The sequence below is a fragment of the Pinus tabuliformis genome, chromosome 2_2 (assembly GCF_031772625.1).
Source record: "Pinus tabuliformis cultivar Carrire ecotype Pingquan chromosome 2_2, CPIR1, whole genome shotgun sequence".
Lineage (NCBI taxonomy): Eukaryota > Viridiplantae > Streptophyta > Pinopsida > Pinales > Pinaceae > Pinus > Pinus tabuliformis.
Window position 1 is genome coordinate 297,947,358 of NC_142300.1, and position 1,153,433 is coordinate 299,100,790.

General features: G+C 35.5%; 1 pseudogene; it reads left to right on the forward strand.

The window, feature by feature from the left end:
• The first annotated feature begins 479,465 nt into the window (after nt 1-479,465).
• Nucleotides 479,466-481,286, forward strand: LOC149192487 (E3 ubiquitin-protein ligase WAV3-like; annotated as a pseudogene).
• Nucleotides 481,287-1,153,433: the final 672,147 nt, after the last annotated feature.

Consider the following 1,153,433-nt stretch of genomic DNA (forward strand, 5'->3'; position numbering starts at 1 on the left):
TGGGCCTGCCCATGGTATTGTAACAAATCCTATTGACAAGTTAATAATAACCATGGTAAAATGAGGGTAAATATCCATGTTTAAGAATATTGTTATATTGTAAGTATTCAGTTCAATATTTATAAAATATTTTTATATTGAAATAAGATAATTTTTGAGAATATGGTATTGATAAGCCATGGTATTGTAACCAAGCCTAAATTATTATGAATAAGTTTAATTATTATTAGTATGAGTTATTATTATCTGGAAAAATTGGAGACATAAACAATTTTTTTCCATGACACAAGTTCCATATATGAGGGAGGTAATAGCTTCCACAACTTTTCACAAGTTTGAATTGACCGAGATATCAAAAAGTCGATCTGAATTATGAACATAAAATTTGACTCAGTGTGTTTTTAGATTCCATGAAATCTATGAAAATTTTCTACGAACACACTTCTAAGATATGACTGAGTTCATTTTATATTTGATAGTAATAGAATACTATCCGTTGGGAATGCAAATCACGGATATAGATTCAAAATTTATATATATATAAAATTTACAAATTTCCATGCCACCCCTACTATTTAAATAAAAGACATCAAATCTTGTCATATAGCATTAGAAAGTAGCTCATGTCATACACCACTAGAAAGTGTTGGGTCTATAAAAACTTTTTGATTCATTAGAAATTTATAGATTATTTCAATTTCAAACCAGGATAGTAAAACCTGAAATGCTTAGTACACTGGATTTTATACAGGTGTGTTGCAACTCCCAACTAGATATTCCTGCAATTTGAGGAAAGCTAAAGGTGTGAGAGTATGATTTCAAAGCTCCTCATGTTCCCAAATCAGGTGGTGTGTGCTAAAAGCAGTCCACATGTGTGCTAAAAGGGTTTTTGTTTCTTGCTTAGGTCGACTGGAGGAGGAGTTGTTCGAGCTGTGAGGATCTATTCCATTATCTATTTCAATGACTGACGAGAGTTTTTTGATAAAGCATTGTCAATGACCCTAATGGGGTGATTGACAAGGAGCACATGGAATCAGATAAAAACTTGTGTGGGTGGAAAGATTCTCATGCTTAGATGATTGATATTGGAAGTAATGCTTCAAAGACGCTTGCACTTCCTAGCAGGTTATCTATGAGTAATGGTCAAGACAACCTACACCACTTGATCTATGGTAAGCCAAGGAAGTAAAATCATGTCTTTGGGGTGAATTTATCCATTAAGGGGAGACTTGGAATAATGGAGAAATGTTGAATTATCAGATTATTTTATTATTAAACATTGGTTGTGATTACTTGGATTAGATCTTATTTTTGAGGAATTTGTTTAATTTCTTCAACAGATTTCTAATCTTGTTTATGTATGAATGATTTAGGGGAATCATTGAGTCTTGCGGAGCCACTTTTCAGGTTGCCATGTCCTCCATATTATGTCTCTCTTAAATTAGTTCCTCATTTCCTTCATATTTTGTCTCTCTATTAAATTTTTCTTTTTTAGGAAATTCTCATGAGTGACCTAATTGGGGATGTCTGGAAAATCTTCAGGTTGAGGTCCCCTTAAAAGTTTCTCATTTCCTCCATGTTTTTGTCTCTCTCTTAAATTAGTTGCTCATTTCCTCCCTATTTTGTCTCTCTTAAATTCATCTTTTTTTGGGAAATTTTAGCAAGTTACCTCATTGGGGATATTTTGAAAATCTTGAAGTTATTCATTTCCTCTATATTTTGTCCCTCTTAACTTTATTTTTTTTTAAGAAATTTCTCGTGAATAACATAATTGGGGATGTCTGGAAAATAAAATCATATTCTGTATTTTCCAAGTTCTACTTAATTTGGAGAAGTTAATTACTTGATTCTTCGTAGCACAAGTTGTCTAAACTAGTCATCCTAATATGGAGCTCTTTGGAACCGACCTAGATGGAATGTAAATAACATTAAAAAAACCCATGTTTCTGAATTTATCTTAAAGCCAATCTTAGAAACAGGTCCACCCATAAAAGTAAAAAAACGGAGCATAAAGTCTTTAGGAATTGGCAATTTCTCTTTAGCAATGAATTCATAGAAATATCATTTAATAAAATTTTATTTTAATTTCTGAGATATTTTTAATTCCTAATCTTTGAAGCGATTAATCAAATAATTTCTAACCGAAACCGTCGTAAAAGATATTAATTTGCTCCGACTTGAATATACGAGTAGGATTTCATAGAAATATCATTTAATAAATTTTATTTTGATTTTTGAATTATCTTGAATGAGGAGTCTTTGAAGCGATTAGTGCAACAATTTCAAACTGAAACCATCATAAAATATATACTTTGCTATCACTTGTATATACGAGCATATGGGAAAGTGTCATTCTATTTTAACGTGAAGTTTGTCATTTGCCAAACCAGTATACTATTTCATCTTAATGTCGGATATGAATTTTTTTATTATCAGTGTAGATTTATTTTAAATACACATTTAATATAAATTCATAGAGATCAAATTTGTATTTAGATTTTGTTATTTTAAATTATGTAAATAAAACTTCAATAATGTTATATATCATCTTAAAATATAAAATAAACTTCTTAACTAAATAAAATATTTTTGACTTACATACGAATATAAATATGTGTATATCAAAGTGTCATTCTATATTAAAGTGAAGTTTGTCCTTTGCGAACCTAGTATACTATTTGATCCAGATGCCAAAACCTCTCTAGGGATATGAATTTTTTTATTATAAAATTTCTTTGACGTGCAAGTGATACGTCACAGAGAAGGACGAAACTAATCATCGAAAATATCTCCTGTGATAGCCATATTTTATGCGTATAAAATTTACATATTTATCCAAACGTTGTGCAACGTACGAACAGACGATACAGTAGGAAAGGATAAGACGACAAATTTAGCGTACTCGACAAACAGATAAAAGTCTGCTGGAACAGTCGAACAGGATTCCAAGAAATCCGAAGTTATTCGGATACTCAGCCTTTAGAAGGGGTGCTCATCCTTAAAATCAATAATGGGTATCATATCATTTTTTCATTTTGTTCCGCAACGTCATGATTACTAAAATTATGAAATGACATATCGTGTGTTGTTTAAATAGCGATTTGTATTCCTTAAATTGATTCACCCTGTTAAATATATTCTAGAATTACGGAAGTGTAAAGTTATGTTAGTGGGATTACGATTTGCCGTTGCTTTGAATTTATTTGTTAACATGCACTGAGATATGGAATAGACGGTATGCATGGGTAATGAAACCTTACTAAAGTAAAATGAGTACAGTGAGTGGGTTTTGATCTATTTACGCTCTTTGGTTTTTTTGGGGTACAACCATATTTTTTACTATTACTTCAACGTGTCACAAAGTTCCAGGAAGTCGATAGACATTTAACCATGTCCAATAATAAAAACTCCCAACATTTTTACCATTAGATCCAACTGGTAACAGTTATATTGATAGCCCGAGGAAGCCTGGAAGGAACTTTAACCACGTCCAATAATGAAAAACTCCCAACTTTTCACCAGTAGATCCAACCGGTGACAGTTACGTTGATTTTTATGGACAAATTAGAGGTCGGAATCACTTCCCTTCAGAATGCGTTAACAATACGTTCACAATAAGGCACTTGATTTCACTTTGAGAATGCGTTAACAATACGCAAGGTTGCAATGAGAGTAACGATGTTGTATGTTCCCGCAATGTTGATCAAAACCCTAGAGTCAGCCTGCCCTAATCGGACATCGTTCTCTGAATTGAATGCGGGGCCCACCTTGTCTCGTTTTGTATCCAGCTCTTGGTCCCATCGCATTGTTCTTCTTTGTGCTCTTCCACTAAGATCCATATCTATCGATTCTCTCGATATTTACTCGCGATTTACTATGCATATAATTTTTTGAAAACCGTACTTTGTCTCAATATATTGTTACTAGTCAATACACCTCATCTTTTTCACATTCCTGAATGAGAGAGACATAAAGATTACATATAATCTATTGCAGCCCCATAGGAATTGATTTATCAACTTCCCAATCCAATTCAATCAGACATCGGGTCAAACGTTGCATTTGATTATAATAAGATTATTATTTAAGCTTTATTTTAATTTATACACTAAATGACTGTGATTTTTTGTTGTTTAAAATATAATTTAACTGCAAAACTATTAACACACTGGAAATTTACAGATTAAATATTTAAACTTGAATTCTACAGATTAAATAATTTAAACTCAAATTGTTTTTTGGGATTAAAATTAACCCAAAATCTGGAAAAGTCATTTCCTCTAATTCTATTATTTAATACAAAACTAAAATTGTAATTTAAATGTTTGAATTTTAGAATATATATATATATTTTTTTTAAAGATAATGATTTATTATTATTATTAATAAACAAGTGTAATATGCACTACTGATATTTACGACTTGCATCCTATACATGAAATAATTAATAATTTTAAATTATATATATATATATATATATATATATATATATATATATATATATATATATATATATAACATTAATTTTTTAATATTAATAAATATTTTTAGAAAAATATAAATTAATATTTTAAAACTTTTAATATATATTTTATTTTAAAATTTATTTAATCCATAATTATTATTATTATATTTTTGTTATTTAATTTATATAATTTTCAAAATTTATTTGATTAATTTAAAAGTTTTTAAAGTTTTTAATATTAATTTAAATGTTCCCCGATCTTTCTATCTAATATATTTCTTAATATATGTATGTTGCTTTTGAGTCTTTAAAATTTTTACTTTAAAAATATAAATTAAATTGTAATGTAGTGCAATGAGATTTAAAAATTTCCATGTACAAGTTCTAAATATTTAAATAATTTATTTATAAACACATGAGGTTTAAAGGTTTTACATGCTACTAGCTTTGAGTTATTGCTAATTTCTAACTTTAAGTATTATCTAAATTTACCGTTGCAAAGTTTTAGTAATATGTACTTTCATATTTTTTAGGAGATAAAAATACATATATGAGAGTAAGATCTTTCTGACATTTATGTAGGTACTACAATTGTAGTACTAGGTCTAATTATTAGGTTTTTTAATTTTTACTATTTTTAGATTTTTTTTTCTTGACAAATGTCTTTAAAAGTTCTTAACAGTCATTCAAAAATAAACTAGTAATTGCCCCATGTTATCCCTGGCTCTACTGTAGTATTCCTAAGGACTCTAATGGTGTCAATAATGTAAAATCAATGAAGAGGATCATCCCTCTTAAGCATTTTACTCATGGCAATGTATGTATTGTGGACAAGGCTTCGGGCTTAATCTCAACTCCGATAACCCAAAGGTCTTATGGTATATTTAAATCATATTTCAGATAAAAGGTGCAGATCTCGCAAACTGTATCACCCTTCATTCGTGTCGTATGCTCCTCGGTATCAACTCTAATGGTGAACGAGCACACAAGCAAATGAGAGAGCAAGCCCTCGTCATTGAAAGGTCAGTGTAGATGTGATGGTACAGATCAATTCCGACACCTAGTGATGGACTTTCCTCGACCTTGGTACAACCCATAGTAATGTGGTGGGGACCACCCACAAGGTAGACTTTTCTCGCTGGCTCATCAAGAATAATAGGTAAAGGTAGAAGGGTAAAGGTTAAAGGTTGAACTCGGGTCTATCCTCCCCTTCAAAGCTCATGCCTCCAATTGGGAACTAATCCCAAACCACATCGTGTCATCTTGCAACGATTCCCAAACCCTCCACTTGTACAAATACACTTTTTATGTTATATAAGCCTATGTCACCCTAATTGACATCCCTAACAGTTGTTGTTTGAGCACAGTAAAAATACCCCTGGCTGGACATCTGCGTAGGATTTACCTCTCCGCATACTCCCAAAAGGAAGGGACCACCTCCACAGTCACTTTTAGACATCCCTGTGGGCTCCAGGTAACCTGACACCCTTACCTCCTATATTTTTATTTTTTTTTCACTCGGTAAAATGAAGTGTGCCGCATCTGCAACTCCTAACAACTATGAAGTTAAGTCCACTAGTGTTGAGCCCTTAACGGAAATCGATTGTCAAATTCTAGACCCTTCGTACCCATTCTCGCTCATTGACCTCTGTTATGAAGTGTTTGCCAACCATGTGAGGAAGGAGGATCATTTTAGGGTTGTTAATTCTGACCTTTATTTCCAAATTGTGCTCGCAATTCACCCCCTACTTGAGTTTATATCTTGTCTCGTTGATGCATACCGAGAGAATCTGAATTATTTTGTATCTACCTTAAGATCCAAAATTCTAGAAATAACACACATTTTAATCCAAAGAGCTTTAATCTTTCTGGTTTCCTCCACCAATGCTACCCTAGTCCATCAGTTAGCTACCCTTCCCCCTGAGGAATAAAAATCCTTCCTGGACCAAATACTTGCTGCTGAAGTCAAAACCCTTCTCACAGATAATTGGTTCCCAATGACCCTCTTTTAGACCTCATTTTGACCCATCTTGGCCGCAATTTCCTGTTTAATGGGCGAAGATACCTCCTAGAGAGTAAACAAATCCACCTTGGGGTTCCTACATAAAATGCAACCCAATTACTTACTCAATATCCCATACTATCTATCAACTACCATTAGCTTTCATCTACAATATTTCTTAGCCTCTTCCTATTTTTGCTACTACTCCTTACTGTTCTGCTTATTCCTCTATACCCATGTCGAAGAGTTTTAGTATCTAGACCTTCATGTGTTCGCTCCCAACAAGGAGCAAAATTTCGTCTTTGACTGGAATATATCAGTCAGAAAAAGACCTAGTTTGGGTAGGTACTCTCAATTCACGTCCACCTTCATGGGCATTTCATATCGAATAATCCATGGTACTCCACCTCGCAGAATCTTACCACAGCAAAAAGAGTTCCTCCAACTTAGCAAGGAAGTTTCCGTATGAGACTGGTACCTCTAGGAGGTTTACACAAAGATTTGAGTTTACGGTTGTGAACTTTGTCCATAGTGCCTTCCAATGTTCATTCCTATGAGGATCTTCATCCTCGAGTTCATTTGACAGGTCCTTAGTGTATACCTCCTCCACTTTGTAGCAACAAAGAAAGACTACATTTTCAAAAGGGGACAACCTATAGGCCCCTTTGTGGTAAACAAGAGGCACACCTTCAAAGTAGTTGAGGCCCTAATCAAATTCATGGAGTTCAAAATGGGAGACAGTTGGCATTATGACCCCAAGGTAGTCTTGCCCAAAGAAGAGAAAAGATTAAAGCTTCAACTTACATGCATGATCCCAAGCCAAAAATTAAATGGAAAGCCAACTTTAATTCCCGACTTCTTAATATAGAGATGGAGACTGAATCCCCAGTTAGCACGGGCAGATCATCAAAGACGTCTGTTGACTTAACAAGGGAGGATGAGATGGAGGAAGAACATGTGAGCAGAAAGGAAAGATGTCGAGGTCGAGGACAAGAAGATGAATAGGAATAGGAATAGGAATAGGGACAGGAAGAGGAATAGGTAGGTTTACAACTGAAGAAATCAGTGTCTAACCACCCAAGCTTCCATATTAATTTGGAGACTACATTAATGGCCTTCCCTACATCCTCTATCAAAGTGGTCATCCCATATCTTGATGGCAGTGCTGATGCTGTAGGGTCAAGTTGGCCTCTAGGAAAGACTATTCAAGTTAAAAACATGAAGGTCAAGGAGAGACTGCATAGGGATATGGATTCTAAGCTAACTCGTCACCACAATAGAGTGTTAGCCGCTATAGACCTAGAAAAAGAAGAAATGAGGATAAGACTACAACATCCATCAATATAGTCCCTGCCCATAGTTCGTCAGTTCCAAAATTTGGACGCCTCCCTAGACTTAACCAGTGTTACTTTGGTAGATAAAGTTAACCTACACAATAAAGTTGGGGAGATATTATACAATTATCTAGGTAAGAACCTCATGACCATCAATATATTTGACACCTATATTGAGAAAATATCGAATAAGGTGAAAATGGAAAATATCAAATCTAGAGCACTATTCTTATAGAAGGAGTCTTATAAAGAACTAATCATTAAGTTGGGAATAGATCCAGAGGACAAGTCAACAATGGCAGTTATTTTAAAATCAATTGAGCAGGAAAATTAGGAGTTGAGAGGAAAGCTATGTTTGGCAGTGAACACATCCACACAGAGCAGCTGACCTAGGTTGAGCTGGAGAAGGAAGCACTGATGAGGGAGTTGGCTGATTGTAAGGATAAGGTTTTGACCTTTGAATAGATAATGACCTAATTGCAAAAGAAGATTGCATCTCATGTTTGGATGATAGTAGTGCTTGAAGACCCTCAGGATCCCATTGATCACCCCACCAAGCAAATAACTAAGATTCATCTTTGTAAAGGAGAAATGAAGAATATCCAGAGTTATTTGGATGCTACTAGAGCCCAGTTAGCTCTGAAGGAAAACCAGCTGCAAGCCTCAGTTATAAAAGTTGAAACTGTCACTAAGGATCTATAGCTTGCCACACAGAAAATAAAGGACTTGAAGGCTAAACTCAAAGGAAATATGTCCCTCATTGAAGCCAAGCAGTTAGTATGGGATGATATCATCCAAGATATGAATAACAGTTAGCAGCACATAACTCTAATACATGAAAAAAAGTTTATCTATGCGGACAATAAACACTCGATCATAAATTCTAAAGAGCGGAGTATAAATAACTCCCAATATGCACTAAAATCTATTCATTTCCTAAGTGACAAACCTACAGAGGAGTTGAGGCCAATGGATATAGTAGGCATGACCAACGTTGTCGTGGATATTTTTAAGGTTATTTCAAAGGAAGAAGCCCAATTCAAATCAAATTAGAGCTTGATTAAGTTGCATAAGGACTTGGCTACTGTCAATAAATAATTTGATAGACTCAGGAATGCTGGGTTGCCTAATATTTGGGGGTCTCATGGAGATTTGTGGCCATAGGAGAAGTTTAACCAGAAAATGATTGAAGAAAAGAATAAGGCAGGGTTCTCCCATGAGAAAATAGTTACTCTGAAAGGGACAATTGTATTAAACTTCTTAAAAACAGAATTTCAGTTTCTTGGGATGGTTATAAGTCTCTTTCATCATAGACTCGACTATTCGGGCTTTATTGTATTGAATATTAAATATAAGACTTTCATTTTTTCTCCTCTACCTCCTCAAGAATTATAGGAAAGATGTGAAATATTCTCCAATCCACTGATTGTGTAAATGGTTCATCCACATCTTTCACATGCACCTCACTAGGCCTCGTCATCCAACCACCCATGAGAATTCTGCAGATCATGTCAAGCTTTGGCATTTTAAATTACTTTTATGATATTTTTACTTGCTGTTTTTTACTTTGATCATTTGTAATGATTACATTTTAGTTGAAACAACTATGTATGTGCACAGGATGAAGTTTTGAGATACTTTTGACATGATGACCTGAATCAGGAAGCAATATCACATTAACGACCTATCTCTATTTATAGAGGACTATATAGGTGATTTTGAGAAACAAAGAAAGGGTTCATGATTTTGGAAAGAAACTCTATGTTATTTTTGGAAACATTTTGCTTCTTTCAGGTATGTATTAATCAGGATATTAATGAAAATGAATGTTGATTCCTTCGTTCGGGGATTACAGTATGTCCCCTCTCTTTTGCAATTTCATAATGTTCATGTTCTTATCAGATTTCACATTATGTACCTGCTAGATATGTTTCATTCTTTATACAAATTCATTTTAGTTAATATGTTGTTGAAAATGCTTGTATGAGGTTTTGGAAGCTAAATATTTAAATCTGCCCCATGAGTCTTTGCATCCATTTTTTTGCATAGCCACCATGTCTTTTTAAGTCTAGATAAGTATGGAATTCTCGATATTTGGAGCTCTATATGATGGGTAAATTCCTTTCTTTATTCTTCTATCACATTCACATTAAAGTAAATGATCTATAACTCCTTGGCTTGTTTTGGCCTCCTTTGATTGATACTTTATATCATTGTGCATATTACACACACACACACACACACACACACACACACATATATAAAGAACTCATGCACTATGTCTTTCCTATGTTGATTGAACCAATTAAGTTCTATTGGTAAGAAATATTGTAAGTGGTGTCTCAATCCTTTGAAGAATTATTAGAGATACACTAGATTGAGATGTACAAGGCATTGGTCTCTTACCAATCCAAAGGTTGTCTCTATAATCAATAACATCTTTTGGCATCATTTCTGGGGAACGTATTGAGATAATTTCTCCCCTAGAACATGACATTCAGAAAATCTTTTTTGAGGTGAGAAAAGACATCCAGATTGTAGATTCATCACCTTGGCAAATCCAATATATAAATATAAAGAAAATCATCATGGATTTTAGGAATCCACACACTCATTCAAATACATGTCAATAAAGAAATCCATTTGTATCTGACCTAGAGAAGTTAATTTTCAGGAGAGTTTGGAAGGAGAAAACCCTAGTTATTGATGCCACTGTCTCATTTCTTGAATCCTCTTCGTCCAGCTCTCAACATGCCATTATTCATTGCTCAGATTTTACTCCTAGGGTCTTAACCTACCCTTCCAAAAATGATCTAATACACCATATTCTTCCATCTGAGGTCAAGGAAGAAGAAGTTTCAGTTAATACTCCTTCCTTCTCATTTCCTCCTCCCCCTGAGATCAGAAAGGGAAAATCCATCCTCACTGAAAGTCATACTCATCATATAATAAATTCAACAACTCTCAACCCATCTACTATGTCAGTTGTTATATTAACGTAGAGACCCCTGATCCATTTAGCTCCACCTCCATTATTATAAATGGTAGTCCCATGACTCCTATTAAACAAGTATGCTCCGTTAGACTTGCCTCAACCTCTAAGTGCCATGCCTCAAGACTATCTTAAACTTTTACTCGGGTTCAAAGGAGAGGATGAGACCACCGAACATAATCGATCAATATTTTTTGTGCATTTGTAGAAAATCTAAATATTGAGCACTTAGACATGTTATTGGGGCTTTTCATTCAAACCCTCAATGGAGAAGCCAAAGAGTGGTTTAAATATTTACCAGATGATTCCATTGCTACTTGGCAAGAGCTAGAAAATTCATTTGCATAGAAGTGGGGGGAAGAGAGAGATCACAAATATATCCTAATAGAGTTTAATGTCATAAAGAAGAAACAAGATGAAGATATTTCAGAATTTATAAAGAGGTTAAATAAGCAGTACAACAACCTGTCGATGGAAATCAAACCTCCCCAGGCTCCTTCCTGGGTAGTATTTGTAGGGGTTTATGAGTCTAATTTTGGTTTGACACTAAGGGAGAGGAAGTCTCACATTTTGGACTAGCTCCAAATTGATGCCCTATAGGTGGAGGGAAATTTCACATCTGCAGGGAAGTCGAAAGGGAAGATTGACCCTATGGAAAAGAAGAAAGGAAAAGAGGAAATTCCCTTGTCTGGTCAAGTGAAATAATCATAGGAACAAATGTTAGAAGAAATGGATAAGTTTATAAAAACATTATCACATAAATTGGTTAAGCTTGAACTAGAAAAGAAAAGCCTCCCCAAACAGAATGCCCAAGTACTAAATTGAGGATTTAATCCCCTATACCAAAGACAACCATTACAGATACTACAAAGGGAAAGGAAAGAACAACATGACTATAATCAGCCCCCACTGCACATAGAGGATGATCCATATTAACAATCACAAGAAAATCTTGAAATGCAGGGTAACTTGTACTCTTCTTTCTCAGAAGGGGAACAAGATATCATAACACGTCATGAAGAAGGTCAGTATATGGATGCAAAATTCAATGAGGGAGAAAAATGTGACTATTGTAAACAATTTACAGACTTCATGCAGGCACAACTGTGTAGGAAGTATGATCTCCGGTCCTCAAGGAAAAGGTCAAGAGAATAAGACCAACAGGGAGGTGTTTCTATCCAAGATACCCCTAGAACTCCTGATAAGGGAAAAGGGATGTTAGATCCAAATGTGTCAAAAATAAAGGGCTCTCTAAATCAAGATGGGTGTAAGCCTAAAGATAAAAAAGAGGAGAAGCTACCCATCTCTTAAAAACAGACATGTGAAAAAGAAAAGAACTAGTAGAATCTAGTGGCATGGAGAAAGGCCAAACTGTCTTCAACATTCAAAAGAACTCAAAAAGGTCAAAATACTTGTTCTTTTAACTGAACTCTTGAAAAAGCCCACTTATAAAGCCCAAGTCTCCCAATTCATGCTTCCATCCACCTGAGCACCATCCCATGAGAGTTTAAATCTCCAAGAAGAAAAACCAATGTTTTGTTGGACCTCATGTCAAAGAACAAGACCCTTCCACTGCATCTTTCTATGTGAACCTTGTAATACATGACCTTTTACTTCACAATTGTATGATGGATTTAGGAGTGTCACATATTCTCATGCCATTAAATATAATGGAGCAACTTGGTTTACATATTTATAGACTTTATAAGGACCTCTAATCCTTTGATTCTAAGAGAGTAAAATGCTTGGGAATGATAAAGGACCTAGTAGTGAGCTTGGCTCTGATCCCTGTTAAGAGCGTGGTGATGGATATAGTGGTAGCAAATATTCATGCATGTTTTGGCATGATTTTATCGAGGTCCTGGTGGTCTAAAGTTGGAGGTTCCTGTAGGTTTTAACCCCGTAGAAAAATTACCTACATACGAATTCTTAAACATAGAAGATAAACAATGCGAGAGCATAACACATAAAACACATATACATAGAGATTTTCCCCTGGATCCCAAAATCAAGACTACCAGCTTGATTTTTCATTATGTTCCTTTCAATGCTACAATACATATTTATACATGGCGAGGCATCCAACACCATGGACTGAAAAACCATCGCGTCCAAAACAATAGACCGAAAACCACAGGTAGGTACGACCCCCCTGTGACCCCCCCACTGCATAATCGGTGCAATGAAGGGGTGGCTCTTCCCCCACTCTAACCCCCCGATTCACTATGTAGGTTAGTCATAGAAAGAATATAGCACAACCCAACAATCTCCCAATTGTTCTTTTCTTTCCATAGGGCAGCACAAGAGAGTTTAATCATTTTTCTATCCCTGAAATGCCTATTGTTTCTCTTCACCAGGAGAACTTCTCAAAGATCACAGATTTTGTCAATGCATCTGTAGTATTCTTCAGGTTGTCCACCTTTACCAGCAACACCTCTTTGTCTTCTATCATATCCATCACAAAGTGATACTAAACATCAATGTGCTTTGTGTTTGAATGATAAGCAGGGTTCTCTGCCAAGAAAATTGCACTTTGGCTATCACAGTCTATCCTTATAGCTCCCTGTACTAACCCCATACTTGAACACAATCTCTGCAACCAAACTGCTTCCTTGCTTGCATGAGTCGCTACCATTTTTTCTGCTTCTATAGTTGATAGTGCCACTACAAATTGTTTCTCACTCATCCAAATGACTGGACCTCCAAATAGGTTAAACACATAAACACTTGTAGATATTCTCTGATCCAAATCTCCAGCCCAGTCTGCATCAACAAAGCCATGGATATCCAAAACTTTGTCCAATGCTGGTCTTCCTTGGTAGCACAAACCATAATCACTAGTGCCATGGAAATATCTAAAAACCCACTTCACTGTTGTCCAATGCTCCTTCCCTAGTTTTGACAAAACCTGCTCAATACTCCCATGTAATGTCTAGTCTACTACAGACCATTGCAAACATTAGGCTACCGACTGCGCTTGGGACACTGTTCAATAGATAACTTTACACCTACAGGAATAGGAACCTTCATCGGTTTACTATCCTACGTATTAAACCTCTGTAATATTGTCTCAACATACTTCCTCTGGTTTAACCAAAGCTTCCTCTTCGCCCAATCTCTTTTAATCTCCATGCCCAAAATCTAGTTTGCAGCACCATGATATTTCATGTTGAATTTGGAGGACAATTGGATCTTCAAATCCTGGATAATTTCCTTGTCATTTCCAACCAGCAACATATCATCCACATACAAGACCAAATAAATAACACAGTCACCAATTAATTTAAAATACACACAGTGATCTGCTTTGCTTCTGGTGAAGCCAAGTCCCCATATAAAAGTATCAAATTTCTGATACCACATCCTTGGTGACTGTTTTAACCCATACAGAGACTTCGTTAACTTGTATACCGGTTCTTTCTTACCCTTCAATGCAAAGCCTTCAATCTCCTCTTCCAGATCCCTGTGAAGAAATGCTATCTTCACATCCATCTGTTCTACCTCAAAATCAAAAGCAACAACAACAGATAAAAGTAACCTAATAGAAGTTACCTTGGAAACAAGAGAAAAAATATCACCAAAATCAATTCCTGGCACATGGGAATAATCTTTTGCTACCAACTGAGCTTTGTATTTCTCCAGCTTTCCTTCTGCATTTGTCTTCTTCTTGAACACCCATTTGCTGCCAATGGGTTTCCTTCCAGCCGTCAACTCCACCAGATCCCAAGCCTCATTTTTATGCAAAGATGCCATCTCATCAACCATGGCCTATTTCTAGAGCTTTCCATCCTCTAAATCTACTGCTTCCTTCATAGTCCTGGGATCATCATTAGTAATAGATAAAGAAAAATTTGAACAAAAATCAAATGGACTATAACTTTTTGGCTGCCTTCTTTCTCGAACTGATCTTCTTACACCCGGAGTTTGTGGCTCTTGATCTTTTGATTCCTCCTTTGCTGTAGAGTCTGATTCTTCCTCCTTTAGCTCAAACTCTATCTTCTCAGGTTCCTTTGGTTGGACTTCATGTTTAATAACATCTTTCACCTCTCTGAACACCACATCTCAGCTATACACAACCTTCCTTGTTGTTTGGTTCCAAAGCTTATAACCCTTTAAACCATCCTTATACCTAATAAAGATGCACTTTTCAGATTTACTATCCAACTTGGTTCGTTTCTCCTTTGGAACATGTACATATGCATCACATTCAAATACCCTCAGATGTGAAAGAGAGGGTTTCTTACCAGTCCATACCTCTTGTGGAGTCTTATCCTCCAACGCTAATGAAGGTGATCTGTTGACCAGGTAACATGTTGTCTCCACCGCCTCTGCCCAAAATTCCTGTCCTAACCTGGCAACACTGAGCATGCCTCTTTCCCTTTCCATCAATGTCTTTTTCATTCTTTCTACAACTCCATTTTGTTGAGGTGTATATGGTGTAGTCTTCTACCATGTGCTATACCACACTTCTTACAGAATTCTTCAAATTCCTTACCACAAAGCTCTCCACCGTTATCTATCCTCAACACCTTTATCTTCTTCTCTGTTTGGTTTTCCACCAGAGCCTTAGATTCTTTAAACCTGTCAAAGACTTTAGATTTCTTCTTAAGGAAATATATCCATGTATTCCTTGAGAAGTCATCTATAAATGATACATATTACACATACTTACCCAGTGATGGAAACTTCACAAGTCCAAACACATCACTGTGCACAAGCTCTAATATCTATTTCACCCTCTTACCACCAGAGGGTAAACTCACCCGATTTTGCTTCCCATGTACACAATTTTCACAGAAATCAAAATCCAGAGAGCTATTACTCATACCTTCTACCATACCTTTACCATGAAGTATTTGAAGGCCCTTCTCTCCTATATGTCCAAGCCTTTGATGCCACAACATGGTCTTCTCTCTAGAGACCACTAGATTTTCAACTCCACTTTCTGGAACCACAGAATTGTTGCACCCATCAACAATAGTGCTACCTTGCAGCTTGTACAAATTTCTAGTCTGAACTCCCCGCATCAATAACAGTGCTCCCCAAACCATCTTGCAGGTATCCTTCTCGAACACTATTTTTACACCTGCATCATCCGGCTTGCTTACAAAAACCATATTTATGGCTAATGTAGGAATATGCAAAACACCCAAAAGTGTTCTAACCCTTCCACCTTGCAACTTCAACTTTACTTTTCCACGACCAATGATTCTAGCCTTCCTATCATCCCCTAAGAAGAAATCACCACCGTCGTATTTATCATACTCGTAGAACCACTCTCTATTGGGAGTGAAGTGAAAGGATGCACCTGAGTCAATCAAACATGCCTCATGATCTACACGTGTACTTGAAGAAGACAAGTACACATCCCCACCTTCATCTCAGGTGGTTTTTGCCTCTGCAGAAGAAGCATCATCAGATCCCTTTCCTTTGTTAGGAGCTTTAGATTTACAATCCCTCTTGTAGTGCCCTTCCTTTCCGCATGTCGAACACACCACCTTTACAGGTTTTCCTAGAGATTTAGATCTCCCTCTAGATTTAGATCTCCCACTCGATGACTTATTTTTGTTTATATTATGGGACCATGCTCGTAGATACAAGGCATCACCATTTTGGCTCTCCATATTTTTCTATCTCATCTCCTCTATCAGCAAGGATGAGACTATTTCATCAAATTACAAGGCAGTTGCATTACTACCTATTGCAATAACCAGACTATCCCACGAATCTGGTAGAGAACACAACAAACTGATGCACTTATCTTCATCTGAAATTTTAATATCAACAGATGCTAAGTTACTTACCACAGTATTAAATGTGTTCAGATGCTCTGTCACTGAGTCTCCATCTTTCATCCTTAGGTTATATAACTTTTTCCATAGGAATAGTTTATTCACCAGAGACCTAGATTGGTACAAAGTCCCTAACTTGTCCCACAAAGCGTTCACCGTAGCTTCGCCTAATACATTTAGCAATACTGAATCTGAGACACACAATAGTATTGTGCTCTTTGCCTTCCGATCCAACTTCTTCCATTCTTCATTGGACACTCCTGTTGGTTTAGTACTCGGATCTACTGCGATCCACTGATGTTTATCCACCAACAGATCCTCCATATTGATTTTCCACAACTCAAAACTCTGACCATTAAATTTCTTGATCTCTATCTTTCCACTGCTCACCATCTTCTTTCACCAGCAGAATCAATATCGCAGATCTCCCACTGAACAAGATCTACCACAAGCATGAGCGAAACCCCTCAGCAACAAAGGCATCCCCTTGAAGTGAAAACAACTTTGATACCAAATGTAGGTTTTAACCCCGTATAGAAATCACATGCATATCAATTCTTAAACAAAGGAAATAAACAATGTGAGTGCATAACACATAAAACACATATACACAAAGATTTTCCCCTGGATCCAAAAATCAGGACTACCAGCTTGATTTTTCATTATGTTCCTTTCAATGTTACAACACATATTTATACATGCTAAAGCATCCAATTCCATGGACAAAAAAAGCATCGCGTCCAAAACCATGGACCGAAAACCATAGGTAGGGTCGCCCAACCTAATATAGGGTCCAAAAAAAATTTCTCGGGGTGTTGCCCCAGACAGTGTAGAGGGGGGCTACCCACCGCTCTGAAACCCCCCAGATATGGGGGGGCTACCGCTCCCCTGTGACCCCCCCACTACGCAATCGATGCAACAAATGGAGGCGTCCACCCCCCCGACTCACTACGTAGGTTAGTTGTGGAAGGAATATAACACAACCCAACAATTCCATCAAGTTAGATCGGACTTATGCCACCATTCCTATCTTTCCGGGTGAAGAAAGAAGACTATACAGAGAGTCAAGGTTTGTGAAAACAATGAATAAAGCTGACAGCTCGAAGAATTCACCTGTGTACAGGAAAGAGAGTGATATTTCTTGTATTCTGGTAGAAGAAGTTGATATCATTTCAGAAGAAACACAGGTACACCTAGCAATCCAATTAGATGATAAAAGAAAAGCCAAAGGAAAGGTGTGAAAATTATACTTTGATGGGGCTAATTCCAGAGAAGGTAATGGAGTAGGGGTGTCCTTAGTATCCCCTGAGGGTAGCTTCATCCCTCTTTCATTTAAAATAGAGTTTGAAGCAACCAATAATGTGGTGGAATGTGAGACATTACTCCTTGAGCTACAAATAACAAGGAATATGAATATTTATTACTTGACAATATATGAAGACTCTGAGTTAGTGGTAAAGCAAATTAAAAATCAATGTCAAACTAAACATCCCAGATTAAGGACTTATAGAAATGAGTTGTGGAACTTAATATAAAACTTCTTCTTGGCATTAAACATTCAATCCCTACCCATGGAAGAGAAAAAAAATGGTTGATTCCCTTGCTATGGCTGGATGCAACATTAAGCTTCCTCAAAATTCACCTCTGAGTTTTGAAGTCGAAGTTAGATACATGCCCTTTATACTTGATAATGTAAAGCACTAGCATGTACTTTAGGATGATGAGTAGATCAAATGCTTTACAGAAGTCATTTGGAAATTTTCAAATTCAGTTATCGACCAAGACGAAGAGAAAATGAGAGAAGAAAAGACAACTGCATGTGGAGATACAATTGTTGGACACAGAGTCCTACAACTAAAGGGAAATACTCTTCCTTGTGGCCTAGTCCTACTGGAGATACTCTTCAATAAGAATGAAGTAGACTCAAAACCTATAGCACAAGGAGCGGATGAACAGGTGGAATACTGCAAATCGGTTCAAAGGATTAACCCCAAATGGTCAAATTATCAGAAGAGATCCCCCCACAATATAAAAAAAGGTTTTTAAGTATCTTCCAAGTTAATAAAGATGTTTTAGCTTGGTCCTATGATGATTTGAAGACATTTGATATTAACATTATCCAACATAACATTCCTCTAAAAGGTGGAATGAAACCTTGTAAATAAAAGCTTAAGAAGATCAATCCCCTCCTACTCCCATCTATTGAAAAATAAGTAAGAAATCTTTTGCAAGCTAAAATCATAGTGCCCCTAAGGTATTCTGAGTGGGTAGCAAACTTAGTTCCAGTCCAGAAAAAGAATGGAGAAATAAGGTTGTGTGCAGATTTTTGGAACCTTAACAGAGAATCATTAAAAAAAACTACCCACTTCCCAAGATGGAATACATATTACATAAAGTGGTTGGCTTGACCAAGATGTCCATGATGGATGGTTTCTCAGGATACAATCAAGTGGAAATACGCCGAGATGACCAAAAGAAAACAACATTCACCACCCCTTGGGGGACTTTGATGTATACCTACATTCCCTTTGGTCTTATAAACATAGGAAAAATGTTTCAAAGAGCTATGGATATAGCACTTGTGGGGGAACAACACAGGTTACTAGTGCTATACTTGATGGCATCATAGTCTTCTCCAAGACAGATGAAGAACTTATCTTGCACTTGAAGCTCACCTTTGAAAAATGCAGGAGATATGGATTGTCTCTAAATCTAAAGAAGTCTCAGTCTTCTCTAAGTGAAGGAAAATTATTCAGACACATAGTGGCATAGGAAGGATTAAAAACCAATCTGAAGCAAGTGGAGGTTATTAGTCACATTTCCTTGCCTAGAAACAAGAAAGTGATTCAAGTGCTTTTGGGAAGGATAAATTTTCTAATAATATTCATACCTAACTACACTAAAATAGTGAAAGGTATCACATACATGCTGATAAAGGAGAATGAGGTGAAATAGAGCCTTGTTCTTAGGACTCCTTTGCTAGAATTAAATAAATATTTGCTAGAGAACCATTGCTAGTCAACCCCAATTATTCAACACATTTTTATATCTTTTCTTTTGCTTCCCCCCACACTATCACTGTTGTGTTGTTACAAAAGAATAAGGAAGGTTATGAACATCAAGTTTCCTTTTTTAGTCAAGTATTGAGAGATGTTGAACTGAAGTACAATATTTTTGAGAAATAGGCCTATGCTCTAGTCAAAGCATTGAAGAGAATTAGAGTTTATGTATTGCAGTTCGACATTGTAGCATATGTCCCAACATCATTAGTTAGTGGCACTCTGGTGCAATGCAATAGTGAGGGAAAAATAGAAAGGTGGATTACCAAGATCTAGGAATATGACTTAGATATCAAGCCTACCAAGCTTATCAAAGTGTAGGGTTAGCCAAAATCTTATCAGAATCCAACTTCCAAGCCCTGGGGATTAATCTATTGATAGAAGATAATGAAGCAGGGGTACAACAGGTAAACATGAAACCTTAGTCTAGAAGATTCATATCAAATTTGAGACACTGGTTTCGTATAAGAATATTGTTCATTCTTTATATTTCCTAAGGTTTCCACTCAAAATGCATAAGTGTAAATACTGAACTACAGACTTGTCCATAGTACATACATTTCCATGAGTTGAATGCTTAAGATGGATGATCCTCCTCATATACTGAACCAAATCCTCTTAAGTCAATACTTAGATAATGAAATCCTCGATCTTGAAGTCAAAATAGATAAGTATAAATCCTCTTAAGTCAATACTGAACCAAATCCTCTCTCTTAAAGTCAGAACCCTTCTCACAGATAAGTGGTTCCCAATGACCCTCTTTCAGACCTTAATGTCACCCATCTTGGCTACAATTGTTTGTTTAATGGGAAAAGATACCTCTCAGAGAGTAAATAAAGCCATCTTAGGGTGCCTACATAAAATGCAGCAGCCTGATTACTTACTCAATATCCCAGTCTATCTATCAACTTTCATTACCTTTCAGCACCAATATTTCTTCTCCTCTTCCTATTTTCGCTACTACTCCTTACTATTCTACTTATTCCTATATACCCATATCGAAGAGTTTAAGTGCCTTGACCTTCATGTGTTCACTCCCAAAAATCAGAAAATTTTCTTCTTTGACTAGAATATCTCAATTAGGAAAAGACCCAGTTTGGGTAGGTACTCTCAACTCATGTCCACATTCATGGTCATTGCATACTGAATTATCCATGGAACTCTACCTCCAAGAATATTCCCACAACAAAAAGAGTTCATTCATCTCAGCAAGGAAGTTGTCGTACGAGACTGGTACGTCTATGAGGTTTACAAAAATATTCAGGTTTATGGTTGTGAACTTTGTCCATACCATCTTGCATTGTTCATTCCTATGAGGATCTTCCCCTCGAGTTCATTCGACAAGCCCTCAGTGTAGACTTTCTCCACTTTGTACCAGGAAAGAAAGGCTACATTTTTAAAATGGGATAGTCTGTACACCCTTTCATTGTAAACACAAGTCAGGCCATCAAAGTAGTTAAGGCCTTACTTGAATCGATGGAGTTCAAAATGGGAGACACTTGGCATCACGACCCCCAAGGCATTATTTCCCAAAGAAGAGAAAATATTAAACCTTTAAGTTATGTGCATGATCCCAAACTCGAAATTCAATGGAAAGTTGACTTTGATTCCTAGCCTCTTAATACATAGATGGAGACCAAATCCCCATTCAACATGGGAAAACCGTGAAAGAGGCCCGCTGACTCGACAGGGGAGGAGGCCATGGAGGAAGAACATGTCAGTAAAAAGGAAAGAAGTCAATGTCCAAGATAGGAACAAATACAGGAACAATAGAAGGGACAAGAAGAAGAAGAATTGGGTATAGAACTGGAGAATGTAATGTCAGACCATTGAGGCTTCCAGATTAGTATAGTTATCCCACTGGTAGGCTCCTCCACATCCTCAACCGAAGTGGTCATCCTAGATCCCGAAGAAAGTTTTGATGCTGCAGGATCTAGTTGGGCTCTCGGAAAGGCTATTCAAGTTAACAGAAGAAGGTCAGGGAGAGACTGCATAGGGATATGACTTCTGAGCTAAATCCTCACCAATCTCGAGTGCTAGCCACTATGGACTTGGAGAAAGAAGAAATGAGGATAAGGCTGCAACATCCATCAATACAGTCCCTACCCATAAGGCCTTAGTTCCAGAATTTGGTTATCACCCTAGACTTAACCATTGTTCCTTTGATAGTTAAAGTTAACCTACATAAGAAAGTCAGGGAGATGTTATACATTGATATGGGTAATAACCTCACGACCATCAACAAAAGTGGCACCTATATAGAGAAAATCTCTAATAAGGTGAAAATGGGAATGATCAAATCTAGAGCACTACTCTTACAGAAGGAGTCTTATAGAGAGATTACAATTAAACTAGGAATAGATCTAAAAGATAATTCGGTAGTGGCAGCTATTTTAAAATCAACCCAGCGGAAAAATTAGGAGTTGAGACGAAAGCTAAAGATGCCCAATGGTGAACATATCGAAATAGAGGAGCTGACCCAGGTCTAGATGGAGAAGGAAGCATTGATTAAGGAATTGGCTGATTGTAAGGATAAGGTGTTGACCTTAAAATAGACAGTGACTGAACTACAAAATAAGATTGCGTCTCATGTTTTCACAATAGTAGTGCCTGAAGACCCTCAGAATCCCACTAATTGCCTCACCCAAGGACTAGCTGAGCTTCAGACTTTTGAAGGAGAAATGAAGAAAATCCAAAGTGGTTTTGACATCGTTAGAGCCCAGTTAGCACAGAAGGAAAAGTAGCTGCAAGCCTTGGTTATAAAAGATGAAAGTCTCACAAAGGATCTACAGGTTGCCACATAGGCAATAAAGGTCTTGAAGGCTAAACTCAAACAAAATATGTCTCTCATCGAAGCCAAGCAGTTGGTATGGGATGAGATCATCCAAGCAATGAATAACAATTGGGAGCACATAACTTTGATACATGAGAAAAATTTTATCTGTGTAGATAGTGAACCCTTGATCATAAATGCTAAAGAGAGGAGTATAAATAACTCACAATATGCATTGAAATTTATTCATTTCCTAAGTGAGAATCCTTAAGAGGAGTTCAGGCCAATGGATATAGCAAACAAGACCCACATTGTTGTGGATATTTTTAAGGTGATTTCAGAGGAAGAAGCCCGAGTAAAAGCAAAGAAGATCATGATTAAGTTGTTGAAAAGCATGCCTATTTTCAATGAATATTTTGATAGAATCCAGTATGATGGGATACCTAATATTTGGGGGTCTTGTGGAGAATTGTTGCCACATGAGCAATATAACTAGAAAATGGTAGAAGCAAAGAGTAACGGAGGATCCTACCATGAGAAAACAACTACTTTGAAAGGGACAGTTGTGGTAAACTTCTTAAAAAGGGAATTTCAGTGGCTTGGGATGCTTCAAAGTCCCTTTCATCATAGAATCACCTATTCGGGCTTGATTGAGTTGAATATTAACAATAAGAAGTTCAATTTTTCTCGTCTACCTCCTCAAGCATGATGGGAAATATGTGAATTTTTCACCAATCCACTGATGGTGCAAATGGTTCATCCTTGGCCTTTGCATGCGCCTCACCGAGCCTCATCATCGAACCTCTCTTGAGAATTCTCTAGATCAAGCTAATATTTGGAATTTTAAATTAATTTTAAGTTTTTTCTTTAATTTATATATATATATATATATATATATATATATATATATATATATATATATATATATATATATATATATATATATATATATATATTTATTTATTTATTTTGATCAGTTGTAATGAGTACATTTTAGTTGAAACAGTTGTGCATGCATGTGCGCTAAAGTTTTGAGATATTTTTGACATGATGATCTGAGCCAAGAAGGAATATTGCGCTAACAACCTATTTCTATTTACATAGGCTTATATAGGTGATTTTGAGAAACAAAGAAAGGGTTCATGAATCTGGAAAGAAACTTTGTGTTATTTTTGGGAATGTTTGCATCTTTGATGTATATATTACTAAGGATATTAATGAAAATGAAAGGTGATTCGTTCATTCCAGCTTTACAGTATGTCCACTCCCTTTTTTAATTTCATAATGTTCATGTTCCTCTACATATGTTTCCTTATTTATAAAAAATCATTTGAGTTAAGATGTTGATGAAAATTCATGTATGAGTTTTTGGAAGCTAAATCTTTAAATGCGGTCCGTGAGTCTTTGCAGTCATTTCTTTTGCATAGCCATCATTTCTTTCTATATCTAGATAAGTATGGAATTCTTGATATTTCGAACTCTATATGATGGGTTACTTCCTCTATTTCTTCTATTATCACATTCACAATAAAGTTAATTATCTGTAACTCCTTGGGTGATTTTGGCCTCCTTTGATTGATATTTTATATCATTGTGCATCTTATATATATATAAAGAACTCATGGACTATGTCTTTCTTATGTTGATTGAACCAACTAAGTTCTATTGGTAAGAAATATTGTATGTTGTGTCTCAATCCTTTGAAGAATTATCAGAGATATACCAGGTTTAGATGTACTATGCATTGGTCTCTTAACAATCCAAAGGTTGTCTCTAGAATCAAAAACACCCCAAAAAGATGTAAAAATAAGCTGATAGGATTGTTAGGTTGGAAAAAGAGTTAGTTTAGATTCATAATCATGCAAACGATATTGATATATTAAATTTGAAATTTTAGAGTTTTATTTTTTTAATATATATATATACCCCAATGTTGTAGGTTGTAAATAACCTTTCCACAAAAGTCATGTTGAATGTTTTATCTATCATTTAAAATTTAGAGTGGATACTCTTTTGTGAAAGAACAATTTTCATTTCAGGTGCTCTTAATTTCATAGGTCACCTAGGTTAGGCTCCACATCATATTGTAACTATAAGGCCATTTGCGTATAGATGTCAAATGTATGGCTCTACAATGAGATAAGAACCTGAATAGAAATACTATGAATCCACATAAGGGTCAAACTTATGAGAATGAAAGGTGATAAACCACACGACCATATTACAAAGCTATTATCACGTTGTATGACATGAGTTCCCACCTTTTATTTTGTGGAAGTGGATTGGGTTCTAGCATAGTTTATGATTGGATTTTGTTGTTCATAAATGTTCAATATGGTTTGGGATTTTTTATTATACTTAAGTCAGATTTCATAAAATAAAATTAAAATAATCTATTTATAGAATATTTATATTTGGAAATAGGTTATGTTTTTTTGGAGAAATTTGTATTGATAAGTCATGGTCCTACCCATGGTATTGTAACAAATCCTATTGACAAGTTAATAATAAACATGGTAAAATGAGGGTAAATATCCATGTTTAAGAATATTGTTATATTGTAAGTATTAAGTTAACTATTTATAAAATATTTTTATTTTGAAATAAGATAATTTTTGGGAATACGGTATTGATAAGCCATGGTATTGTAACCAAGCCTAAATTATTATGAATGAGTTCAATTATTATTAGTATGATTTATTATTATCTGGAAAAATTGGAGACATAATTTTTTTTTCTATGACACAAGTTCCATGTATGAGGGAGGTAATGGCTTCCACAACTTTTCACAATTTTGAATTGAGCCGGATATCAAAAAGTTGATCTGAATTATGAACATAAAATTTGACTTACTGTGTTTCTAGATTCCATCAAGTCTATGAAAGTTTTCTACAAACACACTTCCAAGATATGACTAAGTTGATTTTATATTTGATAGTAATAGAATACTATCCGTTGGGAATGAAAATCACGGATATAAATTCAAAATTTATAGATAAAAAAAAATTGCAAATGTCCATGCCACCCCTACTATTTAAATAAAAGACATCAACTCTTGTCATATAGCACTAGAAAGTAGCTCATGTCATACACCACTAGAAAGTGTTGGGTCTATAAAAACTTTTTGATTCATTAGAAATTTATAGATTATTTCAATTTCAATCTAGGATAGTAAAACCTAAAATGCCTAGTACATTGGATTTTATACAGGTATGTTGCAACTCCCAATTAGACACTCCTGTAATTGGAGGAAAGCTAAAGGTGTGAGAGTATGATTTCAAAGCTCCTCGTGTTCCAAAATCAGGTGGTGTGTGCTAAAAGCAGTCCACATGTGTGATAAAAGGGTTTTTGTTTCCTGCTTAGGACAACTGGAGGAGGAGTTGTTTGAGCTGTGAGGAGCTAATCCATTATCTATTTGAATGACTGATGAGAGTTTTTTGATAAAGTATTGTTGTGGGTGTCGCTATTGGGAGTGGGCTGAGAGCCATTGGACCTGTTTTTACATGTTGAGAAGGTGAAAAATTTGTTGTGTTGCTGTGTGGATTCAATGTGGAACGAACACTTGAGACCTAAATGAATTTGTTGTTTTTTACTTGTGTTGTTTTATATTCACATTTCTGATCATAGAAGGTGCAACTACCCTCCTAAACCGATTAGTGAGTAACATCAAGATGCAGTGTATCATTCTAGCGACGAATGACACTGTTTTTGTTAAGAAAGTCCTTGGATCAAAATTGGGAAGTGAGATAAGTGGGACATTGCCAAAATGTATGTAGTTTTAGACTTCTTCCACCCTGATCCTTTTGATGATGCCCTTTTCATGAGGCCATTCGAAAGTATTTTTGGATTGGGTAGCAATTTTGAGTTAGAAGAATTTTTCAGCAAATAATATAGTTTTATTGATGACCAGAAGTATGAGGGGCTGCAATATACTCTACAAGATGTTGCAATTAAAGAGCTACCAGTTGATCATGAGGAAAGGTGTAAGGAACCGTGTTTTGAAAGATCAAGATGATGATCAAACCAACACAATATTGAGAGCACAACAAAGACATAAAGGAAACTAGGATGTGTTCAAGGAAACTAACAGTTCTTATCCAAGGCATTCATGATCTCAAAGGGCAAAAGTAATATATAGAGGAAAACATAGATCATATTATACATCCCTATTAATAACTAGAATGGACCTTAATAGGGTGATTGACAAGGAGCACATGGAATCAGATGAAAACTTCTGTGGGTGGAAAGATTCCCATGCTTAGATGATTGATATTGGAAGTAATGCTTCAAGGACTCTTGCACTTCCTAGAAGGTTATCTATCACTAACGGTCAAGACAAACTACACCACTTGATCTATGGTATGCCAGGGAAGGAAAATCATGACTTTTGGGTGAATTTATCCATTAAGGGGAGACTTGGAATAATGGAGAAATGTAGAATTATCCAGATTATTTTATTATTAAATATTGGTTGTGATTACTTATATTAGATCCTATTTTTGAGGAATTTGTTTAATTTCTTCAGCATATTTCTAATCTTGTTTATGTACGAATGATTTGGGGAATCAATGAGTCTTGCGGAGCCACTTTTCAAGGTGAGTTGGGCTAACCTGCTCATGTCCTCCATATTATGTCTCTCTTAAATTAGTTCCTCATTTCCTCCATATTTTGTCTCTCTCTTAAATTTATCTTTTTTTGAGGAAATTCTAGTGAGTGACCTAATTGGGGATGTCTGGAAAGTCTTCAGGTTGAGCTCTGCTTAAAAGTTGCTCATTTCTTCCATGTTTTGTCTCTCTTAAATTAGTTTCTCATTTCCTCCATATTTTGTCTCTCTCATATTCATGCTTCTTTTTAGGAAATTCTAGTGAGTGACCTCATTGGGGATATTTGGAAAATCTTGAAGTTGAGCTAGGCTCCCCTGAAAGTTATTCATTTCCTCCATATTTTGTCTCTGGTAATTTTCTTTTTTTGGAAAAAATTCTAGTGAATAACATAATTGGGGATGTCTGGAACATAAAATCATATTCTGTATTTTCCAAGTTGTACTTAATTTGTAAAAGTTAATTACTTGGAGGTTTTTCAAGATTTCGATGGCGGTGGTCGAGCGTTCGTTGCCTCTCCCAGAGGTCGAGAGTTCGACAGGGTCACCCTCACCCTCCTATTATAGCATTTTCAGGATGCGCAACCGGTAGGGGGCTCGACCAAAGGGAGAGGATTCTTCTTGGCCCAAGTTGTCTAAACTGCTCATCCTAATATGGAGCCGACCTACCTAGAATGTAAATAACATAAAACCATATCACTAATACTGAAAACAAAACCCATGTTTCAGAACTTATCTTTAAGCCAATCTTAGAAACAGGTCACCCCATAAAAATTACAAAAACTGACCATAAAGTCTTCAGGAATTGGCAATTTCTCTTTAGCAATGATTTCATAGAAATATCATTTAATAAAATTTTATTTTAATTTCTGAGTTATCTTTAATTAGTAATCTTTGAAGCGACTAATCAAATAATTTCTAACCGAAACCGTCGTAAAAGATATTAATTTGCTCCGACTTGAATATACGAGTAGGATTTCATAGAAATATCATTTAATACATTTTGTTTTGATTTTTGAATTATCTTGAATTAGGAGTCTTTGAAGCGATTAATGCAACAATTTCAAACTGAAACCATCATAAAAGATATACTTTGCTATCACTTGTATATACAAGTATAAATATACCTTTAATGAGAGTGTCATTTCATGTTAATGTCGGATATGAATTTTTTTATTATACTCGTTTAATATAAATTCATAGAGATCTAATTTGTGTTTAGATTTTGTTATTTTAAATTATGTAAATAAAATTTCAACTTTTAATAACATATAAATAAAGTTATATACCATCTTAAAATATAAAATAAACTTCTTAACTGAATAATTTTTTTTTTTTACTTACATACGAATATAAATATGTGCATATCAAAGTGTCATTCTATATTAACCTGAAGTTGACTTCACTGTCAAAATGCGTTAACAATACGCAAGGTTGCAATAACAGTAACGATGTTGTGTGTTCACGCAATGTTGATCAAAACCCTAGAGTCAGCCTCCCCTAATAGGACATCGTTCTCTGAATTGAATGCGGCGACCACCTTGTCTCGTTTTGTATCCAGCGCTTGGTCCCATCGCATGGTTCTTCTTTGTGCTCTTCTACTAAGATCCATATCGATCGATTCTCTCTCTTTACCCTCGTGCAAAATATAGCCCGTCTCGCATGCTCGCGATTTACCATGTATATAATTTTTCGAAAATCGTACTTTGTCTCAATATATTGTTACTAGTCAATACACCTCATCTTTTTCACATTCCTGAATGAGAGAGACATAAAGATTACATATAATCTATGCCACCCCCATGGGAATTGATTTATCAACTTCCCAATCCAATTCAATCATACATCGGGTCAAACGTTGCATTTGATTATAATAAGATTATTATTTAAGTCTTATTTTAATTATAGACAAAATGAATATATATATATAACTTTAATTTTCTAATATTAATAAATAATTTTTTGAAAAATATAAATTAGTATTTTAAAATTTTTAATATATATTTTATTTTAAAATTTATTTAATCTATAATTATTATTATTATATTTTTGTTATTTAATTTATATAATTTTCAAAATTTATTTGATTAATTTAAAAGTCTTTAATATTAATTTAAATGTTCTCTTTAAGATAGATTGTCTATTTGATATATTTTTTAATATATGTATCTTGCTTTTGAGTCTTTAAAATTTTTATTTTAAAAATGTAAATTAAATTGTAATGTAGTGCAATGATATTCAAAAATTTCCATGTACAAGTTCTAAATATTTCAATCATTTATTTATAAACACATAAGGTTTAAAGGTTTTACATGCTACCAGCTTTGAGTTATTGCTAATTTCTAACTTTAAGTATTATCTAAATTTACCATTGCAAAGTTTTAGTAATATGTACTTTCATATCTTTTAGGAGATAAAAATACATGTATGAGAGTAAGATCGTTCTGATTTTTATGTAGGTACTAGAATTGTAGTACTAGGTCTAATTATTAGGTTTTTTTAATTTTTACTATTTTTAGATTTTTTTTTTCTTGACAAATGTCTTTAAAAGTTCTTAACACTCATTCAAAAATAAACTAGTAATTGCCCCATGTTATCCTCGGCTCTACTGTAGTATTCCTAAGGACTCTAATGGTGTCAATAATGTAAAATCAATGAAGAGGATCATCCCTCTTAAGCATTTTACTCATGGCAATGTATGTATTTTGGACAAGGCTTCGGGCTTAATCTCAACTCCGATAACCCAAAGGTCTGATGGTATATTTAAATCATATTTTGGATAAAAGGCACACATCTCCTAAACTGTATCACCCTTCATTCGTGTCGTCTACTCGATATCAACTCTAATGGTGAACGATCAGACAAGAAAACGAGAGAACGAGCCCTTGTCATTGAAAGGTCAGTGTAGATGTGATGGTACAGATCAATTCCGACACCTAGTGAGGGACTTCCCTCGACCTTGGTACAACCTGTAGTAATGTGGTGGGGACCACCCATAAGGTAGACTTTTCTCACTAGCTCATCAAGAATAATAGGTAAAGGTAAAAGGGTAAAACTTAAAGGTTGAACTCGGGTCTATCCGCCCCTTCGAAGCTCATCCCTCCAATCGAGAACTAATCCCAAACCACATCGTGTCATCTTGCACCGATTCCCAAACCCACCACTTGTACAAATAACCTTTTTATCTTATATAAGCCCGTGTCACCCTAATTGACATCCCTGACAGTTGTTGTTTGAGCACAGTAAAAATACCCCCACCTAGACATCTGCGCAGGATTTACCTCTTCGCGTACTCTCTGAAGGAAGGGACCACCTCGACAGTCACTTTTAGACATCCCTGTGGGCTCCAGGCAACCTGACACCCTACCCTCCTATGTTTTTATTTTTGTTTCACTCGGTAAAATGAAGTGTACCACATCTGCAACTCCTATCACGTGTGAAGTTAATTCCACTAGTGTTGAGCCCTTAATGGAAACTGAGGGTCAAATTTCAGACCCTTCCTACCCATTCTCGCTCGCTGGCCTCTGTTATGAAGTGTTTGCCAACCATGTGAGGAAGGAGGATCATTTTAGGGTTGTTAATTCTGACCTTTATTTCCAAATTATCCTCGCAATTCACCCCTTATCTCAGTTTATATCTTGGCTCGTTGATGCATACCGAGAGAACCTGAATTATTTTGTATCTACCTCAAGATCCAAAATCCTAGAAATAACACCCATTTTAATCCAAAGAGCTTTAATCTTTCCTGTTTCCTCCACCATGCATACATCCATCGATGCTACACTAGTCCGTCATTTAGCTACCCTTCCTCCTAAGGAATAAAAATCCTTCCTAGACCAAATACTCGCTCTTGAAGTCAAAACCCTTCTCACAGATAATTGGTTCCCAATGACCCTCTCTCAGACCTCATTGTGACCCATCATGGCCGCAATTTCTTGTTTAATGTGTAAAGATACCTCTCAGAGAGTAAATAAAGCCACCTTGGGGTTCCTACATAAAATGCAACCTAATTACTTACTCAATATCCCAGACCTTCTATCAACTACCATTAGATTTCATCTCCAATATTTCTTGGCCTCTACCTATTTTGGCTACTACTCCTTACTGTTCTAGCTATTCCTGTATACCCATGTCAAAGAGTTTTAGCGTCTAGACCTTCATGTGTTCGCTCCCAACAAGCAACAAAATTTCGTCTTTGACTGGAATATATCAGTCAGAAAAAGACCTAGTTTGGGTAGGTACTTTCAATTCAAGTCCACTTTCATGGTCATTTCGTATCAAATAATCCATGGGACTCCACCTCGCAGAATCTTACCATAGCAAAAAGAGTTCCTCCAACTTAGCAAGGAAGTTGCCATATGAGACTGGTACCTCTATGAGTTTTACACAAAGATTTGGGTTTACGGTTGTGAACTTTGTCCATAGTGCCTTCCAGTGTTCATACCTATGAGGATCTTTGTCCTTGAGTTCATTTGATAGGTCTTTAGTGTAAACCTCCTCCACTTTGTAGCAAGGAAGAGAGGCTACATTTTCAAAATGGGACAACCTATACGCCCCTTTGTGATAAACAAGAGGCACACCTTCAAAGTAGTTGAGGCCCTAATCAAATTCATGGATTTCAAAATGGGAAACAGTTGTCATTATGACCCCAAGGCAGTCTTGCCCGAAGAAGAGAAAATATTAAAGCTTCAACTTACATGCATGATCCCAAGCCAAAAATTGAATGGAAAGCCAAATTTGATTACTGAATTCTTAATATAAAGATAGAGACCGAATCCCCAATTAGCACGGGTAGAGCATCAAAGACATCTGTTGATTTAACAAGGGAGGATGAGATGGAGGAAGAACACGTGAGTAAATAGGAAAGATGTCAAGGTCGAGGATAAGAACATGAACAGGAATAGGAATAGGGACAGGAAGAAGAAAAATTAGGCATACAACTGAAGAAATCAGTGTCTAACCACCGAAGCTTCCATATTAATTTGGAGATTACATTAGTGGCCTTCCCTACATCCTCTACAGAAGTGGTCATCCCATATCCTGAAGGCAGTGCTAATGTTGTAGGGTCAAGTTGGCCTCTAGGAAAGGCTATTCAAGTTAAAAACATGAAGGTCAAGGAGATATTGCATAGGGATATGGATTCTAAGCTAACTCCTTGCCACAATAGAGTGTTAGCCGATATAGACCTAGAAAAAGAAGAAATGATGATAAGACTGCAACATCCATCAATATAGTCCCTGCCCACAGTTCCTCAGTTCGAAAATTTGGATGCCTCCCTAGACTTAACCAGTGTTACTTTGGTAGATAAAGTTAACCTACACAATAAAGTTGGGGATATATTATACAATTATCTAGGTAAGAACCTCATGACCATCAACATATTTGACACCTATATAGAGAAAATATCTAATAAGGTGAAAATGGAAGATATCAAATCTAGAGCACTATTCTTATAGAAGGAGTCTTGTAAAGAACTAATGATTAAGTTGGGAATAGATCCAGAGGACAAGTCAATAGTGGCAGCTATTTTAAAATCAACTGAGCAGGAAAATGAGGAACTGAGATGAAAGTTATGCCGGGAAGTGAACACATCCAGATAGAGGAGGTGACCCAGGTCGAGCTGGAGAAGGAAGCATTAATGAGGGAGCTGCTTGGTTATAAGGATAAGGTGTTGACCTTGGAACAAACAATGACTTAATTGCAAAAGAAGATTTCATCTCATGTTTGTACGATAGTAGTGCTTGAAGACCCTCAAAATCCCATTGATGAGCTCACCCAACAACTAACTAAGATTCATATTTCTAAAGGCGAAACAAAGAAGATCTAGAGTTATTTGGATGCTACTAGAGCCCAGTTAGCTCAAAAGGAAAACCATCTACCAACCTCCATTATAAAAGTTGAAACTGTCACTAAGGATCTATATGTTGCCACACAGAAAATAAAGGACTTGAAGGCTAAACTCAAAGGAAATATGCATATTATCAAAGCTAGGAAGTTTGTATGGGATGATACCATCCAAGGTATGAATAACAATTGGAAGCACATAAATATGATACATGAGAAAAGGTTTATCTATGCAGACAGTGAACGCTCGATCATAAATTCTAAGGAGAGGAGTATAAATAACTCCCAATATGCATTGAAATCTATTCATTTCCTAAGTGACAAGCCTACAGAGGAGTTGAGGCCAATGGATATAGCAGGCATGACCAACTTTTTTGTGGATATTTTGAAGGTGTTTTCAAAGGAAGAAGCCCAAGTCAAGGTAGAGTAGAGACTGATTAAGTTGCAGAAGGAGGTGGCCACTTTCAATGAAGAATTTGATAGACTCCGGCATGCTGGGTTGCCTAATATTTGGGGGTCTCATGGAGAACTGTGGCCACAAGAGTAGTATAACCAAAAAATGATTGAAGCAAAGAGTAAGGCAGGGTCCTTCCATGAGAAGATAGTTACTCTAAAAGGGACAACTATAGTAAACTTCTTAAAAATAGAATTTCAGTTTCTTGGGATGGTTAGAAGTCTCTTTCATCATAGACTCGACTATCTAGGCTTGATTGAGTTGAAGATTAACTATAAGAAGTTCATTTTTTATCCTCTACCTCATCAATAATTATAGGAAAGATGTGAACTATTTGTCAATCCATCGATTGTGTAAATGGTTCATCCTCAGCCTATGCATGTGCCTCACTAGGCCTCGTCATCCCACTACCCATGAGAATTCTCCAGATCATGCCAAGATTTGGCATTTTAAATTAATTTTATGTTATTTTTAATTGTTGTTTTTTACTTTTATTAGTGGTGATGATTACATTTTAGTTGAAACCATTGTGTATGTGGACAGGATGAAGTTTTGAGATATTTTTGACATGATGATCTGAATCAGGAAGAAATATTGCTCTAACAGCCTATCTCTATTTACAGAGGCCTATATAGGTGATTTTGAGAAACGAATAAAGGGTTCATGATTTTGGAAAGAAACTCTATGTTATTTTTGGGAACGTTTTGCTTCTTTCATGTATGTATTAATCGGGATATTAATGAAAATCAATGGTGATTCTTTCGTTTCGGGATTATAGTATGTCCCCTCTCTTTTGTAATTTCATAATGTTCATGTTCCTATCAGATTTCACATTATGTACCTACTAGATATGTTTCCTTCTTTATACAAATTCATTTGAGTTAATATGTTGATGAAAATGCTTGTATGAGTTTTTGGAAACTAAATCTTTAAATGAGCCCCGTAAGTCTTTGCATCGATTTTTTTCACATAGTCATCATGTCTTTCTAAGTCTATATAAGTATGGAATTTTGGATATTTCAAGCTCTATATGATGGGTTACTTCCTTTATTTCTTCTTCTATCACATTTACATTATGGTAAATGATCTATAACTCCCTGGGTGGTTTTGGCTTCCTTTGATTGATACTTTATATCATTGTGCATATTACACACACACACATATAAAGAAGTCATGCACAATGTGTTTCCTATGTTGATTGGACCAACTAAGTTCTATTGGTAATAAATATTGTAAGTGGTGTCTAAATCCTTTGATGAATTATTAGAGATACACCAGATTGGGATGTACCAGGGACTGGTCTCTTAGAAATCCAGAAGCTTTCTCTAGAATCAACAAAATCTTCTGGCATCATTTCTGGGGAATGTATTAAGATAAATTCTCCCCTAGAACACGACATTTAGAAAATCTTTGTTAAGGTGAGACAAGACATCCGGATTGTAGATTCATCACCATGGAAGATCCACTCTCTAAATATAAAGATTATCATCCTAGGTTTTAAGAAACCACACATTCATTCAAATACATCTCAATAGAGAAATCCATCCATATTTGACCCAGAGAAGTTAATTTTCAGGAGAGTTTGGAAGGAGAAAACACCAGTTACTGATTCCACTGTCTCCTCATTTTTTGAAGCCTCCTCATCCAGCTCTTAGCATGCCATTACTCATTGATCATATTTTAGTCATACAATCTTAACCTACCCTTCCGAAAATGATTTAATACACCATATTCTTCCATCTCATGTCATGGAAGAAGAAGTTTTAGTTAATACTCCTTCCTTCTCATTTCCTCCTTCCATTGAGATCAGGAAGGGAAACACCATCCTCACTGACAGTCATACTCATCACATAAGAAATTCCATAACTCTCAACCCGTCTACTATGTCAGTTGTTATCTTAATGCAGAGACCCTTGATCAATTTAGCTCCACCTCCATTAGTACAGATGGTAGTCCCAGGCTTCCTATTGAACAAGTATGCTCCATTAGACTTGCCTCAACCTCTGAGTGCCATGCCTCAAGACTACCTTAAAATTTTACCCAGGTTCAATGGAGAGGATGAGACCACCACATAGAGACATATAGATATTTTATGTGCATTTGTAGAAAATCTAAATGTTGAGCACTTAGACGTGGTATTGAGGCTTTTCATTCAATCCCTCAATGGAGAAGCCAAAAAGTGGTTTAAATCTTTACTAGATGCTTCCATTGCTACTTGGGAAGAGCTGGAAAACTCCTTTACATAGAAGTGGGGGGAAAAGAGAGATCATAAATATATCCTAACAGAGTTTAATGCTATAAAGAAGAAACCAGATGAAGATATTTAAGAATTTATAAAGAGGCTAAATAAGCAGTATAACAACCTGCCCATGGAAATCAAACCTCCCCAGGCTACTACCCAGGTAGTACTTGTAGGGGCTTTTGAGTCTAATTTTGGTTTGACACTAAGGGAGAGGAAGTTTCACATTTTGGATGCCCTTGAGGTGGAGGGAAATTTCACATTTGTAGGGAATTTGAAAGGCAAGATTGACCCTATGGAAAAGAAGAAGAGAAAACAAGAATTCCCTCCTCTGGTCAAGTGAAAGAATCACAGGAACAAATGTTAGAATACATGGATAAGTTAATAAAAACATTATCACATAAATTGGTTAAGCTTGAACTAGAAAGCAAAAGCCTCCCTAAACAGAATGCCCAAGTCCTAAATTGAGGATTTAATCCCCAATACCAAAGACAACCATTACGGATACTACAAAGGGAAAGGAAATAACAACTTGACCATATTCCCCCCCACTATACATAGAGGATGATCCAGATCAACAATCATAAGAAAATCATGAAATGCGGGGTAACTTGTACTCTTCTTTCTGAGAAGGGGAACAAGAAATCATAACCCTTCATGAAGAAGGTCACGATATGGATGCAAAAGTCCATGAGCAAGTAAAAGGTTACTATTGTAAATAATTTATAGATTTCATGCAGGAACAACTGCATAGGAAGTATGATCTCTAGTCCTCAAGGAAAAGGTCAAGAGAACAAGACCAACAAGAAGATGTTTCTCTCCAAGATACCCCTAAAACTCCTAATAAGGGAAAAGGGGTGTTAGATCCAAATGTGTCAAAAATAAAGGACTCTCTAAATTAAGATGCGTGTAAGCCTGAAGAGAAAAAAGAGGATAAGACACCCATCTCTTCAAAACATATTTGTGAAAAAAGAAAAGAGCCAGTAGAATTTGGTAGCATCGAAAAAGGCCAAATTGTCTTCAACCTTCAAAAAAAATCGAAAAGGTCAAAATCCATGTTCCCTTAATTGATGTCTTGAAAAAACCTACTTATAAAGCCCAAGTCTCCCAGTTCATGCTTCCATGCACTTGAGCACCATCCCATGATAGTTTAAATATTCAAGAAGAAAGACCTATGGTTTTTTTTGGAGCTCATGTTGAAGAACAAGACCCTTCTACTCCACCTTTCTATATGACCCTTGTAATACATGACCTTTTACTTCACAACTGTATGATGGATTCAGGAGCCTCACATAATCTCATCCCATTGACTGTAATGGAGCAACATGGTTTACATATTTCTAGACCATAGAAGGACCTCTAATCCTTCGATTCTAAGAGAGTAAAATTCTTGGGAATGATAAAGGACCTAGTAGTGAGCTTGGCTCAGATCCCTGTTAAGAGCGTAGTGATGGATATAGTGGTAGAAGATATGCCTGCATGATTTGGCATGCTTTTATCGAGGTCCCGGGGGTCTAAAGTTGGAGGTTCCATCAGGTTAGATCTTACTTATGCCACCATTCCTACCTTTGGGGGTGAATAAAGAAGACTGTACAGAGAGTCAAGGTTTGTAAAAACAGTGAATAAATCTGACGGCTCAAAGAATTCTCCTGTGTACAGGAAATATAGTGATCTTTCTTGTCTTCTGCTAGAAGAAGATGATATCATTTCAGAAGAAACATAGGTACACCTAGCAATCTAGTTAGATGATCAACACAAAGTGAAAGGAAAAGTATGGAAATTATACCTTGATGGGGCTAATTCCAGAAAAGGTAATGGAGTAGGGATGTTCTTAGTATCCCCTTAGGGTAGCTTGATCCCACTTTCATTTAAACTATAGTTTGAAGCAATCAATAACGTGGGGGAATGTGAGACATTACTCCTTGGGCTGTAAATAACAAGGAATATGAATATTGATTGCTTGACAATATATGTAGACTCTGAGTTAGTGGTAAAGAAAATTAAAAATCAGTGTCAAACTAAACATCCCAAATTGAGGATTGATAGAAATGAGGTGTGGAATTTAATAAAAAACTTTTTCTTGGCATTAAATGTTCAATTCCTACCCAAGAAAGGGAACAAAATAGTTGATCCCTTGCTATGGTTGGAAGCAACTATAAGCATCCTCAAAATCCACCTCTTAGGTTTGAAGTCGAAGTTAGATACATGCCCTCTATACTTGATAATGTAAAACATTCACATGTACTTGAGGATGATGAGTAGATCAAATGCTTTATAGAAGTCATTGGGGAATTTTCAAATTTAGTTATCGACCAAGAAGAAGAGAAAAGGAGAGAGGAAAAGACAACTGCATGGGGAGATACAATTACTAGACACAAAGTCCTTTAACTAAAGGGAAATAATATTCCTTGTGGCTTAGTCCCACTAGAGATACTCTTCAATAAAGACGATCTAGACTCAAAACCTATATCACAAGGAGTTGATGAACAGGTGGAAGACTGCAATATCGGTTCAAACGATGAACCCCATATGGTCAAATTATCAAAAGAGATCGCTTCACAACATAAAAAAGGTATTTAAATCTCTTCCAAGTTTATAGAAATGTTTTAGCTTGGTCCTGTGATGATTTGAAGACATTTGATAGTAACATTATCCAGCATATGATTCCTCTAAGAAGTGGACTAAAACGTTTTAAAAAAAAAACTTAAGAAGATCAATCCCATCATATTCCCATCTATTGAAAAATAAGTAAGGAAGCTTCTGCAAGCTAAAATCATAATGCCACTAAGGTATTCTAAGTGAGTAGCAAACTTAGTTCTAGTCTACAAAAAGAATGAAGAACTAATGCTGTGTGTGCATTTTCGGAACTTGAACAGAGCATCATTAAAAAAAAATACCCACTTCCCAAGATGGAATACGTATTACATAAACTAGTTTGCTCGACCAGGATGTCCATGATGGATGGTTTCTTAGGATACAATCAGGTAGAAATACACCTAGATGACTAAAAGAAAACGAAATTCACCACCCCTTGGGGGACTTTCATGTATACCCACATGTTATCAGGAAATCTAGTGTCTATGCAGAGCTGCTAGTCCCACTAAGGCTGGTAGCTACCTTAGAAACAAACAAACTAAAACCACTTTTGTTTTTCTTTATGAGAAGTAGATAAGAGGGGAAAAAAGGAGACCAACCTCTATCTTGTGCTTGGTTCCTTGCTTGATTCATCTCCCTTCTTATAGGTCTTTTCCACTCGCCTCCTCGTCTACCCAGCTTAAAAGAGCACCCGTGGAATCAAAGCAGAATAACACTATCCAAGAACAGAGATTTACAATCATAAACAATATAGGACCAGATATATATTAACCACACAAATGCATATATCATCAATCATACAAGAATGTGGAGGAAAACTTGAATAGCTTTATTAATAATCAAGAATAGAAAAGAGGATTACAACCAATTGTTCTGTCCCAGTGTCATCCTCTAAGCAAGAAAGCCCTTCTTCACCTCATGAAAAGCTTACATCACCCAACACTATGATACACCAAGAAACCAGCATCACTTCTTTACAAGATACAAAATTCCAGCTGTTGGATCTCTGGGATGAGGGATCCATATATAGATGTTTGCAAGGGGGTGAGTCAGCCTTCGAGATTTGATTAGTGTCCTCTCTCTGATAGTTCTTGATTCCACTTGGAGATTGATGATCTCTTACTCATCCCTGGGCAAACACAGAGAGGCAAGTGTCATAGGAGAAGTTTCTGGAAGATTCCATGATCCTCCACCTCATAGATTGACCTTTCCATTTGTCCACTCTCACCCATCACACCCCATATAAGGGATTTTCAGTATGCATCGCACCTCCCATGTGCATTTAGGTGGGATGCAGTGCACTTTGACCATGGAGCAGGTGAGATGGTACAGTTTTGATCAGTTCTGAGTAGTTTTTCATGGAGAACTTCTGGGAGATGCTGTAATCAGTTGACCTTGTTCTTTTAGGGTTTGGAGCAAAACTTTTAGGGATTTAGGAGCCCTTGGTTTATGGGCATTTATGATTGGGTTGCAGTGCCCAAAAATGTCTATAACAGTTGCCCCCTAAAGCATGAGGTCATTAATCTTTTAATCTCAGGTGAAATGCTTTATCATGAGGATCCGAAGGGTTTTCAAGCTGGAAGGTGACCTGTAATAAGATACAATACAACACATTATCTTCATAATATTTTCATGATCTAGCTGAGGCAGGCATTCCAATGCTGAACTTTATAAATTCATTTTCATGTACATAAGACAGAGAATCGTCTGAGTGCAGACTGATGATTCTGGTAGAGCCATCATCCCTTGGATTGGATGATTATCTGTGTAGCAATGATGTACATTTGATGTCTTTATATTCCTGAATATATATCGCAACCCGGATGGATGAAACTAGATCTGGGGTCTTCAATCTCATTCGATCTTCACTCAAAGTACAAGTCGATCCATGTGAGAGATGTTCTAGGGTTAGACATGGAAAGACATCGCCTGATTACTAGCCAATGATGTAAACTGTTAACAGGCGCAAGAGGAATCACCGATAATGATGATGACCCTCAAGGTACTACAGTACAATTCACGTGGTGTGAATAAGGGACTTGGCATTGAACACCATGCAAAATATTTCGGTCGAAGGCCATTGATGTAAACTTGTCGCCAGAAGTGAGAAACTTACCATTGAGGCATGCAAGCTTCAAAGTACTGAAAGGGTTGTTCCTAGATCGACTTCCTGGATAATGAGCTGATGTTGACAAGAAGTGATCCATCATAGGAGGGCCTTAGTGAATCCCACATCAATGACACGGAACGAAGCAAATGATTTTAATGGAGGTTAAAACGATCTGATGATAAAAGGTTTAGGTTGGCGATCATGAAAGAATGGAGCGTAAATGTATTGCAGTGGATGAGACACAGGTGAATTCTCTGAGTGACTTCTCTTGAACATATCGGTGACACTGACATGATGGATTGGTAGCATTAACCCCAAATATGGATGATGTGATGGACCAATGGTGATATGACCAATGAACGGAACAACCCAACCTGACTCGGATGCGGAGTGAAAGTGTCATGTTCAAGAGTGACTTGATACCAATAAAGTTTCTTCAAGTTTTCTTCCCAATTTTTCCCCAGTCATTGCTGACCAGTCCCTCTTTATTTTTTTCAAGCTTGAGGAGGATAACATATGCTTGTTCTATAATTTTCACTTCGGGAAAACCCATCGCTATGTTTTAACGAGCCTAGCGATAGTGAAACTCGTTCTTGTTTGTATGGACAAGTTTGTCGCTATTCGGTTTTAACGAGTTTAATGACAAAGATAACTTGGTCCTTTTCAAGTTTAGAGAGTCTGAAAAGGGACGTAAAGAAAACTCCAATAATCCTTTTTCATCATATAATCCCTTAAGTCCAAAAAAGTATAAACTAATACAAAATGGATGGATTTTCGATAATTTTAACGAGCCGAACAAAACAAGTGCCCAATCTTTTTGTGTAATAATCCCTCAAGTCCAAAAAGATTAAAATCTAAAGGATGGATGGCACTTCAGGTCACTTTAACGAGCTGGAGAGGCCAATTGCTCGGCAATCTTTTCATATTTTACGAGTAAGATGAAAAGAGCTTAAAGGAGACTCTTCTTTCGATGAACGAGTGATAAATTTGGGTAGCAACTAATTCCAGGTAAGGTTTGGAATTTTCCAATCATGGCAGTGTCACAAGGATGGCTAACAGGATCACTCTTCGCAGTTGTTCCTCAAAAGGGTAAACAATCAAATGGAGGTGAATGATCAGCCAATACAGAGTGGAGGTGATGATGAGAACATGACCAAGGCTTAAAAGGCTGATGATAATGCATTCACAATGGCTATTTACCGGAAATTGGTTCACTTTTTAATGAGCTTAAACTCTAGGGGAACGTTTGCTCATTTCTTATGTTTATTTTTTAATGAGCTTGAATTCTGCGTTAAACTGCTCGATCCAGTCGTATAATAAGGATGTCTCATTTAAAATGGCATTTTTTCAAAGCTTTTCCCTACATCCTTTCTTTATGCAAGTTAGGAAACGACCAATCCTATGAGTTTAAAGGGTTAGAGGACCTACAAATTTAAAAAAATAAATGGTCGCTCTTCTCTTGCATGCCAAAAGGTTTGCATGCCCCTGGGTATAGCAAAAAAATTCCAAGTTACCAAAGATTGGTCTATCCGCACTGCGGACAAAACACTTCCTCGGCAATGTCTACCGAAATAAACAAAGGTGAGTGGCACAACTGGCTCCACTCACATAACTTTGATGAAGGAATTTTATTCCAGTCTAATCTCATAAACCAGTCATATATCCTTCGTGGAAACCTACCCTATACCCAAGGCCTTCCTGTCGAAACAGGCCAGGGTGCATGCCCCCTGGGTTTCAGTCATGTCCCCTGAATCACTTGTGCTCATAAGGTGGACAGACTGGGGATTGATGAGACACTCCTTGCGTGGAAAGACCATCCAGGGATGGTATTCGACTATTTGCTATGTGTGAACCGAGGATTGAAAGATGGTCTATGAGCTTTAGCACTCTTACTTCATGCAGAAAACACATTACTCTAAAGAGTGAGGAGACAATGGCTCCCATGCAATAAATATAGTCACGTCCAAGGAGTAGATTATAATCCAGGGGTCCTTAGACGACCATTACATTCATGTGAACGGTTTTCCTTCTCAATGTTATCGACACATTGGGAAGGATCCCTAATGGTCGATTGCTTCCTTTGTTAAAGCCTGTTAGATTTCTCATCTCAGGCAAAAGAGATGGTGAACCAAGCGCTTTCCAAGCAGTTGAGGAAAGGATACTCACAGAAGCCCCTTCATATATGATGGTACTGGCCATGACCATTCTATATATTTGAGAAATGATTCAAAATGGTACACTAGCTGGCAAACGGGGTCTGCCTAGTAGATTCCAATCGAAGGAAACAACTAGGTTGCTTGGAGGTGGGACCGAATAGACGACCGAATATGACTCTGACGAACTTCCTTCCTGTGGTAAAGGAATGGGTATATTGCCCCCATGTTCATCAGAGTCTGTGTTTACGAAGATAATTTGAACGGTATCATTCATGTTCTCTTTGGTGACTGTATCATCTGAAGATGGATCCTCTGAAGGCAAGACCAAGTCAACTGCCGCCTCAACCTTTTGAATTTTGTCTGTTGTGGATTCAGAGGGTTCATCTTCAATGATAGATGCTTCAGCCGACCACAATGGCGTGTCAGCCAGATTTTCAACTAGTGACGGACTCGGCAAGAGTTTCTTATATCCAGGAGGAAGCCATAACGGTGAAACCGGATGGTCATCCAAAAATATTTTAGCCTCGTCTAAGAACGGACAATGGTGGATGACGTGATTGCCTTCACACAGTTTACAAGGAAATTTACATTTTCCTTTTTGTTCAGTGGCTTCACTTTCAGTTGTTGACGGTGCATTCTCAACATGATCATCAGAGGTTGATGACACCAAATTCTACAAACGAGGAGACCATTCCCTTAGGATCCAAGGGATGCAAGGACAATCTTGATGATAGTGGTCTCCTTTGCAAATGACACATGGCGATTTAGGCCTGGACGGTGCCTTGTGTGGATTTTCGCTAGATGACGCGTCGTTGCCCCTTTCCGCCGTTGGCTCCTTCTTCTTCTTCTCTTTCTTCTTTTTCTCCTTCTTCTTCTCAGTTACTTGATTTTTGGCTTTACCAGCTTCATCAAGCGAAGAGGAAGGAGGAGAGGGAGAATTGGATGAAGTAGAAGGTTGGGGGTAACCATGGTATCATTTAGTTGCTGACTTGATTGTTCAGGAATCACGGTGTTCTAAACGACAGAGGTCAAGAAGAGCCATACGGGAAAGCCGATTTTCAATCCTGAAAGAGACAATATGGCCATATGTGGTGCACCAACATCTCCCCAAGAGGAGAAATGACTAGGATTTCCTCCAAGGGAAAATCCTTGGTTGGTGGACTCCATTTTTCTCAACCTAAGACCAATGTAGGAAAGATGATGTTTTATTCCGATTAAAATAAATTTTAGACGCTTTGACACAACTTGTTTTTTCAATTTTTAAGAGTCGAGAAAAAACAAAAGATGACTCTAGTCGCCTTCGATTTTTAATGAGCTCAAAGTGACAAGTGATCAGATGGACCTTTTCCTTTAAGGAGTCTGAAAAGGAACGAAAGAGACTACTGTGGAAATCTAGACAGAGGGATTACCAAGCCAATTGCAAAACTGCAGAATACTTTTTACGGTACGACAGTCAATCTTCCCGAATGTTGTGTTCAGTGCATTGCGATCGATAGGGCGGCAGACACGACTTCCTATGGATAAAGGATACAGCCTATTGTGGTCTCCCAATATATACTCAACGGTACGTGGGAGCACAAGTCCATACTGGCACTTATCGTCTCAACGTGGAGGAATCACCCAACCAGCGATGAAAACAACAGTTACCAGGCTTTACGACGCTGGAATACGTCTCTAGCCTAGACTTCTAAATGTTGTGCATTACGTTACAAAGCGTTTTTAGATTCATTAAATTTATTTTACAGTTGATCTTGCTTAGGAAATTTGCCTTTCAGGTTCACCGCGTGGTATAGATATACAATTCCTAAAATGCAATCTAAGATGATAAACAATCGTTTAATCTTCTTTTGGCAATGAAAATCCTAGCTACTAAGGAAAGAGAGACGATATTCTTTCAACATAGAGCAGAGAACACACACTATATGCACTATCCTAAACCAAACTAATAAACAGTCTAAATGCAAATGCACATGCATGTATTTTTTTCGGCCTTCTTAATGTGTGAATGATAAAAAGAAAGCTAAGTGCAAATCTGAATTATTTTTCAAAGCGACATTACTAACAAGTTTCCTTTCAAGACAAAATGAAGACAATGATGACACTTTGTTATTTGGAATTGAAAACTTGCTTTCGACACTTGAAAAACTATTAATTCAAATCAAATACAAGAGTAACAGTGTAATCGACTATCAAGAAAAATCGGATTCTCTTCTATGACTGAAAACGACACTTCCGACACTTCCAAATCAAGAAACGACAGTTCAATTACGCTACTTCTTTGTAAAAGAGAACTGAAAATGACTCACAATACATAAAAAACATTTACAGTTCTTTGCACAATGGAGGTGTAATAATGGCAAGGAAGGGGGGTTTCCAACAGAGGTATACTGATTACAGATAGAAAAACTCCTGAATAGAGCTGAAAAGAGTGAAAAAACCAAAGTCTGAAGGCAAAATTATCCCTTTCTAATCAGCACACCTATTACACAGGGATTCTAATATGCATCCTACCTATAGCACATGGGAGGTGCGATGCATACTGATATCCTTGAAGAGAGGGTGCGATGGTACAGTGCAAGACTTTTGATCAAGTTCTTGATCACAGTTTGCAGCATAGTTCAGGGATTTAGGCCAAACAAGTGATAATCAGTAATTAAATCATAGGGGTAGATCTAAGGAGGTTACTAGAGCCACGACAAGGGCAATTAGAGAGCTTCAAAATCAATTTTTCAGTTTATAAACAAAACCCAGAGATAGACTGAAGCATCATTGATCTACTTTGCACTTGCATAGCAAATGCAGTTCAAAGGCTAGCTGGCTTGACTTCAGGCTCCGTCTATAAGTTTATAAAGAAAACAAATATAGACAAACAAGCAATCTATTCGCTCCCCAGTGGAGTTGCCATTTTGTTATTGGGAAATCTAGTGTCTATGCAGCGCTGCTAGTCCCACTAAGGCTGGTAGCTACCTTAGAAACAAACAAACTAAAACCACTTTCGTTTTCCTTTATGAGAAGTAGATAAGAGGGGAAAAAAGGAGACCAACCTCTGTCTTACGCTTGGTTCCTTGCTTGATTCCTCTCCCTTCTGATAGGTCTTTGCCACTCACTTCCTCTTCTACCCAGCTTCAAAGAACACCTGTGGAATCAAAGCAGCATAACACTATCCAAGAACAGAGATCTACAATCATAAACAATATAGGACCATATATATATTAACCACACAAATGCATATATCACCAATCATACAAGAATGTGGAGGAAAACTTGAATAGCTTTATTAATAATCAAGAATAGCAAAGAGGATTACAACCAATTGTTCTGACCCAATGTCATCCTCTCAGCAAGAAATCCCTTCTTCACCTCATGAAAAGCTTAGATCACCCAACACTATGATGTTACACCAAGAAACCAGCAGCACTTCCTTACAAGATACAAAATTCCACCCTCTGGATCTCTAGGATAAGGGATCCATATATAGATGTTTGCAAGGGGGGCGAGTCAGCTTTTGAGATTTGATTAGTGTCCTCTCCCTGATAGTTCTTGACTCCACTTGGAGATTAATGATCTCTTACTCATCCCTGGGCGAATGCAGAGAGGCAAGTGTCACAGGAGAAGTTTCTGGAAGATTCCATGATCCTCCACCTCACAGATTGACCCTGCCTTTTGTCCACTCTGGCCCATCGCACCCCATAGAAGGGATTTTCTGTATTCATTGCACCTCCCATGTGCATTTAGGTGGGATGCAGAGCACTTTGACCATGGAGCAAGTGAGATGGTCCAATTTTGACCAGTTTTGAGTAGTTTTTCATGGAGAAATTCTGGGAGATGCTGTAATCAGTTGACCTTGTTCTTTTAAGGGTTGGAACAACACTTTTAGGGATTTAGGAGCCCTTGGTTTATGGACATTTATGATTGGGGTTGCAGTGCCCAAAAATGTCTATAACACCGCATGCCCTTTAGTCTTATAAACACAGGAGCAATGTTTCAAAGAGCTATGGATATAGCATTTGTGGGGAAACAAGACAAGTTATTAGTGCTATACTTAGAACACATCATAGTCTTCTCCAAGAAAGATGAAGAACATATCTTTCACTTGAAACTCACCTTTGAAAAATGAAGGAGATATGGATTGTCTTTGAATCCAAAGAAGTCTTAGTTTTCTCTAAGTGAAGGAAAAATGTTGGGACACAGTGGCATAGGAAGGAGTAAAAATCGATCTAGAGCGAGTGGAGGCTATTAGTCACATTTCCTTGCCTAAAAACAAGAAAGTGATTCAAGTGCTTTTGTGAAGGATAAATTTTCTAAGAAGATTCATACCTAACTACACTAAAATAGTCAAAGGTATCACATATATGATGAAAAAGGAGAACGAGGTGAAATAGAGCCTTGTTTCTCAAGATGCTTTCGCTAGAATTAAATAAATATTTGCTAAATAACCTGTGCTAGTCAACCTCGATTATTAAACACCTTTTTATATCTTTTATTTTGCTTCCCCCCACACTATCAATGTTGTGATATTAAAAAAGAATAAGGAAGGTTATGAACATCGAATCGCCTTTTTAGTCAAGTATTGTGAGATGTTGAACTGAAGTACAACATTTTGTAGAAATAGGCCTATGCTCTAGTCAAAGTGTTGAAGGCAATTAGAGTCTATGTATTGTAGTCTGACATTATAGCATATGTCCCAACATCAAAAGTTAAGGACACTCTAGTGCAAGGCAATAGCAAGGAAAAAATAGGAAGTTGGATCACCAAGATCTAGACTTAGATATCAGGCCTACCAAGCTTATCAAAGGGCAGGGTTAGCCAAAATCTTATCAGAATCTAGCTTCCAAGCCTTGGGGATTAATCTATTAATAGAAGATAATGAAGCAGGGATACAACAAATAGACATTAAAACCTCCGTCCAGAAGATTCATATCAAATTTGAGACTTTGGTTTCATATAAGAATATCGTTCATTATCTATTGTTCCTATGGTTTCCACTCAAAATGGATAAGTCTAAATACTGAACATTAAGACTACAGGCCCAAAAATTTGTCATATATACTAGTCAACTCTATTAGAAAGTCCCCGTTGGGATTCTACTCTTATGCAAGCTTGGTGGAGAATGAAACTCAAAATGTGATTGAACAATTTCATGGTGGTAATTTTGGTGGGAATTAAAGTTGGAAAACCACAGCTCACAAGATACTGAAAGCTTGTTTTCATTGGCCCACACTTTTTGTCGAGGTCCACTCTCAGGTCCATGCTTGTCAAAAATGCCAAGTCTTCACCTAGAAGCAAAAACTAGCACTTGTCCCCTTGATTCCGGTGTGTGTCAAAGAACCTTTCAAGAATTGGGGGTGGGATTTCATAGTAGAGATACATCCTCCTTCTAGTGGCTAGCATAAATGAGTACTCACAGCCACTAATTAATTTACAAAAGGGGTGGAGGCCATTCCAACTTGAAATGCAACTGACTTTTTGGTGATTAAGTTTCTGGAGGAGAAAATGTTCTCAAGGTTTGATTTCTTGATGAATATTGTGACCAATAATTCTTAGGTCTTTAAGTCAACCAAATTCATCAACTTTTGTCAAAAGTTTAATATCACAATTGGACATTCCACTACATACTACTCGAAGGGAAATGAGCTAGTTGAATCCTCCAACAAGATAGTGGTCTGGGTCTTCAAGAAAATAGTCATAAAAAATCTAAGAAACTAGGATTCTTAGCTAAAATTCACTTTTGGTATAATAGGGTGACTCTAAAATTCTACACAGGAAAGTCACCGTTTGAGTTAGTTTATGGAAAGGCAGCAATATTCTGAATACAATTAGGAATGAAAGTTGAAAAGTTGTTGTAGGATGCAGAAGAGGAATCGAATGCGGTAACTCGAATAATAAAGCAGTTGGTTGAACTCCATGAAAGAAGGGAACAAATGAGTGAAAGATTGAAAACTATCAACTAAAAATGAAGTCTTTGTTTAACAAGAATGCAAAAGATAGACCACTACAACCAGGCGACTTAGTCTTAAGGTGGGATGTTAGGATGGAGGATAATGGAAAACATGTGAAATTTGACCCACTATGGTTTGACCCCTTCAAAATATTAGAATCCAAAGGAAATAACACTTTTTTGCTGGAAAATTTGGAAGGAGAAGTATTGGAACTACCATTAAATGGTTAGTTCCTCAAACTCTACTTCCAGAATTAAAGGTACTTCATCCCCCATTCATTGTAAATACTAGTGTGTACATGTAAATATTCTATGATGTTCAAAGCTATCAACGTTTTCTTTTATAGATTTGTGTTGTTATAAATACTCCATGTCCAATGAGAAATTATCAAGTTGCAGGTTCTCAATGCATTGATGCCAATACATTGTCCCCAGTTGGAGCCAATGTTATCCCCAACTCTTCTATAGTATTCCTAAGGACTGTAATGGTGTCAATAATGTAAAATCAATGAAGAGGATCATCCCTCTTAAGCATTTGACTCATGGCAATGTATGTATTATGGACAAGTCTTCAGGCTTAAACTCAACTCCGATAATCTGCAGGTTCGATGGTATATTTAAATCAACTATCGGATAAATGGCGCACATCTCCCAAATGGTATCACCCTTCATCCACACCTTCTGCTACTCAACAAAAACGACAAAGGTGAATAATCACCCAAGATAACAACATAGCAAGCCCCCAGCGTTGAAAGGTTAGTGCATATATGATGGTCTAGATCAATTTTTGTGCCCGACGAGGGACTTCTGTTGGCCTTGGTACAACTTTCCGTAATGCGGTGGGGACCACCCACCAGGTGGAATTTTCTCACTATATCGTCAAGAATAATAGGTAAAGGTAAAAGGGTAAAAGGTAAAGGTTGAACTCGGGTGTGTCTACCACTCTGAATCTTGTGTCCGTGACAAGGAACTAATCCCAAACCACCCCATGTCATCCTGCACCAATTCAAAAGCCCGCCACTTTTACAAATGAACCTTTTATGTTATATAAGCCCTTATCATCCTAAATTGACCTGCCTGACAGTTTTTGTTTGAGGGTAGTAAAAATACCCCCACCTGGATATATGCATAGGATTTACCTCTCTACGTACTCCTAAATGCAAGGGACTCCCTGAACTCATTTTTTTTTTATTTTTGTTTCTCTTAGTAAAATGAAGCATGTGGCACCTACAACTTCTAACCTACATGAATTCAAGTCCACTAGTTGCAAGTCCACTAGTGTTGAGCCCTTAACGGACACTGAGTGTCAAAGTGCAGACCCTGACTACCCATTCTCACTCGCCGACCTCTATTATGAAGTGTTTTCCTACCATGTGGGGAAGGAGGAGAATTTTAGTGTTGTTAATTCTGGCCTGTATTTCTAAATTATGCCCCCAATTCATCCCTTACTTGATTTTATATCTTGGCTCACTAACGCATACTGAAAGAACCTCAATTATTTTGTATCTACCTCAAGAGCGAAAAACCAGGAAATAACGCCCCTTTTCATCCAAAGAGATTTAACCTTCCCTATTTCCTCCACCATGCATACATTCACTGATGCTACCTTAGTCCATAATTTCGATACCCTTCCCGATGAGGAAAAATAGTCCTTCCTCGACCAAATCCTCTCTCTTGAAGTCAAAACCCTTCTGACAAATAAGTGGTTCCCAATAACCCTCTTTCGGACCTTAATGTGACCAATCTTGGCTAAAATTGCTTGTTTAATTGGAAAATATACGTCTCAAAGAGTAAATAAAGCCATCTTGGGGGTGCCTACATAAAATGTAGCAGCCTGATTGCTTACTCAATATCCCAATCTATCTATTAGCTCTCATTACCTTTCAGCTCCAAGATTTCTTGGCCTCATCCTATTTTCGCTACTACTCCTTATAGTCCACTTATTCCTATATATCCATGTCGAACAGTTTCAGTGCCTTGACCTTCATTTGTTCACTCCCAAAAAGTAGAAAAATTATGTCTTTGACTAGAATACCTCAATTAGAAAAAGACTTGATTTGGGCGAGTACTCTCAATTCATGTTCGCCTTGATGGCCATTGCATATTGAATTATCCATGAAACTCTGCCTCCTAGAATCTTCCCACAACAAAAAGAGTTCCTCCAACTTAGCAAGGAAGTTGTCATATGAGACTGGTACGTCTATGAGCATTACACAAAGATTCAGGTCTATGGTTGTGAACTTCATCCATACCATATTCCATTGTTCATTCCTATGAGGATCTTCCCCTCGAGTTCATTCGAGAGGTCCTCAGTGTAGACCTGCTCCATTTTGTACTAGGAAAGAAAGGATACATTTTTAAAATGCGATAGTATGTAGGCCCTTTCGTTGTAAACAAAAGTTAGGCCTTCAAAGTAGTTGAGGGCTTACTCAAATCCATGAAGTTCAAAATGGGAGACACTTGGAATTATTTCTGGAAGAAGAGAAATTATTAAACCTTCACCTTACGTGCATGATCTCAAGCCTGAAATTGAATGGAAAGCTAACCTTGATTCCTAGCTTCTTAATACATAGATGGAGACCGAATCCCCATTCAACATGAAAAACCATGAAAGATGCCTACTAACTCTACAGGGGAGGATTCCATGGAGGAATAACATTTTAGTAAAAGGGCAAGACATCAAGGCCCAAGATGGGAACAATACATGAACAGTAACAGGGACAAGAAGAAGAAGAATTGGGTATACAATTGGAGAATCTAGTGTCAGACCACAGAGGCTTCCAGATTAATCTAGTGTTTCCACTAGTAGGCTCCCCCACATCCTCAATTAAAGTGGTGATTCCAGATCCCGAAGGAAGTGATGATGCTGCAGGGTCCAGTTGGGCTCTAGGAAAGACTATTCAAGTTAACAACAACAAGGTCAAAGAGAGACTACATAGGGATATGACTTCTATGCTAAATCCTTGCCAATCTGGAGTATTAGCCACTATGGACCTGGAAAAGGAAGAAATGAGGATAAGAATGAAACATCAATCAATAATGTCCCTACCTATAACACCTCAGCTTGAGAATTCGGATGTCTCCCTAGACTTAACCGGTGTTCCTTTCGTAGTTAAAGTTAACCTACATAAGAAATTTGGGGAGATGTTATAGAATGATTTGGGTAACAACCTCATGACCATCAACAAAAGTGACACCTATATAGAGAAAATCTCTAATAAGGTGAAAATGGGAAGGATCAAATCTAAAGCACTATTCCTATAGAAGAAGTCTTATAGAGAGATTACCATTAAACTGGGCGTAGATCTAGAGGATAATTCAGTAGTGGAAGCTATTTTAAAATCAACCTATTAGGAAAATTAGGAGCTGAGATGAAAGCTAAAGATGTCTGATGGTGAACATATGCAAAGAGAGGAGCTGACTCAAGTCAACCTAGAGAAGGAAACATTGATTAAGGAGTTGGCTGATTGTAAGGATAAGGTGTTGACCTTGGAATAGATAGTGACTAAACTGCAAAATAATATTGCATCTCATGTTTTCACAATAGTAGTGCCTGAAGACCCTCAGAATCCCACTGATCACCTCACCCAAGCACTAACTAAGCTTCAACTTTTTGAAGGAGAAATGAAGAAGATCCAAAGTGATTTTGATGCAGCTAGAGCCAAGTTACAGCAGAAGGAAAAGTAGCTACAAGCCTCAGTTATAAAAGTTGAAGCTCTCACAAAGGATCTAGAGGTCGCCACATGGACCATAAAGGTCTTGAAGGCTAAACTCAAAGGAAATATGTCTCTCATTGAAGACAAGCAGTTGGTATGGGATGAGATGATCCAAGAAATCAATAAAAATTGGGAGCACATAACTCTGATACATGAGAAAAAGTTTATCTGTACAGACAGTGAACCCTCGATCATAAATGCTAAAGAGAGGAGTATAAATAACTCCTAATATCCACTGAAATTTATTCATTTCCTGAGTGAGAAGCCTTGAGAGGAGTTGAGGCCAATGGATATAGCTAACAAGACCAACATTGTTGTGGACATTTTTAAGGTGATTTCAAAGGAAGAAGCCTGAGTCAACGCAGAGCAGATCCTGATTAAGTTACTGAAGGATGTGACTAGTTTCAATGAAGAATGTGATAGACTCTGTCATGGTGGGATACCTAATATTTTGGGGTCTTGTAGAGAATTATTTCCACATGAGAAATATAACCAGAAAATGATTGAACCAAAGAGTAAGGCACGATCCTACAATGAGAAAAGAACTACCTTGAAAGGGACAACTATGGTAAACTTCTTAAAGAGGAAATTTTAGTGGCTTGGGATGCTTTGAAATCTCTTTCATCACAAACTGGACTATTCGGGCTTGATTGAGTTGAACAGTAACTATAATAAGTTATGTTTTCCCCCTCTACCTCCTCAAGCATTATGGGAAACATGTGAATTTCTTTCCAATCCACTAATGGTGCAAATGGTTCATCCTTCGCCTCTACATGCACCTCACTGAGATTCTTCATCCAACCTCTCTTGAGAATTCTCCACATCATGCTAAGATTTGGAATTTTAAATTACTTTTAAGTTATTTTTACTTGTTGTTTTTTACTTTGATCAGTTGTAATTAGTACATTTTATTTCAAAAAGTTGTGCATGCCCACAGGTTGAAGTTTTGAGATATTTTCGACATGATGATCTGAATCAAGAAGGAATATTGTGCTAACAACCTATCTCTATTTACAGAGGCTTATATAGGTGATTTTCAGAAACAAAGAAAGGGTCCATGAATTTTGAAAGAAACTTTGTGTTATTTTTGGGAACGTTTTGCATCTTTCATGTATGTATTACTAAGGATATTAATGAAAATCAAAGGTGATTCATTCATTCAAAGACTATAGTATGTCCTCTCCGTTTTTTAATTTCATAATGTTCATGTTCCTCTCATATTTCTCACTACGTAGCTACCACATATGTTTCCTTATTTATAAAAATTCATTTGAGTTAAAAAGTTGATGAAAATGCCTGTATGAGATTTTGGAAGATAAATCTTTAAATGCGCTCCGTGAGTCTTTGCATTCATTTCTTTTGCATAGTCATCATGTCTTTATATATCTAGATAAGTATGGAATTCTTGATATTTCTAGCTCTATATGATGGGTTACTTCCTCTATTTCTTCTGCTATCATATTCACATTAAAGTAAATTATCTGTAACTCCTTGGGTGATTTTGGCCTCCTTTGATTGATACTTTATATCATTGTGCATCTTACTATGTCTTTCCTATGTTGACTGAGCTAGCTAAGTTCTATTGGTAAGAAATATTGTAAGTGGTGTCTCAATCCTTTGAAGAATTTTTGGAGATATACCACCTTTAGATGTACTAGGCACTGGTCTCTTAGCAATCCAAAGGTTGTCTCTAGAATTACCAACACCCCAAAAATATGTAAAAGTAAGAGGATAAGATTGTTAAGTTGGAAAAAGAGTTAGTTCAGATTCATAATCATGCAAATGATATTGATATATTAAATTTGAAATTTTAGAGTTTTATCTTTTTAATATATATATACCCCAATATTGTTGGTTGTAAACGACCTTGGCACAAAGATCATGTTGCAAGTTTTATCTATCATTTAAAATTTAGAGTGGATACTCTTTTGTGAAATAAAAATTTTCATTTCAAGTTCTCTTAATTTCATAGATCACCTGGGTTGGGCTCCACATCATATTGTAACTATATGTCCATTTTCATATAGATGTCAAATGTATGGTACCATAACGAGATAAGAACCTAAATAGAAATACTATGAATCCACATCCACTGATGCTCTCCTTAAGACCACACCTTGACATAGACATTGAGACACCTTAAGGGTCAAACTTATGACAATGAAAGGTGATAAACCACACGGCCAAATTACAAAGCTATTATCACCTTGTACGAGACGAGTTCCCACCTTTTATTTTGTGGGAGTGGATTGCTTTCCAACATAGTTTACGATTGGATTTTGTTGTTCCTAAATGTTCAATATAGTTTGGGAGTTTTATTATACTTAATTCAAATGTTATAAAATAAAATTAAAATAATCTATTTATAAAATATTTAGATTTTGAAATCAGTTATGTTTTTTGGGAAAATTGTATTGATAAGTCATGGTCCTGGCCCATGGTATTGTAACAAATCCTATTGACAAGTTAATAATAACCATGGTAAAATGGGGGTAAATATCCATGTTTAGGAATATTGTTATATTGTAAGTATTAAGTTAAATATTTATAAAATAATTTTTTTTTAAATGAGATGATTTTGGGGAATATGGTATTGATAAACCATGGTATTGGCCCATGGTATTGTAACAAAGCCTAAATTATTATGAATGAGTATAATTATTATTAATATGAGTTAGTATTATCTGGAAAAATTCGAGGCATGAACAAGTTTTTCCATGACAAAAGTTCCATGTATGAGGGAGGTAATGCCTTCCACAACTTTTCACAATTTTGAATTGACCTCGATATCAAAAAGTTGATCAGAATTATGAACATAAAATTTGTATTACTGTGTTTTTAGATTCCATGAAGTCTATGAAATTTTTCTAAAAACACAATTCTAAGATATGACTGAGTTCATTTTATATTTGATAGTAATATAATACTATACGTTGAGAATGAAAACCACTGATATAGATTCAAAATCTATATATAAAAAAAAATTACAAATATTCATGCCACCACTGTGTTGTGGTAAAAACACAACACCCCCCATTATTGATGCATCCGCTTCAAATAATGGGGACCCTTTATATAAAAATTTTGGCTAAGCACCTTTTTGATTTTTATTTTAATTGATTACCCTACGCTTTCATTAATTATTAGTTTTCTTTGGATTCTTGTTTTGATTGCTTTGTTAGTATCGATTTTTTATAAGCTTCACATCGACGCTTGTTTCGCCTCATTTGGTCAAATGGTTTGAAAATGACACTCCTTTGCAATCTCATCATTTATCTAGCCTGGGTTAAAAATGCATAAAATGTACATATTGCATTTTGTAAATAAATTAGTCCAATAACGCATTCAGTTTAAATATTAACTCGTAGAGGGTTTTACTAACATTTTTCATTATGCAGCCAAATAATTAAGCATCGGGACTTAAGAAATTCACTCCAATTTTCCAATCAAATCTTAATCTCGAAAAACCAAACATTCAAGTGGCTGTAGTTTATTTTTATTATTTTTCATTTATTTTCTAAGTAGCTGTAGTTTTATTTTTTTACCTATAGTTTAAAAACTTATGTTCATAACAACAAAACAAAAAAAAAATGAAAATTTAAGTTTTAAAATTAAATTTTAAATTAATTAATATATTATATAATTAATTTAATTAAATTAAAATTTAAAACAAACAAAAAAAAAGAAATATGAAAAATCAAAAATTATATCGCATCGAAGCTTTTTCATTAGCACATTTTTATGAACCCTTCCATTCTCCCGATTGCCGAAATTTTGAAAACCCCCGATGCGATATGGGTTGGAAGTCTTGTTCGCAATGCATTCTTTCAAGCCCCCGACACACACCATAACACTCATAACCCCCGATGCGATATCGCATCGGGGAAGTTCAGTTGACATATGTTAATAAGCCCCGCATCGGGGAAGTTCAGTTGACATATGTTAATAAGCCCCTCCATCCTACGATTCCCCGATGCGATGGAGCATGATGATTTAACCCTAAGTCTCATCAAAAGGGTTGATATTTGTTTTTATCATACGTTTTATTTGTTTTTGAAATCACTCACGTATGAGTGAAGTGAGGAAGGGTAATATAGTTATGTTTAATGTTTTATATATATAAGGAAGGGTGTAGGTTAGTGCATTTAACATATGCTGTAGGTTAGTATATTAGTTTATATAGGTAAGGAGTAGGGTTAGTTAATATATATTAATTAGTTTATATTAATTAATAATATGTAATATATTATATTATTTAAATTAATATATATTATTTAATTAATAGTTCAGATTAATTAATTTATAACATGTAAATAATTTATTTAATTTAGATTTAAATATTATTTAGAATTAGTTTTTAATTAGATTTAATTTGTTTATAAATAGTTAATTAGATATTCGTTAGTTAGTTTATAATTAGCAATTAAATTAAAATTAATTAAGGACTAATTCAGGATTTAATTTTTAATTCAAATTCTCATTTTTTTTAGCCCAGCAACAGAATTTCCAGATTTACATTAGATTTGACCCATCAACTTTGGAAGCTCATAAATTGAGTTCTACTTGGCCAAATGAGGCCCAGGACAGCTCATTGGAAAGAGAAAATCAAGGAGAACATTTTGGAGGAGGTTTCACCAACAGAATTGATCATTTATTGGGCCAAAAATCAGGCAGAAGATCAGGCTCCGAATTTTGAAAACAAAATCAATTTTCTGAGTTATTGTTTTCAATTTCATTTGTCCAAAGCCTCTTCTAATTGCAGATCCATTGGCCAATAATATCCTTTGCCAATCAAATCATTCCAAGCATCAATACGTAGCTTATATTTTGTTTTAATTATTCATTTAAATATAATTTGATTAGGTTTGATTTAACTGCCAGAAATGATATTTTGATTGCATTTTAATTTATTTTGATTTCTTTTGCAGGAAAACAGTGGAAAAGATATGAAGAAAAGATCTCAGTCAATGAGAATTCTCCAGCAATTGAAGATCAGAATTTTGAGCAAGTAAAATTGGATTTGGCAGATTTCTCTTCACCAATCTTTCCTCTCAAGAATTCCTTCACAGATAGTATAAATAACAAATTGCAAAATGGAATAAGGGCTGCGCTCCTCTGCAATTTTAGACTTCTAAAAGCACTATTGTAATTGGAATTTAGAGTTGTAGGAGGGAGGAGTGAAAAATCTCAGATCTGAGGACTATTGAGGATTTTTCCTTTGTATCTTGAATTATGTATGAGGGGCAGAGCTTGCACTATTGTGGCTCTAGTTTTAAAGGCAGAAGTTCAAGCAATGTAAAGGGCTGTTGGAGACCAAGAACAGAGAAATGGATGCAATAAATTGGTATTTCTAATACTACTGTTTTAAATATCAGTTTCATTTTTATGGTGATATGAATGTCTCATTTTATTCATGTTTGTGCACTATTGTCAATATGGGTAATTTGTCTCAATCTTGTTATTATGCATCTCTCTTTTTATGGATTAATTTATGATTTATGAGTAACTATTTACTCAGAAATCTGTCTTATTAAAACTGATTTATTGAGTGGTAATATGTTGTGAACTATTTCAACATATTATTGTTTAGTTATTGGGTTTGCTGATTTGATAATCAATATCATTTATGTGAACTACTTCCTGAGTGTTGTTGGTTTATTATTTCAGTAAAAATGTCTCAATAGGATGTGTTTTGATACCCATAATATCAGTTAATTGAACTATTTCATTAACTTGATATTCATTATAAACAAGACATATCTAAATCCCAATACTTTAATTATCTTGCTCTTAGTTGGGTTAGATCTATATCTGCCTAATTAAGATAGGATTTAGATTAGTTTCTTTTGCTTGCATCATAGAATAATCTTGCATTTGGAGTAAATTATACACTCTGTTAAGTCCTCTCCTCAAAGAGGCAAAACTTTAGTTGTGGCTTGGCTGAGCCCAAATCAGCTTAAGGGTCATTCTCTTGCCTGATCAGCAAGGAGAAGTGATCTGATGTCCCTGTCTATTGGTAGTTAAAGATACATTATAAACCAATAGCAATAGGGAGAAGGTAACTGGACCTAGATGAACAGTCGGAGCCACCACACCAAACGGAAAAGGAGCTGCTTTTAAGGTCCGGACCGGGTGGTTATCCCGCAATGTTGTTGCAGCGATTTTCGAGGCATCAACATTTTTGGCGCTAGAAGGAGGGCCTGAGATTATTTGTCTATTGGAGTCTTTTCAATTTTAATATTTTATTTATTGTGATGGCTCCTCTTAAACTTCCAATTTGGAGTTGTATTCATGGACGTGCATCTTCCAATACTCCACCCGAAGTGGTAAGACTCTTGTCTCAGGTAAAGTTCAATGGTAAGAGAAATTCTTCTGCTTTTAACCATGTCTTTCAATTTATTCAAAATGTTTCAAATTACGATTTTCAAGGAATTGATGAAGGTATCTTATGCAGAATTTTTACTCTTACATTTGCGGCAAAAGCCAGAAACTGGTGCAAAACTCTTCCAGTTGCCTCAATCCATAGCTGGGATCAATTTGTTACAATTTTCATTTGTAAATTTGACGGCTATGATTATGAACAGGTATGTGAAGAAATTAAATATCTACGTAGGTTTGAAAATGAGTCTGTTAATGATTTTCATATGCGATTTCATTTGAATTGCTTAAGATTTAAAGACGAAGATAAACCTACGGAAGAAGAATCATTAGATTGGTTTGAATATATTTGTTCTCTTCCAACCATTCCCAATCCATATGAAATTGATTCAAGCTTTGTTCCATCCCCTTCTAATATAAATGAGAATCCCCATATGGATGTGCAAATAAATGGTGACGAAGTGGTTTTACAAAGCTTGGAAAATATTTCCATTCAAATGCAAGAAGACAACAATAGCAATTTTGGAGAAAAAGCCGCCTTGAAATCTGAAAGCTATTTTGAGGTAAATTCGGAAAATCAAATCGCAAATCAGCAAGTACAAGCAGCAATCAAAGTAAATAAAATGCAAACTGCTGTACAAATTTCTGAATTTCTCCATGATGAGCAAATGCCAAAATCAGAGCAGCAAAGCAACCTTCTTCAAAAAAGCATATGCACGGAAAGGAATGATCTGCAATCTGAAATTTACAATGAGCATAATGCACAAGAGCTCTCAAACAGAGACATTTTTAAATGCATTGTTTCAGGTTCACACTTTTCCCTTTATCCTGATATTTTCAATAATGGTAATATTTTTCCTCTTAGTATTAATGATATTTCAGAAATTAAAGAGGCTGATCTAAATCAATTACCATTAAGTTTTTATCAAGATAAAGAAACAATAATTGATCATTCTTTTGCCATTAATGAACTAGAAAATCTTGTTCCTCCTTGTTTTGATATATTGGATGAGATAGAAGGGAATTGTAGAAAATCTTGTGAAGCCATTTATGATAATTACTCTGACAATGAGGATGTTGATTTCTATTCCTCTCAAGAGAATCCTCATGAGAAAATTCAAATAACATCTGAGAATGAGGAACACTTCAATTTAGGAATTATCCCAACTAATCCTCATTTTAGAGCAGCAAATTATCTTCATGATTTCACCATTCGAGAAAACATTCAAATTTATGATTCATATGAAGATAAAACTCCCATTCCTATTCATAATCATAATTCGTTTTCTATTTCACAAGTTGGAATTCAAAATTATTCAAATTCCATAATTCTGGCCATTCCTTGTGAAAATGAAATCATTTCAAAACGATCCCAAATGTGCTGTAACATTAGTTGTACAAATAGTGACTTCATTTTAGTTTTTCTTTCACAGCTATTTTGTTTAAACTTAGATTTATTTTCTGATTTTATTTTGCAAAATTTTCACACTTTTCGCTGGCATAGTGAACACCTTACTATCAAACACTCAATTGATGCATTGCCGAATTGGGAAATTGAAGTTTCATATTATAACCATGAACATAGAAAATTATTAACATATCAATGTCAATCGATGTTCATTGCTTATCAAAAGCTTCTATCTTCTCAAAGGCAATGTCAACAAGAGAATGTATTTTTGCAATCTGGCCAGCTATTCAATTTAATTAATAAATTGCCATTTTATTTGGAAGGCTTCCATCCATTTTTCATTGACTCATTTGAAAATTGTTTGGAAATTTTTCCTTCAAGTAAAATTGACAATGATTTAACATTTGTACATAACACTAACAATTTTTTCCAGGCCTTTGAATTTAAAAGTTCGTCTTCACAATCTGGCCTGTTATCTCTTCCTTTGAACATTTCTCAATCCTTAATAGAAATCCATCCATATTTCTATGATCCAATTGGTATTCAATTGGAAAGGAAATTTCATGAGAGAGAGATTTTAATTAAGTTCCTAACAATAACTGTACATTCTGATTTCATATTTATTTTCCTTAGTTTAGTCAAATCTGTATTTTTATTACTAACATTTGAACTGTACATAAACGCGGGAATAAAAATGAGAAAATGGCTACACTGGAAATATGACTATACCTAGTCATTCTCATGCATATGGTTAGAATAGGGGTAGGATTAATTTAGTTATTTTGTTTTATGTAGTTAATTTATTTTCAGCAGTTCTGTAGATTAAAAAATAAAACAAAGCAATCAGCCTTCTCATACATGATCAATGGGAACATTTTTCCTTATCAGAAAATTTTAATTCTTGCCTTCCTTTTTGAAATTTCTTATAGCGATTTCTCTACTCTGCCTATTTTGAATAATGTCTTGATCAAAGTCAATTAAAGTTGCACTTGGCATCAAAGCCACTTTTCTTCATTTCGGGATTTCCTTCTAAGATTTTCTTTTGAAATTTATATGGCAAGGATTTGAGGATATAAAAGCTTCATGATCCCATTATCTTATGAGATGTATGATTGACTATGATAAGCCTAATTCTAATTCAATCATTATCGGTCAATCTAACCTGTCACAACAATCATATGAAGTTCATATTATATTCCTCGGAATTTGCCAAAAGCTGATCTTAAGGATGCCCATTTTGCCAAGTGCACACATTTAAATCTGTTTTGACATTTTTCTACAATTAGTGACATAATCTCATTCTAATCTTTAGTTTATTATCTGATGCTGTAAAAACGCATCATGTCTATTTACTAAAGGAATTATTAAAAAGTCACTATAACAATACAGATTTTTTCTCAAGATTAATTCGGAATGAGCAGAGGTAATAAATTGTTGTTTCAATTTGAAAGGGAAGCATAGTTTAATATTTATTTCTGATAAATTTTATATTTCCTGAACATGAATAAACAGATTTTGTTTAGGCTGATTGCACACTTAGATTTAGAATAAATAATGAGATGATTTGAAACGAAGGGAAAATTTGATAAACCGAAGGAAGAATTTGAAGATTCATAAGGTAAAATTTGCAGACAATTTCCTTCCAGGTATGCATTTGCAAGCTCGTTCTCATCTCTTATTAGTTTCTCTTTTCCTTAGTTTATTTTTTTATTTATGTTCTGTTTTGTTTGCAGGTTTTTATTTCTTTTCAAGACTTGAAGTAAGCAGCGAACTCATTTCAAATTTGCAAACAGGTTCAGGGAAATTTAATTCTGATTTATTAGAATTCAAGCATTTTTGTAGCTTTGCTTTTATTCACTTAGAAAACCCAATTGAAATTTCAAGGAATATCATAAGACCACTCGCATCATAAGATTTCATCGGAAGTAGCTTTTAGCATTTCTTCGCTCATCAAAGACCTCCGATGTATTATCTTACTAATATGCCATATTGCATTTCGCATATCGGAGCTTTCCAAGTGAAGCATACTTCCATGAACATGAATCGCCGATCTTCGATAATCGAGTTTACTGATATTGCGATAAACACATAATTCCAGATCCGATATGAAATTCAAAGCAAATTCATAAAAAATATCGCGTCTGTTCAATCGCAATAATGGTAGGAGTATAACTTTAAAGGAGGCCGATGTTTCGGATCCGATATGTTATCAAATTTTCAACATAAAATTATCGGGTCCACTCTTCACCACATATCGGCATATTAAGAATTGTTAAATCATGCGCATAACATTGCCGATCGCGATCGCCGATTAGCCACGTCATTCATCGCATATCGGCGTCGCAACAATCATATTGTGTTACATCGAGTGTTTAAGATTGCCGATCGCCGATTTACGTCATCCATCGCATCGCTGATATCGCAATCGCTCCCTTGCAGTTTTATTTATGGCCGATATCTCGGATCCGATTTGATTATTGAAATCCCATCATAAAAGTTATCGGGTCCGCTCTTCATCGCATATCGGCATCGCAAAAAATATATTGTGTTACATCGGGTAACCAAAATTTGCCGATTTCCGATTAGCTACGACTTTCATCGCATCGCCGATATTGCAATCATTTCATCACATTCTTACGCTCACATCACCTCTCTAAATCTACAATGTGTATTTTGCAATATGGGAAGCACGATGCAATTTATTTTCTGATCCCCGATATAATATTTCTTTAATGATGCGATCGCTTCATTTCATTGCACATGTTCTTATCGGCAATTTGCCATTGCAATCTCCGATGCAATAGCTTCCAATGCATGCCTATCAGCCATTAACATTTAATCGATATATGGCATAGCAATAAAGGTGAAGTTCTGCAGATTAAATTTGAAGCATGGTGAAGAAACATGTTATGTGAATCATCCGATACGGCAATGTGTTATTTTAAAAGCGAGCTTGGGTAACAACTATGGTAAGAAAGCAGTTAATGATCAATTTGCAGCATATCCAAATTATTTAAATTTCTCATACATTTTAGTTTAAATATATAATTCCATAATTAAAAATGGAATTCAAGACCTCTCTATCTTCATATTTAAATTTTATTATCGTAGATTTGGTCTTGATTCCGAACTATTTATAAAATCATGGAATTTATATGAAACTTGTGATATTTTGAGAAACAGTCATTGCTGCAAATTCTCATTCTCATTTTTGATGCATTTGCTTTAATTTCAATTCCCTTGAGCACTAAGCATTCTATTTTGACAATTTTACTGCTTGCTTTAGTTTAAATAAAATAAGTAATGATTTTAGGTTATAGGATTTTGGTTAGTTTGACTTCTTCATATTTTAATGATTAATTAAAATAAGAAGTAAGCTAGCTTGGAGAAACTGATACCTTTCAGGTAAGATCAAAAGCAATTATCCAATGGTAAGATTCATGTACCCACTTTCATTAATTTCCATTTCATCACTTTAGTTTCATTTTTGTTTTTTAAATTATGCTGATATAAAACTCTGTTTTGCAGCTCTTTACAAATTTTTTCAATCCTCTGCCAGATCATATTTTCGAAAGTCCATACTCTTCTGCTGGCTTTATTTCAAGAAGAAGCGATAATCCTCATTGAATCAGCCACACCAGGAAGTTTCTGAACCTTTAATCTGTTTCTTTAAGCATTCCTTTTCTTTTAGAAAATGATTAAGATGATGCTTGGGAACAAGAAGACTCATATCAAACAGAAATTATTCATTGTGGCTGAATTTTACGATCACTGTTATCTAAAAGTCTAAAGCATTCACAACTCTGCAAGGTATGTTTTTCTAAATCTCAACATAAGAAGGAATGATAACATGCTTATTTTCTTTTTCTTCATATTGTTGGAGGCATTGGTACAAACATTCTTGTTTGAGTTTATCTTGCGATACTTGGATTTTCTTTTCCATTTTTAGAGATTTCTTGGTTTTGATTTTTGCTCGCTGATTTCTTTTCCCATTTTAACATAAGAATTATTTTTCTTTGGTTTTCAGTTTTGATTTTGGTGACTTTGCCATTATTTATATGGAAGGCCTATTGGTTACCTAACAATGGTTAGCATACATGGAGAAAAATTGTTAATAGTCACCTATTAGCTTTTTCTTAAATCTCTTAGTAAAGTTTGATTTTCTTATTATAAAAGTAGACATACTTGAGGAAGAGATTACCAATCAAGAGAAGTTGGCAAAGTATCGTAAAATCTGAAAATTTCTTTTTCATCAAACTGTAATCATTTTGAGATTTCAAAATTTTATTAAGATCTTTCAGAGTTCTATTATCAGTCAAGAAAAGTTATTTATAACCAAGTAAAGACACTTTACAGCAAAGCACCTTTAACTCTGAAATTGTCATTCTTAACTCTTAAGGAGTCAATGATTCTCCCTGTCCCAAAAAGTTTTATTTTTCTAGAGTATAATCCAGAAATATATTTAAACTTAAAAGATAAGAGGTCTCATCATGAGCCTGCTTACCATGATCATAGGGGAAAAATAGGCTGACATTACCAATACTGCTAAACAAACCAGGGTAATGGATTATGATTGCAAACAATTATAAGACAAGGGGTCTCATCACGAGCCAGCTTGTTCAGCCCAATTTTAACCAGTGAATGGCATTGTCAACTATCTGGCCACCAAACCAGGACAATGGCTTTTAAGATTTAATAAAAAATAAAAAAAAAATAAAAAATAAAAAAAGTAATACATATATAGATGGATTTATCTCTAGATCAATAATTCTTAAACAGATGGGATTCTGAATCATTTATGATTAAAAGGTAACCCTGTCGAAACTATAGATGTTTGCTGGTAGCAGTGGCTCTACCTGTGACAAACGAGTATATTTTGAAAGCTAAGCTATAAAGTGACCCCTGCTTTATCCCTTCAGCTAATTAATGACTGATATAGAGTTTTGAAATATTTTAATTTATGAGGAATTTTAAGAAAAATTACAGTTAGATGATTCTGGTTTTTATTCAGACTAATGAACCTATGTCAAGCATTTCAAGCATAATTCTCTCTTCTTTAAGTTATTATACTTTAATTTTTGGAAAATCTTATTCATGTCAAAAAAAGAGATAACTGGTTCTTCTCCCGTGTGTCGCCAATTGTTGTGGTAAAAACACAACACCCCCCATTATTGATGCATCCGCTTCAAATAATGGGGACCCTTTCTATAAAAATTTTGGCTAAGCACCTTTTTGATTTTTATTTTAATTGATTACCCTACGCTTTCATTAATTATTAGTTTTCTTTGGATTCTTGTTTTGATTGCTTTGTTAGAATCGATTTTTTATAAGCTTCACATCGACGCTTGTTTCGCCTCATTTGGTCAAATGGTTTGAAAATGACACTCCTTTGAAATCTCATCATTTATCTAGCCTGGGTTAAAAATGCATAAAATGTACATATTGCATTTTGTAAATAAATTAGTCCAATAACGCATTCAGTTTAAATATTAACTCGTAGAGGGTTTTACTAACATTTTTCATTATGCAGCCAAATAATTAAGCATCGGGACTTAAGAAATTCACTCCAATTTTCCAATCAAATCTTAATCTCGAAAAACCAAACATTCAAGTGGTTGTAGTTTATTTTTATTATTTTTCATTTATTTTCTAAGTAGCTGTAGTTTTATTTTTTTAGCTATAGTTTAAAAACTTATGTTCATAACAACAAAACAAAAAAAAATGAAAATTTAAGTTTTAAAATTAAATTTTAAATTAATTAAATTAATTAATATATTATATAATTAATTTAATTAAATTAAAATTTAAAACAAACAAAAAAAAGAAATATGAAAAATCAAAAATTATATCGCATCAGAGCTTTTTCATTAGCACATTTTTATGAACCCTTCCATTCTCCCGATTGCCGAAATTTTGAAAACCCCCGATGCGATATGGGTTGGAAGTCTTGTTCGCAATGCATTCTTTCAAGCCGCCGACACACACCATAACACTCATAACCCCCGATGCGATATCGCATCGGGGAAGTTCACTTGACATATGTTAATAAGCCCCTCCATCCTCCGATTCCCCGATGCGATGGAGCATGATGATTTAACCCTAAGTCTCATCAAAAGGGTTGATATTTGTTTTTATCATACGTTTTATTTGTTTTTGAAATCACTCACGTATGAGTGAAGTGAGGAAGGGTAATATAGTTATGTTTAATGTTTTATATATATAAGGAAGGGTGTAGGTTAGTGCATTTAACATATGCTGTAGGTTAGTATATTAGTTTATATAGGTAAGGAGTAGGGTTAGTTAATATATATTAATTAGTTTATATTAATTAATAATATGTAATATATTATATTATTTAAATTAATATATATTATTTAATTAATAGTTCAGATTAATTAATTTATAACATGTAAATAATTTATTTAATTTAGATTTAAATATTATTTAGAATTAGTTTTTAATTAGATTTAATTTGTTTATAAATAGTTAATTAGATATTCGTTAGTTAGTTTATAATTAGCAATTAAATTAAAATTAATTAAGGACTAATTTAGGATTTAATTTTTAATTCAAATTCTCATTTTTTTTAGCCCAGCAACAGAATTTCCAGATTTACATCAGATTTGACCCATCAACTTTGGAAGCTCATAAATTGAGTTCTACTTGGCCAAATGAGGCCCAGGACAGCTCATTGGAAAGAGAAAATCAAGGAGAACATTTTGGAGGAGGTTTCACCAACAGAATTGATCATTTATTGGGCCAAAAATCAGGCAGAAGATCAGGCTCCGAATTTTGAAAACAAAATCAATTTTCTGAGTTATTATTTTCAATTTCATATGTCCAAAGCCTTTTCTAATTGCAGATCCATTGGCCAATAATATCCTTTGCCAATCAAATCATTCCAAGCATCAATACGTAGCTTATATTTTGTTTTAATTATTCATTTAAATATAATTTGATTAGGTTTGATTTAACTGCCAGAAATGATATTTTGATTGCATTTTAATTTATTTTGATTTCTTTTGCAGGAAAACAGTGGAAAAGATATGAAGAAAAGATCTCAGTCAATGAGAATTCTCCAGCAATTGAAGATCAGAATTTTGAGCAAGTAAAATTGGATTTGGCAGATTTCTCTTCACCAATCTTTCCTCTCAAGAATTCCTTCACAGATAGTATAAATAACAAATTGCAAAATGGAATAAGGGCTGCGCTCCTCTGCAATTTTAGACTTCTAAAAGAACTATTGTAATTGGAATTTAGAGTTGTAGGAGGGAGGAGTGAAAAATCTCAGATCTGAGGACTATTGAGGATTTTTCCTTTGTATCTTGAATTATGTATGAGGGGCAGAGCTTGCACTATTGTGGCTCTAGTTTTAAAGGCAGAAGTTCAAGCAATGTAAAGGGCTGTTGGAGACCAAGAACAGAGAAATGGATGCAATAAATTGGTATTTCTAATACTACTGTTTTAAATATCAGTTTCATTTTTATGGGGATATGAATGTCTCATTTTATTCATGTTTGTGCACTATTGTCAATATGGGTAATTTGTCTCAATCTTATTATTATGCATCTCTGTTTTTATGGATTAATTTCTGATTTATGAGTAACTATTTACTCAGAAATCTGTCTTATTAAAACTGATTTATTGAGTGGTAATATGTTGTGAACTATTTCCACATATTATTGTTTAGTTATTGGGTTTGCTGATTTGATAATCAATATCATTTATGTGAACTACTTCCTGAGTGTTGTTGGTTTATTATTTCAGTAAAAAGGTCTCAATAGGATGTGTTTTGATACCCATAATATCAGTTAATTGAACTATTTCATTAACTTGATATTCATTATAAACAAGACATATCTAAATCCCAATACTTTAATTATCTTGCTCTTAGTTGGGTTAGATCTATATCTGCCTAATTAAGATAGGATTTAAATTAGTTTCTTTTGCTTGCATCATAGAATAATCTTGCATTTAGAGTAAATTATACACTCTGTTAAGTCCTCTCCTCAAAGAGGCAAAACTTTAGTTGTGGCTTGGCTGAGCCCAAATCAGCTTAAGGGTCATTCTCTTGCCTGATCAGCAAGGAGAAGTGATCTGATGTCCCTGTCTATTGGTAGTTAAAGATACATTATAAACCAATATCAATAGGGAGAAGGTAACTGGACCTAGATGAACAGTCGGAGCCACCACACCAAACGGAAAAGGAGCTGCTTTTAAGGTCCGGACCGGGTGGTTATCCCCCAATGTTGTTGCAGCGATTTTCGAGGCATCAACACCCTGCTATTTAAATAAAAGAAATCAACTCTTCTCATATGCCACTAGAAAGTAGCTTATGTCATACACCACTAGAAAGTGTTGGGTCTATAAAAACGTTTTAGATACATTAGAAATTTATAGATTATTTCGATTTCAAACCAAGATAGTAAAACATGAAAGGCCTAGTACACTGGATTTTATACAGGTATGTTGCAACTCCCAATTAGACACTCTTGTAGTTTGAGGAAAGGTAAAGTTGTGAGAGTATGATTTCAAAGCTCCTCGTGTTCCCAGATCAGGTGGTGTGTGCTAAAAGGAGTCCACATGTAATTATTTGTAAGTTGTGCATGAATAAAAATACATACGGAAAAGAACTAAAGCATTACAAGTTTCAGAGTACTCTTCAACACAAGATTCCTTCGGTTTTCAGGACTTTCATTTAGTTTCCCTAGGTGAACATGAATAATGCAGTTAAAACAAAAAAACACTACAGAACCTCATGAAGATCAATAAAGAATAAGGAACAATACAAGGAATATTTAGGAGCACACAAAATTGCTATATATTAAATATCTGAGTGGGTGACATATGAAGATCAAGAAAGAATAAGGAAAAATATAAGGAGTAGTTAGTAGCACACAAAATTGTTATATATTAAATACTTGAGTGGGTGACATCTGAAATAGGGAGTTCAACCAAGAAAATTTTTGGAAGCAATGTACCTAACTATTTGTCAAAAGAGAGAAACTTACATTAAAACTCACAACTATCAAATGAATTAAAATATCTCTTTGAAAAAGTCTAGCTTAAATTTTGATAGGAAATAACACACAATATCCTTGAATTAAATTCCCATGAATTCAGAATCATGGACATCACACACTTGTCTCCCATTATCCATACTTCAATTTATGAGATTGATAGACGTACTACTCTATGGCATAACAACCAAGGTTCAATTTAAACTTTTATTGAAATATTAGCTGATCATGAGCCCTACATGCTTTTATGCTAAAAGAATATAGATATTTTTAGATATCAGCCCAATTGCACCGATAACCAGAGCCCTTTATTAAAAAAAATTATATACATTGGTATTGCACACAATGACACAAAAATAGTGTATGTTCGTGATGCCGGTCTAAGCGCCAAACACGTATTTGTCCTATGACCAATAAAAAATTGTACAACAATATACTCTGATTTAGGTCCAACCTACATGTTGTCTCCCTCGTTGTACTTGAAGCAAATTATTAAGTTATTAGCCAACATAATGATTTGAAGAATGTCTTTTCTTAATTTTTCAAGGTGAAAACTTAACTCATTAACATGTCTTGGTAGATGACATCTAGTTGCTTAAATACTACAACCAAAAAACAACATAACCTATGTTCAAATTCAACAAGTTCATAAAAACATTGGGTAGCTTGTTGAAGTGTTCAAATCCTGGTAATAGGGAGTGTATCTTATTTCACACCATTAAGAAAAAGTAGAAGTAATAGGTTGATGCTTTTCTTCACAGAAATACCTATATAATATTTTTTCCATCATAGAAAAAACAAACATTTGAGTAAAGTGATATAACAAATCATGACACTATAATAGTGGTTGAACACGCTCATATTTCTTAGAATTATTGTTCCCTTACCATGTTCCTGAGTTTCTTCTTTCAAATACATCTCTAACATTTTCAAAGCCCTCATCGATTTTAGGAAGTCTCATGATGATATTATTGAATGATTTAGGGTGCTTCCTCCATAGATTTATTTTTTCCTCATAGCCTCAATCATCTTCTATTCAAGTTTGGATGGAGTAGAAATCCTCCAAAATATTTGTAATCTGCTTCGTTTTCCACCCATTTCAATAAATATCTAATACGGGTAAAAGTCAACGCACAGTAAGATCCCTAGTCAAAAAATAGAAAAGTGTTAAAATAAAATTAAAGGGAAATTGTTAATATGAATTCCTAGTGCTATAAAAGTACAAAGGTAACGTTTGATCTACAATAAGAGGAAATATCATATTTTTCAAACGTATCAATGTCATCCCTATATTGGAAGCCTATTCTTCTATTTTTAAAATGTAGAGGCTAGGAAGCTAAGACAAGTATGGTGGACAGTGAATTGGAAATGAACACAACGCCCTTCGTAAGGAAATACCCATAGTTGGTTTCTCAAAAAATTAGGAAATTAAGCAAATTTATGGGCAAGAAAGCAACCAACTCTATTTATGTCTGTATTGTTATCTAGTTCTTAGTAGATCCACATTATATTTCAAAATCAAGGTGCTTGTAGACCTACTAGAGGGGTGAGTTTTTCTTAGCTATATATGTAATTAGATATGCTTGATGAATCTATTAAAAAGATTTCATTACTCATTGTTATTTTTCTTTTAAAAGATAGTTGTAGTTGACATAAAAATTGAGTTTCATTTGATTGGAGTATTATTCTTGTGATTTGGAACCTGATGTCACACAATTATTTGAATATATTTTCGAAGTCCTTTCGTTTCAGGACACTATCGCTTGAGTGTGTAATATGATGTACATTACAGTATTCATCAATGTTCTCATTAATTTTATTGACCTTGTTTGATGACTTTAGAAGAAATATTTTGTATTTTCATTGAAACTAAATAATGGTTTTATAAGCCTTTATTCAATTTAAATTTTAAGGTCATGGTTAAAAACAATATGGTCATAAAATTGAGGTAATGCACATTGTTAATGGAGCAAAATTTGTATCTATGAAATTCAAAGTTTTTTCTTGAGACAAACGTATATTGAGACAATTTTTAAGTTTTATACTTAACCAAATGGTGTAGTAGAACATAGAAATATAATTATAGTCAAGGCAATGCAACACCATTTTACTTTGGGGTATAAGAATTGATAAATTTTCTCAATATACCTTCTTGCAACCAAAATATCAGATGGAATTGCAACAAATTTCCCTGTATTATTAGTACCAAGTATTTAAACTATTTATTCAAGTCAAATGTCATTACTTTTTTCAAGGCATCAAAAACTCCCTCCTTTGAATTTATGAAATACAAGAGTAATTTTCTGTTGAAATCATCAATAAAGGTTGGAAAATAATGGACTCCTTTGAACAATTCCATATTCATATACCTATAAATGTTTGTATGTGCTAAGTCCAACAAGATTCAACTCTATTTGCCACATGTATTAATGCTTTTCAACATCTAAAGCTTCAAAAATATTATTCTTCTTCGTATTAACTTAGGATATAATGTTTTCATTCCTGAAATTTTGATACTGAAGCTCTAACCGAGCATATTTTCTTGTCGTAGAGATTGTATTAAACACCGACTTGAAAACATAAAGACTACCTTTCATGAAAGCATGCATAAATGATAAGAGTATTACTTATTTCTTTACAAAGAAAGTCAACAATTAAACTCCACTTTTGACCATCAATTTGTAATGTTTTGATCACACAACAAACCCCTAGATAGAGTACAATAATGTCAAAATCCGTCAATTTTTCTTCCTAATGATGATCTAAAGAAAAATCTAATTCTCCAACCCCATAACTCCTGTTTGTTATCATCTTCTAATTGGACTCTTTTATGATATTTAAGGAATTATAAATTTATGTTCTATGTTTCTACTAAATCTACAGTCAATCAATTCACCCTCTCCACATCCCTTCAAATGCAAAGATTGAACTATCACTATAAAAATTATCTATTAAAGGAATAAGCATTCTTTCAAAATATACAACACTGCAACACAAACCTTTGCATCCCTCTTCCAATAATCTTTCTAAAAGTTCCCTTGAAAGAAAAAAATAAAGAAAACCTCTTGTCATTTCCATTCTATGATTTCCTTTCTATGGGTTCCTTCCCAAAGGGTGCTATTTATGATCATGTTTATGCCCTTTTTTAGCATAATTTTGCTAAGAAATTTAGTGCCCCTACTTTTAAGTGTAGAGAAATTCAAAAATTTTAGTTTCCCAACACTTTAAAGCCTCCTATTGGAGTACAATGAACTACATTATCTTCTTGTGTGCCTACATCAAGGTACTATATTTATTATTATAAGAAAGCATTGACTAAAGTAGCCTTTTTTCATTTAACAAAATAGATTGCAATGCACAATTCGATAGTGGTATAGACCTTAATCATGTTGGACTTTGGCACCTTATGTTCCTCAACATCCACTACCAATTGCAAGTGAAAAGTCTTTACAAGAGAAAAAATTGCTACTACAAGTTGTTTATGAATGAGCATGTTTTTTATATCAGTCTTTCCTCTTGTGTGCATCTATGTGTTACGAGTAATATCTAAATGGAGAGAAACTCAACTACTAGCCACAATAGTAGCTAGTAACCCAGATGGCTTCAACAATATTTAAGACCTGTTTCTTCCCTATCAGCAACATGCCTTTGGCGGATGGTTCAACCAATAGAACTAACCCTTGGGATTCGTGTGTGTGTAAATTAACGCCACAACTCATTCAATGTTTTATTGTGCACATTATCGATTAAAATATTACACAATAGAACAATTCCAATCATGTGTTATGATTTACCCTCCTTTTAACCAAGGATCAATTTACACCAAACATGCCTTTGCTTTGAGCATTGTCTCCACCTTAAATTGGTAAATGGAAAACCCTCTTATGAAATGTTGTGAACATTGTTGTGCTACACAATAGCCACATCAATTATTTATGCTTCCAATCAATATTTTATCAAAAAATTTACAAACATAAACTTAACTTATCATCTAAACCTTTTTTCAACCATCTTACATGAATCTCAGATTCTCATACACAACATTTGTCAAAAAGTTTGCAAGGATTATTCAAATTTTAAATTTTTAAATTCCAATTGTCTTTGAAATTTAAATAAATTTTCTAGGAGGATTATATTGCCTCACTATACATAGCTTGGGATGTTGTAATCACTCTCCCCATGGCTTGGACTTGCTTTTGGATTGTTGTCTTATTAAACACTCAGTATAGAAAAAATATTTTCATAAGATATGGTATTTCTATTCTCTAAGTTTGATTTTATTTTCACTTTTCTACAAAGTCTTAAGTAGATCCAAAAGTAAAAAATAGACACAACAGACAAGATCCATTTCATAGTACGAAATATTTTACAACAAATCTGTTTGCATTTTCCTATACAAACGTAATCCACCTTGAACTTCCACAATGGACTATTGATATACTAAATTACCACCGTGGTGGATTAAATCTAAGTCTACATAGCCCACAATTTCCTCCCAAATTGTCTGTAAAACCGTTTACTTAAAGTAAAAAATAAAAAATTACAGCTTGAGATCAAAATTTATGGCTTTAGGTAGCACTGATCGAGACAAAGATGGTTTTGAATATATTGGATACTAGCAAAAATCCATTTAAAATTGTGTCTAACATGTTCCTCTAGGTTTGCATATCTAGAGTTGCAACATTTCATATATCTATGAAGGGGAAATGCATTTTTTAGCATGGGTGAGTGAATTTGGTGAAAGTTCTAAATTCACTGTAAAGAAAACCATATGCAAAAATATATTTTTGAAAGTGGATAAGAGCATTTGGCTTGAGTTCTCTAGAAAGGAACCCATAATCCAATCTCATAAAGGAGATGTATTAGGTGATAATACCAAAAAAATGTTTTATTCACCATATTAAAGCACCTTGGGGTTCATAGCTCCCACTAAAAAAATATACATCATGTAACTTTTTAACATCGAGATACATGTCATATTAGATCGAGGTTTAGTCAAAACCCTACTTTTAGGAAGCAAAAGGTAATACCTACTATGTTGTTGGCATAAGCGTTTCTTTCGATCCTTTGAATGCTACTCGCAAACCCTGTGCCTCCAGTAGTACCCTTTGGCATCTGCAAGAACCACCCACATTTGTCCACCTAGCAAGTGGAGGTTGTGTTCTCCATGACAAAGAAGAAAAGGAAGAAGCAGCTTTGGGTTCTTTTATGAGGGGAGAGTGCATTGGATGTTGAAGTCAATCTTTCAAGTCTCTTAGTGAGCTTGAACCCTAGCAATTTGTAGGCTTGGGATAGTCGGCACTCAAATTTATGCTTTGAATTCAAAAAAATAAACCAAAATCATTTTCTTACAACTTCTGCAAATCCTGTATGGTCCATCATCTTTATCTTGGTACTACAGGCAAGAAAGAAAACAAATTCACAATTCAGATTGGTAGTGGGTACTCCAAGCAATTGAACAAACAAATTACCAATTTAGAGTTGATCTTTTGCATATTAAAACACACCTTCCATGTATACATGGCAAAGGATACCATCCAGAAAGCTCTACACACACGTTCATGCCTATATCTATACAAGGTAACAATATGCCAATAGGTTTCATGGTAGAATGATGGATAGAAAAACCAGCACGGTGAAAATGGGAATAAAAAATCCAGTAGAGTTGACATGCATTTCCTGTGCGTTGATGCGTTCTATGCCCATCAATAACTCATGCAACGAGAGCCTTTCAAGGATTCCTAACTCTGTTGTTCCAATCACCATTGAATAAAGGAAAACCCGAAGTCTAATTTATTTGCAGAAACTTATGCCAACATGGCTAATCCTTTGTAAACCTGTTAGTTTGTGATGGTGATATTTAAATACAACCGGTCTTGAACGTGTAAGGAATCATATGACCACTAGGGTTTTAGGCTGAGGAAGTGGGAGTTGTACCCATCATAAATTGATCCACCTCTCACCAAACTATCTTCGACCCCGTTCACATCTGACGCATGAAACCCCAATAGGCTGAGGAAGTGGGAGTTGTACCCTTCATAAATTGATCCACCTCTCACCAAACTATCTTCGACCCCGTTCACATCTGACGCCTGAAACCCCAATAGAACAAGTAGAGAGAGTCCTCTGTGAGGGGTAACTTTGCGAGATATTTTGACAATTTTGACATTATTTTTTGTGGCCATGGGACTCTTCTATTTCAAAAGGATTGCTAATGGGTCTTGTATTCAAGCCCCTTATAACACAAGTGCAAAGCATCTGAAGTGGGCACACCCTTTTGCTGCTACTTTTGCAAATACAAACATGGTGTTTCAAAAATCTGGTCCTCTACAATTGCAAGTACGAGCCAGAAAGGGGGTAATTTGTACTTAGGGACTGTTGCGAGAGATATTTCCAATAGAAGTTTTGGCGAACAATGGCTTTGAGCAAGCCTATCCTCTACAAGTGCAAGTACAAGCCGGAAGGGCGGGAATTTTCACTTAGAGGGTTGCTTCCATAGATTTTCCAATAGTGGTTTATAGCGATCAGTTCCTTTGAGCAAGCTAGTTTGTGGCATTGCTACAACATTTCGCATTGAAGCATATGAGTAACAAATAAAAAAATTCTCCAGTCATCATGCTCATGGGTTATCCTCCACTTGTCAAATTGTTATTGAAGGGATGACGAAGAAAAAAAGCATTTCTAATTGGCTCGATCTGATCAAGCCAATCCCATAAATGAAAGCATATTAGAGTAGCAAATTGATTTCTCAAAAAGTTTAAGAATATTTTAATTTTAGAAATTTTGTTTTAATATGAATTTTTGAAAACAATTATCAAAAATTTAGAAAATTTTCTCGTTTTAATAAAAATCAAAGATTTTTGAAAAAAAAAAAACAATAAAAAAAATTACTATAACCTTATTTTCCTGCATAATTTTTCATCAGGATTCTATACACTGAGAAAATCCATAAGCAACATTTCAGCGTGTAAATTTAGCGTTGTGGGATAATATAAACTAACTATTCCCAAATACAATTTCTGAATAAGTTTATGATTATAAATATCTAAATGTTTTTGACCTTAGGGTTAATAAACACCTATAAACACCCATATACATGAGAACATTGTTTAATGATAGCTTTTACTATACAAAAATTAAAAACCTTAATAAAAAAAAATTAATTTGATTTTATACTATTATTCTTATTAATTAAAAAAAAACATATGAATTATATATATATATAATTTTTACAATATTATGGGTAAATATTATAGATTATTATATTTCATGTCTAAAATATCATTAATTATAATTAAATTAATTAATTTAACTATCATGAGGTAATTATGGTTTTCGTTGAATAATATTGATAAATCAACTTACATTTAGTTAATAATGATTTTCCCCAGTTTTGATTGGAGAACTAAATTATAATATAATTTCTTAATATTAATTTCTTTTATTAATAATACTCTCATATATATATATAATTTTTTGGACACCCAAAATCTTGAAATTGAACCACTGTCCAGATTTCCCAAAATTTCTTTAAATTTTTGATAAAAATCACACCCAATTTCCACCCTTCTCTAACCAAATTTATAGCCTAAAAAAATACCTCGGTTATAGATATATTTTTGGGTAAAAAATTAGGAGTTGTCTATAATGCGACTTTTTGGAGATTCCGGTGATGGAATTCGGCAGAAGAAATTAAGGTTAAATCTTGATTTGTTGCAGTTAAAATGGTTTTTTAACTGAATATTTGGATTCAACACCCTCGAAAACCCCTGGGACGCTTTCATTGTGCAGAAACTAGCTATCAAACTTGAGATTCCAATAAATTCCTGCCGGATTTCGACCAGAAAAACCGGCCGGAAAGGCTTTCAAAAAATCTCCTTATAGACAACTGCAAAAAATTATCCCTCCGAAGGGCAGGAAATCACACGCGTGAAGAAAGGGCACTGTAGTGCAGATCAGCCTTTTGGGTCATACAACACTAACCCACCATTTGTCTCCAGATTGAAGGGTCTGGGCATCGAGTCGAGGATCGTACGCTCCCAAGCATGTCATATCACTAAGAAGGGTGTCGAGAGGTGTCCCAACGACCTCACAGAGGCGTGGTGCTTACTTGAATGAGGGTGCCTTGGTAAGTGAATCTGTGACTTTGAATTTGTCGCCTAAACTATCTTGACATACTAGCGGACAACTGTGAGCTAACGTCTTTCTGCCACTGCCTTTCTGGCATCATAATTTGTCAAGCTGACAGGTATTTTCCGGAACTCTGGTCCTTGGCCTTATAATATGGATACGTTAGATCAAACGAAGGCTCAGCGAGCTAATGTGGGCAGGGTATGAATTTCAAATGTGAAACGTATGTTAGATGACCGTTTCTGCTAGTTATTTTAATCATTAAAAAAAATTGTTGATCCGGAGGAGTATATTTTAATTACATTTGGTGGGCAGATCACCAGTTGTCGATTTCTACCACTGAAGAAAAGTCACCCTTAATAGACGGACTTCGATGGTGCGTGAGATGGGTCGGTACGACGTATCAGGACTGTAGCCTATTACTCTTCCAGATCGATCAACCGATGGGTTATTAAGTAGGGTTATATCTTATTATAATTATATATTAGTTTAGTGATATAAATTGAATGACTAATAAATGTTTATAAATATTAATTTATTAATTATAAAATATTTGATTTCTAAATTTTATAAAATTCAAAAATTTATAAACAATAAATAGTTAAATTAGTACAATCACATTAAAAATATTAATGTGATTGATATAGCCTAAGGCTTCATAAATATATTCAGAGTAGATTCATCTCAAGTATGGATTTAATATTATCAAAGAGTAATAAAATTTCTTCACTTGCACGTTATTTTAGAGTGCAAAATACAATGTGTTAATTTTTATTATTTAAATTGTATTTTTGAATGCTAAATAGCACTTTTTTAGAGTGCAAAATACAATGTGTTAATTTTTATTGTTTAAATTGTATTTTTCAATGCCAAATAAAGAATATATAGGAAGGAATAAAAACTTAAATTTTTAATGATATATAAATAATTCTTTTAAAAGAATATATAATATATATGTAAGTGGCATTAAAATATTTTATGTAACATGTAGATTGAGACATTTTATCATGCAAATTAAAATGACTTTCTTATTATTAATATTTTTAAATATATGTCAATGTTAAGTCTTATTCAAATATTTTATTGATTTTATATACCACATTAAAGTATTTTATTTTAACAAATTTTATTTTATATATAGATATATATGAAGTTCATATCAATATAAAGTAGTTAATATAGATCTTCAAATAGTTTATTTAATTTTTTTGTTGAAATATTTTTGAAAAGTATAAGATTTAAACATCTTACTCACATCTTATTTTGCTTCTAATTACTTGACAACATATTCATTTTTTTTATTATAGACGACATTAGTTTTTTATTTAGAACATAATTTTATTTTTTATTTTTATTTTAAAGAGTGACAAAGATAGGAACATACATACACAGATGTACATTCTTACACTTTTCGTCATATTGGGTTATAGAATTAGCCTCTCAGCTAAACAAAAAAACCCATTGCAACGTGAAGAATGCCTTACCAATGCACACATTTACCTGATTAACCATGTATTAAAAAGTTATGAGTCAACTTTAACTTGAAAAAAAAAAGAATTACACATCTTATTGCAAAATGAACCATTTTGCTGCAAAAAAATTATATATATAAATGAATGTCATATATAATAATGAAGAACTTATCGTAGAGGAACTTATTAGAATAATTTTTTTTAAATTTATTAAAAGTCAATGCAACCTAAAAAACTTTGTAGCACACTACAACCCTTAATAATCATGAAGACTAAACATATGCTAAGCATATTCCCTTGAGAATCAATCTAGAGCCTCAATTAAGAAAATTAAAAAAAAAAGAGTCAATAAATCCTCTTCCACCTTAAGTCGAAATAACCTTAAGTTGAAATATGGAGGCTTCGGAATTATAATTTTATTTAAATTTATTATTAATTAAAAAAATTAATCAATACATAGGCTAAACATACATAAAAAAACATAAAGGAAAATTTTTAAGCATGTAGATTTACTCCACTTTACTTTTAAGATTCTTAATGTATAAATATGTTTTTTTTCCAATATCATGGTTTTGTCAAAATCACATACCAAAAAAACTATAACACACTTCATATGCCATCTTTTTGACTAGCACAACCATATCTAATTGATTAAATGTGGTTAATATACACCGAAAACTTCATTTGTATCTACCACACTAGTCATTGATAAATATATAATAATAAAATTAGCCTTACAAAAAAAAATTAAAGTATATTTTTTATTTATCTATTCAAGCTTCTGTGATCAATAATGAATTAAGCAAAGTCTTTCCGTAGAAATCACATAAGATAATTTTTTGGCTGACGTGTTTCTAGCCAACAAGTGTGGTTCATCATCTCGTCCTGATTATAAACCACACTTGTTAGTTCAAAATGCGTAGGACAAAAAATTCTCTTATGTGGTTTCTATCAAAAGACTTTTCTTAAAATTATTATTATTATTATTCTTATTATTTATAATATTTTTATTATAAATAATAAAAATATTTCCTTTTTTGTACTATTACTAGAATATTTATTAATTAATAAATTAATTGTATATTAATGATAAATAATGAATATTAAATAACTAATTTCTTTATATTAAATAATAATAATAATAGCTACTTAATATATTTAAACAATTATTTATTATAAAAAAATTATAATAAATAATTGATTAATATAAACCCTTGAGATTAATATTATAAATGTAAGCGATTATTAATATCATAAACTGAAGGCATCAATAAATCCAAGGAATTTATATTACAAACTGTAGGAATATGAACACCTACATTAATTAACCTAAGGGATTGATAATATAAACCCAAGGGAATAATATCAAACCCAAGGTATTAATATTATAAACTCAAGATATGTAAACACTAATATAATTATTATAAACCAAAACCACATTTACTAAGGTGGTTGATATACGCCAATAGGAATATATCAAATGCATGTACAGCCACATTAATAAATGTGATTTATATATACCGGTAGGCGTATGATTAATATACATTTATTAACACAACTATATAAACCTAAGATAAATATTATAAACCCAAGGGATTAACATTAAAGACCCAAGGAAATAATATTAACCTGATGGATGAATATTATAAACCCAAGGTATATAAACGCTAAGATAAATATTGTGGACCTTAAAATAAACATGGTTGACTATGGTTAACCATGGTTGATTTTAATATTGACCCAATCTTTGTCACAATACGAGATTGGACTATGGTTGACCATGATTGATTTCCATATTGAGACAACATTTGTCATAATGCGACGTTGGACAATGGATGACCATGGTTGATCTCCATATTGAGACAATTTTTTTCACAATCCAATGTTGGACCATGGTTGACCATGGAAGACCATCGCTATGACCATGTGACTATGGTTATTGACCATGCTTCAGACAACCTTTGTCACAATGTGACGTTGGAACATGGTTGACCATGGTTTATTTTCATATTGAGAAAATCCTTGTCACAATGTGACATCGATTCATTTTCATATTGAGAAAATAGTTGTCACAATGTGATGTTGGATCATGGTTGACCATGATACACCATGGTTAAAACAGAAGGATTTATATCAAACCCAAGAATTTATATTATAAACCCTATTACTAACATTGAACCCTAAGAAGATGAACCCTTAGATTAATAAACCCAATGAATTCATATTATAAACCACAGGGAATAATAAACCCGATGGATTAATATTAAAAAATGAAGGTATTATAAACCCAAGGGAGTAATATTAAACCAAATGGATAAATCCAAGGGATTAATATTATAAACCCTAGGTATATAAACACTAAGATAAATACTATAAACCCTAAAATAAACATGGTTGATCATATTTTACTATGGTTGCTTTTCATATTGAGACAATTTTTGTCACAATGTGACATTTAACCATGGTTGACCATTGTTGATTTTCATATTGAAACAATATTTGTCACAATGTGACATTAGACCGTGGTTCCGCATGGTTGACCATAATTATAAACCCAAGGTATTTATATTAAACCCTAAGATTAATATTATAGACATGATGAATAATATTATACCCTAGGAATATGAACCCTAAGATTGATAAACCCAAGGTATTGATATTATAAACCCGAGGGATTAATTCTAAAACCCCAAGGTATTATAAACCAGAGGGAATAATATTAAACAAAAGTGATCGATATTATAAACCCAAGGTATGTAAAACATGAGATAAATATTATAAACCCAAGGGATTAATACTATAAACCCAACGGATTATAAACGTAAGAGAGTAATATTAAACCCAAGGGATAAATATTATAAACCCTAAAATAAACATGTTTGACTATGGTTGACCATGGTTGATTTTCATACTGAAACAATTTTTTCCACAATGTGACGTTGGACTATGGTTGACCATGATTGATTTTCATGTTGAGACAACATTTGTCACAATTTGACGTTGGAAAATGGTTGACCATGGTTGAACATGGTAGATTTTCATATTGAGACAACCTTTATCACAATGAAACATTGGACCATGGTTGACCATGGATGACCATGGTTGTCACAATGTGACACTGGAACAACAAACAACCATTGTGACAATATGACCATGGGTTACCATGAATATTGACAATGGTTCGCCACGGTTGATTTTCATATTGAGACAATCTAAAGACATTCGAACATGGTTGACAATGGTTTATTTTCACAGGGATACAATCTTTGTCACAATGCTACTTTGGACCATGGTTGTCATAATGTGATGTTGGACGAACAAAAATGTTCATCACAATGTGACCATGATTAATTTTCATATTGAGACAATCTTTCTCACAATACTAAAATCCCAAGGGATTATAAACCGAAGATATATGAACCTAAGATAAATATTATAAATCCTATAATAAAGATGATTGACAATTGATGACCATGGCTCACCATCGTTAGAACATAATTAATATTAATATTAATATTAATACTATTATTATTATTATTATTATTATTTTTAATCTTATTAAAAAAATTATCATTAGGTTTTTATGTCATTAAAGTAAAAGGAGCAATTTTTTTGAGTTCCATCTATACAACATACACCATATTTTATTATATTATATGAGAAGGTAACTTAGGGTATACTTAGGTTTATACAATACCATGAGTTAAGGGTTGTAAACGAAATACAATCATGGATTAAACATTGTTTATAAAAAAAAATTTGTGTGAATCTAATGTCTAGACCTTATATTAAATTGATAATTTTTTTATATTAAAAAAAAATGCAATTTAATAGGGTAGAGATATTATTTTATAATATTACATTAAAAATTATTTATTTTTTCAAACTATTCTCGTTTTGACTAAAATAATTGACCGAAATATTTTAAAATTGACATCAATATTGTTAGATTTTAGACTTCTGTGGGCGTTTTTTGATTCATGATCCGGATTAACCACAGTTCTTAGTTCATTTTGCCAACGTTTCAAACCCCAAAGGGGGTCCATCATCAGGACAAATAGAAAGAATAGGAATGAGAGAATAATTATTATGTTGATGAAAATAATTTTTATTTTTTTTATTTTTAACTACTAATTCTAATGGCTATTTCTGGAACTTGATGCATATTTTCTATTTAATCCTAATGATAGATCAATTTTTTCATTTTGGTCGTGATGATGAACGTCATTAGAGGGTTCAAAAAGTGAACCAACAAATAATTTTGATGTGATTAATCCAAAAGTATAATTTTAAAGATCAATAATAAAATTATTCAAGAAAATTTTGAAAAAGTGAACCAACGAATTGACCTAATTTAAACTTATCACATGACAAGTCAGTTTCCTTATCACCTTGCAACATGAACTTTCATCTTTCCAATACACTTCACATAATAATTTGACATTATGTCCAAGCATGAAATTTTTTCCTTTCATTTTTGCAAGAACCTATATTCAATAATCATTGTGCATTTCAAAATATAAAATTCAAAACCCTATGCATGAAATGTTTTCCATTGATTTTCACAAGAACCTATATTCAATAATCCTTGTGCATTTCAAAAAATTATTCAAGAAATTTTTGAAAAATTGAAATAATGACTTGACCTATTTTAAACTTATCATGTGACAAATTAGTATCCTTTTCACCTTGCAACATGAACTTTCACCTATCCAATTCACTTCACATAATAACTTGACATTATGTCCAAGCATGAAATTTTTCCATTGATTTTTGCAAAAACCTATATTCAATAATCCTGGTATAAAAATTACAACATGTATAAAAATTAAACTATCTTTGAACAATTTAACTTATTTTTATTAAATAAATAATTACCCATAAAATATTTATGGATTATCATTGTCATCCACGTTAAGTTAATTATTCCCAACATATTAATGCTTAGAAATAGAGTTTAAATAAAAAATAAAATCTATATTTTAAATCGCAAGTTTAAACTATACTAAAACCATTTAAACTATTATTATTAAACAAATGATGATCCATAAAGTATTTACATGTGATCATTCTCATGCACTTTGAATTATTCCCAACATATTATTACTTTGTATTTTCTAGTGACGATATTTTCTACCATATTTTTTAACGGTAAGGGACGCCACCTCTAGAGCAGAAATGTAATGTATGACAATATATTAGACGGGTCACCATAAAACCATTAAAAAGTGCCCATTATCATTATCACCATAAAAATAATCAAAGGCTAAAATGATTTATGAAGAAATGAACTCTACAAATCATAAACCACGTGTGTGTGTCTTCCTTCTAGAGCATAGCAAATTGCAATTTCCCACATTAAGAGGAAGATGACCATTTACACCAACAATATTTCTCGTATAAATTAATGGGAAATCTATTTCATCGAACACATTTTCGAATTGTAGTTATGCTTTCTCGTACAAATTAATGGGAAATCTAAACGCTCGGTAGGTAAGTGAGTTAAAACATCGAGGTATTCATGCAAATGAAACCTTATGAAACCCTGGAATTTAACCCTTGATTAAACTATACCTAGGGGATCCTAGACCTATGTTACAAAACTCCTCGATGCGATGGGATCTAATACCATCTGGCATGGAGTAGTCTTTGATATTGGAGCAACTGGGATCTACTACCATCTGGCATGGAGTTCTTTTTGAGAAATTTTGGATCTACGGCATTGTGAGCTCAGGGTTCAGATCAACGATCGAGGTGACATGAAGGAATTTTGGTAACATGTTTCCCTCCGGACACTGAGAGAGAGTGAAGTTCATTCTCATCGCTGCTCCACACCATCGTAACTATGCAATTTGGTGATAGAAGGGTTCCTTTTCTCTTTTGGAGGTGTTACTAACACCGCTAATACTGCTCATGGAAAGTCGCCTGTGAGAAGAAAAAAAGCCATTTTGAACCTCTCACCCAGCATCTCGCACCCTGTAGCCATATGATATTGAATCAGAATGTAATATTTACACATATTATTAAAACAAGCGAACATAAATAGCTAAGCTAAGTTGTATACTCATTAGAGAAATGCCGGTCAAACTACCATTAGGTTTTTACTCCCACATTGCTAAAATTAGCAGAAAATACTTCTCCCTAGGGTTTCAGGCGAGCCGAGTTCGAGATAGCATGGGGCTTCCCAAGGACACAGGTTGCTGAGTCATCCTTCCAAGAGCAAGAACAATAATTTTACCTAGCTAATCACTTTATTTTATTTTGCATGCATTATGTGTAATTATCGGTTACTCTATTTTATCTGATGCTCCGATCCATTTGTGGAAGGTCGACCCTTGAAATGAAAGACTACCACAGGTATGTTATAAGGTTGCGCTTTATGTCTCAGGTTCTTCTTCGGTTATTATCATTAATTTTCAAGATGTTTACATGTCGCTTACTTCTGGACAGGTGGTTATATAGGTTGGTCTTTCGACTCTACCCCACTCTTTTCTTGTAATCTGTAAGCACTTTTACAAACAGGAATAACAAGGCCGGCAAGATAACCTCCGCGAATATTTCTTCTTTCCAAGTTTCATAAATTATGTGATATCTTCATTACGGTTTCTGGATTTGGTACATATAACTATTTTCTTAGGTTTTTAACTAATGGCCCGGGACAAATTATACACTGCAAGCCCAAATGTGGTTAAAAAGTGTTGATATTTGGTTCTTGTATTTTTTGCCGCCGCCGCAAGTTATTTGAGGGTTGTTGTGACTTGAAGTTATGCATATGGATATAGAATATGTCTGTTGGGTTAGGTATCCTCACCAGCTTGGCTGTGTGTAATGGACTTAGTTAAGTTATGGTCCTTTAAAATTGTGGATGTTAATATATGACATGTATTATTATTATATTTCTTTCTTAATTCCCGTGAATGAGGGTTTCACCAACGGAAAATGGTTTTTTGTCTAGGTTTTTATCAATAATCAGTTCTATGTGGCTGTTTTGAATGTATTACAGACAAGTATAATTACTATTTTCTCATTTTTAGGAGTAAGTGGGCCAACAGGCTCACCTCTGTGCATATTTTTTCTCTCCAGGTTTAATAAATTTTGTGCAATCTTCATTACGATTTCTGGAAATGGTCCCTAGAGTTGTTTTCTTAGGGTTCTAAATAATGGCTAGGGACAAATTACACACTGCGAGCCCAAATGTGGTTGCAAAGTGCTATTATTTAATTCTTTTATTTTCTGGCACTACCGCAAGTTATTTGAGGGTTTCTGTGACTTGAAGTTATACATATGGATATAGAATATATTTGTTGCTTTAGATATCCTAACCAGCTTGGCTGGGTGTGATGGACTTAATTAATTTATGGTCCTTTTAAACTGTTGATGTTAATATATGAAATGTATTGTTATTATATTCTGTTTTTAATTCCCATGAATGAGGGTTTCACCATCGGAAATGGTTTTTGTTTTTGTTTTGTATCAGTAATTAGTTCTATGTGGTTATTTTGAATATATTACAGACAAGTATAGATTTCATTTGTTAGTTTGATTTTGTCTCTGGTACAACCACTATTTTGTTCGTTGTATTTTACTTCTTGTATTCGTTAGGTTTGAAATTCATATATAACATCAATATTTATGCTTTTTTCCTCCCGAGGGTATATGAGGTTTTGGTCTTATTATTCTACCCCAGAAACTAATGTGAGGTTCAATTGAACCCACACAGGTCCCCAGGGTGTTGGTTAGTGTAGGTCGACCCAGGGAGTAAACTGGTTTTCTTGCAACCTTCAAATTCTCTTAAGAAATCAACTTCCTTGTATCTTTTAGCTATGTATAACTATATTATTAAACAACCACACTTCAGAAAATATTGTTAAGTTCTTCCAATAGCAAAGTAGGAAGTAGTAGATACAGAGAAAGAAATAATAATGTTCTGAGTTCACTGATGAGTTGTGATCATTTAAATGAATACAATCTCTGAAAGGAGAACTTCCTCCTCTGAGGACTATGAATGCTAAGAGATAAAATTATTCTGAGGGAAGAATCCTGCATTGGAATAAATGTTTCCTTAACCAGAAAGGCAATCTTAGTATAGCTCATTGGGTGGAAATTTTCTACTGCATTCTGGCCACAATTTTATTCTTCTGTTTTGGAAGTATTCTCTCAACTCAATCTAAGATCCACTTTTCTCTATCATCTTTATTGGCACTACTGGGTGTTAAATATTTTGATGATAATGAGAAAATTTTCTAACAAACATAGAAAATGAGGAAACTAACCTCATCGAGGAGCCAAAAAGGTTATTTCTTTGACTTTTGAAGTGCGAGGGTCTCCCGAGGATATTCGATGATCTTGAGAATTATGCATTACAGTTGGTATAGTTGATGATGGCGGTGTTGGAGCTGCTGGAATGGAAAATCCAATTTTTCAGCACGCTGAAACACTTCCTCGATCATGTATACTTTTGTTTCTAATTGTACTTTTTCCCTGCAATCTGTAACGGTTCTGCTGGGAGACAATACTATTAATGGTGGCATCTCTGATCTCTACCAAGTCTCTCAATTCATCGAATAACTCCTGGGTTGCATTTGGGGAAGAAGACTTAGCACCCACCTTTCAGATCCAACTGAATCTATTTCATAATTGAATTTGTTTCATCTCTTCATTTCCTCATCTGATTCAGTTTCCTTATTCACTACGTTACCAACGGCTGAGGGATCCGCCACTTAACACAAAACTTATCCGTAGACAAGGTTTCAGACGATAGTACATTCCCAACACATTAAATCTTTACCGTTAATTTAAAAAATCAACGAAATTTCATCCACCAAGTTGAAATATATACGCCTTCCGCGAACCAATTTACTCAATAAGAGTAAGAATTAAACAATCAATTTGAAAATAAATTTCAACCATAAAGATAATTATGTATAATTAAAATCAAATTTTATAATTCTTATTCTAAAATAAACATATTTATAAATGTAATTAATCTAATCTAATTATTACATATGTAATATTTAGTAAAATTACATTACATGATACTATGTGCATCAAAATTCATGATCTTCAATTTAAAATGTCCATTGGCTTACCCCACCGTGGAAATATACTCTCCAAAAACTCCAATGGAAAATTTTATTTTTATTAAATTATATATAATTTTATTATTTTATAATATAATATAATATAATTTTATGTTTATAAATACAATATAAAAAGATTTCGTTTAAATTATATAAATTTAATATTATTAATATTAAATATAATTAATATTGTTCACTGCATATAGACTAGATAGTGACAGGGGTGGTGTCATGCCCCTACACCTGCGGTAGTCTTCCAACCGCTTGTAGCAAGGTGCGGCACCACCGAACGCTTTCTTTTCAACAATATTAACATTCGTGGACTACGCCTACTTTCACATTAACATACTTAGCTTGTGTTTCACAACTAAATAAAATGCAATTATCCTTTATACTTAATGAAGCCCATACTCATTCATTATCATCATGCAATTATACCAAGAACAACGACAATTGCAGCAAGTATAAAGAGGAGGGGAAACTCCCCGTAATGTGAGTCTGCCCGACAATTTTATTAAGAATATCAGTTTACAATACAAGTGTGTCTTGCCAAACCAAGTCTACACTTAGCCAAATATTACAACCGAGAGGCAACCCTGCCTTTTACAATACATGTGCACCCTTGCACAAAGAGAAGTGCTCACCCGAGCCACTTAATTCCTCTCCACCAAGTCCTGCACAATCTGCACATATACCAACTCCTCGGCACGCTTGCCTACACCTCAAACCGGCACAAGATACTCCAAAACCGCACCTAGATAGTGCGCATGAGCTATGCGTAGCTCCTATCTCCCTTGCGCAGTTTTACCCTTCTCCTTATGCGTAGAGATGATGTGAGTTGTTGAATGTTGGAATGAGCTCTCAAAGCTCCATACTTATACACATTCTTGCGTGGGTTTACAAGGGGTGTGCAGCCCCTTGGCCGACCCCCAAAACCACCATACATGTGCCCATAAGCCTATGTACAAGTCGGCTTGTACACTTCTCCCCATCGCATATATATGTAATGCACTCCAACACTTAGTTGCATAAGTGTTTGCACATTGTCGCATATTTTGTCACATTTTCTCCGCACGTTTTGTCACATTTCTTCCGCAGCTCTTCGCACACCCGTGTCGCCGCGCCCGCCCGTCGTGCAACCCTCGCTCGCCCGTTGTGCAGCCCGCGCCCACTTGTGTGCCCGCGCCCGTCCGCACTCCCGTCGACCGCCCGCGCACCCGTCGACTCACCCGGCGCCCAACCGCACCCGCGCTCGGGTAGAACTCGAGGATCTTACATCCTCCTCCACCTGAAATCGTTGTCGTCTTGGACAACATACCATCTCGGTAGCCATCCACCAAGATCATCATCATCCATGATGTTGACTCCTCCACACAAAGCAAACATCCTTGCAACATATGTAGAGCCTCATGTCCATCATGCCTTGACTTAGTGACCAACTGCCACCAATTTCACCATACCAACGTATGCACCTCAACGGTATGCTCTCCATCAGATGTCATCTCGATCCATGATTACTGACCTCCTGTCTTCATCATGTGTCCTCATGTGAACTGCTGCCATGATACTCCAACACGATGCCAACACATCTCTGTACACTACTAGTCCCCATGTTTGAACTAGTCGGATGGCCAGTCCAACTGTCACGCTCAAACCATGAGAGTGAACATCCTCATGCCACCATCAGTCGTTTCTCAAAACATCCTGCCACATTCTCAACTCATCAAGAATCTATCTCCATAATCCATGATCAGGTCCATGGAACTCCATCCACCTCATCTGCAACATGTTGTCCATGACGTTTGGTGTCAATGTGCTATATGAAATCAACCACATCTATCCCAACATCATCATGTGTGTGTGTCTCCTCCATATGAAGAGATCATCTCCTCAAACCGACTCTTGATATGCCACATCTAGGTCCATGAAGCAATCCTTCATCATATCTACAATGTGCCATCCCTCAAGTCTGCCATAGAAACAAGTATGCATTTGTCTCATCTATTCATATGTCAAAGTAGTTGAGTCTCCGCTCAACCCATGCCCAAGTGCAGCCACCAAGGCATCATCATCATCATTGTAACTCCATCACCTCAAAGTGTCTCATATCGATCCTCTACATCAAGTCACTCTTCCAAGCCATGCCCATACATGTACTTTGAAAGTATGCATCCCATACTGCATCAAAGTCTCTTCACCTTAGCTCCTCGATGCATCAGATCCTCTAAGTCCACCATGTATGAAGTCCATAAAAGTCACAACAATCTCATGTCATCATGAGCTCCATAATCAGTTCACAAATCCATCCGAGTTCATGGTCTTGTTGCACAAGAGTGTACAACCTCTCCATAGGCTCATAAGTAATAAGTCTCCATGTCACACTAGCAAATCCATCTGCCCAACATCTTTGCTCTGGCACTCTTCATTGGATTTCCATGACACCTCTACAAGTGCTCCCACACAATGTCCCTGCATAAGACTGCCATGCTCCATGCCTCCAACCTGATGTCCATGACTAAGTTGCCCATGTAGTCCAACCATGTAGACCTACCGCAACAATTGGTCATCCTCATCCAAGTCTTCAATCTTCGATTTAGTGAACTCGGTCACCGAACCATATCATCATGTCATGAGTCCCTCCATCATAGCTCCTCCACGAAAGTGTCCACCAATACTATCTCTTGGTCTCGGCCATGAGAAGTCCACCCAAGCATCATAAGTGTGTGCCCCCCTGAACTGTCCATGAGTCATGCCGGGCACTTAGCCATGTGGCTAAAGCATGACCTAATCATCTACAACGATCATCATGTTCCTCCCTTGTCAAGGGCCTTTGTACCTTCTACCATAAGGTCACAAACAACCCCAACAAGTCCTGCAACAATCAACAATCCTTGCTTCTCCATACAAGGTCCCATCGTAGTCATCCATGGTAAGATCCTCCCCAGCATCGGCAAACTGGCTTTGCCCTTCCCTGCATACGGTCCATCTACCAAATGCCCAAATGAAACACAAGTATCAATACTTACTTCATCATCATGAGACTCTTCCTCATTCATCCATGTCCACAAACTACACGATCCTGGTCCAACTTGATCATTCTCAAGTTCATCCTCCATCATGGTCATGTCTGCAACATCTTCAATCATCACGGCTTCCTCTTCCTGGCCAACACAATCTGCAACTTCACCTTGCTCCATTGTCCATCCAAGTTGAAGAAGCTCGTCTTCAACATTCTTTTCCAAGACTGCAAGCTTCTCTCGAATCTGGGGATTCTCTTCTTTCAACCTCTTCAACCTGTATAAGGTAAGCAAGAGCTTCCCTTCACCTTCTCCCAAACTTGCCATGTCTTTGTCGTTCAGCTTGGTCCAAGCACTAAGCTTCACCTACGCTAAACCTGCTTCCACTGTCATGAGCAACCCTGCTCAAACCGAGTCTTGAAACTACCTTCAAATGCTTCAACACCTGAACCTTGTTCAAGTCTCAATATCACCTGTCATCAACTGTCAAGCTTCTTCAACCCTGAATCAGTCTGCTCTGATACCAACTGTCAAGTTGTGTATCAACTTCAAACCTTCACGAGCAAACCTTGCTCTGATACCACCTGTCACACCCCTACACCTGCGGTAGTCTTCCAACCGCTTGTAGCAAGGTGCAACACCACCGAACTCTTTCTTTTCACCAATACTAACATTCGTGGACTACGCCTACTTTCACATTAACATACTTAGCTTGTGTTTCGCAACTAAGTAAAATGCAATTATTCTTTATACTTAATGAAGCCCGTACTCATTCATTATTATCATGCAATTATACCAAGAACAACGACAATTGCAACAAGTATAAAGGGGAGGGGCAACTCCCCGTAATGTGAGTCTGCCCGACAATTTTATTAAGAATATCAGTTTACAATACAAGTGTGTCTTGCCAAACCAAGTCTACACTTAGCTAAATATTACAACCGAGAGTCAACCCTTCCTTTTACAATACATGTGCACCCTTGCACAAAGAGAAGTGCTCACCCGAGCCACTTAATTCCTCTCCACCAAGTCCTGCACAATCTGCACATATACCAACTCCTCGGCACGCTTGCCTACACCTCAAACTGGCACAAGATACTCCAAAACCGCACCTAGATAGTGCGCATGAGCTATGCGCAGCTCCTATCTCCCTTGCGCAGTTTTACCCTTCTCCTTATGCGTAGAGATGATGTGAGTTGTTGAATGTTGGAATGAGCTCTCAAAGCTCCATACTTATACACATTCTTGCGTGGGTTTACAAGGGGTGTGCAGCCCCTTGGCTGACCCCCAAAACCACCATACATGCGCCCATAAGCCTATGTACAAGTCGGCTTGTACACTTCTCCACATCGCATATATATGTAATGTGCTCCAACACTTAGTCGCATAAGTGTTTGCACATTGTCGCATATTTTGTCACATTTTCTCCGCACGTTTTGTCACATTTCTTCCGCAGCTCGTCGCACACCCGTGTCGCTGCGCCCACCCATCGTGTAGCCCTCGGCCGCTCGTCGTGCAGCCTGTGCCCACTTGTGCGCCAACGCCCGCCCGTGCACCCGCGCGCCCGCCCGTGCGCCCGCGTGCCCGCCCGCGCGCCCATCGACTCGCTCAACGCCCAACCGCACCTACGCTCAGGTAGAACTTGAGGACCTTACAAGTGGGGTGTTGTAAGGCATTCTATGATGTAAAGTTCATTAGTTCAAAACTCTATATTTAAAAGTATAACTATGTTAAGAATTAGTGTGGTCTTAGATGGTGCAATCATACGACTTAATTACCCTTCGATCATGATTACTCAAACTAGAAATTAACATATCATTTATCTAAACATTCGTTACCTTACGAATATATATATATATATATATATATATATATATATATATATATATAATTTTATTTTTTGATAGATTGAAAAGTGTTTTTTTTAATATTGAAAAAATAAATACACAATTAAATTGGAAAAAAATGATTTTTAATAATTTTGAAATATGAACTTTTATGAAGAAAAATAAGATTTAGAAGATCATAAATACTTTATAAAACACTTGCCTTAAGGAACTACACATTATTTCATTTGTGGAGAGGAAGTATATGATATAAGTGATTATCATACAAGTGCAAACTATCATGAAGAAATAGAGGATTATGGATGTAGTTTTTACTTCACATGTATAAAATAATTTATTCTAAAAAAACAGATATTAGCAATTGCATAACGGAGACGAAATACAGAGAAGAGAGAATGAGTGACTAGTCTAAGAGTAGCAAGTCTGAAGGTGTTGTATTGATTGCTGTGGATATATAATTATAGAACTTACGATTAGGTTGTGTTTATTTACGAATGCATGTGTAAATTGTTTTTTTTTTTTGGGGTCAGTTAGTTGAACTAATAATCGAACTAACTAGTTATAAATGGAATTAGATAACTATAATAAAGTGAATAATGCAAGAGCATTGGGAGTATTCTTGTGGGTAAGTTAAAGACAATTCAAGATGGAAGATTGGCAATGATGATGCATGAGAAAATAAGATTTCCTAGAAAGCGTGTCGTTACAGTTCTGGAAATCGATGTATGGAATCTAATTTATGTTTGTGTTTGTATGTATTTATGGAAATATGAGAAAATTAAAAATATTATATGAAGATGAAAAAGAGTGAAAGGTACATTGATGAAGGAGAGGCTAATTCAATAAATATTAAATGAAGGGTAATTCTTAAGTTTGTAATGATTAATAAATAAATAGTATGATGATATGTAGATTAATTCTAAAAGTCTATGAAAACTGAGGAGGAATGAGTGAAAATAGCGTTGGAGATGTATTCAGAGATTCATGGAAGTATTTGAGGATATAATGGAGAGATCATCGGAGATAGTTATGAAGTATTTGAGGATATAATGGAGAGATCATCGGAGATAGTTATGGAGATATTGTTGAGATAAGTCAGGAGATTACATTACACTTAGCTATAGTTATATAAGGGATTATTTGTGTATAGTTGCAACGTGCAAGAATTTATGAGTTTATAGAATTTTCCCCTTTTGGGGAATTGTATGATTTTTTTTTTGCTATGCCTTTCTTTTCTTTAGTTTGCAACTAGCTTGATAGGATATTTATTATGTTTGTTGCGCCACTCAAATTTTCATCAAATGGCATCAAACCATAACAGAGCTTGAATCCATCACCGGAGAGCTCTACAACATTTGGAGAGTAGAACTTTCTTATGAGTATTAAATATGTTTGCTTGTCTATATGAATTGTTAGAATAACAAGTAAAAGTAGCATAATCAACATTTGAGGATTTGTGTTGATTATGGAAATAGTTAAATTCATCACTAAGAGATCGGTGCTCATTTCGAAGAACAATATGGATGTGCTTAATCTTGAACTAGCTAGTAGATCATAAACTACTACATAGTGGGGAGGGAGGGGGCAGTTGGGTGGGGGGTGGGGGGGGGCTAACCCCAAGGGCCTATGCACACTCGATCTCATCATCAGTGATGGAAGTGCACTTATATATTTTTTATTGTTAAATCAAAAGATACAAGCAAATTTAGCTTTCAAAAATAGCGCACCTCCACTTTTCAATACACAACTAGTCATTGTACTCTTCAACTATCATTTAAACGAAATCTAATGGTGACCCAATAGGTAAACCTTTTACAACATGGAAAAATAGAGTTTGACCTATAAATTTTCATATAATAATCTAAATTATATTCACTAGTGTCCAAGAGAATTGATTCTTTCGATACCATACCAACAACATTGTTAGAATCTCTGTAAATATGCCTAACATGTAAATCAACATATTGTTCTTGTGATGTCCTTATATTCCTCTACAATCATCCAAGATGATGTCCACCCAAAATAAAATTCCTATTAATCCAGTCAACAATGTTTTTGGAAACACCAAAAATGAAAAATTGTAAAAAGTTATCATGAGATGCAATATTTTATTTTTTTAAGCAAGAAAAATTTCATTAGATTTTCAAAAAAATACATAGAGTACAATATTGTCAAAACATTTGTCGAACATGTCCAAATTGAGAATATTGAGGAAAAAAAGACAACATCCTAAGTGAGAGTAGGCTTGAGAGAGACAAACTTCCCTTGTGTGGGAAACCAAATGGTCTCCCTGAGTGTCATGAGACTAGTTTTAATGTCGAAATACCATATTATAGTGCAAGAAAAACAATAGAATAATAGAAATAGGGAAGTTCTTTCATGGAGTTTGATAATGAACCAGGTCATCTTGTGGATTACTTAAAGGGATCATTCTGGCCTTTTGGAAGCAATGGTGGTCTTCACCATTCAACGAGTTTCCCTCTAATATTGATGTGGGCATCATATTTTGGTGTCTCTCAAGTCATATTGTTTGCAATGACTACCTTGTTGGCAATGGCTTGCTCCTTCACCTCATATCTTTATGTACCTATTTTTCTTATTTGCTTCTTCGTCCATGGCAGAGATGCCAACTTCACTATACTATGTAGCTTTACACATCCAAATATCAAGTTCGGGGGGATTTAAGAAGAGGGAATTGAGTTTTTGAGGGAGTTTATGCTAGAAGTAGTGGTGGAGGGGGGAACTAAATTCCCACAGATCCAACTGAAACATGTAAAGCTAACTGAATTTAAACTAGATGAAAGTTTAGATCATTGTTTATACCCTCCACAACACACATAACCTCTTCTTGATACCTCAAGCATTCACTGAGAGGATTCCTAACTACCTAATGTCCATCACCAATATATATTATCTCCTTTGTTTTTTCATAGCATCATTTAGCACTCCTGTAGACTTAATGCTCTTGTATGACCTTGGGCATGTTTTTCCCATGTAGACTTGATCCTATATTAAAAAATAATATTTCAAATTCCATACGTGACTCTACCCATTAAAAAGTGCATATATACATGGGTTCTATAAATACATACCTGTGTATACCTTTATAAATATGAAAAAAATTAAATAATATGTTATTTTTCGAGAGGGCTTTATGAGTTTTACCAAGAGACCACCTATAAGAGCTCCTAGCAAAAACTAAATTAACTAATTTCAGGTGGTATATATACACATATTGGGTAGGCCTAAAAGACATAAGAGAAGGCTATCGACATTATACCCATTTTTCTCATAGATCAAGTTTGATTTTATCGTGCTTCCTCCACTCCTAGTCTTTATGGAAACACTTGTTTCCTTTACAGAGATGTTCATCATATTTATATCATCTCCTTGCATTTGGTAGAGAGGTTGTCTTCATGGTTCAGGCTCGACATATCCATAGGAAGGCTTCGTTGGAGTTTTGGCTTGGATTAGGTTGTACCTTTCATGTACCTATTATTGATTATCAATAAAGAATCTCATGTATTGTTCTCGATATGTTATTGTCTCATGAATGTCAATTTCTACAATTATATCATGATCTAACATATCTTTTATGTATGCACATTTAATTATATATCATCTATATCCTTCTTTGAATTGATTTGCAAGCCTGCTTTATTCTAGAGGAAGCAAAGGGTTTGGACCCTATGGGAAAATCATCAAACCTAGGACCTTCGGATAAGTTTCCAAGTCCACATTTAATAATTCACATGTTTGGCATGCTTGATTTACTTCTTCTTGTTGATTTTATTGCTCTCCTCTATTGAGGTTGTCAACACTTACCTTATGGTACTTTTCCCAACAATAGAATTGGCAACTCTACCGGGGAATACAATCAATTATTTGCTAGAAGGGTTGTAATTCTTTTCTCTGTGGTTTGGTCTAGTTTTTCTTGATTTTTCTACCCTTCTTGAATCTTAAGAAATTTGGTCAATCAACTTGATCTCTTGGATCAAGACTACATTTTATTTTTTCCCAAGTTTTCCCTTTATATGCTCTTTTGGTTGCATACAAAAGTATACATACACATTTTATTTTGAAGAAACTAGTTTATGCACAAGTTTCTTCAGAAACAGTCATGTACATATGCATTTCCGGAACTACACGATCACATATATATTGAAAAAGCTAATTTTCTTCATTTATGTCTTTTGTTGGGGGTTTGTCCATGTTTACTTGTGTCTTTCTTGTTTGAATGAGGGTTGAAATCATCTTTTTGTCAGCTGTTTTTGATTCTTTCCATTTTTCTGGGGAAAGTCCTATATCAACCTAGGGTTTGTAAATTTTGAATATTTGTATACTTAAATTTTGGTTTCAAACTTTCTTTGGGAAGTGTTTGATTGTTCTGTGTTGTTCAAATAGTTGGTTGCTCTTGCGTCTTGTTTATTGTTAGTTTCTGTAGAATTGGATGTGTTTTGGCAATGAAATTTTCTAGAGAATCTAGAATACACTAGATATCCAGAAGGCAGAAATCATTTCTAGATAATCCTTCTAGAAGTGTCTCAATTACATTATTAACCATTTTTTAAAATATTTCTTAGCCTAAACTTAGGGAATATGGTTAATTAATTAGTATTAATTGAGATAAGGTGAGAATCATCTAGAAAATCACATGGATCATTCAAAATATGGTCCTAAACATTGATTAAGTTTTAATTTTGGTTGTTGGTGCTCCAACCATGGATTATAAGAGGAAGTCGATGTGGTGATGGAGAGATCATCCAATGTAGATACTTAGTTGCCCAAGCAGTTCAATTTTCTCAGTGGTAGCAGCTCAATAGAGAATATAGAGCCAGAGTGCGAGTAGGAGGTGGAAGAAGAGAGTAGCAACATTGCAGGATGAATATTTTCAGTTCTCACAAGAGTCGAAAGATGGAAGAAAGAAATATATATAGGACTAGCGTAGGATATGCACAGAGGGTGGCGTAGGGAGCTCAACGCAGAGGTTGAGGGAACTATTTTGGAGGCAAAAATATACTTCTGGGGTGAGAAAATTATCATAATATTTTTGCCGGTGTTTCCCTGATATTAAATTTCCAGTTGGGTATCTAAATTATTGCACGCAAAATTCCTATTGAATATTAATAATAATACCATGATTTGTTGCACCAGTTTTCCCAAGTTGGTTTTTTCCGCAGAAATTTGTCCAAAAATAATTGTGTCTAAATTATTGTGCGTGTGGTAGAATTTCTCAGTTTCCAGTATTTTATTTTCTGAAGTATTTTTATGGTGAAAACTATAGCTGTGGTTTTATTCGTTATTTTCTGTAGCAAATAAATTGCATAACTTATTTAAGAGTTACAAGAATAATTTCTAGTAGCTACAATAGATAAAATTTCACATGGTATCAGAGCATAAGTGATTAGTCGGGAAGATCAGTAGCGTAGAGGAAAATTTCATTGCTCAAAAGGAGAAACATGATGAAATTTTTCATAGGTAGCACAGTGCACTGATAGGCAGGCTAAGTTGCTAGGGCAGAAGTTCAATTTTGAATTTAAGGGAGGAAGGAAATTTGAATTTCCTAGGTTAGTGATTCCAACAGTTAGAGGGAGCAATTACAACTCAGATTTTCACTGAGTAGATTTCTGGTTGGACGAAGAGGGTTTTTGTTGTAGGCTGCAAAAGAAAGGTCTGCATAGGTTGGAAAATAGGAATATCATGCTAAATTTTTCAAGTATAGCCATGGAAAAAAGTAACATTCAAGAGACTTCAGATATTTCCTCCATATTGGAAGACACATTTTACGTCTTAGCAGGATCAAATTCACAAGGAGTGTACTATATGGAGAGTGGACCATCATCTCACATGACATGGGTTAGAGAATATTTCTCTAGCTACTAAGAGGAGAAGATGGACTTCTAGATTACTATGGGAAATAGAAAAAAAATGTACTCTAGTAGGGAGAGGTACCATAAATTTTTAGTGGGAGTCAGGAGCAAGCACCCACACTACAGATGTATTGCATGTGCCAGGATTAGGTATGAACCTGATTTCAATATCATAGCTATAGGATAAGGAGTATGATATTCAATTCTTAGGGAAGAAAGTGTATATCAAACACCCGAGCTAGAAAAAGGTAAGATATATTGCAGTTTGAAGTAACAAGTTGTACCAGTTACAAATCAATTCTCCAATGGCACTCATGGGTAGTGATAATAGCAATGGGAAAGAGTTGAATGAGTTATCAGAATAGGAGAATGGGATATCAACACCATGGAGCATGTAGGATGCACAAAGAAATGGTAATGGGGCTTACTGTAATTAGCATTGAACACGATAATGTGTGAAGAGGATGCGTACTTGATAAGTATGATAAGATCATATTTCCAAGAAGTGACAACAGAGTTGATGTTGTGTTAGTAATTATACACTCAGATATTTGAGGCTAGATGTCCACTAGAGCTCTCAGGGGTGCCGAATATTTTGTCACCTTTATTGATGATCTTTCCAAGAAAACTTCTATCTACTTCTTGAAGACTAAGGATGAGGTTTTCTATCGCTTCAGAGAGTTTAAGGCTCTCGTGGAGAATGTGAAAAGGAAGAAGATCAAGGTGCTTCACTTAGATAATGGTGGATAATATATTGATAAAGACTTCATAGATTCTAGTACGAAGGAAGACATCAAGTGGGAATGGAAAACTCCATATAATCTGCAACAAAATGGTATAGTAAAGCAGAAGAAAAGAACCATTATCAGAGATGAAAAGACTATGTTATATGACTAGGATCTACCGAGATTTTTGTGGGTAGTAGTGTCTAACATGGTAATAAATATTCAGAACAAGAATCCTCATATAGGATTGGGAAAGAAAATGCCTAAAGAAGTATTCACAGGGAAGAAGCGAGAAGTTAGCTACCTCCAAATTTTTGGTAACATTGCTTATGTTATGTGCAAGATGATAAAAAGACAAAAATGGATCAGAATGCAGAGAAGGGTTTCTTCACTAGGTACCACAAAACTTCAAAGGCATTCAAAATCAACATTCCTATAAATAAGAATATAATAGTAAGTCAATATGTGAAGTTCATGTAGGATTGAGCTTTCTGGATGTCTTGTGAGATGCATGCAGGTGAAACAAATTAGTCAACATAAGCTTCTTTAGTCCAATACTAGGGGAAGCCACAGGGTTAGTCAGTGGGACAGGGAGGAGGATAGTCACAAAGGTCAAGTACACTGAAAAACACCAATATTTCCTCAAGTGCAGGAAATCCAAGGAGTTCTTAGGAGATGGAGCATCAGAGAGAGGATGAAGAGGAGCTGGCAGAACCTCCCATGACTAGTGGTTGAGCCAACATAGAGGTTCTTCAAATATTAAGAGATGCAAAGAAGCCTATTGGAACTCATAAGATGAGGAAAAGAAAACAGAGACAACCTAACAGTGCCAAGCATTGGAAGCTCAGGTTGTAGAACCTTCTAGCTTTCAAGAGGCTGCACAACACAAGGTGTGGGTAGATTCCATGGTAGAAGAGTATACGTCTATCATGACGAATAATGTTTTGGAGGTAGTGTCAAGGCTATAAGATAAATCAATTGTAGGTTTGAGATGGATCTATAAGATCAAATATGCATTAGACAATAGTGTGGAAAACTACAAGGCTAGGTTCATGGCAAAGCGGTATGCACAAAATGAAGGGATAGAATATGAGGATACCTTCACTCTAGTTTCTAGATACACTTCTATCTGGTCATTTATATCTCTAGTAGCTTAGATGGGATGGTAGGTTCGCCAAATGGACGTCAAGACAACTTTCATGAATGGGGTGATAGAGGAAGAAGTGTACAAATAAAAGCTAGAGGGATTTTAGATTCAGGAGAGGTGCACACATGTGTGCAAATTGAATAAATCTCTATATGGGCTCAAGTAGGGTTCCCATGGGGGATCCACTCAAGGAACCTCTGACACATCACCTGAGTTCATGTCATACTAAACAATACCCCTAATTTGACTACATATTGGAGAATACCTCTAAAAATCACATTATTTAACCCCTTACCAATATGAACCCAATACACCTCCCCAATTTAGAAGACCCCTACTTTCACTAGATATTGTAGGTATCCATTTTTTCATTAACATTTTTTACAACCCTTTATATTTTTTCATTAACTTTGAGCTCCATTTTTTATATCCACAAATATAAAAACCCTTTACCCCCTATATACCCCCGGATATATTAAGTAATTTTTTCCTCAATATATATCCCCCAATATGAACCCATGTGGTATGGCATTGGTCCCCTAGTGAAGCCCCCGTGAGGGTTCTAGGGCGTGGTATGGTAGAATTGACACCTACTTGCAGCAAATGGGGTCTGTCAAGAGTGACGCGGATCCAAACCATTACTATTTGATGGTAGAGGATGAGCCTCTCATTCTATTTTTTTATGTGGGTTCTCTCTTTTTAACAAGATCATCGGGGCTCATAGAGGATTGGAAGAGGAATGTGCCAACAAATTTGACATGAAGGATTTTGGGTTGACACACTATTTCCTAGGATTGTAAGTGTGGCAGAAGGATGGGGAGATCTTCCTTCAGTAAGGAAGATACACCACAGATATTCTGAAGAAGTTTAGAATGCAGGATTGCAAACTCATGTCTCTGCCCATGATTGCAAATTGGAAGAGGATATATGCATCATATGAGAAGGATGTTGACCCTACCATGTATAGAAAACTCATTAGGTCTCTCATTTATCTAGTCAACATTAGGCCAGATATCTGCTTCACAGTCAATAGCCTTATTCAATTCATGGTAGCATAAAAAAGGGTACATTGGGCATCAATGAGGCATATTCTTAGACATATTCATGGCACAGTTGAGTATTGGTTGAAATATAATAGAAGAGATGATGTCATACTTTATTCTTACATATAGATTCATATTGGGTAGGCAGTTCAGTGGATAGGAAAAATACCTCCGGTTTTGCATCAGGGTTGGACTATGGATGGTTTCTTGGTGTAGCTGGAAGCACAAGTCAATAGAACTGAGCTCTATAGAAGCAGAGTATATGGTGCTAGTGCCTAAATCTACCTCAGGCTGAGAAAAGTAAGATCTAGGGTAACATCAAACCACGCTTAACCTGGTAGCTAGCCCTACCAGGTCGGGAGAGGGCTCTCTCCTTGTCAATCTTAGAAAAGATGGCCTATGAAGCTTGATATGACTGATGTAATGACTGATTTTAGGTTAGGTATGTGTATAGAGGTGTTTGATTGAATTTGGTGATGTTTTGTTGGCTCAAATGTGAAAGGTAGATTTGGGTCCGGGGAATGAGGCTTAGTTTTGCAGAGATCTCTATGGGGCAAGGTAGGAAAATGGTTTGGTACTTCAAATCGAGTGAGATAGAGAGATTTTAGATTGGTGAGGATTTGAAGAGGGCATGAAAAACTCAGGTATCCTCTTCAAAAAGATGAAAACATAGATAACTAAACAAACCCTAGGTAGAGCACTGCACTTTCAGTGTATTCTACCTTTATCCTTGTTTGATTTAGTTAAGATGAAACAAAGAGAGATAATGGCATACAAAAATCACATGTAAACTTACAATTATAGGAGAAAAGACAATACCAAATCAAAACGGCACAATAATCCCATAAAGTGCTACAAACGCTAGTCTATTCCTTTGCCAAACTGTTGAAAAGAGTATACAATGAAGCTCCAAGCTTTCCCAAAAGTCCAAACATGTTAATGACTGAAAAATTACAAGATTTAGGTAACCAACAACTCATCCTAGCCTCTAGTGGTCGAGCTCATAAGTTTAGGAGTTGTTCCAACAAAATCTAAACTGAGAACTAAAAGGTAGGCAGTGGAACAGCTTGCCTCTAAAAAATGGGAAACTGATTCATTCACTTACAAACTACCATTTGATGGATGAATCTACCTCTATGAGTGAAAATTTAACATAATTACGTCAAAATCCATCATGTCACATTAAATTACATCATGAGTTTAATAATTAGAAGAAGAAAATTCAAACTGTGAAAAAACTAGGTGAAAAATAGAGTTTTTTTACCAAAATGAGCAAAATTCCTCCAATGTGCCGCGTGATTTCCCTATGCGTAGCGCCTCTTGGTAGCTTATTTCGGAGGCCTTCCCGATGTCCAAATTTTCTCTAAGTGGGCTTGTGGGAACGGTCTACCTATCTACTTTCCAGAAAAAATGGAATTTCTAAATTTGGCCTCCATTTGCCCCTCCAAAATTGAGTTCTCCCGACACTTCTTCCTGTGTTTCCAAAAAGGGGCAGAAAGGTTATTTTTGAGGTGTTTTTGACCTTTTTGGAAGCTCAAAACCTATCAAAACTTCTTGGACATTTGTGGGCATTCATATCTTTCCATGAAAAATATATAAATGCTGAGTTTTCCTCAAAAAGAGGTCCCTAGCAAAAGCGCGTGCCAGGTGGCGCGGTGCATCAAGCAGAAAAACCTGTGTTTTAAGCCAAAAATTTCAAAATTGCAAAAGGTGTCCCAAATTTCTTGAAATTTGGGCTGAGTGTCCTTCATTAAGTGCTGTGTTGGGCCAAGGAAGCCTCAACCAAGATCTGATGTCTATCTTGCTCTTTTCACTTTCTCGGTGCCTTCTTCAACTTGGCCTTCAAAATCTTGATTCTTGCTTTGCACACTTTGTTTCTCACCAAGTATTGGTAGGCCATGTGCCTCAACATAGTTTTCTCTTTATTGACCTTCTATAACATCTTTTCCAAGTGGATATTTTCCCTCTAAAGCCATGATTCACGATCAACATTGATTTCTTGTTCAAGTGATGTGAGCTTGACTTTCCTCCTTTTGGCAGCTTGCTGGTTGTCTCGTAGGCTTTGTAGCTCCATGATAGTTTGTTGATCCTCTAGCTATATTTTTCTTTGCTCCAGATATTTAATTATCCACTTGGCTCTTTCCAAGTTAAGATAGAAATTCTAAATGTCATCTTGTTGCTCCTGCATGATCTCTCTAAGCTTTGTGAGCCCAAATCAGTGTCGTCATCTTGAATGAGAATAAAATTTGTCTCCTACCCTCCTGAAGGCCCCTCATCATGTAAGGGCCACCTAACCTTGTCCTATACCTGCTCTACTGATAGAGGAAACAAGACCCCTTCCACCCCAGGTGGAGATAATACTCGTTTTGGCGCTGCAAACAACCTTCTAGTGCCCTTTTGATATGTGACAAACAATGGCATGCTAGTGGTTTGTATCTCATGAATCTCCTGCTGATGTGAAGGTCCTCCTGTCTCATGAAAAACTGTTGGGGGTACTTGAGGACCCGTGAAGACCTCATGTGAAATGAAATCCTCCCATGAGATTTTCTGTACACCAAGATGATGCAAGACCACAATTTTGATTAGTGTAAAATGATATATACTGTTTAACTGTTGTTGAGGAGGATTCCTTTGCACTAAGGTTGTCATCTTCTAAATGTTTCTGCAAACAAAATAGGGGAGATTCATCATTCTCACTCTAGTGAAGTGCATCAACAATCTGATCTGATAACAAATAGGCGAGAAAATCGGCCCTCATAGCTGAAATATTTAATTATGAGTTTCATCAAGGGAGCATATGTGTCCTTCAGATATCTAAAGGGAAAAACTCTATTATGATGCCTTTGATAACCAGCCTTGATGTAAGGCTCATAATGCTCTCTACAATTTGTTTCCTTTTATTCCACTGTTCACCAACATTTGGAATGCCATTTTCTTGAGAAATAGTCTCGGGTGTCAAGGTGAATGTCACACCTGCCAAAGTGACTTGACCATTATGAAGATGGAGCACAAACAATCCAGTGAACTCATGATGGTACTCGACTCTCTCTGTCATCTCACAGAACTGATAATAAGATTGGTGTTGAAAGCATGTGGTAGCAAAAGGACATGCCAGCAGCTCAGCAAGTGAAGTAGGTTCTTCTCATACATGTTTACCACCCTTGTGAGGTCTCCTTGGTGCATGCATTTCTGTAGAAGAATCATTGAGTGTCTCCTCATCTCGATCATAGAAAGGATCTGACTTCTTGTTTGCCAATGTTTGAGTTTTCTTGATGAGTATGAAGAGATTTATGGTGTCTTTAGATTTTTGCTGCCAAATGTATGAAGGACTATGGAGGGAGAGTGTATGAGGGGTTTTGGGAATATTACTAACAGGCTTTTTGGGAATAGAAGGGTTTAGGGACAGTAATTGGGCTTTGGGGCAGTAGTTAGGGTCTTGAAATTTTTAAATAGGGGGATTTAGGATTACTAATTTGTGGATATGGGATGTAGGAAATGGGTTGACGAAAATGTAATGAGAGGGAGGGAATGTAAGAGTGAGGGAGTGAAATGGCTAGGAGCAAAATTGGTGGCAAACAAAACACAATTTGTAAACCCTATACAATTGTGTTTGACCAAAATTGCAAGGAGGTAGGGCTTCAACTTTTTCTCATTAAATCACCATAAACATCAAGAGAAACTCATTCACTGATCATGGAGGAATGTTTGACTTACTTGAACACAAGAAGATTGACCAAATTTGGCAATTTGGATGAATTTGTAGGTGAAATCGGGCTTGAAACCCTATGTGCCACGCCAAAAACCCAGTGTGCCTCGCCACTTCAATGCACTACGCCTGTGTAAGTTTTACACTGCAGAGGGCGGTCCAATGCACCGTGCTAGATGGATGCGCCGTGCCCACGACCCAATGTGTTGCGCCCCTGAAACTTGCCCAAATTGCTGAAGTTTTGCCTCCTTTGCGATTTTTGACCTTTCTCTTGTTAACTCCTTCTCCTTTGGATGCAAATGAGATTTTTGAACGTGAAAAATGGTTTATATATAGAAGATTTTAATTTTCCACTTATCAAAAACCCACTTTGTAATGTTTGCATTTGACTTGCTTTTAAAACTTTGTTTTTAGGCAGTTTGTTTTTTTTTTGCCTTTAATGAAGTGAATGCTTTGATTTTCTGTTTGCCTTGCAGAGGATGGAGTTGCTGAAGCTTGGAAAGGTGACCAGGGTTTCCATTGAAGTTATTACATATGAAAAAACTGAAATTACATCAAATTTATACATGAAAACATAAAAAACTGTTTTTCCTCAAAATAGGGTTTTGAGTAAAAATCAATCACTGAGCATGTGATTATGGAACTTATTGTTGCTGAAACTTTATTTGACCTCCTCATGCACCTGCTAACCATTATTGAGCATTTTTAAGACCTTATTGATGAAACCCTAGACCTAATGAAACCTAAAACCCTAAAAATGACTTTTGCAGATTTAAAACAAAAATTGACTGTAGATGATCTAGATGAATGAAAATGGGCCAGCACATGAGGGAAAATGTATAATAAGCCACTATCATCGGATGATCCATGACCCTAACGGAATGCAACTAATCTGGTGAGACACCTAACATGCAATGCAACAAGAGAATTTGATCGCGGAGGGAATGATGAAGATACCAACACTAACATTGCCTCCAATGGGGATGGTAGCTCCTTAGAGGTGCCAAGAAGTATAGTTCTCTGGGAAAGAAGGTAGTTCCTTCATCCATTGGGCTATGGAGTCAATAACTTCTAAAAACCAAAACCAAACTCTTGACTCAATTTTAGGACTGAAATCTGACTCAAAACTGACTCAATTTCAAGACTGAAATCGACTGAAAGACCTCACTAAAACAATCCAAACCAAAACTGAAATCAAACTTCAGTTTTATAGCCTTCACCTTGGGCCCCAAACTGAATGAATGATGACATTACACACTTGCAATGGAATAAAATAAACTGGTATGTACAATGATACATATGACAACATAAAACATTTCAGAAATAGTACTGTTTGAGCAGCCGATCATTGATCGGCCCACCCAAACAATCTTCTCCATTCATTTCTTTCAGAAGGAAAGCATTTTGGCCCCGATATGCAGCAATTTTGAAAGGTCCTTTCCAAAGATTCTCAAACTTACCATGCTTACCTTTATCTTCATTTCTCGCATCCCATTTTAGCACTATGTCTTCTATTTGAAACTTGTCTGCCTTTACCTTTCGATCATATATTTCTTGATTATCTCTTGCAGCCTGAAAGTGTTCCAAAAACCTCCTCTCTAGTCTATTGTAAGTGGATCATTTGATTGATTATTCATTGCAAATGATCATCCTCGCTGCCAGCTTCCTGCAGAAGTTTAACCACCGGGACTATGAGAGAGGTCGGGAATACTGTGTCAACACCATACACGAGCTCGAAAGGGGACATGCCTACAGATTTATTTTGACTTACTCTATCTACCCAAAGTGCATTAACCAACTTTTTGTGCCAACTCTTCTTGTTTGTTTCTAGCATCTTTTTTATAATATTGACCAAGGATTTATTTGAGGATTCTACCAATCCATTGCCTTGTGGATAATATGCAGTTGAGTGCCCCAAAGTAATTTTATATTTATTATAGAAGTCAGTCATTCTTTTAGATGTTAAAGCTACTGCATTATCAGTGATTGACTTGTTTGGACAGCCAAAACAAGACAAAATATTGTTTTCAAGAAATGAAATGATTACCGAATTAGTGGCCTGCCTGGTGGGGATCGCCTCAATCCATTTGGTAAAATAGTCTGTCGCTGTGAGGATCCACTTGTGCTACACTGAAGAAGAAGGATGAATCTCGCCAATGAAGTCCAAACCCCACTGCTGAAATGGAGCACTTACATCAATCGGCTTGAGCGGTAAAGGCTGCAATTTTCTCCTACCTTGAAAAATATGACATTCATGGTAGCTTGTAATAGTTTTGTACACATCAGCAAAGAGAGTTGGCCAATAATATCCTGCTCTCAAAATTTTATTTGTTGTTTTCTTCCAGAAAATATGACGTCCACAATCTCCCTTGTGAAAGTCTTCCATAACCTGTTTTGCCTCTTCTTCAACTAAACAATTGATCAAGACACCACCAGGATATTTCCAATAGAATGCATTATTCATGATACAAAACTTGGTAACCTTTAATTTCATGGTCCTACTTTTGTTCTTAGCCATTCCAAGTGGTGGTGATAGATTTTGGAGCACATAAAAAATGTCTGAATACCAAGGAGAAAGAACAAAAATTTCTGATACCTAAGCAGGCAAACTTTCTTCATCTTCCTTAGACATAGCAACAATGAGATTAATGTCCAAGGCATGCAAATTTGACTCAGCTGTTAGTTTGGCCAGCCCCTGTCCTTTGATGAGCTTTGTTGGTTTGATTTCTACGTCGTATTCCAACAAAGCAATGATCCATTTGCCTCATCTCCATTCTGGATCTGTTTGCACTAAGACATATTTAACAACACTGTTAGGGACATAAGCAAGGATGTGAGAATGCAGAATATAGAATCAAAAATCTTTTAATGCCTTTACCAAAGCAAGAGCTTGCTTTTCTATAATATTATACTTTAAAGCTGCATCCCTTATGGTTCTGCTAAAAAAACAATTGGTTTCTCAAGCTGGTCTCTTTTCTGCATTAAGACCACTGCCATTGTATGATCACAGGAAAATGAAAACAAAATGAAATCTTGAGTATGATCCAGGCTTATCAAAACCGGAGCTGAAGAAAGGGCCAATTTCACCAAATTGAAAGACTTAATTGCTTCCTCGGTCCACTTCACTACACTATCTTTCTTTAACATGTTTGTGATTTCCCTTAAATGTTCTTCAAGATTGGGCACAAAACGATGTAAGAAATTCATCTTACCATTGAATGATTGGTTCTCCTTTTTACTTCGAGTAAAATCAATCTTCTGAATGGCATCCACTAGAGCTAGATCAATGTGGATGCCCTCCTTTGATATAATATGACTGAGAAGCTTGCCTTCATCCATGGAAAATAGACTCTTCTTTGGATTGAGAGATATACCATACTTTCTACACTGCTGAAATATAATCTTCAAATGATAGAGGTGCTCTTCATCTGAATTAGAAAAAATTGTTAAATCATCAAGATAAACAACTAAAAAGATATAGTTTTCATTAGCAAATGCAATATCCATGGCCCGCTAAAAGATCACACCAACATTCTTCAATCTGAAAGGCATCCTAGCATAATGGAAAGTTCCCCACAAAGTAGTGAACGCAGTTTTATCTCTGTCATCCTCATGGACCAGAATTTGGTTATAACCGGAATAACCATCGAGTAGTGACATGCGGGATGCTCCAACTACTAGTTGAAGTATGTGATCCATCTTGGGCGATGGATAGTTGTCTTTCAAAGATACTTTATTCAGATTTCTGAAATCAATACATAATCAAATCTCACCTGTCTTCTTGTGCACGGGCATCAAAATTGAAATCCAATATGAAAATCTTATGGGGATGATTATACCAGCCTTGTACAATCGATTCACTTCCTTCTCTATTGAGGGAAACAACTTTGGATTTATTCTTCTTAACTTCTGTCAAAATGGCTTTTGATTTGGCTTGATCGGAATTATGTGTTGAAATATGCTCGTATCATATACCTTCAAATCTAAATAGTCCCATGCAAATACATCAGTAAATGAAGATAATAAACTCATATACTTTGCTTTTACCTGTGGAGGCAACGCCTTTGTTAACTTGAACATTCTAGGATTTTTTGCTGATCCAATGTTCATATCCTCAACTCCTTTCTCAGTTGGCAGCAAGCTCAGTTTTTGGACTACATCATCTTGATCGAACAACTCCTCTAAAGGTATTAGACCTTTAGGAATGACATTGTCTTTGAGCTGCAAAACTTCCATCTGATTGAATTCTATATCTTCTTCACCATCATCATGATCCCCATCGATAGAAGTGTCTTTGAATTTACCTTCATTTTGCAAAAATTCTTTGATTTCTTTATTATCTTGAAACACCTACCAATACCTTTCATTATCAGGGACAGCCGAGTGATGTTTCACATGAATCTCAAACTTATTGTTTGAATTCATCGAAATTTTCAAATTACTTGTTTCTATTGCAAGTGAATCTACAATAACATTCTGAACACAAGGGACACATGTCAAAGTGTAATCTAGAAACAATCTCAAGATATCTAATACCGCCTTGTGGTAGGCCTACATTCAAGGATGCTTAGCTTGGTATTCCCCTTTCACTTGCTTGATAACTAACTCAGAGTCGCCATAAACTGAAATTCTTTTAGCATTTAACTTTCTAATGATTTTCAAACCAGCAATTAAAGCCTCGTATTCAGCCTCATTATTTGAACAGTCAAAAGCCAATTTATATGAATAGACCCTTACATTACCTAGCACTTTGTTTGGGGAGAAAACAGGGCTACGTATCCAAATGCCAATTCCAGCACCTTCCCTTCCTACCGCGCATCAAAATCCATGATCCACAAGCCGGTTTCATCCTCTTCCAAATGATGAGATTTTGTTTGCTCTTTTACTTTTCCCTGCTGTCCATCATTATTTTGCTACTGTCGGAAGGTTGATTTCTCAGCAGTACTATCAAGTCTTTGTATATCTTGCTTTAAGACCTCTCTGAAATTTTCAGTAATCTCTGGAATGTATTCTACTTCAACTACTTGGCTATTTACATCATTAAAACTATCAGAATATAAAACAAATGATTCTAAATCAGTATGTACATAATTGATTCGATGATTTACCAGTTTCTCCTTGCTAGTGATCATGTACTTCGTCTTTTGCTCCCGGTATAATTTCCTCATCTGACCGAACATAGGAATAGTAGCATAGGAGAAATCAAGCTGCAATGTCCTTTTAAGTTTTTCTCCCCAAGATCTGGAAAGAAGCATGCCAAATCTAGGAGGAATATCCACCACAACCACATCCATCAAAACATTTTTAGCCAGAATCTGATTCAAACTGACCACCAAATATTTAATAAGACCAATGCATCTTACTCTACCAGAATCAAAAGAGTAAAGGTCATGATACTTTCTGGTGATATCCAAACCCAATTTCTCCATGATTGTCTTAGGGATGAGACTATGAGGGGCTCCAAAATCAAACATAATGTTGTGTAACATATAGTCATGCACCCTAAGTTTGATGTAAAAAGGAGCTGCATCACTATCCTGAGACTGACCTTCTAATGTTGGACCGAAGATCAACTCAGGTTGATCATCCTCCACGTTTACCATATCAGATAATGGATCTAAATTCAAAATATTAGACACCTGACCTTTATAGCTGCTATTCTTCATCAACTCAGTCAAAGGAATAGATACATTTAACTTATCAATTTCACTTTTTAAGTTAAAAACTGATGTTTTCTCTACCTCTTTCACTGAAACATCCTTCTTTTCAGTTTTCTCGTTTGATATACTTGGCTGATTTGATCTTTCATTTGCTGATGGTGTTTTGCTGATGGTAGGATCAACTGTCTCTTTTCCGTTTTTCTGCACAATTGCAGGATCATTCTTTGGTGGTGTCGCCTCCTTCCTTTTCTGAATTGGATTTATTGGTACATCTCTACTCCTAAGTGAATATTGTCGCTACTGGGCTATCAAAGAATTCATGTAACCCCTCTGATATTCATCAGATTCTTCTTTAAGAGCTGTTTCATTTGCCAAGATGAAATTTTCATCCCTTTGTACAACTCGGCTCTCTGAATACTCAACTTCAGTGATAAAAATTGGGATATCATCAGGTGTAAAGAAATGATTCTCCTCTCCAATTACGTTCTCCTCATCATCTGATTTTGGACCATGTACAAAATTCTACTGTAAGGGTGTCTTTACTTTTTGTTGTGCCACTTGGTCTTGTGTTCTTTATTCTCGTTGCTTGATTCTAAATTATGGTTGTTGTTGGCCACGAAAGTTTGGATTTCTGACTTGTGTCTTAAGCTTATTAGCAATTTTGAGCCTATCGGACATCTTCTCAAGCTTATGGACCACTTGATCTGAAGTGGAAGCCTCTTCCTTTATCGTTACCTTCTTTCCAACCTTTGTTCTAGCTCTCTTGGTAAGCAGACTTGCTTCAACGCTAACTGCAATTTTCTACATGTCTTCCAAAGTTGCCAGATCTCTTTCTCTTAATTGATAGGTCATATCACGATCAAAACCATCAAGAAACTTAATCAAAGCCAACCCCATAGGTGGCTTTATATCAGCAGGAATTGCATTGTAAATAGTATTGATTCTAACACAATAATCTTGGACACTCTCCCCAACATTCCTCTTGATGTTTTCGTATACGGAAAGAATTTGAAGAGGGTTCTTCTTTACCTCCCAGCGATCCAAAAAGTGTCTTTGAAGTGCTTCCAATGAATTGATTGTTCTAGCCGGCAATGCTCTAAACCACTTTCTAACCTCACCTCCAAAAGTTTGTACAAACAATCTCGTTGTTGCATTTTTTGCGTTGATCTCGTGGAGATCAAAGAAATTTTTCATCCTATCCACATGTTGTTGAGCTGTGATACCTTCAGGGGTACCTTCAAACAATGAAATTTTGCATTGATAATCAACAGGCATGTCATCCAAGTTTTGAGGCAACACAAGGGGTGCATATCGGACATCCATTGCTCTAGGTGGATTTACGACTGGTCTTGGGGATGTAGGAGGGGTTGGAGTAGTTGATGTATGAGGTGTATGAGGTGTGGATGGAGGTGAAGAATTTTTTTATGTTTGATGGGTAGATAGAGTGGATGGAGGTGGCAACACTGCAGATTTCTGATCAGAGATGGAAGGTTGCATGGGAATGGTGGGAATGAAAGGAGGTTTGGTAGGAATTTCTGAACTAGATGTAATAGCAGATGACCCAAGAGTTGTAGATGTAGACTCTAAGAATTTGGAAATGTTGGTAGCCACAATGGAAGTTTGAAGTTTCAAAATATAATCGTCAATTGATTTATTGGCCTTTTCAGTTTCAAGATCTTTGACAAACTCTGGATTTAAGGCAGTAGAACCAACAACACTTTTAGATTTGGTCTCAAACAATGACGGATCAAAATGTTCGTCAAACTCAAGATCTTCAAGATATTAAAAAACAATAGGACATGAATGAGATTTGAACACAGGAATCACAGAACTTTCTCGACGAAGAATTCTTGGAATAAGATTGGGATTTTCATACACAGGAGGTGGATCAGGATCAAGATTTTCTCTAGTGTGTCATCTGGAAACCAGTGTGTTGAATTATTCTCAAAAATCAAATGGACAAAATCATTTTATTTAGCCTATCAAATTCTAAACTCATCATCCAAAAGTCTAGAATTACCTGATGTACTGGGGCAATTTGCAAGTCAGATGTTTTGTTTATAAGACTAGACCAGAGATTGACTGAAGCAGCTTTTATCTACTTATGCACTCACAAAGCAATGTGTAGTTTGAAGGCTACCTTGCATAACTTCAGGCTCCGTCTGTAGTTTATAAAATGAGGAACACTAACATACAAACAATCTTTGTCCCCAGTATGGTCACCAGTATGTTAGTGCCTAAATCTACCTCAGGCTAAGAAAGGTAGGATCTAGGGTAACATCAAACCACGCTTAACCTAGTAGCTAGCCCTACCAGGTTGGGAGAGGGCTTTCTCCTGGTCAATCTCAGAAGAGATGGCCTATGAAGTTTGAGATGACTGATGTAATGACTGATTTTAGGCTAGGTATGTGTATAGAGGTGTTTGATTGAATTTGATTATGTTTTGTTGGCTCAAATGTGAAAGGCAGATTTGGGTCCGGGGAATGAGGCTCAGTTTCACAGAGATCTCTACGGGGAAATGTAGGAAAATGGTTTGGTACTTCAAATTGAGTGAGATGGAGAGCTTCTATACTGGTGAGGAGTTGAAGAGGGCATGAAAAACTAAGGGATCCTCTTCAAACAGTTGAAAACATATATAACTAAACAAACCCTAGGTAGAGCACTACACTTTCAATGTATTCTACCTTTATCCTTGTTTGATTTAGTTAAGATGAAAAAAAGAGAGATAATGGCATACAAAAATCACATGTAAACTTGCAATTATAGGAGAAAACACAATACCAAATCAAAGTGCCACAAGAATCCCATAAAGTGCTGCAAACCCTGGTCTATTCCTTTGCCAAACCGCTGAAAAGAGTATACAATGAAGCTCCAAGCTTTCCCAAAAGTCCAACCATGCTAATGACTGAAAAATTACAAGATATAGCCAACCAAAAACTCATCCTACCCTCTAGGGTTCGACCTCATAATTTTAGGAGCTGTTCCAACAAAATCTAACCTAAGAACTAAAAAGTAGGCAATGGAAAAGCTTGCCTCTAAAAACAAGGAAACTAATTCATTCAATTGCAAACTACCTTTCGATGGATGAATCTACCTCTATGAGTGAAAATTTAGCATAATTACATCAAAATCCATCATGTCACATTAAATTACACCATGAGTTTGACAGTTAGAGGAGAAAAGTCAAACTGTGAAAAAACTAGGCAAAAAAGCAGAGTTTTTTGGCCAAAATGAGCAAAATTCCTCCAATGCATCGTGTTGATTTCCCTATGCATAGTGCCTCTTTGCAGCTGATTTTGGAGTCCTTCCCAGTGTCCAAATTTTCTCCAACTGGGCTTCTTGGAAAGGACTGCCTGTTTTCTTTCCAGAACAAGTTGAATTTCTAAATTTGGCCTCCATTCGCCCCTCCAAAACTGAGTTCTCCCAACACTACTTCCTGTGTGTCAAAAAACTGGTAGAAACCTCATTTTTGAGGTGTTTCTGACCTTTTTGGAAGCTCAAAACCTGTAAAAATTTCTTGGCCATTTGTGAGCGTTCATATATTTCCATGAAAAATCCAGAAATGCTAAGTTTTCGAGAGATTTTTCGGCATAAATCACAAGATCTATCATTTGTCGACACGTTTCGAACCAGCCAATGTGGTTCATCGTTAGGACAAGTTGAAGAACTAGATCTAGCTTTGCATGTTAAATGCTAAGTTTTCCTGAAAAGGAGTTCCGTAGCAAAAGCGTGTGCCATGTGCCATGGCGCATCAGGCAAAAAACCCTTTTTTTTAAGCCAAAAATTTCAAAATTGCAAAAAGTGTCCCAAATTTCTTGAAATTTGGGCTGACTATCCTTCATCAAGTGCTGTGTTGGGCCAAGGAAGCCTCAGCCAAGATCTGAAGTCTATCTTGTTCTTTTCGCTTCCTCAATGCCTTCTTCAACTTGGCCTTCAAAATCCTGATTCTTGCTTTGCACACTTTGTTTCTCACCAAGTAGTGGTAGGCCTTGTGCCTCAACATAGTTTTCTCTCTGTTGGCCTTCTCTAGCATCTTTCAAAAGTGGATATTTGCCCTATCAAGCCAAGATTCATGATCAACGTTGATTTCTTGTTCAGGTGATGTGAGCTTGACTTTCCTCCTTTTGGAAGCTTGCTGGTTTTCTCGTATGTTTATAGCTCCATGATAGCTTGCTGATCCTCTAGCTATTTGTTTCTTTGCTCTAGATATGTAATTATCAACTTGGCTCTTTCTAGGTTAAGAGACAAATGTGGAATGTCATATTCTTGTTCCTGAATGATCTCTCTAAGCTTTGAGCTTTGTGAGCCCAAATCGGTGTCATCATCTTGAATAAGAATAAAATCTATCTCCTGCCCTCCTGAAGGCCCCTAATCTTGTAAGAGCCACTTACCCTTGTCCTATACCTACTTTTCTGATGGAGGAAACGAGACCCCTTCCACCTCGGGTGCAGATAATACTCGTTTTTCTGCTGCAAAAAACCTTCTAGTGCCCTTTCGATAGGTTACAAACATTGGCACAATAGTGGTTTGTGTCTCATGAATCTCCTGCTGATGTGAAGGTCCTCCTATCTCATGAAAGTTTCTAGGGGTACTTGAGGACCTGTGAAGACCTCATGTGAAATGAAATCCTCCCATGAGATGTTTTGTAAACCAATATGATGCAAGACCATAATTTTGATTAGTGAAAAATAATATATACTGCTTAATTGCTGCTGAGGAGGCTTCCTCTGCACTAAGGTGGTCATCTTCTCAATGTTTTGGAAAATAAAATAGGGGAGATTCATCATTCTCACCCTAGTGAAGTGCATCAACAATTTGATGTGATAGGCATATAGGCGAGAAAACCGACCCTCACAGCTGAAATATTTAATTATGAGTTTCACCAAGGGAGCATATGTGTCCTTGAGATATCTGAAGGGAAAAACTCTACTAAGATGCCTCTGATAACCAGCCTTGATGTAAGTCTCATAATGCTCCCTATCAATCTGTTGCCTTCCATTCCACTGCTCACCAACATTTGAAATGCCAGTTGCTTGAGAAATAGTCTCAAGTGTCAAGGTGAATGTCAAACCTATCAAAGTGACTTGACCATTATGAAGATGGAGCACAAACAATCTGGCCAACTAATGATGGTACTGGACTCTCTCTACCATCTCATAGAACTTATAACAAGATTGGTGTTGAAAGCATGTGATAGCAAGAGGACAGGCCAGCAGCTTGCCAAGTGAGGTAGTCTCTTCTTGTACATGTTTACCACCCTTGTCAGGTCTTCTTGGTGCATGCATTTCTCTACAAGAATCATTAAGTGTCTCCTCATCTCGATCATAGGAAGGATTTGACTCCATGTTTGCCAATGTTTGAGTTTTATTGATGAGTATGAAGATATTTATTGTGTCTTTAGATTTCTACTGCCAAATATATGAAGGACTGTGGAGGGACAATGTATGAGGGGTTTTGGGAATATTACTGACAGGATTTTGGGGAATAGAAGGGTTTAGGGACAATAATTAGGCTTTGGGGTAGAAGTTAGGGTTTGGAGATTTTTAACTAGGGGGATTTAGGATTAGTAACTTGGGGATATGGGATTTAGGAAACAGGTTCATGAAAATGTAATGAGAGGGAGGGAATGTAAGAGTGAGGGAGTGAAATGGCTAGGAGTGAAATTGGCAGCAAAAAAAACACACTTTGTAAACCCTATACAATTGTTTTTACCAAAATTCCAAGGAGGTAGGGCTTCAAGTTTTTCTCATTAAATCACCATAAACATCAAGAGAAACTCATTCACTGATCATGGAGGAATGTCTAACTTACTTGAACACAAGAATATTGAGCAAATTTGGCAATTTGGATGAATTTATAAGTGAAATCGGGCTTGAAACCCTGTGTGCCGTGCCACAAACCCACTACGTTGCGCCACGAACCCAGTGCGCCATGCCACTTCAATGGGCCGCACCTATGTACGTTTTACACTACAGAGGGTGGCCTAATGCACTGCGCCAGATGGATGCACCGCGCCCAAGACCCAATGCATCGCGCCCCTAAAACTTTCCCAAATTGTTGTAGTTTTGCCTCCTTTGCGATTTTTGACCTTTCTCTTGTTAACTCCTTCTCCTTTGGATGCAAATGAGCTTTTTGAACGTGACAAATGGTTTATATACAAAATATTTTAATTTTCCACTTTTCAAAAACCCACTTTGTAATGTTGCATTTGACTTGCTTTTAAAACTATGTTTTTAGGCTGTTTGTTTTATTTTGTCTTTAATGAAATTAAATCTTTCATTTTTTGTTTGCCTTGCAGAGGATGGAGTTGCTGAAGCTTGACAAGGTGACCAGGGTTGCCATTGGAGTTATTACATGTGAAAAGCTTAAATTACATCAAATTTATACATGAAAAAATAAAAAACTCTGTTTTTCCTCAAAATAGGGTTTTGAGGAAAAATCAATCACTGAGCATGTGATTATGGAACTTATTGTTGCTGAAACTTTATTTGACCTCCTCATGCACCTCTTGACCGTTATTGAGCATTTTGAAGACCTTATTGACGAAACCCTAGACCTAATGAAACCTAAAACCCTAAAAATGAATTTTGCAGATTTAAAAACAAAAATTGACTGCAGATGATCTAGATGAATGAAAGTGGACCAACACATGAGGGAAAATGTATAATAAGCCACTATCGTCATATGATCCATGACCCTAATGGAATGCAACTAATCGGGCGAGACACCTAACATGCAATGCAAGAAGAGAATTTCATCACTGATGGAGGGATGAAGATACCGACACTAACATATGGCAGCCAACACAACTACGTGTGATGCTATAGGGATTTGGAAGCTGCCAGTGATCATATTCATGCAGAGGATGTAGGCGACTAGTATCTATTGTGATAATTAGAGCTTCATAAAGCTCTCTGAGAATAGAGTGTTTGATGACAACTCAAAGCACATCAATATTCGGTGTCACTTCATCAGATATTGTGTACAATGTGGAGTAGTTCAGATATAGGATGTTCCCACACAGGAGCATGTTTCAGATATACTCAGGAAATCTCTAGGAAGAGATAAGTTCATATATTTAAGAGAAAAAATGAGTTTGGTGGAGAACCTGTTTTAGTATTAGGGACATGCTATTCTTACTTCTCTTCATTTGTAGGTGTTTTAGTTGCAACAACCACAAATGAAGAGGGAGTTACAGTGCAGATGTAGTGATGACAACAATATGGTAGTTTCACCAGTAGTACAAAAGCAATGTATATCAGAGTTGTGTAATGGTTGGTGTGAAGCAATAGGTATACATCAAAAAAATGACAAGAGATGATACAGAGGTAAGGTGCTGACATAGGATGTGCATTAAAACACATTCCTCGTTAACAAGGAGTGTTAGTTTTTGTAGAATCGAATGTGTTGTAGCCACAAATGTTTTTACAGAGGCTAGAACACATGAGATCTCCAAAACCCAGGAATAATTTCTAAAAATTCTACCTAGAAGTATCTCAATTAGATTATTAACCATTTTTTAAAATATTCCCTATGTCTAAACTTAGGGAATATGGTTAATTAATCAATATCAATTGATATAAGGTGAGGATCATCTAGAAAATCACATAGATCGATCCAAAGATGATCCTAGCCATTGATTAATTTTTCATCTTGGTCGTTCCTGCTCCGACATTGGATTATAAGAGGAAGTCAATGTGGTGATTGAGATATCATCTAGTGTAAATACTCAGTTTCTGAGGTAGTTAGATTTTCTCAGTTGCTGCAGCTCAGCAGAGAAGATAGAGCTAGAGGTTGAGTAGCAGGTGGAAGAGGAGAGCAGTAGCATTCTGGGAGGAATATTTCCAGTTCCCGGAAAATTCGTAGGAGGGAAGGTTGAAATCTCCAGAGGTCCAACATAGGCTCTATGCAGAGGGTGATGGAGGGAGATCAATGCAGAGACTCAGGGAGCTATTTCAGAGGTAAAAAGATAGTTGTGCAATGAGAGAAAATTCTCATAATATTTTTTCTAGTATCTTCCTCAGATGAGATTACGAGATGGGCATATAAATTATTGTACTCAGAATTGTTGTTGAATATTAATAATAAAGCCCTCATCTCGGTTTCCATATTTTATTTTCTGCAATATTTTTATGATGAAAATTACAGCTATGCCTTTATTCCCTATTTGTCATAGCAAATAAACTAGATAATTAATTTTATAGTTAGAAGAATAATTTCTGGTAGATGCAATAGATAAAACGCATTTGTAACCCATTTTTCTTGATTACTTATTTTACATTCTTGAATTTGGCTTGTTTTTTACCTTTCATTAGTTGTTTGAGAATTTTTTTTGCAATTCTTCGGTAATTGAGAGATTTTAGTTCTCTGAAATATTTCTTATTTCCAAAATTTCCTTTATCTTCTTGACCAAATCATTCAAGGTAAATTTGCCTCCTATTCACATTAGTCTTTTAATTTTTTGGATTATTAACGGCTAGTGAGGTTTGAGTCTCTTTCTTATTGTTGGTCTTGAATTTGATACCTGCTTTCACTTTCTAAAACTTGTAGTCTTCAAATATTTTGAAGAAAAAGAAAAAGAAATTCTTTGGGTTTATTTTCTTTGATTTTTTTTACTTCAAATCTTTTACAAAGGTGTGAATTATTTCTTTAGGGCTAAAATCATTTTTGCATGAGAAGTGTTCTTTCATGGGATTTTCTTCTTGTTGCTTGATTAATGGGCTTTTGATTTTGAGTTCAGCTTTACTTCTTTGTGAGATTTACTTGAATATTGCATTTACATTTAGTGTGCATTAGGGTAAGTTGCATTATATACATCATTTATTTTTTGCGTTAGGTATTGAATGTGTGAGTTCCTACAAAGAAAAAAAAAGAGTTTTGATTTCTTAGTTTTTCTCGTAGAACTTGCGTAGAATTCACTTTCATTGAAGAAAAGGAAGTTTTGCATTTGCATGTAGCCTGGGTTTTCAAAAGATTTATTTTGTGTCATAACATAATCACTCACACTTTAGCTACATTTTTTCCTAAATAACAACCCCTTAAAATTATCATTGAATTAGTATGAACTAGACTTTTTAGTTTTGTGATAAAAACATCAACTAGTCTAGCACATTAGGGCTTTGGATTGGGTATGTGGAGAGTAAACTCTCCAAGGCCACTTGAACTGAAATTATAGAAGATTAATAAAGAGTGGAAATGCAGTATCGTTAAGCTGTCTCGGAAATCCCTTCTAACACATGAGTTGAGAACGAGGATGTGTATAGATGAGGACAGAGAGAGACCCCCTCTCCTACTTGTTGGATCACATGCCCACAACTATTATGCATGACTTCTGATCATGAACTAGTGACCTTAGTTTCCTTTCCTATGGACCATAAAGGTGAATGTAGGGAGGAATTCCCGTTGTACCTGAGGTAGACGTTGCATCACTTTCGTAGTATTTTTGTAGGGTTCCCTTGCGAAGCTTGGGTACTTGCACTGGAAAAGGATATTATCTAGAAGTCAACATAACTCCTTTTGATAAATTCAATTGTAGGATTAGGCCCTCATAATCCCTAAATACCTTCAGAAGATGCTTATCTTCACTTTCTTGTATTTTGGTGTCTGGTCTTAATCACCCAGAGAAGAAATACCTGGAAGTTGTTTTCTTGGTGGTATCTTTACAATCATTTTAGTGGGTCTCTGTGCTCCAATCTTGTCATAGGTGTTTTGATTATTTAAGTTCTCTTAATATATAAAAGTGCCTGGCTGATCAGTTCATTGATCTAGAAGGATTCGTCGACTTTCACCTATGAGTATAGGCCTTCAACTAGAAGGTGTAGGAGTAGCTTTTCTGGTTCTTCTAAACTAGTGTTAGAAAACACAACAGACACAGATCCTTCTCCAAGTGCTCTCATTGCATAGGGTGAACCTAGTCTAGTCCATAATCCAAACAGTAATGCTTCAATGCTTGCTAGAGTACTCTTCTAGTTAGAAGACAAAGTAGAAATCAAAGACGTTTCAAAACCTCCCTTGACTCCTTTGGAACCTCTTCCTTCTCATCTTCTTTACGTCGCTACGTACTTGGGTACTCCAACTCATAGGCCGGCTAGCCCTATTTACTCTCCTTATTTCTTCTCAATGGCCAATCTTAGTGGCTCTACCAAAGCTACTATTTTACAGACTCCTTCCTGAATTGTAGGAGGAGGTTCTATTGATATATCTACTATTGCACCTAGTATCATAGTTTTTGTCTCTACCTCTATCCATATTCTGAGTGGAGGCACCCAATCTTCATATTCTTTCATGGCAACTTATCCTTTAGGGAAGACATCTAGTGGGATTCCGTATGGATCTTCTACTTCACCCTCTACTGCTTGTACATTTATGGCTTCAATGGTTGTTGGTTTAGTTTCTTTTCAATTTGGAAATGGACATGTTCCTCCTTCCAATCCATCGTTAAACTTAAGATCAATTTATTTCCCTGGTCATTCTCAAAACATTAATCCTTTTCAAGGGAAGGAGGGCTTGGTAAATCCTTCTATGAGTGGTTTTTTGGGAGGGATTTTTTCTCATTTATTTTTTCAACAAGGGAGTATATTCTTCCCTACTGCTGCTACTTCTCAAGTTTTTTCTCCTTTAGCTAGTGCATGGAATCCTTATCAGGGGTTTTCCCCTTAATATAATGTTCTGTTAGGAGGAAATCTTCCTATGGAAAGTAACCCTACATTAGGTGGTGGATACCCTCCATACATCGCTTTAATACAAGGTTTTACATATGGGTTAGGTATTTCTACGAGTAATCGATGGGAACCTTGTGCCATTCCAAATCTGGGGTGCTCTTTCTTGAACGTTGGAAATTCCACCTAGAATTCTCTTGTTCCTTTGTTCTTACAATTCCTGGCAACGCTCAATTTTATGTACATTTCAAGGTTAACAAATGTTCTGATCCATTATAACTCGGCATGGCCTTCAGTCCCTACAAAAATTCCATAAGATATTCCTAAATTTGAATGGAAGTCTGGTGAGGATTTGCGTAACCATACAACCACTTTCCATTTATGGTTCTTCTCTCATGGATTGATCATTCAATTAGGTTGAGATTATTCCTACACACTTTAACTAGGAATGTGACTAAATGTTACATAGAGCTAAGGGGGAGCATGTTTCTTATGTTTGGTGATTTAGCCCCAATGTTTCTAAACCATTTTTAGTGGCTTATCCATTATGACGATAGAACTGAGCTTCTGGCCAATTTTCAGCATGACAAGGATACTCTTAATTTTTTGCCACATCCAAGAGTGGTGTAGAAGGAAGATAATGTTCAAGGCCTATATCCATGATGAATTCCTTCTGGAATGGTTTCTGAAATCATTGGAATGAAAGATTTCTAAGGATGTGTCACTTTCCAGGGTGTTCACTGAAGACATGCAATCTTCAGAGCTGAACAATTAGAGCTCATCTACTCCCAATGGGGGGTTCTTTAAAAAAAAATTCTTGATTCTCCTAGGTCAAAAATTGACCTTGCCGAACAAAAAGTGGGTGCCCATGCCAACAGTGTTATATGATCCATTGATAGAAATGTGCCTAGTTTGTTGAATCAATTACAACAATTATATCTACAATTTTGTAACACAAACTCTGTCATTTCTTTCTACTCCTTCTCAAACTTTAGTGGTTAACGTTGTCCAGTTTTCAAATCCCAAAGGAAATGAACAATTTGATGGGAAGAAGAAGGGATGTGAGAAGGAAAAAGATAAGGGAGGAGAGGGAAATGTCAATAAACCAAGTGATGACACCGTTGAGGGAAAAAAGGAAGCTAAGAAGAAGGTTAAGTTCCCATGTAAGCTAAGTAGTGGAGATCACCTTACCCATATTTATATCTAGATTTACGATGCCCAACGTTTATTATCTCGGCAAGGTTCTTTTAGTTCCTAGATTGTGCTTACAAACCCTTTTTCCTAAGGGAAACAATTACTTGTTGGTGCAAATGATAGTACTCAAATCCCTATATGGGGTAACCACGATGGGAAATCTACATCGAATGTATATATGGTTAAGTCTCACATTGACATTTCAATGAGAGCTCATGATTATGGAGAGGCTGAACCTTTTAAAGCTAAAACTTCTTTTGATACCTCAGAACCTCTTCATATTGAGAGGCTCATAGTAGATCATATACCTCGGATGTTGAAAGGCTCCTCAAAACTTTCGACCTATAATCCCAATGCTAGGGATGTTAAAAAAAACTTTATTGTTGAAGATTTAGCTCAAAGTTCATGTGCCATGTCAACATTAGAGGTACTCCAATTGTGTCCTCCAAAAAGGCGTGATTTTCTCACTATGATCGAAGTAGTAGAGCCCAAAAATTCTATGGTAATCACATTTGATATGTCAAATGTTAAGACTAGACTCCTCCATCACATGGATTTTGAGATTAAATCTATACATCGAAAGAAGCCTATATTTCCATTAGGGAATTTTGAGGTCTAAAACAGCCCTCATAAGAAAAATGTACAACCAAAATAAAATTTATAAGAATCAATAGGATTCAAGGTGATGATGTCAACCATGGGGGATGATTCCCCATTTTTTGAGTAAAAAGGTAAAAAGATTAAAAAATAATAAAATAATAAAACTACTTTTTCAACTCGTATTTTCAACTTATCTCCCTAAGGTTTTACTCAAATTTCAAGTGGGAGTACTCGTTTGATGCAAAATTTAATCCGCCTACCAAGGAGTACCCATGTTGCATACTTTCAATGGACTCTATTACACGAAAAATGAGAAATACATGAAAAGATGTGATTGCAATCACATTTTTCATGTATTTGTCATTTTTCATGTAGTAGAGTCCATCCAAAGTATGCAACATGGGTAACCCTTGGATTAGGAATCAAATGTTGCATCCAACGAGTGCTTCCACTCGAAATTTGAGTAAACCCATAGGGAGATAACTTGAAAATATGAGTTAAAAATGAGTTTTTTCTTTTTTCCCACTAAAATTTGATGATGTAATCTAATCTTATTTTATTATTTCCAATGTTATTTTATAATTTCCTTAGGAGGCCCACTTAAGACCTCAAAAGTCCCCTAACGAAACTGTAGTTGATGATGGGGCTTCAACATGCGTCATGTCTATGTCATGTTGGAAGGTTATTGGGTCACCTAAGGCTATTCCCTGTCCTGCTATCTTAACTACATTCGATAACCATTCTCACAGACCTCATGTAATTCTACCTTGCCTCCATATTTGTGTAGGGAGAAGGTCACTAATGTGGATGTAAAGATCATAGATACTAATCTCGATTACAATATTTTATTTGGTTACAATTGGTTTTATGCAATGGATTAAATTGTTTCATATTTATTTCGCATCGTATGCTTCCCCCATCAAGGGAGAATTGTTACAATTTATTAATTAGATTATTCTGCTAATGATCCTAATTCATCTACTAACTCCACTCTTCCCTTGATAAAGAATACCAAGCAAACTATTCATAATTTAGGAGTTGTAATGTATTCTTCATTGATGGGAAATTTTGATCTTCCATCTCCTATTGCTCATGTAAATTCCATTTCATCTTCCAGGATCATTCGTTGACACGGTGATTTTAGAACTCATTTTTTTCTAATCCTTGGCTCTTGCCCCTTTCTCCTAGCACATTATAAGAGGGGAAAGTAGGTGGAATGGCTTATCCAATGTCTGCAATAGAAATTGTGTATCAATCTATTGTGAATTCTACAGTAATTGATCACATCCCTCTCACATCAGAGGACGAATATGGGGATATGGCTCGGGTATGGACAATTTATTCTACTTCGGCTATGGATTTAGTCGATATTGTTTTACCATTCGATGAGGAAACTCTAGAAGAAATGATTGGTGTAGAAATATCATGGGATGAATTTCATCATCAGTCCTATTTTCTCCCTAACTTGTGTGACATTGAATTGAAATTGTCTACTCGTTATTGTATTGGAAATGTTCATCAGGCTTTGACTCCAACACATATTTATGCCGATGTAACATGTCTAGTATTTAAGAAACCATTTTGGTGAATTTCCCGAAATTCCAATGTTATAGAGAATATATTCATTGGAGCTCAATATTCTCTTGAAGAAATAAAAATGTATACTCATCTCTTTAAAGAGTTCTGAGATGTATTCTCTTGATCTTATGAAGAAATGTCTAGAATTGATCCTTTGATAGTTCAGCATGAGATAAATACCTATGAAAATGGAAATCCTATATGGAAAAGGCTTCAACCAGTTAATCTTAGGAAGCTTGTGACTATTAAGGCTTAGGTAGAGAAGTTGCTTAGGGTAGGTTTCATCTACCCTGTTCCTTTAACTGAATGGGTTTCAAATACAGTCCCTATTGATAAAAGCAAGGAACAATTCTCATGGGCATTGATTTTAGGGATTTAAATAAACTTGTCCTAAAGATAATTTACCCACTCTATTTATTGATTGGATCATCAATGAGTGTGATGGAAATGAAATATTTTCCTTCATGGATAGATTCTCTAGATATAATCAAAAAACAATTCATCGTGAGGACCAACATAAGACAATATTTATTTTCCCCTACGATACATTTGCATACAATAAAATGCCTTTTGGCCTAAAAAATGTTGGAGCTACCTTTCAGCAAGCCATGTCCTACAATTTCCATGACATCAAGAACATAATTGAAGCATACTTGGATGATCTAGTTACTTGCTCTCACATGAGAAAAGAACATTGAGCGCACCTTCGTTTAGTCTTTGAAATATGTCATTACCACAAAATTCGGTTGAACCAAAGTAAGTTCATTTTAATAGATACATATAGTTAATTATTGGGATTCATCATGTCTAATGAAGGGATTTGTGTAGATCCCTTGAAGGTTGAGGAAATACTTTAGTTGCGTCCCACGTCAAGTATCCTTCAACTTCAGAGTCTCCAAGGAAAATCTAAATTTTAAGGAGATTTATCGTAAATTACACTAAGATCACATAAGGGTTTATGCATTTACCCAAGAAAGGAGTCCCATTCATTTGGGATGAATTCTCTAAATTCTCCATTGATGCTTTGAAAAAGGAATTGACTTCTTCTCCTCTTTTGATTCCACCTGATTATAGCAAAGATTTCCTCTTATATGTTTCAGTAGAAAAAACAATCATTGGTATGGTTTTGGTTTATGATGACAATGACCTTAAGGAGCATGTGATTTATGATCTAAATCATGGTTTAGTTGGTCCTAAACTTATGACATATATCATATAGAGAAATTGGCTTTGAAAACTATTCATGTTGTCGACTGAATTTGTCATCACATTCTGCTTATAAAAACCTTTGTTTTGGTTGATGTCAACCCATTTCTATTTGTTCTAAGTAGGTGAGTGATTGGCGGCAAATATAATAAATGGATTTTCATTTTTCAAGTGTTTGATCTCGAGCTTATGTCAGCTAAGTGGAAGAAATCTTTGGTCTTTGCGAAATTGATCTTAGAATTTCCTTATGAAGGAGATGTTTCTTATGAAGAACAATTTCCTGATGAGCATATTTTTTTATCATCTCTTCATAAGATCCTTGGTACATATATATCATTATATATCTTTAGAGTTTCAAGTTCCCTAAGTTTTTTTCCATGGATGAATGTCAATAGTTATGTCACCTTGCTAAAAATTATCTTATCATTGTTGATACTCTATATCATCAAGCGATTGATTTAATCCTTAGGTGCTGTTTAACCTTAGAGAAAGATGAGCTAGTTTTGAATGACTACCACAATGGAGGCTATGGAGGTCATCTCTTTGGGCTTGCTACAACCAATTTTTTTGTGTACGGGGTATTTCTAGCCCTCAATTTTTAAATATTGTGTTGAAGCTGTCAAAAAATGCCATCCTTGTCAAGTTTGTACTCATAAAATGCACTCGCATACAGATCCACTTTTTCTTGTTGTCAATATTGATCCGTTTACCAGGTGGGGTATTGATTTTACTAGTTGTATCCCAGTTTTCACTAAGGGTCGCAAGAATATCATTGTAGAGGTAGACAACTTCACCAAGTGGGTCAAAGTTGTTCCCACCTTCAATAATGATAGTTAGACAACAAATCTTTTCTTGTTCAATCAAATCATTTCATGCTTTTGTATTCCTAAAGAGATTGTCACTGATCATGGTAGTCACTTCCAGAATAAGATGATGTTTGAGTTGGCTTTAGAGTTGGGATTTGGGCAAGAGAATTTGTCTTCTTATTATCCTCAAGAAAATGGACAAGTAGAATCGATCAATAAATCCCTTAAGACCATCTTGCAAAGGACGATCAATCAGGCTAAGTCGAACTGACACATCATGCTATATCCAACACTTTGGGCATACAGAATGTTTGTTAAAACCGCTACATATTTTACTCCTTTTAAGCCGCCTTATGTGTTGGAATAATTTTTTCCTATAGAATGTAAAATTCCATCTCTCACACTAGCAGTTGAGCTTCTTCCAAGCACTTCAAGCCTTAAACAATGCCTCCTTAATTTGGAACATCTCTATGATAAGTGCCAGGATGAAACCATAATAAACGAAGCTCATAAGAAAGGAGTAAATGGATAGTATGACAAGACTATATGACCTAGGGTTTTTTCTGAAGGTGAACTTGTTTTGGTCTATAACAAACACAAATACATCTTGGGGGAAGGAAAGTTTAAACCTATGTGGTATGGTCCTTATATCGTTAAAAGGGTCTTGAAGAAGGGTGCATATGAATTGGTTGACTTTAAGGGAATTGCATCATCAGTGCCAAGAAATGGACTCTATCTCAAGAAGTATTATGTCGTGGCTCTTTCCTAACATTTTCTTTGTTTTTTAAATATTGTAACGTAGTCTTTTATTTCTATCTATGGGTTTCGTGGTGATGATGATATTTTGATCTACTTTGGTAGGTTGTGCTAGTAAACATACATGGAATTTAGCTTCTGCCGCTTGGGTAATATATTATCCATTTGGTTAGTTATTTGTCTCAAGAGGCATATTTATTGGTCATGCCTCTAGTAATATGGCTGAATACAATATCATTATTAATTTATTATTTGAAGCAATATCTCATGGCATTGAATCATTAGTGGTTTATTTGGATTCATAACTGGTTGTGTCTTAATTAAATAACATTTATCATGTGAGGAATCCTTTATTACATTTCCAATTTATGAGAGTGAGATTATTGCAAAGATAATTTACTTTTATTACTCTCATTCATATTCAACAATCAGACAATGCATTTACTGATTTTATAACTAACCAAGCATTAGATTGGCATATTAATCATTCATCACATTAAAATAAAAAAATATCATAAAGTAATTTGTATATATGATCGAATCATCACGATGTCTTTGTATATAGATTGATAGATTATATCAAAATATTACAAAATGTGGAAAAATGACTTACAAAAGTAGGGCTTAAGCATGATCATGTCCATAATAGAAAAATATTAGTCATCTAAAATTTAAGGTTGTGGGCTCTGCCCTATATGAGCATCTAGAAAGAATGTGATTCCACTCACCACTCGTTGGAAGAGCTACACCCACTCTCGCGGTACTCCAACCACTCGTCTCTGTATAGCCTCAGGGAGATCCTTTACTGCTACCATGGGAACCTAGCGAGTTAGGCTCTTCAAGTTCCTCTGAATAGTATGAAGCACTCTCTCAGGCTCAGTTGTTTCTTTCTCCGCATCTCTTTCACAATGCCTGTGTCTCGGTAGACCCTCACATCTCACTTTTCCAACATCTATTCTCTGTGTCTCTTTCATGACACCTGTGCCTTGGTAGACCCTCACATCTCATTGTTCCAACATTTGTATCATGATAATTTAATCTTATACGATTTTAGTTTCACGAAAAAACATTTTTAATTCCTTGAGATTAGATTTTAAAAATCCAAAAAATATTAAAAAACTTAAAATCATTTTTTTTAACCAGTATCACCCCCACACAAATTACGGTGGAAGTGATAGCTCCCAGTCCTCCTCCCAGAGGTCCATGCCTACATATGGGTAGTCATCTATAGCCTTTATTTACTTCTCCTACTAGTTGAAGAACTCATCATTAAAGGTCACCCGAGTGACTTTCCCTCCTCCAAGTTACTTCATCAAATCCACCCATCTAGCCATCCTAGGATCTCTAGGACTACCGATGGTGGTAAGTACTCTATGTTGTAGAATCAGGATCCACTCAAAGAAGAACATGCAAAGGATGGTACCATATCTGAAGCTCTTCATCTTACCGTATCTAAATAAAGTCAATTTTTTCTTCATGTTAATAAAGAGTATTGTGCACCAATAATAGACCATTAGTCTTACGCATTCTATTGCCATGAACATAGCAGGTTGTGAACCTGGATGGAATGATGTTGAACCTGCTAATCTGGTAATAGTAAAGAGGATGATTTTGATTGGTAAATTTATGATTTCCTTGGTTGGAACCTATGATCTGACTTTGCATGTATCTGGTGCACAATATGTGGAAATGTAATATTCAATTTTAAGGCCTGCATGGTCCCTTTCTTTTAGATCAACTACTTCACCGGTTCAGTGAAGCCCTGTTATGAAGTATATGTCCTGTACTTCAATCTATAAAAGAATATAATATATGATGAAAATTCACTGCTCTCCATCCCAATAATAAGCTAACATCTCTAGCAGTCGAGTTTGTGTCTTCATATTGGGCTTCATGAATAATATAAGAAAACCACAATTTTTTAATGCATCCAACAATCCTTGATCTTGTAAAAATGCATTATCAAAATTTGTATGCTCTCTCTCTCTCTCTCTCTCTCTCTCTCTCTCTCTCTCTCTCTCTCTCTCTCTCTCTCTAAAAATGATAGAAATCCTACAAAATTAAAATATCTTTTCCGTTAGAATTTCATATTTTCAAATTTCTATACATGGTTTTCAAGATTTCAATCCCTTACACATCGAGAATCATTTAAAATTTAAAATATCTTCTTAAATTAGTTTAAAATCTTAAAATTTTGAATCAATAGAATGATTTTAAGTGATAGAATTACCTAGAGACCATAGATGTTGAATTTTTTGGAGGATTTTATCAATGTGCTTGCCCAAAATTTCCCCAAGAGCCCTCTTCTATACACTTGAATGATAAACATGAGTTTGGGTGAGTTTAAAAAGTCCCTTCATAGCCAAATTTTGAAAATCCACTTTTCTAAAGTTTAAAATTTTTATTTTTATAATTTAATGAACTTTTGACTTTTTGCTTGAAGTGTTGGGAAACGTTGTTTCTCAAGGTAATGAAGACATAGTGATGTTTTCCCACTATTTTGAATCCATGATTTCTGACCTATCATGTGAGGTATCACTTTTAAACTTTCATATAGGTTAAGACATATCACTTTTCCGTCACATTATACATCTTGACCTCATACTGCGATATTTAGCCATAGGGTCGGCCCCATTGTGTCACAATTTTTAACCACTTTCACTTGTTGTCTTATAATTTGTAACATAGTGATAGATCCTTTCCTTCCATTGGATTCCTAGTGAGATCCTTGTTGACATATGTCACCCTTACTACAAGTATTGTGTAGGAATGGGAGTCCTCTTTAGTCTCGCCATGAATTTGCATTGAAGGTTCGTTCTTCTCCTTCTTCACTAGTTTCTAGCCTTATACCCAAGAGGCTTCCATGTGTTAAGTTGTACTACTACATTGCTTTTTGACTACTTGTACCTCTTTTGGCCTTACGTCGGCTTGAATTGGAATTGTGTATAAGCCACTTTTGACCATGATCTTTTGCAAGTGCAAACCATGTATTCATTATCCTTTCCGAATTGACACCTATTATTCCATGGAAAAAAAATTCCCCCAAGTGTCAATGACTAGTATCCACCACCTCATTGAGGATAGGATTGTTCTAGTCCTAGGAACTATAACACTTTCCCTTCACACTCATTATTTCCACTGTACTATAGGCATCCTTTTATTCCTTTTTAGGCTTTAAATATGAAAAAGACAAAAAATTCAAATATTCCAAAAAGAGCAGGAATGGGACAAATTCTTCATCATTTGATGATGGTTAGAGTCAGTTGTGTCGCACTTGAGCAGATAACTTGAAATGAGTCTTTCCTCCATTGGGATGGAACTTAGTGTGGCTTTAAGGAAGCCATAACCTTGTTCATGACTCATGCCTCCTCTTATTGCTTATCTCTTTCAATCATATGGAGAGTTTGTTAATGCCTCCTGCATTGCAAACTTATAAAAAGTTATTTTATTCTTCCATAAAGTCACATTGAGTCATGATTTTATTCAAGGGAAGTAAAAATGTCGTCGTCCATTATGGAGTGTCTCTTGGCTCATTTCTGTTGGCCCTATCGGGTCTGTCAAGTTATCTTTAGTAGCACATTGTCTATTTGGTCCTTCACTTGTGCTACTTAAGGAGGTCCCCATTGACTTCTTACTAGCAGGTTTTGTCTTATTGACTTTGACAATCTGCTCTGAGAGTAAACCTAGAGTCGCACCCTAGCCTTATTGACATCATTGATAGGTGACCTTGTTCTCAATATCGATCATTATCATGGATCTTTGATTGAGTGGTTTCCCTTATGTTCGATTTTAACTTACATTATCACACATTGGGATTTGTGGAGTACCTTATTTTCCATTTGACCATATTGGTGGATTCCTCACCTCTATGTCAAGTTTCATTATTGGTTGGTTCATAGGATTTATGCCATCTACTAGCCACATCTTGTGTACACCAGAAATGTACATGGGAACAATTACTTCATCTCTCTTTGTCTGAGTTCTTCCAAATTATTGGCTTGTAGGTTACACTCATGCTTGTTAATGTGGGATGCCTTAATGCCTTCCTTCCAGTAGATCATTTCCCATCTAGTCCAACTCATTGCTCTAGAAATACTGTCTACAATCCTTTTTTCAGTATCTTAGGATTTGCAGTCATTAGTGGCAGACTCCTTCGCTATCGAGAGAGAGAATACATCAATGTATTTGAATTGATAGATTCTTTCAACTGTTCAACTTCAACACATTTATTCACACTTGTTAGATTTTACTGGGTTATCTTGGCACTCATTATCATTATTGGTTAGTTGTGTCATGTTTTTTAACGATGTATATCAAAGATCGATAATCAAACAATTTCTCACATGGTCAACTTTGACTCATTTATTCCCATAGTGTAGAAATGTACCATCTGCAGTTGGTGAAGGCCTTGGGTTGTGTCAACATGATGGTTCACTTGAAAACTCCTTCAGTTTTCTACTAGTGACACCTTCCACCATATATGTTGCACTACTTCACAACAACATCCTATATGATGGCACCTGATTTTATGCAGTACCACTAGTTGACCTTTATGACTTAGTACTTTTATTAGGATAAGGTATGCATCATCATTGATCAGACAATCTTCTTGCATCATTGATCATATATTCTTCTATATGTGATATTGAGACATAGACCTGCTATGTTCTTTTGTGGATATGATCTGATGATCCATTAGGTATTCTACAAGTTACTCCTTCTATTCACTTATGGATAGATTCTGGATCCACTTGGTACTTGAGAAACAAAAATGATTCTGGAGAAAGAAGAGGGTTTGGAACATATGAAAACATCATCAAACGTAGGACCTCTGGGTAAATTTCCAGGTTGACATTTAATCATTCACATGTTTCGCATGCTTGATTGGCTACTTCTTGTTGATTTTCTTGTTCTTCCCTATTCATGTTGTCAACCCTTACCTTCGGGAACTTTTCCCGCGAACATGATTCAATTGCTATGACCATTCTTATAATTTTTTATATAGGCTCCTCATTGAACTAGTCGAATCCATGGCTCTTCCATGGAGGAGGACATTGATGGCATCTTCTTCTCTGTCCTCTTCGAGCATGACCATGCTCACGAATAATATCTAACAAGTGATAATTTCTACTACAAGCACCTTTATGTTCTGAATCCTTCGTAGCTTTGCAAATGCAAGTATGGAAAACAACTTATGGAGTTATGCATATTCTATAATGAATAACCACTTGAGGAGTAAAACTGAGCTCCACCCCCCAAGTTACAATGGAATGTAAGCTCCCTGAAATTTTTCCACTACATCTTGTGCATTGAATGGAGATTGTGAGAATGGTAGATTGGGATCACCACCATTCCACAATATTTAATTCATTAACGTAAATTAGCATGAGGTTCATCATTTATTCCAAATATCAATAAATAACTTAGAGTTGAGGTTCATGAGCTACAATAACTTTTCCTTAACAAGCCAATAACTTTTCCTTAACAATAATTTTGAGCCCAATTCATAGCTTGATTTTCAAATTATATAAGGGTCTATATCAATTACCATAGCGCCTCCATAGTTTCTATTAGCATAGGCTCAATCAAAGAAGCGTTTCAAATAGACATCCATATTAATAAGAACTTTGTATAATATTTTCTTAACTAAAATATAATTATGAACCTATTCATTAAAAGAATTCCAAATGTTGAAGGCAATCATGAAGGGTTTAATTTGAGATTTTTCAAAAAGAACCATATTTTGATGATCCCATATCGCCCATGAAACATAATTTGGAAAGTAATGGAATGTGGAACATGAATTGTTTATAACCTAGTTCTACAAACAAGCTTCTAGAGACACACTAGAACAATCTAATTTCAATTAAAAATAATAATAATAAGCTGCCAAATTTCCACTGTAACTAAACAAGAAATGAAAATATGACTCATTGATTCTTCATTCGTCCTACATAAAACACAAAATCTAGAACGTTGTGAGCCCCTCCTTTTAAGGCTTCCCATGTTAGATCTTTATCTTTGAGAATAAGAAACCAAACCAGCCAAATCTTTATGTATCCATTCCTTTTGCAAATAGATATGTCCCACCAGTGACCAATATAGTTATCGCTTTGATGTACAAATTCCTCAGAGGTTGATTTAGGTGTAACGGTACCGTCATATACATTATGATATTGGACCAATTGATCAGTGCATTCCTATTGTAAAGGAATACTAGCTTTCTGAGTCCACACGTCGAATTGTGCCAATCCTCAACAAAAGGACACATAAAAGCTAGATGATTATAGTCCATCCCTAATTGAATATCGTCGTCATTCCTACCATATCAGAAATTTTCCACAATCTTATTCCCTAGTTAATTCAATTAATCCCTTAAATATTGTGATAAAATATAGGAATCATGACTACCAATTCATGATTCTAATTGTAATCTTGCCTAGTGAGCCAAACCCATTTTCCAAGCTATACACTCTTTCCATTTGAGGAAATCCCAATCTAAATATTTCTAAAATAATTATCCTTCCAAAGGGATCCTATTGGCGTTTGATCCTTGTGAACTATTTTTTATTTCCATGGAATCAACAAAAATAAAAATGTTGTGGATACCCTAACCGCCTTTCTTTTGACGAGGGGCTATTTCTTCCCATTTGACCAAGGATATTTCTTTTTTCTTATTTTTTATTGCCCATGGAAATTGAAATCATATTAGAATAACTATTATAATTATCTTGGTAATTTTAGCAATAGCAATCCAAAAAGTTGGAATGAACTTTAAAGATGTTGTAGCTAGTATTAGCCTTCCACCTCGAGACAATTAATGATTACCGTAAAACCCAATGCAATTATCCACTTTATTTATAATGCATCATCGATATTCCACTTTATTGTAGTTATACTATACATAATATCCAATATATTTGAGCCCTTTGTCGAAATTATCAAACTTTTAAGGTAAACACTCCTTGATAGAATATTTATCCTCTAACTCTAGATTGTTAGTAAGGATGAGGGATTTTTACATATTGGTAACCATCGCTGAAGAATTGATTCTTTTCTTAGAATTTATGAGAAGCTATCCCACTCATAAATGGTACCCTTCCAAAAACATGTCTCATTCTCAATTAATAATAAGTGAGGAAAACATTAATAACATTGATACGAATACCTGAAAAAACACCGTTATTGTTGGTTTTGATAAAATCCTTAATAATTCCTTCAATGACCAACATGAAAAGATAGGGTGAAAGAGGACATCCCTATCTTCATCCTCATGTTTCTTTGAGAGAACTAGTGGGATCCCCATTAACAATGACTAAGAAACTAATTGAAGAAAGACACGCCAATATCCATCTTACCATTCGAGCTCCCAATCCAATATTTTGAAGAAAAAGTTGCACATAAGACTAATCCACCCTATCATATTCATTTTTATGATCAAGTTTCATGACAATCCGTGGAAATATTTTTACCTTCACTCTATGAGAAACGTCCTAAGTGATGCTAAAAGTATCAAAAATCAATATTTTGGATGATAACTCAAATTTATTTTGTGACATAATTATATACATCCCATCATTCAATCTCAATGCTATCTATTTTGTGATAATATTGTATAGCACATTGCACAAGGTAATAAGCCTAAAATCACTAAAAGTATCATGATCATACTTCTTTAGGATGAGGAAAATAAAGCTCACATTCAATGGACTGACATTAAAACTTCAACCTTGGAATACTCAACCACCTTAAGGATTTCTTCCCCCTTTACATAAAAAAGGTTCATAAACACTTCAACAACCCAACCATTTGGGCCCAAACTTTTGTCTATAGGAAAATTTTGGAGGATAGATTGAATTTATTCAGTGGTTTGGAACTCCAAATCATCAGCGAACTATGATTTGAGAAACAAGGACACAAATTGATGATTTATATTTGATCATTGATATTAATTGCCCATCGATTGGTATAAATATTTTAGAAGGTATCCTTACCAATTTTAGGTATCTCCTTATAATACTTCATCCAATTCCCCTCTTTAGTCTTTGCATACTATATAGACTGGTTGTGACAATTTCCCTTGTACATATATAGTCATATTCATATTGAAATGTCATTTATGATCTAGTTTTCCAACAAGTATACTACGCTCAGGTATCTTCCATTATGAATCCCTAATATGAGTTCAAATTTACTAGACTTTTGATTGAGTTGAAGCTTCCAACCTCTTCTACGGAGAGGAATTTATTTGAGTAGATGAAATTGAAAATAATTTCTCTACCTTCCTCATGAGTTTTCTTTCAGTTCTATGAGTAGGACGTAGCTCACACTGTTAGGAGTTTTATATGGATGTCAGTCTTTATTTCAATATTAGATGGCAAGTACAATGTAAAGGTTGAAATAGAAAATTTTCATATGAAAAATTAGGTGCATGTATTGATTACAAAAGCTATGGAGGGGTTACATAAATAATTTTAGCTAAGAACATGCAAGAAGGATTTTGTGGTATTGTCTAAATAATTTTTCTAGGAAATCTTATGCCCAACATCATTGTAATGTGTTATGCATGAAATGTGGAGGGAAGAAAATTAAAAACATATATCAAAAACATTTTTTAGCATCATAAGTGATTTTATTATTGTTAATTAAGTAGTTGCAAGAGTCAAAGGTTTGAATGTATGGCCAAGAAAGTACCAAAAGTAGTATGGAGCAATTAAGGTTTATTTGATAACACCTGATGGTAATTTCATGATTTTTTTTTCTTAACTATTACATAATAAGGAAATCTTTGAGACTTGCAGGGTTCATGTATTGCACATCACTGAAGAGGACACCAAGGATGAATAGTTGAAAGTAGACATAAAAATGTTTTTTCATAGTCTCATCATCTTGTCAATAAGATGAAATCATGGGAGGCACAAAAAATGATAAAGGTTTTGGAACTAGATATGATGGTGCCATGGAGACATTATGAAGAGCATCACAATGCATAGAATTGTAGGCTATGGACAGGAAGAAGAAAATGAATGTAGAATGAGGATCCAAATACATGAATAATCATCAAGTTAATAAATTCATTTGCGCTACTTTATAACTAAATTCTACTATCTTGTCGTATTCAAGAATGGAAACTAAGAAATAATGAAATGTCGAAGTTAAGATAAATATGCTATGGAAGATTACAATGAATTGTATAAGGACTGACCTAGATGCTACTTTCTATTTCCCGAATTGAATGAGTTGGTGTGCCAAATTGATGAACCAATTTTAAAACATATGGAGGAGCAAGGGACTTGACCCATCACTTTGTTGATAGGTCAAATTTCTAAAATATTGTCATGAGTATTTGGGTTGTTTTATTGATTGGTTCATGTCTATTGTTTTTAGAATAAGTCCATACAAATGAGAGGATATGTTCTCATGTGTTAAGTGTCATGGTTCTTGAAGTGAGAGGTGGAGTGCAATGAGGAGCACTTTGGAGAGAAAAGGTAAACAATATATATATATATATATATATATATATATATATATATATATATATATATTTAATATTGATGAAATGGTTGTCTCGGATAATGTATGTTAAGGCATGGAATGCTCACTCGACATTGAGTGAATAAAATATGTAATGCACTTTGTATTGGTTTCAATCTAAGGTAAAAGAGTTGGGAGTTAGGTAAATTAAAGTTTAAGTTGTATCAAGGGATATTATGTAAAAATTGAAATGTTTAATATAAAGTGATGAAGTTTAAAGTATGAATTGGAGTCAAGAAAAGCTTAGAGTTATTAAATATGTCATTGAGTAAGGGTGCATGAATAGTATTACTGGAAACCTTACAAACTATGTTGTGTCGTAAGTTGAATTCAAGTGGAACCTAGAGAAAAAAATAGTCGTAGAAAATTAAAGTCATGTTGATGTCAAAAGTAATTCATGTTAAATCATGAAACTCATGAATCGATTAAGATTTCCAATCCAAGGTCCTAGATATCTTATTTGGGATTAATCAAATCTAGCGAGAAACATGTGTTGTAAGCATGTATTGGATAAACACATCCATGTTGAAAAAATATTATTTTCATGCATCTAAGGAAGACGAAAAGAAGAAAATGTTGAATCCACCTGAAAGAGAGAAAGGGATGTGAATTTCATTAGGATAGTTGAATGACAAATGAGTTTATGCGGCAAGAAAAATCATAATAGGAAAAAAATAAGAACAAATTTTAGTTGCAGTTGAGCAGAAGCTAATGATACACATCCATATTTGTGACATAGATAACATTGTCAGGAGGAGAAAGTATATTGTATAAGGCTATCGAAGCAAGGGAAACTCAAAAGGTTATAATGGGAAGAACCAAGGCTATTAAAACATCAACTGTAGGAGAGAAGATTGGTGAAGTATTTGGTAGTAGGGTGAAAAATTATTGTGATTGTGGAAGTTAATTGAAGCTCACAGTGAGCATTGAAAATATCATAGAAGGAAAAAGAAAAATAATTATGGATAGGTAGGAAAAGTTTTAGAATAAATTCACGAAAAGGTAAAATATGCAGACCCCATGAAAATAATAGAGAAGAAAGAATAACAAGTCTCATGAAGGACAACGATGAAGAGGTAAATAGGAGACTCGATAATAGAAGAAGAGGATAGAGGAAAGTGAAAGTGAGATATAGAAAGAGGATAATTGATGCAGTGCTCCAACCATAGGTTATGTAGTTTAAATGTTAGGTCCCTATACTACTAGTGTAACCCCTTATTGTTATTATTACAACCCCTTATTATATTGTTGTTACCATGTAGTCCCAATATTGTTATTATTGTGCACCATAGAAGCCCACTATTGTTATTATTGTGCCCTTACATTATTATTGTTATGTCGGCTCTAATTATATTATGACCCCTTAGACTCCTATATATAGAAATGAGGTCTTGTCATTTGTATCATCCAAGAATTGCTCATTTGTATAATGTAAAGGAGGTTTCCCCTTCGAAGAGGTTGAATTCTAAGGCGTTGTTATTTCTTTTATATCCTTTTGTGAGATGGTTTCATAACATTTGGTATGAGAGCTTTGGATTCTAGGGTTTCACTGCTCCAAATAGGTCATCGTGGAATTTTCACTATAACTTTATTTCTTTGACGTTTTAGAAGTGGAAACAAAAACCCATTTGAGACGAACTCGCACTAAACCTCAATTCTAAATTTTAGAGCTTTTCTCGCTATATTTTTGGAGATATGATTTGAGGAAGTTATGGTTTTTGCAAGCTCCAAAATTTCAACTAAAACAGATCATCGTGGGATTTTTGCTATCTCTTTAGGTATGAAGTTTCAGAAGACAAAACAAAAACTCATTTGAGAGGAAATTGGTATGAACCTCAGCTCCAAATTCCAGATCCTATCTTGCTACAGTTTCAAAGATATTGTCTAAGGAAGTTAGGGTTTTCACATACCCCCAAATTACATTCCAAAAAAGGAACCTTGGGAGAATCGTCAAAACTGTCTCTCTGAGCATCAGATTGAAATTTCTTAAGAAGTTCCAAAATTAGGACAGACCGTAGTTTTCTGTGCATAGTTTTAAGATCGGAAGGTTGAAACAGTGACACGTGGCACACCGTACAAGTCTGCTCTACTAAAACATTATATAATCAGGTCATCTTAGGAGATTGGGCTTAACTATTTCTTGGAGAATCAAATTCTTATCAGACTTGTGGGATTAGAAAGAGGACTCATAGGGCTACTGCAGGAGACAATTTCAGAACTTTGAGATTTGAAAGTATAGAGTTACAATCATTTCAAGATTGAGCACCTGAAATCAAGAAAAGGCAATATGAGGAAGTTTCATGGAAAGGATCCAGTGAATTGGATACTACAGATGGAGCAATATTTTGATCTACATGGTGCACCACTATTACAAAATGTATGTATTTCATCTTCATATTTAGAACCGGATCAATTTTTATCGTATAAATGGCTTTCTTCTTGTAAACAACTTGTTATGGGGTCAATTTTCATGGAGGAAATGATAGCACATTATGAGGATACAAATAGCAACACCTTCTTCAAAGCAACACCACAACAATTGGAAGAAAAAAGAGAAAAAGGATTTTGTTACAAGGCGGAAAGCAAAATTATGGAAACAAGGAATTCTACCCCTCACAACTATAAAGATGGAAGTGTTGTTTCTCCTAGACTTCCACAACCTAGAAGGGTTACACCACAACAATTAGAAGAAAAGGAGAAAAGGGCTTTGTTACAGTTGTGATAACAAGTACATTAAAGGTCATATGTGTGCTGAGAAGAAATTATTTTAAATTGGTTGTGGAGAGAAGGAAGAAAAGGATCAAGAAACGTAAAAATAAGAGTATATACACTAGGAACCAACCCTAGAGAAAGAAGAAATGAATCTCACAATATCTTGTAAAGCATTGGAAAGAATTACCACTCCTAAAACTCTCAAGATAGAAGGAGATATCAAGAAGAAAAAGGTTTAAGAAGTGAAATATCACATCGAGTCTCAAGAAATCAATCCAACAATATCATGTAATGCATTGGAAGAAATTACCACTCCTCAAACTATCAAGATATAAGGACATATCAAGAATAAAAAGATAAGAGTGTTGATTGATTTGGGCAGTGCCCATAATTTAATTTATTGTAAGATAGCCAAGGAAATAAATTGCTTCCTATATCCAGCACCGAAGTGTCAAGTGATGGTTGCAAGTGGAGGAACAATAAATTGCACTGGAAAGTGAAGCTATCCATGGGAGAATATCTATTTAATAGCCTAATGCTTCCCATTCCAATGGGTGGTGCTGATGTTTTACTAGGAGTCCAATGGCTACAATCTTTGGGTACGATAGCTTTTAATTTTCAAGAACTTTTTTTGAAATATTTTTGGGAAGGAAAGGAAGTTGAATTGAGGGGTATCAAAGGAAAACCTGGAAAGATAATCAATTGTAGTAGCATGACAAAGCTTCTAAATAAAGAATAATGGGAACTCTCAAAGGCCTCCCACCTATTCATTATCATGATCATGCTATTCATTTGATTCCATGAAGTGTTCCTCCAAACATCAGGCCTTACATATACCCATATGCCCAAAGGAGTGGGAACTCATTAAAATTTGGAGAAGATCCTAGTTCAAACAATATTGCGAGAACTTGAGAAGGAAGGAAAAATCATATTGGAACATGAAGCAGTCACAAAACCAAGAAATTGAAAGCTATGAAATAGATCAACTTTAGAGTATCTCATCAAGTGGAAGAACTTACCTACTGAAGATTCCACATGGGAGGACAATAATTTATACAGAAGCATCAAGAACTACTCAAGCATTGAGGACAACACTTTTTGAAGGAGAGGGGCATGTTAGGTACCTATACTACTAGTGTAACCCCTTATTGTTATTAGTACAACCCCCTTATTATATTGTTGTGCCCATTTAGTCCACATATTGTTATTATTGTGCCCCATAGAATCCCAGTATTGTTATTATCGTGCCCTTACATTATTATTGTTATGTTGGCTCTGATTATATTATGACCCCTTAGAATCCTATATATAGAAAGGAGGTATTGTCTTTTGTATCTTCCAAGAATTCTTCATTTGTGTAATGTAAAGGAGGTTGCCCCCTCAAAGAGGCTGAATTCTAAGGCATTGATCTTTCTGTTGTATCTTTTTGTGAGCTGGTTTCATAACATTTGGTATCAGAGCTTTGGATTCTAGAGTTTCATTGCTCCGAATAGGTCATCATGGAATTTTCACTATAAGTTGTTTTCTACAATGTTTCAGAAGCGAAAACAAAAACCCATTTGAGACGAACTCGTGCTAAACCTGAGGTCCAAATTTTAGAGATTTTCTCGCTACATTGTCATAGATATGATCTAAGGAAGTTAGGGTTTTTGTAAGCTCTAGAATTTCAACTAAAACAGATCATCGTGCAACTTTCACTATCTCTTTCGCTATGAAGTTTCAAAAGCTAAAACAAAAACCCATATGAGAATAAATCGTTATGAACCTCGACTTTGAATTTCAGATCCTGTCGCGCTACAGTTTTAGAGATATAGTTTGAGGAAGTTAGGGTTCTTACAGACCCCCAAATTACATTCCAAATAAGGCACCTTGGGAGAATTGTCATAACTATCTCTCTAACCATCAGATTGAAATTTCATAAGAAGTTACAAAAAGAGGACGGACTGTAGTTTTATGTGCATAGTTTTTAGATCCAAAGGTTGAAACAGTGACATGTGCCATGTCTACAAGTTCACTCTATTGAAACATTATATAATTAGGTTACCTTAGGAGATTGGGCATAACTCTTTCTTGGAGAATCAAATTCTGATAAGACTTGTGGGGTTAGAAAGAGGACTCAGAGGGCTACTGCAAGACACAATTTCAGAACTTTGAGATTTGAAAGTACAGGTTACAGTCATTTCAAGATCGATCTCCTAAAATCAAGAAAAGGCAATATGAGGAAGTTTGATGGAAAGGATCCTGTAAATTGGATACTATAGATGGAGAAATATTTTGATCTACATGGTGTACCACTGTTACAAAAGGTATGTATTGCATCTTCATATTTAGAACCGGATCAATTTTTATGGTGTAAAGAGCTTTGTCCTCGTAAACAATTTGTTACGCGGTAAATTTTCACAGAGGAAATGATAGCACATTATGAGGATACAAGGAGCACCACTTTCTTTAGAGCAACACTGCAACAATTGGAAGAAAAAAGAGAAAAAGGACTTTTTTACAAAGTGGAAAGAAAAAGTATGGCAACAAGGAATTCTACCCCTCAACTATAAATATGGAAGTGTTGTTTCTCCTAGATTTCCATGACCTATAAGGGTTACACCACAACAATTGGAAGAAAAAATAGAAAAAGGGCTTTGTTATAATTGTGATAACAAAGACATTAAAGGTCATAAGTGTGATAAGAAGAAATTATTTTACATTTATTGTGGAGAGGAGGAAGAAAAGGATCAAGAAACGTCAAAGTAGGAGTATATACACCAAGAACCAACCCCAGGGAAAGAAGAAATGAATCCGACCATGTCTTGTAAAGCATTGGAAAGAATTACCACTACTAAAACTCTCAAGATAGAAGGACATATCAAGAATAAAAAGGTTCAAGAAGTGAAAAATAACATTGAGAAAGAAGAAATGAATCTAACCATATCTTGTAATGCATTGGACAGAATTACCACTCCTCAAACTATCAATATAGAAGGACATAACGAGAAGAAAAATGTTCAAGAGTTGAAAGATCACATCGAGTCTCAAGAAATCAAGCCAAAAATATCTTGTAATGCAATGGAAGAAATTATCACTCCTCAAACTATCAAGATTGAAGGACATATCAAGAAGGAAAAGGTAAGAGTGTTGATTGATTTGGACAGAACCCATAATTTAATTGATTGTAAGATAGCCAAGGAATTGAATTGTTTCCTATATCCAGCACCGAAGTGTCAAGTGATGGTTGCAAGTGGAGGACCATAAATTGTGCTAGAAGGTGCCATAATATCAAGCTATCCATGGGATAATATCTTCTGAATACCCCAATGTTTTCCATTCCAATGGGTGGTGTTGATGTTTTACTAGGAGTCCAATGGCTACAATCTTCGGGTACGATAGCTTTTAATTTTCAAGAAATTTTCTTGAAATATTTTTGGGAAGGAAAGGAAGTTGAATTGAGGGGTATCGAAGGAAAAAGTGGAAAGATAATCAACACTAATAGCATGACAAAGCTTCTAAATAAGGAACAATGGGGTGTAATTGCACAATTATGTTCACTAGAGGATCCCACATAGAAATCATGTATTTCTCCAGATCTCCAAAATGTTTTGGACAATCATTCTAAGGTATTTGAGACTCTGAAGGACCTCCCACCTATTCGTGATCATGATCATTCTATTCATTTGATTCCATCAAGTGTTCCCCCAAACATTAGCCCTTACATATATCCATATTCCCAAAGGAGTGGGAACTCATTCAAAATTTGTAGAAGATCCCAATTCAAACAGTATTGCGAGAACTCGACAAGGAAGTAAAAATCATATTGGAACCTGAGGCAGTCACAGAACCAAGAAATCAAAAGCTACAAAATAGATCAATTTCAGAGTATCTCATCAAGTGAAAGAACTTACCCACTAAAGATTCCACATGGGAGTACAAGAATTTATACAGAAGCATCAAGAACTACTCAAGCGTTGAGGACAACACTTTTTGAAGGAGAGGGGCATGTTAGGTCCCTATACTACTAGTGTAACCCCTTATTGTTATTAGTACAACCCCCTTATTATATTGTTATGCCCATGTAGTCCCCATATTGTTATTATTGTGCCCCATAGGAGCCCACTATTGTTATTATTGTGCCCTTACATTATTATTGTTATGTTGGCTCTAATTATATTATGACCGCTTAGACTCCTACATATACAAAGGAGGCCTTGTCATTTGTATCATCCATGAATTGTTCATTTGTGTAATGTAAAGGAGGTTACCCCCTCGAAGAGGCTGAATTCTAAGGCATTGATTTTTCTTTTCTATATTTTTGTGAGCTGGTTTCATACCATTTGGTATTAGAGCTTTGGACTCTAGGCTTCTGCTACTCCAAATAGATCATCATGGCATTTTCGCTATAACTTGTTTTTTGCAACGTTTCAGAAGCGAAAACAAAAACCCATTTGAGACAAACTTGCGCTAAACCTCATGTCCAAATTTCAGAGCTTTCCTCGCTATTCGGAGATACGATCTAAGAAATTTATGGTTTTTTGCAAGCTCCAGAATTTCAACTAAAACAGATCATCGTGGGATTTCCACTATCTATTTCGATACAAAGTTTCAAAAACTAAAACAAAAATGAATTTGAGAAAAAATCATTATGAACCTCGGCTCCGAATTTCAGATCCTGTCTCCCTACAGTTTGAGAGATATAGTCTAAGGAAGTTATGGTTTTTAGAGATTCCCAAATTACATTCCAAATAGGATACCTTGGGAAAATCGTCATAACTGTCTCTCTGAGCATCAGATTGAAATTTCATCAGAAGTTATAGAAAGAGGACTGACTGTAGTTTTCTGTCATAGTTTTCAAATCCAAAGGTTGAAACAGTGACACGTGGCACGCCGTACAAGTTCGATCTACTGAAACATTATATAATCAAGTCACCTTAGGAGATTGGGTAGAACTCTTTCTTGGAGAAAAAAATTCTAATCAGAATTGTGGGGTTAGAAAGAGGACATAGAGGACTACTAAAGGAGAAAATTTTAGAAATTTGAGATCTGAAAGAACAAAGTTACAGTCATTTCAGGATCGAGCTCCTGAAATCAATAAAAGGCGATATGAGGAAGTTTGATGGAAAGGATCCAGTAAATTAGATAATACAGATCTATAAATATTTTGATCTACATCATGTACCACTGTTACAAAAGGTATGTATTGCATCTTCATATTTAGAACCGGATCAATTTTTATGGTATAAAGGGCTTTTTTCTCGTAAATAACTTGTTACATGGTCAATTTTCACAGAGGAAATGATAGCACATTATGAGGATACAAAGAGCAACACCTTATTTAGAGCAACACCACAACAATTGAAAGAAAAAAGAGAAAAAGGACTTTGTTATAAAGTGGAAAGAAAAATTATGGCAACAAGGAATTCTACCCTCACAACTATAAAGATGGAAGTGTTGTTTCTCCTAGCCTTCCACAACCTACAAGGGTTACACCACAACAATTGGAAGAAAAAAGAGAAAAAGGGCTTTGTTACAGTTGTGATAACAAATACATTAAAGGTCATAAGTGTGTTGAGAAGAAATTATTTTACATTGATTATGGAGAGGAGGAAGAAAAGGATTAAGAAATGTCAAAATAAGAGTACATACACCAGGAACCAACCCCAGAGAAAGAAGAAATGAATCCGACCATATCTTGTAAAGTGTTGGAAAGAATAAGCACTCCTAAAACTCTCAAGATAGAAGGACATATCAAGAAGAAAATGGTTCAAGAAGTGAAAGATAACATCGATAAAGAAGAAATGAATCTAGCCATATCTTGTAATGCATTGGACAGAATTACCACTCCTCAAACTATCAATATAGAAGGACATATCAAGAAGAAAAATGTTCAATAATTGAAAGGCCACATTGAGTCTCAAGAAATCAATCCAAAATTAACTTGTAATGCATTGGAAGAAATTAACACTCCCCAAACTATCAAGATAGAAGGACATATCAAGAAGAAAAGGGTAAGAGAGTTGATTGATTCCGGCAGTATCCATAATTTAATTGATTGTAAGATAGCCAAGGAATTGAATCGATTCCTGTATCGAGCTCCGATGTGTTAAGTGATGGTTGCAAGTGGAGGAACCATAAATTGCACTGGAAAGTGCCATAATATCAAGCTATCCATGGGAGAATATCTATTGAATAGCCCAATGCTTTCCATTCCAATGGGTGGTGGTGATGTTTTACTAGGAGTCCAATGGCTACGAGAGCTTTTAATTTTCAATAACATTTCTTGAAATTGTTTTGGGAAGGAGAGGAAGTTGAATTGAGGGGTATCAATGAAAAACCTGGAAAGATAATCAACTCTAACGGAATGACAAATCTTCAAATAAGGAACAATGGGGTGTAATTGCATAATTATGTTCACTAGAGGATCCCACATCGGAATCATTTATTTGTCCAGATCTCCAAAACATTTTGGACAATCATTGCAACGTATTTAAGACTCCCAAAGGCCTCCCACCTATTAGTGATCATGATCATGTTATTCATTTGATTCCATGAAGTCTTCCTCCAAACATCAGGCCTTACATATATCCATATGCCCAAAGGAGTGGGAACTCATTCAAAAGTTGTAGAAGGTACCAGTTCAAACAATATTGCAAGAACTTGACAAGGAAGGAAAAATCATATTGGAACCTGAAGCAGTCACAGAACCAAGAAATCGAAAGCTACGAAATAGATCAATTTCAGAGTATCTCATCAAGTGGAAGAACTTACCCACTGAAGCTTCCACATGGGAGGACAAAACTTATTGAAGGAGAGGGGCATGTTAGGTCCCTATACTACTAGTGTAACACCTTATAGTTATTAGTACAACCCCCTTATTATATTTTTGTGCACATGTAGTCCCAATATTGTTATTATTGTGCCCCATGGAAGCCCACTATTGTTATTATTCTGCCCTTACATTATTATTGTTATGTTGGCTATGATTATATTATTACCCCTTAGACTCCTATATATAGAAAGGAGGTATTGTGATTTTTATCATCGAAGAATTGTTCATTTGTGTAATGCAAAGGAGGTTTCCCCCTCGAAGAGGGTGAATTCTATGGCATTGATCTTTCTTTTCTATCTTTTTGTGAGCTGGTTTCATAAGATTTGGTATCAGTGCTTTGGACTCTAGGGTTTTGCTACTCCAAATCGGTCATCATGGAATTTTTGCTATAAATTTTTTTCTCTGGCGTTTCAGAAGCAAAAGCAAAAACCCATTTGAGACAAACTCGTGCTAAACCTTAGTTCTGAATTTCATAGATTTTCACACTATATTTTTGGAGATATGATCTGAGAAAGTTAGGGTTTTTACAAGCTCTATAGTTTCAACTAAAAGAGATCGTCATGGGATTTTCTCTATCTATTTTGCTACGAAGTTTCAAAAGATAAAATAAAAACCCATTTCAGAAGAAATTGGTATGAACCTCAGCTCTGAAATTTAGATCCTATCTCGCTATAGTTTCGAAGATATAGTCTGAGGCAGTTAGGGTTTTTACAGACCCCCAAATTACATTCCAAATAGGGCACCTTGGTTAAACTGTCATAACTATCTCTCTAAGAATCAGATTGAAATTTCATAAGAAGTTACACAAAGAGGACAGATTTTAGATTTCTTTGCATAGTTTCCAGATCTGAAGGTTGAAACAGTGACACGTGGCACGGTATACAAGTTCACTCTACTGAAACATTATATAATTAGGTCACCTTAGGAGATTGGGCATAACTCTTCTTGGAGAATCAAATTCTGATCAGACTTAGGGGGTTAGAAAGAGGACTCAGAGGGCTACTGCAAGAGACCATTTCAGAACCTTGAGATTTGAATGTACAGAGTTACAGTCATTTCAAGATTGAGCTCCTGAAATCAAGAAAAGGGAATATGAGGAAGTTTGATGGAAAGGATCCAGTAAATTGGATACTGCAGATGGAGCAATAGGTTGATCTACATGGTGTACCATTGTTACAAAAGGTATGTATTGCATCTTCATATTTAGAACTGGATCAATTTTTATGGTATAAAGGGCTTTGTTCTTTTAGACAACTTGTTACATGGTCAATTTTAATGGAGGAAATGATAGCACATTATGAGGTTACAAAGAGCAACACCTTCTTTAGAGCAACGTCACAACAATTGGAAGAAGAAAAGACAAAAATGAGTTTGTTACAAAGTGGAAATAAAAATTATGGCAACAAGGAATTCTACCACTCAGAACTATAAATATGGAAGTGTTGTTTCTCCTAGCCTTCCACAACCTACAAGGGTTACACCACAACAATTGGAAGAAAAAAGATAAAAAGGGCTTTGTTACAATTGTGATAACAAAGACATTAAAGGTCATAAGTGTGCTAAGAAGAAATTATTTTACATGGATTGTGCAGAGGATGAAGAAAACGATCAAGAAACATTAAAATAGGAGTATATACACGAGGAACCAACCCTAGAGAAAGAAGAAATGAGTCCGACCATATCTTGTAAAGCATTGGAAAGAATTACCACTACTAAAACTCTCAAGATAGAAGGACATATCAAGAATAAAAAGGTTCAAGAAGTGAAAGATCACATTGAGAAAAAAGAAATGAATCTAACCATATCTTGTAATGCATTGGACGAAATTACCACTCCTCAAACTATCAATATAGAAGGACATATCAAGAAGAAAAATGTTCAAGAATTGAAAGATCACATCGAGTCTCAAGAAATCAAGCCAAAAATATCTTTTAATGCACTGGAAGAAATTAGCACTCCTAAAACTATCAAGATTGAAGGACATATCAAGAAGAAAAAGGTAAGAGTGTTGATTAATTTGGGTAGTACCCATAATTTAATTTATTGTAAGATAGCCAAGGAATTTAATTGCTTCCTATATCCAGCACCGAAGTGTCAAGTGATGGTTGCAAGTGGAGGAACCATAAATAGTGCTGGAAGGTGCCATAATATCAAGCTATTCATGGGATAATATCTATTGAATACCCCAATGCTTTCCATTTCAATGGGTGGTGCTGATGTTTTACTAGGAGTCTAATGGCTACAATCTTTGGGTACGATAGCTTTTAATTTTCAAGAAATTTTCTTGAAATATTTTTGGGAAGGAAAGGAAGTTGAATTGAGGGGTATCGAAGGAAAACGTGGAAAGATAATCAACTCTGACAACAAGACAAAGCTTCTAAATAAAGAACAATGTGGTGTAATTGCACAATTATGTTCACTAGAGGATCCCACATCAAAATCACGTATTTCTCTAGATCTCCAAAACATTTTGGATAATCCTTCCAAGGTATTTGGGACTCCCAAAGGCCTCCCACCTATTCATGATCATGATCATGCTATTCATTTGATTCCATGAGGTGTCCCTCCAAACATCAGGCCTTAAATATATCCATATGCCCAAATGAGTGGGAACTCATTCAAAAGTTGTAGAAGATCCCAGTTCAAACAATATTGTGAGAACTTGACAAGGAATTAAAAATCATATTGGAACCTGAAGCAGTCGTAGAACCGAGAAATCTAATGCTACAAAATATATCAATTTCAGAGTATCTCATCAAGTGGAAGAACTTACCCGCTGAAGATTTCACATGGGAGGACAAGAATTTATACAGAAGCATCAAGAACTACTCAAGCATTGAGGACAACACTTTTTGAAGGAGAGGGGCATGTTAGGTCCCTATACTACTAGTGTAACACCTTATTGTTATTAGTACAACCCCCTTATTATATTATTGTGCCCATGTAGTCCCCATATTGTTATTTTTGTGCCCCATAGAAACCCACTATTGTTATTATTGTGCCCTTACATTATTAGTGTTATGTTGGCTGTCATTATATTATGACCCCTTAGATTCCTATATATAGAAAGGATGCCTTTTCATTTGTATCATTCAATAATTGTTCATTTGTGTAATGTAAAGAAGGTTGCCCCCTTGAAGAGGTTGAATTCTAGGGTGTTGATCTTTCTTTTCTATCTTTTTGTGAGCTGGTTTCATAACATTTGGTATCAGAGCTTTGGACTCTAGGGTTTCACTGTTCCAAATAGGTCATCGTGTAATTTTTACTATAACTTGTTTTCTACAATGTTTGAGAAGCAAAAGCATAAGCCCATTTGAGACGAACTCACGCTAAAGCTCAGGTTCGAATTTCAGAGCTTGTCTCACTATATTTTTGGAGATATGATCTGAGAAAGTTAGAGTTTTTGCAAGCTCCAGAATTTCAACTAAAATAGATCATCATGTGATTTTCGCTATCTCTTTCTCTACGAAGTTTTAGAAGCTAAAACAAAAACCCATTTGAGAATATATTAGTGTGAAGCTTGGCTCCAAATTTTAGATCCTTTCTCGCTACAGTTTTGAAGATATAGTCTAATGAATTTAGGGTCTTTACAGACCCCCAAATTAAATTCCAAACAAGTCACCTTGGGATAATCGTCAAATCTGCCTCTCTAAGCATCAAATTGAAATTTTGTAAGAAGTTATAGAAAGAGGACAGATTGTGGTTTTTTGTGCATAGTTTTTAGATCCAAAGGTTGAAACAGTGACACGTGTCACGCCATACAAGTTTGCTCTATCAAAACATTATATAATCAGGTCACCTTAGGAGATTGGGCATAACTCTTTCTTGGAGAATCAAATTCTAATCAGACTTGTGAGGTTAGAAAGAGGACTCAGAGGGCTACTATAGGAGACAATTTCAGAGCTTTGAGATATGAAAGTACAGAGTTACAATCATTTCAAGATTGAGCTCCTGAAATAAAGAAAAGGCGATATGAGGAATTTTGATGGAAAGGATCCAATAAATTGGATACTATATATGGAGCAATATTTTGATCTACTTGGTGTACCGCTGTTACAAAAGGTATGTATTGCATCTTCATATTTAGAACCGAATCAATTTTTATGGTATAAAGGGGTTTCTTCTCGTAAACAACTTGTTATGTGGTCAATTTTCAAGGAGGAAATGATAGCACATTATGAGGATACAAAGAGCAATACCTTCTTTAGAGAAACACCACAACAATTGGAAGAAAAAAGAGAAAAAGGACTTTGTTACAAAGTGGAAAGAAAAATTATGGAAACAAGGAATTATACCCCTCACAACTATAAAGATGGAAGTTGTTTCTCCTAGCGTTCCACAACCTACAAGTGTTACACCACAACAATTGGAAGAGAAAAGAGAAAAAGGACTTTGTTACAATTGTGATAACAAATACATTAAAGGTCATAAGTGTGCTGAGAAGAAATTATTTTACATTGATTATGGAGAGGAGGAAGAAAAGGATCAAGAAACATCAAAATAAGAGTATATACACCAGGAACCAACCCTAGAGAAAGAAGAAATGAATCCTACCATATCTTGCAAAGCATTGGAAATAATTACCACTCCTAAAACACTCAAGATAGAAGGACATATCAAGAAGAAAAAGGTTCAAGAAGTGAAAGATCACATCGAGAAAGAAGAAATGAATCTGACCACATCTTGTAATGCACATGGACAGAATTACCACTCCTCAAACTATCAATATAGAATGACATATCAAGAAGGAAAATGTTCAAGAATTGAAAGATCACATCAAGTCTCAGGAAATCAATCCGAAAATATCTTGTAATGCATTTGAAGAAATTACCACTCCTCAAACTATCAAGATAGAAGGACATATAAAGAAGAAAAAGGTGAGAGTGTTCATTGATTCGGGAAATACCCATAATTTAATTGATTGTAAGAGAGCCAAGGAATTGAATTGCTTCCTATATCTAGCACCGGAGTTTCAAGTGATGGTTGCAAGTGGACAGACCATAAATTGCACTGGAAAGTGCCATAATATCAAGCTATCCATGGGAGAATATCTATTGAATAGCCCAATGCTTTCCATTCTAATGGGTGGTTCTGATGTTTTACTAGGAGTCTAATGGATATAATCTTTGGGTACGATAGCTTTTAATTTTCAAAAACTTCTCTTGAAATTTTTCTGGGAAGGAAAGGATGTTTAATTGAAGGGTGTCGAAGGAAAACTTGGAAAGATAATCAACTCTAACAACATGACAAAGCTTCTAAATAAATAACAATGGGGTGTAATTTCACAATTATGTTCACTAGAGGATCCCACATCGAAATCATGTATTTCTCCATATCTCCAAAATGTTTTGAATAGTCATTCCAACTTATTTGAGACTCCCAAAGGCCTCCCTCCTATTCGTGATCATGATCATGCTTTTCATTTGATTCCATGAAGTGTTCCTCCAAACATCAGGCTTTACATATATCCATATGCCCAAAGGAGTGGGAACTCATTCAAAAATTGTAGAAGATCCCAGTTCAAACAATATTGCGAGAACTTAACAAGGAAGGAAAAATCATATTGGAACCTGAAGCATTCACAGAACCAAGAAATCGAAAGCTACGAAATAGATCAATTTTAGAGTATCTCATCAAGTGAAAGAACTTACCCACTAAAGATTCCACATGGGAGGACAAGAATTTATACAGAAGCATCAAGAGCTACTCAAGCATTGAGGACAACACTTTTTGAAGGAAAGGGGCATGTTAGGTTCCTATACTACTAGTGTATCCCCTTATTGTTATTATTGTGCCCCATAGAAGCCCACTATTTTTATTATTGTGCCCTTACATTATTATTGTTATGTTGGCACTGATTATATTATGACCCCTTAGACTCCTATATATAGAAAGGAGGTCTTGTCATTTGTATCATCCAGGAATTGTTCATTTGTGCAATGTAAAGGAGGTTGCCCCATCGAAGAGGCTGAATTCTAAGGTGTTGATCTTTCTTTTCTATCTTTTTGTGAGCTCGTTTCATAACATTAAATCAAACGCACAATAGAACTCTAAAATCCACAATATAATAATTTATATAACTCTCAAAGATAGTTTATTAAAGACATAAAATATTTACAGGAGAACTTCTCATTCCTCACTCTCACACTTCTCTCTGTCCCATGCCTCATGGGCTCCTCTTAATTTTTACAAATGGATTAGAACCCAAGTAGGTTTTATATCCCTTAACAAACTCCAACAATATCTCTCTTGATCGCTAAAATATCTCATCCAATTCCTAAAAATCCTCTAATTCCACTTTTAAATCAACTAATCCTCTATTCTAGGATCCCCTAATCCCTAAGATCTCTATGATACCTTCACAAGTCTATCATCACTCATATTCTCTCTTTTTTTGCTAATGCAAAAGTGAGACCTTCTATTAAATCGGAGACAAAGATAACACACACCAGGATATAATACATAAAATAGCCATTAGTTCTTAAGCCAAGGATACAATGGAGGAGAAACAAAAAGCTGTGGCTAAAAAGCACACTGACTACCACTCAAAACAGACCCGAAAAGCTAAGATAAGCTGAATTAAAGAACCTATCAGGTCTGAAAAGATTCTAAACTTTCGTTCACATCCATCCCCCGGAATCTGCCAAATGCGTGAGAGACCCGAAAGCAAGTGCAAGTTTCACGTAAGTTAAACTAGGTAACGGACCCACCAACATGCCCGTGCAATCCTGGCCGTTGAATGCCCACAAAAGATCCAACGGTCCATAAACATATTGCACAGCCAAACCATGCCAAAGATTACCGCATGATGAGGGCGGTAATGCCTTTCCACATTGGGCCACGTGTTGGAAGGTGAGTGGAATCGCTCTCGCCGAAGAAAAACCATTGTCTACCAGAAAGTGGTGCGAAACATCAAAAACCGTTTCAAGGGCAGTAAACCTTCCATCGGCCAAGAAAGCCCGGTAAAGCGACCATCGTAAAAGACCTTCCACTTCCTCGACCAAAAGAAAATAAGGATTCTTGAATCCCGCCAATTCATAGAAAATTTTGTAAACTGATACCAAGCATAGACCTGCAAACCCAAAACTACCTTTCTTGTTTAAGAACTCAGCATAAGGGTCAACCCGATCCCATTATTATGGCCCTGTTATGATGAACCCATTAATCCTCTTCTGCCTGACTGAGGCATTGTTCCCTTAATCTATTCTGGGGCATTTCTCACCAAATTATCTTGACTCTATTTTTAGTAGAAGCCACTCCTTGATTGGGCAGAACGTCCACCAGTTTATTGGTCATCCACCTCACATGAGTAAAACTCACAGTGCATAAATCTAGGAGGTGAAATTGAATTCTTTGAAAATCTTGTATCAGCCTCCAGTGACTTGAGACTTTCTCCGGCTCTGTGCCACACCAAATTCTTTTAACTGAGTTGATAATCCTTTTAGAATTCGATTCAATAATAATGTTCTGCAGATTATCTTGTTGCAGGAAATGTAGACATTGTTCAAGCGCCATTAATTATGCCATATTACTAGTAGCTTTTCCCAACTGGAAATGGAAAATGAGAAGAATACTGCCACTATTATCTCGTAGCACTCCTCTGAAACTAGCAAGGCCTAGGTTTCCTTTAGACGCTCCATCTATGTTGAATTTCAGGAAACCTGAGGGGGAGGATGCCAATAATCTGGCTTTCTAGGCTGATTCATGTCATTCCTATCCATTCCCTGTGATATGAGACCTTGCATCCTCAACTGACAGAGAATCGGTCTCTCCTTTTCTGAAGGTGGCTTTGTGGGGGAGGTGCAAACAATGGTGCCAACTGACTCCTTGAGCTATTTGAGGATCGTTGGGTGGTACTGTGAACATTTTTGAAGATTCTATTTTTCCTTTCTTTCCAAACATTCCAAATTAAGAAGCCTGGACTCAAAATCCAAGCAAGGTGAAGAAACTCATACTCAGAAAGGTTTCTTCCCCAGTTATTTAGGGTGTTGATAATGCTATCTTTATCCATGTCCGTCTGTTGGAAGATTGTAGCAAAAGAATCCCACAATTCAGAGGTAAAGGTGCGATACTTGAGAAGGTGCTCCATTTTCTCCTCTTGGGCTTCATAGAGTTGGAATCTAGAAGGTCCTAGAACACCCCTCTTTCGAATGTTTTCCCAAGTCAGAATTTTCTTGTGGTGAACCAATCACATGAAGATTTTAATTTTCATCCATCCTTGATGCTTCCAGAGGTTCTACCACACGTTGTCCAGAGGTTGGGAGTCTAGTTCTAGAGACATCTTCTTGGCTTCCTTGATATTGAAGGTGCCTTCATTATTGTTGCCCCATCTGAGTTGATCATGTACTTTAGAAACAAAAATCTTCCTTTGATCCAAAATTCACAGTGGTACCTCTGTTTTTTCTTTCAAGGGGTTGTCATCGCTAGGTTCGATGTTCTTCCAGGTTCTCTATACTAGGTTGATCCCAAAAATCTTTAACCTTGAAAAGTCCTTTGGTGTCTCTTTCTTTCTTTAGGTCTAAAAAGTCCTCTCTTAGTAGAGTTTGTTCTTGTTGTCATCTATCCTCCCAAAACAGAGCAAGGTCCCCTTCTCTAATTTCCCCAAAACTGTTTTTCTGCACTAAGTCTCTATTCCCCCAGGCCAAATTCCAAATGTGAGATCCCTTTATAGTTCCTGTCATCCTTACAAGATCATTCTGTTGCCAAGAGCTAGCATATTTTTCTTTCCATACATGAGCCCACTGAGCCTTTGGCTCTTTAACCCACCACCACCATAATTTTTCTCCCAAAACCTTGCTGAGTACCTCACGATCATCCAAACCAAGGCCTCCATGAGATTTTAGTTTTCAAAGCTTATCCCAGGCAACCAAGGCCCATTTCTTTTTCCCCTCCCCCTTGCCCCAAATAAAGTCTCTTTGAATATTTTTCATTTGTTGTAAAACTCCCTTAGGAGCTGGAAATGCTGATAGCATGAAAATGGGGATTGATTGCAAAACAACGTTGGTCAGCACCAACCTGCCTACCAAGTTTAAAGATCTGAAAGTCCATTTCCTAATTTTATCCTGCATCTTATTGATGATCAGCTCCCAGATGTTTTTGTACAAAGGTTTAACAGTTAGAGGAACTCCCAGATATTTGGAAGGAAGGACCTCCCTTTGAAAGCCTAGAATTCTGGCTATGTTTCTCTGAATAGAAATATTAGTATTAAAGAAAAAAATCTTAGATTTGGATAGATTAACCTCCATACCTGTGGCCATATCAAAGTCATGCAGGATTTTTTTATAAGCAAGAGCTTCTTTTACCGTGGGGATTCCCTGCAGCATAGTGTCATCAACAAATTGTTGATGGGACAAGGCTTGCCCATTGTCAGAAAGTTGAATACCCTTGATATGACCCCCATCTTTCTCATGCTTGATTGACCGCCCAAGTCCTTCCATCATGAGGATGAAGAGGAAGGGCGATAGTGGGTCTCCCTGTCTGAGACCTCTAGAGGGAGTAAAGGTTTTGGAAGGAAAACCATTGACCAATATTGAAAAACTAGAAGAAGTGACCAATGCCATAACCCATCTCAGCTAGTTATGATCAAAGCCATAGGCTAGAAGGACCTTCCTGATATAGGTCCAATTCAGTTTGTCATAAGCTTTGGCAAGGTCCAATTACATAATCATACCAGCCTTCTTATTGCTTATCAAAGAGTGCACCACCTCATGTGCTTGAATGATGTTATTGAGAATTTGTCTACCTTCCACATAACATGATTGCTCCATCAACACCATATAAGGGAGAAGGGGTTTAAGTCTATTGGCTACAACTTTGGATATAATTTTATAGACCACGTTGCACAAAGATATGGGCCTAAGCTTGTCTGGAGTTTGAGCATTGTCCTGCTTGGGGATCAAGGATAGGAAGGAAGTATTGAGCACCTTTAGAATGGTTCAATTCAACCTGGATTCTTCCACCAAATTCATGATATCTTGTTTAACAATGCTCCAACAGGGTTTGAAGAAATCCACATTGAAACCATTGGGGCCTAGTGCTTTGCCATTCTGCATTTCCTTAATTGCATCACTGATCTCCTCTTTAGTCATTGGCTTGTTAAGATTGAAATTGTCCTCTCTAGACACTAGTCTGGGTATATGCCTTGTTAAGTTTCTAATAAAGAGTTCTCTATCTGTAGTGGAATCCTTTGTTATACCTTGAAAGTGCTAGACTAGCACAGATTCCATATCTTCATGGGAGTTGCACAGATGACCTCTCTCGTCCTTAATTGAAGAGATCCTATTATGTGATTTGTTTGCTATGGTGGATCTATGAAAAAATTTGGTATTCCGTTCCCTTTCTTTTAGCCACTGAACTCTAGATTTTTGTCTCCAATATTTCCTCTTATTTGCAAAGTTTCTCCCATTCTTGATGAAGTTTAGTGAATTGGTCTTCTCTGCCTATATCAAAGCCCTCTACAATAAGAGTTTGATTGAGTTTCTACATCTTATTTTCAACCTCTTTTTTTGCTGCAAAAATATTGCCAAATATCTTGTTGTTCTAGTCTTTGAGTTTGAGCTTGATGTATTTAAGTCTTTTGTGAAACAAAAATATTCTTTTTCCTTGAATGTGCAAATCCTGTTTCCACAATCTTTCTATGTTACTGATGAAATCGGGGTTTTTAAGTCACATATTCTCAAATCTAAAAGGCCTATTCTTGGGGGTTTTGATGCCCTTCACCTCCATTTGTACAAGCCAATTGTCTGAGCCACCAAAAGGGAGAATTCTCACTGTCATTTCCTTGTCTATGAACATGAGGTCCTCTGAAATTATGAATCTATCCAGTTTTGAAGCTACTTGTGCCTCCCCTCCTCTCTTGTTGTTCCAGGTAAAGAGGCCATTATTCATAACAGTGTCAACTAGCTTCATATTATCCATGAAATTTAGAAATGATGTAGAATCTTTATTTAAAGTTCTTGTTCCCCCTTTTTTTTCCGAGAGTGATTTGATCATGTTGATGTCCATGCCCATAATCCAAGGAACTTCTGCATGTCTATCTCTGAGCTCTATCAGAGAATCAAGAAATTTAATTCTATCATCCAGTTTTTGTTGCCCATAGACATTCGTGACAAAGTAAGTCATGCTGTCTCCCAAAGGTTGTATAATCACTGATAAATAGTGCCTAGATGCCTCAACATATATAATGCCAATCTTTTGGGGGTTCCAAAGGGTGAGTATGCCACCAGCTGTATTATCTGCTTTAACTTCAAGAAACTCATACTTATTGAGCCATTTACCATTAAGTTCTTTGATTTTTTGAATGGAACACTTACTTTCCTGGATAAAGATCATATTTGGAGCTTCTTGTTTCATTCTATTACTAAGTAATCTTTGCTTCCTTTTATTACCTAAACCTCTGATATTCCAAGATGTGAACTTCATCATTAAAGATTTGTAAAGGAGTAACTGGATAGGTCTTTCATTTTACATGAATCAATCGTTAGCTTTCCAAATTCCATTAGTAGGTCGTTCTGCTTTTTTCTTCCTATTTTCTTTCCTGGGTATCTGGGAGCTAGTCCTGGTGTAGTTTTCATAGATTTCACTCCTTCATTGCCTGATCTTTGGATGTTGTTTTGATTTTCCGTCCCTTTATCCTGAGTTTTCCATAGGAACAGTTGTTGTACTCTGTTGAACTCTTCTTGAGGTAATGAGTCTACTCCTCCCATAGTTCCCTATTTCAATAATCCTTATAGATCTAGGTTTTCTCTATCTAGAATTTCCTGTAGTTCTCGATCCTCCATTTCTATCTCACTTTGAATAATTTCTTGATCCATCTCCAGTTCTTCATCATTTAGTCTTATTTCTTTCTATTTAGTAGAATCTCGTGCTTGTTCGCTATTCTCTTCTTTCTCATTTTCATCTGAACTTCCTTCCATAACCTGATATTCCTTTAATAATCCCTCCTCTTCTTCAAGAACTTGGAAACTATTTAGATTAGCCTGTTGTTTTTCTGTTTGTTGTTTTTTTGGTCCACTTTTGCCTCCTTTTCCTCTATGACTCACTTTGTGAAAGCTTTCAATATCTTTCATAGTGGTTTCTTTATCTTTGTTCTCTGTTTTGCTGAGGGGATAGTCTCTAAAAAGGTGCCCATGCTCATGGCATCTATGGCATGTAAACGGAATATGTTTGTAATCTACTATTTGTACCCATTCTTCATCAAAAACTTCCAAAATGACCTCATCTGGTAGGGCTCTTGATGTTAAGAAATTTACTGCATAACATAAATAATTACTGAGAGGAATAAATAAAAAAATAACCAGCAACAACCATAAACACATAAACACAAATGTTTATCTGGGAAAACCCCAAATCCGGGAAAAACCCAACCTAATAAGATCTTATTAGCATTGGCCAAAACCCCGGCCAATCCGACCAAGTGAGCCTTCACCGCTCACCTCTAGGTCTTGCATTACAATGAAGTCCTTCTAGCCTTTTATAAGCTCCATTACATATAATACCATGGGCAGAATACTATGGGTGCACAATACCATGTGCCCCAAAACCACCACTATTTAACCTAGTCAACTTTGACTCTATCCTGATTCATGTTTACCTAACAATTCCCCCCTTAAACTTGACTTGGGGTTCCTTGACTAACTCCAGCCAAACTTTCTAAGTGAGACAATCCTGTTCACTCTAGCTCTTACCCCCCTCAGAGTTTTTACCTGGGGTATTGTTAACCCGACATCCCTCCTATCACCTAGGTCTAACCCAGACTTTACTGGTGATCACCAAGGGGTACACATGCCTTACCAGGTCTTATAGTAGTATGCCCATTTACATGCAATAATTTTGACTTCATTAATTTTTTTTTTGTTTATTGCTGGTGCGATTCTGATCCATCCTCTCTCAATTTGATTTGCTCAAAAACTTCTATCAAACCGCTCCCACTGCGAACCCCACGAGAACTTCGTAGATTCCAGCACTGGTGGCCTCACGTAGCAGAAAACGAACAATTTTCGAAGCCGCATGAACAATTTTCTTCTGCTGACCTTCTTTAAATAGCCGCATGAATCCTGAACAATTCATCAGCATGTTCCAAACCGGTAAATATGCAAATGCACTACAATCCCTGGCACACTATCTTCCACACATTCTCCTCGAGGTTCTTCCGCATATGATTGTTCCACCATTATTTTCAAACTCAGATCTGTAAAAAAGGCTGCATTGATCTCATCAAGCACTATAAATCCCTGGCATCAAAGAATCCCTTTGAAGCCAATATCTGGCTCTGATACCAGTTGTTAAGAAATTTACTGCATAACATAAATAATTATTGAGAGGAATGAACATAAAAATAACCAGTAACAACCATAAAAACATTAACACAAATGTTTCTCTGGGAAAACCCCAAATCCAGGGAAAACCAAACCTAATAAGATCTTATTAGCATTGGCCAAAACCCTGGCCAATCCGACCAAGTGAGCCTTCACCGCTCACCTCCAGGTCTTGCATTACAATGAAGTCCTTCTAGCCTTTTATAAGCTCCATTACATATAATACCATGGGTAGAATACTATGGGTGCACAATACCATGTGCCCCAAAACCATCACTATTTAACCTGGTCAAATTTGACTCTATCCTGATTCAAGTTTACCTAACACCTGATAGATCCATCTCAACACATATTCTTGCGAAGGAGGTGTATTTTCCCTTTCTGGTGGCTCAGGAGGCTTTAACATAACATCCTAGTTTATTTCCTATGGTAGATAACGATTCCTCTTGCCAGTAATCAAGAGGTAGGGAGTATATTCTTACCTAGATCGGCACTGAGGTGAAAGTCTCTCTCTCCCGAACAAAAATTCATCATCCACAATGGCATTTAGATACCCGTTGCTGCATAGAAGTAGGGCCCTCCTTCAAACACTCTGTCTTTATCCTCAATATTTTTGAAGACCACAATGAAGAAACCCTTTGACCCAAGGTGTAGGTCAATTCTTCCTTTCAGTTTCCAATGATATTTGATCCATGTTTGTAGTGCCTTTTTAGTGGGCCATAGTCCCATGAATTTGCAAATGATAGCATAGGTCCGCATGTGATCTCTGTGGATCTATAGGGTAGGATCATTTAAGAAAACTCTAGGAGTGACTTCAGCTTTTGGTTTGTAGGGCCCCTTCTGTGCCTTATTTTCTGATCCCTGTTTTTTGTCTTCTTCCTCCTTATCTTTCGTGCTATTGTCCTCTCTTGGTCTGGTATCCTCCTGATCCTCTTCTAGATTCTTGTCCCTATTTCTTGAAGTTCCTCTGATAGATTCTAAATGTTTCTTGCCTCTATTGGTCACTACTTTCCTGTAGGAGGGAGTGGAGCTCCCCCCTTTGCGTGCCTCCATGGTGCTCAAAAACCTACAGCCCTAGCTGTTCTTCCATTATTCGCTCCTTCTTTGCAGTCCTAACTCCATTTCCTCAACTTTAACCTTATTCTCTCATAATTGAGAATATTTATAATTAAAACCTCACACACATAATTTTCACTCAATTTATTAAAAATATAGAAATAAATTGAAAACATCACACCCCCTGGGACAACCAAATATACAATGATTTTTTGAGCAGGATGCTCCTGCATCAGACTCCCGATGTAGAAAAAAAAAGAATTCATAGAATCCTGTCTATGAGGTCTGTCACTTTTCTGTAGTAATGTGACAGCCACAAGTCCCAATGAGTTGCTACCTCCAGGATTCCAAACTCTGTTTTGCTGTTGGTCCTTCAATCTTTCTTCCTAATGTTGTTTACAAGATTGGAATAACAATTTCTCGTGATTACATTAAGGTTCCATATTTGGACATTTTTCTTCCATATGTGCAATATGTTCATGTTCCAAAAACATTTTCATTTCTTCAATTTCAACTTTATTATCATTTTCTATGCTTCCGTTACACCAAATTTGTTGATTTGAAGGCATATTGTCACATTCTAACTTTGGATTATCCAACCAATCTTCTACAAATTTTAATTATGCTGTAATATTACTCATGTTGACATCTGAGAGTATTTGATGATTATCAACAACTTCAATTATTTGTTCACGTTCATCATCTTTAACATTTCCTGCATCCATAATCAAGCTATTAGTTTTTAAAATACAAGACCTTTCAGCCTCATTTGATGCTTCAAGCACCAATCTTTCACAATGGACTTTCTGGGTTTCAACAATTCTCTTTGTTGTGACTCAATTCCTTTGAGTCTCTCCTTTTCCAACAAAGCAATATATATTTGTTCAAGTTCTCTGAACTTGTTTATCAACTTTTTATTCCATTTCTTTTTCAATAGGTTCCATCTAACCCATTTTATCATTCTCCATCCATGTCTTCGGTCTTCATTCTCTTTTCCTTGTAGCCATTCTAGTAGTATGCCAAGTTGCGCTTTTAATTCCTCGATCTCTTTCTTCATCTTTTGTGGTGAACTTTATCGTGTTTAATGTCACCTGCAACAACTAACACTTTACCAAGATTTCTATCAACTCAGCCAATGGTTCACCTCACTTGAACCTACTCTTGAGAAATCCTTGCTCCTCTTTGCTGCAAGCAACAATTGTAGTATCTCTTCAAATTGTGCTACAATGACCAGACGTTTTGGGTGTCAGGCTCTGCTGATCATGCACCCATTACAATCAATGACACTTTTAACTAGACTCTAAATTCCCCTTTTTACTCCAGACTTTTACATAAACTCTTCATTAATAGACCTTTGACTTGAATTTTTACATTGAGACTCTCTCACTTCAACTCAACTTGTGCAAGGACTTTTGTCTATTTGAGAACTTGTCATGACTTTCTTGAATTGACCCAATAACTTTTAAGTATTCAACTTAAACAACTTCACTGACTTCCCAATCTTACTTTCATGTCTTTCATAATTGTTTCACCCTTATCATCACTTTGTAAATAAACTTCATTACATTAATGTTCAAAGCCTTATGGTAAATAAGAGTGACACATATTTTAAATACCAAAAAGGTAAACATGGAAACCTTGAATCCACGTCTTCCACATTTTCCTTTTTTTAAATTCTTCTCATGAAATTGATTTTAAAAATAATGAGTGGAAGAAATTTATCCACGTGAAACTTATTTAAAAGTTATGAGTGGAGAAAGTATGTGATTAACCAAATATGGTTAGCACGCAAAGGAAATTCATTTTAGTATTGACTCACGCAGACCTCCACGCTCCAACTTCTACAACTTTACACAACGATGGTGCCTCCAAACGCAGTCTTTGGCATACGACTTCAACACTATCTCTTCACGCTTCTGGAGCACCCATTCAACACAATATTTTGGTATCAATATTCTGGTACCGATTTGTATTCTCCACAATTTCTTCAGCAACCTTTGATTTCTCCACAATGTCTTCGAAAATCTCTGATTTGTCCACTGATTCAACAACAATTTTAGATTTTTGCTGCCAAATCTTCACTGGATTTTGGTTCCTCACTAGAACTCTTAAAGACACAGCTATAGGTACAAACATTTGCACTGTGTGACTGCCTCAACATGGCTGAGTGGCATCTCGCCTTGCTGCAGAATATATCCACCGCTCGGAATCCTTCCACTTGAATTTGAAAAAGACACAGCTTCACTTCAAACCGCATTAGACTCTGCCAGATCGATCTCGAGCTTCAATGCTCAGATCAGAAACCTATCGATATTTGAAAGTATCTGCAAATCAGATCCACCAAGGCTTACCAAATCAGATTCACGTCCTTCGACACACATTCGAGCATCAATTCTCGAATCTCGGGCTTCCTTGGGGTCTCTTCTTCTTGCACCAACGTTGCTATGGTTGCCAGCAGATTCTCTGCATAGAGACAATTCGCAGATCCAACAGTGTTGAGGAGACTTGTCCTAAGTCTCAAGTGTGCACCAATGATCTATTGCATAATCAACCACATATAGGGAAACTCAGATCTCTCCCGGCTTCGATACCACCTTTATGTAGCGCTCTAACCATAGGTTCTGCCACTTAAATAAAACACACAATAAAAATCTAAAATACACAATACAAGAATTTATATAACTCTCAAATATAATTTAATAAAGACCTAAAGTATTTACAGGAGAACTTATCATTCCACACTCTCACACTTATCTCCCCCATGCCTCATGTGCTCCTCTTAATTTATACAAATGGATTAGAACCTAAGTAGGCTCTAGATCCCTTAACAAACTCCAACAATATCTCCCTTGATCCCTAAAATCTCTCATCCAAAACCTAAAACTCCTCTAATTCCACTTTTAACTCAAGTAATCTTCTATTATAGGATCCTCTAATCCCTAAGATCTCTATGAAATCTTTACAAGTCTATCATCACTCATATTCTCTCATAATTGAGAATATTTACAATTAAAACCTCACACACATATTTTTCACTCAATTTATTAAAAAAATACAAATAAATTAAAAACATCACACAACCTAGGTCAGCCAAATATACAATGACTTTCTGAGCAGGATGCTCCTGTGTCAATAATATAGGGCTATTGAAGATGATAACAGAGAGTAAATGACTCATGTGGAAAGAGGTAACAAAGAGACAAGGACACTAATGAAAAGGAGGTAAAATAATGAAGTGCAAGAAGATAAACATAGTGAAGTAGTAGAAGTATGGTAAAAAAAAAGCAGAAAAAGAAAGATATAAATACAAGTATATGTGTGGTTTGAGATATAATAAATTGGTAAAGAATAGAATCCATAGAATTTATTGGTCCATATTATTATTTTTTTAAAGAAGAAAATGTACTTAATCATATACTTGTATGAATGTGAAATTATATGCAACTGTTTCTCATGATTATGCAAGCCTAATTAGTCAACGTGTGTCCCCATAGTGTTTGTGGTAATCTAGAAACCACTTGTAATGAAGGATTGTGGTTCTCTAGCAATCAAGATTTATCATATCTTATTGAGTGGTCAGCATAAACCACTTGAAGTTTTAAGGTCATTAATTGAATCTCAACTACATGAAAAAATGTTAATTAAGGTAGTCCACATCAAAATGAAATGAAGGAAGTCAAGAAGATTATAGGTCATAGAAAAGAGACTCATGCAAGAGGAGAGTGAACATTGTGAATGTCATGCAAATTTAAAAACAAATGTTTAGCAGAAACATAAAGCACATTAATAACAGATCACAAGGAACTTTTGTTGCTTTATAGTATGATGCAAGAGCATTTTGAATATAGTTGCATGTAATCCAGGGAAAATCCATGATGATGATTGATAATGACCATGCATGGGGAATCGAAGTTAAAGGTACCAAGCTTGTGTTGAGAAAATATTTTCGAAACCATGTACAAGAAAAGGCTTCCTAGAAAACTAGAATATATAGTTAATAATGGCACATGTATTCTAGTAGATGGTAACGCTTCCATATAGACTCCAACTTATGTTAATTCTTGCAGGTAATAGGTACATGATGAAGCTTAAATAAAGATAGAGAGAGGTAAAGACAAAATGAAGAAGGGTCCAATTCAATAAATATTACATGATGGATACATTTCTATGTTTGTAATGACTAATAAATAAATAATCAGATGATATGTAGATAAATTTTTAAAGTCTATTGGAGATGGGAAGCAATGAGTGAAAATAGGGATGAATATTTATGGAGAGATTCATGGAAGAATTTGAGGAGATAATGGAAAGGTCATGGGATATATTTATGTATGTATTGTGGAGATAGTTAAGGAGAATGCTATGGTCACCTATAGTTATATAAGGGGCCATTTGTACAATAGTTGTAGCACTAAAAAAATTATGAAATTATATAATTTTTCCCTTGGAGGAATTGTGTGAGTTGCTCTTGATATCCTTACATTAGTTGAGTTTGCAATTAATTAGATAAGTTTTTTTTAATTGTTGTTGCACCACTCTAATTTTCGCCAAAACAACACTACACATTTAAGAATTGATACATAGCACTACACATTTAAGAATTGATACATTAAAAAATAAAAGTAACATGTAACACATGCATACATAAATTACAAAAATAACACCAAACTAAATAAAATGTTTAAACATATTTCAAAAGATTATTTATCCATACAAATCCACTATAGTCTATTTCATTAGCATATCATAATACTAATTAAAGCACCTCATAAAAATAAACATGCTCTAAATAAAATTCGTGGAGGAAATGTATATATTGTCCAATATTAAAAGTAATTCAAGTATTACTAAAGTAACTAGCTAGTATAGCGATAACACCAAAGTAACTAGCGAGTACAGTGATAACACCATATAATGATGCAAAATGTTTATTCTATTTATGATGAAGTAAGACTATCTTCAACAATAAAATAAGTATTTCGCAGATATAAAGAAGGTTTCATGAATTTCAAAATAAAATTACAAAGTGGATTAAACATAAAACAAAGCCTTTTAACAAGGAACAAAATTAGAAACTATTTTAGTAGAACACCTAACAAATTATATCCCATTTTGTTACGAAAAAAAATATTCAATAGGTCTCGACTCCGGTTAATCTACCAAAAGCAAACAAGATTTCGATCATCATACTTACTATCACATTTTCCACTAATTTCAGATTAAAAATAATATAAAATAAAATACTATGAAAAAGGTAAAATTAACAAGCTGAAAAAAGGGGTGCTTTTTTTTTATTGTACCTTTTATATTTTATATAAATTGAATTTTTTTTTATGATAAGAGATGTTAACCTATAAAAATTAAATAGAATTTAATAAGTTTATTTGATATTTTTTAATCTTATTTCAGAGGGGCAGTTTTATTATTTTATCTTTTATTATTATAAATAGATTTAAAATCAATTTACAATAAAAACTATTTTGATAATGTTAGTATAGATCTATCTTAATAATGGATTTAGGGAAGAGAAATAAAAACCTTTTTCTATTAGGTAAAACCAGAAAATTGGTTTGTATTTTTTTTATTTAATTTTTCTTTCTATATTATATACATATAGTTACAAACATTTTTTATTAGGTAAAATAAGAAAAATGGTTTGCATATTTTTTTAATTTCTTTATATATATACACATAGTTGACATTAAAATATTTTACTATAACTACAATAATTTTTTAAGCCAGGCATTCTCTAGTTAAGTTAAGTATGGAAGAGATATTGTTATGTTATATAAACAGTTTGACTCAATCAAATTATATTAAATAATTAAAATTTAAATAAAATTTAAAAAAGATGAGAAAATTATTAACTAAAACAAAATTGAGGTGAAATAATCAAATTACTATTGAGGTTTCAACAACACATGGTTTTGCCAATAATATTATTCTCTAATATAGCCTATTTATAAGGTTCCATAGAGAGAACAACTCAGTAAAGGTACGCGACAAAAATATTTTGTAACTCCAATGATGCATGTATTCCATAAAACATCAAAACAAAAGTCTTGTTGACTTTACTACATAACCTTCAGTGATGTTACCTAATATAATGCATTGCGTAAACCCCCTAATACTTAAATTCAAAAAGGGTGAAGGGATCTCTACTTGAATGGTTCATGAGGCACAATACTTGCTAATGTTTTGTAAATGGGGTAGCAAGCTAAGTGGGTTTGATTGTGAGGAAAGATCCACAGTTAAGCACGCTTGAGCCAGAGGCAATCTAGGATGGGTGACCTCCCGGGAAGTCCTGGTTACTGGGTGCAAGCCTCAGAAGTGATGATTGACGCTATGTGATTCATATCACTAGTTTCAATCCCACTTCTTCACCCCTGTGAGCATCACCGATGCAATGAGTGCTAAGTGAACTATTCAAAAATCATGAGAAATTAGTGAGTTACACCTACCTCTCATGGAAATGGTCATACGTGAATGACTTGCTTAATGTAGTTGAATCTCAAAATGATATCCAATATAATGCATTGTGTAAACACCTTAACACTTACATTCAAAAAGAGTGAAGGGATCTCTAATTGAGTGGTTCATCATGCACAATACTTGCTAGGGTTTTGAAAATACAATAGCAAGCTAAGTGGGCTTGATTGTGGGGAAAGCTCCACAATTAAGTGCGCTTGAGCCAGAGGCGCTCTGGGATGGGTGACCTCCTAGGAAGACCTGGTTACCGAGTGCAAGACCTGAAAGTGATGATTGATGCTATGTGATTCATTTCACTAGTTTCAATCCCACTTCTTCACCCCTATGAGCATCACCTGATGCAATGAGTGCTAAGTGAACTATTCAAAAATCACGAGAAATTAGTCAGTTACAAATACCTCTCATGGAAATGGTCATTCGTGAATGACTTACTTAACGCAGTTGAATCCCAAAATGATATCCAATGTTTTATGTTATTTTATATTTTTGAAATTTTACTTTTGAGTATGAAGAGAAATGTGGAAAATGTTTTTAAAATTAATTTTTGATTATTAAATAAAACTTGAAAACAAAAACCTTGTTGACTTTGCTACATAGACTTCAAGGATGATATTTTTTAGGTTGTTACTATGTTTTACGTTATTCATTTTATGTTATATTTTTGAAAATTTACTCTTGATTGTGAAGAGAAATGTTGAAAACATTTTTAGAATTTCTCTTCAATTATTAACTAGTAATTAAAATTTTTAAATTTCTATTTTCTCCACATTTTAGGATGAATGCATGAGTCGAAACAAAAACACATTCCTTTAATCCAAATAATAATACATATTCCTAAAGTGGAAAAATTTATATTCAATCTTAATCTTACAAAACACTCTCGTAGCCATACTAGAAATATATCTATTGCCGAAGCTAAAAATATGTTGCATTCAGTCTAAATCTTATGCAAAACTCTCATTTAGTCGTAGCATTTTCTCATTTAAAAATATAAAATTGATTCTGTCAAAATATAATATAGAATAGAATCTTTATCTATGTAATCGTAAACTCTCCCAAAACTCTACGAGTCCAAACATAAATCGTTTCAAACCTATACTCTTGGAAGAAAATGGAAATACATCCCTCATTATTTCAAGGTAAAGAAAGCATTTAATTGCTTCTAGTCAAAGAAAAGGAAACCCAATCCATCGAAAATTAGCTATGAGCCTAGAAATACTAAATAGTAGCAATTAGTCTATAAATAGTAAATACATTAATTCTATCGATACAACTACATTTGAAATTATAGTTCATGATGTCACTTCGAAAGGAGTTGTATCATTCTCAAAATTAACATATCCTATTTGATTTCGTATGTATATTCATGCTCCTAAATATCCTATCTCATTTCACCTATATATCCATGCCCTTGATGAGGCATTTCTTCCATGTTCATTAGATCCTTCATTCCCGAAGGATCGGACTTATAATTGGATAATCCTTTTAGAAAAAATCAAACATGGTCTAGATATTTATAACATTTCTCTTCTAAATAAATTTTAAAAGAAAGTGAGAGAAATTTGTCTCTATTTGTGATGGTTGTATTAAAAGGAAATTGAAAGGAGAACACAATAATAAATTGAATTTAGTTATATATATATATATATATTAAACTAGTCTAGATTCATTTTAACCTTATATTTACAATTAAGAGGGATACAAATTTTTGAGGTGAAAATTGTTTCTCAAGTCTTTCAGTTAAAAAATAGGTTTGCACCATGAGAGATTTGATCCCTCTTAGGCCTTGACAAATATGGAACTAAGATAGATTTAAACTAGTTTATTATGAATAATATTCTTTAAATGCAGCCTATGAATTTTATATCAGTAATTGAATGTATTATAAATATGGCTCTTATAAAAAAGTAATTTTTCTTTTTACTTTCAATCATTTTTTTCCATTAAACATTCACACACACACACACACACACACACATATATATTTGATATTGAAATATATTAACATGGATATTTAAATAACTTATTTAAGTTTTATATTAGAGTATTTCTTAGAAAGTATAGCCCACGAGGTGTAGAATACATGGTGATGGGGTGTACCATATTAAGGGATTATGTGGCCCATGCACGATGCGATCCCCAAGTGATTTCAATTAATTAGATTACCTTGGGTCGCAATTTCTCATGCCATAAGTCAAGCCTGATGTACTCTATAGAGAACCCATACAACTTGAGAACAACAAAAAAATGAAAGTTTTTGTAACTTTCAATTGAGGTAAGAGACATTCTCTAGTCTATTATAGTTGTTGAAATGTATTGTAATGTAAGAATTTTAATTGATTCAAAATAAAATAAAATAAAATCTATAAAAATAGTACTACCCATTGTATTGACCCATGGTATTCATGTCAAATATTTATGATCTAAAGGGGGAAATTAAACAAATAGAGATCCATCTTAACTATGGATCTACCAAGCATTCAGAGGGATCAAATATCTTGACATGAAAACCTATTTTAGAGTGAAAATAAATTTTGTCCCTCTTATCTCTTGGTAGATCCGGAGTTAATATGGATCTAAGCTGATATGGTTAAGAGTAAGAGTAATATTCCTAATGGGAAAATAACAGTAAATACCAAAAATATGAACTAGAAACACCAATAAAAGTAAAGTCCAATTATCCAAATTAGAATACCATAGAAAATAAGCATAATAAGTGAGCCATTTTATTAGTTAATGGGAATTGGAGTATATAAGGAGTAAGAATAATGGAAATTGAGATTTATATTCAAGTTATGCAAAGCCCAGGTCAAATATCGTTAAACCAACTACTAAAACATCTCCAAACTGATCATGCATACTACTTAGAAAATCTGTTATATGTTGGCAAATGGAACTGGAAGTTCTAATCAAAATATTGGCCAAAATTATTTGAAATTACATCCACGATCTCCTCACCTCAAACTTGAAAATACCTGGAAAACGTTTAGCGTATCTCCAAGCCAAATCAAACTCACACAATGTTGAAAATACCCAAGCTAACTAGTAATTCACCTTACTATAAGAATGGAAATTTCAAGCCTGAATATGGCCCAAAATATTATATGAATTTATTTGGAGACTCCTCTAAATAAAGCCACAAAAATCTAGAAAGGGTTTTGGCTAAATCCATCGACCCTCTCTAACCCCCAACAAGTAAACATTGCTTGATTTACCTTGAAAATGTGCCACAGTCTTGATATAATTGAATTAAGCATGAATACAACACTAGAAATCCCTCCCAACTCTAGCTAAATTCTCCCTTGAGGTATACCTCCAATCTCAGGCCCTCATCACTCCTTAACCTCTATTCCTAGATCCCCTATGCAATCCTTCCTAGAGACGCACTTATAGAAATGTATAATTTCGGCCCCAAGAATTCCCTGAATCTCAACCCTACTATTCACCACAAAATATCTACATAAAATAATAGAAAACACCTACAAATTCTCTGATGTTTTCCTACTCTATAGTTGATATCCCCTCAAATAATTTGAACCACCTATAGGTCCTTGAAGAAACAAACACACTAGTTGTAATAACCTGCAAATATGCCCAATGGAAAATCTCAATTGAGCTCCCCAAGTTTGTCCCGCTAGGGAAACTCTCAAAGTTCTCTCAAATGAGGGTAGAATTCTACTTGGAACTCTTGTGCTAAACAACACTTCTCTTGCTTTTCTAAACAACTCCAAGAGGAGATGTAATGTGATGTGTAATGGTAAAAAATGTGATCAACATATGATTCCATCCAGCTTTTCTAATTTATCCCCATGCTTCGAGACTCCCTTTAATTATTATTTTATAGGTGGGGTCCATTTTCAACCAAGTGTTTTTTTTCCTTCATTTTAATAGATTAATAATATACCAAAAATATCCAATAAAATAATATTTTTTCACCTTTATATAAAATTATATTTTCCCCTTTCAATTAATATTACCAAAATTGGCAAAATTCCGATGCTCACAAAATTAGGGATATTACAGTCCTCCACACCAAAAATTGCTTGTCCTCAAGCAATGCCTAAATAAGTGCCTCCATTAGCTTCTATCCAAAACATTTATTGCAAAAACTACCATCATCCCAAATGTGCCACTAAGTCATCCATATCCCATGCACTATCCTGTCATTAAGGAATCCCTCGATACCAGGATCCTAAGCCATCTTAATCAATGTGAAGCACTCCTTGATACACCCTTTGTCTAACTAGGTATAAGCTATATAAGCCCTTCGCATACTATCAATAAGTAGAGCACCATGATAATGTATGGCTTTGTCCAACTCCCAATGAAGCTTCCCTACCAGGCAGTCCACCTCATGCACATTAAGAGTAAACTCCTGAAGATACAACCCTATCCTTGTGGGGAAAATTCTCTCCCTCCTAAGCTCCTCCTAATATCCTTATGTTAACTAACTTGCCCTGCTGATGAAGTCACACACACCATCAACGAGTCACTAAATCCTGATGGAATATCTGAGTGATCTCCCTCTATAGCATCCAACTCATTCCTAAAGGTTGTTAAGCTATTAAGTGTTGTGATTCCTAGGTCCCATGCAAGTCTTAGAAGAGTTCCACCATGTTGTAACTATGCCACTTTAACTCTAAGAGACTTACCATTGTGTACACATCATATCCTCCTCCCCTAATACTTGATGGTGAAATATTGGTGAAGGCCAAGCTCATTTTGACCAATTATTTCCATGATGTCAATATCTACCCATCCATGGTGAATCCCGATCATGAGCTACAACTGGAAAAACTTGCTTCCCCATAAAATGGAGGACTCAAGATAGATCACCCTCTATTATGGTCCTTCATTTTACAAAACCGAGTGTCTTATCAGCCAAGTGAATCCTTAGATCTGATAAATATTGATGAAGGCCAAGCTCATTTTTCCCAAGTATTTCCATGATGTCAATATCTACCCACCGATGGTTAATCCCAAACTTGAGCTACAACTAGAAAAACTTGCTTCCCCATAAAATATAGGACTCAAGATAGATCACCCTCTGTTATGGTCCTTCATTTTACAAAACCGAGTGTCTTGTCAGCCGACTGAATCCCTAGATCTGATAACTAGATCTATGTTAGTTCGCCGTACTACTATTGTAACCCCTTATTGTTATTAGTGCAACCCCCTTATTATATTGTTGTGTCCATGCAGTCCCCATATTGTTATTATTATGCCCCATACAAACCCACTATTGTTATTGTTGTGTCCTTACATTATTATTGTTATGTCGACTCTAATTACATTACGGCCCCTTAGACTCCTATATATAGAAAGGATGTTTCACCCTCAAGGACGCTGATTTCTAAGGCGTTGATCTATCATTTCTATCTTTTTGTGAGCATGTTTCATAACATTTGGTATCAAAGTTTTGGATTTTCGGGTTTCACTTCCCAAACAGTCCATCATGGAATTTTCAATATAACTTTTTTTTATGACGTTTTAGAAGCTAAAAAAAACAATTTGATCCGAAGTCATTTCAAACCTCAGGTGTGAATTTTAGATCTTGTCTCGCTATATTTTCAAAGGTATGATTTGAGGAAGTTAGGGTTTTTTCAAGCTCCAAAATTCCATCGTAAACAAGTCATCATGGAATTTTCACTATAATTTGTTTTCTGCGAAGGCTCGGACTCTAAAATTAAAACTCATTTGAGCTAACATTGTGGTGAATCTCGAGCCCAAATTTCAAATCTTATTTCCCTATATTTATGGAGATATAGTCCAAGACATTAAGGGTTTCTGCAGGATTCTCAATTACATCCCAAACCGGTGACTTGGGGAAAATCATCATAAGTTTCTTTCTAAGCATCATATTAAAATTTCGTCATAATATATCGAGCGAGGATGGATTGTACTTTTGTTTTTATTGCTTTTAGGCCCGAAGGTTGAAATATTAACACGTGGAAATTTGTACGACTTCACTCTATGGAAAACGTATAAAACAAGGTCATATTGGGACATTGGGTATAACTCTTTCTTGCAGAATCCAATTTTGATCAGGCTGGTGGAATTGGAAAGAGGATGTAGAGGGATACCATAGGTTGCAATTTAAAACCATGGAGATCCTAAATTATAGAGTTACAGTTGTTTCATGATCGAGCTCCTAAAATCAAGAAAAGGCGATATGAGGAAGTTTGATGGCAAGGATCTGGTAAATTGGATACTACAGATGGAACAATATTTTTATCTACATGATGTAAACCTGTTAGAAAAGGTAGGTATTGCATCTATATATTTAGAATAGAATAAATTTTTATGGTATAAAGGACTTTGTTCTCATAAACCACTTGTCACTCGATGAATTTTCACGGAGGAAATGATAGCACATTATGAAGATAGAAAGAGCAACACTTTCTTTAGCCAATCGATAAATCTCAAACAAAAGGGTTCAATGGTAGAGCACATTGAGGACTTCCAAAAAATAAATATAAGGGTAAATGATATTCCGTAGAAGCAAAGGATTGATGTCTTTGATAGGGACTTTCAAAGATAATGTTCAACATGAGGTTCGTCTTTCGGAACTTGATTCATTTCAGAAGGCATTTAGGTTGGGAAGAGGAATTGAAAGCGGAATTATGGAAACCAGGAACCCTACCACTCAGAACTATAAATATGGAATTTTTTTTTCTCATAGCCTTCCAGAAACTACAAGGTTTACAACAAAACAACTAGAAGAGAAAAGAGAAAAACAACTTTGTTACATTTGTCATAACAAATACACTAAAGGTCATAAGTGTGCTGAGAAGAAATTATTTTACATAGATTGTGAAGTGGAAGAAGAAAAGGATTAAGAAACATCAAAAGAAGAGGATATATGCTAGGAACCAACCCCAGAGAAAGAAGAAATGAATCCAATCATATATTGTAAAGGATTGGAAAGAATTACCACTCCTCAAATGCTCAAGATAGAAGGACATATCAAGAAGAAAAAGGTTCAAGAAGTGAAAGATCACATCGAGCATCAAGAAATGAAGCTGACCATGTATTGTAATGCATTGGAAGGAATTACCACTCCTCAAACTATCAAGATAGAAGGACATATCAAGAAGAAAAATTTAGTAATGCTGATTGATTCGCGAAATACCCATAATTTTATTCATTGCAAGATAGAAAAGGAATTGAATTGCTTTCTATATCGAGCACCAAAGTGTCAAGTGATGGTTGTACATGGAAGAGCCATAAATTTCTCTAGAAGGTGCCATAATATCAAGTTATCCATGGGAGAATATGTTCTGAATAGTCCAATGCTTTCCATTCCAATGGGTGGTGTTGATGTTGTACTAGGAGTCTAATGGCTATAATATTTGGGTATGATAACTTTTAATTTTCAGGAACTCTTCTTGAAAAAAAATTCAGAAGGAAAGGAAGTTGAATTAAGGGGTATCACAAGGAAACCATGAAAGGTAATCAGCTCTAATGGCATCACAAATCTTCTAAGGGTAGAACAACGTGGTGTAATTTAACAATTATGTTTGCTAGAGGTTCCCACGTTGAAGTCATCTATTTCTCCAGATCTCCAAAAAGTCTTGGACAATTATTTCAAGTTATTTGAGACTCCCAAAGGCCTCCCACCTATTTGTGATCATGATTATGCTATTCATTTTCCAGGAAGTTTTCCTCCAAACATCAGGCTTTATAGCTATTCCTTTTCACAAAAGAGTGAAATTGAACGTATGGTTGCATAAATGCTAGAGGTTGGTATAATTCAACCTAGTCAAAGTTCTTTCTCTGCACCACTAGTATTGGTGCACAAGAAGGACGAATCGTGGTGCACGTGTCTAGATTATAGAGAGCTCAACAAGCTCACTATTGAAGAAATTTTCCATTCCTCTCATTAATGAGTTATTGCATGAATTTCATGGAGAAATTTACTTCAGCAAGTTGGACCTTCATGCAGGATATCATCAAATCAAAATCAAGACCGAAGACATTCTGAAAACAACATTTAGAACTCATGAGGGTCATTATGAATTTTTGGTCATGCCTTTTAACCTTACCAATGCACCTTCTACATTCCAAGGTTTGATGAATTCCATTTTCAAACCCTTCCTTAGAAAAATTGTGTTAGTAATTTTTGATGATATACTAATCTACAACAAGTCTTGGAAATATCATGCTCAACAGGTTGATAGAGTGCTCATACTATTGGATGAGAAACAATTATATGAAAAAACCTCCAAACATTTATTTAGAGTACAAGAGGTGGAATGCTTGGGTCATATTGTATCTCATGAAGGTGTTAAGGTAGACCCTCAACAACAACAAGTTCTCCAACTCTTAAAGGATAACCTCACTTTGGCACAGAATCGAATGAGACAACAGGCATATCAACATCACAGAGAAAGAAGTTTTGATATAGGCGACTAGGTATTTTTATGAATACAACCATACAAACAAATGTCCGTCAAGTAAACTAAGAAGGATAATAAATTAACACCAATGTGCTATGGTCCTTACAAGGTGCTGCAAAAGATTGGTACTATGGCATACAAATTGGAGCTTCTGCATCTTCCCGAGTGCCCCCAGTTTTCCATCTTTCATGGTGAAATAATTTTATAAGTGACAAGCTCCTAGTTCAAACAATATTCTCGGAACTTGATGAGGAATGAAAAATAATATTGGAACCTGAAGTAGTCACAGAAGCAAGAATCTGACAACTATGAAATCAATCAATTTTAGATGATGAGATTTTTGTACAGAAGCATCCAAAACTACTCAAGCATTAAGGAGAACACTTTTTTAAGGAGAGGGGCATGTTAGGTCCTTATACTACTAGTGTAACCCCTTATTATTATTAGTGCAACCCCCTTACTATATTGTTGTACCCATGTAGTCCCCATATTGTTATTATTGTGCCCCATAGAAGCCCACTATTGTTATTGTTGTGCCCTTACATTATTATTGTTATTTCAGCTCTGACTACATTATGAACCCTTAGACTCATATATATAGAAAGGAGGTCTTGTTATTTGTATCATTCAAGAATTGTTCATTTGAGTAAATGTAAAGGAGGTTTCCCCCTCGAACAGGCTAATTTCTAAGGTGTTGATCTATCTTTTCTATCATTTTGTGAGTTGGCTTCATAACAATCTCTTGCAGCATAGTCCTGATGAATATTGGAATCGATCTTCCCCACATACATTATACTTGCATGTAATCAATATATACACCCCATGCATTACAAATCAATCTAGTGCATACAGAGTTGTGCTATGCCCACCATACCACACCATGGGATCTACTATCTTGTCTCTTGGAAGCGCACTTGATTCTTCCCAGAGACTAAACATCCACATGTAATAAAGGTAAACCATTTTCTATATATGATCATATTATACCTCAGAGTGCCTTGCCCAAAATGTGGCATGCATACAGTTAAGTTTGAACTGAAGTGGGGAACATATGCCACCTCCATAGTAAACCATGCACTCCCAAAACTTGTACATGTCAGCTCGTGCCCTGACCCAATTCCACCATTGAGAAGTCTCTCCCCCCGTGCATTGAGTTTCATAAAAATATCTTAGGTGATCTCCCCGCACCCTATTGCTCATGCTCAAAGTGAAAGGATAATAACCAAATCATTTGTGCCTGCAAGCGATGCAGAAGAGGGATTGGTGTCTGAGTCCCCATGGTTACCATTAAATGTTGTTTAGGAATGTCCTCAATGATGTTGGGTGAACTACAACCAAAGGTGTGCCTGATGTCCCTGCCCATAATTCTCCTTGTAGGCAGCACTCGAAGAACTTTTTGTGCAACACCATATGCCCCTACATACCACTAAGTATTCTTGTAGTCCTAAGCATGATACTATTCCCTATGGCCTATACCTGTATACCAATGGATACCTGGTGCTACTATTGTACCATCATGTACCATGTCGTATCCTGGCTATGTCACTACACCTTACACTACCTACATGTCCTCAATGTGATGTGAGTCACTCCTACTCTACAACATAAACCAACATGATACAACAAAAAAAAATGAATCTCCATGCTCCTCTATAGGCCATTGCTCATCATTGCATAATCCTATACAACACTATATTCTAGGGTCTAAAATGGGTCTCTATGCATCAAGTCGCATCCCTCTAGATAACACTGGACCTTTTACTGTATCTTTGTGCACCCCTAGGTACTAGTGCCTATTATCGTACCACCACGTATCATATGCCATCCTACATGCGCCAACACAACACCACTCTCTTAGTAAGTCCTCCACGATGTCAGCTATATCTCCTCATCTTCCTAGATAGGCTTGAGTAGCATAACTCCTCACATGATAATGTGAAGGACACTACTAAGCATATCCTCAATAGATCCTATGTCCAATATACTAGTACGAGAGAATTTTCTCCACACATACCTTGTCTAGTGGCTTGTCAATGTCACCTCCTCCTACCAACTCCCTCCAGAGTAGGCTAATCATCCTATAATCTCATGTATGACCAACATGAAATGAAAACTAATTAAATATACCTACTCCACTATCAATCCATCTTGTCACTACTGTTGTGAGGAAATCTAAAGGGGATATGAAATGGTGTGTGTGACCAACCCTTGACTCCATCATGTAGCTACTACCATCACCTATCCACTCCACTATCTAATGGATAATCTCACCTGGATCCCAACAACAATGTGGCCCTCAAGCCCTTTTCGTAATCCATAACATGTGCTTCACTATGGAAATGGATGCATCTAATCCCCTAGACATATCCACCAAATCCCAACTCAATATCTCTCATCATCCAACTCTAATAAAGTGATCAAATGCATGAACAACCATACACAAAATAAGACCTCCATTCCGCAAACTTTTCACCTTGGGAAACTCATGCCCCCTCATCTTGCTAGTCTAGCTATTCCATGTAATTTTCTTAGGTAATGAGGCCTCTCTCTCACCAACATGCACACTCATACCAACAATGTTGCAAGCCCAATCGATGTATTCCTGAAGGGGAGTGACGTCTAAAAGTATGACAACTCTACTGTTTGCCAATGCTCCTCATTTCCTGCCTTCAATGGTTGACTCCAATGATGGCTTCTCATCTTACTCCATAATAGGCTCAACATGAGACACTAACTACCACTCCATAGATAAGTGATCATGCATAACATCCTCAATAGTTAGCGGTAGATATATACCTTCTGGAAACCTTGTCACAACTTTGGATAACTTTGTACTTATTGGTTCTTTGTTACTAGACATGTCTCTTCGCACCTTAGGAATCTGTTGTGGGATACTATCACCTGAAAAATAAGACATAGCCCTAGACACCTCATCAATGTATCCCTCAACAACAAGCAATAACTCATCCATGAGTGACACTTCATTTACATATGGCCTTCTAAGTGTATGCTCCACTATTTGTAGTAGGCTTCCAACCAGAGCTACCAAAGGGATATCCAACAAGAGTGACTCCTACATCACACTGGACACATCGAAACACTTCTCACAATCCTATGTGCCTAAAACCTCATGCTCAATGTCCTCCTTAGGATCCTAATATCTAAAGCCAAGTCTCCACCAACAAAAGAACATGGTGGTCTCACCCTTTAATTTTCCTCGTCTTGTCTGTTGCATTTGAGGAGATATGGTGCCCTCATTATCTCAAATTTCCACAGACAATCTATATGGTTGTACCCATGGCCTGCGTACCTCTAGTGTCTCTACTGTGAGAATGAAGATGAGTCTGGTGTGTCACCTTTCTCAACTAGGCCAACCTCTCATTATTCTAGCATATTCCATAGTATAATTCTGCATATTGAATCTTCCCTAAGCCATGGGTTTGTCTATGGTTTCACCTGTCACTATGCATACATGCCAAAATCTCCCATGATATTTCTAGATACACCACAACTTGCCAATATCATGCTCTGCTACCACTATAATATTACTAGTTGTAAAATAGTAGTAAATACAAAAAAGCATGAAATTGGAATAACAATTAAAATTAAAGTCCAAGCACCCAAATCAGAACACCATAGAAAATAAGTAGAATAATTCAGCCATTTTATTAATTAATCAAAATTTGAGTATATAATGATTATAAACAATAGACTGTAGGCTTTCTATACAATCCATGTAAACCCAAAGTGAAATCTCATTCACCCAAATACTAAAATGGCTCCAAACTGATAATGCACATTACACATAAAATCTCTTATATGTTATGAAATGGAACTAGAATTTCTACTAAAAATATTGGCTAGAATTCTCTAAAATTGCAGCCACAAGATTGTCTTCTCAAACCCAAAAATATGCATAAAAGTTTAAGCCTGTCTCCATTACAAAATCGAACCCACAAAGTGATGCAATTTCCCCAACTAACTCGCCAGTCATCTTGCTATAAGAATGAGGATATCAAGCTTGAATATTGCCCAATGTTTTTTGTAAAATTAGCTAGAGACTCTTCTCAATTAAGCCAAAAAACCTAGAATGTGTTTGGCTTGAATCCACCGACCCCCTATGACCCCCAACAACTGAAAATTTCCCAATTTGGCTAAAAAACGCTACACAACCTTGATACTACTAAATTATGGACAAATACCACTGGAAATATTTCCCAAGTTTGGCTAAGTTGTCCCTCAATATAGACCTCGAATAATTAGCCTTAATATCTCTTCAAACTCTATGCCTCTAGCCCTTAGGAAATCCTTCTTGGAGACCCCTGCACACTTCAAGAAATGTATACATTTTACCCCAATAATTCCCTCACACATAGCCCTACTAATAACGTAAAAGATCAAGATAAAATAATGGAAAACAATTGCAAATCCTTTCATGTTTTTCTTCTCCATAATTGATCTCCGCCCAAGTAATTCAAACAACTGCTAGGACCTGGAAGAAACACACACTACCTATCATAACCTACAAATTGGCCTAATGGAAACTCTAAATTGAGCTCCCCAAATTTGCCTCAGTATGAAAACCGCCAAATTTCTATGAAATGAGGGTGGAATTCTGCTTGGAGCTCCTATGCTAAACAACCCTTCTATTCTTGTGATAAAAAAACTTGAAGAGAAGATGTAATTTGAAATTTTATAGTGAAAAGGATGATCAACAAATGAGTACCCCCCGTTATAATTTCTCCCCATGCTTCTAGACGCTCATTTTAATTATTATTTTGTAGGTGGTGGCCATTCTTAACATAAGTGACTTTTTCCTTCATTATAATAAATTAATAATTTGTTGTGAATCTATGATAAAACAATCCTTGTCACCATTCTCCAAAATAAGTTTTCCCCTTTTAATTAATATTACCAAAATTGTGAAAAGTTCCCAACCTCACAAAATTGGGGATATTACGAAAAGTGAATTATTTTTTTATTACATTCATATTTTGTTGACTTGATAAACATAGTTATTGTATGATTATTGATCAGTTATAATTCTTTTAATTATATATAACCAAATATGTATATTAATTTTTCTTACATATTATAATAGATATTGGTTTTTTTGTTTAAAGAATATTTTACTTTTATTTTAAGAGGCACATGTCAAATCAAGATTGAGCATGGAAGGAATTATACATCTCCCTTATATTTGGGTGTAGAATTTGCCTCCCCATGCATGAATCAAATATCTATGCACATCAATCTATAATAAAAATCAAAGAGCTTACTTTTCAATATTATATGTTAGGTTTCTGAAATTAAAAGAAATCATAAAATCTAATTAAATTATTATTATTATTATTATAAAAGGAATTAATATATAAATTAAGCATATGAACATTTATAAAAATATGAATCCTGTTTCTTAACTATGAAGATTTACCTCCACTTTACCATGGAATTTATTAATATGTAAATAGGCTTTGTTAAAATACTATGGGTCAATACCATGATTTACAAATACTACATGCCCAAAAAACTAGTTCAAATGACACTCATTCATATGACAATTTTTCTAAACTAGCAATTGCACCAGATGTTGCAATGGAAACACTATAAGGCAATAGCATATAACATTAATTAATGCTTCTTTGACCATTTTTGAAAGGAAGAAAAATATCAAGAAAAGGAAAGGACCATGCTAAAGTGAAATCTTACATCTTGCTGCCTCCGAGTAGGACCAAGCTCTAATCCTCAAACTCTACTAGAATCTTACATCTCGCTGCCTCTGAGTAGGACCAAGCTCTAATCCTTGAACTCTATTGGAATCTTACATCTCGCTGCCTCCAAGTAGGACCAAGATCTAACCCTCAAACTCTACTGGAAAAGTTCAGTGCTCCTTCCAAGTAGGACCAAGCTCTAATGCTCGAACTCTACTTGAAAAGTTCAGTGAGCACAAAGTTTCTCCCATGTCATTTTCATGGGGACTAATTTGAACAAACAAAGTCTTTGAGTATCCTCTTCAGTGAACATGCATCATATTGGTGTTAGAGGAATATGAATTGAACTTTATACACCTAAATTAAATTTGATTTTTTTGTTGTAACATAGTTTTAATAAAAGTCCTACATTGTCTCAGAATATGATGGCTATCAAATTGTTGGATAAGTGATCTAGTTCATATAGTGTTAAAATTTAGAAAAAAGGATTTTAAAAAGAAATTGCTAGTGAAAATTTTGATAAAATTTTTGTGATCCAGGTCATGTAGTGTTCAAATTTGCAAAAATGGATTTTAAAAACAAATTGCTAGTGAAAAAAATTGATAAAATTTTCCATGAAGTTTAGCAGAGAGAATCTTCTTGAAAAGATGTTAGAATATCATATACATGTCAAAAATCCGAGTTCTTTATTTAAAAATTTAAGATGAAAAAGAAAAATCTTAATGAGGCTTTTCATGAATTTTCAAATTTGCAAAATGGATTTTAAAAACAAATTTCTAGTGAAATTTTTTTATAAAATTATCCATGAAGTTTAGCAGAGATAATCTTCTTGAAAAGATTTTAGAATATCATATGCATGTCAAAGATTTTAGAATATCATAGCCATGAAATTATAAATTTTCCATTATATTGTAAAACAACTATTAAATTTTACATTAAATTCCCTAATGCTTGAGATTCAATGAATTTTGATATTTTTGTGGAAAAAAAATACAATGTGTGGTGACTAAGGTTGTAATTTAGTATATATACATGGGACAGTCTGTAATTTCGAATATTTACATGAGACCATAATGGAATGCATATGTTGTGGAACCCTATATATTTTAGTGTAAATCCTAAATATTGTGAGTGAATGCTATTTTTTTCATTTCTACTTTGAATTTTGATATTTTTGGGGAAAAATTCAATGTGTGGTGACTAAGGTTGTAATTTAGTATATATACATGGGACAAAAAGTAATTTAGAATATTTGCATGAGACCAGAATGGAATGAATATGTTTTGGAACCCTATATATTGTAGTGTAAATCTCTAAGTATTGTGTGTGAATGTTATTGTTTTTCTTTCTACTTTTATATAAAATCTATGTGGGTGGTTTTACTCTAAATGTTTTAAACTTAAAGGAAACAAACGAGTAATGACACAACAAGCATATATGAAAACTGAAACTCACTTTATTTCTTTCAAAGAGAACTCAGTTAGGGGGACTAACAATCTTGTAGATCCATTGGCATTAAAAAATGTAATGAGAAAAAAATATATAAGTATACAGCCTTGGTTCTATAATCACTAAGATAAAGGGAAAGTAACCTTTAAAATATAGAATAAAGAAAATAGTTTCTATTGAAATTAGCTTCTTGCTACTCAGAATGATAGTATTACAATAAATACAAAGATTATCAAATTGTGTTGAAATCAAAGAAATAATTGGCAACAACAAAAATTATCAAACGATATTGTTCTAGTTTACATTCATTATTCAAGACCTTTGTAATGACACAACCTAAAGAAAAGAGTAAAGGTATTGGCACTTATAAGATGCACTCCATAAAGAATTGCTGCAAATATGTTATTATGACTTCACCACCATGGCAGAAGTTGAATCTTTCAAAACAAAGCTTATTTTTCAGCTCACATGTTTGAAAATTATAGCAGGCTGTACAATCAAAGTCTAATAACATTCATTAGACAACCATATGCAATTGAATAAGAATTTGGATTCTCTTAGACTGGCCCGGATTATGAAGTTTGAAGACCTGATAACTTTCCCCGAATACCTTATGTTATCACCCTAAAATTTTTGTTTCTAAGCTTTGGAGAGTTTGCCTTGTTTCTAGTCATAGTCTTATAGGTTTTGAGTCATCTCATCTCAATAAGGGTCATTCTCTTTTCCAAAGAATAGTTTCACAACCTCATTCCATGTCCTAGAAGCCTCACCATGTGATTTAACATTAGTTTGATTCCAAAGGATTGATGTTAGTCTTGGTCTAGCCTTTCCATGCTTGTTTTAGAGTCTAAGATCTAAAAGAGAGTCTTGTTGGTATGGTCAAATAGGTTCAATACTCTGTTCTTGCCTATCACTGGTCCCACATCACACATAAGTTCCATGTGTCAAACTTGTGTCAAGGTTTTCGTAGTGCAAAACTCACTCTAGGTGTTTCCATAGCACAAAACCTAGAATTTGCACTCGCTATGCTATGAAATCGGGGATTCTAAACTAGGATTTTTCGTAGCGCACTACGAAACCCCTGAAGCAGCCTGTTTCAGCATAAAAGACTCTGTTTTTTGCTTTTACTAGTCAACTTCCAGAAGGGTTCCTGAGTAGATGAGAACTCAATTTTCAAAAATGAAAGAGGTTTTTCTTCCTAAGATATTAGAATACAAAAACACTTTCAATTTCTTTAAATTTGTTCTGAGGTGGGAGGAATTTATGGTTAAACTTGCACTACGAAACTGCTGAAAGTCAAGATTTGTCTTCTGGTTTGAGTAGTATTTTTCAAGATCAGTTTTTGGTCACAGGAAAAGGTATTTTGGAATTTTGAAGGAGGTTTACATTCATAAATTCTATAGCTACAATAATCTATCTCACTTTCTTCATAAGTTTTTTCAGTTGGGAGATACTGAGCTTTCTTTGAAACCCTAATTTTAGAGAACAATTTTTTCCTGTTTTACACGTGCTTTTCAAGGACAGATTCTGGACAGTTGGAGAAGTGTTTTAAAAAACCAAGAGAGGTTTTTGTTCTAGACAACATGGACTACAAAAAAATCCTTCAGTTTCATAAAATATTTCATGGATGAGAAGATAAAGGCTCTATCTCACGTGCCAATTTTCAAGGATCCTAAACCTAAAAATAGGGAAACATGTTCCCTAATTTCTAGGGTTTATCATCAGCAGTAAGGTGACAACGTGGGAGGCTTCATCAAATTCGACTTCATGAGGTTGAAGCTGTCAAAGAATGCATTCAATATTTAGATAAATTTGTTGTAATCATAATAAGGAGTTACACTCCTAGTTGTATTAGGTCACTAGCACTGCTAGTTAACAACTAGTTCTAATTAATGGATTTTTTATGGTTAGAATAGGTGTCACTCATAGAAAATTCGAATTCTCTTGATGAGGGATGAAGGAATACATTTTGTAAATGCTATATATAAAGCAAGAGGTCAAATTAGCAAAGGGGTTGGAGACTTTTTGGCTTAGCTGTTGCTCTATGTGCAAACTGTATATATTTTAACCTAATGCAAAATTTCTACTTAGACAACTCAAGATTCATGAAGAGTTCTTGTATGTTCTTGTTTTGGTGGCATCTGCCAATTCTTACATTGCCATGGTGTTTACGCATGATACTCACAATTCATCAATGATGCTTTGACGTCCTTCATACATAAACTAACTATGTTTCACTGTTTTATATTTGCATTTCTGCACTTGAACTCTATAATTCCTTGACTTCCATGCTAGGTAGAATGTTTTGGCTTCACTACTCAGGATTCGAAGAGTGTTTTAAAGGTCCTATTGTCTCATGGATTTCCTCTTTCAGTTACTTGCAGTGGTATGAATACATGTTACTTAGAACTCATCAATGCTGTTCTAACTTCCTTCATATATTTATAAATTGTGTTTCCTTGCATTGTACCTTTGTTTTTTTGATGTATAAAAACTCTATATGCCCTGACTTCATGTTAAGATGATCTTGCTATGGTAATGAAACATACTTTGACTCCATAGCCCAATGGTAGCCAGCCTTCATCTTTCAACCTATAAACATATACAATCACAAACCATAGAGTTAGCCATCTATCCATATCTTTAATCAAAATTATTAACGCTTTGAGAGAGCCCTCTCAGGCTGAGGAGGCTAAGCCTTAGCTAAAAGATTGGTTTGAAATAGTTACACTGAGATAGTCTGATCAGCAGCCTATCAAGTTTCTATTTCGGTGATAACATTTTGGTGTGTCTGTCAGGAGACTGAAGATTATTCATTCCCAAAATCAAGAAGCTGAACTTCTGAAGGTAGCAGGAACTGAGTGATTTTTTAAGGCTACAAACTACCTTGGCGACTCCACACATCAAATAACAAATTGGAAGGTGACTCCACTGCTAGAAGTGCAGTAGCTTGATGAAGTTTCAAAATGAGTGCCATTGCAAGAATGAATGCCAGGTATGCACCTATGAATCGGTCTCATATCCCTGGTTTTCCAAATCCTATGCCAAAGGTTGATTGGTTAGATGATCTTCCAATATTCAAAGATGAAAAGAAAGACAATGCTGCTCTTCATTTGGTTAGGTTCCATATGCATGTACGCGGTCTTAAGGTTTAGTTCCCTGAAGATTGTCTCATGAAGATGTTTATGACCACTTTAGAAGGAAAAGCATGGTCTTGGTATAAAAGCTTGGAAAATGGTTCATTATATTCACTTGCTGATTTCCACGATGTATTCTATGACATGTATAAAGAGTGTCATCCCTCCTTATTGCTGGTCAAAGATTGTTGTAAACATTCTATGAGTTTTATTCAATATTTGGAGGATTGTTATGATGATGATGAATTCATGGATGAAGAAATTTTATAAGGTCTTCATAAAAATACATTTCAACACCCAAAAGAAAGGATAACATCCCATGAAATGCAGCATGAAAATCACCAGGGGTTTACTTATGAAAATCATATTACATCCTCTGAGATTAATGTATAGATGCAGTAGACTTGTCAGTCTTCAGATCACAATGAAGATGAAAATAATTGCAAACACCAAGAAGAAATAATGGAAGAAATTTTTTATAACCCCCAGGCAGAGGAAAAGGTTGTTCATTTATGTAATTCCTTGTAGCATATTACTTCAAAGAATGATCATAATAGTGAGGAAAATTACAATGTCTATGGAAATCATGCAGAAAGGCAGTTGGATAGCATATCAAAGGAATTTTGTGTGGCTCAGAATCAGTTGACTGAAGATATAAAATGTTATGATGATCATCAAAATAACCATGTCCTCTTTGACCCTATAAATGAATACATGGAAAAGTTTTGCACATCAGTATTTCATTTTCATTTGCATTATGAAGATCATATACATTGCAAGTTGATTTGGTCATCTCACTATCATGGTTATTTTGAGGTTGAGTGCAGTCACGAGATTCAAGGGTCAAATCAGATCGATGACTGGCTTCATTGGAAATTTCATGTTCCTTGAGCTACAAGTGGAGATTGCAGCTAATAGGGTAGGTAGGAATGTGCAAATAAGCTCAGGGTAGGTTGACTGAGCATCTATTTCAGTAGGTGTAGTTTCAATTCTTCTTACAACAAATCATTAAAGGCTTGAGGAGAAAATTGGGTAGAAGTTCAGAGTTTTATTCGAGAGGATGGATAGCGGCACTGGAGCTACAAGTTCTTAGTATACCACAAGGGCACACTATCCCTATTGGAGCCACTGTTATCACCCGAAAATTTTTGTTTCTAAGCTTTGGAAACTTTTCCTTGCTTCTACTCATATTCTTATAGGTTTTGAGTCATCTCATCTCAATAAGTGTCATTCTCTTTTCCAAAAAAAAGTTTCACAGCCTCATTCCATGTCGTAGAAGCCTTAGCATGTGTTTTGACATTAGTTTGATTCCAAAGGATTGATGTTAGTCTTGGTCTAGTCTTTCCATGGTTGTTTTAGAGTCTAATATCTAAAAGAGAGTCTTGTTGATATGGTCAAATAGGTTCAATACTCTGTTCTTGCCTATCACTAGTCCCACATCACACATAAGTTCCATGTGTCAAACTTGTGTCAAGGTTTTCGTAGTGCAAAACTCACTCTAGGTGTTTTCGTAGCACAAAACCCAGAATTTACACTGGCTACACTACAAAATCGAGTATTCTGAACTATGATTTTTTGTAGCACACTACAAAACCCCTGAAGCAACCTGTTTCAGTATAACAGACTCTGTTTTTTGCTTTTACTAGTCAACTTCCAGAAGGGTTTCTAAGACGCTGAGAACTCAATTTTCAAAAATGAAAGAGGTTTTTATTCCTAACATAATCAGCTACAAAAACCTCTTTCCGTTTCTTCAAATTCGTTTTGAGGTGGGAGGAATTTATGGTTAAACTTGCGCTACAAAACTGCTGAAAGTCAAGCTTTGTCTTCTGGTTTTAGAAGTCTTTTTCAAGATCAGTTTCTGGTCACAGGAAAAGGTATTTTAGAATTTTGAAGGAGGTTTTTCTTCATCAACTTTCCAAATACAATATATATCTCACTTTCTTCATAAGTGTTTTTAGTTGGGAGATACTATGCTTTCTTTGAAACACTAATTTTAGAGAACAAATTTTTCCTGTTTTACACGTGTTTTTCAAGGACAAATTCTGGACAGCTGGAGAAATTTTTTAGAATGAAAAGAGATATTTTTGTTCTAGATGGCATGGACTACAAAAACCTCCTTCAGTTTCATAAAATATGTCCTGGATGAGAAGATAAAGGCTCTGTCCCATGTGCCAATTTCCAAGGATCCTAAACCTAAAAACAAGGAAACATGTTCCCTAATTTCTAGGGTTTATCATCATCAGTAAGGTGACAACGTGGGAGGCTTCATCAAATTCGACTTCATGAGGTTGCAGCTGTCAAAGAATGCTTTCAATGTTTAGATAAGGTTGTTGTAATCATAATAAGGAGTTACACTCCTAGTTGTATTAGGTCACTAGCACTGCTAGTTAATAGCTGTTGTAATTAATGGTTTGTTTTATGGTTAGAATAGGTGTCACTCATAGAAAATTAGAATTCTCTTGATGAGGGATGAAGGAATATATGTTGTAAATGCTATATATAAAGCAAGAGGTTGAATTAGCAAAGGGGCTAGATACTTTTTGGCTCAGCTATTGCTCTATGTGCAGACTGTGTATATTTTAACCTAATGAAGAATTTCTACTTAGACAACTCAAGATTCATGAAGAGTTCTTGTATGTTCTTGTTTTGATGGCATCTTCCAATACTTACATTGTAGTGGTCTTTACTTATGATACTCAGAATTCATCAATGATGCTTTTACTTCCTTCATACATAAACTAACTGTGTTTCACTGTTTTATATTTGCATTTCTGCACTTGAACTCTAAAATTCCTTGAATTCCATGCTAGGTAGAATGTTTTGGCTTCACTACTCAGGATTCAAAGAGATTTTTTAAGGTCCTAATGTCTCATGGATTTCCTCTTTCACTTACTTGCAGTGGTATGAATACATGTTACTTATAACTCACCAATGATGTTGTAACTTCTTTCATGTATTTATAAATTGTGTTTCCTTGCATTGTATCTTTGTTTTGTTGATGTATAAAAACTCTCTATGCCCTAACTTCATGTTAAGATGATCTTGTTGTGGTACTAAAACATACTTTGACTCCATAGCCCAATGGTAGCTAGGCTTCTTCTTTCAACCTATTAACATATACAATCAAAAACTATAGAGTTAGTCATCTATCCATATCATTAATCAAAATCATTAAACCTTTGAGAGAGCCCTCTCAGGCCGAGGAGGCTAAGCCTTAGCTAAAAAATTGGTTTGAAATAGTTACACTGAGATAGTGTAATCAACAGCCTATCAGGGTCCTATTTTGGTGATAACACCTTCTGCAAGAAGAGAGGTCTCTCAATTCAAACAAAGTTGTCTCCTCCAAACATTCTATAAAATATACAAGAATATTTTAGGGATAATAACCAGAGATAAACCAACTTTAATAAGAAGAGAACCATTTTTCCCAATATTTTATGGTTTTCTTTATAATTAATTCCACTCAAATTTTATTCCCTTCACCTCTAAAACTAAATTTAACTATGAATTTTTCAATCAAAGTTATGTTAATCTAGACCTTTTCTAAAAGGGTGCTTCAATATCCACCATTCAACAACAAATGATGAAAAGTTATTGCAGCAATGATACATATTTACAAATCAAGAGTGATCAAGGAAATATTTTTTGAGATTTTACTAAAGTATTACCCTTCCAAACAATATCTAAATCTAATCACTTAAAAAATACGTCACTCCTTTCTTATATCTTATTCTAATGCCTTCTATCAAGATCTTCAAATGTATGATCTTACTCGTGACCATTAAAGCTAAGATGCATTTGTGTACTTACATCAGACCTCCAAAGTTTACCATGCATGCCTCTGGGAGTAATGTGAAAATGTTTCTGGAATGATCATGTCGCTTTTTTTAAATACACATGACAAAAATATTACTCTTCCAATGAATAATAATTAATGCAAAACAGTTACTCTAGAAATACAATATCTTAAAATGGCTTACATGAAATATCACTCGTCCATTAGCAGCACCATTGTTAACTTATAAACTGAATGAATCTATCATGTGAACTTTAGTAAGCTCGCAGATGATGCACGCATATCGTTACAATCATATTCTTTATGCATATTGTGTGTTCAATGAGAAAAAATATTTAATATCTAATAAGTGCAATATTGTAAATCTCCTTTCACTTTCTTGTAATTAAAAAAGTTGTTTACAAAAAAACACAAATACATTGCATCTCTTTGAAAATGTATACAACAAAGATTTGCTCTTTTTATTTAAAATCTATGTAAGAAGCATAAAAAATCAAAGCACCTAGGTGTCCTGTTCATTACATGCAATAACTATAAACTTGATGGTGCCCCTGGCTGCTTGTTTCACTTTAGCTAAGACATTATATACTTATGATCATACTTCCAAGGGTTATCTAGGGGGAATTTCATGGCCTCAAGGATCTTGGCAACTAGTTTAGCTCTTTTTTGAATGAAAAAATCATACGCCCCATTGCAATATGGTAGATTAAAAGACATCACTCCTCTCTTATATCTTATTTTAATTCCTTCTATCAAGGTCTTCAAATGTATAAGCTTACTCGTGACCATTAAAGCATTTGTGTACTTACCTCAGACCTCCAAATTTTATCATGCATGCTTCTGGGAATACTGTGAAAATGTGTCTAGAATGATCATGTCACATTTTTTAGATACACATGACAAAAATTTTACTCTTCCAATGAAGAATAATTAATGCAAAAATAGTTACTGTAGAAATACAAGATTTAAAATTCCTTATATGGAATATCACTTGTCCAGTAGCAGCACAGTTGCTAACTAATAAATTGAATGGATCTGTCATGTGAACTTCAGTAAGATCGTAGATGATGCATGCATATCTTTACAATCATATTCTTTATGCTTATTGTGTGTTCAATGAGAAAATTTATTTAATATCCAATAAGTGCAATATTGTAAATCTCCTTTCACTTTCTTGTAATTAAAAAAGTTGTGTAAAAAAAAACACAAATACACTGCATGTGTTTGAAAATATACACAACATAGATTTACTCTTTTTATTTAAAATCTATGTAAGAATCATAAAAATTCAAAGCACCCAGGTGTCCTATTCATTACATGCAATAACTATGAACTTGATGCTGCCCCTGGCTACTTGTTTCCCTTTAGCTAAGCCATTATAAACTGATGATCATCATCGGTACCACCTTGGATGTCTTATCCAAAAAATACTTTGTTGGTTGATTAGTTACCAATTCCTACTTGTGGAATGAATGACATGATGTTTAACAAAAGGTCAAAAAACTTACCCATGAAAGAGAATTAGGTTTTGTACTTTTATCTGCCACCCTAATAACCTTGATGTTCAACTCGTCACTGCCACTCGTACTTAAGGAAACAACCAATAATTCTACTTTTTCACTCACTTCAGAAATTCTTAATGCTACTGTTCCATCTTCACTCAGATTGCAAGGGTCAAGCAAGACCTCTGCTTTTGCTTCCAAATCTTCCTGAATATAATAATTTAAGAAGTACCACCTTGGATGTCTTCTTCAAAAAATACTTTGCTGGTTGAGTCTTTAGCAATGTCTACTCATGGAATGAACCACATGATGTTTAACAAGAGGTCAAAAAACTTACCCATGAAAGAGAATCAAGTTCTATACATTTATCTGCCACCCTAATAACCTTGATGTTCACCCAGTCACTTCCACAGGGAGTTAAGTCAACAATGAAGAATTCTGCATTTTCACTCACTTCAGAAATTCTTAATGCTATTGTTCCATCTTCACTCGTATTGTTAGTGTCAAGCAAGAACTTTGCTTCTGCTTCCAGATTTTTCTTAATATAATAATTTAAGAAAACAAAAATAAAATGAGATTTAATCTCCTCCCAACATGAAAAGAAAGAAGAAGAAGAAAGAACCAAATGAAAACTGTCCCAAGAAGTATTAAGAAACGAATAGAAATATGCTCAGGTAACAAATCAAATTTTCACAAACGAATTTTTCATATTCAGAAAGAAGTTGACTATGTTCATTCAAACTATAGCTTTACAAAATATCCCTATAAATCTCTTCTCTTAATTTTTAAGTATACCTGGACATACAGGACACTCTGACCTTGGAGCCCAGTGTTGGAGAAATAGAAGTACTTATCACCACGTTTGAATGGACGACCATATCTAGGATGGTCAAAAAGAGTTGTGATGCGCTCTCTCAGTTTCCCTCTTGTCTCACAAGTCTGTAGTAGGGATTCAGTTAAGGAAACTTGTTTCTCAACAAAATCCTTGACCTCCTTTGTATCAGGGTCTTCCAGCCTACAAAAGAATAATGGATATGTATTAAAACCTAAAATAAAACAACACGATTTCGAATTATATTCCTTTCTTCAAATGGGAAAACATGAATTCCTGGCAATTTCTAATATTCCATATGGAAAAGTTGCAACGGTTTACCAATAGGGAATTTGTTTACAGTCTGTTAGGTTGCGTTCTATTGATGAGTCAAACTGTTGAAGCACTTATCATGATGATGAGTCAGGTCAAACTCTCATTGAAAGGAGCTCTAGCTCTGTTCCCTCTCCTGGATGACTTCTAAGACTCTCATTGAAAGGAGCTTTGTCCCCTCTCCTGGCAAAGGAGTTTACCACCCAACAAACTACCCAGAAGATTCCATAAAGCAAAAAAGAAAACATAGATTCACCATTCCCATTCCCTTCTAATAGGATTTTCCCATTCTCACCATTCTCACCACTTTAGATTGGCATGAGTTTGAGTGATGAGGCTGGTTTTTGTAAAATAGTAAATAGCTAAGAAATTTCAAAAATTAAACTCAAACGAAGCTTACCATCTGTAAGGATCATGTACAAGCACCCCAAGATAGTTTTCTACTACAAACTCATCTCTCCTCGCTTCTGGATAATCCAAGCATTCTTCAGCTAGCAACAAACCCATATTAAATTCAAGAGCTTGTCACAACCTAACGAAATGGTTAGTAAATAAGGGAAAACTGCTCTTTGTATTCAAACTAATGTTCTTCCAAATGAACCTGCATTGTGTACAAAGATATGCAATTAATAATTAGGAATATGTTAATAAAACCCAGTTTATTTCCCAAAGCGATAAGAAAAATATGAATAGGAAGGAAGGCCAAATCTGGTAAAGTATCTGGAATTACTGAAAATTCACAAACAAGAGAATTAGTAATGGCTCTAAGATTCGTACAAATAATAGAAAATGATCGTAGACCTTGCCACTGTGCCCGCACCCCAAAGTTGAAATCTTCTGAAGATCTTTCAGCGTAACTTCTTCAAGAGGAACACAGGGAAACTTGCATGCACGATTCATGTTAGGGGGCTTCGATAGGGGAAGAAGCAATGGCATTGGCATAGAAAATGTGTCTTCTTGAGCTGGGATTGGCAGCTTCAAACCCACCATCTCTTTTCTCTCCCTTGAACCCATCTTCCCACTAAAACAAAAAGTTTTCCTTTTCCTCTATATACCCTGTTTCTCTCCACATCACTCTTTCACACAAGGATAACTGTCTACCTTCATTCCCGTTGCAACCATGCTTGTCTACCTCCATTATGTAATGCAAGCCTGTTGCAATCTGTGCTCGTCTACCTTAACTCTGCAACACAAGCCATGGCAGTCTACCTTCAGGGCTCGCTCATCCTTGAAAAAGATATGCAAGCCATGGTCATCTACATTCACTCTACAACCCAAACTATGGCATTCTACCTTTAGGGTTAATTAGTTATTTAAAAAGATGAAGTTTAGATGGTTATTGTTTCAGTTATAACTAATTTTTTAATTAGCGGTAGCAAACATTTTAATTGTCTAACATAAAATCAAACAGATCATAATTTGACATGTAAGATAAGAGGAGAGTGGATTTTAGAGGGGAACGCCTTATGGTGTAATTACTTAATTTAATCAAAAGAAAAAAATTACATAATTACTTTGGAGATAAATCTCAACATTTGATTTGTGTATACTATTAAAAATATTCTACAACATTCCATGAAAGTTAAACTCCTACAATCAACCTAATGATTGTTTATAATTCAATTAAAAATCTAGAAGTTCGATTCCAAACACGCCTAGAAATTTAATATGTTAATTGATTTTTTAGTATGTGAAAATATATACACTATTATATTACTATGAATAATAGTATGTAAATGCAGCATACCAATTTTAGATTAAAAATTTAATGTATTTACACATCTTTCCCTTATATTAAAAAAGAAATTAATTTGTTTTTTTCAGCATTTTTTCTTTTTTAAACTTATTAATATGGACACTTTAATAGTTTTATTTTGAAATATTTTTAAAAATATAATAATTATGCATCTTTTTTAAATTCAAAAGTGAAAATATAAGATTTTTTATTTTGAATTATTTTGTGTATCTAAAGTTGACATAGTTAAGAGTAAGAGTGAAATATTTTTGCATTTCTTTCATACTAGCTTGTAATATTGATAATTGATTCAACAATTGTAATGAAAGTATGAGTATTGATATTTTATAATGCTTATAATTAAAATTAACCAAATATATATATTCATTTTTGCATTTTATTATGGAAGACATTATTTTTCAACTAGAAAATCCTTAAAAAGAACATTATCTCATAATAGCACACAAAAAATATTATACATCTCCCTCATACTAAAATGTAAAATACACATCCTAACTTAATTCTATAAAAATTAAAATATAGTAAGAAGCAAAAAAATTATCCTTTCATTAATTATTATTTTATTTTTGCTGAAAATTCATCTTTAAATAAAATGACGTCCATACACGACATAGATTATATTACATTTGCAGAATATTTGTACACCACAAGTGATATCTATAATATGCTAACTTATCAAAATTAAACTTATCTTAAAACTCATATTTCTCAGTGATAAAGATAAAGTAATAAGGTAATCAAATATTAAAATTTTTGTATCATTTGTTTCTACTAACTAGGATAATGATGATTAATAAATGGATAATGATGGTTAATGTTTGATTAATAAACGGATAATGATGATTAATGTTTATTAAGAATTTTTTGGTTTATGAAATCTTTAAAATATGGAGATTATTTAAATTTTTTAAAATATTATTTATATGTTCTAATTTGTTTGTATGTAATCAGGATAATGATGATTAATGTTTATTAAGATTATTTTTGGTTTATAAAACCTATAGAAATTGTTTAAAAATTTTAAAATATTATTTATATGTTCTAATTTGTTTGTATGTATGGCATTTTAAGAGAAAATGTATGTATAATGTTTTTAGTTTCAAAATAAAATCTTGTATTTCTCGATATTTTAGGAATTTTTCAATAACTTGATGTAGTTCTAAAATGTTACTTATTACCTTAGTAATGATGATTTTTGGCATTATTCTAGTTAGAATTTCATTTTTTTTTTTTGTTTTTTGTTGTGTAATATCTCACGGTCCTTTATTAAGAATTAATTCCAGAACACATTTCTTTCAAATTTAAATATAATAACATTTTTTATATTGTGTGTAGTGATGCCATTTTATATTTTTCAACAATTTATTGAATACATGATGCCTTAATATTATTTTCACTTTCAGCAATTTATTTTGAGGGATGGAGTTGGAAATAACGTTTAAGGAACCTTTTATTGTCATGGTTATTTATCATGTTCGTTTTATTATATTTTGATTTTGAAAACATGTGTAACACATAAAAACTAAACTAATTTTAAACTAATTTTAAAATTTTCTTTACAGCTACTATATATTATAACACCAATAAAAAAAATTATCTTTTACAAATTATTATATATTATAAACGAAAAGAAATTATATTTTATGAAGATTATTATTATTATGATATTGGAAGAAGATAACCTTAAAATTAATATATATGAAATAAAAAGAAATATTCATGTTATTATAATCACTGTAAATCTATTTTAACCATGGATTTAATAAGAATAGAGGGATATCATTTTTTATATTGTTAATTTCTTTTAACTGTAAAAGTTGAAAAAATAATTGTTTTTGGAGGGATTTGATCTCTTCAAGATCTATAGCTAAGAAATATAAATTTTCATTCTTCAAATTGTACTTTTTAACCCATAAATGGGTTCAAATATTTCGAAATACCAATTGCCACTTAGATTGTATAGACTACATAGATTAAACTTACAACTCAGATAAACTTTTATCATATTTTAGAAAAAAAAATCCAGAAATTATATTTGAAAATGAGTGAAAATATACAATAAAAATAAAAGTTGCTATATTTTAACCATAAGAATTTATTGTTTTCTATACCCTTTTTTTGTGAATCAAAACAATCATATTAATAAGAAGTATTTCTACATTTCTTACATTTTCTCAAACCTCTGCTACCCTCACTCTGGCGAGATTTGTTGGCTAGCAGATAATTACCCAAACATATATCTAAATTCCTAAATATTCTAAGTAGCAAAAACTTAATAGAAAAAACATACTAGAAGCTTTTCAAAATTAAGATACATCAAATAAAAAATATGCTTATGAGGAACCAAGTCTAGGTGATCATGACTAAATCCCAGATATCGAGAGGGTTATAAATCACAATGATTTTGTTTTTCCATCTAGGTTGGCCTTCCTTCTAGATGCTCCACATTTTCTTGTATTCTCCCTTATCCTCTCCAAATACTAGCTAGGAAATCTTGCATGTGCCATTGGTTGTGCTATAGATCATTCATGAAACTGATAATCACATTGAAATCATCATGTCAATCCTCACCAATCCATATGAATAGATGACTAACTCGACTTAATTGATTTTCCAAAGATTCAAAGGAAGCGGGATAAAGAACATTTCTCATTGTTTGAGGGTAATGGGGTTGATCATGTTTCCATGGTCATAACCACACCACCCATCATTGCCAATATGGAAACCTTCCCCCACAACCCTCCTGACCTTGCCATGGTGATGAGGCATGGCTAATTCCCTAACAATCCTAAAAACAAAAAATAAAACCATTATGGCGATGGTTTCATTGTTGCAACTAACTCTTGAACTGCAAACCCTTGTTTCGAGAATATCACACAATAGTTCAAACTGTGTCTAGAAAACTAGGATAGAGCACTTACACCTAGAGATTTGAATCCCACTCACCAACTACTAACAATAGCTCACAAACTCCACATATTGAGCCCAAACCAAATAATTAACACTTCTTAAGATGACTTCATATCCCTTAGAGTGCCATTTAACTAAACCAAGTGTCGAAAATTTCCAAGCTTCAAATGTATGAGTCCCCTAGAGAATCACAATAAGAAATATTTGAGAATACCCATCCCTGAGTTATTTTGCTAAGGGTATGAGCTTCCCTAGCACACTCCTAGTGAACGCACATTAGAAATAGAAGAATAACTATGAATTAACATAGGAAGCTCTGAAACCCCACTAACGTATGAAATATCAATATTGAGACGACCTAAATACACTAACCCAATAAAGAAACTTAATTTTCTTACTAGAAATGCTAAAACCAAGTCTCGCGGGCCAGGATACATGCACCAAAACTCAAATTTGTGACCCACGTTCTAAACTCCATGTTGTGAAGCTAAGTGGGGGTCTAAAATACCACAGCCCTAAACGAGGTGTCTACATTCGCACACAATTCTCAATAGTGCATAATCAAGACCTCAATGTCCCATGTGTAGCACACATTTCATCTCCATGGTAGGTGTAACTCCAGTCACATACCACCTAGGAACTCATAAAACATTCTAGCAATCGAACCAAGAACCATATCATTTTACCTCCAACTAAATCCACCAGGCTATCAAGAATGAAGTCAATTGCGATGAGAGTGTACACACATGAAGGGGCACATCCTACTCCAACAAATTATTAGGCAGGTTGTTGGGGTGGTGGCCACCCCTAGCGATCCGAAGGTTCCTCACATTCATCACCCCATTAGGGATTTTTTTCATTATTTTAATCGTATATAATAAGTATAAAGTTGATATTGAAGCATTTTAATTAATGTGCTCCTTGAAGTATTTGATTTATGGACCTTGTCTGCATTAACTATTTCTTTGTTATTAATATTTTTAAGTAGATCACAATAACTATTTTAGGTATAAACATATCTAATTTTTTATTATTATTAATAATAAAAATTTTAAAAGTGACATGTTAAATTTATATTAAGAATTGAATAAATTGCACATCTCTGTTTTATTGCTCTTACTACAAAGTGATTATATTTTTCTACTTTCAATTAATTCTTCTATATATATATATATATATATATATATATATATATATATATATATATATATATATATATATATATATATAATCATTAATAATATTAAAAGAAATCCCCAATTGTGTTTTTATGTGGGGATAATAGTGGGTTTGGGGGTTATGCCTACCACCCAATAGAGTTGGTCTCATTAAATTAAGGTGGTGGTGTGGCCATCCCCATGCATGCACAATAATGCAAGTATATAATAAGAAACTTTCCATGGGCTATAGAATACAATGAGATAAGGCAGGTCAACGCATTTAGATGCAATGTTAAGTTGAGGGGAAGTATCCTGGGTCCCCACCAAAGGCAACATGGCTTGGAGCAAGAGAAATAATTCTAAGGTATTTGAGTGTGACAACCTTGGTGGATTGAATTCTTCCAGACAAGACTATTTCAAAATTATTTTTAATTATTGTTTGAACCTAATGGACGTGGAGGACATCAATTAAGTTGATCCATTATGCAAATAAATTTTATGATGAATAATTGTATGCTTTTGGGAAATATAATGGGAAAGAGAACATGAGTAATATGACTTCTTTCTATCCTAGGAATTGTGAAGTGGTTAAGTACACATGGTGAACCATCTCAATCAATTTTTCCAACAAATCCTCAGAGAAATGTTTCACTAAGGGAAACAATATAGTTAGAGAGGAATATTATGTTCAGTGGAAGAATAAAGTTAGCTAGAGAGAAAAGCTAAGTTGAGTAAAAGTTTTAATAGAAGCACAAGGATAGAGAAAGGCATGCTTTAGAGGAAAAAATAAAGACTTTTTCCTAATTAAAAAAAAAAAAAATAGGTAAAGTAAAAATGATGCATGCCTTAAAATCATAATGTTGCTAGAAAAATGTTTTTGGGAGAAAAGCCATAAATACCTCTAAAGGAATAAAATAAGGGGATTTTATTTGAAGATACGCATTGAGGAGATGAAGACTGACCTAAGGGTGAGTTATTGAGGTGTAGCCTATTGGTTTTGAGAAATGTGCTCTCTCCCATAGTTTTCCTAACAAGTCTATTTTAGTCAAATAACTTGTTATGTTATTTAAGATTATATAGGGATAGTTTAAAGCATATGATCATTGTCTAAAATGAAATGGATTATTTTTTAGTATTTATCATTGAATTAAATTAATTATATATATAGATAGAAGATAAATATGTTTCAAATGAAATTTTTGTTATATATATATAACTTCTCAAGCATGTGCGAGACACACGAAGAAATACCTATGCTTAGTTGGCCGGGATGCATGTTTATTTGTAAGAATAAAGATATAATGATGTTGTAACCTCGAGTATTTTTGTCTATTCGAGGAAACTTGACTGCGTTAAGATTAGATTATATAGTGAAGTTTAACTCATAATAGACGTTAAGAAGAAGTCGCAATAGAGTATGATTTATGGATTATAGTAGAATAAATATATGTAAATTACATATACATGGCATCAAAATATATTATACATCTCTTAAGTTATTTGGAAAAATCCCTTAGATCATACTTTGAAACATTGTTTAGATCTACACCTATCTAGCGCCACAAACCCTTTTGTGGGTTTGCTTGAAACCACGCAGTGGATTCGAGTTGTTTGCACTAATGACAAGAAATGGTCACTAACAATGTTAAATCTATTTAAAAATAACAGCCACATCTAACTTAGAATGAACGAGATGTTTTACTTCATGTTAGATAAGAAAACAAGTTTGAGAGTAGATAAAATATCCATGAAGATATAGTTAGGTAACTAATACTTTAACTAAAATGTGAAGAACCTTATTTCTAAAAGAAAATACAAATGAATCGAATGGTAAAAAGAAGCCATAACAGTGCAAAATCTTAGCCATTGATAAGGTATATGTTAACTGGGAAAGTTCACTAAGGGGACTCTAAACAATGCGTGCGTATAACTCAGCAAGCACGTATAAGTCTACTCATTCGAAGACTAGAAGATAATTTTGTACATATTGTCATGATAATAACCCATATTAAAGAATATAAATATTTTATGTATATAAAAGAATGTGTAGGAAAACCTTTACGTCATTGTTCTGTTTTCAATCTATGTAACATAGACTGTGATTACAATGATGTATAAATGGAATACGTTAAGGGTTGTAATTCTTATATTTACAACATATGATCTGTTGAGATAGCGATAGGGGAACGTTTTCCTAAATTAAAACTTACGCTATTAAACAATAATGATTACATGCATGCCAAGGGTTTATTATGGAAAATGTTAAGGGTTGTAATTTTTATATTTACAATATATGATTTGTTGAGCTAGCGATAGAGGAACGTTTTCTTAAATTAAAATTTACGCTATTAAACAATAATGATTACATGTATACCCAGGGTTTATTATGGAAAATAACATTCAAATTAACATTCAAACTAAATCTATATTACCCATAGATTTTTAAAGTTCAACATTTCAAGATTCACTCGAGATATACTTGAGAAGGAAATGTATTGGCTGGGTAACCTAATTTTATAATAATAAAAATAAAATGTTTATTTCCATATTATAATCTAACAAAAAGCAACAGGAAACCATGAGAAGTAGACTACAATAGAAATATCTTATATATTTAAATGAAAATGGACAATTTTCAACATGGATAAACTAGAGATAATGGTAAGACACTATACGGTCAGGAAATAATATTATATATGATGAACTACCTAAAACATATCCATGAATGAGTACCCTTATTTAACCCTAGAATGAACTAATGGGTCTGTGTTCAAAGAGACTAAGGGTGAAAACATGGTCCACCTCTTAACCTCTAGAATTTTCATTGCATATCTGACTTGAAAGTGGGAAGAGAATCTTAGACGTAATCTGAACCTTGAATGGATAGACTTCAATATAAAAGTATAATTTGCATGATGGGGATAGTATAATTTTAATGACAAGCATAAGTGATACCTCTAAACTAAAACCCTATAGCTAAATCATTGACAAAATTTTAAATGTAACATAACCTTTCTCATAAGATGGGAAAACTAAGAGTAAAGATAAATAATTACATAATAGTGGTGAGGTGAAGCAAGTTGTATTTTAGTAGAAATAGGGGGGTCCTGTGTTTTAAGGAAGTTGGTTTCCTAAGTGTTGAATTAATGTAATTACTTAGGTTTTGAGAGATTTTAATGAAAATAGGAATTAATTAAGTATTGTGAGGATATTTGTGAATGTTCCCGAATGTAAGAGAACATGAGTGATGATGAGTAATTAGTATGGATTGAGATATTTTCATCTTAGAAAGTAGTTCATGATTTATGGAGGATCCTTAGGACTAGTTGAAACTTGAGATCCTTAAGGGATAAAGAAGATATTTTAGAACTAAATGAGGACTTAGAGGATTCTTAGGATTTAGTTGAGAAGATCGAGGATCTGAACTAGAATTGGAAACAGAGTCCTTTTGTATAAATGTAAGCCAAAAAGGCAGAGGAAGAGTCAGTCAAGTTAGTCAAGTCAAGTAAGTTAGAGAGAGAGTTAGTAGATAGATAGGGTTAGATTGTAGCCTACGGGCATTGAAATGAGAAAGGGCCATTGATACAGACCGTGAAAAGGTGGATCAGGCCAAGTCTAGATTGTAAAAACAGAGATTTATTTGTATATGTACATTTGTTAATGAATGAGGAAATTGAATTCATTATGACTGTGTGTATCATTCCTTTTATGTGTTGAGTGATCAGTAATTGGGAATTTATAGTTCTATGTGATAAACCATGATGAATGAATTCAAGTTGAATTTCTAAAAGTATTTCTGAGTGAAAAAAGGCTTATCTTTAGGTGAGAATCCATGTGCTTCTAGTCAGATTTAATAGATGTATGTATAGGTCAAGTAATTACAAAATCTGAAGAAAGGGAAATAATATAGGGTGTATTATGTATTCCAGTTCGAAGTGGTGTTAAAGGAACAAAGGTATAAGTTGCAGGAAGAGTAATCAAAGAAGTCTTGGCGTGTTGTTTCTAAGCAGAGAAATGAGTTGGCAGAATTGAACTTGATAACAAGACGTTCTTGAATGGTGAGCTAGCAATGAAATCGAGTTATCAGTAAATGAGAGGACAAGAGCGAATGAATGTTTTGATCATGGTTAAAGCATCGTATTAAACCTTGTCCATTGATCATGTTTTCAATCGCTGACGTCACAATTAACTACGAGGTTTAAAATTGTGTTTAACCGTGTGTTTGTTGAAGGGTCGCAGACCGTTGGATCGATGCTGATATTGGCTATTGGATTAATATCACATTGCATCGTTCATGAGTGAATGAACGTTCCCGAGAGAAGTTGTGACATTTGATGTACAATGATCAAGGTGGTTAAGTGTCGTGCAAGTTTCTCACGTGATATCATTATTGACTGTTAGATCAAGCATAACTTGATCAAACGGTGTAGAATTAATCTGATAAGATTTGTGTGGAAAGTCAACGTGGGAAGTCAATGTGGGATCAATTGTTGTTCAATCAGGTGTTGTTCAATTGTTGTTCAATCGGGCATTGTTCAAATGCAATTGATTTTCAATTGTTGTTCAATCAGGTGTCATTCAATTATTGTTCAATTGAAAGCATTGTTCAATTGTTGTTCAATTGTTGTTCAATCCTACGTCATGTTGCGTCATTTTTGGGTGAGCCTTAGGAAATGTTCCAAAGCCGTGGAAAAAGTAGAAAGGTAAAATTAAAAGTGATTTATGTATATTTCTATAATAAAGTGGATTAAGGGCAATTAAACATGGTATGACTAGTGTTGAGACCAGAGTAAGAGGGTATGGTTAATATGCGTGATTTTAAGAATTAATCAGAGGATTGAGTAAAGTTTCCATTGGAGTGATTAATTAAGGTTTAGACCATTGATTAGTTATTGAAACATTTCAACATGAGAATTTATTAAGGGGTCTTAAACCTTAACTAGTGAAGGTTTGACTAGGCATGATAAATGAAATTCCTAGGAATAAACAAGATTATGCATTTTACATGCATACTGTGGGTATTGTCGGCTTAGCTTGACATCATTTTGGTATCAGAGCAATAAAAAGATTTTTTGGAAGAAAATCAGAGTGGGTTTGTCTTTTGAAGATAATTAAGAACTTATGGAATTATATTATTTCATAATTAACTTTGTGGACAGAGAACAAATTTTGAAGAGTTTTCTTCGAAAAGGATAGAATGGGAAGAATTTTCACGAAGCGAGAATGGTGCAGGAGAAGTGAAGAGAAGAGTCAGATCTGAATCTGGTTGAGGTAAAAAGAAATTGATTTTCTTATTTTATTTTGAAATTGGTGATTGATAAATTGATTTTTGAAAGAGATAGAAGAAAATCTACTTTGGGATAAAGTAGATCAGATTGTTCGAAGGACAAATTGAAAAATTGTTTATGAAGCGATAGTGGAAAAGTTGCAACAACAACATGTATTCAGAAAATTTTGATAGTAAGGTATGGTATTTATGATTTTAGTTAATTAATGATGAATTATTGATTGAAAGATGCTATGAAGATATTTGATACTTGTAGCGAAGAAAAAGCATATTTTTTGATGATTATGGCAACGAACCTATCCAACTAGAGGTTGGAAGAAAGGAGAAAGGTGACTGAGTGCGGTAGCCAAAGGAGCAATGAGACTCTAAAAGGCTCAAGAGAGTGGACCAAGAGAGAGAATACCTAGGAAGAGAGAAATCTTAGAGAGGAAGCTTGATAGGGTATTGAGTAGCAAGAGAATAATGCTACATGAAAAGGCTATGTTGGAGATCACCAAATGGGCACGAATGAGCCCGTGAAGGAAGATGGCCATGGAAGGTCTTAGAAGAGGCTCTATAGAATGCCATATAGGTAAGATGAGTAATGAGGAGCGAGAGAGAAATCTTGCAGTGATGAGAGTACAGTTGGAGATACTACAGGGATGGCTACAAGAGAAAGAGAACGAAGACCGAAGACATGGATGGAGAATGAGGAAACATGTCAAATGGAACCCATTGCAAAAGAAATGGAATGCCAAGCTGATAAACGAGTTCAGAGAAATTGAACAAATACATATTTCTTTGTTGGAAAAGGAGAGACTCAAAGGAATTGAGTCACAGCAAAGAGGATTTGTTGAAACCCAGAAAGTCCATTGTGAAAGATTGGAGACAGAGAAGCTCGAAAGAGTTGAGCTACAACAAAAGGAAAATGTTGGAGAAGGTGTTGAAGTTTTGGTATGTGAACCAGAACATGGACCATTACTTTTTGAAAGTGATGAAGAGACAAAGGAGTTGAATCATATGAATGATTCAGAGCAGCTAGAAGACTTGATGTCTGAAGCATCAAATGAGACTGAAAGGTCTTGTATTTTTAAAACTAATGATTTGTGTATGGTTGCAAGAACAACACAGGGTGATGACAAAACTTTAAAGTTTGTTAAGAAGGAGGATCAAAATCTGAAATCTGTTCATATTAAGACTGAGAAAGCAAAATCTCAGAAATGAAAGGAGACAGGAAGTTTTCATGGAAATATGCAGCATAATATTGGAGCTAGTAATAGTGAAGATTGGAATAGCAAATATGAGTTAAGACATGAAGATAAAGAAAAGATAATTACTATGCCTAACGAGTTTCAAATAATTAAGTATGATGATTTATATTTAACAGAAGAAATATCATTTGATGATGGGACGAAAACAAGTGAAGGTACTAAAAATCGTGTAAAGTTTTCAAATTATACTCTAATTAAATTTATTGAATTATATAGAAAAATATATCTTCAAAGAAGAAAGTTGGAAAAGTAGTGGATAAATTTTCAGAGTAAATTGCTGATGAAGGGTGACAAAGAAATTGTCATGAATGACAATCAGGAAGAAGAAGTTGACAGGCACAACAAATAGAAGTGGAAAATTATCTTGGAAGATAATATGGCAGCAACTAAAAAGGTGTGAAATTCTACAGAAGATAATAATGAACAAGAGGGTAAGGATGTAAGGGTGGCAGTAGTAGCGAGGATGAGATTTTAGCAGTCAAGAGTTGAAGGTAATCAGCAGGCAGAGGATATACTAGACGAAGAAATTGTGTTGATAAGAAGGTTAGTGATGTAAGTGTCTCAGAAGAAGACAACCGCAAGAAAGGAAAGAAGCAACAACAAGAGGAAGACAACAGAAGAATGTGAGAGGATAACAAGTGGAGCATTGCAGCATAAGGTATGGAGACCTAGAGAATAGCTAAAAGGAAAATAAATAGGCAAAGATAAATTACAGAACAAAGTATGGGATCCAGGAGGACAGATATTAGAAGCACATGATCGGGAGATCATGATTATTTTCTACTTTGGGAGTCTAATGCAGGAGCACTTGGCTCAGAAGAACCATTGTATTTTAGTAGACATACGGGGGTCTTGTGTTTTAAGGAAGTTGTTTTCTTAAGTATTGAATTAATGTAATTACTTAGGTTTTGAGTGATTTTAATGAAAATAGGAATTAGTTAAGTATTGTGAGGATATTTGTAAATGTACCTGAATGTAGGAGAACATGAGTGATGATGAGTAATTAGTATGGATTGAGATATTGTAATCTTATAAAGTAGTTCATGATTATCGAGGATCCGTAGGACTAGTTGAAAGTTGAGATCTGTAAGGGGTAAAGAAGATATTTTAGGAACTAGATGAGGACTTAGAGGATTCTTAGGATTTAGTTGAAAAGATCTGAACCAGAATTGGAAACAGAGTCCTTTTGTATAAATGTAAGTCAGAAAGGCAGAGGAAGAGTCAGTCAAGTTAGTCAAGTCGAGTAAGTTAGAGAGAGAGTTAGTAGATAGATAGGGTTAGATTGTAGCCCACGGGAATTGAAATGAGAAAGGACCATTGATACAGACCATGAAAAGGCAGATCAAGCCAAAGCTAGATTGTAAAAATAGAGTTTTATTTGTCTCTATACATTTGTTAATGAATGAGGAAATTGAATTCATTGTGACTGTGTGTCATTCCTTTTATGTACTCGATGATACGTAATTGGGAATTTATGGTTATGTGTGATAAACCATGATTAATGAATTCAAGTTGAATTTCTGAAAGTCTTTCTGAGAAACAAATTACTTATCATCAGGGTAGAATCCGTGTGATTCTAGTTGGATTTGATAAATGTATGTAAAGGTTAAGTAATTACAAAATCTAAAGAAAGGAAAATAATACAAGGTGTATTATGTATTCCAATTCGAATTGGTGTTAAAGAAACAAAGGTATAAGTTGTAGGTGGAGTAATCAAGGAATTCTCGACACATTGTTCCTAAGCAGAGGAATGAGTTGGCAGAATTGAACATGATAACAAGACGTTCTAAAATGGTGAGATGGCAATGAAATCGAGTTATCAGTAAGTGCGGCGATAGGAGTGGACGAATGTTTTGATCATGGTTAAAGCATCGTATTAAACCCTGGTCATCGATAGTGCTTTCAACAACTGACGTCATAGTTAACTGCGGGGTTTAAAAATGTGTTTAACCATGTGTTTGTTGAAGGGCCGCAAACAGTTGAATCGATGCTGATACTGACTATTGGATTAATATCTCATTGTATTGTTCAGGAGTGAATGAACGTGGGCAAGAGAAGTTGTGACGTGTGATGTACAATGATCGGGGTGGTTAAGTGTCATGTAAGTTTCTTGCGTGATATCATTATTGACCATTAGATCAAGCGTATCTTGATTAAACAGTGGAGAATTAATCTGACAAGCTTTGTGTGGAATGTCAACGTGGGAAGTCAACATGGGAGAAATTATTGTTCAATCAGGCATTGTTCAATTGCTGTTCAATCGAGCATTGTTCAATTGTTGTTCAATTGAAAGTGTTGTTCAATCGGGCATTGTTTAGTTGTTGTTCGATTGCAAATGTTGTCCAATTGTTGTTCAATCAGTGTTGTTCAACTATTATTCAATTCTGCATCATCTTGCATCTTTTTTAGGTGAGCCTCAGGAAATGTGCAAAAACTGTGGAAAAGGTGGAAAGGTAAAGTTAAAAGTGATTTATGTATATTTCTATAATAAAGTAGATTAAGGGAAATTAACCATGGTATGATGACCAGAGTAAAATGGTATGGTTAATATACGCGGGTTTAAGAATTAATTAGAGGATTGAGCAAAGTTTCTACTGGAGTGATTAATTAAGTTTTAGACCATTGATTAGTTATTGAAACATTTTCGCATGAGATTTTATTAAGGGATCTTAAATCTTAACTAGTGAAGGTTTGACTAGACAGGATAAATGAAATTCCTGGGAATAAACGAGATTATGAATTTTATATGCATATTGTGGGTATTGTCAGCTTATGCAGGCATCATGAGGGCTAGTTGACTTTTTCACTTACAAAATAAGAATTACAAATACATTACATATATACATAAACAATTGTATCCCAATATTTAATTATGAAGGTTATTTAAAAAAACCAGAAAGAAAGGAACCATGACTAGTTTACTTGGTGCAAGAAGTCTATAATTCCATGTTTCCTGGAGTGCCAGGATAGTACATCAATAGAGGAACCTCTTAGTAGTATCTAACAGGAGAATTATTAGGGTTAGAGATAGTGAAGTATTAGAAGAAAATATCCACGTGGGAAATCTAATAATTGTATAATAGTTTCGAGGATTATCATGTAGGGAACATATCCCTTACCCAGATATTTCCATTCTATCCAAATGGTGCTCGGACTGTGAGAGAATAGAGAGATAGCACAAGAAAAAGAGAGAATTTAAACCATGAGAAAAAATTTAAGCAAACTAACACACAAATTGTTTGGTATTGGATACCTAATATGGAGAGGAAAATGGACAACCCCGTGAAACTAAATCCTTGAGTTGAATAAACAAATACACATAAATAGTCAATAGATATTAAACCCTAAAGCCAATTCTAGGTTGGATACCTAACATGAGGCATTAAAAACCAAAAAGAAGAATCGAATAAGGGTTTAAACAACAAGAAATACTATGAGTATTGAACCAGGGAATGATAAATTTATGTCCAAAGGAATCTTGTATTACTAATGCTTTGTTGTGGTCGAATTCCAAGAGGCATTGTGACATCAATTAATACTAATGAACTAACTAGGGTAAAATGATTATAACCAATGAGGAATGGTGTTATGGGAGTAATGGTTTTCAGTTTCATAAGAGAACGAAGGGAGGCACAGGTCAAATGAATAAAATGAAACCAGTTGCAAAATAAAAGAACTCTCGCAAAGGTTAAACGAATAAAATAAAAGGACTGTAAGGGTAGTCAATCCTAATCCTTCATACCCAAGTCGACTAAGCTATTAGGTCATTCCAATTAATCCCAACCATTCACCCTTAGTTCATCAGAGGACCATGTGATAACCATGAGGTGGACTCTTTGTAATATTTCCGTGTGGATTGGTCATGAGCCCATTAAATGTCGATTAAAATACCCATCACATAAGAATTAAATGGTATGTGCCCAAAACAAAACCATATAGGATATTTTCCATGCACAAACAAGTAAGAACAAAACCTTTGTATATAAACCTTGATCATGTTATAATGTCACTATGTGAAGACTAAGGTTTAGTGAATGAAATTGCACCTTAGATCTGTGTTGTAAGGAAATAAAATAAATGTGCCAAGCTAAAGGGGCATTAAGTATGTAGGATCAAATATATGAGAAAGTGTAAAGAACTAAATTTCAAGGGTGATAAGATAGAAACATAATTACAGGAAGCATATAGGGGTTAGAGGTGTAAGAAGGACTATAATAAAGACCTCTTTGGTTACATAGGAAAGGCTATCTATACATTAAAGGATTGCCATAGAGAACTTGGAAACATAATTGATCATTATAAGATGAAGGTTACATTATAAGTGATGTGTAGATATATGCGTATTAAAAAATGTATCTATAAACTACTTGGTCATAGAAAGAAGTGTTAATTATCAGCATAATTTATTTTTTTAGTGTGGATTTGAGGTACATTACATATGCTATGGGATCTCTAGGGTCAACATTGAGGCCTATGGGCCAACACACAACTAAAATTTAACTAAGTTACTAGTTATGTTATAGATAACTAAGAAGAAAATAAGATGGTAATGGAAGAACCATGTAATGTATATATTGTCGAAGGAAAGAAGATTTGGGTGCAGTCACGAGGTGAAGAATCACCTCCTATTATTCAACTATTGGAAATCATAAAGGACTTGGAACGAGAAATTGCTAATATCAGGAAAAGCAAAGATAATTAGCAAAAAAAAGTGTTAAGCAAGACAAATGCATTAAAGGATTTGATTGAGAAATGTAATAAAAATCCTCTAGAACTAGAGGTATGGGTGACATAGAAGAGTCCTCCAAGTAAAAAATTTAAGAAAATAATGTTGAGGATGAGGATGATAGACCTAAGGATGAGGAGGAATTAGACAATATAATCCCAAAAACACATAAACAATGGAAGAAATAGGAAAAAAAAAAAACTTCAATGCGAATTAAAAAATATCAAACCACCCAACTTTAATGGTGAAAAGGAAAAAGAAATGGAGGCATGGTTGTTAGATATGATTAAATACTTCTAGGTGTATGAGTGTTTTGGTAACCAAGAATTCGGACTGGCCATATATAAATTGTAAGGAACGTCCTGTTTTTTTGGTGATAAGAGGTGAAAATAGTACACATCATAGAGGAAAATAAAGTGATCTCGGAAGAGTTCCCTAAAATTTTTTAAGGAAAAATATATAACCAAGAGCTACTATGATGACAAAGAAAAATAATTCCGTGATATGAAGTCGGGAAAAATGAGTATGGATGAATTTGTGGCCAAATTTACAAGTCTGGTGAGATATGTTCCTTATATTTGTGAAGAAAAAGTTGAAGTGGAGTGTTTTCCTACCTATCTTCCTCTATCATACAAGGAAAGAATAAAGTATGATAATTCAAAATCTATGGACAAGGCTATCCAAAAGGCCAAAATTTACTTCCAATAGTCTAAGAAGAAATTTGAAAACCCAAAACCATGGCCTAATAAGGGAAATCATAGATTTAGGATAGACAATAAAACGTAAAAAAAAAATCTCAAAAAATTTTGGAAAATATTCAAACCAATATTTCTAATAAAAATAATCAACCGGAACCTACTCAGTCTAAGATAGATTCTAAAACAATTGACCTGAACAATAAAGGAAATAATAATTAAAAAAAGTAGGAACTATTAAAGTGTTGGGGATATGGAGATCCTAATTTTCTCAAAAAGTTTCTTATAGTAATTGATAAACCCAATCTCTTTGTTTAGTCCTAGAATCATCTATGGTGAATGATGTGGAAGAAAATATACCTAGAATCAATGTTGTAGTGGAATAACTTCAAGTAGAACACTAGTCAATAATGATTGATATTGAAGGTATTATTCTAGACCAAGTTGTTTCTATTTTAGTATATATAGGGGTTGGCCTAAGTTATGTTTTCCCACAAGTTGTGGATAGAAGTAAATTATGTAAAAAACGATTTAAGAATTCATAGTTGGTTCAATTGGCCATTGCTACAAAACAAAAGTGACCAACTAGGATAAACATGGTCTTGTTAGCTTAAATGGATGCAGAAGAAAAATTGATTTGAATGTATTTCCTTTATGTTCCTATGATTTACTATTAGGAATGGAATGGTTGAAGAAACATAGGTCCATAAATAATTCTCTAGATAAAATTGTCTCATGCACTACACAATATCAAAGGAACACCAAGACACGTATTCACTAGTAAAATTTAAACTTTACATATGAAAATATGTGTCATAAAGGCTAAAAAATATTTGTTATCCAAATATAAGAATTCACACAAAAAACATATAACATAAACATAGATGATATTGGAGTGATCACAAAGTTTAAGGATGTGTTTGTAGAGAAAATATTAGGACTACCTTGTAAAAAAGATATACATTTCATAATTGAGTTAGTGCTTGGAGCCACACTAGTGTCCAAAGCACCCTACATAATGAGTGTGCCAGAATTGATGGAGCTAAAAATTTGATAACAAGAAATATTGGATAAAGGGTGCATTAGGAGAAGTGTTTCCCCTTAGGTATCACCTATTTTATTCATGACGAAGAAACATGAAATATTCAGAATCTGTATTGACTATAGACAACTAAATAAGTTGAATATTAAAAAACTTATCCTCTACCCATGATAGATGATTTGTTTGACCAAGTGAGAGGAGACACTATATTTTCTAAAATAGACCTATAGTATGGCTACCATTAGCTATGAATCGGAGATGAAGAAATACATAGGACTAGCTTTCAAACTTAGTATCGACACTATACATTTGTTGTATTTCCATTTGGGATTACAAATTCTCCAACCACTTTCATGTGCTTTATGAACAATGATTTAATCCCATAACTTGACAAATTCGTGTTGATTTTTAGTGATGATATTTTTATATACTCAAAAGCTCAAGAATAACATGAACAACATTTGAGGATAATGTTGAAAACACTTAGGGAAGACCAAATTTATCCTATGTTTAGCAATTGTGAATTTCAGCAACACCAAATCCAATACTTTGGAATTGATTTCTAAAGAAGTGATTGTAGTTGACCCCGAAAAGGTAAAAGAATCCTAAATTTCATATGCCCTAAGCATGTGGTAGATATTCAGTCTTTCATGGGTATCATAGTATACTATGATAGATTTATTGACATATTTTCGAAATTAACCTACTCCATAACTTCATTGCTAAAAAAGGGAGTTAAGCTTAACTACAGATACAAATGCCAAGATGGTTTTGAGAAGCCAGAGTATTTATTAACAATAGGTCTAATACTGAAAATTGGAGATGCTAGTAAGGATTACACTGTTTACATAGATGTATGCCTACATGGGCTGGGTAAAGCATTGATGCAGGAAAATCGTGTAATCACATACAAGTCCAGAAAATTAAAAGACCATGAGAAAAATAATGTTGTCTAATGTTATTAAGTTGGTTGCAGACATATATGTATTAAAAACATGGCATCATTATTTATTAGGAATGAAATTTACTCTTGTTACAAATCATATTTGAAATGATTATTTTATCCATCCATATCTGAATTCTGGATAGGAAAGATGGATGGCCTTCTTGAGTGAGTTTGAATTTGATATTAAACGTATAAAAGGGAAGGAGAACAAATATGCATTGAGCAGAAAATGCAAACCAAATTGTTGAAATCCAAGTCAATAGCATAAAAACATATTTTGTTGAGAAAATCAAAACAACAACCTTAAAGGATGATGTGAATCGATGAATACACAAAAAATAGGATGTACATAATAGTTTGAATATGCAACATCTAAATATGGGTTTCTAACTTTCATAAATAGAATATATGTTCTTAATGTGCATACAATTAAATAATTGATTTTAGGTGAGCACCATAGTATCCTTTTTCCATTTCATCTAGGGAATAGAAGATGATTAGAACGCTAAGGAAAGAGTTCTTTTGGATAGGAAAGGGAGGAAAAATAGTTGAATACTTAGTAATGTGTTTAGAGTGCCAACAAGATGAAGTAGGACACCAACACCCTGCTGGACTACTAAATCCTTTAACCATTCTAGAATGGAAGTGGGAGCTTAGCTCTTTGGATTTCAATATTGGGCTACCTAGAGCTAAGAAGCAACATGATTCAATTATAGATGTAATGGACATGCTAAGTGTAATACCCATAGAAAAATTACTATGTGACTTTTATATTCAGTTGTTGGCTACAAAATCAAAGGACAAGTGACATCATATATGGATGCAAATATTTATTTTAATTAATGAAATAATAACTTAATTATGGTATTTTAGTCCTTTTAGAAATAGATTAAAGGATAACATGTGAGGTTAACTCCTAAGTGTAAGAAAACAATTGATATTAGTTATTCCTAGATGGGAAGAAACAAAAATGAAGAAAATCATCCTTCTATCATATGATTCAAGGGAGTATTTTTACAAATAGAGACTATTAGTAAAAATTGGCATGATTGAAGATAAATGTCATGTGGTGGATTTTGTGATAGGAAATGTGGGGGATAAAGAAAATTACTTTGAAAATAAACCCAGTGGAAGAGAAAGATTGCTTAGGAACATAGAAGATTAATAAGATGTTGCTAATGGGTTTAGGAGGTGAATCCTAAAAAACTATTTTTTAACAGTTTTCTAGACATAAATTAATGGAGCTCTAGGGAAACTGACAAAAGAGTTGGTTGAAGCTTTGGAGGAACGTGGAATCCCTTAAAATATTCTCAAAAGGACTTAGATAAGCATATGAATAATTATATATTGAATAATAGAAATTTGATAATTAAGATTGTATGGTAAGGAATAGAGTAGATGGGTGTTGTAGAAGTTAATGGTGAGATAAATTATAGACTAATAAATGAATTTGTTATTATTATTGAATATAAATGTTAGTGTTTTAGAATTAAAGTTGTTTTTTGAATAAATTTGTTGCTATAGGTAAAGAAATGTTCATAGGTGTTAGGACAAAGGTATTTATGGCAACTAAGAGCGACAAGATGGTCCTTAGAATATCCTATTAAAATTTCTTGACTGGAAACTAAATAAATAAAGATGAACAAGAATATTGTAGGATAATTGTCAGAAAATTCATCTAAACAAAGACAGAATGGATGGTAAGATTGGGCATTTAATGATAGACATATATTGATTATGGGGCTTACTAATACCAAAAGTTGTATGTTACAAAGAAAATTAAAAGTGTGTGTGTGTGCGTGTGTCTATGTGTGTGTGTGTGTGTGTGTGTGTTTGTGCATGTGTATATATATATGTGTGTGTGTGTGTGTATATATATATATATATATATATATATGAAGATTAGATTTTTGGCTTGTGTGCAGGTTAGATGTAGACCTGTAGGAAAACAAATACTTGTTCTCAAGCCAAGCACAATTAGTCAGAAACACATGTGGGTTAAGGCTTAAAATACTTAAAGTGGTTGCCCATTATAGGTGTCCATTAGGACTATGGCCTAGATGTGTATGTGTGTCTGTGTGTGTGTATATATGTGTGTCTGTGTGTGTGTTTATGTGTGTTATAATTTCCAAACTACATAAGTTGCCTGATGAATAAAAAATGTGTAAATACATTTCAGAATTATCAAGTATGATCGATCGATGGTATACATTAACAGACAAGAAAAACATAAATACAATTCAATAAATGAACAATCTTATAAAGGAACATTACACCAAGAAATTATTGTATGAATGCATGAAGAGCGAGAATTGTTAGTTTAATCATTATCACATTGTGAATTTCTCAAAAGAGAAATGTGACCATAAGATTGAACCGTGTATATTTTTAAATGGAAATGCATGTTTCCAATAATGACCACAATCTTGTTCTTAAATAGAATAGACCCAAGAGACAAATATATTAATGGAAATATATATATATATATATCAATGTTTAAGGAATTAGATTCGCTGCCAAGAGAGCCAACCATATATTGAAAACATATCAAACAAAGGAAAACAAACCCTTAGAGGGAAGGAACGCCCTCTCATGAAATTAATAGTACATTTCTCAAGTATATCAAATACATTATTTTGAATAACTTGGGATTTTCCTTTAAATAACGTCAATAATGAATTCAAGAAAAGGAAGTATGCCAATGGCCAGTCTAGGGTTGAATTTGTAAACCCTAACTTCTAATTCAAAAAAACTAGAAGTAATCCAGAAGACCATCACAATGAGAATGACTTGGAAAATTTTCGAAGAATTATATGATGAGCTGTTACCTTGAAGTGAAATGATAAATCAAGAAAATCCTAGCCAACTCTTCCAACAATTGTACACTCAAATTTTAAATGTCATGGAGCATACCTATAAGAAGGAAATTGAGAAGAGTTAGTCCCTACTCAAACCCTTAGTGAAACTTATGAAAAGGAAAATAATTATGCCATAAGGATTATCAATAATTTTATTTACCTAGAGGTGAATGCATAGGGTCACCATTTTTCATTCCAAGTAAACAATATTTATGCTTAATAATAATTTTCAAAAAAGGGTGAAAATAAATTATTGTAAAGACAAATTGCAAACTTAACAACTCTAGAACTAGGATTTTGGGAAAGCCCACCTAGAAGAAACACTCATTAGAAAATTTTTGGAATAGACTAGAAGATGCTTTCTAGTCACCTTGTGGAAATATTAGTGTTGTGGCCAACAAAACCATTCCATGCAGAGTCAGAATACCTATGAAAATAACCAAGATATAGTTAGCCATTACACTTTAGAATGTCCTTTGCATACGATTTAACTTCAAAGTATGGCACAAGCAAATAATCAGACAAATATTAGAAATCTTACCATAGTCAAGAATGTGCACCATCCTAATCATAAACACACCCATTCTAGAGTTCAGGAGGTTCATTTAAGAAGAGACAAAAAAAATTCGATGTTTATTCTTCAAAGAAATGATACAAAAATTATGGTTGTGGTAGTTTTTGAAGAAAGTTTCAAGCTCATTGTTTCCACACGATGATCTCATGAATATAGGGATGGGAAGGGTAGTTACCCTAACTTTTTCTTAGTCAACATCCATCTTTATTAAATAAAGATTTGATCTACATCATTGAATCCAACAATTGGCTAGTGGTTTAGGAAAGGAGTGGGGAGCAAAGACATAACCCCAAACCACGTGACATTCGTCTCTGTGGCATGCATAAAAAATGGCGATGTGGTTTAAGTTTTTCAAATCAACATAATTTTTACCATCATTCCAACCAAAACAATAAGGAATTCTAAATTTATCTAAGGAAATTCATACCAAGAATGTGACTATATATAGATATATATAACGTGTAGTTGGAATGTCATGCTTGAAATCCATGAGGATATACCATTATATTATTGCAATTTTGTATATAGAGACAAAGAAAGTGAAGGTCTACCACACTTTATATGGGATACATGAAGATGTTTATATTATGAGGCACCTCAATATATTTAAATAAAAAAGGGGGTCTATATATATATATATATAGAGAGAGAGAGAGAGAGAGATAGAGAGAGAGAGAGAGAGAGAGAGAGAGAGAGAGAGAGAGAGAGAGAGAGAGAGAGAGTTACATGTATACAACGACAAGAATATGATGAACATATGATTATATAGATAAGGTATATTTTCGACTGGAAGTAGTTAAGGAAAAGATGAGATAGGTCGTAATGCACCACGATTTCACAATAATTATAACTTAAGGAAAGATTTCCATTTCTGTAGAGTAGCATTAACATGTATTAGCTAATATAAACAAGTAAAATAGGTGACCAGGTAAGGAAAATAAAGGTCATTAATAATGATCAATTTAGAAACTGTGTGAAAAATTATCTTACAAAGGAAAACAAAATTATATTGTGTCAATTTGTAGGTTAATTATGTAATTTTTGCACTAAAAAGAGGGAGACATTACATTAAGTAATACATCTTACATTATATCAGTCCACTCCACATATAATGTAGTGAAGAACACAATTTTTATTATCAAAGATATATTGTGGTTGGATGGAGTACCGAAAATTATTATATCTAATCGAGATGCAAAGATTACTTCTAAATTATGAAAATGATTATTTTCATGGATGGGCACATAACTGAATTTTAGTATAGCCTACCATCCTCAAATACATGGTGAAATAAAAAGGAATAACAAAATACTTTAGGATGTGTTGTGTATGTGCGTAATGGACTAACCCATGAAGTGGGAGAATTATTTTCATATAGTAAATTTTTCCTTTAACAATAGCTATCAAGCAAGCATTAACATTGGTCCATTTAAAATTGTGTATGGGTGCAAGTATCACACTCCATTAAGTTAGAATCAACTAGAAGAAATACTGGTTTTAGGACCCGATCTCTTCTAGGAGATGGAACAATTCATTAAGAGAATAAAAGAAAACTTGACAGTAGACCAAGCTAGGTACAAGAGTTATGCAAAATAGAAAGCACTACATAAATAGCCTATTTTGGGGGAGCATTATTATATTAAAGGTAACCCAAATAAAAGTACTATGATATTGGAAACCTCTTCTAAGTTACCACCTAGGTTTTCTGTATTGTTTGAGATACTAGATATAGTTAGATCAGTGGCCTAGCAACTAGCATTACCATATCACATTAAAGTACGTAATGCTTTTAATGTTTCATTATTGAAGAATTATGTCCATCATCACACTCATATTATTATTGGAATGTGGCTCAGGTCAAACCAGATGAATATTTTTATGTTGAACCTTTGGAAATATTACTTTGGAGGGAATATCAATCGGGAATCGAGTCATCACCTAGGTTAAGGGGAAATGGATGCACTTTGTCCCTAAGGAGGCTACCTCAGAAATGGAAGATAAAATGAGTGAAGCATTCCCTTCAGATTTCGAAAAGTGATGGAAATTGGAAAACATTGATGATGATTTTTACTTCAAGAGCGTGAAAATACGATATCTTTGTTGCATTACTTTTTTACAGAAAATACTATTTTAAAATTAGTTGTAAATATTATTTAAACTTGATGGCTGTGGAGGCTATGACTTAAGTTGATTGATTGTGTAAATAAATTTTATCATGAATATCTTATTGTTTTTGGTAAATGTTATGGGACAAAGCACATCAATGATATGGATTTCTTCTTATCCTACTAATAGTTAAGTGATTAAGTCCACATGGTAGACCTTCACATATCTTTCTTCCAAAATATCCTAGGTGAAAATCACAATTAAATGAAAAAATATAACTAGGGAGAAATATTATGTTAAGTGGAATAATAAACTAACCTAGAGAGGAATTGTTAGTTGGGTAAAATTTTTAAGAAAATAACAGCAAGAGAGAAAGGCATTTCAATTAAAATAAAAATCCTTAGTAAAGCAAAAAGGATGTGGACCTTAAAACTAGGGCGTTACTAAAAAAATCAATTGTGAAGAAAAACATTAAATACCACTAAATGAATACACTAAGGGGTTGTTATTCTAGGATACTCATTAAGGATATTAGGTAAAAATTTTGATCTCCTAGGGAGTTGTTGGTATGTAGATTTTTCATTGGGAGGAATGTTCTCTCTCCCATAGTTTTCCTAGCAAGTCCATTTCATTCAGGTAATGTGCTATGTAGTTAGTTTGAAGTATATAATTATTATTTTATATGTATATCAAAATTAAAATGAAATGGATTTGTTCACAGTATTGACCATGGAATTTAGTGTATTTATATGTGATAGATGCAGATAGAAGAGAAAAATGATTTTGAACTAAAATTCTATGATATATGTATATGTATATGTATATAATACTCACGATGCATGTGTCACACATACAAAAGTATGTATTATTAGTTTCTTTGGAAGCATGTTTATTCATAAAATTTAGGTTATAATGATACTATAACCTAGAGTAATTATGTCTATTAGTGAAAACTCAACTAGTATAAGTTGAGATTATTTAGTGAAGTTGTTTATAACAAAGGCTAAAAAATCACAATAGAGTATTATTTATGGACCAAATTACAATAAATACATGTAAACCCCATATAAAAATCATTAATATATAGTTTAAATCCATTAAATTCTCTGGAAAAATATCTTAGATTAGACATTGAAACATTGTTTAGATCTACAACTATCAGTTTCCACAAACGCTTTTATAGGTATGATTAAACCCATTCAGTGGATTCAGGTTATTTGCAACACGAACAAGTAGTAGCCACTAATTCTTGATTCAATATTAAATCTATATAAAAATAATAACCACAAAAGCTACATCTAACTTACAATGGATATGAGATATTCTACTCAACGTCAAATAAGACAACAACTTGGAGAATAGATAAATTCTGCATGAAGATATATTTATTTAACAAATACTTAAATAAAAACATAAAGAATATTATTTGGCAAAATAACATGAAATGATTAATGAATGAAATGATAAAAGGAATCCCTAATAGTCCATAATATTAACCTATTATAGGTTATGTTTTAACTATGCAAGTTGGCTAATGGGACTTTAAATTTCCTTTGTGACTAACTCTATAAGAAATTAGAAGTTTACTTCCTTGATGTTGAAAATACAAATTTTAATAAACCTCATTAAAAATCCATGTGATAAAGTTAATGAAGGGAAAATAAAACCAAGGTCATGGGATACATATTCCAATCCGAATGTTGGGCAAAACATAGTGATGGGGATCACTTGTGATTAATTAATAGCTATGGAAATTGGCGAAGGAAATGGAAAAGGGAAAGAAGTGTTAATTGGAGTTTTATTTATGAAACTAATTGAAATTAGGAGAGAAGGAAGGTGAAAGGTCATAGGTTGCATGTGAGGAGGAAATTGAAGGAAAATAGAGAAAATTGAAGAAAATAGAGGCCTTAATGATAAAAAGGCCCTTGAGGATCAGTTCACAACCTTTTGTCAAATTTAGCTTGACGCTCTCTTCTATTATCTCTCTCATACTCTTGACCACTTAGAATTTTCCTAGAGCACTCTTGGAGTATTGTGACATACTTTAGTTTTAGAGAAAGAAGGTCAAGGAAAAGTAAGAAAGTGCAAAAGAACAATGAGATCAATAATTATAGTGGGTTTTCTTTGTAGGTACCGAGTTAAATGTATGATTTTTTTATTAGTTTTGGCATGCATGGCATATGCTAGTGGTTATTTGGTTATGATATGTCATTTGCATGGAGGATATCCTAGATTGACAGTGGATTTTCCTAGCCTTTCCATTTTCTAGATAGTCATAGTGTTGGGGGTTTTCCATTTTGTTTTTTGATTGGTGCTCATTTTATTTATGGTTGTGGGCTGAGTTATTAGTTCCAGGAGCCTTAGTTGAAAAAATGTCTGGGAAGGCCTGGAGAAACTTGGGTTGAGTTATAGTCTTGGAAGCCTTGATTGGACAAGCGCACTTGAGACCTTGGTGGGTTGAGTTACTAGTCGTAGATCCTTCATTAGACAAACTCTATGGGGCCCTACGACATCTCTTGGTTGAGTTACTAGTCCTAGGGACTAGCTGGAACAAACTCTCTAGAGTCCTAGACAACTTGGGTAGAGACCGATCTAGTGATGGTTAGTGATGTCTGATCATGAGATGGAACGACTGGTTGAGAGTTGACATGGTTTTTCCTCTGGGAGCCTTTGGTTTTGTTTTTATTATTCCATGAGATCCCACATTAATGATTGGAATATGGCTCAAGGGTGATTGACTGAAAGAGAGATTTGATTAGCCCAATCTATGGTCAAGTGGTACGTGGAAGTCTCTGACTTGGTTGGTTTTGTGTATGTTAATGAGAGCTCCTTTTCCTCTTGCAATTCATGAGTATTTATGCTTTTTATCATGCTCTTTTGATGGTTCTTCTATTTTTGTTATTATGTTGGTTATATGTTGGTTGTAAGCATGGTTTTATGACAAGTTTTAGTTTTGGCTCTTAACCTATTTTTGTTAGTAAATGATGTTGGCATTATGATACAGGGGTTGTCCTTGATGGAAACTCACATATATGATGATAGTTCACAGTGCAACAGGTTAACAACAAAGGATTACAGATCAGACTACAGAGATTGAAGAAAGAGAATAGTTTAAGAAGTATACACTAGTAAACCTTGTCCAAATAGCATATACATGATGGTTCATAGAACAAAATGAGAAAATATGTATGCACACACTTTCACAGAAGGAAAAATGCATATGGGATTGAAAATTAAGAAGAAGGAATACCAGGAGTTCCTACCATGGTATTGACCCATCGTAATGAGCGCGGCAAAGAATATTGATACCATCAAATAATACCAATAACATAACTATGGTTTTGGTCTGAGGTATTGACAAAGGATCTAAGTATATAAAGAGGACAAGATCAAAGGACCATGTGTGCAAGTGAATTGGTTTTTCATGAATACTTTTATCTGAAGTATATTTTATGTTGTAAGAACTATTTGAATGATATGATATGAAATATCACGTCCACCTTTGGATACAATGTTGGATCAGGATCATGACACCTGAAATGACTTATTATTGTATAATTTGCTATTGATTAGGCTAGATCTGATTGCTTATGCATGTTTGATTCTTTAAATGTCCTGATCTAGGTATGTCTGAAGTATGGAATACCAACGAAGTTGTAAGTTAGTATTTGCAGATATATACGTTGGTTCGACTTGGTGAGGATGCATATACACACTGGTTAGGCACTTCAAAGTAGTGTATACATTATAAAATATTATGTTTGAAGTTGCAGTTGGTTCAGGTTGTTGATGTAAAGTTCCGGTTTCTACTCTTTGGTCTGGTGACACTGATCTGATTGTTCAAATTGATTGATTTTGATTTACTTCAGTGTTGATGGGTTTTCAATGATTGGTTGTATTGTAGTCATGATTGATTTTGAGCTCCAATGTTGCTAAGGGGTCCAATATGAAAATTAGATGAAACGTGGCCTTCATATTATGTTGTTGTGTACCAAGAGTATCCAGTCTGAAAATTATTGAAACATTGTCCCTGGATGAATAGAGTACGTTCGTAGCCTTCTGTAGGCCGATGCCTATATACTTGTAAAAATATCAGCTAGTACAAGTGCCAGGAGGTTGGAGCTCCCTTCGAGTAGTAGTTAGAGAAGGAGTGAAGGTTGGAGCCTTCTATACGTTGGCACCTATGTAGTAGAAAATATATTGGCTAGTACAAGAGCTAGGGCTTGTGGCTCACTTCCAATAGAAGCTGGAGAACAAGAGAAGGTTGTAGCCTTCTGTAGGTGGGTGCCTGTGTATTGGTATGATTCTTCACCAGTACAAGATTGTAAATATTTTTTTCTTATATTAAAGGAAGACAGAGACAACAGCTACGGGTGGGTTTTCTATCGCATTGGGTTTCCACCTAAAATCTTGGCGTTCATGTGTGTTTCTTATGTGTGATTGCTTATTCTATTATTACTAAACATGGTTATTGTTTAATGGTTAATTAAGTACTGATGCACTGATTAAAGATCAACATATGATGAATTAATTAAATCATAAGTTTATTGGATATATGCTAGTTGCCTTAAGAACAGTTGCATGCACATGCAAGTTCCCTTCACTAAAGTAGCATATACAAATCTGATTATGAAAAGAAAAAGTTATTGATTTGATAACACTAATTCACCTCCCCCCCCCTTCTTAGTATTATTCCCAACAATTGGTATCAGACCAGGTCCTTCAAAAGAAGCTTGAACACTTGAAGGAATATCTCTCAAGATGAGCAATCATGAAGGAATGGGATCTATTAGACTACCAATCTTCAACAGAGATAAATTAGTATATTGGAAGACAAGAAATAGAGCCTATCTTTAGTCACTTTGAGCTAAGATTTGGTCAATTGTGGAAAGAGGATACCAATATCTAGCAGTAGTCCCCACGGATCTAACATAAGGGAAATCATATGAAATCAATGCCAAAGTCGTCAATGCTCTATTGGGAAGTCTATCAGAATCATAATTTGTCAAAGTCATACCGTTAAACACAGCCAAGGGAATATGGGACATAATCAGTCATAGCTACGAAGGAGGCACCTAGGTAAAACATGTTAAACTCCAAACTCTTAGAATCCAGTATGAAAATCTCAAGATGCATAGTGATGAAAGTATTGCTAATTATTTCTTACGAGTAGATGAGATTGTAAATCATATGAGAAATCTGGGTGAAGAAATAAAGGAGGCTACTAGAATTGAGAAAATTTTGAGATCGACGTCTTCTAAATTTCAGACAAAAGTATTTGCCAATGAAGAAAAGAAATATCTACAATTTGTTACTATTGTTCAACTTCATGGAATTTTAACTGCCTTTGAAATGAGGAAAGGAGGTCCATCATAAATCAGAAAAGCCACTTTCAAATCTTCAACCAAAGGAAAAGAAAAGGAAGATCTCAAAGAATCGAGATACATATCAGAAGAACACGAGGTAAAATTTTTGAAGAAACTTCAGTGGGGTTCTGCAAGATTCAGAGGTAAGCTTGCCTTCAAATGTTTTGCTTGTGAAAGAGTTCGTCATTATGATGCTACATGCCCTCATGAGAAAGGAAAGATTTTTGTAGAAGGTAATAGAAGAATTGATTATACTCATTAAGATAGTGATGACCTATCTAATAGTGATGAATACGGTTAAGATGTTAAACTAATCATGGCATATGAAAATGATACCTTAGAAAAGGAAGATATCCTTAAAGAAATCACTCAACTCAAAATGTGATTGGCAGAAAAGGATACAATCATAGACACAATGACACATCAAATCACTGAAAAGGACAAGCAAAATGAAAAATTAGACTGTGAAGTAGCAAGTCTAAGAACGAAACTTGAGAAGACAAAAAATCTTAATCTTAGATTTGCTTTAGGGTTAGAAATGTTAGATGAAATCATCAAAGTTCAGTGTTTTCCTATTATAAAGACTAGTCTTGGTTTTCATGAAACTGTTGAAGGTGAATCTAGCTCACAAGATGAGGCAAGGAACTCTAATGTAAAATCTGAAATGCTCAACAAGGAGATAATAGGTCAACCCCATCAACAGCCGAGGAAAGAAAGACTTCAAAGAAAATCATTTCATCCTAACTATGGAAAGGATAATCGGTTCTTTCCTTTGATGAATAATGTTCATTGTCTTATATGTCATAATTTTGGACATGTTGCAGCCAGATGCAAAAGTAGAATGGCTCAAGCTAATAACTGTCACACAGAAAGATCATTAGTTTCCAGGTACTTTAAGGGATATTGTTTTTATTGCAATATGTTTGGTCACAAATCTATTGATTGCGATAGAAGGAATATGAAAAATATAAGATGTTATTCTTGTAACATGTTTGGGCATATAGAAAAGGAATGGAGGAGCAAATTTCGGCCACCATACCAGAAGGAGAAAACATCATCACAATCCAAGTTATTGAAGAAGAAGGAATTGATGTCAGAAAGATGTGGCAGAGCTTAGTATACAAACATAATAGACCCAAGGGGAGCTAAAAGTGTGAAACTTCAGTATTTAAATTCTCATACATAGTTATTATGAAGACAGGCTGCATATATATACACAAGTTAGAAGCTGCACAATCGCGTATATGTTGATTTGATGAAGAAGCAGTGGGACAGACTAAGGAAAAGGGGTCTGATATGGTTCAGTCAATTATAAATTATCTTTTCTGTTGTGATTGATGATGATCATAGTTTTCTAATGATATGTAGAAGTTATTTTGGCCACCATAAGTTTTTAATAACTTGGTGAATAACTGGTTGATGATGATTCCTTCAATGATTCTTACTAAGAAATGCAATGATCAAATTTGACAGTGAACAGTTGTCACACGTTTAGGGGGAGCATATGCTTCTAATAATGCATTGTTGGCATTATATTAGAAGACCTTGGTACATGATGACACTTATATTTCTTGATCCACATAGCTGTTTTGATTTAGATGACTCTTTTGATGATGGACATATACAAGTTGTTGATATGGATGTTGTTGACAGATGCTTATGGTGCAGATCATATATGGTGTATGAAAGTTGTTGATGACTATTGTGGTCTTGTTTATATTGTTGGTCCTTGTTATAAAGGTCATGTAAAGACCTATGGTATAATTTGTAACCCCACTATACATGGGAAGGATGATGTAATAATTGGAAATTTTTTAATCATGTATGAACATTTGGTATATCTCCACTTTGTTGGGTGATTGATGTATGCATGATTCATTTCTGATAGGAAGGTCATACTCACTTACTTGAGGGATATAGTCATGTACTTCATTTCATAGCAATCAAATATTTTGGTAAAATCTCAGGGGGAGCATGATCAGATAATTCAGCATGTGCAAAGCATCCCTAAGGGGAGAATATCTTTGTCTGCCCTTTTCCCTTGATGTCAATGGGGGTGAGTATCTCGGTCTTGTGGTTGCCATCAAGTCTAAAGGGGGACATTGTTGGCATTATGATACAGGTGTTGTCCTTGATGGAAACTCACATATACGATGACAGTTCATAGTGAAATAGGTTAACAACAAAGGATTACAGACCATACTCTAGTTATTGAAGAAAGAGAATAGTTTAGGAAGTATACACTGGTTAACCTTTCCCAAGCAGTGTATACATGCAGTTTCAAAAAACAAAATAAGTGTATACGTATGCATGCACTTTCACATAAGGAAAAGAACGTATGGGATTGAAAATAAAGAAGAATGAATACCACGGGTTCCTACCATGGTATTAACCCATGGTACTGAGCGTGGCAAGGAATATTGATACCATCAAAGAATACCAACAATGTAACTATGGTTTTGGTCTGAGGTATTGATAAATGATCTAGTTGTATAAGGAGGATAAGATCAAAGGGCCAAGTGTGCAAGTGAATGGGTTTTTCATGAATACTTCTATTTGAAGTATATTTTATGTTGTAGGAGCTATGGGAATGATATGATCTTAAATATCTCATGCACCTCTGGATACAATGTTGGATCAGGATCATGAGACCTGAAATGATTTATCATTGTATGATCTAATATTGGTTGGGTGAGATTTGATTTCTTACGCATGTTTTGTTCTTTAAATGTCACGACATGGGTATGCCTAAAGTTTGCAATAGCAATGAAGTTGTAAGTTAGTATTTGCAGATATATACACAAGTTCTACTTGGTGAAGGCATTTATAGATGCTAGTTAGGCACTTCGAAGTAGCGTATACATTATGAGATATGATGTTTGAAGTTGTAGTTGGTTCGAGTTGTCGATGCAAAGTTTTGGGATCTTCTCTATGGTCTGGTGAGACTGATCTGATTGTTTAGATTGACTGATCATGATTTACTTCAGTGTTGATGGGTTTTCAATGGTTGGTTGTATTGCAATGGTGACTGATTTTAAGCTTCAATGTTGCTGATCAGTCTAGTATGAAAATTGGATAAAACGTGGCCTTCATATTGTGTTGTTGTGTACAGGAGTATCTAGTCTGAAAATTAATGAAACGTGGTCCCTAGAGGAAGATAGAAGGTCATAGCCTTCTGTAGGCCGGTGCTTATGTGCTGGTAAAAATATTAGAGAGTGTAAGAGCTAGGGGGTTGGAGCTCCCTTCGAGTAGTAGCCAAAGAGAAAGTGAAGGTTGGAGCCTTTCGTAGGCCAACATCTATGTACTAGTAAACATATTGGCTAGTACAACAGCTAGGGGGGTGTAGCTCCCATCCAGTAGAAGCTGGAGAATGAGAGAAGGTTGTAGCCTTCTATAGGTGGGTGCCTACATACTGGTATGAGTCTGTGTGAGTACAAGGTTGTAAAAACGTTTTTCTTATAGTAAAAGAAGACAGAGACAAAAACAACAGGTGGTTTTTCTTCGGAGTTGGGTTTCAACCTTAAATCTTGGTGTTCATGTGGGTTTCTTATGTGTGATTGCTTATTTCTTTATTACTGCACATGGTTATTGTTTAATGGTTAATTAAGTATGGATGAACTGATTAAATATCAACATATGATGAATTAACTGAATCATAAGTTCATTGGATATACATTGGTTGCCTGAAGAATAATTGCATGCATACACTAGTTCCCTTCAATGAAGTAGCATATACAAATCTCATTATGAAAATAAAAATTTATTGATTTGATAATACTAATTTAGCCCCCCTCTCAGTATTATTCCCAAAAAATGAATGGTTATTGATTGCATGACCTAATATATGCCTTTACAACTATCTTGATAGGGAATTAGACCTTCCTGTTGATTCTAAAATAAGTATGAGACCCATCTATTTAGATATGTGAATATGACCTATAGATTACATGTTCATGATGTTTTTGAAGAAATCTATGTCATGGTTAGGATGGGTCCAATTAGGTCCTTGATCAAGTTTTGAATTAATGGTTTTTTCTTAGTGTCATTTATCATTTATTAGAGTTTCATTAAGTTCTGGGCATAGGTCTAGATCCTAGCCCCAAAAAAGTGGCTCAGATCTCGGGGTCGCTAGCACACAACTAAGTAATTTAGTCTACAGTGCTTGGGAAGCAGGCTTATGGGAGTGATTGGAGAGTTACAGTTGTTGGATTTCCTTATAATGGGAGCCTTTAGGAGTCTAGATTATTAAAAAGTCATGTTAACTCATGGGTTTGGCACCTAGACTTTTTGGTTAGCTCTCGAGGGTCCTATAATTACTAATTGTGGTCAATATGGTTTTACTTTGTCCATTCCACTTAATTAAGTGTACTTAGGAGGTTGATTCCTATCATAGTAATTGTTCATCATATATTTACCCTGGTGGACCAGTGAACTTTGGTAAGTGGGGGAGGTGGGTGTTACACAATTCTTACACTATTCCCATGATAATAACATATCGAGATGAATATAAATATTTTACCCATATAAAAGTGTTACGGATTGTTTAGAAATTACTAAATCCTTGGGGAGATATTTACATCTTTCCTCATCTTGTAATCATTATAATATACACTACGATTTCAGTGAAGTATAAATGGAATATGTTAAGACTAATACCCTTATACTTACAAGATGTGATTCACTGAGCTAGTAATAGGGGAATGTTTTCTTAAACTACAACTAAAGCTATTTAAAAGTGATATTATGGAAAGTAACAGTCAAAGTAACATTCAAACTGAATGCATATTACCTATAGATTTAAAGTTCCATCATATCAAGATTCCCTTTGAAGAAAAAGTATCAGGGAATATAATCTGAGGATAATAATAAAAAAATGTGTATTTCCATACTATAATATAAGAGAGTAAGAAGAAAATACCAGAAGTAGATTAAACCATTATATTAAATATAGATAACAATCAATACAAATATCTTATATATATAAATGTAAATGGAAATCTGCCCAAAAAATGAAACAGGACATATTGGTACGACAAAAATTAATCAAGAAACAATATTACACATGATGAATTGTTCAAAACATATCTCTAAAGTGGTACCCCTCTGTACCCATAAAACTAACTAATGAGTATTTTTTCAGAGAGACTAAGCGTGAATAGTTGGGCTTCCTATTAACCTTTGGAATGGCCATGTCATACCTGACTTGAAAGTGGGAAGAGAATCTAAGATGTAGTCAAAACCTTACAAAGACAGAAATAATGAAAACTGGAAGATGGGGCCATTAGAATCTGATCAATGAGGATCTAGTGATACTTGTAAAGTAAAAAGGTATAGAAAAATGTTCAATCATGTAAAGAGAAACATAACCATGTTGATAAATTATGGAAAATTTTAGAGAAGAGATAAATAATTACTCGTACTGGTTGGAGGAAGGGTAATGGTTGTGTTCCACCTATAAAACAAGCATTATAACCATGATAGATACATATATAAAAAAATGTTTCATAACATTTAATTATGAAGTTTATCTGAAACAAGAAAACCCAAATTCGAAGGAAACCCTAACTAATTTACTTGGTGTGAGGAGTTGATAATTCCATGTTGGCTATCGTGCCAAGTCACCACTACATTTGGGAAAACATTCCAACAATGAAATTTGACAGAACGACTAAAATCAGGAAAAAGTGTCAGAAGTTAAATGACTTTTTTTGTTTTTTTTCCTAAAATCATGACTACCGTCGAATGTTCGACGACAATTCTTTACCACTCGAATATTCGTCATAATTTCCTATCCCATCAATTATCATATGGTTTCCTTTAACCCCTCATGTCATTAAATAACCGACATTAGTTCTTTTGCCATTAGATATCTAACACTATATCTAATGTGAAAATGTGTTGTCCAATTTCCTAAAAATGGTAAATAACCATTGTATAATGTTCAATTCCACCATTAATAACGTTTTGCAGTGACAACATCTAATATGGGACTACTTTGGAACAATTTAATGAATTAAAATAAATATAACATTAATACCATAATTATATATATGCGTGTGTGTGTGTGTGTGCGTGCGCACGTGTGTGCGTGTATACAGACGGCCTAACATCATATAAATTTGACATAGTTTGTATATATATTATTTGCAATTGTTTTGAAAGGATGTAGGCTTATTTTGAGTTTAATTTTTGAAGAAAATAATCATTGAGAGTTTGGTAACAAAAAATATAACATAACATTCCTCAAGGAGACTAGGGATACATGGGATCGACATCGGGGGCTTTTGAAGATGGAAAAATTATTTTCATTGTACAAATTGTAGGGCCTTCAGGTCAAGGAGAATTTTAATAAATCAACTAAAAACCATTTTAGAGGCCATGGACATACTAAATGCGTAAATGAATATCATCCACTTGTAAGTTATTTATTATATATCTTTGTATTGTATATTGCTTTTGTAAATTTTATCTGTAAAATTTATTTTTGATTGTATGTCCTTGTATTGTAAATTGTATTATATCTCTATTCAAGATGTATTTCATAATATTCTTTTTGGAGGTGTTTGAACTATGTTTTCATCATGATGTCGACTAGAAATATTGTTTGATTATTTTCATTAGGGTCGTTTAAGGGGTTAGGTGGAGTTAGGTTTTAATTCCTTTATGGGATTAGGGATAAGGAGTTATTGTTTAAGGGTTTAGGTGTTAATGACTTAGGGGTTAGAGGTTTAAGGGATTAGGGGAATGGGGTTAAGATGTTAGGGGGTCAATGTATGTTTATGGGGTTAAGTTGGACCTAGAGGATTTAGAGGTTGATCATAGGTTTTTATGGAGAATTATTAATAAGTTTAAAGTATATTATGAAAAATACGACATTAATAAAGAATATGACATTAAAATGATGAACAAAAAATAAGATCAACTTTTTTTTTTATTATGGTTAGGACCATATAAGGTAGAAAGTGTCTCACTTCCTAATGTCAAGAAAAGTAACATCCTTTTTAGATTTTATTAACATATTCTGAAATATCTTGATAAGTTACACAAGCATCATCATTGATCTGTTGCCTTTATTTCTTGATCTCACATAAGTTGTCTTTCTCTTCATCTTTGTTGTTTTTGTTGTCTTTGTTTTCCTTATATATTATATTTGTAAATTATTTTTATATTGATGTTTAAATGTTTTATATACATACTAATATTAATTTATTGATTGTAATTTTATAGTATGCCCCCCCTATGGCATTTCTCGATGAGGAATACGTGGTTGTGTTACAAGAGCCTGTTCAAGAACATGAGGAGATTAATATTGAGGATCAAGCTAGTGATCCTATGGAAGAAGATAATGATGTTGATAATATAGTTGAAGAAGATGGGACAAATAGATTGATCTAAGAGATATTTAATAATGTTGGAATAGATGATGGTGAAAACTAGTGTGATGATCGTGATTTTTATTTACCTTTACTTGAGAGGGAATGTGAGCCTCTTTATGAAGTCTCAAAAACATCTCTTCTCTCTTTTTCATTTTTGTTGGTTAAATTAAATGTGATGAATGTTTTTTCGAACATGTGTGACATAGCTCATAAGGTATGCAATACATGTTGTGACAATTAGTACTATATACATGATAAAGAAATTATTTTTTCCATTGTTTTTAATGGTAGTAAGTTGATTTGCATCATTTCATTAATTTGTAACATTTGGATGCAATATGAATGATTAATATTGTTTATTACATTAACCAAATGTTTTACCCTGTACGTACTAATATTTACATCTCGTTCTGAAACATACTGGAATGGAGTATTAAGTTATTCATGCATGCCTTAATGATGATATTATCTATTATAAATACCATTCGATGAAAGACAAATTCCTAAAATGTGATGAGAGTAGATATCAGACTCACAAAGTAACAAAAAGGGTGACCCATAATGTTCTTCATTATATTCCCATAATTCCATGTTAGAGACAATTGCTCAGGTGTAAAAGTGTAGAAAAAATTATGGATTACAATGCAAGGAATAAAAGTGAAGATGGTGTTCTTGAAATGCCTATAGATGGATCTTCATTTAGGAATATAGAGTAAAAGTGGCCAGAGTTTAAAATGGAACCTCATAATCTTAGGATTTGAATATCAGTTGATGGTGTCAACCCATTTGGAGAGTCAAGATCTACTTACTTAGTGTGGCCCATTTTTGTTATCAACAATAACATTCCTCCATGGAAGTCAAAAAGAGGGAGCATATAATGATAAAATTGATTGTTCGAGGTATCAATTTGTTTCAATTTTTTTTTTTATCACAAAAATATCTTATTTGTCTTGTTTGTTTCAAAATTATGTCTTATATTGTTTCTTAATTTACTCATATATGTTTAATTATGCGTTATAATTATGTCTTATAATTTTTTTATTTACTCATATACGTAGTAATTATATATCATATGTTCAATGAATTACGTAAGTACTAGGGCAAAGATATTTATACCTATATCAAGCCTCTTATCAATGAGTTATTGGACTTATGGGACAATGCCACTATGTATGATATCTCTAGACTAGTAATTGCACGCAGGGAATTTGATTTCCATGCAATGCTTGTATGTAAACTTCATGATGCCCCAAGGCTAACACATTAATGTGGTATGTTATAATGTGACGTATATAATAGACTTCATGCTCGTAAGGTGTTGTTTTGTAAAGTGGTGGTTTTCACTTATATAAGAGACTCGACTCTCTATGGTTCAGGTGGGGCAGCATGCTCCCATGAACTTTCTCCTTTCGGCCTCCTATTATAAAGCATTGACGGGGGCCTGCACAAGCGTATAACGGCGTACCTTTCGCATAATGAGTCAGCTAGTGGATGGAAACAGCGGAACGATCGATTAGGTGTAGGAACGACAGTGAGCGACACCACTCTTCCCTAAGTGTTTCGGAGCCACCTCTTTTTTTCGGATGCCGGGGCATAGAATGGGAATGGTTTGGGCCAACTCCTTCCTATAGGTAGGTAGAGGTGTATCAGTTGTATCTGTTCACTTGTATCGGTTGTCTCCGTTCACTGCTATGAAAGAGAGAACCGCCCCTTCTTGCATATGAATCTGGTGTATTCGAACGGTACCAAGAATCGCCAAAAGCTAGCTGTTCCAAATCGAAGTAAGTAATGTAATTCATTTTGGCAGAACAAAATTTGGGAATAATGGGGATCCGGCCCTCTACGAAAGCAAGCGTCTCAGAGTGCTTGGTTTACCGCTTCGATGAGTTACTCAAGCTTTGCCCCAGATAGATATAAAGGCTCTTTGAACCGGATGAAGTGAATTGATCGGAGTAAGCTACTGTCTTTGGTCTAGAATCGCGCGCTAGCCCCTCCCTACTCAGCTAAGTAAGGAGGGAGCGAGTTTAGTAGCCAATGCTATTCCATATATTGAATGAGGGTCTCAACCTTACTTCGACATTCTCTCACCCCAATTAAGTATTCCAGTCGAACCAACAATGAAGCCCAGTCATGCTTGTTTCATTCAAGAAACATTTTTTCATCCATTTGAACTTAAGGAACTCTCATTTTCGTTCGTGGGGGTCGGGAATGGTTATTTGGTTGGAAAGAGTGAGTTTCATTTCATAGGAAAAGCAAGCCCCAAATCGGATCGTTCCGATCCACTATCTTTCTTTGAGGTAGTTCGCAGTGCTCATTATATCTCAACCGGGGAAGCCAACTTATGTTTATCACACCAAATGGACTCCATTTTCATCACGAAAATGTATTACGTCAAGATCCGTTGCTAAAATCGAATCACGCCAACATCACGGAAGTTCCTAGATCGTGTGAAATAATAGTAGTTCCAAAGGCACTCCCAAATTTCATAATGACAGATAGAGAATTGGCTATGGAGATTCCCCATGGTCAAAATTCATACAGGCACAAAGAGGTTGGATGGGAAAGTCGTTTTGATCCAATCAATTTTTTCCTAATCAAGGGTCCATGAAAGACACGGGATATATCAGTAACCTAGCACGAGAAAGAACTCTCCAAGGGCATATGATGTATAATTCCTTGGAAATGATTTTGGCAGTAATGTCTCTCTATAATTCTATGATCGAGATACAGAAAAACTCCATTCAATTCTCGATGGAGACGGAGTTTTGTGAATTCTTCCGGAACTAAAAGATCATTTCGAGATTTCTGAGCATATCCTAGGTTCCAATGTGACTATTATAACTTCAACCAACACACAAGATGAGACTCTACCATCTTGGAGCAGCTTTTCATAGAGGGAAGAGGGGGATTATTAGGAATATGTTGGAGAAGCGAAATATATGAGATCACAGAAGTAGATTTCTTGTGGCTAAATATGAATTGAGAAGGGAGCCTCATAGAGCCTTTTGTAGGGATCCCAATCCTCCTAGTGACATGCGGGAAAAACATATTTATAATTTGCCTAAGTTGTCGAGAAATAGTTCCTTTGCACGAGTAAGAAAACAATGTATTTTCATTGGTCTCTCTCGCTCCGTATATACATTATTTCGCATTCCTCATATTGTCTCTTGTGGATTAGCATCTCGAGGTTATTCGATGGGCATAAAGAAATCATCTCGGTAGTGGGCAGTGGAACAAAGGTTAGCTTGGCTATCCACGAGGTCCATTACTGGCTAGATATGGACCATAAAAACCTACCTAACAGATCAATCCCTTATCTCTCTTGAATATGCTAATGGGGATCTAAGTGGGAGACTTATCTACTACACCTCCCAAGACATGGACTACGTACAAGGTAGTACTCTTGGAAAGAAAGATGGAATATCACCTAGGCCAAGAACATAGAGTGAGTTCCAAATGTCACTCCCCCTTTAGAATCGACTAGTATTACCTACCAATTGGGAGAGAGAGTTAGATCCTTTCTTTCAGGACCTTCTTTTTCGCTCTGCTTAGGCTTTGAGGGGAAGAAATCTAGGGTCCTGGAACTTATTTTCTGCTAGCTCTGCTAAGTAAGGATTATACCTTACCACCTTCTAGCTCTTTGAGGGGAAGAAAGAAATATAGGGGATGACCTTGAATAGTGAATAGTTCCACTCCCTTTGGAGATGCTACTTGAGCACAGGTCCCATCCTTATCATGATTGGCCCACTCATGATAAAAATATCATGACATGATCAGGGTGACCCTGATCATGCGTTAATAGGAAATTAGAAATGTACATTGCTATTGTAGCTAAAATACTTGGAATAATAATACCACTTCTGCTAGGAGTAGCCTTCTTAGTGTTAGCCGAACGTAAAGTAATGGCTCTGCAACATCGAAAGGGTTCTAATGTAGTTGGATCGTTCACATTGTTACAACCTTTAGTAGATGGTTTGAAATTATCTATGAAAGAATCTATTTCACCAAGTAGTGCTAATTTATCTCTTTTTAGAATGGCCCCAGTGGTTACATCTATGCTAAGTTTGGTTGCTCAGGCCATTGTACCTTTTGATCATGGTATGGTATCGCCAAATTTGAACATAGGTATACTTCATATGTCTGCCATATATTTGCTAGGTGTTTATGGAATTATAATAGTAGGTTGGTCCATTAATTAGGGGGGGCGGTTGTTTGCTTGCCTGTGATACTAGGGTTGATGGGTCAAAAATTGGTTCGTGCTTCAAGTGCTAAACGATCCACTCTACAAAAGTGTGGGTGAGCTACTGGCTAGGGGCGCATTCATGAAACCTTAGTATTACTCTCATTCCATTCTATCCCAATATGGAACCATTCACTTTTCCAGGATCAATCAATAAGTGGAAGTTAGTCATAATATATATGTTTATCTACCTCGGTCAGATGGATAAGGAAAGACATCAGGAAGAAGGGAATGAGTCTATCTATATGCATGTGAATCTGTAAATATGAAGAGCATGCCGCAAAAGTATGATGTTTGGTCCTTCCTTTTTGAGACACAAAGAGAGGTACCTAGCCCATCATGGTGAACCTCTCCTTGCGATCGAGATGAGGTAGGTGCCTCCTAGTGATCGAATCGAATCAGAGTTTCCTCAAGTAGCCACTGACCTACATTTATCCCCATCCCAACTCACATGCTTGGTGGAGATGAAGGAAAGAAAGGTATGCTCATTATCTCCTCTGCCACGGACTGGGATTGCTCACCAGCTAGGTCAGATCGGAGCAACATTGTATGGAAACATATCACCCATATTATTTCCTATTAGGGAAAAGGGATGAAACGACCTCTCGATCTACTGTAGCCCAGGACGTCGTCTAGCCTGTCTTGTTCCATTTACTCACCCATAGGTCATTGTCTGGGCTAGCCAAGAGCCATAGTGAGTTGTTGTTCTCATTTCCATATGTTGTGATTTAGATTGTTGTTGTTGATACTGGCAAGACCCAGCGAGATGATATGTTGTCTTCTTGTTGGTAGTGGGAGGACTCTTAGTACCCACATACCCGAAAGGAGTAAGGGTGGGCACTAGTCAGAACTAACAATCATTTTGTTCCGTGCTCTCTCTTAGCAGTAGGAAATGATTCTACATATTTTCCTAGCTTTGGTAGGTTGATTTTCCCTTAAACAATCCACAAACTCAAATTCCATCCCATCCTTGGTGGATAATTCCAACGACTCAGCAGTGTGGAATGGAGTTTCTCATGGATATTTGGATCTATCTATAGTTCAAGGGGAAGAGATACATACATACCAAAAGGTTCGAATAGAATTTGTGCCACTTACTCATATTTATTCCCCTCAAAGTGCTGAATGATAACCTGACCTCCTTCCCTCCCTTTCCTTCTTTCTTACTCTGATCTTGGTTATGGTTTTGGGGATCCAAAGATCTAACAACACATCTGATCTGTGTTGGAGCCGTATTCACTAACTAATTGGTATTGGAGGTTGTGATGTGTATAATAGACTTCATGCTCATAAGGTGTTGTTTTGTAAAGTGGCATTTTTCACTTATATATGATAATTGACTCTGTATGGTTTAGGTGGGGCAGCGTGCTACCATGGAATTTGTCCTTTCAGCCTCCTATTATAAAGCATTGTCAGGAGCCTTCACAAGTGTATAACAATGTACCTTTCACATAATGAGTCATCTAGTGGATGGAAATAGTGGAACGATTGATTAGGTGTAGGAATGATAGTGAGCGACACTGAGCCATTCTTCCCTAAGTGTTTAATAGCCACCTCTTTTTTTGGATGTCAGGGCATAGAATGGGAATGGTTTGGGCCAACTCCTTCCTATAGGTAGGTAGAGGTATATCGGTTGTATCTGTTCACTTGTATTGGTTGTCTCTATTCACTACTATGAAAACATATTACCCACTCTAATAATGTTTAACTTTATGAAGTGCATTTCAATTATTTTTTTTAAATCATTCAACATTCATTGCACATACTTAAAATAATTGATATAAAAATTATTCCATCTCTTGCAGGATTTCAAACCAAGGGTAACTTTTCTTCTCTAGTTTATGGTTCTAAGATTAAGTCTTGTCATTTAAGGAGATTAGGAAAGGAGCTGTTTGATGGGTGTAGGAACTTCCTTTCTAACAACCATAGGTACTAAAGTACTGAAAAACATTTTTTCAATGGGAAAGAAGAGGTGAAAGAAAGACCACAGAGAATGGCACCTAGTGCATTGAAGTTGCAATATAATATAGTCTCTCGAGGTATGGATTGAATTGCCTATGTATCAATATACACTATATGTTTGGATTATTTTATCTTTTGTTCTGGGATTTTCATCACTATACTAATTGGCAAGTTATATTTTGTTTATAATATATTTATCTATGATTCACATTGTAGGTCACGAAGGCATTAATAACAAGGCACTTCCAAGAGGAATGAAAAGTTATCAAAAGAAATTCAATAGACTCCCATACTATGGTGAATCTTAGATGGAAGGGGAGACAAAGAAAAAAACTTCAATATATGTAATGACATTAAGGATGTTATGAAACCAGCTCAAGAATGTTGGGTCCCTATAATACTAGTGATTACCCCATTACTATTGTAGTTATACCCCTTATTTATATTGTTGTTCCCCCATTGCCCCCATATTGTTATTAATGTGCCAATAGAATCCCTCTATTGTTATTTTTGTGGCTTTATATTATTATTGTTAGGTCGGATGGATTATATTGTGACTCCTTAGACTCCTGTATATAGACAGGAGGTTTTGTCATTTGAATCATCAAAGAATTGTTCATTTATGTAATGTAAAGGAGGTTTCCCCCTCGAAGAGGCTGAATTCTAAGGCTGAATGTAATTTTGGTATCAGAGCTTTGGATTCTAGGGTTTCGCTGCTCCAAACAGGTCATCGTGGCATTTTCACTATAACTTTGTTTCTGTGACGTTCTAAAAGTCACAAAAAAAACCTATTTGAGAAGAAACCGTGCTAAACCTTGGGTCCGAATTTCAGAGCTTTTCGTGCGATATTTTTGGAGATATGATCTGAGGAAGTTGGTATTTTTGCAGAATCCTGAATTACATTAAAAACAGGTGACCTGGGGAAAATCGTCATAACTTTATCTCTGAGGATCGAATTGAAATTTTGTAAGAAGGTACAAAAAGCGGACGGACTGTAGTTTCTTGTATGCATTTTTCAGATCCATAGGTCGAAACAATGACTCATGGCACGTCGTACAATTTTGCTCTACTGAACTAGTCTATAAGCAGGTCGCTGTGGGAGATTTAGTATAAATCTTCCTTGGAGAAACCAATTTGGTTCAGACTTGTGGAATTGGAAAGAGGACTCAGAAGGCTACTACAGGTCAAAATTTTAGAACTGGATGATCCGAAATTACAGAGATACATCAGATTCAATATCAGGCTCCTAAAAATTGAAAAAAGGTGTGTAGTTTTTTTTAAATTTTTGCATAAGCTTGGTTTGAAGGAATTCAAAGGGCATAGTAAAGCATTATTATTGGTAACTGATGCCCCGAGGAAAGAAAATGCAAAAACCTAGTAAGGAACCTGAAAGCTCTAGCATGACTCATGAAGAAGAGGACGAAATGCTACATGATATATCAAAATTACAAGAACAAGTGCAACAAATGTCACACTCACAAAAGCTAACAGAAGCTAAGATAAATGGCGTGGAATCTAAGATAAATGGTGTGGAATCTAAGATAAAGGGCATGGAAGCTAATATGGATGATTTGAAGATAGATTTGTGGACAGATTTCAAGACAGATTTGACAAATTTTCTACAAGAAATACTTACTAATGGTGAAAAGGTTGTAAAGGAAACTCATGATGTGAACAAAAGAAATGTTAATCATGATTCCATAGACTCTAATGTTGGATCGAAGACCCACCATATTCCAAAAATCGATATGAGGAAGTTTGATGGCAAGGATCCCGCCACATGGATATTACAGATGGAGCAGTTCTTCGATTTCAATAATGTGCAAAACACACAAAAGGTACGTATGGCAACTTTATATTTGGAACCAAATCAGTTTGTATGGTATCAATGGCTTTGCTCTTGTAAACAATTTATCACTTGGTCAATTTTTATGGAAGAATTGATAGCACATTATGAGGATACAAAAAGCAACACTTTTTTTAGCCAATTGATAAGTCTCAAACAAAAGGGTTCAATAATGGAGCACATTGAGGAGTTCCAAAAATTGAACATAAGGGTAAAAGATATTCCAAAGGAGCATAGGATTGATGTGTTCATAGGGTCTTTAAAGGATAATATCCAACATAATGTTCACCTTTGGGAACCTGATTCATTAGAGAAGGCATTCAGGTTAGCAAGAAAAATGGAAAGCAAAATTATGGCAACCAGGAAGCATACCACTCACAACTATAAAGAAGGAAGTGCAGTTGCCCCTAGTCTTCCACAACCTATAAGGTTGACACCACAACAATTGGAAGAAAAAAGAGCAAAAGGGCTTTGTTATAGTTGTGATAGCAAATACACTAAAGGTCATAAGTGTGCTGAGAAGAAATTATTCTACATAGATTGTGAAGAGGAAGAAGAAAAGGAGCAAGAAAGGTCAAAAGAAGAGGATATGCTCCAGGAACAAAGCCTAGATGAAGAACAAATAAATCCGAACATATCTTGTAATGAATTGGTGGGAATTACCACTCCTCAAACCATCAAGATAGAAGGACAAATCAAGAAGAAAAAGGTAATAGTGTTGATTGATTCAGGAAGCACCCACAATTTTATTCATTGTAGGGTAGCAAAAGAATTGAATTGCTTCCTATATCCAGCACCAGAGTGTCAAGTGATGATTGCAAATGGAGGAACAATAAATTGCTCTAGAAAGTGCCATAATATCAAGCTATCCATGAGAGAATATGTATTGACTAGCCCAATGCTTTCCATTCCAATGGGAGGTGCTGATGTTGTACTAGGAGTCCAATGGCTACAATCCTTGGGTACAATAGCTTTTAATTTTCAAGAACTTTTCATCAAATTTTCTACGGAAGGAGAGGAAGTTGAATTAAGGGGTATTGCAGGGAAACTAGGAAAGATAATCAGCTCTAATGGTATGACAAAGCTTCTAAAAAAGGAGCAAAGGGGTGTAATTGCACAATTATGTTCGCTAGATGTTTCCACATTAGAATCATCTATTTCTCCAGATCTCCAAAAAGTCCTGGACAATCATTCCAAGGTATTTGAGACTCCCAAAGGTCTCCCACCTATGCATGATCATGATCATGCTATTCATCTGATTCCAGGAAGTGTTCCTCCAAACATCAAGCCATACAGATATCCCTATGTCCAAAAAAGTGAAATTGAACGTATGGTTGCAGAAATGCTAGAGGCTGGTATAATTCAACTGAGTCAAAGTTCTTTCTCTGCTCCAGTAGTATTGGTGCACAAGAAGGATGGATCATGGCGCATGTGTCGGGATTATAGGGAGCTCAACAAGCTCACTATTAAAGATAAGTTCCCCATTCCTGTCATTGATGAATTACTAGATGAATTGCATGGATCAATTTACTTCACCAAGTTGGATCTTCGTTCAAGATATCATCAAATCAGAATGAAGATTGAAGACATTCCAAAAACGACATTTAGAACTCATGAGGGTCATTATGAATTTTTGGTCATGCCTTTTGGCCTTACTAATGCACCTTCAACATTTCAAGGTTTGATGAATTCAATTTTCAAACCATTCCTTAGAAAATTTGTGTTAGTATTTTTTGATGATATACTAATCTACAACAAGTCTTGGAAGGATCATGTTGAACATGTTGACAGGGTGCTACAACTATTGGAGGAGAAACAATTATATGCAAAAAGATCCAAATGTTTCTTTGGAGTCCAGGAGGTGGAATATTTGGGTCATATTGTATCTCATGAAGGAGTTAAGGTAGACCCTAGAAAAATTAAAGCCATTAAGGAATGGAAAATCCCCACATCCATAAAGCATCTGCACGGATTTCTTGGGTTGACAGGGTATTATCGCAAGTTTGTTAAGAATTATGGGAGAATAGCAGCACCTCTAACAACATTATTGAAGAAAGATGCATTTTCATGGACTCCGGAAGCAACAAATGCCTTTGAACATCTTAAAGAGGCAATGTTCCAAGCACCGGTCTTAGCTACACTAGACTTCACAAAAACCTTTATTGTGGAATGTGATGCTTCAGGAAATGGAATTGGTGTTGTTCTAATGCAAGATGAAAGACCCATTGCTTTTGAAAGTCGTCCAATCAAGGGAAAGTTTTTAAGCAAAGCTATTTATGAGAAGGAAATGTTGGCAATACTCCATGCACTTAAGAAATGGCGACCCTACCTAATGGGAAGACACTTCAAGGTAAAAACGGATCATGATAGCCTTAAATACTTTTTAGAACAAAGATTATCCTCTGAAGAGCAACAAAAGTGGGTCACAAAGATGTTGGGTTATGACTTTGAAATCATCTACAAAAAAGGGAAGCAAAATGTGGTGGCAGATGCACTCTCAAGAAAGGATGAGGATGTGGAAGCATTGTTGTGCGCTATTTCTATTATCCAACCAGATTGGATAAATGAAGCAAGGGAGGAATGGAAGAATGACGAAGAAGTGTGGGCACTTATTCGAAAGCTACAACAAGATTCCAGTACGTCTGATACATTTAGCTGGCAAAATGATTCGTTATGGTACAAAGATCGCTTATACCTCTGTAAGAATTCCCAGCTAAAACAAAAGATTCTTATGGAATTGCACACTTCTCCCTTAGGAGGGCACTCAGGATTTTTAAAAACTTACCACAGGGTTAAGAAGGAATTTTTTTGGGATGGCCTTAAATCAGATATTCAAAAGTTTGTGGCAGAATGTTTGGTTTGCCAACAAAATAAAGTTGAAACAATTAAGACACCGGGTCTATTACAACCTTTATCCATTCCAAGCCAACGTTGGGAGGAGGTTTCAATGGATTTTATCACAGGTTTACCCAAGTCTGAGGGAAAGAGTGTCATCATGGTGGTAGTTGACAAACTTACCAAGTATGCACACTTTTGTGCATTATCACATCCATTTAAAGCCAGTACAGTTCTACTGCATTTATGGAAACAATTCAAAAGCTACATGGAAACCCAAAGATTATTGTAAGTGACAGAGATCCCATTTTCACTGGAAATTTTTGGACAAAATTATTTTCTTGTCTTGGTACTCAGTTAGCTCATAGCTCATCTTATCATCCTCAATCTGATGGGCAAACTGAGATAGTAAACAAATGTTTGGAAGGATATCTTCGTTTCTTTGTATCTGATAAATAGACACAATGGGTCAAATGGTTGCCTCTGGCTGAATGTTGGTATAACACTTCCTTTCATACAACAACAAAAATGACCCCATTTATGGCACTTTATGGGTATCAACCACCATCCATCACATCATATTTAAGAGAAAATTCTAAGGTTCAGGCAATGGAACATCACATCGAACATCAACAACAAGTCCTCCAACTCTTAAAGGATAACCTCGTGTTGGCACAGAATAGAATGAAACAACAGGCAGATCAACATCACAGTGAAAGAAGTTTTGATGTAGGTGATTGGGTATTCCTATGGCTACAACCATATAAGCAAATGTCCCTCAAGCAAGCTAAGAAGGATAATAAATTATCACCAAAGTATTATGGTCCATACAAGGTGTTGGAAAAGATTGGTACTATAGCATACAAATTGGAGCTTCCTGCAGCTTCTCGATTGCACCCAGTTTTCCATGTTTCATGCTTAAAGAAGGTTATAGGTGACAAGCTCCCAGTTCAAACAATATTTCCAGAACTTGATGAGGAAGGAAAAATTATATTGGAACCGGAAGCAGTTATAGAAAAAAGAACTTGACAGCTACGAAATCGATCAACTTCAGAGTACCTTAGCAAGTGGAAGAACTTATCCGCTGAAGATTCCACATGGGGGGATGAGAATTTTATGCAAAAGTATCCACAACTACTCAAGCGTTGAGGACAACACTTTTTTGAAGGCGAGGGGCATGTTGGGTCCCTATAATACTAGTGATTACCCCATTACTATTGTAGTTATACCCCTTATTTATATTATTGTGCCCCCATTGCCCCCATATTGTTATTAATGTGCCCATAGAATCCCTCTATTGTTATTTTTGTGGCTTTATATTATTATTGTTAGGTTGGCTGGATTATATTGTGACTCCTTACACTCCTATATATAGAAAGGAGGTTTTGTCATTTGAATCATTGAAGAATTGTTCATTTATGTAATGTAAAGGAGGTTGCCCCCTCGAAGAGGCTGAATTCTAAGGCGTTGATCTGTCTTTTCTATCTTTTCTTGAGTTGGTTTCATAACAAAGAAAAAGATAGAAAAGATAGATCAACGCCTTAGAATTCAGCCTCTTCGAGGGGGCAACCTCCTTTACATTACATAAATGAACAATTCTTGGATGATACAAATGAAAAGACCTCCTTTCTATATATAGGAGTCTAAGGGGTCATAACATAATCATAGCCAACATAACAATAATAATGTAAGGGCACAATAATAACAATAGTGGGCTTCTATGGGGCACAATAGTAACAATATGGGCACTACATGGGTACATCAATATAATAAGTGGGTTGTACTAATAACCATAAGGGGTTACACTAGTAGTATAGGGGCCTAACATGCCCCTCTCCTTCAAAAAGCGTTGTCCTCAATGCTTAAGTAGTTCTTGATGCTTCTGTATAAAATTATTGTCCTCCCTTGTGGAATCTCCAGTGGGTAAGTTCTTCCACTTGATGAGAAACTCTGAAATTGATCGATTTTGTAGCTGTTGTGTTCTTGTTTTTGTGACTGCTCCAGGTTCCAATATGATTTTTCCTTCCTCCTAAATTTCTGGCAATATTGTTTGAATTCAGATCTTTTGCAACTTTTGAATAAGTGGCCATACTTCTTCTTCCTTCTTCCATTCATCCCTTGCTTCGTTTATCCAATCTGGTTGGATAATAGAAATAGTACAAAACAATGCTTCCACATCCTCATCCTTGAATAGTCTTCCCATTCAGTAAGGTCGCCATTTTTTAAGTGCATGTAGTATTGCCAACATTACCTTCCCGTAAATAGCTTGCTTGAGATGTAGCAATAAAAATACCCAATCACCTACATCAAAACATTTTTCACTACGATGTTGATCTACCTGTTGCTTCATTTGATTTTGCACCAAAGTGATGTTATACTTTAGAAGTTGGACAACTTCTTGTTGATGCTCGATGTGATCTTTCACTGCTTGAACATTTTTCTTCTTGATATGTCCTTCTATCTCTAGAGTTTGAGGAGTGGCAATTTCTTCCAATCCTTTACAAGATATGGTCGGATTCATTTCTTGATGCTCGATGTGATCTTTCACTTCTTGAACATTTTTCTTCTTGATATGTCCTTCTATCTTGATAGTTTGAGGAGTGGTAATTTCGACCAATGAATTACAAGATATTTTTGGATTCATTTCTTCTTTCTCGATGTGATCTTTCACTTCTTGCACCTTTTTCTTCTTGATATGTCCTTCTATCTTGAGAGTTTTAGGAGTGGTAATTCTTGCCAGTGCTTTACAAGATATGGTCTGATTCATTTCTTCTTTCCCTGGGGTGGGGTCCTCGCGTAGATCCTCTTCTTTTGATGTTTTTTGATCCTTTCCTTCCTCCTCTTCATATTCTATGTAAAATAATATTTTCTCAGCACACTTATGACCTTTAGTGCATTTTCTATCACAATTGTAACAAAGCCCTTTTTCTCTTTTTTCTTCCAATTGTTGTGGTGTAACCCTTGTAGGTTGTGGAAGGCTAGGAGAAACAACACTTCCATCTTTATAGTTGTGAGGGGTATGCTTCCTGGTTTCCATAATTTTTCTTTCCACTATGTCACAAAGCCCTTTTACTCTTTCCAATTGTTGTGTTGTTGCTCTAATGAAGGTGTTGCTCTTTGTATCCTCATAATGTGCTATCATTTCCTCTGTGAAAATTGACCACGTAACAAGTCGCTTACAAGAACAAAGCCCTTCATACCATAAAAATTGATCAGGTTCTAAATATGAAGATGCAATACATACCTTTTGTAACAGTGGTACACCATGTAGATCAAAATATTGCTCCATCTGAAGTACCCAATTTACCGGATCCTTGCCATCAAACTTCCTCGTCTTGCTTTTTCTTGATTTTAGGAGCTCGATCTTGAAACAACTGTAACTCTGTACTTTTAGATATTTAAGTTCTGAAATTGTGACTTGTAGTATCCCTCTGTCTTCTTTCCAATGCCACCAATCTGATCCAAATTGGATTCTCCAAGAAAGAGTTATGTGAAATCTCCCACAGTGACTTGATTATAGACTAGTTCAGTAGAGATAACTTGTATGACGTGCCACGAGTCATTGTTTCGACCTTTGACTCTAAAAAATATATACAAGAAAACAACAGTCCGTCCTCTTTCTGTACCTTCTTACAAAATTTCAATCCAATGCTCAGAAAGAAAGTTATGACGATTTTCCCCAGGTAACCTGTTTGGAATGTAATTCAGGAGTCTGCAAAAAGACAAACTTCCTCAGATCATATCTCTGCAAATATAGCACGAAAAGATCTTAAATTTAGACCCAAGGTTCAACGTGATTTCTTCTCAAATGGTTTTTTTTACAACTTCTGAAACGTCACAGAAAAAAAGTTATAGCGAAAATTCCACGATGACCTGTTTGGAGCAGTGAAACCCTAGAATCCAAAGCTCTGATACCAAATGTTATGAAACCAGCTCAAGAAAAAGATAGAAAAGATAGATCAACGCCTTAGAATTCAGCCTCTTCGAGGAGGAAACCTCCTTTACATTACATAAATGAAAAATTCTTGGATGATACAAATGAAAAGACCGCCTTTTTATATATAGGAGTCTAGGGGGTGATAACATAATCATAGCCGACATAACAATAATAATGTAAGGGCACAATAATAACAATAGTGGGCTTCTATGGGGCACAATACTAACAATATGGGAATTACATGGGTACATCAATATAATAAGTGGGTTGTACTAATAACCATAAGGGGTTACACTAGTAGTATAGGGGCCTAACAAAGGAGGCCTACCATGCATTACAAAATGGGATTCATTAAAATAATGATGTATATGGAAAAGATATAAGCACCCTTCCATGGTTATTGATAGAGCATCAAAGAAAGCATGTTAAAGAGGTTATTGAAAGAAATAATTTCCAACTCAATTTTATTCAAACATAAATAATATCCTAACAAAGAAAGGTGAATTAGGTGGGGTACAAACTCATGATTGAAATATTTTCATTAAGGTAATTATATTGGTGTATATATATTTTATACATTGGTGAAACATATTGTTAATTAGTGTTTTTTTCATATTGATTTGGGACAAAATAATGATCGATCATTAATTTTCTTACAATATGTTCTACCTTTATCTCTCCTAGACAATTTTGATAACAATGTCAAACAATTTATATATGATCTTCGAAAATACATGAGGTAAGTGGATATTTGTGTGCAAAGTGTTATTTGTTCAATAAGTTTTTGTGTTGCATATTTTTTAATACATGTTTTTTTCTTATCATCATGTACTATATTATTTTTTTTGTTGAAGATCGTGATTGGCCTGCTTCATTTGTAGATGGTTTCCATCTAAAGAAATCAATAAAGAAGATATAAAGAATTGGAGAAAACATTTTCCTCGTCTAATGTGTGAAATGAAAAGTATCTACTTCTGACATTTTCCCATGCACAAGAAAACTACCTCATACAACAACTCAAGGAGATTGAAAAGTGTGGACCTATACACACAAGAACAATGTGGATGGTTGAGAGGCACCTGAAATCATTGAAGGATTTGGTCAAACAAAGAGCATGTACTGAGGGTTCTATCGTAGAGGGATATATGGTATCTAAAAACATGACTTATATTGATCAATATAGTGATGAAATAGGAAAAAATATTAATGTATTGGATTGAATTTGGGATGTCAACTCTATGGAAGATTTGAAAGGGGAGCACCTACTGGGGAAAGGTAGAGTGAGAAAAGAGAGATGTAAGTGGGTAGTTGATATTTATAGCACATCTGACTAATTTTTATTCATGTATATCGTACTTATTTCATTTTTAGTCTTCCTATATAATCCATTATTATGAAGGTATAACATGGTAACTAATATAATATATGTGAAGTGTTTTATCTTAAAACAACTAGTTGAGAGTGGGATGCAATACATATATACGTTACAAACAATAAAGATTGGATGAAGGTATGGATTGAAACATGCAAGAAAGCTAATAGTGGTAGGTATCATGGTATGGTGCGTCTTCATTAGTCAATGAATCTCAACATAGTGGAGATACCAATCTTACATAAAGGGAAATTTATTTGGGATGGGGTTTAAAAGATTATCAGGAGATCATATTCACCCATACTACTTAGTTTTTTTACAATTATATTGATGCAACATATGGCGTGGTTTTCTCTTAATTTTCAAAATTTTAAATTATAAATATGCATGATTGTCAATTGACAATGCATCTTTTATGTGTTTGAAGCATTGTAGTTGAAACACCAAAACAAACTGTGGTGCAATGGTTGCAAATTTCACATTAAAAGGTTGGATGAAAAGATGGAAACTTGTGATAGTGGGATACCTGCATTATTTCAAGTTATCATTTTTTCTCTAGAGTTCACAAACATACAAAACTCTCCAAGGATAAATACTATGTGTATCTGCATAATATTCTAGAGTGTGACTTTGAATCCTTCAAAATAGTTTTATTCGATGTGAAATGCTTTAGGCGAAAAATCCATGAGTGTGTTCCTGATAGAACAGTTACCGAGCATGCTAATGGATTTACCATGGTCGGTACAAAGAATATTGAGACATGATCAGAGCCATATGCTTTTCCAATCCAATGTGAACATGTATTTCATCTAGACATTCCTGGTAAAGCAGGTTGGTTCTATGTTGTTAGATATGATCTCAGAGGAAGGCCTGTAAAGTATAATGTAGCGGATGAAGATGAAATTAAAGAAGAATATGGCGTAGAGTAGTAAGGGTTTCATGCAGTGTCAGATGAATATGTCAAAGAAGTTTAAGGAATATATGTTAATCTAGAAAATGTTAATATGGATGAGCTATATGATATTGACATTGTGTTAGACAAAGAACTTGGAGAGGTTGAACCAAATGTAGAAGAGCATGTTCTAGATGATGATATAGATGCTTATGATGATGATGATGTTGATGTTGATATGGTGAATCCTTTGTAGATAAATTCTAAACTAGATGATACAAGTGATGAGATGGATGAGGAATAAGATTAATGATATCAAAATGTTAAAAAATATGAAGTAGACATTTATACATTTTTAGTTGTTTTTTTCTCCTTCATTCACCTTAAATTTTTATTTTCCTAGTTTTTATGTTTGAACGTTACTGTGTTTCTTCCAAATTTATTATAGTAGTTAGATTGGGCATGGGTAATTGAGAGTGATGTGACGAGGGGGGGCAGAGGGAACATATGAGCTTCCACCTTCACATTTTTTGGCCTTTTTAAGTAGAGAATATATTATTATTTAAGCAAAGAGAATCTCATTTATGTTTATACCATAATTTCAAATTTTCACTTTAATGATTCCTTAAGAAGACATACCATACAAGTTGGGAGATGGACGAACTAGGTGAAAACGTGGTTGGGTAGACATGTGAAGTAAGGTCATCTCATGACATCCCATGAAATGAGTTCCCACCACGGTGTATCAAAATCATTTTTAGAAAATTGACTAAATTGATGTTTAGGTGTTAAAAGCCACTTTATAATGGATTGATTATGCAGCATGGATGTACTAAAAAATGATAATATTTTGTTGTCATTGATGATATAATGATTTTTGTTCATTGATTTTCATAGCAGGGTGTGCTTCCGCCCTAGACGCACTTGCACGAAAGCAAAGTTCCCAAGAACCTCTTGGGGCATTGTGATTTAGGCATGCCATGATGTCCACCCGACAGGGGCACCCATGTGATGAGTTATTGGGTTGAACTGACTTGGAAAATGGCACCCGCATAAAAGAAGTAAGGTAAACCCATAACTTCCCATGAACAGAGTTCACACGAAATGGTCTCATAATGAATTTTAGAAAATTAACTAAGGTAATGTTTGGGTGTTAAAATTATGTTTAGAATTGATTGATTATGCAACATGGTACTAAAAATTATCAATACTTTGTTTTCATTGATGAGCGAGCAAAGGCGAGGTGCCCATGGGTGTGTCGCGTGCTGGGCATGCTAGGTTTCTCGGTGGCCATGGGGGCATCACGTTCTAGGCACACCACGACGTCTGGTTCACATGGGGGCATTGCATGTTGGGCATGCTAGGGTGTCTGTGCGATGAGTTGGTGGGTTAGCTTGACTTGGAAAGGGGTACCCACACAAAATATGTAATTTGAGCTTATGTCTTCCCATGAAAAAAGTTCCCACAAGCGAGTTTCATAATTATTTATACACAATTAAGTAAATTAATGTTTAGGTGTTCAAATTCAATTTATAATTGAATATTGATCATGCCACATGGAAATAAAAAATGATGATATTTTGTTTTCATTAATGAGATAATGATTTGTGTTCACTAATTTGCATAGTAGGGTGAATGTTCATGACTTAGGAATTCCCACATGAAGGCAGGGCACTTGGGTGTCCATAGGGGCGTCACTTGGTAGATGCGCCACAGTGCCCAACACCCATGTGAGCATCGGGTGCTTGATACACCAGGACACCCGCATCCCATTAGGGTGTTTCATGTTGGGCAAGTTAGGGCGTATGGTGCCCATGGGGGCATCGCGTCCTAGGTGCACTAGGGCACCTAATTCCCATAGGGGCATCATAAGCTGGGCATGCCAGGGTGCCCGATGACCATGGGGAGTGATGCGTGCTGGACACGGCAAGGTGCCCACCTAGCAGGGATGTCTATTTGATGAGTTGGTTATGTTGGGTTATGACTTTGAAATCTTCTACAAAAAAGTGAAGCAAAATTTTGTTGCAAATGCACTTTCAAGAAATAATGAGGATGTGGAAGCATTTCTTTGTGCCATTTCTATTATCGAAATTGATTGGATAAGCGAAGCAAGGGATGAATGGAAGAATGATGAAGAGGTGTGGTCAATCATTCAAAAATTGCAGTAAGATCCTAGTACATCTGATACATTTAGTTGGAAAAATGATTCGTTATGGTACAAAGATCGCTTATATATTTGTAAGAATTCCCAACTTAAGAAAAATATTATTTTGTTATTGCATACCTCCCCCTTAGGAGGGAACTTAGGATTTTTGAGAAATTACCATAGGGTTAAGAAGGAATTTTTTTGGGATGGCCTCAAATCAAATATCTAAAAGCTTGTGGTAGAATGTCTGGTTTTCCAAAAAAATAAAGTTGAGACAATTAAGACCCTGATTCTATTATGACCTTTAGCCATTCCATGTCAACTTTGGGAGGAGGTCTCAATGGATTTATCACAAGTTTACCCAAGCCTAAAGAAAAGAGTGTCATCATCATGGTAGTTGATATAGTTACCAAGTATGAACACTTTTGTGCATTATCTCATGCTTTTAGTTCCAGTATAGTTACGACAGCATTTATGGAAACAATTCAAAATCTACATGGAAACACGAAGATTTCTGTAAGTGACAGAGATCCCATTTTCACTGGAATTTTTTTGGATGAAATTATTTTCTTGTGTTGGTACTCAACTAGCTCATAGCTCATCTTATCATCCTCAATCTGGTAGGAAAACTAATAGAGTGAACAAATGTTTGGAAGGATATGTGTGTTTCTTTGTATCATATAAAAAAACACAATGGGTCAAGTGGTTACCTCATGCTGAATGGTGGTATAAAAATTCCTTCCATACTTCCACAAAAATGACCCCATTTATGGCACTTTATGGATATCATCCACCATCCATCGCATCATATTTAAGAGAAATTTCTAATGCTCAAGCAGTGGAAGATTACATAGAGCATCAAAAAAAGTTCTCCAACTCTTAAAGGATAACCTAACTCTGGAACATAATCGAGTGAAACAACAATAATATCAACATCGCAGTGAAATAAGTTTTGATGTAGGTGACTAGGTATTTTTATCGCTAGAACCATACAGACAAATTTCCCTTAAGTAAGCTAATAAGGATAAAAAATTATCACCTAAGTACTATCCTCCTTACAAGGTGTTCCAAAATATTGGTACTGTGGAATACAAATTGGAACTCCCCACATCTTCTTGAGTACACCTAGTTTTCCATGTTTCATTCTTAAAGAATGTTATCAGTGACAAGTTCCCAGTTCAATCAGTGTTTCCAGAACTTAATGAAGAAGGAGATAAAAATATATGACCCTGAAGTAGTCATGTAAACAAAAACCTGATAACTACAAAATTGATTAATCTAGTAATATCTCATTAAGAGGAAGAACTTACCCATTGAATATTCGACATGGGAGGATCAAAATTTTATACAGAAGCATCCAAAACTACTCAAGCATTGAAGATAATAGTTTTTTGAAGGAGAGGGGCATGTTAGGTCCCGATAATACTAATGTATTCCCCTTATTGTTATTACTGTAGCCCCCTATTGTTACTAGTGTGCCCATTTATACCCCATGTTATTGTTGTGCCCCATGGAAGCCCACTATTATTATTGTTGTGCCCCTACATTACTATTGTGATGTAGGCTCCAATTATAATGTGACCCATTAGAATCTTATATATACCGCGAAGGTCTTATCATTTGAATCGTCTAAGAATTTTTCATATCATTTGAATCATCCAATAATTGCTAATTTATGTAATGTAGAGGAGGTTTCCCCCTCTAAGAGGATAATTTTTAAGTTCTTGATCTATATTTTCAGTGAGTTGGTTGCATAACACTAACCATGATAGAGGATGAAACACGTGCAAAATTTATAGATACCAAATTGAAAATTTAAGAATTGAAGGAGTGGACTTGGAAGATCATAGAATAGAGAGATTAAATTTGTTTTATTTACTCAAATGCCTTAGCATGTAGATCTCCACCATGGAATTATGCTTTGTTTCTACTCAAACAATATTTTCTACTCAAATCCAAGGCTATACAATGCAGCCATCGATCTGAATTCAATAATGTGTTGCATTTCATCACTTTTTTCCGCAATCAAGATGAGGGAACAAGGTATCTATTGTGTGAATTCTACATGCACAAATTTCTTTTGGAAGAAAATTTAAAGGAAAAAAATGTCCCATTGATCAAAGATGTCCAATTCCAATCTATTATATTGTTTGCATTAAAGCAGATAAAGTCGGAAAAAATCCTACCAAACTTTCCAGCGAAGATAGCATAATATTGATCTTTGGGTTAGGGGTGAGCTAGAAAATCCCTTTACTACATTGATTTCCCATAATGCCTTTAAAGAGAAGTCTCATGTTTCTCCCTCACTTAGGAAAAATAATAATAAAGTATTACACTAAGGATGGGAACAACTGAATGACATAAGAGATGAAGCTATCTACAAAGCCAAGATGAGATGAAAAGTGTCATCTAGAGAAATAAAAAACATGAAACCTTTTTTCATATATAATTTTTAGCAAGATATGTCAAGATTTCTAGATTATGTTAACATTATGATGGAATATGGGATCAAATGGATAGGATACAAGTATAGGTTACCTATGGTTGGGTGTTCTCCATCTTACTACAAGTATGATTATGAGATGTTAGAGGTAGGTAAGTATGTGGCTTTTGGCTTTCCTAGAAATCAAAAGTACGAGTGGATTCATGCTCATTGAAGAAAACCCTATGAAGACTAATCCTTAACTTCCTTACATGTTAATTATCTATTTGAATGAGGACATGGAAAAAGGTCAATTGGGGAGTGGTGTTGGGCCTCACAATTCACGTGCTTTCCTTATCCTATTTCTTAGTTTTAATGTGTTGTCATTTTCTTATATTTATGATATATTAACATGTATAACATAGTTCTTATAACATATTAATTTACTTTTACTATTTTTTCTTACTGATAAACTATTTTGATTGAAAAATTCTTATTTTATTATGATTGAATCATTACTATGAATAGGAGTTTTACGAAAGCTAGTTCTCGATGTTGTTTCTTGATATGTTCATGTTAAAATTGGATAGCACAATGTTGCCTTCACCAAATGTAGCAAAATGTGAGCCCGATTATGAACTGAGAAAAATGGTTTGAGATGAATCCCTTGGTTCTATCATCTAGGTGATATTAACAATCTTTTGTAAAAGCATCCTGAGAATATTTATATGCTCATGACTGCTCCTTTTTAAATGATTTACTATTTTTATCATCCATGACTATGGTATATAGATGGGGAATCATAACCAAAATGAGAGTTTTTTTGGCATGTAATACTTTTATATACATTTGGTAAATTCATTGAAGCATTGTAATCGTTCTCTCAGATTATAATGTAAGTTTTTGTTGTTAAGAGTTAATTTATTGTTTTGGTTTTTCCTATAAGGTAGTGTGACTCTAGTAGTTCAGACCCATTACTGGATGAGGCACTATCTTCGTTTGTATCACTGGCTTCACATTTTAACTTTAGATTTCAACCATTTATCTATTAGATTAATTGCAAATACTGTGATTTATTTTGAGTAGGGATAATATCGGTAGTTGTAATATTAGTTTTGAGGGACTTCTCTTTAGATAAGTCAATTTATAATTGTTGTTTCTTTATTGTTTTTCTATGAATGTTATCTCTAGATCATGGATAATTTTGCACATGTTTAGTTTCTTTCCTTATATTTTCCCTTCTACGTTCCACAAAGTACAGATTTTTAGTGTTGTTCTTTCAATTACATTATTTTTTTTCCTTATGTAGAAGCTTAACTTCCGATAGATTCCCTACTTGTTTCTTGTAAAGAGTAATTAGAATTCAGTATTTTTGAATAATTTTTTGAAGTCATAGTTTTCCCAAGAAATAGTTGTTTTTAATGTGTGTTTCATGTTAGGGGTTGATTCCTTCATTATAGTCACTTTCTTTGTTGTTAGAGAGTTGGTGAATGTTAATTTTAGCACTATCTCTTTTATATACTTTGAAAACACCCTTGAAATAACCAAAGGAAAGCTCAGGATAAAAAATAATAAGGGTTAGTTAGTTTCTTCTTTATAACAATTATTTGTCGCAACAGTTTCTCCTAGAATCAACTAAATAGATAAATCGACTTCCCTATGAGGATTCAACTCCAAAAATTTTGCTGCTAACACATCATAAAACTACTACAAAACAAGATACCTCTTCAACACTTGATCACCGTCGGCATTTTTCACTTTGTCACTCGAAATATGAAGTGCAAACAATGCACATCCTTTCCCGCAACTACACTTTTCCTACATAGTTGTGACCATCGTCATTTATGTAGGCTTCTTCCTTCCCTATAATATTCACTTCTCTCCATCATCATCTAGGCACTCAATAGCCTTATCAAATAAATATACCTTAGTACTATGAATGTATAACCAATCTAAGCCCAAAATCATACTGTATGAACCCAAAAGAAGCACATTTATATGTGTTGATGTAGACAAACCATTTAACTCAAATGCACAAGATCTCACCCAATGATGAACTCTTATCTTGGTCCCTATAACCAACTACACCAACCAAGACATTGCATGCACTTATTTATTCAAGCCACACTTATCCTCCAACTCAAGCCTAATGAAACTATATTTAGATATAAGGTCAATCAAAATGGAAATAAATTGATCACAAAGCTTACCTTCCATCTCAATAATAGATGCATCATGACCAGTGTGCCTATTATCCAGTGTTGCATAAATTCGAGGAATAGTATGCACAACATCTCCAACTATTTGTGGCTCCTAAGCATTGTAAACACGAGGTTTTCCACCCTTATGCTATGGAAAATCTCTCCTGCGATGCTCTCCACCACAAGTCCAAAATTGCAAAGGATTCCTACCATCACCCTTGTTCTACTCCTCAAGTTGATATCCATGTCCTCTGTTTGCATTGAACTTATTTTATGCCACTATATTCTCCTTGCTACCTACATCCCGAGTTCTTCCTTTATTTTTATCCCACTTTCCTTTAATCCTATCATTTCACTTCCTATCGAGATTAGGCTCAAACTTACACTTCGAATACTCATAAAAATTCTTCAACTTTCTAATGACTTCGTCCAATGACCAAGGATCATCATACTCATTTTTATCCTTGAATGTCAAAGGAAACCCAATGATGAATCTTTGAACCTTCATCTTCTCATCCTTAAGATAAGACACATACCTCAATAGCTCCATAAATTTGGGCATGTACTCTTCATCTATCATAGAACCCATCTTAATCTCAAAGAACTCCTTACCCTTTCCATCATACTATCTCTTTAATAAGTACTTCTTTCATAAGAGTCCCTTAAACTCATCCAACTAAACTCCTATGTTTCGATGCCTCTGACAAGCTTCACATAGTCCCATGAGATATATTCTCTCCCTTTGAGACTAAAGATAACTACCCTGTCATAATCTATGAATAATGATGAAACTTGAAGAAATTCTTCATCCCAAGTATCCATGCTTCTACATCTTCTTGTCTCTTGAGCTCTCCATGAAAGCTAGGAGGCTTGGCCTTCTTGAACTCATCTAGCAAGTATTGCTTATCACTCCTCATATAAGGATGATAGCGGTGATGACCATGATGTCCCTTTGGTCCTAAACTAGAATAGTACCCATAACCATTACCTCTGCTATCAGGTGTATCCCACCATCTGACACCTCTGAATGTGTTATCCCTATCCAATTTGCGCCCTTATTGAGAACTCCTTTGAATAAGAAAATTAATCTAATTTTTATCTTTCATATTTCATCCTCATGTATGTGCTTAACATCGTATCAGAGTAGGAAAGGTCCTGCCCTTCTCATATTTGAGCCACTGTTTTTTTGTGGCCTTTCTCTGTGTGTCTGTCGGACCTAGGTGTTGTCTAAACTATTCCAAAATATATCTAGACTTGTTAGAGTGCAAGACCTAAATTTTTCTCTCTGTCATTGCGAAATCATAAACTCTCTCTTGTTATTAGTAATATACATTTTTCCTGATTCTGGCTCAACAATTTGGATCTGTTATACCAATTTGTGTGTTGGTCTATCCAAAGTCTTATCCTATTCTAGTGAGTGTTGCCTACGCCTAGACCTATACCATGCCATTTTTTGCTACCTCTCTACTATCGCTCTAACCTCTGGGCACTGTATTACTCCTCTTCATTGGTCCACCTACATTTAGGCCATAGTCAATGCCCTACACCTCACCTGCATAACTCGTCTCCTCCAACACATAGTGGACTCCCTAAATTTTATGCTCGAAAGTCCATACAGACTCCATCAATAAGTGAATCCACTCTTAGATTTTATATCACATACCATGATGTTGTACCAATTCCTCCATAAAAAACACTCCCCTCTCTCTCCTTTTTGTGCCACTATGTTATTCTGCATTGAAGCAAGAGCTGTGAGCTGGTGCGCACCCAAATATTCATAAATTGTTAGGATTATCGCAGCAAATCATTCTTGCTCAAGTACGATTTCCATTTATCCACTTTTCCTTTTGCCTCTAACAGATATCGTAGGATTGTTCAGATTCCAGGAAGTGATGACTCTTCAATGGGTTACAATTAATATTGCACAACAACTGAGGGCATTTTTCCTAGCTTGTCTAGTTGTATTAAACTTATGAGCTTACAAAACTGTCATTGATCATAACTTCCTCTTCTGAGAGGATTCGACCTCTGGTCGCATGTTGATATAAGTTTATATGTTGAATACTTTTTATGGAATGCAACAATTTTTCTAATAATAAGTCTACTTTTGTAATACATCTCCCAACTACACACTCTCGGCCCTCTCCACTAGGTATACTGCCTTTGTTCCAGAAAATTTGCCTACAAACATTGACCCACTTGATAAATTTATGGAATTTCTCTACATGTGAGCATATTTTGGTGTGTAGAGGTTGCTATCAAGGGAGCTTTGGAAATGGTCAGATGAGGCCTCAAAATGAGCTTGTTGTTGATGCCTCATTACATGGTGGTCATACACATATATTTAAGTTGAATACCTTGTGTTAAGTGAAACATGCAACCAATTTATTAGCTTGATCCAGGTATAATTGTTTCCTCCAAGCAATTCATTTTTGTTACAATGCATTGGAATGAGAATGGAGAATTGAAAAATCATGTTCCTTGATTTTGGTATGTATTCTATGATTTTATTTGAATTCTTGAGAAATGTGTTGATGCATGCACTCACTATTTATTGTTGGTGGATGTGTATTCAAATCTTATGGATTAATTGTGTTGCTTTTAAATGCTGTGTACAAATATTATAAAGTTCAATATTGTTATAAGCAGAGGTCATTATTTGAAGACTATGACATAACTGTTGTGGTGAGTATCATGTTGAGAATTCTGTGTAGTGATGGTCATGTAGTGATGGTATATACTTTATTTAGTGCCTTGTTATATTAATTATTGCATATGGAACATTAATCTCTCCATAAATTACATATGATTCATATATATGTGTTGATTCATACATGGTTCAACATTCAATGTTGATTCAAATGCTACGTTGATTAATATGTACCTCAATTTGATAATAGATGTTGAATTATATGTCCATTGGATTATATATGTGATTTATTAAATGTTTTCTACACTTTGAAGTCAATACATTTATATGTACCACTTCCACAAGAAAAACATCTACATACATGTGTTGAGATATAAAAGTCTTCAAAAAGAACCAATCTGCATTGTCCAGTTTGTTGGCTCCTTGCAAATTTTGGGCAAGAAGGAATTACAGTGTTGACCGAATACATAAATTGGTTCCTGTTGGCAAAGTGAGCACCCATTTATTTGGTTTTGAGAGCACATCAAATTTTGAAGAAGATTGCATTGCTAGCTATTTTCCTTTACAGGTACATATGTGGTCATTTGTTGACCTCAATTCGTTGAATAATGGCGAAAATTAATGGCTTATTAGAGTTACTGAAAACTCTAATCAAGTCCATTTTTGATAGCACAATTAAAATTAACAAAGCCTCTCTTTCAGACATTCAACGTTTTCTACAAAATTCACAAAACAAAATTGATTTTTTGCAGCTTGAATCACAACTACAGCAAGAGGAGTTACAGAAGCATAATCATGATTCTGAACTTGCCTTTGTTTAGGACAATTCTTTTTTTGAGACACACTTCGGTCAACAACAAAAAAATTGATCAGATCATTGAGCCCCTCTCAGGAGTATGTGTACATGCATATGCAGAAATTTACTCTGCACTTCCCAAGTCAGTCATCAGACCTTGGGAAGATCTTGTCCACAACAAGCACAAAACTGGTCTTCAATATGACAAGGACATTTCCTTTCATATATAGATTATTCAAAGCCCATCCAGTTTCACAGTGCTAGATTTAGCCATGACAGTTCACCTTTAGTTGTTTCAGATTATGTTCCTTTTCCACAACAGCAACAATAGAATATTAAATGCCAACATTTTGACCAAGTTGGCCATGTAAAATATCATTGTCTTGATCATCATCCATGTAAGCACTGTCATAAAACCAATCATTCTTCAAATAGATGCTTTAGAAACAAACCTCCTGCAAGAACAAAGATTCATCTTGGATGGATCACTTCTTAGCAATGGGCTTCAACAACCAAGATTATATTTCACTCATACAGCAAGATTTGTTCTCGAATATTGAACAATCTTGCAGTTGAGTTTTCTCCATCATCTGACCTTCTATCTGACAGGGGGGGAAATGATGGTCATATACAAGCTTCAAAGCCACATCAAGTGAAACTGGGCCATAACCTTCCATACAAATCCAGAGTTGTATTCAGAGACAAATATGCCCTTAAGCATGCGTTCAGTTGGTGATGCCTCTTCAAAGAATTGGTGACACTTCCTCTAGCAGAAGACTTCAACTTGTTGTTGGTTTTGGAAGAGTTCCAGGAATTGCATTAAGCATTCCAGAGTTAGTGGTAATCCATAAACGATCACAAGTTGAGACCTCGCTTTTCAAGTTGAGGTTCTCCCTTTTATGGGGGGTGAGACCTCACATTTCAAGTTGAAGTTCTCCCTTTTATGTTGGGTGAGGCCTCCCTTTCATGGTTGAAGTTTTCCCTCCTCAAACCATTAGGAGCACTTCCTCTAGCAGAAGACCTGAGTATCTTGCCAGACCTGGAAGAGTTCTAGGAACTTCACCAAGCATTCCAATGTTGGTGGTCATACTTAAAACACCTCCCTTGATACCAACATTTCAGAGAGCACATTTAGCCTAGTGTTGCCATGGATTTTTTCACATTTTGTATTACAGATCTCTTCTTCGACTCACACATAACCCTTCAGATTAAGGGGGGGAATGTTGGACACCTAATCCTCTAAGGGTTGCTGTGGAAGCTAAACAGCCAAAGGGAGTCCAAGGGACCACTTGGAATATGAAACCAAGGGTCATTCCTATGTACTATAAATATGTATCATTGTCAATAAGAAAAGTAATCTAATGTTTATATTTCATATTTCCTCCACCATGTATGTGCTTAAAAGCTCTACTTGCTTCTCCTGAGCTCTACTAATCTTTTCTTAGGACTAAATTATCCTGTCATTATCTGCCTTGCAACTTCAGATTTCAAACTTATGACTTCTCAAGGTATTTTCTATTTTAGAAGAGTACTATTCCCCATGCTTCTCAGCTAATCTACAAGGAGAGTCACATGAACTAGAATCCCCTATTCTGCTTGTCATTTCTAATGTTCTTATTCTTAAAAAAATCCCACATTAGATAAACCAAATATAAACATAATCAAACATACCTTAGTGGAGATCAGGAGAGGTTATCTTGTATGCACAAATCAATCTAAATTAACATGATATATATATATATATATATATATATATATATATATATATATATATATACTTACATACATATATATTGACATGCACATCATCAATCTTCTTAAGATTGACATCATGATGACACAATACTACAATAATGACCATCACAATGCATGCATAAAAAACACGTTGAAAAATAAAATGCATGCATAACAATCACATTCGCCCATCAAGTGTAAGTGTTTGAAACTAAAAGTTCTCATACCACCTTATAACCACCCCTTCCACATTTACCCAAACTCATCACCTCACTGGGGTAAACATGAGATGACTGTCACTATGACATGATCCAACCTCCAATGTTCCAGTTAAGGAAGAAGGACCTACAAATTGACCATAAACTAACATCCCATAAGGACTATAGATCATTTAGGAGATATAAAATCACCCCATGTGATCAATCCTTGAGCTGGAACACTTTTTCACTAACCTAGCACCCCAACCACAAGAAAAACAATGCAAGAGTGCAATTATAGGCCTCCAACTATGTGCATTGGCCTAATTCCATGTTGTCATGCCCTAAATTCCTTAGTTCAGTGTCTATTGTCCCATGATATAAACCACTTTCTAGGATAGCCTCTAGATGGCTACCTAGGACGTTCTGTAACTTTATAAAATCATTTTTAACATCATGGAAATTCTAAACATTAAAACTTGAATCAGAAACTTGACCTAGAGTGTCGAGAAGACACTAGAAATTTCATCAAAAATATGGAAAAGATGTAAGCTATAGGTCATAACTACATATATGATCATAAAATCATATTATTCATCTAAGAATCACCAAGAAGGCTTGAAGCCCTCTCTAACTAGTTGCAATAACACTTCTTAGTCGATGCATTCATCAACCATTCCATAACTTACCAAAACATGTCAAGAGCCATAAAGAGAATACATCATGTAACCAACATATAACCATCAAATAACCCTCATAGAAACCATGTAAAATTGGTCCTAACATCACCATAATAATCAATACAAATGTTCATAGATCACAATAGGAAAATATCTCATATTAACATGTGAAAATGTCAACCAAGTGAGGGAATTACACATACCACCTAACCATAGACTGGGATGAATCAAATCGCTCTTTCAACCAATCACCCAAGCACCATATTCCAAGCATAAATGTGGGGTATCATGGAATAAACAAAAACAAAACAAAACCAGGGTTTCCAGAGGCCAAACTACCTCAACTCTCAATCGTAGTGATTCAACCTCTATGGTTTGGAAATCACTAGCATCAACAACATTAGTCTCTTCCCAAGTTTTCTACGACTCTACGAGCTAGTAAATCAACCCATAACCTTCCAAGGCTCTAGAGCGTTTGTTCAAACCACAACTTTAGGAACTAGTAACTCAATTGACTAAGGGCTCCAAACCATTTTTCCCAACGAACAAATCCATGAACTAGTAACTCAACCCAAGCTGTTCTATGGCTTCTAGAGTGTTTGTTCCAAACCACAACCATAACGAAACTAAGAACCAACTAGAAAAATAAGTAGAATAAGCCCACAATACCATAGATATCTAGTTAATGGGAAGGCAAGGATAAAACCCAATGTCAGTCTTGTTAAATCTCCATGCCAATGACAACACGTAACTAGAGACTCACATGCATATACCATGAGTCCATAAATAAATAAGGAAATCACACATCAAAGCTTTTATCTCTAAAACATTGTAGTTGTATTTTTCGATACAACTATTTCCTTGCGCTTTCATTCTTTCCTTTGCCTTATTTTTCCAGTCTGAGTGAAATCCCAAGTCCTCCAAGAATTCTCCAATATTTCTCTAAGTGTGCAAGAGCATTGGGGGATGAGAGTATGCCTTTGGTCATTCGATCAATCAAAGGTTTTGTGAGCACACCGCTGACATCAAGCATGACAAGACCCACTCTTCTGCTTCGGTAGAACATGCAGAAAAAAAACTAAGCATCACATCTACATTGAGGAGGACCAAGTAATTTCTAGGGTTAGTCATTTCCATCATCGTAAATTCAGTGGGGCATTAGAAATAGAAAAAGAAGGCCCATTAATTTGAATACAGATGATGGTTAGAAAATTAGCAAAGGTTGGGTCTGTGTCATGTTTTCCTAGTTTTTAAGTTTCTTTTACATATTCTTTTTTCTATTTTCTTTATCTATGTAGGTATCTATATCTTTTCTATATCATTTGCTTTTAATTGTTTTTCTAAGGTTTCTGTTAATAATCTTTCGATTTGTTTTTCATCAATTAGTTTTTACATCTTAATCATTCTTGGATATTTTATGTATTTTTATCCTGTTGTTCATTCTTAGCTCCTTTAAGTATTTATTTTACGTTAGAGTTTGTTTATTTTATAAACTTTTCTTGGCTCCTTGAATTAGTTGTAGGACCTTAGTCTCGTATTTTATGGGTGACCCTGATTCATTAGTCCTTATGTTTATTATTTTAGTTTTTATTTTACTTATTTACATTATGTGAATATTTTATGACTATGCCACTATTTTTCTATAAATTATTTTAATTTATTAATAGGGTCTAGACTCCATTATTTATTAATAGGGTCTTGACTCATTTTGTTATATTTTTTGACTTTGCTCCTTGTTTGAGGTTTGACTTTGAATGTTTGATTCTTGTTATTATATATATATATATATATATATATATATATATATATATATAGCACCTTAACATATTAGTGGATTTTATTGGATCCTAATAATTAATGTTATAAATTAAATAATATTATTCATAAACTAGTCGTTTATTATAGTCATTATATGAACTAAGGGTCTCTACATTGCTCTCTATTTAAGATGGTGGCATGAGCTGCCTCTTCATCTTGCCCTGACAATGATCCACACTGGATGGTTTGAAACACGTCAGCAAAAATTCTCCCATGTGATTTCTACTAAAAGTTTTTTCTTAATTAAATATGGATCACAGAATCTTGAATACATAGATGAAAGAGAGCTCAACTCAAAACTGACAAAAACGTAGCAACTAATTCTTTAATCCACTTTTATGATTAAGGGCTATATTTTCTTCATTTTCCATCATTTTACCTCTAATTTCCCTTGCATGCAAATTTCTGTCTCTTCACCTTCCTTTTCTCTTATTTTCCTTTATTTTCCTAAATAAATGCCAATTATTTCCTCTTTTCCTTTGCCAGTTTCCATAGACACTAACTAATCACAAGTGATTCCCACTAAAGTGGTTTTCCCAAAATTCAACTTGGAATATGTGTCCCATGAATTTGGTCATATTTTATTTACATAGAAAAATCAACTAGGGGTTGGTACTGAAACAACATCAAGAAGATTGAAAGGCATGAAAATTTGCAACAAATAATCACCCAAAAGGATAGCACATAAATTTGAACCATGGATTTCTCCAAAAATGTGGTTACAATGAAATCCATGCTAATTTTAAAATATATTCTTGATTAAAAAATTGAATATTTTAATGGTTCCCAATATACCTTTCCATCATTTTATGGGCCATATATATTTATAATATTACGAACTACACTTACAACCAAAACCTCCAGTTATATCAAAATAACATTGTGGTATACATTTGTGAAATGAGCCTTAAAATCTAGGCTCTATCTTGATATTATATCCCTAGAGAGCCTCCCCACATCGATAGATCCAAATTTCGAATCCTTGAACCACATGCTTATGATATCTTGAGCTTTTTATCCTAAATTCATGGTCTATTACATAATTAAGATATTTATATTTTATATATTGGAAATATGCTTGATGGGTCTTTTGCTAGGGCACCCTTAGAAACCCAGTGGTTGAGTGACAAATGCTTCATCTAGGAGTCCCTAGTAGGGATTTTCCTCCAAGGCCACAATGATAGTATTTTTCATTCCTAAGCAAATATCCTCCTTTACCATTTTCTGGGAAATATAAATATTGGAATTTCATCCTGCATGTCAAATTGATGAAGTTTCTTCTACTATGCCACCTCTAGAGGGAATTTCTAGTAAAATATGGGCCTTATACCTAAGTTCTTATTGTTTCTGACCCCTATCACATAGTTTTTGCAAGTCCACATGGATATGAAAGTCAAACACTTCAAAAGATGATAAGGTCAAAGAATTGGAGGGTGAAACTAAATACGAGACAATTAGATCTTTTGTATGACATGATTCCAAAGGGGTCCATGGAAAATTGTCTCTCCATTGAGAGGAAGACACATAATCCCATGGGATTTCTATAACCAATAATATCACATTTTCATTCAAAAATGCATGAGGATGGGCTCTAGAGTTAGGATTATGATCAAATCTAAAAGGAGGTGGAACAATATTCTTAATATCTTAATCTCCAACAGAGCCTTCGATGTAAAATATTTATGCTAAGTAGGTTCTTTCTGCAGAGAGTGTTGTCTTTTCGTTAAGTGAAAGTATTCATTTAGTGATTTGTGGACCCAAATTTTATTGTTTGGCTTTATTTTCCATGTATTGTTATCACATGTTTCCAATAAATCTCTGAACTTTCTACATGTGTAGCAGTGGAAGGAAACATTCCAATAGTCTACCAGCTAATTCGAAGGCCTACCTTGATACTACAATTTTACCTCCTCAACTAAGTTATTCCTCATGTTGACTTTAATCAAAATCCATGAACACTAATGATCATATATGGACAGATAATTATCTTTCATGGCTATAGAGTGCCCCATAATATTATGAAATTCACCTAAAAACTCATTGGTCCAAAACTGGGTGTGAAAACCTCGAAGGATCATTGAAAAATACTGCACAGACATTGTTTCAGATGATGCATCGAAATTTAGTTGCCATGGTTAAGAAAATAGCCCAAAACATCCCCAACACAAGTCATTTCTTAATATATTCTTTTTGTATTCTCTCGCTTTAAAATTCACCATAAGCCACCATTTAACAATCGCATGGTACTATGAGAAATAGCCAACCACTGGTTTCCATTTTTCTTCAATCCATCCTTAAATAGATGCAAGACTTACAACTTTACCTGCATACCTTCACAAAATTTCACACTTGAGTATCTTCAAAACCCTCTCTAACCATAAATATTATCCTATCACCATGGCATGACCTCCCTTATCCTCAGAGATTTCATAGGATCCGACTTCACAACAGGGTCTTGAGTGGATTTTAAATGCACAAAGGGAGGGTATGGATTAGCTTTCACTAGCCCCAATGCCTCATTAGCAACCTTAATTATTCCATCACCTTTTTCATCTAGCCTTATGAGGTGTGAAGTCTCTACAAAACATAGATAAAAGGAAAACGATGCGGGGCATAAGGGTAGAAACACCTTAAGCGATGAAAAATGCCACTAGATACAGGGCCATCCAGTTCAAAATCAATTCATCCATTTTCATTTAATCCAACTGGAATGTGAAAGTTCTAACGAATGATAAGAATTAAATTTCACTTGACAAATCGATGAAAATTAACATGATTTTTTTGCAGAAAAAAGTTTTAGATATTCTACGAGATTAAATAATTTGGAAATAAAAATAATTATCATTATATATATATATATATATATATATATATATATATATATATATATATATATATAGATATAGATATATAGATATAGATATATATATAATTTTTGCTTTTTTGTAAGCTTGGTAGTACTACATGTTCATCATGTACAACTTCTCAGCCTGATTGGGGGTGGGGTGGATAGCACAAGATTTGAACCCATGACTTCTAGTTCGGTGAGACTACATTTCCATAGCCATTGCCAATTGATCTACCCCAAACACCGAATTATATTATTTATTTTAATTTTGTTAGTAATAATATTTTTTATTTTATTTTTTGTAAATTGATACTTTGAATTTCCCAAAAAACATGATTACATTGTTTTCATAGATTGCACTCCGAGTATTTTAATCCTCCTCTAACTATTTCTCTTGACAACAGTGGTTTTGCACTTCTGTATACAACACTAGCTACAAAATTCATGAAACACAACTGTACGCCATATATGGCACATAGAGTACTATAAACTAAATATATCATAAAGCCAAAATCCCTTATGACTAGGTGGAAACGAAACTCAGAGGATAAATAACTACAACACATATAGATAAGAACTATATTCATTATATATGGATGGAATCTATATTGGCACCCTCATGTCGAACCCTATGGATTTGGAATATCCCCACTATTATATTCACATGATATGCCACACTATAACATCCCTAGGTAATTAGTCATGAATTTTATTATTTTTTTATGACTAAAAATTTAAGAGTCTAGAAAACACTGGTTGATGTAGATATTTATATTTTGTTGCTAAATGAAAAAGGAAATTAAATCCCTAATAGTCACAGAAGCAGTTGGGGAATCAGTTATGCCCAAAGAAGGGGAATAACAAAAGAAAAAAATTCCTCATTTTTCCCAATTCTCAGAGGAGAGAAGGAAAAAAGAAGGAAAAAGAGAGAAAATGCTTATACTAAATAAAATGGTTGGAGATAAATGTCACAAATCTAGAAGACTATTTTGATGAGAGATAAAATGTTGGAGAAAAATGCAATGAATTTGGTTCTAACTGAAATTATTGTGGGAGAGAAAGACAATAGTTTATAAACCACACTAATGGGAGAGAAAGATAGGTGGAACTGTTAAAAAAATTACGATGTCTCTTGGGGTTAAAATGAAATACTCTTTGAACTAATCTAAAAATTGGTTCTTTGACTGGTAGGGATGAAGCTTAGGGATAGCTAGGAGAGGATCTAGATTATAGTTGTATGGATTGTGAGAGCCCTCTAGATATTCCCCATAATATTTTAGATAAGTTTTTCTAACAAGTATTTATTTATTTTTCAAACAATACAGGTTTTTGAATGTTTACTAGTCCTTTAAACCACTAAGATAGATGGAAATATTGATATGTATGTCTATGCCAAGAAAATATAAGAAGTTATAGGTGTGCAGGTACAGGAAAGTGTCTATGGAATACTATACTAGAATCAACATGAATAATGCTTGTAAATTCAACTCATAAAGAGGAAAAATAAGAGGTTTGGTAAGTTTAACTAACAAAATTCTACGAGACATATTGTGTCATAGGTTGTTGTAAGCTTGTATGGAAATTGATATGTAATTTTGAAGAAAAATTTATATAAGAGAAATAAGCATAAATTACTCCTCGTTAAATCTATCTATCTATCTATATATATATATATATATATATATATGTATATATATATATATATATATGTATATATATATATATATATATGTATATATATATATATATATATGTATATATATATATATATATATATATATGTATATATATATATATGTATATATATATATATATATATGTATATATGTATATATATATGTATATATGTATATATATATATGTATATATGTATATATATATATATATATATATATATATATATATATTGTATATAATTGTATAAGCTAAATGGGAATTGGGGTCAGTATATCTTTTTTTGGAAAGGCCAGCAAGTGGATACTGACCCCACTTAAATACAATCCCCAATTCTATGTTTTAGGATACATAAAAACATAATAGTTCTTGTGACGGGACCTGTGAGGGTTATGGACATTTTTAGGAGTGTTTAGTTAGCATTATAAAGAAAAAAATATGACAACGTGCAAAATTATGTTTGTGCATGTCGATGAAAACAAACAAATAGACTTTATATTCAATATATTAGAAGAGATAAAAATATATATATGTAGTTCCTTTTGTTTCAAGTCTTCAAATTATATTGCACGATAACTATTGATATATAAAGTAGTTGTAAAGGTTGAAGTAAATGAATAACACAAGAGTCAAAAAACAATTTTTGAGCTGTGAAATAGTCGAGTTGTAGAATAAGGTAAATATTTGTAGAAGAAACAAAGAAATAGTAGTTGATGGCTTTCCACATAACCCGTAAATATACAAATTATAACATTTATGAAATCTAGGAACAAACACAAAATAAGAGCAGAGAATTGTTGGTCAGATGCACTAGAGTGACTACGAAAGTATACTCTCCTTCATACAAAAATGTGAAAGAATTATTATAGTGGAAAAGGTCACTATATTAACATTAATAACAATGTATGAGGTATGTCAAGGTAGATTGGTTGCACTAATTCAACATTTTGAGTGAAAACAATAACAATAGTTACAAGAAATGTCATTGTAAGAGACTTATCCATAACTCAAACTATGTTTTTTCCTTGCATGAAAATAAAAGGGAAAATCCCTTTTTGAAAACTCATTGTCAACAGAGTTACACATCAACCCTATGATTATAATAAAAAAAAACTATCGTCTTGGCTTATAGTCGAGGAACCCTGAAATCAAACAAAAGAACATACAATTAGAATGTAAAAACCTAAATGAAGTCACCTGAAAGGAATAAGCAGTGTTCTTGTTGAGGAAAGAATGTTGTATTATGTAGAGAGCCAATCTACAAGCTAGGAAATTTCAATGAATATTAGGTTACATGGAAACCATGTTGGCCAAATGGTAAAAAATCGGTGTTAATGGAAGGAACTTAAAATAAAATAAGTATACATTGATTCATTTACCTGTGGCATGTAAGCCATGTTTTCTTACTTCTGATAACCCTAATAGGGCTACCCAACAATGAAAAGGAAAAAAAAAGTATTACAACCCTTAATTAAAAATGAAATGGTGAATCTAATCCTAATAATGCAAATTCTACGTATCATTCCAAGATAGGGGTTCTAGTAGTGACTTCTTACATGTAAAAAAAACATTTTGAATAGGCATTTAGGATGTGGCTGCCATTCAAACATCATCATTGCTACACGCAGTGAATATTACAATTAGAATTTGTTAGGGAGTAAGAAATAAAGATAAGGGATTTTACCATATGAATAACAAAATTGAAAAGAAACTCACCAAAGGAAATTTCTTGTTGGAGGCGCCATTAAAAATTAGAGCAAGGAGAAATTAACATTGTCGTAATGCAAATGAATGAAAATTTTGAAACTATTATGGAAAGATTGATAGAGGGGTGGGGGAATAAACCCTAGTAAACCCTAGCTCGCAGAGCTTCCTTCACCCAAAAAGAATGCAAATGGGTAGAGAAGAGGGCAACTGCGATGGTCGTTACCTCAAAGAATGACCCTAATGAACCATAGTCGTCAAATGCACCAAAGGACACATGTATCACAAAGATATGGCTAGAGCATCCAAAGATTAATAAAAATTAATTTATATGCCAGAGATATTTCCCCTTGAAAGTATCGTTGCAGTTTGAATCAACAATGGGAAACCACATATATATCTGTGAAATTCTAACCACATTCATAATAAAATGTTGAGACTTAAGACGAATTCTCACTATGGATATAATAATGTCCCACATGCACAACACGAAAGTCTGAAGAGGTAAAATTTTCAAGGAACACAACATGTCATTGCATATATTCCAAGTGGTGCAAATAACACCATAATAAATTAAAGTAGATGAGGGTTAGTGAGTCGAGAGAGCATATTATCATTTAATTGGATATATAATTTGTATAATTGTAATGAATCTCAAGTGTGGTTATAAATTGTGTGTTGTCATAACATGTTTTTATAAGTAAGTTTCGTTACAGATATAAGAATAAACATTAACTACTATGATAGTTAAATTTGAGGGTAAATATTATGTTAACCGGGCCATGAGAATGAAACATTGATAATCAATAGAATACACAAGGCATTGGAGCATATTGTAGGTTTTATGTCAAGGAAAATTTTATGTCAAAAGAATTTGTGAATTCAACTATCCTCTTGTGGAAGATGTTTATTTTGGGTTCCTCAGATCTCTTATTAACAGTAGATATATTGCATTAAAAAAATTATATTTCTCTTGTACATTTAGTCTTAAGGGTAGTTTCCATATCAATCTTGATGGAGAAGTGATAGGTTCAAATCCAATTTTCTTCAACTCTTAGGCCTAGGGGCCAATGAAAAGTAGGAAGTTTAACACAATTATGGTTTTTATATAATTAATTAATAAAGAAGATAGTAAAGGAAAACACACCATATAGACCTCCTAGGGAAGGATAACAAACCTCGATGCACATAGGAGATGAAGTGTCACCTCCTACAACATAATTGTTGGGATAGAAAAACAATTCAAACTAGGAGTAACTACTAGCAAAGCAATTCCTAGCACTGCTAAAAAATAATGTACTCTTATAAACAAGAATAAAGTAATATAGAAAATTACTATCTTTACAACTAAAAATGCACGGTTGTATTAGAAAATCTTAATGAAGATGAAGAACACAAGTTTAACTAAAGAAAACCTTAGAAAAACAAATTAGATAGAGTAACATATTAGTATAACTGAATCAAAATAATGATACAATTTCAAATGGAATAAATAGACAAGACCTAAGAACAAAAGGATATTTGAAAAACAAAATTGTTATAGTACATATTTAGTAAGTTGTGGCCAAGCTGAGTATTGAAGCTCATATAATTGTAGATGTTTGCTAAAAAAAATACAACAACTACATCCCTTAGTGTCAAGAAAAAGTTGTTAGCATAGAAATATGAGTGTTGAGTTGTCAATATATACATAAAAATATATTTAAAAATTAGTATTTATAACTAACATTTCTGAATGGAATTAGAGTGACCAGGGCCACAATAGGTCATTAGAAAGGAAAAAAATCCTAAAAGGGAAAAATGTGATGAGACTGAGAGATGTATATTATCCATAAACCCATGTACAAAACAATGATGAAGGTATTTCATTCGAATGACTATCACACTTATCTTGAACACATTCATTATCTATATATGTTAATAATTTTTATATTAAGTAAACCATGGTGGTGACATAGAATGTAATCATGATAGTAATATCAGTATAGAAAACTAAAAATATGTTCTATAATGAAATAAAGGATTAAATGAATTCAAAAAAGAAAAGGGTTTGAAGACAAGTGGGAATCTTACATAAGTGTAAGATTAAACCAATCAAAAAACTAGGTGCCAATTAATGCAGTGTAATACCTAAAGTTTTGATATACTTATGAATGAAAAGAAACATAGTTGTTGTTGGTTGTATATACAAAATAATTCTACCACTATAAACTAGGTAAGGAAAAATAATTAACTATAGGAGTATAGATTAGCCCCTCTCGAGAACAGATCTTGTAAGGGGAATATGGAACATAAGTAGCACGCATATGGGAAGTAAAGATAATTGGTACATAACCTGATCTATAATTATGAAAGAATGCAAAAAAATAAAAATATAAACACAAACACAAAGATGTAGCAGAAATAAATTATCATTTCATTAATATCAAATAATTGAGTGATTATTACTAGAAAAATGGAAATAAATTAGCTCGGGCAATCGTAACATATCTCTGAGAAGATATGTGGTAGCCATATGCCTTTGAATTGTGTTACGCTGAGTCTCAAGGGATTGTTTATTATTGAACAACAAGGGGAAGCCCTAAACAAATAGGAACCTAACCCTAAGATATGCAACGCCAAGAGTTTGTGGGCCCCATTGGGGTTATTTGGGGATCAACTTCCTCGGGTCACAACTTAGTCATATGATCATTGTTTGGTGCATGTGACACCTCATAAGAAGTATATATGTTATTATTATAGTATTTTCCATAGGCCCTTTTTTATGGTTGTGGGCCTATCGCAAACCCCAAAAAAATGTCTTGCGGAAGTTCAGGACCCAAAAAAATGCTAAAAATAATAAACGTTTCTATAATCAAGGAAACTGATGAAACCGACTAGAGGTACATATGGAATAGGTGGGTGGCCACCAATATAATCCTCGATCAACCATCCCCCCTTAGGAATTAATGGTCCCCATTACGTGTAGACCCTCCATGAGGTGAGGAAATTTTTATTGAACCTAGTGCCTTGTGAATGACCTGCCCTAATGAAGGAGTTGGATTGCTTTAACAACACGATATAGCTGGATCCTCTGCTGGTGATTGTTTTTGGACTTCGTATCCATGACCTTGTCAATCGTGGCTTTCTCTATGCAGCTTGGGTTGAGCTCTTTTAGTCTCAACTACTCTACAACGTCACATGTGTCCAATAATGTGGGAAAGTATGGTCACAGTTAGTCCACAATGAATATTGGGTGCAAACCAATGAACTGTGGAAAACTAAGCTTGAAGTAATTTTCCCATACAAACTTGGTGATGGTGTATGACCAATATCAAATTGGAAGGAGCTTGTGAGGGAGTTGAGTGAGGCACTGATTCTGCAAATGTAACCAAAATTTGTTGTCCACTTGGAACTTATGTGTCATTCAATGTTGATCATGAAGCTTTTTGTACTTAGAATTGGATTTGTACAATATGTCATGGACTTGCTGGTGGATGTGTTGAATGCACTCAATGAAACTATTAGCTTGGTCAACTTCTTACTCGATATGAGATGAATCTACGAGAGTAGCTGCAAATTGTATGGCAACATCAATGGGACATAGTGGCTATAATCCTAACCACACTTAAAAGTGTTTGTGGCTAGTTGAGTTATGGAGAGTTTTATTTTAGTTGTTTTGGACATAAGGGATGCTTTCATCCCATGCGCATGGATTCTTCTAGTTGTACATGTGCAAAATGTGCATGGTCATCGTATTGATGACCTATGCTTGTCCATCAATTTGGAGGTGGAAGGTCATGTAATTATTGAGCTTGGTATCCAATTGTAGATTTTAACCCTGTATATAAATTACCTGCATACAAATTCTAAAAACCGAAAAATAAACAATGGCGAGTGCACAAAACATAAAATATATATACAATAATATTTTCCCTTGGATACAAAAACTTCGACTGTTAGGTCCCTATATTATTAGTGTAACCCATTATTTTTATTAGTGCAACACCCTTATTATATTTTTGTGACCTGTAGTCCCCATATTGTTATTATTGTGCCCCATAGAAGCCCACTATTGTTATTATTGTGCCCTTACATTATTATTGTTATGTTGGCTTTGACTATATTATGACCCTTAGACTCTTATATATGGAAAGGAGGTCTTGTCATTTGTATCATCCAAGAATTCTTCACTTGTGTAATGTAAAGGAGGTTTCCCCCTCAAAGAGGCTTATTTTGAAGGCATTGATCTCTCTTTTCTATATTTTTGTGAGCTAGTTTCATAACGTTTGGTATCAGAGCCTCAGATTCTAGGGTTTCACTTCTCTAAATAGGTTATCATGGAATTTTGGCAATAACTTTTTCCCTACGAATTTTTAGCAGTTAAAAAAACATTTGAGATGAAATCGGTTTGAACCTCGAGTCTGAATTTTAGATCTTGCCTCTCTATATTTTTGAAGATATGATTTGAGGAAGTTAGGGTTTTCGCAAGCTCCAAAACTTCATCTCAAATAGGTCATCTTGGAATTTTTGCTATATATGTTTTTCTACAAAGGTTCAAACTCTAAAATTAAAACCCATTTGAGACACAATTCTAGTGAAGGCCAGGACCAAATTTTAGATCTTTTTTCACTATATTTTTGAAGATATAGTCCAAGACATTTAGGGTTTCCACAGGCTCCTAAATTACATCCTAAATAGATGAACTTGGGAAAATTGTCATAACTATCTCTCTGAGCATCAGATTGAAATTTCATAAGATGTTGCAAAAAGAGGAAAAAATGTCGTTTTCTGGTATTGGTTTCAGGTCCTAATATTGAAACAGTGATACGTGGCACTTCATACAACTACACACTACTTAATGAGTCTATAATGAGGTCATCGTGGGAGATTTGACATAACTGTTCCTTGTAGAATCTAATTTTGATCAGAATTTCGGTGTTAGAAAGAGCACTCAGAAGGATATTGCAAGACGCAATTCCAAAACATGGAGATCTGAAATTACAGAGTTACATTCTTTTCAAGATTGAGCTCCTCAAATCAATAAAGGCGATATGAGGAAGTTTTATGGCAATGATCTAGTAAATTGGATAGCACAGATGGAGCAATATTTTGATTTACATGAGGTGAAACTATTACAAAAGGTATATATTACATCTTCATATTTAGAACCGAACCAATTTTTATTGTATAAAGGGCTTTGCTCTAGTAAACCACTTGTTACGTGGTCAATTTTCATAGAGGAAATGATAGCACATTATGAGGATACAAAGAGAAACACATTCTTTAGCCAATTGATAAATCTCAAACAAAAGTGTTCAATGGTAGAGCACATTGAGGACTTTCAAAAATCAAATGTAAGGGAAAATGATATTCCATTGAATCAAACGATTGATGTCTCCATAGGGACTTTAAAGGATAACATTCAACATGAGGTTCATCTTTGGGAACCTTATTCATTGGAGAAGGCATTCAGGTTGGCAAGAAAAGTGGAAAGCAAGATTATGGAAACAAGGAAGTCTACCCCTCACAACTATAAAGATGGAGGTGTTGTTACTCCTGGCTGTCTACAACCTACAAGGTTGACACCACAACAATTGGAAGAAAAAATAAAAAATGGCTTTGTTACAATTGTGATAAAAACTACACTAAAGGTCATAAGTGTGCTAAGAAGAAATTATTTTACATAGATTTTGAAGAGGAGGAAGAAAAGGATCAAGAAACATCAAAACAAGAGGATATACACCAAGAACCAACCCTAGAGAAAGAAGAAATGAATCTGACCATATCTTGTAAAGCATTGGAAAGAATTACCACTCCTCAAACTCTCAAGATAGAAGAGCATATGAAGAAAAAAAAGGTTTAAGAAGTGAACTGTCACGTTGAGAAAGAAGAATTGTATGATACCACATCTTGTAATGAATTGTCCAGAATTACCACTCCTCGAACTATCAAGATAGAAGGACATATCAAGAAGAAAAAAGTAATAGTGTTGATTGATTCGAGCAGTACCCACAATTTTATTCATTGTAAGATAGCTAAGGAATTGAATTGCTTCCTATATCCAGCACCAGAGTGTCAAGTGATGGTTGCAAGTGGAGGAACCATAAATTTCTCTCAAAAGTGCCATAATATCACACTATCGGTGGGAGAATATGTATTGAATAGCACAATTCTTTCCATTCCAATTTGAGGTGTTGATGTTGTACTAGGTGTCCAATGGCTACAATCCTTGGATACAATAGCTTTTAATTTTCAAAAACATCTCATGAAATCTTCTTGGAAGGAAAAGAAGTTGAATTAAGGGGTATCACTAGGAAACCAAGAAAGATAATCAACTGTAAAGGACTGATAAAGTTTCTAAAGAAAGAAAAATGAGGCATAATTGCATAATTATGTTCGATTGAGGTTCCCACATCGAAATCATCTATTTCTCCAGATCTCCAAAAAGTCTTGGACAATCATTCTAAGGTATTGGAGACTCCCAAAGGCCTCCCACCTATTCGTGATCATGATCATTCTATTCATTTGATTCCAAGAAGTGTTCCTCCAAACATCAGGCCTTACATATATCCCTATGCACAAAAGAGTGGAATTGAATGTATGGTTACAGAAATTCTAGAGGCTGGTATAATTCAACCTTGTCAAAGTTCTTTCTCTTCTCTAGTATTATTGATGCACAAGAAGGATGGTTCATGGCACATGTGTCCAAATTATAGAGAGCTCAACAAACTCACTATTAAAGATAAATTTCCCATTCCTGTCATTGATGAAGTATTGCATGAATTGCATGGATTAATTTACTTCACCAAGTTGGATCTTCGTTCAGGATATCATCAAATAATAATGAAGACTGAAGACATTTTGAAAACAACATTATTGAAGAAACATGTATTTTCATGGACTTAAGAAGAAACGAAGGCCTTTAAACATCTTAAAGAGGCAATATTCCAAGCACCGGTCTTAACTACGCCAGACTTCACAAAAACCGTTACTGTGGAATATCATGCATCAAGAAATGGAATTGGCGATGTTTTAACACAAGAAGAAATATGCATTTATTTCTAAAGTTGTCCAATCAAAGGAAATTATTTACACAAAGATATTTATGAGAAGGAAATGTTGGCAAGAAAACATGGACTTAAGAAATGTCGACCCTACAAAATGAGAACATCCCAGTTCAAACAATATTGCCAGAACTTGACGAGGAAGGAAAAATCATATTGGAACTTGGAGCAGTCGTAGAAACAAGAAGCTGATAGCTATGAAATCGATCCATTTCAAAGTATCTCATTAAGTTGAATAAATTACACACTGAAGGTTCCACATAGGAGGACAAGAATTTTCTACAGAAGCATTCATAACTACTCAAGCATTGAGGACAACACTTTTTGAACGAGAGGGGCATGTTAGGTCCCTATACTACTAGTGTAACCCTTATTGTTATTAGTGCAACCCCCTTATTATATTTTTGTGCCCATGTAGTCCCCCTATTGTTATTATTGTGCCGCATAGAATACCACTATTGTTATGATTACGCCCTTACATTATTATTGTTATGTTGGCTCTAATTATATTATGACCCCTTAGACTCATATATATAGAAAGGAGGTCTTGTCATTTGTATCATCCAAGAATTAGTCATTTGTGTAATGTAAAGGAGGTTTCCCCCTTAAAGAGGCTTATTTGGAAGGCATTGATCTCTCTTTTCTATCTTTTTGTGAGCTACTTTCATAACAGGGACTACCATATTGATTTTTCATTATATTCCTTTCTATGTTACAAGGTTTATGAATTCTTCAACATATATCCATTAACCCTAGATTAGAACATAATTGTAGTTCCCTTGACAAAATCTACAAAATACCATGGGCAGGAAAAACACCAAGCCTAAAACCATGTGTGAAACCCATGCACAAAATCATAGATATGTCCACCCACCTAATATAGGGTCCAAAATTTCTTTTCCTAGGAAATTTCCCCAACCCTATAGAGGGTGGTTACTGCACCCCTCATAAGGGAGACTTACGCCTCGCCAAATGACCCCCCCATTGCATCGAACGCAATGAAGGGGGAGATAGAATGTGGGACTAGTAGCAGAAAGAAGATAAGACACACCCAACACCAACATCGACTAGAAGCTTGACCAAAATGTACTCAGGAACCTACTGTCTCGATCTGAGATAATGGTCTTTGGGATTGGAAAATGTACCCAGACTCATTCAAAGAAGAGCTTAGAAATGGCTTATGTTGTGATACTGTTCTTGCAGGCTACTAGAATGGCCATCTTAGGGAATATGTTTACAACCACGAACACGGAGTCGTTGTCATGTTTAATAGAAGGAAGGTCCAGCATGTAATTCATGGAGATGGATTCCCAATGCCAACTAGAAGTAGACAAAGGATTATATAGGCCTTGCTTATTGATTTTCAGTTTCAATATGGCATAGGAAGTGCAAGATATGATGTACTTCCTAGCATCCTGTTGAAGGTCTGACCAATAAAAATGATTCTACAACACTGCCGCTATTTTTTCTACTCTAAAATGTCCAACGACCTCACTATAGTGTGCCTCTCAAATCATCATGTCATGCTCGCTTGCCGTAACACAAGGGTGTCCCAGGAGAGGTGAAAATATGGAACTTTCATGGCTTCTAGGAGCATCTATTATGTATTTCCTAATTTTGGATCGCTCTTGTAAATATGCAGCTACCGTGAAGTATCGTGTCCACTAGAGTCAAGCACAATGGTCAACGCCATAACCGGTGGTCAATTGAGATAGTTTGCAACATTATTGGTGCTCCCCTTCTTGTACTTAATGTTCACATGGAGTTGCTACAAATATCTGGACCCTTTTTTTATGGAAATTATCCTGCAACGTCCCTTGTGTCTGTATGAATTGCATGGGTTGGTGGTCTATGCCGATGACCATTTCCTTCCCCATAATGTGGTTCTTCCATTGTGGAGAGGCCTACAAAAAATAATACATCTATTTGTCATAAGTGGCATACTTTTAGACTATATTTGGAAGTGTCTCACTATGATATGCCACCATATTTCCCTGCTGGGTAAGAACTACACCAATGCCACTAGATTCCCCTGTTGGGTAAGAACTACACCAATAGCATAGTCAGAGTTGTCTGTCTCAATTTCAAATGGTTCTTGGAGTTTTGGTATTATTAGAACTAGTGCATGACAAAGGAAATGATTCAACTCGAAAAATGTGTTCTATTGTGATTTAGACAAAAATAACTTCGTTTTCACTCTACCCTTGCTAACTTGACTCAAAGGCCAAGCTATATGAGGGAATCCAAACACGAACATTAGATAGAAATTTGCAATACCTAGAAATTTGCAGGAAAATTATAGAGTGGTTGGGGTTGGCAAATCCTGAATAACTTATATCTTGGCTGGGTCCACATGCACACCTGTCTCGTGAATGACGTATCCCAGATATTGAATGTGGGTTATAACAAAAGTGCATTTCTCGAAATTAGCACACAATTTGTGGTATTGTAGGGTTTCAAGGACCTGCCAGATATGATGTATGTGTTATTCACAACTCTAGTTGAAGATCAAGATTTCATCTAGGTACACTACTAAGAATGAGCTGGTGAAGGGTTACAAGATGTCATCCATCAACTACTTGAAGTTTGTAGGTGAATTCATCAACCCGCAAGGCATGACTAGCAATTCTAAAAGGCATTCCTTCTATTCGAAGGTAGTCTTCAACATATCAGAGGGTTCAATTGGTACCTCATGATAACTGGAATTTAAGTCAATCTTGATAAAATATTTGGCCCCATTAAGCCAGTCCAAAAGGACGACAATATGTGGGATTAGTTACCTATTCTAAACATTGATCTTATTCAGTGCCTAATAGTCAATACATAGTCTGTAGGTGACATATTTCTTCTTTACCGACATAATCAGGCTCCCACAGGGCAATGAACTTGGCATGATGTGCCCTTTTCACAATATCTACTAAATATGTGTCTCAATTACATCATTCTCCATAATAGAGTGTCGACAGATCAGTCCGTTGGGTAGCAATACATCTGGGGACAGATTAATGGAGTGCTTGTCTAACACCACAAGGGTACGCCTATGGGTAATGTGAAGATGTACTTCTACTCTTCCATGACCTTGTCCATCTACTATTGTTGAGCGAAGGAGTCCTCTCTAGAGGTTGTGGATGTGGCCACAATAGTCTTATTTCCATGAGTGCAAATCATAAGGAAGACAAATTTTCTAGTCAAGGAAGTGATCTTACTGCATTGCTTCATAGAGATCAAAAAGATGGTTCTAGGTTGTGCTACCCTCAATATCCTTTATAACTTATTTCCTTAATAAATAATAAAAGTGTGAGGCCTAGATTCTTACACAGCATGACATTTCTACAAGTATGGGTGGCCTAACAATACATCACAAACTTCAAGTGGATAGACATCACACAATACCTCATCTATGAAGGGATTCAATCTATAGGGAAGGCGACACTGTTGGATGACACGATGATCTCATCATTCGTGAAGCGAGTAGATAGTGTACGACTACAAATGCCGTGTTGTCTGTAGGCCCAACCGCTTCTTGAACTCTAGCGAAATTAGGTTCTTTTGGCTTCCGTTGTCAATAATGAACTGTAGTGGAGAACCCTTCACCCACATCTATGAATGGAAGAGCCACTCCCCATACTCTACGTCTTCAGGTTCAATATTCTAGATTATGGTGGTGGAATTGGGCTCTGTATCAATAATATGCTTCACTTTTTCATTCCACTTGTTATTTTATGACTCATATTCGAAACATGCATTTGATTCAAAATACCTAAGATCCACCACTAGTGATTTCTTTACTTGAAAATCACTTGTGTTGTGAGTGGGGCTCTTATCAAACTCACACCATTTCCTTGTGTCCTTCTTTGTCATCGTGGTTATTTTCTTTGATTACAACTTGATCTGATTGTACTGGGTCACCCCGCCTTTGTTTTGTCCTTCATTCTATGCTTTGGGGGTGCCTCTCCCTTGCATTGGATTCATAGATCTAAAATTTCCCTTGCTCTATTTAAATTTTTGTTGGATTTTAACAGCATATTGATAGGCGGTGCTAAGTGAGGAGATGGCGAGGAACTCCATCTGATCCTTGAGTTACTTGTGTAGACACCCACTGTAATTGAGTACAAAATGCCACTCAAAATCCTTGATACCCAACTTCGTGCAAAGGTTATGAAAAATATTTATGAATTCTAGCACATATTGGTTCCTTCCCTACTACAACATGGTCCACTTTACGTGTTTATCTTCATAGCTCCTGACAGTGTAATATTTTTCCTTATTGGAATCTCAAAAATAATTCCAGGTGAGTTGCGCTGAAAACAGTGAGGATTCCCTCTCATCCTTTTCTTCATAGTGGGTTTCCCACTAGTCCTTGACATGTGGGGCTACTTTTAGGAGTGCAAAAGTAATCTTTTCCTAATTGGAAAATTCATGAACCAGAAAAATATCTTTTTGATCGATTTAACCATATATATATGACGTTTACATCTATCTAGCCTTAGAATATGGGAATGTCAAAGTTGACTTGTTCCTTGAAAGGAGTGGCACCTCCAGAGTCACTGTTGGATGAAAATGTATCGCCTGTGGGTAGCTGTCGAAGGATCTGGGAAAAGTTGCCAATCATCACATTCCTTTGTCACTCGAGGGCTTCCTCAAGCAATATTTTGAGAGGATATTCTACTCCCTCATCTTTATTTTCTTTTTCCATGGGATGTCGTTGGGGTTTGCGAGGATGGTCCTACAAAGGTTCAACGAGTTTGAACCCTAACTCCTTATGCCCTAACCTCATTGGGGACATGCAAAGAAAAATAAATAAGGAGAAGAGCTCTATGATACTACTGATCTAGAATTATGAAGGAACACAATAAAATATAAATGTAAAGATAGACACAAAAATGTAGCAGAAATAGATTCTCATTTCATTAATATTAAAGAATTGAAAGATGCTTACAACAAAAATGGAAATAAACTAGCTCAGGCAATGGTAACTTATCTCTTAGAAGACATGTGGAATATACATTTCTCACAATTGTGTTACAATGTGGCTCAAGTAAATTTTTATTATTGAATAACAAGGGTAAACCCAAAACAACGAACAACCTAACCATAGGATATGGAACACCAAGCGTTTGTGGGCCCTGCTGGGGTTAGTTAGGCAACAATCTTCTCGGGGTTGTAACCTGGTATATGATCTTTGTTTGGTGTGTACAATACCTTGTTAGAAATATCTATTCAAGTACTATAGGATTTGACTTAGGGCCTTGCATATGGATGCAGGCTTGCTGTGAACCTCAAAAAAATGCCGTTTAAGTGGTCAAAACAACTCTAGAAGTTTAGGACCTGCAAAAATTGCTAAAAATAGTAAATGTTTCTATAATCAAAGAAGCTGATGAAACCTACTAGAGGTCTAGGTGGAAGATGTAGATGGCCACCAATACCCACATCGATCATCACTAATAAACCAAAATAGAATCACTCTAAGTTAGTACACTTGTATTAGGAAAACTCAAAAATTAGAGAGAAAATGCACTAGAAGGCATAAGGAATTTAGCTAATGAAGATGGTCCCTTGGAGGCTAAGTTCAATCCTATGCATAGGAGTGATTGTCATCAATGAAGTAAGGATAAGCAGAAATGGAAGTACAAAAATAATTTGTGAAAAAAACAAATTATAGTTGTCATGGAAGTGGGATATATATATATATATATATATATATATATATATATATATATATATATATATATATATATATATATATATATATATATATATATAGATAGAGAGAGAGAGAGAGAGAGAGAGAGAGAGAGAGAGAGAGAGAGAGAGAGAGAGAGAGAGAGCATATCTAGTAATTGCGAGTATATTCTAGACTAAATACAACTAATTCTTGGTATATTGTATGTATGTGCCACTTTTGTAGATTCAAAAATGGATCTGGAAATTGTAGGGTGTGGATAAAAAATGTAGACACGCATAGAGAAAGGGATAGATGACTTGCTTATGTCAAAGTTAATTTGGGAAAAATACGTGGCATAAAAAGCTTTAAAATTGAAGTTGTATTATAAATTTTTTATATATAATAAAGTGTGTGGCAATTAATGTTTTCATTTTTTCAAAAGAAGAAGAAGAAGATATTGTATTATTGGTCAAGGACAAATCGTGATCCCTAAGGTAAACATTGATAACATGACTGCAAGATGATCTATATGGTTGTAAATACATATAGAAAAATGTTAAGAATAGGGTGAAAAACTCTATATTACGTAGAATAAAATGTAGCATAAACACATGAGGTAGCCAATGATAACATGTGTTACAACTAAACTAGATATACATAATATCTGTGTCAACTGAAAAACATACAATAACAACATAACTCAAGTATGAGGATGTTAAATATTGTAAGTTATGATTGAGAGTGCACACTGATGGCTACCATGAGCAAGTTTAGTATTCAATACTATTCAGATTGTGGAAAAATTACTCATATGCTTACTTAGAAAAGAGATAAAAAAAAAAAACAATTCTAAACTGAATCTTTTGTGACTTTATTAATTAAGGAATGTCAGGAATTGACTTACTTAAAGTCTAAATATCAGTTTCGAATATCGGAACTACCTAAATAATGATGAGAAAAAGAATATCTCTTGATATTTTTCAGGGGAAGAAAAGTGTTTGAAATCAAGTAATTGTGTGATAGAAAGGAAATTCCATCCTAAAAACCCCTATCAAAATCCATAAAATGTTTGTGAGATGGGATCAAACATCATGATAATTTATTGAGATAAAAAAATAAAAGGAATCGACTGAGACTCTCCAATTAAAAGTGAGAGTGATAATAGTATGTTGGTTACACCGAGAGATAGATAAGCATGTAGGCACATGGAAATGATGTTGAAAACATTTATAAAATGGTATTTTTATGCAAACATGTGCAATATAAAAATGATCAAGCTTAAAATGGATGACACAAATAGTAATGTGATGGGAATTTATGCGCTACTTTAGTCCATGGGAATGATGGAAAATAAAAACATCAAAGGGAGTTCTCTTAACCCTAACTTGAATTGTAAAAGTACTTATGTATTGTAGACAAGGTAATGTTGATATGGTTGTCTAGGGATAGGAGGATTACTAAGAAACAACATGAAATGTGTTATAAGTTAACAAAAAGGAATCGTTATTGAGCATGAATCTTATGTTGTAGTCATCAAAAATCAAAAGAGGATTTTTGGCGTGGTTCACATGAATGTGTGGTATTTGTAGTTTTTGTGGTAATGTGTATAGTGTTCATTCATGTCTGTATGTGTATTACTATATTCTGCTATGTGTATGTGGCATTGTGAACTAGTAATTTTAGAAAAAGGAAAAAAGAAACCAAATGCAATGGACCCTGAAAAGAGTAGGAAATATTTCATTGGCCTACCTATTATGGATGAAATGGTTATTAAATATATATGAGGGTAGAAATTGTTGTGATTGGCTCATTGGAAACTTCACTAACTAGTTTATCTACAGTGTCATCCACAAAGAGAGGAGTCGATCTCACCTAGAATCAAATAACCAAGAGAGCTAGTTAATTGAAATGGAAGTTAACTAAGTACTGATTGGAATTGATATCATGAAACAAACATGTAAAATTTGATTAGATTTCCTGGAGTAACCCAATAAAATTCCACTAATTTATGACTTAGAACAATCTAGTAGAATACCAAACAGATTTTGAATGAGTGGTACATTTGTAACTATGAAGAGAACTTTCGAAACCTAGCTTTTGATAGATGAGTTATTGATCCCTTTTGTTAGAAATTTTGAAAAGATGTTCTAAATTTATGAGGATAACTATACTAACATAATTTTTGTGAGACATTCAATGTGCATATGATTGCAAGGTGAAGAAACTCATGGATCTACATAGAAGAAAAGAACATACAACCCTCATCAATAACCTACAAGGAAATATGAAAGAGGTCAAAATTGAAGAACATTGTAATGTGAACACTTGATTTTGTACTAAGAAAGAATAGAAAAGCATCCCTAGAAGGACATAGCCAAGCCTTCTTGGGACAAAGTAGCGAAAATTGTAGCCATCTTAAAAATGGGACAAAAAAGAGGTTATCCTAAACTTTACTCAGGTATCACTTGTTGGAAATAATACTGAGAGGGGGGGTGAATCAGTATTATCAGATCTATAATTTTATTTCCCAAACAAATTTATATACATTACTTCAACGGAGTGAACTAGTGTGTACATGTGATTGTACTTAAAGCAACCAACGTATATGCAGAGAACTTTTGATTTAGACAATTTATCAAGTATTGAGCTTAAACCAGTATATCAGAGATTTACTAGACAGTGCAGTAAAAGCAGAATAAAGCATCGCACGTAAGCAACACACATGAATACCAAGATATAAGGTGGAAAACCAATGTGCGTAAAAACCACCTGATGTTGTTGTCTTTCTCTTCTTTTTAATAATAATAAGAAAATTTGTTTACAATCTTGTACTGGTGCAAACTCATACCAGTATGTAGCCACACACCTGTAGAAGGCTACAACCTTCTCTCGCTCTCCAGCTACTACTGGAAGGCAAATACAACCCCCTAGCTCTTGTACTAGCCAATATGTTTACTAGTACGTAAGTGCCAGCCTATAAAAAACTCCACTCTTCCACCAGGGACCACGTTTCATTAATTTTCAGATAGGATACTCCTAGACCACAACACCACAATCTGAAGGCCACATTTAATATAATTTTGATACTCGACCCATCAACAACATTGAAACTCAGAAAATCATCACTGCAATACAACCATCAAATACATCCGCATCAACCAATCACTGAAACCCAATCATCACTTTTTGAATCAACTACAACTAAATCAATCAATCACTTGAGAACCCATCATCACTGAAGAAAATCACAATCAATCAATCTGATCATTCAAAACACTGTCACCAGAACACAAAGCAGAACCCAGAACTCTACAACAGCAAATAGAAACAATTGAAACTTTAAAAATCATAATTCATAAGGTATACACTACTTCCATATGTCGAACTAGCGTGTATACACACTTTTACCAAAGGGAACAAGCGTACAGATCTACAAATTCAAATTTATGTTGTATACACTACTTTGATACGCTGAACCAGCGTGTATACGCTCTTTTACTAAAGCGAACCTGCGTACATATTTGTAAATGATAACTTAAACATCACAAGTATTCTAGACTTCAGTCATACCTAGATCATCGTATTTACAGAATAAAACATGCGTCAGTATTTACATCTAGGCTATTCAAGATCAAATCACATAATAATAATACTCAGAAGCCTTTATGATCCTGATCCATCAACCTTCATCAGCCTTATAGGTGCATCCTTAGATCGGATCAAGCAAACCATCAGAAGCTCATTAACCTGCATTTATGATTCAACAATTCAAGAGATCCTCAAATCCTTGCACATGCTTAGCCTAATGATCTTGTCCTCCTTATATAGTTTTAGGCCTTTCTCAATACCATGGACCAAAACTACTTAGGACCAATACCTTGGACCAAATACCTCAGACCAATCAAATACCTTGGACCAAGAAATACCTTCGACCAAAAACTTTTGGTTTTCCAAGATATACACTTATTTCCTTCTGTGAAAGTGTGTGTACGTATACACTACTTTTGTTTAGTAAACCTGCATGTATACGCAGCTTGGACAAGGTGAACCTGCGTATACCTCTCTTTCTTCATTCTTTGGAGTATGATCTCTAATTATTTGTTGTTAACCTGCTGCACTGTGATATTTCATCTGATTGAGTTGCCATCAAGGCAAACTCCTGTATCATAATGCCAACAATCTCCCCCTTTGGACATGATCGCAACAACAACACCAAGTCACTCTCTCCCTTTAACATCAAAGGCAAAAGGTGGACCAAGATATTTTCTCCCTTTGGCATACATTATGTTGTTCATGCTCTACCTGAGTACATGTTGAATTCTGATTGAGTGCATGGAGGGAACATAATCCGATTTGACCTTTTGTTCAAACGCTTGTTCATGTAGAAAATGGTATTTGATGGGTATGTGCTTGGTCTTGGAGTGCATGATTGGATTCTTTGAAATACTGATGGCACTTGTGTTATCACGTAGAATGGAGATGGGTGGAGTACATGTGATCTAAATGTCTTGCAAGGTTTGCATCATCCAAATTAGTTCTGTGCAACAAGATGCAGCAACCACATATTCTACTTCAGCTATAGATAAATAAATTGAACTTTGTTTCTTGCTGAACCAAGATACTAACCTGGAACCCATATAGAATGCACCACCACTAGTGATTTTTCTGTCATCAACACTACCTGGCCAATCTACATCTGTATATGCGTGAAGAGTAAGATATGTATCTCTAGGATACTGTAAACCAAAGCTTTGAGTTCCTTGAAGATATTTGAAAAAAAATTTGACTGCCTAAAGGTGTGATTCCTTTGGATTTTCTTGGAATCTTCCATCTATTCCTACTACATGCATGATGTCAGGTCGGGTACCTGTTAAATAAATCAGACTGCCAATCATGGATCTGTAAGATGGTTGATGTAGTGTTGTTGATTCATCATTTGAGCTGAGACTACATCCTGTTACCATTAGGGTACATATAGGTTTAGAATCTTCCATGCCATACCTTTTCAAGATCTATTTGAGATATTTGGTTTGTGAAAGAAAAGTACCATCTTTATTTTGTTGAACTTGTAGGACCAAAAAAATAGGTAAGTTCATCAAGCAAGGAAATTTCAAATTCTTGTTGCATTACTGAAGCAAAATTCTGACTCATGGATTCTTCATATCTATCAAAAATGATATCATCAACATAAACAAAAATAATCAGAAATTTATCGGTTTCAATCTTTGTATATAGGTTTCTATCTTCTGAACCTTTTGTAAAACCCTGTTGGTGTAGATATTTTTCAAGATAGTAATACCAGGCCGTTGGAGCCTTTTTTAGACCATAGAGAGCCATTTTGAGTTGGCATACAAGTTTTGCATCATTTCCGAGAATTAATCCTTCTAGTTGTTCAATATTAACTTCTTCTTCTAAATCTCCATTAAGGAAAGAATATTTTACATCCATTTGGTATGCTTTGAATTTATGAAAGCTAGAAAGAGAAAGAAACATCCTTATGGATTCAAGTCTAGCAACAGGTGCAAAAGTTTCTTCAAAATCTATACCTTCTTGTTGAGAATACCCTTTATAAACAAGTCTAGCTTTGTTTCTAATGACTTCTCCATTTTCATTCAACTTGTTTTTGAATATCGATTTAGTTCCTATAATATTTTTATTAGGAGGTCTAGGAACTAATTCCCAAGTATTATTGTTTTCAATTTTCTCAAGTTCTTCATTCATGGCCTTGACCCAACATTTCTCTTTGCATGCTTCATTTACATTTTGAGGTTCGGTGGAGGATAGTAATGCTAGATAGCTTGAGGTTTCTGTAATAGTTCTTCTTTTCTGTACACCTGCCTCTTTTTCCCTTAAAATTTGAGTTTCTGGATGATTTTTCTGAACATACCTAGATGGAGTCTTTTCTTTGACCATTATCTCTTCTTCTGGTGCTTCATTGGTTTCTTCTTCAATATTATTGTGATTTGATGTGGGAAAATAATCCCCATCTTCTTCATTTTTATAATCGTCTGTTTTTATATGTTTTGGATTTCTTCATGCTTCATCCACTACAACATAAATACTTTCAACAATTTTCCGAAGTCTTTTATTATAAAATTTATATCCTTTACTTCAGGAAGAGTAACAAAGAATAATACCTTCACCTGCTCTGGGTTCAAACCAAGTTTTTCATCAGTCCTTTTGATATAACATTTGATTCCAAAAACTTTAAAGTATTTTACAGTAGGAGTCTTACCATACCAAAGTTCATGTGGAGTTTTAGTGTTATTTACCCAAACATTTTCTTGGTTGAGAATAGTTACGGCAGCGAATGCAACTTCACCCTAGAAGGTTGCAGGAGTTCTAGATTCATCTAGCATAGCTCGAGCAATTTTTTGAATAGTTATGTTCATTCTTTCTACCACTCCATTTTGCTGAGGAGTCCTTGCGGTGGAGAATTGTGTTTTTATTCCATGTTGTTCACAAAAGTCAAAGAATTCATCTGAGGTAAATTCCCCTCCTCGATCAGATCTGAGGAATTTGATTTTTCGATCTAATTCATTTTCAACCAAAGCTTTGAAGACCTGGAACTTTTCAAATGCTTCATCTTTATGCTTTATAAGACCTATCAAACACATTCTGGAAAAATCATCAATGAACAAAATAAATTATTCTTCTCCGGGAGGTGACTTTTTCCTTGATGGTCCACATAAATCAGTATGGAAAAGTTCAAGAGGCTTACTAGCTGACCCTTCTTTTTCAATTAAGTGAGCTATGCTTTCCTTACCGATTTGACATGGTTTGCATATTGCATTTTTAGGGATGCTGATATCTGGAAGATCATGAACAACCTTGAATCTGCATGCTTTTCTTATTTGAGAAAATCTTAGATGTCCCAATCTTCTATGCCACAGCCAGTTTTCATCATTTTTGCTTAGATAGCACTGTTGTTGTCCTCCCTTGAGTATGTATAAGTTGTTTGGAGTTCTTTTACCTTTGATCACGGTCTTTGTTGTATCAAGTTCATGAACAACACATACATTTGATCGAAACACCACTTCATCTCCTTTATCAGACACTTGACTGACACTCAACAGGTTATGCTTTAAACCATCTACATACATAACATTTCTATCTTTAAACTTTTATTCCAAGAAAACAAAGCCTTTACTTTTTACGACAGTAGGAGTGTCATTTCCAAATGAGAAATTCTTTTCCTTTTCTAAAGCATTATATGAGTGAAGTTTTTCATTGTCACCTGTCATGTTTTTTGAGCATCCACTGCATACAAGTCTATACCACATCTTTCTGTTTGATATTCTTTCCTTCTCCATATCTCAGGATTCAATGGAGTTTTCTCCTTTTGAGATGTTTTCCAAAATTTTCTCCTGCATTCAGATTCTTCATGACCAAAGTTGTTACATATTGAGCATTCTATTTCATTTTCAAGAAGACAAGAGTTATTATAGGAACATTTCTTGATCCCTGTCACATTCCTTTCATTTCATGCTTCTCTAGTCATGATGGTTTTGTAAGAAACACAATGAGCAGCTTTGTGTCCAAAATTATGACATGAAAAAGATTTCCCATTAAAGAAGTTCCTGCGACTATCGAATCTATTGACCTGGTGATTGTAGTTTCTATTGATATTCATCTTTGGAGAAAATTGAGTATGATTTACCTGAGGTTGGTTGTGGCTTCTATTCATCCTTGAAGTAAATTGAGTCTGAATTACCTGGTGATCTGTTTATGCCTTTGCTGACGATTGTCATATTGTTCACTAGACTTTGTTGCATCAAGATAGATTTTAGTGGAAGTTGACAGCTTCTATGATTTAGATGCTTCTTCAGTATATCCAAGACCTATCTCTATCAGAGGAGAACGTTGCACTTTGATAATTTCATTTAAAGTTTCTAATCCTTTAGAAAATCTAAGATTGAGAGATTTCATTTTCTCAAGATCCTTTCTTAGACCCACAATTTCACATTCTAGTTTTTCATTGTGTTTTTCTTTTTCAGCAAGTTAGTATGTCAAGGTCTCTATAATCATATTCTTTTCTTATAAATAGATTTTGAGTTTAGAGATTTCTTCATGAAGGTTAGCTTTTCTAAAGCATCCCAAAAATTATCATTGTCATAAGCCATTAGAAGTCTATAATCATTATTGTTTTCATCTTCATCACTATTTGATAACCCATCACTATCTTCATGAGTATAGTAGTTACTTTTATTTTCAACTTGTTTTCTATTCCATTTTGCATATTCCTTCCCTTCTTCATATTTATCTTTATGAGGACATTTGGTAGCATAATGACCAACTATGCCACAGGCAAAGCATTTGAAGGGTAGCTTACCTCTACATCTTCCAGAACCCCGTTGAAGTTTCTTGACAAAGTTTACATCATCTTCTTCTTCTGAAATATTTCCTAATTCATTGTGTTCTTCCTTTCCTTTTGCTAAAGATTTAAATGTAGCTTCTCTCATATCTAATGGTCCCCCTTTTCTCATCTCAAAGGCAATTAAGATTCTGTGAAGCTTTGTCATAGTTATAGTCTATAGATCCTATTTTCTTCTATGGCAGACACTTTTGATTCAAATTTAGTAGAAAAGGATCTCAAAACTTTCTCAGCTAAAGTAACTTCCTTTATTTCTTCAACCAGATTCTTCATATAATTAACAACCTCATCTATGCGTAAGAATTAACTAGCTATACTTTCCTCACTATGCATCTTAAGAGTTTCATACTGAATTCTAAGAGTTTGAAGCTTAGCATGTTTTACCTAAGAGTCTCCTTCGTAGCTCAGAATGAATTTGTCCCATATTTGTTTGGCTAATTTGAGCTGCATGACTTTGACAAATTCTGAATGTGACACACTTCCCAATAAAGTATTGACTGCTCTGGCATTGGTTTCATATTTCTTTTTACCTGTCGTATCTGTAGGAATTAATGTTGGAAATGTATTCTTTCTTCCACAATTTCCCAGACATTCGTTCCAAGTGATTGTAGATAGGTTGTGGTTCTTATTTTCCAATAAACCAAATTTTTCCCATCAAAAATTGGCGGTCTGATGGATCCCACACTTTCTTGATTACTCATGATGATGGATCTCCCTTCAAGTGATCAAGCTTCATCTGAAGGACCTACTCTAATACCAATGGTTGGAAATAGTACTAAGAGGGGGGGTGAATCAATATTATCAGATCTATAATTTTATTTCCAAAGAAAATTTATATATGCTACTTCAATGAAGTGAACTAGTGTGTATACATGACTGTACTTAAAGAAACCAACGTATATGCAGAGAACTTTTGATTTGAAAATTTATCAAGTATTGAGCTTAAACCAGTATATCAGAGATTATTAGATAGTGCAGTGAAAGCAGAATAAAGCATCACACATAAGCAACACACATGAACACCAAGATATAAGGTGGAAACATAATGTGGGTAAAAACCACCTGTTGTTGTTGTCTTCGTCTTCTTTCTAATAATAATAAAAAAATCTGTTTACAATCTTGTAATGGTACAGACTCATACTAGTACGCAAACACCCACCTGGAGAAGGCTACAACCTTATCTCGTTCTCCAGCTACTACTGGAAGGGAGCTACAACCCCCTAGCTCTTGTACTAGCCAATATTTTTACTACTAGGTAGGTGCCAGCCTATAGAAAACTCCACTCTTCCACCATGGACCATTTTTCATGAACTTTCAGACTAGATAATCCTGGAACACAACACCACAATCTGAAGGCCATGTTTCATCCAGTTTTCATATTTCACCCATCAACAACATTGAAACTAAGAAAATCATAAATGCAATACAACCATCAAATACATCTGCATCAACCAATCACTGAAACCCAATCATCACTTTCTGAATCAACCACAGCTAAATCAATCACTCACTTGACAACCCATCATCATTGAAGAAACTCACAATCAATTTGATCTTTCATAACACTGTCACTAGAATACAGTCACCAGAACACAAAGAAGAACCTAGAAATCTGCAACAACAAACAGAAACAACTAAAACTTTAAACATCATACTTCATAAGGTATACGCTACTTCCATGTGTCGAACCAGCATGTATACACACATTTACTAAAGGGAATGAGCATATAGATATGAAAATTCAAATTTACGATGTATACACTACTTTGATATGTTGAACCAGTGCGTATAGACTCTTTTAATAAAGCGAACCTGCATACAAATCTATAAATGATAACTTAAACATCACAACTATTCCAGACTTCAGCCATACCCAGATCATCACATTTACAGAATAAAACATAAGTCAGTATTCATATCTATGTTGTTCAAGATTAAACCACATAATGATAATACTATTAAGCCTTTATGATCCCAGTCCATCAACCTTCATTAGCCTTAAAGGTGCATCCTTATATCAAATCAAGCAAACCATCAGAAGCTCATTAACCTACATATATGATTCAACACTTCATGAGATATTCAAACCCTTGCACATGCTTAGCCTAATGATCTTCTCCTCCTTATATAGTTTTAGTCCTTTCTCAATACCATGGACCAAAACTACTTAGGACCAATAACTTGTACCAAATACCTCGGACCAATCAAATACCTTGGACCAAGAAATACCTTGGACCAAAAACTTTTGGTTTTCTAAGATATACGCGCATTGCCTTCTATGAATGTGCATGTGTATGCATACACTACTTTTTTTTAATAAACTTGCTTGTATACGTAACTTGGACAAGGTGAACTTGCTTATACCTCTCTTTCTTCATCCTCTGGAGTCTGATCTGTAATTCTTTGCTCTTAAACTGCTGCACTATGATCTTTCATTTGAGTGAGTTGCCATCAAGGACAACACCTGTATCATAATGGGAACATCACTAATTTGTATGCAACATTTGAAATAAATATAGAAGCATAATAATTCCACCCAATGTGACAAGACACTATATGTGATGTATCATAAAAGAAAAATGTAAGAAAAGTAATTGATTCCTAAAATATCATTGTCATTATCTAGATATTGCAAATGTAACTAGTATTTCCATAGTCTAGAATTTAAAGTGGAGCCACACGATGGGGTCCATGTCACTTGGCATAGCCATGAGGTAAGTGAGAAAGGATTGATTTCTATTATTTGTGTGCATACATTATTGTTTCTAACTCTTATTGAACTGCATAGTGCTAATCCCTGTTTGGTTATGGTACATGCACATGAACTTATCAGTTACATGTCATTTGCCCCATTGAGTGCAAGAATGGAAACTGATGGTGCCTATTTAGCATGGATGAGAAATTTTTATAAGTGAAATGTGAAATTCATAGAGGAGTGAATTTTTCTTTAGAAATTGAGCCATCACTCAAAGTAAAGTGCCATGAAATAACTTTGGGAATAAAAAGAGCTCTTGAGAGATGAAAGATGAAACGAACGATGTCTTTCATATATGATTCCAAAGAAGAATGGGATCTAAAACACTGAGTACAATGTCCCTTTTAAGGGGAGGAGATATGTAACACCCGTAGGTAATCACTCATGACTTTTATTATTTAACTATGACTGCAAAGTTAAAAGTTTAGAAAATAATGGTTAATGAAAATGTTGATATTTTGTTGTTAAATGAGAAAGTAAATTGATTTTTATTGTGTGAATATTCCTGAGAATATGTAAAGAGTTATCAGATAGAACTAAATCCTTAGCAGTAAGAGAAGTATTTGGAGAATTAGTTATGCCCCAAGAAGGAGAATAATAAAAGAGAAAAACTCCTAGTTTTTGCCAATTCTTGGAGGAGAGAAAGAAAAAAGAATGAAAAAGAGAGAAAATAGTCAGACAATAGAAAATGGTTGGAGATAAATGCCATGAGTATGGAAGACAATTTATACCAGAGAAAATTGACGGAGATAAATTCCATGAGTCTCAAAGACTATTTAGACTAGAGATAAAATGCTGGAGAAAAATTCTAATAATCTGGTTCTAATTGGAATTCCTTTGGGAGAGAAAGACATTTGATTCAAAACCCCACCAGTGGAAGAGAGAAACTAGTGGAACCCTTAAACAAAGCAGGACATTGCTTGAGGTTACAAGAAACTAATCTCTGAACTAATCTAAAAATATATTCTTTGACTTGTAAGGGTGAAACTTTGTGATATCTAGGTTGGGAACTAGCTTATGGTTGGGTGGACCGTGAGAGCCCTTTGTATATTTCACTAAATATTTTAGATAAGTTTTTCTAACAAGTATTCATATATATTTTAAATAATATAGGTTTTTAAATGTGTACTATTCCTTTAAATGACTAATGTATATGGAATGATTGGTATGTATATCTATGCCAAGAAAATATGTGAAGGTAAATGTGTGCAGGGATAGGAAATTTTCTATGGAATACTATACAAGAAAGAAAATGAAGAAATGTTGGTAAAATAAATTCAGAAAGAGGAAAGACAAGAGGGTTAGGAAATTGAACTAACAAAATTTTATGGGACATATTGTGTCACAGGTTCTTGTAAGCCTATATCGAAATTGTTCTATAATTTTGAAGTGAAATTTATGGGAAAGAAACAAACAAAAAGTAGTTTAATGTAAAAATAAATTTATGTATATTAATGTATATGTGTAAAGGGGAACTAGGGTTATTATTTCTTGTTTTGGAAGGTCCAACAAGTGAATATCAACCACACCAAAATACAGTCCCTAAATCTATCCTTTAGGATAAAAAAAAAAAACTGAATATGTCCCACTACAACCCCGGTCAGGGTGTTGGACCTTTTCCGGAGTGATTGGTTGGCATTCTTTAAAGGAAAAATGAAAATTTGCAAACATGTGTGTGTGCATGTCCATGAAAACAAATAAATAGATTTTATAGTCAATATATGCATAAAAGACACAAACATATATATATATATATAGTTCCTTATGTTTCAACTCTTCCAATTGTATTGCATGATAACTATTTATACAAAGAGTAATTATACAGGTTGAGGTAAACAAATAACACAGGAGAAGGATCACAATCTCATAGTTGTGACATAGTCAAGCTTTACAATAGAGTAAATATTTGTAGAAGTAATAAATGACTAGAAGTTAATGTCTTTCCACATAACCCATACATTTACAAATTATAACATGTGTGGAATCTAGGAACAAAAACAAAATAAGAGTAGATAATTGTTGGTCAAATATACAACAAGTACTAAGAAAATATACTCTTATTCATACAATTATGCGAATGAATTAATACAATAGAATATTCCACTATATTAACATTAAGAACAATATGTATGTCAATGCTAATTGGCCAAGCTAATTCGACATTTTGAGTGAAAATAATAAGAATAGTTACAAGAAATGTCATAGTAGGAGACCTAGTTGCAATTGAAACTATGTTAAGTTTTCGTTGCATGAAAGTAAAAGGGAAAATATGTTATGAAACTCAATGTCAATAGAGTTAGAAATCAACCATATGGCTATAAAACAAGAAAAAATTATTGATGTTACAGACAAAAAGAATGAACTCCACAATTTAAATTATTATTTTATTAAGTGAAATCTTCAAATACTTATACAATGAGAGATAGTTACCAGAACACAACTAACTATCTGGTAGTTTTTCTAACCGTTGTAAAAAAATAACTAATTCTAAGCTAATATTTTTCAATAACCTATAGGATTAGTTAACATTCCCCCTTTAATCTGAAGGGACATATCACATGCCGAGTGACATTCTGAAGGGAATATGTATGTTATCTGTTATGAAGTAGGACAATGTGTCATCTGTATAAATTTTGCCTCTATATAATGTTGAATCAAGTGATACTTTGTGTTAATGTGCTTGCTTCGATCATGAAACTTTTGATTCTTGGCCAATTGTATTGCAGAAGAATTATCGACAAATAAACGAGTTAAATCCTTCTACATCTCCCGCAAGTCTTCAACTATTATACGAAGCCAAATGATTTATTTGGTGGCTTGTGATGCTACAACATATTTGGCTTTGTTGGTAAAATCAGTAGGTATAGATTGCTTGCGTGACCTCCAACTATTGGTTTTTGATCCCAAATTCATCAAATGACTAGAAGTAGAGACCCCATTCTCATTATCCCCATCAAAGTCAGAATCCGAATATCGAGTGAGATGGAAATCTGCAACTTTGAATTATTTGATGACAAAATATTAAGTGCCCTTCAAGTATTTCAAAACTCTTTTTGTTGCAATCCAATGACCTTCATAGGGTTGATGCATGAACCTAGAAAGTATCCCTACAACAAAAGTAATGTTAGATCTAGTAGCGGTTAAAAAAATTAAACTTCCAACAAGTTTCCTATACATTGTTGGATCATTAAATGGACTTCCCTTAGTGCAAGTAAGTTTCAAATTCTACTCCATAGGGGTAGAAACGAGGCTACAATCCTGCATTCCAAACTTGTTTAATAGATTTCCAACATACTTCTTCTGAGAAATGAAATTGTGTTTGGGTAGTTGGGTAACATCAATTCCGAAATAATAATGCAGCATACCCAAATCTGTCATGTTAAAGATTTTCTACAACTCCCTTTTAATAGATGCTATATAACTATCATTGTTTCATGTAATCATCAAATCATCAACACAGACAAGTAGATATATGACATATTTTCCAACCTTTTTGACAAATAAAGTTGCATCATTTAGGTTAAAAATATTGTAATTCAGCTTAAGGAGGTGTTCATTTAACGTTTCATAGCAAGCACATGATGTTTGTTCCAGTCCATATAATGCTTTGCAAATTTTTCATACCTTATTTTCTTTTCATTTGAAAGTGAAACCCCCAGGCTGAAACATGTAGACATCCTCTTTTAAATCTCCATTCAAAAATGTTGTTTTGATATCCATATAATGTATCTTCTATCCTTTTTGTGTTGCAAGAGAAAACAAAGTTCTGATTGTGCCCCATTTTGCTGTAGGAGAAAAAGTCTTTGTATAATCCACACCTTCCTTCTGTGCATAACCTTTAGCTACAAGTTTGGATTTCTATTTTTCAAGTGAATCATCTCCTTTATAATTGAATTTATAGACCCACTTACAAAAAAGAGGTTTGATGTCTATAGGAGGATCCAGCAATCTCCATGCACCATTTTTAATAAGGGAATCATAATCTTTGTTCATTGTATCCTTCCAATCATCACAATTAGTAGCTTCTTTCAAACAAGTAGGTTCACTAATTATGGAATAACAACAATCATGAGAAGCATTTAGTGTAGAAGAACTATCTGTCTAATCATTATCATATTTGACTAGAAATTTACGAATATGAGTGGATCTTGTCAAATATTGTTGAGGTGGTTGCGAAGGTTGCTCACACTCAAGTGCAAGTTCTTCAGGAACACTTTCTGATTCTGTAGAAACAATATTATCTTCCAAATTCTCCTCAAAAGAAACATCTTCATGAATGAAATATGGAAAACCAACAAACCAATCTAGAACGGGAACTCCCCCTTCAATATGTGGAACTATATTTTCAAATTCAAAATAAAATTTTGTGACACAAATTTCTCTAAGTGAGAAAGTTGTCTATCAATGGTAGAGAAATGTTTGGCAGATTCTAAAAAATGAAATCTCTAAAAATAATATTTTTTTAGTTTTCTTCAACATATAATCTATATGCTTTTTAAGTGCTCGAATATCCGAGAAAAATACATCTTTTACTTCTGGAATTTAATTTTTCTTTGATGCTTAGGAATAAGTGCATAACAAGTAGATCCAAGAAAATTAAGATGTTGCATTGTTTGTAATCTATTGTACCAAACTTCATATGGTGATTTATTGTTGAGGACAAAAGAAGGAATTCTATTTTTAATATATGCTACACAAAGTACTACTCCTCCCAAAAACATTAATTTGACAATTTTGAAAAAAATCATTGATCTAACCATGTTAATTCAAAGTCCTATTCATCCTTACTGCAACACCATTTTTTTTATGATTATATGGAATAGTATTTTGGTGTTTGATGCCACTATCTATTAGATAATGTTCAAAATATTTTGAATTATATTCACCTCCATTATGAGTCCTTAAGATACCAATATTATGTTTATTTTCATTTGTAACCATACCATGAAATGTTTTGAACATATCAAAAATCTGTGAATTTTCCTTCAAAATATAAACCCAACACATTCTTCAATAGTCATCAATAAAGGTGAGTATACATTTTTTTCCATTTGTAGTTGGTATAGGCGCATATCCACAAAAATTAAAATGTATAAGACCTAATTTTATGGAAGATCTAGAAACATAATTATGAAATGGTTGTTTATTGTGTTTCAATAAGATGCAACCATGACATGGTGTAAGCTTTCTTGGAATTGTGGGAATACCTTTAATGCCATGCTCTTTCATAATTCTAATGTTTTCACAATTTATATGACCAAATATAGCTTGCCATAATAAACTTGAAGTTAAAAGATTGTCATGTTGCACTAACATAGTTGAATTTGTAGCAGACTGTGTAATATATGAATTACTATTTAATTTCAAGAGTGTACCTTCTTCAACACTAGTCATAATTATTGAATTATCACTTTCTCTATGAATTTCAATTATGCCATCAAAAATATGGATTGAATGTCCTTGATGTTGGATATGAATGAGGGACATTAAATTCCTCCAAAATTGGGAAATATAAAGAACATCTTTCAATATATAATCTGCTAAATGTGGAACTCTTTAATCTAGTTGATCCAATTCCTGATGGTTTAAGTTCGGTCTTAGCAGAAAAATAAACAACACCATCAAAATTATCACTAAAAATTTCAAAAATATCTTTCTGGAATGTCATATGACATGTAGCACCTAAATCTAAAATCCAACTGTCCTCCCATTAAGAAAATGTAGTATTAAAAGCATTATCAATACTGAGATTGTAGTGAGCAACTATATATTGTGTCGATTCATTTTATTTCTTTTTGTCAGAAGTTGATTCTTTGTCTCATCATTAACTAGTTCTTTCTTGTCATTATTAATCTTCTCCAATGGAACCATGCAATCAACTAAACTATGACCAATTTTGCCACAACTATAACATCTTATATTTGATTTAGATTGATTTTTTTTGTGTTTTTCATTGTGATGTATAACACCTTGATTGCTCTTATTTCTAACCCCTACCTCTAAAATTCCTTCTACCTTGGCCTCTGGGATTCTTGCCACCTCTAGCAGACTCATTTTGTGATTTATGTTCCTTTTGTGCATGGCACAAGGTTTCTATATTTGCAGTAGAAACAAACTCTTTTCCCAAAAGTCTTTTCTCTTTCTCTAATTTTATTTACTAATTTATCAAAAGTAATTTCCTTTAATTGTCCACTAGCTTGGAGAGATTCCAAGTAGTGAGAGTATGCAGGGTGTAGGGCCTTGATGAAGGCAATTAATTGTAAATCTACTTTAACACCTATAGCTTCTATTTCATAAAAAATATTCATTATTCCATAAGCTAATGTCATTTTCCTTCATTTCCAAATTAAATAACTTAAATAACAACTGAATAATCTCCAATTCTGAATGTGAATCATAGAGTTCCCTTAAAATTTCTAATGTTGCATATGTTGTCTTACAGGAATGAATGTATCTGCTTACCTCTTCAGAAACTGATGTTGTAATCATAGCATGAATGTATCTACTTACCTCTTCAGAAAGTGATGTTTTAATCATAGCATAGGATTTGATGTTCATGAATTCCGAGATGGCACGGTGTTTGTCATCATCTAGACATTCTAGTGCAATTTCTTTATCTTCTGCATCTTTATTTCCTTGGCAAACATCTTGCTAAAAATCATTAAAATAAATGCTCTCATGAGTTTTGTTATCCATCATGGGTAATTTTCTTTCCTATAAATTAAATCAAACGAAAGAAATTATGGATGTCATCGTAAATAAAATCAGAGATTTAGTGTTAGTGATGATAGTGATTTGGATGTCATTGTAAATAAAATCAGAGATTTAATGATTTGCAAAGGATATCGTTTTCTGAAATGGAAAAAAAAACAAAAAACAAAAAACTAACTTTTAAAAAAGGTAAGAGATAGACCTTTGCAACAAGATATTTTTTCAAGACGTTTACAACAATTTAACTTTGTTAAATAGTGATGTACCAAATGAATCAACACCTTGCCAAAATGATTGGAAAATAGATCCACAAAGGACCTCAAATCAACAGGAAGAGCGAGAAATTTCAGTCACAAAGCAGAATGTAATGAAGACTCCATTCACCTTGCCAAAATGATTGGAAAATAGATCCACAAAGGACCTCAAATCAACAGGAAGAGCGAGAAATTTCAGTCACAAAGGAGAATGTAATGAAGACTCCTTTTTCGTAGATGGAACCTCCTCTTTACCAATCAATATCTTCCATTTATACTAATGTTATCTTCTCGAGCTTTGACAAATATGAGCACGCTCCCAATATTTAGATCCCGTGACAAATATGAGCTCGCTCCCAATATTTAGATCCCGTGAAGCCATCTTTAGAGCATTCGATGAATTAGAAATATGTCAAACGGCATATGACATATGTAAAAATATTTTACAACAAATGTCGAACGTTAAAAAATTGATGATAAATGACAAATGTGTGGGGACAACACGAAACATATGATAATCCAATCAAGGGTAATGCAACGGCGTATGACATATGTAAATATAGTTTACAACAAATGTCGAACGTTAAAAATTTTATGATAAATGACAAATGTGTGGGGACAACACGAAACATATGATAATCCAATCAATGGTAATGCAACGACACAAACATGTCGATGGTTAACGAGGCTGATGATTCCATAATCGGTTGCAACAAAATAGCCAACGCGTAAATCGACAACCATCATTCATTGCGGGGGCACGAAGGTGGGGTTAGAAAACCTTCTCCAATGATTCTATAAACCCGCGACATATGCCGACGGTCCTACGCACCAAGTCCGTCAGCCACACCAACTCTGCATCCACCTCACATGTACACAATAGAAACCTGTCCGCTCACACATTCAGTGGACTTCAAACCAACCATGAATCATTATTTAATCGGTTCACGTTGTAGCTCTGATACCAATGCCACAGACAAAAAAAATGAACTCCACAATTTTAATTGGTGTTTTATTAAGAGAAATATTCAAATATTTATACAATCAGAGATAGTTACCAGATCATAACTAACTGACTGGTAGTTTTTCTAACTGCTATAAACAAATAACTAATTCTAAGCTAATATTGTACAATATCTCGTAGGATTAGTTAACAATCGACTCTGCTTGTAGTCAAGGAACCCTGAAATCAAAGCAAAGAGCATGCAATTAGAACCTCGCAATCTCATTGAAGTCACTTCAAAGGATGAAGAAGTTCTCTTCCTGAAGAAACAATGTTGTATTGTGTAGAGAGTTGCCTACAAGGAAATAAATTAAAACAAAAATTAGGTTACATGGAAACCATGTTTGTCGGATGTCAAAATTTTGGCGTTAATAGAAGGAACTTCTAATAAGAGACATATACAATGATTAATTTACCTATAGCGTGTAAGTCCATGTTTTGAACCTTAATAGGGTTACCCAATAGTTAAAAAGAAGAAAAAAGTATTACAACCCTTAATCGAAAACGAAATGTTGAATTCATTATTAACAATGCAAAGACTAAGTATCATTCCTAGATAGCGGTTCTAATAGTGACTGCTTACATGGAAAAAATAGTTGAATAAAACCCTAAGATGTATTTTCCATTCAAATATCATCGTTGCTGCACCCAACGAATATTACTGTTAGAACATTTGTTAGGGAGAAAGAAATAAACCTAGGAGGGTTAACCATATCCATAACAAAATAGAAAAGACACCCACCAAAGGAAATTTCATGTTTAAGACTCCATTAAAACTCATAGCAAGGAGCAATTAACCTGGCAGTAATGCAAGTGAATGAAATTTAGAAGTTATTACATAAAGATCGATGGGGGAATAAACCCTAGGAAACCCCATGTCGTAGAGCTTCCTGCATTGAGACAGAATGCAAATGGGCAGAGACAAGGGAAACCCCGAGGGTGCTTGCCTCTAAGAATGACCCCAATGAACTATACTCAACGGATTCGCTAAAGGAAAAATGTAAGAGAAATATCTTTCTAGAGCATCCATAGATTAACAAAGGAAAATTTCTATGTTAGATATATTTCCCAAGAAAGAGTCGATGTACGGGAAAACTAAGATTTAGGAGAGAGTTTCAATAAACAAAGGGAAACCACATATATATCTATGAAAAATTAACCACAGACATGATACAATTCGGGACTTCAAATTCTCATTGTGTTGAAAATAATGTCCCACATGCACAATGCGAAAGTTCCAAGGAATTAATTTTTTAAGGAACACAACAATACATTACATATATGACAAGTGTTGTTAAGTACATCCTAATACATGGAAGTGTATGATGACTAGTGAGTCGGGATCACATATTATTGTTTAATTGTTATATAGAATTTGTATAATTATATTGACTCTCAACTATGGTCATAGATTAGAATGAAATAAGAGAATAAACATCAATTAATGCGATAGTTAAATTTGTGGTTAAATGTTACTTTAACTAAGCTATGTTAATTTGTGGTTATTAACAATTATTGTTAATTTGTGCTTAAATGTTAGCTTAACTAAGCTATGAGAATGAATCTCACATATTATTGTTAAATTGTGGTTATTAACAATTATTGTTAATTTGTGGTTAAATGTTAGCTTAACTAAGCTATGAGAATGAATCTCACATATTATTGTTAAATTTGTGGTTGAATATTATTTTAACTTGTTGTTAAATTTGTGGTTGAATATTATTTTAACCAAGTTAAAATTTGTGGTTGAATATTATTTTAACCAAGTTATGAGAATATTAATAGAATATATGAGAATGAAACAATGATAATTAATAGAATAATACATGAATCATTATGAATTATGAGAATAAACATCAATTACTAAGATAACTAAATTTACAGGTAAACATTATGTTAACCAAGTTATGAGAGTGAAACAATGATAATTAATAAAACACATGAAGAATAAAAATCAATTATTAAGATAGTTAAATTTGTGGTTAAATATTATTTTATCCAAGTTATGAGAATGAAACAATGATAATTAATACAATACATGAAGCATTGGAGCATATTGTAGGTTTTATGTCAAAAGGAATTATGATATTGTAGATTTTATGTCAAGGAATGTGTTATGTCAAAAGGAATTATGATATTGTAGGTTTTATGTTAAGAAAAGATTTTTGTCAAAAGGGATTATGAATTCAACTATTCCTTAGATTTCTTATTTGTAGTATAAATATTGCATACATTTTTTTACCTTTCTCATGTACATCCATTCTTAAGAGTAATATCCTTATTGATCTTAATAGAGATGTGACACCCTCCACATGATCAAGGTGAGAACCCATCCTATCCAACAAGAATGGTTTATTTCTAAGCATCTATCTTTTGTCTTTGAGGGTGGTGAAGATGTTATACTAATCCACTTGCTTATCTTTTACGATAGGTCCCATCAAATTCTTCATTTTCCAATGCAAGAAAACATAATTCAATTATTGTTTCTTCCTTCCCCTCGTGTCATGGGGGTCAAGTACCATAGTCGAAATATTCTCCAATATTTTTTAATTGAAGTGGGAATGTCTCTTGACCCCAAAATGAGTCTCTAATTTACAGATCTTCTTACTTGTTTCTAGTGGAATTTCATTGAATTAAGTGGCATCCAAGTCATTGGAAAAGAGTGTCATTCCTCTCTTCCACTGCGGGTTGTTTCCCCCTCCCCCCTCCTACATTTCATTCACTATATTAGTGGCCTGGCTAATACTAGGAGGGCACATCCAGAGAAGCTACTATAAACACCTCTACCTAGAAAATAAAAACAGATAGATCCAAGCACATCCACCACAAAATTAGGGTTCTAACCCACTAAATCATCTCCAAAACTCATGACGCACACATCAAACTTAAATGAGGCACTTGAGTATTGAATATAAGGTCATGATACCCTCTACAAAGGACCCATTCCTTAACATTGTAAAAAAAATATTCAGACTCGCACAAAACAATGAACCCTGGTCACATAAAACGCTGAGACACCCAAGAAAACCAACCAACAAGAACCCTTCAACCCACTCCTTACATTTCATGTTGACACTCATCATAATTAAAACAAACTATAGAAATCCACATAGACATTACAATTTCAAGGAAACCCCAAATAAATGATTTGTACATGTTGTGAAGCCTTCCCAACCCTAACAAGAAGACCAAAACAAATCACCCAAACCTAATGAAACTAGACGTTTCAGATCAAACCCTACCAATGAACTAAATTTAAAACTATTTTCTAGAGAAAGGAAGTAATCAACATAATTACAACACATAAGGTTATAAGTGAAACCCACAACATCCCACCATACGACATGGTTCCAAGCATCTTGACATAAACCACGACTCCAACGAAACTTGATTTATTCCACCAACACCTTTGCAGGCTAGTGAAAATTGTCTTCGACATCACAATTGCAAGCCCAAGCCCAAACAAAAATCTCCCTTCACTATAAGCTAGAGTAGAAGTTCTGCAGAGGGAGGCCAAGGACCTACCCTTTCCTCTACTGAAACCATGAGAAGAAACTACCCAAACTTCATTTAGGTATGTATATAATGAGCCATATCCATTTGGGATTCCGCATATAAATTCATAGAGGACCAGCCACACTGCCCTTCATTAATGCACATCATGTTTGAGGGTGGCAGGCACAACCCCCAAAACCCATTCTTTAAACTGATTAAGCTCCCATCAAATATCTATATATATCTATATATATATATATATATATATATATATATATATATATATATATATATATATATATATATATATATATATATATATATATATATAGATATATAGATATATAAATGTTATATAAAACACAACCCATGAAAGAAGTCACAATGACAAAAGAATAATTAATCCCAACAGAACCCATATAAATTCTTTCAAAACGTCTTGATAATAAAAAGATGTTTAATATCATACATAGAACGAAACCAAAATTGCACAAAAAAAATAAATTATTTTTCTATTACACCTCCAAACGAAAAATATATCACATATATATAGTTCTTATGACATCCAACAAATTCTGAACAAAGATATTATTTGTTGAGAAAATATCTCAACAACCAAATCCAAAAAAAAAACCCAGTCTATCGATATTCTATTGTAAGAACTAATTCTAGGTCCCTCCCTTCATCCCTACATTATAAAGATCAATATCAGAATAAAAAATCACGGCTGCATCTCGATCCGGATCTTGCTTTCTAACAGCTCATGGTGGGTACTATAATGTTATATAATGAGTACTAGTAGCCCTGTGCGAGTTTTATGCCTATATTTTTTGATAGTCTAGTATGGCCTTCATAAGAAATTATACCCACTCTGAAATCCTTGAGACTAGTGTCTTTCTTCACAACATAACTTCGAGCTTACCACTTGACCCATTTAAGAGACAAATTCCTCTAACCATCATTGACATACCTTTAAGATCAACAATATTCATATACTCCTATTGTTGGGGCTTCTGCAAGAAAATATGTCAAGTAATTGAACCACTCTATGCACATACCACAATCTATCGGTTATTTATCTTTCATTTATCCGTGAGTTTCTAGGAAGAAGGTCTAGATATTGAGAGTGTTTAGAAGTTGATAACAAAAATTGACCTTCCTAACACACAAGAATCTCATAATATAACCAGTATTCATTGTTCAAAGGTTTCTGACCGATATGACTAGAAAACCATAACTATATGTAAACACAATCAAACTAGTTATATGTTTGGGTTTCTGAGTTTGAAGAACCATTAGTTTGAATTATGCAACAATATTCTTCAAGAATTCGTTCCGCACATTTCAATTTAAAAACAAATTCAAAGTAAAAAGTGCAACTAGAATATAATTACTCACATGGATAATTTCTTTACGGGCTCATTTTGTGAATAACCTTGTTACACATATTTTATTCAAGCAATAAAATTAATGTTTTTGTAGAAACCAAATTTGATTCCCAAACCAACAATCATGCACCCATGGTGTGAAGCATTGAAGCCTAAATCTCATGGTTACCTTTCCAATGACAGTGAAATATGAAATAAAACATTGAGAGTTTCAATTTTATGCTCCTATTTATAGGTAAAACTAGAAGTCTTCAATGAAACGTTACCTCTCCTTGAACTACAAACTTCTTCTGTAATTTCTTCCCTATGAAAAATAAGTCGAACCGAAAAAATAAAAAAAATGGACAGGGAACAAAGTTACCCTGTAATTTTCGACAGTGTTGGATTAGATTGAAAGGAAACAGAGAACATATTAACAACACCTTGAATCCTTGCATTGAATGCTCCAAGGGTATCTATATGGAAGCATCTATTTCTAATCTAGTAAAATTAGGTCGTCTTCCCAATGTCATGGAGTTGTACAAAATGTTGATCTAGCCACATTGGAGGATGAAGTGACCAACGTGCATATGTGACTAAGTGCATTCCAAGCCAATATCGGCACCTATATGGATGGAGTTTAGAACATCATATCAAACAAAAAGATGAATGCTCAATATAGACCATGGCCATGAAAATATTTATGCACCACATAGTAATTGTGAAATCTAGAAAGTATGCTAGCCATTATAAGGTATCCCATATCAATATTCACCCTCACCCTTGTCAATCCATAATTGATAGAGGGCTTTCTTCCTTCGCTCGTGAGATTTCATTTTCTATCCGTCAAGAAAATAATATCTTGGTAGCACAAATTTGTTGAGTGTCTATTAATGTCTTTGATGACACCACGTCCAGCCATGCAACAAGACAAAGGCACTCTAATAACGAATCAAATGTCCTTTACATAGCTCCCATGGTTCATCATCCACTATTCGCTTAAATTTTATAGAGCATGACTCTCATCTATTAGTCTGCATCGACTATTTCAGACTATTGGATCTCATATGTGTTTTTCATTCTTCTCCAACAAATGTGATCGATTGGAACTAATACCTATTACAAACGAGACTACCGAGTTCTGAACTAAATAGAAAACATTCTCATACAAAACACACAAATACCAAACATATTAAACTAGCTACTATTTTCCCATGTCCCTGGGCCCTCCCATTAGGGTGTCAAGCCCATCTAGGCTTTGATAGCAAGAAAGAAACAAGAATTGCACATACAAAAAAAATTGTTTTTCTATGACACCTCAAAACCAAAAATACATTATGCATATATAATACTTATGACATCCAACAATTTCTAAACTAAAATATTATTTATTGAGAAAATATCTCAATGGCCCAATCCAACCAATAAATGCAATCTACTAGTCTTCTATTGTAAACATTAATTCTAATATATATATATATATATATATATATATATATATATATAGATATATATAGATATATATATAGATATATATAAACTAAGGGATTTTTATATTAAATTTATATAAAATTATTAATGTATCAATAATAAAGCATTATAAATTAATGGGTATATTAATTTATTTTAAGTATAAATTAAGAAAAAATAACAATATTAATATTATAAATAAAATAAGTAACAATATTGGTTTTAGTTATTATATTTGCTAAGCCAAACAAATTTTATATATTTATGTATCTAAAGATAAACATAAATTATATTATATATTAATTTTTTTTAAAAATGAAATAATAAATATAAAAAAATGAAACAAGAAAATATGAATTATATGAGAATTTCCAAATATAAATGTAATATAGAAGTAAAATGTTTGTAAATAATATCTTAGATCCATTTTAACCCAAATCGATCAAGAATTTAGAGGAATATATCTCTCGAGGTGGAAACCTCTTTTTTGAGTCAAAACTTAATAAAAGGTTTGCAACTTGAGATATTTGATCTCTCCGAGTGCTTGATAAATATGAGTTAAGATGGATCTAGGATGGTTATATAATACTATACAATATCTATATTTGTATCCATGTACATATTTCCTATTCCCTCTCTCTCTAACCCCCAAACATACACACTCTCTATCTATATCTATATATCTCTCTCTCCCTCCGTCTTTCTCTCTGCCTCTCTCTCTCTTCCCATTCTCTCATTCTCTTTGTCTTCCTACCCACTCTCCTCTCTCTCTCACTCTATCTCCATCACTCCCTTCTCACTCTCTCTCTCTCTCTACCTTTCTCCCTCTATGTCTTTCTTCTTCCTTTCCTCTCTCTCCCCTTCCAACTCCATCTCTCTCTCCTCCAACTCCAACTCCATCTCTTTCTCCTTCTCTCTCTTAGTCATCTCTTTCCCTTTCTCTCCCAGCTCCTCTCTCTCTTCCTTCCACCATCTCCTCCTCCCTCTCTCTGTCCCCCCCCATTACACTCTCTCTCTCTTTCTGTCACTATCTCCCTCCATCTCTCCCCCTGTACCTCTCTTCCCTTCGCTTTGTTGGTTGTCATCATTTATATGGTTAGTTAAGATGGGTCTATGTTGGTTCATACTAATACAATTTGTATTATAAATTTCACATCTTTAAATATAAAAGTATTCTAATTTTTAATTCTATTAAAACCTTAATTTAATTTCTATGGGAATTTTCTTAGTAGTCCAATATAGGTTTTGATATATCTCAAAACTAATTGTAGCATTTTTCCTTTCAGCTTTAATTAAAAGAATGTTTTAAAATTAAATTAAAATAAATATTTTTATTGTGAATTAAGTGTTTTTCCTCTAGCTTGAATTTAAAAAGTGTTATAAAATTAAATTAAAATAAATTTTTTTATTGTGAAATAAGTTATGGTTTTTGGGCATGTGGTATTAATAAGTCATGGTATTGGCCCACGGTATTGTAACGAAGCCTATTTACAAGTTAATAATATCCATGATAATGTGGGGATGAATATCCATGGTTAAAAATATTTTAGTATTGTTATAAAATATTTTGATTATGAAATAGGTTATGTTTTTTTGCATGTGGTATGGATAAGCCAGGGTATTGGCCCATAACATTGTAACAAAGCCTAATCTTTACAAGTTAATAATGTCCATGATAAAGTTAATTTTTACAAGTTAATAATAATATCCTAGTTTTTACTCTATTTTTGTTGCTAATGCAAGAGTCGTGCCTTCTATTCAAAATGTTGAAAGGGTAAAATTACATAAAATACAACCAACCACAGGCTAAACCTTTTGGCCCTAGGTAAAAGCATTTCCAAAATAAAAAACCCACCAACTAGGTCCTAAAAACCCAAACAATAGTCCCGCAGTAACTCAAATCCAAAATAAACAATACGTAAATGGCCAAAAGACCCAGACCCACAAATAAGCATGTTTTTCCCTGATTGTTGATTCTCCTCGCCTGATCCAACGGCGTAGGATCATATCGCGTGAACCAAAAACACAGAGAATTACCATGCGATCACCTTATGACCCCCCGCACGATAAAAGGCCTGGACCCACCAACATCCACGCTATTTGCTGACCATTGATTTTCCTCGCCTGATCCAATGGCAGAGGATCATATTGCATGAACCAAAAGCACAGAGAATTACCGGGTGATGTGGGCGATATTCTCTCCCCAACCTTGGCCATGTGTTGTGTGGTGAGTGGAATCGCTCCCAACTTCGAAAAATTGCTCCCAGCTTTTAGTGCACGCGATAAAGCAGAAACCACCCCAAGGGTGGTTTTGATAGCAAAGGTAGTAATGCGGGAGGTTTTGAGCTTGCTAAGAAAGCCGGGACTCTAGTCCCTCACACCATCCCAACTCCTCAAGCGCTTGAACCAAAGGAAAATGAAAATATTCTTACCATTCTTGATGTTCTCCATCTGGTCATCCGAGAACCACTGTCTTCCAAGCAACTTCCACCTGAGACTTCTGGGTGTGCGCTTACCTGGGCCGAGGAGGCAGATAGAGACTTAGATCCCAATTGTAACATCACTTATGAAATAACACTTCATATTGAATTTGAATCAACTAGACCCCGTCTCTACGTCTCTACTTCTAAAAAAAATTATGTCCTCATCTGCTCGATTGAGACAATGCTCCCTCAATATATTCTAACACATCTCTTACCAACTCAACTTGACCTTGCTTTTGGTGTAGAGCACCCCTTGATTGGCTAGAATGTTCGCCAATTTATTTGTCATCCTTCGCACATGAGTAAAACTCATAGTACGTAAGCACAGAAGGTGAAACTGAATCCTTTGAAAGACCTAAAGCAGCCTCTAGTGTCTTGAGGCTTTTTCCGACTCTGTGCCACAATAGATTCTCTTGATTGAGTTAATTATTAACACAAAATTGTAGGTTTTAACCCTATACAAAAATTACCAACATACGAATTCTAAACACACAAAAAATAAACATTGCGAGAGCATAACACATAAAAAACATATACACAGAGATTTTCCCCTGGATCCCAAAATCGAGACTACCAGCTTGATATTTCATTATATTACTTTCAATGTTACAATACATATTTATGCATGATGAAGCATCCAATACCATGGACCAAAAACCATCACGTCCAAAACCATGGACCGAAAACCATAGGTAGGTTCGCCCAACCTAATATAGGGTCCAAAAAAAAAATTCCCGGGGCGCTGCACCAGACCCCGTAGAGGGGGGCTACCCACACCCCCTGTGACACCCCCGTTGCGCAACCAACAAAACGAAGGGGTGCTCTGGCCCCCCTCTAACCCCCCGGTTCACTACGTGGGTTAGTCGTGGAAAGAATATAACACAACCCAACAATCTCCCACTTGTTGTTTTCTTTCAACACGGGGCCACATGAGAGCTTAGTCATTTTTCCAACCCTAAAATGCCCATTGTTTCTCTACACCAAGAGAAATTCTTAGAGCTCACAGATTTTGTTAGTGCGTCTGCAGTATTCTTCAAAGTGTCCACCTTCACTAGCAACCCCTTTTTGTATTCTATCATATCCCTCACAAAGTGATATTGAACATCAATGTGCTTTGTCTTTAAATGGTAAGCAGGGTTCTTTGCCAAGAAAATTGCACTTTGGCTGTCACAGTCTATCTTTATAGCTCCCTGTAACAACCCCATATTTGAACACAATCTCTGCAACCAAACTGCTTCCTTGCTTGCATGAGTGGCTGCCATGTATTCTGCCTCTGTAGTTGATAGTGCCACTACAGATTGTTTCTTACTCATCCAACTGACTGCACCTCCAAATAGGTTAAACACATACCCACTTGTAGATCTTCTCTGATCTAGATCTCCAGCCCAGTCTGCATCAAAAAAGCCATGAATATCCACCACTCTGTCCAATCCTGGTCTTCCTTGGTAGCACAAACCATAATCACTAGTCCCACACAAATACCTAAAAACCCGCTTCACTTTTGTCCAGTGCTCCTTCCCTGGTTTTGACATAAACCTGCTCAATACTCCCACTGCATGTGCAATGTCTGGTCTAGTATAGACCATTGCATACATTAGGCTATTGACTGCAATTGCATATGGAACACGGGACATGTCCTCTTCCTCTTCCTGTGTCTCGGGACACTATTCAACAAATACCCTCACACCTACAGGAATAGGAACCTTCACCAGTTTACTATCCTGCATATTAAACCTCTGCAGTATTGTCTCGACATACTTCCTCTGGTTTAACCAAAGCTTCCTCTTTTCCCGATCTCTTTTAATTTCCATGCCCAAAATATAGTTTGCAGCACCAAGATCTTTCATGTCGAATTTGGAGGACAATTGGGTCTTCAAATCCTGGATAATTTCTTTGATATTTCCAGCCAGCAACATATCATCCACATACAATACCAGATAAATAACACGGTCACCAATTAATTTAAAATACACACAGTGATCTGCTTTGCTTCTGGTGAAGCAAAGTCCCCGTATAAATGTATCAAATTTATGATACCACATCCTTGGTGACTGTTTTAACACATACATAGACTTCTTTAACTTGCTTACCAGCGCTTTCTTACCCTTCACCGCAAAGCCTTAAGGTTGCTTCATGTAGATTTCCTCTTCCAAATCCCCATGAATAAATGTTGTCTTCACATCCATCTGTTCTACCTCAAAATCAAAAGCATCAACAATAGATAAAAGTAATCTATAGAAGTTACCTTGGCAACAGGAGAAAAGATATCACCAAAATCAATTCGCGGCACTTGGGAATAACATTTTGCTAGCAACAAGCTTTGTATTTCTCCACCTTCCCTTCTGCATTTGTCTTCTTTTTAAACACCCATTTGCTGCCAATGGATTTCCTTCCAGCCGGCAACTCCACCAGATCCCAAGCCTCATTTTTGTGTAAAGATGTCATTTCATCAACCATGGCCTCTTTCCAGAGTTTTCCATCCTCTGAATCCACTGCTTCCTTCACAGTTATGGGATCATCATCAATAACAGAAAAAGCAAAATTTGAACAGAAAGCAGATGGACTATACCTTTCTGGCTGCCTTCTTTCTTGAACTGATCTTCTCACAGTCGGAGTTTGTGGCTCTTCATCTTCTGATTCCTCCTCTGCTGCAAAGTCTGATTCTTCCTCCTTTATCTCAAACTCTATATTCTCAGGTTCATTTGGTTGCACTTCATGTTTAATAACATCTTTTACCTCTCTGAACACCACATCTCAGTTGTACAAAACCTTCCATGTGACTGGGTTCTAAAGCTTATAACCCTTTAAACCATCCTTATACCCAATAAAGATGCACTTTTCAGATTTATTATCTCATTTGGTTCATTTCTCCTTTGGAACATGTACATATGCATCACATCCAAATACCCTCAGATGTGAAAGAGAGGGTTTCTTACCAGTCCATACTTCTTGTGGAGTCTTATCCTCCAACGCTGATGAAGGTGACTTGTTGACCAGGTAACATGCAGTACCCACCGCCTCTGCCCAAAATTCTTGTCCTAACCCGGCACCACTGAGCATGCTTCTTCCATCAACGTCTTGTTCAATCTTTCTACAACTCCATTTTGCTGAGGTGTATATGGAGTAGTCTTCTGCCGTGCTATACCACACTTCTTACAGAAATCTTCAAATTCCTTGTTGCAAAACTCTCCACCATTATCTGTCATCAACACCTTTATCTTCTTCTCTATCTGATTTTCTACCAGAGTCTTAAATTCTTTAAACCTGTCAAAGACTTCAGATTTCTTATTAAGGAAATATATCCATGTATTCCTTGAGAAGTCATCTATAAATGATACATAGTACACAGACCTACCGAGTGATGGAACCTTCACAGGTCCAAACACATCACTCTGCACAAGCTCTAATATTTGTTTCGCCCTCTTACCACCAGAGGGGAAACTCACCCGATTCTGCTTCCCATATACACAATTTTCACAGAAATCAAAATCCAAAGAGCTATTACTCATACCTTCTACCATACCTTTACCATGAAGTATTCGAATGCCCTTCTCTCCAATATGTCCAAGCCTTTGATGCCACAGCATGGTCTTCTCTCCAGAGACCACTAGATTTTCTGATCCATTTTGAGGAACCATAGAACTATTGCACCCATCAACAACAGTGCTACCTTGCAGCTTGTATAGAGTTCCAATCCAAACTCCCCACATCAATACCAGTGCTCCCTAAACCATCTTGTAGGTATCTTTCTCGAACACACTCTTTACACCTGCATCATCCAACTTTCTTACAGAAATCAGATTTCTGGCCAATGCAGGAATATACAGAACACCCGGAAGTGTTCTAACCCTTCCACCTTGCAACTTCAACTTTACTTTTCCGCGACCAATGATTCTAGCCTTCCTATCATCTCCTAAGAAGATGTCACCACCATCGTATTTCTCATACTAGCAAAACCCGTCTCTATGGGGAGTGAAGTGAGAGGATGCACCTGAGTCAATCAACCATGCCTCATGATCTACATGTGTACTTGAAGAAGCCAAGTACACATCCCCACCTTCATTTGAAGTGGTTTTTGCCTCTGTAGAAGGAGCATCAACAGATCCCTTTCCTTTATCAGCAGCTTTAGATTTATAGTCCCTTTTGAAGTGCCCTTCCTTTTTGCATTTCCAGCACACCACCTTTACAGGTTTTCCTGGAGATTTAGATCTCCCTCTAGATTTAGATTTCCCACTCAATGACTTATTTTTATTTCTATTGTGGGACCGTCCTCGTACAGATAAGGCATCACCATTCTGTCTCTCCATATTTTTCCATCTCATCTCCTCCGTCAGCAAGGCTGAGACTATTTCATCAAACTGCAAAGAAGTTGCATTGCTACCTATTGCAATAACCAGACTATCCCACGAATATGGTAGGGAACACAACAAACTGGTGCACTTATCTTCATCTGAAATTTTAATATCAACAGACGCTAACTGACTTACCACAGTATTAAATGCGTTCAGATGCTCTGTCACCGAGTCTCCATCTTTCATCCTCAGGTTATACAGCTTTTTCCGTAGGAACAGTTTATTCACCAGAGACTTAGATTGGTACAAAGTCCCTAACTTGTCCCACAAAGCCTTCGTCGTAGCTTCCCCTGATACATTCAGTAATACTGAATCTGAGACACACAATCGTATTGTGCTCTTTGCCTTCCGATCCAACTTCTTCCATTCTTCATCAGTCACTCTTGTTGCTTTAGTACCTGGATCTACCGTGACCCACTGATCTTTATCCACCAAAAAATCCTCCATCTTGAGTTTCCACAACTCAAAACTCTGACCATTGAACTTCTCGATCTCTATCTTTCCACTGCTCGCCATCTTCTTTCACCACCAGAATCGATCTCACAGATCTCCTACTGAACAGGGTCTACCATAGGCCCGAGCGAAACCCATCAGCAACAAAGGCATCCCATTGAAGCCAAATCAGCTGTGATACCAAATGTAGCTTTTAACCCTGTACAGAAATTACCTGCATACAAATTCTAAAACACAGAAAATAAACAATGCGGGAGCATAACACATAAAACACATATACACAAAGATTTTCCCCCAGATCCCAAAACCGGGACTACCAGCTTGATTTTTCATTATATTCCTTTCAATGTTACAATACATATTTATACATGTTGAAGCATCCAATACCATGGACCGAAAACCATCGCGCCCAAAACCATGGACCAAAAACCATAGGTAGGTTTGCCCAACCTAATATATGGTCCAAAAAAAAATTTCCCGGGGCGCTGCCCTGAACCCCGTAAAGGGGGGCTACCCACCCCCCTCAAACCCCCCGAACAAGGGGGGCTGTTGCCCCCCCGTGACCCTCCCGCTGTGCAATTGACACAATGAAGGGGGGGCTCTGCCCATCCTCTAACCCCCCGATTCACTACATGGGTTAGTCATGGAAATAATATAACACAACCCAACAAAAATCAACTTCAATTATTATATTCTGGAGATTGTCCTGCTTCAGTATTTCTAAACCTTGCTCAAGTGCCATTAATTCTACCATATTTTTTGTATCTCTTCCCAAATGGCAATGAAAAAAAAAGATACAACCATTTTCATCCCTTAACACCCCTCTAAAACTAGAAATACCCGGGTTGCCTTTTGAGGCCCCATCAATGTTGCATTTCAAAAAACCCTGAGAGGGAGGATGCCAGTAGTCTGGCTTATTGACCAGTTTCTTCACCTTCTTTTCCATGCCCTGTGGTATAAGCCCATGCATACCCAACTGAAGAAGTATCTACATTTTAGCTTCTAAATATGGATTCTTTGGGGAAGTTCGCACTAAAGTTCCCACTATCTCCTTAAGTTGTCTTAAGATCTGCGCAATAATGCACTAGGAGGAACGTTTTTCATTTTTGAAGATTCTATAGTTCCTTTCTTTCTAGACATTCCATATTATGAAGCTTGGAGTTAAAGCCCAAGCTAAGCGAAGAATTTCATAATCAGATAAGTTTCTTATCCAGTTATTAAGGGTGTTGACAATGCTTCCTTTGTCCCTGTGTGTTTGTTTGAAGGTTGTGGCAAAAGTATCCCACAACCTATAGGTGAAAATGAAATTATTGAGAAGGCACTCCATCATTTCCTCTTGGGATTCATAAAGCTTGCATCTAGAAGGTCCCAGAACACCCCTCTTCCGAATGTTTTCCCAAGTCATAATTTTCTTATGATGTACCAACCACACGAAGATTTTGATTTTCATCCATCCTTGGTGCCTCCATAGGTTTTGCCAAACCCTGTCTGTTTCATTGGAATCCAGCTCCATGATTATGCGCTTTGCCTCCTTAAGATTGAAGGTACTTTCATTATTGTTGCCCCATCTAAGTTGGTCATTTCCCTCTGAAGCCAGAATTTTCCTTTGGTCCAACATTGTCAGAAGTACATTAGCTTTTGCTTTCAATGGGCTATCATCCCTGTATTCCATATGCTTCTAAGTTCTCCATTTTCCTTCACTATTGGGTTGATCCCAAAAATCTTTTACCCTAAGTAACCCTTTGGCATCAGTATGTTTCTTAAGGTCCACAAAGTCCTCTCTTAGCAGTGTAGGTTCTTGTTGCCATTTATCCTCACAAAACAAAGCAAGATGTCCCTCTCTAAATTCCCAGAAGCTATTTTTTTGCACTAAGCCTCTATTTTCCTAGGCTTTATTCCAGATGTAGGAGCATTTTATGATGCCATTCATCCTTATGTGATCATTATCTTGCCAATTTCTGGCATATTTTTCTTTCCAAATACGAGCCCACTGAGCCTTTGGATCTTTTACCCAACACCACCATAATTTTGCCCCTAAAACTTTGCTTAGCACTTCCGAATCATACAGTCTAAGACCTTTGTGGTTTTTAGGTTTGCAAATCTTATCCCAGTCTACCAAGGCCCATTTCTTTCTCTCCTCCCCCTTACCCCAAAGAAAGTCTCTTTGAATGGTTCTAAATTTTTGCAAAACTCCTTTTGGAGCTGGAAGGGTTGAAAGCATGTAGACTGGGATTGATTGAAGTACAGCTTTTTTAAGCACCAACCAGCCTCCCAAGTTTAAAGATCTAATGGTCCAATGCAAGGTTTTATCCTGGATGTTGTTAATCATTGGCTCCCAAATGCTCTTGTGCAAAGGTTTATTAGTTAGAGTAACTCCCAAGTATTTGGAAGGAAGGACATCCCTTTGAAAGCCCAGAATAATGGATATATTCCTCTGGATAGTAATATTAGTGTTAAAGAAGAAAATCTTAGATTTGGAGAGATTTACCTCCATACTTGTAGCCATGGCAAAGTCACTCAGGATTTGTTTTATAAGCTAGTGCTTCTTTGACTGTTGGGATGCCCTGCAACATGGTATCATCAACAATTTGTTGATGGGCGAAATCCTGGCCAGTCTGAGAGAGTTGGAGACCCTTGATGTTACCCACTTCTTTAGCATGCTTGATAGATCAACCAAGTGCTTCCATCATGAGGATAAAGAGAAAGGGGGATAGCCGATCTCTGTGCCTGAGGCCTCTTGAAGGAATAAAAGTCTTGGAAGGAGAACCATTAACCAGAATTGAAAATCTAGAAGAAGTTACCAGGGCCATAACCCATCTTACCCAGTTATGGTCAAATCCAATGGCTAGGAGGACCTTTCTGATATAGGTCCAATTTAACTTATCACAAGCTTTGGCTAGGTCCAATTGCATAATCATTCATACCTTCCAATTGCTTAACAATGAATGAACCACCTCATGCACTTGAATGATGTTATTGAGAATTTGTCTACCCTCCATATATCATGATATCTCCACGGAAACTAAACTAGGAAGAAGGAGTTTGAGTCTATTGGAAATAACTTTGGATATTATCTTGTACACAACATTGCACAAAGCTATGGGTCTAAATTTATCTGGAGTCTGAGAAATGTCCTGTTTGGGGATAAAAGAGATGAAGGATGTATTAAGCACCTTCAAAATGGTTCTATTCATCGTAGAATCCTCCACGACATTCAGAATATCTTGCTTGACAATGTTCCAGCAAGCTTTAAAGAAATCCACATTGAAACCATCAGGGCCTGGCACTTTACCATTCTGCATTTCTTTAATGACCTCACTAACCTCCTCTTCAGTCACTGGGCTATTGAGATTGAAATTATCCTCTCTTGTTACTAGCTTAGGTATGTACCTTGTTAAGTCCCTAATAAAATGAGCTCTGTCTAAAATGGTCTCCTCTGCGATACTTTCAAAGTGTTGGACCAACACAGCTTCTATATCTTCATGAGTATTAAGTAGTTGACCTCCGGTGTCCTTGATTGATGAGATCCTATTATGAGATCTGTTTGCCATGGTGGATCTATGGAAAAACCTAGTGTTTCACTCCCCTTCTTTTACCCATTGAACTCTTGATTTATGTCTCCAAAATATCTCCTCTTGTTTACATAAGTTCTCCAAGTCTTGACGATGCTTGGTGACTTGATCATTTCTAACTCTGTCAAAGCCATCCGTGATAAGAGCTTGATTGAGTTCCTGCATTTTACCTTCAACAGCTTTTTTTGCTTCAAAAATATTAGCAAATTCATTCTTGTACCCTAAATATGTAGATCTTATGTCCACCATTTTTCAATGTTGCTAATAAAATTTGGGTGGGTGAGCAAGAGATTCTTAGATCTAAAAGGTCTATTCTTGGGTGTGCCAATGCCCTGAAACTCAAGTTGTATAGGCCAATGGTTTGAGCCTCCAAAGGGGAGAATTCTAACTGTCATTTCCTTATTTGTGAGCATAAGGTCCTCTGAGATTATGAATCTGTCTAAATTTGAGCCTACTTGAGACTCTCCTCCTCTCTTATTGTTCCATGTAAAGAGGCCATTACTCGTATCAGTGTCAACTAGCTTCATATTGTCTATAAAAGTTTGAAATGCTATAGAGTCTTTGCTTAAAGTTCTGGTTCCACCTCTTTTCTCCGATAGTGATTTGATCATGTTGAAGTCCCCACCCATGATCCATGCTACTCCTGCATGTTTATCTCTTAGTTCCACAAGAGAATCTAGAAGCCTGATTTTATCATTCAGTCTTTGGGGGCCATAAACATTTGTAATCAAATAAGTCTCCCTATCTCCCACAGGCTGAAGAACCACTGATAAATAATTCTTAAATGCCTCAACATCTATTATGCCAATCTTTTGCGGGTCTCAAAGAGTATGTATACCTCCTGCTGTTTTATCTGCTTTGACTTCTAGAAACTCATATTTATTGAGCCATTTACTATTTATTTCTTTTATTTTTTCAATGGAACATTTAGTTTCCTGGATAAAGATCATATCCGGAGCTTCTTGTTTCATTCTATTGCTAAGTATTCTTTGTTTTCTTTTACTTCGTAGACCTCTGATATTCCAAGATGTGAACTTCCTTATGAAATATTTGTAAAGGAGTAGCTGGTTAGATCTTTCATCTTACCTGAATCTATCATTAGCTTTCCACATTCCATCAATAACTCATTCTGCTTTTTTTTGCCTCTTTTCCTTCCTGGATTTTTGGGAGTTAATCCTGGTGTGGCTTTCATAGTTTTCACACCTTCATTGCCCTGCCTTTCTTTGTTTCTTTGCCCTTCTAGCCCTTTACCCTAAGTTTTCCATAGGAACTGCTGCTATACTGTGTTAAACTCTTCTTGAGTTAGTGAGTCTACCCCTCCCATTGTCCCCTATTTCAAGAACCCTTCTATATGTAGGTGTTCTCTATCAAGAATATCCTGCAGTTCATGATCCTCCATTTCCATCTCACTTTGGGTCATTTCTTGGTCCATTTCTAGTTCTGCATCGCTCAGCATAGTCTCTTTCTGTTTATTAATATCTTGTTTTTTCCAACTATTTTCTTCTTTCTCCTTCTCCCCTCAGCTGCCTTCCATTACCTGATCTACCTGTATTGTCTCTTCCTCTTCTTCTAGTACTTGGAACCTGTTCAGACTAGCCTGTTTCCCTTATGTTTGACGTTTCTTTGGCCCCCTTTTGCCCCCTCTTCCTCTATATCACACTTTGTGAAAGTTTTCAGTCTCTTTCATTGTGGTAGCTTTACTTTTGTTATCTATTTTACTGAGAGGGCAGTCTCTAAATAGGTGTCCATGCTCATGGCACCTGCAACATCTGAAAGGAATATGTTCATAATCTACTATTTGCACCCATTCTTCATCAAAAACTTCCAAGATGACCTCATCCGGTAGAGCTCCAGATAGATCCATCTCCACACATATTCATGTGAAGGAAGTATATTTTCCCCTTCTGGTGGCCTCAAACGCTTTGAAAAAAAGCCCTAATTTGTTTCCTATGGCAGATAAAGATTCAATTTACCACTAATATAGAGGTAAGGAATAGAGTCTTACCCAGACTGGGACCGAAGTGAAAGTCTCTCACTCTGTGACAAAATTCATCATCCAAGGCCACATGTAGAGGCCTGCATCTACATAGAAGTAGGGCCCTCCTTCAAACACCCTATCTTTGTCCTCAGTATTTGTAAAGACCATAGTGAAGAAACCCTTTGACCCAAGATGGAGGTCTATGCCTCCTTTCTGTTTCCAGTGGTATTTAATCCATGGTTGTAGTGCCTTTTCTATGGGTCATAATACCATGAATTTACAAATGATAGCATAGGTCCACATGTGGTCCCTATGCGCCTACAAAGCAGGAGAATTTAAAACTACTCTGGTTGTGATCTTAGCCTTAGGTTTACATGGCCCCTTTTGCATTTTGTTTTATGCTTCCTGTTTCTTGTCTTCTTCCTCATCTTCTTTTGTTCTATTGTCCTCTCTTGTATTGGTCAATTCTTTTTCCTCTTCAATGTTCCTTTTCCCTTCTCTTGAAGGACCTCTGGAAGTTTCTATCGGTTTCTTACCTCAGCTGGCTACGGCCTAACTGCATAAGCTTGTAACCCTAGCTCTTCATAACCCTCCCCTGCCTGTCCTCCTAATTTTTATTGTAATTTAAATTTGAAATTTTAATTAATATTAGATAAATTGCCAATCAATTTCAAATAAATTACTATATTCAAATTTCAGTTGAAAATAATTAATATTATATTGTATTAATGGAGAAACAGTTACATGGTTGTAACATAACTCCTTAAGTTAGCCTTATTTCCTAGGTTGTAGGAGTTTCTTCTTACCTCCCTATTTTTTCGAGATGTATTTATCATCTCATATTTGATTAATTGAACATGAGAGTGTATGCTCCAGTTTTTGCAGTCTCCAGGTGCAACTTGCTCCCCTGTGAGCTACTAGTTAATTAAATTCATGTTTTTCTTTCCAATTTTCTAACATGGTATCATAGCTCAAATTTGGTGAGCCTTATTTACCTGTAGAGCTTTATTGGCTACATTAGAGATCTAGTTGCTATAGAGCCTTCATGGCTACAGTGCTCCAGTGGCAACATAGGAGCCTCAGTGTTCACAATTTTGGAGTCTAGGTGGTCGGAGTGACATACCTTACTCACAGGGAGAAATTTATTTTCTCACAAGTCTCAGCATATCTCCAGCTGAGCACAAAGTGGTCATCGTGGTTTTTAGCTTGACAGTAGCAATGATCATCACGGATATGAAGGTCAAACCCACGATGATCAACCTCTCCTTAGAGGTATTTTAAATCATCATTGTTTTTTAGTCTAAAACAGTGATGGCATGTTTTTTATAGTTCTAAGCTTCAGATCGGGGAGTTTGGTGGCGGATCTGAGTTGCATACATAGAGATCATGGTAGATTCATGACAGATCGACTAGATCAGAGGCATATTAGGCAGTTTGATGGTAGATATATGAACAATTCAGAGGTTCTGGTATGTTTTGAGATTATTTCCTTTTTGTAGCTTGTAAGTGTCCACCTATTGATAATCGACTGTAGCTCGAGGGATTGGGATTCCGATCAGTCGAAAATGAACAATTTTACAGAAGCTTATCTCAATGAGTGTAATAAACTCTATGGGACCAATTATACCAATTAGAAATTCAAGCCACAAATGTTTCTTGAGGGATTGAGCAGTTGGTTGATCATTAGTGGCGATGAGCATAAGCCGAACATGGCAGCAGGGGGCATGGCAACACTAATGCAGGATTGGGATAAAATGGAGAATAACATGAAAGTATTATTGAAGGTATCTATTAAAGACAATATTATCCCACATATCGGAGACTGTAAAATCATCAAGTGACATATGGACTACACACAAGAACATCTATGAGACACAAAACACCAATCACATCTTGTCGCTCAAAGGCAAGTTGTTTTCCATGAGGATCAAGGAGAATGAATCCATTGTCAGATTCACTGCATGGGTCAAGGATGACAAGAAAACATTGGGAGACATCGGGGAGAAGGTTTCTGATTCTGATCTTGTCATAATTACATTGAACGGGGTGATAGATTAGTACCAGACGTTCATCACAGGCTTGTGTGCAAGGAAGGAAACCCCTATATTTGAAGAGCTCACAGGAATCCAGATATAAGAAGAATAGTGGCGGCATAATTTGAGACCACAAAGTGTTGATCTTGCTCTGATGGCGAAGAAGAAGCCATACAATGGAAAACCACCACAGGGACTAAATGGTGGTAGCGTTTTTCAAAAGAGACCACTCAGACGTATGTATCAAATTAACCATCATAATAAATATGACATTAAATGTTTTTCTTAGATTTTAGACCTTTCAAATCCATATTGTAGATAAATGTCTTTCGGATTAATCACATCATTAGGAAAAACAGTCACTTTGCTAAGTTTTGTTTTAAGAGACAGAAAGATGAGGCTAGAAATAAATAGACAAAACACATAGGGAATTTTGTCGATGAAGGTCACAGTAACGAACTTCGATTATTTGTAGTTGGTTATGCTCTTTCAAATATTGAGGAGGATGAGTCTGAAATATGGTTCGTAGATTCAGGCACATCTTCATATATGATAGGTAATAGACATTTGTTCGAAAAATTTTAAGAAATGGCTTATGGAGCTAACATATATCTAAGTGATGACAAAGGTTATCAGATGAAGGGGTACGATGATATTCCAGTGATGTTGCCTGATGATAATATCAAATACATTAAAAATGTGATGTATGTACTCGGGATCAAGAAGAACTTGATCTTTGTTTGAATGATGGAAGATCAAAACCTGCAAGTCGAATTCTTCAAATCATATTGTCTCGTAAAGGAAATCAAGAAGGAACCAGTTGCATCAGGAGTGCGTGTCGTAGGCCTGTATAGGTTTAATTTCAAGAGCATGCCACACTAAGCTCTAGCTTCAACATGACTGATAGCCAAGAATCTCTAGCATCAAATATTTGGTCGTTTGAACCTACAAGATCTTAGGCTGCTACAAAGAAAAGATATGGTTGATGGATTACCTGGTTTTCAGAATCTTCATTTAGGTTGTGATGGATGTGCATTAGATAAATTGCATAGAGAAGAGTTTCCTTTAGATGCTCATAGGAAGAAAAGAGATATTATGGATCTTGTGCATACAGATATATGTGGACCTATGCAGACTAGGTCGCTAGGTGGTGCATATTATTTTCTACTCTTTTACTGATGATTGCACTAGAATATCTTGGATATATTTTATTAGAAATAAGAGTCGGACATTTCAATGCTTTAAGTAATTCAAGAATATGGTGGAAAAGGAGACAGGGAAATTCATCAAGATTCTCTGCTTTGATCAAGGGGGGGAATACAAGATGGGAGAGTTCATGAAATTTTGCAAGAATCATGGGATTATTCAATCGTATATAGTACCTCACACTCTGCAGAAGAATGGAGTTGATGAACGAAAGAAAAAAACCCTTTTGGAACGGGCATGACGTATGCTTCAAGGTAAGGGTCTAGCTAATGGTTTTTGGGTTGAAGCCATTAACACAACAATTTACTTGAAAAATAGGATTCCAACTAAATGTCTCAACTTTAAAAATAATTTTGAAGCACTTTATGGATATAAGCCTCCAGTGAATCATTTAAGGGTTTTTAGGTCAAAATCCTTTTCCCATATTCCCAAGGATGATATGAATAAGCTAGATCCTAAGGCCGCGAAATGCATCTTTATAGGATATTGCACTGAGTTTAAATATTATAAATTGTTTAATCCTTTGACTCACAAAGTTTTTGCAAGTTGAGATGTGTTACTTCATGAGCAAGCTAAGGAAGGAAATAAGGAGAATAAACTTGAAGAGTAGCACATTTCATTGTTCACAGAAGAAAGCAGTGAGGACATGAAGCAACAAAAAGAACAACAGAAGCAGAAAGAGGAAGAGGCAGGTGATGCAATGAGTAAGTCGAGCTCGCTGAGGTCTGAAGCAATCAGATTTGAGGTGAGTCCCTTACTGAGAAGAGCAGGTAGGAAGACTCAACTACCAACCATATTGAAAGACTATGCTCTAATGTCAAACATTTTAGATGTTATAGAACCTATAAATTATAAAGAAGCTAGTCAATCTCATGAGTCGAGGGCCACAATGAATGAATAATTTTAATCTATTATTAGCAATAATACTTGGGAACTAGTTGAATTGGCTGAAGAAAAAATTCCCATACGTTGTAAGTGGCTTTATAAGCCTAAATTTAATGCAGATGGGAGTAGAGAAAAGTTTAAAGCTAGACTAGTATCAAAGGATTATTCACGAAAAGAGGGAATTGACTATGAAGAAACCTTTGCTCTTATAGCCAAACTAAATACTATTAGAATGTTAATTGTTGTAGCTCCAAAACATCAGTGGAAGCTACACCATTTAGATGTTAAGTCTACATTTTTTGATGGTGATTTAAAGGAAGAGGTTTATTTAATGTAGCCTAAATCGTTTGTTAAACAAGGGTATAAGCATTTAGTTTGTAGATTGAAAAATACCCTTTATGGTTTAAAACAGACACCCAGGTCTTGGTATGAGAAGATTGATTCATTATTCTTACAACATGGTTTTCATAGGTGTAAGAATGACCTAAATCTATATACTATGTATGATGAATGGGGGCATATAGGTGTTATTTCCTTTTATGTGGATGACAAGATTATAACAAGTAATGCTGATGTATTAATCAAAGAAATCAAATTGCAAACGTCACAGGTTTTTGAGATGAAAGACCTCATAATTTTACATTATTGTCTATGTTTGGAAGTGTGGAGAGACTCAAGATAGACTTTCCTTACTCAAGGTAAGTATGTAAGAGGGATGCTCAAAAAGGTCATAATGGAACAGTGTAAAAAGACATCAATATCTTTGCAGCAGAACCTGAAATTGTGCATTAACGAACCTAAACCTCTTGAAAGTCATTGTGTAGCGACAAAAAGTGTACTAAGGTATCTTCATGGTACTTGTGATTATCGTATTTTATACATTGATTCATGTGATGTTACTTTAGCAGTTTTTCAAACACGGATTGCGTAGGTAACCTAGATGATCGATGATCTATCATTGGTTATGCATTGAGTATTGGATTTGGGGTAATGGCATGGAGCAGTAAAAAGCAAAGCATTGTGTCTTTATGTTCAGCTGAAGCTGAGTACGAAGCAATATGTGCAACGACATGTGAAGCTATATGGTTGAAGAGGCTTCTCCATGATGGAGGAGAAGAGTAGAAAGACCTCCATCAATTGTGACAACGAGAGTTCCATTAAGCTCGCGAACAATCAACTGTTTCGTACGAACACGAAGCTCATAGATACTCAGTTTCACTTTGTAAGGGAAAAAGTCTAGTCAAAAGAATTTTTTATTGAATACTACAAAACATGTGACAATATGGTTGATATTTTTACAAAGCTGCTTGGGAAAGTGAATTTTGAATATTTTAGGGTGCCTTTAGGACTTCATGATAATCCTTTCTCCATTAAAGGGGAGAGTTGAAAATAATTAATATTATATTTTATTAATGGAGAAATGGTTATATCGTTGTAATATAACTCCTTATGTCAGGATTAGTTCCTGGGTTGTAGGAGTTTGTTCTCACCTTTCTATTATTTTGATAGGTATTTATTGTCTCATATTTGATTAATTGAACATGAGAGTGTATGCTCTAGTTTGTGCAGTGTCCAGGTGTAACTTGCTCACAAGTAAGATGGTAATTAATTCAATTCATGTTTTTCTTTCTAGTTCTCTAACGATTTGTGATTCCAACCTAATTTAAATTTGATATTTTAGTTAATATCAAATAAATTTCCAATCTATTTCAAATAAATTACTAGTAAATTTGATAGAAAAGATCTCCAAAAACTTCAAAACATAAAAAGATCGAACTAGAGTTTTATTAATGCGGGTTTGAATTTTGATTTGTATGTGTAATTTTTATTAGTCCAGGTTTGAGATTTGTATGTGGTTGGTTAAGAGAGTGAAATCCATGCCATTTTTCCTTGTCATTGTTTTTTTTATGTTCCTCAACAGAGTAATCTAAGTAGCTTGGGCGATGCTTACTGATCAGGATGTGTTTGCTGGAGTTAGTCATCAACCTTTTCATTGATATTAGATTCAGGTAGAATATATAATAATGCAATTATTAGTAGGCTCTGGTTCCAGGGCTGGCTTAACCAAATAACGCTCGACTTTGCTTCGACTGATGCAATGTCCAGATATCAAAAGGAATTGACTTTAGCCTGGGAGCTTCTCAGTTGATTATGCACATGATTTATAAAAAAGGAAAGCCCATAAGTGAAGTATCTCAAAAGCCGTTAAGTATCTCAAAAGCCGTTACACATGGATGTGAATTCTTGATCAGAGTTAAGGTTTTTTTAAACAAATTACAATTATCTATCTTTGTAACTGTTTTCAAATAGGTTTTTGGAAATTTTTTATCCTATCTTCTGCATATACGAATACACGTTGGACATCTATCTCCAGAATGTGAATTTATTTCTGATAATAAAATTAAGTTTTCTTTTTCCAGTAAAATAAAAAACATTGGCTCAACATTGTTTCTGTAACACTTGTTACAGTGTAATTTCATTTGAGTTACAATTTACTGGTAAAATCGATGAGAGGTTTATTTTCCATACATATGCAGCCAATTATAGTCCCACCATTCTGTAATCCAAATTGAAACAATCAAAATTGACAAGGCCATTGAAGGCACTGAACGTCAACTCTTGTAGTTGTGGTTTGTAATGGTAGCTGAAATGATCAGTCTTATTATAATTATAAAATGCAGTACGAAGTGACTGTACATTTTATTGAATCGAGTCTGATAGAGAAAAAGTACGCACAAATATTTCCCAGTCACTGTGGTTCACAATTGGAAGGAATTACATTGATATGTACTTTTAGGGTGAGAATTCCCCTGTTTCTCTTGCAACTATTTATTTACTATTCGTTGTGACCAGAAACTGTAGCCTCCTGGTGTTCTTTATTTTATTTATGTGGAGATTTGTATTTCTAATTCATGCAAAGTATTAGTTTAAAGAATAAATTATTTATGTGCATATCTATACTCAGTTATTGAATGTGTGTATTTTATTTGTTAAATATTTTTGTATTTAAAATTTTGTGGGATGTTTTGGAAATAGCAAGTTTCAATTTAATAATTTGCAAAAATAAAATTTGGTGGGAATATTTTTTTTTGAAAGTGGTAAGTTTCAATGTAAGGATTTGGAGTGAGTTTGAATGTAACATTAATCTCCTTTAAAATCATTATTATATATAAAAACAAATTAATATTAATAATAACATTATTAATAAGAACTATTATTAATAATTTTATAATTAATAAATAATATAATTGATATAAATAAATAAATAAATAAATAATTAATATTAATTAATATATTAATAATCATATTATAATTAATAATATATTAATAATAATTTAATTAATATATTGAGGAATTATTTTATAATTATAAATAATAATATATAATTAAATAATTAAGAATAATAATTAATATAATCATTATAATTAATATTAACTAATATATTAACAATAATATAATTTAATATAATTAATTAATATTAATAATAATAATTTATTACATAATTAAATTAATTAACATTAATAATAATAATATATTAATATTATTATTATTATTAATATAATTAATAATATTATTACCCCAGGTTTATTCTCATTAGAATTATTCCTTCCTAGGTATAAAATTAAATTAATTTCATAACAAAATTAATTCTTTAACAAATTTATTTAATATTAATAATATAAGTAATATGATTAGTTTTATAATTAATAATATGGTTAATATAATTAAATATTAATTAATTAATAAATTAATAATAATAATATATAATTAATATAATTAATAATAATTAGTATTAATAATATATTAATAATATTTTAATTAATATATTTAGGATTAATAATATATTCAAAAACAATAAATAATTAATATAATTAATTAATAACAATAATTAATAATATTATTAATATAATTATTATTAATTAATTAATTAATATAATAATATTAATATTATTATAATCAATTTAATTAATATTAATAATATAATTAATTAGTATTATTAATATTATTAATAATTTAATTAAATTATTTGGTTATTATTTTCTTATTAAGATTAATATTAATTATCATATCAAAATAAATATTTTTAAAAATTTTTAACATATTATAAAAATTAAAAATAAAAATTAAATAAAAATAAAAATAATAAAGTTATTAATTCAGCCGACTTGTTTGTTTTCATAATCGTTTCATCCTCATCACTATTTATTACCTCTCCGCTGCTCTTCTATCATCATCATTCTCTCATCCTGAAGATGGATCCCACTTGGGATTAGAAACGTCGATCCAAAAATGATAAAACTGTGGATTCTCCGGTCAATTATTTAAAAAAATAATTGTAAAAAATTTAATAATATAATTTACAAATAAAATTTAAATTATCCAAAACTTATTAAATATATATATATATATATATATATATATATATTAAAAATATATTTTAAATAATTAAAATTAATAATGTATATATATAATGTAGTATCTATTCACTTTATGTGTAGTAGGAAAACAAATTAATTACTTAATTTCAAATTTGTTGTAATTCCTTCTTTGATTTTGCATCACAACTGCTTTAAACAATCATAATTCATTGAGAGAGGCCTATGTAATGTTTCTTCATAATGGCAACGGGCCTCGATATGCCAAATGCAAATTCTTATTTCAGAACTGACTTTTCTTTGAATACTGTTATGAATGATATTTATGATACATATGAAGCAGTCAATGAATTGAAGCTATTCATTAAGGTTGTGAGAAGATAGGATGTTATTGCAATCACCGTTATCTCCATTAGCATTGTGTTTGATCGTGTTTTTAATTTTATTATGTTGAATTTTCATATGGGACTTTTCTTTCGTAGAAAAAATGGAAAGATATTCTACTTTGATTATTAGAGGTTATAATATTACTTATTATATATTTTTTAATACGGCAACACAATTTTATGATAATTGGATTTCTAATAAAGTAATTACTCTTAATCGAATATGAATCAGGTCTGCACATTTGTCTATTTCAAATGCAAGTTTATTTAAACAAATTTTAAGAAAATATTTTATTAAGTTAAATGTCACTCTTAACCATTCTTAAAAATATTTTATTAATTTAAATGTCATTCTTAACTATCCCTAAATGCAATATGGGAATTTTCAATTATAATTGACCCTAACTTAATGAAACAAATTGTTTAAAACTATTAGATAGAAATTTTTATTTAACTTGTATCTAATTATATCGATTTGGCTTGAAATTGTTATCGAAAGCGAATTATGAAATCTGAGGTTTCACAATTGATAAATTTATTGACATAAAGAGAAAGTTGAGAAGTTTGACCCTGAGTTTGTTGGGCTGAAACCTGAAACTTTTCTTTTCCAAAATTCAATTCATATAAATTTATCCACAAATTAAATTAAATGGTTTTGTAATTACTTGGGTCATGCTAATAATTAAATAATATATATTTACACACATTTGTATTACATGAACTATATTTCTATGCAAATAACGTTTTATTAAAAAATAAATCATAAAGTTTTCAATAAATAAACATTAATTTGATTTTTGGTTTTCTTGTAAATCCATGATACATTTGCAAAGGAATACATTTTATGATATGAATTTGATAAGTGGGTTTCTAGTTGTGATATAGCAAGTTAATATATTGTTACATACAAAGGGGACGGGAAATATTTTATTTAAAGCGGGTTGACATGTAATTTGGAGAAGTGAAAGATTCACTCGGCAAAGATATTTCATCAAAAATACCAAAGATGTTATAGGCATTGAATGTCTGGTTGGGAAGGAAATTATTGCACATCCAATGATAGTGAAACGTTTATTTGGAAGCATAAATCTATAGTGTGACTCAGCATTCACCTCTTAATTAGATCACTCAAATCCTTTGTTTTATATATCTATATATTTCAGTTAAAGGAATGAATTTTTACGTTTCTACAACATTTGGGTTCAAGTCAATATCACTATAAAATATAAATTATTCTTGCATACAACGTAATCTTGGTGTGTATATTTTTTCTTCTGGTTCATAGAGAGAGGGTTAAGTCAATATCTCTGTAAAATATAAATTATTCATTGAAACAACGTAATCTTTGAGTGTATATTTTTTCTTCTGGTTCATAGAGAAAGGGAGTTATGATTATCCATCCGCTCAAACAGCCAACCAATAAAGTGTTGAGTTTTTAAACATAACTCCCCCTCTCCAATTAAAATAATTTCCTTGATATTATATTTAACTTTTTTCTTAAAATATTAAACGAAAATATAATTACAAAGAGAAGAAATAGTAAGAGTGCCCACAAGTTAGATTGATACTAGGTCACAACATGTAAAATCTCTAGCGTTGAGATGTGTCTGAATTTGAATGATAAGAAAATATCAGTGGACGATATTACAAAGCCGAGATGGATTCCTATATAAATACTTTTCTTCGAATGTAGGGATCATTTGAGATCTAATGGTTGAAGAATTATGCCCAAATTTATTAATTATAAATAGAAATACATCTACTAACTCCCTTCACTAATCAATTTAAATTGAAGATAAACTTGAAAGAATTATAACAGAAAGCAATTAAACCGAAACATACTATCGCGACATATCTTATGTTGAGATGCTAATGCAATTATCTCTTTATTCTTTATTTATTTTTGTGCTTTTGATGTCTAAGGACCACCCAAAGAAACTAAATGAAAAAGGTTTAAATGATATAGCGAATAATTATAAATTTTTAATATATATATATATATAGTTTGAGATGGATGATTCTTTATACTAATTAAAATATGTTTTTAATCACTGTTATACATAATTATGATTAGTGGTATCAACCTTTTAAATAGGAAACTAAGTATTTTTGACTATTTGTATATAGAATAACAAGTCTAAAATTGAAAGTAATATAATTCTCATAAAATAACTAAATATTCTATGGATTTTATGGTAGAAGATATTAGCATAAATCATTAAACAAATTAGTGAGAGAAGTTAACTAGTTTAGGATCTCCAACATCAGATCTTGGAGGTGTAGGTGACCTATGCAAGACATGGAATGTAATGCTTGATCTTAGCTAGTCACATGCCCATCCTCTCCACATGAAACACATATTATGTTCATCCCACTTCACATCATCCAAATTAGCCAATATGCTATATTGATCTGGATTTCTTTCCATTAAAATCCTTCCCATCAAAGTATTAATTTTCTAATACAAGAATAGGGTCATAAGGTATTACTTGTGAGAACCCCTATTACGTCTTGGATCTGTTACCTCTCTAACATGTTGTTGATCCTAGGTGCATCCCTCAAGGCCTCATCCTCATTTCTCCTCTATGGCCTCTCATTTACTGCTTTGCATATTTACAGTACAGTGAAACTAGAGTTCGATGCTAGAGCAAGAACTATTGTGGTTCAATAACCAAATAATAAAACCTTGAAGAAAATACCAGTTGAAGTGCTAGCTCATGATACACTTGACACCCAATGGTAAGTCTTCCATTTGGCACCTACAAAATGAATCTTTTGACTACAGATAGAACAAAAAAACACTTTGCACACTTGGCACTTACAAAATGAATCTTTTGACTACAGATAGAAAAAAAACCACTTGGCACCTACAAAATGAATCTTTTGACTACAGATAGAACAAAAAATTATGCCACAATACAATTCCTTAAGGTTATCCACAAGTTAAACCACAACAAGGAATACCCTCTCTAGAACCTACATACAAATATACTAAGGTTGTAGAGATTATCGGTGTAAGCAGAGCCCCAAGCTATAAGTCATCTTAAGTTTACACTATAAAAAATAAAACCAAACTAATAATGCAAGTGTTGCGCTAAAACTTCTATGTGGAACTATAAAAATTAAATTGAGCCGAGACAGTGATATTGAAATCTTTGTTGTAAAGAACCCACACAAAACCCAAGACCGAGTATAACATACCTCCCTCTCATACAGCATATTTTTTTTGAATATTTATATTTATATTTTTTTTATGGTTAACGGTAACATGCCTCTAAATATGTTGTTCTTGTATGCCACTTTTTATGCTTCCTAAATATATATTTTCTTATTAATACAATTCATTTATTTCCATTCCATCTTCAAATAGTCCATTCTTTGTTCTAAATGTTGAAACTTTGGTATTTCAAGAGTTATATATATATATATATATAAAATTGTAATAAAGTAACATACTACTATGCCTTCAAATTATTTCTCGCTCAGAATTTCAATATTAATTGATTTATTATGACGACTTTTTTTTTTCGCTCATCATGAATTCATTGTATACACGATCCTTATCTCCTTGTTAATTTATTTTCAAAATCTCTACTTTACTTCTGTTAGAATCTATACCCACTAAATATTCTGTGTTTTTGTTTACCCTTTTCAAAGCTCCCATGACTCAAGGTACATTATCGACAAAGTAAGGTTCAAACATTATTAACATAATGTTGGTAATATAAGAGTTGTCCCTTGGTAGACTATCCTCTTTTCTTCACTCATCATATACCTTGTTGAATACTACACACAATATCGATATCTAAATTATAATTTGATGCCTTGCTAGGCCATATTTCCCATAATATATGTTTAATACCTATTTTATCTGAATTATAATTTGATGCCTTGCTGGGCCATAGTTCCCATAATATAATGTTTAATACCTATTTTCCATTTATCCCTCTAGAATATAATAGGTAATTTCTTATGAAGGGTCACCAATCCACACAATATATCTAACATTGTCTTGCATGACGAGCATTACACTTGGCACACAAGCATGGCCACTCAAGCATGGCAGACATGAGCACCCTGGACTTCTTTTCCAGTGCATTTCGACGATGGATATTATAATCAAACGGTGGAAAATAATTAGGGTTACACTACACTACTTATCCCACTGTGCGTCCCTCATTCTTCCTCAATACTCTGACTCAATCATAGAGTCGGTCAGCCATTACGCAAGACGTCAAGGGTTCGTTTTGTTTTGAGAGATACGGCGAGAAATTTCACCTCCGCTATTTCAAATGAGATACCTGTTATAATTGGTGTCATTTTGGATGCTTCGGAACTTTATGCAGGTATCGTCTAATTGAACCTTCTTTTATTTAGTTGCTACTTTTACTTAACCTCATATTGATATTTGTAGGTTATAGATTCCGGATGAAAATAATATCTGGGTCAAAGGACAGAACAAGGTGATTTCAAGGAAAAACAAACAGTGTTTCTCCTCTTCCCTTCAGATTTAATGCAACCCCCCTATTTATTTTTCTCGTCCTTCATAATTTATCATTCATCGGAAATTCTAATAAATTCCATTCCTTGTTTAGAGGTTGCAAGTGGAGTGCTAGTCCAATCTTCTAGTAGCATATTCACTGAGTCTTGGTCAATTTCCATCATTTTGGAGGTAGTGAAATTGTTTTGAGTATTTCCCCATTGTAACCACCGAGTTTTGGGTTTTACTTTCCCTGAATTAACGCACTATTTTGTTAATAAGACTTCCACTATTTAATTCGACCATAGTGACCACTACTATGACTTACTGAAAACCTAGCAACAATTCACATGGGTTTTTACTTCACTCTTAAGGTTTCACCAATAACACTATATCTATTAATAGAAATAAAATATTTAAAATAATTTGTTATTTTTCCAATACCATCCTAACATTTGTATGTGGCTGCACTTGTAGTGGAGGCAAGTATGCCTTGCCGCTCCCAATTCTCAGGTATACTTCCTTCTCATTTTATTTATTTATTTATTTGGGGTTAAATACCTCTCATCCAATATAATTTAAGATTCAAAGGATCGAACCCTAGATTATACGGCTTGAATACAGGCATGGTAGTTAAGTGAAAAAGGAAATTCAATTGGTTCACACTCGAGATACTTTTCATCTGCTGAGGTTTATTTTTCATTCCTTGTTCTTACAGGTAGGCATTCCTGAATTCCTTCAACCCTAGTAATGTTTCATAGCGCATAGTTATGAATTGTTAGAATAGCTTATAACTCGAATAAGGTTTTTTTTTTTTTCTCTCTTACTTGTTAACCCTAGTGGGTTACAATTTGTATTGTTCGTTCTTGGACCTTAACAATTATAGACTCATTTGGATTATTTTGAATATGTTTCTGTACAAATAATATGTGTATTTATATTATTTACTTTATCTTTCTATATCAAACTACTCTATTAAATTTTAACCCATTAGTACCTACAGAATATCTCATTATTTTTTCCAGAACTCTTTTTCGTTGGGAATCAGTTTAATCAATACCAAATATTAAAATGTGTATACTTCCTAATTAGATTTAGGAACTATACCATTTCTTCCTTTGTTGTTTATTTTATGCTCATCAAATTTAAGCATGTAAGGAAATTCATATATATATAGTATGGAGGACGAGGTTATATAAAGTATGTAGGACAAGGTTAAACTCTACGAGATGAAAATAATTATTTTCCATTTATCATTTAAATAAGGTATTCCCAAGTCTTTTTTATGATTTGATTGGACTAGTATGTATAATTATATCCACTACGTTTTTCTCTCAGATTACATTTTTGAACTTTTTATAAACATTAGTTGTTCATTTCTTACTTATCGAACAACAATAGTAAATATGGATTTATAGTTGGAATTATTTTACACTTTTATGGTAAATTTTTCATTCTTTATTTGAGTTAATAGTGAAATGTAAAATTATGTAGGAATTTATCTCTCAATTTCATTTGTGAGCAATTTTCAAGACTTTTTAAGAAATCTCATTCCTCTTCCAACGACTTTCTAATTACTCTCAACTCCCAACTTAGAAATAATTTTGTTTTGTTTCTAGAACATGCCTTTATTTAATTCACACTTACTCATACTTCTCATTTTTACAATAATTCTTTGCCACTTGATAATTTTTTCCTTGCAACTTAACCTAGTAACTTTTTATACCAGTTACCCTAAGGCTCTAGTATGCTCCATACATGTAAAATTTTATTTGTAATGAATATTTTGTTTAGACATGCATGAGTTTAGAATAATTTAATTTATCCAACAATCAGAACACATTATCTATACAATCTATAGAGTTCAACAAATATCCATAGAGATTAACAACAATAAAAAGATTGACATCAACATAAATTAATGAATCTAAAATCATCTTATTGAAATTATTTACTTGGAGCAAAGAACCAATACATATTTATAGAACGTAGTCATCACTTGTGACATATTCAGGACTCGAGAATGTTCCACCCAACCGTGAACTGTACTCCTTAGTTCCCCTGAGCTAACTCTTTCATCGCTTGTGACATATTCAGGACTCGAGAATGTTCCACCAAACCGTGAACTGTACTCCTTAGTTCCCCTGAGCTAACTCTTTCTTGTCTTCAGGAATCAATAATCCCATTGGTTCCTGGGTGGTTTATTTTAAAGATTTTCTTCCTCGCAGATTTTTTAGCAACGACCTACTTTACGGTCTCCCAACCTTTTGCCTAGGATTTTTTGTTATAGTTTTTCCCAAAAAGATGTTTTTATTTTTCTTTAAGCCTCACTTTTTTTTCCGTGCTTTAATCCACCTCACTTAGTAATTCTCTCCAACTAAGTGATTAACATAAATTTTCTCTCCCATTATGTTAATTTAATTTATTTTATTTTTCCCCTAGACTTAGTATTTCTCTCCAACTAAGTGATTAACATAATTTTTCTCTCCCACTATGTTAATTTAATTTATTTTATTTTTCCCCTAGGGTTTTTTAGGAGGCTTTTTAGGGAAGATCTATCATGTACATTTGACAACAACAACTTTTTCTAAGCTGGAAAAAAGTCTTCTAAACTCTAGTTCTCTTTCCTGAATATTTCGAAGAAATTTATTTATTAACTCAATAATAATAAAATAATTAGATCATCACATAAGTCTCTTCATTTCTTAGCCCCGGATAACGTAGTTATTGAGTTCCTGTTGCCAAGTACCTCACTTACCAGGAGGTCATGAGGTCAAATCTCCTTGACGCCTTCGTACTTAGGTCTTGCTAGTTTGGCTGACAAGTAGATCCTTTCGGGTTGATATACCTAGATTTTCCCTTGGATGTAGTGGCCAATCAGTGTCTGTGAGACATGCTTAAAAAAATTCTCATAATTTCTTTCATTTCAATTAAATCTAAAACTAGTACTTTTTGAAAACGCAGAGGCATAGGGATGTTAAATCTTCACCCGCTTGAAGTAAACACCATCTTCTGTGTTTCTTCAATTCTCCTCTTTTTTATTAATTATAATCTCTCCAATACTAAAGTGTTTACACTGATATTTATTGTGAGCGATGGTTTAGTTCTAAATTAAAACACACTCTTATCTTCATTTCAAGTTCATTCTCCAGCATGATCTATCGATGCAGACAAGTACCTTCCCTTTTTCATTGATGTATTCCACTAAAAGAATCATTTACTTGTACCCAAAAAGCTATCCACGTGCATCCAAAAAAGATCAGTAACATTGATATTGCATCTCAATATTACCATAGATCCTTTTGATACATTTATTCATAGTTATACCAAGTGACATGGGCATTACTTAATGTGACATTTAAAATAAGGAATTTCCACTTTTCCTTTCATATTGCTTACAATGAGGAAATAATAATTATTGGACTACTTGCATCATTTTATTTTATGTTCTAATTTTGATACCATTGTATCAAATACGCATCTATCATGCATTCCTAAGTGTAAGACAACATACTATCTCATCCAATTCCATGGTTGTTATCTTTCTTCCTATTTTGTTTCAAAGTGGACATACTCAATTCCATTGTGATCATTCTACTACTTATTTCTATACCCTTCCATAAATCGATAAAAGTATGAGGAAAGAAATAAGGACTTCACAATAACAACATAGATAATTAAGGAGTATTTTGATACACTTAATTTTCATGGTTTAAACGACAAAGTGTAATTTCCCAAATCTACAATCATCCTTTTCCTTTTTACACCTTATCCACAGTTTTATTTTAACACTCTCACGTGAGTTGTTTTCTCGTTTTTCCTACATTGTAGGTTGGTTATGAAAATTATGCATATTATTTCTCTGTATGACCATGGAACCTTTTCCTTTTGCATTTCTATGTGAATCAACACACAATATGTTCATATTTTTTTTTTATCGATTTCATACATGTTCACTCCTATGTGTACATATTTATATTAAAATAATACATTACTAGAAAAGGTTACGTTTAGGGATTTTCCTTCATGGTTTGGCTATTCCATTTAGCAATTCTTGTCTTAAGGTTTCACCACTATGTTAGGATACTCCAAGGTTTCCTATCAACATTCCTAGTTTATCTGGTGACATCATTACAACCCACCACTTTATAATCATTTTTGGTTGAATAAACGTCTAATTTATGAAGCTTCTAATGAAACCACAATACTGATATCTAATTCCATAAAGTTTTTGAGGCGATTTTATCTTTAATATTGATGACCAATAAAGGGTTTCTTTTCTTCTTTTTATGGTTTATTCAATTTCGCTTGAGGGATTTCATGTTTTCACTCTTCATTTTAGCTTTCGTCTATTTTACCCTTATCCATTTCTATGTAAGGATGATGGTTACTACATCATTTTTGTGCTATCTTTCAGTTCCTTCACATTTTTAGATTTTCTTGGGATACTTAAAATACCAATATTACAATTGTTCTCAACTTTGTAGTCTCTAATTATTCTATATACTTTCTTATTTTTGTGATTGTTTTTTCCATTAACCACAATTTTCAGGTATATTGTATCTTGTCCTACATATACACCACATATTTAGTACATCCTTCACATATGTGTTTTTCCACATTTCCCTAAGGTCTCTTCTTGTCAACCAATTTTCTTGGTATAGATTGTTTATATTACACTCGATATATACATTTTGAAGGAAACTCACATTAATTTTTTATTAGGAAAGTTTGAATCCCAAACCTCTATTTAAGTTTTTCATAATAACATAATGGACTTATTTATTAGGTAGTGCTTCCTTCTTTTACTAGCAAGAATAGGATATCCATGATCATGATTTCTTGCTTCGACTATTCATTTCTGTTTCTTTTTTATTGTCTGCTTGAATTTAAATATTGTGTAATGATTCTCTGAAATATGTGGTTACACTCAGTTTGGAGGAAATTTGTACATATGTTACTTTTTATCCTTTATTTAATAATTACTCTCTTATATTTTTTGGGGTATAGTTATCGATATATTCTTTTCATATCATCTCAATTACTAGTGGTACCTTCACAAAATTTTCCTCTAACAATACAATGTGTGGAACTAGGTTTTGGTATCGCTAATTTCCTCAATGATTCATCTTTGTACTAGCTTACTAGCCCATAAGACTTGCCACAATATTTTTATCTAATTACATTTTAATTAGATTTTTTTTTGTTCTTAACCCTTATTGCTTCATATTTATATATTAGAAATATAATTTGTTTTCACCATATTCTAAGCTACCTATAATAGGCAACCTTCTTGGATTACATCCTTCAAGAAGCAACTTCAATAGAATAATTCTAGTTTATCTTAAACTAAGTTTCAAATGATGAATTACAAAAGTAAGATTGGTGTGGTCAGGTTTCTTGATCTACTTCGTTAAATAAAGGAAATGACTGTTTCAAAACATGTTGCGAAAACTTTGTGGGAAGGATGCTAGATATATGGTAACATACTTACTACTTCCGTTGGTAAAAAAAATAATGCATAATTTTTTCTTTTAAGGGTATTGATGCCAATAGTGTTTTTCAGATTTCCTCCATCTAGAGGCTTATTAATATAGCTAATTTCCTCAACATAATTCCAAAAAAACCTCTCTGATTCAAATAATACCCCATTCAAAAGCTCCCTATGTTGAAAAAGTCAAGACTAGAGTATCACATGAGGTAAGCGAAACCGGAAAGCTAAAATAGTCCAGAATCGCACATCATATGCACGCAGCTAAATGTCTACAAGGCCCCCTATTTCTATTCATAATGAAACTTCAACCATGATCATAGATGTACGCCAATTATTTGGCTTTTATGTAGTTTCTAGTTCACCTGTAAGATTAGGTCATGAATTTGCTATAATGGTTCAATAGATTAATCATACGACCTTAGTATTTTTGACTCCGTAAATTTCTAACTCTTTTATTTCAATAGAATTTTCCTATAGTTTAATATGTAACTAATTGTTGCATAATGGAGAGCCAGAATGAAGGAAAGCATCTATGGCATCTACCTCTGAATATTGGCGCACTATTTCCCCTTGGTTATATAGATCCCCACTAACAAAAACCTAAATAAAATAAGGCCACCACTTTATCGTAAGTTGATTTGTTGTCATCTTGTACAAATATTTAATCCTACATTGGTCTTGAGAACCCTTGTAAACGTGAAGCTTTCCCATATGTATTATTTCCTTCTTCATTTGATGTTCAATCCTCTATGTTTTATAATCAACACCTAATCATTTTATTCCAATATAAACCCCTCTAATTTTTGAATTTCACACTTGTGATACATTGGTGTTGTAATACAGTGGTCTTAGCTATCGTGATAAGATCCATTGTTCCTTCAATCAATTTAGTTTTTTTTTTTTTAATTGTGTGACCAACATGTATAAGAAGCAATAGTATTCTATCATGTAATCATACTAAGAGAAATATGTCCACTACTTCGAGTACAATAGTATTTTATACCATATGTAGCATATCTTTTAAATATGGTACCATTCAAATTTATGTATCTCTACCCATTATGTGTGATAAAAATTATTTCATTACTTCTGAATTGAGGTCAACCTATTTGTCTTCATACTGAACTTACAACTTTGATAGGCCTTAATGTTCTGGACACCATTACGACAAAATAAATCTAATCTTTCATAGTCTATGATTTTGAAGATACATTTAGCTATGGTTTGACCCTTAGACCCCATGTGTGAAACTACAACTCTTATACCACATGTAACAAACCTCTCTCTCCTAAATCAAATAATATATATATATATATATATATATATATATATATATATATATATATATTAAGAAAAGAATGTCTCTAAATAAGTTGTTCTTGTAGATAACTTTTTATGCTTCCTTACTATATATTGTAGTATTAATACAATTCACTTATTTCCATTCCATCTGCAATCAATTAGTCCATTTCAGTTTCTGAATATTGTCACTTAGTAATTCTATTTTTATTATTATTATTATTATTATAAAATAACATACTATTATTCCTTGAAATTGTTTCTTGCTCACGATGTCAATTTTAATTGATTTACTATGACGACGATTTTTCACTCATCACAAATTCTTTGTATATACCATTCCTGTTTCATTGTTAATTTATTTTCAAAATTTCGACTTTCCGTTTTGTCAAAACTATACCCAGTAAACATTTTGTGTTTTTGGTTACCCTTTTTAAAGCTCCCATTACTCAAGGTACATTACCAACAAGGTAAGGTTCAAACATTATTAGCATAATGTTGATGACATAAGAGCTGTCCCTTAGTAGACTATTCTCTTTTCTTCGCTCATCATATACCTTGTCCAATACTACACACAACATCGATATCTATTTGATGCCCCGCTGGGCCATATCTCCCATAATAAAATGTTTAATCCCTATTTTCCATTCATCCGTCTAGAATATATGAGGTAATTTCTTATGAAGGGTCACCAATCCCCACAATATATCTAGAATTGTATTGCATGACGAGCATTAAACTTAGCCGTATTTGAGATGACCACTCAACCATGGCCCACATGAGAACCTTCTGCTTCTTTGTCAGTGCATTTCGACGGTAAAGATTTTGGATTTTATAATCAAAGGGTGGAAAATAGTTAGGGTTATATGGCACTACCTATCCCACTGTGGGTCCCTCTTTCTTCGTCAATATTTTTTCTCACTCAATCAGAGAGCCCCTCAGACATTACGCAAGGCATCAAGGGTTGGTTTGGTTTTGGGACATATGGCCCGAATTTACACCTCTAGTATTTCGAAGGAGATACCTATTATACTTTGTGTCCTTTTGGCCTCTTTGGAACTTTATGCAAGTATGCTCTTTTTATTACATAAAAATGCATTGCACCTTCCTTTATTTAGTTGCTACTTTTACTGAACTTCATATTGATATTGTTGGAATTTAATTCCAACTGCAACGATGAACAGCTGGATTTGCAGTAAATACTCCAGCCTGTTCGATGCCTTAAAGTCAAGCCCGATATTTTTGCACATTAATATGCATTAAAGTTTCAATTGAATTCCCCTGCAGATAGCTGACTTTTTTTTTGATAGAAGCATCACCGCCTTGCTGCGTTAAATTCGGTGATAGGCATTAGAAGATATTCTGTAATATTTTACTGTTTAAATCAAATATGTTTTAGCATATAAATACCACACAGCAGTTCTGTTTTAAAGTTAGCAGCAGATTGATAGAGAGCAGAGGAGAGCATGCAACACCGTGAAGATAATACTTGCCAGATAGTGAAACACACAGCAGTGCACTGCAGGAGTAGATGCAACAGCGCAGCAGAGAGCAAAAAGGGAAAAATGCACAACAGTGCAGATATTTGAATGAAATTTGTTTAACAGATGTTTATTTGTGTGGAACAGAAGTGTTCCTTGGTGAATCTGTTTTGTAATAGAAGATGTGAAATTCTCTCAGTATGAGGAAGACAAATCTGTAACAATTAGTTTATTTTTAATAAATGCAAGTTAATTTTTCCTGTTGCTATTACACCGTAACTCAAAAAATACTTGACGTCAAAAATTTACATTGCTGCAACACCACGAACAGCATTGCTGCAACACAAGTTACAGCAACTGAAAAAAACTGTGTTGCTGAAACACCGTTTCCAGCAAGCAATTTTCTGTTTTTCTGTGCAAAAACAGAGTGCAAAAACAGAGCAATTTTTGTCTGTCTGTTATGGAATTTATCAAAAAATTCCAACATGGTATCATAGCCGGTCTAGGCACTCAGTGAGTCAAAAACAGAGATTGTTTTTCACTGTAGGAGCTGTAAGAAGTTTGTTGAGCAGAATTTTTTCCAGAAGAGAAAGTTTTTGCTTGTTTTCATTTTACAGTCAGTATCTCTTCTTTACCAATACTGGTTAAGATGGAAGACGCTGGAACATGTTTGACAAATTCCCAACTACCACAGTTTAATGGGAAAAATCATAGTTATTGGTCCATAACAATGAAAGCATTGTTTGCTTCTCAAGGAATATGGGAGCTGGTTGAAACTGGCTATGCTGAACCTGCAGATGCAACAGCACTGGCTGCTTTGACAGTAGCAGAAAGAGACCAGTTGAAGGGTGATAGAAAGAAGGATGCCAAAGCCCTCTTTTTCCTCTTCCAATCAGTACATGAAAGTGTTTTTCCGCGGATTGCAGCAACAACAAAATCTAAGGAGGCATGGGATATTCTCAAAACTGCCTATCAAGGCATGGAGAAGGTGAAGACTGCAAAGTTGCAAATGTTGAGGAGAGACATTGAAAATCTCAGCATGAAGGAATCTGATACAATAGATTCATTCTTCACTCAGGTTATTGGCTTGATAACCCAGATAAGATCTCATGGTGAGATTCTTTAAGATAGAAGGATTGTAGAGAAAATCTTGAGATGTTTACCCTCAAGGTTTGAATCTATTGTGGTGGCAATAGAAGAAACAAAAGATCTCTCACAGTTCACGGTAGATGAGCTGAGTGCTTCTCTTTTGTCTCATGAACACAGACTGAGTAGAGGAACAGATTCCTCATTTGAGCAAGCATTCAAGACCCAGATGTCTTTTGGCCAAAGAAGAGGTCGAGGCAGAGAAAATAACAGAGGTCGTGGAAGAAGCCAAAACAGAGGAAGAAATTACCCTGCTAGCACAAGCAGAAGGAGCTGCATTCAGAACCAAGCTGAAGGTTCAAGAAAACAGCAAGCTCGTCGACAAAGGTATGACAAATCCCAAGTCTAATGTCATTATTGTAAAAAATTTGGGCACTACGCCAATGAATGCAAGAAAAAACAAAATGACATGAATAATAGGCAGAATGCTAATTTTGCAAATGAAGAAGATAAGAACCCAAAGAACGTGTTGTTAACATGTAACATAGCACAAGACAAACAAGAATATTTTTTGTTCTTAGACTCAGGTTGTAGTAATCACATGACTGGAAATATTGCAATGTTTGCCAATCTGGATGAAAATGTGAAATCTGAGGTAACAATAGGGACTGATGATAAGATATCTGTCAAGGGTAAGGGCAGAGTTAGTATTCGAGCAAAAAATGGAGAACAGATGATTGTGCCAGAGGTATACTATGTACCTGGTCTGAAATGTAATCTTTTGAGCATTGGACAGCTCATAAACAAAGGTTACAACGTGTTCTTCAAAGATGATTTGTGTACTATCAGAGACATACCTCCAAGTAAGAAGATCATTGTACAGGTGAAGATGACCAGCAATAGAATGTTTCCTCTCAAACTCAGGGCAGATTTGAAGGAAGGAAGAACTATTGCGGCTGTAACACAAGAAGTCTTTCAGGAACAAGTGAAAGATGTGAATTGGTTGTGGCATTTGAGATTTGGACATCTCAATTTTGGAGGCCTGAATTTGTTGCATAGAAAGGGAATGGTAAAGGGATTGCCGTTAATTGAGAAACCGGACAGCCTTTGTGAAGGCTGCATCTTGGGCAAGCAACACAAAGAAAGCTTTCCAGCAGGAAAGAATATAAGGAAAAAAGCACCCTTGGAAATTATTCACTCTGATGTGTGTGGACTGATGCAAATACCATCATTTGACGGAAATAAATATTTTTTAACCTTCATTGATGATTACACCAGAAAGACATGGGTGTATATGCTGAAACAAAAGAGTGAAGTGTTTGAGAAATTCCGCCACTTCAAAACTCTTGTTGAAAAGCAGTGTGGGCATTATATCAAAGTGCTCAGAACAGATAGAGGAGGAGAGTACATCTCCCAAGACTTTCTGCGTTTTTGCAGAGAGAATGGCATACAAAAGCAGTTTACCGCAAGGTATACACCTCAGCAGAACGGTGTTGTTGAAAGAAAGAATAGGACCATTCTTGACATGGTCAGAAGTATGCTGAAGGCAAAACACTTGCCGCATGAGTATTGGGCAGAAGCTGTTACTTGCGCAGTTTACATCTTGAATAGATGCCCAACTAAAGCTGTCATGAACAGAATACCAGAAGAGGCATGGAGTGGTCAAAAACAAACTGTCACTCACATGAGAGTATTCGGTTGTGTAGCATATGCACATGTACCGGATCAGCTAAGGCAAAAGCTTGATAGTAAGGGGGAGAAGTGTGTCTTTATTGGCTATTGTGATGAGTCAAAAGCATACAAACTCTATAATCCATCCACCAAGAAATTAATAGTAAGCAGAGATGTGCAGTTCATTGAAGATGAAGCTTGGGATGGAAGCTTAGAAAAAACAGTGAATGTGAAGACAATTGTGTCTCATGAAGAACAAGAGGAAGGGACAGCAGCAAATAATCCTTCCTTGGTGGCTCCTCCTCCACCACAGCAAGTACAACAAACCACACCACAAGCTGGAATTCGAACAGCCTTGAGAAGTCAAGGAAGAACAGTTGTTGTTACACCACAAACAGTTGTTGCTGAAACACCACAGGGATCAGATATACCCTCAAGTTCGGATGGAACTCCAAGCACACCAAGAAGACCAAGATTCAAAAATCTGAATGAGATTTATGAACAAGGAGAGGTAAGTAACAATACCGGTCTGAATTCATTATTCGCTTTGTATTGTCATATTGATGACCCAATTCATTTTGAAGATGCTGTAAATGAAGATAAATGGATTGAAGCAATGAATGAAGAAATTGGTGCAATTGAGAAGAGTAAAACATGGGAGTTAGTGGACCTCCCTGAAGGCAAGGATGCCATTGGAGTTAAGTGGGTCTATAAGACCAAAAGCAATGCTGAAGGTAAGATTGACAGGCACAAAGCAAGGCTTGTTGTGAAAGGCTACAAGCAGCAGCAGCAAGGCAAAGACTATGATGAAACCTTTGCACCAATAGCAAGGATGGAAACAGTGAGAACAGTGTTATCTATTGCAGCACAACACAAATGGAAGATTTATTAGATGGATGTTAAATCTGCATTCCTGAATGGAGTGTTAAAAGAAGAGGTTTATGTTGATCAACCTCCAGGCTATCAAGTTGAAGGCCAAGAGCATAAAGTTTGTAAACTGAAGAAGGATCTTTATGGGCTGAAGCAAGCTCCAAGAGCATGGTACAGCAGAATTGATGCTTATTTGATTGAGAATGGGTTTGATAAGTGTGATGGTGAACCCACACTCTACATAAAGCAGAATGACGGTAAGATTATTATTGTTGTTTTATATGTAGATGATCTGATTTTTACTAGCAATGATGCTTCTTTCATTGCTGATGTTAAAGCAGTCATGAAAAGTGAATTTGAAATGACTGACTTGGGCTTCTTAAGATATTTTCTCGGAATTGAAGTAGACCAAAGTGGAAATGGTGTTTTCATTTCTCAAGATAAATATGTAGAAGTTGTGTTGAAGAGATTTAACATGCAGAACAACAAGGCTGCTGTGACTCCAACAGTAGTGGGGCTGAAATTAACCAAAGAAGACAGCAGCAAATATTTTGATCCAAAACTGTACAAGAGCATAGTTAGCAGCCTTATGTACTTGACTGCAACTAGGTCAGACATTATGCACGTTGTGAGTTTAATCTCCAGATTTATGGAAAGACCGAAAGAGACTCATTGGCAGGTAGCCAAGAGGATTCTAAGGTATATGAATGGAACGAAGGGGTTTGGTATTTTATACTCCTCTTCTGAAAGTTTCATGTTGATAGGTTACACTGACAATAATTGGGATGGAAGTGTTGATGATAGGAAAAGCACATCGGGATATGTGTTTCATATGGGATCGAGAGCCATCTCATGGGCTTCCAAGAAGCAACCAGTTGTGGCTTTGTCAACAGCAGAGGCAGAGTATGTGGCAGCAACAACAGTAGCATGCCAAGCAGTATGGCTGAGAAGAGTTCTCAAAGATTTGTGTCATGAACAAGAAAAGGGCACAACCATTTACTGTGACAATAGCTCAGCAATAGCATTGTCTAAAAACTCTATTTTTCATAAAAGAACAAAGCACATAGACACCAAATTTCACTTCATACGTGAATTGGTTAACAATGGTGAGATTGTTTTGCAGCACTGCAGAACAGAGGATCAGCTTGCTGACATCTTGACAAAACCATTAGCAAAGAAAGGTTTTGATCATTTCAGGAAATGTCTCGGTATGCAGCAGTTGAATTTAAGGGGGAGTGTTGGAATTTAATTCCAACTGCAACGATGAACAGCTGTATTTGCAGTAAATACTCCAGCCTGTTTGATGCCTTAAAGTCAAGCCCGATATTTTTTCACATTAATATGCATTAAAGTTTCAATTGAATTCCCTTGCAGACAACCGACTTGTTTTTTTATAGAAGCATCACCGACTTGCTGCATTAAATTCGGTGATAGGCATTAGAAGATATTCTGTAATATTTTACTGTTTAAATCAGATATGTTTTAGCATATAAATACCACACAGCAGTTCTGTTTTAAAGTTAGCAGCAGATTGATAGAGAGCAGAGGAGAGCACGCAGCAGCGTGAAGATAATACTTGCCAGATAGTGAAACGCACAACAGTGCACAGCAGGAGTAGATGCAACAGCACAGCAGAGAGCAGAAAGGGAAAAATGCACAGCAGTGCAGATATTTGAATGAAATTTGTTTAACAGATGTTTATTTGTGTGGAACAGAAGTATTCCTTGGTGAATCTGTTTTGTAATAGAATTTTTGAAATTCCCTCAGTATGAGGAAGACAAATCTGTAACAATTAGTTTATTTTTAATAAACGCAAGTTAATTTTTCCTGTTGTTGTTACACCGTAACTCAAAAAATACTTGACGTAAAAAATTTACGTTGCTGCAACACCACGAACAGCGTTGCTGCAACACAAGTTACAGCAACTGAAAAAAACTGTGTTGCTGAAACACCATTTCCAGCAAGCGATTTTTTGTTTTTTTGTGCAAAAACAGAGCAATTTTTGTCTGTATGTTATGGAATTTATCAGAAAATTCAAACAGATATTTGCAGGTTATAGATTTCGGATGAAAAGAAAATCTTGGTCAAATGATGGAACTAGGTGATTTAAATGGAAACCAAGGGGTGTTTCTCCTTTTCCCTTCCAAGTTAATAAAATCCCCCTATTTATTCTTCTCGTCCTACACAACTTATCGTTCATCGAAAATTCTAATAAAATCCATTCCTTGATTACAGGTTTCAGGTGGAGTGCTCCTCCGGTCGTCTGCCTAGTATATTCACTGACTCTTCGTAAATTTCCTTCATTTTGTAGGTAGTGAAATTGTTTTGAGTGTTTTCCCATTGTAAGCAGGCGATTTGTGTTTTCTTTCTATGAATCAGGACATTATTTTGTTAATAAGACTTCTACTATTTAGTTCGACCACGGTGATCAGTACTATAACTTAGTGAAAAACTAGCAACAGTTCACATAGGTTTTTACTTCACTCTTAGGGTTTCACGAATAACCCTATACCTATTAATATAAATCAAATATTTACAATAATTGGTTATTTTACCAATAACATCCTAACGTTTGCATGTTCTTGCACTTGTGGTGGAGGCAAGCATGTGTTGTCCCTCCCAATTCTTAGGTATACTTCCTTCTCTCATATATATATATATATATATATATATATATATATATATATATATATATATATATATCTTTATAAGAAGAGTTTCGACGTAAATCACTTGTAGAAAACCTTTGTCGACGCGTTTCGAACCAACTAGTGTGGTTCATCGTCAGGACAAGTTGGTTCGAAACGCGTCAACAAAGGTTTTCTACGTGTGATTTACATCAAAACTCTTCTTATAAATGTTATGGATCACAGAAGCCTCAATTCAATAAATATATATCTTTATTTTATTATTTGGGGTTCAATACCTCTCACCCAATATAACTTATGATTCGAATGATCAAACCCTTGTTTATACCCTTTGAATAAAGGAAATTTAATTAGTTCATACTCAAGGTGTTTTGCATCTCCTTGGGTTTACTTTTTATTCCTTTCTCCTACAGCTAGGCGTTCCTCAATTCCTTCCACCCTCGTAAAGCTTCATGGTGCATAGCTATGACTCATTAGAATACCTTATAACTCAAATAAGGGTTTTCTTTCCTCTTACTTGTTAACCCTACTGGGAAAATTGTATTCTTTGTTCTTGGACCTTAACAATTATGGATTGATTTGGATTATTTTTTAATATTTTTCCGTACAAGTTTAATTGGGTCATGGTATGTTTTTTTTGTTTTTTCTTAAATATGAGTATTTTTATACAATGCGCCATAAGTGTGTTTTAGAATTGCTAAAAATTCTTAAAAAAAATATATTTTATGTTTTTTTAGTATATAAATAAATATTACCACTTTGCTTTTTCTAATATACTCTTTCAATGTTTTGCTATAATATTTAAAATAAAAAATTAATATATAAATTAATTTATAACACTATACAAATCATATTATTAATTTTTATAATTATCCCACTTACTTTCCACTTTCTCAACTTCTTCTGTTTATTCTTATATTAATAAATACCTCATTTCCAAACCTAAACTTGCTTTTCATTCCTCTCCACTTGAAGTGGTATCCATATATATATTCCACAGTATATATTAAATAATCCGTGCATATTTATATGGTTTACTATGTCTTCATGTATTAAACTCCATTAAATTTTGACCCATTACTAAGTAATATCTCATTATTATTATTTCCAGAATTACTAAGTAATATCTTTATCAATATCAAAAATTAAAGTATGTATACTCCCTAATTAAATTTAGGAATTATATAACTATTCTTCCTTCGTTGTTTATTTTATGCTCATCATTTTTAACCACCCAAGAAAAATTAATTATATATATATAAACCATGTAAGTTGAGGTTAAACTTTTTAAGTTGAAATTAATTATCTTTTGTTTATCATTTAGATTATATATCCCCAAGTCTTTATGATTTGATTGGACTAGTATGTATAATTATATTCATTAATTCATTTTCAAAATAATTACAGTTTATTTTTTAGTTGAGTTAATAGTAAAATATAAAATTATGTAAAATTTTATTTCTCAATTTTATTTGCATGCAATTGTCAAGAATTTAAATCCCATTTAGTTTCCAATAACTTCTTAATTAATCTACTCTTAACTCCCAACTTAGTAATATTTGTTTTTTTTCTTTCTAAAACATGACTTTAAAACATGACTTTATTTAATTGAGACATAGTTATTTCTAATGTATATAATAAATTATTACATGTTAATAATTTTTACCTTCCACCTTAACCTCATAACTCTATATACGAGTTACCCTCACACTCTAACTATTTGAGCTAAAAATAGAGTGTGCTCCAAGCATCGGACTCGTAACTCAATGAGTTATATATGTGAATGATAGAATATATAAACTAAACCTTCTTAACCATATTTAACTATAGTATTTGTAAATTGATACATGTAAAATTTTATTTATAATGACTATTTTATTTGTACCTTGTCTAACTTTTTATAAGCTGACAAAAAATATTCTAAACTCGAATACATTTTCTTGAATATTTTCAAAAAAATAATTTAGTAACCGAAACAATAATAATTACATCCTTCCATAACTTTCATCGTAATTAAATCTAAAAATAATACATGTTTAGAAAGCGAATACATAAGAGTGTTACGCCATAAGAGTGTTACACCGAGAACCAACTAAAAGATATAACACCAGACTTTAAATACCAACTAATAAAACTATACTCAAGCCGATCTACACATCTCAAGAATAAAACTATACTCAAGCACATCAACACATCTCAAGAGCCTCATGAGGACGCCAACAATTTCCCAACAGGATCCTGCAATCAATCTCTAGAAAAGCACCAAAATAGTATGCAGGATAAAGCAAGACCCTCCCCTTGGGCTTCTACTCAACTCGGATACAATCCAATTGTCACTCTAGCAACAATAATTTCAAAAGAAGGAAAATTTTGTCAAACCAAATGTTGCAAAAATGCTTCTATAAGCTTAAATCTTAATAACGCATAGTAAATGTGGCAACCATGAAATGTTTTAAGCTACCTCGACAGATTTAGATGTTGCTTTAAATCTGCTTGCGAAAAAAGTGTGCTGGTGAGCCAGGGGTGCTTCCCTATTTGTAGGCTCAATTTCAATTAATACCCCAACCAATCTATGCATCATAAACCTTCTCCATGGCACACTCTCTCCCCCACGAGCTTTGCCAAATCTCCATAACAACACCATTCGTTTCCTTGAACGCGTGGAGCAAATGTGCCCCAAATTTCTTCCCATCAAGTGTTTGCTGCAATAATACACCATATGTAGATATTTCTAAAAGTATGCCATTTCCGTACAGAGACATGGATGGGGTGGCAATGTCGCTTCCCACATTTAATGTGGACCATACTATCAGTCTCAATGGTGGCGACCACAAAGGTCCAAGTCTCTTGAAATCTTCCATTCACACAGCCATTGGGAAAAATAAAAATATATATTCGAAAAATATTTTAATCCTAAAAGATTGAAAATTATTTAAATTACTTAATAAAATAAAAATTATTCTTGAATATCGTGATAATCAATAGACTGTCATACTTTCCCATGATGAAAATCACCATATTTATATAAAACTCTTTGAAATATTCAGAATATTCGATCCAATAACTTCATTTCAGTTTAAAGATACAATAAATTATACTCATTTGCTCAAAGTTGCATTTACTAGAAGATATATTTATGCATGTAAATCTATTTTTACACGTATTCATGACGATCATTAATTTAAAGGATCAATCTCTTCGAAACAAGGAAAATGATTATTTTGGCTTATCACGAAGCCACTTGGAGATAAAAGTATAGAGTAGTGTGGATAGAAATATGCATGCAAATCTATTTTTACGCGTATTCATGACTATCATTAATTTAAAGGATCAATCTCTTCGAAACAAGCAAATAATTTTGGCTTATCAAGAAGCCACTTCGAGATAAAAATTTATAGGAGTGTGGAGAGAATAGGAACTGCGGATGGAAATACTAAGCTATTTCAAATGTTGCTAAAAGGCCGAGTCCCATTAATAGTATTTGGGAATTACAACATGAAGGTGGAAATATGGCATCTACCTCTGAGGATCCGGCAACCATGGGTAAGGATCACTTTGAATCCTTATACAAACAGTTGTACGGTGTTACTATAAACGAAGTAGTTAGGCTTGTATCATACTTTCCTAGTTTTGTTAATGGTGAAAGAAAATAGATATTTAACGCAGGAGGTTACTATTACTATAACCGAAGTAGTTAGGCTTGTATCATGCTTTCCTAGATTTGTTACTGGAGAAGAAAATAGATATTTAATGGAGGAGGTTACTATTGAGAAGGTAAAAAGTTATTTTCTCACTTTGAAAGTTATTTTCCCAATTTTCAAAGGGATAGAAGTCTGGCTTTATGGAAGGAAAGTCAAATTATTCTTAAATCTACTTGAGATTATTATGAATATTTATTAAGATTTTTGAAGATTGCAAGACCATTGGGTGTGTGCTACCGTCTTTAATAGAATTGTATCTCTTATTTTAAATCTATTTGAGATTATTTGTGAAGATTTATTAAGATCCTTGAAGATTCCAAGACCATTGGGTGTGTGCTACTGTCTTTAATAGAATTGTATTTCTCTTATTTTAAATCTATTTGAGATTATTTGTGAAGATTTATTAAGATCCTTGAAGATTCCAAGATCATTGGGTGTGTGCTACCCTCTTTTAATAGAAATTTTATTTCTCTTATTTCCAATATGGATACTCAATCTACTTTATTGAAAAGCTAAAATGTTATTTTCCCAATTTTCAAAGGGATAAAAGTTAGCTCTGATGGAAGGATGGTGAAATTATTCTTAAATCTATTTGAGATTATTTGTGAATATTTATTAAGATCTTTGAAGATTCTAAGACCATGGGATGTGTGCTACTTTTTTAAGTAGAAATTTTATTTCTCTTATTCCTGATATGGATACTCCATCTACTTTGAATCTTGTATATTTAATTATTTGTATAAAATTATAACAAAGAGTATTGGGTGTAGAATCTTAAACTTGTAGAAAATTTTTAAAGAGACATTTGGATTTCTCGATGGTATACTGATACATGAAGTTATAGTGTTAGCTCAAGAAAGAATTAATAATTTAAAGATCGAGAGTTAAAATGGAGAAATTCTATAGATTGATCTTTCAAAATCTTATTAGCGGGTTACTTTGATTTATATCTTACTTCTTCTTACTCATTTGGGGTCTATGTTGGATTTGGTCAATTGGATAATGAGTTGTATACCTATGGAATCTTTTGCATTCCTTGTAGTCCTTATCCATGGATCATATGCTACATTTTTTCATGCCCAAAGATATTGAAGGAGAGAATGTCCATTATCTCCCTATTTGTTTTATTTGTATTTGAAGGGTTAAGCAATATTTTGATAGAGGAAACAAGAAGAGGAAATCTAAATGAGATAGGAATTTCCAATGATCTTTATATTACTCATGTTCTTTTTATAGATCACATTTTTTGAGATGGATCCTAGACGGATGCACTAACTATATAGGAGGAGGTTACATTATTTAAAAAATATACAGGTATAGTATTAAATATTACTAAATCAAGTATATCTCACTTTGGTCTGAATGATGTTGAATATCATGTATTGTACATTTTTTTTGTATTTGGATCATTTCGGTATGAATGATCTTGAATATGATATATTGTACATTATTTTCCAAATTGGATCAGTATAATTTATTGATCATTCAAAATATCTTGGTTTTCGGACTAAACCAAATTGCTATAATTTTGCCCATTGGAACTATTTTATTGGAAAATTTAACAAACAACATAAAATTCTGTATATGAGATGGTTATAAGGGCTCAAATGTACTTGTAAAGACCATATTAGAAACTATACGTCTTTAATGAGTTTCACTATTGTCGATCCCTAGGGGAATTCTTTCTAAAATAAGGAAAATATTCTCCAATTTTTTGAGCTAAGCTTCTGTGATCTATAATAATTTTAACAACATCTTTCGGAAAAAATCACATAGGAGAAAATATCATCGATGTGTTTCGAAGCAGCTAGTGTGGTTCATCTTCGGGACAAGATGAACCACACTAGTTGGTTCGAAACGAATCGACGAGATTTTCTACTATGTGATTTTTTCTCAAAGATGCTTTTAAAATTCTCCAAGTTGTTATGGTTTGGTTCAACACATTCTTTCCAAAATAAGGAAAATATTCTGCAAGTTGTTATGGTTTGGTTCAACACATCATATTTTTATTACATTGGTAAAGTGGGAGAGTCGCCTCACTGGGATAGGGGCTAAAAAAATATTCATTTTCTTTCAAAACCTCTTCTTCAAGGTTGGATGGAAATTAATAAAACAAAATTCTCTTTGGGTTGAAGCGGTCAAAAGGAATTATATATTCCCCTTGTCTATGAAAGAGTGGATAAAGAAAGCGAATAAGAGAACACTAAGTTCTTCAATTATTTCGAAAGCCTGGTTTGGAAATTTGGTAATGGATCACAGTTAAGAGTTGGATTGGATCCTTGGGTGGGATGTCAACTTGATCATAGGTCGTCTCATGAATTGGTGGAATTTATTCATGAATTAGGATGCATAATTTTAAATCATTTTGTTGATCCTATATATGGAAATCAATGGAAATCAATGGGAACAATGTTGGTTGGCTATGGAACAGTTGGGTCTTCCTCAAGCCTTCCATGCACAATGGAATATATTTACTAATTCATTAACCGAGGATTTTGATGAATTAGTATGGTCTCATGACCCAAATGGACAATATACTCCTAAAGAAGGCTACTTGGTATTGGTTCTTGATAGAATTTAGATTGTTAAAGGAGAGGGGTGGAAACTAATCTAGAAATTTAGGAGCCCAACAAAAGAAATTGCTTTGATGTGATGTGCTCTCTGAGAAAAAGTTCCCTAATACACAATTTGAACAAAGGAAGTCTTAATGGACCAAATATGTGTGCTCTATGCAAATAGAAAGTTTGAGCAAAAGAAGTCTTCATGGACCAAATAGCTATGCATTATGAAAATAAACAACTTGAACAAAAACAAGCCTTCATGGACCAAATAACTGTGCACTATAAAAAGGGAATGAAGAATTAGTAAATCACCTATATTTAGGATGCACATTTTCGTGTGGTTTTTTGGAAAGTTCTACATAATATATTTGTACAATACTATTTATGACATTGTGATGAGTTAATGGAGGTATGGTTTTAGTGTATTTATGTCAGGGTGGTGAAGACTTATATTGTTATCCCTTTACTTTTTTTCGATGGAATTTGGTTAGATAGGAGCAATGTCATTTTTGATGATCATCATGTTCATGTTCATATAGTAGCTACTCACACCATAGGTATATTTGATCTTCTTCCAAAGAAGATTCACCCACAAAACTAGATACATATTAACCCAATCAACATAAATATGGATATGGCGTGGGATAATTAAGACTGTACATCTCAAAGAGAGCCAAATTTATGTAGTGGGGGAGTGATGATAGCAAAGCCATTTTTGCACAGCAAAGTGGTATCTTTACATAATTAGCATGTGGACGTGTGCATTATGGGCCCACATATACATCAGAAGCATTATACTTGGCGGACTTTACACAAAATCTGACCAGTCGACCAACGAACCAATGAATGGTCTTGATGGCTAGAACTCAACAAGGATTAAATCTTGTTGTATAAACACTTACAGCATCCAAATCAAATGTTAGCCTTCTCGCACGTTCGAAAGAGATATGCATCTGATCACCATTACACGGATGGTCTGATCACTCGGAACTGTAAACTCTTTTTAATGAGTTTATCGGGTCCGCTAGCCGAGATAACTTGCTTGCAAGTTTTCGCACGATCACCATGGATCTTCTTCCATCGAACGGTTGTCGCATCACCAGCTCAACTTTTGTGATGCCAAATATCCTCTGTAGATCAATCTTTTTTGATCCAATGGATATCGCGCAATATCACGCTCCAACTAGCATGACCGATAAAATTTCAGAAGCACGTGAGAAAATGTGTTTTGTTGTGCTACGTGTCAACCACTAAGGTTAATCGTGTAGAATTTAGAAATACAACTTCCCACCTTTAGGGCGTGCGAGAAACTGCTTACCACTAGCCGAATACCACCCACATGCTTAAATCAAAACTTAAAGGAACTCGGCTTAATAAAGGGTTAGCGCTTAATATCCATCGATCTGGCCGATCCGACGGTTTCTGCTGTGCTGTTCAATCGACTCCAGTTTCAATTGAACACCTCTCCTCTGTTGATCTGTTCTCTATCCAACGACTCTCTCTTTTTCTTATCAATGGAACTCGCATTACACACACATTTATCTCTGTCACAATTTATCTAAGGCGAAGTTCATAGGAACTTCGTCCTTTATTCTCACACACACATATTTATTAACTACAATAAGAACTACACACAGGCACACAAAATACATATAACACACATATTTCTATTATATCCAAAACTTGGTTACAGGCTAAGGCCTCACAACCTGAATCACAAATTGCCTTGCGACTACATTGTATCTTATCTCCCCATTTCACACAACACAGACTCTCTTATATAGGAAACTACAAAGGGAGGGATCGTTTACAATGCATGAGCTTCTCCCACAATCGCTAAATCAAATCCCCTAAATCTCTCTATACACATACATGGCAGATAATTACATTTAATAAAGTCTTCTAGAGACTTATCAATTCGATCAATTTAGCTCTCTTTAAATAGAATTTGCCCCAGTTTACAATGACTATCCATGTTTGCCCTTTCATAACTTTGAATTTTGATTTTAATGAAGGGTGCTCGGATGCTCTTGCATCAGACTCCCAAGGTACAAAAATTTATGACCTCCTACTCATATGCCTCCTTCATCCCTTAGCAATTCTACCCACATCCTCTTTGGAATTGCCTTTATGATCTTGTTATGAGCTGCAACAAAACCTCTGTAGTAACAAGTCCTCCCTGCTACATGATACCTCACCAAGCTTCTCTCCTTTGAGCTTAGTCTTTCAAAATCTCTCTGGTTCTCTCTTTTGGAACCAATTGAGCACTCCTTCTCTAGGTTGGTACAATATTCTCATGTTCTCTTGTCCTATCTGTGCGAAAATATAAAGACCATAAAATCTCCAATCTACAACATAACTATACCTTCTTCTGAATGCAGAATCTTCTTCTTCTATGATACCAAAATGATGACAACTAAGCCACTTTTATGCAACCAAGCTATATCTTTACATAATTATCACGTGGACCTGTGGGTTATGGGCCCACATATACATCAGAAGCATTATAATTGGCGGACTTTATACAAAACCCGACCAATCAACCAACGACCAATGAACGGTCTTGATGGGCAGAACTCAACAAGGATTAAATCTCGTTGTATAAACCCTTAGCACGTCTGAATCAAATGTTAGCCTTCGCGCACTTTCAGAAGTAATAGGCATCTGATCACCATTACACGGACAGTCTGATCACTCGAAACTATAAACTATTTTTAGTGACTTCATCGGGTCTACTAGCTGAGATAACTTGTTTGCAAGGTTCCACGCGATCATCATGGATCTTCTTCCATCGGATGGTTGTCGCGTCACCCGCTCAACTTTTGTGCCACCAAATCTCCATCATAGATCAATCCTTCTTGATCCAAAAGATATCGTGTAATCTCACACACCAACTAGCACAATAGATAAAATTTTGGAAGCACATGAGAAAAGGTGTTTTGCTATGCTACGTGTTAACCACAAAGGTTAATCACGTAGAATTTAGAAACACAACATCCCACCTTTAGGCCGCATGAGAAACTTCTTACTACTGGCCAAATACCACCCACGTGCTTGAATCAAAACTTAAAGGAATTTGGCTCAATAAAGGGCTAGCACTTAATACTCATCGATCTAGCCGATCTGACAGTTTCCGTTGTGCTGTTCAATTGGCTCGAGTTTTGATTGAACACCTCTCCTCTGTTGATCTGTTCTCTATCCAACGACTCTCTCTTTTGCTTATCGATGAAACTCACATTACACACACATTTATCTCTGTCGTACTTTATCTAAGGCGAAGTTCATAGGAACTTCATCCTTTACTCTCACACATGCATATTTATTAACTGCAATAAGAACTACACATAAACGCACAAAATACATATAACACACATATTTCTATTATTTACAGAACTCAATTATATGCTAAGGTCTCACGGACCGAATCACAGATCACCGTGCGACTACATTGTAACCTATCTCCCCATTTCACACAACAGAGACTCTTATATAGGAAGTTACAAAGGGAGTGATAACTTACGATCCATGAGTTTCTCCCACAATCGCTAAATGAAATCCCTTAAATCTCTCTATACACATACATGGAAGATAATTACATTTAATCAAGTATTCTAGAGACTTATCATTTCCATCAATTTAGCTCAGTTTAAATAGAATTTGTCTCGGTTTACAATGATTGTCCACGTTTACCCTTTCACAGCTTTAAATTCAGATTTTAATGAAAGGTACTTGGATGCTTCTGCATTGAAGAGCCTAATTATTCCAATTTAAAATCCATTCATTTACTATCAAAATAGGACTTGGAGCTAGATCTAATAACTATGCATAATTAAACACCCTCAATTTACTTCTTAAGTATGCCATAAGGAAAATGAGTCCTAACAAATACTAATATTTAGTGATTCATTACTTATTATCAAATGGGTTACAAAACTTTACATATGTCACCCTATTCCTTTGTTGAACAAAGTTATTAGATTAAAAATGGTCTTTAGTACAGTTTTTCTCATATTTAGAAAAAGCTCAATACAAATGTTGACAACTGTTGTAAAGAAAGTGTTCTAAAGAAATCTTATAGTTAGATTATGGGCGGCGGATTATTAAAGAACAACACAATGACCAATTCTATAAGTTTTATCATTATCCTCTTATTAAGCCGTTGAAGATTTAATGAGAAAATTAAAAAACACTTTTTCAATATAGTTTATTTTACAGTGTATATCTATATTGATACGTTCATGGACTATATTTTGTTTGTTGTGGAGAGTTTAGACGATTTCTTAGTCAAGGTTTTATCAGTTACTTTTGCATTTTAAAATTTGTATTTTGAAACTTTTTGTGTAGCTAAATGCTATTTTTTGGAAATTTTTGAAATGCATACCAGCTATGCATATAAAAAAGGCGATTTTATGTCTAAATAAAGTTATGCTTTTTTTGCGGAGAAAAAACAAAGAAAGCTAAGAATAGATGGTCAAAAATCCTATTAAACCAGAGTCATCAAAGATATGCCCTGTGATACGCCCATTATTAGTATAAAGTTACAAGATTTCAATATTTAGTGAGAGGTCACACTAACAATTTTTTAATCACCTAAAATATCTGCAAGACCGGAATTACTTGTATTCTGACATTTCAAACTCTGCAAATTATCCAAATATAATAAAACAAAAGATAAGCATATACTGCCGAAAGTGTAAAGTTCGCTGAATCAGAAAAGTGTCATTACAAGGATTCGTAGACTCACTTTTTAAATAAGGGTGGGATGATGGGTGGTCACGTCGTGCTTTCAAATTCGAACGTGCTGACTTCAACCTTACTGACAACAAATATTGTTTTATACTAGTTGAATCGATTCAGAACCTTGATTATAATTTGGAAATATATTTTAGAATTGCCAAGTCGCAGGTGAGGTGGCGATTTACAATTGCATTTGATTTGCAGTTGTGATTTTGTTTTGTTATGAAATAAATAGATTTAAGACTCCTAACGTGCGATTCTAACACTTTGAATGTAATGGCTGGGCCACCCAGTCCCGTTTCGTGCTGATCGATTTGCCACATTGCATTGCTTTTCTATCTCCTGTGCTCCTAATTAGGTCCACGTCCAATGTTTTCTTCTTTTTACCAGCATGCGGAATATAGTTTATCTCGCATGCTCTAGCTTTCCGGTGTATATATTCTTTTGAAAACATGGCCTTGTCTCTGTATATCTTGAGTACACTTCGGAAATCACTCATAACATTTTCAGATTCGTGGACGAGAGTGACATAAAGATTACTGATATCCTCTCTCCACAGGTGGGATGTTTTATGTAACGCGGATGGCGATGGGAAATATCGTTGCAATACGTAAAGAGCGGAAGTGGAAGCGCGAAGTTAAAATTTTATTGGAATATGTGGCTCAAGGAGAAAAAGGCACCTCACTGTCTCAGCGATGGCGGTAATCTAATCCAATCAGACATCATTAGGTTTTTCCTACACTACCCTATCAAACATTACTATTAACCAGGAAAAGAGTATTGGAAATTAAATCTGAAAGTGCTTGAAATTAGTGAAATAAATCAATAAATCACCCGAGAAAATTTAATTATAAATCTAAGTAACAACATATATGATTTATATTAGAAAATTATGATGTTAAAAACTAAGTAGCACTGAATTTAATATTTTAGGTCCTAAAGAACTTAATATTCTTTACCAAGTGATCAACATTCATGATTTGCTTACATTACAATTCATGAGGCTAACACTTTTCCTGGTCATATATGATGATGCAGAAGGTCCTAAAGAACTTAATATTCTTTACTAAGTGATCAATATTCATGACTGATAATGCAGAATCCCCAAGTTTTTGAAAGGCTTTAAGACATAGTATTAGTTTAAGATTACAAGTCATCCATATCTAAGATTGGAATTTGGATACAATTTTTCTCTCCATGAATTATGTTTTTCATAATAAATTAAAAAAAATTTCAATAATACAATTATTAAGTTCAAACTAAAGAAATATTATTCCAACGCATTCTTTTATGAATTCTAATTTTCTCTACAACACTAATCCAATTATGTATTTAAAAAAAAAAACAGTTTAACTAAAAATAGTTTCACACAATTTCCCATAAAAACTGCAAAAACATAAAACAATTGGACATCACCGAAGACGAAGTGTTATCGACGCAATAATAAGCACATTTATTCCCTCGCCTTCAACACTTTTCCTTTATTTTAGCATTTAAGGCGTACTGCGATTAATTTTGCTTTTACTTTTTCTTATGTACTCTCAATTTCGCCAAATAATTTTTGCAGCTTCGTCTGGAAAGAAAGAGCTGCGACCGTTAAATTAATGTGCGTTATTGTAGTAAATTTCAAATATCACATTTTGTTATTATATTATACTAGAGGCAGGATTTTAGGAGATGGACTTATCGTTCAAAGATGGGGTACGTGTATACTCCATTTCCGCAATTATATTTATTCTCTTATTCTCACTGGAGGCGAGAAAAGTGTACTGGCTTCCACCAGGATTTTTGGTTCTCAGTGCCATTATTTTCCAATTCATAAATTAGGTTTGATTATTCTGTCATCGATGTACCTTCAAAAGTAGAACACACAACATATTAGGATGTGACTGGGGATGCGAAAAATCTCGAAAAGGTCCAGCTCGTAATTGATAGCGGGAATTTGGGATTTGTGTATTGATGGCTTATTTGTTTGTAAGTTCTTTCCATATTTGGTCCGACACAGGACCATTGGCATTAAGCGTAGTAGCACAAATGCTTTCTGCGATTCTCTTCCATCCTTACATACTTTTGCCTCAAATGGGATGGGTCAAAGTGGACAGCTTTAGCATATTCATAACCATTACAGTGTTGGTTCTGGTCTTTATCTGTGTTGTCTTAGCTGATAAAACCATTCGTATTATTATCCGTAAAAAGGTACTTTAACTAGTCGTGTGTTGTTCTGATTCACGTAGAGAGTGTGGACACATTGGGGATCATATCCTCAAACGTTGTATTGTGGTTCGTTCGAACCACCCTGACGGGAGGTCAGATGTAAATTCATTCAGCGGGGTGCTGGTCACAGTTTGTGTTATCACCATAGTCCTTAAATGGAAATTCCTCTTCCTAAAATATATTACCAAATCAAACCACTGAATAGGAAACTCCATTTCCTAAAATATATTTACCAAATCAAACTACTGAATAAATTAACCATTATTCTCCATGTTCATAATCAACTAACCATTATTCTGGAGTCCATGTTCGTCTTAATAGGATGGATTGTGGTGTGGTCTGATGGTTACCGGCCATGATATATTTCCCTATAATGTTTATTTCAAGTGGAGGAATTTTGGATAGAAAGTCTTATTGATTTGAAAAATAGAAAGTTCAACGTCCTATTGTTTGGGGAGAAAAGAAATCCTAGCAGAACACTCTTGGAAGCTAATTTTCTGCTGCATATTTTATGATTGTCCATATGCATTTTACTTCAAAAACTTATAGTTTCGCTATGCTAAGCTTCTTTCTTTCTCTATTCAATTATATTTTCACCTTTACAAGTGAGCCCCGAAAAGATTCGAGCATACCAACGTTAGAATTTTATAGAAAACTTTTGGGGTGCATAAGGATGTTTGGGAAAACTGCCAAGAGCTTAAGTTAACAAAGAAATATATATTATAAGGCACGAACAATATTGAATATTTGATAAAAACAAGTGTCATATGTAACTTTGTTTTTAGTATCTGTTTTTTTATGTAAAAAATAATTGATAATTTTAAAGAATAATAATTTTGTTTATATATATTTTATACGTAAATTAATATAATATTAAAAATTAAATAAAATATTTGATAAAAACAAGTGTAATATATAGTGTTGCTTTTTTTAATATGTTTTTTATGTAAAAAATAATTGATAATTTTAAAGAATAATAATAATTTTGTTTATATATATAACATAAATTAATATAGTATTAAAAACTAAATAAAATTTAACATAAGACAATTTTAGTAACAATAAAATAAAATATATTGATTTTGAAATAAGTTATGGTTTATAAGTCATGGTATTGGCATTGTAATAAATCCAATTTACAAGTTAATAATATTTTTGATAAAATGAGGTAAATATTATGGCTAACATTCCTGCTATATTGTAAGTATTAAATGCTAATCGAAAAAATGTTATTAAATTAAACTAGCAATTCACCAAATGTTGCAAAGGAAATGAAGTATGTAGAATAGGAGAAAAGAGCATAGATGAAAAGTGATGTGATATCTTATGCGATCTAAATGTAGCCCAATTTGAGTAAAAGAGAAATCTTAATGTTGTCCTCCTTTTGACTTGTGTCAAATGAAAAATGGAAGACGAGCAGAGATGAAAAGAAGCTTATGCATTGGGAATCCTTAGGTTTGGTTTTGGAAATCTCAGTACGAGATCTAGATTCAGTATCACCTTGTCCAATCTCATTCTCTTTAACAAATTTGAGATCTAAATTCAGTATCACGTTGTCCAATCTCGTTCTCTTTAACAAATTTGAGATCCAAGAGTCCACATTGGAATTTATATTTTCCAAAATTGATTTCACTTTCTTATAATATCATATGGAGCAAAATAGAATTACCTAAAAAAATTTAAATCACCAAAGTACTATGTCAAAATACACCCCTCCCATATCTCGCCTATCTTGAAACGAGGAGAACAATGTATGATAAGTTAAAAAAGAAGCCCAATAACAATAAATCCATTCTATGCTGGTTGGAGTTTAAAGCTTCCAAGTTACCAAAGTTAAATGAGCTCTAAGACAATTATAAGAATTGGGATTTGTCTCATTCATAGGAAAGTTAAATATAGAGTTTAACCCATTAGTTCCACGCTACAAGTTACTGTAAGTTATTGACCATTAAAGTTCTCCATTGAACCAAATGGTATTGAAATTCTGGAAGGCATTTCTCCAACTTCATTTTCATCGATATCTCACAATAATCCTAAGGGTTTGGGACGAAATTGTAAATCAAGCCTAAAAATCATGGAAGCTTACCTCAAACTATAGAAAACAAATTTTAGTATTAATGAAGCTAGGACACAAAAAGCATGACTCTCAATGCATGGTTTCCATCTCTTATAAAGAAAAACTTCACACGTAAAGATAAAACATGGTTTGACGAATAAGTTAACAAAATATTAAAATATATGATTAAAATGAAATTATCTTTTCATATTTCCAGGGAGCTAAATACATGCCTATAGTTGGGTTATGGACGATGGCTGATTAAAGACCAGCACAATGACCAAATCTACCTGTTCCGTCATTGTAGTTTTATTTGTTAGAAATCAACAGTTTCTAAATCTTAATGTGACCCGATTAAAGCATTAAAAGCGTTAAAAGCATTAAAGCATTAATCTTAAGCGTTGAATTGGTATATGATGGACGTACCAGATTAGAGTTAAATGATATATAAAGGATTGGGTCCTCTCTCTCCCTGGCAATAGTTGCATTCTTCTCCATCAAGAAGCGCATGAAGAAACAGGGCTAGAAAGAGAAACCGAATTCTGAAGAAGAGGAACAGTCAGGAGTCAGATCAAAGTAGATGGCAGCCATTACATCTTCCGTTGTTAATCAAGGTATGTCATCTTAAACAATAGATCATATTAAGTTCTGTTAGTGAAATATTCGGTATTGATGATCTTTGGGCTGTAATTTGAATTGTTCATAATTAATAAAGAAACATTTACATTTGGTATCAGAGCCACAATCAATAACTGAATATTTCCTATGATTGCAATTGATCTGTTCTGTGCTTTACTCATGTGATTGAGCCTTCGGGAAACTGTGGGGGTTTCATGAAATGATCACGAAACAAAACCACTCGCACCCCTGGCCCCTGGACGAAGGAAGAAATGTTCTCCTCTCTGCAGAGCCATACCTCCTCAATATGCTTTGCATCTCTTCTTCGTTTTGAATTCTCCCGTCTCTGCCTAAGTTAATTCTCACAATAATATATACAGCCATTCTCTCCATATTTCCGTAATCGGATGATACTTCTGATTTTTCTGTTGCTGTCATCGTGAAATTGATTTGCGTTTGTGTGTTTGCTGAGGAAATTTAGTGTTGGAAGACTCTCGAAGCGTATAGCTGAGAGTCTGTGAACATGGGTATTATGGCTTGTTCACTGGGATCCCGTATGCCTACTCTGTGGAGCACAAGCTTCTTTCGTCACAAGCACTTTCTCTAGTAGAGCTATTATCAGAAGAACTTTAGGAAGCGAGGGGTAGTTGTCTGTATTAAATAAAAATGGCGTCCAATGGGATTATGTTCAATGCTTCCAATCGAAATTTGATCGTCATGATGAATGAAACTCCATCCTTCGAAGCTAATCAAGTTTCGATCTTTCCTTGGCCAACGCTGGTTTTAAATTTTGGATTTTAGGGCAAGATTTATGCACTTTTGGCATTGTTTGAAATTTGGGCATAAAAGTATGTAGTGCGGGGATGCAAAAATACAGCTGAGCTTGTGAGCTGTTAGCGTCTGTCAAACCGCGTCGTTCCCTTTAATGTTTACGCGGTGAAAATTATGTCTCCGAAGACTTTCTTCCCTCATGTGTTGCATTCATAATCCTGGTAGATAGTCGAATTTGTGCACTGTAAGAAGACTAACGATTAGCATATACAGCCGTTAGGCATTAAAGGCTGCCATGCTGTGTTTTGAAGCCTAGTTACAGAACCTCTCATTAATATCTATTAATGCCAGTAACAGAACCTCGAATTATCTCTGAGCGTTGAAAGATTGTGAAATCTTCGAATTTCCCAGTAATTGTTCTGTGATTGGTTGTTTTGCATCAAGTATGTGTTATAAATCATTTATGCACATGAGGTTTATGATTTTGTTAATCACCAAAGTGGTCAAAATCATAATGTTGTTTTGCATAAGGTATGTGTTATAAATTATTTATGCACATGAGATTTATGATTTTGTTAATCACCAAAGTGGTCAAAATCAGAATAATCATTTAGTGCATAAGTGACATAATGATTATTGATAGAAATTGCCAGTTATAATAATATCAATTAAGAACTGGCGTCACTAATGATAGAACCTGAGAACTTACCCAAAGGAAAGTCTTGTTCTATAACTAGTTGACATGATGAGGTTTGATAGATATTTTGATTAAATAAATATTGATCATCCAAAGATGTCAGTTCTATTTAATTGAATATATTTATTACCTACTTAAGTTTTGGTATTTAATTATGTTAAGTATAAGATAGTATCTACCCAAAGGAGTGCTATATTATACTATTATGTCTACATCTGAATCGTAATAGTTATGAGCTTATAGTTATTTCATTTTTTGATTTGCAGGTTATCTATCTTTCGTATGTTTTGAATCAAATTTAGTTGAAGTTCCTATTAATACATGGTGGCTTGATACTGGTGCTACAACTCATGTTTCCAACAATATGCAGGGATTTCTTACGATCCGAACCATAAATCCAAATGAATATCGTTTTCTCTTTATGGGAAACGAAATGAAATCTTCAATTGAAGGCATTGGGACTTATCGTCTAATTCTAGAAAGTGGATATGTATTAGACTTATACAGTACCCTTTATGTACCTTCATTATCTAGAAACCTTATTTCCGTAAGTAAGTTGGACAATTCTGGTTTTAGATGTACGTTTGGATCTGGCTGTTTTGATTTATATAAGAATACTGATAATGTTGGTTCTGGTATTCTAATTGATGGTTTATATAAATTGAAACTGAATGACACTTATGTGAATTCCTTGTTGAATGTAGTAAATAATGTTGGATGTAAACGTAGCAGGTTGAATGAAAATTCTGCTTTCTTGTGGCATAAATGACTAGGTCATATATCCAAAGAAATAATGATGAGATTAGTAAGTAATGAAATTTTGTCAAATTTGGACTTTAGTGATCTAGAATTATGTGTGGATTGTATTAAAGGTAAACAAACCAAACATAATAAGAAAGGAGCCACTAGAAGCAGCCAGCTTCTTGAAATAATACACACTGATATTTGCGGACCTATGGACACTCCAGCCTTTAATGGAGAAAAGTATTTCATCACTTTCATTGACGATTTTTCCCGTTATGGTTATGTCTATTTGCTTCATGAAAAATCTCAATCTGTGAATTTCCTTGAGACGTTTGTAAAGGAAGTTGAGAGGCAATTAAATAAAAAGGTGAAAATCATAAGGTCTGATAGAGGTGGTGAATATTATGGTAAATATAATGAGTCAGGCCAGTGTCCAGGTCCATTTGCAAAATTCCTCGAAAGTCATGGCATATGTGCGCAATACACAATGCCAGGTACACCACAGCAAAATGGTGTAGCAGAAAGGCGCAATAGGACGTTAATGGATATGATTAGGAGTATGATGTCAGATTCTACACTACCTAAGAATTTGTGGTCGTATGCTCTCAAAACCGCTAATTATTTGTTGAATAGGCTTCCTAGTAAAGCTGTTCAAAAGACTCCTTTTGAGTTATGGGCTAACAGGAAACCTAGCTTAAGACACCTGCATGTTTGGGGTTGTCCAGCGGAAGCAAGAATTTATAATCCACATGAAAAGAAATTAGATTCTCGAACGATCAGTGGGTATTTTTTAGGTTACCCTGAGAAATCTAAAGGGTATGTGTTTTACTGTCCTAATCATAGTCCAAGAATTGTAGAAACTGGTAATGCAAGATTCATTGAGAATGGTGAAGTCAGTGGGAGTACTAAAAGAGAAATAGTAGAAATAAAGGAAACAAGGGTAAATGTTACATTGCCTAGAATAGTTCCTCCATATACTATTACTCCAAATGTTGTTCCAGCTGTTGTAGAACAGCATGGTGATAATGAACAACATATAAATGAAGAAGTACTTCCTGAAGGAAATGACTTACATAATGATGATATGCATGAACCACAACAAGTAGCATTAAGAAGACCTCAAAGAAATCGTAGGTCAGCTATTTCTGATGATTATGTGGTTTATATGCAAGAATCAGATTATGATATTGGAATCAATAAGGATCCAGTTTCGTTTTCACATGCTGTAGAAAGTAAAGAGTCAAAGGAATGGATTAATGCCATGAAAGAAGAAATGAAATCCATGCAACATAATGAAGTTTGGGATCTCGTTGAGTTACCACATGGCTGTAAAAGAGTCGGATGCAAATGGGTTTTTAAAACCAAACACGACTCTAGTGGTAATATCGAACGGTATAAAGCTAGACTTGTTGCTAAGGGTTACACTCAGAAAGATGGTGTTGATTACAAGGAGACATTTTCTTCTGTTTCGAAAAAGGACTCACTAAGAATAATAATGGCATTAGTAGCTCATTATGATTTGGAGTTACATCAAATGGATGTGAAAACAGCCTTTCTAAATGGAGATCTTGATGAGGATGTTTATATGGATCAACCTGAGGGTTTTTCTGTAGAAGGTAAAGAACAATTGGTGTGTAAACTTAAGAAGTCAATATATGGGCTTAAACAAGCATCCCGACAATGGTATATTAAGTTCAATACCATTATTACATCTTTTGGTTTTAAGGAAAATACGGTTGATCACTGTATATACCAAAAGATCATTGGGAGCAAGTTTATTTTTCTGGTCCTTTATGTTGATGACATTTTGCTTGCTGCAAATAATTTAAGTATATTGCATGAGACTAAGGAATTTCTCTCAACGAACTTTGAAATGAAAGATATGGGAGAGGCATCCTATGTGATTGGAATAGAAATATTCCGTGATCGATCACAAGGAATATTGGGATTGTCTCAGAAAGGATATGTCGAAAGGATTCTAGAGAGATTTGGAATGAGTAAGTGTTCACCTGGAATAGTTCCTGTACAGAAAGGTGATAAATTCAATCTCATGCAATGTCCTAAGAATGATGTTGAACGAAAGGAAATGGAATCAATTCCATATGCATCTGTTGTTGGTAGCTTAATGTATGCTCAAACCTGTACTAGACCGGATATCAGCTTTGCGGTCGGTATGTTAGGGAGGTATCAAAGTAATCCAGGAAGGGAACATTGGCAAGCTGCAAAGAAAGTTTTGAGGTACTTACAAGGCACGAAAGATTACATGCTCATGTATAGAAGATCCAATGAATCAGAGGTGATTGGATATAGCGATTCAAATTTTGCTGGATGCATCGATACTAGAAAATCGACTTTTGGTTACCTGTTTATGTTTGCTCAAGGCGCCATATCATGGAAAAGTGCGAAACAGACTATCGTTGCTTCATCCACTATGGAGGCAGAATTTGTGGCATGTTTTGAAGCCACAATTCATGCATTATGGTTGCGAAACTTTATTTCAGGACTTGCGGTTGTCGACACCATTAGCAAGCCGCTGAAAATTTATTGTGATAACTCTGCAGCAGTATTTTTCTCAAAGAACGACAAGTACTCTAAAGGTGCCAAACACATAGATCTGAAGTATCTTGTTGTGAAAGATGAGGTTCAGAAACAAAGAGTGTCAATCATGCACATCCGGACAGAACTTATGATTGCAGACCCTTTGACGAAAGGGTTACAACCAAGACAATTTAAGGAACATGTTCAAAGAATGGGTCTTGGTTGTATTAATAATAATTGATGTGTGACATTCTGAGCTCTTTTATGTGTTTGTGATATACAATTATGTGTCTCTTGTTTTAATATAGTAGTACGTATATTATGTAATTTTAAACAAGAAAAAGTCTTATAAAGATATTATGTTTAATCATTATGATATAAGACATTATGTGGACCATTATGCTGTTTTATATAAATTATGAGTATGAATTGATGGATTGCTGGTATTGTAGTATATGGAAGGAAATGCATTGAATTAATAGTGCACAACCGCCATAACTCTCAGCAATTTATCATAGTATGATATTCAACACTTAATATTATGAATAGTCGGGTCAAGTGGGAGAATGTTAGAAATCTGCAGTTTCTAAATCTTAATGTGACCCGATTAAAGCATTAAAAGCGTTAAAAGCATTAAAGCATTAAAGCATTAATCTTAAGCGTTGAATTGGTATATGATGGACGTACCAGATTAGAGTTAAATGATATATAAAGGATTGGGTCCTCTCTCTCCCTGGCAATAGTTGCATTCTTCTCCATCAAGAAGCGCATGAAGAAACAGGGCTAGAAAGAGAAACCGAATTCTGAAGAAGAGGAACATTCAGGAGTCAGATCAAAGTAGATGGCAGCCATTACATCTTCCGCTGTTAATCAAGGTATGTCATCTTAAACAATAGATCATATTAAGTTCTGTTAGTGAAATATTCGGTATTGATGATCTTTGGGCTGTAATTTGAATTGTTCATAATTAATAAAGAAACATTTACATTATTGAGCCACTTGAAGACTTAAGCACAAAACAAAACAACTTTTTTTCAATGTATATGCTAGCTTATTTTAACATATATTTATATTGATCTCTATATGGAATATATTTAGTTTGTTGTGGACAGTTTAAAGGATTGCAACTGTATATGGAATATATTTAGTTTAGTGTGGACAAGTTAAAGGATTGCATATGAGTGGTTTTATAACTCACTTTAGTATTTTAGAATTTGTATTTTGAAACATTTTGTATAACTAGATGCTATTTATGGAGATCAAATCTATTTTATGGAAACATGATTTATATTTTATGGATTTTTTTGGATTGCATACAAACATGTATCTTATCATATCAAAAGTGATTTTATATTTAAAATTATTTTTTTTGCAAAAAGAAACAAAGAAAAAACAAAGTATGAATGGTTAAAACAGCACTTATCTTATTTAGTTATAGTCATCAAAAATGTACTCATCATACGAACATTGTTAGTATAGACTTATAAAATTTCCATAGTTACACAGTACCGCTCCCATGCATTGGAGAGCACGTACTTTCCATAGTTACACAGTACCGCGCCAATGCATTGGAGAGCACGTACTCCACGCTCCTCTAGGAGCGGGGAGCTTGGGGACTGGTAAAAAATGCTCCAAAATTGATGGGAGCTTCAACGGGTACTTTTGAGATTTTTGGGAGCTTCAATGCAAGCGAGTTTTGACGTTTTGGGAGCTTCACTACAATGAATAAGCACAAACTTACATCTGTTGTATGCTGCCAGGTTGGGTGCTACTTAAACTGGTGGAACTTTGCAAAGGGAAGGATATGTTGCTAGGTTTAGATCTAGATATGTTTTTGGAACTAAGAGAAACAACCTATTTATGGAAAGTCTTTTTATCCAAATGAAGATGAGGCACCTGGAAAATCTTGATCTTTGTCATTGGAAAGTTATCCATTCTCCTCATTAACGTGGATGGATATAAAAGAATTTAGGAAGATTGATGACCACTAGAAAAATCATCACTATAATTTAGGAAGATTGATGACCACTAGAAAAATCATCACTATCCCCTAAGCTCAATCGACAAAAGAGGAAATACTAAAGAAAAAAAAAATAGTTGAAATTATGAAATATAAGTATTATTAAAAGAATTTAATTTAATTTAATTCTCATATTTATTTAAGTATAAAATATATATTAACTTGGAAATTTATAATTTTATTACACAAACTCTCTTTAAAATAGCATTGGTTTTAATTGTTTTAATTTTTTTTAATTATTATTATATATAATATATATATTGGCGAAGTTAAATCAAGGGAAAATAATTTAACCATTGACTTAACATATAGTGTTACATGAAATCACCTAATAATTGAGTACTAACACCTTTTTTCTGGTTTGGGAGTTTTACATGTTTTTTTGCTCGGGAAAAAATTGATTGACAAATTGTTGATGGATTAATATTGTGATTTTTTTGACAATGTTTCAAAGTTCAATTTTTTACATATTTTTGAATTTGATTGGTAAGTTTTGAATAGAAATAAATAAATTATTTTAATTTTACTTTTAATATATATTAAATTTTAATATATTATATTATTTTCGTTCTCAATTTGATTTCCTATAAATTTTATGATTATCCATATGCATTTTACTTCAAATACTTATAGTTTTGGTATGCTAAGCTTCTTTCTTTCTCTATTCAATTATATTTTCACCTTTACAAGTGAGGCCAAGATTCCAGCATACCAACGTTAGAATTTTACAGAAAAATTTTGGGGTGCATAAGGATGTTTCGGAAAACTGCCAAGAGCTTAAGTTAACAAAGAAATATATATTATAAGGCATGAACAATATTCAATATTTGATAAAAACAAGGGTAATATCTAGCTTTTCTTTTTAGTATTTGTTTTTTTTTTTTTAAATAATTGATAATTTTAAAAAATAATAATAATTTTGTTTATATATATATTAAATATAAAGTAATATAATATTAAAAAATAAATAAAATATTTGATAAAAGCAAGTGTAATATGTACCGCCCCCGGATGCGGGTGATTAAGGCGATGGGATGGGAGTTGGGGGCTGGCCACATGCCGCCCCTCAGCCATCACGTGGCACCCCAAGCGCAAAGTTGGAGAGGACAGAGTAGGTTAAAGTCGAAGGGACCTGGGACAGTAAATGCCCGGAGAGTGCACTCGATCCAGAGCAAGGCAGCAGTAATGGCGGATGAGATCCCGAGCAGGGTAGGTGAGGATGAGGAGAATAAAACTAGGCTGGAGCAAGGAATGTTGGTTGTGATGCATTCGGCTGGCCTCTCTGTCGTTGAAGCGGTCCCTGCTCAGGCGGACAGGTCCATCACGTGGCTGGCTCTTGCAGTTGATAGTCTGGTTCACTTGGTTGTTTGCTGGAAGTCTCATCCCACAATGGTGAGTCCTAGACAGCGGATGCTAAGCTGCCGAGGTTCATCCAGAGGAGGGGCCTCGCGCAGACCTGAAAGGGATAGTGTTGGGCATTGCTGGCACTGCAATCTGGCAAGCTCCATGGGAGCCACCCCCCTACACTCAGGTCAACACATGGAGGCAGGAGCTTCAGGCTCGGCCACCTTGCCAGCTTTTGGTTCCACCATCTTCAATTTCACCAGCTCAACAAAAAACCCAAGAATCAGCGCGCATGTTTCCATTCTGTTCATTGAGAATCCTCCAGAGGTTGATGACCCCATAGATGCTCGGGAGCAAGGGATGCAAGACTACCCAGGGGAAGCAGAGCAGGCTCCGACAGCTGAGACGGAGCAGGAAGCAAAGGGCCAGGTTACTGACAAGGAAACAGCCAAGCATACCCAGAATGCTCCAAGCACAGAAATTGGGGAAGAGGCAGCGACCTCTCCTACTGAAGCTGAGTCGGACTACTATGGGTGGTGCCCAATTGTGGAAGAGCAACCGGACGAACCGAACGAATGATGGCGCGAGTGCTCATGTTTCACCAGGTTGCTCAAGGTCCAGTTATCGTTTTCTGTTTTGTTATCTGTTTAGTTAGTGTCTTCTAGGGCATTATAGCTGTTGGGTATTCTGTGTTATTAACGAAAGCAGGAGTTGTCTCCCCTGCGTGGGAGGATTTGGTCGTCACCTTTTTGTTTAAGGCCCCTGCGAGGGCCATCGTCTATGGGCAGTCTTGGTATTTCAGCTTTGGTCTTGGCTTTTGTTTAAGGCCCCTGCGCGGGCTTGCTGTGGAGAACTATGTCTTGGTTTTTATCAGTCTTAGTTTCTGTCTCTGTCTGATGCCCCTGTGAAGGCAAGAGCTTACTGGTTTCACCTGTTGTAATTTTGAACTCTGTACATATTTAATAGATTAGCCTTTTTACCGAGAAAAAAAAAAGTGTAATATGTACAGTAGTTTTTTTTTAATATTTGCTTTTTATATAAAAAATAATTGATAATTTTAAAGAATAATAAAATTTTTGTTTATATATATATATATATTAAACATAAATTAATATAATATTAAAAGCTAAATAAAATTTAACATAAGACAATTTTAGTAAAAATAAAATAAAATATATTGATTTTGAAATGAGTTATGGTTTATAAGCCATGATATTGACATTGTAATAAAGTCTATTTACAAGTTAATAATATTTTTGATAAAATGAGGTAAATATCATGGCTAACAATCTTGTTATATTGTAAGTATTAAACGTTAATTGAAAAAATGTTATTAAATTAAACTAGCAATTGCATCAAATGTTGTAAAGGAAATGAAGTAAGTATGTAGAATAGGAGAAAAGAGCATAGATGAAAAGTTATGTGATATCTTATACAATCTAAATGTAGTCCAATTTGAGTAAAAGAGAAATCTTAGTGTTGTCTCCTTCTGAATTGTGTCAAATGAAAAATGGAAGACGAGCATAGATGAAAAGAAGCTTATGCATTGGGAATCTTTAGGTTTGGTTTCAGAAATCTCAGTTTAGTATCACCTTGTCCAATCTCATTCTCTTTAACAAATTTGAGATCCAAGAGTCTGCATTGGAATTTATATTTTCCAAAATTGATTTCACTTTCTTATGATATCATATTGAGCAAAATAGAATTACCTAAACAATTTAAATCAACAAAGAACTATTTCAAAATACACCTCTCAGATATCTTAAAAAAGAAAGATAAGTTAAAAAGGAAGCTCAATAAAAATACACCCATTCTATGCTATTGGAGTTTAAAGATTCGAAGTTACCCAAATTAAATGAGCTCTAAGAAAATTATAAAAATTGAGATTTGTCCAAAATTAATTTCACTTTCCTATGATATCATATTGAGCAGAATAGAGTTACCTAAACAATTTAAATCAACAAAGAACTATTTCAAAATACACCCCTCACATATCTTAAAAGAGGAAAGACAATGTATGATAAGTTAAAAAGGAAGCCCAATAACAATACACCCATTCTACGCGGTTGGAGTTTAAAGCTTCCAAGTTACCAAAGTTAAATGAGCTCTTAGAAAATTATAAGAATTGGGATTTGTCTCATTCATAAGAAAGTAAAATATAGCCTTTAACCTATTAGGTCCACGCTGTATTGACCATTAAAGTTCTCCATTAAACCAAATGGTACTGAAATTCTGTAAGGCATTTTTCCAACTTCATTTTCATGGAGATCCCACAATAAATAAGTCTAAAAGTCATAGAAGCTTACATAAAACCAAATGGTACTGAAATTCTGTAAGGCATTTTTCCAACTTCATTTTCATGGAGATCCCACAATAAATAAGTCTAAAAGTCAGAGAAGCTTACATAAAACTATAGAAAATAAATTAGAAGCTTACATAAAACTACAGAAAATAAATTTTAGTATTAATGAAGCTATGACACAAAAAACATTTGAACGTGGATTAAGAAGATTGACTCTCAATGCATGGTTTCCATCCGTTATAAAAAAAACTTCACACGTAACAAATAAAACATGGTTTGAGGAATAAGTTAACAAAATATTAAAATATATGATTAAAATGAAATTATTTTTTCATATTTCCAGAGCTAAATACATGCCTATAGTTGGGTTTTGGACGATGGCTGATTAAAGACCAGCACAATGAACAATTCTACCTGTTCCGTCATTGTAGTTTTACTGAGCCACTTGAAGACTTAAGCACAAAACAAAACAACTTTTTTTCAATGTATATGTTAGTTTATTTTAACATATATTTATATTGATCTGTATATGGAATATATTTAGTTTGTTGTGGACACTTTAAAGGATTGCATCTGTATATGGAATATATTTAGTTTATTGTGGACCGGTTAAAGGATTGCATATGAGTTATTTTATAACTCACTTTAGTATTTTAGAATTTGTATTTTGAAACTTTTTGTATAAGTAGATGCTATTTAGGGAGATTAAATCTATTTTTTGAATTTCTTTTGGAATTATAAAGATGATGTATATTTTATGGAATTATAAAGATGATGTATATTTTATGGATTTTTTTTGGATTATATACACGCAAAAGTGATTTTATATCTAATTAAAATTAATTTCATATGAACATTGTTAGTATAGAGTTATAAAATTTCCATAGTTCCACAGGGACCACTTCCATGACTGGTAAAAAATGCTCCAAAATTCATGGAGCTTCAACGGGTACTTTTGAGATTTTCGGGAGCATCAGTGCAGCTGATTTTTGATGTTTTGGGAGCTTCACTGCAATGAATAAGCTCAAACTTATATCTATTGTATGCTGCGAGCTTGGGTGCTACTTAAACGGATGGAATTTTGCAAAGGGAAGGGTATGTCGTTGGGTTTAGATCTGGATATGGTTCTGGAACTAAGAGAAACTACTATTTATGGAAAGCCCTTCTATCCAAATGAAGATGAGCCCCTGGCAAATCCTGATCTTTGTCATTGGAAAGTCATTCATTCCCCTCGTTAACGCGGATGGATATAAAAGCATTTAAGAAGATTGATGGCCACTAGCAAAAGCATCACTATCCCCCGTGCTCAATGAACAAAAGACGGAATACTAAAGAAAAAAAATAGTTGAAATTATCAAATATAAATATTATTAGCTTGGAAATTTATAATTTTATTATACAAACTCTCTTTAAAATAATATTGGTTTTAAACTCTATTCCTTTAATTTTTTTAATTATTACTAATATATATTTTATTTTTTGCCCACGGGGCTTTGGATTGACGGTGAATTGGTGCGCTGTTAAGGCACTCCTTGCGATAGGTCACCGGTTCAATTCTCCGTGGGTACTTAGTTTAGTCTTAACATAGAAAAAAATATATATATATTTTATTTTTTAATATATATATATATATATATATATATATATATATATATATTGGTGAGGTTAAACCAAGGGCAAAGAATTGAACCATTGACTTAACATATAATGTTGCATGAAATCATCTAATAATCCAGTACTACTGCCTTTTTTCTGGTTTGGGAGTTCTACATGTTTTTTTGCTCGGAAAAAAATTGATTGACAGGTTGTTGATGGATTAATATTTTGATTTTTTTGACAGTGTTTTGAAATTTAATCTTTTACGTATTTCTGAATTTGATTGACAAATTTTGGATAGAAATAAATAAATTATTTTATTTTTATTTTTAATATATATTAAATTTTAATATATTATATTATTGTAGTTTCAATTTGATGTTTCCTGTCCATTTAAGCAAAACTTGTGAAACATAATATAATACACTTCAATTAAAATTAAATATTAAACCTTAGTTACATGGTAACCACTCCCGAAATGTAGGGAACCCGTTCCAGAGGTTCTCGCGTTCCCGAGAGCTTTGGAACGAGAGCGAAACGATTTTTTTCATTGGGAACAAGAATAGGAACGAGGGCACGTTTCTGGCATGTTGGTGACTGTGATCGGGGAACATGGGAGCGAGGTTTTCAGCTCCCAATATCCAATTTATTGTTCCAAAGAAATTTAGAAATTCATATATAGTCATACTTACGTATGTATTCAGCTGCCTAACGAACCTGCAGAAGTTGTTTCGTTTAAAGTGAGTGGGGAGGAGAACACGGGAGAATTCCGCGGGATTAATAAAATAGTTTCTGGTTTGTTTTTCTAGTTTTCCAAATGGCGACAGATCAACGAGCTGCCATGCTGCCATTTGTTTCTCAGATCTTGCATTACGATATGGTTCCTTTACCATGTGCTACAACCAACATGTCCAATCGGCATGTCGGCATAGGCTTATGATGTCATGACGGAGCGTGACGAATCTCCTCTCCTCTTTTCACTTGCATGAACTGTCACCTCTTCTCAAAACTTTTGCTACCACTGCCTATTTCGCTCTGCATTTGTGTCTTCAATGCTTTTTAATAAAGGGGCAGTTGTCTCCCTTCTTCATGGCGCCCATGGAGAGGAGGAGATATGCATACTTCATAGATGTATTAGTTACCATGTTCAAGTATGTATCTCCAACTAGGGAAAAAAAAAAATGTATCAACTCTGGGATAGTCTCCATTTTCAGTTTCTGACATAAGTCGAGTTAAATGATAGTTAAAAATATAGATGGCCGCACTAGCAACCCCGTTGACCGGCCGACCGCCTCCGCCACATTTTTGAATTATTATTAAAATATCATTATATGCTTCATGAATCTCGAATGGTGTTATAAACTAATTTTGATTATTAAATTGATATTATTAATATCAATATTTAAAATTTAACTTTAAAAAACATAAAAAATTTAAATTATATATATTTATCACATAATAATATTGTAGCTCTCAGTTATTTCCTCTTAATTTTTTGGAAATTTCTAACCGTTACTGACAGCCATACCCAAATTCCCAGCATCCTCCATTCCAGAAATTCGTGCAATATAGAAAATTCCGATATTTATCGATAGGTCACAAAGGTACAAATTGCTAATCGTCTAGAATATGTCCCACGAGATGAATTAATTGTATTCTGACATTACAAACGTTGCAAATTATCCCAATACGATAAGACAAAACATTACACTGTCGAAAGTGGAAAGTTCGTTGAATCAGAAAAAGGTCATTCCAATGGATTCACAGACTCATTTTTTAAATAAGGGTTGGATAATGGGTGGCCACGTCGTGCTTTCAAATATGAACAAGATGACTTCAAGATTACTTACAACAATTGTTGTTTTATACTAATTGAATCGATTCAGAACCTTGAATATAATTTGAAAATATTTTAGAATTGATAAGTGTCATGTGAGATGGCGATTTACAATTGCATTTCATTTTGACAGGCAAGTTTCTGCATATTTTTCACAGGCAAGTTTCTACATATTTTCTAAGGCGCTTTGCCAAAACATTTTTTTTATTACAATGTGATTTTTTGTTATCTCGTAAATAGATTTAAGAATCCAAACTTGTGAGTCTGAAATTTTTTTATCAAAATTCATATAGATATATACCTGCCCAAGAGAGACTCCAAAACTTAGAAGAGTTACACTATGGGATGAACGCTCGTTATTATGAATTAAGAACGTTGAGGTTGGCAATAACAACATGAATTAAGAACATGTAGGGTTGGCAATAACAACAATATTGGTTGCATTGCAGCTAGTCTTTTGCTTGAACATTGGTAAATATGAAATTGAAGATGTCAAGATCTATAATGTTGGTTCGTTAGTATGCAATGGTACCTCGATCTTGTGATAAGAAAAATGTAAGACTATGACCCTTATATTCAGCGAGAAATTATAAGTCCAACAAGAGACAGTAATATATACTACAGTGACCTTGCCTTCCACTTGGACAGTAGATCTGATGGATTTGTCATGATAATATAAATGTGACCTATATGACAGTGGTTTGAAGACACGATAATGAGTTAGATGCATCTATAATATGACAACAACTTGTACAACAACCTTTGATGGTATATATATATCAAGTAGCCAAAGCCAAAAAATCCTCTTGATCTTTTGCCACAAGTAAAATGATTCTCGATGATTGGAAGAGGCTTTATTCAAACACAGAGACTAATTTTTGAGAGGTTGTTCTTTTCAATTTATTGTTCAAATTTTGGTGTTTAGGTTTTTAAAGTCGTCCAAAACTTTGAAATCTTTTTAAGCAACTTCGATGAATTTAAGCCATATACAACGTGTTATTCCGACCATTGAATGTGTTTAATAAGATATGTTATTTGTAGATGTGTGGTTAATTTTTTTTATTAAAATTGTTATTATTAGTCCGACATATGATTTTTTTAAAGCAATTTTGACAAATTTAAACCATACACAATGCCTTATTGTAAGGGTTGAATGTGTTTAATTGATACATTTTATGATTGTACTTCATGTATTCTAACAATTGAACTCGTGGATACCAACACTTATTAAAATCTGTTGTATGTATTACACGTGCCCTCATTACTGAAGCAAAAGAGATTAAGAAAATTAGGTGGAAAACACTTTTACTCAGCAACTCGAGTAATCATTCTAGTTTTATCTATTTGAAAATTTCTTTATGTCATCTCTGCATATGCATCTGCACATGAGAAGGGCTAGGAGGGTGGACTTCATAAGTTTGGAGAGTTGTGAAAATCAGTCTATGAGCTACTGGGAATCTCAATATATTCATCTTTTGCTATAGTCATTTTTCTCTTATTGTAGCAACAACGGTTGACAGTTTGTTTCAAATGCAAAAGATGACAGTTCATGGTGGTTGTGAGTCTGCGAAGACAAAACCCGATGAAACATCTGAAGGTCATAGACGATGATTGATAAGAAGCCATATTTAGAGAGAATAAATTTTTATTCCTTGGTGAATCGATAACCTTGGATCATGCAACAAGCTCTATTAAAGGGGTCGTGCATCACCTATGAGCTTCTTCTTGGAATTCTTCTTCGTTAATTGTCATTATTCCTCCCCACTTATGTGCATTGTGTCAATGTAATTTATCTGTATTTTTTCATGAAGGACCATAATGAAATGAAGGAAAAAGCATACAACCATGGAGTTCGATTGTGACGCAAATACATGTAAGCTCTAAACGACAAGAAAAAAGAGATTATTCTGCTGTCTTTTCTTGTATTTCTTATGAATGTGTGATGCCTTTAGTTTGTTTATGGAAACAAAGCATGCTACATGTTAAATAGGCCTAATATGTATAAAGCCAAGTTCAATATTGTCGTATAATGCTTGGTATAACGTTGATCGTGCTATTTCTGGTGGGCAACTAACTAGGGAGGAGTCTAGGATTACAGAGCTGCAAGCCTACCGTCATGCAAGCTTTTTTATGGCTTTAGGGCTTTGTCTCTGTAGTGAGCTAAGGTAGGCGCATGGAGAGGTCACAGAGAAATATCATGGTCTCTTTGCCATTAGAGTCTGACGAAGCCATCATTTCTTACTAATTCTTGACCATGGATGAAGTGCAAGCAACCATTTTCTTCACCATTAGCTATCATTGGAAACATGAGTACATACCTAAAGTCAATAGCATACTCTAGAAAGACTCCAACTCTCAGAGTCCCAAAGAAATAGTTTAGCTGATGCACATATTTGTTTAGCATAGGTAGGAAAATTCATAGGATATAAAATATAATTTGATATGCTAGAGGAAAACACTGTTGAAAATAAGATATCACATGGTCATGAATAAAATTTTACTGTAATTAATAAGTAAAACTTTTTAGTGTTGGTGAATTTAATCGCTTAATTATACTTATTAGGTATCGTTATTCGACACAGGATTCTCAGTATAATTAGGTTTGGGAGTTCTACACCAACCTTATATGTTCAAATTATAAGCACCAATTAACTTGATGCATCTATTTACCTCCTTATATGGGAGGTCTACGCCAATCTAATAAGGTCAAATCAAGCAAAGATTGAGAGTAACTTGATGCATATATTTAAGGAAATGCTTTTGTTGGTGCGTAGTATAGCTATATTCAATAGTCCTAGACATGTGAGGTAACAGTCGCTTCTTAAAGTGCCAAAATATTCAATTTCTTACAAAATTGTTATAGTTGTTATCGATTATCAAGTTTTTATTATAGAACAGAGGAGAAGGGATGGAGCTCCGGTAAGGAAAGTGGGCTCATACCAACAAAATGAGCAAGAGAGCCATAATACTTTTAATGGAAATGGGTACTTGAAAAGGAGTGGCCATTGAAGACACTAACAACATTATTTCCAAACTATTGAACTAAGTCAATTGAAGAGAAAGATGGAATTTGGAAAATGTTACCAATCTGGAGAATAACCTCCAAGTATTGAATATTAGCTTCAGTGGAGTGAAGGGTTTGTTAATTCATATTAGCAACCTGTTCCAATCTCGGCAGAGGAGGCTCCCCAAGCCTGTGGAAAGAAGTTTTCAAAGGATAGAAGATTATCTGCGAGATGCCTTGAATCTGATCGATGACACCAACTTATAGCAAGAGTGAGGGTGGTGTGTCCATTGCCGCAACCCACTCTCCGAGAAGAAATAGAGTTTGGAGAACCAGATTTGATGCCCTTTTGCAAGAGCTTCAATTTTCCATTTCCAAATCCTCATAAATGTCTCAAAATTTGCGTATATGGTAGATCGCGAGTGAGAAAGACGTCCCTTCCCAAAATCATCTGCAATAACTACAATAAAGAGGTCTCTTATTTCTTTGATGTCGTGTTACAGTGTGTCTAGAAGCTTTGAGATTGAACAGTCCTCTATTTTCCACATGAAGTAATTCATTGAAAGCCCCAGTACACTGTTTTGATTAAAAAACGATGCATTTTTTATTGTAAGAAAGCAAGGCTGCAATATATTAGGGATAATTCTAGTAGTGTTTGATATTATTTGCATTGATTCTTGCTGCTTGCACACTTGTACCTAATTCTCTACACTTTTGTAGTTTGCTTTCTTATGTTTACCACCGTTGCATTCACCCTTGTTGCTCGCTATTTGCATCGGTCTATTATGGATCTGACTCTAATAGAGATTCTAGCTTCGCCCTTCATGTTGTAGTAGCGATAGGAAGGGGTGATGCCTGTACACTCAAATGGTCAAGTGGTGACAGATAGTCATAGTTTTGTCTTGAAAGGTGGTCAAGTGGTGTCAATACGTGCAGATAGTTGTACATGCAGATATCCATAGATAGCCATGTGGTGTGGATCTCACAATTACCAACTTGATCTGCTATGAAGGGAATTGAAGGGTGGTCATCTCATTAGCATGGTATATTTAGTGCCTTGAATTGATGCTAGCATTAGTTTAGCAATTCAAAATGCTAAGGAAACCAATGAGAATGTGAAGGAAATAAACCCTATAATATATGGTTCTGGCCTCCTTGATTCGGGAACCTAAAAAATAGAAAAAGAGATTTCACTAGGAAAAATATATCGTGAACCTAAAAAATTTTGCTACTCCGAATCATAACCAACTCAAAATTAATATTAATAGTCCCTGCCTTGCCTGCTGTAAGGACTAATAATAAAATTGTACAAACTTTCCCGCAGATTGTTCATTATGTAAATGTAATGGTTGGGCCACCCTATCCCGTTTTGTGCATATTTATTTGCCGCATTGCATTGCTCTTCCATCTCCTGTGCTCGTAAAATGCATGTCCATTTTTTTATTTGTTTTAGACACATGAAGAAAATAGTTTATCTCACACGGTGTCACTTTCCTTTGTATATAATCTTTTGAAAATATGACTTTGTCTCTATATATTCTGAGCATATCTTGGAAATCAATCATCACATTTGCAGAGTCCTTGTCACGCCCCTACAACTGAGGTAGTCTTTCAACCACTTATAGCGAGGTTCGGCAAAACCAACCGTTTTCTTTTCACCAATACTTACGATTGTGGACTACACCTAACATTCCATACTTAGTTTATTTTTCGTTACCAAGTATTATTAATGTTTCCTTCATACAAGTGAAAGCCCATAACATTCACATAACAACATTATACAAGAGAAATGCACAATAGTATAAAGGGAGGGGAAACTCCCTGCAATATGAGTCTACCCGAATCAATATATTTAATCTTCTTTTACAAGTACAAGTTAAATCTTGAGAAACCCCAAATTTACACTTAGCCAATTTTCAAGCTTCGGCAAACTCGATTGCCCAGCTCGTCGGTGCCTTCGCACGGTCGCCGCATGACTCACCAACCCTTCGTTCACCCAACTTGGGCGCATCTCGTCGTAAGCAAGTCGCCACACACGGGCGCCCCCGCACGAATCACACCTTCGTTCACAATCTCAACAATTCACTGTTTCGTCATGCACGGTACGCCCTACTTGGGTTGCCCGTCTGCACAATTCTTCATTTCGGCATGCACGACACACCTTCGCCCGGCTGCCCATCCGCACGTCTACTCATTCACCCAACTTCGTTCACCCGAGTCACCACACACCTTCACCCGAGTTGCCACACGACTTCACTCGGTTCGCCCAAACGACCTCACCAGGTCACCACACGACTTCGCTCGAGTCGCCCGAACGACCTCACCTGGGTCGCCACACGACCTCGCCCGAGTCACCCAAACGACCTCGCCCGAGTTCTACCTGAACGACCTGCCTGAACGACCTTCCTGAATGACTTTTCTGAACGACCTTCCCGAACGACTTCTCGAACGACTGTCCCGAATGACTATTTGAACGACTTTCCCAAACGACTGTCCGAACGACTTTCCCGAACGACTATCCGAACGATTTTCTCGAACGAATGTCCGAACGATTTTTCCGAACGACTGTCCACACGACTTTTCTGAACGATTTTACACTCGAGTTCCGCCCATCGTGCGGGCTCATCGACGCACTGTAAAACTCCTTATTCAAACTCGTGTTGATTGAATAATGGTCGTTTGTCTCCAAACGACCTCCAATATATACATGTGGGTGGCGGGTTGTGTCACTTTGACCCACACCAAATGCCCAAGCCGACTCATTCAACATGTGTTGTTTCGCCCAAGAGGATGGTCAGCCCGCCCAACTCATGGGACCGCCCCCTCAACTCGCCCAACACCTTATAAACTCATTTCTTGGCTCGTTTCGTTTCATATTTTGCACACACTTTGCACGGTGGAGTTGCCCTGCCCGTCGCACGGACTGCAGGTCCTAACAGTCCTGGATGAGAGTGACATAACGATTATTGATAATCTCTCCTCGTAAGTGGGATATCTTATATCACACGGATGGTGATGGAAATTATTGTTGCATTACAGAAAGACTAAAGAGAAGAAGTGGAAGTGTGTTTTAAATTTTTTATTGGAATATGTTTCTTAAGGGTACCTCACTCTCTCAGCTATCGCCATATTACTTTATCTTCAAATCTAATCCAATAAGACATCATTAGGTTTTTCCTACACTATCTTATCAAAAATTACGATTAATGACTAAAATATTATTGGAAATTAAATCTAAAAGTTCTTGAAATTAGTAAAACTAGCACAACAAGGTTAATAACTAAAAATTATTGGAAATTAATTTAAAATTAGTAAAACTAGCATAACCACATTATTAATGTGGTTGATATAAGCCCAAGTCTTATATCAATCACATGCATAACCACATTAATCAACCACATTAATGCTAAGATTAAAATTTAATATTAGTATTAAAATTAATAAAACTTAATATTCATAAAAATTAATTAAACTCAAAGTTTAATATTAATTTTTTTTCCAAGGAAAAAATTGAACTTTCTATTAAGGCAATAAAAAGTTACATTTGTAGATGCATTTAAGCATTCAAAATATTGTATGTCCACAAAAAACATATAGTAATCCATCCCTGGGTTGATTGCACCAGTGAAAACTACTCAAACCCAAAATCCAACAAGAATCATATCCAAATCCCAGGCCTCTCCATTAATGAGGAAAACAACCAATAAATAATTTATATTAAGGGAATAGAAATTTACATTTATAGTTGCATTTAAGCATTCAAAATATTTGATTTCCACAAGAAACATATAGTAATCCATCTCTAGGTTGATTGCAGCAGTGATAACAACTAAAATGCAAAATCCAAAAAGAACCATATCTAGATCCCAGGCCTCCCCATTAATGAGGAAAATGACCCACAAATACATAACTATTCTTTTCCAAATAACTAGAATCCATCAAAACAAGTTTATGAAAACTGTAATGACAACAACATCAAAAAGTAAATGACAGAGCTAATCAAAAAATTTTGTTGAGTATCCATTTAGATCAAGAGTTAAATGGTTTCTTATTTGACACACGGATCTTGTCTTCTTCAACTTTAGTTATGCACCAAGAGCCCATAGTTTGTTGCAGACCCTCCTTAGAAAGGAGGTCTGCTTGTGAATTCCGCTCCCTGTAAATGTGACAAACAATTATGAGATCAAAATGTTGTTTTAAATGTAAGATTTCTTCTAGTAATGGAATCAAAATATAATTTTGACATATTTGATCTTTGTTAAACCATTTTATAACATTCAGTGAGTCACCGAAAATTTGAACTGATCCCATCCTCATATGAATAAGCCAACATAGTAAAAGTTTCAATGATTGAATTTCAACAAAGTTGTTTGATCCTTGACCAAGGCCCACCGAAGCTCTCAATTTCTTTTGGTTCTTGACATGAATGGCAAGTCCCGAGCCATTTTTTTCCCCAGAGTTAGATGCACCAATAGGGAAAGCCTGTAGAATGTCATCCCTGATCTGGTCTTCTATAATAATCCTATATATCTTGAATATGTTTGGTGGCAGGGTTAGTACATAAATACAGGCACATTCAACAATGATTGGGGAATGTGAAGGGGAAAAATCCTGGAAAATGCTCCTATTTTGAGCCAGTCAAATACCCCATGAGATGATCAAAGGGATATTTCTCATGTTTTCATCTAGGGAAGCATTCCACCAAATTTTCCAGGCATCCCTTAAATTTTCCCCATTCCATATTTGAGATTTCCCCAAAAGTCTCAAAGTTTCTTCCCAAGTCTTAATGTTGAATGGACAACTTACGAAGAGGTGTTGGACTGTTTCTTCCTTGCTTTTGCATAGATTACACCAACTGAGACCCAATTTTTTTCGTTTTTGGAGGTTATCATGGGAAATTTTCTTTGTTAGGATACACCAAAAGAAGAGTCTTGATTTTGTTGGGATTTTTAATTTCCATAGTAGTTTAAACCACCATTCCTAAACCCCCCATGACCTTCTTACCATAAGGTAGTTGTAACCGAACTTTGGAGAATATTTTCCTATAGGAGCATGTACCCATCTAAGCACATCAGGTCGGTCCCTTAACTGAACATTTGTTCGCTGAATTTCTCTAAGGTAATTCTACCATTCATCTTCCCATTAGGGCTCAAGCTGCAGATCCTCCATTGATTTCCATCCATGATGCTATATAGTAGATAAATATTCCCTTGCTATCTGATTCAGAAAGTTAAACCCTTGGGTATGTAAACAAACCATAACCTCCCTTGAGAGAGAAAACCCTTCATTGCATCCCACCCACGGGTCGATGCCTATTCTGAGGTTCTCCCCATTTCCAATGTGCTAGGCTAGTACATCTTCTATTATACTGAATGACTTTAACGTTGCTTTCCATAATGCTGAAGTATGGGGATTCTTTTTGTCAGGTCTTTCTAGCCATGCATTAATGGGAATTAGGTCACTATATTTCCTTTTGATATTTGATGTCCACAAATTCTCCATTGATATTAAGCTCCACCCCATTTTTGTTGCTAGTGAGAATGAAAAAAATGAGAGATCTTGTATGCTCCATCCTCCCCACTCATTTGGTCTAGCAACTTTGTCCCAGGCTACCCATGGTAGCATGAAATCCTCCTTTGTTCCAACCCAAAGAAAATGACTACACACTTCCCTGATTCGTGAAAGTATGCTTTTTGGAACCCATGTTAGCACAATCCAGTAGACAAGAATAGCTAGAAGGATCGATTTTATCAAGACCAATCTCCTAGATCTCAATACTCATTTATAAATCCATTGTTTTATATGATTTTTAGTTTTTTCTAGAAGCTAGACTAGTATTGTTTCTTGTAAGTGTCTGATTTAAGGTGAAAACACAAATACTTGAATATATCCTTCATCTCCTTTGCTTCAAATAGAATAAACGAGGTGATCCTACTAATTTCATTCCCTGAGAAGCCTTCATGAATCAGAGATGATTTCAGAGAATTTATACACATTCTCGTTTCTCCTAAAAACATATCGAGGGAGGTTTTTAAGTGTTGCATGTCACTTCTACTTCCATCATTGAATAACAGGATATCATCCACAAACAACGAGTCATATACAAATTTGTAGCTACTTCAATACCTTTAATCTCACCTCTTCCCTTCATGGCCAAAACCAGTTGACTAAGGCCTTATTAAACTACTAAGAAAAGGAGAGGGGATAGTGTACATTACTGACGAAGACCTATTTGGCTGTGAAAGAAAGGGAAAGCTACCTTGTTGATCAAAACATCAAAAATTACATTTTACATACATCTGATTACCCAATTTATAAAACCAGTGTTGAACTCGAGATGCATCAACAACATAAGGATATAGAGCTAGATGAATTTGTCATATGCTTTAGATAGATCAATTTTAACTATCACCAATTTTTTCCTGCTCTACTTGATACTATGCAATGTCTCCTGAGAAGCCCTGATTGCTTCATAAATCTACCTACCCTTGAGGAACCCAAATTGTTCCTTTGAAATATTTCTTGAAAGAATTGGTTTGAGACGAACTACAACAACTTTAGTTATAATTTTATAGATGCAATTACAAATAGAAATAAGCCTAAACTCCTCAAAATATGAAGGTTAATGCATTTTAGGAATTAAAGCGAGGAAGGTAGAATTGAAGGGTTGATATACAAAGCCTTTATCCTAAGATTCCTCCACCACCCAAGTAAGTTCATCCCCAATAAGTTCAAAAAGGTGTTGAAAAATTCCACTGTCTAGCCATTAGGCCCTGGATTCGTATCTCTATACATAGCTTTTAAAACCCCTTCTACCTCCCATTTTTAAACTGGGGCCATAAGAAACTCATTTTCCTCCTCCTCAATGTATCGTCGAAAGAGCTAAGTCACCCATATCACCTATGCAATTGAAACTGCTTTAGGAGCTTTGAATAATTTTTTTAAGTTGTTCCTTCCCATGGTGGCTAGGTCAATAAAGGAGTTTGTTATTCCCCCATCTTCCCTTTTTAACCCCTTGATCGTGTTTGAATTTTTCATTCATTTAGCATAATTTTGAAAATATCCTATTTTTCATCCCTTGCTACAAACCAGATTGCTATGCTTTTGAGTCTCCACTGTTATACCATATCATTTATAATTTTCCTTATTTATATCTCAAGTTGTTTGATCTTTTCCCTCTTCTCTTATTTCTCGTATCCATCCATTTTTGGGCTATCCCTTGAGTCTAGTTCCTCCCCTACCTTGCTTAATTCAATTTCATCCCTAATATTTTTGGATTTTCCCCACTCTATCATTTCCTTCTTCATTACTCTTAGCTTCTCCATAAAAGATTGGGCTAGAGAGGTCCCCTCATCAGTAGGCAATGGCCTCTAGGTAGCTTTAACAAGGTTGTTGAATGAGATTTATTTGAGTGAAGTATGGTTGAATTTGAAGGGAGACCCTGGATTTTCGTTAGCCCCTTTCATTTCCAGCAGGATAGGCAGGTGATTGGAGTCCCATCCAGATCCAACCCAATGTCTGAAGGAAGGGATTCTAGAATCCATTTCCTCTTTTTGGAGAAAATGATCTAATCCATTTCCTATCATGGCATCCCCCACACACCTATTCATCCAAGTAGGTATGGATTTCAGTAGATTTACATCCGTAAGCTTTCAAGAGTGATTTCTGTTCATAAGCAAGTTAGCCAAGGCGTCGGCTTCAGCTACTGGACCCCAACTCTCCGACAACCCCAACAATAATCCCCCACAACCAAAATAAGATTATTCATAAAATATTTGGAGAAGAGGTTATTCTAGAAAATAACCATATATTGATATGGCCCATAGATATTTAAGAGTAACAATTTGGAGAAAAAATCCTATGAATAAACATCAACCCCCAACACGAGTTCCAATCACCAAGAGTTTAATAACTTCACAATACAATCGTTGGCTCCCATAGAAAAAACCCCAGATCTTCCTTTGGCATCAACAATCATAAATTAAGATCCCAATAGTATTATATTAAGAGAAATTTCTACTTCATCCCCAGCTCCTAGGGTTTCTTGGAGCATAATAACATCAGTACAATACTTAAGAAACAATTTTTTAGTGCTAGTTTTTTAATGGCGCTAGCAAAACCATGACAATTGAAGGACAACACAATCATTTTGACACCCTGGCCGAGGTTTGCACTATTCTAAGTTCCTCTTATAAAGATAATTGTTTCCCATCAATAATGTCGATTTTAGCTTTTTGCTAAGCCTTTGATAGGTTATAATTTCTTCCTCGAGTCTTTCGGTGCACAGAGGTAGCCTGAGAGTCTCCCAACCCACCAAAAACTCCTAGTGGGATATCCTTCTTTTTTTTAGGGGACAAAGGTTATAGAAGGATTTCTCAACAGTGTTCACAAGGGACGAAAGCTTGACAAGGCCTTCAGAGAGGGGAGGGTCTAGATTAATAGCCTAAATTGATGTTATAATACTATCCAGGCCAGCACACATAGATCCAATAGGAAAATTAGCCAAAGGGTTAGGCCTGGAAGGACCAGGCCTCAGGATCAAATTGAGAAAAGATTGAAAGGATTCATTTATAGAGGGAAGGGGAAGAGAGACAGTAACTATCGGGTGAGGCACGAGATCGATTACTCCCATATCTTCCCAATCTTCACGAATTATCTTCTGAGGCTAATCCTTCACTTGCATGACCATAGTCTCCATCTACATGCTCTAGTCTTCTTGCATTTACATCAGCAGCTTTTCACCCTCTTGTTGATTCCCCAATTCAACTACTTGCATCATTTCCTTCTCTTCAACCCGAAGCCAATTCACAAACCCTAGGTCTCTTCTATGTCTTTTTCTCCTTTTGATCCCTAGAGGACAATCCTGCGCTAAATGACCATATTTATGGCACCTGTGATAGCAGAAGGGAAATTTCTCATAATCGATGACCTGGGAGTAAGAATATTCTTGATATTGTAGGTTGATTTCCTCTGCCAACCCCTCCCTTGGATCCATCCTTACCAAAATATGAGTGAGGCTCCTCTCCATGATTTCCAATAATGACAATCTACCTCTAGAAAGGATCCCATAATATTTACTCTCGCTCTAAAAACATCCTCCGTCCAAAGGTGTAGAGGGAGTCCTAGAAGACAAACCCAAATCGAGATCTCTACCACCTTTTCCCTCTGAGCGTCGAAGAGAGGATTCCACCTTTTAAACAATATTTGTGCTCTCCCTAACAACCAATTTCGCCTCACTACCCATTCTAATGTCTCTTCTTGGATGAATTTAATCATCAACCATCCCCTAGCCAACATGGTCACTTCGACCTATTGATCTGAAGCATCCCTCCATGCTTTAGATATCCACTCCATGATGTAGTTTTTAAAATATTTTTTTTCTTTCACTCTTCCTATGAGAGTTACTTCTGTGGCTTCCATGACCCTATCAATCTGAATGTCAACCCCAAAACCAAATTCTAACATACTTTCTTCCTCTTTATTAAATTCCCTTTCTTCCTCTTTGCCCCTATGTTTTGATCCCTCCTAGGTTCCCCTGCCAATGGTTTCCCCTCCCTCTCATCAATTCCTTCTTCTGAGAGCATCCCTTACCACGTCTCTGTTACTTGTTTCCAGCTGGTAATAGCCCCGGATGCCAAGAGTTGCCCCACCTTTCTTGAGCCTGAATAATGAGTATTCTCCCCCACATCCTGGACCACTAAACCTTGGATCCCTTATTCTTCAAGTACCATTGGTATAGATGTGGGAATACTCACCCTATTTTTCCCTCTGAATTCCACCAAAACTTCTGTTATCTCTTCTTACTGTGCCGAGAAACCCTGGTGTGACATCTCTCTTGTCACCTCTTTCGGATTGGAATTGTGATAGATGTTAAATGCCTCATTGGCCTCTTGATCCAAAGGGCTCTTGCATGAAATGGTTCTGTCTAATATTTTTCCCCTGCTAGCTTCATATTTTCCCAAATCTGAGATGAGACATAATTTTAACCCCTCATTTCCCGTGATGCTACTACTAATAACAATATCCTCCAAACCACCCGAGAATAGACCACATACAGGGAAATAACCAGGTTTTTTTATAGTTACCCAATTCTTCGCTAGCTCTTCTACAACGTGACATGCCACAACTACCATTGTCCCCTAAATATCTTGGGAAACCTTGTTAGGCCCCAAAACCCCTGCCTTTGAAGCACGGGGAAAAGAAGCTTGTAGAAACCCTAAACTGCACAGTCAATCTTCGTGCATCTTTGTTTCTCAGCTAGAGATCTACGTAGATGAATGACCCTTGGTAGGTTTTGGTGAGTAAGCTCCAAACCCAGACCAAAAGAATATCCTCTAGTTCGGGCTCCAGATCGATGTAGTTCTCAGAGTTGACCATAAATGTTGAAATCACCATTATAGAATTCTTGTTTCTAACCTCCTTCGACGGGCACGTACATGTGAGGGAGATCACAAGTGAAAAAACTAGCAAAATCTGAAAAACCCCTCCTTTGAAATTTCCCTTCCCTATTCTGTTTCCATGCATCATTGTTCCCTACGCCGCTTCCATTGTTGCCAAGTATGGCCCATGCGCTGCTTGGTATCTCCCATCTATAGCCATGTGTACAGTCCTCCCTACATAACATCTCCATTCCCAATGTCGCCCTTCTGACCTAGACTGTCCGCCATCACACCCTCCTAACTATATTGTTTCCCTCCCATGCAAAGTTTAATATTAATATTAATATTAATATTAATAAAATTAAAGTTTAATTTTAATACTAAAATTAATATTAGTATGAAAATAAAAATTTAATATTAATATTAAAACTATTGTTTAACAATAATATTAAAGTTTATTATTAATATTAAAGTTCAACATTAATATTAAATTTTAATGTTAATAATTAATATTAATATTAATAAAACTAAAATTGAAGTTTAATACTTATAGTAATATTAAAGTTAAAGTTTAATACTAATATTAATGTTAAAATTTAACATTAATATTAAATTTTATCATTAATATTGAAATTTGATATTAATGTTAAACTTTAACTTTGATATTAATGTTCAACTTAAACTTTATTATTAATATTAATATTAAACTCAAACTTTAAGTTTAATAATATTAATATTAATATTAATCTTTAAAAATCCCCAAGGGATAGATGAATTGATTGAGTTTCTGTTACTAAGTACCTTCCAATTGGGATGCCACTAGGTCAAATATCCTTAACACCCTTGGGGTTAGGCCCGACCAGATAAGTCAGTGGGTAGATCCCTTCGGGTGGATCTGCACAGTTTTTTACCCATGTGTTATAGACATATTTGGGCAATGCAACCCAAATCACATATGTCCATAAAGCAAGGGCTTCTAAACCCCTAAAAGTGTTGTTTCATACCCTAAAGGAACAAGGTCAGCTAATTACATCTTCTCCCAGAAGTTCTCCTTGAAAAACTACTTAGAACTAATCAAAATTGGACCATACAGACTGCTCCATGCATAGGGTGTGATGCATCTCATCTATTACACACGGGGGATGTGATGCATACTGGAAATCCCTTCTGTAGGGTGTGATGAGCAAGAGTAGACAAATGGCAGAAGCAGTTTGCAAGGTGGAAGCTCAAAGAATCTTCTAGAAACTGCTCATATGACACTTGCCTCTCTGAATTCGCCCAGGGATGAGTAAGAGATCATGAAATCTCCAAGTGGAACCAAGAACTATCAGTGAAATGACACTAATCAAAATCCCAGAAGCTGACTCACTCTCTTGCAAAGATTTATATATGGATCCCTCATCCTAGAGATCCAGAGGCTGGAATTTTGTAATTTGCAAGTAAGTGCTGTTGGTTTTTCTTTGAAGACATTGTTGGGTGATCTTTATTTGTATGAGGTGAAGAGTGCTTTCATGCTAGGAGGATGGTGCTGGATCAGGCAGCTTGGTTGTAATCCTCTCTTCTACTACTTCTATCAATAAAGCTATTTGAGTTTTCCTCCATATGCTTGTATACCTCTGAATCTTGTATTTGTATATGCATTTATCTGGTTAATGTGCATCTGATCCTACATTGTTTATGGTTATAGATCTCTATGCTTTGATGGTATTTTGCTGCTTTGACTCTATAGGTGTTCTTTGAAGCAGGAAAAGTGAGAAAGGAGTGGAGAAAACTCTATCAAGGGAGAGAGGAAATGAGCAAGGAGACTAGCGAAAGACTAAGGTTGGTACTCTCTACTTCTCTCTCATATATCTCTCATAAAGGAAAACACAAGTAACTTTAGTTTGTTTGTTTCTAACATAGCTACTCGCCTTACTAGGACTAGCAGCTCTGAATGGACATTAGTTTTCCCGATAACAAAATGTCGACTCAATTGGGGAGCGAATAGCTTGTTTGTTTTGTTACTGTTGTTTTCTTTATAAACCACAGGCGAAGCTTGAAGTTAAGCTAGCTAGCCTTCGAACTGCTTTTGCTATGCAACTGCAAAGTAGATCAATGCTGCTTCATTCAATCTCCGGGTTGGTTTATGAACTGAACATCTAGCTTGCAAACATCCTAAGTGCCCTAGTGGTAGCTCAAGTAACCTCATTAGATCAACCCCTATACTTTGTGTTTACTGACAATCATTAGCTCAGCCTAAATCCCTGAACTTAGCAGCAAACTGTGAGTGAAAACCAAGCTCAGTCTTGTCCCTGGACCATCGCACTGTCTCTTCTTAGCAATCTGGATGCATCGTACCTCCTGTGTGTTGTAGGTGGGATGCATCCCTATTTCCCTGTGTTATAGGTGCGATGATTGAATGAGACTGTTTCTGCCTCCAGATTTTGGTTTTTTCTTCATTGTCTTCAGCTTTATTCAGTAGTTTTGTTGTCTATTATTAGTATATCTCTGTTGAATATGTCTTCCTTTGCATTATTCAACATCCATCAAAAGGAATTGTGAATATTATTTTATTTATTTTTCATCATTTACAGTTCTCCTTTGCAAATAATAGCTTAATCAAATTGTCATCCTCTGATTTCAAAGTGTTGCAAGTGTCGCTTTCAGTCAAGAAAAAGAGTGTCGCAAAGCATTCCTCTTTTAGATAGTCGATTACACTTTTTCCATTGTATTTCATTTGAATTAATAGTATTTCAAGTGTCAAAAACAATTTTGAATTCGAAATCGCAAAGTGTCGTCTTGGCCTTACTTTCATTTTTTGAAGAGAAATTTTTTATTATTGTCACTTTGAAAGAGAATAATTCAGATCTATACATAGTTTTCATTTTGTCATTCTCACATTAAGGAAACTGAAAAACAATACATGCATGTGCATTTGCATTTAGACTGCATGCTGGAATTGATTTAGGAAAAGTGCATCTAGTGTGTGCTCTCTGCTCTATGTTGAAATAATTTCATTTCTCTTTCCTTAGTAGCTAGGATTTTCATTGCAAAAAGAAACTAAACGACTGTTTATCATCTTAGATTGCACATCTAGGAATTAGATATCTACATCATGCACTGAACCTTAAAGGAAAACTTGTTAAGAAAGATCAACTGTAAAATAAACCTCAATGAAGAGAAAAACACTTTGGAACCTAACGTACAACCTCTAAAAGTCTAGGCTAGAGACGTATTCGGGCGTCGTAAAGCCTAGTAACTATCGCTTTCATCGTAGGTTGGGTGATTCCTCCTCTTTGAGACGACAAGTGCAAGTACGGACTTGTGCTCCCACATACCGTCGAGTATATATTGGGAGACCACAATAGGCTACATCATTTATCCTTAGGAAGCCGTGTCTGCCGCCCTATCGATCGCAATGCAGTGAACACAAAATTCAGGAAGATTGATTGCCATACTATAAAAAGTATTCTGCTGTTTTGTGATTGGTTTGGTAATCCCTATGTCTAGATTTCTAGAGTAGTCACTTTCATTCCTTTCCAGACTCCCTGAAAGAAAAGGTACATCTGAGCACTTGTCACTTCAGGCTCATCAAAAATGAAAGGCGACTAGAGTCATCTTTAGCTTTTTTTCGACTCTTAAAAATTGAAAAAGCAAGTTGTGTCAAAGCGTCATAAAATTTATTTTAATCCAAATAACGTCATTGTTCCCTCGTTAGTCTTAGGTTGAGAAAATGGAGTCTATTAATCAAGGATTTCCCCATGGGGGAAATCCTAGTCCCTTCTCCTCTTGGTGGGATGTTGGTGCTCCACACATGGCCACATTGTCCCTTCCAGGATTCACAATTGGCCTGCCAGTATGGCTTTTCTCGACCTCTGTCATTCAAAAACATTGTAATTCCTCAGCAATCCAATCAGCAACTAGATGAAGTTGCTCCCCCACCTTCTACTTCATTTGTTTCTCCCTCTCCTTCTTCCTCTTTGCTTGGTGAAGCTAGTAACACTAAAAATCAAGTAACTGAGAAGAAGAAGAAAGGGAAGGAGGAGAAGAAGAAGAATCCAATAGCAAAAGGGGGCAACCGTGCATCGTCTAGGGAAAATCCACACACTGCACCTTCCAAACCTAAATCTCCATGTGTCATTTGCAAGGGAGACCACTATCATTGAGATTGTCCCTGCATCCCATAGATCCTGAGGGACTGGTCTCCCTGCTTTCACAATCTGGTGTCTTCAACCTCTGACGATCATGTTGAGAGCACACCATCAACTAGTGAAAACAAAGCCAACAGAAAGAAAGGAATATCTAAATTTCCTTGTCGACTGTGTGAAGGCGATCATGTCCTCCACTGTTGTCCTTTCCTAGACGAAACTAAAAGTATCTTGGATAACTGTCCTACATCACCACAGCGACTTCCTCCTAGATACAAGAAATTCTTGCCGAGTCCATCGCTAGTTGAAAATCCGATTGACACACCATTGTTATCAGTCGAAGCACCTATCATTGAAGATAAATCTTTTGGATCTGCACTGGACCAAAGTCAATAGGTTGAGATGGCAGTTGACACAATCTTGTCTTCAGAGGGTCAACCTTCAGATGATACTTTCACCAAAAAGAATGAGAATGACATCGTTCAAATTCTTTTTGTAAACACAGAATTCGATGAACATGGGGGCAATCTACCCATTCCTTTACCACAGGAAGGAAGTTCATTAGAGGTTTATCTAGCCATTTATTCAGTCCCACCTCCAAGCAATCTAGTCGTTTCCTTCGATTGGAATCTACTAGGGAGACCTCGCCTACCATCTAATGTACCATTCTGAATCATAATACAAGCTTATAGAATGATCATGGTTGGTACTATCATAGATGAAGGGTATTTTGTGAGAATCGCTTCCTCAACTACTTGGAAAGCTCTTGGTTCGCCATCGCTTCTACTTGAGATTCGAAATTTGACAGGCTTCAACAAAGGAACCAGTCGACCATTAGGGATCCTTCCAAATTTTCCTATAACTTTGAGAAGGAAAACAGTTCATCTAAACGTAATGGTAGTCCAAGGATCTCTATATTACAATCTAATCCTTGGGCGTGACTACATTTATAGTATGGGAGGTGTCGTTTCCTCACTCTTTCCGGTGATGTGTTTTCCACATGAAGGCAGAGTGGTCCATCTAGTTGACCATCTTTCATTCCCTGGTTCAAACATAGCTATTAGTCAAATGCCATCCCTAACTGGTCTTTTCACACAAGGAATGTCTAATCAATCTCCAGTTTGTCCACCTGATGATCATTAGTGAATTGGTGATTGTGACTGAAACCCAGGAGGCATGTGCCCTGGTCTGCTTTGACAGAAAAACCCTGGATATAAGGTACGTTTCTGCATAGGAATATGACTAGTTTGACAATCCTGTCCATTTAGGAAAAGGGATCAGATTGGAAAAGGATTCCCCTGTCAAAGGTTATGTGATTGGCACTGACAACAGTCACCTTTGTCCATTTCGATGGGCATCGCCAAGGAAATGTTTTGTCTGCGACGCTGATGGAACAATCTTGCTAATGCAAGAACTTCCATATGGTGACCTGGAAACTCTACTTTATACCTGGGGGCATGCAAACCTTTTTGCATACAAGTGAAAAGCGACCATTTATTTTCTTAGTTTTTAGGCTTTTAACCCATCAAACTCGTAGGTTGGTCGTTCTTAGCTTGCATAACAAAAGGCTCCGGAGCAAAGTTGCACATGGGGAAAGCTCTCTAAAAAATGAAGCTACTAATGAGACATCCTTATTATACGACTGGCACGAGTAGTTTTACGTGAAGTTCAAGCTCATTAAAAAATAAACCTAGCAATGAGCAATTGTTCCCCCAATGTTTAAGCTCATTAAAAAGTGAACCCACCTTCAGTAAATAATCTTTGTGATGGCATAATTATCATCTTTTGAACCTTGGTTGTGTTCTTACCATCACCTCCCATCTTTTTAGCCAATCATATGCCTCCATATGATTGTTTACCCTTTTGAGGAACAACTGCGACGAGTGATTCTATTAGCCACCTTCTTTACACTGCCATGATTGAAAAGTTCCAAACCTGACCTGGAACTAGCTGCTATCCAAAAACATCACTTGTTCCTCAAAAAAATGAGTCTCCTTTAATCTCTTTTCATCTGACTCGTAAAATATGAAAAGATTGCTGAGCAATTGGCCTCTCCAACTCATTAAGGTGATCAAAAGTGCCATCCCTCCTCTAGATTTTAATCTTTTTGGACCCGAGGGATTATTACACAAAAAGATCGAGTGCTTCTCTTGTTCGGCTCATTAAAACTATCGAAAAAGTCATCCCTTTCATATTATTTATACTTTTAAGGAAACTAGTGTCCATTCAAAGCTGCTAGTCCCACTAAGATGGGTAGCTATCTTAGAAACAAACAAACTAAAGTTACTTTGTGTTTTCCTTTATGAGAGATAGATGAGAGAGAAGCAGAGAGTACCAACCTCAGTCTTTCGCTAGTCTCCTTGATCGTTTCTTCTCTCCCTTGATAGAGCTTTCCCCACTCCTTTCTCACTTGTCCCGCTTCGAAGAACACTTGTAGTGTGAAGGCAGCAAAATATCATCAAAGCATAGAGATCTATAACCATAAAAGATGTAGGATCAGATGTACATTAACCATATAAATGCATATACAAATACAAGATTCAGAGATATACAAGCATATGGAGGAAAACTCAAATAGCTTTATTGATAGAAGTAGTAGAAGAGAGGATTACAACCAAGTTGTCTGATCCAGCAATAAGGCTCAAATGGAAAGCCAACTTGTCGCCAACTTTGCTCCGGAGCCTTTGTAGACAAATGGAAGAAGTAGTTTGCTAGGTGGAAACTCAAAGAATCTCTCATATGACACTTGCCTCTCTGAATTTGCCCAGGGATGAGTAAGAGATCATGAAATCTCCAAGTGGAACCAAGAACTATCAGTGAAATGACACTAATCAAAATCCCAAAAGCTGACTCACTCTCCTCCAAACATCTATATATGGATCCCTCATACTAGAGATCCAAGAGGTTGGAATTTTGTAATTTGCAAGGAAGTGTTGTTGGTCTCTCTTTGAAGACATTGTTGGGTGATCTTTCTTTGTATGAGGTGAAGAGGGTTTTCATGCTGGGAGGATGATGTTGGATCAGACAACTTGGTTGTAATCCTCTCTTTTGTTGCTTCTATCAATAAAGCTATTTGAGTTTTCCTCCATATGCTTGTATATCTCTGAATCTTGTATTCATATATGCATTTATATGGTTAATGTACATCTGATCCTACATTGTTTATGGATATAGATCTCTATGCTTTGATGGTATTTTGCTGCTTCGACTCTACAGGTGTTCTTTGAAGTGGGACAAGCGAGAAAGGAGCGGCGAAAGCTCTATCAAGGGAGAGAGGAAACGAGTAATGAGACTAGTGAAAGAGTGAGGTTGGTACTCTCTGCTTCTCTCTCATCTATCTCTCATAAAGGAAAACACAAGTAACTTTGGTTTGTTTGTTTCTAGGATAGCTACCTATCTTAGTGGGACTAGTAGCTCTGAATGGACACTAGTTTTCCCAATAACACCATGGATGTGGTAGCCACTCAATGACTGTGAACCGCAGTTGAAAAAAAATATTAATCTTTAATATTAATATTAAACTTTAAGTTTAATTAATTTTGATATCAATTACTTAAATTTTGATTTTAACACTGAGCTCTAAAGACATATATCAACAACATTTACTAATTTGGTTGTGCTAGTCTTAATATCAAACTTAAACTTAAACTTAAGTTATAATACTAATATTAAAGTTTATTTTTAATATTAATATTAAAAATTAATATTGTCCATGGGGTGTTGGATAGATGGTGATCAGGTGCTCTATGAAGGCACTCTTTGATGTGAAGTCACCAGTTCAATTCCTCGCCCCAAATGGGGTGATATATGGGACATGATCAAGATTGCGTCTAGCGAAACTTACTAAATAAAATATTAAACTTTAATATTAAAGTTGTATTAATAAATATGTAACTAAACCATATTATTAATAATCTAAACCCCGTTGAGACATATTGAGACAATCTTTGAGACAATGTGGCATTGGACCATGGTTGACCATGATTATAAACCCAAGGGATTTATATTTAACTATAGGATAAATATGATAAACCCTATGAATACTATTATACGGTAAAAATATGAATCGCTAGATTAATAAACCCAAGTGAATGATATTATAAACGCAAGTGAATAATATTAAACTCAAGTAATTAATATTATAGACCCAAGGTATATAAACCCTAAGATAAATATTATAAACCCTAAGATAAACATTTTTGACCACGGTTGATTTTCATATTGAGACCATCCTTGTCACGATCCAAGTTGGACCATGGTTGACCATGGTTGACCATTATTGGATTTTATATTATAAACGTGATAGATTATAAACACAAGGGATTTATATGAAGCCATATATTTAATATTAAAAACGCTTTCAATAATATTAAACCCTACAAATTTGAACCGTTAGATTAATAAACCGAATGGATTGATATTACAAACCCAAGGCCCTAATAAACCGAAGGGAATAATATTAAACCCAAGGAATAAATATTTTAAATCCAAGGTACACAAACCCTAAGATAAATATTATAAACCCTAAAACAAATATTGTTGACGATGATTAAGCATCATTGATTTTCATATTCACCATTATTGACCATGATTTCCCATAAATGACCATGCAGGTTAGGATTAATGTTATATACCCAAGGCACTAATAAACCTAAGGGATTAATACTAAAACCCAATGGAATAATATTAAACCCAAGGAATTGATATTGTAAACTGAATGAATTAATATTGTAAACCTAAGGTATATAAACCCTAAGATAAATATTATAAACTCTAAAACAAAACATGGTTTACCATCGTTGGTTTTCATATTGAGAAAATATTCGATGTTCGACCATGGTTGACCTTGGCTGACCATGATTGATTTTCATATTGAGAGAATCTTTGTCACAATGCGATGATGGACCATAGTTCACCATGGTTTACAATAATTGACCATGCTCGACCATGGTTTATTTTCTTATTGAGACTATCTTTGTCACATTGCAATGTTGGACCATACTTTACCATGGTTGACCATGGATGAGCATGGTTGTCATAATGTGACGTTGGACGATGAGACAATCTTTGTCAAATTGTGACCATGGTTACTAACCATACTTGACCATGATAGACCATGGTTGAACATGCTTCATTGACCAGTGTAGACCATGACTGACCATACTTGACCATGGTTGACCATGGCAACCATGGATGACTATGCTTGACCATGCTTAACCATGCCTATCACAATGTGAAATTGGACCAAAGGACAATATATATCACAATTTAACCATGGTTGACCATGGTTGATTTTCATATTGAGACAATTTTTTTCATAATGCAATGTTGCACCATGGTTAACCATTATTGACTTTGACATTAAGACAATATTTGTCGCACGTGACATTCGACCAATGTTGACCATAATTAACCATGATTGTCCATAATTGGCCATGGCTAACCATGCTTGACTAATGTTGACCATGATTAAACATGGTTGGCCATGATTAACCATAGTTGATCATTGTTGATTTTCATGTTGAGAAAATCCTATGATAAACCCTAAGATAAATATTATAAACCAAGCTATAAACCATATGATGAATATTTTAAACATTAACATAATCATGGTTTACCGTGGTTGACCAATGTTGACCATGGTTGATTTTCGTTTTGAGACAATCTTTCTCACAATACGACATTGGACCATGGTTGACCATGTTTGATTTTCATATTGAGACAATCTTTGTCACAATGTGACATTGGACCATGATTTAACATGCCTTGCCATGGTTGATTTTCATATTGATACAATCTTTGTCACAATCTCACATTGGACCATGGATGACCATGATTTGCCATATTCCATGATATTGTAAATGATTTATTTTCATATTGAGAAAATCTTTGACATACTGTGACATTGGATAATGGTTGACCATGGTTTACCATGATTATAAACCCAAGGGATTTACATTTAGCTGTAGGATTAATATGATAAACCGTATGAATAATATTATACCATACAAATATCAACACTTAGATTAATAAAGCTAAGGGAATGATATTATAAACCCAATGGAATAATCGACCCAAGGGATTAATACTAAAACCTAAATGATTACAAACCCAAGGGAATAATATTAGACCCAAGGGATTAATATTATATGCACAAGGTATATAAACCCTATGATAAATATTTTAAACCCTAAAATAAAGATTGTTGACCATGATTGATTTTCATATTGAGACAATCCTTGTCACAATACGATGTTGGACCATGGTTAACCATGGTTGACCATGATTGGAATATATATTATACACACAATGGACTATAAACCTGAGGCATCTATATTAAGCCCTAGGATTAATATTATAAATCCTTTCAATGATATTCAATTGTACAAATATGAACCCTTAAATTAATAAACCCAAGGGATTGACATTATAAACCCAAGACACCAATAAATCTAAGGGATTAATATGAAGAGTCGAAGGGAATAATATTAAACCCAAGGGATTAATATTGTAAATCCAAGGCATATAAACGGTAAAACAAACACGGTTGACCATAATTGAGCATGGTTGATTTCATATTGACCATGGTTGCCCATGAATGACCATGATTTACCAAGCAGGTTTACCATGTTTGATTTTCATATTGAGACAATCTTTATGACAATGCAAACATGGTTGACCATGGTTGATCTTCATATTGAGACAGTCTTTGTCACAATGAAATAAATACTGAACATGGTTGATTATGGTTGGTTTTCATATTGCGACAATATTTTCACAATATGACAAAGATTGACCCATGTGTATTCTCCTCCTTGAACTCACTTAAGGATCTTCATGTTTTACTACCTTCACTTCACCATGTTTTTAAACTCTCTAAAATATTCAAAATCGCCATTTTGTTTCCTAAAATAAATCCACACAGATCTTGTTCTATCATAAATGAAGATAAGAAAATAAAAGACTCACCCAAGTGATTTCATTTATTCTCTCACACAAATAAATATATATTAATTCAATAATCTTTCTCTTCCTTTCATATGTTCTTATAGGTAACTCATTCTTACATTGTTTTTCAAGTGCACAACCATTACATAAAGTACTCGATTTTTAAAAATAAGAACATCTCTTTCTCCATAAGTAAAATAGATCTTTTTAAATTTTATATTTATATTTAGATTTTAAACTATATATTTAAACATTAATTTTATTAATATTAATATTAGTTATTAATATTAAACTTTAATATTAATGTAAAACTTTAACTTTAATATTAGTATTAGACTTTAACTTTAATATTAATAATAAACTTCAAACTTTAATTTTATTATTATTAATATTAATGTTAAACTTAACTTTAATATTAAAATTCAACTTTAATTTTAATTTTATTCATATTAATATTAAATTTTAAGTTTAATTAATTTTTTCAGTTAATATAAATATTAATTAAGTTTTTTATTAATATTGAACTTCAAATTTAATTTTATTAAGATTAATATTAATTAATGTGAGAATTATAAATTAATGTTAATATTAAAAATAAAATTAATACTAATATTAATAGTTATCTTAATAATTATTTGATATGAAGAGTTAAGTTCAATAAATGTTCGTTAAACAATATCTAATTGATCCGAGATATTCGTCTACATATAAACAAAAATATCTATTTTTTTTATATATTAGTGTAGCCTACGTTATGTGGCACTAAAGTTTAGTAAATTTAAAATAAGAAAGGATATCTTGAACGTCGCTTCTCCAGTTGAAAAAAGGGCTTTCACTAACCAAATATTTTACTGTTATATATAGTTTGAAGTTATTAGCAAGAAATGAGATCTTGAACGTCACTTCTCCATTAAAAAAAGCTTTCAAGAAGCAATTATTTTAGTATTGTATATAATTTGAAGTTAATACCCGTCCGTCATTAGATTTGTTTAATTCGTGTAATTTTAAATCTATCTTTTTATCTTATTTATAACATTAACATTTACTTGCGAGCACCATAAATGTTCTTATGGTGGGTCCTGGGTAGTAATGGAAGTAGAAGGGTAGAAAAAGGCCAGAGCGCTGTTGGACACCGCCGAAAATTGACTCTCACAGAATCCACGGAGAAAACATAACAAGCAAGTGGAAACACACATTATTATTACCTCTGACAGCTGATTATCAAAATCCTGGTTCCTCGCCTTCACTAGGAGCTCACGCTAGTATCAAGTTGAATATATACCGTGGATGGATCCAAACATGTGGTACTATTTTGAAATAATATAATCTTCCAAAAAAATTACACGAAGAAACGGTTATTAAAAATTATAGTGTTTTTATGTATTACATATTTACGGGTAATAATAATAAAAAATTAAAAATATGGTAGGAAGGGATTATAAGAGAGTGCCAATTTCAGAACTGATGATTGATTGTGCCTATGCGATTTATTTTATTAGTTTCAATTTTATTTATTCATTTTTATTAGCATCACAGGATACAATGAGTGTTAAGTGGACTATAAAAAATCATGAGAAATTAGTCAATTATGACTAACTCTCATGAAAATGGTCATAAATGAATGATTTACTTAACCCACCCAATTAAATGCCAAAAATTGATATATAACATCATTTTGTTATTATATATATATATATATATATATATATATATATATATATATTCTTTTTTGATATCAATATTTGAATGTACGCCCGAAAGGCCAACAGAAAGAAAATCAAGAAATTTGTTCAGGATTTTATTTTATCATACACACAAATTTGTTAAACAAATTTTCCTCTAATACGCAGATGGGCATTAGAAAGAAAATCAAGAATTCTGTCCATAAATCTTGATTAATTGGTGAAGGTGACGTATTTAATAAACCGTGAGGTTTCACTCATATTTGTCAAAATAAACAATTAAAAGACATATGTAGGCTTCTATCCCCCAGTAATTTACAGTTGTATCATTTTACTACAGTAATTTACAATGAATCATTTTATTGCAAATCCAGCATGAGCTAAGTTATCCGCTGAGAAATTTCTGAGAGAATGCACTAAAAACACAATTTACCTGCCATCGGTCCTTCCATTGATATTAGTTGGATCTATATCACAGATTGCTAGAAGGGCGAGGCGGGGTTGGATTTGGGATTATTTTCCAGAAAAGATACAGATTCCACGCTTCCGCGCAGTCCGAACCATATAATTTGTGTCCCAAGGATTTGTCAAAGGTGTAGGATAAAATGCCATTGAATCCGAAGATATGCGATTTAAATATGGCGATGCGACACTGCAGCAGTATGAATGTTGGATATTTTTGATGGGGAAAATACCAAAAACCAAATAAACAAACACACAGAGGCAATGCTCTGTTTCTACCCTTCAAGGATCTTTTGTGCAGAAGAAGACTTAAAAAAAACACAGAGAGACAGAGTATTTCACCACCATAAAAGATTTTATTCATTAAAACCTGATACAAAGATTTACCACTGTAAAATCCTTTTTATATTCACTGGTGTGAAGAACAACTTACTGCTGTAATAAAAAGATTTACATAGGTTTACTGCTGTGAAAAACAAAATTACACAGGCTTACAAAATTCACTGCAACATTTTCTTTATGCACTTCTATGCAAAAAAAACCACACATGGTTTTTCGTTACTCCAAAAATTACATCACCTGGTTCTTTGTCTTTTTACACACTGATGTGTGTTTTTCCTTTTACCGCGCCATCATTCTTTTACGCTGCTGTGAATATATATATATCTCACCTCCCGTGTGCCATATACATTCATTAATAAAAGTCAACACTCATAAAATAAAACTTATTACATATGACTTTAAACTTTAATACATGCCGTATATGAAAAATATATATAAAAAAACATATATTAAATTGTGCCCATACCCATATTTAAAAAACTTAACTAAAGAGCATATGCTCCCATACCCATATTAAAACGAGCCACACCAAAATCTTCGTACCACCATTAAATTCTTTTACCTACGGCGGTCAACCATGAATCTTTCACTCCACGCAAAATATTGAATTGATGTGGGTTCGTATGCAGCTCCAGGTGATCAATGGCGGAGGAAAGTGGAGCAGATCCGACGGTGGATAACAATATCGGAAGACCAACAAGTGCTGAACGTTAACCTCCGAGAAAATGACGTTGCGTTACGTCAGGGCTGAACCACGTGTCAGCTCCAAAATTTCTCGGGCTCGATCATCGGAAAAGTACCTTTGCCTGAAATCAACCCGAGAGCTTTCCGGCTGGTTGGCTGAACGTTTTCTGGCAGTGGTCTGGCTGCGTTGAAATTACATTTTCAACACTCCCCTTTAATTTCAACAGCTGGGCATTCGGTCATACCGAGACACTTTCTCAAAAATTCAAAGCTCTTCTGATCAAGTGGCTTTGTCAAGATGTCTGCTATCTGTTCTTGAGTCCTGCAATGTTCTAGGACAATTTCTCCATTGTTCACTAATTCTCTGATGTAGTGAAACCTGGTATCAATGTGTTTCGTTCTCTTATGAAACACTGAATTCTTTGACAATGCAATAGCTGAGCTATTGTCACAAAAAATCACTGTTGCTTTTGCCTGCTCTTGGCCTAAGCTTCTGAACATTCTTCTCATCCACACTGCTTGACATGCTGCTGCTGTAGCTGCCACATATTCAGCCTCTGCTGTAGACAATGCTACAATGGACTGCTTCTTAGAAGCCCATGAAATGGCTCCTGAACCCATATTAAAAACATAACCGGAAGTGCTCTTCCGATCATCTACACTTCCAGCCCAATCGCTATCAGTGTATCCAACCAAATTTGAATTTTCTGAGACACTATATAATATGCCAAACATTTTGGTACCTTTGACATACCTCAAAATTCTTTTTGCTGCCTGCCAATGTGCCTCCTTTGGCCTCTCCATAAATCTGGAAATCAAACTAACAGCATACATTAAATCAGGCCTAGTAGCTGTTAAATACATAAGGCTGCCCACAATACTCTTATACAAACTAGGATCAAAATCCTTGCTGCTGTCCTCTCTGCTGAGCTTTAATCCCATTACTGTGGGAGTGATGGCTGCCTTGCACTCTTGCATGTTAAATCTGCCCAAAACTTGATTTACATATCTTGCTTGAGATATAAAAATTCCTTTTTCATTTTGATCTACTTCTATGCCTAAGAAGTATCTCAACAAACCCATGTCAGTCATTTCAAATTCATCCTTCATGACTGATTTAAAATTCTCAATGAGCTGATCATCATTACCTGTGAAAATCACATCATCAACATATAAGACAACAATTAAAATCTTACCATCATTTTCCTTGATGTAGACTGTGGGTTCTCCTTCACACTTGTCAGATTCATTATCCAATAGATAAGAATCTATCCTGCTGTACCATGCTCTTGGCGCTTGCTTCAGCCCATAAAGAGCTTTCTTCAATTTGCACACTTTGTGCTCTTCACCTTTCTTCTCATATCCGAGAGGCTGTTCCACATAAACCTCTTCCATTAACACTCCATTTAGGAATGCTGATTTCACATCCATTTGGTAGACTTTCCATTTGTTTTGTGCTGCTATGGACAGCACTGCTCTCACGGTTTCCATTCTTGCAATTGGTGCGAAAGTCTCCTCATAATCTCTTCCATATTGCTGCTTGTACCCTTTGACAACCAGCCTTGCCTTGTGCCTTTCTATCTTGCCTTCAGCATTGCTCTTGGTCTTGTAGACCCATTTCACACCAATAACTTCTTTGCCTTTTGGTAACTCAACCAAATCCCATGTTTTGTTTCTCTCTATGGCATTCATTTCTTCATCCATAGCTTCTATCCATTTCCTATCTTTAATAGCTTCTTCAAAATGAATAGGATCATCAACATGACAATACAAGGCAAATAAGGAATTCATTCCTTCATCATAAATGTCACTTAGATTTCTAAACTTCTTACCTCGTTCACTTGGTGTGCAAGTGCTTGAAGATGCACTTGAATTTCCTCCTTGTGGTGTGCTTGGAGAAGCACTCTCATTGATCCTTAATGGTGTCCCTTGCTGTCCTTGTGTTGGCGCTGCTGTTTGGGGATGCATTTCAGCCACTTCCTCTTCATCTTCATCATGAGACAAACAGTTCTTGACATTCAATGTTTTCTCTATGCTTCCATCCCAAGCTTCTTCCTCAATGAATTGAACATCCCTGCTGACAAAGAACTTCTTGGTAGATGGAATGTACAGCCTGTAGGCTTTGGATTCATCACTGTATCCAATGAAGATGCATTTCTCCCCTTTGCTGTCCAACTTCCTCCTTAGCTTATCTGGAATGTGTGCATAGGCCACACACCCGAAAACTCTCATGTGGGTGACTCCTTGCTTTCTCCCACTCCATGCCTCTTCTGGCACTTTGTTCATGACTGCCTTTGTAGGACACCTGTTCAATATATAAACTGCACAATGTACAGCTTCAGCCCAATACTCATTTGGCAAATGCTTTGCCTTCAACATGCTCCTTGCCATATCCATGATGGTCCTGTTCTTTCTTTCAGCAACTCCATTTTGCTGCGGAGTGTACCTTGCTGTAAACTGTTTATGTATTCCATTTTCTCTACAAAACTTTAGGAATTCATTTGAGATATACTCACCTCCTCTATCAGTTCTCAATACTTTTATGTGCAGCCCGCTTTGGTTCTCCACAAGTGCTTTGAAGTTTTGGAATTTCTCAAACACTTCACTCTTGTTTTTGAGGAAATATATCCAAGTCTTTCTTGTAAAATCATCAATGAATGTCAAGAAATATAGGCTGCCAGCTAACGATGGAGCTTGCATTGGTCCACATAAATCTGAGTGGATGATCTCTAAGGGTGCCTTTGCCCTTATGCTCTTCCCTGATGGAAAACTTTCTCTGTGTTGTTTTCCCAAAATGCAGCCTTCACATAGGCTGTCCGGTTTCTCTATCAATGGTAATCCTTTTACCATTCCTTTTCTGCTCAACAAATTCAGACCTCCAAAATTTAGATGCCCGAATCTCAAGTGCCATAACCAATTTTCATCCTTTGGCACGCTTTGAAAGGCCTGTTGGGTGACTGCTGCAATTTCACCTTTGTTTTTCATGTCTGCCCGGATCTTGAGAGGGAACATCCTATTCCTTGTCATCTTCACTTCAGCAATGCATCTTTTGCTGGGTGGTATATCCATGATGGTGCACACATCATTTACAAAGTAAACATTGTAACCCTTTTGGATAAGCTGTCCAACACTCAATAGGTTACATCTCATTCCGGGGACATAGTAGACATCTGCTATGGTTTTCCTTTCTCCTTGTTTTGTAAATATTTTTACCTCCCCTTTTCCCATAACAGACACTTTACTATCAGTTCCTAGTGTGACCTCTGATTTCAAATTCTGATTTAAGGCTGAAAAGAGGGCTATATTCCCTGTCATATGGTTGCTGCAACCTGAGTCTAAAAACCATATGTCTTCACTATGTGTTTCAGCCATGTTACAAGCTAACATGACATTTTCTTGACTGTTGTTTTCTCTTGTAACATTTGCATTTTGTCTACTGTTCATATCATGATATTTCTTTCTACAATCACTAGCATAATGACCATACTTTTTGCAATAATAGCATTGAACATTAGATTTATCATACCTTTGTCCTTGAGCCTGATACTGATCTCTTTGTTGGCTGCTGCCTTGACCTTGGTTCTGATTTGGATTGCTGCCTCTTCCTTGTGCATTTGCTGGGCTGTTCCTTCCACCTCTGTTCTGGCTTCTGCCTCTTCCTCTCTTGTTTCCTTTGCCTTGACCTCTTCCTCTTCCAAAGGACATCTGGGTCTTGAAGGCTTGCTCAAGAGATGAGTTTTCATTCCTACTCAACCTCTGCTCATGTGTTATCAGTGATGCATGTAGCTCATCAACTGAATAACTTGAGAGATCCTTTGTCTCTTCGATGGTGGTGACTATGGCATCAAACCTTGAGGGTAAGACCCTCAATATTTTCTCCACAATTCTTCTGTCTTCAATGGTTTCTCCATGAGTTCTCATTTGTGTGATTACTCCAATCACATGAGTGAAGAATGATTCAATGTTGTCTGACTCCTTCATTTTCAAGTTTTCAAAATCCTTTCTCAGCAATTGTAGTTTTGCTGTCTTCACTCTCTCCATGCCTTGATAGGTTGTCTTGAGGGTTTCCCATGCATTGTGTGATGTTTTAGCTGCTGCTATCCTTGGAAATATACTCTGGTCTACTGCTAGATGCAACAATAAAATGGCCTTTGCATCCTTCTTCCTATTGCTCTTCAGGAGATCTCTCTCTCCCTGAGTTAATGCATTGAACTCAGTTTCATTTGCTGGTTCTTCAAAACCATCTTCAACTATTTCCCATAAATCTTGAGAAGCAAACAAGGCTCTCATAGTTATAGACCAGTAGTCATAATTCTTCCCATTAAACTGTGGGAGCTGGGTATTAAACATACCCATACCAGTGCTTGTGCTGGCCATTCCTTGACTGTGTATTTAAAAAAAAACTGACTGTCTCTTTCAGCAGCAACACAAAGAAAAATATTTGAGAAATACCTGAACCCTTTGTTGTCTGAGTCTTCTCTCTGCCTGAGAAGTTTTGTTGCTGCAACAACCTTCTCCCTTCAGCTTCTTTAACTTCCTTAAAGAGCCTGATCCTGCTCTGATACCACTGTTGGGTATTTTTGATGGGGAAAATACCAAAAACCAAATAAACAAACACACAGAGGCAATGCTCTGTTTCTACCCTTCAAGGATCTTTTGTGGAGAAGAAGACTTAAAAAAAAATAGAGAGACAGAGTATTTCACCACCATAAAAGATTTTATTCATTAAAACCTGATACAAAGATTTACCACTATAAAATCCTTTTTATATTCACTGGTGTGAAGAACAACTTACTGCTGTAATAAAAAGATTTACATAGGTTTACTGCTGTGAAAAACAAAATTACACAGGCTTACAAAATTCACTGCAACATTTTCTTTATGCACTTCTGTGCAAAAAAAAACCACACATGGATTTTTGTTACTCCAAAAATTACATCACCTGGTTCTTTGTCTTTTTACACACTGCTGTGTGTTTTTCCTTTTACCGCGCCATCATTCTTTTACGCTGCTGTGAATATATATATATATCTCACCTCCCGTGTGCCATATACATTCATTAATAAAAGTCAACACTCATAAAATAAAACTTATTACATATGACTTTAAACTTTAATACATGCCGTATATGAAAAATATATATAAAAAACATATATTAAATTGTGCCCATACCCATATTTAAAAAACTTAACTAAAGAGCATATGCGCCCATACCCATATTAAAACGAGCCACACCAAAATCTTCGTACCACCATTAAATTCTTTTACCTACGGCGGTCAACCATGAATCTTTCACTCCATGCAAAATATTGAATTGATGTGGGTTCGTATGCAGCTCCAGGTGATCAACGGCGGAGGAAAGTGGAGCAGATCCGACGGTGGATAACCATATCGGAAGACCAACAAGTGTTGAACGTTAACCTCCGAGAAAATGACGTTGCGTTACGTCAGGGCTGAACCACGTGTCAGCTCCAAAATTTCTCGGGCTCGATCATCGGAAAAGTACCTTTACCTGAAATCAACCCGAGAGCTTTCCGGCTGGTTGGCTGAACGTTTTCTGGCAGTGGTCTGGCTGCGTTGAAATTACATTTTCAACAATGAAAGCACCTCCCGTCTCTTCCAGCTCATCATGTACATTCTGCGCAGGCTCGCGATGTTTCCCAGTAATAACTATGCAGAATGAGAGCCTCTGCCGATCTCCTATGAACTTTGTCTGAACCAGCCGGAGTCCAGTATTCTCACCATGCAATCCAAACCCTTTGGAACGTCGCTGCCTAATCACAAGACAAAATAGATGGGCAGGCCGATTAATTACCTGCGTCTGATCTTCTTTTCTGATCACTTACATGCAATGAAGAAAAATTAATGGCCGATTAATTACCGGCGTCTGATCTGCTTTTGTGATCAGTATTACATGCGATGAAGAAAAACTAATCTCTAACACATACCTGGAAGATCTGTTATCCTCGGAAGGGTTGGATTTCACGAATGAATTCGCCAGGACCGCGAACAATATGACGCCGCACGCCAGATCTTTCGATGTAATGGCAACCAGCGGAGGAAGCTCCTTGTTCTAACGGACGAAAGAAGATAATGGGTTTCGCTTCCACTTCCGCCTATCCTTGCGTACGCTTGAATACGTTTCAAATGGACGGAACCCGTCGTTTAAAAAAAACGTAAATATTAATCACAATATTCAATGGTAAAGTTCACAATAAAAAGTTAGGCATTTTATGAGATAATGTTAAGATAAGGGGAAGTTCAAAATAAAAAGTTCTTTATTTTACGATATAATATTAAGTGAAAGAGGAGAAATTTCCATCCAAGCAATTATTATGGTGGGATTTATAAGATATGTAAAAGGAATTGAGCAAATGAGAGTGGGTAGATGGCCTAATATTATCTTTAATGAAGCCATGAATGAAAGAAAGAAAACATGGATGAGACAAAACTACACACGGATGCAAAATGGAATATCTACCTCAATGCATGTCCCACAAATAGCAAAGAGCTAAAGAATTTTCTCATAGACAAGTTTCATAAACGGGTATGAAGAAAAGAGTTGGATAGAAAAAAGAAGTACTACATTGAGGAATTCAACTCTACCTGTGATGTACAGCAAAAAAAAGTTCATTAGTGCTAGCATTCCGTGGAGGGCAAATGTTCTTATTCCTCAGTTAAGAACCAACTCGCATCAACTTTGGTGTGAAACAAGATGGTGGAAAAGGCCTAAAGAAGCTTGAGAAGAATGAGTGTGTACATTTTGCACGTCTGGGGCAGTGGAATTGGAAAAACATTTCATTTTGTAATGTGATGCATTTAAAGACATCAGAGAAAATTTTGGGAATATGTTAGCATCGGTTTCTTCTCATTGTCTTTTGAGCGAAGGGATTGTCGGAAGGTTGGGCCAACTCATCATCAATTTGAATAAGAAAATGATTGAATTGCAAAAGGTGAAAAGCATGGTCCCATAGACTATTTTTAGTCTCGTGGACGTTAAAATTTCATTTCATTAATTACAATAGTTTATTTATCTTTGGTCGCTTCATGCTCCCTCGTGGTAGAATTGTAGATATGCTTCTAAGATGAATCATATTCAACACATATTCCGCTAAAATTTAATCTCACCTATCAAAAATTATTTATCAAAAAAAAGTAAATGACCCTACTTCCACTTGGCATTGACCCCAAGAAAATTTAATGATAACTATAAGTAACAAAATATATGATTTATATTAGAAAATTATGATGGGAAAAACTAGTTAGCAAGGAATTTAATATTTTATGCCCTAACGAACATAATATTATTTACTAAGTAATCAATATTGATGATTTAACCACAATTGACCAGGTAACACTATCCCTAGCCACATATGATAATGAAGAATCCCCTAGCTTTTGAGAGGCTTAAATAAATAACACTAACTTAATATTACAAGTCATCATTACCCAAGGTTGAAATTTGGATTCCTCTTTACCCATTAGATAAAAAATTTCTCTTCATGAATTATGGTTTGATAATAAATTAAGCCTTCATCTCTTTCCATCATTTCTATTCAGTGTGATGCTATTCTCTCTCTCCTCCCAACCTCAATTGCATCCCCATTTTCTTGAATCATCTAAGAGGAACAAATAAATCCTCAAATACCATGAGCCTATTATGATGGATCATTTGATGCTCAGAAAAAATGTGGGGCAGGGTTGGTTATACACATCAACAGTGAAAGGAATTTAAAAGCTTTGGTTCACCTTGGATCTGGAACAAACAATTATACATAACTTCTCTCTTTGAAACTATCATTATATTGGACTCGAGAAATTGAGATTGTTTGATTACAAATTTTTGGTGACTCCTTAAATGTGATAAATTGGTTTAATGAACTTCAGAGATGTCAATATCACACTTTTCTTCCTCTAATTGAAGAAATTTTACATTTAAAATAGAGTTTTGACTATATTTCTATGTTCCAAATATACAAGGAACGGAACTCTGAGGCATAACTTCTTTCTAAGAAGGGCATACAATAGGTTATGGGAAAATGGAGTTTAAGAGAAACTGAAGAAGGAAGGATACAGGGATCTGATCAACAACCTTTCAATAGATGATTGTTCCTATGAATGTTTTATTTACTTCACTATTTTCGTAGGTTTATTGATATAGGCTTATCAATGTTTATCTTTATTTTTTCGTTGATACAACTTCTATGTTTTTATGGACATTGTATGCTACAATAATTATTTTTGAATGACACTTTATGAGGGTTGTTTTCTCCAGTGTATGGAGAGATCCATTTTTTTGTGTTTTCTTTTAGATACTTTTAATTATTGCATATCCTCATGGTTAATGTTTTTGTCTACTCAACCACTATATGATTTTATCTTTTGATTATACAATGTCGGTAATGCGTTAGACATCTACATGTGTAACTTTTTATTCTCTTAATAAAATGTTTGATTTTTCCGTAGAAAAAAAAAACAAAATGATTATATTAAAACTTTTCAAAATAAAATAAAATAATCAAACAATATATTATTCCAAAACATTCTTCCATCCACTCTAATTTTCTCCAAGACACCAAATCCATTTAAGTATTTAAAAACAAAAATTATATCAAAAATCTTTCACACCATTTTCAATAAAAAAAATCAAAAAACATAAAACAATTCGCATCAATGAAGTGAACGTGTTATCGTCAAGAATAATTAAGTCGATTGGATTTTTATTATGAGGTTCTTCCTCGTGATGCTGTAGCATATTCGTCATCCTCAAACGAATATGCAAATTCCATGGGTTTTAGGTTTTTAAAGAATATGCCAATTCCACGATTGTCAAAGAGTACACGTGCACGTTCCACAAAGCGCAATTCAATAGTTTCTAGTGCAGACCTAGCAAGTTAATTTAATAATTTCTATGTTATCAGTGCCACCGTCGACGAGTGATCTACATGCCGATGTAAAAAGATTCAGAAAGGGATAAAATACCACAGATGTTTTGGAAAACAATACCATCATAATATGAGGAAGAGATGGAATTTCATAAAGAATGAAAACATTATCCTTATGCATTTTGAATTACAAAATATATGAGATAAAAATCAATTATATTATTACATAAAATAATTATAGAGATGTTTCCATCTTTACTAGCTTTTGATGTTTCCTTTTTTTTAGTATTAGATGTTGTCAAGAAAGTAGTGTGTTTTTTCCTTGTTCTCCAGATGTTTTTGATTGGTGAGCCTTTCTTGGTTGCACAATTCCTCCCTATTTAGAGTGGGAAGCATCCTGGCTTCCTCCACCAAAGGAGGGAAATTGTGCTTCAATGGTTCTATTGTTAGCCATTGGGTATGCACTAGTGTGTGTCCCTTCCGACCAACAAGATATGATAAGTCAGGAGTCACATTGGCACCCCTAACCGATGCCATTCTGCTGAGTGAGAATTTTCTCTCTTAAACAACAGAACTCGTTGCATGCTTGCCCATCATAAGCTGTGAGCGGTGAACTGTTGAGATTACTCCTGCATAGAAAGTAGCATGAATTTGAGAACAAGCGAAACATTGCTTGTCTAACATGGAATCTTCCGTGATAGGGCGCTTCAAATTTTTGAGAGCAGGGCCCTTCATTGATTTCCATTCTTCAGTTGTTTTCCTTCTATTGAATACAATGTCCACACTCTGCCCAAAAGTTTCTTAGAATGGATTTTCCCCAACTTGTGTGGCACTCTTGCGACTAAAATTTAAACTTGAGCTTTCATCCATTGCTGCCATTCATGGCTTTATTTGAACCCCATTATTAACACCATTTGATGTTGCATATCTCTTTACAACTTGCATATTTTTGTGTCTAGTCTCACCTTTAACAATAACATGTTTCTTTGATGAATCGTGTCCAATAGATGGTTTTCCAACAAAGAAAAAGGATGGGGTGGTGGATAAATAAGCACTTGGAATAAGATTGATTTGGTGTTCAATAGAGAATTGGGGACGCAACACGATGGGTTTGGTGAAGATATTTGCAAATTCTGGTTGTAGTGGAGCCATGGCAGGGGGTATTGGGTTGGTGTTATTTTCTGGCTTGACAGAGTGAACCAAACAAAAAGGAATGTATTGGTTTATATTGACTTTCTTAATGGCATTTTTGCAAGTAAGAGGTTGGATTGATGTGAGGGACAAGAATGTGAGCACATAGGTGTGGCCCTCATCTTGCAAGTGGTGTTTGTGATCTTTAGCATCATAAACAACATCTTGGGCTTGTTAGTATGGAATGCCTAGTAACAAATCAGCACAATCAAGAGGAGAAACATCACATACCACAGTATCTTGAAAAGGACCAATAGCAAAGGTGACAACACAATGTTGGGAGATAGTAAGACGAGGGCTTTCCTTTTGAACCCAACCTAGCTAATATGGGGTTGGGTGTGGAGTGGTGGGAAGGCTAAGGCGTTGAACCAAGTCTTGTGTCACAAGATTCTTTTGACTCCCATTGTCAAGGACAAGAGTCACCAACTCATGTTTGATTTGACAATTATGGGTAAATAGAGGTGTAACAGAGGTTCCAACTTCATTACAATAATGAGGATGAGAGAGGGGTCTACCTCGGTAGGATTGTGAATAGAAATAACTTCAAGTGAGGTAGAGAAATTTGGTTGCTCTACCTTTGTAAAAAGAGTCTTGTTGGGGTGCATATTTTAAAGTACGAGACAGTCTGTTGAAGCATGTGAGTTGGTCTTATGAAATGTACAGCAATGGGATGAGTAAGGGGCCACATTACATGGACTAGCAGGAGATGGACCATTTTTGGTTTGAGGAGATCGAGATTGAGGAGGCACTTTACATTCTACAGCCAAGGCCCGAATAAAGGCCTTGTCCAAGGAAGTACTATCAAACAACTCAACTTCTTGACGAAAAATCATTAGTAGACCATAATTAAATTTAATAATTAATACCTCTTCTGGATTAGAGATATGGAGTTGAATGCGCAATTTGCAGAAGACATCAACGTATGCTTGCACTGATTGATTCGGTAGTTGTCGGAGTTGCAACCATTTGGCAAGGAGATTCTAGAGACATCCTGCGGGGTAAAAACATTCTCTTAAGGCTTTGCAGAAGTCATCCCAATATGTGATATGTGTGGATCTGGCCTCGGATTGGTCTCCAAGCTCAAAAACTAATTATATACTCTTGAATTGAGTATCACACGAACCTTACACGAAGAGCACAGTTCAATAGTTTCTACTTTCCTTCACTAAACGAATTCAACACTCAATGCCAATCTGGAATAGGCCAGAACTTCACATCTTCCAAAACCAACTCTGACTTTTTTTAATTTTCATCATGGGCATTGTAAATGAAACCACACATACATATATTCTTAATTTCTTATACACATACACGGGCAGATTTCTTCCATAGGTTGCAAAATAGTCAAAATATTTTAATTAATATCTTATATTCAATTAATCTTCGATGTTTATAAGAAATTCAATTAATTGAGTTTATATTCTAAAATTAATTTTTATATTTTCATGGGAAATGTAAACTAAAAATGCATTTTTTATTTAATTGAGTGTTGGTCTAAAAAAAGCTAACCTAAATTAACAAAATAAATGTCTTTAGATATCCTTCTTTTAGTCGGTAAATTGTTAGCAACAAATCGCCAAAAATAGTTGAAGTGAGGATTCAAAGAACCGTTTTTGCTTCCCAATAAGTAGAGGTGAGGACTCCTTAGAGAATTACTCTTTGCTTTTAGGAAAGTTGGTTATTCAAGTTAATTTCATTGATATTCTCTGGAAATGAAATTAGATTGTTGTAACAAAACTTAAATGTAAATTTATATGAAATACAAACTAATATGGGCTCTTCGATATGTCAAATTCACATTCCTTAAAAGAAATGAAAAGCCTTACATGAATGTTATTTGAGGACAAAAATATAAAAACTATATTATATCAAAGTCAGTAAGCATCTTGCCACAAAACTCTAAGAATAATTGGGTTGTATGGGTACTTGGATTCTTCTAAGGGGTTTTTAGATCACTATTTTGTAGCAATTGAGGTGATTTCTTCGATATTTTGGTTATTTAGAAGGTATATTGTTAGAAAGTTCTTGGAACTTTGAGGTGTATGAAAGTGTTGGGAATTTGTGTTCCAACTAGCCAACCTGCGAGCACATTTGATTAGTTCACTCACGACCTTCTATGACATATTAGAAACCGTTCTATTTCTAGTGTCTCCAATAACATATTAGAAACTCTTCTATTTCCTATATCATATATTCTCCTTCGAGAAAAAAAGAAAAAAAAAAAAAAATTATCGGCTTGTCTCTACACCTCTAGGTGCAAATGCTAGTAAGTACATGTATTCGCTCACCTTCAATGCTTTCCTTTTATTTTATTTTTTAATGCATCAAATGCTTAATTTTTCTATTACTTTTTCGTATGTACTCTTAATTTCACCAAATCATTTTTCAAACTTCGTCTAAAGGAAAAGGCTGCGACCGTTAAATTAATTTGCATTATTGTAATAAATTTCAAGTATCACATTTTGTTGCTACATAACACTAGTTGCCACCATTAAATTAATGTGCGTTATTGTAGTAAATTTCAAATATCACATTTTGTTCTTATATAACACTTAGATGCAACCATTAAATTAATGTGTGTTATTGTAGTAAATTTCAAATATCACATTTTGTTCTTATATAACACTAGCTACGACCATTAAATTAATGTGTGTTATTGTAGTAAATTTCAAATATCACATTTTGTTGTTACTTAACACTAGAGGCAAGATTTTTTAGGAGATGGATGTTGAAAAATATTAATTCCCACCTCAGTGTCTATTAGTTGTGTTAGGTGTCAATTCTTCTTGAGAGTTCTCGAGGTTGCCTCGAGACTTCTGGAGACTTCAGGGAGTATCCTGAAGAAGCCATCGACAAAAAGGATCCAGAATGTTCTCCGTTGTGTATAAAAATCCTTCCTCGGTAATGGAATGAGTAAGTTGTGTTTTGTGTTCAGTGTTCACGTTGCATTCTCTGATTGGGTATCACAGATAAGTGAACTGTGAGGAGAGAGCTCAGGTGAGGGGCGCATTGTTGTGACTGGAAGAGATCTATTTGGCCTATCCGTGTTAGAGGTTGAAGGCCTTTTGGAGCTTCCTCGAGCAGAGTAGAACCGCGTAGGAGACAATTCTGAAATTGTCTCATCCCGAGGCTTGGGGGGGTGTAAAGGAGTTGATAGCTCGTGCAAGAGTGTGGGCTCAATGCAGTGAGTTGGGGTTGTGATCGTTGTAAAGGTTTTTTTGGAGGATGTCGAGGGTTGCAGCGTTGTGGAGCTGTGATGCTCTATGTAAAGTGGAGGTCGAGTAGTAAAGAGCAGCATGAAGCCTGCCTGAGATTTGAAAGTTGGATTGTTTGTTTGATGCGTTATTTTTCAAGTGCATAACCATGTGTTTGGTGTGCGATTGAGCCACTGTGAGGAGGATTGTGCTGTACGGTCGAGACTGCCGTCGAAGGTAAACCTGCACGTTGTTTGTTTTTTGTTTTTCAACACTATTGCAGGGATCTAGGCTGGCGTGGTCATAGGAATCCGAGCTTCGAGAAAGGATGTGGATGCTGACAGAGGGTGAGCACTGTGTGGAAGTGATACTTTGCAGAAAACATTGTAGTTGCTGCTGTCACTACTTGCTGGGCGTGTTGTCAGACACCACATGTCTGAGATATTTGCCTGAGATATGTGAGCCCTACAGAAGTGGAGACTCTGTAAACACTAAAGAAGCGGAAAGCATAGGCTGTGAGGAGAAGCGAAAAGCTTGAAGGTGAGCGTTCTGTCGGAGAAAACTGTTCAGAAGTGTTGGCGTGAATGTTAGAGGGGCCAAGCTCATTTCTTCTTTGGTTCTAAGGTCAAAAAGTTTTGTTGTGTTGTGTTATTTTCGTTTTGTTGTGTTACGTTATGTGTGTTATTTTAACATGAAACAAAAAGGGGAGGAAGGTTGATTCAAATAAAGGAAAGAATTTAATACATTTACACAATGCCATTAAAGTTGTGAAAACACCTTGCGTCAAAATATTTTGGAGACTTTTGAGTGTTTTTTTAAGTGGGTTTATTTAATAAAAAAAAGTGCGTTTATATATGGGGAGACATTTGTGTTACTCTTTTCAAATGAAAGTATATATAAAATGGGTTTGTGTACCATGAATGTTTCATGGTGTAAAGCGGTGATTGACTAGCGAGAATCTTAATGCGTGATTGACCTGAGTTTTTTTTCATGGTGGTTGAGAAGTGGTAGAGCGATGAGCCACGGGTCAACAAAAGAGAGTCAAAGAGTTTTGAAGAGAACTCAAAAATATTAAGAGAGCACGAATAAGATTGCCTTGTTTTCATTATTTACGATGGCTTTTTGCATCCCAATTCAGAAGAGGGTGAAGAGGTTGTTAAGTACATAAGCAAAGCGCAGATGAAGGAGCAGGTTGTTAAGTACGTAAGCAAAGCGTAGATGAAAGAGCTCATAAGGAAAATAATAAAGACAATAAAGGTGAAGATGAAAATGCATCAACAAATGAAAAAGTATGGACACTTTAGCAAGAAGGAAAAAGTCAAAGATGTTGCTGTCGAAAATCCAAATTATGCTGTAAGCCTAGCTCACACATAGACCAACATGTGTGTCAATTAAGAATATGTCTCTGTCTTCTATATTGTGCTATAGTATATGTCCGTGTCTTATGTATTGTGCTACAACGTAGGGTTGAAATTAAAGGGAAGTGTTGAAAAACATTCATTCCAATCTTAGTCTACATTCACTGTGTTATGTGTCAAGTCTTCTCGAGAGTTTAAGAGGTTGCCTCGAGACTTCCAAAGACTTCATGTAGCGTCCTAAAGAAGCCACCGACAACCAGAATCCAAAAACTTATCCCCTCTGTATAAAAATCCTTGCATGGACTCATCATTCAAAGAATGGGTACGTTTCCGCAATTATATATATTCTCTTATGGTCACTGGAGGCATGGAAGGTGATCAAGAGAAAAGCGTATTGGTTTCCCGCAGGATTTTTGGTTCTCAGTGCTATTATTCTCCAATTCATAAATTAGGTTGATTATTCTATCGTCAATGTAACTTCAAAAGTAGAACACACAACAACATAATAGGATGTGACTTGGGATGTGAAATTTTTTTTAAAGGTCTAGCCCATAATTGATAGCGGGAATTTGGGATTTGTGTATTCATCGCTTATTTATTTGCAAGTTCTCGCTTTATCCAAATTTAATCCAACACTGGACCATTGGCATTACGCGTACTAGCACAAATGCCTTGTGAGATTCTCTTCCTTACATACTTTCGCCTCAAATTGTATGGATCAAAGTCGATAACTTTAACCTATTCATAACCATTAGATTGTTGGATCTGCTCTCTATTTGTGTTGTCTTATGTGGTAAAATCATTCGTTTTATTATCCATGAAAAGGTTCTTTCACTAGTCTTGTGTTGTTCTAATTCAATGTGTTGTTCTAATTCACTTAGAGAGTGTGGAAACATTAGGGATCATATCGTCAAACGTTGGATTGTGGTTCGTTCGAACCGCCCTGACGGGAAGTCAGGTGGTAAGTTCATTCAGCGGGGTGCTGGTCATAGTTTGTGATATCGCCATATTTTTTAAATGGAAAAATTCCTTTTCCTAAAATATATTTACGAACTCAAACCAATGAATAATTAACCATTATTCTTCAGTCCACGTTTGTCTTAATAGTATGGATTGTGGTCTTAGTCAGATGATTGTTAACGGCCATGACATATTTCCCTAGACGTGGAATAAGTTTATTTCAAGGGGTGGACTTTTGTGCAAGAGGTCTTATTTATATAATTTAAAAAATGTGGAGGTCCTTTGGAACAGAAGTCTTATTAATTCGAAAAATAGAAATTTCAAGGTCCTATTGTTTGGGGAGAAAAAGAGGAAAAAAATCCTAGCTGAAACAGTCGTGGAAACTAATATTCTGCTACATATTTTATTATTGTATATATGTGTTTTACTTCAAACACTCATAGTCATACTTTGAAAACGTTTTTTCTTTTTTTTCTTCAATTTTATTCTCACCATTACTACCGAGCCGTGAAAAGATTATGAATGTTGTTATATGCGTGGACCATATAAAGATTTCTGGAAACTGTCAAACTTGGAGGAAATTAAGCTTCCATGTAAGATTAGTTTATTGAATGGATTGGTTTGTCGCGATATTTTTTCAAGTGATCTTATACACTATATATATATGAATATGATATAATTGAATTATTTGGTGTGTAATAGAATTTTTCTGGTGTGAGCATATCTTTGTTTTCTTTATTGGTATCAGAGCTCTGGGTTAACTCCTTACTAGAGGGCCTGGAAAATGTGAGAGGAATTGATTGTTTTCTGCCGCATCTCCTCAGACAGGGAATGCGAAGATTTTGTTTTTTCGAAGAATCGTTAATGGTGGGTCATTTGTGAACTTTCGTTCATTTTGTGGATGATTTTTAACACTCAACGTCAGACCATAATTACAGTTGCTGCGTGGAAATTTTTGCGTCCGTCCAGTTGCTCTTCAACAACGGTAATGATGCAACTGTAAAGGGAAAGCCATTCATATACAATCAAGTTATGTTACGAGAAACGGGAAACGAGAACGGTACGAGAAACGAGGTTTTGGAGGTTTCGCATATAAGAAACGAGGAGAGAGAAAAACACCATCTTAAAGGTGAACAATATAAACAAAGCATTAATCATAAACCTGCAATGTTTCTGCTCATGAAATTGTAAAAAAACAATTGTAAATACTAATTTAGTTTTAAGAAGGAAGTGATAATTTTGATTATGAAGTAAATTTTCTATGATAGTTTTTTTTTATGGCTGAATTTTCTATGATAACCAGACATCATAGAAAAATCCCTTTATGATTACTTGCAATCCTGTTCCAATGCTAGCGGCTATCATACGCATAGACAGAGAGATATTAAATGACATCTAAATAAGGAAGAATGGTCAAACACAATAGGATTTATTCTCTTACCAAAATCAGCTTTCCACGCAGGTGTCAACGCTCAAGGTTAGGGAGCCTCGAGACCAGGTTGAAGAAAGGAACCACTTTAGGGAATACTTTAGTCTCACGATCTTCATTCCCAAGATAGAACACAAGCACTTTCAATGATCTTAACGTTCCTACTAATTCAAGAAATCTGCTCACGGAGAAATTGTATCTCATTCTTGAATGCAACCTCAACTCAATCAAATTGCTACCACTGCCCATTTGGAGGGTTTCGATCATTGGGGAAATCTCATGAAATTTCAATCCATTCAATCTCAAGTCTTTAACAGACATATTGGCCTTCAAAGTTCTAAGTTTAGGGCAATTGACTGTCAATGGTTGTGGCTTATGGAACTGTAGAGCTAAATCTCTTAGGTTGAGAGCGGAGATGACTGGATTTTGCAGGCCAACGCAATCCATAAAGTTGAATTTACGAAGAAGAGGGCAATGTGAAAGCAAGCGGGCTAAAGAGTCATCTGTCATTGTGGTATGGCGTAAGGTGCACTTAGTGAGACGCCTGAATCCGGAAAAATCAGTTGGAAAAGTGGTGAGAATACAAGTCTTCAATTTGAGGACAGTGAGACGAGTGCATGAGAAAAGGGAAGGCGGCGGGGTTTCCATTTCATAGGAATAATTGAGAGAGAGGCGTTTAACATTCTTCCGGGCAACGCACCGCAGCCATTTCAATACGTGTTTGGGTGTAAACCGCCGCGGGGCATGACGGAAAACGAGGTCCCAGGAATGGCGACGAGGCCCCATGGAGAGATCAAAAGAGTTGAGATCTGATTTATGCAATCTTGTTCCAATGCTTATCCATTGTTCCGCCCCTTTCTAACCAGTATAAGCAAATATGCCATAATTTTATCGCACTCTCAAGTTGACATCTCATTAAAAAAACCAGAGATTGAAGTTCTTAGGCAGTACCTTTTGACAATAGAACTGACAATGCTGTTGAAGATAACTCAACGGGGGCGTGAAGCTGTTTGGCTCTGATCTGTGCCTTGTTGTGCCTTGCTTGCATCTGAGTAATGATGGGTTCGCTCTGGTCTTCTGCTTAAATCCTTGACAATTGGTGTTTTTCTTTGACAGCGCTCTCACAATACCTTCTGTTCTCTAAAAAAATACAGCAGTTCTTTCTTCAGCTGTGGCTCACAATACGCTGGAGTGGTTAGGCTTAATTTCCAGAAAACTAACAGTCCACTGCAGCAGACTAAGTGAACTGCGAATTAAACTGGATTCAACCCTCTGTATCCAAAAAACTAACAATCAATTGCTAATTAAACTCCATTTAACCGACGGTTTGAAAAAATTACATTTAACCCGAGTTCGAAAAAATAAATTTCACTGCAAGTCTATCTGGAAACGACGAGAAGAAATGGTTTCGTTTCGCGGGAAACTGTTTCTTGCCCGTGGAAACGAAAATGGCCGTTGCAGACGGTGTTTCTAGCATGGTTGCGTTTCTCCGAAGGTTTCTGCCCAGAAACAGCGGACATCGTCCCGTTTCTGGTAACTAGGCAATCAACTGTTTCTGGTAACTAGGCAATCAACTGCAAGCACTGACCATATCATTCCAATAGCATTCGAAGTCACATATTGTTTGGAGTTGCATGTCTCCATCTTCAACAAATCAGATAAAGGAGATCAGCTCTGAGTTATTTATTAGTACGTGGTGACCATTTGTAGAAAGGGATCGAGCTCAGTATCTATATGTCAGAAGGCATAACCCACAAAGGAATTACTGGTGTATGTTTTCAGTGCATCACGTTGGTAGCTATCAAGGCGTTGATAACTATCAACGTAGCAGTCAAAGCCTAAATTTCTTTCTAGCACACGCCCTAGAGGGTTAAGGCATCCACAGCTACTAGTCTAACGAAGTAGGAAAACACAACAAGGTCAGCCTGCAGGTCTCAGAGTTAGCCCCCAGATCTGTCATAAGAATTAACCCTCCATCTATACTCTAGCTGGATCTATATTTCGACACTCCATTCCAGTGCGAAGCTACAGGCATCTTCTGTATCGTGACTTCATTAAACTTAAAGTTGTGTCATATAAAAATGAGGGGTTTTTGGGCCTTTTTGTAAGGAGAAAACAAGATTACCAGGTAACAATACAATTACAGGTAAGAATACAATTTCGTAGTAGTTGTTTATTTGGAAAAAATAGTTTTGAAAAATTAAATGGGTCAAACTTGTATACTTGGAAGGTGAAAGTCCAAATGAATTTAATGCATAAAAGAGTAGAAATTTAGTAAAAGGAGTAGAACCAATACCTTAAGACTCAAAACAATTAACTAAATTGCAAAAAAGGGAAAAGCTGGCCAAGTTTATTATAGAACCATCGTTTTCATATTCACAACTTCACATTATTGATTTAGAGAAATCCTCTCCACGAATATAGGAACAATTAATTAAGATATTTGGCGAAAAATCTTTCAATGCCAAATTATCTTTGAAATTGCAATTTCTCAACATCAAAATGCATGATGATGTATGATTTTCTACACAGATAAATGATATAAGATTACTCACAAGGCAGTTGGAGGAAATTGGGGCAGAACTAGAAGAATAAGATAATAAGGCTATTTTGTTAAATAATTTATTTTCAAACTATGATAACTCTATTTTCACCTTAATTCAATTTTCTTCCGTGGATGAAATGATTTCCGCACTCCTAACAAAAGATAAAAGGATGATTACTCATAAGGCAGTTGGAGGATATTGCGGCAAAACTAAAAGAATAATATACTAAGGCTATTTTGTTAAATAACTTGTTTTCAAACTATGATAACTCTATTTTCACTTTAATTCAATTTTCTTCACTGGATGAAATGATTTCCGCACTCGTAACAAAAGTTAAAAGGATGAAATCACGTGATGCAAAAGACAATTCACACGTTGAGATGACATTATGCTTGGGAATAACATTTGCAAGTAGGATTAGTTTGTTGATTGGATTGATTTGTTGAAATATTTTCTCGGAATAATTCATCAATTTAGAATTTGTTGGATCTCATAAACTCCATATATGCATGACGTAATTGAATTATTCGGTGTGTGTAATAGAAGAAATTCTAGTGTGAGCATATCTACATTTTATTTCTACCAAGAGTGATGGATAGTCACTAAATCAACAAAGAAATATATGCAACAAGGCATTGATAGTAGTAAATATTTGATAATAATTAAAAAATGTAATACGTTGCTTTTTAGTATATTCTTTTTATGCGAAAAGCAATTGATAATTTTAAAACTTAAATAAAAATTTAACTTAATGAAAATTCTTTATAAAATTAAAGCGAAATATTTTGGCTTTGAAATGGTTTTTGGACAGAGTAATATCCATAGTAAAATAGGTGTAAGTATTCATGGTTAGAAATCTTGTTATATTCTAAATATTAGATTTTAATTTAAAAATGTTATAAAAATAAATAAAAGTAAAATATTTATACAATATTTTGATTGTGAAATGAGTTATGGTTTTTATTGGTCCACGGTATTGTAACAAAGCCTAAATTATTATGACACACTCAATAAATAAAATTATTTTTGTAGTTTTTTTTTAATATAATTTTTATATCTGGTAATTCAATTTAAACCACTAAAACATAGTTATCAATGAACTAAAAATAACTAAAAATAAATAAAAATAAAAATTTATTTTTAAATTTTCAAAATATTTAAGTTTAATATTTATTTTCTCAAAACTTCAACAATTAAGTGTCGAGAGCGCTGGCAACCAGTAACTACAAAATCATGTCTCTTTATCAGCTATATTGCTGGGCTAGTGTGGCTAGAGTGTCCCCCTCTCCCACCAAATAAGAAAGAATTTACAGGATTCCTTTCCTGACCTGCGCAGGCATCGTGCAGGTGCATCTGACAATGACTGTCATTTTCATACCAGATTGAAGGGTAGAGTTACTGCTAGAGTTCTGTTGCTCCATGGCCTAGAAAGTAGAGTACCCCTCGTAAATATTTTTCGGCATGATGAAAACATCTCTTCGTATAGGACGTAGTGATCATCGTTGTGAATATCCGTTTTTTTTCTACTCGTAGAGCATGCGAACTTGGTGATGTTAGGAGGTTGTGATCTTTGCAAAGAAGACCTTGTGAACGGTCATGAATCTGTGGGTCGAGCTTGCCCCAAACCTAGAGAGAGGATGAAATAGACACGTGGCTTATATGTTGCTCGTGTGTGGCACATAGATTGTGTTCTTTTTCGCGATTATTTATTTGAAATTTGTGTGTTATTTCTTTTATTTATTCATTTCATTAAGGTAACGAACATTTCCCTACAATGATAAGAGACATGCAACGAATGCATTCAATCCAGGTGTCTTTGCTCTCATCTTTGAGTAGAAATGACATCGTAAAGCTTGTACCCCATACATTTATACGCATTATGTAATTATGCAATTCTAATTAGTATGCCAACTTGTATTTCGCCCGAATCAATATCTAGGATGCTACGGAAGCATCAGGTAAGCTCGGAACGAAGAACAAGAGTAATGGTAATCCCATAGCAGAAGATGTTACTCTGATAAGTGCTCTCACCAAAAATTTTGATAAGGTCAGTGATACAAGAGAACTAATTGTTTTCCTAAAAAAAACTAGGCGTCATTGCCTACATGCCAGTTTCTTCTATAGGAATGAACGATTTATGGAGTTCTAAAACATTATTCCCATATTTGCAGTGTAATCCACCACTGGGTGTACAGTCCCACCAATGTTTCCTTTTTTTATTTATGTTACTATAATTCCATTTATATTTCAGTTGGAGTAGAGGTTCCATTGGCCACAACCTACATGACCACTGGAATGACATGGCTACTTGCTGATGTACGCTAAATTTTTTTGGGGAGATATTGCATTTTGCTTTGGACACCCAGTTTGATTTTTGTCTGTAGCTCATGGAAACCACAAACTTACAACCAAGAAATGATAGTCTGTTAAAAGTGAATACTACAAGAGGTACAATGTTTTACATATACAATAATTAAAAATTTCTTTCTCAATTCAGTGGTAATATTTTCAAGTAAACATTCTGGGGATTTTAGATATTCAAATTGTTATGGCAACTTTAACACTGCTTGAAATAAAGGATGTATAGGCCAGAAGGAAAGCTCTGGGGTCGCTGTCCCAAGAAGTGAAAGATGTGAAATCCTTGGTCGAATCATGCAAAACCAAACCTCGGTTTTGGTTATTGGCCAATTGCCACCATGTTATGTTGGAAGAAGAGTTTTTGGCCTTCCTCCCATTATACTTATGGACATAGGTTTCCAGTAGAGGCTCCATAAAAGAAATCGATGATCTTGACTTATAAAAGAAAACATCAAAGAAAGATTTGCATACTACATTCCCTTACCAGAGGCTATTTAAAGGATAAGAGTAAAATATTATTAAAACTTCATATCAAGATTTGTCTTGAACTCATGGTTGTGCCACTTAAGAAAAACATATCAATGATATCATATTGGGAAGGAAATAACTTGTCGCATAGCTGTATTTTAGACAAGAATGGTTGTTATTTACTAGATAACATGGTTGTACTACTTAAGGAGAACATATCAATGATATCATATTAAGAAGGAAATAGCCTGCCTCATAACCATATTTCAGACGATATTTTTTTTATTTAATAGTCAAGAGCGTTGTAATTTCGTTTTTAAATATTTAAAGAACATTATTAGTATTTCAATAATTTGTTGTTGGAACACACAATACTCTAAATGTTGAACTTATCAATCAGATCAATCAAGATTAACAGAGTTACACTTTAGTTGATTGTTTTGGGTACTCCACCGTCAATCAGATCAGTCAAGATTAACATGGTCACACTTTAGTTGATCATAGTGGGTACTGAAACATCATGGTCACACTTTAGTTGATCATAGTGGGTACTGAAACATCAATCAGACAAATCAAGATTAACATGGTTACACTTTATTTGACCGTTCTAGATATTTTTACAAGATTTTGATGCTGTGTGTAAACCAATGGTACTTGAATTTATGTAGCAATCCACAAAAGTAACATATTTTTAATTCACCTTCAATTTCCCTATGGAATCGATTACTATTTATAGAACAATGCTATGATTTCTCATTTTTGTTGAATGCCTTACCATCTTAGTCTTCATTGTTGTTATCTCTTATATTGGGTGACATAATGTGTTAAGGTAATAATTTTGCATTAGTTTCCCGATTAAGATTTTGCAATAGATATTGTGTGATATTCTAAATTCAGTAGTGAAGGATTTTTGGTGCTGATGCCTTCATTTTTACAGGCACGATGACACTATGAATAGCTATTAACTGGTATAAGTGAAGTAGGTTTCAAAACCTGGTAATTGTCATATATTTTTGTCTCACAACACCAACATTCACTCATGCATTAACTAGGTTTTGAAAGATGGTAATTGTCATATATTTTTGTCTCACAACACCAACATTCACTCATGCATTAACTAGGTTTTGAAAGATGGTAATTTTCATCTATTTTTGTCTCACAATACCAGCATTCACTCATGCATTTAGGGAAGAGACTTGTTGCTCCACAACCAATCTTGTTGATAATTAAAATGATGCAAAAGGAAGAACGATTATAAAGTAGCATAAATAGGGATAATGCACATGATTTCCCTAACACAACTCCAGCTACAACATATAAGAAAGGGCGTAGGATATTAATACCAAATGTATGAAACCATTGTTACTAATATAACAATTACTACTCTTTCACAACATTAAATTTATTTAATAAGGTAAAATATATAAAAAGTACGAAAAAAATGTAATTAAATTTGTATAATTACTTAAATATAATAAATATATATTTTTTTATAAATTAGATTTAGTCACTCATTTTATCTTTATATATAGTTTTCTAATATATATGCCCATAGGTATGCTGTTTTGGAATAGGGCTTCCAAAATTCTAATTTAATTATCAATAATTATTAGCTGGATAATAAGTATTTAGTCTTAAATATAATATTCGATAATATTGTTACTAATATACAAAAATCAAGGGCTAAGATTTATTTTCAATGTAGTTATGCCATTTTTCTCATTTTAATAAAATTTGAAAATTGCAAAATATGTCATATGAAAATGGTCATATGAAATTAGATATAGTTTTTTGGCCATGCTATATTGATAAGTTGTAGTATTGTAACCAAGTGTAGTTACACATCAAGAATCTCCATGAAAAGGTCGACGTGAATCTCCATGACAAAGAATCTTATCACATGTTTTTCTTAAATGTATATATGCTTAACTTATATATTTATATTTTTATCATTATTAATAACAATTATTATTTTACCATGAATTGGCCATGGATGTGTTATGATGTACTATGTAAACCATGTGATTCAAGGTCCAAATACCTCATGGGTCAACCGAAAATAAAAATAAAAACAAAAAAAAATAGTTGATGGGGTGAGGGTAGGAGTAGAGAGTGGCTTAGGTTTTCATCCCTTCAACCATTGAAATGATGGCATTTAATTGCATTAAATACGTGGCGGCATGACCACCCCCATGCAAGTTTCTAAATACACGATTCAAGGTTCAAGAAACTTCTTGGTAAGCATTTAGCTTGTTACAGTGTTTGGCTAGAAGCAATGATCTTCTTGTAGAAAATCTGGTAGATTCACAAGCTCATGCAATGTACTGAAGCATAGGACAAGAATCTAATTCTACTTTCGACCAGTGGAAGCCAATAGATTGATGAAAACAACATGAACAAGAACAAGATGAATTAATGGCACATAACACAAGATGTATATGGGAAAAACCACTACTCAAAACCCTACTATATGTATTGCATATATCATAAATATGAGTGAAGATACAAAGCTTGTTCTCACTAGAACATTTCCACACAAGTATGCTCAACTCTCTTAGGTCACAAGCTAGCTCTTGGCCAACACCTAGCTAATTCTCCACCTCTCCAAGCCCCTAATCTCTTGCGTAATTCCTACGATGAATAGGGCATATTTAAAGGGAATCCATACTTCCAAAACTACAGAATCCAAACGTAGGATCAATCTCCGATGCATGCATGATATTTACACTCCAGTAAATAATACAACTGATAGTACAATGTCCCTTCACTCTAGTCACAACCGAACCTTTGTCTGAATTGACATGCATGTGTTTCTGATGAGAAAATCTTAAGTTAACTAGAGTGACACTTGAGGATGCACTAGTGCACCAACTGACTGTTAACTCTGTATTATTTCCCCAAACAGGTTGGAACTAATCTAACTGGGCTCAACTCAGTAAACTAAGTGATCTAATTTCCAACTCAATTTAAACTCATACTGAACCCCTAAAACATAGGGAGAACATATACATGACATCAGAAAGACTTCCAACTTGAAATTCCTAAGCTAATTAAATTAATTAAACTTAATTAATTATTTACAAGTTTTTATAAGAATAAAATTCGATTTTAATTGTTAGTTTGATTCAAGGACAAATTAAACTGGAGTTTCTTATTGCCATTTCTCAACACTCCCTCTCAATAAGAAAGGGATTATCATCTATCTCGATCCTGTCTTTGTGAAACTCGAATTTACATCTTGACAATGAATTTGTCAAAATGTCAGCATCTTAGTCTTCCATGGGAATGTACTCTAATAACATAATCCACCTCAACCGACAATCTCTTAGATGATGATATCATTTATCAATATGCTTGGACTGATCATGAAAATACAGATTTTGAGAGAGTTTGATACAACTTTCATTATCACAGTAAATTATAGTTGGATACATTTGTTAACCAAACAAACCAACCATGATCTTCCTCATCCAGATGGCCTCACATGCTGCCTAACCCGTAGCCATGTACTCTGCCTCTGCCAAATCGAGTGCAATCAATCTTTATTTCCTTCTGTAACAAGAAACTACCACTGACCCAATATTGAAGATCCCTCTCGGTGTGCTCTTTTGGTCGAATGGACTCCCTGCCCAATTTGCATCAATCAAGACTTGAAGCTTCACACCCTTTTTCTGTATGTACCATAATCCATACTGAGAAGTGTCCCTGATGTATCCCACTGCATGCTTTGTTGCCTTCCAATATATCTTGGTAGGCCTAACCATTACTTGACTAAGCTAGTTAACTTCATAGCACATATACGTTCGTGTGTTCACCAAGTACATGAGTGAACCCAAAAGCTACCTATAAACAGTAGCTTCCACTACTTCCCCTGAAGTAGCATCCTCCTTCCTCTAGTTACCTACTAGAGGAGCCTCCATGGGTTTTCTGAGGGTTATGGGGTCTTATAAACTACTATTTAATCCCTTCTGCCGCATAGAAGTTATTAAACTCATTTGAGGCATACTCACCACCGTTATCATTCCATAGAGCTTCAAAACTCTTACTCAACTCTTTGTACACCAATTCTTTAAACTCACAAAACTTTGTGAAAGTTTGATCATTTTTCTGCATCAAAAATATCTAGCTTTTACAAGAATAGTCATCAACAAATATAACATAATATGTGTGTTTGACCCTGGATTTTGTTGAGAATGGTCCAAACACATCTAAATTGACTCACTCTAGAATAGCCTCTTCAATGTCTTTGTTGTAAAAGGAAGACTTGGTGTATTTTCCTAAAGTACACCCCTTTCATGTATCAACTTGCTCAAGCATACCTTTGGGAAGAGCGGTAGAGATCTGTTGCAATATCTTCAAAACCCTAGGATTCAAGTGGCCCAGTCGCCTGTTCCACAACTCACCAACATCTTGGCTCTACACCCTTTCTACTTTTTTGCTCAAGGAAGCACACTCCTATACCTCCACCTTATAGATATTCTTCACCCGAATCCCTATCCTCTTTACTTGACCCATGGCTATGTGTTGAAGGAACGCCTTTCCTTTCGAGAAGATCACATCACACCCTCTATCCTCAATCATGGAAATGGATACCATGTTCTTCTTGAGACCAGGCATATACATAACATTCTTCAAGGTGAGTGGAACTCCATGCTCCCTCTGAATAGTAATCATGTCCAATCTAGTAACAGTGTAATTCCCATCGTCACCAATCTTGATATGCATATAGAGAATTCTCTCCTCCAGGTCACTAAATAACTCTTTGTTGCCAATCATCTTGAATGAAGCTCCACTATCTAAGTACCATATATTTCTCATCATTTATGACACCATGCATGTAGTGAGGGAAAATTCCAATTTGAATTGAGAGGCCAAAGCCTCACCCGCCGCTCCTCCTAAGGACTTCTTCTTGGACTTCTTGAGTGGACAATTTGTAGCAAAATGGCCCAGCTCATGACAATGAAAGAACTTAACTTTCATCATCTCTTTCTTCTTACCTCCATGACAAGAATAAAATTTGGAATGGGAAGCTTTCCCTTTCCCCTTCTTCCCCTTAATTGCTAAGGCACAATTCTCTTCATCATCAATTTTTGATGAAGAGATATCCTTGGTGTTCCTCCTGAATCAAATCTAACAACAATCGTTCCCAATTCGGCAACTTCTCCTGACCAGTGATAGATTCCTGATAACTATGCCAACTCTTTGGGAGTCCTAGAAGAACAAGACTCAACATATAATCCTCGGCAACCATGATTCCAACACTTCCAAGATCATCACGACACTAAGTGGACTTGTTCAAGTATTTTGGAATCATCTTGCCTTTCTCCATTTTGTGTTTTCGAAGTTTTTCCTTCAGTTCCAATTTCCTTTGGTCACTGTTGTTATGATACAATTTTGTCAATGTTTTTCACATAGAATATGGAGTTTCCTTGCCATGGAGACTCAAGGCAATGTGGTCTCGAACTCCCTCAAGGATTATCTGCCTCACCTTTGCCACACACTTCTTCCATTCGTCCAAATTTTGTGCATCCAATGTTGTTGGCTTAGTAATTTCTTGATCAACGAATTCCTTCAAGCAATTATCCTCTATCACAGCCTCCATTTTGTATCTCCAAGCTATAAACTTCGAGCTGCCTTCCAAGGCATACTCAAGACACAAACTGTAGAATGTCATATGCCGATCTTGATGTATGTAGTGCAAATTCGAATTTCACCTGTAACCCAAAACTCAAAACTTCGAAATCTCCTCTAGTATATTGTTCTCAGGTTGAATACCATGTAGAAAATCATGTAGATTCACAAGCTCATAAAATGTACTAAAGGACAAGACAAGAATCTACATCTACTTTTGACAAGCATTAGCTAATAGATGGATGAAAACAATATGAAAAAGAAGAAGATAAATCAATGGCACATATCACAATATGTATCGGGGTAAAGCCACTCCTCAAAACCCCACTATCTATATTGCATATATCATAAATATGAGTGAAGATACAAAAATTGTTCTCACTAAAACAATTCCTCAAAAGTATGTTCAACTCTCTTAGCTCACAAGCTATCTCTTTGCCAACACTTAGCCAATTCTACAGCTCTGCAAGCCCCTAATCTCTTGTGTAATTCCTAGGAGGAATAACCCGTATTTAAATGGAATTCATGCTTCCAAAACTACATAATCCAAACATAGGATCAATCTCTGATGCATGCATGATATTTATACTCTAGTAAATAATACAATTGATAGTACATTGTCCCTACACTCTAGTCGCAACTGGGTGTTTATTTGAACTAACATGGATGATTTTCTAATGAGGGAATCTTCATTTAACTAGAGTGATTCTTGTGGATGCACTAGTGCACCAACTAACTATTAACTCTCTATTAGTTCCTCAAACAGTTTGGAACTAATTTAGCTTAAATTAACTTAGTAAAATGAGTGACAAAATTTCCAACTCAATTTAAACCCATACTAGACCCCTAAAACATAGTGAGAATATATACATGACTACAGAAAGACTTCCAACTAGAAATTCCTAAGCTAATTAAGGTAATTAAACTTAATTAACTATTTACAAGTTGTTATGAGAATACAATTCAATTTAATTCTCAGTTTAATTCAAGGACAAATTAAACTGGAATTTCTTGTTGTCATTTCTCAACACTTCTCAAGTTTCTTGGGTGCTAACCAACTCCTCTCCTTGCCATGAAACTTACAAACCTAGACATAGCATCTCGACATGACTCACAAACAAGGTTGGAAGATCTAGAGGCATTTTTTTGACTGCAAAAGAGTTGAAGATTATGTTGGAACTATGTGTATATTTAGGGAAGGCCCCAAGGACTTAGGACACACCTTCGTTGTCAAAAAATTATATTGGGGTTCTATTACAATTTCATAGAGGAATTCTAGCAAGACGAGCCTTTTCGAATGACATTCATATCTATCTTGTCTAGTTCTAGTGCTCGATTGGTGGTTATTATTTCTGTCGCTCGTTGATTACAAAAATTAATGAAGGTTGACTATAGATAGAGGTTAAGCCTTCCTGGTTCTTAAATGGTTGTTTTGTTGTGAATTTTTTTATTGGTTTGGTTAGGTGTTATGTGTTCCACTTGTGGGGGTGCTCTTATTTTTCCTATCATTCTTCTTAGGGTTGGTCTGGGTTATGGTTGTAGGATTTTCTTGGTTGATAGTATGTCCTTTTGTTGAGCTTGTCACCTGTGTTGAAAAGTCTTTGTTCAAGTTGATTAGAAAGAATTGTAAGCCTTTCATTTTGTTCGATAGTTCGGTATTCTTTTGGGGTTTACAGGGGAGAAAAGTGCAATGGTCATCCCTTATTTCTATTAAGATCAATGTCAATTGTTACCATTATTCTTTGAAGATCTGACTCAAAATTCTTGTAGCTAGACTTTATGAGTTTTTATATAGTCTTTCCTACTCTAGATGTCTTTTCTAAGGGTTGATATACCTTAAGAACCATCTCAAAGTTTGGGTATTAGTAATCAAGTTTTAGGAATTTCTCTCCCTCCATACACCCAACTCAAAGATAATAGTCAGGACAATTGTTGTGGATTATTATTTGGTTATCTTGTCTAGTTGGAAATTCATTGTAGCATGGGTCATCCAGGGATTGAAGGTGTGGCTAGGCAAAGGAAAGAAAGAGTTAGTTGAGCAGTGAAAAATTTAAAACATGAGACATTAGCAAGGATTTGAGGCATAATTAAGTCTTTTTTTTGTTATGGGATTTCAGTTTGGGTGTCTAACAATCATGTAGTGATAAATGATGAGGTGTCCAAAGTGGGAGTGGAGGACGTGTCTTCAAGGTTAGAACCGTAACCAATAGAATTGAAATTAGGTGATTAATCCCCTCCATTCACTAATTGTGGAGCAAGTTAAGAGCGAGTTGCATCACTTGGAAAATTATGCTTTCAGAGACCATCTGCATATCAGACTCTGAGCTATTGGAGGAATTTGGAAAATTGGTTATATAAAGGTTTGGTCAGGTGAAGGAAAGAAAGAGTGAGTTGAGTAGTGAAAAATTTGAAACGGGAGACATTAACAGGGATTTGAAATACAATTAGGTCCTTTTTCATTCTCGGATTTCAGTTTGGGTGTCTAGGAATCATGTAGAGATAAAGGATGAGGTGTCAAAAGTGGGAGGGGAGGATGCACCTTCAAGGTTAGAACCATAATGAATAAAATTTAAATGAGGTGATTAGTCCCTTCAATTGATCAATTGTGGAGCAAGTTAAGACCGAGTTGCATCACTTGTAAAATACGGCTTTTGAAGACCATATGCATTATCAGACTCTGGGATATTGGAGAAATTTGGAAAATTGGTTATAAATGTAGGTCAGACTACAGGACGAAAAAAGGCATATCTTTAGGTCCTATTCCGATACGGGAAGGATCATCATGGAATGATATGATGATAATATGGAATATTCACCCATCTAGCAATTTTGAAATGGGGAAAATGCAACATGTGATTTCATATAAGGCAAATGGATTCTCTCTTGGCTAGGAATGAACAATATATCCCATCACTCACATTTCCACCGACACCTCTAGGTTCAAATGCATAGAACCCAAAACCTATCAACTCTTCTAATTTATTTACTTAATCTTATTTCTCAGGACTTTTTGTTAGTCGGACATCAATATGTGACAACATGAGTGAGTCCCCTGGTCAGACAATCTTGAAACGAAAAATGTCTTTTTACGCCTACAGCAGCAGGCAAAGGCCAGAGCAACAAGAAAGACAACTGAGTAAGCATATGAGCCACCGGCATCAATTGCATTTGCACCACCAATACCAGAGTCATTATAGGTGTCAATTTTGGACTTATTACTCTATAGATAGGTGGCTTAATTCATTTCATTTCCGATTTGGAAGATTGAGGCCACCTCTTGTAAATATCCATGACATAATGTTAAGGATTGATGTAAATTTTTTTGGTTAGTAAAAGGGCACCCCCAATTTAACAAAATATATATTATTTTAAATAAAGTTATAATTTAATTTATTTTTATGCCTTCTTAAATTTTAAAAATTTGAAATGTATGATGCAATAAGTGTTTAGATGTGTATTATGGATTAATGACACTCAACTTTTACTATCCATTCCATTTTATTTTATATGGCTTAGCTACTTTAAGGTTATTTGCGGTTAAGGATAGTGGATTAAGTGTAGAACTAGTGAAGCCTTATAAATTAAATGACTAGAAAATGTTGATAGGCATCAAAATGTCGACCCCATGGTACATCATGCATTATCTAAGTTAAACAAAAATTATAAACAATAAATAAATGCTAACTTTATTTTATATTATTATCATTATGAATTATAAAAGGAATTAATATATGATTTAAGTATATCTACATTTTAAAAACTATGTAAAAATGCTCTTAACTATGGAGATTCATCTCTATTTTACATGGAAATTGTTAACGTGTAAATATATTTTGTTAGGAATACTATGGATTATAACTAGGTAAAAATGCTCTTAACTATGGAGATTCATCCCTATCTTTACATGGAAATTATTAACCTGTAAATACCTTTTGTTAGGAATACTATGAATTATCAATTCCAAAGGCGGAACATGACAGAAGTTGATATGAAATTATATTTAATTAATTAATTTGAGATAAGTTAATTAAAAGAGCATAACTAACTTGAAGATAAATATGAATCCTTAATCTATGTATACTATTATGAATATTCAGAGACATATTCCATGGAAATTAAATCTCTACAACCTACTTCATAGTAATTGAAATTCTAAAAAGCTTATTCTAAAATAATTAAACTTATAGATATAATTAGATTGGTAAAACCTTTGTTTAAAAAAAAATATTTTCTAAAATTATAATAACTATTAAAATAAATATCTCAAAACAAATAATTTTTATAATCTAACAAATAATTTTTATAAGTTTTATAAAAAGAATTAGAAAAATAGATAAAGTTTTTTATTAATTATGTTTTTATAAAAAAATAAAAAAATAAAAATAAATATTTTAATAAAATATTTAGTAAAAAAATTCATAAAATTTATAATATGTAAAGGGGTTGTATTTTATTTGGATAGAATTTATAAAACAATACATTTTTATCATTTATTCATTATCAAAAGTAAAATATATTCACGAACAAAATCAATGCGATTTTTTAATATTTTTCTGCTTATTATTAATTTAAATTTAAAATAATATAAATGATATATCACTGAGAAAAATTAATATTTTTCCAATATAAAATTTTAGTAATAATAAAGACAAATAAAGTTTTTTTTTAAATATTATGTTTTCTTTTAAAAACAGTGTTGATATTTCTTGAGAAGTCAATGGAAATTAATCTTATCATAATTATGAAACAATTATTTCTTTAAGTTTTATTGTTATAAACAATATCACAGTAAATGCAGATACGACCATATGTATAATATATTCTCATCCATACCATTAAGTAAATATATAAAAGCCAAGGTATAAATTACATTAATATAATAAATTATTATTATTATTTTTGAAATATTTTTTAATATAATAATTATAAAACAAAACATATTATTAACCATTATCATGTAAATTTATATATTCATTCCTAAATAACTTGAAAATACCCTATCCGCCAAGTTAACTTATATAAACTTTGAAAATTTGTTAATGTAATGATTAGTAACTTGATTGGTATCGGTGGTCACTGAACATGAAAGACATTTCCATGAGAATAAAAGTGTAGTTTACAAAATCCAGCACCAATTTCCTTAGACGAAACAACATATCTACCGCAGGCATATCTAATGAGTTAAAATACCTTAAACATAATTGAAAAAAAATAACGGTGCAGAAACCATTGTTATTTTAAAGCAAAAAATAATTAAACATAATAAAAAAAAACGGTCAAGAAACAATCGTTGGAAAATAAAAAAAATTAAAGGTGATTGCGGTTATAAGTGATTTATAAGTAATATACAAAGGTGTTACATCTCAAATAAAAAATTAAACATAACAAATATCGATTTGGCAACTATTTAATTTCGCCTAAACTTCCAACCTTCCCAAGCAAACATTTAATTATGTTTTAAAACTTAATTTTACAGTATAGGTAGGTCAAAATGTCGTATATTAAATTAACTTCGAAAAGAATGGTTACTTACCTGATGAATATTTGATGATATGATAAAGACTGTATGTGTTCATGGAGTTCTGTTTGTTGTAGGTAAGTTGAATTACAAGGCTAACTGTTTGCAGTACTCTTCATAGATGGGAGACCCCTTTTAATTGTATATATATATATGGTCTCCCATCTAATTGTATGTATATATATATATATGTTTTATAATAGTTATTTATTACCATTTGTGGGAAGGAAAGGACAAGAAAAAGAAAATACTAGAACTGAGAGAAGAGGAAAGGAAAGGAAAATAATAGAACTGAGAGAAGAGGTATTACTGATAAAATAAAAAAAAATTGACCTTAGTGGAAGAGCAATTTTATACGTTCATGAGCGGTAAGCCGGAAAAGAATGGAGCTTATAGAAACACTGTGGAAATAAATAGAGAGTTTCTACGAAATATAAGCATAAGTGATATAACCGTAAGAAAGGAAAAACGTTAAAATAACTGTGGGATAGAATAACTTATAGCAATTGCATGTTTTTGTGTAATAAGAAGATTTGGAACCTTCACTGTAAAAATACTTTCTCTTGGATTTATGATTCAATAAAAGAAGACATAGAGAACGTGCACATAATAAGGTATATAAACGAATTGGAAAAATGATTCAATGTGGTTGACAACCTGATATTACTTGACGCAGAGTATATGGCGTATTTGAAGAGGTTAGTTGGGGATACTTACGAGATATTTTTCTTTTTTTTAAATGAATAAGAAGAGGATATATATATATATATATATATATATATATATATATATATATATATATATATAAAAGTCAAATAAGTGTGGTTTGGGTGGATGTGCAGAATAGTTGTTATTTTTTGCATTTAAATTTAATTTCTGGAAGTGATATGATATATGTTAGGAGTATAGATCTATTTAAAATATCTATCTAATATGACCCCAGAGGGATCAAATTTTTTTAAGTGTAAATTTTTTTAAAGTGCAAAATACAATGTATTATTTTTTAATTTTTAAATTGTATTTTTGAATGATAAATAGAAATACAGTATATATAAGACCAAATAAGAATTTTAACCATAAAAACTGATTTTCTTTTCTATATATAAATATATATGAAGTTGACATCTCTTCATATACTTTATTTAAATCTCTTGTTAAAATATTTTTGGAAAGTATAAACTTTGATTCACACATTTTTTTTACTTCTAATTATTTTATAGCATGTTTATTTATTTTAATTATAATTTACATTATTTTTCTATTTAAAACATAATTTTTATTTTTTATTTTTATTTTCAAAGACTATGAGCTAATTCGCAAACTTACACATCCTTTATATTGGCTTGTCTAATAAGCCTCTCAACTCAACCAATATTAATAATGCACATCTTATAAAATATAAACAATTATATTTGTAAGACCATAAAAAAAACCATTTATAAATAACATAACTCAGATGTATCACTGTATGTATTCCAAATGTGGTAACAATAAAATTAAAAATTAAAAATCATTTATAAATAACATAGCTCAGATATGTGTATTCCAAACGTGGTAACAAACTGTTGGCACGAGTAGGCCCTGAGCCTAACGATTGATGAGAACTTGCAAAGGGAGTAATGAATTAGGAAGGATTCTCAACTCGAAGGTCTTCAAGTGAGGAAAGCCATAGGAACCTGTTATAGTGGTAGAATAGCCAAGAATCTTGGTAACAACCATCAGGAATGGGAATTGTCGTAAGAATTATTGCTATCTAAAATTAATCAAACCATCACGAATTTTGTTGTGACCTAAGAAATTTTCCTTGAAGTTTAAAGTTTTACGAAAATGAATTTAAAAAAAAAAAGATTTTTTTAATCTCCTTGATTAATAAATCAGGGAGATTAACTTCCGAGAGACCTAAATCTCTTCAAGCGTAGAGTATGTGACTGTACGATGGGAGATTTCCTGGAAAAGTGGCATCATAATGAAAAGAAAACACGAAAGATAGGAAGTTGTAGTATGCAGAAGAATTGTCAGTTAAAAATTCTAGTTTTAAACTATCAGAATGAAGGAAAATTGAGAAAGAATACCATTATATCTCTCGTGGTTGAAAAGGAAATTAGTCTCGGAAACCGTAAAGAAGGTGACATGGTAAAAGTAACTTAGATACTCCAAGAGACAAAATAAACATGGACATACTTCAAACCAATTCTGCTGGCATTCAGGGTAGGGATTTCAAATCTGAAGTACCGTCAAATTTGATGATATCTTTTTAATATAAAATGTTATTTGTTTGTCAAATTTTGTTTATTGTAATTGACTGGCAAATCACTCATTGACAAATAATCTGCCGGTCGGTCAAATTCCATCCCTGGCATTTAGCAAAATATCATGTTTATGCCAGACATAGTAAGTGTAAAATAATAAAGAGCAGAGCCCGTCTTAAAAAGGAAAAAAACAAATTCTACCAGAAATAAGTGAAATGGACGTAAAATATACCGGCATTATGAGTACTCAGGCTATTATGAGTTACAGACTCGTATCATAGAATCACTGGATGGTTCAATAATTGATCGGTTTTGTAACCGCTTTGCAATTAGAAAAAAACGAGAATGATGTCACTTTTATGGTGAGGGGAGATGCAATACCCAGGAAACTTACTAGGAGGTTATATATATATATATATATGTGAGAGAGATGAAAATATTGATATAAATATGGTTTTCAATAATGAAAATTACAAAATTATTTTTCATATGTTATTTTTTTTTTAAATATGTTATTAACTCCCTAGCGGTTATTAAAAATGGTTGAAGTCAATAATGTTTGAGGGGCAGAAGAAAAAGAGGGAAGACACCTTCTTTTGTCATTCATGATATTGCTAAGGTTTAAGATGTGAAATCTATAATAAATTGTTACACATTTTTTCCTCATAACTTGGGAGTAAAGAATTAGCATGATATTGCTAAGGTTTAAGAGGTGAAATTTATAATAAATTGTTACACATTTTTCCTCATAACTTGGTTGTAGCTGAAGGGAACAAACAATGAGTTAGGCTTGGAGAAATTGTTGAGGCCTCTAACCTATTCTGAAGGAGATTAGATAACTATATGCTTGATTGAATAACTACATGGTAGGAAATATTAATGTTAGTATTAGTATTGTGTTGTGTGAAAAAAGAAAACGTTGACAAATGTAGAGGTAATATTATTGAAGATATGTGTTTGGTGGACAAAATGACAACAATGCTTACTAATGTGGTGTTGTAGGTCAAGGGTTGTACATGGGTACGCGGTATAAAGTTCTTGGAATTATTAGAGGTAAGAAATTAATTGAATTAAAGGTCTTTTTGAGTAAACTAAAGACTTTAAATATCTGAGTATAAATAGACCTATAATATCATAGTTAGAGTTGGGGGTTTGCGGGTTTCACATAGGTTGGTGTGCAGGCATGGAATAAACAATGAATGTGTTCATTTGGAACCACACTCAGTTCAGGGAAAGAATGGTTAGGGTGTAGAAGACTGAAGTGTTCCCCACTATAGGATTCCACTAGGTCTTTGGCCTAAATATTTATATGTGTACAAGCAAACAAATCTATAGATATGAACTACTAATATTAAAGTAATGATTTTGTAAAATTACACATGAATTAAATATCTCTACCAGAAATAAAAGAATCTTACATATGTGACAAAACAATTCTATACATATACCATACCTTATACATATACATGTGCCTTAGAGAGAAGATGTCTATTGATATTAGGTCTTGAAAATTTTATAACAATATATAGACCACAATAAGCATAATGAACATTCAAGAACTGATGCTCCAATTGACCTAAGAGTAGCTCTTTGGGAATGGAGACATGGTATTCAAATATAGCAAAAAGTTTCCACAATATATGCAAGTCCTTGCTGAATAACTATTCAAGCAAAATTTATTAAAATATGCATCATTGATTGTTTTGTATGTGCATGCATTCAAATGAATGCCTAGAAAGAATAGAGTGGAATTCAGAAAACAAAAAAGAGATTAAAAATTACTTTTGTTGCATGACACCTTTGTGGAAAAGAAGAAAACCCTTTCTCATGGGAAGATAAACCCTTGTATAAATCATATATATTATTCTAGAAATACAGAATATTAGTTTTCATTTGATAAAGTCCTGGCCCTAAAAATGGTCTTAATGTTATAGTGATTTTTACAGTTACCTAAGGCAAAGAGAATATTGAGAAACTCAATTGGATTTAGTCAAGAGTGAGCTAGAGGACCGACTTGGCAAGTTAACTTGACTAAGAAAAGAAAATATTAGAAGGATATGAGTACTTGTAGTCTCGGCATTCGAAAGAGTACCCGAAATAACTTAGCTAAAAAAAATTACTCCTACAATGTTGTCTAACAAAATGGGATAATAATAATAATAAATCTAGATGTTACGACCAAACCCATATGAAGAATTTTTTAAAAGAAAAAAGAAGAAGAAGACACTTAATAATACTTATAGTTACCTAAAGAAGGGTGTGTAGGGCTGCCATGATTTCTATACAAGAAATTAAATAGATGCTTCATAGAGTGATGATGAAAATAGAAAAAGAAGTATTATACACGAATTAAAGGCAAAAATGTTCTTATGAAAAATTATTCATAATCTAGGGTTATATCACTACTACACCAAGGGCACTTTTAAGACATTTTCTTAAGACAAAAGAAATATTTTGTCTTAAAAAGTCACTTTTTATTTTAATTATTTTACATTTAAATTTAATATCAATTGAATTGTCTTAAATATAAAATTTAAGACAAAAACAATTTAAGACAAAAACAATTTAAGACAAAAATATTTTAAGACAAAACTTTATATTTAAGACAAAAACAACTTAAGACAAATATATTTTAAGACACAATATTAAATTTTTGACAAAAACAGTTTAAGACAAAAATATTTTAAGACAAAACTTTATATTTAAGACAAAAATAGTTTAAGACAAAAATATTTTAAGACAAAAACAATTTGAGACAAAAATATTTTAAGACAAAACTTTATTTTAAAACAAAAACAATTTAAGACAAAACTTTATATTTAAGACAAAAACAGTTTGAAACAAAAATATTTTAAGACAATGGCCATTTAAGACGAAACTCATTTAAGACAATTAACAATTAAGACAAAAACATATCAATTTAAGAAAATATTATCTAACAAATATGAAATTGACTCTGACAGTGCACCCTAAGTCCACCAGCTTGTAGGCTACTATTGTATCGCGCCTATACCAAGGTTGCTATTTCACTTTCGATTCACATTATCTTATATAAAGACAACGACTTGTTGGGCTCTTCATTTTGTGGGGGTAGTCGACTATGAAGAACACAAAAACTTTCCGTGGCAAGATTTCCCACACATTAATTACTCTTTTATCCCTTCGATCTCTGTTGATATGATTAGAGACAACTTGTATGTCGTTGTATTCGACACTACTACATGGAGGGGAATTTTAATACAATTTTTAAGACAAAATAAATCTTTTGTCTTAAAATTTTCAATATGAGGCACTAGTAAAAAAGGTAAAGGATTAGGGATTCGTCTTTACGATATTGATGGGTACTTTGAGAAGTAGAGAAATGGAGTCTGACAACAACTAATGGGATTTAGGGCGATGGAGGCCGAATGCAAGGGTGTGCATTGTGGGAGGAGCGATGGAGGCACTTTTGATGAACGTGGATAGGTGGTAACATAGTTGAAGCACTTTTCGGGGTCTCCATTGATTGTGTTTTAATATGTTTTTTTTACTATTTATTTATTTTGAACGCTACTTATATCCATTTGTTGTTTCTATTAGCAAATTGTTGTGATGGATTAGAAAAATGGATTAGATTCACTTGAAGGATTGTTGAAAAATGCAGCAAGAAATTCTCAATTTGAATTTCCACATCAGTAGACAACTTGGATGCAATTAACTTGTATGGCATGGCTTGTGTCACCCATTTTACTCAATAAATTCAAGTTGGAGGAGTTAGAGTTCAGTAAAACATGTTTGATTTCTAATTTGTAGCAATCAAAGTCAATTATCTCAAGTTGTTTTCAGTTAAACTAGTTCTAATTGTTGGAGGAACTAGTGGAAGGCTAGTTGTGCAGTGGGACTTTAGTCAAATGCACTGATCATCTAGTTATCTGAACAATCAACCCAAAATACTATTGCATGCAAATAATTCAAGTTCCCCAGCTATGGTGGAGATTATAAGGCAATGTAACATTAGTTGTAGATTAGTCTTGAGCATACAAGTGTTGCATGCAGTCACATGATCAACCTTAGGAATTGCGGAATCCATTTTGGAAAAATTCCTAAATAAGTGCCTAATTTCCCAAGGAATTACCCAAGGAAATAGGGGCTCAAGCAGAGGCAGGAATTGACGAAGTTTGGGTTTGAGCTTCTTAGTGAGCAGAGAGATAGGTTATTCACTTATAGGTTGTGCATAGTTGAGTAAAGAAATTGTAATACATCTATATTCATCAGATTGATGCAAGAAGTCATTAGAGTTTTTAGCAGATTGCTTTCCCCAGGAAAAATATTGTGTGCATGTGTTTTATTTCTTATTGCATGCCTGAATTTTTTTTTTCTAAATTGTGAATTAACTTCTGTAGAGCAATAGAGTAGGTTTGTGTCTTGTGATTTTGAAAAAACTTCATGAGAAGTTGCAAATCTACACCATAATTTCTACATCGTATCATAGCAGGATTCACATTAGAGCAGGAATTTCGAATTTGTTTCTCAGGAGGTTTGAATTTGTAGTTCTCTGTAGAAAGCTCTCTTAAGAGCTGAGAAGATGACCTTCAATGGGTTGAGGCTAGAATGTGCCTTGGAAGGAAACTCTAATTTCATTGAATGCAAGGATCACATGGACGAGGTATTCAATGACAATGGATTGCTAGAATACATCAAGAGAAATGTTACAAATCCAGTAGAATCTGATGCCCAAAAACTTTCTCAGTGGAAGAAAGATGTAGACCAGGTGTGGAGAATAATCTTGGAGGGAGTACGGGACCACATTGTCAGCGATCTCCATGGGAAAGAAAATCCTTATGCAATGTGGTAGGCACTAAAAAATCTATTCTAGAATAGTAGTGAACACAAAAAGTTGGAGCTCAACGATAAACTTTGAAATATCAAGATGTAGAAGAATGACTTGATCCTACAATATCTTTGGAGGTTCACACAAGTTCGTGATGAGCTTGTAGGAGTTTTTGTTATTGTTTCAAAGGATGACTTGGTAAGCATAGCCCTTTTGGGCATTCCCAAGAGTTGGCATAACTATGAAGATTAAGTGAACGGGAGGGAGAAACTATCGAATTGGAAACACTTATGGTACGATTTGGTACAGGGAGAAATAAGGAAGAATACCATGATGGGACCTCATACAAGGGTAAGGATGAAAAAATATTTGCATTGGTTGGAAAGGTAAAAAAGGGAAAAGGGAAGAAATCTCAAACCAAACCAGAATCCATCCAAGGGGAAATTAGAAAGATTTGTCAAAAAATAAATGCTTCCATTGTCATGAATACAGACACTCTGCCATGAAATACCCACAGAAAAAGGCAAGCAAGATGACCTTACGAGGAGCAACAGGTGAAGCCTCGGCTTCACACTTCGACCCTGACTTTACCTTTATTGCATGCATGTCCAACACAGTAATGGGGAGCATGTGTTACTTGGACTCAGGTGCATTTTTACACATGACAAGGTGTAGGTATTTTTTCAGTGACCTGGAGGAGAAAGATCTCCAGATGCACATCAAGTTAGGGGATAATGGAAGGTACAACATGACCGTATTGGTACAGTCACCTTTCAGAGGGAGTCAGGTTCTCGTCTCAGCTTCTAGCCTCCATAAAGGATCGCTTGAGCAACAAGATGTATGAAAAGGATGTACCTTGGGGAAGTACATAAAATTTGCATTCCATGAATGGGACAACAAAGTGTGTGCATTCCAACAAAGGATCCCCTCTGATGTCTGTGGAACTTTCTTGATAGCCTCTGCTACCATACAAAATATTTTTTCCTTTCTATTGATGACTTCTCACATAAGTGTTGGATCTCTTCATGCAAAATAAATATAAGATGTTCTCCAAGTTTGTACAATTCAAGGCACTGGTTGAGAAAGAAACCACCAAGAAGGTGAAGGCTCTTGAGAGAAATAATGGAGGTGAGTATGTGTCGAATGAATTTAAAATTTATCTGTGAAAGAAGACATTTGACAAGAGTTGAGAACACCTCACAACCCACATCAAAATGGGGTGGTTGAGAGAAAGAATCGTAGCATTTTGGAGAAATGAGGGTGATGTTGCATGACCAAGGCCTACCTCTGCATTTGTGGGTTGAGGCATGCAATACAACATTTTGTTTGCAGAACCGAAGTCCTCATCAGATTCTTGACATGATTACACTAGAGGAGGTTTTCTCGGGAAGAAAGAGGGATGTGTCACACTTCAAGATTTTTGGAGCCTCTGTTTACTACCCCATCTCCAAAGAACCAATGAATAAGCTTGATTCGACCGTAGAATTGGGGATATTTGTGGGTTACATAGAAAATCCCCACAACTACCATGTGTACTTGCCATCACTCAGAATCATAGTATTGCGAAGGGATGTAAATGTTGATGAGGAGAAAGCTATGTGGTGCTCTCTTGAGAGGGAGCTTTAGATCCCACCAAAAGATGAGCTTTTAGCTCCAAAGGAGGAACCTCAGGAAGTCGTATAGAAACCACAAATTGAAGAGCAGAGAGTGGAGACATTCACTGAAGCAAAACCATCTAGAGAACACAGAAAAATAACTAAGGAAGTTGATAGACTTGTGCAGGATGCAGGACGTCACTTGAGAGGTACATTGGCTACATGGCTCTTGTGACTGAGCTCATAGAGATTGAGCCATCATATTTTGAGGAGGAAATAGAGCAACCTATATGTTTTGATGCAATGGTGGTGGAATACGAATCCATTACAAAGAGTAGTGTTTGGGAAAAGGTTCCAGGACTAGCACATAAATCAATAGTGTGTTTGAGATGGATCTTCAAGGTGAAGCAAGGAACTGACGAAAGCATAGAGAAGTATAAGGCCAGATTTGTGGCCAAGGGGTATTCATAAGTTGAGGGAATTGACTGTGAGGAGACCTTTTCGCTTGTAGCAAGGTACTCATACATTACATCAATTCTTCCTCTCGCTATGCATATGGGCTAGAATATCCACTAGATGGGTGTAAAAAAAAAGTTTCTCAATGGGGTTATTAAGGAGGTGGTGTACATAGAGAAACACAAAGGTTTTGAGACATTTGATCAAAAGTCTCATGTGTGCAGACTCAAGTGAGCGTTGTATGATCTCAAACAAGCACCTCGTGTTTGGTACACCAAGATCAATAGCTATCTCACGGTTTGGGCTTCACCATAAGTGAAGGAGAAGCAAACCTCATCACATTTGGATAGAAAGTAAATTACTTATTATTGTATTATATGTTGACAATTTTATTTTAACTAGTGATGAGGAGCTAATCATATCTTGCAAGGAACATCTTGCAAGGAAATTTGAAATGAAGGAAATGGGTCTCATACACTACTTTCTCAGGTTGGAAGTATGACAAGGTGATGGGGAATTGTTTGTATCTCAAGGCAAGCATGAAAATGAGATACTGTAGAGATTCTACATAGAGAGTTGTAAACCCATGGAGACACTTCTAGTGAACAACTAGAGGAAGGAGGATGCCACTTCAGGTAAGGAAGTGGATGCTACCATTTATCAATAGCTAGTGGGTTCACTCATGTATCTTGTGAACACATGACCATATATGTTCTGTGAAGTCAACCAGGTAAGCCAAGCTATGTTAGGTCAACCAAATTATTTTGGAAGGCAACTAAGCATGTTTTACGGTACCTCAGAGGCACTACCCAGTTTGGAATATGGTATAGACAAGAAGAGGGAGTGAATTTGTGCAGCTTCACATATGTAGCTTGGGCATGAAATCCATCAGACCGAAAGAGTACATCAAGTGGAATTTTCAGAGCTAGGTCTACAATTGTTTCTTGGTACGACAAGAAGCAAAGCTCTATGGTGCTCAGCTCAACAGAAGTATAATACATGGCTGCAAGTCAAGCAACACGTGAGGCGACATGGATGAGAAAGATACTTCTTGGACTATTTGGTCAGATGATGGATCAAATTGTGATAATCATAGTTGCATTAATCTCTCTGAGAATCTTCTATTTCATGATCGATCCAAGCATATAGATATCCAGTATCACCATTTAAGAGACTGTGTGCAGAGGGAAATGATGTTACTACACTCCATTCTGACAAAGGAGCAAGATGTTGAAATTTTGACAAAAGCATTGTCAAGAGGGAAGTTCGAGTTCCATAGGTGAAAGATAGGGGTGGTTGATAATCCCTCTCTTGTAGTGAGGGAGTCTTGAAAAATGTAGCAAGAAATTCTCAATTTTATTTTTCCTTGATTAAATTGAGGGCATTTGAATTTCCACATCAATAGACAGCTTGGATGCGATTAACTTGTGTGACATGGCTTGTGTCACTCGGTTTACTCAGTAAATTTTAGCTGGAGGAGTTAGAATTTAGTTAAGCATGTATAATTGCAAATTTGTAGCAATGAAAGTCAGTTATCTCAAGTTGTTTTCAGTTAAACTAGTTCCAACTGCTTGAGGAACTAGTGGAAGGCCAATTGTGGAGTGGGACTTCAGTCAAACTCATTGATCATCCAGTTAACTGTTCAATCAGCCATAAATAGCTAGTGCATGGAGAATTCGAGTTCCCCAGCTATGGTGGAGATTCCAAAGTAGTGTAATATCAATTGTAGACTAGTCTTGAGTGCACAGGTGTTGCATGCAATCAGATGATCAACCTTGGGAATTACGCAATCCGTTTTGTAAAAATTTCTAAATAATAGGGGCCTAATTTCTCAAGGAATTGCACAAGGAAATATTGACTCAAGCAGAGGTAGAAATTTACTAAGTTTGGGTTAGAGCTTCTTAGTGAGCAGAGAGACAAGTTATTCACTTGTAGGTTGTTCTCAGTTGAGAAAAGAAATTGTAATTCATTTATATTCATCATATTAATGCAAGTAGACATAGGGATTTTTACAATATTGCTTTCCCCGAGAAAACTTTTGTGTGCACGTGTGTTACTGCTTATTGCAAGTATGAATTTTTTTTCTAAATTGTGAATTAACTTCCGTAGAGTAGTATAGTAGGTTTGTGTCTTGTGATTTTTATTAAAACTTCATGAGTAGTTTCAAATCTACACCATAATTTCTACAAGGATGGTGGAGGCAAATTACAGAATATTTGTTAGTAGATAATATGCCTACTTCAAAATATCTATGACAACTTTTGCAAGAAGTAGACATTGAGGATAAAAGATTGGATTATGGAAGAATTAGTCATAAAATTCACAAGGTCAGTAATTTTGGTTGCAGGTGTGGAGGTAGATGGATTAAACGTAATTTTGGCTGCAAGTGTGTAGGTAAACAAGTCACAGTTATTCCATTGATTTTTGTAGATGATGTGTTACTATTTCGTAGATTGACCTCTTTTGATCGGTCTCTAGACTCCTTATGAATAATATTAAATCTCATATTATTTCTTCTTACCTAGATGATGCATTGGTACTAGAGATTTATCATATTTTTGGTGTTATCTACACTACATTGGATACGATTTTAAATATCTTAAATCTATGCTCCAACCTAATTGTTATGGAATTAAGGATTATAGTTGATGTATAGATAAAATCCACTATAAAATTTTATCATGGGCACACAGGTGGCTATCCCTAGGAGGCAAATTGACTCTAGTTCGAGCAGTCCTTCAAAGCATCTCTGTATATTGGCTTCATATTTTCACTCTGCCTAAGAATATCATTAAATGTATCTTTCCGGCTTCATCTTGGCATGGGACACTTTGTGTCGCAAAGCACAGAGCGGGCCTAGTTGTTGTTTACCCTATATGGAGGTGATGGATGACTGAACTCATCTATTTCTTTGATTCTCCTTAGAAAAATCAATTTGGAATGGTGTATTTAATATGTTGCATTTATAGGCATATTATAACTACCCTTTTGTGGTTGATTGTATTCGGGCTCGATTATTGAATATAAGACATTTCAACCACTTCCAATATACATTGGGGTTTCGACCCAAAGAATGCATTACTGTCCCAAGCTCCTTTGTTGTGATACATCCACCTCCATCCTTATCAAACAAGCTAAAATCCTCCTTGAACTTCTATATAACCTCCATCCCATATTATTTTAGTATATAAAACCCTTCTCTCATTTTCTGACCATGCCAATCTACCCTCCATCCCATATTTTCTCATGATCCCTGTGTAAAGCACCATTTCATTCAAGGATGGGTATTTTGATGCGTACTCTAACCATATTTGTTATATACTTTTCCCCTTTTCTTTATTATGGTTTCTTGAGTTGGCCTCCTCTAAATATTCCCTACTCTCCTTAAATTATTTGGAAGGTAGCCTTTGGCTATTAACCCCATTTTTCCAGATATCCTTGACATGTCCCTTGAAATTTTGATTCATCCCCATGATCAATTTTATGCTAGTGAGTCGAAATCTTTAGATTGCTTTACCACATATTCATTCATGATCAAGCACTATACCACTAGTTCTAAGAATCTTGTGGTTACTATCACCACAATAAATGTATACTGTATTTTAGAGGAGACAAGAATTTTATATTGCCCTTGGGACACTCCAAGAATATTTTGATGCACCCTATTTCTTAAACACTCTAGTCTAATTTATGACCTTAATTACCATTCCATCTTCATCCATGTGGATGCACTTTATGATGTTATAGGAAAACCTAATGTCCTTTTCAACTCCCTCTCATCTTCCTTGCCATGTTTTCTAGGGCTTGTGTATCCAATAAGAAATTTGGGAGATGAATACCATCAAGGTAGAAAATCAAGGGGTTTTCAAGTCATTTATTTAGGGTTCCCACTAGCGTAGTCCCACCATATTATCCACCCAATTCCTAAATTGGGGTCTAGTGTTATTTCAATTAATTATTAGATGATCATGGTGGGCCATAATTCTAAGTTAAATGTTATGACCCTTCATAGGATATTATTGGAGATACCTGGGGAGACACCTCTTTGGCTAAAGGGTTAAGGAAGGATTTTGACTTCAATATAGAACCATCAACCATATCCTCAACATTTGTCCCATCAACCATATCCTCAACATATTGAACCATCAATCAAGAAGACAACTGAGGTTAAGCATGGGCATCCTCTCTCGCCCGCGTTATTAAGGATATATATCAATCTTTGAATGCCTCTACACTCCACCAACTGTGAATCAATAAAATTTTGGGTTGCCCCACTGTCCACCAAGATGGATACACGTTGTCCCTGCATTGTGCCTCTGATTGTCAAAATTGCAAAATTGGGATTTTCCATGTCAAAATTTTAATTCAAGACTAACCATGCATTGGAAGGCCATTAACGCAATATTAAGGCATAAAAAATGAATAATTAACACAATACCAAATACAATATATACATTGAGTTTTATCTCAGAGGGTATCTAGATGCTAATTCAACAAGTTCACATGAAGAAAGAAAGGCAATGTCATGATACATTATTCAATTTGTAATCAAGAGCATTATCTTGGATAATGGAGAAGTAACATTTAGTTTCTTTCTCATATAAAAGGGAAAAATTACAAAGCAATGTCAAATGCCTTTCATGAAGAAATGTTGTTGTAAAGGGTGTTAGAAAGCTTGCATTGTAGGTAAGACCCTCACACCATACTAGATTGTGTCAACCAAAGCATGTTGACCATGTCCAGTGATCTCAAATTTCATGAGCATGTTCAATGAGTTACCATAAATGAGGGGTGTCAGAGTGGCTAATAATCATAGTTTATGGTGGATGATTATCATCGTACATAACATCTGTGGTCCAAGTCATTTGTTTGGTTCCCAATGTTGGTGAATCATTGTATTGCATCATGGTAGCATATCTTAACTTTTTTAGAGAAAAAATATATTGAAAATAAATTAAGTTACATCTCATGCCTCATCTCGACTCCACCCAATGCCTCATCTTGACTTCACCCAATTCAATAAAATACCATTTACCAACAAGCACCCTATTTTGTAGTCTATTAACCCGATCTATAAGAACATCATGGCCAAAACAGAGAACACGTGCTAGAGTGAAGATTTTGAATTTTTTTTTCTGAGATCTTATTCCTCTACCATCATGTATCTCCCCATGTGAACCGGGGATTGCATGTCCACCACCTGGCAAGTCCATCGGGGTGCCCACTGAGTGCCAAGTATTAATGCATAAAGGCCCACCATCTAACTCCGACCCAGAAAATAACCGATGACTTGATTCAACCTCTAGCGTGGCATGAATGAAAGTCTCATGCGCTGATCTGTCTGACTCAAAAGGATCCAACATAGACACCATGCAATAATGAATGTAGGGATTACGAAAATAGGGGATTAAATATAGTCATAAAATAACTTCAGGGTGGTAGGTCAATTAACAGGTGTATCCTGCAGAAAATCCCAACAGGAATGTCTAGGGATCCTCAGTCATCAGGCACAATGTAAAAACCTATGCAACATTATACCCGAATACCACCAATCAAGGTTCACTTCCATCGGATCATAGTACGAAAGGGGAAAGAATCAGATGAGTGCATATAAAAAATTAGTTTCTCGATTAGTACCTACAACACTCAGTTACCAATACCCAAGATGTCAAAAACAACTTGTCAAAGAATAATGTGGATAGTGACCCAAGTCCTTTGAATTAAGTGTAGTCCCAATTCCCCCCTTCTGAATATTCAAATTTACTGAGAGCATTACAGCCTATGAAATTTGTGTATTAATTTTTAAGGACCAATAAAATCATTCATCATGTTATTTGGCCTCTTGACGAGGCGAGGAGGCTATAACCAAGGATAATAACTCATATTTTTCATCTGTATTTGGAAACCATAAACTAATGCTAGCATTAGTTCATGGGTATTAAATGCTACAGCCGTCGGGTTACATACCATATGTACTCTTAACCAGGTTGCCTGCGGGTCAGAAAATATCCTTCATTATTATAGAAACTTGTTGCCGTGTCATAAGAACCTGTTGTTGCGTGTCTAGAGGAGGTGGCTTTGTTGCCACTTGCCATCCCCATAGTGTGCACTTGTGTGATGGGAAATGTAAGTAAAGCTAGTTCTTCCTTGGAGAGGAGAAACCCAATAAAATTGGCATATCACGTTTATTTTCCGACATCCCAGAACCAGGGCTTCCAACATTAGTTTGTGGTATAGCTTGTTGGTTACTTGCATGAGTCCATGGAAAATCCATTGGTAACAACTTCCAGCATAAGTCCCTAGAGTTTAGGAAAGATCAACACCCATACCAGGGAGCAAGGAAGGACCGCATAGACGAAACCTTACTATTTATATAAAGCTTATCCATTCCTTTGACTAGACTATCTTGACTATGCTTTCTTTCCTTCTGCCATGAGAGAGAAGCCTTTGGTAAATGTGTAATTTACTATGGAATCATTGGTGGGATCATTAGAACTGCCAGATTGAGTAGCTAGAAGAATGACTCTAGAGATTGGACGAGCGATCTTGGGTGGGTGAGGACTTCAACACGACTGAAAGAGAAGCCCTTATGATCCTAACCTCTACTACAAAGAGAATCCCTTATGATGTTTGGGTTTGAATTTGTGTGTAAATTTGAGCCTATCCTTGGAAATGGGCACTTGTGCATCTGAGAATGAAATGGAGGGAAAGTCTGAGAGACTGCCTGAAAGTGGAATCAACCTGTAGATTTCTTTTGACTGTAGGAAACAGTAGCTTTGACAAGGTAGTTAGAAGCATACAGGGCACACAAAAGTTACAGTCAAAAGTAACTTTGACAGGGCACCCAAATTACAGTTAGAAGCATACAGGGCACACACACAAAAGTAGCTTTGGGAGGGCACACAATTTACAGTTCATTTAGATACTTGTATTTCTAAAATGTGTTAGTGTCTCAAAAGAAATGAAACTAGGACCTAAAATTGCTTTGGAGGAAGCAACATCTACAAGATGCAAGCTAGAGGAGGCGGTGAAATGTGTGTCAAAAGAAATGGGAGCAAGATCCAGAACCCTAGGTACGCTTACTGCAGTGAGTAGATACAATGAATCACTTGTAATGAAGAAAAGTAGAATCCCTTACAATGTAGAAAAGTAAAATTGCACCATTATTAGCTTAGGGTGGCCTCTACTTACATTTTCAGTTGTTGGTATCACATTTCTTCTCTTTATGGTTGTCGATAGAGATCCTCATTGTGTGACTTTTATATATTGTGGATCTCTATGCAACTTTCTTTGCTTGATGATAGCATAATAGAGGGCGTTTGAAGGCTTGGGCTAGGAGAGGGAAAACTATGGCAACTCCTCGTAGAGAATGACTTTAAATTCTATCAGCAATGTGTCTGAGACAAAGGATTTCTCTCACTTCTAATTTGGTTCCCAGTCACCCCCTTATTGAATGTGTTTATCATTTGTACCAGATTTTGGTGACTTCTGGTGAGCTCCAGTATTACAGCAATAATGCTGCAACCCCTGGGACTCCCTTCTTTACTTTTATGAACCCGGTAGTTCGTAACAAACTTGGAAGCAACGGCGTTGTATGCACAAGTACTAGCTCTTGCCGCAACTGTCACTTGGTCAACTGGCACAAGTCCGCTAGGAGCTTAAGCCAACTTCTATGAGCTCTGAGAAGAAGCTTTTTAACTAATGGATGAAAGCTAACTCAAAGAAGGATGATCTACTTGCAGAAAGAAACTGGAAAGCTGAAAGGAAACGTAAACCCTAGCAAACCCTAATTTTACCAGCTATCCCTACCGATGCAAGAAAGAGGATGCAAGCTACTGAAAGAGATGCCATTGACTTCTAGGAAGGTAAACACATGTATCTAAGCTACTTCTATAGTAACATCTGAAAAAATAATCTTTTGTATTTTTGAATAAGTTGCCAGAATTATCATGCATGCGATTTGACCATTTTGACTGTGCAGAGGTGGATTGGCGAGAGGAAATGCTTGGAGGAGGTCGAGAAGGTTCAGAGAGGGCCTAAGGGGTCCCTAACACCCTTCCAGAGAGTTTCACAGAATTTGGCTATCAAGAAACCTCATTCGTGAGCTTCTATAGGAAGTCTGCAGGGGTTCTACAAGATGTCTGTAATTTTCTACAGGTTGTTCAAAAATGGGATCTTGGAGGATGGATGGAGAGAGAGAGATGAAGGAGTGAGTATGGAGGTAGGATAAGGGTTGGAGGTGGTCCAGGACTTGGTGGATGGAGTTGAGGAAAGATGTAGATGGCTGGACTTGTTTAAGGAGGACTGAAGCAATGTTGCACAAAAATTAGGGTTATGTGAGCAAATGGCAAACGTAAGGCAAGAATCTGAGTTGAGGGATGGAGCAGATGGGTTTGATGGAGTATGGACAGATAGAGAAGTGGTACAGGTTCTTTGCAAGTTGTTTTTCCAACTAAACCAATGAAGACTTGTAAAATCAGAGACCTAGTTACGTTGACCTAATCTGATCTAGCTGATAGTAAAGAGAATGAACAAAAGTTTGAACTGCAATGAAACCATGTATACTAACTATGCAACTAAGCAAGCAAGAATCTGAACATGTAACCAACTTTTGCAAATGAAAATCAAACACTAGTGATTGCATGGCAAAGCAAAGTCAGTGTTTTTGTGGGCAGCAAGGTCACCTTGATCCCAGCTCCTGATCCCACTCAGGGAGAGGTGAAATCAGAGGTGTTTGATGGCCCATTTTGAAGCTTTTACCTATTAACAACCTATCAACTCAATCTGAACATCAAAAGTATTTCTAATCATCAACAATGACCTAGTTAATCAGTAAGATTTAATCCACTTAACAGAAATGATCTTGAAAATACATAAAGAACAAATAACAATACATAAAGGAGGCCTTAGCACTCGGGTTGGGCCCAACCCCAAGAGCTACAAGCTCCTATAAAGAACTCAGATCTGATGCCAAGTAAAGCTGCTTCTCATTACTCAAAAATAATCATCACAAGAAAGTTATATAGCAGTAGCTAAGAAAACGAGCTGAGAAAAGGACAGCACTATAGTGCAAATACCAACAGTTCCAAAAGTAAACTACGAAGGCTGAGGCCTTCCTATTTGTACACTACGAGGGGCCTAGTAGCCCTCTTAAATTTAAGGGACTCGGCTATTTCAGCTACTAGTAAATAGTCACTCTCCCCAAAGCTGCTTGACTGCCTTTAGAATTCGTTTTGGTGGCCTGTTGAGCTCGGAGTTGAGGGTGGAGATTTTGAGGAAGGGCCGTTTAATGCCAAAGACAACCTCCCTACGAATCCTCACCTCAAGCTTGGCGGTCACCTAGGCCATAGTTGCTTGGTTTTGCTCCAAAATTTGTCCAAAAAACCTGAAATGACCACGTATTAGCCTCCTTGGTAGAGTAACCACCCTTATTCATTCAAATAACATAAACATACTAAAATAACATGCATAATCTATGAAAAATGGAGGATTGAACAACGAAAATTAGGCAAAATGAGCCCAATAAGTTACCCAATTCGGGGCTCATCATCACCCCCCTGCTAAATGGGGTACTCATCCTCTGAGCAACTAGTCTAGTTAATCATCCTTTATGGCTTTGATAGCCTCCCTCATGTCCCAGGCCTCTGCGGTGATATCCTCTTCCCCGTCGTGGAATCCTGCTTTCCTTTCCACTTCCTCCCATTGTCTACCTTCCTCCTCTTCCTTAACTCCTTCTAGCAATCCCAAAAGTAAAGGAGGACTGAGTTTCAGGCCAATCCAATTTGCCTGCAAATTCTGTATCAACTGTTTGTAGAGAGGTACCCTTGCCAAGGCTTCCCTCATCCTGGTGGGAGGGTGGTATTCTTTTATCTTCAGGCTGTGAGGCAGTGTGTTCCACAGCCTTGTGCAGTCATGCAGGCAGTTTTCTCCCAACAGTCTCTCCATGTCCTCAAAGTGGGCAATAGCTTGAGCCTGTTGCTCAATGTATTCCGGTAGATCCTGAGGGCTGTTGGCCAAGTGCTGGTGGGCGCTTACCACTGCTGAGGGGTCATCCAGCTCTCCTCTGATCATGAGTGGCTCATTGAGCTCTTTGCCTATGATACTGCGGACCTCTACTGCTCTCTTCTCCTCATGACTCATCCAAGAGGCCATGGCCATAAGCTGGACATCTCCTATCACCATGTTGGGATCCCATGCGTTCATGCTTGGAAGGGCAAAGTTGTGCAAGTAGAACTCTGATAATTTGGCCCTATCCTCTGATGAACTACTGCCACATAGAGCTGCAATCTAATGATAATTTTGGAATGGGGTGATGCCCCTTTGGGCCAAGGTATTGATCTGAAACTGTCACCACTGATCCTTGAGGTATAGGGCATAGGATTTGGCAAGCTGCCTACACTGCAGAGATTCCATTGCCCAGCTGGCCATGCAGGCCATTTTGGCCTCCTTTTCTTGTACCTACTGTTTCAGAGACTGTATCTCCAAACCTGCTTGCGACTCTTTTTCTTGTAGCTATCGATTCAGTGTCTCAATTTCAGTCTGCATCGCTTCCTTTCTCTGTTGTTCATCAGGGGTATCTTTGGATGTTGTGGGCTCCTCCTGTTTATGTTGTTCTCCTAGGATATGAGGCCTGTCTTCCTTCCTCTGTCCATATAACTGTAGCTGCTATCTAAGCAGCTCATTTTCTTCCTATAGCTTGACCCGCTGGCTGCTCTACACATGTCGTACCATAGCCAATTCCCTTCTTGCCTCTTTGAGTTGTTCCTCTAGAGGACCTATATTTTCCACACCCCTGGACTTAGCGATTTTCATCCAAGTGTGGGTCCTCACTCTCTCTTCTTCTGGTGCAAGGAAAAGTGGCATTGTGAATTTTTGAGGAATGATCTTTCCAGCCTCTAAGAAGTTATAGTAGGAGCCCAAGCTGGGCTGGGGGCTAGGTTCCACAATGTTCTCCACCTTTTCTTCCTCCTGTGGTGATTTAGCTGCCTCACTTTCCATTGCTTCGGTCTCCTTCAACCTAGCCAGTGTTTCCTGTAGAATAGTCTCAACATCCTGCAGAGAGGCCTTTGTGTCCAACATTTTCATTCTTTCTCTCCAGGTGGATGTCTTCGGGCTTCCCCATTCATAAGTGATGGATGCCTTGGAGGGGGACCTCTCCTTTTGTGTGGTAGGGGTGTCTACAATTGTGATTGGTTCTTTTGACGGTGGCTGGGGTCTACCAGTCTTAATCCTCACGCTCCTTCTTTCCTTAAAATATAGGGAAGGCTCCCTCTTTCACTTCCCCTTCTACTTGGGAGATGTGCTTAGGGTGGCCAGCACAGCTGCTGCCTCCCTGGCTAAAATCTCCGGTGATTTTTCCTTCTGTTGCCCTTTTTCCAGACTTCCTGTAGAAAGTCTTGTGCTGACTGTTTTCTGTCTTCCTGTAGAAACGGTTTTCTGGCTTCCTGTAGAAACAGTATTCACTGTCTTGGCCTGCTTGGCTGGGGGTGCCTTCTCTTTTAATTTTGCTGTGGTTGCCTTGGGTGTGCCCTCACTTGCTTGGACTTTTTCAGTCCTTTCCGCCCTAATTTGCAACCGTTTCTCCCTTGGCGTTTGTGCCTTTATTTCACCCACAGTTCTGGGCTCAGCAGCTTGGCCTTTCTCTTGTGTCTCTTCTTGCTCTTTCTGTGGTGGTCTGTCCTGGGTTTCCTTACCCTTGGTTTTCTCTTCAGCCTCAATGTGCTCCCTTTCCTCACTGTTGGATGAAGTGAGTTCCTCGGCCATAATCCGGATATCATCATCCTTGGACATATTGCAGAAAATCTCCCAGGAGAGAGGGACAGTATAGGTATGGAGGGCATCTTCCACTAGAAGCTTGATAAGCCCATGATGGGCCAGCTGGTCCGGTGTCCCTTCCTTCAATTTTGTGCCACACTCCATTAATGATTGTAGGAGGAAATATGGGATGCTTAACTTTTGTTCTGTGGGTAAATCCATCTTATGCATGAGTTCAGTTAGCAATCGGAAGTGATAACCATATACAATATTGAACTGCCCCTCACAGGTAATGTACTTCATGATCTGAAGGTTGACCTTGCTCCAAAATGGATGTAGGCTGGCTCTCCGGACCCCATTTTTATCCTCTGAAAACTGTTCTTCTTGTAGGAAGAATTCCTTTTTGGCTTTTTGGCCCAATGCCCTCTCCTCTTTACTCCAGGGTATCCCCAATGGCAGATCAGTGACGTGACTAATGAGTTGTGGGGTAAGTTTTAAGGTCAACCCTCTGAAATTTACAGTGGCCAGTATCTTGGATTTAGGCTGCAGAGACATTAAGAACTCTTCTGTTACCTCATCATCATGACCTTGAATTCTGTCACAGAAGGTCATCCAATTGGCACGGGTAAATAGGTCTACCACCTCGGGAGTTTCTCGCAATTTCCTAGAATCCGAGGGTTCCTTTCTGATAAACCCTCCTGGCATGGTGAGAATGCTCTGTTTTGGCTTGTGTTCTGATCAGAAGGGGAATTCTGTGTATGGTTTCCTCCTTTGATTCTCAGGACAGGGTTTCTCAGATGTTTGTATCTCACTTTGCACCAATTCCCTGGTTATAATGCTGCTGCTGCCCAAAACTCGACTGTCAAAAGGGAATTAGGCTCTCACAGACAGAGTGCAGAGCTTAATTTTCACACCAATCACATACAAGTCACATTCTTCATGCACAGGTTAGCCCTTACAGTGGTTTATCATTTCTACAGGAGGAATTTGTTAACAGGAACCGTGGAGGAGAATGTGACGTAGAACCAACTGAAAAAAATTCCGTGTATCACACAGGCAAACCACCATTCTTGACCCACAGGTAGACTTGTTTTAATTTTCCTACTCCAAAAAATTTAATTCACCACCATTCAAAATATCATGCATCGGAATGGCATTTTCGAGCCTACCTTTCTCAGATAAGCCTCTTCGAAACTCCAATTCCGATGCAGAAGATCTAGGGTTCTCTGCTCTGGGAGGCTATGCTATGCTTCCTGTAGAGCTCCTTCCTGTAGAGGGCTTTTCCGGCTTCTGGAGGATGTCACGACACTTCTGAGCAAGCCTGGGACACGGGAGGATTTTGAAATGGTCCGAGAAGCTCGGGCTAACAAACTGCAGAGGAGGAGGACGCATAAGTTGCTGAAAAACGGTTGCAAGTGGAAATGATAGTGGTTAATGTGAGTTCTCTGGCTGAACAATTTTGAATTACGACGCAATTCATGGTGCGGGGGTGAGGTGTCTAGGCCGATCCGTTAGCCAACGTCACAGCCATCATTCTTCGGTGTGTCTCTAACTGCCATTTCCTATCTCTGCCATTACTCGCCGTCATCACTGCCAATCCGCCGATTTCACTGCAAATCTGTCGATTTTCACTGCCAATCTGCCTATTTTCCCCGAATGGACACTTCCCACGTGTCGACTCCACGTCCCATTTGCGGATTCGAGCATAACCGAGCTCGTTCGGATCCCACGAGGCCATTTGACTGACTGTGGGTGGCCAGTTGACTAGCCACCGAATTCGTTCAATCCGCACCATTCACAGACATGTAGTTTTCATAGTATAGTCTATGCAATTTGACGAATAAGGTTAGACACTTACCTGTGTGGCCGTGGATGTGTTCTGCAGGTTTCGGGACATGGAACGATGGCTTTGCTCACTGCTGCTTCGTGCACAGGCGCTGGAACTCCTCCTTTCATTGACTGATGTTGCATGCAAGGCTTCGGGACCCGATCCTCTGGTGGTGAACGTTGCATGCATGGCTCTGTCTTTTCTCAGCTGTCGAGGAGGTGTTCACATTCAAACGGAGCTAGTTACATGCCTCCTGCATTGATTTCAACTGCTATTGACTCCATAGTGTGTGCTCCAGATGGATCAGCTGCTACAGGATTCCTGTAGGACATCCTGTAGCTGCTTCTCCTCCTGGGATGCATGCTGAAACGAGCAGGGTTGTATTCACGGATGAAGGGTCTTGATGGAGCTTTGATAGGTAGAGTGTGCAAGCCTTCATGTACTTGATTTGTCACTTGGGAAAAAAAATTGCAATCTGAGGAAAACAGGACTCTTTGCATGACTGTGCAGGAATACAGGACCAGATTGTTGTAATGGCGGTGGAAAGAGATGAAACCGGTGATGGATGGAAGAGAGGGGTGGCTGCAGGCCTCATCAATAGACTTCAAGCTTTAAATCCCTTTCCAGAATCGATTTTGGCCTGCCCGAAGGCTCTACAGGATGTTTCCTGTAGAAATGCGGAACTTCCTGTAGAAAGCCCCAAAACTTCCTGTAGAAAGCTTAGAACTTCCTATAGGAGGTTGAATCTCGGCCCGAATGTGTTCAAATCATGGAAAAAGTGAGTGGCCATGGAGGGGGTGTCTGTGAGGATGTCTGGTAGCTTGGTATGGACCCCTGTCCTCATTTTGCGCGACCTTCTTTATCTGCACTGTATTCCTTGCAACCTGCAATAATTCCAGAGATTAGACCTGTTTCTTTTTTCTTCTCTTTTTTCTTTTTTCTTTTTGAGAGACAGCAGGGGCACCTCCATGAGGTTTTCACCCCCACTATCTGGGTGCATCAGAGAGGTTTTCGTCCAATGATATTTTTTATTCCATTTCTTTATTTTCTGAGAGACAATTGGGGCGCCTTCGTGAGGTTTTCACCCTCACTGTCTACCCTGGGTGCCTCAGAGAGGTTTTCACCCAGGGATCTTTTTATTCCCCTTTTTTTTTTGATGATCAAGGTGTGGCTGGAATAGAGGCAAAACCCTGCTCTATTACCAACACTGATTTTTCCATAGTTTCAATGAACTCCTGCCTTGAAAGGGGTTTCTTGTAGATTTCCAATCGATGCCCATTGAGCATGGGGATGGCTTCTTCATCAATGGTCTTGATAAGGACTAAACCATTGTCATTGCATTTCTCCACTTTATATGGTCCCAACCATCTTGTCCTCAGCTTTCCTTTGAAATCCTTGTATCTTGAGTCATATAGCACCAATCTCCCGGCTGGAATTGCTTTTCATTAAGGTGTCGGTCATGCCATATCTTCCTCTGGAGTTGAACTACTTCTGAGAGGAGGAGGGCCTACATTCTATGTTCATCTAATCCATTCAGCTGCAATAATCTTTCACGTTGAGCATGGCTGAGATCTAGGTCCAGCTGAGCTACCACCCTCAATGTATTGTACTCGAACTCTATGGACAACAAAGCTTTCTTCCCGTAGACCAGCTCATAAGGTGTAAAGCCTATTGTAGTCTTCCAAGTGGTGTTGTAGGCCCAGGTGGCCTCAACCAGGTGATCTACCTAATCCTTTCTGCTGCTGCTCACAACCTTAGTCAAAATCCCTCCCAATGCTCTATTAGTGACTTCCACCTGCCCATTTGCTTGGGGATGATATGGGGTGGAAGTCATGTGCTTGATCTTGTGATGAGCGAGCAAATATTCAATCAGGTTGGAGGTGAACTGGCTTCCTTGAGCGGTGACTAACTCTCCTGGGTAGCCAAACTTGTAGAAGATATTTTCCCTCAAAAACTCAGCCACCTTTTCTTCTGTTGCTGCTTTGATTGCCTTTGTTTCTGCCCACTTAGTCAAATAGTCGATGCACACAATGATGTAAGACCGTTGCTTTGAAGGAGGGTTGATAGGACCCACAAAATCCATGTCCCACTTCTCAAATGGCTCGAAGGTCACTTGAGGTTGGAGAGGCATTTCATCCCTTGGAGTCGGTTTCCCCATCCTCTGACATCGGTCACACTGGCTGATGTATCTTTTGACATCTTGATGAAGAGTAGGCCAATAGTAGCCTACCTATAGAATTTTGAAGGCAGTCCTTTTTGCTGCAAAGTGGCCTCCACAAGGTCCGTCATGATAGGTTAGGAGGATGTCAAAGACTTCCTCCTCCCTGACACAACGTCTCAAGATCTGATATGGGCCAAGTTTAAACAGGTTGCCCCCGATCCAAGTGAACGGGGCACTCTTCCTTACAATTCTGCTATTCTCCTTTGATGATAGATGTGAAGGGGACTGTGCTGAGACCAAGTAATTTGCTATATCAGCAAACCATGGAGAGAGTATTGAGATAGCAAATAGATGTTCATCTGGCATCTGGTCATCCACTGTTCCTTCTTCACCTGTAGGCAAGTCCAATCTAGACAAGAAGTCGGCAACAACATTTTCCTTTCCTGGCTTGTCGACAATCGTCAAATCAAATTTCTGCAACAAAAGTAACCATCTAATGATACGAGCATTGACATCAGGCTTATTCATTAAATATCTAATCACAGCATGATGAGTGTGTACGAATGTTTGATAACCAGTGATGTAGTGTCTGAACTTGTTTAGGGAATGGACTACAGCCAGGAACTCTTTCTCGGTTACAGTATAGTTCATTTCTGCCTTGGACAGGTTTTTGCTGACGAAGTATATGGTATATGGGAGTTTCTCCTCAACTTGTCCTAAGGCTACCCCTATGACTTTGTTCGAGGCATCAGTGTGGATGTGGAAAGGTAGGGCCCAGTTTGGACCTCTCAAGATCGGGGCGGACACCAGCTTATCTTTCAACTCATCCAGTGCCCCTTGACAGTTGTCAGTCCATTTAAACTCAACATCCTTCCCTAAGAGGCCAAACAATGGCAAGGCTATCTTACTGAAGTCTTTAATGAATCTTCAATAATATCCTGCTAAGCCTAGGAAACTCCGAACATCTCTTACCTTTTGAGGAGGTGGGACCTTTTGGATGATAGAAATTTTATTAGGATACACCTATAATCCTTGCCGAGAAATGGTATGACCTAGCATGGTCCCTTCAGTCATCAATAATTCACATTTTTCGGGGTTGAGGAACAGGTTCATCTCAATGCACTTGGTTAGAACCTTTCCCAGATTAGTCAATGCTTCTTGGAAGTTGGACCCATAAGGAGTAAAGTCATCCATATAGATTTCTACCGAATCATGGACCAACTCAGAAAAGATGCTAAATACTGCTCTCTGGAAAGTGGTAGGAGCGTTGCATAACGCAAAGGGAAGGACTTGGTAGGCAAAGGTACCCCATGGAAAAGTGAATGTGGTTTTATCTTGGTCCATCGGGCTTATTTGGATCTGATTATACCCGTTGAACACATCTGGGAAAGAGAAGAACTTTTTCCCTGCCAGTCCATCCAACACTTGATCTATGAAAGGAAAAGGTAAATGGTCTTTCTTGGTGGCTTTGTTAAGTTCTCAGTAATCTACACAGATTCTCCACTTACCGTTCTTCTTGGGCACAAGTACTAGAGGTGAGACCCACTGAGTATTGGAGATAGGGTAGATGAATCCTGCATCCAATAATTTTTGCAATTCTTCTTTGACAATGTCCTTAAGGGCTGGATTCATTCTCCTCTGAGGCTGTCTGACTGGTTTACAATCTTCTTTAATGTAGATGTGATGGGTACAGACCGAAGGATGGAATCCTTTCATCTCCTTATATCTCCAAGTGAAAGCATCTAAATGATTGTTCAGTGAGCTACACAACTCCTTCTCCTGGGAGGGAGATAGGGAGGAGCTGATCTTTAAAGTTCTTTTGGGACCAAACTCCACATTCTTAACTCTGGGAGAGGTCAGATCAGTCACACAGAGGTCTGCTAAGGTGCTGGCTTGGGTATCTTCCACTAATTTCTCTAAGGACAGTGCACTAGGAGGTGGATTTTGAATCAAAGTCTCAATCAAATCATCCTCGGTTTGAGGGCCTCCCTTGGTGGTTTCTACTGTGCACAATGGTGTAGAGTAGACCTCATCCTCATCTCCTTCTTCCAACCAGAGTGGTAAGTCATGTTCTAGCAGGGGTTGGGCAGGAGGATATAGGACTAGCTACTTGGACATAGGCCCATTCTTGATGGTCATGCTTCCAGCTCGGCAACTGATGTAAGCATCCGCAGTGGCTAACCAAGCCCTTCCAAAAATGAGGGGGTATCCAGTGAGCTTTGCCTTTGGATGAAGGACAAAGAAGTCCGCAGGGTACTCCCAAGAGTTAACAGAGACCAAGACATCTTCCACAATCCCTTCGGGAGTCACGGTGGAGCGATCTGCCAACTGCAGGACTGTTGAGGTCTTCCTTAAGGAACTCTGAAGGTTGAGTTTAAGCATGGTGTCCCTAGTCATCACATTAATGGCAGCCCCTAGATCAATCAAGGTATGGGGGATTATGGTGCCATTGATGTGGACATCAACTACAGGACTCCCAGGGTCCAAATACTTTGGACAGATTACTTGCCCCAACATTAGATCAAACAGTTGTCACATGACATTGATAGTGGAGGAATCTCTCTTTCGCCTGCCTGGGTGCTTGAAACACTTCTCCTTAATCAATTTTTTGTATATCGGTACATCTTTGATGGCCTGGAGAAGTGGTATTTTCACACACAACTGTTTCAGTTCTCCCAGAAGTTCAGTCTCCTCTGGGTTTGGTTGTGTGGTTACTGTTAGTCGCTTAGGAAAGGGTGGAATGGCTTTAGGTTCACTTTCCTGTTTCTCTTCCTTGTCCTCTGGGGGAGGAGGTTGGCGATCTGGAAGGGTCTTCCTGGATCGCAGGTTGATCTCCTGGATCTCCACAGCATATGTAGGACATGTTGTCTCCCCAGTGTATACCTACTGGGCCTGTTGGTTGTTGGAGTTCGGGATCGGTTGCACAGGCATCTGGGGTTGTCTTGGAGGAGCAGGAGGTAATGGTTGTGGCTGAGCCGGTGGTGGAGGCATAATGGTAGGAGGAGAGTTGTATTGGGGCCTCTACCCTGATTGAGGTGCATTCCACTGAGGCTGTGGTTGGACATGTGAGTGAAACGAATGAGCAGTGGGTTGAGTATGGTATTGAGGTGGATAAGACCACGGAGGAGGTGCAGACCAGGAAGGATGAGTAGGGGGACCCCAAGAAGACATGTGAGCAGATTGGTTTGGGATATAATAAGCTTGGGATGTCCCTTGCATCCCTTGCTAGTAAGGTCTGGGTCCATGCGGCCTCCTTTGGTTGAGGAAGTAGAGAGGTTCAGTGGGTGCCTCAGTCCCTTGGTACATGGCTTTGAATCCGGGTAAGGTTGGGCATTGGTTTGTTGGGTGGTTTTCCTTACAAACGAAACATACCTCTACTGAGTGCAATGGACACTCATTCTTAGGGTGCTTCCTCGTACATCTGTGATAAAAAATGGCCAAAGCCCTCTCAGCTTCCCCTTTCTTTTGTTGGATTCAGAAACTATCAAATTGCATGGCAATGGTCTGTCTCATCTCACTTTTTAGGTCTTCCATCTGATTAGCAAAATCATGCTTGGAGAAGGTAGTACAGCTGAAAGTGGATTCCCCCTACCTCTTTTTCGGGCTACCCTAGAGTGGTTTCTAAACACAGTCTTTATGTCCTCATAAGGTAGTTGGTAGATGTCTTCTCCAGCTAGCATGTGAAGGGTATCTAGAAAGTCTTCAGGGACTCCTCGGAGTAGAACCAACTTTAGAGATTCAGGGTCAAGTGTGCACCTGGCCCGTTTATATCTGAGTTGGAACCTTTCCTCGTAGTCTTCTAAAGGCTCATCATTTCCCATTGTCATCCGAAAGATTTCTCCCTTGGTTTCCTTTGACCTACAGTAGTCCCGGTATTTGTTGTTAAAGGCTTGCTGCATCTGAGCCCAAGTGGTGATACCCCATGAACCAGCGTAATGCTGCATCCTTGAGGGTAGAGGGAAAGAGTTTCAACTTTTGCTCGTCTTCTCTATAGTCATAAGTTCGATAAAGGACAGTAAACTCAAACAGGAAGGTATCAGGGTCTTCAGTGGTCAATCCATGGAAATGAGGTAAGGCTGAGGGACTTATGTTCTTCATTTTCATGTCCCTGTTGGTCTCTCGGATGGGGAAGGTACCTTCTATTCTCTCGTCATCGTCTCTACCATTTTTGTTTTCAGCCATGGTCTCAAAAGGAATGTTTTCTTTCTCTTCTTCTGTTATAGGATCTTCGTGTATCTCAGGAGGTTCACCTACAGGTTCTTCTGGGTCATTGCCACCAAAGAAGAGAGAAGGGTGACTCAGTGATGTGGTGGGGGTGTTGGGTAGGAATTTTCCGGTATTGTCTCTGTTCCTATGAGGCATGAAAAAATTTTTGGTTGCTTTTGCTTTTTTCTGCTTGTACCTGCAAAACTGAAACAGATGGAATTGCAACTAACTAAAATCTATCTTGTAGAAATGAAAATGTGGAATTGAAATGAAAGCAGGAAAGGACTAATCTATTTTGTTGAAGTCAAATTGCGAGAATGAAATGCTAGACTACGCTTACAGAATTGAAATCCTATTCTATGCTTGCAGAATTGAAATTGCGGAATTGAAAGGCTAATCTATGAAAGTAGGAAATGTCTAATTTAATTTTGCAGAAATGAAATTGTAGAATGGAACTGAAATAAACTACTTAGCAGAAGGTTAGAGTAGGAAAATAGAAGAAAAGCAGCAATCACAAATACTCTGACACTTCCCCGATAATGGTGCCAAAAAGAGTGGTGAGCTCCAGTATTGCAACAATAATGTTGCAACCCCTGGGACTCCCTTCTTTACTTTTATCAACCTGGTTGTTCGTAACAAACTTGGAAGCGACGGTGCTGTATGCACAAGTACTAGCTCTTGCCGCAGCTGTCACTTGGTCAGCTGGCACAAGTCCCCTAGGAGCTTAAGCCAACTTCTATTTGCTCTGAGAAGAAGCTTTTTAACTGATGGACGAAAGCTAACTCAAAGAAGGCTGGTCTACTTGCAGAAAGAAATTGGAAAGCTGAAAGGAAACGTAAACCCTAGCAAACCCTAATTTTAGCAGCTATCCCTGCCGATGCAAGAAAGAAGATGCAAGCTACTGAAAGAGATGCCATTGACTTCTAGGAAGGTAAACACATGTATCTAAGCTACTTCTACAGTAACATCGGAAAAAAAAAACATATTTTTGTATTTTTGAATAAGTTGTCAGAATTATCATGCATGCGATTTGACTGTTTTGACTGTGCAGAGGTGGATTGGTGAGAGGAAATGCTTGGAGGAGGTCAGGAAGGTTCAAAGAGGGGCTAAGGGGTCACTAACACCCTTTCAGAGAGTTTCACAGAGTTTGGGTATCAAGAAACCTCATTTGTGAGCTTCTACAGGAAGTCTGTAGGGGTTCTACAGGATGTCTGTAATTTTCTACAGGTTGTTCAGAAATGGGATCTTGGAGGATGTATGGAGAGAGAGAGATGAAGGAGTGAGTATGGAGGTAGGATAAGGGTTGGAGGTAGTCCAAGACTTGGTGGATAGAGTTGAGGAAAGATGTAGATGGCTGGACTTGCTCAAGGAGGACTGAAGCAATGTTGCACAAAAGTTAGGGTTATGTGAGCAAATGGCAAACGTAAGGAAAGAATCTGAGTTGAGGGATGGAGCAGATGGGTTTTATGGAGTATGGACAGACAGAGAAGTTATACAGGTGCTCTACAAGTTGTTTTTCCAACTGAACCAGCGAAGACTTGTAAAATCAGAGACCTAGTTACGTTGACCTAATCTGATGTAGCTGACAGTAAAGAGAATGAATAGAAGTTTGAACTGCAATGAAACCATGTATACTAACTATGCAACTAAGCAAGCAAGAATCTGAACATGTAACCAACTTCTGCAAATGAAAATCAAACACTAGTGATTGCATGGAAAAGCAAAGTCAGTGTTTTTGTGGGCAGCAAGGTCACCTTGATCCCAGCTCCTGATCCCACTGAGGGAGAGGTGAAATTAGAGGTGTTTGATGGCCCTTTTTGAATCTTTTCCCTGTTAACAACCTATCAACTCAATATGCACATCAAAAGTCTTTCTAATCATCAACAGTGACCTAGTTAATTAGCAAGATTTAATCCACTTAACAGAAATGATCTTCCAAATACATAAAGAACAAATAACAATACATAAAGGAGGCCTTAGCACTGGGGTTGGGCCCAACCCCAAGAGCTGCAGGCTCCTATAAAGAACTCAGATTTGATGCCAAGTAAAGCTGCTTCTCATTACTCAAAAATAATCATCACAAGAAAGTTATACAGTAGTAGCTAAGAAAACGAGCTGAGAAAAGGACAGCACTATAGTGCAAATACCAACAGTTCCAAAAGTAAACTACAAAGGCTGAGGCCTTCCTATTTGTACACTACGAGGGGCCTAGCAGCCCTCCTAAATTCAAGGGACTCGGTTGTTCCAACTGCTAGTAAACAATCACTCTCCTCAAAGCTGCTCCGTTGCCTTTAGAATTCGTTTTGGTGGCCTGTTGAGCTCGGAGTTGAGGGTGGAGATTTCGAGGAAGGGCCATTTAATGCCAAAGACAACCTCCCTATGAATCCTCACCTCAAGCTTGGCTATCACCTGGGCCATAATTGCTTGGTTTTGCTCCAAAATTTCTCCAAAAAACCTGAAATGACCCCGTATTAGCCTCCTTGGTAGAGTGATCACCCTTATTCGTTCAAATAACATAAACATACTAAAAGAACATGTATAATATATGAAAAATGGAGGATTGAACAAGTACAATTAGGAAAAATGAGCCCAATAAGTTACCAAATTCGGGGCTCATCAACTTCCAATTTATTTTTTAAGTATATTTTTATGCCCCTCGGTCACTTCCAATTTCTTCTTTAAGTCTATTTTTATGGCCCCTGTGAGGGGAGCTAGCTAAGGCATCAGGTGGACTAGGAGTGAAGTAGGTGAGAGGGAGGTGGATTCGAGGTCTGATTTTTGTAGCATATTAGCATGAAAACCATTTTCTCTCCATATAGGCATATTAGCATGACATAACGTTAAGTGGCATGGTTGAAGCTTGCATGCTATTTTGTGGATACAGAGTGGTGAGGAAAGTGGCTTTCATGTAAGGGCCCACATGGTCCATTGAGGTCGTGTTTTTTTAATATATTTGTTTAATATTTTTTATAATAATAGAGAATAGGACCTCCAATTTATCCATGACAAACCTCAAAGCAGTCATATGTAGTCAGAAATAACATGCTTTAAGTGTGCACAGGCTATAAATACCTCTCTCAGGTTAGTTGGTAATACACTTCTGACATGTGCTTTCTTTCTTGAGTTTTTTGAGAGATGGTTGAGATATAAGACCATTTTCAAAGAGGCCTTTTTCTATAATGGATCAAGTCCTCCTTTCCATTCTGGGTGTTTCCTCAAAATAAGACGTTATGGGCCATGGATGGCCTTGAAAAATATCTTGCTACCATTTATTATCCCTTATCCAGATTTGATGTAGTGGTTGTCATTTAAGAGAATGTACCAAATGTTTTGCATATATCTCCTACAATAGCTATATAAGAGGTTACTAAGGATGAGTCACTTAGTTAGGATAGACTTCCCTGAATTCATGATAAAATATTCGAAGGGAATTGACTAGTTGAGATCATAACCTTAATGAAATAGGAAGAAATATTGACTTAGCTAGTGTATATTGCTCTCTTTAGGTTGAAACGTTCTTATGGTGTTCTTTCAAATGTGAAATATTGTACTTTTTAAAGGAACTAAAATTTATGAGCATCGCTTAGATTTTTTTTTCATTTTCTCAGTTGATTCAGAGCTATGGTTCTAACTGAGGTTCTATCTGTCTCTATTCTACCAAAGATTCGTAGGACTTGTACCTAGCCCAAACTGAAAACACAAGTACAAACACTAGGACATGCAAGCGGTCTAGAAGGGAAAAGCATGTTTCTCAGGAGACTTGATTCTTGGTGGAGGCATTAACAGCTTGCTGCTTTCACTGACGAGGCATGCCCTCCTCTAAAAACCTTGTAGAACTTGATGTCGTGTTATTAGTTTATCTAGAATTCCATAGAAATGCCAAGTTGTAGAGATGGATACACATGTATGGATTTGTAGCATTAGAAATTGATGCCAAACTAGTGGGATTGTTCATGCTCACTTGAATGTGAAAACAGTTAAACTCTTTCACTTGAACATGTTATGAAATTATATCTTTATATCAGGGAATTATTAATTAAAATAATCTTGTTCCTTTCTTCCTTTGTACTTTTAAATTGTTGCTATGACATTTATCTTCATAATGAGATTACACATTGTGCTTGGAGATTGCACAACATTGTGTATGAACCTTCGGAATATTGCATATTAGCTTGTCTCATAGCAACAAATAAATCCATGCTTACATTCTTAGTAAAACCTAGTAGAACTTGGAGCCACAAAGGGTAGCTCAACTGGTTTAAGTACTCTGCTTTTCACTGTAGACTTAGGTTCAATTCCTTTGGTGAGGGTCAGTGGTTCCAGTGGCAGGTGGTGGTGGGGACGAATATCCTTGGCTGGGTCTAGGAGGGTGAGGTGTAACAGTCTACACTGATGGGTTTATTATGGATGCCATCCACAAAATGTGGGGAAGCATCCCTAGGTGATTGTTTTGTTGAAAAAAAAGCCCCATAGAACTTGATATCATACTATTTGGTTTGTTTAGAAATGCCCAGATGGCTAAGCTGTAAATATTGATAGGTGTGTATGGTTGGGCAAGAATTTAGAACATGATGCTATTTGAGTGAGCTTGCTCTTGGTTAATTGAATGCTTAAGCTGTGGAGTTGTTTTGCATCAAGAAATTATACTCAGTACATAGCCTTGTTTCTCAATGGATCTATTGTTCTAAGTCAGTGCTATGGCACTTCTTTTCACTACTTTTAGGAGTTTGATTATTGTGCTTTGAAGATTTCACAACTTTGTGTATGAATTCTTACAAAAATTATGCATTAATCCATCTAATAGAAACAAAAATATCCATACCTATGTGCTTATTGAAACCTCATAGAACCTCAAAGATCCATGCTGTTGGGTTTGTTTAGAATTTTGTAGATGAAAGTATGGTAAAGTTTGTTCGATATATTTTGTTTCAACGACAGTATATATTTTGTTTCAATGACAAATACACATGCTCTACTCCTTCTAGCATGCGTAGTGCATATAACATCTAATGATTACATAAAGGAAAAATATTGTGTTATCTTTTTAATTTCCTGCTAAAAAGTTTTTTGAATAAGGTCTTTATTCTAGTATGGCTAACTACAATCCTAATTGGATTAACAGATGACTATACATTGAGCCTTTCAGTTCTGTTTGTAATATAAATGGACAACAAAGCTTCGTTGGCTCAGTGAAATACTACACAAACATCTTGTCAATTTCAATAAGTACAGGGATCAAAGAGACAAGCCTGACTTGAATCTCCATGAGTGTTTGTAGATTTACCTTGATACAAGGTTTGAGCAACTGAAGGCTGCAACTGAGCTTGAGCTCTCGTAGGTTGGTGAGCTAAATTTTTTATTTGTAATATATTTTTTCCTTATGCTATTTCTTATGACAGATGGAATATGATATGTAGGAAGATTTTCACTCTATAGAAGATATTCACGACCTTATGTGTATGGTCAAGATTTTGAAGAAGACTCCTAAACCTCAAATTATGGAAATCTGCTATTCAAAGTTTAAAAAGATATTTTGGATATTATAAAGTCATTTGTATCATGCTTATGCATGGTACAATACCTATATCCTATAGAAAAGCTACAATATATACTTAGCATAGAAGGATTTGCAACTAATGGCATCATCTGGATTGTTGGCTGCCATTTCTATTATGCCTTATGATTACAAGCATGGGATTACCATTTTGAACTAGAGAATGTGAAGGAAAGAAGTTCAAGAATGGCTAGTATTTTGGGATTTAGTTTGGATTCTAAAATGGATAAGTTATTTCAATGAAAGGGCTTAATTTCATCTATCACGTTTTGATATGTTTGCATTTGTATAGGTTTTTCTAGTATAAGTATTATATTTTATGCTTAGTTCAATGAGTTTTCTTCCAATATATCTGATAATAAGATGTTTTTTTGGCAGATGTAATGCTCAAAACTTCTATCTAAAATGGTAAATAATAGGTATAGAGCTCATTAAAGCATTTATTGATGAAATTAAGTCCTTCCTCTATGTTGCTGAGAAGTCAGAGCACACATATATTCTATTAAGCACTTTTTATGCTTGTACAGTTTTTTGTTTTAGCAAGCTACATGGTTTCAATTATAACTCGATAGAATGTGGTGCAATATTAGGACAAATTTTACTATATCTACTTATATTTATAGCTTATACGAAAGTTTTGTACCATATAATCATAACACGCTTCATTTTTTTTATAATTCAAAAGTGTCTTCACCTCAAACTTTTTGGTTCTACATATCTCCATTATTTCTTATAAAAAGATGGTTTATGTTAACTGTTGCCTTCAAATATAAGTTAATTGTACTGACTTTAAAGGCTCTTTGGGTTCATGAAAAGAAATTGGCAACATCTACTTATGTGGGTAACTTGTGTCTTTATTATATTTTAGGTTTCCAAAGGTGTCATGACATATGTTCTGCAAGAAGTGAAAAAATTGTATCATATATTGGAAAATTATTTCCACCCTTTAGGTATTGCTGATAAAGTTCAATCACTGCTAGTAAGGCTCTCTAAGCTTAGTGACAAATTGTCTTCATCTTCTCTGGTCCCAGAAGTTCAATTGGAGCAACACATTCCTTCTTTATAAAGGCTAACTACTTTGAGAGTGTTACAGTAGGTGATGGGATTTAATTCCTACTTTCGTTTCATGCTTTCTATTATTCTGTGGTGTGACTACTTGTGATTTGTAAATGTGGCCTACTTTTAGAGTTACACAACTTACAAAATATGATGGGGAATTTAATTATTACTTTGTTCAGTTCATTTGTCTCTACTATTTTATGCCATATGGTGTGACAATATTGGATTTGGTATATTTCTTACACTTTCGTGTTAAAGTGTACACATTCTCTTGTGTTTTCTAAAAGTAGAATTATTGAGGTTTTCTAAAGTTAACCCTTGCATGTTCCAGGTATCACAAGTGTATGAAATAATGAAAATCACGGTCTTGTCAAGGATGATACCATTTTCTATTTTTTCTGTTATAAAGAGGCTTAGTGTGGATGATATGATGTACAATTTTGTATGGTTGAAGATTGACCATTTAAAAGGAATTGTACAGTTTGGCAGTCAGGTGAAGTAATACAATTTTCTGATTTTCAATATTTTTGTATAAAGATACAACTTCTGCTAATTTTGAGGATTTAGCTTTTGTGCATGGAGTCTTTTTTAGAGTGTGCATAATATAAGCTCGTCAGTGAATTTATTTATGCAAGATCTTGAATTAGAACAGTCCATATATCATAATCTTATTGAATTGTCTGAACAATCCATATATCAGGGCTATGAATTGCAGTAGGAGGGGCTCAATACCTTAAGCATTGTTATTAACTTACCATAGGAAGATTCCATAGAAGTTTAGATCATTTCTTCATCTTATGATGGAAATCAAATAGGTAGTCTTAGGTTTTGGTTTGCATACAGTGAAGGCCTGAAGTAAATACTTTGAATCTTAATAGAATTTTATTTTCCCTTAAGCATGTACTTTCATGTTGATATTATCTGAAAGACAAGTCTTGTCATCAATTAATATTATCCCATATAAATTGCTTCATGGAAAACTCTACTACTCAATAGCACATAATAATAAATTTGGTCTTTATTAAATGTTTCAAACTAATAATTAAGTATATTCATTCATGATAAGATAAGATAGGTTTATTAGTGTCCAACGAATGACCAAAGGTAGGTCAACGGGACTGCTCAGTGAAAAAGTGGCAACACAGAGTGGGAGTGCAAAGGTTAGTATCTGAGCATAACTAACACAACACCAAAAAGAAGAAATACAATGCTCTAAATTCCCACTATCAAATGAAGGAGAGGGTGTTCTCCTTTGAAGTTGAAAGGGAATATCTCTTACCATTTGGAGACCAAAAGGAAAGAAACATTGTATAGATGACTAGCCAAAGGAGATGGATCTGGTCTAGGGATGTGTCTCTCTTTGGAAGAGGTGGCCCTCTTCCATGTGGTGGTAGGAGGGGGTTTCCTACCAATCGGGCATGAACAACAACTCCACATGGGTCTCACTATAGGGGGTTAAGTTGTCTCTCGAACTGGAATGGTTCTGCAATTTGCCTGCATCTTGTTGCCCCTATCTAGGAGCACTGGGAAGAAAACTGTGATCCTCCTAGTAGTGTCCTATCAAGGGGGGTAGGGGGAGGGCAAGAGAATGTGAGTTGTTTACCTAACAGCCTCTCCCAAGTATAAGGTTTGGCATTCTCTATGCTAGGCACCAACAAAAGGTGGAGAGGGCGTTATGGCACTCCCTAAATATAATATATGTGACGATGTATCTCATTCGAACAGGGACACCTAAAAGTGCAGTGCTCCCCTGTCTGTATCTCGTATATATGGCATATCCAACATAATAAATCAACTTGTGATATTTGGTGCTCAGCTTCCACATGAAGCTTATCAGTGCACACTCAAAACTAACATAAGGGGATCCTAATTCCATGCATAAAGTGTCAAAGAGTGTAAGTGGATCAACACTATAAAGTTGTCTCTAAGAGCCAACAAGTGCTCTACATAAAAGGCCATTTTGGGTCTCAAATCCCCAAGAGGGGAATCCAAGTGACCTAGATATACTACTTGTACATATCCTCCTGGATAATCCCATCCATCTCTTGCTTATTAGAGAAAAAGTGACCAGGAGCATCCAAAGTGTGTTTGAATGGGGGAAGATGATCTATCAATATACTGATGGATCAAAAGAAACAAGAAACTTCTAAATACCACCAAAGTGTGTTGTACCTGTCTCTACCTACTATTGAGTAAATATCTAAAGCAGATAAAATAACTCTACCAATCTAAACATAGTCTAGATCCAGAAAGGGTTTATTGCAAACTATGTATGGATGATGGACTAGGGGATCATCCTCTTGCATTTGATGATGCAACATAGTAAGTGGGCCTGTACTCAAGGTCACTATAACCTAACCTAAGGCCCAATCTAACCTGAGTAAGCTTGACCTCCATACCTCTGAACCATATAAAAATATAAGTGTCAAATTGGAGTCCATGAGGTCCAGTCTGGATGAGATGCCCTAAAAATGGTGTTGGAAACATTTGTCTGTTTATAAGAGAAAGGCATCCATACCCCTTATTCACTCAAGGTTGGAGATCCTCCCTCAAACCAAACTTAAAACCTAAAAAATGAGCCCCCAGATATGTGTATGTGTCAGTAATCTCAACCTCCACCCCTCTAAAGTAAGAATGGAAACTAGATCTAAAAAGGGTTTATTGCAAACTATGTATGGATGATGAACTAGGGGATCATCCTCTTGCATTTGATGATGCGACACAGTAAGTGGGTCTGTACTCTTAGTAATAAGTATAATTTTTGATTTTGGATCATTTAATCATCTACGAGAATTAACATAGACAAGGTTTTCTTGCTAAAATGTCATTTATGTGTCTCATTCTCTTTTTCTTGCAAGATGCATTATTAACTTATTTATAACAAAAATTGTGTACATACTTAATATATATATATATATATATATATATATATATGTGTATATATGTATATGTATATATGTATGTATGTATATGTGACGTTTTTCCAGATGTTTCCATTTTTAGGTTCATGTTTCCAGTAGTACCCATTTCGGAAACTTCAAGACACTTTGGTGTTTTGTGCAACTTAGATTTAGGGGAAATAGATGATTTTTCTCTAAGGGTGTTGCATGCATATGTTGGTTCCTTTAATTTTGAAGGGATGGAATTCAATGAGGCAATAAGTTCCTTCTTACAAGGCTTTAGATTACCTGGAGAAGCACAAAAATTTGATTGCATCATAGAAAAATTTGCAGCGAACTATTGTAAGTGCAACCCAAAGGTTTTCACTAGCGCAGACTGTTTATGTGCTTGCATACTCTCTCATCATGTTCAACACTGATGCACATAATCCAATGGTGAAGAATAAGGTATGCCTTTTTCATCTGTGTAATTAGTTGGCAGTTCTCATGGATCATCATATTTCAAATTATTTTGGGATCATCCTTTGTCCAACTGCCTCTTTCCTAACTTGCAGTGTTATTGCAAATGTCAAAGGAAGATTTCATAGGGAATAACTGAGGTATATATGATGGAAAATATTTACCAGATGACCATATGGGATCCTTGTATGATCGTATTGTGAAAAATGAAATCAAGATGAAGATGATAATTTGATGCCACAAAATAAACTTCCCATAAATGCAAACAGAATCTTAGATCTAGATAGTATACTAAATATTGTAATTTGTAATAGGGGGAAGAAAAAGGTCTAGAAATGAGTGGTGCACTTCTCATCTGCCATACTGGTGGTGTGCTTCTCATCTGCTTCTATGTCGTCTCCTTTGCTTGGTCACGAGGCCCTCTCTGATGGTTGGTCCCTAGCAAGATCTTCCCTCTGGAGGTCCGCTCAGGTGGGTAGAGTATCAAACCCACATCTGTGAGCACTTATGTAAGTCATGGGCTCTCTTTTACGCATATTAGTGGTGATAGTCCCCTAATCTTGCACTGATCTAGGGGCAGGGGGCGTAATTTGAATGATCTGTCTCTAGAACATAGTCAAAAGATATTATTTTCAAGAAAAATCTTGAAATGAATAGTTGTTGGTAAACCATTGATTTTTCAAAAATGGGAATGAATTTCTCGTGCCAGTGAGAATTCTTACTTTATCTTATCTCTGAGTCCATGTTGGCCCTTTCTAGGTAGTTCCACAACATTGTTAGGCTTGGTGAAAGTCAACAGGATCTTGATGAGTGAATCCTGACTTAAATTGCCTTGAATAGTTTCATGAATCCTGACAAAAAGTATACAACATATATTTTGATTGCTATAAGACATAAATTAACAAAGTACTAAAAAAAAGTAAAAGCATGTGTTTTCAATCTTGACATATAACCCCAAGATTTAGCTGCATATGATCAATTTTTTTCTCATTGTTTGTTTTGATTCCAAAATCAACAACTTGAACACCTTTACGTGACTCATAATTTATTTCCTACCAATGGAAATTGTGATCATGAGCAATGACAAAGGCCAATTGGTACAATTGTCATGTCATAAGCAGGAAATCAACCATGAAACTTCTTAGAAGATTATAGTCTATAGAGACAGTTTCTGTCCCCCACTAATTACAAAATGTTATAGCATGAGAAACAAGAATTCTTTCTTGGAAATTCAACATGGAAACAAACTTTAGAGAAAATTGATATTGTTCACACCACCATAAATGGTAAACCCAATCCAATTGTGGTTCCTAGTTCTGGCATGCTTGTCTATCAAATACTCTGTGCTCTTAATGGTTGAAGGTGAAATATTGGCTGGATGCAACATGTGTTAGAATGAAGCTCAATTATTTATCCAAGTCATGCTCAAGTCTCAACCTCATCATATATTTGAAACCCAACATTGCAGACACATGACTAACATTAGACACAACAAGTCAAAGCTCCACATATTAGAATACAATTTATAGAAATGGAAATCTGATACTGAATATTCCCTTTATCCTGGTCATGAAACATTATTCTTCATATTCATAAATCTATGATTATTCTTGATCTAAAAATAAGAGGGTTGTTGTGATTGAGCACACACATTATTTTATGATGAGGTGATTGATATGCACTAATCAACAAATTTGGAGAAGAGCAATCTCAGAGCTAGAGGGAAGGCTTTAGAAAGGGCCACCAAGCCATTTACCACATTTTCACTTTACAAGCTATCATTGAAGAAGCTAGAAAAAAAACAATGCCAAGCCTTTTCCTTTGTTGCTGTTGTTTTCTTTTCTGCTCTTGGTTTTAATGGATGGTCAAGATTGCTTCAAAAATGGAAGAAAAGAAAAGGAGACAAATACTGGAATTTAGTATTGTGCTACTTAGGAAACCCATTCTATTTGAAAGAAATCTCCCTTGACAAAATGATAGTCATATTTATCTTAGAGCAATTCCTTTTTGTGGCCACACCTCATCACTTGTTCTCTCCAAAAATTTCAAGTTGATTAATTTTCTCAACAAAAAGAACCATGAAATTCTAAACTTCTTATCTCTTTGGATGAAATTTCCTACTATGGTTATGGGGTGTTTTGAAGAAATTGTAAAACTATGGTTATGTGTATATAGATCTGGTTCTCTAATGCATACATTTTATGATGCATAAAACTTGTGCAATATGTCTTGATGCAATGAAACTAGGCCATGGCCATGCCTTATTTACTGCAGAGTGTTCCCACACTTTCCACTTTGCTTGCATTGCTTCCAATGTGAAGCATGGAAATAGGGTGTGTCTAGTTTGTCGAGCCAAGTGGAAAGAAGTTCCCTTACAAGGGATTCATTCAGAACCAGTGCGTTGTAGAGCACGAATAAGTCCTTTGAATTGGCCACAAAAGAAATATGATGGCACAACAATTTTAACCCGTTTGCTGCATGCTCGGCCCCATATCTTGAAGTTGCAAGACGTGTTACAAACCCTATTGTTTTTGCTGATGATGAGCCATTGGAGCATCGGTCAAGTGGAGAAAATAGGTCAGGTGTGGAAAATGGGAATGAACCTACTTTGGTTGAAATTGAGATAGCAGCAGGAAATTCACAGGCTACGGATTCAAGAGGAAAATTGGCACAAGGAAGTGGAGGGATTCAAGGCAGAGATGTTGATAGTACATCTGTACAGTTAAAAATGTTTCCTGAGTTTTCTGGAATTCCATGCTCAAAGTTTTGTGAGAAGTTCAGTGTCCTGGTACATCTAGTGCAAAACAACAGGAAAGCCAAAGAACTTGGAATACTGGAAATCCATCCCAAACCCCTGATATGCCCAGAGATCGAGCCCCCATTGATCTTGTAATTGTTCTTGATGTTAGTGGAAGCATGGAAGGCACAAAACTGGCACTATTGAAGTGTGTTGTGGGCTTCGTGATTCATAATCTTGGCCCCATGGACCGCCTTTCAGTCATTGTCTTCTCATCAACTGCTAGGCATTTGTTTCCTCTACGACATATGTCTGAGGAGGGTCAGCAGTTTTCTTTGCAATCAGTGAATGGCCTAGTGTCCACTGGTGGAACCAACATTGTTGAAGGATTGAAAAAGGGTGCCAAAGTGCTGGAAGACCGGCATGAGAAGAACCCTGTCTGTAGTATCATTTTACTCTCAGATGGGCAGGACACCTACAATGTGGGAAACCACAGGCAGGTTTCCATTTTGTCAAATTCCAGGAGGGTTTTGGATTATCAGTCCTTGTTGCCAGGATCAATAAGGCAAACCTACAGAGCAGCGTAACATACAGATCCCTGTACACACTTTTGGATTTGGGATGGATCATGATTCAACATCCATGCACTCCATATCAGAGACTTCTGGTGGCACCTTTTCCTTCATTGAGACATAAATTATTATTCAAGATTCTTTTGCACAGTGCATTGGTGGTTTTCTGAGTGTGGTGATTCAGGATATGTAGGTTATTGTCACATATGCAAGTTCAAGAGTGCAATTGAGTGCCATACATGCAGGTAATTATGTAGGCAATATTCTAGACGATGGGCATAAGGTATTGGTAAAGATTGGAGACTTGTATGCAGAGGAGGAGAGGGACTTCTTGGTTCATGTTAAGCTTCCTCCATTTAGAAAACCTGAAGAGAGCACCACTATTAATGAAATGAAAATGTTAAAAGTTATTTGTTCTTACAGGGATCCTATTTCACAAGAAATTATTCAAACACAAGTGACAAAACTATCTATTCAACGTCCTGAATATGTTAGCAGTAATGAACAGGCTATCTGTCTTGAGGTTGACAGGCAAAGAAACAGATTGTGCACTGCAAAATCCATAGCAGAAGCTAGAGCACTAGAAGACGGGTGATTTGACAGGTGCCCAGCTTGTATTGGGGATCAGGAGAAGGGATTTGCAGGCATCCCAAGGCTTTATGGATCAGTTATCAGCTGGTTTTGAAAACTCGGTGGCTTCTCTGACCTTATTCTAAGCGTTGAGGGGCTTAAACAAGGCTGCACTCTTTTCCCCATCTTAATCAAGATTTACATTGAATCATGAGCTTGACTAGTTTCTAAGGGAGATGACACATGCCAATGAAGGGTGCATTTTACACCATGGTCTAAGTACTTATTGTCATTGACTGATTTGGTCTTAATTGCTTCCTCTCTTGAGAGTCTTCAGTCACAGCTTGATTTGTTGGCTTTCCATTCATAAGTTGGGGTTGTTAATCTTATTAAGGCTAAGAATATGTTTTTTAGTGCAACCAAAGATACTATGTCTTGGTTGCATTTCTCCAACAGAGGAGAACCAGTTAAGTTCACCCCTACCTATTCTTATTAAGTTATTTAGGTGTCTAGTTTTCAAGGCCACCTTTCAATTTGGGACCAGCTTCTCAAATGTGGCTATGCAAGGCATACACTTCTTTAGCTGTTTTGGAAAAGAAACACTTCCAATTTCATTTTCAAGACATCCTTCAATGATGGAACTCTTTCACTATCTTGTTAGACCAATTGTATTGGATGGATCAAAGATCTAATTAGACCAAACTTGGGTGAGGCCAGTTGATCACTTATTGAGAGATGATCAGATGATAGATCAACCATCATGCTCCACCAGATGATTAGATGTAAGCACACAGTTCCACATGCCATTATACAAGTTGATTTAGACCTCACCCACTTCAACTAGAGACTTTGTTCAAGCTTACCTCTTACCTATACAACCTTTTCACTCTTGGAGATTTGGCCTTTGGAGAGGAGAGGTACCCCTATATGGCTCTTTTATCTTCCAAGGAGATTTCTTCACATCCTTCTCAAAGTACATTGAGGAAAGAATGTTGGTATTTTAAATTTTTTGAGGTATCTACATTGTTGTAGTCTATAGTTATTTTCATTGGTTGTCTTCCTCCCTACATGTCCTCTTTGAATCCCCCTATCTGCCTCCTTTGAAGGCATAACTCAATCATGTAGTAGACAATATCTATAGGCAGTTCATTCAAGCAACATGGACCTCCCTGCGCCACCACCCCCCACCACCCACTCAACAACCCTCTCATCCACTCAATCCTAAGTTGGGATTCAAGGTTGAGACCTTAATAAGAATCTTAGAGGTCATTCTTATTCGACCAACATACCTACAATAGCACTGGTCTCGTGACTTTAGAGATGAATTGGAAAATGAATAGGGAGAATTTACAGGAGTCCTAAAGGCAGCCTCTGACAGGTTGAGACAGTAGCCTGACTATTTAGTATGTGCAACAGACAAGATGGGAGGACATTATAAAGCAAATCTAGGCTATAAATCAGAATGCTTTCCATCCTCATGATGTTGGAAGTGGAACCTTAGGCTCCTCCCAAAACAAGAATTTTCCTCTAGCTGATCCTAAACTAATCTCGGATTACCTACAGAAGGGGTCTTGACAAGGACCTGGTATTTACTATTTATTGTTCTTGTCCCTCTGGTGTTGCTTGTCATAGAATGAGCCTTGGTATTATCTCAGCAAGCTAGACCCAAAGTGGATGGTTAGTTGGAGGTTTAAAAGGCAGTGGAGTGGTGACTTGGCACTCATCGGAGGGTTCCAAAGCCTAAATATAGTCTCAATCAGAGTTTCCTGAAGTGGGACCTATTCGGGTTGAGCATCAAGGAGGGTTTCCAAGTTGCGGGGATTTGATTCTTGTCTCTGGATCCAAAGGAAACCACTGAGTTTGTCTTCCATTCAATCTATGGAGAAAGTCTTGTACAGACCAACAAAGACACTTCCTGCAATTTGTGACTACCAACAATTCAGATCCTCCAATAGAAGGATGTAGTCTGGTAGGAGGAGGCATATTGTGGTGAAGCCAACTCTGTAACAGGTTCAGAATTGACTTCTTAGATAGTGTAAAGCCCAAGAAGTGTAGAAAACATAACTAATTTAAGTTGTGACTCCTGGTTAGAGTAATTGATATTATGGGATTTGGATTTAACTTGTGGTTCATAGTTCTCATCGGTCAGGAACTGAAGTTGTTTGACTTGAATTTCATGTTGTGACTCTGTGTTTATATGATATTGAGTAGTGTATTGCCAAAAAATATTGTATTGTTGTTTATTATTCCAGATACCTTTGTTCACTGTAATCACTGAAGACAGAGTAGCAATTCTAAATTAAAATTTAACCACTATAATAGAAAAAGAAAGGTTAATTATCAAGAAATTCTACGGTGAATTATCATAACACTGTACAATAGTATTAGTGGTAGGGGTGCATTGTTGGATTTATTGTGTTAAATTGTTGTACAAGAAGGAGAAATTTTGTTGAAAACTAGGGAAAAATTACCCTAGCACATTATATAGAGGTAAAAAATTCAAATTAAAAATATGCAACCTAGACGCCTGCAAAAAAAACTTGCTTAAATTGCTTTATGCTAGTATTAATATAGATGGGGTTTCTTTGTATTATCTTAATGTAAATATATAGATCTGTCTCATTAAAATGAGGATTGTGGTTGGATTTCTATTTGGTTGTTTCTTTCTTGATGCTCCATAAGTTGCCTAAAGTCTTGATAGTTGTTTAGTTCTCCTTTTAACACTTATAAGTGCTTTTATGCAATGGCATTCATGTTTTTCAAACATAGATACTAATATGAAGATCTTGTAATTTATTTAGGATATGAGAATATGACCTATTCTTTAGGAAACATGACACAATTTCCATGTCTACCTCATTGGGCAACATTCGAAAGGAGAGGAAGTTGAGTGTAGTGTTTAATAATTATGGCAGACAATTGTCTTTTGTTTCAGTATTTTTGCCCATTTCTTTCAATCACTTAAGCAAAATATGGACTCTAAGATTACACACCAGAGAGCAAGTAGTTAATACAAGAGCCATGGAAAAGGATTTGTACTTCAATTGGGATGGCTCAATGACAAAAAAACTGCAGGTCAGAGAAAAATGCTTGTTTAAAGGAAGGTCACCTACATGTAAAACTTCACTCTCGATGATCTTTCCTTGTCCACTTATTTGATGTTAATGTATAGTTTTAATTTTTTGTGGAGGGTTGTTTTGGCATATAATCTTGCATTCAGTTGCACTCTTATTGAAATCCCATTATAATTTTCTTGCAGGCAGGTGTGAGCAAACTTGTTGATCTTGTTAGACCCTTGGACCGAAGGGCATAAATGTTGTTTTGGAGAGAAAGTATGGTTCTTCGAAAATAGTAAACAATGGCATGATAATAGCTAAGAAGGTAATTTGTAGATGTGTGTTCTGGTTTTGTTTTTAATGTTGTATTAGTTTCCCCTTCCTAAATGTCTTAGATCTGGTAGGAAAAATTTGCAAACTAAAAGGTCAAAGACAATATATTTGTTACTCAGTGGTCTACTTGGCCTGTGGACTAGTCACATGAGAGTAATGAATAAAGCTTTTCACAATTGAAAACAAAGAGTTGTGGCTGAGTCAAGTTCTATTGTAATGGACAGTCTAATGAAATGTATTTCAATGCCATGGTTTCATCTTTTTGACAGGTTGAGTTAGAGGACCCAGTTGAAAATATTGGGGCCAAGTTACAATAAAGATAAATAATTTAGCTGGGGATGGAACTACCACATCTGTTGTGCTTGCACAAGGTTTAATAAGTGAAGGCGTAAAGGTAATTTTTTGCCACTAGTATTGGTTTAAGATCTATTCAATTTTGTAGGGTTTTATGGTGTTTGTTTTTTTAGTTTTGATTTGCGATTTAATGAGTTTAAGATGGTATTTGAATGAAAAAATTGTCATCAAGTATTTGAAAATTTTGATCCTTTTGTCAATTGTTATGAGCTTGTTAGGAAGGACCCAACAAAAAAATATTATATCTTAAATTTCTAAATAAGAATTTGAAATGAAACCTTTTTGTTTAAGTTGTTGCAGCAGGTGCAAATCAAATTCAAATTACTAGGGGCATTGGCATGACAACAAAGGCCTTTCTTTCAGAACTCAAAAGTCTGTCAAAGAAGGTAAATCCTCATATTTTGAGTAGGTTGGTTTTCTATTTTTCTGATGGTTTGGAGTTGCATCTAATTGAATGAATTAGTTGCCTAAGGTATTTTTGGTTGCAAAATATTTTTCATTTTTCATATAGTATTTGTCTTGAGGAATACATTTGGTTGTTTGGTCTTGTTAGATATGTAATATTTGTAGACTTGTAGTTGTTTAGTCTTATGGTTGAGGCACACTTTTATTATGGAAATAGTTGATGCAGCATTATCATTTAATCCTTACTCCAGGGTATGTTGAAGAGTTTCTTGTGAAACATTTGTATTTTTGGAAATTTTGTTATGTGTGAATGGTTACACAAGTTAGCACTTTGTAATCTGTATTATTTTCCAGGTTGAAGACAATGAAATGTTGAGGAGTTTCTTGTGAAACATTTGTATTTTTGGAAATTTTGTTATGTGTGAATTGTTACACAAGTTAACACTTTGTAATTTGTATTATTTTCTAGGTTGAAGACAATGAATTAGTAGATGTTGCTTCAGTGAGTGTTGTGAATAACTATGAAATAGGAAAAATGATAGCAGAGGCTATGAGCAAAGTTGGAAGGAAAGGTGTTGTGACACTTGAAGAGGGAAAAAGTGCATAAAATAATCTGTATGTTGTGGAGGGAATGCAATTTGATCATGGTTATATTTCTCCACACTTTGTGACAGACAGTGAGAAGATGTTCATGGAATATGAGAATTGCAAGGTAATTGATGCAAAAAGAAGTTTCTTCTTGTTTCTTTGTTGTGTTGTTATTCATTTGTTTTCTTCGTAATGTGAGAGAGAATAATTGAAAATCACACTCTTTTTTAAATAAAACCCTCAATCTTTCATCACCATACACACTTGGCATAAATGTAGGTGGAACTTTGGTGTTTTGCAAGGTTCCATCTAGCTAGAAACCTTGTTAAATTGGGAAGATTAGCTAAAAATAGGTTGTTAACAATTAGAGTACGCATATTTTAAGGTAGTTTATTGGGAGTGTATTATTCCAAGTAATTTGGAAAAGACTATTCTTGTCCAGGCATTACCTTTTAGTTTGAGTATGAGTGAATCGTCTAGAAGATCTATTGAATGATGGTTCCTTAGTGTATGAAAATGACAATTTGTGTGTAGGATCCAACTAGCCAAGAGGCTTGTATAAAATATTCCTGAAGATGAGAAGGATACTCAAATGTAACAATAAACTCTTTTGGAATTATCTATGGGATATGATTAATCTAAATATTGTAATTGAATATATGGGTTGGAGACTTGTTGGGTGATCTTATCAAAATTTGATCCATACTAACTTTTTTGGAGAGATTGGAAATTCTTGTTGGCATTATGATACATATGGTGTACTTGATGGCAACCCACTCATCTCAGATGATAAATTATAGTGCAACAAAGTTCAAGCACTTTCATGAAGATAAAAGTTTCTTTCATGTAGAGAAAAGTTCACGCACTTTCATGAAGATAAACGTTTCTTTCATGTAGAGAAAAGTTCACGCACTTTCATGAAGATAAAATTTTCTTTCATGTAGAGAAAAGTTCACGCACTTTCATGAAGATAAAAGTTTCTTTCATGTAGAGAAAAGGTCACGCGCTTTCATGCAGAGAAAAGTTTCTTTCATGTAGAGAAAAGTTCATGCACTTTCATGCAGAGAAAAGTTTCTTTCATGTAGAGAAACGTTCACGCAGTTTCATGCAGAGAAAAGTTCCCTTCATGTAAGAGAAAAGTTCACGCACTTTCATGATTGGTTCATTGTATTAGTCCGACAGTTTTTGATCCTATGGTTTTGGTCCGTGGTATTGCATCCAAAAGTGTTGATCTCACACACTTTCATGGTTGGTTCATGGTATTAGTCCGACAGTTTTTGATCCTATGGTTTTGGTTCGTGGTATTGCATCCAAAAGTGTTGATCCCAAATATTGGGTCCATGGTATTGTGTTATTATGGTTTTGGACCGTGGTATTGTGAAAGGCCTAAGACTATAAAAGAGGAAGGAGATCATTCGGCAAAGGATCATCTGAATTATTGAATATCTGATAAAGTGCTAGATCTGGAATACTGTGATTGGGTTATGATGCAAATCTGGATTTGAGCTAAAGAGGGATCTCACCGGTTGATGGAGAACAAGATCTAAGGATAGATCAGGATCAAATGGCTTGAAATGAACTATCTCTATATAGTTGATTATGCTTATTCTAGATCTGTATACTAACACTTGTAATGATCTGAACTAGGTATAACTTAAGTTTGAAATCGCTGCAAGTCATGATTGAATATTTATATATCTTTACGCGGGTTAGCTTTGGTGAAAGCGCGTATGTACGCAGGTTTGGTTCATTGTATTAGCATATACCATTTGAGCTATGATGTTTAAAGTTACAGGTGGTTCAGGTTGTTGATGTGTTCTGATGACTGTTTAACGGTGTCAGTATTCTACATATTCAGTTTGATTGATTGTGTTGATGGATGAGATCTAATAATGGATCAGGATCATAATGACTCATATTTATGTGATCTAATGGACAAGATCTGGTTGATAACTCACATACTATCCTTGTTTATGTATTGATCTGGTGTTTGGGTGATTCAGAAGATTGATTGATTATGTGCTTCAATGATATTAATGGGTCCAGTATGAAAATTGGATGAAACGTGGCCTTTCAGATTATGTGTTGTGCTTCAGGAGTATCCAATATGAAAATGTATGAAACGTGGTACCTAGAGGAGAGAAGATTGTAGGCCGGAACCTACGTACTAGTATCTTAGCTAGTACAAGAGCTAAGGGGGTGGTAGCTCCCTTCCAGTAGCAGTTGAAAATTTTGGAGCATTGTAGCAGGTAGCAGCCTGCGTACTAGTAAATGGATCGGCTAGTACAAGAAGTATGGGGGTTGTAGCTCCCTTCCAGGAGATACTGGAGAACAAGAGAGGGTTCTAGCTCTCTACAGGTAGTAGCCTGCGTACTGGTAAAGGACTGCACTAGTACAAAACTTTTGTAAAATGATTTTCTTATTAAGAAGAAGATTGAGATGACTTGCATCAGGTGGTTTTCTCCCACATTAGGTTTCCACCTTATATCATGGTGTTCATGTGTGTGGCTTATGTGTGATGATCTGTTCTATTTTACTGCACCTGTTTACTTTTAATATGGTTAATAATGTTCTAATGCACTCATTGAAGATCAATTAACTGAATCATAAGTTTACTGAATATACGCGGGTATTCTTAACTGAAGCAGCATATATCAATCAAAGTATGGAAATGAAAAAGTTTTATTGACTTAATAATACTGGTTCACCCCCCCTCTCAGTATTATTTCCAACAATTGGTATCAGAGCGGGTCCTTTTGTAGAAGCTTGATCGCTTGAAGGAGAGTCGTGGAACAATGGGAAAGAAGCTTAAGAATAAAGCGCCTAAGAAGAAGAAGACATCTCAGAAGAACTATGACAGTGGGAGAATCGATTGGGGATTATGTGGAAAAAGCACTTCAGATTTAGAATCATTTCAGAATGAAGATGAACTATCAGGTATGAATTTGTTATCCTCTGAGGTTCCAGCTATCTATCCATTTGGAAAAGATGAAAGTGATAGCGAAACAACTGAATTTGCTTTTATGGGTGAGCAAGAAAGATATCAAATAGAGGCAGAATTTAAAAGGCTTACAGACAAAATTAGAGGTCAACAAGATATATTGAACAAAAGGGAATGTGTCTTCAAAGAAGAAGCTGCCAAACTAAAAGCTCAACTAGAGGAAGGAAACAAGGTAAGGAAGTTATTCAAGGACAAATATCAAAAGTTGCAGGATGAAGTAACATCAGTAAGAGATGAAGTCAATGAAAGAAGCACAACCATCAAGAAACTCAGAGATAGATCCAGTTACTATGAAAGTCTTGAAGCCACGATCCGCTCGCTAAAAGAAGATCTTGAAGAATCAAAGAAGCAGAATAAATAACTACTCCAAGCTCATGAAAATGAAGTTCTTGGACTAAGACGTTAGTTGGAAGAAGAAAGAAATGCTGAAGAAAACGTGAAGAAGCAGTATCTTGAAAAGGAAGAGCAACATCAAGTTGAGGTAAATATTCTAAAAGATAAATTAGAAGAAAAGGCTAAACTGTTACGATTTCAAGATAGTACTAAAGTCTTGGATGATATTCTTAATAGTCAAAGGTCTCCTGCTATCAAAACTGGTCTTGGTTTTCATGAATCTATTGAAGGTGAATCTAGTTCACAAAGAAAGACAAGGGACTCGATTGCAAAATCTGAAATGCTCAATAAGGAGATGAAAGGTCAATTTCATCATCAACCAAGGAAAGAAATTCTTCAAAGAAAATCTTTTACTCCTCCTATGAATAATGTTGAATGTTATGTATGTCATAATCTTGGACATGTTGCAGCGAGATGTAGAAGAAGAAGGTTTCAAGACCATCATGCAGAAAGATCATCACATTCAAGGTACTTTAATGGATATTGCTTTGCTTGCAATATGTTTGGTCACAGAGCTATTGATTGCTATAGAAGAAATATGAGACATGTAAGATGTTACACATGTAACAAGCTTGGACATATAGCTAAGGAATGCAGGAACAAAGTATGGGCACCATACCAAAAGGAGAAAACATCATCATCACACTTGAAGATTTGGAAGAAGAAAGAAGTACAGTCAGAAAGAGGCGGCACAACAGAACATACAGACATAACAGAATCAAAGGGAGCTGGAAGTGTAAAACTTCAGTGTCCTAAATCTCATACGCAAGTTTCTTAAAGAGAAGTCACGTATATACGCGATTTGGTTATGGCATAGTTGCGTATATGATTGTTTGAGGAAAGGTAGTAGGGATAGGTTCAGGAAAAGTATCAGTTATGATTCGGTTTATTATTTGCACTATTTGATAATGGTTACAATTTGCTGATGATGTGTGCAAATGACTTGATGGTTAGAAGTGTTTTGTTTCTAACTTGATAATGATGATGACTTGATACTTCTTGCTGATATGCATGATCAGATCTGACAGTAAACAAGATGGCACAGGTTTAGGGGGAGCATATGCTTTTAATGCATTATTGGCATTATGGTTAATAGTCCTTAGTGATGATGCTTATATGGATAAATGATTCATCTTGCTATGATATGGTTATGAGTTGTCCATGACAAAATCTCTTGCGATACATAGTTGACTTTCAAATCAGATTTGTGGATTCACTGATGTATATATGGTGCTTACATGGTGATCTTCATAAGGATAAGGAGAAGTTCTAAGCTTGAATTCACATCTTCTTTACTTGATGATGAATCACTCATATGCTGCTGACGTCATATGCATAAAGATCATATATTACAGTTATGGTGCAGGATTCCTATAGTTCTTTGTGCTCACATTGTTGCTGCTGATGATATCAAGAAGTTTTGACAAATGATCTTGAGCTCATGATACATAGTACTGGATACATGGATGATTATTCAAAGTTGCATTGTTGGAGACATGATGATGATGGTTTCTTACCTATGTGATGATAGGTTGTTGCTTACATATGTTGATTGATGCAGATACTTGGTTCATGCAGATCTTGATGGCTATGGTGGTTCTCACATATGATATAATGTGATTGTTTCTATGCAGAAGTCTGCTGTTAAATATTGCCTATTTCAGAGGAATGTGGTTGTACACGATTTTAATGAAGGGTATCTGCGTACATACGCTTGTTTATGAAGATAGAAGCACATATATTTTGATTTGAAGATATTCTGTGGGCCAGGCTTTGAATGAAAGGAGTCTGATATGGGTCTGACAGAGACCATCTAGCACAACTTCAGGGGGAGCATATTAACTTCTAATAATGCATTGTTGGCATTACCTTAGAAGCTCTTGGTTTGTGTACACAAGCTGTTTTGGTTAGATCAGGTGCAGAAGGAGAACAGAAGGAGATCATGGTTGCTGATCTGAAAAGTGGTTGTTGATATTAGTAATTGGTGACTTTCATTAGTCTTGCTCTTGATACTTGGTCTCTATGTCATGTATCTCTTGGGTAATGGTGTCAAGGTCATGTAACAGCCTATCTTGGTTTCACCACTATGCCTGGGATGAAGATGTAATGTTCTTGTTTTATCATATGTAAACTTTTGATGTATCCCCACTTGGCTGGGTGGATGAGTCAATTCTAGTATATCCCCACTTGGTTGGGAAATGGATGTATGTATGAGTCCTTGGTGATAGGAAGGTCATTGATGATAGAGTCATGTTCTTCTTGTAGAACATCTTTTTGTAGATCTTGCCTACAGTTAGGGGGAGCATGAATAGCACAACTCAGCAAGAGCAGAGCTTTCAGCATGTAGCATGGACAGATTGGTACACCTTGGCATATACAAAGGGGGAGCTCATTCAGAGATTTCAGCAGGTACTCAGAGGAAGCATGGACAGAGTGGTACTTCTTGGCATATACAAAGGGGGAGCTCATTCAGAGATTTTAGCAGGTACTCAGGGGGAGTATGGGCAGCGGAATGTTCATCTAGGAAAGAGATTATCTTGGTCTGCCCTTTGCCCTTGATGTCAAAGGGGGAGAGTGATTGGTTGTTGTTGCCATCAAGTCCAAAGGGCGAGATTGTTAGCATTATGATACATATGGTGTACTTGATGGCAACCCACTCATCTCAGATGATAAATTATAGTGCAACAAAGTTCACACACTTTCATGAAGATAAAAGTTTCTTTCATGTAGAGAAAAGTTCACGCACTTTCATGAAGATAAAAGTTTCTTTCATGTAGAGAAAAGTTCACGCACTTTCATGAAGATAAAAGTTTCTTTCATGTAGAGAAAAGTTCACGCACTTTCATGAAGATAAAAGTTTCTTTCATGTAGAGAAAAGTTCACGCACTTTCATGCAGAGAAAAGTTTCTTTCATGTAGAGAAAAGTTCATGCACTTTCATGCAGAGAAAAGTTTCTTTCATGTAGAGAAAAGTTCACGCACTTTCATGCAGAGAAAAGTTCCCTTCATGCAAGAGAAAAGTTCACGCACTTTCATGATTGGTTCATGGTATTAGTCCGATAGTTTTTGATCCTATGGTTTTGGTCCGTGGTATTGCATCCAAAAGTGTTGATCTCACACACTTTCATGGTTGGTTCATGGTATTAGTCCGACAGTTTTTGATCCTATGGTTTTGGTCCGTGGTATTGCATCCAAAAGTGTTGATCCCAAGTATTGGGCCCATGGTATTGTGTTATTATGGTTTTGGACCGTGGTATTGTGAAAGGCCTAAGACTATAAAAGAGGAAGGAGATCATTCGACAAAGGATCATCTGAATTATTGAATATCTGATAAAGTGCTAGATTTGGAATACTGTGATTGGGTTATGGCGCAGATCTGGATCTGAGCTAAAGAGGGATCTCACCGGTTGATGGAGAACAAGATCTAAGGATAGATCGGGATCAAATGGCTTGAAATGAACTATCTCTATATAGTTGATTATGCTTATTCTAGATCTGTATACTAACGCTTGTAATGATCTGAACTGGGTATAACTTATGTTTGAAATTGCTGCAAGTCATGATTGAATATTTATAGATCTGTACGCGGGTTGGCTTTGATGAAAGCGTGTACGTACGCAGGTTTGGTTCATTGTATTAGCGTATACCATTTGAGCTATGATGTTTAAAGTTACAGGTGGTTTAGGTTGTTGATGTGTTCTGATGACTGTTTAATGGTGTCAGTATTCTACATATTTAGTTTGATTGATTGTGTTGATGGATGAGATCTAATAATGGATCAGGATCATAATGACTCATATTTATGTGATCTAATGGACTAGATCTGGTTGATAACTCACATATTATCCTTGTATATGTATTGATCTGGTGTTTGGGTGATTCAAAAGATTGATTGATTATGTGCTTCAATGATATTAATGGGTCCAGTATGAAAATTGGATGAAACGTGGCCTTTCAGATTATGTGTTGTGCTTCAGGAGTATCTAGTATGAAAATGTATGAAACGTGGTACCTGGAGGATAGAATATTGTAGGCTGGCACCTATGTACTAGTATCTTCGCTAGTACAAGAGCTAAGGGGGTGGTAGCTCCCTTCCAGTAGCAGTTGAAAATTTTGGAGCATTGTAGCAGGTAGCAGTCTGCGTACTAGTAAATGGATCGGCTAGTACAAGAACTATGGGGGTTGTAGCTCCCTTCCAGGAGAGACTAGAGAACAAGAGAGGGTTGTAGCTCTCTGCAGGTAGTAGCCTGCGTACTGGTAAAAGACTGCACTAGTACAGAACTTTTGTAAAATTATTTTCTTATTAAGAAGAAGATTGAGATGACTTGCAGCAGGGGGTTTTCTCCCACATTGGGTTTCTGCCTTATATCATGGTGTTCATGTGTGTGGCTTACGTGTGATGATCTGTTCTATTTTACTGCACCTGTTTACCGTTAATATGGTTAATAATGTTCTAATGCACTCATTGAAGATCAATTAACTGAATCATAATTTTACTGAATATACGCGGGTATTCTTAACTGAAGCAGCATATATGAATCAAAGTATGGAAATGAAAAAATTTTATTGACTTAATAATACTAATTCACTCCCCCCTCTCAGTATTATTTCCAACAACATATAATTTGAAAAGGCCTGCTACTTTACATGGAACCATTTAACAATATATTCTGTCATATCATGAAAGGGTGAAGAACAAGAAATCTCATTGTCTTTATCACTGCTTCTAATTTATCTCTCTATTATGTTGTGGTAATTTTCTTCCACTCTGCAACTTTGGTACTTTTTGGGCCTTGGAATATCTAAGAGTTGTAGTGGAAGACTAGAGGAACATAAGGAATTGAGGAAATTCTTTTTTGGAATTGCATCAGGAGGGATTTCAAAATTTCGAAAAATATTTATGAACATGAGTGCAAATTTTTATTTTACTGTGAGTATTTTTATTATGTCATTATGCCTCATATGCTATCGCGAATTGGCTGCTTGTTATTATGTACTCTAATGACATGAGAACTAAAAAAAAAGTCAAATTTCCTTCTAGGAAATAGAATAGTCTAGAAGATACCAGGAAGAAGTCTTTACCAGATGGTGCATCTGTTGAGCTTTATGTTGTTGGTAAGTAGGGCAAGGGTGCGAAATTTTGGCAAGTAAAAAAAAGAGACCTTTAGATCCCATTCCCAAAAAGTTGCATTGGGAATTGACTCTTTTTAATAACCACTTATACTTATCAAAGTTGATAAGGAGGGGTGTTACAACATCAACTTTGTTGAAATATGCAATTTGTTTTTGCCTGAAATTCATCGTGTAGCTACAATTTTTTGTTGTTGTTGGTTAAATCAATGGCTATAAATGTAATTTTAAGGATTGTCATAACTCTTCAAATAATTCTTTAATGTGAGCTAGCTCAATGGAAGAGCCTCTTCCTTACAAGCAAGAGGTTGGTGGTTCGTGGTAATATGAATTAATAAACGATTTTGTAGTTTATTTTTGATTAAATGTTTTTTATATCACTTTATTTCAATGGTGAGATATTTCTGGATTCATTGTTTTATATTGTCTCTAAAGAGACAAAAGTGATCTTCAAATAAAAAAAATATCATCTCTAGAGAGACAATAGCTAATATTAAAGACATATTGTCTCTAATCCCCTTGTTGTCTCTAGAGAGACAAAAATGAAATTGTGTTCTAAGAGACAATAATTCTTTTGTTATATATTGTTTTTATATAGACAATATTTTTTAAGACAATAATCTTTAAGACAATAATTTTTGAGACATTGCGCCGAATAGAAAAACCTACACAACTAAAGTCCTAAAAAATTACCTGAGCTGAATTGAATTAAAAAAAACCAAAGAAAGAATGTAATTCGGAAGGAGTTCTAAAAGAATCACCGGCGAAGAGTCACCCCGAACGTGAAAGCGAGTTCATAATAATTCAATGGGAAAACTCTAAGGATTTCATGGTGTTGCAGAGCTCCTCCTCCAGAAACTTTTCCATAATGAACACTCAGCAGCGAGAATCGGTAGGTAGTTACCCTAATCCCTGCCAAGCACATCTCCACCATTCAATTTTATGAATTAATCTCGACCGTCTAGATTGATAGCTGGCTAGGGTTCCATGGGCATGGTGGGGACCCAAGCCATTATGTAAGAGTGCACGTGAAGCTAGTAAAAGGAAGCTTGTAAAAGGACTCCCAAGCTCTGTTGGTATGTCGACCCATTCTCGCATAATTACGAATTCATCGAGAGTCTTCGTAGTTACAATATGTTGCAGGTGGTGTAAGCCGTAACATAAATAAGGGAGGAGACTACAAGCATAAGTGTTACACGGTTTTTAATTCATATGAGGCCGAAAGTGTTAGAACTTGAGCATAGTGTTAAAGAAATGTATGATGCGGTTCTTCCTATAAGCGGAAAAATAACATTGTCTTGCCTACGATACAATTAACATGGTCTAGCCTACGATATAATTACAGAAGTTATGACAGGGAAAGGATCATATATATGAATACGTAGATGTAAATGCAAATTGTATAGCCAAGTTAAAAGGTGAGTAAAGCATTGGAAAAAAGTAAGAAGGTGATACCAAAAAGTTGAGGAAAGCATGGAAATAAGTAAAAAGGTAATACCAAAGGGCTATGGGGGCCAAACAAGGAGTAGATAAACAAAAGTATGTAGGAAATTCTTCAGCATATTGGGAAATAGTGGCACTACAATGCATGCATTAAAAGGAAAAGAAAAAATGTTAGTCTTAAGTGGGTAAAGAGTTATTCCGAGTTGTACACTAGGGTAAACAATTTTGACAATTTGTTTAAATTGATTAAATGGATTAGATAAGTTAGACCTGATGTGCAAAGCAATGGGCTAGTTATTATGAAGCTTTATATATTATTGTTAATCATTTTTTTTTGTGTTATTTACAATATAATAAGTATTTTTTTCTTATGTAAAAACAAGGGAGAAGTTACTCTTTCATGGACCATAATTCCCAAAGTAACACTGTATATATCTTATTCTTTCTTAGTGACAAGAATTTGTTCCTATCATTGGTCATATGGTTATAACATCCATTGTCCACCTACGAGTGGTTTCTAATTTAATGTTGAGGATATAAGACAATGCCACATTCCTCAATATTTTTTTCCTTTTGCTTCTTCGAGGCCTTGGATTTCTCTTGGGCTTACGTGATTTGAGTAACTGATTTCAATCTTTTTGGTTCTACACTCACTTGTTTTATGTCCATAGTTATGGTATTTATAACATTCAAAATAATCGAATAAAGGAGCAAAAGGATTGTTGTCCTTGATATTATTCATTTGTTAATTTCACTATATCTATTTAACTAATAATATTTTTCTCTTTCATTTATTAACTAATTATTTCTAGGATGTGCTCTACAATTTACGAAATTATGTCCAAAACTTGTAGATGAAAAACAGTAACCATAGAAAATGTTTTGGTGCCTAGGAGACATTTTCCTTTGAAGATATGTTTTTTTGATTCTTTGATGGATTCCTCTTTGAGGGGAATGGGATCTTTGATGATTTTTCACATGAATTTTTGGTAGTTCAAATGATTATAGATTACACTCCTTTGTTTCTAATGAGTTGTATTGTTATCCTTTTCCTTTATTTGTTGTTATTCATTATGATCATTTCCTTTTGATGCATTATAATTTGGTATTTTGACTACTCTAACAAAGTTAAATGGTTGTTTATCTTGATATTTATTTTTTCTTGATTATCGTTCATAGCCGAGATCCTTTTTTATGAGAGGAGATATCTAAGTACTTAGGATTTCATTGAATATTTTAGATCCTTTTATAAGCTTTAACTTCTCATTCAATTGAACCTTTAATTTCTCTAATTTCATTATATGAGATACTACTTCTTGTAGCTTTTCACATTACATTCCCTCCACTTTTAGTTTTTGTAATAGAGCATACTCAATATTCTTTGCTTCCTCCAAACCAACATTCAAAAGAAGTGAAGAGTCTTCACAATTATTCTCTTCTTTTTTTAAAATTCAAAGCATCCTGTCCTACTTCTTATTATTTCTCCTTAGAATTTGAATTTATTCCAAGGCATTAATGAATTCACCTTCAAAATCTACTTTAGTCTCTTCTTCATCAAAATTAACTTATCCTACATCTAGAGTTTCTGAGGTCATGAGCATGAAATCATTCATTATTTCTTTTGTTCTTTCTTCACCAAAGGACTATTCATCTTCAACTTCTATTGAATGGTTCTCTTATTTGGTATATAAAATCTTGTTCTTGAACTTATTTCCTCCATTACTTTACTAAATTTATTCTTCTCTTCATGATCATACTCATTATTTTTCTCCTTATCTAGAAATTTACATGCATAATGCCCTACATTTCATAATTAAATAATTTGAGGGGTAACTTCAGCTTTTTTCTTTCTAGATCATCTCTTCAACCATATTAAAAAATTCCCCCTTCTTCACCATATCATTAGCTCAATTCTTCTTGATATTCTTTTCTCTTCTTGTCAGCTTTGAAGATTTCCTCCTTTTAGGTAGATCTAGTAGGGATATATCTCAACACTTTTTGAATTGGAAAGGAATCATTGGTAGGTTTACCAATTCCTCTTAGAGTGTTAACTATTTTTTCCACTTGAACAAATACTTTTTTTTATGTCCTCAGCTTCATTCGTCTTTAATGGTTCAAGTTGCATTTTGTACACTTGGAGTTTGACTTTGTTTACTTGACTATCACCATCATATAAACTCATAATATTATCGCATACCTCTTTGTATATTGTGTATTGCATGACTATAACCAACTTATAATTAGGAAAAACACCTAGGATTGCATTCATTACTTTAGAATTGTAATTAAGCTCGTGCTTATCATCTCTATTAACTCATACATCTAGATTTTTATAGCCATTCTGCACTGTATCCAAAAAATCTATACTAAGTGACATTGTGTAGGTTCTCATTAGTACCTCCCAAAATGCATAACTCAGTCCAGTGAGCATGGGGTCTTTGTTGGTGGAATTTTCGTCCGAGTTATCTGTTGCCTCTGATATGCCTTCTAGCTTTTATACTACTCCTTAAGGAAATGGTTGCAATACCAAGTGTTGGAAACCAGGAAGGTATATAGAAGTGGGGGATAAATTGGTATTTTAGAACTTTTAAGCAACTAAATGGTCAATTTAGCATAATCAATAATATAATAATAGACAAGAGTATACCAATCACATAGAATCTAGATACAAGAATATTACATGGAAACTCGTTGAGGAGAAAAAAACAAATTATTTTGGATTATGATGTAAATGGAATCTCCAACATCAAATTACATCATGTTTTGTAGGAACCAATCCCCTAATGTTTGAAAGTACGAACTTGAATAATTTGGAAGCTCCGACCTACTAGAGGCACCAACACTTGATCTATAAGCACCTAGTTTCTCAACCTTTTAGATCCCTGTTTAATCTAATTTTGATGTTGAGGTCCATGATAATTTTAATTAAAATATTTTTGAACCGACTTCTTAAATATCATATCTCCTACACTTTCCTTTCTAGGAACCAAAATTTTTCTAATTCTCTAATAAAGATAAGATTCCTCACATGTATCCTCTCTCTAAAATGTTAGTGGCTACATTTTTTTGATGAAACAATATTATAGACAATTTAAATCTAGATATCACAACCTCCCAACCACTTTTTATCTCACTCAATTAGCTCTCTTTTCATTCTACACAACATTTTATATCCAAATATATTTTAAATATTTAATAAGCCCCTCTTCTCATCATCTTCCTCTCCACCCTTAATTCTATTCAAGCTGCATTTTGTACTCATGTTAATAATAGCTACTGCACTGATTTTTGCATGAAAGAACCCTCACTTCTTACATCATTTGATTTTGTTATATAGATGCTACCAAAAAAAATATTTATTTCATTCATCCTCTTTTAATAAATTTGGCGTTAAAAAACTACTTTATTGGTCTAGTAGAATTTGGTGACCAAATGACAAATTTATGGTCTTATATCCCCTTGTCTACATGCTTGTGGGAGGATATGACCACGAGCCTGAACTCAAGCTAACAACTTGAGCCCCAAGGGAATTAGCTATGATCTACTACATACCACTCAATGGTTAAATCACCCATATTTTTCAAAATGTGCTTGGAAGCCTAATCTAAATCAAAAGTTGAAATGTCACTTTAACCCCCCATTTTCTATCAAAAATTGAATGAAGAGGGTAAGGCGTTGAATTTATCACATATCTAATTAAAGGAACCGAAATTTTTCTAAGCATGCCACCTGATATTGTAAGCTAATCACATCTGATCACATAAACTCACTTCAAGGGCACCTTTTCTTTCTATGATTTAGAAAAGGCAAGTCAGTTTGAAATCCTTTATCTCATTTTTTCATGCAACATGGTGCCGGAGAGGATAATCAGGCACACTTTCTTCATACTTCTCAATAGATTATTGGAAATTTCACATTCCATGTCCACATCACTACCACATCACAACCTTTCACATGTCATGCCACAACACTACCTTGGAAAATGTCCCACATGGCCACCCAAAATGGCCAAAACCACCTACCATGTGTCCTCACCTCAGGTTTGGATGTCATCAACTGATTTGTGTCATATTTGACATGTGCTACCACATCATCTCATCTTTTCCACTTTCCATTTGTCTCTTATCAATGTGTAGGGTAGATCATTAGAACTCGTAGTTTGACAAACACTTGGGCTTTTGTTGCGATCTCCTTGGTGACTCGAGACTGTGACCAAGAACTTTTCGCTCATCAACCCTATTCCCTATTTCTAACAACACTCCTCATTGGTTAGTATAATATATATGTAAATTCCTAAGTACATTCCCCTGTGATTAGAGATTGTGACCAATGGCCTTATCCATCCATCACTCATGACTTGTTGCCCATTCTGTGCAAGCCAAGTTTCATTGATAGTATGATAAGTGCTTGGGAAGATATTGATTTCCCCTTGAAACTCAACATTGTGATCATGATCTTATTGGGTCATTGAGCATCAATTTCCGATATGCTCCTTTCATCCTTCCACTGCTGATTGGTGCTGATTCGATGAGGTGCAGTGCTTGCAAAATCTTCAACCTTTGAAACCATTATTGATATTCAAAACTTCAAACTCTGATTTATCCTCATTACTTAGGTGTTAGCCTAAGTGTGATATACCATTGAAAATATTTTTGGGACGGCTATTCATCAAAGAACTTCCCATGTTCTTTTGACCAAGTTATCTATAGAAAAAATACCTTCAAAATAAGCTAAAGATAACATAAATTTCCTTTATAATAAGTAAACTAACATACAATGAAATCAAATAAGATATATTCAAATACCAATAGAAATGCATTGATAAGTAATATCAGAAAGAGAAATGCAAATAAAATTAATTTTATTATTGCATGAATGGAATAAAAAAATATAAATTTAAAAAATAAATGTGAACAAAGTAAATGAAAATAAAATGAACTTAAACATATACTAAACACATTAAACAATTATATAGTGAAAGATATTATATAACTTATTGTTAATTTTGCGAGTAATTATGTGATTATGATTATTATGATGATGAATATTAAAGCCCAATAAGATTAAAAAGGTAAAATATTTTTGAATTTTAATTCAATAGTTTGCTAATGCCTATTTTCACTATGAAGCTCCTCATAATTTGTTCTTCTCTTAGCAATGTTTATTTCTTCTTTACAAGAAATGTATTCCACTTGAACCAATTTTTTCAATAGTGTATTAAATTCCTTTTTCCCTCTTGATGTTAATTACTCCACAATTGACTTAATGTTATGAAACCTTATGTTTTTCATTTTATTCTAATTTTACAACATGGCATCCTGCATTTTCGACAACAACATAGGCAAGAAAAGGAATCCTTAGGCTACCTGGATTGAGACTAAGGTGCTGATTTTGGCTATCTTTACATGAAATTTTAGGAAACTTCTTGTTTCAATTTATGTGATTTTACTCTTTCATATATATAATATACTTTGTCATAGCCATATATTCTATGGGATAAAGACATGCTCCAAGAGGATATGGTGTATTTTTTGATAATTTTGGTTATAAACTGTTTTCATATTTGTGCTATCTGTTAACAAGATGAAGAATCAACTTTATTGATGAATTAGATAGCTCATAGGTGAGGAGCTCCACCTCGAGACTGCCTCAAGAAGAACGCTCTACATCAATCATCTTACAATAAAAAATATATATAGTGTTTGCACACCTAGGGAAGTTAGAACATCTGCTTAAGAAGTAGGAACTAATTCCTAATCTAAGGCTCTAATGAATTGAATCTCTCCAAATTTACATACTCTCCATTATCTTCAACACTTCCTGTTAATGGAGAAAGGGGTTCACAAATATTCCTAACATTTCCCTAAATAATTCAAACTTGATTCTACCAAGAGGCTTAGCAAATATATCAACTACATTATCACATGAATAACAATATTCAACACATATTTACTTTGACTGCATCTTTTCTCTGACAAAATGAAATTGCATATCTATGTGCTTGGTGTTTTTATGGAACACCATATTATAAGAAATTTTGATAGAAATTTTATTATCACATTTGATAACGTGACTTCTGTTTGCTCTTCCCCTGCATCTTCGAGAAGTCTTCGTAACCAAACTGATTCACATACTACTACACGCATGGCTTGATATTCTGCTTCTACAAAGGATAAGGCTACAATATGTTGCTTTTTACTGCACCATGAAATGACCCTGGATCTAATGTTGAAGGCATATCTTGTAATGGATCTTTGATCCTCCAAGTTTCCTGCCTAGTGCGAGTCTGTAGATCCTGCCAGTATAAGATCAAATGAATCGGAATATAAGATGCCAAAATCTAAGGTTCCGTGTAGATACCTAAGCACTCCTTTCTTCTGCAACCCAATGGTTCTCATGATGCTATGACATATACTGGATCAATACACTGACTGCATAAGCTAGGTCAGGTCTAGTTGTAATCAAATAGATGAGATTCCCAACCAGATTTTTGTATAATGTTGTGTATGCCTCTTTCGATCAATCATTAACTTGTAATTTGTTTTTCTGTTGTAGTGGTACAAATGCAACCTTACATTGATCCATTTTAAACTTGTTCAACAAACCCTTGAAATACTTACCTTGGGACAAGAAAGTCTAGCCTGAATCTCTCCAGGCTTCTAAGCCCAAACAATAATGCAGTTTTCCAAGGTCTTTCATTTTGCACATATGTGATAACTGTTGCTTGATTTCTTCAAAGAGTTTTGCTACATTTCTTGTCATAATCAGATCATCTACATACACAGTATACAAGTTAGGATCATTTTTTCTCCTAATATACCCATGCTTAAGAAAGAATGAAACTATTTTTTCATATCAGAATCTGGGAGTCTATTTTAGTCCATATAAAGCCTTCTTTAATCTGCAGGCTGAATGCTCTTCCCCTTTCTTAACAAATCCCTCTTGTTTCATTAGATATACTTCCTCTTTCAGATGTCCACTTAAGAAAGAAGACTTTACATCCAACTGGTGTATTTTCCAGTGGTATTTAGTAGCTAATACAATAATCATTCCGATTGTGTTTAATTTAGCTACCAGGGCAAAGGTTTCCTTGTAATATATACCTTATTTTTGGGAATACCCCTTTGCAACCAACCTAGCTTTATATTTATCTATAGATCCGTCCCCTTTAAAATTTAATTTGTATAATCATCTGCACCCTATGGGTTGTTTTCCTTTAGGAATCTAAACTAAATCACATGTATTGTTTTTAATGATAGATTCATATTCCTCATGTACTGCTTCACTTCATTCATTACTTTGACTAACTTTATTAAAATTAGAAGGTTCAACAATATTCAACATATCAGTAATGAGCACATGATCCTTGTATCTGGCTGGCAATCGTATCTTCTTGCTTGATCTCATGAGTGGTGGAGTGGCTTCAAACCTATTCTGATCTCCCCACTATAGACTAGTTTCAAACCTGACTTGATCAGCCACTTCTTGTTTCTCTTATTGTTGTTGTTGTTGTTGTTGCTGCTACTCATCGATCCCTGTTTCATCACCTTCTTCTAACAGTAAAGGCACATGCCATTCTTTATCACTACGAATAGGGCTCCCATCATCTACCTATTCATGAAATATCACATCTCTGCTTGCAAACACCTTGTGAGTCGAAGGATTAAACATCTTATAAGCCTTAAACTCATTGCAGTATCCAAAAAAAGTATACTTAATGGCTTTTTAATCTAACTTCTTCCTATCTTCTTTCAGGACATGAGAAGACGCCTTACATCTAAAAACTCTAAGACGACTTATTGCAGCCTTCAAGCCAAATAATTCTTCGAAAGGATTTTTATAATCTAAACGCTTAGTACGAATGATATTCTTATGATACTTTGCATCATGTTTGCTTCTCCATCATGTTTTCTTTTCAATTATACTTATGAATTGCTTGAAGTATTCGAAAGCATGACTTTTATGCCTGAGGAAATACACCAAGGTGAAACTTGTACATTCATTGACAAAAATAAGAAAATAGTAGGCCCCTCCTAATGACCTTGTCTACATTGGCCCACATAGATCAGTATTTACAAGTTCAAGTATATCCTTCTGCTTGCTATTAACAATAGCATCAAATTCATCTCTATGTAATTTACCAAGGGCAAATGCTTCACAGTCAACATGCATACTCTTCAAAATAGGAAGACCATTCGCCATACCTTTTTTCTGAAGAAGTAGTAGGTCATTGAAGTTTATATGCCCAAATCTCTGATGCCAAATATTCTTTGTAGACATGGTTGATGATGAAAATGCTTGACTTGACGCAATTTTGACATTCAGTTTATAAAATCCTCCTACACATACACCTGTTGCAATGGATTTCATCTGATCCAGCATGTCTTTAATTACAGAATGATATTTAAATAACTCTACATTAAGATCCTGATATGTTATTGTAGATACAGAAATTGGGTTCTTTTTAGTCCCAGGTATATACATAACATCATGAATATGCCTAATGTTTCCATCAGGTAGTACGACTGGGACATCACCATATCCCTTGATTTCATATCTTGTATCATCCCCAAGTTAGACCTTCGTATCAGTGTTGGATTCTCTGAAATTTTTAAACCGTTGCCTCTTACTTATCATATGGGAGGAGGCTCCTGAGTCCATGAACCAGATTACTGCTTCATCCTCCTTAATTGACAATGCAAAATCATATACAAAAAATCTGATATTCGAATTATGATCTGCATCAGCCAGATGACCTACATGATTCTTATGTCTCTACTGACCTTCATCAAACTTCTTCTTCCGATAATGTTTAGCCACATGACCAAGTTTAGTGCAATAAAAACATTTTCATCATGAATCACTTCCATTTGGAGACATACCTTGAGATGGAGGTGGATTTCTTTGTGGGTTTCCTCCGCTTTTGTGTGCTGCATTTGTCTTTCCTATGAAGGGCTTGTTCTTTTCCATTAGGGCAAGATCTGAGCTCTTGTCTTTTAGCGTCATCCATATTTCCTCCTCCTGTATTAGGATCCCCATCAATTCTTCAAACTTTGGGACTTTTTCTCTCGCATTCAATCGAGTGATGAACATCTGATAGTCATCAGTCATACCATTCATGGTAATCATGACCAAATCAGTGTCTAATACTGTTTTTCCAATGTCATTTAGCTTAGTGTTAGCTCCTTGATACAAGAGATGAATGTTGCTACTGATTCATTCTCGTCCATTTTAATGGAGAGAATATTCCTCTTTAGAAGTAGTAGGTGATTTGTGTTCTTGATCTTGTACAAGTCTTTGAGATTTGTCTAGATGTCTCCTGCTGCTTTATAAACTTGAATGTGAGGAATAATGCAATATTTCATAGGCAATTTAAGAAACACCTTTTCGTTGTTCTCCCTCTTTTCCCAGTCATGGATTGTTGTTGCTGTAAAACCTGTAACTAGGGTTGGCTTCAACTCATCACCATTTGCAATCGTCCATGTGTTTTTCCCCTCCAATAGGCTCTGCAACTTAAACTTCCATTTGGAGTAACTGGAATCGTCGAGCGTATTTCTCTCATTCAGATAGGCCTCTTCCATCTGATTGTTCATATTGACACAAAAAAATGACCTCCAACAAACTAGATCTGTCTCAGATCTGAAGATTCAATTTTGAAGAATTGCCCCAATTCAAAAACCTTCAATTACAATAAAGCCCCTTTGTTTTTTTCTAAAACAAAAAAAAACACCCCTTTATAAAAAAAATCTCTTCCCTTTCTGAATGTGTGTGCCCATGATTTTGTAAACAAAAAAAAATGAAACCCCAATAATTTTTTAAGGGAAATCAATAATGAGAGCCTTACATGGCCTCCCAACGCCACCATTTTTTGACCTCAAAGGTTTAACTTCTAATTAGGAAATTGTGGGTTTGTGACTGTAAATGGCCACCCTTGGCCTCACTAATGGAGCAACATGTAGCACGCACCTGGAGCAGCTCCACGCATCCAACACACAACACCATGCTTCCATTGCACCTCACACCATGCTTTCGTTGTGCCACAACACGACTCCTCTCCGACTTTGTAACTAGGTTAGGCAATTTGGGTTCGTGTCCTCTACTTGGAGTAGCGCCCTTAGCCTCCACTGATTGAAAACACCCTAAACGACTCTCTCTCGCATGACTCGTGACCAGATGCATTCTCAATGGTTTTCTTGACAAAGCAAAAAGCCTCTCAGGCCTTCTTTCTCCTTCAATGTTGTCAATCAACAATAGCAAAATAGATCTCCTCCTTAGTTGACAGCACAAACAATGTTGCTACCTACGGCTCCTATGTTTTATGGTTTCTCCAACCACAGCAACGATCCCAACTAGAACCACGTTATGAAGTTCACCCTCGATGAGGTCGCCTTAAAGTAGGGCCATCTGCTTCTCGAGATCGTAGTCTACACTGAGGCTTCATTCTACGACAAAGAGATCAGCTCCATTACCATCCCCTTGAACGAGTTTCTCAACCCCATAACCATTTCAGTGTAGTTCGTCAACTACCCGAAAAGACCGAGGTCAAGCAACAGTGCGGTCAATGAGATCTGTTATGCGTGAATGACTGGTCGATTTTTCTTGATTTTGTTTTCACAAAGATTGCCCACGGAATTGGATTTCCAGGATGCTAAGTGCAGGATCTTCGCTCGCACACGGTGGTCACCATCCATGATCGAACTACAGTGAACATAGATCATTGTGATCTTCACTCTCAAATACGCGATTTTCGGGAGCGATGGACAAATTAACTTTAAGTAAAGCAACATCCATCACCCTTTTCCGCTTTGAATCCATCATGGTCAGCAGTCTCTTTCATCCAGAAGGGGTGATGATTACCGTGAATTAAATTTAAAAAAATCGTGCTTCTTCTGAGCCTTCTCAGCATGGCAACATTCTTCACTCTGTTGAAATTATAATTTCAACTGCAGTGAACAGTTGAACAGCAGCAGCCGCCGTCCATTTGTCCTGATCCAACGCCCCACATTTATTCCCATTCTTTTAAGCCACCGCCATTACTGTCTTTTCACCCTTTAATTGTTTTTGTGTTCCCGAAGGAGGAAGATCAGATCCACCGCTATGCCATTACTTCTAAACAACCGCATTAAAGAGCAGAATGGCCAAAAGTGAAAAGAACCAGCCTCGAGCCGTCGCAACATTTATCAACCATGGGTTTCAACACCACCGACTCAAGAAATATAGCAAAACATCAGATTTGCTCATCATGAGCAGCAGATTGTACTAGAGACTTCATCAACGAGTTAAAGTGGTTGATGGATAAGTTATGACCGCTTCCCACACTGTAAAAAGTAGAAAATGTAATGCACTATAAAATGTAGACACAATAGTGTAGAAAATACAGAGAGAGTTTTCTTTGTAATGCACAGCAGTGCAAAAGTTTTTTTTGTAATACGCAGCAGCATGTATGAAAGAATGAAAAATTTACACACAGCAGTGTAAAATTTTTCAAGAAAGAAACAGAGTGCTACAACAGCATTAATTTTGAGCAGAAACAGAGTGTTTTGTAGATGCACAGGAGTGCAGACACACCAATGCAAAGTGCAGACACAGCAGTGCAAAAACAGTGTGTTGATTTTCAAAGGAGACAACATTTTTCTTTCTGTAATGTACAGCAGTGCAGACACAGTAATGTAATTTTTCTTTACAGCGTGAAGTTTTTTGAAGTTTTTGAACTGTCTTTAAAGCAACCTTGTAGTTATCCCTCTGTTAGAGGAAGTATCGTTAATGAATACAAAGTCCCTTTTGTTGTGCATTGTTGAAACTTTGTTTTCAGAAAATATTTTTTTTTGTTACGAGGCGTCAAAACAGAGTGTTGCTGAAACACCGTTGCTGAAAGACTGCATTCAGTAATTGACAAAACTGCGTTACTGAAACACCGTATTCCGCAAATGATTTTTATTTCCGCTGTGCTAAAATAGAGTATTGTTATATTTCGGTCAGTTTTGTTTGGAATTATCAGAAATTCCCAACATGGTATCAGAGCTTTTTCAGGCTCTTTGAATACGTCAAAGAAGCTAAAGGAAGGTTTCTTGCTGCAGCAAATTATCCAGCAGAGTGAAAACGCTGTCAAGGTATTTTTCAGATTAGTTTTTGTGTAGCTGATTGAAGACAATTAAGTGATTTTTTAATACACAGTCAAATGGCGAGGTCAAAGAAGAAAGTCACCAATCCTCTTAAAAATGTGTTTCCCTCTACTACTAAAATAGAAGACAATCAACTTGAAAACATTCTATTTGAGGCTTCAAGGTTCAATGGGAACTTTTATATATGGGAAGTAAAAATGAGGACTGTCTTACAGTCTCAAGGGATTGAAATCTGGGAATCAGTGATTGATGATAGTAGGAAGGATAGAGAATCCAAGGAATACAATGCAAAAGCAGCAAAGACAATCTTGGATGGACTGCCTGATTCTGTAAAGAAGAATCTAGGAAAATATTCATTAGCAAAGGATATATGGGACAGACTTCATGACCTTCATGCAAAAGGAGCACTGTCCATGACCATCAGTCAAGAAGGAAATTCTGAACCCATCATAGAAGCTAAAAATGAGAGGGTTGACCTCATCAAGCTTCAATTACAAGAAAGGGATGAAGAGATCGCCAAGCTTAAGAAGGAACTTGATTAAAGCAAAAGGAAGCATCATGAAGAAGTCATATCCATGACAAATCAATTGAATATAGCAAAGAAGCAGGAAGATACCTTGTCAAGTCAACTTGAACAAAGGCACAAGAGAGTGAACAAACTTGTAGAAGAGATGGGATAGTACAAGGTAGAGGTCTCCTCCCTTAAGTCTGAATTACAAGAAGCCAGGAAGCAGGCACAAGGAGCTGAAAAGAAAATGGAGAGCAGTCAAGCAAAGAATGAAGAAATCTCCAAAATGAAGTCAGATATCATCTCCCTTAAAATAGTAGAAGCTGAAGCTACTCGTAGCAAGGAAGAAACTGAGGAACAACTTACAAAGAAGAATAATGAGTGTGAAAGATTGGAAGAAGAGATTGTCCTCCTCAGAAAAAAGGTTGAAGGGATGAACAAAATCATGAAGAGCTCTCAAGCGTTGGATGTCATGCTCAGCTATCACAGATTTCCATCTGATAAATCAGGACTTGGGTATGTAGGTGAACCCTCAAACAAGAATGAAAATCCTTTAAGCAAAGGAGATGTGAAGAAGGTAGAAAGAAATTGTGATGCTCCTAGTTCCAACAAAGGCAAGGAGAAAAATCAAGGCTACAATAGAAGAAATCCTACTCCAAGTAGAAAACCAGCTCCAAGAAGAAATGTTGATGATGACAGAGAGGCAAGAGGCAATGGTTATCATCAAAGGATCTCAAGGCAGAAAAGCTTCAGAAGTACATCAAGGAAACCCCCATCTTCCAGGTACCAATGCTTATTTTTTGGTTATTGTTATTCTTGTTCAAACTTTGGTCATATGGCAAAAGACTGTAGAGCATTTCATAGAGATAGATGTTATGGTTTCTGACAACCTCCAAGAAACAATTTTACAGGAAGAAATCATGAAATCTTATTCATGAACGATGTAGAATGTTTCAAGTGTCATAACATTTGGCATATGGCATGTGATTTTAACTTAACGTGGGCTCTTACACAAGCTAGACCCATGCAAAAGAAGAAAGTTACACAAGTATGGAGAAGGAAGGAAATACAGTTCGAAAGTCCTTCGAGCTCCCCAGCCAATCTAAGTTTCTTTCGAGAATATTTTGCCGAAAGAAGATGATGCATACACTTAGGGGGAGCCTGTAATTTTTTGATCATTATTGTTGAATTATATTAACAGTTATTCTTTGATGAAGATCTTCTTATAAGGGAAAGATATGAAATTAAATCTGCCATAAAAGCAAAGAAGAAAAGGTTGCAGGATAGCTTGGAGATGCAAAGATTGTCTTGCCTGAGACAGAGAGAAAGAGGATATTACATGATTGGAACGCCTGAACACAGCAGTGAAAGTGATGAAAGGAAGCTGATACGAATAGGTAGAAAAGTTTCGAGTTTTTGATGAAGTGTCTGGGTATGACTGATAACCCAGCAGTTGAAATTAAAGGGGAGTATTGACATTATAATTTCAACTACAGTGAATAGTTGAACAGCAGCAGCCGCCATCCATTTGTCCTAATCCAATGCCCCACATTTATTCCCATTCTTTTAAGCCACCGCCATTACTGTCTTTTCACCCTTTAATTGTTTTTGTGTTCCCAAAGGAGGAAGATAAGATCCACCGCTATGCCATTACTTCTAAGCAACCGCATTAAAGAGCAGAATGGCCGAAAGTGAAAAGAACTAGCCTCGAGCTGTCGCAGCATTTATCAGCCATGGGTTTCGACACCACCGACTCAAGAAATATAGAAAAAGATCAGATTTGTTCATCATGAGCAGCAGATTGTACTAGAGACTTCATCAACGAGTTAAAGCGGTTGATGGATAAGTTATGACCACTTCCCGCACTGTAAAAAGCAGAAAATGTAATGCACTATAAAACGCAGACACAGTAGCGTAGAAAATACAGAGAGAGTTTTCTTTGTAATGCACAGCAGTGCAAAAGTTTTTTTTGTAATACGCAGCAGCACGTATGAAAGAATGAAAAATTTACACACAACAGTGAAATTTTTTTCAAGAAAGAAACAGGGTGTTATAACAGCGTTAATTTGAGCAGAAACATAGTGTTTTGTAGATGCACAGGAGTGCATACACACCAGTGCAAAGTGCAGACACAGTAATGCAAAAACAGTGTGTTGATTTTTAGAGGAGACAGAGTATTTTGCCTTCTGTAATGTACAGCAGTGCAGACACAGTAATGTAATTTTTCTTTATAGCTTGAATTTTTTTGAAGTTTTTGAACTGTCTTTAAAGTAGCCTTGTAGTTATCCCTCTGTTAGAGGAAGTATCGGTAATGAATACAAAGTCCCTTTTGTTGTGCGTTGTTGAAACATTGTTTTCAAAAAATATTTTTTTTGTTACGAGGCGTCAAAACAGAGTGTTGTTGAAACACCAGTTTCAGCGTTGCTGAAACACCATTGCTGAAACACTGCATTCAGCAATTGACGAAACTGCGTTGCTGAAACACCGTATTCTGCAAACGATTTTTATTTCCACTGTGTTAAAACAGAGTATTGTTCTGTTTCGGTCAGTTTTGTTTGGAATTATCAGAAATTCCCAACACTAGCGCCCCACTCGAAGATTCACAGTCCCTCTCAAACCTGTAACTTTGGTACCATGTTAACAAACTGAAGAATCAACTTTATTGATAAATTGGAACGCTCACAGGTGAGGAGCTCCACTGGGAGACTACTTCTAGTAGAACGCTCTAGATCAATCATCTTACAATCAAAAATATATGTAGTGTTCACACATCTATGGAAGTTAGAAGACTTGCCTAAGAAGTAGGAATTAATTCATAATCTAAGGCTTTAATGAACCAAATCTCTCCAAATTTACATATTCTCCATTATCTTCAACACTATCTTGCTCCACAACTTTGTGGAGATACTGAAACCACCCATAACAAATACTAAGAATAAAAAAAATTCAATTTTTTTTGTCCAAAATCTAAAATTTTGTTGAATTACAAATGTATCTGATAATAAAGTTTCCAACTTCTATTTATACTTTTCTCAATACTATATATTGAAGTGAGTTTATGACAGATATGAATTCTAATATATTTATAGAAAGAAATTTACTGCAAATTGTTATTCTCATATATTAGGTCTTATCTATGATATTCTTGAATTCAATTATAATAATTTGTGCTTTGTCTCTATTTATAATCAAATCATCTTAATCGAGATATATTCATTGTAACTTTAAATTTATGATATATTATTAAAAATTATATTTTATATAAATGTAAATATTCTTGAATCTTTTACCTTAAAAATGGTATATTAAAAAACTATTCATACTAACATATAATAAACCAAAAAACAATATAGGTTTCAATATCAATTATATAGCATAGTAAACATCGTATTTTGAAAATCAACATATGCAAATTACTATTCACCAAATTTTCATACAAATATTATCAAACATATTTTAATTTGAGTTTTGAATGATGTGCCTTCTAAAAGGTTAGTTCCAACGGCTAAAAATAATCTGATTTTATTTTAAACCAGTGATAAGATATACCATGTGCTGGAGTTATATTTATGAGGAAATATATTTAAGAGTATTTGGTGAATGTTGGGGGAGCGCGACGGCTGAGCGGATGTGCTCACGTAATGGCAGCCAACCAGAGGCAAGTTTTGTGGTATGACAGGGCATATTATCCACGTGCGTAAAACTTTGAAAGAGCTCAATATCCCAGAATCGACGCCTTAGATTATATGGAGCCCATCGCATGCATTCTATTCAGTCGACAACTGTTACTAGACATGCAGGCCTTCCTATCTGTCCTTAAAAAGAGCTCATCCCGTAGTCTTAGCTCTTTTCTCATTTCCTTGTAGCTGTGCATTATCTTCTGTCCTCTGATATATACTGCCTAATTCATATGCTCCCTGATATTCACCGCCTTCTCCCTGCATCCTCAAGATGCAGTGGTGAGTAAATCCCCTCGGCTATTTTCTTCTGACTATCTTCGATTGAGACATTCTCATTGTTTTTTTACTGAATGCACCTCGGCTTCGGTTCGTCTGCGTCTCCAGGTTTGGTTTTCTGATCTTTTAATGTGCTTTCACTGTTTTTAAATGGTTTTAGATTAAAAGGAAAGGAACTGTTTACATGATGTAGCTATATCAGGGAGTGTTTATCAAATTCTAAAGAATTACATGTATCTTTTTACAATTAGACAGAATCATTTATAGAGGAAATGAGCTACTTTCTCTGCTATATGAAAATCTTCTCATGTCTGAAAGGCCTTTCACTTGTTGGTCATGGTTTCGGGTTTTAAGATTTCAAAGCTATTGTGTCATCTCAAAGCCATGCACTGAGTTTCGCTTTAAGCTAGGGCCATGGTGGTGTGTATGTGAGAATTTTTTCTGTTGTTGTATAGTCTGCCCGGAAGAGGTATCATGAGGATATTCTCCATGGCCAGGGATGAGCAATTGGATTTTCATTGGTTCTGATTCACGAGGATACCTTGATGGACCTATGCAACTGCTTCTCTCTTGTCTTCGGCTCCTGTTTCTCTCCTGTCTTCCATTCTGGTTTTCTCCCTGGATTGCCGGTTTCTGGTTTCCAGTTTAAGATTTGAATTTCCCTTTTTTGGGTAGATCATTCTAGATACATATCAATTGCCTTTCAGATCATTTAAGTCCATTTCAGGACGAGAGTAAATGCTTAAATCAAATGGAGCCGTCATAGTTTCAAATATCTCTCCATCATGACGCAAACCAGCTCATGACTCTGTCAGCCATCTATTAATAGGGGGACAGCTGGCCTTGTTTATGAAATATACCCCATCGAGAATGTGCCTTTTGCTTCTCGAGGTATCCTTTAGCATGTACTTTTGGTCAGCTGCGAAGTAGTTGAACCTTCTCTCTCCAGGTTTTTTGTTCAGACATCTCATGTCCAATCTGTTTGCAGTGTCTGACCCACATCTCCCTTGGATTTTCTCCTGTACTTAGGGGATAAGGTTTAGGTGGCCTATTTATGAATGGAGTTTCTGTCGGACACATCCACCACGGAGGCAATGGTCCACGCGTCCATCCAGGCGGAGTCCCTCCAAGGAAAGGCCAAGCTGTCCAACGATTGGCAGTCCACTTTGGATGAAATGATGATTCGTCCTTCGGACCCTCAAAGGGATAATATATTCGAGAAAGAGCTAAAAGGAAAGCCTTATGTTGGAGATCGATCTCGAAAGAGTCAAAAGCCTGTTAAATCTATACCTCCTCCTGCTGCCATAAAAATTGACAGCGTCCACTTGTCAGATCGCATTGGAAGCCTTCAAGATAAAGCACTGGTAGGCCGGTGGCATTTCCCGGAGATGAATGACCAACATATGAGAGACTGGCTTGAATTGCAGTGGAAGCCTTTAATAGGATATGTCCCGATTGTAGCCAGGTTATTAAAAGAGTGGTATTGCTTTCACTTTCTTAGCGCGGTGGACCTGGAATCTATTCTGAAACATCAATGGGTCTATGGTCGTAGTTTTCTGGCCTTGCATAGGTGGTACTTGGGTTATAACCCTTTAAAAAACACGCCTTCTAACAACCTCATTTGGGTGAAACTTCCCAGGTTGCCTCTGGAATTATGGTCGAAAGAGACCTTAACAGAAATCGGAAATGCTATAGGCAGGTGTGTTTATGTTGATCCGTGGTGTTTAGGGGAGAAGGACAAAAGAATGGCCTGGATACTGATTGAAAAAGCCTACAGAGGAGGCTTTCCGGAGCACATCGATATCAGTTGGAATGAGCAGAACATTAGACAGAGGTTAGATTTCTGGGGTGTGCCCTTTAGGTGCGCTGCTTGCCATCTCACTGGTCACCTTATTAAGAATTGTCCGCGGCATCCTATAAAAGGCCGAAAGCATTATGGTCTAACTAAATTCGTGGAAATGCCTCATAGATTGAAAGCCTCTTCTTTGGATTCGGAGAAATCGGCTTCTCCAAAAAGCCATTCTTGGTCTTTTCATCAAGAGGTTTTTGATGGTGACTATCTGAAATCTCCCTCGCCGCTCAAAGCCCCAGATCCCTTGTATAGAATTTCTCCATCCATGCCATCGTTGGAGACTGCCTCTGATTATGAGATTCCACGTCCCCCAAATCCTCCTTTGGAACCATCCTCCGATCATGTTGTCCCAATCCCGCTTCCTTTTTCTCGGCCCGTAATTAGCAAGGAAGTCCTCCATATTCAGTCTTCATCGTCGCCCCATAATCAGACAAAATCTCCTGTTGGCAAAGGAATGGAACCTCTGATTGCTCCCACTCCTGTAAACTCCCCTATTTCTTCGCCTTCAAACTCTATCGGTAGCGATCTAGACTACCTTTTGTCCAAAAAATCTCTTGACCTCAGGCCACTCACCGTTCATAAACCCGGTAATCGAAGCTCTCCTAAGATCAGCCCCAATTCTGCAAGCAATATCACAGTGAGGAGAAAGAATAATCAGGGCAGTAGGCATTTCAGGGGGAGGGGAGATGGTTCTGGCAGAGGTATCAGTAATCTTTCCCTGATCGACATTCCAATTATTGATATGTCTGATGATAGGCCTCTTAGAGCAAGCAAGGCTGGATCGCCTTCGAAATGAATTTCATTTTATCGGTTAATATTAGAGGTCTGGGAGCAGACCTGAAATTTTTGGCCTTAAAGAATTTCTTTTTGTCGGCAAGTCCCAAAATCATATTAATACAAGAGACCATGCATGCACCATCTCCAACAGTGTCTTATTTCAAGAAAATGTTTCCCCTCTGGCACATTTCTGCTGTAGAGGCTATCGGCCTATCTGGCGGTTTAGCGGTGTTATGGGATCCACATTGGATCAATGCTAAAGCTTATAGCTGCATTGCAGGCATTCTCATTTCTGCTCAGATAAGGGGGCATAAATGTCCTATTAATATATTGAATATATATGCTCCATACAAGAACAGATCATCATTTTGGGAAAGTCTCTTTGCTTCAGAAATTTCTGATGTTGAATATTTATTGATTGCAGGTGACCTAAATATCACTCTTAATATTGATGAAATTTAGGGATCAATAAGAAACAGGATCCTATTGCAGCCAAGATTAAGAACGAGCTTCTAAGCAGAAACTTTATTGACATTCTCCCTCCCAAAATTCTTCCAACTTGGGAAAATGGAAGGATCGAGAAGGCTTATATTGCTAAGAGAATCGACAGATTTATCCTTCACGCCAGCTTAATTGACATCCTAGGCATGCCTTTTTCAACAATCGAGAATATCTTCATTTCTGATCATAGGCTGATCATACTAGGATGGAGGGATAAGGGATTCAGAAAAGGCTTCTCTTTTAAATTCAACAGGCAATGTTTAGAGGATCCAGAATTTAATAACACTATATCAAAAGCGTGGAATGAGATGTCGTCTTCAAAATCTTTGCCTACCTTAATGACTTTCAGAGATAAGATGGAATCAATCCGAAAGGTTGTAAAAGAGTGGCAGTTTCAAAAAAGGCAAGCGAATAAAAAAGATCTCCAGGAAATTCAAATGGAGCTAGACAGTGTTACGGATTCCATGGCTTATGATTCCTTATATTTTGAAATGAGATGTCGAATAAAGGGTCTTCAAAAGAAAAAATTAATGATTTTGAAACAAGAAGAAACCTTCTGGAGGTTAAAAAGTAGAGCGATATGGATGAAAGAAGGAGACAAAAATTCAAAAATTTTCCATAATTTCACCAACTCCAGAAGGGAAAAAATTCTATATGGAAAATTAGTGACGGAAAAGGGGGCTTCCTTTATTCCCAACAGGATATTACAAATGAGGCGGTGGCATATTTCAAAAACCAGTATAAAAGATCGAATAAATGCAAAATCTAGGATATTTTATGGGGAATTGATCTGTTCCCATGGATGTTTGATGGTGATTTAAATGATCAAATATTCCAGCCAGTTTCAGAGGAAGAGCTGCTTGCTATTATGAAATCCTTCAAAAGGGACAAAAGTCCTGGTCCAGATGGCTGGACGATAGAGTTCCTCATTCATTTCTTCGAAATCATCAAATCTGACCTGTTGCGGATGGTAGAGGGCACCAGAATGGCAAGCAATATCAATCAAAAATTCTCCTCCACTAACATAGCGCTCATTCCCAAAAAGGGGGATGCTCAATTTTTCAAGGATTTTAGGCTGATTTCGCTATGTAACATTACTTTCAAGATTGTTTCGAAGATCATAGCTGAGAGAATCAAAGGAGCTTTTTCATAGTTCCTATCAAAGGAGCAGCATGGTTTTCTAAAAGGAAGAAACATTCATGATGCAGTTGCAAGTACTCAAGAGGGTCTGTATGCTATTCATTCAAAAAAATGTGATGCGATTATTCTCAAAATCGACCTCTGGAAGGCATACGACTGCCTGGATTGGGGCTTCATCAGGTGTTTGCTCGCAAAGATTGGCTTGAGAACCAATATGATCAACTGGATCATGGCCTGCGTTGAACCAGTGGGCTATGCAATCATCATCAATGGGATTCCATCCCCTTTCTTTCGTGCGGAAAGGGGTCTTCGTCAATGATGTCCCCTCTCCCCACTTTTATTTATCCTGGCAATGAACTCTCTTAGCCTGCATATCAATAAGGCTGTCAAAGAAAACATGTGCCACCCCCTAAAAATCTGCAGAAATATCTCAATATCACACAATTTATTTGTAGATGATATCATCTTATTCGGCTTGTTTTGCAGGGTCACTTGGATATGTGTCTATGAAATCATAAAAAACTTCCAGAAGGCTACGGGTTTGCAAGTTAACAATGAGAAGTCAACAATCTATCACAATGATATAAATCAAGAAGTTGTTGCATGGTTATCTGAGCTTTTTGGAATAAATGCGCAATCTATCAGTTGTGGTATTAAGTACTTGGGTTTCTAGATTAAAGCTAATGGTTACTCAAAAACTGATTGGAATTGGATCCTGGATAGATTCTACAGGAGGATTTCAGCTTGGGAATTCAGATGCCTCTCCTTGGCAGGAAGAGTAATTCTGGTGTAATCAATATTAAATCAACTCGCGGTTTACTAGGCGCATTTATTTATTCTCCCTGCGAGTATTATTAAAAGCATTAATAGATTATCAGCTAACTTCATTTGGGGTGGTCAAGTAGATAGGAGGAAATACCATCTCACAAAGCTAGCCAGTATCTCTTTACCAAAAAGCATGGGAGGTTGGGGTTTGATCGATATGCGCTCATTCGGAAAGGCCCTGTTATGCAAGTCATTGTGGACAGTTGTTCATGGTGAAGGTCCATGGAGTAACATGATTCAGACGAAATACTTAGGAAGGAAGAGCTTACCGTTCTGGTACAGAAAAGGAATGATCGGTGCCTCATATGGTTCTTCAATTTGGCTTAGCTTTTGCAAGATTGAAACATATTTTTTGAAGAATTTAATCTCGCATTTTCAATATGGTAGTAAGATTCTTATTGGTAAGGATCAGTTCAAGAGTGGTGCTAAGGAGGTTAATATACCAGAGTCTTTATTGAATTTCTTTCATAGAAGAGGTCTTTTCTATTGGGATAGTTTGACAGCTGGCTGGCAGGGTCCTATTCCTCTGTGGAAAGATGCAGACATTTTGCAAATGCCTCAGGAGATCACACATCAATGGGATTGCATTAGGGCGGGCCTTAGAAACTGTGGAATTTTTCGTACTGTGGATTTTGATTACCTTATATGGAATCTTTCGAAAGAGATGAACGTAGTAAGAGTTCAAGATGTATATCAGCGTATAGTTGACTCGAAGCGACTTTCGTGCAATCCTATTTTCCCTCAAATTTTCTAGAAGGATGGCTGCCCTTCGAAAATGATCCTATTTGCTTGGCTTACCTTTCATGACAAAAATTTAACCTAGGAAAATTTAATGAAAAGAGGATGCATGTTCATTATGTAGGTCAGAGGGGGAAAGTAATGTTCACTTGTTTTTAAAATGGAAAAAATCGCAACAAATATGGCAGGCTTCTGAGATCAGTTATGGAATTCAGCATATGGCACATGCTTCAATTTATGAAATGATCCTATGGTGTAGCCAGCAAAAGGAATCATGGAGAAGGATCTTCATCCTTTCTCTGTGGAGCATTTGGAAGTGGCATAATAGCAATATCTTCAATGGCATTAAATCTACTTGCTCAGAAATCATCGTTAAAATTGTCGCTGCTTTTGAAGCCCTCCCGCAGAAGCCTATCAATCAAAAAAAGGTCGCCTACTCTGGTCAATCAAAGGAGTTTTCATCTTTCCCTAAGGCGTTCTTCGACGGATCTGAACAGCAAGGCTCTTGTGGTTGTGGTATTCTCATTATGATAAATGAAAACACTCATTTCTCCATTCACTGGAATGGGGGGAAAGGCTCCAACAGTAAAGCGGAGGCTATGGCTCTCGCTGGACTATTAAAATTTTGCCTCTTTCTTGATATTCAGCATGTCTCAGTATTTGGAGATTCGAAAGTTATGGTAGATTTCGTCTCAAGAAAAAATCATATATTAATGCCTCACCTGATTGGCTGGATGGATAGGATCAATTTCTTCTGGGGCTGTTTGGTCAGAGGCTCTATTCACCATATCAGTAGGGACAAAAATATGCAGGCCAATTCTCTGTCTAAAATGGGCCTTCAATCTGCTCCAGGATTATGGTTTTTGCAGATTTTCTCTGATGGGGAAATCTTTTATATCCAAGAGTTTTCTCTCTCGGACTTCTAGGTTGCATATCTTTGTTTCACAGGTTTTCCTTGGATCTTTTTGGTCTTATGTTGCTGCTTCATGATTTCTTTCTCAGCAGAATCCTTTTCCTCTTGTCTTTTGCTTATGTACATATTGTGCTTCTGGTTGGTGATTTCTGCTTTTGATTTCCACACTCCATGATCTCTGGATCTTTATACAATGGGGATCTCCCAGATCTATATATTCTGGATATTATCTGGATATGTTTCCATGCTGATCCCTTTTTGACCAAATGTTTCTGGGTCAATTACAGTTGTAAACATATTGACTCTTATGTCTCTCATATAATATAATATCTAGCTTTTTCGTCGTGAAATATTTAAGAGTATAAATATATTTTCACATCGGTTTAGAGTTTATGTATATTTGATGGAGAGGCTGTTGACAAAGCGGCTGTCCATACTGTGTGTTTACCATACTAGCTGAAAAGTTATTCAATTATACGAATTCCTTTGTTATAAAAGTATAAGATATTCATCCAAATCCTCCGGCCCAAAATATAATATGAATTATTTCTCATTAAATTAGAAAAAAATAAAAATATTAGAAAATAAAATACAATATTTGACATAGATACACAATATAGTAGTGTTGTACATAGAAGCACAATATATTACTGAATAGAGGAGAAAACAAAATGTACACTACAGGAAGCTGACACATATTCTACAAAACAGTAAACTCATCCTTGCATTTCTGAAATGACCCCTAGATTAATACTAATAACCAGATTTCCATGACTCATTTATTAGTCTGAGTAAAAACTTCACTGTTATAACGAGTTGACAATAGCAATGTCGTCCGTTCGCGTAAAGATTACGAAAGCTCAAGTGTCATCCTGGCCTAACCGCACTTTGAAACGGGTGCATGCGTCACCTTGTCCCGTTTTGTGTTGATCTCTTCGCCCCACTGGATTCCTCTTCCATCATCTGCTGCGCCCCAAGGGTCAATATCTATTGATTTTTTTTCAACTTTACGCTCATGTTGATTATAACCTATCTCGCATCTCGCATCTCGCATGTTCAGCCTTCTCTGGCTGTCTATATAATCTTTTGAAAAGACAATTTCGTCTCTATATATTTATTATCGGGAAATCCCTCCCATCTTTTTCAGATTCCGAATCAGAGTGACATAAAGATTACAGATAATCTGTGTCTGCGTATAGGATGTTTCATATAATGATGATGGTAATGGGAATTGTCCTTGCACTGCAAATGCGATGTATTAATAGTGGCAGTGGAAGAATGTTATGATTAATTTTGTTGGAATGCGTGGATCGAGAGAGAGAAGTAGGACTTCCCCGTCATGCCACCACAATATGAATTTATTTATCAATCTTCCACTCTAATTCAGTCATAGATTTTTATGGATTTCATCAATTACTTTATCTAACATTCTATTCGTTTGTGAGTATATTATTGGAAGAGATTCTTGAAAAATGTACTGTAAATTAAAGGTCGATGTCTAACACAAAGAATGCAATAATATTTATACAATTCGTCAAGGTAATGATTAAACGATTGAAAAGTGGATGAGCAAAATAATGAATAACGTATTCAAATTTAAATGTTAATGTCCCATTATGAATGCTTTGTATTATTCAAACAACCTTCTCACAATTTCGGCCACATTTTTATATATATATTCCTTTCTCATTTATTATCTATCTTTTCCATTATGAATGCTTTGTATTATTCAAACAACCTTCTCACAATTTCGGCCACATTTTTACCTTCTATTTTTGGGACATTAACATTTAAATTTGAATACGTTATTCATTATTTTGCTCATCCACTTTTCAATCGTTTAAAAATTTCAATGATAGGAAGATTTTCATTTCGAGTTCAAGGAATTATTGTGGGTGTAAGAGTCCAAAGGGGGACCCATCTTCAAAATAGTAATGGACCCATCGTCAAAATAGTGTAAAATGATAAATGGAAAATATAATTGTAACTTGAGAATACACAACACAGTTCCAAACTTGGTTACCACGCCAAGTTAAAAAATGAAAATGCAAAAGCCTTATAAATCCAAATGATAAAATAATATATATATATATATATATATATATATATATATATATATAACAACCACTGGAAATACAATTAATTGCTATAAATAATATATAATACTATTATGAAGATATTGTAGTGGGGCCACGAATCCAAAGTGGGGCCCTCATGGAACCGTGAGCCTTTGAAACGATGAGTGTTCTAACACTTTAAACTTTAATTTATCATCATCCCTTTATGGTTATGATAAGACCCACATATCCCTAGAAATATTTTTGAGAGGGATATGTAACGAAGAACGTGCAGGTTACTAGTAGACAATATACATTCATATATAGGTCACTAGGGTAAACAGCATGTATTAAACGAACACCACACACATAGTTAATAGGATAAGCATTATGCATGAAGTATCAACAAGATCCTTTAGAACTTGACATCACTTAACAACAATGAGTATACTTGACATTAATGACAACAAGCTGTCAACAACTCCTAACATTGCTAGTTATTAATGGCAACACCACTTCCTTGTAACACTCCTCTTTTCAAGTTGAGGAAACTTCCACATTCTTCTCACTCACGTTTTTTTTAGAGGTTCCAGTGTCTCACCATTCCCCCCCTTTGGCGTTGATAGAAACACCTCCTAACATTGCTATTCATTAATGGAACTGCCACCACCTTGCAACAGTCCCCTTGTCAAGCTGAAGAAACTTATAGATTCTTCTCACTCTCCTGTTTGTTTAGAGGTTCCAATATCTAACCATTCTCCCCCTTTGAAATCAATGCAAAATGGCATAAGTTCTCCCCATATGACCATTTCCACCAAGAGGGATATAATGTGTTTTTTATTATTCTCCCTATTTTAATCTACGTGAGCCAACAATGTAAATCGATTATTACAATTGAAAAATTGTCATATCATGGTTCTGGGATTTCATTCATCCCCCCTATATTTGTAATAATTATGTTTACCTTAAAGATCCCCCAAGCTTGGTCTCTTTTCTTGCCTTGTACCATACAACTATCCTTAGACATATTTGGATACCTCCCCACTTTGTTGGTTAGGAACACTAGTAAAGAAATGTGTGAGAGACTACTACAAGCTTCCGTTTTAATTACTCAAAAGGCTCTCATGCAAGAGTCCTAGGGAAGATTTCAACAACTTGTCATTTTTTGGATATGTACTCAACATCTTGAAGAAAAATATCAACTCCTTTCTGACATTAGACACTTCAGTTTGCAAGTTGGTTGCTTTTTAGCAAAGAATTTGAAAACATTGAACTTTCCAAACACATAATACTTCTCCCTTAGAAATGTAACCCATTTAAGCCTAATATAATCATCAATTATTAGCATAAAGTATCGTTCACCACTTAGAGACTTAGTTCTTGAGGACTGACATATGTTTGTATGAAATAGTTAGACAACCCTGGTAGAAGAATTTTCTTTTATCTTGAACGATATTTGATATTTCTTTCAAATTTACCAATACTACACTAATTTTTCCTTTTCTTGTGATATTTCATGGACCATCATTCCTAAAAGTAACATCGGTCATATATTTATAACATCCATTTTCCACATACTAGTAGTTTTGTTAATATTGGGGAAACAAGACAATGGCACATTCTTCAACCTTTTGTTCCTTTTTCTTCTTCCATGTCTTGGGCTTCTCTTGAGCTTTCCTAATCTAAGGAGACGATTCAAATTTTTTGGTTCTACACTCACTTGATTTATGTCCATAGATATGTTGGTTATAACATCCAAAATGATCAGATAAAGGAACAAAAGGATTTTTCTCGCTGAGATTATTCATTTTTTATTTTTCTGTATCCATTTGACCAATAACTTCTCTCCTTTGTTTCTTAACTAATTATTTTTAGGATATGCTCTACAATTTACGAGTTTACATCCAAAACTTGTAGATGAAAAATAGTAACCATGGAAAAAAAATTGGTACCTAGGACCCAATTTCCTTTGAGGATATGGGTTTCCGATTATTTTATGGATTCCACTTTGAGGAAAATGAGATCTATGATGATTTCTCACAAAAATTTGTGTTAGTTCAAGTGGTTATAGCTTGGACTCCTCTGTTTCTAATGAGTTGTATTGTTATCCTTTTTTTGGTTTGTTGTTGTTGATTCTTATCACTTCCCTTGGTTGTATTATTATTTTGTATTTTTACAAATTCAAAAAATTTCACTTGTTTTTTTATCTTCATATTCCTTTGTGCTTGACTCTCCTTCATAGCCTAGACTAGTTTTGATGAGAGGAGATCTCTAAATCCTCAAGATTTCAAAAAATATTTTAGATCCCCTCATAAACTTTAACTACTCGTTCAATTGAACCTTCATTTTCTCCAATTGCTTTATATGAGATGATAATTTTTCTTGTATCTTTTCACATTCCATTCCCTTCTGTTTTAGCTATTTCAATAGAGCATATTCAATATCCTTTTCTTCCTCCAGCTCCACTTAAAAAATAATAAGTGACGAGTATTCAAAGTTATTACTTTCTTTTTCAAAAATTTCAAACATATATTTCTTCTTATTATTTTATTTCCTTAGAAAATGAAATTATTATAAAGTGCTAATGAATTCACCTTCAAAATCTACTTCAATCTCTTCTTCATAAAAAATAACTTTTCTTACATCTATATTTTCTAAGGCCATGAGCATGAATTCCTTCATTATTTCTTTTGTTCTTTCCTCATGAGAGTACTATTTGTCTTCATCTTCTAAGGATTTGTTGTCTTCTTGGGTATAAAAACTCTTGTTCTTGAACTTTTTTACTTATTTACTTTCCTATATTTATTCTTCTCTTTATTATCATATTAATTATTTTCCTCCGTTTATGCACATTTAGATGTATAATGACCTACTTGTCACGATTAAATAATTTGAGTGGTAACTCATCTTTGTTCTTTCTAGATCATCTCCTGAATCCCATGAGAATATTTTTCCCTTCTTCACCATATCCATAGATCAAGTATTCCTTATCTTCTTTTCTCTTCTTTTCATGTTTTAAGGTTTCCTCCTTTGAGGTAGGTCTGTTGTTTAAGCTTATCATTTCATTAGTTTTCAATGTTGCCTAGCATTGATCCAATTTGAAGGTGTTTAGATCTTTCATCTCCTCAATGTTTGGTAATTTCGATTTGAATCTAGCAAGGAGGTATCTCAACACCTTTTGAATTGCAAAGGAATAATTGCTAGGTTCATCAAGTACACTTATAATGTTAACTATTTCATCCAAATGAACAAAGAATTTTGCTATGTTCTCACCCTCATTCATCTTTAATGATTCAAGTTGCATCTTTTGGACTTGGAGTTTGACTTTCCTTACTTGACTATCACCTTCATAACAACTCATAATGTTAGACCACATTTATTTGTATATTGTGTAGTGCATGACTTTAACCAACTCGTATTTAGGAAAACCAACTAGGTTTGCATTCATTTCTTTATAACTACAAGTGAACTAAAGCATATCAACTCTATTAACCAATACATATAAACTTTTATAGCCATTCTACACTATATCCCAAACATCTCCACTATGAGACATTGTGTAGGTTCTCATTCTTACCTTCCAAAATGCATAACTCATTGCAGTGAACATGGGGTGTTTTTTGGTTGAATTTTGATCCTAGTTAGCAATTCTCTCAGATTTACCTTGAAGCTTTTAGACATCTACTATAGGAAATGGCTTCGATACCAATTATTAGAAACCAAGAAAATACTGAAGGGCGGGTGTTACACAACATTTTGTCACTGTCCCTGTACTCCCAATCCTTGATCCTGGAGGACCTCTACAGTGAACCCCACATGCTTTGCCTTCATGAAGAAAATCCCATTATGTCCCTCTTCATGAGCAGATCATTTCCCTTTTGCACCATTTCCCCTGAAACTTCTTCTTTTCCCAGTTTACAAGACCAACCCTAATGGCCTTTGTCTCCCTCGCGTTGATATGCGAAGATTAGCACTATTCTTCATGCCAACTAGAGTGACTAAGATGTGTTTCAGTCACGTCCATCCTATTATGGAAAGTTTTTTAAATTAGAGCCTAAGCTTCCAACTCTAGAAGCTCCGTATCGAAAGTTTGGTAAATGGTTTGGCCAGATGGGGTCGAGGATGACAGTTTGGACTCCTTTCCCCTATAATGATGGAAGTACCTCAAGGGATAAGTCCTTCTCCCATGAGAAGAGGATCCATCTCCCATCAGTATTTCCTATAGAAACCTCCCTTCTTCCCAAGCACAAACTAGTGTGCGAATGTTATAGTGATAGTTACAATTTTGGCTGAGTGTGAATCTACTATTTTGTATTAGACAAGTAAGTTATTACTAGTTGTAGCCATCTAGTTGTGTGAGGGAGAAGTGTGTTTGGTTTGGAGTAAAGTCTAAAGGGAAGAGCCTTTAAAATATTATTGTTTGAAGCCATCATGGAATGCTAGCACAAGTGTGTGGGAACCTGGTCTTGTCAGAGAAAGACTGCGACATCAAGAAGAATGGTTGTAATATCTCTTTGATATTAATATATGCAACTTTCGATTGATTTCCTACATGTTTTGTGATATTACATATCCATGTCTTAATGCTTCTTGACTTGTTAAGTAGATTGGATTGCAATTTGTCTATTATTATGTTTGTGTGTTGTTGTTGTTCACGTGTTTCAAGAACTTGAAGAAGGAAGAGATTGCTGGAGTGAGCTAGCGAGGACATGATCAAGCAGGATAAGCAACCAAGAGATAGGCCCTCTTGATTTATTATAACCTAAGGAAATCTTCCATAGAATGTATCTGTTGTGGCTAGACGAATTATCAGGCTAGAGGAATTTGTTCGTGTCCGCACTTATAGTTTTACTTCACCACAAATTCGTGACTCCACTGGGGATCTCATATTTTTGTTTGTTTCGGATTTCATGATTTCTTGAGAAATTTTCTAGTTTCATGTTTTCCCTTTAGTTTTGCTTCTTTTCTCCTACTTACTGGCCTAAGTCTAAAATTCATAGTAGCAGATCTGGTCCCTGTTTCGATTTTTTTTATTTTTCCTTAGTTACCTCGGTCAGCACATTTAATCTGCTGATAGTCGCCCTGACCTGTGCGAATTGCTGAGGAATAGTTGCGCCGACTAGCCTCCGACACTTGTTGTCAGTTAGGTAATCGCACTGATGCCTGTAAGTGAAGATTAGGGCTTGACCCCAATCTTTTCTAGTGTGTTATTCTCTTGTGTTTTTGACTTCGTCAGATTTTTTGACTATTTTCTCCCTGATTAGAAAGCTACTTTTCATATTGGTTTTTCTTTCTTGTTGGCTTGTCATCTTTATATTTGATTGATTGAGTCATTGAGTGGCCAACGACACTAGGGCATCTAGTTAGTCACCCATTCAACAGCTTGTGGACTCATTAAGTCTAATTGTATGGGTGTTTACTCATTTCATTTGATTTTTGGTCCTTTTACGATTTTGACCTCTTTTTGCACAAGTTTGTAAAAGTTTCATTTACTAGCTTGAACGTCTCTCTCTGGCATAGATTACATTTTTGGCCTTGTGGTTGGTAAAGTCACAGTTTTGTTGATCTGAATGAACTTCCCTTTTCAAGTTTTCATCCACTTGAAGAGCTCATTATCTCAAAAAGTTTTTCATTGAAAGTTTGTATGCGAAGTTTGTTTTGTGGTTTCATGAGAAAGTATGAAATTCTTGCCTGTTGCATCACCATGATACAAAATTTGCATATTTTTCAAGACTATAATTGCATGAACATTTGAAAAAGGAAGATAATTTTTTCATTTTTAAAGGACTAATAGATAAGTGCTTGTCAGGAAATTAGGAATTGGAATGCATTTTTCATTAGTTTATTTTTTGAAAAAGTGAAGTAGTGAAAGATCATTTTGTTTTTAGTTGCTTGACTGCTTGCATTTGATTGAGCAGTTTCTACCCTCTCTAGTGTAGGCATTTCATCGAATTGAAAGGGTCTTGTCCCATTTAGTTACATTTTATGTTTTTTCGAGTAGCATCGCTAAGACCTGAAAATTGAAACTTAACTCAAGATCAGCTCTAAAATGAACTCAATTAACCTAAGGCGCATTTGACATTAACAATCATATCTAGAAGGTCTAGGCTAGAGATGTGTTACGACGTCTTTAAACCTAGTAGTTGTCGTTAGCTTTGGCATTAGATAGCGCTAGTAGAGATTTTTTCTCCCTGTACCATCCAATATATAATGAGAGACCCCGCTAGGCTACAATCCTTTTATCCTTTGGAAGCCGATTCGGCTGCCTTGTGAATGTGATACACCAAACAAAACATTTAGGGATATTTCCTACTCGTACTTCTTGGTTCTCCAGGAGGTATTCTGCAGTTCACGGTTACCTGTTAATCCTGTTTACCTAGATCATCCAGATTAGTCATTTGATCTTTTTGATTCATTAAACATAAAAGATCATTCGAGCACTTGTTCTTTCGAGCTCGTTTCCAATCGAAAGCGATAGAGTCATCTTTGTTTCTTTCTCAACTCTTAAAAAATGAAAGAACATTAGTCTTTTATGTGTCTTAATAATTGATTTCCCACGATCCAAGAACATCATGTTATTATTTTTTACCAAATCGTTAGTTCCCTTAAAAGGACATTTTAAAGCCTTGAAGTTATTCATTTTTCCGACTAAGATAAGGTCATCATGGCTAAACCATCCGATTCACCCAATTTCTCTCCCTCTCCTTCGTCTGAAAGATTGTCTCAGGAGCCATCTCCTGAGTTATTAGAGTCACTCAAGGACCAAAATGTTGAACTCGCAATTGTTTTGAGTGTTTAACCATTGTCATCTCGTCCTCCACCTACTTTCGATTTAGGGTCATCTGCTGATCTTGACCCAAAGTCTTCAGACAATCCCATTTGAACTCCAGAGAACTCGATGGCCACTGACGTTCAGCTTAGACTAGTTATCTATCCTGCGAATCCTCTGTTTGACGTTGTTGAGATATCACTGTAGCGTCCTTACAGTTTGTACGACCAGCCGGGTGTTCCTTTGGAACTATCCCCTAGTACACGTTCAGCCATTCATCGTCATTTAAAAAAAAAAATGGAACCCTAAGGCTGTTAGGGTCCAACCATAACCCCCTTATTTATGTAATAGGGTCGAGTCATAGTTATAGTTAGTTAAAGAGTCAATGAAGCCCATATTAATAATTGTAAGTGGTTGACCCGCATTTAAGGAAGGGACCATAGTTAGTTGCAAATGGGCCATGGTATTAGATAGATGGTATTAATAAGAACCATGGTACTAACCCATGGTATTACATGTATGAATCGTATATAAAGGATAGAGACTCCCCATTGAGGGCGTTGTGTCTTATTTAGTTATCAAGCATTGCTCTATTGGAGGTTTTGCCCTCGAAGACGAAATTGAACATTGCTTTCATTTTTGAATAATAAAATACATACTGTTATTTCTCATTGTTCTTTGTTTTGGGTTATATTTCTTCGCATATTTGGTATTCTAGTATCTTCTCGTAGGTCAAGAGCATAACAAGTGGTATCAGAGCACTTTCCAAGGCCGATGGGATCTCCATTTTTAGCAGAACTTTTTTTTGGCTAGAGATGTGTTCTCACATCTTTAAACCATGGGATCTGTCATTAAGTGCATAAACCTGCAGATTTGGGGAGGCATGCATGTAGGAAATACAAGAGGTGATCACGCTTGTTGGAATCCTATGTAACCCCTATGGGTACCCCTTCGAGTAGTAGCGCATTAGACAGAACCGTGCATGAACTGTCTTCCACGTACCCTCGAGGTATATCGAAAGCCCCTTAGGCTCACCTAAAACCTCACCGTATATAAATTTTTGGCCATCTTGGTGCTACAGTATGCCGACAACAACACTCCGAGAGATTACTCGCGTGTACGATAGGGTAGTTGGGTAGTACAGCTAAGGGTACAATTGATCCTCCTTAGTTAGTGCCTTAAAAGATTGGGCTGAGTACTACTGTTGGACCCTTATGTATATTGTGATTTGTAGCACCTAACACTCCTTGAGACCATGGTTCCCTTGTCTCTCTAGAGATCGCCCATCATCTTCTTTGCCTGATCAGATCTAGCAGGTGGGGTTCTATCACAACAACAACAATCAGATCTGCCATTCAGATCTAGTAGCGGTGGTGTGGTCACTGCCATGTTCCTACTCACACTCAGTAGTTGAGGGTTTCGCAGACAGATCTAACTATTTGTGCAAGGAGGCTTGTGGCTCCTATACGTTGGGGTGATTCTCGACGGACATTGGTCAGGATTAACTTTTCTGAGAATTGGCTATTGCAACATTCTTAAGCGAGGAGTAAAACTTTGTTCGGAGTAAAAAGAGAAAAAAGAGTCTGAGGCCCTCACGGGATGCTTATAGGAGACTTAGCCCATAACAATTAGGACAACGAGCTGAGCAAGGTGGTATAATTCACTTGTTAGCTTCAAATTTTCACGTGGTCCCAATTTTTTTTTCCCAGTAACGACACATGCACCGGATCTGTGCATGGTACAAGCCATAGCTCAGGCTATGGCCAATGAGAAGATAGACACCCTTGAACAAAATTTGGATGAATTAATGAAGCAGATCCAGTCCTTAAGTGACGCAATCACAAAGGGCAAGTCAGGGTTACAATCGGAGGCATATGCTTTTAATGAAAACCATGAGGGTGAACCTATCCATTCTCTTCACTTCTATGGAAACCACCAACAGTCCCACCCTCGACCACCCAAGATGGACATGTATAAATTTGATGGCTCTCATCTAGCCATCTGGCTATCACAAATGGAGAAATATTTCACATTGAATCACATCAAAGATGATGAGACTAAGCTAAGTGTGGGAAGCCTTTACTTGGACCAAGAAAGATGCAATGGTGGCAATGGCATCAATGATGTTATGCAAGGCCAATGACTTGGCAGATATTCTCAAAAGCCCTTTCTGATCACTTTGATCATGAATCTAAATTTTTCGGTCATCTTACTAAGCTCAAACAGACATGCACAATACAAGAATATATTAAAGCCTTTGAAGCATTAGCATTCCGCATAAGAGGTCTAGCAGATGAATTATGCTTGGAATGTTTTATCAGTGGTCTCAAAGATGCCATACAAGGCCACATTCGGATGCACCACCTAGTCACATGGCTGGCAGCTTGCACGACAGCTCGTGAAGTAGAACACGCGTTAGCGGCCCATTCGACTAGTCCAAATTTCCTAGCCAGGGATGCCCCACCCAGGCTCCAAGCACTACCCAGACACTTAAGATCCAAAAGGTGTCACCAGTGGAAATGGCAGAAAGAAGAAAGCAAGGATTGTGTTACTACTGTGATGAGAAATAATCCCCTGGGCATAAATGCAAGGAACCCAAATTCTTTCAAATTGATGCTATTGATCACAGTTCATCTGAGGAAGCTCCACCATTTGAGGGACCAGAGGAGGAAAAGGAGGACAACCAGTCAAACAATGAGCTCCCAGCTACACTAGAAGAACCACTTATCTTGCTCCATGCTTTGGCAGGAATTTCTTCTCCCCAAACTCTCAAAATTAGAGGTTTTATTAAACATCGCCCTCTAGTAGTCTTGACTGATAGTGGCAGTAAGCATAACTTTATCCATCAAAGAGTCGCCGAAGTAGTGCATTGGTTTTTTAGAGTAGTCTCTAGTTTCCAGGTCCAGATTGCTGATTGGGGGACAATGAAATGTGACAGCTGCTGTGAAAATGTCAAACTGTAGATGGGGGATTATCACCTAAAGACCCACATGTTTGCCATCAACATGGGTGAGTTTGACATTGTCTTGGGTGATGAATGGCTTTGCATGCTCGGCCCAATCACAATGGATTTCCATGATTTATATATGAGCTTCAAGTAGAATTACCACACATATACCCTCTATGGACTCCAGGCAGGTGCTCCTTCTATCATCAGCTCGCATAGGATGGAAAAGTTGTTAAAAAAGGGCCACCATGGAGTTATAGCCCAATTTAATGCCATCCAGGCCTTTCAGGCCACTTCTCTTCATATTCATCCTGAGATGCAACAAGTCTTAAACAACCATCTACAGGTCTTTGACAAGCCTCATGAGCTTCCACCGTCGAGAGGGGAACATGATCATAGCATTACCTTGGTCCTAGGGGCACAACCACCAAATGTGTGCCCATATATAAATCCTTTTGCCCAAAAGAATGAAATTGAAAAAATCATCAAGGAGCTCCTGGAAGTCGGTTTCATTCATCCTAGCATTAGTCCTTATTCATCGCCTATTGTCATGGTGCTCACAAAATATGGGGAATGGCGTATGTGTCCAGACTTTAGGGCCCTCAACAAGATGACGGTCAAAGATAAATTTCCCATCACAGTTGTTGATGATTTTTCTGGATGAACTAAATGGGGCTCAATTCTTTACTAAGCTCGACCTTCACTCGGGCTATCACCAAATTCACATGAAATAAGTAGACATTCCAAAGATTGCTTTCCGAACTCATGAAGGCCATTATGAATTCCTGGTCATGCCATTTGGTATTTGTAATGTCCCATCCACTTTTAAGAGCCTCATGAATCACCTGCTCAAACCATATCTCAAAAAATTTGTTCTTGTTTTCTTTGATGACATCCTCATCTACAGCCTCAGCTGGGAAAAACATCTTTAGCGTGTAGACCTACTCTTGCAACTGGTCCAGAAGCATAAATTATTTGACAAATTGTCCAAGTGCTCTTTTGGCATGAAAGAAGTCGAGTATTTGGGCCACATTATGGGGCGTGAAGGTGTCAGGGTGGATCCCAAAAAGATCCAGGCAATGTAGGATTGGCCTCAACCAAAGACCTTGAAGAGTTTGAGAGGATTTTTGGGTCTCACCAGCTACTATCACAAATTTTTCCGCAATCATGGTCGCATTGCTAGACCCCTCACTCACCTTCTCAAGAAAAATTCATTCCTATGGAATTATGAAGCACAATAGGCATTTATAGCTCCCAAACATGCCATGTGTTCCACTCCCCTATTGGCACTACCCGACTTCACCAAATCTTTTGTGATTGAATGTGATGCTTCAGGTATGGGGATTGGGGCTTTCTTAATGCAAGAAGGTCGACCCTTGGCCTTCACTAGCCAACAACTAAGTGGAACAAATTTGGGAAAATCTACCTATGAGAAGGAGATGATGGCCATCTTACATGCAGTGGATACCTGGTGACCATACTTATTGGGGTGGTGTTTCCAAATCCGCACAGACCAACAAAGCCTTAAATATTTTTTGGAGCAATGCCTATCCTCGCCACAACAAAATAAATGGCTAGCCAAAATTTGGGGTATGATTATGAGATAATTTAGAAGAAAGGGCCCGAAAATGTCATAGCAGATGCTTTATCATACCAATTTGAGGAGGAAAGAACCCTGCTAGCAATCTCTCTTCCCATTCCAGAGTGGATTGAAGAGGCTCACAAGGAATGGTTTTGACATCCTTCGCTCTCACAACTCATTAATAAATTGCAGGCAGATCTAAATTCCATAGGCGGCTACTCTTAGCAGGATGAGATTCTTCGCTACAAGGACAAAGTAGTGATATCACCAACATCCACCCTCAAAAGTCACATTTTGGCAGAGTTGCACTCATCTCCCACTGCAGGCCATTTAGGTTTTCAGAAGACTTATGCTCGCACTTGGCGTTCATTCTTTTGGATAGGCATGAAAAAGGACATTCTTACTTTCGTAGCTGAGTGTGATGTGTGTCAGTGCCAAAAAGGAGAAACAGTCAAATCCCTAGGCACTTTATAGCCATTGTCCATCCCTGCCTCAATCTGGATGGAGGTTTCTATGGATTTCGTTACTGGTCTTCCGAAGTCAAGCAACAAGTCAGTCATCATGTTGGTGGTGGATAGAATTTGTAAGTATGCTCGTTTTTGCGCCCTACCCCACCCTTTTACACCTGCTTTCGTGGCTCAATATTTCATGGACCAGATCTTCAAATTGCATGGCATGCCCACTTCCATTTTGTTTGATCGTGACCCGATCTTCACCAATAACTTTTGGCAGGAACTCTTCAAGCTACAAGGTACCCAACTACAACTCAGTACTTCCTATCATCCCCAAACTGATGGTCAAACTGAAGCATTAAAAATAAATGTCTGGAGACCTGCCTCAGGTGTTTCACTTCAGAAAAGCAACATCTATGGGTACAATGGTTACCTCTAGCTGAATGGTGGTATAATACTAACTATCATGCCACCACCAAGATGACTCCATATGGAGCAGTTTATGGTCAACTCCCCCCTTCACCTACTTCTTATATCTGGGATGCTCTAAGGTACAAGCAGTGGATCAACTCCTATATAACTGTGCAACCATGCTTTCCCACCTCAAAGATAATCTCCATCAAGCACAAAATTGCATGAAGAAGTAGGAAGACCAACATCATTTAGAGCGCACATTTTAAGAAGGGGATCAAGTATTCTTGAGGCTACAACCATATAAGCAAACATCACTCAAAGACAAGGGTTGTCAGAAATTATCTCCAAAATTCTACGGACCGTATCAAATACTTCAGCACATCGAAGAAGTAGCCTACAAGCTAACCTTGCCACCCACTGCAAAAATCCATCCCGTCTTCCATGTCTCATCCCTCAAGAAAGTGGTTGGGAACAATTGCACAATTCAAACCAGTCTATTGGAATTGGATGAAGACGGTTTAATCTGGCTCCAACCTGAATAGGTTCTTGACACGCGAGAATGACACCTGCGCGACCACATGATCAAGGAAGTCCTTGTCAAGTGGAAAGACACCTCTCCAGAAGATGCGACCTGGGAACCAACCACTGTTCTTCAGCAGTTTCTGCAACTTCAGCCTTGATGACAAGGCTATTTTTATGGGGGAGGGCATGTTAGGGTCCAACCCTAACCCCCTTATTTATGTAATAGGGTCGAGTCATAATTATAGTTAGTTAAAGAGTCAATAAAGCCCATATTAATAATTGTAAGTGGTTGACCCGCATTTAAAGAAGGGACCACAGTTAGTTGCAAATGGCCCATGGTATTAGATAGATGGCATTAATAATAACCATGGTACTGACCAATGGTATTACATGTATGAATCCTATATAAAGGATAGAAACTCCCCATTGAGGGCATCATGTCTTATTTTGTAATTGAGCATTGCTCTATTGGACATTGCCCCCTCAAAGAGGCAAGTGAACATTGCTTTCCTTTCTGAATAATAAAATAAATCCTGTTACTTCTCATTGTTATGTGTTCTGGGTTATATTTCTTCGCATATTTGGTATTTTAGTATCTTCTCGCAGGTCAAGAGCATAACAAAGGCAATGCTCCAGTCACATATCTAGATGAGTCCAAAGTTTCTACTCCACACACTATTGAGGGAGAAGAATTGCAATTGCAGTTCCACCCTGAGGGTTTCCCTTATTTGGAAGCTATTCCTGCTAGTTTTCTACTCGGCTATGTGTCTTTGGGGCACTTAGTTTCAGGGACACCTAGTGCCTCATCACTCTACCATAATTTTGTATGGGCGTTAGGCGTTAGGCCTACCTCAGGTGCATTTATGACGAACATGACTTCTGAATAGCCTGTTACTTTAGTATGAATACTCTTGTATCATTGATCCCAATTACGCATCAGTTACAACTGGTAGTTTCAAATATCGTCTCTATCAGTTCTTCTGTCCCATTAGTCAGTGGCCAGATTATGCCACTGCCTGGGGGGAAGTACTTGAATGTCTCTATGGTGTCAAGTGCTACTAATGTGAGCAACTCACGAGGTTGCATGGTTGGTATAAACCAAACCTCTTCTGGTATTATTTATAACCCTGCTAACCCTACTGGATCAAGTAATTTCCAGTACCAACAACGTCAGAATCTCATTGGTCCATCTCGATCAACCAATGTTCATTTTAGCAACCCTATGGGGCTCAGGTCCAATACCAAAATCCTTACGTTCCATATGGTTCTCAAGGATTGGTTAATCAACCTTACACCCTCCAATCTGGGTAGTACATCCAACCTAGCTACATCCTGATTCAGTTCGGTAATTTCCCGGGCACTGTTCAAGTACCCTTGCCACAATAACGACAACCTTTACAACAACTAGGGCAGCCTTTGTTACCACAAGGGAAATCTTTGTTGTAGCAAGGGCTCTCTGCGCAACAGAAAGGGAAAATTATCCCACAACAAGGTCACCTACAACAATCACAAGGTCGATCCTTACAACAGTTGCAGTAGGTCACGCAACAATAGATGCAATATGCTTCACATACCTCTCAACCCATACCATCGCCAGGCCAACCTCTGCAACCCCAGGGAAAGATTTTTCAACTGCAAGGTCAACCCTTGCAATAGCAAAACCAACACGGGCAACAGAAACCCTTGTATACATACCAACAAGGTCAACCCTTGCAAGGGTAGGGTTAAGGCCAAGTCCTGCAGTAGCAGACCCAAAACCCTCTTGTCCTAGGTCAACAAGTTCAAAATCCTACTGGCCAAGGGCACCAAGAACAAAATGCCTACGTCTAAGGGAAACAAGTGTATCAACCTCATGCCCAAGGACTACAGGTCCAAAACCCTCTTGTTTAGGGACAACAAGCTCAACAACCATATGTTCTAGGACAACAGGTCCCATATCCATATGTCCAAGGTCAACAGGCTCAACAACCTTTTAAACCATACATTTCCTAACAGCAACATGTGCCTGGACAGTTTCAAGGTATTGAAGGTCAAAATCCTCCCTATGGTCAAGGTAATTCGCAATGGGGGTAGCCTCAGATGCCATATGGGCAAAATCCCCCACTGTGGGGCCAAAATCCTTACCACCAGGGATGGGCTCCTCCCTATGGGCCCGCTTATCGACCTCCCATTCCTTTTAACACTTAATTACCTTTCTTGGCTACGCTTGAGTTGCCAAATGTATCGCGCCTTACAAATGATCCAATCCTTCATTCATCGTACTGGCCTCCGATGTCGTCCAAGATACCAAGCCATTGCCCAAAGTTAGATGGAAAAGATAAAGAAGATCCTCAGGCCCATGTGATGACATATCACCTCTGGTGCTCGTAAAACTCGTATGTGGACGATTCTATCCGTCTTCGTCTTTTTTAAAGAACCCTCTTGGGTGCTACAGTGAAATGGTACATCGAGCTACCTTGAAGTACTTTCCATGCCTTTAATTTGTTATCCATGGCTTTCCTCATGCAGTTTTAGCTGTCGGTTCACTATGAAACTGGCACCTATTTGCTCACATTGATTAAGCAAGACATTGCAACACACATCTCTGATCATATCCATTAATGGAGACGTAGACATCGCCTGATCAAATTTGAGACAGCTGATCAATTGCTCATTGAATGGTTTACCAAATCATTCATAGCCCCAATTTCTTGCGATATAGCAATGGGAGGATACGTCACTTAAGAGCAAGCATCGCTTGTGCCCAGTACTTGGATCTAGTTTACTCCCAGTCTGACACTTTATACAAGTTGTTACCCAATGCTCCGCGGCCATCATCTGATTCTGAAACATCAAAGTCACTAGTTGTTCCTCTCGTTGATGGAGTTATTGGTTTAGTATCCCAGACCCCTGTTAAAACCTCTTCCAAATAGAAGTTAGTCTCAAATGCTGCTCCTAATAGTTCATCTCAAAATCCACCTAGCCCTGGTAAAACCTCAAAGGTTCGCATTGTTCAGTCTACAGTAGAGGAAAAATCCTTGAAAGGAAAAAACAAAGGCAAAGGAAAAGCTAAAGTTGATGCCCCAAAACAGGGTCCTCCCAAATCGTCTACTGGCTAAACTTCACAATGGAAACCTATGTATCCCTTCCTCATTTGCGAGGAGGATCACTACATTAAGGATTGTCCTCGACAATCCAAAGTTAGTCGCTTGCTCGAAGGGACCACTGTCATCCTTAAAGAGCCATTTCCCTCTTAGGAGACCGAAATGGTAGACCAACCCCGATCTTCTTCCTCTGGATCTCAGGTGTTCATGATGAGCATGCCCGTTAATGTGGCCACCTAGTCGAAAGATTATCAAACTCCAACTCCAGCAGCTGGGAAGGCAAAAGAAGCTACGCCTTCTTCTTCTACCCCAAGTTCTGACCCTATGCAAATTGAGTGCCCTAACCTTGATTCCGCTACGCGGCCACCATCTCGAGGTGTGTTGCAGAAATCCTCGTATAATCCCAATGCCCAAGCTTCTTAGCACTACAATATTGTTGAGGATTTGGCTTGGGCACCATCAACCATGTTGGCTCTTGAGGTACTCCAAAGCTACCCATCGCAATGGAAATCTTTGCTGTCAACTATCAGGGGCATCAATCCCAATGATTCTAATTTGATATGTTTTGATATGGAGAACCATGTTCCATGGATCCCTCCTCAGATTGCCTTTCTTATTTAGGTAATCATTAATAAGAAGACCATCCACTGCACCGTCATTAATGAAGGTTCCTCCACCTGCATGATGTCAACTGTATGTTGGAAGGCTATTGGCTCTCCTACACTAAACCAGTCTCTGAACACTTTGGAAGCTTTCGATGGGCGTGATTTGCGACCCTTCAGTGTCTTACCTAACCTTTCCATCACCCTGGAAGGCAAGACAATGCATGTCGAAGTAGAGATTATTGATGCCAATCTCAATTATAATCTTCTACTTGGTCGTAGTTCGACTCATGCCATGCATGCCATGAGCTCCTCTTTGTTTCGTGTGATCCATTTTCCCCATCAAGGGAAGATTTTCATTTTTGATCAGTTGTCTTTCTTTGCGTCTTCCTCCTCGAATGGCAATGTTCCATACATCAAGCACTCTGGTGCTCCCTATGAGAGTGTGGGGGCGGGTCTCTTCAAATATTCTTCCTTAATGGGAATTTTTCTACTCCCACCTCCTCATGTGGCCTCTGTCAACATGATCTCGGTCAAATCTAATCCCTAGGTCATACCTGTGCCAGATCATGTTGATACTAGGGGCGAGGTTATGCCGCTTAGTCTTGCTGAAGTCAATCATGTGGAAATTGTTTTGGCCTCGAACTCTGCATCCTCTGATTCTCATATGTTGAAGACCTCTCTCGATATGTACTCTCAATCCTCTTGACTTGGCATTTTGGAATCATCTGATCCCTTAGCCGAGACCTTCCTCGCTGATGAAGGTATCATGGAAATCATGTCTCTTGAGGAACCACCATGGATCGACACTCATCATCGTTCCTCATTCCTGATTCACCCGACGATTATGTCAACCACTTTTGAAGAGTCCTCTTCTCCATTTCTGCCACTAACCATTACTCATGAAGTATGGTCGAAAGGAAATTTTGGTAATATTAGCCAAACGATGCCGATTGACATTTTTATCAAACCCAGTATCGTTGAACATGTTCATATTGGGGTATCTTATTCTCGAGATGAGATCAAGACATATACTCATCTATTTCAGGAATTCTTTGATGTGTTTGCATGGTCTTACGAAGAAATGCCTCGCATCAATCCTAGTATTGTGGTGCATGAAATACCAACATATCCACATGCGAAGCCCGTTCATCAACGACTTCACCCGATGCACCTTAGGAAGGTCGCTACTATTAAGGTGAACACGAAAAGCTTCTCAAAGCTGAGTTCATTTATCCCATCCCCCTTACAGACTCGGTGTCCAATATTGTCCTAGTGACTAAAAAACAAGGCACGATCTGCATTTGCGTGGATTATCGAGATCTTAATCATGCCTATCCTAAAGACAACTACCCTACTCCCTTCATTGATCAAATCATTGATGAATGTGGCAAGAGTGAGATCTTTTCCTTTATGGATGGTTTTTCTGGTTATAACCAAATTAATATCCCACCAGTCGACCAAGAAAAGACAGCCTTTATCTGCCCATGGGGTACGTTCGCATACAAGAATCTCCCTTTCGGCCTCAAAAATGCTGGAGCCACATTTCAACGGGCAATGTCCTACATGTTTCATGATATTTGCAACATTTTCTAGCCTTACTTGGATGACCTTCCTGCTCATTCTTGTAAGCACCAAGATCACCCAGTCCATCTTAGGAAAAAATTTCTATGCAGCAAACACTATAACATTCGGTTGAATCTGCACAAATGTTTTTTGTGCGAGGAATCAGGAGGACTCCTCGACTTCATCGTTTCTAAGGATGGTATTCACCTAGATCTACTAAAAGTTAAGGCCATTGTAAATTTATCCCCTCCATTTTCACTGCAGCAACTGTAGAACATGCAAGGAAAGGGCAACATTCTGCATCATTTTATACCCAACTATGCTGGGCTAGCCACAAGATTTCCCTAGTTACTCAAACAAGGAACACCCTTTGCACGGGATGAGGTGGCCCAAAATATTTTGATGATCTTAAGGCCGTCCTCATAAATGCTCCTCTGTTACATCCGCCGGACTATTATCGAGATTACTTCCTTTACCTCGTCGCGGCCCCTAGCACTATTTCTATGGTCTTGGTCCAATACGATGATGAAGGCAATGAACTTGTGATCTACTACCTTAGTTAGAACCTCCTCGACACTGAAACATGTTATGCACATGTCGAGAAGTTGGCTTTGGCTACTGTTCAGGTTGTTCAACGCTTTCGGCACTATATCCTTTTACGTATGACTACAATGATTTCTGAATGCAACCCTATGACCTATATCCTAACTCGTCAGTTGCTAGGGGGTAAGAATTCTAAATGGATAGTTATCCTGCAAGAATTTGATTTGGTATTCACTATGGCCAAATCTAAGAAGTCACTTATTTCTGCTGAATTAATTTGTTCCCTTCCCTCCAAAGCTCTCCTTGCTCATCCAGATGAACAACTTCCAGATGAGACGCTTTTCTTGATTAGCACCCTTGATCCATGGTATGGTGATATCATTGTGTATCTCCAAACCTCCATGTTTTGGTCCGCATTGACCAAGGATGATCGTCGAAGGATTCGACATCATTCCCAACCCTACCGCATTATTGGCGATACTTTATACTATGTCAGTGTCGCTTCTGTTCTTTGCCGATGCCTCACGATCGAGGAAGCTGAAAGAGCTCTTAATGATTTCCACTCTGGGGCATGTGGTGGTCATATGTCTGGATACACTACATCTCAGAAAATCCTTTGCGCTGGTTATTTCTACCGGTCTATCTTCAAAGACTACATTCTTACTGTCCGTAAGTGCCACGAATGCCAAATTTACCAACACAAGATGCACTCCCCACCCACTCACCTACACCCTGTGGTTACCATTGGTCCCATTTTCACATTGGGCATCAATTATATGACATGTAACCCTCATTCGGCTGGGGGCATGGCTATATTATCGTCGCTGTGGATTATTTCACTAAATGGGCTGAAGCCATGCCTACATATTCTGCAGATGGTAAGACAGTGACTCAATTTATTTTTAACCATGTTATTTCCAGGTTCAGTGTACCCCAAGCCATTGTCACAGACCATGGCTCCCATTTTAGAGATTACACGATTACATGATGGCTCAACCCCATATTACCCTGAGGCCAACGACAAAGTTTAAGCCGTGAACAAGGTTTTGGTCACCATGCTTCAGTGTACTATTGTGATGCACAAGTCAAATTGGCATCTCATGCTCTTTTCACCTCTGTGGGCTTCCGAACTTCAACCAAAGATGCAACTGGTTTCACACCATTCCATCTGGACTATGGTTTGGAAGCAACATTGTCGATCGAATTTGATATTCCTTCAGTCAAGATAGTCAATGAAATCCTCCCCGAAACATCACCTCAAGAGGAACGCCTCTTATATTTAGAACGACTAGATGAGACTCGTTGTCTCGTTGCCTTGGTCATCAAAGCACAAAAGAAACCGGTCAAATCCCATTTTGATTAGTTGGTCTTCCCTCACACTTTCTCTGAGGGATATTTGGTCCTACTATATGATCAAGCTAACGATAAGCTAGGGGCAAGTAAGTTCAAACCTATGTGTCATGGGCCCTATATTGTAAAATGCATTTTGTAGAAAGGACCCTATGAGCTTATTGATTATTAAGGAAATCCTCTCGATAAGCCCCGAAATGGGCTTTACCTCCAAAAGTACTATGCTTAGGTCATCTTGCACAGTTGCTTATGTACATTAGTGTGTGATTCATTTTTGTACAACATGGTTTTGTGTGATAGTATTCAAACATCTTTCCTATTTACTATGCTTTTCTTGCTTTGCAGATTTCTACAACTCCTCACGTTGGTTTCGCCGATGGTGATTGCCATAGTACCTGGAACTTATCATCTGTGGCATGGGTTATCTATGACCCTATTGGTGATTTGATTGACCTTCAAGGTATCTTCTTGGGTCATACAACCAACAACATTGTTGAATACAGTGCGGTCATCGAACTGTTGTCAGAAGCCAGCGCTATGGGCATCAGGGAATTGGTTGTCAAACTAGATTCACAACTTGTCATCCTTCGACTCAACGGGCAATATTCCATCAAGAACCCTAAAATATTATGAATGTATCTTCATATCCATCTATTGGAAAGGAATTTTGATTATATTACATATCATCATATTCCTAGACGCATGAATACATTGACAGATGCATTAGCTAATTATGTTTTGGATAGAAATTTACGAAACATGTAAAAAGATAAGACAAACCATTTGTACCATAATAGGCAGGAAAAGACAACATCTAGATATATATATATCTATGTGTGTGCGTGTGTGAATTTTTGATACATCAGAACCCCAAAAAATAATATGTGTGTTTATAATAACATCAGCGGCTTGCAGGCCTCATACATCCATGGTATGCAGGCCTCAAAAAATATGCAAGTGCTAGACCTAGGAACTACTCAGCATGGTGGTTGTGGTAGCACAAGAGAACTCATCCTACATGACTCAGTAGTCGGCAAATCTGATCTGAGACTCCCACTGTATGCCTCTGGTACTAACGCGGCATGTCTCCCATTTGAGCATACTCCGAAATACCATGAGTTAACCGCTCGAGGTTCCTCACGATCTCCTCCTCGTTGTCACTCACTTCCTGATAAGGGGCAATAGCACCGATAGGGTGACAGATGCGCCTGGTTAATGAGGACATCCTAGCTAGCCTCTCTGGTCCAAAATTTGCTTAAACAAGAGAAATTTTGTAAGAATGCATATACCAAAAAAAATAAAAACTCAAAATTAAAAATTCTGATTTTTTACCTTCATCATCGAAGTCCTCTCCATCCAGTAAGGGCATATCTAGATATCCATGAAAGTCAATGCTGTTGTATGGCCAGTCATCCACAACAATATTCTGTCGTCGTAGCCATGAGAAGAATGTAGGTCGGTATGACATATGTTGACCCCTAGTGATCCTAGGAATAAAACCACTCTAGCGGGCCATCCACAGATTGCATGGAACAAGAGGATTAGCCTTAGTCAAATGATACTAGAACAATGGCAATCGTTCCATGAAAAAGGTCACAAGTACTGATCCGAAGCCAAATTACTTCAAATTCCCCGCCTTGGCCTTGGACAACTAGTGCTTGATGTTCATCTTCATGGCCTCTACCTAGTTGAAGATCATAGGAGCTGTGCAGTAAATAACATAAATGAACTTCAACTTGTTAGTCTCATGTTCCGCTTGGGACCCCACTACTCTTTTGATAGTCAACAGGAGCACCCTCAGTGTCAAATCACACACACTGGAAATCTCTATCTTCCCACCTTGGATTTCAGGGCCTCAGGGCAGTTTTCGACAAGCAGGGAAGATATGCTTGCCCTGACTGGACGTGACCCATACAAGCTCATTGGCTCACCTTTGCGAGACAGTCCAGGGATGAAGTAGATATCTGAAGTTGTTAACTGCAGGTCCTCATCCCTAATGATAAAAATCTCGTGATTAATGTCCCAAAGGCTTATCAAGTATCGAAGCAACTTGTGCTTAGCCTACATCCCTGTTGTAAGGAAGAATTTCAAGAGCCTGTAAGCCCACAAAGCCTCCAGGTAGATTGGATCATCCAGTGCCCGGGTGTCAACATCTTCATGTTCTCTTTCCTTCCAAACCACCATTTTAAGTGATTTCTCTCTTGCAAAGGCCATTAATTTAAGTCAATAATCATCATTGGCATATCAAATTCAAGTTGAAATAGTTATTTCTTGAGAAAAATGGTTTTTTCCCTATCCTTGGCATTGACATGCCTGTTTTAAAAATAGTTGCGCCGATCGGCGTAGATGGTCATGCAAATCACCCTCGGCTGATGTGATCCCGAGCTAAAAAATTGCGCCGACTGAGGGTGAAAAAATTCTAAAAAACCTCCCTAAAAATCCAAAAAAATTGCTAACAACAGAAAAGAATAGGATGAAAATTGACCTCAAGGCTTCAGCTATTACCTGGAACTGACAGCTCATCGATTGACCTCCCGGATCGCTCGCAATCTGCTCCAGAACAGTTAGGACAAAAGTGGTTAAAAAAGTCTTCACTGCAAAGGTAAAATAAAGATATATTTACTTTTCCCCTTTTTATTCATTTTTTCATGAAAATATCAGGTTTTGTAAATATTTTTGACCTATTTTACCTCAAGGACAAGATAATACACTTTGCCTTACTTGTGCAGCAATAGGTGATGGATGTTCAACGATGACGATGGGTCACATTTCAGCTCTTTTCTTGACTCGTTACACTCATATGAAAATATTTTCAAGTATTTTTTCCCTTTTTGACTTGTTAGATAGAAATAAATTGGGGGTTCTGCTTTCAGCTCTTTTTTGACGCTTTAAAAATGAAAAGATGGCCGAGCCCTTGTCATTTCGAACTCGTTAACGGATGTGAAATGTTGTGTGCCCAGTATAAGATTACCCCTTTTTCAGGCTGGGATTTACTATTTACAAAAAAGGTACTCCTTACTGAAATGGTCAAGTGATTCTCTGAAGTATTATTTTCTACCTTTTCGAGCTCGAGAGACACAAACATATGAAAAGGGACCATGTGGAGTTCTCTTTTACGTGTCTTTTTCAAACTCTCTAAACATGAAAAATATACTGAGTTACACCTTTTTTAGACTCATTAAACTATTAAACGACATCAGATTCATCACCATGACGAACATGAGCTTCTCCTTCCTAGGGCTCGTTAAACTTACTAGGTTGGATTCGTCTGAAGCGTTAGAGTCAGTCTGGTCATCCCTCCATCAGAGATCAAAATCTCTTTATTGCATTTCATTTTTAGGTGTCTCGCTTGATTCACTCAGTTGCATTCCGCTAGGAGCATGCCATTATCTGACGGAAGGGTCTCTTCACTCATTTCCCTCATGTTTGTACCTGCTGGGTTGGTCAAAATTTCTCAAAGTTCATCAAAGTTGATTTCAGTCATTTACAGTCATAGATCGTGCTTTGGTCAAATGAGAGTCATTTCAGTTTCTAGGTCTAGGGTTTGGTCTTCAGAATGTTGAATAATGCCCGCAGGCCATGAGGATGTCTTCAATAAGCTTTCATTTCAAGATTTTCATCATTAATAATGCTCAAGGATGTTTCTTCTTCAAAACTCTGTTTTGAAGAAGAAATCGTCAAATTTTAATGTTTGTAATAAATTTGTAATTTTATCATGGAGTACTTCAACTGCAGCCTCTGGTCATCCTTTGCTGAAGTCCAGTGCTACCATCCCTGCAGAAAATCAACCAAGAAAAGCCATCATTTCAAGCCAAAACCAAAAAGGAAACTTGAAGAACAGGGTTGTATTACAAGTGAAAAAGAGCCAAGCCAAAACATTATAAAAATGGGTCTTTACAAAGGAAAAATCAAAGCCATGTCTATATAAGATATTTCTCAAAGTTATTAATCCATTTTCATCAAGAGATATTGGGAAAAATCCAAGAAAGAAGTCGAGTTGGAGTTGAAAGAACGAAGCTGTGATTTTAGAAGGGTCGACTGTATGTTGGAATTCAGCGCGGTGCATTGGGATAGGGTGCGGCGCACCCACACAGTGCAGCGCATAGAGCCGAGGTTCATTGTGCAATTTCCAACGGGCACGACGCACCTACACAATGTGGTGCACAGAGCCGATAGGATTAAATTTGTCAATTTTTCATCAAAAAACCAAAACATTTCAATCTCCTATGCTCCCTAACTGCAGGTGTGTCATATCATTGTTTATATTCATGAAGGAACATGTTTCAATACTCAACTATTAAAAACATTTTGCTCTCTTCAAGCTTTCAAAACATGCATTGGCTCCGTTTGTAAAGACTCAGGTCTTACCTGGCCTGTTTCCTGTTCTTGGTTCCTCATTAAGAGCCACAACTTCGAAAGCAATGGGCGCCCATCTAGTAGTTTTCCAGGAAGAGGTGGGATCATGGGGTAACATTCATCTACCATTTGGTCTTACGTCAATAGGTCTCATACGACTTCAAATATGGAGGAAGTTGTTAAGGCAGTTGCTTTGGGTAATTCTCAGGGAGTTTCAGGTGTATAATCATCTGGAATAGTCCATATCTCAAAAGCAAATATGCAATCAAACGCTTCAACTCCTGTTGTAATGCTAGCACGCTTCACCAACAAGATGGTGGGATCCGTAAAAAACAAATTTACAATCATCTTTTGATATACAAATCCGTTTTTTTTAATAAAGAAATGTCAAACAATTGCTGGAGGCAGTGATGAGGTAACTACAGCTGGCTCACAGCATGGTCCAAGAGGTTCAGGGACTGTCAGTTTTTATTATCATGAGCTGGGATTGGCGGAACTTCTTTTCCCTTCAGTAAAGGCAAATTTCAAAACCATTTTTATTAAAAAATTGGTTTTATTCAAATAGCAAAAGTGAAACGTCCAAGACCAAAAGCCTAAATATAGAGCGAAGATATCTACAACAACAGGAAGATAGGTTGGATTGTCTATGTTTGTCTTCAGTTACGAGATCTACGCTACAGGTGTTGCCTCCTCGTGGGTTATCAAACAGATTTCAAGTGTAATGCAACTCTTCCTTTTGAATATTATATGGCTTTTGTTCTCTATCTTTAGTTTTCAGTTCTTGAGTTGTTGTAACAACTCCTCTATCCGTCGATCTATATTCTGGCAAATTGGTTCTATTTATGGTATTGTAAATCATTTTTAAAGGACCTGAGTTCTAGGAGTAGTGTGGAGGAAAAACCCAATGCTTTCACTATACAGTTTTGGCAGAGAATTAATGACATGATGCAGCTCTAATTCATGAGATCCCTGTGGTGTGAGTTTAGCAATATGTTTCTTCTCTGTTTCATATGTGTCTTGTTATGTTTTACAATTCATTAATAATCATTTCCAGTTGAATGTTTTTAAGTAAGAAAGGTAGAATTCAATTCATTGCTCTGCCTTGGAAAGCATTCATCCTCTGTGTTTCTTCTTCTGTCTGAAAAAGATTCATTATGCATGTCTTTTTTAGCCTCTCAACAGTTTTTACACTCCATATTACTGCAATTTGATTGCTAAAATTCCTGCCTATCTTGCCTCATGAAACACCCTGTGTCTTTGATTTAATTTCTAAGCTCAGGCTGTTCTTTGTTCCATACAGCCCTGAAAACTCAGTCATTTATTAAACTACCTATTTCAGATCTATTTACTAGCCTAAAATTAGTTCCCATTTTAAGTCATCTCAAGCCCTATTGAAAAACTTTTTGCTGAGATTGACCCAGAGAGAGCCCTCTCCTGTCCTCGTAGAGCTAGCTACGAGGCTGAGCATGGTTTGGTGTGGACCTAGAACCTTGTCTTTTCAGCCTGAGGCAAGTCTAGGCCCTAACACGAAGGATGAACATATAGTGCAAGCATATATCCCCTTCAAGCATGTGATTAAAAATAATTGGGGTACTCACTCGAAATGGTGGGGGAAAATTTGGAAAGTTATCAGTCATGTTGGCAGCTCACTCTTGAACATGACACTCCTTGCTTCGTGTCAGGTTGGGACATCTTCCTTTGCATCATTGACCCTCTTGGGACTGGGCCATTCATTTTTTCCTTCCATTTGATCTTTGCCACATTGTCATGACCACTGACCCTATGAATCCAAAAGCTGCCAAAATTCTGGTTGTGTCGCCAATATGTTTGAGAGTTGTCCTTCTGTAGTTACACATACCTCTGATTCTCTGTATCGTCCAAAATCATTTTGCATCCTCTCATCTCACATCGATGATGTGGGATTCACTATGTCCATCCTTCAAAACGGTCGCTTTCCATCGACTTCAACTCATTATCCAGGAAGTTGATCGAGAGACTCCCTTCCAGTACCTTAGAGCTTGCATGACCTAATGGAAAGTTCTTTGCACTCAGCAACAAGTTCGCATCATTGGCATTCGATCGAGTGACTTCACAGGTGTTCGACTTCAGTTCCTGTATTCACATTCCATGGATTGTGTTGGTAGTACCTTGAGGACCATTGTCATTATTGGTGGTTCCTCTCACACTTTTTAACAGCTTACATCATTCACTGGTAATTGAGCGACTTTCTAGCACGTTCGCCGTCAACACATCTATTTGCATGCTAGGATTTGTACCTTGATCGGGTCATGTTGGAGCACAAGAACCTAGACACTGATTCCACAAGTCAAGGTTGCGAAGTGGTGTGACATGGTTATGTTGATATGCATGTCTCTTTTAGATGGTTGGCTGCAATGAGACCATGAGTTAACATATGTGATCTTTCTCACTATTGGGTGGCTGCGACCATACCTCAGTTTTATTATGATCCTCTTTGACGGATGGCTGCGGCCATACCTGTATCCATTTACATGATCATTCTCTGGATGAATGCATCCATGACATGATTTATGTATCATTTGACAGAGATCTTAGTTTACGTATATGTATTTGTACTTTCTCGCAGGTTTTCTGACAACAGACCGATTCCCCGCACTAATTTATAAAGCATTTCATCCGTCACTCCTACTCAACCTTCACGCTTTTGGGGGAATTTGTTACACAATATTTTGTTAGTGTCCCTGTTCTCCCCATTCCTTGATCCTGGAGGACCTCTACAGTAAACCCTGCATGTTTTGCCTTCATGAATAAACTCCCATTATGTCCCTCTTCAAGAGCAGATCATTTCCTTTTTGCACCATTTCCCCTGAAACTTTTGTTTTGTCTAGTTTACAAGACGGTGCTAATGGCCTTTGTCTCCCCCATGCCAATGTGAAAATATTTTCGCTACCCTTTGTACCGACCAGAGCGACTAAGCTGTGTTTGAGTCGTGCTAGTCCTGTTATGGAAAGTTTTTTAAATTAGAGCTGAAGCTTCCAGCTCTAGAAGCTCCTTAACGGAAGTCTAGTAAATGGTTTGGCCGGATGGGGTCGAGGATGACAGTTTGGGCTCCTTTCCCCTATAATGATGAAACTACCTCAAGGGATAAGCCCTTCTCCCATGAGAAGAGGATCCATCTCCCATCCATATTTCCTATATAGACCTCACTTCTTCCCAAGCACAAACTAGTGTGTGAATGTTATAGTGATAGTTACAGTTGTCGCTGAGTGTGAATATACTATTTTGGATTAGACAAGTTATTACTATTTGTAGCCATCTAGTTGTGTGAGGGAGAAGTGTGTTTGGTTTGGAGTGAAGCCTAAAGGGAAGAGCCTTTAAACTATTGTTGTTTGAAGCCATCATGGAATGGTAGCAGAAGTGTGTGGGAACCTAGTCTTGTAAGAGGAAGACTATGATGTCAAGACGAATGGTTGTAATCTCTCTTTGATATTAATATATGCAACTATTGATTAATTTCCTACTTTTTTTGTAATATTACATATCCATCTCTTAATTCTTCTTGAATTGTTAAGTAGGTTGAATTGAAATTTGTCCATTATTATGTTTGTGTGCTATTCATGTTCACTTGTTTCAGGAACTTTAAGAAGGAAGTGAGAGATTGCTGGAGCGATCAAGTGAGGACTTCATCAAGCAGGATAAGAGACTAAGACGTAGGCCCTCTTTATTGGTTCTAACCTAAGGAAATCTTCCATAGAATGTATCTATTGTGGCTAGACCCATTATCGGGCTAGAGGAATTCGTTAATGTCCACACTTATAATTTGAATTCACCACAGTGAGGGCTCAATCAATACTTAAAAATTTTCAACAATTAATCATTCAATTTAGCATACTCAAAAATACAATCATAGACAATATAGTATCAATCACATAGAATTTAAATACAATAAGTTTAGATGGAGACACGTATAAATCAAAAACAAATTATTTTGGATTATGATGTCAATATAATATCTGACTTCGAATTATGTAGTTATATAGGCACCAACCCCACATCTTTCAAAGTAACGAATCCCACAGTATGTAGGCTTCAACTTGATAGAGGCACCAACACCTTGATGTGAAAGAACCTACTTGTTGAACCTTTTATATTTCTATTTAATCTAATTTTGAGGTTGTGATCCATGGTAATTTTAATTAAAATGTTTTTGAACCAATTTCCTAATTCTCGGATCCCCTACATTTTCCTCTCTAGAAACCGGTATTTTTCTAATTCTCTAATCAAGCTAAGATTCCTCACACTTATCCTCTCTCTAAAATTTTATTTATTACATTTCATTCTTGAAACCAAACTATAGACACTTCAAATATGCATATTGCGACCTTAAAACTACTCTAGATCTCAGTCCCTGAGCTCTTGGATCATTCTACATAACATTTTGTATCCAACTCTATTTTACATATGCATAAACCTCTATGTTTTCCATCTTCCCATCCTCTCTTTATTATATTCAACTTTCTTTTTTTACTTGTTCTCTCTTCATTCTATTAAAGTTACATTTTTTACTCATGTTAATAGTATCTACTACACTATTTTTTTTGTGATAACACCATTATTTATTAGATAATTTATTTTCATTTTATATAATCTACCAAAAAAAATCCGTAATTCATTCATCCTCTTTTACCAAAATTTGGCATTCAAAAAAACTTTAATGCTCTAAGTGATTTTCACGCCTGAATGACAAATTTATACTATTGAATCCCCTTGTCTACATTCCAATTCGAACATATGACCACAAGCCTAAACTAAGGGCTTGAGCCTGAAGGGAATTAGATTTCATATTATATGGACCACTTAATTGGTAAACCACCCTAGTTTTCAAAATCTGCTAGGAATCCCAATCTCAACTAAAATCTAAAACATCACTTCAGGGCCCCAATGTCTATCATACATTGAGATAAGCTAGTGATGTTTACAATTTGGCACATATGTAATTAAATTTCCCCACCTTTTTTAGCATGCCACCTGATGCTGTGTGGTGATCACATGTGACAACATAGAACTCACTTCAAGTCCCCCTTTCTTTTCTATGAATTAGGAAAGGCAAGGGCATTTAAAGTCCTTTGTCATGTTCACTCGCACAACATGGTGGCATAGAGGGTAATTAGGAACACCTTCTTGATACTTCTCAATGGCTTATGGAAAATTTCACATGCCGTGTCCAAATCACTACCACATCACAACCTTCAACATGTCATGCCACATCACTGCCACATGTCGCTTGGAAAAATAACCACTTGGCCACCAAAAAGGGTCAAAACCACATGCCATGCACTCTCACCTAATCAATGCCAAATTTGACATATGCTACCACATCATTTCAGCTTGTTAGCTTATCGCTCACTATTTTTTAATGGTAAATGGACTTGGTTAGAACTCATAGTCGAACAAGCCCCTAGGCTCTTGCCACTAGCTCCTTGGTAACAACAATATGACCAACACCTTGTTGCTCATCGATCATATTTCCCGTTTCCAACAACACTCCTTGTTGGTTAGTCTAATACATTCCTAAGTGCCAAAGTCCATTTTGTTGTGATTAGAGGTTGTGACCAATGACCTTATCACTCCATTGCTCATCGCTTGTTGCTCATTCTATGTAGGTCAAGTCTCACCAATAGTCTAATAAGTGCATCATTATGAACATCTTATTGGGTCACTACCCATTGGTTGTTAGTGTGTTACTTCTAGGATTCCATCCATCCAATACCAATTGGTGTCGCTCGATGAGGTGTGGTACTTCCAGAACCTTGAACCTTTGAAGCCATGAATGATCCTCAACAATTCAAAGTATAATTTATCCTCATCACTTGGTTGTTATTCTAAGTGTCATATAACATTGGAAAAAAAATTTCAAGGGCTATTTAAAGATGCACTTCCATGTTATTTTGAGCAAATTACATGTAAACAAATTTCCTTCAAAGATAGGCTACTAGGATAAAAATCAAAAAGTCGTCAAAGATGGTAGATTCCAATAATAGCATTAGCATTATGCATGAAGACTCATAAAGCTCCCATAAACTTGACATCACTTTAAAATAATAGCTAGACTTGACATCAATGACAACAAACTTCTAACATAAACTTCCTTTATAATAAGTAAACTAACTTACAATGAAATTAAATAAGATATACTAAAATACCAATAGAAATACATTTATAGGTAATCTAAAGAAAATAAATGTCAACAAAGTAAATGAAAAAAAATCGAATTAAACACATACAAAGCACATATTAAACAATTATATATATATATATTAGGATTGAAAATGTAAAATATTTTGAAATTTAAATTTAATAATTTGCTAGTACTAATTGTGTTAGTATGAATCTCATGAGAATTTATTCTCTTAGCAATGCTCAATTCCATCTTTAAACTATAGAAGACAAACAAATACATTTGAGTTGAACATCTTTTTATAATATATTAAATTCCTTTTTCTCTATAAATTCTTATCATTCCACAATTCACTTAATTATATTTTTAATGTTATTCTTATTTTATAGCATTTCATCCTCCATTTTAGCCAATTCTATATCCAAGAAAAGACATATATCCAAGGAAAGGCATTTTTAGGCCACCCGATTTAGAGTATTGGGGCTGATTTTGGATATAGCCTTACATGCAATTTTAGGAAACTTATTTTTTTTTAATGTGATTTTATCCTTTCTTATATATAATATATATAGTCATGGGCATGCATTTTATGGGAGAAGAAATTTCTTCGATAGGATATGGTGTATTTCCTTTGTTTTTGAGATTTTTGGTTATAAATTATTTTCGCATCCCTGCTAATCTCCCCAAGAACTTTGTAGAGATTATGCAACCATAAACATCATATCCATATCAAATAGTAAGAGTGAGAAGAATTTTATTAGTATGTATAAACATAATATAAATTTAAAATATAAAGAGGTTTAGGAGCACTCTAAAAAGATGTATGGTAAATAAATAAAACGTTCTTTTATATTTACTCCATAGATATGTTAAACAAATAAAAATATAAATAAACTAGAGGTGTTGTAAATAAATAAAACCTCCTTTTATATTTGTTCCATAAACCTCTTTAAACTCAAAAATATGTTTTTTTAGGTGAAGCTTATGGGACAAATACCATATTTATAAAAGAGGTATGGTAAATAAATAAATATAAAAGAGGTATAAAGAGGTATGATAAATAAATAAAAATATATCAAATAGGATTAGAAATCAACCTCTAATTATATATCAAATCCTATGGGCCAAATACCATGGTAAATAAAATAAATATGAAAAATAAATAAAAATATTTTCTTAGCAATGCTTAATTTCACCTTTAAACTATGGAAGACAAACAAATACATTTAACTTGAACACCATTTTATAATATATTAAATTCTTTTTTCTCTATAAATTTTTTTTATTCCACAATTCACTTAATTATATTTTTAATGTTATTCTTATTTTACAGCATGATATCCTCCATTTTAGCCAATGCTATTTCCAAGAAAAGGCATTTTTAGGCCACCCGATTTAGACTATTGGTGCTGATTTTGGATATGGCCTTACACGTAATTTTAGGATTTTTTTTTTTTTTAATGTGATTTTATCCTTTCTTATATATAATATATATGGTCATGGGCATGCATTCTATGGGAGAAAAAATTTCTTCAATAAGATATGGTGCATTTCCTTTGTTCTTGAGATTTTGGTTATAAATTATTTTTGCATCCTTGCTAATTTCCCCAAAAAATTTGTAGAGATCATGCAACCAGAAACATCATATCATATCAAATGGTAGGAGTTAGAAGAATTTTATTAGTATGTATAAACATAATATAAATTTAAAATTTAAAGAGGTTTAGGAGCACTCCAAAAAGATGTATGGTAAATAAATAAAAATATAGTTAAACTAGAGGTGTTGTAAATAAATAAAATCTCCTTTTATATTTTTTCCATAAACCTCTTTAAACTCAAAAAATGTGTTTCTATTTAAGTGAAGGTTATGGGACAAATACCATATTTATAAAAGAGGTATGGTAAATAAATAAATATAAAAGAGGTATAAAGAGGTATGATAAATAAATGAAAATATATCAAATAGGATTAGAAATCAACCTCTAATTATATACCAAATTCTATGGGCCAAATACCATAGTAAATAAAAGAGATATGAAAAATAAACATAAATATAAATAAGCAAGAGGTATTGTAAATAAATAAAACCTTTTTTTTATATTTACAACATAAACCTCTTTATACTCACTAACACTCAAAAAATAGGTTTTATTTAGGTGACGTTTATGGACCAAATACCATGGGCCAAATTATTATTAATGCCATATAAAAAAAACATTCTCAACCATAATATTGATATTAAAAGATTGATATTATTTTATTATTAAATCTAATGTTCATATTAATATATTATAATATTAATATTATTAAATTTAATAACTTTGGATTAATACAATATTAAATTTGTTATATTATAATATATATTAACATATCATGATATATATTAACTCTAGATATATATGGGAGGGAATAACAAAGACATAGAGTGATAAACATGGAGAGATAGGGGGTGACAAGGGAGAGATGGAGATAAAATTAAGGATAGGGGAGAGGAAGATTGAAGAGAGAGAGAGAGGGAGATGAGTGAGATATGTAGAGAAGGGTAAGAAAAGAAGAGGGAGACACAAAGATGGAGGGGAGAGAGAGAAGGAGAGAGGGAGGGAGATAGTGAAAGGATTGGAGAGAGAGAGAGAGAGAGATTGGGAAATATAGAGGAAGGTAGGAGAGAAAGGGCGAGAGAGAGGATTTACAAAAGAGGAGGAGAGAGGGAGGAAAGAACAATGACATAGAGAGTGAGAAGTGGAGAGGGAGGGAGTGACAAGGGAGAGATGGAGAGAGAGAGAGTATGTTTATGGGTGAGATAAAGAGACAAAGAAAGAGAGATAGAGAGAAAGGGGGAGGAGAAGGAGAAAGGTAGGGATATAGTAACACACACACACAAACACACAAAGCGAGAGACAAGACTTGAGAGAGAGGAGGAGGGTAATAGGGGAAGAGAGAGGATTGCAGGGCAAAGAGAAAGAGTGATGGGGGAAGAGAGAGGATTTCAGGGAAGAGAGAGAGAGAGGGAGGATTGGAGGGGAGAGAGAGAGAGAAGACTTGAGAGAGAGGAGGAGGGTAATGGGCGAAGAGAGAGGATTGGAAGGAAAAGAGAGAGAGTGATGGGGGAGAGAGAGGGAGGTAGGAGAGAGACGAAGAGAGAGGCAGTACGACAGAGTGGACTTGAGAGAGAGGAGGAGAGAGGGAGGGAAGAATAAATACGTAGACAGTGAGAAGTGGAGAGAGAGAGGGAGGTACAAGGGAGAGATGGAGAGAAAGTGTGTATGTTTTGGGGTGAGGTAAACAGACAAGGAAGGAGAGATGGAGAGAAAGTGTGTATGTTTTGGGGTGAGGTAAAGAGACAAAGAAGGAGAGATGGAGAGAATGGGGAGAAAATGAGAGAGGAGAGAGGGAAAGATATAGTAACAGAGTCGGAGGGTGGAGAGAGAGAGAGAGAGGGAGGGAAAGAGAGATGGAGTTGGAGGGGGTAACAATAAAGAAATAAAGAGAGAAAGGTGGAGAGAGAGAGAGAGAGAGAGAGAGGGAGTGATAAGAAAAATGGAGAGAGAGGGAGAGAGGACAACAAGAGGGAAGAGAGATAGAAGTGGAGGAGAGGGAAAGAAGGGCAAGAGAGAGTGAGGTAGGAAGAGGAGGAGCGAGGGATATATAGATAGATTGGAGACAGACAATGTATGTTTTGGGGGTGATATAGAGAGAAAAAGGGAGATAGAGATATAAATGGAAAATGAAGAGATGGAAGAAGAGAGAGATGGAGAGAGGGAGGGAGGGACAAAGAGATTGATAGATATGGAGTGAGAGAGCTTGTGTGTTTGGGGGGTTGAGATAGAGAGACAAAAAAGGAGAGGTGGAGGAAGATATATATATATATATATATATATATATATATATATATAGAGGTGGGAGAGAGGGAAAAATAGTTTTTGCACTAGATGCATTGAACTCAGTTTAGATGGTGATTTCTAGTCCTATTTCATTGCTTGCACTAGATACATTGATTTTAGTGTAGATGTTGATTTCTAATGATATTTGATTGTTTACACTAGATGCATTGATTTCAATGTAGATGATTTCTAATCTTATTTGATTGCTTTCCCTAAATGCATTGATTTCAGTGTAGATGGTAATTTCTAATCTTATTTGATTGCTTGCAGTAGATGTATTTATTTAAATGTAGATGTTGATTTGTAATAATATTTGATTGCTTGCAATAGATGCATTGATTTCAATGTAGATGACTTCTAATCCTATTTTATTGCTTGCACTAAATGCATTGATTTTAGTCTAGATTGTGATTTCTAATCCTATTTGATTTCTTTTACCAAATGCATTGATTTGAGTGTAGATGTTAGTTTATAATCATATTTGCTTACATGCACTAGATGCATTGATTTCAGTGTGGATGTTAGTTTATTAACCTATTTTCTTACTTGGACTAGATGCGTTGATTTGATTATAAATGTTGATTTCTATTCATATTTGATTGCTTGCATTAGATGCATTCATTTCAGTGTAAATGTTGTTTTCTAATCTTATTTGACTTTTTGCATTAGATGCATCGATTTCAATGTAGATGTTGATTTTTGATTTGATCTAATTGGATGTATGATGATACATTAATTTTAAAGTGATTGGATTAATATCGTGCATTGATTTCAATGTAAGCATAAACATTATTGACAATGTACATTGATTTTTGTGTTATAGTAATTCAACCTATTAATATTGGAGAGAAAGAGATACAAGGTATGATGTTTATTACAATATCTTGAGCTAAGATTTAAATGGTTTACGATTTAACCTGTCGTTTTCATATAATCGATATGAAAAGATGACAAGAGTAACAAGGGTGACAATAAGAATAGTAGAAGAAAATAGTTTGCGATTGATCACAATGAAGACTATTTGTAATTTACTATATTCTTACTATTCACATTTTCTATCATTCAAAACTATTACATTATTACTTTACATTCAAAATTTTTATTTCATCATTTTTTATCATTAAAGTTATTCACAATATTTATCATTTCAACAAAGTGAGGTAACTAAGCAAATTTAAAATTAAACGGACTAGATTAATATGAGATATATTTAGAATATTTGAAATAATTATATTAATATTATATGATTTTACATATTATTGATAAAATCAATCATTTGTTCGTTAGATTTTCCTTGGCCGCACACAACTAAGCCAATCTAGATCCATCTTAACTCTAGATCAAATCTCTGGAGGTGCAAACCTTTCACCAAGTTCTGCACTAAAGAAAGAGGTTTGCACCTCAAGAGATTTGATCCCTCTCGGCATATGATAGATCCGTAGTTAATATGGATCTAGGCTCATACTTTCCTCAATACTATAATTTGAATTGAGCTTCTAAGGGACATGGGTTCTAACATATTTGTAAGAAGAAATTTCCTCCAAATTTTTATCTCATATATGAAATATAGAATGTAATATTTTTTATTTCAATTATAATAATTTACCCTTTTTCTCTTAATCAATCATCTTATTCCATATATATTCATTATAACTTTAAATTTGTTACATATTATAAAAATTAAAAAAAAATTAATTGGTTTTACTAAAAAAAAATGTATATAAAACAACTAATCATCCTAACCTGTAATAAATCAGAAAACAAAATAAATTTCAAAATCAAATAAACATCGTATTTTGAGAATTAACATAGGCAAATTACTCTTCACCCAATTTTCATACAAATATTATCAAACATATTTTAATTTGTGTTTTGATTGATGTGTCTTCCAAAATATTAGCTCGAACCGCTGAGTATTATCTGATTTTATTTTAAGCGAGTGATGAGATATACCATTTGCTGGAGTTATATTTATGAGGAAATATATTTACGGGTATAATATATTTTCACATGGATTTACATGTGTCAGTATATTTTAATGCGAAGAGGTTGATTACGATTTGACAAAGCCACGATCCATATTGTCTGTTGTGCCATAATAACTGAAAAGTTATCCAATGATACGAATTCCTTTGTTATAAAAGTATAAGATTTAAGTATTCATCCAAATGTTCTGACCAGAAATATTTCCAATGATGTGAATTATTTCTCATGAAATTATAAAATTTCGCAAATGATCCAAATGTTGTGTCAGGTCTGAACAAGCCATTTAACTGGATCAGTAAATTTCATAACTTTCACATTTGAATTTCATAATCACAACAAATAATTTCTACTACTTGTATCGATTCAGAGCCTTCGATTATAGTTTGTATTTATACATTAAAATTACTGATGATTTTTATGGCGGGAGAGATGGCGATTTACAGTTCCATTTACCGCATAATTTTCCAAATAGGAAAGATGAAGAAATGAATGTTTCCAACAGTAACTCAACTTGCAGATATTAGATATAATTTGTAAATAGATAAGTAGAAATAAAATTAAGACAAAGAGCTATTGAATGATATTCATGCTAAAAGAAAAATAAAAATGTTAGAAAATACAACTCAATACAATATTATTTACCTAGGTAAACAATATAGTATTGTTTGAGATACGAGTACAATATATTAGTCAATAGAGGAGAAAATATTAAATATACACTCCAGGAAACTGACACATATTCTAACTAAAAGTAAACTCATCCTTTCACTTGTGAAATGACCTCTAGATTAGTAATAATTACCATATTTCCATGACTCATTCATTACTCTAAGTAACAATATCGCTATTATAATGAGTTGACAATAGCAATGTCGTGTGTTCGCGTAAAGATGACCAAAGTTCAAGTGTCATCCTGGCCTAACCGCACTTTGAATGGAGTGTCTGCGCCACCTTGTCCCGTTTTGTGTTGATCTCTTCGCCCCAGTGGATTGCTCTTCCATCATCTGCTGTACCCCATCGGTCAACATTAATTGATTTTTTTCCAGCTTTACGCTCATGTAGATTATAACCCATCTCGCATACTCAGGCTTCTCTTGCTCTCTATATAATCTTTTGAAAAGACAATTTGGTGTCCATATATTTGATTATGGGGAAACCCCCCATATCTTTTTCATATTCCGAATCAGATCGACATAAAGATTACAGATAATCTGTGTCTGCCTATAGGATGTTTCGTATAATGATGATGGTAATGGGAATTATCCTTGCATTGCAAATGTGATCCATTAATAGTGGCCGTGGAAGGATGTTATGATTAATTTTGTTGGAATGCGTGGATCGAGCGAGACAAGTAGGACTTCCCCATCGATGAAACCACAATATGAATTTATTTATACACCATCCAATATAACTTAATCATAAATTTTTATTGATTTCATTAATTATTTTATTGAATATTAGTAGAAGCTAACAAAAAAAGTAATAATATTTAGACTGTAGCCGTTCGATGATATGCTCTCTCTATTTAAACTGTAGCGGTGACCTAGTTCTTCAACTTCTCCTAACGATGAATCACACTTGTTGGTTTGAAACACGTCAACAAATATATTATGATGTGATTTTCGCCGAAAACTCTTTTCAATAAATATTTAGACAATTAATCAAGGTAATGATTAAACTATTGAAAAGTAGATGAGCAAAATAATGAATAATGTAATTCAAATTTAAATGTTAATGTCCCAAAAATAGAATGTAAAAATGTATGGTAAGAAGATTGTTTGAATAATACAAAGAATTCATAATGGAAAGGTTAAATAATAGATGAGAATGGAATATATATATATATATATATATATTCTTAAATTTTCTTTTGACCATATTTTACAATATTCAACTTGATGACATAGTTAAACATAGTTAATTTTTCAAAATGTCAACATGAAAAACCATATTAAACCATGTTTAACTATATTCAAACAATCATTAACCATAGTGAAACAATGGTTAGCGATGTTTAACAATAGTCACATATTGTCAACTATAGTCTAACCATGTTGATCACTATGGTTTACTATGATTGGCCATAGTTATCTATGGTTACCCTGGTCAATCATTTTCAACCATAATTGACTATATTTAGCATGGTTGACCTTTGTAAACCATGGTGAATCATGTTCAACCATAGGCAACCTAGGTCAAGTCAACCAATCATATTTGGTTAAACATAGTCACCATAATCAATGTTTTAAAATTGTGTTCAACCCATAGTTAACAATATTTTCTTTAGTCAACCATGTTTATTTTAGGATCTATAATATTTATTTTAGGGTTTATATACTTTAGGTTTATAATATTAATCCTTTTGTTTTATTTTTCCCTTGGGTTTATTAATCTAAGTGTTCATAGTCCTACGATATAATATTAATCCTAGGGTTTAATATAAATCCCTTGGGTTTATAATCATGGTCAATGATGGTCAACCATGTTCCAATGTCACATTATGACAAAAATGATCTCAATATGAAAATCAATCATGCTCTGAGGTCGCACTGTGCCAAAGATTTTCTTAGTATGAAAACCAAACATGGTAAACTATGGTCAAGCGTGTTTATTTTAGGTTTTATAATATTTATATTAGGGTTTACATACCTCATGTTTATAATATTTATCCCTTGAGTTTAATAATATTCTTTGGGTTTATAATCCTTTGGGTTTTTAGAATTAATCCCTTGGGTTTTATTCCCTTTGGTTTATAATATCAATTCCTCAAGCTTATTAATCTAAGGGTTCTTATTCCTCAGATTTAATATCATTCATAGGGATTATAATATTAATCCTCCTATCTAATATAAATCCTCTTGTTTTATAATCATGGCCAACCATTGTCTAATGTCACATTGTGACAAAGATTTTTTCAATATGAAATTCAAACATGGTCATCCATGATAATTATACAGTTTATAATATTTATCTTAGTTTTTATATACCTTGGGTTAATAATATTAATGTAACACGCCTCCCTTGTGTACTACATTATTGTAAACCTAAGCTACGTTAAATATAGGTGTGATATTATCCCTTATGTGTTAAATGTTTGTAAACCTAAGCTCAGGAAAGCTAGGTTTGATACCCTCCTTTTTGGGTTAAACTATTCTAAACCTAAGGTGAGGAAAACTAGATGATATGTAATATGAGAAGCAAATGTGTTATTAAATAAATTAATAAAATAAATCACTTGGAGGGTGGAGCACCAAGAGAGAGGAGATGCTTGCCAAATCCCATGAGGAATGGGATAGAGATGAATCTTTCATCATAAGCTTCTATATGTGATTCTAGATAATCTTGGATGGATTGGATATCCATCAAATGGATGGGAGATAAATATCCATCAGACATAAAAGCTTTGTGGGAGATAAAGGCAATCTTTTATGTGGAAAAGCATCATGGGAGATAAAGACAAGCTTTTCTAGAAAATACCTAGGCAAATGGAAAAATCCATAAAGCGGGACGCCGCTAATGGTAACTAAATCATGAAAGAGGGTATTAAATACCTAGTGCATCGATCAATTGAGGACAGTTGATCCTTGGCAAGATCATCGGCTAGGGGGAAATCAGAGGTGGTTCATGGCTCAGTGGTGGTGCTCCTCCCTCCAAGTGATGTTTCAGTTGGATTCATTGTGTGATGTTTTGTATGATGATTTCTTCCCTTTCTATTTTAAGTTCATTTAGCTTATGAAAGAAATTTTATGAATTTTCTAGCAATGAGAATGATTGAAGGAATTACATGTGACTGTTATACATGAGCAAATTTACTTGTGTTCACGACATTTATGAGATAATGTTATATGGATGCATGTGACAATTTTGGCATAGCAATGAAATTCTAATTTAGGTTGTTAAAGGATCAATGTGTATATCTTATGTAGTATTGGTATATCCAATCCCTTGTTAAGGTAAATAGTCATGCTTGAGACTTTTATTGCCTCCAAAAGAAGAGGCTTAGTAAGTAGTGATATTACCTGGGCCATGGAGCTACTTTTACTTATCATTAGAATTTACTTGTTACCATTGTACATAAGAAATGTAGCAGCATTTGTTTGAGTATGGTAATGGAAAGATGTTTATGTTAATGATCTCATTAATGTTTCTATGAAATTAACTTCATAAGATGGTCATTTATAGATTAAGATGTGACATAACTAATAGCATGATATGTGGGTGCATGAAAACTAGTTAGGGAACAATGCTCCTAAATGATATAATCAAAGATTCGATATTTTCTAAGCCATGCATGTCAAAAGAATGGTATCCTATGAGGCTAGTCTAGCTGATTTTGCATGTTACATAAAAGGTATATCACTAAACCATTTGACTATGCATGTAGAATTATGATCATTATTCCTAGCCATGCGGCCATGCTGGTTACCTTAAGTTCAAATCAATGTTCATTAATGCTTGTGTGAGGTTGTCAAAGAGTGTTACTAACTACATGCTGTAATTGAATCCTCTCTGCCATTCGTGAAGTATGACAAAAGATTGACTGACATAATATCTTATAAATGGATAAAGTCCACATCATAGATCCACCTTATATAAGTAATAAACATGATATAAGGACGTACTCAATGTAATCTTGGCAAGAGCTAAGTTTTAACTGTAAAAGAAGAAAATTTTCCAGAATAGGGAGCCTAATAGCTAATTCTCAAGGTATGATCAAGAGGTACGTTACAATTAATCTATTGGGTGAAATATTATTCCATTTGGTTTATAATCCCTTGGGTTTATTATTCTCATGGGTTTATAATACCAATCCCTTGGGTTTATTATTCACATGGGTTTATAATACCAATCCCTTGGATTTATTAATCTAAGGGTTCATATTCCATGGGTGTAATATTATTCATAAGGCTTATAATATTAATCCTAGGGTTTAATATAAATCTCTTGGGTTTATAATCATGGTCAATAATTGTCAACCATGGTCCTATGTCACATTGAGATAAAGTTTGTCTTAATATGAAAATCAACTATAGTCTACCTGGTTAACCATGGTCCAATGTCACATTGTGACAAAGATTATCTTAATATGAATATCAAGCCTTGTAAACCATGGTCAACCATGTTATTTTAACGTTTATAATATTTATCTTAGGGTTTATATACTTGGCGTTTATAATATTTATCCATTGGGTTTGTTATCTCTTGGGTTTTTATTATTAATCCCTTTGGATTATAATATCAATCTTTTCGGTTTATTAATCTAAGGTTTCTTACTCTAGAGTTTAATATTATTTGTAGGGTTTATACTATTAATCCATGTGCCAATATAAATCCCCTTCGTTTATAATCATGGTCAACCATGGTCCAATCACATTGTGACAAATATGTTATCGATATAAAAATCAACCATGGTCTAACAATGCATTGTTACAAAGATTGCCTCAATATGAAAATTAACCATGGTCTTTCATGATAATTATAGGGTTTAAAATATTTATCTTAGTGTTTACAATATTAATCCCTTGGGTTTAATATTATTCTTTTAATTTTATAATTCCTTAGGATTTTGGTATTAGTCCCTTAGGTTTATTATTCCCATGGGTGTATAATATCAATCCCTTGGGTTTATTAATTTATGGGTACATATTCTTAGGGTGTAATATTATTCCGGGGTTTTATAATATTAATCCTTGGGTTTAATATAAATACCTTGGATTTACTTAATTAAATTGTGTTTATAATATTTATCCCTTGGGTTTATTATTCTCTTTCTTATTCCTAGGGTTTAATATTATTCATAGGGTTTATAATATTAATCCTTGGGTATAATATAAATCCCCTTGGTTTATACTCACGGTTAAGCATTCTCTAATTTCATATTATCACAAATATTTTCTCAATATAAAAATCAACCATGGTCTAATATTGTATTGTGACAAATATTGTGTGCATATGAAAATCAATCATGGTCAACCATTGTGCAATGTTGCATTGTGCCAAAGATTGTCTCAATATGAAAATCAACCATGATAATTCTAGGGTTTACAATACTTATCTTAGGATTTATATACCTTGGGTTTATAATATTAATCCCTTGGATGTAATATTATTCCCTTAGCTTTATAATCCCTTGGGTTTATTATTCCCATGGTTTTATAATACCAATCTCTTGGGTTTATTAATCTAAGCGTTCATATTCCTAGGGTGTAATATTATTGATACGGTTTATAATATTGATCCTTGCGTTTAATATAAATACCTTATATTTATTTAATTAAATTGGGTTTATAATATTCATCCCTTGGGTTTAATATTACTTCCTTTAGTTCATAGTCCCTTGTGGTTTGAACGCCAAGGGATTTTATAGTCACCCATGTTTATTTTAGGGTTTATAATATTTATTTTAGGTGTTATATACCTTAGGTTTATAATATTAATCCCTTGGGTTTAATATTATTCCCTTGGGTTTATAAAATATTGGGGTTTTAGAATTAATCCCTTTTGTTTATTTTCCCTTGGGTTTATCATATCAATCTCTTGGTCTTATTAATCTAAGGGTTCATATTCCTAAGGTATAATATTATTCACAGGGTTTATAATATTAATCCGTGTTTAATATAAATCCAATGGGTTTATAATTATGGTCAACGATGGTCAAGCATGGTCCAATGTCACATTGTGATAAATATTGTCTCAATATTAAAATCAACCATGGTTCAACATCACATCATGACAAAGATTGTCTCAATATGAAAATCAAGCATGGTAAACCATGGTCAACCATGTTTATTTTAGTGTTTATAATATTTATCTTAGGGTTTATATACCTTGGTTTTCTAGTAGTTATCCCTTGGGTTTAATATTATTCCATTGAGTTTATAATCGCTTGGGTTTTTAGTACTAATCCCTTTGGTTTATAATATCAATCGCTTGAGTTTATTAATCTAAGAGTTCTTATTACTAGGGTCTATTATTCATAGAGTTTATAATATTAATTGTTGGGTCTAATATAAATACCATTCATTTATAATCATGGTCAAGCATGGTCTAATGTCACAATGTGACATGGATTTTATCAATATGAAAATGAAGCATGGTCTAATGTTGTATTGTGACATAGATTTTCTGCGTATGAAGATCAATCATGGTCAACCATGGTGCAATGTTGCATTGTGATAAAAAATTTCTCAATATGAAAATCAACCATTGTCAACCATGATTATTCTAGTGTTTATAAAATTTATCTTAGAGTTTATATACCTTGGGTTTATAGTATTAATCCGTTGGGTGTAATATTATTCTCTGGATTTATAATCCTTTTGGTTTTTATATTAATCCCTTGTGTTTATTATTCTCGCGACTTTATAATACCAATGTCTTGGTTTTATTAAACTAGGGGTTCATATTCCTGGTGTTTGTATTAATCCCTTATGTTTATCATTCTCGTCAGTTTATAATATCAATCCATTGGTTTTATTAACCTAAGGGTTCATATTTCTAAGATGTAATATTATTCATAGCGTTTATAATATTAATCTTCGAGTTTAATACAAATCCATTGGGTTTAATTAATTAACGATAATAAATACAAATTAAAAATAAATAAAAAAATACTAAATAATAATAATAATAATAATTAATTCTTGTTAATTAATTAATTAATTATTATTAAGTAGAAAGAGTAGTAATATTAATTAATAATATTAAAAAACAATATTAATAATAATAACATTAATTAATTATTTATAATAAGTAATAACAATAATTATTTGAAAATGATTATAATAATAATTTATTAATATTAGTTATTATTAATAATAATAATATTATTATTATTATTATTATTATTTTGGGTTCCATATAAATTTATGAGGTTTAATTAATTAAAAATAACTAATACAATTTTATGAAAAAAATACCTTTAATAATAATAATAAATATAAAAAATACCTTTAATAATAATAAATAATATTAGTAATAATAACGATAACTATTTGTAATTAATAATAAAAATAAAATAATAAAAATATTTATTTTAAAATGATTATAATAATAATGTATTAACATTATAATTAATTGTTAACCTAAATTACTAATTAATAATAATAATAATAATAATTATTATTATTATTTTATTATAATAATTATTTTATTATTATTATTATTATTATTATTATTATTATTATTATAGATTTATGAATATGAATATTAATTTTATGATTAATATTATATTTATACCATTAAAGTTTTTCGACGTTTTTCAACCATATTTACTAATGTGGTTGGGTGTATAATATTAATAATCCTATAGTATATCAATTCCTTAGGTTTAAAATATTTATTCCTTGGTTTATAAATTGCTTATGTTTTTAATATTGGTCGCTTGTATTTACTAATCGCTTTAGGATTATAGCATTTATCCCTTGGGTTTACTAATTCCATGTGTTTATAATGTTAAACCCTTGGGTTTGTTAGTCCATTGGGCTTATAATATTAATAATTCCTTCGGTTTGTTGATCACTTGGATTTATAATATTTATTTCTTAGGTTTACTAATTCCTTGGGTTTATTAGTCCCTTAGGTTTATAATTTAAACCCTTGAGTTTATCATATTAATAATCTCTTGACTTTAAAATATTAATTCCGAGGGTTTATTAATTCCTTGGGTTTTTAATATTTATCCCTTTGGTGGGTTGATCCCTTAGGTTTATAATATTTATCCTTTGGGTTTACTAACTCCTTGGGTTTATAATATTAATAATCTCATGAGTTTATTAATCCCTTGGGTTTAAGATGTTAATTGTTAGTGTTTATTAATTCCATATGTTTTTAGGATTGATTCATTGGGTTTGTTGATCTTTTAGGTTTATAATATTCATCCCTTGGGTTTTCTAATTCACTGGATTTATAATATTAAACCCTTAAGTTTATTAGTCACTTGGGTTTCTAATATTAATAATCCGTTGAGTTTATCATATTAACAATTCCTTGTATTTATAATTTAATCCCTTCTATTTATTATTATATTTTTTTTTATATTAAATTGTTTTTTATATTATATATTTTATTAACAAATATATATAACCCCACCCTAGAAGATCAAAAGTATCTCTCTATTTTAACTAGCTCAAAGAAGAAAATTAATATAGCAAAGATTAGAACGAATTCTCATGAGCTCCATAGTGAAACAGGTCATTGGGCAGTTCCTAAAATGACATGGACGGAAAGGATCTGCCATATATGTGAGAATAGGAACATCGAGGATGAAAACCACTTCCTCTTAGAGTGCCCCGCGTATAACCACATTAGATCTCAGTTTGACAATCTTTGTTACAATACTGACCTTCCTAGCGTTTTACAATGTCAAAATTATAATGAGCTCGGGAGGCTTCTCTCCAAGCTTTTTGAGCATAGGATTAAAATCTTAAATCAAAATAGATAATTTGTTTCTTTAGGTCCGATAGACCATTATTTGGTCTCAGCGGACATTAACCATCATCATCATCATCATAATTTATTGTTGTTTAATATAATCTATATATATTTAGTATTATTAATATATAAAATATATTTACAATTATATTAATGAATATATAACATTATTGACAATAATATAATGGTGAAAATTAAATACATATTATTAATAGTAACTAAATGTTATTATTATATTATGTGTAAATTATATTATAGTTTTAAATATAACAATTAATATATTTATATAATTATATAAATAAAAGATAATATGGTTATTATTATTATTTGTAAAGTTATTAATATTGAGAAATAGTCAGCGTTTAACAAATTATATCTAACAATTATTAATGTAGTGGGTGATAGATATATATTTATTGGTGTATATCAACCACATTGATAAATATGATTGTAGATATCTTTCAAATAAATTTATCCCCTTATATCAATCACATTAAATATGGTTATAAATGTCTTTCACATATACTTATTAAAATATAATAACTACATAATAATGATATTAATGAAAATTTTCTTTACAATGAATGTGTGATGCACTAATAGTAGCATTGGAAGGATGTTATGATTAATTTGTTTGAAATACGTGGATCGAGTGAGAGTAGGACTTCCCCATCGATACCACCACAATATGAATTTATTTATCAACCATCCAATCCAAGTCCATAATAGATTTTTATAGATTTCATCAATTACTTTCTCTAACATTCTACTCGTTTATGACTGTATTATTGACAGAGATTCATTCTACTCGTTTATGACTGTATTATTGACAGAGATTCTTGAAAAATGTACTGTAAACTAAAGGTCGATGTATAAAAAAAAAAATGTAATAATATCTATACAATTAGTCAAGGCAATGATTAAACGATTGAAAAGTAAATCAGCAAAATAATGAATAACTTATTGGAATTTAATATTAATATTGCAAGATTAGAATGTCAAAATGTAGCTGAAATAATTGTCATAAGATTGTTTGAATAATAAAAATCATTCATAATGGAAAAGTTAAATAATAAATGCGAACGGTGTGTATATATATATATATTCCTGAAATATTTTTATGGAATTATTGTGGACGTATATAAAGGAGAAATATAATAATAACTTAAGACCACAAAGCATAGTTCAAAAGTTGGTTAATATGGCAAGTTAAAAACTAAAATGCAAAATCTTTATAAATCTAGTTGATAAAATAATACATATATAAAAAAAACTAATTAATATAAATAATATATAACAATATTATAAATATAAATAATATATAATAATATTATAGTAATAATATCATAATGATAATATTATTATAGTATTGTTATTATAAAAATAATGTTGACTGTATGTCTTGATCAGGGTATGTGTTCGAGTAGGTTTGCCAGTTATGGTAGTCAGGTCACATAAGGGAAGGGTACCAATCACAGCATTTTATACGCTCATGGTGATGGGTGCGATGGCCACCTGCATGACAGCTGACAAAAGGTAGGGGAAAAGTGGCAGTGAATGTCAGGGTAGTGAAGGAGGTGGGAAGGATAAGCCAAGAGGGGTGATGGGATAGAGAAAGGTGGATGAGGATTATGAAAATAGACAGGTTGGTGGGAAGAGCATAATTGATACAAGAGGAAGGAGGAGTGACGCTGCAAGCTAGGGAAGTGACCAGCAAAGACCTCTATGAAACGTCTCCGGGCACACACAAAAGAAGTGATGACCAGAACAACACATGGAAGAGGATGAGGCAGAAGGGGGAGGGAGCGACCTAGAGCAACAGACCTGAGCACCTCAGAACCTAGGCATGGGAGGAAGTTAATAGAATGACACATCAACAAATCAGCAACAATGTATAGGGTAGAAATAGATGCAGGCATCCGTAAGATTTTAGAAGAGCGGGAGGAAAAGATAAAGGAGGAGGAGGAATCTGAAGAGGAAATGGAGAATTGGTGAGAGGTAATCCTGGATCATGGGAATACCAGGGGTAGACTCAAACAGTTTAAGAAGACATATACCTGTATTGGCTCATCAAGAGCCTTCTGGGAAGGCCATGGAGAAAATATCAACGGGGATGGCTATGACCCTCCCGGACATGCCCAACTACAAGAAAGACATGCAGCTTTAATTTCAGTTGTGCAAGCAAGACATCCACCTAGATCATATTCAAAGGCACATCCCTTGTATTATTGAGATAGTGGACATGCCTGGAGACTCGACCAAAGACCTGGCTCCAGTGTAGTCAGCCTCAAAAGATCAAAAGGAATAGTCAGGTTCCAGGATGCTTTTTTGGATTCTTATGGATATCATTTACTTTTACTGATGCATTCTTATGTTAGATAGACACTTAGACTCTTATCATAATATAGATACATATATAGCTTGGGTAGACCACCTGAAACTATATTATTTTTCAATGGCTTATAACGAGGATAGGTGGCCAACAGACTTGGTTTCCCACTCTGCAAGTTTAGGCCACCTATCTCACATATGTGGTGTAAATTTGTCTTTTATAAATATAAAACAGAATGTCTTACCAAGCTATACAAAAGAAAATGTTGATAGTATGATAAAAATGTAATAACTATTAATAAATAATGTTAAAGAAAGCAACATAAATAAGTAGTAGAAATAAGGTAAGAGAAGGAAAATGTCAAAACAAGTAAAGAAAGGAAACCAAATATTAAGAATGGAATGATAGGTAGGTGGGCTATACAAGTGAGAGTTTATATAATTGGGCTTTTTAGAAAAGGTAAAAGAAAATTTATTATAAATAATATCTGAACTCTTATTTCTGTTTATGATATTAGTAGGGTGTTTATTTTTACTTTTTATAGATTTTTCAATTTAAAGTTTAAATTAATGGTTTTTTTGGCAAGAGAATGATATCAAGTACTAAGTTATAAACATATTTATATATAATCGCAAAACTGTATTCTTTAATTTATTGTTAATTAAATTAATTTTATAATGAAATATATATTGTTAAACAAATATAATTTAATAGACGATAAAATTTTGATAGGAATTAATTCATGATATCGGTGAAAGACTCAAAATAGTTATTCCATCGTATATATGGGATTGATCAAATTAAAAATATATATATAAAGATTAACTCAATTGTAACTTTACTTTAAATTATTATGATTATTATTAATTGCAAAAATAGTTAATGTATGAGTTAAAAAATATTGTTAACCGTGGAGATTCATATCAACATTCCCATGAAAATTGTTAACTTATAAAGACTGTTTCTATAATATTATTGGCCAATACCATGAATTATCAAGACTACCTACCCAATATGAGAGTTGTGGATATATCATTTTCTTTAATTAATTAATTGATATAATTTAATTAAAAGAACATAATTAACTTACAAATAAAACTTAATCCTTAATCTATGAATAACAATATGAATACTCCAACATATTTCATGGAGATTAATTCTCTACCATCCACTTAATGATCATTAATAATGAAAGTAAAATTCTAGAACAACTATTCTAAAGTAAACATGTTTATCAACATAATTACAATCAAAATAGTCACAACATAGTGAGATAATATTCTATATCAATGTAATGACCCCAGTCATTTGGCTCTTATGTAGACATTTCAAATATTTCCCTCGTTAGCTAACACTTTTATAGATATTCTGAATGTTTTCCCGATTATTTTGCACTGACATGACATAAATAGTCTAAACACTTTGAAGTGATATATATATATATATATATATATATATATATATATATATATATATATATATATATATATATATATATATATATATATATATATATATATATATATATATATATATATATATATATATAACAATGCAAAATGACTAAGGCAATATTTACAATTTCCTCATAAGTACTAGATAATGCTTACAGGTGTATACATATATATATATATATATATATATATATATAGATAGATAGATATATAAGCCTTACCTAGTACTTACGAGGAAATTGTAAATATTGCCTTGGTCATTTGCACTGTTGTAGATATGATGAATGTTTTTTATGGTCATTTTGCATTAGCAAAAATTGTGTGTGTGTGTGTGTGTGTGTATAACTTTATGTAGATGGTGAAAAAATACATACAAGTATATAGACACAGGGTTTTATGGGAAAAAAGGCACAATTAATTCTAGGGTTACAAAATTTTTCTTTTAAAAACATTTTTCTTGTTTTATAACAAGCCTTGAATGCTAACATCTCGTAGGAAAGGGAGAAAAGGTCTAGGTGGCATTAGGTTGATTTTCCTGGAAGACTAGGGTAGCAAACACAAAACGAACTAGTGATGACAAGGCTAATCAAATTAGAAAAGATTAGAGATTGAGGACATATGGGGCATTTTTGGTTGGTCGATAAGGTTTGGGCCAGACTGGGAACTAACAACAAACTAATAGGATTCAATAAGTGAAATTTTGGGGAGAGGGGGGAAGTATCTGTATGGGAGGATTCAAGAAGGTATATTAGTAACAGGATAAAAAGCATGGCCATAAGCCAAGATGCAGGGATGATAAAAGTAAAGAGCATGGCTATAATTTGAGGAGGGGATGAGTAGAACTATTGTAATTTTTCCACCAGAAGTGCACCTAACCCAGTAAGGATATATGGATGAATAGACATGTAGTTATGAAAGGTCAATGTAAATAGTTCATGGGAATTGGTGCACATTAACCTATGGAATAAAGGAAATGAATTTTTCAATGTAGGTTAACTCATAAGAGATAAGGAAAATGTTGAATGAGGAGAGAAAAATAGTTAAACTCTCTTTTGTGTCAGGATGCAAATCTCTAGATTCATAGAGGATCTGGGTGAAGGTAGTGCTCTCTAGACTTTCTAGATATCTAGGTGGAGTTAGAACCTCAGATTCCTATTTGGTAGAGAGATCACAATTTCCCTTCCTCATTTCATTCAACCTAACAGTAGACTCGACACTCCCTTCACTGGGTGGAGATACTAAGGCAATAAATTTTGCATTGGAGTAAAAACCTCTAGAGTCCTTGTTCTAGATTGATGGTAGAGGATCATACCTTTGGAATTCCCTCATTGCCTAGTGGGGGAGGTTGAATACCTTTGGATTCCTTAGCCTAGCCTAATTTTGAGTACTCTTTAGTTGAAGGGTGGAGGTAGACTAAACCTCTAGAATCCTTGGTACATCTAGAATCTTGATACTCGAATAGACTTTTCAAGCCTTAGAGTCAAACTCAAGGGTAACAAGTTCATAAATGATGGACTGTAGCAAGTTATTAGTTGGGAGGTGAGTATTGTCCAAAAATACGTTGGCCATCAACATTTGAAGACAAATAATGTGTCATAAATTCCTCAGAAAATATGATCACACTGAATCAAGACGGATAATGAGTTTCTCATGTTTTGTATGTGATGGATGACAATGCATAGATACAATGTGGATGCTAAAATTATAGGTGCATATAGGGTGTTGTGTTTTTTCATACATGCTTGAAAGTATGGTAATGGTTCATATAATGTGAGGTTTATATGACATTGTCTATAGGTCCATAATATCATATACGTAGTTATGTTAAGTTCACATCATACCATGCATGATTTCTATTATGCCAAATGATGAACTATGTAGGTTGGAGACTAGTCGCATGCTGAGCTTGATATTGTTTTATAGGATAGACACTTTCTTAGTTTACTAACCTACAAATTACAATGTTAGGTATGGAAGAACTTGACCCACGATTGTTTTGGTAGATATTTTTCTATTGAAAATACCATACAAGATGAGTTGAAACATTATCTATACTTCCCCTATTTTCCTTTAGTACCCCATTGGTAAAATAAACCATAAACTAAAGGGACATGAATAGTTAGATAATCCTATAGACCATGGTTCATATTCTCATGCAGTAGGAATTTTATTACTATATATACATTGTATAGGTTTGTGTTACAATGACTTAAACTAGGGATACATTATTCTAGTTTTTGATGAATTTTTATACTCAAGAAAATATTCTAGTCATAAATATTAAATAATTATAATTCATTTTTGGAAAGTGTTTTTAGTAGAGAGGACTAGAGACTAATCACTTGTATGTGTGAGATTATAAATTGTAAATAGTGTTAAAGCCTATATACATGTGCCAATCTTATTTATTTTTAGCATTTATATCTGCAACTTACTCATGAGATCTAACTAAAGAGAGGATGTTAGGAGTCCCATGCCTTGCCATGTATTCTTCTAGAATTCATGGATCACATAAAAAATTCTATGCCAATCACTAAGCCATGGTAGTGTGATGAATATAGTCATTTCATACATTGTATATCAACATTGAGATATAATGATTGTAGTAATATGATTATAAGTGTCATCTCTAAGCTAATTGAACCCAAAGGGTAGTCTAGCATACCATGTTAAAGGTTCAATCAAGAATTGTTAGAAAATGCTAGGTTTAAACAAGTTAATTTCTCATCTTGCAGTTGATGGGTGCATACTCAAAACTTATTTTTGACATGATAGAATGGTGCACCATGCATGCAACAACAGGTTTTGGATTCTTAGAAATAACACTTTTACTTATACGTAGTGCTCTTTTTCTTTATGGTGTTATGACGATCCTCTCTTATTGGTACTATTTAATATGTTTGTGACTTTTGTTGTTTTAGAGTTGTACTAGAGCTTGTAAACATGATGTCATAGATTGCCACTTGTAAATTATAAAAAAAACTTATTAATATGTCTCTCTACACACATTGTGTAAATTAGTCAATATTATATATGTTGAATATTAGAAGTCTTATATCCATTGGTTCAAAGGACTATTTCTTTCTTAGAATGCTCTAAAATTCTAAGGCCAACAAAAATACGTTTGGGGAATGAAAATCTCTTTAATCAAGCCTTCATTATTTTTCTATTACGGACATGCAACTATTGGATTATTTAAAATAGAATGTTTCGTCTCTAAAAATTAAATCCTTGTTCAAGAGTTAGCAAGCTACTACAAGAAACTAAACCACCTATACCTAACTATTACTCTTGGTAAAGTATTTAATAGCTTTTCCATAATGATTACTTTTATTATAACCTTGAATTCATTAATGACCTATAGCTCCCCATTGCATATCTATGAACAATTTTTGATGTTTGGAAATACTTTTGTACATTGGATCACATCAAATGAGATTCATATGGCTAGAATTATACAATGGTATCAAGAGATAGCTGATCTTGTTTGTATGTTTGAGAAGGAATTGTCAATGAGTTTCATTGACTTGTAGTTTCCTTTTTTAATTCACCTGGTATATGAGGTTGAATTAGGGGGATCATTTCTTATCGTTGGATTTTCTTCTTAGAGAGGCACGAAGAGATTGAAAGGTTTCCTTGAACAAATGGAAATACCTGAGGGATATATTGTAGAGGGATATATATCATATAAATCTTTCTATTATGTTAGTGAGGACATCAAACAAATCAACAACATACCAGGTGCAACGATTTGGGATGTCAAAAGGCATGGAGGCAAAAGAGAAGGTGAGCTTCCCGAAATGAATGGAAAGAGGCACACGATAAAGAGTAAGCACATGATTATCAATTATCATATTACTACACAATCGTTGTTCACACTAAACTTCATATTGATGGATATTTTGATATCATATATATTATATATATGTGTGTGTATGTGTGTGTGTATGTATATATGTTTGTCTTATTTCATCAGTGAAATAAAAAATTGAGGTCATCAACAATTCCATTCTTTACAATATGGAAACGACACAACCATGGGTTGCATTGTATGAAGAGAAGAGGAGGAAATCAGACAGTGAGAAGAAATAATTCAAATGGTTGAGAGGTAGAAGTGTGCCTTATCCCGATCATTTAAAATAAAATATGCCAATGACATGCCTTAATAGTTGGGTTGTTTGTCAATTCAGAGAGAAATATGGTGCATATGGTCATTACCTGCATGTTAAAGAGGATGCGCTTAACATAGGGATTGGGTTTAGCAACTCGGTAACTATCATATATTTTTGTACAGTTTTAACTTCATATTGCACCTTTAAATTTTTATATATATATATATATATATATATATATATATATATATATATATATATATATATAATTCGGGTTATTAAAAACATGACATTGTGATTTTTTCACCTTTTTATAGGTGCATTTGTTCCCATCTATGTGAGTATATGGACATCATTTTTGCATGGAGGATGCCGATGATGGATGCATGGCACATGACTCTCGAGTGGAAGTCGAGTTCATCCAATCTAGTGATGCTTGCCACCATGATCAAAATATAATGTAGGGGACATTAGGTTATGTTGGAAAGATCTAAGAGATCATTCAAGTTTAATTATTTTAATTCCATTGTGTTATTTTTAGGTTCAAGTGGTGCAACACCTTTGATCGGAATAATGTAAAGGAGGAGCGCAATAGTGGGCTGATATCTATGAACTCTATAAATATGTGGCATGAAACTAGGGAGCCTTATGTTTTCCCAAAACACTGTAACTAGTTTTTTTTTTACCCAAATGTGTTAGATATGGATTGGTGGTTCGTATTAAGAAACAACCCTAGATCAAAACAGGATTTCGAGAACAACATTGTTATCATACCAAGCACAGAAGAATATAATCAAGGTGATAAAAATGGAGAGTGACATGTACTTGTGTTATTTCATCATTTATACTATTGTTGTATGTTTTTGTTTTCATTAATTATCTAAGAATTTCCAATTGTTGTTGCACCCTCCTCTGACGCCTCTACTACATGATTGGCATATAAAATACATTGGCCTCATACATAAAATACAATTTTTTTAATTAAATAAAAAATGTATTTATTAATATGGGAACATAACTTTCAACTTAAAAAAAAATCATCGGTTTTCCAAAAACATAGTCATGCACTGGATGTGGTGGATTGTCAAACACAACCACACCATAGACGGCGCAGAATTGCCTCTGATGCATCATTGTTGGTTACAAAATTTAAATTTTCATAGAGATGCATCATACTTATGCACCGACGCCTACATATAACATTTTTTCTCTAGGATGGAACATTCATGTTATCCAACACACTGATATATAACTATATTTGCAAATATTATTTAGGCAGGGCATTTCATAAACATGATACCATCAGTGAGATGAGAACATACCAAGCACACCGTATTTGTGATGGTTATTAAGATGCATTTGTTTGAGTTTCAAATAGACTTTGTGATGCATTTTTTTCCTGTTATATTATGTAAAATAAATATCTATTTTCTATGTATTTTTAACTAAACTATTTAAAGTAGACATGTCTTGATCATTATGAACATGATTTAATATTAGCTAGGAGAAATGTGAAAAGAATGATTTTTAGTGAATATCTAGTGATAATTTAATTTGTATTATTTAAAATATTATATAACTCATATTTATTATTAAAAAGAATTAAATTTAAACGAATACAATAATAAATTGTTAAGAAACCTATAGGGAAATGATTAGAGTGATTTATCTTTTCTTGATAACTACTTGTGATATCTTTTTAACTTTTCTTACTTATTAGGTTATTTAATTATTATTATGTTTGTATATCATCAAAGATCTACCAAAAAAAGAAAAAAAAGAACACAAAATGTAGGCTACAAGCCAAGGTCAAAACCACTCAACTTGAGAGGAAAACCTGTAAATCTCTTCTCTTCTTATAGATTCTGCAATTAACGAATTTCAGTACCTCTTGAACAAGATAAATAACCTCCAAGACCAAGTCCAAACTTTCCATATGGCATTATTCCTTTTTCCAATTCAAACCCAATCAAATCTCTTGCCCAGCTTTAGAATTTCAGCCTCTACTACAGGTCTAAAATTTCCGGCCCTCCTAGCAGTAGTTGTTGCCACACGTGTGAGATTATTTTTTCCTCCCAAGATTTATTCATACCTTTTCTTAAACTTAACCTTCTTCTAGTACTTGAGTATGACCTAAAGTGATATTCACTAACCTTCTTTCTCTTCCTTCTTCAAGATCGAACCTATAGAATAAAAACCCTAGATGAGCAACAGAAACCCTAGCCTTCCTTCACATGTGAGAGAGAGAAATAGCCCAGAAATAAGTCTACTTCATCTTCTTCCTGATTTTCTTCCTTCTTCTTCTTCCTCCTTTAATTGAATGAGGGAGTGATGATTGTCTCACAAGGAGTTTCAGTTGCCTCCTTTATATTGGCTTCTTAAGGTGGATGAGGCTCCTCAATTTAGGCCGATTTTCTATCTGCGAGGACGACTTGGTCTTGAACTGTATTTTTACACTTTCAATGACAAAAATAATTTTCTTTACAAATTACAATATTCTCGATGGGGTCTTCAACTTATGATCGTTGACTCTTTTGACTTCTTGACCTCCGAAAAACCCTACAAGAACTTAATGGGTGCTTGACCCCTAAACTAAAAGACCTTGAGCATTAAAACCATGCTCCAATAATAATAATAATAATAATAATATTTTCTTTCATTTTATAATATACAAGAATCAAAAGTACATTTCATATTTATGAAGACCGAACCTAGCTACACATACTATAATGCTCCCTCTTAAATAGGGAGGTATTCATAAATGGTACATGGACATTCTCAATATGAGGAGATTCTCATAAGAAGAGTTAGATTGGTAACCCATTTGTTTAGCATCATACAAACCAACATTTTCGTATAGTAAGGCCTTGACTAATAACTCTATCTCCCCACAAGATTAGAGAAAAATGCTAGCGACACCAATGATTGATAGACACCATCATCGTTGTCTCTCTCGGAACATACCCCACTCGAGATCTCTTACAATATGTTCCATGAGGACTATTATTATCTTTGATAGTTAGTACTCAAGGGGTATTGGTCCCCTATGACTACTTTTATCTTATATGCCCTACCTCAACCTCAAAGAGTATAAGATGTCAGATGATTACCCAATCCTCTATTATTTCTTCCCAAGTGAAGCGAAGAATGATGTGCCTATATCTCCCTCTCAGCCAGGGAGGATATATCAACCAAAAGAAGTTGTCTCTAAAATACACAAGCTTCTTGTTAGGAAGATATTTTGTCAAAATATTAGCTACCTATTCATCAGTGGAGATATACCATAGTTGAAATACACCATCTTGTACTCACTTCCAAATGTAGTGATACTTGTTATTTATATGCTTTATATTTCCATGAAACATTGGGTCTTCAAAAAACCTTATACAACTAGTGTTATCACAATGTATCACTATAGGGTCCATTGGTACTTCAGATAAGTCGGACATCACCTTCCTCAACTAGACAACTTCTCTTCTCACAGCACAAGCTGTAATATGCTCAATGTCAAGACTTCTCAAAGCAAATGTTTATCTTTTTGTGGTAATCCATGATATCAAGGAGGATCCCAAACTAAAACATTCGCCTGTAGTGTGACATCAATCCTCCTCACTACTTCCCCATTCGAAATTTGTATATCAAATTAAATCGACATCATTCCTCCTATCATATTTCATGTAATAGTGGATGGTTCATTGTAGATATCCTAGTCTATGTTTTGCTTCTATCCAATGATCCTTCTTCAGCTCCACTAGGAATTAACTGATAACATTTACTCCAAGACATATGTCAGCTTGTGTATTCATAAAGTACATCAGAGAGCCAATAAATTATCTATATATGGAAGGATCCATGGGGATCGATTCATAAATCCTTATTCTTTTCATGTTTGAGACCATCAAGGTTGTTATTATCTTGCAATCCATCATGTCAAACTTCCTCAACATCTTCATCACATACTTCTCTCGACCTAGATAGATCTCATTAGGTCCTTGAAAGACTTCTTGTCCCAAATAGTAGTACTTCATCCCTAGATCCTTCAACTCAAATTCTACTATTAGATGCTTCTTACATTATTCAATTCGACCTTCCACAACTATCAATAGAAGATCATCCACATACAGAAGAATTATTAGCCGCTCTCCATTCACAACCTTAATGTAAAGGTTTATATCAGTATAACTCTTTGTGAAGCCTAATCTATGTAGGTATTCATCCATGCTTCCATACCATGTGCTTGGTGCTTGCTTGACATTATATAATGCCTTCTTCAATTTTAAAAATTATGCCTCTCTATATTTAACTACCAATCGCAAGGGTTACTCTATATAGACTCCCCCATCAATCGTGTCATTCAACAATGTAGTGTTGATCCATTTGGTGGATGTTCCATCCCATTGATGCTACCAAAGAGATCAATGAATGCATAGTTGTATACCTTGTTGTGGGAGAAAATGTTTCTTCATAATCCATGTCTTCTTATTGAGAGAAGCCACTAGCCACAAATATTGCCTTATGTTTATCAATACTTCCATCTCCTACATCTTTAATCATGTAGAGCCATTTGAAAGCTACTACAGATTTATCTTTAGGCCTAGGTACAATCTCCCAAACTCCATTTTTCATTATCGATTGGTACTCTTCATTTAGGGAATCCTTCCATTCTTGGTGTGCGACAACTTCTTCAAAGGTGGATGACTCTAATTCTATCAAATTCGTCATATAGGATGCATACCTATAATATCCTTTGGGCTTCTTTCTTTCCTTGAACATGCCTTGAACCTGTCCATGAACTTCTGCATCAAGTAGTGTAGACTTCAACTAGTTAGGTCTCTTTCTAGTTTCAGGGATTACCATAGGTTTTATAAGTTCACTGAGACTGTCATCTTTATTATTAGATTCTTTTTCCTCCATTGTAACTTATTCTTCAAATACCAGAAGTTCTTCATCATGAGATTTGATTTCTCAAATGGAATACCTTTTTCAAATATCACATTTTGACTAACTTCTATTTCCTGTCCTTCCTTTATATAGATCATATAAGCCTTAGAAGAGTTATTCTAGCCAAAAAATGTTTCCTTCTATAAACCCCTCCTCCCACATCTACCCAAGAAACTGGTCAGCAGGGGTAAACATGTGATGAGGGGCCACTATGATATTATTCGACCTTGTAAGTCACATTAAGGAAGTGGAACTGACTGAAACACACCATACAAGCATTCAAAATCAACTACATGGCCCTCAGGAACCAATCTAACACCTTATACAACTTTCGCTTGGGTCCCACTAGAATTTTGGACAACTTAGGCCTCAGTTTCTCTCATGCTATAGGCATGAAAGCATCTAGAAACCCAAATTCTCTCTCACAAGCTTGTTTGCCAGTGACCAGAGATTAAATTTGCTAGTGCTATGCTAGTGACCCTGGGATTTGAACCACTTTTTCAGGCGAAGAGCCCAGGTCACTGCCCTGAATTTAACCATCTCTTTAGAACAATAAAATAACATGGAAATGATAGTATTAAAGAAAATTCTTGTTTAGTACCTTGACTAGAGCCCCATTGGCCATGACAGGCATTTCGTGAAACATATCACGAATATGTAATCTACAGGTGTAAATAACAGTTCTGAGCATAGGGGTCTCATACTTAGCTGAGAATCGCCAAGAACCATTGATTCCTCAATACATCAAAGGTCATTCCATCCATTAGGTCATAGAGACATTGGTCATTCAATTACAAGTAAAAACATGATGAAAACCATACATGAATCTTGTCATAAAACACATACATAACCAATATAATAGCAATATAAATACTCATGAAAGTACAATCATAGAGATGGCATATAGTCCATGAAAATTGTCATAGGAATAAAAGGAGAAATAACCTTTCAATATTGGTTAGAAATCCAAACCTAAGATGGGACTTCCACATTCCGACCGACCATAGAATGGCTGAGCCAAATCTCTCTTCAGCCATTCATCCTTGTGCCATATTCCAAGAATGAATGTGGGATCTCATAGAACACGTCAATCAAAGCTCATCCAGGGCATCTAGAGACAATCTAGCTCAACCCATAAAACAATGATTCGACCTCATGGGCATACATCATAAATCCATCATCAGATTGGTCTCCATCTAAGCCTTCCCGGGGTTTCAGAGCATTTGTTCTAACGAAGGTTTCGAGGACTTGTAAATCAACCCAAATATGTCGTTGAGCTTCCACAGTGTTTGTCCAACCAAGTCTTCCAAGACTAGTAACTGAACCTAAGATAAGGAAACATGATAACCAACCAAAACAAATAATGAAAGTAAATCCACAATGACCATGGCTATCCAGGAAAAGGCAAGGCTAGCCAAACCACTTTTAATCTAGGAAATCCTCCATGCCAATGACAAATCATGACCAACAATCCACATGCATATGCCATGCATGCCAAAAATAGTGAATAAATCATACATGCAACTTGATACCTACAAGAAAATCTGATATAGTTACTAATCTCAATGCCCTCTTGCACTTTCCTACTCTTCCTTTGCCTTCTTTCTCCAAGAATCAAAGTATGCCACACCCACCAAGAGTGCTCCAAGAAAACTCTAAGTCTCCAAAAGTATAAGATAGAGAGATAATAATGAGAGAGCTCCAAAATTGAACTCAAGAAAGGTTTCCAACTAATCCTCATAAGCCTTTTTATGAATGAGGCTTCTATTTTCTTCATTTTCCATTATTTTCCTTCATTTTTTTCCTCACATGCAAATTGTGACCTTCCACCTCAATTTTCTCCTAATTTCCATTATTTTCATAAATAAATGTGCAAAAAATGCCATTTTTTCTTTCGAAAGCCTTAGACATTACCTTTGCCAACTTATTTAGGCATAAAAAATCACAAGTGATCCCCATCACTAGGATTTTTCCGAACATTCAGCATGGAATAAGTGTTCCATCAACCGTGGTTATCATTTTTTCCTTTACTTACTTTTATTACATGGAATTTTCACCAGGGCTGTTACACCTTCATGCTTTATGGATCCAAATTCTTCCTCTTATCATTAGGCACATGAATACAGACACAAAAACTAAAAATTCAAAGATCATCCACACTTGGTTTCTTCTGAGTGAATACTTCTTCAGGAGTCAAGTTACTTGTTGACCTATGGGGAATTTGATTTTGTATGTATACAATTGTCTTTTTTACTTTACCCCATAGTAATTGTGACAAATATTGATCATGTAGCATATATTTTGCACTTTATTCAATGGGTTGATTATTTTTTTTTGCAACTCCTTTTTCCTCGAGACTATATGGGACTATCAAATCCCCCTTAATCCCAGAATCCTTACAAAAGGATATATTTTCTTTGAGAGTATATTTTCCATCATTATTTATTAGTATATAGAATCTCCAATATTTGACTAAAATTATGTGTATCTGTAATTTTTTATCTGACATTTGAGCAATGGAGTGTGATCTCACATATTTTGAGACTATATGTTTTATTATGTCTTATTTTTATTCCCAATTGGGTATCAAAGCTAATATTGAATCTAGTATTGTTCTAAATATGGTTGTTATCAAAGAAAAGAGAGGAGATCACTGGTCCTATGTGTCCTACATGCAAAGGGAAGCTGCCAAACAAGGGGCAATTGTAAATTTTTATTACGGGTTAACTGTCGTGTAAGAGGCCATATAGAAAACATGTTGGTGCGAAGGGAAAATTACGAAACTATCACCATTCATATATATAGCTATTGGTTAGCCTAGATGACTGTATCAAGGTCCATGACTAAGTGAGATAAATTTAAGTTAAATTCAATGGTTGGTGTGTGAAGAAGCTAGCAAGTGGAGATCCATATAGGTGTGGCCACTATGAGAAATTTTTTGTCTGAACCATCCAAATATTCATTTTGTGTGACCTTTAGAAGATTTGAACCCTCTTCATGTGGGTTTTGTGAAATTCAAAGAAAAAACACCGACTTCAAATATTGGAGAAAACTAGTTGTGAGTTTAAGTAAAATCACAAATCTGATGTGTTATTATTATAAAACACTTTTGAAAAGTGTGCAGTGGTAATATTACTATCACAACCACAATAATAAATGTGGTTGATATAAGCCCATAGACATATATAAATCACATGCACAATTACATTAATAAATGTGGTTAATAATATTTCAACCACATTTATTATTATTTATTTATTAATATTAACATTAATAATTTTATTATTATCTATAAATTATATATTATCTTTTTTTTTGGTACGTAAGCACCCACGGGGGGTTTAAACCAGTGACCTATCGAAAGGAGTGCCTTAACAATGCACCCACTCACCGTCAATCCAAAGCCCTGTGGGCTATAAATTATATATTATCATTATCATTATCATTATTTTTTATTAATTACTACTCTTAAATAACCAATTAATAAATAATATAAATATAAATCATAACAACTAATAATTAAAAATAATATAAATATTTATATTAATAATTAATAATTATAATAATAATAATAATAATAATAATAATAATAATAATTAATAAACCAAATGTATTGATATAATCAATGCAATAAACAATGGTAATATTTACAATAATTAATTAAAAATAATTATTAATAATTGAAAACATTATTAGTAAATGGGATAAATATGATAATCCAAAAGGATTGATACTATAAACCCAAGGGATGAATATTATCAACCGAAGGGATTGACATTAAATACTCAATGGATTAATAAACCCAAGAAATTATTAATATTAGTAGCCCAAGGGGTTAATATTATAAACCCAATGGATAAATGAACCTAACTAATTATTAATATTATAAACTGAAGGGACTAATATTATAAACCTTAGGGATTAAAATCCCAAGATATTAATCATAAATACAATAGATTAATGAACCCAACTAACTATTAGTATTATAAACCGAAGTGATTAATAAACCAAACAAATTAATATGATAAAACGAAGGGATTGGTAAACCCAAGGGATTAATATGATAAACCCCATGGATTGATATTATAAATCCATTAAAGTAAACATTAAATCATAATACTAGTATTATAAACCTTAGTATTAACATTATAAACCCAAGGGATCGATATAAAAGACCCAAGGGAATAGCACTAAACCCTAGAATTAATATTAAATCCTAGGAACATAATCCCTAACATTAATAATCCCAAGAGATTATAAACTAAAGGGATTAATATTAAACCCTAAGATTAATATTATAAGCCACATGCTTAATATTAAACCCTAAGAATGTAAACCTTATGATTAATATTAGAAAATCTAGGATCAATATTATAAACCAAAAGGATTAATAAACCCTTTAGATTAATATTATAGACCCAAGAGTTTAATAGTACAAATCCAAGGAATTAATAACCCTAAGGGATTAATATTATAAAGTCAATGGATTACAAATAGAGGGGAATAATTTTAAACCCAAGGAATTAATATTATAAACCTAAGGTATTGATAAACCCAAAGGATTAATATTAAACCCTAAGATTAATATTATAAACTGTAATACTATAAATTCTAAACCCAATGTTAAACTTTAATATTATAAACCGAATATTAAAAGGTTAAAATATTATAAACCTTGTACTAACCCAAGTTTTGTAATGTAACAATGCGAAATTAAATAAATCACAATGTAATGTAATATTGCAACAATGGACCATTGTTTACTATGACTAATTTCCATATTGAGACAATCTTTTTCACAATGTGACATTGGACCATGGTTGACTATAATTGACCATGATTGACCATGCTTAATTTTCATATTCAAACAATCTTTGTCACAATGCGACATTTGATCATGGCTGGCCATGGTTTACCATGATTGAACATGGTTGATTTTCATATTGAGACAACATTTGTCACAATATGATGTTGGACCATGGTTGACCATGAATGACTATGTTTAGTGATGGCTGATGATGGTTGAACATTGTTTATTTTCATACTGAGACAATCTTTTTCACAATGTGACATTGCGCCATGGTTGACCATGATTATAAACCCAATGGGATTATATTAAAATCTTGGATTACTATTAAAAAACTATTTTTTATTTTCATATTGACCATGATTGAGCATGGTTCACCATGGTTTACAATGATTGAACATGGTTTACCATGATTGATTTTCATATTGAGAAAATCTTTGTGACCATGTCATGTTGGACCATGGTTGACAATGAATGACCATGGTTGATGATGGTTGATAATGGTTGATTTTCATAATGAGACAATCTTTGTCACAATGTAATGTTGGACCATGGTTGACCATGACTCTCCATGGTGGTAAATGCAAGGTATTTATATTGAACCGTAGGATTAGCATTATAAACCCTATGAATAATATTATACCCTAAGAATATGGACACATAGATTAATAAACCCAAGAGATTGATATTATAAACCCAACGGACTAATAATCACAAGGGATTAATACTAAAAACCTAAGAGATTATAAAACTAAGGGAATAATATTAAACCCAAGATATATAAACCCTACGATAAATATTACAAACCCTAAAATAGACAAGATTCACCATCATCAACCATGGTTGTTTTTCATATTGACACAATGTTTGTCACAATGTGACGTTGGACCATGCTTGACCATGATTGATTTTCATATTGATATCATCTTTATTACAATGCAAAGTTGGACCATGGTTGATAATGATTGACCATGGCTAACCATGGTTGACGACGGTTGAATGTGGTTGATTTTTATATTGAGACATCTTTGTCACAATGTGACATTGGACCATGGTTGACCATGACTAATTTTCATACTGAGACAATCTTTGTCACAATGTGACATTTGACCATAGTTGGCCATGGCTTACCATGATTGAACATGGTTTCCCATGGTTGATTTTCATATTGAGACAATCGTTGTCACAATTTAACATTGGACCATGGTGGATCTTGATTATAAACCCAATGGACTTATATTAAACCCTACAAATAATATTATAAACCCTATTAATAATATTATACCCTACAAATGTGAACCCTTAGAATAATAAACCCAAGGGATTGATATTATAAACCCAAATGACTAATAAACACGAGGTATTAATACTAAGAACTCGAGGGACTAAAAAACCCAAGGGATTGATATTATAAACCCAAGGGCTTAATATTAAAAAAACAAGGGATTATAAACCCAAGGGAATAATATTTAACCAAAGGGTTTTTTATTATAACACCAAGGTATATAAACCCTAAGATAAATATTATAAATCCTAAAATAAACATGGTTGACCATCATTGACCATGGCTCATTTTCATATTGAAACAATCTTTGTCACAATGCTGCATTGGACACTAGTTGACCATGACTCATTTTCATATTGAGACAATATTTGTCATGATGCAATGTTGGACTATGGTTGACCATGGTTGATTTTCATATTGAGACAATATTTTTCAAAATGTGATATTATATCATGGTTGACCACGGATGACCATGGTTTTCATAATGTGACATTAGGCTAAGAGACAATATTCATCACAATGTAACGATGATTATTAACCATAGTTGACCATAGTTGATTTCCATATTAAGACAAGTCACATTGTGACATTACACCATGGTTGGTCATGGTCGACGATGGTTGATCATGGTTGATTTTCATTTTGAGACAATATTTGTCACAATGTGGCATTGGACCATGGTTAGCCATGATTGACCTTGATTGAGCACGGTTGACCATCTATGATTTTCATATTGAGACAATCTTTATAACATTGCGATGTTTGATTATGGTTGATCATTATTGAACATGTTTGAGCATAGTTAATTTTCATATTGAGACAATGTTTATCACAATGTGATGTTCGACCATGGTTGGCCATGATTGACTATGTTTGGCAATGGTTCAACATGGTTGATTTCCATATTGAGACAATCATTGTCACAATGTGATGTTGGACCATGGTTGACCATGGTTGAACTTCATTATAAACCCAAGGTATTTATATTAAACCCTAGGATTAATATTGTAAACCCTATGAATAATATTACATCCTAGGAATATGAACCTTTAGATTAATAAACCAAAGTGATTGATATTATAAACCCAATGGACTAATAAATGTAAGGTATTAATACTAGAAATCTAAGGGAACAATATTAAACTGATAGGTTCAACATTATAAACCCAATGTATTTATACCCTAAGATAGATATTATAAATCAAAAAATAAACATGGTTGTCCATTGTTGTCTATGGTTGATTTTCATATTTACACAATCTTTTTGACAATGCGACATTGGACAGTTGTTGACTATGATTGATTTCCATATTGAAGCAATATTTGTCACAATGTGACATTGGACGATGTTTGACCATGGGTGATTTTCATATTGAGACAATTTTTGGCACATTGCAATGATGAAACATGGGTGACCATGGTTGCCATAATCTCACGTTGGACAAGAAGATAATCTTCATCACAATGTGACCACAATTCTTGACCATGGTTGAGCATAGTTAATTTTCATATTGAAACAATAATTGTCCCAATGTGATGTTGGACCATGGTTGATTTTCATATTGAGACAATGTTTGTCAGAATGTGACGTTAGACCATTGTTGACCATGGTTGATTTTCATATAAACTATGATTGAGTGTTGTTGACCATGATTAACTAGGATTGACCATGGTTGACCACGATAGTTTCTCACATTGAGACAATCTTTGTTACAATGTGACATTTGACCATGATTGTCCATGGATAATTTTTATATTGAGACAATATTTATCATGATGTGATGTTGGACCATGGTTGACCATGAATGATGATGATTGATAATGACAAAAGAACGTTGGTCTTCACGTTGAGACAATCTTTTTCACAATGTGATGTTAGATCATAGTTAACCATGATTATAGACCTAAAGGATTATAGACCCAAGGGATTTATATTAAACCCTAAAATTAATATTATAAACCCTAGGATTAATCTTTTATATATTTTAAGACATTTAATTTGTTTTCCTAATTATTATTTTTTTAATTCATTCAAAATATAAATATTAAAAAGAAAAGAAATAAACACACAGGGCTTTGAATTGACGATGAATGGGTGTAGTGTTAAGGCACTCCTTGTGATAAATCATTGGTTCAAATCCCCATAAATACTTACCTACAAAAAAAATAAAATAACAATAATAATAAAAATATATAAAAAAACATTACAAAATTTTATTATTGAAATAATATACATAAAATAAACTCAATATAACTAATGATCTTACTATAAACATATATATATGAGCGCAATTGAAAGGAAAAACACCTACTAAATATCGAACTATTTTTTTTAACATTACACTATGATTCACTCTTAAAATTGATTTATCATAAAACACTAAATACATTAATTTATTTTCTAATTACAATAGAACCTGAATGGATTATTTTCTTAAAATTTATTTGCTGGTTTTTTCAATCTTAAAATTATTTGCAGGTTCTTTTCAATCTTAAAATTAAATAATCGAATTGAAAAGTAATGTAAAAATAAGCTTAATTCATAGCCCTTAATTTGATTTTCAATGAATTTTTTCTATTTAAATTAATTTCTAATTTTAAAAATTCATTCACACCTTTTCCCGGATTATAGAATTAAATAATCAAATAATTATATTAAAAAACATTTAAACCTAAATAAATCCTCAAAAATAATTTATTTTCCAGTTAATTTGACTTTCAATTAGTATCGTTTCATTTAGTTTGTTCACATATTTAACTTTCAAATTAAAATTTCACTATTTTCCTTTCTATTTCAACATTAAGTTCCTTCAATGGGGATTACTTCAACTTTTTGCATTTTAATCCAAACCGTAAAATAAAATTATTTAGTTAATATAGGAGCTGAATATGGAAAAAATTTCGGTTAATAGGGACAATAATGAGAATGGTTTGTAATTTTAGGGAAATGGAATTCGTTAACAAAGTTTGAATGCTAATATTTAAATGGCATTTTTGTTTAAAAAATGATACGTGGCGTGTTTTCCTTTTATGATTTTTTTTTTTTTTTTTCGAAAAATACACTATTATTAGAAGAAACTGAAATATATTTTCAATATCTTCATTAAAACGTATTTATGCAAGTGGAGTTTAAGTAAAATGGGTATTCTCAATGGCGTTTGTTTTTATTTTATTTTTTTAATTTGAAAATTGAATAATTTAATTTTTCTTGCTACTCTGGTTTTAGATCATTTTATTTTTTATTTTATTTTTCCAAAAATGATAGATTAGCTCTATTTCACGTACAATAATTTTACTTGGACTCCTTCCATTAGGTTTACCATTGCATGAATCAGATTTCCACGAAAAAGCGGATTTAATGCACCATAAGAAGGATTTTAGCTGGGAATTACCATTGACAATAATGATAAAGGTTTTCAATTTTGGTGATTTAGAGTCTATTAACAGAAGTTATTAGCAAAGATTGAATACACATATTTAAATGGCCCTTTCTATATATATATATAATTTGTATTTTTAATTACATATGGCTAGTATTTAAAAAAATTAAAACTCATACATCAGAAGAAATTGTAATATCATTAGAGTATCTTCATCAAATCATATTTATTCAATTGGAAAACTCGTTGAGAAATTTAATGAAAGGGGTTCAAGTAAAATAGGTATTTTTAATGATTGTACTATTTGATTTTTAGAATTTCTAATATATTTTTTAAATTGTTTAATTCTTTTTTTCTTTTTTATAGGGTGTGTAATGTTTTTCTCAAAATAAAAATGTAGATTGATTTGTCTATTAAGTATACCTATTTTAAGCACAATTAAATCAATTGAATTTTTTTATTAAATTTATTGTTGCATCAATTGGATTTCCACTTACGAAATAATTTATCAAAATATTTTCTTGGATCAAGATATTTATTTTAGTTTCTTTTGTTACATAATGCTATAAAAATAAATTTGCACTGTTCAAGGATGAACATTCAAATTTTCATGAGTTTTAACAGCTAAAACGTACAAAACTATTGTCATTGTTGTAACTGGTGATTCTAAAAAGTACTTATAAACCACTTCCTCATCTCACATTGAATCCTCTTAGCTTATTCATAACCTTCGACATCCATTGCGTTATCATTTATTCTCATATACGCCTTGGGGTCAGGCAGTTACTTACTTTGAAAGCTCTGCTTTGTTTTCTCACAACTGACTTTAAATTTTGTATGAGAATAATTAGGGTCTGGAATATTATAAAAAACGTCTAAAGAACATCAGGAAAGGAAAGTAATGCTTATCTAGGAATTAAACAAGTGAAATTTTATTTTCAAATTTAAATATGCAAATATAAATTCGTGATTTATGTGATCACAATCCTTACTATCGGTTTAGTTAAAATATGCATCGCAGGATTGGAAGCATGAATTCCTTCCTTATTATAACATTCGTGGCTACAATACTACTGATGGCAAAAGCAACCACTCAAATTGATTTTGAGGATACAATTGTCTATTTAAAAGAGTGAAATTGATTTTCGATCCCTGCAACTTATGATCACGATCTTCATTTCCCCCTTCCGAGACAAAATTAGTTAGGAGAAATGCCTTCTCGGAGCCTACCAAATGATAACAGTACATAATTAGCAGAAATGAAATGTATCATCCATTTAAACAGTTCGATGGATTTCTCTGTGACTTATGCACAATGTTTTAAGCCTAATGACCATAAAAAATGCATAACGATTTTGAAACAATAACTTTATTCGGCGAGGCACAAGATGCGACTTTTTTCTAACTTATTTGAATTATTTTTTATGGTGATGGGTCTATTCCTTGAAAACCCTGTACAGAAAAACGCAAGTACCTGCAGCTATTCTGGAATATGTCTGTGATAATATTCCTTCTTTCATCTTGACCGTTGTCTTCATCATCCGCCAACCATCTCTTCACCACATAACCATTTCCCGATTATGATCAAGAATCTTAGTCAAATTATGGGCTTTGCATGAGTCAATTCGATAAACTGCGTCAGGAAACGAATCTCTCAGCTTCAGTGTTTGGTGATGTTGAAGTTGAAGAATTTTCTTTATGACATCGAATTGGATTGCCACATTAACAAGGACAGACGTGATCCTTCATGTTACTACAAGTTTCTTATAATATTAATCCCAGATTTAATTTTTTGTATTAAATTTGTAACGTCTAGGGTACGAGCGCCCATAGCCATAGATGACCTAATCGAACGAAGCATATTCTCAGAATATTGAATATTTCCCGTCCATTAATTGTTTTTTTTGAAGTCAACACATCCCCATCCACCGAGAGTGGAAATATATATGCCTATCGGTGATTTTAAAAGAAATTACGGTGATTATTATTTAAAATGTCATTTTTTTTAAATGGTGAAAGGAGTTTGCGTTAGTGGTGAATGGAGTTTTTTTTTATTATTTTATATTTGTATTTCAATATTTTTTTAAGATTGAAAATATTTTTTTTCACTATGTCAAACCCTCTTGTTGATACATAGCTGAATGAATCCACTAAACTTGATGGAACAAATTATGATAACTGTCAATTCATGTTGTTAACAATATTGGAAGGTTATCATTTATGGTCAATTGTAAGTGGGGCTGAGCCGAAACCCACTGTTATTGATGCTATTTTAGATTGGGAGAAATGTGAATTGAAAGTGAAGGTGTTGTTGCATATGTCTGTAAATTACAATATAATTCCTTATGTCATAGATTGCAAGACATCAAAATAAATTTGGGATGTTCTCAAGAATTTTCATGAAATAACAAATACCAATTGGATCATATTTTTTAAGCCTAAGATTTTGTCTATAGTGGAACCAAATTAAAATATATGCAATTACATTTCCCATGTCCAATATCAAAGTGATAAGTTAGTATATATTAGTGAAAAGTTGTCTAATACTGACTTGTCACTCTCACATTAAATGACTTTGTGTAAGATTATGAATTTTTGTTTTAAATCTTTCTGCTAGAGAGAAGCTCACTACGTTTGATGCTTTGACAGGGATTATTCTATAAGAGGGTGAGAGGCTGAAGGGTTTGAATTTGGGGTATAATACTTCAAATTTTCATAGCTAAAAAAGTGTATATTGAAAAGTGTTCCCCTTGAGGGTAATGAATAAATTTGACCCCTCCTTCATTTCAAGTTTGGGATCATAAAGTCAGCTTCTTGGGTTGACTAGAGGAACTAGTCTTAGCCAGTATCTTGCTCTAGGGTCCATATTATTATGGTGGACTTCCTTAGCATCACATTAGCCACTCGAGCCCGCGTTACCTTATTCTCCCTTGGGCATCTCTCGCTAGCAAATAATTTCCCTCCCATGAATGGTCCATCATAGCTTTATCATGAATGAGATCCTTCATGACCCCTTAAATAAGAATAGGGCTAATGAAGCATCAGATCACGAGATGTTGAACCATGAGGATGGAAACAATAGCCAAGACTCGAACCTCAGAATTCCTAATTTATAAAAGGGGAGGAACAAACAATTCGATATAGAAGAAGAGGTTAGCAAAAACACTTCGAGACTAGGTTAGCTCTTGATTGTTAGAGAAATTGTGATCATGAGCCCTGTTGGTTTTGGTACCTCATAGCTATTTTCCTATGACCTAAGATTGTGCCAACCCCTATTGGGCGAACCTTCTCATAATGCTCAAAAAAGTACATAATCAAAAGTGTTCCCCTTTAGGGTAATGAATAAATTTAACCCCTACTTCATTTCAATTTTGGATCATAGAGTCAGCTTCTCGAGTTGACTAGAGGAACTAGTCTTAGCCAGTATCATGTTCTGGGGTCCTGTTTGACTCCTTTGGGCTCTCTAGGAAGCTTGACAAGATGTCTTAGCTAGTATTATGTTCAGGGGTCCTCGAAAAGAACCATTCAAAAGTAAGTTATGAGGCAAGAAAAGGAGGAGGAAAGTTTCAAGAAAAACAAAAAGGAATGGCATAATCTAAATTTACAACTCATGATAAGAGAAATTATGATTGTTACTACTGTGGAAAACGTGGGCATCACTCTAAATATTTATATAAAATAAATCATAATGTATCTAAACAAAGGAACATTAAGAATAATGGAAATTTTGTGGACAAAGACGCCCCAATTAATGAAGGACTTAAAAATATTAGTTTGTTTGTTCTAATGTTACATTTCCATGGAGACTGATGGCATGATTGTGTGGTTCATCGATTCTAGTGCATCACTCCATGTGGATTATATAAGGATTGTTTTGATGAAAATTATGACAACATTAGTGGAACATATGTTTATCTAGGAAGTAAAAAATAACTTAAAATTAAATTTTATGGAGGAATGGGTGTCAATTTTCCTAGTGGGCAAGAGAGACAAATCCATATGTGATGTATGTTCCGAGTATAAAAAAGTTCTTTTGTCAATATAATTGTTGGTCAAGATTTAAGTGTGGAATTCGTTAAATCACAGTGTGTTGTTAAACACATTAAAAAATGCTACAAGTTTAGTGGTACAATTACCATATTTGGAGGATTCTATAAGCAGGATGTGACCAGATAAGGTCACCAAGCGTTGTCTTCTTGAACAATTTTAACAAAAGAATTATTTGAATCTCAACCATCTCTCTACATAAAGGGATCAATGATCCACTGGAATACCTTTGTCACAATACTCAATGCAAGGTTTGATGAAACAAATAAACTCAACCATAGAACCTCTCCATGCAATATGTTTATTGAATCGAATCATTAGTGGAGTATTCTCTCAATTAGTGTGCTCGTAAAATAAACAAGGGTAGAAAATGGTTAAAACTATATTGGCATACTCAACACAAGTCATACAAAATTCAATCAAATCTACGCTATACTTAGATCTCCTCATAAAAACTTGATCTTTACCCTATGTCTACAAACCCTTCTCTAATTCAATAGTAGTGATATAAATATTAAAAAGTTCTACAATCAATTTTTTGTTACACAAACAATCACTATCTTACAATGTATGAATAGAGCACACCACACACAACAACAAGTTAATTTACAAGTTTGTAACTAATAAAACAAGCTTTGAAGAGTTAAAAAAATGACTCACTCCAAAATGATGATCCCTACAAATAAAACTTCACTGATCTACATATGAAATAATAAAATATACCTTTGTATCCTTGCAAAACCATTTCAATAGTCATTGTAAAATGGTCTCAAAAAATTTCACTGATCTTATGTCAACATCATATAAAAACACAACACCCCCCATTATTGATGCGTCTGCTTCGAATAATGGGGGCCCTTTCCATAAAAATTTTGGTCAAGCACCTTTTTGATTTTTATTTTAATTGATTGCCCTATGCTTTCGTTAATTTTTAGTTTTCTTTGGATTCTTGTTTTGATTGCTTTGTTAGAATCGATTTTTTACAAGCTTCCCATTGACGCTTGTTTCGCCTCATTTGGTCAACTGGTTTGAAAATGACACTCCTTTGAAATCTCATCCTTTATCTAGCCTGGGTTAAAAATGCATAAAATGTACAATATCACATTTTGTAAATAAATTAGTTCAATAATGCATTTAGTTTAAATATTAACTCGTAGAGAGTTTTACTAACATTTTTCAACATGCAGCCAAATTATTAATTATCGAGTTTTAAGAAATTCACTCTAATTTCTAAATCAAACTCTAATCCCAAAACTCAAACATTCAAGTGGCTGTAGTTTATTTTTTATTTTTAATTACTTTTCTAAGTGGCTGTAGTTTTATTTTTAGCTATAGTTTAAAGACTTATGTTCATAAAAACAAAATAAAAAAATAAAAATTTAAGTTGAAAATTAAATTTTAAATTAATTAAATTAATTAATATATTAAATATAATTAATTAAATTAAATTAAAATTTAAAACAAAAAAACATATAACAAAATAAAAGATCGCATTGGGAGTTCTATTTTGAACATATTTTAAAAAAATCCCGACACCACACTCTCCCCGATTGCCGATACTCCATACCCCCGATTACCGATTAAACAAAAGCCTTTTATATCACATGGCAAATAAGTTGGTTATCGTATCGGGGGCCAACTTGGTTATCGCATCGGGAGGCTTTTAAACAAGCACATATCTAAAGACGCCGATATCTCTTTCTCCTCGAAATGCCGATAAGCGATAAAGCATAAAACCTGGGGATTAAAGCCAAAGCGTGTTTTTAAAGTTTTGTATTAATTTTAAAGGTTTTTAAACCCACTCATACGTATGAGTGAAATGGAGTGAATAAGAGTGAGGTTAGTATATTAGTTATGGTAATATGTTAGTTTTAATGTTTTATATAGGTAAGAAGTAGTGTAGTTTAACATATATTAATATTAGTATATTATATATATTACATTATATTAATTAATTAATAATATGTAATATATTATATTAGTTAAATTAATATATATTATTTAATTAATAGTTCAGATTAATTAATTTATAACATTTAATTAATTAATTTAATTTAGATTTAAATATCAGTTAGATTAATATTAATTAGTTTTTTAATTAGATTAATATTGATTAGTTTTTAATTAAGAATGGATTTGTTTATAAATCATTAGTTAGTTAAATTAATAAATAGTTTACTTTATAATTAACAATTAAATTAGAATTAATTAGGGACTAATTTAGGATTTAATTTTTTAATTTAAATTCTCATTTTTAGCCCAGCAACAGAATTTCCAGATTTACATCAGATTTGATCCATCAACTTTGGAAGCTCATAAATTGAGTTCTACTTGGCCAAATGAGGCCCAGGACGGCTCATTGGAAAGAGAAAATCAAGGACAACATTTTGAAGGAGGTTTCACCAACAGATTTGATCATTTATTGGGCCAAAAATCAGGCAGAAGATCAGGCTCCGAATTTTGAAAACAAAATCAATTTTCTGAGTTATTGTTTTCAATTTCATTTTTCCAAAGCATTTTCTAATTGCAGATCCATTGGTCAATAATATCATTTACCAATCAAACCATTCCAAGCATCAATACCGAGCTTATATTTTGTTTTTAATTATTTATTTAAATAAAATTTGATTGGATTTGATTTAAATGCCAGCAATGCCATGATTGATTTTGTTGTTGCATTTTAATTTATTTTGATTTCTTTTTGCAGGAAAACAGTGGGAAGAATATGGAGAAAAAGATCTCAATCAATGAGAAGGCTCCAGCAATTGAAGATCAGGAATTTTGAGCAAATAGAATTGGATTTGGCAGATTTCTCTTCACCAAACTTTCCTCTCAAGAATTCCTTCACAGACAGTATAAATAACAGATTGCAAAATAGAATAGGGGCTGCTCTCCTCTGCAATTTTAGAGCTTCTAAAAGCACTATTGTAATTGGAATTTAGAGTTGTAGGAGGGAGGAGTGAAAAATCTCAGATCTGGGGATTATTGAGGATTTTCTCTTTGTATATTGAATTATGCATGAGGAACAAAGCTTGCACTATTGTGGCTCTAGTTTTGAAGGCAAAAGTTCAAGCAATGTAAAGGGTTGTTGGAGACCAAGAACAGAGAAATGGATGCAATAAATTGGTATTTCTAATACTATTGTTTCAAGTATCAGTTTTAATTTTATGGTGATATGAATGTGTCATTTTATTCATGTTTGTGCACTATTGTCAATATGGGTAATTTGTCTCAATCTTGTTATTATGTATCTCTGTTTTTATGGATTAATTTCTCATTTTGGAGTAACTACTTACTCTGAAATCTGTCTTATGAAACTGATTTATTGAATAATAATGTGTTGTGAACTATTTCCACATATCATTATTCAATTATTGGATTTATTGATTTGATAATCAATATCATTTTGTGAACTACTTCCTGAATGTTGTTGATTTATTATTTCAGTTTTAAGGTCTCAATAGAATGTGTTTTGGTAACCATAATATCAGTTAATTGAACTACTTCATTAACTTGATATTCATTATAAACAAGACATATTTAAATCCTAATATTTTAATTATCTTGCTCTTAGTTGGGTTAGATCTATATCTGCCTAATTAAGATAGGATTTAGATTAGTTTCTTTTGCTTGCATCATAGAATAAGCTTGCATTTAGAGTAAATTTTACATTTTGTTGAGTCCTCTCCTCAAAGAGGCAAAACTTTAGTTGTGGCTCGGCTGAGACCAAATCAGCTTAAGGGTCATTCTCTTGCCTGATCAGCAAGAAGAAGTGATCTGATGTCCCTGTCTATTGGTAGTTAAAGATACATTATAAACCAATAGCAATAGGGAGAAGGTAACTGGACCTAGATGAACAGTCGGAGCCACCACACCAAACGGAAAAGGAGCTGCTTTTAAGGTCCGGACCGGGTGGTTATCCCCCAATGTTGTTGCAGCGATTTTCGAGGCATCAACATTTTTGGCGCTAGAAGGAGGGCCTGATACTTTTTGTCTATTGGAGTCTTTTCAATATTAATGTTTTATTTATTACAATGGCTCCTCTCAAACTTCCAATTTGGAGTTGTATCCATGGACGTGCATCCTCCAATACTCCACCCGAAGTGGTAAGACTCTTGTCTCAGGCAAAGTTTAATGGTAAGAGAAATTCTTCTGCTTTTAACCATGTCTTTCAATTTATTCAAAATGTTTCAAATTATGATTTTCAAGGAATTGATGAAGGCATTTTATGCAGAATTTTTACTCTCACATTTGCGGCAAAAGCCAGAAACTGGTGTAAAACTCTTCCAGTTGCCTCAATCCATAGCTGGGATCAATTTGTTACAATTTTCATCTGTAAATTTGACGGCTACGATTATGAACAGGTATGTGAAGAAATTGAATATCTACGAAGGTTTAAAAATGAGTCTGTTAATGATTTTCATATTCGATTTCACTTGAATTGTTTAAGATTTAAGGATGAAGATAAACCTACAGAAGAAGAATCATTAGATTGGTTTAAAAATATTTGTTCTCTTCCAACCATTCCCAATCCATATGAAATCGATTCAAGCTTTGTTCCATCCCCTTCCAATACAAATGAGAATCCCAATTTGGATGTGCAAATAAATTGTGATGAAGTGGTTTCACAAAGCTTAGAAGAGATTTCTAATCAAATGCAACAAGACAACAACAGCAATGTTGGAGAAAAAGCCGCCTTGAAATCTGAAAGCTACTTTGAAGTAAATTCGGAAAATCAAATCGCAAATCAGCAAGTACAAGCAGCAATCAAAGTAAATAAAATGCAAACTGCTGCACAAATTTCTGAATTTCTCCATGATGAGCAAATGCCAAAATCAGAGCAGCAAAGCAGCATTCTTCAAGAAAGCATATGCACGCAAAGAAATGATCTGCAATCTGAAATTTACAATGAGCATAATGCACAAGAGCTCTCAAACAGAGACAGTTTTAAATGCATTGTTTCAGGTTCACACTTTTCCCTTTATCCTGATATTTTCAATAATGGTAATATTTTTCCTCCTAGTATCAATGATATTTCAGAAATTAAAGAGGATGATTTAAATGAATTACCATTAAATTTTTATCAAGATAAAGAAACAATTATTGATCATTCTTTTGCCACCAATGAACATGAGATTTTTGTTCCTCCTTGTTTTGGTATATTGGATGAGATAGAAGGGAATTCTAGAGAATCTTGTGAGGTCATTTATGATGATTACTCTGATATTGAGGATGTTGATTTCAATTTTTCTCAAGAGAATCCTCATGATAAAATTCAAATAACATCTGAGAATGAGGAACGCTTCAATTTAGAAATTATCCCAACTAAACCTCATTTTAGAGCACCAAATTATCTTCATGATTTCACCATTCAAGAAAACATTCCAATCTATGATTCATATGAGGATCAAACTCCCATTCCTATTCATAATCATAATTCATTTTCTATTTCACAAGTTGGAATTCAAAATTATTCAAATTCCATAATTCTGGCCATTCCTTGTGAAAATGAAATCATTTCAAAACGATCCCAAATATGCTGTAACATTAGTTGTACAAATAGTGATTTCATTTTAGTTTTTCTTTCACAGCTATTTTGTTTAAACTTAGATTTATTTTCTGATTTTATTTTTCAGAATTTTCACACTTTTCGCTGGTATATTGAACACCTTACTATCAAACACTCAATTGATGCCTTGCTCAATTGGGAAATTGAAGTTTCATATTATAATCATGAGCATCAAAAGATATCAATATTTCAATTTCAATCAATGTTAATGTTTCATCAAGAGCTTCTATCTTTTCAAAGGCAATGTCAACAAGAGAGTGTATTTTTGCAATCTAGTCAGCTATTCAACTCAATTAATAAATTGCCATTTTATTTGAAAGGCTTCCATCCATTTTTCATCGACTCATTTGAAAATTGTTTGGAAATTTTTCCTTCAAGTAAAATTGACAATGATTTAACATTTGTACATAACACTAACAAATTTTTTCAGGTCAAAGAATTTAAAAATTCATCTTCACAATCTGGCCTGTTATCTCTTCCTTTGAATATTTCTCAATCCTTAATAGAAATCCATCCATATTTTTATGATCCAATTGGTAGTCAATTGGAAAGGAAATTTCAAGAGAAAGAGATTTTAATTAAGTTACTAACAATAACTGTACATTCTGATTTCATATTTAATTTTCTTAGTTTAATTAGATTTTTATTCTTATTGCTAACATTTGAACTGTACATAAACGCGGGAATAAAAATGAGAGAATGGTTACACTGGAAATATGACTATATCTAGTCATTTTCATGTATATGGTTAGAATAGGAGTAGAATTAATTTAGTTAGCTTGTTTTATGTAGTTAATTTATTTGCAATAGTTCTGTAGATTAAAAAATAAAACAAAGCAATCAGCCACTCTCATACATGTTCAGTGGAAACATTTTTCCTTATCAGAAAATTTTAATTCTTGCTTTCCTTTTTGAAATTTCTTATAGCAATTTCTCTACTCTGCCTATTTTGAATAATGTCTTGATCAAAGTCAATTAAAATTGCACTTGACATCGATTGCCTCGAAGCCACTTTTCTTCATTTCGGGATTTCCTTCTAAGATTTTCTTTTGAAATTTATATGGTAAGGATTTGAGGATATAAAAGCTTCATGATCCCATTATCGTATGAGATGTATGATTGACTATGATAAGCCTAACTCTAATTCAATCATTATCAGTCAATCTAACCTGTCACAGCAATCATATAAAGTTCATATTATATTCCTCAGAATTTGCCAAAAGCCGATCTTAAGGATGCCCATTTTGCCAAGTGCACACATTTAAATCTGTTTTGACATTTTTCTACAATTAGTGGCTTAATCTCATTCTAATCTTTAGTTTATTATCTGATGCTGTAAAACGCATCATGTTTATTTACTAAAGGCATTATTAAAAAGTCACTATAACAATACAGATTTTTCTCAAGATTAATTCAGAATAAGCAGAGGTAATAAATTGTTACTTCACTTCGAAAGGGAAGCATAGTTTCATATTTATTTCTGGTAAATTTTATATTCCATGAACATGAATGATCGATTTCATTTAGGCTGATTGTACACTTAGATTTTGAATAAATGATGAGATGATTTTGAACAAAGTCAAAATTTTGATAAATCAAAGGAAGAATTTGAAGATTCGTAAGGTAAAATTCGCAAACAATTTCCTTCCAGGTACGCATTTGCAAGTTCGTTCTCATCTCTTATTAGTTTCTCTTTTCCTTAGTTTATTTTTGATTTGTGTTCTGTTTTATTTGCAGGTTTGCATTTTGTTTTCAAAACTTGTAGTAAGCAGTAAACCCATTTCAAATTTGCAACAAGTTCAGGGAAATTTCATTTCTCATTCATTAGAATTTAAGCATCTTTTTAGCTTTGCTTTCATTCATTAGAAAACCCAATTGAAATTTCAAGAAATATCATAAGACCATTCGCATCACAACATTTCATCGGAAGTAGCTCTTAGCATTCCTTTTGATCACAAATTGTTCATTAAAGACCTCCGATGTATTATCTTACTCATATGTCATATTGCATTTCGCTTATCGGAGCTTTCCAAGTGAAGTATACTTCCATGAACATGAATCGCCTATCTCCGATAATCGACTTTACCGATATTGCGATAAACACATAATTCCGGACCCAATATGAAATTCAAATCAAAGTCATAAAATATCGCGTCTGTCCAATCGCAATAATGGTAGGAGTATAACTTTAAAGGAGGCCGATGTTTCGGATCCGATATGTTATCAAATTTTCAACATAAAATTATCGGGTCCACTCTTCATCACATATCGGCATATTGAGAATTGTTAAATTGTGTGCATAACATTGCCGAACGCGATCGCCGATTAGCCACGTCATTCATCGCATATCGGCATCGCAACAATCATATTGTGTTACATCGGGTGCTTAAGATTGCCGATCGCCGATTTACGTCATCTATCGCATCGCCAATATCGCAATCGCTTCCTTGCAGTTTTATTTATGGCCGATATCTCGGATCCAATATGTTATTAAAATCCCATCATAAAAAGTAATCGGGTCCGCTCTTCATTGCATATCGTCATCGCAAAAAATATACTGTGTTACATCGGGTACCCAAAGTTTCCCGATTGCCGATTAGCTACGACTTCCATCGCATCGCCGATATTGCAATCATTTCATCACATTCCTACGCTCACATCACCTCTCTGAATCTACAATGTGTATTTTGCAATATGGGAAGCACGATGCAATTTATTTTCTGATCCCCGATATAATATTTCTTTAATGATGCGATCGCTTCATTTCATTGCACATGTTCTTATCAGCAATTTGCCATTGCAATCTCCGATGCGATAGCTTCCAATGCATGCCTTTGAGCCATTAACATTTAATCGATATATGGCATAGCAATAAAGGTGAATTTCTGCAGATTAAATTTGAAGCATGGTGAAGAAACATGTTATGTAAATCATCCGATACGGCAATGTGTTATTTTAAAAGCGAGCTTGGGTAACCACTATGGTAAGAAAGCAGTTAATGACCAATTTGCAGCATATTCAAATTATTTCAATTTCTCATACATTTTAGTTTAAATATATAATTCCATAATTAAAAATGGAATTCAAGACCTCTCTATCTTCATATTTAAATTTTATTATCGTAGATTTGGTCTTGATTCCGAATTATTTATAAAATCATGGAATTTATACGAAACTTATGATATTTTGAGAAACAGTCATTGTTGCAAATTCTCATTCTCATTTTTGATGCATTTGCTTTAATTTCAACTCCCTTGAACACTAGGCATTTCATTTTTACATTTTACTGCTTGCTTTAGTGTAAGTAAAATAAATAATGATCTTGGGTTATAGGATTTTGGTTAGTTTGGCTTCTTCATGTTTTTAATATTAATTAAAATAAGAAGTCAGCCACTTTGGAGAAATTGACACCTTTCATGTAAGATCAAAAACAATTATCCAATGGTAAGATTCATGTGCCCACTTTCATTAATTTCCATTTCATCACTCTAGATTCATTTTTGTTTTTAAATTATGCTGATATAAGACTCTGTTTTGCAGCTCTCCATTTAAAGCTTTCAATCCTCTGCCAGATCATATTTTCGAAAGTTCATACTCTTCTCCTGGCTTTATTTCAAGAAGCAGCGATAATCTTCATCGAAACAGCTACACCAGGAAGTTTCTGAACCTTTAATCTGTTTCTTTAAGCATTCATTTTTTAGAAAATGATTAAGATGATGCTTGGAAACAAGAAGATTCATATCAGACAGAAGGTATTCATTGTGGCTGAATTTTACAATCACTGTTATCTAAAAGCCTAAAGCATTCACAACTCTGCAAGGTATGTTTTTTCTAAATCTCAACATAAGAAGGAATGATTACATGCTTATTTTCTTTTTCTTCATATTATTGGAGACATTGAAATAAACATTCTTGTTTGAGCTTATCTTGCGAGACTTGGATTTTCCTTTCCATTTTTAGAGATTTCTTCATTTTTGTTTTTATTGCTGATTTCTTTTCTCACTTTAGCATAAGACTTCTTTTCTTTTGAATTTCAGTTTTGATTTTGGTGATTTTGCCGCGGTTTAAATGGAAGGTCTTCTTGTTACCTAACAATGGTCAGGATACATGGAGAAAAATTGTTAATAGTCACCTATTAGCTTTTTCTTAAATCTCTTAAAAGAGTTTAATTTTCCTATTATAAAGGTAAACATATTTAAGGGAGAGATTATCAGTCGAGAAGTTGGCAAAGTATCGTAAAATCTGAAAAATTTCTTTTTCATCAAATTGTAATCATTTTGAGATTTCAAAATTTTATTAGGATCTTTCAAAATTCTATTATCAGTCAAGAAAAGTTATTTTTAACCAAGTAAAGACACTTTACAGCAAAGCACCTTTAACTCTGAAATTGTCATTCTTAACTCTTAAGGAGTCAACGATTCTCCCTGTCCCAAAGAGTCTTATTTTTCTAGAGAATAATCCAGAAATATATTTAAACTTAAAAGATAAGAGGTCTCATCGCGAGCCTGCTTACCATGATCATAGGGGAAAATAGGCTGACATTACCAACACTGCTAAACAAACCAGGGTAATGGCTTATGATGCAAACAATTATAAGACAAGGGGTCTCATCACGAGCCAGCTTGTTCAGCCCAATTTTAACCAGTGAATGGCATTGTCAACTATCTGGCTACCATACTAGGACAATGGCTTTTAAGATTTATTTAAAAAAAAATAAAATAATAAAAAAAAAAAAAAAAATAAAAAAAAATAATACATATATAAATGGATTTATCTCTAGATCAATAATTCTTAAAAATAGATGGGATTCTGAATCATTTATGATTAAAAGGTAACCCTGTCGAAACTATAAATGTTTGCTGGCAGTAGTGGCTCTACCTATGACAAAGGAGTATATTTTAAAAGCTAAGTTGTAAAGTGACCCCTGCTTTATCTCTACAACTAATTAAGGACTGATGTAGAGTTTTGAAATATTTTAATGTATGAGGAATTTTAAGAAAAATTACAATTAGATGATTCTTGCTTTTATTCAGACTAATGGACTTAGTCAAGCATTTCACGCAAAATTTTCTCTTATTTAATTATTTTTACTTTAATCTCATTCATAACAAAAAGAGATAACTGGTTCTTCTCCCGTGTGTCGCCAATTGTTGTGGTAAAAACACAACACCCCCCATTATTGATGCGTCTTCTTCGAATAATGGGGACCCTTTCCATAAAAATTTTGGTCAAGCACCTTTTTGATTTTTATTTTAATTGATTGCCCTATGCTTTCGTTAATTTTTAGTTTTCTTTGGATTCTTGTTTTGATTGCTTTTTTAGAATCGATTTTTGACAAGCTTCCCATTGACGCTTGTTTCGCCTCATTTGGTCAACTGGTTTGAAAATGACACTCCTTTGAAATCTCATCATTTATCTAGCCTGGGTTAAAAATGCATAAAATGTACAATATCACATTTTGTAAATAAATTAGTTCAATAATGCATTTAGTTTAAATATTAACTCGTAGAGAGTTTTACTAATTTTTTTCAACATGCAGCCAAATTATTAATTATCGAGTTTTAAGAAATTCACTCTAATTTCTAAATCAAACTCTAATCCCAAAACTCAAACATTCAAGTGGTTGTAGTTTATTTTTTATTTTTATTTTTTTAATTACTTTTCTAAGTGGCTGTAGTTTTATTTTTAGTTATAGTTTAAAGACTTATGTTCATAAAAACAAAATAAAAAAATAAAAATTTAAGTTGAAAATTAAATTTTAAATTAATTAAATTAATTAATATATTAAATATAATTAATTTAATTAAATTAAAATTTAAAACAAAAAAACATATAACAAAATAAAAGATCGCATCGGGAGTTCTATTTTGAACATATTTTAAAAAAATCCCGACACCACACTCTCCCCGATTGCCGATACTCCATACCCCCGATCACCGATTAAACAAAAGTCTTTTATATCACATGGCAAATAAGTTGGTTATCGCATCGGGGGCCAACTTGGTTATCGCATCGGGAGGCTTTTAAACAAGCACATATCTAAAGACGCCGATATCTCTTTCTCCTCGAAATGCCGATAAGCGATAAAGCATAAAACCTGGGGATTAAAGCCAAAGCGTGTTTTTAAAGTTTTGTATTAATTTTAAAGGTTTTTAAACCCACTCATACGTATGAGTGAAATGGAGTGAATAAGAGTGAGGTTAGTATATTAGTTATGGTAATATGTTAGTTTTAATGTTTTATATAGGTAAGAAGTAGTGTAGTTTAACATATATTAATATTAGTATATTATATATATTACATTATATTAATTAATTAATAATATGTAATATATTATATTAGTTAAATTAATATATATTATTTAATTAATAGTTCAGATTAATTAATTTATAACATTTAATTAATTAATTTAATTTAGATTTAAATATCAGTTAGATTAATATTAATTAGTTTTTTAATTAGATTAATATTGATTAGTTTTTAATTAAGAATGGATTTGTTTATAAATCATTAGTTAGTTAAATTAATAAATAGTTTAGTTTATAATTAACAATTAAATTAGAATTAATTAGGGACTAATTTAGGATTTAATTTTTTAATTTAAATTCTCATTTTTAGTCCAGCAACAGAATTTCCAGATTTACATCAGATTTGATCCATCAACTTTGGAAGCTCATAAATTGAGTTCTACTTGGCCAAATGAGGCCCAGGACGGCTCATTGGAAAGAGAAAATCAAGGACAACATTTTGAAGGAGGTTTCGCCAACAGATTTGATCATTTATTGGGCCAAAAATCAGGCAGAAGATCAGGCTCCGAATTTTGAAAACAAAATCAATTTTCTGAGTTATTGTTTTCAATTTCATTTGTCCAAAGCATTTTCTAATTGCAGATCCATTGGTCAATAATATCATTTACCAATCAAACCATTCCAAGCATCAATACCGAGCTTATATTTTGTTTTTAATTATTTATTTAAATAAAATTTGATTGGATTTGATTTAAATGCCAGCAATGCCATGATTGATTTTGTTGTTGCATTTTAATTTATTTTGATTTCTTTTTGCAGGAAAACAGTAGGAAGAATATGGAGAAAAAGATCTCAATCAATGAGAAGGCTCCAGCAATTGAAGATCAGGAATTTTGAGCAAATAGAATTGGATTTGGCAGATTTCTCTTCACCAAACTTTCCTCTCAAGAATTCCTTCACAGACAGTATAAATAACAGATTGCAAAATAGAATAGGGGCTGCTCTCCTCTGCAATTTTTAGAGCTTCTAAAAGCACTATTGTAATTGGAATTTAGAGTTGTAGGAGGGAGGAGTGAAAAATCTCAGATCTGGGGATTATTGAGGATTTTCCCTTTGTATATTGAATTATGCATGAGGAACAAAGCTTGCACTATTGTGGCTCTAGTTTTGAAGGCAAAAGTTCAAGCAATGTAAAGGGTTGTTGGAGACCAAGAACAGAGAAATGGATGCAATAAATTGGTATTTCTAATACTATTGTTTCAAGTATCAGTTTTAATTTTATGGTGATATGAATGTGTCATTTTATTCATGTTTGTGCACTATTGTCAATATGGGTAATTTGTCTCAATCTTGTTATTATGTATCTCTGTTTTTATGGATTAATTTCTCATTTTGGAGTAACTACTTACTCTGAAATCTGTCTTATGAAAATGATTTATTGAATAATAATGTGTTGTGAACTATTTCCACATATCATTATTCAATTATTGGATTTATTGATTTGATAATCAATATCATTTTGTGAACTACTTCCTGAATGTTGTTGATTTATTATTTCAGTTTTAAGGTCTCAATAGAATGTGTTTTGGTAACCATAATATCAGTTAATTGAACTACTTCATTAACTTGATATTCATTATAAACAAGACATATTTAAATCCTAATATTTTAATTATCTTGCTCTTAGTTGGGTTAGATCTATATCTGCCTAATTAAGATAGGATTTAGATTAGTTTCTTTTGCTTGCATCATAGAATAAGCTTGCATTTAGAGTAAATTTTAAATTTTGTTAAGTCCTCTCCTCAAAGAGGCAAAACTTTAGTTGTGGCTCGGCTGAGCCCAAATCAGCTTAAGGGTCATTCTCTTGCCTGATCAGCAAGAAGAAGTGATCTGATGTCCCTGTCTGTTGGTAGTTAAAGATACATTATAAACCAATAGCAATAGGGAGAAGGTAACTGGACCTAGATGAACAGTCGGAGCCACCACACCAAACGGAAAAGGAGCTGCTTTTTAGGTCCGGACCGGGTGGTTATTCCCCAATGTTGTTGCAGCGATTTTCGAGGCATCAACACCCTACAAATAAAACTTCACTGATCTACATATGAAATAATAAAATATACCTTTGTATCCTTGCAAAACCATTTCAATAGTCATTGTAAAATGGTCTCAAAAAATTTCACTGATCTTATGTCAACATCATATAAATGGACTCATCAAGCTAAGAAGCATCAACTTCATTAATTTAGTTATCACTCTGAAGCACAAGTAAGTGAATACAATCCGTAGATAAAACTTCTTAAATAGGAAATGATTTCATAAATATTTTTATTATGTTGATCTTTGTATATTAGATAAACACTTGTAGTGAGAAAATTACTTGTAGATCTCTGCAATACAAAGGCTTGGGTCTCTCCAAATTTCTTCAATTAGAATAGTAATAAAAGAATGTATATATTGTCCAATGATGATCTCTAGAAGAGGTATTTTTCATCGTTTGTTAATTCTAGGCCATACAAAACCTTAATTTTAAATCACAATTACCCACATTTGGTATGTATCTTGGATCTGCAACAATAATTTCAGGTCTATGCATGTAGATATTTAACAATAAATTACTAGTCTCTATGCATGGAATAAGATCTATGGATAAACTATGATGCACATGGAGAAACTAAGCCTCACCATTCAACAAGATAAATCGATCCAAGGAAGAAAAATTAGAATATTAATTCATGCCCCTCACTCTTGTAACTTATGATTAAAGAAAACAATGCTTACCATACCAAGACCATTGATATCACTTAGCCCCTCACTCACTAATGCGAGTACATGTTCTAGAAAAAAAGAGACACAACTTATCCAAATTCCATACCCAACTAATAAAATTCACTTCCTTTTCATAGCCACTTCATCCTGCCAATACCACATGAAAATAAAAGGTATTTATCGAATGGTATTTTTGACCATATTAACTAAACCTTGCATGCACAAATTCCATGGGAAACCCTCTTTTTTTCTCGTGGTTTTTATTTTTCATCACCTATAGGAGTAGTCGTTAGAATGAATACTAACTCCAAAGGTTGTAGTCACTTGCTTTCGATTGGCCTCCTAGTAGTTAAGAGCCTACAATTGCTATATTTAGGTCTAACTTCCAAGGATTATAGCTTAATTTAGGTAGAAACTATTCCTATTAGTCCAAAACATTGACACACACCTCCTCATCCTACGAAACATTGTGAAAATATTTATAGGATCTGAAATGCTTTATAAAATATTTTGTTCAAGATATTGTACCTCATATGTAGCCGCAAAACACCTACAGATCCTCTCATTAAGAGACATCAATTCAAACATGATACATGAATTATGCACTTTGACACATCAATCCTATACTTAAATATGGACAAGTTGACATCAAGGAAAACACAATAACCATAATGAAAATAATATCCCCCTTTGGACTTGATTTCAACCTCCTGTAAAACACCAAGGAAAAAGAAGTCCTTCTCTACCACTTTGACATCAAGGGAAAAGGGCAGAACTAGACTAAGAGAAGTACTCCCCCTAAAATGCTCCACACTATAAATATGCTTTATGGATGTAAAACTACGAATTCAGCTAAATATATGACAATGACCTTCCGTATTCACTGTTAGAGTTGGTATTGACATCCCTCCATCAGAGATCAAATCCTCTTGTTGCATTTCATATTAGGTGTCCTGCGCAGTAATTTGCATTCCATTAGGTGCATAGATCATCTGACGGTAGTGGCATTCCTTCAGTTTCCCTCATGTTATCTACCCGCTGGCACAGATTTTCTCATAAAAACATATATAGTCTCCTTTTTATCTTGAAAATTGCAAAGATTGTCTTTAGGGTTTCATGGTTAGTTAGGTCTAGGGTTTCATCAAAAAATGTGTCAAAGTGTCCAATAATTGCTAGCAGGCTATGAGGAGGGTTCAATATCAATAAATTGCATTGCCAAGTGTTTGAAAATGTGTTTTTCCTCAAAACTTTGTTTTGAGGAAAAACAGAGTATTTAGCTTTAATTGTTAAAAAACCATGAAATTTTTGTCATCTTCATTGTAAATTCATTCATCTGCATCCTGGTTTCTTTCCTTAGCCCAAAAGATCCAACACCTGCAAAAAAAAGCAAAGCTTAGGTCATTAAGTTCATCACAAAATGAAAAAGCAGTGAAAAAATCCAAAAAACAGAGTTCAGAATGAAGTCATTTTAAAAACATTGTAAAAGTGGGTTTGATGAGCGAAAATTTAAAAAGCTCTTTGTTTATAAGCTATTCCTTCATTTGATAAGTTCATTTGCAAAAGAGAAGTAAGCAAGAGAAATTTTGGTGAGCAAGTGAGAAAGTGGGTGAAAATCACTGTAAGATTGCTGGCGCGGCGCACTGGGCAGGAGGCATCTTGTTCAACGCACACAACCAAAGAGCCTGAAAAACTTCCAAACTCGGTCCAATCACCCCAAATTGCATCGGTCAGTCTTGATACAAGTAGGTAGAGTCTTCAAAGTTGTTTTCTATCAAAGTTTAATGATGGTTTAATGGTGTGTGTTTCATGGTGCTTGTGTAAAACAATCAAACCCTACCTTTTAAAATACCTCAAATAAACTTGCTGCTAGGGTTTCAATTCACTGCTTTGTCACCAATTTCACTCCCTCATCTCATTTGTCCTTCGATTTCATTTCCCCTACCCCCCTAAGGTCATTAATTCCCTATCCCAAGTTCCCTTTCCGAAATTTCCAAATGTAAACCCCAAACCATAATCCAATACAAAAACTCCCATAATATCCCATATTTCCCTAGCTAAGTCTATCACAATAGTCTCAAATTTTCCATTATTTTTCCCCTCTCCTAACAGTCCCTTCTTTCACTATTTTCCCTTGGTGGCAGAGGTCAAGCACGTCACCAAAAATAGTCCACCACTGTTTGACACATCAACAGTCATTTCTTCAACCCAATTTGTCTACCAGTAGCTATGGCATCTGATCCTTCATATGATTATGAAGAGGAGACCCAAAGTGATTAACCCACACAGGGACATGCACCCAAGAGGCCTCATAGAGGTGGCAGACATATCAGAGAAGAACCTATCACTCTTGCTGAATTGTAGGCCTGCCCTGTTAGCATCTTTTATTTCCAGCATCAGTCATGTTATGAATTTTGCGAGAAGGTTGCTAATATTCATTTTCATCATGAGTTGGCCCATTTATTTGTGTTTCATTTGCATGGTGATCAAGCCACTCTTGCTGGTATTACTTTCACATTAACACCAGAAACCATTTCATTGGCAACCAGCATACCAAACATTGGAGAACCATGGAACAAGAGGAAAAAAATTGACCAGCAGCGCTATGAACCATACATCAAACCTGGTTTTTTGGGGTAGCTCAAGAGATAGTTTCCTTTTTGGTTTCTCAAGGATGAGTATGCTCCTTTAACGAAACTCATCATGAAGTATTTCACCTGTGAGGGACGGTTCTCCCACTTATGTTCTTATCACATCAGGCTACTGATGCATTTTACTCGGGTGCGAATGATGAACATTCCTTATTTCATATGCCGAAACATAGAGAAGATGACCACTCTTGTGTAGCACGAGACCCGTCAGCAGCAGTTCAACAGTATTTATCATTTTGCTCTCATCAAAATTATGGTCGTTCATCAGCTTGGTTTATAGGGCATCACTTGGGATGACTTCATCTCTCGTGAGCTTTTCAAAGATTCACAGGGACCATCAGAGGTTGGGCATGATATAGGTGGACCTTTTTATTAGCATGAGGGGTGTGAGACCGCTAGTGTGTCGGTGCTCATCTCTTATCAGAGAGGCACTAGACAGTTGTTTGCAGTAGCGAAGCGAGTGTTATCTCCACCCGAGGTGGAAGGGGCCTCACTTCCTCCATCAACGCAGTAGGTTCAGGACCGAGGCAAGAGGCCTCTACAGGAGGAAGGACCATCAGGTGAGAGAGAGACTGATTTCATCCTCATTAAGGGTGATGACACTGACATGGGCCCACAGACTGCAAACCTTAGGGATATCATCAAGGAGCAGTAAACAGACATTGATGCCTTGTCCACCAACTTTGGTAGAGACCAGTGAACTATACATTATTTGGAGCAGAGGAACAAGCAGCTTTAGGATCAGTAGGTGGTGATGGAGTTACAGAACATTTGGCAAAACCGCTAAAGTGCCAGAAAGAGGAGGGTGGAGTTCACTTCCTTGGAGCAAGAGATCAATGTCAATACAGAGTCATGGCTCAAAAGAGTCAATATCCACTTAGAGAGGAAGTTGGAGAAGGCAATAAATGAGAAGAATATGCTTAGAAACTTTTCATATCATTACTTGTCCCGGAACTTGGTGTGCCAAGAAAGAATCAGAAATTTGAAAGTAAAGTTGAAGAGACCGTCAAGGAGGCAAAAAGAGGATGAAGGACCTTAAATCTTGGTTGAGGCTTCCTTGGCCCATCACAACACTTGATAGAGAAGACCCAGCCCAAATTTCCAGAAATTTGGAGCAATTTTTGCTTTTTTGTAAATTTTTGGCACAAAAAATAGAGTTTTCCTCCCTATGCATCGTGCCACGTGGTGCTCACTTTTGCTAGAGGGCTCCAAATCAGAAAAAATTTGCATTTCTGGATTTTTCATGAAAGGTTATGCTTTCCTACCTATGGCCAAGAAATTTGGGTGGGTTTTGACCCCTCAAAGGGTCAAAAAAACACTCAAAAAATGACCTCACTGCCTGTATTTTGACGCACAGGAAGTAGTGTTGGGAGAATGGACTTTGGAGGAGCAAATGGAGGCCAAATTGAAAAATGGCACTTGGGTTGGAAAGTAGACAGGCAGAAATTTCCAGCAAGCACACCTAGAGCTTATTTGGACATCAAGAAGGCCTCCAAAAGTGGTCCTAAAAGGTGTTATGCATAGAGAATCAGGCACGGTGCATAGAGGAAAAATCTCCAGTTTGACCAAGTTTTTCTCTGTTTTTCACCCAACTTCACCTAGTTTTACTTTTTCACTTTCCTAGTGGCAAATTTATGATGTAATTTGATTAACATTGATGGATCATGATGTAAATATGATTTATTTTCACTTGTAGACGTAGATTCATCAGTTTAGAGGTTGTTTCAAACAGAATGGATCAGTTTCCTTGTTTTTATAGGCATGCTATTATCTTGCCTAGTTTCTAGTTCTGAGTTTAGAATCAGTTGCATCAGCTCCTAAACTTGTGAGCTCGACCCCTAGAGGCAAGGATGAGCTATGTTTGTCTATGTTATGTTATTTTTAGTCATTAGCATGGTTGGACTCTTGAGAAAGCCTTGAGCTTCATTGTACATTCATTTTCAGTGTTTTGGCTAAGGGATTTAGACCAGGATTTGCAGCACTCTTTGGGATTCATGTGGAAATTTGTCTTGGTACAGTGCTTCTTTTTGTGATTTTGAATTTTTTTATGTGATTTCATTTCTATCTTATTCTTCTGAACTAAACAAACAAGAGTGTGAGTAGAATTCATTGAAAGTGCAATGCTCTACTTGAAGTTTGCTTTAGTTGCTTGATGTTTTCAGCTGTTTGAGGAGGATTCATGATTTCTCTTGCCCTCTTCAACACCTCACCTATCCTTTCCTTCCATCTCACTAAAATTTAAGTTCCAAAATGATTGCCTACCTTGCCTAATCGATATCTCTATAGAACTGAGCCTCAATCCCCGCACCCCAAATGTGTCTTTCCCTTTGAGCCAACAAATCATCATTTTATCAAATCAAACTCTCTTGCACATATACCTATTCTAAAATCAGAAAATATTTCAGTCATCTCAAAGCCCATAGATCATCATTTGCTAAGATTGATCCAGAGAGAGCCAGCTCCAGACCTGGTAGGGCTAGCTACCAGGCTGAGCGTGGTTTGATGTTGGCCCTGGATCCTACCTTCTTCAGCCTAAGGTAGATTTAGGCCCTAACATTCATAATGCTCCCCCTGAGCAGATAGTAGACCATCTAGTGATATGAAATTAAGTACAAGGTTGTATGAAACAATGATATACCTTCTCATAAGTATATAAGGCCTCTTCTACAACCAATTATCCCTTTTTTATAGAAATTATCTAACATAACAAGGAAAAATCAATGAGATACATGCATTTAACACCAATATTCCATACATGACATAATACAACATGGTTTTCTTCATTAGAAGGATGATACATATGTGTGATCAACAAATTGCATCCAAAGAGAAGTATAATGCATTATGGCACATGTCTACTCATCACATAAGAAACAACACATGTGGAGAAATTACAATGAGGATATTTTGGAGCATCTAAATTCCTCATAACCATCTAGTGTAACATCTACATATCACATATCAACCAATAACAATAGAGATAGTAGCAACCCAAAGAACATGGTATACTAATTGTAGCATATATATATATATATATATATATATATATATATATATCCTTATTATGAAGGAAGATACCAGTCAACAATAAGTAATGTAAGTAGCATTAATAATATGAACCCATCATAAAACAACACAATCTCATACACTATTTAAGAATTATAAATAGTCTACAGTGGACCAAGATAATTATCTCACATCTACTAATAAGAAGCCATAATGTAAATAACGAGCTCATCGGAAGCATAAGATTTTCTCCCCCTAAACATGTGTTAATCCTTCATCACCAAACCTCATCACAATAGATATTTTAATTAGGAAAGGGAAGAGGTTGAGATCATCCCTAACCATTGGTGATAATATTAAAATTAATCGAAGGGAAGACGTTTGGTGAAAAGGTATTCAAGTAGTTATCTTGAAGTAATACATTCCAACTTTATTTTTTTCTCCAAGACTCACTCACTAAGAAAATGTTATTTTATTGGAATGTGTTTATTCTTTGAGTGCATGACTTGGATTTTAGAGATAGTAATGGCACTCGCGTTGTCACAAAGAATATGAACAAGTTGAGGATATGTGATTTGGATATCTTGCAATGTTTGAATCATCTAGAGTAGTTTATTACAACAAGTTGTAGCTACAACATATTATACTTCAACATTTGATAAGGCTATATAACTCTATTTTTTGCTAAACCAAGAGACTAAACATTGTCCCAAGAAGAAGGCTCCTCCAATAGTGCTTTTGTGATTATCAATGCTACCTTTCCAATCTACATCAATATAGGTTTGAACTAAAAAATCTGTGTCATTAGGATATTATAGTACAATATCTTGAGTGCCGTAAAAATAATTGAATTTATTTTTGACCAATTTGAAATGTGTATCTTTAACATTTACTTGGAATCATCTGACTAAGGCAATGACATGCATAATATCTACTCTAGTAATTGTAACATAAATTGAACTTCCAATCATAAACCTATATTTAGATTGATTAGTAGTTAGGGAGGAGTCATCATCTTGGCTGAGACTAAACACTATTACCATAGGTATCCATACGGGTTTACAATCTTCTAATCCATATTTCTTCTTGATATTCTTGAGATATTTAGTTTGAGAAACGATAATACAATCCTTAGTTTGATGTACACGTAGACCATGAAATAATGTTAGATCCCCAAGTAGAGACATTTCAAATTTTGGCTACATGGTTTAAGAAAACCCTTGGCTCATTGAACCAATATTTCTCCCAAATATGATGTCATCAACATAAACCACTACTACGAAGAGTTTGTATTTGTACATTTTGATATATAGATTATTACCAACAAAACCTTTCCTGAACCCATCACTACAAGGAAAATACCTTCTAACGAGGGGTTTTATAGAGGCCCCTATAAAAATAACTCAACAATCTGTTTGTAGTGGAGGTGGGTGGGCATATGTTTTAGCGGATGTTTCTATGATGGTGTGTCTAAATTACTAAAGTGCAACAATGCTTTCTTATCAATACACGCACCGAAGCTGTATATAACGTGGTGCAACATATCTATATATATATATATATATATATATATATATATATATATATATATATATATATATATATATATATTAAATAAAAAACAACAATAAGGTAAATACCCTAATGCACCGATTCTTGAATATTCTTTAGCAGCAACCTCTTTCATACAATAAAATGTACCGGTGCTATTAAAAATTGATGACCTGGTGCGGTAAATGTATAAAAACACTCTCGATGCATTTATAAAGCATACAGATAGATGATTTATAATTTATAAAAAAAGACTGGTGCTATTGTAAAACCATAGCAATGGTGTGTTACAAGTAACGTAAAGCCCCAATGCATCTCACCAAAGCATTGCATTAATTTTAAATTACAAAAAACACGGTGCTTTTGTATATAGCTCACCCTGGTATGTTTTGAGACGTGCACTATAGGAGGGTTAAATAAAAAAAACCCTCTCGACCATAATTTTAATTTTTATCATCTATAGTGCAAGAGAGTTCTAAAGCATTGGTGCCACTCTTGTCATGTGCAAGCGACCTGACATCGGTGCTTCTCATGCACACCACCATTTAGTACCGTGCTCACTATTTGAGTTTCCAATTTTTTGAAACGATGCGTGAATTTTTTTTTTTCTTCATTACGTTTCGAAAATGCCTCCCCGATGACTAATGTCCTAGTAATATTGATTTTCCTTTCTAATTTAGGTTTTTATCAAATTAGAATTGCAAATTAGGTTGAGTTTTCAATTTTTTTTTTTATGCGCGGTAGGCTTGAGTTTTTTCAGCTAACACCCACAATGATGCGCCTTGAAAATTTACAAGGTGCACTAAATTTTGGTGTGTGAACTCAAGACACCACAGTTGTGGAGGTACATTTTGTAAACATAAATGCACTAAGAAATATCCAACATAAGTGACATGCCAAAAGTATGCCACATTGCTATCAAAAGCTAAATTTCTAAAACACCCATGGTGCGTCATACTTATGTGTGTAGCATTACCGATGCAGTTATAGTTGAAGGCACATTGATGCCCATGCATGACTATGTTTTTGAGTGCATTGGTACTTTTTTCAGATTGAAATCTATGTTTCCATAGTTAAAAAAATGTTTCATTTAATAAAAAATACTTGTATTTTGTGTATGAGGTTGATGTGTTTTATATGTCAATAATGTAGAAGGGACATCAGTAGAGGGAGCAGTATCATGAGCACGAGCAGTAGGTGGACCCTTACAATATGGTTCGACCATGGTAGGCAATAGAGAGGGACAGGGATTTATACCCTTGCCCCATTATTGAAGCAACACAAGCACTCTTGAAAAATGTAGGCATCCCTAGGTACTAAGAGGAGGGTAAATCCCTGAAGGTGTAATATGTTCTATTAGCCTATCCGATCTATCGATGGAATGTCTAGTGATAGTCTTTCCGTATTAGTCCTAAGTTTTGGTATAGGCCCATTGGAGAGGAAATTTATTTTTTCACTGGTTTATTAATGAGAGGGGAGGATTTTCTCTAGTTCCGTGATGTCCCCCATGCTGTTGCAGTTGAGAGTGAGCTTGCATACACTCTAAGAAATGACAGGCCTCATGCTGTCCATCCATTAAGTTTTAAGGTATGTGGTGGATAACTATGAATTTCTTCCTTTACTACAGAGGAGGCTAGGTGCCTCTCTTTATTAGTCAACACCATTTCACATTATTTGGGTGATGGGAATCACATTAGTTTCCCTCTTTTGTATTATGTTGATTCTTTGATTCTACTTCCACATTGCATAAGATAGTCTCCTATTTTTTTGAGGTAGTTTTCCATGGATTTAGATAGATGTTGTGTGTTTCCAAGAAAAGGGAAGGTGACCTTCCTTTTTCTTTTGATATTTTTTATTTTATTTTTGATAGGTTTCTGGAGGCGAGGCTTACATTTGATCGTCACCCTTCTAGGTTGATCAATGAGGTCGATATGCGCACGTGGGTGAAAATTATTCCCAAGAGGGGCATGCTAGAGTTTCCAAATACAATTTTTGACGAGGCACTAGAGCTACTAGTCAATTCACATGACCATGCAATTGTCGTGTTGGGGTATCCATATGGGGGGATTGATTGGAGAGGGTCTCCCAACAACTTCTTCGCATCGAATGGTCCTCAATATGATAGAGATAATATTAGTGTTTTCTTTAAATTGATATATTTTCATTTTCTTATTTTAGTGAATTAGAATAAAATTTATTATAATGTGTTCTCTAACTTGTTTTATTAAAAAATTTAATGAATTTTTTTAATTATTATTTTGTACTATATATTTTTGAGACATTTGTTCGAAATAATACTGAGGGTGGGTGAATCAGTATTCGCAAATCAATAATTTTTCATTTCCATAATTAGATTCATATATGCTACTTCAGTTAAGGGAACTCGCGTGTACATGCAACTGTGTTTAATGCAACTAGAATATATCCAACAAAGTTATGATTCAGTTAATTCATCATATGTTGATCAGTAATCAGTGCATTAGAACATCATTAACCATATAAACAGTAACCAGGTGCAGCAAAAACATAACAGATCATCACACATAAGAGACACACATGACCACCATGATATAAGGTGGAAACCAAATGTAGGACAAAAACCACATGCCATTGTTTTCTTTAAGATAAGAAAAAACTTGTTTACAATCTTGTATTGGTGCAGACTCGTACCAGTACCCAGGCACCCACCTACATAAGGCTACAACCTTCTCTCATTCTCCTGCTTCTATAGGAAGGGAGCTACAACCCCCTAGCTCTTGTACTAGCCGATATATTTACTACTACATAAGTGTCAACCTACAGAAGGTTATGACCTTCTCTTTTCTTCCAGAGACCACGTTTCATAAATATTTAGATTGGATCCATGAATACAAAATCAATCATCACTAAAATACAACCATAAACTATATCTGCATCATCAATCTCTGAATCACCTAACAATTGAATCACTGAAACCCTGTCATCAAAACACAATCACCAGAACATAGAGTAGAATCCAGAACTCTACAACAACCATTAGAACAAACAACAACCTCAAATATCAAGTCTCATAATGTATACATTACTTGGCTATGTCGAACCATCGTGTATATGCCCTTTCACCAAGGTGAACCAACTTACAAATCTGAAAAAAATTACTTATATCTTCGCTGCAATTTTCCACTTCAGATATACCCAGATCATCAGATATAAAAGATAAGAAAAGTGTTAGTACTCAGATCTAAACTATTCATGATCATATTATATAATGATAATGCATTTTAGTCTTCATGATCCTGGTCCATTAACCTTCATTTGCCACATAGGTGCATCCTTAGCAAAGCATCACATACCCATAACCTGCATACTAGATCTCACACTTCATCAAATATTCATCACTTGCACACCTTTTCTTTCGCCTAATGATCCTCTTCTCCTTATATAGGTTTAGGCCTCTCTCAATACCATGTTCCAAAAGCACGTAGGACCGATACCTTGGACCCAATACCTGGGGTCAATACCTCAGACCAAATACCATGGACCAATACCAAAATACCATGGACCAAATACCACAGACTAAAACTTAGTTTTCCAACATGTACACGCCTTTCCTTCTATAAAAGTGCATGTGTACGTTATACGTGCCTTTGTATATAGTGAAACTGCGTGTATACGCGACTTGGTCAATGGTGAACATATGTATACCTTGTCCATATATGCAACTTTGCATACAGTGAACCTGCATGTATATGCAAGGCACATAATGTGACCTCCGGTTCACTTGTCACAAACAATTATGTGCCAGTCCAGATGTGAGAGACAGAGAGCCGTGTCTGATATTCACACAGAGAGACAACCGATTCCAAAAGTTATAATTGAATCTGATCGAAAGAGGTGAGGAACGCACATTTTTTTTCAAGCCTGTAAAATCATTTTTTTCCTCAACATGATTTTTCTCGCCATTTTAGAAAAGGTATTCTCTTTTATCATGGAGTTTATGGTGTTAGACAAATTCAGTGGTTTGAATTTTCCCTCGTGGAAAGTAAAAATACAACTACAATTAATGAATAAAAACTTGTGGGGAATAGTGAATGGTTCAGAAGCAGCACCTAGAGATGCCAAAGAGTTATTTGAATGGAAAAATAGAGATGACAAAGCTAAGTCTATTATTGGACTTGCTCTTTCTGATTCGCAATTACATCATGTAGATCTTACTAAAACATCAAAGGAAATATGGGAACATTTGGCTCAATTGTTTGGTGTAAAATCTACAAATGCAAAATTTTCCCTAAAGTTGCAATTGTTTAGTTTGAAAATGAATGAGGAGACATCTATGTCCAGTCATATAAATAATTTAATGTCTCTTTTAAGACAATTAAGTGAAGCTGGGACTAAAGTGGAGGATGAAGATGCTAAAGCTGTATTATTAAATAGTCTTCCTTCAAGTTATAGTAATGTTGTTTTCACTTTGATTCAAATATCTACACAAACATTGCAAGAGACAATTGCAACACTTCTGGGGGAGGAAAAGTGATTGAAACCAGAGGATGCCGAAGAGAACTCTCATGTAGAAAATTCCTTGTGGACAAAGTCAAGGATGAGAAAGAAAAATGCAAACAAAGGTGACATTGAATGCTACTATTGCAAGAAAATTGGGCATACAGCGTGGAATTGCAGAAGTCATGCTAGTGATGTGTTAAAAGGGAAAGAATCAGCAAATATAACCACAGTTGAATACCAATTGAATTCCGATGATGAATTCAATGAAGAGAGTGAACCTATTAAACTCTTTTAAAATAACCAGCAGTTCAACTATGTGTCTGATGCCAGTACTTAAAGATAAAGTAGCAGTAAGGATCAATATCGATGGTTGTCCAGATAGTATGGCAGTTGCGAATCTAGGGAAGGATCCCTCATTAGTGCTAGACATGGAAGTGGTTTCCTAATGAGGTTATGCGATATATTGGGATGCTGTCCAGTAATTGACTTCGGGAGGTCCTTGATTCGGGAGTTGAGGGAACTCGGGAATCCAACTTGCCAACTACACCTTTCTGACGGTTATGAGGCAACTTGATGGAGCATCTACTGATAAGCTTGATTATTTTGTTACATTCATGTAATGTAAGCATTAAGGGGGGATGTTGGAGTTAATGCTTACATTCCATATTTAAGAAGTTGGTTTGTGATGGTTGAGAAATTCTCTCAACCTCTCTATCTAATTTAGGAATAAGTTGGATCTCAGAAACTCTATTTAAAAGAGTAATCTGAATGTAATCATGTGTGAGTGTGTTTACACATGCACCATTTTTGCTTAATATAATTGTATTTCTGTAAGTGTGTATGATTTAGCCATTTTTATCAGGTCAATGGTGAACCTGTGTATACCTTTCTTTCTTCATTCTTTGATGTTTACCTGTTATACTGTGATCTTTCATCTGAGAGAGTTGCCATCAAGGACAACACTGTGTCATACCTGTATCATAATGCCAACAATCTCCCCCTTTGGACTTGATGGCAACAACCACACCAAGTCACTCTCCCCCTTTGACATCAAGGGCAAAGGGAAAACCAAGATATTCTCTCCCTTGATATACATTCTTCTGTCCATACTCCCCTTGAGTACATGCTGAAATATATGATTGAGCTCCCCCTTTGTACATGCTAAGATGTATCAATCCATCCATGCTCCCCTGAGCATATGCCGAGTCTGTAAAAATATTTTTCAAAATAATAGCATGACTCTACAACTCAACTAAGTGAGTATGACCTTCCTATCACCAATGACTCATACATACATCAATCTCCAACTAAGTGGGGATACACCATTTTCACTCATCCACCCAACCAAGTGGGGTTATACCAAATGTTTATATATGAGTGAAAATAGAAATTATTACATCATCCTTACCATGCATAGTGGGGGTACAAATTAGGTCTTTGCAAGACCTTTACACCAAATGATATTCATGACTTTTATAGCAAAGATCAGCAATCTAAACAAGACCATGATAGTCATCAGCAACTATCGTACACCATATATGATCTCCACCATAAGCATTTGTCACCAGCATCCAGACCTATAACCTGCAATACCATTCTCTTGGCCAACCAATAATAAGTAGCAAGATGTATCATTTAGCCACATAAGCATCATCACCAAAGACTTCTAACCATAATGCCAACAATGCACTATTCGAAGCATATGGTCCCCTTGTACATGTGCCAACCATATCAAACTTCTTTTCTTGAGTTTGTCCTATTGCTTTTTCCTCAAAACACCATACATGACTGTGCAGCCTCTAACTCGCGTATATACGTGACTTTGCTTTATAATAGTTGCGTATGAAAATTACAATACTGAAGGTTTACACTTTCAGCTTCCCCATGGTCTGTTATGTCTGCTAACTGAGTTAGGCCACATCTTTCTGAAAATAATTCTATATTCTTCAATACCTAGGATTGGGATGATGTATGCTCCTTTTTCTTTGGTGTCCGAATTTTGCTCCTGCATTCCTTTACTTTATGTCCAAACTTGTTACATGCATAACATCTTATATGTTTCATATCGATTTTATTGCAATCAATAGCTTTGTGACCAAACATATTGCAAGAAAAACAATATCTCTTAAAGTACCTGGAATGTGATGATCTTTTTGTGTGAAAGTCTTGAACCATTCTACCTCTGCATCTGGCTGCATCATGTCGAAGATTATGACATACATAACATTCAACATTATTCATCGGAGGAAATAACCATCTATCACTTCCACTGTTAGGGGTAGAAGATTTTCATTGAATAATTTCTTTACTTGGTAGTTGATGGGGTTGTCCTCTCATCTCCTTGTTGAGCATTTCAGATTTTTCATTAGAGTTCCTTGCCTCACCTTGTGAGCTAGATTCCCCTTCAACAAATTCATGAAAACCAAGACTAATTTTGATGTTAGGAGACCTTTGACTACTAAGAATATCATCCAATATCTTGGTATTGTCTTGTAATTGTAACAGTTTATCCTTTTCTTCCAATTTATCTTTTAAGATATTTATCTCAACCTAATGTTGTTCTTCCTTTTCTAGATATTGCTTCTTTATGTTTTCTTCAGCTTTTCTTCCTTTTTCCACTTGTTTCATTAATTCGAGAACTTCATGTTCTTGTTCTTCAAGAGATTCTTCATTCTGCTTCTTTGATTCTTCAAGATCTTCTTTTAGAGAGGATCTTAGATTCAAGTCTTTGGATTGTTATGCTCTGATCATTTATTTCATTTCTTAATGACATCACTACATCCTACAGCTGCTCCCTTACTTTGGTTATTGTCTCCAGTTGATCTTTTAATCTGGTAACTTCTTATTTTTCTACGTCATTATTTTCATATGCCATGAGAAGTTTAATTTCTTGATTATCTTCATCACTATTGGACAAGCCATCACTATTATCATGAGTGTAATAACTTCTATTACCTTCTTCAAACATCTTTCCTTTGTTATGAGGGCATCTAGCAGCATAATGACCAACTCTACCACAAGAAAAACATTTGAAAGGTAGCTTAACTTTGAACCTTCCAGATCCCGTTGAAGCTTCTTGACAAAATTTACCTCATATTCTTCTTCTTAAATGTATCTCGATTCATTGAGCTTTTCTTTTCCCTTTGTTGATACTTTAAATGCAACTTCTCTCATATCTGCTGGTATTCCTTTTCTCATTTCAAAGGAAATTAAGGTTCCATGAAGCGGCGTCATAGTGATATTCTACAGATCTTGCTTTTCTTTTATGGTAGACACTTTGTGTTCAAATTTAGCATACAAGGATCTCAAAGCTTTCTCAACTAAGACAACTTCCTTAATTTCTTCACCTAGATTCTTCATCCAATTGACAACTTCATCTATACGTAGGAAGTAACTTGCTATGCTTTCATCACTATTCATCTTAAGAGTTTCATATTGTATTCTGAGAGTTTGAAGCTTAGCACGTTTTATCTGAGAGTCCCCTTCGTAGGTCAGAATGATTTTTTCCCATATTTCTTTGGCTGATTTGAGCTGCATGACCTTGACAAACTCTGATTTTGAAAAACTTCCGAATGAGATAGTAACATCTTTGGCATTGATTTCATATTGCTTTCTAGTTGCCATATCTGTAGGAATTGCTGATGGAAATGTATATCCTCCTTCCACGATTTCCCAAATATCTGTTCCAAGCGATTGTGGATAGGCTGTGGTTCTTATCTTCCAGTAAACAAAATTGCTCGCATTGAAGATTTATGGTCTAATGGATCCCTCTCTTTCTTGATTACTCATGATGATGGATCTTCCTTCAAGCGATCAAGCTTCTTCTGGAGGACCTGCTCTGATACCAATTATTGGAAATAATACTGAGAGGGGGGGTTGAATCAATATTACCAAATAAATAATTTTTCATTTCCATAATCAAATTCATATATGCTACTTCAATTAAGGGAACTCACATGTACATGCAGCTATGTTTAATGAAATTAGTGTATATCCAACAAACTTATGATTTAGTTAGTTCATCATATGTTGATCTTTAATCAGTGCATCAAAACATCATTAACCATATAAACAGTAACCAGGTGCAGTAAAAATAGAACAGATCATCACACATAAGAGACACACATGAACACCATGATATAAGGTGGAAACCCAATGTGGGACAAAAACCACCTGCCACTCTTTTCTTTAACATAATAAAAATCTAGTTTACAATCTTGTACTCGCGCAAACTCACACCAATACGTAGGTGCCCACCTGTAGAAGGCTACAACCTTCTCTCATTCTCCAGCTTCTACTGGAAGGGAGCTACAACCCCCTAACTCTTGTACGTAGGTACCAGCCTACATAAGGCTATGACCTTCTCTTTTCTTCCAGGGACCACGTTTCATAAATTTTCAGACTAGATCCATCAATACAAAATCAATCACCACTGCAATAAAACCATCAACCATATTTGCATCATCAACCTCTAAATCACCCAACAATTGAATCACTGAAACCCTGTCATCAAAACATAGTCACCAGAACATAGAGCAGAACCCAAAACTCTATAACAACCACTAGAACTAGAAATAACCTCAAATATACAATCTCATAATGTATACACTACTTGGCTATGTCGAACTAGCGTGTATACACCCTTTCACCAAAGGGAACCAACGTACAGATTTGAAAATAATTACTTATACCTTCGCTGCAATTTTCCACTTCAGATATACCCAAATCATCAAATATAAAAGATAAGACATGCGTGAGTATTCAGATCTGAACTATTCATGATCATACCATATAATGATAATGCATTTTAGTCTTCATGATCCCAGTCCATCAACCTTCATTTGCACATAGGTGCATCCTTAGCAAAACATCACATACCCATAACCTGCATACTAGATCTCACACTTCATCGGATATTCATCACTTGCACACTTTTTCTTTGGCCTAATGATCTTCTTCTCCTTATATAGGTTTAGGCCTCTCTCAATACCATGGTCCAAAACCATGTAGGACCGATACCTTAGACCCAATACTTGGGGTCAATACCTTAGACCAATACCATGGACCAATACCAAAATACCATGGAACAAATACCACAGACCAAAACTTAGTTTTCCAACATGTACGTGCCTTTCCTTCTGTGAAAGTGCATGTGTACATTATACGTGTCTTTGTATATTGTGAACCTGTGTGTATACATGACTGGGTCAATGGTGAACCTGCGTATAGATTATTTGTATACGCAACTTTGTATACAATGAACCTGCGTGTATACGCGGCTTGGTCAATGGTAAACCTGCATATACCTTTCTTTCTTCATTCTTTTTTGTTTACCTACTATACTATGATCTTTCATCTGAGAGAGTTTCCATCAAGGACAACACTTGTGTCATACCTGTATCATAATGCCAACAACATCGACACATTCGATGCAGACATGCCTCATCCCCATTGGATGTTAGAGGATATGAGGGATAGGTGAGGCCCAAGAGGGTGAGGGTGAGGGAGAGGCACATCCTCAGTGGGGCAAGGGTGTCCAGTGGTGGTTGCCTGCTATGCAATGTCAAATTGGCTACTGTGATAGATTAGTTAGAGTTTTGGTTCGGTAGGGAGTCTGCCCTGCGAGGCCTTGAGATATCAACCACATATTTGACATTCCTAGACCTCTATAGGATCTGTGTGTAGGATTTTATGTCTCTTATACGACATGTCATCTAATCTAGTAGGGAACTAGCAGTTATGAGGGATGCAGAGCATGATGCAGCAACACATTCATGATCATGATCATGATCATGATGATGATGATTGTGATGATTATGATCATGATGATGAGGGTGATGATCATGATCATGATCATGAGGATGGTGATGATAATTCTTCTAGTGGTCGTTCCACCCAATCAGATCATGTAAAGATGCTCATATGTCATTCGATGATGTCGAGATTCCAGAGCTAAAGGATGTGTCGTATATTTCTCTTGATGGAGTAGACCAACTAACTTCTCCTACAAACTAGCCACATCTTTCTACTGCAGACCAACAACCTCCTAGCCAGGTTCCACCTCAGATGAGTTCAACATATGTACTTGATCAAGAAGTTGTTGACTATCCATCATCTTCTACTACAGACCAGGCTACAAGCACTGTTGAATTTGTTGTATTAGAGATTTGATTGCACTTATTTGACTTGATAATGTTGGTATTTGACTTCTTTGTATATATATATATATATATATATATATAGATATAGATATAGATATAGATATAGATATAGATATAGATATAGATATAGATATATATATATATATATATATATATATATATATATATATATATATATATATATATATATATATATATATATATGGTGCATTTTTTTTTCTTGTTTATGTACTTAATTTATATGTTGGTGTTGATGTGTATATTGTTAGGTCATGTTAGATATGCTTATTTAATGTGCTTTCATATAGTTGTGTACATGATAGAAGTTATTTGGCATGATATTTATAATAACTTGAGGATGTATGTGGTGATGATGTTAGATTACAATCTTTGTGTTTTGTTAGATGTGATAAGGATGTTGTTGATGCCCTGTTATATTATTAGATTTGTGTGTTAGCTAATGACATTTATATGTGCCACTAAAAGTGTATATAGTTAGATGATGGTATTGAATTTGAATTTGTATCTTAGATGATGTTTATGTATGTTAGATGATTATCATCACAATGCTTATTTTTATGAAATAATGCTAATTATACATTATGTATTAGTGAATTTATATCAAACTTTTATATATGAAATTTCATGTAAAACAAATTACTTTAAAAAATGCAAAGATATTTCTATAGATTACAAAGTTTAGTATGGTTGCAACAAAGATTTTAAAATTATGATAAATATTTTCTATTTCTTAGATAGTTTATTTATATTCAATCTAACTTAGTAAAATATTTCAATACTCACAACAATAAAATAATTAAAGGTAAAGTAATTTAGTTATTTCTTAAAAAGATAAAAATGTGTATCTCATTCAATTTTTGATATAAACTATTATTAATAATAAATGATCAGGCAATATGATTTAATTAATTAAATATTAGTTTATAAAATTCAATCTATTGTTAAATTTAAAAATCTTAAGTCATAATTTTTTTACAAGCTGCAGCCTAGATCCATCTTAACTTGGGATCTACTAAGCATTGAGAGGGATCAAATCTCTTGAGATGAAAGCATTTTTAGAGTGAAAATATATTTGATCCCGCTAGATGCTTGGTGGATCTAGGTAGCTTCTATATTGATATATATGTAGTTGGTATTGAAATATTTTATTTATAATTCATGTTTTCCATTTTAAAATGTTAAAATATGTCTCCTCATATATTTTCCCCCTATATATACATTTACTTTTTTTAATTAGTAATACTTTCTAAAATAATATTACATATCAAATCCATATTAAGCATTGAACATTTTCCAAATAGTCCTCAAAATTGAATTAGAAAGCAACTATTCATGGAATAAGAATTCTCTTAATCTTTCTCACTAAAGTGAAAATATAAGAAAAATTTAAATTTAAATTTATTTATTTCCCTCCATATAAAGTATCTATAAAATTATGTTATTTAATATGGTCATTGAAATATTTTACTTATCAATATATTTTTGTTTTAAATATCACATGTAAATGGAACATAGAATTAGTTACACATAATGTAATATAAATAATACTATTTCGTGTCATGTGAAAAAATTATATTTTTCCTTGTAGTAAAAAGTAATTATATTATTTTAGTCATTTCATTTCCTCCCCATAATAAAAGATAAATTATTATTTTTTAATGTCCATTACATTATATCTCTATATAAAGTTATATAAGATTAAGGTGTAAATTGAAGTATTGTAATTATGGTCGGTATTAATTTATTTTCTTATTACTATTTTTAATGTTAAGTTCAATTATTATTTTACTATTTTTAATGGTAACATTATGTGACAACATCTCTCCCATTTGTACTCTCCCATTCTGAGTTGTCGGGTGTCTCTCGACGCAATTAATTTAGATTTAATACAACTTAAAAATTTATTTTTTATAAGATTTATTTTATTACTAAAGTTATGAGATTTTCAAGAAATTTAAATTTAATCTTTATAGCAACTCTTAATAATTTAAATGAAAAAAATCTCTAGAAAGATGAGGATAAATAAATGTAGAATAACTTTGTTGATAAGTTACTTGTAGTTGGGGATTTGATATATTGGAAGTTCTCCCTTAAAGAGGTAAGTGAATTTTTTTCTAGTAATAAAGATATAACATTTTGATGCTATTTTGGGTCTTTATTTGTGTTCAAAATTGTGTAACTAGGTTTGTTCTTCATAAATATCAAATGTACTTTTGATTCTTGTATATTATAAAATGAAAGAAAACAATTAATATTATTATTTTTGGAGGATGTGTTTCATGCTCAAGGAAATTTATTTTAGAGGTCAAGCACCCATTGAGTGTTTCTAGGGTTTGTCCTGGGTCAAGAAGTCAAAAGAGTCATTGTCATAAGTTCAAGACCCCATCTGGCACATTGTAAGTTGAAAAGAATTGGTTTTGCATGAAAAGTGTCAAAATACCCTTTAAGACTAAGTCGGCCTCGCTGTTGGAAAGTGAGCTTAAATTGAAGAGTCACATCCACCTTAAGAAGACTATATAAAGGAGGGAAGTTGACCTCCTTGTGAAACAATCATCACTCACTCATTCAAGCAAAGGAGGAAGAAGGAGAAGCCAACAAAGAAGGAAGAGGATGAATAAGAATTGTTTTTGGGCCATTTCTCTCTTACACATGCAAATGAATACTATGGTTTCTACTATTGTTCTATGGTTTTTGCATGTTTGATCTTCAAGAAGGAAGAGAAAGAAGGTTAGCGAAGGAATATTTAGGTCATCCTAGAGAACCAAAAGAAGGGGAAAGTGAAGCCAAGGTCTGAAAAAGTCTTGGGAGGAAAAACTAAGGTCACACATGTGGCAACAGCTACTGGTGGGAGGGCCAAAAAATTTAAACTTGCAATAGATGCCAAAATTTTGAAGTTGGGGACGAAATTCTAAATCTAGGGGTCAAAGTTGTGTTGCTGGAATAGAATTGATTAGGCTTGACTTGGACAAAGGAAGTGCATCATTTGGTAAGGTTGGACTTGGCCTCAGAGGGTATTTTTATTAGTCAACAGGTCTGAGAATTCATTAATTGAATAATCTACAAGAAGAGAAGATATTTGTGGGTTTTCCTCTCAAGTGGAGAGATTTTGGCCATGGCTTGCAGCCTACATTCTCTATTATTTTTCTTATTGTTTGGTATTTTTTTGATGATATATAAACATACTAATAACTCATAAACTAATAAGTAAGAAAAATTGAAAAGAGATCACAAGAAGTTATCAAGAAAAGATAAATCACTCTAATCATTTCCATATAGATTTATCAACATGATATCAAAGCTAAGATTGGCTAAGGGCATTATGAAGATCTATTCCACACTAAAGACAGGTATAAATAAGTGTTCAAGGGTAGAAATCCATCTCAAGAAGAGATTGAAAGAAGTATCAAATATTCTATTTACTCCAAAGAAGAAAGTAATCAAGACAAAGGGTGAAGGACTATTCTCAGCACTCACTAACACATTTCAAGGTGAGAGCATTTGGGTGATCAATAGTGCAGCATCAAGGCATATGACCAACAATAAAAAGCAACTAAAAACAATGTAAAAATGAAATTGCTATTACTCTATAGATCTTGGTGACAATAAGAGCTATCTTGTGAGAGGAATTGGATCAACCTCACTAGATTTCAAGAATGGAGGAAATACTCATCTGAACGACATCCTATTTGTTCTAGGTTTGCATAGGAATTTACTTTCCATTTCAAATCTAGAATATAAAAGTGATAGAGTGGCTTTCATTGATGGAAGAGTTGTAGTATGGGGTAAAAAATAAGGCATAGAACATGCTATAATGATTGGGATTTGTAATGGACGACTCTATAGATTGATAACTCACCTCGCTAAAGATTTAGTTCACATTGGAGTCAACCTATGTAAATTTTGGCTTGGAAGATCTGGTCATCTCGAATACAAAATCTTAGCAACACTAAATACCATAGTAAATGGCATCCACAAACTGAAAGAAGATCATGAAGGAGTTTCGTAGGGATGTGCATTCGGCTTCAAGGTCAAAAGAAATCTTGGATCTTATTCATTCTGATGTTTGTGGTCCTATAACTCCAAAGTCAGTTGGAGGTCATCTATACTGTATCACATTCATAGATGACCATTCAAGAAAAACTTGGGTTTACTTAATGAAATCCAAAGATGAAGTCTTTACCAAATTCAAGAATTTAAAGCTGAAGTAGAGAACCTTACAAAAAGGAGAATCATATTAATATTTGATTGGATCTAATACACTAAAAATAGTCAATAGAACATACAACAAAGAAACCAACTCATATTCCAAACTACTACGAGAAATAACTTATCAACTAGACAAGTTCTAGAACACCCCCTTCATACTATATTCTAACGAATTATTACATTTTATTCAAGTGGCATATTGGTGGTATCACATGACAAGTTAATACATATTTAACATTTAATTTCCTTTAGAATTCCTAAAGATGTACCATTAGCACAACCAAATTAGTAAAAGTGGTTAATATACACAAATAGAAATGTAAAATTATTAAATGTTTTCACATTAAATATCTATCTATTATATATATATATATATATATATATATATATATATATATATATATATATAATCCATAGCTTTACATGGAGTGTGACTAATTTCTAAGATATATAAATCTTGATATAAAGTTATTCCATAGCTTTACATTGAATGTGACTAATTTCTAATTTTATCTTTTGAATGAAATTGCCTGCACTCATCCCTAAACATTACAGAGACCTGACATTTAATGTATCTTGCATACCTTAACTTATTGTATGCAACCCTAAGAGTACCTAGGAAAGAATAATATGTTTTCAGCGTGAAGTCTATTTCCCAATTGCATTATAGCGCGAACACTCACAAGGGATTCCATTAATCCAGATAAGAATTACGATTGATTGGCTAAAGTGGAGAGAATTTACAGTTAGCGACAGCGTCTGAAGTCTTGAAAAAATTCTTCTCAATATAATAAATTTTTTATTAAATGTGAGCGGAAAGGAAATTCATACACGAATCTAAAGATGATCACATTCCATAACCTGAAACAAGGATGCAGTCTTGAAGCTATTGGGACCAAATCTATTATCTGGGACATCATTCAGAGCTTTGAAAAATGAAAGTATATTTTCATTAAAAAAATTCCACTAGTGTGGAAAGAACTACCTCCTTGTTAACATACACTTTCTCTACCTTTTGCTAGCCAATGAAAGTATCCATTTCACATTGTTAAAAATATTTTCATACTTCGCCTACAATAGTCCACTTCACATGTTTTAAAAACATTAATGCTTGCCATAGAATTCTTCTCCGTACAAACTGGTTTGCATGATAAAGAGCCTAGATAATGGTTTTATACTCGAACTAATTTTTGACTTGCGGTTGGCTAGCCATCTCATTTAGAAGCTTTTATGCTTTGCTAATACGGTCGTTCCTACAGAAACCAAAAACAGGGTCACAACAACGCTTCATTGAATCTGGCAACGAGTTTATAATGGTCATCCTCAAGGTCTACGATGTGCAGTAGAAGGTACTGGATGCCCATCGATACCTTTATAGCAGTAGGATTAATCCTGAGAAAATCGATGCAGAGCCAATAAACGAGAGAATTCAGTTATGATAACTTTAGGTTGATTTTATAGAATTTGTATGTAAAACATAGATATGAAATGGTACGTAAATTATAAACATTATGCACTAAACAAATGATAGATAGGTAAATAATAATCATGTAGTAAGTTAATAATTAAATTAATAGTTATGGGAAGAGTAGATTGTGTCTATATAAAAACACTGAGCACAAATTTTAAATACAAAATGATATCGATAAACTTCACAACCGATGGAACCTGCAAAGAGCCTTTCAGATGCATGAGATACTGACAATTACCCATTTGTGAATGCTAACTCCAATTGAATAAAAGAAAGGCATCATTGTATTCCTGCGCCTCCTGTTTCATTGAATAGCTCCATCTTGCGAAAAATAAAGCAAACATGAGTATTCAAAATCCCTACAACTCCTTACATTCGAAATCCCTACAAGTGAAACGTACTTCCAGGATGAAGTTTTCTACCCCAATAAAATTCCAATGAGTACAGTATTGGAACTTAAAACGTTTGTTCAGCCAAGCCGAACAATGCCAAATCTAAACAATTTATGCTTTGTGGCTGATCAATATAATAAGCATGGCCCATTCCAGAAAATAATAGCGCGGTAAAGGGTGATACGGCAGCGATTCGTGCTGCCAATGAAACGGTTGACTGGACACAGATTAATGAAACGTTAAATTCAAAAGCATAAAATTGTGAATTGAAACACACGGATGGGGAGAGTGGACATCGTTTAATAAAGTTGGTATTTCAAAATTTTGAATCAAACACACGGATGGTGAGAGTGGACATTGTTTATACCGTTTGTATTTCAACATTTTGAAACTAAAATCAGGTTGAAACTTTTTTAATTTGGGTATATGATTAACAATATTCTCACACAATTAAAGTTATTGTTATTCATAATTATTGATTTTATAAGAACTATTTTGATATAAACCATTCCAGTACGCTTAAAAACATATACATTTATAAACTTAATTATTATTATTAAAAAAATTAAATATTCATAATATATATGTATATAGTCTCATAAAATAAAAATATCATTACAATAAACCAGTTTCAAGGTTCAATCTGCCATTTGGGTAACAAGATATATTGATCACCTATCTCAACATACATGCAAATTATCTAAAACTAAATAAACAAATTTACTAAACTTATTACAAAAGTATAAAGAAAAAGCTTCATTACGAAGTCACCTTACCTTGATCTTTGGAACTAGATCCTAGAGGGGATCTATATCCTAGAGGGGATCTACATGTGAGCTGTCCTGGCATCCAAATGCTCCAAATAGAAGCGCTAATTCGGGTGAGCATGTTTATATCCTCTAATGTCATATTGTTCCATTTTATTTTTTCTAATTGTCAACTCAGGATGGTTTTCAATGCATTGTTATTGAATTGAGGTATTGTTCTACTTTCTCATGGTATTACCAGGGTTAAGAACCTAATAGAACCTCACCATAATATCAAAATATGAGAATAAGTGATGACCCTGAACTCCCATCGCACTCTTCTTTTATTAGGCCAGCAATGGTATCAGTAGATTAAACAAATAAATCAGGGTGGCTTCTAAAATGCCAGAATACCGAAATAGCAATGCGGTTTCAAACTAAAAAAACACAGGAACGGAACTAAAACTCTCTTCATTCATACAGGGCACAGCCATACAATTCTTTTAAAACCATATACAGAGACAAACCATGTTTAAACAAAAACATTTGCGCATACATATGGTGCATTCGCAGCCACTGACAAATAACAACCCGTCTTTTTTTATGTCTGCGTTAACATGCTCCTATACCATATATCAACGCCCAGAAATTTTGGCGTGACCTTGACACTAGTTGCGACCTGGGAAATTTCCGTATATCATAGAGATCTGCGTTTTTCCTTTGTTTTACTAATCTTGTACGCGATATCCCGTTGACACGACTCACCAATGATTTTTTCTGTCGATAACACCAATGCACGCACCATTTTTTTGGATCGCAGATTCACTGGAGTGACATGTCATTCATCGTCGATGCCGTAATTTTTGGAACTGCATTATCTTATTTCTGGTTTTATGGCAGTAGGATGGGACATGTTGTTACTTCCGCTCCGATGTCAACTACGCCGAACCGTTACAACTAACACGATATATCTTCCTTTGATTGCTACCGGTTTACACAACGCCAGTACCTATTTCCTCACCGATTCAATTCGAAACTGAACTATATTTACGTCTTTCGATCTTACCAAGTTCAACAGCGCTGAAAGTGAAATAAAACACAGAATCCACAACAGAAACACCATCCTTTATTCCCTCTCAGCTTTCGCTATACAAATCACACACTAAAAAAAAATTCTAACAAATAAAACTCCTATCTATTAGCGCTCACACACACCTGTTATAACAAACCTTATCAATAAGATAGACACACTTATTACAATAATAACTAATTATTTGTGAAATCGACCTCCTTAGCAAACTGGATTTTAACACACAGCAATGAATTTCACCCTGTCAAGCCACAACATGTGGACAATTTTCCACATTGCTGGCCAGTTCCGATGCTCCTGCATCAGACTCCCAGAGAAGAAAAGATTGGTTCTTTAAAATTTCAGGATTTATGCCGTATTTCTGCAATTCAGTTGCTGTCAGCCAACTGGAATCTTCCATTGGCTGCTCTTTCCACTTGACAAGATACTGAAAATATGTCTGTCCTCGAGTTTTCTTGGATATCCTTTGATCTAAAATAGCTTCAACTTCTTTCTTTGATGTTTTTGGTACCTGTTCTTCCCAATCCACAGTTTGAACCTCATCACCTGTAGCTTTTGTTTCTACCTCTTTGAATGGATATAAGTCTGCAATATTTAAAATGGGGGATATTCCCATCCCTTCTGGCAACTCAATTTCATATTCATTGGCTGAAAATTTCCTTTTGATTTTACAGGGTCCTATCTTCTTCAGTTTCAGCTTATTATAAGTCTTTGTAGGAAATCTCTCTTTCCTCAAATATGCCATGACCAAATCTCCTACCTGAAAGTCTTTTTCTCTCCTTCTCAAATCTTCTCTCTGCTTGTATCTCTTGTTGTTGCCCTGTAGGTTACCTTTAACCTCTTCCTGTAGCTTCTGCATTTGTTCAACAAAATCTTCAGCACTTGCACTTCTGGTTTCTTGTTTTCCCAAGTCCCTTAGCTCATATACTCCTCTCGGATGCATTCCAAAGATGATCTGGAATGGACTCATTCCTGTGCTTCGATTTGGTGTGTCATTGTAAGCAAATTCAGCTTGAGCTAATGCCAAATCCCACTGTTTGGGATTCTGATGTACCAGAATTCTTAGTATATTTCCCAAGCTTCTGTTCACAGCTTCAGTTTGTCCATCCGTCTGAGGATGGTAGGCTGAACTAAAACTAAGTTTAGTTCCCAGCTTCTTCCAAAGTGTCCTCCAGAAATGCCCTACAAATTTAGTATCTCGATCTGATACAATGCTCACAGGTAAACCATGCAATCTTACAATCTCAGAAAAGAATAAATTGGCTATGTGTATGGCATCATTAGTCTTCTTACAAGCAATAAAATGGGCAATTTTTGAAAATCTGTCTACAACAACATAAATAGAATCATTTTCTCTCTGAGTTTTTGGTAAACCCAGAACAAAGTCCATACTCATTGCATCCCATGGTCGATCTGGTATGGGCAATGGCTGATATATACCTGTATTCTGACTCCTTCCTTTGGCATACTGACATACCCTGCATCTCTCAACAAACTTTTTAATATCAGTTTGCATTTTAGGCCAATAATAAAAAGCATTCACCTGAGCGAAAGTTTTGTCTTGTCCAAAATGGCCAGAAAATCCTCCACTGTGCTTCTCTTTAATGATGTTTTCTCTCATTAAACATTTAGGAATACATAATTTGTTGCTTTTAAATAACAGGCCTCCTAGAATAAGGTAATCCATCCATTGACTTCTATTATGGCTCACCGGATTCTGCACTGTAGTGTAGATGTCTTTAAAATCCTCATCATCCTTGTACATTTCTATCATTTCATCAAAACCTACAACACCCACTTTAAATTCTTGCTAAGAAAACTTACCCTGCTCAATGCATCCGCCACTTTATTAGACTTACCACTTTTATGCTTTATTACAAAAGTGAAACTTTGCAGAAATTCCACCCACTTAGCGTGCTTCTGATTTAGATTTGGTTGATTATTAATAAACTGCAAAGCGTGGTTGTCTGAATATAAGATGAACTCCTTCGGCAATAAGTAATGCCTCCACTTTTTCAATGCCTGCACAATAGCATTAAATTCTTTGTCATAGGAAGAGTATTTTTTCTTTGCATCATTTAACTTCTCGCTGAAATATGCTATCGTCCTTTGCTCTTGGCTTAGCACTGCACCAACTGCTTCTCCACTTGCATCAGTTTCCACTTGAAAGACTTTCTCGAAATTTGGCAATGCTAGAATAGGCTTTTCTGTTATCTTCTTTTTCAGCAAATTAAAATTCCTATCAGCTGCTTCTGTCCATTGAAATGGCTGATTGGCCTCCTCGATTGTCTCAAGGATTGGTGCACAAACATGACTAAATCCCTTTATAAATTTTCGGTAGAAACTAACAAGTCCATGGAAACTTCTTACCTCGAATACACTCTTGGCAGTAGGCCAGTTTCTGATTTCTTGTAGCTTCTCCGGATCCATTTTCAAACCATCTCTGGAAATCACAAATCCCAAATATACCAGCTCCTCTTTCATGAAACTACATTTCTTCATATTGATTAGTAGTTTTTCTTTCTGTAGAGTTTTTAAAACTAACTTCAAGTGTTCCAAATGCTCCTCTTTAATTTTGGTGAAAACTAGAATATCATCAAGGTAAAAAACAACAAATTTACCTGTAAATTCTTTCAGAACCTCGTTCATTAGTCTCATGAATGTGTTGGGCGCATTAGTGAGCCCAAAAGGCATCACTAACCACTCATACAGTCCACTGTTGGTTTTGAAAGCTATTTTCCACTCATCGCCTTCCTGAATTTTGATTTGATGATACCATCTTTTCAGATCTATCTTAGTAAAGTACCTGGATCCACTTAAAAAATCCATTAAATCATCCATCCTGGGCAAAGGAAATCTATACCTAACGGTTATCTTGTTGATAGCTCTGGAATCGGTGCACATGCGCCATTCTCCTCTCTTTTTCGGACTAAGCAGCGTTGGCAGAGCACACGGACTCAGACTTTCTCGAATCAGTCCCTTGTCCATCAGCGCTTGAACCTGTCTTGCAACTTCTGCATTTTCCTGAGGAGTTAATCTATATGCAGCTTTATTAGGTAGACTTGCTCCTGGTATTAAGTCGATATGGTGACTTATACTTCTAACCGGTGGTAATTCATTCGGCAATTCATCCACAATGATATCCATGTAACTATTTAACACAGATTGAATTTCTTTAGGCAAATCATTTAAATTTTTGGAGGTTAAAATTACCTTTGGCCTTCCCACGATATCGAAATGCACTTCTTCGATTTTATCAACCTCCTGTAGCAGTTTCTTACCACTCACCAACATAATACTATTTTCAGGCAGCTCTTTATCAACATCATTCTTCACTGGCAGCAATGTATGCTTAACTCCATCCTTTTCTATGGTGTATGTATTTCTTCTTCCATCATGAATCGCCTTTCGGTCAAATTGCCATGCTCTCCCCAATAACAGGTGACATACATCCATGGGCATTATGTCACATAAAATCATATCTCTGTATGTGCCCATCTACATTTCCACATTACATTGTTCTATCATGATGACTTGATGACCCTTCTGAAGCCAAGATACTTTGTAAGGTGCAGGATGTGCTTTCCTTGTTAGCCCAAGCTTTTCCACCATCTCTGTAGACACAAGATTGTCAGTACTCCCGCTATCAATTATAACCTTACAGCACTTACCCTTTGATTTGCATGTAGTCCTGAACAAGTTCTTTCTTTGCGCAGGTTCTCCAATCTCCTTTTCTGATCTCAGCAAAATTCTTCTGAACAGCAATGATTCACCTTCTTCTGGTGGTTCTTCCTTCTCTACAAGTCGAGGTGGTTCCGGCCCCGCCTCAGCCACATTTGCACCCCTCTGGCTTGCTGATTTGTTATGAGGACAGTCCCGCGACATATGTCCCCATTCTCCACAGGTATAACACCTAACATCTCTTCCTCGCCCTCTTCCTCTGGGCGCGAATCTCCCTCTACTAGATTCACCCATCTGTGGTGATCTGCTTCTTGAACTTCCTGCTTCAAACTGATGATGTGCTCCTCCGGATCTGGCCGATCCTCTACTCTTGCTAGGCTCTTTCCTTTGTTTCTTTGACTCTGTTTCTGCAGTATTTTCTCCTCTGCTTTCAAACTTGCTTGATAGGCATCCTCAATAGTTTTCAAACTTAACAGACTAATCTCATCTTGGATCTCATACCTTAGCCCATTAACATATTTGGCTACTTTCTCCAAATCATCGTCTACATGCCCTGTTCTGATGCTTAACCTGTAAAATTCTTCAGTATATTCTTTAACAGACATTCCTTTCTACTTCAGATTTTGCATCTGCTTAAAGAGATTCAAATGATAGTGTTTAGGAAAAAACTTGGCTTTCAGTTTGCTTACCATTTTATCCCACTACTTGATCTTAGATTTCCCCTTTCTCGTTCTTGATTTCTGTAACTCGTCCCACCAGATGGCTGCATGGCCTCTCAATCTAGTGACTGCAAATTTTACCCTTTTATTTTCTTCAATCTCTTCATAATCGAAGTACTGATCTATGGATCTGATCCAATCCATGAGCTCCTCGGCATTCGGACTCCCTTCATACATAAGAATCTCCATTTTGGGTTTGCTTCCAACCTTTGCCAGCATCTTGATGATTTTGACATTGTCATTCTCTTCTTTTTCTTCCATATCTGCATCAGATTCTTCTGAAGAACTCTCAGCTGCCTCGTCAGGCACTCTTCTTTGGGCTATCTCCATTGTCTCCATTCGTTCACGCAATCTCCACACTTCTTCTATCAAAACTACATTTGGTTCTGGTCTCCCTTGACCAATTCCTCTCCTTTAAGGCATCTTTGCTGCAACCACCTGTCTATTTTGGCTCTGATACCAAAATGATGACCCTGAACTCCGATCGCACTCTTCTTTTATTAGGCAAGCAATGGTATCAGTATATTAAACAATAAAACGTGGTGGCTTCTAAAATGCCAGGATACCGAAATAGCAATGCGGTTTCAAACTAAAAAAACACAGGAACGGAACTAAAACTCTCTTCATTCATAGAGGGCACAGCCATACAATTCTTTTAAAACCATATACAGACACAAACCATCGTTTAAACAAAAACATTTGCGCATACATATGGTGCATTCACAGCCATTGACAAATAACAACCAGTCCTTTTTTATGTCTGCGTTAACACGCTCCTATACCATATATCAATGCCCAGAAATTTTGACGTGACCTTGACACTAATTGCAACCTGGGAAATTTCCGTATATCATAAGAGATCTGCATTTTTTCCTTTGTTTTACTGATCTTGGACGCGATATCCCATTGACACGACTCACCAATGATTTTTCTATCGATAACACCAATGCACGCACCATTTTTGGATCGCAGATTCACTGGAGTGACATGTCATTCATCGCCGATGCCATAATTTTTGGAACTGCATTCATTTCAAACTGAATGTAATCTTATTTCCGGTTTTATGGCAGTAGGATGGGACATGTTGTTACTTCCGCTCCGATGTCAACTACGCCGAACCATTACAACTAACACGATATATCTTCCCTTGATTGCTGCCGGTTTACACAACGCCAATACAGATTTCCTCGCCGATTCAATTCAAAACTGAACTTAACTCAACTCTGGGTTCCTGTATTTACGTCTTTCGATCTCACCAAGTTCAACAGCGCTGAAAGTGAAATAAAACACAGAATCTACAATAGAAACACCATCCTTTATTCCCTCTGAGCTTTCGCTCTACAAATCACACACTAAAAAAATTCTAACAAATAAAACTCCTATCTATTAGCGCTCACACACACCTGTTATAACAAACCTTATCAATAAGATAGACACACTTATTACAATAATAGCTAATTATTTTTTAAATCAACCTCCTTAGCAAACTTGATTTTAACACACAGCAATGAATTTCACCCTTTCAAGCCACAACATGTGGACAATTTTCCACATTGCTGGCGAGTTCTGATGCTCCTGCATCAATAAGTATTCTAAATGAGGTTGATTTTCAGAACGAATTTCAAAGAGACTAGCCAAATTGCACATTTTGTTGTCTCTTGATTAATTAATTAGATAGAATAAAATGGATTAGAACTTTATGTTTAATGATAAATTTTGATTCGAATAAAATAGTTTTATAAATTTAAATGTAATATTTTAAGAAAATGAAAATGAAAATTAAATTAAAATAATTAGAAATATAAATAACAAAATATGAGTAAAATCGGTATAATTTTAATATAAATATGATACATAAAAAAATATTAATAAATATTTAGAAATATATATTAACACAATCACATTAATAAATGTGATTGATATATATCAAACTGATTTGAATATATAATAATATAAAAGATTTTTAACTCAAATTTTATTTAAAAATATATCTTTATCACATATTAATCCAAAAAACACATACAAATTATTGAATATCATAATTGTATTTAACTCAATCATAATTTAAAGCTATCTAAAATATAAAACATATTTATTTAAGTGTTAAAAACAATAAAACTAAATCAATAAATCTAAAATATTAACAAATTCTGTCATATAACTATATTAATAAATATCAATTTACAACTATTATATTTTAAGAATATTTAATAATATTTTATGAAAACATTATAAAACATTGCCAGCGCGGTAAGCTAACTGTGAATAGAAAAGACAAAATAAAACTAATCCATTGAAAATATAATCTACAGTGAAGAAGAAACGAAAATCAATTTAAAAAAAACAAATATTTCAAATTCATTATCCACATCGTATTAGTTAATTATTACATCAACAAAATAAAATATTAACCAAAATTATATTTACCTCTCATACATACACTGTATCGAAACGGCGCCAGATTATGTAGCGATACGCTAAGAGAGAGCAGAAGTCAGCGAACGCTCACCCTCCAACTAAGAACCTTAAAAACGAATTTGAATGAACGTTGTAAAATTAAATAGCAAGGAAGATGTTACATAATTAAAGATGTCATATAATTCAATATTCTTTTTTTGCTAAAGCAAGAGACTGTCCTTCTATTTTATTATCCAAAAAATAAAGTTAGAGCATTTACAAAAAGCATTTACGTTTTAAGGACCCAGGAAAGCTAGTCATTCTGATCTGGAATGACCTTCCTCTCAGCAAGAACAAAGCTAACCTTACAAATAAATTCCAAGGATGGAAAAAAGGATGTTTGACCGAAAAGATCACGCCGAAAACTCCTATTACAAGGTTTCGAAGGTATGAAAGAATTGTAGGCCCCATGAAGCTGCACCCTCAAACCTGACCGTTGATTTCAACAGTGAAATCGGATGGCACGAAACAATATCACAACGCCTATTTGAACGAAAGATATGGCACGATGGGAGGTGGTATTTCTGACCATCCCTTGCCACGCGTCACGAGCCCAGTGGAATCGCTCCAACAATCCTTAAACCACTTTCCACCCCGAAGCCCAGTGAGCAACCAGAAACCACTTTGTGTCTGGTTTTCTCCCCTGTAAGGGAAATTAAAATAAACTAGCTACCATTCGAAAGAACCAACCATCCTGTTCGCGTAAGAACACCTCAGAACAGGTTTCCGAGACTGTCGCGGACTGGGAAATGGACTCAGTGCTCCAAATCGAAGAAGTGGGGAGATAGGGCATCTCACACCTCAGTGAAGAGTGACCGGTTTGAGCATGCTCTTCACCCAGGAACCCACTGAAGTACCCAAAAAAAATGTGCTTGGAAACCTTCATTCCGTACCATTTGCTCTGGTCCAGTAATTGAAAATCTCTTTTTTCTTCGCTGCTTGTTCATTGCAGAGAGCTTTAAAACTGCTCTGAGGTGCCTCTTGCCACATCAACTCAGTTTTGCACTCTGAATTTATCACACCTTGATTGGCCAGAATATCCGCGAACTTATTGGCTTTTCTTCGAACATGGTTAAAACTAACAATTCGAAGACTCAGAAGATGATTTTGAATTCTATAATACACCTGAATTAGTCTCTAGTGTTTCGAAACCTTCTTTGGCGCTTTTCCACAACTGATTCTCTTGACCGCATTAATAGAGATCTCTGAATCTACTTCAACAACTACATTAGAACTATGTGTTAGTTTCAGAAGCTCTAAACAATGCTCCAAAGCCATTAATTCAACCATATTGTTGGTGGCTAGCCCTAAATGGCAGTGGAAAACAAAGATGATGTTTCCATCTTCATCTCTTAAAACACCTCCATAACCTGCTGCTCCAGGGTTGCCTTTTGAAGCACCATAAATATTGCATTTTAGATAACCTTTCGGTGGAGGATGCTAGAAATTCTTCTCGGTTTCCATGTATTTTGCCTTTCTACACTGTTCTTGGGGAATGAGCTCATGTAAACCCAGTTGTATGAGAGTTTTCAATTCATTTTTAGTAGGAGGATTCTTGGAATAATTGTGGACAGTGGTGCTAACTATCTCCTTAAATTGCTTCAAAATCAGGTTCAACAGATGAAGAGGGATAGTTAGTTCACCCTTGAAAATTCTTTTATTCCTTTCTTTCCAAACATTCCAGATAATGAAGCTTGGTGGGAAGGCACAGGCCAAATTAAGGAGCTCATTTTCCGAGAAGTTCCTTCTCCCTTTGTTTAGGGTGTTAATAATACTGTCTTTGTCTCTGTCTGTCTGTTGGAAAATAGTGGCAAAAGAATCCCACAACCAGGTGGTGAATGTGCAGCTGTTGAGAATGTGTTCCACTGTTTCCTCTTGGGCTTCACATAGCTGACATCTAGAGGGCCTGATAACTCCCCTTTTTCTGATATTGTCCCAAGTTAAGATTTTCTTATGATGGACTAACCACATGAATAGCTTGATCTTCGTTCACCCTTGATGTCTCCAAAGTTGTTGCCAGGAATTGTCTAGAACGGAGGAATTGGGATTCAAGATTATCCTCTTTGCTTCCCTAAGATTAAAGGTGCCTTCTTTATTGAGGCCCCATCTTAACTAATCTTGTACCTCTGATACCAAGATTTTCCTTCGGTTTAAAATGCCCATGAGTGCCTCTGTTTTTGTTTTTATAGGACTCTCATCTCTGCAGTCTATGATTCTCCAGTTTCTCCATTTTCCAGTGTCGTGAGGAAGATTCCAGAAATCTTTAACTTTGATTAATCCTTGGGAGTCAGTTTCTTGCTTGAGGCCCATAAAATCCTCTTTTAATAGCATAGGTTCTTGTTACCATTTATCTTCCCAGAAGAGAGCTAGATCTGCTTCTCTGATCTCCTAGAAACTGTTGTTTTGAACTAGGCTTCTATTTTCCCAGGCTTTATTCCAGATGTATGAGCCTTTTATGTTCCCCGACATTCTTATAAGATCTTCTTTTTGCCAGGAGCTTGCATTTTTTTCTTTCCAAGTCATGGCCCATTAAGCTTCAGGTTCTTTAACCCATCTCCACCAGAGCTTGGCTCCCAAAACTTTACTTAGAATCTCTGGATCATCTAATCCTAGGCCCCCATGACTCTTGGGTTTGCAGATTTTTTCCCAAGAAACCAGAGCCCATTTCTTCCTTGTTTCCCCTTTTCCCCAAAGGAAATCTCTCTGAATATTGTTGAATTGCTATAACACTCCTTTGGGGGCTGGGAGGGCTGATAAAAAGAACACAGGGATAGATTACAGAACGGCCTTGACCAGAATCAACCTGCCAGCAAGGTTCAACGATCTGATAGTCCATTTTTTAACTTTGTCTTGCATCTTGTTAAGCACTGGTTCCCAAATACTTTTGTGTAGCGGCTTAGCTGTGAGGGGAATTCCCAAATATTTTGAAGGTAGGGAATCCCTCTGGAAGTCCATAATTATGGAGATATTTCTCTGAATGACAATGTTAGTATTAAAGAAAAATATTTAAGATTTGGAGAGATTGACTTCCATACCAGACGCCAAGGCAAAATCAAGTAGGATTTTTTTGTAAGGCAAGGCTTCTTTGACTGTAGGAATACCTTGTAGCATAGTCATATCCACAAATTGTTGGTGAGTCATTGATTGACCATTCTCCATTAACTGAAGGCCCTTAATTATTCCCACAGCCTTGGCCTGTTTAATGGACCTGCGCAGACCTTCCATCATGATGATGAAGAGAAAGGGAGAGAGAGGATCTCCTTGCCTTAGACCTCTAGAAGGAGTGAAGATTCCTGAAGGCGAACTATTTAATAAAATCGAAAAGCTAGAAGAAGTAACCAGAGCCATAACCCATCTGATCCAGTTGTGATCGAACCCAAACACAGAAAGGATCTTCTTGACATAGATCCAATTCACCTTGTCATACGCTTTGGCAATGTCTAATTGCATGATCATACTAGCCTGTTTCTTGCTGGTAAGCATGTGAACTACTTCATGAGCTTGAATAGTGTTGTTTAGGATCTGTGTATCTTCCACATAACCAAATTGTTCTCCTGAAATTAAATAAGAGAGTACAAGTTTGAGTCTACTAGCTAGCACCTTCGATATAATTTTATAAACTACATTGCATAAAGCAATGGGTCTGAACTTATCAGTAGTCAGGGCTGAATCCTGTTTGGGAATTAGGGAGATGAAGGAGGTATTGAGGGCTTTCAGAATAGTCCTGTTCCTTCTGGAATCCTCTACCACATTCAGAATATCCCGTTTGACAATGTTCCAGCATGCCTTGAAAAAGTCTACATTGAAACCATCTGGTCCAGGAGCTTTGCTATTCTGCATGTCTTTAATAACTTCACTTACCTCATCTTCAGTTACTGGTTTATTCAGGTTAAAATTGTCCTCTCTAGACACCAGCTTAGGGATATTTTTTGTAATTTCCTTGATATATTGCTCTCTGTTTAGATTATTTTCCTTAGTGATGCCTCTGAAATGTTGCACCAACACTGTTTTGATACCCTTATGAGAGGTCTGAAGCTCTCCATTTTCATTCAATATCGAAGAGATTCTATTGTGAGCTCTATTGGCCATGGTGGATCTATGGAAAAATCTGGTATTACGTTCACCTTCTTTGAGCCACTGAACTCGAGACTTTTGTTTCCAAAAGATTTCCTCTTGTTTGCATAATTTCTCCCATTCATGATGGTATTTATCAGCTTGTTCACTTTTGAATTTATCAAAACCATCTGTGATCAGTGCTTGATTGAGTTCTTGGAGTTTGATTTCCACTGATTTTTTATCCTCAAAAATGTTGCCAAACTCCTTCTTGTTCCAATCTTTGAGCCTGAGTTTTATGTTCTTGAGTCTTTTATGAAGGAGGAACATTGTAGTGCCCTGTATTTGCAAATCTTCGAACCACCATTTTTCTATATTTCTAATGAAATTTGGGTGGGAGAGCCAAATATTCTCGAATATGAAGGGTCTATTCCTGGGAGAATCAATCCCCTTGATTTCTAATTGAATTGGCCAGTGATCCGAGCCACCAAAGGGGAGAACACTAGTAGCAATTTCTCTGTTTGTGAGCATAAGATCCCCTGATAACAAAAATCTGTCTAATATGGAGGCGACCTGTGCCTCCTCTCCTCTTTTATTGTTCCAAGTGAAATGGCCATTGTGCATTTCAGAGTCCATTAGTTTCATATCCTCTGTGAAGTTTTGGAAAGCTATTGAATCTTTACTTAGTAGTCCAGTACCACCTTTTTTTTCTAAAAGAGACTTAATCATATTAAAATCTCCTCCCAAGATCCAAGGAATTTTGTCATGTCTACTTCTAAGATCAACCAGGGATTCAAGAAACCTGAGTTTTTCATCTATTCTTTGAGGCCCATAAACATTAGTGACCAAGAAGGTAACTGACACCCCAACTGGTTGAAAAATTATTGATAAGAAATTCTTGGATGCTTCTGCATCTATTATGCTAACTTTTAGTGGGTTCCATAGAGTTAGGATACCTCCCGTTGTGTTCTCTGCTTTAACTTCTAGAAACTCAAATCTGTTAAGCCATTTGCTGTGGATCTGTTTTAATTTCTAAATAGAGCATTTTGTTTCTTGAATGAAGATAATGTCTGGCATTGCTAGTTTCATTCTGTTACTTAGCATTCTTTGCTTTCTTTTACTACCTAGACCTCTAATATTCCAAGATATGAACTTCATAATTAAAGATTTGTAAAGGAGTAACTAGTTAGGTCTTTCATCTTACCTAAATCAATCATTAGCTTTCCACACTCCATCAGTAGCTCATTTTGCTTTTTTCTGCCCCTCTTCTTTCCTGGGTTTCTAGTCGCTAATCCTGGAGTTGCTTTAATAGTTTTCACACCTCGGTGCTCTTGCCTGTGAATGTTTTTACCTTTATCCATCCCTTTTTCCTAAGCTTTCCATAAAAACAACTGTTGTATTCTGTTGCACTCTTCTTGAGGTAGAGAGTCTATTCCTCCCTTGGTTCCCTGCATCAAGAAACCTTTTAGATCCAGGTTCTCCTTATGAAGTATTTCCAATAGTTCCTGATCCTCCAGATCTGTTTCACTTTGGGTCATTTCCTGCTCCATTACCATTTCTGTTTCAATCGTCATTGGCTCTTTTAGATAACCAATACCTTGAGAATGTTTTTTATCTTCTTCCTTTTCTTCTTCATTGGGACCTTTCTCCTGAGACTGGTTTTCTCTCATGATTTCTTCATTCTCTTCCAGCACTTGAAACATGTTATGACTATTCTTCTGTGCCTCGTTGTGTTATTGCTTTGGCCCCTTTTTCCCCGCTTTCCCTTTACCTGTCACTTTCTGAAAGCTATCAGTCTCCTTCATTGTATCAGGTTTCCCTTTATTCTCTGTTTTACCAAGAGGGCAGTCTCTGAACAAATGTCCATGTTCATGGCATCTACGACATCTGAATGGGATATGCTCGTAGTCCACTGCCTACACCCATTCTTCATAAAAAACTTCCAAGATTACTTCCTCCGGAAGAGCACCTAATAGATCCATTTCCACACATATTCTTGCGAAGGAGGTATATTTTCCCCTTCTTGTGGCTTCAGAAGTTTTGATGAAATGTCCTAATTTATTGCCAATGGCAGTTAGCGATTCTGTTTGCCAATAATCCAGAGGTAGAGAATAGAGCCTTACCCAAACAGGGACTGAAGTGAAGGTTTCCCACTCAGGAACGAAGTTCATCTTCCAAGGCCTCATATAGAGACTGGCTGTTGCATAAAAGTAGGGTCCTCCTTCAAATATTATGTCTTTGTCTTCGATGTTTGAAAATACTACTGTGAAGAATCCCTTTGACCCAAGATGTAGGTCAATGCTTCCTTTGGGTTTCCAATGATACCTGATCCACATCTGTAAAGCTTTTTTAGTGGGCCAGAGTCCCATGAATTTGCAGATAATGGCATAGGTTCCCATGTGTTCCCTGTACGGCTGCAGAGTAGGGTCATTTAATATTATTCTAGGAGTAATCTCTACTTTAGGTTTGCAGGGTCCCTTTTTTCTTTTGTCTCTTGAACCCTAACTTTTGTCTTCTTCCTCTGTGTCCTTTGTGCTACTATTTTCCTTGGTCTTGTTCCCTTTTGTTTCCTTTTCCTTATCTTTGTTCCTGCCATCCGCAAAACTTTTGCTGCTAATTATTGGTGTTTTGCCTCTGCCAGCTGCCGCGTCTTTATAGGAGGGAGTCGAGCTCCCTCCTCTTGTGTCGTCCATTAGAAACGAATACCTGCACAGTTCTGAAACCCTATTTTGTCGCTTTTGCCAAGCTCGCTCCGTGATCGGGTATCCGCCAGGATCGCAAAAAACATCGTCATATAATTCAATATTCATTATCTATATATTTATATAAATGTGTGGTGTTTACTTCATAGGTGGTGAAATAAACATTTTTAAATTAAATTTGTTATTTTTTACTAGTGAAATAAACATTTCTAAATTAAATTTTTTATTTGAAATTGATAATTTGTTTAATTATTTTTAGTGATCTGATGTATTTTGCTAGAAATATTTTTTGAAATCAAATTGTATCTACTTATTTATATAAAAATGAAAATTCATTAAAAAAAAATTAATATTTTGATAAAAAATCATAAATATTTATTTTTAATATAATTATATATTAAAAAATTATTAAATTCAATTTTTTTTTTATTTTTTTTTAATTCATTAAATTCAATATATTAAATACGGAAAGCAATACAAATCTCTCAAATTACGATGATTTTATTTTTTCAAATATTTTACTCAGAAATATCAATAGATACAAATCCTTCTGCCTACCAACATTTTATTTTTTCAATATTACAAATTAACGAGTTACTTGAATCTCAATTTTTGTTTGTTATTTTGTTTAAAATTTTTTATTTCAATTTCTTTTATGTATAAATCTAAAATCAGAACGAATTTATATTAATCTAAATTTGAAAAAAAAAATTGTATTTTGGAAATTTATATACTATAAATTAATTAATTTTGAAAATAAATTAATAAATAAATTTTAATTGGATTTCAGAGTTACTTTTTAGAGAGGTTGGATTAATATTTCATTTGTAAAAGCATTTTCTAAATTCTCATATATCAAATTAATAAGTTGTTTGTTATAAATGGATGAAAGGTATTTTTTATTTAAAGTTGGTTGATAGGTATTTGGGAGAACATTAAGGTATTTTCTAAATTCTCATATATCAGATTAATAAGTTGTTTGTTATAAAATGGATGAAAGGTATTTTTTATTTAAAGTTGGTTGACAGGTATTTGGGAGAACATTATTATGGGTAAACATATTTATGTTAAAGTGTAGTTTATATTGAAATTAATTTGAATAATTTTAATTTTTAACATTAATCAATGGATAATGATAAAGGTATTTGAACAATTTTCAGTTCCAAATGAAAAAATAACAAATATAAATTAAAAACCATTTATTTGAACACCTGTTAAGTTGATTTGAATCAAAATGTTTTTTTTCCATACTACGTGGGGATTGGGGTGGTCTCCAAGCGTATTAGAGTACTCGTAACCACTAACCGTCGTGGTTTTGGAAGAATGGACTTTCCCTTGGGATTTGATTTGGGTTACTCGTCTCTTGAACATTCTTTGCTCCCACCATAGCGAAGAGTAAAAATAGAATTAAAGAAAACCTAGATGGCCTGATTGTCATCATCATGGCTCTCTTATATGAAGAAGGAAATCACCTCTAATAAAAATTCGATTCATCTCGGTTATTTTGTATGTTTTTTTTTTAATTAATGTCTTTCGCTCTTTTAGAATATGATAGAATGAAGTAACAAGTTTATATGGTTGTTAGTAATTTTTTTAGTTTTAAATATAGTTTAATTAAATTAAAAAATAATAAAGATAAATATTTTATTATAAAAATAAAACAACTAATAAAATATTGTATTGTTAAATATCATTAATAAAAATTAAGAAATACTATTAACTAATGCAGATTATATTAAAGTGTGTGCACTTATTTATATATATATATATATATATATATATATTATTTTTTATAATTAAATTTAATAAAATATATTTTTAATATAATAATAATTCATCTTAAATTGAAAATATAAAGGAAACCTATAATTTATAAAAATGAAAATATTTGAAAAATCAAAAAGTTAAATAAAAAAGAAAAAAATCTAAAAATGAAAAATAGTAACTAATAGAAATAGAAGTTACTAGACAGCCCATAATAAGACCGCAACCAATCATGTTATAAATATACAAATTTGAATGATAATAATAATTAACAAAAATTGAATTCTCAATGTTAAGCGGAAGAAATTGAATACTTAATATAATAAAATAGTGGACATAATATTAATAATATTGTTCAAAATGTATTGTCTTTCTTGGATGACGAGGATAATGAGATAAAAGTAATAATATAATAAAACAAGGGCTACCTAATATGGGGTGTAACAATATTAATAATATCATTCAAAATTTAGTTGTCTTTTTGGATGGTGAAGACAATGAGAAAATTAATAGTATAATAAAACAAGACTAAATAGTAACTAGTACCTGGAACTTAGTTTAAATATAGCTTAATTAAACTAAAAAATAATAAATACAAAGATTTCATCAAAAAAATAAAACAATTAATAATATTGAATTGTTGAATGTCATGATCATAAATTAAGAAATATGATTATCTAGTATTATTTATATTAACATACTTACACTTTAATATATATGTTTATTTTTTTAATTTATATTAATGTGTTTTATTTTTTAATAATATCTATCATTTTTTTAGAATTAAATTTATTAAAATATATTTTTAATATAATAAAATATCATCTTGAATTGAAAATATGGAGAAAAAAACCAATAATGGAAATACTAGAAAAAATAAATAAATAAATAAAAAGGAAATAGAAAATAAATAAATAAATAACTAGTAACTAATAGAAATGGAAGTTACTGAACAACTCCATAGTAAGACTTCAATCAATCACCTTACAAATCAATAAATCTAAATAATAATAAAAAAATAACAAAAAATGTATTCCCAATGTTAAACTATGGATAAGGGACATAATTTTTTTGTCAAAAACAAACTAATACACAACCAAAGAAAAATTGAATGCATAATAATAATGGAAATAATATTAATAATATCGTTCAAAATGTATTTTCTTTCCTAGATGATGAGGATAATGATATATGAAGTGATCTAATGAAGTAATAATGTATTAAAGTAATGTGAATAATATTAATGATATCCTATCAAAATATATTTGTAGTGGTGAATGATGAGGATAATTATAATATAATGTTTTCAAATGTCACAGTCACATTAATAAATGATTTTTAATATATTAATAAATATTTTCAATGCAAGCCGCAAGGGATAGCTCAAATGGTTGAGTTCTCGTTGCTAAGTACCTTGCTAATTTGGGAGGTCATGGGGACAAATCTCCTCGAAGCCCTTGTGGTTAGGCCCAACCAGATAAGATCAGGTGGATCAACCCAGATTATTATAGTGGATGTAGCGGCCAAATTACTTTCGAATGCGACAGCTACGTTTAAATAAGTTATACTTATGGTGTATATCAACCACAATTATTAATGTGTTTCTAGTAATATATAAGTATTCCAATAAATATTAGGTCACTTTTTGTTGGAAATGAAATTAAAGAATAATCAGTAAAGATGCAATTCTCATTTAGAGCCCAAATAATAAATAATAATAATAATAATATTAGTAAAATGTGCCTTCACTTATCTTTCGAGTATGACTTAGTTGAAAGTAACTTGGATTTCTAGGTTTCTATAACATTGTGGAAGTCCAAATGACCATAGAACATAAGTTATATCTTGAAAGCTTGTAATAATTTCCTTTCCTATTTAAAGAGATTATGATTATCTTAAAAAAAGATTAGCTAATTTAACCAATGAAGTTTTAAATTTATAAACATGTGGCAGAGTTCTCTAATTGAAATAATCTCTATACTATTATATTAAATCTTAATCTTAATCCCAAGATATTGAAAGAGATAAATAATCTCCTTCTAATTCTCGCTACATTAATTTAAAAATATTGAGAAATATGAGGTGGGAGGAGGGGGAGGGATTCTCATTAATCCTAAAGGAAACATCGAAGACAGATATGCTTGGGGCCTAGGTAGGAAGACAAACAACCAATCTGAAGCTTATGGTTCCTTTCTTAGTTTATCCTTGGCTCAAAAAATGGCATCAGAAAGATCTAAGTCTTAGGAGACTCAATGTTGATCATAAGGAATACGAATTATAATTGATAAGCAAATAACATGAACTTAAATCAAATTAATAAGAGATCCCAAGGGATAATTCCCTTCTTTCAGTTGGTGTCATTATTTGATATCATAAGAGGGAATAACCAGGAAGCAGGTAAGCAAGAAAAGTTATCTTGTTAGTTGAATGCAAAAAGAAGTATAGTCAATGTGGTAGAGGGAATGACATTCATTCCCTAATCTTAGTCATGGGATCCAATTATTGGTCTGAGGATGGCATTCTTGGCTCATCCAAGGGGTTAGAAAGGAAAAACAATTTGGAAATTTCAAGTTTAGTCGGGCACTATCTTTCCTTACCCCCCCACATGCTTCATTTCCTCCATATATTTCCCCCTACTACCCCTTCCTCGCCCTTCCCTCTTCTCATTTATCAACTCTTCTCCCTAACCCCCATCACCCTACCTCTTCTTATCTTGTTAAGCCTCCCATTCTTATCGTTCCTCCTCCCCTCCATTTCATTATGGCCCCATTCTCCTTTACATTCAACCTCCTACTCCTTGGTCCCTGTCGCATCGGACTTTACCTAGCCTGCCTTATCCTTGTGCATCATGGAAATTGTTATCTCAACTCGTCGTAGCAACGTGTTTGCATCCTTCAGTATGGTACTAGAACTAGTTTAGGGAGATCTCATAGCACGAGAACCCAGCCCCAACAACATAGAATATGTCGAAAAGGCTACCGATCCAGCATAGGAGATGGTAATTTAATGGGAGAGCATGAGGACCATTTAATCCCTCTCCTCATAATTGCTCTGGTCATGCATGGTAGGAAGGCATGAGTTAGAATGAAGGACGAGGAGAAGAGATGGGAAATTATGGTCGATAGATAAAAAATTAAGGAGGAGCATTGGAATCTCAAATCCATGAGTACCAATATCCAGTACTGCATCAATATCCAAACCTGCACCTTCTATTTAAGGAGTAATGGTTTTATATGCTATTATGGTTTATGGTTAATCTTTTCTCATGTGGTCTCTGCGAAGGCCTGACGGTTGAAGCTGGGGTCACTGACCATATGATATGGGTTTTGGGTCAAAGTGTTGGCCTTCATGGGTGTCTCTAGAGGAATATGTTATTGTAATGGGAACATGTTTGTTGATTTGCAGAGTGTTGGTTGTTTGAGTGAGGTCAAGAATGGTGCAGATAAGCAGAGTTGGGTGGGGGACTTGGAGCAGAATGTTGTGGGCATTCTGGAGTCGGGGGTTTGTGGCATACTAGAAAATATCATGAGCGTGCAAAGTAATTTGATAGAGGACAACTTTTGTCTAGTTCCCGGGGTTCTCACAGGCGTAGGAGGGGGGTCGAGGGAGGGAAAAGCTCAGGAACGTGGAAGCAACAATAATTCTTTTAAGGACTATGTGTAGGAAAATTTGGAGATTTGATAAGGTCTGGATATTCTCCGTAGATGTATCCATCAGTAGCAGAAGGAGGCTTTAGCCAAGGAGTTGCAACTCGAAAAGTAGGAGTGCATCTGGCAATTAGAAGATGAGATGGATGCGTTGCGTTTGCAAATTGAGCAACTGAAAATCAAGATGGAGGAGGACAACTAGAGAAATGAAGAAGAATTCACTGGATTGGACCTTAATAGTCTAGCACCGATGGAGGAGTAGTCTATTCTCTCACTCTGTTTTTGAAAAAATAAATTGTATGGAAAACTATAAATGTATATATCTACTATTACAATTTTATCGAATGTACATCCATAGACTACTAGAAATGAGAAATTTTTGTAGGAATCAACTCTCAAAGAAAGGATGGAGAACAATTGGTATCTCAAAAGCCGTTACAAAGCTCAAAAATATGGTTTAAAACACTGATTTTGCATGCGAACGAGCACAATTTATATATATAAAAACCCTACTCATTCTAGTTAAAAACAAATATTGCAAAAAATAATATAATAATATAAAAAGGAAGGTCTTGTTTCTATCTAAAAGATAGTCACAAAGTCCAACATCTTTATTATTAAAAATGTGTTGAAATTTAAATCATAAGAAAATATCAATGTAACACATGTAACATATTGTGGAGATAAGATTAATTTATACATAGATATTTTCGTGATTAATTTATACATATATATATTTCCCTGACATAATTTGAGGTTCTTATGACATGACCACGACTCAATTTTAGAATCTTATAAACAAAAATGTAATATTATAAATAGAAATGCATTAAATAAAGGGTTTGCCTAGAAATCACGTCTATGAATTAGATTGAACATAAACATGAAAGTAGTGTAATTAGATTGAACATAAACATGAAAGTAGTATAACACTAGATCATTGGACCCAAACATAATTTATAGCCACATATATCTATGTTGAGATGGTAACGCAGTTCTCTACTTTCATTCGGGTTTTTTTTTTATTTGTGAACTTATAAGAATCTACTCATGCGTGGATATTACTTTACAAAATAAAAAATATAGTAAATAAAAAATTTAGTAAATAAATGTTAAAAATGAATTGAAGATTAATAAGTAATTATATTTAATTAAATAGATATATTTGAAAAATGCTCATGGATAGTGGAGTAGATAGTGTCATGGTATTCTCAAGGCCAATTGTAGTCGTGGCTGAGTGTCATCCCCTATTCAAGGCATATCTCAAAGATGCTAATCATATGAAATCCTAACACGCACATATAAAATTCCGAAGAAAAATTAAAACATTCAATAAAAGTAACCATATCCTTTAATATCCCAATAATAAATACACTTTATCATAATTTCAGACGCTAATATTTATACGAAATTCTTTAAAGAAGCTAATCATATGAAAACGTCTTATGTATATATAATTTCGAAGAAAAATTGAACTAGCATTTGCACCAAATGTTGCAAAGGAAACACCATAAGATATAAATTGAGGAACAATCTTGATTTAAAATAAGAATTAATAAAGAAATTGAGGAACAATATTGACATGTAAATGATCATTTAAAATAATAATTAATAAAGAAAATTGCATAGAAAGGTGAAAGATAAAGCTAAATTATTTACATTATCTAAAGTATATAGATAGTATAATGCTTGTAACAAAGATTGGCTCTTGATCTTCTATGATGTGAAAAAACATGATGGTGGTATTTCCACATTTGAAATTTCATCACAACTTTATGAATGATTCTTTATACATAGATTGGACACTTGCATCTATATCCCATGAGTTCCTGTGAGTATTCTGTATATGGTGAGTTATAGGAAGAGCAATCCATTAAAATTGACCAATATAGGCCAATCAATACTCATAATACATAATAGTCATAAAAAAACATATATTCCTCTATTATGTATACTTATTTACTATGTGGTTTTGAATAACTTTGTTGAAAAATATAATCATTAAATTAAAGGATATATTAATCTATTATGTATATTTATTTACTATGTGGTTTTTGGAAAATACAATCATTAAATTATATTTTCTTTTTATTTAGATTAAGTTAAATCCAACACCAATATTATATGGAAAAACCATGTATTCACTCAAAAATGTTGTGGCCATTATCTACTATTTCCATTTCCTTTTTTAAAAATGCAAACAACATAATATCGACATAATATCAACTCAGCAACATGGGATTGAAACACAAAACCTTTCATTAGTGGCTTGCTATGGGATTGAAACTAAAATCCTTTCATTTGACTTCTCGTAATTTTTTGTTTGAGCTTTAACTAGAACAACAATTCAAAGTGTTTGACAATTTGAATATGATTATTCATTAATTTTTCAGCTGAAGTACGTTTAGCATTAGCAAGATTTCATGAAGAACAAAATGCTAATACAGGATATAATACAAATGTCACAAAAAGCATTGGTAGGATTTTTTTGCATCATGAAGAACAAACAAAATGTTGATATAGGATATAATACAAATGTTAAAAAAATTATCCACAACGATATGGTAATAATCTACTATTTAGAAAGCTGCATAATAAAATCTAAAAAATTAACAACCACATTTATTATGGCTTAGAAGATGAATTAAATTTACTCTATTTTATTAGAAGAGAATTCCAATTATAACTTTATTTTAAATTATTATTATTAATTATCAAAAGAAACACACATACACACACATATATCAAGTAAAAAAATTCTTAATCATGAAAATTCATCACCATTTTACCATGGAGATTCTTAATCTGATGATTATAACTTTCTTTTAAATTATTATTATTAATTATAAAAAGAAACACACACACACACATAACAAGTAACAAAATTCTTAATCATGAAAATTCATCACCATTTTACCATGGAGATTCTTAATGTGATGATAGACTTTGTTACAGAAGAGAAGTTCAATTATAATTTTATTTTAAGGTATTAGTTCAATTATAATTTTATTTTAAATTATTATTATTAATTATAAAAAGAAACACATACACACACATATAACAAGTAACAAAATTCTTAATCATGAAAATTCATCACCATTTTACCATGGAGATTCTTAATGTGATGATGGATTTTTTTACAGTAAGATTTACCAATACTTCTTGATGCTTATATGTATTCAAAGCCTATTTATAGATTAAGAATTTCCATAATAAAGTGAGAATACATTTTTTGATGATCATTGTAACTTGATGCTTATATGTATTTAAAGCCAATTAATAGATTAAGAATTTCCATGATAAAGTGAGAATACATGTTATGATGATCATTGTAACTTGATGCTTATATGTATTCAAAGCCTATTTATAGATTAAGAATTTCCATAATAAAGTGAGAATACATGTTTTGATGATCATTGTAACTTGATGCTTATATGTATTTAAGTGCCAAACTAATTTATAGTTTCTAATTAATGATTTAATTTAGGTGACAATGCTAGTTTATAATTTGAAAGAAAACTAACTAAATTTGGATGTATATATTAAAAATAATATAAAATAATATTAGCTAACACAATTTTTTTTTAAAGATGTTTAAGACATTATATGTTGATATTGTTTGCCCCAAAAAAAATTGAACAAGAAACCTGGGCTACCAAACTCCTCGGTCACCAATCAAAATGCCTTACTTGACCTCCTCACATAAGCAATTTTAGTTCAAATAACCTCATAAATTATGAAATTACTTCAATCGTGTCCTCTACAAGATAGATATGTTATGTTAGGACACAACTGAAAAGGAGTTGGTTATGAGATCAACGGAGAGTAAGCAGTCGGTTATCAGATCAGTGGATGGTATGGAGTCAAGTAAGGAGGAGTCGGTTATGAGATCAATGGATAGCACATTTTAATCATCTAACAACGACAACGAGGATCATAGGAGAGTTCATTGAGTTCATTTCAAATGGAAACACCTTATGGCCTAAATATGAATGTTTGAAGAAATTTTCAGAAGGCTAAATTTAATTTTACAATATGAATGGCCATAAAGACCAATAGTTGAATATTTAAACTCTATCAATTTCAATAATGGTTTAATAAATAAATATTTAATTTTATTGGTAAATTTTATAATCAATTTTATTTAAATTTCTTTGGAATTGTATTTCTAAATTCTCGAATTTGCATAATTTGAACGTCCCAAGATTTTTTTAGAAGACTGAATTTAATTTTACTTTCAAAAATACAATTTGAACAACCAAAAAGATTGATAATCAAATGTTTAAACTCCAATAATTTCAATGACTTCTTGATAAATAATTTTTATTTTATTTTTTTAGTAGATTTTCTAATGAAAATTTATTTAGGGTTTGGTAAAAATATTGTTGGAATTTCATTTTTAAGATATTGGGTTTCTATAATCTGAATGTGCGAAATTTTTTTTAGAGGGTTGAATCAATTTTTATATTAAAAAATACAATTTGAATGACCAATAGTCAAATGTTTCCCACTAATTTGAATAGTCTCTTAATAAATTATTGTGGACTTCACCATGATAAATCCATCTTTCTTTAATGTCTAAATACAAAGTGTAGTTTTTCATTGTTAAAATAGTTTTTTTGAATGCTAAATAGAGTATATATAAGACCAAATAAACATTTTAACAATCATTTTTTTCTTTCATGATATATACATAATTCATTTATTACAGTGGGCATTATTTTTCTATTTAGAGCATAATTTGTTTTTATTTTAAAGAGGCATGTGTCAACTCGATGGACGGACAAACTTATACATCCCCTCACTAGGCTGTAGAATGAGCCTCCTAGCTCAAAAAGCTTAGGATAATTATCATTCTACTTATAAATGTGAATATGCAACTAGACCAAAGTTTTATTAGCTTGACCCAGGGTCAAGTCAATTCCTACCACTACCACTATAATCTCTAGGTGAACTAGCTTACTAACATTATACTTTCCATAAAAATAGCTGACGACTAATCAAGTTGCCACCTAGAAATGAAATGTAAAGTTACACCATCAAATGTAAAGTTGTGTCTTACACCATCAAATGTAAAGTTGTGTCATATGTTTATAGGGTGTATATTTTTTTTTTTGTACATGTGAAATTATTAAGCTGATCTAACATGTTCATAAAGGCTATATTGAGCAGACATTATAATGACCATACACATAGGTATCCTGCCAAGGATGAATGCAACCCAATCAATAAATCCGCTTAGCACTTCAATGTAAGATGCATGCTACTTATCATATTCAAACTTAAATATTCAAATTTAAAATATAAGTCAGAGTGCACTTAATAAATCCAAATCTAAGATATAAAGTTTGGTCAATTAAATATTTTTCCAGACATTTCCAACGATCAAAAGAGAATTTTCACAACCATTTAAATTTAATACAGACCATTCACTGTGAGCAAATTTATTTTAAAGAAGCGAAAAAGTTAACTCAGTGCTTTCTCCTTCAATCATGACATAACTATATAACCATAACTTTAGTCACCGATGTACATGATTGTGCTAAAAAATAATTGAGGAGAACAAGCTGGAAAGAATAAGCAGCCCTGCATGGCAGCGACACTAAACTTGTTAGTGCAATGAGTGGACTTAATAAATCCAGTTGCACAATAGGAAACATCAACCATTTAAATTTTAAGAGAAACCATTGTAAACAATTTTGGTAGTTGAACACTATTTTCCATCAATCATTCATATAACCAGAAAATCATAAGTTGGCAACAACATACATTATGGTGATACAAAATAATTGGGGAGAACAACAAAGGGTGAATAAGAATAACAGGGCCTGCATAGCAGTGGTAGTAAACTTAAGTAGTTTGCCAGTCTCCATTAACAATAAGATAAATGGAGTACAATTGCTACTGTCTCTATTCCTTTGAATCCAAAGCCACAACCCACTACAGTATAGTAGACAAAAATAACCCTAAGACAGACACATAGAGGTATAAATTACAATTACAATGAAATTCCCTTAATAAACGCGTTTGTTGCTTGTAAATAATTGTACGCATGTTAGCTTTCAAGCAGTTTTAGGTATGGTATATGTGTAGAGTATGAATTTTGTGAGCTTCCCTTAGGCTTGACAACTCCATCCTCCATTTCTAGTCATTTCTATGTCAAAGAATAAATCCCACACTCAAGACATATTCTATATAATCTCATATTGTTCCCCTCTTAAATTCAGAGAATTTCCAGCACTTCAAACCACTACAAACAAAACAAAAGAACAATACATTATACAAGGAAATATCTGTGCCTAGAGTTCTGTAATTGCTGACATTCTAATTAGGCCCCTAAATCTCAAATGGATAGATTTCTGCAACCGCCGACAAACTAATTAGGCCACCGTAGGATAGGATATTTTGTTTAGAAACCTCAGGAATTGTATAAATTTAGTGTTTTTTGATGAATATTTTTTATACATTTAATAAAGTTCAGATAAACATTTGTATCTATCCACCTGAATAACATGATTCTTGAAGCTCACGTTCTCCTTCTCTTTTCATGTGCGGTATTCAAAGTACAGAACACTGATAAGGTAAGCGGTCCAACTTCCCATCAACCCATAGAAAACTTGAAACAAGACTCCTGACACCATTCCCAACTGAGAGAATGAGTAAGGCAATGTTAGAAGTACTTGTGCTACCTATAATTCCAAACCCAAAACATTCAACTTTTGAGCTCTTCTTGAATAATTAGTACATACATATATTAAAAAAACAAAAATGTGAACAAACAAGAACAACCAAGAGTACATAGTTGCATCGAATTCCAGTCACTACAACATAGCTGCAAAAGATTTGCTTAAACAACTCAGCTTATAGTGGGCAAAACAATGACCCAAGTGTAACAAGTGTCATTACAAAATGAAGATACAGAATATCCTAAAGGCTCATAAGGTTTTTGTCACTTGGGTTCAGTTTGTACAGAGCAAGGCCAAGATCAAAATCTTCATTCAATAAGCCCTTCAGGGGCCAAATGGGGCTCATAAAACTAAAAATGAAATAGATGAATGCAAGAGATATTGAATTTGGAAATCGGGTCAATCAAGACATTCAAGAGAGGTAGGATGCAGATGTAGTTACTGCTATGAGAAAAAGGCTTGAATGGAAAGGCATACTACAAGCTACATTTGTGTTGTATATTTAATGGAAAAACATGCAACAAGTCATGAACTATAGAACATTGTGATGACAAAAACAAAACATAAAGGTGAATTTGAACATTGCCAACAATAGTTTCAATCACCACACTAATCTTCAGAGAGTGGTTCTACACTGAGAGCCGGAGTTGGATCTATGTTGATAATCTGGTGAGCAGTAACAAACATTGAAAATTCATTTTCAAGGCCTTGAAAGATGTAATCAAATTCTACCTTCCATTCTTTGACTCGCTTCAAGAGTCTCCCTGACCAGAAATTGACACAGTCGAGACGTCGTTGTCATTGTGATGGGTAATAGTTGAGATGTCGTTATCATTGTGATGGGTCGTAGCGATGGAGTATGTGATTGGCGTGTGCAAGGGAATTGTGCAGTGGCTGCAACCAATTCAAATTCGATTTGAACACACAAAAATGAAGGTAGAATGGGCAATACTAATGAAGTGAGGGTAGTTAGGACCCAGCTGAAAAGGATTCAATTATGAGATCAACGAAGGGTAAGGAGTCAGTTATGAGATCAATGGATGGTAAAATTTTAATCATCTAACACTTAATTCGTTGGTGTATAATAATGACAACGATGATCATAGGAGAGTTCATTTCAAAGAGAAACACCTTACGGCATAAATATTCAATAAAAGTAACCATATCCTCTAATATCCCAATAATAAATACACTTTATCATAATTTATCATAATTTCCCACGAGGAATGTCCTAATATTTATATGAAATTCTTTAAAATATTTAGGATAATTTGTCCAATAATTTAAGCAGTAGAGATTTATGCAGTTTTAGATGAAAAGTATTTTACAAAGCCAGAGGAGGAAAGGCACAAAATAATACAAAATTTCACACAGAATAACATGAGTTGTGGCTCTTCAATTTATCACACAAAACTTGATTCTTACAATGAACTCGGTGAGGAGTATTTAATTTTTTTCTGACTAGAGACTCGCTCCAAATAATTCAATATGAAAACACACACTAAATTAGACTTTACCCAAAATATGACTTAACTCGACTTGACTCAACTTGCCACAATTAACTGACTCTCTAATTTTAGATAAATCTCCATGTGGGAGTAATTATCTATCTTTAACACTCCCTCTTAATTATGACTGCTAAGATAAGACATGATTCAAGACAATTCAAACATGTGTGCTTGCCTATGTCTTAACTAGGCTTACAATAGCTAGGTGTCTTTTGTGAAACTTAAACACATTTTTTGCTAATTCTTATTAAATATATCAACCAATTGATCACTCAATTTACAAGGCTTCAAGTGAACATCTCCATTGCTCACAAGTTCTCTAATGAAAAGATATCTTATATCAATATGCTTGCTCTGTTGATAAAACACACAATTCTTGGATAGTGCAAAGGTTGAGGAGTTTCCACAATAGATTGTTGTTGATACTTGTTGTTTTTTCTTGAGTCCATCCAATACTCTTCTTAGCGACACTACTTGACATGTTGTTGATGTTACTGCTACATATTTTTCTTCTATTGATGATAGTTCCACAATAGGTTTCTTCTTAGATTCCCATGAAATTACATGTGAACCAATATGAAACACATAACCATAAGTTCTCTTCTTATAATCCAAATTTCCTGCAAAATCATTATCTGTATATCCAATCAAATCCTTCTTCTCTTTGCTTGCATACATTATTCAACAATTTATAGTGCCTGCTATGTATCTCAGAAATCTTCTTCTTGCTCTTGAATGTGAGTATTTTGGAATCTCCATAAATCTGGAAATCAAACTAACTCCCCAGATAATATATGGTCTTGTAACTGTGAGATACATGATACTTCCAACTAATCTTTTGAATAGAGTTGGATTGGCATCTCATCCTTTATCATCCTTACATAGTTTTGTACCTGTTGCAGCTGGTGTATCAGAAGGTTTACAATTTTCCACCTTCAATCTTTTTTGAAAACATTTAGCATATTTATTTTGACAAATAAAAATTCCTTTTTCGTATTTCTCAACTTCTATATGAAGAAAATATTTCTTAAGACCAATATCTATCATCTCAAATTCTTTCTTCATGGTTGCTTTAAATTCATCCAATTTGAGATCACCTATATAAATCATGTCATCAACATATAAACAAACAATCAAACGTTTTCCATGCTCATTTACCTTTGTGTACAAGGTATACTCAATTCTACTTCTGCAAAATCCATTCTTGATCATATAGCTCTTAATTCCACTATACCAAGTTCTAGGTGCTTTTTTGAGTCCATAGAATGCTTTCTTCAACCTGTAAACTTTATCTTCCTGTCCTTCAAATTCATATCCTCGAGGCTACTACACATAAATTTCTTCTTCTAAAATTCCATTCATGAAGGTTGATTTCACATCCATTTCATGTACTTTCCACCTGTTCTGAGGTTTTGTGGCTAGAACAACTCTTGTAGTATCCAATCTAGCTACTAGAGAAAATATTTCTCCATAATCTATTCTTAGTTGCTACAAGGATTCATTTGCTACAAGTCTCACTTTAAATTTTTCAATTTCACCATTCTCATTCAAAATTGTCTTATACACCCATTTTGCACCAATGATATTTAGTATTTTGGAAAATCAACCAAATCCCATGTATCATTCTTTTCAATGCTTCAATTTCTTCATCCATGGCTTGCACCCAATTTCATCTCTAATTGCTTCTTAAAATGAACAAGGTTGGAATGAAAACAGTGCAAAATTTGAACTAACATCCAAGTCATCATAAACATCATTCAGACTTCTCATATTTCCCTTACCATTTCTTGATTCATTCCCTGATCGATTGCTTAGATAATTTTGATCTGTTGATCTTTTTGAAGATCCATGTTGTTCAAAATATCTTGGAGTCCTTACTTGAGTGACTCTATTAGGTGTCTTCTCTTGTAATTCTTCTTTCTCCTTTTCTGCTACATCCTCTTCTTCCATCAATCGTACTTGTGCACCAATTTTTTTACCTATAATCCCATTTCGTGACACTTTTTCTTTGAACAAGACATGTTTGATGATTATGGTCTTCTTGGTGAAAGTGTTATACAATTTGTAATCTTTTGATTGCTCACTATAACAATTAAATATGCATTTTTCACTTTTATCATCCAACTTGCCTCTTAGCTCCTTTGGAACATGTGCATAAGCTACAGATCCAAACACCTTCAAATGAGATATGTTGCAAGACATACCTGACTGTGCTTCTTCTGGTACTTTCTTCATCACACTCTTCGCAGGGGATTTGTTTATCACATAAAAAATTCATGTAATTGCTTCTTCCCAATACACACTAGACAAGTTTTTTCCTTTCAACATGCTCCTTGTCATGTTCATAATTCTCCTATTATTTCGCTCTAATACACCATTCTTTTGTAGTTTGTATCTAGTTGTAAACTTCCTCTTGATTCCATGTTGTTTTAAGTAATTATAGAATATCTTCGAATCATATTCTCCACCACGATTTGCCCTCAATACCTTGATCTTCCGATCCTTTTGGTTCTCTGGTAAGGCTTTGAATTTTTTGAACTTTACAAAAGTTTCAGACTTCTTCTTGAGGAAGTAAACCCAAGTCTTTATTTTATATGAAGGTGAGGAAGCAGTGACTTCCACCAATTAATTGTGTCCTTATAACTCCACACAAGTATGTATGCACAATCTCAAACGACTACTTTGCTCTATATGCAACGCCCTTTGGAAAATTTTCACACTGTATTTCATAAGATGTAACACTCACAAGTACTAGAAGGTTCTTTGATGGGAGGTAATCCTCTAACAATTTGTTTCTGTGGCAACAATCTTAAACCATAGAAGTGCAAGAGTCCAAACTGAAAGTTACATAACTAGTAATCATTAGAACGTGCCACTTTAAAATAATTGACCTTATCATTGTAATTCATGATTAGAGAAAAGAGTTTGTTCCTCGTCATATGCACCTTTGTTATCAATTGCTTGCTTAGGGGCTTGTTACATATAACACAACCTTGTCCTTAAAAAACAACTTTGTATCCTTTGTGCATCAATTGACCAACACTTAGCAAATTATGTTTGAGACCAAGTACATAAAATACCTTTGAGATTGTCTTCGGCTCCCCCTTCTTTGTCAAAATTTTGACCACTTCTTTTCCATCTATATCCATAGTCTTGTTAGTCCCCAACTTTACCTCTCTCTTCCCAGATTGATCCAAATTTGCAACCAAATTCTTATTCCCTATCATGTGGTTACTGCAACTACTGACTAACAGACAGACATTACCAGAAGGTTCATGCAAGGTATGGCAAGCTAGAAAGATGGAGTTAGTATTCTATTTAGTGATAGTAGCTCTCTGCTTTTCCTGATTAACTAACTTCTTCCTGCATTTACATGCATAATGACCAAATTTACTGCAATAATAACATCTCACCTTTGATTTTTCAACTCTTTGATTGTTGTTGAAGCTTCTGCTGTTGCTTCCACTTTCATGTTCCTTCTCTTCTCTACTATCTCTCTAACCACCGTGTCTTTCACCTCATCCTCTGCCTCTCGCTTTACCTCTGCCTCGACCTCTGTATCTTCAAATAGAAACCTAACTTTGAAAGTGGTTTCTAAAGCGGAATCCTTATTTCTGTCTATCTTTGCCTCAACAGTTAGCATTTCCAAATCCCTGGCTTCTTCAATGGTTGCTACCACAATGAAAAATTTGGTAGACAAAAATCTAAGGACCTTCTTAATCATTTTTTGACCTTTCATATCATCATCATAAATTTTTAACTGGTTTAGACAGTCATGACTGGATTCATGAAAGAATCCATATCCTTTGTTTCCTTCATCTGCAAAATTTCAAAATCGCTTATAGTATTTTGTAACTTAACAATATTGACTTTGGCCATACCTTTATAGCTTGTTGCCAAAGTCTCCCATGTTATGTTTGCTAAAGATGCAATCATAATCTTCTAGAGCACTATTCGGTCCACTCCTTTCTGGATAAGTTGCAATGTTTTTGCATTCTTATTTTTGTCTTTCTTCCATTGTTCCCTCTCTCCATTACTAACGGCTCATTTAACTACTTCATCTTTAGGTTTTCGAAATTCATCCATGACATATTCCCAAACATCATGTACCTTCAACGTGGTCTCCATCTTGATGGTCCACACGTCATAATTCTTCCCATACATAGTGAAAATTGTGACTAAAAACTTGTTGACACCCTATCTAACCAAAAAAACTTCTCTCAAATAATAAAACCCTTTTTTTTTAAAACATCAAAATACCTTTTAAAAACATTGACATAAAACCTTTATTTTTTTTTTTATATAAAAAACCTTTATATAATAAAATTTTTCATAAACTTGTAAATCTTTTTGATAAAAGTTATTCCCAACTCGTTGAAAACAATGTCCCATGACATCACTTAAAAAGATCTTTGATTCAGGGACCTTTCAAACCTCAGTCACGTACTTAAAAAGTCAAACTGACAATGTGACTTCAGACTTAAAGCTTTGGAACCAAAAAATATTCAAACTCATGCATTTGTACGCGGGCCTTTCAATGTTTTAATACCTCACGGGGTTTGCGCACCCCAACACAGCTAAAACTGGGCAGATAACCCGATGTTTGCTGAATACTCCGTTTTCGACAGACTGACATAACTTTTTGTACTAAGAAAGTGTAAATTTTGCACTTTTATTGTTAACTTTTTAATTCGTTCACAGTGAAACAATTTTACAATGTAATTTTTTTTTAATGGTTAGTTTTTTTTATTTGGCCACTTCTTACGGTCTTTCCAGCCATCATGGATATTGTGATTCTTGCTCAGCTCTTATACCAATTAGTTTGAAAGGCAGAAGAGAGAATACATAAAATTTTACAAAATTTCAGAGAAAATCTTCAATTGATCACACAAAACTTGATGATTACAATTAATCGGATAATAGACATTTATACTTTTTCACACAAGCGACTACTAGTTAACTTGACTCGACTCGACTTCAGTGAGTCTCTAATTTTAGATAACTCTTTTCCCACTAGTGACTCCCCAAAATAAGTAAAGAACTAAACACATAATATATTTAACTTTACCCAGAATATGACTTACCTTAACTCAACTTCACGGAGTCTCTAATTTTAAATAACTTTCCATACTAAAGTAGTTAGCTATGTTTAACAAAATACCATAGAAGGACATTTGCTAAAAACAATATCTACGAGAAGATATATTTATCTCAGGAAATCTAAACTCATACGTATTTATGACGGTGGTTAATGCAAGGATTCTCAGTATGGATTATAGGAAACAGTCGTGTATAATTAAAAACAATCTATCATAAATATATCCCATGATACAGAATTTGTTAGTATAAAATCAAAAGATTTCCATACTTGTCGAGATCTCATAGGGGAACAAAGTCCTAATCGCCCAAAATATCTCCAAAGACAGGAATTATTTCTATCATGAAATTATGAAAGTTGCAAATTATCGAAATAGAATAAGACAATAGATAAGCGTACAGTGCCGAAAGTGAAAAGTGGATCAGAAAAACAGCATTACAAGAGATTCGAAGGGATTCGCAGATTCGGTTATTAAATAAGGGTGGGATAATGGGTATTCACGTCATGCTTTCAAATTTGAATGTGGTAACTTCAAGATTAATTACAAGCAATGTAGGTTTACCATACTTCAATCGATTCAGAGCCTTGATTATAATTTGGAGTTACATTTCAGAATTGCGGAGTGGGAGGTGAGATGGCGACTTACAATTGCCCTTTCCTACCCATTTTTTAAGGTCCTCTGTAACTCTCTTATGTTTTAAGGTTTTGGTTGGAATTGGGTTAAACAATGTGATTGTTTTGACTTAATCATAACACTTAAATTTGTGTTCACATATTTCAATCAATTTAAATTTTATATATATAAAATTTAGGGGACCTTAATGATTAATATATATATATATATATATATATATATATATATATATTATAAACAAAAAAATTATACACTAATTTGGTATTTCACTTAAAAAAATTCAAAAACCTAGAATAGTTAGACTACGGATTGAACGCTCAATATAATGAGTTGAGATTACGTAAGGTCTGCAATAGCAATCAGAATATTGTGTGATCGCGTAGCTATGATGAAAGCTCAACCGTCACCCTCGCCAAGACGCAAATTGTTCGTTCGCTGAATCTAATGATTGGGCCACCTTGTCCCGTTCTGTGCTGATCTCTTTGCCCCATTGTATTTCTCTTCCATCTCCTGTGCTACTAAAGTCCATATCCATCGTTTTCTTCTTTTTACCCGCATGCAGAACATGGTCCACCTCGCATGCGCTCCCTTTCCTGTGTATATATCCTTTTGAAACAGGACTTTGTCTCTATATATTGTGAGTACACCTGGGAAATCACTCAGAACATTTTCAGATTCATGAAAGAGAGCGACATAAAGATTGTTGATAATCTCGGTCTGCAGGTGGGATGTTTTATATCATGCCGATGGCGATGGGAATTACGTTGCATTACATAAAGAGCTGGAGTGGAAGCGTGATCTCATTAAGATAAGTGGAATATGTGGGTTACTGGAGAAAAATAGCAGCTCAGCTTTCAGTGACCGCGATCTCAATTTATCTATTAACGTTCAAATCTAATCAAGTCCTACATCATTTTAATAAAAATTATAATAAGTAAAATCCAGTTACAAATTTATTTTTTATAATTTAAAAGCACTTTATTTTCTGATGTTTAAGATAACTGCACCTAAACTAGTCAACATCTTCCCCAGCCACGTAATCATATATTATAATGGACATGTAAAATGGGCATGTAAGTATTTATTATAATGGAGTATTCTTAATCTTTACAGAAACTTTACTCACACAATACTACAATATGACAAGTTATCAATACCAAATGCCACTTCAAAATCAGCATAGTTAACCTAACCACTTTTAAATTTTTTGCCGAATTTAGTTAGTAATCTTTAAAATTGAAAGGATATTTTTTTTATTTAATATAAAAAATACGCATTGTCTCACTAAAAGGATATGATGTAATGAAGCTGGTAGAACCCTCTCCATGACAGTGGTTTTCCTGGTTTCAGCTGGATGTGATGACATGGTGCTTCAACATGTTTTTCGAAGATATGGTGTTCCTGGCATTTCTCACCCTCAATGATGTATCAATGGAGTAATGATTGGTTACCACACTTGTGGAGACTTAGGTGCTCAATTGAATCAGGTAAGTGGTATCCTAGCCTATGAGATCTCTGTGTGGCGTTTATCTAAGCCATGGTTGCCCAACCAAGGATGCGTGCATGGTGAACTGAGTCATCATGCTAATATGAGAATGGGTAGCATTTGAGAGTTCTCCTCTCATATCAATTACATTTCCATATCGACTTTAAGTGTTGACATGACTAACCAAGTCCTACTCATATGGCCTTACCATTTTTCTTTCCAAGGTTATTGCTATAGTAACACTTATGCCTTCATTTTTTTACTTCTGCACTAAGTTCTCTTCTCATCAAATCCCATATCCATAAATGCATCTCACCTTCCTATACCTCTATTATACCCGTATTTTATCTTAGCAAATCTCCATAAATACCGTCTTCCATAACTCAGAATGGATGCACACATGTTGCTTAAATCAATCAAACTGAATAGTGATTTTCTATAGCGTTGGCTTCAACATATAATCTGTTCGACCATCATCTTATTTTCCACGTCACAATCTTGGGAAAAACCCTTATTAATAATTAAATTGATAAAAAACTCATTATTAACCAACATATATAGCAACAATATAAATGCTTTCAACATAAAACCCTTGATACAAGAAATATCATTAATTCAATACCATATATCATTAATATTTTTTTTTTCTGAAAAAGGCTAATTCTATTATAATACAAAAAGGTCAAAAATTACATCAGAGTTACAACAAGGCCATGGCCTTGTAAATCCTGCCCAGAAATTGACAGTTTGCCCAGATTTACACCTTCCAAAATTGAACACAGTCAAAATTTGGATTACTATCTTCTGTTGTGTCTTCTCCTAAGACTCGAAACAGTGACTCTAAACAGTACGTAACAGGGACATGTTGAGATAGACAAAGATGGCGATGATGAGCACCGCTTAAACATGGACTGACTGACATATAGACCCATACTGCCGACACAGACATACAGACCCATACTGCCAAACTGATACATAAACACAGGATTCAAAGACAGAGTGATGCTCCTGCGGCCTAGGCTGCCGAGAGCGAACTGCTTGACTTGATCATTCATCGTCCGTGGTGTAGGGCACTTCCTCAACTCGGCACCCAAATTGCAGAGAGTCGTCAGAATCGGAGAGAGGGACCACCGCGCTGGAAGGGAGACCCTGAACAGGCTCGCTTGGACCCGCAAGAGCTGCTGGAGTAGATAAGGGGGAGCTTTCCCTAACAGGGCATTGCAGGTCAATTATAGGCACTGTCATTTGAACTTGAGGTGGGTTTTCCAGAGTTGCATCTGCCTGATCTCTGAAAATATCACAATGCTCAACAGTTACAGAGACAATAAAAGTAGAATTGGCGAGTGTGCAGGGTATCCGATATCGGACCATAGGATGCGCCTCATGTCCACAATCAATTATGAGTTCGCTCCCTAGCCCTCTGCCTCGTCCGACTCTGTTACCATGGAGGTGCTGCTGCTCAGACATAACTTCGACGGAGGAGGAAGGAGAAATGGGGGCAGGCCTCTGAGTGGTAGCCCGTCTGCGAGAGCCTCCGCGTCTACTGCACATTCTCAGTCTCTCACCCCGCATTGCTGGATAAAGAAGAACCCACTTGCAGAAACCCGGAGAGGAGGGATTAATTAGGACGGGGGTTGCCGAATTTGGCTCACAACGCCTCGGAATTGCTCTCAAGCTTGTGACAATCCCTGAATTGGCCACAGAGCATGAATGCCCTTGCTCATTCCCCCGCTCCACCGAGTAATGTGCCAGTGTTGCAGCGGAATGCCAGATGATTGCAGAAGAATGCGCAAGTGTAGCAAGAGCTCTCGGTTTATTAATCGCCATCGCACAGTTAGGCAGGAGACGAATTATGGAAGACAAGACCAGCATTAATGCCCTCGTTGATATTCCAGCATGCGAACCTCTCTTACATCCCGCGAGGTACTGCGTGTCACACATGGGCTGACCCCTGCCCATGTGACTCCCCATCTGTCCGCCGCTCACCTTAAGCACCCGCATCCGGGACATATATCATTAATATTAAGATTCTAAAGCAATGCTATTAACCTAGCCACCCAAATTCCTTCATTATTAAATTTACATAATTTTAATAATATAATGACCATATTTTTTAACCAAAATTACATTTAGACACCGATTTAATGGTGAAGGGGAATGCGTTTATCATTTTATAAGTCCTTTTCAATATTTTAACGTTACTTTAGGTTACATAGAGTGGAATACACTTTAAAATTAGATCGGAAAAATGTTGGTTGAAAGTGACTAATTTAATAAGTTTTAAAATGTTATAAATAAAATAATAAAAAAATTAAAATTATTTTATTGGTTGATTTTTTAAATATAATTTTTTTTAATGATAATTAATTCGGAAAGACTTAAGATCCAATGACAACCAATGTCATTATTCATTTTAATACTAAGATATTGAAGTGAATAGTGACAACTATAGTAATTTGATCCTAGTTCTTTCACATATCAAGATATTCACATTTTCTTTCTCTTTTAAACATATAAAAGTTATTTGTCACAATTTTTAATATATTCAAACTTTTGTAACACAAGATAACATGTCTCCCCAAAATAAAACTAGAGTGAATGAAAAATTACCTCCATCAACTACCAGTAAAACAATTATCTTTTCACATATAAAATTAAAAAACAAAAACTATGTTTTGTTTTAAAACATTAATCTTATTATAATTATAAACCTTTGTTCTTTCTTTAATTTTTTATTATTATAAAAAATATAATTATAAATATACAGATGATAAACACCATATTTATAATATCACGTTATATTTGGCTTTAGATAAATATATAGAAAACAAATAATTTAAATTACTTTAATAAATTTTAATTATTTTGGGTGTTGTTTTAATAAAATAATTATAAAATAAAATATATTACTAATACCTATCATGTAAATTTATACTGTCATTTATAGACAAGATGGTGATATCTAAAGTTTCTGATGCTAATTTAATTTCTTTTTTTACTCAATACAATTATGTTACAAGTAGGTCAAATTCCTCAAAATTAATTTAGATAAACTTTTAGAATTTTAAAATATCTTGATTATGAGATAATTTTATAAAATGTTTTATTAAAAAAAAATTCATCAGACTGGTTCGATATGGACGTTCAATAGACATTAAAGGCATTCCTATGCCATTAAAGACGTAGTTAAAAAAAACAGCACAAATTTCCTTGGAAATAACATAATTTACTATACTGCATGCATCTTTTAATGCCTTAAAATGAATTAAACATAAAACTTTCTTAAATTATAAAACTTTCTTAAATCAATAATTAGGGACAGTCCACCATTGGCTTTTACAAGGGAAACAATCAGGTAACAATGATTTCTTAAAATATCTTAAACATAAAACCTTCTTAAATCAATATTTATGGACAGTCAACCATTGTTTTTACAAAGGTAACAAGGATCCATAGATTAGATGGAAGCGAAATGAAAAAGCATTCGAGAACCGACTTATTTTTTTAAAAAATGAAAAAATTAAACGTGATTGCGATCATAAGTGATTTACAAAGATGTCATATCTCATTGTCTGCTATCTAGCAAAAAAACATTTAATTATGTCTTAAAACTTTACTTTACAGAGCATATTTGTTTTGTCGATAGTACATTTAGAACGATAAGATGGCTCATTTTTCTCAATCACTTCAGGCTTTTAAAGTCGGTTGGAACTTTTTCATAAAATTAAATTTTAAATCTTAAAATTATTTTATATAATTAATATAATTATATTATATTAGTAAATATGGTTGATATACATGTATTAATAAATACAAATTTAATATGTATATTAATATTGATTTAATAAATATATAAATATAATAATAATACAACAATAAAAATTATATTATAAAATAATATTAATATTACATTATAAATATGATTATAATGATAGCAATTTTAATCTATTTAGAATAATTTTTATTATATTATAATAATATAATAATATTATTGATATTATCAATAATTTAATAAATATTTATTTTATTATAGAAAGAGATTATTTATGTTATAAACCTTAGGCATTATAAACTTGAGGAGATAATATTAAACACATATGATTAATATTATAAACTCAAGAGATCGTTATTATAAAACCAATAGATTAATAAACTTAAGCGATAAATATTTAAAAACCAAGAGATTAATAAACCTAATTAATTTATATTATAAACCCAAGGGATTTATATTAAACCTAATTTAGTATTATAAACCCTATCAATAATATTATACAATAGGAATATGAACCCTGAGATTAATAAACCCAAGACACTAATAAACTGAATGGTTTAATACTAAAAATTCAGGGGAAGAGTATTAAACCCAAGGGATTAATATTGTAAGGCTAAGGTATCTAAACCCTAAAATAAATATTATAAACCCTAAAACAAATATGGTTGACCATGATTATAAAACCAAGGGATTTATATTAAACCTTAGGATTAATATTATAAACTGTGGTTGATATTCATATTGAGACAATCTTTGTGACAATGTGGCATTGGACCATGGTAGACCATAACTGACCATTGTGGACCATGTTCGACGAATGTTGACCATGATTAATGATAATGACCATAATTGACAATGACTAATTTCCATATTGAGAAAATATTTGTCACAAACCCAAGTGATGAACATTATAAGCTCGTGGGATATAAACACTAAGATAAATATTATAAACACTAAAATAAACATTAAAATCTAACATTAATATTATAAACCGCGAGGTTAATATTATAAAACTAAGGGATTAATATTAAAAACCCAAGTGACTATAGACCCAAGGGAATAACATTAAACCCTAGAATTAATATTAAACCATAGGAATATAAACCCTAAGATTAATAAACTCAAGGGATTATGATTGTAAACCTAAGGGATTAATAAACCCAAGAGATTATTATTGTAAACCTAAGGGTTTAATAAACCGAAGGAACTAATATTGAACCTAAGGGAGTATTATTATAAAACCAAGGATTGTAAAACCAAGGGAATAACATTGAACCTGAGCATTAATACTAAAGAATAGGAATATAAACCCTACGATTAATAAACCCAACGGGTTATTATTATAAACCTAAGGGATTAATATGAAAAACCCAAGGGATTAATATTGATAACTGAAGAGATTAATATCATAAATTCATAGGGTTAATATAATATACGTAAGTGATTATTAATATTATAAACACAAGAGATTAATAAACCCAACGAATTTACATTATAAACCCAAAGGATTATAACACAAGGGATTTATATTAAACCTAACATCAATATTATAAAACTATCAATAACATTATACCCTTAGAATAATAAAACCAAGGGATTGATATTATAAACCTAAGGAACTAATAAACCAAATGGATTCATACTAAAATCTTAAGGGAATAATATTTAATCCAAGGAATTAATATTGTAAACCCAAGGAATATAAACCCTAAGAGAAATATTATAAAAGCTAAAAAAACCATGGTTGGCCATTGTTGACCATGATTTTCATAATGAGACAATCTTTTTCATAATGTGACATTCGACCATGGTTCACCGTGATTGATTTTCATATTGAGATCATTTTTGTCATAGTGTGGTGTTAGACCTTCGTTGGCCATGGTTGATTTTTATATTGAGACAATCTTTGTCACAAAGCGACTTTGTACCACGGTTGACCATGGATGATGATGGTTGTCAAAAATGTTATGTTGGAACATGAGAAAATATTTGTCACAATGTGACCATGGTTGATCATGATTGACCATGGTTAACCATCGTTGATTTCAATATTTAGACAATATTTGCCACAATGCGACATTCGACCATGGTTGACCATGATTGAGTTTCACATTGAGAGAATTTTTGTCATAATGTGACAATGGACCCTGGTTGACCATGATTAATCATGGTTTACCATCGTTGATTTTCATATTGAGACAATATTTCTCCCAATGCTGCGCTGGACCATGGTTGACCATGGATGACCATGGGTATTGAATATGTATGTCCATGATTGACCATGATTGATTTTCATATTGTGACAATCTATGTCACAATGCAACGTTGGATGATGTTTGAGCATGGTTGGTCATGGTTGAGCATGGCTAATGATGGTTGAGCATGGTTGACAATAGGTGACCATGGTTGACCATGGTTGATGTTCATATTGAAACAATATTTATGGGAATGTGACATTGGACCATGATTGGTTTTCATATTGAGAAAATATTTGTCACAATGCAATGTTGGACCATGGTTGACCATGGTTGATTTTTATATTGAGGAAATCTTTTTCACAATGCGACATTGGACCATGGTTGCTCATGGTTCTTGAAATGTGATGTTGTACCATGAGTCAATCTTTGTCATAATGTGACCATGGTTGTTTACCATGGCTGACCATGGTTCACCATGGTTGTTTACCATGGCTGACCATGGTTCACCATGGTTGTTTACCATGGCTGACCATGGTTCACCATGGTTGAATATGATTAATTCTCACATTAAGAAAATCATTGTCACAATATAACATTGGACTATTGTTGGCCTTGCTCAACCATGATTGATATTCATATTGAAACAATCTTTATCACAGTGTGGTGTTCGACCACGGTAGAGCATAATTGACCCTGGTCGACCATGTTTGACTAATTTTGACCATGTTTGACCATGGTTGACCATGATTTCTTTCCATATTGAGAAAATCTGTCACAAACTCATGTTGGGATTATTATAAAACTAAGGGATTAATAAAATAAAGGGATTAATATAAAAAGCTAAAGGGATTAATAAACCCAAGGAATTTATATTATAAACCCCATGGACTATAAACCCAAGAGATGTATATTAAACCCTAGGAATAATATTATAACCCTATTAATAATATTATATCCTAGGAATATGAACCCTTAGATTAATAAACCCAATGGATTGATATTATAAACCTAAGAGATTAGTACTAAAAGCCCAAGGAGATAATATTAAACCTAAGGGATTAATATTGTAAAACCAAGGTATATAAACCTAAAGATAAATATTATAAACCATAAAACAAATATGGTTGACCACAACTAAATTTCTAAGATCTTGAAGAAGCATAATGTTCTCTCAACCTTTAGGCCCCTAAACACCATTCAAAGCTTGTTAAGATCTGTAAAAGACCCGGTTGACGAGAAGAATATTCAAGGTGTTTACCAAAACCTATGTTCTTGTGAGAACCACTACATCGGTGAAAGAGGCAGCTCAATTAATCAATGAATTCAAGGGCATGCATCCGACATCAAACATGGGAGAACCCACTCCTCAGGTTTGACAGAACATGCAGAAAAGATGAAACATCACATCTGGATTGAGGAAGCTCGGGTCATTACTAAGATTGCTCATTTTCATCACTGTAAGCCCAGGGAGGCCATAGAAATTGAGAGACCAAAAATTCTAAATAGAGATAATGACTAAAAAGTTAGTAGTTTTTGGATCCCTATTGTTTACTCTTAATTTTGAATTTTATTTTTTTATTGAATTATATTTCTATTTTATTATTTTAATATTCTATTTCTTTCTTTTTCATTAATTTAATTATTTTATTTTACTTTTATATTTTTACATTTTTGAATTTTGAATTTTCTTTTACCCTATTTTACTCACCTTTTGGTTATTCATAATATTTCCCTCTTAATTTTGTATTCTGGTAAACTTCTTTCCATTCACACCTTTTATTACTGGACTTTTTCTTTTTTCCTTTCAATATTTTGTCTTTCTTTTGTCCTTAGTATATTTACTTTTATTATTCCTTTAACTTTGTATTTATTTTCTTTTCAATCAATAAAATAAAATAAAATATTTAGTCAAAACTAAATATTTATTCATTTGCTTAATCAAAACTAAATGAAATATTTATTTATTTAATCAAAATCAATATTTATTTATGTATTTCAAATTTTAATATTTAATTATAGATTTATTTAGTCTAAACATATTTATTTTTATTTTTATTCAAAACTTTAATAAATAAAAAAGGAAATAAATAAATAAAATATCTATTTAGTACGCTTATCAAAAACTCAATATTTATATAATTATATTCTTATTCAAAAATAAATATTTACCTATTTAATGGGCCTTAGTTTATCCGATTTTGACCTCAATGTATTATATATGACAAAAATATAAATCTATTTAAATTGGATATTTTTATTTATGGAATTATAATTTAATAAAAAAAATGATTAAAAAGGAAATTGTAACTATGAAAATATATTTATTCATAAATGATATTTTCTAATCAAAACTAATAGTTAGATTTTAGAGTTAGAAAATTATTTCTTGTCATCACTAACCCTATTTAATTTAATTAGATGCTATGATTTGATTCTCCATCTTTTGCCCATGGTGAACCACCCAAGATGGTTTCAAAAGCGTCCATAGATAAATTTTTATGTGATACTTTCAAAAAAATCTTTCGATCAAAATATAGATCACAGAAATCTAAATTCTGATCAAATAAATGTATGGCGATTAAAAAAAAATATTTTTTTAAGTTATATTTTTATATTGGTTCTTTCCATATTTACATTATAAAAATTTATGAAGGAAAAAACTATTAGCCACACAATCCTACTAGATTTGGTAGCCCAAATATAAAAACAAAACCATATTACAAACAACCAAATCTAACGCCACCAAATATAAAAACAAAACCACATTACAAATAACCAAATCCAACTAGATAATTGTAAACAGATAGTCCAAAGAGACCAAAAACGGCATAGAACCTGAAAATGACTTATTTTCATCCTTATTCTGGAAGGACAGCTAAAATTCGGATAGCCTACCCATTACCTGGAAGCTAAGCGAAAACCGCATCACGTAAATGAGCTTCCATATGCTCTAGACTACCTTCCAACTTCGCCATCCTTTCACTTAACCCCCTTTTTCCATGCATCCTTTCACCTAGTCCCCTTTTTCCATGCTAGAGAGAAGCCATCGTATCCATAATTCGCCACTAATTCTGCTGGATGTCATTTAAAAAATTGTTCACTTCATTATTATGATAATGCCTAATCTGGACGAGATGGTCCAGGACCACTAATATATATTGAATCCTTTTAGCTAACGAGTCGAATCCAGGGGGCATGCCCACCTTTCCTAAAGACTATGCCTGTGGAGGAACAACTTCTTCTCCTCTGTCTCAAACATCTCCCTGATGAACTGCCCCTTAGTCACGAGGTTCCATTCCTCATCACACATGACCTCTCTAACGAAGCATTGGGTTAGGGTAAACCAAGAGTCCCCAACTCACAGCTGAATATCTCCTCACCATGATTTTCAATGGTACTCCACTAGACCATCTCCAATAGTACTGAACACCATTGAAGCCAAGCACTCAGAGACTAGAGCTACTAGGTTGCAAATTATCGTCAACGCCTAGAAGCCAACTAAATGCCCCCGAATGGGCCTTCACTATTCTCTACCACAGGAAATACCAACAGACCATAAATTTGCCACATCCAAGGTGCATGCAGGGACCTTCCTATTGCACAACCTCACTGCTCTTTAACCGGCTAAATCTCATAAATTTTAATTACGTATCACTAGACTGTTAGCTCCATTAATTTTGCACAAGTTGCTGCCTACAATTATGGAGTTGCAGTCTTTCCTTAACTTATGGAAACCAACTGCAGTAGTTTCCTTAAGTTAAGAAAAGGCAACTGCAATTACTAAATTTATTATTAGGAGCTACTATAGTGGTCCATCACTTTGATTCGAGTTCTCTGCCTTGATTTGTGGGACATCTAACACATAGCTTTTGGAAGCTTGATGGAAGCTTAGCTATATATTCATTTGTTTGGTCCCCAAGCTCATATCTCAATCCCCTTCAGTTTTACACCATCTAGCTGAGATAGCAGAGCTTGGAAGTGCCTTCAGAATTTTGTGTTCTTTTGTTTTTGCTTGGATAGAAGCTGGAGTGCTGAAGAAGAAGCAAGCGGACTGTGGCCTCCATCAAGACATCACCAATGGCTAGAGGTAACTCGTATCCCTGGGCATTAAGATTTAATGATTCTTTGAGTTTATTCCGCATGCAGAATCGTTGCTGAAATTGTAGAATTTCTAACGTTTGGTATCAGAGCCCCTTTACCTTTGCCTTGCTGTAGTTGGCCATAGCACCTTAGTTCTGACATGTGCATTTGATTGTGTTTATATGCATGCATTTGATCACTGGAGGAAAATAAAGCTTACTGTAAAAATACTGCATTGTGTATTATGTGCATATGCATGTTTGGCCAAATGCGTAAAGAGATTTTACCAATCGGCAAATGAAATTTGCGTCGAAACAATTTTCCAGCATCTAACAGTACTGTATGACATTTCTGTTATGTTTTATTTTTGAGTTTTTGCTTTCGAGTAACATTCTCGAACTCTGGAGCTTTCTTCATATCAGTAAGATCACATATTGGATCTTTCTGTTGATGGGGTCTTTAAGGATACATAATACGCATGTCAGAACAAAGCTTCTTAAATTCCCATATAAGCATGTTCATGATTTGTTTTTGCTTCTGCTTCATTTTGTATCATGCGATGATGGTATTCTCTCGCCTGCTTGGTGCATATGTTTACTAGATCCAATAGACAATGTTTTCAATATTGAAATTACCATAGTTCACACTTATTTACATCTAATCTTTGATGGACAAAAATGGTAATTGTAACGTTTCCTTTCGAGTTTATAATGATAATCACATTATTGGGTTTCACATGCCCTCTGCGGCTTTCTTAGTAATAATTCGTGGAATGACGTTGTTTTCTATTCGATCACTCATGATTTATTTACATTTTGGTCTATTTACTGTGTACGAAGGTTGCTTACACTTCCTTGAATATGTCTTATTTGCATACCAATGCTCGCTATCTGTAACGAGGCATACCTTCAAGAGCCAACGAGCACTCTATAATTATTTTTAAGAATGTGTAGTTGTTATGTACACACATGCCTTTTTCCAGGGACCGATATAATTGATATAACTATTAGTTTGATTTCTTTTACTTTCTACAATGTTATTTATTTATATATGTAGATCTGGAAATTTGTATGCCAACCTTTTCCAAGGCATTTACTTTAATGGAATGTAATCGTGTGAACCATAGTCATGAAACGACAGTAGAGTATAAAATTGTGCCATTAGATGCGAAGATAACTGTTGAATTAACATTTTATAATCCCAAAGTGCTTTAGCATTTTTAATTATGTCCACACATTAAAGAAACATGCCAGATTCTGAAAGGAAATTTGCACCCAATAAGATTCTTATAGGGGAAATGTTAAAGGAAATACTTTATGTTAAATTTTGGTATTTTATGGCTCCGCATTCAGAATTAGAATCATGTTAAAGGAAATACTTATGTTAAATTTTGGTATTTTATGGCTCCGCATTCAGAATTAGAATCATGTTAAAGGAAATACTTTATGCACTCTTTCACATAATAAATAGTAACATTCAGAATTAGAATGCAAAAATCCTTGATTAGGAAATCTTGGACAAATTTGACTGTTTTGGTTTTCTGTAAAGATTTTGTTGGATAGAAAAACATGCTCAGGTCAAATGTTGGCATTATGATCTATTGTTATTCGTGAAAGGAGGGCCTATAATTACATCAATTATAAATTGTTATTAATTGGATTTGCTTGCAAATAATTCCAATAATGCTGAAATGAACATTAGTTCATTTACTAATGAATATCCAATGTAATGACAATAGGTTGAAATCCATATTGGTTCAATTTTTATTTTATTATCTAGAAGTTATATTTAATTATGGAGGCTCACATGAATAATATTTCAAATTTGCAGTTTTGTTTGCAAATTGTTTAGATTCCATTTTGTAATTAATTTAAGAATTAGTCTTAAATAAATTATGGGACAGTTAGACTGAGGAATGTAAATTTAATTTTATTTTGTGAGCAAAATAGCTTGTTTGCTGGTCAATTTTTGTTGTTTTATAAACTTAAGGACGGAGCCTGAAGTCAAGCCAGCTAGCCTTCGAACTGCATTTGCTATGCAAGTGCAAAGTAGATCAACGCTGCTTCAGTCAATCTCCGGGTTAAGTTTATAAATTGAACAATCAAATTTGTAGTCATTTTCAGTAATGCTGACTGCTTTAACCTTGATTTTTGATTTTGCTGGAAAATTATTACAGTTATATGGAGTTTATTAAAATGTCATTTTGACTTACTCCCTTCAGTAAACATTATTTTTCTCTCTGGTTAAGTTTTGTTTATGCAGCAAAATAATGTCTAGTGATCCATATAGTTTTAATTAATTAGAGAATAGCCACATCATCTTTAATTAAATAAAATTATATATTTGTTTGATAAGATCACATAAAGATTATTTAGACATTAAATTGTAATTAATTACACTGAATATAATAAATTTTATCCCACAGGAATCTTTATTATATTTATGTAATTAATTAGGATAAAATTTCATAACCTACCCACAGGAGTTATGAATTAATAAGTTTTATCATAAAGTTTTATTGAATCTGTTTGAATTAAAAATTTAGCCCACAGGCAATTTTTATGTCATTTGATTCAATTCTTTTTAGCATGATTTACACTGAATATAATAAATTTTATCCCACAGGAATCTTTATTATATTTATGTAATTAATTAGGATAAAATTTCATAACCTACCCACAGGAGTTATGAATTAATAAGTTTTATCATAAAGTTTTATTGAATATGTTTGAATTAAAAATTTAGCCCACAGGCAATTTTTATGTCATTTGATTCAATTCTTTTTAGCATGATTTACATTGGTAAAACATGAAAGTTTATTAAGCCTCAATTTTAACATAAGCAAGTGATTCTTTATTTTGATGCAGTAGTACAACCTGCAAATTTCTCTGAAATTCGTTGTGACATTCCCGAACTTAAGGGAGATAACTACAAGATTTGGAAGGAGAGGGTTCTCCTTCATCTACGGTGGATGGACATAGATTATGCTATCAGGAAAGATGAACCATCGGCACTCACAAATAATAGCACTGCAGCGGACATCACGCTTTATGAACGATGGGAGCGATCCAATCGTCTAAGCATGATGTTCATTAAGACTAAAATTTCAGCTGGTATTCGAGGTTCCGTTGATCAGCATGACAAGGTCCGAGACTTGTTGAAGGCCATTGATGAACAATTCGTCTCTTCAGACAAGGCACTGGCAAGCACCCTAATCATGAGGTTCTCATCCCTAAGGCTCACCAGTGTGAAAGGTGTGCGCGAGCACATCATGCTGATGAGGGACACTGTGGCTCAATTGAAGAAACTCGAGGTTGAAATATCGGAGTCCTTCCTAGTGCACTACATCCTGAACACCCTTCCGCACCAATATGGATCTTTCAAAATCTCATACAACACACATAAGGATAAATGGTCAATTAATGAACTCATGACCATGTGTGTTCAAGAGGAAGAGAGACTGGTGATGGAACTGGGAGAGAGTGCAATGCTGGCAACGCGTGGAAAGGTCAATTCTCAAGCCAATTGGAAAGGGAAAGGTAAAGCACCTCCCCAAGCCGATATCAAGAAGGTTTCCAAGTGTTTTTTCTGTAGGAAGAAGGGACACATGAAGAAGGAATGCGCCAAATTTCAGAAATGGCTTGCAGACAAAGGTAATTTAATCTCGTTTGTTTGTTATGAATCTAATATGTTTAACGTTAATATTAACACATGGTGGATTGATTCTGGATCAACAATTCACATTTCGAATTCCTTGCAAGGTTTGCAAAACCTAAGGAGGCCAGTGGGGAGTGAGCAAAGCATCTTATCAGGAAACAAGATGGGCTCGCATGTGGAAGCTATAGGAACATGTTATTTAACTTTAAGTAGTGGTTTTGTTTTGGAATTAGAAAAGACCTTTTATGTTCCAAGTTTTTCTAGAAACATGATTTCAGTTTCAAGGCTTGTACCTTTTGGATATTCCTTAAACTTTTCAGAAAAATCTTCCAGTCTATTCTATAAATCTGATTATGTTGGGAATGGTATTTTGTCTAATGGTCTTTACTGCATTAATTTACAAAACAATGTCACATATGATTCAATGCATGTTCACACTGGCACTAAAAGATGTGTTATTAATGAAGATTCCTCTAAATTATGGCACCGGAGACTAGGTCATATCTCCATAGATAGAATTAATGGAGATCTAGAGGAAGAGGTTTACATGAAACAACCTGAAGGATTCCCCTCTAGTGATGGTGAGCAATTGGTTTGCAAGCTCAAGAAGTCATTATATGGTTTAAAACAAGCATCCCGCCAACGGTATTTGAAATTCCATAATGTAATTTCTTCTTTTGGTTTCGTAGAAAACATTATGGATCAATGTATATACTTGAAGGTTAGTGGGAGTAAAATTTGTTTTCTTGTTTTATATGTGGATGACCTTTTGCTAGCAACCAACGATAAGGGTTTGCTACATGAGGTGAAACAATTCCTCTCTAAAAATCTTGATATGAAGGATATGGGTGAGGCATCTTATGTCATTAGCATTAAGATACATAGAGACAGATTTCGAGGCATCTTGGGTCTGTCCCAGGAAACCTATATTAATAAAATTTTAGAGAGATTTCGGATGAAGGATTGTTCACCAAGTGTAGCTCCCATTGTGAAGGGTGATGGGTTCAATTTGAATCAATGCCTGAAGAACGACTTTGAAAGGGAACAAATGAAGAACATTCCATATGCTTCTACTGTCGGAAGCCTAATGTATGCTCAAGTCTGCACAAGACCTGACATTGCATTTGTTGTGGGAATGTTGGGACGATATCAAAGTGATCCAGGTTTAGACCACTGGAGAGCTGCAAAGAAAGTAATGAGGTACCTTCAAGGAACCAAAGACTACATGCTTATGTATAGACGGACGGACAACTTGGAAGTAATTGGCTACTCAGATTCTGACTTTGCTGGAAGTGTTGATTCACGTAAATCAACATCAGGTTACATTTTTATGTTGACCGTTGGAGCTGTATCATGGAGGAGTGCCAAGAAGACCTTGATTACCACTTCCACTATGGAAGCCAAGTTCGTCTCCTGTTTTGAGGCTACTTTACATGGTGTATAGCTTAGGAATTTCATTTCTGGGCTTAGAATGATGGATTCTATATCTAAGCCATTGAGAATATATTGTGATAATTCAGCTGTTGTTTTTATGGCTAAAAACAATAAAAGTGGGAGTCGAAATAAACACATCGACATTAAGTATTTAGCTATAAGGGAACGTGTTAAAGAAAAGAAAGTGGTCATTAAGCACGTCAGCACTGAGTTAATGATCGCTGATCCTTTGACTAAGGGCATGCCACTGTTTAAATTCAAGGATCATGTATTGAATATGGGACTTGGTTCCATTATGTAGTTTTTCATTATATGGACAATGTTATGAAATTCTTAATTATTGTGATGTTTTTTCTCATATTTATGTGCACCTTAAGTTGATTTGAGAAAATTCATTTAAGAAGGACCAAGAATAAACATAAGGTTTATTCATTAAGAAATTGTTGCCACATAAATTATAATAAGAATAAATACATAGTAATACATGGAAGATAATACTCGTCATTAGAGGACTTATTGCCATGATTCATGTATCTATTACTTAATAAAGATTATCAATGGTTTTTTGAGACATTAAGTTTGGAAGTATGGACCAAGTGGGAGAATGTTAGCTCCATTAATTTTGCACAAGTTGCTGCCTACAATTATGGAGTTGCAGTCTTTCCTTAACTTATGGAAACCAACTGCAGTAGTTTCCTTAAGTTAAGAAAAGGCAACTGAAATTACTAAATTTATTATTAGGAGCTACTATAGGGGTCCATCACTTTGATTCGAGTTCTCTGCGTTGATTTGTGGGACATCTAACACATAGCTTTTGGAAGCTTGATGGAAGCTTAGCTATATGTTCATCTGTTTGGTCCCCAAGCTCATATCTCAATCCCCTTTAGTTTTACATCATCTAGCTGAGATAGCAGAGCTTGGAAGTGCCTTCAGAATTTTGTGTTCTTTTCTTTTTGCTTGGATAGAAGCTGGAGTGCTGAAGAAGAAGCAAGCGGACTGTGGCCTCCATCAAAACATCACCAATGGCTGGAGGTAACTCGTATCCCTGGGCATTAAGATTTAATGATTCTTTGAGTTTATTCCGCATGCAGAATCGTTGCTGAAATTGTAGAATTTCTAACATAGACCAGCCCCGCAACAAAACATACCAATTGGAAAAACGTTCAAATGCTACGGATTCTATCGAGGCATTATAGCTTACCCGAGGCCAGGAGCTTGAAGTGTTTGCTAACTCTTCACATCTGTCCTCGTTCCTTAAACAGTACCTTACCAACCGCGCTAGTGCTGCACTGAAGGATGAACACGGTTAATATCTTGAACCCGGATCGACACTTGTACCCAATATTCAACCGGATCCTACACTTGTACCCATCGAAATTCTCCATTGGAATTCATTGTAATTCTTCGCTACTCTTCACTGTTGCACCTCGTAGCTTCGATCGAAAAGGATAGCGCCGCAAAGGTGCCACCCTGCAAACAAAAATTCCCAAATTCCTCTGCCACCAACAATCCCATAACCTCCAACTAACCATAACGACTGACACGGTTCATTTAATCCTAATGTCGAATGGGTGAGGGTGACAACGCCATCCTCGTAACCTCTCTGTCGCCATCTGTCACCGCACTGGGGGATAAAATTCATTTATTTTATGTTAAATTTTATATTTAATTTCATTAATGAAAATGAATAAGTTAAAAAAAAATATACTTGTAATATATTTAATTAAAGATGATTAAAAATAAATTAATATAATTATAATTTTTTATAATTAATGTATATACAAGTACAAGAAATCAATGGAAAAGTTCTTTGATATCTTAAAAGGGACATTTCATTATGTAATTATTGATTTTACAAAATTATTAATATAATTAGAAGAAATGGTTAATTATATATGAATTAAGTGTTTAATTTAAAAATATAAATTTTATTTTTCATTATTTTTATTTACTTACATAGTATTTAATTAAGAGAAAGATAAATAGGACATATAGCATTTAAGAAATAAAATTACTAATGGTTTTAGACCAAGTTAAATGTAAATTGAAAATAACTATAAATAAAGGAGATGATCTTTTTTTTAAAGTTGAACTGGATAGAAGAGAGAAGAAAATAAAAGAAAAAAAGATAGTGAGAAAAGGAAAGCCATGTTATTGTTGTCTTTTCTTTTTGTATTTTTTATTGACTATTTTTTCTTACATTAATTAAAATGGTAAAAATATGATAAAATTTTAATTATTTAATTATATTACTATACATATTTATGCCGTAAGGTGTTCCCCTCTGAAATCAACTCCCCTATTTGCCACTCTCCATCGGTCTACACCATAGGATAAGGTGTTAGAAAGTTTCATCTAATAACTGCTCATGTTAACCTAATGAAGATTGATACAGTTTCATTTAATAACCGCTTGTGTTAACCTAATGAAATGGGTTGCCGATATGGGCAGCATAGGTTGGGTGGAGAGATGGTCGAGTGATCAGGGGCCGAGGCCGAGCAATGGAGAAAAGCCTAGGATCTTGTGAATTTCCTCCCAACGGGGAGCCATTGTTGATTTTACAAAACACCAAATATGAAATGCTGAAGTTCTTGGCTTATTGCTTCTCGAAGGGAGCCTGGAAGAAGATCCCGTCCATCTCCCTTTCCTTTCTTTTCGGACGAGTGGAAAAAGAATACGTAGTCTTTTGTGATAGATCAGCTACAAACCTATTCTTGGTGGACATTGGTCATGCATTTTTTAGTCCCAAATATTTTATGGTCTGCAACCCTCTGACAAGAACAATACATTTCAACTATAATGACCATTATCCTCAGAGATATCGTGTTGAGCGACAATCGAGATACATACTAATTTGTGGTTGTGGGAGATTTGTGTCATCAGGGTCTAAAGATAGTGGAAGTCTTTGACTCTAATGATAAATCATGGAGGATCGCAGCACACTTGCCGATGGATGTGTGAATAATTAAGACGGAAGTGGATTTCTTTGGCGAATCCTTCTATTGTTTGACAATGGCCATGCCAGGTAATGCAAATCCCAACATTTTGTGTTTCAGCATAAGAGATGGATCTTCCATTTTCATGCCCTTGCTAGAGACAACCCATGACATGTACATGATGCCTCATGTTCTCATGTGCGGTTCACGGGTTCTACTCGTTGGGGGTATGAAGTTGGCTGGAGAAGAAGTTTATAGAAAATTAACTTAGGATGTTCAGTTTATTCCAACTGAGAAACAATGGTGTAGCAACAAATTACAGAAATAAGAAATAAATCAAAGGTGAAAACTCCAAATTCTGCTCTTCTCTCATATGTACCAAGTCAGCAGAAACCCAAGGTTGAAAAATGCAAGCACCTGATGTCATTTTATGAAAAGAGGTGCAAACTCCAAATTCTGCTCCTCTCTCAGATGTACCAAGTCAGCAGAAACCCAAGGTTGAAAAATGCAAGCACCCGATGTCATTTTTTGAGAAGAAGAAGCTTAGTCAAGATCTTGAATTATTACCATATGAGATGTCGGTACCCATAATTACATTCTTAAGGAAGCACATTGGTCTAAGTCAGAATGAGGAGGAAATAAAAGTTGATATTGATGCTTTTGATGATGATTCTTTATGGTAGCTACAGAACCTTGTTTCAAATTCCCTCAAAGAGATATGCAAAGGCACCAGAAATGCCTAGGCTCCAACAAGGCTTCCTAATCTTGACGTATGTTGTCCTAGAGTTATGACTATCTTATATTTTAAATCTAATTGATAATGGCCATATCATCATTTGGTTCTTTCAATATTCACTCATATTCGGTTTGTTTGTCCTTACGAGAGTCACTGACATTTTCTATAGTAGCCTGTGAATGCTAGGGTTGGATCAGAATTGGAAAGTCAGCCCACAAAAGTAGTCCAAAATGGTTTACTCTTTATTCTAGTTAGAATTTCAAGTTTGTATTTATTCTTTTAGATGGAATTTCTACATTTCGTTACTGTTGTTCATGTTAAGCATTTGTACATGTGTAGGTGGTGACCCTGGTGATGAATATGTCGATGTTGGTGGGGATGAGATGTCTGCAACAAACTTCCCTAGTGTTTATATTGAGAAATATATGGAAGCAGTTAGCATCAAATGTAGTAGCTTAAGTAGCTCAAGCAGTGATTCTGGATCTTCCTATTTTATCTTGAGAGTTAATGAATGATTCCTTAGCTCAAAAGATTTGATAAACCCCCTTTGGTTCTCATTCTTAAGCACTAAGCCAAGCTCTTACTCTATAGCATATAAAACAAATTATTTTCCTTGTATGTGTTATGCATAGAGCAATGCTTATTTCTCATAAATGTCCAGTAAAAGTTCTAGTAGTATTAAATACTACATATTTTTAAGCTATAATCGGATCAAAAAGTTCATATTCAAATCCCAAAGTGGTAGAGTATGTATACCACTAGAGACTTTAGTCTTGTACAACAATTGGGTGTCAAGCAGGTCTCATACAACAATTTCTTGATGTCTAGCATGAGGGGGACCTTAAAATTTTAATTATTATTATTATTGCTGAGAAATGAAATATGACTACATTCGAGGCAAAAAACAGAGCACTAAATAAATCAGAAAACTATCATTTTAATATTTTATGAGTTGAGATATATTGTGACATGTTACAAATAATTTGCATAGAGGGCAGGGACAAGCTTGTAAAGATTTCTTCATTCAACCAAATAATTGCATAGAGGGCAGGGAAAAGCCCATAAAGTTTTCTCCATTCAACCAAACACTTGCTAGGACACTAGAGAGGAAAGTCCTTTTCCTCACAAGAATTTTCTTTCACTGACTTGGGTAGAAGAAAGCATGAAAATAAGTTTGGAGTTAACCTCATTCAAAATAACAACCCATAAATTTCCATGGAATTATGGTCAATCAAGCATAACTGAAAGCGTAGACAAATAGGGCAAGATGCAATATAAATCATATCACCATGTAAAAGCACCTGTGAAAAATTGGGATCTATTACCCTGGATGTGCCTGCTCTTGCCTCCTCTTCAATGACAGTATCTTCTATAATGAACTAATCTAAAATATAGTACTAAAATTATATTTTAAAAATGATATAGATCAGAATTAATGGTCTAACAAGAAAGTGAAAATTTGTGGGACTTAGATTTTGAGTTCCATTCGCCAACAACAGTGACACTCTAGTGGTAGCCTATAACTAGGGCAGTTGTCTTTGAAATAATGGAAAATCAAACATAACTGAAAGTATATACTAATAGGACTGAATTAGACTTGAAACTTCAGGAAGATGCAATAGAAATCCTACCACAATGGAAAGGCACCTAAGAAAAATTGGGATCAAGTGTCTTGGAGGTGCCTCTTCTTTGCTAATAGTTTTGCCATAATGAACCAATCTAAAAAATAGTACTAGGTTCATCTTTAAAACCCTCTTGGCCCTACACTAAGCACAGATATAAATCAAAACAGATGGTCTAACAAAAAAGTTAGAATTTGAGGCTCTTAGCTTTTGAGTTCCATTCGCCAGCAGCAATGACACTCTTAACTAGGGTGGTTGTCCTTAGACCCTGTAGCTTAGAGGTGATAGTGATTATACAGACTGAGCTACAACTGGATTGTTGTGCTTGGGCACCTGCTCTCTACCATGTTCTTCTTATTAACTCTAAGTATAATCGGATGCCACATCTCATTCGCCAAACGAGGAAGTATCATGTAACTTGGCTCTCTTGTAGTGCCTGTTGCATTATACTAGAAAGAAAATGGGTATCATGGCCTTTGAACCCATGCTTGACATGAAGGTCAGGTGAATCCTAGTAGGTATTCCTTTGCCTTTCACATCACCAATCTTCAATATTTTAACATATTTATATCTTCATTTAAATTTATGCTCTTTCATAGTTCAAGATACAATTGAGCATATCTCTGAATTTAAGGGCAACCCTTGTAAGATAGTTTTGTTGACATGTTTAAAACTTTTGTTATGAATTTAGGATGAGCATGCTAGTGTGAATTTCTGAAGTTGTATTTTTATTATAATTCTAGATTATTGTGTGCTTTTTATCCCCATTCAGGATGACTCTTGGAAATTGGAAGTGAGGCTTTTTAAGTACGATCTTTAACTCCTCGAACTTGGAACCCATTATTTAGTTGTATGGAACTGTATGCTTATTTGATTAATACACTAAATGGCCTCTGCCCTTATAGTAACTCGTGAGTGGCACCAATCTCAGAATAGCCTCAACAGGAATTCCATCATGAAAAATTCTAAAAAGGTATCAGCTAGGACTTCATACAATATGCTCCATGATTACCCTTATGTGTTGGAGGTTACAGGGGATTCAGATGGAAGGAGGCAGAATGTTCAATATGTAAAATCTAAAAACTTTAGAGCTTCTACCAGGTTTGATTCTAAGACTTCCTTAGAGGATTCCTGTTCCCTCAAGAGAAAGTCTATAAATCTTTATTCTACAGAGTGATGGAAGTAATGGTGTCTTACGTTCTCTTGGTAAAGAAAACTGAACTCCTAAATTGAATCAACTCTACCTCAATTCTGAGTATGTTTCTGGTAACGATAAGAAGACATAAAAGTCTAAAGTTGGTGCTATAAGTGTAAAGCACGGACTTCTTGGAATATTTGAATCAAAAGACGTCAAGAGGCTGAAACGGATCTTGTCTAAAGAAAAACAGTTGGTGAGTACATGAACTAGTGTGTTGATACTCTAAAGAAGCTCAGGACACACAAATTTTCTTGGGTATTAAATGAGCTTGTTGTTCCAGTTAAATTAAACATCCCTGATTATTTTCAAATTATCACTCAACCCATGCATTTGGGCGCTATACAAAGTAAGTTGGCTACGGATCTCTATTCCACCCCAATGGAATTTGTTGAAGATGTAAGATTGACTTTTTCCAATGCAATGAAATATAATCCTCTTGGTAATGATGTTCATTATATGGCAGTTAATATGGCTCAATTCTTTGAGGGAAAATGGAAAATTATTGAGCATAAGTTGGCTGGGAAGAAGTTTATAGAAATTTAACTTAGGATGTTCAACGTATTCCAACCAATAAGCAATAATGTAGTAACAAAATTAAAGAAACAAGAAATAAACCAAAGGTGCAAGCTCCAATTTCTGCTCCTCTCTCAGATGTAGCAAGTCAGCAGAAACCGAAGGTTGAAAAATGGAAGCACCCGATGTCATTTAATCAAAAGAAGAACCTTAACCTTAAAATGTAAATCATTTACAAATGATCTTGGACATTGTAAATATATCATTTTGAAACATTATAATACTATGTAGAGATTGCATCAATTTTACATGACACTTCAAGCTACTAGTTCCTTTTCTACTAATTTAATGAAAATAAGAACCTTAACGTTAAATTATAAATAATTTACAAATGATCTTGGACATTGTAAATATATCATTTTGAAACATTATAATATTGTGCATGTAGAGATTGCATCGATTTTACATGACACTTCAAGCTACTAGTTCCTTTTCCATTGCCTTACGGTGTTTTCTTTGCAACATCTCGTGCAAATGCTAGTTAAGAATATTTTCACTAGTATTCCTATACCAAAAGGTTGGTATTTATCTCTAAAATAGTAAAGCTCTTTTTTTTCCTTTTGATTATTTTGATTAATTAAAAAAATATTATATGAACAAGTTTCATAGAAACTTAGCTATGGTTTATGTCTTTTTCTCCACTTGATTAAGGTAATTATAAAAATGTCATATGCAATTTATTACAGTTTTTTGGGCATGTGGTATAGAATTTATGTTATCCGCCGAAGGTATTATAAGAAAACTTGGTGTTATATCTCCATGGTTAAGAAGCATTTCACATTTTCTTAAAATGTATATATGTTTAACTTATATATTAATTATTTTAATAACTAGTATAGCTATTTTGTTTTAATTAGAATTTTCAAATCAATTTTTCAAAAAGCTCATAAAATTATAAAATCAATATGAACCCCTAATGTGTGCATATAACTATAAATGTTCCCTCGATAAATTTTTGACATTAAATATCCATCATCCACCTATTTATTCTCACAGAAATAAATTGAAATTTTGGGAGCCTAATAAAAAAGTCACCTATAAACTTAAATAATATTAATATTAATAATATGATTTAGTTAATTTTTATGATTTTTTAAAATTTCGTAATGTAAGATGTATCATAAAGTGTTTTGATATTTATCACCAAATTATATTATCAATTTTTACCAATCGTTTAATTTATATAACTACACTAATCATTTATCTATATTTATTTATATAAAATTTTACAAACTAACAAAACACTAAATAATATATTATTTTTAAATTTTTAATTAAAATAAATTTTCAATTGACGTATCTATATATAATTAAATCAAACAAAATTTCATGAAACTTATTATTTCATTCCTAGAGCATTATTCAGATTAAAATAATTTGTGTTATATTCTTTTTAATATCAAATTTTGGCATTTTTTAGTGAAGTTTCTTTGGTTTTCGAGAATAATTGATTTTCAAGGAAGATGTTTTTAATTGTTTTTATAATAATGAAAACAATATTGAATATATTTTGATAACGTATTTCTAAAAATAATTTTAATGGAAAGAAAACATTAGAAAAACGCATTTAAAATTTCTCAAGTTTCATTATGAATATAAATAGGATAACATGGTGAATGCTAATTGCACCATGAGATATCTTAATATATAAAATAAAGAATTGTCACCTTATACTAATTTAGGTAACTAATGATCAGAAATCTGCAATTTTATTTTATTTGCAACGATCTTAGCATACGTATAGAGGCCCAAAGATCTCTCCCTCTTTCACTTACTCTTACATAACACTTTTCAGTTGATTACACAACCTCATCAAGAACGTCATGGATATTCCTAAAGATATTTCATCATGAGCTTTCCTTCCTTACATAAACGTAGATGCGTTTTCTCTGGTACTATAAACAAATTATATCAAAAGTTTTAATATCACATGAGGGTGTTAAGTGATATAGCTCTAAACTATAAGATAAAAATATTAACAAGGCCACATTTAAAACATCTCCTAGATTATGATAGGACCTCAAATTCGCCTTATGACAACAATTTAGTGTAACTAATGAAAAATAAGTAAAATCTTTAATATTACTACTCTCTCAATTTTCACAAAATTAGAGCACACTAGAAGAAAGAGAGGAAGTAACCTTCATAGCCTACCATATATATTGATTAAACGTTTAATTGTGGGATTAAGTTGAGCATATAGGTGGAGATGGAAGCTCCCTTAATTAGAATCAATGACGAAAGGTTTGTAACCTGCTAATTCCATTAATAGTTACCACCATTTTTGGATTACACTTTGAGAGCGATCCTATCCAACAGGTTATATAGTAAAAATATCAACGCCAACATAAATATTATATAAAGCCTATATATAATTCTGAACTACAAATATAGGGAAAGCATTGATATTGAAAGTTATTTCTGGTTTACTTCCTGCGCGAAGTCATTAAGCTTTGATCCATAAATATTATACCTTATTATATTTTCTACCTATTTTGGAAGTTGAATAGGAGCTAGGGAAGTTCTGAACCCCAATTGGTATTCCATAAATATCCCAAGAACATGGAAGTTCTGAACCCCAATTGGTACTCTATAAAGAAATTATCTCATTCTCTAAGCATAAAACAAACACAAATTTACCTTCCAATCATTGCCATCAATATGGAAAATAGTGTTGAACATAATGCAAAATCCATTTTGATGGCATGCCTCATGACTCCAATCCATTCTATACTCTTTACTAAGAATAATTATGTTGAATATTTACTTTAATAAGATCATCATGTACAGTGGTAGCCAAAAGCACACTTCGTTTCTATGTCCATTTTCAAACCATTACCCATTTTAGTCATCCCCCATCCCTATAAATATTCCACGAGGAGAGAACTCAACCCTCATTTGTTCGCCAATGGATTCATATTATCTTTTCCATTATATATATTTTCTTAGACACCACGTTAAGGGATTTTATTCTACTAGAATGCATTCGATTACTACAGGTGATATGTAATTAATATGAGCATTGCAAGATATGTTCATCAGAAAAAAAAAAACATAAATCATGATTATAGATGACACTTCTACATTCAATCCTCTATTTATTTTTCTTATGAAACAATATTTAATATCTATGTTGTATGTCAAATTTTCCATCATTAACGTTTGCATCTTTCTATTATATGAGAAGTTATTCATAATGAAACTTCTTAATCCTCTTCATCGATGGAACCCCTCCATTCTAACTATTAGAATTTTTTCACTAAACAATCCACTTTGTAAATCCCATAACATATTAAGCATACATTTGAAAACTTTCATAGAACCCACCACTTCTAATATCTATTACTATCACCTTACCCCTGTCATGATATAAAAAATTGTGAAATGAAATTGGGCATTGTTGCAAGAAAGAATGTCTCACCACAGCTCCTCACCTTATGGATTTTCATTTATTCTTCTTATTATTAACGAAACCCAAAAATGATGGCTAATGACTAATTATCAAGGCCTCATTAAGCTGACTATCAAAAAATAGATACCTATTTTTTTATATTAAGTATTTATTTGACAATTTCCAAGGTGTATGATTTTCTTCAATAATGGATATAACTTCAAGATATCATTAGTTTTGAGAAAAGGCGATTAATGCATGGACGAGAAGGTTCAAGACAATATTTGGGTTTTCTAAGTGATTAGCTATTCGGCTTATTCTCATCAACTCGCCTACGATTTTTTTATATTCATCATTGACATGTCTGATCCACCTCTTCGACATTTTGTCATTATTTATGTATATGACGTATGGATATACAATAAAACCTATGCAAAGGATTTCCTCCACTTTTCTAAAGGGTTAGATATTATTTTTCTTCCAATTAAATGTTGTTAAAGCTAAAAGGGTATGTGTTTTTCTAGTTGCATGTATCTTACACGAGTTATTTAATATCAATAAAAGGAATTCACATAGAACCCCATAATATCACAAGCTTCTTATATTGAAGAATACTCTTTATTGTATATGAATTAAGAATTATTTAAGGTGGTTTAAGTTATTTTTTTTTGCTAAGTATGATTAATCTATTATTTACAAAAAGAGAGTACTGTTACATCATTTGAGCACAGAGAGCCATCATGCCTGAGAGATAGGCCATTTGAGCATGACTAAGTCAAAAACTGGGAGTTTGAACATGATATCCCGCACAGGGGAAACAGAGAGATACAAACAACAGACACTAGACAATAGTCCCGACACAACAGAAACTAGACAATAGACCTGATACAAGAACATAGAGAAAGTTTGACAAACAGAGCTAGAAAGAACCTTTCCTCCTTTCCACTGGGCTTCAAAAAACTGATGGACAGCTAAAACACAAGATTACTCATTGGGTGGCTCCTCCACTATCCTGCACCATCCCTCTTTCGGTTCCTGCCTGTCCGGCTGAGCGTGAGCAACTGGCACAATGTTGATGGCGCTGGCTGGCTGAGGTGTCCCGTGTTGCATATCAGTAGAAGGCCTCGAAGAGTTGAGATTTTGATCTTCCTCAGTGTGAGGCATAGGAGCACTAGGCTCGCCCTCATCTTGGGCTTCTTCTAACAAGAGAACAGAGACATGAGCCGTAATCCGAGGGCGAGTGAGAGAACAATTGAACAAGAAAATAGCTGAGCCAAAGGACGGCGAATTGGCGGAGTTTGGAGAGTTTGGGTCCAGGTATTGACTTGGTCTCAGAATGCTCTTTGTTCCCAGAGGAGGAGGAGCTTGCCCCATGGAGCCAGACCTAGCAGAAGGGCGCGAAGGGTTGCCTCGATCGGATCCTCTGCGACTAAGCATGCGTTGGCGGGGTCTCTGCATAGCGGACAGAAAAACACGAACATCAATGATGAAATCTCCTTCAGTGGAAATTCCATGACCCGCAATGAGTATGCCACGAACACCACAGGGGATGCCGCCAACAGCTGAGGGGAAATTACGCACCTTGAGCTTTGCCTCAGGCGCTATCCGAAGATAGCAGCCGGCGCCTGACCCTCCCCAAGCCCAATCTTTCTCAAAACTCTGAAACATTCCAAGCAGAATGAAACACAGTAGCATGTTGTTGAAGCTGAAGCTATTAAATACGCGGGAGCCATTCCCTCGATCCTCTCTCGCCATTACTATGGTAATCAAGTTCATTGCAGGCAGAAATCTTCCAGTGCAGGTGTAACTGGATAGCGTTTTAATGCCAAGATCGAATAGACGAACACCCATAACGTTAATCACCTGTGAATTGATATCCTCCCACCTGATATTCTATCCGGCGAGCATGCTGGATAGGTGCCATCCATGTTGCGCCTTCCTCCATCCCATCATAGTAAATGCTTTACAGATCACCCGCATCTGGGGAGGTGGTTTAAGTTATTATTAGAATCATTGTTTAGTTTTTTATGATCCAACATCCTCGCCTTATACTCTCCAACTCGAGATTATTTTACTAGACCCTAGACATCAAAGCTACCACTAAACATGTTAGTGATGTATTATGTTCTTAAGTCATTCATTCAAGGGCATATTTCCCATCATCGCTTTCAGATGAAATATGATACTTTGATGATTCTATTAGGGGCATTTTCAAATAGGGAAGCCATCCCATAGTCTAAATTTTTAATCGTTATTAGAAACAAAATTAAATTAAATCACATATGGAAGGTAATTTACGAATTGTAGAAATATTTAAAACTCTGAAATCATTATTTTTTGTGTAAAGAAGCAATTCTTCATGCATATCGCTATTGTTTAGCATTTACCATTTCATAATCTAGGCTTCAGAAAGAGTTTCTCCTTAGATGGGCCACCAATATCCAATAGGTTCATCTTGTCCTCAAAATATAATAAGAGGTCACACAATCATGTACGATATTCATTATGTCAGCCAAATATCATGGGAATATCATATTTGAAGGTGAGAGTACCTAATTTTCATTACTATAAGAATAAACATAGTTTTTTTCTAATTGGATATGCCCAAAGCTCCCCTACTATAATGAATGAAGCATGGTTTATTCTTAGTGCAATCTAGGAATTTGACACTAGTTAAGGACCAAACATTATGGCACGATGGCTATAACCTGTTTTGGTTTTGTTACATTAACAACCGAATGACTTGAAAATGATGAAATTTCTATAACAATCTTCTTTAAGTGGGAAACCTCCTTTTTCAATCCTTAAAAGTAACTGATAATATGAGAATATTTTAAATCTAGAACATCAAGAAACCAATCCAATTATTTTACATAAAATATGAGGGAAGTAAAATATATTTCTATTCAAATTGTTTTACTTCAAGGAAAAGGAGGTAAGAAAATAATACATTTCATTTCTAAGTTATCATGTAACCTCTCTGAAACTAATTTTCATTTCTATGTGATGTAGGAACGTTGATTGCAGATGGATAAAATTTTTGGGTGTAAATATTTAAACTTGGTTTGAGAAAATTACAATAGAGGAAAATTTTACTAAATTACATGGATTCAATGAGATGCCAATTAATGTAAATTACAATTAATCTTATGTTTTTATAAGGGATAATTTATGAAAATGGAATGCTAAACCAACTTTGAATGAAATAAAAGGGATGGAGGCTATCAAAGCACAACGAAGCTATTTATGCAGGAGTCAGAGTATACACTGAGGATAGTGAACCAAATAAGATTGAATATCAACTAATAGAATGCTTCTCACAATGCAAATTTGGTCCATCTATTCTTATTGTGAATGTAAAAATGTTCATATGTGAATTCAAAACCTTTTCTCTCTTTCTATTTTGTTGCATAGATTTGTAATATCACAATTCACTCAAAGAAATAGTTATTCACAGACTATGGAAATGCATTATTTTTTCCTTGACAACTTTAACCACTCACTAATATATTATGGAGAAACATATTATTAATAAGTTATTCTAATTAGCCATTGTATATATATATATTTTTTAAATGAATTATACAGATTTTATAATTGTTTTGTAAGTTATTAAATTTGTGTAGTTGATTCATTCTTTTCACTAATATAATGAACTGGTTGATATATTTGATATATTTTCTACTATTAAATGTATATGTGAATACTAATACCATTACCATTTATTTTTAATATATGTCTTATTTTATCTCAATGATTATGAATTCCATTCACTTGGTTATATGCTTCTTCATAACCTACCATAATTTTTACTTTGAGGAATCTCTGTTATAGGAATGACGATGACTATTGGATATTTTTAAATCATCATGATTTAACTTGAGTGTTTATTATCTCTTAATATATATTAGTTATCAATTTTAAAATCTTAAATACTATAATTAATCTCGAAATATAAACACTTTAAAAGGATTGTTCCAAACCAATTTGAGGCAATTGTCGATTGCAATATGTCAAGGGTCACCCTCTTTGGTCTAAGGGTTCAACATAGGACATAAAGAGAGGAGGTAATATTGACCTCCATTGGGATCATTAGTATTAATCCTTAAAATGGTTAATCTGGAGAACAACATCTAATGATCGTCATTGGGCATGGTGGGCTAGATAATCACAGTTTCTTAAGAAATTTTTTATATGCTTATTAATATACTCAAAGGAGAATTTTATTTCCTAAAGCTTCATGATGTTAGGATGTTCTTAGGACATTTTGTTTCTTAGGAGTGTTTTCTTGGATTTCACGTTAAGGTCCATAACATTCCACAAGATGAATTTCATTGATGATGTTGAGAGGGGGTTTGAAATATTGCGCCAACTAGGCTGGATTCTCTATTTCTCTTTTTTTTGTCCTCCTTTTATCATTGAATCTCATAAAACCATCTTGATATGATGAAATATTTACTTTTCCATTTCGTTAGAATTAGTTTGCTAGGAATTCTTACAATAGATGGCTGTATTCATTGAATCTTCATCATATAAAGGGGATTTCCTCATATGTTTTGGATATTCCCATATTTCATCTCCACTAATTTGCTAAATGTTTGTTGGGGGGGGCTTGGATATGTCTAGGTAAGCACAAATGTAGGGATAGGGAGGGTATTGACCTTAATTTCTATTGTACAAGATCATAAAAAATTCCCTATGGAATTACGAATGCATTATAATATTTTAGGGTCTGAAAAATCATAAGAGAGTGAATATAGAGGAATCTAGACTAGCGCCATGGAAAGGTTTTCTTTGTCAGGATAGAATCTTTAAAACCATAATTTCATGAATAAGCGAGTCAAATTAAAGAAATATGGCACTCCTTGATATATGTGATCTCTATCCTCTATATTTTTCAATATGGCTATAAAGAAACGCTTAGTTTCTAACTTAAGGTCAAGATCCCATTTTGGTGTCTAGTTCTTTTGAATCTAGCTAAGTAGGGCCTTACCAAGGGACAAATACCCACACATTTTCATAATACCACATGTTATCTCATATATCGAATTGCTACATTATTGTTTTGATTGAATTTCTAAAAGCGGAACCTTGAGAGTCCGAGGAAGGAAAGAACCACTAGATTTTGGATCATTTGTTCTTGGAGTAGTAGAGGAAGGGGTTCCAACTTCATTGTTGGTCATATTAAATGGGTTCATATTTGGCTATGGTTTTCAAGTTGAGAAATTGCTAAATTTGCTAAAGGTAACCTAATTAACTTTGGAAGAAACTATGTTTCTATATGTGGGGCCTCCTACACCCCCATGGTGGTGGCATTTGTAGGTTTTAACCCTATACAGAAATTACCTGCATACGAATTCTTAAACAAAGAAAATAAACAATGCGAGAGCATAACCCATAAAACACATATGCACAGAGATTTTTTTTTTCCTGGATCCCAAAACCGGGACTACCAGCTTGATTTTTCATTATATTCCTTTCAATGTTACAATACATCTTTATACATGCCGAAGCATCCGATACCATGGACCGAAAAACCATCGCGTCCAATACCATGTGCGAAAATCATGCACAAAACCATAGGTAGGTTCACCCAACCTAATATAGGGTCCAAAAAAAAATTTCCCGGGGCGCTGCCCCGGACCCCGTAGAGGGGGGCTACCCGCCCCCCTCAAACCCCCCGGATAGGGGGGGCTGCCGCCCCCCTGTGACCCCCCCGCTGCGCAATCGGCGCAACGAAGGGGGGCTACCGCCCCCCTCTAATCCCCCCTTTCACTACGTAGGTTAGTCGTGGAAAGAATATAACACATCCCAACAATCTCCCACTTCTTGTTTTCTTTCCACAAGGGGCCACAGGAGAGCTTAGTCATTTTTCCAGCCCTGAAACACCCATTGTTTCTCTACACCAAGAGAATTTCTCAGAGCTCACAGATTTTGTCAATGCATCTGCAGTATTCTTCAAAGTGTCCACCTTTACCAGCAACACCTTTTTGTCCTCTATCATATCCCTCACAAAGTGATACTGAACATCAATGTGCTTTGTCTTTGAATGATAAACAGGGTTCTTTGCCAAGAAAATTTCACTTTGGCTGTCACAGTCTATTCTTATAGCTCCCTGTACTAACCCCATACTTGAACACAATCTCTGCAACCAAACTGCTTCCTTGCTTGCATGAGTGGCTGCCATGTATTCTGCCTCTGTAGTTGATAGTGCCACTACAGATTGTTTCTTACTCATCCAACTGACTGCACCTCCAAATAGGTTAAACACATACCCACTTGTAGATCTTCTCTGATCCAGATCTCCAGCCCAGTCTGCATCAACAAAACCATGAATATCCAACACTCTGTCCAATCCTGGTCTTCCTTGGTAGCACAAACCATAATCACTAGTGCCACGCAAATACCTGAAAACCCGCTTCACTGCTGTCCAGTGCTCCTTCCCAGGTTTTGACATAAACCTGCTCAATACTCCCACTGCATGTGCAATGTCTGGTCTAGTACAAACCATTGCATACATCAGGCTACAGACTGCACTTGCATATGGAACACGGGACATGTCCTCTTCCTCTTCTTGTGTCTTGGGACACTGTTCAGCAGATAACCTCACACCTACAGGAATAGGAACCTTCACCAGTTTACTATCCTGCATATTAAACCTCTGCAGTATTGTCTCGACATACTTCCTCTGGTTTAACCAGAGCTTCCTCTTTGCCGATCTATTTTAATTTCCATGCCCAAAATATAGTTTGCAGCACCAAGATCTTTCATGTCAAATTTGGAGGACAATTGGGTCTTCAAATCCTGGATAATTTCTTTGTCATTTCCAACCAGCAACATATCATCCACATACAGGACAAGATAAATAACACGGTCACCAATTAATTTAAAATACACACAATGATCTGCTTTGCTTCTGGTGAAGCCAAGTCCCCGTATAAATGTATCAAATTTCTGATACCACATCCTTGATGACTGTTTTAACCCATACAGAGACTTCTTTAACTTGCATACCAGTTCTTTCTTACCCTTCACCCCAAAGCCTTCAGGTTGCTTCATGTAGATTTCCTCTTCCAAATCCCCGTGAAGAAATGTTGTCTTCACATCCATCTGTTCTACCTCAAAATCAAAAGCAACAGCAACAGATAAAAGTAATCTAATAGAAGCTACCTTGGCAACAGGAGAAAAAATATCACCAAAATCAATTCCCGACACCTGGGAATAACCTTTTGCTACCAACCGAGCTTTGTATTTCTCCACCTTTCCTTCTGCATTAGTCTTCTTCTTGAACACCCATTTGCTGCCAATGGGTTTCCTTCCAGCCAGAAACTCTACCAGATCCCAAGCCTCATTTTTGTGCAAAGATGCCATTTCATCAACCATGGCCTCTTTCCAGAGTTTTCCATCCTCTGAATCCACTGCTTCCTTCACAGTTCTGGGATCATCATCAGTAACAGACAAAGCAAAATTTGAACTGAAAGCAGATGGACTATACCTTTCTGGCTGCCTTCTTTCTCGACCTGATCTTCTCACAGCCGGAGTTAGTGGCTCTTCATCTTCTGATTCCTCCTCTGCTGCAGAGTCTGATTCTTCCTCCTTTGGCTCAAACTCTATCTTCTCAGGTTCCTTTGGTTGGACTTCATGTTGAATAACATCTTTTACCTCTCTGAACACCACATCTCGGCTGTACACAACCTTCCGTGTGACTGGGTTCCAAAGCTTATAACCCTTTAAACCATCCTTATACCCAATAAAGATGCACTTTTCAGATTTACTATCCAACTTGGTTCGTTTCTCCTTTGGAACATGTACATATGCAACACATCCAAATACCCTCAGATGTGAAAGAGAGGGTTTCTTACCAGTCCATACTTCTTGTGGAGTCTTATCCTCCAACGCTGATGAAGGTGATCTGTTGATCAGGTAACATGCAGTATCCACCGCCTCTGCCCAGAATTCCTGTCCTAACCCGGCACCACTGAGCATGCTTCTTGCCCTTTCCATCAACGTCTTGTTCATTCTTTCTGCGACTCCATTTTGCTGAGGTGTATATGGAGTAGTCTTCTGCCGTGCTATACCACACTTCTTACAAAATTCTTCAAAATCCTTGCCGCAAAATTCTCCACCATTATCTGTCCTCAGCACCTTTATCTTCTTCTCTGTCTGATTTTCCACCAGAGCCTTAAATTCTTTAAACCTGTCAAAGACTTCAGATTTCTTCTTAAGGAAATATATCCATGTATTCCTTGAGAAGTCATCTATGAATGATACATAGTACACAGACTTACTCAGTGATGGAACCTTCACAGGTCCAAACACATCACTATGCACAAGCTCTAATATCTGTTTCGTCCTCTTACCACCAGAGGGGAAACTCACTCGATTCTGCTTCCCATACACACAATTTTCACAAAAATCAAAATCCAGAGAGCTATCATTCATACCTTCTACCATACCTTTACTATGAAGTATTCGAAGGCCCTTCTCTCCAATATGTCCAAGCCTTTGATGCCACAACATGGTCTTCTCTCCAGAGACCACTAGATTTTCTACTCCATTTTCAGGAACCATAGAACTATTGCACCCATCAACAACAGTGCTACCTTGCAGTTTGTACAGAGTTCCAGTCCGAACTCCCCGCATCAATATCAGTGCTCCTCGAACCATCTTGCAGGTATCTTTCTCGAACACCGTCTTTACACCTGCATCATCCAACTTGCTTACAGAAATCAGATTTCTGGCCAATGCAGGAATATGTAGAACACCCGGAAGTGTTCTAACCCTTCCACCTTGCAACTTCAACTTTACTTTTCCCTGACCAATGATTCTAGCCTTCCTATCATCTCCTAAGAAGACATCACCACCATCGTATTTCTCATACTCGCAGAACCACTCTCTATGGGGAGTGAAGTGAAAGGATGCACCTGAGTCAATCAACCATGCCTCATGATCTACATGTGTACTTGAAGAAGCCAAGTACACATCCCCACCTTCATCTGAGGTGGTTTTCGCCTCTGCAGAAGGAGCATCATCAGATCCCTTTCCTTTATCAGGAGCTTTAGATTTACAATCCCTTCTGAAGTGTCCTTCCTTTCCACATTTCCAGCACACCACCTTTGTAGGTTTTCCTGGAGATTTAGATCTCCCTCTAGATTTAGATCTCCCACTCGATGACTTATTTTTGTTTCTGTTCTGGGACCGTCCTTGTACAGACAAGGCATCACCATTCTGGTTGTCCATATTCTTCCGTCTCATCTCCTCCGTCAGCAAGGCTGAGACTATTTCATCAAACTACAAAGCAGTTGCATTGCTACCTATTGCAATAACCAGACTATCCCACGAATCTGGTAGAGAACACAATAGACTGATGCACTTATCTTCATCTGAAATTTTAATATCAACAGATAATAACTGACTTACCACAGTATTAAACGCATTCAGATGCTCTGTCACCGAGTCTCCATCTTTCATCCTTAGGTTATACAGCTTTTTCCGCAGGAACAATTTATTCACCAGAGACTTAGATTGGTACAAAGTCCCTAACTTGACCCACAAAGCCTTCGCCGTAGCTTCCCCTGATACATTCAACAATACTGAATCTGAGACACACAATCGTATTGTGCTCTTTGCCTTCCGATCCAACTTCTTCCATTCTTCATCGGTCACTCCCGATGGTTTAGTACCCAGATCTACCGCGATCCACTGATCTTTATCCACCAACAGATCCTCCATCTTGAGTTTCCACAACTCAAAATTCTGACCATTGAACTTCTCAATCTCGATCTTTCCACTGCTCGCCATCTTCTTTCACCACCAGAATCGATCTCGCAGATCTCCCACTGAACAGGGTCTACCACAGGCCCGAGCGAAACCCCTCAGCAACAAAGGCGTCCCCTTGAAGCCAAAACAGCTCTGATACCAAATGTAGGTTTTAACCCTATACAGAAATTACCTGCATACGAATTCTTAAACAAAGAAAATAAACAATGCGAGAGCATAACCCATAAAACACATATGCACAGAGACTTTTTTTTTTCCTGGATCCCAAAACTGGGACTACCAGCTTGATTTTTCATTATATTCCTTTCAATGTTACAATAAATATTTATACATGCCGAAGCATCCAATACCATGGACCGAAAAACCATCGCGTCCAATACCATGTGCGAAAATCATGCACAAAACCATAGGTAGCTTCACCCAACCTAATATAGGGTCCAAAATTTTTTTCCCGGGCTGCTGCCCCGGACCCCGTAGAGGGGGGCTACCCGCCCCCCTCAAACCCCCCGTTTAACTACGTAGGTTAGTCGTGGAAAGAATATAACACATCCCAACAGCATTGGAGGCCAAAACATTGAAAGCTAAGGAAAAAACCATACAAAAATAGGTTATAGAGACAAAAGAGAATGTATAAAATGATATGAAACAATATACCAAATTTAAAGTAATTTTAAATATGGCAATTATTTATTTAAAAATATAAAATTAAAAGACTTATTGGTTTTGATTTTAAGATGGGATCAGATTTAAATGAATATGTAGTATAAAACTTTGATAATTAGGATAAATTTGTTTTAATATTTATTTAATAAAATATAAATCATTAAAAGCATATTTCTTTACAATTAAAATATTGTTATTATAATAATAATACGAGTCTCAATGTTTTTCTTTTGTAAAGTAAATATATTTTATTCCCTTTAAACAAAACATATATTTATATTTCTTTAGAAGTTTATTCTCATTTGTCATTGGAGAAGTAGACTAGATACAAAAACTAGATACAAAACTCCAATCATTTTAGTGTCCCAAAAGAAATATTTTTGATGAGAGGCATTATAACAAAAATACTAAGATTAACTATTGGACCATTATGTTGTTTGTTGAGAAAAATACTATTGAATTTTAGCATAGAAATAGAAGACAAAATATCTATAAGAGCTTGAACTTGACCTCCATGAATAGGTGTCATGGATATGAATAGGCCTTTTGTTGTTTCCTAGGGAGTAGCAATCATAAGGAGGGATGCCCAGTCACTTCTCTATACATACAAGACTTTCGTCGATCACTACGATGTGCCTCTAGATTTAATTTAGTTGCTTCATATCAGTTCTATAAATTAAAATTGTTTTGGGAATAAATTTTAAATTCCAATAAATATACATAGTGTACATGTAATAATTGTTGCAACCTGTAGTGCACCCTATATTGAGAGACCAATTTTCCACCTCCTCTAGAACCTCCATGTCTATGAGAGTATAGTTTTTCTTGGCTGATTTCCATTTTTATTGAGAGTTGATTTCTCCGTATCTAGATGTGAAGCTTTTGGCTTACAATTGCAACCTTGAATGGCGGCATTGTTTATACTATATACCACATGGATGGAACCTTTCTCTCTGAAGTGCATGATGTGTTTTAGCTAAGAGAGTAGGTCAGAGGTATTAAGAGAGAACCACCTAGGGATAATAACTATTAGTGACATGTCCTGAAAGACGATTACTAAAGACACATGGCTTTGTATTTCCCATGTTTTTGGATTATGCAGTGAAGTCATTCATGGATCCTGTGAGACTTAGAATATCCATTGGGTAAGTATATAAAATAGCAGATTGTTGTTAATTACTATTGATGATGTGTGTACACTAATATATCTATCCCATATTGGGTGCATGAATGAAAATTTATAGATTCCACTAATCATGAATGAAGACATGCTGGAATTGAATATGAATTTTAGACATAAGTCAACTTTACCATAGAATCAAACCATCACCAATTTAAAGTGCAATGGAGTCATTTTAGGCCTAAGGAGGACACCTAGGAAGTGAAAGAAAATTAGGAGAATAATTTCCTTCACTTTTCGAAAGTGGTAAAGGAAATGGAAAAATTGAGGATGGTGTTTAATCCAAAGGGGGAAACATGTGATAACCTTGATGTAATTACTTCTATAGACATTATTATTTAAAATTACTTGTATATATTGTGGAAATATTTCTTTTGGGTTCAAGAAGAAGGTTGAATGATAGATGTAAATATTAATATATTGTTATGAATGAAATATTATTTATTCCACTTATTTCTTTTATCTAAAGTATAGGAGGAGCCATCATAGGAGTAGTTAGACTACTCAAGTATCAAGAAATATATTATAATCAATTTTTGTCCATGAAGGGATAGTTTTGAAGTGACAGTTGTCACAATCTAAAGCTCCATCTCTTCCAAGATTTCCAACCACAATTAGTAGCATCGTGGGAGGTAAAGGTCATGCAAGAAGGAGGAAAAATATCATTGAAGAGAAAGGAAACACAAGGAAAGAAAGAGTTTCTAGTGGCGAAAATACTAGACACAATCAAATATCAGAGAAAAGTAAGGCATTGATCTAGAAGGATTCTACAAGGGTGTGAGGACGAAAAATGTCAAATATTGATTTAGATATATGATAGGAAGATAAGGTTTAGGCATAGGGGGGTGGATTGTTGTAACAATGGCTCATTACCTTGGAAGGAATGTGTTTACTCATATTTTTTGAAATAATTAGATAAGTGACATACTCTTTGTTGAAATCTTTCAAGAATTATTTTCAAACATAATATGTGTGTATTCATAATCTAGAAGAATAAATAATTTGATTTATAGAAAGTAATTTATTGAAGGGATTGCAAGTAACTAAATTGTTCACATGAGTTTTTGTTGTGCTCAAATAATATAAGACAAGAAAAATAACTATTTTGGATGATTGTCTAGTAGATACTATAAGAAATTTTGGCAAAGCCATAGGCATGTTTAGGAGAATATTCTTTGTACTACCCATTAATGAACGAAGCTCTTTATTATAATGTAGAAATTCGTGGAGAAAAGTGGTACAAAAACCCTTGGAATCGAAATCCTATAACCCACCTTCCTAAAACAATATACCCCAACATGTTTGACTCTATTTGGGTTTGAAAGTTACTATGAAGAAACTAATAAATAATATTGGCAAGGTATTCTATGTAATAGGAAGGGACATGGTTTATCCTTTTGTAACTACAAAATGTCATAAGGAAAATTGCATAATAGAAACCATGACAATTAATCTACTTAAAGAAAGGGATAAGAGTCTAAACATGAAAAAACATACATCTAAAAACAGATATAATTCCTTAATATAATTTTGAATGGATACAACCCAATAAGTACATCCTTTATATATAAGAGTATAAAATTGTAAACTAATCACAAGGTAAAATAAATTACATTGCTTGTTGGTAAAGAAAATTATTTTATTAAAAGAATTTAGAAGATGAGAGCGTCTACAAAAGGAAATTGTCTAACTCTAACAATTTCAAATTGTATGCCTACAATATGGATGTTTTAGAATCATTAAAGAGTCAAGTAAATTATAGGTTGTCCAACATGATTACTAATTAGAGAACTGTATAAGAATAAGTACACATGAATATATTTAAATAAATGACTTATCTGAGTACTAGAAACTCATAGAGCTGCAATTCTATACATTATCAAACCTGAGCATAGACAAGCTCAACATTTAACAAAAATCTATTAAACTAAACCAAACAAAAAAGCTATACAACTTGGGGCTATGGACAATAAAGTTCAGTGAAAAATTTAAGGTGAGAGAATAACATGAAATATAATAAGTTAAATGATAATATGGTACCTAGAATATTCTTGAATGTAATGATCAATCCACACTAACCTGTGAAAAAAATAACACTAGCTTGGAAGAGACAAAGTAGGAAGCCATATTTAGAAGGCTAGACATAAGCTCTATTCAACCCTAAAAGTCAAAAAAGAAAATGGATTTCAATAAATTTGACTTTGCATTGACCCTCTCCTCAATGAAAACTTACAAAACCTACTGTAAGATGTTTTTTATAAATTTTGTGAACATTATGGTAAAAAAAATTGTAAACCTTGTCTTTGCATGTGTAATATCTAACCAAGAGTGAATTGTGATGTTCCATGTAATTTTTGGAAAACAAAGGAACGATGGTATTTAGGTTTTCCTAGAGGTAAACCTTAGAAAAAAAGGAATCTCAATACAAAATAAAGATGTGTTAAGATTTTAAAAGAAAGAAATGTGAGAACAACATCATTCCATCGAGGAATAATATGAGAACAATTTATTGTAACAGTACTAAAATGAAATAAAACCAAGATATCAAGGTGTGAAACCCTATAAATGAAAAATATTATCTTTAAATTCTTGCCATTGCGATCGTGAATTGTGATATGGACATCTTTCTATATCATGCTGACTAAGATCTACAAAAGAGGGACAAGGGGAATATGACTTTGTTGGATACCCAACTGACTCCTCTCTCAATTTCAAATGATATGTTCCCCTCTTTTTATTTATTTGTTTTCCTTCGATTTCTATAATTTTTGAAGTGAAATGATGATAGTGAATTTTGAAATATAGGATTCTATTTGGATTGAGATATGATTTTTGTCTCATTTTATATTTGGAGGGTTTCTTCAAAATATTGGAAAACATATCTTAAACCTCGTTGACTATGTTTACTAATCATTTTTGTTATATAAGATTACATATTCTTTTATATTGCAATAAGAACTTGGCCTATTTGTTTTGAGTCACTTTAAGGGGTCACAGATTTATTTAACATAGAAAAAATTTAAATATTAAAGTTTTCATAATACATGATATTTCATATATATTACGCACAAGTTTTGATCTTATTACAATTGAATATAATGAGCTTTATTGGTCATGGGACTATTTATAATACCGGTCTATTGGTTTTTGGAAAGGGTTTATATATTCATATATGAAATATTGTCATTACTTGTCCTTGTCATGCCTTGTCCTATGATTGAACCATTTCATTAATGTTTTGACACATCTTTATGGTTTGATGTTCATTTATTTAATATCATACCTATGGATAAATGCATAATAAACTCTCCCACTTAATTTTCTCAGTTTATCATGCGTAAAAATTATACATGGTGATGGTATACATGTTTGATAAGTGTTATCAGGAAATCTAGTGTCTATGCAGAGCTTCTAGTCCCACTAAGACGGGTAGCTATCTTAGAAACAAATAGATCAAAGTTACTTTCGTTTTCCTTTATGAGAAGTAGATAGGAGAGTATCAAAGAATACCAACCTCGATTTTTTGATCGGTTTCCTTGCTTGTTCCTTCTCCTCACTGACAGGTCTTTGCCGCTTCTCCCTTGACCACTCCGCTTCAAAGAGTACATGTAAAATCAAGGCATCATAATACCTTCAAAGTGCAGAGATCTACAATCATAAGCAATATAGGACCAAATATATATTGACCGCACAAATGCATATGCTATCAGACGTACAAGAATGTGGAGGAAAACTTGAATAGCTTTATTGATGTGAAGATTAGGAGAGAGGATTACAACGCATTGATCTGACCCAGCATCATCCTCCCAGCACGAAAGCCCTTCTTCACCTCATGAAAAGCTTAGATCACCCAACACTATGATATTCCCCCAGGAAACCAACAGCACTTCCTTACAAGATATAAAATTCCTGTTAGAAATTTATATATTACGGAGCAATGGAACACATAAAATATTGTAGAAATATAAAAACAGAAAATGCACAAAACAAGAGAGACACAAATATACGTGGTTCACCCAGTTTGGGCTACGTCCACCTCGAACAGCCAGTCCTTCCTTTCTATTATATAGCAAAATGAAGAGACACAACCTACAGCAAATCCGCTGTAATATCCTCTGTTTTCTCTCACAGTCTCACCTCTCTATTTCTCGCTCACAGAATACACATCTATATCTTAGCCTCAAATACAATGACCTCATATAAAGAGAGGGGGTTGCCTTCTAGGGCAAGAAACCCTAAACTAAACATAAGTTCTACCGTCAGATCATCTGCCTAATGAACGGCCCAGATTGACTAGAAATTACTATACTTTTACAAGCAATTTTACATTTGTTTTTAGCTTCGAGGGCCCTGCCGCCGAGCCCCCGCCGGGGGACCGCTGGCCCCCGGACCCCCCAAGCGGGGGGGATCGGCCTCCCCGGACCTCCGCGGGGGGGACAAGTCCCCCCCGCACCCCCTCGGGTAGAGGGGTGTACAAATTTCCTGGGGTATACATCCGACTGAAACAAAGACCTCTGATCAATCATGCTCCACACACAACAATCTCCCACTTGGAGAATGATTGTAGAAACTCCACCGTTGCTTCATTGGCTAGACAATGACTCCTCTTTGGACCTGGTTGTTTCTCATCTTCATCCTCATCCTTGAAGACCAATTGAAACTGAGCATATTCTCAGTTTCTCCATGGTTACAACTTTTGTTAGCATATCTGCAGGATTCTGGCTAGTGTGTATCTTTTCGAGCTTCAACTTTCCATCTTCCAACACTGATCGTATGAAATGGTACTTGAGTTGTATGTGTTTAGTCCTAGAATGAAATGCTGAGTTCTTTGCAAGATGAATGGCACTTTGGCTATCACTATATAACGTGCCCATATCATGCTCCTTACCCAATTCACCCATAAACCTTTGTAACCAAATCATTTCTTTACTAGCCTCTGTAGCAGCAACATACTCTGCTTCTGTTGTTGAAAGTGCAACAACACTTTCGATTTTTGAAACCCAACTGACAGTTGTTCCTCCAACAGTAAATACATATCCTGTAGTGCTCCTCCTGTTATCTCTGTCACCTGCCATATCTGCATCAACATATCCCTGTAGAGAAATGTTTGAACCACCAAAGCATAATGCTTGATTTGTGGTACCTTTCAAATATCTGAGAATCCATTTCACTGCCATCCAATGTTCCTTTCCTGGATTGTTCATGTACCTGCTTACAACTCCCACTACATGTGCAATATCACGCCTTGTGTAGACCATTGCATACATTAAGCTTCCAACTGCTGATGCATATGGAACTTTAGACATATAATCCATGTCTTCTTGGGCCTTTGGGCACATTTCCTTGCTAAGTTTGAAATGGCTAGCAAAAGGTGTAGTAACTGGTTTTGCATTGTGCATATTAAATCTTTTCAACACCTTTTGTATGTACTCATTCTGAGACAATGTTAATTTGGGATTTTTCCTGTCTCTAGTGATTCTCATACCAAGGATTTGTTTTGCAGCTCCCAAATCCTTCATTGCAAATGAATTTGCTAATTTTCTTTTGAGTACATTTATTTCCTGCATGTTAGATCATGCAACAAGCATGTCATCCACATACAATAACAATATAATGTAGCTACCATCATTTTGCTTTTTCAGATAAACACAATGATCAGAGTGACATCTAAACCTTGTTCAGACATAAACTTGTCAAATTTTAGATACCACTGCCTTGGAGCCTGTTTTAAGCCATACAAGCTCTTCTTCAACCTGCACACTAGTTTCTCCTTCCCTTTCACCTCATATCCTTGTGGCTGCTGCATATATATCTCTTCCTCCAAATCCCCATGGAGAAAGGCTGTCTTTACATCTAATTGCTCAAGATGCAAATCTTCAGCTGCTACAAGACTTAAAATAGTTCTGATTGAAGTCATTTTAACAACAGGGGAAAATATTTCATCAAAATCAATACCTTTCTTCTGTGCAAACCCCTTCACCACAAGTCTAGCTTTGTACCTCTGTTTTCCTCCATCTTCTTCCTTCAGCCTGTAAACCCATTTATTCTTCAATGTAGTTTTTCCTGCAGGCAACCTGACTAAATCCAAAGTCTGGTTATGCATTAAGGAGTCCATCTCTTCTTCCATGGCTACCTCCCACTTCTTCCTGCTTTCAACCTGCATTGCTTCTTCATAACATTCGGGTTCACCAGAATCAGTCAACAATAAATAATATAATGAAGGAGAGTATTGTTCAGGGGGTCTACTTATCCTGGTAGATCTTCTAACACCACTTTCAGGTGTTTGGGGTGCCTGTTGTTGTTGTGGTGGTTGCTGTTGTTGTGGTTGTTGATTATTATTATTTTCAGGCACCTTTTCTTTTTCAGTGATTTCATCAAGAACTGTGTATTCCTTGTTTTTCTTTTCCTGTTTCTTTTCCTGCAACTGATTCTTATACAAGACCTTTTCATTGAATATTACATCTCTGCTCCTAAAGATTTTGTGATTTTCGTAATCATATAAGCGATAAACAAAATCATTAACACCATATCCAATAAAGGTACATTTCTTTGACTTTGCCTCAAGCTTTGTTCTATTTTCTTTATCAATATGGAAAAATGCCTCACAACCAAAAGGCTTTAAAAAAGAGTAGTTTACCTTTTTACCTGTCCATGCTTCCTCGGGAACACCACCATCCAAGGAACTTGAAGGCCCTCTGTTTATTAGATAAACAACAGTATCTATAGCATCTGCCCAAAACTATAAAGGCAATCCTGCATGCAATCTCATGCACCTTGCATGCTCCATGATTGTTCTGTTCATCCTTTCTGACACACCATTTTCTTGTGGTGTTCTTGGAACTGTCTTCTCTCTGCGAATTCCATGTTCTAAACAGTACCTATCAAACTCTTTGCTGCAATATTCACCTCCATTGTCTGATCTAAGACACTTCGATTTATTTCCTGTCTCAATCTCAACGAGAGCCACCGAGAGATGATACCTGAGCAGGTCCCCATACGTCTATATGCACAAGCTCTAATTTTTCATTCTTCTTTTCTTTCCCAACTCTGAGAAATCTGACTCTCTTCTTTTTTCCATAAATGCAGTTCTCACAGAAGTCCAAATCAACATTCTTCAAACCCGACAACAAATTCCTTGAGTGAAGAATCTTCATCCCCTTTTCACTCATGTGTCCGAGCCTATGATGCCATAATGCTGCATCTGCTCCTTTGGATGTTAAAGCATTAACAGAGTTAGAAATACCATTGCATAAATACAATGTACCAACCTTTTCGCCTTTTGCTATTACCAGGGCTCCTTTGGTGACCTTCCAAGCTTTATCTGTGAAAGTTGTCACACAACCTTCACCGCCTAACTGCCCTGTTGAAATCAGATTTTTCTTTAGATCTGGAACATGCCTTACCTCCTTTAACAGCCATTGGTTTCCATTCTGCTGTTTTACAAGAACCTTACCCATTCCAACGATTTTACAGGGTTTATCATCACCCAGACGAACTTGTCAAAAATCTCCTTGAACATATTCATGAAAGTATTTCTTATCAGGTGTGGCATGGAATGAAGCCCCTGAATCTACCACCCAGGAATCAGTAATATTTTCGAAAGAAAGAATCAAAGCATCTTGTAACACCTCACCTGTCACATTTGCTTCATGATTGTTTTCTTGTTGTGCAACTCCTTCTTTTCCCTTCCGAGATCTACAGTCTTTCTTTAGGTGTCCTTTCTTTCCACATTTCTAGCACACTATCCCTGATCTTGACTTGGATCTGCCTTTCCTTGATTTACTGTGATATCCTGAGCTCTTTCCTCTTTCCATTTTTCTTCCTCTAGACTCTGCACTCAAAGAATTTCCCGATGTCTCACCGGAGCTTTTCCATCGCATTTCCTCGCTAAGGATAGCACTGACAACATCATCAAACTTTAAAGTACTAGATCCAGAAACAGAGTTACTAATGGCCATTACCAAACCATTCCAACTTTCTGGTAATGAGCACAAGAATAACAGAGCTCTAACTTCATCATCAAAGTTTACCCCTACAGAACTTAACTGACTTGTAACTGTATTAAAATCATTTAAATGGTTTGCAACAGATCCACCTTCTAACATATTCATATTAAATAACTGTTTCATATGAAATACCTTGTTTGAGGCCGAGGGTTTTTCATATAGTTTCGACAACGTCTGCATCAAACATTCTGTCGTGGTTTCCTTCAAAATGTTGAAGGCGACTGATGCAGCAAGGCACAACCGTATTGTTCTGAGTGCCTTTCTATCGAGAAGGTTCCATTCTTCATCTTTCATACCCGTCGACATCTTTGTTTTTCCGCCCAATGGTAGGTATAGATCTTTCTGATACAGATAATCTTCCATCTGCATCTTCCACAACGAGAAGTTTTGGACGTTAAATTTCTCGACCCTAAACTTACCATCTTCCGCCATTGCTCCCACTCGAACTAGGAACCCTTCTTTCCTGCAAATTTATCAGCCAAATAGACCTTCGGCTCTGATACCAGTTGTTAGAAAATTATATATTACGGAGCAATGGAACACATAAAATATTGCAGAAATATAAACATAGAAAGCGCACAAAACAAGAGAGACATCGATATATGTGGTTCACCCAGTTTGGGCTACGTCCACACCGAACAGCCAGTCCATCCTTTCTATTATCCAGCAAAATGAAGAGACACAACCTACAGCAAATCCGCTGTAATATCCTCTGTTTTCTCTCACAGTCTCACCTCTCTGTTTCTCGCTCACAGAATACACATCTATATCTCAGCCTCAAATACAATGCCCTCATACAAAGAGAGGGGGTTGCCTTCTAGGGCAAAAAACCCTAAACTAAACATAAGTTCTACCGTCAGATCATCTGCCTAATGAACAGCCCAGATTGACTAGAAATTACTATACTTTTACAAGGCAATTTTACATTTGTTTTTAGCTTCGGGGGCACTGCCCCCGAGCCCCTGCCGGGGGACCGCTGGCCCCCGGACCCCCCAGCCGGGGGGGATCGGCCTCCCCGAACCCCCACGGGGGGGACAAGTCCCCCCCGCACCCCCCTGCGTGGAGGGGTGTACAAACTTCCTGGGGTATACATCCGACTGAAACAAAGACCTCTGATCAATCATGCTCCACACATAACAATTCCAGCCTCTGGATCTCTGGGATGAGGGATCCATATATAGATGATTGCAGGGAGGCGAGTCAGCTTCTGGGATTTTGATTAGTGTCTTGTCTCTGATAGTTCGTGATTCCACTTGGAGATTGATGATCTCTTACTCACCCTAGGCGAATTTAGAGAGGCAAGTGTCATAGGAGAAGTTTCTGGAAGATTCCACGATCATCCACCTTGCAAACTGTCTTTGCCATTTGTCCATTCTCGCCCATCACACCCTATAGAAGGGCTTTCAAGTATGCATCACACCTTTTACACTGGGTAGGTGAGATGCATTGCACCCTTAGCACTGAGCAACCTGTATGGTCCAGTTTTGACCAGTTCTGAGCATTTCTCTGTGGAGAACTTTTGGAAGATGATGTAATCAGCGGACCTTGTTCCTTTAGGGAATGAAACAAAACTTTTAGGGACTCAGAAGCCCTTGGTTTATGGACATATATGATTGGGGTTGCAGTGCCAAAAAATGTCTATAATAGTTGCCCCCTAAAGCATGAGGTCGTTAATCTTTTGATGTTGGGTGAAATGCTTTATCATGAGGATCCGATGTTTTTCGAACTGGAAGGTGACCTGTAATAAGATACAATACAATACATTATCTTCATAACATTTTCATGATCTAGCTGAGGTGGGCATTCCCATGCTTGGCTTTATAAATTCATTTTCATGTACATAGGACAGACAACCATCTGTGTGGCAGACTGATGATTCTAATAGAGTCATCATCCTTTGATTCAAATGATCATCTATGCAGCAATGATGTACATTTGATGTCTTAATTTTCCTGAATATATCGCAGCCCAGATGGATGAAACTAGATTCGGGGTCTTCAAACTCATCCAATCTTCGCCCGGAGTACAAGTCGATCCATGTGAAAAAATGTTCTGGAGTCGAACATGGAAGACATCGCCTGATTACCAGCCAATGATGTAAGCTGTTAACAAGCACAAGAGGAATCACCGATGATGATGATGACCCTCAAGGTACGACAGTGAAATTCGTGTGGTGTGAAAATGTGACTTGGCGTCGAACACCACACAAAATCTCTTGGTCGAAGGCCATTGACGTAAATCTATCACCGAAAGTGAGAAACTTGCCATTGAGGCATGCAAGCTTCAAAGTACTAAAACGATCTGGTGATACAGGGCTCAGGGTGGTGGTCATGAAAGAATGAAGCGTAAAGCTATTGCAGCGAATGAGACACAAGATGGGTTGGTGAATTCTCTGATCGACTTCTCTTGAACATATCAGCGACACCAAAATGGATTGGTAGCGTTAACCCCAAAGATGGATGGTACGGTGGATCGATGGTAATATGACTGGTGGATGGAATAACCCAACCCGACTCAATCATGGTGACGGAGTGAAAGTGTCATGTTCAAGAGCGACTCACTACCAATAAAGTTTCTTCAAGTTTTCTTCCCAATTTTTCTCCAGTCATTGCTGACCAGTACCTCTTTATTTTTATCAAGCTTGAGGAGGATAACATATGCTTGTTCTATAATTTTCCCTTCGGCAAACCTGTCACTATGTTTTAATGAGCCTAGCGACAGTGAAACTCATTCTTGTCTGCATGGACAAGTTTGTCGCTATTGGTTTTAACGAGTTTAACGACAAAGACAACTCGATCCTTTTTCAATTTTAGAGAGTCTGAAAAGGGATGGAAAGGAAAATCCAGTGATCCTTTTTCATCATGTAATCCCTTAATTCTGAAAAGTATAAAATAATACGAAAGGGATGAATTTTCGATAGTTCTAACGAGCCGAACAAGACAAGTGCTCGATCTTTTTGTGTAATAATCCCTCAAGTTTGAAAAGATTAAAATCTAGAGGAGGGATAGCACTCCCGGTAGCTTTAACGAGCTGGAGAGGCCAACTGCTCGACAATCTTTTCATATTTTACGAGTCAGACGAAAAGAGCTTAAAGGATACTCGTTTCTTGAGGAACAAGTGACATTTTCGGGTAGCAACTGATTCCAGTTAAGATTTGGAATTTCCCAATCATGGCAGTGTCACAAGGATGGCTAAAAGAATCACTCTTCACAGTTGTTCCTCAAAAGGGTAAACAATCAAATGAAGGCGAATGATTGGCTAAAACAGAGTGGAGGTGATGTTAAGAACACGACCAGGGCTCAAAAAGCTGATGATAATGCATTTGCAATGGTTATTTACTGGAGGTTGGTTCATTTTTTAATGAGCTTAAACTCTAGGGGAACGTTTGCTTATTGCTTAGGTTTAATTTTTAACGAGCTTGAACTTCACATAAAAACTGCTCATTCCAGTCATATAATAAGGATGTCTCATCGATAGGTTCAAATTTTAGGGAGCTTGCACCATTCGAAACTTTGCTCCGGATCCTTTCTTTACGCAAGCTAGGGACGACCAATCCTATGAGTTTAAAGGGTTGAGAATCTACAAACTTAAGAAAATAAAAGGTCGTCCTTCGCTTGCATGTAAAAAGGTTTGCATGCCCCCAGGTATAGTGAAGTAGAGTTTCGAGGTTACCCTTCAATTTGCAGACAAAACATTTGCTTTAGCGAGAAAAGCCTACCTTTTCTAGGTTACCCTTCAATTTGCAGACAAAACATTTGTTCTATCGGGAAAGGCCTACATTCTAACGGAGGTATCTTATTCCAGTCTAATCCCATCTTCCTATATGGACGGGTGTCGGACCAGTCATATATCCTTCGCGGAAACCTACCCTATACCTAGAGTTTTCCTACCGAAGCAGGCCAGGGTGCATGCCCCCTGGGTTTCAGTCATGATCCCCCGAATTACTCACGTTTTTCAGGTGGACGGACTGGGTATTGATGAGATATACCTTGCATGAAAAGACCATTTAGGAATGGTATTTTACTATTAGCTATGTGTGAGCCAGTGAACGAAAGTTGGTCTACGAGATGGACCACTATGCCTTCATGCGGAAAACACATTACTCGAAAGAGTGAGGAGACGATGGCTCCCATGTAATAACTATAGTCATGCCCAAGGAGTAGATTGTAGTCTAAAGGTCCTTGGACTACCATTACGTTCATGTACATATTTTTCCCTCTCAAAGTTATGGGCAAACTTGGAAGGATCCCTAACAGTTGATTGGTTCCTTTGTCGAAGCTTGTTAGATTTCTCATCTCAAGGATAAGCGATGGTGAACCAAGCACTTTCCAAGCAGTTGAGGAAAGGATACTCACAGAATCCCCTTCATCTATGATGGTACCGACCACGACCATTCTGTAAGCTTGTACAATGATTCGGAATGGTACACTAGCCGGTAAATAGGGTCTGCCTAGTACATTCCAATCGAAGGAAATGACTAGGTTTCTCGGAGGTGGGACTGAATAAACGGCCGGGTATGACTCTAACGAACTTCCTTCCTGCGGTAAAGGAATGTGTAGATTTCCCCCATGTTCATCGGAGTCTGTGTTTATGAAAAGAATTTGAACGGTGTCGTTCTCATTCTCTTCAGTGATTGTATCATCTGAAGATGGACCTTCTGAAGACAAGACTGGGTCGACTGCTACCTCAACCTTTTGACTTTCATCTGGTATGGATTCAGTGGGTTTATCTTCAATGGTAGATGCTTCGAACGACCACAAAGTTGTGTCGGTCAGATTTTCAACTAGAGATGGACTCGGCAAGAGTTTCTTGTATCTAGGAGGAAGCCGCAGCGGTGAAGTGGGATGGTTATCCAAGACTCTTTTAGCTTTGTCCAGGAAGGGACAACGATGGATGGCATGATTTCCTTCGCACAATTTTCAAGGAAATTTACATCTTCCTTTCTGTCTAGAGACTTTGTTTTCACTAGTTGATGGTGTGCGTTCAACATGTTCATCAGAGATTGATGACACTGGATTGTGCAAACGAGGAGGCTAGTCCCTTAAGATCCAGGGGATACAAGGGAAATCTCGATGATAGTGGTCCCCTTTGCAAATGACACATGGAGATTTAGGACTGGATGGTGTCGTGTGTGGATTTTCGCTAGATGATGCATGGTTACCCATTTTCGCCTTTGGCTCCTCCTTCTTCTTTTCCTTCTTCTCCTTCCCCTTCTTCTCCTTCTTAGTTACTTGATTTTTTGCTTTACCACCTTCATCAAGCGAAGAGGAAGGAGGAGAAGGAGAAACGCACGAAGTAGAAGGTTGGGGGCTAACTCTAGTATCATCTAGTTGCTGACTTGATTGTTCAGGAATCATAGTATTCTGAATGACGGATGTCGAGACGAGCCATATTGGCAAGCCAATCGTCAATCCTGGAAGTGACAATGTGGCCATATGAGGTGCACCAACATCTCCCCAAGAGGAGAAAGGACCAGGATTTCCTCCAAGGGAAATCCTTGGTTTGCGGACTCCATTTTATCAACCTAAGACCAACGAGGGAACAATGATGTTATTCCGATTAAAATAAATTTTAGACGCTTTGACACAACTTGCTTTTTCAATTTTTAAGAGTCAAGAAAAAAAAAAAGATGACTCTAGTCACCTTCGATTTTTAATGAGCCTGAAGTGACAAGTGCTTAGATGGACCTTTTACTTTAAGGAGTCTGAAAAGGAATGAAAGAGACTACTCTAGAAATCTAGATAGAGGGATTACCAAACCAATTGCAAAACTACAGAATACTTTTTACGGTACGGCAATCAATCTTTCCGAATGTTTTGTTAAGTGCATTGTGATCAATAGGGCCGCAGACACAACTTCCTAAGGATAAAGGATATAGCCTATTGTGGTATCCCAATATATACTCGATGGTACGTGGGAGCACAAGTCCGTACTGGCACTTATCGTCTCAAAGAGGAGGAATCACCCAACCTACAATGAAAGTGATAGTTACCAGGCTTTACGACGCTGGAATACATCTCTTGCCTAGACTTCTAGATGTTGTGCGTTAGGTTTCAAAGCGTTTTTATGTTCATTGAATTTATTTTATAGTTGATCTTTCTTAAGAAGTTTGCCTTTCAGGTTCACCATGTGATGTAGATATACAATTCCTAAAATGCAATCTAAGATGATAAACAATTGTTTGATCTTCTTCTTGCAATGAAAATCCTAGCTACTAAGGAAAGAGAAATAAGATTCTTTCAACATAGAGCAGAGAGCACACGCTAGATGCACTATCCTAAATCAACAAGCAGTCTAAATGAAAATGGACATGCATGTATTTGTTTCCAGCCTTCTTAATGTGTGAATGATAAGAAGAATGCTAAGTACAAATCTGAATTATCTTCTCAAAGCGATAGTACTAACAATTTTTCTTCAAAACACGAAAGGAAGATAATGACGACACTTTGCGATTTTGAGTTGAAAACTATTTTCGACAATTGAAAAACCACTAATTCAAATCAAATACAAGAGTAACTATATAATCTACCATCAAGAACGATAGGATTCTTTTCTTTGACTAAAAACGACACTTGCGACACTTCCAAATCAAAAGACGACAGTTTCATTATGCTACTTTTTGTAAAAGAGAACTGTAAATGGCGCACAATACATAAAAACATTCACAATTCTTTGTACTATGGAGGTGGAATCATGAAAAGGAAGGGATTTTCCACAGTGGTATATTGATCATAGACAGCAAAACTCCTAAATAATGCTTAAGAGAGTGAACAAAGAAAACAAAATCTGGAAGCAGAAGAGGTCTTATCTGATCAGCGCACCTGCAACACAGGGAAGATATGATGCAGCACACCTACTACACATGGGAGGTGTGATACATCCAGATTCCCAAGAGGAGAAAGTTCGATGGTACAAGGTTGAAACATCAACTTGGTTTTTGGTCACAGTTTGCAGCTTAGTTCAGGGATTTAAGCCGAGCTAATGATAGTCAGTAAATAGAAATCACAGGGGCTGATCTAATGAGGTTACTAGAGCCACCACCAGGGCAATTAGGATGTTTGCAAATCGATTGTTTAGTTTATAAACAAAACTCGGAGATAGACTAAAGTAGCATTGATATACTTTGCACTTGCATAGCAAATGCAGTCCGAAGGCTAGCTGGCTTGACTTCAGGCTCCATCTGTATGTTTATAAAACAAACAAATATAGACAAGAAAACAATCTATTCCCTCCCCAGTGGAGTCGCCATTTTGTTATTGGGAAATCTAGTGTCTATGCAGAGCTGCTAGTCCCAGTAAGACGGGTAGCTATCTTAGAAACAAACAGATTAAAGTTACTTTCATTTTCCTTTATGAGAAGTAGATAGGAGAGGATCAAAGAATACCAACCTCGTTTTTTTTCTCGGTTCCTTGCTTGTTCCTTCTCCTCACCGACAGGTCTGTGCCGCTTCTCCCTTGACCACTCCATTTCAAATATTACCTGTAAAGTCAAGGAAACATAATACCTTCAAAGTGCAGAGATCTACAATCATAAGAAATATAGGACTAGATATATATTGACCATACAAATGCATATACTATCAGACATACAAGAATGTGGAGGAAAACTTGAATAGCTTTATTGATGTGAGGATTAGAAGAGAGGATTACAACCCATTGATCTGACCTAGTGTCATCCTCCCATCATGAATGCCCTTCTTCACCTCATGAAAATCTTATATCACCCAACACTATGATATTCCACTAGGAAACCAACAACAATTCCTTGTAAGATACAAAATTCCAGCCTCTGGATCTCTGGGATGAGGGATCCATATATAGATGATTGCAGGGAGGTGAGTCAGCTTCTGGGATTTTGATTAGTGTCTTCTCTCTGATAGTTCTTGATTCCACTTAGAGATTGATGATCTCTTACTCATCCCTAGGCGAATTCAGAGAGGCAAGTGTCATAGGAGAAGTTTCTGGAAGATTCCATGATCATCCACCTTGCAAACTATCTCTGCCATTTGTCCATTCTCATCCATTGCACCCTACAAAAGGGCTTTCCAGTATGCATCACACCTTTTACACTGGGTAGGTGAGATGCATCGCACCCTTAGCACTGAGCAACCTGTATGGTCCATTTTTTACCAGTTCTTAGCAGTTTTCTATGGAGAACTTCTAGGAGATGATGTAATCAGCTGACCTTTTTCCTTTAGGGCATGAAACAACACTTTTAGGGACTTAGAAGCCCTTGGTTTATGGACATATATTATTGGGGTTACCGTGCCCAAAAATGTCTATAACAATAAGATTTTTTTTGGATATGTTATACTGACATGGCACTATGAATCCAAGTTTTTATCAGTGCCTATTGAAAATTGTCCACACCACATGCCATAGCCATAGCTTGAGTGTTGAGATCAAGTATCTACTTTGGCTATGATTATTGTGTTTGTACCACATTTTATAGTAAATTAATACACTACATTAGGTTTTGTTGCCATGTTCAATATATTTTGTTTCTCTTTTTGGGTTTTCCATACTGCTCTGGAGGCTGTTAGGGTTTTCAAACCTTCATTCTTCTTATTACACCTCCTATTCACATCAAACCCTAACCAAAACTTTTTCATACTTGTAATCATGCCCTCCATGATTTTAACTGAGCCGGTTGGTAGTGACATCATCGAAACATATGACAAATATTTGGCATCGTTTCAGTAGGTTAGATGGTGGAAATTTATCCAATTATTTTTGGATTACATTGAATGATAATTAAAGCCTTTACTTCTACCTTTGATGGTAAGAAGGTGAAAATTGGCGACTTGGAGATGCTTGTGGATGTTAGTTTTATAGTAGAAGTGAACCATATTCCCACAAAGGGAGGAAAGTGGTCGAAACAATACCGCTTTGCATGAGATACCTTGGAAATTTTTTTTTTGTGAGCAATGATTAGAGAAGCAATCTCAAAGTATATTCGTTTATTTCCTAAAACATAAGTGGAAACACCCATTGTTTTTCTTGTTTCGTTATATAACATGTGGGGTGTTATAGACTAGCTTTTAGTTATCGTATGCATCTCTTCATTGTGTTTTTGGGGTGCAAACATAATCTTCCATACTATTTCTATAAAATCTTGGATAAAAGGGCCAAATATTACTAGAATCAGCATAAAAACGCTAATAGGTGTTTATTTAACTAGGGTTTTAACTCTATTCTAGTGAAGCATCATCTAACTAAAGCTGGTGATGTGTGGAATACCTTCCTCCTTCAAAGTGGGTATGATGAATCCAGAGATTCTTAGAAACTAGTTGTTACAACTAGGTTTTCTCATAGTCCTCCAACAACCAACCCATTTTTTTCTCATTCTCATTTTGGAGATGAGAGCGTCTTTGATGAACCATTTCAGAATAGTTGGATTTTTCTGATGATAATGGGGTTGAAAAACTTGAACTTACACCTACTCGTGTCACCATAATTATGGAAAATGATATTGAGTTTCATCATGTGGAGATGATACCAAAATTTAGTGAAAAGGATGAGCTAAAACCAGCCCTAAATTTAAACATGCCAAGATAGAAGTTGTTAGTAGGTTTCAGTATAAACCTCAATCTAGAATGAATGTTAAGAAAATGGAAATAAAGATATGTCATGCTAGGTGTAATAGGTGAAATAGGCTACTTAATAAGGATATTTTAATCGATCTGGAAATGCATACAAATCCTTCACCAAAGAAAATAAACCCTCAGACTAAGGATGATTCTGCTCTCATCGATAGTGTTAAGTATATGCACGATGAAAACAGTAATTCACAAAATAATCCTTAGAGTGATCTGGGCTCTAATCCATCCCTACTCGACATGTGCTAGCACGAATAATTTCTTGTCACTGTTTCTTGCCTGGAGCATCGTATTAATCATTTGTTACGAGAAAACAACTAGCTTAAATCCCAAAATCAATGAACTGAAGTTAAAAAAAAACAAAAATCTATGGAATCTAATGTTAAAACACAGTCAAAATATATGACTATATTCATTAAATCATCAAATGTGAAAGTTGTTATTTCTCTAAATTCAAATCCGTCTTAATAAAGGCTTTATATTTATCTATGTTTCATAATATTTTGATGTATGTTTTCATTCTGGTTTTGTTTACTCAACTTATACATGGCGCTACAAATTTGTTGCTCTATAGAAAACTTTATTTTAATATATCAATATGAGTTTCTAATTTTGTTTTCCTTATTTGTTTGCAGGTTATTCATATTTACCCAAAGATAATTTCGGTTTCAAAGAAGTGGTTATCGTGGATGCCAACCATGTATATCGAACTATGCATGGATGTCTTGTTAATTATTTTATGTCTATCTCACTCAAGTAGTTAGGGTTTGACCGACATGTCGAGGAGAGTGGACAATAGTTATGTTAATTTTTATTTTCGTAAAAATTGTGTGTAACATGGTTAGTATCTCAGCCTATACATAAACCTTAGAGCTTGAACAATAAAGGGGAGAGGGAATTGAAAACAAATGCTGGTAAAATACACAATGGCTGTGGAAACATTTTAAGTATTTTTGTAAGTGTTCTGATTTGGTTTGATTCAATCGCGTATTACTTATTTCATTCCTATTTGCCATAGCTGCTTTTAACCATTGTCTTTTTTATTCTTACTTATTTGACTTGTAAGAATTTTGAAGATAACATATTGTCATTTCAATGGCATGCCTCTAGAAACATGTAGTAAAATTTATGCATTTCTTTTCATTCATGTTAATTCCATTTATGATTATTTATATTCGATATATACCATCCAATAGTGAGTTGTGAGTTGTTTTCTAAGAGTGAAAATTAATTTGGACATTCCTCTTAAGTAGATTTCTCTGAATTATAGCCATAATTTTAGGTTACTAAGAGATGTTGTTTTCTTTAAATGAATTTAATGAATTCCTTTACTATAGCTAAATTCATTCTTTTACTATAGCAGTTTCTAATTTTCTATTTTATTTAGGTGTTTGATTATTAAATTACTTCTTAAACGAATGATTGGAAGAAAATTTAATTCATAGAAATGGTTAAATTCATCTTCCAGTATACCTTGGTCGAAAAATAATAGTTAAAGATCGTTAGTAAATTTTCATCCTATATCATTTACTCTTGATGTGAATTATTTAAACAAACAATGATTGTTTTCTTTTCTTTTCAATGATGAAGCTTATGTTTTCATTGTTCTCTATCTTTTATTTACTTGGATTAAGGATTACTGTTAATTTTAATTTATAAATTTATATATAAATTAAAATAGATTTTTTTTTCGTGATAGTTCAGCATAAATAAAATACAGTTTATTCTTAGAACCAATTACATTGAGTTCTCATTATTTTATATGTTGTATTATAATTATTGTAATTTTTTATGGAATTAATTGTATTTCTATTATTGATCGTAATTTGATTTCTATATTTTAGTTTGTTAATTATTTAACCGTTGTATCATATTTCATTAATTATTAACTTGTAGTTTTAGGTACATTAATAATAGTTAAGGTTTAGTCTATATATCACATCTTTCTTATAATGGGAAGGATTCAAAGGCTAAAAAAGTCTTAAAATGTGTCAGGGGTTTTGATCCCTAACAACTTGCAAGAGCCATTGTCTAGGTCACATCCCCTTTTTTGAATAAGGTGAGAAAATTTGTGTCTATAGAATGGTGTTAGAAGGAGGGCATACTTGACTATAAATGGCTAAGGATAGCTGTAAGAAACAGATTGTTAGGTCCCTATGGTCAAGAAAAGTCACATATGCCCTCCCATTGGTAAGAATTCTTCTAGTTCTCAGCCTCAACCTAAATAGACAAAGAAAGAACCCATAACTCTAACCCAATCATAAGTTTGATTTGAAATCCACGAGTTGCTATAGAGGTTTTATGAATTTTTTTGCAAAACTCAGGACAAATTAGAATGAGTTAGGTCTATTGAAACACAATTTTCTCAACATCTTGTTTCACCTCTTGATTTCCATCTAGAAGAAGCTTTGATACTGAATCCCGAGACATATATTCCTTAGACTAAAACTATCACTAACGATAGGATGCATGATATCTTAATGGGTAGGATTATTGATCTTTAATCAATCAACATTCGAACTGATTGCTTGTGAATCTAGCCAACTTACATTTTCTTGAGGTTATATTTCTCCTCCACCACCCATATCACCTTCTTCTTCTTCATATTCCTCTAGTTAATAAGACTCTTTGAGGTCATATAAATCTAAGGGATCCCCAATAATGGCTAACAACCAAGGAAACCAACCAAACAAACCTACCAGTTCGTGGATTGATGAAGATGATGTCATTGTTGCTGGTGTGCAACATCCTCTCCCTAAAAATCCTCAAAAATTTCATTCCAATCTTGAACCATATTCTAAGAAATTAGTTGAGGATCATATTAAAGCTTTTATGTGAGCTGTTAGACAGAAAAGTGTGTAACATGAAGATCTAGTTTGTATGTTTGTTCCCTACATTTTTTAGGAAAAGGCTATGACATGGTACTTCGTAAAACCCCCTCAAAGCACTGCTTTTTTTTCACAATTTGAAACTACATCAATAGAGATATTTGGATATGATAATACCCCAGAAGTTCTAGTCATGGAATTATCAAATATGAAGATGTAAAACAAAGAAAAGCTAAAATATTTTAACGTAGGTTCCTTTCATTAAAAATTATGATCCCAAAGGATTCTATGCTTGCTCAAAACTTAATAATTTTCTATTACGTTAAATATTTACCTACTAATATGGTTATGTGGATGAAGAGGGCCCGAAAGGCCATTGACAACTAGCCTTTCAGGAATCTTGGTCTATAAAAAAATATATTCTTAGTTTGAAATCAAATTCTAATAAACACAATAATCCAACCTCATCTTCTAGTAAAAAATATGAATCGACATCGAAACAACCTACCAAAAAGAAGGAAACGTCTGCTTTTGATCTAAAAAGGCTAACAAAGCTCTTAACAAGCTATCTAATCCTGAGAAAAATTCAATAGAAAGATATTCTAATAGGTCAAATTCTAAAACTCTTGCAAGAAGCCATTTCAGAATAAACTTGTTTCCCCAAATGAAGGAATCACTACTAAAGGATAATTGGATAGTTTATACATAGTAATTGATGAGTTTACCTTGGTTGATAATGATACAAAGGAGGCGAAAAATGATATTGAAGAAGATAGTCAACCACCCTATACCATGGGTCATTTCTAACAAATGTTGTTTGAGGATGATATTGATTTAATCATTTCCAACTAGCACCAATAAAACACGCGTATTAAAGGCTAGTTTAAAAACCAATACTCTTCCCATTCTCATAAAGTGAAGAAATTTAAACAAAAGCCAGAAAGTTATTAGAATATTGTTATTATAAATTTAGAGTACAACCCAATCGAAGATTTGAATAAAACAAAAATATAATAACTCATTGTTTGCGCTACTTAAAATTCCTTTAATACAAGCGGAAATTAAACAACACTCTACTAGAAATTATGGTAAAAATAAAGCTACTCTTAATGGGAATGTACTCAGTTTTTAAAATTCTTGGACTATTCATCTGTATATTTTAAAAACGACCTTTTGAAAAAAATCCTCCATAGACAATGAAACTGCCTCATTTGTTTCTTACATTCAAGATCTTTAATCAAAATATTTACAATTCCATGATAGATTCTAGGGCCTACTTGAATGTTATGATTCTTTCTATATGCAATAATCTTAATGCCCAAATTCAATTATCTAACGTGAAGATCTTACAATTTTACAAAAGAAACATAAAAGTTGTAGGAGAACTCATTTATGTGCTGATTAAACTATCCTCGAATGATAGGGTTCTCCAAATGATTTATAAAATTGTTGCAGACATATAGGAAGCATAAAGTTTATTCCTACGTTAGAACTAGATGAAACATCTAAAAGGGTATAAAATTTAACTCACTTACGGTTACCTTGGAAAGGGTACCCAATAAATATAGAGTTAATAGAGAGACATACATGAAGCACGTTATTACTGATATTGATGGTCCAACTGAAGCAAGCATGTTTAATGACTCTTTAAATATTTATTCATTTTTCAGAAACTTTGTTTTTGAAATCTCTCCTTTTACTAAGAGTGAGCAACAATATGAACTTGTGGTGAGTAATAAGTTAGTAGCAACTGATAAAAAACCTATTGATGTCAATTCTCATCCAAAATGTAAAATTTTATCTTTGTGTTTTCATGGAACAGAATCTGAAGAAGGTTCAAGTACATACTATTTTCTTTTAGATCCAAAAGGTAATGAAGTGTGTATTGCATGTAGATTATATTTTTAGTGCACTAATAAAATTGTAGAATATGAAGCACTCATACAGGGGCTCAGAAAGGTTATAGACCTTGGAATCCAATGTTTAAAGGTTTACGGTGATTATGAAATGATTATGAAGTAGGTAATACATGTTAGACAATGCCTTTTATCTCACCTTAGTAATTACTAGATAGAGGTATGGGTTTTAATTTCAAAATTTGTAGCATTTAATATTACTCCTATTCTTGTGTCTCTTAATAAAGAAGATGATTTACTAGAAGATGTAGAATCTAGACTAATTCTTGCTGAAGGATTTCATCCTGGTTATTTTTATGTTGAATTATTGTTTATATCATTAATAAGAGATAATATCACGAATTGACATGTATTTTTATCATGATCTATAGACACTTGATTTATTTCACTGTGAAGACTTATTTGGTGACACTGTAATTGATGAGCTGACTCACTAGGAGAACCTTCACAATTTTTCTTAGATTCAAAGCCAATGGTCAATGGATGAATAAATTGATTGGTAAACCCAATCCCTAAACCTGTTGTTATACTTGATGCATTTTATGACTTATAGGACATATTTGAAAAGGATGTTAATTGTTAAACTAACATTTCAACTATGTAGTATGAATTCATAAATTAGGGGATAGAAAACAATCCATACAATATTAACATGGGAACTAATTTTACCACTCAAGAAAAGGGATATCTTATCCGCCTATTCAAGGAATACAAGGATGTATTCGGTTGGAACTATGAGGAACTTAAAAATTTTAATCGCACTGTCACGGAACACTTTATTCGCATAAAACCCCATACCAAGCCTTTCCAACCAAAGTGGACAAAAATTCACTCAAGTTTATAGGCAACTTTCAGGAGTGAATTGAAGAAAAAAAATGGTAGCTAAAATTATCGTTGTTGTCCTTCATACAAAATGGGTTATAAATTTAGTGATATTAAGGGAGAAAAAAACGGAATCTGTCTCTGTGTATACTTCAAAAACTTAAACAAAGCCTCTGATAAAGATAAATACCCAATACCTTCCACGGAAGAAATATTTCAACAACTTTCAGGCTTTGAGATGTCATCTCTTTTGGAGAGTTTCTTAGGGTATAAAAATTTTATGGTGGGTCCCACTGACCAACTCAAAACATTCGTTCGAACTCCATGGAAAATATTGACCTACAAAAGGATTGCTTGGTGTGATTAATGTTGGGTCGAATTTCAGAAGGGAAATAGATATTGTCCTTTAGGGGATTATAAACACATTTTTTGTCATATATCTTGATGATGTCAATATTTATTCTAAATATAGATCTAACCATCTACTACATCTCATAAATTTCTTTAATAGATGTGATAAATTTGGAATTTAATTAAATCCCATAAAGTATATATTTGCATCCATTGAAGGAAAATTGTTAGGATGTATCATGTATAAATATAGTATAATGATTTACGTTGAGAAAAACTAGTCCATTCATAACATATCACCTTTGAGCTCTAAAAACATCATGTAGTCTTTCCATGGGAAAATTATTTTTTTCATGCAATTTGTCCCAAGTTTTTGCCAAATCATTAAGCCACTTCAAGGTCTGGTAAAAACTAATTCTAATTATAAGTGGAATGACCAAAAAATTCCTTTTCGTACTATAAAGCAAGCCATATTTTAGGATCCTACACTAATGAACCCAAATTTCTTTAGAGATTCCATACTCTATAACTTTGTTTCTGATTCTACTTACATTTTTATCAGTACATAGAAAAGAAATCTTGATAGTGAAATTCATTTTGCATTTGTGAGCTCTTCCTTTAAGTGAGTTGGGCTAAATTACCCAATAGTAGGTAAACAAGCCTTTTTTCTCAAAGGTAATAAATCATTTTAGGTCATAACTGGTACAATCTAAAACCAGGGTAATTGTTCCTTATAGAAAATAAGAAACTTACTAGTTCAAAAGGAATTATGAGAGAAAAGGGCCCGATGGATGACGATCCTACAAGAGTATGACTTGGAGATCATAGCTTCCCACATAGGGAAAGGCCAAAGTCTTTGCAAACTTTTTTTTTATTCTATTAACTCTCCCAACCTAGATCCTTGTTGTGATAAAAAAATATATTTAATGCAAAATGAAGGATTGTATGGGCCAAATGAAGTTTTTTTCTTGGTATTATGATATCAGGCTTTATTTCTTGAACAATACAACACTACCACATCTGCAAGATAAAAAGGAAAGAAAGCTAAGGCTCAAATACACTCCCTATTAGTTGATCAATAACATTTTGTTTCATAAGAATTACAACAGGGTATTAATTCGTTGCCTAGAACAAAGTGATTTTTAAAAAGTACTCCATGAACTCCATTATGGTCCTTCTAGTGGTCATTTTGACTTAAATACCATTGCTTACAAGGTATTAAGTGTTGTATATTATTCACCTACCTTACTTAAAGACACCCATTCCTTAGTCTAAATATGTGAGACTTGTGAAAAGACTACTGGTAGGATCAGAAAAATAAAAAGCCCCCTTCATCTTCTTACTGTTAAAAGTCCATTACAAAAATGAGGCTTAGACATTGTTGGTTCCATGAATCCTTCATCCTATCAGTAACATAAATATACCATAATATCTATTGATTACGTTACAATATGGGTGGAGGGAGCTCCTCAACTAGTAGTTAATCACAAATAGGTAATATCATATTTTGATTCTAACATTGTCACCTATTATGGAGTTATGGAATCATTATTGTTTGACTATGCATGTTATTTTTCCTCTAAGGAGCTAGATGCCTATGCTTCAAATAAATGGATTAAAATTAAATACTCATAAAAATACTACCATTAAGGGAATGGCCTTGTAGAGTCCCCAAAAAAAATATAATAAAAATAGTTAAAAGAATAGTTTAGAGGATCACAAAAAATGGAATAATTCTCTATTTAATAAATTACTGGCTGATCGAGTACTATGAAAGCTACAATTATGAATTATCCCTTTTTTCTTGTCTATGGAACTGAAGTAATTTTACCCCTAATATGTTCTTACCTTCTTTGCAATTATCTAAGAAATTACAAGAAGTCAAATCCTTTCCTATGCAAAATAGGATTAAAGCCTTGCCTAAATTGAAGAAGAAAGGGAACAATCAAAACATAAACTACATTAACATTAGAATGTTATAAAAAGTTTGAATGATGGTAGATATTCCTTTGACATGAATATTGAGGTAGGTGACCTAGTTCTTAAATGGGACAATGCATGTGAGGAAAAAAGGGAGCATTTTGAGTTTCAGAGGTTGTGGCTAGGGCCATTCATTGTTATAGAAAATATTGGCCCTAATACATTCTATTTGAAAAATTGGGAAGGTTGGTCTAAGCCCCTTCCAGTTAATGGCTAGCTTTAGAAGAAGTATTTTTCCTCGATCCGTTCAAGGATATTTTATTTATGTAAATGTGCTTTCCAAGTTTGCTATCATTTTATTTTCAATGCGTTTTTCTTTCTGTTGTTTCTTTTGTGATGGATCCCACAATCTAAAAATGGAATAATTATGTTTGATATATATTTTTAGGGAAAATTTTAAAACATCTGTCATTTGTTGATGCTTTAAACTTTTTCAGTCACTTTCTTTAGTATAAAAGGAAAAATGAAATGTTTCCATGTTCAGAGAATGTAGTCATCGTAGCCGAAATGGATATGATTTCAATATTTTCTTTGTTAAGAGAACTCACCATACAACCAATATAATTGTAATGAGAAATATAATCAGATTATGGTTGGTGATCTTAAAACTATTTGCGACCTCATATCTACTAGGGATATTTTAGACTTTCTTAACCATTTACTGTAATCTCAATCAAGATTAAAAACAACTACCCATGGTCTTAGCTACGCCTTTGTTTTGTCTTCCTTGGATAATAACGCTGATGTAAAATGGGTTCAGGATATGTCCTTTCTGAGGTTATGGATGTTTGTGGCCAGTAGTGGGTCTATTTTTCATATGTGGGATTCTAAATCAATATTTGAACAAATTTATGAGTAAATATCTCAAAATCGACATGTCATCCCATGCTTTTAGTGGGATTTAAGTCTACTTCCCTAGTAGTAAATAACTACAATTCTTGACCATGAATTTATAATTATTATGATGGGATTCAAGTGTCTGATTCAGGTTGAATGGAACCCCCATCAAGGCTATCAATTCCTACCGACAATAGAAGCAATTCCTATGTTATTGAACTATAACTACACCACTTGTTGATCCGAATGGAAAATGGCATCTACCCATGGTATTCATTCACCTATGGTAGTTACCCACCCATGGAATTTACCTATCGCATTGTAACAAAAAATGGCTATAAGTAACAAGTCACATTTTGTAATAGCACAGATTGTCCACCACAATGTAGCATTTTCAGTTATTATCCGTTTTAGCAAAAAAAAAATTCTTTGTGGCTTCGTTATTGTGTGTTATCAACTTTTCTTTTGGAATTTCAATTTTTCAGATCTTGCGGCTTCGTCATTATGTTTTCAGATTTATATTGAACGAGTTATGTCAATTTAAATCTAGACTAGCATTCAGAGCGGGTTCCCTTTGGAGACGTGCCCTCCCACCCCGCTTTAGCAGGCACCTGCTTCACATTCATTAGTTTCAACATAGCAGCATCTAGCTTGGCTTCTTTGGAGACATTCCCCCCGATCGTATTCTATGTATGCACCTGCTACCTCATCAACAATCAACATCACGGTAATGGGTCATCCACTAATCCACACTTCATCGAAGTCAATTTGCTAGGCTGCACACTATAAGTATCATAGTTGGTCACAAGAATTACAGGGTATCTGTATCCTCGGATCTTCGTTTCTCATGGTTATTGGTTATCCAAAAACCCGCACTTCATGGAAGTCCATTTTCTAGGCCGCACACTGTCAGTATCACAGTTGGTCACAAGCATTATGGGGTATCTCTATCCTTGGATCTTCGTTCATGATGGTTATGGAGTAACCACACAAAACCCTTCTCTTCAGTGGCTCTTCATATTCAATTCAGGATTTTCAAGAGGGAAATTCATGCAATGGGGACCATTGCTTCTTAAGGAGGGAAGAATTATTCGAATGGAAAATGTCATCTACCCATAGTATTCATCCACCCATGGAATTTACCCATGGTATTCATCAACCCATAGAATTTACCCATCGTATTGTAAGTGGAATCCACCCATGGCATTCATTCACTGATGGGTTTTCTTATGGTATTGTATGTGACATCAACCCATGGTATTCATTCACCCATAGTATTTACCCACCCATGGAATTTAGGTGTGGTATTGTAACAAAAAATGACTATAAGTGGCATGTGATATTTTGTAAAAGGAGAGATTGTCCACCATAATGTAGCCTTTACAATTATTATATGTTTTAATAAAAAAATTTCTTTGTGGTTTCGTTATAATGTGTTCTCCACTTTTCTTCTGGAATTTTAATTTTTCAGATCTCGGGGGTTCCCCTCACAGGATCCATTTCATCTTTTTTCAGATCTTGGTGGTGTCCCCCTAAGATCTGGATCACCTTGTTGATTAGCTCTTTCACTCTCTAAATGTGTCGGTTATTTGTTCTATGAAAATATATACATATATTATATGAAGTTTTTATGTCTCGTTCTAATTTCTAGACATATGTATTTCAATATTCTGATATTAATTACATTCAAGCAAACATGAAACACTCAATTTCCAAATTGATTATAATTCATTTCTTGTGTAACATTTGATTTTTATTCGTATTATTTAACCCATTCATAGACAAAGATAATTGGTTCATCTAATGTGTCACCATTTGTTGACTACCCAATTGACTCCCCTCTCATGTTCAACTGAGATGGGCCCCTCTTTTGATTTATTTTTCTTCTTTCAATTTTTACAAGTTTTGAAGTGAAACGTTGATAATGGTTTTTGAAATATAGGTTTTGATTTGGATTAAGATATGATATTCATCTCGTTTTATATTTGGTGTGCTTCTCTAAGGATTTAGAAAAATTATCTTGAACCTTGGTGACAATGTTTGTTGATTATTTTTGTTATATGAGGTTGCATATTATTTTTCGTTGCAATAACAACTTGACCTATATTTTTTGAGTCACTTCACAGGGTCACAAATTTTTGTAATGTTGAAAAAAATTCAATAACAAAGTTTTCATCATATGTGATCTTTCATGAATATTTTGCACATGTTTTGATCTTATTATTGTCGAATTTCATGAGCTTTATTGGTCTGAGGTCTCGTTATAATACATATCTATTTATTTTTGTGAAGGGTTTATATATTCCTATATGAAACATTGTCATTATTTGAACTTACCGTATCTTTTTTTATCATGGAACCATTTGATTAATGTTTTGAACCATCATTATGGTTTAATATACATTATATTCAATTCCAGACCTATGGATTTATGAATATTTAACTCTACCACTATATGTTCCCAATTTATCATGTGAGAAAATGATGCCTATTGACAGTATAGTGACATGGCACTTTGCATCCAAGTTGTTATTGGTACATACTGACAAATGTTCATGCAACTTAATGTATCCATTGCTTGAGTTCTGAGGTGATGTCCCTCCTCTACCTATGATTATTGTGCTTGTAACACATTTTCCAATTAATGAATAGACTACATTGGGTTTTGTGTCTGTGTCCAATGCATTTTTTTTTTGTCTATTAGGGGTTTTCCATGCCACTTTAGAGGCTGTTAAGGTTTTCAAATCTTCATTCTATTTATTCCACCTCCTATTCACATCAAACCATAATCAAAACCATTTTAGAATTTTAGCCACGTCACCTGTGATCGGAGCTAAGCCCATTGGGACTGACATTATTGAAACATATGATGAATATGGGGCATTGTTTCAACATGTTGAATGGTGGAAATTTATCCAAATATTTCAAGGTTACACTGAAGGAGTAGTTACAACCTTTTCTCCTACCTTTGATGGTAAAAAGGAAAAAATTAAATACCTAGAGATGTTAGTTTTATAACTGAAGCAACCTATCTTCCCACAGAGGTAGAAAAATGGTTGAAAAACAACCTTGTGCATGAGAGAAATTGGAAGAATTATTTGGCTAATTAGGATTGAACATGAGATGTCAAAGGTATGCTGGTTTATTTCCTAAAACCTAAGTGGAAAGATTTTTTTTCCCTGCATCCTTATATAGCATGTGGTGGGCATTATCGAGTAGTTTTTATGTATCATCTATGTCTCCTCATGGTTTTCTTAGGGTGTCAACTTAATATTCCATATTATTTGTATAAAATCCTAGCTGAAATGGCCAAACCTTACCAAACTCAACATAAAACCCTGGTAGGTATTTAATTCACCATGAATTTGTTTGTATATTTGAGAAGCATCGTCTCGTCAAAGCGAGCGATGTGTGAAATACTTTCACCCTTCGAAATGGGTATGAGAAATCCAAAGTTTTTGAGAAACCATGTCCTATAGCTAGGGTTTCTCATAGTCCTCCACAAACCAAGAAAATCCAATCTCATTCTCATTTTCAAGATGAGAATGTCTTTGATCAACCAGTTCATGAAAAAAAGATAAACTATTAGGATAATAATGGTGTTGAAAACCCTAAAATTACACCTACTCATGTCACCAAAAATATGGAAAAGTATATTGAGTTCCATCATGTGGAGTTGAGATAGGAATTTAGGGAAAAGGATGAGATAAAACCACCGGGCTACATCCCTCAATTTAAATCTGCAAAGTTAGAAGAAGTTAGTGAATCTAATCATAAACCGAACTCTAGTGTGACAGCTAAGAAAATTTAGGAAATATTACTTGTGCTACGCATAATAGGTGGAAGAGTGTCCCTGATAACGATATTTTCATTGATTTGGAATCATCTACTGAGCCTTCACCTATGAAAAACAAGCCTCAGACTAAGGATGATTTTGGTCTTGCTAATAAGGTTAATTCTTCACATTATGATAATAGTAATTCACCAAAGACACTTAAGAGTGATACTAGCTTTGATTCATCCCTCATCGACATGTACTAGAACCAAAAGTTTCTTGTTGGTGTTCCTCACCAGAAGCATTGTATTAATCAATTGTTACAGGAAAAGAACTAGCATAAATACCTAAATCAATTAATGGAAAGTTAAAAAAATAGAAATCTATGGAATCTAACATCAAAATACAATCAAGAAATACACATATAATCATTAAATCATCAAATGTGAAAGTTGTGATTTCTCTAGATTCAGAGCCTACTTAATAAAGGATTTATATATCTCATTATTTCATGATATTTTAAGGTATCTTTTCATTCTATTTTTATTTATTAGATTTAAATAGGCCACTAGAAAATCATGATTTTGTACCAACCTTTGTTTGATATATCCATGAGTTGTTAATTTCATTTTCCTTATTTTCTTAAAGGTTGTTCCTATTCCTCTTAAGATTATTTTGGTTTCACAGAAGTAATTATCATGGATGAAAATCAGTTGTTTCGAATTATGTGAGGATGACATTTTAGTTTGTTTATGTCTATTTCTATCATGTAGATAGGATCTTATTGACAAGTCGACAATAGTGGATTGTAATATTGTTAAAACAATTTTAATTTTGAAAAGACATTGTGGAACATGGTTAAGCTCTCAAGTCTGTACATAAACCTTGGAGCTTGAATAGTAAAGGGGAGAGAGAATTGACAAGAAATGTTGGAAAAATATATAGTGCCTATGGAAACATTTTAAGTATTTTTTGAAGTGCGTTGTTTTGGTTTGATTCAATGGAGTATTACTTATTTCATTCCACTTTTCAGTGTTGGCTTTCAACAATCTTCTAAAAATTTCTAAGAATTTGAAGGTAACATACTATCATTTTAGTGACTTGGATCAAGAAATAGAAAATAAATTTTATTGCATTTATTTTCATTCATATTAATTCAATTTATGTTTATTTATATTTGATTACCATTGTTCAGTGACTTCTGTCCTAAGTGTCGCAACTTATTTAGACATTCCTCTCATCTATATTTCTGTGAATTATCTCGAGGAATTTAGATTACTGAGAAAAGTAGTTTTTTTATATGAATTAAACTAATACCTCTATTGTAGTAGTTTCTATTCTGTTATTTTATTTTGTTGTTGGTTTATTGAATTACTTCGTAAGTGAATGATTGGAACAAGATTTAACTGATAGAAATTGTTACAATCATATTTCTCGTATATCTCGACTAAGAAGTAATAGTTAGAAAACATCAATTAGTATTATGCATATATCATTTACTCTTTATGTGAATTATTTAAATGAACGTTGATTCTTATTTGTCGGTTTGAAGAGATAAGAAACTTAAATTTTCATAGTTCTCTGACTTTTATTTACTTACTGTAAGGATTATTGGATTTTAGGCATCCGTGGTTCATTTCTTTCGAGCTAAGTCTCGTACTATCCATAGTAATAACCATATTTGTCAACGTTTCAAATCCCAACAAGGCTCCATCATCATGACAATTTTGAATTTTGATAGAAGAAGAGCTTAGTGATAGGATAAATAGTTATAAGATAATTTGATTTAAGGAGATGAAGGTCGGCTATTGATTAAAATTTTAATTTTAATTTATAATAATTATTAACAATATTTAAAGTTTTTATTATAATATTTTCATAAATTGTTTTTTTATTTTATTATTATCAATATATTTTTTTGTTAGATGAATACTGTTTGAATAATTAATAATTAATTAGTTAATTAATTGAAGAGATTTTATATAATTAAACTTTTTGCTAATTATTATATCTTAAATCTAAAATAAATAAATTAGTTAATTAATTAATTGATTAAATACTAATTATTATTGTAAATACTTAATAATAATGATAACTATTATTATTATAAATAGATAATGATTATTTCTAATCTATTTATAATATAAGATAAATTGTAATTACTTTTCTTATTTTTGTTATTAATAATAGATTTTCAATATTATTATAAATAATAATATAACCAATTTCATATTAGATTAATACTCTTTTATATAATTAGAATAATTAATTATTTAATTAATTGAATAGATATTATAATAATTAAAACTAACTATTATTATATCTCAATTCTAAAAGAAATGATTTGATTAATAAACAAACCAATTACTAGATATTATAAGAATAATTAAAAACTAATTTTTATTAGAAATAATTAATAATCATTATTATTATTATTATTATTATTATTATTATTATTATTATTACTTTTTGTGTAAATTAGCTGATATATTAGATCACAAAAATGTTACATATGGTTACAAAAAGGGGCTTGCCATTTTCAGAGGGAAAAGAGAAAATGCAGGCCTGCCAAACAAAAGACCACTTATATAAGCTCTGTAGCCGATCGATGTTCAAAGAGGAAACATACTACGTAACAGCTAACACAAACTTAACCTGAGTCAAACATAAACTGAAAAAGAAAACGACCAACCACGCAGAGTTGCCAGATAGTAAGAGAGCAACTGTTATCATAGAAGGCCACTTAAAGGCCCACCAAAGCTTACACTCATTAGACATAGAAAATAACAAAAGCAAAGGATAAACAGGACCATCAGTAGAAGACCGCCCACTAGGAATCCTACTGGTTGATTTTGGTGACACCTGGAGAACCAACAACACTTAGACTAGTGCCATCATCTCCCTTGGGAACACAACGAGGCCTGTGGCATCTGATGATGGTTCTTTTGGAATCATCTTCAGGGATTTCAATAGAGACATTTAGCACATCTTGCATGTACAGCTTGAAGAGCCGAATAAACCCTCCCATACTTTGAGCATGCATTTTAAGTTCTTCTGTGAGGGAGTTGATGGAAATGTCCAGCTTGTCCAGTCGTGTTGAATTCTTGGCAGAGGTGAGGGAGTTCACCTAGGAGGCCTCCTTGAAAGCGGCACCTTACATGCTCATGACTTTTGCAAGCATCGCTTTCATCTTCCAAGCCACACTCTACATTTTCAGGAACTGGGTAGCTCTGGTTGTTGGGGTGCCCAGGTTTGAGATCCAATCTACCTCCTCGCTGATGGCTTTACTGTCTATACCTTCACTGGCTTTGTCAACCTCAATTTGGAGCTCTTCAATAATCTGTTTACCATTTTTGGAGATGGAAGCCTCATAATCCTTCCAGGCTCTCTTTAAATCTCTAATAGCTTTGGAGCTGCAGAGGTTGCACTCGGCCATGGCAAGATTGTAGGTGCAGAGTATTGAAATACGAATTCCTATACACGAAACCATAAACACAATGCTAAGATTTGAGGAATACCATAAGAAGGTGGAATATTTCCCAATTGGCTCTGTATTAATAGTGAAATATGTGGTGTGAGGGGCCATGATCTTAACTGAAACTTCCGTCTTTTCCATGTTTCTGACAACCTGGATCCCCAACAGGTGACTGATGACATTCCTATTATTACCGTTGAGTGTGTTTGGACTGCCACACTTATCACTTAAGAGAAGAGGCCATGCATACCCCAAATCATAAAAGGTATGTGGTAGATCTTCCATCATTTCTGATGCGAGCCATGGGACAATTTCCATCGATGCCACCACCAGGAATTAAGAATTAGGGAATAAACATTAAGAGAAAACCACATTATTCATTCAAGATGATCAGTACCTTGTAAGCCATCTTCCTCTCCTGACATGCCTGTGAGGTCTTGCCTTGAGATTTGAAGGCATTTATCCTGAAGATTAGCACATGTGACACTATGCCAACATGTGTCAATGTCATCATTCGGGTTGTCGACCGCGTGGTTGGCTAGGCTATCTGCCATTACATCTGCACTGTGCCTGATTGCCTACAAAATGACTCCATTGAGAGCAGAGAGATGTTTGGCAATGAGCACGGTGACCATGGCAAGGCGCTAGTGCTTAGTAAACTTCTCATAATGTGAACCATTTTTCATTTTCCTTGCAGCATTAATGGCTAAGAGCGAGTCTCCTTCCACTATTTTTGCCCCACTACCCAGGCAGATTAGGATTTTCAAACCCTGTTCCAGAGCTGCAAATTCTTCCTCATTGTTAGTGGCTTCCCCCAGATAGTTGTTGTAGATATGAAGAATTTCCCCTTTATCATTGCATATGACACCTCCAAGGCTGGTCGGGCTAGGGTTGCCCCGAGAGGATCCATCAAAGTTTAATTTGTGGAACCCTGGGAAAGGAGGCTGCCACGATAGCAGAGATGGAGCGGGCTGAGGTCTCTGCACTGGGGAATTGAGGCCAATTGCAGCAGTCATGCCAAATAACTACAAAATTCTCCTGTCATTAGCATAAATCCTATTTGCCTATTCTGCTTTACTACTGGTAAGGGTAGTTTCTCACATATTTTGCATGATGTTTGTTATGATGGTATCTAGTTGCCTAGATTCCCTCTAAAAAATTCTTCTATTTCTTTCTTTCCATGTGCACCAGACTATAAAACCAGGGCTTAGCCTGCATAGGATGTTTATAGTGCGCAACTAGAATAATTGGTTTGCCAGTTGCTATGCTATCTTGTATGGACTCTCTATTCTTGTCTATTTGTCTGAAGATCTCCTCCATCCATACCCATAGTTTATTGGTCCGTTCATAATTGTTGAGGAGATGATTCATAGACTGTTCTTCTTTTTCATAGAGGGGACATTAGGATGCACCAATGGAGCCTTTTTTGCGTAGGTTCTCGCAAGTGAGGATGTTACGATGCATTAGGAGCCATAAAAATGTTTTTATCTTTAGAAAAATGGTGGTATCCCAAACATTATTGTGCCAACTCACTTTCTCTTCCAGATCCCTGTGTTCTAAGTAAAGTCTGGCTTCCTTTAGGTTGAAGGTGCCTCCATCAAGTTTGCCCCACCTTAGTTGATCTTCATCCTAAGAGTAACAGATCTTCCTCTTATCCAAACAAGAGTGCAAGGATAAGAGAAGGTTTCCCATCACATCTGCCTATGGGGGAGTATTAGGGTGCCAATGTCTCCATTGCTGGTCTGCGATACTGTCAGTCTAGTATTGGTTCACCCTGAGTTTTCCTTGTTCCTAATACCTGTGCTGCAGGGGAAGATAATCAGGACTCTCAAGCTTGGGAAGTTGTTGCCAAGCATCTTCCCAGAAGAGAGTCGTGCTACCATTGCAGATTTCCCAAAAGCAGTGATCTTGTATGATGTTCTGATTAGCCCATGCCAGGTTCCAAATGGGGGATCTGACTGGAGGGTCAGTCATTCTAATGAGATCCTGAGGGTGCCAGTTTTCAGCATACTTGGCTTTCCATAGCCTAGCCCAGGGTGTTTGTGGTTCCTTGACACATCTCCACCAGAGCTTGGTACCACAGGCTTTGTTTACTATGTACAGGTCTTGAAGCCCTAGACCACCAAAGGTCTTGGGTTTACAAAGTTTTTTCCAAGCTACTAGAGCCCATTTCTGTTTGTCAGCTTTTCCAGGCCATAGGAAGGTTCTCTAAATGTTTCTAATTTTTTGGAGAACATCTTTGGGAGTTGGAAGGATGGAGAGCATATATTGAGGAATAGCTTGTAGGACAACCTTAGTCATGACAATCCAGCCAGCGAAGTTAAGGACCCTATTAGTCCAGTGATTACTACATTCTTCGAGGATGGATAGCAGTTTCTCCCAATGGAGCTTTTTCCAGGGTTAATTAGTGAGAAGGATCCCAAGATACTTAGAGGTAAGGCTTTGCCTTCTGAACCCAAGGATAGTAATAAAATTTTTCTGGATCGTTAAGTGAGTATCGAAAAAGAAAATGGAGGACTTATCCAAATTAAGGTCCATACCTATCGCTTGACTAAAGAGATCAAGGACAACTTTGAAACCTTCAACTCCCCGAACCGTTGGAGTTCCATGAAGCATGCTATCATCCACAAATTGTTGATGAGTAGTGGCTGGGAAAGGTGGCAGGAGTTGAAGGCCCTTGATATTGTTCCTTTCCTTTTCATTTTTAATGATGTGACTCAAGCCTTCCATCAAAATGACAAAAAGAAAAGGGGAAATTGGATCCCCTTGGCGAATGCCTCTAGAGGCGGCAAAGGGGAAGGTGGGAGCTCCATTGACCAAAATAGAAAAGCTAGGATATTTGACTAAGGCTAGAATCCAGTTGATCCAGCGTTGTGAAAACCCGAAAGCATCCAGAATGGCTTTTAGATACTTCCAACTAACCTTGTCATAGGCTTTCGAGAGATCCAACTGAATGATCATGCCTGCTTTTTTTAGGATTGAAGTGTGTGAACCATTTCCTGTGCTAGCAAGACATTATCCATTATCTGTTTGCCTTCCATGTAGCCAGATTGCTCCTCTAAGATTATCAAAGGGAGAATTGGCTTCATTCTATTGGCCATCACCTTGGAGATAATTTTATAAAGAACATTGCACAGAGCAATTGGCCGAAATTTCGAAGGGGTACAAGCTACCTCCTCTTTGGGAATAAGGGTGATAAAGGTGGAATTGAGGGATTTGAGGATGGAGGAAGATTTTCGGGAATCTTCCACCACCTCCCACAATTCGAGCCACACAATTTCCTAGCAAGCTTTGAAAAAATCAATGGTGAAGCCATCCGACCCTGGTTCCTTACCATTAGGAATCTCTTTCATTGATTCTTCCACCTCCTCCATGGTGATAGGGTGGTCTAAGGATTTATTCCGATCCTCAGTAATTAAACTTGGGATGGAAGTTATGACTTCCTTGATGGCATCTTCCCTATCAATGTTTGTTTTTTTTGCTATATGGCTAAAGTGATCAGTGAGGATGGAGGAAATATCCTGATGAGAGTGGAGGGGAGTACCTTGCTCATCGTTCAACTGAGTGATTTTGTTGGTGCACCTGTAGTCTATAGCCGAACGATAGAAGAACTTAGTGTTTTTCCACTTCTTTGAGCCATTGTATGCGAGACTTTTGTCTCCATAATATTTCCTCCTGCTGGCATCTTTCATTCCATTTTTGCATGAGGACTTGCTCAGTGCTAATGGAATCCTAGGTGATGTCCCCTTTGAGCCATTCTTTATGGATCTGTCCCATTTGTTCCTCCAAGGCCTGTTTGCCTTTGAAAATACTCCTTAAGACCTCTTGGGTCCAAGATCGAAGCCGAGCTTTGAGGTGCTTTAATCCAGCTTGGAGCCAATATATTTTGGTTCCTGTGGTGTCCATTGGCTCGTGCCACCAATCTTTGATTTTAGAAGCGAAATCTGGATGGCCTAGCCAAAATTTCTTAAACATGAAAGGTCTATTTTTCGGACTGCCAAGGATGGCTGCATCCAGGGTGACGGGCCAATGATCAGAGCCTCCACAAGGAATAATGTCTGATTCCACAGTGACCCCCTCAAGGAGGATGGCTTCTGCTATAAGAAAATGGTCAAGTCTAGAGGCGATCTACCTATCTCCTCCTCTTTTGTTATTCCAGGTGTATAACCCGTTTTTGGGGAGGATATCAACAAGATTTGCTGCTCTGATGAAGCTATTGAATGCCTCTGCATCTCTGTTCAGAGTTCTTACCCCTCCTTTCTTTTCTGCCAGCGAGGTAATCATGTTGAAATCTCCTCCATAGATGGCTTTAGCAGTGGAGTGTCTACGTTGCATCTTGGAGATGCGATCTAGCATCAACAGTTTATCCTCTAGTCTTTGGGGGCTGTAGATATTAGTGCACAGGTATGTGTTGGATTCCCCTATGATTTGCATTTCCAGGGAAATGTATGATCTGGAAGCCTCTGCACTTATAAGATGGAGGGAGTGGGGATTCCAGAAAGTGGCCAGGCCTCCCTCCATTCCATTCCCTTCCACTTCCATGTATTCCATTCTTTTTCCTAAATTTTTGCTTATTCCTTTCATTTTCTAGCTGGAGCACTTGGTTTCTTGTAAAAAAATGATGTTAGGATTTTCATTTTTGAATCTCTTCCTTAGAAGTCTTTGTTTTCTTTGGCTATTTAGCCCTCTAGCATTCCATGAAAGAATAATCATAATTAACAAGGCTTAAGTGGAGAATGAGAAAGCCTCAAGGGCTTTCATCTTACTCGAGTTGAGGAGCATCTGACCTAGCTCGTGGAGTGCTTCATTGTTTGTTCATCGGCCTCTCTTTTTCCTGTGTTTGGCATTGTGGTTTGTTTGGTGTAGACCTTGGGCCTTGACTCCCAGACTCTTTGTGGCACCAAAGCCTCTTTTCTACCCTTTTATTTCTGCAACTTGCCTTGTTAGGAAGATAAAATTGATTATGTTTACCTCCTCCTCTGGGATATGTTCCATTCCTTTCTGCTTCCATTTCTCTACCATGGTATTGAGATCCATGCCTTTCCTTTCTAGTATGTCACTAAGTTCCATATCCTCTGTTCCTATTTCACTGGTGGTAATTTGCGCATTTCCTTGTAAGTCTTTTGCCAACTCAGGACCTTGTAGGATCTCATTTGTCGGATCTGGATTGGGATCTTGGGCTTCCTATGAAGGAACAACCTGTATTTCCTACATTAGGTCTGGTACTTGGGGATTTTCGGCTGAAACTGTTCCAGACCCAAGAACTTCAAAGGCATTGACATTTCCTCTGATGGAGGTGCCTGTTTCGGGTTGGTTTTTCTGATTGGCCCGTTCTCTCCCATTTGGATGAGAAAAACCTTCCTGATCCTTGCCTGTGTTTTCCTTGGCTTTCTTGGCTAGCTTACCCATTGGGCATTCCCTAAAAGGTTGTCCATGTTCGTGGCATTTATGACACTGAAAGGGGATTTGTTCATAATCTATGGCTTGAAAGAAGACTTCATCTCTAAATTCTAGCCGCAGACCTTCATGTAGTGCACCTGAAACATCCATTTCAACACATACTCTTGCACAAGAGGTGTACCTGTTTTGCAGGGTGGCCTCTGAGGCTTGGATGAAGGTTCACAGTTTGTTGCCTATTTGTTCCAATGTTGTAGGTCTCCAGTAATCAATGGGGAGAGAGAATAGGTGAATCGAAACAGGTACATGCGTTAACGTTTCCTATTCTGGTGGAAAGTTTGGTTTCCAAGTTCTCACATAGATGCCCACTGATGCATAGAAATATGGTTCTCCATAAAAAATGAGATCCCTATCTTCCAGGTTCACAAAGACAACAGTGAAGAACCCTTTGGCCCCCAGGTGTAACCTGACATCTCCCTAAGGCTTCCATTGTTGCTTGATCTAGAAACAAAGGGCTTTTTCTGTGGGCAAAAAGCCCATGAAATTACATATCACCGCATGTATTGACATACAATCTCTGTACGATTGCATTTTGGCATTGGTGATAACAACCCACAGACTTTCTGTCATTTTGGGCTTGCAGTGCCCCATGTCCTCCTGTTTTATTGTCGTTGTGGCAGATCCCTCTAGATCTGTGTCATGCTGGGGTAGGGCCTTGGTTCCCACACTTTTTTTGTTTTTTCCTTTTTCTCCTTGTGGTTCCTACTCAGGACTGGGGTTCCCATTGTCTTTTCCCTCCAGAATCTTGATTCCATTTGTCCGTTTTTTACCTTGAGTTTCCTTGGTTTTCCCACTAGCCCTTTTCTTCTTGCTTAGCTCATATTTTCCTGCATTTTCAGATCCAAAGATCTGAACCTCTTCCAGTGGGGTCTTTCCTTTATCCATCATTGCTGGTTTGTATGAAGGGGTCCCATTGGTGCCCGCACACCTCATCTGTTGGGCCAGGGCAAGCCCATGCCTCCGAAGCTCTGCGAACAGGGCATTGCCCTCCACCAGAGTTTTTGACAGTATTAAGATTGCAGACAAAAACCCTTGGTCTGAATAGAGTTGCTTCCAACACTTACAATACCTTATTATTATTATTATTATTATTATTATTATTATTATTATTATTATTATTATTATTATTATTTGTAATGCTTAGTAGGTCCATCTATTTTTTGTTATATATATAAGGAAAATTTACACCACACAATTTTACCCATTGGCCTCAACTTGCCCCAAGGGGAAACTGAGACTATTGGCCATCGGTCAGTATTATACGTCGTCCAAAAACATAATTTCTTCAGTATTTCTAGCAGGGCTAGGTAAGTTTCAATCTCATGACCACAAACTGTATAACTATGACAACTTACATAAACATATGGAAATATAAATGCTATCCACATAAACAAAAACTGAGTATAAGAAGACTAATATCTCTTGACATTCTGCTCCTTAGAGTCAGAGGCTACTGGGCCAGGATCATCAGCATTTGCTTCTAGAATTCCAAAGAGCTCCACAATGCAATGGATATGATGGTCTATCCGATCCATCCTAATGTCCTATTTGTGTAGCTAAAAGAGGATCTTCTCCATGTCTTTTTTGTAATTGGGAAGGCCTTGCACTTTAACTTCCACCCCCATAGAAATTTGCTCCAGTTCTTTGCCTAGTATAATTTTCATTAGGAAATATAGGTAGAGTGTGCACTTGAATTGTGTAATTCGCCCTCTGGTGGTTCCTAGGTCAGGCATCATTGATCTCCAAACTTCTATTGCAATGTCTGGTTCTAGTTCATTCTTTACCTGGTCTCCCCAATCATCAATCAACTTTCGGATTCCCTCATCGGTTTCCTCCTTGCATGTTGCAGTTTCCTCAGTTATGAAATGCTCGATGAGCTTACGACCCCTACGACCTTCTGGCTTGCTTGATCGCTTGGTTACTCAGGGTTCTGGGCCCTTGCTACTGTGGCCTCGACCACATCTTGCTAGAGCCATACCCTATAGAATTGTAACCTGTATACATTCCCACATTGTGAGATGCACTAAATCAATCGTTCCAGCACAGCATAATTGCATTAACCATTCTTTACTTCTGTTACTGGTCTGCAACAGGCAAACGTATCCATGTGCCCACAGGTGGCCAGTGGAAGTGAGATGGGAGGTGGGTTCCCCTATTTTATTTCCATGCCTCTCACCCTTCCCATTGTTAAGAAATTTTTCACCCCCATGCAGCCATAACCTAGCTCCCAGCCCCATCTGGAGCCAGGTGTTTGTAATGCTATCATGCTTGCAAACCCTTTCCTCTGTTGGAGATGTCCTAGCCACTTTCTTCTTGCCTCTTTGCCTCTCAGGCCAGCCAGGGTCCTTGCATACTCCTATATGGTTATGTATTGCAATTTTCTTGGGTTTTCTCAGCCCATTTCCCACCTTGCTTGCATCCCATCCCCCTTCCTGCAACACTCCCTTACCACTTTTAGCTATGCATAGTTGCCCGAGCAAGGCTTGCCCATTAACCCCTATGCCCTCAGGCTAGTCATTCAGGTTAGGTTGGGTTTCTATGCTCCGCTAGGTATCCATCATCCCATAGCCCCAACCTTTGCATGAAAGCAAAATTAAGGTAGCGCGGAGCCGAGCCAAAGCTCCTCCTTTCCTTCCCTGGCTCCTCCCTAGTTGGGTTAAGCATCGTTAGGGTGGGCTCACATCTCTCCCTCCTTGCCAACAGATCTCCCACAACCTCATGGAATTTCCCCCATAACCCATCCAGAACTTATGAATTGAATAAGGCGAGGACCAGTATACATACTCGATCGCTGATGCTTGCCTACAGACTTGTTTGCTTCACCTCCCTCCCGCTTTGTAGCTCCTTCCTTCACTGCTATACCATTCACCTCCACTGCATGTCGAATAAATCTTCCCAATCCACCACCTTCCCTTAAGTCCCCCTCTTCCACCTTACCAGCCCACCTCCCATGCATTCAAGGCAGAGGACACTGCACTCCCTGCTTTGAGCATGTTGGTTGCGGCTGCAATGAATTTTATTGTACCATCCATGTCAACTCAGACCTATCACCTCTGACACCACAGTCATCCCGATCAGGAGAACTATTATTATTATTATTATTATTATTATAATAAATAATTTTTATAATTAAAATAATAATTATTATTATAAATACTCAATAATAATAATGATAATTAGTATAAATAATAATAATAATATTTATTTTAATTTTAATTTTAATTATTGTAAATTTAAATTTAAGTTTGCATATATAAACTAAATTATATTGAATTTTATGGTATTTCAATAGAGATAATATATAATTTATTCTTTGAAGCAATTGAGTTAAGTTTTGGTTGTTTTATATGTTGTATTACAATTCTTCCACCATTTGTGTATATTTCATTGTATTTTAATTTTTTATGCTAATCTATTATAGTTTGTTAAATATTTAACCTATATATAATAATTTGTTATTTATTAACTTGTAGTTTATGGTACAATAACAATAGTTTAGGTTTAGTATATATACAATCATATCTAACCTTTAGGTTTCCCCCTGGTTCTCTTCCTCATAAATGGATGGATCCAAAGGCTTGTAGGGCCTTAAAACTTATCGAGTGTGACCATCTATATTAGCTTGGAATGTTTAAAGATCCTCAGTCTAGGTCACATCCCCTTTGTTGAATAAGGTCATAAAACTTTCGTCAACAAATTTTATAAACCCAAAGTAAGAATCCTTATAGAAGTGGAGGGGAAAACTTTAGGTGAATGAGGAGACAAGAAAAAACCTCATTATTTGAATAAAAACTGCCATGGGATGAGAAATGGAGACAAAATTATACTCTTAATTGCATTCTCTCCTATGCGTTGAGATATGGCATTAAATAAGAAGCACCCCTTTGAGTAAAGACAGGTAAATGTTATGTTTATGGGAAAAAAGGTCGAAGGCTCTCAAAATTTCATGGATTTGCATAGGAAATTAACTAGTTATTAAAACCTTTGAAGAACCTAACCACATCAAGAATATAACCAAAACTTGAATAGAAATGTGCAAGAAAAGAATGGTCATTACCTGTCAAGCTTCCTGCATTCACTCTAGACCACTAAGTAGATAGCCATCATGATAAACCACCCTAGTACACAACAAATTGAGTCAATGACGATGGGAATGGCCACGAACTTCTAGGAAAGGGGCAACCTAAGAAACTAAGGAGAATGGGTAAACAAAATCCAAAAGAAGGAAAAAGGAGCCCATCACGGAGTTGTAGAGCCTAGCTGGAAAATGTGGCCATGCATATAACAAAGGAGAGGAAGGTAGGAAAGTGGTGGTAACCCTAACATGTACTGAGCAAGCTTACACCATAACATTTCTGCAATCATTCTCAACCATTAACGACTGAAAAATCACTTTGTCGAGCCAATGAATAGCATGCCACATTACCCTAACTACCTGGTACTATGTCATGTTATGGGGGGACGGGGTGGGGTGGGGCAGAGGGGTTAATTACAATTACAATAATGCAATGCATAGAATGATAGTGAAATATCTTATTAATAAAATCATGGTCACGAGATTCTAATGTCTATGAAACAAAATTTTTCTACCAACATGTACAAGGGTATAACCATGCTATTAACTAGGAGATAATTCCCCACCACGAGGTAATGTGTGTAGACTAAAAATTAGTGTATTCATATGTAGTATGGTGATAGGGTGGTTTGGCCAGCTTATCACTTTTAACTATTTTTCATGTGCTTTCCAACAAGCCAACAATTGTTGAAGATGATGTTGGTTATTCCTTGCTTCTCTAAGAGTAAAATGGAAATGAAAAAACCAATTAGGAAGCAACATTACGATGTTGGAGCTGATTGAGACTGGTTTACTTTTAAATTTTGAAGAAAATATGTTATAGATGGTTATACACATTCATGAAGTCAATCAAGTTTGAGTATATGGTAACATATATGTATTTACATATACAAATCAATTATTCATGTTGGAGGTACATAAAAATTTAGAACTCCATAAAAATTCCATCTTCTATAGTGCCTCATTGCATCCCATATTTAGATATCTACTAGCGAAGATTTCCTTGGGATGCTAGAAATTGCTTCAAGTGAAAATGTTCTAGTGATCATTCTCGGGGTTGTTTAGACATGATTGGGGCCTTCCAAACATTAGTTTTTTCATGATTCCCCATAATATAGTAGATATTGATACTAGTGAGAGGGAATAAAGTTGATATTAGCTTCCAAATTCTAAATCCATTTCGAGTGGAAGGGATTTGATCAAGTTTGATTTTGTTGCCTTGTTGTTGGTAATTACCTTTAAAAAATAATGTCTAAGAATCCTAAACATGAGTCATAAATCACTATACGAATTATCTAATATGGCTTCATTCATTATAATGGGATCATGGATACCTATGCCCCCATGAAATTTAGAGGCTCAGATTGTAGTTTATAAGAGTATATGAAATTCGTTTGTAGTTGATTTGCCTCCTTCCCTCAAAAATTTCTATATTTCTTCAGCTAAGTGGTTTAAAGATATTGTGGACACTAGGAGGGTGGAAAATTGGTTGAGTGGAAAAGATGATAGGAATTACTTGATAAGGAAAACATGATCAACAAAGTTGAGCTACCTAGATCCCCATGCCCTAATATTTCCTTTTACTTTGGATAGAGATCCTACTAAAACATGAGGTGAATGTGTTTTTCAGTAGATGGGGATTCAAGATATTTGAATTTCTTCCAATATTACATAGTTTGACAACCAAAAGATCTCTCAAATTGTCTCAATTTTACTATTGCTATGTTCCACGAATAGATTTGTAATTTGCAACATTTGTTTTCACATCATACAATAGACGGAAGTTGTCCAGCACTTTCTTAAAAGTAATTTCTAGAACTTTTGATGTTTCCCCCAAAAGAAGTGTGACACTGGAATATTTTGTGTGATTAATGCTTCGAATTACTCTCACATATCTGATTCCACATAGGTGGGTCATTCCTTTACCATATTTTAGCATACGACTAAGGGTGCCTTCCATGGAAATCTACTAAAAGGGGGACAAAAGGAACCATGCCTTAGTCCTCTACATGCTTTTAGAAATAACGTGACTCTTCAATTCACCAATGGTGATATCAATGGAGAAAAAATGCAAAGGTTTATCCACCGTATAGTATGATCATCAAATCCTAGTGTTCTCATCACTTTAAAGTGAAATAGCATTAAACACGATCAAAATTGTTAGCCATGTACAACTTTATTATCATCCCCTTATCTCTTTGTTTCTAGCTGAATTTTATTACTCCTTGAACCAATACTATGTTGTCAAGTGTTTTCCCCCGGGGAATAGATCCCCCATGATTTTCTAGGATTACCTTTGGAAAAAATTTCTTGAGTCTTTCAACGATAATTATATAAATTATTTTGTAGGAGAAATTGTAGAGAGAGATTGTATAGAAAAGGGCCAAGGATGTTGGCTTTACTTATTTTGGGATTAATGCTTAGAAGGAGGTGTTCACATACCTTGCAATGAAATTATTGTTTAACGAGTAACCCACCATTCTGCATAGATCAAATTTTCTTACCTCCTTGTAACATTAATAAAAATGTGTTGGAAATCAATCAGGTCCTCAATTTTTATCTAGGTTGTGGAAGAAGACCACTTGTTTAATTTCTCCTTCTAAGTGAAGCTTTGTGAGGCGGTGGTTCGTCTTAGCTAATATGATCAATAGGATTTGAGTCAACATGAATTACTTAACCTCTTTATGACATGTACATGCCTACCTATATAAACCTTGGAAGTGTTTGATGACCTCATCCTTGATTACCTAGAAATATTTGGTATTTTTTTTCTTCAACCATTATTTCCTAAATGTCATTTTTCCATTTGCTATTTATTATATAATAGTGACAGAAATTTGTGTTCATGTCCCATGACTAAAGCCAGACACTTATCGATTTTAGCCTCCATGTTGCTTCTTCCTGTCTCATAAGGATATTTTATTTAGCAAATAATTATTTCTCTTGTTGTAGAAGCTCATTTGCTACAGGGCCTATTTCCGTTGCATACTTTATTTCTTCAAGCCTTTGATCACATTCACGAATGTTTCCTATTGATCTAGGTGTTTCTCTTTAACCCATAGATTATTTTTTCCTTAATTTTCTTGATTTTTTGATTGCAAATTTTAATTAGGCTTCCTATCACGCACTTGTGCCACATCATAGCCACTAATTCATTGAAGTCTCATTGCAAGACCCATACAAGGTTGAATCTAAAATATATAGGGTTATAAATTATTGTTCCAATTAATTCCAGCTTGATAGGTTTATGGTTTGATCTCTTGCAAGGAAGGATATGGGATAAAACTATGAATAGCTAAGATAAAAATGAATATGAGATGAGGAATCTGTCTACAAAGGAAGTTATGTATCATGGCCGATATTTCTTTTTTTTCCAAGCATATTTGTTAGTGATATGTTTTAGGTCAAGTAGCTTGAGATTTTGGATGAGTTCTTCCATTCTTTGTTAAAATGGATCTCTTATTCGAGATCCACCTATTTTTACCATTTATGTAGACAAGAGTTGAAGTCTCATCCCAACATACAATTGGATATATGTATAGTTTCATCTAATTCTAGCAATGAGACGAACATTCCTATTTTTCACGAAACTACACCGACATGTAGATATTAACAACAATGTATAATTGATTTATGGGAAGATGGAGTAGTTTGATAGAAAAATAATGGAGTGTTGAATAGTGATTAATAAGGTGGGAGTGATAGGGGTTTGAAAATGGGAATATAACACTAGATTCTTCCCTTGAGATGACTATTACAATCTCATTGTCCTTCCATATCTTGTATTAACTTTGGACTATCTTATGTTCCTCAATTTCATCTACTAGAGAAAAGCCACCATAGTTATTTCTGCCATAATTAATTATTTTACTTCATCCATTAAATTTTTGAACCCAAGTCCCCGCAATTTCAGGAGATTACCTACATCATTTACTTCATGTGTGGCAGTCTCCATGACATGGGGTAGGGATATCACCTTTCTTGGCATTCTTGACCCTTTTTGTTCTAGGATCCACGGTATATTTGGAAGCCAATCTCCTTCTCTTTTTTTGTCTTCCATATTAGTAATTCGTTATTTGTTTTCCTTCACATTTTTTTATGGTGTTGTTCTTCTTCCTTTTCTTTGCCTGCTTCATATTTCTCATCTGCAAAGCTAGCAATGTAGAGCCTACTTTATCGTCTCTAGGAGGGAGGAATTTTCCCTCTACTTTAGTTAGTTTCTCTAAGGTAAAGTAATGGAATTCATCCATGGACCACTTGCCATCACCTATGTTCTCATGTTCTACGCATAATATAATCACTCGATTAGAAAAATGATGGAAGGAGTATAGGAACCCCCTTCTTCTTCCTCTATATTTAGTGCATCGAATTTGTTTCCATTCTTCTTTTCATTTGCAGATTTGCTTTTTCCTTCTCTGCTACCATGTTTAGGTCTTCTCTTTGAAATATATCCTTTTTCTTTGTTCCCTTCTTGATCATGTTTCTTATATTATGTGTTTTGCTAGATAGTTGGTCATTTTCGCCTTTTGGAATGTTCCCATTATTCCCCAACTTCTCCTTGTTTAGGTTGTTCCTCTAGTTTTTTAATGTAGTTTCCTATGAAATGTCCATATTCATGGAATAATTTACATTTAAATGGAAGATCATCCAAATCTACCACTTCTAAGTGGGACCAATCATCTAGAATGAAGTTCATTTCTAGCAAAGGACCCTTTTACATATCCATCTCAAAAGAGATATGTGTACAATAGAGTATATCCTTATGTGGCATTGCCTGATAAATGTATTTTCCCAAGGAATTTTCTATCCGTTTGAAGGCTTTATCGTTCTAGCAATGAAGGAGGAAGGTGAGCTTAACCCACACAAATTCTATTATAGGAACATTTTTATCTGGATTCAAGTCCAGTATCCTTTAATCCAGATAAATCACTTATGCCCCAATGAAGTAAGGTCACCTTTGAAAAATTAGGTTGTGATTTTCTTTTCTTTCAAGGAAAAATATGAAGAATCCATTCCTATGAAAGGAGGTGGAGATCTAAGCTTTTATTAATGGTTTCCATTTCTTCTCCACAAAAAGTTAGAAACATTAGGGGGAAGGCCATAAACCCATAAACTCATCAACCAATCCTCTCTTTTCTAGTTTGAAAGCCCTTGGTCTGCCTTGAGGTCTACATATTTTCACCTTTAGGGTATCCTCTAGTTTCTTAACAAATTAAAAGATCAATGTAATGTGGTATTTAAGTTTCTTTGTTACTAGTAGATTGAAGGCCTCAATATCAGTCGATAAAGGCGTAGAAGAGGCTCAACTAATCATGGTGATGGCCACTTGACCTACCTAATATGAAATAACTGTAGATATAATACTTCTCGACCCAATCCCAGAGGTATTGATTCTTGAACTTTTCAATCTATTCCACAACAAAGGATTTTCCATGAAATGCAACAACAATACACTATGTCAATGTGGACATAAATTTTAGGGTAGCATATACTAATACACTACTAATGATCAAGGAGACATAATACATTCACTTTTTGTTTATTAATATTATATATATGAATACTAAAATAATTTTACAAATATTAAATAGTGCTATAGTTACTAATATTGAAAAATTATATTATTATTATTATAAATATTAAAACTTAATATTATTTGTAATTTTAGGGTAGCCCATATGAATGCAACCCTAATTAGGGAGGAGTCGTGATTGTGTTTCAAGTTTTGTCACATTCTCATTGATATATCTTAGTATTTAGATAATTTTAATATATGTGCCAAATTCAAATTGATCATAGATATTAAATATTTAGGAGGATAATTATTGATTAACTATAAATAAATTAGGGTAGTAAAAGAATGTGAAATGATATAAATCTATAAATAAAAAAATGTAGCTACCTTGATGGGGTATGATCCTAGCGTTGAATGGTGTGATTTTAATATGTGTTTTTACTGCTTTAAACCCTCTACGGAAATGGAGAATTTTGCGATGTACAGGGTATGTGTGAGAGGAGGCTAGGTCTACTCCTCATCCTCCCTTATTTGTTTGGCTCTTGTTTTCTTTCATTTGAGTGGTTACCTTGATGAGGGGCTTGGAAGATTATGTCATCAGCTGGTATATCTCAAGTTTCGTTTCTCCACTTTTGTTAGTTTGTTCATTTTTGCCATATTTTCTGTTTCGCCATTTTTGGATAAGTGTTTGGATCTTGGGAAGTTTGACATTTTACCTCAATTTCAAACTCTCTTGAAAATTATTTCTCCTCTCCTTATTCTATTTAAGTCTTCATTAGTGCTACTTATTTGTGATACATGTGTTTTTTCTTATGGTACTTTCTTTCAAAAAGTTGTTAGACTTCGATACGTTTCCCTACATCTTCAATGGTATTACTTGTTTTACATGAGAATTATTTTCTAGGTTCGATTATTCTTGATGGTGTTAGTGGCCTTGGGTAGAACTCCAAGTCGTTTCTTCTAGTTCCTTCATTTCTATAATCCCTTGTTTGGTGTTGGGTTCATGTCATGTATCTGAGATGTATAGAGCTGGACAATTTGTTAGAATTTGGCCATATTTTATGGTGCTTAGGGGATGATTGGTTAATTTTTAGATCTAGTAGTTAGGGTGACATAAATCATCCTTTTTAATTCTTCAAAATAAAAAGGTTCTATTTGGTATTGTGTCAAGTGTTCATCAATCACTCTTTCAATGGTTCCTAGATAGATGATGGCTAGTAGAAGTGGAGGAGGAGGAAATGTTTGCATGAAAAGAGTCTGAACTTTTTCCTTCAGCTTTGTAACTCCCATTTTTTATTATGTTCCTTTGGAGGTTAGGAGTGATATTTTATTACTAGATCGCAAAGAGGTAGGGGATATTCCTTATCATTTGGATTTTGAATTGGATGATGATGATGTGAAATTCATTCTAGACCCTCGCAAATTAGGAAGAGAAGGGTTAATTTCTTAAATTCATTGGCCCTACACCAAGAAATGGCCACTCTGTTGTTCTTGATATTCAAACATAAACAAGTGGATACCTATAATATTTTCTCATCTTTGGAAGACATAAAATAAATGGTTCACAATCTTTGGTTTCATTTGGACGATGCATGTTATATGAATTTTTTTTTTTTGATCAAGTAAGAGTAGGACTTTCCATTAATGTTCGTTAAATATACATAATATACAAGGAGCCACACCCGCTCTATGCGAGTTCAACAGTTAGCTGGGTAGGCCAAACCATACCAATCTCCCAAAACTAAGAGAACCTAAATCAGAAAACCGGGGAGAGCTGCCAAACAAAGCATAAGGAGCATAGTAAACCTTGGAGGGCAAGTCCAAAACCTGCCATGGAGCCATAAGAGGTCCCACCACAAATCAAACTAAACTGACAAACTGACAAACGGACAACCGGACCCGAAGGAAGTTAAGGCATAACACTCTAAATATTTTTTGGGTCCAACCAATGTGCACACACAATCGCCACCGTTGATCCACTTATTAAGATTCAACGGTCATCATTGATATCGGAAGGATGTGAAATGTGAGAGTTAGCCACCCGATGAGGGTGGTTTTCTCTCTCCTCGTTCCGCAATGTGTCACTCAAAGAGTGGAATCAGAGCCAAACACAGAAAAACTAGAAACCATTTAGACCCCGCCTGATATATCCCTTGTGGTATTGGACTAGTTGACTCACGTAAAAACCCACCCAACCTTTCACCATGTGTTGTCCCTCAATTCCTTCCAGCGAGCAGTACTTGAGTGAATCTCGTTCCCCTAGATTCTCTGTCAACCACCACCTAATCCAAATGACGAGGGCTACCCCGCCCTATGGAATAGTCTGAATCAAACCGTTCTTCATTCAATCAAAGGGAATCCTGACCTTGGAAAATCACCAAAGCATGGTGGGTTGGAATGTATGGAGTCCTCCCACCTCCCGCTGGTCTTCAGGGTTCCTCTAATCCTCCCTATTAGTCCATAGTTCCATATCCTGGGTAGCGTTACATAGAATGTCCTCCCGCAATTTACCTGGGGGAATCGAATCCCAAGCATACCTAGAATCCCTATCCCTATTTTTGACTCCTTCGTTCACCAACCGATCCGCTAACATATTAGCCTTCCTTTTCACATGAGAAAATCTAACAGTTTTGAGGGTTTGTAGGTGAGAATAGATGTGGTAAAAAACTTGTAAGAGCTTCCAGTGCTTCGACACTTTATTTGGAGAGGTACGATTATTAATCTTCTTAGCCGCTCTAATAATTAATTTTTACTCCGCTTAAATTATAACATTGTGTGAACCCGAATTCACCAGGATTTCCAAGCATTGCTTTACTGCCATGAGCTCAACCATGTTGTTTGCAGCCTTCCTCAAGTGGCCATGGAAGATCATCCATATTTTTCCTTGATCATCTCTTATGGCACCCCCAAATCCCACTAATCCTGGGTTTCCCTTAGCTGATCCATCAATATTGACTTTTAAAAAACCATAAGGAGGAGGCTTCCAGAAGGTAGCACACGTGTTTAGAAGGTTTAATGTCTTCATTATTCCCAAAGGATTAATAGACTGGAGCCCCAAGTGAAGTAAAATTCTCTCCTCATGGGGCAAGGGAGGATCTTTAGGAAGGGTCCTCAGCAAGCTTCTAACTGTGTCTTTGAGCTGCCTTAGAATTTTCTCAATTATGTGTTGGGGCCTGTGAGTTTTGTTTTTGAATATTCGATCGTTGTGTTCTTTCCACACATGCTACATGAAAAAACCTGGAACTAGAATACAGGATTTATTAACTATCTCATTCCCTGAGGAATTCTTCCTCCAGTTCTTTAGAGTGTTGGATATGCTGAGACTCTCCCTATCTGTTTGTCTAAAGATAGTAGCCACCCATTCCCACACCTTTGAATTGAAAGGATAGAGGTTCAGAAGATGTTCAATCATCTCCTCATGCGCACCACAAAGGTAACACTTGGAAGGACTAATGAAGCCTTTCTTGTGGAGATTCTCCCAAGTTAGGATCTTCCTTTGATGCACTAGCTAGATGAAAAGATTTATTTTCATCCAGTGCGGACTTTGACAAAGTTTCTTCCAGATCTGGTCAGGATTCACAAAGTTAAATCCCGTGACTTCTTGTTTGGCCTCTTTGAGGTTAAATTTGCCTTCAATTTTTTTCCCCATCTTAATTGATCCGTTGTGGAAGAGACAAGAATCCTTCTATGCTCAAGCTCTTGGTTGAGGGCTTCTTCCTTGGTTTTCAGCTAGTTTTCATCACTGTATCCTAGATCCTTCCACTCCCTCCATTTTCTGTTGTGCCTTCCTTAATCCTAGAAGTCTTTTACCAGAACAATAAATTTGCTGTCTGTGTCAATTTTGATATCTTCAAATTCGTTCCTGTAAAGGTTAGGTTCCTGTTTCTAGTTATCCTCCCAAAATCGAGCAAGATCCCCTGCCTGAATTTCCCAAAAACAATGGTGCTGAACAATTTTTTATTGTCCCACACAAGGTTCCAAATATGGAAGCCCCTGATTTGCCCTAACATTCTAATATGATCCTTTTCCTGCCAGTGCTTGGCATATTTTTGTTTCCAAAGGTTAGCCTAGGGGGCATTCATTTCCTTAATCCATCTCCACCAAAGCTTGGCTCCTGAGACTTTGCTGAGGGTCTTAGGATCGTGAAGCCCCAAACCACCATGGCTCTTGGGCTTACAAATCTTATCCCGAGCTACTAAAGCCCACTTCTTTTTCTCTTCCCCTTTGCCCCACATAAAATCCCTTTGAATGTTTCTTATTAGCTTCTTAATACCTTGAGGAGTAGGAATAGATGAAAACATAAAAATTGGAATGGCCTGTAGGACCACCTGTGTGAGCACAAAGTGTCCAGCTAGATTTAGTGATCTTCATGTCCATTTTTTGATCTTGTCCTAAAGTTTATTTAAAATGTGTTTGCACACTTTCTTGTTTAGAAGTTTGTCAGTAAGAGGAATGCCAAGATATTTGGAAGGTAGCTGTTCTCTTTGAAATCCAAGAATTCTGGTAATATTTCTCTGAATATCAATATTAGTATTAAATAAGAAAACTTTGGACTTGTTAAGGCTTACCTCAGTGCCTGATGCCATACCAAAGTAATTTAAGATATTTTTGATTGCTCTAGCCTCCCTGACGGTAGGTATGCCCTGCAACATAATATCATCTACAAATTGTTGATGAGTGTTTGCCTATCCATCTATGGTAAGCTTGATACCCTGAATTCTTCCTTCAGCATTTTCCATCTTAATCTCTCTACCTAGCCCTTCCATCATGAGGATGAAGAGGAATGGTGAAAACGGATCTCCTTGTCTGAGTCCGCTGGAGGGAGTGAAGGTCCTTGAAGGAGTTCCATTAAGGAGTATGGAAAAATTGGTCGAGGTAACTAATGCCATGACCCATCTTATCCAATTCTGATCAAAGCCATAGGCTTTTAGAATTGCTCTTATGTAAGCCCAGCTCAATTTGTCATAGGCTTTCGCGAGGTTCAACTGAATGATCATGCCAGCTTGTTTGTTGCTTTTGAGAGAGTGTACCACCTCATGAGCTTAGATGATATTGTTGAGGATTTGGCTTCCCTCCACATAGCGTGCTTGTTCCTCCAAAATTAGAGAGAGTAGAAGTGGTTTGAGTTGATTGGCTATTACTTTGGAGATAATTTTATACACCACATTACATAAGGCTATGAGCCGAAAACCATCCGGAGTCATGGCATTTTCCTGCATTGGGATCAGAGCTATGAAGGATGCATTTAGAGCCTTTAGTACCTTTTGGATCTTCTTGGGTCTTCTACCACCTCGAGCATAGCATGTTTGACAGTTTCCCAGTAGGCCTCAAAGAAGTCTATATTGAATCCATCCGGGCCTGGTGCTTTTCCACTCTGCATTTCAGTAAACACTTCAGTGACCTCCTCTTTCGAGACTGGCCTGTTGAGATTGTGGTTGTCCTCTTTGGTAACCAGCTTAGGGATATATTGAGTGAAATGTTCAATGAACCTAGATCTGTCCTCCAGAGGCTCCGTTGCAATGTTACAGAAGTGTTGAACAAGGACTGATTCCATATTAGTATGAGAAACTAGCTCAATGCCTTGAGAATATTTGATCTTTGTGATTATGTTGTGTGCCCTGTGTGCTATGGTGGCTTTGTGGAAGAATTTTGTGTTTCTTTCTCCCTCTTTAATCCATTGTATTCTTGATTTCTACCTCTAGAAAATTTATTCTTGTCAGCATCGATTCTCCTATTCTTCCTCTAGAGAGTCAGTTAAGTTCTGCCTCTCTTTAGTGAAGCCATCTGTGATGATGATTTGATTGATCTCCTGGAGCTTTAGTTCAGTTTCTCTTTTGGCTTTGAAGATATCTCCAAATTCATTTTTGTTCCAAGCTTTAAGATGGGAATTTATATGTTTAAGTTTCTGCTGGAGCATATACATTTTTGAACCCTGAATATTCAACTCCTCTCTCCACCATGTCTCAACATTCTTAGTGAAAGTAGGATGTGAGAGCTAGTAATTTTCAAACCTGAAAGGTATGTTTCTCGGAGTGCCCATAAAGGTGGCTTGTAGTTGTATAGGCCAATGATCTGATCCTCCAAAGGGCAGAATGGAGGCTGTCATGGTAGGTCCTGAGAGAAAGAGGTCCTATGAAATCATGAATCTATCAAGTTTGGAAGCTACTTGATGGGCCCCTCTCCTTTTGTTGTTCCAAGTTAAGGTTCCATTTATTGTTTCAGTATTCACCAGCCTCATGTTCCTAATGAAGTTCTGAAAGGGCATGGAGTCTCTGCCTAGCTGTCTAGTGCCTCCTTTTTTCTCGAAGGAGATCTTATCATATTGAAATCTCCTGCAACGATCCAGGGCAGAGTGGGATGTCTCTCTCTAAGTTCCTCCAGGGAAGTGAGAAGCTTGAGCTTATCTGCTAGCTTTTTAGGTCCAAAAACATTCGTAATCATGTACATCTCCTTGTCCCCTATAGATTGACATATCAGGGAAAGGTAGCTACTCGATGCTTTAGCATCCAGAATTCCCAATTTTTGTGGGTCCCACAAAGTGAGAATACCCCCCACCAAATGATCTACCTTGACCTATAAATACTCATAATTGAATACCCACTTATTATGAATATCTCTTATCTTTTCCATTGAACATTTTGTCTCCTGAGTAAAAGCCATGTCTAGTTTTTCTTCTTTCATTCTGTTACTGAGATTTCTTTGTTTCCTTCTATTACCTATTCCTCTAATGTTCCAGGTTGTGAACTTCATTAAGAAATATTAGTAAAGGAATAATTCGTAAGATCTTTCATCTTACCTGAGTTGATCAACATTTTTCCACATTCGTTCCACAGTTCATTCTGTCTCTTTCTTCTCTTTTCCTGCCTAAGTTCTTTGGAGATTGCACCTGAGGATTCTCCATCATCTTGACCCCACTTGGCTCCTGGCATTCATGATTTCTTTTGACTCCAGCTCCCTTTGATTGTGACCTCCAGAGAAAGAGATGTTGTACTCTATCATAATCCTCTTTTGGCAGGGAGTCCACCCCTATTTTTTTTCCTTGTTCCAGATTTTCCCTATCCTGAATCTCCTGTAACTCATGGTTCTCTATTCCTGCTTCACTTGGAGTCATCTCCTGGTCCCTAATGATCTCCATCAGGCTTGGTAGATCATCCTTTTACTGGTTTTCTACTATGATATCCTCCATATTAGCTACCCTATCGTATTCTTTTGTTACATTCTCCATGTCCTAGATTGTCTCCTTGTTCCCCTCTTCTTCCTCTAGGATCTTGAAGCTGTTTTGTCTTGTGTGTTTGTCCTCATTTGCCTTCTTGTATGGATGCTTTCCTCCTTTTCCTTTACTCCCAACTTTGGTGAAACCCTTTTGGTCTCTCTCGACAGTGGCTTTTTGATTATGTTCCCTATTGATTGTGGGGCAGTCTCTATATATATGCCCATGTTCATGGCATTTTCGACATCTGAATTGTATGTTCTCATAGTCCATTGTCTGCACCCATTCTTCATCATATACTTCTAAAATGATCGCTTTTGACAGGGCTCCAAATAGATCCATTTGCACACATATTCAAGCAAAGGAAGTATATCTCCCTTTTAGAGTAGCCTCTGAGATTTTCAGAAAATGTCCCAATTTGTTGCCTATGGTTTTCAAAGATTTTGGCAACCAATAATCCAGAGGAAGGGAATATAATCTGATCCAAACTGGTTCTAAAGTGAATTTTTCATGTTCCAGGACAAATTTCATCATCCATGGCTGCATGTAGAGTCCTTCCGCAGCATAGAAATAGGCCCCCCTTAAAACACTCTATCTTTGTCTTCTAGGCTTGTGAACACTATTGTGAAAAAACCCTTAGAACCCAGATGTAAATGTATTTCCCCCTTTGGATTCGAATTGCTCCTTATCCAGACATGTAGAGCCCTTTCCATCAGCCATAGCCCCATGAAATTGCATATAATTACATGTTCTGTCATATGAGCTCTATGAGCTTGTATCGTTGGGTCGCTTAATACGACCCAAGGAATAATGCCTGACTTGGGGTTGTAGACTCCCGTAGTTTTTCTGGAAGCCAGTTTTTCACTACTGCCCCCAATCTCCTTTTCTTTTCTCCTTTCCTGTTGATCCCCTTCCTGATCCTAATATCCTCTTCTTCTAGACATCCCCTGACTTCTGGTTTCTGAGATCTTGTCCAGTGGTTTTTTGAAATGTTTCTCTCTCGCGTTCTGACTTCCTCCTATGACTACCTGGCTGTAGGAGGGAGCATCACTCCCTCCTGCACTCCCTACCATGGTACCCTAAATCGGAAACCATATCTTCAACTCCAACCCTAGCTACTCTACTCCTCAAAAAGCAATTTTGTGATTCAAGTGTCTCTCACATGTTATATGAAATTTCACTTGAACGGAAAAAATTGAATTCCCTAGATCTAGTGGCCTGATCTAGAACAACATAGGGTAAAAACAATCAATGCTTCTCGTAAGACATTGGAATATGGAAAATGAACCTACCTAGAATTTCTAACAAGTATGTCTCTCTTATTCGATTATAAGCTCCAACCCTAGCTCCACACACTATTAATGGAACCTGCAATAATGAATAAAAGAAGCAAAGAAACTACAACATCCACATAACATAATCCAATATCTCCATTCAATGTGTCACCATGGAATTGAAATACAAGAGCATAAGCACAACATAATTATAAACAAAATTACCAATTGAATGAGAACTATTACCTCAAAACGAGGACTCTAGCCAAAAACCCCAACAAAAACATGAAAAGATAACCTGAAAACAAAAAGTTTTGATGTTAGAATAACATTTTTTCTTTTGGGTAGATCTTCAATACCTTTTAAAAATGGAAGTAAAAGCCAATAAAAGCATTTTTTTGTGTGTGTAAAAGACACTATGAAAATGAAAATTGTCAATGTTGGAATAACATCTTTTTTATTTTATTTTTCAGGGTAGTTTTTCAACATTTTCTAATAATGACGTTAAAGATAAAATATCATGACTCTGAAAAACTTTAAAATTTCAATGATTTTAATGCATGCATTAAAGATAAAATATCACGTCTCTGAAAAGTATTAAAATTCTAAGGATTTTTAGCCATGGCATTAAATATTAAATACCATGTCTCTGAAAAACCTTAAAATTGTAATGATTTTTAGGCATGGCATTAAAGATAAACTATCATGTCTATGAAAAGCCTTAAAAATCCAATATTTTTCATCCACGGTGTTAAATAAAAAATAATTATAATTGCTTTCAACCATAGCATGCAAATCACTAACATTTAAAAAAAATCTCCATGCTTGATAAATAAGAAAATTTAAAGTGTCAAAAATATGCCCGAAAAAAAATGTGTATTTTGAATCAACACTTTTCAAAATCAGATGATTTCCTTGCTACCTCAAAAAAAGGGGTAATTGGTAAAGTTCTTGTTTGATCGGTAACTATGTGTACAAGAAAACAATATGTTTTTTGTATTAATAAATAAAGGAGAGAGTTGCAACCATAAATAGAAGTTGACTTTGTATAATTGTCCCCATACTTGACTTGTCCTTCCTTTTCACAAAGCACACCTTCACACTCAACCCTAATGCAAATCAATGATGATTTCGTTAATCTCAAAGAAACAACATACGTGTGCTAGCAATCTCCAAAACCCAACCCATACTCCATGGGAGGCAGTAAATTTATAGGGTAAACATGGTAGTTTAGGATCTACTGATCTAGGTTTGAGATCCACTTATGATGGAAGGATGAACTCAAGGGATAAGAGATAAGGTCTATAAGATAGGATCATATAGGAATTGAATATCTTTATCTATGGTAAATAGTTAAAACCACCTTAGAAGATTGTAGAAGAAGATTCTTTGACATTATTATTTTTTTCTTTCCAAATTTCTATAATCAACACACCTTCAGAATGAATCAACCTATGTTGGTCAATACCAATACTCAAGTATGTAACTTACACCCAATGCTAGTGAATATGGGGATAGGGTGTGCTAGCCCTAGAAATATTGTTTTTAAGTAGAAAAAACCTAGAAAATCAAACTTTTTGGAGAATTGATGCCTATGGATTTACAAATGGATTACGACAAAGGGTTCATGGATGTTGATTGATATGATTTTTAGGCCTTTTGGGAGGACATGACAAAATGGTCTGTAATAGATTCCCCCCTAAAGTTAAAAAATAGAAGCAATGGTTGAGGAATGAAGCACTTTACCATATGACAGGTCTAGATGAAGAACAAATTGGTTGAGATCATCATCTATTATAATACATATTATCATCATGATATCATTGTTGAGTGACACATACCCATATTCGACATGTAAGCTAAAATTACATGTACAATGATCAAATAATATCATCATCTATTGAAATAGTGTGGACCCAAAATTGCATATTTGTCTAAATGATCATAGTTATCATACTTTTTAACATTGTAATCATCATGAAATTGCAACCCATATGGATGGAACTACATATGGGGTCTTCTACCTTATTTACTCGATTGCTTGATGTAGGATTCTAACCATGGGAATAAATGAGCTGAATTCAAACATGATGGACACCATCTAATTACTGTCCAACAATGTAAGCCATTAATAGATGTGAGAGAAACCACTAATAATGATAATGGCTCTTAAGGTGCGATAGTACAATCCATGTGGCTTGAATGAATGAGATAAATTCGAAAACCACACAGAATCTTTTGGTCAAAGGCCAACAATGAAGGCATGTCGCTAAAAATAAGGAAAATTTCCATTGATGTATGCAACATCGAAGGTACTAAAGGGAATTTTTTATGTTATCATGGATCAGAGACTAAATATTAATTTCACATGTAGATATCGTACCAATACAACTATTAGGGTCTTCATATTTTCAATAATGAGGAGAACCACAAGAAGCACTAGGAGGAGGTGTATTTGTTGTAAGAGAAGAGGAAGAAATGTAGGATCTCAATGTATCTCACACTCTTACAGAGTTTGAGTGAAATATACCAGAGACTAGGGTCCATCAAATCCCTACGAGACTGCTGCAATACACCATCGGAGTAGCGAAGCTCATTAGTCAGTTGTTGTGAAAAGTTTCCCACGCAGTTGTGTGTTATCAAGATCATCACCAAGACTAGCCTACTAGGAGGCCATAAAGCCATAGTTGGCATGTATTTTTTATAGTATAGGCCATGCGGTCATATGTGTCTTGGACATAACTTTTGTAAAATCAAGCTCTATATATATTCAATTATCTATTGATGCTTCCTATTTGCTAACACAATTAATATTATGTGATTTCACTTTCCTTTTCTCTAGAAATATAATATGAAAACTATATGTTTCCATGAATGCAAGTGTATATTTTCCTCTACATAATATTCCAAGAGAATATTAACACAATAATGCATGTGATTACCAGTTTTCCTCTCCAATAATATAATTCAATAATGCATACAATATCAAGGTTTTCTCTACTCTTCTTTTTGAAGAGTTCTTACAAATACTTCCTTACATACAAATATATATATATTTATTTTCCAAGGAATCCAACACACTAATTATTCGTTTCCCAAAATTTCGCTAACTGAGTAGTTGTTATGCATGAAATACAAAATATCCTCCTATAATTTCAGACATCACACAAATTTGTAATATTTCTTAAATAAATAGTGTGAATAAGAGATCCTTCTCAAATAACACAACAAATTCTATTTTATAAAAAAAATTTATGTGACCTCTTTCTAAAAAATGATACTTATCTCTTTATGCACCACTCAAGCTTCCCATGCACGTAAAATCACATATTCATTTCTAGCAGATAAAATATACTAGATATTATTCATATGCACATAATCACAAATTCTCTTTAAGAGTCCAATATTTCTCTTTAAAACTTTAATTCATATGTGTCATGATAACATCCTCACTAATATTTTAAATGAAATACCTTAATTCCTTTTCAAGAATTATCAACATAATTATTCTATTTTTGTGCATGCGAATAACTTATTTCTTTTCAAGAAATAACAAACTTAATAGTTATTTGTTTGTGCATGAAATTAATTTATCTTTTCAAGAAAATTAACACAATAATTATCTCTATAAGTAAATAAAAAACTATTCTTATCGTGCTGACAAATAAAAAAGAAAGATAGTGTTTACTCTGTTTTTCCTTTTTTAGTCATATTGACACCTAATCATAGGGATTGGGTGAACAACTCTAATTAATGCAAATAAATAATAGAGTAAATGGAGAGTCATCGTGAGATGAACTAAACAATCACTTTCTCTTGTATATAATAATGAACAACCTAAATGAATAATACAATTACATTTGAGGAGTTACCTCCTGGTCTGACATGGTATCAGAGCCAGTGCCATTTTTGGCTTCTCTACTTCGTAATTCCCATTCTGCCTATTCTACCCATTCTTCCCATTCTTCCGAGTCTACTCCCCAAGAAAGTATAACGATGTTGTTTTAGGCATGCAACTCTTCCGCTTATTATTTTTTCTTCTGCCCTCTGGTTTCTTTTCATTAGTTGGGGGACTATTTACGTTACATATAAATGGAACAGTTTCTTCATAATCTTTTAACGGTTTTGAAAAAAACCAATTCCCTCTGACCAGGCTCCACCAACCAAAGCTCAGACCTTTAAAAAATATTCTCAAACTAACTTCTTGGATGTTTCACAGGCCTTCTAGGAGGCACTAACATGAGAACATCTTACTGAAGAAAGTCTCTTAGATCTACGATTTAGCGCAGGGCTTCGTGGTTCTCAGCCCGATTTCCCCATGCAGCGAGACTTTCCTGAGCTATCGAACCACATTTTGCAGCCCTCTCAACCACCATTATTCTCTGTTGCAGTTTCTCCCTTACTCCTATTGTGCAGTGGAACCCTCCATTCATGCTCCCTCCATACGTGCATTCTCGTCCATACGAATTTTCGCTAAATGTGTCGATGAAGGGGGAAGCATGGATGAGATGGGAGTGATGGTAACTCCTCCTGCTGCTCCAGCCACACTATTTTTCGATGGAGCCTTGGATGTCAAATCTTGCGGTGCGGGCATTGGCTTCGTGCTCAAAGATGGTATACCACACTAATCTAGATACCACCATTGCATAAGGTTTTTAACTGCAGGTCCACATACTACACTCCATTTTACTATTTATCACTATGTTCAATAATACATGTAATTCTTCCCATTAACATAGTTTGCATCCACTCCTCTCCCACTCTCATTTTTTAATGAGAACTATCTGGAATGGTCACGGAAAATCAAACACACTCTCATTTTTAATGAGCTGTGGAAATGAATGTCTGTTGGAAATGGAGACAAAGAGCCAGAACATCCTACCTTAGACAAGGAATTCGGCATTTAGGAAAATAAGAACAGAAAGGCTTATGCATTGATTGCAACATCAGTAAATGAAGAGGTAAGTCGCCATATTTTGCCATTTTCAAATGCTTTTGAACCCTTACAAAAACTAAAGGAACTCTATGACTCACACTCTACACTTGAAGTTGTTCAACTCATGATTAAACTTTTCACCCTTGAATTACAAAATGATGATCCTCTTGATCTTGCATCAGAAATAAAATCTATTATGCATGATATCAAAGTCACTAATGTTGAACTAGATATTCCTCTTATAGGTTTTCTCAAGGCACTTTGTCTCACTCACTCAAATTATCTTGGGTCATTGCAAGCAAATGGAAACCTCAGAGATATTACCTTTGACTCCCTTGTGAAAAGATTTGTTGAAAGAGAGAAAGCTTTTGGGAAGAAGACAACTCCTCAGTCTTTTGAAGAGGTTGTGTGCCTTGCACATAGAGAAAAGAATCTTGCTCAAGATTCTTCCAGAGGAAGAGGTGGTTTAAGAGGAAGATGAAGAAATTTTAGAGGCAGGGGGGGCTAGACTCTCTTAAGGAGAAAAGTTAGATTTTCACTACATACATTGCAAAAGAGATGGATCACATGATGCATCCACATGCAAGTTGCCTTGAAACAGAATTGAGGAGGAAAGAAACCAACCTAAAGGTAAAACTAATGACAAAGAGAAAGTTAAAGAACCTAAATCCAGTCACTATGTTGTGGCACACTGTAATATTGGAGTAAATGAAGACTTATTTAATGGTTCACTTGCTTCTTGGAAAAATGATTGGTTGCTTGATTCAGGAGAAAATTGCCACATGAGTTTTAGAAGAGATTTTTTTGAAGAATTTACTGACAATGTTGATGGAGCAGTATACTTTGCAGAGAAATCAAAACTGAAGCCATCAAGGCTTAGCACAATCAGGCTTAAATTTCCTGGTCTTCCAGACTTTATTCTCCATCATGTTCTATATCTCCCACAACTGACGAGAAACTTGTTGTCTTTGGTCCACATCCACCAGCAAGGACACTCCATTCATATGTTTGATGGCAAGCTTGAGGTGAGAAAAGCATCATATCACTCACTTTTCATGATGGGGATAGAAGAAGAAAGGCTTCTCAAGGTTCAGGGTACCTCTGCTCGTACACAAAATTTCTCATACAATTCTCATTATGAAGAAGGTACATTTCCATCAAGTTTATTACGACATTCTATATTTGAACACTTTAACTATGACAAACTCTACTTGTTGTAGACAAATGGTGTTACTGGTTTGCCTACAATTCCTAGGAAACTTAAGCAATGTGATGATTGCATTCTAGGAAAGTGTAGCAAACAATCTTTTCATGATTCACATTCCAGAGCACATAGGAAACTTGCACTCATTCATTCAGATTTGTGTGGTCCAATGCTTGTTCCTTCTGCAAATGGAAATAAATATGTGATGACATTTATTGATGACTACACCAGAATGTGTTGGGTTTATTTATTGAAGAGCAAATATGATGCTTTTCAAACATTCAAGAACTTTCATACATGGATTGAAAATGATGCACAATCTAATATTGGATCTATTCGCACTGATAATGGAAATGAATACACTTCAAATGAATTTGAAAACTATCTCCACCAACATGGGATCAAACATCAAACAATTGTGCCTTATAATCATCAACAGAATAGAGCAGCGGAAAGAATGAATAGGACAATCTTAAATATGGTGCGCTCCATGATGTTTTTAAGAAATGTAAAATTGATGTCTTGGGCTGATGCAATTCTATGTGCTGTATATGTTAAGAAAAGATGTCCATCTAATGCTATTAGAAACAAGACTCCTTATGCACTGTGGTATGGGCACATTCCTTTGGTAAAGCATCTCAGGGTCCTTGGTTCCACATGTTATTCCTTGATACCAAGGGCACATAGAAACAAACTTGGTGCAAGAAGTTGTAAATGTATCTTCCTAGGGTATTCAAACACCTCCATAGCATACCATCTCTATGATGAATTCAATAAAAATTTCGTTGTATCTAGAGATGTAATCTTTCTTGAATCATCCAAAATTGACATTGTTGTTGAGAAACAACTTGGTCGCTTGGATAGATTCGCAAATGCAAAATCATTTCAAGAATTTGATAATCAGATTCCACATCTTGAAGGGGGGATTCCTATACTAGATCAACATGTCGAATCTTCTTTTGAAGCACTCTCTCCCCTGCATGAAACTCCAACAACGGATGGTACTTTGAGTGATGTGATTGACAGAATTGGAAGACTCAACCTTGATTCAGTCCCATCTCAATCAACAGAGCAGCGTATACCATCTCAGAAAAGTACCCCAAAGTAGCTGACAAAGACACTTGAAAGTGTTCATCCTGATGAGGTTGGAAAGAAAGGAACTATAAATTCAAACTGACAAAATGGAGGTGATGTAGATGACTCTGATTCACCTGTTGATATGGGTGTTTCTTATGATTATGAATTAAGTTTGTCTACAAATTTTGAACCAACCTCCTTCAAAGAAGCTACTTCTCATGATGAATGGAAAAGAAGCAATGCAAAAGGAGTATGATGCCCTGGTAAAGAATGGCACTCGGAAGCTAGTTGATCCTCCATTGGGAACTGAACCAATTAGATGCAAGTGGGTCTACAAGAACAAGTATAAAGCTAATGGCTCACTTAAAAATGGGCTACCATCCGAACACTCTTTGCCCTAGCAGCTCAGAACAGTTGGAAAGTCCATCAAATGGATGTAAAAACTTCCTTCTTGAATGGAGATATCAAAGAGAATGTTTTTATGTCTCATCCTGAAAGATTTGATTTGAAAGGACATGAACATAAAGTATGAAAACTTGTGAAATCCTTATATGGCCTCAAACAAGCACCGCGAGCCTGGTATGAAAAACTAACTAAGCATCTTCTGAAACTCAATTTCAAACATTATGATCTTGATGATGCAACTTTTTTTGTCAAGAAGGTTGGAAAAACAGTTGTATATCTTATGGTATATGTAGATGATCTTTTGATGACAGGGAACAATGAGAGCTACATTGCATCCAGAAAGAAGGAATTGAGGAAAGGTATTGAAATGCATGATTTAGGTTGTGTTCATTACTATGTTGGTATTGAAGTAACTCATCATCCGAAGTCCATATTCCTTTATCAAAATAAGTACATTGGAGATCTACTGAATGAAATCCTCTGACTACTCCATTGGAACAAAACGTAAAGCTCACATCCATTCAAGGAAAAGAATTTGAGGATGAAACAAAGTATAAACAACTTGTAGGAAGTCTCAACTCCCTAACTACTACCAAACCATACATTTTTTTTTTCTTGGGATCCTCTCCAGGTTTATGCAAAAGACTTGTGAGGGATATTGGTTTGCTGCAAAAAGAGTTCTAAAGTACCTGAAGGGAACTCAGGACATTGGAATCAAGTATACACATGTGGGATACTTTAGCTTGATTGGATACTCTGATTCAGACTTCGATGGAGATAAAGAAACTAGGGTATCTACTTTAGGTTATGCTATGAGTCTTGGGTCAAGAGCTGTCTCCTGGAGATCACGCAAAGAATCAGTTCCAACAGATTCCACAACATAGGCAGAATATGTGACAACAACTAAGGCAAAAAAGGAAATTGTGTGGCTTAGGAAAGTTCTTGAAGATTTGCAGGTAAAACAAGTACAATAGACTCCACTCATGATTGACAATACCTCAGCAATAAAGTTTTCCAAGAACCTAAAGTTCTATGATTGAACAAAGCACATCAATACAGAATATCATTTGATTCGACATCATGTTGAGGCCAAAACAATCTGTCTTCGACTTGCTCCACTAATGAACAGATTACATACATCTTCACCAAAGCGCTTGGAAGAGAAAACCTTGAAAGATTCAGAATGATGCTTGGATTCAACAACATCCCTTCAGATTAAGGGGGGAATGTTGACACCTAATCATAGGGATTGGGTAAACAACTGTAATTAATGTAGATAAATAATAGAGGAAATGGAGAGCCATTGGGAGATGAACTGAATGTCACTTCATCTTGTATATAATAATGAACAACTTAAATGAATAATACAATTACATTTGAGGAGTTACCTCCTAGTTTGACAAGTCATCCACTTTGGGTGCAATTTCTGAATCTATGGAAACTAATTTTGAAAAACAGGAGCAGTTTTTGTTGGTAATGGATTCATTAAAAAAACTCTCTGAGGTTTTACATAAGTGTAATTGTTTGGAATATTCTAATAAATCTTCTAATCACATTTCCTGTTTTAGTCATTATCTTTGGACATGGAATTCAAGAAGTTTAAAACGAATTTTCCATATCAAAAAGAGGATTTTGGAGAAATATAGCTCATTTACAAAAGCAATTTCAGTTGTTACACATATATTATGCTTTGTGAGATATAAAGAAATATTTGGGCCTTATTTTCCAATAACTCATGTAATTTTCACAATTATTTAACCATGATAATCTCTTAAGAATTCAATGCACATGAAATATTTTAAGAATTTAATGAGAAAACACTTACTCCTCTATGTACAAAATTCCATGGAGTGTTTCCCAAGTAAATAATCTCAACTCTTTATCATATGAAAGTTTTCAAGCAAATAAATTTGATTATTGTTTCTTCATGCACCATATGAAAACACAATGATTTTCAAAGAGCATAGTTACTTATCATTTAATGCATGATTGGAATCCCTTAACTGAACGAGACTCTTGACACAGTATTCTATGTTGAATCGATAATGTCTGCCACATTGATATAACCAATAGTGGCCAAGTAAGAGATGAAACAATTATCCGTTGAGTTCCCCATTAGACCGAATTTCATTCAACCAATTTTGTAGATATACTTATCTAAAAACACTTGTTCCTCTCTCTTGGCTTGGTTCTACATGTATTTTTTCATTATTTCTCATTTCACATAGGCTTACAATAAGTAGAATTGTTACACAGTAATTTGTCACTGTCTTCCTGTCAGTCTTCCTACTGTGTCATGAGTCCAAGTTAATCATGCTCATGCTCTCTAATGTTGCCAAATGACCCACTTTGCCAAATTTTTTGCTATCAGCGTGACTGTTGTCAAGATAAACGCGCTGATGGGCGCTCCATAACAGACGGAATGCGCTGCCAGCGCGAAAGCACACGGGTTTCCCGCGCTGGTCGAATTTCATGTGACAGCGCGTCTGTTATTCGTATCTGATCGCGCTGACATGACCTTCTTTGTTATTCAGCTGCGATGTCAGCGTTCCAATGCAGTTATGGACCCGCGCTGATCCAGTTTGGGAGAGTTTGTTCTAACAGCCAACCTTCCAGATGACTCCAGACCTGGTTGTTGGCCTTGTAAATGTCGCCCTCCCTTCTCTGGCATGTATGTTTCGTCATTTGAGCCACCTTCCTTGGAGATAAGCTCATCCTCCCACCATTTGTGGAGACTCCTTCTCCTATTTAAGCCTCTACCATTGCCATGAGCAGCTAGTTTTGGATAGTTTGGAATTGATAGTGCTTGGAGTGTTGCTGCTAGTTTGTGAACTTGATAGGTAGTTGGTGTGACAAGTGTGGGATTGCTAGAGAGCTTAAGGAAGGTTGTGAAGTGTTTCTTTCTTGTGTAAACTTGTGTGAGAGAGAGTTTTTGTCTTGGGAGATCTACCTCTAAGGGTGAATGCTTGAGAGACTTGCTGGCTCGACCCTCTTGAGAAGGATTCGACGTCAGAACTTTGGTTGTACTCTTCTCTGTTATTTATTAATAATAGATGACTATCATTATGGTTCCACTCTCATTGTTTCATGTTTGATGTTGAGTTATATCTTTTCTGACTGATATATAATTGCATCTACTAGATTTTACGCTTGTTTTCATGTTGTTCTTTGCATGTGCAGATGTCTAATCATGGAGATCGTGTGGATCGTGACCGGCCAAAGAAAATGAATGAAGGCGACATCTCTTCGACGAACACTAGCATTGGAATCCAAGTAGGTTCTCACAATCTACTTTTTATTTGCAATTAGGAACTTGTGTGATAGCATTGTGTGATTGTTGCTAGACCCAGTCTGGGCTAGTAGGGATCGTCTCTGTCCACAGAGAGGATTTACCTCCACAACAATTTGGCGACTCCACTGGGGAGTTTCTTTACCTTGTTGTTTGATTTGTAAACTTTGGACGGAGGCTGAAGCACGGCCAGGTAGCCTTCGAAACTCTATTGCTCTGCATTAGCGAAGTAGATCAAAGCCACTTCAGTCCATCTCCGGTTTGGTTTACAAACTGAACAGCTTGGAGCTGGCTTTTGTCTTTTTGTGTTCATGTTTTGTCCTTGAGTTTGATTTTTGCTCTCTTTTCAATGATTGGGGATTGGTTTCTCTATTTTTGGATTTCCTGGTTCAGTCTGGGAGGTGCCTTGATTGTTTAAAGAGTGGTTGCCTTGGTTTGGGAGCTTTTGGCTTGATTGTGCCTGTTTTTTAGCTTCAGCACGGTTTATAATAAAACAGTCGTGCTGCCATCGCATAGCTATTTCTTTGATTTCATGATCATCGTGTTTATACACTGAACAGTCGCGACGGTTCTGAAAATCGGACCAGTGCGGTTAAGCCGTGTACTTCCGCGCTGACAGCGCTTTGTTGCTACGCGTGGTTTCTGATCAGTGCTTTGTTGCTGTGTATCACCCGCGCTGATACCTATAGAATTGAATTTCTTCAATTCTGCCTCCTGAGCATGTTCATTTTGCTATCCCCTGCCTTTTTCACTTGGTTTATGACTTGATTTCTATTGTCTGAAGATTGAAGCACTTTCTTGGGAAGTCTTGTTGGGCGGATCTTGTTTTTGTGTCTTGTGACCTGGTTTTATCATCCCAATTTCGTTGGATTGGTTTTGTTTGGTTACTCGTTCACAAAGATTCGTTTACTGCTTGCCTTTTGGTTTTGCGAAAACCTTCCTCTTTGCTTGCTTTGCTTGGTTGTCTAGGTGATTGTTATTGAACCAGTCTTTGCATTGTTTCGATTACTTCTCACTACCCGGACACGGATTACAGTTGTTTGGGGTCAACCGGTTCTTTTCACATTTGTTTGTTATTATTTCTCAAAAGTTTGTTTAGTGCACTTTGCCATTGAAAAGAAAACGAACAATCTCTTTTGCGTTGAATTAGTTAATTGAGATTAGAAGCTTTTCATTGATTAAGCGATTTAAAACAAAGAAAAGTTTCGTTTATTTGTCATTAGCTGCATTGGAGTAGTTCTTGTTTGTTTGTGGTCATTTTGTTTGAAAAATCCTTAACTCTCTTGTAGTTAGTATTCATCGAATGAAATGATATTCTTTGGCATATAGTTTGGATTCAGGAAATTGTGAGAGATTACATACGGTAGGACCTAGAAATTGAAACTTAACTAAAGATCAACCATAAAATGAACTGAATGAACTTAAAAACGCATTGGAACATAACACTCACTAATTAGAGGTCTAGGCTAGAGACGTGCTCCGGCGTCGTTAAACCTAGTCACTGTTGTTTCACACTACGGTTGGGTGATTCCTCCTTTTGTGACTTGATAGTGGTCTAGCACGGACTTGAGCTCCCACGTACCATCGCGTATATAGGGGAGACCCCACTAGGTTATCATCCTTTAACCACAGGAAGCCGTGTCTGCCACCTTACAAGCCGTAATGCACCGAACACAGCATTCGGGAAGATTGACTGCCGTACGGGAAGTCCTTGGTTTTCATATGATTGCCAAGGTGTATATGCAGTTTTACGGATTTGTTTGGTAAACCCTTTGCCTAGTCTCTCCAGAGTAGTCACTTTTGATCCTTTTCAGACTCCTTAAAAGAAAAGGCTCACTTGAGCAGTTTGTCACTTCGGGCTCACAAAACATTCGAAGGCGACTAGAGTCACCTTTTTGTCCTTTTCTCGACTCTTAAAACATGAAAAGGTCAAGTTGTGTCCTTGCGTCTTAAAATTCATTTGGCCACGATAAACATTACCTGGTTAGATCTTGTGTGCGTTAGTTTGAGTAGGGTCCTTTATCGTTAGATTCCCTTAGGTTTTGTTCGAAGTTTGTCATCCTGGCTGAACCGTCGACTCCCGTTCCAAGTGAGCAAGGGTCTCCGTCCTCCACTGCTCCTGAGGTACCGGTTGTAAGTGATACTCTTCCTGTTATCCCGAGTATCCAACCGATCAACTCTCGCGCCCCCGACGATGAAGGTTATGAAATTCATTGGAACCCCATCTGGGAGCCTGACGAGGACGATATTCCTTTTACCCCCCCTGGTGTTTCGTCTCCAACGTCTACCTCTCACATGGATGAGACATCTCCTAGAGTGAGTGAGACACCTGTGTTGTCGAATATCGACACTCCCATCCCAGCTACTTCTCCGATCCCCCCACGCTATCAGTCGTTGAGGGATAGGGTAAGTGCCAGGACCCCTGCTTCGACCATGTGGGATCCCCATATCACTCCCACCACGGGATCTCTTGTTTCGCAAGTCCACACTACACCTGTCACTTTAGTTCCGACGAATCCAATTGTTTGTGTAGCGCATTCAACTCCGGTTGTTAGTGCCGTAACAACGTCTTCAGCCTTGAACACTGGTGCTGGTCCCCCTCACGGTCAAGTGAGTAATGGCCAGCCAGCACTCTCGCCTAGAGTTGTCCACCCTGCACAAAGTGCTCCACCGTCTTCTGGTCCCGTTCCAGGAGGGGGGCCATATGATGCCTATGGACAAGCTGTTCAGGATCCGAATGCGCAAGGTCCACTCTTTTATTACAATTCTACTGGTCAATACCTTCAACTTTCTCAACCCTTGCCTACTCAAACTTTTGTTGAGGTTTCGGTACCATTATCCATTGCTTGGAACCCTGGTACCACTTCTTTCCATGGGGGCCAAGCAATGCCTCAACAGCTTGAGGGACCACCTAACCAAGGCCAGCCGTCTTATGTGCAAACCCCCCAGGGGCAGCAATATTATGGCCAGTCTTACCTAGGACAATCTGGGAGCCCACAAGGACAACCCTATCAGGGAAAACCTTTGGCCGCTGGTGGTCCATCTTTTACTTATCTAAATCAACCTTCTGGCTATCCGGGGCAACCTGGTACCCAGCAAGGTTACTCCTCTGGACAACCAGGACAACCTTACATCCAACAAGGCCAACCTGGTATCCAGCAGGGTTATCCCTCTGGACAAGCTGGACAAACTTATATTCCACAAGGTCAACCGACAGTCCAACAGGGGTATCCCTCTAGGCAAGGGGGGCAACCTTACATCCAGCAGGGCCAACCCACTACTCAGCCTAGTCATCCTTCTGGGCAAACGGGCTAGCTTTCTGCACAGCAAGGCCAGCCCACTGCCCAGCTTAGTCATCCTTCTGGACCGGCCGGCCAACCTCATGGTCAATCGGCCGTCCAGCCCGCTCAACCATCTGTTTCACAAGGACAACCCTCAGTTGCTTAAGGACAACCTAGTACCCAGCAAGCTCATCCTTCTGGGAAAACAAGTCCGTCCCAAACCCAACCAGGCCAACCTTCCGGCCAGATGGTACAAGCTCAACCTGTTCAAGGACATCCCTCCGGGCCCCAAACTCAAATTGGTTATCAAATGCAAGGTGGGCCACGACCCCAACCTTCTTACCAAGCACAACCTTCTTATCAGGCTCAGTATGGAGCTTAGCAAACGTATGGCTACCAGCAACCCCAGGGGCAAACTCAGTTTACCCCTTATCAAAATTATCAACAGATGTAGGTCACTCCTTACCAGAATTATCAGCAGCATTATGTTGCACCTGCAGGTCAAGTTGCTAATCCATGGGGTGTTGGGGGGCAAACCCAGGGTCAACTGTCTGCATATGGATAGAATCCTTATGGATAGAATCCATATGGACAGAACCCCTATGGACAAAATCCCTATGGGCAGAACCCTTATGGGCCAGGCCCGTCCGAAGAAAGTCCATGGGGGCAACCACCACCTGGTTGGAACCCTGGTACTACCTCTCTTCCACAGCCACAAATGTCCTTTAATCGTCAGTTGCCTTTCTTAGCAACATTGGAACTTCCAGATGTGTCCAAGCTGACAAATGATCCCATTCTTCATAATCCATATTGGTCACTAGTTCCAACTAAAATACCCGGTGATTGCCCGAAATTCGATGGAAAAGATGGTGAGGACCCTCAAGCCCATGTCATGACCTATCACCTTTGGTGCTCATCCAATTCATGGCTTGATGACTCCGTCCGGCTCCGCCTTTTCTAGAGGACTCTCACCGGATCGGCCGCTAAGTGGTATATTGAGTTGAATCGAGGAACATTTCAAGATTTCAACTCACTGGCTATGGCATTCCTAACTCATTTTCAGTTACCCATTCGGTATGAGGCAGGGACACATCTCCTTACATCTCTCAAACAGGACACAACCACGCATATATCCGATCATATACATGAATGGAGACAGTGTCGTCGCTTGATCAAATTGTGGATTCCTGATCAGCTCCTGACCGATTGGTTCACGACTTCCTTTGTCCCTGCGATCACGCGAGACATCGCCATGGGATCTTGTGTAACTAAAGAGCAAGCTATCGTGCATGCTCAGTACCTCGACTTAGTATACTCTCAGTCAGGTACTTTATATGATTATTTTCCAGACGCCCCGAGACCTGGAACATCCAAAGCTCTGCCAAAACCATCTGTTGACGGAGTTATTGGCTCTGTAAACGCATCTTCAAAGAAATCATCCGCGAACCCTGGGAAGCAAAAACAGAGTGCTTCTAATGGAAATACTTCTCAGGGTCAGTCTAATTCTGGAAGTACCTCCGAGGTTAATGCCGTTCAGTCCGCCACGGCGGATAAATCCTCGAAAGGGAAAAAGAAAGGGAAAGCCAAGAATAAATCCGAATAGCCCAAACAGGACTCCCCTAAAGCTCCACCTGAGGAAGGAGCCAAACGTAAACCTAAGTATCCTTGTCTTATCTGTGATGAGGATCACTACACTAAAGACTACCCTAGGCGGTCCGAAGTTAGTAGATTATTGAAAGGTGCTCCTGGGACTCCTGCTGTGCTTAAAGAACCTTTCCCTTCTCAGCAAACTCAAACGGTGGCAGATCCATCGCAACCCTCTTCTTCATTCGGCTCTCAAGTCTTCATGGCTGGGACGATTCCCATCCAGGTCACTACTCGAGTAAAAGAATATCCATCTCATGCCGGGAAAGAGCCAGAGGTCCCCTCCAGCGCTCCTCCGTCCAGTTCTGGTCCACTCCACATCGAACGACCCAGCGCTGAGACGACGATCCGACCCCCTCCAAAAGGTGTACTCCGAAAGTCTTCTTACAACCCGAATGCTCATGCTGCTCAGCACTACAACATTGTTGAGGACTTAGCCCAGGCTCTGTCTGCTATGTCCGCTCTAGAAGTCCTCCAGAGCTGCCCCTCCCAGAGGAAGTCCTCGCTATCGGGCATTGGTGGCATAGACCCGGCTGACTCGGATCTGATTTCTTTTGATCTCGAGGGCTATACACCGAGACTGCCTCACCAAATCGCTTTCCTTATACAGGTCATCATCAATGGTAAAACGATTCATCGTACAGTCATTGATGAAGGTGCCTCAACTTGCATCATGTCTGTTGCTTGCTGGAAAGCTATTGGTTCTCCAACATTGAGCCAGTCTCCTACGACGTTAGAAGCCTTTGATGGAATAGAGTCCCGTCCTTACGGTATCCTCCAACGCTTGCCCATCTCCTTGGAAGGGAAGACGGTAGAAGTGGAGGTCGAAGTTATCGACGCTAATCTTACCTACAACCTCCTCCTCGGACGTAGCTGGACATATGCCATGCAAGCCATGGCTTCCTCCCTTTTCCGTGTCATTCGTTTCCCTCATCAAGGGAATATTGTCACGGTGGACCAGCTCTCCTTCTTCGCCTCTTCTTTCGAAGGTAATGTGTCGTTCGTGGAGCATACCTCTAAATCATTTGAGAGTGTGGGAGCTGGGCTCTTTAAGGATCCCGCCCTAATTGGTGTCTTTCCACTCCCACCTCCGAATCTTGCCCCTATTAAAATGATTTCATTGCGCTCTGATCCGTGGGTCCTTCCTCCCGCTAATCAGATAGAATCCTAGGGTGATATGATGCCGTTGAGTCCTGCCGAGCTCAACTACGTCGAAATCGTTGCTGCATCGGCTCCCCCTCCCGAACCTGCTCTTCCGAGCGGTGTTCCCGATTCGTATGTTCATTTCCCTTGGCTTGGAGATGATGCTGCTTCAGATCCATTAAAGGAAATATTTCCTTCCGATGAAGCCATCATAGAGACCATGTCTCTTGAAGAGCCCCCTTGGTCAGATCATCACCACCGCTCTTCTTTTCTCCCTACCCATCAGGAAATGATCGCATGTCTCGAGCAGTTTGCTTCGTGTATCCCATCCTCGCCCCTTCAAACACCTATTCAAATTTACCAAGTATCTTCTGAGGGCAATATGGGAAACATTACGCAAACCCAACCCATCGACATCTCTATGAAACCAGGGATTGTCGAGCACATTCATATTGGAGTCACTTGCACTCCAGAGGAAGTTCAACTTTACACTGACCTATTTCACGAATTTCGTGATGTCTTTGCTTGGTCCTATGAAGAGATGCCTAGCATTGACCCTAGTATAGTGGTGCACAAGATACCTACCTATCCAGGTGCTAAGCCTGTTCGTCAGCGCCTATGCCCTGTGCACCCCCGAAAGGCCGCAACCGTCAAAGCAGAAGTCGAAAAGCTTCTCAAGGCTGGTTTCATTTACCCCATTCCATTGACGGATTAGGTTTCTAATATAGTCTCTGTGAACAAAAAGCAGGGCACTATTCGAGTCTGTGTTGATTACCGTGATATCAATCGCACCTGTCCTAAGGATAACTTCCCTACACCCTTCATCGATCAGCTTATTGATGAGTGTGCAGGAAGCAAAATTTACTCGTTTATGTACGGTTTTTCTGGATATAACCAGATCAACATTACGCCCGCTGATCAACATAAGACGCCTTTTATCTGTCCTTGGGGCACTTTTTCCTATAAGAAGCTCCCTTTCGGTTTAAGGAATGCCGACGCTACCTTCCAATGTGCAATGTCCTATGCCTTTCATGACATTCGTCACATTGTACAGTCGTACCTGGATGATCTTCCAGCTCATTCACTCAAGCGTCAGGACCATCCTTCCCATCTTCGCGAATTTTTTCTCTGCTGTCGACACTACCGCGTTCGGCTCAATCCTCATAAATGTGTCTTCTACGTTGAATTAGGCCGACTACTCAGGTTTATCGTCTCCCGAGAAGGCATCCGTCTAGATCCCCTCAAAGTCGAGGCCATTCTGAATCTTCCTCCCCCTGCTTCTTTGCGGCAGTTGCAGAGCTTGCAGGGAAAATAAAATTTCCTTAGACGATTCATTCCGAGTTATGCCGAGGTGGCTAAGGGTTTTACACGATTATTGAAGAGAGACACACCCTTTCATTGGGATGCTACCACTCAGGAGTCTTTTGAGCGTCTCAAGGGTATCCTTGTTTCTGCTCCATTATTGAGACCTCCTAACTACCATCATGATTATACTCTCTATCTGGCCGCCGCCGATACCACTATCGGCATGGTTCTAGTGCAGGATGATGATGACGGCAATGAGCACGTGATCTATTACCTTAGCCGCAACCTCCTGGATACGGAAACTCGCTACGCTTATGTTGAGAAGTTGGCATTGGCCGCTGTGTGCACCATCCAATGTTTCCGGCATTATATCCTGTTGCGCACCACGACCGTGATTTCTGACTGCAACCCGATGATGTACATTTTGTCGCGTCAGTTGCTAGGGGGCAAATACTCAAAGTGGATCGTAATCCTCCAAGAGTTTGACTTGGAATTTACTGCTGCCAAGTCTAAGAAGTCTCTGGTCTTTGCTGAATTACTCTGTTCTTTGCCATCTCCTTTTGCACCCTCTCTTTCAGAGGATCATACCCCAGACGAAACTCTTTTTCTGATCAGCACCCTCGATCCCTGGTATGGGGATATTATTGTTTATTTACAAACGTCCTCTTTCCGCCCCGCTATATCCAAAGATGCTCGGCGGCGGATCCGCCATCAATCTCAACCCTATCGGATCATAGGGGACACCCTGTACCGCCTCGGCATTGACTTTGTTCTCCGTCGATGTCTTACCCTCGAGGAGGCTGAGAAAGGCCTGAATGAATGCCATTCTGGCTCCTGTGGTGGTCACATGTCTGGATATGCCACAGCGCAAAAAATCCTTCGCGCTGGTTATTTCTGGCCCTCCATTTTTAAGGATTGTATTCTTGCTGTTCGCTCATGTCATGCATGCCAGATATACCAGCGGAAGATGCGTGCACCACTGGCCCCGCTGCACCCTGTAGTGACCGTAGGCCCTTTTGCGAAATGGGGCATTGATTATACAACCTGTAAACCATGCTCGGCCGGGGAGCATGGGTTTATTATCGTTGCCGTCGATTACTTTACAAAATGGGCCAAGGCAATGCCCACATTAACTGAAGACGGTCATACAGCAGTGTAGTTTTTGTTCAATCATGTTATTACGCGGTTTGGAGTTCCACAGGCCATTGTCACAAATCACGGAAAGCATTTCCGTAATCACATGATGACTGAACTGACAACCCAACTAGGCTTACGGCATGATAGTTCGACCCCGTACTATCCTCAGTCTAACGGCCAGGTTGAAGCCGTGAACAAGATTTTGGTTACGATGCTTCAACGTACTGTTGACATGCATAAGTCTAATTGGCATCTGATGTTGTTTCCCGCCTTATGGGCCTACCGAACCTCTGTGAAGGACGCCACCGGTTTCACTCCATTTCAACTAGTTTACGGACTGGAGGCTACCCTTCCTATAGAATGTGAAATTCCTTCGTTGAAAATAGTCGTCGAGTTGCTTCCCAACACTACTCCGGTAGAGGAACGGCTTCTTTATCTAGAACGGTTAGACGAGACCCGTCGCTTAGCCTCTCTAGCCATCGAAGCTCAAAAGAAGAGAGTCAAAACTCATTTTGACTATACCATTCATCCTCGTTCCTTTGTTGAAGGAGACCTTGTCCTGCTATACGACCAAGCCAATGATAAGCTGGGGGCAGGCAAACTGGAGCCCATGTGGCTAGGCCCTTACATTGTAAAGAGAGTGTTGCAAAAAGGGGCATATGAGCTAGTTGATTACGAAGGTAATCCTCTTGATAAGCCCCGTAATGGGCTGTACTTGAAAAAGTACTACGCATGATTCATACGCTTCGATTTATACATACGTGTGTCTTAGCAAGTGTGTGTCTGTGTGTGTATGATTGCATGTTTTTTGGCTTGGTGTGGAAAGCGTGATTGCTCCTTATTGTGTTTTTGCTTCTTGTGCAGATGTCGGGTGCACCTTATATTGGTTTCGTTGATGGTGCCTGCCGCAGCACTCGTAATTTGTCCTCTGCGGCGTGGGTGATCTATGATCCTCACGGTGAGTTGATAGATCTTCAAGGTGTGTGTTTAGGTTGTACTACAAACAATGTCGCTGAATATAGTGTTGTTATTGAATTATTAGCCGAGGCGATTAATCTCAATATTCGTACATTTGTTGTTAACCTAGACTCTCAACTTGTCGTCCATCAGCTCAATGGGCGATATTCCGTAAGAAACCGTCACATTTTAAGGTTGTACTTACGTGTTAAATTGTTAGAAAGGAATTTTGATTTTATCACATATCAGCATATTCCACGACGATTAAACACATTATCTGATGCATTGGCTAATCATGTATTAGATAGACATTTGCGTAATTTATAATCGAAACATCATACAAGAAAGCACATAAAACCACAATAATCAACCATAGGAATATGTATATATATATAGTGTGGCGCACCAAGGCGCTCAAAAAATAAGTGTATATGTCTAGATAAGGCCTGTGTTCTCGGTACATCTGAGACACATGTCTCTCAAAAAACCATCAGTAGGATATAAAGACCTAGATGTCTACTGTGGTGGGTTATGCTCTCTATAATCTGCAGCCGTCCGTGCCACCTGCCTCAAAAGGCGGTGCATCCTGGGTTCTACCCCCACTGTATGGATCTGAGATGCTATGGGGACCTCCTCCATCCCCTGGTAATCTGGAATCGCTGCCAATAAGCCCTCGAGGTTCTGTATCACAGTCTCCATTGTATCGACTCTCGGAGGAGCCAGGGCTAGAGCTCCGATGCCCTGTGCATCCCTCCGCGCCTCTGGGGCCAAACCAAGGGGTCTCGCCGGTCCTACATCTGCATGCCATAGCATTCATCGTTAAGACATGTACATGAAAAATCAAGAACATTAACAAAAATAAAAAGAGATCAAGTGGCTTGCCACCATCGTCCCGCTGCTCTCCAGCAGGCAGCGGCATGTCTGGGTCTCCATGGAAGTCTATGCCAGCATATGGCCAGTCCTCCACAAAAATAGTCTGCCGATCTAGCCACTCTCGGAAGTATACTCCCCATGCCACTCGTCGGCCACCACCTCCTCGTGGCATGACATGTCCCCATCGACTGGCCCTCGTCTCTCGGGGGCCTCTGGGTGGATCCACGACCATGTCCTGTAGATGTAATGCCGGTACCCACTCCAGCATGAGCAGGACTAAAATCGACCCATAGCCAAACTGCTTCGACTCACCATGTCGGCAATTGGTCAGCTGTCTCTTCATATTGGTTGTTACTGCTGCTGCCCAGTTGAATATAGTGGGATTTAAACATTCGAGAGCCAATAGAAGATGGGTCTTCGAAGCCTCGTGATTGGCCAAGGAGCCCGCTGCCCGAGTCACCATGAAGAGTATGGTTCGAAGGACGATGTCCTCCACGGTGGGAATAGCTACTTTCCCACTCCGCGTCTTGCGTGCGTGTGGGCACACCGAGCCATCAGCATATCCAGAGTTTCACCACTAGGTCGCTGCCCCTCCAGGATGGGCATCTCACCTCGACGTGATAACACGGTCAGGAAATAGATATCTGTATAGTGAACTCAATGTCTTGGCCTCGAATCACAAATTTCCCATTAGTTGGATTCCAGGCTCTGATCAGGAACTCGAGAAGGTTAGGCTGTGCTCGCAGGCGCGGAGTTGGGAAGAATTTGAGCACCCCACACGCCCGCATTACATTACAGAACCCAGCATCGGCAAATGCCACTATATCCTCATTATCATGAGCTCGCTCCTGCCAAACGAATACCATTTTACCCTCCATGATCACAAAAATTCATTAGGGCCCTGTCCATAAAGTTTTATGCGTTCAATTTGTTAAAAAACCTGTTTCGCGGCATCAGCGTGGCTGTTTTAAAACCAGTCGCGCTGATCATGGTGCCCTTTGATATTTTTCCTGGGTCAGCGCGGAAGTACATCACTCTTCCGCGCTGATCCGGGGGTGGTCTATGTAAACATTTTTCGATCAGCGCGGACCCGATAAGGAAATCCGCGCTGACCGAGAGCGAATTGAAGTTCAAAAAATTCGCCCAAACTAACACTTCCCACCGTTAGAATGCAACTAAAATACTTCAAAATGGAGCGCAGAGGAGGGTGAACCTACCTGGAACAGACTTCGGGATGGTTGATGTGTGCACGGAATGGAATTTGGTCCGTCAACCTCGCAGCTCCACCACGTCCTCCACAGCTCCAAATGGTAACAATGGTAAAAAACTTTTTTACCCCCCTATTTATGGTAAAATTTCATAATTAAGTATTATTTTTCATAAATGTGGGTTTTTTGTGATGTTTTTTACCATGTGCTTGGTGCCAATATAGTTTTACTATGTTTTTATGCATGTGGTCCGTATTATCTCGAACAGGTTTACGCGTGCGGTGTTTCTTGTGCAGATTCTCATGCCAGTGGAATTACGATGGTTCTATACACACTTGGTCCCGAAACGTCGTCTTTAAGCTCTTTTTCGACGTGGAATAAGAAAAGATGGCCGAGCCCCCCCTCTCGGCTCGTTAAAAAGAATGAGAGGCGGTCGCCTTTAAAGCTCTTTTTTCGACTGTTTAAACTAAAAAAGATTGCCGAGTTTTTGTCGTTTCGAACTCGTTGTTGGCTCCAAAACGACGTACTTCTGACCGCTTTTCTACTTTTTCAGGTCGAAGTTACTACTTACGAAAAGTACTCCTCGATCATACTGGTCGGGCGGTTCTTTCGAGCATTGTTTTATACTTTTTCGGGCTCGAGAGACACAACTTTACGAAAAAGGACCCCGCTGGAGTTTTCTTTTCTGTCGTCTTTTCAAACTCTCTAAATAGGAAAAGATGCCAAGTTCTTCCTTTGTCAGACTCGCTAAAACTTAATGACATTGGATTCCGTCGAAATGACGCCTTCCAAGCATATGCTATCCCCGTCAAGCTTGTCATCAAAAAATAATCGGGGTACTCGCTAGAAATGGTGGGGACAATGGATCCATAATTATTGTCGTGTCGGCAGTATGTCGCTCTTGAACATGGCACTTGTCTGCATTTGTGTCTGGGTGGGGACATCTCATCTTGTTTTTTCACTAGCCTCCCTGGGTTTGGGTTATCCTGTTTGACCTCTCATCTACTCATTGCCTCGTCACCATGACCTTTGATCCATTGATGTCAAATACTGCCAAGTCCACTGTCGTGCCGCCGATATGTTCAAGAGAAGTTGACCTCTGCAGAATTACAACCTCCCTCCAATACCTCACATACTTCTGATTCACCACAACATTCTTCCTCTGTCTCGTGTCAATGATGTGGGAAACACTATGGCCCACCTTTGATCAAGGTCACTTCCTGTCGACTTCAGCTCATTATCCAGGAAGCTGATCTAGAGACTCCCTCCGGTGCCTTAGAGCCTGCATGCCTCAATGGTAGGTTCTTCGTGTTCGACGCAAGGTTTTCATCATTGGCCTCCGATCGAATGATTCTGCAGGTGTTCGACGCCAGCTCATTGATTCGCACGCCGTGGATTGTACCTTTAGTACCTTGAGGACCATTGTCATTATTGGTGGTCCCTCTCGCGTCTGTTAATAGTTTTCATCATTGACTGGTAATCAGACGATGTTCTTGCATGTTCGACGTCAACTCCCATATTCACATGCTTGGACTTGTACTTTGTTCGGGTCGAGATGGAGCGCAAGACCCTGGATTTTGTCTATTGCAATCCAAGTTGCGATTTTGTGGATTATTATAATCATTACATGACTCATTGATCGATGGCTGCACCCATACCTGAGTCTTCATGGATGGCTGCGTCCATACCTTTATTATCATCATGGTCTCTTTAGCTGGGTGGCTGCGTCCATACCACAAACCTCCTTCCTATGTCTTTTGGATGGCTGCGCCCATGCCTGGAATACGTGTAATCGATTATCAGAGCTATCAGATGTACATACGTGCGGGTTCTTCCTGGTGGTGTTCCAGTTCAGCCAGTTTCATAAAGCATTTCACCCCTCCCACTCTCTCGGGCTTCATGCTTTAGGGGGCATCTATTACACAGTAATTTGTCATTGTCTTCCTGTTAGTCTTCCTACTGTGTCATGAGTCCAAGTTAATCATGCTCATGCTCTCTAATGTTGCCAAATGACCCACTTTGCCAAAGTTTTTGCTATCAGCGCGACTGTTGTCAAGGTAAATGCGCTGATGGGTGCTCCATAACAGACGGAATGCGCTGCCAACGCGGAAGCACACGGGTTTCCCGCGCTGGTCAAATTTCATGTGACAGCAAGTTTGTTATTCGTATCTGATCGTGCTGACATGACCTTCTTTGTTATTCAGCTGCGATGTCAGTGCTCCAGTGCAGTTATGGACCCGCGCTGATCCAGTTTGGGCGAGTTTGTTCTAACAGTCGGCCTTCGAGATGACTCCAGACCTGGTTGTTGGCCTTGTAAATGTCGCCCTCCCTTCTCTGGCATGTCTGTTTCGTCATTTGAGCCACCTTCCTTGGAGATAAGCTCATCCTCCCACCATTTGTGGAGACTCCTTCTCCTATTTAAGCCTCTACCATTGCCATGAGCAGCTAGTTTTGGATAGTTTGGAATTGATAGTGCTTGGAGTGTTGCTGCTAGTGTGTGAACTTGATAGGTAGTTGGTGTGACAAGTGTGGGATTTCTAGAGAGCTTAAGGAAGGTTGTGAAGTGTTTCTTTCTTGTGTAAACTTGTGTGAGAGAGAGTTTTTTCTTGGGAGATCTACCTCTAAGGGTGAATGTTTGAGAGACTTGCTGGCTGGACCCTCTTGAGAAGGATTCGACGTCAGAACTTTGGTTGTACTCTTCTTTTTTATTTATTAATAATAGATGACTATCATTATGGTTCCACTCTCATTGTTTCATGTTTGATGTTGAGTTATATCTTTTTTGACTGATATATAATTGCATCTACTAGATTTTACGCTTGTTTTCGTGTTGTTCTTTGCATGTGCAGGTGTCTAATCACGGAGATCGTGTGGATTGTGACCGGCCAAAGCAAAGGAACGAAGGCGACATCTCTTCGACGAACACTAGCGTTGGAATCCAAGTAGGTTCTCACCATCTACTTTTTATTTGCAATTAGGAACTTGCGTGATAGCATTGTGTGATTGTTGCTAGACCCGGTCTGGGTTAGTAGGGATCGTCTCTGTCCGCAGAGAGGATTTACCTCCACAACAAGAATTAAGAAAATGCAATAGTTTTTTGAAATGCTAAAATAATTCCATAAATGACTCCATAAATCATATTTTTCCTAAATTCAAAAATCACTCCATAAATTAGATTTTTCCTAAATTCTAAAATCGATCCATAAATCATATATAAATAAATCCCTAAATAATATTTTTCTAAATTCTTAAATCACTCAATAGATAATCCATAAATCTCTCATGTTTTTTTTTTTTAAGGTAGATTTTCTTTTTCCTTATGGAAAACATATCACTTATCCACAACTTTCTAAAACTATGACTAATTAGTTTTAAAACTCATAAAATATACCAACTTGGAAAATACAATTTGTTTACATAGAAGAATATAAACTCTTCTAAATAAAAAATTAAGACTTAATTATTGTAATATTCTTCTAATTAAGAATTATAAGAATATTATTCTTGTAATATCCATATAAGAACTAATAATATGTAGTTATTCAACAACACTCATTTTATGAGAGTTTTTACAATAGCTTATGCTAGGGATCTTATATACTCCCCCTCCTAAACATAACATCATCATCGGTGTTCTCCTCTTTTTGTAACATTAACTTTTACTCATGATATAACAATATAAGTAACAAAAAATGGAATCATTTCCCTCCATATTGAAGGATTTTTATGTTTAATGAGTAGAATAAATAATGTTTACCAAATGGAATAATTTTCATTATCAATTACTTATGCAATGTCAAATAACACTTTAATCATAATACTTCCACAAGCACTCAGAGAACACCAACCCTATAATCATCAAAATGATAAAAAGCTACATCAAGTGCATATTGTATTTCACTTAGGGGTTCCACCAGTCTTTATCTCCCACTAGTGTTGTTTGGAAATTACTGTGTTTCTCTCCCATAGTAATCCCAATCAAATCCAGACTCATGGAATTTATCTCTATGCATTTTTATTTGGTTCGAGAGGAATTTATAGTTCAATATCTCATTGTTTTATCTAATACGAATTGTTTCAGACACATATATATTTTAATTTATTTCCTCTATTCATTCATACAGATAATTATTTTCTAACATGTTCATTAACTTATACAGACACAACATGTTCCATCAAAATTGATTCTCAGATAAATTAATAGATCTTGCATGAAAAACTATAACACGTACAACAAATTAGAGACATGAAACTTACAATATATTGTAACAACAAACATCTTTAGATGATTTCAAAATCAATAGAAGAATATCGAGATAATTTCATCTAACCATAGTTAATGCATGGGAATTATTACGGAACTCGGCATATTCCAAGCAACTGTGAACTATCTCCAATAGTTCCCCACCGAGCTAAGATCTACTTGCCACTAGAATCATCAAACTCATTGATTCCTTGGTGGTTTGTTCCCAATATATTTTTAGCAGCGTCCTCCTTTAACGTCTATTAACCTCTTGCCTAGGCCTTTTTGTTTTAGTTTTTTTGAAAAAGAGGAAAAAATCCTTTTCTTTAAATCACACATTTCTCTCCCATTATGCTTTATTTCACCCCACTTGGTATTTATTTCTAACTAAGTGATTAAAATAACCTTTCCCTCCCACTATGTTAATATTTTCCTTTTTGTTATTTTCTCCCGGGAATTTTTAGGATACTTTTAAGGAAGGTCCATCATGTGGAGTTGACCACCAATAGCTTTTCATAAGCTAGCAATAAGTCTTCTAAAAGTCTACTGCTATTTCTTGAATATACCAAATAATGTATTTATAAATTCAATAATAAAATAAAGTATTACATCATCACATCAGTCCCATCATGGCTTCCATAGCCATTGAATTGAATAATACTTCAATGTCTCAAAATACTCAGTGTCTAAAAATCCATTGTAATTTACATAATTCTCCATTTTCATATTATCATTAAAACAAAAGAATATTTATATACATCATGCATTCATACTTGACCCTCAACATGGGCCCCACAATTTGTAAAAGTACATTGATAGAAAATCATCACATGTCATATATGCAGTATACATTCGAAATTTCCACGAAATAACAATCATGCAACTTAGAAAAAAAATTAGCATATCTTGCATACCATAACATTATACTTGTTGTAAGGTTCCACCTTACCAAGCATCAATATTATAGAGAAATAACAATCCCATTGAACACTAAGACACAAAATCCGACGTAATTATGTTTCTTTCTTAATTACTTGGCACCCTTACTTTAATCCATTGCTCTTTAAGACACTTTATGTCCAGTAATAACATTTCTGGATGGTAAGATAAACTTCCCTTTTATTATCAAACAATCTACAACATTTCCAAATTGAAATATTACTCAAAACATTTTTCCCTAATTCACTCCTAACAATCTATAATAAATCTTATAAAAATTTAACTCTATAATTAATCATTGATGCTTAACGACCTTTCCAAACATGATCTCACATTCTTAATCATGTCTTCAATGATTATCAACATGTATATTATTACATAACATCATTCTTCATTGGCTCACAATAATATCAACACTTCACACACAAGTAAAACTACAAGCCATCTTCATGGACGCATTCCTACAAACACTTTAGTAACATGAAAAACTACAGATATTTCAGGGATTTATTTTTTATTTTTTATTTTTAACAATAGGTTGTAGCGATGTAAGCTAGAACCATCAAGAATTTTGGGAAAACAGTTTACAAGCATGTAATATACAACCACTGAGGCATTTAATCAAGTAGTTTGCGAGCATGCAATCTACATTCTGTTATCACTCAGGTTGTCCCTTTTGACTCCTAAAGGGATACGACCGAGGTAACAACAAACCAACTTTGGACTGCAGGCCCTAGCCTACCTGCAGTCAGAGAGGGCTCTCTCTTTATGATTTAGCTTTGTTGAAAGGGATGATTTTAGGCTAGATATGATGCACAGGGGTTTTGATTGAGTTTTGGTGGGAAAAATTACACTTTCAGGTAGAGAGGCAGAGTATAGTCTGAATCTTTCAAGCCATTGGGTGTGGAGTCGAGGAGGGGAACTGCCGGTGCGTTTTCTTAATAACAGTGAGGGAACATGGAGCAAGATAGCTGAGGCTGAAGCAATTCTCAAGTTTAAGGGATGGACTGAATGCTAAAGAAAGGGAGGCAGTTAAGAATCTCTCCAACAGATTAGCAGAGAAAGTAACATGGCGCTACCTAGGGGCAGTTAAGAATCCCTAGATAATTGGCCATCACAGGTGAATTGGGGTAAACATGAGCCGGAAGGAATTCAATGTTCATAACCAATTCTTTTAGAGGAAACCATCAAGAAACAATAGAAATTGAGCATAGAGAGTATTTAAACTAATTCTAGGCTATTCCTTTTTTCTGCTATTTAGATAATGGCAAACACATAAATAGAGATAAGAGGCACTTATTGCCTCAGGCCGCAGCGCAGGAATTCCATCTTCAACTCTTCCAAACATTCATCAACAACAGACAGTTCACTCTCCAAGTTTTAAGAAATCTTTGATTACAGAAAAATTCAGGTATACACAGCGAGTCTCTAGTGAAAATTCTCAATTAACCAACCCTTAAAACTATACAGAGGGTGGTATATATAGGGCAAAAACTCTCTGCAGAGTTCCTTTATTACATCTTGACCTAATTAGGTCATAAAAAATGACTACTTGACCTAATCCTATCCTGAAATAAATACAAAAAATATCTTGTGCCGTGCTCAGGGCCGATGTGTCAATACTGAATAAATGATGCTGTCCTTGGTGGCTTGCTGTAGTGTTTTCTGCAATAAATGAGTATGGATTTCTGCTTCCTTGCTGTCCTGGTGCTTTAAATGCCTTAATGGTGATTTGAAGGCAAGGATGGGCTGATGCTTATTGATTTGACTTTCTGGTGGCTTCATCAATGTTCAGGTGCCTCAAGTCCCTAAAAAAAATCTTGACTGATACTCTCTGGCGTCTTTTCTTCCACTGATACTCTCTGACAAAATCTGGACTGCTGATCTGATGTGTTGCGGGTCTAATCACCAGTAAATGGCCACTGTTCGGCCTCTGTATCATCTAGAATTGTCTTCTGAACCTTTTGGTATGCTCTGTGAAGAAAACAGATCATTTTTGCGCCTTTTTGGGCTTCCTGGGGTCGCATGGTGAGAAGATTCCTTAAAGATTCCCTGAAGATTCTCCATTTCGGCCTAAAAAATCCTGCGATGAGCGATTTCCCTCAGAATTGGATTCCGGGGCTCCGAAGTGCGACTTTTGCGCCTCTGCGTCCAAAAAGAGCTGATGACGTCAGCATGACGTCAGCATTGTACGGCGGGTGACGTCAGCAGGGCGATGTGGCGGGATGACGTCAGCATGATGTCATCACGTACGGACGATGACGTGGTAGGTACGGTGGAGGGGACACGTGGCAGTGACGTGGCAGGAGGCCACGCAGGCAGGTGACGCGACATGTGACTGGGCATGTGACTGTGCAGGGGGTGACGTAGGCGGTGACATCACCAGGCAGGAGTCGGTAAGCGGTATGTGGCGCAACGCTTTTCGGGGATGGTGGTTTTGGAGGGAGGGGCTCTGCCACAGCCCAGCGCCTGACGCATGGCAGGAGTATGGCGGCAAAACCGCCGAACTCCCAGATGTTAAAGGCCAAGCAGTTTGGGGATGGGACGGCCCGCCCACCGTCGATCTGCGGGGCTGTGGATCGGACGGCTGGCGGCGGACGCGAAGCGACGGCGGGTTAAGTGCAGGGTATATGCGGAGTATATTCATTTTTTAATATTTGCGCGGGTGGGTTAAAAACTTACGGAAACAGGTTTATGTGGGTTTTACAGGCGCGGGCCTAATACTTATGCACAGAAACTTTGGGTTAGGGGCGGAATATGGGTTTTTTAAGGGTTTTTAGGGTTAAGGGAGAGGTTACTAGCTAACCAAATGTCAGACTAGTTCCTTAATGACTCGGATGGGCTAAAAACAACCCTAGATGGACTGTGATTTCCTGGACTTATTGAGAATATGGCTATATTTCCAGGGAGGGGTATTTACATAGGGAAGTTTATATACATGATTAAAATAGGGGAAGGGGGAAAATTGTTAGGGAGTTATATAATAAGGGTGATGAGAAGAGGGAGAGGTTAGTGAATTCCAGCCTCAGTACCTCCAACTGAAAAACTGCCTCGGACTGAAAAATGGATTGCTTATCAAAATTGGAACACAGCAGTGGCCCTTAGACTAGCACACTCTTATGGACACTTCTTTGGCCATCTGTAGCAAATATGGAGCATTGCAGCATGCATAGTACGACATATTTGGCATGTAAAAAAGTCGATCATGAAAGATGATTAACCTGCTGTAGCAGGAGGCTAACAGTGGCTCCACTTGGGGATGGCTTTTCCTTGTGAAAAGTCAAGAACAACAGGTCAGACTGCCTTGTATTCAATTGTTGTTGTGTTCTGCAAATTTCCCTTGGTTGGCTGCCTTATTGATCCTACCTACCTACATACCCTAACCAGTACTTACTTTGTTGTTAGGTGAAGTGAAATAGCCAATGCAGCCACTTAAGCAATAATAACATGAGTGGGCTTTGCTGCTTGTGCTTGCTAGTGGGACCAACTGAGATTTTGCAATTTGTTATGGCTTTGTCAATCTTTGAGAAGATCAGGAAGCTACTGACCTCCTTTGCGGTGTTTAAATGTTGTACAAAACTGTCCTGCAACATATATACACAATTTCTAGGCTGAATTAAAGAACTGTACAAAGGTTCAGGATCGCTACCGTGCCTTGGAGTCGGGAGATCATCGACAACTCGATATTGAGCCTTGCAGCCTGTTGATGGCGAAGAGCACTGATCTCTGTCATCATTCTGCCTGCCAGCGGATAGGTCATTTAGAACTTGCAGAGGTGCTTGTAATTTATTACAATCTGGCTCGAATAGGACTTGACTGATCTGTGCAGGCTTCTGGTCTTCTTCTTCTTTGAACAACTCAGATGGCTGAAAACAAAGAGGCAGGGGATCCACTTGGATTATTTGGTAATATACTTCTGCTTCTGGATCCATCTCAATCTGATATCCGATGGCTCCTTGGGGCTGCAAAACTAGAGGCAATACCTTTGGAACAATATCTTGATTAACCTCCAGATGGTCAATAGCAACACGCGGTGACACTTGATCATATACAACATGATAGTTATCCTTGATAAATTGAAAAGATTCAAAACAAAAGGGTAAAGTTCCTTCACTGAAATCAACACACTCTGCGTTTTCTTCCTTTTCTTCATAGCTGAGATGGGCATGCTGATCATTGGTTTCAGGTTGCTTAACCTGAACACTGCTTCTTGCCAAAATAGGATCTGATTCCTCTGCAAGGCTGATTTGGTCATTAGGCTCATAATCATCATCATACAGATCATATTTGGGCAGACAGTTGAAAGAAGAGAAGCTATTATATTCACACAATATATCAGGAGACTGCTCCATCATGTATGGCTGGATGAATATGTCATCTGTTTTGTGGCAAGTTTGTTCGTGAATGTCACTACCTTCCTGTTGTGAAACAGATCTGTTCTGGTGCTCTGAACATTCCACTTTCATTGTGATCATTTGCATCATTTCCTCTGTCCTTTGTAACACACTATGAAATCTTTCTTCTTGCTCTGCTTTGCGATGTTCTTCCCTCCTTCTTAGATTTGCCTCTACGTCCACAGCTATGTCCTGCATCTATTTCAAAGTGGACGGGCATCTCTCTCTTAAACAAAATTCCATCTCTGTGTCAAATGCTCTAGGATATTGCAATAGAGCTAGGTCAAGGGGAGGTCTTATATTTAAAGGCATGGACTGATAAACTTGATTGAATCTGTCTGAAAACTGCTGAATAGATTCATCTGGATGCCTTTCTAAATGATTGTATTCTTCGATGAGCGCGAAGAGATTACCTCTGATCAACCATCTATCAAGGAAAAGCTTGGCACATTGTTGAAACTTAGAGATGCTCGCCTCAGGCAATGCTTTAAACCAAGTCCTAGCTTCGCTTTGCAAAGAAAGGGCAAATAGTCTAAGACTGACATCTTCATCTTCCACTTCAAATGTATTAAGATAATCTTCAAAAGCCTGGATATGTTTCTGGGCAGTAATACCATTTTCTCCATCAAATCTATGGAGGTATTCAGGATGATTTGCCGGCAGATGACCAAGCACAGGAGGCAAAGTGAGCGGCTTATATCTTTCAGGAACTTTACGAGGCACGGGAGTATGTATAGGAACTAGAAGACTGGGCTCTATTTTTGGTTCCTCCTTGGCTGTATGATGATTTTCAACAACATTTGAAAGCTATTGCTCTGATGTGCAAGGAGGATTTTCAACAACATTTTCCAAAGGAAAAACACAAAAATCTGACATAAAATAGTTTTTAAAGTACAATATGCAGAGCAAAATCTGGTGCAAGAGAAAGAACATGATCTCTTGGATGATAGTCCAAGTCAAGAGCCTGATCTGCTTATATAATTCCTTCGGGTTCATTTCTCCAACGGAGTCTTTATTATGAGGATGATGTGGAGTCGCCAGGTGGATGAATTAACCTTGAAGTGCCTGATCTCTGTCCACCATCACAGATCAGAACTGAACATGAAAAGCCCTGAAGAAAAGGAACATTTTCTCCAAAAAACGATGCGAAATGGTCAAAATTGAGGATTTATACTAATAAACACATGATTCACTCCCCAGTGGAGTCGCCATTATGTTATCACTCAGGTTGTCCCTTTTGACTCCTAAAGGGATACGGCCGAGGTAACCACAAACCAACTTTGGACTGCAGGCCCTAGCCTACGTGCGGTCAGAGAGGGCTCTCTCTTTATGATTTAGCTTTGTTGAAAGGGATGATTTTAGGCTAGATATGATGCACAGGGGTTTTGATTGAGTTTTGGTCGGAAAACTGACACTTTCAGGTAGAGAGGCAGAGTATAGCCTGAATCTTTCAAGCCATTGGGCGTGGAGTCGAGGAGGGGAACTGCTGGTGCCTTTTCTTAATAACAGTGAGGGAACATGGAGGAAGATAGCCGAGCCTGAAGCAATTTTCAGGTTTAAGGGATGGACTGAATGCTAAAGAAAGAGAGGCAGTTAAGAATCTCTCCAACAGATTAGTAGAGAAAGTAACAGGGCGCTACCTAGGGGCAGTTAAGAATCCCTAGATAATTGGCCATCACAGATGAATTGGGGTAAACATGAGCCGGAAGGAATTCAATGTTCATAACCAATTCTTCTAGAGGAAAACATCAAGAAACCACATAAATTGAGCATAGAGAGTATTTAAACTAATTCTAGTCTATTCCTTTTTTCTGCTATTTAGATAATGGCAAACACATAAACAGAGATAAGAGGCACTTATTGCTTCAGGCTGTAGCGCAGGAATTCCATCTTCAACTCTTCCAAACATTCATCAACAACAGATAGTTCGCTCTCCAAGCTTTAAGCAATCTTTGATTACAGAAAAATTCAGGTATACACAGCGAGTCTCTAGTGAAAATTCTCAATTAACCAACCCTTAAAACTATACAGAGGGTGGTATATATAGGGCAAAAACTCTTTGCAGAGTTCCTTTATTACATCTTGACCTAATTAGGTCATAAAAAATGACTAGTTGACCTAATCCTATCCTGAAATAAATACAAAAAATATCTCGGGCCGTGCTCAGGGCCGATGTGTCAAAACTGAATAAATGATGCTGTCCTTGGTGGCTTGCTGCAGTGTTTTCTACAATAAATGAGTATGGGTTACTACTTCCTTGCTCTCCTGGTGCTTTGAATGCCTTAATGGTGATTTGAAGGCAAGGATGGGCTGATGCTTATTGATTTGACTTTCTGGGGGCTTCATCAATGTTCAGGTGCCTCAAGTCCCTAGAAAAAATCTTGACTGATACTCTCTGGCGTCTTTTCTTCCACTGATACTCTCTGACAAAATCAGGACTGCTGATCTGATGTTCTGCGGGTCTAATCACCAGTAAATGGCCGCTGTTCAGCCTCTATATCATCTGTAATTGTCTTCTGATCCTTTTTGTATGCTCTGTAAATAAAACAGATCATTTTTGCGCCTTTTCGGGCTTCCTGGGGCCGCATGGTGAGAAGATTCCTTAAAGATTCCCTGAAGATCCTCCATTTCGGCCTAAAAAGCCTCAGAATTGGATTCCGGGGCTCCGAAGTGTGACTTTTGCGCCTCTACGTCCAAAAAGAGCTGATGACGTCAGCATTGTACGGCGGGTGACATTAGCAGGGCGACGTGGCGGGATGACGTCAGCATGACATCATCATGTACGGACTGATACTCTAAAAAAAATCTTGACTGATACTCTCTGGCGTCTTTTCTTCCACTGATACTCTCTGACAAAATCTGGACTGCTGATCTGATGTGCTGCAGGTCTAATCACCAGTAAATGGCCGTTGTTCAGCCTCTGTATCATCTGGAATTGTCTTCTGATCCTTTTGGTATGGTCTGTGAAGAAAACAAATCATTTTTGCGCCTTTTCGGGCTTCTTGGGGCTGCATGGTGAGAAGATTCCTTAAAGATTCCCTGAAGATTCTCCATTTCGGCCTAAAAAATCCTGCGATGAGCGATTTGCACAAATCGCTCATCAAAAACTGCCTCAGAATTGGATTCCGGGGCTCCGAAGTGCGACTTTTGCGCCTCTGCGTCCAAAAAGAGCTGATGACGTTAGAATTGTACGGCGGGTGATGTCAGCAGGGCGACATGGTGGGATGACGTCAGCATGACATCATCATGTACGGACGATGACGTGGCAGGTACAGTGGCAGGGACACGTGGCAGTGACATGGTAGGAGGCCACGCAGGCAGGTGACGCGACATGTGACTGGGCATGTGACTGTGCAGGGGGTGACGTAGGCGGTGACATCACCAAGCAGGAGGTGGTAAGCGGTATGCGGCGCACCGCTTTTCGGGGATGGCGGTTTTGGAGGGAGGGGCTCCGCCACAGCCCAGCGCGTGACGCGTGGCGGGAGTACGGTGGAAAAACCACCGAACTCCTGGACGTTAAAGGCCGAGCGGTTCGGGGATGGGGCGGCCCGCCGACCATCGATCTGCGGGGTTGTGGATCGGACGGCTGGCGGCGGATTCAAAGGGATAGCGGGTTACGTGCGGGGTATATGCGGAGTATATTTGTTTTTTAATATTTGCACGGGTGGGTTAAAAACTTAGGGAAACGGGTTTATGTGGGTTTTACAAGTGCGGGCTTAATACTTATGCACACAAACTTTGGGTTAGGGGCGGAATATGGGTTTTTTAGGGGTTTTTAGGGCTAAGGGAGAGGTTACTAGTTGACCAAATGTCAGACTAGTTCCTTAATGACTCAGATGGGCTAAAAACAGCCCCAGATTGACTGTGATTTCCCGGACTTATAGAGAATATGGCTATATTGCCAGGGAGGGGTATTTACATAGGGGAGTTTATATACATGATTAAAATAGGGGAAGGGGGAAAATTGTTAGGGAGTTATATAATAAGGGTGATGAGAAGAAGGGAGAGGTTAGTGAATTCCAGCCTGAGTACCTCCAACTGAAAAACTGCCTCGGACCGAAAAATGGATTGCATATCAAAATTGGAACACAACAGTGGCCCTTAGACTAGCACACTCTTATGGACACTTCTTTGGCCATTTGTAGCAAATATGGAGCATTGCAGCATGCATAGTACGACATATTTGGCATGTAAAAAAGTCGATCATGAAAGATGATTAACCTGCTGTAGCAGGAGGCTAACACATTCATTGAGGAATTTTAACAAACAATTTGTAAGCATGCAATCTACAACCATTGAGTCATTTTAGCAAAGACATAGAAGACACAAAATAAATTTCCATAATGATATTTAAACTATCATAGAGAAAATAAAACTGGAATTTTGAAAATTGCATGAATCATATTAATATCATCAATGGTAAGATTTATGCAAAACAACACAATCCTACACAACAACATCAAATTAGAAAAATTGACTTGATTATGCAATCTAAATCTGAAAATAATTGTTTTTGGAATCAAAGTGGCGGTTACATGGTCATAAGGTATGAATTCCCCATGATATTGAGCTAAATCACATCCAAAACGCCCACGGATAAAATTATTTACAACAAAAAAAAATTGGATGTCATTTACCATTTTTGTCAAACACATGGAATGTAAACTTTCATCTACAACTCTATATGAAGAAATATAACCCAATATTATGTTACTATGAGTTTGTCATTGAATTTAACCTCACTAAATGAATTCCATTTGACTCATTGTTCATTTTTCATATCTAAAGAGGCTCTTTAGATTTCTTTTCTAAAACATTATATTGTCCTCTTAAAGGTCAACCCCAGCTTCCACATTATTAGATATCACATAAACCATACATGCATTCATTCTTTATAAGCAGTGCATTGTAACTTTAGTCACTTTTTGTTTCTATGCACCATAATTATTATTGTAATAGTATGCATGCAAAGGTTGGTAATTAATCCTCACTATAAGTAGTGAGTGCTCAGGATTGTTCATAGGTGCAAAAAATGTTTTGTTGGCTTTTATTTGCATCAATATTCAAATGTCATGCACGCAAATTTTAAAGCAACATTCTCACTTTTTATTCTTTAATGTGATCATTAATAATGCATAATACATATCATGTCAATTGTAGACTACTCCAAGTTCAATTAGAATAATAACTGAGATGATTGCTATGATCATCTTACCTAGACTTATTTCCTTCTTAATGATTCCTAAAAGTGCCAATGTTGCAACCTTTTTTCTCTAATACCACTTGTAACATCCCCGGGTAACCTTGTAGGAAAATGCATGGAGCTAGGAATTTATTTCGACATTTACCAATGTTTAAATTTCCAAATTACTTTTTATATTCCCTTAATGATTATTAGATTGAAAATCATCATTACATAGATCAATATTTAGTAAAATCATAGTGAGGTACACAACCATTAACTGTAATTTTTGTAGCATATGAACTTAAATTTCGTGCTATAACTATGCATCAGTTCGATGATTCTTTTAACTTAGTTAGTAAATCACATAGCTGATAATATAAAAATCACATCATTAAAGGAGTTAACATCATAAAAATGGCACAATGAACGATCACATCAGTTGACACCGATATACCCTGGAAACCCTGGGTGAAAACCAACAAATGTTTAATTTTATGATTAAATGCTCTTGAGGATGTTCAATACTCACTCAATGGTTATAAGGGAGTCCATCCCTTGACCATTGTCATAAAATATTACATAGAAAAATCATCTTAAATGAAACATAACTATTTATATGTTATTACAATCATCATGATATCATTTACCCATGAATCCTCAATCTCTATGTCTTTGTGGTATGTTTGTTTCCATTAGTGGGTCATCTTGTTGTTGGAATTCCTCAATCTGCATGCACCAACAAATCTTTATCTACCACAATGTTAAAAATGAACTATCCTTTGCATAAGTCACCGTCACTTCTTACTATTTTTGTCATCAACACACTTTATATCATGACTAGATAAAATATTAATAAAACAATAATAAATATTTATTAGTGGCACTTGATCATCTATTTGTGTGCATCCATAAAACATAACAAAATGTTAGGAGATTACTTGTTTAACATCATTGCACATGCATTAGCAACAAACAAATCACTATCAAGTGTCATCTTCCCAACAAAAAACTAACATAATCTTGGATGCATTTTCATATTTTGTCCAAAAGAAAGCTAACATACTAGATATTATTTGTGTGCATGCAAATGCAAAAACAAGCTTTCAAGAGAACTAGCCCAACAAATAATTTTCCTTGTTCCTACTATTATGTTTTCTTTTCTAAAGGGATTAATGCAATATATTTTATACTTATGCATGTGAATGCATGTTCTTTTCCAAAAACATCTTTTCCGCAGGAGAGTTATTCACAATGGCCATTATATATAAAAATCTAAGCTCTATTCCAAACAAAGTTAACATAATAGTTATCATTTCTCGCATGCAACTACTTTTCCTCTCCAACATAAAATAACATGATAGCTTGTTCTTCTTGCATGTGAAACATACACTTCTTTCTAGAGGAGACTAACTAAATCTTGTATGGAAAAATAAATAATTTTTTTTCCAAGGGATTAAATGAATAGCATTTATTCTTTAATGTGGGCAAAGAAACAATTTCTTCTTACCAAAATATCTTGCCCAATAACTAGACATGATCTTCTCCCAAAAGAAAGCTCATACCATAGCAAATCCCTTTACGTATGTAAATGCATATTATTTTTCCCAAAATAAGGCTAATACAATCAATATTATGTGATTGGACCTTCCTTTTCTCTCGAAATATAATACCAAAACTATATTTTTCCATACATGCAAGTGTATATGTTTTTCTAAAGAATATTCCAAAGGAATCTTAACATAATAAAACATGTGATTACTAGATTTACTCTCCAAGAATCTAATTCAATAATGCATACAATGACATCTTTTTATCTTCTCTTATTTTTGAAGAGTTCTAACACAACAAATAATTCCTTTCATACACACACACACACACACACAAACACACACACACACACACACATATATATATATATATATATATATATATATATATATATATATATATATATATATATATATATATATATATAGATATATATATATATATATATATATATATATATTTTTTTTTTTTTCCAAGGAATACAACACACTTATTGTTCTTTTTCAAAAAGTTCCCTAACTCACTCACTATTATGCATGCAATACAAAATCTTTTAAAATAATTTCACACATCAAACAAATTTGTAATACCTCCTAAAGAAATAGCATGAATAACAAATCCTTCTCAAATATCACAACCAGTTGTATTTTATGCAAAAAAATTATGTGAACTCTTTCTAAAAAAGTTACTTATCTCTTGTTGCATGACTCAACCTTTCCATAAATGTAAAATCACATATTCATTTCCAATACATCAAATACGCTAGATATTATTTCTATGCACATAACCACATATTCTTTTTAACATTCCAATATTTCTCTTTAAAAATTTAATTCATATGCATCATGAGAACATCATTGGTAATATTTTAAATGAAATAGCTTAATTCCTTTTCAAGAATTATCAACATAATTGTTCTATTTTTGTGCATGTGAATAACTTATTTATTTTCAAGAAATATCAAACTTAATAGTTATTTGTTTGTACATGCAATTGATCTATTTATTTTCAAGAACATTAACACAATAATTATCTCTATATGTATATAAACACCTATACTTATCATGCTCAAAAATCAAATGACAACACTTTGTTTTTCCTGTTTTAGTCACCAACTTTGGGCATGGCTTCCAAACATCTCGAAACTAATTTTTTAAAACCAAAATAGCTTTTTCTTGTGAATGAGTTAATTGAAGAAATCCTCTCTCATTGTTGACATAGGTATCATGTTTTGGAAGATTCGAATGAATATTTGTAGCCCATTTTGCTAGATTTAAATATTAAATAATCTCTTGTTTTAGCCATCAACTTTGGACATGGTTTTCGAGAATATTAAAAAAATTGTTAAATCGTAAAAAGGCTTTTGGCTAAAAAATATATCATTTCCAAAAGCCTCTTTCTAGTTTTACACATCTATCACGGTTTCGGAGATACAAAGACATATTTGGGCCCTGTTTTGCACTAACTCGTGTAATTCACAAAATTATTTATCCATGACAATCTTTTAAGAATTCAATAAACAAAATAATTATTCCTCTATGCACAAAAGTCCATGGAGTTTTTCCCAATTAAATAATCTCAACTCTTTATCATATGAAAATTTTCAACCAAATAATTTTGATTCTTGTTTCTTCACGCACCATATGCAAATGCAATAATTTTCAAAGAGCATAGTAACTTATCTTTTAATGCATGTTTGGAATTCCTCATCCCAACGAGAATCTTGTTGTAGTATTTTATTTCGAATCGATAATATCTGGCACACTACTATAGCCAACAGTGTCCGAGTAAGAGATGAAGCAATTATGCGTTGAGTTCCCCACCAGACCAAATTTTATTCAACCAATTTAGTACATATACTTATTTAGAAACAATTCTTCCTCTCTCTTGGCTTGATTTTACATGTATCTGGTAATTAATTCTCATTTTCCATAGGGTTATAATAAGTAAAATTAAGAAAATACAATAAATTTCCTAAATACTAAAATAATTCCATAAATCACTAAATCAACCAATAAATCAGAGCTTTCATAAATTCTAAAATGATTCCATAAATAATCCATAAATCACTCTATAAATAATATTTTTCCTAAATTCTAAAATAACTCCATAAATCATATTTTTCCTAACTTCTAAAATAACTCCATAAATCATATTTTTCTAAATTATAAAATCACTCAATAAACCATCCATAAATCTCTCATGTGTTTTTTAAGGTAGCTTTGCTTTTTCCTTATGGACAACATATCACATATCCACAACTTTTCTAAAACTATGACTCATTAGTTCTAATACCCATAAAATATACCAACTCGAAAAATACAATTTGTTTACATAGAAGAATATAAATTCTCCTAAATAAAAGAATTAAGAATTAATTCCTGTAATTAAGTATTAGAATAATATTCTTCTTGTAATATCCATATAAGAATTATTAATATTTAATTATTCAACAGTTATTTTACGATATTTTTTTACGGTAGCTAACACTAGGGATATTATAAGATCAGTATATATTTTTCTTATATGTAAGCTAACAAAAATTTATTATTCTATGAAATTGTTTTACAAAGCACAATCATATCCATATCTATATGACAAGGTTTGATGATATGTATTTTTGTTACAAAAACAAATCCTGTAATTTAGTGAGGAAGTAGTAACTGTAGTAGGACTTATTCAAATCATATTTACATTATGTATGTATACAACTAAACTAAAAAATATGAAAGACAAAATTTAGGAATAAACCACACAAATCATAGGTGAGTCGAGCTGCACTTGAAGGCTACTCAAACATCACTACTAAACATTGATTGAATAAACTATCAAAATATATAACTATTATAGGAGTCCATTTAGTTAGGGAGATCAAAAAAATTCCCAAAAAATAGGATCTAACTCCTAAATACACACACAATCAAAACTACCTAACAAATCCATTCTCCATTATTTTCAGGTTTCCTCCTTAATGGACAAAGGATTTACTTGTAAACCTAAGATCTCCATAAACAACTCAAAATTAATCTTCCCAATGGATTTCGTGAAACTATCAACAAAATTTTCAAAAGTGTGACAATATTGAAGAATAAATTCTTTAGACTGTACCTTCTCTCTAATAAAATGAAATTGAGCATCAACATGCTTTGTCCTTGCATTAAGATTGGATTATTTACCAACTTGATCGAACTCTAGTTGTTTCATTTGATCACTTTAGCCTTCTTTTGTTCTTCTCCAACACCTTGAAGAACTCGCCTCAACCAAATAACTTCACAATTTGTTGCACGCAAATATTTATACTCTAACTTTATGGATGACAAAGATATAGTAGGATTCTTCTTAATTCCCCATGAAATAATCTCAGATCTAATACTAAAAGCATAACATGTAGTCAATATTTTATCATCCTGATTACTAACCCAATATGAATGTGAGTAATCTATTAGCTCTACATCAAATGAACCAGTATAATTAAGATTAAATCAATTGTTCCTTCAAGATACCTAAGTACCTCTTTCGCTACTGTCCAATGGAATTCTAGAGGTCTCGCCATAATTTGACTTAAATACTAAGAGAATATGCCAAATCAAGTCTTCTCATAGTAAGATAATTCAATATTCCCACCAATTGTATATACAATGTACTATCTACCACCTTTGAGCCATCATCAAAATGAAGTTTCACATTCTGTTGCATTTGAGTAAAAATAACTTTACACTGATCCATTTTAAACTTTTTTAGCACTTCTCTGATATACTTACCCTAATAAACAAAAGTCTGGCCAACATCTCTCCACACTTCAAGACCTATAAAATAATGTAACTCACCAAGATCCTTCATCTAAAATACTTGTGACATCCGCACCTTAATTCTATCAATTCATTTAGCTGAATTTCCTTCAATAATTAGGTCATCAACATACAAATAAATAAGTACTACATGCCACTTTGTATCGAATTTGGTATACAAATTCTGATCACTTTGACTTCTCATAAAACCATGTTGAAGAAAGAAGTAATTAATATTCTCATACCACGACCTACATCCCTTCTTCATCCCATACAAAGAATACTTTAATATGCCAACTAAATGGTCTTGCCCCTTTTCACAAACCCTTCAAGTTGTGTCAAATACACCTCCTCATTTAAATTACCATTCAGAAAAGAAGATTTTACATCTAATTGGTGAAAATTCCAATGATAATTTGCAGGTAATGAAATTAACAATCTAATAGTATATAATTTAGCTACAAGTGAAAATGTTTATGCTTAATCAATACCCTCTTTTTGTGAGTACCCTTTTGCCACCAATCCAGCTTTTCATTTATCTATACTCACATCTTCTTTAAACTTTGGTTTGTATAGCCATTTTCATACTATGGTCTCTTTTTCTTTAGGAAATTCAGTCAATTCACTGGTTTTATTTTTAATTATAGATTCATATTCTTCCTTGATTTTGTTTCCCCACACTTCATGTTCATTAGCTTCATTAAAACACATGGGTTCTATGACAGTAAAAACACTAGTCATTAGGTCATAGTCCTTATACCTTTTAGTTAGGTGAACCTGCCGAGTATACCTCCTTCATAATTCATTGTCTTCATCCTTTCTCTCTGAAGGTATCTCTCCACCACTAGGTGCACTCTAACTGCTGGTGATGTCCATATTAATAGATTATTCCTTAGTATTTTTTTTCTCACTATTTTTTGCTTCTACTTTATTTCCTTCAACTTTAGGAATTATGTGTCACCTTTCATAGTTGTTGTCCTTGTTTCCTTCATCTACATGTTCGTGGAAAATTATATCGCTGCTCACCAACACTTTGAGAGTATATGGATCAAACATTTTATATGTCTTAAATTATGAATAAAATCCTACAAAAATACATTCGGTACATTTAACATCAAGTTTTTTTTTGTTCTCCTCCAGAATATGTGCAAAGGACTTACATCCAAATACCCTCAAATGATGAATTGTTGGTTTAAAACAATACAAGGCTTCAATTGGGGCCTTGAGATCAAGATACCTTGTTGGACTTCTATTATTTAAATAAACAAAAGTACTAATGGCCTCTACCTAAAAATCATTTGAGAAGTTCTTACTTTTGATAATACTCCATGCACACTCCATTAACGTTTTGTTTTTCCTTTCAGCAACGCCATTTTTTTTAGTGTAGGGTAGTATAAATTACTTCACTATTACATGGTCATTTCAGTAGTTGATGAGGTTCCCCAATCTGTATTCTCCCCCTTGATATAAAATGAGGATATTTATAAATAGCCCTGTTTGCTTTTCTTCCATATTTCTTAATTCTATAAAATACTCAAAGACATCACTCTCTCTCATAAGGAAGTACACCTAAGTGTACCTTGTGAAATCATCAATAAACTATAGAAAATAATAAGCACGTCCAAAGGATATGGTCTGCATAGTTCCACAAACATTAGAATACACAAGTTCTAATACATCTCTTCTTCTCCTATTAGAATTAAAGGGGAATTCATCTCTGCAAATTTTTCCTAATGTAGATCCTTCACAAGAATCATACTCATTCTTTAACATAGTGAGTCCTTAACCATTCTTTCTTTCTTCAAAAATAATAAATCGTGATAATTTATATAACCATACCTTTGGTGCCGAATACTTTCTATCGACATTGTTGTAGAAGTCAGTGCTTGATGACTTTTGCTGCTGACATCAAGCTTGTACAAGCCTCCGAACCTGACTCCTGATGTAACTAGATTACAGTGATCCAACAACTCCTTTACTACACAATGTGTTTTGAAGAATTCAACCTTCATATTATGATTTGTGATGGTGGACACACAGAACAATTTTTTCTTTATCCTACGCACATTAATAACATTATGGATGTACCTGACACTGCAAATTCGTAAAGTCACTAGAATATCTGCATATCCAAATATCTAATGTGCGTGATCATCTCCAAGATATATGTTTATGTCATTTCTTATTTCCTTGAAATTTTCATACATGTCCTGATTGCAGATCATGTGAATTGAAGCTCCAAATTCCATAAAGTAAGCATTAACACCATCTGTTTCAGTAGATAATGCAACATTAGACATAAACAACTTAATATTTTTGAGATAAGAATTCAGGCCTTCTCCTGTAAAGTGTCATGAATGTATTTTGTGCTTGTTATGCCTAGATCCATCACTTTTATTCTTATAACATTCTCTAGCAAGATGCCCATTTTTACCACAATATAAACATTTTATTTCAAAATCATTTCTAGCAGATGACATAACTTAATTTGGCCTTTCTAATATATATTTCCACCTTTAGTTCCCCCTCCTTGCTTCGCTCTGAACAACTTATTTTTCACCAACAATTTTAAATCTAGAATTTGAGGCTTTAAATAATTGTGCCTCTCTTTTTATTGCATTAATATACCTATCAATTCCTCAAAATTCGGCACTTTCTCCCTTGCTGCAATACGTGTAATAAACATCTAACATTCATATGACATTTCATTTAAGGTGATTGTCACAATATCAATAGTAGGTACTGATTCTCCTATATCTCCCCTCGTATCCTTCAAATATTTAATTCTGGAAATTTAAGGCACTAACAGAATCATTCTCTTCCATTTCAATATACATGAGCTTATTCTTCATAAAGAGGACTCAATTTGTACTTTTTGTTTCATACAACTCCTTCAATGTATTCTAGGCTGAATTAGAGGTTTTACAATCACGAATCTCAGGAATTATATTAACTTTCCCAAACATTTTTAATAATATGTTTGCTTTGTTCTGCCGCTTCACCTAGTCTAGAATCAATGCAATTGTATAGATTGTAATAGGTTTTTCTTCTTCTCACACTGGGATGGTCCAAGCACCATAGCTTTCCAACAATGTTTGCAGATTTACTTTCCAGTTAACATAGTTGGATCCATCTAATTTATTAGCCTTGTTCAGGTATGTCTCTGTAAGGGGATTAGTCATCTTCACAAAAATTCCAATTTGCAAAAGTTCCCAACTTCTTACTCCACACTTGACGAGAACCACCAATAGCTCCAGGGTTCCATGATCGACAAATGCACTAACCCAACAATTTTTCTAACTTTTTCTTCATAAAAAATTGCACAATTTGTCCACTTTTATTTCATAAAACATTCACAAATCTGCTCACTTTTTCTTTAGAAAAACTCTACAATCTTCCAATATATGCGTTGTACAATTAACTAAGAGTGTGTAGGTTGGATCTGACCTTTCTTAACATAAAAAATCCCAACTTGTATCACCTTCACTTGTCCAAACCAAGATCCATTGCACTCCACATACAACATGAGAGTCACTCAATCACCAAATGGACAATGCAAACTTCCAATGTGATCACACTACTCCACACATGAATATGGTAGATCTTGTCTTTGCCATTAGATCTTCACACTAGCACTCACTGACAAAAGGAGGCTCTACCCTCACTAGTCTCTCTAAGCCACAATGGCTGACCACGTCAATCTCATACAAAAGGGCTCAACTCAACCTCGATGCTCTACTGCCAGCTCAAAAATATTGAAGACGAAATTTAGGAATGAACCACACAAACTCATAGGTGAGTCGATATACACATGGACACTACTCAAGCAACAATGCTAATCATTCATTGAATAAATAATAAAAAAAAAGATAGCTATTATAGGAGTCCATTTAGTTAGGGAGATCAAACAAATTCCGAAAAAATAGGATCTAACAGCTAAATACACACAATCAAAACTACCTAACAAATCCATTCTCCATTATTTTCAAGTACTAAATGGATGTCCAATTCATATAGATATGAATTATAAATTGTTTAGTACAATGCATAATTACATAGTGCTGGTCAATTTCACATGGCCCTTAACATAACGATAGACTCATGTCCAGGTGTTGATTAATAATGCCAAAATTGTGAGGCATTTTTCTTGGGTTTCTCTCAGAATAAACATTCAACCATTGACTATCTCATAAATTTTTGTTGTATTGAAAAAGAGATGAGGAAACAATATTTATTAATGCTTCTTCGGTTTTTCCAAAAATTATCATCCATTGTGTAATAGCTTGAAAAACAATGGAGAAAGTAGGAATTCAAGTAGAGTGGAAAGAGCTAATTTATAATTATATGAAAAGTTCATTATAAAATTGAGGATTCCAATTAATAATAAAATTGGAATGGCCACTAAAAACCAAGAGTAGAATATAAATGAAATGAGAATGCCTCTTATATTTGACTTATAGAATTACATATAAATTAGTATAAAAATTGAATCGTAAAGAATAAAGGAAAGATGCATATAATAATTTAAGATTTATTATTATTAATTCATGTGAATGATGTCATTTTATTAAAAAACCATAAAAATACTTGTGATAAAAATATAATGATTTCATATAATTGCGGCATTTTCTTTTTAGGTAATATTTGAATTTAAGCTTTTTCTTCTGTCTTATATTCAATAAAGACTTGGTAAAAATCACATTCAAATTGTTGGGTTGACGTGTTTAAAACCACCGAGTAGTTGGGTTGACGGTGTAGTTAATCATCAAAATTAACATGGAAAATCTAATCCAAACGTGAAAATAAATAATGTAGAGATGGAGAGAAAATTGTTCATATAAACAAAAAAGAGAATAATAACAAATAAAGTAACAAAATAAAATAATAAAAATTAGTTACACATATATAAATAAATAAAATAAAAAATCTAAAATTTTCATAAAAAAAATTAAAAAGTTTATATATATCTATCTAATCTCTATATATATATATATATAACTAAATATATAAATATGGAATAACTTATTTTTTATTATACTAATAAAAATATCGATATCTAAATAAATATACAATTCTACGATGGTTAAACCTAATATTAAATATATATGTGAATATATTATTATACTAATAAAATGACATATCAATGACTAAAAATATATAATTAAAGCTCAAACTACATTACTAAAAATGTTTATTAACGTAATTAAAGTTTTAATTATATATATTTAAAGATTCATATTAATTATATATATATTTCTTTACTAAAACTTTATATTTTTACTTCTATTCTTTTTATTTATTGATGTTTAACCAATTTTTATTATTTATTATCTGCTTTTGTTAGTTTATTCATTATTATTTATTTTTATTTTACTTATTTTTATTTTTAAACGTTGTTTTCTTTTAGATTTTTGAACGTTACGTCAACCCTTGACTAGTTATTATTTATTAATTTTATTTTCCTACTTTTATATTCTAATGGTTATCAAACAAATTTTATTTTCACACTAGAATCTTACTTTCCATCTTGTAAGAACCACAATTTTGTATGGTTTTTTATTTGAGCTATACAGTTTTTGTTATGTTCTGAACAAATCATAAAAATAATTGTGATGAGAATATAATCATTTCATATAATAGCGACATTTTATTCTTAGGTAATATTGGGTATTATTATTATTAAAACTCTTGTATAGAGAAATAGACAACCATGAGCATGAGTGCCCTCTCTTTTATAAGTAGTAAATAAAAAAAAAAATAGTAAGAACAAAAAATATATATGCTTTAGATAGAGAAGGAATGACCTGTTGTAGAGTTTTATGAACCCAACGTTTCAGACTACCAAGTGAGTCCATCATCAGGGGAGAATGCGTCAATAGATATTCTTAAAATCATAATGATGTATCCAACAACAGACCATCTTGTTACGCTTAGGATCATTGCGGAGGAATGTCGTAATGATAAATCCAATTTATTTTGCTGCTTCGTAGACTTTAGAAAGGCTTTCGATACAGTTCCTAGAGACAACCTTTGGAATAGGTTAGAAGAGCTAAAGGTTCCTCTTGAGTTGAGAGCTGCTGCTATAAGGCTATACGAGAATGTAATTGCCAAGCTAAAGAACAATGAGGGGTGGTCAAAAGATATTAAGTGTAACATCGGAGTTAAACAAGGTTGCCCCCTCTCCCCTACCCTATTTGGCATTTACATCGATAAGCTTGAAGGTTATTTAGAAGAAGTAGGATGTGGTGGCACAATCTTAGCTGGGATAGTCGTTATCCTTCTTCTCTACGCTGACGATATTGTTCTTTTGGCAAGGTGCCCTTCTGATCTTGATAAGCAACTCAAGCTTCTTAAGGATTTCTGCTCTACCATGGGTATGACTGTTAAAACTGACAAAACAAAAGTTATGATTATCAAATCCAAGAAGAACACTTGCGCTAATTTTATGTATGACAATAATAACTTGGAGGAAGTGTATTCTTACAAGTACCTAGGAATTGATATCCATCACAAGCTCAACTGGAACCATAGCATTGAGAAAAGGATCAATGGGGGATGGAAATCTTATCTTGGTCTTGAAAATAATTGTAAAACTGCAAACCTCGTAATGTGGGATAAAAATAAGTTCCTCTTTGAAACTTTAGTCATTCCTGTTATCTTATATGGCTGTGAAGTTTGGGGCTGCAACATCTCCAGAGAATCATGGAGAAAGATTGAGCAAATCCAGAAGCGTTTTATAATTTATAACCTGAAAATTAAAAGTAATACACCCTATCCTATTCTCCTTATAGAAGCAGGTCTTTCTCCTATTGAGAGCCTAGCTATGCTCAGGTTTCTGGTGTACAAGCACAAGCTCAATAACAGAGACAATCATAGACTTCCTAAGCTAGCTTTAAATTCCAGCCAAAACCACCTAAGGCTTAACCGAGGATGGCATAAGGACACAAGGGACTGGTTAAACTATTGGGAGATTAATGAGAATGATGCTTTGCAAAACATAAATAACATTAAAGATATTGTTACTTCTAAGTTCAAAGAAAAATTGTGGTGTGAGAAAGATTTAGCGTCTAAAAGAAAATTAAGTTATTATAAGAGGGTCATCAACCCCACCCTTGAAGATCAAAAGTATCTCTCTATTTTAACTAGCTCAAAGAAGAAAATTAATATAGCAAAGATTAGAACGAATTCTCATGAGCTCCATAGTGAAACTGGCCATTGGGCAGTTCCTAAAATGCCATGGATAGAAAGGATCTGCCATATTTGTGAGAATAGGAGCATCGAGGATGAAAACCACTTCCTCTTAGAGTGCCCTGCATACATCCACATTAGATCTCAATTTCACAACCTTTGTTACAATACTGACCTTCCTAGCCTTTTACAATGCAAAAATTATAGTGAACTCGGGAGGCTTCTCTCCAAGCTTTTTGAGCATAGGAATAAAATCTTAAATCAAAATAAATAATTTGTCTTTTTAGGTCCGATAGATCATTATTTGGTCTCAGTGGACGTTAACCATCATCATCATCATCATCATAAGTTATTAAACAAAAGAAATAAGAAAATAGGTCGGCTCTTATCTTTTTATTTAATTAATTAATTAAATTATTATTATTATTATTATTATTAAATTAATTAATTAATTTATTCAAGGCGATAACTTAATCGAATAATTTTATTATCTATAGAATTAATTATTATGTTTATTAATTCTATTTTAAATAATTGGTTCAATTGATTCATTAATTTGGTTAAATAATAAATTAATTTGTTTGATTAATCAAATTAATTAATTTAATTATGTATTCTTTATTAATATGTTTATTCATTTATTTACATTATTAATTTATTAATTTGATTAATTAATTCATTAACTAATAAGTTTACAGGGATAGATTAATTACTTATTTTTCTATTTCTTGAATTAATTATTAGGTTTGATAAATTTATAAAAAATTAATTTTTATTTTTATTTTATTTTTTTATTTAATTTTTTTTATTGATTAATTACTATGTTTTACTAATTAACTAATTTTTGATAGTTAATTAAACGAATAGATTAGTTAACAAATTTATTATTATTATTATATATTTTATATATATATATATATATATATATAGATAGATAGATAGATAGATAGATAGATAGATTTTTATTTTTTTTAATAAGTTTATTAATTTAATTTAATGCACTTATTTCTTTGTTTAATTATTTATTTATTTGATTAATTTGTTTTATTTGCTTAATTTATTTATTTATTTTTCTTTGAAGATTTGAGTAATTACACCTATATGCATTCTATTAGTTATTTTTTAATGATATCAAATGATTATATGTGAAGAAATCTATTACTAAATTATGTTTATGATTGTTAATTAAATGTATTGTTTAAGGAGGATATTCCATAATTGATGATTTTACTATTTGTTTATTTTTACCTTTTTAAAGTTTTTTAAGGGAATATAGTTAATTATTGGCTTTTAAGGTTTCAATTAACGGTTTCCAGGTGTTGCTTAGTTTTAATTCATCGTCCCTGTTTAGGTTATTCTTCCTTTTTTCTATTTCAATGGCTTCCTTGATTTTCCTTTTGAGATAGTGGTCTTCTTTTCTAATGATTTTGACGTCTTCTATGCCGATGTAATGAGAGGAAGAGTGAACATGTTCAGCTAACGCTGATTTAGAGGTCCTTTCTCTTCTTAGGTCAGGAGTGTGTTCTTTAATTCTAATATTAAGAGACCTACCTGTTTCGCCTATGTATTCTTTACCGCATGAGCAAGGAATCACATACCGAGCAAGGAATGAGCAAAATCCGCTTATTCCATATGCTGATAACGTACCTCTTCTCACCATATGGAATAAACGGATTTTGCTCATTCCTTGCTCGGTATGTGATTCCTTGCTCATGCGGTAAAGAATACATAGGCAAAACGGGTAGGTCTCTTAATATTAGAATTAAAGAACACACTCCTGACCTAAGAAGAGAAAGGACCTCTAAATCAGCCTTAGCTGAACATGTTCACTCTTCCTCTCATTACATCTGCATAGAAGACGTCAAACTCGTTAGAAAAGAAGACCACTATCTCAAAAGGAAAATCAAGGAAGCCATTGAAATAGAAAAAATGAAGAATAACCTAAACAGGGACGATGGATTAAAACTAAGCAACACTTGGAAACCGTTAATTGAAACCTCAAAAGCCAATAATTAACTATATTCCCTTAAAAAACTTTAAAAAGGTAAAAATAAACAAATAGTAAAATCATCAATTATGGAATATCCTCCTTAAACAATACATTTAATTAACAATCATAAACGTAATTTAGTAATAGATTTCTTCACATATAATCATTTGATATCATTAAAAAATAACTAATAGAATGCATATAGGTGTAATTACTCAAATCTTCAAAGAAAAATAAATAAATAAATAATAATAATAATAATAATAATAATAAACTCTAGAAATTATAGATAAATAACTCACTAAAACCCAAAAAAATAAAAAATAAAAAATAAATAAAATATAAAAAATAACAATAAAAATAAAAATAAATAAATAAACAAATAAATTAAGCAAATAAAACAAATTAATCAAATAAATAAATAATTAAACAAAGAAATAAGTAAATTAAATTAAATTAATAAACTTTTATATATATATATATATATATATATATATATATATATATATAATTAATTATAATAATAATAATAATAATAATAATAATAAATTTGTTAACTAATCTATTCGTTTAATTAACTATCAAAAATTAGTTAATTAGTAAAACATAGTAATTAATCAATAAATAAAATAAAATAAAAATAAATAAATAAAATAAAAAATAAAAATTAATTTTTTATAAATTTATCAAATCTAATAATTAATTCAAGAAATAGAAAAATAAGTAATTAATCTATCCCTGTAAACTTATTAATTAATGAATTAATTAATCAAATTAATAATGTAAATAAATGAATAAACATATTAATAACTAATACATAATTAAATTAATTAATTTGATTAATCAAACAAATTAATTTATTATTTAACCAAATTAATGAATCAATTGAACCAATTATTTAAAATAGAATTAATAAACATAATAATTAATTCTATAGATAATAAAATTATTCGATTAAGTTATCCCCTTGAATTAATTAATTAATTAATAATAATAATAATAATAATAATAATAATAATAATAAATAATTTAATTAATTAATTAAATAAAAAGATAAGAGCCGACCTATTTTCTTATTCTTTTGTTTAATAACTTATATATATACCCTAATTATAGCTCTTGGATACATCATTATGATTTTAAGAATATCTATTGACGCATTCTCCCCTGATGATGGACTCACTTGGTAGTCCGAAACGTTGGGTTCATAAAACTCTACAACAGGTCATTCCTTCTCTATCTAAAACTATCCTCACCTGTATGGATTCATTATTTAAAAATATATATGCTTCTTGTTTGACTTATAGAATTAGTTAAATAATAGGGAAAAGAGGATATCTCTTCTATAAATGGTAAACTAAAAAAAATAGTAACAACAACAATTCTATATAGTTGTTTTATGAGTTATAGAGTTAGTTAAAGAATCATAGAAGAAGGTTGAAAACATTAACAAATTACTTTTGGTAAAACAATTATGTGTTAAAATGAAAAGTAATTACTCTAAGTTTAAAAATATTAACATTAATTTATATAATATCATATTTAGTAATAAAAACATAAATAATTACAAATAAAGATTATTTACTCAAATAAAAATTAAACAAAGTTATATGTCTCACATAAATTTATAAAACCTATAAATAAATATCAACTAATAACACATCTAAAAGGAAAATTTATATACCTAAATTATATATACTTTACAAACCAAAATAATTGAGAACAAACTATATCTAGTGAGACATGATACTATTCACATTTTTTTTTATCTACCTAAAATATATATACTTCACAAACCAAAATAATTGAGAACAAAGTACATCTAATGAGACATGATACTATTCACAATTTTCTTTTATATATCTAAAACATATATACTTTACAAACCAAAATAATTGAGAACAAAGTACATCTAATAAGACCTCATACTATTCACAAAATAATAAAATGAAACTAGGAAATGCAAATATATACATTTCCTTGTTCTCAATACCACATAAATCTATACTATATATCCATATAGCATGTAATATTTTTCCCACTCCATAATCATATTTGGGAACATAGGTTGATTTTGGATATTGATAATGTATTTTGCATACAATGTAGAGATGGATTGATATGTTTATGAGTCATCCTGATTTTGTGTGTACATGTAATGTATATGTAAAACTAAATTTCTCCAATTAAAACACTCTTCTTCATCCTCATTCTTCTCATACTATTCCGTAACTCCAAATAGTCTTCTTCATCCTCATTTTTCTCATTTTTCTCATGCTATTTCATAACTCCAAATAGTCTTCTTAATCCTCATTCTTCTCATGCTATTGCCTAACTCCAATGTTTGGAAACAAAATCAAGGTGATGCAATTGAAACAAGAAAAAAGGATCATAAACAACCAAATAAATATTCATTGCTCTGAAATGTTCGTATTAAAAGAGAGATATAAAGAATGTTTGATGATTGCACCCATTCTTCTTTTGTAAAGACTTATGCCTTTACTATGGAATTTCTACTATTGGATAAAAAAAATGAATAAAATTAAATTATTAGTTAAATTGATATCAAGTTTTGAGTTAATTAACTTTGCCTATTCATTTGAAATTAATTATTATTGGAATTTATTATCAATCTAACTAAATAACATCCATCTAGCCACACATATATTTATTTAAATCCTTGCATGATAAAAGCTGAAACTGTTTCATAAGCTCTTCAATTAAAATTAAAAAAAAAATAGATAAAAAAATTTCAATTGAAGAAAATTTTGATAATATATATCCCTTGATCACCAAAAATAATATATATTCCTTACGTACTTTGTTATCATTTTGGTTTCACCTCACTGTCATAACATGAGCACTCTTTATAATTTCCTTCTTTCGAAGGACTGTAGATCCTATATTACCCTTCACGAAATGTAGTCATCTTGATTTCTCTCACTTCCCATTCACAATTATTCATATTCATAAAATATTCGCAATTATTCATATTCATAAATATTAGCGGCAAGATAAGACACAGGGACACAGGGAGTTAATTAACCTATATTTTGATTTGGTTTTTTGTGTTTTCTGGTTGTGCGATCTTTATGCAATCTATGCAAGATAAGATAGAAAGAGTTAATTAACCTATATTTTGATTTGGATTTAGTGTTTTCTGGTTGTTAGATTTTTTTTTTTATATTAAAGAAGATATCTATGTTGTTGTGGAAGGATATCAACAAATATGACAAAACAAGGAAAATTGTTTTATTAATTAAATTTTTCTTGAATTTTATAATTTACTTTCTCTTTTTTATTTCATTATTTTTATCATTTTTTTTTCCATTTTGATTTATTAATAATATGATGGTTTTTTAAAAAACATTATTTAATCATTTTATTTATCCTAGATAGAAAGTAGATTATTCACTCAATATGTTGGATGTTTTGAAAAACTGTCACATAATTAAAATTCCATACAATTTGGATGTTATAAAATAATTGTTTTCTTTAAATTTACTAGAGAATACATTTAAAATAATATTTTACTCCTACATATTAAAGCGTTGAAGCAAACATCCGAGTAAGTCTATTTCTTTAAATCTTGTTCTTATTCATCTTTATGTTAATATTTACTTAAATTATGGTGTGAATTAACTAATTGTAACTATCATGGATTCATGGTAAGTCTATTTATTTTGATCTTGTTCTTATTTTCTTTTGTGAATATTTGATTAAATTATGGTGGGAAGTAACTAATCATAAATATGTTATTTAAGTTAATATGAACTACTTTCATGGATTTTAGTTTTAGGTGATTATCTTAAGAAGCTTAACAATGAAAAATCATTGCAACAATATTTAAAAATCATGGCATAAATATTGCAACTACATCCAAAAATTATGGCAAAAAAATGAGAAGTAGATATCCACTCCAAAAAAACACTACAATAAAACCTTCAAAATTATGGTCCAATCAAAATTTTGAAAACTAATTTTTTAAATAATATTAAAAAATAAATATTTGTTTTTCAAAGCTAAGCCTTATAATTTGAATTTATAATGATCAAAAAATTGTAAAAAAAAAAAAAAAAAATCAATTTTAGATATAAAAATTGTAGAGATAATTTCTTTGCATCTAGAGTGCATAGATAACATCTATCGTAATCACAATGTAAATAACAACATTATCTTAGAAAGATCCTTAATCCTTCCCTTTACTTTTTATAGATGAGTCTGCTAATGAGCTCAATACCTCCTCTCATCGTTAGAGTTTTGATGTTAAGTTTGGTGATGCCAGGACTGATATTTATAATCACACTCTTAATACAAATTCACTCCATTCTCCAAACCTCTCCGCCGTTATCATGAACAAAAATTGTTTTTTAAATGGAAATAGAAATGAAAAATACTTGGACACACCTAGATTAAAAATATTTAAATTACTTAAAAAATAATTAGTAAACATTAGAGATAATAAAAAATTGATTCCCAGTTTAATAACATCCTATTGATACATATGTAGATTTCAGTTAATTAAATTTTCTTCATTCATTGAAATACAAATTTATTTATATTAAATTTTAAGTTTCAAATTAATAGTGACTTGGTAATTCTTATTCCAAATTTTATTTTAATTTAGTTAAATATAGTCCAATGTGTTTTTTCTTTTTCTTTTTTATATCATTCTATCACTATATTATTTTCGACATTTAACTTGTTTGTTTTGCTATGATTGAAAACTTTATTATAAAACCCTCATAGCGGTTTTAGGTAGTTCCTTTTCCTTTGGGAATCTCTATTGATGTATAATGGAAAAACTACCAAGTTCAATTAGTACCCAAATAACTCTTGGAATGTCTAAGTCTAACACATTAGAAACCCTTCATGCACTTTACTGATTTATTCCTACCTACTTGTTTTATTAATTAACATGTTATTTACCATGTAAATACTGGAAATAAATACAAGTACATACTAAACATGAAGGAAATAGAAACAAGCACATAAGTGACACCGTTGTTTTTGGATTAATGTCCCTTGGAAAGCCCAATGCGAGAAAATCGGTGCAGCTTTCTGAGGGTTTGATTTATTAAGTAGTTTTAGAATATAATTTTGTTGACAAATTCAGTTCACCCAATAGAGAAAAAATCTCGACAGTAGTACCTGTCTACTCAGAAGTAGATATTTTGACTTAAACCGAGGATAAACACTCTAGCAACTCCAATTTGCCCCACGAAACCCAGTGTCAGCCTCCAGTGACTGTATCAGCCTTTCTCTGGCCCAACGTTAGCTCAGCATCACTCTAGCTTAGCTTGCATCAACTTTTGGAGGCACTGTGTCAGCCCTCTAGCCCTCTGCGTCACCCATGATTGCCCTCTAAGGCAGTGCATAGCTCCTTGCTGCCTCTGCATGAGCCCTTGATAGCTCTGCGTGAACTCTTGGCTACTTCTTCATCCCTCTCTTTGGCTACTGCATTGATCCTCCCAGTGCTATCTTTGCCTCTCTGCTTCTGTATTCACTACCCCTCAACTGCAACTCTAATTACTCTCTCAATTTCTCGACAAACCTAGCCCCAGAAAGTCCAAATCTTGATTTCTTGGTATATTCTCCAAGTGACCCTCAAGTCTCCTCTTATACTTTTCTCGTTGACAAATCAACGGTCGAGTTTAAGTCCCTAATCAACACCTAAGATTAGATCTAGCATGATCCATGACTTTTGAACCATTCCAACACAATTTTATATTAATTCACATTAATATTTTAGTTTCCCTAAGTTTAGACTTAGAGACTCCATTAAAAATACTAATTATTTCAATATCTCCCAAACTGTTTAGAATCTACCCAAACCCTTTCTGGGTATTGGAGATCTCATGTGCCTTAATCTCTCCACCAATTTTCATGTCTAGAGCAAATCCAATGCTACCCCAAATCAACACTCCATCGTAGAAAGGACTCTAGTCTAGTAATACTCCTCACTGAGTATCATCGTGATCATCCGACATCAGTCCCTGTGCTGATGCTAGGCCTACTACCCATCATATACACTACTGCATCACGTACTATTACCCATGGCCCTGCCACTACCATTGTTGCATCCACACTGCAACTCCCTCTTTATCCGTGCTATTGCCCATGGCCCTAGCATTGCCACTGCTACATCTGCACTACAACCCCTCTCATCATGCTGCATCGTGCATCCCATAACACTACCACTGCTAACTGTTGCACTGCAACTCAATTACTGAGAAGCGAGTAACTGATCTCCCAACTCTAACATCTTCACTAGGCTAGAAACACTCCTGATGCTGAAGCTCCCACTATCACTCAAAAGTGCTCCCTCTCTGACCTCTGCGTTGCTGCAACAATTCCATGCATCTTGCACCATTGCACACCTCTATGTGCCATCTTGCACTGGTGCAACACTCCTATGCCTCTTGCATTGTTGCAGCCTGCTAGCCTCTCGCTGTCTAGGGAATCCTGCATTGTGGCTCCCTCTATCGCTCCATCTGCATCCCTCTCTACTGACATCACCAGTACTACTACACCTCTTTGGGTCTCCCGCAGCAAGGTCTAATCGAAGAGGATGGGTACCTCGAGGATCCTGCCCCTCATCGCTTGTAGTCAGCCTGACTATAGCTTGATGTCTCCCCACTTCAGCTCAAGTGGTGTGTGTGCACTAATGGCATAGTCATCATCTATCTCCACTTCCTTCTCTGCCCTTGTTGGCGCTGCCTGTGTCTCAGAGGCATCTCCCTTACTCTTCTACCTTCGACACTGGGTTGCATAATGACCTAGCTCTCCACAGTGGAAGCATTTGAGCCTGGATTGGTCCTTCTTCTTTTGTTTCTCCTACTTTTACTCATATGTTAGGGAAACATCCTCCTCCTCCTCCTTCTTGATTCTGATCCCCTTGACACTACTTCCCACCTTGCTCAGCTTTCTGATCTCTTCTTGGCAAAGAGTAGCCCACATATCCTCCCAGTATGGAAGGGTCGCCCTGCCCAGTATGCTCTGGACAAACACCTCCTAGTCTTTTGAGACTGCGCTCAGGGCTCTTCTCAACATCAATTTTGGATCTAGTGTTGCCCCTATGGAAGTTAGTTGATCTTGGATCTCCTTCAATCGACCATGGAATGGGTCGATCTATTCTCCCTTCTACATCTAGTATGATCGCAGCTGATTTTCTAGTAGCATCTTCCTCTGCACAGAAGTATGCTGATACAACTTGGTTAGGGCCTCCCACATTTCTCGTGCCATGTTCTTCTCAGAAATATGTGGTACTATATGATCCTTGACCCCATCAAGGACGATACTCTTAGCCCTTTCCATTGCATCCTCCTACCTGTCGTTACCATCCGAGTCAACTAGGAGCACTACCGTCTTCAAGGCGAAGTGCTTGACACGATTTCAGTAAAGTACAGATAAGATTCTAACGTTCCAAACTACGAAGTTTGAGGCTCCATTTATTGCCAAATCTGTCTCACCCAATGGATAAAAAATATCGACAGTAGTACCTCTCTACTCAGAAGTAGATATTCTGGCTGAAACCACAGATAAACACTCTTACAGCTCCACAACTCCAATCTGTCGCACGAAACCCCAGTGTCAGCCTCTAGGATTGCGTCAACCTTTCTATGGCCCAGTGTGACTCTATCTACGTCAGCTTATAGAGGCACTGCATCAGCCCTCTGGCCCTCTATGTCACCCACGTTGGCCCTCTAAGGCACTGCGCAACTCCTAGCTACCTCTATGTGAGTTGTGGCTAGCTCTGCATGAACCCTTGGCTGCTTTTGCATCCCTCTCTCTGACTACTGTGATGATCTTCCCGGTGTTATATCTACCTCTCTGCTTTTTCATTCACTACCCCTCAGCTACAACTCTAATCACTCTCTCAACTTTCTCGGCAAACCCAACCCTAGAAAGTCAAAATCTTGATCTCTTGATATATTCTCCAAGTGACCCTCAAGCCTCCTCTTATACTTTTCACGTTGACAAATCAACGGTTGAGATTAAGTCCCTAATCAATGACTAAGATTAGATCTCGCTTAATACATGAATTTTGGATCATTCTAACATAGTTTTATATTAATTCACATTAATATTTTATTTTCCCTAAGTTTAGACTTAGGGACTCCATTAAAAATATTAATTATTTTAATATCTCCAAAACTATTTAGTATCTGCCCAAACCATTTCTGGGTATTGAATATCTCATGTGCCTTAGCCTCACCACCAATTTTCGGGGCTAGATCACAGTCGATGCTACCCTAAATAAACAATAACCTTACATTCTTGCAGGGGTTCCACTACCTCATGTGTACTTCCTTACAGTTCACAAAAAAATTTGGTCCAGGGTTCACTTCACCCTGAAATCAACCAATGTGCTTTCCTTACAATAGTTCTCACTCAACAACATTATGTATGAATATGTACTTTGATAGGATTTTTGTAAAAAAACTTTCCTTTTGAGTGCACGATCCTCTACTTATTTAGTATTTTTATGTTATTCATTAACTACAAAACAAAACAGACAAGACTCAGTTCCACAGTGTTACATTATTTCAATGATTCTTTGTTTTGATACCATTTATATTGCTACTATAGAAGTCATTACCCTTATATAAAAGCATAATTCATATAAAATATGAGTTTGAATATACTCCTCTGGTAATTTAATCAATCAGGGAATTATTTCAGGAAAAGGACTCTTCTGCACAACCAATGAGTTTAGCAATAACATCCAAAAATCCCCCCAAGCCTCTTGATTTCCAGAGTAATTTTTAGAGAGTAGTTTATTCTTAGGCCTCAACACTCTTGATCTAGCCGAGAACTTTTAAACTCTTCATGGAACCTAAAGGGTAAAACTGCGAACTCATAATTACCATAATGAGTTCTAAAAGATGTTTGTGGGATGTATTCTTCCTTTATCCTTATCTGATGGTATCCTAATCGTAAATCAATTCTAGATAATATTATAGCACAATTAGCTTGATCAAATAGATTGTACATTCCTTACAATGGGTATTTATTCTTAATCATCAACTTTTTTCATTGTTTGTAGTCAATGAAAAGTCTCACTAGTACGAAATGCCTAATTAGTTACTAAAAAAACCACTAAAATTTGCATATAAACTACCATTTTTTAGTCGGTGACCAATAGTAGCTAACTTACAGCATCTTATAATATGACCAACTTTTAGTCATTTTTACCTTAGTGATTAACTGGTTGTCTTAATTTCATCATCTAGTAGTATATTTACTCATAAATTTTGGTCATTAATTTAGTCATTGATTTAGTCGTTAATTGCCAGAATTAATGACTAAATATACAACAAAATATATTACTATATGGTCACCCAAAAGAACCAATTAATGACCAAAATGTTGGTCATGTTATGTTATAATACACTGTAAATTAGTTACTAATAGTCATGTGTATGCGATTTTTACTCATCGTTTGAAACCAATTAATGACCAAAGAAATATGACTAAATTTTGATCATGTTATAAGCAACTGCAAATTAGCTACTAATAATTGTATATATGAAAAATTTAGTTCTCATTTGTAATCACAAATTTATCATTAGCAGTAGTCATTTATATTTTTTTCAGTAATTTCGTATTCATTATATAAATGACTAATTTAGTAGTTTATATTCATTCCATTTATTTTCAATAATAATTATTGTAAACAACTCATTTAGTTGTATATTCATTTTGTTTTTGTTCATCCTTAATCAATATTAACTAATCATTTAGTAGTTTTCGATTGATTTTATGTGTTCATTATTAATCAACATAAATTACTTAGTATGATTTTGTGACTAACTTAAAAATATGTTATACAATGTACATTGGTTCATCTAATATGAAAATTCAAAGTTACGTATATTAATTACAATACTAAACAATATCAAGTGCAACTATAAATAATTTCAACCACATAAATTATATTATAAGAAATTTCAAGTATTACATTATGAGTTTACAACTTAATATTGGCTGGACTACAGTTTACACATGAGATGTTGTTTCATCACTACAAAACAATTTCATTATGTTGCCAAAGAATTGCAAGTGAATTCACTAACTCTGAAGACTTTACCATCAATCTTCGTGTGTGTGTCTTATGCGAGATATTAGCTTTAAGGGTATCACTAGACTGATTATCTTCTCTCTCTTTTTTTATTTTTCGCCCAAGTGTTATTGTTTTCCTCTTTCTTCATATCTTGTTGCTGACCATCAATACTAAGTTCCTTTTCTAAGAAAAAAAGAAGATACAGTGCAAAGTGTAATACATGAAATACAATGAATGTTAGAATATAAACTAAAGTAGAGTATAAAGGATTTATATGACATATACCTCAACATCAACAATGTTAAAGTCATTTTCTCCAATAAAAACAAGTAGCTCAAATAAGATTTCTTTCGTTGAGCGATAGCGCCCACTATATTGTTAGATGAACTATATAAACAAAGAAAATAAAAGTCACCATAGGAAATAACACCTTAGTAACTTAGTATTCAACCTTCAGGGAAAGCTTAGGCACAATCATGCTAAGTTACATTCTAAAAATCTCAAGCTATAAATAACTTTTGAAAACAGATAATCTGAAGTGTGATGTCTAATCCTTGTTGTTTTATTTGCAACAACATCTCATTCTCTAACACATGAACTTGGTCAAGTATATAAACAACATGTGCTCAAATAACAACATGAAAGTAAACTTTTCTAATAGCTATGAAAATATTTCAACATAAAACAATTAATAGAATTTCAATCAATATCATGTAATACTCGTTTCATCTTCAAGCTTTGGTTGTTGTTTAAATGGACATGATACCAAGTCCTTTCGATTTTATAGTTAAAATAGAAAGGAAAAACAAAAGTGACTCTTAAAATATAATCAAACAATAAAAATAGGATATCATGGAATGGACATTGCAATTATAAAAAAATTGTTTACCTATCAATCGATGTAGTGTCAAACATTCCTATAACACCTGCTTACCCAAAATAACCATGAGGTGAAAGAATCACGACATTAAAAACATCGATGGACAACCTATGCTCAAATCATTTTTAATTTTGTCACTTAAAAAATAATTGAAACAAGATATAGCACTGATCTCAAACAACTTACAAAAAAAATACTTAGTTGCACAAACTCTCCCAATATTTGTATCAGAGCTTAGGACAATTTTGTATGCTCCATTTAGGACTATCTGCAATATGCCACTTGTATTTAGTAAAGTTCAACAACATATTACACTCTTTAAATGGAAAATCATATACAGTTTCAACAAACATACTGAGTAATTAACTGTGAAATGCATATGCACACTAATGCCATTGAATAGACAACATGTTACCAATAATAAGATTATTTTTAAGAACTTAAAGGAGGACCAAATACCAATCCAAGCATGATTTAAGAGCCTTTGGAACATTGCCATAATTCTTTCTCGTGGACCCTTTCAGCATGCATTTGAAAGATTGGCTAACAAAGTAATTTGTAGTTCCATCCATTGAATTAAAATAATCAAATGTTATTTTCAACCTCTTTCTCTTGGGATTGTTTCTTTTACATTGCCCCTATTTCTGAGTGTGTCTTCCCATCATCCAACCTACACAGGGAAAACAAATATATTCAATTGTTGAATATATTTCAAATCAAATGTAAAATTAACTCAACTTGATCTTTACATGGCATAGACATAATGAAATGGTACAGTAAAAACATGCTAACTTAGAAATAGGAGATGATAAAAAATAATAATCGAGTATTGTTTCCTGCCATAGAATTTTCTTTAGCCACAATAGTCAAAAGGCTATCATGTATCAACATATGCTCCTCATTGGTACATTCTTTTCCCTGTTCGATGAAATCCTGCACATCTACTACCTTATTACTAGACATGACCCTCGATCCTAGATCTTAAGTGCAGTGAGAATAGATCTTCTGCAAGCATGCATGCAACTTGATATTCATGGTCAAACCAATGAATGTTGCAATGACATTGAGAGTTTGCATTCTTAGCTAAAATTGTTTGCCTAGAACAATGTTCTTGGTAACTGGAATTTCTCATTCTCATTCTTGCTACATGTTTCCTGCACTCATCATCATAGAAAACTTGATGTCATAAAGGCAAATAGAGATGAAAATTTTTAGCCATAACTCCTATAGTCAAATATTACGGTCCATCTTGCATAATGAATTTTAAGGAATTTCTCATCATATCTGGGTAAATTTCTACTTTAAGATCCTAATATCATGGACTATAATCAATATGATTAGCCTCACATCTTTCGTCACAAAAATGATTCTCCCTATATAATGACCCAATTTTAAATTAAAATCATATCCCTCATAGCCTCAAATGCGGGCATGTATATTATGGCTTTAAATGCCAACTATAATCTAATTGAAAGATATAGTTTATGAAGCATGCATAAATATTTCAAGATGTAATCAATGTGAAGTATGCAATTTATACAACATATTTTAAAATTTTAAAATAAAATATAAAAAAATATGTAATTTATACATGTTTTAAAATTTAAAGATATAAAATAAGTAAAAATAAATAGTAATAAGTAAACTCACATAGTTTCATCTTTACTCTAGATCTACAAATCCCCTAGCGGGATCAAATAATTTTTCACTCTATACGATTAGTAGATTTTAAGTAAAGATGGATCTGTGCTGGTTTAATTCCCCTTTAAAAATGCTACATTCCACCCAAATACCTTGGGTCAATACCATGTGCCATCTTTATTTTTATTAATATTAATATTAGGCTTAATTATGTTTCTTTGTATGCTATTAATAATAATTTGGCCCATGGTATTTGGCCCATAAAGTTCACCTAAATAAAACCTCTTTTTTGAGTGTTCGTAACTATAAAGTGAATTATCGATTAAATATAAAAAATGTTTTATTTGTTTACCATACCTCTCCTTTATTTATATTTTTATTAATTTACCATACCTTTTTTATAGATATGGTATTTGGCCCATGGGCTTCACCTAAATAAAACATCTTTTTGAGTCATCCTAATATAAGGAGGTTTATGGAATAAATATAAAATGAGGTTATATTTATTTACCATACCTCTAATTTACTTATATTTTTATTTATTTACCATACCTTTAGAGTAAGTATAAAAAGAGGTTTTATTTATTTACCATACCTATTTTTTGATTGTTCATAGACCTCTTTATATTTTAAATTTATATTGTGTTTTTATATAATAATAATTAGATTGATTTCTAAATAGGACCAACATTATATTAAAAATGTTAAATGTTTAGGTTTACATTTACATTTACATTTTTATGTGACATCTACCCATACTTGCTTATAGAGTGCCTCTTGACAGAATAAATAGTAATAGGTAAAATGTAAATAATAATAATAAGTAATAAATAGTAACTAAATAATAATAGTAATAAGTGGATAAATAATAACAAGTATAAATAATACAAATTTAAATTTAAAAGATTTACATAAATACACTATTCTTTTACACAAAACTTTATACACTACCCATAAATGTTCTTAATCTTTATAAATGGAATTTTAATAAAATAAAATAAAAAAACAAGAAAACAAGTTTATTAAAATGCATAATCTAAGTAAGTCCAAATGTCTGGGAGTTTGGGATAAAATTACAATGACCAATTTATGTAAGTCCAAATGTGAGAGTTCGGGATTAAAATAAAATGATCACTCAAAGAGTACCAAAATGCCTTATAGTTCGGGATAAAAATAAAATGACCAACCTACATAAGTCCAAATGTCTAGGAGTTCATGATAAAAATAAAATGACCATTCAAAGAATACCCAGATTCTCAATAAGAAATCATAATGCGGAAGGCTTCTAAAAATAATGAAAACTAGTTTATTTGAAAAGCACGGTCTGGGGAGATTAAGAAGTTCAAGAGATTCTGAGTAAGAACTCATAATGGGGAAAGCTGTAAAAAATAATGAAAGCTAGTTTCTTTGAAAAACACTATCTGGGGAGATTTGGAAGTTTTAGAGGCTAGGGTGCCTGGGCTATGGGACATGTTTAATCATATGGATATCTGGCTATAGATGGCTAAAACATTTTTGATGTTGGAAATTTTATTTGCAAGAGAATTATATACAAGATTTATCATATGAGAAATAATATTAAGAAATAAATTATACCGAAGAAATGCTTAGATCCATATATATCCAAGATCTGAGGTGTAAACAAGCTTGTAATTTGTAAAAATGCCCGACTTTAGATCATGTAAGGAGAAAAAATGAAATATATTAAAGAAATGCATGTAAAGTGGATTGAAACCATGTACGGAGAAAAAACGAAATTTATTAAAGAAATGCATATAAAGTGGATTGAAACAGAATGGTGTTTTAGAAAAAAGTGTGGAATCTAGACTTACTCACAAAATATCAAACCTTATCATATGCTTTGCAGGTCAAAGATAGAACTACAGTTTCTCCACCTTCCTCATTCTCCACATTAATGTTCAATGTAGTCCTTATTTCCTAGGGATTGGACGTATATACGCGGAGAGAGGAACAAACCTCATCCTCGCTGAAATGTCCTGCACTTAAATAGCTCCCCACTTGCTGCATATTCCATGAGTATAGCTAGATGGGTGGTAGTCATAAATACCTCCTTGAAGCAAACTATATTGGGATGTTGCAGAGATCCGTGATTAATAATCTCCTGCCTCACATTTTCATCAATCTTCCTCCGCTGCTACGCATCGTCTTTCCCCCACTCGGAACCAACCCACTCACAATAAGATCAGGAAATAACTGCATCCAACTAGTAGAAACGAGGTGGCTTCCCTACGCTCTTTTAGGAGGAGTGGGCGTATATTATGGTGAAATAACTTAATGAAAATAGCACGCTAAAATGTGGAGAAGATCCACTGAAAATCTAGCCTCACCAATGAGACCTGGATCAAAGCTACCATCCCAGAAATAGTGCCAAGTTGTAAAACAATTCCAATTATCACGAAAGGATCTACTACCTATAACCCCTAGGGTTTACCACCAAAGCACCCCAAACCCCTAGGGTTTACCACCAAAGCTCCCCAAATGCTAATTTACCGTCTCTACATTTTAATAATTTTTTCCTTCTTGATTGATTATATTCCAGTCCACATAGTTATACCATGGCGGAAAAACCTTCTCAATAAGAATCAAAAAATTGATGAGAAAATAAGAGTAGAGGAAGAACTCAAAAATAAAGAAAGAAAATTGAATTGCTAAAAAGAAAAAATAAAGAGTGAAAAATACCTTGGAATCTGAACAATTTAGATCTGGGAAAGCGGGAAAAGATGGATGGCAGAATTATGTAAATTAGAGATGCTTATTGATCTAACATGCATGTGTTGTAATAAAGCTAATCTGAAGCCTTTGTTTGTTTCATATGAGCCCATGTTCATTTCTTTCCATAATCGAAATGCCAATTTTTACACGTAGCATCCGACTTGTTATAACAATTTAGTGAAATATTTATTTATACTCCTCTCACTTGCAAAAGAATTTTATTTGAGCTGATTTGGGCACATGAGCCTAAATAGTTTATAATAGACTAGTGGATTATAATAAATTATTTTCATAGCATTTCACGCACTAAATTTTATTTGCTTACAATTTTCACATTAAATTTTATTTTACCGAGTTTCCTAAAATTAGATATTAAAATTGATTTTAAAATAAAATAAAATGGCTATATTTTTTAATATTAAAAGTTAGTTTTAATCTCCTCCATGGTGTGGATTAGTTGATGATGGAGTGGGCTGTTAAGGATTTTTTTATAATGTTATTGGTTTAAACTTAGATTAGCTTAGTGTACCACGTGTGAGGTAATGTGGGTATACTTGGAGGTGATTGTGTTAAAATTGATTTTCAAATAAAATAAAATGGCTATATTTTTTAATATTAAAAGTTAGTTTTAATTTGCTCCATGGTGTGGATTAGTTGATGATGGAATGGGTTGTTAAGGCATTTTTTATAATGTTATTGGTTTAAACTTAGATTAGCTTAGTATAGCACGTGTGAGGTAATGTGGGTACTTGGAGGTGATTGTAGTAGTGGATAGAATTGACCACTGCCACGTAAGGACAAGCTCGCTACAGTTGTCTATTTTGCCATATTAAAAAAATAACAACAATAATAATAATCTTATTTTTTTGGTTATATTGAATTAATTATTTATCAAAATTAGACGTTATTAAAATCTCATGATTTTATTGGAGGTAGTTTAGGTGATGGAAATAAGGTAAACTGATTTTCTTGTAAGCATTTTCTAAATTGTGTCGTCACTCAAACACTCTCATAGAAAATATATTCTTAACCCCACGTAGAATGCCTAAAAGACAACTCTCAAGCAGCTTTCTCTCACTCTTTATACTACTGAAGGATATCCTTGTCTAAGGGGGGAATCCATAATGATAGAGCTAAGCTAGGTCATTGAGAAATGAAAGAAAGTTCCTTAGCAAAGACTAGTGATTTGACACTACTCACTCTCAAAGTAAAAGGACATGGATAAGTGTGCAAATAGCCAAACAAACCATGAATTAGGAACAAAGTTTGAATGATTTTAATTATAAAACTATGCTTATTCATGCAACAAAATTATAAATGAAAAATGAAAAATAAAACTTGCTCAATTAACCATATAACATGAGATGCTAGTGAAGCATATATACAATGGCACAATAAAAATAGAAAATGAATCATAAATTTTGTCCACACAAGTAAGGCATTAGATCATTCATTCATCATATTCATTAGCATTGTAGATTTAGAATTTGTTTTCATTATAAGAGACCATTCCATAATTGAGAGATCATACACCAATAGTATTAACTATGTTTGAGACATCAAAGAGTTATGTGTTTGCAATGATAAACAAATGAAATATTCAAACTTTTCGTTGTTACTAAGGACAATGAAGAGAGAAAAGTTGAATGTGGACCACTTACACATTTGTAGCATTCAAATGTCATCCATTTATCACCAATTTATCACCATTTAAAGTTGGGTAGTTTGTAAATGTAGAATTGTGACCTAAATGATGTATTTGTAACATTCCAAAGTGTGTAATTACAACTAATGAACCATGGGCAATACCATTAGCGTGTGAACACATTAACCACTATTTATTTAGAACAAATTGTCGTTAAGACTAGATATCAATGTATGTTTTAAATCACCCCAGAACAATAAGAAATTCCATATCATGTCAACATAAAATATTTAAGAATTATGTTCATTGTCTAAATTGTGTGTAGAGTGCACCAATAGTGGCACTATTGGGCTTCAATCATTATCTTGTTAATGTGTGTTAAGATGTGACATTTCAAATTAGGAACTGATCATACATCTATAAAAAGGAAAGCAAGTAAACCATTAAGATAATTTTTAAAATAGTGAATTTTTATCCTTATGAACCAAGTCATTTCATATATCCATGCATTGATTTGTGTAAGGGAGTGGTTATAATGTCAAATGTGTTATAAAAATGTAAGAAATAAATGTATCAAGAACAAAATTTGACCATGATGCAAATTTGTAAACCATTTTCAGAATATTAAAGAGCTTAAATATCAAGGTGTTTCATGCATTCATGTACTCATGTGAAGCTTAAGCGTGTTTACTATGTCATAAACACGTTACCTAGATATGTCAAATCCAACATGAAAAAGTATAAATATGATAATGTGTCCTTACAAGTAAAGCGTTAATCATTTTTAATTTATGCTAATCATTTTTATTTTGTCACTTATTCTCTAGTCATATATTTTAGTCCTAGACTAAATAAGTCATTTAAGTTAGTCGCTTTTAGTTGAGTCACTTAATTCTAGTCATATATTTGATTGCTAGACTAAATTAGTCATACAAGTTAGTGCCTTTTAGTTCAGTGACTCAAAATTTCTCAAATCTAGTAGTAATTCACTTGAAATAATTGTGGTGACTAACATTTTTAGTCACGTAGTCACTAATCTCTCATTTTGTACTACTGTATCATAGTATCATCATTCTGTTGAACAAAAAACACATGGGCTCCCCAAGTTAACACACATAGGCAGATATATGCCTTATTGAGTAGTTCATGTAGTTCCATATTTAGCTCAGTTAGTTCATGTATGCTCATTCAATAAGGGGATTTTTTAGACAAGGGAAACTCCTAGAATTAAATATATGGTGAAACCTATGTGTTGTTTGGGAGGTACCCCCACGATTTCCTTCAGAAACAAATCAAAAAAGTCTTGAATGTCTAGAAACTTTTCCAAGGAAAATTCCTTGTCTTTAGAGTTGGTATACCCCACTTGAACCACATAGATTTGGCAACCTTTCCTAATACATTTGCCTATATGGGAAGTTAAAATTGGGCCTAGCTTAACAGGTCTACTTACCCCTTGAATTTCTTGTCTGAAACCATATTTCATAAGGTAACTAATGGTTTTGTCCTTACAATTCACTTAGGACCAATGCCCTTCCAACCAGTCCATATAAATTAAGATATCATAAGATTGTAAAGGTAACACATTATGGTTTACACAAATTTGTTGGCCTGTTATCTCAATAGTGCACTATTATGAAGAATTTCGTATCTACGATAAATACTAATTCCCTAGATAAGTAGCCATATCTAGAACAACAATTTAAAGAACTTTAAACTTTTTCTATAAACAATAGATAAGACAAAGAGAATGAGAGGACCTACTTGTACTTTCACTTTCCTCTTGTCTCCTTTGCATTGGTCTCGTCACTCCTTCCCGTACTTAACATGCTTGAGAAGTACCTGTAAACACCAATAGAACACAAAGAATCAATCAAAGCAAAAGATCTATTGATTACAAGTAAATGGAATCAGATACATTCACACATATAAGCATTCATATATCCAGATAAGCATATGGAAAATGGTGTAAATACTTTATTGAATAGAAGGAAGAATTACAACTATGAAGCCTGATTCAAAGTCACTCTTCCAGCTTTGGTTCCATCCACATCACATAATAAACATGACATTCCGGCAGCATAACGACACTTACAATAGTCTCAAATCTGAAGCTAACATTATCTCCTTACAATTCATCAAAGTCCAGCCCCTTGATCACTTAGATGAGTGCTCAATTTATAGGAAGGTGGAGGAGGTTTCATCATCAATGAGGGTATTGAATGGCCTTCACATTTTAGAATTAGTTCCATGGAGGGAGGAATGAGAGGATAGGATGTATCTTAACTCATTACCCATCCATTTTCGAGGTCATAGGACATGATAAGTGTGGGAATCTTCTAGAAGTCTCCAGAAGATAAGAATATTTCCCAAACCCCTAAGTGAATTTCACTCAATCTCTCCCAGTGCAGGTCAAAGAGGGCCTAAGTGCTCTGCAGAGCACCCTGGCATGGACTTAACTACTCTTTATCGCACCGTTGCAAGGGCCTACCTACGCTGGTCCCTCTAGAGGTCATTTCAGGATGTCTTCAGACCATGAAACTATCTGGGAAGGAGGAATTCAAAAGGTTGACTTGTTTAGGGCATGTAGCAACTGAAATTAGGGTTTGATGAGCCCCAAAACATTGATCTGGATGACGAGAGTGATGTGCCCAAATGGATCTATAATAGCTCCACCCTAAAGCATGAAGTTCAAAAATGTTAATGTCGAGTGAAATGCTTTACGATGTGATAAGGAGGTTTCGAAGTGGTTGGTGACCTGCATTGATTATAATACATGACATTTTGATTTTTCCTCATGAATTGCTAAGGGAAGGAATACCCATGCTCAGCATATAAACTTTCATTACAAGTACATAGACAGTCGTTTATAGATATAGACCCATGATCGGAATGACCATCAATGTAAAGTCGTTATACGGATGATTTGGTACATTTCCTGAAATTGTAGCCTGGATCTATGAAACTAGATCCAGGGTCTTCTATCTCATTCAATTATTCACTCATGTATGATTCTAACCATGTGAATATGTGACCTAAAGTCAAACATGGGAAGAGACCTTCTGATTACTAGCCAATGATGCAAGTCGTTAATAGACGTGAGAGAAATTACTGATAATGATAATGATCCTCAAGGTACTGCAGTACATTTTGCATGGTGTGAATAGAATTTTTGATGTCGAACACCATACCAAGTCTTTCGGTCAAAGGCCAGTGATTTAAACCTATTCCCGAAAGTGAGAAACTTACCATTGATGTATGCAAGCCTCAAGGTAGTGGAAGGGTGTTTTTCAGTCAACTTCTCGGATAATTTATTGATGTCAACAAGAAGTGACTCATCATAATAGGGGCTTGATGTATCCCACATCAATGAAATGAAATGAGTGTAATGGTTTTGGAGATGGAATTTCACTGACGACACAAGGTTCAGGAATGGTGGTCAAGAAAATGAAGGTTGATGGTATTCCAAAAGGATGAATTTTGACTGAATGACTTCTCTTGAACATGTCGACGACACTGAAATGAATTGGTAGAATTGACCCAAAACAAAGTGATGGATGGTATGATAGACCAACAATATGATAACCATCAAGCTAATAACCCAACCCAAATAGTCACGGTGATGGAGTGAAAGTGTCATGTTCAAGAGTGACCTGCTACCAAAAGTGGTTTACCACTTTTTCCATTTTCCCTAGTCATTGCTAACCAGTAACTCTTTATTTTTTATCAAGCTTGAGGAGGATAACATATTCTTGTTGCATAATTCCACCCTTCAGGTGAATACATCGCTATGTGATGTTTTAACGAGTTTCGTGAAGGTGAAACTCGGTCTTGTCATGATTGAAAAGTTTTGTCGCTATTTGATGTTTTAACGAGTTTAACGACAAGATAACTCAGTCCTTTTCATGTTTAGAGAGCTTGAAAAGGGACGAAAAGAAAACTCCACAAGTTATTTTTAGTAGATTTGCATCTCAAGCCCGAAAAAGCGTAAAAAAATACGAGAGAGAACCTATTGACCATGTTTGGTCAATGTATTCCTTTTTCGTAAATAATCTATCTCAGCACGAAAAAGGGTTAAACTTATACTGAGTAGATGTCATTTCCAATCCATTAATGAGCTGAAAAGGACAAGCGCTCAAAAAAGGGTTCCTTTTTCGATGTTTAACAGAGCTCAAGAAAGAGATAAAAGTATGCTTTGAGGGTAAAGATGCAATTTACAATTGAGCACGCCAAATTCTATAAGTTAGCTATAAAACCTACTCAAAACACCACCAAATGGGTTAAACATACTTGTTTTATGAGTGAAAATAGATAAATACTAAGGTTTATTCGATTAATTAACATGAAATAAACATAAAACAAGTATTCACCATGTCATTTTTGCCATTTGATATTTACCATTCAGTTTTGTGCTCTAGGCTAGTTTTTTCCCTTCAACTTCAGCAACTCATTGCAAGAGATTCTGTGTACCATTTCTCATGCCATTCGAACCAAGTAGGATATCTACCCCTCCTCTTTCTATTCATGCCATTCTTTTACTGTTTCATGCAAGTTTTGGGGTTTTTTGGGGCCTCTATAGTTAGATTTTTTCACCCTGGGATCAACGCAAGCTTGCATGCCAAAAACTACGCCGAAGAGCACCCAAATAGAAGGTCGTGTGCTCTACACCACACTATCTCCTTGCCTCGGCTGTGCTGCGTGAGTTTCCCAAATTGTTTCACCTGTTTACTCCAAAATTTGTCCTGTTTTTTGCATGGAAAGGATCCTAATTAAGCTTATGGTTTGATTGCAGGCTTTCATCAGATCAGAATTACCATTACATGCTCAGAAAGAGAGTAAGAAGAACAAGACATGATTACCCTAAATAATCTAGGTATAGTTGAGTCCCTCAAAAACTGTGGGTTGCTCAAATACTTCAGGTTGTCCAAAATGAGGCAACAAATAAAACTATTCCAATTCCTAGTTCATGCATGGGATTCGATAGATCAGGATTTTCACATAAGGGAAAAAGTGGTCCCTATTATGATCGATGATGTTTAATTTCTTACGGGGTTGTCGAAGCGAGGTACCCCCATCTCACTTTCAGGATTTTCCCGTGGAGGTGAATCGGTGAGGGATTACATTCAACAGTTTTGTCAGCCAGGTACACAACCTAGCAAGGATGGGAAAGTAAACATCAGAGCTGTAAGTGATTTGACTTTGAGAACTATCCTTTCCACTATCGCAAAGGTTGTTGGACGTGTGACACTTCATCTGGCGAACAGATCATATATGCAATATGGACTAGAGTGTCTTGAGCCAAAAGTATTCAACTGGTGTGAGGTCATACTTTCTTCACTGGAAGAACAACTGACAAAGGTAAAAAGTGGTAAGACGAAGAATTTTATCTATGGTTCAATCTTAATCAGTTTTTCCTTGGAAATAATTTCGTTGATGAGACCACAACATGTAACACTGTGTGTAGCTGGTCCTAGAGATCCACGAATGAAAAGGTGAGTCGAATTGATGGCTAGACATGCGGGTCAGTCAACAATTATTTTTTCCACTGCATTTTATAGTTGGCTCGATCGAAAACACATTTTTGTTGAGGATATTCCATACTCAAGGATGTATTTTCATGGAGATCCAGATTTGATTTTACCAGTGGGTGCTCACTGGGGTGCTATAGGTAAATTTCTGACCAAAATGTTTTTGATTTTCAAGTTTCTACATGTTTTTGTTCTTTTAATGTTTCTAAGACTAAACTAAAATTGTTCTCATGCATTTAGATGTGGGTATTGTTTGACCTATGAGGCATCAACAGGAGGTAGGTGGGCCAACAAGGATGAACATCAGGAGAGCGGTTCTCGAGGATTTGGATTTTGCCAAGACCTTGGCAGAGTTGCATGATCATGTGGAGGGATTAACCCTTAGTATTCTGTATGTCCAGATTGAGGAGTTACCTATGAGGCTATAGTGCCATACTATTAGTGTTCCAGGCTGTTGGATGCGACTTTTGCGCATGATAGCTCAGGTTGTGACCTGTTATCGTGAGCATCACTAGGTCTACTTAGGATGTTTTTGCATGCATTTTGAGTTTTTAGGTCAGATGACCAAATGTGTCTTGGGCACAAATTTTGTAAAAACTTTTAAAACATCTATCTATTTTTACTTTCAAATTTTTTATATGTATGGATATATGCAATCCTATTCAACTAATGATGTGAATTGAAAATTTTGTTTTACATGTATCAGAAATGTATGTTTAATGCATATTCGCTAATGTGTTAAAGTTTTTGGAAATATGTTGATATTGAATGTACTCAAAACGTCTTTCCAAAAGATGAACTCTAAGGAACGTACGAAGAATTGTTGGATTTCGAACAGTATAAATGTTTGTTATTTGTAGTACAATGAGTTGTGAGTCTAGCTTAATGATGATTCGGCGGATGCCAAGTGAAATGACATCAGAGAGAAGTTCAATCAATGTGATATACTCAGTGATATTGTTCATTGATCGACTGATACAAATCTCTTGAAAACTCACTAACTCAACACCTGGAGTGAAAATGGCCCATGCTGTAGAAGGTAAGTTTTGCATACTATGACTAGCACCATCGGTGTAACCAACAAATGGTTCCAAAGGTTCCAATGTCTGCAACAAATGCAAGGCAGATTACTTAACCACATAAAAACTCTAAAAGACACACTAACACACACACATGCAATTAAAGCCTATATACAGTGATTTTTACTACACTCAATTAATCATAGTAACATTTGAGATATAACCCATTTCAGGGCTGTGACAATGGGATTCCATCATAATCCACCAAATCTATGTACCTTTTTCCAAAACATGTTTGACAATATAAGGACCCATCCAAAGTGGTTCAAATTTTCCTGCTCCTAGTCTATTAGCTTCCTGATCATAAAGCAAGACCATGTCTCCTTCTGAGAAGATGCGAGGCTTGACATTTCTATCATATTGCGCCTTGATTCATTTCTTGTGCGCTTTGTTAGCCAACGCGGCTTCACAATGAGTTTCATCCAGATGGATAAGTTCCAAGAAATGCACTTCTTCTTTAGAAGTATCAGGTAACAAGTCAAACGCGAGTTTGAGAGATGAAATTTTGCATTTTATCGGCAAGATTGCCTCCAGACCATACACTAATTGAAAGGGTGTGAATCCACTTGCATTTCTCATTGAGATTTGATATGCCCACAAGGCAGAGTACATGATTAAATGCGAGTTTCGTTTATAAACCCCTATCATTATTTGAAGCATTCACTTCAGGACTTTGTTGATGTCCTCAACTTGTCCACTCGCTTGTGGATAATAAGGGGTAGAACTATCATGTGATAGTCCTAACTTAGCAGTCAACTTAGTCATCATGTGATTGAGAAAATGCAACCCATGATTTGTAACTATAGCCTGTGGTACACCAAACCGGGCAACCACGTGGTTGAAAAAGAAAAGAGAAGTCGTTTTCCACTGTTTTTTAATGTTGGCATTACCTCGGCCAATTTGGTAAATAGTCAACAGTGACTATAATGTACACATGCCCCACGGCCTAGGTGGCATTACATGTCATGAAGTCAATGCCCCATTTGGCAAATGGTCCAACAATGACGATAGGATGCAATGGTGCAGGTGGTAATCTAGCTTTACGGTCATAGATCTGGCATGCATGATATCTTCTAATGGTAACTATGCAATCTTTGAATATATTAGGCCAGAACTAACCAGCACAGAGAAATATCTGTGTGGTACCATAACCAGATAAGTGTCCACCACAAGCACCTGAATGGAAATCATTCAAAACTTTCTCGGATTCCTCATGTGTGAAGCACCTTCATAAAATCATATCGATACCACGATGGTAAAGAGTGTCACCAATGATCAAATAATCTTTGGCTTGGTATCAGATACATCGTTGTTGGGAGTGAGAGGTATTAGGTTGGAAGGTTTGGGTCTAGAGATAAATTAGTATATCTCCATACCATGCGTCATATGACGAAATCAGGAACAGAGACTCATCTAGAATTGATGGTCCTGATGTTGAATTGATAAAATTCGAGGGAAGGTCACAAAGTAGCTCAACAAAAACTAGAGATTTTTTTTATTTGGACTTGATGAATTCCATATCAAACTCCTACAAAATGGCTATCCATTTTGAGTATTTTCCCCCCAGCAATTGACGTGACAAAATATATGTCATAGGGTTGCAATCCGAAATGACAACGGTATTTTGAAGCAGGATATAGTGGCGAAATCTCTGTACAGCTTGAACGACTGCCAAAGCTAGTTTCTCGACATAAGAATACTTACTTTCTGTATCATTGAGATTGCAGCTCATATAATATATCAGATGTTCAATTCCAACTTCCTCTTGGACTAAAACCATTCAAATGGTTGTATCTGTAGTGGTGAGATACAGGAAGTAGTCGTTTTGATAGTTTGGGGAATACATTAATGATGCTCTAATCAAGGTATCTTTAAGAGCATCAAAGGAAGCTTGTGCAACCTAATCCCAATGGAAGGGTATCCCCTTTTTCAATAAACGAGTAAATCCTTTAGCCATTTCAGCATAATTGGGAATGAACTCCCTCAAAAAGTTAGCCTTCCCTTGGAGTCTCTGTAACTGAAGTAGATTTGAAGGTGAAGGCAAGTCAAGAATTCCTATAACCTTAAATGGATCGAGTCAAATTCCTTCCTTAGACACTATGAACCCAATCAAATGACCAGAACCAACACAAAACACACATTTGTGTGGATTGAGTCGTATTTTGTAGTATCAACACCGTAAAAATATAGATCTTAAATGCTGTGGGTGATCAGATCGCTTTCGTGAATGAGCAGGTAAATCATCAAGGTATGGTTGAACAATATGTTTGATGTCATGGAAGGCATAGTTCATTGCCCTCTGAAATTTGGCCCTTGCATTCTTCAAACCAAATGGGAGTTTCCGATAAGCGAATGTGATTAAAGGACAAATAAAATTAGTTTTAGATTGATCTTGTGGGTGAATATTGATTTGATTGTATCTAGAAAAACCATCCATAAATGAGAATATTTCACATCTAGCACATTCATCAATAATATGGTTGATAAAGGGAGTGGGATAATTGTCTTTTGGAAAAGCCCGATTTACATCCCTATAATCGACACACACTCGTATTGTCCCTTGTTTCTTCATGACAGGAACAATATTTGAAACCCAATTGGTAAGAGGAACAGGGTAAATGAAATGAACATGCAAAAGTTTTTCAACTTCTGCCTTAATGGAAGCAACCTTCCTTGGATGAACAGGTTGAAGGCATTGTCATATTGGTTTGACATTAAGATACATTTTGATTTCATGTTCAACTATACTAGAGTCTATACCTGAAATCTCCTCATATGACCATGCAAATATATTTTGAAATTCATGAAAAATAACATGTTATATATCAATTTTTGATGGAGAACAGGGCTTGCCAACATGAATGTTTTCTACAATGTTAGGTTTGGTCAAAATATTTATGGAAATTGTCTCTTCAATATTTGACAGGTTTCGCTCGGAATCTACTGTATCTTTGAAAATAGAATTCGAAAGGAAATCGACAACTGCATGATGATTAAGTTCATTTGAATAATCTTCGATGTGATCTGGAAGATGGGAATGATGATGATAATCCTCCCATGGTTCTCCTTCCATCATCATTGATTGGATGATTCCTTCATCAATAGAAAATATACGTGAAAAAGGATTGGAAGAGGTACCAAATTCTAGTGAACGATCTACCCATACAATTGACGAAAATGGATTTGGGTTTGTCACACAAGCCAACAATATTGGGCTTAGTGGCATGATTTCATTACTATCAACTTCAAAACTATTGGTAATCCTCCTTAAGTTAGATGAAGTGGAAGATATCATGTTGCAAGTCTCAACATTTGCCACTTCCACCAAATTTGATGGTGGTGGTAGTGAAAAAGTACCCATTAGGGAAGAGTCTTTAAATAGACCTACACTAATGCTTTCAAGAGATAGCGAGGGTCTGTGTACCAATGGAATGCTTCCAGTAACCTATGAACTAGAGGCGAAGAAGGCGAGTTGGTCGATAACTATGATTCCACCTTTATGAGGAAATGCAATCATATGAAATTATGTTGAAACCAAAACAACCATGGCATAAACCGATGGTCTTTCTAGCACGATGTTGTAGTCAAGGGGTCCGTTAATTACCTCAACTTTAACTGTTACCATTTTTCCTCCTAGTTAAATTTGCAGATTACTCAATATTCCACGAGGCGTATATGTGTGACCATCAAAATCTTTTAATGTTGTTGGTGAATGTGAAAACAGTGGTGAACTAAGTGTTTTCTAGCGACTCATAGACATTATACAAGTAGATGCTCCTTGGTCAATAATGGTTCGATGACCAAGTTTACTCAAGAAATTTACTTGAATCAGAAATGATAATTGTTCTGGTAACTATGGTGTATAACCCGCATGGTTGAAAACCACAAGATTGGAATTAGTTGGATCGATGCCACCAATTGTTGACAACAAAGCCTAGGGCATCTAGTGTTGGTAACCTTGATATGGGTAAGTTTGTTGAGAAAATACGGTGTAAGGTTGTTGTTGTTGTGCACAAGGGTAAACTTGTTGTTGTCCAAACCCAGCATAGGCTTGTTGACCAGGTTCTGGATAAACTTGTTGCTAACCAAACCTAGCATAAGCTTGTTGTCAAAGTCCATGTTGAGGTTGGTATTGCTAGAATTGTTGTTATTGATATTGGGGCTACCAAGGCTGATGAATCAACTGTTGTTGTTGTTGGTAAAAAGGTTGTTGATTGAATGGTTGTTGTTTCCCACCAATGTAAGGTTGAACAAGTTGTGAATACATTAAACCAGTGTAAGTTTGAGTCATTCTAGTAAAAGGAAAACTAGCCTGAAGTTTTTAGGCTCCAAACACAACTGGTTGTTGTAAAACTACCTGAGAAGGTTGGATCTATGTACCTGAAACTTGGGGGTCTGAGGTAGAAGGGCTAGCTTGCACAGGTTATGATACAACAATTTGGGCTTGCGATTGTGGCATAGTTATAACAACAGGTGTTGTAGGTATGGATGACACAGCTTGCATAGGTTGTGATGGATACACAAGCCTAGGTTGAATGGGCATCGTTGGCTACCACTAATAGACAATCATTCTAGGTTGACCTAAAGATGATCGCATACTGACATATGGTTGCCCCACAGAATAAAGAGGATAAGGAGAATATGCATATTTTTCTTCGTATGGGGGTAGTCTAGTGTTAAGAAGATACATGGGTGGTAACTAGAAGAACTAGCATGATGTGAACATGATGGGCCCAGCTGTTCGGTACCCATAAATGAGGAACCAGATAAAATTCTAGTAGAGGACATTGGAGAAGACCAAGGGCTAGAAGCAACACCTGAGTGGGTTCCCAATAAATATTGGTAATCCAATAGGATAGATGGAACACCATACAAGTGTGACTCAGGTGTGGTAGTAAACATCAAAGAGGTTGCAACAAAATATTCCGCCATAGTTGTAACAGATGGTATGGTCTGGGATGTTAACTCTGCCATAGTCAAATTTCCAAATAAGTTTCCTAACGAATCAATAGGTGTCTGAAAGTAATCAAGATCAAAAGGAGCAGTGAAGTGATGAGTATAAGGATACAAAGACAGTCCAGTTCCAAAACAGAATCGACTTTTGGGTGATTCTGCCTCAGGTTCCTCTTCTATTGAAATCAAACTACATGGAAGAACTTCATCGTCTGTTTCGTAATAGATTTTTGTTTATTTCGGAGGTAAAGAGGAGGTCTCGACAATTACAGATGTCTGAGGATCTACTGGTCGATCTTCTTCCAGTAAGGTAATAACTTTTGATTGTTCCACATCAAGATCCAAATGTTCTGGTAAAAGAACAAGTTCAGGTTGGGCTTCATGAAAAACTTCTGGCTCAGAAGTAACTTCTGATTGAACAGTGATAGGTTCAGGATCCAGTTCTAGTTGAACAAATTCAGGTTCAGAAGTAATTTCTTGTTGAACAACTTCAGATTGAGAATCAACTTGTTGTTGAACAACTTGGGTTACCATTTCACTAGATTCAGTTCTAGTTTCCTCAGGTAATTGTGGAGATTCCACTTCAGTAACAGATGTACCAGTAACCATAGGAGTAACTGTGGTCATAGTACTTACTGGTACAAGTGTTTCCGGTAATTCAGATGAAGAACCAGATACTTGTGAAGTACTAGATCCAGTCAAATGAGAGCACTTTGATTGAATAGGTGTAGCTTTGGGTGGTAAAGGCGGTTCACTCGATGCTCTCCGTGAATGACGGGGTAAGGGTTGATTTTCCTCTACGATTGCTGATTGATTTTATTACAAAAACAAATAAACAAAAGGTGGTAAGCTAGGCAAAAGGTTTACCAAGCAACTGTAAACTGTAGAATACCTCCTGGCGAATGAAGAAGTATGGGCAGGAAATCTCCCCAAATGTTGTGTTCGATGTATCATAGTATACAAGGCGGCCGACTCAGTTTCCTAAGGACGGATAGCAACCTAGTGTTGTCCTTCCATATATAACCAAAAGTACATGGAGGCCCAATCCGTATTAGCGTTGTCTAATGCAAAACCGCATAGTGAGAGCATTCCCATATACTTTACGTATTGTAATACTGCCCTATATACCCGAAGTTACATGGATGAGCTACGATATACTCATGTATGTGGAATGAGATATCACACTCGGGATGTATCGAAGAAAAGTTAGTGACAATTGCTATGTTTTACGACCTCGGAACACGTCTCTAGCCTAGAACCTCTAAATGTTATTCGTTAGGTGAAAATGCTCCATTAAGTAAATTGATGTTAATTTTAAGTTGATCTTGCTTAAGAATTTCCCTTTCAGGATTCACCACACGATGTATTTTCAATTCCTAAAATGAAACTAATGTGATAAGCATTCTTTCCATTCAATTTAGCAATGAAAATCTTAGCTAATAGGGATAATGCAATTAGATTTCTTTCAATCAAAGAGAAAAGAGCACAACCTAATGCAATTTCCCTAAACTATTCCTATGAGCACACACAAACATTTTTAATGCACAATGCAAGTTTTTCTTTTCAGTTGCCTTAACGTTATGATGAACAAAAAAGGAAACTCATGCACATACAATCAATCAATGTTTTTATAAGAACGAAGACTTTACGCTAGTTCAGTTTCGAAGGAAAAGAATACTTTTACGACAATTTATTTCAAAAAAATATTAATCGACCATAATCTAACTTTCACAATGAATTGATAATGACAAAGAAATAATTTACGAAACATTAATCAATCAATTCAAAGTAGGGCTATAAAAGGAGATATAATCTTGATTTCAGAGACAGAACACTCTGATCATTCAGCAAGCAATCAACCAGAAGAAATTTGGTAAAACACCCTATCCAAAGGTGGAAAACTAACCCAAGGAGGATCAGTGCAACCCTGAATGGGAAATAGTGCACTTCATAGCACTGTCCTTAAGCCAAGGGTGCTCTGCAGTGCACCGTGTCACTCACAAGCCTACGCTGGTGATAGTAAGCCATTTCAAGAGGAAAATAAACATAGTTTTGACCAAACTTCACCTCAACAAGGCTGAAACACAAGCAATGAAAGGTGGTAAGGGCTACTAGAGTGTCCTAGGATGTGATAAGCTACTTGGAACAATGATCGTTCCCTAGTGGAGTCGCCAATTTGTTATGAAGAATTTGGTATCTATGGATAAATACTAATTCCCTAGATAAGTAGGCATATCTAGAACAACAATTTAAAGCACTTTAACCTTTTTCTATAAACAATATATAAGGCAAAGAGAATGAGAGGACCTACTTGTACTTTTTCTTTCCTCTTGTCTCCTTTGTATCAGTCCCATAATTCCTTCCCATACTTAACACACTTGAGAAGTACCTGTAAACATCAACAGAAGATAAAGAACCAATCAAAGCAAAATATTTATTGATTACAAGTAAATGGAATGAGATAAATTCAGACATATAAGCATTCATATATCAAGATAAGAATATGGAAAGAGGTGTAAATACTTTATTGAATAGAAGGAAGAATTACAACCATGAAGCCTAATTCGAATTCACTCTTCCATCTTTGGTTCCATCCACATCACATAATAAGCATGACATTTCAGCAGCATAATGACACTTACAATAGTCTCAAATCTCAAACTAACATTATCTACTTACAATTTATCAAAGTCTAGCCCTTTGATCACTTAGATGAGTGCTCAATTTATAGGAAGATGTAGGAGGTTTTGTCATCAATGAGGATATTTAATGGCCTTCCAAACTTATAATTAGTTCCATGGATAGAGGGATGAGAGCATAGGATGTATCTTAACTCATTCCTCATCCATTTTCAAGCTCAAAGGAGATGATAAGTGTGGTAATATTGTAGAAGGCTCTAGAAGATAAGAATATTCCCCAAACCTTATGTGAATTTCACTCAATCTCACCCAACACAGGTCAAGGAGGGCCTAAGTGCTCTGCATAGCACCCTGACATGGACTTAACTGCTCTGCTGTGCACCCTTTCATGGGTCTGCCTATGCTGGTCCCTCCAGAGGTCATCTCAGGATGTTTTCAGGCAATGAAACTGTCTGGGAATGAGGCATTTAAAAGATTGAATTGCTTAGGGCCTGTAGCAACTGAAATTAGTGTTTGATGAGACCTAAAACACTGATCTGGATTATGGGACTGATGTGCCGAAATGGATTTGTAACAACACTTATCTACTTCATCTAGCACTCTTATTCTTTTCCCTGTGTCTAGCTACACCAATCAGTGGTTCTTAAATTTATGGGTCTTCAGATGACACATTTTGGTTACCTTAGGACTGATATAACTTAATTTTCCTCCCATATATATCAAAATATATACAACATGGTTAAACAAGATACGTTCAAACTCGATCATAGTATGTTGTTATTCTACTTGATGATCTTCCATGACAGTTAGTTTTAGGTATACTTCTAACCATCTCACCAAATGTAGAAACCTCAGATTTTTTGTAATAATGAGGCTCCCCATAGCTCCAACACAATAATGGATATTTTTGTGGTTGACTTGTTTCCGATTTACTTCAGACTTCTACTTGCTTATATTCATTTTGTAGTATGAGCTTATACTAATTCTTTCCATGGGGTCTGTTTTGTTGGTTCTTGTGTAGATTTGTGGTGTTGCCATTTTTCATATTTTTAATACCATGGAATCTTTTATGTCCCTTATTACTTAACCAACTCTTATGTAGCTTAGTGAAGATGTGAATTTAGTCATGCTCATCCATATAAATTTTCTGTAATCAAACATCATTGAATTCCCTTGCCTTATCATCGTAAAATATCTCATTTAAATACTACTCCATGAAATACTTCTGCAAATTCTCCCAAATCACTCCTTGATCATCAATTATGTGAACATGTTTTACCTCTTCCCACCACAGGTTGGCTTTTCCTTGAACCTGGCAAATTGTTAATTTGGCGTTCAAGTTATCGTCATAATCATAAATCTGAAAACATTTATTCATGTTGATGAGCCATGCTTCAACAACTTCTTCTAATTCTCTGTCAAAGGTTGGGGTTTAATTTTCTTAAATTCCCCTTGCAATTTTGTCTTTTATTTCTTTTTTTTCTTATGCTTTGAAAAATTAACAGATTCTTCCTCATTTTCAGCATTTCCCCCTTCCAATCTTTGGATATGGCTACCTACAAGCATATTTTCACATTTGTCCCATTTCTCCTCGTCCCATACTTCAATACCACGACTTGGTATATAATCCCTATGATTATGATGGTCGATAAGCTTTTATAAATTCACTCTTTGTCTCGCATTAATATTTCATTGTCAACCCCCAAATCAGTCATCTCAGGATTTAGTTGTTGAACTATTTACAACAACATAGAAGTGGGATTTGGGTGTTCTCCTCTCAATTGAACCCACATTTCCGGATTAGATCCTCAAACTGGTATAGGGCAAATTTCTATGGATGGCCTATGTGGTGGTGCACTTCCAACTCCTTTCCTCATTGTGCCTCCTTTGTGAGCATAATACATACTTGTTATTCAATTTCCCAAATAGGCCGAAATATTGTAACTTGACTGTGATACCACTTTTAACATCCACTTAGACCAAACATAGACCAACATAAATAATATTGTTTATTACTTTTACTAACACCCTTTAACACACACTAGTTTGGATAAGAAATGTGGTTTTAATCCATGATTTATAAATACTCTAATGTCATTCCTTTAGATAACTAAACTCAATTAGGGGGTGGGGGGATTCATCAAGGTCACTGTCTCATCTAGACTTATGGTGCAGTGTAATATTTATGTGGTAAAGAGAGGTTAAGTCTGTCATATAATTTTCTTAAATATTTCTACCCCTTGTGACGCACCTTGATCCATGACGAGGACAATCCTCTAGAGTCTTGTTATCAGTCATAGTTGGCTAACCTACTGATAGATGGCATCAAATCCTCCCCTAGGCATCCCTACAATCTACGATTGAGGTTTTCTGAAGTGGTTTTTAGGTAACCAACACATACCCACTGACGGTCTTCACTCCCATGCGAACCCTCTAACTCCAACAAATCTTATTAACAATGTTCAACAAACCCTAGCTTGTTTTGTAGCAGGGTGGTCATTGTGCCCATCATTTGATAGGTAATATAGTCTTTCGAGGTGTATGGCTTAACTTTGTTGAATTTAATCCTAGTGCATGAGGTTTAGGATTATTAACTTATAGGAATTGTTTGTCACAGGTTGAGGGAGGTAGGGTTTCAATGATGACATTTGTGTGTGATCTTGGCGCTTCATAGCGACCTCCACCTTACATAAATGAACTGCATATTCTCAAGAATGTAGCTTTTCCTTCCTTTTTTTGCTTATATATTTCCTTGGTTAATTTTTTATTGTAATGAGAAAGTTCTTTGTTGTGGCGCTCATGAAAAAAATTCCTCACGTATGAATGCCCATATTTTCTAGCTCATGTACCATTTTTTTGTGGACTTAAACTATACCTTTCCTATCAGTAGATTAAGTTTTCTAGTTTTCGGTACTTGGTTGTAGGTAAGGGTTCTTTCGTGGTTCAGAGGATGGATATTCACTATAGTTTTTCTCTAAGTTTTATTTATGAGTACAAAGGGAAGTCACTCACAACTCGAGCCTTCCAGCTCATTGCAGGCTCTTTTTAAACTTATTTTGTGCAATATTTTTCCTTATCAATGGAATTACCATCTCAAGGACATTGCTCTTGTATTTTGTAAATTTTAGAGTAATTCTAGTGTTCGAAGGGACCCTCGGTCTCTTGGACTATTTTTTATTAAAATGGTGCTCCAAATCGCACCTGATTTTGTAAATTTTAAACATTTTGTTTTGATTCTACATCGATTATGAGGGTAATATTTGATACAAGGAATCTAATAGGGTATTTAGGGGTAGCAGCTCTCTCTATGAACATTTTTTGGAATTTTTGATATGATTTGGTTCTTAATACAACCACTCCTCATTTGTTTAAAGTTTTGGTTCTGTTAGTCGGAATATTTAGAATCAGGTCCTAGAAATTACGTTCATTTCTTCTCAGGAAATTGCACAAATGTGGAATGTGGTTGTTTTATAGTTCATTTTGAGTTTCACATGATGATTATTATGATTATTATGTAATGATATGTTAATTTCCTGATTACTCATTGTTCCAAAAGGGTTTTTTTGTCTAAGGGTTCTAATTGTTACCTTGGACGAAGATTGTTCATGGGCTATTGGGTAATCGACTGGCCCCCCTTTCTAATCTACTACCTCTTAATTTCTTATAGGAATAACCTGGTACCAGCTTCGACTTATTACATGACCCACGTGTTCAACTTCTTTTTTTTTATCCTGTTACTCTTCCACTGTATTATTTTCAGCATTTAACAGGTTTTTTTTTTTCTACCACTGAAAACTTTATTATAAAACCATCACAGTGGTACTAGGTAGTTCGTCTATTAAAGTACGATGGTTAATTACCAAGTTCAAATAGTTCTCAAATAATGTTAGGTTCTTGCAGAGGTTCCACTACCTCACTTGTACTTCCTTACACGTTACAGAAAATCTTAGTCCACGGTTCACTTCACCGTGAAATCAATAACGTGTTTTCCTTAGAATAGTTCTCACTGAACAATCCTATGTACGAATAGGTACTTAGCTGGGATTTTGTAACAAAAATTTCCTTGTGAGTTCATGTTCCTCTACTTATTTAATATTTCTGCGTTATTTATTAACTACAAATGAAAACATAGAAGACTCAATTCCACAATGTTATATTATTTCAATGCTTCAACAATGTTATATTATTTCAATGCTTCTTTGTCTTGATATCATTTATATTACTACTCTAGAAATAATTACCCTTATACAAAAATAGAATTAACATAGAATCTGAGTTTGAATATGCTTATCAGTCACAAAATTATTACAGGAAGAAGACTCCTCCACTCAATCAATGAGTTTGGCAATGACATCCAAAAATCACCCTGACCCTCTTGTTTTCTAGAGTACTTTGCATAGATTAGTTTGTTCTTAGGCCTCAAGACTCCTGGTCCAATAGCTCTTGTCTAGCTTAAGAATACCCTTTAGTAGACTCTTTCTTCACCTTGGTAGTGTTGTCTTTCTTTATTTTTGAGGTTGAGGGAGTAAACACATTGGATAGCATCAAAACCACTTTGGAAGTTGGGATTTAGACCTTCCTGTTTCAGAGAGGGATTCTCTTTGTTTAAATTGGCTTTGTTTTAGTGCAAGTTTTACGCTGGTTATGATTGTACTTGTTTGCTTGTTTGAAAGGTTTGGTTGATTTTAGTGTTATAATTTGATTGAGCTATGGAGTCTATAAACTAAACTCGAGTTTTGCATCAATTTTTGAAGGAGTTCTTACAGGGCAAGCTAGAGAAATTAAGAATTCTTTGATCTGACCTTAGTGGAAAACATTAAAATTAACAACAGCCAAAATAGGGAATTCTAGATAATGAATCCTATTTGTCATAGTTTATGTTGATAAATAGGGTGTTCTAGATAATGAATCCTATTTGTCACAATTTATGTTGATTAATTCAGATTCTAGATAATGAATCCTATTTGTCATAGTTTATGTTGATAAATAGGGTGTTCTAGATAATGAATCCTATTTGTCACAATTTATGTTGATTAATTCAGATATTTGCAATAACAGAGAAAAACATTAAAATTAACAACAACCAAAATAGGGCATTCTAGATAATGAATCCTATTTGTCATAGTTTATGTTGATAAATAAGGTGTTCTAGATAATGAATCCTATTTGTCACAATTTATGTTGATTAATTCAAATATTTGGAATAACAGAGAAAGGAAAAAAAATGTTTAAACAAATAGACAGAAGAGACACATCACCATTAAGTACACCACATCAATCCTGTGAAAGGTCCGTGTATTATTATTGATACTTCAGTGCTTTGAAAATTACAATATGGAGAAGGAAATTACATTCACAAATCACTTCTGAAAATGAAGTATTTATAAATTAATTTACAAAATATCTTAAGGTATTCTGCTAAACTAATATCAAATCCCAAAAAAGTAATTGATTTACAAATTATTCTCTAATAATCTAAAGAAAATTTGAATAAAAATTATTACACAAAATATCTACCAAAAACATGTAGATATTTCCCAAAATACAACTAAGTAATAGGAAGTCTATACTATTTCTGATCTTATGTTTGTCCTTTAAAGTGAATTGTTGCTAACTATGGCTATTTTTGGAAAATGGCAATAAAAATTATTACACAAAATATCTACCAAAAACATGTAGATATTTCCCAAAATACAACTAAGTAATACGAAGTCTATACTATTTCTGATCTTATGTTTAGCATTTAAAGTGAATTGTTGCTAAGTATGGCTATTTCAGGAAAATGGCATAATAAACTAAGGATAAGATGATATCTCGAATTTTTCTGATAGAAACTCTTAACTCGCAACAAGTATTGGACATTCAAATGTGGAATTGGTTTACTGACTGCTAGAAATCTCTTGTTTCTGGGCATTCTAGTGGTGATTGGGCCTTTGAATGAGTAATGTTGTTTGTCTTCTTGGCAGATGTTTGTGTTGTCCTTCTTTCTACTGCCTTATGTTCTGAAATGTTGGGCTGAATATGCACTAATGTCTCTGTTTATCTTGCTGTTGTCATGTGCATTACCTTATCCGTCATCTTTTAAATACATTTTTTTCACAAAATATTTGGATTTAAATAATATATTTATATTAATATTTCCAAATATTTAAATGAAATTCATAATTCAAATTACTTATTAGAATGATTTAAGAATTCTTACATTGTTTCAAAAATCCTTGCGTTGTTTTCTAAATCCATGTATTGTTTCTCTTCCCATGGATTTTGAAACCAATGTGTTGTTTTCAAAAACCATGTCTCTTTTTACCTTCCCCTGTAAATCTTTGGATGGATTTTCAAAACCATGTGCTGTTTTCTTGTAAATACATGGTTGGTAAAACATTTGTTTTCACTTTTATCCCTGTACAAACAAAAATATCTTGCTCATTTGTAAAAGCTCATTTTCACTTGTCCTCTTATGTGTAAAACCCGTTTACATGAACTGCATCTATTTCACTTGTCCTCTTATGTGTAAAACTCATTTACATGAACTGTTTTCCTCACCTATACATTACTTACATGAACGTATTCGTGCAAAATCTCCCTTTTTTGCATCTATTTTCCCTCACCTGTACATTATTTACATGAACATATTCTTGCAAAATCTCCCCTTTTATTTTTTCCCGTAGAAAAAGTCGTAATTTATATTCATATTGAAATAAATTACATTTTGTAGATGCTTAGAGCATATGTAGATAGCTGTCGATGAGTAGGACAAACACTAATAAATAAATTACAATTACATCAAAGCCTAAACTTTTCTGCCCTTCTTCTTCTCCACCCTACGCCAACCCTGAGAGTCGGAAGGGGGGACAATGATGGCCTGTGAGTGTTCCTGCGTGTTCACTGGAGGTTCTTTGTCGGATTATGATCCTTCTGGTCCATGGGTTCTTTTGTTGCCACTTACTTCCGGCTGTGGCATTTCCTGCTGCCGAACATGGTCCTCCATTTGTGGGTCTGGTGCTTTTTCTTCATGTGTGCCATTCTGTTCCATATTTATATCAGGTTCCTCTTGATACACTTTATTCTCTGGCTCAAAGTCCTCTTCTTCCAGCGGTTCTATATTTTGCCACCCATTTGGCTTTTTTTTCTTTTTCTTGTTTCCTTTTCAATTCTTTCTGGCCAGTGGGCAAGAATTTTGAAGGTGTCCTGTTTGCCGGTAGTTGCGGCATCTGAATGCTGTGTTTTCATAGTCTAGGGGTTGTATCCACTCAGTGTTGTTGAAGTTTAATGAAATTTGATCTGGCAGCCCCTGACTCAAGTCCACTTCAACGCAAATTCTGGCAAAAGTGTAAATCCCTTTGCTATATCTGTCTTCATCAACTTTTAGGAATTTCCCCAAGGAATTCCCAATGGCATATAATACTATGGGATGCCAGAGATGTAATGGGAGGTTGTGAAGCCTCACCCAAACAGGCGTTGATGATATTTTCGTAGTGTTTGGGTCGAATTCGGAAAACCAAGGGGTAACAAAAAGGCCTGCATTACCCCAAAACGAAGGCCCCTCATTGATGATACTATCCCTTTCTTCCTCTGTGTGGAAGTTTACAATAAAAAAACCTTTTGAACATAGGTATATATTACATTCTGGTGTCCAATGAGAATATATCCATTGCTGTAAAGCATCGGATTTTGGCCAGAAACCATTAAATCTACATATTACAGCATGTTTTGAGAAGTCAGAGTGTAGTGCAGTTACCTCTGGTATAGTAACTTGGAGCATTGAATGTTCCAGTTTTTGTTCTACTATATGTGGCCCAGGTTGCTCTGGTGGTAACATTGGTTTGTTCTGCATTTTTCCTTTCCCTTTTACTGCATCACGAAAGGAGCCTCAAGTGTTTGAGCCAGATCCGTTGCAGCCTCCACGCAGTCTTAGGTTAAGATATATGGTTGTATCCTGACAGATCCCATATTCTTGTAGAGTAAGATGGTTTTGTAAGCTACGACCTGCACATATCAGGTTCTGGTATCTTGTAGGTATTCCAAATTGGTTTTGTATTTTGTTTTTTAGCTCTTGTATGTTTAAACTGTTACTTAGTCGCATGCAACGGTGGCTACCCCCTGTTTGTTTGATGAAGATTTGGATCCAATCTTTACCCTGGCAGAATGTTTCGGCCTCTTTGTGGCTGAGCTTGAGTAGTTTGGATGTTTTCTGAAAAGAAAAACTCGCTCCCCTGTTATTTTTATTTTGTCCATCCCGTGGGGTTTTCAGATCTGGTTGCACTAGATCTGAGGATCTCACCCATTGCAGCATTGATTTACCGGGGATGAGTACAATCAGAATTTGAAATGATTCTGAGATTGCTATTCTCTGCTTGCCGCTGTAACGCTGATGGCAGAGAAGACTGGTATACGTGCATCTATCTGGGAACGAAGCACACCTGAGACTCACGGTTGTTAGATCTGCAAGGCCATGCTTAGGCCATTCCTCCACTGAGACTTGAGAGTTATGCCGGAGACCTAAAACATTTTCAGCACATTCCTTTTGAGCTGAGATAGAGATCAGGCCCCTGTTTGGGAGTAAATCTCAAAGGGGCATTTTGTCAAACATTTGCCCCGCATCCTTCTTGGTTCCGAAAAGAAGAGGTAGCCGGAGCTGGTACTGGATATCCAAGCTCCTTAAATCCCCCACTCTCCAACTCCTTTCCCTTTGGACACTGCTAGCTGCTGCAATAGGGCCGCCAACAATCGAATTTGAACAGTTTTGTATGATCAAGCCTGCCCTTCTGCACGGGATGACCCTTCCCATAGAACCGCCTGCTTCTTCTTTCTTCAATCCCCACGAAACTAAGTCCATCAATGGCTTCCAGCTATATTCAGTGGTGGCTATCTCCATGAGCCCCTTCGAGCCTGTGTGAGCCTCCAGGCCAAGAGCGTCGACAAACAAGAAAGAAACATCCGGAGACCACCAGGCGACACCGTTGGGCCTGCATCGAAGGCCATTCGAGCAGACATCAGAACTACGAGGGCTGGGGAAGGGGCCATCAGGCCTTGGAGCGACGAAAACTGGAATCATAGCCATTAATCTCTGCGCCGCTGTTTTTTCGGTTGCTCCCCGCTCCTACCCCGTCAATTTTCATCTATCAAATCTCCCTTTTTATTTTCTCTCATGAATTTATTTTCCTGTGATTGTAAATTTCATTTACTCCTTTGCCCGTCTTCTCATTTTACCCACTCTGTCTTTCATTCGTCTCTCTTTAACATAACCTCACATTCACAAAGCATTTATTTCATAATCGCAGCCACACAGTATTTGTTCCATAATAGCATGAAATCCATTGCTGCCATATTTATAAAATTGCCGCCATATTTATAAAATTCAAACCAAAACAGTTAATGGATTACGGAGTGGGCCAGACACTAAGAGGTTTAGGGGGAGGGGGGTCATGAGGGTGACATATGTATATTATTTGTTCCATAATCACATGAAATCCGTTGCCGCCATATTTATAAAATTCAAGCCAAAACAGTTAATGGATTATGGAGGGGGGTCGTGAGGGTGACATATGTAACTGCTAGTAAAAGGGAGGGGAAACCACTCTAGGACCCCCTTTGGTTAAATGTGGGAGGGGCTGGAATCTGGAACATATGCACAACCATGCATTATAATATGCGCACATCTCGATGATTTTAACGTTAGGAGTAAATAATGCATGAGTGTTGGTCGGCCCTTTGATTGCTCTCACTTTTGGACTTTGGAATAAACCATTTTTTCATGTATTTTTAAAGTTTTGATTATTCATTTGGTTTTGAATTTATTTTAATAATTCAAAATAAATCATTTCTCACTTATGTCTTTTTATGTTGTTTCTTGTGCAGATTTCAACTTGCTTTTTTTGGGAATTGGATTTGAATGAATAATATACCATTGGAAAGCTTTTTCTGAGCTATTTCTATGAAAATACTGCAATCTGATATGATACTTGAGTCTTTTTGGAAATAATTTGCAGGAAGAAATATTATAATCCTATAAAAATTATAGGACCCTAACATGTAGAATCCCGCTCAAAATCTCTTTTCTCTTTCTAATGGCCTTTCCTTCCCTTCTCTCTCCTCTTTTACTTTTTCCAAACATAAATGTTTTAATCTCTATAAATCATTTTTCCCCAAGTATTCTTTCATAATTCCATAACTTGTCAAATCAATATAAAAAAAATAAAATAAGACCAAATAAATTTGTTAAAGGAAATAAAATAAAATAAACTTTCGTCTTTCAAATTTCTAGTACTAGATTTTCAGCTACTCTAAAATTTACCAAATATTGCAGTGTAAAAATAATGACAATTAATTATACGATCAAGAGGCGTTACAATGGTTGCTTCCAATGATTTGGATTGACATTTGTTTAATTATTCACGGCCTCGTGCGTTCCTTTATGTTTTCGAATGATCATATTCCAATGACTTTAATGTTATCATAACTGGATATGATTCTTCTCCTACCATGATTGCTTTTAATGTATTCTGAATCACACATGCAATTCCCATAGCCATCACCACTATAAAAAGGAATTCCTATGCAGACAACGATTATCAATCATCTTCATGTGGCTCTCATTCTTTGTCTGAAAATGACACAACTGATTTCCCAGGTACGCTTAGAATATATGCAGACATTGAGAGGAGGACAATATTCCTCTACCATTGCATGCGGATAAAGAGTATGGATCAATGGATGTCAACAACATGAGCAGAAATGATATAAGAAGCACGCAGATGCCGCAAGGAATGAGATGTCGACACTAAACCGGCTATCAGTTTCAAAGCCACACCAGAGATTGGATCATCTTTACGTCTGGACAAAATATCTTTGTTGTTATTGCAGGGTTTAGGTATTCTGAATTCTAGATTCTGTAGCTTATTGGTTCCAAGACCCTCACTCAGCTATTTATGTGCTTAAATGTTGAGTATGCGAATCCATTAAAGTTTCTATGAAGGCTCCACTAGGGGATATTCCCTCGAATGGTCCATTTCTTTCCGGATAAGTTGTTCTTTTTTCTGTGAGATAAGCGGGAGATAAATTAGTCATGTCCGGTACTAATGTTTTTCTCTAGGAAAAAGCTTAAGTTATTTAATTATAAAATCACATTCTGTAGAACCATAGGAGGGTATGTATTTTGTAGAGTAGCTCTCCTAACTTAATCTAATTTCCAAACTAGCAACATCAAAAGTAGGGACACATAAAATTGGAAATACAAAACCTAAAAAAATTAAGAAAAAAACAATGAGTTATATACTCTGAAAAAATAATAATTCTTAAAAAAAATGAGGTGAAGTGAGTGTTTTTAATAATAGTAATGAATTACTCTATATTTGGGATTAGCCCTAAAAGAAAATATAATATATTTCATTTTATCAAAAACCTCTGTCTCTTACAGACCACCAACAGCTTATTTCGGATTATTTCAGGTGACTTGAGTTTTTCTTGAATAACAATGATGAATCAGCCCATATTTATTATTAACTGCTAAAAATAACTGTCCCTCGTACTAATTTGACAACTAAATTATACTAAATATTCCCACCTTGATGGCGAGGGTGCAGGCGTTAGAGTCAATTTACTCAATCTATCAGCGAGTTCCTCTATGCCTTGGTCAATTTCCTTTTCCTTTGGACTGGGCACATCAGTCATTAAACTAATGTTTCATTTTCAAGTCCCGATATCATGCGTTACTAATTAATCTTGGCTCTTGGAGACGGCTTTAAAAGCGATATCTCTTTGGTCGATTACATATATGATATATATCCACGGATATATATGTACGCGCAACATATAATGGAAATTACGATGGCAAAGACTCGCCTATCGTGGACTGACAGCAATATATATATACTCTGCGCTCTATGCTATTCTCGGTCTGTGTACATGTATATATCGCTTACCCATATCCGCGCTTCAGTTGGACAAGCCGAAGCATAACCAAATCCACATGGCTTTATATATACTCCGCACTTAATTGTGTGTCGCCGGTATATAATCAAATCGGCGATCGCTCGACGATATCCTTCTCCCTCCGGACCCGATACAACTATAGACAATAGTTTATACTTCGCCGGTTCCGTATTTTGCTGGTCGTTGCAAATCACAACCTTGCTGTCTCCGCGATAGTGGACTCAGCGATATATATCAATTCAAGTTTATATCATGTCGGCTCCAAACTTATTATTCACTGGACTCAACGATATATATAGACTCTAGCTTATATCATTTCGGTTCCAAATTGGAACTCGCCCTTCTTATCACGCTATACTCCCTTCGCCACAGGTGTTATGAACAGAGTACGCAACCACGGTTTTCCAAAGCCTCCTCCGCCGGTATAGATTGTAACCACGATGTTAAGGCTTACGGTCCTAAACTTTTAATCCACTACAGTCATCAGATATACATCGCTAGAGCTCTTAATATAGACAGAGGTATATGCGCCATCGAATCCAAGCCTGGATGGATATAAGCGAAAAGAAATTCGATTCCTATAATTGATATAGAGTATGGGCATCGTGAGGAAAACCGATCATCGGTTCAACCATATTAATGCGTCTTAAAATAAACTATGCAAACATTCTACAGAGTCATTAAATCAGAGACGTCGAGAGAACAAAAATTTCCCAAGGTAAAACTAAGGCACTCGCCCCTCTCCTCTGTTTGATGAGAGCTTTGCTGCCATTTTATTTATAATTAAGGATAGGCCCTCTCGTCCTTATCCAATACAAAGAAAAGCATGCTTTACAGGTGATTTAAAGCTTGAAAGCTCTGTTACAAATAGCATGATTTATTGCTAGAATTTATTCTAATTTTAACTAAGAAAGCATAGAAATTGTAGGCTAAAGGACCCCACTCCCTTGGCTGTAATTTTTTTTGGATTTTTTGGAATAATTTGGAAGATTCTTTCCCTCTGAGTCACATGTTCCCGCATCAGACTCCTGAGGACAAAATTCTTCATGGGCTCCTGTCCATGAGCTCATCTATAGATTTGCCCAATTTCTGTAGAATGTCTTCTGTAACCGAAGTAGCTTCAGTAATCGGCTGTTCCTTCCACTTCACCAGATACTAGAAATACTCCCGTGCCCTTGTATTCTTGTATACTTTCCTGTCCAGAATTCTTTCTGGCTGTAAATTCTTGGCTGTGGGTAACTGTTTCACCCAGTCAATCTTCGGAGTCTCTTGATCCTGTGCTGTGTCATCTGCAACTTCATTCTCATACTTGTACAGGTCTGCAACATTAAAAATTGGTGATATTCCCACACCAGGTGGTAATTCAATCTCATAAGCATTTGCAGAGAATTTCCTCAGTACTCTGCATGGTCCAATTTTCTTGGATTTTAATTTGTTATATTCTCCCTTTGGAAATCTCTCCTTTCTGAGGTGTGCTAAAACCAAGTCTCCAACTTCAAAGTTCATTTCTCTTCTCCTCATGTCTGCTCTGGTTTTATATTTGATGTTGCTATCCTGTAACTGTTGTTTCACCTGTTCATGTATCGCTTGCATTCTTGAAGCAAAGTCTTCACCTTCTGCACTTCGCATTTCTTCCTTTCCCAAGTTTCTTAATTCAGATATTCCCCTTGGGTGCATTCCATAAACAATATGGAATGGGCTCTGTCCTGTGCTTCTGTTCGGTGAATCATTATGTGCATATTCAACTTGTGGTAACACTTGATCCCATTGCTTTGGATGCTCAGCACTAAACCTCCTCAAAAGATTGCCTAAACTTCTATTCACGACCTCAGTCTGTCCATCAGTCTGTGGATGATAGGCAGAACTGAAATTTAATTTAGTTCCCAGCTTCTTCCATAGTGTTCTCCAGAAATGTCCAACAAATTTTGAATCTCTGTCTGAAACAATACTTTTGGGCAATCCATGTAACCTTACAATTTCTTTAAAAAACAAGTTTGCAATATGAGAAGCATCACTAGTTTTATAACATGGAATAAAGTGTGCCATTTTTAAAAATCTGTCTACTACCACAAAAATTGAATCATAGCCTCTTTGAGTCTTTGGCAATCCTAGCACAAAATCCATACTTATCATATCCCAAGGCCTATCTGAAATTGGCAATGGAATATACAACCCTGTGTTCTGGCTCCTTCCTTTTGCATACTAATAGACTTTACAATTTCTTACATACTTCTCTACTTCATATTTCATTTTCGGCCAGAAGTAGAATCTATTGAGCTGTTCAAAGGTCTTTTCTCTACCAAAATGTCCTACAAGTCCTCCACTATGCTTCTCTTTGATTAAATTTTCTCTCATTGAACAGCTGGGTATGCACAGCTGATTTTTCCTGAATAACAGTCCATCTTGTATAAAATAATCCAGCCACTTGCTCCTGTCTGCCAAAACAGGATTCTTACAAGCTTCATATGCCTCCTTAAAATCTGAATCGGTCTCATATAATTCCTTAAGAAAATCAAAACCCAACACTTGGATTTGACTTTCTTGCACCAATATACTCCTCCTACTTAAGGCATCTACAACTCTGTTTGACTGTCCAGTTATATGTTTCAACACAAAATGAAAGCCTTGAAGATATTCTACCCATTTAGCATGTTTCTGGCTGAGTTTTGGTTGCTGCATTATAAACTGCAATGCATGATTATCTGAGTAAAGAATAAATTCCTTCGACATTAAATAATGCCTCCACTTCTTTAGTGCCTGTACAACTGCATAAAACTCTTTATCATAAGAAGAATACTTCCTTTTTGCCTCATTTAGCTTTTCACTGAAGTAAGCTATTGGTCTATCTTCTTGGCTGAAAACTCCTCCAATTGCTTCTGTGCTGGCATCACACTTAACTTGAAAAGTTTTGTTAAAATCAGGAAGAACCAAAACAGGCTTTTCAGTTATTTTCCTCTTTAACAGCTGAAAATTTCTCTCTACTTCAGCAGTCCACTTGAATGGCTGTTTATCTTTCTTTATGGTATCAATAATAGGTGCATTAATCTTACTAAAATTCTTAATGAATTTTCTGTAAAAACTAGCAAGACAATGAAAACTCCTTACCTCAAAAATACTCTTGGGTGAAGACCACTCCACAATTGCTTTGATCTTCTCCGGATCCATCTTCAATCCTTCAGCTGAGATAACAAATCCCAAGTACACCAGCTCCTCTTTCAAAAATAAACATTTCTTCAGATTCAACAATAATTTTTCTTGCTGCAGCTTCTATAGAACATAATTTAAGTGCCTCAAGTGTTCCTCCTTGGATCTGCTATAGACTAATATATCATCCAGATATACGATTACAAATTTACCGATAAATTCTTTAAGGACTTCATTCATAAGCCTCATGAATGTACTTGGTGCATTGGACAGCCCAAAAGGCATTACTCTCCATTCATATAATCCCTCATTGGTCTTAAAAGCAGTTTTCCATTCATCCCCTTATCTTATCCTTATCTGATGATAACCACTCTTAAGATCTAACTTTGAAAAATATTTTGCGCCAGATAAACAATCCAGTAAATCTTCAATTCTGGATAATGGAAATTTGTACCTGATTGTAATCTTATTGATGGCTCTTGAATCCGTACACATTCTCCAGCCTCCATCTTTCTTCGGGCTCAGCACTGTTGGCACTGCACAAGGACTCAGGCTTTCTTTAATCAACCCCTTGTCAAGCAATTCTTGCACCTGTTTCTTAACTTCTTCATTCTCTGCAGGAGTCATTCTATATGTTGCTTTGTTAGGTAGACTTGCTCCAGGAATCAAGTCTATATGATGACTGCTTTTTCGGATTGGTGGTAATTCATTAGGCAAATCATCAACAATAATATCACAATAATTCTCCAGCATTTCGTGAATTTCATTGGGTAATTCAGAAATTTTAGTAGAAGTCAATATTACCTTGGGCTTGCAAATTACAGAAAAATTTACGTCATTTTCTTCAATCTGCTTCAAGTATTCCTCCCCCCCAAGCAACAGAGTTTTTGGATCAGTCTTCTGTCCCGGTACATCTTCTTCTTGTAAAGGCAACAATGTATGATTAACACCATCTTCTCCAAACTTGTAGGTGTTTCGCTTCCTGTCATGTATGGCTCCTCTATCATATTGCCAAGGCCTCCCAAGCAATATGTGACACACGTCCATAGGCATCACATCACAAACAATTTTATCCTTGTACTTGCCCACTTGAAATTCCACTTCACACTGTTCACTTACCAATAGTTGATGTCCCTTTTGTAACCATGACACCTTATAAGGTGTTGGATGCTTCATTGTCTTGAGCTTCAATTTCTCCACTACCTCTGTAGAGACCAAATTATCAGTGCTGCCACTATCAATGATCATCTGGCAACATTTCCCTTGGACTTTGCACACTGTCCTGAACAAAGTTTTCCTTTGTGGTGGTTCAGCAGCCACCTCTTTCACTGGCTTAAGTAAAACTTTATTTACCACCAGAGATTCTCCTCTTTCTGGTGTGTTTTCTTCTTCTACTACCGCTTCCGCTGGTGCTTCTACTTCAGCTGGAGCAACAATTGCATTCCTCTGCTTTGTGTCAGCATTCTCTGGGCACTCAAAAGCTCTATGTCCCAGCTTGTTACACCTGTAACATCTTATTTCTCTGCCTCTTCCTCTGCCTCCTCTTCCTCTGGAAAAACTCCCTCTGCCTCTTGCATCACCTTCTCTGGGTGCATGCTGGGTTGAGCTGCTACTAGCTCCATCTCTAGGTGCTGTAGATCTACCTCTACCACCTTGACTTCCTTTTCCTCTGAAAGTCCCCCTCCTTTTGGCAGACTGCTTCCTTATGAGCTTTTCCTCCGCTTTCAGCGCTATCTGATAAGCTTCCTCTACTGTTTTAGGAGACAACAGGCTTATTTCATCCTGAATGTCCATTCTGAGGCCATTCATATACCTAGCCACCTTCTCATCTGTGTCTTGGGCTTCTCCAGCTCTTATACTCACTTTATAAAACTCTTTTGTATATTCTTTTACTGTTAAAGCTCTTTGTCTAAGATTTTGCATTTGTCTAAACAATGTTTGCTGATAATTACTTGGCAAGAACTTACCTCTTAGCTTTGCTACCATTCGGCTCCAGTTCTTGGTTGGCTGCTTACCAAGTCTCTTCCTTTCCGCCTGCACACCATCCCACCAGAGTGTTGCATGGCCTTTTAACTTGGTGACAGCAAACTTTACTTTCTTCTCATCCTCTGTTTCCTCGTAATCGAAGAATTTCTCCATGCTGTTGATCCAGTCGATCAATTCTTCTGGATTCAGTCCTCCTTGATATACTGGTACTAATTGGTTCCATGGCATGGCTGTGGATTTTAACACTGACTGAAAGAATCTCATCTCAGGAGTAACCTGTACAGCTTCCCCTTCTTCAGCAGCTTCCATTTCAGGCTCACTGACATCTCCATCATCTATATTTCTATCTAAAGTTAATGCATATTCCACTCTAGCTCGCAACTCTTCCACTATTTCCAATAGTTGAGCATTTGCAGCAGATCGTCCTCTTCCACTACGTCCTCGTCCTCTTCCAACTCTGAAAGCCATCCTTCTTCTGCTCCTGAGATTCAATTCAATGTCAGTTGTGGGCTCTGATACCACTAATGATGGCGAGGGTGCAGGCGTTAGAGTCAGTTTACTCAATCTATCAGCGAGTTCCTCTATGCCTTGGTCAATTTCCTTTTCCTTTGGACTGGGCGCATCAGTCATTAAACTAATGTTTCATTTCCAAGTCCCGATATCATGCGTTACTAATTAATCTTGGCTCTTGGAGACGGCTTTAAAAGCGATATCTCTTTGGTGGATTACATATACAATATATATCCACGGATCTATATGTACGCGCAACATATAATGGAAATTACGATGGCAAAGACTCGCCTATCGTGGACTGACAGCAATATATATATACTCTGCGCTCTATGCTATTCTCGGTCTGTATACGTGTATATATCGCTTACCTATATCCGCACTTCAGTTGGACAAGCCGAAGCATAACCAAATCCACATCGCTTTATATATACTCCGCACTTAAATTGTGTGTCGCCGGTATATAATCAAATCGGCGATCGCTCGACATATCCTTCTCCCTCCGGACCCGATACAACTATAGACAATAGTTTATACCTCGCCGGTTCCGTATTTCGCTGGTCGTTGCAAATCACAACCTTGCTGTCTCCGCGATAGTGGACTCAGCGATATATATCAATTCAAATTTATATCATGTCGGCTCCAAACTTATTATTCACTGGACTCAACGATATATATAGACTCTAGCTTATATCATTTCGGTTCCAAATTGGAAATCGCCCTTCTTATCATGCTATACTCCTTTCGCCACAGGTGTTATGAACAGAGTATGCAACCACGGTTTTCCAAAGCCTCCTCCGCCGGTATAGATTGTAAACACGATGTTAAGGCTTATGGTCCTAAACTTTTAATCCGCTACAGTCATCAGATATATATCGCTAGAGCTCTTAATATAGACAGAGGTATATGCGCCATCGAATCCAAGCCTCGACGGATATAAGCAAAAAGAAATTCGATTCCTATAATTGATATAGAGTATGGGCATCGTGAGGAAAATCGATCATCAGTTCAACCATATTAATGCGTCTTAAAATTAAACTATGTAAACATTCTACAGAGTCATTAAATCAGAGACGTCGAGAGAACAAAAATTTCCCAAGGTAAAACTAACGCACTCGCCCCTCTCCTCTTTCTGATGAGAGTTTTGCTGCCATTTTATTTATAATTAAGGATAGGCCCTCTCGTCCTTATCCAATACAAAGAAAAGCATGCTTTACAGGTGATTTAAAGCTCGAAAGCTCTGTTACAAATAGCATGATTTATTGCTAGAATTTATTCTAATTTTAACTAAGAAAGCATAGAAATTGCAGGCTAAAAGACCCCACTCCCTTGGCTGTAAATTTTTTTGGATTTTTTGGAATAATTTGGAAAATTCTTCCCCTTTGAGTCACATGCTCCCGCATCACACCTTAAAAAAACATATTTCACTCTATATTCTCTCTATTGCATATTTTTGAATAAATGGTTATCACGTGAAAAGTTTGTGTGTTTAACGTTTACGTATCACTCTTACACGGAAGAGAACGCTATAGTTGGTAAGAAGGTTGCAATATTCCTCGAAGAGACGATATCTTTAAAAATATATTTCTATGCACATATGTATAGCAGTCATGAATAAGGATAATGTAATTAAAAAAAAAAAAAAATCTAAAAATAAGATATAATAAATTAGAGTAGATAATTCAGTTGTTATAGTTTTTTATTTAAAAAAATAAGATATAATAAATTAAAGTAGATAATTGAGTTGTTATAGTTTTTTATTTAAAAAAATAATAATAGAGTAAAGAAAAAAATTAAAATAAATTTAAAAATTAAAATAAAATTGAAATAAAAATATACAAAAAAAAAATATTTAATAACAGATTTTCCTATGTCGAGAAATCTCCACTTCATTATCTGATTACATCATCGATATTGTTGAGACAAATACATTGATCATATTAGAAATTAAAGAAAACAAGTTTGATTTGCAATCAGCATGTCTGCCACCATTAAAATAAAATAATTATAAAATTTTCTGTTAAAATTGAAACTGAAATTGAAAAACAGTCAAAATTATCAGTCAAAATTATAAGTACAAGAATTTGTAAAAAAGCCAAATTTACATTAAAAAACATTCTTCCGCCATCTCGGTGGATACCAAAAGTTGGCCATCTGTGGAATGGTTACTTGCTCAATTAAAAAGAAAAATTATAGATATCTTGGCATGGTTACTTGCTTAATGAAAATGAAAAATTATAGATATCTTGGCAGAGATCAAAATGATGTAAAAATGTATTCCAAAAATGTAAAATTGTCGATAATAGTTAAAGACAGTAATTTGAAAATGTTAAAAGAATATTATTGCTTTAAAAAAATTTTAAAAATTAGATATTTTATATGAAGTATAATGTTTAGTATTTAATTATTAGATTTATTGAGTTTGTTTATTAACCAAAACATTTTGCATATTTTTATAATGTTCTATAAATATTTTCATAAACAAACCATAACCTTTGTCATTTTCATGGTAGCAATTAAAACAGAAAGATAACGAAATCTTTTCAACCATAACAACAAAAAAATCATTTATGTAATGGAAGTTATAAAACTAAATCATTATATTTAAAATATTAATGGAAAATTCATAAAATTAAATAATAATAATAATAAATATTTGTAAAGATAAATGAATATATGCCATGATATGTTTAAAAAAAACGTTAAAAAGATAAATTTTATTCATCATTATCATGTTTAATTTAAAATAAAATTATCATACTATTATATATTAAATTATAAAATTTATAAATAATTCAATTTTAATTACTCATATAGAAGATACATCTATATAAATCTTAAATCTTAATATTAGTTAATATTTACCACACTTATCAACAATTTTCACACTAACTTCCTAATTGTCGTCATATGTATTATAAAATATAATAATAATTTTAATAAATTCATTAAACATGACGAGTCATATAATTCCAATTACTTAAAGGACACTATATCTCTTAACCATTGGCCATTTGAGACCAGATAAACCACTTAAGTTAAAAACACTCCCTTTTGGCGAGCTCAATATTAATGAACTTTTAAGAGGTCACCGTCGGTTTTGCAACTTGGCAATAAGACTTCAGTCTAACGAGCCAATGTTGTGCACTATAGAAGTAATAAAATTATTATTTAAGATTAAATACGTAATTTTCAACACGGAAGAAGATGTAAAATTTTCGGTACAATTACAAACTAGTAGTAATAAAAAATATAAATCTATTGCAAATATAATGCTCTTGTAGGTGTCATAAGGGTGTGCTTCCTAAACTCCTTTATATGGTCCTTTTACTATTTGCATGGTAATATTATAAAAGAAGTAGGTAACAAAAATCATAGAACAATATGTAAAAGTTTTTCTTTAATGATATTGATTACTATATTTATTTTGACGTAAGTTAGGGATTTAATTTTGATTGAATATTTCAAAATATTGTAAAAATTGGAATTAATATTAAAATTAAATATGTCATTTATGAGTCTTTTTTTTTCAAACACTTTGAATTCATTATTAGAAAATATTAGACACTTTTCATTTCCATATTTCACTCAAGAGTACATGAAAAACTAAAAGATCCCAAATGCTTACCAAAACCAAAGTCACATAGAAGAATCACACTCTTTAGTTTAACAACACACAATACCAGATGCCTTTCACATTCTAGCTTCACCATAGATACATTCACAAAGTAAAAAAGCATAATTCCAAGATGCCACATGTAACACCCCCTCCCATATATAATCAATTTCACTAATCTGCGAAGGTAAACATGAGACGAAGAGTTACTATGACATGACATGGCCTCCAAGATCTAGTTAAGAAAGTGGGGTCTCCATACTGACCTCAAACTAATAACTCACATCATTCCTCAGGGGTACAACACACTTAGGGGCTAAACAACCACCTTAGGGGACCAAACCCTGAGTTGGGGCTCTTTTTCAATGACCTGGACCCCTAATCCCATGTATGACAAGGCTTGGGTGTGGTTAGAGGCCTCCAAATGCATACACAACACTGCCTCCAAGTAGTTGTGACCCAACATTCCCAGTTTAGAGGGTGTTGTCTCAAGATCTGTGCCACAATTCCAAGCCAGCCACCCAACCACTGCCCAGAACTACTTGAGACTTTCTAGAATGACAAATGACATAATGACAAGGATAAACATAAAAAGATTGAGTAAAAAGCTTAACCTAAAAAGACCAGAACATACTAGAAATTTTGTTGAATGCATGGTAAACATGTAAGTTACAGGTCGTGGATGCATATCTGAGTGTAAATCTTCGTTATTTAGCTGTGAATTGTCGAGAAGGTATAATTCCCTCTCAAGTAGTTGCAACAACACTTGTTAGCCCATGCATTCATCAACCATTCATCAATTAATCAAATAATCAAAGCATGACAAGAGACATAACTAGAACATGTTGTAGAACTAGGCTTATTATAGTCAAAATATTAACCATGACAGAACAACCATCAAAGACACATAATAACAAGTATGAATACTCATAGAACCAATAGGAAAACAATTGTTGGGCACGAACAAACATGGTCCAAATTTTGGGTAAAATACCCCATAAAAGAAGGAGCGGACCGCATGGAGCTGGCGAAGAAAGTTTCATCGCGCGGAATTTTAGGGCAATAGGATGGGATAAAGCCCTTACTTTGTAATGGGTATTGGGTAGTAGTCCTTGTTTTATGGATCCATGATATGTGGACCATGGTTTTTGTATAGATAAATGGTATAAAAGGATATGTAATACTTTGTAATTGGATCATCTTAGAATTTAAATGATAGAAGTGTAAGTGAATCTTTGTTTCAGCATCTATATTTTGTAGTTTTGGAGAAGACTCCACTATTGAGTGCGCGAAGGCCTTGAAGAGTTTGCAGATGAGTGCGCAGAACACTTACATCTGAATGTGCAGGTTGGAGAAGTGAATGTAATTAGTGATCCACTTTATAAAGAAGAAGTTTTCTTGAAGTATTACGTGTATGTACCTCTTATTTATCTACTCTTCTATATCTGATTATGTGTGCTTTTTATGGAATTATGTGAAGAACTATAAGATATATTGTTACGTGTTGAAGTTTATGTGCTTCTGTATATTAATCATCTCCACAAAGTTATTATGCATGTGAATTTAGAATATTGATGTAAAATACAAGTAATTAAATGGCACCACTTTGCAGATATCCCTTCTGTTGCGAAAGCATGGTTCTACAACCTCCCATAACTGCTTCCGGTGAGACTTCGATCGTCTTGTAGGTCGTTGCCGAAAGGGCTAGTAGTTGAGGGTGTTGTTGGTGCGTAGCACAATTTGAACCTAGGCCAACCCCCCTCAAACAAACAAATGGTTCCATTGCGGAGATGGGGATTTTCTTAAGGGATATAATTTGGCATTCATCGAAGAATCACTCTAGGAATGGGTTGAACAGACAGAAAGGGAATTTTCAATAAAAGAAAATAGAAACCCGGAATTATTAACTGAGCATTGGTTGCAGAGATGTATTTTCGAAGAACAATACAAGATATTTTATGGTTCGTTCCACATTGAATTACTTGAGTGGATATCTAGGTTGGTCGAGCGTAAGGACTGTTTCAAAGGCAACAAACCTAAGGAGTGGAATCCTAATTTGATACAACGGCTTAAGAGAATCTATAATAGTATCTCAAGGGCTGTTAATTTCTAGATTGATAACATTTTGGGAGGATTCGTCACTGAGTTCGCGATCGATGAGGTCGTATCCTATAGCGAAGCTGAACGAAGATTCTTCAAAGGACCATGAGGTAGGTTCTTGAATTCTCTTAAGCTCTGGAGTAAGATGTTATTGTGTTAGAATGGGATTATGTGGATGCAATCAGATTGATGTGTGGGCAAAGAAGAAATAATCCAGAAACAAGAGCTACGTGGAAAAAAATACGGAATAGATCCAAAGAATTTTATTGAGATTGGTTATAGCCCTTTGTTAGGATCTGAGAGAGAAGAAGAAAGAACTAATCTTACAACCCCCAAAGACACGTCAAAGTCAGGAGCTGAGAACAATCATGACATCTTTGGGATCCCTCATACATCCACCCCCCTCACACCCCATCCCCATCCTCATACTTCACCTCCACCTCCACCTTCTCCTCCACTTAGCCCATCGAGAAGAAGAAGAATGGATGACCGAATCAAGCTACCTGTCTTTAGGGGACTCATATCAAAATATCATATAAAAATACTCATATTAATAATGATGATGTGAAGAAGGGATAACTCATAACATCGTTGTGGGAAAGAGCGTTAACATGGTATATGAAATACTTCGCAAGTAACCCTAATGCTACAATTAATGAGATCAAACAAGCATTGGTCACAGAATTTAAGATGCCAAAATCATAGTTGTAGTGTAGCACAAAGCTTAAATAGAGAAAAAAATGCAGTCACTAATTTTGTGTGGGAATTGGATGAAAGATTCAAGGTGTTGATGGGTCAAGCGAACATCGATATACCCCCCACAACAACATACATAATGGTTTATAGACACGTTGTTTCCACATATCAGGTTTCTATTGACACAACAAAAGATCAGGATGCAAGCTAAAGCACTAGAGATAAAGATGAACTTGGAAACTTCGTCGATTGAAGATACTGACATAGGAATACAACAGATAAAAAATCAAGTAGCTACGTTGACCCTGGAATTACAAGATCTAAAGAAAGGTAAAGAATTCAGATAGAAAGATCATAAGTTTTTTGTATGAAGTGGAAAGCAGAAGGTCACTATGAGGATAAATGTCTGGTATTTATGGATTATATTACAAGTGAAGAACCTAATCCAGTAAATTTGGTTCTTTGGTGAAAAATTTGTAAGACGTGAGTTCAACATCACTCTGAAGATTGCTACCTATTACATAAATATATACAGATCTCGAAGCAGTCGTTTTGTAACTTCTGCAGATCAGTAGGTCATGATGAGAAAAAATTACTAAAGTTATGACTTAATGATGGAGCGCACTGCTGATAGCTATAGACTGCAACCCAAAGGACATGCACATGAAGAACAAGGCTAGCACACTGGTTGAGGAAGATTTCACGGAGGAGGAGAAGGAGGAGGAGGAGCTAAGCGAGGTCGTGGCCAAATTATCTCTTACAACTGTGAACATGTCGGACACTTCTCGAGAGATTTTCAGAACTTGAAAACAACCTGTAATTATTGTAAGGCTTTTGATCATGTCATATAAAAATTTCATGTCCTCATTGTCAATATGCTGAAAAAAAGAAACCAGAGGCCTACAGTGAATGTCCAGGTGATGACTGTTGAGCCAAGAGAAGATCAGTCATGCATTGGCATTATAACAAGGAGTGTAACTATGACTGGGAATGATAAGTCTGATGGGAAAAAGGAAGTTGAAGTGACATGGTTGAGGAATACTACTGAAAAAGCACCTAAATTTGATGTCTTGAAGGAAAATAAAGTATTCATGGAGATGAGGTGAAGTTTTATGGATAATGGGACCTCGACCTCTACCGTGCAACCAGCTCAGAATGACATTCGCGAGATAGTACCCATTGTGACATAGGAGGTGGATCTAAATTTCTTGAAGTCCTTTTTGTAGATGCGTATCAAGCTATTAAGGAATCAAAGGGCCGCAGAGGGATTAGAGAAGCTGATAGATTCTTGTGCTTGTAAGGAAGTATTGCAGAGTGAGATGCGCGAAGTGAATAACTTGCATAGACATCAGAAGAGAATGTGAAAATAAATGAGGCTTACAATGTAGATGGGATAGTATAATATGGACCAGATTATCTTGGACTTGGGGTCTGATGCCAATTTCTTTCTAAGACAAACTTGGGAATTGATGGCGAAGCCAAAGCTAGAATGGTATACTATTCAATTGAAGATGGAAAATCAACAGAAAATCTTACCCTTAAGAAGGTTTTCTAATGTCACAGTGGACATCGATAGAGTGCACATTACCACTGACTTTGAAGTAATTCAGATTTCAGATGATAGTAATCCTTACCCCGTGCTGCTTGGATTGGATTTTGCATTTGCCAATATGGTTATCATTAATTTGAAGAAAAGGAAGAGGGTATTCAAAAGAAACAATATGATAGTTATTGTTCCATTGGATCAATGAGAAGGTGCGAGCTATATAGAGACTGGCAAAGAGGAATATGGCACGAATGACATTGATAATATCTATCAGATCATGGTAAACAAAGAGGAGTGGACCAATCCTGCTACAGATGGGAAGCTTACCTAGGAGAAAGATACTTCCTGCACTTCGGGTTAAGACGAGGAGTTGAAGAACTGGTAGAAAGGATTGCATGAAGTATCGACATGGTTATGTGCAAGAATCACCAAGGTTGTGTGTCGCATGACAACCGAGGTATGTGATTTAACTTTGTATGATGGATTGGGTGATATAAATATGTTCCTTAGGGAGTATGAGAGATAGGTACCAGAAGATCACATATTGTTATCTTAGGATCAAACATTAAGAGCTACTCCTGCTAGATGGTGGGGTGTTGACAAGAATAATATCGTGGATTGGAAAAACTATAGGAGATTTATTTGGGTAAGATTTGGTCAAGTAGACACGCATCTTGTGGAAAAATATGACGGTGAAAATGATCCAAGGGATCATATACATCTATGTATGGAAGCTTGGGAAGAAATTCCACGAGAGGAATGGGTGCATGGCTTTATACACACACTAGAGACAATCACAAAGAACTCATATTTGGAGACTGAAATTTGACATGGCACTACTAGATGGACAGAGATGGTGGATGTATTTGTGATGACATTCAAATTTTACGATGACTATCCACATATAGATGCAACCCTGAGTATAGTTAAGGAGAATATTTTTGAAAATGAAGTTCTGGTTGTCTAGCAACCTGATTGGGATGCATATATCCAAGATGTGATAGGATCTTATAATTTCACTGTGGAAGAGGATGACGATCCTCACAACATTGATATCAAGGAGTTAGAAGGACATCACCAAGTGAGTGGGCCTAAAATAGAGATGTCGGATATAACACAACCACTAAAAATGAAGAAATTAAATATAGGGATAGAATTTGAACTAAGTTATGTGAACATAGAAGATTACTGGGATGAAGACACTATCAGTAAGATAACATACTTGTTGCATGAATATCAGGAATTGTTTCCTTCTAAATTTTTAGATATGAAAGGCATTCTAGGAGATTTCGGGGCTATGAGGATCCCAAGGGTACTATAGGTGACATTGCAGGATTTTGACAAATGGAAAATTGACTTTATTAGACCAATTAATCCACTAGGGAAAAACAATGGTGCAAGATATACCATCACAGCATGATCCACGATCTTTTGCTTATAGATGCATTAAAGAATTACATGCATAAATTGTAGCTTAACCATAGAAATTTAATATGCACATGAGTGAAGAGGAGAAAAACATAAAAGTATGAAATAAGACAAGGGACTCGATAACGGATTTCGTTCGATTTGGACTACATCTATGGACCCTACTCAATCAATCAGGAGGCCTTCATTCATTAAGTGACATGACAAAGAAGAGTACAATCATCATTTACAAAAAAGGAGTCTTATACCTCCATTTTGGAAAATGGAAGAAAAATGGAGAGCTTTTTTGTAGAAGCTAACATCACCATTGAGTTCCTGTCGCTGAGAGGTGCGAAATTGATATAAAACTTGCCCAATTCTGACACTAGACCAAAACTGACCCCTTGGAAAATGTGCTCAGGTAAGGTTTTTCCCCCTGTCATAGGTCTGCTCAGGGTTCCACCTCCTCTGTCTCAAAAAACATGTCATGCTCCTCCTCCCTGGTGCACTGAGCAAATAGGTTCATATAATGTTTATTGGGTGGATTAAATAAGAAATTGATTTGCCGTGTTGGTTAAAATTAAAGGTTCATTGAGGAAGGGCCAAGGGATCAAATGCCACCCCTCCTTAATTGTTACCACATAACCATTGTATGATAGTTTTGGGAGGTAGGTTTGTCGGTCCTAGTGGCTTGCTCCCCTCATTCTGCAGCGTCGTAGTACTTAGGTGAGGTGGAGGGGCGACGGGGTTGACAACCTGCGCCCCCCACCATATTTAACGTGGTTTGTTGTGTGGCTCCAAGGTGGTAGGGTAATGGCTGCCCACCCCACTTAAAATATATATTTTTTTGTTTCAGTGGTTTCGGGGGTGGCGGGGTCATGGTTGCCCACCCCATTTAATATATATATTTTTTAAATTAATAACCACCGACCCTTTCAATTTTTTCTATAACCTTAGCCATTAGAAGAAAAATTAATGAACCCACAAATTCACCTGGAAAACTGGCCGGATTCTGGTGTCGGGTTCTTGCCAAATTGCGCCCTCCTTAAGCCTGCCACATGGGTAAGTCAACCCAAAACTTTGACTAGTTCTATCTTCTTCATAGGGACTCGGATTGGAGTGTCATTTGCACCATTGTAATTAGGGCGATGCACACATTGATCTAATTCCAAGCTAATCAACTTTCTCCCACTTTCAATTTTGAGCCTTTTTCAAGCCCTTGGTGTCTACAGATCCACCTGGATCAATCCTCCCCATTGAGGATCTTTTGGACTCCCAAAAAGCTTTATCACTCAATTGGCAAGTGAGGGAATTGTTCCCTCACTCTTTCTTTTTCCAGCCATTTTGCCTTGCTAGGTTGCATCCCCTTGAAACCAACTCGAAGGTATTCCGCATCTCCCCATTTTGAAGTCCTGGTTCTTCTATCAAGGATGATATCTTTAAGAAACTCATCAAGATACTCTGCTACAAAATCACCAACTGTAGGAACTGATCTCACCTCTTCAGTTTCCATAATTGATGGTGGCTCATAGATCTTTATGTTTTCCACATTCACTATGGAGTACATTTTCATATATGTTGGTGAATCAAGACGGAAAGCACTTTTTCCAATCTTCTCCAAGATGGTGAATGGACCATACCAGATTGGTCACAACTTCTTCCCTTCTCCCTTCATCCTATCCTTGCTTATATGTAACCAAACTTTGTTGCCCACTTGAAATTGATGGTCGACTCAGTGTTTGACATGTCAAGCCTTGTATCGGGCTTGACTTTTCTCCAACTACTCTTATACTGCTTGGTGAATAAATTAGATCCATTGAATGAACCGCTGCACTTTGTCCCTGTCATCATGTCGACTAGAATCATCTTCCCTTCAAAGGACCATATCAAAATGATATTTGGGCAGGTAGCCAAAACATGTCTCAAATGGTAAATGAAGCGTAGATGAATGCACTGCTCGATTGTAGGAATGTTGCACATATGGAAGATGCTCATCCCACAACGTAGGATGTTTTCCACAATAGCCTTGCAACAAGTGTACCACGATGCAGTTGACAACCTTTGTCTATTCGTTAATCTATCAATGAAATGTTGTGCTTCTTTTCAACTTGGTGTCCATCATCTTCCACAAGCTGGTCCAAAACTCCCTGAGAAAGCGAGAGTCCCGATTTGACACAATCGATGTGGGCAAACCAAAATGGACCCAAACATGTTGAAAGAAAAGATAAGAAGTCTGCTTTGTAGTGATCTGCTTTTTGCAAGGCATTTAGATACACCTTACTAAAATGGTCAACGATGACATACAAATAGTCATGACTTTTTCTAGACAAAGGAAAACCTCCTACAAAATCCAACGACACACTTTCCAATGGACGACTCAGAATAGGGAGTGGTGTGTAAAGCCCGAGTTTTCTATTAGAGGGCTTTGAAACAGAACACATCACACATCCCTTTACATGGCGAGTCACAATTTTCTTCATATGAGGCCAAAAACAAAATCTTTTTACATGACACAAAGTTTTTTCAACACCAAAATGACTAGACACAAGGGATGTGTGGGCGTCCCGGATTACATGTACCCTTTGCCCAGTGGGTATGCACAATTTGCCAAGGTGATAAAATAGTTTCCCCTACAAGTGATAGTTGTCCACCTGTGAACCATGGGTTAGTTTTGCATAAATCTCCTTAAAGTCATCACTGTGAGCATATTGTTCAGCATAACTTTCAAAAGATAATGAAGCATAATGAAAAATAATAGAAGAAAAAATAGGAGGATGAGATAGCATATCGGCCACTTTATTGCTAGTGCCCTTCTTATACTTTATTACCATATGAAATTGCAGAAGAAAACCCATCCACCTGAAATGATGAGATTGTTGCAACTTTGTTTGTGATTGAAGATACTACAAGGGATGAAGATCCATATGGATGATGGTCTCCTTGCCGATCAGGTAGTGTTTCCACTTTTTCACACTCTAGACCAAGGCATATAACTCCTTGTCATAAATGGGATAGTTTATCACAGCCTGAGAGAATTTCCTGAATGGTAACATATCGAATTCTTTTGCTGCATCAATAAAACTCCCATGGCATATCTGCTAGCGTCTATCTCAATATCAAATGGCTGCTAGAGATCTAGTAAGGCCAAGACCGGTGCGGTACAGATCTTTTCTTTCAATGCTTCGATGGACTTCTGTTCCTTTCCTCCCCATTGAAAGATTTGCTTTACACTTGTCAATGCGTGTAAAGGTGTTGCAATAATAGAGAAATTGGCAATAAATCTCCTCCAATACTGTACTGCACCCAAAAAGTTGTGAACCTTAGTTACACTAGTAGGCTTAGGCCAATTTAAAATTGCTTCAACTTTAGAAGGATGAATTTTTAACTGACCATGACCAACAATATGACCTAGGTAAACTAGAGAGGTTTTCCCAAACTCACACTTTGACAATTTTACATAGAGTTTTTCTTCTTTTATTACATCAACCACTTTCTTCACATGGCATACATGTTCATTCCAACTTTTACTAAAGACAAGAGTATCATCTAGATATACAAGAACAAATTCATCAATGAAAGGCCTAAAGAGATCATTCATGAACCCCATGAAAGTGGCTGGAGAATTGCAAAGTCTAAATGACATCACCATCCATGCGAATAACCCCTGTTTGGTCTTGAAGGTAGTTTTCAACACATCCTGCTCTGCAATTTGAACCTGGTGATAGCCACTACGAAAATCCAATTTGGTGAAACATATATCATTCTTTAACTGATCTAGTAATCCATCAATGCATGAGAGAGGGTAACGATTTTTCACTGTGATTTTGTTTAGTGCTCAATAATCCACACACATCCTCCATGTGCCATATTTCTTTAGCACTAAGACAATTGGCGAGTCACACATAGAAGTCCTTGGCTTGATGACCCCTTGGTTCAATAGCTCCTGCACCTGCTTTTCGATCTCCTCCATCTCAATAGTCGACATCCTGTACATGCCAATATTTGGCGGAGGAGCGTCATGCTGCAAATGGATCTCATGTTCGATTTCCCTCTTTGGAGCTAATCCCCTTGGTTCCTGAAACATCTCATCATAGTTAGAAGTTAATTCACATAATTCCTTTTTATGCAGATGATCACAATCCTCGAAAGCATCGGATAATTTTTCATCTTTACCCCTTACAACCATAAGCATGCAACCCTTACCGGAATTCACCAACCCCTTCATTTTTCCTGCACTTACAAGGTTGGCATTGATTTTAGTTTGATGAGCCCTTACAATATATTCTACCCCATCTTTTGTGATTTGGTATGTGTTTTCATGATGAAAGAATATTGCTTTTCTATCATATAGGTATGGACTCCCTAACACCATGCCATAGATATCCAATGGTATCACATCAAGTTATACCTCATCCACTAACTTAGAAGCAATCACAAATTTAACCTTGCACTGCTTAGTTACTTTAAATTTTTCTTTATCATGTATCCATCCAAGCGGGTATGCTTTCGGATGTGGTTTGGTTTCGAAGCCTAGCTTCTTTACCAAGGACTCTGAAATTAAATTTGCTTTGGATCCGGTATCAAAAAGAGTTTCCACTTTTGTATGATTTATGACAACTATAATATGAAATAACTCAATTTTATTTCGTTCATTAGGAGGAGACTCATCTATTGAGCTAATGCCTTCATGTGATTCAGAATTAACATGAGGTGTAAGAGTACCTTTTGTTGTTGTTGCTATGATCAATGCTTCATCTTTGGAACCAGATCCAAGGTCTTGCTGTATAGTTGCCACTCTCTTCTGCTTGCCTTTTCCTCCATAATTCTTTGGTCTCTTTTCCGGGTACAATTTTCAACAATGATCGTCATCATGACCTTCCTTTTTGCAGTTAGTGCAATAAGGCCTTTCTCCTTCATCTTTCTTGGTGGATGTCATCCTCTTCTCCTTTCCCTTTCCTTTCACTTTGGGTTTTCCATTTGGAGGTTTGAAAGATGGTTTTTTGAAATGATCATATCTTTCATTTTTTCCCCTATTCTCAAGATGAATGGCGTTTACACTGGCTGAGTCAATAGTAGTTGGTTCAAACAATAATAGTGAATGTCTAATGTAACTATGTAATGATGCAATATACTTGGTTACTAGTTTAGGTGAGTCAAGTGCACTGCCCAAATTAAGTGCTTGTTTTCTAAACTCCTCTGTAAAGCTTTGAACATCCTAACCTCTGCCTTGCCTTAAGTATTGCCAATCCATTAAGGCTTTTTTCTTATAACCCAAGGGATAAAATTGTTCCTTTAATGTAGAAATGAAACTAGGCCATGAGGAAGAAGATTATACACACTCTTATTGCTTCGCAATTTGCTCTCCCACAAGACGAGAGTGGTGCTACTCAGTTGAAGAGAGGCCAGCTGAATCTTTGCCTTGTCCTCTTCGATTTGTTGAATCCTGCAGTAGATTTCAATATGTCTAATCCAGTTATTAAGTTTTTCTGCATTACTGTCACCGTTAAACATGGGAAGATCAAATTTGACATCTAATTTAAAGAAAGTTTTATTAGATCCATCCGTTGACTTTCTATGATGATGGTGATGAGAGGAAGAAGAACTTTCACTCATGGAAGGAGAAGGCGGTGGTTATTCTCCACCATTTCCATGCACTGAACCTTGTTCGTCTAAATTTCTCTCTTCTACTTTCTTCAGCATTGAAAGCAACTGACTGAAATTTTCTGCCATTGTATGGAAGGTTTTGTGAAAATTGCACTCCTCTTCATGATGAGCCTCTTCATCTGCAATGTTTCTCCTTCAATGTGCATGCCCCACTTCAGGATCGAAAGACTTTAGTTTCCCTTTGCGTCCTCAGAGCTTGTTTCTTGTTAGCATAAAAACATGAAATTCACATCTACAAAGACCTTCTCTGACACCACTTGATCCATGATATTTTTCTTATAGATGTATTAAAGGATTACATGCATAAATTGCATCTTAACCATAGAAATTTAATGTGCACATGAGAAAAGAGGAGAAACACATAAAAGCATGAAAGAAGACAAGAGACTTGATAATGGAGTTCATCTGATTTGGACTATGTATTTGGACCTTGCACAATCAATTGGGAGGCCTTCATTCATTAAGTGACATGATAAAGAAGATTGCAATCATCATTTACAAAAAAAAAGAGTCTTATACCTCCATTCTGGAAAATGGCTGAAACATGGAGAGCCATGTTGCAGAAACTAACATCACCATTGAGTTTTTGTCACTGAGAGGTGCCAAATCGATATGAAACTTGCCCAATTCTGACACTGGACCAAAATTGACCCCCTGGAGAATGTGCTTAGACAAGGTTCCACCCCCTGTCATAGGTTTGCTTAGGGTTTTGTCTCCTTTGTCTCAAAAAATGTGTCACACTCCTCCTCCAAGGTGCACTAAACAAATAGGTTTATATAATGCTTATTGCGTGGATTAAACAAGAAATTGGTTTGGTGCGTTGGTTAAAATTAAAGGTTCATTAAGGAGGGCTCGGGGGATCAAATCCCACCCCTCTGTATTTTTTACCACATAACTATTGCATGATGGTTTTGGGAGGTGGGTCTGCTGGTCCCGGTGGCCCGTTGCCCTCATTCCACTGTGTCGTAGTACTTAGGTGAGGTGGAGGGCTGACGGGGTTGACAGCCCACCCCCCCACGATATTTAACGTGGTTTGTTGTGTGGCTTCGGGGTTGCAGGGTCATGGCCGCCCACCCCACTAATATATATATATATTTTTTTCGGTGGTTCTGGGGGAAATGGGGTCATGGCTACCCACCCCATTTAATATATATATTTTTTTAAATTAATAACCACCGGCCCTTTTAGGTTTTTCCAAAACCTTAGGGATTAGAAGAAAAATTATTAGACCCACAAATTAGCCCAGAAAACTGGCTGGATTCTGGTGTTAGGTTCTTTCCAAATTGCGCCCCTCCTTAAGCTTGCCACATGGGTAAGTCAACCCACAACTTTTATTACTTCTATCTTCTTCATACGGACTGGGATTGGAGTTTCATTTGCACCATTGGAATCAAGGTGACAAGCACTTCGATCTGATGCGAAGTTAGTCGACTTTCTACCACTTTGAATTTTGACCGTTTTTCATGCCCCTAGTGTTTAGAGATCCACCCAGATCATCGCGATAGATTATTTGACAAGGTGAGCCGAGGAAAAGCCAGTGAGGTATTACAGTGCAGAAACCACTATGAATTTTATCTTCAAATATATATTATCTAAATTTGGTTGTCCAAAGTTCTTGATGAGAGATCAAGGAACACGCTTTTTAATTAAGACAATTGAAGAACTCACTGAGGAATTTTAGGTTTACCATCAGAAGAGCACTACCTATCATCCTCAGGAAAATGGGATAGTGGAAGATTTTAATAAGATTCTAGAGAATGCATTGACAAAGGTGTGCAATGTAAACATAGATGACTGAGATTTGAGTATTCCAGCAGTGTTGTGGGCATATAGAATTACATGCAAGATATTAACAGGACAAACAGCTTTCAAGCTCGTATATGGAAAAGAAGCAGTTATGACTATGGAATATATTGTACGAAGCTTGAGAATTGTAGCTCTCACAGATATGGAAGAGTCCGACATGATGAAGGAATGAATGTCACAGATACTAGCTTTAGAAGAAGATAGATTCATAACAGGATTCCATCAACAGGTGTAGAAAGCAAGGGAGAAATCCTCGAATCACATGCACATCAAAAAGAAGATATTTCGAGAGGGGGATCTTGTATTATTATATGACAATAAGTTCACGAAGTTCCTAGGGAAATTCAAGACACATTGGTTGGGACCATATATTGTCAAGAACATTACAGATGGAAGAGTTATTTAGCTCGCAAAGTTGAATGGAAAGACAATTCTTGTGCGAGTGAATGGTAGTAGATTGAAGATATATAGGGACGATTATGTCCCTAAACCATCACACTAAAAAATGAAGGGGAGAAAGTCTTAGTGCCACTTACAATTGAAAGTGGGCAAGGGACTATTAACTACTCTGGAGGAAGGGACTTCGCCGAAGGAAGAATCTTGTGTGATACTCAAAAGTATGGCAAAGTCCAAGGGAGTTATGATGAAGGAGAGATGACTGCATCGGAAGAGAAATATAACAAAGTTAGATGGAAATATTAGCATTGGAAGGAAAAAGGGACTTGTTAAAAAAAAAAAAAAATTAAGGTTGAAAGGCACAGGAAAAAAACATTTATGAAGCACAAGTAGATGTATCTAGCACATACCTGCATTAATCAAAGAAAAGGTGGATTTAGTGAAAGCAAAAATACAACATGAGTTGAAGCAAGTGACCAACGAAAGGGAGGAATAAGGGAATCAATGGGAACATTTGGAGAAGGCCATTGCTGAGACCTATAGTATAGTTTCAGACGTGAAGGTCTGCGATGATCAAGCACCAGCAGAAAAGGTCATTAAATTTGTGCTTGTGATCAAAGACTCAAAGGATGCCATTGCCAAATTAAAATTTTACTATGAGGTACAGATATCGGAGCTGTAGATAAGATTACAGCCATGTATGCCAGCATAGTTTCAGGATCAGGGACAAAAGGACCTCAACACAATAATGCAAGGCATAACAAATTCAGTGGCAGATTGTGGGAAGTTTCTTGATGATACAATGCAAATTTGTACCTCGCTGTAGGAGGATCCAAACTTCATGAAGATCGAGGAGAAACTATAAAGCAAGTAGAAGCGATGCGATAAGACCCCGACAATTGTAAAGACCTTACGAGTCTTGTGGATATTTGCTACCTTGTACAAATGGATGATCTACGAAGGAAAGTGTAGATCTTACAATTGAGGACATTGTGGTGGCAAGAGGAATCCCTGCAACTTTCCTAGGTAGTAGATGAATGGTTGAAGGAATTTAAGAAAAGGAAAGTAGAGCTATAGTAGAAGACCATTGGCCTTGCTACAAAGGCTTTTATGAAGGAAGAACAACAAGAAAAAAAGTTGATGGTAGAAACACTCCAACAACACAATGCAGTATATGACAACATCATAACAAAGATCAAGGACATTAAAGCGGAGGGACTCGAGATGAGTCATGGGTGAGTGTTAGGGGTCTATTGAACATGGCCCAACTTGGTCTAAATTTTGGGTAAAAGACCCTGTGAAAGAAGGACTGGAGCACGTGGAGCTGGCGAAGAAATATTAATCGAGTTGACTTTTAGGGCCTTAGGGATGGGATAGTGGGTAGTAGTCCTTGTTTTATGGATCCATGGTATGTGGACCATGGATTTGTATAGATGAATTATATAAAAGGAAATGTAATACTTTGTAATTAGACCATCTTAGAATTTGAATGATAGAAGCATAACTGAATCTCTATTTCTATGTCTCTAGTCTGTAGTTTTGGGGAAGGCTCCGTAGATTAGTGTGCGGAGACCTTGAAGAGTCTGTAGTTGAGTGCGCAAACCACATGCGGCTAAGTGTGCAGGTTGGAGAAGTGAATGTAATTAAATATATTCTTAATAAATAAGAAGTTTTGTGGAAGGATTGTGTCTTTGTACTTCTTATTTATCTATTGTTATGTATTTGATTATGTGTGATTTTTACTGAGTTATGCAAAAAAGCTGTAAGATACACTGTTATGTGTTGAAGTTTATGTGTTTCTTTATATTAATCATCTACGTGAAGTTCTTATGCATGAAAATTTAGAAGATTGATATAAAATAGAAGTAATTTCACGGTTCCACTTTCCAGATATCCCTTCGATTGCGGAAACCTAATTCTACAACCTCCCATAACTTCTTCGAGTGAGACTGTGATATGCTTTTGGGTCATCACTGAAAGGGTCGGTGGTTGAGGGTTTTTTTGGTACACAATGTAATCTAAAACTAGGTCAAGCCCACTCAAACCAACATTAACTTATGCAAAATCCAACCAGGTCACCATTTCTTTTAGCCAATCACTCTTGATACAATATTAGCAATGAAAAACTGCTACAAACCATGACCAACATGAAAAATTTGATAATCATATTGCTTATTGGAGCTTTGTAACATAACTCATTGCGATGTCTACAACCATAGACATATATACATATACTGAAACTCATTTTCTTGAGCTAGAAAATAATGAAGGATACAAAGCCTACATCTAATCTATCATCTCCTATTTAGCTTCATCAGTACCAAAATGTTTATATTTCCCTTTAACTAACTCGATTTCTCAGTTCCGAAGCATGAGCTATTTTCGTTGCCATATGTGTTGAGGTTCTAGCTAGAATTCTCCCTCTCGCTCCACTTGCAATATGGACCAATCAATCACATGATAAAGATCCTACACATATCACTTAAGCAATGAAATATCGAAAACATCATGGACTTTCACTGTCAAAGGCAATGCAAGTCTGTAGGCTACTTGTCCAATCCTATCAATGATCTCAAAATAACTGCAATACTGAGGTGCCAACTTGGCACATATTCCAATCCTCAAGGAGTTCCACTTGTGCTTGATGAAAAAATACACATGTTCCCCAACCTTAAACCCCTTAAATACCATCTTATAAACTACATGACTCTTCTACCTATCCCGTGTGACCTTTAAATTCCTCTTAATAAACTTCATTTCCTCTTCCATCTCTACCAACATATCTAGTCCAATTAACACACTGTTAATTGGATCACTCCAACTGATATGACTATTACAAATATGCCCATAAAGTGCCTCAAAAAGACTCATTTTTTAAAAGATTCCTGATACCCATTATTAAAATAAAACTTAACCAATGGAAGATACTCTTCCCACTTCCATTGCTGATGCATGACATACATCCTCGACATATCCTCAAGAATCCTATTGACCCTTTCTACATATCCATATGTTTACGATTGATAAGTTCTATAGAAAGCCAACTCTATCCCTAAACTAGCAAAAAACTCCTTTCAAAACCTATAAGTGAACTTGGAATCTCTATCTGATATGATTTCCTTAAGAACACCATGCAACCTCACTATCTCGCTAATGAAAATCTGAGCTACCTCACTAGTGGAATCCATAGACTTAACTTCAATGAAATGAGCTACCTTACTTAACCTATCAACCATAACCATGATAGAATCATGTTGCATTTATGGCCTTGGCAAACCTATAATTAGATCCATGGAAATGACCTCCCATTTCCATTCTGGAATTGGAATCCATTGCAATAAACCACATGGATTCTTACAATTTGTTTTTACCTGCTGACGGTCCAAACATCACATAATAAACACAACAACCTCTTTCTTCAAGTTTGAGTAATGATGGAATTTATTAACAAATGTCAATGTCTTCTTATATCCTAGGTGACTTGAATACAACTTGACATGAAACCCCCTCAAGATAGGATTCCTAAGCTTAGAGTCATCTGGTACATAAATCATGTGCTTGAAGCTCACTAAGCTATCTGTCGTGAGATGATACTTCTCATCCATATCACTTGCACCTTGCTATTGTAACATGTGTCTCAATTGTTGATACTTGTCATCATGATGTCATGCCTATAAGATTCTCTCATGTAAATTTTTCCCATAAGAAATCATTGTTGCAATGTGATTCCCCTACACTCTTCATCTAAGAGTATTTGCAACCCTATTCTCCTTACCCTTATTATACATGATCTCTAAATCAAACTCACAAGCGTAGTCAGCCATCTAGATTTCTTAGCATTTAGATTAGGTTGGTCAAACAAGTACCTTAGCCCACTGTGATCTTTCAAAAAGATGAATCTCCTGCCAAAAAGATAATGTATCCACATATTCAAAGCATGGATGATAGCTTCCAAATCAAGATTGTGAGTCACATAGTTTTGTTCGTGCTCATTCAAATTCCTTGACTCATATCATACCACCTATCCCTCTTGCATCAGGACTCCACCATGTCCCCTCTTACAAGCATTTGTATATACCATAAACTCTTTGTCTAGATATGAAATCTCTAAGAACAAATAATTTGTAAAGAAATTTTGCAACTATTCAAAACGGGTTGCACACTCTCGAGAACATTCAAAATTATTTCATTTCCTATGAAAATATGTAATAGGATAGGAAATTCATGAGAAGTTCTTGAGGAACCACTTGTAATAACCTACTAGTCCCCTCAATAATTTCACCCAATCAATATTCCTGGGAGCTTCCCACTCCATGATAGCTTTGATATTTTTTGGGTCCACTATTATACCTTCCTTGGAAAAAACATTTCCCATGTAACGAACTTATGTCAAAAATAAATTGCACTTACGAAGCTTGGCATACAACTCATGCTCTCTTAGAAATCTTAATAGTGTTGCCATGTGTTCTGCACACTATTCCTCATTCTTAGAATATATCAATATGTCATCATTGAATACTATCACAATATTGTCTAGATAAGGATAGAACACACTATTAATCAAACATATGAAAGTAGTTGGAACATTAGTAAGACCAAACGGGATGATTACAAACTCATAATTCCCACCCATGGTACCAAATGTTTTCTTGTAGATGTCATCTTCCTTAATATGAATGTGATAGCATCATGATATGAAGTCAATATTTGAAAACATTGTTTCTCCTTTCAGTTGACCAAACAATTCATCAATCTACGGAAAAGGTTACATGTTCTTGATTGCCACCTTATAAACTTCCTGTAAATAATACACAACCTAACACTACCACCCTTCTTCATTATGAACAACACTAGTGCACCCCAAAGTGATACAATTTTCCTAACGTATCCCTTAGAAATCATTTCCTTAAGATGAAACTTTAGTTTCATTAGCTCAGGAGTACTCATCATGTAAGGTTCCTTTGATGTTGGTGTTTCTTTTGGTACCAACTCAATAGAGATGTACACTTCCATGTGAGGCGGTAACTCTGAAATTTCTGCTGGAAATACATCCTGAAACTACTGTAAAATTGGGTACCTCTTCAAGACTTCAACATCCTTAACATCCTTCCCTTTGTCACTAGAAATATGAATTGAAAACAAGACACATCCTTTCATGTAAGTCCACTTTGTCTGCATAGCTGTATCCATTCTCATTGATGTAGGCTTCTTCTTACCCTGCAAGATTCTCTTCTCTCCATGATCATCCAAGCACTCAATAGCCTTCTCCTAACAATGTAACTTAGTCCTATGAAGGTGCAACCAATCCATATCCAAAATGATATTGTATGAACCAAAAGGAAGCTCATTCAGATGTGCTAATGTAGGCATACCATTTAGCTCAAAAGAAAAATCTCTCACCCAATGATGAACTCTTTTCTTAGTATCTGTATCTAACTACAACAACCAAGACTCAACATGTGTTTATTTACTAAATCCACAGTTAACCACTAGGTTAGGATTAACATAACCATAACTAGATCTACGATCAATAAAAATCGAAATAACTAAATCACAAAGCTTACCTTCCATCTCAATAATGGATCCCTGGTGATTTTCCTGCTTGTTATCAAATGTTTCAGAGTCCCAGGAATACTCTGTCCAACATCCCCAACTGTCTTCACTTCCTGATCATTGTATATCTGATGCCTTCCACCCTAATAGAGTCGAAAATCCTTCTTGTGATTACCCTTTCAACATATCTAACACTACAATGTTTCTCTACCATTGCCCTTATTTTGTTTCTCTCCAGGTTGAGATTTGTTTTCATTCTCTAATATATTGACCTTCTTGTAAGGAGAGACATTCTCTTTGTCACCTCCATCCTGAGTTCTTTCCCACTTCAGCAGCAATTTTCTTTTCATCTTGTCATTTCCTTTCCAGTAATGACTAGGTTGAGTCTCATGCTTCAATTTCTCACAACAGTGCTTCAACTTCTTAGTGAATTCCTCCACCAATCAAGACTCATCATACTTAATCTAATCCTTTATTCTAATGGTAGTCCACTGATGAATCTATGAACCTTTGCTTTCTCATTCTTATGATATAACACATACCTCAACAATTCCTGAAAATTATTCACATACTCTTCGTTCATCACGGATCCCATCCTCAACTCGTAGAATTCCTTAGCCTTACCATCATAGTATTTCTCTCACAAGTACTTCTTTCTAAAAAGTCTCTTGAATTCATTCCAACTCAACTCCTATGTCCTGATTCCTTTGAAACGCTTCATATCTTCCCACCAAATATTTTCCTTCCCCTTGAGACTGAAAATAAGTAGTTTGGCCTTCATGTTCTCTGTACAGTCATGTAGCTCGAAGAACTTCTTCATTCCAAGAAACCATGCTTCTACAACTTCTAGTCTCTTCAACTCTCCATCGAATGCAAGAGGCTTGGATTTATTGAACTCATATGGAAATTATCCCCTTGCACTCCTCCCGTAAAGATGATACCAATGTTGAACATGATTCCTATCTAGACCAGAACTAGAATAGATACCATAACCAATGCCTCTTGTGTCAAGTGTATCAATCCATCTGCCACCTTTAACCATGTCACATTGCCACCTCCATGAGACCTCCATGAGACCTGCTACCATATGCCACATTGGGCATATCCTCCTATCCATAGTTGATCTCTAGTTGTCCCTATCTTTGAAAATTTGAAAAACTCTAAAGGATCAATACAATGAGCTCTACGGTCTTTTCGTATTCCCTACCAATTCGTTCTTGTGGCTAAATGATACTCTCATTATTTGTCTTTCAAATTCTAATTTGTACCTTCAATGTTCTCAAGGTATCTTATATGTCAGGAGAGTACTCATCTCTTTTTTGCTCATTTGATCTATAAGGAGAGTGACATGAACTGTAGTCCAACATTATGTTTATCATCTCTGATATTCTTCTTGCAAACATACCATGTCACATAATCCAATATAAACATAATCAAACATACCTTAGTGAAGTTCATGGGAGGTTGCCTCCTTTGCACAAACCAATCTAGATTAGAATGATACATATATATACATATTCATATCAAAATTTCGACATCATGCATGATAACACTAACTGCATATAATGACCTCATGCACAACAATCATACCCATAACAATGAATGCATAACAACATCCATCTAGCCCATCAAGTCCAACTATTTGAACTTGGAAGCTTTGATACCAATCTGTAATAACCCCTCCCACATTTACCCAATTTCATGGGCCATCCAAGGTAAACATAAGATGAAGAGTTACTATCACACATCTTGACCTCCAAGCTCTACTGAAGGAAGTGGTTCCTACAAATTATCATCAAACTGACAACTCACATCATCCCTCATGGCTACAAGACAATTAGTGGCCAAAGGACCACCTAGGTCATAAAACCCTGAGTTGGGGCTCTTTTTCACTAACCTAGACCCCCAACCACATGTACTACAAAGCCCGGGTGTGATTATAGGCCTCCTACTATGTGCAGCATAGTGCCTCCATGCAGTTCTGACCCAGCTTTCCTAGTTAAGAGGGTGCAGTCCCGAGATCTAAGCCAAAATTCCAAGCCATCCTCGAGACAACTAGCCATAAGTATCTAAGAGTTTCCATAATCATAAACGAAATGATGACAAGGATAAAAATACAAAATTGAGTCAAAAACTTGAACTAAGTAGATGATAACATACTAGGAAGTTCGTCAAGCATGTGGTAAACATGTAAGCTACAAGTCATGAATGCATATCTGAGTGTAAATCTTCATTCTTTAGTTTTGAATCAACAAAAATGTCTAATTCCCCTTCAGGTAGTTGCAAAAAATACTTGTTACTACATTCTTTCATCAACCATTCATCAACTAATCAAAGCAGAACGAAAGACATATCTAGAACATGCTATAGAACCATAGTTATAACCAACATATAGTCAAAAAATTAACCATGATAGAATAACCATCAAAGTTGCATAATAAAAATTATGAGCACTCATAAAACAAAATAGTAAAATAACTCTTATTAACTTATTCAAAATCCAACCAAGTTAGGGACTTCCACAGACCACCCAACCATAGATTGTTCTTAACCAAATCTTTCTTCTAGTCAACCACCCTCATGCCATATTCCAAGGATGAATGAAGGATCTAATGGGATAAACCAGGACATAAAAAACAAAGGGAATTTTGAGGTTAAAACACCGCCACCATCAAACTATCACCATCTCACCGAAACCAGTCAAGAGATCATGAAACCAAAACAAGCTTGGATGCCTCAGAATTCCTTCATCATACCTTGAGTAATTTTCCCTTCCCCACCCACTTTTCGAGTGCTTCCTAGAGAAATCCATCTCCAGCCCCAACCCTTGGGAATTTTCTTGAGACCACCTTACTCGGTTCCAAAATCATTTGACAATCAAAAGCTCAACCAGAAAATAACATCATCACATCATGGCTATCCGAGAAATGGTAAGGCAAGGTTGAAACCTCTATCAAACATGACAAAACCCATTCCAATGAGAACAAATGAACCAAATAAACAAATACATGTACCATGCATTCACACCTAGTTAGGAAATTGCACGTGCAATGTGTTACCTACAAAAACCTTTTGCTGAAGCTACTGATCCAACCATCTCCTTGCTTCCTTTGTTTTTCCTTGATTTTCCTCTTCCTTCATTTGATTTCCTTTCTTTCTCCTCTTGTTGGTCTTCTCTCTCTCACTAAAAAAAATTCTGAAGCCAAACTGACAAAACCTAAATGAGCAGAAGCTCAACTAGCAAAAGTTGTCAATTTATCCTCATAAGTCCTTTTATCATTGAGACCTCTATTTTCTTCATTTTCGTTCATTTTTCTTCTAATTTCCCTCTCACGCAAATATGTGTTTGTTCAACTTCCTTTTCTGCTATTTTCCTTTATTTTCAAAAATAAAATTCTAATTAATGACTATTTTCCTTTACCAATGTCCTCAGCAATAAGTAAATCAAAAGTGATGTCCACTATATTTATTTTCCAAACATTCATATTGGGATACATGTCCCATGAACTTGGTCTCATTATTTTTATCCTTATTGTCCTTCATTACATGAACTTTTTACCTAAGGTTGTTACACCACATATTGATTCACACTTCTCTAATAATAGGAAATAATATAATGCAAAGTAAATAGTTAACAAGACCTAGCATCATTAACCTTAGTGAAACGTTTTACCAAAATCATATGCATTATCCATATCAAAGCTTTACCAAATATGAATAGAGCCATTAATCTTTAGAACCAGTAGGAATTAGCCATAACACACCCAAAACCATAATGATATTCAATGTGCCATAATGTACCTAGATCCAAAACAAGATTCAATGTTTAAAGGTCCATAATGAATAGAAACACACAAGTGTATATAAACCTCTAAAAAATAACAATAGTGATACAGTGGTCATTAGAACAAATGCACCCAAATCCATATAAAGAGAACCCACCAAGAGATTCATAATGTGAAGGAGTTCAAATGAACAACTAGAGCCATCCAACATAGTCCCATAGATCCAAATCGAATGGTAGGTGTGTCGTTAATAACAACAATTGTTGTGTACCATAAAACAACCCATAAGTGAGCATCACACAAAATAATGCGTGCAAGTCAATAGAAATAGAGTGTCATAAAAAAAATTAGCATTGATTCGTATATCTTATAGACATAACATCAAGAGCCATAATCGTACGCCTCCAATTCAAAACCCAAAGAGGCCGTAGCATAAAAGGGATGACCATAAAAACACTTGGCGATCCATAGATACAATAAAACAACAATAACACTAGCTAATCCACTATGATATCCAAAAAAGATTGAATGATGAACTAGATTGCTCTCCTCATTATAAGAAATATTTTCAACAAGAAATATATTGCAAAGAAATGTACTTCTCAGCCAAAATATAATGATGAACTCCATGAAGAGGTCATAATTAGGATAATGCATGCCAAAATTGATGATGGAAAGACATGAAAACTCACCATCTCTAGTCATGATAAGAGGATATTGTATTCAACGCTTGAGTACTATCATCCAGAGGATCTATTAGATCACCATAGGAAAAATTACTCACTAGAAATCCTTCTACATGAGTTGGATGAGAATATAAATTGTCTAAGAAAATCTTTGGTTACAAAGCATGCGTTCAATATCCTCTAATGAGAAAAATACATTATAATTCTCTGCTTCTTATATTGGAATATCCGTCGCAACATGGTCGTCATTTCTTGATGTAAAACCAATGAATTCAGAAAGTCATGTTGTCTTTTCCTCAATCTACAAGGATGAGGAACCCATTTCATATCCTCTCCAACCAACTCAGAGTCTAAATTATAGGGGCGGTGCCCTGTGTCTTTACTTTCCAAAAATGTAATTTACTTTCTCACCTCTAGAGGAATTGCATCAAAGAAGGTAGCCACAAAGTCATAAGAAAAAGGGCGAACACTTTTTGTGCATTATAGTATAAATTACTCCTCCACCCCTCCAATTACTCACTCTCTTTCTAGGATGCTTGAACATTACTAAACGGGAACACCCATGAAAACAACTGAGAGATCCTTGGCCTATAAAGCAAGAATAAGGATGAGACACAAAACTATGAGCTCCAGATATTAAGACCACTATATCATCGCCTTATTTCCACACTACAGGTGCAATTACAAAAAATTCTCAAACTCACCACAACCCAGAACCATGACACACAAAATTATACAATACCAAAATAAATAGTAAAACTTCCCTATGCATAGATATAACATAGACAAGATAACACCAATCCCTGATAGTGTAAAACCATCGACAAATACCAGACTCAGGTGAATTCGACTATACTACAATTGAAAAAACATACTACGACTCAAACCAATAGACGATAAATACTTTAGAATCTATGAACAAGTTTACCCAATGTCTCCTAACCAACATAATCACCCAAATTTACTAATAAATAACCCATGATATCCTAGGAAAAATTAGCAAACCTACTGAGACAATGACTCAATCCCAATAGTTTATTTCATTTATGACCTTTTAATTAAATTGACTAATTAAAAGAAAGATGATATGAATATGTATTTACCAGTAATATTGTAACAAAGCACACTTATATATTTAGAATATATATGATAAATTCGACTGAATCATGTGTTTAAATACCTAAGTTTACCTAATGAGAAGAAAATGTTTCTGGAGAAGTTGTGTCAGAAGTTATTCAAACATCGGAAGTTTCAACGATTTTTAACATAATTTCTCCAAAAAAAAATTCTTCTCATTCCATTTGAAAATATCTTATTACCTGTCTTTTCATATATATATAATACCCCTTTGTTTATGTAATGTTGTTTTCTTTGTTTACACTGAGTTATGTTAGTGTGAATGGCAGAAAAGCCATGAATTACATTTAAATGTTTATGCAAATAAACAATTTTATTAATAAATAAATAACTAGATTGAAAGTACTTCGGAATGAGACACTTGAGTACAACATTGTTTCCGAAGAAAGAAAAAAATATCATTAGTAAATGAGCTTGAGATAACTCCTCTATGATGAAGATTCTAGATAATATTTAATCGATAGGAGAGAAAATCCATTAAATCACTTAGTTGGGAAAATATGCTAACCCTGAATAGGAATAAAGCATCCTGAGAGAAAAAAGTGGGCTTTAAAGGAAAAACCTAGGCTAGTGGTGATGAGAACCATAAAAGCAAGACACCATTGAAGGAAAAATTCATTATGGAAGAAAAAGTATAAAATAACTATTGAAGGGATCAATAGGGGTTGTTGATTCTTTTTTTCCCTGGAAAGAACATCTTTCCTTGGGGGAAATGGAGGCTATAGTTCAAGGTTGGGATGAAAAGTGCTCATTCGCAAGTGTTCTCCTACTCATGTTTTGGTTAAAATTTAATGACAATATTTGTTGCAATTTTTCTTATAGAACTGTAAATGGCTAAGTGACAAAATTTTTGTTACAATTTATTAGTATTGTAAATGGATAATGATAATAGTGGATATGATGACTCAGTATTCTAGAACGTTGGATAATTATAAAGGGTTAGTATTTTTTTATCGTGATTTTTCAGTAGTTGTAAAAGAGTATATAAATAGGAATCGATGTAATGATAGTCATAATTAACTATTATGAAATTCACTTAAATCAAAGGATTTGAAATGTGCATTAGAAAACTTATAATAATTATAAGTAATATGATTTATTCCTATCTAAGGGTAGGTGAAACATCGGTGTGAGAAATTGTATCGAAATTCGTAATTATTTTGAGTGAAGATCCATGGACGAAAGTACAAGGGATGAGACATTATATTATGGTTGGAAGTTTGGTTACAAATAAAAAGGTTTTAGGTTAATGATGGAATATAAATTTAAATAATTATTTGAATAAAGAAGATTGTGCAGACGAAAGAATTAAGTGCGTAGAGGTTACATGGTGTCAAAAAAACTATTTTGAGTATAATTTATTTAACCTTGTAATTGATGCGAGTCATGGTCAAGTAATATGTTAAATATGCATACACAGTCTCAAATACATGAATCCATTTATCTAAGGAACAACAATAGCTGATATTTAGGAATGTATGGCATTTGAGGCCACGACTGGTTCATATAGCCATGCTAAGAGGTAAACTAAACCACCAAAAACGCTAGGAATGATGATAATAAAAATGCCACTATAATTGGGGACAACATAAAATGGAAATGATACAAGTTAATATTATTAAACATAAATATACCACAATTATGTTGGGTAAATGTACAACATAAAGTACGTCAGAAAATAAAAAATATTCTAACTAAATTATTCAAAGAAAAATGAGATATCAAACATGCCATTGCTTCACCAATAAAACTAAGAAATTAACTATACACTGCATCATATACTTTTAGCGAATCGAATTCACACAATTCACTTTGTAAATAACCAAAAATGTAAGGGAAAACATAGATATATAGGTGTGTGTGTGTTTTTTCTTAAATTTTCAGTTCTTTACAAAGTGAATTGTGTGAATTCGATTCTCTAAAAGTATCTGATGTAGCATATAGTTAATTTCTCAGTTCTATTGGTGAAGCAATGGCATGTTTGATATCTCAGTTTTCTATGAATAATTTAGTTAGAATATTTTTTATTTTATGACGTACTTTATGTTGTATATTTACCCAACATATATGTGTGTGTGTGTATGTGTGCCTAAGTAGGGAAATGATTCTAAACCAAATGTTCACCAAATAATGTCATATATCCTCTAGAGGTCATTCCCTGAGGGAAACTGTGACCATCGTATTTGAGCATAATAAGATTATTGTAATTACAAGAATATTTCTAGTGTCGAAACTAGCACAGTGTTCAAAATGGACTCATAACAAAAAAAAACATACATATAAGTCTAATGTTGGAAATAATACTGAGAGGGGTGGGGGGAAATCACTATTATAAAATCAATATAAATTTTTCATTTTCATAGTCAGATTCATATACGCTACAAATGCAACAAGCATATATCAAGTAAACTTATGATTCAGTTAGTTGATCCTTAATGAGGGCATCAGAACATTATTAACCATATGAATTGTAAACAGGAGCAGTATAACAGAATAGATCATCACACATAAGCAACACACATGAACAACATGATATAAGGTGGAAACCCAATGTGGGTGAAAACCACTTGCTGCAATTTGTCTCTATCTTCTTTTAATTAGAAACTTCTTTTTACAATGGTTCTATACTGGTGCAGGCTTATACCAGTACCAAGGTTGTTACTTGCAGAAGGCTACAAACTTCTCTCATTCTCCAGACTCTCCTGGAAGGGAGCTACAACCCCCTTAGCTCTTGTACTAGATGAAGTACTAGTACGTAGGTGTTGGCCTGCAAAAGGCTACAACCTTCTCTTTTCTTCCAGGGACCACGTTTCATAAATTTTCAGACTGGATCCATAAATACAAAATAATCACCACTGCAATACAATCATCAACTTATACTTGCATCATCAATCTCTGAACCACTGAATCACTGAAACCCTATCATCAAAGTACAGTTACCTGAACACAGACCGTTGCCCAAATCCTAGCAACAACCACTATAACCAACAGCAACCTGAAACATCAAATATCATAGTGTATACGCTACTTGACTATGTCAAAACCGTGTGTACACATGCTTTCACCATAGAGGACCTGCGTACAAATCTAAAGATAGTTACTTATACCTTCGCTACCATTTCCAACTTGATTCAGATCGAGCCAAGCATCACAGACCCATAACCAGCATACTAGATCTTCACACTTCATCAGACATTCATTACTTCCTCTTCACCCCTTTGGCCTAATGATCTTCTCCTTATATAGGTTTAGGCTTCTCTCAATACCATGGTCCAAAACCATGTAGAAACAATACCTTGGACCCAATACATGGGGTCAACACTTTGGACCAAATACCACGGACCAATACCATAATACCATGGATCAAATACCATGGACCAAAACTTAGTTTTCCAACATGTACGAACCTTTCCTTCCGTGAACTTGCATGTGTACGCATATGCGCCTTTTGTTCTTATCACCCACGTGTATACGCACTTTCATCAAGGTTAACCTGCATATATCTCTCTCTTGACCTGTTGTATGAAGATCTGTCCTCTGATTGAGTTGCCATCACCTGTGTCATACCTCTTTGTGAGTTGCCATCAAGGACAACACTTGTATAATAATGCCAACAATCTCCCCCTTTGGACTTGATGGCAACCACCACACCAAGTCACTCTCCCCCTTTGACATCAAGGGAATAGGGTAGACCAAGAAGTTCTCTCCCTCTACTATCCATATTCACCTTGAGTACCTGTTCAAATCTCTGATTGGGCTCCCCCTTTGTATATGCCAAGATGTACCAATCCGTCCATGCTCCCCCTGAACACATGCAAGTTCTTTATAACAAAGACCAGCAATCCATTCAAGACCACGATAGTCATTAGCCACTATCATACACTAAATATGATCTGCACCATAAGAATCAGCATCTCATTCTGTAACCTGCAATAACATTATTTTGATCAAACAGCAAGATGTATCATTTAGCCACATAAGAATCATCACCAAAGACTTCTAACCATAATGCCAACAATGAATTTTTTGAAGTATATGCTCCGCCTGAGCTTGTGCCAACCATCATATACCATGTCCAAACCATTTCCTGAGTCCGTTCTGTTGCCTTTTTCCTCTGAACTTCATATACGCAATCTGCAGCCTCTAGATTGCATATATACATGACTTATCTCTATTATATCAGCATATGCAAGACGGAATACTGAAGGTCTACACTTTCAGTTTCCCCTGTGTCTATTATGTTAGCTGACAGAGTTATTTCACACCTTTCTGTCTCTAATTTTGTCTTATTTAATACTTGGAATTATGATGATGTATAATCCTCTTGCTTTGAAGTTTGAATATTGCTCCTACATTTCCTTGCTTTATGTCCAAACTTGTTACATGCATAACATCTTACATGTTTTATGTTCCTTCTATTGCAATCAATTGCTTTGTGACCAAACATATTGCAAGAAAAACAATATCCTTTGAAGTACCTAGAATGTGATGATCTTATCGGACGGTCTTGAACCATTATACTTCTGCATCTGGCTGCAACATGTCCAAGATTATGACATATATAACATTCAACCTTATTCAATGGAGGGAATAATCGTCTATCACTTCCATAGTTAGGAGTAAAGGATTTTCATTGAGGAATTTCTTTCCTTGGCTATTGATGAGGTTGTCCTCTCATCTCCTTGTTGGGTATTTCAGAATTCTCATTAGAGTTCCTTGCCTCACCTTGTGAGATAGATTCACCTTCACCAGATTCATAAAAGCCAAGACCAGTCTTGATAGTAGGGGATCTTTGACTACCGAGAATGTCATCCAAAATCTTAGTACTATCTTGAAATCATAACCGTTTATCCTTTTCTTCTAATTTACTTTTCAAGATATTTACCTCAACCTAATGTTGTTCTTCCTTTTCCAGATATTGCTTCCTTATGTTTTCTTTAGCTTTTCTCCCTTCTTCCACTTGTTGCCTTAATTCGATTACTTCATGTTCTTATTCTTCAAGAGCTTCTCTGTTCTGATTCTTTGATTCTTTAAGATCTTACTTTAGAGAGAGGATCTTCAATTCAAGTCTTTGAATTTTTATGCTCTGATCTTTTACTACGTCCTGCAATTGCTCCCTTACTCTAGTTACTGACTCCAATTGTTCCTTTAATCTAGTAAATTCTTCTGTTTCTATGTCCTTATTTTCATATGCCATGAGAAGTCTAATGTCTTCATCACTATTGGATGAGTCATTACTTTTAACATGGGTATAATAACTTCTATTACCTTATTCAGACATATTTCCTTTGTTATGAGGACATCTAGCAGCGTAATGACCAACTCTACCACATGAATAGCATTTGAAACGTAGCTTACCTTTAAACCTTCCAGATCCCCGTTCAAGATTCTTGACAAAATTTACCTCATCTTCTCCTTCTGAAATGTATCCTGATTCATTTTCTAACACTTCAAATGCAGCTTCTCTCATATCTGATGGTTCTCCTTTTCTCATCTCAAAAGCAATTAAGATTCCGTGAAGCTACGTCATAGTGATTTTCTGCAGATCCTCCTTTTCTTCTATGGCAGAAACTTTGGAATCAAATTTAGCAGACAGGGATCTTAAAACCTTTTCAACTAAGAAAACTTCCTTAAATTGTTCACCCAGATTCCTCATACAATTGACAATCTCATCTATACACAGAAAGTAATTAGCTATGCTTTCATTACTATGAATCTTAAGATTTTCATACTGTATTCTGAGATTTTGAAGCTTTGCTCATTTTACCTATTCATCTCCTTCGTAGCTTAGAATGATTTTGTCCCAAATTTCTTTAGCTGATTTGAAATGCATGACCTTCATAAATTTTGATTGTGACAAACTTCCCAATAAGACAATAACAGCTTTGGCATTGAGTTCATATTGCTTTCTCTCTGCTGTATCTGTAGGAATTGTTGATGGATATGTGTATCCACCTTCCACAATTCCCCAAACATCCGTTCCAAGCGATTGTAGATATGCTGTGGTTCTTATCCTCCAGTGGACAAAGTTGATCCCATCAAAGATGGGTGGCCTGATGGATGCCTCTCTTTCTTGATTGCTCATTCTGATGGATCTTTCCTTCAAGCGATCAAGCTTCTTCTAAACGACTTGCTCTGACACCAATTGTTGGAAATAATACAGAGAGGAGGGGGGGGGGGTGAATCAGTATTATCAAATCAATATAATTTTTTCATTTTCATACTCTGATTCATATACGCTACAAATTCAACAAGCGTATATCAAGTAAACTGATGATTCGGTTAGTTGATCCTTCATGAGTGCATGAGAACATTATTAACTGTATGAACTATAAATAGGAGCAGTATAATAGAATAGATCATCACACATAAGCAACACACATGAACATCATGATATAAAGTGGAAACCCAATGTGGGTGAAAACCACCTACTACAATTCGTCTCTATCTTCTTTTAATTAGAAACTTCTTTTTACAATGATTCTGTACTGGTGCAGTCTTATACCAGTACGTAGGATGCTACTTGTAGAAGGCTACAACCTTCTCTCGTTCTCCAGACTCTCCTGGAAGGGAGCTACAACCCCCTTAGCTCTTGTACTATCTGAAGTACTAGTACGTAGGTGTTGGCCTACAGAAGGCTACAACCTTCTCTTTTCTTCCAGGGACCACGTTTCATAAATTTTCAGACTGGATCCATAAATACAAAATAATCACCACTGCAATACAATCATCAACTTATACCTGCATCATCAATCTCTGAACCACTGAATCACTGAAACCCTGTCATCAAAATATAGTTACCTGAACATAGACCAGTGCCCAAAACTCTGCAACAACCACTAGAACCAACAACAACCTGAAACATGAAATCTCATAGTGTATACGCTACTTGACTGTATCAAAAACGCGTGTACATCCGCTTTCACCAGAGAGAACCCGCGTACAAATCTAAACATAATTACTTATACCTTTGTTGCCATTTCCAACTTGATCCAGATCGATCCAAGCATCACAGACCCATAGCCAGCATACTAGATCTTCACACTTCATCAGACATTCATTACTTCCTCTTCACCCCTTTGGCCTAATGATCTTCTCCTTATATAGGTTTACGCTTCTCTCAATACCATGGTCCAGAACAATGTAGAAACAATACCTTGGACCCAATACCTGGGGTCAACACTTCGGAGCAAATACCACAGACCAATACCAAAATACCATGGATCAAATACCGCGTACCAAAACATAGTTTTCCAACATGTACGCACCTTTCCTTCTGTGAACCTGCGTGTGTACGGATACACACCTTTTGTTCTTATCACCCGTGTGTATACGCACTTTCATCAAGGTTAACCTGCGTATATCTCTCTCTTAACCTGTTGTACTAAGATCTATCCTCTGATTGAGTTGCCATCACCTGTATCATACCTCTGAGTGAGTTGCCATCAACGACAACACTTGTATCATAATGCCAACAACTAATTCGTAACCCCTTTCACCACAGGGGATGAAATCCCAAATAAAATAGTATTTCCCTAAACATATTAAGATAAGGCTACTTTAGCCTTAGATAACATTACCCTTCACATCTTCAAAACATAATCGCAGTATGAAATTTTAATTGATTTATTGCATTTGATAGAGCCTGAGGAAATAACTGTCACCAACCTGGAGGAGGTAGTGAGATGGGGGTTATAACATTTCTACTTAGCCGAGTTTGAGGGGAGTTATTACAACCAACATACTCGAAGGGAAACCCTCGTACCTAGGAGGAAAATTTAGTAGAAAAAAATACAAAAGCACACGAGAAACTAGTCTATCTACATTATAATAGAAACTCTTAAAAATGAAAGGAAATTATGTGGTCATACTTGAGAGGATACTTGGTACCAATGCACCATGTCGAATATCCACCAGAAAATCTTTTAAATAATGTAGCATTATTACAATCATGATAAAATAAAAAAATAGCACCTAAGTTAATAAGACTCAGGGGTATCTACCTCTAGTGTAATCGAAATACTACTCGGTTCTGGACTACCGAATGGGACTGGGGTATTGTGGTCATATAGAACCATTGGATTACATCGAAAGCATGTAGTGTAGAAAAAACTCGTGGATAGTAAATAAACCCAAACCATGAAAACTCTGCATAATCAGTGAAATGGCGAAAACGAAGAAAAATTAGTTACATGTAGGTAGGGCATAATGAAACCAGAAGGATTGCTGAAAGGGAAATTCGTAATACATGAATTGTTTGAAAGAAAAATACTATCAAAGCGCAAAAGTAACAAATGAAGCCAATTATTAAGCTTGAAGTTAACTAGTGCAAGTAAATATAGAAAATTATACAAGTATACAAAGAAACAAGTTAGTAGTGGCCAAACATAACTGGATCATATGGTGAAGGAAGTCATACTCATGCCTTTGTATCCTTGAGCCAATGTTAAGTGTTGAGAGGATACCCGGCATTAGTGGTTACAACCATGGGATGGATAGGAAGCGATGACAGAGGAAAACTAAGACAAATGCCAAGGTAAGTGTGAATGTAGGGTTTGATTTTGGGGCTTTGTTTCCAAGTCATCGATCATACCTCCCCTCATTTTTACCATTCAAAGGAAATGAAGCTGATCACATGCCATCACATGGGCATAGGAAACGTGTTAACAAAACATTAATTGTAGTGTTCTCAAGGTTAAGTGATAGCCCTAGGCACGAGAAACAATGGCATCAAAAGTTTAATGTCATATTAGTGTTAAGTTGTCTCTACATATGTGTAACGTTGCCATGTTAATATGAAAACCATGGTAATGTATTGGCTACGGTGTAATTCCCCTACAAAAATTAAACCATGGACAAGTGTCCTCCTTCACATGCAAGGTTTAACAATTACAAAATCTATTGTGGCGAAGAACTTTAGTACATGATATATAGAGAGAGACCAACCTGTAGCTAATAAAATCATTTTGAGGCGTAATTATATTAATAGTACCATGACATCGAAAAAATTGAAATGAAACATATTTTTTATACATAAGCCATGAATAGAGGTATAAGAGGTGAGGGGAAGGGGTAACTAGGTAACCCTCACCTAGCTTAGGTTGTATAAACATATTTATAATAGTTATAACACTTATGTAGTAAATCAATCCAAACTATAAATTGAAAAAAAATATATATAAAAGAGATAACTTTAATGGTAATAGTTGGAGATTAAAAAAAAGATTGGCTTCTAATGGATGGGAATTGTGACAAATGGTATCAGATCCCAAGTTCACAACTGGGGCTTTAAGGAACCACCATATAAATAATAAAAATAATTATATAGACTTAAAAAGTTTACTTAACAAAGAAATAACTAACAATTGATTTTTTTTGAATTACAAGGTTAGCAAGGGACACACTTATAGCAAAGTGGTTGAGGAGGCTCCAAGCATCATTGAAGGTGAAGACTTGTGTGTCGAATTGTGAAACGTGACCACCCCATCAACTACTCAATTTATGGATTTTATTATAAATCTTCAACAAGAATTGGCATATCTGAGAAGCAGTAATGAATGCGTGTTAAAGGCTAGTGAGGAGTAGGAAAGGATGATCACGAGGCTGACAAAAAATTCTAGTCATAAAACTGTGGAAACTGAAGCATTGAAAGGAAATAAAAAGGGCACAACATTAGAGAAAACTGAAATTAGGGGGGAAGGGGGGGGCATCTCATAGAACATATCCATGAACACATAAGAGAATGAAATCAACAGAACTACAAGGGGAATTTAGGAAAATCAAACCCCCTACTTTTGATGGGGAGAAAGAGGAGGATGCAAAAGCATGGCTACTTAATATGACTAAATATTTTCAATTTTATGAATATGAGATCAACTTAAATGCCAGATTGGCCATTTATTACCTGCAAGGTAAAGCTGCTCTTTGGTGGGAAGAAGCTAAAAGTGTGTATATGTTGGAGAAAAAGACAGTATATTGGGAGGAATTCAAGAATCAGTTTAAAACCGCTACTTAAGTGAACGCTATTATGGTGACCACACAAAGGAGTTCCATTTGTTAAGTTTGGGACAGTTAACCATGGATGAATTTGTGGAAATGTTTACCAATTTACTGTTGTATGTTCCCTACATTAAAGAAGAAAAAGCCAATTTGCAACGGTTTGTAAACTGTTTACCCACTGCCTACAAGGAACAAATTGAGTTTAAAAATACTGAGACAATGGATGAAGCAATAAGAAAGGCGAGGTTGTGTTATCAAAATTTTAGGAATAAGGGTGAAGGGCCCAAGTTTTACCAGAATAATGAGAAAAACAAATCTACAATTCGGACAAAATGACGCAAGCTTCGCTATCTTAAAATTTTTGGGAAGGACTATCAAAGGAAAAAGTTCAGCAAGGGGAACGTAAATCAGCTAGCACACTCTCAAGATGGGTCAAAACCCATGGATATGAATACCAAAAATATTAGTGGGGATAAATAAAAATAACCACTGAAGTGTTGGGTGTGTGGTGAGCCTCATATGTTCAGTGATTGTCGACATAAGCCAAGATATATTAAAATTACCCAAGATGTCCATGAAACCATCACAATGAATGATGTTGCTAAAATTATTCCCAGAATAAGTGTAGCCTTAGAGGATAGAAAAGCAGAACATCAATCAACAATGATCAAGATTGAAGGTACTATTTCCAACCAACTTATTTATGTTTTAATTGATTCAAGGGCTAGTTTAAGTTACATTGGACCACATGTGGTAGAAAAATGTAAACTTAAAACTAAAAACCATTAAATTGTCTAGTTGGTATAGTTAGCAACTGGCACAAAGAGAACAGTAACTAGCCAAGTAAAGCAGTTTCATCTTGATTTAAATGGTTTGTTTACGACAGTGAACCTAAATGTACTTCCCCTAGGATCATATGACGTACTGATAGGCAATGATTGGTTGGAAAAACAAGCGGCCATTATAGATTGTTTAGAAAAAATACTTAATTGTTTGAATCAATAGGGACAAACTCAAATAACCCAAGGCATACCAAAACCCATATCAATCAGACAAATATAATTCTTATAATGAAAAAGAGTGCACAGAAGGGGTGTCAATTATTTATGGTTCATGTAGAAACAAGCGAACAACAAGGAGAAGAATCAAAATTAGACAACCTTCTGATTATTATGTTGTTTCGTTATGTCTTTAAAGAGGAAATTTGATGTTTACCCCCTAGTAGAGATATAGGCTTTTCCATTGATTTGGTACCCGTTGCAGCCCCAGTGTCTAGAGCCCCTTATCGAATGATTCCACTAAATTATTGGAGCTGAAAATGTAGCTACAAGAACTATTGTACAAAGGCTATATTAGGCCTAGTATATCACTGAGGGGAGCTCCCATGTTATTCTTCAAGAAGAAGGATGACACATTTAGGATGTGCATCGATTATCGACAGTTAAACAAGTTAACCATTAAAAATAAATATCCATTGCCCCACATTGATGATCTATTCGATCAAGTAAGGGGGGAAACCATTTTTTCAAAAATTGATTTAAGGACAGGATATCATCAATTAAGAATAAAAAATGAGGATATTTATAAGACAACTTTCAGAACCATATATAGTCACTAATAGTTTGTAGTTACCATTTGGTGTTACTAATTCCCCAACAACCTTTAGGTCATTGATGAACATCATAATTAATAAGTATATGGATAAATTTGTGTTGGTATTTATCGATGACATTCTAGTGTATTCTAAGAATGAAGAGGAACATAAGGAACACCTAAAATTAGTGTTGCAAACTCTAATAGAACATTAGTTATATGTCAAATTTAGCAAATATGAGTTTTACAAAAACATAATCTAGTACTTGGGCCATGTCATTTCAAACGAAGGACTAGAAATTGATCCTGAGAAGGTTAAGGTCATGGTAAATTGGCCCATACTAAAGGATGTGTCTGATATCCCTTTGTTTATGGGAATTACGGCGTATTACCGAATATTTATAGATGGATTTTCAAAACTAGAACATCCTATTACATCCTTATAGAAGAAAGGAGTAAAATTTGAATGGACAACCAAATGTGAGGAAAGTTTTGATAAGTTGAAACACTTACTTACGTGGATCCTATCCTAAAATTTTCAGACCCAAATAAAGAATTTACAATTTGAACTGATGCTTGTTTAGAGGGGCAAGGGGGAGTGTTAATCCAGGAAAACTCTATGGTGGCTTACGAATTTGGAAAGATTAAAACACATGAAAGAAATTATTCTATATATGATTTATAGTTAGTTCTAATACATGATTTAAATATGTCGAGGCACTACTTTCTAGGAAAACAATTCACTTTGGTGACTGATCATATCAGTTTAAAATATATATTTAGTCAACCAGACCTCAATGTTAGGCAAGCTAGGTGGATGACATTTCTTAGTGAATTTGGGTTCGACATTAAAAAAAATCAAAGGAAAGAAAACAAAATAGATGATGCCTTTAACAAACATGCATATACTTTAATGGGAATATTTGTAAGTAGTGTTAGCATATATTTGGTGGAATAGATAAAAAAATCAATAACCAGTGATCCTAAATACATGGAAATTCAACAAAAATTGTAGCAGACTGACATCCCTGGTTATGCTGAAAATTCTAAAAAATTATTGAGTTATAAGAAGAGGTTGTATGTGTTGAATGAGAATACCCTTAAACAACTAATATTAGATGAGTATCATAGGAAACCATATGCAGGGAATCTTGGGTTTCGAGAAATGATTACAACATTAAGAAATATTTTTTTCTCAGGTATGATAAATGAGATAGTTGTTTATTTATAAAAATGTTTAGAATCTCAACAAATGAAGGTTGAACATCAACACCCGGTTGAGTTATTGAATCCACTACCTGCCCCTGAATGGAAATGGGAAATAATTTCTTTATATTTTATCACGGGGTTACCAAGGACCAAAGGGCAGCATGACTCTATTATGGTGGTGGTAGACACCTTAAGTAAAGTTGCAGAGTTCATACATGTACAATCCACTTATGGTACCATGCATATTTCAAATATCTTCATGAAGAAAATTTATCAATTTCATGGAGTACCCAAAATGGTAGTATCTGATAGGGATGCCAAGTTCACCTAAAAATTTTGGAAGGCATTGTTTGGGGGCATGGGAACTCAGCTAAATTTTATCACTGCATACCATCCTCAAATGGATGAACAAACTGAGAGAACCAATCAGATTCGACAAGACATGCTAACGATGTATGTCATGGACAGGCCTATTAGATGGGAATATTTTCTATATTTAGCATATTTTTCTTATAATAAAATCTATCAAACATCCATCAAAATGAGCCCTTTTGAAGCTATGTATTGTAAAAAATTCCATACACCTCTCAATTCGAGTTAGTCGGAGGAAATTTTTTTACTCAGACTCTATTTTTTTGTAGGAAATGGAGAAAATAGTACAAAGGATTTGGCAAAACATGAAAATTTGACAACACAAACAGAAAAACTATGCCGATAAAAAAAGGACACACAAGGAATTCAAAGTTAGAGATAATTTCCATTTTAGGGTGAAACCAAGTACCGTAACGAAGGGAACTTGTACAAAATTAGCATCACTATTTTGTCGGTTGTTTGAAATTCTAGATAGAGTTGGACCCGTAGATTATTAATTACCATTACCAAGTCATATTGAAGGTCATAATATTTTTCATGTATATTTGCCAGAGAAATATGTACATGATAGCTCTGACATAATTCATTGGAAAATGCTACAGGTGGAATTTGAAGGAGAATTTCTAGTAGAACCTCTATGTATCCTAGACTCTGTTAGATTCCTATAGTGATAGGATTCATAATTTTGAATTGGCTGAGGTTATGTCTTGTAATATTGTACATGCTTTTTCTTTATGAAAATGTTTTCCATATTAAAATTAAAAAATGTAAAGAGGGTATGTCCTAAAAGAAATATCAAAGGAAAAATATAATAAGAAAATATAAAAAAAATGAAGAAATATGAACCTGAAACAAAAACAGATCATGAAAGTGTGCAAGTACAAGTGCCACTACTCTTTACTTTACTGTCTAAAATAATGGTTGTGTGTAGCTTGTCATACATGCCACAACACATGATAGTCAAATTGTTTAATCTTAACTACTTCATGCTTTGAATTTTATGTTTATAGATAGAGAATAGAGATCTAGCCAAATAGTTTAATCTTGGCATATTAGTAGATAGGTAGAGAAATAAAAGGAGCTCATCAGTGTAATCTAAGCCCTTGCAAGATATAAGGTTAGAAGTAGATAGTTTACTTTTCAAAAGAAAAAGGAAAGAAAGGGCCTGCTAGCTTAAATGAACCCGACAAAGTGAAGAAAAATGTTAGGGTAAGTAAAAGGGTAAGTAGAAGAAAGGTTATAGAAATACAAGCTATTTGAGGCATAAGCAAATTTATCATGTTTAATCATGTGTTTCAGTGTGCAGGAGCAGTTATGAAAGAAAAAGGATGCTCATAAGTTCATTTCGTTAACTTCCCCCAATTCCATTTCACCCCTTACTACATTACTTACTAATTTCCCCTTTTACCCCTTCATTTCTTATGCAAGCTACTTTTCCTTCATTTTGACTCCTACCCTTTGGTTTCACACAATTCCCTAGAAAAATACCATCTTAACTCATTCCCCTCCCCAAAAATCCCCTTTTTTCCTAGTGTGAAACCCTTTCCCCATGCAAAAAATCATTTTTCCTCTATTAAGTTTCCTAAAAAACCCCAAAAACCCCACTAAAACCTATTATCCTAACTATTATCCCCTGCCACATTACTTTATTAACTCCGCTACAATATCATTTTCCCGACAAAACCTTGGCCCCACTTCATAAACCCACATTAGATTTAAACCCCACAATTACACATTAATTAATTATACTTGAGTGTAATTAAATCCCTGGGCCCCACTAATATCCACCCCCATCTCCCATCATGCATCTCTACCATGCGATGGTCATTGGGTCTTGCACACCTAGATCCTACGACCCTCACCCATATCGCGCCCATTCATCTCTCGACTTTTACTGGCCCAAGAGCAAGCAATATGGGTGGTATTGCTCGGGCCCCCTTGGGTTACGTGGCGGCACCACGTTAAGTCGCATGCTCTCAGGAAAAAAAAACCATCGCTCAAAAGCAGTGTGATGGCTCCCTAAACTGCCTCCCCGCCAAAAGAAAAAAACATCACTATTCACTAAACGAGTTTTCACACCAATTTCTAATCGCTCCCAGTTAAAAGCCCATAGATACCCATTTTCACTCTTTTCGTTCATTTTCTCAGCGAAAGCATCCTAAGCTTTCCTGCGCCCCCCAAGCTTCTGTAACCGGTTCTAACCACCAATTGCCTCTCGAACACGCTCCAGAAGCCCAGTTCATCCCTCTAGTGTGCGACTGAAACAACAAAACCCTCTGCAACAACCATTCAAAACCAGTTTGCATCTTGAACCATAAATTATAGGTATTTCAATAGAGAACTAGAATGGCCCTCTCAGTTTAAAACGTACATTGAATTCAAGAAATAATTAATTGAATTTAATGGATATTCATTGAATTGAGAGTATTTCCCCTCAAAAACCAAAGCCCCTATCCTGCAAAATTGCCATTACCCTATCCCTATACCAGAGTTGTCAAGACTTCATTTCCACTAGTTGTATAAGCCCAATTTCCACATTTTATCACAAATATGGCTACCCAGACCTCCCTGGATGTCAGACCAGTCTCAACCCCTCACCTGGACATTGACCATTTGGCCCTAGCAGATAGGGATTTCCAAATTAAAGACACTGCTACTCCAGGCCACCTTCTGAAAATCCACTGCTAGAGTAAGGATAGGTTCCCAAACCATGCTGATGAAATCAACCTTTGGGAATCCAATTTGCCCAAGTATATATTCCCAGAAGTTTACCCACTCCCAAACATTGTACATTTTTTTCATGCCTGTTATATTCCAAGCCAAAGGGCTATTAAGGCACCAAACCATGCCTTTCTATTCACCATTACACCAGAACCTATCAACCAAATGCTGCAAATCTAGCCTAGTACTAATCTGACCCCTTTGTCCATTAGAAACCTATTGGACCTGTACATCACACTAGACCCAGTCAAAATCAAACAAATTTTCTAGAATTTCATCATTGAGGAACGACATACTCCTACAAACATTCCACCCTATGCTGCCACTATTTTTTCATAGATTGGCAGGAGAATAATCACCATGCTCTCATGCATCCTAGGATACACATCAGATGAGCATTTGGATGAGGTCACCATGGCCTTCCTATCCATTTTCACTTGAGGAAAGCCTCCATCTATCATGTTTTATTATACCCAGTTCATTGCAGATAGAATACATGAACAATTCACTAGATTGCCCATTGAAAGAGTTTTCAAATACTCTTCACTGTTGTTTCATACATTCTTGTATTACAAGATAGATAAGTTCCCTTTGAGGATCCAAAAATTCGACACCAAGGGAAAGGAGAGATCAGCCATCTAATGGACACCCTTGGTCCACAAGTTTTCCAGAACATTAACCTACAAAGACTTCATAGAGTCTTTTGTATACCAAGTCATGAACATGCTAACTTCTAATATTCAACTTAGATTCAACCTAGAGATCAAGAGAGTACTGCAATTGGCCAAGAATAGCAAGGTGGGAGATTGGTACTTGTACCAAAACGATATTGAGATCACAATTTATGGCTGTGAGCTAGCGCCCTATAAGTTGCCCAAATACCTACCTATGAGGGTAGTTTCTCTAGAATACTTCATACAAATCATCAGCTCAAATCAAGCTTGAGAATCCCTCTTCATAGGCTAAAGACAACAGGATGAAGTCCTTGGAGGACTTCGTTATTGAACTGGGCAATGACCCAAGTGATGTTAATGCCACAAAGAAACTGATCAAAAAGAAGAATGAGGACATAGCAGCCCTCAAGAAACAACTCAAGTTACCTCATTTGTAGCACCCATAGACAAAAGAAGTCCTGGAAAGCCAGACCAATCATGAGGAAATGATGGACTTAGTGCTACAACTTAATGACCAGTTAAAGGAGATGGGAAAAGAGTTAGATAGCTTGATTCAGCTCAAACAAGCTAATATTGATAATTCTCCTGGAACTGTCATTCCAATTATGACCATAGTTGTACCTTCTACCTTGGCAATAGCATTAGCTCCCACTGCTCGAATGGCCACTACACTACTGACATCTGCACTTACTACATCAACAACAAGATCAACAGTAACAGCCTCTACAAGTGATGAAGCAAACATGCTGGTCAAAGCAATGGAAGAAATGTCCATTCAGACCATTGAGATGAACAGACTGAAGGAGAAAGTCACCAACCTAGAGATAGATTGTAGACTTGACCAGATCATGCATAAAGAAGAACAACAAAAGTCTACAAGGACAAATGAAAGGATAAAAATCTTGGAGAAAGTACATACACTCAATGAACCTATAGGTAAGGCTAAAGAGCAACTGTGGGCCAATATCATTGACTGTGTCAATGATATTTGGCCATCCATCCAGGTCATTTCTGAGCAAATTGATTTAATAAAGCAAGCTACAAAAGCCATTGAAAGGGTTAAGACAGAACTTGGAGATATGCCAGAGGAAGCAGCAAGAATCATCCACTTCCTCAACTCCAAGAATAAGTATGAGCTGTAAGAAATGGAGATACCTGACAGGACAGTTACAATTTTTGAAGTCAGAAAAGTCCTCACTAAGAGGAATTTGGCGTTGAATTTAGAAGATAACTGTCAAAACATGCAACTAGCCCTTGGTAGGTTCATGGCTAAGTTCGAACTTTTGAAGGAAAATGGATTACCTAATCCCTTAGTTATAAATGATAAGCTAATGACACAGGCAGATTACAACAAGAAGATTAGGGGAATGGCCAAAGAACAGGTAATTACTTCATCCATGAAGGGTTTACCAACAGGCAAAGTGTTGTATCAAACTTTTGAAAACTTGTTTTACCTCCAGCATGAGGTAAAACACTTGTTTATTAATAAGCCTAATTTTGCCAAATACATAGAGGCGGATGAAATAAATAGAAAGATGCTCAATATCCAATTACCAGATGAGGAAAGATAGGAAAAACTAAATGATTTACTATTGTAAATACACAATAAAATCTAAATGTACAGTAAAAACTAAAACAACGCAGTAAAAGGATATTGACAAGTTAGCAAGGTTAAAGTGTATCAGATGAAAGGTTGAAGTAAAACAGAACATCTAGCATGAATACCAAATAGCCAAGCAGCATAAAGGGAAAAATATCAAAGAGCAAAGCTAGCAGAACCTAAATAATAGGGACAACAAGCAGCAATTCAATAGTTGTCTCTATCTTCTTGCATGAAGATATTTCATTTTCCTAGATTAATTCTCAATGGAGTTTGAGATATTTTGTAATTCCTTTTGTATAAATACTTCATGATTCAAAGTACTAGGTGTGGATTATTTTACATTTGTAGATTTATTTTGATCTGAAAACCTAAGCGTGATTGTACCATTTTCAAGTCAATAGACTGGAGCAAGTAATAAAAGCATTTTGTTACATGATTCATGAGATGAGCTATTTGCAGTGAAGTATCTTCTTCGTTTCATCTTGTTACCTTCTTATGTGTTTCATAATCTTAAATTTGATCTAAATTTGAATGAATTAACTCGAGATATCACTCAGAAATTGTTTAAGTATACTATCTTTTGCACAGTTGGTCATTTACATGTTTTCCTCTGATATTTGTATTTGAGAACCCTTAATTGCTCTCCCATCTTGGTTGAATTCTTTCATTCCTTCCAGAGTTCGGCCTAGGGAACCCTTAATTTTTCCCTAGATCTGATTTGAAGTCATTTCATCATTTAGCCTTTGAGATCTGCAGTAACTCATTTATCTTTCCCTGTAGACACTGTTTTTGGAACTGAATCCAGTCTTGTTTGTCTAACTTTCGACTCCATAGCCCAATGGTAAAAGAAAACCTCTATTCATCCAAGTAAAGTGATCCCACCACCCAAAATTTAAAACCAAAACCCAAGTGAAAACAATAACTATCCTAAAATCATCTTAACTAAAACAAAGTTAAATTATAAAGAGAAAGCCCTCTTTGAGCATCAGGAAGGCTAGGTCCTGATCTCCAAAAGTGGTTTGTCGTTACCTTTGACTTTTCTTTCTTCATTAACTTCAAAAGAAATATTAGAGTGATAACATTTCTGGCGACCGTACTGGGTACTTCGATCCTCAGTCTCATAAAACATTAAGGAAACCTTGAATTTCATCTTAAGCCCCTCAAGGTCATTTTCTAAAAGTTAATCTTGAAAAAAAATCATAAAAATAGTTTAAATAGTTAAAATTCTGGCTCCCAAGAAGATTCATTATACTAGGGAAAACCCACATCCAAACCCTGCAACTGTAGTTGATGACCCAAACAAAATTCTAAGAGAACCCAAAACAGTAGAAACTCAAGCCAATAGTAGCTAGTTAATCAGAGCCAATTCAGTCCTTGAGGAGTTGTTAACTTTAGAGGAAATCCCTTTTGATTTTTCATTTGACCTCTCATTATTTAGAAGTAAATCTAAGACTGCAATCCATGAAACAGACTTAGACCCTGAGTTTGTTCAACTCATTGAATCAAAAAGGATTATTCATTTAGATTTAGATAAATTTTTCCTTCAGACTTTTGACAAGATAGAAGCTTGGGCCTCTAAATTGATAAGTAATATAGGAGATTCTTACATTCAACAATCTGTTGAAATAGCTTCCCTTACTACTGCTACCCCTGATGTTTCTACACAAACTTCACTCACTGTAAATACCCCTTCTTTCACTACCACCTCACCAATAATATCCACAGTCCAGTCACCTAAACCAGTTATTAATTAGCCATCCTCATCATCATCTAGCTTACCTCCATCCAGCTCAAGTCCTTCCTTAGGCACCACAACTTTACCCCCTAGTCAAGCCAGAATCACAGCAATGGCAAACCGATATGCACCTCTAGTTTTACCTCCACAACTCCATGCCATGCCCATAGATTATCAGAGTAAAATCTTCCTGTTTGAAGCTACTAGTTAGTAAACTACCCAACAGCATGTAAACAAGATGTCTGACTTTTTTTAGTTGCATGAGATAGATGAAGCAAATGTCAAAATGAGGTTGTTTGCCCAAACTGTAACTGGGGATGTCAAGAAATGGTTCAAATCCTTTCCTTCCAACCATATTGCAGAATTAGCTAATTTTCATAGATTATTCATTGATAGATGGGAGAGAAAGAAAAACCCATTGCAAATACTTTCTGAATATGAAAACATTCGAATATCTCCTAATGAGTCAGTTCAGGACTATTGTACTAGGTTCAATATCTACAATGCAATTCCAGCCAATATTAAGCCTCCACTTGACCTAGCATTAATTAAATTCCCTGATGTTTTTTACATTGACATGTCATACTAGTTAAGGGAAAGAAATGCTGAAACACTGGAACAAATGCAAAGAAATGTTGTTAGTGTAGAGGCCAACCTATTAGCCAAGAAAGACCAAATGAGAAATGAAAAGAAAGATGTATTTAAAGAGGAAACTTCCACTTCAGATAGAAAGGTAGATATTTTAGCTAAGAGTTTAGAGAGAATAATGGATAGATTAGAAAACATGGAGAGGAAAAGTCAATGGGAAAATCAACAACCACCCCCAATAAGAAACCCCAATTTTAGGAAGAATCCTAATGCTGGAAAAAATGCTACACTAGATCAATAGATTAGGCCCCCCTTCCAAGAGAACTATGTTGAGGATTCACAGAACCGAGGAGGAGAGGATGACACCCATATAAAATTACTAGAATCCAAAGATGAAGACACTGTTTTCTTACTCAAGAAGAACATGATTTATATATGCTGCAGCGGTTGCAGTTAGAATCTATTGAATCCTTTGATTTTAAACAGGGATATGAGTCAGCTATATATGTGGTACACAAACAGTATAGCTTAAGAAGTAAAAAGAACAATGAGACTCCCATTAAAAAACCCATCCAGACCCAAACTAAGATAATAAAAGAAGCTCTAGTTACCAAAGTGTTACAAATCCTCCCTACGGGAACACCAAAGACTTCTAACCCTAAAATTGTAGATATAACCTCCACTGAAACTCTAACAGAGACAATTACTGAAAACAATCAAAATAAGATAAATCAAGGCAAGACAGTAGAAACACATATTGAAATGCCTAGTACTAAGAAACAAGATAAGAACACACTAAATGCACATGTTAAGGAAGATCTAAATCAAACAAACAAAGCTCAGCTCCCTTTCAACATCAAAACTGAAATAGAAAAATTAAATATCTTAGTTTCCTTCACCAAACTGGTAAAGAATGCATCCTATATGTCACAGATAACTTAAACTTTAAACATAGGAGAGAGAGGACATTGTTAAGTTAAATGACGATCAACCAAAATTATTGTTTGGCCCTGAGGGAAATGGTATTCATCAGCAAGGGGGAGTTCCTCCTTTCTACATTAGCCTAAACATTCATGAAAAAATATTGCATAATGCTATGTTTGACTCAGGGGCATCCCATAATTTGATGCCAAAGGCAATCATGGAGAGACTAAACCTAGACATTACCAAACCATATAAGGATTTGTTCTCTTTTGACTCCAACCAAGTTAAATGCCTTGGTTTGATCAAGGACTTATGTGTAATTGTTGTCTAGTGCCCTGCAAAGAGTATTCTAATGGACATAGTAGTTACAGAAATCCCACCGAAATATGGAATGCTGCTATCTCACTCATGGGGAGCAAAATTGCAGGGATCCTTGCAGTTAGATATGTCTTATGCCACCATATCTATTTTTGGCCAACCAAGAAAACTATATAGATAGACCTTGATGAAATACATGGTCAGTAGTGATGAAAAACCACAAAACTTTCCCATATACTCCATGCGTTCAGATATGGACTCTTTTATCCTATACAATGCAGAACATGACAATAAGGAAATCACAGCTAAAGACCTGAAATATAGAACAACTGACAGTGAGAACATTTTTAATGAGTCACTATGGCATCTAGACTTTGATGGGTCTGTTAATAGGTTAAGGGTTGGTGCAAGAGTGTGGATCCATTATATGGAGAATAATCATGCTAAAGGACATTCTTTCATATTGAACTTCAAGTGTACCAATAACATGGCCGAATATGAAGCCCTAATTTTATGGTTACAATTGGTTAGGAAACTTGGAGCCAAAAGAGTTTCCATCATGGGAGACTCAGAGCTGATTATTAAATAGATTAATGGTGAATACTCTGTAAGCAATACTAGACTTGGTCGATATAGGGAAACTGTTCTAGAATTAATCAAAGACCTCCTAGAAACAAACTTTGCTACCATTCCTAGAAAACAAAACATGTAGGCCCACAGTCTAGCCACTTTTGCTAGTACCTATAAATTTCCATTTCAACCCAACCATCCGTACACTGCAGAAGTCAAAAATAGGCCTGTTATACCAGACAACCTGAAGTATTGGCAAATTTTCTCCCAGGATTCTTAGATTTACAATTTCATGAACAATGAAGGTGAGTTTCAAAATTATAAGATAGATATTGACTATACAGTAGACAATAATATAGAAATTAACATAGATGTAAATATTTTAGATATAGCTAAACCAACTAAATTTACTAGAGTAGAAATAGATAGTTTAGAGAATGTATAGATTGAACAAATAGTGAGTGATGATCCTAAAATTCTTAATCTGAGAAATAATTTTTTTGCCTAAGGGATTAGTCCATTTAGAAGATTTGTTTGACTCTAATGATGTAGCTAGGAAACCCAAAATTGAACCTTTGAGAGCTGACATAGAAGAGGTTAACATAGGAAATGAGGATAAACCAAAACTCCTTAAAATATCAAAATCCTTACCTCCAGAGGAAAAGGTTAAATACATCAATCTGTTTAAAGAGTTCCATGATGTATTTGCCTAGAGTTATGAAGGCTTAAAATCTTATGACACCAGCATAATCCAACACAAAATACCTCTAAAATAAGATCATAAACCTTTCAAATAGAAACTTAAGAGAATAAACCTAGTTCTTATGCCTTCTATTGAGAAAGAAGTTAAAAGAATGTTTCATGCCCAAATTATAGCCCCCATTAGATATTGAGATTGGATTTCAAACTTAGTCACTACTAGGAAAAACACTGGTGAAATTAGACTTTGTGTAGATTTTAGAAATTTAAACAAGGTCTCATTAAAAGATAACTATCCTCTACCAAAAATGGAGCACATCCTACAGAGGGTAGTAGGCTCATCCATGATTTCACTATTATATGGATTCTCTAGGTATAGCCAGATCTTAGTTCAACCTGAGGACCAAGCTAAAAATGAATTTACTACTCCATGGGGTACCTTCATGTCTTTGAAGATGCCTTTTGGTTTAATGAATGCAGGTGCCACATTTCAAAGAGCTATGGATATAGCCTTTTCCAAGGAGATCCATGACTTCCTAGTAGTATACCAAGATGACATCATAGTCTTCTCTAAATCTGACAATGAACACCTATACCACCTGAGAATAGTATTTATCAAATGTAGAAAATTTGGGATTTCTTTAAATCTCGAAAAGGCACACTTCGGTCTAGAAGAGGGAAAAATTTTGGGACATATCATATTTAAAGATGGGATTAGAATAGATCCTTCTAGAATAGAGGCCATTTTGACCATTACCCATCCTAGAAACATTAGAGAGTTACAGTAATTTCTAGGCAAAATAAACTTTCTTAGAAGACTCATTTCAAATCTAGAAGAATTGATTAGAGAATTAAATAACACGCTAAGAAAGGACTCAGAACTTAAATGGATAGTGGAGACCAAAAAATCATTTGAATCCATCAAAGAAGCCTTAACAAAAACTATAGTCCTGATAAGTCCTGATTTTAACAAGGATTTTATAATTTTTTCTTTTGCTTCAGAACACACCATTGCAGCAGTCTTGCTGCAAAAGAACAACAAAGGATATTAACAACCGTTTGTGTTTTTTAGTAAATCCTTAGGAAATGCCACACTCAAATACAATATTATAGAAAAGCAAGCATTGGATTTAGTAAAGGCTATCAATGATCCAAGTGGATCTTCAGACACAATGGCATGGAAAAGCTAAAAATTTAAAGTGGCAGAAAGGCAAGTATCTTGACATCATATCGAAGTGCTCGTCACCCTGATTCCAACAATGTGAATGACACTCCAATCTGAGTCTAGATGAAGAAGTTATCGTAGAATGTAAATTTCCTTTGTCCTTTCAAAAGGAGACAAAATATTATGAAAATGGGCTTAAGGCCTTCTTAAAGGAAATCGTAATTGGAGGAGTCAAAAGGGTGGAGTTAAGGTCGGGCCTTTAGAGCCCTCGATCAGCAATCTCCAATATCAGGTCAGAGGAAGGTAGGCATGCGATATTGGGATCCGGGCAGAGCTGACTTGCGATTTCGATATCGACAATCAGCATTGGCGTATGACAAGGGAAGAACCCTCGGGCTGCAGTGAATGTGATATGCAATAGCAATCTGCGATGTGCCATCTCGGCCATCAGATCAGAAAAGAGATCTATAGTCCAGATTTAATCGGCATATCAGCATATCGGCGCTCGATGGATCGGCGGATTGGCATATCAGCAATTGGCAGATAGGCATATTGGTGATCTACATAACCAAAGGGAAGAACCCCCGGGCCATTGCGATAGCGATTAGCAATCAGGACCTCGACCCAATGGGTTTATGGACCTGATTTCATGAAATTTGAAGTCTAATTTTTTCGGATTTTTTCAGTATTTCTGTGTATTATTGCTTTTAACTGAAAAAGTCATATTTTTGGGCTTTTGTTGCACCTGCTGATCCTTCCATTGAAACGACTTCTATTATGAACAAACCAACCCCTGATTTAAGCGTGCTGGCAACAAAAAAAAATGTGTTATAAAAACATGATACAGGCAGAGCCGCAGGGGGGATTGCTCACAGGAGAGAACTACAGAGCTGTAGAGCGAGAGGGCCAGACAAAGCTGAGAAGTCACCTAGAGAAGCATAAAAGCTAGAGCGTCGCAGAGTCACAGAGCTTGATACAATGGCAGAATTACAAGACTCCCTTTTGTGACTGATGATTGTATTACTCTTTCTGATGCCATTTAATGAATGAAGGCCTTCCCATTGATTGAGGAGTGCCCAGAGACATAGTCCAAGTTGGACTAACTCAGTTATCAAGTCTTGTTGTCTTATTTCATGCTTTTATGTGTTCCTTCCTTTTTTCTCATGGGCACATTATATTTCTATGATAGCTACAATTTTCACATGTGATTCTTTTGATACATTGATAAGCAAAATATCGTTGGATCAAGTGGTATCAGAATAGGTCTTTTTAGATGTGAATTGTATGTTTGAATTATAACAAGAAACAGACTCCGAAGAGGTGAAGGGGAACTAGAGCCTTTCAATCTCGAAGTGGGGCATGCATATCGAAGGAGAAACATGGCAGATGATGAGGCTCGTTTTAAAGAGAAGGAAAACTTCCGCAAGACATTCTACACAGTGGCAGATCACATTTAGAAGTTGTCCTCAAGAGTTGAAAAACTTTAAAGTGTAGAGAAAAGAGCTCCAGAAGAACAAGGTTCAGTGCATGGAAATGGTGGAAAAGAAGCCCCTCCTTCTTCATCCATGAGTGAAAGTTTTTCTTCCTCCCATCACCATCATCATAGGAATTCAATGGATGCACACAAGAAACCTTTCTTTAAATTAGATTTCAAATTTGATCTCCCCATGTTTAATGGTGAAAGTAATGCAGAGAAGCTTAATAATTGGATTAGGCAGATTGATATCTACTGCAGGATTCAGCAGATCGTGGAGGATGAGGCAAAGATTCAGCTGGCCTGTCTAGGTTGAACAGCATCGCTCTTGTCTGGTGGGAGAGTAGATTAAAAAGCAGTAAGAATGTGGGTAACCTTCTTTCCTCATGGCCTGACTTCATTTTTGCATTAAAGGAACAATTTGATCCCTTGAGTTACAAGCAGAAAGCATTAATGAATTGGTAGTATTTAAGGCAAGGAAAAGGTCAAGATGTTCAAAGTCCTACAGAGGAGTTTAGAGAGAAAGCACTTAATTTGTGTATTGCACTTGATACACCTAAACTAGTAACTATGTATATTGGATCATTACATAGTTACATTAGGCATTCATTATTATTGTTTGAACCTACTACCATTGACTCGGCCAGTGTAAAGGCCATTCATCTAGAAAATAGGGGAACAGATGGACAAGATGACCACTCAAAGAGAACCACGACAACCAAGAGAAGGGGAGAAAAGCCCTCTTGCACACATTGTGAGAAATAGGGGCATGACGAAGAGAATTGCTGGAAGCTGCACCCTGAGCTGAGATATGAGAGGATTGATAGAAAGGGGAAGCAGAAGGTCGTCACCACCATGCAGCAAGGCTAAGATTTCGAATTAGAGGAAGAAGAGAAGGTCATAGGTACAGGATTTGCCTGGGGTAGGCCCATTGAATTTGGGTCCAACTTCGGTGATGAGCCAAAAATTTTAGCCCTTGGGATCATGGAAGGGGGACTTGTATATTTGGGATCTAATTCCGGTACTGAATCAAGGATTTCGACCGATATAACGAGGAGGTCACTCCTCACAGCAAGACTCCCAGAACGTGAGGAGATTAACCATCACATCCAAGCAGAGAATGCTGAGCTAGGGAGGCTTCTACAAGAGGCAAGGGAAGAAAACCAAAGATTATTAAGCCAGTTGCAAGCCAAGGACGCGGCCTTGGAAAAGCTGCAACATAGCCATCTAGAGGTAAAAAGCGATTCTCTGATTTTATATGATTTTCATGATGATGAGTTTGCTGCCTTTGAAAAACATACTATAGGGAATTGATCCAAACTAATGAAGGAAATGGGATATCAAGGAAAGGGCCTTAGCATCAAAGGTCAAGGCATCATAAACCCCATCCAAGTCCAAGAATTTCCATGCCATGTAGGACTCAGATACACCAGAAAGGAGTTGGGGGAAAGCTCCAATATAGCTAGTAACCAACAAACGACAAGTGATGAAATCCCTTCGTCACCGTCCAACGATAGTGAAGGCTCCATGAACACTTACCAAAGGAACACTAGGTGAAAGCACCCCAAGGCAGCCCCGAAATTTGGGAGGAGAAAGAATCGTTGTAGCCATTGCAACAAAGAGGGACACCAACGAACCATGTGCCTGATGCTCCATGTTCTGGAAACATCTCTAGAGGAGTCAAAAGGTGAACATGTTCAACAGATTAATCCACCCCATTCATGGTGGTCTACTTTATTAAGCTAGTTTTTTTACGGGTAGTAGCTTGTTATGGCCACCATTGTAAATAATAAATTGCAAGTAAATGTAAAAATGATGGTGTGCGTCCCATCACTTCAAAGATGAAATGATGATATTTTGGCCTTTCCTTATTATTATTTGAGGCAGTAATTACTTTTATGTAATCCTTGGCCAATGAGTGTGTGCTATGAACTCTTGGAAAGGAGGGGTTGTTGAGTCATGTGTGGTGTGCATGATTGCAAGAATGCACCAGTTTTACGTGCAGGGGATTGAAAGTGTGAATTGAGACAACATGCTAAGTGTAAATTCTTTTGGGGTCCAAAAGCTTTTTAGTGGGGAGGATTGATCCAGGTGGATCTTCCGACACAATGGCATGGAAAAGCTCAAAATTTAAAGTGGCATAAAGGCAAGTATCTTGACATCAGATCAAAGTGCTCATCGCCCTGATTCCAACGGTGTGAACGACACTCCAATCTAAGTCTGGATGAAGAAGTTATCTCAGAAAGCAGATTACCTTTGTCCTTTGAAAAGGAGGAAAAATCTTATGAAAATGGACTGGCCTTCTTAAAGGAAATCACGATTGGAGGAGTCGAAAGGGTGGACTTAAGGCCGGGCCTTTAGAATCCCCAATTAGTGATCCCTGATATATCGGGTCGGAGGAAGGCAGGATGCGATATCAGGACCCAGGCAGAGCTAACTTGAGTTTGCAATATTGGCAATCGACATCGACGTATTACAAGGGAAGAACCCCCGGGCTGCAGCGAATGTGATATGAGATAGTGATCCATGATGTGCAAACTCGGCTGTCGGATCGGAAAAGAGATCTACATTCTAGATTTAATAGGCATATCGGCATATTGGCGATCGGCGGATCATCATATCGGCGATCGGCGGATCAGCATATCGGTGATCGGCAGATCGGTGTATCAGCGATCGGCTGATTCACATATTGGCAATCGGTGTAACCAAAGGGAAGAACCCTCGGGCCGTTGTGATTGCGATTAGTGATCAGGACCCAGACCTGATGGGTTTATGGACCTGATTTCATGAAATTTGAAGTCTGGTTTTTTCATATTTTTTCAGTGTTTTTATGTATTATCACTTTTAACAAAAGAAGGCCTATTTTTGGGGTTTTGTTGCACCCACCAATCCTTCCATTGAAACAACTTCTATTATGAACAAACCAACCCCCGATTTAAGCACGCTGGTAACAAAAAAACGTGTTATAAAAACACGATACAGGCAGAGCCACAGGGGGGATTGCTCAGGGGAGAAAGAGCTATAGAGCCATAGAGCAAGAGGGCCAGACAGAGCTGAGAATTCCCCCAGAGAAGCATAAAAGCCAGAGTGCCATAGAGCCGCAAAGATTGATACAATGGTAGGATTACAAGAATCCCTTTTGTGACTGATGATTGTATTTCTCTTTCTGATGCCATTTAATGAATGAAGGCCTCCCCATTGATTGAGTAGGGCTTGAAGATGTAGTTCAAGTTGGATGAACTCCATTATCAAGTCTTGTTGTCTTCTTCCATGCTTTTATGTGTTTCTTCTTCTTTTCTCATGGGTACATTAGATTTCTATGATAGCTGGAATTTTCACATGTGATTCTTTTGATACATCTATAAGCAAAAGATCCCTGGATCAATCAAAAAATTCAGAGTATACATTATGTATTCTCACATTATTGTTTATATTCTAAATTCTGTAGTTAAGGACATTTTGATGCAAAATGGGCTTAAAGGGAAAAGAGGCAAATGGATTTCCATAATATTGGAATATGACATAGAGATTAAGCCAACCAAACTTATCAAAGGCCAAGTTTTAGCCAAACTCATGGTTGAATCAAATTGTTAGGCCCTTGATATAAACTTCATTAGTGCCCTTGATGATCAAGAAGAGATGGAGACTCCACCGATTAGTGAAACTTTTACTGATTCACCCTAGTATGCAGATATTATATTTGTATTACAAAATTTACAAGATCCTCCTCGTTTAACAAGAACTAAAGCTAGATTTTTAAATATGAAGTCATTAAATTATTGTATCATAGATAATGCATTGTTTTGGAAAAACAATATTGGTATTCTTTTAAATTGTTTACTAAAGAATGAAGTTGATAAAATCATGCAAGAGTTTCATGCAGGGGATTGTGGAGGACACTTGTACTGGAAGTCTACTACTGACAAAATCCTGAGGGTTGGTTTCTACTGGCCCACTTTGTTTGTAGATGTTAAGAAACATGTGACCTTCTATCATAAATGCCAGATATTTGAGGGAAAGAGAAAACTTTTACCCTTGCCTCTTAAACCAATTTCCACTGAAATTCCATTTCAACAATGGGGGCTAGACTTCATTGGAGAAATACACCCAACCTCCTCAGCTCAGTACAAATGGATTATGATAGCCACTGACTATTTTACCAAATGGATAGAAGCAATACCTTCTAGACAAGCCACAAACACTGCCATTATCTCCTTTCTAGAGAGTAATATCATGTCAAGATTTGGATGTCCCCAGATGCTCATTACTAATAATGGAGATGCCCTTAAATCCAAGAGAATTATAGACTTTTGTAACAAATACCGCATCACCATTGGCCACTCATTATCTTATTACCCTCATGGTAATGGACTTGTCGAATCATCTAATAAAAGCATGGTCAACATCATTAAGAAATTACTGGAAGATAACAAAAAGACATGGAACAAGAATTTAGTCAATGCCTTATGGGAAGACAGATTAACTACCAAGAATTCCATTGGCACATCTCCCTACCAGTTAGTATATGGCATGGCATGGATGTGATTTAGAGAAGAATAAATCGTACCATACACCTGTTGCAGACCAGAGAGGAAGTATATGTAAAATCACAGGTAATCCAGGACAAAATCAAGAAGGTTTTGGATAAAAAGACTAAAGCAGATGATTTTTACATAGGAGATCAAGTCTTTAAGTGGGATTCAAGGAGAGAAGACAAAGACAAGCATGGAAAATTTGATTTTTTGTGGAAAGGGCCTTATGTCATTTATGGCTACACGGAGCAACAATGCCTTTTTTTTGAGAGAGATAGATGGATCAGATCTACCAGGAGGACCTGTTAATGGTAGAATGCTGAAGCATTATTTTTCCACCGACTCACAATAATTCACTTTACTTTGAATCATTGTACATAACATTGTAGAGTGTAGATTGGATTGGATGGTAATCCTTTGAAGTTGAAGCCCAGAGAGAAGGCCCTGAGATTTGAAGGATCCACTATCATAACTATCAATAAACCAGAATCACAGAAGGATAGTTCACAATGTAACAACAATCATAATTCAAAGGCTACTGATCTTTCGAGTTCTTGACATTTCACAAGAAAATGCCATTCCCATGTGGAGCAACTGTTAGAGTCCTATAATGATAGGATTCATAATTTTGAATTGGCTGAGGTTAAGTTTTGTAATATTGTACATAACTTTGCTTTCTGCAATTTTTTTCCATATTAAAATTAAAAAATGTAAAGAGGGTATGTCCTAAAAGAAATATCAAAGGACAAAAAGAATAAGAAAAAAAATATTAAAAAAATGAAGAAATATGAACCCCAAACGAAAACAGATCATGAAAGTGTGCAAGTCCAAGTTCCACTACTCTTTACTTTACTATCTAAAATAATGGTTGTGTGCAGCTTGTCATACATGCCACAACCCATGATAGTCAAACTGTTTAATCTTGACTATTTCATGCTTTGAATTTTATGTTTATAGATAGAGAATAAATATCTAGCTAATAAGTTTAATCTTGGCAGATCAGTAGATAGGTAGATAAATAAAAGGAGTTCATTAGTTTAATATGAGCCCTTAGAAGATATAAGGTTAGAAGTGGACAGTTTACTTTTCAAAAGAAAAAGGAAAGAAAGGGTTTTCTAGCTTAAATGCACCCAACAAAGTGAAGAAAAAATGTTAGGGTAAGTAAAAGGGTAAGTAGAAGAAGGGATGCACAAGTAAAAGCTATTTGAGGCATAAGCACATTTATCATGTTTAATCATGTGTTTCTGTGTGTAGGAGCAGTTATGAAAGAAAAAATATGCTCATAAGTTCATCTGGTTAACTTCCCCCCATTCCATTTCACCCCACTACCTTACTTACTAAATTAACCTTTTACCCCTTCATTTCTTATGCAATCCCCTTTTCCTTCATTTTGACTCCTACCCCTTGGTTTCACTCAATTCCCTAGCAAAATACCATCTTAACTCATTCCCCTACTGAAAAAGTCCCTGATCCCTAGTGTGAAACCCTTTCCCCATGCAAAAAATCATTTTCATTGTGTTAAGTTTCCTAAAAAACTCACTAAAACCTCTTATCCTAACTATTATCCCCCCCCGGTCCCCCCGACATTACTTTATTAACTTTGCTATAATATCATTTTCTGGAAAAAACCTTGGCCCCACTTCAAAAAGCCACATTACATTTAAACCCCGCAATTACCCATTAATTAATTATACCTAAGTGTAATTAAATCCTTGGGCCCCACTAATATCTGCCCCCATCTCCCATCGTGCATCTCCGCCACGTGATGGCCATTGGATCTTGCACCCCCATATCCTACAGCCTTCGCCCATGTTGCACCCATTCATCTGCCGACCTTTACTAGCCCGAGCGCATGCGATATGGGTGGTATTGCTCGAGCCCACTTGGGTTATGTGGCGACACTGTGTTAAGTCATGTGCTCTCGAGAAAAAACCACCCATCACTCAAAAACGATGTGATGGCTCCATAAACCACCTCCCTACCGAAAGAGAAATCTTTCATTGTTCACTAAATGAGTTTCCGTGCCAATTTCTAATCACTCCTGATTAAAAGCCCGCAGACCCCCAGTTTCACTCTTTTCATTCAGTTTCTTAGCGAAAACATCCTAAGCTTTTTTGCAGCCCCCGAGATTCTACAACCAGTTCTAACCACCAATTGCCTGTTGAACATGCTCTGGAAGCCCAGTTCCACCCTGCCGTGCGTGACTGGATCCCTCTGTAGCCACCACTCAAAAGCAATTTGCATCTTGGACCATAAATTCTAGGTATTTCAATAGAGAACCAAAACAGCCCTGTCAGTTTAAAACGTACATTAAATTCAAGAAATAATTAATTGAATTTAATGGATTTTCATTGAATTGAGAATATTTCCCCTCAAATACCAAAACCCCTATCCTGCAAAATTTCCAGTACCCTATCCTTGTACCAGAGTTGTCAAGACTTCATTTCCACAAGCTGTATAAGCCCAATTTCCACATTTTATCACAAAGATGACTACCCAGACCTCCCTGGATGTCAGACCGATCTCAACCCCTCACTTGGACATTGACCATTTGGCCTTAGCAGATAGGGATTTCCAAATTAAAGACACTGCTACTCTAGGCCACCTTCTAAAAATCCACTGTTAGAGTAAGGATAGGTTCCTAAACCATGCTAATGACATCAACCTTTGGGAATCCACTTTGCCCAAGTATACATTCCCAAAAGTTCACCCATTCCCAGACATAGTACATTTTTTTCATGCCTATTATATTCCAAGCCAAAGGGCTATTGAGGCACCAAACCATGAGTTGTTATTCACCATTACACCAGAGTCTATTAGCCAGATGCTGCAAATCTAGCCTAGTCCTAATCTAACCGCTTTGTCCATTGGAAACCTATTGGACTTGTACATCACACTAGACCCAGTCAAAATCAAACAAATTTTCTAGAATTTCATCATTGAGGAACAACATACTCCTACAGACATTCCACCCTATGCTGCCACTATTTCCTCATAGACTGGTAGGAGACTAATCACCATGCTCTTATGCATCCTAGGATACACATCAGATGAGCATGTGGATGAGGTCATGATGGCCTTCCTATCCATTTTCACTATAGGCAAGCCTCCAGCTATCATGTTTGATTATACCCAGTTCATTGTAGACAGAATGCATGAACAATTCACTAGATTTCCGATTGAAAGAGTTTTCAAATACCCTTCAGTGTTGTTTCATATGTTCTTGTATTACGAGATAGATAAGTTCCCTTTGAGGATCCAGAAATTGGACACCAAGGGAAGAGATCAGTGATCTACTGGACACCCTTGGTCCACAAGTTTTCCACCGCATTCACCTACAAAGACTTCATAGACTCTTTTCTATACCCAGTCATAAACATGCAGAATTATAAGATTCAGCCTAGATTCAGCCTAGAGATCAAGAGAGTGTTGTAATTGGCCAAGAATAGCAAGGTGGGAGACTGGTACCTGTACCAAAACCACACTGAGATCAAAATTTATTGTTGTGAGCTAGCCCCCTATAAGTTGCCCAAATACCTCCCTATGAGGGTATTTTCTCTAAAATACTTCATCCAAATCAAAATCTCTGATGAGATCTGCTTCCTAGCTTATAGGAAGTGTTGGATAGGTAAATCCCCTCTGCGGACAGAGGCGATCCCACTAGCCTAAACCAGAACTAGCCACAATCAATTCACGCTGCCACGCAAGTTCCTAGTTGTACATTAAAGGTGAATTAAGAAGACCAACCTGGAATCCAACGCTATAGTCGAAGCAGAGCTGGTATTCCCGCTCCCTCGCTCCGGCAGGTCACAATCCTTGCGATCCTTGCAAACGGACACCTGCACATGCAAAGGAAGAAACAAATACAAGCATAAAATCCACCAAGGCACAACTATATTTCAGTCAGAAAGGAAATAAATCAAACATCACTATAATAGACAATGAGATTGGAACTATAATAGCAGTCGTTCATTAATGAATAATAGATAGGAAAAGTTACAACCAAGGTTCTGACGTTGAACCTCTCCTCTGGCTGGGCGAGCAACTATATGTGTCTTGCAATGTACCTCCTCTCCGGCAGCATAACCTCTCTATGCTTCACTATCACTCACGACAAGCGTAATCACAACTAGCATTCCTCCAAAAACTAGCTTGTCTAATGCATGACGACAGATATTTATAGATGGAGAAGGGAGAAAGATTCGATGAACCAGGACACCCATTATGGATTGGCATTATCTCTGAAAAGCCACTGTGGATAGATGTCAAGGATAAATGATGACTCTCGACCTCTATCAGATGGATTTTACCCTCAAAAGACTTCGTGATCTGAAGGAAAAAAACAGATGGGCGTGCGTTTGTCAAAACTCATTTCCAAACTGGGTTGGCGCGGGTGTTGTTCTGTGACAAAGCGCCAATGGTCGTGCCCTCTTTTGAGGATCTCAGTGATTGGCGCGGGTAAGATACTGTGGACCTGCGCCAATGGAAAAAGAGTACTTTTCAGGGAGAATTTGCAGAAGGTGTCTTCAGGGAACATGAAGTACATACTCAGGGGAACATAATGCAAGTGTTTTTGGGTTATGTCACTACTCACAGGTCCCGGAATGCGTCCTCCAATGTATGGAAACAGGGCGATAGGGATGGTGACCAATGGTGACAAATTACTGTGTAACAGATGCCCGCTAAAGCATGAAGTCCAAGAGGGAGAGAGAGGGGTGAAATGCTTTATAGGAACACACAAGAACAATTACATGATGTACATGGTATGGTCACAGCCATCCATAAGAGAGTACATAAATAATCTAGATCCATAGCATGGATGCAGCCATATGGTTAGGATCAACGAATAGACTCAGGCATGGTCGCAGCCATCCCGTGAATGAGTCATGTATCAAGAATCACGCCTGGATTACAACAGACACAATCCAGGGTCTTGCGCTCCATCTCGACCCGAACAAGAGTACAAGTTCAAGCATGCGAATATATGAGCTGAAGTCGAACATGCATGAACATGGTCTGATTACCAGTCAATAGTAGAAACTGTTAACAGACGCGAGAGGTACCACCAATAATGACAATGGCCCTCAAGGTACTATAGGTACAATCTACGGCGTGCGAATTAATGAGCTGGTGTCGAACACCCGTAGAATCATTCGATCAGAGGTCAATGATGAAAACCTCACGTCGAACATGAAGAACCTGCCATTGAGGCATGCAGGCTCCAAGGCACCGGAAGGGAGTCTCTGGATCAGCTTCCTGGATAATGAGCTGAAGTCGACAGGAAGTGACCTTGATCGAAGGTGGGCCATAATGTTTCCCACATCATCGACACGAGACAGAGAGATAATGTTTTGAATCAAGATCATGTGAACTATCAGATGGAGGTTGTTTCTTTTCATAGGTAAACTTCTATTGAACATATCGGCGGCACGATAGTGGAATTGGCAGTATTTGACATCGATGGATCAAAGGTCATGATGACGAGGCAATGAGTAGATGAGAGGTCAAATAGGATTACCCAAATCCATGGAGGCCAGTGAAAAATATGAGATGAGATATCCCCACCCTGGACACGAAAGCAGAGAAGTGCCATGTTCAAGAGCGACATACTGCCGACACGACGGTAATTATGGTTCCTTTTTCCCCCCGCCATTTCTAGCGAGTACCTCAATTATTTTTAACAAGCTTGATGGGGATAGCATATGCTTGTGGTACGTCATTTCGACAAAATCCGATGCCATCAGGTTTTAACGAGTCTGACAAAGGAAGAACTCGGCGTATTTTCATGTTTAGAGAGTTTGAAAAGACAGCAGAAAAGGAAACTCCAGGGGTGTCCTTTTTCGTAAAGTTGTGTCTTCCGAGCCCGAAAAAGTATAAAATAATGCCCGAAAGAACCGCCCGACCATTACGATCGAGGAGTACTTTTCATAAATAGTGATTTCGACCTGAAAAAGTAAAGAAGTGATCAAAATCACGTCGTTTCATGACCATTAACGAGTTTGAAACGACAAAACCCGGTAATCTTTTTATGTTTTAACGATCGACAAAAATAACTTAAAACGACTGCCCCTTATTAACGTTTAATGAGTCAAGAGGAGCGACTCGGCAATCTTTTCTCTTTAAATGGTCAGAAAAAGAGCTAAAAGCGGACCTCCATTTTTATTCTCTTTAACGAGTCAAAAAGGAAAAATACTCGGCAATCTTTTCATATTTTACGAGTCAGAAAAGAGCGTAAAGGCGACTCGTCCTGAAGGAACGAGTGGTATAAAGGGTAGCAACTGGTTCCGGCAATGGTGGAACTGCTCAAAACATGTAATGGTCAAGAGGCTAGCTAATACAAACCACTCATCGCTGCGGTTCATCAGGAAAGGAGAAACAACCAAGTGAAAGCATATGATCGGCCAAAGAGATGGTGGCGATGGAATGAAACAACCAAGGCTCATCTAACAGAATTTAGCGGATAGGCGGCAATCACGGGATGTAAATCAGGTATGGGTTCATTTTTACACAAGCTTGAACCATGGAGAACTTTGCTTGGATTCGGTTTCATGTTTACACAAGCTTGAAACGAAAAACTATGCTTGCTATAAATTTGCATGCCCCCAGCATGATAATGCAAATCGAGGTACATGCCCCCCAAGCTTCATGGCATTCACAGAGTGGATGGAATGAAGGTTCACTTGGAAAGACTCGATTTTGAAAAGGAGGATGCCTTCAGAAGTTCCATCGTCAGATGATATTATCGTTGTAAAGAATGAAGACCACACCGTCCAAATTCAATTCATAAACACAGACTCTAATGATCAAGTGAGCATCCCTCTCATTCCTTCGCAGCAGGAAGGAAGTTCATCATAGTCATATCCGGCCGTTTATCCGGTCCCACCTCCAAGCAACCTAGTTGTTTCCTTCAATTGGGATCAACTAGGCAATCCTCGGTTACCAGCTTCCATACCATTTCGAATTATACTCCAAGTCTACCGAATGATTATGGCCGGTACCATTATTGATGAGGGATCTCCTGTGAGCATCCTTTCTTCAACAGCTTGGGAAGCACTTGGTTCGCCACTGCTTCTGCCTGAGATGAGAAACCTTACACGTTTTCATCGAGAAACCAGTCAACCTTTAGGAATTCTTCCCAATCTACCTATCACATTAGAAGGGAAGACCGTTCAAATGGGCGTCATGGTAGTCCAAGGTCCGTTAGATTACAATTTACTCCTTGGGTGAGACGCGCCCGGGTCAGCTGCCGTCATCAGGATGACGGACTGGATGTTGAGGCATTTCCTATGGAAATAAGACCATCTAGGAATGGTAGATGACTATATGTGAAGTGTGAACCGGGGAACGAAAGTTGGTCTACGATCTTGATCGTCCTTCCTTCGTGTGGAAAACACATCACTCTAAAGAGTGAGGACACAATTGCCCATATGCGATAAATATAGTCTCGCCCAAGGAGTAAATTGTAATCTAACGGACCTTGGACTACCATGACACCCATTTTAACGGTCTTCCCTTCTAATGTGATAGGTAGATTAGGAAGAATTCCTAAAGGTCGACTGGTTCCTCAATGAAAACCTGTAAGGTTTCTCATCTCAGGTAGAAGCAGTGGCGAACCAAGTGCTTCCCAAGCTGTTGAAGAAAGGATGCTCACAGGAGATCCCTCATCAATAATGGTACCGGCCATAATCATTCGGTGGACTTGGAGTATAATTCGAAATGGTATGGAAGCTGGTAACCGAGGATTTCCTAGTTGATCCCAATTGAAGGAAACAACTAGGTTGCTTGGAGGTGGGACCGGATAAACGGCCGGATATGACTGTGATGAACTTCCTTCCTACTGCGAAGGAATGAGAGGGATGCTCACTTGATCATTAGAGTCTGTGTTTATGAATAGAATTTGGACGGTGTGGTCTTCATTCTTTACAGCGATAATATCATCTGAGGATGGAACTTCTGAAGGAAAAACCGGGTCAACTATCATCTGGACCTCTTGAAAGACCGGGTCAACTGTCATCTGGACCTTTGGACTTTCGTCTGGTTTGGATTCAAATGGTTCATCCCTGATGATAAAAACTCCCGGAACAAAGTGGTGCATAGATGATGAACGTAAATCAACACTCTTTCCGACCAGGGACTGGTCTGGAACAGGCTGAGCACAGCCAGGTTCGGGAAGAGAAGGCTGGACCAAAGAGGAATCATGCTTGATCTCTTGGTTAGCGGAGAGATGATCTGCAGTTGCAAAAAGACGCTGATATCTAGCGGGTAGTTGAGGTAAGGGAGCTGACAGACTTTCCAAAAGACGGGAGGCTTCATCCATAAGTGGACAAAGGCGAAGGAGATGATTACCTTCACAAAGTCGACAAGGGAAACGAACCTTCCCTTTTCCCTTACCAGCTGATAAGGTATCGTTAATCTGCGACGACGAGGGGCGAGTCGAGTCACGGGACCATATATCTAGGACCCTGGGAATACCAGGACAATCAGTAAGAAAATGGTCCTCCTTGCATAATTGACAAGGAAACTTAGCCTTTCACGGAGGAGCAGAAGGTGGCTCTACTTGAGGTATACTCGGGGTAGATGCGACCTTTCCCTTGGGAGACTTCTTCTTTTTGGTCTTCTTCTTCTTCTTCTTAGCCACCTGGTTACTTAAATCTAGAGTTTCACCAGGCGAAGTAGAAGATGAGGACGCAGCAATAGGCGAAGAAGGGGAGGGGTCCACCTTGGAATCAACATGATGTTGTTCGGGTGGAGGAGGTGGTGGTGGAACAGGAGTTATCACACTCGAGACCACCGAGTTTGAAAACAACCATACGGGCAAACCGATGGTTAACCCAGGCAAAGACAAAGTTGCGATATACTGAACACCGACATTTCCAACAGAAGGAAATGGACTAGGGTTTCCATCAAGGGGAACACCTTGGCCGGTGGACATAGGGACGGATGCCATTGAGCGAGAAAGAATCCTACTCAAGCTAATGCAAACAAAATCTAATTGGGTAAATGTTATCGTGGCCAATAAATTTTAAGACGCAAAGACACAACTTGACCTTTTCATGTTTTAAGAGTCGAGAAAAGGACAAAAGATGACTCTAGTCTCCTTCGAATGTTTAATGAGCACGAAGTGACAAGACGCTCACAGGCACCTTTTCTTTTAGAGAGTCCGAAAAGGATCAAAAGTGACTGCTCTGGAAAACTAGGCAAGAGGTTTACCAAACAATCCGTAAAACTGCTTATACACCTCGGCAATCAGATGAAAACCAAGGACTTCCCGTACTGCAGTCAATCTTCTCGAATGTTGTGTTCAGTGCATTACGGCTTGTAAGGTGGCAGACTCGGCTTCCTATGGATAAAAGGTTTTAATCCTATAGGGGTCCCCCAATATATACGTGACGGTACGTGGGAGCACAGTCCGTATTGGCACCTATCGTTTCACCGTGGAGGAATCACCCAACCACTCGATGATAATCTACCAGGTTTAAAGACGCCTGAACACGTCTCTAACCTAGATCTCTAGAATGTTTGCGTTAGATTCCAATGCGTTGTTATGTTCATTGAGTTTATTTTAAAGTTTATCTTCAATTATGTTTCAGTTTTTTGGTCCTACCGTATGTGATATCTCAAAAACTTCTTAAATGCGAACTACATGCCAAAACTATATCATTTCATTCAATGAATTCTATCTACAGGAAGGTTGAGATCTTTACACAAACGAAATGATCACTCAGCAAATAGCAAAGATCCTAATGCAGCTAATAACAAGAAATGAAAATTTTTCTTTTTCTTTTTAATAGCAACAAATAACAATAAATGCTAACTAATATGATGCAAAAGATCTTTTGTTTTTCTTTCCTTTAAGATGGCATGATGCATTTAAACAAATCTTAAGAGATATTCACAAGTATAAACAAACCAAGTTCACTCGATGAAATGGAACCAATTCTGAAACACCAAGATGAACTATCCAAGCAAGGAGAAACACAAAGACTTTCAATGAACCATGTAATCTAAGTTCAAATGAAGTCGAGCAAAATCCAGAGAAGCTAGAAGTGAATCACCCAAAGCATAGAAGACCAAGCTTTAACAAACCACTAGATAGGTGCGGAACACAACCAACAAGTTGACTGGAAAATCAAAAGACCGAAACTTCCCACAGAAGGCTAGACACGCGAAGCCACTAGATGTTCTAGGGCTAGGACGAAAATCAATAGAAATAAGCAAACAACTGAAGGATAAACGCAAAACCAGTCAAACAGAGGTTCAACACACTTTCAGAGGCTGTAAAATATATAAAAAGATAAAAGTCTGAGTTGAAAGAGGTTCCAACCAACACACAGGCAAAATTCAGAGGGCTGGCGCGACTGTCAGCCTGCAACTTGCGCTACCAAAAGATTGGCGTGGGTTGCTGTTGGGCAACAGGCGCCAACTGGCGTGACTGTCAGAATAAAAACCGCGCCAACAAAGCTTGCCGGCTTAAAAAATAAATAACACGACCCCAGGTCGGGCTGACAGTGTTCAGATGGATCAAACAGTAAAGAACAATCTCAAAACTGACCCAGAAAGCTCATTCACTCAAGCAAGAAAGAGAAAATGAACATGCAAGACAAGTTCCAAATAGCTCCTCCCCAGTGGAGTCGCCAAATTGTTGGATAGGTAAATCCCCTCTGCGGACAGAGGCGATCCCACTAGCCTAAAACATAACTAGCCACAATCAATTCACACTGCCACGCAAGTTCCTAGTTGTACATTAAAGGTGAATTAAGAAGACCAACCTGGAATCCAACGCTATAGTCGAAGCAGAGCTGGTATTCCCGCTCCCTCGCTCCGGTAGGTCACAATCCTTGCGATCCTTGCAAACGGACACCTGCACATGCAAAGGAAGAAACAAATACAAGCATAAAATCCACCAAGGCACAACTATATTTCAGTCAGAAAGGAAATAAATCAAACATCACTATAATAGACAATGAGATTGGAACTATAATAGCAGTCGTTCACTAATGAATAATAGACAGGAAAAGTTACAACCAAGGTTCTGACGTTGAACCTCTCCTCTGGCTGGGCGAGCAATTATATGTTTCTTGCAATGTACCTCCTCTCCGGTAGCATAACCTCTCTATGCTTCACTATCACTCACGACAAGCGTAATCACAACTAGCATTCCTCCAAAAACTAGCTTGTCTAATGCATGAGGACAGATATTTATAGATGGAGAAGGGAGAAAGATTCGATGAACCAGGACACCCATTGTGGATTGGCATTATCTCTGAAAAGCCACTGTGGATAGATGTCAAGGATAGATGATGACTCTCAACCTCTATCAGATGGATTTTACCCGCAAAAGAATTCGTGATCTGAAGGGAAAAAACAGATGGGCGTGCGTTTGTCAAAAATCATTTCCAAACTGGGCTGGCGCGGGTGTTGTTCTGTGACAGAGTGCCAATGGTCGCGCCCTCTTTTGAGGATCTCAGTGATTGGCGCGGGTAAGATACTGTGGACCTGCGCCAATGGAAAAAGCGTACTTTTCAGGGAGAATTTGCAGAAGGTGTCTTCAGGGAACATGAAGTACATACTCAGGGGAACATAATGCAAGTGTTTTTGGGTTATGTCACTGCTCACAGGTCCCGGAATGCGTCCTCCAATGTATGGAAACAGGGTGATAGGGACGGTGACCAGTGGTGACAAATTACTGTGTAACAGGAAGAAAACACAGTTCAAGGTAAAAAACCAAATGGGGCATTTGCAACAACAGAGAGGCTAGACCAGAGGCCGACAGGTTACTTCAACAAATGAAATTCACAAACAGTTTCATCTAGCACTATGACCCTCATGGGGTCTTAAACAAGCTCAGACTAAAGGTCAAGTTGGGAGCATACATCCACCACCTAAGGCCTGCCATTGAACAATTTGCTAATCAGGATGAGTGGGTGGAGAACACCTTGATTGACATGGACATCACTGTTGTGGATGTAGAGAACACACTTATTGATTTGGAAAGACAATTTGATCACAACTCTTTCTTGTAGGTTCCAGAACAAGGGAAGCCAATGAACATTCCCCCTGTCATACAGACCCCAGCTAATGAAGAGAATAATCCTAAGATGAGCAGGGATAAGGCATCTAGTTCTACCATGGAGACTACTGATGAGTTGGTGGAGCCAAGCAAGAAGCCCAAGTTGAATCTTGTCTTTGAATAGGACGATAACATTGCATCCAAGGAAATAATTGACACTGAGGCAATGGGACAAAAAGGTAAAGAAGCAGTTGCATCAAAGGAAACATAGCAGCCATCAACCTCCAACACACAAATGATAGAGAGAGAAAAGAGTATGGAGGTTTCTTCCTATGTCAGGCCAGCTGACAAGGAAGAAGACATCAAAGATAGATTCAAAGAGATAAAGATGAGGAATGAGAGACGAAAGGCAAAGACATATGCCCAATTCCTTAAGCTTACACTGCCAAACCAGACCAGGTTGATGTCAGCCTTTGACATCAAAGAAGGAAAATTGTAGGTCTCATTTTTGTAGCCTACTGTACAACAACCAAAGACCTTAGCAGATTACAAGAAAACTAATTTTGAGGTCTTGGCCAGGGATGTTCATCCCATTGATCAGATAGAGTTTCACAAGAAGGCTGTAGAAATGATCTACTCCACCCTCACAAAAAAGGCCATGGCTACATACAAGCTACAGGATTCATTGGACAATGTGACAACTCAATTAAGGTTGGAGAAGGCCTCTTCACAGGATAAAGACACCACGATAAAGTCCTTGGAGGACTTGGTTATTGAACGGGGCCATGACCTAATTGATGTTAAGACCACAAAGAAATTGATCAAAAGGAAGAATGAGGACATAGTAGGCCTCACGAAATAGCTCAAGTTGTCTCATTTGTAGCACCCACAGACAAAAGAAGTCCTGGAAATCCAGACCAATCATGAGGAAATGGTGGAATTAGTGTTGCAACTGAATGACCAGTTAAAGGAGATGGAAAAAGAGTTAGATAGATTGATTCAGCTCAAAGAAGCTAGTATTGATAATTCTCTTGCAACTGTCATTCAATTTGTGACCACAGTTGTACCTTCTAGTTTGGTAGCAGCATTAGCTCCCACTGCTCCAATGGCCATTGCACTACCAACATCTGCACCAACTACATCAGTGACATGATCAACAACAATAGCCTCCACAAGTGATGAAGCAAATAGGTTGGTCAAAGCAATGAAAGAAATTTCCATTCAGACCAATGAGATGAACAGACTGAAGGAGAAGGTCACCAACCTGGAGACAGATTGCAGACTTGCCCAGATCATGCATAAAGAAGAACAACAAAAGGCTACAAGGATGAATGAAAGGATAAAAAGCCTGGAGAAAGAACTGACACTCCATGAACGTATAGGTAATGTTAAAGAGCAATTGTGGGCCAATATCATTGACTTTTTCAATGGTATTTGACCATCCATCTAGGTCATTTTTGAGTAGATTGATTTAATAAAGTAGGCTATAGAAGCCATTGAAAGGGTTAAATTAGAACTTGGGGATATGCCAGAGGAAGCAGCAAGAATCCTCCACTTCATCGACTCCAAGAATAAGTATGAGCTGCAAGAAATGGAGATACCTGACAGGACAGGTACAATTTTGGAAGTCAGAAAAGTCCTCACTAAGAGGAATTTGATGTTGAATTTAGAAGATAAGTGTCAAAACATGCAACTAGTTGTTGATAGGTTCATGGCTAAGTTCAAACTTTTGAAGGAAAATGGATTACCTAATCCCTTAGTTATAAATGATAAGCTAATGACACAAGAAGTTTATAGCAAGAAGATCAGGGAAATGCCCAGAGAACAGGTAATTACTTCATCCATGAAGGGTTTACCAACAGGCAAAGTGTTGTATCAAACTTTTGAAAACTTGTTTTATCTCCATCATGATGTAAAACACTCGTTTATTAATAAGCATACTTTTGCCAAATATACAAAGGCGGATGAAATATACACAAAGATGCTCAATATCCAATTACCAAAAGAGGAAATATGGGAAAAATAAATGATTTACTGTAGTGAATACACAATAATATATAAATGTACAGTAAAAGGTAAAACAACACAGTAAAAGGATATTGACAGGTTAGCAAGGTTAAAGTGTATCAGATGAAAGAGTATTGGATGAAAGGTTGAAGTAAAATAAAACATCCAGCGTGAAGACCAAACAACCAAGTAGCATAAAGGGAAAAATATAAAAGAGAAAAGCCAAGAGACCCTGAATAATAGGGACAGCAAGCAGCAATTCAATAGTTGTCTCTATCTTCTTGCATGAAGATATTTCTTTTTCCTAGATTAGTTCTCAATGCAGTTTGAGATATTTTATAATTCAATTTTTATAAATACTTCATGATTCAAAGTATTAGGTGTGGATTATTTTACATTTATAGAGTTATTTTGATCTGAAAACCTAAGGGTGATTGTACCATTTTCAAGTCAACAGACTGGAGCATGTAATAAAATCATTTCGTTACAAGATTCATGAGATGAGCTATTTTCTGTGAAGTACCTTCTTTGTTTGATCTTGTTACCTTCTTATGTTTTTCACAATCTTAAATGTGTTCCAAATTTGAATGAATTAACTAAAGATATCACTCAGAAATTGTTTTAGTACACTCTATTTTGCACAGTTAGTCATTTACATGTTTTCCTCTGATACCCAGATTTGAGAACCCTTAATTGCTCTCCCATATTGGTTGAATTCTTTCATTCCTTCCATAGTTCAGCCTAGGGAACCCTTAATTGCTCCCTGGATCTGATTTGAAACCATTTCACCATTTAGCCTTTGGGGTCTTTAGTAACTCATCTATCTTGCCCTCTAGACATTGTTTTTAGAACTGAATCCAATCTTGTTTGTCTGACGTTTGACTCCATAGCCCAGTGGTAAAATAAAACCTCTATTCATCTAAGTAAAGTGATCCCACCACCCAAAATTTAAAACCAAAACCCAAGTGCAAACAATAACAAGCCTAAAATCATCTTAACTAAAGCAAAGTTAAACTATAAAGAGAGAGCCCTATCTGAGCATCAGGAAGGCTAGGCCCTAATCTCCAAAAGTGGTTTGTGGTTACCTTTGACTTTTCTCTCTTCATTAACTTCAAAATAAATATCAGAGTGATAGCAGACTGCAAGGAGATATGCCTTCGGAATCAAGCCATCATTTGGGTTAAAGTGAAATGGAAGAATTTTATTCCCAAAGAGGCCACATGGGAGAAGGAAGATGGTATGAAAAGTAATTGTCCAGCACTGTTCAAGAGGGAAGTAACTGGGAAATAAACTTTGGAGATGGTGTGAATTAAAGGCGAGGAAAAATGTAATACCCCTATGTTTCTGTAATGTTTCCTTCTTTGTTTGGACTGAGTTATGTTGGTGTGAACGACGGAAAATCCATGAAGTACATTGAAATGCTTATGTAAATAAATAGTTTTATTGATAAATAAATAATTTGATTGAAAGTACTTCGGTATGACATACTTAAGTAGGATATTCTTTCTAAATAAAGAAAAACAAAAATTTCATTAGTAAATGAGATTGAGATAACTCTTCCATGATAAAGATTCAAGCTAAGGTTTAATGGATAGAAGAGAAAATCCATTAAATCTCTTAGCTGGGGAAAGATGCTAAGCCTGGATAAGAATAAAGCATGATGGAGAGAAAAGTGAGCTTTAAAGGAAAACCTTAGGTTAGTGGTGTTGAGAACCATAAAAATGGGACGCTGTTGAAGGAAAAATTGATTATGGAATAAAACGTATAAAATATCTATTGAAGGGATCAATAGGGGTTGTTGATTCTTGTTTTTCTTGACAAGCACATCTTAAATCGGGGGGAATTGTAGGCTATAGTTCAAGGTTGGGAGGAAAGTGCTAATTCATCAAGTGTTATCCTAGTCTCGTTTTGGTTATAATTTTTTGCTACAAATTATCTAGTACTATAGAGGATTAAATCATAGTCTATGTTGCAATTTTTTTTACAGAACTGTAAATGAATAAATGACAACTTTTCTATTACAATTTCTTAGTACTGTAAATGAATATAGAATGATTTAGATCCTATTTTTTGTAGTACTATAAATGGATAATGATAATAGTGGATATGATGAGTTAGTATTGTAGAAGGTTGTATAATTATAAATCGTTAGTATCTTTGTTATTATTATTTTTCGGTACTGTAAAAGAGTATAGAAATAGGAATATATGTAACAATAGTTGGAATTAGCTATTATGAAATTCACTTAAATCAAAGGAATTGACCTGTGGATTAGAAAACTTAGAATAATTAGAAGTAATATGATTTATTCCTCTCTAAGGGTAGGTGAAACACCGATGTGACAAATTGTATCAAAATTCGTAATTATTTCAAGTCGAAGTCCATAGATGTGAGTACAGGGGATGATCCATTCACTTATGGATGAAAGTCTGGTTACAAATAAAAAGGTTAACAATCGAATAGAAATTCAAATACTTATTTGAATAAAGAAGATTGTGCAGAGGAAAGACTTAACTCCCTGTATAGGTTACATGGCACCAAAAAGTCTATTTTGAGTATAATTTATTTAACCTTAGAATTGATGCTAGTCATGGTGAAATAATTTATTAAATATGCATACACAGTCTCAAATACATGAATCTGTTTATGTGAGGAACAACGGAAGCCAATATTTAGTAATTTATGGCATTTGATCGCACGATCAGTTCACACAGCCTTGCTAAGAGGCAAACTAAACCACCAAAAATTTTAGGAGTAATGGTAAGAAAATACCATTGTAATTGGGGATGTAAAACAATGGAAATACCTAAATGGAAATGATACGAGTTTAAATTATTCAACATACATATACCAAAATTCTATTGGATAAGGATACAACATATGGTATGCCATAAAAAATAAAAGATTCTAACATAATTATTCATAGAAAATTGAGATATCAAACATGCCATTACTTCACAAATAAAATTAAGAAATTAACTATACATTGCATCAAATACTTTTAGAGAATTGACTTCACACAATTGGCTTTGTAAGGAACTAAAAAATTTAAAAAAGCACACATACACACAAAAATATATATGTGCCTAAATAGATCGATGATGCTAAACCAAATATTAATCAAATAATGTCATATTTCCTTTAGAGTTCATTCCCCAAGGGAAAGTATAACCATCTTATTTGAGCATAATAGTATTTCTGTAATTACAAGAAGATGTTTGGTGTCAAAACCAACACAGTGTTCAAAATAGAATCATAACAAAAAAAACAAAAAAATATATATAAGAATAATTCGTCAGCCCTTTCACCACATGGGACAAAAATTCAAATTAAACACTATTTCCCTAAAAATATTAAGATAAGGCTACCTTAGGCTTAGATAACAGTACCTTCATATCTTCAATTCATAACATCAGCATGAAATTTTAATTGAGTTATCACATTTCACAGAGCCCAAGGAAATTAATGTCACCGACCTAGAGGAGGTAGAGATGTGGGGCTTATAACATTTCAAATTAGCCGAGTTTCAAGGGACACATTACAACCAAAATAATGGAAGGGAAACCCTCATACCCATGAGGCAAATTTAGCAGATGAAATTAGAAGAGTACTCACCAGAAACTATTCTAGCCACATTATAATAGAAACTCTCAAAAAGGAAAGGATATTTTATGGTCATACCTGATAGAATACTCGCTACATATCCACGAATATTTTTTTTAAATGATATAGCATTATTACAATCATGATAAAGTAAACAAATAGTGGCTAAGTTTATAAGGCTTGTGGATATGTACCTCTAAGGTAATCGAAATAGTACTCCGTTTGAGACCGCAGAATGGAACTAGGACACGAGAGAAACAACACTTTTACTATGATCACTTCAAACCGTCATATTCATAATCTATTTTTAAATTACATAGATATCTTACTAAACCTGATATACGAAACTTATTAAGTTGTTTGTTTTTTTTTATAAATTAAAATATTTTATATTTTATAAATGAGAAAGTACATCCAAATTATAACCATAGCCCTTTGTCATTTTTATGGCAAAAAATAATGCAGGAAGACAAACAAATCTTCTCAACAATGAAAAATGGGAATTTGATTATGCAATAGAAGTTATAAAAATAAATCATTATTTGATTATGCAATAGAAGTTATAAAAATAAATCATTATATTTAAGGTTTAAGAGTTCAATAACACATTTATAAAATGAATAATAATAATAATAATAACAACAATTTTTAAAAATAAGTAAATACACTAATATGTTTAAATATAACTAAAAAAAATTACTCATTATATTAAAATTTCTATTCTTAATTTAAAATAAAAATAAGAATATTATATCATAAAAAAATATTAATAATTCAATTTAAAAAGATTGTTCCTCACATAAAAGATACATCTATGTAAATCTAAATCTTAGTATGTTGACATTTCTAACACTTATCAACCATTTTCACAATGCCTTTCTAATTGTTTTCCGTATGTTGTATCAAATATATTAATAAATTCAATAAATTCATTAAACTTGACGTCAATTAATTCCAAGAGGTCACCGTCAGTTTTGCACCTCAGCAATAAGACTGTATAGTTTAACGAACAAATATTATGCTCTATAAATATAATAAAATTATTATTTAAAATTAAATATGTAATGTTCAATAGTGAAGAAGATGCAAATTTTTTGGTTCAATTAGAAACTAATAGTAGTCAAATAAATAAATCTATTGCAATATAATGTTATGGTGGGAGGTGTAATAAGGCTGTGCATCCTAAACTCTCTTGTATGATCCGCTTACTATTTATATGGCAATATTAGAAAAGAAATATGTAACAAAAATCCTAAATCATAGGAAAATATGTAAAAGTTTTTTTATAATTATATTAACAATTATGTTTATTTATACAGATCACTGGAATAGGTTTTTGAAAATTTTAATCAAATTACAAAATATTATTAGAGAGATGTTAGGGATTTATTTTTGTCAATTATTTCAACATATTTTGAAAATTGAATTATTTTTAAAAGTAATTATATTATTTATGAGTGTTTTTTTAACACTTTAAATTCATTATGAAAAACTGATTACACGTCTTTCATTTTCCGATTGTACCTAAGAGTACAAGAGAAACTGAAAGATCCCAAATTCCCACATTAAAAAAAGTCAAAAAGGTTAATTGTACTTTCCAATTTAATAACATACAATACCACAACCCTTTCACAAGTTATCTTCACCATAGATATATTTATAAAGTTAAAAAGCATAATGCCAAGATGTCACATGTAACACCCCCTCCCACATTTACCCAATTTTACTGGCCTTCCAGGGTAAACATGAGACGAAGAGTTACTATGACATGACCCAACCTCCAAGGTCCAGTTAAGGAAGTGGGGTCTCCAAACTGACCTGAAACTGAAAACTTACATCATTCCTTAGGGCTATAGGAAACTTAGGGGCCAAATGACCACCCTAGGTGATCAAACCATGAGTTGGGGCTCTTTTTCACTGACCTAGATCCGCAACCGCATGCATGAAAACTCTTGGGTGTGGTTATAGGCCTCCAACTGCATACACAACATTGCCTTCATGTAGTTGTGACCCAACTTGCCAAATTTAGAAGCTGCCATCGTGAGACCTAAGCCACGATTCCAAGCGAGCCTCCCAAGCATTGCCTGAAACTACTTGATACTTTCCAGAATCATAAATGAGATAATGATAGCGCTAAAAATACAAACTTGAATCAGAAACATGACCTAGGCAGACTAGAACATAATAGAAATTTCATCAAACACATGGTAAACATGTAAGATATAGGTCATGAATGCATATATGAGTGTAAATATTCTTTCTTTAGCTGTGAATCACTAAGAAGGTATAATTCCCTCTCAAGTAGCTACAAAAACACTTGTTAGCCCATGCATTCATCAACCATTCATCAACTAATCAAATCATAACAAGAAACACAAATAGAACATGTTGTAGAACCATGCTTATAACCAACATATATTCATAATATTAACCATGCTAGAACACCCATCAAAGCCAAATAATAACAAGTATCAATGATCATACAACACAAAAATAAAATAAGTCTTATTAACTTACGCAAAAGCCAACCAAGTGAGGGACTTCCACGTACCACAAGACCATAGATTGAGCCGAACAAAATCTTCCTTTTAGCCAATCAACCCCGTTCCATATTCCAATAATGAATGTGATATCTCATGGGATAAACCACGACATAAACAACCATGGTAATTCAAAGGTTAAACCACCTCATCCCTCAAACTATTGTCATCTCGCAAAAATAGGTCAAGAGATCACAAAATAAAAACAATCTTGGAGGACATAGAATTCCTTCACCATACCTTAAGGAATTTTCCTACCTCCACCCACCTATTGACATCTTCTCAGAAAAAACCATCTCCACCCCCAACCATTGAGAATTCTCCAAATACCACCTCACCCGGTTGCAAAATATTTCGGCAATCAAAAGATCAAGGAGAAAAGAATCCCATCAAACCATGGTTATTGAGGAAATGGAAAGGAAAGACTGAAACCAGTGTCAAACATAGCAAAACCCATGTCAATTACAACAAATGAACCAAAAAAACAAATGCATTTACCAGGCATTCACACCTCAGCTATGAAATCACACATGCAACTTGCTACCTACAAAATCCTCCTACTGAGGTTGTTGATGCAACCTTCTCCTCGCTTCCTTTTTTCTATTTCTTGTTCTGTTCCTTCCTTTGTTTTTCTTGTGTTCTCCTCTTATTTATTTTCTCTCTGAAACTAATTCTAAAGTCAAACTGATAAAAAGCTAAACTTGTAAAATCTCAACAAACAAAAGTTATGAACTAATCCTCAAGAGCCTTTTTATGATTGAGGCCTCTATTTTCTTCATTTTCCTTCATTTTTCCTCCAATTTCCCTCTCATGCAAATCTATGTCTCTTCACCTTCCTTTTCTCCTATTTTCCTATATTTTCATTAAAAAATGCCAATTAATGACTGTTTTTCTTTTCTAATTCCTTGGCCAATTTCCTTAGTCATAAATAAATCGAAAGTGATGCCCACTATAGTTCTTTTCCTAAAATTCATCTTTGACTATGTGTTATGTTACCTTGGTCTTATTCTTTTTTCCTTTATTATCATTTATTACATGAACTTTTAACCCGATGTCATTACAAAGCCTGCCCCATTAGGGGAACACCGTCCTCAGCATTCTATAACACTTATGACTAGCGAATGTTCTGAACCCAAAACATACTTTCCATGGAGATTTATAACATAGCTCGATACAAAATTTCCAATGAACAAATACTACAAACCATGACCAACATGAAAAATATGACAATCACACCACTTATTGGATCTTTATAACACATCTCATTACGATATCTACAACCATATACATTTATCCATATACCGAAAACTCATCTAGTTGAGGCAACAAATAATGAAGGATACAAAGCTTGCATATGATCTACCATCTCCCATGTAGTCTAATTGGGTCCAAAGTTCTTCCACTACACTTTAACTTGCTCGATTGCTGAGTTCTAGAGCATGAGTTATTTATGCTACAATATGCACTGAAGCTTAGCTGGAATTCTCCCTATGGCTCCACTTCCAATACAAACTAGTCAATCACATTATCAACATCCTGCACATATCACTTAAGCAACGAAATGTGAAAAACATTGTGGAATTTCATTGTTGAAGGCACTGCAAATTTATAGGCCAATAGTCTAATCATCTTGAGGATCTATAAACGTTTGCAATACCAAGGTGCCAATTATGATCCAATCCTCAAGCATCTCCTATTATGCTTGATGAGAAAATAAACATGCTCCCCAAACTGAAACTCATTAAATACCCTATTCTGATCTACATAATTCTTCCACCTATCATGTGCTACCTTTAAATTCCTCTTAATAACCTATATTTTATATTCCATCATTACCAACATATCCAATCCAATTAACACACTATTCACTAGACCACTCCAACTAAGAGGAGTGTTACAACTTCGCCCATAAAGTGCCTCAAACAGAGTCATCTTCAAATATTCTTGATACCCATTATTATAATAAAATTCAACCATTCGAAGATACTCTTCCCACTTCCACTGATGATGGATTACTTACATCCTCAACATGTCCTCAACAATCGTGTTGACCCCTTCTGTTTGTCCATCTGTCTGCCGATGATAACCTATGCCGAAATCCAACTTTTTCTCCAAACTTTCAAACAAATCCTTCCAAAATCGGGAAGTGAACTTGGAATCTATGTCTGATACAATCTTCTTCGGAATACCATTCAACCTCACTGTCTCCTCATCAAAATGTGAGGTACCTCACTAACTAAATTCGGAGACTTAACTTCAATAAAGTGAGCTACCTTACTTAACTTTTCATCTACAACCATGATGGAATCATGTTTCTTCAATGTCAGTGGAAAACCTGTAATGAAATCCATAGAAATTGTAGGAATTTACAGGGTAAGTTCCTCAGAAAGAATACCAAAAGGACACCGCTCACAACCAGATCTCAAATCAATACACCAGTATTTTTGACGTGGTTAAAACCCTCAGAGTGCAAGGAGGGAAACAGTCCACGGCCTGTCCCAACGTGGGTACAGACAATTTATTAATCAAAGAATGAAAATTTACATAAGCTTCTCTCATGCACGGATTACCCGAACAATGACCCTCCATGCGCTTTAAATAGAACTCATGGACCAATCGGGTGTCAAGCCACGGATCAAGTGTCGGTAATACCGAGGTGAGAGTGAACCGTCGGATCACTACATATCGTGACCGTCGGATTGTAAGTTACAAAATGTACAACGGTAAAGAAACACACTTTACCTAACTCTAACCTAACTCTATGCTAGACCAAGTTGAACTTAACTATATCCTATGTGTCGGAATATCCTAACAGAAATGACCTGATATTTGCATTCTAGAATTGGAATTAGTTGCAATAAACCACCTCGATGCTTACAATCTACTTTTACCTGCTGACGATCCAAACATCTCACAACAAACTCAACCACCTCTTTCTTCAAGTTCTACCAATGATGGAATTTCTTAATTCCTGTCAATGTCTTCTGATATCCTAGGTTACCTGAAAAGAACTTCACATGAACCTCCCTCAATATAATATTCTTGAGCTCACTCTCAATTGGTACATAAATCCTATTCCTCAATTTGACCAAGCCATCTGCTGTGAGATGATACTCCTCATCCTTATCACCTGCACCCTTCTACTATAACTTATATCTCAACTATTGATACATGTCATCATGTTGTCGTTCCTACAACATTTTCTCGTGTAAATTTGTCCCATAAGAAATCACTTCTACAATTTGATTCACCCACACTGTTCAACTAAGAGAATTTGTAACCCTGTTCTGCTAACCCTTAATGTACTTGATCTAGAAATAAAACTCACTAAGAGTATCCAACAATCTAGCTTGTGTGGAATTTAGATTAGGTTATTAAAACAAGTACCGCATCCCACTGTGATCGCTCATCAAGATGAACCTCCTACCAAGAAGATTATGTCTCAACATATTCAAAGCATGGATGATAGATGGACACTCAAGATAGTGAGTTATATAGTTCTGCTTGTGCTCATTCAACTTCCTTGACTCATAACATACCACCTATCCATCCTGCATTATGACTCCACCAGGTCCCCTCTTGTAAGAATATATATATACCATGAACTCTTTGTCTCGATCTTCAATCTCCAAGAAAAAATCATTTGTAAGGAAATTCTTCAACTATTCAAAACCAGTTGCACACTCCTTAGTCCATTCAAACTTTTTTACATTCCTTTGCAAAGATGTAATATGATAGGAAGTCCATGAAAATTTCTTAATGAACCACCTGTAATAACCTTCTAGTCCCATAAATTATATAACCTCACCCACATTGCTAGGAGATTCCCATTCTGTGATTTCTATGATCTTTTCAGGGTCCACTACTACACCTTCCTTGGAAACAACATGTCCCAGGTAATGAACTTATGACTGAAAGAAACTACACTTACTAAGCTTGGCATACAACTGATTCCCTCTTAGCAATCTTAACAGTGATTCAAGGTGTTCTACATGCTCTTCCTCATTCTTAGAATATATCAATATGTCGTTAATGAATAGTATCATGAACTTGTCCATCTGAGGACGCAATGCACTCTTCATCAAACACATGAAAGTAGCTGGAGAATCAGTAAGACAAAATGGAACCACTACAAACTCATAATGACTATAGCTGGTATGAAATGTTTTCTTGTATATGTCCTCTTCTTTTATGCATACTTGACGATAACATGATTTGAAGTCATCCTTGAAAAAATGGTTGTTCCATTTACCTGATCAAATAATTCATCAATCTGCAGCAAAGGATCCCTATTCTTTATCACCATCTTGTTCAACTAACTGTAATCAATACACAACTTGAGAGTACCATCCTTCTTCGTTAAGAAAAAAAATATTTAACCCTAAGGTGATACGATTGGCCTAACGTATCCCTTATCAAGCATTTACTTAAGTTGCAAATTTAGTTCCACTAACTCTGGAGTTCTCATCCTATCAGGTTCCTTTGACACTGGTGTTGCTCTTGGTACCAACTCAATAGAAAAGTCCACTTCAAGGTGGTAACTCCCAAATCGCTGCTAGAAATACATCCTGAAACTGCTACAAAACTAAAAAGCTCTTCAAGACTCTAGTATCCTCAACATCCTTCCCTTTTTCACTAGAAATATGGACTGTAAACAAGACACATCCTTTCCTGCAACTCTGCTTTCCCTACATAGTTGTAACTATTCTCACTAATTTAGCCTTCTTCTTACACTACAAGATTCTCTTCTCTCCATCATCATCCAAGCACTCAATAGCCTTCTCATAACAATCTACCTTAATCCTGTGAAGGTACAATGAATCCATACCCAAAATCATATTGTACGAATCAAAGGAAGCACATTTAGATACACTAATGTAGGTGTACCATTTACCAGAAAAGAAAAATACCTCACCCAATAATGAACTATTTTCATAGTACCTTTATCGAATTTCACCAACCAAGGCTCTAAATGCACTTGTTTACTAAAGTCACACTTATCCACTAGGTTAGGATTAACATAAATATAATTAGATCTATGATCAATCAAAATGAAACAACTCGATCATAGAGCTTACCTTCCATCTCAATAATGGATACCTGGTGATCCACATGGTTGTTATCAAATGTTGCATAGATCCAAGGAATTCTTTGTCCAACATCCCCAATTGGCTATGCTTCTTGAGCATTGTAGATCAAACATCTGCCACCATGATACAATAGACAATCCTTTATGTGATGATCCTTGTAACATATTCAACAGTAAAATGATTATCTACCACTACCCTTATTTTGTTACTCTCGAGATTGAGATCCAAGTCCCTTCTCTGTTATACTAATTATCTTGTAATGAGCCATATTCTCTTTCTAACTTTCATCTTGATGTCTTTCCCACTTCAAAGGCCATTTTCGTTTGGTCTTTCCACTACCTTTCTAGTCATGCCTAGGTTGAGTATTGCACTTCAATTAGTCATAGCAGTGCTTAAAATTCCTAATGACATCCTCTAGTGACCCAGGCTCACCATACTCAATCCGATCCTTAAATGATAATAGTGGTCCAGTGATGAATCTTTGAACCTTTGTTCTCACATCCTTAAGATACAAAACATACCTCAACAATTCCAAAAACTTAGTCATATATGATTCATCTATCATATATCCAATCTTCGACTCGTAGAAGTCCTTCACCTTACCATCATAGTATCTCCCTGACAGGTACTTATTTATGAACAGTTTCTTGAATTCATGCCAACTCAACTCCTCTATCTTGATGCGTCTGACATGCTCCATATCTTCCCACCAAATATTTTCCTTTCCCTTGAGACTGAAAATAGATATTTTGGCCTTCATATTCTCTATATAATCATGTAGTTTTAAGAACTTCTTCATTCCAGGCAACCATACCTCTACATCTTCTAGTTTCTTTATCTCTCCATCAAATGAAGGTGGCTTGGATTTCTTGAACTTATCTAGAAGGTATCCCCTCTCAATCCTCCTGTAAGGACAATGTCGATGATGACCATGATGCCAATGTGAACAAGAATTAGAATAGAACCCGTAACCACTACCTCTCTTGTTAAGTGTATCCATCCATCTACCACCTCTGACCATGTCATCCCTGTTTGTCCTATGTTCTCCATGAGACCTACTACCATATGCCCCATTAGTCCTATCCTACTGTCCATAATTTATTTTTTATTATACTTATCTCTACAAGTGTGACAAACTCTAAAGGATCATTACATTGAACTTTGCTTACTTTCCTCATGCCCTGGCAAGTATTTTCTGTGACTGAATGATCCTATCATTATATTCCTTGTGCCTGCTGATTTTTTCCTTCAAAATTCTCAAGGTATATGTTATGTCAAGAGATTATTCATCTCTTTGTTTCTCATCTAATATACATGGAGAGTCACATGAAATGTATTCCACCATTTTTCTTGGCATCTATGGAATTCTTCCTACAAACATACCATGTTAGATAACCAAATATAAACATAATCAAACAAACCCTTAGTGATGTTGAGGGTAGGTTTCCTCGTCTCCACAAATAAATCTAAATTAGCATACATACTAGACAAACTAGTACATACTGGGAATTTCATCAAACACATAGAAAACATGTAAGCTACAGGTCATGAATGCATATCTGAGTGTAAAACTTCATTCTTTAGCTATGAATCATTCAGAATTTCTAATTCCCTCTCAAATCACTGCAACAACACTTGTTAGGTCATGCATTCATCAGCCATTCATCAACTAATCAAAGCATAACAAGAGCCATATCTAGAACATGTTATAGAACACTGCTTATAACCAACATATAGTTAGAATATCAATCATGACAGAACAACCATCAAATCCGCATAATAAAAAGTATGAATTCTCATTAAACACAATAGGAAAATATCTCTTATTAATTTATGCAAAAAACAACCAACTCAGGGACTTCCACGTACCACCCGACCATACATTGAGCTTAACCAAATATTTATTTCATCCATTCACCCCCATGTCATATTCCAAGAATGAATGTGGGAGTCATGGGTTAAAAGAAGAAATAAAAAAACAAGGGATTCCATAGGTTAAACCACCTCCACCCTCAAACTACCACCGTCTTGCCAAAACTGGTCAAAAGATAAAAAATCCAAAGCAAGATTGGATGCCTCAAAATTCCTTAATCATTCCTTAGGGAATTTCCCCAAATCCAACCACTTTTGAATGGCTTCTCAGAGAAAACCATCTCCACCCACGACCCTTTGGAGTTTTATTGGGACCACCTCACCTAGTCCTAAAATCTTCTAGCAATACAAAGATCAACAATAAAAGAACCTCATCATAGTAGGACTATCCAGGAAATGGAAAGGAAAGGCTGAAAACATCGTCAAATGCAAAAAAACCCATTCCAATGAGAAAAAATGAACCAAATAAACAAATTCATGTACCATTCATTCACACCTCAGCTAGGAAATCACATATGAAACCTATTACCTGCAAATCCTACAATTGAAGCTATTGATCCAACATTTTCCTTGCTCCGTTTACTTTTCCTTATTTGTCCCCTTCCTTTCTTTGCTTTCCTTTCTTTCTCCTTTTGGTTCTCTCCTCTCTCTCACAGAAACTAATTCCAAAGCCAAACTAAAAAAGGCTATCAATTGATCCTCAGAAGCCTTTTTATCATTGCCGCCTCTATTTTCTTCATTTTCCTTAATCTTCCCTCTAATTTCCCTCTCATGTAAATATGTGTCTCTTAACCTTACTTTCCTCCTATTTTCATTTATTTTCATAAATAAAATTCTAATTAATTCCTATTTTCCTTTTCCAATAACCTTATCCATAAATAAACCAAAAGTGATGTCCAGTATAGTTCTTTTCCCAATATTTAGCTTGGAACATATGTCCAATGACATTGGTCTTATTCATTTTACCTTTATTTTCCTTTATTACATGAACTTTTAGCCTAGGGCTATTACACCATAGATTGATTCACACTTCTTTGATAATAGAAAACAATATAATGAAAACTAAATAGTGAACAAGACCTGGAATCATCAACCTTAGTGAAATGTTTCACCAGAACCATATATCTTCTCCATATCAAAGTTTTAAAAAATACCAATAGACGCATTAATATTTAGAACCAAAATGAATTAGCAATAACATGCCAAGAACCGTAAAGAGATTCGACATGCCATAATGCACCTAGATCGTAAATAAGATTTAATGCCAAAATGTTCATAATGCATAGGAGCCCACAAGTGTAGATAAACCTCCAAAATCTAATAATAATGATAGAGTGGTCATTAGAAAAAATGCACCGAAATCCATATAAATAGAAACCACCAAGAGATTCATAATGCGAAGGAGTCCAAATGAATAGATAGACCCATCCAACATAAACCCATAGATCCAAATAAAATTTCATGTGTGTCATTAATAACAATAGTTCTTCTGTGCCATAAAACAACCCAAAAGTGGTCATCATGCAACGTAATGCATGGCAACCAACATAAATAGAGTTTCATCCAAAAGAAGAGCATTGATTTGTATAACTTAAAGACATAAACATCAAGATCCATAATCATACCATAAAAACACTAAGCCATCCCTAGATACACTAAACCAACAATAAATCTAGCTAATCCATTGTGATATCCAAAAAATGTTAGAGTGAGGAACTAGATTGCTCTCCCCATTATAATAAATATTGTGAACAAGCAATATATTCCAGAGAAATTTACATTTGATCCAAAATATAATGAGGAACTCCATGAATATGTCATAATTGGGAGAATGTGTGCCAAAATTGATGAGAAAGAGACATCAAAACTCACCATATCTAATGACGAGAGGATATTGTAGACGATGCTTCAAAACTATCATCTATAATATCTGTGAGATCCCAAGAGGTAGAATTACTCACTAAAAAGCATTCTACATGAGCCAGATGAGAATTCAAATTGTCTAAGAAAACCTTTGGTTACAAAGCATGTGTTTAATGTATTCCAGTGAGGAAAATACATTTTAATTCTCCACTTCTTATCTTTGAATATCAATTGCAACATGGTAGTCATTTATTGTTGTAAAACCAAAGGTTTCGGAAAGTGAAGTCACCCTTTCCTGAATATTTGAGAATGAAGAACCCATTTCATATCCTCTCCCACCAACACAGAGTCTAAATGATAGGGGTGGTCCTCTGACTCTTTAAACTCCAACAATGGAATTCACTTCCTCACCTCTAAAGAACTACATCAAAGAAGAGATCCATAGTTTCATAAGAAAAAGGACGAACCCTTTTTGTGCCCTATAGTAGTAATGCCTCCTTCACCCCTCCAGTTATTCATTGTCTATCTAGGATGTTTGAACATCACTGCAAGGGAACATTGATGAAAACAACTGAAGATCCTTTGCCTCTAAAGAAAGAATAAGGATGAGACACAAAAATGTGAGCTCTAGATTTGAAGACTACTATATCAGCACCCTTTTGCCACACTAGAGGTGAAAATTCCATCAAATTCGCAAACTCACCACAACCCAAAACCATGTCACACAAAATTATGTAGAACCAAAACAAGTAGTAAAACTTTCCTATGCATAGATATAACATAGATAGGATGATTCCAAACCCTGACAATGTAACACAACCAAAAAATACGAAACTCAGGTCGATTCAACAATACTGCAATTGAACAAGCTTACTACAACTCAGATCAATAGATGGTAAGTACATCAGAATCTGAGAAGAATTAGAACCCGATGTTTCCCAACTAACAAAAATCACCCGCAATGACTCATAAATAACCTATTATATCCTAGGAAAATTAGCATACCTACCAAGACAATGACTCAATCCCAAAAATTTATGTCATTTATGAGTTTTCAACTAAATTTACTCATTAAAAAAAATAATATATGAATATGTATTGGCCAATAATATTGTAACGAAGCCCAGTTATATATTAATAATATGTATTATAAATTGGATTGAATCACGTATTTAAATACATTTTTACCTAATGAGAAGAAAATGTTTCTCGAGAAATTGTGTTAAAAAATATTGAAACATTGGAAGTTTCAACAATTTCTAACAAAATTTCTCCAAAAACATTTTCTTCTAACTACACAACTAAGGACTTGTGGCTCTTCCTCTTAGAAAATATTACATTACAAAATAGGGCCAAGACACCATTTCTCTTACATGGTGCATATTGATCCAACTTTTCACTCTTCTTACGTCAATTAATATTATCAAATTAGATTTCTCACATTAAAACCAATGAATTTTTCAGCTGATGGAGTAGCCTATTAACTAAACCAAGAAAGTTCAAGTTCTCCTTCTATTATGTTTTTTTTTCCTTTGCGACAACAAACCTCCAATTTTTTGTTCCTATGAAAATTTTTGAGCCTACATCAACTATTGTTTCAGGCTTCTTTGTGTCATTGCTTTGTTTGATTTGTTATTTGTGTGTTTTCTCCTAGTGCCACATCCTCCTAAGTCATTATTTCCTAAATGTCCTCACTTAACCATTAGAAGTGCTTCAGGTATTTAATCCATGATCTAGTGAACTCATGATCTTTCTTGACTTAGAAACTTTGCTTTCCTCCATGCATGCACTCTAAAAACACTCAAAAGCACAAAAAGGGTAAACAAAAGTGAGAAAATCACTCAGAGAAACAAAAGCACACTCCAACTTGGTGAATACATGTGGCCAACTTGAGCGCACTCCTTCGGGATGAAGAAGTGATCCCTTCATAAGCACAATCCTTCATGATGAGAAAGTGCACCCTTCTTGAGCACACTCCTTCATGTCAAAGAGATACACCTTCCTAGGTGCATGCATGGGCAAGTTGTTGCGTGTGGGCACACTCCTAGAAAATAGGAGCCTACTTAACTTCCCTTAACTAATCCTTTCACTCGTCGACAAGTGGCACTCATGAATGAATCAATTTTTCATGTTAACTTATTTAAATCAACTCACATAATCATTCATTTTCATAATCTTTCCATCTGAGTTGTGCACACTGGGAATCAAGAAACTCTTCATCAGTTAGTTATAGAAGAAAGTTTTGCATGTCGAATTGTTTCATTCAATTTCATGAATTCACTCTCGTTATTTCTTTTCTTGCTGTTGTTTCTTGGTTTTCTAGTTTTATTGTTGGTGTGTATGCTCAATATTCATGCTTTAAGTATTAATTTGTTGTCACATGTATGAACTCTTCACATTCTTCAACCCTTTCATATTCTAGAGTGAATGCAACAACAACTATATAACCTTGTGGATCTTTCTTCTCCTCATATTATCATCAAATCCTATTTTTTAAACTTGTTTCTAAGCTTCCAATAGGTAGCGCACACTTATTGGGATTGAAGACTGATTAATCTAAAAAATTGCACCCGTATTGACCAATTTTTCCTCTTCAGTGCACTTCTTCACCACGAAGAATTGCGCCCTCCTTTGAGCACATGATAAAATAATGAAGACACAAAACATCTTCCTTCATCCCTTTGGATGGAAACAGTGGACCCTCCTTACTCTTGAGCACATGAGTACACCACGAAGAATTGAATACCTAACCACATCATCCTTCATCTCTTCAGAGTGCGACAATGCACCCTCCCTTTCTCCATTAGAGTATAAGCTCATGGTGATGGCCCGAAGACCAAATACCTCACCCCTTAGAACCTTTGAAGTGTGACAATATGCTCTTGAGGTTTCCTTTCACTTCCTTAAGCACATGAGCACACTACAAAGCCTTGACTGGCACCTTACACTCCTTCATGCTTTAAAAGTGTGCCCTCCTAGTTTGTATGCCCATTTTCTCATGCATGAAAGTTATTTTGTGTTGTCATTCATAGATTTTCATGTCCAGTTACATGTGATGGCTATTTGTATATGATTCACACATATTTTTTCATAAGTAGGTTTCTTTAAGCTGATATTTTCATTATGAGTGTGCTACCACAAACAATTATTTGTGTTACAAGTATTGTCACTCTCTTTCCATCTGTTGGAACCATGTTACCTCACAAAGTGGCCTCAAAGTAACTTTGAGAAGAAATCATTGATGAACCTATCAAAGTTACAAAGGAAAACGTTCCCATATATGTAGACACCTAGTTCTTTATTGATAACACTACAAATGGCACATGGAGTAAGATATACAACATATTCATGCAAGAAAAGTTTGTTGAGGACGTAGAAGATGTGCATGTGTACATCAGCATCAAGAATTATAGGATTCATAGGATCACATGTAGATTCATGGTCATGCCATGTGTACTGGTGATTAAATGGATCATTACATATACGGATGACTGGCATCTTGTGCTTCACAATAAGAGGGATGGTCAACTCGCCACCCATTATGGTGAAGATATGCAGACATATTATAAGATGCTCAAGCCCCCTAAATATGCAAATGATAGCTTTTATATAAGATGGGCCAAATTTGACACAAGCGATGTTATCAAATGCTGGTGTCAAGAGTGTGCCAAGTTTCACCATCATCCGTTGGGAGTCTATCTGAAAAATATTCTCAGAGATGCATATTAGTATTTGATACCCATGTATTGTTAGTTGTATGGGTGAAATAACATTGAGGTGTTTGATATATACATGTCATATAGTGGTGACATGTGACCGAGTTTTCAATTGGGCAGATATGTTCTCATATGAATTGCGGTGTTAAGTGGGGCAGGAAAAATCATCTTTAAGGGAAAACCAGACACAAAAATTCTAGATGGATGCATTTCTATTAGATGGAATCTATGCATACACCTAGGAATGAAATTGAAATAGACCCCTAAGGAGAATTTCCTGGTTTAATTCAACTATAGAGTGTTAACATAACTAAGCTTCAGAGTCACATATGACAAATTGGTTGAGCACTTCTTTGTAGTGATGTTTCATATGATATTAGAGATCAATCCTCCTTACATGACCAATCAAGTGAAGGAGTCACTATGAGATATTGTGGAATGGTTTGCAGCTCCCAAGGGTACATACATCATATGTTTCGGTTGTCAAATATCCCCTCATCTTATGCCACAATATGTGACCAACAAAGTGGTCATGCAAGAAGTAGAAAATTAGTTAAACAAGGGGTTGTTGTCAATTCTTCATGGGAGGAAGAAATCCCGTTGGCTCATCATTCCATTGAGGATCTAATTATATTAGTTGAATAGAAACAAGGCAATAGAAATAGAGATATAGGACATGGATAGTCTGCACTTTTCCAAATACTTTCATGGATATGATCCCAGGTGAGTGGTTAGGAAACACACCGAAAGTATCAATCACAATAAGAGGTACTCATCAAGATGCACAAAAGAATATGGGAAGATAAAGAACATTACAATGCAAACATGAGTGCACATCTAGGGATGGAGAACATTTCACCCCATGATCCACCATCTCAAGGGTTGCATGTACAAGAGGAAGAATAGATAACCCCTCGAAAAAGATCACATATTATTTGGTAGGTGAGAGTAGAAGAAAGTGGAAATTTGATCCTTTGAAAATAGGAGTTGCCCAAGAAAAAAAAATTAGGAGAGAATCAGAATAAGAAGAGGAGGATAGGAAGGAGGATGAGTTCCTCGAGAAGCAACAATAAGAAGAAGAAGAAAGAAGAAGGATAGAAGAAGAAAAATAGAGGCATCATTAGGAGGAAGAGAAGCACATATATTAGAAGAAGAACACTTGACTCAAGATATAGAAGAGGAATAGCGGGAGGAAGAGGATACCATCTAGTTAATGGAGGAAGAACTAGAAACTCAAGAAGAACATCCTCTCATGGGTGTTCATCTTCCATTTGGGGAAATGGGGATCACACCTCCACCAACTCAAAGTCTCATGGATGTGTGGAGTGTAATGTTCGATCAACTTAAGAAAAGGATCATGCAGTAGAGGCAAAAACACTTTCCTAATGATCCTCAAAATTTAGCCTCATTTTCTACAAAGAATGTTATTACTGTCAACACCAAAAGGAATCCTAAGGAATCTGTGGTGGTAAATGTTGAATTCTCTATATCCACACATGATAATTCTTAGTACTTGTTGAATGAGAATATAAGGATGAGATTAGAACGTGTTGTAGTGAAGAAAGAAGTATAACATATTATGACAGAGAATCAACGGTTGCCAGCACAAAGCTTCAGCACCGCCGAATGGTAGTCATCAATGCAGGAAGAATGGAGGACAATGGAGAAAACCATGGCACAATTATACGATGAGATGATTATTCTATAGAAAGTGGTGTCTCATATTTTTGGAATACAAAAGAAGGCACAAAAAGTTGTGAAACTCTTGAAGGTATCAAATAGAGCTTTTGATCTCTTCAGGATTGGGTTGTCAATTATCTAAATTCTCTGCAACATTTAGAGAAGAAACATAGGATTGTAGCAGAGATAAATAGAGTTCATTTGAAACTCCACCACAAAAACTATATGCATCTTGGCGAATAGTCAATTAATGACACTCCTACATATAGTTGACTACATAATGGTTGTGATTCTCTTACAAAAAATCATGGGATGCCTTCGATAGGAAGGCTTGAAGTAATCATAGGTAGGGAGGTCTTCTTCCTAGACATCAAGTAGTACATGAAGTAGATCAAGCAAGAAATGAAATAGGAAGGCTTGGAGGTAATGAAATACATTATTTTGTAACACATCATTGCATTAGTCAAAGCTTATATGAAAATTTTATGGCTATGGAATAAAGTAGAGTCGACCTTCAATAACATATTGATTGAGGCATTATAGGTAAAGATGTGCTACATTGGGACTTTCCAACTCAAGTTAAAGACATCTCAATAGAGTTCAAAGCATGCTACACTTACATAACAAATGAGCTCCATGTAGAAGAAAATCAATTTGATTAGTCTTTGCCCCATTATTATTTTGTCTTATATAGTCATTGTCTCATTTGAAATTTGTCTTATGTAATAAATAATATGTAATGAAGTCAAGGGGTAACATGTGGAATTTGAATAGCCACACATTGGAATGTAATGAGTTATGTATAGAATATGAACAATTATAGAAGTCAAAGAGTAATGAGGAAGCTCAAAGTTCATTGTTACTTGTTACTTGTTATAAATAACTCCTCATAACTTAAGCAAAGGGAATTTTAGAAGGCTTAGATTCTAGAGGTCTTCCCTTGGCTTCTCTTGTAAGGGTAGGAGATATATCATTCTTTGGACAAGCAAGTTGTGGCTTTGTGTTACACTATTGGATACAATGTTTCACCTATGTAACACTCTACTTGGGATCTTGCACTTTTAATCAAAAGCTCAATGAGTTGACACTTATTCATACATGTATCATATATTTAGCTGAACTATTCTGGTTATGTTTATGGTATATGTTGTTTTAATTACATACTAAGTTGTTGAACTAATTTGTTGCTTGTATATGGATATTATTGAATGAGTGTTGTTAATCCTAATGATTGTTGTTTATTATGTGGACTAATCTGTAGGTATTCAACAAAGCTTTCTCTGCCTTCTTGAGCCCCCCTTTAGGATAGTACTATTACTCTTCTAATCGGTGGCTCATTTTCATCACTAGCCGTGGAAGTATCCCACATACACCTTACATTGGGTGTCCCACAAAGCTCACATTCTCGCTTTCACAAAGTGGTGTTTTGTTCTCATCTGTTGGATTCCAGACAAGGAATATCTTCAAATGTTTCCAAAGGTGGTAAGGCAATATGACCGGATGGGACTCCTACAACAAACACTGTGAGGTCTAATTGGGATTTCACATCAGGGAGATCCCCTTAAAATGTCAGCGACATCTAGCACCGTCAACATATTTGGTGTTAGAGGGATGGTTAGATGACAAGTTAATCCTTTGAAGTCTATTAGGGCCTCGTATGTTTAATGCCTTCATTTAGATCATAATCCCGACTTTTTTTTCCAAACCTTTATATCTTTCAATCCCGTTGAAATTTTTACATGAACTGTCAAATTTTAAATTTGATGGCAAGGTTACAGTAATTGCCCTTGATGACTTTGTTGAATTTGTTGAATTTTGTTTTTCAAGTGGTGTTTATTCTGAAGAAATCCTCACATGGTTGTATACCCTTACATTGGATGGTTGTGCAAAGAAATGGTGCTATTATTTACCCATTACTTCTATTTCATATTTTAATCATTTGGTTAATGAGCTTCATCACATCTTCGAAAAATATGAGTATCAAGATGTTATTGATGAAATTGATCAACTTATAATGGAATTTAATGAATATATTGAACATTTTTTTGATCGATTCCTTCATCTTTGTTATCAATTTCTAGATGAGGATGTGGATTGGTAGTTCTTGAATGAGAAGTTTCATTTCTTATTCATAATGTCAATGCAATATTTTGGATCATACTCTTCATGTCCTCGTGATTTAGAAAAATTTCAACATCCTGGGGAAGAATTTGATATCCCTTTTGTCCCATGTCCTCCTCCTTTTAATCTTCCATAAGTTGGACATGAACAAATCACTAGATGATAGGATCAATTTGCTGATAAAGAATTGGTTTTTATTTCACATCTTTCCCCTGGTGGTAATTTATCTAATATTATTAATCACTCATTTTCTAATATTGATACTCCATGAGTCGATCCTTAACCCATTGATCAAATTGAACCCTTGGATGATCACGACTCTGGTGATTTCCTTTTCTCTTAATTATACGGTCATGATTGGTCAAGTAATATGGATGAATATTTGTTCTTACAAGAAGATTTGGATTTGAAGTGATTTCAAATGGAGTCTAATGTGATTATCATATATTTTCTATCAAGTATACCTCCTTTTGATCAAGAAGATGACATGCTTATCATTGAAGATTTTTGTAGTAATATTGAAAATATATCTTCTTTTAAACCTCATGGTTTAAATATTGAATCTTGTTTTGATAAGAAGCTAACCATGTCTTTCCATAATTCAGAGTTAAGTCAGGTGAGTAGGACACTTGAACCCATGTTGATGGTTATGTTAGGTTACTATTACCATGACGATATTTGTGATTTTGGCCAGGTCGTGATTATTTTCACAATTTTATCATTAATGTCATCATATGGGATGTTGAATATCTACTAAGGGATGTTTATTTTCTTCACATAAAAAAATTCAACCCTGAGGGAAGAAAATTTAATTGGAATATACAACTCCACCGCTACATCCCATCTCAAGAAAATCTTTGATCTGCCTTGTAGAAACATAGAATGGTTTTAATGAATCTTTTTCATCATCCATTGAAGAATATCTCATGCACAATAGCATGGATTGTGGTAAACCTAATAAAATTTCTTATGACATGGATCTATCTTTGTTCAAACTTTCCTATCTATCTTTCCCTAAAGGTTGTAACAATGATCCTATTGTGGAACCATTAGAAGATTATTTTCAGTTTGGACCCATGTCTCAAGGCCTACACTTGCATGCAGTTCATGAATTATTGTATTATCATGGAGATGGTAGTTTATGATATTTTGAATCTATTTTTTGAAAGAGAAGTTGAGTGTAATACACCATTGTGGTTTCACTTCCCATTTCCATTGGTTACTGCAGATGTTTTCACACTTCCTCTTGTTCACTGCATCACTTTTAATTTTTATTTTCTACACAATCATATCTATTGGTCCAAAGGTGGGGAGTAGCTTCTATGGCTACATTGGAATTTCCACTTTACATGACCTGACCTTGTCATGTTTAGGTTAGGGTAGGATAGGCTGCATGTATTTAGATGCAATGCATTCTTGTTGTGTGTTTTTCTCTTTTATATTTCTCTTTTATTTTATTTTATTTTATTTTGGTTTTCTTCGTCTTTGAATAAAGAAAATTTTGAGCTTTGAGATGAGGTGGCTAATCTTTTGTGAAGGGAATGTTGTAGTAACATGCAACCCTTGGCTTATCTATTACCCTCTTCCTTGACATTGTTTACATCACTTTTTAGTCAATGCTTTTTTGATGGAAAATATGATACTTTAGTTGGGAAGCTATAAGAAAACCATGATGCCCACATCTACTTAGGATGCACACTCCCGCACTCAGTTCTATTTGTGAATATTATGTTCTTTCTTACCTATCTGTGTAGAGAAATATAAGGGGAAAACTTTTAATGATCAAAGCATTAGAGGTATAAAACCTATATTTGAAGGATCAATCTCATTTTCTCTTAATAAGTCTGGATCCCTGTTCCACCCGTCGAAAAATAATAAGTGCCTATTCATAATCCTATGAAAATAAAAGGAAAAATAAAGGGTGAAAGAAGATAAAGGCTTCCTACGTAGGGAGGTGAAGCAAGTGACTTCACTGGGGTACTATCCAAGCTTGCTGGTAGTGAAGAAATGTTTGTGTTCCTAAAGTGACTCCGTCGGGGTACTCTCCAAGCCTATTGGCAACAAAGAAACACCAAGTATATAAAACTCATACTATGAATGTTTTTAATGTTCCATACTATATTACCCTTACTTACACCGATAGGATAATGATACAACTTGTTATATGTTTTATTATGCTAATTAAGGGAACAAGGAAGACTATATCTTTAACTAGGTATGAATGGAGAGCTAGGGTAAGGCATTGACTCAATCAATACTTCTTGTAGAAATGCAACTCTGCGCTTAAACAAAACCATTTGAGTGAATCTGGGGTTCTCATAGTGTGTCACCAAGTGTTTTTGTTGTGACAGTGACCCTCCCAAATATTTTCCTATGTCAATTTTGGAGCCTACATCAAATATCGTTTCAAACTCCTTTGTATCATCATTTTTTTTTATTATTTATTTATGTGTTTTCTCATAGTGTCCCATCTTCCTAATTCAATGTTTCCTGAGTGTCATCACTTAACCATTAGAAGTGCTTGAGTTAGTTAAACCATGGTTCAGTGAACTCATGATATTTTTTAACTTAGAAACTTTCCTTTCCTTCATGCACACACTTGAAAAAAACTCAAATTATTAGAAAAAGAAAACAAATTTGAGAAAATATCTCAAAAAATAAAAATTGCACTCCAAGTTGGTGAAGACATGCACCCAACTTGAGCACACTCCTTCGACCTGAAGAAGTGATCCATCCTTGAGCACACTCTGTCATGTTGAGCAAGTGTACGCTGCTTGAGAACACTACTTCATGTCGAAGACATACTCTCTTCCTATGTGCATGAATGAGAAACTTATTGCATGTGGGCACACTCCAAGAATATAGCAGCCCACTTAACTTCCCTTAACTAATTATTTCACTCATCGACAACTAGCTCTCATTCATGAATGAATTTTTCATGTTAACTTGTTTAAATCAACTCAATTAATAATTGATTTACATAATCATTCCATTTGATTTTCACGCACAACTAGGAATCAAGAAACTCTTTATGAACCAACGCTACAAGTAACTTTTGCATGTCCTTTTTTCTTTTATTTTTTGTTGTTCCTGGGTTATTCAGTTCGATTTTTGGCGGTTATTTTCAATATTCATGTTGTAAGCGTTAATCTGCTATCACTTGTAGAAACTCTTCAGATTATTCAACCCTTTCATATTTCGTAGTGAATGCGACAACATCTATATAACCTTGTGGATATTTCTTCTTCTCATATTATCATCAAATTATGTTGTTTAAACTTCATTATGATCTTCCATTAGGTAGATTTCACTTCTTGAACTGAAAGCTTGATCAGTCTCAATAATTGTGCCCATACTAACCAATTTTTCCTCTTCAGCACACTTCTTCACCACGAATAATTGTGCCCAACCTTGGGTTAATAACCAACATCATGAAGACACAAAACACATTCCTTCATCACTTTGGCATAGTGTGCCCTCCTTCCTCTGTAGCACATTAGCGTACCTCAAAGGCTTGAAGACCTGACTGCATCATCGTTTGTCCCTTCGGAGTGCAACATTATGCCCTCCCTTTCTCCTTTATCACATGGTGAAGGTACAAATACCCAATAGCTCGCCCCTTTGACCCTTCGGAGTACGACAATGTCCCCTTGAGGTTTCCATTCACTTTATTAAGTGCATGAGTCAACTGCAAAGCCTTGAGTTACCCCTTCCACTCCTTCGTGCTTTGAATGTGCACCCTCCTTGTTTGCATGCCCATGTTCTCATGCATGCAAGTTATTTTGTGTTATCATTCATATATTTTCATGTCCAATTACATGTGATGGCTCTTTGTATATGATTTACACATATTTATGCATAATTACATTTGTTTAAGCTATTATTATAATTATGAGTGTGCTGCCACAAGCAAGTCCTCATGCTACAAGTATTTTCAATCTTTCATCGTCTGTTGAAGCCATGTCTCCTTGTAAAGTGGCCTCCAAAGAACTCAGAAGTAAGCACTAATGAACTATTCAAGTTACAAATCCAAACATTCTCATATATGTACACCTAGTTCTTTATTTAGAATAGTACAATGGTCACATGAAGTAATATATACAACACCATTCATGCAAGAAATGTTTGTTGAGGAATTACAATATGTGCATGTGTACATCAACATCAAAAAGTCTAGGCTGCATAGGAACACATGTAGATTCCCACACATTCCATGTGTAGAAGCGATTGAATGGATCATTAGACGTCTGGATTACTATCACCATGTGCTTCACAGTAAGAGTGGCAGCCAACTTGCCACATATTATGGTGAAGATATGTAGACATATTATAAGATGATCAAGCCCACTGAATATGCAAATGATATCTTTTACACAAGATGGACTGACCTCGAAATAAGTAGTGTTGTCAAACCTTGGTGTCCAGAGTTTTCCATATTTTGCCATTACCCATCCGCAGTCTATTCGACAAATATTCTCTGAGATGCATATTAGTATTTCATAACCATGTATTATTGGTTGTATGGGTGCAATAACGTTGAGGTACATTGAACTGATTAAGTAGGCAACAAAATAGGAAGGTTTGAAGGTAACCAAAGACCTTATTCTGTAATACACCATTGCACCAGAAAAAGCTCATATGAAACTTTCGTGGCTATGGAATAATGTACGCAGAACCTCCAAGAACATATTGACTGAGGCACTAGAGGTAAATATGCACTACATTGTGGACTTTCCAGTTTGGGTCAAAGACATCTCAATGGAGTTTAGAACATCACACTCTTACATTACAAATTAGGCCCATGTAGAAGAAAATCAATTAGATGAGTCTTTTTCCCATTATCATTTTCTCGTATATAGTCATCTTCTCATTTGTAATACGTATCATGTAATAAATGATATGTAATGAAGTCCAAGGAACACATGTGGAATGTGAATAGCCACACATTGTAATGTAATGAGTAGCATATAGAATATGAATAGTCATAGAAGTCAAAGAGTCATAAGGAAGCTCAAAGGTCATTGTTACTTGTTATAAATAGCTCCTCGTAACTGAGACAAGGTTTTTTTGGAAGGCTTAGATTCTAGAGGTCTTGTGTTGGCTTCTCTTGTAAGACATAGGAGATAGATCATTCTTTGGAGAAGAAAGTTATGGCTTCACTATCTACTATTGGATACAATGATTCACCTATGTAACAATGTACTTGGGATATTTTACTTTTAATCAAAAGCTCAATGAGCGGGAACTTATTCATACATGTATCGTACATGTAGTTGGAAAACGCTGGTTATGTTTATGGTATATGTTGTTTTAATTCCATACTAGGTTATTGGAATAATTTGTTTCTTAGCTATAGCTATTATGGAATGTGTATTGTTATGATTTGACGATTATTTTTTATTATGTGGAATAATCTACATGTATTCAACAAGACCTTTTATAACTTCCTGGGTCCCCCTTTAGGATAGTACTATTACCTTTCTATGTGATGGATAATTTCCCTCGCCAACCATGGAATTCTTCCCTGTACACCTTACATTATTTGTGTCACAAAGCTCACATTATTTCTCCCCCAAAGTGGTGTTTTCTTCTCTTCTCTTGGATTGTAGCCAAGGCATGCCTTCAAACCTGTCTAATGGTTGCCGGATTGTATGACCATATGGGACTCCTACACTAAACAATGTGACGTCTAATTGGGACATCAAATCAGGAAGATCCCCTTAAAATGTGGGTGACATCTAACACTGTTAACATATTTAGCAATAGAAAGAGGGCCAAATGAAAAGATGAGGCTTTGAAGTCCATTTGAGCCTCTTACTCTAAATATTTATATATTTCAATCACCGGACTTTTAACATAACTTTTCACTTCATAAATTTGATGGAAAGGATATCGTAACACTACTTGATTACATAATTGAATTCATGCAATTCTTTTTTCTTGTGGATTTTATTTTTAGGAAATCTTCGCGTAGTTGTTTACCTTGACAATGGATGTTGGTGCGAAGCAATGGTTCTATTATTTACCCACTGCATTTGTTTCATATTTCAAGCATTTCTTTAATTAACTTTGTCACTTCTTCGAAAAATATGAGTATGAAGATGTTATTGATGAAATTCATCAACTTATAATTGAAGTGAATGAATCTCTTGAACATTTTACTAATCAATTCTTTCATCTTTGTTATGAATTTCTAGATGAAAATGTGGACTAGCAGTTCTTGAATGAGAAGTTTCTTTTCTTAGTTAGGATATCAAGGAAACATTTTGAATCATACTTTTCATGTCCTCTTCATCAGGAAGAATTCCAACATTGTGAGGAATGACTAGATATGCATTTTATCAAATGTCCTTCTTTTGATGTTCGATATGTTGGACCCTGAACCAATCACTAAATCAGAGGATCAATTTTCTGATAAAGAATTGAGTTTTCTCTCACATCTTTCCCCCAATGATGATTCATCTATTCTTATTAGTCAACCATCCTCTAATCTTGATATTCCACCAGTCAATCCTTCACTCGTTGATCAAATTGAAGCCTTAAATGATCATGACCACAATGATTTCATTTTATATGAATTATATGGTCATGATCATTCAAGTAATATGGATGAATCTTTTTCCTTAGATGAAGATTTGTATTTGACACAATTTCAAATGGAGTCTAATTCATTTATCGAATATTTTCTTTTAAGTATACCTCCTTTTGATCAAGAAGATGACATGCTTATCATTGAATATTTTTGTAGTAATCCTAAAAGACTATCTTCTTTTGAATCTCATGAATTAAATATTGATTCTTCTTCTGATAAGAAGTTGACTATGTCTTTTCATAATTCAGAGCTAGTGAGTAGGACACTTCATCCCATGATGATGGTTATGCCAGGTTCCTATCACCATGACAATATTTGTGATATTGGTCATTTCATGAATCTTTTTCACAATTTTATCACTAATGTCATCATATGGGATGTTGGCTCTCTCTTGGGAGACACTTATTTTCTTCATGTAAAAGTTTTCAACCCTTAGGGCAGAAAGTTTAATTTGACTATTTAACTTCCACCACTACATCCCATCTCAAGGAGATATCTAATCTACAATGAAGAAACAAAGAAGGCTTATAATAAATATTTTTCATCATCCATCAAAGAATATATTGTGCATGACAACATGAATCATTGTCAATTTGATAACATTTCTTATTACATGGATCTGTCTTTATTCATTCTTTCCTATCTATCATTCCCTAAACATTGTTTCAATGATCCTTTTGTAGACTCTTTAGAAAATTATTTTCTGTCTAGATCCATTTCTCATGGCATACACTTGCATGTGCTTCATCAAGTCTTGCGTGGTCATGGACCTCGTAGTTTTTGTTGTTGTTGAGTATATTGTTTCAAAGAGCAGTTGTGTGTAATACACCATTGTGGTTGTACTTCCTATTTTTGTTGGGTAGTGTAAATGTTTGCACACTTCCTCTTGTTCAGTGCACCATTGTTTCCTTTGGTTATACATGATAATATCTTTTGGTCCAAAGGTGGAGAGAAAAGTCTATGGGTACATTGGAAATTCCAGCTTACATGACCTAACCTTGTCTTGTGTAGGTTAGTGTAGGATAGGTTGCATGTAGTTAGATGCACTACATTCTTGTTGTGTGTTTTCATCTTTCATATTTCAATTTTTCTTTTTGGTTTTCTTTGTCTTTAAATAAAGTTAGTTTTGAGCTTTGAGATGACATGGTTAATATTTTGTCAATGGAAAGTTGTAGTACCACACAACCCTTCGCTTATCTATTACACTCTTCGTTGACTTGGTATGCCTCACTTTCGAGTCAATGGTTTTTTTATGGAAATATGATCCTTCAGTCGAGAAGCTACAAGTAAACCATGATTACCACATCTATTTAGGATACCCATTCCTACACTTGGCCCTATTTATGAATAATGTGTTCTTACTTATCTATTTGTTTACAGTAAGATAAGGGGAAAATTTTTAGAAATCAAATCATCAAAGGTCTAAAAGTTGTCTTTGAAGGAGCAACCTCCTCTACTCTCAATAACTCAGGATCCCTCCACTGACCATTGAAAAATAAGAAGTTCCTATGAGCAATCCTATGAAAAGAAAAGGAAAAATAAAGGGTGAAAGAAGAGAAAGGATTTTTGTTTAGGGAGGTGAAGCAAGAGACTTTGTCGGGGTATTTTTTAGGCTCGTTGGCAACAAAGCAATGTTTTTGCTCCTCAGGAGACTCTATTGGAGTACTGCGTAAGCTTACTGGCAGTGTAGCGATGCCAAATATGTAAACCACATACTCTAATTGTTTTTAATGTGCCATACCATATTACCCTTACTTATATCAACACGATAATGATATGGCTTGTTATATGTTGTGTTGTGCCAAATAAGGGAACATACAAGACTATATCTATAATTGTGAAAGAATGGAGACCTTGGGTAACCCACTGACTAAATCAATACTTCCTAGAGAAATGATACTTTGTGCTTAAATGAAACCATTTCAGGGAAGTTGTGGTTCTCCCAGTGTGTCACCAAATGTTATTGCTACGAAAACGAACCTCCAAAAGTTTTTCCTATGTCAATTTTGGAGACTACATCAACTATCATTGTAAGCTACTTTGTGTCATCATTTTCTTTGATTTGTTATTTTTGTGTCTTCTCCTAGTGTCACATCCTCTTAAGTCAATGTTTCCTAAGCATCGTCACTTAACCATTAAAAGTTCTAGAGTTATTTAATCCATGGTTGGGTGAACTCATGATCTTTATTGAGTTAGAAACTTGCCTTCCGCCATGCACACACTCAAAAATCACTCAAAAAAAGAGAGAGAGAGAGAGAGAGAGAAAACCAATCAGAAAAGAAAAATCGCAAACCAAGTTGGTGACAACATGCGCCCAACTTGAGCACACTCCGTTGGACTGAAGAAGTGCACCCTCCTTGAGCCCACTCCTTCATGTTGAGCAAGTGTGCCCTGCTTGTGTACACTCCTTTATGTCAAAGACATGCACTCTTCCTAGGTGTATGTATGAGAAACTTGTTGCATGTGAGTGCACTTAATGAGTCCTATCAATAGCTACATATTGAATATTCTAAAAACATTAATTCAATTTTTTTGTTATATTATGCTTAGTAAGAGGAGTAAAAGGTTTTTGTCATAGTCTGTGGTCTAATGTGGTTTAATTTCAGGAAAATGAAATATTTTTTTGGCTATTACTATGTACGGTCTTGATGGAGACAACTAGGAGAGAATCTAGGGGATTTTTCCACCTCCTTAACTCCCTAAATGTGACTTGGGATCACAATATCCTCTCTCACAAGTTTGAGTTCACTGGCATCTGAGTGACTCCTAGTCCAAGTGAAGATAAAGATGGAAAAGATCCACCATTTCCATGATCATGGAGGGAACCACTTCTACTTTTAAGGGAGTTGCTTCAACTTCCCTTTTGTATAAATTAACTAATAGAATATCTCATTAAGATTCTATTGATGGTGCTAGATGCACATTCATGGATCTCCCTGATATGAAGTCCCAACTAGACCTGATACTCTTTGGAGTAGGAGTCCCAATAGTGGGTGGTAATGTAATGCCTTGATAGCGGAAACAAGTAGACGAAATTATGATAACTTTCATAGGTTTTAACCCTATACACAAATTACCCGCATACGAATTCTAAAACACAAAAAATAAAAAATGCGAGATCATAACACATAAAACACATATACACAGAGACTTCCCCTGGATCCCAAAACTGGGACTATCATCTTGATTTTTCATTATGTTCCTTTCAATGTTACAATACATATTTATACATGCCGAATCATCCAATACCATGGACCGAAAACCATCGCGTCCAATACCATGGACCGAAAACCATCGCGTCCAATACCATGGACTGAAAAAACATTGCGTCCAAAAAAACATGTGCAAAAATCATGCACAAAACCATAAGTGGGTCCGCCCAACCAAACATAGGGTCCAAAACCAAAATTTCTCGGGGCACTACCCCGGACCCCATAAAGTGGGGTTACGGGTGCCCCTCAAACCCCCTGTTAATTATGTGGAAAGAATATAACGCAACCCAACATTCTCCCACTTGTTGTTTTCTTTCCACAAGGGGCCACAAGAGAGCTTAGTCATTTTCCCAGCCCGGAAATGCCCATTGTCTCTCTAAACTAAGAGAACTTCTCAGAGCTCACAAATTTTGTCAATGCATCTGCAGTATTCTTCAAAGTGTCCACCTTTACCAGCAACACCTTTTCTTCTTCTATCACATCCCTCACAAAGTGATACTGAACATCAATGTGCTTTGTCTTTGAATGATATGCAGGGTTCTTTGCCAAGAAAATTGCACTTTGGCTATCACAATCTATCCTTATAGCTTCCTGTACTAACCCCATACTTGAACACAATCTCTGCAACCAAACTGCTTCCTTGCTTGCATGAGTGGTTGCCATGTATTCTACCTCTGTAGTTGATAGTGCCACTACAGATTGTTTCTTACTTATCCAACTGTCTGCACCTCCAAATAGGTTAAACACATACCCACTTATAGACCTTCTCTGATCCAGATCTCTAGCCCAGTCTGCATCAACAAAGCCATGAATATCCAACACTCTGTCCAATCCTGGTCTTCCTTGGTAGTACATACCATAATCACTAGTGCCACTCAAATACCTGAAAACCTGCTTCACTATTGTCCAATGCTTCTTTCCTAGTTTTGACATAAACCTACTCAATACTCCCACTGCATGTGCAATGTCTGGTATACTGCATACCATTGCATACATCAGGGTACCGACTGCACTTGCATATGGAACACGGGACATGTCCTCTTCCTCTTCTTGTGTTTTGGGACATTGTTCAGTAGATAACCTCACACCTACAAGAATAGGAACCTTCACCGGTTTACTATCCTGCATATTAAACCTTTGCAGTATTGTCTCAACATACTTCCTCTGGTTTAACCAGAGCTTCCTCTTTGCCCGATCTCTTTTAATTTCCATGCCCAAAATATAGTTTGCAGCACCAAGATCTTTCATGTCAAATTTGGAGGACAATTTGGTCTTCAAATCTTGGATAATTTATTTGTCATTTCCAACCAGAAACATATCATCCACATACAAGACCAGATAAATAACACGGTTTCCAATTAATTTAAAATAAACACAGTGATCTGCTTTGCTTCTAGTGAAGCCAAGTCCCCGTATAAATGTATCAAATTTCTAATACCACATCCTTGGTGACTGTTTTAACCCATACAGAGACTTCTTTAACTTGCATACCAGTTCTTTCTTACCCTTCATTGCAAATCCTTTAGGTTGCTTCATGTAGATTTCCTCTTCCAGATCCCCATGAAGAAATTTTGTCTTCACATCCATCTATTCTACCTCAAAATCAAAAGCAAATACAACAGATAAAAGTAATCTAATAGAGGTTACCTTGGCAACAAGAGAAAAAATATCACCAAAATCAATTCTCGGCACCTAGGAATAACCTTTTGCTACCAACTGAGCTTTGTATTTCTCCACTTTTCCTTCTGCATTTGTCTTCTTTTTGAACACCCATTTGCTGCCAATGGGTTTCCTTCCAATCGGCAGCTCCACCAGATCCCAAGCCTCATTTTTGTGCAAAGATGCCATTTCATCAACCATGGCCTCTTTCCAGAGTTTTCCATCCTCTGAATCTACTGCTTCCTTCATAGTTCTGGGATCATCGTCAGTGATAGATAAAGAAAAATTTGAATAGAAAGCAGATGGACTATAACTTTCAGGCTTCCTTCTTTCTCGAATTGATCTTCTCACAGCTGGAGTTTGTGGCTCTTCATCTTCTGATTCCTCCTCTGCTGTAGAGTCTGATTCTTCCTCCTTTAGCTCAAATTCTATCTTCTCAAGTTCCTTTCATTGGACTTCATGTTTAATAACATCTTTCACCTCTCTCAACACCACATCTCGGCTGTAGACAACCTTCTGTGTGACTGGGTTTCATATCTTATAACCCTTTAAACTATCCTTATACCCAATAAAGATGCACTTTTTAGATTTACTATCCAACTTGGTTCGTTTCTCCTTTGGAACATGTACATATGCATCACATCCAAATACCCTTAGATGTCAAAGAGAGGGTTTCTTACCAGTCCATACCTCTTGTGGAGTCTTATCCTACAACGCTGATGAAGGTGACCTATTGACCAGGTAACATGCAGTATCCACCGCCTCTGCCCAGACTTCCTGTCCTAACCCAGCACCACTGAGCATGCTTCTTGCCCTTTCCATCAACGTCTTATTCATTCTTTCTGCAACTCCATTTTGCTAAGGTGTATGTGGAGTATTCTTCTGTCGTGCTATACCACACTTCTTATAGAATTCTTCAAATTCCTTACTGCAAAACTCTCCATCGTTATCTGTCCTCAACACTTTATCTTCTTCTCTGTCTGGTTTTCCACCAGAGCCTTAAATTCTTTAAACCTGTCAAAGACTTCAGATTTCTTCTTAAGGAAATATATCCATGTATTCCTTGAGAAGTCATCTATAAATGATACATAGTACACAGACTTACCCAGTGATGGAACCTTCATAGGTCCAAACACATCACTGTGCACAAGTTCTAATATCTATTTCACCCTCTTACTACCAGAGGGGAAACTCACCCGATTCTACTTCCCATATACACAATTTTCACAAAAACCAAAATCTAGAGAGCTATTACTCATACCTTCTACCATACCTTTACCATGAAGTATCTTAAGGCCCTTTTCTCCAATATGTCCAAGCCTTTTATGCCACAGCATGGTCTTCTCTCCAGAGACCACTAGATTTTCTGCTCCACTTTCAGGAACCACTGAACTATTGCACCCATTAATAATAGTGCTACCTTACAGCTTGTACAGAGTTCCAATCTGAACTCCCCACATCAATACCAGTGCTCCCTGAACCATCTTGCAGGTATCCTTCTCAAAAACTATTTTTACACCTGCATCATCCAGCTTGATAACAGAAATTAGATTTCCAGCTAATGCAGGAATATGCAGAACACCTGGAAGTGTTCTAACCCTTCCACCTTGCAACTTCAATTTTACCTTTCCGCAACCGACGATTATAGCCTTCCTATCATCCCCCAAGAAGACATCACCACCATCATATTTCTCATACTCACAGAAACACTCTCTATGAGGAGTGAAGTGAAAGGATGCACCTAAGTCAATCAACCATGCCTCATGATCTACATGTGTACTTGAAGAAGCCAAGTACACATCCTAATCTTTATCTGAGGTGGTTTTCACCTCTGCAGAAGGAGCCTCATCAGATCCCTTTCCTATGTCAGGAGCTTTAGATTTACGGTCCCTTTTGTAGTGCCCTTCCTTTCCACATTTCCAGCACACCACCTTTACAGGTTTTCCTGGAGATTTAGATCTCCCTTTAGATTTAGATCTCCCACTCGATGACTTATTTTTGTTTCTGTTCTGGGTTCACCCTCGTACAGACAAGGCATCACCATTTTGGCTCTCTATATTTTTCCGTCTCATATCCTTCGTCAGCAAGGATGAGACTATTTCCTCAAAATGCAAGGCAATTGCATTGCTACCTATTGCAATAACCAGACTATCCCACGAATCTGGTAGAGAACACAACAAACTGATGCACTTATCTTCATCTAAAATTTTAATATCAACAAATGCTAACTGACTTACCACAGTATTAAATGCATTAAGATGCTCTGTCACCAAGTCTCCATCTCTCATCCTTAGGTTGTACAACTTTTTCCACAGGAACAGTTTATTCACCAGAGACTTAGATTGGTACAAAGTCGCTAACTTTTCCCACAAAGCCTTCGTCGTAGCTTCCCCTGATACATTCAACAATACTAAATCTGAGACACACAATCGTATTGTGCTCTTTGCCTTCTGATCCAACTTCTTCCATTCTTCATCGGACACTCCCATTGGTTTAGTACCCGGATCTACTACGATCCACTAGTCTTTATCCACCAATAGATCCTCCATCTTGAGTTTCCACAACTCAAAACTCTGACCATTAAATTTCTCGATCTCTATCTTTCCACTGCTCGCCATCTTCTTTCACCATCAGAATCGATCTTGCAGATCTCCCACTAAACAGGGTCTACCACAGGCCTGCGAAAAACCCTTCAGGAATAAAGGCATCCCCTTGAAGCCAAAATAGCTCTGATACCAAATGTAGATTTTAACCCTGTACATAAATTACCTGCATACGAATTCTAAAACACAGAAAATAAACAATACAAGATCATAACACATAAAACACATATACACAAAAATTTTCCCCTGGATCCCAAAACCGGGACTACCAGCTTGTTTTTTCCTTATGTTCCTTTCAATGTTACAATGCATATTTATACATGCCGAACCATCCAATACCATGGACCGAAAACCATAGCGTCCAATACCATGGACCGAAAAACCATCACATCCAAAAAAACATGTGTGAAAATCATGCACAAAACCATAGGTGGGTCTGCCCAACCTAACATAGGGGCAGCCCACAAAGTGGGGTTACGAGTGCCCCTCAAACCCCGGATTAACTACGTGGAAAGAATATAACACAGCCCAACAACTTTGAGTGAGAGAAAGTGTGTGACCATGTAGAGAGTCAAGTGCGGTGCATGAAGGTTCCAACACATGAAGGGAAAGGGAAGTGCATCCCTTCGAATCCTTTAATAGTACACAACTTGAAAGAAACACACAAGTGAAATTACATCATAAGCTAAGATGAAAAATTGTCCATGAGTTAAAGTGATGAGTTAATTGAATAACATGCATTCAACAAGATTCATACAAATACCAAAAAATAGTTCATAATCATATCCATAAGTTAAATAACATACATTTCCAATACAACAAGAATATTCCTACTATATTAACAACATATGAATGTGTGTTGGATCTGATTTTATTATTATACGTGAAATTTCCATCCATCCATACACCATTGACGACCACTAGCTCTAATAGTGGAAATTTATAGTCAAGAACACCTGCTTGTCTAAAGAAGTATACTCACTCTATGCTACAGAGAATCCAAGGCTCTTCAAATTACTCCCAAGCTCTTCGTAAGCCTAAGCCTAGCCAAAATCTTGGCTCCCAAAATCCTATTGCATGAGTTATGAGGTTCTATTTATAACAAGAGGGGGTGACTCTTCAACTCCCCTCCGTGACTTTTGGACTACCCTCATGAATCTTCAACCTCTTCACAAAATGACACATTCCATTACATGGTGACCTTTCATATTCCAATATGGACACTTGGAATTTCACTTAAAACCAAATAATATTACATTTTCCACTCGTACCCATATAAGACAAAATAGGGTAGAGATAGCCTAATAAGACATAACACTATGATTTTGGAGTTTGAGAGAATTCCAGCTCAGCAACCTCCACTTGATGCTTCTTGGTCACGTACTGGTTCCAAGCTTGGTATTGTATGATGGTGTCCTCAAATTGCTTCATGGTGTATGGCTAGAAGAGGACTCTAGCCTTCATGGAATTGAGGTACATTGTCTTGGAACCTATGTCCAACTCATTCTGAAGCATGAGGAACATTGTTTTTACTTTGACTAGACCACCAATGAACTTATACATGTTGTGTGCATTCAACGCCAAGTATTCTGTTGTGGCCTCTTGTCTCAAGTACTCCAAGCACTCTTCATCCTCCTTAGGGACTTGGTTCTTGGGTTTAGCTTTGCTAAGGGAACTGATTAATGGGATCTGGTGTATTCTCACCAAGACATCCAAACTACTGTACAACCACACATATGTGGTATGTATGCTACCAATGAATGAGGTGAGCTACTTCTTGTTCTGATTCAACATTCGAACCTTCACTTTCTCTAGCTCTACCTGTGGCTTCCTTTTCTTCACTAAGTCGAGGAGGGCCCCTTTGAACTACATTGTCAACTCTTGTACATTAGTAATGGTCACTTGTACTTTTCCAAGAATTTTAACAAACTCGTAGCTCTACTGTTGTAGGTCATGCAAACGCACAACTTCTTTATGCACAGTGAAAAATTTGTCATGGAGATTCCTCATGGTTTCTCCAAGTGTTGATACTTCAACAAGCATCGTCCTCTTCATCTCGCCCAATTGTACGCTACTGCTTAGAGTTGTTCTTGTTAGTTTTTCATAGGGCTACATTGCTCTTCTCTTTGATAATTGAATTTATTCATTACTACACAAGTTCACCCCATGTTATCATAGCATTATTCATATCTACACCATTATGCATAATCAACTACAATTATATAAAAAGAGAAACATCGTGATCATCATCAATGTAGCAAAACGTAAAGGAACAATAGAAGAAAATCATTCACACACATAGAACCACTAGGATTGGTCTGAGACCAGGGAAATAGGGAAAACCCTTGTAAATATTCTTCTTCTTAGATCATCATCAAATGATTCATAAAAAAGAGAGTACAATGATCCATAACTTCATCTATGCAACAAAACAACAATGATATCCATGAAATATATCTAATCATGATTGAAATCAAAACCCTGATTTTGAGGACTGAAGTGTGTTGTCCCTAACTGTAGATGATTGCTAGATACTACTGAATAGTATTGTCGTTGATCAAAATATTCGAAATATAGAAATATCATCCATGAGTCCCAGATGCAAGGAGAAGGAGTTGTGTGAGTGTTTATGGAAGACTTGGACACTCTACACATCACTAGATGACTACATCCAGAATGTATCTAGAAGCTCTTAGGTAGACTCGATGAAGGCATCTGGGGTCAAACATACCCATACCTTCTTCAAGCCCTTGACGCTCTCATAAGGCAGTTGTGCGAGCATCTATGGAATCCTGAACACCCTCAATAACACTCTATGTGAGCGTTCAGGGACTAATATCACCTGATCTACCTCTGAAGCCTTGGATGCTCTAATAAACCACTATGTTAGAATATGAGGCTCCCTAGAGGCTCCCATAACACATTGTACTGGCTTCCGGGGACTAAAATCTCCAGTTATGTGCCAACATCTAAGATCTAGAAAATCCTAGATAAGTGCAGGCTTCGACCTTGATATTTTGGACCCTTGTACGGACTTTCCTTCTACATACTTATGCGAACCAAGACAATATGGATTGATCAATGTTTCCAAATGATCTTGAGGTCTCTTCTATTTATAGGGTTTTATGAGGGTCCACTTAGGGTTGACGCCGACCTAAGAAGTAACACATGTGGTTAGGGCCACCCCATTCCATTATACATATATGAATAAAATAATCCAAAACTCAACTTCAGCTTGACCAAATAAGGTGATCTTTAGGTCTATTTTGGTCCTTGCGAAAATAGGAATCTAATGCAGTCATTATGTTAGTAATTTGAGTTGTCTAAGGTGGTATTATAACCATAGTTACAAAAATTAACACTCCCTCTCAACTAGGGAGAATTCCACCTGCCAATATATGTCCATCAATGAATATGCCATTATGGAATCTTCAAGTTTCATCATGTATTATCACGGATCATATTTATCATGAAATCATCATGCCATGTCCATATCAAGGGTATCATGATCACAAATCATCATTGTACATCTCAATCTGTCTTTTTCTTATTCATGCTTATCTCTAGATTATTCCTGCTCGAATGTTAGACATTCTTGAATATGGAAGAATAAGAATTTTTTATTGGAGGGGATCTTAAGCTACGACCCTTTATCCGTTAGGCTGCTACCTGGAATCTCTGCTAGTGGGATTTTACCCAAAATATCATCATCAATCGTCATTAGAGAGAATATCATCAAGGAGCACATCTCATCCTAGAACCACATCTCGGAGCACATCTCGACCTGAAATATCATGTGGGAGCTATACATATACAACCCCATATCAAGAAATAGGACATCCAAACACACAGGGAAGCACATCTCGACCATGGGATATCATTAGGGAGATTAATGTTAACCTGGAATCACATAGGTTTAGATCAACCCATTCTATTTCCTATTGATATTCCCATCGATGACCATGAATAGTCATGTGGTAGAACACCTGCATCATAATTGACTTTGGTTGTACATCCCAATTACAATCTCAACTTGTTGATCAAACGAGGAGCGATATTCCCCACAGGTTGACCTTCTTATGGGTATGATGCCAACTAGGGTATACTCTCCAAAGACCAAGCAGGGGAGCAACATTCTCTGAACCTATGAAGATAGCGGAGTAGCATTATCCAACCCTATGTGTAACAGATAGGGGTAATGTCATATTTTCCAGAGATCCCTCAACCCCAAGAGCCCTCCATCTCAATTCCTCACATTGGGAGCTCAAACAGGGAGGAAGAGTTGGTTAAGTGTCCAAGATCAACGATGCTCTCATCATACTCAAGTTTGGTATTAGCTTGTCTCAATAGAAGTTGTTTCCTATTAATAGAGGACATCAAATCAAATATAATTTCAGAAGATAAATGATCATATAAATCACAAAAGGATACCATAATCATCATCCTTCTCAAGGTGGTGCCAACCACAAACCTGATGTTGTTTCAAATAGCTACAGTGTCTCAATGTATGAGAGTATCTCGATCCCAGCTATAAATATGGGACTTTCAGCCATTTAGATATCACTCTATGTCATCATAATGTATTCATTCTATATCCAGATAATTCTTAGACAATTCTCAAAGGAACTTCTTCATCTTGCCTCACAGCTAGCCATGTTAGCAACATCATGTTCAACCTTGGTCATTCTATGGACCTTTCATCCAATATAGTGTGATAGATCTCATCCAAATGTGCTTATCAACAATAATCTCAAATATCAGCAATACATTTATGCAGTCACATATCATAGGAGAAATATCCCATCCTAAAAAATAGAACACCTCTTGCAGATATTTCAAGGCATGCTTGCTGGCAACTCTATGTGAATGAAGCAACTCAATCATGGATTTATTCAGGTTCTATGCACATCATACATATACAGATGGATGTTCAAAACATAACATAAATGCCTCAAACAACTGTCAAATGCGGTGTTAAGTTCAACAATATTTTCAACTTCAAATAGGAGTGTCCAAGGATTTTCACTTTTATTATTCAGAAAATTTTTTCTAATAGCTTTGCAATATGGAATTTCTTTCCCAAATTCCATAAATTCATTCAACATGTCATGATACATCATTTTGAGCTTAATAAGTTATCTCCCCCTAATTTAAATCATTAGAGGCTCATCACCTGTCAAGAGTAGATCATCAGGATATAAAATGAAAATCATAATCAAAATCAAATCCATACCTTGGAAATCATCATCTTGACTTCATCAGATAACTATCAAATATAGACATATCAAGACAGGGGAGCTTGCTTCATGCAATTCTCTAAGCATATTTTCTTGCTAAGCCATCATAATCAACCTTACATAAATCAATGTTGTACCATCACATTAGCAAAGTTAGCTTATCAAATATTAGAAGTCAAATCACCACTATTATAAAAGTCATTATTATCGTAGTATCAATGCTTTCAACCAAGAGACATGTGGATCTTATATCAAATCATGACTTCATTTATTATCATGTTAACAAATTGTAAACAACCATGCAATATCAATCTGAAACTTCATCAAGTAATTCTCATAATCATAACACAAGTGATTTATGTCGCTAGGTGAAAATGCATACACCAAGGATGAGTCATGTAGGTTTCAATTTTATTTTGAATCATAACTATCATTACCTCAACCATTGTGCTAGGAACAAGGAAGCTAATACAATCATTTTCTGAATACCCACATATGACATCAAGGAAAATCAACAATCATCAAATACAATCATTAGACATCAAGCAAGTCCAAATTTTCTACCCTAGAGATATCTATAGTCAAAGAATATTTCAATAATCAATTCAAAGTTATTTTCAAGGGTCACGAAAAAAAAATATTCATCTATATCAATCAGCCAAATCATGCCAACTTTTTCTAGCACAAACCTAGTGACATATCTATATGTATGTCCCAGTCACCTGCAAATGCAACTTCAGTGTGCATGTTCATGTAGTGGAAAACATTGAAGCTTTTCCTACTATCATATCTTGTTGTTATCTTCAATACATATCTGGTACCAACATCTTCCAGGTGACCATCCTACTTCATGCACAATACTTCATTATGTGATCAACAATTTAACCCAACTACTTTAGAAATCAGATTACAGTGGCAGAATATGTCAAAGACACCTTGATTCAGAGTTCAGACAACTTCGAAAATCTTCAGATGATAGTCAACTACAGTCAAACCTCTATATGCTCCCTTTAGGTTAACATGGGAGTGTCTTTAGCTTCCTGCATTCTCTCTGGGCCTTAGCATGCATGCGCCCAGGGATGATATTTCCCACTTCTGTGACTTTGTCTAGAGCGGAAACCCTAATTTTTGTATGGGCTTCATACCTAAGACTTGTTGCAATTCAATAATGTTAGATGCACATAAATAATATTTCAACAATACATAATGAAATTGGTGGTCTGAGAAGAGATTCTCCCTCTGACTGGATCTACTTCATTCATCTTCACTCATGTCATCAGCTCGTCTCTGCTGGAGTCATGTAACAACAGATCTATTAGATCATAAACATATATCTATTATGTCTATTAGCATCATGAAATCAGTATTTCATCAAAGGTTAGACTCAAAGCAGTAGATATATGCAACATCATATATCAAAGATTATATACATAATAGCACTTTCTATTAAGTCACTTCATCAAGTTAGGACATTCAGTTTAACCATATGCCATCAAGACATGACCACAGGTAGTAAGAGATCTACAATATCAATCTGATAGTTATACCTCTAACATCATGGTTACCATGCTTATCATGATCAATGAGGTCAAGTTATGTCATTCAATAAAAATTTACCCAAACAATGAGAGTGTCAATCTCTCTTTCCATATGCTTTCATCATGCTTATCATAGGCATTATCAGTAGACTAGAGTATAGGATTCAATGAGTTATCCTTCTATGTGAAATCCATCATGACAAGTGCACGACATGTATCAAGGGTATCATCTACTAGAGCCAAGGTGCTAGCCTTCTTTATAGGATCAAGATGTCCAACAGATGGATGTTAGCCAAACATCAAGTGTATCAATGTATCAACATTGGATAGCCTCATAGAATTCAAGAAAATCAAAATGTTCAACACCAGGTGCATCATTTCATCATAAGAAACATAGATCCAAGTCACTTTCATATGTATGTGTGAGCCATCATAGAAAGAGACATTCTCATCATACCTTAGGGCTTACCAAGCCATCTAATGATACAACTAAAATATAGCATACCATGCATATCTTGTGGTATTCAAATACCTGTGCACGTTCTTATAGGTAGCTTGTAGTGCTTGTCACCATTTCATCAAGTACCTCTTTATCTCTTCCAACTCTAGCCATCCTTCCTGCATTACACATGATCCTCAAGAAGGGTCTACTCATCACATCTCATAAAGGAGGTTAGAAACATCCATATGCACAAATACATATGCATAAAGTATAATAAATAAACATAATCATCAGATCCATAGGTATAAACAAAAGTAAGAGCCATCAGAAGTTGAGAAATAATTATCTTCAATGAGAGGTAATCCTCTGCCTCTTGAACCAATATTCAAGAGCCATCAATATCCATGGTCCATATACCAATGTTTCCTTTAATTATCCAACTAGGCTTGCTAGGGATTATCCCGTCTAAGGCTTAATCAAATATTTTTCAAGTGCTTCAACATCTTCACATTGACCATCTAGGTTCCATATCCCTAAACCAGGGTTTTATTTCCAACCCTAACCTCATAGAATCCATCAAACCCTAATAATCAAGTTGTCAAGGGTTTTATTGAAACACTATAATTCTTTTATGTATCCACCATCCTCTTCTTGAATGCATAAAAGGTGTCACCCTTGAGGTGATCTCCATGGCTTTTCTTCAGCCCAACCTTGATACCATGTTAATGTTTCATAGGGCTACATTGTTATTTTATTTGATAATTGAATTTATTCATTACTACATTAAGTTCACCCCATATTATCATAACATTATTAATATCTACGTAATTATTGAACAACATATGCAATTATATAGAAATAACAACATCATCATCATCATAAATGCAGCGGAACATAAAGGAACAATAGAAGAAAAGCATGCAGACACATAGAGACACTAGGATTGGTTTGAGACTGGGTAAAAACCACTATGGGGAAAACCCTTGCAAATATTATTCTTCTTAGATTGTCATAAAATGATCAAGGAAAACATAGTATAATGATCCATAACTTCATCTATGCAACAAAATAACTATGATATCAATGAAACAGATCTAATCATGGTTGAAATTGAAAACCTGATTTTGAGGAATGAAGTGTGTTGTCATTGACTGTAGACAACTGTTGGATACTATTGAATATTCTTGTCACTAAGCAAAATCTTAGGAATATAGAAATGTCATCCATGGGTCCTGGACACATGGAGGAGGAGTTGTGTGAGCGCCTATGGCAGATCTAGACGCTCTCTACATAACTGGATGACTACGTCTAGAACATATATGGATGCTCTTAGGTGAACTAGATGAGGGAATCCGGGGTCAAATATACCTAGAAATACTTCAATCCATGGACACTCTCATAAGGTTGTTGTGCAGGCATCTATGGTAGCCAGAACACTCTCAGGACCACTTTGTGTGAGTATCTGGGCACTAATACAACCTGATCTATCTCTCAAGCTTGGGACGCTCTCATAACTCACTATGTCAGCATACATGGCTCCCTAGATGCTCCCATAACATACTGTTCCAATGTACAGGGACTAAAATGTCTAGTTCTGTGCCAGCGTCCAAGATCTATAAAACCCTAGATTAATGCAAGTTCTGACCCTCAGATTTCAAACCTTTGTGCAAATTTTCCTTCGACAAACCTATGTGAACCAAGACAATAAGAGAAGAGAAGATGGCTCGATCAATGTTTCCAAATTATCTTGAGGTTTCTTCTATTTACAGGCTTTCATGACGTCCACTTGGGGTTGAGGCAGACCTAAGCAATTACACATGTGGTTAAGGCCGACCCATTCCATAATACATTTATGAATAAAATAATTGAAAACTCAACTTCCACTTGATGAAATAAGATGATATTTAGGTTGATTTCAATCCTCTTGGAAAGAAGAATATAATGAAATAATTGTCTCAGTCATTTGAGTTGTCCCAGGTGGAATTTGACCACATTAGCAAAAATTAATAGTTTTGCCTCTTGCATCGGAACCTGTAAGTTCTATGCCAACTGCTCATTTTTGGTCATCAAATACTGAAAATTTGGTCTTGTTGCTCGGGCATAGGAAAAATTGTCTTTAGCAATGGAAGATGGATGCTTCATGGTATCTAACACTATCACCCTTTCCTTCATGAATGCAGGTGATACGTGATCATCTGGAAAGTGTTTCATCCATGCCTATACAATCCTCTTCTGTAACTCATTGAATGATAGACTATACATATTCATGACCATATCATCATCAAGGAGAACAATATCTCCTTGCTTTCTCGAATATGGATCTACTGTAGGAGGTGGTGGAGACTTAGAGATGACCTGTGGTGCTCTCAGAATCAAGTCAACATCTTCATATTGTAGCTCCTGTTCCAAATCCATGTTTCTCACTTAGATCAATTACTCTATCTAATGAACAAGCTCTTGATCTTGCATCTGTTCACCTTCCTCATTAGTTGTTGGTTGTTCTGACTCTTCAACTTGTATGAGTATTATTTCTTCCATCATCATGCCTTTCCTTTGTTCTTCTTCCTGCTTCTACTTCTCTTCTCGTTCTCTCCTCCTCATCTCCCATTCTTCCTTCATATTCTTCTCTGTCTCCTACAGCTTCAATTCTGCTTCCTACAACCTCTACTTTTCTCTCTTAATCTGCTCTTCTCTTTGCATCCTTTGCTTCCTCTTGGCTTCTGTGTCAAGTGCTTCCTTCGTAAGAAGAAGATTTTCTTTCATTTTGAAGCTTTTCTCTCCCTATAGACTATCAGAAATATTCCTCTTTCCCTTGTCCCACACGTGATTTTTACCTTTTGTTGTTGTTGCTTTAGGAAATACTACTTCCTTTGGAGCAGCATTTAAATCCCTTCCTATAATGACTATCTCATTGGGTCTGGAGACATTGTAGTAGTACCTCGAAGGGTCCTCTTCTAGCCAATGAAATGCCCCATTGATCCACCGAAAGTAAGCTCTCATATAGTGGTCCCTGTAAATACCATGGGAATCATACAGATTAAATTCCTTAGCACCAAACTCGAATTTCACTATCTCCTTAGCATCGAAAACTACAAATTTCAAATTCTTTATCTTGTATAGTCTGATCTGCAAAGGAACAGTGAGCCACAGTGCTTTCTTCTTCCTATGTAGCGATGGTGAAAACCCTGTAGTGAGATGGTATGATACTTCTTGCAGGATTAATTTGTCAGTGGCATACCATGGTAAGACATGTAGAGGCTTCTCTCCACCAAACACTCTAATGAAGGTACCACCTGGTGAGGCATACCAATCTTAAATTCCTACTATCACCTCCATTGCTTTGCAGGACATGCAAGGTGGATCTTGTTCAAATATAAGATTGTATAGTGGGATAATAACGTGGTTAGTTAGCCGTGCCATCACTCCTCGATAAATGCAGTTTGAAAGAAACTTTCAATAGATGTTCATGACAGTCTCTCATGGTGTCCATGTCTAGTTCATTCCAGGGAACTGTTTCTATGAACAAATTGCATCTTGTAAGTATGTGGCTATATAGAATCTTTCTTGTTCATCCTTGGATGGATTCTGATTTTGTGCTACATGGGCCTTCAATTATTGAGCCAAAAGATCTAAATAGTTGAATGGCCTCCCATCACTCATCAACTGGTCGAGTAAGATTACCCGCTCTTCAAGAAATATTTTTGTGCTCTCTTGACCATGGATACTGCAAGCGAAGATAATAAAGAGTTGGCAAGCCTTCCTAAGGGACTTTGTATTGTACACATGGGTGGGTGTTTGTTGAAACTGTGATGGCTCTTTAACCAAGAATTTTTGAATGTCTCTTGCATTCATGTAGTTGTGGGTGGCATAGAAGAGTGAATCCATGTGCTTCACTAGATCAGGAAAGTGATACATCTGTTGAAAATATTTTTCCCTTAAGGCCGTAAGCTTTTGTGCACTGGCATTATTCAATGCCATAGTCTGTTCATCTATATGTGAGACAATCCAACTGATAATTTCTACACATGGGAAGGTGGGGTACATGCATGCAAATTTGCATAGCCTTGACTGCCAAATGCTGAGATTGACCTGCCAATCCGCAAAATCTACCACAAATTCCTTAGAAAAAGTGTCGTTGATATGTTTCCATGTCAGTGTGTTTCCCTTCTCTATAAATGACCAAGTATTGACATACATTAGTAGATCAACTAATGTCTACTCAACTACTTCGCTATGTATAAAATCTTGTAGATTCACAAGCTCATGCAATTTACTAAAGCACATGACAAGAATCTACTTCTACCTTCAACCAACGGAAGCCAATAGATTAATGAAAACAATATGGACAAGAAGAAGATAAATCAATGGCACACAAGAAAATATGTATCTAGGAAAAGCCACTATTCAGAACCCCTCTATCTGTATTGCATATATCATAAATATGAGTGAAGAGACAAAGCTTCTTCTCACTAGAACAATTCCGTAGAACTCTACTCAACTCGCTCAGCTCACAAGCTAGCTCTTGGCCAACACTTGGGCAATTCTGTAGCTCTCCAAGCCCCTAATTTCTTAGTAATTCCTAGAATTAATAGCCTATATTTAAAGGGAATTCATGCTTCGAAAGCTACGCCATCCAGAAATAGGATCAATCTCTAATGCATGCAGGATATTTACACTCCCGTAAATAATACAACTAATAGTCCACTGTCCCTGCACTCTACTCACAATTAGTTCTTTCTCATAATCAACATGCATGAGTTTTTGATGAGGGAATCTCCAGTTAACTAGAGTGACACTTGTGGATGCACTAGTGCAACAACAGACTGTTAACTCTCTATTAGTTCCTCGAACAGTTTAGAACTAATTTAGTTGAACTTAACTCAGTAAACTAAGTGATCTAATTTCCAACTCAATTTAAACTCATACTAGACCCCTAAAACTTAGGGAGAACATATATATGACTTCAGAAAGACTATTGACTCAAAATTCATATGCTAATTAAGTTAATTAAATGTAATTAACTATTTACAAGTTTTTAAGATAGTAGAATTCCATTTTAATTCTCATTTTATATCAAGGACAAATTAAACTAGAATTTCTTGTTGCCATTTCTCAACACTCCCTCTCAGCAAGAAAGGTAATATCAACTACCCCAATCCTGTCTCTGTGAAACTCGAATTTACATATTGACAATGCCTTTGTCAAAATGTCAACATCTTGCTCCTTCGTGGTAATGTACTCGAACAACATAATCCACCTCAATACACAGCCTCTGAGAGTTTGATACAACTCTGATTATCGTAGTAAATCACAGTTGGATCCATGCGCTAACCAAATAAACCAACTAGGATTTTCCTCATCTAGATGGCCTCACATGCTACTTGACTCACACCCATGTACTCTGCCTTTGTTGAACTGAGTGTAACCGATCTCTGTTTCCTACCGTACCAAGAAACTGTCGCTGACCCAATACGAAATATCCCTCCTAATGTGCTCTTCCTATTTGATCGACTCCCTTCCCAATCTACATTGATGAAGCCTCAAAGCTTCACTCCCTCTGTCCATATGTACCATAATCCATACTGAGAAGTGCCCCTGAGGTATCTCAACACATGCTTTGCCACCTTCCAATACAACTTGGTAGGTCTAACCATCACTTGACTAAGCTAGTTAATTGCATAACACATATCCGGTTGGGTGTTTACCATGTACATAGTGAACCCACAGACTACCTGTAAACAGTAGCTTCCACTACTTCCCCTGAGGTAACATCCTCCTTCCTCCAGTTACCTGGTAGAGGAGTCTCCATGGGTTTTCTTCTCTCCATGCGAGATCTCCTAAGTATTGCATTGTCATACCTACCTTGAGACACAAAAACCTCCCCATCTCTCTACCATAACTCCACACCAGGAAAGTAATGCATGAGCCCCATGTCCTTCATCTCAAACTCTCATGCAAGGTCATCCTTCCAAGAATTTATCAATTGATCATCACTTGTCAGTATGAGATCATTAGAAAAAATTAGAATGATCAATAACTTACCTTCAACCACTATGTGGTACAGGCTTTCATCCAATTCACTCTTCGTGAAGCTCAAAGCAATGAAGTAGCTATCTATCCTAGTGTACCAAGCACGGGATGCTTGCTTCAACCCATACATTGCTCTCTTGATCCAACACACATGCGAAACACTGTCAAAGGTATCAAAACCTTGAGGCTTCTCTATGTACACCTCTTTCTCAATCATGCCATTAAGGAAGGTTGTCTTTGCATCCATATGATGTATCTTCCAACCCATCTATGATGATAATGCCAATATAGATATGATTGGCGAGTACCTTACAATAGGAGAAAGGGTATCATCATAGTAAATCCTCTCTACCTGTGAAACTCCATGGGCCACAAATGTAGCCTTATGCTTCTCCACAGTACCATCTGCAACTTGCTTTACCTTGTAAAGCCAACGGGAGCTCACCATTCACATGTCCTCTGGTCTCGAGACCACATCCCAAACATTGTTATGAACTATGAATTAATACTCCTCCACCATGGAATTGACCAAAACTGGCGGCTACACTACTTCCTTAAAGGAAGATGGCTCTACCACAACAAATTAACCCATAAGATCCATGTATCCAGTGTACCTCTCAGGTGACCTCCTCTGCTTGTGCTGAGAAATGGGTGCTCCCACATTCTCTCACACATCATCCAAAAAATTTTCAGCCTCTCTTGTCTTCTTTCTTCCCTCTCTAGAAGACTCTACTTTAGTGGATGTCTCCCCTCCTAGATCCTCTGCATGTGGCTGCTCCACATAAATCTAAGGCTCCTCAATCTTAGTAGCTAAAAGCTCCTCGTCCGCATGTAGCTCAAGCTCCCTCTCAAGGTAAAATTGTATGGCCTTATCCTCATCGAATCTAACATCCCTACGAAACACTATCATCCTGGTGGTCAGTAAGTACACCCGATATTTGTGAGGTGTATTAGTGTACCTCAAAAATATCCCCAACTCTGTTGTCGGCTCAAGCTTCTTTCATGCATATTTGGTCACATAGCAATATACCGATGACCCAAAATTCCTGAAGTGACCAACATCTGACCTCTTCCTAGAATAAGCCTCCTCTGGTGTCTTCATCTCAAGTATTAGATGTGGGCTATGGTTCTGAACATAAACAACTCTGTTGCATGCCTCAGCCCACAAGTGTAGTGGTAGGCCCTGATCATGTAACATCGCCCTTGTTTCCCCTACTATGCTTCTGTTCTTCCTATTGGCCACCCCATTTTCTTGAGGGTTATGGGGTGCTATCAACTCTTGTTTAATCCCTTACACTACACAGAAGTTCTTAAAATAATTTGAGACATACTCACCACTATTATCACTCTGTAGAGATTTAACCTTCTTTCCCGACTCTTTCTCCACCAATGCTTTAAAGTCACAAAACTTTGTGAAATTTTGAATCTTTTCCTGCATGAAAAATATTCACCATTTACGAGAATAGTCATCAACAAATATAACATAATATCTTTTTTTGGCCATAGATGCTGTCAAGAATGTTCCACACACATCTAAATGGAATCACTTTGGAATAGCCTTTACTCAAATATCTCTATTGTGAAAGGAAGACTTGGTGTATTTTCCCAAAGTACACCCCTTGCATGTGTCAACTTGCTCAAGCGTACCTTTGGGAAGACCAACAAAGATCTCCTACAATATCTTCAAAGCCCCATGATACAAGTGGCCCAATCACCTATGCCACAACTTGCCAATGTCTCGGCCTTGCACCCTTTCTACTTTTGTGCTCAAAGAAGCAGATTCCTCTACCTCAAAATTATATATATTTTTCACCAGAATCCCTATCTTCTTTACTTGACCCATGGCTATGTTTCGAAGGAACACCTTTCCTTTCAAGAAGATCACTCATAGCCTCTATACTCAAGCATGGAAATGGATGCCAATTTCTTCTTTAGCTTGGGCACATACATAACATTCCTCAAGTTGAGTGGAGCCCCATGCTCCCTATGAAAAGTAATCATGCCCAATATAGTAACAATATACTTCTCGTCATCACCCATCTTGATATGCATCTGGAAATATTTCTCCTCCAGGTCACTGGATAACTCTTTGTCGACAGTCATGTGGAATGATGCTCCACTATCTAAGTACCATACACTTCCCATCATTGATGACTCCATGCATGCAATGAGGGAAAAGCCCAATTCAAATTGAGAGGCCAAAGCCTCACCTTCTACTCCTCCTAAGGACTTCTTCTTGGACTTCTTGAGTGGACAATTTGTAACAAAGTGGCCTAGCTCATGACAATGAAAGCACCTAACTTCCATCATGTATTTCTTCTTACCTCCATGATAAGAATCCAATTTGGAATGGAAAATTTTCCCTTTCCCCTTATTTTCCTTAATAGCTAAGGCCCAATTCTCTTCATCATCATTCTTTGATGAAGAGCCATCCCTGGTGTTCCTCATGATCTACTCCTACATCAAATCCGACCACAATCATTCCCAATCTGGCACCTTCTCTTGAGCATTTATAGAGTCTTCATAACTATGCCAACTCTTTGAGATTCGTAGAAGATCAAGACTCACCATATCATCCTCGGTAACCGTGGTTCCAACACTTCCAAGTTCATCACGACATTAAGTGAACTTGGTCAAGTATTTTAAAATCCTCTTGCCTTTCTCCATTTTGATTTTTTGAATTTTGTGCTTCCGTGCTAATTTCCTTTGGTCATTGTTGTTCTGATACAAGTCTGTTAATGATTTCCACGTAGAATATGGAGTTTCCTTTCCATGGAGACTCAAGGCAATGTGGTCTCGAACTCCCCCAAGGACTATCTGCCTCACCTTAGCCACACTCTTCTTCCATTCGACCAAATTCTATGCATTTGATGTTGTTGGATTATGAATTTCTTGATCAACGAATTCCTTCAAGCAATTATCCTCGAGCACAACCTCCATTCTATCCCTCTAGGCTATAAAATTGGAGCTGCATTCCAAGGCATACTCAAGGCGCAAACTATAGAATGCCATCTACCAATCCTGAAGTATGTATTGCAAATTTGAATTTCACCTGTAACCTTGAAATAAAAAATTTGAATTCTCCTCTAGTATATTGTTCTCAACTCTAATACCATGTAGAAAATCCTATAGATTCAGAAGCTCATATAATTTACTAAAGCACAGGACAATAATCTACTTCTACTTTCAACTACCTAAAGCTAATAGATTGATGAAAACAACATGAACAAGAAGAAGATAAATCAATGGCACATAACACAAGATGTATCTAGGGAAGGCAACTGCTTGAAACTCCACTATCTGTATTGCATATATCAGAAATATGAGTGAAGATACACATCATTTTCTCACTAGAACAATTCCACACAACTATGCTCAACTCTCTTAGCTCACAAGCTAGCTCTTGGCCAACACTTAGGCAATTCTGCATCTCTCAAAACCCCTAATATATTTCCTAATTCCTAGGATGAATATCCTGTATTTAAAGGGAATTCGTGCTTCCAAAACTGTGCAATCCAAACATAGGATAAATATCTCATACATGCATGATATTTACACTCCAGTAAATAATACAACTGATAGTACATTGTCCCTGCACTCTAGTCTCAACTGGGTCTTTCTTAGAATCGACATGCATGAGTTTTTGATGAGGGAATATTTAGCTAACTAGAGTGACACTTGTGGATGCACTAGTGCACCAACTGACTATTAACTCTCTATTAGTTCCTTAAGTAGCTTGGAACTAATTTAATTCAACTTAACTCAGTAAACTGAGTGATCTAATTTCCAACCCAATTTTAACTCATACTGGACCCCTAAAACTTAAGAAGAACATATACATGACTTCAGAAAAACTTCCAACTTGAAATTCCTAAGCTAAGAAAGCTAATTAAACTTAATTAGAAACTTACAAGTTTCTATGAGAGTAGAATTTGATTTTAATTCTTAGTTTAATTCAAGGACATATTAAACTGGAATTTCTTGTTTCCATTTCTCAACACCCCAGTACTTCTCTTAGTGCTTTTCTTTCATGAAACTCTCTTAGATTCCATGGTAAGAGTGACTACTAGAGAGGTACTCAACAACTGTTGTACTTGTGCGATAGAAAGGACACACTTCTAGGCAAGTTCAAGCAGCAAGTCAAGCACCAGATATGAGGGATTGCAAATTTTTTCTTGATAGGGGTACTGAATGACAATGGGAAATTTGTACTGCATAGTCTCAACAACTAACGTGGAATATTGATGATTGGAACTGTGCAATGTCCACTTCAGCCTGAGCAAAGGCCTGGTAGGGACTACGCATTATCCAATCTAAGTGGCCAATATGGGAGGTTGGCTCCTAGAATTGCGTAGTGCCCAGTTGGAGCCAGCTTAAGCTATGCTATACACAATTTCAGAGGCAAAGATTGTGGCGTAAGCCTCTAGTTTGTAAATTTCCTTCTGTTCAAAGTGAGATCCGGCTAACGAAAACCCAGATATTCCCAAGGGAAGTGTTAAAAACAAGTAGATTTGAGAGACGGTGTGAAGCTAAGTGTAGATCTGACTATGCGTAGATCCATGCATGTGAATCAAGTGTAGCAATTGATCAAAGAGAAGGAGAATAAGGTATGTGAAGAGAGTCATCACAATGACAACCATTAGTGAAAAAATAGGAAAAATAATGTGACACTTGGGAAAGGAAATCCACAACTTGAAACAACACTTATATAAGTTAAGACAAGTTAAAATGCTGGCAAGCATGAAGAGAAACCTGTGAAATAAAACTCATACAAGCAGAACAACAAAAAGCAACAGTAAAAGTAGTGAAAGATGTCAAAAGAAAAACTCAGCCAGAAAGGTGACGACGATCAGACCGAAGCTTTCTTCATCTCCTTTGGAATTTTAGAGCTCCACGATCGAGTGTGAAAATCAACTCTAGATGCATCGATTAAATAAATTTAGAAAAAATAGAGTTTATGACACACTGATCCAGGTGGATGTTGGTGGCCACCCACCTATCCCATTTGGACCCCAAAAACTGTCTCTTTTAGTTTTTCAGTTTCAGTAATTGTAGCACAATTTACTATTTTTAGCAGTTTTTCGGGTCCTGAACTTCTGGAGCTATTTTGAGGCCCTAAATGACACTTTTCTAGGAAATATGGGAGCAACATGTGTCCATGGTACAATTTTTCTCTTCCAAAAGTTGTAGTGCTCAGATAGATCTTTCTAACGAGCTATTGTATGCATCAAACAGAGATTGGGTGCCAAAGTTACGACCCCGGGAAATTGATGTACCAATTTACCCAAACGAGGCCCACAATTTGGCGTTTCATCTTCTAGGGTTAGGTTTTGGGATGTTAAGGGTTTTCCATTATTTCTCAACAATAAATAGGCCTTTGAGCCTCATTGTAACACAGTTCAGAGGCATGTAGCCACCACATCTCTTCTCAGAGATAAGCTACCATCGTCCTAGCTGGTTTATTTCCATTTATGTTTGCAAGCATATTTCAGTATTTTACAGTAATGAAATGAAGTATTATTTCCACTGCATATCTGTCTTTATGGTCATCTCTATATTTTATTACACTCCTATTTAAATTCGGATCAGTGGTATCAAAGAGGTCTACTTTTTCTCTATTTTTCTTTGCATGTCCCCAATGAGGCTGGGATATAAGGAGTTAGGGCTTGAACTGATCGAACCTTTGCAAGACCAACCTCGTAAACCCCGACAACCTCCCATGATGGATGAAAATAAAGACAAGGGGGTAGGAGATCCTATCAAAATCTTGGTTGAAGAAGCCCTCGACTGAAAAAGGAATGCAATGATGGACAACTTTGCATAGATCCTTTAGTGGCTACCTAGAGGCGACGCATTGGCTTCCAACAGCTACTCTGGAAATGCCACACCCTCTAAGGTACAAGTTAATTTTGAAATCCTCATCTTCGAGGGTCAAATAGACATAGATGCCATAGATAAATGGTTAAATCTGCTAGATGGGTATTTTTCTATTCATGATTTTTCGAGTCGCGAAAAGATTATTTTCGCTCTTCTCAAAGCAACCCCCCATGTCAAGGACTGGTAGGCAACCTATTGTGATCAGAAGAATGAAAGTACGGGCCCACTATTTTCAGCTACACCCACTTGGGATTCATTCTGGGATGCCGTCAAGGAGCAGTGCTACCCTATCAAAAGATATGAGGACAAATACATCAAATGGACCACACTGCGACAGGGAAGGGACCAAGATGTGCCGGAGTTCACAAACATTTTTCATACCCTTCACACATAGTTGGGTATTAAGGACTCTGAGCTACATTTGGTACTCAAATATCATGGCTGCCTACACTGATACATCCAGGAAGAGATGGAGTTCCTGAACATATCCTCGCTCAGAACAGTGTACCGATACGCTGTCAAAATTGAGCAAAAGTTCAAATAGAAGAAGTGAGACTTTGGATCTGCAAATCCAAAGACCAAACGACACAGCCAAGGCAGGGTGGCCCAAGACAACCCATTGAAGCTGCAAGAAAAGAAAAACACCATGAAGTTGAAGAAGGACATAGGAAAGTGGTGTGAGTTGCACAAGAGTCCCACTCATAACACAAGTGAGTGTCAGACCAAGCAGTCGCTGGTGGCTGAGTTGAAGGCTTCAGAATCAGATGCATGTTATGACCCTGATTCAGAACCCAACAAGGGGAATGGAAAAGGGAAGCAGATCATTGATGCGAAGCCTAGCATCATTGTTGCCACCGCCAAGATCTAGAAGAATGAGCCTGAAGACCCAGAGGAGGGGGAGCATCTTTTCTACTCACAGATGTGGGTGAAGTGTTCACCACTGGAATTCATTATCGACAGTGGCAGCCAAAAGAACCTCATTTCAGCAGAGGTTGTGAAGTGGTTGGGCCTACTGACTACACTACACCCATAGCCGTATAGTATCGGGTGGCTTCATGAAGGACGAGATCCCAAAGTTCACCAACAGTGCACCTTCCCTATAGCATAAAGCCCTTCACAAACAAGGTATTGTGTGATGTTACACCTTTGGATGTTTGTGATGTATTATTAGGCCAGCCATACTTGTGGAGGTGACATGTTGTGTATGGGTCAAGGCCCCGTGTTGTCATTATTTCTATGAATAATTCAGTATACAGGATACCAAAGGTAGCCCCACCTGCTACCACTTCTTTCATCACTGCTAAGAAAGGTAGTAAGCTCATCTCATAGAATAGGAAATTTATTTTCTGTCTAGTTCGCTCCCAAAGGGAAAGGTCATTGACACATCCAGGACCCCCGCGAAGGGTTCCTCCACACATCAGCAGTAACAGAGGGATACAATCATGACAAAACACAGGAACAAATTCTCCTCACCCATAAGGGTACCACACAAGTTTCAGGTGGGCAACAAAGTCTGGTTGCATTTGTAGAAAGAACACCTTACAAGAGCCCATCAAAATCTTCGACAACTCCAACATGGTCTTTACACCATTACCAAGGCCGCGGGAAATAATTCTTTGGAGCACAACATTTATCCATTCCTTTGCCTGCACAAAGTGTTTGATGTGTACCACCCTTGACCATGCTTCCCACCATTACTAGAGACATCTGAGATTTCAAAAGAGCTCAGCAAGGATGAAGTTCAGCAGATGGAGGAACTCAACGCAATGGGGACCATTACTTCCTAAGGGGGGAGGAATGATCAAGGTGGATTTTGGTGGCCACCCACCTATCCCATTCGGACCACCACAACTATCTCTTTCAGTTTTTCAGTTTCCGTAATTGTAGCACAATTTACTATTTCTAGCAGTTTTTCGGGTCCTGAACTTTCAGAGCCGTTTTGAGGCCCTAAATGACATGTTTTGGGAAATCTGGGAGCAACATGGGTCCATGGATTGATGTTTCTCTTCCTAATTTTGTAGTGCTTGGATAGATCTTTCTAATGATCTATTGTACATGTCAAACGGAGATCAGGTGCCAAAGTTATGACCCCAGGAAATTTATGTACCAATTTACCCAAACGGGGCCCACAATTTGGCGTTTCATCTTCGAGGGTTAGGTTTTGGAATGTTGATTGTTTTCCATTGTTTCTCAACAATAAATAGGCCTTTGAGCCTCATTGTAACACAGTTCATAGGCATGTAGCTGCCACATCTCTTCTCAGAGATAAGCTACCACCGCCCTAGCTGGTTTATTTTCATTTCTGTTTGTAAGAATATTTCAATATTTTACAGTAATGAAATGAAGTATTATTTCCACTGCATATTTGTATTTATGGTTATCTCTGTATTTTATTGCATGCCTGTTTAAATCTGGATCACACACATGCTTAAAATAAAGGAAAAAGCGACACTTGGCGGAAGTTTCTAAAAATAGCGCAAGTGCCTCCTTTAGGATACTAAAAATAGACCCTTTCTTTTTAGTGATGATTTTTTCTTTTTTTCTTTTTCTAGGAAAACTTGTCATGAACACTAATAGGAAGGACATCGTAGTTCCAGGAACTGGGCAACTTTCCAGCTCAGTGCACTGCATATTTCCTGAGATCAGTGACAGTCACAAAATTCATGGGGTTAGCATTGGCCTTGTGTCTCATGATTGTGCATTTTCTTGAGCTCAAGGCTCATTGGTAGTTAGGACTACACAATTCCCAAAATGAACATTAGTTTCACTTAAGAATTATGTAGTTTATGGGGGAAATCTCAAAATTGTTGTGGGACCAAGTCAGGAGATCAATTTTTGAGTTAGAAAATCAACTAAGAAAACATAAGCCAAACTAAAGAGGTAAGTCTCAGTTGAAGCATGAATACCTGGATTAGTGTGAGATGAGTTGTTGTGGTTAAGAAGGAGGGCTCCAAAATCAAAGAATAGGAAAAATTATGGAGGGTGGTTGTAGTCACTACAACATATTCAAAGTTTCTTTTCATTTGGATTTAGCTATTGAGCTTCAACCTTGACATTGTTATTTTAAAATTTTATGTGATGTATTAGACACACACTCTTTAATAATGAGAAGTTGTATTTTAAGATCCATGTGAGTTAGTTTCAAAGGGCTAAGACCCTTGGGTTTGGGCCCAACCCAGAGGCTTCGGTACCTCTTCTTGCACTTATGTTTCTTCTTGATTCCAAGGAGTTCATATGTTTCTTGCATTTGAGTAGATATTAATTTATAAAATCCTATGGTTGTAGCCTCTACATCACCTCTCTTGTGGGAGAATGAGTGGAAGGATTCACAATCACAATCCAAAAATATTGTGTTTATGATTTCTTGGAAATATATTAATGATAGTTGTCATGTTTTACATTTGTTTACTGTAGCTTAGAAGTTAATTTGGTGATTAGATCAGTGGTATTTCATGAATTAGATGTTATTTAAATTCAAGTCATCTTTTCAAGCATAAGTTATGCCATTTTGTCAATGATGAATGTGTGAATGTATGTGATTGATTTCATGGCTAGTTGATCTAAAGGGAAGGGCACCTTCACCACTTATATCTTAAGCTCCTTCATCTTCTCCTCCCATTTCCAAACTTTGTCCCAAAACCCTGTTTTATAAGCCATTCTACCTAGTACACTGAGAGCACTCATCCTAGCGCAAGATAGGCCTCCGAGAGGTATTTAGGTTAGCTAGGGGCTCAAACCAACCTCCCACAATTTTCCTCAACTTTCATCTACCTCCTTATACCCTCAAGACAACATTTTCACCTTCAAAAACCACTCAGATGCCCTGGTGTAGCATTACAAGCCAACTGTAGAAATCGCCAGTAGAAAACCTATAGGAGCATTTTCTTTCATCAATCTTGATCCCTGCTACATCTTTCACTTAGTCTATATGCATAATGATCCCTGAGCTGAACTTTTATGATAAGGGAAAGATGCTAGACCACTCCAACCCTTCGTTTTATTAACTTCAAAAACATGGTAGAGTTGGTTTCTTTATTATGCAAGTAGGTTACTAATTTATAAGAAAGTGTGAACTAGGTAGATGGTACATGTGATTCTGATTGGTAGTTTGTGGAACTATGCAAGATAATTTAACTTCATTTTTGCAAGTAGATGTGGTAATTTAATGAATTATGAAAGATAACATAACTTTCTTTCTGCAATTGTACCTTTATCAACAAGCTTTCATTCTAATTCAATAAGGGGAAGGGTCTCTAAGCAATTTTTATCTAATATCATAACTAAGGATGGCATGATTGGAATCCTATTTTTTGTGCATGTGGCACTGTCACCTCGAAGTTTGTATGAACATCAGGTTGATAATTTGAGTTGAGCAGCCCTTGGGAGTTGCAACATTATTGTTGGAATACCAAGGCTCACCACTTTTTGGTGTCATTGTTGGAGACGTGTCTAAGTAGATGTTGTTTCTTCTTAAGCGTTGTTTTTTGTTTTGGATTCAGTTTTTGAAAAAGTAAAAAACAATAAAAAATATTTCATGCCTCGTAGGAGTAGGGATAATCAGGGAAAATTATTACAAAAAACCCTGATAACCTTAAGTAGTCAACCTTAACTCTTCTTCAGTGACTGTGAGCTTCCCTCTTACAATATAGGGGAGTTAAAAGACTGTCTAGGTGAGAATCCTAAAATTTTTGAAGAACCTATTGGGGAAGAAGAAGAACCCACTTCACCTACTGAAACTATGGCTGAAAACAAGGAAAATGAGGTTTTCCCTATCAAAGAGACCAATGGAGAGGCTAGAATGAAGAACATCAGCCTTATTACCTTTCCACACTTCCATGAATTAATATATAAGGATCCTAATACTTTCATGTTTGAATTTGTTGTTTTTTGTTGGACCTATGACAGTGCCTCTGATAAGAAGAAGATGAAGTTATTCCCCTCTACCATTAAATATGTAGCCTTGTGCTGGTTTATGGGACTGCCCAGGGGTAACATCACTACATGGGCCCCAATGCAACATGCCTTCAATAGCAATTATATGGATTGCTTTATATCCAAAGAAACCAAGGAATAAATGTTTATGATGACTCTTGGACTTTATGAATCCCTAGATGATCCAAAAATGGATCTTGGATAAACCTCTAAGTCTAAAAGACTTCATGCAAAAGGTGAAAGGTACCAAATGGCACAAATCATTTGTAAATCAGAGGAAAATGAAAGTTGCAATCTGCTCTCAGAAATAGTCTCATTGTAGAGATCTTCCCATTCTGAATCCAATGCAACTTGAATGGGCAAAAATGGACTCCGGATGAAGGAGTTATGGTGCAATTAAAATTTCCCAATGTCCTTAGAAAAGGAGGCAATTTCATTGAATTTTGAACTATATTGAAAATTCTGATTTTTAGTATAGGCTCACGGGCCAATCCACAGTTGACACATGGTAGGTCAAGATTGGCCCACATGGCCCTGTTTGATTGGTCAAAGAGGAAATATCGCATTGTAAATGTGCCAAAGGGAAGGAATTAACCATAGGCCTTAAAGCATTGTGATATACGATTACCACTTTATCGCATCACAAAAAGCCAAAGGGAGGACTTAACAAAAGGCCAAGGCCGATGCGACATTCGATGGTTGGCGGGTCGGATCAGATGCGGGTAGAGTATATGAGGCAAAGGTCACGGGCCGAGCGACATGTCGATTGCCAATATCAGTAGATCAGAATTGGTGCATTACAATGGAGCGGGGCCACATCTATATATATGGGCGATCCAATGGACCAGACCCGATAACATTATAAACCATATTGTATGGATCTTGAGATCCGTCAAACACCATTTTTTAATGTATTTTCACAGTTTTTAATATATTTCTGAAACACAAAGGGACGGGCCATTCCGATATGCGATGGCAACCTACAGGTAGACCTGATAGGAGAATAAGGTGGATTTAAGGACTTTTGAAGTCTGATACATTGAGTTTTGGTGGATTTTCTCTATTAAAATACATTTTCACTATGTTAACAGAGCGCGACTGTTTGAGGAGCTGCAGAGGCCCAAGGCACTCTTACGTTACAGAAATTGTGGCCACCTCCCCTTTTGGCGTTAAGAAATGATTGTATAACGCCTGGAAGAGGGATTTGAAGTGGACAGAGGCCAGGGAGACCAAGAGACAAGAATCTGAAACCAACAAACAACACCGATTTGGCTTTTAAGCCATGAATGTCAAAGACTATGGGCTGCTGAGTTGTTGATGGTGGTCGAGCTGCTGTTGTTGTTGAAGGTTTCTATTGGGGTTTTGCTATGAAGCAAAAGCCAAAGAGGTAGCGTAGAAGCCAAAGAGGTAGCGCATAAGAAAAAGAGCAGCTGAGAGAGCCTTTGGGGTCACTTGAAGTTCAAGTGAAAAGATAGAGAGCTGAAGGTTGCAGAAGGTAGAAAGAAGCTAGAACGAAGAGAAAAAGAGCCAAAGAGTGAGAGCCAAAGGGTCAAAGTCAGAGCCAAGAGCCATAACTAAAGCGAAAGAGCCAGAGTTAAAGCCAAGAGCCACAACCAAGAGCCAAAGAGCCAGAGCCAAGAGCCAAAGCTAGGAGCCAAAGCTTCAAGATCTAGAGGGGATTAAAAGGTGTCTGAACCAACGGTTTTTGTGCAAAATAGTAGGAGTTGGGCCAAGAGCATGTAAAAAATACTTACACCATAATCCCAGAGAGCCTAATTGAGTTGACTAGAGCACACGTAGATGTAGGCCAAGAGTTGTGGGTGAACTCCTAATTAAACTACTGTCTCATGTGTTTGTTTTACTACTATATTATTCACTGTTATATGCATTTATATATATGTTCAAGCACATTTAAATATTAGCATACACAACAGATTTTAAAGCACATAAACAGCCAATAATAAATACAAGCATATGCCTATATTTTCAAGAATTTTTTAATTCCGCATTGGTTAATCATTAAAGACTTGGGAATATTTAAGCTTTGGAAGCGAGAAAGGTTCTTGTAAGCTAGAGAAGAAGCCTAAGTGCCCCATTTTCAGATCACTAGAAGACTATGAGGAGATATTTCAACTCAATTATAGGACGGCCAACTACACCCTTGATCATGAATCACTAAAAATAGTTATTTTCCAAGGGATCAAGGAAGATATTTTGGAAACGCTCAACATGTTTTTTCGAGGATATATCTATCAGTTATCCTATGATGACATTAAAACTATGTTCAAGAATCACTCTAGGGCTATTGGGAAGAAGGGTAGGGCTAGTTAAGGTTTGGTCAGTTCCTCTCCCTCCACAACATCCATTAAGAATGGGATATGTAACATGTTGGAGGTTTTCAAGAGTGAAATTTTGCATACCTTTTCACTGCAAATGGATACCATGAAAATGAAAAGAAGTAGGAGGAAGTTGAATGGTCACTAGATATTTTCTACCCTGGATGCACCAAAAGACATCCTAGGAATGAGTTCCCATTGAATGTCATAGAGGTCTTCCTAGTCTGTGAAGAAAATCATGCAACAAACAAATTCCCTTCCTTTCCAGGACTAAAAGTTGTATATAAAGGGGCAGAAGGAGGGTTAGATCAACTTTGTTTCATCAATCAAAGAAGACCTCAAGGACCTGAGCCATATCAACAAGGCATGCAAGGTGCACACTACTCTTATTATAATCCAAATCAGAATGAACCCTCGCAACCTTCGTACACTTCCACTCATCCATCGTATTCCACACCTACTTCTTGGCCTTATTATCCTCCATATCCTCCTCCACTTGTCAACTATCCTTTTCAGCCATATCCACCCCAATCTTCTCAATGGGAAGCCCATCATAAGGGGGGGGGGCTCTCAAGTTAACCAACCTACTCCTTTACTACCTCCATCGCAACCTCAACCACAACTGACTCATCCTACTCCACCTAAGAAACCTCAAATTACTTCTTAACCAAATCTAAACCCGAACAAAAGGAAAGCATAACAATTCTATAGTGGAGAGACATCTTATCATGCTTATGCTGTGGAAATCTAGGAGATCAACCTTCGATCTAGGAGAGTGCTTCCAAATAACCACCCACCTTCTCCACCTTAAGAGCTTGAAGAAGAGGAGTAATAGAGTTTTCCTCAAGCCAATCCACCTCCTTTTCCTGAGAGGTTGATCCACCCTAGCCAGCACACCCTAGAAGAGGTTGAACTTATGGGTTAATTGATGAATTTGTGTGTTAAAATAACCCTTCTCTAGGCTATTGAGTATGTTCGCATCTATAATAAGCTCATTAAGGATAAATTTTTCAAAAATATTGAGAGAAGAAAAAGAGACACCCAGAACATAAATGTTGTTGGGAAATTATCTGATTTGATGCTTGGGAGGGTAATCTTCATGAAATATTGAGACCCTGGAAGCCCTGTAGTAGATGTGCACATTGATGGCCTTATAGTCCCCAACACCCTCATTGATCTTGGGACTGCAATCAGTGTGATAAATAAGGAAACCATGCTGAATATAAACCTCCAAGAGGCTTTGATAATGCCCACTACAGTGCTGAAACCTGTAGATAGGTCCACAATAGATCCTGAGGGAGTTGTTGAAGATGTTATAGCCTCAATTGACTCTTGGGAGCATCATACTGATTTCCTGGTTCTCCAACCCAAAACCAAGTTTAATGGTTATCCTCTCATTTTGGGAAGGCCATGGTTAGCCACTACTAATGCTTACATTAGCTGTAGGGATTGGAACATGACCATTAAGAATGGATAGGTGTCTAAACAGTTGGTATTGTATCCTCCTTCTCAAACTTCAATTGAGAATGACTTACCCTTGTGGTTAGAAGAGGAGGAATATGATGAATTGTATCACACCACGCCACACCCAATCTACACTTTGGAAATTATTACAACAGTGGAGCAACATGATGAAGATGATCTCATTGATCATATCCTTCAGAATGAACCTCCCACTCCCATAGAAATTTATGAGTTGATGAAATAATTTGGGATTAATCCTTGGGTTGACTTATTCCCTATTGACTCAAGTCCAAACCATGTCAAGATTATAGAGTTTGGCCCATCTAGATCCTCAAATATCAACCCTTGTGTCTCGGCCAAAAAGGAAGAAAATTTGTGCAAAATGTTGAGGCAACACATGGATGCTTTTTCTTGGGACTATAAGGAAATGAAAGGTGTACATCCCTTGGTTTTTACTCACCATATTTATATTGAGGAGGGATGCAAGCTTGTGCGCTGATCCTAGAGGAGGATGAACCCAAATCTTAAGGAAATTGTGAAAGAAGAACTAAAAATACTATTGGATGTAGGGTCCATATGCCCCATTTCAGATAGTGTAACGTAGGAGGTTGATCAAAATAAGGTGGTTGTCTTAAAAATAGACTATTGGTTAATTTATAACCAATCAAATTTGTTTAAGCAGATTCTATACATGGCTTACTCTATCCTGAGGGTCCTGTTTTTTCCCTCAACACGTTGGTCCTACGTTGACTTTCCCTTTTAAAATAGGCGCTTCACTCTACACTGTTGATCTCCTCTCTCTAGATCTAATGGTCATCACTCACCTCGATCACTAACTAGCTCGTTGATTTTCTACCATCGATCTGTCCGTCTAATCCAATGGTTGTCGCATGATTTGGTGTGGATTCAAGCACGGTCTTTATCACTTTGGAGGCACGCGATAAAAATTGTTTTCTCTCTCCTCTAGTTGCGACATGTCGAGTGCTAAATCTAATCACGTGGACTCAGAATATTACCACTTACAACTTGAAAGGCATGCGATATACTGCTTCTCGCTTTTCCAATACAACCCATGTGCATTAAATTAAACTTTAATAAAACACTTAATTCCAAGATTACCCATTAACACTAAATGACCGTGATCAATGATAAACACATAAACACTGAGATTTATAATTAAAGCATGAAAATAGACGAAATACCTTATTAGGTTTTAGAACGCAGATACACAGATGTAAATGAGATTCTGCACCAAGATTAACACACAATTGCACACTGAATCAATTTATTCAATATAATAGAAGTTACAGAGTATTCGCCCTCTCAGCTCATTTACAACAATTTATTTGACCTCTGTCTCAATCTGAAAACCCTATCTATCACTCAAACTCTCGCTTCTCACTCAATTCTCAATCATCCCAGCCAATCCCTCTCCATTACATTTTCTTCTCTTTTATGAGTCAAATCCTATTCTAACTACACTAACAACTCGATCACTCTTTTAATCAATCTAACAATCAAATCTCTATTCTTAAGCTCTGTTACACACCTATGCTATTAACTTATCTCTTAGTCTAAAATAATACAATTTTCTAATTATTACAATAATGAAGTAAAGATCATTTTCAAGAGATCCAACCTTCTCTACCAAAACTGACTTTTGACCACTTAGATCAATGAAATTTAACTCATTTAGCCACAACATGTGAACAAACAATCATATTGTTGGCTAAGTCCAGATGCTCTTGCATCAAACTCCCGAGGAAGAAAAGAATCATTCCTCAGACTTTCAGGGTTTTCTCCATACTTCTGCAACTCTGCTTTTGTCAACCAACTGGCATCCTCCACTGGTTGTCCTTTCCATTTGACTAGATATTGAAAATAAAGTTGTCCTCTGGTTATTTTAGACACTCTTTTCTCCAAAACAACTTCCACCTCTTTCTTAACTGACTTTGGCATTTGTTCTTCCCAGTTCAAAGTTTGAACTTCATCTTCTATAGCTCTGTCTTTGTCTCTTTGTATGGATACAAATTTGCAACATTGAAGATAGGTGATATTGCAATTCCTTCTGGCAATTCGATTTCATAAGCATTAGTTGAAAACTTTCTTAGAATTCTACAGGGTCATATCTTTTTCATTTTTAGTTTATTGTAAGTCTTAGCAAGAAATATTTCTTTTCTCAAATACACCATCACTAAATCTCCCACTTGGAATTCTTTCTCTCTTCTTTTCATATCAGCTCTCTGTTTGTATTTGCCACTTCTTTCCTGCAAACGGCCTTTGACATCTTCTTGTAGTCTCTGCATCCAATTTGCAAACTCTTCAGATTTTGCACTTCCTGTCTCCTGTTTACCCAAATTTTTGAGCTCATACACACCTCTTGGATTCAAACCAAAAAAAATCTAAAATGGACTCATTCTAGTACTTCGTTTTGGAGTGTCATTATAAGCAAACTCAGCCTGAGCTAGTGCTAAATCCCACTACTTAGAATTTTGATACACTAAACTTCTCAATATGTTCCCCAAGCTTCTGTTGACCACTTTGGTGTATCCATCTATTTGAGGATGGTATGCTAAACTAAAACTGAGGTTAGCACCTAGTTTCTTCCAAAGAGTTCTCCAGAAATGCCCTACAAACTTTGTATCTCTATCAGACACAATACTTACAGGAAATCCATGTAATCTTACAATTTATAAAAAAAATAGATTAGCAATATGTGTTGCATCATTAGTCTTCTTACATGCAAGGAAATGTGCCATCTTGGAAAATCTATCTACCACAACATAAATGGAATCATCCCCCCTTTGATTTTTAGGTAACCCCAAAACAAAATCCATGCTAACTGCATCCCATGGTCAGTCTGGTATTGGCAATGGCTAGTACAATCCTATATTCTGGCTTCTCCCTTTATCATGTTGACATATCCTGCACTTCTCAACAAATCTCTTAACATCAATTTGCATCTTTGGCCAACAGTAAAAAGAATTTACCTGAGCAAAGGTTTTGTCCTGTCCAAAGTGACCAGATAATCCTCCACTCTGTTTCTCCTTTATTATGTTTTCTCTCATAGAACATTTTGGAATGCACAACTTGTTGCCTTTAAACAATAAACCTCCTTGGATAAGATAATATAACCACTGACTTCTATTATGAACTATTAGATTTTGTACTACTACATAAATATCTTTGAAATTTGCACCATATTTATCCATATCAACCATTTCTTCAAATCCTAAAACACTAACTTTTAATTCTTTCACAATGAAATTTACCCTGCTTAAAGCATCAACAACTTTGTTCAACTTACCACTTGTGTGTTTTATCACAAAATTAAAGATTTGTAAAAACTCTACCCACTTGGCATGTTTCTAGTTCAATTTTGGCTATTTGTTTATGAACTGTAATGCATGATTGTCAAAATACAATGTAAACTCCTTTGGTAGCAAATAATGTCTCTATTTTTGTAAGGCTTGCATAATAGAATAAAATTCTTTATCATAAGAAGAATACTTTCTTCTTAGCTTGATTTAATTTCTCACTAAAGTATGCTATTGGTCTCTGTTCCTCACTCAAAACTGCTCCAATTGCAACTCCACTAGCATCTATTTCAACTTGAAATACTTTTTCAAAATCAGGTAAAACTAAAACTAGTTTCTCTGTTATTTTCCTCTTCAGCAACTTAAAATTCTTGTCTGCTACTTCTGTCCACTTGAATGGTTGATTAGTCTCCTTGATTGTTTCAAGAATTGGTTCACAAATCTGACTAAAACCTCTGATAAATTTGCTATAAAAACTTGCAAGACCATGAAAACTTCTTACCTAAAATATATTCCTTGGAATAGGCCAGTTCCAAATTGCTTGGAAATTTTCTAGATCCATTTTCAACCCTTCTTTAGAAACTACAAATCCCAAGTAAATTAATTCTTCTTTCTTGAAACTACATTTCTTCATATTTATCAGTAGTTTCTCTTTCTGCAGAGTTCTTAAAATCAATTGAAGATGCTCTAGATGTTCTTCTTTACTTCTACTAAAAACTAGAATATCATTAAGATAAACAAAAACAAACTTTCCTACATATTCCTTCAAGACTTGATTCACCAATCTCATGAATGTGCTAGGTGCATTAATGAGTCCAAAAGGCATCACTAATCACTCATACAACCCACTATTTGTTTTAAATGTAGTCTTCTATTCATCTCCTTCTCTAATTCTTATTTGATGATATCCACTCTTCATATCTATTTTAGTAAAATACTTTGACCCACTCAAACAATCCATCAAATCATCCATGCATGGTAAAGGAAGCCTATACCTGATTGTGATCTTGTTTATGGCTCCGGAATATGTACACATACACCATTCACCTCATTTCTTTGGACTGAGTACTGTTGGTACAACACATGGACTAAGACTCTATCTGATTAGTCCATTATCCATCAACTCTTTCACCTGTTTTCCAACTTCTGCATCCTCTTGAGGAGTTAATCTGTATGCTGCTTTGTTTGAAAAACTTGCTCCTGGTATTAGGTCAATATGATGACTAATACTACTGATTGGTGGAAATGCATTTGGAAACTCATCCACAATAATATCAGAAAATCATTCAACAGATTTTTGATTTCTTCAGGTAAATCATCTAAGTTTTTGGAAGTAAAAATTACCTTAGGTCTCCCTATGACAGCAAAATGCATTTCTTCACCTTTTCAAACCTCTTACAACAACTCCTTTCCACTCATTAGCATAACATTGTTTCCAGGTGATCCTTTGTCAGCTTCATCCTTCAATGGCAGTAGTGTATGTTTATTTCCATCCTTCTCGAGAGTATAAGTATTTCTCCTCCCATCATGAATAGCTTTCTGATTAAACTGCCAATGTCTTCCCAACAATATATGGCATACATCCATTGGCATTACATCACACAATATCACATCTTTATAAGTACCAATCTATATCTCTACCTTGCATTGTTCTGTCACAATAATCTGATGTCCTTTCTGCAACCATGACACTTTGTATGGAGTAGGGTGTACTATCTTCACTAATGCTAGCTTGTTTGCCATCTCTATAGAAACAAGGTTATGAGTGCTTCCACTATCAATTATCACTTTACAAGATTTACCTTTGGATTTGCATGTAGTTTTGAATAAACTCTTCCTGTGAGCTAGTTCTCCAGTATCTTTCTCTACCTTAAGAAATACCGTTTTCAACAACAGGGATTCTCCTACTTTAGGGGATTTTTCCTTTTCTGTAATTTGAGGTGTTTCTATCTTTTCCTCAGCCACATTCACATTCCTCTTACTTGTTTCTCTATTATGAGGACAATCCCATGATCCATGTCCCCATTCTCCACATGTGTAACACCAAATATCTCTTCCTCAACCTCTTCCTCTGGGTGAAAATCTTCCTCTATTAAAACCTCCTCTCTGTGGTGGTCTATTACTTGAACTTCTTGCTTCACTCTGATGTTGCTGAAACCTTGGTCTAGTAGTTCCTCTACCTCTTACTGAACTTTTCCCTCTAATCCTCTGATTTTGTTTCATCAACATCTTCGCTTCTGCCTTTAAACCTGCTTGATAGGCATCTTCAATGGTCTTCAAACTCAGTAAGATGATCTCATCCTATATGTCATATCTTAAGCCATTGATATATCTGGCTACCTTCTCCATGTCATCCTCTGCATGTCTTGCTCTAATAATCAATCTATAAAACTCTTATGTATATTCTTTAACATACATTCCTTTTTGCCTTAAATTATGTAACTATTTGAAAATATTTAACTAATAATATTTTGGGATAAATTTAGCTTTCATTTTACTCACCATTTTTTCCCATTGCTTGACCTTGGACTTTCTTTTTCTTTTTCTAGATGTTTGTAGTTCATCCCACCAAATAGCAGCACGACCCTTTAATCTGGTAACTGCAAATTTCACCTTCTTTTTGCCATCAACCTCCTCATAGTCAAAATATCTGTCCAATGAACTGATCCAATCCATCAGCTCTTCTGCATTGAGTTTCCCTTCATACACAGGAATTTCCACCTTTAGCTTTCCACCTACTTTAGCCAACATCTTGATAACTTTGGTAGTTTCATTTTCCTCCTCTTCTTCTTCCTCAGAAGATTCTTTTGCAGCACTGGCAACTCCTTCATCAGGTGTTCTCCTCTGAGAAGTCTCCAATGTGTCCATCCTTGTACGCAGACTCCAGATCTCCTCCAGTAGAATTGCATTTGCTTCAGGTCTTCCTTGACCTATGCCATATCCGCTCCTCGGTGGCATGTTTACTACAGTCAAACTCAATCTTTGTGCTCTGGTACCAAAATGATGCAGGATATTGATCAAAATAAGGTGGTCATCTTTAAAATAGACTATTGGTTAATTTATAACCAATCAGATGTGTTCAAGAAGATTCTATACGTGGCTTACTTTATCTCGAGGGTCCCGTTCTTTCCCTAAACACGTTGGTACCTCGTTGACTTTCCCTTTTCAAACAGGAGCTTCACTCTACGCCGTTGATCTCCTCTCTCCAAATCTAATGGTCATCAGTCACCCTGATAACTAACTAGCCCATTGATTTTCTACCGTTGATCTTTTCGTCTGATCCAAGAGTCATCGCGTGATTTCGCGTGGATTCAAGCACAGTTTCTATCACTTCGGAGGCACACGATAAAAGTTGTTTTCTCTCTCCTCTGGTTGTGACGTGTCAAGCACTAAAGCTAATCACATGGACTCGGAATATTATTGCATACCACTTGAAAGGCACACGATATACTGCTTCCCGCTTTTCTAATAGAACCCATGTGCATTAAATCAAACTTTAATAAAGCGCTTAATAAATGTTTAGTGCTTAATTCCAAGATTACCCATTAACACTAAATGATCACGATTAACAATAAACACATAAACATTGAGATTTACAATGAAAGCGTGAAAACAAAGAAAATACCTGATTATTTTTCGGAGCACAGATACACAGATGTAAATGAGATTCTGCACCAGGATTAACACACAGTTGCACACTGAATCAATTTATTCAATATAACAGAAGTTACAGAGTCTTGGCCCTCTCAGCTCAATTACAACAATTTATTTGACCATTGTATCAATCTGAAAACCCTGTCTATCACTCAGACTCTCACTTCTCACTCAATTCTCAATCATCCCAGCCAATCCCTCTCCATTACATTTTCTTCTCTTTTATGAGTCAAATCCTATTCTAACTGCACTAACAACTCGATCGCTATTTTATTCAAGCTAACAATCAAACCTCTATTCTTAAGCTCTGTTACACACCTATGATAACAACTTATCTCTCAATGTAAAATAATACAATTTTCTAATTATTACAATAATGAAGTAAATATCATTTTCAAAAGATCCAACCCTCTCTACCAAAACTGACTTTTGACCACTCAGGTCAATGAAGTTTAACTCATTTAGCCACAACATGTGAACAAGTAGTCACATTGCTAGCTAAGTCTAGATACTCTTGCATCATAGTGAGTGGGTGTCACCTCTTGTGTTAGTTCCTAAAAAGAATGGGAACTAGATAATTTGTGTGGATTACCGGGAACTCAACAAGGCTAAAAGAAGGACCATTTTTTGTTGCCCTTCATTCACCAAGTCCTATATGGCGTATTAGGGAATAAATTCTTCTCCTTCCTGGATGGATCTAGTGGATACAATCAAATTCAGATCAAACCCATGACCAAGATAAGACCACATTCACATGTCCCTTGGGTACCTTTTCTTATAGAGTTCTTACATTTGGTTTGTGAAATTCCCTTGCTACTTTCTGGAGGGAAGGTTTGAGTATTTTTTCTAAATTGTTTCAATACTCCATTGAAATACACATTGATGACTTCACTCCTTATGGATGTGACTTCCAGGAAGATCTCTCCAATATGTGCAAGGTTTTGAAGAAATGCATTGAAATGAGTCTCTCTCTAATCCCTGAGAAATGTGAGTTCTTGATGAATGGGGGGGGGTGTCCTTGGCCATTCCATATCCAGGGAAGGGATATAGGTAGACCCAAAAAAAAAATTCCATAATAAAAAGGGTCCCTACCCCTCTTAAGCAAAGGGATATGAAGATATTATTAGGACTAGTTGGGTATTATAGGAGATACATCCAATACTTTAGTAAAGTGGCTTCACCTTTGTTTGGTTTACTGGCCAAATATTCATATTTCTATTGGACTAGCAGTTGTCAAGAGACCCTTGAAGTTTTGAAAGGAAAGTTGACCACCACACCCATCCTAAGAGGTCCCAACTCGGCATTGTCTTTCCATATCCATACTGATTCATCAGATAAAGTTGTGGGGGGAACCTTGGGACAAGTAGAGGATAAGTTTCCTTATGTTATTTACTTCATTAGTAAGAATTTGTCTGAAGCCGATTTTAATTACACTATCACTTAAAAAAGAGCTCTCAATTATATTACATTATTTAAAAAAATTTAGGCACCAAGCTTTTGTTCATACTAATCATGCAACCATTAAATACTTGGTGAACAAGCACGATGCTAATTCTAGGATAATTAGATGGTTCTTTGTATTAAGACAGTTTAATTTGATTATTATTGACAAACCAAGGAAAGAAAATGTGGTTGCAAATTTTGTGCCTAGGTTAACCTTGTCTACAGGTAATGAAGAGATGGAGGATGATCAACTGCCAAATGAGAACCTCTTTTCTATCTCAGTGATTTCTCCTTGGTTTGTTGACATAGAAAACTGCTTGGTTTCTGGGAGGTTCCCTCCTAATCTATCCTCAATGGAGAAAAGCAAAATTGTAAGTAATTTCTCTCCTTTCACTTGGATTGGGGGCAATCTTTGTAGATTGAGACCAGATCAAATCTTGAGGAGATGTGTAAGAGAAGAGGAGGTCTTTTAAATCCTCTTAGCATGTCATGATGGTCCTTGTGGAGATCATTTTACTGCAAAAAGGAAAATCTTTAGTGTTTTATAGGCTGGTTATTTTTGGCCCACTTTACATCAAGATGCAAGGAGATATACCAATAGATGTGATCAGTGCCAAAGGATGAGAAAACCCACACCCAGAGAAGAAATTCCCCTAAAAACTCAAGTGGTCTTAAAGCCATTTGACAAGTGGGGAATGGATTTCATTGGTACAATTGATCCACCATCAGGATAGAAAAATTACATCATTGTGTGCATTGATTATTTGAGAAAGTGGGCTAAGAAAAAGGTAGCCAAAGCATCAACTAAGCATAAAGTGACAAAATTTTTAAGAGAAGAAATCTTCTACAATTTTTGGTATCCAAGGGAGGTATTCATTGATCAAGGAGAACAATTCACATCGAATTTGATTGAATATCTCATGTGGCAGCACCGTATCAAGCACAAGAAATCCACTACCTATTATCCTCAAGAAAATTGGTAATTAGAGGTCACAAATAGAGCATCCTCACCAAGGTTGTTAGTAGCAACAGGAATTGGGTAGAGGGAGTAGTAGAGGCCACTTGGGCCTACAATACCCCTTGGAAAACCACCATTAGATTCACTCCATATTATTTGGTTTGTGGGAAGAAATATATGGTTTCTATTTAGTTTAAATATCACACTTTGAGAAAGGAAGCTCAGTTGGACTTAGATGTCACCACAACACAACAAGAAAGGTTGCTCCAACTGAATGACTTAGATGAGGTGAGACCGAAAGCTCTCTTACACACTGAAGTCTTACAACTGCAAAGGAATGTCTCACATGGCAAGAATATCAAGGAAAATGTTTTTCAAGAAGGGGATTAGGCCTTGTTATATGATTCCAGGTTCAAATATTTTAAAGCAAATCTAGAGACAAGATGGTTGGGTCCATACCTAGTGGAAAATTGTCATGAAAATGGATCTGTCTAGATCAAAACCATTGACGAGGAAGTCATTGCGTTGCTTGTAAATGGTTATTGGTTGAATTTATATACAATACCTATGCCCAAGGAGGAATTTATCAGTTTGGTCAAAAAATAATTAAATATGATTGCGAGTATCATAGCTTGTAGTCCACAACATTCCTAGAAATTTGAAAAAAATAAAAATAAATAAAAGGCCTAGATGAAATCATCTATGAAGCATATGAGGTGAAATCTAGAGTTAAAAACCTCTTTGAGACACCCTAGGAGAAAAAAAGAAGAAGAGAAAAATAATAAATATCCCTAGGTAAAAACCTCCCTTGAGGCACCTACGACAGGCATGCACGTTTAAAACCTCCTCTTAGGCAGTCTGTGTGTCTCAAGAAAAAGAGAAAAAAAAAGAAAGAGAGAAAAGAGAAGAAAACAATGAGTATTCTTATATCATATTTGCTAACCTTTATTTTGTTTTGTAGAATTGTACATAATGGTAGATTTCATGGCTACAGGCGAAGACCTACAAGCTCTCACCCATTCCTCCATCAATACACCTCATATCCATCCTCTCCATTCATATTACTATCTCTCCCCATCAGCCCATCATCAAGAAACCCAAATTTCACCTCCTCTATGTGATTTTACATGAATGAACTATATTGCTACAGGAAGGCCCTGTAATTCTACAGGAGTAGCCTGTGGAGCTATAGGAGGGATATCTGAGGAGGAAAATAATCAAAAAGACAATCCTGATTCTGAGAGATGATAAATAAGGTCCTCCTATGACTTTCCTATTATCCATCCATCACCCATCCACTCATTTCACCAAACATTTGCTCAAATTCTCAATTATGTCCTACCTTCGGAAAAAAAACACAGAAGCTACTATTTTCTATCTCTACATCGTCTACATTACTCCTCCATGACTCTAACCCTATCCTCATATCCTGTCATCATCTCCCTCATATCCCTCATGTAAACTGAAGACTTCAAGTGGAGAAAAAAAGACTTATATAATATGAAACTCCTCCTCAAGGAGCCTCTGCAACCACACAACAATCATTGATATTATTTATTTTCCGTCACCAGACGGGATGATAAATATTTATTTGTAGCTATGAAGAGACACCTCATTATCAAGGAGGCTTTCCACCAGAAGCAACATCTTGGATATCAAAAGAGGCACCTGCAAACACAGACAAAAAGCAACAGTCATGGTAGCATCAAGAATGAAGACATGCACAGGAAAATAATCAGAGACATCAAATCCCTTGATAATAGTGATATATTGTCTAGCTCCAACATGAAAACCAATGCACTAGTTTGATCCACAGGTAGAATCAAGTATGAAAACCCTAATGTCATGTCTCTGCATCAAAATGACAAAAAAAATTGTTTTAAGCGAGAAAATGTGTTTTAATAGTTTAGAGGTGGCCAGTGAAATTGGACACCCTCAACTAGTAAACTCAAGTGTGAGTTAAGTCACCCATAAAACATGGAATTTTCAACTCAAAACAAAGTGTTGTCCTTCAAGAGTGGGGTGATAATCACGAGGAGGGAGAAATGATTACAATTAGTGGGGTGAACTTGTCCCAAAGAGGAAACTCGTGTTAATGCCAAGTCAATATAACACTCCAAGATTTTAACCAAAAGAGGATATTATCTGTTGATTTGACTTCAATTGCACAATCACTCATTCAAAAAAAGGTAGAGGAAGGACGAGCTAGTGATTCGAGCAGCCTAGAGTGCCACTCAGGAGCTTCGAACCTTGCCTAGAAAGTGTTATAGGAGAAAGCTACAGGCATCCCTGAAATTGCTATAGGAGGCATGGGAACAGAAAAAGGAGTCACAGTGGCTCGATATTGTCTCAAACCTTCATGCACACCCAAAATTTCTCTAATAAGAAGTAAGTGATACCCTCCTTATTTGTTTCTACACCCAATTTCACGAGCAATATGCTTGAAACTAAGAGCCTATAGTAGTCAATTGATCAGTAGGGGTTCCTTTTGGAATTTTGTTGTTCTTAAGAGAAGAGAAAATAATTTCATTGATATCAACTTGAGCACGCTTCTTCCTCACTATTAACAAGCACTATGCCACTGTTTCACCACTTTTTGTGCCATTGTTTCACCACTCGGACTGTTTAACTTTTTTTAATTACACACCTACATAGAATCAAGGAGTAATAGAGAAGAGATGATGGGGGGAGGGGTGGGGGAGGGGGGGGGTATTTAAGAAAATGTGAGAATTCACCAACACCCTCCTGTATTTAACATCTTTAGGAACCACCACTAGCTAGGTTTCTTTGAGCTCCTAAAGGGGTATGATGATGATATTGCCCATGAATTTGCGATGGAATTACGCTCTCAAAAGGAAGACAGTTCAAAAACTATTCTCAGAGGGTTGACCATATATCTCAGTCTTGAAACCATCAACAGAGTTACAATTTTGCCTCTAGGAATTAGCTGGAGCAAGGAAGACAAGAAGGTAAGTGTCAGGCTAGGAAAAAATTCTTCCTTTCAAAAGATAAGCATGTAGAAGACAATAATGGAGTGAGAAGAGGAAATATGCCTTACCCTTGGGATGAGGTAGCTTACCATATGCTTAAATATATATATTCTAAAGGGAGATTAAGTGCAGTTTATGCCTACCACTTCAGGCTACTCCAGGTGCTGATATTCAAGGCATAACTACCCCTTTCTCAAAGACTTAGTGTCCCTCATTTCCTTCTGTAGTCAATCATGGAAATGAGTCAGAAGGTAAGGGAAGGAAAAAAACAACATTTATCTCACCATGGCCTCATCAAGTTGATAGTGGTGGATGCTCTGAACCACTTCAGAATCCTTTTCATATGGAATGAATTTGTGGACATGGATAGGGATACTTTCATAGAAACACAAGCCATCACTCTAGGAGAGAATCAAAACTCTATTATTGGATGAGGAGAAGGGAAAAGATAGGAAGAATAATGAGAAAAGATAGAGGGAGGAAGACTTGGTAAGAACATGAGAAGAAGAAAGAAAAATAGAGGAAAAAGAGGTAGCACAAATAGAAGAAGAAGAAAGAAAAATAGAGGAAAAAGGGGTAGTGGAGACAGAGGAAGGACAAGTAGAGATGGAGGAGACGAGGAGAAGAAATGAGAAGAAAGAATAAGCCTTGAAGAGACTTCTCCACCCCAAGGAGTAGAGGACACTAACAAGAAGTAGCTGCAACCTTAGATACATTGGGCACTCTTGTCAAGCCCAAGAGGAAGAAATCAAGACCAAGACAAATGTATTTCAGAACTAGGAAGAGTACTAGATTTAGACAATGCAAGTCACAAACTCCTACAATGTTTCCTATAGTTATTGATGAGTCACGAAGAAAAAGGGAAGAAATAGGACCCAGTCAAGGAAAAATTGAGGAGGGAACTCCTCCTAAAACCAAAACCAAGTCACCCATAACACCTGTGAGTATGCCTACCACTTGGTTTGTCACCTTCAAGAATCCAGTGACATAATATGACTTTGAGGAAGAAGAAAAAGAGAAGCTACAAGAGGATCAAGGTTTTCTACAGGAGAGAAAAGCTTAGCTACTCGAGGGGTAGAGTCTACTACAGTTAGGACATAAGAAGCTACAGGAGCACAAGAAATATTCACAAGAGGAATCCACCACCTCAAATACTATTGGAGGAGGTGAAAAGGGTAATGGAAAAGGAGAAAAAAGAACCATTTATATCAAGGCAGAGCTAGTGAGCCTAAAGGTTTTCATTAGAAATTATAGCATCATCTCCAAGGATTATGCTTTAGCACCCAAATACATTGATACCCAGGAGCAAGCCATTCTACACTTTGAAGACACATTTAGGATTTTAAAAACATAAAGTCTCCAAGCTTTCTAGAGGATATGGCATGCCTTACCCCATAGTCTACAGAATAGAGAATATCACTCTCATGAAAGGCTAAGGAATGGCTTGGACATAACACCATTGTACAAGAGGATCATGCATAGGATAAAAATCAGGTGGATAGGACTCAATCTCAGTCCACCTTGGCTGCTAGGCTTACAAGATGGAAGAGATGAAGTGGGAGATTAGAATGAGTGGAAATAGATAGAGAAAAATGCATGTTCTTGCCCCCAAGAGGGTACACCATCTAAGGAGCCCTGGGATGTCAGGGAGGCCACTAAGGCCATCAAAGAGCTACACATGGATGACTAAGTTGCTCAGAGGATGTGCAACACCTTTAGAAGTGGGGTGACAATGAGTCCCACCAATAGGTCAATTTTGAATATCAATATGCCATACTCTAGCATTAAAAGTATCCTTCTCTTACATTAATTCACATTTTTTATTATATTATGCTTATTAGGAGTAAAAGTTGTTTTTATAGTATGTGTCTTAACATGGTTTAATTCTAGGAAAATGAAGCGCTTTTGAGGCTATTACTATGCAAGGTTTGATAGAGACAACTAGGAGAGAATCTAGGGGGTTTATCCACCCCCGTAATGCCCTAAAATTGGCTTGGGATCACAATATCCTCTCTCACCAGTTCCAGTTCATTGGAAGCTGAGTGACTCCTTCTCCAAGTGAATATAAAGAGGGACAATATCCTACATTATAGAGATCAAGGAGGGAACCACTCCTACATTCAAGGGAGCTACTTCAACTACCATTTTATATAAATAAACTAGAATAAGAGCTCATTAGGATTCAATTTTTTTGTTCATCTAGGTGTAGCTATTGAGATTCAATCTTGACATTGTTATTTTAAACTTTTATGTGATGTATTAGACCTGCAAATTTTTATAATGAGAAGTTGGATTTTAAGTTGCATCTGAGTTAGTTTCAAAGGGTCAAGACCCTTGTGTTTGGGCCCAACCCAGAGGCTTTTATCCTTCTTATTGTACTTATGTTTCTTCTTGATTCTAAGAAGTTCATAGTTTCTTACATTTGAGTAGAAATTAATCTATAAAATCTTGTGGGGGCATCTTGTACATAACCTCTATTGTGGGAGAATGATTAGAAGGATTCACAACCACAGTCTAGAAATATTGTGTTTATGATTTCTTGGAAATAGATTAGTCTTAGTTGTCTTGTTTTACATTTTCCTTCTATAGATTGGAAGTCATTTTAGTGATTATATCATTGCTATTTCATACATTATACATTATTTAAATTCAAATCATCTTTTCCATCATAAGATATGCCATTTTGTCAATGATAAATGGGTGTACGTATGTGATTGATTGCAGGGCTGGTTGATCTTCAAGGAAGGGCACCATTACCACTTGCATCTTAAGCTCCTTCATCCTTTCCTTTCACTTCCAAAATTTTTCCCAAAGCCCTATTTTATAAGCCATTTTTCCTAGTACACTAAGAGCACTCATCATAGTGCAAGACAAGACTCTGAGGGGTCTTGAGCTTGGCTAGGGGCTCAAACCAACCTCCCTCCATTTGCTTCAACTTCCATATACCTCTCCATACCCTCACCTTCAAAAACCATGTGGATGCCCTCCTGTAGAATTACAAACCTTCTTGTAGCATTACATGCCTCTTATAAAAATCACATGTAGCAACATTTTCCTTCATCAGGTTTTGATCTCCACTGCAAATTTGACTTCGTTTAGATGCATAATTATCCCCAACTATGATTTTATGATCCGGTAAATCTCCCAGGCCACTCCAACCCTTCCTTTTCTTCACTAGAAAAAAAAGTAGAGATATTTTTTTATCATGCAAGTAGGTTACTGATTTATAAGAAAGTGTGAACTAGGTAGATCGTAGATGAAATTCTGATTGGTAGTTTGATGAATTATGCAAGATAAGTTAGCTTCCTTTCTGCAATTAGATGTGGTAATTTGATGAATTATACAAGATAACATATCTTTCTTTTTGCAAGTAGAATAGCCTTTGGCCTTTCTTGAATTTATAGTTAGAATTTACAATTTGAGTCAATGGCATTTCTATTTTTGTACCTAGAAGCAATTTCAAATTGTACCTTCATTAACATGATTTCATTCTAATTCAGGAGGAAGGGTCTCTAATCACTTTTGATCTAATGTCATAACTAAGGGTGGCATGAGTTGAATCCTATCAATTGTGCATGTACCATTGTCACCTCAAAGTTTTTACAAACCTCCAGTTGATAATTTTAGTTGAGGAGCCCTCAGGAGTTGCAACTTTTTTGGTGCTATACCAGGACTTACCAACACTCCTAGAAACTAGGAGCACACTTAACTTCCCTTAGCTAATCCTTTCACTCATTGATAAGTGGCACTCATGTATGAATAAATTTTGAATGTTAACTTCTTTAAATCAACTGAGTTAATCATTCATTTACATAATCATTCCATATGAGTTGGGCGCACACCTGGAAATCAAGAAACTCTTCATCAACCAATGCCACAAGTAAGTTTTGCATGTTGAACATTTTCATTTCTTTTTATGATTTCATTATCATTCTCGCTTTTCTTTCTGTCGTTTCTTGTTTTTCCAGTTTCAGTTCAATTGCTAGCATTTATGCTCAATCTTCATGTTGCAAGTGTTAATCTACTATCATGGGCAGAAGCTCTTCACATTATTCAACCCTTTCATATTCGACCTTGAATGTGAATAAAATTCCATAACCTTGTGGATCATTCTTCTCCTCATATTGTCATCAAATCTTGGTGTTTAAACTTGTTTATGACCTTCCAAGATGTAGAGCATACTTCTTGAGCTTGAAGCCCAATCCGTCTCAAAAACTATGCCCAAACTGACCAGGTTTACCTCTTCAATGCACTTCTTATTGACGAATAAATGAAACCTCCCTTGAGTGCATGAGGGCATCATGAACAAACAAAGAATCTTCCTTCATCCCTTAGGCATGCAAGAATTCACCCTCCTTTCTCTTGAGCACATGAGTTCACTTCGAAGGCATGAAGGCTTGACTACGTCATCCTTCATCCCTTTGGAGTGAGACATTGCGCCCTCCATTTCTACTTGTGTACATGAGCACATGGTGAAGGCCCCAATACCTAATAATTCACCCCTTTGACTTGTTGGAGTGCGGAGATGTTCCCTTGAAGTTTTATTTCACTTGTTTAAGCACATGAGCACATTGTAAAGTCTTGAATGACCCGTTACACTCCTTCATTCTTTGAAAGTGTGACCTCATAGTTTGCATACCAATTTTCTAATGCATGCAAATTATGTTTCTGTCTCGTTCTTATATTTTCATGTCTAGTTAGATGTGATGGTTCTTTCCATACGATTTACTTGTATTGATGCATAAGTAGGTTTCTTTAAGCTAATATTATCATTATGAGTATGATTCCACAGACTGGTGCTCTCAATACAAGTATTGTTACTCTTTCGTCACCCTATATCTCCAAAAAACAAATAACTCTAAAACACAAGCACTAATAAACCTATCAAAGTTATGGAGCCAAACATTCCCATATATGCAGACACCTAGTGCTTTATTGATAAATCTATAGAGGTCACATGAAGAAAGATATACAGCACATTCATTCAAGAAACATTTGTTGAGGACTTAGAATATGTGCATGCATACATCAACATCAAGAAGTCTAGGATGCATAGGAACACTTGCATATTCCTGGTCATGCCATGTGCATAGGTGATTGAATAGATCATTACACATATGGATGAAACTCACCTTATGCTTTGTAGTAAGAGTGGTGGTCATCTCACCACTTATTATGGTGTAGATATGAAGACACATAATAAGATGCTCAAGTCCACTGAATATGCAAATGATAGGTTTTACTCAAGACGGGATGACCTCAACACAAGTGGCATTATTAGATCATGGTTTTGATAGCCTTCCAAGTTTTAGAAATGCTCATCTATAGTTTATTTGATAAATATTATCAAAGATGCATAAGTTTATTTGATAACCATGTATCATCGGTTGTATGGGTGCAAGAACACTGAGGTGTTTGAGGGGAATTAGCTAGATACACTCAATGTAGTGGTGACATGCTTCCAAGTTTTCAATTGGGAAGATATATTATCATATGAGTTTCAACATCAGGTGGGGCATGCAAACACATATTTAAGGGCGAACCAGGCACAAAAAATCTACATGATTACATTTTATTAGAGGGAATTTGTGCACAATATGTGTTCCCAGGAATGAAATGGAATTGGACCCCTGAAAAATTGTTGAACACTTCTTCGCAATGATCTTCCAGATGATATTCGAGATCGATACCCCTTGAATGACCAATTAGGTGAAGGATTCACTGCGAGATATCATCGACTATTTTGCATCTCCCAAGGGTACATACATAAGATGTTTTAGTTGTCATATATTCCCTCATCTTATGCCATGATATGTGACCAACAAGGTGGTCATACAAGAAGTAGCAAATCAATTGGACAAGGGATTGTCAAGAATTATTGAGAGGAGGAAGAAAGCCCCTTGGCCCATCTTTCCATTGCATATTAAATTATATAAGTTATGGATCCATAAAGTGAAAAAAATAGAGATACAATAGCTAGATATCCTACACTTCGCTACTAAATACTTTCATGGATATTATCTTAGAGGAGTGGTCAGGAAAAATTGCAAAAGGGTTGGTCACAATATGGGGTACTCATCGATGTCCACAATAGAAGATGAGAAGATAAAGAACTGCTACAATGCAAACATGAATACACATGCAAGGATGGATACCAGTTCATTCCATGTCCACAAACTCAATACTTCTCCTCAAGTAAGGAAGCTAGCTCCTAAGAAAATGCTCAGATATTATTCAAAAGGAGAGAGAAGTAGAAAGTGGAATGCTTATCATCTGAACATAGGAGTTGTCCAAGAAAAGTAGGAGAGGAGAGAAGTATAAGAAGAAGAAGAGAAGAGGAAGATGGATGATTTTCTACAAAAGCAACCAGAAGAAGAAGAAGAAAGGAGAAGGATAAAATAATAAAAACAGAGGTGGTCTAAGGAGGAAAAAGAAACACAAAGATTGTAAGAAGAACAATTAACTCAAGAGCTAGAAGAGGAATTGTTGGAGGAAGAAGAAACCATTTAGCAAATGGAGGAAGAAAAAAACACACCAAAAGGACATCCTCTCATGGCTAGTCATCTTTCATTCGGGGAAATGGGATCACTCCTCCACCGGTCAACAGACTCATGGATGTGTGTAGTGTAATGTTCGATAAACTTAGGAAAATGATCATGCAACAATGACATATATACTTTCCCAATGGTCCTCAAAATCTAGTCTTAGTTGTTACAAAGAAGGTGATTATTTCCAACACCAAAAGGAATCCCAGGGAAGACATGGTGGAAAATATTTCATTTGCTACAATGATAGAGTATAATTTTGAGTACTCGTTGAATGAGAATGCCAGGCTAAGAAGAGAACTTTCTACAGTGAAGCAATAAGTGGAACATCTTGTTGTGGAGAATTAATGGATGTTATCACAAAGCTTCAGGACTACCGAATGGCTGCAATCCATGTAGGAAGAAATGGGGCTAATGGATGACATCAAGTGGTTTCTCCTCTTGTCGGCATACAAAATAAGGAACATGAAGAGGTGAAGCTCCTCAAGGTAGAAAATAGAGTAGTTGGTCATCTTCAAGACTAGGCTGTAAAGTATCCAAATGCTTCGCAACATTTAGAGAAGAAAGATAGGATTGTCAAATAGATGGATAGAGTTCAGACGAGACTCCATAACCAAAACTACATGCATCTTGGAAAACAGTCAATTAGTACCATTGTTTCATATAATCAACTACATAATGGTTTTGAGTCTCTTACACAGAAGCATGGGATGCCTTTAATAGGTAGACTTGAAGAAATAAGAGGTGGGGAGGTCATCTACCAAGAGATCAGGAAGTACATCGAGATGATCAAGTAGGAAATGGAACAAGAAGGCTTGGAGGAAACCAAAGACATTATTCTAAAATACTCCATTGCACCAGTTAAAGCTCATATGAAACTTTCATGGCTATGGAATAATGTATAGTCAATCACTAATAACCTATTGACAAAGGCACTGGAAGTTCGGGTCAAAGACATCTCAATGAAATTCATAACATGGCACACTTACATTACAAATGAGCTAAATGAGAACAAAATCAGTTTGATGAGTCTTTGTCACATTATCATGTTGTCTTATATAATCATCATCTGATTTGTATTTTTTCTTATGTAATAAATTATATGTAATGAAGTCCAAGGGACACATGTGGAATGTGAATATCCACACATTGTATGTAGTGAGTCATGTATATAATATGAATAGTCATATAATTCAAAGAGTCATAAGGAAGCTCAGAGGTCATTGTTACTTGCTATAAATAGCTCCTCATAACTCAAGATGACTTTTTGGAAGGCATAGATTCTAGAGTTGTTGTTTTGGCTTCTCTTGTAAGACATAGGAGATAGATCATTCTTTGGAGAAGCAAGTTGTGGCTTTGTGTTACATTATTGGATACAATGTTTCACCTATGTAACAACATACTTTGGATCTTTCACTTTTAATGAGAAGCTCAATGAGACGACACTTATTCATACATGTATCATACATGTAGTTGGACTATTCTAGTTATGTTTATGGTATATGCTGATTTAATTACATATTGAGTTCTGGATTTAAGACCTCTGTGGTACATTATTTTCGAATTAGTCACCGGAGATTCCACAGTAAGAACATTTTTCTGCCAACGTTTCAAATCCCAACTGGGATCCATCATCAGGACAACTTGAATGCTTGATAGAAGAAGAGCAGATTTTTAGGGTTTAAATAGAAATGAGGAGAGAAAAGAGGCGAAGGTCGGCTCTCAAATTTTTTATTTTTTTTTGAGAAGTCGGCTGCCTCTTGATTTAATTGATTCATTTAATTAATATATATATATATATATATATATTATATATATATTATATATTATATATAATATATATATAATTATATATATATATATATATAAGATTAATTGAATATTATAATATTATAATATAGTAATTAGTAATAGAAATATTAATGCAATATTATAATGATTATTATTAAATTATTAAAGGTTATAATAATTTTAATATAGTATTAGTAATATTATAAATAATATATATTATTTAATAAATTAAAAATAAAAATTATATAATTAAAATTAATATAATAATTATATTATTATTATAAATATAATAATTAATATAATAATAATTATTAATATAATTATAATATATATTAATATAATATAATATATAATTTATTAAAATATTATAATTATTTAAATTTTTTATTGAAAATTATAATTTTAATTATTATTAATTAAAAATTAATTATTAATTATTAATTAAAATTAATTATTAATTATTATTATTAATTAATTAGATTATTAGTTAATTATTAATTATTATTATTATTAATTTTAATTAATTATTATTAAATTAATAATTATTATTAAAATTAATTAATTATTAATATTAATAATTAATAATTAATTAATTATTAATATTAATAATAATAATTAATAATAATATATTATTAATAATAATTATAATATTATAATTATTATAATAATTAATTATTATAATTATTATTATTAATAATTAATATAATAATTAATTATAATAATATAAATAATTAATAATAATTAATTATATTATATTATAATTATATAATTAATTATTAATATTTAATATTAATTATTTGATTATTATTAAATTTTATAATTATTTGAATGAATAAATATTTATATTAAAATAGAAAATAGATATTTTTATAATAGGAAATTAATAAGGGTGATTAAATTAAAAACCTAATTAATTAATATTGTAAAGTTTAATGGAGAATTATTATTATTATTATTATTATTATTATTATTATTATTATTATTATTATACTGATATCGGGTTAATTTTCCTGATTAGGGGAAACCAGCTTCCACTAATCTCCAAACCATTGTCTCTGTTGAGATTATGCGGGTGTTTGATAATTTCAAGAGCTTCTCTGATCTTTCGCTTATGGTGATGCTCTTCCTTAGCGATAATGGAGGCGTTTTCCAAGAAGACGTGGTGCTTAGTTTTTGACGAGTGTTCTGCGAGGGTGGAAGAACGAGACCTTTCATTTTTAATATCAGCTCCATGTTCTTTGAGTCTGGTCTGCAGAGATCAGCCTGTTTCTACTAAGTTAATGGTCTAAGTTTTTGCTTAGCTATCACTATTATTGAATAAGTGATGTTATGCTTTAACAATTCTTTTTTATTGTGTGGACTAATCTGTAGGTATTCAAGAAATGTTTCTTGACTTTCCCAAGTCCCCCTTTAGGATATTACTATTACTTTTCTTATACATGGATGGTTTCTGTCACCAACCATGGAAGCATCCCTCATACACCTTACATTGGGTGTCTCACAAATCTCACATTCTTACTACCCCAAACTGGTGTTGCATTCTCTTATGTTGGATTGTAACTAAGGCATGTCTTCAAATCTTTTGAATGGTGTTCAAATCATATGACTAGATGGGAATCCTACACCAGATGATGTGTCATTTAATTAGGACTTCACATCAGGGATATCCCCTTACAATGTTGGCAACATCCAATACCCTCAACATATTCATATCTAAAGGGAGTGTCAGATGACAAGTTGATCTTTTGATGTCTGTCTCAGCCTCTTACCTTTAATGGCTTCATCCTAGATCATAATCTGAGGTGTTTTTCTAAATCTTTATATCTTTCAATGCCCACAGACTTTTTACGTAACTTGTCACATCTTAAATTTTATGGAAAGGGTATGGTAAGAGTTCTTGATTATGTAGTTGAATTCATTCAATTTTTTTTTTGAATTGGTGTTTATTCCAAACAAATCCTCATTTGGTTGTTTACCCTTGCATTGGATCATGCGAAGCAATGGTTCTATTATTTACCCACTACTTTTATTTCGTATTTTAAGAATTTAGTTAACAATATTCATCGTGTCTTCAAAAAATATGAGTATCAATATGTTATTGATGAAATTGATCAACTTAGAATGGAATTGAATGAATCTCTTGCACATTTTGTTGATCGATTCCTTCTTCTTTGATATCAATTTCTAGATGAGGATGTGGACTGATAGTTCTTGGATTAGAAGTTTCGTTTCTTAGTCAGGATGTCAAGGAAATATTTTAAATCAAAACCTATATGTCCTCCTGGTCAGGAAGAATGCCAACATCCTGAGGAAGAACTAGATATGGATTTTTTCCCATGCTCTCCTCCATTTGAAGTTGTGGATGTTGGACCTAAACCAATCACTAAATCAAAGGATCAATTTCCTTATAAAGAATTGATTTTTCTTTCACATATCTCCCCTGCTGGTGATTCATATGATCTTAATAACTAGCCATCTTCTAATTTTGATATTCCACCAGCTGATCCTTCACCGTTTATGAAATTGTACCCTTTGATGATCATGGCCTTGATGATTTCCTTTTCTCTGAATTATACGGTCATTATCATTCAAGTAATACAGATGAATCTTTGTTCTTACATAAATATTTGGTTTTGCAAAAGCTTAGAATGGAGTCTAATGCAATTATCAAATATTTTCTTTCAATTATACCTCATTTTGACCAAGAATATGGCACGCTTACCATTGAATATTTCTACAGTAATATCGAAAACCTATATTCTTTTAAATCTCATGATTGAAATATTGAATCTTGTTTTGATAAGTAGCTGAAAGTTTCTTTTCACAATATAGAGTTAAGTTAGGTGAGTTGTACACTTCAGCCCACGCTAATGGTTATGTCAGTTCTACTCAACATGATATTATTTGTGATTTCGGTCAGTTTGTGATTATTTTTCACAATTTTATCACTATTGTCTTTGTATGGGATGTTGATTCTCTCCTAAGGGATGCTTATTTTCTTCACATAAAATTTTTCAACCCTAAAGGGAGAAATTTTAATTTGACTATTTAATTTCCATTGCTACATCGTATCTCAAGAAAATATCTAATCTGCAATGTAGAAACAAACAAGGGTTTTAATGAATCATTTTCATCATCCATCAAAGAATCTTCCACACATGATAGCATGGATCATTGTCAACCTGTTAACATTTATTGTGACATGTATCTATCTTTCTTCCATCTCTCTAATCTATTTTTCCCTGAAGATTATTTCCATGATACTATTTTGGACTCATTAGAATATTCTTTTCCATCTGGACCCATTTATCATGGCCTGCACTTGCATGCACTTCATGAAGTCTTATATAGTCATGGAACTAGTGGTTTTTGCTATTGTAGAGTCTATTCTTTGAAGGAACAATTGAGTGTAGTACACCATTATGGTTGCACTTCCTATTTCCATTGATTAGTGAAGATGTTTTCATGCTTCCTCTTGTTCATTGCACCACTTTTTGTTTGGTTCTACACGATCATATATTTTGGTCCAATGTTTGGGAGTAGCTTCTATGGATACATTAGAAATTCAACTTTCCATGACCTAACCTTGTCATTTTTAGGTTAGGGTAGGATAAGTTACATGTAGTTAGATGCACTACATTCTTTTTGTGTGTTTTCATATCTCATAATTCAATTTTATTTTATTTTATTTGGGTTTTCTTTGTTTTTGTATAAAGTCAGTTTTGAGCTTTGAGATGACATGTCCAATATTTTTTTTAATGGAAAGTTGTAGTAACATTCAACCCTTGGATTATCTATTACCCTCTTCCTTGAGTTGGTTTCAATCACTTTCAAGTCAATGATTTTTTGATAAAAAATATGATCCTTTAGTTGGGAAGCTGTAAACAAACCATTATGCCCGCAATTATCTAGGATAACCATTCTTACACTCGGTATTTTCTATGAGTAATGTGTTCTTGCTTATATATCTGTGTAGAGGAGGATAAGGGGAAATGTTTTTGTGATCAAAGAATAAGAGGTCTAAAACTTGTCTATGAAGGAGAAAGGTCCTCTCCTCTCAATAATTTAGGATCCCTCTTCTACTCATTGAAAAAAAATAATTTCCTATGCATAGTTATATGAAAATAAAAGGAAAAATAAAGGATGAAAGAAGAGAAATATTTTTTGTGCAAGGAGGTGAATGAAGCGACTTCGTCGGGGTACTATCAAGGCTCCTTGGTAGTGAATAAAAATTTATATTCCTGAAGAAACTATGTCGGGGTACTACTTAGGCTTGTTGGTAGTGGAGCAATTCTAGTGATGTAAAAATCATACTCTGATTGTTTTTAATGTGCTATACTATATTACCCTTAGTTACATTGATAGGATAATGATACAATTTTTTATATGTTGTGTTATGCTGAGTAAGGGAGCATGGAATACTATATATTTAACCACATAAGAATGGAGAGCTAGGGTGACCCACTGACTGAATCAATACTTCTTGGGAAATGAGTTATTGTGCTTAAACGAAACCGTTTAGGAGAAGCTAGGGTTCTCCGAGTGTGTCGCCAAGTGTTTTCGCTATGACAATGACCCTCCAAAATTTGTGCCTATGTAAACTTTGGAGCCTACATAAACTATCATTTCAGCATCCTTTATGTCATCATTTCGTTTGATTTGTTATTTGTGTGTTTTCTCCTAGTCTCACATCCTCCTAAGTCAATGTTTCCTAAGAATCGTCACTTAACCATTAGAAGTGCTTGAGTTAGTTATTCTATGGTTGGATGAAATCATGATCTAAATTGAATTAGAAAATTTTATTTATGCTATACACACACTCAAAAAACACTCATAAGTATAGAAAAAACAAACAAAAGCAATAAAATCACCTAGAAAAGAAAAAGCACACGCCAAGTTGGTGAAGACATCTGCCCAATTTGAGCACACTCCCTCAGGCTAAAGTAGTGCACCCTACTTGAGCGAACTCATTCATGTTGAGCAAGAGTGCCCTGCTTGAGTGCAATCCTTCATATCAAAGACACACACTCTTCCTAGGTGCATGCATGAGAAACTTGTTGCATGTGGGTGCACTCCTAGAAACTAGGAGCACAGTTAACTTCCCTTAACTAATCCTTTCCCTCACCAACAAGTGGTGCTCATGCATGAATCAATTTTTCCTGTTACATTATTTAAATCAACTCAGTTAATCATTTATTTACATAATCATTCCATTTGAGTTGTGTGCAAAACTGGGAATGAAGAAACTATTCATCAGTGAACGCTACAAGTAAGTTTTTCATATCGAATCTTTTCATTTTCTTTCATGATTTCGTTGTCATTCTTTCTTTTCTTGTTCTTGTTTCTTTTTTTTTAGTTCGGTTGTTGGAATTTATAGTCAATCTTGATGCTACAAGTGTTAATATGTTGTCTTGTGAAAAAATATTCACATTCTTCAACCCATGGAAAATTTTAGGGGATAATATTCATAGGTGGGATAATTTTCCATGCTTTTTCCAAAAAAGAGATTTGCCAATTTATAGTTTTTCTAAAAATTATTTGCCCACAATTTATAGTATAAAACTATTTTACCTAAAAGATCGCCAAAAATTTATATAGAATGATATAAAATCAGTATAAATATAAATAGTTTTACAAAACTATTGCCAAATATTTTACAACATGCATATTAGGGACTACTTAGATTCGTCGGGGTTTCTAAATTCTAAGATAAACTTCCATCCTTAAGTTTTTCATTGGTTCAACCCTTTCATATTCCATCGTGAATGAAAAAATAGCTACATAACCTTGTGGATATTTCTTCTACTCATATTATCGTCAAATCTTATTGGTTGGACTTGCTTACGACCTTCCAAAAGGTAGAGCACACTTCTTGACCTTGAAGCTTGATCAGTCTAAAAAATTGCACCTAGACTAACACAGTTTTCCTCTTTTGCAGACTTCTTCACCACGAAGAGCTGCACCGTCCCTTGACCGCATGAGCGCATCACAAAAAGATGAAGCATATTCTTTCATCCATTTGGCATGTGGCAATGTGCCTTCCTTTCTCTTGAGTGCATGAGGGCACCTCGAAGGCTTGAATACTTGAATGCGTCATACTTTGTTCCTTTAGAATTTGAAGGTGCACCCTCGCTTTATACTTGAGTGCATGAGCCCATGGTAAAGGCCCAAAGACCGAATAACTCACCCCTTTGACCCTTCAGAGTGCGACAATGTGCCCTTGAGGTTTCCTTTCACTTTATTAAGTGCATGAGCACACTACAAGGCTTTGAATGACCCCTTACATTCCCTCGTGTTGTGAAACTGCACCCTACTAGTTTGCATGACCATTTCATCATGCATGCAAATTATTTTTTGTTACCGTTCATAGATTTTCATGTCTAGTTATATGTGATGGTTCTTTGTATATGATTTACATGTATTGCTGCATAAGTAGGTTTATTTAGGCTAATATTGTCATTATGAGTTTGCTTCCACAAATAGGTGCTTGTGCTACAAGTATTTTCACTATGTTGCCATTTTTTAGAGCCATGTTGCCTCATAAAGTGACCTCCAGAGAACTCTTAGAAGCAAGAAATGGTGGACCTATTGAGGTTACAGAACCAAACATTCCCATATATGCAAGGACCTATTGCTTTATTGATAGGACTACAAAGGTCACATGGAGAAAGATATACGACACATTCATGTAGGAAAAGTTTGTTGAGAACTTATAAGATGTGCATGCATACAACAACATCAACAAGTCTATGCTACATAGCATCGCTTGTAGATTACTGGTCATGCGACGTGAAGAGGTGATTGAATGGATCATTACACATATGGATGAATATCAACTTTTTCTTTGTAGTAAGAGTGACATTCAACTTGCCACCTATTATGGTGAAGGTATGCAAACATATTATAAGATGCTCAAACCCATTGAATATGGAAATGATATCTTTTAAACAAGAAGAGCCAACTTTGACACAAGTGACATTATCAAATCCTAGTTTTGAGACCCTACCAAGTTTCTCCATTGCCCATCTATAGTTTATCTGATAAAGATACTCGTAAATGGATATCGGTGTTTGATATCCATGTATTGTACGTTGCATGGGCGTAAGAACACTGAGGTGTTCGAGAAGAATTAGATATATACGCTCAATATAGTGGTGACACATGGATGAGTTTTCCATTGGGTAGATATATTATCATATGAGTTGAACATGAGGTGGGGAAGGAAAATGAATATTTAGTGGAAAACTGGACACCAGAATTATAGATGGATATATTTGTATTAGATGAAATCTATGTATAGTATGCATTCTCAAGAATGAAGTGGAACTGGACCCCTGAGGAGAAGTTCCAGGTTTACTTCCACTACATATTGTTATTAGAACTAAGCTTCATAGGCATGTATGAAAATTTTGATCAACATTTCTTCGTAGTACTCTTTCAAATGATAGTGGAGATCGATTCTCCTTGCATGATTGATTAGTTTAATGAGTCACTCTGATATATCATGGAGTAGTTTTCTAATCTTGAGGGTACATACATTAGATGTTTTGGTTGTTATATATCCCCTCATCTTATGCAATTGTATGTGATCAAGAAGTTGGTCATGCAAGAAGTAGAGAATCAGTTGGACAAGGGATTGTCAGGAATTCTTCACAGGAGGAAGAAATCCCTTGGCCTGTGTTTCCAATGAGGATCATACAATATGAGTTAAAGAGCCAAAAGGCAACAACAACATAGATACAGGAGTTGGATCCTGTGCACTTCGCCACTAAATAATTTCATGGATATGATCCCAGGAATGTGGTTAGGAAACAAAGCGAAAGGATTGGTCATAATACAAGGTACTCATCAATGTCCACAATAGAAGATGAGAAGTTAAGGAACTAATAGAATGTAAACATGAAGGCACATATAGGAATGGAGAAAAGCCCACCCCATGATCTACAAGCTCAATACATTTAGTTATAGGGGGAAGAACATATAACCCCTCAAGTAAGGAAACTAGCTCCTGAGAAAAGGATTATATATGATTCGATAGGTGAGAGGACCAGAAAGTGGAAATTTGATCCTCTGAACATAGGAGCTATCCAATAAAAATTGGAGAGGAGAAAATCAAAATAAGAAGAGGAGAAGAGGAATCGGGGCGAGTTTCTCTAGAAGTAACAAGAAGAAGAAGAAGAAAGGAAAAGGACAAAAGAAGAATAAGAAAGGTATTCCTAAGAGGAAGAAGTAGTAGAAATATTGGAGAAAGAACAGTTGAATCAAGATATAGAAGAGGAATATTTGGAGGAAGAGGATACCATCCAATCAATGGAGGAAGAATCAGGAACTCCATAAGAACATTCTCTCAGGAGTGGTCAACTTCCCTTCTGGGAAATGGGGATCACATCTCAGCTAGCCGACAGAGTCATGGATGTGTGCGGTGTAACATTTGATCAAATTAGGAAAAGGATCATGGAGTAGATGTATAGATACTTACCCAATGATCCTAAAAATCCAATCTTAGTTGCTATGGAGAAGGTGATTACTTCCAACACCAGAAGGAATTTGAGGGAAGTGATTGTCGCACATGTTGAATTGGCTACAATGACATAGGATAATTTTGAGTACTTGTTAAATGGGAATGCCAGGCTAAGAAGAGAAATTACTATAGTGCATCAACAAGTGGACATCTTGCGGTGGAAAATAATTGGTTGTCATCACAAAGCTTCAACATCGCTGAATGGAATTCAACCATGCAAGAAGAACTAGGGCTAATGCAGTACACCATGGTGAAATTATACAATGAGATGATTCTTCTACAAAAAGTGGTGTCTCCTCTTGTTGGCATATAGAACAAGCCACATGAAGTGGTGAAACTACTGAAAGTATTAAATAGAGTAGTTGATCATCTTTAGGAGTGGGCTATTAAGTATCTATATGCTCCACCAAATTTAGAGAAGAAAGATAGGATTGTTGCAGAGATAGATAGAATTTAGTTGAGACTCCACAACCAAAACTACATGTGTCTTGGAAAATAAATTTAGTAACATTGTTGCATATAATCGACCGCATAATGGTTTTGAGCCTCTTACACAGAAGTATGTGATGCATTCAATAGGTACAATTGAAGAAATCAAAGGCATGAAGGTCATCTTCTCATATATCAGATAGTACATGAAGCAGATCAAGTAGGAAACGAAAAAGGAAGGTTCAGAGGTAACTAAAGACATTATTATGCAACAGGCTATTGCACCAGTAATATCTCATATGAAAATTTTATGGATATGAAATAATCTAAAGTAAAACTCCAAGAACATATTGATTGTGGCATTGGAGGTAAAGAAGCACTACATTAGGGACTTTCCAATTTGGGTCAAAGACATCTCAGTAGAGTTCATAGCATGGCACACATACATTATAAATGAGATCCATGTAGAAGAAAACCAAGTTTATGAGTCTTTGTCTGATTATCATTTTGTCTTATATAGACATCGTATCATTCGTAATTTGTCTTATGTGATAAATGACATTTAATGAAGTCCAAGGGACACGTGGAATTTGAATAGCCACACATTCGAATGTAATGAGTCATGTATAGAATATGAATAGTCATAGAAGTCAAAGAGTCATGAGGAAGCTCAAAGGTCATTGTTACTTGTTATAAATAGCTCCTCATAACTCAAGAAAAAGGATTTTTGGAAGGCTTATATTCTACAGGTCTATCCATGGCTTCTCTTGTAAAACATGGGAGATAGATCATTCTTTGGAGAATAAAGTTGTGGCTTCGTGTTCCACTATTGGATACAGTCTTTCACCCATGTAATAGTGTACTTGGGATATTTCACTTTTGATCAAAAGCTCAATGAGGAAATAGTTATTCATACATGTATCATAGATATAGGTGGATTATTATTGTTATGTTTATGGTATATGTTACTTTAATTACATACTAAGTTATTGAACTAGTTTGTTCCTTAGCTATGGATATTAGTGAGTGAGCGCTGTTATGCTTTAATGATTGTTGTTTACTATGTGGACTAATCTACAGGTATTCAATAAAAAATTATCGACCATCCTGTGTCCCCCTTTAGGATAGTACTATGAATTTCTAACTGGTGGATCATTTCCCTAACTAGCCATGGAATTATCCCTTGTACACCTTACGTTGGGTGTCTCATAAAGCTCACATTCTTGGTGCCCCATAGTGGTGTTGTGTTCTCTTATGCTAGATTGTAACCAAGGTATATCTTCAAACATTTCCAACGGTGTCCAGACTATATGATTGGATGAGACTCCTACACCAAATGCTGTGAGGTCTAATTGGGACTTCATATCGAGGAGATCCCCTTACAACGTTGGTGGCATACAACACCATCAACATATTCGTTGTGTACGATTGATGATTTCCATTAGTTAGTAAGTCTACCCCCTCTTGTGCACTAATATTTTACTTCAAACTCATATTCTTCGAACCATCGTCTATTGTCACTCTACCTAAAAATTCACCACACACCTTTAACCCTTTTGGCAGACCACAGTCCTCTCTTTCAATTCATAGAATGAAAATTCATGTCTCCAATCTTTTGTTGGCTCCTCTAACTTTATGAAATTTTACTTCAAATTCAATGGCCCATTCCATAGATACTCTTTGGATGTTATCCTTCTTCTCAATGCTTACTGGATAATGGTTGATCAATTGGTATGGCAGTAACAATGCTTTCACTCCTTGTTCATTCCCCTCATGATCACTTCAAATCATCATGTGAATTTTCCATAAGCATATTTTTTGAGAATTTTATTCCACTCAATGTCTGCCATCAAATTAAATTGTTGAGCCATGACATTTTTCTTATTTGAATTCTGAATTATTTTTAATATTCCATTATAATGAATAACGATATATTTTATAATTTTTTAAGATATCATTATAAGGAATAGATTATTCATTATTTTAATTTAATATTACACATGTAAAATTCAAATTATCAATATATTGAAAATGAAAAAGTAACTACAAAAATAAAAAGCACATTACGAACAAAATTATTACAATATATAGCTTGGGAAGTCCACTATGTGTAAACGATGTAGATTTAACTCTCATACCACTTGATGAAGAGGTAACTCTGATGCCATTTGATGCAACTGTTAACTCTCATATTTCTTCATGCAGACAGATAGACTGGATCTACTTCTTGCTATCCTATCTGCTTGTTTGTGTCCAACTCCCAAATGTGGCCAAGCTCATTCTTGTTTAAACCAAGACTACAAATCAGTTTCAATTCATTCAATCATTGGACCATTCTCTCCTACACCCAATTCTCAGCATTATTATTTTGATTTTATGTGCTCTGGCCCACACTCCCCCACCAAATATTCATCACAACCTTGAAAAAATCCTCAATGGAGAGTGGTATTAAGGGAAATTGACATGAATGGTTCCCATTTATTGTGCCCATTGGATGATGGGGCAACCAACTCCATTGTTGCTCCTTGAAACATTTCAACACTTGTTTCCCTCTTACTCTCCCATTTTTTGAAGTTGACAAATCTTGCTTCATCATTGGCCTCATCCTACAGGTGTGTCCGAGTTTCACCACAATGAAATGACTTCTTGGCAGTTCAAAAAATGTCATGTTGATGTATTGCTAGGTCTCGTAGTCGGTGTTAGATTCTCAACACTCTGACTCATAAACAACCTCGAGGTCTTGATGAGCATTAGGATAAGAGAGGGAAAATTTTTTGTTTGTTAAGTCCGTGAAATAATGGGGTTTCCCATTTCTGATTGGAACATTACGGCATTCAACTTTTAAATGGGAAATGATGACATGCCACTCAATAGTAAATACCTTCAAGTGCTTTTACAGACCAGCTTCATGTTTGTAAGAAACAATTCCATGCTTATCACAGTTTGTCTCTAAGTTTACTCTCCATCACCAACACTCAACTTAGGCTCAATTTACATCACGATGAATGCCTACCCCATACAATGTTTGGACCCTTCGACCAAAATGAAATATTGAAAACTCTTGGAATCAATGCTTCCATGAATATTGGCCTATGAAAACCTTTACACACATTGGATCCCATGATCGATAAGCCTTAATAAGTTCCCTCCAACAAATATTATGCATAGATAATAGACACAAGAAGAAATTTTAAAACAAAGATTGGAGGATAATTCATACAATATTCATATTAATCAAAGATATATATAATAAATTGCATTTGCAATTGTTGGCCATCTCATTATCTATTCGACCTCTCTGGTCCTTAGCCAACCTTGATTATTTCTATTCCTTCTCACTACTATCCTATTCCTCATCTCCTTTGTGCTCCACTTACCAAATTAACAAATTAAAATATGTTTACATTATGGTTTACATTCATTGTGCTCCATCTTCTAGAAACAATACAAAATATATCAGATAGTTTATTTGGATCTTTTACGATGTGCCACATGGCTAGGAATTCCATCTCACAAAACCCTATAACAACATAGATTCCTTCTAGAAATGGGACACTTTACCTTTCATGAAAAATTCCTAATTTATACAAAATTAAAAATGAGGTATTCCACACCCATCTGGAAATTCTAAGACCTCTGTAGGTCTAGAAAAGATCACGCGCTTTGGGGGTTTATGGTCTTGCATAAAACTCCCTAAATTGAAAATTTTCATGACCTCCTAATCATGTGGAGTTGCTTACTAAAGCTTCTGAGATTCCAAACTTTTCTTTGCTATTTTCCACATGCATTTTTGTGGATGTATTTAGTCAAACTTTATTCATGACTAAACATACACTATGATTCAACTGCTTCCACATAATTTAGTTGTTTATTTTGTACTTCCATCCTTGATCGACTTGGCTTCCATACTTTATTTTGCATGTGTTTCACATTATTTGTTGATATAAAATCGTAGAACAAATTTATTGTTGTAGTCCATCATCATAATGAAAACATACATCTCATCATATTTTCTCTTCATCAATACATATATCTCCCCAATTTCAATATCAAGTATTCTATTTTGGTAACTCATGTTATTTTCATAGACCCATTGCAACTCTACTTTAAATTTTAGAATTTGTAAGCCATTCATTTCCTTTGCACATAAAATATCTTTAAGGATTTTTAAGGAATTTTGTTTCCTCCTCCATAAGTGCTTTATGAAATAATTCCTCTCATCTTCCAAACCCTTATTTTCACATGAAACAAATATATTGTAGCAATTATTAGTTTCCAAAAGTTCATCACTAGTCATAAAGATCGTTGATTTCCCATCTTCATGGTTGTCTACCAAAAATGTAGGTGATTATATCTCCATGTCCATTAAATTCCTGTCCATCCTTTGCTTCATCTTCCATAGTTTGTTGGTGACATTTCTCACTATCTTCATCCTTTTCATTATTCTTCCCTATATTCTTCATGCAATCCTTCCCATAAATTTTGATTAGCATTATATTCAAATTTTATCCTTCCTCCTCTATTTGGATGTCCTCATGGGCCAAATTTTCCCTACTTTTTTCACTAGTGGGTCCTTGCAATAGATCCTACATGCTGTCTTTATCAAATTTTTATGGGTCTCTCCTTGATTTATTTTATGAGGTAATTCTACCTCATCTCCATTTAAAATGAAATTTGGGTTCTATTCTTCTCCTTGACCTCTCTCCATTTTTACGATAGCACTAAATGGATATCCATCTCTATCATCCTTATGACCTGCAATCATACATGAAATATAATATTTAAAAATATGAGACACTTGAGAAGTTGTTATTGAATCAAGGATTTATTATTAATATTGATCTCACTTCTCAAAACGATCTATGAAAATATCATGAAGTCTCTCATTAGAATCCAAACTATCATCTTAAAGGAGTTTTCCTTTCTCTAGTTCACAATTGTAAACTTCTTCCTCTTCCTTAAACTCATATCATTCATCTCCCTGCAACTAGAACCTCATTTTTCACCTCAACCCTTTCCTCAACTTTCTTTTAGACAACTTACTAGTAGGCCACTTTACCTACCTTCCCATTTTCTATCCACTTTTCTAGCCTCCTTCAATTTCCTGTGGAAGCTCCTTAACTATGACCAGTCTTTCTTTTAACTCAAGTACTTCTCTATCAAATTATTCTTTTGTCATCCTTCCTCTCCCTATTCAATTTTCCTTCAAATATTCTCTTATCTTTTGTGGCTTGCATTTGAACCCTTTTCATGACGATCAATGGTATTCTCTTTCTCATTCTCTATGATCTTCTCCATCCTCAACTCTAAGATCCAAATAAGCCTCTCCAGACATCTCACCATCCTTCTCCTTAAAGCAATATTTTTGTCTCAATGGATATCTCCTTTGGAACCTTTTGGCCTTCCTATGCTCCACAAGGCTCTTGCATTATGCTCACACCCTATGGAAAACCCTATAGATATTCACAATTTAGAGTTGTCTCAACAACTCCTGGACAACCTCAACTAGAATTTGTTCTCCTATTCTTTGCTACAAGGGTTACCAAAAATTCCCTTCCCTCTCTACCACTACATACACATTAATTAAATTCAAAACAAATAAGACCGGTTATGTATCATATCTTGTCATATGTGCACTCTCAAGAGATTTTGGGTTCTTTCTTCACACTACTACAATATTATTTTCTATCATTATTATTTGGTATTCTTTTAGAATTCTCCCTAAATATGCTTCCTGGATAGAAATGTATTCTCCCTTGTATTAGATCCTTTATATTATATCTCCACTATCCTCCATAGCTTCATGATTTCACATATCAACGCATATTCATATTTGTTATTAATAAAATTGATCCATTACCTATCTGCTTCCTTCAACACTTATGTGCATGTATGCTCCCCTTCAATGTTTCAGATATTTCATTCATATCTTCTAAAACTCTAGCCTCCTATCTTGATCTCCTTGTAGTTCTCTCAATGGTTTCTTTAACTCTTCTCCAATCTCCTTCTGTCATCAAGGAATGTCTCTTTTCTTTGAATTCTAGGTCTAATTATTTTTTTGGGTTGATGATCTTTATCCAGCATCCATGGTTGAATGGTTAAAGTGCCCAACTCATAAACTTTATTAGGCTCTATATTAGGATTTCAATAAAAAATAGTGTTAATGTCTTCTTCTAAAACTTCATGCAGATCCATATATAATACCGCTTAATACATAGACAATTATGATATCATTCGATGTAGATACACATGTGATTGAACCACCACCTACGCTTTTCTTCCTTGTGGTTATATCCATGATAAACATGTGCAAGGCTTGTTCCTCTTTGGATAACATAATACTATTGGGCATGAGATCCCCCAAGGATATTTTTGGGGCTAAAAGCCCATATTTTGAGTAAATTTTGTAATCCAAGTGTAAAGATTCTGCATTTTGTGGTCGCGGAGCATGTAGATGTCAAAGAGTCATAGGGTTGTTTGCCCTTATTTTGAAATGTAATGTCGACTGTAAAAGATCCAATCATGGTTCGCGAACCATGGGAATTCTATAAATAGAGCGAAGCTCTAAGTAGTTTAAAGGAGAGACATCGAACATGTAAGAAAGTCATAGCTTAGGGCAGGAAGTCTAAGTCTTGGGTCATAGCGTAGGTAGATGATCTATAGCTGAGTGCGCAAGGCGGGTCGAGTCTATAATTTTCCAGAATTATCAATAAAGAGAAGTATTCTACAATTCCTGTGTCTTTACTTCCTGTTTATGCATCTTGTTATATTGGGTATGAAATTCACTTATGATGCTTATATGATGCACGGATATATGTAAATGTGTTGGTTAAGTAAACACAAGTAAGAACATATGTTTACGCAAAGCTAACTAAGATTAGTTAATAAGATAAGTGAAACACTTGGGATAATTAAGGAATTTGTGCGACTCGCTACCATAGTAAAGTGAAAGTACCTAAGCCCCTAATTAGGGTTGCACGAAGGTTGATCGTATACTTTCGCAAAGGTATTAAAGGCTAGAGCAAAGGGTTTGTCCTACAAGCCCTGGAGCGAGATCACCTGCGTGAAGGCAGGGATAGAGGAGATCAATGACATCACAACCATCTCAAGGGTGAAAAGACTTGGTTCCAGCATCCCCCCCATACTACTTCGGGTGAGACTTCAGTCCGCACTCCGTGGGCTGATGCTGAAAGGGCTAGTAGTGTAGGGATTTGTTTGGCTAATTAACGTTGAACCTGGGTTGAGCCCCTTCAAGCCAACAAATGGTTCTGTTGCGAGGACCAAAATCTGGATAAGATATGTGTGATGTCGTATCACTGGAATCCAAATAAGAAAGAAATCGAAGGCTAGTTGGACAGAAGGATCCATGAGTTCGCGATGCAAGAAAATAGAAATTTGTGACTAACAAAAGAATAGTGGTTAGATATTTACTTGTATACGTAGATCCACAAAATATTTTTTGCCTCCTTTCCAGTTAATCTATACGAGTGGATCGCAAAGCTAGCAGATAGCTAAGGGAGGTGGAAACTAGATGGTCCTATTGTGTGGACCCCAGAGATAGTGCAAAGTTTGGAAACATCGGAGGATAAGATCGCACGCATTGTTGATCATTGGTTCGATCGTGTCATAGGAGGATTTGTAATGAATTCACGGTCGACAGCTTAGTCAATTATAGTGAGGTAGAGTGATGCTTTTTCCAAGGACCGCGACGTAAGTACATAAAATCTTTGAATACTTGGATTAAAATTTTGTTGTGCAAAAAATGGGTTATGCAGCTACCTTGATGTTCGGGAATACACGAAGTGGAAAAAGCTATAGAAACGAAGGAAATAAGGGTCTAGAGTATAGCCCGTTGATTTCACCTCTGCGAGGGACGAAGAAGTGATAACGAAAGTCTCTCCGCGAATTGCTATTCAGTTAATAAGATAAGGATTCCCACGAATACCACCTCCACCCACTCCACCTTTGACTTCACTGCCATCACCTTCAAATTCACCCGTACCACCTCCACCTCCACCGCGGTTCCGTATGGAAAATATAGTGAAGTTGCATTTGTTCAAAGGATTTGGAAATGAGGACCCGAACTAATTCTGGTTCATTGTGAGGGCTGTATGGGAAGCTCAAGGTTTTACAGATGATCACATAAAGAAGTCGACCCTAGTTAGTGCTCTACAAGATCGTGCGCTAACTTGGTATATTCAGTACTCTAACAATAATGTGAATACTGGAGTAGTAGAAATCTAGACAACACTAAGTAAGGAATTTAGCAGGCATAAATCTGAGGCACAGTTGATCATGGGGTTCAAAGAGATCATGATGCGACTAGGTGAGACACCTTGGGAATTGGATCAAAGATTAAAGTGTCAAAGGTATGAAGGAAATATGAATTTGACAAATGGACAACATCGTGAGTGGTTTGTGGCTTCGCTACTACCCTACTTAAGGAGTGCATTCTTGCAGCAGAGGATAAGAACTCAGGCCGAGGCCTTGGAGATTACCATGAGACTCCGACGCAAGATCCTAATCTAGGAGTTTAGTATATCCATGTGCAGCTGCATAATCTGTGCCTTGAGATGCAAAGTCTGAAGCAGGACACGACAGTTTAGCCAGAGGTACATGAGGAAGTATGGTGCTTGAAATGCAAGAGTCAGGGTCATGACAAAGACCATTGTCTAGTCTTTGTGAATTACCATGCAAGGGGAGGCCCGATTCCTTTAAGGCCGAAAGATGAAGCAGGACCTAGCGCGGGGCCTACATTATGCTGTGCTATCTGTCAGGTAGTTGGAAAACATGCCATGGATAGCTGTCACTTGCTACAGAAGTATGTACAAGCACCATAATATATCTTCTATAACTTTTGTAGGTTGGTAGGGCATGACGAGAGTACTTGCTGGAGCTATGAATTTATGATCGATAGAACTCCTGCCTACAGGGTTCAGGCCAAAATGTGGCCCCTTGACTAGAATGTGGGAATGGCGCAAACAGGATTTCAGGGGTGCAAATGAGGCCAAGGTGGAGGAGGACCTGTAGAGGTCATGGATAGTTCATTTGCTACAATTGCAAAGGACCAGGACACTATGCCCGTGATTGCACTAATCCAACGTGCTCGTTGTGCAAGTATTGCATGTTGTTTGATCATGAAACAAAAGACTGTCCTATGCTGATAGCTAGGATATGAGACAAAGGGACACTACCACCTCCACTGACTCAGAACCTTCAGATGATGATGCTTGAGCCACGTGAGGAAGATCTGAATGTAAATATAGTGCTCAGGAGTGGGACCACGACAGTTGATGACAAGGGAAAGCAGGCAAAATATAGTACATGGGTTAGAAAAGCCCTGTGTAGAAATTTTGAATAATATGATACATATTCACAGAGATTATCTTGATCATACAATTATAAGCAGAACATGTATAATACATAATCTCCTCTACGTTGATCATCAATTTTTCAGAAGCAGAAACATTCACAGGCACACATAGAAGCATCTATCAAACTCATTAACACAGTATGTATCCCGGGGAAAGCATCTCGCTAAAAACCCCACACTATCTGTATATTATATTGATTGAATCATGTAACATTACAAAGTACAATTCTTATCACAAGAAATCTAGTACCAGCTCCACCTGTTATACATAATACAGCTCAGATCTGATCTCCAAATCTATTCCACTGCTTGCCTACCTCTCCAGCTCAATACCTGCTCAAGGACTGATGAGAATGGCTTCCCAAACTCATATTTCACCTCAAAATAATCACTCACACTTTGTTGGACGTGAGAAAAGGCTACAATACTGGGCAAATACGTGAGAAAACTCATTGGCATAGTCAATCCCTTGATTGTGCAAGATATGGTGCACAACTATAGTCACAACTGATAGTAATCTGATTCTCTACCACCTGTCCCTGTTGAACTGAACATGTACTGACATGCAACTGAGTTAACTGATGTATTCATTAGTTGCATCATGAGTTAATAATTAGTTTAAAAACTCATCATTAGTCTATCTGCAGTTGGACTAACTACAACTAGTTTAACCAAGTCAAACTGAACACAACTCCATCAACTCCACAATCAACTCCACCAAACTCAACTGATTGAGTTCTAACTGAAGTCATGCATGCAACAACTCAACTGACTCATAAGAAAAGCGTATTTCCTTCTGACAGCTGCATGTGCCACCTCTGTAACTCAAACTGAAGTGCTCCAAGAGAATAAGATCAAGTTTATAGTCCAAATATTATTATGAAACAATAATATTTGACTTTTCTATTTTTGACAGGCAGTCTAAAAATAGACTGTGATCACTCACACTTTAATAAAAAATACAAGTCCATCTATTTTTCCCAACTTGACCAATCATCCATAAACAACAACCTGCAATCCATAGACATGATCCATATGTCTAAAAATAGACATAGTCTAAAAATAGACTTGCGCCAAAAATAGCTTGCGGGCCCACTTAGTGAAGGCGACTCTTTTCACTAAGCTCCATCATCTTGTTGCACTCTCAACAAGCATTTCTTGTTGCACACTTTTCAACACTCCCTCTCAACAAGAAAGGCTTCCTCTCAAACCTGATCCTGTAACTCTGGAATGTTCTCCATGCAACACATCTGGCCGGTCCACTTGCTCTGTCATCAAAGTCTCTGACTGCTATTGCCTCTGTCGACTGAAACTCTGCATCTCTATGCTCTTCAATATCTGACTGCTCTAGCCTCTATCACTTTGATCTCTGATTGCATCTGTGCTGCTGCTGGTTTTATCTCCCAGCATTGCATCCGCACTGCACCTCCCAACTGACCTCCCTGTTGGGATAGAAACATCCTCTGATGCTGAAGCTCTACTTGTTGCTGACAAGTGCTCCCTCTCTAACATTTGTGCTACTGCAACATCTCCATGCATCTCGCACCATTGCACACCTCTCTGTGCCACCTAGCACTATGAAAAACACTTGTGCCTCTCGCATTGCTACAGCCTGCTAGCTATGCGCTGTCCTGGAATTCCCTGCACTGTCACTCTCTCTGCCGCTCCATCCGCATCTGTCTCTACCCAATCAGTCAGTTCCTGCTACTACACATCGGGGCTCCCGTAGCAAGGTCTCATCCAAGAGGTTGGGTACCTCAAGGATCCTGCCCCTCCTCCTTGGGACAATCAATCTACATCACCCCACCTCCTACCTGGAGGTATGCCTGCATGCGATCCTTCAGCCCATCTGGCTCGAAGTTTCCCCCTACTGGAGGTCTCTGGATGAGTAGAGGTCTCTACTCTATCTCCTCTCAGCTTCCCCTGTTGTGGCTCCTCCACAACCTCCTGAAGCTGCTGCACCAATCGGTGCTCCTCCACAATCGTCTGAGACTTCTTCTGGCTCTGCATGTTGAGAGGTAATATACGCTCCCTTTCAACCACTAAGTCTCCATCAGTTGCCTCGCTGCTCAAGGCTTTGCATGCATCTTGAACCTCAAGAGCATACAGGTTCTTGACTCGTGAGCCAATCTGCTTCACCTGTCTAGTGATGATGTGTCTAAGGAAAACCTTTCCCTTACTAAAGACCACATCATAGCCTCTGTCTTCCAACATCGCGATCGACACCAAGTTTCTCTTCAGTCCTAGTACATACTTGACAACGGTCAAGGTAAGGCGAGCTCCATTCTCCCTCTGAAAAATAACCGTGCCTACACCTGAGACACTATACTTCTCATCATTACCCATCCCTATGAGTATCTGGAGATATTTCTCCTCCAAAGTACTGAACAAACTTTTGTCACCGGTCATGTGGAAAGAAGCTCCACTATCAAGAAACCAACCACTTCCCACCATGGATGAAACCATGCATGCGAAGAGTGTGAAGTCCAACTCAAACTGTGAAGCAAATGAGGCTGCCTCACCTTCAGATCCTTCCCCGGATCCCTTCTTGGACTTCTTCTTTGGGAAATTAGTAGCATAATGACCCAACTCATGACAACGAAAGCATCTCACCTTTGCCTTGTCAACCTTCTTCCCATCATTGGAAGAACTGGATTCGGAAAGAGAAACCTTCCCCTTCCCCTTCTTCGCCTTACTCGCTAAGGCATAGTTCTCCTCATCATGCATAGATGGAGAAATGTCTTTGGTGCTCTGTCTGACCTCCTCCTGCATCAAATCCGACCATAGTCGATCCCAATTTGGCAGTTTCTCCCTTCCATTCACCGATTCTTGGTAGTTATGCCAACTCTTAGGAAGGTCAAGGAGTGCTAGACTCACCATCCTCATCCGACAGTCACCCCCACACTTCCCAGCTCATCCCGGCATTGGGTGAACTTCGTGAGATACTGGGGCATACTGTCTCCATTCTCACACTGAATGTTTCTGAGTTTTATCTCTTGCTTTGGAATTAAATTCGAATTCTAACAGAACAAAAACTCAACCGTTTCTGATCTAGAATTCGTGAGAACAAATTATTTCTTGTACAGAGATTGACTGTCTGGGCATTCACCGGATATCTCACCTTCCAAAAGAAGGATGAATCCAGAGGCTACCTGGCCCGATTACAAACTCTGCCTAAAGAAATAGAATATAAACACTTCCTGAATAGTAGATCAGATGATCAATCCTCGCTTGATATCCTGTAAAAATCTCTTCTACAAATCAAGCAGCTCTGATACCATGTAGAAACTTTTTCTACAAATCATCTAGCTCTTATAGCATGTAGAAATTTTGAATAATATGATACATATTCACAGAGATTATCCTGATTATACAATTATAAGCGGAACATGTATAATACATAATCTCCTCTACGTTGATCATCAATTTACAGAAGAAGAAACATTCACAGGCACACATAGAAGCATCAATCAAACTCATTAACACAGTATGTATCCCGGGGAAAGCATCTCGCTAAAAACCCCACACTATCTGTATATTATATTGATTGAAAATGTAACATTACAAAGTACAATGCTTATCACAAGAAATCTAGTACCAGCTCCACCTGTTACACACAATACAGCTCAGATCTGATCTCCAAATCTATTCCACTGCTTGCCTGCCTCTCCAGCTCAATACCTGCTCAAGAACTGATGAGAATGGCTTCCCAAACTCGTATTTCACCTCAAAATAATCACTCACACTTTGTTGGACGTGAGCAAAGGCTACAATACTGGGAAAATACATGAGCAAACTCATTGGCATACTCAATCCCTTGATTGTGCAAGATCTGGTGCACAACTATAGTCACAACTGATAGCAATCTGATTCACTACCACCTGTCCCTGTTGAATTGAACATGCACTGACATGCAACTGAGTTAAATGATGTATTCATTAGTTGCATCATGAGTGAATAATTAGTTTAACAACTCATCATTAGTCTATCTGCAGTTAGACTAACTACAACTAGTTTAACCAAGTCAAACTGAACACAACTCCATCAACTCCACAATCAACTCCACCAAACTCAACTGATTGAGTTCTAACTGAAGTCATGCATGCAACAACTCAACTGACTCATAAGAAAAAAGTATTTCCTTCTGACAGCTGCATGTGCCACCTCTGTAGCTCAAACTGAAGTGATCCAAGAGAATAAGATCAAGTTTATAGTCCAAATATTATTATGAGACAATAATATTTGACTTTTCTATTTTTGACAGCCAGTCTAAAAATAGACTTTGATCACTCACACTGTGATCACTCACACTTTCATCAAAAATACAAGTCCATCTATTTTTCCCAACTTGACCAATCATCCATAAACAACAACCTGCAATCCATAGACATGATCCATATGTCTAAAAATAGACATAGTCTAAAAATAGACTTGTGCCAAAAATAGCCTGCGGGCCCACTTAGTGAAGGTGACTCTTTTCACTAAGCTCCATCATCTTGTTGCACTCTCAACAAGCATTTCTTGTTGCACACTTTTCAACAACCTGACCAAAGATGAGTTTGATTTAGAGTGCGCTCGTGAAACCTTCATAGAAGCTAAGAAGAGCTTCGCTGAGGCCTTCACCTCAGGAGGCAAGGATAAGCATGATCTGGAAATGGACCCTTCTATGCTTGCAACATTCCTGGAAACTTGTATGAAGTTACTGTGTGAAAGTAAGGCTATAAAAGGATTATAAGAACTCATTAATAGATGTGCTCGGACCGTGCCAGGCGAACCGCACATATTCCAAAATATCGGTAAGCATAAGACAAGGATGGGGTGTGAAATGAGACTCACCATGTAGATCGAAGAATACGAAATGAATCAAGTCATTCTTGATTTAGGGTCACATGTGAATGTCCTACCAAAACAGACATGGGAGCAAATGGTGAGACCTGCACTGCAATGGTCCTCGATTCAGCTAAGGATGGAAAATCAATAGAAAATCATCCCCATGGGGCAACTGCAGGGGGTGACTATGGACATTGAGGGAACAAGTGCGTTGGTAGATTTTGAAGTAACAGAGATAGTAGATGATAGCAATCCCTACCTTGCACTGCTGGGAATTGACTGGGCTACTGATGTGAATGGGGTAATCAATCTGAAGAAGCGCAATATGATCTTTGAGAAGATATCACTGTGCATAACAATATCCCTGGATCCTGCTAAAGGATCACACTGTACAGAACCAGTCTGCGATTATGAGAGTGATGATGATATAGACTGCATCTATAAGATAACAACATGAGATCAAGACTGGGTGAATCCCACCATGGATGGACGGATTACATGGGATCACGAGAGGTCATGCACTTTGAATTCCGATGAAGAAATAGAGAGTTGGAAAAATCGGTTACATGAAGTAACTACGCTGAATTGCAACATGATGACCCGGTCGCTGCACTGTGTATCGTCAGAGGTAAGAACTCTATGTACTTATGATGGAATAAATGAGGTAAATATTTTTTGGATGCATTTGAAAGAGAGGTACCAGAAAAGCAACACTTCCAGGCCTTGGAAAGGGCACTACGCGCTATGCCTGCAAGGTGGTGGGTTACACGCAAAGGAAGCTTTGATGATTGGTGTGAATGTAGTAGAATGATGAGAACATGATTTTGAAAGCCTAAGATGTGACTGATAGAAAAGTACGATGGGAAAAAAGATCTGCATGTGCATCTGGCCAAATGGATGTAGGCTTATGGAAAAAAGCCCCAACCTGAGTGGGTGCACTTGTTCTCCGTGCTGAAGTACCTGGTGAATAAGCCCGTGTTGGATGGGAAAATCTACAGATGGCTCTTATAGTTCCAAGAGTATGATTTTGAAGATGTTGTGAAGGCTGGACGATTGAACGTGGGACCTGACCACCTATCTGGCATCGAGACAGGTGAGGAACCCACTAATTTGGAGGAAGGATTACCTGATGCGCAGCTATTTGTTGTGCGCATCGTGGATGGACATTTTGAGGACATAATACACTTATTAACAACAAAAACCACACTGGAAGGATACTCTATTCAACAAAAGAAGGAATTAGTGGTGCGTGCAGAAGATTTCTCTCTTATTACTCGGCATCTATAAAAAATGGGGAATGACGAGATTCTATGCACAGGGCTGTGGTGGCCAAACCTTCATCAGGATTCAAAAGAATATTGTAGGGTGTGTGATGTATGTCAGTGAATAGGCTAGCCATCATGAAGGGATGAAATGCCTTTGAATCGAAAAATGATGTTGCAACCTTTCGAGAAGTGGGCAATAGATTTTGTAGGACCCATTTAGCCACAAGGGAAGACAGGGGCGAGATATATCATCACTACGACAAAGTATTTGACACGATGGATTGAGGCGCAACATGTGAAGGATTTCATAGGCACGATGGCTGCAAAGTTCCTATTTGAGCATGTATTGATGTGATTTCGATGTCCAAATATTTTGATGAGTGATGAGGATATGCACTTTCTGAATGAAACAATTAACGCGCTCACAGAAGAATTTCGGGTATATCACCAAACGAGCACTCCTTATCACTCACAAGCTAACGAGATAGTGGAGGCATTTAATAAAGTGCTTGAAAGCGCGCTAACCAAGGTTTGCAAGTCTCAGTGAAGTGATTGGGACCTATGTGTACCTGTAGTACTATGGGCTTATCGGACGACGTGCAAGAAGTTAATGGGACAGACACCCTTTAGGTTGGAATACGGTGTTGAAGCAGTGATTCCCATGGAGTAAGTTGTGCCTGGTTTGCACATAGCGACGCTCACAGGTATGACAGATCGCGGATACCTGGAAGAGAGGGTCACGCAGTTGGAAGAGCTTGAAGAAGAGAGATTTTTAGCTGGATTTTACCAGCAGGTCCAAAAGTAGCGCAAAAAAGCATTCCATGACAGAAATATTAGGCTACGCACCTTTAAGGTGAATGACCTGGTGCTGTTGTATGACAACAAGTTTGATAAATTTTCAGGAAAATTCAAAATGCAATGGCTGGGGCCCTATGTTATTAAGGAGCTTACCGATGGTGGCATGGTCTAGTTGGTTAAGTTGATTGGAGATCCCTTCCCAGTAATGGTGAATGGCAGTCGGTTGAAGCCATACACAGGTGACTCAACCATCTAACTAATGGAAAGTAGCACAGTCTTAGCACTCTAGGGAGCTGAAAGGAGGTGCGAGACTATAAACTACACTACCCGGGTTGGGGTGTTGTGCCATTCTAGGACTGTGCAAAGCAGGGAAGTTTCACAGGGTTCGTGACAGCGTGAAGGCAACTGTGGTACTCATGGAAATAGCACGCAGGTCCACCAGAAATTGACTGTTAAAGTCACTGTTAACAATTTGATGGTTGGATTGTGGCCAAATGGAGTAGGTGACAGGCATTTAAGGTGAAATTTATGGGTTAGATTCTTGAAAATTTGCTGCCAATCTAGCATTAATGGGCTGAATGTGGGGGGAATGGTCAGATTTGAATTCAAAAGGCCATATAGATTACAAGTGGTTGTCTAACAAAAAACACTTGGCATTTTGAAAATTCAGTTGTTGCGCTATCAAGTGCGTATGGACCTTGCAAATTTTGAGGCTTTGAGAGCAAGTTTAGTGTTTGAGACATTGCCGAAGGAGACACAGGACCTCCTAACTAGAATGATGTCGACACCCGAGGAAGCCGCGCAGGAAATTGTGGTATTAGAAGCCCCAGAGAGTGCCGGAGCGGTAGTTGAAGTCCCTAAATCACCGAGGACACCGAGACCAAAGAACGATAAACAGACTATGATCCCGGTGCGTGTATCACTAATAAATGCATAGAGGACCAAGCTCACTTTGTAGGAAAAGGTGAAGGCCATTAATCTGGAGTCCAACAGAGAAGAATCTGAAGAAATCCTAGTGGATGAGGAGGACATGGAGATTGAAGTTGAAACTGAGGGTGCAGACATTATTACCAGGTTACCAGAATATGTTCCATTGTGCAAGGGCAAAGCCAAGGTGTCCAAGGACATAGAAAAGAGAAAGAGCTCCCTGCAGCTTCCATTGCTCCCATACGACATGGTTTTTGAGGGGTTGCGCTTCAAGTAGGTTCCTATATTAAAATTCGAATATTGGGACCTTGCAGATCACTAGAATTTCTCGCATTTAGCGATTGAGGAGTTAATGCACCAAAGTTTTGATACGACTACTGGAATGATTGAATTAGAGCCATGGAGATCGCTCAAGGGTGTAGATAAAGCCGGGATGCTCAAACTTCTCTGGGTACCACATTACCACCACACCCCAGTAACCGTCTTCGTCATCAGGCTGTTGCTCTGCTTGGTGCATGATGGATGTTTATGGCTGGAGGAGTCCATTCCCATCATAGACCACTTGATTCATCACATCACATGGCTGCCCTACTTAGGGGAGAATCTAGCCAATATATCAGAAGGAAAAGGTGGTGAGTTGGCCCTCGTAGAGGCTATGAAGGTGAAATTCAAGTTGGAGAAGAAGAAGTGGGGATATTCCATCTCCAACATTAACAACCCTGTAGTCAAGGTGGCGAAAAAATATTAGCAAGGAAGGTGATGCGGAAGTGCTGCGCAGATGATGTTCCTGGGCCTATGATTGCATTAGTATCCCAATGCATTGAGGGAGTTCAGTTCAATTGGGTGAATTATCTGTGCAACAAGTTCCTTCCGAATGGTTGCAAGGCACAAGAGTAGGGCAAGACGTTCCACTATGCATGGCTCTTGCTCTCAATTGTGCTAGTGGCATGGGAGCTGCTAAAGGACAACAAAATACCTTCGGTTGCATCAGAGCTTCGAGAGGCAGTGAAGTATGCTTCGTTGTTGGTGACCAAGGATGCACAACACATAAAAGAAAGCGATATCTTTTGGATCTTGATGGAAATGAGAATTCGGATGGGGATCAGTCGCAAGCCATGGTTGTCAGCCACAATATTTGCTAGTTTACAGGGCTTTGTAGCATTCAAAGCGAATTTCCACCATGTCTTTATCAAGGCACGGAAGGACCCTACGAAGACATGGCATAACTTACCATATCTAGCAATTGACGATGTTATATTCGTAGTCCTTGAGTCTTGGCCGTCGGGGTGGTGCACTGCAATAGGCTCCACAGTGGAAACGGACAAGTCTGCTGTGAAACGTAAGAAGGAAGAAACAAAAATCCAAATGGCACAGCTGGCTGAGAAGCATGGAAAAGAGGAAGTGGAGGCTAAGGCCCAGGTAACGCGTGATGCCGAGAAACTGATAGAACAATAGAAACCAGGATGAGAAGAGTGCGAAGGACAGAAGTCACCTTCGCACGGGACTGAAGCAGAAATAGCAGAGCCAATAGAACAAGGTGGTGTGGACCTACAGACGATGTCCACCCAACTGAAGCATCAACGACTGCAAGAAAATATAGTGCCACAAAAGAAAACCAAGGCTTCAAAGACATCCTTTGACCCAATCATCCTGACTTAGGGGGATTTGCATGACATTAGAGAAATGGTAAGGGATGTCAATGTGCAAACCTTCAAACAGTTTGAAGAGAAGAAACAACTGGTATTAGGGGCTCTCCAGACAGAGCTACAAGAGTTGTAGGTTCGCCCTCTATAGGCTGACACAGTGTTTACCAGCCTCGCGATCAGCACTTCAGCTACTGCGGAGATGTTGTGCACAAAGGTGACCAACATGATAGTGCTACTAGATGGGGAACTTACTACAGAGAATGAGGCCGACATGCCCACAGTCAGCAGTCTGAAAGGGGTGGGATTGAATATGGCCGTGCTCCGTTGAGAGACACTCCACCTCTTGCAGGATGAAGTCACCATGGAACTTAGGGCCTGAGAGAGTCGTGCCTTGTAGGTAATGAGCAAACATCACATCAACATTGAGTAGTTACACCTGCAGCACAATGAGGCAGTGGAGTAGAATAAGAAAATCATGCAAGTGGTGGAGGAAGCATGCCTAATGGTCTTGGAAATGGACATTCAGGTAGTAGAACTAGTTGAAGCGTGCATCTACCAGTTAGCCATAGGGGTGCATGACACTCGAGCACAAATGGCCAGGGTTTAACTATAGTTGAACCTACAAATCACATAATTACAGTTGAGGGCTCATCCTTCAACTACGCCAGAAGTTAGGGAACAACGTGCCACCGCTGTTGCAACAATAATAACGGTGGTCGATAGTGCAGTAGCAGACTACATGTAGCTTTTCGAAGAGTCATTCGAGGTCTTGACCACCCTGTAGGAGGACCCAAATGTGGAGTGCCTAGAAACATAGGTGTGTGAGTTACAACAGAGGTATGATGAGCTCAAAGGGATCGCGTAGGCAGTTTCCCTTACACAGAGGCTCTCACGGATGCAGGAGGCAAAGGCGCTTAAGGAATAGGTGGATGTTTCTCGACACAAAGAAGCGGTCTTAAAGGAGTGCCTACGACCATGGATAGATGAGGCATATACAATCACAACCTCCATTGAAGGGAAGCTCACAACACTGCAGGAAACTCAGCAGAAGGTTTAAGGTGGTAGTTCAATGATATTCATCGAGCAAAGAGTGGAGGAAGTCCAGCGGGCGACTGCTCAGTGAGTTGCTGAGGTTGCGGACATCCAAACAGATAGTGACTCGAGGGAAAGTCACGATGTTTGTGTTGGGGTCCTATTGAGCATGAGATCCCCCAAGGATAGTTTTGGGGCTAAAAGCCCATATTTTGAGAAAATTTTGTAATCTAAGTGTAAAGACTCCACATTTTGTGGTCGCAAAGTTCGTAGATGTTAAAGAGTCATAGGGTTGTCCGCCCTTATTTTGAAATGTAATGTTGGCTGTAAAAGAATTGTATAAATAGAGCATAGCTCTAAATAATTGAAAGGATAGACGTCGAACATGTAAGAAACTCATAGCTTAGGGCATGAAGTCTAAGTCTTGTGTCGTAGAGTAGGTAAAGGCTCTGCAGTTTAGTGTGGGGAGGCCTAGAGTAGAAGTCCATAACTAAGTGCATGGACCACTGCAACTGAGTGCGCATGGCGGGTCGAGTTTGTAATTGTCTAAAATTATCAATAAAGAGAAGTAATCTACAATTCATGTGTCTTTACTTCTTGTTTATGCATCTTGTTATATTGGGTATGAAATTCACTTATAATGCTTATATGATGCATGAATATATGTAAATGTGTTGGTTAAGTAAACACAATTAAGAACATCTGTTTACGTGAAGCTAACTAAGATCGATTATTAAGATAAGTGAAACACTTAGGATAATTAAGGAATTTGTGTGACTCACTACCATAGCAGTGAAAAAGTACGTAAGCCCCTGATTAGGGTTGCGCGAAGGTTAATTGTATACTTTCATGAAGGTATTAAAGGCTGGAACAGAGGGTTTGTCCTACAAGCCCTGGAACAAGATCACCTGCGTGAAGAGAGGGATAGAAGAGATCAATGACATCACAACCATCTCAAGGGTGTGGAAACTTTATTCCAGCATCCCCCCATACTGCTCCGAGTGAGACTTCAGTCTGTGCTCTGTCGGATGATGCTGAAAGGGCCAATAGTGTGGGGATTTTTTTGGCTAATTAACACTGAACCTGGGTTAGGCCCCTTCAAGAAAAAAAATACTCTCTGTCATAATCACTCCTCGTACCACTCCCAATTATAATCCTCCAACTACTCAAGGCCATTTCAATGCCTAGACTTTCACCACACCAACGTTGATGCTTCAGGTTTCCTTTAACTCTTGACTGTAACTACTTCCGTGACTTCAAATCCCACTCACAGTCAAATAAATAAAATGTTCTTGATCATAATTGGCACCGTGGGCCAATATATTCTTCCACCAAAACGTTCCCTGACTCCTCTATTATTCAATGAGACAATTATCAACCCTTCTCCACTCCTCAAGTCTTCAACAATTATCAAGTCTGTAGTATAATAGAGGTCAATATGCAACATATGGGAAACTATCTCTCTGTCATCCCTGTTAGTTGATGAGAGTACCCCCACTTCCCTGTCCAACATTTGCAGGAGCATTGACAAACTCCTATATGGATGGTGGTGATGATGGTGATTGATAAGAATGTTTCCCATTTATCTTTCCCATTAGATGATGGGTCATGAACTCCTTTGCTAGTTCTCACAATTTTTATCTCTTTCTTCCTTCTTTATTTCCTATCTTTTGAAATTGACAGATTTGTCTTCATTGTTGGCCTCAACCCATTGTTGTGTTCAGGATTCACCATAACAAAATGACTTCTTGATGGTTTGAAAAACATCAACATGATATCACATCGCATCTCAGTGTCTCCACTAAGTTCAAAATATTGTAACTCATAAACGTCCAAAAGGTCCCAACAAGAAATATCACAAGAGATGGGGAACACTTCCACTTGTTAAGTCTATCAATGACAGAGCCACCTGTTGCTCATTGGAAAACTATGGCCTTGAAAATTTTAATGGTTGGTGTTGAAAAACCGCTTAGCAATAAAGAACTTCTATGCATTTGTAAAATCCTTGGCCATGCTTGTCACATTAGGTCTCCGAGTTTACTCTCCATCTCCAACACTTAAACTAGGCTCAATTTATAACACTTTGAGTCCCTTTCTCATATAATGATTGGACACTTTGACCAAAATGCAATGCTAATACCTCTTGGCATAAACGTGTCTATCAATATGGGCCTATGGAAACCTTCCTACACATTTTATCCATTGACTGAGAAGCCTTAATAGGGTTCACTCTAAAAACTATTATGCATACATAATACACAAAAGCATAAAGGTTGAAACAAAAATTGGAGGATAATTCATATAGTCTTAACATTAATAACATATATTTATAATGGGTCAAATTTCACAATATTCGACCCTGTCATTCTCTCTCATACCTCTCTAGTCATTAGACACCCTTGAATATTTCTATTCCTTCTAACTTCATTGCTATTTGTTATCACCTTCCTTCTCTACTTACCAACTTAGCAATGTAAAAGATCTTCATATTATGAGTTGCATCTACAATTGTCCCTCCTTTAGAAGAAATAAAAATTATCACATCCTCTATATTTGGATCCTTTACAATGTACCACATGGCAAAGGATGCAAACTCAAAAAAATTCCCTCAAAACCCAAATTCCTTCTAGTACTAAGACACTTTCCATTACATGAAAATTTCGTAATTTGTACAAAAATATAATTGAGGAATTTTACTTGCATGTAATAATTCAGACACCCTTCTAGGTCTAGGAAAAATGACAAACTTGGGGTTTATGCTCCCAAATCTATAAATTTAGGTACGGAGTGAGACTTTCCCCTAAGAATTTGTCTTTTAGATATAAAGTAAAAATACAAAGGAAGTTAAAATAATTATGGAGTTTCCATCAAATTTCTCATATGGTCATTAGAATGTCATTCACATCTTTTGTTTTACTCATCACTTTTCTTATTTATGGCACAATAAATTTTAATAATGGTTAGGACTTTTCACCTCCTATAATATTTTTAAAATTATACATATATCAACAACTGGAGTTATGATTTCATGCCATAATACAATCATGATCAAAATCATATGCTGACTTGAATGAAGTATAAATTTCACATACTATCTAATTGAGATATTCTCTCTAATTGGAATTATCTCAAAGTGTAATATATAATTCTAGAGAATAGGATAATATGCACAAATTTTTGACCCTGAAGAAAGTCATTTACTTCCTTATGTTCACTTCTAGAATTTTAGGAGAGAAAATCATGAAAACAAGTCTTTACCCTAAAACTTTCCCCTCACATTTATCATAGGATTGAGGATGCTAAGTCAAGTTGTGAGCTAATTGACTAACAAAAAAAGAAAATATTTAGGTCCCAAAATTTCAAGTGAAAATTGAATGTTTTTCCTTTACAATAGTCTTGGGGATTCTGTGTAGCTATTGCATTGTTTCCATGAATATTGTGGTCAATGTACTTGACTTGATACGATGTGAAATAGAGAAAAACTTAGCATACTATATGAGTTTCTCCATTACTATCATGATAGCATTCCTTCTTTCTTATTTAGGTAAAACTATAATAAAATCCATTGGAACCTCTTCCCAATACCATTTTTGTAGAAATAATTGTTGCAAGGGACTTGTGGCCTTGATTATCTCTATCGTATTCTATTGGCAGAAAACATATATGAAGACAAACTTTTGAAAATTATTTTTAATACTTTGCTAGAAAAATATCCTTCTTGATCATGTGGTAAGATTTTGAAAAACCTAAATTACCTTATAAAGTAGATGTAGTTCAAAAAGGACCTTTGGTTTGAGTTCAAAATTATTCCATAGATATAGTAGATGTTGATACCACAACTACAGGTAGGCAACACATACAAAGATAAAAATTTTGAACGTTATTTTTAATACATTCCTAGTAAAAATCCGTTCCTGATCTTGTGGTAAGCTTTTAAGAACGTAATTTTTTATCCAAAGGAGAAGTTTAGAATTCAAAAAGTACCTTCCATTTAAGTCAATAATTCTTACATAAATATAGGATATGTTGATGCCATAATAATTCATACTTTCACACAAATTTATCTCGTGAAATTAGGTCCTCTTGTATATGTTCAAAGAGATTACACACCTTTTGATATTGTTTCTACTAAATCATTTCTCTTTCCACCCAATCATCTTATGGCATGGAAATAGCCCACATAAATTTTTTGAGTATTATGCTTTCCTTGAAAATGCATCTACAACCATATCATGATTCCATTTTTCTACATAATTTCAATGTCATAAACTAAAATCTTTGTAACCAATTTTTCTTTACGGTATGAATATTATGATTATTTATAATCATTGTTTCAAATAATACTTCAAACTATCCTTATTTATTTTGATATTTAGGTTCCTTCCTATTTGGTAAATGTGTAATATCATAATTGTAAGTAATATAGAAAAGATTTCATTTCCATACATGGGTTTGCCTAAGATCAATCCTTTAGGTTGGAAACTTTCAAAGGAAATAGTTTTTCCTTATTACATTAAAATTTCACCAGTGTCATTTCCTCTTTAGGAATCACAATCTAGACTAATGGATTTTTTCAGTTCAAGCATGGCTAAAATAGGAGTTTTACAAATACAGTTCTTCCATTTTTTAGAATATAGATCCTCTTCTTGACTCCAACAAAGTTCCTTGTTTCTCCATCCTTATATCTAGCCATTATTCTTGACAAATATATATTATATGCACTTATTTAATGTTTTGGAAATCGAGGAATTCATAATGTCTTTCATTTTGTTATTCTCCAATTTGACACAGTCACAAGATAAAATATAACCAAACCTCCACTTCTTGAACCCTAAAGGAAAATATTGAAGGCCTTGCATAACATAGTTTCTCTTCTAACTTAATACCATGTCTTCATGTTGAAAATTATCTTCCAATGATTTTCTATATATTAGTATATCATCAAAAATATTAATGCATATTTTCTAAGGGTTTGGAAAGAAAATTCACCAAGCTCTAAAATTTTGAAATTGCATTAATAATTCCAAATGTCACTACTAGAAACTCATAATGACCTTCACGTGTTCTATAGGATATTTTCAGAATGTCTTCTTGCTTCAATATAATATAATGATATTTAAAATATTAATCGAACTTAGTAAAGAAAATTGTTCCTCAAAATTCATCTAATAATTCATCAATGATTGGAATATAAACCTCATATTTAATGGTCATTTTGTTGACATCTCTAAAATATGGACTCTTGTTCTCCATGAACCTTCAATCTTTTGAGCCATCACCATTAGTGGACAAAAATAAAATTGGATATATTGAATGATTCCATCCTATAATACTTATCATATCATATTATTAATCTCATTCTTTTCTACATATGAGCACTTGTAAGGACTAATATTAGTTGGTACAATTTTTGGTTAGAACTTAATATCATGGCCATAGTATCAAGTAGGTGGAGGACCATGATTGATCTTTCTAAAATCCTGAAAATGATCATTGATAAGTTCTTGGAGCTCCATTGGAGAATACTATATAAATTTTTCAGCATGAAGTGAGCATATTTCCGCATTAAATTATTATATCTCATTTTGAGTAATTTTCTCATGCTAATAGATACTTAAGTTAAATATATTTCCATTGGACATGTTCCAAGTAAATTTCCTTTCATTTGGAGGAAATCACATGAAATGTTCCTAGAAACTAAGGGAGAATATTCCCAATCATGGTAACCATTGGAACCCTAAAACAACATTAGAAGAACCCATTTAAATTGGAATCATTATAATATATAATAAATTCCCCCCCATAATATTCTTAATACTATGTAATTTACCTTGAGGAATTATGGGGCCTCCTCCTATAATCATTGCCGAAAACTTGGGTTCTAAAACTACAAAATAATTGAAAAGTTTCGCTAATTTGCAATTAGAAAAGTGGCTGGCAATACCACAATTAATAAAAACTATTACCCTTATTTTTGATATATCATTATATCATGAGCATCTATAGAGTACTAATTCCAACCAATACATGAGAAGATATGGTTTGATTAGATTCATCTAGTTGTATATCTTTACATGATTCCTATTCTTGATCTTCTTCCTCCTCAAAATCAATGTAGAATAATTTCTTCTCACTACACTTATGTTTCTTACTATACTCAATATGAGAATTAAAAAATTGTTCCTTCCCTCTTCATTCACCAATTTGCTAAATGGTTAACTTGTTAGGTTGAGTTAGGTTAGGAGGGGTTGCATGGTGCTCTCTAATGTTATTAGTGACCTCTCTTCTAGGATCCATAAGTTTACTTTCAACTTTCCTTTCTAAATAGAAAGAACGCTATATGGATTTGGGGTGAAATAGATGCACCTCATATTGAATTTTCTACCCTAAAAGAACCATAAGTAGATCTACTTCATTACCTTGGAGAATTTTCTTTATATGTAGTATTTTTTATTTCTACATGTGTTCTATAATTGGACATATTTATTGAATATTTATCAATTCACTAATCTATTTCGCTTAATATGAACTTCATTTTCTATGAATTCTTTCATCAAAATGGACCAATGTATATCAGAATATTTTTCCTTCTCATAGCCACTCAAACTAGAAAATTTAATCATTTTCTAAAAGAAAGAATGTAAGAGTTAACAATGTTAAACTTGGAGTCACGTGTATAATAATGAAATCCTCCATCTAGAATATCCATATTATAGGATTTTTACCATAAAACTTGCTCTTATCCATCTTGGGAATTAAGCAGCTCTTTGGTGTTGAGATGAACCCCTAATTTTTTAACTCTAGAGGCGATGAATAATCTTGATTCTAGCAATTAATCTTTATTTATGCAACATCTTAATTATTTCTATATATATATTGATATATCCTTTAGGGAACCTATCATATAAGGCACATATAAATATTTTGGACAAGGAATTACGGGAATTTTCCATCCTTCTAGTCAAGTTCTTTTACATCTATTCCCTCTTCTCATCTATCATTTTTTTATTTGTTCCTGAATAACACTCAAATCATTAGTTGTTATTCAACCAATAGCCAATTCATTGAATTGCTTCTTCAAATTCATAGTTACGGGAAAATATGTTTTCTTTATTCTTGAGCCATGGTGAAGCTTTTTAGAAGGTTACTAAGTAGTATAAATTTTTTTGTGGCACCCTTTTCAATAGAAGAAGATAATAATACTTATATTGTTTTTCTATCTATTATACTCCTGAATGAGAAGAAATAGATTTTTCAATGAAATGTTACTTTTATGGTAAGATTTGTATCCTTAAAACCCTTATTTGGAGATTTCTCTAAAGGTAACATGTCCCCTAATGTATATCCAAAATTTTGACCTTCAAGACACCCAACTTTTGTCATGTAGTGCTTGAATATATTCCCTCTAAAACTTCATAGGTCCAATCAAAATTTTACTTTTCCAGTGAAATTTATGGCATGCATGCATTAAATAATATCTCTCTCTCTCTCTCTCTCTCTCTCTCTCTCTCTCTCTCTCTATATATATATATATATATATATATATATATATATATATATATATATATATATATATATATATATATATATATATATATATATATATATATATATATATATATATATATCTTCTAAAACTTTTATCTAAAATACCATATTCTATTTTCTTTCAAAAATAACTATTTATGCTCAATTTTGACTTTCTAAAATTTTCATATGAAAATTCTATCGAGAACACTTATTTGAGACTATTTTATATATCAAAAAGGTATTGTAACCTATGGAGTATATATTTGATAAATTACACAGAATGCACTAGGTTGTGCGAGCAGAGAGGAACGGGGCAGCGAACGAAGAAGGAAGAAAAACTAAGGTTTCAGACTGTTACAGAGGCAGTTCTCCATGGAAGGATGCAAAGGAGGGAGCTCCACTCCCTCCTACAAGAAGGTTGTGGCCAGTAGGGGAAAAAACCATTGGAAAATGACATAGAGCCTTCAGAAGGAAGGGAAAGAAACAATGAAGAAGAACAGGAGGGAACTAAGTTAAGGAATCATAATGATGCAAAGGAAAATGAGGAAGAAGACAAGGAGCAAGGAACAAAAGACAAAGCACACATGGGACCATGCAAACCCAAAGCGGCGGTAACACCAAGGGTCATTTTAAATTATCCAGCTCTGCAGGCACATAGGGATCATGTGGAAACATATGAAATCATTTGTAAATTCATGGGTTTATGGCCCACTGAAAAAGTCTTACAAACATGGATTAAATACCACTGGAAACCAAAAGGCAGCATTGACCTATGTCTTGGGTCTAAGGGTTTTTCACTATAGTATTTTCAAATATTGAAGATAAGGATAGAGTGTTTGAAGGAGGGCCCTACTTTTATGTTGCAGCAGGCCTCTATATGTGACCTTGGATTATGAATTTTGTTCTGGAACGTGAAACTTTTACATCGGTCTCGGTTTGGGTAAGACTCTATTCTCTACCTCTTGATTACTGGCAAATGGAATCTCTATCTGCCATAGGAAATAAGTTAGGACATTTTGTCAAAGTTTCTGAGGCCATTAGAAGGGGAAAATATACTTCCTTTGCTAGAATATGTGTAGAAATAGATCTCTATGAAGCTCTGGTGGATGAGGTTATTTTGGAAGTTTTTGATGAAGAATGGATACAAACAGTAGATTATGAACATATTCCATTCAGATGTCACAAATGTCACGAGCATGGACACCTATTCAGAGACTGCCCTCTCAGTAAAATAGAGAAAAAAAACAAAACTGACACAATGAAGGATTCAGAAAGCTTCTTCAAGGTGGAACATAAAGGAAAAGGAGGCAAAAGAGGACCAAAAACACATAAATCAGCAGGGCAACAAGCTAGCCAGAACATGTTTCAAGTCCTCGAAGTAGATGAAGGTTCAATAGAAACAGATAAGGCAAAGGAAGGAAGTCCAGTGGAGGAGGAGAAAGCAGAAGACATGGAACAAATACAAGATATTAACAAATAGAAAGAAATTATGATGAGAGAGGCAGAAAAGGAGATGGACCATTAAATGACCCAAAGTGAGATGGAAATGGAGGACCATGAACTCCAGGAAATTCTTGAGAAACAGAACCTAGATTTGGAAGGCTTCCTGAATCAAAGAACCAAAGAAGGGTTAGAATCGTTACCTACAGAGGAGTTCAATAGAGTTCAACAGCTGTTTTTATGGAAAACCTAGACTAAATGGGGGGACAGACAAAGATATAAAGACAAGAAAGGCAACGAAGGAGTGAAAGCGATGAAAAGCACAACACGACTAGCACCCAGAAACCCAGGAAAGAAAAGGGGCAGAAAAAAGCAGAATGATCTATTGATGGAATGTGGAAAGTTAATGATCGATTCAGGGAAAATGAAAGACCTATCCAGTTACTCCTTCACTAATCTTTAATTATGAAGTTCACTTCTTGGAATATCATGGGTCTAGGTAGTGAAGGAAAACAAAGATTATTGACTAATAAAATGAAACAAGTAGCTCTGGATGTGATTTTCATCCAAGAAACTAAGTGCTCCATCTAGAAGATAAGAGATATCCATAGTATATGTCTCAATAGATTTGAGTTTCTGTAAGTCAAAGAAGAGAATACAACAGGAGGTATTCTCACTCTTTGGAACCCACAAAAAATTGGCTTAATAGATGCGGAGGCATCTAGGGATTATTTATCTATAGTAATTCAACCTGTGGGAGACAAGGAAACCTACCTGGTAACGAATGTTTATGGCCCTCAAAGAATGGATGACAAACTCAGGCTTCTAAACTCTCTGGAGAATCTTAGAGATAGACATGCAGGAATACCTTGGATCTTGGGGGGTGATTTCAACATGATCAAATCACTTACGAAAAAAAAGGGGGAACTAGAGTTCTAGGCAAAGACTCTTTGGCTTTTCAAACCTTTATTGATAAGATGAAGCTAGTGGACATTGTAATGAGTAATGGAATCTTTACTTGGAACAATAAAAGAGGAGGAGAGTCTCAGGTGGCCTCAAAATTAGATAGATTCATAATCTCAGAGGATCTTATGCTCAATGACAAGGAAATGGTAGCAAGAGTGCTCCCCTTTGGAGGCTCAGATCACTGGCTGGTACAACTGGAGGTTCAGGGCATTGGTACCCCCAGGAACAAACCTTTTTGATTTGAAAACATCTGGATTTCCCACCCAGATTTCATCAGCAACATAGCCAAATGGTGGTCAAAAGATTTAAACATTCAGGGCACCAGAACGTTCCTTCTTTAAAAAGGACTAAAACACATCAAGCTTTGGCTTAAATATTAGAACAAGAATGAATTTGGCAATATCTTTGAAGAGAAAAAAACTATTGAAGGTAAAATGTAGGAACTCAACCAAGCCCTTATCATGGAGGGACATGATAAAGTCAAAAGTGATCAAGCCACCAAATATCATCAAAACTGGGAGAATTTATGCAAACAAGAGGAAATATTTTGGAGACAAAAATCTAGAGTTCAGTTGCTAAAAGAAGGTGAATGCAATACTAGATTTTTCCACAAATCCACCTTGGCAAACAGAGCTCATAACATAATTTATTTGATCAAGGATGAAAGAGGAAATCTTCTCAATTCTCATGAAGAAATAGAAGTAGTTCTAGTTCAACACTTTCGAAACATAGCATAGGAAACCTGTTATGATAGAGAACACCACATCCGGGACTTCACTAAGCATATACCCAAGATGGTATCCAAAGAGGATAATGTCAACCTTTACAGGCCAGTGACTGAAGAGGAGGTTAGTGGGGTACTCAAAGAAATGCAGAATGGTAAGGCGCCAGGCCCGGATGGTTTCAATGTTGATTTCTTCAAAGCTTGCTGGAATATTGTCAAACAGGACATTCTACATGTAGTGGAAGATTCCAGAATGAACAGAACCATTTTGAAGGCTCTCAATACCTATTTAATAGCTGATCCCTAAGCAGGATTTGGATCAAGCCCCTGATAGGTTTAGACATATAGCTTTGTGCAATGTGGTTTACAAGATAATATCAAGAGCTGTTGCAAACAGACTCAAACCCGTCCTTCCTTCACTATTTTCGGGGGAACAATCTGGATATGTGGAAGGAAGGCAAATTCTTAATAACATCATTCAAGCACATGAAGTGGTGCACTCTCTTACTAGCAAGAGAAAGGTTGGAATGATCATGCAATTGGACATAGCCAAAGCTTATGATAAGCTGAATTGGATCTATATCAGGAAAGTTCTTATTGCTTTCGGGTTTGACCACAATTGGGTAAGATGGATCCTGGCTTTGGTTACTTCTTCCAGTTTTTCAATTCTAGTCAATGGTTCTCCTTCAGAGACTTTCATTCCTTCTAGAGGCCTTAGGCAAGGTGACCCACTCTCTCCCTTTCTCTTCATCCTCATGATGGAAGGATTGGGTAGGTCTATCAAGCATGCAAAAGAAGTTGGTAAAATCAAGGGTCTCCAACTCTCTGATAATGGATAGGCCTTGACTCATCAACAATTTGAGGATGACACCATGCTACAAGGAATCCCCACAGCCAAAGAAGCTCTTTTGTATAAACAGATCCTCAGTGACTTTGTCATGCCTTCAGGTATGGAAGTTAATCTTTCCAAATCTAGGATTTTTTTCTTCAATACTAACATTGTTATTCAGAGGAACATATCTAGAATTCTAGGCTTTCAAAGAGATTCTCTCCCCTCAAAATATTTGGGATTTACTCTAACTGCTAAACCATTACACAAGAGCATTTGGGCGTCGATGATTAATAAATTACAAGACAAAACAAGGAAATGGACTATGAGATCATTAAAATTGGCTAGTGGGTTGGTCCTCACAAAGGCTGTACTACAATCAATCCCAGTCTTTATGCTTTAGCTATCCCTACTCCTAAAGGAGTCCTGCATGAAGTGAGAAATATTCAAAGAGACTTCCTTTGGGGCAAGGCGGAAGAAAATAAGAAATGGACCTTAGTTTCCAGGGAAAAAAATCTGCAAACCCAAAAACCACGGGGGTCTTACATTGGATGATCTTGAGATTCTAAACAAGGTTTTATGGAAAAAATTATGGTGGCAATGGATAAAAGAACTAGAGGCACATTGGGCTATCATTTGGAAAGAAAAATATGCAAGCTCTTGGTTAGATAATGACCACATAAGGATGGATGGTAATATAAGAGGATCACATATTTGGAATAAAGCCTGGGAAAACAAAGGCTTAATTCAAGATAATAGCTTCTGGGAAATTAGAGAGGGAGACTAGGCTTATTCTGGGAGGATAGATGGCAACAAGAACCTATTTTGTTAAAGGAGGATTTGGAGGATCTCAAAGTAGAGATAGATACTACGGAGCTCACCAAAGTTAAGGATTTTTGGGATCAAAACAATAGTTTAGGGAAATGGAGAAACTGGAGGAAATTTGATCTCAGAAATGACAGTCCCTAAAAGCTAAGGCTGAAAGACTAATGAAAATGTTAAAACAAAGGAAAATTCTAGTTTCTAGGGGGCATGACTAGCTGAGATGGGGCAACAATAGTGAGGGGACTATAATCTCAAGGAAGCTAAAATCATACTCCTTGAATTAGATTCCCATGCTCTAGACAGGATTTGGCGAAACCTATGGAAGCATCAAGGTTGGGTGAAAATTAAATTTTTATGTGGCTAGTACTGCAGAAGAAAATTATGACCTGGGATAACATTAGGAAGAGGGGTGTCCTAGGGCCTTCTAGATGCCAGCTCTATGAAGCTCAAGAGGAGACAATGGAGCACCTTCTCAACAACTGCATTTTCACTTCTAGATTATGGGATTCTTTCGCCTCTATCTTCCAACAATCTGATAGAGACATTGGAAGTCTTTTCAATACCCTCACCAATTGGAGAAGGAACTTTTTGGATAATGAAGTTCTGAGTTCAGCTTGGGCACTCACACCAAGCTTCATTATTTGGAATGTTTGGAAAGAAAGGAACAATAGAATCTTCAAGAATGTTAAGAAATCTTTCCACTGCCTCTATGATTTGATCCTAAAATAGATTAAGGAAACGGTAGGCACTATAGTTAAAAATATCCCTACGAATCCCCTTCCGCAACAGATTGGAGGATTCTCTATAAGCTTGAGTTGCAGGGACTTGTTCCTCAGGGCTTAGTCAGGAAAGTTTCTATTTTGGATCTTGAGCCAGATTTCTGGCATCCCCCCCCACCCCCCAAAGGGTTTTCTGAAATTAAACATTGATGGTGCTTCTAAAGGTAATCCAGGCACGACTGGCTATGAAGGGGTGTTAAGGGATGAGAATGGAAGTATTATGTTTATGTGCCATGAATATTTAGCAAAAGCCACCAACAACATGGTGAAGTTAATGGCCGTGGAATAATGTCTTGAGTTCCTGGTTCAAGAAAATCACCAAAATATGATCATTGAAGCTTATTCCAAGTTAACCATTAACTCGGTCAAGAGAATAAGCTGGGGAACGAAACTAGAAAAAGCCTCGAGAAACTGGAGGCTAATCCAAGTCTTTCAACGGATTCATAGTCAGCTACAGAGCCTGAGAACAGTTAGTTTTGCACATGTGCAAAGGAAGGCCAATAAACTGGCAGATTTGCTTACCAAGCAAGAGCTCCCTCAAAACAGATTAAAAATGGAGTGTCAAAACCAAGTAGATGAAGATAAGACAGTTTTCCTCAAAAGAGCCATGGAGGCGGGTACAACTGACCAGCAGTTGTTTGTTTAGAGGTTTACTCACTGTCGGGTCTTTTGAGAATGACTTGAAGTGGTCAAATGGCGATTCCTAGGTTAATATGCTTACCATTGTTTCCAGTTGCAACAACGAGAATGAATTGGTTTTGTGTATAACAGGAAGGGTGGCGACTGCTTCAACACACATCAGGTCAAGGAGGGTTGACGCAAGGAATGGTCGGAAGCCATGGACACTCAAAGGCCACAAAACCAGAGGTTTTTCTATTTGGCTCACTTTACCACAGCCTGAGTGGTTTTCCAGTGATCACAACCCTCACAAGCAAGAAGTAGTATTTCCTTTTCGGGAGTGATTCCACTTAGTGTGCTCCACGTGGCAGTGGAGTTGGGAGGAATACCACCCTCATCGCATGCTAATGTTCACAATTGTTGGCAGGTGCGATATTAGTATCAACCGTTGGATCTTACAAAGCAGATCAATAGATGAGGTTGATCGTGCATGTCCGTGGGTCCTTGTGGTTAACAGCTTGCTACTTATCATAGCGATATTGTCCAAATCCATTGGATTGACTGGAGAGGTTCAACAGTTGAGATTAAAGAGGCAAGTTAGGATTTGGCAGGAAGCATGTGTCCTTGGTGTCAAGAGACTTATCACTCTGGCCACCAATTTGTATGTTAAGAAGCTGGATGGATGTGAAACGTTTATATTTTTGCAACTGTTGTTTCTTTTCGGGTCCGTATCTAGACTCTTGTATTTTTCTTTTGAGAGATGTAAGGTTTGGTTGTAGGGAGGGGGGCTTGTGCTTTGAGCCCGGTTTCAGGTTTTGATGGGGTCTCTCCATGGTCAACAACCATGCGAGATTTGATGTATTTTATGTACTTTATTTGATGATTAATGAAATTGAAGGTCCGAATCTTGCATTAGCAAAAAAAATATATTTGATAAATTACAGTTTCACAAATAAAATAATTTGTTTAATATCTACTTATATATGCTTAGTCTAAATATTACCCCAATGGGGGAAACCCATACCATTGTAGCACATTAGCATAGAGTCCAAAAACTACTATGAAGTCATTTACGAGGGTGCACCCATCAAGTTTCATAATGAGAGACTTGCATTAGATAAGGTTAGTTCAATGGATACATATGGGAAGGATGGTGGAGCATATCACTCCTACATTGAATTTCCTCTTGATACTATACTCTGGAGCTGTTATTCTCTACAACACATTTAATTGGCACAACTAAACATGATAGTAGCCATTAAACATAATAAAGTTTCCAACCTGTTGTTTGGAAGTTCAAATTTTATATAGAATCTTTTCCTGTCATAGTAAACATTGTTTTCATGCAATCTAGTGGATTCAACAATTTAGAAAGAAAAGGTCTTTACAAGGGGAAATTTTATCTTGAAAAACAAGAAGGACTAGGTTCTCCTTGTTTAATCAATTTAGTATGTCCTAAATTGCTACATTAATTATCAATCTGGGAGTCATAAACTAATGAAGTGTGGTGCACTATATGTGCAATACAACCCCTTTCTTACTTTTTATTATTTTCAATTTTATTTTGTTTTTGGGGTTTTTATCTTCATTTGTCTCCTAATACGAATGGAAACCCTATTCCTAAGTTTTAAGAATACTTTAGAAGGCAAGTATGGAGGTATATTTTAAGGCAATTATGTCCTTCATGATGACTTCTAGAGCTTAACACTTCAGAGGATCTCAAAACATACTAGTGATGAAATTAGTACTTGAACAAGAATGTAAATGTGTAGCTATTCAAATCAAACAAATGATAAACTACTAATCATGAAACCACTATCTCTACTGCTCATCTAAATACATAAATAAAAGTTAAGCTATTGCACTCAAACAAATCAAAAACTGCAAACTAATAAAAGTAAAACCAATTCACTTCACTTATAGTCCGATAGCTTTACATGTAGCTTTTCGGGGTTAAGCCATGGCTCTGGAGATAAAGTTAATAACATGAGGATTTGATATCTAAATTACCTACTTGCAAATGAAAATAAAATCAAGTCACTTCACTTATAGTCCGATAGCTCACCAAGTAGCATTTTTGGGTTAAGCCATGGCTCTGGAGATAACGTCAATAACATGAAGAACCTGATATCTAATTGCAGAAATGAAAGTAAAATCAAATCACCTCACTCATAATCCGATAGCTCGCCAAGTAGCTTTTCAGGGTTAAGCCATGGCTTTGGAGATAACGTTAAATGACATGAAGAATTTGATATCTAAACTAAATATCAACAGCAAATGAATAAGACTGAAATGAAAGCATAACCAAAATTGAAAGCTAAGAAAAACAAAGTCAACAGAGAGGTCAATATCATGTCACTATTTATTGAAAAAATTGTATGAAAATTCTCGAGCCTAGCCTATCCTGAAACACACTGATCAATGTTAGCACAAATATACAATGCTTGGAAAATCATGTATATGAATGAAACATTAACACCATAACTAAAATATGAAATATACACAGCTGAAAAAACTACGAAATATCTACAATGGAAATAATACAACAACATATGAAAACTTTATAGAAATAAAGAAATGAAACCTTAGCCAGCAGGGGCCCTCTACATGGCCTTGGTTAACACACTGTCAGTCCGCGATTATGCTCACACAGTCGTATAAAACAAAGTCTTGTTATATTTCAAAATAGAGGAAGGATCCTCTAGTTACAATAGCAGGACCAATGTCACGACATAGTACATGAACTTATAGCAAGATTACATAAAAGAGACTAGCTACATGCATTTGCAAACGCGTTATTTATAAAGGAAATTACATAATTGTTTTTCCTATGGAACACCTTTGGTAGAGGACACGTAAAAAGACAACACCCGTGAGCTTAGCCTGTTGGTTGCCATGATCATTCAATCTACCAAAAGGTGGCTGTTGGATTTGTGTCATGGAGGTAGTCTACAGCTGTCAAAATGAATCCATGGATCTAGGAATGGTCCCAGACCCTACGTGTTGAAAACAGAGACCTATTTGCTGTAGAACTCCTCATTTGACCACTCTTTGACCAAGGCTTTCCTCTACGATTCTGGCTAAACCAATATGACCTGGTCCATGTCGAGAACATTTCTGAACTGCCCACGTGTCTTGTTTTGCTTGCTGACACCTGTAACCTAGAGATCAACAAAAACAGCTGTGGAATCTCAAGTCAGCTGTGGAAAGTGGCCGCATTCCGCTGCTGATGAGCAAAATCTAAGTCAAATAGAAAACACAGAAACATAGTTAGAAAAGCACTTAATTGCACTCTCAGAATCAATATGTAATGATCTTTGATAGCTTATGAGGCACTGGTGAGGGGAAAATGTCTAGAAAAGTGTGTAGAAGAGATGTAGTTTCAGGGCTCAACATACCCCCACTGTGAAGGTGTTGCATGTCCTCATGCAACCAAAAATGTGACCATCCTCCATTCAGTTCATGTGTGCTGAGACCTATGCTAACACATCCAGCCTTCTTTTCTTCTTTCTTCGTACCACTGTCATCCTAGGCTTTCTCATTAGGCACCTGAATTTGAGGTTGATAAGAGCTCTGCTCAACCTCCTGCTCCTTTTCTTCAATTTCCTATTTTTCTTCTGCCACAGCCCAAGATGCAACACGGTGTTGTCGTGAATAATCTTATCCAACCCACTCTATTCTTTCCATGTTTGATTTTCTCTTTTGATGTGTCTATTTAAGACTTCCAGTTCAAAAACTTCCTGTTTTAGTGATTGGATTAGAGCTTCCTGCGTTGTATTAGGTTGGGCAGATGAAGTGCCTTGATCTGTGGCATTCTTCTCCAATGACTCAATAAAATCATACATTTCTTTCTGGGTTGGATCTATCTCAGGTGTAGCCTTTCTTGGGTTGTCCCCAAAATCTGGCTGAGAAGGACTGATCTCAAAATCTGGTTGAGAAGGACTGATCTCAAAATCTAGTTGAGAAATAGGAGTATGGTGTGGGCTATGGCTAGGAGGGATTGCTGGAGACTGTTCTGGTGTTTCCCCTCCTAAATCAATGATGTGGGCCCCTTTATTTTGTACTTTCCTCAGTTTTCCTTTATGTTTGGAGCTCCTCCTTAGATTTTGTGAGCTAGTGTCTCCTTTCTCCACACTCTGTTTTTCTTTCCCTTTTCTCTTTGCTGCAACTAATTGTTCCTGAAGGTAAATTAATCTTTCAGAAAGTATTTCATCGTCTTCTGAGGAAGGTTCTTGGGTTTGATAGACAGCTTCAATATTTCTTTTCCCCTTTAGTTTTCTTTGTTTCTTACCCTTGGTTCTTTCCTTCCTACTTTCAGACAGCTTCTCTTCCTTATTAGTTTCTTTAGCTATGTTAGTAGGAGTGTCTTGAATGTTCACACTTGTTTTCCTTCTCCTACTTTTCCTTGCTGAGCTACTCTCAGGTGTTTTAGGTGGATCCTGAAACAAGTTTCTAATCAAGAACTGTTCCCAGATGTCCTTCTTTTCCTTCAACTGTTTTTCAATCAAACTTTTTATAAGGCTGTGATGGTAAAGGTGGGGTTCTATGTCCTCCAGATTCTTTTGTACAGTTATGGACATATTTTTCAGGCTATTCAATAGAAAGTAAGGTAAATTGATGGTTTGATTTTCTAGAAAATTCATCAGCAACCAGATATGGTACATGTACATGGACCCAAACCGTCCTTCACATGTAATAAACTTCTGGATTATCAATAATAAACTAGTCCACTTTTCCTCTAGAGCACAGACAGGGATTCCACGTTTGAAAATGGTTATATCCATACCTGGATTGCGTAAGATAATCCTCCAGGCCCTCTCCTCAAAGTTTTTGTTTTTGAACCACCGTTCCCCCTCCTGTGTGAGTTCCATTGCTGCTGCAATAGATGCCTCTATGAATGAAAATTTAAGATCTCCAACCTCAACTTCCATGCCATTAAAAGGCCTTGCAAATGTATTCATGACTTCTTTATTGTAACCTTTGAATTTCTGGATGAACTACAGCCACCGTGCCTTCCCTAATATGCTTTTCAATTGAGGATAACCGTCCATGAATTTAGGCCCATTTGATTATGCTCTTAGCAGAAGACCCATTCCTTCCTCCTGCCTTAAAATACGTCTGTGAGTGATGGACTGTGAGTAATGGATTGACGAAGGTGAAAAGGTTGTGTTAGCGAAGAATGGAGAAGGTTTGAGGAGAAAAACTAGTAGTTGTAAATGAAAGAGTAGAGAACAGGTAATGAGAATGAGTTCACGGAGATGTAAACAGGCCAGAAATAACAAAGGCAACTTCAATGGGATAGTATGGAAATAGAGTGAGCCCGGCTTCTACACTAGAAGACTGCGGAAGAGGCGTGAGCATGTTCTCAAAATGACTGTGGATTTGTGCGGCGATAAAGAGCTGTGATCAAATAGATTACGTCCTCATAATTGCCCAGTTCAACAAGTGGAATGCCAATGTACAAATAAAAACGAGTTAAATTTGGAGGTGGATCATGAGGCCGTTAAAAATTAATGTAAAGTTCGTGGTGGAATCATGTAAAGGCCATGGAGCAGTTATGAAAGCTATCAATGCGAATCATTACACATAATGGAGCCAGTGGTTTCATAACTATATAGAATGTGCTTTAAAATGCTATTTGAAATGAATTTTTCTTACCTTAGAATCTTACCACTTCCACCCACTGACCTTTGATTGGCTACTTCCTGTTCGTACTTTAGGTGCTTTATATCTTCAATATATTTTCCTTTGTCATACCTGCAATTGGTTCTCATCATTATTTGGCCAACATTTGACTGTCAATGCTGAATAATAGAGTGTTAGCTACGGAATCAATAATCAGCTGTGGAATTAGTTTTTAGCTGCAGAAACAAAATTCAGCTGCGGAAACTGACACAGTGAACATATGACTGAATGGAGATGAATGGAAATGAATGATGATTGAGTGAATGATATATGAAAACTGTTCATAAAAGGCATTTTATTGGCGGAATGAGATGATGAAATGAAATGAAATCAAATCAAATGAAGTGAAATGAAGTGAAATGGCATGAAATTGTGAATAAAATGAGAGGAATTTTTTTTTTTTGAAAAATATAGGGCATCAGAAGGTTCTGATTTTTGCCCTATTTTTTCTGTGTAAGACTGCCAATTAGTGATTGGTTTTCAGGCTTATACAAATTATTATTATTATTATTATTTTAAAAAAAAGAAATAAAAAAAGAACAAAGACTAGGTTGGTGGAGAAGAAGGATTCTTCTTCACTAGTCTTATTGCAGAATTATCTTTAAAGATTTTGACAAATTCCTCCTTTGAGAGTGGCTTATGATAGATCTTTAATCTGTGACCATTCAAAATAAGAGGAGTTTGATGTTCATCAATGGTTTTGATTCTTACCACTCCATTGCTAAAGACTTTGTCAATCTCATATGGCCCAAGCCAATGAATCTGAAATTTACCTTTGAAATCTTTGAACTTGGAATCAAATAGCAATGCCCAATATCCTTCTTGAAAATTTTTCTCCTTGATGTATTTGTCATGCCACTTAGCTCTTTGATATTGAACTAGATCAGTTCTTAGGATTGCTTCTTGTCTGATCTCATCTAGTTCATTCAACTACTCCATTCTATGCTTTTGGGCTTCTGATAGATCCATTCCCAATTTGTTGGCATTATGATTCTAGTTTGGCTCTATGGTACAGGTGTTGTACTTGATGGCAACTCACTCAAGTGGAAAAACTCTGTTCAGGCTCTCAAAATGATGGAAAACAAGAGGTTCGCAGGTTCATCATTCAAAAGGTGCGGACCCGCAGGTTCGCCGTCCAGGAATTGCGGACATACCCGCAGGTTATCCGTTCATAAGGTGCGGTCCCCCAGTTCACTCACTCCAATGTAAAGAAGTGCGCTCACGTGGGGTTTCTTATGTTTGGCCGTTGGTATTTAGCCCGTCGTTCATGATCCTATGGTTTTGGCCCGTGGTTTAGGATCTAGATTATTTGAACCCCTGTTTGGATCCCTTGTATTGGCTTTCGATGGTTTTGTCCCATGGTTTGAATAAGGGCTTGCCTATAAAAAGGAAAAGAGATCACTTGGCTAGACACTTGTGAAATTTGAATATCTTAAGATCTGAATGTTTGGGTGATTGGTTTTAAAATCTAGATGTAAATCAAGGAGAAAATTTAAGGCAAATCTATTGATAAGTCGTGATCTCTCGAGCGCATGATTAGATCTGTGGATCTGACTGACTGTGGCACATTGGAGGACTGTTAATTTGGCCCTAATCAAAGGTTCACAGGCGATCCACGGCGTAAGTGTGGGGGTACGCAGCGCAGGAAAAGATGCAGTGCAGGGGTACGCAGCGCAATAGAAGGTGCAGTGCAAGGTACGTAGCGCAGAAGAAAGCACAGTGCGGAGATACGCAGAGGAACAGAAGGAACAGTGCGGAGGTACGCGGTCAGATAGACAGTGCAGTGCGTATTTGAGTTGAGGTACGCAGTTTAGCAGAAGGAGAAAGTGCGGTGGTACGCAGAGCAGCAGAAGGATACAGTGCGGATCTGCGCAGTTCAAGCACAAAAAGACTGCGGATATCCGCAGGTTTATATCGGTGAAGTTCCAGACCTGTCTTGAATCATTTGTTGGCTGTCTTTTATCTATTGCTGCAGAGTTCTGGGTTTAGATTTCTGGTATTACTTTTCTGTTTACAGCATTTTGAGAAGTTGGGTGATTCATTGGTTGATTGTATAAGGAGATTGGGTGATTTGCATGTACTTGATGATTATTTGATCTTCTTGGATCCAGTCTGAAAATTAATGAAACGTGGTGCTTAAAGAACTAGAAGAGAAAAGGGGGTTGTAGCTCCCTTCCAGGAGAGACTGGAAAACGAGAGAGAGTTGTAGCTCTCTGCAGGTTGCAGCGTGCATACTGGTAAAGGACAGCACCAGTACAAAATCCTTGTAAAAGAAGTTTCTAATTGAAAGAAGATAGAGACATATTTCAGTAGGTGGTTTTCACCCACATTGGGTTTCCACCTTATATCTGGTGTTCTTTGGTGTGCTTATCTATTTTTCTTATTCTTGTTCATTATTATATGGCACTGACATACAAATTAATGATCAATATCCAAAGAATAAATTAAAGTATAAATCTGGAAGGCATATTGAAAAGAATTTGATAATACTGATTCACCCCCCCCTGTCAGTATTATTTCCAACAATTGGTATCAGAGCAGGTTCTTCTGAAGAAGATTGATCGCTTGAAGGAAGTTCTATCATCATGAGAAACTACGAGAGGGAATCATCAATCAGGCCATCGATTTTTGATGGGACAAACTTCGTTTATTGGAAGGTAAGAGTTACTGCCTATCTTCAATCTCTTGGTACAGAAGTCTGGGATATCATAGATACAGGGTATACTTTTCCATCAACAACTCCTACAGATCCGGCTGAGAAGAAGAAATATGAAAGAAATGTAAAGGCGGTCAATACTCTATTAGGATGTCTATCTCATTCAGAATTTGTCAAGGTAATGCAGTTTAAATCTGCAAAAGAGATATGGGACAAGATTGTTCTGAGCTATGAAGGAGATGATCAGGTAAAATGAGCAAAACTTCAAACCCTCAAGATTCAGTATGAAAATCTCAGGATGTATAATGATGAAAGTGTGGCTAACTATTTTCTTCATGTAGATGAGATTGTTAATTGTATGAAAAATTTGGGTGAAGAAATAAAAGAGGCTGTTTTGGTTGAAAAAGTTCTAAGATCTTTGTCCCCTAGGTTTGAATCTAAAGTTTTTGCTATAGAAGAAAAGGAGAATCTACAAAGCCTTAAAGTGTCACAGCTGCACGGAATTCTAACTGCTTATGAAATGACGAAACGAGGTCCATCAGATAGGAGAGAAGCTGCCTTCAAGGCTTTAGGCAAAGGCGAATACTACGAGTCAGGACACATGTCAGAAGAAGAAGAAGAATCAAATTTTGTCAGAAATCTTCAACGGGGTACTGGACGGTTTTGAGGTAAGTTACCTTTCAAATGCTTTGCTTGTGGAAGAGTCAGTCACTATGCTGCCAAATGTCCTCACAAGGATAAGATTGACAAAGGGAAGGAACCTGTTAGATGGAACAAGAAGCAGAATGCAACTAAGAAAAGTTACTACATTCATGAAGACAGTGATGGCCTATCAAATAGTGACGAAGATGAACGAAGTAATGATTATAAACTTTTAATGGCTTTTGAAGATGATGATTACATGGATGCTATAGATGTGGATGAATTTTATGAAGAGATTACTAGACTCAAGACATGTTTAGAAGAAAATAATGTGATCACTGATACTCTGCAATTTCAACTTGTTGAAAAAGAAAAATCTCTTGAGAAGTTAGAATGTGAAATTGTTGGCCTTAGAAAAGAAATTTAGAAAACAAAGGTTCTTAATCTTAATTTTGTCAAAGGATCTGAAACTCTGGATGAGATTATCAATGTACAGTGTTCTCCACTAATTAGGACAGGTCTGGGTTATAATGGAGAAACATCTCAAGCATCCACCTCAAAGAGTTATCTTGATGCAGCAAGGAGGAATGAGCAAAAGCCCAATGGAGATCATCAGGTAAAGCAGGGACGAATTACATCAAGAACAAACAGAGACTACCAGGTAAACCAGCGGCAATCCATCTTAAGGGTGAACAAAAGCTACAACCATCCATAGGTAAAAACTTCTCAATTTGCTTCAAGAATGGATGACAATAGAAATTACAATCATTTGGATGGTAGATTTGATAATTGCAGAAGTTTCTTCAATGGCCAATGTTTCTCTTTCCATAACTTTGGTCACAAAGCAGCTCAATGTGTTACCTATAAGGCAATCATGACTAGAGAAGCTCAAAAACAAAGAAGTATGACCGGGATTACGAAAAGGACCTATAACAACTTTTCGGCCCTTGAAAATGAAATTGAATATTCTATTTGTAATAACTTCAGTCATGAAGATTCTGAATACATGAGCAGGTTTCGGCAGACAAAGGAACAAGCCCCAAGCACCCGAACATGGACAATGAAGGAACCACAACCAGAAAGATGTGGGATAGCTTTTTATGCAGAAGGACAGGAAAACCTATGGTACATAGACAACGGATGTTCGAAGCATATGACAGGTGATAAAGAAAAAATTGAATCATATACTGCTTTAGAAAAGGGTAAGAAAGTTTCTTTTGGAAATGATACCCCTACAACCATAAAAGGAAAAGGCACTGCTCCGTTGGAAGAAAAGGTCAAAGCTGGAAATGTTTTGTATGTTGATGGCTTGAAGCATAATCTACTGAGTGTCAGTCAGATGTGCGATCAAGGAACCGAGGTAATATTTCGATCAAATGGATGTAGTGTTCGTGATCTTGATACAGGAAAAACAATGATCAAAGGTAGAAGAACTCCAAATAATCTATACATATTTGAAGAAGGACAACAACAATGCTATTTGAGAAAGCATGATGAACATTGGTTATGGCACCGGAGGTTGGGGCATCTAAGTTTTTCACAAATAAGGAAAGCATGCAAATACCAGGCAGTTCGTGGTCTTCCAGATATCAAAATTCCAGACAACACCATATGTAAATCATGTCAGTTTGGTAAGCAAACCAGAACTAACTTCCCTGAGAAGGAAGGATCAGCTAGCAGGCCTCTTGAGCTAGTCCATACAGATGTATGTGGTCCATTTAGGATAAGGTCACCTCGAGGAGAAGAATAATTTATATTATTCATTGACGACTTCTCCAGGATGGTTTGGTTGCGACTTATGAAACACAAGGACGAAGCATTCGAAAAATTCAAATCTTTCAAAGGCTTGGCTGAAAACGAATTAGATCACAAAATTAAGTGCCTCAGGTCCGACAGAGGTGGGGAGTTTACCTCAAATGAATTTTTCGATTTCTGTGAAGAACATGGAATAAGAAGGGAATTCTCTTCAGCTAGGACTCCTCAGAAAAATGGAGTGGTGTAAAGGATGAACAAAACAATCCAACAAATGGCTCGTGCTATGCTTGATGAGTCTAGGACTCCCGCAACCTTCTGGGGTGAAGCTGCATTTGCTGCGGTTGTTATTCTCAACAAAACAAATGTCCGAGTGAACAACACTCAAACTCCTCATGAGCTCTGGTATGGTGAGACTCCTTCGGTAAAGCATTTCAAAATTTTTGGGAGCAAATGCTATATCAAGAACACTGATAAACAGCTTGACAAACTTGAACCTAGAGCAGATGAAGACATTCTCCTTGGTTATTCTCCCCATAGCGAAGAATATAAGTGTTACAATAAAAGACTTGGAAGAATTGTTGACAACATTAATGTAGTGGTTGATGAAAAATGATACATCCCTAGGCAAGTAAATCATGAAAATATCGAAGAGGATGAAGACTACTCTCCAAATCAGACAAATGATGAAGAAGAACCTCAAGAGGCACCTGAGGAGCAAATAAGGATAGAAGAGAAGACCCCATCCAGGTACGTTCAAAAGAATCATCCAGAATCTCAGATTTTTGGGCAGAAAGAAGCAGGTGTACAAACATGAAGAACAATTGCAGAAGCCTCAAGCTATTTGGCATTGCTCTCCTCCACTGAACCACAAAATGTAAGAGAGGCATGCAAAGATGAATGCTGGGTCAAGGTGATGGATGAATAACTTGAGCAGATTGAAAAGAACAACACTTGGGATGGTTCCTAGACCAAAAGATAAGAATGCCATAGGGACAAAATGGATCTTCAAAAATAAGTTGAATGAAAATGGAGAAGTAATTAGAAACAAGGCCAAACTTGTGTGTAAAGGGTATGCTAAACAAGAAGGAATAGACTTCGAAGAAACTTTTGCTCCCGTTGCTAGACTTGAGGCCATCTGAATGTTCCTTGCTCTCTCAAGCTTTCAGAAGTTCAAAGTTTTTTAAATGGACGTGAAATCAGCCTTTCTGAATGGGGACATAGAAGAAGAAGTGTACATTGAGCAACCAGATGGTTTCATCCTTGGGAATGATCCAAATCTTGTATGCAGACTAAAGAAGGCTCTCTATGGCCTTAAACAGGCTCCAAGGGCTTGGTACTACAGTTTGGACAAATATCTTCATGAACAAGGTTTTTCAAAGGGATCAGTAGAAAGCAATCTTTACATAAAAATTGAAAATGACAAATTACTAATACTTGTTGTGTATGTAGATGATATTATCTTTGGCAGCAATGAAGAAGCTATGAGTCAAAGCTTTTCCTTGGTGATGCAGAAAGAATTCGAAATGTCTTTGCTTGGAGAAGTGACATATTTTCTTGGATTGCAAATCCAACAAAATGAAGGCGGGATCTTCTTGTCTCAAACCAAGTATCTCAAGTAGATTTTGAAGAAATATGGCATGGAAGATGCAAAACCAATATGTACCCCCATGGTCACAGGATGTAGCCTCAGCGCAAATGATGAATCAGTAACAGTGCATCAACCAACCTACAGATCTATGATTGGAAGTCTACTTTATTTAACAGGTACCCGACCAGACATCATGCATGCAGTGAGAATAGTTGGAAGATTTCAGGCAAATCCAAAGGAAACTCATCTTCAGGCAGTGAAGAGAATTTTCAAGTACCTTCAAGGAACTCAAAACTATGGCTTATGGTATCCTAGAGATGCAGATCTCACACTTCATGCATATACAGATGCAGATTTGGTCGGAAGCGTGGATGGCAGGAAGAGCACAAGTGGTGGTGCATTCTTTATGGGTTCCAGGTTAGTATCTTGGTTCAGCAAGAAACAGAGTTCGATTGCTTTATCTACAGCTGAAGCAGAATATGTGGTTGCCGCATCTTGCTGCACTCAACTCCTTTGGATGATGCAGACCTTGCAAGATTTTCAGATCACTTGTACTCCACCTATATCCATATTATGTGATAATACAAGTGAAATCAGCATTTCAAAGAACCCAGTCATGCATTCAAAGACCAAGCACATACCGATCAAGTATCACTTTCTCCGGGAACAAGTGCTTGAACAAAAGGTCAAGTTGGAGTATGTTCCCTCTAAGGAACAAGTTGCAGATATACTCACCAAACCATTGCCCAGGGAGACCTTTGAATACCTCAGGCAAAAGCTAGGGTTTGTTGATGTATCATCTTGTTGTTAAATCTCATCTATTTCAGAGATTGTTGGTTGTACGCGAGGTTCATATGGGGTATACGTGTACATTTGCTGGTTTATGGATTGGTCGAAGATTGAATGGCACAGGTTCAGGGGGAGCATATATAATGCATTGTTGGCATTATGGTAGCACAGAAAGAGAACATGGATGCTGATCTAAATATTGCTACAATATGTCTCTATCTCTTTCATTTATGGTGTATGGTGGATTATGGTTTGTAGATCTGGTTTACTGTCAGGGGGAGCATGATCAAAGATTTAAGCATTGTCTCAGGGGGAACATAACCCTTTGCCCTTGATGTCAAAGGGGGAGAATGACGATGAGGATCTTGAGGTTGCCATCAAGTCCAAAGGGGAAGATTGTTGGCATTATGAATCTTCTGGTTTGGCTCTATGGTACAGGTGTTGTACTTGATGGCAACTCACTCAAGTGGCAAAACTCTGTTCAGGCTCTCAAAATGATGGAAAATAAGAGGTCCGCAGCTACATCGTTCAAAAGGTGCAGACCCCAGGTTCGCCATCCAGGAATTGTGGACATACCCACAGGTTATCCGTTCATAACGTGCAGTCCCCCAGTTCACTCACTCCAATGCAAAGAAGCGCGCTCACGTGGGGTTTCTTATGTTTGGCCCTTGGTATTTAGCCCGTCGTTCATGATCCTATGGTTTTGGCCCGTGGTTTAGGATCTAAATTATTTGAACCCCTGTTTGTATCCCTTGTATTGGCTTTCAATGGTTTTGTCCCATGGTTTGAATAAGGGCTTGCCTGTAAAAAGGAAAAGAGATAACTTGGCTAGACACTTGTGAAATTTGAATATCTTAAGATTTGAATGTTTGGGTGATTGGTTTTAAAAGCTAGATCTAAATCAAGGAGAAAATTTAAGGGGAATCTATTGATAAGTCGTGATCTCTCGGGCACATGATCAGATCTGTGGATCTGACTGACTGTGGTACATTGGAGGACTATTAATTTGGCCCTAATCGAAGGTTCGCAGGCGATCCACGGCGTAAGTGTGGGCGAATGCAGTGCAGGAAAAGACGCAGTGCGGGGGTACGCAACACAACAGAAGGCATAGTGCGAGGTACATAGCGCAGAAGAAAGCATGTTGCAGAGATATGCAGAGGCACAGAAGGAACGGTGCGGAGGTACGCGGTTAGACAGACAGTGCAGTGCATATCTGAGTTGAGGTACACAGAGCAGTAGAAGGATACGGTGCGGATCTGCGTAGTTCAGGCACAGAAAGACTGTGGATATCCGCAGGTTTATATCGGTGAAGTTCCAGACCTGTCTTGAACCATTTGTTGGCTGTCTTTTATCTATTGCTGCAGAGTTCTGGGTTTAGATTTCTGATATTACTTTTCTGTTTACAACATTCTGAGAAGCTGGGTGATTCACTGGTTGATTGTATAAAGAGATTGGGTGATTTGCATGTACTTGATGATTATTTGATCTTCTTGGATCCAGTTTGAAAATTAATGAAACGTGGTCCTTAAAGAAGTAGAAGAGCAAAGGGGGTTGTAGCTCCCTTCCAGGAGAGACTGGAAAACGATAGAGAGTTGTAGCTCTCTACAGGTTGCAGCCTGCGTATTGGTAAAAGACTGCACCAGTAAAAAATCCTTGTAAAAGAAGTTTCTAATTGAAAGAAGATAGAGACATATTGCAGCAGGTGGTTTTCACCCACAATGGGTTTCCACCTTATATCTGGTGTTCTTTGGTGTGCTTAGCTATTTTTCTTGTTTTTGTTCATTATTATATGACCCTGACATACAAATTAATGATCAATATCTGAAGAATAAATTAAAGTATAAATATGGAAGGCATATTGAAAAGAATTTGATAATACTGATTCACCCCCCCTCTTAGTATTATTTCCAACACAATTGAACTGCCGTCTTGAAGGTTCTAACTTGGAACTCAATGGGGAGCAGAACTTCTTTCCCATAAACAAGTTCATAGGGAGAATGTCCTGTTGTATTCCTTCATGTAGTTCTGTAGGTCCATAAGGCTTCAGGAAGCCTTTCTGCTGAATCTCTTCTATGTAGATGAATAGTCTTGGTAATGATGCCTTCAATAACTTTGTTTGTAGACTCCACTTGACCATTTGCTTGTGGATGGTAAGGAGTAGATTTTCTGTGCTTGACCTTGTACTCTTCCATCATCTTCTCCACCAGTCTGGATGTGAATTGACCTCCCTGATCTGTCACAATTTCTCTTGGAACACCAAAGCGAGTAAAAATATCCTCATAAAGAAAACTAACAACTGAATGTTGAGTAGGAGAAAATAATGCTTTGGCTTTTACCCATTTAGTGACATAATCAGTACATACCAATATATAATTTTTTTGTTTAGATGGTGGGTTAATAGGTCCAATGAAGTCTAAAGCCCATTTTTCAAAGGGTTCGATGAGTACCTTTGGTTGTACATTTGGCATTTCATTTGAGAGGGTAGGTTTCCCTACTCTTTGGCAGTTGTCACGTCTTTTGACATATCGTTTTTCATCTTTGAAGAGGGATGGCCAATAATATCCTAAAGAGAGGATTTTATATGTTGTTCTTTTGTCAACAAAGTGTCTGCCACATGGTTCATCATGACATGCTTAGAGAATATCAGGCATCTCATCTTCCCTAACACATCTTCTGATCACAAGATCTGGCCCTGTTTTAAACAATTTGTTAGAAATCCATCAAAATTTTGAACTCTCCTGAATAATCTTTGTTCTTTCACCAGGAAATAAATGTGGAGGTAGTTTCCCTGTAACCAAATAGTTAGCTATATATGCATACCAAGGAGTGTGAGTAGTTACTGCAAATAAATATTCATCAGGAAACTTGTCCTCTATAGGAGAATCTTCTTTAGTATTCTAAATCATAGACAAGAAATTAGCTACTGTGTTTTGTTTCCCTGGTCGATCTAACATAGTAATATTGAATTGCTGTTAAAGTAGGAGCCACCTTGTAACTCTGCCATTAGTAATGGGTTTGTTCATTAAATATCTAATTGAAGAATGATCAGTATGAATAAAAGTTTCATATCCTATTATATAATGTCTGAACTTATTGATTGCATGAACAACAGCTAAGAACTCTTTCTCAGTCACAGTATAGTTCAACTCAGTAGGAGTTAAATTTTTACTGGTATAGTAGATGGAATAAGGAGCTAAATCTTTCTATCCCAATACAGCCCCTAGAGCTGTATCTAAAGCATCTATATAAATATGGAAAGGAAGTTTCCAATTTGGTCCTATCAAGATAGGTGCTTTAGAAATTTTTTGTTCTCAAAGTTTCAAATGCTGATTGGCAATTAGGACTCCATTTGAATTCATAGTTTTTTGTAAGAAGTTTGAAGAGTGGAGATTGTATTTTGGTGAAGTTTTCTATAAATCTTCTATAATATCTAGTAAATCCTAGAAAACTTCTAACATCTTTTTGAAAATTTGGAATAGGTAACTTGGAGATGACTTCAACTTTTGATCTATCAACTTTAATCCCATCCCCTGAAATATGATGTCCTAAAACAATTCCTTCAGTAAACATCATAAAACATTTTTCATGGCTTAGTGAAAGGTTTTTTTCTTTACATCTTATAAGGACCTTTTCCAAATTTTTTAATGCCTCTTCAAATGAATCACCATAAACTGTAAAATCATCCATATATACCTCTACACAATCATGGATTAGATCAGAAAAGAATTCCTAGTACTGCTCTTTGGAATGTTGCGGGTGCATTACATAATCCAAAAGGAAGCACTTGATAAGAAAAATTTCCCCATGGACAGGTAAATGTGGCCTTATCTTGATCTTCAGGTGCTACCTGAATTTGATTATAACCACTAAAACCATCCAGAAATGAAAAATAATTTTTGCCTGCTAATGTATCTAATACTTGATCGATAAAGGGCAAAGGAAAGTGATCTTTCAAAGTTGCTTTATTCAATTCCCTATAATCAATGCATACCCTCCATTTACCATTCTTTTTGGGTACTATAACCAAAGGAGAAACCCATCGGCTATCTAAAATTGGGTAAATGAAATTTACATTGAGTAGTTTTTGGAGATCTTCTTTCACTATCTCCCAAATATTTGGATTCACCCTTCTCTGAGGTTGTCTGATTGGTCTACTATTTTCCTCGATATAGAAATGATGGATGCAAGTCTTGGGGTCAATACATTTCATATCAATATACTCCCATGCAAATGCAATAGAATGTTTTTGCAAGATTTTGGTTAGTTCTTTCTGTTGTGACTTTTCCAATTTTTTGTTGATATTCAGTGTTTTTCCTAGAACAATTTCAATGGTAGAGCAACCAAACTCTTCCATAGAGTAAAGAGACATTTGTCTTGATGATAAATATTAAATATCAGAATCTAACTGAAATTGTGTGTGGTCATATTCTGGAGATGTTTCAAAATTTTCTAATGTGTTCAAAATTTGACTATCTTCACTAATTTCAGAGATGGTAAAGACAGGTTGTATCATATCTTCATCGTCGACCCATTCATTGTCTCCTACTTTTGTAATTGCTTTTGCTGGAGGATACAAATTGAATTTCTTTGTCGAACTACCATCATAAATATACATATCCCCAAATCTAAAACTAATGAAAGCATCAACTATGGCTAGCCAAGGCCTTCATAAGATGAGTGGATGCCCTCCTAAATTACTCTTGGGAGTCAAAATCATGAAATCTACTGGATATTCCCAAGAATCTAAGGAGACTAAAATATCTTCTAGTACACCATCTGGTTTGATAATTGATCTATCTGTAAGTTGCAGTAAGGTGGGTGTAAAAAGAAGATTAGGAAGTTTAAGCTGTTCCATAGTCTGTCTACTCATAATGTTTATAGAAGCCCCTAAGTCAATCAAAGTGTTTCGATTTTCTATCCCATTTATATGTGTCTTGACAATTGGACTACCTGGATCCACATACTTCTGCATGGTAATTTTTCCCATCATGATATCTGCTACTTTTCCTACTAGGTGGATTCTTCTTGTATCTCTTGGTTTCCTTCCTGGTCTTTTGAGACTCAACTCCTTTATTGTTTTTGCTAGAATAGGAATCTCTGTAATGACTTGTAGCAAGAAAATCTTGATACAGATATTCTTTAATTCATCTAGAAAATCATAGTCAGGCAACAGGATTTGTTTTTCCACCCCTTTCTCAATGTGTAATCTTTCAGGGAAAGCAAGTGGATGAAGATGCAGGTTGCTCAACTATAGGAGTTGTGGGGGTTGACTCCTTTTCTTTTTCTTTTTGAATGATTGGGTTTTGAAGAGATGCTTCCTCAGAACCTTTATTGACTTTAAGAGAATCCTCTTCAGAGGTACCTTGCTCTTGAACATCTATAGAAGGTTTTTCTAAAACTCTACCAGATCTGAGTTGAAGATCATTAAGAGGAACAATCATATAGGTAGGAAATTGTTGTCCTTCTAACATGTAAGCATTCTGAGGACTTTTGTTGTTGGGATTTGGCAATGGCTGGGTTGGTAGATGATTTGTATTTTCTTGAAATGGAAGCAAGAGTTGAGAATTTGGATTTTGTTGAGAAGGTTGATGTTGTGGAAATGGCAATGAAAGTTGTGGGTTTTGATTTGGAAGTTGTGGACTTTGTTGATTTTGAAAAGATGGAGGATATTGATAAAATTGAGCAAATCTCTCATAAGGATTTTGCATCCCTTGTGCCCATGATTGGTATGGATTTTGAGGTTGGGGCCAAGGTTGTTGCCAAGAATTCCAATTTGGTGGGAGCTGAAAGTTCATAGGATTGTTAAATCCTTGATTTTTTTGCCCCTAACATGGTATTCTTGAAACAAAACAAAGGGACTCTACTGAATTTGGATCTTCCTGAAAGACAGCTTTGAGTCCAGGAATTGAAGGACAATCCTTGGTCTCATGAGTTTCTGAGCAAATGATACATGTTTCTACAACTTTTTCATCCAAGGGACATTCCCTTAGAGCATTTTTTTTTCTACATTTTGGACAAAAGATGGCCAAGGCATCATCTTCTGCTTTCTACTTGCTTTGTATTTTAAGGGTGTCTAGTTGTTCACTAAGGCTCCCTAGAATATCAGTTTTGAACTCATCGAGCATATTGCCAATATTTGCCCTACTTACAGATCCAGTTGCAGATTTGTTTGCTCTAATAAGAGAAGGATCTCTCGGCCCTTTTCCAGTTTTAGATTTTCCCCTTGAGAGATGGACACATAGTTCTGCTATGTCACAAAGTGGAAGTTGGGAAATGTCTCCCTTCCCCATCATGTTTAAGATATCTATCCATTCATCTCTAATGGATTTCAATAGAAGGGCTTTCAAGGTTTCCTCATCTAAATTACTCATTTTTTCTCTCTTTAAGTTGTATTGAAATCTTTCAAGTAAATCCTCCAAGTTTTCATCTTCTTTTTGCATCATGTTGAACACCTCATCCTTATGATTGGTGGCCATACAATAATCTAGGTATCTATCTGAAAATGTTTGTTTCATATCATTCCAAGTCCTAATAGATTGAGTGACTAATCCCATGAACCATTTCAAAGCAGCTCCTTTTAATGTTGAAGGAAACAGTTTGAGTTTTTGAGAGTCTTCCATATAGTCATAGGTTCGGCACAAGACTTCAAACTCAAATATAAATGTTTTAGGATCCTCACTTTGCAACCAATAAAAGTTTGGGACGACAGATGGTGAAATGTTTTTCATTGCTGTATGAGTTTCCTCATCAGTTATAGGGAACCCAAATGAGTTATCTCCTTCCCTATTCCCCCCATTGTTACCTCTACCTCCTCCACTATTTCCTCTTCCTCTACCTCTACCCCTCCTCCAAATCGATCTACTACTTCCTCTATCATGATAGTTTCCTCAGAGTCTTCTGGTTCTTCTATTAATGGTGAATGAGGAAGAGTTTCTCCCTTTCTCTCTTCTTCAGGTGATTCTACTTCTTTGATTACAATATGTTCCCCTGTAGAAGTGAAGAAAGGTTCTTCTCCTAGATCAGATTTAGTAGATAGTGTGGGAGAATATCCTAATTCGGCTGCTGCCCCTTGAATTCTAGGAATCCTAAGGCTGGGAGTATGAGTGGGAGATGGAGGTGTACCTTGTCTATGCCTTGAAGTAGCTGGAGTTGTGAAACTCGAACTTTTGGCCCTAGCTATAAACCTTCCCCTAGAATCTCTTGCTCTATGCATGTCATTTATTATTATTATTATTATTTATTTATTTTTTTAAGTCGGGCTAATAATTCTCTTTCTGATCTTCCAGGTCACACTAGGTGCAAGAAGATAGCATAATTAAGAAATTATTGAGCTAATAACTCTCTTTTCTAATCCTCCATATCACACTAGGTGCAAGAGGAGAGCATACTTCAAGAAGTTATCAATTTTTCCCTTCTTTTTTTTGTAAGAGATCGACTACCTAGTTACACCTCCCTGGCAACGGTGCCAAAATGTTTATTCAATTTAGTATGTCCTAAATTGCTACATTAATTATCAATCCGAGAGCCGTAAATTGACAAAGTGTGGTGCACTATATGTGCAAGACAACCTCTTTCTTACTTTTCATTGTTTTCAATTTTATTTTGTTTTGGGGTTTTTATCTTGGTTTGTCTCCTAATGCGAATGGAAACCCTATTCCTAAGTTTTAATAATATTTTAGAAGGCAAGTATGGAGATAGATTTTAAGGCAATTATGTCCTTCATGATGACTTCTAGAGCTTAACACTTCAGAGGATATCAAAACATACTAGTGATGAAATTAGTACTTGAGCAAGAATGTAAATGTGCAGCTATCCAAATCAAACAAATGATAAACTACTGATCATGAAATCACTGTCTCTGTTGCTTATCTAAATACAAAAATAAAAGTTAAGCTATTGCACCCAAACAACTCAAAAACTGGAAACTAATAAAAGTAAAACCAATTCACTTCACTTATAGCTGATAGCTCGCCAAGTAGCTTTTTGGGGATAAGCCATGGCTCTAGAGATAACGTCAATAACATGAGGAATTTATATCTAAATTACCTACATGCAAATGGAAATAAAATCAATTCACTTCAATTATAGTCCGATAGCTTGCCAAGTAGCTTTTGTGGGTTAAGCCATGGCTCTGGAGATAATGTCAATAACATGAAGAACCTGATATATATTGCAGAAATGAAAGTAAAATCAAATCACCTCACTCATAATCCGCTAGCTTGCCAAGTAGCTTTTCGGGGTTAAGCCATGGCTTTGGAGATAACGTTAAATGACATGAAGAATTTGATATATAAACTAACTATCAACAGCAAATGAATAAGACTGAAATCAATGCATAACTGAAATTGAAAGCTAAGAAAAACAAAGTCAGCAGAGAGGTCAATATCATGTCACTATTTATTGCAAAAATTGTATGAAAATGCCCAAGCCTAGCCTATCCTGAAACACACTGATCAGTGTTAGCACAAATATACAATGCTTGGAAAATCATGTACAGGAAATGAAACATTAACACCATAACTAAAGTATGAAATATACACAGGTGAATAAACTACGAAATATCTACAATGGAAATAAGACAACAATATATGAAAACTTTACAAAAATAATGAAATGAAACCTTATCCAGCAGGGGCCCTCTGCACGGCCTTGGTTAACATGCTGTCAGTCCGAGATTATGCTCACAAAGTCATATAAAACAGAGTCTTGTTATATTGCAAACCGGAGGAAGGATCCTCTCGTTACAACCGTAGGACCAATGTCACGGCACAGTAGATGAACTAATAGCAAGATTACATAAAAAAAACTAGCTACATGCATTTGCAAACGCATTATTTATAAAGGAAATTACATAACTATTTTTCTTATGGAACACCTTCAGCAGAGGACACGTAAAAAGACAGCACCCGTGAGCTTAACGTGCTGGTTGCCATGGTCATTCAATCTACTAAAAGGTGGTTGTTGGATTTGCATCATGGAGGTAGACTATAGCTATCAAAATGAATCCATGGATCTAGGAACGGTTTCAGACCCTTTATGTGTTGAAAACAGAGACCTGTTTGCCGTGGAACTCCTCATTTGACCACCGTTTGACCAAGGATTTTCTCTATGAAGCTAGCTAAACCACTAGGACTTGGTCCACGTCCAAAACATTTCTAAATTGCCCACGTGCCTTGTTTTGCTTACTGACACCTGTAACCTAGAGATCAAGAAAAACAACTGCGGAATCTCAAGTCAGTTGTGGATAGTGGCTGCATTCCACAGCTGATGAGAAAAATCTAAGTCAAATAGCAAACACAGAAACATAGTTAGAAAGCCACTTAAATGCACTCTCGGAATCAATATGTAAGCTTATGAGGCACTGGTGAGGGGAAAAAGTCTAGAAAAGTGTGTAGAAGAGATGTAGTTTCATGGCTCAACACTCCTAGCCTAGTCCCTTAATTTCCAAAGGTCTTGCATGTAATTTTTTGACTTTCTTCTCCCACTTTTCTCTGTGATTGCCATGTTAGTGAGGTGAATCTTCCAGGTTGTAGACTTCCTTGGATCCTCATAGTTAATTTCACCCAACTATATTTCCTTTGTTTCATTTGCTTTTCATGTAACTTTATCATCTATTAGTTGATTCATACGCTCTTGTGATCCTCCAATAATGATCTCATTATTATGTTTGGATCTTTTGTTTCTCCCTTTAGATATTTGTCTCCCTCTCTAGAGCTTATATATTTCTCTCTAACCCCCCCACTTAGACTTTCATATTCTCAGTCACCTGAATTTCCCTCAACTATGGGATAATTTTATTTTCTATTTGTATTTTCTTGCCAAATATTTTGAGAGATAGAGGTTGCTAGAGAAGAGGTGGAAACTGATACAGACTAACAAGAAAATCTTGAACCTAGGCTAGAGCTGAAGCCTTAGTAGAAAAATACAGAGAACGTGTCCCCTTAGTGGCACAACAAAATTTACCTAACATTGAGGAATCATTCTTCAATAAGAGGCACACAATATTAGATTCTAATGTCTTGGTAGCACTCTAGAATTGGGTGCTACATTTGGGAACCCCAAGAACTCATAGAAACCAATATTTTCATAATAACAATTTATATTGGTATATCAAGAAATTTCTAGTGACAATGTTGTTCAAATGTAATAAGAGCACATACAAGCTCCTCCTTATAATGGAGGATCTTCACCTACTATATTTATATTATGGATGGGAAAATGCAATGACTATTAGTGGAATCATTACCTGACAGAGCACAACCACCCCTTGACAACACTACATGACTTGTGCCAAATGGTTAGTGGAATGACATCCATGTGGAGAAAAACCACAAGTAGTAAGGTCAATGGTTTTTATTGTTTTTATCTCTTTGTTTTCATTTTTCCTATGCTTTATCTTGGCTTGTATGGGTTCTGCAACCTTTTGTTTTAGCATGGTCATCCTCAACTCAACTCATGGTTTTTAGTACACTCAATTTTAAACTATGATTAACTTTATTACTCTAGTTTCCCTTCCAACATACTACATGTAATAAGTGTGTCTCTATGTAATATGCTTTTTACATATTTTGTAGCATAAAACATTTCTATGAGCTTACAAAAAAGATGTCTACCAAAAATATTGAGATTTTTATTATCTGAAATTTTATTGAAAAATGATGATATAGATTATTAGATGATTTATTTGAGACTAATTTTTGGACTAGTCAAAATCCTAAAATTCTATAAGCTATATATTCGAAATTATAATGATAGAAAATATTAAATTTTTCCACAAGTATATAAAAGTATTTTCTCAAGGTCCTAAAATTTAAACATTCTAGAACATTTCCATTAAAGTTTGTATAGAAAATGCCAAGATAATGTTAGGAAAAATACTGAGAGTGGGGTGAGAGGTTGAATCATTATTTTATTTTCTTTAATCTCCATTTTCAAATTCAAATAAGTGTATGCTATTGTTCTTTAGACAATTCACATGTGTACATGCATTCAGTGAATGAAAGACGTGTATGTGAGGATTACCAATTTTCACAATTTCAATCAATTGTTTAAATTAACCATTGCATCATTATTTTGTTTTCCATTCATTGTTCATTAATCATGAGTAGTAAAGAGTAGATAAACCATAACAAATAAGAAACACATCAACATGTGACAACACCACGACTTTAGGTGGAAACCAATTGTGGGAGGAAACTATCATTGCTGTCATCTTTTTCTTCTTATTCTATTATAAAGAAAATATTCTTACAATTTCTTTCTAGCCAAACTCTTTCCAACACATAGTCTCCTACCTATAGGAGGCTAAAAATTCCATTCATTCTCTAGCTCATACTATAAGGGAACTATTACTACATGATCAAGTTTACCTGCTCCTACCAAAAGGAAGCTATGACTCCCTTAGTGAAGGATCCAATCCTCAACACCTCGGTCGAATAAGTTTCAAAATTTTCATACTGGATCAACTTGTCTCATTCAACCATAGAAAAATGAAAGCTACCTTTCATCATATTTTCAAACTAGACACACACCCAACAATAATTTCAATCACCAAATACCAATAACCACTATGAACCAAAACAGTGCTCAACCACATATTCTCAAACTCTATACCAAGGTGCCAAGTACCAAAAACTGAATATTAATTAAAATTCTAGAACCATATCATTGATATACCAATTCAAGTGTAAATCAAACTCTTTTCTCATCAAATTCCAAACCAAACATCATATCAAGTACTACATCAATCTCAGAACACCTACAATAAACTTTTGTAATTAAAAACTTTGTCCATAATCAATTCAAAATATGTACATGATTGTAAATAAACAAATCCTCATATATACATGCTTCCTGTGCATAAAACTTCTGCACAAATATTGGTTCACTATATTCCATTGCGAATTCATTCTATCTATTGAAAATAAACTTTATCTACCATCATCATAAACATCAATCAATAACAAGAAAACTTCCAACAACTTGGATCAAGCAACACCATTAAAGACTTATTAATTCATAATATATTTGTCACTGTTACAGGATGGATCCACGTATATACATGTTACTTATTCATCAAAACTGCGTATAGATCTCAAATCGATATTCATTAAACCCTAATAGTAAATCTTCCATCATAATGACTTCGTCAACTTCTGACAATCATCAATCAATAGCAGTAAAACCCATATTCACCTATTAAATCATCATCATTAATCAAATCACAACTACTTAGACAATATACGATACTATTCAATGCGATATTCGGGAATACAAGCCATGTATAGATCTCTAAATAATATTTCAACATCTACATACATAATCAAACCAAATCCTTATATCTGCATACACAGCCAAATCATATATCTCCATATAATATTAAGATCAACCCTTATTAATCTTGCAAATTTTAGCAACTTGAACATTTTCCCATAATTACGCCTGTAATATGAAAATTAGTCAAACATATCCATTAGATTTCGAATACACTTTCATATCTCTCAGATATGAGAATTCTCATTACTCCCTGGTGCGCACTTGTCCTAGAGAAAATCACACATGACTAATCCATCAATTCATACAAAACTCCTTGATCTCCTTTTCCTTTTATAGCCATTTTTCTTATTAATACCACAGGAAAGTCCATTGGGTTTTCTGTTAGTAATTATTTGATGGGATCAAATAATCATTGTCATGAAAAAATATGGGATATTACCATGGAAAAGCTCATGGTTTTATATTTTCCATGCTTAGGGTAACATACACGATTTTTGTTCATGGAACCTGTGTATGTACACGAATTTGCTTCAAATAAGTTACATATATTTTTCCAACTTCACATTTTCTTCTTTTCTTAAATTTAAAAACCTGTGAGAAGGTTTCCTTCTTGTCATATGTTGTAGTTCTACAATAATCAAGGACAATGCATCATATTATAACCAGTTTGAAATCAATGACATATTTGAGATGCAAGTTTCCATCAATGACAACATATTAGTCATATGCCAGCGATCTCCCCCTTTGGACTTCATGGTAACCTCCTGCAAACACCAAATTTTCTCCGCCCCTTTGACATCAAAGGCAAAGGATTGATCCAAGCTGAAGGAAGTACTTCCACTATCATGCTCAATACTATATGTTTGATTTTTTCTTATGAACCAAGAAGCATGATTTTAAGATGTGACAATAATCTTTCATTCTGATCATGCTTCAACTGAGCATATGTAGGATCTCCAATGAATAAAATACATGACTATCCATAAGTAGATATAACCTGTCCAAATTTACATCATTCATCCAATGTAATAGGACTACATTAACGGTATAAAAAATAATACTTGACGTGGACACTCATTAGCCCATACATGACTAAATTTTACAATGTTTGCAATATGAGTCTTTTTGTGACCCTTACATCAAGATACATATGTGTGATAGATATATGGCATCGATTACATAATTATTCTACATAGAAGCAACATATATATAAATTAAGATTATTTGTAGCAACAATAAAAACTAAGCAACAACATATGTGAATTCATAGAACTGATCAACAACATATTGAATTTCAACCAATATTAATAGCTAACAATTCCTACCATATATATTCTCTTCATCGGGTGCCATGCTTATACAACAACAAAAATAACGAGGCACCATCATTAGCTTTAGCTATACAACCCAAAGCTTTTCATGACATACTGACAACATATATATATATATATATATATATATATATATATATATATATATATATATATATATATATATATATATATATATATATATATATATATATATATATATATATATATATATATATATATATATATATATATATAAACATGCCAATCAACGATAATTTATGAAAGAAGACAACAATATTATGAATTCATCATCATGCAAAAAAAAGTTCTTGTAATGCCAATAATGATCTGTTAAAACTATAGAAGTTTCTCCCCCTGAACCTATCTCAACTCTTCATCAACAGTCCTCATCACATTATATTCTTCTTATCAACAAGAAATGCGAAAAATAACGAGATCAACAACAACACAATATAAGATTTTTCTTGAATCAACACATCTAAACATCAAATAGGCATCATCAACAGTCTGCAATAAACCAATGTCAAAACCAGAATGCATGTAAATAACTATTGGAAGCATATCAAAAGCTCCCCTTGAATCTGTAACACTTCTTTATCACCACAAAGAATCATATATGATTGTCTAAGTCAAGAACCACGTACATACACCATTCTCCTTCGTACGAAATGTGTACATAATATTAAATGTTAGTTTTTCATGGCCACATCTCCCCTTGAACATGTCATATATGTTCCTAATCATAATTACTTCATCAGATGCAAGATGAGTACATAAGTATTCATCAAAAAATAATAATGTAAAGTCATTAGCATATCTCCTCCTGAGATCTTGCTCCACTGATCCCATGGACCTGATAGTAATCATCTACATTCATGAGGATATGTACCTCACATATACTTCTACAATCATTGTTAGATGTATACATTAAGTATAATAGACTAAAGTACTTGTGGTCTTCCTTTACTCTAAATCTGAAGAAGAAGAGTTAGACCTCTTATTTCTTCCTGGACTCTTATTTTCAACATACAATTTGTCTACATTTCTAAATCCCTTTGATATAACTTATCTGGTGTCTTCTTATACAATATTGCATCCAGATGAAGTAAATACAATTACATTCTCTTTATCAACTATTTAGCCTACACTTAAAAAAATAAATTTTTAGCCCTTCAACCAATAATACATCAGTTTCTTCTCTATTATTAACATTAAGATCAATATTATGTTCTCCTAGTACTTTTGTAGATGAATTATTTCCAAAATTAACCTTACCACTCTTTTTCTTTTGAGAGTGATAAATTTGTTCTTATTTCTAGACATGTGAGGAGAGAATCCACTATGTATGTGCCATTAGACTTCTTAAAATGTCCACAAAGCAAACACACACCTTACTCATTCCTCTTCCTTTTAGTTAGCATAAGGAGTGTTAGTGGATCCATATTTTTCAAGTATTTTGATAACAATATTCTTGTATGGATGCTTTCTTTGGAGGGAATCTACTTGTTGTCTCTGTGAATTCATTTTTTTGTTCCTACATTCCTTTTCTATATGTTCAAACTTATTACATGTATAGCACCTTACATGACCCAAAAAGGGAGAAAGTGAATCACAATATTTTTGCTTCATATTCCTCCTATTTTAATCAATAGGTTTGTGACCAAATATATTGCATGAAAATCAATACCCCTGAAATAAGCTTGAGTTCCTAGGAGTTGATGATCTTACTGTGGTGTAAATATTTTCTTGAGATCTGAACAATCTGCTTTTTCAAGTGGCTAGAATATGTCCATAGTTATGAGAGATAGAAAATTCAATATCATTGTTCAAAGGAGAGAATTGATTATTATTTTTATTATTGGTAGAAAATGAGTTCCTTTGAAAGTTCACTTTTCTCAATTTGTTTTTTGGTTGATTTGTTAATTCTTTACCAGCATTTTCAAAATTTTCTTTGCTAACCTCTTCATTTCTTGCACAATCTTGTGAGATATATTCCCCATTGACAATTTCATCAAAACCAAGGCTTGATTGAATGGAGGGAGACCTTTGAATTTTCATATTATTATCCAATATCTTAGAAATATCCTGAAGTCTTAATTGCTTATTCTTCTCAATTAGTTCACCTTCTAATATACGTACCTCAAACACTTTTCATCTTGTATTTTCTAATTGTGTTCATAATTTGATGATCTCTTATTTAAGATCATTTGCTTATTCTTCAAATACTTGAAGTGTCTCCTCATATCATTTGTTTGATTTTTCAAGATTAGAGTTGAGAGAGATAATTTATACTTCAAGCCTTTAACAATAATTAGTTCTTTCTTTAAAATCCTTGATTTCTTCCATCTTCTTCATTTATCATTGTCTCCTTATTGATTTTCTTTCTGAGTTCATTCCTCAATGAATCTACTTCACCTTCTAGTTTTTCACACAGATCTTCCCTTTCCTTATACTTCTTCCTCATTCCTTCTTCAATTTTTCTTCCTTCTTATAGTTGAGTCTTTAACCTAATAATTTATTCTTTGTAGGCAGAATCCTTTTCATCAAAATATTTTAGAAAATTTTGATGGTCTCTATTTTTAGTTTTGAGCCTTCTAATCTCTAATTCTAGCACCATTATTTTCCAATTCTCTCCAACTTTTGAATCTGATTTCTTTGCAAAATTACTATCTCCACTTCTACCCAAAAGAGAAATCTCAGTTGATTCATTATCACTATGTGAGTAAGGAAATGGGAAATCAATCATATATTGTTCATCACATCTAAAATTAAAATAAAAAATAATACTTGATGATTCATGATAATTATCTTCACTATATTCCACATGCTTAATTAATATGAAATGGTGTGCTTTTGAATCTATGACCTGCTTCAGTATTGTTTGTCCTTGATCTATGGTTTTTTATATTTCCACTATATCTGATACATCATTTTTATTGTCATATTTTTTTTGGACTGACTTCTTTCTTTGTGCTGACATATTGTTATGCTTCTTTCCCATGATCCCTGATTTAGGACTGACTTCTTTCTTTGTGCTGACATATTGTTATGCTTCTTTCCCATGATCCCTGATTTACCCTCAAGCGATCAAGCTTTACTGGAGATACTTTCTCTCATACCAATTTTTAGAAAAGATATTGATAGGGGGGTGAATAAATATTTCATTTCACTTTATCTTCAATTTAAAATTTAGAGAAGTGTACACTAATGTTATCGAAACAACTTGTGTGTGTGTACATATACAGTGAATTAAAGTTGCATATATGTAGATTACCAATTTTCCTAGTTTAAATTAGTTGTTTAACTTAACCATTCCATAGTTATTTCTTTTTCCATTCATTGTTCATTAATCATGAGCAGTAAAGAGAAATTAAATCATAATAGATAAGAAACACATCAACACATAAGGACAATGGGACATTAGGTGGAAATCCAATGTGGATGAAAACCACTATTATTTTCATTTTGTCTTCTAAATTTATGATAAAGAAAATATTCTTACAATTTTTTACTGGAACAGACTCTTGCAAGCACGCAGGCTCCTACCTATAGGAGGCTATAACCTCAACTCATTCTCTAGATCCTACTGGAAGGGACTTACTAGCCCCTAATCAAGTTTACTGGCTCCTACCGGAAGGAAGATTTGACTCCCTTACTAAAGGTTCCAACCATCAACACCTCTGTGGAATGAACCTTATAATTTTCATATTGGATCCGCCTGTATCAATAAACCACCAAAACATGCAGGCCACCGTTCATCATAATTTCAAACTAGACCCACTCCAAATAATAAGTTCAATCACCAAATCCCATTACCACTCAAAAACCAAACATTGATTAAACAAATATGCTAAAACTATATACCAAGGTGCCAAGTACCAAAAACTAAATCTCAATTAAACCTCTGCAACAATATCATTGATATACCAACAAGTCAAGTCTAAATCAAATTATTTTCTCATCAATTCCAAACCAAAAATCCAAAAATAATATTAAGCAATGCATCAATCAAAGAACCTCTGAAATAAAATTCTATCATTCAAAACTCTATCCATAATCAATTTAGAATATGTATGTCACTATAATTAAATAGATCCATGTATATACAAACTTCATGTGCATAAAACCTGTGTATATATCTCAATTCAGTAAATGTCATTACCAAGATATTCTATTTGTTCAAAGAAAACTTGATCTACCATCATCATAAGCATCAATCAATAAAAAGATAACTTCCATCAACCCATATCAAGCAACAACATTAAAGTATTATTAATTAATAATATATACACGACTATTATAGGACACATCCATGTATATGTGTGTTACTTATTCATGGAAACTTTATGTAGATATCAAATCAATATTGATGAAGCCCTAGTAGTAGATTATCCATCACAATGATTTCATAAACCTCTGTAAATCATCAATTAATAGAAGTATAGCCATATTAATATATAAATAACATCATTAATGAAACCACAACTACTAAGATAATATAAGAAACTATTCAAAAGCATATCCATGTATGTACATGCTATTTAAGAATACAACACACATATAGAACTGTAAATCATGTTTCAACATCTGCATACACAATCAAAGCATAACTCTACATCTGTATACACACCCAAATCATATCTCTACATATAATATACATATCAAATCTCATTGACCCTTCATTTGTTAGGAACTTAAACACTTTCCCATAATTACACATACAATAAGCAAATCAATCAAGCATATACATTAGCTTTGCAATACACTTTCAAATATCTCATATATGAGCATTATCCTTGCTCCTTCTTGCACACCTATTCCATATTGGATCACACATGAATAATCAGTCAATGCAAACAAAACCCATTGATCTCATTTTCCTTTTATAGCCATGTTTCTTACGAATCCTAGAGGAAAATCACTTGAATTTTTTGCTAGTAATTGTTTGATGGGATCAAATAATTGTTGCCATCAAAAAACTGTGGGAGATTATAATGGCAAAATCTGATTCTTCTCTACTTTTCATGGTTAGGGTGACATACATGATTTTGTTCATGGAACCGGCATATGTACATGACTTTGCTTCACATAAGTCAAGTATACTTTCCAACTTCACATTTCCATCATTCTCAAATTAAAAAAACATGTGAAAATGATGTCAATGCACTTCCTCATTTCTACAATACTTGTACCAATATTCATGTCAAATGTTGCATTTCTATAATCATGAAAGAAAACACATCATATTATAACTAGGCTGACATCAATGACATATCTTACGTGCAAGTTGCCATCAAGGACAACATATTAGCCATAATGTCAACACGTAACTCATTTAAACTATTGGAAACATAATCCTTAGAGGTTGTGCAAATTTGGAATATTCACTTGCATGGCAAGTGAAAATACACAAGTGAAGTTGAAAAATCCATTCAATTGAACTTATAATACCACTATTGAAATTAGTTTTGCAATATTTTATTAACATTGTGAATGATAGATGAAAATAAATTTGTATAATTATAAATAAAATGTTGTTTTTATTTGGAAATATTATGGGAACCAACATTTGAGTAATCATGTTTATTTTTTATCAAATAACTATTAAGTGGTTGGAGTCCAAGGTAGTGGACAAATTAAGGTGTCAATTTTCATAATTAAAACTCCCATGATTCCCAAAGATTATAGTAGAAATAACCACCACCAAGAGGTAGCATAGTTGGAGATAAGTGCTATGTTCTGTGGAGAATATAAGGGTTAGCATTGCTAGAGACAAATGTAGAGGCTAGAGAAAAACACAAGAGTCTCCTGAAAAATTCTAGGTGTAGAAAGAAACCAAGTAGTAATTGAAGGGAAGGAGGAATAATATCCTCAAATATTGGTAGGTTTTTTACACCCGAAAAGCTTGAATCTTGTGGCAGGGGGGGGGGGGTGGATAAGTTTTCAAATCATTGGTTGGGAGGAATGTAATTGTTCCTACAATATATCTAGGTATTCCAATTTTTCATTGAAGCAAATAAATCATTTTTTCATGTAGACTGTGATAATAAACTATGAAAGAATATATGTATGTGTTCCTACCAAATAGCATGCAAAATTTTATTATATTTTCATTCTAGCATAGTAATTATTTTATATAAATATGATCATATCAAAAATAGTGGAAGGTAGGAATGCTACAAATGTTTTATTTCCTCTAAAAAAATATTATATTTTTACACGAAGAAACATCTGGGTTTATTATTTCTTGTAAGTCAGTATGGATGGATTACATCCTTTTTTTTCTTCATGTACATTTAGTATCCATTGATATGAAAATAAAATGATAGAGTTTCATATATTTTTTCCAAGGAGGTAGTTACAAAAATATTTGTATACTCAAATTGTAACTACCAATGCTCATAGTTCATAGAGGAAGATTCTGAGCCTTAACGTCTCCTCAATGTTTTGAGGAAAAAAATAAAATAAAATATGTGAGTCTATGGAATACCTATACACATGGTTGCTTAGAAATAATGTGAAAAGAGAAACATAATTAAAGATTCACATAAATTCCATGTACATGTACAAGGAAAAAATATAAAAAACTTGATTCAAATTATAATAAATATATACAAAATTTAGCTTTAAGAACCCTAAGAAAATGAAGAGTAATCAAAGAGTTTTAATATCTCTAGGATTAGTTTCTTCAAAATACTTTGATGCCAAACATAATTAACTACATAAGAGTCAAAATATTAAGGTAAGGGATCCAAACTTTTGATTGAATACATCTTTCACAGAGGAGTATACAAAATTTAGATAAACAAAGCTATGGAGTAGTCATTGTAGCTGATAATAGATGTCTTATTTTTCCATATCTTCACAACACCTATAAAATAAAGATATCAATTAGATATTCATACTTAGAAATATAGTATTTCAATTAGATACTTAAGCAACAAAAGGAATTCTAAAACTAAGGATATGTGAGAGAAATTTACCTTATGATGCTCAATTAAACATGGCTTGAATGTCCTGTTAAATCACTTGGTTAAAGTTAGTAAATAGTGTATTATTTTGAAACCAAACCCTAGAATAAAAAAATAAGGGGGTTTTACACGTTAAAACCCATTTATTTGAATGTAAAATAATAAAAATTTGAAAAAGAATGACCAATTGCCAGAGATGACATTTTACCTGGAGAAGTTGTCCAAGGAGTCGAAACCTTGAATATCTTTTTGAAAACAAACGGGTGCCGTGGAATCTAAGAAAATGTATTCGTGGATCAAACCGTTCTTCCTCTATAAAGGATGTTAAGGCCTAAAAATCTAGTAAATAAGAAAGCATGGGAGAGTAAATTAGCTAATATTATATTTTTGATACCTAGTTGGAGATTACCTTGTTTACATTAGAAGATTGAAGCAAAGTCGACCGTGGTTTTTCTTCAGCGTGTTGAGTTATTTTTTAAAGGGCCCTAGAAGAGGAAAAAAATGTAACAGTTAAAATAATGGGTGGGTGAAAAACATATTATGATTCATATATACAAAGAAGAATGTTTTCATTGTATATGAAAACCCTTTTTTAAGTCCTTGGGGTTTTGAAACACATATATGAACAATAATAACAAATGAGAGCAAGGAACTATAGCAATCCCTTTTTACACTTAACATAAATAACGTTTGAGGAAGAATAACTTATAATACCAAGGAGCCAATCCAAAATTGAAACCCTAGCAATGGGTACCAAGCAAAGTAACAAGAATAGTAAAAATTAAAGCTTGTAACCTATATCAACATGTTTTGCGTCATGACAGGCTTCAATGTTGATTCATTTAATCCTTCTTGATCTAATAAAACTCATACCAAAAAAACTAGAATGGAAATTTGGTCATAAACACTTCATTTGAAATTTAAGAAATAATTCAAACAAGAAAAAAAAATCTGAGAGATGAAGTGATAAATTATGAGTCATGGGTTTGACCCTCTAGAAGGGGAAGTGACCCTTTTGACTTTAAAAATCAAAATTTTTAACTGGCCATTACTTTATAGAGATCCTTTTAAATAAAGGGCACACAATTTTTTTTGGTTAAGGGGTGTATTTTAGAGTTTCCTCTCTGGTAGCATCAAGAGAAATGTAACCATGAATAAATAAAACTAATGATCAATAGGATATACAAAACTAACTCTTTAAATGTAACTACAAAGAAACCATGTAACTTTCAATTATTTTTTTATTGAGACCATGTAACTTTCAATTATTTTTTCATTAGCTTCAATAAAAAGAATTGAAAACGAATATAACCTCAATCAGATAGAATACTCCAAAGAATGACCATGATAGGAATTATGAAACTACCTATAGCTTGTAAAATGTGATGATGCAGAGGAAACCCTATCATTGTGAAAATAAAATGTGCTAGGGGAACAATATTGAAAAATATAAAGCATAACCACTGTCAAGAAGTTCATTATCCACATAGAACAAGCAGTTTGACAAATGAAAAACACAATTGTTGTTAATAAATCGAATAAGGGGCTCGATCCATCCCCACAATCCAAGTTTCCTTATGTTATCTGAGCCATCCATATATAATCGTGTGATGTGGATAGGTTAGAGAAACTCATCATATATGAGACATGTATCTTAGGTCTTATCCATTAAACATATCAAGTGTGACTCGGGAAAGAGGATATGTTCCATATTGATAGTGCGTTGACTTTCCACCTGCAGGTGGATGGTTCGAGTCACCAAGTTCAAATTATTAAGTATACATATCAATAAGGAAATAATTCATAATCATAACGAAAGCTTGAACTATATTAGAATTCAAAATACCATATGAAGTAAGAGTACAATGGTTAATATAAAGCATGAGTTTTTGACATATCTCGAGTTTGAGTGGCCACAAGGTGTAACAATGCATTGTTTCCAATATAAATAAACTTATTTGATATGATGGATGATTATATCATTATTAAGTGGACTATTGTCGTTAATAAAAGGTGTTTAAATATTTCAGAGCCCGAGGTTAATGATTCAAGTTTTAATCTTGTGCTATATATAATACCCCTTTGGTAACAAAGTTAAAAATAAAACTGTTATTTAGTATAAATCTTTTATACCTTTATTAAGAGGTGAATCCAAACATAGGAATATGGATATGGGAAATAATTCCTCTATATGAACTTAGAAGAAAACATATTTTTAAAGAGAAAACTTGGCATCAATTATGAAAGACAACTTGTTTATATTCAAATATATAAAAGTACAAAAAAAATTGGTATGTAAATTTGCGGTATATTAGATGTTGTATAAGAGATGTAGGTTACAACAATGTGTCCTATGAGCTAGATCACAAATTAAATTTAACTAAATGGTTTTTTTTGTTTTACAAAGTAAAGAGAAAAATAAAGAATAATCATGAAAGAACCATCTTCAAGACCTCCTGACAGAGAGAAACTTTTCTTACTTCTCAGTGGTGAGGCATCATCAAATAAAGTAGAATTGGTAGAGAATGTTAGAAGTATGAATATGGAACTCGAAAGTATTAAAGAAGATAATGAAAAATTGTTGAAAGATAATGTTGAAAAGGAGAAACTTATAAAAAAATTAACGGAAAATCCAAATCATAAAAAATTAGGACAAACTTATGACAATGGATATAAAGAGGAAGCCCTCAAAAGGAATGGCCAAGATGGTATAGGCAAGAGTGTTCCTCCCAAAGATGAAAATGAAAACGAACTCGACGAGGAAGGAACTGAGCATAGTTCAGCCAAAGTGCCTGTGATAACACCTAGCTAAGTGAAGAAAAAAAAAGTAGAACTACAGGACAATTTAAGAAGTTTAGGCCTCCAATATTTTATGATTAACCAGAGGAGGAAAATGAAGTGTGTTTGTTATATGATATAGTAGGTAGGATTAGATATCATTTAGATCAAACTATAGAACCCAAATTTCTTCTACAAAGTGCATAACCCTAACCATTTGGTATTGGCTATGAAATTAAATTAATTCAAATGAATAAATCATTGAGTATATATATAGAGTAATTTAAGGCTGCATATGATAAATCATAATGGAATTCAAATATTATTTTGCTATTCATTCATAATGTGATATTACAAACAAGAAATAAAAATCAAAGAGAGTGGATTCCTCAAAATACTTGCAATTTATATGTTGTTACATAGTGATACCACACAACAACCAAAACACCCTCGCTAATTCATGCAATAGCCATTCAAATTCTCTCCACATTGTTGAATAGCCAAAGCCAAAGATAAAAGCCCAATATCCAACAACTAAAAGCCCAAAATCCCCTTTTCTTCCTTGTTTATATAATTTATTTTTAATGTTTCTAACCTCTTTACATTCCAATTGAAAGATGTTATTTCCCATGTTGTCAACCTCTTCATAGTCCATAAGTGAAACAATCTAGTTCCTCATAGTAAACAAAAAACAAAAGTTTTGTAACCTAAAATTCCATTCTCATAGCATGTCTAATAGTAGTTTCCTTGTAGCAACAACTATCAATTTGAGTGTGTCATCAAATCCATGCAATAAGAGTATCAACATGCGATTATAGTAATGTCGCGAACTCCACATGACAAGAGTATCTACACATGATCCTCATAGTGTCAGCAACTCAAAAGTAATCGTCTCTTTTATAAAATGTAACTACAGGAGTATAAAAAACTATCAACTAGGTGTATCAACAACTAAGATAATAGTAGTATCAGCAAATCAAAATACTTGGGAATAGTAGCATTTATTTTCTCAGATTACGAACTCAAAAAAAAACTTGTTTTCTAGTTGAAGAGGATTTCCCAAGGCTAAATATGCTCTTACATCAGACACCCAAGGTAAGAAAATATGAGATATCAATTCATTGGTAGTTCCTATAGAGATTGAAGTATGTCACATCCCCTTCTTAAAAACCCATACAAAACTTGATAATCATCCATGCACTAGCTCTAGATGTAAAGAAATTTTTATTTATTTTTCCATAGAAGATGGGTAATAATCCTTTATTAAGGCATATTCTAATGGTTAAGGTTGGAAACATATAACAACATTTGATGTTTTCCTTCATCGTTAACCTTTAGAGTAGTAGCATAGGAATATTTATATATAACATATAAATATGACATGGGTTAGATTCAATAACCATACCCTTACTACATTATTCCTATGGCACTAAGTGTACTTCACTCTTACCACTTACCATATACTAAGGACGTGAAGGTACATTCACCCTTGTAATAGCATGCTCTCATGTAAATAACCCCTCCTTTAATTTTACCTATACCTACATATCGATTCCTCCACTCATACCCCTCCAACTCATGCCATTCACGTGACTGTCATGCACCTCCTCTACCATGTTTCCACCTTCCTGAGGCTAGCCCAGATCAATGGTGTACATGAATTGTTCCCAAATCGACAGTTCTCCCGCCATAAGCCTTTACCCTTATTTTTTTTTGGGTTTATCTCTCAAACTACTCTTGCTTTTTCCCTTTCTTTTCATGAGAAGGGGATCACCATGGCTCCCTGGCCTTGTCAGAATGAGAAAGGTGGAAATATTTTTTCCTAGCAGGTTTGATGTGCATTATATTGTCATGCTGCTCTCTGAGGTATCTGGGTTATTTGTTTTTTTTTTTAACTCACATTTCTTATTCGAGTTGAAGTCGAATCGAGGGTTTCAGGTTTTTGATGAAATCCTCTATGTCTCCTTACAATGTAGGGCCTTGCTAAGGGAAATGTGTATGATTCCTTCATTCCCAAAATGCCTCCCTCACCTCATAGGTATAAAGTTATTGCGAAACCCCCAATTCCTTTTCGATTCCAAGCTCATTTTTGCTTTTCTTACTGAAATGTTTTTGGGTTTCCTGCAAGTTTCAGGGTTTTCTCCCCTTTGGCAATACTTTACCCTGTAAATTTTGATAGCCTAGACATTGTTAAAACGCTCACGCTCTCCTCAGGGGTGATGCATCTGGATAGGTAACTTACCTTCTTAACCTGCCTTTGTCAGTTTGTTTTATTTATTCCATCATTGATCTCATTGATTGACTTTTCTGTGTTTTCCCTTCTAATTAATCTTATGCTGGATTGAATTCTATTCTTTGAATGGTTACAATATTGGTTGTTTTCTGTGTGGTTCATTTTTCATGAGCCTATTTCAATGTACTGTGTTATCCTCCCTACAGGTCTGAAATTTTTCCAGGTTTATTAAATTAATCCTAAGTTGTGATAAAGGTTGTATTCCCCATAGCTAATTCCCTTTTTCATTTTATTTCCTTAGGTGGAAAGGAAACTTGACACCCACAACAATCTCTATTCGACGGTTACAGGTGATAGATTCATTATTTGAATTTCTTTCCCCTATGTTTCTTTAAATTCTTCCCCAATCATTTCCCACACTGACAAATCTATAATAGCTAAATGACTCTTTAGGCCCTTTTTACAGGTGATCATGCTTGCAAGATTCAAAGGTTGGTTTTTGGGAAGTGATCAACATTCAGTACCATGACAGTCAACCTTTCCTGCAACAGGTCAACGAACTCATTTCAATTGGATCGAGTGTGGTTTCTTGGTGAGGGTGCTACAAACCCCTACAATTGATTTGTTGGTAGATGCCTATTTTCCAACACACTTGTTGGTAGCTTCGAACAAAGAGGTGCTCGATCGCCCTCTTTAAGTGCTTTAGGGGTTTACTCTTATTCAAGAGGCCTTTAAAATTTTAATTGACTGCAAAATGAACATTTTGTTGCTATAGTGTATATGGCGAGCTCGATAATTATATTTATCAATTGTTTTCATCCCTCACGTGAGTTTGATTTCTACAGTCATGAGTATTATATGTGAAATATTGTATTTTATAAAATACTTTGTTCGTAAGTTAGGAAATCCACAAGGTTTTTAACATGGTACTATTATATATTTAACAGTCAACACATAAATCCATGTTGTAGTCTAAATGTTTTTATCTATGGTCCCCTGACATCTCATGTACTCACAATCAAGTTTCTTATGTGTTCTCTAAGAATGTCATTAGAGAATTTATAATGTAAGGGGAGTTTTGTTCCTCTCCCAAACCCTTGTTTTGGATTTAGGGTAACCATCCTTATTCCTCATTTTGGTCAGTCAGTTTTCCCAACCGTACTCTGTGGGGTTTCAAATTCTTTGGGTTATTTATTTTTAGTCAATTTCAAGTTATAATTTTCATTGCACTCGTATAAATTCTTGAACCTATGTCTATATTGTCTTTGATTAATGGTTTCATTATCACTCTAGTCTATGAAAAAATGAATTGCATGATGTACATGTGTTTACCTTAATTCAACCTCCTGGTTTATTAGATTATACTGCGTTCACTACTAAACTAGATGATTTAAATATATTTTCTTATTAATGGGATGAGAAGCCATGATCCTCATAACTGATTTTATTTTGTTGCTTGGTTCATAGTATTATTTCAACTATTCTAGTAATTGTATTGTTTTTGTTTTTTTTCTTATTGGAAGACCTTAACTAAGGGAATACTATAGTTATATTTCACATTTTGTCTTCATAAATCCTTATTCTCTGTTGTCATTGAACTCAAGAAGAACGGTAACTATAATGAATATTGTTCTCATTCCAGCGTCAACCCCTTGACTACCTGTTCAAGGAAGGCTTAGATCTAGAAGGATGAGCCACTCTTTCCATTGATACAATTTTGATTCTCATTCGAATTAACATGACTAAAGTATGTTGATTCCCTCATCCTCTAAGGAATCCTATCGCATAATCCTCATAGGTTGGCCATTTAATACATTCCATCTCCCTATGGACTTTCCTTATCAAACGACCAGAGTAGATACCCATTGGCTAGGTTCCCAGTTATCTAACCTTTTTTTGTTTCTTTTTTTTTTTATAATAACAATTTACCATCAAATATCTTTATCACCATAACTCATACTTAACAAATCATCCTAACTATTTTAACAACCTCCACTTCCTACATATGAGAAGTAGGGACAAAGGTTGACTATATATAGGCATAGAGCTATGGAGCTAAACTCATAAATAGAAAAAGTTGTTCGTATGGGTTTTGCATGTCTTAAACTCCCATTTATTTATACAATAATAATTTACAGATAACGAAATTTGTTTTCTTAAGTTGAAAGCACATATCGTTAATAGAATTTATTTGTGCCAATCGAATGCATGAAATACCAAATCCTAGTTATATTTCTCTGGATTCATAATCCCTGTACCTTCTCATGAATTCATCACAAGTCCCCGTTTCAAGTTATTTGTATTATGAGTATCCTTTACACATCCTAAATGAATTTATAGTATATCATAATAAATATAAAACTACATTAGGTAGATACTCTTTTCCTTTCATTGATAGAATTTAATCACAATCATCTTAAATAAAATCGTTAGCGGGATACTTGGAAATTCACACCTGCTCATCACCCAACCAAGAACTGTTATCTCCAGTTCACCCCTGAGGTGAGAATCATTTTTTGTTTTTCCATAGAAACAAAAACCCTTGTTTCTTCCTTCTACCAGTGTTTAATACCTTGTTTTCATGATAAAGTATTCATTAGCAGCGTCCTGCTTTTGCGGAACTTTTTATCCTTTTCCTAGGTTTTTCCATAAAATCCCACCTTTCTCCCCTGCGGTGCTTTTAGGATTTTATAAGATTAGCATCTTTCTCAAGCTAGGAAACTTAATGAATCTTTCTCTCCCATCCATTAAGCTTATCTATAATCTTACTCTAGAATACTTATCATGAACAGATGATCAAATCTCATTTATCCATGAGATTTTATCTTTATTTTATGTTTGCAGGGATCTCGTTTCTATGTGTCTCATTTCCAAATACATACATCTCATCTATTTATTTACTAATAAATAACCACGTACATAATTAACTGAATATTCTTCTTTGGCTTTTTTGCCATTCTTTCTAACTTAGCTTAGTCTACCCAAGAGCAGTTTTAGCGCAAGGGGGGGATATTATAAAGTACATCATTTGTGTGCTAGCTCTTGTTAAGCCACTCAAGACACATATTTTATTCCCCTATTGCGGGTCTCCTTTTCAACCCTTGTGGCTAGAATTTCTTCCACTTCTTCAACAAGTTTAACTACTAATTGTTCCTTACACTCGATAGGAGTACCTATATCTTAATTTATTTCTCCATCATGGAAATCCTATAGATTATACACATTGAATATTGGAGAGATATCCAATTCTATTGGAAACTCTAGCTTGTAGGCATTTTTAGGAATTTTTTGAAAAATTCTACATGGGTCTATTTTATTATATTTCAACTTGTTATAGGCACCCCTGGGAAATTTTTCTTTCCACATATGAGTCATTACATGCTCTTCTTCTTCAAAACTTTTTATTTCCTTTCCAAATATTGCTTCTCCTATACTGATCATTACATTGATGTAATCTTTTCTTCACCTATTGATGTATTATTTGCATGCTATCTGGAATATCACTTGCATCAAAACTCTTCATTTCAAGTAAATATGACAACTTTATTGGTTCCAAAACACTGTTCGGTGACCTGGAATAAACAATATGAAATGGACTCTTGGTAGTGGATTTATTCATTGAGTCATTGTATTAAATATTTTCTTGTTCGAAGACCATATCCCACTGGTCAGGGTTTTTTCCAGTTAAGCTTCTCAACAAATTTCTAATGACTCTTATTCACTACTTTAGTATTTCCATTTATCTTTAGATGATAAGTTGAACTATATAACAACTGAGATCAAATTTTCTTCCATAGTGTCCCCCAAAAGAGACCGAGGAACCTGTTGTAGGGAAAACCCAACACCCCCCATTACGTCAAGTAATGGGGACCCTTTCCATTAATTTTTTGCTTAACATCTTTTATGATTTTCATTTAAGTTAATTGTCTTCCAATTTACTTATTTTTTAGTTTTCATCGGATTTCTATTTTGATCATTTCATTGAATTTGAATTTTCACTAGCTTTCCATCGATATTTGTTTTGATTCATTAGGTCAAACGGTTTGTAAATGACACTCCATTGAAGTTTGATTGTTTTGTCGCTTGGACTAAAATGTAAAATAAATGTATAAAATTTTGATTTTTCGTAGCTAATTAAGTTCAATAGTCATTCTTTGTAAATATTAACTCTTATTTAGTTTTTACTAATATTCTTTCATTTTTTCACTAATGGTCCTACAATATGGCCCAGCTCAACCATACAAAGGATTAAAATGTGTTTCAGAATCTTGGTAATTTACTCCAATTTATTATTTTAAAACAGGTTGCCAAGACCAGATTCTCAAAATTTCAAAATGGCTGAAGTCCAATTTGTAGGATGGTTAATTAACATGGGCCCCACCTACCCTTTCATTCCAAAATCGTTGAGATAAAAAGTGCGATGCGATATCGCATATCGCAAGCAGCTCAAGCACCTCAATTAAAATCTTGTGATTTGCGATTTGATTTTTATGCAATGGGGTAAAATGTTTTAATATAAAGTTTTTGTTTTAGTTCCGTATGCCTCATGTACCTCCATCTCACTTACACTCACGTCATACTCCACTCACCCACACTCCACCTTATCCCTCCATGAAATCACATAAGCCTCCTTATACCTACCTCACTTACCCCTCTCCTCCTTATAACTCCATGGTCTCGCCTCTCGTCACCTCCATTATCACTTATATATTTTAACATTTGATTCATATGGGTTGATTCCAATGGTATATATTTTAAATATTATATTTATATTATAATAATGATATTATAATTATAATATTTATTATAATTTGAATTATAATATTAACATAATATTATTATATTTTAATTAATTAATTTATGTTAAATCATTTCCATATTAATTAATATCTGTAAATAATTAATTTAATTTCTAAACATAATTAAATAACACTGTAATCTAATTTAGAATTAGAATTTAATTTGAAAACTCTAATTTTTAGCCCAAGCAACTCAAATTCCAGAATTCTGGCAATTTTAATATACCACTTTTGGAAGTTCAAATGGAGTTTTACTTGGACAAATGAAGCCCAAGACGGCTCATTGGAAATATAAGATTATGGAGAATATTTTTGAAGTGGTTTAATTTCCAGATTTGATAATTTATTGGGTCTAAAATCCAACAGAAGATCACACTTTGAGTTTTTAACAAAAGCAATTTTCAAAGTTTTATTTTTTGCATTTTTATTTTTCCATGACTTCTTCTGAGTGCATAATCATTCGTCAATAATCTCCTTGGTTAATTAAATCATCACAGGCATCAATAGAAAGCTCAGATTTCCTTTTCAATCATTCATTTAATTGAATTTGATTGGATTTATTTTAATTCCAGATTTAACATTTTTATTTTATTTTTGTATTTAATTCTATTTTGATCTGTTATGAAGGAAAACAATTGAAGATATGAAGACAAAAGAATCTCAATCAATGAGAAAGCTCCAGTAATAGAAGAATGTAATTTTGAGCCAGTGAAAATTAATGGACCGGATTTCTTCTTCAAAAAACTTTCTTGTTAAGAATTCTTTTGTAAATATTATAAATAACATATTGTAGAATGTATTAAATGGGGGATTCTCTCTTCTAAAATTCTATAATTCTAAAAGCACTCATGTAATAGGGATTTAGAGTTGTAGGTGGGACGAGAGAAAACCTCAGATCTGGGGATTATTGAGGATTTTTCTTTTGCATTCTCAATTATGTATGATGGGCAAATTTTTCACTTCTACAGCTCTTGTTGTAACAACAAAAGTTCAAGAAAATGTAAAGGATTTTTGGAGACCAGAGCTAGAGAAATGGATTCAATAAATTGGTATTTCTAATAGTACTATTGTAAATACTAGTTTCAATTTATGATGGCAGGAATGTGTCATTTTATTCATATTTGTGCACTATTGTGAGTATGAGTAATTTCTCTCAATCATATGTTATTATTTATCTCTTCTCTTATGGGTTGAATTCTAATTTCTGAGTAACTATTTACTCATAAATATGTATTTTAATACTAGTTTAACAAATAGTGATATGGGGTGAACTAATTCCTCATATTATTGTTTAATTATTTGAATTACTGATTAAACAATCAATATCATTTTGTGAACTTGTTCCTAAATGTTGTTGGTTTATTATTTTAGTTAACAAGTCTCTGAATAAAATATGTTTTGGTATACATAATGTCAGTTAACTGAATTACTTCATTAGCTTGATATTTATTATAAGCCAGACATATTCAAATCCAAATCATTTAAATATCTTGCTCTCGGTTGGGTTAGATCTGTATCAGCTTAATTGAGATAGGATTACGATTTAGTTCCTTTTTCTTGCATTATGGAATAAGTTTGCATTTATATTTAGTTTTACATTCTTATAAGTCCTCTTCACAGAGAGGAAAACTTTAGTTGTGGCTTGGCTAAGCCCCAGATCATCTTCAGGATTACTTTCTTGCCTGATCAGCAAGAGGGTTGATCTAATGTCTCTTCTCCAGTGGTGGATGAAAGTCGTATTATAAGCAATTTCAGAGATTGAGAGAAGGTAACTGGATTTAGTTGAACCAGTCAAAGCCACCATTCCAAACGAAAAGGGGCTTCTTTAAGTTCCAGACCAAGTGGTCATCCCCCAATGTTGTTGCAGCGAATTTCGAGGCTTTAACATTTTTGGCACTAGAAGGAGGGCCTGAAACTTGTTGTCTATTAGAATCTTTGTATTCTAACATTTTATTTATCACAATTGATCTTCTTAAGTTTCTAATTTTGAGTTGTATCCACAGATGTGCATCTTCTAATACTCCACCAGAAGTGGCAAGACTGTCGGCTTAGGTAAACTTTAATGGTAAGAAGAATACTTCTGCATTTAATCATGCTTTACAATTCATTCAAAATTTCTCAAATTATACTTTTCAAGGAATTGATGAAGCCATTTTATGGAGGATTTTTACTCGTACAATCCTGGAAAAAGGCAAAAACTGGTGTCAATCACTTCCAATTGCCTCAATTCATAGCTGGGATCAATTTTTTGCAATGTCCCTTTGTAAATTTGATCGTTATAACTACAAATAGGTATGTGATGAAATCGAAGATTTACGAAGGTTTGAAAATGAGTCTTTGATTGATTTTACCATCAGGTTTTGTTTAAATTGTTTGAAATTTAAAATTAAAGAAAATCCTATTGAAGGGGAATTGCTAGATTGCTATGAACATATTTTTTCTCTTCCTCCCATTCATAATCCATATGAAATTATTTCAATCTTTGCTCAAACTCCTTCCAATTACATTAACACAATTGAGAAATCCCATATGAGGATGCCAACAAATGATGATGAAGTGGCCTCTATTATGTACAATCAATTCCTTCATTTAGTGCACACTTCCTAGAGTATTGATGGTGATCAGGATGAACCTTCACATGTCAGTGAATATCAATCACAAAGCTTGGAAAATTTTATTATTCAAATGCAAGAAGATACTATAAATAATATTGAAGAAGATACCACTTTGAAATATGAAAATCAATGTGTGTCAGATTCAGAAGATCAGAGCATAAATCAGTAAGTACAAGCAGCGATTAAAATTCCCAATAACGCACAATCTACTGTACAAATTTTTGAACTCTTTTATGATGAGAAAATGTCAAATTCAGGACAACAAAGCAACATTCTTCAAGAAAGCACAAGTACACAAATGAATTATCTCAAATCTGAAATTTACAATGAACAAAATGCACAAGAGTTCTCAAATAGAGACATTTTTAAATCCATTACATCTGATTCTCATTTTCCCCTTTATCCTAATATTTTTGCTGATTGCAATTTATCCCCTCTTAACATCAATGATATTTCAGAAAACAGAGAGGCTGATCTTAATGAATTTCCAATTAGTTTTTATCAAGATACAGAATTAATTATTGATCATTCTTCTAGCATTAACGAACATGTTCTTTATATTCCTTCTTGTTTTGATACATTGGATAAGATTGAAGGGAATTCTAAGGAATGTCATGAGGTCATTTATGATAATTACTTTGACATTGAGGACATTGATTTGTCTACTTCACTATCGAATCCTCATGATCAAAGTATAATCAAATGTGAAAATGAAGAACACTAATTCAGAAATTGTTTCAAATAGTTCTCATTTTCAAATAATTAATCACACTCATGATTTCAGCATTCGAGAAAACATTCCAATCTATGATTTATATGAGGATCAAGCTCTCATTCCTATTCATAGTCATAGTTTTCTTTCCAATTCAAAAGTTGGTATTATAAATCATTCAAATTCTATTATTCTGGCCAATTCTTGTGAAAAGGAAATTGTTTTAAATCAATCCCAATTGTGTTGTAACAGTAATAGTAATACTGGTGTAAACTATGATTTCATTTTATTATATTTTGTTTAAATTCATATTTGTTTTCTGTTTTTAATTTTCAATTTTTAGATAATTTGTGCTTGCATATAGAGTAGCTCAGTATTGGAAACTCAATTGTTGTGTTGCTTGAATGGGAAAATGAAGTTTCAGATTCTAATCGTGAACATCAAGAGCTATTTATCTTCCAATTTCAACTGATGTTCATTTCTTATCAATTACTTCTACCTTCTCAAAGGTAGTGTCAACAAGAGTGTATTTTCACAATATGACCAGCAACCTAATTCAATTAATAATCTTCCACTGTATCTAACTGATCTTCATCCATTTTTCATAGACCCCTTTGAAAAATATTTGGAAAGTTTTTTTTCATGGAATATTGTTAATAGTTTAACACTTGTACATAACACTAACAACTTTATGCAGGCGATCATATCTAAAAGCTCATTCTCATGATTTAGCTTGTCATCTTCTCTTTTGAACATCTCCCAATGAATTGTGGAAATCCATCCAGATTTCTATGATCCAATTCAAATTCAGTTGGAAAGGATATTTCAAGAGAGGGTAATTGTAAATAATATATTAGCAATAAATGCACATTCTGCTTTCAGATTTATTTTCCTTAGTTTAATTTTATTTGTATTTTTGTTACTATTGATTCATTTGTACATACATGCAGGAATTAAAATGAGAGAGTGGCTACATTGGAAGTATGACTATACCTAGTCATGTTTCCTTAGTTAAGTTAGAGGTAGGAATAGATTAATTCAAATTATATTTCTTTTTTGTTAGCACTTATTTCATTATTTCATATTTTCAAGAAAAAAGGTAATGAATTTGACTCCTTATGGACATTCACTTCCATTTTTGGAAAAAAAACTTAGAATATTTTAGAAGCTCTTAGATCAAACACATTTGTGAAAAGCAATTGATTGTCTTAATTTGCAAAAAATTCATCACGATGATCATACATGAAGAAACTCTAAGAATTTGAGACAACATAACAATTTTGGATTCATAAGTATTTTTGAAAACGAGCTCATATTCACCACTCTTGTATCGTGATGTAAATTGTAGGTGGATGAAATCTAATGAAAACTAATTACTTACCATTTTTAAGATCAAATAAGTAGATGATACTGAACATGGGAGAAATTGAAGATTAATGAGGTCTTCATTTCTTTGATTTTAGAGACTTGAAACAAGAAGGCGACTATTTTAAATTTGCAGCATTCTCAGGGAAGTATTAGTTGTTTTGTCAGAATTTGAGGATTCATTATTTTTTCTTATATATTTCATTAAAATTATGTTTAGACTTTTAAATACATTATCTGGAAATTCATGCTGGATCATTATAATATCGAAACTCTCCTCATAATAAAGTTGAGATAACATATTCCTCCGATCGAATAATCCGATCGTTAATCAAATTATTCAATGGAGTTTTTAGAGAAAGGAAAAATTGAGTTGGGAACTTTTATTTTGAATAATTTAAAACATCCCAATCTCGTTGTATTGCGATATCACATTATCAAACAATCCCAACGAGGGGACATTTCATATAAAGCATCAATTGAAGTACTGTAATATCTGCCCTATTCCAGACCCGATACCACATTTAAATTCAATTTTAAAAGATATCGCATTCGCTCACAAAATCACAATTTCACTGGGGACATACATTAAAAAATTCTGATATCCCGTATCCGATAAGAGATTGAATCCATTTAATAAAACTTTCACATCCATTCTACATCGCACATCGATGTATCAACAATGTTACATCTTGTTTTGAATCATTTGATCACCAATTTCTTATGAAGCCCAAAGTCAGTCCCACAAAGATTCCACATCACATATCACAAATCACATATGAGAGGTTTTCAAATAAGATTGCACCAAATATCTCCGATCCTGTGACAGCCCTATCACCTCTGTTCTCTGATAAAAATTTTGATGATATCACATCCTCCATACCGCATCATCCATCTCATAGCATTTGATCATAAGCATTCCCGATAGGTAACCTATGATACAAGATCCCTGATATAACTTCCCGCTTGCCATATCACAATTTTCATATCGTGAAATTCAATTAGTTGTTCTCCTTTTGTACACCCAATATTGAAACTCCGATAAAAGACCTACGATATACATTTTTTCTCATATCTTTAATCAAGGCCTATCAGAAGTTCATAATATCGCATGTTTCAAAAAATACAGCTATAATATTTCGCTGATACTTTTCTCTGATAACACTCATATGTGCAGAAACTCAAAAATTTAGGTTATGGGTAAATGATCATATTCTGTCTCTCATTGGTACAGCTAGAATCAAATGCTTATGCTCATTATAAAACTCAAATTTGCTACAAATGGAGGAAATTTTTGCACAAAACGCTTACAACAAATGATCTTATCTATGAGTTTATATATGTGTGTTCCAAATATTCAAATTGCGAAGATAAAGTTGAACCATTGCATCACAATTACCAAATTGTTTCCCTTTAGTCATATTCATTTCTTCCAAAGGGACTCAGAGCCTCTAACTGATGAAATTTGAAATCCTAATTGATACTTAACATTTTTCTAGACTTTTCTTAGGATTTCAAATTCATAGACTCTTGGATTTGTATTATATCAAAAGCATTTAAGAAAAAAATCCAAGATTTACTTCTTTGAGCCTCACATTTCCTTTTACCACTATGATACTGATTACATCTATCAAAGGAAAAATTCACTATGATGACGCCAAGTCTCTTTCCATTATCTTTGAATATGTATGTGATTTTCATGTTATCATGATGATTCAAAACTTGGATGTGATTCAATCATAACTTTGTAAAATCTGAGAATTCAATCATAGGGATGAATTTCTGACTAAAGGGATATACATTCTTCATAATATATACACATAGATCTCTTTTACTCTTCTCAGCAATCTGCTTGGCTAATGAAATATTTCATCACCTATGGTTCATTTAAATTTTTTTCCTTTGATTCATTATTGGATGCACATTTTATTATATCAACCATATTTTAGAAAGAATCTTCATTTACTACAAAGGCACTCTTGAGAATCCACTATGGTAATGTAGCAATTTGTGGAAAATTTGGAATAGGTAAAAGTAATAGATCATGATTAATTCATTTGGAATTCTCTTTTATTTCAAATTTTGATATTCACCCCATACTTATCATTTAAATATTCAAATCATATTCATACATATAATTAATATATTATTTTCGATTTTCGAATCAACTTCAATATAATGGGGCTAATACAAACTCAAAATAAAGAAATGAAAGAGAGCATTTATCACTATGATTTATTAAAGAACATATTTACATTCTCATCTCTGATAAATTTAGTTCACCTCAAATTCCTAGAACATGAAACATTTTTTTCTTCTAGTTTGTTGCTTGTTATAGATTAGATTTAATAAGTGATGATTATGGGTCAATAAGATTTTAGTCAATTCAACTTCTTCATCCTTTTAATTTAAATTAAAGAGAGAAGTTATCTTTTGTTGGAGAAAATGATACATCTCAGGTAAGATTGAACACAATTCCGAAAATGGTAAGTTCCATGTGCCCACTTTCATTTGTTTACTTTTGGTTTCAGTTTTGTTTTTAATTTTTGTTGAAATAAAACTCTGTTTGGCAGCTCCCAATAAAACTTCTCACGCTTCCACTAGATCAGATTTGGAATTCAATCTCCTTTGTTCGGTAATGATCCTCATCGAATCAGCTACACTATGGAGTTTCTTAAGCTTTAGTTTGTTTCTTTAATCATTTATTTTGTTAGAAAATGGTTAAGGTCATGCTTTGAAAAAAAATAATTGACACCAAATAGAAGTTTTTTCGTTGTCACTAAATTTTATCATCACTCCGGTCGAAAGCCAAAACACTTATAACTATGCAAGACAAAATTTATCTAAATCTCAACAAAATAAGGAACAAACATGATTATTTTATTTTACTTTGTCTCATTGAGACATTGGTATAAACTGTCTTGTTGGGGTTTATCTTTTAAAAATTTGGATTTTTCTTTCACCTTTTACCTTCTTCATTTTTATTTTTCATTGCTGATTTCCTTTCTTATTTTAGCTTAGGAATTCTTTCCCTTTTCTTTTCAATTTTGTTTTGACTTTGGTGACTCTGCCATGATATGTGTGAAAGGAATTTTCTTGTTCAAAAATAGTTGACATAGAGGAGGAAATATTAACTCTACCTATATCAGGGAATTTCATTTATCATTAAAGGCATATCTTTGTGGAACCATAATTCCTCTTGCTTTAAATATTTTTCATGGAGGAACACACATCCTTTTTAGGTGATTGAGTTTATTTTTTCAAGGAAAAAATTTATCTGAGTTTAACAAAATGAATCCCTCACACCCCTCCACATAAAAGTCTTTGATTGATAACTGCAGGGAAAGAATTTGGAGCAAACATTATGAAAGTATTATGTCCATTAAACATAAATCTCTATTACCATCCGACCTCTTTCACTCAAATACATTGTAAAATATAAGCTTGCAAATACACTTATCAAAAGGGTGATTAAAGACGAAGAATGGGAAATACAGGTAAGCCCGTCAGGGCTATGGACACTCGGTGGCAGCAGGACTAGGCTTATATGGAAGAAAAGACAACTTCATCGGGGCACTGTTTAGGCTCGATGGCAATGAAGTGATGTTAGAGACAATCATAAAATGGATATGTGCTTTATCAAAAAATCATATCTATACCTTCTTCTATTTTTTTATATGAGGTAGTTTAAAAAAAAATTTCCCAAATTTGGATTCATGAATTTTACTCGAATATGTTTTGAGTACTTATCTTTACAAAATCATATTACTTAATCTACTTATGTGGAACCTATGGAAATGTTTTACTGTTAGAAGGTTTCTTGAACTCCATTATTTTTAACCTTTGGGTAAATTAAATTTCATTACCTTTAACCAGAGATAATTGGTTCTTCGTAGTGTGTCGCCATTATTGTAGGAAAAACCCAACATCCCCCATTACATCAAGTAATGGGGACCCTTTCCATTAATTTTTGGATAAGCATCTTCTATGATTTTCTTTTAAGTTAATTGTATTACAATTTACTCATTTTTTAATTTTCATCGGATTTCTATTTTGATTGTTTCATTAAATCTGAATTTTCACTAGCTTTCCATCGATACTTGTTTCGATTTATTTGGTCAACTGATTTGTATATGGCACTCCTTTCAAGTTTGATCGCTTTCTCGCCTGGACTAAAATGTAAATAAATGTATAAAATTTTGATTTTTCATAGCTAATTAAGTTCAATAGTCATTCGTTGTAAATATTAACTCTTATTTAGTTTTTACTAATATTCTTTCATTTTTTCACTAACGGTCCCGCAAAATGACCCAGCTCAATCATACAAAGGATGAAAATGTGTTTCAGAATCTTGGTAATTTACTCCAATTTATTATTTTAAAATAATTTTCCAAGACCGAATTCTCAAAATTGCAAAATGGTTGAAGTCTAATTTGTAGGATGGTTAATTAATATGGGCCCCACTCACCTTCCCTTCCAAAATCGTCAAGATAAAAAGTGAGATGTGATATTGCGATATCACATACCACATATCGCAAGTAGTTCAAGCACCTCAATCACTGCAACTAAAATATTGCAATTTGTGATCTGATTTTTATGCGATAGGGTAAAAGGTTTTAATATAAAAATTTTGTTTGAGCTCCTTATGCCTGTCGTACCTCCACCTCACTCACCTTCACATCATACTCAACTCACCCTCACTCCACCTTTTCCCTCCATAACCTCATGTAAGCCTCCTTATACCTCCCTCACTTAACCCTCTCCTCCTTATAACTCAATGCTCTCACCTCTCCTCACCTCCATTATCACTTATATATTTTAACATTTGATTCATATGGGTTTTTTTATTAATATGGGTTGATTCCAATGGTTTTTATTTTAAATATTATATTTAAATTATAATAATTATATTATAATTATAATATTTATTATAATTTTAATATAATTTGAATTATAATATTAATATAGTATTATTATATTTTAATTAATTAATATGTATAAATAATTTTTTTAAATTATAATAATAATTAATTATCATTAATTAAATAATACTGTAATCTAATTTAGGATTAGAATTTAATTTAAAAACACTGATTTTTAGCCCAAGCAACTAAAATTCCAAAATTCAGGCAATTTTGATATACCAATTTTGGAAGCTCATGAATGGAGTTTTACTTGGCCAAATGAGGCCCAAGACACCTCATTGGAAAGATACAATTGTGGAAAATATTTCTGAGGTGGTTTCATTTCCATATTGGATCATTTATTGGGTCTAAAATCTAGCAGAATATCAGGCTCCAAATTTTTAACAAACTCATTTTTCTGAGTTTTATTTTTTGCATTCTTATTTGCGCATGACATCTTCTAAGTGCAGACTCATTCGTCAATAATCTCCTTGGCTAATTAAATCATCACAGGAATCAATAGAAATCTCATATTTCCTTTTCAATTATTCATTTAATTGAATTTGATTGGATTTCTTTTAATTCCAAATTTATCATTTTGAGAGAAGAGAATCTCAATCAATGAGAAGGCTCCAACAATAAAAGAATGGAATTTTGAGCCAATGAAAATTAGTGGAGAAGATTTATTATTCAACAAACTTTCTTGTTGAGAATTATTTTGTAAATATTATAAATAATAGATTGTGGAATTTATTAAAGGGGGGCTTCTCTCTTCTGTAATTCAAGAATTCTAAAAGCACTTCTATAATAGGGATTTAAAGTTGTAGGTGGGAGGAGAGAAAATCTTAGATCTAGGGATTCTTGAGGATTTTTATTTTTCATTCTGAATTATGTATGATGGGCATAGTTTTCACTTATGCAACTAATGTTGTAACAACATAAGTTCAAGCTATGTAAAGGACTGTTGGAGACTAGAGCTAGAGAAATGGATTCAATAATTTGGTATTTCTAATACTACTATTTTAGATACTAGTTTCATTTTATGATGGTAGGAATGTGTCCTTTTATTCATATTTGTGCACTATTATTGGTATGAGTAATTTGTCTCAATCATATGTTATTATTTATTTCTTCTCTTATGGGTTGAATTCTGATTTCTAGGTAACTATTTACTCAGAAATTTTTATTTTAATATTGGTTTAACAAATAGTGATATGGTGTGAAGTACTTCATCATATTATTGTTTAATTATTCAAATTACTAATTAAAAAATCAATATAATTTTGTGAGCTTCTTCCTAAATGTTGTTTGTTTATTATTTTAGTTAAGAGGTCTCTAAATAGAATATGTTTTGGTATACAGAATGTCAGTCAATTGAACTACTTTGTTAGCTTGATATTTATTATAACCCAGACACATTGAAATCCCAATCATTTAAATATCTTTCTCTTAGCTGGGTTAGATCTATATCTTCTTAATTGAGATACGATTATGATTTAGTTCCTTTTTCTTGCATTATAGAATAAGTTTGCATTTAGATTTAATTTTACATTCTTATAAGTTATCTTCATAAAGAGGCAAACTTTAGTTGTGGCTTGGCTGAGCCCCATATCAGCTTAAGGATCACTTTCTTACCTGATCAGCAAGAGGATTGATCTTATGTCTCTTCTCGATTGGTGGATAAAAGTCGTATTGTAAGCCAGTTTGGAGATTGATAGAAGGTAACTGGACCTAGATGAACCAGTCAGAACCACCATTACAAACAGAAAAGGAGCTGCTTTAAGGTCTGGACCGGTTGGTCATCCCCCACTGTTGTTGTAGCGAATTTCAAGGCTTCAACAAAATCTTGTATCACTATATGAAGTAATGGTTCCTAGTAAATGATGAAGTCTCATTACTTATTTGAAGAATGATATAGCCACTTCAATAGCATCACATGTTCTTTTACATGTTCGGAAATGTGCCATGTTTGAAAACAAACCCATGACAGCAATCATTGTATCATGCTTCCTTTGTATCGTTCGTAACCCTAATACAATTTCCACTCTCACATATTTCCATGATCTTTTTGGTATCGAAAATGGTGTATACAAGCCCATATTTGGATTTCTACCCTTTACTAGATGGAAAAATAGATAGCACCCAAAAAACCTTCTAGAATCCTTATTCATTGCAGGCCAAAAATACCTCATATTTACTAACGTTGTAGTCTGATCCATGCCAAAATTTCCACCGCTTACATCCTTAATAAAATTCGGCCTCATTGACCATTAAGGAATGTACAATTGAGTATTTTTAAATAAAGACACTTCTTGGATATGGTAATCTAAGGACATGGTTCTATCCACACTCTAAGGTTCTTTACAAGTTTTTCAAGCTTCTCCAAAATTGAAATCTTTTGCATACAACTCCTTCATGCTTTCCAAACCCACCACTTCTACTGACAAAGTGTTGAGAGGAAAAAATCTCCTACTCAAAGCATTTCAAACTTTGTTTGACATTCTATATCTATGCTTTAGAACAAATATATAACTTTCCAAGAATTCAACCCATTTAGAATGCCTTTGATTTAACTTACCTTCACTTTTGATATCTTGTAGTGCCTTATGATAAGTAACAAAGACAAATTCCCTAGGAAATAATAGTGGCTTCACTTCTTCAAAGCCTACACAATTGTATATTACTGATCATATATAGAATAATTCTTCTTATCATGGTTCAACTTCTCACAAAAGAATGATATTGGTCTTTCTTCTTGACTCAAAACTACCTTGATTGTTGTGTCACTTGCATCATAGTCATCTCGGACAATTTTCTCAAAGTTTCGAAATGCCAAAACATGATTCTTTGTCACCTTATTTTTAATATCTACGAATTATTTCCTTGCTTCTTTTGTGCATTTAAAATTCCCCTTTTTGATGCACTTAGTAAGAGGTACACAAATTTGAATTAATTTCCAATAGAAGCTTTCCAATCCATAGAAGTTACTCACCTCAAAAGTGGACTAAGGTGTTAGCCAATCCATGATAGTATTAAACTTTTCAGAATCCATCTTCAAACCTTCCTTGGAAATTACAAATCCCAAGTACGCTAACTCATATTACATGGATGTAAATTTCAAGTTGATCAACAACTTCTCTTGCTTCCACCACTACATCATTTTCCTTTCATGTTCCAAGTACTCATCTTTATTTTTAATGAAAATTAAAATGTCATCCAAATATACTATAACAAAACTCCCCATGAAAGGTATCAAGAAATTGTTCATGATTGTCATGAATGTTCTGGGGGAATTAGTCATTCCAAATGGCATAACCAATGATTCAAATAATACACTCTTGAATAAATTATTCCACTCATCACCTTACCTAATCCAAATTTGTTGATAACCACTCTTTATGTCTATCCTTTCTAAATATGCGGCTCCACTCAAATAGTCTAGCATCCTTGGAAAGGAAAATCGGTACTGGATGGTTTTCCTATTAATGGCTCTAGAATGCATGCACATTCCCCATTCACATGTCTTCTTTGGAGTCAATATTTTTGGTACTAGACATGGACTTAAACTTTATTTCATCAATCCTCTATCAAGTAGCTCTTGTACCTTCTTATTTACTTCCTCACTTTTTGTTTGGTTCATCCTATAAGGTGCCTTATTTTTTAAATTTGATTAGCGAAGAAGGTTGACATAATGTGAAATACTTCTCACAAGAGGTATTACTTTTGGTAATTAATCACCAACAATATCCTTGAATTCATCTAACAAGGATTTAATATTTGCAGGTACGGTTTCAAATTTCACTTCCTCTACCAAATCTTTTGGAATCACTACTAAGAAATTTGTTCCCTTCTTTCTTCATGTACAAACTCCTTGGTTGAAACAACATGATATTTCTATTACATGTTCTTGTACCTCCACAAATATCTATTGTTTCTTCTACCATTGGTGTGAGCTTCTACTAATTTCCATATTTCTTGAACTCATAGGAATTTTCCTAGCCACCATGGTGAAATTTCCCATCAAACAACAAAGGTCTTCCTAGAAGTATGTAGCATTCATCCATCTCAACCATGGCACACAATATGTTCTCCTGAAGGCTTCCAATTTTAAAATTTAATAAGCATTGTTCAGTGACAATCACCTATTGTCCCATTTTTACCAATGAGACTCTAAATATTTGGATGGACTAAACTTTTTATTTTCTACTTTTGCATGAAGTCAATGGACACTAAATTTTCAGTACTTCCACAAAATATAACCAAGTTACAACACTTTCCTTGGACCTTACATTTACTTTTCAAAACTTTCCTTCTTTGCTTTCGTTCTTCCATATCTTTTTCTCAATATTGAGCAACACTATATGGAACATCAAATTTTCTCCCTATTCTTAGCAAAGCAAAATCACATTTTCTCCAAAAATAGAAGCTTCGTCAGCTTGTGTAACTTCTATTCTAGGTTCACCTCTTCTCCCTAAAATTTGTCCTTCTAGGAACTTTTATTTCTCGTGTACTTCAACTCGACAACAATAACAAGTGATTACATACTTTCCCTTTCCTCTTCTAAGACATCCTTTTCCTTTTCTAGCATTATCTACACCTCCACCACCTTGACTAATGGTGGATATCTCTTTCTTTTCACTTCCTCTAGCAATCCCTACCTGTAACACCCTCCTCCCACATCTACCTAAGTAACCAACCAATCAGGGTAAACACGTGACGGGAAGTTACTATGATATGATTTGAACTCCTAATTCACATTAAGGAAGTGGAACCGATGGAAAAACACCATACAAACCTTCCAAAACAACAAAAACAATCACAGGAACCATCCCCACCTCTCAGGTAACCAATCTCCGAGTCCCACTAAGATTTTTGACCCATTAACCCCTGGTCTCTCGCATGATATGGGCATGCCAGTGTTCAGAGGGCTCTAGATTCTCCCACAACATGACATGCCAATGTCCAAGGACTATTTTTCTCAGTCTTGTGTTTGCGTCCCCGGGATTTGAGCCACATTTTTAGGTCCAGAGCCTGGGTCACTACCTATAATTCAATTAGACCATTAAAGCAAAAAGATAGCAACAAAATAATGATACAAATATAATTACTTAAAAAAAAAACTTGGTTGGACCCCTACTAGCCATGGTAGGCATTTTGTCAAACATATCATGAATATGTAACCTACTAGTGTAAAAAACAAATCTAAGCATAGGGGTCTCATATGCCTCAACACATTGGCTCCCATTTCATCTATTAGGCCATAGATACATTGCTCATTCATTTACAAGTGAAAACATGATGAGATAAATACATAGTCACTGCCATAATACATGTTCATAACCATCATAATAGGAACAAGAATACCAATGAAACAACAACCATATAATCCACATATAAACAAGTACAATACACATAAAATAATAAGGAGAAATAACCTCATATTAGTGATGCAAATGCCAACTAGTTGTGGGGCTTCCACGAACCACTTGACCGTCGAAATGGATGAGCCAAATCTTTCCTTAGTGAGTCACCCTCGTGCCATATTCCAAGCATGAATATGGGATCTCATTAAACACATCAATCCAAAACCATCCAAGGCTTCCAGAGGCCAACTACCTCAACCCATCAATCAATGATTCCACCTCATGTTCAGATATCAAAAAACCATCATCAAATTGGTCTCTACCCAAGCCTTCCAAGGCTCCTGAATGTTTATTCTAACCAAGGCTCCAAGACTAGTAACTCAACCCACAACTTATATAGGGCTCTAGAGTGTTTATCCAACCAAGGCTCCAGGACTAGTAACTCAACCCACCAAGGGCTCTAGAGTGTTTTTCCAACCAAGGCTGAAGGACTAATCACTCAACAAAAGTTGTTACAGGGCTCCAAAGTGTTTGTCCAACCAAGGATCCAAGAACTAGTAACTCAACCAAAGCTAAAAGAAACATGAGAACCAACTAGAAAAACAAAGAAATAAACCCACAACACCATGGCTATCTAGGAAATGGCAAGGCTACGAAAATCCACTATCAATCTAGACAATTCTCCATGCCAGTGACAAATCATAACCAATAAACCACATCCATATTCCATGCATGGAAAAACTATTGAGGAAAAAATACATGCAACTCAGTACCTGCAAGAAAAACCCATTGTAGTTGTTGATCTTGATGTCTTCTTGTGTTTTCCTATGCTTCCTTTACCTTCTTTCTCCAAAGATACAAGTATACCACACTCCTCCAGGAGTGCTCCAATAAAACTCTAAGTGCTCAAGAGTATGAGAGAAAGAGAGAGAGAGTATAAGAGAGCACCACCAAAATCTATCAAAAGATTGCCAACTAATCCCAAGAAGCCTTTTTACCAATGAGGCCTCTATTTTATTAAATTTCCATCATTTTCCTTCAATTTCCTCATCATATGAAACCTGTAACCTTTCACCTTTCTTTTCTCCTATTTTCCTTTGTTTTCATAAATAAAATTCCAATAAACGTGTCAAGCCATTCCAAATCATTTTCCATTTCCATTTCGAATTTCCTTAGCCATAATAAACTGAATTGAACACCCACAAGTATTTTCTTCCAAACATTCCGCTTGGAGTATGTGTCCCATGACCGTGGTCTTTCATTTTTACATCAACAATGGTTGTTACAAAACCCTCCCCCTTGGGGGAACATCATCCTTAGTGTCCTGTGACACCTATAACCAACAAGACCTCTGAGAACAAAACATATGGCGCATGGAGCTTTATAACATAGCTCATTATAGTATTTACAATAACCATCTACTAAAACGTGGAAAAAATACCATTTACTAGATCTTTATAACACAACTCATTGCAACATTTACAATGATAACCACATATACACAGATACCCATTTCCTTCACCCAACAAATCATCATACTATCTATGCAGCTTTAAAAATCTAACTCGATACAATATTTACAATAATACACACATATACACATATGCACATTTTCTCAACTAGTAAATAAAAGGATATGATTCTTACATCCATAAAAAGGGAATCGAGAGGCTCACACATCCATCCTAAAAGTAATACCGGGAATCACCCCCCTACCAGGAAGTCTAGAATCCACTGCAAGGTAAAATATGCATCCGATGTCTAGCGCTATAATATTGCGCCACGTGTCCTCTCAATGAATAGTTACCAACTAATTATTCTAGGGCCCACTCCCAATGTGCATTTGATTCCATCTGGCAATGGCAACGACCAAAAAAAATATATCCCCGACCTTCCCTTCTCTGGTACACAGTCTGTGGGGAAATGTGGTCACCCCTTTTAATGCAATCACACATCTTCCAAGTTTCACTGGCACCACCATCCTGGGTGTTATCACTCAGATTTTCCTTGAGGTTGTTAGAAGAAGGAAAGGGGTCTGAGGTAACCACAAACCAATGTTTTAAGTATAGAATCTAGCCAATCTGTACCCAGAGAAGGCCAATCTCAGATGGATGGATGAAAAGGTAATAAACAGGGAGAAAGGGTAATGAAGAATCCTTTATCCAGGTTTAATATGCAGAATAGAGGGTACTCATTAACAAGGAGCAATTAAGTATTCTTTGTTAAATGGGTCATTGTGATGAACTATGAAAGCAAGGGAGCATTTAAGAATTCCCTAACTATGATAGGCTAGAAGAAAACATTAAGAAAGATAAACCTTTTAAAATAGATTGCAGTAGAAAGCTGCCTTGAGGAGGCCTTTTCTAGTTGCAATTGGGCAGTAGTGTTGCTCAGTGAATTTTACAACCTATGTGCCATCATTGCCTTGCTTGTCAGCGTAGAATAGACCATCTCCCTTATTTTCATGTGTAATTTGATCTATTCTATTGGGTGGATGTCTTTAGCCATGACTTCAAAGTCAGCTTGAGATAATCTACCAAAGATTTTGGCTGTAGCACTGTGGGCTTTAGAAAGCTCATTTGTATTTTGCCCTCTTTGATGTCAAAGGTTGACATCAGTCTGGTTTGACTTTTGTGAACCATCTTTAAGTATTCGGCATAGGCTTGGGCCTGTAGCTGCTCATTTTTTGCTTTAATATCCTCGAATTTTCCCTTTATGTCTATGACCTTCTTAGATGAAGATCTGAAAGATGATACTTTTGTGCTAATCTGCTAGACTATTTCTCTAGCTCTTGCCTTTGTGAGCTAGAAGGTGTCCCACCTACTGGGAATGTATGTAGACTGTCTCCACCTTCTTTTCTCATACTCTATGTAGTTTCCTCGATGTATTCTTCCTTTGAATATGGATTCAACATTTGCCTCTTAGCAAAGGTTTGATCTGCAGATGTGCTAGAAGGGGTAGCTACTTCCCTATCTCTTTTCAAGTTCTTTTCCTCATTTACAAGAGTCTACACAATTGGGAGATTCCCATGTTTGTTAGAGTTGGATGTGGCTGTGGCGGAGCTTGCTCTTTAGAGATTTCAAGCTACTCTGATACCTCTGGTTATTTTGATGCTTGTGGCTATCCTGATGTTGGAGCACTTGTTCCCCAGCTTTGTTCCTGTGATGGCTCTACTATGGGAGCACTAGTTTCCTGTGTGTGCCCTTGAGAAGTTTCCACTATGGAGGCACTAGGCTCTGGTGTTGGCCTTTGAGTAGATTCGGCTGGCACCTATTCAAAAGAGTCTACATCAAGCCTCTTCTCCAAATATTTCATCACATTGTCAACCTCATCCTGATCACTGTCCTAATCTATCAAAGTCCCTTCCCTCCATTCATTCAAATTTTCATACTTTTCTATCTCATGGATTCTGTGATGGATATAGGGTGACAACTTATGTTGTATTCTCCTATCACAGATGAAACCATGTGGGTCATAAGCCCAACCAAAGCTTTTCTTTAGTTTAATTGTTGTTTCTATGATTTCTTCTGCTTCTTTCCATGCTTTTCTGTTGTTGCACACAAAAGGGCCTAAGTGGTCTTTGATCCTCAATTGGGCTTTTTTCTTTGCCTTGGTGAAATGAATTTGGTCAGTGTTTATCATTTTCCTGTAATATTCCAAGGCAAACAATCTCATAGGGACATATTTAGGAAGCTTGAAAGGAGGGAGATCACAACCATAGATTTAGATCTGAGTGTGATTCTGGTAGAAGTACCGGTCACCTATCTTGTACTGCTTTGACAGTTGCAGGATTCTCTTGATATCATCACTGATTCTTGGGGGAGAATGTCCTATTAGCATGGTTGTTACAGGATAGACAAACTGATCTATGAATTCATTGTATGAATAGGGAGAAGTGTATGAGTAGTCGAAGATGGAAGTCTAGAAAATGATTGATCTAGGATTACCTCTGGTATCAAGCTTATTCATAGAGAATGGAAATTTTCCAGTTTGGTAATATAGGAAGAGGTGATACAAGATTGTGGAATACTTGAACACTCTCTCATTTTCCAATCTCATGAACTAATCATGGATTTTGTCAGCTCTGAATGCAGCATAGTCATACTTGGCAGCAGGGGGCTGGCCTAGGGTGAAGATACTCATATAAGAAAAGGTCATTTCATCCACATATTCGTTGGTTGTGAAACCAAGAATATGGGAAATCATGCTAATAATATCCCTCCCTAATCTTGTAAAGCGTCTGTCGTGTAGGGTGGAGGGTTTTCTGAAATGTGTTGTTCTAACATAAACATCTGGCAAACTCTGGCGATCCCTGAGCTGGATAGTTTGGAATATTTGTTAAGTAAATCAGCAATAGATAGAGGGGTAAGGCTCTGACTATGTTGCAACTGCAATATTTCATTGATGGAGTCTACTGTAATGGGAAAAAGGATTTGTTGGTCGGGGGATATTGCAGCTCTGAGATTAGGGTTGTAATTGGCATGGCAATGGTGGACAATGTCTCGGAAAATGTGCACAGAAGGGAATTCATAGTTTGGGAGATTTGATTCCCATAGACCAATATTGTCAGCACCATTGAGGTAAAGGTCTTGATATTTGTAGTGCAATCTCAAGGGGGATTCATCAAATGTGAGGTCTTTGATTTGGAAGTCTCTATTAGCTAAGGGAAGGTGGTCCAAGTCCCTGCAAGGAGTGGAGACTGGAGCCACATTGAAGGCCATGGGGTTTTCCATTTCTGCTTCTTGTGGATTCAAAAATGAAAATGGGGCTTTTTGAGTGTAAAATAGGTGTAACAGAGGTCCTGGGAGTCTTTAATTTCAAGTTTGGCAACTAATTACACTGGAATTTTCAGTTTCAACATAATTGTAGTAGAAATTTAGTATTTAACAGGGTTTCTGGAAGGAAACTGGTAAATACCTATTATGGAGTGACTGGTAATGGTGTACTAGTTGTCTGGAAGCACACCGTGGACTGGAGCAGCGCCGGGTAGCAACTTTCAGTGTGGTTGATGGTTTGGGTATGGGAAGGTTGATTTTCTATGTAGTGGCTACATGCATGAGTTTTTCATAATAAGGGACAAAAAAGGATTATACTTTGTTTTTTTATGCAAATTCAAATTTTTTGGAGGGTTTCGTGACACGGACAGGTTACGTCAGCGGGGGTGACTTGACATTTTGTCGTTAGCGGGAGGTGGTAAGCGGGTTTCATCGCACCGCTTATGGAGGGTAAGTGGTATTTTGGGGGAGCCACATGATTCCATATGTTTCTCGACACGTAGCATCGGCACTGTTGACAAAAATGCTCACATCGGGCGCTAGAGGTTGACCAAAAGGGCCGCACAATATGAGCCAGGGCAGTCAAATCTGAGGGATCTGTTCGGACAGTAGTTGAGGCGGGATATGTAAAAATTTGGGATTTTGTATAATATAATAATATGGGCGTGGGTAAGGTTGTTTTATTTGGGAACTACATAATAATAACATTAGTGGTTAATACGACCAAACGAATGGGAAAGCACTAAGTCTAATGTTTTCCGAAAGTATTTCATCATACAACATATTAACTTAGGCTAAAATGCATAAAAGGGTTTTTATGAGGAATTATTCAATTTACCTAAGTAAAATAAGATTTTACTTGGGAAAATTTTTATCAAAGGAATGAGTGATTTTATGGGGGAGTAATGTTGATGAAAGGGACTTAAGTACTTTAGGCATTTCTAATTATTGGGCCGACAGTTTGGTCCCTCCAAAAGTTAGAGAAATTCTCTGAGCCCCTCCAACTTTGGAAATTACCTTTAGCACTTAGGGAATTAGTGAAAATTTAGGGGAAATGAGTGAGGAAGTTAATTATTATGACTTTGAATGTTGATGTGCCTTCCATGTGATACATGCTTTTGCCTAGTAATGAAAGTAAAAGATTTAAGCATTTAAACTTAATCATTCACCACACATTTATTCTGAAACCATAATCTACTTACCCTACCTACTTAACCTAGCATTTTCACTTCTTTATTAGGGTTAACTTAGACTAGAAAACCCTTATCAAACTTTGTTTTCTTTTACATATCAACTAGTTATGAAACCAACTCACAAAAAGATAGAAAAGATAGATCAATGCCTTAGAATACAGCCTCTTCGAGGGGGAAACCTCCTTTACGTTACACAAATGAATGATTCTTTTTTTATGATTCAAATGAAAAAACCTCCTTTCTATATATAGGAGTCTAAGGAGTCACAATATAACCTAGATGACCTAACAATAATAATATAAAGGCACAAAAATAATAATAGAGGGATTCTATGGGACATAGTAATAACAATATGCGGACAATAGGGGAACAACAATATTAATAAGGGATACAACTACATTAGTAATGGGGTAATCACTAGTATTATAGGACCTAACATGCCCCTCTCCTTCAAAATGTGATGTTCTCAATGCTTGAGTAGTTCTAGATGCTTCTGTATAAAATTCTCATCCTCCCATGTGGAATCTTCAGCGGATAAGTTCTTCCACTTGATGAGATACTCCGAAATTGATCGATTTCATAGATGTCGAGTTCTTGTTTTTGTGACTACTTCTGGTTTCAATATAATTTTTCCTTCCTCGTCAAGTTCTGGCAATATTGTTTGAACCGAGAGCTTGTCACCTATAACCTTCTTTAAACAAGAAACATGGAAAACTAGGTGCACTCGAGAAGTTGCAAGAAGCTCCAATTTGTATGCCATAGTACCAATATTTTGCAACACCTTGTACGGACCATAATACTTTGGTGATAATTTATTATCCTTCTTAGCTTGCTTGAGGGACATTTTTTTATATGGTTGTAGCCGTAGGAATACCCAATCACCTACATCAAAACTTCTTTTGCTGTGATGTTGATCTTCCTGTTGTTTCATTCTATTTTGCACCAACACGAGGTTATCCTTTAAGAGTTGGAGGACTTGTTGTTGATGCTCGATTTGATGTTCCACTGCTTGAACCTTAGAGTTTTTTCTTAAGTATGATGTGATGGATGGTGGCTGATATCCATAAAGTGCCATAAATGGGGTCATTTTTGTTGCTGTATGGAAGGAAGTGTTATACCACCATTCAGCGAGAGGCAACCAATTGACCCATTGTGTCTATTTATCATATACAAAGCAACGAAGATATCCTTCCAAACATTTGTTTACTATCTTAGTTTGCCCATCAGATTGAGGATGATAAGATGAGCTATGAGCTAACTGAGTACCGAGACAAGAAAATAATTATGTCCAAAAGTTTCCAGTTAAAATGGGATCTCTGTCACTTACAATAATCTTTGGGTTTCCATGTAGCTTTTGAATTGTTTCCAGCTTTAAATGGATGTGATAATGCACAAAAGTGTGCATACTTGCTAAGCTGTCAACTACCACCCTTATGTTCAAATTTTGGAACTCCTCAATGTGCTCCATAATTGAACTCTTTTGTTTGAGACTTATCAATTAGCTAAAAAAAGTGTTGCTTTTTGTATCCTCATAATATGCTATCAATTCTTCCTTAAAAATTGCCCAAGTGATAATTTGTTGCACTTGGTCTTGTAATTTTGATATATTATGTAGCATTTCTTCCTCTTCTTCATGAGTCATGCTAGAGCTTTCAGGTTGCTTACTAGTTGTTTGCATTTTCTTTCCTCGGGGCATCAATTACCGATAATAATGCTCTACTATGCCATTCGAATTCCTTCAAAATAATTTTTCAAACCAAGCTTAAGCAGAAAATTTTAAAAATCTACACACCTTTTTTCACTTTGCAGGAGCTCAATATTGCCTCTGATGTATCTCTATAATTTTCGATCATCCAGTTCTGAAATTGCAACCTGCAGTAGCCCTCTGTGTCCTCTTTCCAATGCCACCAGTCTGATCCAAAGTGGATTTTCCAAGGAAGAGTTATGCTCTGATACCAAATGTTATGAAACCATCTCACGAAAAGATAGAAAAGATAGATCAACGCCTTAGAATTCAGCCTCTTTGAGGGGGAAACCTCCTTTACATTACACAAATGAATGATTATTTTTTTACGATTCAAATGACAAAACCTCCTTTCTATATATAGGAGTCTAAGGAGTCACAATATAACCCAGCCAACCTAACAATAATAATATAAAGGCACAAAAATAACAATATAGAGATTCTATGGGGCATAGTAATAACAATATGGGGATAATAGGGGCACAACAACATTAATAAGGGTTACAACTACAATAGTAATGGGGTAATCACTAGTATTATAGGGACCTAACAGAACTCCTATCTAAATCTACACTTATTACATCCAAGGGCTCAAGTTAAACTATTGAGCTCCTTTTTCACTCTACCTATCTACTTATCTGCCAAGTTTACATTGTTTGGTCAGATCTTTATTCCCTATTTCTAAAACATGAAATAACCAAGTTTAAACTATTTGGTTACCATGGATTGTGGCATAAATGACAAATTGCACACAATCTTTATTATACAAAAAGTAGAAAAGCAATGGCATTTGGACTTGCGCACTTTCATGGTTTTTTCTTTTTTCATTTGGGTTCATTTTCTTTCATTTTTTTGACCTTTTCTTTATTCTTTTTACCCCTTTATTCTTTTTCTAGGGCATACCCTCTTTACATTTTTTAATTTTTTTTTTTTCATAAATATGGAAAACTTTTGCAACAAGTAAAGGTATGAACATATTTCAAAACTAAACCAAGTCAATCATGATATATGACATCTATTGGTATAGGGGCATAAAAGTGGCTCCACTTGGGGATGGATTTCCCTGGTGTGAAGTCAAGAACAGCAGATTAGTGGCCTCTGAATGACTTTGATTATGCTCTGGAATCTTCTTTTCCTTGTTGCTTTATTTGTATGTATGATAGTAATGATTCTCAAGCTTAGGGCCTTCTCTTCGGGCTTCAACTCCAAAATCTTAATGTCCAATAAACACTGATCATTACAAAGGATATAATGTGTACAGTTAGGAACATGGTAGTATTAGTAACTAGGATCAAAGTAATGCTTTAACATCCGACCATTGGCTGGTACTCCTTCCACTTCTGTACCATCTAACACTTTATGAGAATATGCATTGTTTCCTCTGAAAGCATAGATGATATATGGTCCTTTCCATAGGAAGTCAAACTTCCCATGTTTCCCTTTGTCCTCTCTTCTTGAATTCCATCTTCACACTTTGTCTCCCAGATAGAAGTCTTCTGCTTTAGTGTTTTTGTCAAATATCTTCTTGAGTTTTTCTTGCAGTACTTGGGATCTTTGGTATACTTCCTCCCTTGTCTATTGTAAATAGATGGTCTCGTTTATCATTCTTTGTATATCATTTGGTTCCACTTGATCTTCTTTCAGTAATTTCGTAACAGGACTCCCTAAAGATGATGGTAAAACTACCTCCATACCATAAAAAAGTTCATAGGGACTGGTTCGAATGGATTTTTTGGTTGTAAGCCTATCTGCCCATAAAGCATTGGTCAATTTTTTGTTCCAGGTTCTCTTGTTTTCCTCCAATAGTTTTTTGATAATATTGATGAGAATTTTATTAGAAGATTCTGCAAGTCCATTCCCTTGAGGATAGTAAGTTGTGGAATGACCAAGTTTTATGTGATACTTGTGACAAAAGGCAATCATTTTCTTTGACTTGAAGTCTGGAGCATTATCAGTAATGATTTTAGTGGGACAACCAAATCTAGACAAAATATTGGCCTTTAGAAATCCTATAGTGACAGTGCTTGTGGCTTCTCTAGAGGGAATGGCTTCTATCCATTCAGTAACATAATCAGTCACAGTAAGTATCCATTTGTGTTGACCAGAAGAGGGTGGATGGATTTCTCCAATGAAGTCAAGACCCCATTGTTGAAAAGGCTTCTCGGTGGAAATAGGTTTCAAGGGTAAAGGTAACAATTTTCTTTTGCCTTCAAAGATTTGACATTTATGGCAAGAAGTTACAAATTTCTTCACATCTGCAAACAAGGTTGGCCAATAGAATCCAGCCCTTAGGATTTTGTCAGTAGTTGACTTCCAATAGAGATGTCCACCACAGTCCCCTGCATGAAATTCTTGGAGAGCCTTGTTAGCTTCTTCTTTTAATAAACAATTTAACAAAATTCCTTCATGATTTTTCCAAAATAGAGTATTATCTAAAATGCAAAACTTTGAAGCTTTCATTTTCAAAAACCTATTCTTGGTTCTAGATAACCCTGGAGGAGCCTGCAGGTTTTGTAAAACATAAATTATATCAGCATACCAAGGTGAATCTGAAAAGGCCTGGCTGATCTGTGGAGTTTCCATCTCCTTCTCGTTATCTAGCTCTACAATGAGATTTATGTCTAAGGCTTGACAATTAGTTTCTTCCATGAGTTTAGCCAATCCCTGACCTTTAATTAGCTTGGTAGGTTTTATCTCTATATCATACTCTAAGATAGTAGCTATCCATTTTCCTCTTTTGCCATCAATTCCATCCTAAGTTAGGAGATCTTTGACTACTGCGTTAGGAACATAAGCTATTACATGGGAATACAATATATAGACTCTAAAATCTTTAAGGGATTTTACCAATGCAAAAGCTTGTTTCTCCATTATTTTTCATTTTAATGATGCATCTCTGAGAGCTTTACTAAAAAGGCTATTGGTTTTTCACATCCCCGATCATCCTTTTGTAGTAAAACTGTAGCTATATTGTGTTCTGATGCAAAAGGAAAAATGATGAAGTCTCTATCAAATTTCGGGCTTGTAAGGACCAGTGTTCTGGTTAAGTCCATTTTGATTTCTTCAAATGATTTCTTAGCCTCTACTATCCATTTGATGCTTGAATCATTTTTTAGCATCTTATTTAATGATCTTATGAGTTCGGCTAATTTATAGATGAATCTTCTCAGAAAATTGACTTTTCCTAGGAAAGCGTGAAGCTCTTTAATGCTTCTTGGATGGGGTATCTGTAAAATAGCTTCAATCCTGGAAGGGTCAATTCGAATGCAATCCTTGGAAATGATGTGACCTAAAAGTTTTCCTTCTTCTAGACCGAATAAAGGCTTCTTTGGATTCAAAGAAATGCCATACTTTCTGCACTTTAGAAAAACTTGCTTGAGATGCTCCAAGTGTTGTTGATCTGATTTAGAAAAAACAGTGAGATCATCAAGATATATAACAAGAAAATCTTGAATTTCTTTGGAAAAGGCAATGTCCATTGCTCTTTGGAAGGTTTCTCCTGCATTTTTTAGTCCAAATGGCATTTTAATGTACATGAAAGTACCCCATGGTGTTGTAAATGGAGTTTTCTCTTGGTCATCAGGATGAACCAAGATTTGGTTATAACCTGAAAACCCATCTAAAAGTCAAATTTTAGAAGAACCCACTACCCTTTGCAAAATATGATCTATTTTGGGTAAAGGATAGTTATCATTAAGAGAAACCTTATTAACATTTCTCAGCTAAACACATAACCTTATTTCCCCTGTTTTCTTCCTAGTAGGTACTAGGGTAGACACCCATTCTGAAAATCTAATAGGGGCAATAATTCCTGCTTCATACATGCGTTTGATTTCTTTCTCAATTGATGTTAATAACACAGGGTTAATTCTTCTGATTTTTTTTTTAAACGGATTTTGATTTTCTTTCAAAGGGATGGTATGCTGAATGATAGAGGTGTCAAAGGACTTCAAATCTTCGTAACTCCAGGCAAAAACATCCTCGAATTCTCTCATAAGTTCAACATACTTTAGCTTTTGATCAGGAGGTAAAGATTTTGACAATTTTATCAATTTGGGATTATCCTGTGTCCCTAAGTTATACTCTTCGATGTTTGCTTTTAAAGGCTCCATTTTAGGTCTCTTTGGAATGTCATTAGAGTCAAACAAATCTTCTAGAGGAGTCAATCCTTTGGGTAAATGATTGTCCTTTAGGTTGATAACTTCTGTTTCTTCTTCAATTATTTCATCTAGGTCCATTTGTTTCAGGTTTTGAATTTCTTCTTGTGTGAATTTGGTAGGATGAAGCATATTTATTGAATCCTCTTCTGAAATGTTAATTTCTACCTCATTTATTTGATTAGAACTAGTAAATGTATCAACATCTATGTTAATATTATAAAACTCTTCATCTAAAGTTAGAAAATTATTGATCTTCTTATCACTATCAAAAACTTGCCAGTTCCTAAGATTATCAGGGATGGATGGCCTATGCCTAATCTCAGCATTATACTGATGATTAGGTTGAAAAGGTAATTTGCAGGTGCTGGAAAACAAGGCCAGGCTATGGGCTTGCATGTTGCGTTTTCTACGAATAGTTGCAAGCTGGGTTTCCAAGAAAGTGTTGAGGATTCCTATGACTGTTCCTCTATAATATCCTAGTCTAGGATCCCTGCTTGAGTAAGTTCCTTTAATCTATTTAATTATTAATTTTGAATCCCCCATGATGGACACCCTAATAGCTCCTAATATTTTAATAAGTTTAAGACCTAACAAGAGAGCCTCATATTCTGCCATATTATTGGTGCATCTAAAATTTAATCTGTAGGCATGGCCTTTGGCATGATAATTTTCTTAATTGTACACTCAAACTCCTGCTCCTGCCCCTAGTTTATTCACTGAGCCATAAAACTCTAAATGCCAAAGGATTTCATGTTCATAATTTTTATCTGGGGTAGTAGGAGCTTGTTTAACCATGGGATTTGGGTTTTCATTGTCATCTAATTTTTCTTTGTTATTTGATATTTCCTGAATATGAACAATTGATTTTTCTTTTTCAATTTCTTTTGGTTATACTACTAAAACATCTAAAGTATTTGAAGGATTGGCTTCTGCATTGTAAAGAATGAAAGAATCCATATCAGAGTGTACTGAGTAGATGGGGAAATTTTGAGGTTTTTCCTGACTACTTACTACATATTGCATCAATGTTTCTCTGTATAGTTTCTTGGGTTGTCCAAAAACCAATATAGTTGCTTATGGCATATCCATTTGAAGAGACCCTTGAAGCTTAGCACCCTGTAATCTAGACAACAACATGCCATATTTGAGTGGTATATTTGCTACCATTATGTCCATTAAATTTCTTTTTGCAAGGTATTGAACCAATGAAACACACAAGTCTTTTATCAATCCTAAACATCTCACCTGACTGGAATCAAAAGAAAACAAATCTTTGTATGGTCTACTGATGTTTAGGTCTACCTTTTCCATGACAGACTTGGGCATGAGATCATGAGATGCACCAGAGTCAAACATGGAATTGTGAAGAATCTTATCATGTATGTTTAGGCTAACATAGAAGGGAGGAATTCCTCCTTCCAATGTTTTCCCATTCACTTTTGGGCCAAAGATTAATTCGGGTTGATCATCAAAAAGATTAACTGAGTCTTCAGTTCCAATAATTTTTGGTGATCTATTTATTTGAGTTTGGTAGGTGTCATGTTTAGCTAATTCAGATAATGGGACAAATTTTTTTAGCTTGCCTACTTCTGTTTCCAGGTTAAAGGGTTTTTCTATTTGGGCTTTTGGATTTCAAGCATAAGTGTTTTCTCTGTTTTCTATGTTTTCTATGTCTTTTTCCTTTTCAGGATTAGAATCATGATTTGCAGATTCTCCTAGATCAACATTTGGAGGTTCTTCCACAGTTTCCTTGGAAGTAAGGGAAGTGGAAGGCTGTTCATTATTTGGTTGATTACCAAAGATATCTTTAATTATGGGGTTATAAGGAGTAGTGTTTGGTCTAGAAAGAATTTGCAAAGGTTTGGTTACTGTCTTACCATTTTTGGGCTGATTTGAGACTGTTTTCTTGTTTCTTTCAAGGACATGAATTCTCCTACCTGTTAAATTGTATTGCTTGTGCACCTCAAAGATTGTTGAGTCATATCCCTACCTAAATTCAAACAATTCTCCTGATTGGGTTTGGAACTATTTAAGTATGTGGGCCTCTTGATCATCTTGGGATAAGAAAACTTCTCCTTCATCATCAAGCCCCATCAAATTGATTTGGGTATCTTCTTCTGGGCCTTCAGAGTGAGAAGCTTCTGCATAGTTCTCCTAGAAAGGGGGTCTAATGTTTTGGTCAGGACCATTATTTCGAGTGTTTTGGTTTTGATTTTTCCTGAAATAGGATTTCTCCCCGCATTAGCTTGCTGGTTATCCCAAGGAGATTTCCTTTCAATTATCTCCACTCTGTCTCCTAGTCTGTCCATTCCTTTAATTATGGCATCTAGCCTTTGTTCAAAGGGTGAGCTTTCTTCTTTTAATGGTATCCTCCTTTCACTCCTGGCCTTGGATCTTTTGGATAGCAGGTTGGCTTCAACGTTAACTGCTATGCTTTGCATATCTTCCAAAGTAGGGGGGTTTCATTCCCTCAACTGGAAAGCCATATCAGATTCAAATCCATCTGGGAATTTGATTAAGGCTAAACCAAGAGGGGGCGTAAGATCTAGTGGAATGACACTATACACACTGTTAAATCTAGTGCAATAGTCTTGGACAGTTTCATGGGGTCCTCTTCTTAGGTTTTCGTATTCAGATAAAATTTGAAGGGGGTCTTTCCTTTTCTCCCACCTATTTAAGAATTATTGGTAGGGAGTTCTTAGGTTATCTATTCTATTGGGTGTTATGGCTCTAAACCAGGTTCTAACTTCCCCAAATAAACATTGAACAAATATTCTCATTTGTACATCCGTAGTAACTATTTCATAAATTTCAAAATAATCAGTCATCTTATTGGTGTGTGATTGAGCTGTATAGGTTCCAGTGCCATCAAAAGTAGTATTCTTACCTTAGTAGTCCTAGGGCAGGGAACCTAAATTGGCTGGTAGTACCAGGGGAGATTATATGTTGGCCATTGCTCTTAGTAGTGGTGAAACAAAGGCTGGAGTTGGGGTAACAGTGGATGTTTGAGTTGTGGATGGAGAGCTCGGAGCAATGGTCAAATGTGGAGTGGTTTGAGGTTGAGAGAAATGAGGGAATGATGATGAGCTAGTGGAAAAAGAAGTACCTATAGAAGGATTAGAAGTTTCTTCAGTGGTAAGATCAGATTGAGGTGAGGTCTGTAAATTTCGGTCAATTGACAAATTAGCTCTTTGGATTTCGAGTTCTCTGATGAACTCTGGGTCTTGGACTAGGTCTATTAATTCAGAGTCAGATGAAGTCCAAAACAAAGAGGTTTCAAAGTACTCATCAAAGGAAAGATATTCTAGGAAAAGCCACTTAGCAGGACAAGATAAGGATCTGAATATGGGTTGAGGGCCAACAGAGCTTTCTTGTCTTCTAATGATTCTGGGGATCATATTAGGGTTCTCAAACACTTAGGGTGGATTAGGGTTAGGATTAGTGCTAGTGTATCAAGTTCTTTCTGAAGCCAGATTTTAGGTTTTGTTTTTGTTTTTCTTAATAGATATCAAAACAACTTCTCTGAACTCTTTAAGATGCTTTTAGATTTAAGGTTTAAATTTCTTAAAGAATGGTTTTAACTAAGGAATTGTTCATTCCCAAGTATGGTCACCACTATGTTATCACTCAGATTTTCCTTGATGTTGTTAGAAGAAGGAAAGGGGTCCGAGGTAAGCACAAACCAATATTTTATTCATAGAATCTAGCCAATCTGTACTCAGAGAGGGATCTCTCTTTATAATTTAGCTTTGCTTTGGTGTGATATTAGGTTAGTTATTAATGTTCAGGGTTGTTTGTTTGAGAGTGGTGGAATTTTGGGAACAGATGGATAGAGTAAGGCCTTCAAGCCATTGGGCTATGGAGTTAGTAAAGTGATGGCTAAACTGGATCAGATCAATCACTAAAGGGAAAACTCATAGGGAAAGGTAGTAAAACAAAAGGCAAATTCCAAGTTCACATGGATAGATGAAAAGGTAATAAATGGGGAGAAAGGGCAATGAAGAATCCTTTAACTGGGTATAATATGTAGAATAGAGGGTACTCATTAACAAGGATCAATTAAGTATTCTTTGTTACATGGGTCACTATGATGAACTATGAAAGCAAGGTAGAATTTAAGAATTCCCTAACTATGATAGTCTAGAAGAAAACATTAAGAAAGGTAAACCTTTTAAAACATATTGCAGCAAAGCAATTTCTGAAATATCAATATTTTGTTTATCATTTAGATTTCATGAAAACACATGTGATTATTCATAAACAGAAGGAAAACAGTAAAACACAAGAGATATAGAATACTTATTTGATTTCTGTTTGACACAAGTATCCTATAAACTGCCTTAGCTTTATTCCTTGATCGAACAAGCCATACAAATGTTGGTATAATAGCACTTCAATTCCAAAAGATAATGTCTATAGAAATGTTGCAGATTCCACCTCTAATACTTTGAATGAAGAAGTATTTATACAAAATTTACATCAAAATATCTCAAAACTAAATGAGATTTATTCTAGGAATATAAAATATCTCTTTACACAAATATAGAGACAGATGGTCTCAAATATAGTGACAGATAATGAACTGATTTTTGTTGTCCCTATTTTTGTTGAAGGAGCTGGAGGCATGCTCTATGAATCTGCATCTTGTTGTTGCCCTAGTAACTTTGTGCTGGACATCTGATTTGATCTTTTTAACTGATATTCTTTCACCTGTAACTGATATTCTTTACCTGTTTACCAGCATTCATCATTTATACCAAAATTTACTGTGGTAAATATTTTTATTTACCTCACTTTTGTCATGGTAATTTATAGGATGTCAGTCATGTTGGTCCACCAATCATCCTTTGGTATATTCATCCTTGTCAATTTCCTATAAATTTCATCAGCCTCAGTATATTTCACAAAATTAGGTTAGACTGTGAATAAGTGCTTTACTTCATGTTCAATGAAGAAAAGGTTCTCTAAGCATAATAAAGCACGTTTCCTGTGGGTAGTGCCTTTGCTGAGGATGAACTAGCTTGACTATCAACTTGCTGATGTAACTTGTTGATGTAGTCTATCTGAACCATTAGCCTATCATCGATGACTTAAGGGCTTGGGAGTCCCTTACTCCTTAAGATGTCAAATTTCTTCATGAACTCATCTATATCTTCATGTATACATAGACTTCTACGTTCCACGCCTTGCATCAAATTCCTTTTGGTCAACACTTTCTTTATTTCGAGGATGGTAGTAGTCCTATCCTCAATGTCTAATTGCTCTAACTGTTGGTTGTTTTTACTATTCAGAAAATATATTAACTGGATTGCCTCTTCAGGCTTTCTACCCAATTCCTCCCTAGTCTTCCGAACTTCTTCAAGAGCAGGCTTAACAAAATCAATTTGTTCAAAAATAATTTGAATGGATGACCAAATATCATTGATGGAATCAATGATATTGGTCCACAATATCTTTCTAATGTCTGTCAAAGGCTTTTCAAGTGTCAGATCTTTCTCCAATGCTTTAATTTGTTGGGCCATGCCTTTGTTTTCCCTTATCTCTTCTACATAATTTATCTTTGATATCATATTTATGCTCCAAAGTAGTGAATTTGTATTTTACTTTCTGCAGCTCTATTACTTGGAGATTCATTTCCTCCATTGACTTAATCAAGTCCTCTGTGCTCTGTGTTGGTGTACCTGTCTGTGATGTACCTATTGCTTCTATGGGTGCAATTGTTGCGAAAGGAATGTTTGGTGCTAAAACAGTTGCCAGTGTAGAAGGGACTGCTATTGAAACTATTGGCACTATAGTTTGGGGCTGTGTGGTCGACTCACTCTACCTTGACTGCACTGCTTTTTGCATTCTTTCTTTGTTTCCTTTAATTTCTCATTTAACTTAAAGACCAAGTCCATAAGTTCTTCTTCATTTTTCTTCTGTATAACCTCAACAGTCTCAGGATGAATTAGTGGAGGCAATTTCAATTGTTTTCTAAGTGAAGCTATATCTTCATTCTTTTTCTTAATTAAGCTTTCTACTTCCTTGACATCCTTTGGGTCATGGCCCAACTCAATCATTAACTCCTCCAATGATTTTATTTTGTTGTCTTTGGCCTGTGAGGAGGCCATTTCTAGTTGCAATTGGGCAGTAGTGTTGCTCAGTGAAATTTTCAACCTATGTGCCATCATTGCCTTGCTAGTCAGCATAGAATAGACCATCTCCCATGTTTGCTTGTGTAATTTGATCTGGTCTACTGGGTGGATGTCTTTAGCCATGACTTCAAATTCAGTCTTCAAATAATCGGTCAAAGATTTTGGCTACAACATTGTGGGCTTTAGAAAGATCATTTTCATTTTGCCCTCTTTCATGTCAAAGGCTGACATCAGTTTGGTTTGATTTGTGGGATCGATATTTAAGTATTAAGCATAGGCTTGGGCCTTCAGCTGCTCATTTTCTTCTTTAATATCCTTGAATTTTCCCTTTATGTCTATGATCTTCTCAGATGAAGATCTGAAAGATGATAATTCTGTGCTAGGTTGTCTCTCTAGCTCTTTCCTTTGTGAGTTGGAAGGTGTCCCACTTGTTGGGAATGTATGTAGATTGTCTCCACCTTATGTTCTCATACTCTCTGTAGTTTCCTCGATGTATTCTTCCTCTGAATATGGATTCAACCTTTGCCTCTTAGCCAAGGTTTGAGCTGCAGGTCTGCTAGAAGGGGTATCTACTTCCCTATCTCTTTTCAAGTTCTTTTCCTCATTCAGAGGAATCTGCACAACTGGGGGATTTCCCATGTTTGTTGGAGCTAGATGTGGCTATGCTGGAGCTTTTTCTTCAGAGATTTCAGACTGCTCTAATACATCTAGTTGTTTTGATGCTTGTGGCTGTCCTGATGCTGGAGCACTTGCTCCCTGGTTTTGTTCCTGTGATGGCTCTACTGTGGGAGCATTAGTTTCCTGTGTGTGCCTTTGAGAATTTTCCGCTATGGAGGCACTAGACTCTGGTGTTTCCCTTTGAGTAGATTCAGCTGGTACGTGTTCAAAAGAGTCTAGGCCAAGCCTCTTTTCCAAATCTTTCATCACATTGTCAACCTCAACTTGATCACTATCCTAATCTATCAAAGTTCCTTCCCTCCATTCATTCAAATTTTCATATTGTTCTATCTCAGGGATTTTGTGATGGATATAGGGTGACAGCTTATGTTTTATTCTCCTACCACAGATGAAGCTGTGTGGGTCATAAGCCCAACCAAATCTTTTATTTAGTTTCATTGTTGTTTCTATGATTTTTTCTTCTTCTTTCCCTGCTTTTCTGTTGTTGCACACAAATGGGTCTAAGTGGTCTTTGATCCTCAATTGGCCTTTTTTCTTTGCCTTGGTGAAATGAATTTGGTCAGAGTTTATCATTTGCCTATAATATTCCAAGGCAAACAATCTCATAGGGACATATTTAGGCAGCTTGAAAGGAGGGAGCTCACAACCATAGATTCAGATCTCACTCTGATTCTGGTACAAGTACCAGTCACCTATCTTGTACTACTTTGACAGTTGCATGATTCTCTTGATATCATCACTGATTCTTGGGGGAGAATGTCTTGTCAGCATGGTGGTCACAGGATAGAAAAATTGATCTATGAATTCATTATATGAATAGGGAGAAGTGTATGAGTAGTGGAAGATGGAAGTCTAGAAAATGACTGATCTGGGATTACCTCTGGTATCAAGCTTATTCATAGAGAATGGAAATTTGTTAGTTTGGTGATACAAGAAGAGGTGATTCAAGACTGTGGAATAATTGAACACTCTCTCATTTTCCAATCTCATGAACTGATAATGGATTTTGTCAACTATGAATGCAGCATAGTCATACTGGTAGCAGGGGGGTGGCCAGGGGTGAAGATAGTCATATAAGCAAAGGTCATTTCATCCACATATTCATTGGTTGCGAAACCAAGAATACAGGCAATCATGGTAATAATATCCCTCCCTAAGCTTGTAAAAGCGCATGTCATGTAGGGTGGACGGTTTTCTGAAATGTATTGTTCTAACATGAACATTTGGCAAACTCTGGCGATCTCTGAGCTGGATAGTTTGGAATATTTTTCAATAAAATTAGCAATAGATAGAGGGGTAAGGTTCTGACTAGGTTGCAACTACAATATTTCATTGATGGAGTCTGCGGTAATGGAAAAAAGGATTTGTTGGTTGGGGGACATTACAGCTCTGAGATTATGGTTGTAATTGGCATGGCACTGGTGGACAATGTCTGGGAAAATGTGCACAGAAGGGAATTGATACTTTGGGAGCTTTGATTCCCATATACCAATATTGTCAGCACCATTGAGGTAAAGGTCTCGATATTTGTAGTGCAGTCTCAAGGGGGATTCATCAAATGTGAGGTCTTTGATTTGGACGTCTCTATCAGCTAAGGGAAGGTGGTCCAAGTCCCTGTGAGGAGTGGAGACTGGAGCCACATTGAGGGCCATGGGGATTTCCATTTCTGGTTCTTGTGGATTCAGAAATGAAAATGGGGCTTTTTTAGTGTAAAATAGGTGTAATAGAGGTCCTGGGAGTCTTTAATTTCAATTCTGGTAGCTAAATTAGACTAGAATTTTGGGTTTCAATCTAGTTGCAGTGGAATTTTAGTATTTAACAGGGTTTCTCTAAGGAAACTGGTAAATACCTGTTATGGAGTGACTGGTAATGGTGTAGTGGTTGACTGGAAGCACACTGTGGACTGGAGCGGCGTCAGGCAACAACTTTCAGGGTGGTTGATAGTTTGGGTAGGAGCAGGTTGATTTTCTACGTACTGGCTGCATGTATGAGTTTTTCAGAATAAGGGACGAAAAAGGATTATTCTTTGTTTTTTTATGCAAAGTCAAAGTTTTTGGAGGGTTTCATGACACGAGCGGGTTACGTCAGCGGGGGTGACTTGACATTTTTTCGTTAGTGGAAGGCGGTAACCGAGTTTCAGTGCACCACTTATGGAGGGTAAGTGGTATTTGGGGGGAACCGCGTGATTCCATACATTGCTCGACATGTAGCAACGACACTATTCACAAAACTGCTCACATCACGTGCTAAAGGTCGACCAAAAGGATTGCACAATATGAGCAATGGACATAGGATTTGAGGGATCCGATCGGATGGTAGTCGGGGCAATGACATGACTGATGTATAACAGGGGTGGGCCTGATATTAATTAAGAGAATTAATCATATTAGGGGAAATTTGATTGGTCGCCGAGTTATTAATTAGTCCTAATGACTTAATTAATTCTCATTAGCATGGCGGGGAGGTCGGGTTCTTAATTAACTATAAATTAGCTGATTAATCTTGCTTATTATTTGATTTAAGGTTATATTTAACCACCGGGGTGGGATATGTGAAAATTTGGGGTTTTGTATAATATAATAATACGGGCGTGGATAATGTTGTTTTATTCAGGAATTACATAATAATAACACTAGTGGTTAATATGACCAAACGAATGGGAAAGTGCTAAGTCTAATGTTTTCCGAAATTATTTCATCATACAACATATTAACTTAGGCTAAAATGCATAAAATGGTTTTTATGAGGAATTATTCAATTTACCTAAGTAAAATAGGATTTTACTTACGAAAATTTTTATCAAAGGAATGAGAGATTTTATGCGGGGGTAACATTGATGAAAGGGACGTAAGTACTTTAGGCATTTCCAATTATTGGACTGAGGGTCTGGTCTGTCAAAAAGTTAGAGAAATGCTCTAAGCCCCTCCAACTTTGGCAATTACCTTTAGCACTTAGGGAATTAGTGAAAATTTAGGGGAAATGAGTGGGGAAGTTAATTATTGTGACTTTGAATGTTGATGTGCCTTCCATGTGATACATGCTTTTGCCTAGTGATGAAAGTAAAGGATTTAAGCATTTAAACTTAATCATTCACCACACATTTATTTTGCAACCATCATCTACTTACCCTACCTACTTAACCTAGCATTTTCACTTCTTTATTATGGTTCACTTAGACTGGAAAACCCTTATCAAACTTTCTTTTCTTTTACATATGAACTCCTATCTAAATCTACACTTATTACATCCAAGGGCTCAGATTAAATTGTTGAGCTCCTTCTTCACTCTGCCTATTTACTTATCTGCCAAGTTTACATTGTTTGGTCAGATCTTTATTCTCTATTTCTAAAACATGAAATAACCAAGTTTAAACTATTTGGTTACCATGGATTATGGCATAGATGACAAATTGCACACAATCTTTATTATACAAAAAGTAAAAAAGCAATGGCATTTGGACTTGCACACTTTCATGGTCTTTTCTTGTTCATTGGGGATCATTTTCTTTCATTTTTTTGACCTTTTCTTTGTTCTTTTTACCCTTTTATTCTTTTTCTAGGGCATACCCTCTTTACATTTTTTAATTTTTTATTTTTCATAAATATGGAAAACCTTTGCAACAAGTAAAGGTATGAACATATTTCAAAACTAAACCAAGTCAATCATGATATATGACACCTATTGGTATAGGGGCATAACATTGGGTAGTCCAAACCTTGGAATGACTTCCTCGCATCGGAAGATACAAAAACCAAGGCATATCCCTACTTGAAAACCATCATACCAGTCATAGCATGCTCATGGAACTCAATGGATATTATTGGGTACCAGTGTCCGATAACGGACCTGCTCGTGAATGTTTTACTAGCATACTGCTCTTTGTTCTAATTTGTTTTGTTGTTGTTGCTAATGCTGGACATAAGTTTCGACTACCCAATCGGGCATTTCCGTGCTTCTTGTAACAAGCACATAACTTCCATTAGATTGAAAATAAGTTGAAATAAATTGACATCATACCTCATTGGTAGCTCATCAATAAGGTACACTTGCAATCTTGTTTACTTCATGTCACAACAAATCAAACTAATTTATTGATGAAATCATCATGAATAAACATACGACATCCAGTTAGCTCAAAACACAGCCCTCATAGGTCAACATCATAATCACATGCAACCATCATAAAATAGAATTGTAGATCACATGTAATCATCATACACCAAAATCATAAATCACATGAATAATAAAACCGAAATAAAATATTGATACTTATCCTTTAATCAATCCTTACCTTCTACCTTTGTCCTTATTCTATACTTACCCCAGATTGGTTTCCACACCTGACAAACACCCAGTTCTTATCCTCAACCATGTGCACATACAGATAGTGTGCATCACACACATGCAACCACCACACATGACATACAACACCATGAAATACATCCACCTACACTTGACATACCACACAAAAAAATACATCTATACTCAATGTATAACACCACAAAATGCACATACCTACACCTGGCATACAAAACAACACAATAAATCTATACCCAATGTAAAAAAAACACAATACATGTACCTACACTTTGTATACAATGCAACACAATACATCTATACCTAATGTACAACACCACATAATACATGTACCTACACCTGACATGCCACACAACATAATACATCTATACTTGATGTACAACACCACACAATACATGTACCTACACCTGGCATACAACACAACACAATACATGTACTACACAGAGTAAAACAAAACGAGTAAACATGTCATGATACCACAACTACACAATGCACATACATAATATCACATGCCCACAACACACTATGTACAACATGTACACGACACCACATGGTTACAACACCACTTGTACAATCATGCACACAACACCAGATGCACATAGCACCACATGTAAAACATGCACACAACAACATATGTACATAGCACTGCATATACAACATGTACATAGCACCCTATGTACACAACACTACATATCCAACATGTACATAATTCCATCTATACCCAACACTACATATGCAACATTCACACAACACTATTTGTACCACCCTGTACATAACATTTCATAAACAACATGTGCACAAACTGTATATACATGACACCACATGCACACAACATCACAGGTGCAACATGTACAACATATACAGCATATGCACAAGAGTAGCACCACACATCCAAAACCACAATGTCTCTACTGAGCATCCTTGCTTCTAGTGTCTTATACATTCTTTTCCTGACATATCGCAGATCACACTACTTTCATTCAGCTAATGTATCCCTTAGAGTTACCTACCATAACATAAACATAAGCATAATACAAGCATACAATATCAATTCATAACCATGTGTTATTGACCTCTTATATTTCTCATGACTACTCTCCCCACTTGATTCCCCATGAGACCAGGAACATCATCATGACACTCACCTGCATAAGAAATCATTCCTCCAGAAGAATGATCCTTGACAACCCTGTTAGATAGTGACATAGATACATAGATACATACATACATACATACATATACATAAACATTAGCATAAAATAATCATCATCCTGTCATACAATTACATACATACACACATATATACATATAAACATTAGCATTAAACAACCATGATCCATGACGACCCTGTCAGACACGACATACATACATATAAACATGTACACATATATAAACATGAGCATAACCATGATCATAACATGATTACCAGATACCATAAGGTCAAGGTTAAGAGAACTCCCTTTATCTATTCACACTGTGCACAACATCGAGAACAATCATTCCCAACATAGCCAAGGCATCTGATGCCTTAGATCCAATTACTTCACCTTTCCTCTTACCTTTCTCATGACTGAACTGCCACCATCCATTTACACTAATGGACCAAACCGATCCAATTGATTGTCATATTCTTACCTTCAACTTCCCTTACTCATGCACCATGATTCATTCGGGCCTTACATTAACTGCAAGCTAGGTTTCATTCAGCTCTTGCTGAGCTCCATTAACTTTCCTCTTTCCCAACCAATTCCAAAGACCCTGAAGACATAAAAGGAAAGGAAAAATGCAACCAAGAAGAAAACCATGAAAACCAATAACAATACAACACCGCAAACAAAGTGGTATGGCCTTACTCCAAGGCTAAACAAGGCCGCAAATCAAGTGAAAACAAATTGCAAAAGACCGAAAGCACAAGACTAACAATGGACACCATGACTCAATCCCATGGTTCCCAAGGAAAGCTCAACTTGAGCCTTCTTCAAGATTTCATGGTAGTGTCTTTTGCCATGTAATCCCCTGCATCATACTACCATAAACACATAGATGTCTGTGCATAAGTAGACATAACAATATACTAGTGAGCTTACCTTGTTGTGCCAAGCACATTTCTTGCAAATGAACACATCCATGCCATCTCTCAAGGGACTCCAATCCTTTGATAAATCAAGCCATAACTAGAACCAACTGTTACACCTGCCAAATACATATTTGTCAATATAACGCACATCCTCATAATTTAAAAAAAAATCAAGGTTAAGAAAACTTCCTATATGCAAAGCACTCATTTGTTTGGAATTGTGGTTTCCAAACATTGCAAAGGAATTCTTTTCACCCAATTCATTTCTTTTACATTTTCCTTGCTGCAATTGAGTCTTGCACTATCACATCACCCAACTATTAGTTATATAAATACATCAACTATTACCTTCTCAAGATAATACCAAGCATATTTCCCTCCAACTGCTCACACATGTTAGTCTCACGTTCCAAATATCAAGACCTCATGTATATTACTTTGAAATCAACCATTACCATGTCTAACAACCATGTCAGACTTAACAACCAACTCACATTCATCAGTCATAATACATAATTATAGAACTATCACCTACTTACACTCAAGTACATATCAGTTGTCTCAACACAGATGTATTAGTACAATCATCTTAAGACAATATCATTTCAGCAAGAAATATCATAGAAACATATATCATTCAAGCAATCAAACATTGAGACAATAAATATAAGACATAATAGACACCAAATAAACAACATAGTCAAACATTCAAACACCAAATGGACATCATAAGAAAACTCATACCTTAATGTATCTCAGGGGAAGCTATCTTGTCTACACAATCAAGCTAAATTAGCACAATATAACTTGACAACATATCAACTCAAATAAGGTCATGATATCCATAATAGTCACTAGATAACATGTTCACGTCATCAACTCATAATAAATTATCATTCATACATAATAATCACATATGTAGAATCAGTGTAAATTAGTATGACATAATATCACAACGTATTAACTCATACCAAAATGTCATAACACTAACCATTTGCATAGACCAATCCAAATTGGCATGATACATATAACATCAATATCTTAAATTCAATAACCCTAATCATCAAGCTAACTATCATATAACAACAACAAGTTAACCTATAACATACTCATCAACAACATATAACATAATCATCAAGTTATCTAACCTAAAACAATAATGGAAATGCATACCACCACAGGTTACTATCATTCATGACTATTCGACACATGTGCATATGACTACACTAATCAACTAGCATATAACATGCATGTAACCATGACAACAGTAGAATGACAAGTATATAAGTAACCCTAATTCTTATGACAACCATTAACCACATACCTGCATGGCCACCATATAAACATCTATGACAATCTTCTCTTGCCTTGTGGTCCAATTTTGCAACCTCACTTTGATGGTCTACATCTCCTTCTCTATCTCAGCCAACACATTGGGATCATAATAACCAACAACATCATGATGACCTTAAATGCATACAATGACCTCACAATGCACGATTAACCTACTATACATGCATATCTATAACAATTACAATGCATGCATGATAGCATATAGACACTGACATGACATGCGAAATAAATGCATATAAAACAATACACTCATGACGACACATCCCACATCAACACCATTAGCCTTGACTTGGTGACATCACTACAACCATGATCAAGACCATACAAATTCCCCAACCACATGGACTACAAGAATAATAAACACCTATGCAACTAACATCAATGCATCACGAACACACTACCCATCCCATCTGAGGGGTGAACCATGCTATGATACCACTTAGTAACACCCTCCTCCCACATCTACCCAAGTAACCGACCAACAGGAGAAATCATGTGACAAGAGGTTACTATTATATGATCTGACCTCCTAAGTCATGTTAACAAAGTGGAACCGATGAAAACACACCATATAAACCTTCCACAACAACAAAAAGTCTCTCAAGAACCATCCCCACCTCTCAGGTAACTAGTCGCTGAGTCCCACTGAGTTTTCTGACGCACTAACCCCCATAATCTCGTACAATATGGGCATGCCAGCATCCAAGGACCATTTTTCTCAGTGTTACGCCAACGTCCTTAGGATTTGAGCCACTTTTTGAGGCCCGAATGCTAGGTCACTGCCTAAAATTCAATGATACCTTCATAACAGAAAGATAACAACGAAATGATTACATAAATGCAATTACTTAAAAAAATCATTGACTGGACCCCCACTATCGATGACAAGGATTTCGTCAAATAAATCACAAATATGTAATCTATAGATGTAAATAGCCTAGGGATCTCATACTCATATGCGAATTGCTAAGAAGCATTGATGCCTCAACACATTAGCTCCCATTTCATCCGTTAGGCCATACATACATTTTTCATTCATTGACAAGTGAAAACATGATGAGAACCATACATAACCACTATCATAATACATGTTCATAAAAATGAACATAAATACCAAGGAAAAAACAACCATATAATCCACATACAGACCAATACAATACTCATAAAATAATAAGGAGAATCATATTAATGATGCAAAGGCCAAGGATTTGTGGGACTTCCACGAACCACCCAACCATAGACATGGCTAAGCCCAATCTCTCTTCAGCTAGTCACCCCTGTGCCATATTCCAAGCATGAATGTGGGATCTCATAAAGCGCATCAATCAAAAACCATCTAGGGCTTCTAGAGGTGAACCACATCAACCCATCAAACAGTGATTGCACCTCACAGTCGGACATCGCAAAAGAATCATAAGATTTGTCTCTACAGAAGCCTTCTAGGTCTCTGGAGCATTTGCTCCAACCAAGGCTCCAAGAGTAGTAACTCAACCCATAACTTATACAAGGATCTAGAACGTTTGTGCAACCAAGGCTCCAAGATTAGTAACTCAACCCACCAAGGGCTCTAGAGAGTTTTTCTAACCAATTTTCCAGTACTAATAACTCAACCCAAGTTGTTACAAGGCTCTAGAGTGTTTGTCCAACCAAGACTATAGGAACTAGAAACTAAACCCAAACTAAAGGAAACATGAAAACCAACCAGAAAAGAAAAGAAATAAACCCACAACACCATGGCTATCTAAGAAATAGAAAGGCGAGGCAAATCCACTATCAATACAAGCAATCCTCCATGGTAGTGATAGATCATGAAAAATGAACCACATTCGTATACCATGCATGCCAGAAATAGTGAGGAAAACATACATGCAACTCAATACCTGCAAGAAAAACCCATTGCATTTTATGCTGCGAATGTCCTCTTTCACTTTCCTTCTCTTCCTTTCCCTTCTTTCTCCAAGGCTCCAAGTATACCATACTCCTCCAAGAGTTCTCCAAGAAAACTCTAAGTGTCAAAGAGTATAAGAGAGAGAGAGAGAGAGAATGAAAGAGAGCTCCACCAAAACCTCTCAAAAGATTGCCAACTGATCCTCAGAAGCCTTTTTATCCATGAGGCCTTTATTTTCTTCGATTTCCATTATTTTCCTTCAATTTACTCCTCACGTGCTCATGTGCAACGTTTGACCTTTCACCTTCCTTTTCTCGTAATTTCCTTTGTTTTCATAACTAAAATGCCAATAAATGCCTCAAGCCTTTCCAAAGCGTTTTCCATTGCCTTTGTCAAGTTCCTTAGCCATAATAAACCAAAGTGAACACCCACTAGGATGTTCTTCCCAACATTCTTCTTGGAATACGTGTCCCACAACTGTGATATTATATTTTTTACATGAATTTTTAACCAGGGTTGTTACACTACCTTACCTCTTCCTCTGAAACCTCTTCCTCTACATTTATTTATTTATTTTCCTATTCATATTTTCCTCTACCTTCAAGGGAATGTGATCGGCTTCATCCACAATATTGAAATAATGTGTACTCATTTCATTTTGAATCAAGTATTTCGGTCAACTGACATACGTTGGAAGTCTTTGGAATTTTGTTTCTTTTATTCAAAGATCGAAGTGACTTTCAAAAACTCTTTAGTTTACTCATGAGCAAAGGTTTCCTTTTGTATGAGACTATGGACTTGTCTATACAAATTTTTCTAGTAATCAATAGGTATAAATTTCTCCTTGATCCTCTTGACTATCCTCTTCCAATTCTTGATCTTTTCTAGCTAATTATTTACATTATCTTTTGTAGTATATCCCACCACAGTGCAGCATGACCCTTCAACTTTGTCATGGAAAATTTCACCCAATTTGGATCTTGAACATATTTATTCTCAAAGTATCTTTCGAGTTATTGAATGTAATCAATGAGCCCATCAGCTCCTATATTTCAATATGATCCGAATTTAAACAAGAATGAAACAAATTACAGAGATGTAGTAGAAATAACATTTCCTTTCATTAATATCAAATAATGAAATATGCTTACAAAAAAAATGGAAATGAGCCTAGCTCGAGCGATGGTAGCTTATCTCTGAGAAGAGTTGTGGTGGCTACATGCCTCTGCACTTAGTTACAATGAGGCTTAAGGGAATTTTTATTATTTAGCAATAGGAGAAAACCTTAAATAACCAAAACCCTAACCTAAGGAGATGTAACACCAAGAGTTTATGGGCCGCATTAAGGTTAGTTGGGCAGCCAACTTCCCGGGGTCGTAATTGGTCATATTATCTCTGTTTGATGTGCATGATACCTTGTTGGAAAGATATCTCCAAGGAATATGACTGAAAATGCAATTTCAATGAAACCATCTAAAGGAATATTGCTAAAAAAAACATCATTTAGGGCCTCAAAATGACTCCAGAAGTTCAAGACCCGAAAAACTGTGAAAAATAGTATATTTTCCTACAATTAAGGAGACTAAAGAAACACATTGATAGGAAAATGGTGAGGGTCCAAGTGGAATAGGCAGGAAGCCACCAATATTGACCTGGATCACAATAATAACAAGAAACTTCAACTCTTGCACTGCCTCTATTGGTCAAGTATGGAATCGACCTTATTGTTGGGTCTCTCTCGTAAGCATCTTGTTCTTCATCTTTTTATGATTCAAGCTCTGAATATACTTCTACATATCCATTTATTCTATACTCCAACACTTATACTCTTCATCTTAACTCATGTAGTTCTTGATTCTCTATACCTCCTTGTCCTTCTCTTCTCCTTAATGGAATCCTTACAAGTTGTAAAATTTTACCAACATCTACAGACCTCAACCGATGTTTTACATCCTAACTCATACCTTTGGCACTCTTGTTTGGAAACAACCAAATAAGTCTTTCGAGTACCCTATTACTTGAATTAAATCAAGGTGCAAATCCTAGATAAAACTTGACCCTAATACCAGTTGACATAGCAAGAGGGATCCTGTAGCTTTCACAGCAAAGTACAGAACCCGAATTGAGACTACGAAGCAAGAAACCCTCACCATTTGGTTTTCAATATGAAATTAAATTAATTCAAATAAATAAATAATAGAGCATAAGAAAAAATTAAGTTAAGCTTGCACATGAGAAATCTGAATACACTTCAAATATTTTTTTTTTATTCATCCAGAATTTTTGTTACATACAAAAAATTCAAATCAAAGAGAGAGTTGAGTCCTCATTGTTCTTATAATTGATATGATGTTATAAAAATATTCCACATAGCAAACGAAACACCTTCACTAACTCATACAACAACCAATCACATTCTCTCCAAATATTGTGGTAGCCAAAGCCAAAGCCAAAATAGCAAGAGCCAAAAGCCAAAATCCAAAACTCCTACAATCCCCTTTTCTTACTTTTTCCCACAATTTATTTCTCAATTTGTTGACCTCGTCATATTCCAATTGAAACAATTTATTTCCCATTTTCTTGACCTCTTGATAGTCTAGAGCCAAAATTATTTGATTCCTCATAGTATGTGGAAAACCAAAAAAAAGTAACCTATATCCCATTCTCGTAGTCCATTTAGTAGTAGTTGTCCTATAGAAACAACGATCGGTTTTATTATGCCATCAACTCCATGTTATAGAAGTATCAACATGAAATCCTAGGAATTCCATGAACTCCACATGATGGGAGTGTCAACACATGATCCTTGGAGTGTTAGAAACTCAAAAGTAACTTTTTCTTTGATAGAACATAGCTACAAGAGTAGACAAGACTGTTAGTTGGGTGTATCGATAACTAACATACTACGAATGTGAGCAACTCAAAATACATGGGAGTAGCAATACTTATTTTCCAACTTGATTAACTAAAACAAAAACTTGTTTTTCCTTGATGATGATTGTCTGAGGCTAAGGATGCTCCTACATCATTAACCATGGATAAATATTTTCAAGTATATGAATATCCCAATAATATGAAAGCCATATCTTCCACTTAGCAGTTGTAAGGTAGAGCATCATTTTGGTGGGATGAAATTAGAATTGTACATAATATAAAAGATATGACTATGAGTTAGGAGGATTTTCAAAATCACTTGAAAGAAAGATATCTCACTGAAAGGTCTTGTGATGATAGAGCTAAAAAATTTCATGAGCTTAAGGTTGGTTAGATGACCATGGATGAATCAGTCAATAAAGTCACCCATCTACTGTGATATTTATCATAAATTTGAGAGGAGAAGTTAAAATTGAGTGATGTGTCAGTTGTTTACCCCTTTCCTTCAAAGAGAAGCTTGAGTATGACAATGCCAAGAAAGTATATTAAATTGTTTGGAAGGCGAAAATATGCTATTATCAATTTAGATAAGTAAATGAAAACTCTAAACCTTGGTAAAATAAGAAAAATATAGATTTATGCAAGGGAATAAAGGGTTGAAATCTTACTTCTTCAATAATTTTGTTAAGAGTCATTTAAACATAAATTTTAATAGGAATAATAACTAA